This window comes from Urocitellus parryii, chromosome 9, assembly GCF_045843805.1.
Source record: "Urocitellus parryii isolate mUroPar1 chromosome 9, mUroPar1.hap1, whole genome shotgun sequence".
Classification (NCBI taxonomy): domain Eukaryota; kingdom Metazoa; phylum Chordata; class Mammalia; order Rodentia; family Sciuridae; genus Urocitellus; species Urocitellus parryii.
The window spans coordinates 107,389,282-108,409,921 of NC_135539.1; the positions used below are offsets into that span (position 1 = coordinate 107,389,282).

General features: G+C 40.3%; 5 protein-coding genes, 1 non-coding gene and 1 pseudogene across 17 annotated transcripts; 3 read left to right on the plus strand and 4 right to left on the minus strand.

Annotated features, from left to right (window-relative positions):
- Positions 1 to 458: 458 nt before the first annotated feature.
- Traf5 (TNF receptor associated factor 5) lies at positions 459 to 43,591 on the minus strand. 2 transcript variants are annotated; one of them, XM_026387536.2, is made up of 11 exons: positions 43,451 to 43,591; positions 18,967 to 19,185; positions 17,577 to 17,634; positions 14,878 to 14,979; positions 11,658 to 11,822; positions 10,986 to 11,063; positions 10,625 to 10,699; positions 7,814 to 7,906; positions 5,299 to 5,439; positions 3,740 to 3,908; positions 459 to 2,823 (listed from the first exon to the last, which is right to left on the minus strand). In XM_026387536.2, exons 2-11 carry the CDS (start codon positions 19,182 to 19,184, stop codon positions 2,246 to 2,248), a joined length of 1,677 nt encoding a protein of 558 aa, XP_026243321.2. In that variant the 5' UTR covers position 19,185; positions 43,451 to 43,591; the 3' UTR covers positions 459 to 2,245. The 2 variants fall into 2 exon arrangements, with proteins under 2 accessions (XP_026243321.2, XP_026243322.2); XM_026387537.2 differs by lacking the exons at positions 17,577 to 17,634; positions 18,967 to 19,185; positions 43,451 to 43,591 and adding an exon at positions 15,117 to 15,172.
- A 10,611-nt stretch (positions 43,592 to 54,202) lies between these two features.
- Positions 54,203 to 99,345, minus strand: Rcor3 (REST corepressor 3). Of its 8 annotated transcripts, none has more exons than XM_026387362.2 (12): positions 98,933 to 99,345; positions 98,477 to 98,533; positions 91,759 to 91,836; positions 89,136 to 89,188; positions 87,643 to 87,804; positions 86,001 to 86,125; positions 85,111 to 85,189; positions 76,459 to 76,677; positions 71,608 to 71,685; positions 65,208 to 65,265; positions 57,608 to 57,849; positions 54,203 to 57,134 (listed from the first exon to the last, which is right to left on the minus strand). In XM_026387362.2, exons 1-12 carry the CDS (start codon positions 99,093 to 99,095, stop codon positions 56,790 to 56,792), a joined length of 1,659 nt encoding a protein of 552 aa, XP_026243147.1. In that variant the 5' UTR covers positions 99,096 to 99,345; the 3' UTR covers positions 54,203 to 56,789. The 8 variants fall into 8 exon arrangements, with proteins under 8 accessions (XP_026243147.1, XP_026243146.1, XP_026243148.1 ...); XM_026387361.2 differs by having other exon boundaries at positions 98,930 to 99,345; XM_026387363.1 differs by lacking the exon at positions 87,643 to 87,804 and having other exon boundaries at positions 98,930 to 99,345.
- A 92,637-nt stretch (positions 99,346 to 191,982) lies between these two features.
- On the plus strand, positions 191,983 to 549,384 carry Kcnh1 (potassium voltage-gated channel subfamily H member 1). 2 transcript variants are annotated; one of them, XM_026387530.2, is made up of 11 exons: positions 191,983 to 192,241; positions 214,514 to 214,637; positions 217,467 to 217,573; positions 228,844 to 228,972; positions 236,669 to 236,787; positions 265,102 to 265,575; positions 338,940 to 339,369; positions 439,049 to 439,248; positions 444,328 to 444,580; positions 464,302 to 464,498; positions 545,234 to 549,384. In XM_026387530.2, exons 1-11 carry the CDS (start codon positions 192,163 to 192,165, stop codon positions 546,089 to 546,091), a joined length of 2,970 nt encoding a protein of 989 aa, XP_026243315.1. In that variant the 5' UTR covers positions 191,983 to 192,162; the 3' UTR covers positions 546,092 to 549,384. The 2 variants fall into 2 exon arrangements, with proteins under 2 accessions (XP_026243315.1, XP_026243316.1); XM_026387531.2 differs by having other exon boundaries at positions 265,102 to 265,494.
- A 5,420-nt stretch (positions 549,385 to 554,804) lies between these two features.
- On the minus strand, positions 554,805 to 852,323 carry Hhat (hedgehog acyltransferase). Of its 3 annotated transcripts, XM_077802803.1 has the most exons (11): positions 852,233 to 852,323; positions 836,603 to 836,670; positions 816,270 to 816,383; positions 802,794 to 802,988; positions 798,694 to 798,909; positions 790,320 to 790,491; positions 742,282 to 742,432; positions 698,528 to 698,563; positions 625,114 to 625,315; positions 594,670 to 594,814; positions 554,805 to 554,896 (listed from the first exon to the last, which is right to left on the minus strand). In XM_077802803.1, the coding sequence occupies exons 1-11, from the start codon at positions 852,321 to 852,323 to the stop codon at positions 554,805 to 554,807; spliced, it is 1,482 nt and encodes a 493-aa protein (XP_077658929.1). The 3 variants fall into 3 exon arrangements, with proteins under 3 accessions (XP_077658929.1, XP_077658930.1, XP_077658931.1); XM_077802804.1 differs by lacking the exon at positions 802,794 to 802,988; XM_077802805.1 differs by lacking the exons at positions 798,694 to 798,909; positions 802,794 to 802,988.
- Positions 827,412 to 827,527, plus strand: LOC113181859 (U5 spliceosomal RNA). The gene has a single exon (XR_003300640.1). It is a non-coding gene; the product is annotated as a U5 spliceosomal RNA (small nuclear RNA).
- An 84,845-nt stretch (positions 852,324 to 937,168) lies between the features above and the next one.
- LOC113181759 (glyceraldehyde-3-phosphate dehydrogenase pseudogene) lies at positions 937,169 to 937,988 on the plus strand (annotated as a pseudogene).
- Positions 937,989 to 947,755: 9,767 nt separating this feature from the next.
- On the minus strand, positions 947,756 to 958,931 carry Sertad4 (SERTA domain containing 4). The gene is made up of 4 exons (XM_026387487.2): positions 958,858 to 958,931; positions 953,776 to 953,967; positions 952,502 to 952,617; positions 947,756 to 950,144 (listed from the first exon to the last, which is right to left on the minus strand). The coding sequence occupies exons 2-4, from the start codon at positions 953,948 to 953,950 to the stop codon at positions 949,401 to 949,403; spliced, it is 1,035 nt and encodes a 344-aa protein (XP_026243272.1). The 5' UTR covers positions 953,951 to 953,967; positions 958,858 to 958,931; the 3' UTR covers positions 947,756 to 949,400.
- Positions 958,932 to 1,020,640: the final 61,709 nt, after the last annotated feature.

The following is a 1,020,640-nucleotide window of genomic DNA, read 5'->3' on the forward strand; positions in this document are numbered from 1 at the left end:
AGGGGAAAGGGAAAAATAACACAAGGGGGAGAAATGAATTACAGTAGGGGGGTAGAGAGAGAAGAGGGGAGTGGAGGGGAGGGGGGATAGTAGAGGATAGGAAAGGCAGCAGAATACAACAGACACTAGTATGGCAATGTGTAAATCAATGGAAGTGTAACTGATGTGATTCTGCAATTTGTATAAGGGGTAAAAATGGGAGTTCATAACCCACTTGAATCAAAGTGTGAAATATGATATATCAAGAACTATGTAATGTTTTGAACAACCAACAATAAAAAATAAAATAAAATAAATAAAATAAAACTAGTTGCCAATATACTTTAAAAATGTATTAATATGTTCCCCCATCTCCCATCCTACTGTGATCCTTATAAACCTTTTTCAAGGATGTTAACTCCAGTATTATGTCTAGAATATTGTTTTTTTCTTCATCAAAAACTGACAGTAGACAAAAATGAAAATAAAAATTTAAGTCTTGTTTATACAGAATAAAAACAGTTCAGACCATAAGAGAGGAAAATTAGATTACAAGAATTCACCTTTTAAAAAATCACAGCTCTTCTGCAAAAGGTGTACTTTTTATTCCTTAATCTATGATCACTTAATCACTATTTCAGTGATTAAGGGACTCTGAACTGCTAAGCAAACCATGACATATTTTGTATGCATAGAAGACATTTTATGTGCATAAGATAGGTAATACTTTGACAAATTCACTTTTAAATGTTTTCGACATCAGCTGCTTAAAACTAATTACAACAAAATGACCTCTTACTCAACGGAGACACAGAGAGTGACCTTGGACATGATTAAACACAGAAAAAACATGCAGAAACCTCTGGGTCTGGCATTGTGGGCTACAGAATGCATCCTGAGTTTGTCTGAGGTGATGTGTAGACCTTTAACTATATTAGAGTTCATTCACTACAGTTCTTTCCATTGTGCACTTTTTTCATTGAATTTAATCCTTTGGAGTGATTCCTGCAATAGGAGTCTTTAGTATATTGGAAGTACCATAGAAGAGAGTAAGATTCCCGTAATTCCCATAAGCCTAATCATGTTTCTTCTTTAGAAAGTGTAAGATGCATGGCCATCACCCAAGTGAGCTGCTCTTCAGTGACCACTGGGTCATGTAACTTGTCCTTACATGCTCAGGAGAGCCAGCCCACATATGAGCAATGGTAATGGTGTAATAATTTATTTCTAATCAGGAAAACAGTATTTCAGTTTTTGACTCATCTTGATTTATATATACACCCTTAGGTCTATACAGATAAAAGTATAAGAATATGATCATTTCTGTTCTTTGCAAAGTACTCAGGACTCTAAAAGAAACTTCACAAGCTGACTAAATACCCATTTTCATACCAATTTATAAATTCAAAAGGTCTCCAAAAAGAAAAAGGAGATACTATTTTCAGCAATCAGTTTTGGATTGGGAGCACTTCTGCCACTCGAAATTTTAATGGTTTTCTCCTTAGGTTTTAAATTCCTTTTACACATTTGTGACATTAGAGACCCTAATAAAATCTTCACTTTAGCTGGCTAGCTCTCTATACATTCATGTGCGTGTGCACATACACATACACACACAATATGTAATGCTTTCTGGTTTACTTCAAGAAGAAGAATGAAAATGTTTATGCCATTTACCAGTTCTTATGCAGACTGGTATAAGACTTTTGGTGAATTTCATGAAAACATTTAAGAGTGCAGTAATTTCCCAAAATTTAGTATTTAAATGAAAAATCGGGTCCAAACTGGGCCTATTATATTGACTTCTAATTATGTCATGCACTACTTAACTGGAACAGCCTACCTTTGAAAAGAGGGCTTTTCCAGTCTTAAGGTCAGAGATAGAGTCAACATTCCAAACAATAAATACAAAAATATTTTTCAGTTGGGAATTCTAATACTTCTGTGTCCTCAACAACATTGAATACTGTAGAGTGTCTGATACACCTCACTAAGCACCAACAAAAGAGATAAGCCCCAAACCTGGTTTTCAAGAAACTTACCATCTTTTGTGAGATAAAAATATAAATAGGACATTCTAGGATTTTTAAATTACAAACTTTACCAGAGTAGAATGTAAAAAGACAGCAGTTAGACGTTTTCAACTGACTTTAAACATTAAAGGCAAAAAGCCAAATACATTGAGTGAAGTCCAGCTCAATATGATAATCAAGTGAACCATGCTTTAGAACCCAAGAAGTTTTCCTATCACCCCAGGAACAGTGAACTAGAGATCCTCCAGATCAGTTAAATCCACAGCCACTTTCAAGAACAGGGTGTCATCTTTAATGTAGGTGTTCTTCGCATTCTCCAAAGTGGAATGAGCCACAAAGCGGGGACAGCCAGATGCAATGTTCATCTCCCCATCAGGTCTTTTAAAGCTGCTGCTATTGGGGTCAGCTTTGAAGGTCTCCATTATGTGGTTCTTTTTGCCACTTTGGTCCAGAAGCATCAGAGTTACCCTCTGCTTAAATGGCCACTGCAAGAGTGAGTCAAACTCTCCTCGCATCACCACAAAGTACAGGGACAGGTGGGTTCCCTTGCCAGACCCATCCCCATTCAGGTATGCTCTGGCACAGAGCCTATAGCCACAGCGGCTGGTGTAGAAGGGTTGACTGAAGATGGACACTATGTGCCCGTCCACTGCCTCCTTCTTCTTCATCTTGTAGTCTGTCACCTTCCAAATGAGCTTTCCATTATAGCAGGCACCCTCCAGCAGTTTAAATCGCTCTTCATTTTTATTCAACTGTGCTTTATGAATATTAATGTGTGCATCATGTTTGTTAGTCTCCCCTTCTAAAACAACTGCAAAGGAAACAAACAAAAGGTTTCATCGCCTAAGAAGTTTCTTTAAAATTTGCCCAAAGTGGAATTTTATTACCTGAAGAGAAACAATAAAATTCTGACTCCTAACGATGGACTGAATTCAATGCCCATAAATGAACCACTTATATTAATAATATTAACTCAGTGAACAGTAAGTCTTTGCAAACAAAACAAAACAAAACACACATACACAAAGAAATGTGTGTGTGTGTGTGTGTGTGTGTGTGTGTGTGTTTTTAATCTGGGGACTGAGCCCATGAGTGCTTGGCTTAATCACTGAGCCATATCCAGTTCTTTTTAATTTTTTTTTTTTTTATTTTAAGACAGTGTTTTGCAAAGTTGCTTAGGGCCTGGCTAAGGGCCTGCTTAGGACCTTTTGCTGAGGTTGGCTTTGAACTCATGATCCTCCTGCTTCATCCTTCCTGAGTCACTGAGATTTCAGGCATGAACGCCTTGCTAAGAATGTGTACTCTTAAAAGGCTTGCCAAAGTGTAGATCAAACACTGCATTTGCATAGCATGAATTGACATGGTGAGTCCCATACTCTTCTAATCAGAACTCTTTTAAATAGCCAAACTCTTCTGGTTTTTTGACATCTAAAAATCATCTTATCACATTCTCCCTTAACTTTCTCATTTTCCACTTTCCTTAAAAATCACCACTCCCTGTTCTTGGAATTTCCTGGCCCATTTCTACCCCTTGCTGTTTCCCTCCCCATTCAAGCCTCCCTCATTTTTGCCTGAGCAGCCAGAATCTCACACTCCTTTTTTACAAATAATAAATTCAGCCATTATTTATCCTGGAGAGATGTGATTATTCTACAAGATGTTTGCTTGTGTCATGCATACATGCCGATAAATGAATCACCAAAAGAGAAGTAAAATATTAGACATACCTAATCTTTGATCATTGGTTTCTAATAGGGTAATTTTCTGTTTCATCGTATCAATCGCTTCCATCAAAGGCCTTAGGTCAAATTTATTTTGTTGCTGGTTAACCATTTGTAATAACTGACGCACTTGAGCTTCTAGCCAAGCAGACTTGTCCATGTGACTGGCAAGAACCTTTCAGCAGAAAATGGATCATAACGTTAAAATAACTTTTAAGTCAATATTTTAGTGATGTGTTGAGATTAAAATCTTTCAACTCAAAACATTTGTTACTTAATCAATTAATGAAATGAAAAATACACAATTCAGAAAAATCAATGAGGACTTCAGAGAGACAAGCTCCTAATTACCTTCCTCCTCCTCTCTTATCCCAACTACTGTTCCAAATCTTTGAACCTTTCTTCTTAATTTTTACTCCTCCTCCAGTTTTTCTGTGCTTGTTTCTCTAACCCATATTTATATGTCTTTCTCTGGTTGTCTCTCCTCTTGCCTTATCACTTCCTTCTCTTAGATGCTGCTTTCTAGATTCACTCCTGCTCTGCTAGAAGGCAGAGGGTCCTGCAAACAGACCCACCTATTCCAGCCTGAGCACTGCAAGTGGAACTGAAGGCCTGAAGAGACCTAAATGTTTAATTGTTCTCTTGGGTGAAAGAGATGAAATAAAACTACCTTGTCCTAAGTGCCTTCATTCTAACTGGTTGGTCTTTGTATTAAACCAATACCAGAATTGAGAAAGTAACATATAATGTATTACTTTTTTCCTGGACACAAATATTTATACACACATAAACATGCAAATATATGTATATGTAAATATACACACATATTATACACACACAAATTAAATATGCTGACTAAGTATGAAAATTATATGGCCTAGATTTCTAGGTTTTCTGGGATAAACTAGATTTCAAATATACTAATCATTCTATATGTCTTGAAATCTTTCACTCTGAATTTTTAATCATGTTGAAGACATTATTCATTAGGAATCCATGTGTGATTATTTAACATTCATGATTTACAAAGTAATTTTGTTCTATATTTTAATGATGCTTAAAGCATTTTCTCTCCAAGGGAATAGTTTCACTTTGTTCCCTACAAAATGCAGAACTACAGATGCTCTCAAAGAATTTGAAATAAAATAATACTCACCCAACATTAATTAAAACCCTAATTCCCTAAGTTATATGAAAGTATTATATAAATATTAAATTTATTGACATTTCTACATGTGGTGGGCTTATGAAAAAGATGATCTTTATTAGGAAATAAATACTGAAGCACGAAGAGGTAAAAGTTTGTAATATTTGTAGTGCATTCCCAATGGTTCAGAAAGAAAAAACTCACACACGTGTGTGCACACACACACACTTGCTGGAGGGGGAAAGGTGCAAATGAAGCAAATGGGACAAAACATTGACAATGGATGAATCTGGGCAGAGGATATGTTATTTGCACCATCTTATTCTTATTGTATATCTATATATTTAAAATTATTTCCACTTTAAAAGCTCAAAGAAAAAGCCAGATATTTGCATTGAGTAAAAAGGCCATTTCTCACCTGGATATTTGAGAGAAAGCTTCCATTTTTGCCAAATAACTGTGAAAACTGCTTGAATTCCTTTTCAAATGTCTTTACAGTTTCTGCTAGCTTCTGGATTTTACTTTCTTTTTGTTCTAGGCTCTTATATAAGTCAGAAATCTAGTAACAGGGATGTGAATGAGAAAAAATGAGGTCATTAAAATGTATATATTCCGGCTAAAACAGTCCTTGCAGTTAGGAATGTGTTTCTAGGAAAAATATACATAAATTCTAGGAAAACATTTGCAGGTGGTTTCTAAAAATCGGACCCACAGAATTTCTCATCAGCTTGTTCTATACTTAACCTATTATGATGGTTCATCTAATAAAATGACATCACTTAGCTGAATTTACTGAACTTGTTCACTTCACCCATTCAAGTACACACTTACTAAACAACCAGAGTACTGATCACCATACCACATTATATATTATGTATATAATATATAATGTATATGTAATAATAACATATGTAATATAAATAACATATATGTATATAAATAAGTTATATATTATATACATAATATTTAACGTATATGTAATTTACATTATATATTATATGTACATGATTTTAAAGTATTTTTTTCCTATATTTTAGTAATGTTTAAAGCATTTTCTTCCCAATTTCTATCATACCCTTATATTTATTAGCTCTTTTAATCTTCAAAGAACCCTATAAGTTAAGGTGCAAATATTTGTTCCACTTTTTTTTAAGAAGATAAAACAGAAGAGGGTTTAAGTAACCCTCCCAGCATATGAACTAGGAAGTAGTAGGCAAAACAAACGAGTAGTCCGTTTACTTAGAATTTGTAATCTATTTGAGGGAAACAACCAGAAACTTAAAAGCAATCCTAGACAACCCTTCTCTTATCCTCACATCCATTCAATCTGGAATGTTTGCCAACTTTTAACTCCTAAAACACAAGACTACAAACAAAAAAGTTCTTAAAACCATTTCTCACTTCCTCTCATTTCAACCTTCATTATTTCTCACCTGAGCTGTGACAAACAGCTTCCTAACTGGGCCTACATTACACCTTCTACCCTGACATATACCAGGAAGTTCTGTGGGAACTGGATTGATGAAGATTTCACAGTCCACTGTAACTCCAGCGACTGAATGGGTATAGGTGCTTGGTAAATATTTGTTTAATAAATGAGTGCATGAATGCTCTCCTTGTCTTTAGTCAATTCATGCTCCATACTGTGACCAGAATATTAAGAGATAAATCTGATCTCATGCCTTCCCCACTTAAAATGTGTGTTCTTCTTTTACAGGTTACACTGGGCCCCCTACTTGATCTGCCCCTGGCTATGCTTTTGGGCTCATGCCCATCAGAACCTAAGTTCAACCTGGCCATCAAGATTACACAACTCCTAGTTCCCATCAGTCCCTGCTCACTCAAACACTTCCATCTTCATCTAAAACTTTTTAAGTTGGCAGCTTTTTAAGCTGCCATTCAAGGGTACATCTTCTCAGAAATATTTCCTGACCAATACTATCTACTCAGATTACCCTATCTACATAATACTCTATCTACATTCCTATGTATAACTTATCCTTACCACTCTTACAATTTGCTTTTGTTGTTGTTTTGTTCCTTTTACTCCACTAAACTGTTTCTTGAGGCTATATCTCATTCATTTATCACCAGGGCCTAGCACAGTCCTGGCACACAGAAGGTACTGCATGTGTGCCTAATGAATGCATGCTTAAACTATCATAACAAGCTCTTGACCTTGGGCCTCAGAATCTTCTTTGTAGACCACTGGGGCAGATTTCTACTTAGAACCAAAGCAAAGTCAGCATCCCTTCTCCCTGCCATCACTTCTAACCTTATCCTGTCCTTGTGGAGTCCATCTCATTAATGATTATTAATAATAATTCCTATGTTCCCCACCTTCCAAGCTTACAGCAATCCCTTTCAACCTCAGAATGTCTCTCCATGCTCCCTCGTCATCCCATTCACATGAGCCTTCACCACCACCACCTCTAGCATCTTGCCTCCACTTAATGCTTATTATGTACCAGGCACTGTACTCAGAGCTTAAATAGAGTATGTCAAAGTATGTCAAAGAGAGAAGGAAGGAAAAAAAACCATTAAACACCTACTGCATGCCAGGTAAGAACTGAAAAGTGTGTGGACAGGCTATGGTGAGGCTGTAAAGTACACCATGAAGCACACTGGATTTAAAGTCAGAAGAGATGGACTTGAGATTGAATTCTACTACCTATCAGTTACAAACACATCAACATTTCTTTGAGCTTGGTTACATCATCTCTTGAATAAGGAGGTTGTACCTTAAGATCTCAAAATTACCTTCCAGTCCTAAGGTTCTATAATCCTATGAGCCTGTCTGGCCACTGGTAGAAAAACATCTATCTCCAAACAACTTATACTGAACAGAGAAGAATGTAAAAGTAGCAAAATAAAACAGGCAAACCCCAGCAATTCCATGGCCTCCCTTTATCTGTGAATTCGTGAAGACTTACCTGTTCTTCTAATTGAAAGTTCTTTTCTAAAACCAGAAGCATGTGTTCCCGCAAGGCTGAATGTTCATGCTCCTGCAGGTTCCCCCGCTTATCCTTCAAGATTAAGAGAAAAAGAAGTCCAGTGACTGAGAGGCTCCAAAAATAAGAAAAGCAGTGGAATATTTTGCTAATGCAGAAGCTTAGCAACTTTGCTTGCTATAAGAGTTGAAATATGCAACCCTCTCTAGGTGGGTTGCTGGAAAACTGACTCCACCAAGTCTCTTTTCCAGCTTTGGGGTTCTATAGTACCCATGAGGCAATCTTAAACTTACTTACACAGAGAATCTTTACCCTATATATAACATAAATGAGATGCTATTTCTTTTTTTTCTATTTATCTCATTCTGCTTATGAGATGCATAATATTCTAAAATATGAATATATAATTATATAGTTGGTCCTCTATTGATAAACTCAAAGGTTGTTGTGTTGGGGAGTTTGCTATACAAACAATGCTACAATATGCACTGTTGTGTGTGTGTGTTTGTATATGTGTGTGATCACTGTACACTTAAGAAAAGATTTCTGTAATAAATTCTTAGTAGAAGAATTGCAGGGTTAATATATGGGTTCTTTGTGTGTGTTGTATGTGTGTGTGTGTGTGTATGTGTGTGATGCTTGGGATTGAACCCAGGGCCATGTGCATGTCAGGCAAGCACTCTACCAATTGAACTATATGCTCAGCCTTGGGTTAATTTCTAATTTTCATAGATATAATAAAACTACCCTTGAAAACAACTACATACTATAATTTTTTTAGTCTTTGTCAATTTTTTTTTTGAGAAAGTGAGAGAGGGGAGAGAAGAGAGAGAGAGAGAGAATTTTTAATATTTATTTTTTAGTTCTCGGCAGACACAACATCTTTGTTGGTATGTGGTGCTGAGGATCGAACCCGGGTCGCACGCATGCCAGGCGAGCGCGCTACCGCTTGAGCCACATCCCCAGCCCTAGTCTTTGTCAATTTGATGGTGAAATTATATTTCCTGTTATATTTATGTAAGAGTGAAATTGAGCACCTCTTCTTACATCTATAAGTCAACTGGATTTTTTTTCTGAAATTGCTCATTTTTTCCTTTGCCTACTTTCCTATTAAGTTGAATAACTTATTCATATGTAATAATTATTTGTATAATAAAGAAAACAACTCCCATTTTTTTTGGTCTAGTCATGTTGGAGATTCTCCCGCCTCTCCAAATTTGTGGTTTGCCATTTGACGTTATTATTTATGGTATTTTAGAAATCCAACACACTCAGAAGTTTTAAATATTTGTGATTAAATTTAAAAAATGACGACTTCTGGGCCATGGGTGGTGGTACACACCTGTAATCCCAGGAGGCTGAGGCAGGAGGATCTTGAGTTCAAAGCCAGCCTCAGCAATTTAGCAAGATGCTAATCAACTATATGAGACCCTGTATCTAAATAAATATGAAAAAGGACTGAGGATGTGGCTCAGTGGTTAAGTGATCCCACCCCCCAAAAAAGATGATTTCTGATGTTATACTTAGTCATCTAAGAAAGGGCTTCTTTATTTTAGGGAATGAAAAAATTCAGCCTGGTGTAAAGGCACACACCTGTAATCCCAGTCTCAGCCACTTAGTGAGTCTCTGTCTCAAAATAAAAAGTAAAAAGTGCTTGAGATATAGCTCAGATGTAGAACACGCCTGGGTTCAATCCCCAGTACCTCCCCCTCCAAAAAAAAAGAAGAAAAAAATCCACTCATCTTTTTTCTAGTATTTTTAGAATTTTTAAAATAAACTTTATTTTGGATTTAGATTTTCAGAAAACCTGGAATGATAATACAAAGCAAGATATATTTAAATGTCTACAACTTTGATCCATTTGAAATCTGTTTAAAGAACTGAAGTAGAGATCAGACTCCATTTTCTTTTATTTTTAATTTGATACATAATTTATTGAAGAATTGTTTTGAAGGCATTTAAAAAGTAACAAAAGTAAAAATAAATTTTCAAAGCAATAAAAAAATCTATAAAATAAATTTTAAACATGATTTTAAGTCACTTTTCTTCAAAATGATTGGTGATATATAGAAGTACCATAAAACCAAGATTTGTAATGATGGGATGCTGGAAGGTTCCAAAAGGTGATGAAGAAAGTAGAGCCAGAATTAGAAATTATTACTATGATGGTTAATATTATGTGTCAACCTGACTGAGCTATGGTGCCTAATTGTTTGGTCAAAACTCATCTAGGCGTTGCTGTGAAGGTATTTTTGTAGTTGTGATTAACACAATTGGTAGACCTTAAGTGAATATTACCCATGTGCAATGTGGATGGGTCCCATCCAATCAGTTGAAGGCCTTACCAGCAAAGAATTAAGATTCCTGAAGAAGCGCTGCTTCTAAAGACTACAACACAGAAATTCCAGTGCAAGTTTCCAGATCACTGGCCTGCCTAACCCCCACAACTGCAGGAGCCAATTCCTTAAAAGAAATTCTACCCCATGTGTGTGTGTTTATATATTAAGTTCTGCTTCTCTGGAGAAACCTAATCTCAAAGTTCTCAAAATTCTATGTCCTTATACATCCTAAATGAAATCAATGAGTATAATGGACTCACCAAGTGAGTTTCAGAATAGAATGCAAGGAAGAAAAAGACATCTCCTAGGGCTGGGGTTGCAGCTCAGTAGTGGTACAGTGCTTGCCTCACATGTGTAGGCGCTGGGTTCGATTCTCAGAACCACATATAAGGAAATTAAATAAGGGTCCATCAACAGCTAAAAAATATTAAAAAAAAAAAAAGACATCCCATACCTTTACAGTACAGCCATAGTGCTTAAAAGGACAGTCTTGTTCGGCTTCAGGACACACAGCCAGATGTTCATTCACCTGCAAAATAGACAACCTTCAGCTACAGAGACTCGCCTCCGATTATTCAACTGTCTGGTATAACTGCAGGGAGTCAGGGGTGGCTTGGGAGGAATGGAGGAACCGGGGAAAGGAGAGAAGCTGGTAAAAGCTGGGATGAAATCTAAGAGTTCTTAGAGCAAAGAAAAGGGAAGATAGACACACATTTACCATGGGCCTTTGCCTATGGAATTTTGTCAAACACCACAATGATTGATTGCTTAAAACTTATCTTACATAGAATCTACAGAGAGGACTATTTAATCACCTTAGTTCTTGGAATAATCTGCAAACACTTGTTGGGACAAGATACCGGGTACTCAGGACACAAGTTTTCTTCATGATTCTGAAAGAGAGAAAGTGATGAAAAACAGAGAAAGTCTCTTTTGTGGCCTCACAGTGATTGAAGGCTTGTCTCTTTGGGGATATATTTCATGTGTCTTGCTCTCCACAGGAAGTTATGGCTTAGTTCCAAAAAAGTTTGCTTTCTGAGTGAAAATGAATTCAATTTAAAATTTAAATTTGTTGATTATTCCAAAAGAAGGTCAGAGGGCATGGGGTTCAAAGAAGGCAGCCTGGGGAATTACCAGTGTAGCTGCTCTGGCACATGTGAAAGGTACCCGTGGTCTCTTTTGCCTGCCTACATCCAGCCTCTACAGCTAGATCACACAATCTGGAGTGTAGCCATCCGAGTCACTTCCCTGTGATCCAGGCTTCACGCCACTCCATCCACACTCACACACGGCAGGTGTTCAAGTGCTATTTTTGCCAGTGATCAGTGAACAGAGTCCTGCCAGCAAGAGCCTTTCGAACTCAGATAATCTCACTCTATAGACCTGATTCTGTACATAAATAAATGCAGAAATGTGCTTCTGGTATCCCACCTGCCTCACTGCAACCACTCGGAACACAGCCCCACAGAGACGACTGTGCTTCTTACCTGTAGGTTGATCACTACCACATCCTTTTTGCAATAAAGGCATTTTTCCTCTCGAAACTGACAGTATGCGCTCAAATGCTCCTTCAGGTCTTTCCGGAGGACTGCTTCCCGACAGTTCTTGTTAGAACACTGCACAGCTTGAAGCAAGCACTGCTGAAGGTGGTCCTGTGAGGGGTAACAACAGGCTGCAGAACAGGGTGGTGGGAAGGACCAGCTGGAGGTCCAGTGAGGGCAAGAGAAGAGGGGCGCAGCTGGGCAGGAAGACTGGCACAGGGGAGGAGGGGGCAACGTTTCCCCGGCTGTCCCTGAGGCCACCCACTGCATCTGCTAAGGACAGGACATGGAGAGGGCTGCTGGGACCTGAGCTCTGAAAGCTAGCCTTGTCTAGTGGGAATCAGGAGAAGAGAAGGGAAATTCATATCCCATTTGTTTTAGGTGATCTAGGAATCTGCTCATTTTCTCAGGTCAGTCCTGGGATATTTTCCTTAGGTTTGCCAATTAACTTGCCAGTTCTTTGAGGACATTTTTTGTTTCTTTTGTTTCGCCATCCCCAGCACCTCATGCTGGTTTGTGCATAGCAAATGGTAAAAGACAGAAGCAAAAGAAGGAAGGAGAAAGGGGCATCTCCTAACTCAATGAAGGAAAGTAAAGAACTAAGAAGAAGGAAAGGAAGGTGTTCTAGAAGTGGTTAAAAGAGAGAGAGAGAAGAAAACATGAGTTCATGGGCCAAAGGTAACAGGAATGGTCAGACTTATAAAATCAGGAAATATTCTTGCTGGGCACGGTGGTGCACACCTGTCCCAGTGGTTCAGGAGGCTGAGGCAGGAGGATCGTCAGTTCAAAGCCAGCCTCAGCAAAAGCAAGGTGCTAAGCAACTCAGTGAGACCCTGTCTCTAAATAAAATACAAAATAGAGCTGGGGATGGGGCTCAGTGGTCAAGTGCCCCTGAGTTCAATCCCTGGCACCTTCCCCCACCAAAAAAAAAAAAAAAAATCAGGAAATATTCTTAACTAGAACCTTAGAGATTAAGGACATGATAGTGTTCATTTTACGGTTCTTCATGTTCCAGATTTTTAAAAGCAGGCATATCTCAATAAAAACCATTAGATCATTGCAAATTCTTGTGATGCTGACAAGGTACCAAAACCTTAGTGAGCTTGTCTCCCTGTAAATCTGCTTCAGAGTTGGCAAGCTAAGGCCAACTGGCTGCATCTGGCCTGGCTACATGTCTTTGTAAATAAAGTTTTATTGAATGCCTGTTCATTCACATACTGTCTACAGCTGCTTGCTTCTAAAGTGGGAAGGCTGAGTAATTGAATAGAGACCACCTAGCCTGAAGAGCCCAAAATATTTACTGTCTATCTCTTAGCAGAAGCAGTGTGCTAACCCTTCTCTGAAGGAAAAGAGCAGCTTTTTTCAACAGCAGGATAAAGATGATAGCTATTTTTCTTTGCTTCTGATAATAAGAAACAAATGGTTCTTATTAATCAACATTGAGGGGCTGGGGATGTGGCTCAAGCGGCAGCGCGCTCGCCTTGCATGCGTGCGACCCGGGTTCGATCCTCAGCACCACATACCAACAAAGATGTTGTGTCCGCCGAGAACTAAAAAATAAATGTTAAAAATTCTCTCTCTCTCTCTCTCTCTCTCTCTCTCTCTCTCTCTCTCTCTCCTCTCTCCTCTCTCTTTAAAATAAATAAATAAATAAATAAAAAATAAAAAAAATCAACATTGAAATTTCCAAATTTCATTGAGACAACACACCCAGTCAATAGTCATCAAAATTCTGCTACCTGTAAGATCCTATACCTTGCCACACAAGGGGGAAGCAGACAAGAAATAAAAGGAAATTGGGTGGAAAGGAAAAAGTAATCTGATAGGGGAGGGACATTTCCAGATGGAGGTAGTTAGGGGTGACCTCTCTCATTTGCTTGCTCGCTCTCTCTCTCTCTCTCTCTCTCTCTCTCTCTCTCTCTTTTTTGGTTGGTACCAGGGACTGAACCCAGGGGCACTTAACCACTGAGACACATCCCCAGCCCTTTTTTATATTTTATTTAGAGACAGGGTCTTGCTGAGTTGTTTAGTGCCTCACTAAGCTGAGGGTGGCTTCAAACTTGTGATCCTTCTGTCTTAGCCTCTTGAGTCACTGGAATTACAGGTGTGCGCCGCCATCACGCCTAGCAGGAAATTAAAAACAAAACGAAACAAACAAACAGGTTGAAAGAAACTAGCCCCTGTTCTCTAGTAGCCTGTGGTCTGGTCACTATGGCTGTCTGATGGCACATTTGAGCCTAATTTTCTATACGGGCTTAGTGACAAGAAAGTTGGATCTGAGGCCTCCTTCTAGGCCCCACCATTTATAGCAAGTAGCCAAGAACCGTCACAGGAAAGCAAAAATATTCTGTGAGCCTCCAAAGCACTCCCTGGGTTAAGAAGGAAATCATTTACACATTTATTACCTCAGTGCCTGGGGGATTTGGAGGCTTGATAAAGAAAAGGCTGAATCATCTGAAATACTTGTTCCAAACTGTGTGGGTGTAAGGGGAAAATTTCAGCAGCCTCCAGGCAATTCCCTGGAAGCTGGTGATGCCTGAGTCTTCCCTCATTCAGTGTGATCAAACCTGATATGGGCCTGGCAGGGCCACTTTTCCAGCTTCCCATTAATAGCCTTCTCCCACAGAATGAAAGAAATTCGAATCTTTTCACCTACACTTCCCCTATATGCCAGGGGAAGTTGTTGGCATCTCATATCAATAGCTCACCTTTAAACCACATACTACTTCTTTCTGGTCTGTGTGATCTGCCTTGGGTCATAACTCTGCAGATCAGAGCCCACCCTCCACAACAACACACAGCAGATGCTTTCAGGGAGGGACCCTCACCATCATGCCTGGCTCTGACCTCAAGGACTCCAACTCCTTCAGTTACCCCCAAATGACACAGTCTTGTTTGTGCATTCGTTTTGCCTGGCATGTCCAACACCCTCTGTTTTGGCTCAGTGATCCCTACCAAGTAAAGCATGTACCCCCTGTGTCCTTCCTACACCTTGGTCCTTGGCAGCTATAGCACTGCCACTCACTGTATGACTCACTGGGAATCCTATGGGGCTAAGCCAGTGAATTCCTCTCTCATGCTGACCCAGGCACTGTGGCATCAACAGGTTTAACAAATGTTACTTAAAAGAAGGCAAAGGCAAACATTGGTCCTAAGTAATACCAACCTGGTATCGTCCCAGAATAACCTTGGCATTACATCCAGGAGCATTTTTGCAATATACGTATAAATTGAGAACTTCTCTTTTGCAGCAATTGTCTTTAAACACCTAAAAGATAAAGATGATAGGTCTTATTCCGATGCTGAACAGCAATGCAAATGAAGCTACTGTAAGTTTGATCTTCAAGTATATCTCTGAAGTCAGGTGGAAACTTCTAGTAGTTGGAATGGAAATATCACACTCACCACCACACTAAAAGAAAAGGCCATCTCAGATACATACATCCCACAAGGGAGGTAACTCAAGACTCAGTGCAAGAGGCTGCTACTGCTGGGAGAATCGCATAGTGAATCTGACCCCACACAGTAAAGGTTAGGAGGTGGAGCTGTGGCCAAGGGTGATGCTTTCAGCTTCCTGTCCCAGGGTAAATCAGAGAATGTCCCTGAAGCTGTGCTGACTTGCTATTCAGCACTAACCAGGAGTTGGCAAACTTTCTCTGTCAGACAGCAAATATTTTAAGCTTTGTAAGCCACATAACAACCATCTCTATTGCCTTATTTCAACTTTCGCACGCAATACTTACAGGAACAGACATGACTGTGTTTCAATAAAACATTTACAGACACTGAAATTTGAATTTCATATACTTTTCATGTGTCACAAAAATTACTCATTTTCTGATTTTTAAAGTAAATTTTTATTTTGAAATTCAACCCCTTTTTTAAAAAAACATAAAACCAAAAACCATTTTCCTAGCTAACAGATCATATGAAAACAGGTGGTGGGCTAAGTTTGCTCCAAGGTGTAGTATGCCAACCCCCCCACCCCCGCCCTAATCTTGTGGGTCAGACAGACATTAGGTATAGCACAGTCCTCTGAGAAGCATTTGCAAAACCCATCATAAAGAGTTTAGAGAAGAAGCAAGGACATCAGACCAGGTGCTTGGGAAGGCCCCAGAGAAAGTAAAGCTTGGACATCCTGCAACACAATATTAGAGGAAGAAAACTGAATCTAATTAAGGGAAAGCTTAAGAGAGAAGAGCTTCATGATCATAAATTATACAAGAGTTTCTTAGATACAACACCAAAAGAACAAGCAACCAAAGAAATTGGACTTAAAATCAAAATGATTAATTTTTGTGCTTCAAAGTACACCATCAAGAAAATGAAAACAACCTACAGAATGAGAGAAAAATATTTGCAAATCATATATCTGATAAGAAATTTGTATCCAGAATATACAAAGAACTTTTATAACTCAACAATTACAAATCACCCAATTAAAAAGGAGGCAAAGGAGAAACTGGGGATATAGCTCAGTTGGTAGAGTGCTTGCTTTGCATGCACAGGGCCCTGGGTTCAATCCTCAGCACTTAAAAAAAAAGAGAGAGAGAGAGAGAGAGAGGCAAAGGAATTGAATAGTCATTTTTGCCAATAAGCATATGAAAAGATACTATTAGCCAAGGGGGAAAAGCAATTAAAACCACAAATGAATTCACTTCACATACAAGGTAAGGCTATACTCAAAAAAGACAGAATAGCAAATTTTTATGAGGTCTGGAGAAATTAAAAAAACTAGATACAAGAGCCTATATATATACACATATATATCTATCACACACTACACACATATATAATATATATTCCATGTTTTATAATTATATCAAAATGAATTCTACTGTAATATATAACTTAAAAGAACCAATAAAGAAAAGGAAAAAGAGTGAATCAAAAAAAGAAAGAAAGAAAGAAATGGTTCAGTTGCTTTGGAAAAACACTCTGGCAGTTTTCATAATGTTAAACATAGAGTATGACCCAGTAATTCCATTCTTAGATAATTAAGAGAAATATATAGGAATACATAAACACTTGTATATGAATGTTTATAGCAGTATTACTCATTATAGTTCAAAAGGGAAACAACCCAAGTGTCCATTAGCTAATGAATGGACAAACAAAAGTGGTATATCTATACAAAGAAATGATATTCAGCAATAAAAATGAATTTGGTACTGATATGTTCTACAACATGGATGAACCTTGAAAACATTATGCTGTAAAATAACCCAGATACAAGAAGTCACATATTATGTGATTCTACTTATATAAAAATATCCAGAATAGAAAATCCATAGAAGCAGAAACTAGATTAGTAGTTTACAAGGGCTGGGGATGAGGGAGGGTGGGGAGTAACTACAGCACTGGACATGGGGTTGCTTCTTGGGGTAATGACAATATTCTAGAATTAGATACTATGGTAGCTTAATAACCTGTAAACACACTATAAACTACTGAACTCTACACTTTAATAGGTAAATTTCATGGTATGTGAATTATATCTCAATAAAGCTGTTAACAAACATATAATAAAAGGAAGTTTTAGGGATCAACCAGATGAAAAGGTGAAATCTAGGCAGGATGCTCTACTTCTCCCAGCAGCTTGGGGTGGCTAAAGCTAGTGTAGGAAGTGGGTGAGGAAGAAGCAGGAGAGGAGACCTGGGGGGGAGGTGTGGTCAGCAAAGACCCAGGCAAGCTTCTCTCAAATAGGGGTAGGAGGGTCTGACTTGACCCGAAAACAGAGAAATAGAGGCTCCAAGGAAGGTCCCCCTTGACCACTCTCCTTAAGGTCCAATTCCAACCCAGGACGCCAGCTTCTTCTTCACTATCACCCAGACAGATGCTAAGGCAAAGCAGTGATTTTCTTACCTCCTGAGATTTGATAACCTCCTTATCTACAGGGCAGATTGGCACTGCATTTAATTCTCTGGAGAGAAAAATAAAAATAGAGCCAGAATTAGACATTTAACCTCAATTGCTTTTTTAAGAGCAGTCTAGTACTCTAGCTACACTCCATCCCTGGGTGGCTGGACCTTGACTTTGCACATGCTATTCTCTACCCAGAAGGCACCCCTGGGCCCCTCCTTCTTTCAGTCTACCTGAAAAACTCCCATTCATCCTTCAGTATATAGTCAAAAATGGAGTCCCCCAGACAGTGTTAAATGCCCCTGTCCTTTGCCATAATCTGTCTCCTTCACTTGGCTGAGACATTCTAGAAGACATATGTCAGGTCCTTTTCCACACTATACTCTAGCTGTTCACCTCCCTACACTAGAGCTTAGGAGAGCAAGTGCTGAATGTATGAACATGTGAGTAAATAAGAATGTGCTTGATAACCCTTTTCAAAGTCAGCAGGATAAAACAACTGCCTTGATGACCCTATAGAAGCCCCCTTAGAATGCTTCTTCACCTCTCCTGATCTTCAAAATGGCATGACCCAGGCTGCTACAGTTGGGATGTTGAATGTCCCCAAAGGCCCATGTGTTAAAGGATTGGTCCCCAGGCTGGTTCTATTGGGAGATGGTAGAACCTTTGGGAGCTGGGGCCTAGTGGTAGGTCCTTAGGTCATTGGGGGCATGCCCTTGGAGTGGGATAGTGAGACCCAAGCCCCTTTCTCTCCTTTTCCTTTGTTTCCTGTCTGATAAGGTAAGTGTTTTTTCTCCACCACATGCCCTTGCCTCGATGTGCTACCTTGCCACAGGCCCATAATATCAGGGCCAATTGATCATTTGGGACTGGAATCGCCAAAAATGAGAGCTAAAATAAGCCTTTTCTCATAAATTAATTATCTCAGGTGTTTTGTTATAGTGATGGAAATCTGACTAACACAGGGTTTATAGCTGCCCTGGAGTGGGCAGCAGCCATGGCAACAAGTCCTTTATGGATGTGACAGCATCTTTACCTCAAGGAAAGAACAGTCAGGGAAGTTACAACACAGATGCTGTAAGATACAATCCATTCTTGATAGGCAACTCATGACAGACTGTGCAACTGGGTCTATTCTGCCATGCAAAATGGGCAGAGTCTGGGTTTTGAGAAAAGGTATATATCATAAGTGGCAAAAAGTGAAGGTTACTCTTTAGGCCCTCACAGAGGACCCCTGAGAAAGCTCCTCCTATCTATTGTGGTTCTGTGGCCAGCGACAGGAATTCCCAAAACCATGATTACAGTTGAGTGGCACAGCTGACTCTTAGATGCCGGGAACACGCCGCCTGGGTCTGGCCTGCTGTGGCTGGAGCTGCAGGCCCTGCCCACTCACCTCAGGGACAGGATGCAGTGCTGGCAGAAGCGGTGCCCACAACCCGTCTGGTGGGGGTTGTGAAGTACCGAGTGGCAGAAGGCACACTTGTAGCGCTCTTCCAACTGCTCCACAAACTGGTATTCTGTGTGGGGCTCAAAGTCCAAGGAGATGGAGTTGCTGGAATTCTGGCGGATGAAACCACAGGGGGCTCCTCCATGTTCTTCTGAAAAAGCCATTCTGGGGAGTCGGGGAAGAGAAGGAAAATTAAGTGTGAAAACACCCAAACGATACAGCCACCAAGTGCTCAATTACGTGTTTCAAAATTAGTGAACATCACCCGCACGCTCATTCTGTTATGATCCGTTGACAACAATAATAACTTCCTGCTAATGGGGAGGCTCCTGCAAAGGTGAGATGACCTTGGGGTACCGGGCCAGGAAGCTGGTCCAGATGACCTCTAGCAAGATTCTCTGAGACTTTAGCTCTTTGTTCATTAACCTTTTATAGGATGCTACATTGTCATGTCAGTTTGGCCACATGTTTGGATAAAATATTACCAGGGGTTAAGTACATTATAAGCAAACTATTTTGGGTTTTTCTTCCAAAATTGAGAGAATTGAAACAGATGTTTTGTTAAAAAAAAATTCCAGAAGCAAATGTCTTATACACAAATACATTTCTTACCATCAATCTTGATCTCCCCTCGCTCCCTCACACGCACTTTCTTCCCACTCCTCTATCTTAACAGACTGAATTTTTGTCTCTCCCTGGCCCCCAAAATTCATGTTGAAATCCTTACCCATGAGGTGATGCAATTAGAAAGTGTAGGCTGAGGAAGGTAATTAGGTCAAGAGGGTAGAGCACGCATAGTGACCTTATAAAAGAGGCCAGACAAATGAATTAAACAGACACTTTTCAAAAGAAGAAATACAAATGGCCAACAATAACAATAACAACAACAACAACAACAAAATGTTCAACATCTTTAGCAATTAGGCAAATGTAAATCAAAACTAAACTGAGATTTCATCTCACACTAGTCAGAATGGCAGTCATCAAGAAGACAAATAATAATAAATGCTGGAGAGGGTGTAGAGAAAAAAGAAATTTTTATACTGTTGGGATTATAAATTAGTACAAACACTATGGAAATCAGTATGGAGGATCCACGAAAGACAAGGGATGGAGCCAACATATGACCCACTGTATCATTCCTCAGTATTTATCCTAAAGAATTAAAGTCTTCATACTACAGTGATACATGCATACCCACGTTTGCAGCAGCACAATTCACCATGACCTAACCATGGAACCAGTCTAGTTATCCATCAAATGAAGCAAATGTGGTATATATACACAATGGAGTTTTATTTAGCCATAAAGAAAAATGAAATTATGTCATTTGCAAGAAAATGCATGGAACTAGAGAATGTCATGTTAAGTCAAATAAGTCCAACTCAGAAGGTCAAGGGTTGTGTTTTCTCTCATATACGGAAGCTAGAGAGGAAAAGGAAAAGAAAGATGGGGTGGATCAAAGGGAGATCAATAGAAGAAAGGGACCAAAGGGTGTGAGACAGGCAGGGAGGAGGGAAGTTACATTGTGTGCAAGTATGAGTATCTAACGACAAATCCCATCATTATGTGCAACTCTAACACATCAGTAAATATGTGGAAAAATAAATAAATGAAAAGCTCCTTCACCCTCTTGCTGCAAACAATAAATCTGCAAACTGCAAGAGAGGGTCCTCATCAGAACCCAACCATACTGGTACCTTCATCTCAGACTTAGAATACCCAGAACCATGAGAGTGAAATTTCTGTTGTTGATAAGCTCCCCAGTCTATGGTACCTTGTCAGAGATAGCAACCCAACCAAGACCAGTGCCAAGTTGCATCATTTCTCACCTGAATGAAAAAGGAAACCATTAACTGCTTCCTCCTCCAATTCATTTTCCATGCTACCTAGCCAGAGTAATTATTTTCAAAATTCAAGTATGATTTAAAGTTATGGCCCTTCGTCTCTCAGGGGCTTCCCCAATCTCTGAGGGAAAGTCTACAGTGCTGAACAGGCTACAAGGCTGTATCCTTCCCACCTAGTGGCATCCTGATCTCTCTCGTCCTTGCTTTCAGCACTCCTGCCATGTATGCATTCTTTTGGTTCTTTTAATACACTTCACAGGGCCTTTGCAAGACTGTTGCCTGTGTCTGGAACATCTTTGTCTCTTTCCAGTCTTCTTCACTTGATGAACTTATACTCCAGGTGTGACTTTCAAGAGTCATATATTCAGGTTAAGCTTTCTCTTCTCCTCCTGGTCTATGACCAGTTTGTAAAACATGTATGTGGACTTCAGAGGGGGTTGGGAATATGAATAGATGAGGAACAAGATTTTTTACTACATCATGAAAATCACTACATTCATTTAAAAATGAATGCATTATCAATTAAAAAATAAATAATTATAGAAAACAAAAGCTAAACATCCACTAAATCACATCACTTATAGAACCAGGTTCGGCTCCTCCAGTGCAACACTTGGTTTGACATTGGACAGCATTGGTGCAATTTTTTGATTTATGTTTGTGTCGCTCAGTGACACACAGTTTACATCTGGTCTTGCTCCTCATTGTATTCCCATATCTAGCATTATGCCTGGCGTGGAGAACAAGTCAGCTATTCACTGAAATAATATTTTTAATTCTATAAAACATTGAAAAACCCTCAATAGTGCAGCCTCATTAGTGCTGGTCTCTAATGTAGCCATTTTTAACATTTTGTGTGTGTGTGTGTGTGCAAGATGCCCCCCTCTTTGAAAATGTCATGTAAACTTTAGATCTTCCCTCTGCAAAATAACACACACACACACATACACACACACACACACACACACACACACACACACACCAGCAGATTTCTGAACATTTTAGGACCTTGGGAACATACTAGTTGTTCCCAATTGAGAATATTCTAGCCTTGCCAGCAGACGTTACTTTGGGGCACCGTGTAGAAATGTGCTTTCAGAATCTGGCTAAAGGTTAAAAGATGGGAGGCCTTTTGGAGTGGTTACTGGAGATACTACCCCTCCACATGGCCAGGGTCGGGAAGGCCTGACCTTCAGACTTGCTTGGTTTGGCTGCTCTGGAGATCCTTATGACTCTGCTGGGCCTGGGAGCAGCTGCAAGCTCCAACAAGCCAGGGGAGAGACACACAGCCCCGTTTGCCACCCAGCTCTGCTTGGGTCATCTGCTTGCCTTTCTTTCCTATGTAACCTGTCTGGCTTCTCTTCCTGCCAGAGTGGTGGAAATCTGGAGTGTGGCTGGGGAGAAAGGAGCAGAGTAAACAACTGGCCTCTTTAGGCAAATAAGCTTTGTCCTTGGAGGATTCTGGCAGACCAGGGGACTTTTTTTTTAATCCTGAGGTTTGAGACCAGAACCTACCCCACCTCTTCCCTTTAGCATGTGTTTCCTGTAAATCTTGACAGGTGAGAGGTGAGTGTTATTATTCCCCTTTTAACGTGGTTTGTTCTTGGTACTTAACAAAGTTTTAATTCTGAAGGTGAAGAGGTATGCCTCTTTGCATGATTTTCATGCACAACCCTAATAACCAAAAAGCCACCTTTCTCTCAGAAAACTGCAAGAACCAATCTCCCACTGCCTTAACCTGCCCTGTGGTCTCTAGTCTCAAGGAAGGATGACATTTCACATCCTACACCCTTAGATCATGTTCTATGACCCTCTGGGATTCTCTTCTAAGACAAAGATCATGCCTGTGTCACACAGCATCTAAATATGGAATCTTGGAGATGCACCGTAAAGTTAACAGACTCATTCAGTCTCTAGAACAAGCAGGGAGATGTACAAAACTCAGTTCAGTTTTCCTCCACTACATTCTGTCTTCTTTCCCAGCACAAGAATCTGTTGCACTCATCTATATGTCCATCTTTCTCTACAACAGCAGTCCTCAAACTTTGTGGTCTCAGGACTCCTCCCCTTTCACATTTAGTATGGTTTGACTATAAATGTGCCCCCCAAATTCCTGTGTTGGAACTTAAGATCCAATGTGATAATACTAAGAGGTGGGGTTTTTAGGAAGTGATTACATCATGAGGGTAGCACCCTCATGAATGGGATTAGCAACCTTATAAAGGGGCTGGAAGGAATTAGCAAGACATTTTGTCCTTCTATTCTCCTGTCATGTGAGGACACAGCAAAAATGTGCCACCTTAGTAACAGAATAGCCCTCACCAAACACTGAACCTGCCAGCGCCTTGAACTTCCCAGCCTCCAGAACTGTGAGATAAATTGCTGCTCTTTAGTAACCCGTAAATTTTATTCTAACAATACAAACAAACTAGATGATACCCTTAAAAATTCAGGACACAAAGACCCAGGATAGCCAACAAAATATTGAAGGAGAAGAACAACGTTGGAGGACTGACACCACTCAACTTCAACACTTACTACAGTAATCAACAACAGTGTTAGTGTGACCTGTGGAAGGACAGAGAGCCCAGAAATAGGCCCACATCAATACAGCTAACTGACCTTTGACAAGGTAGTACTGTTCAATGGTGCAAAGCCAAATGGTGCCGGAACAATGGGACATCACATTTAAAAAAAAAAAAAATGAGCCTAGACACAGATCTTACACACATCCCAAAATTTAAATTATAATGGATCACAGATACAAATATAAAATGAAAAACTATAAAATTCCTAGAAGACAGTGTGGGAGAAAAAAAATCTAGTTCTTGGGTTTGGCAATGACTTTTTGATATAACACCAAAGGCACAATCCAGGAAAGAAAAAAATCGATATGCTAAACTTCCTCTCAGTTTTGCTGTGAAGCGAACGTTGCTCTAAAATAAATCTATTTGTTAAAATGAGGACTCCTAAGGTATTTTGTTCATGTGAATTTTATCTATCAATATTTACTGTATTTGAGATTAAAAGTGATAAACTTAACACTATTTCTTTATTGATTCACTTTAACATAATAAGCCAATCATATGTTTAATATAAATAATATCTTTGAGAAAAAAAAACATTTTCACACACACACACACACACAAAATCAGTAAAAAGAGTGGCACTGTTTTTGCACATCTCTTTACTATCTGGCTTACAAGAAGACAGCTGAATTCTGGCATCTGCTCCTACATTTGATCTGCAGCATCATGTGTCACAGCGTCTGGAAAGCAACTCTGAGCATTTGGGAAAGAAGAGCGAAAGTGGTGAAGGATGTTTTAGTATTATGAAAATAGTTCTGACAATACAGACCCTCTGAACGGGTGTCAGGCAATCCAATCAGGGATGTGCTTGTAAATGTTTAACAATATGCTCTCCTGGAGGAAAAGCTCCAGCCTGTAGCATTTGCCAACTTCTGTGGCTATAAATACTCCCTCCATGGCTGGTTTCAAGCCACCAATGCAGGAGATCCATGGGCACCAGATGGAAAGAGGTGCACACAACTGTTTTTTTCCTGAACTTGCCCGAGGTTAGCAAGATCTTGTGCCTGCTTTTCTCGTGGGAGCTGCTCTGGCACTTTAGGGACCCTGAAGCACACTTTGGGACCCACTGCTCTAGTAGGCTACTGAGTAGGTTCTTATCTTGCCACTTTCACAATTGCTGGTCCAGCCCTAGCTGACCCTCACAGACAGTCTCCTTGGTGCTGCTCAACAGCCGGTAGAGGCCCGAGGACTAATGCCTGGCCCTTCTTCTCCCCACCCATACGTACATTTCCCAGACCTATTCAGCAAGCCCAAGCCATCCACTGACCTTGTTCACTGCCCTTATCTGTCTTGTTCAATATCTGTTTATATGAAATTGAGTTTTTATCTCATTACACACATTAAAAAACCCAACGCTTACATTTAACTGTAAGGTAGGGACTTCTGATGTTGTTGCATGGCAAAGGGAGCTGTGGTATCTCGCAGGGTGGGGTCCTGCTCCTTCCTCTGAAGTTTCCTCGGGTCTCCACCCATATGAGAGCCTAACAACAGAACTAAAAAGGCTGCTCTTTGCCTAACATATATGGTTCTCTAGTTAATGAGGCACTCCAGCTGGTCCTCTGTTATTCCCAGGCAGCTGTTTCGTAGGAATGAGTCAGCACCCTGCTTTATTAAAGCCTTTCCCCTCTGTGTATAATAGCTTATGTAACAGGAACAGCAAAAAAGCTCAGTTCTTACAAAAAAGGAAGAAATCATCAAAGCCACTAATAATAGAACTTCTGTAGTCAACAGTACCTGATTCCTGTGGGTGACGGAGGGTACAGTGTGCTCCTCCTGCTGAGGAGTTATTAGCTCAGGTCAAGAAAGACAAGAGAAAAATCTCACCTCTCTGCTCCCTAAGAACCCACAGAGTTTCTTTTAAATACCATTTCTGTGGTTGTTTTTGATTTTTAACAAATGGATGCATCTTTTCCAGGAGAATATTTTTTTTTTTTGAGAATTCCAAGAACAGATGTGCATGTCGCAATTTAAATTCTTTACTAATACATTCCTTCTGATTTATTTGTTTCTGAGGAACATATAATAAGTAGTTTTACATACAGAAGCAGCATGCATTGAGCCTTTAGCTACAACAAAAAGGCCACATGTTAATTTAGTCTCGAGGTTTAATGAAGAAAGGTCGGTCCTTGTCTGTCTGTCCACACCACCTGTAGAGATCCCTGACACCCTCTTTGGATTCATGGAGGTCTGGAAATTTTTACACACTACATTACAGTTCCTAGGATATAAGCCCAGGAATTGTGTCTCCAGGGTTTTAAAGTGCTGATTCTTGGGTAGTTCTGATTACAACAAAGCATAACCCAGAGTAAAAAGGACACATGACCAAGTCTCCTGGGTAAGAGATTGTGGACAGACAGTCCCACCACATGCTCAGCCACTCACCAGCTGTGGAATCTTGGGCAAGAACCCTCCACAGCCTGCTGGTCCGTATGTTCCTGGCACCGATGCAGCTGTACTGACTGCATCCTGCACTAGATCTTAAGAATGCAGAAGCCTGTGACATTGTGACCACACCTGCGGCCCTCCAAGGGCAGAAGAAATCAGACATAGAAATGATAAATTGTAATATTCTGGTGGCAAGTGCCACCAAGAGATTTAGACAAAGAACTGTGGAAGCCCAGATGAGGGGTAGCTAACATTTTCTGAGGTATCCATCCTGATTTCACTGAGAAGAAAGCATTTCAGCTGGTCCCCAAAAAGGAGGCGTTTTCTAGATGAAAGTCATAAAAGAATTTCCCAGAGGGTATCATAAAAGCTCTTAGAATGGTTAGTAATTAACTGTCACTGTAGTGGAAGTAAAGGAACACTGTGGTCACTTGCTGGCTTGCTTACTCACTACTTTTGTTCTGCAAGGGTCTGCACCATGAGGTGGGGTGAGGCTTACCCCCACAAACTCTGCTTTCTGGGCTCCCTGGCTTCTGGCTGGTTTCAGTCAATGAAAGGCAGTGGCAGGAGATGGAGGTGGGAAGAGAGGAGAAGCCAGAGGATTTCTTCCCAGTCTCCCAGTGCTGGGCAGCATCTCAACATGACTGGGTCTCTTCCATGGCTCTAAGACCCCACTGCCCAAAGACCCCTCTTTATGGACTAATTCCCACCAGGCTCACCCAGCATGATCCCCAGCTCCTGGGTCCCCTCCCTAGTGCCTTCAGCCCTGGAGGAGTATGAATGCCTCCCTCCAAATCTCATTTTTGGCTTCCCAGCTTTTCCAGGGCCTATGCCTGACTCCTGTACAACTTAACTAGCTTTTAGAAATACCTAGAAAGATCTGGGAGACATTAGTTGGGAGAGGTGGGAGGAGCACATGGTGAAGATCCCCGAATGAATACCATAGCCTGTAACTGCACACATCACCCCATGATTTTGATCTTTTTAGGGATTATAAGTGTGGAAGACAGCCCAGCTGGGAATTTATGGAAAGAGACTACAAGGGAGCAAAGGAAGGTGAGGACGGCCGGACCCAAAGCAATGACCCATGTCTGTGGAGCACTTTGTGAGGTCACATACTTAGGTGTAGAAGTGAGTTGGCTAAGAGGGCTGAGGGAAAGGAGACTGGAGATGAGACTGAGACTCCAGGGAAGGACTGGCACCAGGAAGAGAGGATGGAGAGGGAAGGCGAGGGTGTGGGTGGAGGCTTTGTAAGGTCAGGATGCCTTTGGGACAGTCTTGGGAGAGTGGGGTTAGTGAGACCTGCTGACCTCTCACATCTCTTCTATTGGAATAAATTATATGATTAGTCAAAATCATATGATTTATCATATTATATAAACTATCATTTATTTTCATTATTCCTAGGAATGGCCATGTTTTCTTTGTGATACAAGTAATTTAAAACTCACCCAAGGGTCATATAATATTGTGAATATACTGCATACCACTGAATTATATGCTTATAAATGGCTACTTTTATGTTGTGTGGGTTTTACCTCAATTTGAAAAAAAAAAAAACAGTGTGTTAGATCTAAGAATACCAGGAATTCTCATTAAAGATGCAGAATTTGTCAACTTAAAAAAATTTTAAAAATGTGTCTGGGGAATTAAAATTTTTTTCACTTTACAAATACTTTTCTTATTTAGTGGGGATGTTTGATGTAATAGGTTTAGTCTATGCCAGGAAGATATGGAAAGATAAGCCAAGAGAACACACTGGAAAACTCTTTGAAGTGAGTATAAAAGCCTTAACCCTCTTGTGCACACACATTGCTGGGGCACAGCCTCTGTGTCACACCCCATGTATGATTTAATTGGTGCTGCTTTCCCCAAGGAATATCCCCTTTAGCCTTCTGTGACTCTTTTGTGACTTGTTTCCAGGCCCAAGATTCAAGCGATTAGTGACTAGATTAGACAAGAACACACAAGGTCAAGGGCTGCTGTTAAGTACTGTGGTGGTTCCTGGGAGGATCTTGAGGATATAGGAGAAGCCCCTGGCCCTTCTCCAAGGCTCCTCTGCAAGGGAGGCTAATAAGCTGAAGAGCCAAGAGACATCACTTTCTTTGGGAGGTGAAAGCTGTAGAACTGGGTGATGAGGTGGGAATACAAAGGCTGGCCCAGTGCTCCAGGATAGACTTCAAGCCATGGACAGACAGTTGGGAAGCAACACCACACTGACCAGTGAAAGCTGCCCAGTCATGGATGGGCTGCTCAACTGCAAATTGTCCATTTCTCAGTTCTTCTCAGGCCTTGCCAGGAGTATTTGCAGCCAACTTCCTAATACTCACATTCAGCAGTATGAGGGGGATGCAAATATGTTATTCTCCAAACCTTCCTAAGGCCCATTGAAGGACCCTGGGCTCAAAGGAGGAGAAACTGTGACTAGTAATTAGGAAAAGTTAAAATTTCCAGATGCAGTAACCCAAGGAGGCTCTGGAAGCTGTGCCCTGGGTATTCTAGAAGACAGTAGCCCTGGCTTTGATGCCAGAAGCTCACCAGCTAGGAGGCCAGCAACTCCCTGTTCAAGATTGCACCTGGCCTTGAATTCAGTGATCTGCTTTCTCAAGAAGATGATTTCCTTCCATGAATGTTAAAAAAAAGGGGGGGGGGTGAAGAAAAGCTCTTTTTCTCTATGTTATTTCCATGGCACAAGAGAGAACTGAAACAATCTGTCTGTGACAGCCCAGCCCGGCAATCTAAGACTGTGAAGAAACAGCCGCGCCAAAGAACTGCCAGGGCTCTCCTCCAACCCTAACCTTAAAAACAACCCAAAAACCCCTCTATGTGACCTATGGGAGAAACTGGTTTTATTGATATCTAACCAGACAGGTTAGACAAAGAGGAAGGGCCTTGGTGAAAGGCAGAAGCAATGAAGCCCTCTTCCATGGGGCCTATCAAGGGAGGGCGACCAAGGCCAGACCAGGTAACACCATAGTAGCCAGAAGAGATATGATGATAGGCCACCAACCAGGATGAAGAGTGATGTAGTTCTGACCGTAATTCCTTGGAAGAGAAGTGTGATTCTGTCCAAGTTGTCAGGAAATCTCTGCTTCCTCATTTTCCTGGCAGCACGACATATAATATTGGTGAACAGAAAAGTGTGCAATGGCTAAAAGGCATCTCTGCTGCTGCTGACACACCCACACATATCCTGAGGATGCCTTAGGTCAGTCTCACCAAAGGGAAGCCACTCAGAACCATCCAGAGTCTATCTGAGCTACTTTTAGGGAATTAGGAGAACTTTCAAATTTGCTCCATTTAAACCAAGAGAAAAAAAAAGGGAGCAAGCATCACACTTTGTGTGATTTGGTCATACAAAGCTTCCCCCCAGGAAGGCTTGTTTGACTCTAGTACTACTTTAGGACCCTTCCTCATTTCTGATTCTGTGAATCTCCAATGACCTGCTGTTATCCAGCAACCCCTCAGGAGGCTGCCCGAGGGGATGGCCATCCCCATTAATCTCCTGACCCTCAGACCTACCATGCCTGGCCAAGCACTCAAGCGCTTGATCAATAAGGAAGCTGGGGCTAATGGACAAGGCCACGGTGCAGGAGGGTTGCTGTATGCAGGGCCATGAAGAGAATCCAGGACTGTTCTGGTTGAGGAGAGGACAAGGGGATGATATGGAAAGATGTATATGGAACCCAAGACTAGAATCAATCCTGGGTTAGGATTATCCTTACTAGAGCTGTGTCCAGGCATGGAGCCAGCTAATTTACCTGTTTAAACCATTTTAACCCTGACAACACTATGACACACATATTAGTATCATTTCCTAATTACTGAATGAGAATAATGAACACTGGAGAGTTCTTCCTACCAGGAAGCAGTGAGGCCCTTGGGATAAGCAGGAGCTGGGGTTGCTCCCTTTTTCTCCAGGGCCCACTGAGAGGCAGCATCTGGTAGGTACCACCAGGGGCTCTGAAGTGCAGTAATGTGGGTCCAAACTCTGGTTTCACCTCTCTTGCTTGAGGTCAAGTTATTTAGTGTCTAAGACTCTTGGTTTCTTCATCTGAAAATGGTGGTAGTGATAATAGTAGTTACCTCATAGAACTTTTGAAGATTAACTAAGTTAATACTATGCATCAGGGGATGGCTGGTCTGATACTTTTTTTTTTTTTTTGATACCAGTGATTGAACCCAGGGGTGCTTAGCCACAAAGCTTCATGCCCAGCCCTTTTTAATTTTTTTTTTTTTTATTTTGAGACAGGATCTTGCTAAGTTGCTTAGGACCTCACTAATTTGGTGAGGTTGGCTTTGGACTTGGGATCCTCCTGCCTCACCCTACCAAGTTGCTGAGATTGCAGGTGTGCTCAGTGAGGCTGCTACTTGCTTTTGTAAACTAAGTTTCATTGGCACACAGGCACATTCATTTGTTCTATTGCCTACGGTTGTCTGTGCACTACCACAGCAGTGCTAAGTAGTTGCATCACAGACCATATAGCCTACAAAGCCTAAAATAGTCATAATCTGGTTCCTTACAGAAAAAGTTTGTAGACCCCCATGGGCATTAAGTGCTTGTAATGGTGCTGCACAAAACGCTATTATAATTATTAAGCATTTCCTCTAAGCCTCCATCATCATCATACACTCTGAGGATAACCGGCTGCCTGACATGTCAGGGCTCAGGGCCAAGGGTGGATAAGAAAGATGGTCCATGGCATTTACAATCTAATGGAAGTGACAAAGGGAAAACAAACAAAGTTGGCAATCACAGGATATGATAAGGTCTTTGAAAAAAAAATAAACAAGATGTTGAGCTAGAAGCATCCACTTTAGACTGAAAACCTCATGGAGGAGGTGATACCTGAGCAGCAGGTGTGAGGAATGGAGGGAGGGCCAGTGAGGGCAAAGGTCAGTGCTGGCAAGGACTGGCCACGTCAGAGAAACAGAAAGGAAGCAGTGCTGCCTAAGTGTCCTGGAGGAGAAGCATAGTAGGAGCAAGCAGGAGCCAGCACCCACAGGGACAGGGGGACCAGGGAAGGAGTTGGGGCTTATCCTAAGAACAGAGCAACAGGAAGCCACACGAGCACCTTAGGCAGCCACTGGCAGTACTTGTTCTGGAATTTGAAGACCATTCCAAATGCTAAATGGAGAATGGAGGATCAGGGACAGCAAGGGAAGTTAAGAAACTGAACACCATCCAGGGGAAGGAGATGGTGTGGGTCCAAGAAGGGTCGGGAGAGGGAGAGATTCGGGATGTTTTCACAGGAGATTGAAAGTGACGCTGGAAAGCCCAGAAGGAACCAAGACTAACATTCAAGATTTGGGACTTCAAACCTGGACCTGGGTGCTGCTGTCCAGTGAGATAGGAAAGGTGAGGACCCCCGGGAGAAAGCCCAATCCCTCTTCCTGAAGACCTGTTTGAGTAAGAAGTCCTGCCTAAGCCTAGCAAGCCCACTGCCTTCCCGTGTTCTTTTTATGCTTGTCTCTCCACCCATCAGTTTGCTGGGAATGGACACTGCTTTTTCTGCATCCCTATCCCCTTGTCTGGGCCCAGAAGGAAATGTGATGGGTCAACGTGATCTGACCACAGTGAAGTCCTTTCAGGCCACTCCCTACTCCCTCTCTTTGTCTCCCCACTCCCAGTCAGTAGTACATCTATTAAGGCTCAAGGTCATAATTGCAACCTTTTGGCTGCTTAGCACGGCACACTGCTGGCTGACATTCATATTTACTCACCAAACTGTACCTATTTCCATGTTTTTTCCCCACATCATGAGCTTTTTCATTAGTAACTACTGCTGACCCCAAACATACAACAGGGCTGCTCCCTCTCCTCTGTCACTCTTAACTAAGCTGACTGCTTTCTTTCTACCTAGAACTGTCTTCTGTTGTCATTTTTCTCATTTCTCTATTTTATCCTCCATTTTTTCTGATCACTTTTCACCCAACGCAGTATTTTGAATTCATGGTTACATTCGTTCATTTAGCCAACCACTTTGTGCAAATAGTTCCTTTTCTGAGTCCCTACCACCTGCAGAGGCAGGGGAGGAAACAGAAATGCAGTTTGATGGGCTCAGATTTCTCATTCTCTGGAGCCCAGTTCACTCACCATCTCAAGCCCAGTCATAGCTCCAGCCAAACACCTTCCCACTCCCGGCGGCTCCAGGGTGGTACCTGATCCAGATAGTGGCCAAAGACTCTTGTCCCTCATTAGACCTCACCAGCACTTTCCTGTGGTGTTCCCTGCCCTCCTGAGTTCATCTGTACCCTTGAATAGGCTGAGGGGGCCCAAATCATGAGGGTGAGGGGTATACGTAACGGTCCTAGTAGGGAAAAACACATTATGCTAATTTGATGATCTAAACTATAATCACATAATTGGATTTGCCAAACAGTCTCTTCTAAATCACTGTCCTCCTGCCCTTTATGTGGCATTTGGCACTTCCTTCTTGAAACCCCCTGATCTGTTGGCCCTGGGGACACTGTGACTTTTGGTTCTCTTCCCAGCCTGGACCACACCACTAGGAGGCTCTTTGTCAGCACCCTACCCTTTGTGGGGCTCCCCAGGCTGGGTTAGCCCTCTGACCTTGGTTCTTGCCACAGATTCCACTTCTTATTAAAAAGGATCCCTCCTCCCCAGCTGGACTGCATTTCTGAATGTAGGCAAATCCTCACTTGGAGGAGTTATGGGACTACCATCTCGGGCCCAATTTTTTCTTCCATTCTCCCTTCCTAATTACCTACTTGCTCACATAGGCACACAGAGCACACACTAGGAAACTGAATGGGATTCCAATGGTCCTGTGGACATGGGAGCTTGGATACATAGCCAAATAAACAACACTTTAGATTTAGGGTGAATTCAGAAGTATTTTGAAGTAAGGACTGGGTATAACTCCACCCTCCATGGCCTAAGAAAGGTGCTCTGAAGGAAGGCAAAGGACCTGAGACCACTCTACACAGGCTCCAGAACCGATATGCTAATGAGTACAGTAGCTCCCCCCATCCTCAGTTTTGCTCTCTTGGTTTCAGCTACCTGGGATGAACCAAGGTCTGAAATATTCTAATAAAAATTCCAGAAAGAAACTAATAGTAGAATTGCACACCATTTTGAATAGTCTGATGCAATATCATACTATCACGCTCCATGCTGAGATATGAACCATCTCTTTGTCCAGCATCCCCACTTGGTAGCCATCCTGGCTATCAACCCACTGTTCCAGTTTATAGTGTTGTGTTCAAGTAAACATTATTTTATTTAATACTGGCCCCAAGGCACAAGAAGAGTTATGCTGGCAATTTTATTGTAGCATATTGTTTTAATTATTCTATTTTTATTAGTTACTGTTACTAATCTCTTACTAATCTCTAACTAATCTCTTTAATTAGTTATTGTTACTAATTTGTAAATTAAACCCTGCTGTAGGTATGTATGTAGAAATAGGGTATGGTATCATCTGAGGTTTCAGGCATTCATCACGGGGGTCTTGGAACATATCTCCTGTGGATAAGGAGTGGTTTGATCACTTGGTGATGCTTAGCCACCAAAGGTCAACATCATTCTAGCTGTGACCCACCTTCCTATAAATGCTCACCTATAGCTGCCTTTGTCAGCTGTGGAGATACATATCTCTAAATCTGGTCACAGACATGTGACATACTGACAACATTCTACTGCCAGAGCTGGAAGTTTGTGGCTAGAGCATGAGGTGATGTTGTGTGGGAGGTAGGACAACCCCCTCCTGACTGGTAGTGAGGCCAGCTCTGGCCCAGGATCACGGAAGAAGCAGATAGGACCAGGGGGGTCCCTCTCAATCCAGCCTCAGGGGAAGAGTCTTCCTGAGGTCCACTCTCAGGCATACCCCAGATGTCCCCCACACAGCCAGTCATTGTAAGGTCTGACTCTAAGAACTCAGTCCCTTGGGACAACACTTGACATTGGCCTTTGAGACTCATGGCTTGATAACACAGAAGAGGGAGAATCCAGAAAGGAGACCCAAGAGAAACAGGCAGAATTTGGGGAGGGGCTCTTTCTTTCCCCAATTTAGCCACATAGCTCTGGAAGGACTTAAGTTAGTCAAGTACTTCACATTTAAAAAATCAAGCAAACAAACACAGCAAAACTCATCAAACCAAATATCATGCAGAAATACCAACACATAAAAATGTACCAAAGAACTATTCTGGTTTGCTATCTGGAAGCTCTTTTAGGTAATCGCAGGGGATCCACAGATTTTTGTTGTGGTGGTCATTTATTTGTTTGTTTTATTTTTATTTTTTTAGTTGTCAATGGACATTTATTTATTTATATGTGGTGCCGAGAATCAAACCTAGTGCCTCACAAATGCTGGGCAAACAAATGTCCTACAACTGAGCTCTAACCCCAGCCCCCACAGTTCAGTTTTTTTGTTTGTTTGTTTGTTTTTGTTGATAGATTTCTATGTATATGAACCCCTCCTCTGAACCCCAGACTCATTCCAACTGCCTAGTTCATCCCCCCCCCATTTAGTTAGGCATCACAAACTTAACAAATCCAATCCCCTCCCAACCTGCTCCCCTTATAGTTTTAGTCTATCTCAGTGAAATGGTACCACCAATCACCCTGTTGCTTTTGCCTAAATCTTGGAGTCATCCTTGGTTCCTTTCTCCACTTCACAAGGCCAAATCCAACAAACTCTTCTATCCCAATATATTTATTTATTTATATGTGGTGCTGAGAATCGAACCCAGTGCTTCACACATGCCAGGCAAGTATGCTACCGCTGAGCCCCAGCCCCAGCCCCAGCCCCGCAATAGTTCATTTTTAAGGGGTGGTGGTGGTGATGGTGGTGATGATGATGATGATGATGCTTTGCACCTACTACCAGTTGCCAGCTTACTTTACATATAATATCACACCCAGGCCTCCACTAATCCTGTGACAATATATTCACTGTCCCATTTCCAATCTAGTATCTAGGCCCCAAGTTGTTAAGCAGTTTACCTCCAATCATACAGCTAAGTGGTGGAGCAGGAATTTAAAATATAGGCTTAGTATTCCTTATCCAATATTCTCAGAATCAGAAGAGTTTTGTATTCTGAATTTTTTTTAACATTTGCACATACCTAACAAGATACCTTGGGGATAGGACCCAAGTCTAAACACAAATTTCATTTTTATTTCTTATACATCTCATACACGCAGCCTGGGAGTAATTAGTGGAATGTTTCTAATATTTCTGTGCATGAAACAGAGTTTCATGGTGTGCAAGTGTCCACTGGTGGCATCATGTTGACAATAGAAAAGTTTCAGATTTGGGGGCATTTTGAATTTTTGAATTAGGGATGCTCAACCTGTATAAACTTTCTGACTCCAAATCCAGTGCTCTTAACTCTGTGTCATAGCTGGGAGATGTTCCACCATCCCAACCAACACCAAGTGGTCTTGAAAGATGGTACAGCCTACTGGCTAGAGACCAGCTTTGGAGCCAGACTGTTGGGATTTCTGCCCTCCTCTGACCTGTGGCACCTTGTCCTCACATAGAAAATATGACAAAAAACCATACTTGCCTCAAAGGCTTATAGCTAAAATTAAATATGCTCATGCACATAAATTAGTAGCACATAGTGTCTGGCACATAAATCAGCACTTAATAACCGTGTAATATCAACCTTTCCATTCCAGCCAGATTTACTCAGTGCCTATTGCATGCAGATAGGTCTATGCCTTATTCTATCATGGGTGGAGCTGGAGTGGGTTGCTGGACAGCTCTCATTCCCAAGGGGTGTTCAGTATAGGTGGGGATCGCATCTATGCAGCAGTTCTCAGAGTGGTCAGGTCCCAGCATGTGCTGCCTAAAAATCTGTCCCCAAGCATGATAAAATTGCTGGCTTGGATTCTTTATTCCAAAGGACAAGACCTCTACTTTGAGGAGGTCTATTTGTTATAGTAATTTAGCCTACCCTAATTAATATACTTCAGCATCAGGATTTCTTAGCAGCAATGAGAAGAGTGATATTTTAGCAAATTCCCAGGCTAGACTCTATGGGTGCAACAGTGCAAGAACACCAACTAGATTACTGTAGCAGTCTTAGGCCCCTTCTTGGGGAGCTCCAAGTAGGTTCTGCACTTCCTCTTGTTTTCTAATTACACTCATTCTCTTGCCAAGTCCATCCCAGCTTACATACCATCAATAGCATACAATGCCCCAATTTCTATGTATATAAACCCCTCTGCTGAACCTCAGATCATTCCAACTGCCTCGTCCATTCCCCCACATTTAGAAGGCATCACAAACTTAACACATTCAATCCCCCCCGACCTGCTCCCCTTATAGCTTTGGTCCATCTCAGGGAAATGGTACCACCAATCACCCTGTTGCTTGGGCCTAAATCTTGGGAGTCATCCTTGGTTCCTTTCTCCATTTCACAAGGCCAGATCCTACTAGCTCTTCCATCCCAACATATTCCCAATCTAAATGATTCTCACTGATTTCAGAATAACCACCCTGGTCTAAGTGGTGCTACCATCTCTCCACTAATTATAGCGTTCATCTTTTTAGCTGTTCTCTTGTTCTACCTTGCTCCTTTATAGCCCATTCACATCTGAGCAGTCAGAGTGGCTCTTTAAAAAATAGAAGTCATCTCTGTCACTTCTTTTCTGAAAGGGTACCATCACACTTAGGAGTCAGGGTCCTCAGATGGCAGAGCCCACTGTGATGTGGCCTTCCGTTCGCTCCATCTTCATTTCTTAATTGCTTCCCCCATCTCCCCCCCCCCCCGCATTAACTCCAGTCACACTGACCTTGCTTTTTCTTAATGGCACAATTGCCTTCTGCTTGCTAATCCTACAATATTCTTCATCCTGATGCCCAAAGGACTTGTTCTTTTGCTTCAGGCATCTGCTCAAATGCTGCCTCATTAGTGAGGCCTTTGCCAACCAACCTATATGGAAACCCAATGTCCCTGGCACTCCCAACCCCTGTTGTATTTTTTTTTTCTGAAGCCCTTATTACCTTTTGATATTCTATGTTTACCTCTTTACTCTCTGATTTCCCCTAGCAGAATAAAAGCTCCAAGAGGGCAGGGGTTGTTTCTTTTGCTTTCGGAGGTTCCAACCCTTACAGTGGTGCACATGACAGATGCTCAATAAATACTGACCTGAAGACTGAGAGCCTTAGTGGTATTCCACAGAAAGCAGACAGCCTCTCTGCCATGGAACATGCCTCCTGTTTGTAAGTCCTCAAATTCTACCAGTTTCAGCTAGAGAGGGCAAGGTTGACTACTGATGGCTGACTTGGGGTGGGGTAGAAGGGTAAGGAGAAGGAGGGTCTACATGGTCGAGAGTGAAGCTAGAGCAGTGCTCCTCACTCACTTAGGAGCCACAGTGGAGAGCTCTGGCCTAAGGGCACCAGTTACCTGGAAAGAAGGGGAGAAATGCTGAGAAGGATGTCTGTAGGTGGATAGGCTGTTCAGTTCAACAGACATTTATAGTGTCCTCACTGAGGTGCCAGGCACTGCACAGGGGCTAGATCTAAAATGCCATTTGCCAGAATCCTTTTTGGGATCATGTCGAGAGGTGCAAGGCTAGTTTTTTATTTGAGCTCATTTGTGTTTTCACTGTTTATTTCAAAGTTTTCTCTCTTCTCCACAAACCTTGACCACTCCCCCCAGTCTCACCAGGAAACTTAATTTCCTACAACACACACCAAAAAAACTAGAAGTCATCAGACCAGAACGACCTCCACTTCCTGCCACCAGATCTGCATATCTCCCTATATGGGGGCCTTGCTCTGCTCTCTCCCTCCCAGGGTGTTTGCAGAGGTGACTTCTGAGTTAGGCCAATCTCGCCAGATGGTCTGCACCTGCCCTGGACTCCTGTCTTCCTCCCTTCCCAGGGATCCTTTGATGTAGATTCTCATCCACCTCCACCTCCTTTACCACCCACCTCTCCTTCCTTTCAGCATCAAACAGTCACAGTCTCCCAAGATTCAAGAAAAACAAAGCATTCCCTCTCTCAGATTTCCCTAAAACTTGTGCTCGCTCCCATCTCACAGCTAAATTTCTGGACTCATCCTCATACCCCATGCGAGTGGGCCTCTCTTCCACCCAATCAACAGCCACTTCAGCCTGCTCACATCCTCACCAATCTCCAAAACTGCTCTCGCCACATCCCCCAGTGACTATGGGTCTTTAACATTAATGGTCAATCTTCAGTTTTCCCCTTGTCTGACCTCTAGGCAACATGTGACATGGTTAACTCCAACTCTCCACATCCAACTCTCACACTTGAAAATACTTTCCCTCTAGCTTCACTGAAACCAAACTGAGCTGGCCTCTATAACCATGTCTGAACAAACAACTCCCAATTGTCTCTTCCTCCATCCCAGACAGCCCCTCTGCCTATAGACTGTCCGTGTTCCTGCCAACCCCATCTGTCCTTGTGAATGCCTTGCAGACACTCCAAAGCCAGCACATCCAAAAGTGAGCCAGTTTCCACATTCCCTGGCTGCTCTCTCTCCAGAGCTCCCTTTTGGTGAACACTCACTGTCTGCCTTGCTGCAGTCACCAGAATACCGGAATCATTCCTGGCGATGCCTTTTTTCCTCCCCGCATCCAGTTGGTAGCTGAGGCCTCCTGAATGGACCTTGTGGACATATTCTGTCTACTGTTCTCCAACCCCACAATCAACCTCACCCAATTTTTAGATAACTTCTTTCACTAGATTAGTGAAAGATAACTTCTTTCATTAGATTAGCATCTAATCCTTTGCTTTATGTTAAACTGGGAGGCAGGGTAAGTTTCCCTAGGTTGAATCACATGCCCAACCTCTCTCTCAGAGTCCTAACAGCATCAGGAGGGACCTTCCTGATTTTGGCTTAGCTTAACCCCACCCACCAGCCTCCATCCTCCAGGATCAAGGGCCTCACTATTGGAAGACTCAGAACTCAGCCTAGCTGTTCTAAGTCATCTGCCTTAGTAAGAGAGAACTGAGGGGTTGGGGTTGTATCTCAGTGATAGAGCACTTGCCTAGAATGTGTAAGGCACTGGGTTCGATTTGCAGCACCACATATAAGTAAATGAAAAATGAAGTTCTATCATCAACTAAATAAATATATGTTGAGAGAGAGAGAGAGAGAGAGAGAGAAGAGAGAACAGAAAGGCCTCTGGCTAATGGGTTTGCAACAAATCCAGCTCATCCTGTTCTCACTTCACAGAAGAATATCACTGAAGTAACTGCTCTGATCATGGTGATTAAGCCAGAGCCTCCATTTTGCTTCCCAAATCAGTTTTATTTGCTTTCCTGGCGTTTGTTCCTTGCCAAGTATTATTCTTCCTCAAAGCTGCAGCTTGCTCTGCCAGATTCCGAAGACCACACTATTTCCACTCTGCTATTACTGAAAGCAGTAAGTGTTGACTAGGTGATGTATTAAGAAGACCCTCTGCAACAGTGTGGAAAAGAGAATATGGATGGCCTGGGGCAGGAAAGGAGAGAATGGATAATTCAGAGATCCAGGAAAAAGGCTGGAGAGCCTTGATCTGGGAATAGACTAGATGGGGACTGACTGGGAAAGAGAGGACTTCTGCAACAGTTGTGGAGGGTGCAGAGGAAGAAGTGGCATAGGACAAGTATCTAAGGGGCTACTGAAATATCACAAATCAAAGTGGCCAAGAATAGAGCTGGGTGAAAAATAATCTTTCCTTAAAAGGGTGGGGTTAAGCCTTCAGAGTGACAAAGTGCTCTAGAAGAGGGGCCTGGGGAATAGAAATCCACCTTTGGATGCAATCTGGGACCCACACTGACATTTTCAGGGAGGGAGGGAGAACTAGAAGTTCGAGGTCAAGCTGGGAAACACCAGTGGAGATGGAGTAGCGGCCTGGTGACAGCTGCAGCAGAGGCTGGCAACAGAAGATTACCAGGTCTTGGAAGTCTTCACAAGGCAATCTGAGCAGCAGGGCAGGTGCTGGGTGCTGAGTGAGGGAGAGGGAGCAAGTGCTGGCTACTGTTTTCAGAAACTAATTGGTGAAGGAGAGAGAAGAAGGGCTGGAAAACACAGGGCCTTCCTGTTTAATAGTAAAGGCAGACAGCAGAAGGCAGTCTGTGGAGAGGGGAGGGAATAATGCAGGGAACCTGACTCTGAGGGAGGAGTGACTCAGGAGTGTAGGTGGAGAAGGTGCTCTTGGTTTGATTGGGAAGAGAGCACCTTTGTGGTGAAGAAAGAAAAGGCTGTGGGGGGGAGGAATTCCAGGGGTTTTGTGAATTGGTGAGGAGTGAAAATGACAGAGCTCATGTTGTCAGGAAATGAGGCACAGGGATCTGCTGAAAGTGAGTAGCACCCCCGCCACACATGCACATACCCCTCAGAATACCCCAGGAGGGATGCTCACTGGGCTAAGCCATTTAACGCGGTGTCCACAGGAACTGCATGTCTGATGTACATTGCACATGTTTAAGCCATGGGGGTGCATACTGCTTCTGCTACAGCACCACCACCTGCCTGCCAACATCAATATGCAAAATGTGCTTGTCGTTGTTTGCAAAATGTGCCTCTCTCCGGACCAATGAGTATTTTCACTTTTGTCTCCTGGTCCTCCACTCTACTTCCTCACGAGACATGACTTGCCAGAGGCCATATGGGTCCCTCCAATAAAGCTTTTCTTTTAGCAAAGCAACAAATTCATGTTGGTCCAAGCCTGGCAGCAGTAGCAGCAGGTGCCCCCAGTCCTAGAGATCATTTCTGTCCTAGTGTGTCCTCCCCCCCACCTCTAACACACATGCACACCGGTACTCCTCTGCTGGAGCTCTGCTGAGACAAGAGCTTCTGCTCAGAGACACACTGGGAAAGCCACAACCTGGGCAGAGAAAATTCTTCAGAGATTGAATCTGCCACTACCCCCTTCCCTCTGGTCTATGAACTCTTAAAGACCCCCACCAGTGACAAAGGTACCTGGCAATTTTTGATGAATGCCTTGCTGGTTCTGTCACCTCCTTCCTGCCCAGAATCTTGGATTCCTTTAGTCAAAGTACCATGGGAAGAGCACAGGAATTTCATTCAGAAGACTTGGGTTCTGCTCATACCCGAGATCTTTCACATGACTTCTAAGCCCCAGCTTGCAACTAGGTACAGTGGAAGGAATAGCACCTGCCTCTCCCTTCCCTCAGGGAAGTAACTAGGAGCTAATCTAATGATATGGGCTATTTGTAAACTGCACAGTGTTACACTGATTCCTGGGATCTAAGCAAGTCTTACTAGCAGTTCAAGATCTTTCTCCCAAGCCCTACCCATGTTCTCACATGTTCTCAGCTTGCAGCCCAAGGGAGACACATCCTAAATGAATTCAGTGCAATTCAGCAAACTCTATGCCAGATTCCAGGACACACACAAAAACAGATACAGGTCTTGCCCCGAGTTCACCTGGCTGGCAGAACTGACTATGAAGTATCTATTCGGGTAATGACTCTGGAAGTCTCCAACAAAATCTACTTCATGTTGCTGGGAACAGACCATCCAGGATTCTGGGTCCCCTGCTGACCCCTCAGATGAAGAGGAGATGGGCAGATGTGAGGCTTTGTGAGAAACCAGGGTGAGGGTCCTGGAGCAGTAGAACCAGACCTTAGAGCCCCCAGCCTAATCCAGCAGAAGCACTTGTGTGTTATTTATACTCGGTGCTTCTGCCTCACCATCTGGGAGGTGTGGAGAATAATCCTGCTCTGGCCTGACTCATGAGGGTGTCATGCAGGACAAAATAAGAACAAAGTGACAAGAGTAATGAAAAAATGCTTTGGAAAGGAATGCGTTTTACAACAAGAAATTATTATTATTATTTCTTCATGGTCCTCTCTAGTAAAGCAGAGATAATCACAGAAGGTTTATTTGTTCAAGTGCTGAGGCACCTTTCCCATTGCTAGCCTAACGGGAATGACTCAGAGGCATCTAGCTCCCCCACTCTGCAAATATTTCCCCTGAAACACCCAAGTCACGACAATATTTCCCATGGCTGGGCCCCCACTTCTTTTCCATATTCATTCCACTGTCCTACTACCCACATCCAATAGTTCTCAGGTGATGCTTGCTGCCTGCTATTCTTTCCCCCTCCTACCACATACCCCAGGCCAGTCATCTTCCCCATTCATTTCTCCTCTCCGGAGGCTGGCTCTGACAGGAGGCTTTTTCCTGCCTTTTACCTAATGAGAGATAAATGGAGATCTAAGAGCTGACCCATTCCTAGAGTTACAAGAACAAAAACCCTCTATAAAGGCCAGGCATTTCCCACTTCCATCTCACATTCATCTCTCCTGCAGCAATTTCTGTCTCTCTTCTTCAGATGGGAGTTGGAGGTGGGAGTGTTCAGACAGCAGATATTCATCCAAACCAGCAATTATGTTAAGGCTCCTGACTTGGGTTTTGTGTATGTGTAAAGCAGAGCAGGCAGTCATGCTGGGCCCTGAGAGGTCTTAACCCTTTAGCCCAGCCTTTTGGTATCTAAAATTATCTCTCTCACACACACCCAGACCTATTTTATTCCCAGAAGTATTTCAGCCAATCTCTTTGCATTTCATGTCTTCTAAAACCCTTTTAAAATGCATGTACCTCTGGAGAAAGGAAACATATCCATTGGCCCTAGTCCAGTTCTCACACAGCACCTGTGCCCAATAAAGATTTAGTGCCTTAAACTGGTTTACTAGATTCCATTCTCCCAGAACGTGGGTCATAGCTCAGAGCTGTGGAGGGTGGGGCTGCAGGGGGCAGCCAGGGGAGGGAGCCTCGCCTCATTTCACTAACCTCAACTTGCCTCCGGCAGTCCTGCCTGTCAACTGCGAGATAACCGAGTTCTCACGAAAGTAAATCTGAAATAGCCAAATATGGAAACCACTGGAGGGAGCAGAACAGCCGAGAAAGAAAGAAAGAAAGTAGACCTGAGCGGCCCTGCGTGACCAGCAGCAAGAGCGTGGCCCGATCTTCACCGAGAGTTCTCACAACTGCCAAAACCCTGCAGAGCCATAATGGCGGGCAGGGATGGGGTGCGGAGGGAGGACACGTCCTGGTAATTCCACGATTTGTCTGGGTGCCCCTGAACAACTCATTTCACCGCCGGGACCCTTGGTTTTTTGCTTCAAGACCGCTTAGAACTCACCTTCTGGGGAGGGGGGGTGCTGTGCAATGGCACTGGTGGAGGTTTCCATTCATGGCAATACTAACGGTTCCCTCTGGAGGGGAACTCGGCTCGGAAAGTCTTGCAGAAGTGGAGGGATGGCTAAGGGAGTGGAGGGGCTGGGGTGTGCCTGCAAGTCCCACCCTGCCAGAGCACCCCCACCTGAACCTGGCTTCTCCAGCCCTCAGCCACTCTGGAACAGCTCCCCAGCTCGGGAACCCCCAGTCTCTGTCCTTGCCACACCCCCCTGCTAAGAAAACTCGCTCCACACCGCACCCACTCGGCCACTTGCCCCGCCGGCCTCCCGCGCCTAGGACCCGGATCCCACCGCCTCTGTCCCAGCCCGGCCCGGCCCGGCCCGGCCCGACACCAGCCCGGAGGGCGGCCAGGCCAGCGGCCGCCGCGGCCCCGCACCGAGCTGAAGCCGCAGCGACGTTTTCGGTTTCAAAGTAACTGGGGCGAGCCGAAAGGCGCTCCCGGTGTCCTCACCCAGGCTTCAGCCGAGAGGCTGACAGGCGGCCACCTGCTGGGACTCTCGTGTGGCTCGGCGCGCGGGGCTCGGTCGACGCCAGTCTACAGGAGCAGGGCTGCTCCGAGATGCCCGGCTCTCGGCCCTGGGCGGGGGCCCCAGAGCAGAGACCGCGGGGAAGGAGGGGCGGCTCGGGGCTGGGGCGGGGCCGGGGGCGGGCCGGGGAGGGGCCGGGGAGAGGTCGCGGCCGGCTGGGCTCGGGCCTGCCCAGGGCAGGGCGGAGGTGCTGGAAGGTGTTGGGCAGGAGGGTGAGACCTTCGCCCAGGACGTTAAGAAAATTAGTGCCTACAAAAGTGTCATCTCTGAATTTCCTCCGCGTGCATTCGAATTGTGAACGGTTTGCTCGTCCACCTGGGACCACCAAGTCCTTTCACGTGTTGATCCATTAGCTCAAGGTCTGAGGTCTGGCTCCAATTTCTTTTCCCCCTACCTTCCTTTAGAGTAGCTGCTATTTGCCAACCTTACCATCTTGCTGTTGGCCAACATTAGCAGTCTCTTCAGAGTTGTAGAACTTTCAAGGGCTTTCCAAACGGTTCATGTTGTCCTTGGAGCAATCTAGTAAAGTAGGCCTGGTCATTCTACAGATGAGCTCTCTGAGGTCCTGAGAAGTGACACGAGGTGGCATGCTCAAGGTCCGACATTTGGCAAGTACAGTAACTTGAATCCATGTCTCTCTTGGCTCCTAAATTCAGAGAGGGTTTTTTTTCTTACAAAGTGTTCTCTCCAAGAGTGTGTGTTCTGAATAATATTTATATTCAATAAAAGGAAATGGATCAACATTCCAATTCTAGCCCCTCTATTTTCAAACAAACTTGAGAAAGGTGCTGAGCCACCTGTTTCAATTATTAATTAATTGATAGGGATAATTATATCTGCTTTGGGATTTGACATGCAGTTGTGCATAGGAGTTGGGTAGGAAACTCAAAGGAGGGAGGTAAAGATTGTGTCATGGGAAGGGATGAGGGACATGGGTGCACTGAAGTGCAGATGTGGGGTCTAGTGGAGCCGCCTCTGCTTACTGTCAGCCTGTTTTTTCCTGATCTATTATTTTTCAACAAGAACTAAAATCTGGATTCAAACCTTTGGTTAGTGAGCAGATCAACCACTCTGTAGGGAAAGTGGTGCCTGTAGGACATTTCTTTGGAATTCTAGATCCAGCTCATGGTCTTCTTGTGATAATTAGATGAGACAGCTTTCTTATATGTCTCACACAAGGTAAGTGCTTAATAACCCAGCCTTTTCTCCCTACTCCTCCATATAATATGCCTTCACTTTTGGTTACCTGCTTCTTCTTCTTTTTTTTTTTCATTATCCCCACAGCATAATACAAATCTCTATAGTGTTTAGAAGTTATATGTCCTTTCCCTGGTTGGGCACATCAGTGGGTAGTATGCATACATGCAGGTGTGCTTGGTGTCCCTGATACTGTTGTTGACTATGATTCACTTGTCTCTGCTCACCCTTCTCCCCACCAATATGATGAAATCACATGCTGATATAGAGACTGATCAAGGTAGAGAGTTGAGCAGGACAGAAGGTCATACTTTCCATCATTGTGAGATCAGACAAAAAGTGGGAAGTGGGATCTGTCTGAATCCTGGGCTAGGAGCCCAAGTGAAGAATTAGAGGAACTTTAGGCAGGCATTAGAAGTCAAGGACATATTTTCAGTTTCCTGTGTGAACCCTAGACTCCTAGACAGGATGTCTGGGAGAATAGAGAAGACAGACCCTGAGAGCTACCTGGTCTGATATGTTCCCTTTCCTCAAGAATCTTGAAGGTGGATGAGAAGGACAGGACATAAATGTACATGTAAGAGAAATATTAAATACTTGCAAATAATAACATTTGTTAAGTCTTATGTACCAGGTACTGTGTTCAGTATTTTATCCTGTTAACCCTTTAATCATCACCCCTCTTCTATAGATCAGTTCTATTTTTTTTAAATGGAAAAACTCATCTATTGAGTAATTTGCCCCAAATCACAGAACTTTTAGTTTTGAAGAGGTCAATTTTAAACTTGGGAAGTCTGGTTCCGAGTGCTCTTAGCCCCTCAAAGAAATATTGAGTGTAAATTTAACAAATAAAACCTTAAGAAGACAAATTTTAGCAGTTTTGAAAATTTTTGACATTAAGTTCAACATTATTGCATCTAACATTAAGCAAAGTGCAGTCTTCAAACTAAACTCATTTATAAAGTAAGAGTAGGGTTGGACTATCAATATTTTACACAAGAAGAGAAGGGCTAACTATCTTATCTGTTTCTTCTAGATACTGTAAGATTGTCTAAAACATTAAAAAAAATGGATTTCAGCTGTTTACTGGATAATTTGGTAGGGCTAGCAATTGTAGCCCCGCCTGTCAATGTAAAGATGGTGCTAATGAAGTGGTGAGGATGCCACCTTCTGGAACAGTAGATGGATGCATTGTCTTCCTCAGGCGGCTTCTCTGCAACATTGATAAACGTGGTTAGCTGAGCAGGAGAAAAGGTCATACTTTCCATTACCTAGAGATGGGTAAGATCAGACAAGGAAGAAAAATCCTCTTCTTGGAACTTGGGTTGCACCTCTGACTTTCTTTACAAGTTATAATGGAAAGTCTTTGTTTGTAATAGAACACATGGAAGTTGTGATAGAGCAGCAAACGGTGCTCAGGCAAAAAGCCAACCCCAGGGCCCTGCTAACTTTGAATGCTCATTTGCTCACCAAATAGGTGTTGCACTGAGGCAGTAAATGAATGAACGTTTGTGGGTTGTCTGTGTTTCATGTTATGACGCAGTGATATGTGTTCCTTTTGCTTCCATCAGATAACTTTTACCTCAGTTCTGCCACTTAGTGTGTTTGACCACAACGAGAGGCAGGGAATGCTGAGGGAGGCAGGGGAATTTCTCTTAAAACTGATGTAAATTAAAAAAAAAAAAAGATCCATATTCCCAGAAAGCCTATCTTATGTGTATCCTGCAGCTGAAATAAGAAACACTTTATTTTCACTTTGAACCTTAAGAAACAATCACTTTTTATTGTTATGTATTGTAAATTTAGCACTTTTTTTTTTTTTTTTTTTTTTTTTTTTTTTTTTTTTGGTACCGGGGATTAAACTCAGGGGCACTCCACCAATGAGCCAAATCCTCAGCCCTATTTTTTATTTTATTTAGAAACAGGGTCTCTCTGAGTTGCTTAGCATCTTGCTTTTTTGCTTAGGCTGGATTTGAACTTTCAATCCTCCTGCCTCAGCCTCCAGAGTCACTGGGATTATAGGCATGGGCTACCATGCCCAGCTCAACACCATTTTTTAAAATTATTTTTTCATTTGTTCTAATTAGTTATACATGATAGTAGAATAACTTTCGACACATCATAAATGGAGTATAACTCCTTATTCTTCTGGTTATACATGATGTAGAGTTACTTAGGTCAGGTAATCAGGAAACAATGATTTAGTAGACCAGTGGAGGTCAGAGGTAGGGAATTAGCATGGTTGACTACCGTCCAGAGTCTATGTTCTATGTAATTGTCAGCACCAATTTTTAAGAAGCAGACACATATTATACCCATGGGCATATTTTCTGTATTTGTTCCAGTGGGACACTTTTAATCCATACATTTTCCTCCTTCCCATCTCTTTTCACAATTCACTTGTCTAATAGTCTACTTTTTAGTTTATTGTTTTAAACGTAGGCCTGGATTCTAGTCATTTTGACAGTTCATTTATTAACATTCATACAATGTAATTCCTACCACTGTTGGAAAAAACATTGGAACATATTAATTCTATGTACTCACTATAAAGCATTAAAATACAGAGTTTAAACTTATTTAGCCTTAGGAACCATAAAGTAGGATCATAGATTGATTGGTACAATTTTATTGTGTCAGATTTGGGAATAGGTGAATAATCAGGAAAACTATTTCGTATTTTGAGAATGACACTTATTCTCTATGAAGAGATTTCAAGAAATAATTTTGTAACTTCTTTAGTCACATCTTCCATTTCACAGAAAACAAGTCAGAAGCATTATGAAGGAAAGGCATAAACTCAGGAAGGGCCTATCCTGGGAAACATTGATAATTAAAATTCAGTATTTTGGACCCCAACATACCTCAGTATTCCATGACCTTGAGATCATCCTGGGAATTCCATGCTACCTCAGTTGGCACCATGAGGGTCTCTTATTGTGGCATGCCATCTGGGGCTGCTGTGTCCTTTGTACAGCTCTTCTGGGTCCATATTTTTTCTTTCTTATTCTTTAAAACTTTAATAGTTTTAATACCATTAAATTTACCTCATCAATGAGTTTTTAGTAAATGTGCACAGTTGTGCAATCATAGCCACAATAAAATTTTAGACCAAATCCATCACCCTCTGTGTCTGTTTGAGGTCAACCCCTACTCTCAGCCTGGCCTAAGGTAGGAGAAGATCTGCTTTCTCTTTCTAGAGCTTTGCATTTTTGGAAAAAAAGTCATGTAAATGTGCAGTATTTTGTGTCAGAATATTTTTGAGGGTTTATCTATGATATTGCATATATCAGCAGTTTTTCCTTGTTATTGCTGAGTACTGTCCCATTATATGAATGTATGACATTTTTATTTATCCATTCATCAGCTGATGGACATTTGGATTATTTCTAGGACTTGACTCTAATGAATAATGCTTCTGTGAAAACAACTTTTTGTAATCATATATATTTTAATTTCTCTTTAAATAGGTAAGTAGGAGTAAAAGTACATTTAATTTTTTAGAAATCTCCAAATGGTTTTCCAAAGTGTCTGTATCATATTACATTTCTGCCAGCCATGTGAAAGTATTCCAGTTTCTCCACATCCCTGACAATTCTTGCTATTGTCAGTCTTTTTTATATTAACCATTCTTGTAGGTGTTCCTGCATCTGTGGCTTTGCTTTGCATTTCCTTTATGAATAATGATGAGAGCATCTTTTCATGTGCTTCCATTTGCATATCTTCTTTGGCAAGTATTTGTTGGAATCTTTCACTCCCTTTAACTTTTCTTCCCCTTTTATTATATAAGCTGTAAGAGTTTTTAAAAATGCATTCTGGATGCAAATCTCTTTTCAGATATATATTTTGCAAATATTTTCTCCTGGTCAGCAGTTTGCCCCTTCATTTTTGTAACTGTGTTCCTTGGAAAGCAACACTTTTGAAGTTTGATAAAACAGTTTATCATTTTTTTCTATTATGAATCATGCTTTTGGTGACTTGTTTTCTTCTATAAGTGTATAGTTTTTGTTCTTACATTTAAGCCTATGATCCATCTCAAGTTGATTTTTGTGCATGTTGTAGGGTAAGGATCAAGGTTAGGTTTTGTTTTTTTGTTTTTGCATACAAGTGTTCTAACCTTTCTATCAATGAATTATCTCAGTACATTCACTGAAAATTAATTGAGCATGTATGTGTGAGTTTATTTCTGGAGTCTTTCTTCTCCATTGGACTATACCTATCTTTTCACCAATATCATACTGCTTTGATTATTGTAGCTAAAAACAAGTGTGGAAATCAGAGTAACTCACCCAATATTATTCTTTTTCAAAATATTTTTTGCTAATCTAAGTTAGGGTTGATGTCTTTGTAAATTTTATTGACACAGAGCTATGCCATTCATGTATGTTTTCTTTTTTTTTTCCTTTTTTTTTTTGTATTGGTCGTTCATAACATTACATAGTTCTTAATACATCATATTACACGGTTTGATTCAAGTGGATTATGAACTCCCGCCATGTATGTTTTCTAACGGTTGTTTTGTACTACAATAGTAAAGTATCTGTGACAGATTATGGACTGCAAGACCTAAAATATTTACTCTCTGGCCATTTATAGAAAAAGTCTTGCCGAACCCTGGTCCAAGTCATTTATATTACCAAAAATTTTTGAAATTAGCTTACCATTTTGTATAAAATAAGCCTTTTAGAATTTTCCAGGAATTAGGTTGAATCCATAAATCAATTTGAGAATGCTATTGTAACAAATACAAGTCTTCCAATCCATGAACATAGTACTACCCTTCATTTATGTAGATCTTTAAATTTATTTCCCTCATCAATATTTTATAGTTTTCAGTGGACAGATCTTACACATTTTTATTAAATTTCTTGCAAATAATTTTTTAACTTCTCAGATCATTCATTCATAATATATGAAAATGAAGCTTATTTTATATTCATCTTGTATCCTTTGTTAAACTTCTTAATCATCTAGTAGGTTTTTGGTGTTTTCTTAGAAATTTTTACATAAAAGATTTTGTCATCTGTAAAGAGGACAATTTATTTTAGTTCTTCCTTTCCAATTTGTATGCCTTTGTTTTTCTTGCCTTATTGCACTGGCTCATACATCCAGTAAAATGATAAAATGGTGAGAGCAGACATCCTTGCTTTGGTCTTGATCCTAGGGAAAAGCATTTGATTAAATGTGTTGTTACTATAGTTTTTTTGTAGATACCCTTATCAGGTTGAAGGAGTTCTGGTATAGTCCTAGTTTTCTGAAAGTTTTAAAAAGTCATGAATAGGTTTTGGATTTTGTTAAATGCCCTTTTCTATGTCTATTAATATATTCCTGTCTTTTGTTCCTCATTTTATTAGTATGGGATATTGCAGTGATTCTCAATTGCAGGTGATTTTGCTCTCTAGGGAATATTTGACAATGTCTGGAGAAAATTTTGATTGTTAAACTAGCAGGGAGGTTGGATCTGGTGGGTAGAGGCTAAACATCCTACAGTGCATAATAAAGAATTACCTAGCTTAAAATGTCAATAGTGCTGATTTTGAGAAGCCCTGGTGTATAAACTCCATGTGATAATGTATAGTTCTTTTTGAATGTTGCTGGATTTGACTTGCTAATATTTTGTTAAAGATCCTTGAATCTTTGCTCATGAGAGATATTAATTTTAAGTTTTATTTTTCTTGTAATGTCTTCATCTGGCTTTGAATCAGACCACTAATGTTCTCATCGAATGAGTAGGATTTTTTTTTTCAATACATGTATATTCTAAGATTTTGGATAGGCTTGGTATTGTTTCCTAAGGGCTTGTAGAATTTACCAGTAAATTTACTGGGTCAGGACATTCCTGTGTAAATATTTTGTTATAAATTTATTTTTACTTGATTCAGGTTTTCTATTGCTTTATGAGACAGTTTTGGTAAGATTGTCCATTTTGTTAAACACTTTCAAATGTCTTGGTATATTCATAATATTTTTTTATAATTCTATTTTCTGTTGATTGGTAGTGATGATCTCTCTTCTTTCAGTTTAGATATTCATCATTCGTGTGTGTGTGTGTTTTGGTACTGGGTCTTTTTCTTGGTCATTCTTTCTAACCATAATCATTTTGTTGGATTTTTCAAGAAGCAACTATTGGTTTCAGTGATTTTATTTCTTTTTACCTATTTCATTAGACAGTAATCTTTATTTCCTGTCTTTTGCTAGGTTTTATTGGGTTTGCTGCTGTCTTGCTAGCTTTTCAAGAACAAGTTTAGATGATTGGAGATCTTTCTTATGCATTTAAAGCTATCAATTTCTGTCTAAGTATGGCATTGTTGCATATGCATTATTTATTTTGATATATTGTTTACACTAACATTTATTTCCTAATTTCTTTTATACTTTCTTTTCTGAAATATAGGTTATTTTTAAGTATGAGATTTAATTTTCAAATATTTGGGGGATATTCCAGATTTCTTTCTGCTGTTTCTATTTTTTGGTACTGATGATTGAAGCCATGGGCACTTAACTATTGAGCTGTATCCCCAGTCCTTTATATTTTTGATTTTGAGACAGGGTCTCGATAAGTCATTTAGGGCCTAACTTGCTAAGGTTAACTTTGAACTTGCAATCCTCCTGTGTCTCTGGGATTGCACACGTGTCACAACACCCAGCTTGTTGTCGATTTCTAATTCCATTATGCTCAGGGAACATACTTTGGATGATCTGAACCCTTTTTCCACTTACTAAAACTTGTTTGTGGCATAGAATATGATCCATCTTGGAAATATTTCTTGTACACATGAAAAGAATATTCTGTAATTGTTGGGTAGAACTATCTAGTTTCAATTAGGTAAAGGTGACTGGTACGTGTTTTCAAGTAATATTCTGACTTTTTTGGTTTTACACTATCAATTTTCAAGAGATGGATTTTGAAACACTGACTATAGTGGTAGACTTGCCTATTTCTTCTTGCAGTTTTAACAGAGATCCTCTTGATGAACAACTTTATCATTATTAAATAACTATCTTTATCCCAGATAATATTCTTTGCTTTGAAATCTTTGCCTGACGTTAATAACTTCAACTTCCTTTTGATGAGTGTTAACATGGTATATACTTATTTACTGTATTATTTTTAATTGCTACAAAGCAAATTACCCCCAAATTTAGCAGCTCAAAACAGTACACTCTAATTGGGAGTTTCTGTGAGTAAAGCTCTGACACAGCTTGGCCAAGTTCTCTACTTCATGGTTTCTCACAGGCTATAATTAAGTTGTTGGCTGGGCTCCTGTCATCTTAAGGCCCAACTGAGGAAAGATCAATTGCCAAGTGCACAACATAGTTGTTGGTAGGATTCAATTCCTAGCAGGTTGTTGAACTGAGAGCCCGAGTTCTTTGCTGGTTTGGCAGAAGGCTCTCCTTAGCTCCTTGCTACAAGGGCCTCCCCATTATGTCAGCTTGCTTCATCAAAATGTGCAAACAGAAAAGGCAAGCGTCTGCTATCAAGATAGGGAATCCTAATATAACCTAATCATGTAAGTAACATCCATCACCATTTCTCGATTCTGTTGGCTAGAAGTCAAGTCACTAGGTCTATCCCTATAAAGGCATGAAAAACAAAGGGGCAGGAATCACTGGGAGCTGCTCCACATCTTTGAGGTTATTTGGGGATACTTTAAAAAAAGTGTGACTGTTTTCCCATGCTATTGTTTACCTTTATGGAATTGGGACATTCTCTAATTCCGAAGGATTTTGTTATAAATTTGTCCCCTACTTGCTAGTAGGGGATCTCCTCTGGATATCCAGCACTGTTAAGGATTGGATTATTTCAGTTTTTGTGTTTATTTCAGTGAGACTTTGGGAGAAAAGAAAATAAGTATGTTTAACCCATCAACCTCACCTAGAATTCACTTAATTCTTTGCACTGAAAAAAATATATCAATGTCAAAATATACATTTTCCTTATTAAGAAGGCAGTAAGACACGTATAGTTTTCTAAGTATACTGGGCAATTATAGTGTCTCTCAATTTACAAATGAAGAAACTGAGGCTCAGAAAGGTTATTTAACTTTGTTCAGGGTGAAACTGGAAAAGAGACATCCTGTAAGAGGTAGAGGGGCAACCATGCAGTATATGCAAACCAAATGGTGTGAACAGCCAGCACGTGAAAAAAAATTAGTTTGGGTGGGCCTAATTTTTTTTAAAAAAATATACTGGTTGTCGAAGGACGTTTATTTATATGTGGCACTGAGAATCAAACCCAGTGCCTCACACATGCTAGGTAAGCACTCTACCACTGAGCCACAACCCCAGCCCTCAAGCCTAATCTTTGTCAAATAAGAAAGCTGTTAGGAGCAGTAAGCTAGGAAGCACTCTAAAAAGAGACATTTTATATTGTTGTATTATTCAGGATCTTATTAATTATTGGTAATCGTACCTTATACATATAAATAAAATTAAATCGTGCAGAACAAAAATCCAACCTTTCTTAAAATAATCTAAAGGAAAAAGACATTTTATAAAAAGCATTCTGGAACATTAACTTATATGTTGTTTACATTGTAAAGACTGCCCTTCAATTTTGCCACTTCACCACTTCAATCTTGCTACTTTTTTCCTTAGATCCTGCTCATCCAAATTCCTCCTTTAGGATTCTAAAGTTTAAGAAGTTACCACAGTTGAAATACTCATTCCTTTATCAGTAGTTTAACAGCAAGTGGCAAATATCTCAGTCCAACAATAATTTCTAGTCTTATTCCCCTAAGCATATAGGGCTCAGAAAGCAGAAAAAAGGTAGATAAGTCCACATGACCTTTCAGACATAATTTCACTTTGCATTCCTTTTAACTTCCAAACACCATTGTTTTGCTGCAATAACATTCCTTCACAAAAAAGTTATGATAGGGATGAAAACTGGGGTGAGTTCTATGTGACCTATTTTTCCTAAAAGAAAACTGTTTATATACTCCCATACATCAGCTGTCATAAAAATGAGCTAGTTTCTTTTCGATATTTTCTAATACAGTCAAGTTTCTCAAACTTGATACTTGGACTCTGTATTCATTTAGTCTATTATGTTCTTCTAAGTGATAAAATCTATAATCTCTAAGTTAAAAAAAATCAAAACAATTTGGTTTCTTTTCCTTATGTTTCCTGTAATAATAATGTATTTATAATTTATCTTTGGGAATTATTCAGAGAAAAGCAAATTCTGCTTTGAGTTGTAAGATTATTTTCTTTTTAGGGAATCCTGATAGACCTGTGTTAACTAGTTACCAGTTTTTAATATTTGTGGGTAATGTTCTTTTGATAACAAGGAACATTAAATTAATATAACATTTAATAACTAAACTTGGTACTTTTAACCAAACAAAAGTCCTGATTTTTATAAAATAATGACTATCACATTCTTGGTTTGCTCTCTACATATATTCCTAAAAAGAATATAGGCCCATATTAAGACAGAAAATGATTCTTTCATCTTTATTTTATATTCTCATTTACTCACTTATTTGTAAGTTCACTGATGAAGAACATATTTTGATTATAACTTACCTTTACCTCCATCCATATTACAATGGAATTAAATCATTTAGAGAAAATATTTTTTCATTAATTTTACCAGATGCATCAATATTGTGATTTATTTTTAGTTATGTAATAAAACACTTTGGTGTAGATTTTTCAAAAATGATAACCTCAGAATTAATGAAAATGGTCATTAAAAGATTTCTAGATTTTGCTTTTTTATAAAAATCAATATTTAGAATTTCACAGTGAAGAGGTCCTAATCCTCATACAACATGAAATTATATAAAAATAGAAGACATAGACATCTTTAAATCTTTAATCCTTTGATTAAGCAGCAAGCATATCACTCTTCCAGGCCAAACACTGCTTAAACAAAAAAGGAAAATAATGACGTGCAAAATATTTACAAAATATGCAAAGCACATAATAAAGACATCTCACTATATACATGTGTCATATTACTAATGAAGCTAAGATTTTCTACTGTGCGCTCTAATGTATGTAAATAAAATTACAGCACATCCCTCAGATACAGCACCTTGGCCCATGTTTGGGATAGAACAGATTTTAAATGAATCACAATATACCGAACAGCTGGACAGATGCTGGTGCTGACCAACTTGACTGACATAGCCCACATACTGTGTACTGAAGGTCTACTGACAAGAGACAAGACAATAAAAGCTGTCAAGGTATAGTATGCACATATGCAAGACAATCTAAGTGCTTTTTAAAAATGCTCTAGATATTTTAAGATATATAACTGTCCCCCATGGCTTTTAAAGTAAAAATAAGTATAAATTCTATACTATTAAGAATTTTAAGTCAGTTAAATTTCATCTGGTTATTATCCAGGCCTCAACAATGATCCAATGAGAAAGAAAGACTTATCCTGCAAAATGTTTTGGTTATTCCAGAACACAGGGTGCTTAAGAAGAAACTGGTCTGAATGTGAAAAGAAAAAGGAACCGATGAAATTAAATCTATAGCTCTTTTAAGGCTGTAGAGCCAATGGAAGGGACCATTTTTCCAATATTTTGGGAATACATGACCTCTCAAAATATAAATTAGTACTTTTGAAGTTGACTATTTGGTGAAGTAGTTCTAAATGTGATGAGAATGTGAATGTGCAAACATTTAGTCTTATGTTCCACTAGTATAGCAAATCTGTCCCTTTGCACAAGTCATGATTCCAATATGAAATCATTATATAAAAAATATTAGTAACACATTGTTGAAATACTATCACTTGTAAAATATTTTTTGTGGGTGCTTAATGATTATGTATTGAATTAAGATGACCTGAAGTCTTTTTCTTTATAAAAAGGGGTCTCTGTATTTAGTTAACAGCACAATTGTGACTATATACTAATACATCTTTAGATAATGCAGAACAAATTCTAAAAATTCATTTTATGAAATGTTGATGATTTAACCCTAAACCAAACCCATGAGTAGGTTAGCTGCAAGGAATAAACAATTGTATCCAAATAGTACAATAGAGATTTATCAAGAAAACACCCTTCATATTAAATGCAAACTCTACTAATAAATATGAGGGTAATAACCTAAACACAAAAAGGGTAGTGGAAATAAATGCTTCCAAAACCATTGTCTCTACATAACTGACAAAATATAATTCTCTTCTAAAGACCTCAATTGTAGGCAACAACTAGTTAAAAGCAAATGGCATTTAGAAATATGAATTCTTTTCAAAATGAACATTTTCAAGGAACTTAAAGACACTATATTCCAATAAATTAAGTCCTCATTTGTATGTAAAATTATTATTCCAATTTACTTATTACTACTGATAGATGATGGGGGTCAATGACCTTTAAATAAGGACTTTGCACTAGGACCCTAAACTGTATGTTAAAGGGTTAGTAGATTCAGTACATTCTTTGTGATTTCATATAATTGCTTTGCAATTGATTAAATTGCTTTCTTTTAAAGGAATTAGAATTCCTTTAGAAAAAAAAGCAACACATTTTGAAAAAAGGGACATGCAGCTATAATTTCTTAAATATGAATTAAATGAACATATATCAAAATCTGAAATGCAGGCTATTTATTCTTGCACTCCTAACATAGGAAAATGTTTTTAAAAAATTAAATAAAAGAAAAAAAAGCCAAACGTCCTTAACTTAAGAAACTTAAGGAGTTTTCACAATTACTAAGTCAACATTCTTATACTAAGAGCCTTGACTATGAAGAGGCAGGAATATAAAGAATCTCAATAAAATAAATACAGTAAAAACAAAACAAAAAGACCCTTGGTATATAGAATACTTAAATCCTTTTTTTCTTTTCCTTTTATGAGATCACATTGGTGAACACATATTCTAGAAAGGAGGCTATCTGGAGGCTTTTTGTTTTATAACATATTATTGAACCGAAAAATTTCTTAGACATCCACTTATGCCAGCCCACTGCCTCAGAACTAGTTCGCAGCCTCAGCATCTAGGAAGGATTATTCTTTCCTCTTTTGCATCAGTCAGATGAGCACTGGTATAATGATGGGGTGAAAAGTTACTGTAGCACTGTCCAATTTAATTTTTAGTGCAGTGAGGACTGTGAATCTGTCTGAATTCCAATAAGTGATGGTGGCTGTTGACCACCAACTGTGGACAACACTGGTCTTGGGTTTAGACGGGGTGGCATAGAATTAGCAGGGCGAATGAGAGGTGGTGGAGGCTGATTTAGAGTTGGCCGGGGCTGGATGAACCGAGCCTGCTGCTGGAGTGGAGGAGGCTGCCGATGAAGAGCAGGGGCAGCAGGCAGTGTTGGACGAAGAAGTGGTGGAGGCTGGTTCAGAGTGGCAATGGGGGCTGTTGGTGTTGGAGTGGATGATGGGGCAGGAGGTGATGGACCCAGAGTCCGAGGAGCCTGTGGGGTCTGTGCCTAGAGGTGAGGAAACAAAAATACATGTATGAGATGTAAGTCCTAATGAACTTAATACAATATAGATTGGGCTGTCACAGGAAAAACAAAACAAATCAAAACAAAACAAAAACATAACACCAGTGTTTATTGGAAGCACAAGCTTCTTTTATTTTAAACAAAACAAAAAACAAAATAAAAAACAACAAAAAAAAAGCAACGAGGCTACCAAACAGGCATCTTTATTAGTAAACAGCTTAACACTGGAAATAAAAATAAGACTATGGAAGAACAATACACTCTCCATTCTGCTAGGATCAGAAATTAGCATGTCATTATGACTTAAGAGTCACGAGAGATGCACCACTGAGTAAGTGTATTGTCAACCTTTCATGCTCATTTAGCTAATCCTCTGACAAATTAACCTTACAGAACACCACACAAAATGGTGACTCCTCAACTCATATTAGCTCAAATTCCAGACACAAACACACCTCCTCTTCTTCATCAGTGCTCTTCCCTGATGGCACATTAGAAGCACTTTTTGTCTCCTCCCCTAAAGTAGAAGCATCACCATTAGAAGCCTGGGTTCCTTGTTCTGCTTCCCACTCCTGCAATACCTCCTCTAAGTTAAACCGACGCCTGTAGTTTACAAAGAAGTTCTTCACTTGGCCAACAGTCTTGTTGCCAATTACATCTGCAATAGCTTGAAAATCTTTACCATATTTGCGGACACCTGGAAGGCAAAGTAAATAATACACCTGTGAAGGATCAGTAAGGAGAGCTGTGTGTACTATAAATCATGCACACACCAAAGATACCAGCAATGAAATCCTATCTGATAAACTCTGCTCATTTTTCAATTCTGAGACAGAGGCTAAGATATCAGGGTCACAGATGAAAACTATCAATTAGGTCATTTCATTGAGCCAGCCACTTGCCTTCAACTGAACAATCAGAAACTTACCATTTTTTTACATACTCAGTTATTTTCTCCAATCCTCTCTTGAACTCTCAAATACAGTCCATTTATTGTAAAGCATTGAATTCTTTGTTCCATCCTCAATTCCACATTCATTTATTTCCCTAGTAGCCAGTCACCTAAATTTGAGCAACACCGTTTGTAAACAAAACTGGATGGGAATGAGCCATCTCTTTTATCCCCTCAATGGACTGAGTGAGTAGCCTTAGGGTTCCCCCACTATAATTTTGGTCTTAATTACTAACCCACCAGGATACCAACAAAAAGAAATAAGAATTAAAATATAAAAGTAGAATTATCACAATCTGATGGATTAAAAAAAGGGAAGGTATTTTTGAGAATCAGTTGGATGTTAACTCATCTATAAGTTCTAAAGACTGCGTGAGGAGGATTCCTAACTATGCTTTATAGCTTAAATAAGGTTAGAGTAGTGCTCTTAGAAGCAATGTGTGTACTCTGCTATTTGAGAACTTTTCATTAAGAAAATTTCATTATAATGAAGGATAGTAATTGATTTATGAAGCTCAGATTATGCTATAGAATTTAAAATAGATACTAATTTGCTCTTAAAGGAATTCTAAAAGAAGTTTATGGACCCATTTCTAGAAACAGATGCACTTAGCTCAAAATATAAAATATCCCAGCAGAAAGGCTAGTTATATTCTTATTGATATCAATTAATATGAAATCCCCAATTACCCGAAAGCACCCATAATGTGACCTAATTCTGTTTTTAAATTCTGCTCCTGAGGAACAAGCATCTCTGGCTATATTCAACTAGCCGAACTTGATCCACAGGGAGTTCTTTTCTTTACCTTAGAGAATTTGGAGGGAAGTCTGCCATCATTTACCTATAATTATATCCTATTTTAAATGCAGAGCTTTGGGTTTGTAAGCTAGGCTCCTTTGCTTTGTTCTCAAATTATAACAAAAAGTAATAATGACAGACATTGTTTTCAATATTTTATCAACACAAATGAATTTATTTCCCTTTAAATCTAAAGGTTGATCTCCAATTTGAACTTCACATATAAGAGGAATTCTAACAGTGACTAGGTTTACACTGAGGGCTTATTGGACAATAGATTCCAGATTACTTCACAGTAATAGTTACTATTAAGATATTCAAGTACTTCTCCACTACTTATACTTTAGAGAATAGTAGCTTGTAAAAGACCAAGTTTCTGTGCTATTTCTAATTTATAAATTTGAGAGCTGTGCTGAAGAATATTTATTGATCAGAAATCAGATACTGTGCTCCATCAATGTTCTAATTTTTATAAACAATACTTAATTTATATTCTAGAAATGGCCAAACCTGAATATGGGAGATTACAAATAAAAACTTTAAATAAGAAAAGGTTTAGACCTTAAGAATAACTCTTACTCTAAGTCTGCAGATATAATACTTATCTGGTTTACAAAATATATTCCAAATATTGCAAAATAAATTCCAAAGTTGTCTTCTTCTGACTATCTTCCTTTTGCTCTTTTACTTCTTAATTTTCCTTGCTCAATGGACCTTACCGTGTCACCAATATTGTCATATTTACTTTTCATAAGAGCTTTAGTTTTTTCTGGAGACCTGGATGTGAAGGACTTCTTCCAAGCCACCCAGGTGTGTTATTATTAACTCCTGTATATCTATCTAAAACCTAAGGGCTCAGATCATACGCAGACCTCTGATTTGGCTGGATCCCAATCAGTGTCCTGAGAACAAGCATGCACAAAAAATAATCCCTTTCACTTGCAGGATGACTGGCTAGGGGCTGTAATAGCCAGAGCTCCTAGGCAGTCTTCTCAGAACTGGAGAAGCCTCATCTATTTATCTGTGTTCTGACACATTTTATAATTTTCATCTATGTACATGATGTGAAAAAGGTTGAAAGTACTGACCTATGGGATGCAAATCAGCACAAGCATTACTGCAATGCTAAGTCTGCAAAAAGTGTTCAGGAAATATGTTTTTTTTTAAAAAATTAGGCTTTATTTTATATTTTTGCCCCTTAAACCACAAGAGACATACATGATAATCTTCTTTATCACATTCATACTCCTGATGACACTGTTCAACAATATGTTTTTGCTAGAAAATGGATGTAATTCTTAAAGCTCTTTACTGTGGTCGGTCCACAACTAGGCAAAGTCTAGTGAAATGCCAACTAACTTGCTGGAACTGCTTTTTGAGAAGAAATCCCCAATTAAGCTTGTAGAGGACACCTATCAGGGGTAGTGATGAGGAACAAATGACTTAACAACTACAGCATCACAGCTATCTGAGTTCCGATCTGTACCTAGGGACAAGTGGCCCATTCTTTTTTTCATAGTTTTTAATCAAAAAGCAATCTGATTGCTTTCTCAACAAGGGAGTTAAAGATGATGATTAAGTCAATATCTTCCTAAAGATATAAAAGGTCCGTACATGTGAACCATAATTGCTAATTAAAATTTTCAAGAGTCAGTGGAATATACATTTGGAGAAACATAAATTTCCTATGAAGAAAAAAAAAAAGATATTTAATCAAGTTTCTAAACATCACTTCAAAGTTAAAACAACCTGACTTCCTATGCTGGCAGATGATATTCTATACTATTTAATATATATTTTTTGAGTTTTGGGAATTAACATAAAAATATTGTCGTTAAGATATTTTGTTATTTTATGAAAGCTCCAACCAGTATTCTACATTACCCAACATAAAACATACATAATTCTTTTCACACTTGTTGTTTATACTTTTAGTTTGCCAAAGAAGATATTGTTATTAATAGTGAAGACTTTACCATAGCCATTGTCTACATTATCTCAAATTTTAAATTAGTGGAGTTTGTCCATTCATGTTTTGAGCTTTGGCTAACAAGATGGTACCTTCAGGAACCATTTATATGCTGTTTCCCAATACTGGACATGGAATCTGAATTTGTCTTTTTATTTGGAAGTGACAGTATGGACAGCTGCTTTTGTATGTTTAAAAAGCTAAATTTGGACTTAAAAAAACACTCCACACAAAAAATCAAAGCATTAACTGTTGCAAGCTACTTCTAGGTATTAAAATTTCAGGGAATTTTTTTTTCTTCCTATGCCAAAATTTCTTAAATGAGCAAGTACTTAATATAGTTGGGAATTATAAATAATCCATAATTATCAATAATCCAATTTTGAAACAACAGTAATAGAGTGACATCTAGAAAGTAGGATTGTGGTTCTTTTCAATCTCTAAGACATAAATTTTAATCACTTGGGAACATGAGTTTCTTTGAACCGCCTGTAAATCTCTTCATATACACAATGTTAAAGAAGGTAGAAAATATCAATAGCAGTAGAACAATGAATCCTGTATATAATTGAGAGTTGAAAGTCAAAATCATGTATTTTCTTTTCAATATCTATCTTTTCTCTTCTAGATCTCTTCTATATATGTATTCTCACCTTCCCTTGTTATAAGTTAAATTTCATTGCAAAAATGCTGGAAATTTTGAATTGTTGATTGTTTGAAGTAAGTGCATCAGAGGGTTTACAGTTCTATTCTTTAACCTTCATTCTTGGGGGATTTGTTATAACAGAATTATCTAAAGCACAAGTGTGCCTTTCAAATGCAAAGGTATGAATCTCCTATTTCCACCTCCTTTTGATCATTCATGTTTACTATCCTTACATTATTATCAAATGTCAAACGAAAGAAGCAATTTCTAGATCTGCAACTTTATTTCCTCTTTAAAATGATCTAATGTATAAACTATAGAAAGAGAAGGAAAATTTTACTGCAAACACACCACTTGAACATAGTTCTGTCACTTTTTGTTTTAAAAGAACTAAAAATTAAAATTGGGATCTTGATAAAATTAGAGCATAAAAATTTTAACAGGGGAGTGTGTATGTGTATACACACACATATGTGCATATCTATATATGTATATTTTTATTAGCACTAATAACCAGGAAATGAATACATTTAAGAGGTGGCCTAAAATAAAAAAAGGCAAATATTGTTTAGCATGCTTGCTACCCCCTTATAAACTTTAAAAGAGTTTTTGTACTATAATTTAAGATATTTATATATAAACATTAATATATAAGACACATATTTATATATATGATACAAACAGGGATAATAGTTTACCATTAACAAAAATATGGGAAGATCATGATTGGTCTTGCTCTTATTAATTTGTTATAATGTAAAATTTAGATAGCTAAGACTAGAACAGATGACAGAAATTGTATAACTATTCTTGATAGATACTTTAAATGAACTAAATTAGCAGCATTAATGATAACCCACTTGGGGATCTTTGAACAATGTTACTAAAATTATAGGTAGAACTAAAAAGAACATAATAAATCAATAGATTACAGAAGTATAAGCAGACATTACTATTCAATCTAAGCTTGATTCCTCATTCCCCTTTCAATTAAGAAAAAAAGAAGGAGAAGCTTACTTAAATGGTTATCATATACTTAACAAAAAATCTAAGTAGATAGGTTAGGAAAGTAAAGTGACAAAGATATATTTAAACCCTAGGAAAAAAAAATGATCTTAATGTGTTTGGTTTTAAAAAGTTACAACAAGAGAGTTTATGTAACAGTTATAATTATTAATAGTAGCACTAGAGTCATTATTTCTTTCTCCAGGTCACTGTAAATAGACTACTATGAGCAAGAAAATAAAGCATTTTACAAATGAGTGTCAAGTCAGAATACTTGTATAAAATGTCTTAAATATAAAATGCTCTACAAATTAAAATGTGTTAATATCAAAACAATTTATTATTGCGTTGCAAAAATAAAAAGTCATTAGTGCAAAACTACATAAAAATTTCTCATAAATAAAGATTAAAGAAAAATAATAAAAAAGAAAATACTGCCTGATAAATAGCTTCTTAATAGCAAACTACACATTAAGCTAGACACTGCAATTATATAACCACCAAGACTCAGGTACAATCGATATTACCATATGAATTATACTACTTATGAGACATAATTCTGGGCATTATGTGGGAATATAAGACAAAATGGAACTTTTTAATTCACTCTAAACAACTATTTTGGACACAGATAGCTTCATATTGTTGTTTTTTAATATTTATTTTTTAGTTTTAGGTGGACACAATATCTTTATTTTATTTTATTTTTTTGTGGTGCTGAGGATCGAACCCAGTGCCCCACGCATACCAGGCGAGTGCACTATCACTTGAGCCACATCCCCAGCCCAGCTTCATGTAATAACAATAATAAAAACAAAATGCCCAAAATGAAGCAAAAATTCCAGAGTCAAAATAAATAAAATGAGACATTAACACATTATTAAAAAAAGAGTCTTTGAAATCCTAAGATCAAGTATACTTCTATACAAATGGCTGCATTAGAATAATTTATTTAAAGGGTTACTTTTAAAATAAGCATTAATAATAGTGAATATGCCTCAATACAGAGGAAATGTTTGATTAAATGTGTTAATACTCTGTTCTTCCATCTTAATAAGCTATGTCCACATATATACACAAATCTTACCACTGCCCTTTCCTTGAATGAAGCTTTTCTTAATATCCAACCCAGCATTAAGATTCAATGGACTCTACCACTTAAAGTAGTACTATACAACAGTATCAAATCCTGAGTGCTGAACAGAGAAATATTAGCCCAGGTTTTCCTAGAAAATCCTATTCAGAAATTGCTTTTCACCGGGATAATTTCTTATATTACAGTACAGAATTAAGATGGAGGGAAACAGGGTTTACTTGAATAAAAGGAATGTCTATTCAAAATAACTATGCTAGAGCTGTCAGTCATAGTTATAAAGGAATATGAAGCAGCCATTGAAAATGCTCACTAATGTTTTAAACAAAATTTAAATTATCAGAGTCTAATTTTAAAGCAGCTATTGTTGAACATTATAAAGTAATTAAACCTTGTTCTGACTCATTCAGAAACTTGGTTCTATGGATGTGCTTGATGCTCACGCACAGCTACCTGCTTTCAGAGCATCAAGTACTTCTCTTTATGAAATATGTCATGCTGGATGCCAAAGGGAAGGCTGACTTTATCCTATGACATTTTAAAATCATGCTAGTGGGCTAATTTTCACGTTCTCTATTCCAAACTGTGGAGTCATCTATTAGTCAATCTTTAATTACATTACTTTCATATCTGAATGATGCTTGCATGGCATTTCTACAAATATATTCTGCCATGAACATTTGGAAATATTTTAAAAAGTGTACTTGAATATTCGTTTCACTGGGACCCTTATAATAGTTAATCTAGGTAAAAATGCTATAGATACTCAACACAAAAAGGTTCAGCACCACCAACACCCAAATAACCCCAAAATGGGTAGACCATACATACTTAAAATGACTCAATCAGAGTCTGCAGATAGTTCATCTTAAAGAGGAAAAACAACAAAACACCCCACAATACTGAATAAAAATATACAATTTACTCTTAGGTAATTCAAACATAAGAAAATCCAAGTTTAGAGTATTTTAAATTTGCCCATGGGCATTCAGAACACAAAAGGTCTTTTGTCATATAACTCAAAAAAGTTATACATAGTACATTAACATGCTATATGTATAATTTATACCTCTTCAGTCTCTTTTTAAAAATACAAATACTTAAAGCCAGGGTTCTAAGAATTCAGTGGTACATCTCTTAAGTAAGGTATGATAAACTGAAAGTTAAACATACAGTACCTGACACTTATAAAATAGAGACTACTACACAGAGTGATTAGAAAAACCAAAACCATTATAATTTATGCTTTTAATTATGAATCATCAATGAGTGATACAGGAAAAATGAGTCTAATTGCAAGAATAGTGAAGCAGACACCGAGCCCACATGACTTGGTCTTGCTTGTCACCAACATCAATTATTCAGTGCTGAGAATGCATTATGTGCTGTTCTGGACCCAAAATGCACATAGACTCAGTTTGTCACATCCACAAATACAACACACAATTCCTGGTCACCAAAACTTTGTGATTAATACAAAATCCATTTTCTTTCTTGATCCACTTCTAAAGGAAGGGAAGAACTATGATAGTCACCTTTCATGACAAGTTAAATAATTATTAACAACAGTAACTGCTTATCTTTAATATACCTTGCACTGCTAGAAGCTGCTCCTCTGTGGTCCAACGGGCATTAATTTTCTGATTTGACTACAAAATTAAAGAGAATTTCCTAATGAGGATATGAAGACAGACATTTTTTCAAAGTGCTTATTTTTTTTAACTTTTCACCAAATCACAGACATGAGAGTACTAAAACTGATTTATGAAGACTCCATTTTTAGAAGGATTAAAATTTATATTGAGTTACTTTTTACCCACACAGAAAGGTAATGAAAGGGAAATGTACCAATCTGAGAGAATGTACAGCATTAACATTTATGCTCTATATCAAAGATATTGAAGCCTGAGAAAACCTATTAGTTGTCCATTTTCCAACTACAATGTTCCTATCATTCATTACAAATGTTAATTTTAACCTTGTTTTTAACATTTAAGAGATTTTATTTTCTTTAGAAAAGATCTGACTCAAATTTAAATTTTTCCCTTCAAATTTATATTAAATCTAGCCTTTCTCACCCTAAAACAGTGTTACAAATCAGCACAGAATGTAGAATAGGCCTAAGTCCTAAAATATTTTTTTTTAATTTCTAAAGTAAGTGACAGGCTGAGAAGAATGGATCTTTTTCTCCCCAAATCTTCCAATGTTCCTCCCCAATTTTTTGTTTAAAAAATTCTAGAATTTTAATATTGTAATATCAATCAGATTTCACTAGTATATATCCACTGACCGTATATCAAGGACCTTTGGTGGTAGATAAAGGAACTTTTTGCAAAGATAAAGTGACTCTATGTAACACCTTGACATGAACAAGAAAAAGGGAAACTGGAAGGATTAGAAATTGAGATGGATTTTAGGAAAGAAGTTTCTGAAAGGAAAACAGAAGGTATTCCATGTATAGGGAACAATAGAATCTATCAGGAAAAAGTGACAAATAAGCCCAGAAAGTTGGTAGTATTTTACTAAACTAAAATGTATTAAGGGTCACTAATCATAGAAAAAATGGCAAAAAAACAAGGGTGATAAGCTTGCACTAAATTTAATAAACAATGGTTGTGTTTTTGATGGTAAGAGTATATGTGAGAAGAGTATGATTTTATCCATAATAAGACTTTAACCCTGGAAAGCTGGAAGAAGAGCTATGCTGTTAAGAATCTAGAAGTCAAGAAATGCAGACTTGAGAGATGTAGAAAGGTAAAGCAAGTATACATTTAATTTGGGATATGCTGAAAATGAGATACTAGGATAGGACACTCAGGGAGAGCTCAGGTGCCCACTTGAGGGTAAAATAAGTTTATTCCAATACATTTTTGAAGGGTCTGGAAAATTTTCATAGGGAAAACAATGGAGTTATACCTTATTCAGGACTTACTTATTGGGCTTCTTTTTAAAAACTGTGGCATCCCCATTGCCAAATTACTCTTGAAATGTGCTTATTAGTGTAGCCACTGATAGGCACATGATCTCTCAATAGATCCATACAATCAGGTACTTCTCTCCAGCACTGAAATGCACCACTAGTTTTTCAGCTGAACCCCAAATACAACTGTCAATCCGTATAATTATATGTATGTATGTGTATATTTTATATATATTTAAATACTAGAATCTCTCTCAGTTCAAAGAGTCATGTAGAAGCTAAAACAGATTTAAGGAGCTGGATTCATAATTCTCAATTCATGAATGTTCACTCTGGGGCAGATACTCAATAAATGGGAATCAGACAGAATTGCAGCAATACTGTACTTGCTATGGCTAAACATTCTCTGTTTCTCTCTTAAATGGCTGAATGTCTATCCAGTTGAATTTGAATCATTTAAATGCACATAGGATGCAATTTTAACATAGTAAAGTGGTGAGATTCTATATTTAAGGGAGGAGAAAAAAAGGAATTTTGAGGAGAAACCCTGGACAATGCCTACATTTATGTAGAGAAGGGAACATAGTAGCTATAAAAGAGAACATAATCTCTCAAAAAATTAAGGGAAGACAGGTCCAGTGGCACATGCCTATAATCCCAGTGACTAGGGAGGCTGAGGTAGGAAGATCACAAGTTCTAGGCTAGTCTTAGCAACTTAGTGAGACCCCATTTCAAAATGAAAAATAAAAAGGACTGGGGATGTACCTCAATGATTAAAAAATGCCCCTGGTTCAAAAAACAAAAAGAAAAAAAAAAAAAACTGGAGGGTAAAAAAAGAAAAAAAGTTACAGGAACATAGAGAAAGATGGGTAGTCACCTAAAACAAGAGCTCAGGAAAAGGTAAGAAGAATAAAAAGTTTTGTCTTCAGTGACAATGTCAACCTTTAAGAAGCAGTTTTGTTGGAAAAATTTAGGAAGAAAGAGCTGAAACCAGATGGGATTAAATAGTTACTATATGACAAAATGGAAGCAGTAAAAAGAGAAGGAGAAATAGGGTCAAAAATTTTAAATAGACAGGATTCTTGTTAAGTTATTCATTTTTATAGTCTATTTTAAAGCCATTTACACTTCAGTAAAGATTTAATTTAGAAAAAGGACAATTAGAACATAACTAGGAATCTAAAACTGTGTTGATATCAAAATTGGCTGGGTGGTACCACAGACTATATCCTTCTACAACAAACCCTGATCTGAAATGTTGTTATTTAAAAAATAATAATATACAACAATACAATCTAATAATTGTATGAAGGATACTTCTAGAACAAACAATTCATGGCTTCCTTAGTGAATTCAGCATTCTTACTGCATCCTTTCCCCAATACATCAATTTGCCTTCAGGTATTTCTCACTTTTGTCAGCAGTATTATATGTATGTATGTGTATATTTTATATATATAAAGTCTGAAGAGTTGGAAATGATTACCAAGTTAAACCTTCTACTCAATGCTAAAAATTCTATCCAACATCCATAATAAAAGGGTTACCCACCTTTGCAAGAAAACATTCATGGATGGGAAATTTATAGCTTCATAAAGCACTCATTTTTCCAGTTATATTATTCTTCCCTCTTGGATTAGTCTCCTTGTCTCCTTCTACCTACCTCCATCCAAAACAAATCAAAGCATAACAAAAACTGCTACCTCTACCCCTAATATGCTCATGAACTTGAGGAGATATAAATTTATTTCCTACTTTGCAGTGTTATCATTTGCTTCCATTCCTATAACTAATACCCAACTCTATTCCAACCCTTTTACCATTTATCACTCATATACTTAGTATTTTAGCAGCTATCAAATATCTCCTGCATAAAACTGCATAACATAATATTTGAGGATAATTTTCACACAATTAAAAAAATAAATACATCCTCCTATACTGAAGAAACAACAGGGTTTTTTTCATTTGACTTAATTTGCTTCTTTTTTGCAAGGACTTCTGCACTTTGCCTCTTGCCCACTGATCTCTATCACAAAGAAGTCCCCACTCAACCTCGTTAATATCTCACTCATATGGTTTTCATTATTCCTCCACATCCAAGTTTGCCTTCCTAAGTAGACAATACGATTCATGAGAGAAGATTGTTTTATACTTCTGCTGAATTCCATACAGCAATTAGCCCAATAATGAGTTCATAGTAACTTAATACTATATGGAAATATTTGAAATACCTGTTGATTGGTTTGTAAGAGTGCTTTTTATTTCCACACTGTATATATATTTTGAATGTATTATTCAACACTTCATCATTATTCCTCTCATTCTCTCTGCCTGAAATGTCCTCTTCTCCATTTTATGTGAGAGTAAAACCTCCACTTATCTTTCAAGCCTAAGATGAAACATTCCTCCTTAAGGAAATCTTTCCTGATTATCCTAGCCAGAATGAATAATGAATAATGCTGCTCTTTTCCTGCAGCACTTTGTTTATAAACCTACCATATAACTTTTATCAGTTTGTCTTACAACATCTATACCGTAAGTCCTTTTTTAAAAAAAGGTGAAAAAAAATCACCTCATTTTGTCCTTTTTCCTACCCTCCCCCACCATACTTCTCAGAGTACTTCACACCATTGTGCCTTACATCAGATTATCAATAAACACTTGTGAAAGCAAATGGATTTTCTTTCCCTAAGTGAAAATATCAAATAAAGCCAAATTAACAAGTAAAGCTCCTTAGTAATTATGAGATAATTCTTTTAATGACCTATTATAATTATTCTGAAGGTTATTAGCATTCTCTGATTATGTAAAATCTAACCTAAAGGTAACAGGATGGATGAGAGGATTTTAAAGGTCTTTACTGTGATTATGAATCTAATATTCTGAAAAATATCCATTCAAGTTGCCCTCCTCCTGAAAGGAACAGGAAAATATGATAAATATAAATATACCCTGGGGACTTTCAATATAACAAAACATAATATTATATATACTATTAAATCATATAAGTTCAATAGTTCACCCCAAATACTTAAATTTCAGTGTATTCATGATTGAGTGATTTTATCGTGATCATTATTTTTATAACAAGATTTTAGAAAATGCTTGATAAAGTTTAACTCAATTATTAAACTGTGAGAATCGAATAAGCAATTTTGCTCTTCTATGAAAGTGACAGCATAATATATGCTAATCAAGAACGAAGCAGGACTTTAAAAAATCTAAAATACAGCCAAGCATTCCATTGATTTACTACTTGTGTGACCTTGAGTAAGTCAGTTAAACTTTCTGAGTCCAGTTTCCTCATGTAAAAATAATAATACCTGCTTTGCCTACTTGTATGAATTTCTGTAAAATCAAAGAGGTAGCAGGCAGGCAGGATAAAATACTACTGTACTTGCAAATCTTACTTTATATAATGTTAATAACTGAGAAGGTCCTATAATTTTATGATATTTTGGAATTAAGACTAACTTTTCATTAAAAATAGGTAGACTTTTTCTGTAATGTTACTACGCATGGTATATCCTTATGAGAAAAATATTAATTATTCTATTATTTTATTTAATGACTATAAGTTATTTGGGTTTTTCTTTCTTTTTCAGGCAATTTTGGTAAGATATTTTCCAACAAAGTTCTATGTTTTAATTTTTCAAACTTATTGGCACAAAGTTCTTCCTGGTATTCCCATAATGTTTTTAGTGTCTGTTATATTTTAATTTTATTTTGAAATTATGGGAACTTTACTCTTTTCACTTTTATGAATTTAAACTCATGCTTAAACAAAATACTAAACATTTCAATACAAAATTTAAAATAACTTTTACTGTCATGATATAGCAAAATAAAGCACTATTTTTTTTTTTAATATTATACTGGCCTTACATAAATAAATGCTACTAGAATGTTTGTCAGTTTACTCTGGGTTTAAAACATGCTTTTCATAACCTAACCTTGAAAGAGATTATTAAAAACAACATTTTTTTTTGTAATAAGTCTTCCTTTCTGGAAGAATAATTCTAATGACTAAGATGCCACACATACATTATTTCTGAAGCACTACTGTTTTTAAAAAAAAAAAAAATTTTTTTTTTTTAGTTGTAGTTGGACACAATACATTTATTTTATTTATTTACTTTTATGTGGTGCTGAGGATCGAACCCAGGACCTCACATGTACTAGGCGAGAGTTCTACCGCTGAGCCACAACCCCAGCCCCTGAAGCACTACTCTTTTGTCTTCCCACAGCCCCTCACACATATTTCATCTGTAGATAGTTCGGTCAGCCTGTGATTTGGAAGGGGGGAAAAGAGTCCCATTATTAGGACCAAATAGGATTATTTGATTATCACATACACAGGAAGGCAAATCCAGGATATGAAGCATAACATAAAGAGTGTTAAAAAAGAAAAAATATCTTATATAAGTAGAAACTTCTATAAAAAGACTTGACTAGTTCTTACAGGGCATTTAAGCAGTCCTATAAATACCACAAATACCAAAAAACATTTAGGTTTCAATTAAAATACAAGGCACAAAAATAATGGTTGATCTATATCTTTTTAGATATTTTTATTTTCAGGGACATAAGTACAAGAATTTAAATCCACATAGGAAAATCCTTATCTGAACTGAAAGACAAATGTCTGAAAATAAAAATCTGTTGAAATGAACTCCTTTTCTTATGATTTATTCTTGCTGTGTTACCAATTCAAATAGGCAGTAAAGGGCTTTGAGAAAACACTGCCATAGTCCCAGAAATATATCAGCTTGTTTACAGATGACCTTCTAGTTTCACATACACTGTGCTTGCTCCTATAGCTATTTTCCCTAAGTATTTTCTCTATATGGATCGCTAAGGGCAGTAAAAATTTAAATAAAAAAGCATTAGCCAAACCTCAAAATATCAACTACCTAAATGAAAAAAAAAATATGACAAATTATCCATATTAGGAAACCTTCAGAGTAGTTACCAACACAAGTCACCAAAACAGTACTTAAACAATGACTGGATAACTGAAAGAATAAGCTTCACTATGTTTAATCACATGTATTTTTCAATATCATACCTCAGGAGGTTTGAATTCTTCAATTCCACCTTCCATTTTCTGTTTAAGTGCACTGTTTACTTGCTTAGCATTCTGAACCTTCAACAAATAACCCAAAATGTAAATCAGATCATGTACTTAGGTAAATTTTTGAGTACTCAAACAAATGACAAGGATATATATCAAAACTCTCTGAAATTTTATTTCAGGAGAATAAATATACTTATCACACTTAGGCTACTTATACTGCTCATTTAACTAATTAATACACACATCAACTAATATACACATTTAATAGATTTGAAACTAGATTTAAATATTTTTAAATATCATAAATCATAGTCTCTGAACACCTTTTTAACAATGTTTCTTATAACCAAAGGCAACCAATGCACATAGGGATTCATTTCCATCAACAGTTCTCATTACCACAGTGTTCTGACCAAATAATGATTACTCCAGTAAGAATAATGATGGTGACTAATATTAGATATTTATGTATAAAAATCACTCTCAGTACTCTGGACAAAAAATCATTTAATTTTTCACAACCTCCCTGTGAGAGAGGCACTATCTGCTATAACTCAACATATGCAATAAAAAATCACAGGTCTTATGGGGAAAAACAGGTGGGGATACAGCACTCAAAAACTTCAGTAATGACAAACAGGAAAAGAAAAAATACTAACAAAAATGAGAGCACAGTTATATTCATTCTAAATTATTAAGAAATTCATAAGTATGAGGCCAAGGAATTAGTTGTAGAACATTTGCGTAGCATGGTTAAGGTCCTGGGTTTGATCCCTAGCACTTGCTACCGCTGTCCCCAGCTTGTAAGTTACTATGAAGCAGAAGAAAGGCTATTTGAAATCAGATCAAAGTTTTAACACTAGATGTATATGGTTCATAACACACAGTGAATTGAAATAGCTGGTACATGTCTGAGATATGTGTTTTTTCAGGTCAGCTGGGTGCACTTTTTGCTGACAAAATCATACTTAAGCGAACACAATTCATGTTATGCTTAAATTGTTCCCCAGTATATCAAGTGCAATGGAACAAATGAAAGCTTTCAAAACAAGAGTTAGTGTAGAACTGATTCTATTTCTATTACAACCATTTGGAGATGAAGAATAAAGGGCACAGAGAGGTTAAGAAACTCCTAACACCATAAATGTAGGAGGTAAAATCTGAATTTAAACCATGCCAAGTTTTAAATTACTATTCTACTGGCAATACTGTTATTTGCCATTTAGAACATTAAGGGTCAGGACTGGTTACTTTAATCCTTTTTTTTTTTTTTTTTAATTTCCTCAGTGTGGACAACCAAATGATTTATAAAAGAATTTGTGAATTTTTTTTTCACTAGAGATCTTAAATACAGCTAAAATATAAATATCTATGATGGTTCAAGGACAATTAATTGGCTACGTTAGACAGACATATAGATGTAAAATGTAAAGTGTCCCTGTTCTCAAGGATTTCATAGACTTGTGGGAAGATAAATAAATATAAAAATGTGATAAATGCTAAAACGCCTAACGTAAACTTGGAGAGAAAAAACAGAGAAGAAAGAAGTAGATGTGCATGTTTGTGTTGCTGGATGGAGGGTGGTAGGGAAGATCAGGGAAAATGTTCAAGAGAACCTGACACCTAAAGGAGTTTTAAAGGATTAGCAAGAATTAAGAAGGCAGACAAGATTGGGGGATGGAATGCATTCAAGGCAGAAAAGCATTTAGGAAGACAAAAAGCCCAAGGGCTTGGGTAATAAATAAAGCTGAGGCCAGATTATAGAATTTGAATTTTGCCTAAAGAATGAAGGAAAACCATAGGATTTTTAAGTAAGGGAACAACATGACCACATTTGCCTCTTAGAAAGACAATTCTGGTAATAATATGGAGAAGTGAATGTGGTAAAGAGGATGGATTAATTTAACAATCTAAGTGAGAAATATTAATTAAGAAAGCTTTCATTAAAACAGAAGGTAGGTATGAAGGAATGATCATGGCAGTACACAAGGTCGGATAAAGAAATAACCCAGAAACAATTAAGATCACCTTTGTAAACACTTGATTGTGGAGAATTAGGGGGAATCAAGGACAACTAGTTAGCTGAGTGAGTGTATATGGCACTCACCACTCACTGACACAGGGAATACAAAAAAAAAAAAAAAGAGAGAGAGGGAGCACAGATAACTAGGTTAGGTGTGGAAATCAGTCTGGGCAATGTAAAAGTAGTAATAACTTATGAAATTATTAATGTAAACTTTTACTATGTCACACATTAAATGAATAACCAAGGAAGCTTAAAAGCTGAAACTAAAGTACCTTTATTAAAAAAACAAAAACAACAACAACAACAAAAAAAACCCTGTAAGAGGATGGGTAGCTCAGTTGGGAAAATGGTTGCCTAGCATGCATAAGGCCCTGGGTTCAATCCTCAGCAACACACACACACACACACACACAAATAATCCATATGTATAGCAATAGTCCTGAGGATGAAATATAAGCACAGGTACCAGTATATTTTATTCCTCCGTTTTCTTGAGAACTTTGAAAATATTACAGGTAAAGTGTTTTCAGAGTTTTCTAAAAAGGAGAACTGTGATTTGGAGGATGAGGAATCCTGCAAAGATGCATGGTTTGACTAAAGACTAAGCACTCCTCAAAGACATATTCAAGAAACTCAAGAGAGACCAGTGTCATAAGTCAAGGGAAAGAAATTCCAAGAAGAAAGGAGTGGTTGATAATGTCAAACATTACTGAGTAGTCAAGGGAGATAAGAACCAATAAGGAAGCATTTGATCTGATAATTCTTTCATAAATGATCTTAAGATAGTCTTCAGTGGCACAACTACAATGGGATATGAGACAAAAACTAAATTGGAAAGGGTCAGAAAATAACTGGTGGTAAGAAAACTGAAGTAATGTATATATTCATTCAGGAAGTTTGCTAAGGAAAGAGAAACAGGATAACTAGGGTCAAGGGATAAAGAAGTCTGAAAATGTTGGAGAATCTTAGTCCTACACTAAACAGTTAAAAAGTTCTTATATTAAGTGTGAAGAGTTATATTAATTTCTATTTTATCAGTGATATTATACATTTACTTCAGAATTTCAATGTTTTTAAACTACTAATAAATTTCTTAATAATGTATAATATGAAAAGATAATACATCAATTTTTCTAAAGATCAAGAGTATGCTAAATTCACACTGATAACATAGGGATGCATCTTGTAATTCCTAGAAAGAAAGAAAGAGGGGGGGAGGAGAGAGGGGGAGGGAGGGAGGGAGGGGGAGGGGGAGAGCACACACAGGCAGAGCGAGCTGAAAAATGTAAATATGACATGACCATGGTACACCTCTTCTTAAAGTCAATCAGTTGTTTCCTAACTCAGGATGAATTTCAAATTTCTTAATATTGCCTTTTGATAAATCGGTGTCTACTATTACCTGCAAAAGACAAGTAGAAATTAATGATAAGCTTTGTAACTGACAAATGTGTGTGTTGCATGGAGTTAAAAATCAGACAGAAAGAATAAACAAGAGAGAAGTTGTCAGACATAAGGTGATAAGGTCAAACAAGGTATAGTATAAATGAGAGCACTGACTGAAAAGAAATTTCAAAGATAAAACTCATAGCTGTGTTACCCCTTGGGATTATGTGTTGGGGGAGAGATAATGACAGAAAATGAGGCAAAGAAGTTCTGATGAGGTAGGCATGTGGCACATATGCCTTAATGTAATCCCCTCCTGTGACTCTGAGACAGGAGGATCAAGTTTAAGCAAGACCCTTAGCAACTTAATAAGACCCTGTCATGAATTGGGGGTATGTAAACTCAGTGGTAAAGTGCCCCAGTACTCCCCCACCCACCTAAAAAAGATGATTCTGGTATTTCAACAGAGAGGGAAGAGGAAAAAAAAATCTTTAGGTGGAAGATCTGGCAGGCAGCTGTGCTACAGCTATTGAGCTTAGGAGAAAAGTCACAGCTTGAAAAATAGATTCAGAAGTCACTGGCATGTAGGGTACAGAGCTGGATGATATGAAGTAAGAAATGACAGATTTATAAGTACATTTAGATTTAAGGGATAAAGAAAAATAACAATGAAAACCAAAAAACAAAAGAAGTCGGAGAAAGGCCAGAAATAGTAACAACTATTCAATGAGGACTTATTATGTTAGGTATTGCTTTTAAGCACTTATCATAATCTTTAAATAATCTTGTTTAATTCCTTCCAACCAGAATATTTTAATTCTCATTTTCAGATGAGAGAAATGAAGCTGAGAGAAATTAAACAGCTCCCCTAAGGTTATACATGTAGGAAATGGTGTAGCCTAGATTTGGAACTTATAGGTTCCCTGATTCTAGGTCCTGCCTCTTAATCACCTGATTATGATGATATTTTTATTATAAGGCTACTGATGATGATGAAAATGGCAGTCATTACTGAATATTCAAAATGTGCCAAACACTGCTGAACAATATATATTACAAACAATTCTCAACAAACTCCAAGAGAATTTTGATTATCTTCAATTTCATACACAGAAAATTAAAGCTTAACAAGGTAATACAGTCTGCCCAAGATCACAGAGCTAACAAGTAATAATGCTGGGATTCAAATCCAGAAATGGAAGACTTATCTTCCACAAATTTTAAAGAATGAAATTGGGTTGGAGTATAGCTCAGTGGAAGAATGCTTGCCTAGCATGCTGGAAGACATGGGTTTGATGTCCAGAACCCAAAACGAAGAAACTTATATAAATGGGTGCTAAGAAAATCTGCAAGAGTATAGTACAACCTAGGTAAAAAGTAGATAAGCAAAATGGACAGAATCATTAAATATACTATTTTTATAAAACTACCTGACGTTTCAGAGAGATCAACTCCATGTCCAGTTGCCTCAGAATGGTGTTGGCTGCATTGGGACTACAAGAAACAGCTACCACATCTTCCTGGGTTAAATACATGCCCTTAGGTGGACGGCACTTAGAGCGCTGAGAATGATGGCGATGTTGTAAACTCTGATATTCTCTCCTTCCAAGTCCAATCTTGCTAGTTTGGACAGGTTGTTCAGTGTTTCCCTAAGAGAATAAAGATAACAGTAATAGGTCATTTGGTTTTTACAAATATATGAGCTGAAAACAGTTTCCAGTAGAAGTATTTGCTTCACTAAGTATACTTGAAAAATACTTCTAAATATATTATTATGTATAAGTTCAAACCTATACACAGTACTCATCAACTGGAGGATAAGGGAAAGACTATGACACAATGCATCCTTGATTATTTCACTCAATCAAATGCTTAGTTTCTACGCCTAGAAGACTACAAAAAAATTAAAAAATAAGTTTAACTCTAAACTATTCCTATTTGCTTCAAGATTGGATATATTTTCCCTAAGTAACAGAGGAGGAAAAATAAAAACAAAACCAAAATCAAACTATAGTTTACTAAATACAAACTTTTCAAAAAGTATAAATAAGAAAAAAAAAGAGGTAACTTAGGATTCTGACATCCAGATTAGGCAGCTGGAAAAGATGTAACATTTCATCTTCACTTTAAAGTTGTTGAGCTGAGCATGGTGGCACATGCCAATAATCCCAGCCAGAGACTCCAGAGGCTTAGGCAGGAGAATTGCAAGTTTGAGGCCAGCCTCAGCAACTCGGTGAGGCCCTAAGTAACTTAGTGAGAACTTATCTCAAGATAAATCATAAAAAAAGGGCTGGGGATATGGCTCAGTGGTAGAGCTACCCTGGGTTCAATCAAATTGATTGGTAATCAATCAATCAATCAATCAAAAGAGAAGTATACCTCCTAAAGGTTAAAATTATCTTAACCTTAACAATAATTCTTAAGTTTCAAATCTGTGAATAAAATATCAGTTTATACCTCAGAAAGGAAGAATTAAACTCAGTTCAGGAAAGCTATTCTAATAATGATGACCATGTTGTCTTAAGCAGTATTTCACTATTACCTGCAAAATTCTTAAAGTGTGATAGAAAAATACAATGGTATTCTGTGCTTCTGGGAGGGGAATCCATTTTTTTTAATGTGTCTATTACATGGAATTTTATTTTACTGACTAGATTGAATAATCCAGTTCTTTAGGTATTAAGTAAAATTCATAAAACCATTGTATAATGAAACATAGTTTTGCTTTATTTCTTAAAACGCAAAGTAATACGTGACAGATTTGATATTCAGAAAATTCTTTCCAATATAACACCCCTAAAACTGCAGGGTCAAGTATTTTTTAAAAATCCTTTAAAATTCGTCTCTGAGCTGGTAGGGAGGTGAGGAAATTCCTTAGCGGCCAGAAATGATGAGAAAGCAAGAATCCAGAGAGATAAGCAAATATGCAGGAACTGGCATTTGCCTAAAGCCCAGGCTTCAAAGAACAACCAGTGCAGGGCATGAGAGACAAAGCCAGAACACTGAAAGGGGAATATCATCATTGTGTAAAGTAGAAAAAATACCCCTGCTCTGCAGAAGGAGAGGAGATTAAAGGCAGTCATGCCTATCTCGCCCTTGGCTGAGTAAAAAAGAAAGCAATATTAAAAAGTCTCCCCTGAGAATCCCTAACTACAGGCCTCCCTTCAGGCAGATTTGGGAACTAAATTTATATGATCTTCTATCCTGAAAAGTCTCAAATCAAAAATTTAAAGTGTTTCAGGTTGGTAATGCTTATAGACACTAAGCAGAAACAACCACAGGCCTGCCTTCAGGCAGGTTTGGGGTCTAAGTTTATAAAATCTTCTAGCCTGAAAAGCCCCAAATCAAACATAGTTTAAAGTACCTCAGATTGGTAGTGCCTATAGAAACTTAGCAGAAACAAATGCAAATCCTCTCTATAAGAATACATTTTAAATTCAAGTCTCAGACATGTGTTTACAACCCAGAAATCCTCACTAAATATTAAACTCTAAAGGAAGGATGTATTTCAGGAAAAAAGGGAAACTATCTTAAAAGAAAGGACTAAGATTCAAGAAAGAATGATAAGCAAATAAAACTTAACACATAGGTAAATCTAAATAGTGGCTATATGTTTAATTTGAGGCATTTAAAAACTAAGATGTGACTAATATGATGGATATAAATCAGGAGGCTTGTGGTTAAGTATTAATCAAAAATCTATTAACAACATACTAATATTAGATTTTAAGTTAAACATGCAGGATAAAGTCTCTAAGAGTAAATAGCAAGAATAAAATTTAGAAACACCCAAACTAGTAGAAAGTAGAATAGAATAAAAAACTAGTAGAATACCAACAACAACAACAAAAAACTAGTAGAATAGGATAAAAGAAACAAATTCTTGATCCCGAAAAATAGACCATGAAGCACAACCAGAAAACTAGAAAAAGTCAGAATGTAAAAATAAGAAAAAACAAAAACATATAAACATTAATGATCGTGATCAATGTAAAATATAAGTAGGCTTACACTCTTCAGGTAAAATATAAAATTCTAGCTATATATTCCTTATAAGACACATACTTAAATATGAGGACACAAACACTGAAAGTAAAAAATTAGTATAAGAATATAATAAACATTTAACACTTAACAAAAGAAAGATGATGGAGCTAAATCATATCAGACAAAATAATCTTTAAGGCAAGATTTAAAACAAGAAATGAAAGATACTATATATTGATAAAAGGCTCAATTTAGCATCAAGTACATAAACTGTAGATTCGGATACACCTAATAACAACAGCTTCAAAATATAGAAGGGTATTTTCAATAATTGATTGAACAAATAACAGATTAGAAGAATAGACAAAAATAGCCAAACTAGCAAGACAGGCAAGCAATAAGAATACAGAGTTCAACCACAAAATGGACAAGCTTAACTTAATACATACATGTAACTAATACCAATGGAGTATAGAATATTCTTAAGAACACATGGAAAAATATTTTTGAAAATTGCATATTCTCAGCTTGGTTTAAAACATGTGAGCAAACTCTTCAACATTCCTGCCACTGAGAAGCAGGGATTTATGACCCCTCCCTCGAATCTGGGAAAACTCTGATTCATCTATAGGCAACAGAATGCAGTAGAGGTGACACCGAGTAATTTCCAAGGCTGGGCATGCTGGGTAGCCACACAGTGCTTTAGGGATTAATTGCCACCATTCCGTTAGGAAGCCAAACAGACACTCAAAGACGACCAGTTTACAGAGTCCACATGAATTGTTCCAACCAATAGCTACCATCAACTATTAGCAATGGGAATGAGCCAAAACAACCTACTTGATGTAGAAATATAAAAATCATTCTTTCTAAAATCAAGACTAAAAACAAATAACATCTACTCAGTATTACACTGGTGATTTTAACCAGTAAAAGAAATAAGGATAATGACTGAAAAGAAAAAAAAAATTGCTATTATTTTCAAGTAACAAAAATCTCTACATAGGGAATCTAAAATAATCCATAAGTATATTATAAAAGGTTTCATTTCTCCTATTTCTATACATAGTCAATGCAACATCTAGTAAGGCTGTCCTAGGGATGTGACAAACTTGAAGCACAAGGGCCCCAAAATAGCTAAGGAACTTATTACTTAAAAAAGAAAAACCAGGCTGGGGCTGTAGCTCAGCGGCAGAGTGCTCACCTAGCATGTGCGAGGCCCTGGGTTCAATCCTCAGCACCACATAAATTAATAAAGATATTGTGTACAAGCACAACTAAAAAATAAATGTTTTTTTTTTCTTTAAAAAAGAAAAACCAAGTAGTGGAACTTTCTGATAGCTATCAAGATTCAAAAAAGTGGGCTGGAGATGTGGCTCAAGCGGTAACACGCTCGCCTGGCATGCACGGGGCGCTGGGTTCGATCCTCAGCACCACATAAAAATAAAATAAAGATGTTGTGTCCACCGAAAACTGAAAAAAAAAAAAAATTAAAACTCTCTCTCTCCTAAAAAAAAGATTCAAAAAAGTCAATTATATTGAGTGGGACAATGTAGACTTGACAAGGGATATTTAACTGACAAGAGGAGTACAACACAGAGTCATGCATATATAGAAGCCTCATATATGACATATATGATAAAGCTTGTACTGCAGACTAGCTGAAAAAGATAGAATCACTTCCATATTAAAAATAATAATAATGAATCTCTACCTTACATAATTTACTATTAGCTCAAGAACTTAAATCCAACAAGGAAAACTTTCAAAACAATACAAAACAATATAGAAATTTGAAACTTGACATGCTTTTGATAAAACAGTTGTTTATCTAAGCCTGTAGAGAATAAAAAGATCAAACACAAACTGCTAAATGATCTTTGCATTACATTAACTAAAAGGACTGATATCCACAATGTGCAAGAATTCATATTTTCTGTCTTTAAGACAAAAAAGAAAACCGTCCAACATAGTAGTAAAAATACAAAAAGTACTTAAAAATACATAATAGCCAATAAACAAATGGAAAAATTTTCAGCCTCATTAATTATCTGATAAATGAGAGTCCAATGAGATAAATCTCTTATTGCCAGATTTGTAACATTTAAATTTGATCAAATCAAGTATGGGCAAGGAAGCAAACAATGAGTGCTCCACAGTTCAATGAAGTATTATCAAATATGGAAAATATTTTGTCATTATCTAGGAAAACCAGATATGGCTATGCCCTAAAAGAGAGTAATTCCACTTCTAACAATCCTGGGGCACTTTAGGACAGCTGTTATCCCTTACTCTTGCCCACTCCGTGACAATGGTGCCCTATGATCACTATGAGAACAAAACATACCTCCATAATTTCTAAATGCTTCTAATGGGGGCAATGCTAAACCCTGATGAAAATTACTATCCCAAAGGATCCCTTATACATGTGCATTCAGGACTTTTTTCTTTTTGTAGTAGTGAGGATTGAACTCAGAGACCTTTTACTACTTAGCTACATACCCAGCCCTTTCTTTGTTTTATTTTGAGACAGAGTCTCACTAAGTTGCCCAGGCTGGAAACTTGTGATCCTTTTGTCTCAGCCTTCTTAGTTGCTAGGATTACATATGTGTACCACCACGCCTGGCCAAGGACATATTCCTATTAGCATTACTCATACTACCAACTGGAAATGATGGCCATCATTTCCTAAAATAGAGTAATAGATAGGCTGTAGAATATGTATACAATGGAACACTATAATATAGCAATGAAAATTAATTGCCAAAATAACAAAAAGTAAGTCTTAAAACATTTCATATGATTCCAATTAAATAAAGTTTGAAATGGACAAAACCAAATGATAATTAATCACAGATACATATATACATGATATAATGGAGTGAATAATTTAAAAATTTCTGGATGGAGACTCCCCCTGGAGAGAAGGGAATGGGTATGCAGTTGAGGAAATATTCACAAAAGACTTCTGTTTCTTAAGATCAGGGATGGATAGACTGGTGTTTACTATTTTTTAAACTGTATATATACTATCATACATATAGTTCACAATTTTTAAAAGTCTAAAAACCTTCTATGTAGTATGTTAACAACAGGCAGTAGCAAGAACAAAGATTTATGTTAAAAGCCATAATGTAGTACTTCCCTGCCTAGTATTCCTATCATTTTTATTTAAAGTTGCTTAGGGCCTCACTAAGTTGCTAAGGCTGGCTTTGAAATTGTGATCTTCCTGCCTCAGCCTCCCAAACTGCTGGGATTACAGGCATGTACTCTATAATTTTTGAAAGAGCAATGAAGCTCCTGACATATAGTGCTAGATCTGGAATGCAGCCCTAACATATCTTTTTTAATGCATTTAAGCTCACATTCATCTCATACTGTTTGCTAAAAGGATGAGAACACAGGCAAAAACAAAACAAAAACAATCCCCTCAAACAACAACAACAAAAACAAATGAGTATACATCATCTTGCATAGTTGGGCAAAACAGTATATATGTATAGTAATTGTATTTATAAAATGTATTCTCATTCCTTATAATAATTTCACCAAATGCTTACTATCTGACAGGCTCTGGGAGTAAAAAGAGAAAACAAAGTTCTTAGAACTTACTAACCAGAGATAGGCAGGTGGGGATGGAATAGGGGGATTAAGAATAAACCTATTCTGATCAGAGCAATCAGCACTGCAACAGATTTAAGAAAAATAAGGAGGTTGTCAGTTCAAGATAAGGCACAAGAAGATTTCATTAAAAAGCTACATCTTGTAGAGTTGTAAGAAATTTCATGGGAAGATTTGGGTAGAAAAGAAATTCCAGAAAAAAGGGACCAACATAACAACAGGACAAAAGCAAGGAAATTAAGACACTGTCAATTTGAAATATATAGGGTAGGTCAAGTATGCCTAACTGGAGAGTTTGTTTGATCCTATAGATAAATCCATGGAAAGGTTGCAAGGAGCAGATTCAGTTTTAAAAAAACTGCTTTGACAACAAGGTAAACAATGGACTGCATAGGACAAAAAATAGTTGTGATAATTCAGAGAAGAGATGGACAAAATTCATAATTATTTGAGAAAGACAGTGACAAAATGAATACAGTAAATAAGAAAGCAGGAAGAATGTCAGAAAAACTAAGACACATGGTTAACAAGAGAAACAGAAATTAGAGGAAGATGTTACAAAAGTAAAAGAGTTTTCAAGAAGAGAAGGGTCAAAAACATGAAATCTAATAAAAAGCACAAGAATACAATGAGTAATCAATCATTGGATGTGGCAGTTAGAGGTCTTTGGTTACCTGTGCTGGCAGTTTCATTGAAGTGGTGGGACAGAAGTATAGTTCTTCCTAGACTGGTTGAAAGATGGTTATACTTTTAAATGGAAGACTTAAACATCTGGGCTGTAGTGGAAATATGGTTAAGAGAAGGGATAACTGATGAAGAAAGTCTGATGAACAAAGTCTGGAATAGATAAGAAGGGATGGAGAGGATCAAACAAGCAGTGAAACTATATAGAACAAGAGTAGAAAACTTTGATAGTGTGAGAGAGAGGCATTCAGGCATAAGACTGTTCATTCAACAAACATTTATTGACTATCTGCTATCAGATACTACACGAAGCGCTGGGGGCTATAAGATGAATAACTTATGAATAACTGAGTTCCTGTGAGTTCAAAGAGCACATATTTTAGTGGACAAAATAAACTAAATGTAATATGATGTTTTACACACAAACACACTTAAGATGAAATGGGCAGAATTTAGGGGAACAGCTCTAATGCAAGGCAGCATCTGCATGTTATTTTCTCCATGAAATAATCTGCCAAGTATTCTAGGGGGACAGGGCTTTCAGGCAAGGTGAAGAAAGGGATAATTGTTCAAAAGAGTTGTCTGGATAATAAAACAATAGCCACTGGTATTCAAGATCCACTGTCCCTGTATTCTTCAGAACAATCCTATTCTTTTCATTTTACCAAAGAAAAAACTGAGAAGTTAAAATTTGAGAGGCATTAAATATTTCCCTGATATTGGAAGCTGTTTTTGGTAGTAACAAAAATCTGCATAATGTTGTCATTTTTCTCCTGCAATGCCTCTCAAGAATGCAACTGATTCAGCATATTGGATTTACATGCCTATGGGATGTGTATGGGAAGAGGAAATGGGAAGTTGAAGAAATGGGGAAGAAAGCAATTTGAGAAATTATTCACTGAATCTATGGCTTGAAGAAATAAAGGCAAGGCAGATTTGGAGGAAAATGAAGGAATCAAGGAACTTTGAGAATATTTAGCAGTAGAAAGAATAGTAAAACATCAAGCTGAAGTAGAGTAAGATTTTAAAAATTTTATTAATGAAAGAGTTAGTGCTGACAAGAACCAGAATGGGCCATGAAACTGAGTTCAAGGGAGTGGCAATCATTCAATTAGATGAGGTCACACATTTAGCATATGATAAGATTGAACAAACTCTACTGTCTCCAATTTCAAAGTTATTTTTACTACTTCAAAGCTGCCTATATCTCATAATCCTTTAACCATCAACATTAAACTATTTTCACAACCATAAAATTTCTTGCCTTATTCAATGGAACATGTATACCAATTTAGCCTTTTCTTAATGTTATTTTAAGTTATCATTATCATCATCATATTGAGGTATATGAGTATTTTTTTAGTTGGGTATTTTTCCACCTCTTCTTTGAGACAGCTTTCAATTTCCCCTGTTGTCAGTATACCTGCTACTACTTTCTAATTTGCTATAACATAAAAGAAGCAAAACGTTTCCAAGGAAAACCGGGTAACAAAACCAGAAAGTTTAATTTTACATATATCAACTAAGTGTAGTTTTATTTCTTTTCTATGTATTAAAGGCTGGGGATTTTGGCAGTGGGTTTATATCTCTGACTAAAGGAGATGTCCCCAATTATTTAAAACATTGGTTAACTGAGGTTTTTGATATTACTGTATTTCCAAAACCCTCTAATTGGCATTGATATTTACTATCCCCTAAATCATTATATAAAAATTTTTTTCTTAATATGAAGTACTACTCATTCTTTTATAGATTTGTAGAGAAATTATAAGAACTTCTAATGATCATACCTCTTTTTTGGCTTCTTTTTTAGGATCGTAATCACTATCATTCCCATCCATTGGGTGTGTTTCTTCCACATCATCATCACTGAAATAAACAAAGATTAGGACATTTAATTCTTTTTTTTCCCTTTTATTCCAGTGCTCTTATCAAGCTGCAATCTATCACTTAATAATTTTACTAAATATTCTTCAATAGAATGAGACTTCTTGTTGGGAAGATGAGTTCATACTTTAATTCCTTCAGTTTTTAGAAACATTAATCCTTTGAAGCTTACAGAATAATTTTAGCAACATTTATAGTTAAAAAACCAAAGGTTCAATAGGAAAGAAAATACATATAGTTTGATACAATACTTACAATTTCAGCTGGCTAGAGAGTAAAAACAGACAAAAACCAGGAAACAAAATGATTTTATACTACCACTAAGTTACAGTCATAATAATGAAGTCTTCAGTTACTCAAGTAATTGTTAAAAGGACATCATCCTCAAAATATATTCTTAATATATGTATTGAGTATATCAATACCGAAAGGGAGTTTAGCGTGGTTCCACATGCCTGTAATTTCTGCGACTTGGGGAGGTTAAGGCAGGAGGATCACAAGTTTGAGGCCAGTCTCAGCAATTTAGTGGGTCCCTAAAGCAACTTAGTGAAACCCTCAAAATAAAAAGTTAAAAAAAAAAAAAAATGGATAAGAATGTACCCAGTATCAAAACCAAAAACTAAAAGGAAACATTGGTAATTATACTTAAAAGAGTTCAACGGAGTTCTTACTATTAAGACTCCTGACCACTTGGCTTTTCCTATCAGAGCAGAAACATGAATGTAAGGATAGGAGACACTTAAAATCTGTTGTGCTAATTTTTTGCCTTAAAAACAGAGAGCATTAAACCTACCTGTCACCCTGATTATGTCTATTGGCTAGTTTACGAGCCTGACGATCCATCAAACTTGTCCTAGAACGGGTTTTTTTCCAAGAATAGTAATATTTTACGAGGCTTGCAATTGTCTTATCTGGAAGCTTAAAGAAAACAAAACAAAGAATGTTGATATTGCAAGTTTAATCCACGAAATTTGATTAACAAGATGAGTATCACTGATATTGTTCTTTGATAATAAATTCACAAATGAAAAATACTTCATAGGTATCTTTATAAATTATAAGAGTTAAAAAGTATTGTTCAAATCATGGTACCGTACCACACTAATGTCACTGACATTTCTGAATATTAAAGTTTGTTCTGGGTTGGGGGAGGTGGATGGAAGAATGTCACAAATTAACTTAGAATGTCCCCAGAAGTTGCAGCATAGCCATATTAGTATTCAGTATTAACTTTAAACATATAATAGTATATCATCTAAGACCCACTCAATTCTTTATCATTTCTATAAATTGAAATTTTAATATAATTAAAGTAACATAAAAGTCAAAAATAAGTGAATAGCTCAGTGGTTTTTAGTATATTCACTAAGTTGTACTTTACCGCTATCTAATTCCATAACATTTTCTAACCTCAAAAAGAAATCCTATACCCATTAGGAGCCATTCCTTATTCTTTCCTCCCTGGTAACCACGAGTCTACTTCCTGTCTCTATGGATTTGCCTATTCTAAACATTTTCATATAAAGGGACTCATACAGCATATGGTCTTTTGAGTCTGGCTTCCTTTCATTTAGCAAAATGTTTTTAAGAGCTAGCTCCAGCCAGCCATGGTGGTGCATGTCTGGAATCCCAGCAGATTGGGAAGCTGAAGCAGGAGGATTTCAAGTTCAAAGCCACCCTCAGCAAAAGTGAGGGACTAAGCAACTCAGTGAGACCCTGTCTCTAAATAAAAAAATACAAATAGGGCTGGGATGTGGCTTTAGTACCCTGAGTTCAGTTCCCGTTACTAAATAAATAAATAAATAAAATAAAGAAATAAGAAGAGCTAGTTCAGTTCTTAATACTGAACTTTTTGAATCACTTGGTTTTAAATCCAGGTCTTAAGATGGTAAATAATGCAGACTTTAGTCATGGAATAAAGTCTCTGAGTATCAAAGTTAAATATCATACACTCAAATGTTATACTGGCAAGCAAGGATCACTCAAACTTCCCAACAAAAATGTTCTCTTCAGTTATGGAAGATGTCTAGAAATATTTACAAATATCATCTAATTTTTATTCACTTTGGCTAAATTAGTTTAATCAGTAACTTCTCAGACATTGATACATTAAAAATTTAAGAACTAATTCTAATGTCATAAAATGAACATTTAAAAATAAAGTTGAAATTATGATTTTTTCCTGAGAACAAACATACTTCTATCACCACATAAAATTTAAGTCAAAACAAAAACTAATTTACTAAATAGAAACAGCACACAACTGTCAAGCATGAATGGTTTAGAAAATAGTACGATATGGAAATATACCTATTTTTAAATAATTTAAAATTAAAAGTTGGAAATTTTTTTTATATTCACTAATTAGGAAGTATTCAATAGTAGCATAAGATGTCATTCAGGTATGAATTGCAGAAAGACCAAAATCACCATACCATTTGCTGAATCCTGTGAAAGCTCTTCCCATGAAAACTAAAGGCTTGTTCAAATAGGACTTTATCTTCAACTGTCCACTCATCCGGAAAGGGAGTGAAATTAGGGAGATCAGCAAGGGACTTCTCAATGTTATGTTTATGCCAAAACAACATGCCAAGTGCCTTTGAAGAGAAATCATTCCTCTTTGGTTTTAATGGACTTATGTTCTATCACATTTAAAAAAGTTAAACACAAATTAGATAAAAATATTAAGCCTATGACTTCAACTGAAGATATAGTCATAGTTTAGGGCTTTTAATCAGAGGTACCCAGGTAGCATACCTTGTTTTGTTTATTTCTTGTAAATCAGAGCCCCAGAACAGCAAATGTTCATACATCCCATATTTGCTGCATCATCTAAAAAATTATTTTCTTTTAAATCAGTGTGTCAGAACAATGAATATTCATACATACCATATTTGCTGCACAATCTAAGAAAAAGAGTGAGCTGAGGATAACTTTAATTTCTAAAGCAGATTTATAGGCTTATACCATGGTTTTTACACCACCACACTTATTAATTTGTCAATGTGTAGAAAAAAAATATACTAAAAGGAAAATATCAAGTATATCAATACTTGAATGAAACTATTGATTTTAACACAAAATCAGAAATGTTCAGTTGGGATTTAGTAGAGAAATACTTAGAAGTATAGACAGGCTAAATACTTCCAAGAATTGAACTTCCCCTGCAATTTTCACAAATATTTTATTACATATTTTTTAAAGTTATATTATTATCATAATATATACATATAGAATTATTAGAAGGCATATAAGTAACTTCAATTCTTAGTCACTAAGTCATAAGCCTGAAATGGCCAATTTCTAAAATTTCTATAACTTTCCACTCTATTGTTAAGTAGTAGGCCAACTCTTTTAGGGGATAAATCTTTGAAGACTTTAAAAAGAGATACAGCATAAAAAAGTTAAATAAGGGGCTGGTAAAATAGCTTAGTTGGTAGAGTGCTTGCCTTGCATGCATAAGGCCCTGGGTTCAATCCCCAGCACCACAAAAAAAAAAAAAAAAAAAAAAAAAAAAGTTAAATAAGAAGCTTAGATATACAGATAAACACCTCAATAAAATAATATTAATTTACCATGCCAGACTATAGTTAGTCCTCGATAACCCAGGTTATAAATGCTTTACCTTTCTCACTTCTCTAAAAACAAATCTACCCAAATTTTCTCTAAAACAAATCTACCTAATATTTTCTCTAAAACAAAATTTTACTGTTGATTCTGATAAAAGATGAAATGCTACTTAGTTGAAATGAGATTTAAGAATCTATTTCCAAGCAGAGTACAACGGTGCATGCCTATAGTCCCAGTTACTAAGGAGGCCAAGGAAGGAAGACTGCTTGAGCTGAGGAGTTTTAGACCAGCCTGGTCAACATAATAAGAACCTACATCTTAAAAAAAATAAAAATAAAAATAAAAAAATTCTCTATACCTGTTCGACATTGTAGCCATGTTTTTCCTTTGCAATTGCAATATATTCATCCACTGTAATGAAACAATGTTAGATAATTATTTTCATTTACTTAATATGCCCAGGTATATTATTTTTTTTAAACATGACAAAATACTTTATTTCTTCTGGGGCAAAAAGTAGCCAAATCCATCTTCCACAAAATGTTACAAAAATAGACTTATATAAACAGGATCAGAGGTTTGCCTGGTTTAAAATTTTATTTAGTATGCCATCTCTTTGACCATATATCATATACTTATTAAATTTAACGGAATCAGTACAATTATTTTTATATGCAGAAAAATACCAATCTGTGAGTAGACAACAGAATCTAATTACAATGTAAAATGCTAAGACAAATTCTGGATTTTCTATTACTCTTCATTTGAGAAACTTAGCTATTTAAAACCCTTTCTCATGTTTTAGAGTTGGCTCAAAGCCATTACTATTCCATTTCTGATTGTTGTATAAAGGATGATTTACCTATGATTTTGCCAGTTCTATAGAATAATAACAAATTTAAGTATGCTTCAGTATTTCTGAAATTTTCTTCAGTTTTCCCTGCTTGTTATATAAAGAGAATCTGAATATTTCATTTTCATTCATCCTTCATATGTAATTAAGTTAACAAATTCTTCACTTAAGCAGTTTTAATGATGATACTGGCTATTTCAAGGCCTCACTGCTAAGAAATATACCAAATTCAGGACTTGGTTTTATGTGAAGTCCAAACCATCACTTCTTCTTGACCCTTTATACTTCCTTAAACATACTTCTCAGAAGCAGTGGTTAAGAATTTCGGGCCTGAAATAACTAGTCTACCTAGGCTTGATTTTCTGATTACTGAGTTTTCTGACTTGGTCAAATAACTTGACCTTGTTTACCTCAAGTCCCCACCCCCCCAAACTGGTGACAAAAATAGTGCCTTCCTCTTACAATTAAATGAGTTAATATATGGGAAGTGCTTAGAGCAGCATTTGGTACATCATTTTAAGTATTTAAGAATCTGCTACTAATATTGGTCAGTACAGTTTAATATTGTGCTATATAACAATATGCCGTTATAACAGTAACTATTTTTTATGGATGCTATTATTAGCTCCCCCAGTATAAATTTTTGGTGCAAAAAAAATCCAAATATTACATTTTGCTTAGAATCCACAGCATTTAAATACATTACATCTAAATATATGCTGATTAAATTTAATTAAAGTATTTTATAGTCCTATAGATAGAAAACTAACCAATACCAACCAACCAGTGGTTCTCAACCCTGGCTATGTATTAGAATCAGTGTGGAAGCTTTTAAAAAGTAAGATGCCCAGGCTTCACCTGTGAATATTTAGATTTAATTGGTTTAAGAGGAATGCTAGACATCAGTACTCTTAAAAGAAAGTTTCCGAAATAATTCCAATGTACATCCAGGATTTAAGATCACTGCCCTAGACCTTTACTGGATATTCTAAATGGACACCACACTACTAAGGTCATGCTAGCTTTCTGGATTTTGTTTTCCACTTTTCTAAGAAGTACACCACTGTATAAAACAAGGATAAAACAGCAAAATGCAATGACACCCTGATGTTTTTTGTGAATGAAAACCTTTGCCTTTAATGAGAATTAAACCTAGGAAACCCAATCTTTCAAATTCTGAGTACACAACTCCAGACCAAATGAACAATTTCATGTTTTCAATTAAGAATGCCACAAAAGAACATATTCCTAGATTACCAGCTAGACCTTTAGCTGGTATTCTAGAGTTCTTAAATAGGAAGAATTATCAGGTATGCAAAAGTACACTCAGTTTTCAATTTTTATTTTTCTTATTGCATCAATAAGCATGATTAGACTTACTATGCACATGATACATAGGACATCATTAATTTTCTTGAGACTAAAAGCATGATACATCTTTATGATGTTAGTAAATATTTTAAAAAGACAAGCTATTTTATAACTTCTAGAATGTCTGTTCAGTGTTGCTGTTGCTGTTGTTATTTAATAAGTTCAATGATAACTGAATGGAGGGACGGGATCTTAGTGTTGTTACCTGCACGTTTCCTATATCTGATGTGCCGCAAAGGATCAGGTCCGCTACATCACATTGAAGTCTAAAGCCACACCATGATTCAAGAAGTGCATGGTCAATGATCCAGAAGGTCTCCGTCCAGAAATGGAGAGCACAAAGATGACCTGATGGCTGCTGAAGTCAGTTCTTTCCCCTTTCCTCTTTAAAATGGTAATGATAGTGGGCTCTTTGAAGTTTGAAGGCATTTCTTTACAGCTCCATATACTGAGGAAAAGCCTGTGCAGAGGTCTATATAGTAACTCCCTCCCCTGCTTGAGGATTTAAGCAGCAATGCCATCAGATCCTAGGTTTTTCATTCTTCATGGGCCTGACACAACTTGAAATGATCAACCCACTATCTTTCAAAAGGAAAAACATTCTAATATAACAACCTCCATTAAAAAAAAAAAAAAAAACAAACAACAAAATTGTTTTCTTATAAGAATCTAAAAGACTCAAAAACAAACATAAGTTGCATTTTGAACTGGCTGATAGATCCCTGTTAACCTTAATGTTCAATCTCAGAAAACTTACATTTGGCATCTGGGATACTGTGATATGGAGACCATACAAGCATCCCTCCATTGTCTTTATCTGTGTACTTTGTAGCACCTGGGGAAAAAATTAATTACTTTGAATATTATGCAATTTATTTACATTGAAAGTAAGTGTAACATTACCTGCAAAGGTGGACAAAGAAAGTATAGGAAAACAAAGAGAAGAAAAATACATTTAAAGACAGTAATATCCATTTATGATAACATAGGAAATTTTGCAAATTCTGTTGCTTAGCCAACTTAAATTAAAAAGACTTTCTGAAGTAGATTACATATTCCTATTTCCTAACAGAATCTGATTCAACCTTCTACATATTACTACATATATTAGGAATCATCACTAAGAATTCTGAATTTTTAAAGTAGAGAGAATACCTCAAGTATTGTTTTGCCCCACTCTAAATCAACCAAGATTGCTGTAATTTTTTAAATAGTAGTGTCTGCTTTTGTCAGACTCTCATGTAAAAATATAAATGCAAGCTGGGCATGGTGGCACACACCAGTAATCCCAGTGGCTCAAGAACTGAGTCAGGAGGATCATGAGTTCAAAGCCAACCTCAGCAAAAGTAAGGCCCTAAGAATAAGAAACTCAATGAGACCCTGTCTCTAAATTAAATACAAAAGAGGACTGGGGAGGAGGCTCAGTGTTCAAGTGCCCCTGAGTTCAATCCCTGGTACCAATAAATAAATAAATATACCTACATATACAAATGCAAAATATTCAACCCATTCAATGGAAATAAAACAGAAATTCTATCTATGTTGGTCAGAAGCCTTGACTTAATAAAATCTAATCCAGCGATGTCCTAAACTTGAATCCTTTAACATGGAACTGATTCTTTTTGCATAATGTATTTTAACAATAACATCAGTTAAATCATATATAATAGAAAATGAAATACATTGTCTCAAGTCTTAATAGCATATCATGCTTAACAATTAAATACATTTCTTGCAACTCACTCTTACATAAAGTGTAAATTATATCTCATTAAACAAAAGTTGAACTTTTAAAGAAAAAATTTCCCATGAACAATATCAATCATGTTTTCCCCCAAATTCCTAGTATTGTAATGAAGGGCTTGACCTGATAGAAACTGGCATCTAAACTGTGGGGACTAATAGTTCTTTTGACACAGGGGTTAAAAGGGGTACGAGTAGAGGGCAATTCTGTCTGATAGCAGAAAATGCCTAATCAGGCATTTTAGAATGTTTCCCTGACCCTGGACTCTAACATTTTCAATTGTATGTGGGTCAACTAGGTCCAAGAGAGAACTGATGTTTACACAAGTGGATCAGAGTCAGACTCCCAGCATTTGAATCCTAGCTCTGACACTTGGTAGTTGTGTCTCCTTGGGTACATCCACATAATCAGTCTGAGCCTCAGTTTTCCTCATCTCTAAAAATAGCAATGTTGAGTACTTACCTACTTCATAGAGTTGTTCAAAAACTGAATTAATGTAAGTGCTAGACACATGATAAGCATTATAGAAGACTTAATATTACTGGCATGTTTACTTAAGATAGTTTTTACTTAACTTCCCTTCTTTAACCTGGAAAGGCTTCTTCTCATCAACCATTACCTAAAATAAATAAGTAAAACCTCATGGGGACATAACTCAAATGGCCCATCCTTTGAAAATAAGACTGATAACTGAAATGACCTTTTTTGTTTTTCTAACATCTCATCTTATTCTTCCTACTATAAAAGATAGAGTAACTTGTCCTATTAAAATAATTATGTTTTAGAAAACTTTGCATCCAATAAAGCTTTACCCATTCTAGTATAAAAACTACACTAAACAAATATTTAAAGGATATAAATAAGCTTAATGCTTAATTTAACTGTAAAAATATTTAAAAGCATACCCAAATACTATCTTCCCATTCAGAAATAGTGAGAATCAAACCTGATTCACCAACAACGTAATCAAGCCTTAGAAGTATATTATCTTCTGAATATATTAAAAGCAAACCAAAACCTATATTGAAAGCTACCATAATTTTAAGACTATGTAGTGCCATGTCAGTTCTGAAAATAGACTGTTAAAGCAGTATTTAAATAAAACATTTAAAAGCTTAATTTTTTGAAGTCACTTGGATCTCTTTTAAACACAGTTGGTAATTTATGAGGCTACTGGGAACAATCAACTAAGAAACTATAATACAATTTGACAGGCTAAGACTTCTTATCAACAGCAAATTTCAAAATATGTAAAAAAAATCTAAGTTTTTAGATTTCCTTTAAGGCATTAAAATTAAGGACTGTGATGGAAATCATGGAACAGACACACTAAATAATCAACTTAAAAAATGAAGAGTGAGATAGTCTGAATATTTTAAAAATTCTACTATTTATATATAGTAGGCTTTAAATAATACACTTGATATACCAACTTTAAATTGGGGTCAGCAAAGACTCCCAGGGATACATAAGAATAAATAAATTTTAAGGGAATTAATTTTCAGACTTTGAACTTTGTTTTCTTTCCCAAGACAATCTGCCTGACAACTCATCTGTCAATTATGTTACATAACGTAGTCCCCCCTTATCTGAGGTTTCACTTCCCATGGTAACTGTGATCCAAAAATACTAAGAAAATTTTCAGAAATACACAATTCATAAGTTTTAAACTGCACACCAACCTGGGCAGCATCATGAAATCTCACCCAGTCCCACTCAGTCCTCCCTGGGATGTAATCACTCCACTTTGTCCCACATATCTATGCTGTACGTACTACCACTTGGCAGCTGTCCTGGTTATCGGATTAACTGTAGTAGTACTGCAGTCCTTGTATTCAAGTAACTCTTATTTTACTTAACAATGTCCCCAAAGTGCAAGAATAGCAATAGTGACAATTCAAATATGCCAAAGGAAAGTCACAAAATACTTTAAGTGAAAGTTGGAAGTTCTTGACTTAATAAGAAAAAAAAAACAAAAACAAACATTTGTTGAGTTTGCTAAGGCCTACCTTAAGTTATTGCATATCCCTGCAGATATTGGGGAATTACTATGTGCTACTTCTAGTTCTGTCATCCCTCTTTAAAAAATGCCCTTCTCTTAAACAAAACAACAACAAAAAATGTCTTCTCCATTCCAAATATTACAAGAACACAACGACCAGAATTTTAAAACTTAAAGGGTTCCAGACAAGGTGTCAACAAAACCCTCCTTTGAGATATAACTACTACAATTTTAATCAGTGATGCAATACTTCAAGTCAGAAGAGCTACTCACGTAGCATCTTATGTTCACAAGAATATATATTATGAAAAAAAGTTGGACATATTGTGAAGTAGAGAAGTTGGGCAGGTGATCAATAAAATACTTCCAAGCATACAAATATATTATGGAAGATAAAATTATGTGGGGAAAATGCATGGAAATGATTTCAAAGACAAAACTTTCAGACTTTAAGGAATCTACCAATATATTTTACAAAAGAGATAAGAAAGATCATATCAATAAAGTGTATTTAATGAATGCATTTAATATACCAATGATTACATTCTTCAATTACTTAAACTCAGTTACAAGTAAGAGATGTCAACTTTAAAATATATGAATCTGTTGCTCCAAAATATGTTTATGGGTATGTAAGCAAAATATTTTGAAAACTCCTATTGTGTATACATTGATTTTCACTTAATCTTGTGATACACTTAACACCTCCCTTTTATGAATAAGAAATTTAAAGCCTAGAAAAGTTAGATAGTTCACCTAAGATCACCATCCTTACTAATGGCATATGATCAGAGCTAAGATTCACTACGGAAAACCAAGATGTCAGTGACCACTAAATAAAAAGAAGAACTAGTAAATGATTGAAAAATAATCAGAAATCTAGTTTGTAAATTTTAAAGACATTATTAGCAATGATCCCTTAAGAAAGAGAAAGTGTCCTTGATCTCCTAACTTTAGTTTTCCAACATAAATCTACATATCAGTTTATCAGTAATTTATCAGTAACTATTTTTTATCATTGATAAATTCAGTGTGGGCTCAATTTCTATCACAACCATCATATCTTTCAATAAAAATACCCTTCACAAATAATCTTCTTATTTTTTCTACATTTTATCTTAATAATTTCAGTACCTAAATAATTTTCTCTGTCAGATGACTTATTAGGGTTATGGGTGAATAATCTTCACAAAGGTGAGCTGAGTGGTTTATGAGATACTCAGAATGGAATGGTAGGAGAAAAGGATAGCGTAGCTACTTCTCAATTTCTGTCATAAGTTAATAAGTATCTCTTCCATTATTATCTTTTCAAAATGCAAATTCTCATCTAATTATTTTGAATTAATATAAAATGAAAACTCTGAAGTATAGTTCCACACTTAGAATAAAACAGAGCAGCAAAAAGTATATTTCCTTACTAAAACAATGTCTGGGCTGGGGTTGTGGCTCAGTGGTGGAGCCTAGCATGTGTGAGGCCCTGGGTTCAATTCTCAGCACCACATATAAATAAAAGTCTGTGGACAACTAAAAAAAAATGTATATATAATACACACACACACTCACATATTAATGTTTAAAAAATGTCTACAAATTGATAATATACAATTAGTTGGCAGAACTGACCTACGGTCAGAACAGAAAAGCCTATCTAAGGCTAAATGGTAATTGTTTTTAATTACATGCTTGGACTGGAGATTATTCTACTTATGTTCAAAATAAGCAAAGTATATTCAATTAAGTTGGTTAGTCCAAATAGTCATCATGTCAAACCACCTAAACAATATTTTGTTTTAATGAATTATTCTTTAAATTTTGAAATTCATTCCATGGTTTATTATTTTTAAAAAACGCTTTACAGTATAAGTTCACTTCAGTATGATGTCTGGTTCTTAAACACAAAACCCCTAATTAACCTGTACAGGAAACAAATGTTTACTCACATTGACCTAATGGGACAAAAAGATATGCTTATTAACTTATGAAATAATTCTGGCTGCTAAGTTCTAATTTGGAAATAACTTTATCATATCAAGAGAAGCACAGTGTACTAATGAAAGTTCCAAGTAAAAAGGTGTAAATATACTGAGAATAGTTTCTCATAATTATGAAATTTAATCTACTGAATAAGAAGAGCCATATGCCCCATCATTTAATCCTGGCAAGAATACCATAAAATAGTTTGGCAAACAGATTCAGGAAGGCCAATGACTTGCTCAGAGCTCAAAAACAAGAGTAGGTAAATTATCCTAAAGCCAAGGTATGCTTTTTCTAAATGTCAAGCTAAACCCTGAGGTACACGGTGATGTTCAAGTGCCATTCACCTACTAGTTACACGAATAGGAAAATTAGTTTCACAAAAATGTTTAAGAATACTTGAAACCCACCAGTACACATACTGATAGCCTTTGCATAAAATAAACTAACAGTCATGTCATTTCGACCCGGATCTTGTGAGCACTCTTCTAACATTGTTTTCACCTACTGGAAAAGAGACTGTCTGGACAATCTTTTAACACTGATTATTTTATTTTATCCTCTTCCCATGGGAGAAAAGCTGCTACCTAAACTGTTCAAATGGTTGGTAAATATAATTTTGCACTGTTCTAACAGGGAGGAAGAAAACGAACACATCCATCCCCCTCTAATAATTAAATAAACATGCTGTACCCTCTAAAAAATTCAAGTAAGCACTATTAACATCTAACATAATTCAAGAGTCAGACACGACGTTGATATGAATGGGCACTGGGCAAAAAATGAACAACTAAGAAAAAAGGGGAGTGGGTTTTTCTAAGCCTGTCTAAAGCCTGAACTGAAGAGAGTCTGGGCGGGGTAGGGAGGAGAAAACGCGCTCCACTCCTGAGAGGCTCCAGCAAGGGCGCCTCCATATGCGGAACTCTCGCCCAATCCCCGAGCAGCCTGAAATCCCGTGACCACGAGGGAGCCTGTTTGGAGAAAAGTAGACTGGGAGCCCGCAAGCTGGGTTGGCAGAGGACGCTGGAACCTGGCTGCTCGGGGAGAAAATGTCTCCTTGGCAGCTGCAGCCACTGTCCTGTGGTCTGACTTCCTAGGGCTGGCTGGAGAGCGAGGTGTGCCGCTGGCGTCTCCCCACTCCCTTCCCCCACCCCTTTTCCTCCGCGGCTTCAACACTCCGCAGAGATGCAGCGGCCAAAGCCACACCACCTAGCCAAAAAGAAAGAAAAGAGACAATCCCGGCTGCAAGGGGGCCGGCAGGGCTTGCCCTTGGCTTGGGCGGGTGACAGGCGCCCAGGCCTTCACAGCCTGTCCTTGCAGAGCTCGGCCAGGGGTTCCCGGGGGCCGGTTAGGTGGCAACTGACATTTGCAGGCTCGTCTACACGTAGCCCGTACGCCCTCTCTCCTCCAGCCCCCGGCTCCGCAGTCCCTGCTTCCCCGGCCTCGGACTCCTCCGACTCCACTCACCCCGAACCCAGCTTCGTGCTGCGGGGGCAGAAAGGCGATGCCATCAGCGGGCAAGTGGTCTCCAAAGGAAACCATGTTAACCTTGCAATGCACACATCTGCCCACACGCCCTGTGTCACTGCCCGGCCAAGCCTGTCAGCCTCTCCGCCAGAGATGCCTTGCCTTGCCCTGCCCAGCCCAACCCAGCCCCACAACCCTCCCAAGCCCCACACCCGGACCCCTACCCCGGCCCCCCAAACCAAGCCCAGAAAAGGGGAGACGAGATTTTCCTTAAGCAAATATATCTACCTGGATCAAATTCAGGGATCCGAGCTTGGTATTCAGCTCCGACTCTCATCCCAACATCTGCAAAGCAATGCCAAAAAATAAAAAAATAAAAAATAAAATAAAAATGAAAAAAGAAGAAAAAAATAAAAATTAAGAGACACTTAATAAAAAAATAAAAATTGCTGGAGGAAGGACAGAAGCGGCGGTGGATGGGAAGATATTAACTCGGGGCAGTCCGGGAGATGGCAGCGGATGGGGGGCGGGGAGCTGGGGGGGGGCGAGGGCGGAGGATTGGTCGAGGGCGGAGGGACGGGGGTCGCGGGGTGCTGCTGCACTGCACCGGGAGTTCGAGGCTACCGCAGCGCCCGGGCTCCGAGGGGAGGGAGGGCGGGAGCGCGGCGAGGGGAGGGGGCTGGGGGAGGGGAGGAGGGAGGAGGGGGGCAGGCGGGCTGGCGGGGAGGAGTTCGAGGCTACCACCGTGCTCGTCGTCGCTGCTGCAGCCGCTCTCGGGCTCCGAGTAGTGCAGCCCGCCGTTGGTGGAGGAGGCGCCGCTGCCGCCGCCCGCCGGGCTTTTGGCGCTGCCGTTGGCCGATCGGTTCTTCCCCAGTAACTCGGGCCCTTTCTCCATCATGCCGGGCATGGTAGAAGAGGGGAGGGGGAAAGGTGTGGGGAAGAGGTAGGCGTCAGGGTGAAGGGGGAGATGGCTTACGAGCGCGGGCGGAGGGGGAGGAGGAGGAGGAGGAGGAGACGGCGGCGGCGGAGGAGGAGGGTGTTAATATGGAGCCGCCATAACCGCCCCGGTCCGGCAGTAGCGCAGTCGCCTCACAACAACCCGCCCCGGCCCCGCCTCTCTCCCCTCCTCCCTCCGCCGCCGCCGCCCGCCCCGCGCAGTCCCGGGCGCCCCTCACGGCCGCGCCGCGCTCTACGCCGCCGCCGGTATCACTCCGCCCCGCAGGGAGGTTCCGGCCGCCAGAGGGGGAGGGGAGCAGAGTGAAGGGGGAGGGGCGGGGAAGCCCCGCTCGCCGCCCGGGCCGGGCCCGGCCACCCCCATCGTGCGCTCGGAAGACCGCCGTAGAGACGCAGCCGCCACTCGGCGTCCTTCCTAGGGGGCGCTCGGGAGCGCGGGCGAGAGGTGCTCGCAAGGGAGCGGGACTCTTTGCCCTCTCAGGGCGGAAGGAACGCGGTCAGCCTGAGAAAGTCCGGCTAGACCCGACCGCCCTAGTCGGGGGGGAGCGGCCTCCGGTCTGGTGTGCAGCCGCAGGTCAGGCGATCCGCCAGACCCCGGCGGGAGCGCGGTACTCCCAAGGTACTGCCGCTGCCGGCTGCTCGGCTCCCGCGGTCCTCCGGCAGCGACAAGCTGGCGGCGCGCGCCTGCCCGTCATGCAGTCGCGAGGTCTAGTGTGGCGGCCTTGAGTCCGCCATGGCCCAGCCAGCAAGTAGTTTCGGCCATAGCGACCTGGAGCTACATATTTTTTTCCCCCTGGATCTCTGAACTGGGGCCCAATACCCGAGGGAGACTGAGGGTGGCAAGATGAGTTTCTCGAGGCTGAGAATGCAGCTGTGTTTTGCTAAAACCCTCCCGCATGGGGAGAGGGGACACGTTCACTCTATCTTCCGCTACCCATCACTCTGTTCTATTTAATCTCTCTTTAGTAGTTGAGGGATAAACGCCGAGAGTCGGAAAATAAAATTTAGACGAAGTCCTTTCCCAGTTGGCCCTTTCTCTGTCCGCCCTGTCCTATGGTGGTAGCTTGGAGCAGATCCGTGGGCAGGCAGAGTCCTCAAGTAGAGGTGAGGCAAGAGCTGCATTCTGGCAGAGTTTCCAGCCTGGAAGGAGAGGTGCTTTGTAATGCTTTTCTCAGCTGCATTTATTCCTTCACCAGAGTTGAGAGTGTCTGCTGTTTGCCAGGCTGTGTGGCATCAGGGGCTATTCATGATAGTCTCTCTTTTGAGTACAAGTGAGGACTTACTGTGTGTAATATGCAGATGTATGCCGAGCAATATTTAGGAGTACCAGTGAAATAGTTTACAAACACTTGAAAATAAAGATTGTCTGGATGAAACCAGAAATGAGTTTCTGGTCAGAACAAGCTTTTACTGACATAACATATCTAATCAGGAATTGAGCCAAGAAAACCCTGGGAAGCAAATATCTGATGGACCCTGTCTAAAGGACAATGCATCCTACCCAGTATAGAACCTCTGGTTCTGATAGTGAAGATAGTCTCCTCTCTATCCAAGTTGATAGGATTACATCAAACATTTGAATCATACAACTAAACCATTAATTCTGTTTCTTTTCTCAACAAATACAGTTCTGAATAATATTTTAAGTGCCAATACGGTTTTCTACAAGGAGAGAATGTCCTGGTCAGATGAAGTGAATAGCCATTTCCTTTGATGGTTATGTTTTTCATTGTAAATTAATATATTGGTATTTGAGTTTTTATAGAAGAGCTTCTAATCAACATGACTCAGCTCCTTTGGTCCTCACAAAGCTAGATCCTGAACTTAGGAAGTTCACCAAGATAAATGCCCCTGAGTCCTCTAAGCAGCCAGCTTTCTTAACACTCCAACTCTGCACTTTTCTACAAAAAAGGAATCTACATGTAGTTCAGGAACCAAAACACGAAGATTTGGGATCTTTGTGACTTGATTTCATGTTTATTAGTAAAACCTTTGAAGTGAAAAGATTCTACCGGAGTACAGCAAATAGGGCAGAGCAGAGAAGACTACATTCCTCTGGGGGGGGGGGGGGGACCTGAGAAAGGAATGTTTTGCTCCTGAAGAAAAGGAAAGTACCTGAACTTGGCCTGAGTTTGAAGAATTAACAATGGGCCTTAAAATGATTTCTGGAGAGTTGACAAGGACAGGGAAAAAAGTTCTAGAGAGAAAGTCTTGGGAATGCCAATTTTGAGAAGGGTTAGAAGAAGAAAAGCAGCTGAGCAAGGAAGAAAGAAGTTTTGAGAATTGGGTTAATAAGCAATGTCCAGTGATACAAGGTCAGAAGAAAGGTTTAGGAAAAGTTCTTTGGGTTTGTTAAGTAGAAGATTGTTGTTTATTTTTGACTAGTTTGTTTTCTGGGATACATATGTGTGTGTCTGTGTTTAATTTTTCACAATTTCTTATTTTAAATTTGGAACAGCTATTACTATCTCTTAGTTCTAGAATCAAAAGTGTATCATTATTGTACTGAACATCCCAGCAGTTGCAAAAAATAAAAATAAAAAGGCAAGTAAAAATTGAAAAGATTTACGTCTTTTTTTTTTTTATTTTGGAGAAAACATGATAGTCTATCATTTTCACACATAATCTACAAACTGTTAGTAGTAAGTGAATTTAATAAGTTGCTGGATACAGTAACAAAAATATGTAGCACTAAACAATTAGAAAATGATTTTTTTAAAAAAAGTGATACTGCATGCAAGTACAATAAAAATATCAAATGTCTACTCTATTCATTTCCTGCTGTAACAAATTACCCTAAACTTGGTAATTTAAAGCAGACTTATCCTCTCCCAGTGCCAGAGCCCCCAAGTCTGTATTCAAAGGGCTGTTATCCCTCCAGAGGCTCTAGGGGTGAAGCTACTCCTTGCCTTTTCTAGTTTCTGGTGTCTCCTGGCTTATCTTGGCTTGAAGTCACATCATTCCAACTCTGTTTTGATCTTTACATTGTCATTGTTATATGTGCGTCTCAAAATTGACCCTACTTCTCACATAAAGGACAATATAATGTTTTTTAGGGACCACCTGGATAATCTAGAGTCATTTCCTCATGTCAGTTTCCTTAATCACATCTACAAAGACCCTTTTTCCAAATAAGGTAACATTTAGTGGTTCCAGGATTTAAGACCTGATACCTTTGGGGCTATGATTCAGTCTACAACACTTAGGAATAAATCTTATGAAGCATACAGTAAGAAAATATATACTGAAAGTGATACTATTGAGAAAATTTAGAGAAAACCCAAATGAATGAATGAATGAATATGCTATGCTCATATAGGAAGACTCAGTATTGTAAAGATGTCAATTCTGTTAGTCTATCCCTAGTTGTATAATCCCAGCAGGGTGTGTGTTTGTATAAATTGACCAGCTGATTATAAACTTAAACAGATACTGAAAAGTTAAAAACTTCCAAGACAATCTGGAAGGACAAATTTGGAGGATTTGTCCTACTATATTAATACTTAAAAAAAAAAAAAGCTACAAAAAATAATTCATTATAGTACTGGCAAAAGGATAGAAAGAAAACCAATGGAACTGAATAGAGTTCCCAAACATGTTGATTTGAATATTTGTTTCTACAAAGGTGATACTATAGTATTGTGGAAAAAAAATGGACACTTCAGGGCTGGGGTTTTGACTCAGTGGTAGGGTACTTGCCTAGCATGTGTGAGGCACTGGGTTTGATTCTCAGCACCACATGTAAATAAATGAATAAAACAAAGGTTCATCAACATCTAAAAAAATGGACATTTCAATAAATGCTACTGGGGAAATGAAATATTCATGTGGAACAAAAAGAAATCTAATGCCTACTCATTCAAAAAAAATTCTATATTTATTGTGGGCCTAAATGTAAAAGATAAAACAGTGACTTTGTAATTTTGGATACTTAAACATTTCTTAAATAAAATATAAAAGCACTATTTGTAAAAGATAATGTTGAACATTCCAGGTACAGAAAATAGTCTGGGAAAGGCAAAAAGTCTTTAATTAAAATGTTACAACAGAGAACTAAAAATAGTTGTATATTCCTAGAGCGGGAAGTAAACACAGAGGTAGAAGTTCTGAAACACATGATTCCTTTTATGATATTCAAACAATAAAGCAAATTACTTTTATAGACATGAAAAAAGAGATCTAATCACAGGAGACACTGGGTCTAATTTATGTTTTAGTTTTTTGCTACTGAGGATTAAACCAGGGTGCTTAACCACTGAGCTACATCCCCAGCCCTTTTTTTGTTTGTTTGTTTTTGAGACACAAGCTTGCTAAATTGCTAAGGCCTAGAACTTGTAAACATTCTGCCTCAGACTCCAGAATCCAATTTGCATTTTATTTTATTTATTTTGGTACTAGGGATTAAACTCAGGGGCACTCTACCCCCAAGGTACTTCCCCAGGTCTTTTTATTGTTTGTTTGTTTGTTTTGAGACAGGGCCTCCTAATTTTACTTAGGGCCTCACTAAATTTGCTGAGACTGGCTTTTGAATTTGCCATCCTCTCACTTTAGCTTCCCAAATTGCTGGAATTATAAGCATGTGCCACTGGGCCCAGCCTAATTTGTATGTTAGATGGAAACAAAATTTGGCAAAAAAATCAGGCTATTGAAGAAGTGATGAGGTTAAAATTACAACAGTAATAGCAAGACTAGAGGCAAGGACAGACAAACATTTAGTAAGTAAAATTAGAAAAATTGGGGGATGGATTAAGTATATGAAATGGAAGGGGAGAATCTTAAGCAGATGTCAGGATCTGGGTTTGGATATCTGGGTGGGCAATGTGTTAACAACTGAATACTGAAGACTTATCAATTTGAGGCACAAGGATGAATTCATTTGAGGACATGAAACCATTGTGCCCAACGTGGGGCGCCAAATCTACCACTCGGCCTGCGCAGTGGTTTCATTAATGAGGTTCTAGGCATAAAGTTAGTTAGAAGAGATCGAAATAAAACACAAGACTCAGTTACCTTATTTCTATTGCTAGGTCCGAGATGGCTCACCTCTCTGGTTCCCTCGCCCAGCAGGGCAGCAAGGATTACTCAGGGCTAGCAGGAGAGAGAGAGTGAGCACGCCGGGGACCAGCCTTTTATTGGGGAACAAGAGATTCAGGGGAGAATTCCATCCAATGAAGGTTGAGGGGGGCTGCACTCCAAGGTCAGAGTCAGTGATTGGGTCCCCGGGGTCAGTGGTCAGGCATACCCCCACACGGATGGGCTCTCTCATCAGGAAAGGGTCGGGAAAAACTTTGACTTTGCCAAAGTGCCTCAGGCCCTTAACGGGAGTTGCCCAATCACGTGTTAGAATGGCTTCCCACATTTGACTATATCCATTGTCACTTTGAAACTTACATGTTTTTTTCTTTTTTCCAAACTACTTCTCCCTGATTTTTCTCCTCCCTGATTTTCTTTTCCTTAAACTTCTCCCAATCTTCGCCTCTCTGTAAGGTCAGGTGCCAGTGATCAAAATGAGGCAGATTATAAGCAGCTGAACAAGGCCTTATTGAGATTTGCTTTTGGATGAGACCCTCCAGTTCAAAAGAGCAGGTCCCTGGGATCACGCCCAGGCTCAGCTGGATTGGAATTTTATTGGATTTAGGGCAGGAAGGGAGGGCTTGGAACAGGAAAGGGAAGTTTTTAGAATCTCTTGTCCTCCTGGGTTTGGTTGGGGGAACTTGCTGAGATCCATGCCTTCCAGGATTGGTCAGGAGACCCTGCTGATTGACAGGTGGTCATGAGGCTTATCACTGCTTGTCTGCCAGCACCTGTTTTGTTGTTCTTTTGCATGCATGGGTTGCCTGGTGCTTTGTTCCCTTAGCCACCTCAAACCAACCTAACACTCTCTTTTCTTCTTTTTCCTTGATCTTCTCCTTTCTAGTCTTCTTTTCTTGATCTTCTTCTTCCTGATCTTCTTTTCGTTGCTCTTCTCTGTCCTGATCTCTCCTCCCTAATCTCATTTTCTCTGAATCCCTCCTACCCCACCCCCGCATCCGTTCCTGATGATAGGCAGAATCGCAGCCTTTGGGACAGGAGTACCCTGTGTTTCTCCTTTGCTAGCAAAGCAATAAACCATCTTTTTCCATTTTCTCAAAACCGTGTCCTCATTGTTGGATTGGCATCAGGGACAAGGACTGAGCTTTCAGTGACAGATTGAGCTGTCAAGAAGTAAGGAAATAGGAACAAATAAAATGAGCCTACTCTAGAGAAGAACTCACATGGATAAAACAAATTGAAAACCACTTAGTGTCTTAAGCAACATAATTGTAGAGTTAGAAACAATATGTACATATGTAATATTTTAAAAGTTGGAGTGCCAAATGCTGCTATTTCTTGCTCTCTGTCCCTATTATTAGATATTAAGCATAAGCTGTGGCCTTATGCTAAAGAAGAGAAAATAAAGGTAGGTTCATGCACATAGTACATGCTTACTAAATGTTTGCTGAACTGAAAAAAAAATTGAGTTCTAAATTAAGCTTTTAAGAATTTTGTCTGTAATAAAATATTTTTACTAGTATTTTTTGTTAATGCAGTGGTTGATTTTTAGTCAATAAAATTACACACATATGTATAATGGAATATACACGAACTTTTCAGCTTATACCTATACTTATACCTATACAGAACAATCTTGAAGACATTTCAAATGAAAAATTCAATGTGCAAATAGTAATAAGCATTCACATATGCATTTGTATATTTGTGTGTATGTATATATATATATATATATATATATATATCTTTTTATCATATAGTTAAGGATATACAGATAGCTGTCTATATATGCTTAGAATATTTCTGCCAGACGACATAAAAACTGGTTGCCTTTGGGGAGAAGGTGTAGAAATCTGGGATGGAAGGGGGATTTTATCTTCTTTTGTATTTCTTTGCACAGTGTGCTGCTCCTAACGTGTATAGATTATTGCTTTGAGGAAATAAATGTTTAAAGAACCAACTGATAGATAAAACACAGCTAATTCTAATTTAACAAAATAATATTAAAATGATATAAAGTAGAGTTACAGCTAAAAAAAAATTGGAAAGTAGAAAGGAAAAGAGCAGATGGAAAAAGGGAAAGGCCATCAGTATCCTCATGTTTAACAAGGCTATAATTCTAACTAAACCTTGATTTACCAACTGTTCTAGGCACACAAGAAGGGCCTCAACAGAAGTTCTATTATTTTATCAATTTATCCAGGCTCATAATGATTATAACACCAGTTTACAAGAGTTTATCAATTCACTGTTTGGTTCTTCATTATTATTTCAGTATTTCTGGTCTTAAAATAACTTAAACTCCAAAAGGTAATCTTGTGATGCTGTAAAGCAAGGTTAGTAGACTGCTCATGTTGGGCCCAATGTGCTAATGACATCCCAAACATATTTATAAAAGGGGGAAAGAGCTATTTACAAAAAATTAAGAGTCACTGATCTACAAGGTGGAGGAAATCATATAATCTTAAGAGCTATAACTTTTTCTTTATGGTACTAGGAATTAAACCCAGGGGTGCTTTACCACTAAGCTATACCCCAGACTTTTTTATTTTTTATTTTGAGATAGGGTTTCCCTAAGCAACACTGGGCTTGAACTTGCCATCCTCCTATCTCAGCCTCCTGAGTTGCTGGGATTATAGGCATGTACCACTGCACCTGACTTGAAAGAAACTTAAAGAGGTCTGGTAACCACTTTTTTCATCATACCCTGGAATATTCACCATTTCTGAAGCCAGTCTCACAATCTCCATTTAAACAGACACAGAATAGATAACTATCATTGTGGATCATTTAAAAAGTATGTCTTAAGTTTTAGGAAAATCTCTCTCATATTCAAAGTTCAGCTACATGCAAGGGAAACTCCAAAAAGCTGTGTCTTAAAAAGGAACATTTTTTTTTTCTTTTTATATAGAAGATATCCAGAAGTAGGTAGTATCCAGCTGAGATGATAACTGCCCTGAAAGTTTCAGGGATCCAGGATCTTTCTACTTACCCTGACACAGTTCCTGGGGTGTAAATTCTGTGTTTGGGATCCAGGATGGCTGCTGGAGTTCCAGTCACCCATGCTCCATTGTAGCAGGACTGAAGAAGAAAGGTAAAAGGGTACACCCACTCTTTAAGGAGATTTTTCTGGACGTACTATATACCATTTATATTACTATACCCATGTCCTGAATTTGGTCCACTGAATCTCACAGGAGGCTGGGAAATGTCAAAATTCCCACTAAAAATTAGAGTTCTTGGGCTGGGGATGTGGCTCAGGCGGTAATGTGCTCACCTGGCATGTGCGGGGTGCTGGGTTCGATCCTCAGCACCACATAAAAATAAAATAAAGATGTTGTGTCCACCAAAAACCGAAAAATAAATATTAAAAAATTCTCTCTCTTAAAAAAAAATGGAGTTCTTAGTTCCACTAAGGACAAAGGAGGAAATGAGTATTGAAGACAGCTATCGAACTCTGTCACAAAACTCTAAATATTTGAAAATAGCAATCATCTCCCACTTAAGCTTCTTTTAGAGATGAAACATTATTATTCCCTTTGAAAAATCTTTATTGATATTATTTCTGATCCTTTGCCTTTCCTATTGTCCTATGAATGTGCTCTAATTTGTATTTCAAGTAAGCCATCTCCTAACTCTCTGAGATCTGAGTGTTGTAAAATCAATTGAAAAATATGTTGGCCCCCTTTTTTGCATATTTTTATTAATCCATCCTAAAATGAGAGTGCTTAGCAACCATTGCACATGGTTATTAAACTTGGTGTCATTTGCATCCTCTGGGTCTTTTTTGTATCTGGTGGTGTTTAACCTGGTCTTTCTGTACTTTCACTCCAGCAGATTTGTTGCTTTCCTCCCTTCTGAATGGGTAGAAATATACTGCTATGTAATTTCACCTGGTTTGTTTTGAACCTTGTGAAGACTCTTGAAGTTGTGAACTTTTGGAAACATTTTAAATTCTAACTTTATTACCCAACATATTATGTCTCACCCCTAGGCATCTCTACTTATAATAAGCTGAATTTCTATTTAAGGGTGGGGACTGTATTAGCCAGGGTTCTCTAGAGGAATAGAATCAATAGGAAGTATGATTATAAAAGGGGATTTATTAGATTGGCTTACATGACCAGAACCTGGATAGTCCACAATGGCTGTCTGAAGGCTAAAGAGCTGGAGGAACAAGGAGCTGCACAGTCCAAGAGACTGAAGCCTCAGAACAAGGGGAATTAATGGTGCTATCCTAGTCCAAGACCAAAGGCTTCTGGAAAACTCCCTGGATAATCACTGACAGAGTCCACTCTGAAAGAGTGAAGAAGTGAGAGTCAAATATCCTCAGGCAATCACAGCAATAATCAAAAACCCTTTCAAGAAGAATCAGTTTGCAGCTGTTGCTTCCTTGTTTTTCCAAATTTTATTCCATCCAAGCCACCATCCTCTTGGATGGTGCTGCCCAGGCTTAGGGAGGGTCTCTGCTTCAGTTTGCTATCCCCTATGCCAGTCATTCCTAGACACACCTCATTGACACACCCAGAAGCCTCTTAATCTTTGGCATCTCTTAATCCAATCAAGTCGATGATTCAGAGTTTTGACTTACATCCTCAGCATCAGGCACAATGTCTGACACATTGTAGGTTCCCAGTGTTTGTTTAGTGAATGAATATTGCAGTTAGAAATAACATTTTTTCAGAAGATTTTTTTAAATTCAGAATTATTTATGACAGGACATTATTAAATTTCCCTATAATTTTCAAATAAGGTACTTTTATCTGTCTGGGAGAATCATATTTGAACATATGCACAGTCTTCTAAACAGGCCATTTAACAATTTTACTAAATTTCTTCCTATTATATGATGTTATAATGATTCATTTTGCTAAATATGAAGAAAAGTTAGATTATGAAACGATTTCACATCTTAATTCTGTCCCTGATACACTGTTCCAGTACTTATTCTCTTCTTTCCCCTCATTTTTCCAAGTTATAAAATAGAATTGTCTTTTTTTCCTGTTTAAAAAGACTTTTAAATATAGTATATTCCCTAAAAATAAATCTTTAAGGAATGCTGGGATCTAAATTATGAAGTAATCTGTGGATTTGTGAAAAAGATTAGATGTGTCAACCACTAAAATGGTAACAAAGTATAACATTAAAGCAATTTGTGTAAATAATCCTAGAAAATAACTCTAAATTGTTTTGGAAATTTGCTGCTCATGAGATTAGGGGGCTCCTAAAAAACTTTCTTGTAGATTGAAGATAGTAATCTAAATATATTGTGTAGAATAGTACAATTTGGCTCTTAGATGTTAATCACAAAAATGCAGCTGCTGGCTGTAGTATTCAGATGTTAATTACTATTATTAAATGTAGAGATTAGAAATTAAATCAGAGCTTCTCTAGAGGTCACCAAGGAGATGACACCCTGGTGGTCTCCTTAGATGAAAATATTCCCAGAGACAACAATACAGAGAAACAGGCTCTGAAGAATCTCATTTAAATATAAGAAGGACTTTTTTTAAATGAACTGTTCCCCAGCGCTGCAAAAACAAACAAAAACTTGCCCATTGGCTGCCTTTGGCACACATACCCATATACCACTGCCACCTGCATACAGGGCTCTCTCAGCTACTTCTGGATCTTATTCCATTACTTTTGGTTATCAAAACAATGTCATTCTATTTAGCAAAGGTCTAACTTGTGGCTCTTGGGAATCAGAATGCATGCCACGCCCTTGCCTCCTCTTCTGTCAGCCCTTACAACTCTGATGTCAGCGAGGAGAGGAAGAAGGGACATTATCTTCTTACTCCACTATTCATAACACGCAGCATACAGTCTTCATTCTGTTGGTTGCTACTGCTTCTCTGTTTAGCACTCACCGGGTACAGCAGACCCAAAGGCATGGGATGTTTTAGTTGGCTGTGCAGAAGGTCCTACTGGATTCTCCACTTGTACTCTTGTGCAGCCTCTCCCTCTTCCACTGTGCCTTAGCCCTTCTGTGGGTGAGTTTACTGTGATTTCTCACCCAATGGGTAGTCCTCTTGGATGGAATACCAAAAACATAGGAAGTATAAAGTTAATGAATAAGAATTATTGATGTATTTATTAGAAAGCCATGAATTGTATTTTGAAAATTAAGTTTTTTAATGGTAGGATATTTGAAACCTCTGTGAAGCAGCCAACATTTCAAGGTTGATGTGTAATAGCAATAGTGGGGTAGGAAAGTATTAGGTTGAATTAAGTTGTGGGAGAAAATTCTTGCTCTAATTTTCAGTATTTAACTTTATATGCTCTTCAGGTAGGCATACTGCAAGGAGGTGGATTATAAATAGAATTAATATATGCCAGTGTGAAAATCAGGACTTAATACTATTTACAAATACAATGCTATTAATTAAGAAGTTTCCACTTATGTTGCAAGTAAACAGAAACCTTTCTTGAAATAGCTTGAGGAAAGCAGAGGATTTGTTGGAAGACACTGATAGTTCAGGGAATCAAAGAAAAGGCTGCAGTATACAGTTTCAGGAAGCTCAGAATCTAAAATAGGTGTTCATTGCCAATAAATCCAACCCTGTTTTTCTCTCTGTCTCTACACACACACACACACACACACACACACACACACACACACACTCCCTTCTCTTCATCTCACAGCTCTATCATCTTTCTGTGTACCTGCGTTCTTTACAAACAGCCACTCTTGGAGAGGATCTTCTGTTAAGCCTTATTAAACAACAAGAGGTGAAGGAGAAACATGGACTTTTCTAGACCAGTGGCTTTCAAATCTTTTGTAACTCACTGCAATACACATTATGTTGTCAATTCACTACAAACATGTATAAATAAATATTTATCAGTCAGCTATTTCTACATAAAAAAACAATTAGAACATCTCATGAACATTCCAGAATAAGCATTTATTTTCTTTCATTCATTGTTGTGGGTTAGTTAGGGCCAGCTGATCTATGCTGGACTCAGCTGGGTAGCATGCTGATCTTGGCAGAACTTGGTTTATTTTCCTGTGGGTGGTTGGTGGTTGGCTGACATAGGCTTAGCATGGCTGGGTGATTTAGCCTGGGTGGCTTTGCCCCGAGTATCTCTCATCTTATTATTGCTCTCTGCAGACTAGCCTGAGCATATTTTTCTCCTGGAAATGGAAGAAGTGCAAAAGAGTAAGTCCAGTTGCATAAATATTCATCAAACCTTTGATCCTGTTACATCTGCTAACATTCCATTGGTTAAAGCAAGTCATAAGGCAAGCCCAAGGTCAAGGGAAGAAAAGTATACTCTACCCTTAGAGGTTAGGAGAATGAATCTTCTGAACAATAATTTAATCTCTCAAAGATTATATATAAACATAGCTAAATCAGAAGTTTCACAAAATAATTCTTACCAAGAAATTTGTGATGCCTGTTAGTATTTTCCACTTCAATTCCTTGAATTTAGCTGGTAAGGCCACTACACTGATTTCACAAGACGTTTTTAGTTCAATTTGGAAAACAGTGTACTAGTTAGAAATTAATTCAAGCACATGTGATGCTGAACACCAAGCAGAGAAAATTATGACAGTTCTCTCTTCAGCTTTACTTAAGTGGGTAGGCTGTTGGTGTGGAGAGAGATAGTTACATTAGGATTACTCCAGTGTTACTCAATGTGTAGTCCACAAATGAGTTGGTTCACAGACTGGTTGCAGTCCACAAACATTCATTGCTAGGACATAGTGAGATAAGAGGCCTGGGCCAGAATGTAAATCAACACACTACCTTCATTGGTAATATCTTGCGAGAGAGAGAGAGAGAGAGAGAGAGAGAGAGAGAGAGAGAGAGAGAGAGAGAGAGAAATGAAGCTGCTGCATACATACTGACATAGTTACTTTACATTCTGATGAAAGCTCCTCATCAGAATCTCTGACCAGTAACACATAGTTCATAGTCTAGCACTTTGAGTAGCCATTGTCCAAGGAATACCCAGAATCCTCTAGATAGGAATCTCCACAAAATAGTTACCTTGTGTATCTGAGACAAAAGTAGAATGTTTTAGAGACATAAGTTCTTAAACATTTCAGAAATATCGTGGTGGGGGGCTGTAATGAGAAAGGGGGCCCCAAAAATAAGGAGCATCAAGTGACCAACTGATAGAAAAAGATTTTGGAGATTGCAGGAGGGATAAGGGACAATGTGATTGGTCTTGAACAGGAGGCCATATACCTCACCCTTTGAGACTGGAAAAAATAAAAAAGGAGGTACTCACAAATAAATTTCCAGGTAAAGGTGGTGAACAGTAGGGTGTTTTATGCCTGATGGTATCACTCTTGGCAGTGAAGTAGAGAGGAAGGCCATTTGCTCGGGAGTGAGTGGGGGTCGTGGTATTAAAAAGAGTAGTAAATTATTTTAAAAAATACCCTACTTTATGATGCTCTCTATTCTATTAATGTCATTTTAAAATTGGGAGGATTCGAATTAAACTAAATTTATTTAAAATCAGTGTTTTAGCTTCCCATTTTCTGTTGACAAAATACCTGAGATAATCAACTTTTAAAAAGGAAAGATTTATTTTAGTGCATGGTTTCTGAGGTTTCTGTTCCTGGTTGGTTGGCCTGCTTCTTTGGGGCTAATGTCAAGGCAGAAGACTATGGTGGAAGTGTGTGGGAGAAGAAGCTGCTCACTTCATGATGTTCCAGAAGCTAAAGAGAGGGAGAGGAAAGGCCTGGGGTCCCAATATCCTCTTCCAGAGCACATCCCAGTGTCCTGATTTCCTCCCACTAGATGCCATCTCCTAAAGGTTCCACCACCTCCATCACAAGTCACAACCAAGCCTTGAACACACAGGCCTTTTGGGAACATTCCAGATCTAACCTATAGCACCTAGCAAGATTTTACTACTTTATTCAATTAATTTTATAAACATTTTCTTATTTAGTATAAAGATTTTTTTTCCCCTCACAACTTATGCATTTAAAGCAATTTCTTTTTCCAAATTGTCTTTTTTTGTCGGGGTGGGGGTACCAGGGATTGAACTCAGGGGCACTCAACCACAGAGCTCCATTCCCAGCCCTATTTGTATTTTATTTGGAGGCAGAGTCTCACTGAGTTGCTTAGCACCTTACTTTTGCTGAGGCTAGCTTTGAACTCGAAATCCTCCTGCCTCAACCTCCAGAGTTGCTGGGATTATAGGCATGTGCCACCGTGCCTGGCATTTCCAATTTTTTTTTTTAAATGAAAATTATCAAAGAAAAGTGGTGATGACTTATACAGGGAGAATTAAGTTACCCACTGCTTGGATTCCACAATTCAGTTATACTTTATGATAATTTCAATTTGAAGGGCTGGAGATATGGCTCAAGCCATAGCGCACTCGCCTGGCATGCGTGTGGCCCGGGTTCGATCCTCAGTACCACATACCAACAAAGATGTTGTGTCCACCGAAAACTAAAAATAAATAAATAAATATTAAAAATTCTCTCTCTCTCTCTCTCTCTCTCTCTCTCTCTCTCTCTCTCCCCTCTCTCTTAAAAAATTTTAATTTGAAGCCTAATTAGGAAGTGGATTATTATAATTTTGTTTACCAAAATCAGCATATACTTGTGAAGGATTGGAAAGGGAGTCATTTCTAATTCCACAGGTCAAGCATGAATGTTCTGGGTCTCTTTGTTAGTATTCTCCAGAGTGGCAAACCAACAGAGTATGTATATTATAAGGAATTGGCTCCCTTTGGAGACTGACAAATTCTGAGATCTGCAGGATGAATCAGCAGTCTGCTGATTCAGGAGAACTGATGGCATACATTCCAGTCTGAATCTAAAGGCCTGAGAACCAAGCAAGCTAATAGACTGGTGCCTCTCAGAAGGCTACATGCTTGAGACCCAGAAAGAGTCAATGTCCTAGCTCAAAGACAAGCTGTCAGGTGGAAGGAATTCTTTCTTATTTGAGGAAGGACACAGCCTTTTTGTTCTGTTGAGGCCTTCAGCTTATTGGATGAGGCCCACTCACATTATGGAGGGCAATCTGCTTCACTCAATCTACTGATTTAAATGTTAATCACATCCAGAAACATCCTCACAGAAATACCCAGAGTAAAGCTTGACCAAATATCTGGGCCACCTGTGCCTAATGAAGTTGACACATAAAAATCAATCATCATAGTCTTTTTATGCTATGCTTTCTTCAGAGAACAATAGTCATTATCCATCTACCTCTCAGACTGCTCCTTCCTCACTCTCCCACATGAAAATCATGAAAATCCCACATTTCTTGAAGATGTGCCATTTTTATTTTGTAGCCTTATGAATCCCCAGCTCACCACTAAATATCCTCAGTCGTTTAATACCTCTCTGTAAATAATACTGTTTTAAATGAGCTTTATGTAATTTTATTTTTTGTATATAAATGCATAAACAATTTCAAATCCTCATGGAATATAAATATACATGCAATTGTTTTTATCAACCAAATGTTCAGAAAGTTAAACTATTTTTCTTATAAAATGAAAGACTGAATTTTAAGGTGTTAAGTTGTTGGGATTTCAGGCTAACTCATTCTTAATATTTCTCTCCCTATTTGTTAATAAAACAGAAAAGGCTTTCCTAGTTATTCAACTTTTCCCCTGCCTGTTCATTATTTCCTAGTTTGAAGGAGGTAATAAGCCCAAACCAAGTTCAATAAACTTAGAGATTATAAAATTCACTGCGTCATTTATCTCACAAATATTTGCATGTCATAAATTTGGGATATTTGGGGACACAAAAATGAATAAAGTATAGTTTATGGCTTTCAGGGATTTGTCATCTTGCAAAAGAAAGGGTCTTGCCAAAAACAATCCTGCAATGCCAGATTATAAATTCTGTCTAATCATACATCCCTCTTCATTTCCCTTTTACAGGTAGAGATGTAAGCACAAAAAAAGTCTATAACAAGATGGGCAGATTATAACGAGTGGGGCAACCAGTAGAAAAGACTCCATCAAGGTAATCTGCTTTTAGGAATCTTCACCTGGATCTAAGCACAGCTCAAGAGAATCATACTGCTGGACAAACTTCTCTGCAAGTGACTGACTGGCACCGACTTCATTGAGATCTTCCATGCCTCCCAACAATTGTACTGTGTTTTAAAGTCAGCCTATTTTCACGTACATTTCCTCAAGGACTATTTCAGAGTTTCTCCATTTTTCTCATTTCTCTAACTTCACTACTCATTTCTCATTAATCTTTAGAAATAACCTTTGTTCTTACTTCAACCTCTTCCCCCCCCCCCCCCCCCCCCCCCCCCCCCCCCGCTCGAAAGTACAAGCCATCAAACCATTCCTCCACTGAATTATAACTCAAGCCCTTGGGGAAGTTGAAATCATCTCATGTAGGGATGGTGTGGAAGTTCGGGTCTTATACCTGCCTTAAGCTGCCCACCCAGGACCTCTTTGAGATACCTATACTTATCCCTAGTTCAGCTGTGTGTCTTCGCCATCTGTACTGGCAGACTCTGGACTTGGTGCCCTTCAGAAAGACATGGGGCTGGGGAAGAAGTCTCTTCAGTTTATCCAGGACCACAAGTTAGAATGCAGATAAGTATGAATCTCTTTATTGATGGGTTGGCCCAATTTTGGCAGTGGAATTACAGTGTGAAGGACAAACTAAAACTCTGCCCTGAATTGGCTTCAAAGCCCTTGGCTTTCCTCTTAACCGGAGGTTTCCTTCTATTCTTGGGAGCTTACTCTGCCTCAGTCAGGGGCAGAGCGGAAGTGGGGTATGGGTCAACCCCCAGACAGACAATCTTCAATCACAGGGGATGTCGTAGGTAGGTACATACCCAGCTTCCTCCTCTTGAAGGACAATTCTCAGGTGTGCTCTACATGATGGCTCAGAAGATTTTCAGCAGGATTTACCTAGATACTCACAGCAGAGACCTACTCATGAATGGGCCACTCAGTAAAACACAGTTATTGTCCTTTCTCCCTTCTCTTTCTTACTTTCTCCATTTCCTCATCTGTTCTTAGGATCACTTCACAAGTAAACTTTCTACGCTCAAGTCCTTGCCACGGGGTCTCTCCTCCTCTTCCTCCTCCTTCTCCTCCTCCTTCTTCTCCTCCTCTTCCTCCTTCTCCTCCTTCTCCTCCTCCCCCTCCTCCTCTCCTCCTCCTCCTTTTTCTTCTACTAGAAACCCAAACTAAGACAACACAAAACAGATTAGGCGATTAGGTTCACAAGAAAGAGTATAGTGTAACTGGCTCACCAAAGTCCCTAGGCCAGGTCCTCTGCTTTCAGTTTTGTTCTTCTATGGGATACTCTCATGAACCACTTCAGAGCATCTTGGCCTCACTATCTGGGATCCAACTGTTGCTGTGGTGACCAGTTCCCTGCATGTTCCTTCAGTTTCCTGTAAGTACTATCTGACCACACCTACTTCCTACCTGCAGGGCTCACTGCTCAATCACTACCTGGGGTTGATCTGCTCTGCTTCCATCCAGCTATTGTAGAACTAGGAGCTTTTTTAGCAGTTGGAAATTTCACACAAAAATAAGTTCACTATCTAATAATGACTAATGGATATTCTTAAAGACCATAATATTTCATTTTTGATTTTCCATAACTAATTATGTTTATTTTATATAGTGTTTCAGCTTAGCTTGTTTTGTGATACATTATTCCTCTTATCTGCCAATAACATATTTAGACTGATGATTTATATTTAATATTTAAGCTTTCATAATTTTTTATTTTATGTAATGTTTAATTTTTTAAACATTAATTTTTTCAAGAAAATGTATTGAATACTTATTCTTACATTTTATTTTATGAGCTAAAAAGCTTTAAAAAGGAAAATACTTGTATTTCAGCTATTAAGTGAATTAAATACTTCAATTCTTGTATTATCTATATGATCTAGTATTACAGTCATTTTTTTAAGAAACAGCTTTACTGAAATGTAATACAGCTATCATACAATTCACAAATTTTAAATATATAATTCTGTGGTTCTTAGTATATTCACAGAGTTGTACAAACATCATCACAATCAATTTTAGAACATTTTCAACACATAAGTTCCATAAATATTATTACTTATTACTCACTTCTGCCTCCTCCCTTCACCTCAGCTATATTGATTTTTTTAAAAAAAGATACTGTGGCTTTCTGTTGCTGTGACAAAATAACTAAGAAAAAGAAACTTATATGGAGGAAATATTTATTTTGACTCACGGTTTGCCCTGTTGCTTTTGTGGCAAGAAGTATGTCATGGTATAAGGGCCTGGTAGAGGAAACCAGTCCACCTCATGGCAAAAGGAAAGTGAAAGAGAGAGAAAGGAAGGGGCCAAGGTCTTAATATCCCCTTCAAGAGCTCTCCTCCAATGACCTAACTGCTTTCTATTAGGCCCTAACTCTTCAACGTTCTACAGCCTTCCAGTGGCTCTACAGGCTGGTGACGAAGCCTTTTACACATGTGCCTTTGGGGACCAATCCAGATCCAAATCATAATAAATGCAATTCTTTCATAGAATAATCTCTGGGTTTATGCCAAGGAAATTGTGCATTCAGTCCCCTTGATAGATTGTACAGATCCTATGATAATAACCATAGCATATCATTGACATTAGGCTCAATTATGCTACCATATCATTGAGATTATGTATTTATCTACCTATATTGGATCACAAACTTCTTTAATATGCAGGAAACAGGAAGTAATTCTACAAATGACAGCCTTGTTGTATGTTTGATCAGTAGGAGGAAGGACCTGGACACTGGACCAACTCTGGATAAGTGACAAAATTGATTTGTGAACTTTCTCAGGGATACAGACTGCAGTTTACGGAGGCACAACCAGTCAGCTCTGTCTTCCTTTAACTTCAACCATGTCTAAAACTGAGCACCATTTATGTATGTAATAAAAAGTTATAGTCTTTGTATCATAGTAATAAAGTATCTGAAACTTAAAGTATCTGAAGTCTATACTAATACAAATTATTAAACAAAAAAGTATTGAAATCTCATTTAAAGTTGAAAAACTCATTTTTATTTTCTTGTTATATAAAGTGGTGAACAGCTTAGTCATGATCAAAATGAGGTCATATGTATGTGGAAGCAATATGTAACTTTTAAAATGGGATACAAATTAATCTTCTAAACAATTAACATCTATTAACTTTTCTTACAGGTTTTCATTTTCAACCACAAAAATTGACAGTGGTTTTTGAAAATCCATTAGAATGTAGGCAGATATGTAGCCTCATAATTTCTTGTTAGATCTGACAGATCATTTCCTCAGGCCAGGACGGATTTCTTGAGCCAGCTTCAGGTTGCCTTAGGCCTGACTTAGATTTACAGTTTTGAGACCTATGGGGTAGCATATAGTCTATGGCCACTGCAGTTAATAGTCATTTGGTTTTGATCTGCTCATCTCACTGCACCCTCATTGAGAGTAAGAAGAATTTTATGAATAATGAACAATTGGATAAGGAATATTTATTATGTACTGTAGTGCTGGAGATCAAACTCAGGGCCTTAATATGCTAGGCAAAGGTCAACTCTACCATTGAACTTCACCCCCTTTCCTGAATAAAGCACATTTAAAGAAAAATTCTAATCTTTGCATTATACTAAATATTGGGGAAGGAGTTTAATCTGATCATCTTAGCCTTTACACAAAAATTTAATAATTAAATAATGTGGGATTTATTTAATAAATAAATAAATAAATCACATGTTTAAAATTCTCCCATAATAACTATAGATTGTATTATTATTTTAATGTTTTTTAATTAATTTTTTATTTATATATGACAGCGAAATGCATTCTATTTCTTATTACACATACAGAGCACAATTTTTCATATCTCTGTTTGTATACAAAGTATATTCATGTGAACCAATTCGTGTCTTCATACATGTACTTTGGATAATGATGTCCATCAGATTCCACCATCATTTCTAACCCCATGCCCTCTTCCTTCCCCTCCCATCCCTCTGCCCTAACTAGAGTTTGTCTATTCCTCCCATGCTCCCTCTCCCTACCTCCTATGAATCAGCCTCCTTAATTCAGAGAAAACATTTGGCATTTGTTTTTTTGCAATTGGCTAACTTCACTTAGCATTATCTTCTCTAACTCCAACTATTTACCTGCAAATACCATGATTTTATTCTCTTTTACTGCTGAGTAATATTCCATTGTGTATATATGCCACATTTTTTATCTATTCATCTATTGAAGGGCATCTAGGTTGGTTCCACAGTTTAGCTATTGTGAATTGTGCTGTTATAAACATTGATGTGGCTGTGTCCCTGTAGTATGTTGTTTTAAAGTTCCATTCCAATTTTCCATGAAATCTCCATACTGCTTTCCATACTGACTGCATCAATTTGCAGTCCCACCAGCAGTGTATGAGTGTACCTTTTTCCCCCAACACTTATTGTTGTTTGTATTCATAATAGTGCCATTCTGACTGGAGTGAGATGAAATCTTAGTTTTCTCTAATTGCTAGCGATGATGAACATTTTTTTTATATATTTGTTGATTGATTGTATATCATCTTCTGAGAAGTGTCTGTTCAGGTCCTTGGCCCGTTTATTGATTAGGTTATTATTATTTTTTTGGTGTTTAGCTTTTTGAATTCTTTATATATCCTAAAGAGTATAGAGGTATATCTGATGTGTGAGGAGTAAAGATTTGCTCCCAATTAGTAGGCTCTCGATTCACCTTACAGATTGTTTCTTTTTCTGAGAAGAAACTTTTTACTTTGGGTCCATTCCACTTATTGGTTCTTGATTTTAATTCTTATGCCAAAGGAGTCTTATTAAGGAAGTTGGTGCTTAATCCCCCTTGATGGAAATTAGGGCTTACTTTTTCTTCTATTAGACTCAGGGTCTCTGGTGATATTCCAAAGTCCTTGATCCATTTTGAGTTGAATTTTGTGCATGGTGAGAGACAAGGGTTTAATTTCATTTTGTTTCCAGTTTTCCCAACACCATTTGTTGAAGAGGCTATCTTTTCTCCAATGCATATTTTTGGCACCTTTGTCTAATATCAGGTAATTGTAATTTTGTGGATTAGTCTCTGTGTCCTCTATTCTGTAGCACTGGTCTACCAGTCTGTTTTGGTGCCAATACCATCCTGTTTTTGCTAACTATTGTTCTGTAGTATAGTTTAAGGTCTGGTATAGCAATGCCACCTTCTTTACTCTTCCTGCTAAGGATTGCTTTAGCTATTCTGAGTCTTTTATTTTTTCAATGAATTTCATGACTGCTTTTTCTATTTCTGTGTGGAATGGCTTTGGGGTTTTGATCAGAATTGCATTAAATATGTATAGCACTTTTAGAAGTATGGTCATTTTGATGATATTAATTCTGCCTATCCAAGAACAAGGTAGATCTTTCCATCTTCTAAGGTCTTCTTTGACTTCTTTCTTTAGGGTTCTGTAATTTTCATTATATAGCTCTTTCACCTCTTTTGTTAAGTTGATTCCCAAGTAATTTTTTTGAGGCTATTGAGAATGGGGTAGTTTTCCTTGTTTCCCTTTCTGAGGATTTGTCACTGATATACAGAAATGCCTTTGATTTATGGGTGTTGATTTCATATCCTGCTACTTTGCTGAATTCATTTACTAGTTCTAGAAGTTTTCTGGTGGAACTTTTAGAATGTTCTAGGTAGAGAATCATATCAGCAAATAGGGCCAATTCGAGTTCTTCTTTTCCTATGTGTATCTCTTTAATTTCTTTCATCTAATTGCTCTGGCCAGTGTTTCAAGAATTATGTTAAATAGAAGTGGTGAAAGAGGGCATCCCTGTCTTCCAATTTTTAGAGGGGATGCCTTCAATTTTTCTCCATTTAGAATGATGTTCGCCTGGGGCTGAGCACAGATAGCCTTTATGATGTTGAGATACGTTCCTGTTATTCCTAATTTTTCTAGTGTGTTGAACATAAAGCAGTGCTGTGTTTTGTCAAATGCTTTTTCTGGTCTATTGAAATGATCATATGATTTTTATCTTTAAGTCTATTGATGCGATGAATTACATTTATTGATTTCTGTATGTTGAACCAACTTTGCATCCCTGAGATGAATCCTACTTGTTCGTGGTGCACAATATTTTTGATATGTTTTAGTATTCGATTTTTCAGAATTTTATTGAGAAATTTTGCATCTATGTTCATTAGAGATATTGGTCTGAAGTTTTCTTTTTTTGATGAGTCTTTGCCTGGTTTTGGAATCAGAGTGATATTGGCCTCATAGAATGAGTTTGGAAGCGCTGCCTCTTTTTCTATTTCCTGAAATAAATTGGAGGGTATGTGTATTAGTTCTTCTTTAAAGGTCTTGCAGAACTCTGCTGTGTATCCATCCAGTCCTAGGCTTTTCTTGGTTGGAAGACTTTTGATGGCATCTTCTATTTTGTCACTTGAAATTGATCTGTTTAAATTGTGTTTATCATCCTGATTCAATTTGGGCAAATTATATGACTCTAGAAATTTGTTGAGGCCCTCGATATTTTTTATTTTATTGGAGTACACGTTTTCATTCTGTAGTGTCTATTGTGATATTTCCTTTTTCATTATGTATGTTAATAATTTGAGTTTTCTCTCTCCTTCTTTTTGTTAGCATAGCTAATGGTCTGTCAATTTTATTTATTTTTTCAAAGAACCAACTTTTTGTTCTGTCAATTTTTTCAATTGTGTCTTTTGTTTTAATTTCATTGATTTCAGCTCTCATTTTAATTATTTTCTGTCTTCTACTGCTTTTGGTGTTGATTTGTTCTTCTTTTTTCTAGGGTTTGGAGACGTAATGCTAAGTCATTTATTTGTTGACTTTTTCTTCTTTTAAGGAATGAACTTCATGCAATGAACTTTTCTCTTAGAACTGCTTTCATAGTGTCCCAGAGATTTCGATATGTTTTCTCTCTGTTCTCATTCACCTCTAATTTTTTTAAATCTCCTCCTTGATGTCTTCTGCAATCTATTGTTCATTCAGTATCATATTATTTAGTCTCCAGGCATTGGAGTGGCTTTTATTTCTTATTTTATCATTTATTTCTAATTTCATTCCTTTATGATCTGATAGAATGCAGGGTAGTATCTCTACTTTTTTATATTTGCTAAGAGTTGCTTTGTAGCATAGCATATGGTCTATTTTAGAGAAGAATCCATATGCTGCTGAGAAGAAAGTGTATTCACTCATTGAAGGATGAAATATTCTATATATGTTAGTAAGCCAAAGTTATTGATTGCATTATTGAATTCTATAGTTTCTTTGTTCAGGTTTTGTTTGGAAGATCTATCTAGTGATTAAAGAGGTGTGTTAAAGTGACCCAAGATTACTGTGTTGTGGTCTATTTGATTCTTGAACTTGAGAAGAGTTTGTTTGATGAACATAGATGCTCCACTGTTTGGGGCATATATATTTATAATTGTCAAGTCTTGTTAGTGTATGGCTCCCTTGAGCAGTATGTAGTGTCCTTCTTTATCCTTTTTGATTGACTTTAACTTGAAGTCTACTTTATTTCATATGAGGATGGAAACCCCTGCTTGCTTCTGCAGTCCATGTGAGTGGTACGATTTTTCCTAACCCTTCACCTTCAGTCTGTGGATGTCTTTTTCTATGAGATAAGTCTCTTGGAGACAGCATATTGTTGGGTCTTTTTTTTATCCAATATGCTAGTCTATATCTTTTGATTGGTGAGTTTAGGCCATTAACATTCAGGGTTATTATTGAGACATGATTTGTATTCCCCAGCCACTTTTGTTTATTTTTGGTATTTAATGTGACTTGGTTTCTCCTCTGATTAGATTTTCCTTTAGTGTACTACCTCCTTCAGCTGATTTTCATCATTGTTTTTTATTTCCTCTTCATGGAATATTTTACTGAGGATGTTTTATAGTGCAGGCTTTCTAGTTGTAAATTCTTTTAACTTTTGTTTATCATAGAAGGTTTTTATTTCAACATCAAATCTAAAGCTTAGTTTTACTGGATATAAGATTCTTGGTTGGCATCCATTTTCTTTGAGAGCTTGGTATATGTTGTTCCACAATCTCCTGGCTTTGAGGGTCTGGGTTGAAAAATCTGCTGGGATACGAATTGATCTCCCCCTCTATGTAATCTGATTCCTCTCTCTTGTGGCTTTTAAGATTCTATCTTTATTCTGTATACTAGGCATTTTTATTATAATGTGCCATGGTGTAGATCTGTTGTAATTTTGTACATTTCATGTCCTAAAAGCCTCTTATATTTGGTTTTCCTATTCATTCTTCATGCTTGGGAAACTTTCTGATATTATCTCATTAAATAGAGTGTACATTCCTTTGGTTTGAAACTCTGTGCCTTTCCTCTATCCCAATAACTCTTAGATTTGGTCTTTTGATGCTGTCCCATAATTCTTGAATGTTCTGATTACAATCTTCACTGTGTGATCAACTTTATTTTCCAGTTTGTATACTTTGTCTTCATTATCTGATATTCTTTCTTCCAGTTGATCTAGTCTGTTGGTTATGCTTTCTATTGAGTTTTTAAATTTGGTTTATTGTATCCTTTATTTCAATAATTTCTGACTTGCTTTTTTTTCAGAGTCTCTATGTCTCTCTTGAAGTAATCTTTGCTACCTGTATTTGCTCTCTTATCTCCTTGTTGGAGAGATCAATTTTTTTAAGAGAGAGAGAGAGAGAGACAGAGAGAGAGAGAGAGAGAGAGAGAGAGAGAGAGAATTTTTTAATATTTATTTTTTAGTTTTCTGTGGACACAACATCTTTTATTTTTTATGTGGTGCTGAGGATCGAACCCAGCGCCCCGCACATGCCAGGTGAGTGCGCTATTGCTTGAGCCACATCCCCAGCCCCTCAACTTTTGCCTGTATTTGCTTATTTATATCATTCTTTAATTCACAGATCATTTTAATTATGAATCTTCTGAACACCTTCTCTGACATTTCATCAACTTTGCTGTCCATGGGTTCTTATTATTGCTTATTTAATAGCAAATATTATCAATTGCTTTCTATGTGCCTAGTACTATTCTTAAAAATATCTCTGTTTTTGTGGAGGTTATATCTTAGAAGTAGTGGACAATGAATAATAAAATATAAATACTGCATGATCTCACTTATAGGTGAAATCTAAAAAACATGAACTTGTAGAAGTAGAAGGGGTTACCAAGGGCTTTGGGTGAGGTGTGGAAGTTGGGGAAATGTTGGTCATAGGATTCTATTACTGTAGTGAAACACCTGAGACTGGGTAACTTTCTAAAGAAATGAGTTTTATTTACCTTACAGTCCTGGAGGTTCAAGGGCCCACATCTGGTAATGGCCTTCCAGACTTCATGCTGGGAGAAACATGGCAAAAGTCAAGGAACGCTCTGTGTGTGTGTGTGTGTGTGTGTGTGTGTGTGTGTGTGTATACATCCTCTGGTCTCTCTTTCTCTCTTCTTCCATAGCCACTTGTATTCAGTTACGGGGCTCTACCTGATGAACTTATATATCTTATTCACCTCCCAAAGGCCTTTCTCTAAACACACAAACACATGTACACACGTATACACACACTTTGAAACAACATGTGTATATGATAAATACATACAATTTTTATTCAATTAAAAATGAATTTCAATTATTAAAACATAGGATTATATTACATTATATTAGAAGGTGGTATGTTCTATAGAAAGAAATTAAAGGTAAGGCATGAAAGAAATTAAGAAATTAAAGGTACTGAGAGTGCTGGGGGGTGGATGGGTTCAAATACTAGATATGGTGTTCAAAGACTTTTAGCCATAATACATTTTAACCTATTTTTATAAGAAACTAGGCAAAACTAGTGAGGAAGTGTTATATAACAAAATTACAGACACTGAAAACAATTTGTTTATACAATATGGCAACAAAAACATTGGGTCTAATTTCATAGTTGTATAAACTCCTCTGAAGCATGTCAATCACATTCCTATAAACCCTGTTACATGAGTAATTCTATTTGAAAAATTTGGTAGATTTTAAGCATATAAAACAATACCTCATTAAATGAGGTCAGAAGAGGATTTTCTAAAGTTTTCTTCAAAAATTTTGAAGAATAATTTTCTTGTTCAAGGGCAAGTATTTATGAGGCCTTGATAATGCAATATAGAATCCTTGAAAAGGGAAATTCTTTTAAAATACCAATTATTCCCCTTTTCTAGGTTTTCTACACCATATTATCTTTGGTACTCTGGTAAGACTGATGTGGAAGGACTTTGAAACAAGAAGAAAATCTTCCCAATCTTGAACTTGAGGTGCTTCTTAAGTATCAAATCTGCAGGGGATTGTTCAAGAACACAAAAGCTACCTCATTTGCCTGTTCTTATGCATTTTAATATATTGTATTCTAAGATTAAAGAAGAAAATTTTAAAAGCTTTTGACTTATGATTAAACTGTTTTGGTGGTGTTTTCCCATAAACATTTTATAACCCAGAGAGTTATGTAAGGATGTTGCTATTAGAAAAGTGTGTCAAGCTTCGGAAAGCATTCTTCCAAAATCTTAAAGCTTAACTGGATGCTTCCAGGTTTTAATATATTTCTGTGGTTAATTGGACACCACAGTAGGGGGCATCAAAGATATGGCAAGTTTGTACCTAGAAAAATAATTATATTTTTGTAATGAATAATAAATTTTACAAAGAGAATAAATTTACACTTTGAATAGCAAAAGCAAAACACTCTGCAAAGAACTTTTACCACTTCCAGACTCAAGTTGTGTTTTTTTTTGCAAACATCTTCATGACTCCTTTGCCTATTATTCTGGATCTTCAGAAGTTTCTTCATTGAATGGGTACTTTAAGCACCATAAGGCATGCATTAACTTTAGAGATTAGCAGTCAAGAATCTTAGAACTACAGGTTGTGTTTCTAAGATACCTCTTTCTGAAGAGGAGAGATTGTGGTCATTGTGATGAAAAACACAGAAAACAGAGAAACACAAGAATGAAAGAATCCAACCAAATTTATGAATGAAGTGATGATCTGGCTCCTGCCTGCCTATTCAACCTCATACTGTATCATATACAATCTGTATTAGGAGTAAGTTGTGTCAGAAGTATTTTTATTGATCCTGAAAAGGAGAATGCCTGAATTCTCTTTTGGCCCACCCCAGAATCTGCAGTCTTGATAAATTTATCCACTTAATGGACCTTAATTTTATTTTCTATAATCATAGATCTATAGAAAACATTATGTTTGGACCTTATGCGTAAATCATTCTTCATAAGTAGAATCTTTTTTTTTAAGAGAGAGAGAGAGAGAGAGAGAGAGAGAGAGAGAGAGAGAGAGAGAGAGAGAATTTTAATATTTATTTTTTGGTTTTTGGCGGACACATCTTTGTTTTTGTATGTGGTGCTGAGGAACAAACCTGGGCCGCATGCATGCCAGGCGAGCGCGCTACCGCTTGAGCCACATCCCCGGCCCCATAAGTAGAACCTTATTTACTTACAAAAATAAAAGAAAAAAACCCCAGCATTTATAACTTATCCAATTTACAAAGATAACATTTATGCAAGAGTAGAAAATACTAAAATACTAAAATGCATTAATTGTGAATTATCCTATTCCCATTTTCATGTTGGCTTTCTCTTTCTCTTTTGATATTTAAAATTTTTATTAGAGCCTTATATAGAGTAGTAGTTGGGTTCATCTAGACAAATTCATACATGATGGAATCAGATCTCCATTTTTGTTCCCCCTCTTTAAGCTTTGTGCTCATGATGACTGCAGTGCTAACTATAGTGATCTGAAATTTCAGTGTAGCTTTAATTTACATTTTCCTAATTGCTAATGATGTTTAACATATTTTCATATATTTGTTGGCTATTTGTATTCTTTTGAGAAGTGCATTTAATTATTTGGTTTACTTGCCTATTTATTAATTGGGTTATTTGTTGTCATTTTGTTAATTTTTTTTATTTCTTTATATATTCTGAATATTAATCCTCTGTTAGAAGAATAGTTAGCAAAGATTTTTTTCACATTTTGTAGGTTCTCTCTTCAGATTCTTAATTGTTTCTTTAATTGTGCAGAAACTTTTTGATGCCATTTCATTTATTAACTCTTGGCGTTATTTCATGAGCTTTTGGGGTCCTATTAAGAAAGTCATTGCCTGTGCCTATATGTTGTAGTGTTGACTCTATATTTTCTTCTAGGAGTTTCATAGTTTCTGGTCTAATTCCTAGGTATTATTCCATTTTGAGTTAACTTTTGTTCAGGGTGAGAGATAAAGATCTAGGAAAAGCAATTTACCAAGCACAATATATGTGCTTCAATATATGTTTTGGTAACTTTGTCAAGGATCAGGTAACTGTAAATGTGTGGGTTTGTCTTTGTGTCTTCTATTCTGTACCATTGTTCTATGTGCCTGTTTTTATACCAGTACCATGCAGTTTTTTTGTTTTGTTTTTGTTTTTGTTCATACCGGGGATTGAACTCAGGGGCACTTGACCACTGAGCCACATCCCCAGCCCTATTTTGTATTTTATTTAGAGACAGGGTCTCACTGAATTTCTTAGCATCTTGCTTTTGCTGAAGCTGGCTTTGAACTTGTCATCCTCCTGCCTTAGTCTATCAAGCCACTGGGATTACAGGCATGAGCTACCACACCCAATGTCAGTACCATGTAGTTTTAAATACCATAGCTCTGTAATATAATTTAAAATAAGGTGTTGAGAATGTTAGGTATTGTCCAGCATTGCCTTTAAAATAATAATAATTTATTTATTTTAATTTGGTATATATGATAGCAGAATGCATTTTGATTCATTGTACACAATTGCAGCACAACTTTTCATTTCTCTGGTTGTACATGATGTAGCATCACTCCATATGCGCAGTCATATGTGTACCTGGGGTAATGATGTCCATCTCATTCCACCATCTTTCCTGCCCCTTTCCCCCCTCCTCATCACTCCCTCCCATTTCCTCCATTTTTCCCATGCTCCCCTGTTATGGATTGGCATCCACTTATCAGAGAGAACATTCAGTCTTTGGTTTTTTGGGATTGGCTTACTTTGCTTAGCATGATATTCTCCAACTCCATTTATTTATCTGCAAATGTCATAATTTTATTCTCTTTTAATTCTGAGTAATATTCCATTGTGTATATATCCCACAGTTTCTTTATCCATTCATCTATTGAAGAGTAGGTTGCTTCCACAGTTTAACTATTGTGAATTGAGCTACTATAAACATTGATGTGGTTGCATTACTATAGTATGCTGATTTTAAGTCCTTTGGGTATAGACCAAGAATTATTTTGACTAGAATTATTTTCACTATTCTAGGTCTTCTATTCCTCCAAATGAGTTTTAGGACTGTTCGTTTTCTAGTTCTGTGAAGAATGTCATTGGTATATTGATGGGCATTCCACTGAATCTGGGTAGTATGGGCATTTTAACAATATTAATTCTGTCTATCCATGAACATGGGAGGTCTGTTGATCTTCTTCAGTTTTTTTTTCAATGCTCTGTAGTTTTCATGTAGAGATCTTTCACCCCTTTGGTCAGACTTATTCCAGGTATTTAATTTTTTGAGACTTTTGTGAATGGAATTGTTTACCTGATTTCTTTCTCAGCAGATACATTGTTCATGTATAGAAAAGCTATTAATTTTTGTATGTTGATTTTGTAACCTGCTACTTTTCTGAGTTTATTAGCTCTAGCTAATAAACTTCTAGTGGAGCTTTTTGAATTTTATAATATAGGATCTCTGCAAACAGAGGTAATTTCACTTCTTTATTTCCCTTTTAAATCTCTTTTGTTTCCTTGACTAATTCCTCTGATTGGAATTTCTGGTACTATGTTGAGTAGGAGTGCTGAGAGTGGATATCCTTGTTGTGTTTTAGATTTTAAAAGATGATTTCCATGAAGTTAGCTTTAGATTTGTCAGAGCTTTATGATGAAAAGGTAAGTATCTTCTGTCCATAATTTCTTCAATGTTTTTTTTTTTTTAATCATGAATGGATGGTGAACTGTCAATGACCTTCTCTGCACCTACTGAGAGGATTATGTGAATTTTTTCCCTAATTTGATTTATATGGTGAATTACACTTGATGATTTTACATTTAATAATTTGCATATGTTAAATCATCCTCACAGCCCTGGCGTAAAACCAACTTGATCATAATATACAATCTTCTTAATATGTCATTGAATATGATTTGCTAATATTTTATTAAAGATGTTTGCATCTAAGTTTATCAGGTATGTTGGTCTGTAGTTTTCTTTCCTTGACTTGTCCTTATTTGGTTTTGGTGTGAGAGTGATACTGGCTTCATTGAATGAATTTGGAGGTGTTCCACCCATTTTCATTTCATGGAATAAATTATGGAGCATTGGCATTAGTTCTTCTTTAAAGGTCTGGTAGAATTCAGCTAGGAATTCCTCTGACCCAGGGCTTTTCTTTATTGAAAGGCTTTTTATTACTACCTCAATTTCATTGCTGTTTATTGGTATGTTTAGGTTTTCTATGTCCTCCTTATTCAAATTTGGCAGGTCATGTGTGTTCAGAAATCTATCCATTTCTTTTAGATTTTCCAATTTATTGGAGAATAAGTTTTCAAAATAGTACCTGATGATTCCCTGGTTTTCTTTAATGTTTTCTTCTAATTTTAATAATTTTGGGGTCTTCTCTCTTTTTCTTTTGGTTAGTTTGACTAAGGACTTATACATCTTGTTTATTTTTTCAAAGAACTAACTCTTTGTTTCATTCTTACTTTGTTTTATATTTTTTATTCATAATTTTAGTAATTTTTACCCTGACATTAATTATTTCCTTCATCCTATTGGTTTTAGAATTGGTTTGTTCTTTTTTCAAAGGTCTTGAGATGTGTCATTAAGTTGTTTATTTGGGATCTTTCTGATTTTATTATGTAGGCACTCACAGCCATAAACTTCTTACAATCACCTTCATAGTGTTCAGAGGTTCTGATATGTTATATCACAATCTCATTTGATTCTAAGTGTTTTAAAATTTCTCTCCTGATTTCTTCTATCACCAATTCATCATTCAAAAGTGTATTGTTCAGTCTCCATTTGTTTATATAATTTATATAGTGATTTTGGTGTTGCTTTCTAATTTTATTCTATTGTGATCACATCAGATGCAAAGCTTTATATCAATTTTTTGGTGCTTGCTAAGAGTTCTTTTGTGGCCAAAAATATGGTCCATTTTGGAGAAGGTTCCATGAGCTACTGAGAAAAAAGTATATTTGATGTTGTTGTATAGTCTATAGATATCTGTTAAGGGCATTTGATTTATAAAATTTTTCAAATCCAAAGAGCCTATACTGAGTTTATGTATGGATGACCTATATATTGGTAAGAGAGGTGTGTTATAATCACCTACTATTATTGTATTGGGATCTGAGTCTTTTTTAAAATTTTTATTTATTTTTTTATTTTTTTAGGTCTTTGTTTTTTTCTTTAATTCAAGTCATATCTCTTTTATGTAATTAGGTGTGGCCACATATGGTGCATAAATATTTACTATCATCTTATCTTTTTGTTGGATTGCTTCTATTACCAGTGTTAAGTGAACTTCTTTGCTTCTTCTGATTGAAGTCTGATTTGTCAGATATGCAAGTAGCTGCTTCTGCTTGCTTTCTGGCTCCATGTGCAAGCTATATCATTTTCTATTCTTTAACTTTTAGCCTGTGGTATCTTTGCTTGTAATATGAGCCTCTTGCAAAAATATAGGTGGGTCTTGTTTTTTAATCCATTTTACCAGCTTATGTCATTAATTGGAGAGTTGAGACCACTTTCATTCAATGTGATTTTAGAGAGATGTTTATGAATTCCTGCTATTTTGACTAATTAAAAATGTTTAATTTGGTCCTGTCCCTCATTTGCTTAGCTACTCTTCAAATGAGATTTGTTCATTTTTGAGCTTTGGGTTTAGTTTTTTATTTCTTTGATGTGAAGTTTTATTTCAAGTATTTCTCTCTAGTGCTGGCTTCATAGTGAGGAATTCCTTTAGTTTCTGCTTATCTTAGAAGGTTTTGTTTCTTCTTTCATTCTGAAAAAATAGGTTTTCTGGATATAGAAATCTTGGTTGACAGTTATTTTCTTTCAGGACTTAGAACACATCATTCCAAGATGTCATGGCTTTTAGAGTTTGTGCTTAGAAGTCAGAAGTTATTTTATTGTCTTGCCTCTAAATGTGGCCTGATATTTTTCTCTTGAGGTTTAAAAAATTCTATCCTGTTCTCTACATTAAGGATTTTAAGTATAATGTGTTGCAAAGAGGTTCTTTTTTGATCTTGTCCCTGGGGGTTCTGAATACCTCCTGTATCTGGATGTACATCTCATCCTCAATCTTTGAAAAATTCTTCCTTATTATTTTCCTGAAGAGATTATTCATTCCATTAGCCTGCCTCTCTCTTTTATTTTCTTTAACATTTTCTTTTCTTTAATACTGTCTGAATGTTCAAGGCTGGCCACTGTGTCTTTCAGTTCTGAGATTATGTCTTCAGCATGGTCTACTCTAGTAGAAAGACTTTCAACAGTACACTTTCATTTCTAAGATTTCTGTTAAATTCCTTTTCAATATCTCTATGTCCTTATTGAATTTCTTCTTCATATCCTGTACTGACTTCATTAATTAATTCAGTTGTTTTTCTCTATTCTCTTAACATTCATTGATCATTTTTATTATCTTTATTTCAAATTCTTTAACTGATATTTTATCTATTTCAATATCTTTTGGGTCAGTTGCTTGTGAATTATGAACTTTAGGAGATGCTGTGTAACCTTGTTTTTCCATATTTCTTGAATTCCCATGTTGGGTTTTATGCATCTGTTGGGATGAATTTCTCTTCCACTCTATGCATGGATCATTTTAGGCATGGTCTTCTCTTGCCAATATATCATAGAGTGACATATATTGAGTCCTCTCACAGTTGTGGTATCTACAGTCTTTGTGCTAATTAATTAATTAATTATTTCTCTCTTCCTCTCTCTTTGTCTCTGTAGGAATGGGTGTCTGTGAGTGGGACCTGAGAACCCACTCTAGTCAGGAACTTATGGCTGGCCATTATTTGGGAGAGTTTTGTTTCTTCTATTCCTGTATTAAAATATCACTGAAGTTTTCGTGTGTTTAGTTTGTCTATGAAGCAAGACGTGTCTCTTGGCTCAGTTTAGTTCAGCAGCAGAGTCTCTACCCCGTGATCTTGTAGTGCCCCTTTCCACAATCTCATAGAAAATGGTTAAATAAACAATAATAACTAAAGCAATCAATATACAATATTAAAATAAAAACCAGATACCTACTATGACATCTATAACCATAAGTACCACACAAAGAGGAATGCTGGGGTCATCAATTGCCAATAGAAAAAAAAATTGAGCTAAGTTGGGCAGTAAAGTAAATCACAGGTGTCATCTATGCCATCCATAGTACAATAATTGCAACTAAATGAATGGTGGGGCAGGAGTTATATAAACCAAACAGTTCTTAAAGATGGTAAAAAAAATAAGGGAAAATAAATTATGATAGGAAGGCAAAAAAAAGTTTAGAATGTTCAAAATACAAATAGAATGCAGAGAGAGAGAGATATTAAATGATAGCTGGGAGGACAGAGGAGGAAAAAGAAAAAAGTAAAGTGAGAATGAGATAAGAAAATTTGGCTACTAGTGAGTGGAAGAACAAAAGAGAAAAATAAAGATAATAGAAACAAAACCAAAAGAAACAAGCCCAAAACTCTAGCCCTTAAAAGACCAGGAAAAATAATTATTATAAGAATGAGAAAAAACTCAAGCATGTGTATGCACATACATTCACAAACGAGTCAGCACAGCAAGAACACACATATGCACACAAAAAAAAAGAAAAGAAAAAAAAGAAAGAAAGGAAGAAAGAAAAGAAAAAGAAGAAAAAAGATTCTTATTGAAAAAAATGAAAGAATTGTCTCCACTGAGATGCTCTAAACTGTTGATGAGGATGGATGGATGGTCACTGCCTATGCCTGACCATCCTTCATTCTATTTCTTCTTGGGGCTATTTATGAGAAAGAGAGAGAGAGAAAGGGAGGGAGGGATGCTAACCTCTTCCTCTTTGGGGTGCCAGGATGCCAGTTGGAGGGTCCTAAGTCTGAAGCTGATTGAAATAGTTGTCAGCTTCCCTTCTCACCAGTATAAGGTAGAATGGAATAGAAAGTATTATCAATTGCAATTTCATCTGCACACACCAGATCCATGCATTCCCAGGCTGGGACTATTGCAGAGTTCTGTGAGAGAAGTTCTGGTCTCTAGGATTTAGGTCTAATCAGGCCATAAGGATTTTTTTGGGGAGGGTAGTATCTGCTCTGAAGAGATTATATCAACACATCCCTAGGGGCAGGAAGATGCTGACCTCTTTTGGAAGTCTGGATCTCATTGGATAGGGAAGTCAACCTTCCACAGGTCTCATACAATCTGCTGCCCACGAGTAGTCTTTGAAGGCTTAGTCCCTGAATATATTTGCACTTATCCATTCAGTTTCCTGACCCTCTTCAGCTGGTCACATGAGCTGCTAGACTCAAAGGGAAAGTGAGTTGCATGCCCCTCTGTATTTCTGACTTGAATTCACATGGATACAATCTGCTCTGTGGCTGTTTTATTCATATTCTGCTAGGCACACCCTAGGCCACATGGTAGGCACTTGCCAAGACACTATGGCTATGCTTTCTATGATTTCCTGGACTCCTACAGCAGGAAGCTGCAGCTTGACCTCCTTGCAATGGCTCCTGCTTCAGCTCTCTGCTTACCAGTTGACAAATATGGAGCACTTTTCAGGCATCAGTTCATTATGCAGCCTTGAGATTAGCTAAATTCAGGCTGCTTTTCTGATCTGCAAGTTTTTCTGTGCCAAATTTGTTCTTTTTGTTTTTCTCTCTGTTTGTCTTATTCCCACTTCTCTGCTGAGAACCAGTGTCACTGCTGTTGTTGTAACTGGCTTGGCTACAATGTACTCTTCCTTGTTTTGTGTTTAATGTGCCCACATTTTTGAGTCTCTGAAATCTCTGAAGAGATTCTGATTGCATGATATTGAATTTTGGTGAATTCCCTCTTTCACCAAACTTCACTGAGAAGCATTTCTTCTGGTGCTTGGATTCTGAGTCATACAGCAATTATCATGCAGCCTTATTCTAATGTGCCATCTTGAATCTTTGCAAAGTTTCTGTTTTTTAAAACTTCTCTAGTTAACAATTGTGCTAATCAGCTTTGTGTTTTTATAACAAGTACCTGACATAATCAACCAATCAAAAGGTTTATTTTTGCTCAAAATTTTAGAAGTTTCAGTACATGATTTGTTGGTCCTAAAATTTTTTAAAGATTTAAAATTTTTTAAAACCTTTTTGTTTTCCCTCTAAGATGGGGTCTTGCTATATTGAAGTGGCACCCTGTTTCTCCACAGAAAAGTTTTAACTGGGCTTCTCCAGAAATCTTCACCATGGTTGATTTTGGGACTGTCAGCAAAAGAGTCTCTGCAAAAGAGTTCAATGTAGATAAACTTTCTATTTTTGTGTCACCCTGTTTTATTTGGCCACTGGCTGGGAAGATACCAGCTCTCCAGGTACCTTACTAGTTTTTCACAAATGTATCCAGTATAGTAGTTTGTAGAAATGTGCAAACAAGGCCTCTGGCCTTGAGCTGGGCTTCATAGAGATGTCTACATTTTTAAAATAAGTTACCAATTGGGCTCCATGGTAACAGCTGGCAGGGGGAGGAAAGAAGGGGGATAAGAAGCTCTCTCCTTCTCAGGTATTGTCCTTGAAGGTTTAACCTGCCCAAAACAGTGAAGAAAAAGCTGCTTTTATGTGAACTTCTGTAGACTGTGAACTTCTGAGCCCCTTCCCTTAGATGCTGGGTATAAAACTCTGAAACTACCTGAACTCAGGGTTCAGAGGATTAATTGATTACAGCAAAAGCTGTGCCCTCTGAACCTGGCTGCAGCCAAATAAAACTATTTTCTGCTATCTTAGGTGCCTTGCCTCGTTTTTCCCTACAACAATAGAGCCCAGGCCGTCTTCAAACTTGGAATCCTCCTGCCTTTACCTCCCAAGTATCTAAGGTTAATTACAGCTGTGTGCCATCTCACTTTGGTGTCCTATTGCTCTGGGGATGTGGTGAGGTAGCATAGCACAGCAGGGATGTGAAGAGGAACACAATTGCTCACTTCATGACTGAGAAATAAAAGAGGGCAAGAGAAGAGACTGGGTTCTCACACCCCCTTCAAAAGCACATCGTCAATGACCCAAAGACTTCCCACTAGGCCTTGCCTCTGAAATGAGCTACCACCTGCCAACTGCACTACTTTGGGGAATGAGCCTTTAATATATGGGCCTTTGGGGGAAATTAAGATCTACACTATAGGAGTGATTTATTATTGTTGTTCATCTCTCCCTTCTTTCCTTTTTCCCTCCCTCTCTTTCTCCCTTTTTACCTTCATTTTCTTTCTTTTCTTGCCTATTTCTTCCCTCCCTTTCTCTTTCCTTACCTTCTGATTTCCCCTTTTCCCTTCCTTCCTTCATAGCAGTTCTTTCTTGTTTAGAGCCATAAAAACATTTACCAATCTTATGCGTTTCTATCACTTCTTTCTGGGCTCATTTTCATTTTACTAAAGAACATCTGCTAGTTGTTTTTTTTTTTTTTTTCACCAAGAACTTATTTGTACTGAACTTTTGTAGTTTTATTTTTTTTAATAACTGAAAATGCTTTTATTTTACAGTTATTCTGGAAAAATGATACATTAAAGTCTTTTTCTTCTTGTACCTATTTTTGTCATCAGTGTCACATATCTTAATTCTACTTAGGTTGAACCCATATTTTAGCTTCTGTAAGATATTATCATTGTTTGATAGTCAGTATTCCTTTAGTTTAATTATATATCTGATTCTTTTATTCATTTTTTTTAGTGGAAGAAAAGTTTATTTTGGGGCTCATGTTTCAGAAGTCTCAATTCATAGATGGTTGACTCCATTGCTCTGGGCCCAAAGCAAGGCCCAGACCATCATGATAGAAGATTGTGGTGGAAGAAAGCAACTGGAAACATGGCATCGGGAAGGGGAGAGAGAGAGAGAGAGAGAGAGAGAGAGAGAGAGAGAGAGAGAGAGAGAGAGAGAGAGAGCACTTCTCATACCACAGACAAAATGTAAACCCCAAAGGCACATCCCCAGTGACCCAACTCCTCCAACTACATCCTAACTGCTACAGTTACCACTAAGTTAATCCCTATCAGGGGATTAATGCATTGATTAGGTCAAACCTCTTATAACCAAATCATTCACCTCTAAACTTTCTTACATTGTCTCACACATGAGCTTCTTGGGAACACTTCATATCTAAATCATCACATTCTATCCTTGGCCTCCAAAATCTCATGCTCCTCTCATAATGCAAAATGCGTTTAGCCTATTTCCAAAAGTTTCCATAGTCTTAACATTTCCAGGGTTTCCCAAAAGTCCAATGTTGAACCATGACGCAAGAAAAGACCACTGACTCCAATTTTAAATAAAATTAAAGCAGGCTTGTGTTGTGTACACAAAAGCTGCCAGTGACCATCTAACCCAAAACCCAGGCCAGAGAACAGCCCCCCAGCTCTCTAGGGAAAAAGGTTTTATAGCACAAAAAGTTGCAAAGGGGGCTGTCTTGAGAACTTACAGCTAACAGGATTTTGACAAGCATAGTACAAAGGCAGAGAGCAGATTAATGATCTACATGGCATGATGTTTTAAGGTAGGGAGTAAATTCAGATCCGAACATCAGAGTCTATGAGGCACTGCCCAGGTTTCAGAGAGGGTTGTTGTCTGGTCAGGGGAGCCAGGATTTATGAGGTGCCCCTAAGGTTTTAGAGAGGGTTGTTATCTGGTCAAGGAAACCCAGGCATGGGTGAGTTCAGAGCATGGGGCAGGAATACCAAACAAGTTTAGAAATCTCAGCAATTTATAGTAAAACAGAAATTAACTTTTCATGACTTTGTGAGGAGATGGCTCCCAATCTTAAGAGGAAATTAGGATGGGTTCATCATCCAAGCCCAAAGTCTCCTCTGAGACTGAAGGCAAAAGCTCAGCATGAGCCCCTGTGAAAATCAATACCAACATACATACATTCAATATATAAATGCACAGAGTAAACATTTCCATTCCAAATTGGAGAAATGGGGGCATGCAAAGAAGAGATGGGACCAAAGCAAGACTGAAATCCATCTGGGAAAACAAGTTCTGTAGATCCATGACCAGCATCTGGGGCATGTGGCACCCTAATGTTCTCTCTAAGGGCTTGTATAGCTCTGTCCCCATGACTTTGCTGGTTGTAGCTCAAATGGCTTGTCTTTGCTCAAGTCCTGGAGCTTTCCTCAGCATATCTCCTATGGTACTGCCATTTTTTTAATCTTGGAGGTCTCCACTGCACTTTCAGCTTCTTTCTCACATTTCCATGTATCACCCTCTTGGGTGGCTGTAGGAACTCTGACTCTGTTGCATTCTACCTGGCCTTCTAGGCCTTCCTTTGAAATCTAGGTGGAAGCCTTCATGACCCTAGAACTCCAGTATCATGCAATCCTACAAAACCAGCACCACATAGTTGCTGCCAAGGTCTGCTGCCATTTGGAGCAGTAGCCAATCCTCCAGGAACCATGGCTTGCATCAGATTCTGAGTGCCTGGCCATCTGAGCAGGGTGAAACAACTTCCTAGTCTGCTCTGTACAAGTAGGTTGACCCACTGGTCTCTGATCAAAGGAATTTTTACTTTTAAATTCTTCAGCCTGAGATGGATATAGTCTTGCCAATTCCTGAGATGCCCTTAAGCCATCTCTTTCATTGTCTCTGTGCAAGGTCCTTAAGATTTCTTTAATGGTTGCATTGTCTTTAACAACAAGGTCTTCCTTAGTCCCAGTTTTACACAGAGTTTTCTGGGAAAACTACAAGTTTCTCAAATCTTTCTGCTCCTAATTATCACAATAAACTTGGCTAAAGACTGCCAGCAATATCCATGCCACTGCTTGAATGCTATGCTGCCTAGAAATTTCTTCCACCAGATTAAGGAGTTTATCGCCTTTAAATTCAGCCTCACAGAATGTATCAGGACATAGACAAAGTGCAGACAACTTCTTAGCCTGACTTAACGTGAATGGCCTCTAATCTAATCCTTAATAGAGTCTTCTTTTTCTTCTGAAACCTTATGATCCCTGTCTTTACTGTCTACAGTCCTATCAGCATTCTGGTCTTCTGAACTCCCATCAGAATTACCCATTAATGTCCAATTACAACATTCTAAATCTTTTGCAGTTTTCATCACTAAATGTTCCAAAAATCCTCCCACAAATTTCCAAAGTTCCAAAGCTTCTAAAACAGGTGGTCAGGTTAATCACAGCAACAACCCCATTTCTCAGTACCTTTTTTTGTTATAGTTAGCTGTTTTACTGCCGTGACTAAAAGACCAGAGAAAAACAATTAGAGGAAGAAAAGTTTATTTTGGAACTCATGATTTCAGAGGTCTCAGCCCATGGATGGCTGACTCCATTACCCTGGGTCCAATGCAAGGCAGAACATCATGGTGGAAGAGCATGGTGGAGGAAAGCAGCTGGGAATATGGCATCAGAAGAGAGAGAGAGAGAGAGAGAGAGAGAGAGAGAGAGAGAGAGAGAGAGAGAGAGAGAGAGAGAGAGAACTAGCCATTTCTTAATCCTTTTTTTAAAATATATCTTTATTTTATTTTTATGTGGTGCTGAGGATTAAACCCAGTGCCTCCCTCATGCTAGGCAAGCACTCTACCACTTGAGCCACATCCCCAGCCCCATTTCTTAATTCTTTATACCTTGAGTTACTGAGCTTAATTAGGGAATATTTTTCTTTTTTTCTGGTGTATTTGGTGGCTATAGATCTGCTGGCATTAGCTTTCCCACAGATTTTTTTTATGTGTATGCAAATGTCTTTCTTTCACCTTTTACCTTCGAAGTGTGTTTTAACTAAGTAGGTTGACTGTTATTCTCTTTCAGAACTTTAAAAATTTTATTCCATTGTTTCTGGCTTCCATATTTTTTGTTGAAGACTCACCTATCAGTTTCAGTGTTACTTTTTAAAACATGCAACTTTCCCTCTTTTCAAATGATTTTAAGATCTTTTCTTTCACTTTAATTTTTAATATTTTTACTATGATGTATTTAGATACAATTTTCTTTGTTTTTATTCTACTTGGGGTTATTAAAGCTTGTTGAATCTGTGACTTATTGTCTTTCAACAATTTTGGAAAATTCTCAGTACTATCTCTTCAAATATTACGTTGCCTATTTTTTTTTTTTTTTCCTTCCTGCCGCAGTCTGGCTGGGCACAAATCACAAGCCACTCAAACAGGAACAAACTTTATTTCCAAACTCCCCCGAAACGCTACCCACACGGCCTTCCCAGCACACACCACACCACCCGGAACTCCCTCCACCAGAACTTCACCAACCAACTGGAACTCCCCCAGGAATTCCTGAGAGAACTCCAAAGTAGTGGGCACCCGAGTGGGACAGTAAAGGTCTAATATACAATTGAATACACAGCCTGTTTCAATCCAGCATCATCCAGTCACAGCAATTTTAGACAGCTTAACTTAATATCATCATCTTAATGGCTCACCTCTCAACCATTACTTCTGGCAAAATGCCAGGGGCCATTCCGACTGGCTGTGGCTCTCAGCACCTTCCCCTCTAGGACATCACCTATCATTTACAAATAAGTAAATATTTTGACTTAAAAAAAACTGTATCTTATAAATCCATCCTACAAATTTCTTTTTTTTTATCTTTGTGTTTCAGTCTTCTGACATATTATTCACTTCACTAATCATCTCTTCTGCTGTTTATAATTTTTTTGTTAATCCTACATATTACTGACATTTTATTTTTAATTTTAGGATTTATAATATATATATATATATATATATATATATATATATATATATATATCCCAATCATCTAGAGCAATTCTTTGTTTTTAACTATTTTTTTACCTTGATTTGGGAATGCTATCAATCAAATTATTTTAAATTATTTACATGATAACTTCAAAATTTGAGTTGTGCGAGAATCACTTTCTACTTTTCTACTGCTTTTTTAAATTTTGCTTCTCCATTATTTAGTTTAGTGCAGTTTTCATTGAATGCTGAGCATTGTATATGGAACTATTTCAAAATACTGGATACTACCCTTCCTCCAAAGGGGATTACATTTTCTGCTTGTCATCATTTAACTGGGGACAGATAACGTTGGTTCCTATCAACCTTTGTGAGGGATGGTATAATAATTTTATGTTCTTTAACCTATATTCACTTATAGATTTCTACTTACAACTTGGAATATTGTCCAATATTCCAACTCTGTTTCAAGTTCTGAACTCCAATTTTTGCCAATTGAGCTCCATGAGATTTCCCAAATCTCTCTTTATCTTTTAAACATCTTAACAATTGTGGGTTTTTGCTTGTTTGTTTTTACTGTTACTATTCCATCTGCTTCTTTTATTCTCTAGATACTTTGGATTCCTGGAGGTAAAGTTTTTGCAAAATGTCATAGTCATTTCTCTGTGAGCTTTTTCCCCTTCAGGATCTTGGCTGCTCTATTTGTCTTGAACCCCAATTTTTCTCTCCTCATCACCATGAGGTTATTTAAAGCTCTTGAGGAGTGCTTTCTGTTGTGCCTCTACCTCCCATTAGGAAATGGAAAACATCCTGATAGGAGAAATTTGTGGGGAATGTCTGGTATATTCCAATATGTTTCCCTGTCTTTGGGGTCCTTGGCTTCCCTGTCTGGCCACTTGGTTATTTTTTAAAATATCTTCAAATAACCATCTTTTTAAAAATCTTATCTAACTTTATAGTTGCTCTTGATAAAAGTACTAGATTGATAAGAGCTTCTTTTTTTTAAAAAAAACTTTTAAGTGAAGAAGTCTAAAGATTAGTGTATTATTTTTTCATTACTATAATAAGATACTGACACAGGCTATCTTTATAGGGAAAGAGGTTTATTTAGCCCACAGTTTTGTGGTTTCAAGAATATGATGTTTGCATTGGCTTGATTCTGGTGATGACCCCTTGGTGAGTGATGGAGAATGATGAATGGCAATGGTGGGGGAATATGTTAGAAGTGGTCACATATCCATCCAGGAAGAGGAAAGAGGATGTGAGTGGTCAGGCTTGCTTCTTTTGTAACAATCATGAGAATTGAAGGGATTGAAGGAGAACTCCCCAAAAATCACACATGAACTACTTCATGCCCCCAATGACCTAAGAGAACACCTCCTAAGAGTTCCACTACCCCCCTAGAGACTAAGACTTTAATCACAGTGGACCCTTGAGGGACACTCAAACCATACTCAAAACACAATAATTATATAGCCTTTTGATGTTAAAAGAACTATGCCATTTCCAGTTGCTATTTATTAGACATCCTTAGCATCTTCTAGTGATACCAAATAGTAGATGAGTTTCAAAATTGTTCTTAAAGCATCTCTTTTGCCCTCTCCACTTGTGGGATAATCTCATAACTGCTCATTATGTATCTATCTTTTTCAATGCACCAGTCCCAACAGAAGAATTTTGATTAGTCATAAAATAAGAAGGCCCAAATAGATAACTAATCTATATATAGAAATATAAAATCTAAATACAGCTCCTCCTTAAGTAAATAATGTTGAACCATATGCTCACCTTGTACCTACTGAAAATTAGGGCAGTAGACTGCTTTGGTGCATTTTTGTTCTTAAGTAACTCTGGACCTACCTTCTATAGCATAGTCTTCAGTGCTTATTATAACAATGACTTTTCAAAATGTAATTGATAAATCTCTGCATTTCCACTAGAATATATTGATCACAATTTTAAATACTTTTTGTGATTTGGCATCAATGTGGTTATCCATGATTCACTGTTTGTCCGTCTGGTTCCAGACATCAGGCATGTGGTGATAAACAGCAGACACATGGTTGTTCTAGTTTGTTTTAAAAATGACATTTCCCAAAGAGATGAGGCAAGGTAGAGCTCAACCCCTGAATACTTCCAGGCTGCTGTGCTATCTTAATTGACAGTTGTGCTATGTTTTCCCTCACCAATGCTTCTGAAATTGTATGGTTTGTAGGGTCAAGTACTTCCACATTTCATACTGCTATTCTGTTTTTGATGGGGATAATGTCTTCTTTCTTATTGGCACCTCTCTTCTCCATGGTAACTTCTTGAAACAGCCAGAATGTGGTAACATTTTTTTTTTCTTTTCCTCTCTGTTCAGCCACTCCTGCCTGGTTGCTAAGGGAAACCAGATAAGTAAGTATTAAGTGTAATATTAATTCAAATATACTGTGTATAGATAAAGTGCATGACTTTTATGACATCTATTTTGAACTAGCTTCAGGCTCTTTTTGCAATTACTGTTGGATTTTTATCAAGGTAACCGATGCTCCAGAGTTGAGGTTTCTAGAATGGAACATCAGAAGAAGGAGTCCAGACAAGGTTGTTGGAGAAACTGGGGGCAGGGTAAAGCATCATGGAATATTTAAAATTGTCCTGATTTTTTAACTATAACATGAACAAGTAAGCACAGACCTAAAGGCATATTTCACTCACTGTTAGAATCTTCTTCTGTGAATTCCCACATTGTCAAAAGTTAGAGGTAAAGAAAGCCATTCATTGAATACAGTACCATTACTTTGTCCTGCCTATCCTTCCACTTAAAGGAGCTCATCCATGTATTCCTGGCTTCTCAACTTCCCACTGTCTTTACTTCTGTGATTTTGATTTGCTTTTTCACATTTTGTTAGCTAATTTCTTTTTTAGTGCCAACATTCTATTTTTTCTATTTTCTGCTCTGTGTTGCTGGACTCCACAAGCCACTTTCTTTATTTTCCTGCCGGCTGCTTCCTTTTAGGTTGGCAATATGGCTGTCAGAAGAATATAAGAAGGCTGGAGGAAAAAGGACTTGCTCCTTCCTCTTTATTGTCATCAAGGCAAATGGTTCTTCAACTTGACAGTGAAAATTGGTTGCTGTAGCACCAATGTTGCTGTTTGCTGTTTTCCCTTATTACCTTACTGTGCCAACTCAGAGATACTGATGCCAGCTGACCAGTATCCTTCTTGGAAGGACTGTTCCTCTCCATAAGGTTCCCATTTCAAGCCTCAACATTTTATAGTTATCAATATCTCCCTATTGCTCCCCTGGCCCTCAGATTACTACTTGCTTCTGACTGTGACAATCTTTGTGAAAATGTTGTAAGGACAAACGAGGCAAGGCACCGAAGATAGCAGGAAACAGTTTTATTTGGCTACAGCCAGGTCCAGAGGGTACAGCTTTTGCTGTAATCAATCCCCTGAACCCCGAGTTCAGGGAGTTTCAGAGTTTTATACCCAGCATGTAAGGGGAGGGGCTCAGAAGTTCACAGTCTGCAGAAGTTCACACAAAAGCAGCTTTTTCTTTCACTGTTCTGGGCAAGTTAACTCTTCAAGGACAACACCTGAGAAGGGGAGAGCTTCATCTCCCCTTTCTTTCCTCCCCCTGCCAGCTGTTACCATGGGCCCATCTGTAACTTATCTTAAAAATGTAGACATCTCTGTGAAGCCCAGCTCAAGGCCAAAGGCCTTGTTTGCACAGTTCTAACAAAGTACTATACTGGATACGTTTGTGAAAAACTAGTAAGGGGGTGTCCAGCACCTGGAGTGCAGGTATCTTCTTGGCCAGTGGCCAAGTAAGCAGGGCGACATGAAAATAGGAAGTTTATCTACAATGGACTCTTTTGCAGAGACTCTTTTGCTGACAGTCTTAAATCAGCCATGGTGAAGAGGGCTTTTCTGTGGAGAAAGGGGGTGCCACTTCAATACCTTAGCTTCCGTGCTTGCATTTTTTTTTAATATTTATTTATTTATTTGTTATTGGCGGACACAACATCTTTGTTTGTATGTGGTGCTGGAGGATCGAACCCGGGCCACACGCATGCCAGGCGAGCGCGTTACCGCTTGAGCCACATCCCCAGCCCCCGTGCTTGCATTTTTAGTTCTCAATCCTTTCACAATCCTTTATGTGAAATTCTATCTGAAATAATTTTGGTAGTTCCTCTTTTAACTGGATCTGGACTGATGCACGTGTGCCACCTTATCGTTTCTGAAAGAGGTACCTAGGTATACTAAAAGTACATGCAAGATGGCCAATATCTGTCTACTATATCACCTAATATTGGAAGTGTATGTCCTATTTGTTTTGCTGTATTCTATTAATTAGAAGCAAGTCACTAGGTTTAAATCACGTTCACAGAGAGAGGATTGTACAAGGATATGAGCCAAAGTGTGGTCACTGTCAAGAACTGCCTACGCAGCTTGACTGGGATATATCTAGACATGGCTTTCTGTTATTTTTCCTTATTGAGTTTTCTTGAATCTGTTAATATATGTCTTTCACCATACTTGGAAAGTTTTGTTGCCATAAATTTCTTACACACTTTATTCTACCACATTCACTCTTTTTTTTCCTTCTGGGATTCCCATTGCCTGTGTGTCAACCCTGTTGATATTATCCCTCAGGTTCCTAAAAAATCTGTTAATTTATAATTTCTCCCTTCTGTTTTCAGATAGGATAATTTCCATTGATCTAATTTGAAATTAACTAATTCTTTCCTGTCTTATCTTTGTGCTGTAAAGTCTACCCAGTGATTTTTAAAAAATTTTAGATATTCATTTTAGTTCTAAAATTTCCACTTAAAGCATACAACAATGTTGTAAATGTTTTTATGGCTTATTTCTCGAAATTTTTAAGTATAGCAGTATCCTCTAAAAATAGAAGTGGTTGGACCTCATACAACCTCTGCAAAGACTACTACTTAGAAGGTATCCAACCAATGTTGTTGATTTGAATGAAATTATAATGTAAGGGACCGGCAAACGATGGAGGAAGAGACCACCAAGAGACCATCTCATGCAACAGCAAAAGGGGTTTATTGAAGATCCAGCACGCTGGGGCTCTGTGCTCACTCAAGGAGGGAAAGCAGCCCAGAGCTCCGAGAACAACTTGAGCAGGGTTTATATACATTTGTTTAGAAAGGGCAGGGACTTTACATACATCATAGTCCCCTTTAACAAATCACCATGTACCTCAGGAAAATCAAACAACAACTCTCAAATATGATTAGTACATTCATTGGCGGGAACAGGTCGGGCGGGGGTGATAGGTCAGTCCTAAAGCAGGGTATACATTCAAACTGATTGGTTTAGGCCCTGGGGTGCATACGTGCTGAGCTGCATGGGTCCGGGTTGTTAAGCAACTAAGTGGTCAGGGTTAAGCAGCTAAGTGGTCAGGGGGGATTTCGATACACATCTAATGGGCAGTTCTGGGAATTGTCTTAACAGCTACAGGAATTTCAGGCTTTTAGTGTAGCTTAGAAACTTAACAATACCTGGTCCTTTACATTTTAACTTCAGTTTCTTTTACTCTTTCAATAACAAAGGAAGCAAAATCAACTTCAAGACATAGGAAGCCCAAGGTAGGGAGAAAGAAACACTAGTCATCTGGTGGCTTATTTTCAGAAGTCAGACACGTTGATAAAATTGATCAGTGGAATACCAAGAAAAGGTGTGCATCCTAATTCATAGATGAGGAAGGTTTTACCTGTGTGGCAGAGAGACTGTAATGTGGCTTCCATGATCTTCTACCTTTAATGACTATGTGTAGTTCCTTCTCTTGAATGTGGATGGAATTTGTGACTTGCCTTTAGCCAATGGAATAAGACAAAGGTGATGGGATGTCACTCCTGTGTTTATATTATATTATATTAAAGACCGACTTGCCAATAGACTCACTTTACAGGTTCTCCTTTTGGGCTTGGTGAAGTAAATGATAATATTGGGGACACCTGCATGGCAAAGAAACAGAGGTTAACTCTAGCCTCTAGTTAGCAAAAAGTTGTGGCCCTTACTCTTATGGGCACAAGTAAATGAATGCTGCCAATCATCTGAATAAGCTAGAAAGCAAGTTTTTCCTCAGTTGAGCCTTTCAATGAAAACACAGCCCACATAACACCTTGATTGTAGCCTCTTAAAGAATCTAGCTAAGCCATTCCCCTAGACTCCTGACCCACAGAAACTGTGGGTTTCAACATGTGTTTGTTTACAGCCACTAAATTTGTGTATTTTTTAAAGCAGCAATAGAAAACCAGCATAATCTGCACAGTTACAAAATTTTGCTACCTTTTATTTTGTTGAGAATGATTTTTCTGAGCTAATTTATGAATTTGGGGGGGGCATAGTTCATCCCATAATAATAATTTTATGGTGCAGCTTAAAGATTACTTCCCTGGGGAAGGAAGTCTTTTATGACCCTGAGAAATATTTGCATCCTTCTATCATATGCATGTGTATCAGCCTGCACTTCTCCTTTATGTTTATTTGCAATATTATCCCATTTTTGTAAAAACAAACCATGACAACTCTCTTTTACATATATATTTTGCAGGTTTATGTGTAGTTATATGGTATTATGGTTTGGATATGAGATATCCTCCCAAAGCTGATGTGTGACACAATGCAGGAATGTTCACAGGTGAAATGATTAGATTGTGAGAGCTATGAACTAATCATTGGATCAATCCATTTGATGGATTAATAATTTGAAAGGGCAACTATACTGAGTGGTAACTGTGGGCAGGTAGGGTGTGGCTCGAGGAAATAAGCCTCTGGGTGTGTGCCTTTGAGATCTATATTTTGTCTCTGGTGCCTCAATCACCGTCTCTGCTTCCTGGCTGACCCAACTGAGTAGCTTTGCTCTGCTGTATCCTCATGCTATGATGTTCTGCTTCACCTCACACCCAGAGCAAAGGGATCAGCTGATCGTGGACCGAACCTTTGAAATCCTGAGCCCCAGATGATTTTTTCCTCCTTAAAATTGTTCTTGTCAGATATTTCGGTCACAGTGACTTAAAGTTAACTAACACATATGGATATGGAGAAAATTAAAGAAAGATAAAACCTACATTCGCAACATCAGTTACATGGGCATTGGAGGGGAGGATATGGCAAGGAGAGTAGGAAAGATGTAGCAAGCAAACAAAATTCAACAATAAAGAACTTGCAAGCACAAGGTGTTCATGCAACACAATATTTATATGTGGAGAATATAATGCAATGTATTATTTTAAAGCTGTTTTCATTGCCTAGCTATTGTGTAACAAAGGCTTACAAACTCTCAGTTCCATAGAACAATAAGCATTTATTTAGCTTCCACATCTGTGGGTTGACTGGGCTGGCATGGAAGGCTTTGCTCCACATGGCTCTCATCCTGGAATCGGCAGGCTGTCTCACAGGCTCTTCCATGGAATGGCAGAAACTTAAGAGGTCAAATGGAAACCTGAGTGACAGCTCAAAACCTAGGTTTGAAACTGGCATGTTATGTCCAGTGATTGCTACAAATCACTATCACCAAGAAACAGTTTCCAGGCTCTGCATGTTATGTGATTGTGTGGCCTTAGCAGCTAAATGAATAAGCGAGAAAGCTTGTTAGCATTTAGCAGCCATACAAAATGCAGATCTATCCTAAAGGCAAACCAGCTATGTACTTTTTGAGGAGACTGATTTTATTTGTAAGTGAAATTTCATATTTGGTAAAATTTTTGTCTAGGCTTCCCTTCATGAAGAATTTTTTTTTTCTGATAGCCTTCAAAAACCTCTATGTAACATGAAGCCAACTTTCCTAAACTAAAAATGCAAGCTTTCCTTCTGACACCCAGGTATTGGCTCCATGAACCTGGAGGCACATGCCCTAGATACAGATATGGAATAATTTGCTGGCTTTGCGTTTTTAAGAATTATTTGATTCTTTTTACACTTGCTACTTAATGGCTAAGGTTTGAGCTTGTTTTTCCTCCAGTTAAGAACAGGGTCATGGGCTGGGGATGTGGCTCAAGCGGTGGTGTGCTCGCCTGGCATGCGTGTGGCCCGGGTTCTATCCTCAGCACCACATACCAACAAAGATGTTGTGTCTGCCGAGAACTAAAAAATGAATATTAAAAAAAATTCTCTCTTTCTCTCTCTCTCTTAAAAAAAAAAAAGAAACAGGGTCATGCTGTTTGGAACAGAGGAGGAGACAAGCCTGTTCTTCACAGTCTGGCTAAGGAAATGGAGAAAATGTTGTTCAGAATTTGGGGGTCTTGAGGAAATGGAAAAGACCTACAATACTTGGATAAACAGGAAGGGAAATTTGTAGAAAGAAAGTGGAAGCAAGCCAAGGAGGCTACAGGCCCTCTGACAAGTATGTCAGGTTTATCTCAACGTGGAGAAAAAAATTAAGACACTTAACAATCTGGACCGTGTTCAAAATTTCTCTTAATTACAGCCAAAGAAGTTTGGAATTTACAGAGATCCAAGGTAAAGTAATTTCCCCCTCCTATTTCTTAGGGGCGAAATGTGCTGGGAAAAATTAGTCAAAGTAAATTAAAAGTAGAAGAATACATATTGCTTATCCTCTTGCCCATTTCAAGGACTGGAAAATTCCATCTCTACCCACTGCATCTTAAATATCTCTTTCTCATACCCTGGCTGTAAAAGATAAACATAAAGTCCTGTCAGGTACAAGGAATCGCACAAATTTGACCAAGTTGTTCCTTGTGTCAATAATTAGAAGCGCCAAGAAGAAAATGCAGAGCAAATAAAAATGTGATTAGAATTACAAATGAAAACAATTACCAAACACTGACCAGAGTTTGGTTCTGTTGAAACGTGCTGACTCTGGCCTGGGGGAATGCCACCATGTTGTGGCTAGCCCCAGAGAGTTCCAACGTGGCCCTCCTTCTCCTTCTCTTGATTTCTCTACCTCTTATTCTTTCCTCCCAGCATGCTATTCATCATTATACTAAAGTGGTGATTTCTTTAACAAACAACAACAAAACGTCCAGACTTCCCACAATATGCCATATAAAACCCAAGGTAACAACACCGCCTTCACTTCTTGAGGAACAGACATTCAATCACATAAAATCTTATTTCTCTTTAGATAGTTTTGGAGAATATTTTCATGTCCAAATTTACTCAGCAGTTTTTCAAAATCAGCTACACATTCAATTGCAGTTTGAACTGGTAAAGTGCTTTTAAAATGCTTTAAATTTATTTGACACTAAAATGTAATACCCATGTTCAATAAATGGGTGTAATTTGTGTTCAGATTTGGATTATTTCAATTTTGTTTCAGTGTCGTCCTATTTAATTGAAATAATTCTTAAACCACTTGTGGAAAATAAAAGAATGAGTCCAGTCACATAAATTAATTTTTTCTAACATACTAGCATTCTGTCCTTGCTGAGAAAAGAGTTGTCTTTTTGTCCAAAAGAAAAGAAGATCTGAATGGTTCAATGGTTCAATGGTTCTTATGTGCTAAAAAGATATGAACACATGAAAATGACTGTATTATATTGTTATATTGTGTACATATATGAATATGTAACAATGAATCCCACTACTATGTATAATTATAATACACCAATAAAATATTTAAAAGAACACTAATATAGCCTATCACACAAGGGATTAAAAAGGAAGCAGAATGTTGTGAGAAATTTTCCTTCCCCTTTCATGATAATTTTAACAATATATTAAATTGCATTTTTACTCCAGTCCCCAAGACAATGACAGAGGGAGAGATGACAGAAGGAAAGAAAAGGTTCAGGTCAGAGAACCATTCTGGAACGGTTTGACAACTGTTTAAAAGTATTTAGTGAGGTGACGTCATTATTTCTATCATTCTTCTTAAGTTCAAGTCCTTGAATACTTCTTGTTTCTCAAACAACCAAAGTTTGTTTTAACTTCAGAGAAGTTCAGGGAGTTTTTTTTAATGTTAAAAATCTTAATCAAAACTCTTTTATAAGTTACAGAATAATTCAGATTGTTCTCATTTGCTTTAAGAGGGCCAATAATCATGTAATAAACTGAATGTATCCCCACCCCTTAAATTTGTATATTGCAGCTCTAACTCTGAATATGATGGAGATGGGACCTCTGTGAAGTGTCAGGACCTTAACTGAATTATGGGTCTTGAACTGTCCTGTGACAGAGGCTTCTCTTGGGAATCTCGATATGAAGGCCTGGATTTGGGACTGCCCAGTGATGATGGACCTTGATTTCAGACTGCCCAGTGATGGTGCTGCCCTGTTCAATAGGAGGTTCTGTGTTAGCCATGGAGCTATTCAATTCTTGAGGTTCAGAGGGCCAGCTGCTCTGGGGTAGGAAGTTATGGATGCAAGCTGTAAACATAATCATAATTGGACTGCTCATACTCATGACCTTGATTCTGCTTACCTTGGAGAAACTTTCTCATAATAAATCCTTTTGATGTTTACACCTATATAATAAACAAGCTGGGCTTATTATGTGTCACTGCCTCCCTACCAGAGTTGTTAGTGAACCACCAGGACCTAGCTTTTTCTCATTTGTGTGTCTGTCTGTCTTTTCTCCATCCCCTCACCACCGGGTCCAGGAACCTGAATTAACGGCCATGCAGCAGTGAAGTAATTAGTTTTAGATTAGGTCATGAGGGTGGTGCCTTCCTAATGGGATTCCTATCCTTATAATAAGAGGAAGAGAGAGAACAGAGCTCTTTCTTTCTCCATCATGTAAGGACAGGCGCTGCAAGTCTGGAAGAAGGTCCCTAGAGAAAGTGAATCTTATAGCACTTGGTCTTAGACTTCCTAACCTCCAGAATATATATATATATATATATATATATATATATATATATATATATATATATCTTATATCTGTTGTTTAAGACACCTAGTCTATGTAATTTTGTTGTGGTAACTGGTACTGATTAATACAAATAGGTTAAAAGGAATAGAAGTCATGGGATGTACAGAGCAACACTAAAAGCCAGTGGTGAGGCACATAGAGTTGAATTCCCTTATTTTTTCTTGTGCTATCTCAAAGTTACTATTGAGTCCATTAGTGAACTATCATCCTACTTTTCTCTCTAGAATTTATATATTTTTTTCTTTTTAAAAAATGTTTTCCATTTGCCTGTTGAGATTCTCTACCTGCTCATATTTTGAGAAAGATTTTCCTTTAATTCTTTGAATGTGTTTTTTAAAAATTAATTCTTCATAATAACTACTTTGATATCTTTGATTTCCATGTACAACATCTAGGACCACTTGGAGCCACTGCCTATTTACCTTTTTTGTTCCCAAGTCTGAGTCATGTTTTCCTGTTTCTTTGAATAGTTAGTAATTTGGGGTTGAAAACTGAATGCTATAGGTAATACTTTATAGCAACACTGACTACTCTTATGCTCTTTTGATGATTGCTGGCTTTTTTATTTTAATAGTTAAAGTGCTTGGATTAAAACAGGAATTGTCGCATCAGTACCTCCCATGAATTCAAAATTTACTGGTTGTCCAGGAATATGGGAAGATTTATGCTTAGGTTTTGATATCTGTACTTCTAGGGTTATGCTATTAAACTCTATCAGGGAACTCTCTCCTGTTTCATATGGAGGAGGTACAGTCTCAATTTTCTACTTCTAGATATATGGAGTATAGGGAATATTTAAGGCCAAACCACCAAAAAATTTTCAATTCTTACTCATTTCTAGACTTTCAAATGTAAACTTGCCTCTCATTTCCACCTCCTTCTGGTCCCATTTGAATACCTGTAAGTAGTTGATTAAAAAAAATATTTCATCCAGATTCCATAATTGCTATCTGTGGAAGGAGTTGCTTGAACACTTTACCTTATAAATATGAGTAACCAGACTTTCAATACTATTTTTTTTTAAAAAATTGTAGTTGTAGATGGACAGCATGCCTTTATTTTATTTGTGTGTGTGTGTGTGTGTTTTAATGTGGTGCTGGGGATTGTACCAGTGCCTCCCATGTGCAAGGCGAGTGCTCTGCCACTGAGCTACAGCCAGTAGGGAAGAAAGAAAGAAGTGAAGGACACATGGGACGAGGACTTATTTTAAGGCACCAGAAGTTTGAGTTCATCAATTCAGGGGCTGTGTTCTCCCTTCTTTCATACTCAGCATTTACTGTGGATTGATTTTATATTGGGCATTTTTTAATGAAATTTTTTTTAGTTGCCAATGGACGTTTATTTTATTTATTGATATGTGGTGCTGAGGATCGAATCTGGTGCCTCACATATGTTAGGCAAGTGCTCTGCCACTGAGCCACCACCCCAGCCCTATATTGGGCATTTTGCAAGACATCACAGCTATTGACACTGACCTCTACCCTTGGGGCAGTCTGGAAGTCATAGGGATAATGTAGGTATGTACAAAGTTTTCCTATTTCTGGGTATATAGACAATTTTCTGTCTCACTATGTTTGTTCCCATTTAGATCCAATTACTCTTCCCTTTTATCCCTATCTGTTTCAATCTCTCATCAATAAAAATTTGTCTTTTATTTCCATAGCACTTAACCCAGTGTAAGCAGCATAGCAGTCCTGTCCTTAAATCTCAGCAAAGGGTCCCCCTGCTTGGGCCTGTGGCTCAGAGGGCTCTGTTTATCACAAACACAAAAATACAAATTTATTGAGGAACTGATGGTCAGGGTGTCACTCATGAGATGGTCTCAGCCATGGAGCAGCATGACCTATGATTCTAAACCTTTTCAGACTAACAGCATTCATCTCCTCATTCCTGCCCTAAGTCCTCAAAATAAAAGGTGACCATGTCTGAGTGCTGTGAAGGTTGTAGACTGTACAGCTGCCAACATCAGAAGCAAACATTATTTATGAGAGAAGGATTTGAATAGTAGAAATACTTAGGTAAGAGAATAATAAAATTAATTTGCCAATTGTTTCCTCTCAGATACTATGAATATATTTTGCATAATAAATGATCAAATACCAATGCTGTCTTGCCAGTGTCCATTTTCCTGCAGGCTCTCAATAGTTGAACATATCATTTGGGAAATATTTTGCAATAGTGAATGTGTCACAATGTTCCTATATTTATCTTTATGCAGGTCTTTATGTAACATGTATAAAGTGTGATACCGATTCTGTACATAAAATCTTGGATATAGATATTGATTTAAACTATGAAAATTATTATATGATAATGATTTATATGATGAATTTTGAATATTCTGTAATACTTTTATAATTATAATAATCTATCATATGATATATTAAAATGTTCAAACATGACTGTTATGGTTTAGATATGAGGTGTCCCCCCAAAAGTTTATGAGTGAGACAATACAAGAAAGTTTAGAGATAAAATGATTGGGTTATGAGAGGCTTAACTCCATCAATAGATTAATCCTTGATATGGGTTACAGTGGCAGGCAGGGCTTGGCTGGAGAAGGTAGGTCACTGGGGGCATGACTTTGGGGTCATGTTCCTGGCAAGCAGAGTTCATTCTATTTCCTTGTTGCCATGTCCTGAGCTGCTTTCCTCTGTCACGGTCCCTTGCCATGATGTTCTGCCTCACCTCAGGCCCAGAGCAATGGAGTCGGGAGTCATCTAGGACACAGACCTCTGAAATTGTGAGCCCTATATAAACTTTTCCTTCTCTAAAATTGTTCTTGTTGGGTCTTTTAGTCACAGCAATGAAAAAGCTGACAAAAGCAATGACACATAAAATTCAGTTAGTTTCTGAATAGTTTATTGTTTAGGGATTTTTATCTTAGTTTCTGTTGTCTCACTAAAATTTCAATTTACTAATTGAAATTGATAAAAACCAATTTTCAGAAAAAAACTTGTATAGGGACTTCTGTGGGCCAAGAAAGGTTATTTAGTTTGGAATTACTTGTAGTAGAAGTAAATATGTGAAAAATCTTGATTACAACCATGCAATTAGTGATTTTGCTAAAATGAAAGCTAGAGAAGTAAAATTTACAGAATAAATGTAATTAATGAATTATCTCTGCTTTTGTCTGGTGACTCATCTAGTTAACACTGGCTCATCAGCAGAACACTGAGACAAAAATAATTATAATTAAATTTAATTATCTTTGGTATTTAACTGACTTATGATTATAAAAAATAGTTTTATACATTTTATACTCCTCTAGACAGAGTAGGCACAGTATCAGTAAGCGGGGAACTGATTTCAAACAGAGGGATTGATCAAAAAGTAAAGATATCAAAACAAGAGGGAGTTAAGACTTTTATTGTCTACTAGGGAGACCACTGGAATGAACCAATTCTCAGACTGGACTTGGTTGTATTTATGTGCATTCATGGATTTCAGTAAGTATGACAAATCATATCTGTGTGTGTGTAAGACAACCTTGTAGTAGAAACTCCCACTATTAGCAATGAGCACACATTTCAGTCAGGTTTTGAAATGTCATTTTCTAATAAAAACAATTAGGGATTTCTGAAACTATGATTATTCCAGGGCTGGGACAAAACTTTTGGAATATCTTGTTGAACAGAAAGCAGAATAGTTCTCTATGATGATCAGACCATGTCAAAAGGACAGAGAAGCCAACTTGAAGGAGTTCCCATTGGTCCTAGTGAGCATTGGATAAGTAATGGCACTGAACATTTAAGGGATTGTAACCCACTGAATGTAATAGGAAGTCATGAGTCCTCGTTAATATGAATTAATAAGTGGAATGTCTGATAAGAATGGTTATTTCCATTGTTTCAAAAATGACTCCATATAAAATAATAATTAATTACAAAGAGAAGAGTACATTTGTCGTGGAGAAATCTGCCAGATACATCAAATTATTAGAGCTGATTTTATTAGTAATGGAACAAATTTAAATGTACCATCTGATAGAATGCAATGAGAACACACAATTATTTTTGCTAAGGATGTGCAACCTGAATTTAATTATGAGAAAACATCATACAACTCCAAATTGAAAGACATTAAAAAAATAACTGGTCTGTAATCTCCAACACTGTGAAGGCCATGAAAATTAAGAAAAGACTGAAGAATTGATCCTGGCTAAAGGAGACCAGAGACAGAACAACTAAATGCAATATATGCTTCTAAATTGTATCCTTAAAGGATTTAATGGGACCATTGAGATCTAAGAATTAAATTGTAGTGTAGTGAAAGTGTTCACTTTCTGATTTTTATGATTGTATTATAAGTCTACAGAAGAATGTTCTTGTTTATAGGAAACACAATAAAGTATTTGGGGAGTAATGGAATATCAAGTTGACCAACCGTCTCAGATGGTTCAGGAAGAAAAGTTCTCTGACTTCTGTTTGAAGATTTTTGGTAAATTTGAGATTGTTCCAAAATAAAAAGTTATAAATGTAAAATATCAAAAATAATCCTTTAAATTGGATAATTATAATTATGAAAATGAATAGAAAAATAACAAATTGGTTTGGGCCAACTAACCTAAATATACTTCCAAGAGTGTAACTTACATAGGAAAACCCAGTTGTTCTAATGTAATAGCAGAAATCTAAAAGGTACCAAGTTTCAGATGGTCAGGAGACATAGGTTCTAGAGATCTAAATTTAATTTATTTTTTCTTTGTGCATCATAATTATATATAAAAGTGGGATTCATTATGTCATATAGGTAACAAACAACTAATTTCATCAGTTTCATTCCCTAGTACCTTCCCTTTCCCTTCCCACCTCCATCCCTCCTTCATTCACTTGCTCTACTCTATTATCTCCCTTCTATTGTTATTATTATTTTAATTAGCTTAATTTAATATGCTTAAATTAATAATGCTTAATTTAATAAGCATGCTTCCTTAGCTATAAGGTTAATAGAATTGTGACTTTTCTTCTTCTTCTTTTTTCTTTAGGGATAGCAGGAGGGTAAGCTGAACAGGAAAGGGAAGTTCAATATAATAATATGATTCATTGTGTTATATCCATACATTGACATAACATAGTTTGGTACATTTCATTCCCCAGTATGTTTTCTCTTGATCTTCTTCCTTTACTGGTTTCTGGAGATCTATTAACAGCATGGTGACTATGGTTTATAATAATATACCATATATTTAAGAGCTGCTGAGTGTAGATTTTAAATAGCTCATCCTCAAAATAAGCATGTGATATGATAGATATGTTGATCAGTTTGAATTTATCTATGTCTATATAGCTCTATATTAAAACATCATGTTGGACCCCATCAGTACATATAATAATAAAGAAACAGTGGGTGAAATACAAGAAATCATGTGCTTCATAAGTAATAAATAAGCACCAAGTACCAAAAGTAAGGAGAAGCCTATAGACTATGTAAATACTGAGGAGGACTCAGTACAAAGGTTTGAAGTAAACTGCTGAGGAAAGTATATTTCTACTCAAGAGCAAGTGGCTACATTTTTAATTGATTGATTCATGTTGGCTCTGTCATTTTTAAAAAATATATATTTTCTTTGTCGTAGGTAGACACAATATCTTTATTTTAATTATTTATTTTTACGTGGTGCTAAATGCTTCACATGTGCTAGGCAAGCGCTCTACTGCTGAGCCACATCTAAGACTCTTAGAACACAGCCTGGGGCAGAAAAAGTGCTACATGTGTGTCAGTTATGGTTGTTGTTGTTGTTATTTATTATTATTATTATTATTTGTTCAAAACATTACAAAGCTCTTGACATATCATATTTCATACATTTGATTCAAGTGGATTATGAACTCCCATTTTTACCCCGTGTACAAATTGCAGAATCACATGACTCATCAACAGTACAGTTAGCATTTTCAGATATTATAATGTAAATGTGGTGGTTGGTTTCTGTACCAAGAGTCGGGAGAAACTTTTCCTGCTATGCAAATTGCCTGCATTACTTTCCAGTGTGTGTTCTTTAAGATCTTCAATGGCAGAGTCAAGACTCACTAGGCCTCACTCCAGTTTTTCATCCTGACCCTAGAATCCCACTTTCAGAGCTGGAAACCCTTGGCCGGTATACTTTGAATGTATCTTCTATTTTCTGGCAAGGGCTTCATTGTTTTCTTTCACTTGACTCTGTCATTAGGATATTTACCCCTTCTCTACTTCCTTTTAAAATGAATCAAACTGTTTGGGACTATTGATTCACTCTGCCTCTCTCTGTATCCCAAAGAGTCTATTTATCTTGTTTCATTTTGAAGTCAATAAAGTATCTTCAATGCCTCTGGAATAGATATAATTTTGCATTTTATTTGATGTTTTGTGTTTTCAATAACTTCTCAATTTTCAGTCCCCTAAAACCTATGATTATAGAGCACATTGCCTAGTGACCCCAGAAGGCTTATGTGATTTTCTTAGGATCATGAGGAAAATTCTAAGCTTTCCTTTGTGCTATCAATCAATACTTAGACTTCAGATCTTGTTTGTTTGCATCTGTTTATAGGACTCTTTGGGGAAACTCTTTTATGATCTGTGACTCATTTATTTATGCATTTTATTGCCATGTCACTGTGAAGAGCAGATGGCAATAAATACATTTTGACTTGATTTAAGGACTTGAATTTCCCTTGTGTTTATAGATTGTCATTTTTAATGCTGTTGTCTCATCTTAAGTTGCTCACTTGTGAACTTCTGAGAATATATAATACAAGTCTGTGTTTTTTTAAAACTAATCTAACACTTATGCCTAAATGGATATGCCAGTAGATAAAATGTAAACTTCAGAGTTAGCTACAACTAGGCTTAACAGGTGGCTCTTCAAGAAGTAGTTCATAGTAGTTGTATGAGTTTGGGCAAATTTTGGCATCTGAAAAATATGGACTGTTGTCTCTCCAAAAAAAAGCATGAGCAAAAAGATAAAATAAATCACTGGCAAACAAATCTAAGCATATTAGACTTACCGTAATAAATGTAAACATAACCTTGACAGAGATTTAGTAATATCTCAGAAGGGGTTAGGCAGAGGAGAATATATAAAGGGTTTGGGGCTAGGGCTGAGTAAATTTAAAGTGAAGGATTTGTTGGGATTAGGCAGAAATTATGACATAATAGCCGTGGAGAGCAGGCTGAATTATTTCATACCACATAGAACATCAGCTTTCATCTTTGTCTCGTCCTGAGTTACTCCATTTTATAAAGCAGTGGTTTTCCTTTAGCTACACTCTTTTGAGTACAAATGCTAAGCAGAACGACTTGGTAACTTTTCTGGGCAAATAGATAATCACCAGATGTTGGACATATAGAAGTCATTGAAAAGAAAAACCCATATGTGCACAGCACAAACACAAGGCATAAACTGATAAATAAATGAATCTTTTGAATTAAAAAACAGACACATGGGATGCATGGATTTATCAAACCTATATTAGAAAAACCAGGCCTATGAGCTTATCAAAAACATCAGAACCCAAATGCGACCCCCTGATCTCAAACACAAAAAGGAAGGGCATCTAACATGGTGGCATGACATGGTGGCATGACATGGTGGCACACTGTGATTGGTCATCTTGTCAGAACCCCTGGTGAACTCTTCAAGAGGTCCACAGAACTCCCAACTTGGTTTCTAGGGCTTTGGCTCAGCTCCATCTCCTTGCTTGACTTGGCCCACTCTGAGATTGCCTGCTGTTTGGGCTTTCACCTTGAACAAGTTCTGAGCCTTGAACAGTTCCACATCTTGAATAGCTCTGCTCCTTGAACAAACTTCACTCCTCCAACATGTTCTTTGGCTGCTTCTACCTCAACTGACCATCTGCAGTGACTCTTTTGCATCTCTACCAGCTCTTTGCCTTTTTTTTTTAGTTGTGACTCTAAACCCTGTGGCTGTTAACCCCGAGCCATTCTGTAACTTATATATCATGGTGTAAAAATGTAATGTATGATACGAATGTTATAGATATTAATAATTAAGATTGCAATAAAATAAAAGAAATTGAGATTGCCCAAGTCATGGCACCAAGTGAACCATGAATATTTGTGAATTAATATCGATGAAATTGATGTAGTTTGTGAATGTATTTTTATTCACTAAATTCTGACACAAATGTGTCCAGTCTGTGTTCATGGCATAGTTTGCTAATAACAGTGGGCTCAAGTGAGGCCAGCATGTACTTAATCTTGGAATTAAACTATTTTATTTGGCTCATGTTCTCATATTGCAGGATCAAGTAGCTAGGTTATTTTTGCTTGTTGTCAGTATTAGTTAATACACAGGTATGTCCAGTCCAAGACTGTTTAACACAGCCATAGGAATTTTATTAATTTCAGTCCTCAGTGACTGTATTTGGTTGTGGGATTATTGTAGGAAGAAATAGAATACTATGTAAAAATGAGAAATGCAGTGAGTAAGTGCTCATTTAAAAAAATTTCTTTGCAGTTGTAGATGGACAGCATATCTTTACTTTATTTGTTTATTCTTATGTGGTGCTGAGGATGGAACCCAGTGCGGACACATGCTAGACAAGTGCTCTGCCACTGAGCTAAAACCCCAGTGCTCATTAAAATGTTAGTTTCTCTTCTCTCCTAGCCTAGCTGCTCCTCAACCCTTATTTAATGTGGGGATCTCATCTTCATATTAATAACATCTATGCAGTGGCAGTGCTTGCACTGGTGAAATGAGTTAATGGAAATCAAAAGGTAAAATTTAAAAAATCAGAACCAAAATACTTTGTAATGTTTTAATATCAGTCTATGCCCACGAAATTGATTTCTTCTAAACACAACTAATGAACTTATTGTTTTACTAAATGTGAACTTTCCCAGTAACTACTACTAGAAGAAGTAAGCAACAGGTAAGTTCTGGGAACTTGAATAACTAAGGGGAAGTACTTAGATTTTCACCCCAAATATTTAGGTAAAATATTCAACTTTGTTAACTCTTGTGAGGGAAAAAAAGTTACCCAAATTAATTAAGGGACATTATTTAAAGACAATAAGGTATTCTAAACATGCCACAAAGTTAGAATAAAGTGGAAGGCATGAAGATGAGGTTTCTTTAGGGATTTTTCTCGTATTGGAACTTTTATCTTGCTTCTGTTAGAAAACCATTTCAGAAACTGCTCTGAAAGTAGCCAAATATAATCAGCCAATTGTCTACTTTTATTGATAAAATGGTTCAATAAAAGCTAAAATAATGTTCTATCCCCACTACCCTCTCCACACATACACTCTTCAGTATCTCTACAAGCTCTTTGCCTTTGTTTTTAGTTCTGACCCTAAACTAAGCCCTGTGGTCTTAAGGACATTCCCAACCCAGAATTCCTGTAATTTCAGAGGAGCTTTCAGTCCTCTGAGAGCCATTCATAAACATCAGGTCCAATCGTTTGGATGTTTTTCTTTTCTGCTACCCATTCCAGTGTCAGTGAATCCAAGCAGGTCCCATCTGGTTGAAAGCATGCTTCGTTAGCTGCAAGGTTAATAGAATTGTGACTTTTCTTCTTCTTTTTTTCTTTAGGGATAGCAGGAGGGTAAGATGAACAGGAAAGGGAAGTTCAATACAATAAAATTCTATTCATATTTTAGAAACTAGAACTTCCTTTATTCATTCATATGCACCCAGTGTAAGGATTGAGGTCTCAGCTGACAACTGATTATAAAAACCTTACTGAGAAATGTCTGAGTTTCTATAGAATTTAAAGATTCAGACTGATCTATTTTAGCTTATAGGCAGGAGCTAATTCTTATGGCTAATTCTTAGGCCTTTCTTACTCTTTCATGTGCATTGGCCTGATATAGCTGCCATTTATTGGCAGCTGCTATGTGCTGAGAAGAAATTCACCACTTTCTGTACTCTCATTTAATTCTCATTACAATATGGAGACCTGTGATCTTCATATCACAGAAGAAGGAACTGAGGCTTGGAGAGATGAAATAAACTCACCAACATTTAGACACCAAGTAAATTGCAGAGGCAGCCCAGGGATTCAGGCTTGTTAACTCTAAAACATGCCCCCTGGAGGCAAAACAGAAGAGTGATCAAGCCTGTGGACTTTGAGCCCTGCTGCCTGACTTCAACCCCAGCTGTGTAACCTTGGGCAAGTTGTGGAACTTCTCTTTGTCTCAGTTACTTCATCCAAATGATGAGGCTGTTAATGCAATTAAAAATGGGCAAAAGATCTGAACAGATGCCATATAAGCATCTTAAAAGACACTAGTGGCCATTAGGGAGTTCCAAACTAAAACAACACTTCTATTAGACTAGTGAAAATCCAAAACATTGACAATACCGAATACTGGTGAGGATGTAGAACATCAGGACCACTAATTCATTGCTGGTGGGACTGCAAAGCTGTACAGCCATTTTGGAAGTTTAGCAGTTTCTTATTAAGCTGAACATATTTTTACCATATGATCTAGCAATCATGCTCTTTGGTAGGTACCCAAATGAGTTAAAAACTTATGTTTACCCAAAAACTTGCCCAGAATGTTCACATTAGCTTTATTCATAATTGCCAAAACCTAGAAGAAACCAGTATGTCCTTCAATAAGTGAGTAGATAAAGAAACATGTATATCCAGACAATAGAATATTATTCATGAAAAGACATAAAGCAACATTAATTTAAATTGTTAACCCCATTTTGTAGAGCAGGAAAGGAGGGTACAGAGAGTTCCTTTTATTTGTCCAAAGTCACACATCATTTCCAACCCAAAGTTCAGTCTTCCCTGTGCAAAATAGGGCAAATGTCTGGATCAACTACAGAGAAGAAATAGAGATGAAGAAGATGAAGATGAGTAGGAGGAAGAGAAGGAGTAGGAGGACAATGACCATGATAATTACTGTCCAGTAATTGATAGTTTTAATGCATTTAATTTAAAGCAGACTTAATGCATTTCACTTAATAAAATGTCTTTAAGAAAGAAGGCATTATGAAAAGGATACACATTGAAGGATTTCAACCACATGACATTCTATAAAATACAAATTATTAATAATGTAAAAACATCAGTGGTTGCAAACACAAACTATTAAGAAAGTAAAACCATCAAGATTTAAATGTGTGAGGGAGAGGGAGTAAGTGGAGTAGGTGGAGCATGAGGGATTTTGGGGACAGTGAAACTATTTTGTATGATACCATGATGATGGATACATGTCACCATGTATTTGTCAAAACTCAAAGAACTGTACAGCACAGTGCAACTCTAATGTAGACTATTGACTTTGGTTAATAATAATGTGTCAATATTGGTTCATCAATTATAATTAAAGTACAACACTAACGCAAGATGTTCATAATAGGAGAAATTGTAGATGTAGTAAGGTTGGGGATAGGAAAAGGAAGGTGTGTGGGAACTGTCGTACTTTCCACAAAATTTTTCTGTAAACCTAAAACGTGTTTAAAAATAAAGTCTACTAAAGGTGATCAAGACATTTGCCCTATTTTGCACAGGGCAGCCTGAACTTTTGGTTGAAAATGATGTATGACTTTGGACAAATAAAAGGAACTCTCTGTACCCTCATTTCCTTCTCTACAAAATGGGATTAACAATTGCAACTCTTAGATTTTTGTGCAGATTTAATGAGCTAATCTATATGAAGCATTCAGTTCAGTGCCTGGCATGCAAATGTACACTAAATATTAGTTACTTTAACCAAGAGCTTGTTTCTATATTCTCTCAGCCCTTTGCACCACACAGGGCCCTGCCCAAGTACACCATCTATTTTTTTGTAAATTTTTCCTTTCCTTGTTTTCATTTTATTTGAGTCTTTGAGCATCTTTTAGCTTTACATCTCTGGCCTTTGTATGGCCACAGCACTTGAATATCTGCAAACAAATAGATTAATAGAGTTGTAGAACTGAGCCCTGGACATGCTTCTCCAGCAAGGAGATGTTTAGCATTTAGTGTTGTGAAAGTGTTTAAGTTATAGGTCTTACATGCAATATAAATGGTAAGCAGTAAACTTACTTTCCTGAGGGTCCTCCTCCCTTTCAATCAAATATGTCTGGGGCTTTGTTTTGTTTTGGCTTCTTGGGTTTTTCTAACAGTTGAGCACTTTTCCTATACAACTCACTCACCACTTCTCCCCAGCTTTACTATGTGTACTACATACTACTTTGTACGTCAGCCATTGATCATCCCAGTGGTCTCGCCTCATACCTCCATGGTTGACTTTGAATTTGAAAAGTATCCTTTCTGCTAAGCTCCCTTTATTAAAACATGTTTGTCTATAGTTTAATTTCACAGTCTGATATGAATTCTAAATTTCAAATAACCTCAAATCTTTTAGAGAACAGAATTATAAGTATTACAGTCAAGTTTTTTTTCTAGGATGATCTATTATCTATCTAAATACCTATAAAAATATGTATTGTTTTGAGTGTTCTTATGAATTCTACAGATATGAAATTAAATATAAAAATCAAATATTCTCAAAACAAGCAGTCACTTTTTTATGAGTGCATAAAGTTCGAAGTATTCAGGTATAGCTCTTCTAAGAATCAATAAAAACAGTTTAAACAATAACAGAAAAAAATCTATTGCCTTGCATTTTTGTACCAGATAATTATGACTAATGTTACTGTATGAAAATTGGGCTCAAGTTATTCTGAACTGAAATATATGTTTATTTTGTGCATATATACATAAAAGATATGGTATTATGATTAGTTATTATTCTTAGGTTGAAAAAATGTATGTCTTATCACAAATAAATTAAATCATAGATACTTATTGGTCCTCTTTATTTAGGAATCTTTAAAAGTTCTCAAATAAGAATCTTAATCTTTTAAGGTAGCCTGGAGGATCTTACAGTTTATCAATATTGATGGTGGAAAAAATCCTCAAAGGAGAGACCACTCCCTCTGTGTAGTTGATCAATTAGTCTGAAAATGGTCAACCCTGTTATTGAGTCAATAGACTATTGATTGACTATCTCAGCTTCTATTCTATTGGAAACCAATATAGTTTTTTTAAAAAAAAATTTTAGTTGTAGATGGACACAATACTATTATTATTATTATTATTATTTTATATGGTACTGGGGACTGAACCCAGTGCTTCACATATGCTAGGCAAGTGTTCTACCACTGAGCCACAATCCCAGGCCCACCAATAGGGTTTTTAAACAATGCTATAATTTTTTTTTCTGTGAAAGGAGGCACTTTTTTTCTTTTGCAGGGTTAGGGATTGAACCTAGGGCCTTGTGCATGCTAGGCAAGAATTCTACCACTGAACTACATTCCCAGCAAAGAAAGGCACTTCTGAGAATGGAAGGGGTATATGTTTAGTAATTTAAATTTCTTCAAAACATTAGAAGTTTACTCTACCCATGGTGTCTTGCACACAATAGTTTCTGTATACTTATGACAGGGGAGAGGGGAACACTGCAGGGCCAGGAATGATGGCAATATTGAAGATGAAAAGATTAAGACCCTAAACATTCAAATCACTTATACTTTTGGAGCTGGGGATTGAACCATAAGCCTTGTGCATGCTAAGCACATATTCTGCTGAATTATACCCTCAGTCCTCAAATGATTTTTCTGTAGCTTATGTGAACCATGTCTGTCTGTCTGATTTGCCTACTCTTACTGCACCTCCTGCAAAGATGTAAATATCCCCTAACTTCCCTGAATTTTCAACCATTAGGTTACTGCCAATTGGTCCTACCATCTCTAGGCTTGGCTCATTCCAATATATTTTTTATTTCGCAGCTGAAATGATCATTTCAAAATGCAGATTTAATTCTATGACTTTTTTCCTTAAAATTCTTTGTGATTGCCAAGGACGGTGGCTTATGCTTGTGATCCCAGTGGCTCAGGAAGCTGAGGCAGGAGGATTGCAAATTTGAGAACAGCCTCAGCAACTTAGTGAGGCCCTAAGCAACATAGTGAGACCCTGTCTCGAAATAAAAAATAAAAAGATCTGGGGATGTAGCTCAGTAGTAAAGTGCCCCTGGTTCAATCTCTGGTACAAAAAAAAAAAAAAAATTCTCTGTGGTCTTCTGTTCTCTTGGATAGGGTAAAAATTTAAACATGATAATAAGGTTGAACACGATCCCTCTTTTAACATCCACAAATATATCTCTACCCATGCCTCTTATACTCTTAGACTAAGCTATACCACATCTTTTTCCTCCAGTAGTAGGGATGAATATAGGGTCTCGCAATGCTCCGCAAGTGCTCTACCATTGACCTACACCCCCAGCCCACTATATCACATTTTGACCTTCTTTTTCCTCAACCTGTGATGTACCCTTCCCAACAACTGACGCTTAGAATTAGCAATTTATTTGGGTCTGAATTAAGTTCTCATTTCTACCCCATGAAACCCTACATTTCTGTTCTTGTTTTTCTTACCCATTTTCCCAATTTTGCATCATAGATCTAGAATCTGTGATGGCAAAGCCAGACACTATGTGATCTTTCTGGGGGTGCTGGGAAGTGGACAGTCAGAAAGCACACAGAAGGAACAATCCTGCATTAATAACTTTTGTCACCAGCACATATGTGACAGGGATCCCTATTCTAGCTAAAACCAAACCTGTTTGTCTTTCTTAAGACCTTGTATAGCCTCATGGTTCCTACAATGGATAAGAAGCTGTATTACATGGCATGCCAGATTCTCTGGTCTAAGAATCTAGACTTTATTCCTGGGTATCCCATCTTTTTCTTCCTAGGCTTACTATCATGTTTCTCTTGTGTTTCAAATTGTCTGATCTCAGGTAGCTGTAAGACTTGATGGAAAATATCAGTTGGAGAGGCAGCTGAATTCCTGTCAATTTGTCATTTCTGAAGTACGACCATCAGAGGTGTGCTGGTAAATGTGTAACAATCAGCCTTCTGGGGAGGAGGGAAAAGTCCTTATTTGCAATGTTTATTTGTTTCTGTGGTGTAAATACTTTTGCTACAGCTGATCTCAAACTACCAACTTGTGGTAGCCCACTAATACACAGCATTTCCATTGGAAGATGTCTTGGTCCAATTTCTGTTACTATAACAAAATGCCTGAGACCAGGGAACTTCTAGCTTCTGATATTCTATTTGTCTTATGGTTCCACAGAACAGGAAGTCCAAAAGTTTGGTACTACCATCTGCTTGACATTTGATGAAAGCCTTCTTTGTTTCATCATTATGCAGAATCACCAGAGTAGACAGAATAGGTATGCTAACTTGGTTCTCTCCTCCTTTTCTTATAAAGCCATTGATACCATCATAACTTATTTAATCTTAATTACATCTCAAAAGCCTCACCTTCAACTATTAGATTATGAATTTTGGAATTAAGTTTGCAACATGTGAACTCCTGAAAACCACATTCAAACCAAAGCATCAGCTAAAATAGATGCTAATAATCCCAAGAAGTTACCTAATAGTAAAGTAGTAAAAAAAAAGTTATGTCTAGCAAAAATAGTAAAGTTGTAAAATAATTGGGAAGTGGTGAGTTTGTGTAGTTATCTTTATTTTAAATATAATTTAGTTATAATTTAATTTAATTTTGAATAATGACTGGATTTAACAACTGGCTCACAAAATTTCTGAAAATTTAACAATGAACTCTCATAAGTTAGTATGAATGAGCTCCAATATATCACTAAACACAATTTTCTCCCTTGTGAATAAATGTTATATTCACATTGATATTTGGCAAATACAAAATTCACCCTCCTGAATGTGTCTCTAGGAAATTAACTTGTGTGTAAAGGTAGAGTTATCAGATACTGAAACTATTGGATAAAAATAAAAAAGCTTAAGAGATATTACACTGATCCTTACTTGTTGTCAGGCTATTTCTTGTTTCTTCCAGTACAACTTTTCTCATGAAAGGAACACATGCCAAGTTAATAATGTATGGGGACATGTACCCATGGGTTTATAGCGTTATTCAAATACAGTCTGCTGACCTACAGCTTTTCATCAACTGGGATGTTGCTAGAAATGAAGAAGCTCAAGTACCGAGCAGAATCCTGAACCAGAATCTATATTGCAACAAGATCCCCAGATGATCCAAAGGCACAATACATTTTGAGATGCATTGACAGACTGAATGAAGGCTTGAGGCCAGTTGAGTCCAAGTCTAGAACAACACTTCAGCATAGCACTCTTTGCAATGCTAGAAATGTTCCAATATCTGTGCTGCTCCAAACATTGGCCAGTAATTACATATGGTAATTGAGATCATGAAATATGGCCAGTGCCTGAGAAAAGTATTAAGATTTAAGCATTAAGAAGAGTGTTTATTAATGGGTGTGTTTGAAGAAATTATCTAGACTTGATAAAGAACCATCCAAGAAGTTAAAAAGAATAGTGCCCAGTACCAGCACAGTCCAAGAATAGTACCTCGTCCTATAATTCAGTCTGGAAAATCTCATAATTCATGGAGCATTTGGTAAAATACTTGGACTGGTTTTGCCTTACTAGTGGGAAATAGTTAAGTCTGATTAAGTGCTGGTCTCACCTAAAAAATCTTGAAAGCAAGACCCAATAAGACTAAACTAAACCCAATAAGATGTCTGCATCCTAGAAAAAGTTCAAGAATGCTTATAGGAATAAAAGAATACACAATACCCATCACGTCTGGTACCCAAAGATTTCTTGCAAAGAAGCAAGAAAGTCAATCCTCCTTCAAAAAATCAGTCAGGCATAGTTAGCCAGATGTTAGACACAAAATGACATAGATTTTAGAATTAGCAGTCAAGGATATTAAAAGTCCTTGTAAATATTCTCTGTACATTCGAAAAGTTAGATGTGGATAAGAAGACATATTAAAAATTTCCAAGCCAAACTTCTAGAAATGAAAACTACAATGTCTGAGAAGAAAGGTACCATGAATAATATTAACAGTAGGTTATAAATACATAAGAAAAAATGAACCTGAACACTTACCAATAGTAATTGTTCAAAATAGCACCTATAATCACAGCTACTTGGAAAGTTGAAGCAGGAGGATCACTCAAATCCAGAAGTTTTATCCAGCCTGGGCAACATAGCAAAACTCTGTCTCAAAAATGAACAAACAAACAAAAAAGGAAACTTTTAAAAATAAACAAAAAGTGAATTTTTTAAAATTAAAAGAACAGTGAGTTGTGGAACAATTTCAGGCACAATTATATGTTTAGTTGAATTCCATGGAGTAGGGTGAAAAACAGAAAAAAATTGAATAAAATAATGGCCAAATATTTTCTAAATGTGATGATAACCATGAATCTACAGGTCTAAGTTGCTCAAGGAATCCCAAGTTCAAGAAACATAAAGAAAGATACATTAATTCACATCATAATCAAATCTCTAAAAATGATAGAAAATCTTCCAAGTATCCAGACACAAAAGACACATGAACAGAAAAACAATGATATAGACAGTCCCAGATTTATCATCAGAAACAATTGAAATAAGAAGAGTATGCAGTAATCTTTAAAACACAAAAAACAAACAAAACTTGTCACCTGGGGTTTTATACCTAGCAAAATTACCTTTCAAAAATGAAGGCAAAATGAAGACCTTCTCAGATATTTAAAAACTTAAAGAATTAATTATCAGAAGACCCTCACTACAAGAAAGGTTAAAGAACATCTTTTTTGTAGAAGGTAAATGTTACCAGGTAGAAAAGCAAAGTAGACAAATAAATTCAAACACTGTTATGGTTTTAAATAGTGTTTAAATCTACTTAAAAGATATCTTACACTTTAACAAACAAACTCCCAGTGTATGGTGGAGTTTATAACATACATATGAGATAGTTATCTCTTAATATCTTTGTGGATACCACAATTTGTGGGTGCTTAAGCCCTTTGTATAAAATGATGTAGAGTTTGCATAAAACCTATGCACACCCTCCTATTTACTTTAAATCATCTCTAGATTACTTTGAATCTATAATAGAATGTATATGTAAATAGTTGTCATACTCTGTTGTTTAGGGAATAATGACAAGTAAAAATTCAGTACAGATGCAATTAAAAATATTCTTGACTTGAAGTGGATTGAACCTATGCATGCAGAAATCACAGGTGTGGAGGGCTGACTCTGTATCATAATAGGAAGAAATCATATCAATTCTATGAAAACTCTTCCAGAAAGTTGCTGAGGATGGATTATTTCTCAATCATTTTAGGAGGCCAGCATTACTCTAATTCAAAAATCAGACAAAGACATTAAAAGAAAAGAAAACTGACAGGTTGTTATCCCTATGTATAGACAAGCAAAATTTCTAAAATCTCTCTTTTTTAAAAATTTTTATTGTTGGTTGTTCAAAACATTACATAGTTCTTGATATATCATATTTCACACTTTGATTCAAGTGGGTTATGAACTCCCACTTTTACCCCGTATACAGATTGCAGAATCACATCGGTTACACATCCATTGATTTACGTATTGCCATACTAGTGTCTGTTGTATTCTGCTGCCTTTCCTATCCTCTACTATCCCCCCTCCCCTCCCCTCCCCACTTCTCTCTCTACCCCCTCTACTGTAATTCATTTCTCCCCCTTGTATTTTTTTCCCTTTCCCCTCACTTCCTCTTGTATGTAATTTTGTATACCCCTGAGGGTTTCCTTCCATTTCCATGCAATTTCCCTTCTCTCTCCCTTTCCCTCCCACCTCTCATCCCTGTTTAATGTCAATCTTCTTCTCATGCTCTTCGTCCCTACTCTGTTCTTAGTTACTCTCCTTATATCAAAGAAGACATTTGGCATTTGTTTTTTAGGGATTGGCTAGCTTCACTTAGCATAATCTGCTCTAATGCCATCCATTTCCCTGCAAATTCTATGATTTTGTCATTGTTTTAATGCAGAGTAATACTCCATTGTGTATAAATGCCACATTTTTTTTTTTTTTATCCATTCGTCTATTGAAGGGCATCTAGGTTGGTTCCACAGTCTTGCTATTGTGAATTGTGCTGCTATGAACATCGATGTAGCAGTGTCCCTGTAGCATGCTCTTTTTAGGTCTGCCCCTACTCCAATTGGGGTGACGTGACTACCACGCCGGCGGGTCGCTGGGACTGTTCCGGGTCTCTAAAATCTCTTAAAAATATTCTTTATATTACCTTATCTTTAGCTTACCTTATCTCTGCCAATATTAATTAATTCCTAGCTGGTTTCTCTGCCTCCCTTTTGTTACTCCTATTCCTTTTATATACCCTTGCCAAGTCAATGTTTCTTAAACATGCTTTAATCATGCCATTGTGCTATAGAAAAAATTTCTGATACCTTAATGCAGACTAAATAGATAAAAAGTGGTAGAATTACTGCAGAAAAAAATTTGAAAATCTCCATTCTATCAGGCCAGTAGGTAGTGTCCAAGGGTGATAGACGTAGAAAAGGTCATGAGATGATCTCTGGCTCTTCTTTCTAACATTTGGTCTTTTACAAGAAACTTACCTGTAAGACTCTTAGTTTACATTTAGTGATAATGTACTATGTAAGTGCTTTGCATATATTATCTCATCTGTAAGATGAGGATTATAATAGTATCTGCCTCACAAGAGTTTTTATCTTTTTTATTTGTATATGACAGCAGAATGCATTACAATAAGTATTGTAATATCGAGCACAATTTTTCATATCTCTGGTTGTATACAAAGTATATTCACACCAATTCGTGTCTTCATACATGTACTTTGGATAATAATGTCCATTACATTCCACCATCATTTCTAACCCCATGCCCCCTCCATTCCCCTACTACCCCTCTGCCCTATCTAGAGTTCGTCTATTCCTCCCATGCTCCCTTCCCTACCCCACTATGAATCAGCCTCCTTATATCAAAGAAAACATTCAGCATTTGTTTTTTTGGGATTGGCTAACTTCACTTAGCATTATCTTCTATAACTCCATCCATTTACCTGAAAACACCATGATTTCTAACAAGAGTTTTATGGAGATTAAAAGGTACATATAAAGTGCTTTACATAGTGTGGCAGATATTAAATGTAATAAGGTGGGGCTGGGGATGTGGCTCAAGCGGTAGCGCGCTTGCCTGGCATGCGTGCGGCCCAGGTTCGATCCTCAGCACCACATACAAAGATGTTGTGTCCGCCGAGAACTAAAAAATAAACGTTAATGAATTCTCAAAAAAAAAATGTAATAAGGTATTATTGTTTTTAAGTGCTTAAACATTCTTGTTGTTTAATTCTTACTATTCTTTTAATAAAGTTATTGTTATTAACTCTCACAGATTAAAAAAAAAGAGTCATGGAGAGGTTAAATAACTTGCCCAGGATCATACAATCAGTAAGGCATAGAGCATGGTCTAAACTGGATTCTTTTTAAACTCAAAACTCACGTTCTCAACTTCAGTGTTACACTGAATCCAAAAGGAGATTGGATTTTCTTTTTTGCTCTTTAATACAAGTCACCTGGATCTATCAGTGTCTCAGTGCAAGTCCATCCTCAAAAAGTGTTTGTGGATGATAAGAAAGATGGCTCTTCCCTGAACCATTTCTGAGAAAATGTCAATGTTCTCTAAAAAGGTGTTCACACATCATTTCCCATTTGCCATGTGTTAATGTTAATAAGATTTCTTCAATGCTCTCAATATTTGAGAAGCTAATTTTAGGCTTTCCCTCTGCTAGAAATTTTTTTTTTATTGGTCATTCATAACATTACATAGTTCTTAATACATCATATTACATGGTTTGATTCAAGTGGATTATGAACTCCCGCTTTTACCCCGTATACAAATTGCTGTATCACATCAGTTACCCTTCCATTGATTGACATATTGCCTTTCTAGTGTCTGATGTATTCTGCTGTCTGTCCTATTGTCTACTATCCCCCCTCCCCTCCCCTCCCCTCCCCTCCCCTTTTCTCTCTCTACCCCTTCTACTGTAAATCATGTCTTCCATTTGTATTCTCTTGACTTACCCCTCCTTACCTCTTATATGACATTTTGTATAACCCTGAGGATCGCCTTCCATTTCCATGCAATTTCCCTTCTCACTCCCTTTCCCTCCCACCTCTCATCCCTGTTTACTGTAAATATTCTTCTCAAGCTCTTCGTCCCTACCCTGTCCTTGTTTACACCCCTTATATCAAAGGAGTCATTTGGTATTTGTTTTTTAAAGATTGACTATCTGCTAGAAATTTGAAGTATGAAACAATGAATCAGTAATCCAAACCATTATTTGGTCTCTTGTCACTCTGTCAGTCACAGCATTGTATTCTGTGCTGGATGAGTTTATTTTTAATGTCCCATGTATTATAATTTTTCCCATTTATAATTTGCAACACTCTTCCATTGCTCTCCCAACCCTGAATCAGTGTTTAGTTATCATTCTTTTCATGAATCTCTGAGCATGTCTATCTTGGCACACAAGTTACCTCTGTGGCTCTCTATCACTTCCAAGACAAAAATTGAAATTCTTCATGGTTGGTTTATGTAACCCATTTGTAAGCTGTAGAGCTGCCCACTGGGAGCTAAATAAGGTCACCTCAAACCCTAGGAAACTTGAGTTCCTCTCTAAGATTTCTGTGTCTCTGTGGGGAGCATGTTTTGCATCACACCCTTCTTTTGGGCTCAGGTTTTCGTGGGTAGTGCGTTTGTAGCAACTCATGCTAAATTCTGTTCCTTTTTAAATCTCCAAATACTTATGGAATCTCCTAGAATTTGCCCATAAAATTAACTGACACAAAACTAATTTTGGAAGCGTTTACATTGCACCAATGCAAATGACTTCAAATTGAGCATTAGGCATCTTTTTTTTTTTGAAATGCTTTTTAACTGCTCTAATTCTGAAATTTCTTACTAGCTCGTTACTTTACATGGTCTTCAACTGCACATTATATTCCTGATTTTCCTTTTCCTTCCCTCTTCAGGAATTAAGACTTTTTTTTTTCTTTTAGGAAGATCATTTTAGCCATTTCCTAAAATTTTTATTTTAGTCCCTGATGAAATTCATGTCTTGTCACCAACAGCAAAGAGCATTCAAAGTATTGCCTCAAAAAAATATAGTAACCTCCCTAAGAGACACTCTGATACCAGCTGTTAAAATAATTCATATTTTGCTTCCATTACATCACACTGCCATTTTGATCTAACTTTTCCTTAAAATTCTAGCCTTACTTCCTGCAATACTTTGACTCTTAATGTCCTTTGAAGACCCCTGTGTTGAAGATTTGGCCCTCTGTTGGTGGCACCATTGGGAGGTGATAGAATCTTTAGGAGATAGGGCCTGGTGGAAGGAAGTTAGGAGTATGTTCTTTTTTTAAAATTAATTTTTCTTTTACTTATATATGACAGCAGAATGCAATACAATTCTTATTACATGTATCGAGCACAATTTTTCATATCTGTGGTTGTATACAAAGTATATTCACACCAATTCGTGTCTTCATACATGTACTTTGGATAATAATGTCCATCACATTCAACCATCATTTCTGACCCCATGCCCCTTTCCTTCCCCTCCCACCCCTCTGTCCTATTTAGAGTTCATCTATTCCTCCCATGCTCCCGCTTCCTATCTTACTATGAATCAGCCTCCTTATATCAGAGAAAACATTTGGCATTTGGTTATTTGGGATTGACTAACTTCACTTAACTTTATCTTCTGTAACTCCATCCATTTACCTGCAAGTGCCATGATTTTATTCTCTTTTATTGCTGAGTAATATTCTATTGTGTATATATGCCACATTTTTTAAATCCATTAATCTATTGAAGGGCATCTAGGTTGGTTCCACAGTTTAGCTATTGTGAATTGTGCTGCTATAAACATTGATGTGGCTGTGTTCCTGTAGTATGCTGTTTTTAAGTCCTTTGGGAATAGACCAAAGAGAGGGATTGCTGGGTCAAATGGTGGTTCCATTCCCAATTTTCCAAGGAATCTCCATACTGCTTTCCTAATCGGCTGCACCAATTTGCAGTCCCACCAGCAATGTATGAGTGTACCTTTTCCCCCAAATCCTTGCCAATACTTACTGTTGTTTGTCTTCATAGTAGCTGTCATTCTGACTGGAGTGATATGAAATCTTAGAGTGGTTTTAATTTGCATTTTTCTAATTGCTAGCAATGATGAACATTTTTTTTTGGTATATTTGTTGATTGATTGTATATCATCTTCTGAGAAGTGTCTGTTCAGGTCCTTGGCCCAATTATTGATTGAGTTATTTTTTTTTTTTGGTGTTTGATCTTTGAGTTCTTTATATATCCTAGAGATTAGTGCTCTATCTGATGTGTTAGGGGTAAAGATTTGCTCCCAAGATATAGGCTCTCTATTCACCTCACAGATTATTTCGTTTGCTGAAAAGAAACTTTTTAGTTTGAGTCCATCCCATTTATTGATTCTTGATTTTAATTCTTGTGCCAAAGGGGTCTTATTAAGGAAGTTGGGGCCTAATTCCACATGATGGAAATTAGGGCCTACTTTTTCTTTTACTAGATGCAGGGTCTCTGGTTTTATTCCAAAGTCCTTGATACATTTTGAGTTGAGTTTTGTGCATGGTGAGAGACAGGGGTTTAATTTCATTTTGTTGCATATGGATTTCCAGTTTTCCCAGCACCATTTGTTGAAGAGGCTATCTTTTTTCCAATGCATGTTTTTTTGGCACCTTTGTCTAATATAAGATAATTGTAATTTTGTGGGTTAGTCTGTGACCTCTATTCTGTACTATTTGTCTACCAGTCTGTTTTGGTGCCAATACCATGCTGTTTTTGTTACTATTGCTCTGTAGTATAGTTTGGGTGTGATATATTGATGCCACATGCTTCACTTTTACTGCTAAGGATTGCTTTAGCTATTCTGGGTCTCTTATTTTTCCAATGAATTTTATAACTGCTTTTTCTATTTCTATGAGGAATGTTATTAGGATTTTGATTGAAATTGCTTTAAATCTGTATAGCGCTTGTGGAAGTATGGTCATTTTGATAATATTAATTCTGCCTATCCAAGAGCAAGTTAGATCTTTCCATCTTCTAAGGTCTTCTTTGATTTCTTTCTTTAGAGTCCTATAGTTTTCATGGTACAGATCTTTCACCTCTTTTGTTAAGTTGATTTCCAAGTATTTTTTTTTGGGGGGGGCTATTGTAAATGGCATAGTTTTCCTCATTTCCCTTTCTGAAGATTTGTCACTGATATACTGAAATGCCTTTGAAGTATAGGTGTTGATTTTATATCCTGCAGGAGTATGTTCTTGATGGGGATATTGGGACCCCAGTATCTTCTTGTTCTCCTCTTTCTCTGCCTCTTAGCTGCTATAAGGTGAGCAGTTTCCTCAGTCACATGCTCCCATTATCATGTGCTCTCTTGTCAAAGGCCTGAAAGCAATGAAACCAACAGAGCATGGATTGAAACCTCTGAAATTATGACTGAAAACACACCTTTCCTCTTCTTAAGTTGTTTATCTTAGCTATTTTGTTATAGTGACAGAAAGCTAATGCCTTCCCACTACTTCTGTACCTCTTCTGTTGCCAACACACCATGTTCTTTCCAATGACTATATTTTCAATAATTCCTTCCACCCATTTCCCATAAAAGGACACATTAAAAAAACTCATGCATCTTGTACAAATGTAGAATAAACACAGGTCAAAGATTATATTTAATTTATTAATTAATGAGTTAACAAGTAAAATGCTATGAAAAAAAAAGTTCAAAGGAGAAACCAAAAGCAGCACATGCAGAGGCTACATAGGCCATCAGGGATACTTACATAAATAATCTCCTCAAAAATGCAAAACTGATGACTTCAACATTAGGAAAAGGAAATCAACTGAATCATCATCAGAAAAAAAATCCATTAGTATGTCCATTAATATGCTGGAAAAGAATAGTTTGTATTGTTACTGGTTGTCTACAACTTACGGAGTTTGAAAGGCAAACTATAGAATCAGATGCCTTGGAAGTTATGTGCTAGACACTGACTAATTAATTAATTAATTAATTGGTACTGGGGATTGAACTCAGGGGCACTCAATCATTGAGCCACATCCTCAGGTCTATTTTGTATTTTATTTATAGACAGGGGCTCAGTTGCTTAGTGCCTCACTGGTGCTGAGTCTGGCTTTGAATTCATGATCCTCCTGTCTCAGCCTCCTGAGCTGCTGGGATTACAGGCATGTGTCACCATGCCCAGCTCACAATTTTTTTTATACTCTCTCTTCTACCATCACCTGCTCTTCTTTTTCTGCTTAATTTCTTCATTCTGCTTCCCAGAGCTTAACTCTTTTCTTTGTACGTCTGTTTAATAAACTATGAGCAATTTGTACAGGCAGCATCAATCTACACTGTGAGTTTCAAAATTTCAAGAGAAAATGTCAAAATTTCTTACTCTTTTTGAATAAAATAGGGAAAAAATTTTCTTATATTCAGGCTTCTAGGACTTCTAACTTTTTTTTTTTAAATATTTTTTAGTTGCTGATGGACCTTTATTTTATTTATTTGTATGTGGTGCTTAGACTCGAACCCAGTGCCTCATGCATGCTAGGCAAGCATGCTACCACTGAGCCACAACCCCAGCTCAAGACTTCTAACTTTTTATTCAGCAGGGCTTGGAAACGAACTTCAGCTATACAATTTCTAAATATGTTTTTCCATATTTAATAGCTCTTCTAATAATCATTTCTTTACATAGGCCAATTGAATAATTCATTCTATGTAATTCTTACTAAAAGAGAACTTATAAGTGACATGCTAGGTAGCAATTGTTAAGGTTTAAATATGATATTTCTCCCCAAAGCTCATGTGTAAGACAATGCAAGAAAGTTTAGAACAAAATGATTAGGTTATGATATCTTTAACCTAATCATTGCTTTAATCCCCCCATATGGATTAACTGGGCTATAACTGTATGCAGGTCAGGTGTGGTTGGAAGAGCTAGGTCATTGGGGTCATGACTTTGGAGGTTTATATTTTGTCCCTGGTGAGCAGAGCTAACTCTGCTTCCTGATTGTCATATCCTGAGTTGCTTTCCTTCTCCACACCCCTCTACCACGATGTTCTGTCTCCTTGGGCCCAAAGGTCTCTATGAATGGAGACCTCTGAAAAGTAAGCCAAATAAACTTCCTAAATAAAATTCCTCCTCTGACTTTCTTGTCAGGTCTTTTTGTCACAGCAGCAAAAATTCTGAGTAAAACAGCAACATAAGGGCCTGTTAATGCAGGGACATTATTTTTAGGAAAGATTGCCTTAGCAAATAGACAAAGTGGTGTTTGATGAGCAGAGGCAAGCAGATCAAGAATGGTGGAGAGAGAAATCTTGTGATAATAAGAACATGTGTAGGGTTACCAAATCAAAGCCATCCAAACACTTTTATAGTCATTCCCCAGTGATTTAAAAGCACAAGGAGGAATTAGTATTGATTTCCAGATCTTTCCCAATATTAGGTACAGAGAGGGAGGTCCTCTGGTGCACTTCTCTTGGATTTTCTGTTTGCAATTGGACAAACATTTGTGTAGTTCAGGTTATACAAACTGCTTCTCACAAGGCCATGGAGGATTCAGAATCCTTGGCATGGGGAGGAGGAGGAGGACACTGCCTGGGGTAGGCACTATAGTAGGCACAGAGCCAAACTGGGTGGGTAGGTCTGTCCTTAGGTTTGTCTTGCAGTAGACAACCTCAAGGCCTCTGCCTCCTCTTCTCTTATAAGACCTCTGCTACAACTTCCTGGGAGACTAAAGGGAGAGGAAAAGACTTTAGATAAACTCCTAGAATTCTTGGTTTTTCTAGATTCTTTTCTCACAGTGCCCCTTCCCTCCAAAGTCCCCGAATTTCAGGCAGTTTAGTTGTATGTACTTTTTACTTTCAGAAAAGAAAAGGGAAATAGTATGGCATAAAGTGTGTGATTGAAACTAAATAAAAAAATAAAGTAACAATAACGTGCCAGACATTCCTCTTAATGCTTTACATTTATTAATTTATTTAATCACTCTTTATTACAACCAAGTGAGGAGATAATAAATCATCTCCATTTTATAGATGTGTTGATTATATAAAATTATACATGCTATCGCCTGTTATTCAGTTATTTAGCCCCGTAAAGCTGTAATCCATTAAAAATGAAGAAACAAATAACCCAATCAATAAATGGGCTAAGGAACTGAACAGATACTTCACAGAAGAAGAAATACAATCGATCAACAAATACATGAAAAAATGTTCAACATCTCTAGCAATTAGAGAAAAGCAAATCAAAACTACACTGATATTTCATCTCACTCCAGTCAGAATATAAGCAACAATAAACGTTGGTGAGGCTGTGGGGGAAAAGATACACCGATACATTGCTTGTGGGAATGTAAATTGGTGCAACTACTCAGAAAACTTGGAATGGATCCACCATTTCACTTAGCTATCCCACTCCTTTGTTTATACTCAAAGGACTTAAAACCAGTATACTACAGTGATTCAGCCACGAAAATATTTATAGCAGATGAATTTACTACAGCTAAAATATGGAACCAACCTACATGCCCTTCAACAGATGAATGGATAAAGAAAATGTGGTAAGCATACACAATGGACTGTTACTCAGCCATAAAAAGAATGAATTTATAGCATTTGCTGGTAAATGGATGGAACTGGAAAATATCATGCTAAGTGAGATAAGCCAATCCCCCTAAACCAATGGCTGAATGTTTTCTCTGATATGCAAATGCTAACTTCACAATGGAAGGAGGCAGGGTTAGGGAAGAATAGAAGTACATTGGATTAGAAAAAGGGAAATGAAGGGAAGGGAGGGGGGAATGGAAATAAGAAAGATAGTAGGCTGAATCAGACATTACTATCCTATGTGCATATATGATTATACAACCAATGTAATTCTACACCAGAAGAATGAGAAGTTATACTACATATATGTATAATATGTCAAAATACATTGTATTATCATGTATAACTAACTAGAACAAATTAAAAAAATGAATACTCAATACAAATTATAGTCATAGCTAATTCTAAACCTTAGCCGTAGAGAAGAGGTGCCCCTGTTTCTGGTTAAGTGAGTCAACTCTTGCCTCAAACCCAAAGCATCCCATTCATTCCCCCAATCTTCTTTCAATTCCTGAGGGAATAAATTTCACCTTTGAAGGTTGACCATGTTGTCCTATAGCTAACCACACCCTGAAATGTGGATTTAACATTTGACTATTCAAATCACAGTGAATCTTATAACTCCCTAGAGATCCTGTTAAACCTATTCATCTATTTCCTTATTTGTTGACCTAGTAGTCATGATCTTCTCTGGCATAAAGCCATAGTAACAGGTCCTTAAATGACTCTGTGTGCCTCACATTTGATGAGGACCTTTGGCTGATATAGGAAATGTTAATTAGCTTCCTGTCACTATAACAGATACCTGAGATCATTCACAAAAAAAGAAAAGGTTAATTTTGGCTCACTGTTTTGGAAGTTCTATCTCAAGATCAGGTAGATACATTGCTCTGGGTCCCTGGATGATGCACCACATGGCAATTTGGGGAACATATGATGGAATAAACTGTTTATCTCTTGGCCGGGAAGCAAGAGAGAGGTGGGGGAAAGTGCTTGGGTCCCACAATCCCTTTCAAGGACACAGTTCTGATGGTTCCACCACCTTCCAATAGTCCTACCCTGGTGACAAAGATTTTAACACATGGACCTTTAAGGGACAATAAAGACCTAACCTATACCTTAAGGGGATAAGGGAACTCTAAAATATATTGGGGAGTTATTTGAAGCTGTATACAATAAAATAATGAGCCCCAAGTCTGGTTTTTGTGATTACTGAAGATATTTCTTGCTTCCCCCCCAAAAATATTAGAACTATCATTCTTCCTTAAGGATAATAACAGCTAGCACTATATTGGGCTTGAGTGGTGGCAAACAATATTCTAATTACTTTTAATATAACCAAATTTGAGAGAAGGGAAATTGTATGGAAATGGAAGCAGACCCTCAATGTTACACAAAATTACATATAAGAGGTTGTGAGGGGAAAGGGAGGGGGAACAACAAGGGAGAGAATTGAACAACAGCAGATGAGGTAGAGAGGGAAGATGGGAGGGGAGGGGAGGGGAGGGGGGATAGTAGGGGATAGGAAAGGTAGCAGAATACAACAGTCACTAATATGGCATAATGTAAAAATGTGAATGTGTAACCGATGTGATCCTGCAATTTGTATTTGGGGTAAAAATGAGAGTTCATAACCCACTTGAATCAAATGTATGAAAGATGATATGTCATGAGCTTTGTAATGTTTTGAACAACCAATAAAAAAAGAATATAACCAAATTTAACTCTTACTATAACCTATGTAAGGAAATGGGTTTGACTTGTTTCCTTTTCATGTCTAGTTGAGTCTCACGTGTGTGTAGCTGAGTAGTGGGACCTAAGTACTCACACTCAGTGGTGAGTGTAGGCAATGGAGGCCCGGTTTTTTTTTGTCATGGGGCATGGGACTCATACTGAAAGAAATGAGCACAACGCAGAAATGCATTTAAAAGATGCTGAGAAACTATAAATATGAATCATAACACTACAGAGATTGTTCTAGTTAGCTTTTGTGTTTCTGTGACCAAAATACCTGACAGCAACTTAGAGGAGGAAAAGTTTATTTGAGCATCACGTTTCTGAGGTCTCATTCCACAGATGGTTGACTTTATTGCTCTGAGCCCAAGGTGAGGCAGCACACTGTGGGAGAAGGGCCCAGTGGAGGAAAGCTGCTAAGTTAGTGGTAGGTCCAGGAAGGAAAGAGAGGGAGAGAGAGAGAGAGCAGCAAGGGAGAGATGTGTGTGTGTGTGTGTGTGTGTGTGTGTGTGTGTGTGCACGCAGGAAGGGACCACAGGGAAGAAAGGGACCACAGGGAAGATGCACCATTCCAGAGCATGCTTCCAGCGACCTACCTCTCTAGCTATGTCCTACCTACCTATAGTTACCATCCATTCTGTCCATTCAAATAAGGATGGACTGATCATGTTACAGTTCTTAAAATCTAACCATTTTACCTCTGGACCTTCCTGCATTACCACAGGAACTTTGGGAGGATACCTCACATCCAAGCCATAACGGGGACACTGCAGATAAGTAAGAATGTGGGATCCAAGAGTATATTTTAAATGCGGCCAAGATGTCCAGTAATATAAGGACTGAAAAATATTCATTGATTTCAGGACTATGGAGATTCTTGGTGTCAAGCATTTCAGTGGAGTAATGGAAGGAGAAACAGACTGAAGAAACGAAAGGATATGAGTAAATATAAATAGTGAGCTCAAGCAGTAATTTAAACATTATCAGTGAGGAAGAGGAGAAATGTAGGATAGCAACTGGTAGTTAGAGAGATAGGAAGAAGTTTTAAAATATAACATGAAAGGTTCAGTACAGAAGAAATGTTGAAGATGCAGGCTGAAGAAGGCATAGTGTTCCTTTCCAGGAAGATATGGGATTCAGAGAGCACTACTCTTTCAAAAGATGGAAAACATGAGAGTCTCATAGCAATTGTGTTTGTTGGTAGATGGAATTCCCATCATTGTCTTTTGTTTCTTGGAAAGTGGGGCACAAAATTAAAGTTGGGAAAGTGAAAATTAAGGGAGAAGGTTTCAAATGATGAAGAGTGAAAAATCAAGCTGACCGAGCATCGAGACTCTGTGGGGTAGGAAATCCTAAGGCACAACAATGCCAATCTGGCTCATTTTACCATTTCCTCTAGTGTGGTGTAGCTGCCTGGATGCAGGCACAGAGAGATAGTGTGTTCAGGGTTGTGAAAAGATGGAGAAGCAAGAGAGTTTAAGATACTGATTAGAAAGTTCCTAAAATGTCAAACTGTCATCTAAGATAGATAACTTGGAGAATGAAGGTGACCTAATCTCAGAAGTAAAGAATGAAGGTCAAAGTGTGAAGGATTAGATGAATTCAGGGGCCTGAATACCCTAATGGTACAGAAAAATATTTGTGGTAGACAATGGTTGAATAATTGTATTAGAAAGATTGACATTTAAGGTCAAAAGTAGATATGGTAAGCTTCTGCAATGATCCTTGCCTCCTGACATTCATGTTCTTACATAATCCCTTCCTTCTGAGTATGGACTTGATTTTTATCTCTATTTTTTTTCATTTTTTTTATTGGTGCATTGTAACTAAACATAATGGTCGGGTTCATTGTTACATATTCATACTTACACAGGATTTAACAATATAAGTTGTCAATGTATATAGCAATAAAGTATCATTTCCCAGTATTTCCCCTTTCCCTCCCCTCCTCCTTCCCCATGGTAGACTTGATTTTTTTTTAAAAAAATTTTGTTTTAGTTGTAGATGGACACAATACCTTTATTTTTATTTATTTATTTTTATGTGGTGCTGTGGATCGAACCCAGTGCCTCACATGTGCTAGGCAAACTCTCTACCACTGATCTACAACCCCAACCCCTGGTCTTGATTTTTAATTAACAGAATATAGCACAAATAATGGGGATGAGATTTCACTTCTGAGATTAGGTCACAGAAAGACTGTGGCTCCCATCTTGGGCACACTCTTGAGATCTCATGCACTCTATAGGGTTCCAGCAGCCATATTGGTAATAACCAGCATGGTAAGAAGTGGGAGGAGGTTTCAGCCTAGTGGCCTATGAGGATTTAAATCTTGCCAAAAGCAATCTGGAGGAGTTTAGACTCACTTTCTCTGCCAGTGGAGCCTACAGCATCAGTCAACAGCTTGATTGCAATCTCAGAAACATCTGTACCAAAGCACCCAGGGCTAATTGCTTATGAATTCTTGACTCAAGTAAACAGCAAGTTACTAAATACTGGTTTGTTTTAAAGCTGCTAAATTGTGTGGTAATTTGTTGTGCTGCAACTAATAGGATTTTTCAAAGAATTAATTAGATACTTCAATATTTTGTTAAAAGACAAAAGGTCTTTCAAACAAAAATCACTTTAGATTGAAAAAGAGTAACATTTCATAGGTTCCAGTTCTATAAGTGATCTGAGGAAGTCCACTAGAAAAGACAATGTCAGAGGACCTTTCAGGAGGGCTGAAAAGCAACAGAGATAGCCCCATAATAAAATAGCACCCCTCCCAAGATTCCATACTATAAAGTAATGTTGGTTGCTCATATTTCCTGTAATGGTTATACCTGCTCTAAGTCATTCTCCTTTAGTTCCATAATGAAATGATTAAAGGTGAGTGAAAAATATCTATGTTGTAACATAAGCATTATCTGTCTGTTAATCTATCTAGGGGTAGTGAGGATAGCTACATCCCCAGCCATTTTTATTTTTCTTTTGAGATTGGGTCTTGCTAAGTTGCTCAGGCTGGTCTTGAAGTTGAAATCCTCATACCTCAGTCTTCCCAGTTGTTGGGATTACAGGTGTATGCCACCATACCCCACGTATTTATTATTATTTTTGTTAGTCTCACCCAACCAGGGTTTAGCTCCTTAAAGGCAGAGACATTTTATTATTGTATTTAGCCTCTTGAAATGGTCCTTTGACATTTTCTTTGCTCCTCTCTAAAGGAATGTCTGCCTATCTGTCCAGGCAGAATACTGGCTATCATTTTGACTTTTGATCTGAGATTCTTGTATCCAGCCGACGTGGCTTAGCCACCAAGCTGTGTAGCCAGGCCACTGGTCTCTGTTGAGAAGCTGCCTCAGAGCGGTGGAGCACAGAGTGTCGACCCAGGTGAGCTGGAGGGTAAGTTGCAAGCACAGGGCTGCGGCCTTGTGGAGCCCACCATGCTGGAGCCCACCATGCTGGAGCACCCCCAAGGTGCACCAACCTGTTATTCCAGCACATTGCACACAGCTGCTCCAAGCAGCACTACAGCTCTAGACACCCCCTCCCCCACCAAGCATGTACAATTCACTGACCTCGACCCTGGGGCTTCCAGAAGAAGGGAGAAAATGGACGTAAGATAAACCTGAATGGAATTCAGAGTTAACCAATAGAGTTCATTCTTTTCTAAACCCCAATTAGCATAATTTTGGACCAACAGCATTGGTACTTTTATCAAACCCTGATTAGCATAAGTTTGGACCAACAGAGTTGACCCAGGTACTGTATAAACCCCCAGACTAGCATAGCCAGATGGCAACCCTTCTTGGGTCCCCTCTTCCCTCAAATGGGAGTTCTGTTCCTGTTTCTATAATAAATCCTACTCTCACACTCACTCATCACAGTCTGTGAATTTCGTTCTTTGAATTCATAATTTAGAGTAAAGGATAAGAAATGGATGGTGAGCTACTGGGTTCTGCTACAGTGCTGGAGGCACGGCTCACCAAGATAATAAATACTAACAGCTGCAATCCTTTTTGGCTGCAGAGGCCTGTGGCTTGTGCAGACTCTACCTTCCAGCAGAAGGAAAGAACGAAGTTTCATCACAGTTTCACAGGAATGCATGCACCAAATTCTGCTGATTCCATTTCAGTTATGACTCTTACATTCATTCAATTCCTTTTTATTTTCCCTACTATTGTCTCAGCATCGGCTTTGCCTTCCTTATTCAGCTTCCTTGGTTAATCTTCCCATATGCCCAGGGACCCCAGGGCCATCAGAGATATTTTTATAAAATACAAACCATGTCATGCACTTTTAAAAGCTTTACTGACACCAGATAATTCACAGAATACACCCTAAAATCATCATGACAACATGACTCTCCTTGACTTGGTCTTGATTGGTTTTCTATCTTCTCTTCCTCACCTTACATGGGCAGACAGTGTCAGATCACACTGGTCATGTCATTGGTTTTTCAGTGCTGCCTCACTTTTGGTCTTTGAGGATTCCCCTTCATTTTACTTGAACTCAGCTATTCATTTAAATGTCTCTCTGTATGTATATGTATCACCATCCTTTTATCCAAGTAGGAGGGTTTTTATTTGATTTGAAATAGTCCCTGAATTCAAAATTCTTTTATATATTTTTCCACTTTTATTTTAAAAATTTATGTCATCGTGTTCCAAATGAGATTCTTTTAAACTCCCGAAGATGGATTTTTTAAAATCTAATTAATAATTTAAGCAAATTTAATCCATTTACATTTATCATGATCATTGATATATTTGTGTTTATTTCTGTCACTTTAAATGTATTTTCTAGCTACCACATTTATTCTTTATTAAATCTGCTTTTCTCTTTTCATGGCTTATTTTGGCTTAATTGTGTTTTCTTTATCTCCCTCCGTCCATCTCATTTAGAAGTTATAAACTTTTCTAACAAGGCTTAAAATTTATTAGTGTTGTTATTTTAAGACAAGGACTATAGAATTCTTCTATATCCATCATTCATTTTACTATTGTCTAGCAGTTTAATATTACCATATTTTTTCCAACATTCCTCTGATAACATCTCTTATTGTCCTCATTATTCCTGAGTAAATATTTATTGAAATTCACTGATAGGTTTTTATCAGTTTCTCTGTTCATCATTGTGTTATGTACTCCATTTCTCTATTGTAGGTTCATTTATTTTTTTTCTATTAAGGCATATTGTTAAATAGTTCTTTTAGCAAATGTCCACATCTGAAAATGCCTTTGTTTCATGTTTCTTTTTGACAGTTTAGATGAATAGGGAGAAAAATTCAAAAATTTGAAAGAATTGTGCAGTGAACACATGCCAACTATTTAGATACAGTAATTGTTAACATTGGGCTGCTTTCGTTTTATCACACATTTGTCTACTGTACTTAAAAAGGTTTTTTTGCAAAATAAGTTGTCGACCTCCATATACTTCACCTCTGAACATTTGACTTGTACACTACAGAGTTCTGTAAGTATTTAGAAACTTATAGAATAAAATAAAATATACATAATATATACAAAATAATATACACAAAACTTAAATGTATCATTTTATGAGTTTTGACAAGTACATACACTTTTATAACCCATACTCTTATGAAGACAGAGAATTACTTTTCTCCAAAAAGTTCCATGAAGCCTCTTCACAGGCAATCCCTGGTATCCTCTCTGAGAGTCTAACATGGCTTCAATTTCTTTTTCACTATAACTGTATCTAATTGTTCTATAATTTAGTATGAGCAGAATTAAACACCAAGTTCTTTTTTGTTTAATGATTTTTCACTCAGTATAATTGTCTTTTAGATTCATCTATGATGATTGCATTTATCCATAGTTTGTTCCACTTTGTTATCGCATAGTATTCTAGTGAAAGATTGTGCTGTAGTCCATGTATTAATTCTATGGAAATGGACACATGCTATTTTCAATTTTTAACTATTCTGAATGAAGACAAAAAGAACATTCTTAAACAAGTCTTTTTGTGAATGTATGTGGAATTTGTGGTTTGTAATGTGGGCGAATGTTAGCTTTTGTAAGAAACTGCCATGCTATTTTCCAAAGTGATTTTTTAAAAATATTTTTTAGTTATAGTGAACACAATGTCTTTATTTTACTTTACGTGGTGCTGAGGATCAAACCCAGTGCCTCATGCATGCTAGGTGAGCACTCTACCTCTGAGCCACAACCCCAGCCCCCAAAGTGGTTTTTAATCATTTTACAACAATATAGGAGGGTTCTGAGGGCTCCACATCCTGGTCAACATTTTGTGTTGTTAATTGTACTAACTTTAGTCATTCTATTGTGTATATATGGGAGCTTGTTGTGTATTCCAGTGTTTTCTGACTCTCTTGTTCATGTTGAGATGTCTAGTGTCAGTATAATTTTCACTTATTTGTAGATAATCTGTTTTTTTCCAATGATAGCTTTTAAGATTTTCTCCTTTCCTTTCATAAGTTTTAGGTCTTTCTTTGTTAGTTTTTAATCCTCCCTATCAATTTGAGAATTAATTAATTATTGAAAATTCTGTCACATCATCCCTTCAAATATCATTTCTTCCCAATTCCATAGTTTTTATTTTTAGAGAATTCTTTTTAGACACATACGGAGCTTCTTGTTTTACTGGCTGTGTTATCATTTACATTTCTTTTTTATTTCTCTGGAATATGCTGTGTATAATTTCCTCTCCAATTAATTAGATCTGATTTACTATTTAATATACATGGACAGTTTTTTGTTTCTATAAACATTTTTTAAATTCTTTGATTTTTTTCCAGAATGTTCTTTTTTTAATCATGGTTTCACCTTAAGAGTACTATTTCTTTCTTATTCTCTGAATATTTAATAATATTCTCTTTGAGCAATCTCTTTGCAATTGCTCCAGCATACATTATTCCTCAGTTGTCCTTTAATTCTAATTTGTTAGGAAGTTTCATTGATGGTGTTGGTTTTTTTTTTTTTTTTTTTTTTGTATAACTTGTAATTCTGTCTGTATGCTCAGTATCGGGAGGAATTTTCTGTCAGGGTCTTCAGGTGTACTGGTTGGCATAAGGTTCCCCTAAGGGACAGTTCCTTATTATTTCTGAAAGGGTGATATGAAGCTTCTGTATTAATATCTCGGCACAGTGTTCCCAGAAAATGAAGGTAGTTGGAAAAAGTCTATCCCATATTTGTGGAATGCTTAGTCTAGAGTTGCTTATTTTGAAGGTTAACTCTCTCTGCTCATATTCTGGGCAGGCTAAGGGCTCTACTGGTAGATCCTATTTTTCCAGGCTCTTGGCTCCCTCAGGGATCTGGTTCTAGGCTCTCTTCCATGCTTGAGGCCTGTATCCTCAGCACACATCATCACACAGACTCTAAACCCTCAGCCCCTAAAAGCAATTCCTATTTGAAATATTCTCTTCCCCCCAACCAACACCACTGACTGGCCCTAACTGCTGTGGACTTCTTATTTATTTATTTTGACATCTGAAATTTCCCTGTTTGCTTTTGAGCTTGGAAATACATTTAAAACATTTTAAAATAATTTATCTGGCATTTCTATGCTTGGGGTAAAAGACAATACTTAATTGCACCTTAGGTCAGTCTATCATTTTATTTGACTGTTTCTATTTAAGCTTTAAATCCATTGTATTTTGGTTTCCTGCCCCATTTCATTGAAAACGTTTCTGCTATGATCTCAACTCGCCAAGTAGTCATGAAAGCCAATGAGCCTTTTCCAGTGTTTATCTTTATAGTGTCCAACATATGATACTGCTCTTCACTTCTCCCCCTCTAAGCTTCTACAGAAACACTTCTCCCAGGTCTTCCACTTCAGAACTTTTTCTCGGTCTCCTTTGAAAATGACAAAGTGATCATTTCTAATCTCTGGCTCCATACAGAAGTTTCTTTTGGGGGCTAGACATGTCTGTCCAACTGCCTACTTAATATTTCTCTGCAACCTCCTTCAGATACAAGACAGAATACAATTTCCCCCAAATCTGTGGTAAGAATTGAAGAATAGAGTGACATCATTATTGATCATGAACTTCTAAGTCCAGAGAAATTCTACACAAATAGAGAATAGTGGTTTGGATATGGCAATGAGGACCCAAGTGTATTCTCATCTCATCTTCTGACTTCTATGTGCATGGACCATGGCAGAATAAATATCTTCCAAAGAATCGGGATCCCCAAGACCCCAAGACCTTAGGGAAGAACCAAGTCTCAGTTAAGAGGAGACTGGAAAGTCTTCAGTGAAGAGGTCAAATTTAATTACAGTTTATTTACATAAAAAACAAGATTAGGCAGCACAATGGAGAGATGAATGCAGTCAAAAGGAAAGAAATCACAAAGAAAATAATTATCCACAAAGTATTTTGTTCAGTTTCTTGAGAGCAGGTGCCAATCACAACCCATTTTTTTCTTCCTTAGAACTTATCAAGCATGCTAGAGCATGCTTGACTGTGCATTTTCTAATCATAAAATGAAGCTTTATAAATGACTTTTAATTATTTTACACTAGGGGGAGGAGTATGGTAAATAATCCTTTTCTCTTTTGATAACAGGAAGTGAGAAAGGACGATAATTGCTTTGGGCACTTAGGAAGGAAATAATCAGATTCTACAAACACTTAAAGATGTCTATTGGGTTAGCCACACTGGCTGGAAAACTCACATGGTGCATCCTTTCCCCTGTCATCAAATTTGTGGGCTAGAATTCCCACGGAGGAGATTCATTCCCTTTCCCCAGCATTTGTGAGCATTATCTGTAATGCAGAACAGGGTTTTCCAACGGATATAGTTTGCCTGACACACTTCTTATAAGCCTATTAGAAGTTAATAAAAAACTACATGTAATAAACAATAAATCAGTGAAAGGGTTGTAGAAACAGAAATTTCCCATGCTGTGAATTTCTCCACTTTTCGATATGTCACTCCTGGTGGTTGAGTATTGAAATCACCGCTTTGTCCAGTTTCTCTTCCTCTTATGTGGTTAAGGAGGAAAAGCCCTGTCCTGCCCCTTCTGGTTCCCTGGTCTTTTAGGACTCACTAGCAACTCTCCTATATGTCTTAGGGGTTCTTGGTTTTCTAAAATCTCTCACCCACACCTCGTGGTCTTCATGACAGAAAAAATGCAGTTTCTGTTGTATGATACCACTTGCCCCTTCTGGTGTGTGGCATTGTCATCATCTTCTTGCGATAAGATTTTCTTTTTGCTGAGTAGATTTTTTATGTCTTCTCTTGGACTCTTTTCCCAGCTGATCTACAGACATCCATCTCTGTCTTTTCTCTGCATCTGCATTCTGCATCCATCGTTATCTACACCTTTTGTGAACTCACTCGTTGTAGCACAGTTTCATTACATTCATGAGAACAAAGATGGTTCAAGTTTGTCTTTACTTCAAGAAGCCCACAATCTATTGTACGACACAGTCATAAATGGGTGTAGTGCTGAGGGAAACGAGAAGAGGAGAAAGGGAAGCCCAGAAAATTTCTGCAGCTTTTCTTTCAGACTCTGCATCTTTCTAGGTGGAAGCTCTAGGCACTTACAGAAGTCCAACTGCAACTCTGGTGAATTATTTATAGCCATCCCTTTGACGAAAATGACTGTCATACGAAAGTACAGGACCTCTCAGCAGGCTTACCAAAGTACACTCTATATTGTGAATCCTTCACAAATGTGTTACCAAATTTTGACAAATTTGTAAGATGAAAATGTTCTCTCAGTGTCTTAAGTTACAGGGATAGATCCCAGACAGAAGTTCAAGTTCAGGAAGCGCTGAGATTGAATGTAGAGGAGGGAACAGAAGGTGGAAAGTAAGAGATGAGAAGCACAGCATCCTGCAAAACCAGCACCTGGAATGATGGAGTGTTCACTGGAATGTGTGCAAGCTGTTCCTGTAAATCTCCATGAGAACAGGGATGGAGAAGAATGTGATTCTATTCATAAGGTGAGATACATTGAGGTGAGCTCAGGGAATGGGGGAATGGCTGGAGGTTACACAGAGTTCAGGTTGAGAACCACAGTACTACTACATTTGAAAAGGAAGGCATCTCCTTGACCCTTTTGCTTATCCAGTTCTACGAAGGGGTAAAGTATCCAACATATGATGAGCCATAGTATGTAGGAACTCATTAAAATCTAAGTTTTATTAACTCTTTATGACAACTACCCAATTGCCATTCTTTATCTTCCTTTCATAAACAGGATTATGAAGTTGCTGATAAGTTTTTAATATCATCCTGAAAAATATCCCCTCGGGCATAGATAACACAACCTTAAGAGCCTTATTCAAGTCAACCTAAACAAATAAAGCGGATAGACACCAAATCAGCTGAACTCCGCACCAAATAATTTCAGAGTCAAATTCTATTCAACCACCCAGTTATCTTGCTTGTAATAGAACAAAGGACCACTAGACGGAGCTAGGGTTTAAGAAATCACAGCTCTAAACTGGGTATGATGGGTAGAATGTTATCCTAGGGAAGAAGAGTAGCATCACTTTCATTTCAAAGTCCTATACCAGCTGTACCTAACTGCTATCAGCAGTCATCTGCTTACAAGTAGATGGCCCAATTTATTTGGTCACTCCAGTGATGATGTCCGACCTTGGTATAGCACTTTAAAACTTAAGAGTGCTGTTCCCTATGCAATCTCCTTTGTTCTTCACAGCATCTCTGAGAGATGGCTGGGAAGGAATTCTTGAGGATTTTTGAGATTGGCAAACTGAGGCAGAATGTCTTTGCAGTACATTGGGATACATCAGGATGGAAAACCCAGACAACTGAGCTTACAGGGTCAGTTTTGCCCTTTTTACATTTTCCTGTGGACTATTGACACAGTCTAGAAGTAACTAGTAAACTATCAACTCATCACTCATGCGGAGCATACGTTTAGTCTCCTGTCACACCCACTCATACAGTAAAAAGGCAGGCTATGTGCAAGTAGAAATCCCCCCAAATAAATGAACAAAGGATGATTGTCTTGGCTCCTGTCCAGAAACTTCAGGCACATGTGAAGGGGGTAGGTGTGAAGACCAGCACCTGCCTTGTTCTGTGCACGGTGAACTGCCCTTCAAGCGAAGGCTATGCTTGATGAATGGATGCCGAACAGAGTTTGTGAAGCTGCCCTCAAGCATCTACCCTCCCAGACAAATCCATTGCTTTGATGTTTGTCAGGCAGTTCGTTTCTGTTTCCTACTGACTGTAAGAAGTTGTGTTTTAACTAAATATGTTACGTAATGCTCATATACTTTCTTGGTCTTTTGGTAAATTATTTGCTGGATAAGAATGGGGCCAAGATCCGTCAGTCAGGAAACTTATTGTCAGGATGCGGCTTGTGTACAGATAGTAAAGACAGCTCAAGACACCTGTGCTGAAGCTGTCAGTCACTTTGCAAGTCTGCCCTCTTCCAATATGATTTCTTTGAATACGGGCAAAACACTGGCTTGAGAATCAATGTGGAGGAAACTCACAAATCCAAATCAGGCTAACAAACCCTGTGGGAGGGCAGGAAGGTGTTCCAAGAGCCTCGGAGGTTCCAAGCCTCCTGTCCGAAACAGCAAAGAAAGTTATATCATGGTGTTCCCCTAGACTCTTAGGGACTTTTTTTGGAGTGAATTTATCCAGAAAGCTGCTCACGACGTCCTCCTCTCCACCTAGGGTCTTGGACATATTTCCCAACTGTGCCCAGAGGGTGCCGCTGCCGTCCCAGCCTTAATCCACTACTGCGGGTCGCTGCTCGGCCTCGGAGGGAGCCCACTTCGGTCTCCCGCAGGCCGTTGGGCGAACGCGCGCCCGGTAGGGGGCGCCGCCGGCCCAGGCGCCGCGGCTCCCTCCGCCCACCCGAAGGCGGTTGCAGGGAGCCGAGCCCCGCGCGAGTGCACTGCCAGGCGGGCCGCAGGGAGGGAGGTACCGAGAGGGCGCGAGGGTGGCAGCCGGAGCGAGCCGCCGCCCCTGCCCGCCCCGGGCCCCGTGGGGCGCATGGGGTGCTTCGAGTCCGGATCGCGTGCGGGTCTCGCGCCCTGCTGCCTGCTGCGGTGAGAAGCCGCGTCGGGACGCCCCCAGACCCCGAGCTGCCGGGAGGATGACCATGGCCGGGGGCAGGAGGGGACTGGTGGCCCCGCAAAACACGTTTCTGGAGAATATTGTCCGGCGGTCCAATGGTAAGAGGTGCATTCAGATTTCGGTTTCCCAGATTTTTTGTTTTTTTTTTTTGGTTTTAATCGATGCCTTTATCACCGACGCCTCCCGCTGCACCGTGCCAGCAGACGCAGCAGAACCCCGGAGCTCTGCACCGCCACAGCGCGGGCGCCCGGGGCTGCCACCCGGAGGCAGGGGAAGGTGGGCAGGGCGGGGCGGTGTCCGATGCGCCCCCATCCCAAGGGCAGAGAATCTAGGGGACACCTTTTGGGCCTTTCTAGTTTCCTCTCTGTCTTCATCGCCAAAAAAGCGTGACAGTTGATAAGCAAAGTACTGGGAAAAGTGACTGGAAGCTGGACGCAGCAGGAGCGGCAGCGCATCAGTACTGCCTACCACTCCGCGAAGGCTCTATCTGCTATCCGAGGTGCCTCCTTTCTCCCCTGGAGAGCCAGCAGTAAAGACGGGCAACTCTGGGTTCTGGCCCCCTCCGGATGGGAGGATGCAGCTGTCTCCACCTTCCATCCCTGCAGTTGAAAAGTCTGAGGTGTAGGGATGTGGGGAGTTGGGACGTGCTATCAGGGTTGCCTGATTCTGTCCTTTTGCCCACGCACCCTTTTCGAGGTGAAAGAGCATGACGGTTCAATGGTTTTGCTGGATTGAGGTGGGAAGTGGAGGGCACAGGAATAAAGCGGGCTAAGTGGCCACACAGGTACAAATCTCACATTTATTCTCTTCTAAACCCACAACAGTGTTTCATGCTCACCTGTCAATCCCCAAATTCACCAAGCCTATCTTTGGATCCATTACCCAATAAACCTGTACTGGGCACTCGTCTGTTTCCCTATGGTTAAGATGGACAGTGGCTTGAAGCTCCGGGAGGTGAGATTCCTAGGAACAGGGATGGAAAGGGAACGGATTTCATATGCCTTTTGGACACGCAGCTGAGTGACCTGGGCTCAAGCACTTGCGGAGTCTTGGCTTTTGGAAGGTGCCGCATACACCTGTTCATCAAACAGCTACAACGAGAGGAGAGGCAGCCAAGCCCCAGATGCTCTTTGCAGACGCTTGGACCCCTCTCCTTCCAGAGACAGATGCTATTCTACTAAGTCTGAGGAACTAACTCAGGAAATGGGTTTTAATAAAGTGCAAGTATCACAGTTTCTGAGCCTTAGGAACTTGTATTTAAAACTATGTGTTTCCATTTGGATTTAGTTAGGGATTCATTCAGAGGAAGAGCATGAAAAGTGAACTTCTGCTACTAATAAATATTCTTTTATTAAAAAGTGATTTAAGTTCATCTTACAAGAAAAAAGTATGAACTGGGATAGCAGGCATCATACATTACTTAAGTGTTTTTTTTTTTTTTTGGAAACAATCATTCCTTTATTGTGTGCCTCTTAGGAGTAAGAATATTAAAGAGTGTTTCAGATATCCCCCTTCCCTTCAAGATCTTCTCCAGTCAAACAGACTCAGAGGCTTTTTGAGCAAGGTCACAATCATTACCTGGGGATGTAATTACTGTATGAACAGTCACAATGAACTGTTCTGACATAAAGCTGGAAGTGTACATGGATTTTTAAATAAAATCATCATTTAAGAGTTACTGTTATTGCCACTGTTAGGGAGTATGGAGACAATTTGCAGGTGGGAGATTCCATTGTCAGTGATATCAACTTACATTTAAATATCAATGACAATTCCACCTTTTGGTGGAGAGGTAGTATCCTGTAAGTTGGAAAGCTCAGTATCTAATGTATATTATCTAGGTTGTGAATAGGAGGAAGAGAATCCTACATGCAAGTCTCAGGGATCCTTGGGTTTGTAGGAGGACCTTGAGAAACCTGAGCTAAGCAGGCAGAATAGCTTCTAGTTTGCTGGCTCTAGAGCCCCTTCTGGGTAAGCATGTCAATAGAGGCAGCCGCTGGGGAATATTTTTAGCGCTGGCATTTTCATCTCAGCACCAGCTCCAACAGCTTGATTTCAATTAACCAACCAGACCAACAACATCAACAACAAAAACAAATCATCTTGGACCAGTTGGTTGAACTTTTAAAATGCTCTATTATTTCAGAAGAAGAAATGCTGATCTTGAAAAGTGGGATTTATATTTTTAGTGATCCGTTTCATAATATTCCCTGAACCCAAATGGACAAAAATGTGAACTCTCAGAAATATCACAATATCTGCATGCATTACATTATTTTACTGTGATGGCAAAGGTCTATTTAAAAAATATTGATTGTCTCTTCCTAAAATCCACCTGCTTATTTTTGGACACGACAGCATTTAAATAGCATTTTATCTTTAAATAGCAATACCTCATAATCGTTCTGTTAGGTATTCGTCCCAGTGGTCCTGTATTATATTATTGTTCCTCTTTTACAGATCAGAAAACTGAGCCCTAGACATATTAAGTGACTTATTCAAAGTGGCAGGGCAGATAGTTCCTGAAGCTGGTGTCCTTTAGAGAATATCATTCATACATCTTGTAGCAACATTATTACCTAGCCCTTAGGCCTTGGTCCATGGAACTATTTTTATCATCCTTAAAATATCTACTCATATTATATACTAATGGATAATAGAACTGGCCTTGTTTGGGGATGATTTTAATATCTAGTGTCTGAATATCATTGAACTATGAGATGGACCTTAGATACTATCTAGTATTTTCTTTCTTTTATATTCCTGTATCCATAAAGAAATTGCTGCAAGCAACTTTCCTAAAATATTTAATGGCAGAACTGGTCAGGCCCAGTCTCCTCCACTGCAGTGTCACATTCTCTCTAGTATGCCACACATCAGCATTCCTTGTCTTACCATTATTTCCCTCAAGAAACATCATTCCCCAGTGGAGATTAAATAAAATGTTATAACAATAGGAACAAGATCCATTTTGGCTAACAGCCACACTACCCAATCAGACTAATAGAGCAAAGGAGAGGCCAATTATATTTCAAGGAATTGCAGTCTCCCCACCTTCCTCAGTGGCTTAGCAGAAGGCATGGGTGGGAGGAGCCATACTCCACACCTGTGTGCTCCTTCATGGAGTCCCAACTCACTTTTTTTTTTTGTAGTTGTTGATAGACCTTTATTATTTATTTACTTATATGTTGTTGAGAATCAAACCCAGTTCCTCACACATGCCAGGCAAGTGTACTACCGCTGAGCCACAGCCTCAGCCCCCAACTCAACTTTTCATAGGCTGTCACCTTTGATCCTCATTAATCAGCAGAGGAGGAGCAGTGTCTCCAGGTTAGAGCTTATCGAGCTAGAATCTTCAGATTAAGTGATTCATTAAGAGGTAGTTAGAAAAAGATTTACAGGCAGATCAGGACTAGCCAGCATTTGTTATGGGCTTACCATTCAACAAAGATTTATTGAGCATATTTTATTGAACTCTGGAGATATAGTAAAAAACAAGAAACCCACCTTACTATGAGTAAGTCACATCCTAGTGAATCTTGGTCCAAGGTCCTTCCTCATATTCCACAGTGTTGAATGGCTGTGGCTCTTATTTAGGCCTATCATTGTACATTTTTAAGATGCTTACTGGTCTTACAGGCACTAAACCTAGTTTAGCTTTCTTTGGTACATTTTGAGTATGATTCAAAGAAAAGATTTGATCGTTATGTGTTTTTTTTTGGATTGTCATAAGTAGTCAGCAGGAATAATCAATACCCTATATTCTATCTGATTTTGCTTATGATCATATCATTGATCATTTCAAATCCTATTTGCCTTGTTGCCACATAGGCAAAACCAGTCTGCTTTGCTTGATCTTCATGGTTGGAAAGTGTTGTTCCGAAATGTTTTTTGATGATTGCTTAAATCTGCAGGCACTCGTCACAATGCTTGTTGAAGTAAATAGGAGATATGTCTTAGAAAGGCTAGCAGACCTTGGTGCCAGGAAACTGCAAAAATATTACTCTAAATGGTCTAATTCTAGGCAGAACATATGTTTTAGTGTTCAGGAACCTATATCAAACAATCGTAGGTGCCAGTAAGAATCCATGAACATTAACAGAAGTGAAATGCAGTACATTTTGGTACAGATTTATGTACATGTATAATATACAGATTGCTAAGTCAGCTGTGTTTTTGTATAGTGTTAAGTTGGTTCAGGTTGTTGATATAATTAGTTAGCAAACAGGATGAGAACCGTGGGTAATGTTGTGTCTCCTCAGAGATGTGTTGAGCCATGGTAATATTTATAAAACAGAAAACTGGTTAAATACATGGGCTCTGAAAGGGGAATGGATGATAATCTGGGTTATTAACAGCTCAACAGTGCTTGCTTTTTCTTGCAATTGTTCTTAGGGTAACCTTCAGCTACCTTTCTTTGAAAGTGTCAAAAAGTTGAATCTAATGATCAATATTAGCAGAAAGATAGAGAAGATGAAGCCTTGTGATTTAACATAAGGCAATAAAGCTTTTGAACTTCATGACTTTTTTAAAATCAAATCCATCTATTTAAATCATCTATTTCTAAAGAATACATGTGTTTGAGAGATATTGAGGATAAATGGAATCCTTCATTTTTTTTTTTGATACCAGATCTTCATTTATGGCTGGACTTTCTATTTGGCTCTTGTCCCTTGAGCATGACCTTGAAGTTCCTCCGTTCTTTCCTTCTCTTTTATTTTTGGTTGATGATGGCTTGAAAATAAACATTTAAAATCTACTTCAGTTATTTATTTCAAGGAACTCTATTTATAAGGTGAGTATTTTCTTTATACATTTAGGATGTTGGGACCATTTTTTGTTTTGTGTTTGTTTCTTTAAGTGGCCACAGCTATTACTGGTGAGGATGAGAAATAGAACCACAGAATCTTAGGGCTGAAGAGACATTCTGTACAACTCCTCTTTGAATCTTCTCTGGAACATCCCTCTCAGTGGTTATCCAGCCCATGCTGGATTAGCTTCAGGGAATGGGCTCTCATTTCTTAAAAAGGAATATTCTGATTTTTAGCAACTATATAGTTTATTTTGTTTTCTTTCTTTCTACTCCACTTTTGTTGCTTTTGCTTGATCTCTTGAAAATCTGCACTCTAACAGCAACCACTCACTCAAGATTTATGCTTTAGAATAAATCTAGCTAGAACTTTGTTTTTCATTTTTTTAAATTTCTAAATTTGTTTTAATTAGTTATACATGACAGTAGAATGGATTTAGCACTTTGATATATCATACATAGATTGAATAAAATTTCTCACTTTTCTGAGTGTACATGTTGCAGAATCATATTGGTCATGTAGTCACATATATACATAGAGTAATAATATCTGTTTCATTCTACTATCTTTCCTATCCCCACAACCCCTCCTCTTCTCTCCCATCACTTCCCTCTCCCTAATCTAAGGTAATGCTATTCTTCGATTGTGCCCCCCCCTTATTGTGAATTAGCATCCACATATTAAACATTTACTGGCAAATGCCAAAATTTTACTTTTCTTTAAAGCGGAGTTATATTCCATTGAGTATATATATACCACATTTTCTTTATCCATTCATCTATTGAAGGACACCTAGGTTGGTTCCATCGTCTAGCTATTGTGAATTGAGCTGCTATAAACATTTATGTGGCTGGGTCACTATAGTATGCTGATTTTTAAGTCCTTTGGGTATAAACCAAGAAGGGGGATAGCTTTTTTGGTAATTCTATAGTTAGCAAAAGCTAACTTATAAAAGGTTCAGTCTTATAAGCATGGTGGACCTTCTATAAGCCCCGTTCTGTGCTTGGGAATATCAAGATGATTGAGACTTTGTGACCTTGGGCCTCTCTGGGAAATCCATGGTGAAGAGCAAATCACACTGTAAATCTCTCCAAAGATTTAAGAGATGCTATACTGACTCAATCCTTACTGCATAGTTTTCTCTTATAAACATCTCACCCAAAATTATTCTTTGATTTTATATCTGTGTCTTTTTTTTGTATGAAGTTGGTTAGGAGATGACAAAATCCCAGAAGTTATTTAAAAAAAGATTGAAGAAGATTTGAAGCTTGGTTTTGATGTGCTTGAAGTGTCCTTTTGAAACCTCATTCTTTGGGGTATCCCACTACTCTGTCTTTTGGCATACTGTGGCTCACCCATCACTGTGGAGTTTTAGTGTATCTTAGAGGTTGGAATTTGTCTGATACTCTACTTGTTCTCTATGCAAGTGCAGTCTTGCCGAGTAGATATCAGTCTGGCCAACTTAAGCATCTTTCTTGGTTCTTATGGTCTCTGCTCCAACAATCAAGCACTCCTATTAATGAAAAAAAAACTACTTAAGATTCTTCTGATTAGATATTACAGAGTTATGCCAATAGTCAGTTTGCTTACTCATACAATGATTATTCATTATGTAAATTAAAATGACAACTCTTTGATTAGTCCTATGTTGCTTAAAACTGATGTTCTGAAATTAATTGTGTCAATCCTATCATTATTAATGTAATTATTAAGTGTGAGTACCTCAAAACCATCATTTCTCATAGTCCTTTAAAGGCTCTGCAGTGATATCTGGTGCTTCTGTAAAGAACAGCAATGGCCTCTCCTTTCCTCCTTCTTTCCTTAAAGCAGTGCTATGTGCATCCTCCACTGGCATTCTCAGTGTGTTGGAGTCAGCACTGGAAAGAGGGTACCATATCAGCCAACTGACTGATATTTATTGCCTGCTTAACTTCAGCTTTTATTGTGAGTGGATTTGGAAAATGTATCTTAGACCAGAATTTAACAACTATAGTAAAAAAAAATGAAGTTAATTTGAGTGATAAGACTTCTCATTTCAATTAAATGAATTTTTTAAGTTTTTATTTTACTTTGGTTGCCTTCTACAATCATTGGGACTGAATTGATGAGCATTGTGTGCTGCTCTCATCAGTGTTCTGTTTTGAGCCAGTGTTCTGTATACCTTCTGTTCGAAGCGTTAGGACCGATCTCTTTTCTTTTCCACCCTGCTTTGTGTCCTGGGAAGCTACTCTGTAGACATTAGATCACTAGGCACCACAGCTTCATGGGCTGGCTTCATTTAATCGGGGTACGGCATGAGATGGGAGGGAAGATCCCTCCCTGTGTGGTCCCTGGAGCCTGGTTGTTTTCCCTTGATTACAGTTTGTATATTCAGCTCACTTTTTTTGGATTTGGATAGGATTGGCAGGCTTCAAGCTTCCTGCTGTTACTAGCTCCGGGGTCCTGTACTATACCTTCAGGTTTTCCAGAAGTGGTGTGCCTCTTGAGAAGGACCAAGGCTTCAAAGAGACTCCACCTTGGTAGCCTGAAATTGGACATGGTGGGAATATTTACACATTAGAAATTAGCAAATGCTGCACATCCGATCTGTTTCCTCCGGAGAGTGAGTTTACTAACATACTACTACCCATGCCTTACTCATGCCTTTGTAAATAGTTCTTTTATTCAATACTTTTCAAATCACCCGTGTGTCTTATTTTCCTGCCTCAACTGTCAGTTACTTGTACTCTGGATTAAAATAGTTTCTCAGTCGTTTGTCTACACCAGTGTCAATCAAGAGGGTGGAATTGGTGAGGGATGTGCATTCAGGTTCTCCTTTCAACACAAAAAAAAACACCTGTCTTCTGCCTGACAGAGGCAGTGCACGTTACCGTGGCCTCATTACAAGCTGAGTGATGTGCTTTCATGTTCCTTTTTCATCTTTTATTAGTTTCATAATATCAGAAGTCGTGAAATCCCATAATGAAATAGAGAGTTTGTCAACGACATTGGAAGTCCACTAATACTAGTTATAACCACCAATTATCATTATTAGTTCTAATCAGGATCTTGGATAAATTAAATAGATTTTTCTCACCTGTGTACCAGGCAGTGTGCCAAAAGTTTTATGTATGTCTTCTCCTCTAATTTTCCCTATAATTCTCTTTTGTGGGTACTCTTATTATTCCCATTTTATAAGGGCAGAAACTGGATTTGAAGAGATTAAATAAATTGTCCTTAGGTCAATTTCTAGTAGTAGAATTTCTAGAAACTTTACGGTAGAAATATAAATTCTCAGGCCTTACTTCATATCTAGTGAATCAGAAACTCCGGGGATAGGCCCAATTTTCTATGTTTTAGTGAGTTGCCCAGGCCGTTCTGATGGACATTACTGTTGGAGATCATGGGTGGACGGAGGAGTGGGTGTGTGTAGGAGTGTGAGTGAACTTTTTCTCTTCTATTGAATTTCATTTGTTTCCCAGTTTTGGTCAATATCCCATTTCTGCCTCAGGTAGTACCTAGCACTGCCATGTCTCAAGTTTTCTGGAACTTGCTAGGCTAATTAATTATTCTCTGCTTTGGCCTAAAATCATGCATGGTGTCCTCTGCCACACATTATCCCCCATCTACCTTTCATTTTTCGGAAACCAATTGAGCTTCTGTCTGCTGGTAGCTTCCTTCTCTTTGTTTCGGTGGGTCTGTTCCTTTTAACTTTTTAGCTGTCATTTGAGAATGGAGAATGAATATGTATGTTTCATCTCCTATTTTGAAATGATAACTGATAATTTTTGAAGGAAGGGGAGGTCCTACATTTCAGTCATTTTCCTTCTGTCACCTGACTAGAACAACCCGAGTTATGTTCCATTTGACCCAATGTCTTTGAGGGTGTATGTGAGTTTGTTCCTTTCCTAATTTAAAACACCTCATCTCATCAACTTTTGAACCCCTGCTTCTCACTTGTCCTAGTGATGCCTGCTCTTTGGATTTTCTTGTTTCTTCTTCTTTCTCCTTATCTTCCTGTAGAGGTAGGAAAGACGGTGATTGCTTTCCTGTCTATCATAAAGTATCATCACCAACACTCCTATAAAAAAAGAAAAGGTTAACAAGAGAAAATCTGAATAAATTCATTAATGTGCATGTGTGCATGGGAGCCATAAAAAACAAAAAAGTCAAAGAAAGGGCCAGATGGTTGAAGCTTAAATACTCTTTTCACAGGGAGCGGGGATGTGAGAGTGAGGGCTGTAGACAATTTTAGAAGGGTAAGAATAAATGATTTTTAGAGAAAATAAAAAGTCCAGGGAATACACAGTGGTCTGAGACAAAGTTTCTATGGGCTATAGATACGCTGTTTGATTTTATAGTCTTTTTCCCTGAGATATGAGTTTAATCTTCCTTGGTTAATGACATTTCAGTAAGAAGATTTAAAGGTAACTGTGTTCCTCTTTGGCAGATCCAGTCTTTAGGTAAATAAGAGAATTTCAGAGAAAGTTTCTTCCTGCACTTTGCCTAAAAAGAGGATCATAAAGGGTTGAGAGACTGGGGGTGGAGGGCTGGACATGGTGGTGGGGGCAAAGTCAGAGAGACATTGGTTCTGAGACTGTTCCTCTAGCTCCACGTGGCAGATCACTCCAGTCCAAGGTGCTGTTTTCTGAGTCCCAATATGGTTCTGGCTTGTGGTCTCTCTCTCCCCTCAGTCTCTGATGGACCCTCCCTGGTGGTCTCACACTCTTGCTGGATCTTGCTCTTGGTTTCTTGTTCTTGAGAGCCTATTCTTTAGTTCTGGGTCAAGCTTTTGCCTGCTCTGTTGGACTCTCCCCTCTTCCCATGCCTATGTGCCTCCACTCTCTCACTCTTTCCTTCCTTCTCTCCATCTGTCTCTGCCTGTCGCTGCCTGGGTTGCTCTCTGCCTTTTGTCTTTGTTGCTCTTTGCCACTGTCAGCCATCTATCTTCATCACTCTCAGTCTGTGGATGCTGATTGCCTCTGTCACTGTCCATCTGTCCCTATTCACTATCTGTCCCTGCATCTATATATTTCTGCCTCAGCTTTCTGTCCAGTTCTCCCTTCACCTGTCCTCCATGGTTGCTCCTCTGTGTATCTGTCTGAGCTCCCCATATCCTTCTCAAGACCACCTTTCTGTTTGTTCCCCAGCAAACAGAGTGATGAGTGATGTCTGCTCCACTCTACAGACCTCTCAGACTTATTTTTTGCTCTGGAGAGAGAATCTACTCGGACAAGCATGATGATGTTGTTTGACCAATAGTCCACTCCTGGTTTTCTGTGGCAGGGCCTGGGTGAAGAGGGAGAAGAGGGATAAAGAGCTATATTATATGTAGAGTGGGGCGGATAAAGCTAGACAGGCATTTGGGCATTGCTTTCCAATGGACTGGTGTGTCTCCTGCATTCCTTCCAGGTCTAGGACAAAGTAGATACTCAAATATTTGTTGTATTAAACTGAGCTACTCAGAGATTCCTTCCATCCATGCTAATGGGATATTCTGTGTTACCAAGAATTTTTTTTAACTAACACACAGAAGCAAATGTAAAGCTATATGCAGAAAAAAACTTTTTTAGTATTAGCTAATATTTTTATAATGCCTATCTTGAATCACTTTCTTTTTTCACTTCTGGAAATGAATTATTTATGTTATTCAATGATGATCTAAGACTTTTTGGTCAATGTGTCTATAATATCTATAGATGTGTGTTAAGAAATTATTATGACTGTGAAATTGATAATAGAACACCTGATGGGTGAAACTATTGAACTACTTTTTAACCATCACATATACCACATATACCGATGATTCTTGGCAGTAATTCAATATATCACTGACTTCTTATTTTTTAAGTGAAATATCATTCAGTAATAAAACAGTTTATGTATTTCTAACACATTTTCATTCTTTTCCATACTGCTTGCAAAACCAATTCATCTATTTTACTGTTTTTAAATTTTTTATTTGATGCTGAATGAAGATGAACTCATGCTTTTGAAACCATGTACTTAGGGGTAACCACCCAGGAAATGAAGTATTTGAGTTTGCTTTTGAAATTGAAATCTCTCTCCCTATTGTAATTTACTAACTTAATAAAAATGTATTTCTGTAGGATATTAAAATCACAGACAAAGCAAATAACTATTGAAATCTCTTGGGAGTTCAGTTTGTTTTGTGCAAAGATTGGGCCCTTGACAATTTAGAAAAGTCATTTTCATGGAATTTTATTGTCCAAAAACACAAGAGAGCCACAAAATGACTTTGGTTGATATTAAGATTTTAGACCTTTTATTTAGGTGTAGCATACTGATTTAGCTTCTTTGTTTCTCATTCTGTCCTCTCCATTCTTCTAAATATTACCAATCTGATCTGCCTTTTTAAATGTAATTTCTGGCATGGATTTTATTTAGGTTTAGGTAAATCAAAATATTGTTTCCTGGTTTTTGTTTAGTGCTTATATCTGTAATTCTTGTTCTCATTTATCTGACTCGTTATCTTTCTAATGTTCCATTGCTCTGTGAGAAAAGGAAACTGTATTTTTATTCAAACTTGCTTTTTGTAAGAGCACTGATAGCTTTTGAAATCTATAACATTATGAAACATCAAGAAGATGTGCTGTCCTCTAGGTAAAATATCTCAAGTTATTACAAGTGTATTGTGAAATATTTACTGCAGCCCTCTAAATAAGTGTTGCCAGGGAATAATACATTTGTGTGAACGGCTTGCTGAATGTTGCTTTATCTGTGTAATTGCCCAAACTGAGTCACTTCCCTAAGTCATTGCTTTAGTTAGTTTCTCCTTTGTTATTTGTGGTAATTATGATGAAAAGTAATTTTCTAATAATTTCTTTTTAGAATATCTCTGTATTACACTTTATGGGCAAATGGTAGGTTTGGGATGATTTTATCATGCATGAATACTGTGGTGGAGTTTGGTTCATGTCCCATCAGCCGAAGAAAACTTTTCATGAGAGGGGAAGGGGACTCTTTTAAATTTTTAAAGAATGTTTGTTTTATTCTGTGAACTAGAGGAAAACTGTGTGGGCTGGGGAAAGTTGAATTTAGGAAATCTTACATGTAATTGCATGCACTCTTGCTGCTCTGGACCCTTGGGGAGTAAAAAGGCATCAGAAGGAGGCAGGGGAATTGGCTCATTTTCATCAAAGACCTAGAGACCCTGGGAATTTTCAGATGAGAGCCAATGAATAAATGATGGCAAGGGCATTGGGGTTGAGTCTGCACATTTTTAACTGAACAATGTACTAGAAACTTGGTCAGTTTGTAAAATATAAATCTGGAGGCAGGTTTGGTGCTTCAGAATGGCCTATTGGCTGAATGGAAGTTACACTTTCTGCTTGCAAAAGACACAGTCTCCAGACCCATGGGTTCAGATACAGTGTAACAACTATTTTCCTAGTGTTTACATTGTATTAGTCATAAGTAATCTAGAGATGATTGAAGCATATGGGAGGATGAGTGCAGGTTATATGCAAATACAACACCAGTTTAAGGGATCTGAACATCTGTGGGGTTAATGGAATCAATCCTTTGTGGGCACGAAGGTAATACTGTGCATATATTAAGAGAAGATTTATTGGCAGGGTTGTGGTAGCACATGTCAGTAATCATAGTGACTCGTAGTGACTCTTAGTTATTCAGGGGGCTAAGGCAGGAGGATTGCAAGTTCAAGGCAAGTCTTGGCAACCTACTGAGTCCTGAAGCAAATTTGTGAGATCCTATCTCAAAACAAAAAATAAAAAGGGCTGGGGATGTAGCTCAGTGGTAAAATGCCCCTGGGTTCAATCCCCAGTACAAAAAAAATAAATAAATAAAAGCAGATTTCTTGGATGGACTTAACTGTTTCTAAAGACACATTTAGGTGTTTTCAGTGTCTATGAATAGACCAATATGTGATTGATTTCTACTGAAGAATCATTTGATGATGTTGTACATTTTTATGTTAATATTGCATATCACATCATGCTCCAAGTCCAAACAAGTCCACCGAACAGAAGCCTGATACAACATGGTTTGCTTGAAATGTGAATATTGTTTTTAAAAGGTCTTTCTGCTATTTTTGAACTGACTCTAGCATTTACAGAAGTGGTATTTCAGGGTAATGTTTGGTTGATGACTCCATATGGGCCTGCAGGTAGCAGAAGCATCATCTGATTCGATCTTTGTCATGAGCCCAGATATTTAGAGAGTCAGATTTATTGCTTCCAAAAGTATAGAGATCTACTTTAGCATCCTTCCCCACCACCCTAGACCGACAGAGCCAAAGTGACTTACCCACACAGCTTAGAGACAGCACTCTAGCTGTCAACTCCGTTGTCCAATTTGTCAACTCCATTGTTCTTTCAAATGATGCTCTGGGAACCCTAGAGGTTGCTGGAAAAGGGAAGGGTGGATTATGGTGTTTGTTAACTATCATTCTTCTATTTCTTCCATTGTGGACTAGATTCCTTGATTCTCCATGTAATCTCATGACCTCTTTTTTACTAGGTGACCTCTGCTTACAGAGTCTCCACATGGCCTCATCAGTAGCATAGCTGGACTTGTCACATGACAGCTCAGGGCTCCCAAGAATGCAAAAGCAGAAGCCACTGGACATTGAGGCTTAGACCTGGGATTGGCACAGCATCAATTCTACAGTGGAAACAAATCGCAGACGCATCCAAATCCAAGGGGGAAAGCTCTTCTCAAGAGCATAAATGTGAGGAGGCAGGTTTCCGGGGGGCTACCAATGTTAATTTCAACTGTTTATAGTGATGCTTCGATTATACCAGTTATCATAGAATAAGGACCTGAGACATGTAAGGAGATGCTCTCTTCTAAAAAATATGTTTTAAAAAAGGAGAAATAAAGTGAAAAATGCTTGAACCACACTAGCAGAGCCTGGAAAGGATGGTATTGCCTCTTCCTCTGGAGATATTCATGAAGAGTCTCACCAGTGTGACTTGGCAGTGCCAGGAGTCAGGAAACTGGGTGACCCCTTAATACCTTCAGGGTCTTGGAGCTCTGATCCTTGTTAATGTGTTGGAGACCATTTTTATCTCATTCCTATTTACTAGGCTAAACGAGTCAAATGGGGGTGAAAAGTACAATATTATCTTTATTACTGGTTAGAGATAAACTGTCTTAGAGAACAGGGCAGGGTCCAGAGCCTAGACTTGCTTCTAGACTAGCTTCTAGACTAACAGTTACTGACCTAATTCTAGACCAAGAAGCCAGAGCTGGCAGAGGTCTGGCAGGCCTGTTGTAAGTAGGTTCTGAGTACCACAAGGAGACAGGTAGCTCACATGCTCTTTTTCTCTCCACCCTGAGGCACAGGCAAGTCCAAGAGATCAAGACACACACAGTGGATTCTTAGTGCTATTGAGTAACTACTGACAGCTCCATCAATGTGATTATGAAGGTAGACATGAGGGGGATAAAGAGAGGGATCAAAAGCATCTGTGCCAGGGGCTGGGATTGTGGCTCAGTGGTAGAGCGTTTGCGTAGCATGTGTAAGGCACTGGGTTCGATCCTTAGCACCACATAAAAATAGGTGAATAAATAAAAGTATTGTGTCCATCTACCAAAAAAAAGCATCTAGGCCAACAACTTCATCTTTCCTGGTGTGGGTGGACACCCCTTCTTCTCAGTGGAAACTCTAGATGTTGAAAGATGGGCATTGGCCTTGTAAACATCAAAATAGAGCTCTACAGCAGAACTCTATTCTGATAAACCTAGAGTACCACCAGGGAGTTTGAGATAGTTGCAAAATTTATAAGTTGTGGTCCTGCTGGTTCCATGAAAGGTTACTACAGAAGTTACACTTAAGAGAATTGGCACTTTTTTTTTTTCATTAAAAAAAAAAAAACTTTTGTGATGCTGGGGATTGAACCCAGGACTTAGTTAATTTTATGTGTCAACTTGACTGGGTCATAGGTTGCCCAGGTAATGGGTGTTTCTATGAGGGTGTTTTAAGATAACATTTTTAATTCCCTTATGCATTTTAGGATTGTTTTTTTTTATTTTTGTAAAAAAATGCTGTTGGGATTTATATAGGGATTGCATTCAATCTGTAGATTACTTTGGGTAGTATAGACATTTTAACAATGTTAATTCTTCCAGTCCATGGGCACTGTTCATCTTTCCATTTATCTGTGTGGGAAATTATGGTTTTTGATGTTTTGTTCAAGCAGTGGGTTGCTTTCCTAATTAAGTTTTGCTTGGCTTCAAATTAAGTTTCCATTTACTGAGTGTGGGAAATAGTAAATAATCCCAGAGTCATTTATGTTTGGATGTGGAGTGCATGTCTGCATTTGGCTAGAAACTGTCACTTCACCAGAGCTCTCGTGTTTGGCAATCTCAACCACTGGGAATATGGCCAGCCACCTGGAGGAATGGAGAAGCCTTGGCTAAGCACCGTGGCTTGCATGGGGTCCTTGCACAGAACCTATACACTTTTTTCAGGAGATTCCCACTTTCTGGGTCTGTCTATTCTTACAGCAGGCAGGTTTCTAGACTCATTTGGGTTTACTTTTTAATTTTATTTATTTAATCTTAATTCTGCTCCTGCCACACTAATCAACAGGGGGAAGCTGATTAAGGAGGACTTCCCATTTGGTGGTTTCTCAAGCTCTTGCAGTTGAAATTATTTTAGGGGTAACTTGGTTCCTTATGGTTTAGATTTCAGTTCTACTCATGGCATTGCTTCTCCCCAGGTTGACGTGTGTGGTCGAAGCAAGTTATACTTGTATGGACTCTGGAGCCTCAGATCTGAGTATCTGGAAATTGTCCCTATTCTGCTGGCCACTGGGGCCCAAGTTTATCATGGTGAACCTACCTTCTCTTCTCTTGAACAGATCGTGGTATCTGACCCACTCCCACCTGCTGCTGGTTCTGTACCTAGGCTCCCACTGGCCCTAAGGCTCATCTCTATCATTTGCCTTTCCCCTTTCCCCTGGTTGATCCTAGGCTTTGGCAGTTTGACTGCAGCCCTTAGCTGTAGGGTCAGCTTCATGGGTGGTAATAACCATCTGTTGATGCAACCTCAACAACCGTAGGGAAAGTGGGAACTTCTGTGTCATGTCCAGACCTCAAGGGAATGGAAAATGAAACCAGTCTCAGGAGTGCTCAGGTGGTCAGTTTGCTGTGCAGTAGCTTTAGGTCACCCAATATGATGTTCTGTCCCACCCGGAGTTTCAGAGAGGGAGCCAGGCACAAATTCTCCCCTCTTCTCTTTCCCTCTTTCCTTCTACTTGTGTGGAAGGAGGAAGGATCTAGAAATAGGTCAGTACATTTCATTTAGAAAGTAAAAGGGGATAGTTTTCAAGTGAAGGAGGACACCAAACATTGAGAAGACAGGGAAACCCAAGGAGGAACAATTGCTTGTACCCACATCTATATTTACTGAAGGCATCGATGTATATCACATGGTAGAATTATAATATATGAGAACAATAATGGGACTGCTGGCTCATTGATTAAAGGTCTTATTATATACTTTGTCCTAAGGCAGATAAATCACAGAAATGATCTGATTTTAGCACTTAATGGAAGAAGAAGGAGATCCTGTGATATAAAGATTAAAATCATAAATTTTGAAGTCAAATGGACCCAGGTTCAAGCTTCAACTCTATCCTGATATAACTGCCTATTCTGCATCCTTAGAGACTCAGTTTCCCCTTAAGTAAAATGATGAAATCTCTGCTATTTTGATCACCAAAGTAATACCATCTCATAAAAATTGTTGTAAAGGGGCTGGGGATGTGGCTCAAGTGGTAGCGCGCTCGCCTGGCGTTCGTGCGGCCCGGGTTCGATCCTCAGCACCACATACCAACAAAGATGTTGTGTCCACCGAGAACTAAAAAAATAAATATTAAAAATTCTCTCTCTCTCTCTCTCTCTTTCTCTCCTCTCTCACTCTCTCTTTAAAAAAAATTGTTGTAAAGGTTAAAAAAATCTAAATATATGAATTAATATATTAGTACAGTACTAAATACAGAGTAAATATCAATAAATGGTACCTGTTCTCAGGAATGCCTGAAAGATTACCTGGATTAAATACTTCAGTTCTTACTTCACCAAAAGCCACATATTCTCAAGTTATCTCTTCTTATAATCTCGGCCATATCTCTAAAGAACACGAATTTCTGCTATTTCTCTATTTTGTCATTTTAGATATCACCTGTGGACTTCTGTTAGTTTAATTGAGGCTTTAGCTTACTTAATCTTACTCCCTTTCCTCTCCTGATAATAGAATTATATTACTCTCTTATTATCTCTGCAGCTTTAGTAAAATATTTATATCTTTCTTTTTATCTTAAAAAATATCTAGGCACCATCTCACGATTGTTCTCTTTTCTTTCTTTAAACTTTTATCATCTGTATTTTTACCATGTTAGGCTGATGAGGTTATGTTCATTACTTATGATAATTCAATGACCTATACTATGACTATGTGTTGGTTTTAAAAAATTCCAACAATGATGTGACAGTGTGACTTGGTTTCTCTTCTTGTATGCTTTTTGTTTTCCTTAATGTTTTATATTGTTTTATATTTCTTTTCCTGTCATTGGGAACCCCCACCCCACTGTCCACCCCAAATGCACACCATTATTGCCTTTTTACATTGTTCCAAATCATCAGGAGCATCATCATATACTAGCCTACTTTAAGCCTTGATAACTCTCTTTTGAAGCTTCTCTTCTCTGAACTACGTATATTTAATACTTTCTATTATCTTCCTTCTCTACTTTGACATTTGAAGCCACTTTTTTCCTAGTTCCCTTGTGTCTTATTTCTTGGAAAAAACAAAAAACAAATACAAAACCAAACAAAACACTTTCTCATTTTGCTGGTATACATCCTCAAGTAACTTTCTAAGAAAGAATGTGTGGAAAATAAATTCTCCAAATATTTGCATATCTGAAAATATCTTTATTCTACCTTTATATTTGGTTGTTTTAATTTATTTAAAAGAATATTTCCTGAATTTTTTCCCTCTCTTTCTCTCTCTCTTTTTTTGCTGTTCATGTTAGGGTTCCTCTTGCTTATCATATTGAATAAATTTTTAGGTCTTATTTTTTCCCTATATGTCTTGTCTCTTTCTCTTTCTGACCTACTTTTGGCTAGACTTTAGGTTTTAACATTTATGTTGAATTTTAAATTTCTACTTATTTTTAATTTATGAGAGCCCTTTATTCTGTAAGGGCTCTTTCCCTCCTATTGTATTTTTTTTTTTTTTTTTGTGGATGTCATACTGCTGGAATCTCTCAAGGAGACCAATTAGGGATGTTGGTCTTTAAAGTTCTTTTTCCTCTGTTACTCCTGCTTTTTTCACAGTGATTTATGTTGGCTCATATTTTATCATATTCTCATTTTTATGTTTTTTTTTTAAGATCTTTGTAATCCGTTTACTTTTATTTTACTGGGGTCTACGATAGAAAGACAATAAACACATCTAGAAATAGGTCAGTACACAACATTTTAGGAAGTCAAAGGTGAATAGTTTTCAAGTGAAGGAAAAGACAAAGCATGGAGAAGATAGTCAGGAAAACCCAGAGAACAATTGCTTCTACCCATATCTATATTTCCTGAGGGAACGTCTGTATTTCCTGTGATCAAACAGTTACTTGTAACTGGCTGTTTTTCCCTCTTACACATAGATAATATCAGTGGAGAATTAGCCATGAAAAAGTTCGCTCAGTTTCCCCTCCTATGTGTAGGTGTTATGAGAGAATTTAATCACTATATTAGGAGTCAACAACAAAAAAAAGATGGTTAAACTGACTAGAATTCATTTGCACTCAGGGATCATTTGGTGAATTTTGTATTTCTTTTTAAGGTTTGGTTGTTCATTTCAGGAAACGTGAGTTACTCGGGGAGAGAATACCAACATAAAGATTCTTCTGCCTCCATCATAAACTGGAAGCTTTGATGTTCCAGACTCTTCCCAGCCTGGAGAAGCTCACCTCCCACCATCTTCCTACCTGTGCTCTCATCTGAAATGTTTGAATGAATCTTACTGTCCTCGTAGGCTAGAGCAAGTTCAAATGTTGTCTGCTCTTATAAAAAGTCCTTTGCCTCCCTCAGAGTTAGTCGTTTTCTGACCCGTTTCTTTAGTTAGATGTGCACATGTCTTTTTGTCCCTTGACATTCCTGGAATGCAGAGATCATGTCTTATCATTCTGTATAAACCCAGGGTCTTGCATTATACTGGGTTTCTAGTGGGTACTCCAGAAATATTTATGTATATGTGGATCAGATAGTGGAAAGGGCTGGTTATAAATTTCTATTAAAGTTGTATTATAAAAATAGTAGGTTTACAGGTTCACTCCTTGAGGTTGTATTTTATGTTCCTTTTAAATAGATCAAGAATGGACTACTCTCAAGAATGTACCATTTAGTTTAGTATTTAGTTTCTCCTCCTCCCTGACCCTTCTCTGCAAGGTCCTGGCTCATATGACCTTTTGGCCCCTCTCCTTGTCTTCTTCACTAGTAGGTAAAAAAGTCTTCTGTCTCCTGTGCTGATTGTGTGAAGGGTAATAATTTTTCAAAACCTGATTAATCAATAAATAAATTCATCTATGAAGGGTGGAGAAGCCTGTTTGACCCAGACATAGTCACCTCCCGAGATAGACAGGGATGGTTACCCATATTGTGAATAAATTATAAATGCTGTCCTTGAACAAAATTAGACACTCCATCACAATACCAGACCCTAAATTATGCTACAGAGCTATAGTAACAAAATGGCTCAGTATTGGCACCAAAATAGGCATGAAGACCAATGGTACAGATAGAAGACACAGAGACAAATCCGCATAAATAGAGTTACCTCATACTAAACAAAGGCACCAAAAACATACATTGGAGAAAAGACAGCCTCTTCAACAAGTGGTGCTGGGAGAACTGGAAATCCATATATAGCAAAATAAAATTAACCTCCCATCTATCACCCTGCATAAAAGTCAACTCAAAGTAGATCAAGGATGTGGGCATTAGATGAGAAACACTGCACCTACTAGAAGAAAAAGTAGACTCAACTATCTGTTATGTCTGCTTTGGAACCTAAAGCACAAGAAGTGAAATCAAGCTGGGTGGGGTGGTACACACCTATAATCCCAGTGACTCAGGAGGCTGAGGCAGGAGGATCACAAGTTCAAAGCCAGCCTCAGCAAAAATTGAGGCACTTAGCAACTCAGTGAGACCCTGTCTTTAAGTAAAATACAAAATAGGGCTGGGGATGTGGCTCAGTAGTCAAGTGCTCCAGAGTTCAATCACTGGTGCTCCCCACCCCCACAAAAGAAAAGAAGTAAAATCAAGAATCAATAAATGGGATGGTATCAAACTAAAACACTTCTTCACAGCAAAGAAAACAATCAAGAATGTGAAGAGAGAGCCTACAGAATTGGAGAAAATCTGTACCACCTGCACCTCAGATAGAGAACAAATCTCCAGAATATATAAAGAACCCAAAAAATTTAACACCCAAAACTACAAGTAACCCTATCAATAAATGGGCTAAGGAACTGAAACAGATATTTCACATAAGAATAAATATGATCGGTTAACAAATATATGAAAAAATGTTTAACATGTCTAGGAATTAGAGAAATGCAAATCAAAACTACACTGAGATTTCATTTCACTCCCATCAGAATGGAAATTATCAAGAATACAAGTAACAATAAATGTTAGCGAGGATGTGGGGAAAAATGTACACTCATACATTGCTGGTAGGACTGCAAACTGGTGCAACCACTATGGAAAGCAGAATGGAGATTCCTCAGAAAACGCGGGATGGAACCACCATTTGACCCAGCTCTTCCACTCCTTGGTTTATACCCAAAGGATTTAAAATCAGCATACTACAGTGAATCAGCCTCAGCAATGTTTATAGCAGCTTACTTCACAATAGCTAAGCTATTGAACCAACCAAGGTGCCCTTCAACAGATGAATGGATAAAGAAAATGTGACATATATACACAATGGAATATTACTTATCCATAAAAAGAATGGAATTATGACATTTGCCAGTAAATGGATAGAACTGCAGACTATTAGGCTAAGTGAAATAAGCCAACCCCCCAAAACCAAATGCTGAAAGTTCTCTCTGATATGTAGATGCTAACACACAATAAGATGGGGGATGGAAAAATAGAAATTCATTGGATTAGATAAAGGTGAATGAAGGGAAGGGAAGGGGAATGGGAATAGGAAAGACAGAATGAATCAGATATAACTTTCCTATGTTCAAATATGAACACATGACCACTGTAACTTCACATCATGTACAACCACAAGAATGGGAAGTTATATATACTCCATATATGTATAATATGTCAAAATACATTCTACTGTCATGCATATCAAAAAAGAACAAATATAAAAATTGGCCTCTCCATTGGATAAGGGACTATTATTTCACTCTACATAGTGAACACACACCACACACACCACACACACACACACACACCCCAATATGTACACTCTCCAATTATAACAAAAAAGAGTATGTATTATTTCTTTTTGGGAGGTGAAGGTGGGTGGTATTCTGTGGAGAGGAGGGAGCCAAGCTAAAACAGTGATTGCAAGTAAGTTTCAGGTGTTATTTGCTTAAGTTAAATTCTTGAAAAGGATGGTTGATTTTCTGAGCATAAAAAAAAAAATTGAATACTTTTGGTCTTCAAAAATGTCAGAAGTCATGAGAACACACAAAGCCTGCCAGCTAGGTCTGTCCTACTTAATTGTCCCATCACCCACACCATGTGGAACATCCATGAAAACTTAAATTGAGCAACAAATATGACATTATGGTAACTTTGAAATAATTATGATGTTTGCAGAATTGAAAACTTGGTACTTACCATCCTAAGTGAGTGGCAGGCTGGTGCTCTGTGAAAAAAGCACCAATGTCCAGCTTAATGACCACAAAATTTCAAAATCAGTGAGAAGGAATTATGGTTTGAGCATCTTGATCTCCCTCTACAAAGTGGTCACATGAGGGAGGTCTGAACACACTTCCCCACACGGGGGAGGTTCCTTTACAGTGTGTGTGTGTGTGTGTTCCCAGAGATAGTGCTCAGTATCCTTCCTCTGCCTCCTGAGAAGGTCCTCTCAGAATGGGGAAATGCTTGTCATGGTCAATACAGCCAATTTGTACCTTTTGGCCAAGAGACTGACAGGGCTAAGATGCTGGACAGAGTCCAGAAGAAATTACTTTTGGGTTTTCCTCTGCTCTATATTATTGGTATGCTTTCACTTGGATGAAAAATTAGGACTTGAGTACGTATCATAGGAATCCGCTGGATTTCTGCAGGGCTCATTGGTCGGTTGGTTAAGTATGCTTCCTTTACTAAGCTGTTCCTGGAGTACAGTAATCTTAGTTAGCATTTGCATCCAAAGAATCAGTTCTAAAGCATTGTTCATTCATATCATAAGGCCATATTACTGTTCAAGAGACTATTTTTTTTAAGGGAAGTAGAAATACCGGGATTGGTTGACATTATTTACATTCCTTACTGAATCTCAGCTAATATCTTGCCTCACATGCCCTTTTCCTTTTTTCTTTCCTTTTATTTTAACAGATACTAATTTTGTGTTGGGGAATGCCCAGATAGTGGACTGGCCTATCGTGTACAGCAATGATGGATTTTGCAAGCTGTCTGGTTACCACAGGGCAGAAGTGATGCAAAAAAGCAGTACCTGCAGGTATTTATGTTTGGGCTTTGTTTTGATGGATGATCTATCATGGTGTCTTTTGGAAAGATAAAATGGCTTTCTCAGTTTTGGAATTACCTTAACCTCATTTAGTTGTTTTTTTTTTTTTAAATTTTTTAGTTGTAGATGTATACATCTACAACTAAAATAAATAAAACACTTTTATTTTATTTATTTTTATGTGACACTGAGGATCAAACCCAGTGCCTCACACTTGCTAAGCAAGCACTCTACCACTGAGCCACAACCCCAGCAGCCCTCATTCCATTTTTATTGAGGAATTTTTATTGCAGCATGTTCTCTCATTCATGAATGTGCTAGGAAAATCAAAGAATATGTTCAACATGGTCCCTACAACTGACAAATTTGCCATCACTCAGTAAGATAGGGAGAAACTTAGAAAAGCTCAGAAAAGCCATTTTATCTATTAAAAATGTGAACTCAAAAGCTTATGAAGTTTCATATTGAATAAATGTGAAAGTTAGACTATCAAATAAAATTAAATGAAAATGAAAAGAAAATTTAGATGATTGAATTAATGTTTAAAAATTTATGAACATTTTAGAGAAGAGTAATTTATAATGTTGGAGACAAAAGCCTTTTTAATATAGTTTTTTTTTCTCAGCTTAAATTCTTTGTTTCAGAAAAAGAGAAGAGAACCAATATTTTGTGCCTTTGTAATTTGTACTGTTAGATCGCTCTTAGCAAATTGTGCTAACAGCAAATCTTGTGTATTTGAGCACTACCTTTGGGCCTGGGCATTGAGAAAGCTTTTTCAAAGCATTTTCAAGGTGTTGAGCTGGGCATGGAGCCTGGATCTTGCCAGACATTCCTCTGCTGAGCCCTGGCAAGGTCTTGCTTGGTACAGCATGGCCTCTGGCTCCGCTTTCTTCTCCTTCTTCAGCCTTTTCTCATCAGTGGTGTTTGCATGATGTGGAATCATTTTTCCAAACCTGCCAAATTAAGAAATAAACTCATCTATGGAGGGTGGTAAAGCCTGCCTGGTCAGACATACTTGTCTGTTCTCAGAGGTTACATTTTCATGTATTAAATCAGACAAATAACAAGTTTGGTGAAAACATTAAATGTTTGGAAACATTTTAATTTTCTTAAATTTTATACTGTGATGACTGAGCAATGGAAAATTTAAGATTTTTTCCCCTACTGCTCAGAGGTTTAGAAATTATGACTCTAACTGCAATAGAATGCTGTTATATTCTTTCTGTGATGGTTTCCTCTTAAGTACCTATATATCTGTGTATCTTCATCTTCATTGCATCTGTACTTCATGTATATAATCAATAAATTGAGAAGATTACCTTCAATTTTTTTTGGTGTAACTTGAACAGTTTTTCCTTGCCTTTCTTTCTTCTTATTGGGTATAAACACTTTCAAAAAATCAAATAAACTATCTTGCTAATTTAGCAAACTTTTATGCATAATTCAAAACAACTTATTTAATTACCTGGATGGTCCTTTCTATAGGAATAAATAAACCTCTGTGCTAGTTATATTCCTAATAGCTCAGGAACCTCTTTGGCTTATTTCCTATATTGTAGATATTTGCAATCTAATGTTCAGGTAAGGGAAACTTACATCCACCCTGCTTGAAAGAGTACCTAAGACTAGTAAAAATTGGGTGTAATTACAGCACTTCATCTATATGAAGACTCAATTTTGCAGTGATTTATGTTACTTTGGGAAGGAAATTGCTAGCATATATACTATCATTTCACTTAAATGATGGTCATATATCTAGAAAATTAACTCAGAAAGAGAAAAAAGAGAAAATCTCTTGTTCTCAGGTAGGGCTAATGTAGTATTGATCTATTCTTCTTTTAGAAGATAGTTTAACAAAGTCAGTATTCATGTAGGAAAAGAGAACAACTTAAAAACAGAGACTTATATATGCAACAAAATGAAATTAAACCCCTATCTCTCATCATGCACAAAACTCACCTCAAAATGGATCAAGGACCTAGGAATAAAACCAGAGACCCTGTGTCTAATAGAAAAAAAAAAGTAGGCCCTAATTTCCATCATGTGGGATTAGGCCCCAACTTCCTTAATAAGACTCCTATAGTGCAAGAATTAAAATTAAGAATCAATAAATGGGGGATGGATTCAAACTAAAACGTTTATTCTCATCAGAAGAAACAATCTGTAAGGTGAATAGAGAGCCTACATCTTGGGAGCAAATTTTACCGCTCACACATTAGATAGAGCACTAATCTCTAGGGTATATAAATAACTCTAAAAGCTAAGCACCAAAAAAAAAAAAAAAACCAAAAACCCAAAAAACAAAAAACAAAAAGCAAATATCCCAATCAATAAATGGGCCAAGGACCTGAAAAGACACTTCTCAGAAGATGATATACAACAAATATCAACAAATATATGAAAAAATGTTCATCATTGCTAGCAATTAGAGAAATGCAAATCAAAATCACTCTAAGATTTCATCTCACTCCAGTCAGACTGGCAGCTATGATGAAGACAAACAACAATAAGTGTTGGTGAGGATGTGGGGGAAAAGGCACACTCATACATTGCTGGTGGGACTGCAAATTGGTGCAGCCAATATGGAAAGCAGTATGGAGATTTCTTGGAAAATTGGGAATGGAACCACCATTTGACCCAGCTATCCCTTTCCTTGGTCTAAATCACTAAGCCTTTTTGATCCAACAAATGTTTTTGCATACATGTGCACATCACAGTGCCTAGCACAGAGCTGGGGTACAGAACAGATATTTAACATGTGCTCATAGAATAATAAATACCTGTTGATTTGCTAACTGGAGTTCTTTGGTTGATTTGCAGTTTTATGTATGGGGAGCTGACTGATAAAGACACAATTGAAAAGGTGCGGCAAACTTTTGAGAACTATGAGATGAATTCCTTTGAAATTCTGATGTACAAGAAGAACAGTGAGTATTCAAACCATTCTCAATCATACCTTTATGTGCTTGAAATAGCAGAATCTCTCCTTCTCCTCTATTGCTGTCTTGGTTTTTCTTCTTTCCCATCAAGTGAATGCAATTACTTGAAATCATTGTATATATTGGGATAAATATATGATTGATCAGTTATACTTCTCACAGGAACATTTGATGAAGTTCTTGTCATTAACCTGTTAAGACTTCTTCATCTATTTTGCTGACAAGAGTTAGTGTTCTCCGTATGAGTTCCCTTATGGTGAGATGCTGGCTTAAGGCTCTTGTCGACTAAGCTTAAAGTGGGAGGGACATGGTAGGACAGAAACTGTTCAATTTATCTTTGTTTCTATCTTCCACAGTGCCTGTAGAGCAGTAATGACTTCACTAGATGCCCAGTCAAGTTTCTGAATAAAATTTTGTTCTTCTCATGGCCTTAGAAGATAGGAATTAATAATAATCCATTGTTTATTTGTGTTTGTTTTGGTTACTATTGTTTCCATCAAGTGTGTTAATGAGATTTCTAGGTCAATAGCCTAGAAACTTGCTTTTCTCTTAAGAAATTTCTTGTCAAGAGAGATTAGCTATGTTAATTTGCATGGAAAGTGAACACATGGTCCTAGCAGGCCTTCAGAGATGTTGAATGGTGCTTTGTTTCTGTTTTAAAACACTGTTTTGTTTGTAAAGAGTCTTGTTTTTATATATAGGGTTGACTGGTAGGTTTTTGATTCAGTAGAACATTCCAGAATGGCCCAGATGGGCACAAGGATAAGTGTTTATTTGGTGGTATATTCAGGTCTCAGTGATTCTTCGCTCTGGAAAGCAAAGGGCACATGTTGCTTTTATCTGGAAGGAGCTGGGACTCTTTTGTCCTGTCTGGACTGTTGGAGCAACGGAGAGGACTGTTTGCTTGGTGGCCTGTGCAGATATTGATCTGAAAAATGAACCATGGCCTTCAGTAGATTCAAGGGGGCTGTTCCCACAGCTTTCATTCTGCTCTAGCTTTTTCCCCCAGCCAGTAGATCTTGTTTCTATCCCACTTTTAGCTATAACAGGAAAGAGGGGAAAGATGGGGAGGAGCTCCATACCAGTCTTTCCCCTTGGGTGAGCACAGCTCAAGCAGCAGCTCTCACCAGGAGCATCTGGCAGCAACCTTCTCATGGGCAGATGTGGTCTGCACGTGTGTCCTGAGCTGAATAAGCTGGTGGTTTTCTACACTGCAGCTCCATGTACTGCACAGTAGGACTTTCCCCACGACACAGAACACTGATTGGATAGGTGTATCCCATAAAGAATACCTTGCATGTACATTTTACTTGAGAGTTCTCAAGCTTTATTAGACTATGCATTCTAACTATAACTCGCCCAGATTCTGACTATATGTATTTGGCACAAAAAGAGAGAGGGAAACATAGTTTAAATTGCATTAGTGGGCTGGGGTTGTGGCTCAGTGGTAGAGTGCTTGCCTAGCACACGTGAGGCCCTAGCTCCGATCCTTAGCACCATGTAAAAATGAAGTAAAGATATTGTGTTCACCTACAATTAAAAAATAAATAAATATTTAAAAAAATAAATTGCATTAGTGATTTTACTTGCCATTTCTTGTGGTGAGTATGAGTAAGAGATGGGAAAAGGGAACCTTCCATACTCCATCTGTCCTTGGAGCTGAAGGACCTGTATGATGAGTGTCTTACTGTACTGAAAATGAGTGTGAAATTGAAAGTTCTGTATTTCATATAGACATGAACTATCTATGTAAGCCAGCTAGTTCATGAACTATCCACATAAGCCAATCAGTTCAACTTATGGGTTACTGAAGAGTCGACATCTCTCCTCTCCCTGGAGGTTGTGGTAGGTTTATTGAGTGGTAAGTGACTACCTCCAAAGTGGCACATTGACCTGGGCACAGGACTCTATGGATATTAAGATGTTTTAAGAGTAATTATGGTTATACCCATTTTTAAAATATAGCCTTTAATTTTAGAAATTAAACTTTATGTAAGGTATGACTTGACCCTATTTTAACATTATTGATTCTCTAAGCCCTGTGAAGTAGGTATGGTGAAAGTTAAATTTTTCGTCTGAGGTCATATAGTGCTGGGGCCTGACGTTCAGTGTTCACTCCGTGCCCTTTCTTCCCAGTCTAATTGTGGGACAAGGCAGGCCACCACATATAGTTATAAAGGCTACCCCCTGCCTAGGGGCCAACAAGAAATCAGCTTGTCATTTGCTTGCTGAGTCTTCTACATGCCCTGGTCTGAAATTGCATCTATGGTAGGAAGGAGTTTCTCTGTGATTTACACAGAGACATCTACTGGGCCAGCAGAGGTTCCATACAAGCTTAACCCTGTACATAACGCCTTGGGCAAGAAATTGAGGATATGAGACATGAAAATAAGGAAATGATTTCTTTCTAGGAGCATGATCACTGTCCCCCAACCCTCTCCAAGTCCCACCCTCTCCTGAGGAATTTAGAAACTTTACATTATTTGTTAAGCCTGGGAGTTATACAGTTGCACTGGACTCTTGTTTCTTTCAACAGCTTTTTATTGACCAGCTACATCAGATACTGGCCTTGCTGCTAGGGATAGAGGTATGAAAAGAGATGCAATGTCTGCTCTTGCAGCATTTGTAGGGGTGGTGGCAGTCTCCACAACACAGAGCCATCAATATTTTGATGGAGACACTACGTAGGTGGGTCCCTTAACCCTAACTTAGGAGGTCAGGGAAGGAAGTCTTCTTAGAAGACATGAAATCATTGCAGAAATTGAAGGAAAGATGGGAGTTGGGCAAAGAACAGGGCAAGGAATATCCCTGGCTAGTTAAATGCATATGTAGAGGGCAGCAAGGGAGAGAAGGAGAGTGAGGGCTCCAGAGTTGCAGAACAATGCTTCTCAGACTTGACCTACACAGGGACTCACCTGTGAATAGAAATGCAAATGTCTATGCAGCGAGTCTGAAGAAGGGTGTGAGGTTCTGCTCCCAGGCGATGCCGATGCTACTAGTCTATGGTCACACTCTTGAGGAGCCAGGACAGAGAGCAACTCCAGTGAAGACTGACTTCCTTGACTGCTTGATGTGTACCTTTCGTGACTCTCTCTCTTGTATCTGGTGCGGTGCCTGACACTTAGAAAGTGCTCCATCAAAATTCATGGAGTAAATAAATACATACATAAGTGAGGGGAAACTAGTGATATCCAAGGAGTTAGGAAGGGTCAAGTTACTGATTTTAGAATCTGTATCAAGAGCAGTAGTGATGGGCAAGATGGTAGGGGTGCCAGGTTTCGAGGGGTCATGAGATTTTATTTTAGAAAGATGGCGCCAGTTAGATGGTAGGATTAGACTGGAGCTAGAGGAGTCATCAGGAGTTGCCTGGTGACAAGATGACTGTGGCCAAGTCAGTGGATGAGACATGAAGCGGAGAGCTGTCCCAGGGGGACAATGAGAAGAGAAGGGGAGTAGGGACTTTTTGGTGGTTCCCAGGGACTGGCTCTTCCCTCATTGCTGAGCCCCAGGCAGATGCCAGGAAGCGGGAACCCAGGACTTCCAATTAGGAAACCATCTTCTGGCCGGAGGCAGATCATGCTGCTATCTAGTGACCAGCTTGAAGGCAACTGTGAATGTTGAGTGAGTTTGAAAGGAACCCAAGAGTTACCAAGAATCAGATGAATGGGAAAAAAAATTACATGATTTAAAGTGAGGGCACTGAGCCAAGGCCTGAGCAGAGGGTGGGCCTTCTCTGCCCAACACCACCACCAGAGGAGGAGCGAAGGGGAGTAGGAATGGGTCCTCAGAGGGGAGGAGGGCCTCGTGTTTCCCTTCACCTCTGTGGAGGAGAGTTTGCTTCTGCTTTCAAACTTCTAGTTTCAATAGAGTGAAACTTTCAGCCCTTTAAAGCAGCGTCGATTCCCATGAGGGAAAAGTCTATATTGTTGAAACTTTAAGAAGTAAAATGTTTCCATCTAAAATCGTGTTTATTTTGCTCTCTTTTTAAATTAATGCATTTTAATCATGGAGAACACCCCAAAGAAAAGAACCCAAACGACTCAGAGAAATACTATTATAATATGAATTTCTTGACGTGTTTCCTGTTAGTTTTTGGCTGAGATTTGGACATGTATACACAATTAAAAATCATAGATTGATTTATCTTTTGTGGCAAAATATTTCCATTAAATTTCTTATAAAATAATTTAGAAAGAATTTTCTTACAGCTTCCTCTATTGCTGGACACTTATGAGGCTTTAAGTTTTCATTATTAAAAACAATGCTAGCCAGGTGTGGTGGGTCACAACTATAATCCCAGGAACTCAGAAGGCTGAGGCAGGAGGATCATGAGTCCAAAGCCAGCCTCCAGCAATTTAGTGAGGTCCTAAGCCACTCAGAGAGAACTTGTCTCAAAGTAGAAAATAAAAAGGGCTGGGGATGTGACTCAGTGGTTAAGTACCCCTGGGTTCAGTCCCTGGTACCAAAAAACAAAAACAAAACAAAAAACAATGCTTAAGTAAATGTCAAAGGTATTTCATTGACATTGTGAAATAATTCCTAGAGATTGAGAATTGCTGCATCAAAGCACAGGTTCCTGAGACATTTTATCAAGCAGCTGTCCATTTCCAAGTTCACAGGCAGAATGGGTCTGGCTCACTGCACCTCACTGGTTTGAATAGTATAATTTTTAAATTATCAAATTGCCCACAATTTTTTTGTTCAATAAGTTTTTAATGCTAATGAGATTGGAATATTTTTTCTTCTTTCCAATCCATTTAAGATTACTTTTTAAAATGTTAATTGTTTAGATTCTTTGTCATATGTTCTGTTTTAATACAAGTGATTTTCTTATGGTTTTTTTTATAAGCTCTTAATAATTTGTTTTTATTCCCCTCCCCATTTTCATTCTTTAGTATTTTCAAGGACATTCTTTAGTATTTACAAAGGTCTTTTATTGATAAACATTGATGTTTGTCCAACATTTTGGGTGAGTTGGGAGTAGTAGCAAATGGTTTCATGATGTGGTGTGGAATGAGTATGTGGGAAAGTACTATGTATCTTGAAAGATGGATTATTTGATAGGTTCCTATCTATTGGTCAGTTGAAAACCCGTCATTTCGGTAAGTTACTTACCTCATATTCAGTAGGCTATATGACTTTCTTACACTGCTGCCAGACATCATTAATGAACTAATTCAGTGAATATTTATGGGATCACTCTTGTACCTGATAATTAGTTTTCTATTTTCTTTATTTTTTTTTAGTTGTAAATGGACACAGTATTTTTATTTATTTATTTTTACTTGGTGCTGAGGATCAAACCCAGTGCCTCACACATGTGAGGTAAGCACTCTGCCACTGAGCTACAGCCCTAGCTCAGGTATTCCATTTTCCAACAAGAAAATCAAGAAGTATCTGGCCTGATAAAAGCAGCATACCCTCTGGACAATACTCTCTGCATTCTATTCGCATGGCTGGAGGCCTGGCATTTGGGAGCTCCGGTCAGCTTCCCAGTAAGAGAAGCCCAGGGAAAGGCAGCTCACAGCAGTTCTGCTGAGCCAGTACCTACTGGAGAATCTTTTGGCCACCTGCTTATTGATCACCTTGACACTGGGTTAGACCCTCTGGGCTTCAGAGATACAGACATGAGCAACTGCCTCTACCTTTGAGGAGATTGCAGACTAACTGTGGGGACAAATCTAATAGGTATAGCAACCATATTTGCCTATTTTCCTAGTGGCTTGTCTTTTATCTATTCTGTAGGACTCGTTTGCATAAAATGGATATTGGTCCAAAATCACACACATATTGAAAAATATTTTCCCCATTAACATTTTTTTCTTTTAACATTTTTTTTAAAACAGAAGCTTTTTAATCACATAGAAGGTCAAAACTCTAATGGCAGTATTTTCCTTTATGGTTCTGAGTTTTATATAATACTTAGGAAGCTCTTCTCCTTATGTAAGCAATAAAAATGCTCTTCCTTTTTTTCCTTCTATACCACAATAGCTGTGTTAAAATGTTTAGGGCTAATGCCATTTGAAATTTGTTTTCATATATGTGAATTTTGCATTCTGACTTAATTTATTTTCCACATTGTTTAGTCAGTTGTCCTGATACTCTTTACTAAATAACACAGTCCTTCCTTTCTTATTTGAAGTGGCCTCTTTTTTATATGCAAATTCCCATCTAAACATTGGTTTATTTCCATCCCCTCATTTTCCAGGAATTTTTTTGTAGTTTATTATCTATTTGAATTTGGTTCAGAGACTTGTCCACTTGGGTTCTCTGTATTCATAACGGGGATGATATTGTAGTAGCTATTCCACCTTAGAAGAGTTGTGAGAAGTAAGACAGGATGTGTAAATCTTTAATAAATATTATTTTTGTTGTTGTTGTTTGTTTTGGGAACAGTTCCAGTAACTCTGAAATGCTGTAATAGTCCCTGTCATTATTTTTTTTTCTAAAAATTTCAAAGATTTCTTGGCCATGCTCACACCTTAATTTTTCTATTTACGTTGAATTTCAATTCATCAAACTCTGAGAAAAACATGAAAGCCCAATAAAGATTTCAAATGATAGTGCATTAGATTTATATATTAAATGGGGGAAGTTTGACATCTTAGAAAATTGAATCTTTTCATCTACAATGTAACATTTATTTAGGTTTTGTTTTATGCTCTTTAATTACATTGAGGCCGAAGAATTGATTTTCCCAGCTTTCCCCTTGCTATCCTTGGCACTGGCTCTCCTCCCTCAGAACAGGCAGAGGCAGCTTCAGAATTTCATTAACACTTTGAGATATTGTTTCTTTTTAAGTCATTCAAACAGCCTTGTGAGGGGAGATGGGGCATTTTGATCTCATAGATGGGGATTGTAAAAGGAAGGAACAAAGGAAAGTAATAGTTTCAAACACCTATGTATCAAATGTTTATATTTTTAATTAATCTTAGGCAGGTCTACTATCCCTATTTTTCATACAAGGAAACTGACGTTGAGAGAAGTGAAATCAGTGTGGCCACAGCACACAATTAATGAAGGGAAAGAGCTCAAACCCTGGAATTGGGACCTCCTGATCAGATGTTCTAAAAGACAGTGGCCACTACTCCCCTGATTGTGCTGTCTCGTCCTCTGCATTTGTCATTTATCTAAATAAAGTTGATTCCAGACAAATTGGTCTGGTTTTGGGGGCAAGCTGCCCTTCCCAAGTTTAGTTTTTGAACCTATCAGAATGGCAGTGCTTCCCAGGAGTCCACTAAGAGTGCTTGTCTTTCTGTTTCATTGAACATAGTCTGGGTGCCCAGAGGCCTAGTTGTGGACAGTACCTAGCAGGAACCCTGGGTAGAAGGAAAATTGACAAAGGTCCCCAATTTTCTCATACTCTTGAGTCTTTCTGTTATTATTATTATTATTATTATTATTATTATTTTGGTACCAGGGATTGAACCCAGGAGCCACATCCCCAGCCCTTTTTAAACATATTTTACTTAGAGACAGGGTCTCACTGAGTTGTTTAGAGCCTTGCTAAGCCACTGAGGCTGGCTTTGAACTTGCAATCCTCCTGCCTCAACTTCTGGTGCCTCTGGGATTGCATGTGTCACGGCACCCGGTGGGAACTTCCATTATTAATAAGGGATGAGAATGAGAGTGACTAGGAACAGGTGTTTGATCTGGACTTTCCTTCCCACTAGGCATCCTCAGCCAGGAAAGAGCCTTTCTCCTAGCACAGCTGCCCTGGCCGTCAGCAGGGGTGTCTGATGCCCTATTGTTCCTGAGTATGTACACTACAAGGGTCCATCACTTGCCCTTTTGTCATTTTTGCAGAAACAAAGTATCAAATGCTCGTCTTTCTGTTTTTCACAGTGGACACTTGAGTGAGGAGGCAGAATTTTAAGCTCCTCCCCGATTCTTCTTATGTATGTATGTGAATGCACATTTATTGCCTCTCTAATATTTCAATGGAATGGCTCCTGCTGCAGGATCCTGGCTCTGAGAAGGACCCCAGGAGGCCACCTGTCCCAGTGTCTGCTGGCTTCAGTTTCACTTGAAGAAACTGTTTCATATATTGAGACTTTGAGTAATATTTCATTAGACAAAAATACTTTTTTAAGAGGGAAGGAATTCCAGAGGTGCACATATATGCATTCTGCTTACTTTCCTAGATTGTTTGGATGGTGATAATTTGGGGTGAAGGCAGATCTGAATGACTGTGAGGACACTGGAAATAGGATTTATGTCTTGGAAACTCAGCAAGTATTTCTAGAGCACCCATCCTGCCAAGGATGTCGCACAGCTCCATAATGGCACTCCCTGGAGTTGAACAATGCAATGACCTCACGTGACCCTGTGTATAACTAACTATATTAGATGCCCTTTGATAGGGGTACAAGGTGGTAAGAGAGAAAATAGTTCAGGACTCTGCTCTTGGAGTGGATTATGACATATTTAAAGAAACAGTCCCTAGTTGTTAAGTTTTTTTTTTTTTGGAGGGGGGAGGGTGGTCAATACATAGCAGCACCCTGCACATGTCAGAACCCATCAAGATATAAGAATCAGGCAAATAGAGGTTGAAATATCACTTTTGTGACAAATAAAGCTGATCCTGGAGAGCACAGTTTATATCTATGAGCAAGAGAGTTTCTAAAAGTGAACCCTTCAATCTTAATTACCCACCTGTCTCAGGTAGCACTGGAGAACTGCAGGCTTCTCCTCCCACTAGCTATCACCGCTGCCCCTTGCTTTTCCTCCTAACATGTATAGCATGGGGGAGCATGCTGTTCTGAGTTACATGTCCAGTTCTTTCCAAGTCCACGGGAAAAGACTTGACTGTTACATTCAAAGATGTCCCCCGCCCACCACAGGGAAATACCCTATCAAAGAAAAGGAAATTCCTACCCTCAACAAGCCCCCTTGATGAACTCAAATTGAACTCTATGGTAATACATACCAATTGTATGAATTTTGGGTACTAGATATATTTTTAGATATGGAAGTGGAATGATCAGAGTAGTACATGTTTAATCAGGGAACATTCCTGGAAAAGGCAATGGGCACACTTTCATGGAGAGAGGCATACAATATGAACAGATTGACCTGTTGAACTGGGTAGAGTTCATGATGAACTTGAACTGTGGAAAAATGAAAAAGGCCTGCTAAAATGGCTAATATGGTGGCGTTCAAGATCTCAGAGATGTGGGTTAGCATCATCGACTGCAATAGCTGAAATATGAAGATTAGATGGAATAGTTCCAAATGAACAAGTTCCTGGGCATCTGGCCCAGATGGTGTGGTGTCATGCAGTAGATGGGCCATCTGACTTCATCTGAGAAGGGGATGGTACTGGGGACTTTAGCAAGATGACGCTCTTGGTAATAGACATGATGAGTGGTGCTCCTCTCATTGGATTTGTTACTAGTTTGATAAATTAGAAATGTTTTCATCTGAAAAATAACTACCTAAAAATTTTTGAAACAAAAAGAAAATGGTTTTCTGGTTTGTTTCCTTTTTGTTTTACCAGCTAGGATACAACTGAAAGCTGTGAGTGTGTGGGCTCAATTGCCGTGATGCTTTCTTTTGGGCTTTCTGTTGCTTTTTTTGAAAATGGTTTTAAATCCCACAGATTCTGAGGAGGGGATTGGGAGAAATAATAACAGACCTTCCAAGAACAGTAAATAATTCAAAGGTCATATGTTTTGTTTTTGATCTTGAAATGCCATGTGTAATTTTTATATGGTAGATTTTTTCTTTCAAAACATGTTTTTCTTACAATGACATTACAGTCTGTTGGTTGTCACAGAACACCTAGTAACTGACAGCTAAAATTACGCAAAGAAAAATGAAAGAAGATTTAAGGCAACCATGAATGAATACACACACACACACACACACACACACACATACACACACACAATCAAGATTTAAGAGAATACATTTCCATTGGATCTATTTTCTGCCTCTTTATACATTTTAGGGTTATTCATACTTCCTTATGAATAAATGGTATATCCAAATCTGTAAGCTAGTTATAGTCAGAGAAGTTCAGGAAACCTTCAGGGTGTCTATTTTCATCTCCAAGATTCAATGAGTTGTCTGTTCTGTATCTCATACTATGAAATAATCTATGGGAAATGTTAGCACAATGCCTGGAACACAGGAAACTCTCTAACACTTAACATCATGGGGAAATATTACTAGGCTTTAATTTGAAAATTGAAATAAATAGTATGTCAGATATTATCTCTTGTATACAAATTCAACAAATAGTTACTAATTTCATCTTATATGCCAGATGCTATTTTGGGAACTTGGATGCAGGAACTAGATAGGGAGGAACATACCACGGCTCTGTGTCTTATTTAATTGAGTATCACAGAATATATTGGTGCTTCTTGCTGTGTTGTCCTCTATGGACAGAAAGGGTTTATTTTTCCTATTTTTTTTTTTTTGAAGGAAGAGAAGCACTATGAAGATACTTGGTCATAGCTACCTGACACAGTGCCTAAGAAGTCAGTGAAATGAACTCTGCCCATCTCCTTCTATGGCTATGGACATAAAGAAGAAGAGCTTGTTTATCCCCACATTAGCTCAGGAACAAGGATTGAATTTTAAACATTCACTAAGGCACTAATATGATCATAGTCCAACTTGTAATGTTTCCTTTCTGGGAGGCTTTGCTAGGGAAATCATCATAGTCTTCCTTTCCTTCTTCAATTTCTTGTCACTTGCCATCATAGTGAACCTTTGGGATTTTTATTTTAGGGAGAAGAACTTAGAAATATAGTTTCTAACCCGTGATTGAATAATGTGAGCAAAGTTGATGGATTTGCAAACTGGACTTTGACCCTGGGGCCCCTTAGCAATGGACAGAGTTTGAAATTCAAGTTCGTAGGGTCTGCAGGCCATGGTTGGCAGTACCCTTCTTGGCCTGCACTTTTTAATGTCTCCTATGTGGTCTAAGGTAAGTAGTTAGGTCTCCTTACTAAGTTTCTTCTCTATGATCAGATGAGGTTTTCAACCTATTTCCTGTTTTACAAGGGTTAAGAGATTTGTACTTACAAAGTTATTTGACCAGAAGAAAATCCCCACTGTGTTGTCACTAAGAAAGATTTTATTCCAGCAAGGAAAGAATTAATGGTGTAATACATCAGTACCTGAAGGAATGAGACCATTTAAAAAAATGAATTAATATTTGTACCTATTCATTCCTAAGTCTTTGCTTCCATAGTCCCTCAAATGAGAATGCAAATTACTGACCAACCTTTTAATATTCCTTTCAGGGACACCTGTGTGGTTCTTTGTGAAAATTGCTCCAATTCGAAACGAACAGGATAAAGTGGTTTTATTTCTTTGCACTTTCAGTGACATAACTGCTTTCAAACAGCCGATTGAGGATGATTCATGTAAAGGTTTGTAATTCTGATTTGTACAAATACATTTATACCTTTTTTTATTTTCTCGCCTTGAGTGTAACTTTTGCTACAGAGAATTTGAGGTTGTCAAGGCAATCTCTGCACAAAGATCAAGATTTAAACTTTAATTTGTGTCTAGTAAGGTACTGTGCCATTCTACAATGTATTGGGGAAAGAAAGAGAGAGGAAAAATTGTTTCAAGTGAAGTATTTGATCAATTTCATACCTTCTAGAATGAACTCTTTCCGATTATGATTAGACAGAAGAAAGCAATTGACAAACCCAGTATCATCAGAATCTTTTTAGGTTTTAACATGACAAATGTCAGTCAATCAAATGGGACAGTCCAAGCCTATATTCTTCTGATTTATATACAGATTTCCTTAGATTTGACTGAATGCTAGCACTTTAGGATTGTTGCACCTGATGTTAGCACATCTTTACTTCTGTGATCAATTGAATTAAGTCTGTGGCCAGTTAATTCATTTTAGAACATGGCATTATGAGGTCAGGGTGTTGAGGAACGTTTTCAAAGGGGTCATTAAATCAGCTCGAGACCACAGATTTTGTTTATATTGTATGCATGGGTTGTTTGAATTACGTTGGAGGCCTAGAAAAGGAGATGGCCGATTTTTTGAAACCATCATATCCCTGAAGAGGTCCAGCTCATGGGATCAACAAAAGATATCATGCTGTTCCCAGAGGTTTGGGATCAGGGAGTGCTATAGCACCTCCCTCCTCCACAGCTCACACTCGAGGTAACCAACAGACTGGAAGCTATTTCATGTGACGGGACTACCTGACTCTATGGTTGATTTTCCAGCTCTACCTGAAAACTCTGCTCCTGTGGTCTCCTGAGCTGAGCAGAGGGATGAGAGTCAAGCATCAAACTGGGGCATATTATTCTGGATATGGCAGTAGTCTCATTGTTAAGTGGGCATTACAGGAGGAAATAAAAAAAACATTATGTGGATATTCTTTCAGGGCCCGAGAGCATTTAAAATTCTGGCACATTTAGACACTCACATTTGTGGAGTTGGGAGCATAATACTGTGTATACCAATGTATCCTTAAAAAAAAAAAAAACAAACAAACCTGTCAGCTCAATGAATCAATTTCTACTTGCCTCTTGTTTTTAGGACTCTAGCAAATGCAAAATCTCTCAACCAGTGTCTCCATCTCCATTTTCCTGTAGGTTTGTGGTTGCCCAATTTCTAGTTTCTGATTTGAATATTCCTCAGTACATTAAGTACTAAGTGGTCATAGACTCACTTGTTGTTATCATGTCGCCAAATAGAAAGACTGTTTGCTTTTTTAACCTAATAAGCTCATAAATAATTGTTTAAAGGCAATCTGATATTTTGACATTTAACTTTGCAAGTTTTCTCTTAAAAATTTAAAATATGTGATTTGGCCAAGTCAAAGTGCTTTCTTTTCATCCCTGCTGGAACATTTTTAAGTGATGTGTAAGTATTATTTAATAGAAAAGGCATATCTTATGGAGAATACTACTTACCTTCCATGTGAGTGTCTACATTTGATTCTCATAAAACCTGAAAGAAGTGATAAATCAGAGTGATACAGTGAGACTCACTTAGGTTTATTTTCCAGGAATCATATACTCTACTTCATTTAACCTGCCTCAGTGATGCATTTTGTTGATTTTAAGAATCTTGATACACTCATTCAAGCATATGCACATACACATGCATTTATTCTACTCCCTATGAGCCAAGGTATTTTTTTATTTTTTTGGTTAGCTATTCTTTCTGCAATGAGCTAACATGAGTAACATGATTTCATTTGTAAATATGTTAGAATACACACACACACACACACACACACACACCTTGCTAGTGGATCATGCTTAGTGACTCCTCAAAGCCATGACTTTATAAGACTGTCCATATGGAAGGCCATGGCAGATGTGTCCAGACCCTCCCACTTGTCATGTCACTGTGCCCCTGGCCAACACTGATTTGTTGGTTTGTTTAGGACAAACCCAAATTTTATATTAGCCTGTTTATGATGGAAGAGCATGATAATTTACCAGGCCTTCTTAGTTGTAAGTCCATAAAATTTTGTTCTGGCTGCAAGAATCAACTCTAGATGGAAAATATGCTGCCATGTGGCAGGACTGTGATTGTTCTGGCTTGACATTTCTTCTTGGATGTGCTCTTCGTGGTTCATTTCCAGCTGACCCAGCTGGGTTTTCAGCACACCACCTCAGTCAGCATTAAGAGACTTAAGAGTCTTGCTGACCCATGCTTATTTAAAATTCACTTTAGGATGGACGGGAAGGGTGGATAATCTAAAACCACAGAGAATTACCAAATAATTGCTCTTTGGCATAGATGCAAGAGGTGGTTTTCTACCATCAGGTTGGTCCTTTAAGTCAATTGGGCTCATATTATCTTGAAAATGCCTTTGTTTTCTCTGATTATATAGTGCCTAACTTTGGGGGTGGGGGAGGGTGAGTGCATCCTGATAGTGTTGTAAGAAACCAGTTTGTGCCTAACATTTTCCCATAAACAACCCACAAAGGGGTAAAATATGTGATATTGAGAGTAAGATATTTTAGCATCTGATGCAAAGTCATTCCCCTTCTATCCAGAGCCTCGGTTGCTGGTAGTGGGCCTTGGGAATGCTTTCTGAGCCCTCTCTTTGTTGATGATTGTATCAGTTCTCAGAATGCTTTTTGTGAGCTACCCAGGTCCCTGAATTCTTCATCCTTCCTTTGCTGCCCACCTTTTGACTAATTCCCTTACTCTCTTAACAGTGCCCATGGATGGTGTGGAACAGGAAATGAAAGTCAAGCTAGGGTTGCTGTTTGGTAACAGGTGGGAATTCCTGGCCAAAATGAGAATCTGTGATGCTCTGGGGGTTTCATTGTTCCCTACTTTCTGCTTTTTCTTTGTTGGGGACAATGGGGAGTGAGCTGCAAGATGGTGTTCTCTGTCCCACTCTCCCTTCTGAACCAAAGGCCTGACAATTGAATAGAAGAGAATCAGAGCTTTCCCCCTGTTGCTCACCAAAGGAGGTCTTCCTTCTTGTTTTCTCTCTTAATCCACCAAATAATTTCAGAGTTAAGCTATGTTTACTTTTACATTCAGAGTTAAACTTGATGCAAACACGGACAACAAATGGAGTGTAAAACTCCAGAGGAGATTTTTTAAGGGCTGAAGATTTAGAATATGTGAGGATGTGGGTTCTGGCAGCTGCTGGGGCTATCAGCCCTTCTCCCTGTGTCTTCAAGTGGGATATTTATGAGACACTCTTGGGAAAGACACAGAGTAATTGTTAAAAGTTATAGCCTCTCCGCCTTCAGTACTAACATTTTATCTGTCTGCCTTTAGGGTGGTGGAAAAGTGATGAATTAGTGGCGGCTACTTGAAGAAGCCTTCCTAGGTTTTGGCATATTTGCACATTGACAGGGAAAAGACCATGAGAGACTTAAGGACATTAGTCTGAGGTCCACACTGGTTTTATATCTGGTCTAGTGTCTACTGCTTTCTGCTGGATGTTGGATTATGACTTCAGTTTCTCTAAGATAATCTGCAACTCTAAATCTCAGGACAAACCTGGCTTCCATCTTTTCTGGGATCCCCAGACTTGCTCTCTTAGGAGCTAGAACTCTAACTTATCCCAGACCTTCCTCTTCTGGCCTAGAGAGTATATAGGGTTTATGGGATAAAGTAACCTAGTAGGTAGCTCACCCAAGTTGAAATGCAATAGCATTTCAAGGGGTCAAGGGGTCAAGGCAAAGGGAACAGTCCTGCTTCCTGAGGATGGGAGACAGGACCCAGGAAATACCTTAGCTAGATTGCACACCGTGTTCCCCTCCTCCTGTCCTTCTTCTTCTTTCATTCTTCCTCTTCCCTTCATGCCCACCCCGTCTCATCTTTCCTGATCATGCAATGCTTTCAGTCTTCCCATAGCACCCACAGCCTTGCCCATGCCTAACTCTCTCATGACATTTGACAGAGTTGCAAGAACCCTGGGCCAGGAGTTTCTTCATTTGAGCTTGATTGAGTGTTGAATTCCCAAAGGGGATGCTCTAGGAGGAGTGGGTGCAGAAATGCCCGAGAAAGAGGGAGGCACAGAAATACTTCTTAAAACTTTAATAGAGTTTTTGAAACAGGCTGGTATCCTTTGGAATTCATATCTGTTGGAAGCCCAGACAGAAGTAGGGCAATGAGAAAAAAACTTGTTCCCCATCTACATTTATTCAGCACACACATTTCTGAGTGTCACTTGGGCATCTATCCTTGTGCTTGGTGCTGGATATAAGGAAGTGTCTCAGGTAGAGTCCCTATTCATTTGGAGACCTCTTGGAGGATGGACAGCCAGGTTAGCAAATAAGGATGATGAATGATAATCAATGGTCTAATAGAAGTCTGTCTAAGGCAAGTTGGGGGGTACAACAGAGGGAGTGGACAGCTGTGCTGGGGGAGGCCAGTGTCTCGGAAAGACTTTTTTAGGGGGAGAGTACATCTGCTGCCTTATTTTCCTTCTGGAATATGATCATCTGCCTTGCTGCAAGTGTGGTCATCTGAGCAGGGTTCCCATTGGATTATCCCTTCCCAACTGGCTCTTTGGACCATAGGAGGTTCCTTTTCTCTAGGGATGATTCCTCTGATGGCTCTGTTTCAAAGGCATCTTGGTCTAACTTGTATATATTATCTTTCACCAAACCTGTTTGCTTCTCCTCCTGTGTTTTTAATGTCATCTAATGGCTGTTACCCCAATCACCCCAACCAGAAATTGAGGGATCACCTCATCTCTCACTCTCCAAACATTGTCTACAAATGTTGTTCACCAAAGTTGTATTAATTGCGCCTCTGTCACTGCTCTCGTATCTCTCCTTGTCCCCCAGCTCAGACAACAGCATTGGCCCAGCCCTGTATGACCTCTGACCTGGAGTCCTGCCTGTCTTCTGTTAACCTTTTTTAAAAAGTCCAGTGTCCACTCTGCAGTTCTGTCCTTTTAGAATGCACGCCTCTCCCCCTCGTATTTAAACTCCTTCAGTGGTCCCCCTTGGATTTCAGAACATAGTTCAGTTTTATACTTATCTTCCAGGTTCTTAACTGCCTGTGTTCTTCCTGACCTGGCCCCTGAAAACCTCTTTAGCATCACTTGAGACCCCTCTCTCAACCTCCCATGCCCTACAAGCTGTGTCCTTTTACCCAGTCATGTAGAATGTCTTACTCTTCACTAGCATCTTGCTCAATTTTATGATTTCTTGTTTTTGTAGGTGTTGTTCTTTTGTGTGGAAATTCCTTTCATAGTGGAGTCCACCTAGCTCCTGCTGGTCTTCCAAAGCTTTCCTCTAGTGTTATCTCACCCCAGAAGCCTTCCTCTACTCTCCAGCCTGGATTAGATATGCCTTCCCTGGACAATCCTGGCCATGCTGTCTCTGCTATTGAACTTTGTTGTCAGTCTTTCCTACTAAAGTACATGGTGCCTGAGGCCTGAATCTATCTTATTCGTCTTATTATCTCCAGTTACCTAGCATTGTGCTTGATACATAATAATTATGTTTATAGAATCAGTTCATGAATGAATGAATCTGTTCTTCCACCTGGTTAGGCATGATGGCTCACCATAGTCCAAAGCTGGGTGCAGGCTCCACACCTGTAAACCCAGTGCCTTGGGAGGCTGAGGCAGGAGAATTGCAAGGTTGAGGCTTGCCTCAGCAACTTAGAGAGCTCCAGTGTCAAAATAAAATAAAAAAGGGCTAGGGATGTAGCTCAGTAGTAGAGTGCTTGCATAACATGCATGAGGCCTTGGGTTCAATCCCTAGTACTACAAGAAAAAGGAAGGAAGGAACAAATGAATGAATGAACGAATGAATGAACTATAGTCCAGAAAGAAAAACATGGGTTGAGAACTTGGGAGAGAACTTCTTTTTTTCTTTGTTATCCTGCTTGTCCTGGGTATTTCACACTGCCCATCCATTTCCCATCCAGCCCACACTCACTTTCCCATGCACTCCACTCAGCCAGCTAAGAGCCAGCTCCTTAAAGCACCATGTTCTTGGAAAGAGAATAAGGCTGTGCCAAAGAGAATGGGCTAGGTTGAGTCCAGGAAAATGCCCAGAGGTACAGGAATCTTTTTTTCCATACCTTTGTGGTAGTTCAACTGATAGTCCAGGGCCCTGAGTTCCCTGCCAGGAGAGATCATCATTATTCCCACAGCGTGGGTTGCTGTGGTGGTGATCATGGTGTTAGAGTAGGTACAGAGCCCAGGCAAATGTTTTCATGAGTAATTGTTTCTACCTGATTAAAAAATATGCTTTCTTCTCTTCCTGAAAAGCTTTGAAGAACTCAGTTCCAACTTCATTTTGAGCTTGACTCTGAAAGAGATTTTTTGAAAATTCCTAGTCCATGCTTCCCACAAGCACAGTTCCAGGAGAGCATTAATAAATGGCACATTTGGGAGAGATGTCATAGACCCCTGCAGAGTCATGGCTGTCCTCTCCTGTTAGCATTAATGAGATCCCCACAGCCCAACTGCTATGCACCTCTTTTCAAAGTGACACTAGGAGTCCTCCATTTCTGCTTCACGGCATCAGAGTAGATGAAAGCTTTTATTAAAACCCAGTACTTCTGGAACGAGATTTAAAAAAAAAAAAACAGTTGATTTAGTTATCTTGCTACACATTGGCAAATATTTACCCGGATCATGATTCTTAAAAACCATTCTTCTCCTTAATTCCATTGTCATCTGGATTCTGTCTTGGAAAGGCACTCCAGGGTAAAATTTGGAAGGTGAGATTTCTGCTGGAAGGTGCTGAATGTTTCTAAACTCTTAAAAAAAATGCCTAGTTCTGCTTTTAGCTGTCTTGCAAAAATAGTTGCATGCTCTGTTTACTTGCTGTACATTACACATCTGGGTTTTTGGAGCTCCTGAAACTCAGGCTTGGTCTTGAGATCTCTGACAGGTTTTCAGAGGTCTCACAGGACAACTGCTATGGTTATAACCTTAATACGGATGGATTGTTGGGTCTTAGAATGAATGGTTATCTCTGGGGGCCTCTGACAGCAGTGATCATTGACAGATTTTCAGAAGAGACCTGTCATTGATCATCCTTCCTTCTTCCCCAAGCTGACTAAAACTGGTCAGAGTTTTTTCCCCACCTACTCAGGAGTTGAATTCGTTTTTTATTCCCCTGGTCTTGGAGAAGACCATGGAATGACTTATGATTGACTTGTTCATGTAAAACCCCAAATCAGCTCCGTTTTTTTTTTTTCAAAATTAGACAGTATGGAGATTGGTACAGGCTGAGCCAATCTGCCAAGTCAGAGTAACTTCTGGAAGGCCTGATGTGAGCTGGTGGAAAAGCCTTAGGCCAGAGTGGAGAGATCTGAATTCTACACTTTCTCATTGTCTGGGTGCCCTGTGTCATTTTTTTTTCCCCATTTGAGAAAGGTACTAAGACCTACCTTAGCAACTTCTCAAACTTGTGATTAGGATAAGGTGAAAATTCATGGTAAAAGTAAATTGCTACACAAATCTGAGACTGTCAAGGTGCTTTTACGAGCAGCCAGTCTTGCTTGCAGGGATGAAGAGTGACTCATGGGAATTCAGAGGACATTGTGGGTGTGTTTCTGACAGTGTCACTGGTGATGTGAATGTCTGTGCTCCTTCAGGACATGGTTGAGCCTGTCTTTTTGCTCTTTCACATGTTCAGGCTGGGGGAAGTTTGCTCGGCTGACCAGAGCACTGACAAGCAGCAGGGGTGTCCTGCAGCAGCTGGCTCCCAGTGTGCAAAAGGGTGAGAACGTCCACAAGCACTCCCGCCTGGCAGAGGTAAGGGCAGTGGGAACTCTTCTCTAGTCACACTTCTTAGGGGCGTCTGGGCTAAGGAAATAGCACAAAGCTAGTGTGCTGGCTTGGAGGGGGACCTTTGGAACTCCCAGAATTTTATTGTGGCTGGGCTTCACAATGTATGACTTTGGGTAAGTGACCTAACTTGTTTGAGCTTCCTACTTTCTCATATGTAAAACCAGGCCAGAGATGGCTGTATGCCAACTCACATGAGATGATAGTTGTCAATTTTTTTTATAAGTGTCAAACATTTTTGAAGGCAGAAAAAAGGAGGCAGAAGTATTTCCATATTCATGAAAGAGTTTTAACTCATAAACCACATGATGTTATTATTATAGTTGTTATTGGAGCAATACTTATGCTATTATAGGAAAAGAAGATATAATAATCAAAAAAGAAGAAAATAAAAGCCACCTGTAACCTCACTGACCTCATAGCATTTTACATTTGTGTGTGTGTGTGTGTGTGTGTGCATTTATCTCTTTCCTTTGAGTATATTCTATTTCCTAAGCACAAAGAAATTAGTTTTTTCACATGTTAATGCTTACGGTGTTGAGATGCATCTGAAAATCAATGTGCACATTGAATGAGGTCATGGTATCTTTTCTTCACTTTATATAATCAATAACCTCTTTCCAGGTTACTAAATATACTTAAAATCATTGCTTTTAATTTTTTTGTAGTTGTAGATGAACAGCATGCCTTTATTTTATTTGTTCATTTTTTTTGTGGTGCTAAGGATCAAACCCAATGCCTTTCATGTGCTAGGCAAGCACTCTGTAACTAGGCTACAGCCCCAGCCCCTAAAATGGTTGTTTTGATAACATTTGGAGAAAGGAAACTTTGTGTTGGTGTTATTTTCCTTGTTTGCTGGGACCAGTGAGAGTCTGGGAAGCCTGGAGAAGGTGTTTGATGAGGCTTAATGCAGCCATCACTATAATTTGCCATTGGTGGTGCCTGGTCTTCATTTTTCAAATGAGACCTGGGTGGAACCACTTAGGGGTTTTAAATCCTTCACACAGAGAACCTTCATCTTACCCTTATGTAATAACATCATCTGTCCTTCTGTCTGGGGATTTCTAGTCGGCCCTTGATGCATGGTTGGGTGGTGCAGCCTTTTCTGACCTGACTTCTGGCCCCCAGATTGTTCAGAGAAGAACTCCTGACATGACATGGCCACACAGCAGGTGCTTTTTTGTGGAGTGAATGGCAGCGAGTGAACTACGTTAGACCTCCTTGCAGCAGCCAGGAACTTTGGTCAACAGTAGGATGAGCATTAATTTATATCATGTTAAGAGAGAAGTACATTAGAATGATGGCAGTATGATTTTTTTTGGTCACGATGTGGGCCCAGTTTATAATAGATGCTGAAAGAGGCCTTTCAACTCACAGTCTGTACTTTCCCTGCTTCTTATTGTGGTTAATAATTGACCTTCTCTCTGGATTCTTTCCCCTTGCTTACTCTCATCCTGCCACACTGGCCTTCTTGCTATTCTTTTGTCTACACATTGGCCTTACTCCTCCCACAGATATCTGCATGACTTCTCCTTTATTGCAAGCCTTTGCCAAAATATTGTTTCCTCTATGTAGTCACTTGTACTAGTCAGGGTTCTATCAGAGAAGCAGCAGGTGGAATATTTATAGGTGAATGCCTTCTTCCTCCGGAAAACCCAGTTCTGCTTCTTTAGGCCTTTCAAATAATTGGATGAGACCTACTCAGATGGCAGATGATATTCTTTCTCCCCTGAAAGTCAAGTGATGATAGATGTTAATCACATCTATGAAATAACTTCACAGGAACATGTAGGTTAGTGTTTGCTTGACAATTGCTTATCATGACCTGGCCAAGTTGACATATGAAACATTAAATTTTACCCTTTGTCAACTTCCTACCCTTACATATTTCCTGAAGCCATATAATATAGTCAGTCTCAAGGTCATGCTTCTGCCTTGCATGATATGGTTATCCTACATACAAAGGAAAACATGCCAACCCATTCACAGAAAAGGAGGCAAAGTCCTTGGTGATCGCTCTTTTCCTTCATATATTTAAGTTTCCTTCAGAACTTAAATACTGTGATATAAAGTTAAGTATTATCAATACATCTTTTATCATATAATAAAGGGATATGAAAGAAGATAATATTACCACAAAATAAGAAACACACCTCCTAATCTTCTTCTTAGCCTGTTGAGTTTTTTCTCCACTCCAGACTTTCTAATATGCTGTACATTTATTTTATTTATTGTGTTTGTTGTTTACAGGCAAACCCTAGGCACTTAGAACCATGAATGGCCAATAGTATAGTTGCTTGGTTTATTTTATTTTTTAATTGATCAAATTCATGAAAGAAAGGAAATGATGTTAGTGTTTTTGCCTACTTGTCTGGCATAAGTAATTGTTCATTGATTCGAATATGAGGCAAAAATCTAGGTCTCATCCCAGGCGTAAGCTTTAGTTAACCTGGGTAAGGCTTATGGATTTTATTGATCTTTTCAGAGAACAAAATTTTATTTATGTTGATTTTCTCTATTGATTTCCTATTTTCAATTTCATTGCTTTCTGCTCCAATTTTTGTTACTTAATTGTAGTCTGCTTACTTTGGATTTACTTTGATTTTCTCTTTTTAGTTTCTTAAAGTAGAAGCTTAGATTATTGATTTTTAAATTTTTCTTCTCTTCTCATACATACATTCAATACTAGATATTTACCTTCTCACACTGTTTTCACTGAATACCACAAATTTTGATAAGTTGTATCTTTCTTTTCATTTAGTTAAAATATTTTTTAGTTTCTCTTGAGATTTCTTCTTCAACCCAGGCATTATTTAGAAGTGTGTTGTTTAATTGCCGAGTCTTTCTGAATTCTCTGTTTTCTCTGATTTTTAGCTGAATCCCATCATGGTCTGACAGCAGTGTTACAATTTTTATTCTTTTCTTAAGGTGTGTTTTATGGCCCAGAATGTGCTGTATCTTGGAGAGTAATCTATGTGAGCTCAAGAGAATGTGTATTCTCTGTCCCTGTAACAAAGTATCTGAGACAATTAACTAATAAAGAGAAAAGGTTTATTTTGGAGTCATGGTTCTAGAGCTCCCAGTCCATGAAGGGACAGATCCACTGGTTCTAGGCCTCTGGTGGAGGTGCTGGATGGCAATGTTGGGGATCACAGGCTGAGAAAATGGCTTACCTCATAGCCAGGAAGCAAAAGAGAATGAGAGAGGGTCTGGAGTCCCCTTCAAAGGCACACCCGCAATGACTGGAAGATCTCCCACTAGCCTTACCTCCTAAAGATTCCACTGATTTACAGTAGCACCAAGATGTTGACACATGAACCTTCAAGATCCAAGCTATTTGAGCTCTTGTGGTATGAACTTGACTGTATGTGTTTATATGTCCAGTTGCTTGATGGTGTTATTGGGTTCAACAATGTCCTTACTTATTTTCTACCTTCTGGATCAGTCCATTTCTGATAGAGGGATGTTGAAGTCTCCAACTGTAATAATGAAGTCATCTATTTCTCCTTGCAGTTTTGCCTCCCATGTTTTGATGATCTGTTGTTAGGTGCCTACGCATTAAGTATTCTTTAGGGCTTCATGGAGACTTGTCTCCTTATTATTATAAGGCCCCTCTTTCTCCTTGATAAGTGTACTTGCTCTAAGTCTGGTCTGCTGGACATTAACAGACATACTTTTGCTTTCTTTTGATTAGTATTAGCATGTTTCTTTCTCTATTTCTTTACTTTTAATCTCTATGTGTCTTCATATTGAAGTGGACATCTGTTGACAACATATGGTTAGATCTTATTTTTTTCACACACTCTGAAAAAAGTATCTTTTTTAAAAATTGGTTATTTAGGCCATTGAAGTTTAAAGTGACTGTTGATATGTATTATGTTAATATTTATGATATTTGTTACTGTTTTCTATTAATTGCCATTGATCTTTGTTCCTGTTTTATTGTCCACTATTTTTTTTTTAATAAAGCATAGCCAAAGCAATCCTTAGCAATCCCCCCTTTTTTGGGGGGGGTGGGGTGGGTGGGGGGGTACCAGAGGTTGAACTCAGGAGCACTCAACCACTGAGCCACATCCCCAGCCCTATTTTGTATTTTATTTAGAGACAGGATTTCACTGAATTACTTAGCACCTCACTTTTGCTGAGGCTAGCTTTGAACTCACATTTCTCCTGTCTCAGCTTCCAGAGCTGCTGGGACTACATGTGTACACCACCATGCCTGGCCCTGCTTTGGTTTTAATTGAGCATTTTTTATTTTATTTTTGCCCTTAAGCTATGCTTTACTTCCTCCTCATTATCCTTTTTTTTTTTTTTTTTTGGTGGTTCCCCCTGAGTTTGCAACATTCATTTTCACCTAGTCCATATCCACATTCAAATAACTGTGTCATGGGCAGTGAAAACACCTTATAAAAAATATCCCTCCATCCTGCTGCTTCTATCATTCTTTCATTCATTCCACTTACACATGCATTTATGCACACAATCAAACACGTTGTTGCTACTATTATTTTGATCAAATTAATCGATTAGATCCATTAAGAATTAGAAAAATTAAAATGATTATTTTACCTTCCCTTATTCCTTCTCTAATGGTCTTCCTATCTTTATATACATCTGTGCCTGATCTGTATCATTTCCTTTTTTCTGAAGAACTTCTTTTGCTATTCCTTCCAAGCAGTTCTGCTGGCCACAATTCTCTCTCAATTTTGTTTCAATTTTTGTCTCAATATTTGTTGGAAAGTCTTTAATTTTCTTTCACTTTTAGGAGGATTAATTTCACAGGGTGCAGAATCTCTAGGCTGTTTTCTTTTTCTGTTTGAACACTTTAAATATTTCAGTTCATTGTCATCTTCTTGGTTTCTGAGGAGGCATCAGGTATACTCCTTACTGTTTCTTTTCTGTAGATTAGGTGATATTTCCTCCTCTGATTTCTTTCAGTATGTTTTATTATGCCGGGTTTCTGTTCTCGTGACTAAAAGGCTCAGGGGTCACTCCAGTTGAACTGGGATGACTGGACTCAGCAAAATAACCACACAAGAGACACAAATACTTTTTTCTTTGGGGTTGCTGTGACGGCTCCTCTGACCTTAAGGGTCCACAGGAAGAGAGAGAAAGAGAGCGCACGCGCTGACCCCTTTTATTGAGGAGAAGCTATTCAAATGAGGCAAAGGGTCAGGTTTCATGGGTTTGTGTCTATCTTCATGATGTCCACTGTCAGCAGGTTGACTGACATCTGGGTAGGCCACACCCAAGGGCACAGTAAGAGAAGGGGACACACACAAGGCACTTCCATGGAAGATTCTACCCTAAATAGGGCAAGGGGTTATATTACAAAGGGACAGGTGAGCACAGCTTCACCCATGGGGCTGTAGCCAGACACACCCATGCACGAGACACCAACTCTCAACTCAAGAAGGGTGGGGAAAGCTCTGCCACATTTCTTCGACTGAGTGCCTTAGCACCTAGCTGGGGAGTGTGACTCAGTCACGTGTAAGATTGGTCTCCCACATTATTAGCTTTGATTTTTCTGCAGTTTTAATATTATATGCCCAGGTTTGTTTTGCTTTGTTTTTATGGCATTCATCCTGGTTGGTATTCTTTCTGCTTTTGGGATCTGAGGTTTGGTGGCTGACATTGATGTGGATTAATTCTCAGTGATTTAGCTTTGAGTACTTCTTCTGTTTCTTTATTCTCCTCCTGGTAGTCCCATTATATATATATTTACACCTTGCACATTTGTCCCACCAGTTTTGGATATTCCATTCTTGTTCTTTTTCAGTTTTTCCCCCTCTTTGCTTTTCAGTTTTGGAGAGTTGAATCTTCATATCCTGAAGCTTGGAGCTTCTTCCTTTGCCAAGTCCCATCTACTAAAAAGTCCATCAAAGACATTCTTCATTTCTGTTACAGTATTCTTAAGGTTTAGCATTTCCTTTTGGTTCTTATAATTTCCATCTCTGTTTACGTTACCCATCTGTCCTCACCTGCTGCCTGCTTTATCCATTAGAACCCTTAGCATATTAATCATAGTTGTTTTAAATTCCCAGTCTGATAACTCAGGCCTCCTCTCCATGTCTGGGTCTCTTTCTGGTGCTCATTCTCCTCCTTTGGGTGATGCCTTTTGCCTTTCAATGTGCCTTGTGGGTTTTGGTTGAAAGCAGTACATGATGTATTAGGAAATTGGAACTCAGGCAAATAGGCCTTTAGTAATGTGGTGATCAGATGGGGGCATGGGAAATGTTCTGTAGCCTTGTCAGCAAGTCTCAGTCCTTATGAGCCTGTGCTCTGGGCTGTGACTGTCAAATGCACATTCCTCAGTCTGCATTTCTGTCTCTCCCTAACCCCTTAGGAGGGACAGGATGACTAGAGGTGCTAGAGTTGGTTATTTTCCTTACGTAAGGTCAGTTGAGCTCTGATAAAACATCAGCAGGTTTAGGCCCTGAGAAGAGTTTTCCTGAGGTCTGCCTTTTTAAGAAGAAAATGCTGGCATATTTCAAAATTGCTTCTTTTCCTTACCTGTGCCAGAAGCACAAGGGAGTTTTTCTCAGCTCTTCACTGTGAGAGCCTGGTAGAGCCCCTGGAGGTAAAAGTCACAGAAGCACAGGGGCCTGCCTGACTGGTCCCCTGGAGTTTTAAACTCTGGGACCTGTCCACACAGCCTACAGCAATTCTCCTGTTACAATTGTATTTACCTTATTCCCTCCTGTGAAGGTTTCTTCTCTGAAAAATTATGTATTCACCTGTCTGCGTTTTCAATGGAAAAGTCATCAGTTTGCTCTGTAACCTCATTTTCCTGGTGGATTTAAGAAAACCTGTTGATTTTTCAGATTGTTCAGCTTTTCGCTGTGTTGTAGTTCAGAGGATGACTTCCAAGCTCCTTCAGTGGAAGTGGGCTAGGAAATTTTAAACAGAAAAAGCCGTTTTTCATCCATAACTTTACAGTCAGTACTCTGCTTATTTTTTTTCTCATTGGCAAGTGCCATTGGTTGGGGTAATAAGAATGGAAATGAAGATTGGGTAAGAGAATGGAAGGGTCTGTGAACCTCTCACCTCTGGGTGAAAGAAGGTTGATACAAAGCACAAGTGTGCTGAAAATAGCAGTTTTGCATTTAAAAGTATGGCATGTGTATTTTTAAGGCAAATTTATTTCTTGATGAACTGTTCCTCTCTTCTGAGCTTGGGCAATAGGGCTTTGGACCTCACTATAGTCTTCATATCTCCCTCCTGGATGATTCTAGAAAAGAAGGAAACACTAACTGTGTGCCTAATCTCTTGCTTCTCATCTTCTCTAATCCTCTAAATAACTTGTAGTGGTTTTACAGAGAGGGAAATGGAGTCATAGGAAAGCTCGCTGGCTTGAGGTCACCTGGCAGTAAGTGGTTGACGGTAGATTAAGAACCAGGTTTATCTGACTTTAAACCTGATTCCTCTTGGGGTGATTCCTTCTGGCCAGTGTCCCTTCTCACCAGCTGTCTTCTATGGCTTATACCAGGGTGACTGGGTTTTCTGGTTTTAGATCTGTAAGAGCCTGTGATCACCCTCATTTTGGGATAAGAAACCAAATTTACTTTCTGGTCTTAAAAATAACTTAAGTCAGCACCTAAGTCAGGCTGGAGGCCCCTTGTCATGAGTTGAGTTTCCGGGGAAGCAGACACTGAGTAACATTGGGAAGGAAGCAGCACTGGGCAGGGGGAGCTTAGAGCACTATGCAGATCCCAGAGAGGCTCTGCCATTGGACAGGACAGAGAACTCTGGAGCAAGGACTGCCAGCCAGATGGGTCCACGAAGGGCAGAAATAGCTCTTAAACACCTTCCTGCTCAGTCGCTGGCCAGTGCTCACTGGAAGCCTGGCTTTCCATCTCTTGGGCATTAACAGCTGGAGGCTGTCAGCTAGCCGCATTCCCTGAAGTTGGGCAGAGAATCTTTCTTGAAGGGGGATCTGAAGGGCACAGCCCTGAGTTCACTGTAATCTGCTGCTGTAGCCTATTTCTTCCTTTTCAAAGAAAGCTGCAGTCTGAAGCAGAGAGCTGCAGCCCTGTTTGGCAGGAGTCACTGTGGCCTCCATGCAGGAGTTATCTAGGGTTTGGTCTGCCTGGGCCCACTCTGTGCTGCTAGCCTCTTTCTCCAGTGACCTCCATGGGGAAGATGTGGAAGGGAACCCATCTTTTCCCATCACATGGTTTCTGACGTCTTCCCTGTGAGGAAGCTGTTAAGATGTAATCTGAGATAAGTAATTTTGATAGCTGAAGTACACATACATCCATTTAGGGGTGTGTGTGTGTGTGTGTGTGTGTTAGGGAGGGTGAGTGGTACCTAGATTATGACTCATGAATGAGAAAACTTATCTGGCCAATACTGTATATGTTGCCATTTTCACATAGGTGACAGGAGTAGTGGGGCTGAAATAGCATTAAAGGTGACAAGCTATTTGGCAACTTGGCTGTGTGATTTAAGGCAAGTCAGTTTACCTCTAAGAGCTTCTCTTGTTTCCTCTTGCTTCTCTTCAAGCAGAAAGTTCATATGAAAATAATAATATGTACTCATAGATTTATGACAAGTGAAGGAGATTCTGAATTTGCACACTGGTGGCTTATAGTAAATGCTCCACAAATATTAGATGTTGACTTTTGGCTTTTTATATCCCTTCTTGGAAAAATTCTCAATTTCGGAAAGAAATCCATTTCTTTGTCGGACTTTGAAGCTTCAAGGTATATAAATAAATGTTGAAATGCCCATTGTTTCTTGGAAGTAACTATTTTTAAACAGTGTATACATTTTATTACAAGTGTTTGTACTTTTTCACATTGTTACTTATATATTAATTCAGAAAATAAAATTTTATATTGTTTAATACAAATAAAAATATGTTTATTGTATACAACATGTTTCAAAAATGTATATATATAGTAGATTGGTTAAATCAAGTGAACTAAAATGATAGTTACTACTCTCATTGTTTTGTGGTGAGAATACTTAAAATCTATTTCCCAAGGACCTCCCCTCCAATAAATCTGCCCTCCTAGCAATTTTTGAGAACATAGTACATTGTTACTAATTATAAGTTACCATGTTGTAAGATAGATGCCTCCAATTTATTCCTCCTGTCTAACAGAAATTTTGTATCCTCTGACCAATAACTCCCAATTTCTCCACTTTATAGCCCTTCTCTACTTCAATGAATCTGATTATTTTTTGATTCTACAAGATCATGCAGTATTTTTATTTCTATGCTTGGTTTATTTCACTAAATATATTTTTCTAGGTTCATCCATTTTGTTGCATATGACAGAATTTCTGTCTTTTAAAAGGATATTTCATTAAATAGTATTTCAGTGTATATGTGTGTTTGTATCCATACCCCACATTTTCATAATTCATACATCCATTATAGGACATTTAGGTTAATTCCATATCTTATTGTGAATAATACTGCAATTAACACAGGAAGGCATATCTCTTTGACATATTGATTTCATTTCCTTTGGATGTATATACAGGGGTGCAATTGCTGAATCATATGGTAATTCTGTTTTTAATTTTTTGAGAAAACTCCATATTGTTTTTGGTAATGGGTATAATAAGCGCATTCCCACCAGCAAAGTGCAGGATTCTCTTTTCTTTACATCCTCTTCAACACTTGTTGCCTTTCATCTTTTTTATTACAATCATTCTAATATACTTGAGGCACTATCATTGCGATTTTAATTTGCATTTCTCTATGAATTAGTGATTTTGAGCTTTTTTTTTCAAATATTTGTTGGTCATTTTTGTATCTTCTTTTGAGAAATGTCTTTTCAGGTCATTTCTTCATCTTTAAGTGGGTTGTATTTTTACTATTGAGTTGTATGAGTTCCTTAGATATTTTGGATATTAGCTCCTTATCAGATGTATTCTTTGCATATATGTTCCAAACCATAGAAGTCTTCATTTCATTGATTGTTTTATTGACTGTGCAGAATACAACACAGCATTTTGCATTGTATTTTTTTGCATGACTATATCCAAACCTACTTTGCTATGCCTCAATAATGGACATCTAAATGGTTACCAATCTTTGGTTATTATAATAATACTTGAGTAAACTTCTTGGTTGGTCTGTTCTTGGTTTTAATATAGAAACTATTCAAATGTTTAGAGTGGTAGAGAGCACTGTAACATACATCTATTTTTAAAATCCTTTATAGAAATTGTAAATGTTTGACACTTTCTCACTATGAATTTTTTTTCTTTAAATTAAAAAATTATGGGTAAAGATGAAGTGCTCTTAGAACTTCTTCCCAGAAGCAAACACTACTCTGAAGTTGTGTGTCACCTTTATTATGATATTTTTATGCTTATTTATTTACAAAATATATTAATATAATTGATATGTGATTTTCTTATATATTTGAACAAATGATGTTGACAATGATATATTTTACACTCAATATTGATTTAAAAAAAAACTTTTAACATTTTGAGTACTATATACTCAGAGGTAGTTGCAAAACTAGTAGAATGTACTGTACCCTTTACCCAGTTTGTTTCAATAGTAACATCTTATGTTACTAGATGTAGTACAATATCACAACCAGGAAATTGACAAGTATGGAATATTTTTAATTAAACTAAAAACATATTCAGATTTAATTAGTTTATGCATGCACCCATTTGTGTGTGGGAGTGTAGTCCTATGTACTTTTCTTTCTTCCTTTGTTTGCTTTTCTTTTTGGTGCTGGGTATTGAACACAGGTCCTCCCACATGCTAAGTATGCCCTCTACCATTGAGCTATACCTCCAGCTCTGCAATTTCATTTCCTGTGTAGGTTTGTGTAAACATCACCACAATCAAGATACATATTTGAGCTGGGCATGGTGATGCACACCTGCAATCTCAGCGATTTGGGAGGCTGAGGTAGGAGGCTCAAAAGTTTGAGGCCAGCCTGGGCAACTGAGAGAGAATCTTTCTCAAAATTAAAAAAAAAAAAGTTAAAAAGGGGTGGGGATGTGGCTCAGAGATAGAGCACTTGCCAACATGCATCAAATACTGTGTTCAATCTCTAGTACCTCAGAAACAAAACTAAACAAAATGAGATGTGTTTCATTACTAACATGGAATTCCCTTATTCAATCCATTTGTAGTCATGCCTGCATCCCTATCCATGGTTCTAGAAAGCATTAATTTATTGTATAATTCTGTCAATTTGAGAATGTTATATAAGTGGGATTGTATGAAATGAACCCTTCAAAATTGCCTTTTCAGTATGCTCTTAATCTAGATAGATGCTCTTAACATCTATCCAGGTTGTTCCTACAATGATGGCTCATTCTTTTTTTCTATTAGATGGTTAGATCAATTTATTTAACCATCTACCCTTAAATGGACTATATGAGTTGTTTCCAACTTTTGACTATACAAATAAAGCTACTGTGAACATACAGATTCTTGTGTGAACATATGTTTTCATTTTTCTGGGATAAATGCCCATGAGTGTGATAGCTGAATTTTGTGTGTGTATGCATACATGTAAATGTATATTTAGTTTTATAAGAAAACTGCCAAACTTATTTTCAGTTGTAGTTGGCCATATCATTTATTTACATTTCCACCAGTAATGTATGTGGGATCTAGTTTCTTCATAACCTTGCTAGCATTTGGCATTCCACTCTAATACGTACGTAGAGATATATCTTCATGGTCTTAATTTACATTTAAGTAATGGATAAAAAAGTTGAACATCTTTACATGATCTTATTTTCAAACCATATTTCCTCTTTGGTGAAATTCCAGTTCATATAAAAAATATATTGTTAACACTCTTATCAGCAGTGTATAAGAAGACTATCCATCTTCTATTATCACTTGGTAGTATTAGAATTCTAAAGTTTTCCCAATCTTGTGAATGATAGAGAGCTAGAGTTCATATCATTTATCTGGTTGGAAACCCCAAGGCCAAAACCTTTACAGAAAAGTGAGACTTTATGGTATGCAGCATTGATAAACTCAACCACTACCTTCAGATGCTTGATCACCTGAACCCAGTGGTCTTGCATCAAAAACCATAATTGTGGATAAGCCCATCCTGGCAACTAAACACTGAGAGGCATTGAAAGTCTGCCTAAATTTCTAGAGAGAAAAAAAAAAAGACAAGGTGTTAATGGATATAAACAAGGCATTATTTTTGAAGAACAGGAAGACTTACAAGAGAACTAAATAAATTTTCCAGAAATGAAAATTACAGACATTTAAAACAAACAACAACAAATAACAAAGTAAAAATAATCATGAACAGATTAAACAAAAGAAATTACTGTCAACCTAAAATTAAATACTCAACTAAGCTATAATTTCAGAGAGAAAGAAGAACAAAGACATATTTAGACATGTAAACTAAAGGAATTTATTATCTTCAGGTTCTTTTAAGGAAAGATATACTTACGAGAGATATATACTCATGGATATATAAATGAAATTATCTATTAAATATAAAAGAGAAAAATAATAATGGCCAGTGGGATAGTTAAAAATAAGGAAAAGCTAAAATGCCAAATAGAAGTGCTTAAGAATTAAAGTATTCCAAGGTCCTTTTTTAAAAAAAATATTTTTTAGTCATAGATGGACACAATACCTTTATTTATTTATTTATTTATTTATTTATTTTGTGGTGCTGAGGATTGAACCCAGTGCCTCAAATGTGCTAGGCAAGTGCTTTACCACTGAGCTACAGCCCCAGCCCCAGCCCCAAGATCTTTGTTTTATTCTGGGGGCAGTTAAAGTGATTACCTTTAAGACAGGTATACATGTTAAAAATATACAAATGTGAATCAATAAGAGAATGAAAATCAAATGCATGTCTTTCCAACCAATAGAGAGAAATGGAATTGTGTAGAAATCAAGGAAGAAAAGGAGGGAAGGAAGAAGGGAGTTGTAAACAGAAAAAAAAAACCCATATTAGACACCAGAAAGAAGTTTAAACATATCAGAAATGACAGTAAATATAAGCAAACTAAACTCTTTTGCTAAAGGTAGATAATCTCACCCAGTAGCTCATTTTACCTGTCATGGTGAGTCTTTGAACACATGACTGTCTGGACATGGACAGCAAGGCAGTGGCCATAGGTCCTACGATTGCAGTTAATGGTGGTGTTTTGGACGACCACCTCAAGGTATGTTGAAAGTGAGCTTGAAAAGTGTTTGGAGATGGCCTTCCTGTTGCCTTCTAGCCCTGAAGACTGCTCATGACTGGTCACTGTATATGCACATAGGGGTCATGCAGTTCCATCAGGTCATTCCTCTCTTGTCTGAGGGATGGGATTTTGTGTGTGTCTGGGAAGGGGAGTTGTTTTCTACTTTTTTTCCCTAGGAGGTTTGTTTTGTGTACATGCTTATTATATTTTAGTTAATTTCACTGACTTAAATTAGAAAGGAGGGAACTCAAATGTTCAGTGGATGCTGGGAGTGAACTCCACATTTGATTTTGGTGAAAAAGTCATAAAGTCAGTTGATTTAAGGATTTTCTACAGCCTGCCCTCCTTCCCTCCCTTCCTTCCTTCTTTTCTATTTTCTTTTCTTTTTTTCTCCCCCTTAGAGACAGGATGATGTAGTGGAAAGAGAAAGAGATTTGGAGTCAGATTGACCCAAATCCTCCTCCAAAACTCCCCAACATTCCAGCTGTGTGACTATAAAAGTTACTTAGCCTGCCTAATCTTTCCTTATCTTCATGAAATAAGGATATTACCTACCCTAAAAGACTCTTGTAAGGATTCGTGGTTCTTTAAATGACAAGTCTGATCTAATTACTCCCTGCTTCAGAATCTCTTAATGTCTTCTTGTTGTCGTTGGAGAAATTTAAATTTTACGTGTTGATACAAGACTGAACCCACCTCTCCGGCTCATCCCAGCTTCTCTGGCAGCCCTGTCCTCTGCCCCAGAGCCAGCCAGGCAGTGCTCACACTTGTCAAACTCTCACTTGCCTTTGGCCCTTGGAACATGCCCTTTCTTGGCCTGGTAGTTCTTGCTTGATCTCTTGGCTGGGGTACTTCCTGCTCATTCTTCAAGTCTTGACACAGATCTCACACTTATTTTCAAGGCCTTTGCAGCTGTCCATGTCTATCGCAGGCCAGTGAGGTGTCCCTCTCAGAAGCTCTTTTTTTCCAAGTGTGGTTTCCTCTTTGAGTGCTTCTGACACCAGGAATGCTTTGTTTTATCTCTGCCTTCTCTAGGGGATGAAAATTCCATGCAGGTGGGCTGGTGTCTCTCTTGCTTACTCTTCTCTTTGCATGGAACACCATGCTAACATGGGGTAAGTGCTTGGCAAATGTTCATTAAGTGAAAGGAAAAATATGAAGCTAGCACTTAGTTCATAGCCTGAGGCTAGGTCCTTAGTAAATTTTGTTTTTTTCCTTTCACATTAACCCCTTCTTCCCCTTCTGTCAGTTGCCTGTCATGATCATGGATAATGGAAAACCCATTTGTGACTGACTTGATAATGATGGTAACATTTCTAGGACTCAGCTGCACCTCTAATTCTTAATAGTCCTAAATTTTAAAAATGTAGTAATGGAAGATGTCAAAACAAGAAGTTAAAAGGATAATACAGCTGAAATACTTCTTAGCCAAATTGGAACAAACTAAGATTGTTGCCCAATTATATTTCAAGAAGAGATTTTTATTTGTGAAGGTATCATGTGAGTTCGTGCTCAACTATAGCAAAGTATATGGCTTAATACTTTTAATTGCTTCCCCCTGTCTTTATTTTTTTCCATTAAAGAACAAGTGCATCATGGAAAAAGTCCTAAAAATAGTACCTGCCCGGTTTTTATGGAGAATGGTGTTTATGACAGAAATTAAGCAGTTGTTTAGCTTGGGATGTCTGAAGCCCCAAATCAGGCTTTGTTTTGTGGCTAGAGCTCCACCCATCTGGTAACATCAAGATCTTTCTTTCCCTTTGAATACGAGGACAGAATTTGTCCTCATTTTGTAGTCACAAAAACCCAAGTCAATTTTAACCCAGCGAGTTTGTGAAAGTTGTACTGACGAATGGAAAGAAATGAATATATTCAGGTGCCAAGGTGGGTATGGTTGGAGCAAAGGATTTAGAGAATCAAGGTTTCTCTTCACCCACTGAGGGAGGGTGTGTGAAGCTATTGTAGGTAATGGTGACTAGGGTGTTTTTGGAGAGTGTTTCTTCTGTGCCTTTAAATGACCAAGGTAGCCAATTTGGTAGGTGGATTGGTTAGTGTGTGTTTTGTGTGTGTGTGTGTTGGGGGGTACTCTTAAAGAGGAAGTTTTCTGAGTTTGACTCCTGCTTTCTTCTGCTGCTGGTACCCAAGGTGGTACTCCCTAGAGATGATGATCTTGATGCTGCTGACTCCTCCCATTCTTGTTAGGGCCCATTCTGGCCATAGTGGCTTGGGTAGGTCTTTAAGCTTCCAGGAAGACTTCTGAGTTTGCTCACAGTATTGTCCAGTGCTATCGCCCAGTTCAAGCCTGCATCTTCTCCTTCCTGGAATCCTGCAGTAGTCTCCTGTCAGACCTCCCTGTCTCCAGACTTACCTCTTCCCATCCTTCCTCCACATTGCTGCCTGGTTGGCTTCACCAAGAGATCTTCAAACTATGGACCTCCTTTATCTAAAATTCTTATCTGTCCACCAAGGGTATTTATATCATTTCATTTCACTTCATTTCCCAATATTATATTTTCTAGTCCACCCCTACACAACAATACCTCACCCCCCATCCCTGCCCCTATGCTTCTGCCACACTTGAACATCTGTTTGCCAAAAATGTCCTGTGTGGAACTTGTGGGTCTTGAGGCTTTTCCTTCAAGGGGAAGCTTGACAATAGCCTAAGTCCTAAGTCTATTTGGACCACCTAAGGCAATTCATTTTCTCTTATCCTCTGCTGTCAAAGTGCTTTTGTATACGCATTTCTTCCCATTTTTTGCTTTATATGTTAGTGATTTGTTTATACATCTCTCTCCTGTTCTAAACTATGGGTTCCTTGTGGTCAACTTTTAGTGTCCAACAAACATTTAATCGATGGCTGTTTTTATTAGAATAAGAGCCCTTAAAATCTGTGGGGTACAAATAAATGCATGTAAACGGTCCCCATTTCTTTTTAGGTCACTTTAGTTTTGCTGTTCTTGACCCCTGATCCTTGGGGAAAGCCAAGGACTTCCCATATCACCCAGTGTGACTGAAAGAATGGATTCCTGGAGGACTCCAGGCTCCATGGACTGATAGCCAGAACCTTTCTGATTCTCATCTGGAATTTCCTGAATTCTGCCTCAGCATTTACCAGAATATGAATATGCACTCATATCTATATTCTGAATTGGTCTTCATTGTATCTCTCTGATGTTGGTGGTATTGCCTTCATTTTTCAGGTGGAGAAGTTGAGGCATATAGAGACCTAACAATGAAACCAAAGTTAAGGGTCTGCCAGATTGAGCCTGTGGAACCTGTATCTTGATCAACTCGGTGTTTGCAGCCGTCTCCAATGATTTCCCCAGACAGCCCTCATTTTCTGCCAGCCTCCCACCTTCTGTCTCTCACACATTTACATGACACATATGCCCATAGTCACATTTTTTAATCCACTTTTTATTGTCTTGTGTATACATTGTTTACTACACGCTTACTTTTGTGTTGAAATGTGTTTGTTTACTACACACTTACCTACCTGTGTTGAAATGAGCTTAGGATGTTCTTGTGGTGCAGAATAACTTTCACAATTTAGACCTGTCCTCTCCAGTATGCTAATTACTAGCCCAGTGCCACTATTGAGCAACTGAGATGTGGCTTGTCTGAATTGAGAGGTTTTAAATACACATCGAGTTTACAACTTCCTATGAAATAAAGAAGGTAAAAAGCATCTTTATGTGTTAAAATCATATTTTGGATATATTGGGTTAAATAATTGGGTTAAATATTATTATAATTAATTTTACCTGTTTCCTCTTCTTATGTGGTTACTAGAAAATTTGTGTGGCTCACATCATATTTCCATTGGATAGTGCTGGTTTAGAGTGTAGGCTTTTGAATTAGACTTGGATTTGAATTTTAACTTCACCATATAATTAGATTTGTGGTTTTTGGGCAACTTACCCCCTCTGGAATAATTTTTCTTTTTCTATAAAATGAAGACCACTATCTACCTCACATTATTGTGTTAGGACTAAACTGTATTTTATATGTAAAGTACCAAGGCCAGAGTCTGGCATGGGAGCATAAGGGTTAGAAGTAGGGCCTGCAGTTAAACTTGTCAAGGGTTTTAATACTGGATGCACCACTTAAAAACCTTTGTCCTTCTAAGTCTTAGAAAGGTAAGGTTTACAGCAAGGGAGAAACGGCAGGCATAAGTCAAAGTATACAAAGCTTCAAAGTCTTCAAAGGTTAAAGTCTTACCTTTCTAAGACTTAGTTGCTTATTATAAAATGGGAATGATAATAGTAGTATCACATGGAATCATGAGTTAAGTGAACTAAGGTGTATAAAGGGCTTATTAATTCAGAATGGGACATACAGTAAGCACCCTATAAATGATAACCAATAACATTGTACCCCATTCCTAAGACATAGCATCTGTTAGAAACTTTCCTGATGTTAAGTGGTCTATGTGGACTCTGTTTTTTTATTTTTACTTCTTCATGGAAGTAAATATAATTCTAATATGGCCCTAACACATAACATATCCTCCCTTGTCCATATCATGCTTATTATGGTGTGCTAAGAACATTCCTGATATTACAAATTTGTTACACATTATACTAATGGATTAAAATCAGGGTCTTAAAAAGATATCTACATGTCCATGTTCTTTACAGCACTGTCTACAATAGCCAAGACATGAAAGCAACCTAACTATCCACTGATGGCCAAACTGATAAAGAAAATTATATAGACATACATTCAGTAGAATAATATTAAAATAGAGTCAAATTCTTCTATTTGCAATACCACAGATGAACCTGAAAGGATATTATGCTAAGTGAAATAAACCAGACAGAGAAGGACTAAATTACATGATAGCACTTACATGAAGAATATAAAATGGTCAGATTCATAGAAGCAGACAGTAGAGAGGTGGCTGCTCGGGGCTATAGCAAGGGAGAAATGGCAGGCATAAGTCAAAGTTATAAAGTTACAAAGCTTCAGTTATAACAAGAAAAAGTCCTAGAGATATAGTATACAACACAGTGTCTATGATTCTCAACCCTATATTGATACTTAAAAGTGTAGGAGAGGATGGTGCGTAAGATAGAGTCATAAAAATGAGCTGCAGAATAGTGAATGGAGCCTGAGTTATGTTTACTTGGTGACAGAGAGTACAGAATTCCCTCATGAAATCGTTCTGGAGGTTTTCTTAAAGAGAGATCTGAGCTTCACATTTAGTGGCACCAGAACTGGAGTGGCATTAAAAAAGCCAAGCAAAGAGAGTGTTTTAAGAAAGAAAAAGTACTAAAATATATAAAATGTATGGAATAGTCCAATGGATTTAATAACATTGAGATCATTGGTAACCTGGACAAGAGCTATTTTATTAGGGGGTGGGAGTGGCTCATTCAGGAGGCAGTAGCCAGGTTGAGGTGTGAGGGAGGTCATTTGAGGGGGAAAAAGTGGAGATATTGTGTTTCAGCTTCTCTTTCAAAAGTCTTAAAGGGAAATAGCAAAAGAAGCTGTAGCAAGAAAGGGAAGTTGATTTATCTCTAAAGATGCCGATGGGATGATGCCTGGTCCAACGAGAGGTTGAAGGGAAGAGAAGAGGGAGTCATAGATAAGGATTGGGTGTAAAGTACTCCAGGGGGTGGAAGAAGGATGAGAGGAACTGGCCTTGGATGGAAGAGGACACTTCCTCTATTGAAACAGGATGAGGTAGGTGGGTGAGGATGGAGGCCAATTTGTAGATACATGACCATTGGAAGATGCAGGAGTATTGCTGTGGTTCTATCTTTTCGGTGATTCATAAGGCAGAAACATGAACTAAAAGTGAGGTGTAGTAGAAAATATTTAAGAACTTAAAGTTAAGACTATGGTCTCTCATCTACCTTAGCAAAAATCACTTTGCATGGTGACAGCCACTTGATTCATAAGTGTTTCTGGGTAAGCATAGTTTGATCTTACCTCTTTTATAACCTTACTAGGTATGGTTTTGGGACTGGGATTGGTACTCTTAAAGGTGACAGGCCCTGGCCAATGTGGCTCATTCAGGACTTTGAGAAATCCTGAAGAAGGTCCACAGTGCAAGATGGTGCCTTCAACTAGTTCATAAGATGACAGGATGGCATGTTGTCATCGTTCATGGGTTTTATAGATAAGAAACAGTTTATTAAGAATTAGTATACAATAGAAGAAAAGCATTGAATCATAAAACTGCATTTGGACTTAAGGTCCTGTTTGTCATCTTGGATTTGGCTGTAAGCAAATCATTTACATTCTGGGTCTATTTTCCCAATCTGCAATATAAGCAAAATGCCAACCTTTTCAGCTCACGAGATGTGCTGATGTGTGTCAGGTAGCCCGCACAGATGGATTAGTGGTGAGACTTGGAGTCTTGGAGCTGGCAGCCCGCCTTCCACTCCAAGATTCTCTGCTTACTCACCCCTTGCATGACTCAGGGTGAGTCACTTCACCTCCATTATTCTGAGCCTCCCTTTTCCCATCTGTAGATAGATCTCCCTCACAGGGTGATCATAAGGATTCAAAAATGCAATAGAGGATTTTGGAAATAAAAATACCAGAGAAATGTGATTGACTAGTCGGTCTGATTTTCCCTGTTCTTCCTCAAGGGAAAAATCCTAACCCTATTTTCTTTCCAGAAGCAGTGTTCAAAATGAGCATTCAATAAAGGCCTATAATGAGCACTTCCTGTGGGCAGATCCTGGCATGGGGTGTTGCATGGGGAGACAAGGGAGAGAGTGATATCATGCTAGGAGGAGTAGCATCTGCCTTTAGGGGGACTCCCAATCTGGCTGGGGAAGAGGACAGATAGGAGCCCTCTCTTAGGAAGTGCATCCCAAAGGGCTACTAGCTTTCTACTTCTGCAAGCTTCTGTTGTACAAGACTGACCAAAGGAAGAGACTAGAAGTATACATGATCATACTGATAATGGCAGAAAAGAGGTGGGAAAGAATACTCTGCTGTGGTTACCAGGACCACCCGACCAGCCTATTTTCCATGAGCACCCACTCGCCACCCTGGGTGAAGCCCAGTTTCACTGCAAGCTTTTGAGGCATCACCCTACAGCTAACCCAGGGCACAGCTAATATGGCTGGATGAGGTCTGTACCCTCTGTTTTGACTCTGTACCCTGATATTCCCTCCTTTTGGAGGAAACTAATCAGTTTCCGGATAAGAATATACTGAAGAACCCTGAGAATGTTTTTGCTCCTGAAGGTGGCAGTCATAGAGCTCATCAAAGGGATCCTGGTACCTGACTTACTAGTCTGATTCCATTCCCATACTCACTTCTGAGAAGGATGGGGGGTCAGTCTCATGGGAATCTTTCTGATCAATAAGTATAATTTGTCATTTATCACTGCACTACAAAAAGGCTATCACTGCCAGATAGTTAACTGGATGTAAAATACTCTTTGGGTCAGGGAATTTTTCTTAAGGATATTGATTTTCTGTAACAAAGTACTCACTGTGCAGAATTTCCATCTGGTTTCTGTTTTCCATAGTGTCATGATAACTACTAAGAGTTCATATCAGAGTGATGTATACATATATAAGGTCTTAAATCAGACTCTAAAATCTTGATTTTATGGGAATCATTCATAGACTTTTACATAAAGACTTGGAAAGAGAATGTCTCTTTTACTGATCAAATGTCCTGGTATCAATCTACTTCTGTAAAGTTGATGCCCTGTGTTTTAAACTTAAGATGCTGCAACCCAGAGATAGGAAAAGAGAAAATGAATACACATTCCCATCAATCTCCCCTTTTTTTAGGTTAGCACCTTGGTTAATTTCTCTTTGAGTACATGTTGTAGAAATAGCAGCTGGAAGTCAACATGGCATTTTTGAGAGATAGGAAGAAATCTATTGACTCAGGCCTTCACTCAGGCAGGGCCTAATAGTGTCCTAGAAAAAATCAGAATGGGAAATCCATTTAGAAATAGTTATGGATTACATCAGATTGTCACAGTTACAACCATTTTTCTCTGAAAGGGCATTTCCTCCTCAGGGTTTGTTAGCAAGAACTATGGATCCCTAGGCAGCTTTGGTTCATAATCAGCAGGTGGTTTCTTACTGGTATATTCTTTGGAGTTCTTGCTGAATAGTCTTATAGATTCTTTAGAGATTTTGCTGAATAGTCTTATCACCCAGGCTGGATTTTGCAAACATATAATAAATTCCTAAAAAAATACTCACCTCTCTTTTTCAGGTGCCTTTCTTTTGAATGCTCAGAACTCCTTCATCAAAATATTTGGAATTCATCTATATTTGGTTTATTTTTATTATTTTAAAATTATTTTTAAATGAAAAACAGGAAGGATAAAATTCAGAGATAATGAGTGTATTATCTTTGGGGGTCTTTTTCAAATTTTTTCTCTTTCCATGTTTTTTGATGAGAGCTGATAGCTTGCCTTGCCTCTCATCTTCTTGAGGAACGTACTCAGCATTATAGTTGTGCATAATGATGGGATTTGTTGTTACATATTAATACATGCATGTAATATACCAATATAATTTGACCAATATCACTCCCCAGCACTCTCTTGTTCCCTCTCCACTTCCCAACCCCTGGTCCCTTTCCTCTGTTGATCTCCCTTCAATTCTCATGAGATCCCCACTCTCTACTTTTCTTTTTTCCTCTCTAGCGTCCACATATGTGAGAAAACATATGACCCTTGACATTCTGAATTTGGCTTATTTCACTTGACCTAATGGTCTCTAGTTCCATCCATGTTTCTGCAAATGACATAATTTTATTTATTTTTTATGGTTGAATAAAATTAAGTATGTGACTTGGGTTGGTGGTTGGATTTTTTCAGTCTCTGGAGATCCCACCAGGTGATTGCCTGTATCAATAGTTTATATCTTTTTATTTCTGAACAGTGTTCTTTGGTATACATGTATCACAGTTTGTTTAACTATTCATCTACTGAGGGTGTTTGAGTTGTTTCCAGTTTTTTGTCTATTATGAATAAAGCTTCTATAAATATGCAATACAGTTTTTATGTGATTGTAGGTTTTCATTTTTTTCTGAATAAGTGCCTAGGAGTAAAATTGCTGGGTCATATGGTAATTGCATATTTAGTGTAATAAACTGCCAAACTCTTTCACAGTAGTTGTGCCATTTTACATTCCTAGGGATCTAGTTTATCAGCATTTGGTATTGTCAATACTATTTTTATATTTTAGCCATTCCAATAGGTCTATAGTAATATCTCAGTTTTAATTTGTTTCCCTAATGGCTAATGATGTTTAACATTTTTTAGGTGCTTATTTGCCATTCATGTATTTTTTTGAGTGGAATGTTTTGTTCATGCCTTTTACTCATTTTCTAATTGAATTTTTCTTCTTTATTGCTGAGTTCTGTGATTATATTTTGTAGAGTATGTGTTCTAAATACTGTTTGTTGGTTTGCAGATATGTCTGTTCTAGTCAGCATTTTTGTTGCTGTGGCTAAAAGATGCAATCAGAACAATTGTAGAGGAGGAATAGTTTATTTGTGGGCTCATGGGTTCAGAGGTCTTAATCTATAGAAGGCTGGTTCCATTCCTTGGGGTTCAAGGTGAGGCAGAACATCATGGCAGAAGAGTGTGGTGGAGGAAAGTGGCTCTCACGATGATCAGGAAGCTGAGAGAAACTCCACTCACCAGTTACAAAATATATACCCCAAAGGCATGCCCCAATGACCCACCTCCTGCCACACCATACCCACCATACCCACCATCAGTTTCCACTCAATTAATCCCCATCAGGGGATTGATTCACTAATTGAATTAAGGCTCTCATAATTCTATCATTTCTCCTCTAAACCTTGCATTGTTTCACACATGAGCTTTTTGAGGGAAACCCCAAATCTAAACCATAACAATTTCTTTCCAATCATAGCTTGTCTTTTGCAGAGTAAAAGTTTTACATTTTAATGGAGTCAAATTTGTCAGTTTTTCCTTATATGGATTGAGTTTGGGGCATCAAATCTAAAAACACTTTCCACAGACCTAGATCCTGAAGATTTTCTCCTACATTATTTTTTCTAAAGTCTTATGCTTTGCCTTTAAATCCACAGTCCATTTTTGAGTTAATTTTTACATAAGGTGTTAGACTTAGAGGTTTGTATTTGGCTTAAGGATTTGCATTTGCTCTAGCACCATGTGTTAAATCAGTTATCTTTCCTCCTCAAATAACTTTTGCACTTTTGTCAAAAATCAGGGCACATTGGTATGAGTCTATTTCCAGAGTCTCTGTTCCTTTCCATTGATCTGTGTCTACTCTTCTGCCAATACCACAGTCTTAATTACCATGACTATATATTATCTTGAAATCGACTACACTGATTCCTCCCACTTTCTTCTTTATTTTTAAACAGCGTTAGTGAGGCATAATCATTACACACACATGCACACAAAAAAACAAAACAAAAGCAAACCCAAAACAAAAATCTCGCACATGAATTAATGTATATAACTTGATGATTTTGAATCACTTAATATTTTTTATTCAAAATTGTTTTCACAGTTCTTGTTCCTTTGCCTTTCCATATGCATTTTAGAATAATCTTGTGCATATTCCAAAAACAATTGCTAGAATTTTGATAGGAATTAAGCTAAAATTGTATACTCATTTGGAAAAAATGGATCTTAGGTGTGTTGAGTCTTCCAGGCTATAAGATAGTGTTTCCATTTCTTTATCTTTTTTTATCAACATTTTATTATTTTCTTAATTCACTGTCCATGTTCTATGTATTTATTATACCTAAAATTTTTTAAATGGTTATCAATATATAATTTTTATGTGAATTTCTATTATATATAAATATGATGATTTTCATGTTTATCTTGCACTCCATGACCTTGCTGAACTCACCTACTTTTAGGAGGGTTTTTTTTATTTTTTATTTATTTATTTTTTAAAAAATATTTTATTTTATTTATTTTAGTTATAGTTGTACATAATGCCTGTATTTCACTTATTTATTTTTATGTGTTGCTGAGGATCGAACCCAGGGTCTCGTGTGTGCGAGGCAAGTGCTCTACTGCTGAGCCACAACCCTAGCCTGTTTTAGGAGTTTCTATGTAGATTCTTAGGGATGTTCTATGTAAACCATTATGTGGTTTGCAAATAGGGAGAGTTTAATTTCTTAATTTCTGATCTGGATGCCTTTTATTTCCTTCCTGGTTTATTGCAATGGCAGCCCAGTGTTGAATAAGAGTGATGAGAGCTGGTAGCTTGCCTTGCCCCTCATCTTTGTGAGGAACGTACTCAGTCTTCACCATGAAGTATAATGTTAGCTACAGGGTTTTTCTGTAGATACTCTCTGACAAGCTTAGGAAATTTGCCTCTGTTCCTCTACATTCCCCTTTCTCTGCTGCTTTAGCTGTATCATACACATTTTGATATGTGGAATTTTCATTTTCTTGAATTCAATCTATTTTAGAATTTCTCTTGACACTTTCCCTTTGGCCTAGGGGTTATTAAGAATTCCCCTGGTTTTCAAGCGTTTGGATATTTTCCTGTTATCTTTCTTTGATTGATTTCCAGTTTGATTCCATTGTAGTTGAAGAACACAGTCTGTATGATGTTCATTCTGTTAAATTTGTTGAGGTTTGTTTTATGGGTCAGCATATGGTCTGTCCTAAGTGATGTTCCATGTGCCCTTGAGAAGAATGTGTATTCTGTTCCTGTTGGGGAGAACATTCTAGAAATGTCAATTAAGTCCTCTCTGGTTGAATTCAGACCCTTGCTGATCTTCTATCTAGTTGTTCCATCAGTTGTTGAGAGAGGTGTATTGTGTATCTGTTTCTCCTTTCAGTTCAATCAGTTTTTGCTTCACATATTTTGTAATTCCTTTGTTTGTACAGACACATTAGGATTCCTGCTTCTTTTTAGTGGGTGGATCCTTTTATCACTATGAGTTGTACCTTCTTGTCTCTGTTGTACAGATAATTTCAATTACAGAACAACAATTGCAGAACAATTTCAATGGTTTTATCTTTGAGTTCACTGGTTCTTTCCTTTATCCCCTCTATTTTGCTATTGAGCTTACCCATTAGATTTTTTTTTCTATTGGTTCTAAAACTTCCATTTGGTTCTTCTTTTTATCTTCTCTCTCTCTTTTTTTTTGCTGAAGTTGTTTTTCTTCATTTTTTTTTAATGCTGTCCACAGTTGCTTGTTACAGCATTTTTATGATGGCTGTTTAAAAGTCTGTGATTGGATATTTCTGATATCTCTATCATGTTAGTATTGGCATCTATTTATTATCTATGCTTTATTCAGTTTGATATTTCCTTGTTTTTTTCTGCATCATGATCATTTTTAAATTGAAATCTGGGCATTTTAAGCATCATGTTTTGAAACTCTGGATCTTACTTGGAGTTTTCATTGTAGTTGACTTTCTTTAACACTTATACGTCAGGGGCCACCTAGATTTCTGCCAGGTTGGGGTAAAAGAACAGATTTTCCTCTCAGCCTCTTGGGACACCTGAGAGGGTGCTCCTTCTTGTGCTAGGTGGGAGTGGGAGCTCCAGCTCCCCGCTAAGCTCACACTGATCCTCCCTGGGTTGTAGGGGACTAGGGGTGGTCTCATTACTGCTAGGTCCTAGTGGAAGTCCAGGCTCCTGGCTGGTCCTTCTCTGGGGCTTCATTGTAGCCTTGAGAAAGAGGAAGTCAGGTTTTCTAGACAGAGAACTTAGTGGGAGTGGGCCCACAACTTTTTCCTGTAGTGGATAGCTTTAATAGAGTGATTATTATCTAAAAGCTTTCTGTCTGGAGGCCATCACTTTCCTAGACTTTTGACTGGGGAGAATTTTTTTTTTAACCTTGTACTGGGGATTGAACCCAGACCTCTCACTTCCCACATGCTAGGCAAGCACTCTACCACTGAGCGATATCTCCAGCCCTTTTTACTGCAAGACAGGGTCTTCCTAAGTTGCTGAGTTGCTCAGACTGGCCTCCAGTTTCAGTTCTGATCTTCCTGCCTCAGCCTCTCGGGTAGGAGAAGGGACTTTTTGGTGGACCTCTTTATCTCTACACATCCGTATCTTCATGGTCCTTGATTCTTTACCACCAAGTCTGGGAATGTATGAACCAAAGAGGAATCCTAGGGAACTCACTGCTGTGCTGTACCTAGCGGGTTTGCTTTCTTTTCTCCAGTTTTCTGAGTCTTTTACATTTGTTTGATAGGCAATGTCCAGGGCTCCTCCTTGTACTTGACTACTCCATCTTTTCAGAAGCAGATGTCCTACTTGGTTGTTATTCTTTGCTTTATTTTTAGAGGCCAATCTTCTTTCCTGCCTGAGGTCTTGGGGCCTGGCCTTCCTTGATCACACTTGTGTAAGTTCCTTTTCATGGGGAAAGGAAATTAAAACCCCCAGGCCTAGAAAAGCTGTGTGTGTTCATGGAAGAGGTAGAAAGAGAACCCCTACCTTAAGATGCACATGGATACTCTGCATTTTTAGCTTTCCTTTGTCTCTTTTAAGGGCTGGGGTCAACCATAGGGAAAAGAGGGATGTTTATGTTTACTTAATGGCCTTCAACTTCTAGAGGTAAAAGGAAGTGGCTATGATGACATAAGATGGGGTCTCACCCTGAGATTCACAGGAATCTGTAAGTGGCACAGAGGAGCGGCTAAGGACTCTTTTCTAGCTTGGCCTGTTCTCAGAAGGCGCTGCTTTTTGCCTTTGACTAGTTGATGGGAAAGGCCATCCATGAGCTTGTTGTAGAGCCAAACTTTTCCTTGCACAGTCTGCTGTCTTATAAGCCTGGGTTACTCAGAGAAACCTAATGAACCTTGATGTGGAATATAGCGTGAGTTTTGAAGCTAGATGGAGTTTGGGCTCGTGACTCCATCATTTGCTAGCTCTGGGTCTTTAGAGTTCATTCATTTACCTAAAAACAACCCAGGGTACCTCCTCTGGGCTGGCCACTATTGCTGAGCTTGTGGCATATGGTGGTGGATTCGCTTCATTGTTCCTTTCTTCTCTTTCTAGCGACGAGGGGATCCAGCTGACTTCACTTCAAAAATATTTCCAAAATTTTTTTATTACTCCATCTTTCCCTCAGTTTATTATAGGTACCCGGATTCTCTTCCCTTATCTAGGGTAACTTTTTAAAAAATACACTGGATTATTATCCCCTTGCATAAGACGCTCAATTTACATCCAGCTGATCTGAGAATAAAATCCAGTCCCTCCCCATGGCCAACCAGGGTCTGCATGATTTGGGTTGTACTTTCCTCGCTGGGCAACTCTAGCATCTCCAGTTTCCCCCAGCTTCCTCAGTGCCCTTCATCCACATGGGCTTTCTCTCTCTTCTTTTTAATTTTTATTGGTATATTATAATTATACATAAGAGTGGGATTCATTATGCTATATTCACACACATACATACATAATTTGATCCACCTTATTCCCCGGTGCTTTCCCTTTCCCTCCCTTTCTCTCTCCCCACACTAGCCTTCTTTCTTTTCCTGAAAACATCAAGCTTGCTCCATTCTGAGTCATTACACCCTGGATGCTGTCTGCCTGGGATAATTTTTCCATACAAGTTTGAATGGCTGGGTCTTTATGAGCAGTCGGGTTTCTCCCAGCCCTCCTCCTCAGCCACATTTGATCAATTTTCTGGTTTTCCCCCTCCCTCGCCTCTTATTTAGCTCAGAGCACAATATGAAACAACCTTTGATTTGTTTACTAGACTGAGCAGGGATTGGGTTGTTGTCTTCATTGCCATATGTCCAGGGCCTAGACCAGTTCTTGGCACAGAGCAATAAATATCTGATGAATCGAGTTGCTTGATTCTCTAGAGCCTCAGTTGCTCACCTGTCACACAGAGCAATGAACTAAAACAAGCTTGTATTTTTGTATCTTGGATTGATGAGATAATAAATCCACATGAAATATTTGGTATGCTTCTCAGTTCACGATAAGCCAAGTAATAGTTTCTCATTGTTTCGATATGATCATTTCTGTTATCATGTTCACGTACATTCTCCCATCCTCCTCTAGCAACTGTTATTGTAGCTAATGATCCATACAGAGTATTCTGTGCATTTTTCAGTGACATATGCTGACTGGTTAGATGCTTGCAATTAAATTCTAACTTAGTACTCTCTTGGTCCTATTTCTCATACAGGTCCTGCAGCTGGGCTCAGATATCCTTCCCCAATACAAGCAAGAGGCACCAAAGACTCCCCCTCACATCATCTTACACTATTGTGTTTTTAAAACCACGTGGGATTGGATCATCTTGATCTTGACCTTCTACACAGCCATCTTGGTCCCTTACAACGTCTCCTTTAAAACCAGGCAGAACAATGTGGCCTGGCTGGTTGTGGACAGCATCGTGGATGTCATTTTTTTGGTGGACATTGTGCTGAATTTTCATACCACCTTTGTTGGACCAGCGGGGGAGGTGATTTCTGACCCCAAACTTATCCGAATGAACTACCTGAAGACATGGTTTGTGATTGACCTTCTGTCCTGTTTGCCATATGACGTCATCAACGCTTTTGAGAACGTGGATGAGGTTAGTGCCTTTATGGGTGATCCAGGGAAGATTGGTTTTGCTGATCAGATTCCACCACCACTGGAGGGGAGAGAGAGTCAGGTACATCCCTCAAATCTCAGACCTTGTTGTCATGTCTTTAAAGCTGAATTAAATGTGGGTGGTCAACAAAAGAGTAATGAAATGGGTGGGAACTAGCATGACTGATGTCCACACCGGAGGGAGCATGCTGGGTAGCTATCCTTGCCTGCTGTTCCTATCCTTTGGAAGCTTGGAGGCCCTGCATGTCAGCGAATGGGTGTGGACGAGACCAAAGGCTTACTCTTTCTCCACGAGGAGTCAAGGCCACTGGCTCGGGAAGGTGAGGCTGCAGAAGCAGTCATGCATGACCACTGCACTGGTGAATCTTCCTCTTGGTTTTGAATGTGGAATGTCTACCTATTGATCACTCGGATTATGGGAACTTTTTCTTTCATTTGCTTCTGACCTTTGGCTATTTCACAGACAATTAACTTGTGGTAACAGATATTGTTGTCACTCAATTTTTTTTTGTTTGTTTGTTGTTTTTGTTTTTCTCTGTCTCTCTCTTTGGTACATGTTGGAATGATTTCTTTTTCCCTAAAATGAGTTTTGGAGGTGACCATTTGCTGGGGTAGTCAGGTTAAGAGTAAGTGGTTAAGAGTAGTGTTTTGAGATGGTTAATTTTGCAGGCAATGGAAGGACTCTAAAGAAAATAAAGACCTTATAAATGTGTCAGAATTAGGATGTGACTGAACAGTCATTGTCTGAATGAATGGGTGCCTGGGACAGTTTCAGCAAAAAGCAACTAACTGCTAGGATGGTTAGGAATGACTGTCTCCTTTGAAAAAGCAAAGGATGAAAAAGCAAAGGATGTCAAGTTATTGCAAAGAAAAACGCCATATTCTTATCTAGTTGGTGCTTTGTGGGAATTACTCCTGTTCTTATACCTCGTTGACACTCCAGATGGATTAAGATAAGGCAGTTCATTTGATTAACCTTCAGCCTTGTGCAGCTACTCAAGGCTCTTGTTGTATCAGATACAGAAGTTCCCAAGGATTAACTGGGTAATGCAGGCCCACTCTTAGGGTCAACAGACTTGTGTTGCAGTCTTGGAACAGTTTAAAGGAACAGATTGCTCCCTGCTGGGATATGAAGACCTAGCAAGTAAATCTGTATCATACTGGTAGCATAGTGATGCCCCTCTGCCTTCAGATGAGTACTAATGGTTGCTGAGGATACCAGCCCCTTCCTCTGGAAGAACTTACCAACTGACCACTTCTCTTTGCAGGGAAGAGTAGCTCTTCTTGCAAAATGATGCCAAGTATGATCTGGGAAGATAAGAACTTGGATGCTCAGATGCTCTAGATTCAGAACAATCCCTGTGCCTGTCTGTGTGCTGTGTCTTAATATACTTTAAAATCCCTAGGACTAATTCTCTGGGTGGATTTTGCAAGGGATTAAATGAGTCAAGACTGATCGTTTACAACAGCAGAATCATCTGTAAAGTGAATGTTGGGATTCTTAAATGTGAATTTTAGTAGATGTTTGGAATGTTTTTCTCTGAAATCACTTTAGGAAATTTTATGTTAGTGAGGAAAATATGATCATTTTGGCTTAGGTAATTCACAAGAATTCTCTTAATCTGAAAGAGCTTCTCATACACATATGAGAAATAAAATTTAACTTTAAAAAAAGTACTTGAGTTTGTGAAATAAATCATTTGTAGCAACGACACTGAAAATTTGTAGATAAATAGAACAGTTCTTTAGCTTGCATGGATTCTCATTAAGAATTGGCAGAATTATAAACACATATGTAAATGTGCTAGATAACTTGATAGGTTGGTAGAGCAGAGAGCTTGTCTTAAGGGACAGTGAATGTTGGGGGAGAACTCCTTGAGTTGTGAGTACCCTTGATGGTGATTTCTGAATTCTAGACTCATGAAATAGACTAGTAATAGGGAAAAAAGCTCCATTTTCTATGTCTTTTTTATTGGTAAAAGGTTTAGCATCCAAGCTCCTGATATTACTTCTTGACCAAAAATAAAAAATATTAATTTAAAGGGTTACAGTTCTGATTGATTTTATATCTGGTGATATCTTTTAAAGCTTTGACTGACACCTATAATAATGCCCTTTCATAACAATCATGGTGATGTGTAAAGAAACTGAAAATGTGCTTTCTTATCTTCTTGGCATTATCACCTATTAGGACTCTGGGGCCCTGGTGCGTGTTATTGAGCTTCTCTGGATCACAGTTTTCCTGTTTAGATCTTGGGGATGATCTTCAGGAGCTGCCTGAAAGGTGTAGTGTTTGGGCAGTAGATTAGTTGAGCTCCCTGTCAGCTCTAAAGGCTCAAGTCTGGTGTGTTCCAAGTCTCACCTGCATTAGTCCCACCTCCAGAAACTGAGTGTAAAAACAAGAGACTTTGCCCCTGACCTTCCTAGTGGGAGGAAGATGAGGGTGGCAAGGCTCTTAGCAGGTGGCGAATAGACCCGAGGGAGCTCAGAGCCTGATGGAGGTCTTCTAGTTCAACCTTCTCAGCTCACAAGTAAGAAAACAGACTGAGAGGGGACTTGACTCACTCAAGGTTTCATAATAAATCATATAATCACAGTAATAATGAGTCCCCTTCTGATTCTTCTCTATTCTAAATAATGACAGATTTGGTAAAATTGGAGCAAAACACTTATGAAGTGAGTCAAAAGTGACCAGGAAGCTTCCGATGTGTGTGCGACTCACCCTTTGGCATGGCGGCATGTGGTGGGAAAGTGGGGCACTGGGTATGGTGGTGGAGAGGAGGCAGCTGCATTTTCCCCAAGGCAGCTGTGTGGGGTGAGATGGCAGTTTCAGATGCTTGAGGAGGGTCAGAGCTGCTGGTTTTCAGGTGCAGTCCTTTTATGAAAAGGCATCATTAAATTAGTGGGGATAAAGGGCTAGTGGGGGTTATAGGAGTTTGGGGAGGACATGAAGAGCACCCCACCTCTTGAACCTGAATGGAACTTGGAAAAAGCCTAGAGAAGTCCACTTAATAGGAGGATCAATGGCTTAGTGGTTCATATTCATCTCCTGCTCTTTGACTCTTACCCACAGTCAAAGTTGTGGAGTTGCATATCTAAGATGGTAGCTGCTTCTGCTCTAGATTCTTTCTCTGGGAGAGTGTGGGGAGAAATAAGAAATTGTTGACTCATTTCTCAAAAAAATGCACAGAGCTTACTTGTCCCTGGTGTCCTCCCAATTATACCAAAGGGCTGCATGCCCACGGAGACCACCAAAGAAGACAGGAAAGAGCAGCGGTGACTTTGCCATCTGTGCGTGTGTAGAGTGGGGGTGGGCACTCTTGAAGAAAAAAGATTGGATCCACCTTGGACCTGGGTCAAGAAAGAACAAGGATAAATTGCTGACACCTGCCATCATGAACTCAGCCCAGTGGCTATCACCCAGCACCATGATTTAAGCCACACAACATTCCCTGTGGCTCAACTTGTTTCACTTATGTAGATGGTCTCCATTTGCGTCATTCTCCAGTCTGTTGGTAATAATCTGTTTTGGAGGCTGTTTGGGAATATGTTTGCACATTAGTTGAACTGGTTAGAGGACAAAAAGGTCTGGAAACTGAGTGAACCAAAGCTTGGGATGGGAATGTTGAAGCAAAAGCTAAATTAGTTTCTTTCCAGTGTTTAGGGGATTATTGGCCTAAGATGCTTCATGGATTAAAGATAGAATTATTAGGAAGCCTTGTTGCTTATTGCTATTGGAGTGTGGAAGTGCAAAGGGGAGAATAGGGACAGTCATGCTATCTGCTGGGTCACAATTCTAGTTCCTTAGAGCCTGGTCACAATTCTAGTTCCTTAGCTAAGAAACTTTTCTGCGCCTGGCTCTGTGACATCAGACAGCAGCACAGACTGTCAGTGCTGGTCCTCCCCGAGACCTCTCTGTCACAGGAGATGCTCACCTTAGAGCTGGAGATGGGCAAGGCATGCGAGTAACTAGGAATACCTCTGACAGCAGCAAGTGACTGCCATACTGTTAGCTTCCCCACCTCTACTCTGCATGGCCGTAAAGAAATTGTAGGGAAACAGGAGGAAGATGATGTGTCATCCAGTTCCACCTTGTGCAAGTCACTCCACCTTGCTGGATTTGGTTTGCCTCACCTGTATGGTGAGTGCATCTCACCTCCTGTGGCTCTAGGACAGGCATTGCCATGTTCTGCCAGTGAGAGGAAAGGAACAGGTTGTCATTTTGCCTGGTGGCAGCTGTTCTGAGGTGGTGAAACTGGCCTGGGGGTCTCCTGGTTCCCTCTCTTTTTTGGAGGGGCAGTGTTGCTGGGATTGAACCCAGGGCCTCTCACTTGCTAGGCAAGTGCTCTACCCACCTACAGCCTATGATCTCCTGACTCCCAAGCCTGTGCTTTTTCCTGTAGATTCTGCTGCTTTTCCAGAGAACCTGAGGGCTGAGGAAACCAAACTCTGCATTCCAGTCACTGGGCCCCTTGTCAGTTCCTCCAATCACTGCTTTCTGGAAGCTACATAGGACCAATTTCCTACTGTCAAAAATGATCTCCCCCTTGCACTCAGGCCTGACGCAGTGGTGCATGTCAGTAATCCCAGCAACTCAGGAGCCTGAGGCAGGAGGATTGCAACTTTGAGACTAGCTTCAACAGTTGAGCTAGAACCTATCTCAAAATTTAAAAAAATTTTAGAAAGGTTGGGGATGTAGTTCAGTGGTGAAGCACCTTTGGGCTCAATCCCCTGGTCACTTCCCTGCTTCTGTGCACACACATGGCCAAGTCTGATCTTGACTCAGGTGTCTGGGCAGAGCACAGCACTTCCGGTCTTCCATCTGAGCCTCTGCTTGAAGGAGAGATGCATCATCTCCACAGTCCTTTACACCATGAGCCCAAGTCAGGAAGAAGAAGAATAATCAATCAGTCAATCAAAGGAAAAGTTCCAGGAGGCATTCCCAGCAGCGGCATTGCTAACATCTCTGAAACCAGACTTTAGCCACTGGCCATTGCCAGCAAGTCACAATCATCAAGAGAGAAGCATGCCCATCAGCATTTCCTGCCACTAACGAGACCTGAGGATGAAAACTACAGTGTGTCTGTTTTTACCAAATTAATTGGGTGGCAGAAATACTCAGTACACACAAGATAAAGGGGAAAAAATATGAGACTGCAAGATAAAGAGGAAAAAATATGAGACTACAAGATTAGGATTCAGTTTTGCTGTCCACAGAACCTCCAGACATAGCAACTTGTGTGAAAAGTCGTTGGTTTTTATCCAGGAATTATGATTCTGGGGTATATATCCAGGTCTCCCCTCTCCTCCACTGTTGATGTCCAAGGGACTCATAGGAGAAGAAAAAATTCAGGATAAGGCCTGCACTGATCAGGACTGAAAAAAACAGTGCTACTGAATAATGATTTCTTTTCTTTTATCTTTTTTTATTTAATTTTTTTAATTTTTTTTTTTTGTGTGTGTGTGTAGAGATTGAACCCAGGCTGCTCAATATCCCAGCCCTTTTGATTTTTTTACTTTTGAGACAAAGTCTTGCCAGGTCGTTGAACTTTAGCTAACAATAATGTATCCATACTGGCTCATCAATTATATATAACAAATGTCCACACTAATATAACACATTAATGATAGGTGTGTTTGGGGACTGTCTCTGTAGGTCCTATTCCTTTTTTTTTCTATAAAGTAAAATTGCCCTAAAAGGAGTCTATTTATTAACAAAACCCCAATTGCTATATGAGACCCGAGGATTGCCTGTGTTGTTGGAACTCTGAGAAAGAAAAGCCCGGATCACCTCATGACTTTCAGCTGGACAACAGAGAAGTCACCTGTGTGAAACTTGAAACAGCCATCTACCTAAAAGAAATCACAGGTGAAGGCAGGCAACCCTAAGTTAACAGAACGAGCAGTGCTGCACGTGGGCCCAGTTTGCATTGAGCACTGGTGATAAGAAAGCCCCAAAGAGCAGGGGATTGGGAACTCAGAAGAGCCTCAAGCTGAGACCGCTTGCAAGGGAGAGACGAGCAAGCTGGGTAACTGGACTCTGGAGTCCCTGTTGACCTCCACCCTCATCAGCCAGCCCTGTACACATGCACCAGTGACCTCGGTGAGTCACTCAGGCTGCCCACCCAAACCACTCACCCCTTGGGTTTGAGGGAGGCCCGCCAATGCAGGGGGGGTGAAGGGGCCGTGCCAGAGATGTGGTCAATGGTGCTGCTGCCCCTCTGCTGGTACAGCTGACTGGAACTTTCATTTATCAGTCTCCTTCCTGACCTGTGCTCACCGTGTGAGGGATGGGGCAGGGATGCACCTCTCCTTCAAGCAGAGGTTCGGATGAAAGACCTGGGCTTAGGTATCCTGTGCCTGCACAGGTGCCAAGTCATGATTTGGGATGTGTATCTAAGGGAGCAGGAGAAGGGCCAGGGTGAGCATTTTTATAAGTAAGAAATTGACTCTGTGAGAGTTCCAGAAAGCAATGATTTACTATGAAACTGTGGTTCCAGAGTTAAGGAAAATCGTAAAACATGATGCTTGGAGGTTATGCAAGGGTTCTACCCTTCAGAACAAAAGATTCAGCTGCTGTGCCAGTTCCCCTGTGCCATCACACCTCCCTTCTTTCCCAGACGCCTTTCTGGACAACCCAAGTTCTACATCTCTCTCAATTCTCCACCAGCGTTTCTTGGTATCTCTCCTGTGTTGGTCCTTCTTTAAAGACAAAACAAAACAAAACAAAACAAAACAAACCAACAAAAAATATCATTGATTTAGATGAGGGGGAGGGGATACCACTTCCCAAGGAGCTTCAGTGTGGGCCACTAATCATAGGCCCTGGCAGAGAACATGAAGGATGCATTCCAGGGACCAGCTGAGGTTGTTGAGGCATTCAACAGGGAGAACTGAGACTAGTAGGAGCATCCAGGGAGGCTGTCTGGAGGAGATGGCTGGAGTCAGTCTGGTGATGAGAAGGGAGGAAAGAACGAGGGGAAGGGCCCTGCTCTTAGGAACCACAAGGGATTCATTGTGCCCAAAGCAGAGTGTTGGGAAGGGGCAGGAAGCAGGATTCACTGATTAAAAAATCCCAACATCTTACCAAGGCGTTTATATTTTATTATGTGGGCAGAAAGAAACTGTCAAGGGCTTTCATTCAGGGCATGACATCTGATTTGGGGTTTTGAGAATGTACCCAGGCAGCAGTGATGAGAAGGAGCTTAGAAAATGACACTCGTCCCCACTTTATCTTTCTTCCTGCTGACATCTACTAGCACCCGAATGCCTCTCCCTAACTCCGGCTCCTCGGCCCCTCAGCCTTAATGCCTGGCCAACACCCCCTCTCCAATTGGACCCCATTCTCTACCTCCCCTGGGCTGCACCAAGTGCCTGAAAGTGCCCGGAGAGCTGCAGCACCATGCACACCCTGCCCCCTTCGTCTTCTGAGGCCTCTCTGCATTTTCCCCGGCTCACGGGCAGGGCAAGCCTTCAGACCCTTTCCTAGTTCCTCAAACTGACCACACCTGGCCACAGCCGCCCCCCTCCCTTTTCTTCTCCTTTACCAACAAAAGAGGAAGGATATAAAGAGCTTCCACATACTCCTACCACCAAGTCCACTCTCTGCCCTGAGTGGACCCCACACACTCTAATCCCCTCCCTGTTAGGGGGTCAGCTTCAGTGCCCAGGCCACGTCGTCTCACCCACTCAAGGACTGTGCCCGTGTTTCCCTTCTCTGCACCATCAAGGAATATACCCAACCTTTATAAAACCCTCTCGACTTGATCCAGCTCGGGCCTCCTTTTCCTGCTTCTCTTTGCTAAAATAGACCCAGGGAGAGTTTTCTCCATCTATTTACTTTCTTGAACCTACTTTTAAGTTTCATTCTTGTCATTCTATTGAAACTAACTGCTCCAATCAAGGGTACCTGGGACGTGCCCATTGCCAAATCCAATGGTTAAATCTCAGTTCTCATCTGACTATACCCATCAGCAGGGTATAGACCCGGGAGCCTGTCATCTCAAATACAGAAAAATCCACAATTATGGCCCAGGGGATTCTCGGTAGTCCATCCCTTGGCCACCTTGTCTGGAGCATGTTGGCCTCAGGTCACTTGCTGTTCATTCTTCTTAAAATATTCTTCCCCTATAAGTCCACCTGTCTTTCTTCTTGTTTCATGAAGTGTCTGTTCAATGGCCCCAGACAGGAGTGACTTTCCCAGACCAACCTACCTAAAATCTCATTATTTAAAAAAAATTTTTTATAGCTCTCCTCATGTCTGATATTGTTAATCTCTCCATTATAATTTTGAAACTTAAAAAAATCAAGTATTAAATATGTATAATTAAGTGCAATAAAATGCATTAATCTTGGGTACATAGCTTAATTTTTATAGATGAGTATTTACACGTAATCGCTTCGTGAAACAAATGTTGCTGTGTTTATTAAGGTAGTATATTATATCAGCTATCTAATGCTGTGTAACAAACCACCCCAAAACAGTGATTGAATACAATAATCATTTTGTTGCTCTTTTGTTGAAATTTGGGTGTGGTTCATCTGAGAAGCTCTTCTGTTGACTGTTGGGTTTCTTGTAATTGGAATAAGATAGTATGTCTTTTGGTGACTGACTTAACGTGTTCAAGGTTCACCTGTGTTATAATGTGTCAGAATTTCCTTTCTAAAGAATATTCCATTGTGTGTATGTGTGTATGTGTACAAATGTTATTCTGCCATCAGAGATGAAAACTTAGGTTACTTTTACCTTTTGGCTCTTGTGAATGATGATGCTATGGACATTGGTGAACAAATATCTATTTATGATATCTATTTAAGATATTAACCCTACAGAGATTCCAGTTTCTCCACATTGTTCCCAACACTTGTTCTTTTCTTTATATGGCCATCCTAACACATCCATAAAGTCATCATAATTAATATGATGTGGTATTTTATTTCCTTAGAAAAACATTCCCAGAGTTTTAAGACCATTTTCTTTCCTAGTCTTTCTTCTTTCTCATCCATCATCTAGATAGCGGCAGAACCATACACTCCGAGGTAGGAAAATGAGGCACTGGAAATTATAGAAGCCTGTGGAAGAGAAAGTTGCAACAAAGGAAATGATTGCTGAGGGGTCCTATAGGACTTACACATACTGGGGAAACTTCTGAGTGCTTCTGGTCCTGGGGGATTGTGGGAGGCTTCCCTGAAGCAAAGCTTGTTTAGGAAGCTATGGAGAGAGGGGCGAGACTTTGAGGGGTGGGAAGGACTTCATGAGAGCAGGAAAGGTGAGGCACAAACGGGCATTTTCTTGGGTTTGTCCTTGGAAAGAAGACCAGTGTTAGTGAAGAATATCTGGACCTGTTGGTTAATGCATCTTGACTCCTGTAAAACTTGAGAGAAGGGGATAGGAGCTCATCACTTGCTCCAAACGAAGGGCGCACTGATGGGGAGTCTGTGTCGGAGATCTTGTAATTTCTTCCTGTATTGTGTTATGTTTAACTGGATCTGTACATGTTAACTTAGTATTTCAGACTATGGGAGGAATATTCTGCTCCAATGACATGCTTCCAAGTATAGGCAGAACTGGCAAATATAAGAGCCTTTGGATAATATTTAAAAAAAAATGTTTTGACCTCATTTTTTTTTAAAGATTTTCATGTTATCTGTAAGATATTTTAAGAAAATATAGATGCAGAAATAGACACAGTGCTTATGATTTTTATCTTTGCTGGCATTTTGGCCTATGTCATCCCAGTTCTTCCCGCCACCCCGGGCCTTGGAACATGTGCATATATATCTTACATATTTTAATGAGATTATGCTGTATATAGCGAGTTGTAGCCCATTATATCTAAACAATAGGTTTGAAGTTTTATAAGAATTTAAATGATTACATAATAGTCCATTATGAGGATATCATAATTTAGTGTTTGACATTTAGTTTTCTATAATATTATAATAAATGATGGCACAGAATATCTTTGTAAATCTGTGTCACATTCCTGATTATTTCTTTCCCTTTTTCTTCTGCAGTATAACACATGGGAAAATACTCGAATGTGCTGCTCAGTGAATTCTTAAAAAGCAAGTGTTGTCTATGTGGCCATCATGCAGATCAGGGAATAGAACATAACCGCTCCTCTTACATCCCTCATCTCTCTTAATCCCCCTTTCTCTACCCCAAAGTAGCCATTATTCTAACTCTAGTTTTCTCTTGCCTACTTCTGAATTTTATGGAAGTGAAATAAGACAAGGTAATCCTTTTATATTGTGTGCAGTGCTACTTGAGAGAGAAAGACATGCTTTTCAGTAAGTATGTTAGATGTCAGTTCATTGTTGTATAATCTCTTGTATGAACAAACTTTAATTCAATCTGCTGTTGATATTCACTTAGGTTACATTTTCTGTTACTTATTCTCTGAAAACCCTCATTTTTATTGGAAAGAGTGGACTTGCTGGCCATAGGTATTATGTGCGTTATTTGGTAAACACTGGCAGGCCGGTGTTTACAATGGTTGTGCTGAGTAGTTGCACGAAGTGGTCACAGTATGCTTTACTTCCTCCACAACATTGATGTGTTCAGTTTGTTTTGTTCCACCTAATAAAACAAATTTGTAGAGGTTTCTTTTTGTAATTTATGTTTCCCTGATGCCTAAAAAGAAGATCAAGCATCTTTTCGTAGATTTTTGTTGGGGGCAGTCATTTTTGGTTATTGTCTTTATTGAAGTGCCTGTAAGGTTCTGCTTTTCTCTACAATAGCTATTCTTTTAAAAATTGATTTTTAGAAGTCTTCTGTATTGTCTGGAAATGAGCCCTTTGGGTGTTATATGCTGTAAATACCCTTTTTTCCTTGCTGTGTCTTTCTCCTTTTCTCCTAAGAGTGCCTTTTTGATGTACCCTTTTGATTTTATTAGAGCAGCTTAAACTTTTCACTTAAATGCCTCTGTGTCTTGTTTAAATTTCATACTCAAAGTTTAAGATATTTTCCTGTATTGTCTTCCCAAAGTTCGACTGTTTTCTAGTCACAGATCTGAAATCCACTTGGAACCAATTATCATTTATAGTGTAGGGTAGAGATCAAATTTCATTTTTTTTTTTACCTGCATGAATAGGGATATCAGGTTGACCTAGAGCCTTTATTAGAAAACACCATTCGTTCTTGTCTGTAGTCCAACATTTTGCACATTAAGTGTCTTGATAGACATGGAACTTTATCTGGACTTGGTTTGTGTTTTTGTTTCTGCCTGAATATCACATTGTCTGAATTAATGCGGTTTTGTAATAAGTTTTAACACTGGTTTTAATTTTTAAATATTTGATAGAATTTACCAGTAAGGCAATTTGGGCTTGGAAATTTCTATTTCGAGGAGACTTTAAATTATGGATTTAATTCATTTAATAATCAAAGATTCATGAACATTTTCTGTTTCCGGAGTCAATTTTAGTGAGCTGTATTTTTCTAGTAATTTTTCTATTGCATTTAAATTTTTATTATTGGTGTCGGTTGTTTGTAAATTATATTATCATTAATCATATTCTTTTATCATTAATATCTATGGCATATGAAGTAGTACTTGACATTTTTAATTTCTGATATTGGTCAATTCTTTTGTCTTCTTATTCTTTATTCCTCTTTCCCTAATTAATATCCCCAGGATATTTTATTATTAAATGCTTTAAAGAAATGACTTTTGGAATCTTGGAATTTTCATAATTTCATAGTGATTTATTCCCCCCCATAATCACTTTCTGGTGATTTGGATCTTTTTTTTTTTTTTTAAACCCAGGGGCACTTAACTACTGAGCCACATTGCCAGCCCTTTTAAAAAATATTTAGAGACAAGGTCTTGATGAATTGCGGCATTGCTGAGGCCAGCTTTGAACTTGTGATCCTCCTGCCTTAGCATCCCAAGACACTAGAATCATTTGAATCTTAATGTTATAAAATGTGTTTAGTAAAAGTTTTCATTTAAAGCTACATTAACTTTTTAAATGTTCCCTTGGTACATTTTTTTCCATTCATACTATATTATTATGTTTTGAAAATTTCTCAGCAGCCTATTTTTAATTTCATCTGATATATTTGCCTTTAATTGGAGGGATATAATTCATCGCCTTTAGTACATATAATGTGATCTTTTGGCTTGTATCTTCTACCTTGCTATTTACTCTTATTTGTTTCACTTATCTTTTTGGTACTTTTGTCTTTGGGGATTATTTTGTATTATTCCACCTCTTATTAACTTTTTGCTTTCTTACTCTTGTTTAGTGGACACTCTGTGCACATACTTTTCAACTCCTAATGTATATTAGTGCTGGTGCCTCTTCCCAGATTTTAGAACATTAAAATTTCTTCTTACCTGCCTTTTTAATGTTATTGGTGTCAAGTATATGTGTGTGTCTGAATGACACATTCATTATTTTTTTCAGCCAATACTCATTTATGTCTATTAACCTGGGCATTGTTCCTCTTCCCGTCTTTCTTGAAACTTCCATCTGGTAAGCTTTTCTTTCTGCCTGGAGAGCACTCTTTAGTATTCAGTCTGCTGGTGATGAATTCTCTTATGTTGTTTGTCTGAAAGTATCTTTATTTCATTTTAATTCTTGAAAAATGTTTGCATTGGTTATTGCATTCTAGATTGGCAATGATTTTGTTTCAGTTATTTGATATATTTTTTTTCCCAAATCATCTGGCTTCTATTTCTTTTGAGAATTCAGCTCTTGGTTTCATTGTTCTGTTGTATGAATTCAATCTTTTTTTCCTGTGGGGTTTCTGTTTTTTTTTTTTTTTGACAAATACCAAATTCAGTCTTTATTTAAAACTTAGAATGTACATGGCTTCTCAGATTTTTTTACAATGACTTGTGTTGACCCATTTGGTGGAGAGCCACTGTCCTCATCCATCTCTCATTTTGAATAAAGAAACCAACCAATGAAGTAACTTCCCCTAGGTCACTCCATAGTGGAAGACCTGTTCGTCCTTCAGTATTAGATATTTACATTTCAGCTAATTCTTATTTGAGCATATTTTGTGTCAGGCACTGGGGCACTGAGCTAAATGCTAGGAGTAATGAAACATAGCCCAGCAGAAACTAGAAGGGCATAGGGAAACAAAAGGGTTTCTAATTTATACTGACCATAATTTTAAGTAGAGCCCATTCCTTATTACCAAGCTGCATTAGTCAGCTTTCTCTCATTATAACAAATCAACTCAGAAGAAGAAGAGTTTAATGGCACTCTTAAGATTCTGTTCTTCTGCTCATTCTTCTAACATTTCATGATAATACACTTGGGTATGGCCACCATCTGTCGGGGACCTTGTGGGTAAGAGATACTTTAAAAAGAGATGGTTGATTAGGTGTGAAGGGACTTTACTGCCCCGCACATGAAGGGCTGGCTAGAGGGCTATCACTTAAAACTGAAGCAGAGGCAGTGTGAAGAAAGCGACTGAGAAGGAACTGTCATCTATGGTTAAAGGATACAGGCTGACGATGGTGACCTGTGGGAGGCAGCTGAGGAAATAAATACCCTGATCTTTTTTTCTTCTCCCTCTTCTTGGCTTTTCTTGGAAACCTGGGATGCTGAGCACTAAGGGCTGCCTACTAGGCTCCACCTCCTAAAATTTCTCCCAGTTCCCAATGGTGCTACCTTGGGAGGGGTGGGGGGGCAAGCATTTAACACAGGGCTTTAGGGAATACTCCCCCTGTAAAAGCTCTTGTATTTTTTAAAGTTAGAATTGTCATTTTGTTTATTTTACTCTTGATCAAGAATTTAAGGAAAGGACCTTTTATCTTGTCACTTGTTATTAAAGATAACTCCATAATCTGGAGTCTCTGATCTCATCCTATTGTATTTTTCCCATTTCTATTAGGTTTCTTACAGATTGCCTGATCTCTTCATGTGCTGATTGTTTTTGATTGTGTACTAGAAAATCTGTGAAATTATAGAAATATTTTGGGGGTAAAGGCATTATTTTTCAGAAAACATTTAAATTTTGATGGGTAGTTGAGAACACTAGCAACCATACCCACCTGAATACATCTTCATGCTTGAGGTGATTTGAAGCTGTATTTCAAAAAAAAATTTTTTTTTCTGGTTCACTTTGCTCTAAAAATGGTCATGGTGGTCTAACTAAGAGCAAGATTACGAGGATGATTTTCTTTGATAGCCTCCAGACTTTTACCAGTGTTCCCCTAAACTTTTTCAGAAGCAATGGTCAGATCATTATTAGCCTTTTAGCTGCCTGTGTGAAATTGTTAAATACTCCATGGGAAAAACTGCTCCAAAGCTGGACTCACTCTGGGTTTCCATCATCGCCTGGATTTTTGGCTCCATAATTCTTTGCCTTGCTACCTCCCTGATGCATTCAAGCTGATTTTAAAAAAAATCTGCCTAGAATTTGTAGACCCTCTCAATGGAAGAGTTCATCCAAATTTATTAGTCCACTATTATCAGAAGACTAATTATTTTGTCGGGAAAAATCATTAGAAGTAGAATTAATGAGACAGTGGAAACGCACGTTATAAAGGATTTGATCCATACCATTTGTTTATCAGTAAGATTGTAAAAGTTTGCTAAGGTTTATGCAAACTTATACCTCACCAATATTAGATATTAATTGTCAAAATTGCTAATTTAATAGGTAAAAATTAGAATCTCATTGGATTTTCTTTCAACTATCATTTAGATTGAGTTTGAGTTCTCCATAACCATACTTAATGACCTTAAGCAATTAAATTTAACTTCTCTGTGCTCAGTTACTCATCTGGATTATTGGGATATGATTATATCCACCTCATGGGATTGAGATAAAAATGAAATGCATAAATCCTGATGAAGTGAGCAGAGAAGTAACTGATACATCAAAATCTCTCAGTAAATGTTAGCTTTATTTTCATTAATATTTATCTGTTTTCCACTAATGATCAATGGTATTAAGGTCTTTACTCATGCAATTCTTAATTAACAGATCTGTTTCTCAAAATCTTAATCATCCTTTATGGATTAGTTCAGATGTTCCTTCCCTTGTGATACCTTTATTTTTTTTTAATTTCTCTGAACCATGTGTAATGTATTTTCCTATTCAAACTTCCAAAGACTATTATTTACCCTTGGATTCTAGACTCATTCTATCTTGTACTACAGATAGGCAGTCTATTATTTACAACTCCAAAATCAAAATACTGAGGAATGAGTTTTTATAACCCATTTGAGCAAAATTTCCATTGACCTGAATGTCCTTAGAGAAACCCTACCTGACCTAATGTATACTTCTTAGTGTCTTCATGTATGTCACTTATTTGAATATTTGTACACTTATACGCAAAGAATATTAATGTTCTTGGGGATAAGGTGCTGTCCAACCCTTCTTAGGGGTATTTGGTCATATGATTTATGGACCTTATTACCTGTCCGAACTATGAAACTTATGGGCCTGAAGGGCTTTGGGTAAGGTGTATTGGGCCAGTTTAGATAGTTGTGTATACTATAAATGCAGAAAATATGCCTTCATCCTCATCTAACTTGTCCAGTTTTGTTCTTATAAGGTAAGGGTGTGTGTGTGTGTGTGTGTGTGTGTGTGTTAATGGAATAAACTTGGGAGAGGAGGAATAATATTTATTACTTAGGTATTTAATTTGATGAACAGTAATTAATCAAGAAAACTTGAGAGCACTGGCCTGGAAATAGGGGGAATGTTTTGTACACTGTTAGAAATATTTTGGTAGGTATTTGCTAATATTGACTCAGTGGCATACGATTATCTGAACTGAGATTTCTGTGATTCTTTTTTTTCCCCCCATGTGGTCACAAGATGGCTGTTCCATTTTTAGCCATCAAGTTCATGTTCAAAATAGAAAAGGGAAAATGGCAAGAGGCAAAATAAGGCGTGGTTCCTGAACTTGTTCCCTTAAGGATTTTTCTGAAGCCTGTGCGATGGCTTGTGCACATATCTGATGGGTCAGAATTGTGTCATGTTGTCACCCCTCTCTGTAAGAGAATGAAGGAAATGCAATTTTTAGATTTTTTCATTAGGGCACAATATATCAGAGTCCCTAGTAAGAAAGAAGGGAAAAGTGGATATTGGGTAGACAACTAGCACTCTTGGCTAATATTTTTGAGAATTTAAGGTATATAAAATGCTTATCACTTATTACATACTAATATCTTGAGATCCCCATAAGAATCTTATGGATTTGGCAGTTTGTCATCCTATTTCATATAAGGAAAGTGAGGGTCAGAGAGGTTGACCATTTGTCCCAGGTTACACTAATGGTTTTAGAGTAGGATCTGCATACAGTCTGTTTTTGGTTCTAGATTACATTTTTCAACCAGTGTGCTACGCATCTAATGGAGTATGACATTGAACAATTAGGTAGAAGCCAGACTGGGAAGGGCTTTAACTATAAGAAATAAGAGTAGATTAAACCCTGACCCACATCATTATCTTCTAAGTGATTTCCGTTATGTGTCTGTGGTAACCAGGCCCACTGATTCATGCTATGAAACTTTTCTCTCATTTGTTGAACTCGGTGCTTTTCCTAGAAAGAACTTGGAAAGGGTCTGCAGGGATGGTGCCTTGTCCTTGAAGCCTCTCAGCCCAACAGGGACACTTTTCTGCATTTCTGTGCTCTTCTGTGCACACAAAACCAACATATCTTTATAGTGGTATAATCTCCTTATATGGTTAATTATGGCCAAACCAAATTTGGAGAGAAGGGATTGTATCTTATTGCTTTGTGATTGGTGGTACTTGGCACAACTTCTGCATAGCAAGGCACTCAAGTATGGATAGAATGAGGAAAATGATGAATAGGAGAATCAATATCACACAATTCAGGATGGTAAGGAAAAAAACAAGTAGTCATAAAGTATGTTTTTGTTTCAATTAAAATGCTAGACAATTGGTGGTATCATTTGAGTATGATTAATACCAGCTGTTCATAAATGGTGGCTTGGTATGTTTGTAGAGACTATCAGTGATTCTGTTTTGAGTTAATACTATGCTTTTATTTTATTGCCTTTTAGAGTTTAGAAAAGACTTTCTTCTCTAATATTAAGATAGTTAATGTTGTACAGTGCTATTTACTGTTTTTATATATCTTCTTTATGAACCTCACAAAATCCCTATAAATACAGGTTTGTATGTAACGCCTCCTGACTCTTGATGGAGTCTGAGAAGAGAAGATGTTGGTGACTGAAGGACAGACACATCTTGCCCTTTTTTCTCCCTAGAGGTTCCAGTAGTGTAACCAGGGGGAAATTGGCATCAAGGGTGGTACATCTACACACAAGTCAAACCTGTTGATAAGACATAAGGTTTGAGGATTAGCTCATGTTTTAGTATCTTGGTTAGGAGAGGAGAGCTCTGAACATTTATGTCAGGCTTTTGTAAGAACTAAATAATTTAAGCCTTCCTTATAAAGGAGTATTTTTGCTGTGTGTGCTGATACTTTCTTAATATATTGATTTTTTTTTTGTACTAAGCATGGAATCCAGGGGTGCTTTACCACTGAGCTACATCCCCAGACATTTTTATGTTTTATTTCACAGAGTTGCTTAGGGCCTCACTAAGTTGCTGAGATTGGCTTTGAACTTGGAATCCTCCTGCCCCTGTCTCCTGAGTCACTGGGATTACACACATGAGCCACTACACCAGATTTTTTATTTTTAAATTTGAGATAAAAGGGTCTTGCCAAGTTGCTGAGGCTGGCTTTGAACTTGCAGTCCTCCTGCCTCAGTCTCCTGAGTCACTGGGATTATAAATGTGCACCCTTATTCCTAGCAATACATTGATAAAATGTTGAAGACAAAGTGGTACTTGCTTATTAACTGACAGCACAAATGTCATTGTAAACACACTAGGAAATAGAATGTAGGGAGGATTTTCTTTCAGGATGAATGAGAAACTCCAATGATTTCAGGTAGTCAAGAAAGGTTCTTTAGAATTCTCTCCCACTTAAAATTCCATGACTACTTTTCCTCCTTGTCGCTATCCTTTTATATATTAATCAGAATAACACACCAAAATAGTGCATGCATTTATAATTTTGAAATTACGTGAATGTATTGGGGGACAGATGCAAGCAGAAAGGGCTGAGCAACTTTCAGTGAGCTGGAGAAATGTGTTGACTTCACAATTAGACCTTGGCCATGTGGGGGAACCTAGTGGGGACCTGAAGGCAGGACTGGCTGGCTGCAGAGACATGGATGGAGGTGCTGAAGATGAGCTTGTCCCTTCCTGGTGGTCCAAGGATATATGCATGAAAGTATTGAAAATAGTGTGTATTTAGATGTGTTGTAAGCAAATGGCAGATTCATTTGGGGCTAATGCAAATCTGCATTAAGAGGAAGCATAAAGAAACAAATAGAAGATAGAGTTCCAAGCAAGGAGACTTCTCTAAGTTTATAAAGAAATCTGTTTCTATTTTAAAAAAAACAGATGTATAAAAGTGAAAAGATTCTATTTAAATAGAAAAGGCAATAAAACAGCATGGTAACACTTAGAGGAAAGAATGGAACTTTGTAAATAACTTCAATTTATGTGTTTTATAGACCCTCTTAGTTGTGTCTCAATCCAATAGAAGTGTTAAAAGGAAAACCAATAACTAGATTGGAGGAGATAGTAAATGTGGATATGTTTCGTGTCTCTGGAAAAAGTATGGCGGAAGTATATTACCTCACCCCTGTGTTTTTTCAGTGGCTACTCATTGAACAACACCAGAAATGGAGCTCTGTATACGGTGTCCTGGGAATTCTAGAGAAAATAGTTTCTTCAGATTGAGGATTTTGAACCAGGTCCGGAAGGTCTAGTCAGAAATCAGCAGGTGGGATCATTGCCAGGTAGAATTGTCATGTGGTCAAATAACAGCACCTTTATACTTTGACCAGTGGACTCCCTTGGCACTCTCCCTCACAGTCAGACCTTCTCTGAGTTCTTAGAGCCTATACCATTCTCCCAAATCTGAATCTACATTTACTGAGCTCCAGAGAGGTGAGGTGTAAAACTAGAAGAATAAACTTGACTCCTAGCTCTTTGTGCATTGTTCTGTTGCCTGTCTTTATGCTGTAGTGGGGGATAACAATTATGTGATTAAAAAAATAGGTACCATTTATTGGGCATTTACCCTGTGCCAGGCAGATACTGGGCTTAGTGCTTTAATGCTTATCTAATTCTTTTCTTCACAACTCGATGAAGACAATTTAGGCCATTTTATAGAGGAGGTGATTTCCTGCTAGGATGTAAAGCTGATATTTTCATGGTTGGACTTCAAAGCCCTGCTCTTGGGGTTGGAAGTATAGCTCAAAGGTAGAGTGCTCTCCTAGTATGCCCAAGGTCCTGCGTTCGATCCTCAGTACCACTACTAGTAATGTGTGCAAACACATGCACACACATGTGCACACACACACAACATGTTGATCCTGGCTTTGTAGATTCTGTGGTTGGTATTTATTTTCTCTGTTGATAGGCCAAGCAGAACATGGAAACTTTAGGCCGTGGAGAAGCTCTTATATGTCCTATATTGTACCCTAAATGTTGATGAAATGAATGAATGAGTGCAAGTGCTTGCAAAGTACTCCGAGAACAAAGAGAAAGGAGTTATTAAATCTGAGTATGAGCACCATGGGAGATTCCATGGTGGAAGTGGCAGATGGGCTGTGCCCTGAGGGAGAAGATGTGTTTTAACAGATGATACCACATCAAGCAGATTTTCTCCACTGCTCTGATTAGGATGATTCTCAATTAAAATACCAATGATCCATTGAAAACTTTAATGTCAACATTTCTGGTGACTTGGGTGGTTCTTAGACTCTGAAATCTGATGACTTAGTTCATTTGAATGCTAGACTTCCTTGAACCAGGGTTTGAGGAGTTTAAAATGTGGAAGATGCTTACAGATGTTAAGATTTTTAAGCTTTTCGGAGGAAATGGGTGACTGTATAAAAGATGCACTTGCACTCATTCATTCATTTCATCAACATTTAGGGTACAATGTAGGACATGTAAGAGGTTCTCCAGGGCCTAAAGTTTCCATGTTCTGCTTGACCTATCAACAGAGAAGATAAATACCAACCACAGAATCTACAAAGCCACGATCAACATGTTGTGTGTGTGCATGCGTTTGCACACATTACTCTAAAAGACTGCTCATGTTTGAGAATCAGCTGAAGACCTGTATGTTGAGGCTGGTCCCTCTGAGAAGAGTCAGAAATTCCAAAAGATAAGAAGTAAGTATCATGAGGTAGCAGTGAGGAATGACCTTCGAAGTTGAGCAAATAGTATAGCCAAGATCTGGATGTGTGAGCATGCGCTGTGGAGTTCAGAGCGTGGTGTGCCCTGTGTGGCTGGAGTGGGATTGAAGAAGGAAGTGGGAGGTGAGGCCTGAATGTGTGATGGGAAGACGGTGGAGGGCTCTGAGTTCAGTCTTGATGTTGGTATGGGTGATATTCATTTTGACTCCTGTAACCAAGAGTGAGTATCTAGCCCAGGGTCTCACATAGGATTGATTTTTATCATATTCAGTAGAGACCAAAATAGGGAGTCCCTCTCTTGCCTATTTTCCCATAGTTCTTGCTGGTATGGCAGAAACAGATTATTCAGACTAGGTGGAGTTCTGAGTAAACTCCATTTTATAATGGTTTAGCATTTAATCTTTTATTATATCCCATTTCCATATGAAATTTAATTTTTGATTCTCATAGTCAAAATGAGTATAATACCAGTTGGAACCAGTATGCTATCACTGAGTTTCTAATATGTGCTAGGTGCTTAGCCAATGTTTTATAAACATCACATTGAATCCTCACAACTGTGCAAAGCGGTTGTCATGATTTGTTTTGCTGATGAGGAAACCCAAGCTTAGAAAGGTTAAGTAATCTACGCTCAACTTCCAGGGCCCTTTAGGGGTAGAGCTGGGTTTAGAAACGAGCTCTGCTGCTTTCCCATCTTATTGATGGGAACCTGAGATCAAGAGTGAGTACTTAGTCTAGGGTCACACTGGGAATGATGAAGCAGTAGCTTGTTCAGGTGGTTCTAAATCTTCACTTGACCTGTGGACATGAGGCTGAAGTCACCCTAGCATAATACTTGTTTTATAGCATAAATAAGCCCATCTGAAATGTTGCAATAATCATTCTTCTTCATTTGCTCCAAAGATACATGGTCCTCTGTCCCTCAGTAGTTGGGACTTATAGCCCCCAGCATTGGCAGCTTAGTCATTCTATCGTCTTCTCGTATTTATAACTGAATTCTCCCATCCTCGCTGTATAAATCTGTAGAGACAGGCTGTTTATAAAGGGCACTTTGACAAGTCTGTAACTCCAGCCTGATTTGAGATGCTGCTATAATTAGTTATAGGTTGGCATTAGCTAAATTGAATATAATCCATCATGCTTATTAGATGTGGTGGGGAGATATACACCCTGAAGGATCAGCAGCAGGAAAGCCATATTAAATATAGATGAGCTGAGTGTTTGCCTAGGCAATACATGTGCAAGGCAGGACAGTGTGTTCATCACACAATAGCTCCTCTGCTGTGGCACAGAAGAAACAGTAGAAGAGAAGGCACTTAGAATCTTTAAAAATAAAATTGAGCTAGTTACAAAGTGTCCCTTCTAAAAACCAAATAATAGTAAAGCATGAGAGTGGAAACGGAATAAGTGGCTCATTAACTAATTACTAAAGGTTTTTTTTTTCTCCTTAAGGTTGTTAGAACATTCTCCAGGCACAGGTACCTTGATAACTGTAGACTAATTCTTGTAGGCCCAAGTGGTTTTTACTGTATTTGGGAACTTTGTTTTCAAACTCTTATTAAAGTACTATGCATGAGATACTCTAGATCATAATTTCATGACATCGTTCATTTAAAAAATTGTTTTTTATTTTTTGATGAACCTTTTTTTTAACTTACATGTGTTACTGAGAATCGAACCCAGTGCCTCACACATGCTAGGCAAGTGCTCTACCACTGAGCCACAACCCCAGCCCAGCATCATTCACTTTTATTTCACAGCATGAAAACAAACTTTCATTAAGAACCTGATTTTAATAGGCACCAGGATACTTGGGATGTGGTTGCTCTTTCGACTCTGTATTTTGCAGGTTAGACCCTTGAAGACAGCACTAATGTGGCTGGCTCGAAACATGTCAGAATCAACTGTGTACTGGCTATAACAAGAAAATTCAGACTAGGTTTGAGTATTTCTATCCACAAAATTAGTATTTGGTGTTTTATTTTTGTTTCGTAAAACATTGGAAGTTTATTTTAAAAATTCTTTCATCAGCACAAGTTAATGTATCTAAGAGTCCTGAGACTGGAAGTGAATAATCCTTTGGGGGAGAAGATGCATTGAAAAATCTCAAGTCTTGGCCCATTATGCTTTCTTTTGTTATTGTGGGGCCAGCCCATAGACACAGAAATACTTAGAGAATGTAAAAATGTCACTGTTTGGCCAAACTCATTCCTGTAAAAGCAACCTAAATTGTATGAGAAGAGCATCAAAAATGGAAAAAGAACAACAGAGCTTAATTTACTGTTGGACATTGTGCCACCTTGATTTTTATTCTCCATCTCGCCTTGTGGCTGAAAGCTAAGAAGAGATACATTGACCTTCTCTTGTTTTCATTTAACCATAAGCAGGTCAGTTTTCAAGCCAAGATGGAGACAGAACTCGTTGTCCAGCGCCACCCCTGCACTGAATGAAATATATTTGCTTTATTGAATGTTGATTCTAATCTCAGGCAGCACCAAGTAAGAAACAGTTTCCATCTAATTCTTCCATTTTTATTCTTCTAGATAGAATTGAATTCTAGAAATGATTCTATTTTCTTTTTCCTGCACTATATTAGACATGGGTTCTGCTTTCCTCCTGGGTCTCATATATTAAATAGAAAAATATTTGTGTAGAGGACTTATTGCTTTTCTGTTCTCACAGAATCCAATTCCAATTCTGGTTCCCCAAATTAATCATTATGATCATTTATTATGTCTTGAGGAAACACTTTTGGATATGTTACTTCTAAATATTTAGCCCATCATTAGGAGATGGATTTCCTAGGTTCATTGAAATAAGCCATCACCTATCTTATGTTACTGTGGTTAGCTTATTTTAGATTCATCTGAATTTTAAAATAGTTCCGGCATGGCTGACAATAATAAAACATTAATTTTCATGCCCTTTTATTAGCTGTTATTTAATTTTGTTCTCAACATCCCTTTTTGGATGTTGAAAAAGAAGAGGATTAGGAGTGATTGACTTACTCAAAGTCTCATAGCTAGTAGGACTCAAGATCAGATTTCTTGACCCTAGACAAAAGTTTTTAATTCTTTCCCGATTTCTTGAGCCCCCCCTTTTTTTGGAGTTGATGAATTTTGCTTTTGGCACCCACCGTCAAACCATACCTCCTGCCCCCACTATCTATATTACCAGTCTTGTGCACACTTGTGCCCACATTAATGTGTTTACTCATATGCATTCCTCTGGCCCTCTCTCACCTCCATGAGACTTTGAAAGTTTTGGTTCTTTACTGTCTCTAAACATCTCCACATCTCCACTTCTAGAATGAATGCAGTTTGAATAAAGGAAATGATAAGGAAAAAAATCTTAATTTTCTGCAAAGTTCTGCCCAAGTCATCGGAATGCTGGCTCCATTTCTGCTTCGTTTCAACAGTACAGATGGACTTTGGGCAATTTGAGCATAATTATAGAGGAAAGCCTGGTGTCACATTATGTAATTCTTAATTCAGATGGTATTGAGAACTAACCAACCAAAAGATTCATATATTGAAAAAGTTTCCCCTGTATTAATGACCTGATTCACTGGGGACAGACAGTCACTCCTACTCAATCATTAAGAAAGCCAAACACTGATGAGTTATTTTTTCATGCTGGTGATTTTCTTCATGTAGCCATAGTTGTGATAAGAGATGATTCATTTTTTTTTGTTTGTTGTATGACTCATTCATGGACTGAGAAGCCCCTTAGATTTGATGTAGTTCTCAAAGCAATTTTCTCTCTCATGCTTGTTTCCTTTGACTGACAGGCAGTTCCCTGGCAGTTGAGTCCAAGATGGTGAATGTCTAGATAAGACACTGTTTAGACTCCCTATATGTTTCTGGGTGGCCTGAATATGCTGTAAGCACTGTCTGTGGGGGCCAGGCTAGATCCTTACTGGCTTTATTTTGGTGACTTTGGCCTGTTACACCCATTCATGGAATGGAATTATTCCAGAGAGCCAAAGAATTAGAAGAGTCCCCATTCTGGAATATTCATAAAACCTCCCCACTCTCAAGATTTGGGGCATTTTTGGCATTGACATTGTGGGACGTGCATAGGACCAGGCTCTGGAGCTAGAGGACTGAGGCACTCTCTGTGACTAAGCAGTATCTTGAACTTGTTGTAGATGCACACATAAATATACATCTAAACACACACATTGCCTAATACGTTGTGACATCTCTTCTCCTGGCTGCTTCTGTTGCTTCTCAGTATGTACCAGGTATCTTCCTGGCTGGAGAGCCTAGGAGTAGTGATGGAGAGACTATCTCCCTGCTACTGTTCATATCATATTCATAATTCAGGTCTGGCAAGCAATCTTTTCGGCCTTAGATTGTATCATAAAGTGATGCAAATTTATCAACTTTCACCGACATATTTTGTTACCATCGCAGCTTCTTATTTTACAAAACTTTCACCCAATCATCTCCTATACTATTTGCTTTCTGGTAGTGCTTTGGAGGGTAAGGACACCAGGCTCTCAATGTACTGCCTGTAAATCTCATGTTGGTGTTAGTTCTGGGAAGATGTCATAAGGCGGCAAGTCCTCTCATCAATGTGTTCATTCCTGTGAACACCCATTATTGAAGGTGGTCTTTTCTGACTGTGGGCTCTTACCTGGTCTGTGTGATGGCTATCTCGACATGTCTTGACTTGCATCTGGGGATCAGGTTTATGTTGGAGTTCATATACCTTGTCTAGCTTCCAAGTTCATGAAGTACTCATTTAGCAATTGTTTCAAACAATGCCTGTGCTAAATCTTTCCAACCACAAAGGAGGCCATTTCAAGGGTAAATGACCTGGGCGTAGTGGCACATATCTAAAAACCCAGAGACTTGGGAGGTGGAGGCAGGAGGATCACAGATTCAGTCAGGACCAGCCTTGGCAATTTAGACCCTAAGTTCACAGACCAAACACAACAAACCCTGGAAAAAAAAAAAAGGAAAAACCCCAAACAAAAATGGAGTAAATGATGTGGGAGAAATATATTCCAAAAATAGACTAAATATGCTCCTTCCTTCAGAGCATATTTAGTCTACATTTTTGAATTTTTTTATATGTTCATAATATCAAATGAAAGAATGATAAATTTAAAATATGAGCTGTCTCAGTAAGGAGGTTGATAAAACATCAACTCTTAACCTGGACAAATTGACAAAAATAACAATTTCAGTGCTCTAGAAATTACCCAGAGTTGTACAGCAATCTGGGGAGCCTTTATACTTAAAGAGCTTCAGAACTTGCAGTAAGAATAGTACTAGTCTCTGAAGTGCTTTCTGGGACTTCTCTCACATCCCTTCCCTAGAAGCTGAGTTGGCATGGAGGTGCTGGCTGGGCAAAGCAGGCTGTGAAGACCGGCACCTGTGCTGCTGATCTGACTTAATTTGATGTGTGTGATGCCCACACTCAACAGTATTCTGGGTGGAAGTGATGATCTCAATAGTAGGGTGCATGGGGAAGGCCACCACCTCCACCATCCTGAGGTTGCCAGGGTGATTAAGGGAAGCACATCCTGAGTGATGCTAACAAACACTGGGAGGGGGGTTCAAGCTGGTTATACCTTCCTGGTCAATGTTGAGGCTATTTGCATATGCAGAGGGGATACTAAAGGACATGATAGAGGGTGCAGGCAGGCCTCCAAAAGCTCCAACTTTGAACACTTTCCACCCACATAGATTCATTGGCCAAGGGTGAACATCTTATGGGCTTGAAGTGTTTGATTATATCATCTATCAATGACTAATTGCTATCCTTTGTAGACTTCAGAATCCAGCCTTGAAAATAGAAGAATAGTTAAAAAAAACATCAGCAGAGATACAATAGTTACACATATCTGGAGACAGATTTCATGGATTTAGCTGAGGCAAGTTGTTAAAGAGCAACTGTAACCTTCGAAGGGAAAAATCATATCCAGAGTCACTACAGTATGCTATCGATAATGTCTAGGCATACAATGGAATGAAGTGCGACCCCTATTTGGGAAATAAGGGTCATCAATACAAACTGTTTCTCAGTGCCCTTAAGACAGTGGGTTTGATAGACAAAGGCTTCAAGGAAGTTACTATAAATATATTCAAAGAGCTACATGCGTCTATGTTTGAAGAACTGAAGGGGAGTATAACAATGACTCAACTTGGAACTAAAAATTATAAAACAGAAGCAAATAAAAATTCTAGAGTTAAAGGATAACTGAAGTGAAAATTTCACTATAGGGACTAAATCATAGATGAAAGATGGCAGAAGAATTGAATTTGAAGGCAGATTAATATAAATTATATAACCTGAAGAACGGAGAAAACAAATATTGAAGAAAAAGAGCAAAAGACAAATTATGAAAAGCTGCAAGAGAAAATGACTAACAGGCTTAATTGGAGGCAGACTTTTCAATTGAAATAATGGAGGCCAGAAAACAATAGAATGGCCTATTGAAAGTGCTGAAATTAAAAACAAACTGTTCAACCAAGAATTGACTATCAAAGCTTTCCTTCATAAATGAAAGTAAGATGAAGACATTCCATATAAACAAGACCAGGAGAATTGGTTGCTGGTAGACATGCCTTATAAGGTCTATGAAATCTTTTGAGAATGAAAGGGATTTGGGTTTAATCTAGGAAGAAATGAAGTCCCTTCATTCATTCATAAATGGTAAAAATAGGGCTAAGAAAAAAGATGCTTAAGTATATCATTTTGTTATTTATTTTAATGTCTTTAAAAGACATTGTATAAAGCATTTATAATACATTGATTGATAATGTAGATGGAACACAGATGACAATATAAGAGCACATAATCTTTTTAAAACAGGAAAACCTAAAACCTGTGGAACTAGTATTACTGATATCTTTGTTTTTATACAATAACTAATATCCCTTAAGGATAAAGACCAAAAACACAACAAAATATTAGCAAACCAAACATGGTAATATGTAAAAAGAATTATTCACCAAGACCAAAAAAGGATTTATCCCAGGAATGCATGGTTGATTTGATATCCCCAAATTAATATGCTATATTAACAGAATAAAGGACAAAATCCACATGATCATCTCAATGCAGAAAAGACCTTTAATAAAACGCAATGCTTTATTCATGAAAAAAAAAAAACTGCCAACACACTAGAAACAGTAATGGAACCTCCTTCTCAACCTGCTAAAGATCATTACAAATCACCTACAGCTACGTTATGATGGTGAAAGATGGAATAGAATGCTTAATTCTAGGATTGTAGAACTGTAGGCTTGCACAAAAATGGTATTCATTTCTGGGGAGGTTGTAATAAAACTGATACACTTAGAAAACTTAACAACCTTTGTAAAAATGATAAATGTTAAGATAAACATTGATTAATGCAAACTTTTTTCTTTTTTAAAATATTTATTTGGAAATAATTGAAGGAAAATAATCTTAATGCATGGCATGCTCCTTTCAGTATTAGCTTTAATTTTCTAAATTGACAGAATTGTATGTATTATGTAACACATGTTTTGAATTATGTAAACAATATGGAATGAGTAAATTTAGCTAATTAATACATATATCACCTGTCATCATTTTGGATATTCTGAGTTGAAGGACTGATGTGACTTCGAGGTTGAGATAGCCAAAGATCAGAATGAAATTAATATTAATATATAGAAGTTCAGAGAGAAGTTGGGCTGAAAGGGTAGATATGGGAATCATATATATATATATATATATATATGTGTGTGTGTGTGTGTGTGTGTGTGTGTGTGTGTGTGGGTGCTAGAGAATGAGGAGGAGTTGACTGGGGGAGTTGTGCATTTGAGGAGAGCAGATGAAGTGGAATGATGGATGTTTTAAGGTCAAAGTGTAGAGGAGAAGTAGATGGGAGTGGGCAGTCAGTCTGTCTTACTGTTCTTTCGAGGCGTTTGACAGTAAACGAAGATGAGACAACACTCAATTTAGTATTTACTCAAGCAAGACAGTGGGGAAGATTTGTTAGAGATTTTTCTTAAGACTTTGGGCTGAAACTCTCCTGTTGCTTAGAGGGCCGCCTAGACTCACCACTGCTGTGAATGCATTCCAACCCCCTCTGACTTGAACACACACTTGCCTGGCAGATATAGACCTCTTCCAATGAAGCACACATGATTCCATTGTGTTCTGGGACTGAAATGATTGTCTCCCTCATGATAATTTTCTACTGCAGTGAGAAATGAATTTTAAAAATCAGTCTCTCATTTTTTGGCTTCTTGCAATGATTGTCTTCATCAGAAAACAAACTGGATTGACAATTTTGATAGCTTCTTTAAGAGCAGGGTTTTCTTGTTTTTTTTTTTTCTTTCTTTTAATCAGTGTTTAAATAAGACTTTTAAAAGGTAACTTTAGGGTAACTGAAATCATTAAAGAGGTGGTGAGGTTTACAGATGAGGACCACTGATCAAAGGATTAAAACTCCTTATTCTGGTGTTGTGAAGGGGAAACATGACAGAATGAAAGTTTAAATTGACAAAAGCTCAGAGAAAATGTAATCGGATCCATAATTCTCAGGTGGGAGAATGAGGCAGCCTTTTATAGGATAGTGGCTGCCTCCTAGGGTCTTTGTAAGGATTTAGAGATACTGTATATAAACATGCTTTGTAATCCATAAAGCACTATTCAAATGATATGATTGGAACTTGGTGATGTTTGGGGTAAAAAATGACAAACATGAAAGAAACTGCTTTAAAGTTGGATAGGAAGCCAACAAAGCAAAATAAAAGCTTTATCTGCTTACAGCACGTCACAGGTGTTGACTCCTGAGTAGAGTTCCAAGGACTGCTGTGTCATTTTGTATCTTTTGGCCTCTGAAGGTAATCTACCCACATGTTCCTCATAACCTCTTTTTGTTAGAAGACACAATGACAGATACTAAATCCACCAATTCTGTCACAATATTTTAAAATTCTTTTTAGATATACCTGACAATAGAATGTATTTTTGACATCATACATACATGGAGTATAAGTTATTCTAATTTAGGATCCCATTCTTGTGGTTGAACATGGAATTACAATGGCTGTGTATTCCTATATGAACATAGGAAAGTTATGTCCAATTCATTATCTTTCCTATTCCCTTCCTAGTCCCTTCCATTTCACGTATAGCATTTTAAAAGCTCCTTTAAATAACAATACATTACTAGAAAACGCATTCAGGTAATATAACATGTGTAAAAAAGTTCTAATTTGTAGAATTTGCCAGTTTCCATAGTATACATGCTTTGTCCATAGCTGACTTCAGTCTACCAGCATGACTGCGTGGACTATCAGAAAGAGATGCACAGTGGCATAGTAATATATACTGTTGTCACCATCCAGATGATAGAAATTACCGGAGAACATGGATAATTGTAAAGGGAGTAAAACAAAGTAATGTGTTTTGAGTATTTATCTTTGAAGAGAAGAAAAAAACCCTGAATTGTTCAAAAGCCATTACTAATTACAGGAGTAGTTAACAAACTTTTCACAAAGAAAATATAAAGGGCTGTGGTCATAACTTCAGTTGTAGAGCTCTTGACTAGCATACCCAAGGCCCTAGGTTCAATTCCTTGTATGGAGTGGGGATGGGGGGAAAATACATGAGTACCAGGTGATTTTATAAATGATATCAAACCTTCTAGAGCCTTAAGAGTATTTTTCTATTCTCTAAAAGTCTTTAATTCATTCTGTAAGACCAGCTAAATCCCAATATCAAAACACATAAGGATTGTATACAAAAATAAAATGAAAAAAACTCATGACCAAATAAGAATACATGAGTGCTTCCGTGTTGTACAGAAAAGGGAGTCTGTCATAACTAGGTTTATTCTAAGCAGGCATAGGTAGCTTACTATTAGAAAACTTAAATCTACTTTATTATATTAGATGAAAGGAGATAATCCATAAGATTATCTTTAAAATGCAAAAAAGACTTTTTATTAAAAGCCAGCCCTTTTCCCAATTAAAAAAAAAAAACTACTATTAGCAAATTGGAAACAGAAGCAGATGTTCTTAATTTGATAAGTAATATCTACTGAAAACCTCTGCAAATATTATTCTCATCATGAATGTTTTAGAAACTTAAAAAAAAATGGAAACGAGCTGGGTACAGTGGCACATACCTGCAACCCTGTTGACACTGGGGGCGGGGGGGGGCAAGGCAGGAAGATTGAAAATTTTGAGGCCAACCTGGGCAACTTAGTGGGGCCCTGTTTCAAAATATAAAGAGCTGGGGAATGTAACTCAGTAGTGGAACACCCTAATGTTTAATCTCCCATACCACAAAAAATAAAACAAAATAAATGAGACAGTGAGGTTGATTGTCACAGCTTCAAATCAACATTTTCCTAGAAGTTTTTTTAACCACTACAGTAAGAGTAAAAGAAATATATACAGTATAACAGTTGGGAAGGGCGAGATGAAATAAGAGAAATTAGAATATTCTCTAACAGATTGAAGCTAGTCATAGCAGCACAATTCTTGGAACTATGTTGTGTTGACGCAGGATAGAGGGATTGAGTGATAGAACGGAACAGACTCGGCCCCACAGGAGGAAATCTGATAAAGAACAAAGGTGGCTTCACAGGTCATTGGGGAAAGGGAGGACTACTTAGTAAGTGGTTCTGGGACACTCATGATTTGTATGGATATAAACAATTCTTATGCTGCACATAAAAATAAAAACTCCAGGCAAATGAAAATGTAAAAACTTTTACAAGAAGATGGAGGAAAATCTGCTATAGTTAGTTTTTTTTAGTAATCACAAAAGGACATAAGAGATTGCTGTATTTGACCAAATTAAAACTACAAATGAAGTTTGTATTCAGCCAGGCAGAAAGGATCAGCCCCTCTGAGTGAGAATATGAAACTAGGAGTACTGATGGGCTAAAGTGGAGCAGCAAGAGATGAGACCTGCAAAGTGTCCCCTTGCACCTTCAGCTGGGGACCAATCAGTGCAAATAAGTGAGGATGCTACTGTTGTGGGGAAAGAACCACCCAAGAGGAGTAGAGGAAGCAATACTCAGAACTCACATAGGGCTAGAAATGTTCCCACCAGCACATGTGGAAAAACTTCATAATTTGGTAGAGTACTCAGAAGGATTCTGCCTAGCACTGGGGCAAAATTATCCCTCTGCTAAAATTACTGTGATTCTGCCTAGCAACTCTTAAAAGCAATACCAGAAGGGATAAAGTATGTCTAGCAAAATTAGCAATATCCCAGAATGAAGTTCAACAATTAGAGAAATTCCAAAGTATTCAGCACTTAATAAAGCAAATTTATAGTTGTCTGGCATCACATAAAAAATTGTCCTACAAAGAAGTAGGAAAATATGATGTAAAATGAGGGAGGAAAAATCCAATCTGGCAAATCTAACCCAGAAGTGATAACAGAAGATAAAATAAGGAGACAAGACATTCAAACAATTATAACTGTAGTATTCCATATGTTCAAGAAATAAAAGACTGAGCAATGTTAAGAGGAGTCACGAAAGATAAAAAACTGCATCTAACTTCTTGGGATGAAAATTGTTATAAAGTAGAAAAACATGCTGGGTGGATTTAAAAGTAGATTTGTGTTTTTAGAAGAAAGATTAGTAATCTTAGCTGGGTGTAGGGGACACGCCTGTAATTTCAGCTACTCCAGAAGCTGGGGGCAAGGGGATCACAAATGAAAGGAAAACAAAAAACTGGCGAAATGTCACTTGGTGGTAGAGTTCCCCTGGGTTCAATCCCTAGTAGTGAAAAAACCAATCGTGGACATTTCAACAAACTGTCCATAATGAAACTCAGGGTGGGGGAATACTTAGAACAAGAAAATTCTGCTTTTTGGAAGGTACTGTTAAAAGATAAGCATTCTACTAGAGAGAAAGTATTTGAAAATCACATATTTAATAAGTGTTTTTAACCAAAATCTACAAAGAACTCTTCACACCCAATAAGAAAATATCCAATCAGAAAGAAAAGAGATTTTAACAGACACCTCATTGAAGCAGATATAAAGGGGCCAAATAGGCACATGAAAAGGTATTCGATGTCATTGGTTAAGAAATGACATCCACCAGGTGTGGTGGTGCATGTCTGTAATCCTAATGGCCCAGGGGGCTGAGGAACGAAGACTGCAAGTTTGAGACCAGTCTCAGCAATTTAACTAGGCCCTAAGTAACTCAGATTGTCTTAAAACAATACAGGGCTGGGATTATGGCTCAGCGGTTAAGCATTTGTGTTAAATGCCAGTACTAAAATAAAAACAAAGGACTGGGTATAACTCGGGGCTAAAGCTTCCATGGGTTCAATCCCCAATACTGCCCCCTGCAAAAAAGATTGGCAATGAAGCTCAGTAGTAAAGTAGCAAAATTCCCCTGGGTTCTCAGTACCACAAAAACAAAACACATGAAAATAAAAAATAGGTCTGGGGGTATAGCTCAGTGGAGAGTGCCCTTGGATGAAATGTCACTCTCTTGGATGTGGTGATGGTTTAATGCATATGCAAAAGTTATTCTGCCTCAGTAAAATTTTAAGTAAAGCAGCAAAAAAAAAAAAAAATTAAGGCAAAAGAGTTAGAAATGCATAATTTATGATAGTAGTTACTTTGGAGGAGGCTTGGAAGGAGCACAGAGGTGATGGTGCTAGGATTGGTAATAGCCTACTTCTTAGGGGAGGGGGGGTTCATCACTTTTATGTGACACGTAAAAAAAATTTTGTTTTATGTACATGAATATTAAGTGTTGCTGGCAATAAAAAGAAATTCCTGGCATCTTCTGCTGAGTTAGAGTCAGGAAAGTATGGCCTATGAGGAAGACTACAGGCAGTTCAACATATGCAGAGCTGAGAGTGCAAGAGGTTGGCAGCAAAATGGAAGATATAAGGGGCCCGCAGGTGCTAGGGAGGACAGGTCTCTGTGTGCCGCACCAAGAGGCTTGAACTTCACTTGTGGACACTGAGAAGCCTCTGGAGGGTTTCATGCAGAGAGGACACAAGATTGGACTAGAATTTTAGAATTCTAAGTTTCTCTTTATGAAGGGACTGACACTTGATCCAGAAGACAATTAAAATGCAGTTGGAGTAATCCGCACATGAGAAGGTGAGGGCTGTGGAACAGAAAGGGGCAGACTCGAGAAAGTGCCAGAAAAAGTAGGACCAAAAAAAAAAAGTAGAACAGAAACCAAAAAAGCATTGTCATAGAAGTCAGGAGAGGGGAGTATTGGAAAAAGACATAATTGTCAACAGTTGTACATTTTTGCAGAAAAGGCAAATACAACTGGGTGCAGTGGCACACACCTGTAATCTCAGCAACTTGGGAGGCTGAGGCGGGAGGATTACAAGTTCAAGGACAGCTTCAACAATTTAGGCCCTTGGCAACTTAGACCCTTTCTCAAAATACTGGGGATGTGGCTTAGTGGTAAAACACACAGGGTTTAATCTCCAGTCACACCTACCCCGTTCCTCCAAAACAAAAATACAGGCACTAAGAGGTCACATCAGAAGACCTAATAAACTTGTTGAGAACATCCCTGGTGGGGTACTGAAGGTAGTTGCTGGCAGCCCTGGGTTCAACCTACGGTGAAGAAATGGAGGTGCCTGGCAAGATTTTTTTCCAGAAACTAGTCTGTGACTGGGGGAGAGGAAGAGACTTATTTATACATAGAGGAAAGGAGAAGAAGTTGAAGACCCTACAGATGGAGGGACAGCGAGTTCCCCAAGTTGGGGAAGGCAGAGCAGAGCCAGAGGGCTCAGACTTGATATGAAGGCAGCTTACCTCCTCTTCGTTCTAGAAGAATCTGAGAATGAGCAGGTATAGATGTGATGACTGGGATAGAGGAAACTGGGAAGTGTTCAATAGCTTTAATTGTTTGGGTGAAAAGAGAGTTGTGCTGACTTTTGAAATAGGGTATAGAAATTTGAAACAACTAATGTTTTGAACAACCAATAAAAAAAAATCAAATATCCACTAAAAAAAAAAGAAATTTGAAACAGCTAAAACCATATATTAAAGAAGAAGTTAACCAAAAAAACCAAGCAAGCAAATAAAAGCCCCTGAAAAATGTTGCTATGGTTAGGGCCACTGTGTTGTCCAGTTTATGTCATGCATAGGAGTAGAGACAAATATCCTCATTATAGTCCACATGAATCATGCCCTAGAGGGTTGTGAAGTGGGCAACCTAAGAAGTCTCAGCTATAGGTTAGGCTGAGATTAGAAACCATAAATTTCCAGTAAGAACAATTGGCTGTTTGATTTTCTTCTCTAAGACTTTTGGGAGCATAGACTGTAAAGACAAATGTACTGAATGTTGAAGATGGTGGTTAGAGGGCGATGGAAATGATGAAATTTCAGCTCAGATCTCTGTGTGCTCCCCTCCCCTCTTTGGTTGTCTCTTCCAAAAAGCTGTAAGTAAGCTCCACAATGATGTGACTAGTGCTCATGTCCACTCTATTCCCATGCATGGGTAAGTGCGTGTATTAAGCAGTGCATCCACGTCTGTTGGCTGCTGCTTGTAAGATAAGGTTTTATGGGGAGTGGAGTTACATCACCAACAGTCATAAGCCAGGCTAGATGTTTAAGACTTTGCCAGCATATGATGAAGTAGTAAAATGAGCACATTTTGTAAGAGGGTTATAAGCCAGTAGAAAACAAAAGATATGCTTGTGTATTTTGGAGTTTCAAGGATTGATGAAGTTGGAATAAAGTCATAAGGGAGTAGGGAGGGGCTTGTAACTGGATGAGGACATCTGTGTTTGAGATTTTTAGAAATAGTACAAGCCTATGAAGTGAAAAGTCCTAGACATTTCTGGGGCAGTGGGTGCTGCGGTGGAAGAGGATGTGTTTAGGGACTGAGAGGCAGAACTGAAGAAAATTACACAGGAAGTTGCTCTAAACTGATGACTGGAGCTGAACCCAAAGCAAGTGTCCTCATCGTGGCCGAAGATAGAGAGGGCTAGAGGGATCCAAAACAGGTGACTTAAACCTCAAAGAAGAGAGGGCTTTTGCAAGAGGGAAGAAAAATAGTGTTCTAGAAAAGGCAGCAGTATGTGGCATATAGATAGCTGTTTGCATTTAACAGGGTGCGGGGGAGATGGCTTGAGTTCAGCAGGGTTATTCTGTTTGTAATGAGGTGGATTTTTGGCTCTAATCCTTGTCCTGAACCTCATATCTCTCTTTATATATGATGCACGGTCAATAGCTATAATGTGGATCTGACATTTTAATAAAATTAAAATCACACTGTTACAGGAAAAGCATCTACTGGATTTTATCCTGTTACCAATACATTTTCCCATGCCTGAAAATAGCTTATCCTATCAACCCCTAGAATCATGACCAGAAGGGTACCTAGAAAGAAACGCTTCTGCTGGGAAGCTTCGTAAACTCGGCTCAACAAGTAACTGGCAGATGGATAGCTTCCATTAGGTCAACTCCAGAGAAGCACCTTCTCGGCAGCTCTGCCCTGTTTTATAAATTACATATGCTGCAGGTTCAAAGGCTCTGAGCCTCAGCAGCATGCTCTTTGGCAGGTTAGCATAAGTGTCTCCATTTTATTCTTGCCTCTGGATCCCATGCTGTACAAACCCTATTGCATTTTGTTTTTCTGGCTGCACTGAGGCTTTCATTCCCATGCCCCACCCCCCTTTATATCATGCACCTGTATAAAGGATGTCAATATCAGTGGAGTCCTGTCAGTCCTGGACAACAGGGTATGTCCAGCCTGGCTCCTGGACCCCCTTCTGTGCTATTTGAGTCTGCAGAGAGTCTTACTGCACCTTTAGGATGAGACTTTCTAGGAAAACTTTCCTTCCTTCCCTTGTCATTAAGAATAACTCTTTATTGGCCTAATCTTTTTATGTCACTTACAGCACTTTACACATTCATGTATTATTATCTTGCTAAACCTTTTCACTTTAAGGTTTTTTTTCTTCATCTTCTAGAAGGTGAGTTTCATAAAGGAGGAGATCATTTGATTTGCTTAACATTGAATCTCCAGGTCCTAGCACAAGACCTGGCACATGAGGCCACTCAATAAGCAGTTGTCTCAAGTCAGTGGTTGTTAGCCTTTCCTACATCTTTATCAAAAGGAGGATAACAGTACCAACTCCATAGAGTTATTGTGACAATAGGTTGGGATGATTCACGCAGAGCCCTTAGCACAGTATCTGCCACAGGAATTATTAGTCCCAATAAATGGCAGGTGGTGATTGGACACATTCTGGGGCCCTTGTTCAGGGTTGTCTTGGAGATATTTGAACTCTTGAGAAATGAGCAGCCACTTCCAGCTTCCCACTTGCCCTCCCCTTTCCTGAGCAGTAGGTGGCACTCTGGAGGATGAGCACAAGGGCTCTGTTAGCTGGCACTAAGGGAACAGGCACATGGGGAAGACGCTGACCTCCTGTTTATACATCTGTTTTTGTTCTCCTTGTGTCTGTGCGGCTTGGCAAGAATTTCCTCATTGGATGCATTTGATTAAAGCAGGTTTCACATTGTTAGTTTGCCTTTCTTCCATTCTTCCTTTTAAAAAATCCTCCTTATACCCAGCCCATTGAGTCACAGTGTCTTTGTATAATGTTATCTCATAATGTTGCAAAGGCCTGTAATTGGGGTGAGTGGCTGTGTGCACAGAATATAATTGCTTTTGCAGCAGCTTGAAATGTGCCAAAATAATGACCAGATGAACCATTATAATGGGCAATATAGCTAATTGTGGCAGATCTTCAGAGAGCACTATCATAGCATCACTAAAACGAACACAGAAGCTTGGACTATTTGCTAATGTACCCCTTCAGTACCTGAGTTGACTTATTTACTCCACTAGCATTTCTGAGGTGCTGTGTCATACCCAGGCTGCACGGAGGTGCTATGGGAGGCAGATAAATAGCAGAAGGCACAAGTACTGCCTTTGATCCTGCCATCTTTGAGGGAGAGAGAAGGTACCCTGGGATGGAAGTGGGGGTGTTGGGTTTAAAGTTGTTTTACCAAGCAAAAGGGTGACCTGTATGGAATGTGGTTGGTTGGAGAATACTGCTTAGAAGAGGTAAGCTTAGGGTCTGGTCTTGAGGAAAGTGGGAATATAAGAGTTGAGAGCTAAGGCATTAGAAAGGAATCTAACGTGACAAAGTTAAAGAACAAGTATGCCAAGTGGTAGAGTCTCCAAGGAAACAAGGAGCCTAGAGATTTCAGGAGCTGTGACGGCTGTTACGTGGAGTTTGCAGAAAACATGAGAGCCAGAAGAGTCGTTTATGAAACTGAACTTAGTTTTGAATGGTTGTAGCATACTCCAGGGAATTCCTGGCATTCCCCTTTCTCCCTTTTTATGTAAAAATAATATAATAGTATAAAGATCTAGACATGGTGGCACATGCCTATAATCCCAGCAACTCGGGAAGCTGAGACAGGATTGCAAGTTTGAGGCCTGCCTCAGCAATTTAGTGAGATCCTGTCTTAAAATTTAAACATAAATAAATAAAAAGGACTGGAGATGTAGCTCAGAGGGAAAGCACCTCTGGGTTCAATCCCTAGTACACAAAATCATAGTATTAGAGGATTATAATAAAAGAGAATTGTTCATTGCACATCACTGTAACCCAGGGGTCAGACAACTATGGCCTGCCTAGAGGCTGAATCTGGCCTAACATTTGTTTTTGTACAGACCATTAACTAAGAACTAAGAACACTTTTTTTTCTTTTACATTTTAAAATAGTTGAAGAAAATCAAGAGTATTATTTTGTGACACATGAAAGTGATATCAAATTCAAATTTTAGTGTCCATAAATGAAGTTTTATTTAGAACACAGGCATTTCCATCATTTATATCTTGTCTAGGGCCACTTTGGGCCACAGTGGCAGAGCTGAATCACTGTGCAAGAGACTGTACAGCCACCAAAGCCTAAAATATTTAATGTCTGACTCTATACAGAAAATACTTGCTGACCCTTGCCCTAGTCCAATCATTTTTCATTTCTTCCTGTTTTCTTCCAGTCCTTACCTAGAATGTACACATAATTTATGTAGCTAGGCACACTTTTGTGTACCATTTTTTTTTCATTGAGTCATAAACCTTTTCCTATTAGTAATCAAAATTATAATTTTAATGAGCTTGTATTTGTATAGTGCTTTGAATGTAAAAGCTTCTTTATATCCATTGTCTTGGATGGCTATCACCACAACCCCCTGAGGTAAGACAAGGTCCAGCTTGATGGGATTTTCACAGTGACTAAGATCAGAGTGAGCAAGTCAAGTCCGGGTTTCTTCAAGACCCTTTTGCATTTTACTTTACTGATAGTTTAGGTTGACTTGGGGAAAGATGATACAGTTATTTTTAATTATTATGGGATATATAGCCTGTTTTCTATCAGTTCATCCTTTTACTAGTTGTGTCTCAGTGAACTGTGTGCATTTGACCAATTTACATTTTACTTAAAGGGAGAAATTTAGACTGAACATTTACTTTTCACACAGAACCATTGGTATGAATGGGGAAGGTTGAGCTATAAATGGGGGAGGAGGAATAACTCTAGGGCACGAGGTCTTGCCCTTGTTCAGAAGCTGCCTCCTTAGAGGGCAATCTAATTGCCAACATCATTTAGCAATTATTTGTGAGGTGCCTGTTCAAGCTAGGCATATGGGGATAAGTAACTTCTGGGGTCTTAGTATTGAAACAGAGTCCCTGCCCTGAAAAAGCTAATAGTTGCTGATGTAAAATAATGACCCTGCCTTAAAGGAAATAATAGTTTATTCTGAACCAAATATGAATGACCATAACCTGGATACCTGGCTTTAACTTACGCTGAATGACAAATTGAGCCATGGAAGAGGTTACATGAATTTTCTTAGTCACAGAACAAAAAGTCACAAATCACCAGTCACATTGGTGATAACATCAGAACATCAGGCAGGTGGGCTATAGCAAGTCATAGTGATCTCTTGTATAGCTTTCAGATGTCATAGCATCTTAACTTTAGTGTTGGTAGAGGCTAGAGGTCTTCTAGCTAAGCTTTACACACTGAGAAGCTTATCTATTAGTTAGAAGAATGTTAGTTCAAACACAAAATTAAGCTAAATGGTTATTAAAGGGCCAAAGATGGCCCAAGATCATTTTGGCTCTGGACTTTGAAATTTCATCTCTCCACAATTACAGTATTCTAGTCAGCCAGGGTTAAATGCTGTACAGGATCTTCAGTATAGTTGAGGTTTCTGCAGAGAACTTCACAGTTCCCCCATTGACTGAGCACCACACTGTATACATGTGGAGGACAAAAGTTGCTTTATGTCCCATCAGGCTCCGAAGTTTCATGGATAGGACCTGATAAAGATGCGGCCAAGTAGGCAGGAAAATGGTCTTCAGAAGAGGAAGGGAGATAGTTGTTAAAGCCATATTTGGGTATTGGCAAGATTCTTGTCAGGAGGTACAATCACATTACAGAATTTAGACACTCAATATCTTCTTGAATATTTTTTTTGCAACAAAATCATTTCTTCCTCATGTACCAAATATTGCTCATAATTGGGATAGAAACAAAAGGCTAGACTTACAAGAATTTGCGATTCCACAGGTTTTATAATCCTGGAAACTTGGATGCTGAGGTAGGAGGATGGCAATTTCAAGGCTAACCTCAGCCACACTATTTGCCCAGGTTGGCCTTGAACTTATGATCCTTCTGCCTCAGCCCCCAGATTCACTGGGATTAGGCAAGCAGGACTACACCCAGCTCATAATTTTAGGAGTTTCCCATCATTTTATTTCCTTGTGAAATAATGTCCCCTTGTTTGTTTTTCCCCCCAAAATTAATTCTTTTTAAGGAATATCTTCATTTACAGCATGTAAAACTTGTCCTAAAATTTTGAGTCTCCAAAATTCCTAGTCTAAACCTCCAGTGAGGTCTCTTGGTTCTAATATTTAACCAATTTTGGTAAACTTGCCATGAATGTTGTTGCCATGGAGACTATATAATAGGGCCCTGCCTGTCTAAAACCTAGAATTTTTCTTATCTAAAATGTACCATATAATGAGAGAATTATTTTCTGAGGGTTGCATAGAATTTGAAGCTTTCCAAGTGTAAAGACTTGGTTTAAATCAGGCGATTTGGGTAAGCAGTCATACAAAAGCATGCTTAATAGAAAAACATAATATCATCAGCATTTGTAGTTTCACTAAAGTCATTAAGTTTAGCACTATTCTCATCATTTAAGGAAATGTACCAAAGCAAATTTCATATTTCAGACAATATACAAAGGTATTCAGGACTATAAGAAATGTTTGTTTGAGGGGTTTGGGGGCTCATTTACTTGGGGTTCCTGATTGTTGACATAGTTAAAGATGAGTATCACTCAGTTTTTCAGAACTCCAAGTAATTGGTGTCCTCATATCTGAATTTGGACACGTTTGAAGTAAAAAACGTGAACCCAAGAGTTTATCTCCTGAAATTTTGTGGAACAAGATGCTAACTTTTACTTGACAAGGAGAATCCTATAAAAAAATTTTTTGTGGTTTCTCTTCCAAGAGGTGAAATAATCTAATTTTTGGTCTATTGTATTAGTTTTTCATCTCTGACAAAATGTCTGAGAAAATTCAACTTAGAAGAAGAAAGCTTTATTTTGGCTCATGGTTTTAGAGGTTTGGGTTAATGGTCAGCTGATGAGGTAACACTTCTTGGCAGAAGGCTGTAGCAGAGCAAAGCTGCTAACCTCATGGCTGCCAGGAAACAGGATGGGGCCTGAGACAAGAATAGGTCCCAAGGGCATACCCCTAGGAACATACTCCCTTGAACTAATTGCCACCCCCTGCAATTTCTACCAACTCCCAATGGTCTATTCACTACAAATCCATCAATGGATTAATCCACTGAGGCAGAGTCCTCATGATCCAACTGCTTCTTTGAACATTGCTGCATCCAAGGAGTCATGATCAAAATCATGACTCATATTTATTCAATCCTTTGATTCTTGGGTGATCTCTGTGGAAAAAATCTGGAGTTCCTTGTTGAGATCAACCTTGTGTGTTCCACAAGCAATGGGTATTATCTCAGAGCATTCAGCCAGCCTTCTTATTAGAAATTATACTTCTATACAATTTTGATGGTTATCTGGTACAAAGTTTTTTAAAAAGAATAAAAACTAATAAGGGCAAAACAAGACCTGATTTGTATAATTTTGAACCCCAAAACATATTTTTCTTATAAGAATATAATTTTTTTTTTTACCAAAGATAATCAAAGAAAAACTCATTTGTAAGGTGAGTTTAGTTTTTTTCAGAAAACTAAGAAAAACTGGATGGCAAAAGACTTAGAATGGCTACGATTAATGACTATTTATTATTGGCAGCAAAATGTGGTTATTGTGTAGCACATAATAATTTGACATTAGGATTCTGACTGACATCAGGGACATATCTAGGCATGTCATATGACTTTGGAATATATATTAATAGTGTATTTATATAAACATAGGTCTAATGTGTCTTTTGGACTTCCAAGGGGCCTCTGGAAATACCAATGTCAGTTCTAGACAAAAAAGACTTAATTTCAGAATTTGTCAAATGTATAAAAATTTTAAAGCATTTTGTTAAATAAGTCATTGTGAAATAAAGTGAAACAAACTTTAAGGATAGGAGCATGAGAAATAATAGACTGTTCTAGATAAATTTCCTAATAAAATAAAGAAAATCTTCTCACAATTTCCTATTAAAGAGCAGATCACTACTCTAGGAAAACTCCTTGTCATTTAAACACAGATGACCAAACTTTTAGTTTTGTGTCAGTGTACCTTTGGTAACTCTTCAGCCTCTGAAAAATGTATCGGCAACTTTCATCAACTTGATCACATGTAAAATCTTCCACAAGTTACTTTTCTTTTTTTAAAAATATTCCTTTACCAGATGTTTTGACAACTTTCTAAATCTTTCGCAACTGGTGTGAACCCTTAGTTTTTACTAAACTTTGCTATTTTGGAGCCATAGTTATCTTTAGGGCCCCTCCCCACCAAATCTTTTTCCTTCAGCACATTCTCATAATCTATAACTTTTTTAAAAATATTTCCTTTTCCTCAGAGTTGTTGTTTTTCCCTTTCTATTTTTAGTTTTGGTTGTCAATCTTTAGCAATTAGGTAGACTAATGATTTTTTAAAAGTATATACCTTCAGCAGGGCGCAGGTGCTTGCCTGTAATCTCAGCAGCTTGGGAGGCTGAGACAAGAGGATCTCAAGTTCAAAGCCAGTCTAACTCTCACTGCCAATCAATCAGTGAGACCCTGTCTCTAAATAAAATACAAAAAGGTTGAGGATGTGGCTCAGTGGTCAACTGCCCCTGAGTTCAACCCCTGGTATCAAACAAAGTATGTGCTTTCTCACAATCGAGTTTTAAGGTGTGGAAATGGATCCAAATACATTTAATGTAGTTAATAAGCTAAATAAATGCTGCTTGTTCTGTGATACTGAGGGTTTGCAAGACTTTGTTACATAATAGCTAGACAATGAGAAAGACTTTAAAAATACTAAATTGAATTACATGATCCAGATATACATGGTTATTTCATGAACACCATGTGTTTGCAAGGTTTTTGTTGATTTGTTTACTACATCTTTCCTAATCTACTTACCATTCCCTTCCATCCAATCCCCATGTAGTCAATGTTCCCAATCTATTTACCTTACTCCATTTCCATGTGTGTTAGCTTTTCATTGTTGTGATCAAAATGGCTGACAAGAACAACTTAGAGGAGGAAATGTTTATTTGGGGCTCATGGTTTCAGAGATTCAGTCCATAGTCACCCAGCTTCATTGCTCTGGGCCTGAGTAGGCAGAACATCATGGTGGAAGGGTATAGTGGAGGAAGGCTGCTCAGCTCATGGCAAGCTGGAATGAGAGGGAAAGGGGTGGAGGGAGAGAAAAGGCAGGGATGAATATAATCCCTACAGTTCCCTACCAGTAATCCATTCAAATTATGAATCCACTAAGTGGATTAATCCACTGATTAGATTGCAGCTCTCATAATTTAATCATTTAATCTCTGAATATTGCTGCATTGTTTATCATATGAGTTTATTGGAGCACACCTCAATCCAAGCAAACCATTACATAATAAAGGCAAAATGTCAACGTTTATAGACCTTAAACCTGTTTAATAACTGATGTTTTAACATTTTAGTTTAACCAAGACATCTAATGACTATTACAGAATTTAGTGAAACATAACCTTAAGATTTTAGGTTATTGAAGATTTTTGAAGCTCTGAGGAATTCATTTATAAATGTTTATCCCATTTACATTTACCTAGTCTCAACCATTGAGTAGCTCATGGAAATTTTTATTTATTATAAATAGTCATACATGACAGTAGAATGCATTTTTGATACATCATACATAACTGGAGTATAAATTCTCATTCTTCTGATTGTACATGATATAGAATCACACCAGTCGTGTAATCATATATGCACACAGGGTCATAGTCTGATTCATTCTACTATCCCTCCTACCCCCATACCCTCTTCTCTCCCTTCACTCCCCTCTGTCTAATCCCAAGTACCTCTATCCTTCCCTAGCCCCCCACTACTGTGATTTAGCATCTGCATATCAGAGAAAACATTCAGCCTTAGTTCATGGAAATTTTGAGACATAATAAAAAAGCTAGTTAGTTTCCATATAACCTTTTCTTTTTCTTAACAGCATATTGATGTTAGGCAGTCTTTACCTAGAAAGAGTTCTATAATGTTAAATGGGTATTTTATTGGTTGAAAGACAGCTGCCCTTCCTTCCTTCCTTCCTTCCCTCCTCCCTGCCTCTCTTCTTTTCTTTTTCTTTCTCAAACCCAGGGGCACCCTAACACTGAGCTACATCCCAGCCCATTATTTTTAGATAAGGTCTAAGTTGCCCAGGCTGGCCTCCAAATTTTGATCCTCCTGTCTCAGCTTCCCGAGTAGCTGCAATTGCAGGTATGTGCCATTGTGCCAGGCTCACAGCTGCTATTCATTAAACCAATATTAAATAGGTTTTAAGACTTTGTCAAGTCACATAAACCTTGATAAGCATTTAAGGTCATTTTTTAAAAAAATTGTGAGTGCTAATTTATTTCTAGGTCAATTTGTTACCAATTAAATATGAAAACATGAGCACATGTGTAAATGTAGCACACAACACATACATATAAAAACACATACATAAAAATAGAAAACAAAGATTTTTTATAGTTCTCATTTAGATTCATTATTTGACAGCTTTCAAAGTTTTGGGGATTTATGATTTTTAAAAAAAAATTCTGGATCTGCTCACCTTCTCCATATCCCTAAGCAATCCTTAACCCTAAATTTGTACTTCCAAAGGTATGACTTGGTTGAAAGGAGGCAGAAAATTTACATCTTGAAGACCTGGACAGAATCTGAACACCATTTGAGGAAGGCTAAATAAAAACTTCAGTTAACTCATGTGATAAACAATGCAGCAATATTCAGAGATAAAATGATGAGATCACAGCTCTATAATCACTGGATTAATCCATTTGAGGGATTTATAATTTGAATGGATTGCTGGGTGCAAATGGTAGGGATTATATTTTGTTCCTGCCTTAGGACCAAAAGGGCCCTAAGATGTTATCATAAACTAAATCAGAGTACAGGAAATATACCACATTTTCTCTATTTATCAATTGATGGGCATCTAGATTGGTTTCATAATTTGGCTATTGTGGATTGTGCTGCTATAAATATTGGTATGTATCACTATAATATGCTGATTTGAGATTTTTTGGATAAATACCAAGGAGTGGGATAGGTAGGTCATATGATGGTTCTATTCCTCGTCTTTTGAGGAACCTTCATACTGCTTTCCAAAGTGGTTGTACTAATTTGTAGTCCCGCCAACAGTGTATAAGTGTACTTTTCTTCCCACATCCTCATCAGCAATTATGGTTATTTGTATTCTTGATTGTTGTCATTCTGACTGGGGTGAAATGAAATCTCAGTGTAGTTTTGATTTGCATCTCCCTGATTGCTAAGAATGTTGAACATTTTTTCCCACATATTTGTTAGCCATTTGTATTTTTCTTTTGAAAAATGTCTCTTTAGATATTTCACTCTATTTAGCCATTAAAAAGAATGAAATTATGTTATTTGTTGGTAAATGGATGGAACTGGAGAATGTCAGGCTAAGTGAAATAAGCTAGACTCAAAAAGTCAAAGGTTGAATGTTTTCTCTCATGTGGAAGCTAGCGAGAAAATAAGAATTAAAAAAAAATGTCGGGAAAGTAGAAGGGAGAATAGTAGAACAGAAGAAGGGCACCAAGGGGCGAGGTAGGTGAGGAGACAAAGGGGAAGAACTGGGGAATAAAGTTGAACAAATTATGCTATGTGCATATATGAATATATCAATGCATTCCCATTTTATATATACTGTACCAATTACAACCAAGTAAATGGAAGGGAGACCAGTAGAGGAAGGAGTAATGGGGAGGAAAGAGAAGAGAGAAGGGAATTGAAATGGAGAAAAACATGTTACATGCATTTATGACTATGTCAAAATGAACTCCACTCTTATTATATAACTATAGCGCACTTAAAAATTAAAAACAATTAAAGCATTGAATTATTGAACTAAATAGTACAAGAGAAATTCCTGGCAAGCAAGAGTGGAGTGGCTGGGGAACTCCCACCATCTATTCCTAGTAATTCCAGGAGCAGTTTACCCCGATGGGCTTGAATTAAAATCTGTGAATATTGTCTTTAGGACCATTTTCAGGCCATTTATCTCCTGATCCCAAAGAATATTGGTGCCAAGTATTACAAAAGAATGTTTTTTCTTTTCATTGATTCATTGTTGAAAGTTGCCCCAATTTTAGAGAATGTAACCCAGAAAACATGGGGACCAAATTAACATTTCTCATTGCATCGACATTTAGACATGACTGATCCAAAGTGTGTGTGTGTGTGTGTGTGTGTGTGTGTGTGTGTGTGTGTGTGTGTAAGTAATTACTTTTTGTTGTTTCAATGCCCAAGGCCCCTAGTTCATGCAAGAAGGCCAAATTAGGAACAGTAAATGTTCCTCATTGAAGGAAACATAAAGCCAAGTCATCCTTAAATTTTCCAGTTTTTTTCTAAGTACTTATAAGTTGCAGCTTCATAATCATTAAACATAAAGCCAACTTGTACCAAATGACCATTTTTCTCCAAATATTTCCTCCTATAATGGAGGAGTGGCAAGATGAAGACTAAATATCTCAAGCAATCGTTCTGAGAAAGGTTCTGCAACAGCAAAGGATATCCAAATTTATCAGTTCAGAATGTACCAAAGATCAACCAAATAGAGGAGTTGATCTAGATTGTAGACACAAAGTACCCATTTTGTGCCTGGCACCAATCTGGGCAACTCCTTTGGTGCAAATGGATCATCCCTGGAGTCCCAGGTTGAGCATGAAAATTGATTATGTAAAATAACTCTGCTTTAAAGGAAATAAGAAAATAGTTGGTTCTGAGTTAAATGAGTGACCCTGGTCCAGGTACTTGGATTCAAGTTACACTGAATGACAAGTTACACCATGGAAGAGGTTACATGAATTTTTAAAGTCACAGAACAAAAGAAAGTCATAAATCAATACATCTGTCAATCACATTGGTGGGAACATTGGATAGGTGTGCTACAGTAAAGCTAGGTGATCAATTCTGTAGTTTTCAGATGTCTTAGCTTTAAGATTGGAGGCTAGAGAGAATTCTAAGCTTAACTATACGTTCTGAAAAGCTTATTAGTTATAAGAATGTTATGTCAGATACAAAAATTAGGCTAAAAAGTTATTGAAGGGCCAGAAATAGTCCAAGATCAATTTAGCTCTATACTTCTCCATAATCATGAAGTCCTAGTCAGTCTGCAGAATTTTTAGTATAGATGCATCATTTGCAGAGAATTGCAGTTCACATTGCTATGTATGGGGTGGTGAGGGATAAAAAGTCAGGCTATGGCATGGCGGTGACTTCACAGCATAGGTTTGGGCTGGTATCTGGGCATTGGGGCTACTCTAGCAGAGAGGTCAAGGAAGAATTTTGAAATGAAGGATAAGTGGGGAGTTGGCCAGGTGAAAAGTGGGAGGAGATTGAGAAGAGACATTTCAGTCAAGGGGACCAGCCTACATGAAGGAAGTGGTAAGACAGACCAGGACACATTTGAGAATTCAAGTCACCAAGTGAGCAGGTCTGACAGAAGAAAGGAAGAAGGTAAGGGCCCATCCTAAAGGTGGGGAGGTGGGTGAGAATAGCACAGGTAGAGCATAGAGCATAAATTTGCTCCTTTGTTTATTCTGTCTCTTGTTCTGTCACTGAAGCCCCAGACAGTATATCTGCATCTGAGGTTGGATGAGTAATACAGGAGTTTCCAAAACCAGACCTGTCTCAGTGACTCTCTGCCTCCCAAACAGTGCCCTGGTTTTTGTAACAGTGAAGCAAATGGAAAAGGATTTCTTATTCTGAAACATGATTTCTGCCTCTGGACTTTCGATAGGGAGGGGCTGGGCATCTTGCCTCCTGAGGCCAGCCAGCATGCCTCTAGGCTGCCAAGACAACAGCTGTCCCCCAAATTCCCCAGAAAGTACAAATCATGCCTCTGGCCACAAGAACATGCTTGGACCTACAGAGGTATAAAGTCTGGCTTTCAGGGTGCTATTTCTAAGATGTTTGCAAAATTATTTTAAGAAGGCAGAGTAGGGTACTCTTGATGAAAGAGCTCCATGAACTGTTAAGCCGCAGGTAGATGCTGTGTATTCATGAAAGTCTGTGGCACTGCAGCATTCTGGGTGCTGAGGACAGGGCTATGCCCAGCAGGACAGTGTTTATATTCTAGTGTGCCCAAGGTCATCACATAAAACCTCTAGTGTGTTAATGGGCCAGATGCTTGGTTAAAAAAAAAAATAAACCAGAGAAAGGGGAAAAGGTCTGTTGGGTTGAGGGTTGTAATTGAAGTGGAATGTCAGGAAAGGCATCTTTGGAGAAGGTGACATTCGAGAAACAACCCAAAGTGAGTGAATGAGGGATATTGGAAGATCCTACTGGAAGGATTTTGGCCTTCATCCCTAGAGGACGCCCTTGGAAGGGCCTTTGTTAGGACTTTTTCTCTTGCACTGCTGTGGCCTGCTAGCCATTCGGAGCCAGGCAGCTTGAGTTTGAACCTGGCTTTACCATGTACTCATTTTGTCATCTTGTATGTGTTACTTAGCCTTTCTGTGCCAGTTTCCTTTGTAAAATGGAGGCAATAGTAGTTCCTACCTTTCAGGAGATGATTTAAATGAGGTCATGCTTACAACATATGCTTTCAATGTGTTTGGCACATGGAAAACACTGAGTAACAGTTTATTTAAAAAAATTTTTTTAAGTACTATGGCCTAGGGACCTAAACAGGTATTTGTGGACCAATGGTTGTAGCAGTATTATTTACAGTGGTCAAAAGGTAGGAACAACTCAAGGGTCCATGGAAAGATGAATGAGTAAGAAGTGTGGAATATATACACAATGAAAAATACTCATTCACAAAGAGAATAAAATTTAGACACATGTGATAGCACATTTTCAGGGTTCATCTGTTATGTAGAATAACCAGATAGAAAAAGACATACTATAATCCATTTTCATAAGATACCTAGAATAGACCAATTCATAGAGACAAAGTAGATTCAAGGGTACCAGGGGTGAGGGAGGAGAGAATGGAGAGTTATCATTTCACAGATACCGAGTTTCAGTTTGGGAAGATGAGAATGTTCTGGAGGTGGTGATGGTTGTACTTTAGCATGAGAGTTGGGCTGGGGACTGTAGCTATGTGGTAGTGAAGTGGCACCCCCTTTCTCCACAGAAAAGACTTAACTTCTCCAGAAGTCTTCACCCAGACTGATTTTAGGACTGTCAACAAAAGAGTCTCTGCAAAAGATTTCAATGTAGATAGACTGCCTATTTTCGTGTTGCCCTGTTTTACTTGGCCACTGGCCAAGAAGATACCAGCCCACTCCGGGTGCTGGACACTCCTGAACTAGGTTTTCACAAACATATCCAGTATAGTACGTTGAAGAAAATGTGCAAATAAGGCCTCTGGCCTTGAACTGGGCTTCACAGAGATGTGTACATTTTTTAAAAAGTTACCAACTGGACTCCAGGGTAACAAGTGGCAGGGGGAGGAAAGAAAGTGGAGAAGCTCTCCCCTTCTCAGGTGTTGTCCTTGAAGGGTTAACTTGCCCAAAAAAGTGAAAGAAAAAGCTGTTTTTATGTGAACTTCTGCAGACCGCACTTCTGAGCCCCTCCCCTAACTTGCTGGGTATAAAACTCAAACTCCCCGAACTCGGTTCAGAGGATTAAATGATTACAGCAAAAGCTGTGCCCTCTGAACCTGGCTGCAGCCAAATAAAACTGTTTCCTGCTATCTTCAGTGCCTTGCCTCGTTTGTCCCTACAACAATAGAGCACTTGCCTAGCATGCATGAGGCCCTGAGTAACACACAAATACAATGTGAATGTACTTAATGCCACTGAAATATATGCTTAAAATAGTCATTCTTTGTGTATTTTAATGCAATAAGACATAGTGCAGCATGGTTATCTAGATTTGGCATATGGAATGAGGTGCAGTCTGGGAACCAAGGCTTTTGTCTCAGTGTGTCATTTGCTGCTGTGTCTGAAATGAGTCACCTCTGTCCTTATCTGTAAGATGGAGTTTATGGGCTAGGTGATCTCTGGGGTCCCCTCCTGATCCCAAGTTGTGTGATCCCAGAACTTCTGAACCAAAGTTTATGTCCTCAACCCTCCACTTAGATCTGGGCTATTTAGCTGTCCCACCCGTTGGCAGCTTTCTTTGGCCATCTGCTTTCTGGCCTGGGGAACTGCCGCTGTTTGCTTGCCTTGAGGGCCTTTGCAGCTGATGATTCTGTTCTGTACAAACATGGGATCATATTTTAGTGTCACCAGGAAGGGATTTAAATTGCTATCCATAAATGCATCGTGACTTTAAAAAAACATTTTTTAAAAACATCACTATTACCACCAGCACTCATTTGTAGAACTTTTAGTTTTAAACTTTCCAAACACTGTCTTTATGAATTATTTTGCTAGAGCCTCATCACTGTTCTGGGAGTGAGGTGAGAATTGGGGGACATGAGTGGCCTTAACAAGTCCTCTGACTTGCAGGTCAGTCTCCTTCCCTCTCTGGGCATCAGTGGCCTTGTCTGAGGTTGGGCTGAGAGTCCTGGGAGTCTCCTAGTGCCTACTTACCTTCAGACGTGAAGTGATTTGGATAATAAACAGCACTGAAAGCTGAGGCAAGCTTCTTGGGCTTGGTATGTGGGGGTAAACCCACATCCACTGAGTCCTCCAAAATGAACATAAGGTACTGCCCTAGCTAGTCCAAGGAGGCCACTTTGCCTGTCTGCAGGTCACCTTTAAAGAGCTCAGAGTTCTCAGTATGCACAAAAACAGCAGGGATGAAAGCTAAGCTTTTTTTTTTTTTTTTTTTTTTTTTTGCACATTTGTCTTTGGAAATGGATGGAGGTATATCTTTATTCTACCACAGTTTTAAAATTGTTTTCAATTCTGCTACCTGCTATATACACATAGCCTGCTCACTGCTTAGAAAGACAGACTTATCAGTTCTCTTTTACTATAGTCAGGTTGACTTCAGGAGAGTATTTCCTGAATGATTGGGAGAGCAGGAGGCTGGTTTGGCTTATATCTTGGGAACAGCCTTGGAGAGTTTGATTTCATTGCTCACTTTTAAAAGTCTGATTGTAATCATCACACAATTCATTTCCTGTGGCTGCTTCTTTAATGGTTAGTTCATTAAAAATCCATATTTGTATAAAATGTAGAGAACTGTGATATTTATCCTATAGAGAGTTGTGAGAATTAAGTGCATACATGTAAGACTAATAGGACAGGTTGGCATATTGCAAGCGCTGCATAAATTCTTGTTGTGATTGTTGTTAACTTAGCAGGATTCGGTTGACAGGTCAAGGTCTATTTTACAACTTTTCCATTAAAAATAACAAGTGTTGGTGAGGATGTGGGGGAAAAAGGCATACTCATACGTGGCTGGTGGGACTGCAAATTGGTGCAATTTGGTGCAACCAATCTGGAAAGCAGTATGGAGATTGCTTGGAAAACTGAGAATGGAACCACCATTTGACCCAGCTATCCCACTGCTCAGTTTATACCCAAAGAAATTAAAAACAGCATACTACAGTGACACAGCCACATCAGTGTTTGTAGCAGCACAATTCACAACAGCTAAATTGTGGAACCAACCTAGGTGCCCTTCAATAGATGAATGGATAAAGAAATTGTGGTGTATATACACAATGGAATATTACTCAGCATTAAAAGAGAATAAAATCATGGCATTTGCATGGATGGAGTTGGAGAATATCATGCTAAGTGAAGTTAGCCAATACCCCAAAACCAAAGGCCAAATGTTTTCTCTGATATGTGGATGCTGACCCATAATGGGGGTGGCGGGGGAACATGGGAGGAATGGAGAAACTTTAGATAGGGAAAAGGGGAGGGAAGGGAATGGAGGGGGCACACAGGGGCTGGGAAAAATGGTGGAATGAGATGGACATCATTACCCTAAGTACAGGTATGAAGACACAAATGATGTGACTCTACTTTGTGTACAATCAGAGAAATGAAAAATTGTGCTCTATACGTGTATTATGAATTGAAATTCGTTCTGCTGTCATTTATAACAAATCAGAATAAGTAAATTTTTTAAAACTTTCAAGTGATGTTATTTTAATAATTTCTAATCATTATGGTCGATGATCTTTTAAGGCAAATTTAGAAATGCAAAAACTTTGGGATAAATTGTATTGTTGATTTCCCTTTCAGACATTCTGGGTTTCTTGATACCCTTATCAAAATCAGATTAAGCTATTCCTTCCCTGCAGGGCTGTGTGTGTCCAGAAGCACAAGTCCAGGATTTCTGTCCACTTTCCTGAAGCTTACACAGCTGCTTTAGTTGAATTTGCTTCATTGATCGTTGCTTGGTTTGCAACTTTTCATAAGGGGGGCATTATATTCCCTCTTGATTAATCCTTATCTAGAGATGCCTACTTTCTGATAATTCAGCTCTTTTCACTGAGAAAGTAGGGAAGTAGTTTCTACTTTTGTGACTCCTCTTTTTTAGCTTATTTTTTTAGCAGAAAGAGAATAAGGTAGCCAACACACTTGGGTACCAACAGTTAAGTAAGTGTTAAACTTATATACAGGCATTTCCCCAAGGTGAAGAAATGAATCTCAAGGGCTGGGAATTCTACTGGTCACAGAGCTAACGAAAGTACATCAGATGGGACCTGGCCCTAAGCCTGTGGATTGAATCCTACATAAGACTCCTCACGTTGGCCTTGTTTTTCTAACCAGAATATAATTTCTTCATATCAAATTCCCCAAAGTTGTAGCTATTGATTATTTTCCTCCACACAGAATGGTGACTCTCTTGACTTCTATTTCCAGAAACTTTAGAACTGTGTATTTACTGGAAGCCTCTTAAAGGTGCCATAATTTCTCTTCAGGACATTTACAGAGACATCCTCAGAAGGCCAGATGGCAGGACAGTGGAACTCTGTCCATGCCAGTTGCTCCAGGGAATGGAAGAGTCTGGAGTGATTGGTAGGCTCATCACCATTCACTGCCAAGGGAGGAGGAACGGCCCTCAAGAGCTTTAAATCTGCTTGTGAAGATTGGATAGTTAAAACTGAACAGCATGAAAGACAAAACACTGGCCCTTTTCCTAGTGCTAGGACCATGCTGAAAGTCTTTTTTTCCCCAATCCCTTTCTCAATTATGCCAGGAACTGTCGTTGTGTACACATGGCATCCTCCATCAGAGCCTGCTTTGGTTTCCCTGTGGTCCCTGAGAGGTGTGCCCAGTGGTTTGACGAGTTCCTTTCCCCAGGGTGCCCTGCCACCCAGGGCTTTGGTTTTTTCCCCCTACAGGTGAGCTAGTCCCTGGGCATTAGGAACAGATAGCACTCTGCCCATAAAACCCAGGGGTTTGAGCTATTGACCGTGTCTGGTTCCTCAAATTCCAGGGGATCTTTTCCACGTCTAAATTGGCTGCTTGAACCTTCCCTCTTCATCTTCCAGCTCCCCTTTGGAGGCCTGTACAACAAATTCCTGGTGCTTGTTAGAAGCCTACACATTTAAGGGCTTCTAAAAAGCTTCGTCTTGGGTAAGGATGAGACTGGTGGATTATGTTTGAGAGAGAACACGAGTTTTAAAGCCACGTCAGACAGCACAGAAATTTGTGCATATCTTCTGTTTTAAATAGAGTGTTAGCTTGGTATGGAGGCAAAAGCCTGTAATCCCAGCAATTCAGGAGGCTGAGGCATGAAGATTGCAAGTTTGAGGCCAGACTAGACAACTAAATGAGATCCTGCCTCAAATAAAAAGGGCAGGGGTTGAGCTTAGTGGTAGAGTACCCCTGGGTTCAATCCCCAGTACCTAAATAAATAGTGTTATTGCTGTGACCAGGAGATATTAACTCCTCCCTTGCTTATTTAAATTTTACTAATCAAAGTAATGCTTTCCTAATGTCCATGTGGTTTTGTAGCAAGAGCTTAAGCCAGGGGAGTGATAAGTGGACCAATATTGTACTTTGGTTCCAATGCCAAAAAACACCTACAGACCTGACCCTCATGAAAGTTATTGGGATTTTAACCTATGCTAGACCTTGACCTGCTGTCTTCTCTGAGAACTTTAATCAAATTAGCCTAAAGTAGATTAAGGGCACAGCTAACCCTGCTTCAATGTCACAGCTGTAGATACAATGTGATTTGACTGCCTCCTTCAGTATGAGAAAAAATGCATTCAAAACTACTTCGATTCATTTTACTTTTTTGGAAAAAGAAAACCCTGAGATTAGTATTCTGAGATGATGGAGTTTGATAAAACCTGATTCTTTATTCCTTATCCTTGGGAATGCTTTTGGCCACTATAAAGATTTTAATTTTCAGAAAAGCCTGATAGTTACATCATCACTGAATGCACAGTTTACTTTGTCATTTGAATTGTAAACAAAAAGAATGTAGATGATTTTTAAGCAATTAATTTGAACCTTCCCTCAATGATTGTTTTCTATGGATACTGCAGATGTGCCTGTGGATAACATCATTGGCTTAAACAAATGGAAGGTTGAGATTCCATTTTTTTTTATGTAAAGCTCCCCTTACATGCAGTAACCCAACCTTTGTGGTCAACTAGACTTATTAAATGAGAAGAAAACTCGCTTTTTATATAGCCACAGGATTTGCACGCATTCAATTCTACAGTCATAGCTAGCTTAGGTTTGATGCTGGGTTGTGGTTCATGGACTGTTGCTCTCTGGTCTGATTGTAGGCAAGGTGAGGGCAGGGGGGTGAGAGTTCCTTGCTTTGCCATCACTGGTAGCTCTTGGCTCTTTCTGTCCTAGGTTTTCAGGAAGTGATTGCTGAATTGAATTAAACAAGCCTAAAGTAAAATGTTGAAACAATGAAAGGGAAGCAAATTATATTTACGCTTCAGTGAGTGACTTCCAATAAAATCTGGTAAGCCCATTGACTCCATTATGCAGTTGAAATGGCCCTGCAGTTCTCAGAGTGGTGGGATCTTCATGGAACATTGGTCCTTGAAGCCATCTCTGTTTTAAAGATAACAAACAAGTCAGTTTCTATTAATAAAGTAGTAAATCCTGGATCAGTGGTCTTCGGAGAAAACGGAACCAACAGAATATAGATTGATATCACAGAATCTATTAGATTGGCCCACAGGATCTCAAAGACTAAAAAAAAAATTCCATGATGGCTGTCTGCAAGCTAGAGGGTCAGGGAAGCTAGTAGCATGGCTCCATCCAAGAAATGGGAAGCCTCAGAATGAGACTGATGATGGGGCCCCATCTGAGGCTGAAGACCTGAGAGGTGCCCCACCTAAGTCCTCTGGCACAACTCCATGTCCTAAGGTCAGAGAACCTGAGTTTGATGCCCAAAGGGCAGAAGCAGAAAGTCCACCTGCTAGGTAAAGAAGAGCGAGAAAGAAAAAAGAGGCAAGATTCCCAGCTCTGCTTCATTCCCTTTGAGCCCCCCACTCATTGGCTGGTGCTGTCCACATTCAGGATGGGTCTTTTCCACTCAGTTCGCTGATCCACATGCCACTTCTCTCTGGAAACAACCTCACAGACGTACCCAGAATTATGCTCTACCAGTTTTCTGGTCATCCCTCCAGCTAATCAAGTTGACACCCCAAATTAACCATCACAATCCTAATAACAAGATCACTGGACTTACTACCATCACAGCTTCTCGTCAGTTACCATTCAACAAACACTTAAGGAGCATATGCAAGGAGCTAAAAACATCAAAGACTAGAGGTGGAGTCTTCAGAATGAAGGGCCAAATACATAAGCTTGGAAGTCAGTAGATCTGGGTTCAAATTCCAGTTCTGCCATTTTCACCTGTGCAATTCTGGACAAATGATACAGGGAATTGGTTTCTTCATCTGTAAATTGGGTATATGATACAACCTCAAAAGGTTATAATGATTGAGAGAGAAGGCACATAGTCCTTATGGTGCCTGGTGTTTAGGAAGTACTTACTCCATGTTAATTATTCTCATTGAAGATGCTTCCTGACCTCAAGGGCCTTCAGTCTAACCTAAAGACAATGCTGTTTCTGCCTCAGATGTTTTGAACTTGTGGATCCTTTTGTCGGGAACACACTTCCCTTAGATGTTCTCACAGCCCTCATTCTCCTCTCCACTGGGCCTTGGCTTAAATGCTAATATCTCTGTCAATCTCTATTGGCTAACTCCAGCTTCCTGGCATTCTTTATTTTCTGGCCCAAATTTTCATCTTATAACATGGTATTTATGTTACTTATTATAATTACATTTATTGTCTATCTCCCTCAACTGAATGAAATTTCTAGAAGGATGAGAATTTTGGTCATGTTTCTCATTGGTATATTATCAGTGCTTAAAACTGTGTGTGTCTCTTATTGGGTATTATTAGCTCACTGAGTATTTATTGAAAGAATAAAGATCCATAGGAGCTGAGAGGAAGGGACACTAAGCTCTACCTGTGTGTGTCAGGGGAGGCTTCACAGTGAGGTGACTGTTTTGACTTTTGGACTAGTAGTTCTCAACATTTCTTCACATGCAGGATTGTGTTCCTGGATGTGTGACCAATGCATCACAGTTTCTAAGATGCTGCCATATGTGTGCTCCTTTCACTATAGGCCCCCAAAGCAAATTAAAGTGGAAGAATGATACTACTACTTGGATGAGGTTGAATCCACTCTAACATTTTAAAAGATAAACTGATTACATACTTTATGCAGGGATAGTTTTAGTGATAAGTACCTTGTAACTCATATGACCATCGAGGCCCTAAGTGCCACAGTCTGGCTGGGCACAATTCAGGAGCCACTTGTCAAAAGAAACTAACTTTACTTTTAGAACTACAAACACTAAGCAAAACAGCTCCTCAGGAAAAGAAACCCTCAGAGCCCAACTGCCACCACCGGCTTCCACAAGCCTCTCCCCCACACAAACCTCACCACCTCCCACAATCCTCCTGCTCTTGAGGCCGATTGGCTGGGTTGCGTGGGCGGAGCCAAAGAAGTCCCCCAATGAGCAGCTCCGTGGTCTGAATGGGCAGGGAAACAGCCCAATGAGCAGCTCCGTAGAGGAGCCAATCAGCTAGATGTTGCTGGGGCTGCTGTGAGCCAGCTGTGAGCCAATCATCAGCTGGCAGTCTGAAGGGCAGGGAAACAGCCCAATGAACATCACCGCAGAAGAGCCAATCAGCTAGATGTTGCTGGGGCCACTGTGAGCCAATCATCAGCCGGCAGCTGGAAGTTTGCTGGGGCCCCTTTGGCTGTGGCTCTCAACATCTCCCCCTCTCTGTTTAAACAACAAGCATGTGGCTTAGGGACTGTGCCTGCCTTAGGTTGTCCAATACTACATATGGTCCTTACCCGTCTTCGGATGAGCTGACCTCAGGGCGTCAGCCTCCTGTCTTAGGTTGGTACCATTGTAATTGGATCTTACCCGTCATTGACTACCGGTCCAGTATACAGCCACACCTGTGGAGAGGTACCAGCGGGGGGGGGGGGTGAGGTTCTTTGCCTCACCTCTGTTGGCCCCCAAATTTTAGCTGAACAATCATGACAAGCAGAAGGGAGGAAGATATACCAAGCCAATTGACGGCTCCTTTTGGGAAAATTGTACCACCGATGACATCATCAGCAAAAATATCCCAACACTACCACAAGTCGCTGCACCAACAGATAGTTCGCAATGTATACAAGTGAGTTCACAATGCATACAAGTGACACATAGTTTAGGCAAGTTCTGTAAGTGGTTCAGTGATGGCTATTGCAGAAACTGTAGATTAGTTTTATCTTTGTCTTCACCGGCACAGGGATGAAGATAGGAATTCTGGCAATAATGGCTAAAGAAAAAAATTATGTAACATTCCAGAAGGTACTAAAGGAAAACAATTTTCTTAACGATTTACATTGTCTTCACTGGCACTGGGATGAAGATAGGAATTCTGGCAATAATGGTTAATATTAATAATTGTGTAACATTCCAGAAGGCACTAAAAGAAAACAATTTTCTTAACAATTTACATTATCTTGAAGAGAATTATTAAACATAATGAAAAGGATAGGTGAAAGTAAACAAACAGATCTGTTAACCTCCTTTTTTGTTTACATATTAAAACAATTCTTAACCGTTATTTACCCAATTTAAATTAAACCATTTAAATCACGTGAATAAAAAAAAATATTTGGATCCATTTTTTCATGAGCGCTCATCATATATGATATATGGACATACGTACATTCAAACATATAACACAAAACACAAGTGTGCACACAATATAATACATACAACACATAACATAATAGTAAAGGCCTTATAACTTTTTACAGGTGAAATCTCCATTGCAATGTTTAAAAATTCTATAGTCAAAAAAAAAAATAGAACTGATCAGCAAAACATTAACCTAGGTCTGTATGAGCTCAAAAAACAAAATAGAACTTCATGATATGGGAAAGGGCAATAATAAAACAGATATTGAAAAAAGCATCCTGGTTCTGTCACAGATGTAAGGATAGCCAAATTGGAGTTTTGGATATCAGCTGTTATTGATTTGAGCCAAATCGTCATCTTTTTGGTCTGTAGAATTCGCTTTAGTTAATCTCTCCGGAATCCAAATCGGCTGCTGTTCTTCCTGTGGAAACATACAAACAGGCCCCCGACTCCAGACAATCACTGGGTCAGGACCTTGGTTAATCTCTCTGGAATCCAAATCGGCTGCTGTTCTTCCTTTGGAAACACACAAACAGACCCCCGACTCCAGATAATTACTGGGTCAGGACCTTTCCATTGTCCTGTTAGAATATCTTTCCAAAGTACCTTGGGCTTATGTACATTTTTTGGACACATATGCCTTTCTGCAGCACTAAGTCCTGATGAATCCAAATTTAAAAAGTTTAGAGTAAAAAGGGTTATTTTAAGTTTATCTTTGGGGAATATATACCCCTTCCCAATTCCGTCTTTTTGCTTTAATAAGTACATTTTAATAGTTTGATGAGCTCTTTCAACTATGCCTTGTCCCTGTGGATTGTATGGGATTCCTGTTATATGAGTAATGCCAAATGATGAGCAAAATTGTTTAAAAGAAGTAGACGTATAACCAGGGGCATTATCTGTTTTTAACTGTTTTGGAATGCCCACAGTGGCAAAATTTTGTAAGCAATGAGCTATAACATCTTTAGTTTTTTCTCCGGCATGAAGGGAGCCCATCAAAAATCCAGAAGAAGTATCAACTGTAACATGCAAATATTTTAATTTTCCAAATTCTGGCAAGTGTGTGACGTCCATCTGCCAAATATGGTTAGGTATCAGTCCTCTAGGATTGACTCCAAGATTAACTTGTGGTAAAAAGGTCACACAATTTTGACATTCTTTTATTATTTGTCTAGCTTGTTCCTTAGTTATTTTAAAAAGCTTTTGTAAAGTATTAGCATTGACATGGAACCTTTTATGAAAATTTATAGCTTCTTCTAGTATAGAGAAAATATGTATGTCATGTGTAGTTTTATCTGCTAAATCATTGCCCAAACTAAGGGCTCCAGGCAATCCTGTATGTGCCCTGATATGTCCTATAAAGAATGGAACTTTTCTGTCCCAGATTAAACTTTGTATAGTGGAAAACAAAGAGAAAATAGTAGAAGAAGGGGAAATCCTACCAGCATCTTCAAGGGATACTATAGCATTAACTATATACTGACTATCAGAAAATAAATTAAATACAGAATCTTTAAACATCACAAAAATTTGTAATACTGCATTAAGCTCTACCTTTTGAGCTGATTGTTTGGGTACTAAAAATGTAAAAGTTCGATCAGGTGTAACTATTGCTGCTGTACCATTATTTGACCCATCAGTGAATATATGTGGAGCATTCATGATAGGTGTTTTTCTTGTCATTTTTGGAAAAATTACAGGATGCAATGACCAAAAAGAAAATAAAGGATTAGATGGTAAGTGGTTATCAAATGAAACATTAGATTTGCACATGATTATTGCCCGAGTATTTAACTCATTAGCTAATTCATCAATTTGATTCATAGTATATGGAGTAATAATTTTACTAGGAGAAATTCCAAACACTGCCTTTGCTGTTTTTATTCCTTTGAGTATTAATTGTCCTACAGCCTCAGGATACCTAGTAAGAATAGTGTTAGGAGAATAACATAAATGTATCCATAATAATGGACCTTCTTGCCAAAATACTCCTGTAGGAATATTTTTTGTTGGTAGTACAATAAATAATAAAGGCAAACTTATATCAATTCTATCCAAATGCATATTTTCCATATATGTTTCAATGATTTTTAATGCCTTTCTTGCTTCAGGCGTTAACATTCGGGGTGAATTTGGATCTGATGGACCTTTTAGGATATCAAATAAAGGTCCCATTTCTCCTGTTGGAATACCTAGATAAGGCCTTATCCAATTTATGTCTCCTAATAACTTTTGAAAGTCGTTAAGTGATTTGAGTTGATCTACTCATATTTGAATTTTTGGTGGATGGACCATGGTTGAGGATAATAGAACTCCCAAATAATGAATTGGAAAATTTAATTGTACTTTATCTATTGCTATCTCTATATTATAATTTTTTAATAAGTTTGTAAGTGTGGCATAACATTCTAGCAATGTGTTTTTAGCTTTGTGTGCTAATAATATATCATCCATATAGTGAAATATTTGTAGCTCAGGATTTTGATTTCTAAGTGGCTGGATTACTTTGTTAACATAAATTTGACACATAGTTGGGCTGTTAGCCATCCCTTGAGGGAGTACTTTCCATTCATATCTATGATCAGGACCTTCGTGATTTAGTGCAGGGATAGTAAATGCAAAACGTGGACTATCCTCAGGATGAATTGGAATTGAAAAAAAAACAATCTTTAATATCTATAACTAAAACATACCAAGTTTTTGGCAAAGCAGACAATTGAGGAATCCCCGATTGAGCAGGTCCCATAATGACCATTTCATTATTAATGGCTCTTAAATCTTGCAATAATCTCCATTTACCAGATTTCTTTTTGATGACAAAAATGGGAGTATTATGGGGAGATACAGAAGGTTGTATATGTCCTTCCGCTAATTGTTGTTTGACCAGATCATGGGCTACTTGTATCTTTTCTTTAGTCAAGGGCCACTGAGGAACCCATACTGGTCTTTCTGATTTCCATGTAATTTTTATTGTCTCAGTGGCCCTTTGTGAAAATCCAACCCATGTCTGTCTGTTCCTTGATTTATTTGTATTGGTGCTGCTATACCTTGTTCTTGTTTTTCTAATCTTTTTCCTTTCCTAAAACCTTGTCTAGCCATAATAGTGGGTGCATTTTGATTGATATTATTTGTTAATGTCAAACCTAATTGATCTAAGACATCTCGTCCCCATAAATTTACAGGAAGATGATCCAATACATATGGCCGTATAGTTCCTTCACATCCTTCAGGATCCTTCCAATCTAATACCATTGCACTTTTATCGGGATTAGTCGCCACTCCTAGGCCTCGAAGAGTTTGAGTGGCTTGTTGTAATGGCCAATGTTTTGGCCATTCTTGATGAGAGATGATGCTAAGGTCTGCACCTGTATCCAGTAGCCCATTAAATTCATGTCCTTAAATATTTAGTTTTAGCATGGGGCGAGAATCTAAATTTAAAGAAAGCATAGCCCAATCTGCACCTGTGGAGCCTAATCCCTTGGAACCTCTTTATACAGCATGACTGGAAAATTTATCATGTAGGCTTGGTATTATTAGTAACTGTGCTATTCTATCTCCTGGTGAAATTACTGATATACCCTTTGGAGAACTGGCTATAATTTTTATTTCACCTTCATAATCGGGATCAATTACCCCAGGACTTATCAAAAGTCCTTTTAGAGTAGAAGAGCTGCGTCCCAATAATAAGCCTACTGTTCCTTTGGGAAGAGGTCCTTTCACCCCTGTGGGAATGATTTGAACTCCCATCTCTGGAGTTAGTACTGATCTGGCGGAGGCGCAGATGTCCAACCCTGCGCTCCCTCTGGTTTGTCTGATGAGGGATCTGATGTCCTGGGCACTACCCTGATGGGGTTGCTGGGGTTGCTGGTTTCCTCCAGTGCTCCGTATATTTGTGGTTTGGGGCCCCAATGCTCCGGGGCATTGGAGCATTGGGGCCCCCTGTCCATTTTTTGGCAACGGAGCCCAATGCCTTTGTCCACGATATTGTGGATAAACACCTTGTCCTTGTTCGTTTTTTGATAATGGAGTACCCTCTATGGTGGTTTGAGAACGGCATTCATTAGCCCAATGTCTCCCTCTACGGCATCGTGGGCAAATACCCGGTATTCTACTCCTTTGGTACCTAGTTTTGTTAAACCCTCCTCCTATGGGGCAATTCCTTTTAAAATGTCCTGTTTGTTCACAATTGTAGCATGTTCTTGGCCTGGAATCTAAAGCCTGTTTTACTACAGCTGCCACAATTTGCCCTTGTTCATTAATGTCTCTGTCATCTAAAGCCTGTTTTACTGCAGCTGCCACAATTTGCCCTTGTTCATTAATGTCTCTGGCATCTAAAGCCTGTTTTACTGCAGCTTCCATGACTTGCTCTTGTTCATTAATGTCTCTACATAATTTAATATATGTATTTAAATCTTCCTATTTCCATGGTCTAATGATATCTCTGCACCAATGATTTGCTTGGTCATAAGCCAGTTGTTTTATTAATGGTATTGCTTGTTCTGTATTCCCAAAAACTCTAGTAGCTGTTTGAATAAGCCTATCTACAAATTCAGCATAAGGTTCATTAGCTCCTTGTATTATCTTAGATAATTGACCTTGTAAACCTCCATGTCCTTGTAAAGTCTTCCATGCCTTAACTGCATCTACAGCAATTTGTAAATATACACCAGGATCATATGCAAGTTGTTGCTGCCGATCCTCATAAGGTCCCTTTCCTAACAACATATCTAGATTTCTCTGAGGATAACCAGCTGCTGCATTTCGCCTAGCCGTCTCCTTGCAAAATTCCTCATTGGCAACCTTCCATAACAGGTATTGTCCTCCAGTAAACACAGCTTTACAAATATTAGCCCAATCTGCTGGTGTCATGTTTAAGTTGGTAATGGATTCGACCAAGCTTACAGTGAAGGGTGCTTGAGGACCATAGGTTGTTACAGCCTCTTTTAGCTCCTTCACTGATTTGAAATTTAAACCCTGGTAAATTCGCTGCCCTCCTACCTCAAATACAGGGCATACTTGAGATCCTGTCTCAGGATCCCAACTATCAACTGCGGGGGTTGGGAGTCTCCTAGCATATGGAGGTGGTGCTGTTGATTGGACACTTATGCCCTCTGGTGATAGAATGCTGTTAGTAGCAGTCTCCTGTAGAGGTGGTGCTGTTGGTTGGAGACTTTCGCTCTCTGATAGAAAGGTGTTATTAGCAGTTTCCTGTTGTAACTTTTCCCCTGATGGCTTTTTCTGCTCTAAACTTCCTTCCTCTGTCTCACTAGCTCAAAAAACCTTCTCTTGTACTTGAATCTTTTCCTCTTTCTGACTAACTTGAGAGACCTTCTCTTTTACTTGAATCAATATATCTTCTCCTTCCACTACCTTTGTCTGAACTGAAGGCTTTGGACTAAGCAAACCAGATACCTTCTCCCACAATGTCAATGTGCCAACTGGCAGAGTCCCTGGGTGGTTCTTTTCTATTCTTTTTAAATCTTCACCATGATGGTTCCATTGTGATATATCTAACAACTCCTCCTTAAAAAGCCATGGGCTATATTTTTGTATTGTATCAACGTATGCCCTGACTATTCTTGATTTTACTGAGATGCCTCCTTCGTCTAACAATTTACTTAACACTCTTTCGGTTTGTTTTTTACTAATTGCTGATCCTGTATTTCTACTATAATACAACCCAGCAAGATAACACCAAACCAAACCGAGACAGAATGCAATAAAAATGGAACAACAAAAATTCATTATAGCCTTTCTATCCTCCTGACATGTGCATCCGTCCTTTCTCCCTGTCTATTCCTCAGACACAAATAGTTTTTCCTCAGATGTGAGCGGTTTTTCTTCCCTCTCACTCATCTCCAGGGACAGGCAAGTTAAAACAAAAATGAAGCAAAACAAAAGAGTAAACTTAGAATGGCTACCCATCCTCTCGCCCTGCCCTCAGGGGCGAGCAGTTTACTTACCCTCAGTCGCTCCCCGTGCGAGCCACCAAATGCCGCAGTCTGGCTGGGCACAATTCAGGAGCCACTTGTCAAAAGAAACTAACTTTACTTTTAGAACTACAAACACTAAGCAAAACAGCTCCTCAGGAAAAGAAACCCTCAGAGCCCAACTGCCACCACCGGCTTCCACAAGCCTCTCCCCCACACAAACCTCACCACCTCCCACAATCCTCCTGCTCTTGAGGCCGATTGGCTGGGTTGCGTGGGCGGAGCCAAAGAAGTCCCCCAATGAGCAGCTCCGTGGTCTGAATGGGCAGGGAAACAGCCCAATGAGCAGCTCTGTAGAGGAGCCAATCAGCTAGATGTTGCTGGGGCTGCTGTGAGCCAATCATCAGTTGGCAGTCTGAAGGGCAGGGAAACAGCCCAATGAACATCACCGCAGAGGAGCCAATCAGCTAGATGTTGCTGGGGCCACTGTGAGCCAATCATCAGCCGGCAGCTGAAAGTTTGCTGGCAGCTGGAAGTTTGCTGGGGCCCCTTTGGCTGTGGCTCTCAACACCTAAGGAATGTTTTGTGGATGGAAGGGAGTTTTCCAGGCAGATTTCTAGAAGGATTGTTTTTGAGATAAAGGAAATGGCATGAGTGAAGATGAGAGGGCACAGCATGACCATGGGAATCTCAAGGAAGTTGGTTTGTCTACAACAGAGGATGCCTGGGAGGGGAGCAGGAAACATGAAGCTTTGGAGGGACCAAATTACAAAGGACCTTGTTTGCTAATCTAATTGAATTTTATCCAGAAGGCTAATGGATGATGTGTCCTAGTGGTTCAGAAATGGTGCAAGACATGGAAACTTTGACCTGGTGACAGTAGGAACAAAATCAGGCGAGTGAAAGTCTTGCCTGCATGTTCACTAGGCTGAGGTTTAGGAATGATAATAAGCTTTAGGTATACTTCAAAGTTGGGTTTTATCTTTTCCTATGAGGGCACTTTAACTCCAAAGAAGACATGGTCAGCCAATAATTAATTTTTCATAGCTCTGTCTCACCCTTTACAAACATCTCTGCCTTGACATAAGGAGGAGCTGCTGGAGCTGTTGAGACAATACACAGGTGGGAAGTGAACGAGAGCACAAATCCTGGCAAGAGACAATTTGCCATTTTGATGGCTCCTCAATAGTTTTTACCCTCTATGTTGTTTGTCCTGGGAGAGTCATGGCAGGAGCATCCTGGCTTGCGATGCATCTGGTCTCTGAAGCTGATATGTTGGTTGAGCAGAATGGATGAGGCACGACCAAGCTTTGAATACCTAACAAGCTGAGTTAGGTGGGAGATTAGAGGCAAAGGAAAACAACAAAACATCATATACTGTATCTTTTAATGGCTGTCAGGCCACGAGTAAAGGCGTACTGTCCCTGTGGTAGTCCCTGATGAGTAGGGATCTGTTGTATTTTTAAGTTTTTATTTAACTATAACTTATTTTTTAAGATTAAAGAAGCAATAAATTCACGTGGCATTATGTTCAAAACAGCAAAAATTTCCCTTCCAGGGGCTAATCGATATCTCTGATATTTTATATGTATTTCTAGAGATAGACAAGAACATGTTTATTCCCTGTTTGTATCCAAATGGCAGCAAAATCAACCATTAATATACTTATATACCCTGATATCACCCTTCTTAAGAGACCATTCAGCTGAGAAATGCTTGCATAACCAACTAGAATGATGACACCTTTTTTTTTTTTTAATTTCACTTGAGACCCAGAGAGCCTTCACTGAGTGAGGGAATAGGAGATGGACTGAGGGTTAAAAGTGCCAGGCCCATGGGCATACCAGTGACATGCCTTAGAGGACTTAGGGTAAGAGGAAGGTCTAGTTGGAAAGATTTATAGGTCATTAATGAATAAATGGTGGTTAAGATCACCTTAATGGATGCAGCTACCCAGGGAAATGAGAAAAGTTGAAAAGAGAAGGCTAGAACCAAAGCCTTAGGGAATAATTAGATGCAATAAAAGTTGCTCAGAGGGTCAAGAGAGAAATCTCCATTCCACTTTGTTTTGGTAGTCAGTGCTCAATTCTGGCCAATAGGAGGGAAAAGAATGTTTTCAAAACGATGTTAGGTACTTACAGAACTTTTGGAAAGACCAGGAAAACTTTTAGAGGCTATGTGGCCAAGAACAATGTCCAAACTCTTATTGCAGAACTAATCTCATGAATATTTCCATTGATCATACCACTGGACATGGGTCAAGATCCCACCATCAGTGGATACTGGGTACTACTTGCGTGGCTGCCACCGGCTGCCTCTGGGAACCGGTGATGCTGCTATGCTTTAGCAGAAAGAATGTTTGTTTGTTTTTGCCAACATTTATTATTATTTGTATTCTTCCATTTTTTACTGTTACTGAATGTGATATGGGTGTCTCAATGGGTCAGATGCTTATACTATTAGCAGCATGGGTGGCTAGAGAAGTAAGTATTCTGGCATACCTGACTTCTGTGGTTGGAGATTGGAAAGGCACGTAGACACTGTGACCACACAGATTGTCCAAAGTACATTAATAGGTGTCAAATGCTAAAGGTACAACAATTAGAAGGTCATTGGTAACCTTAGGAAGAGTAGATTTGGGGGAATGGTGGAAGTGGACATCTGATTGCAGTAGATTGAGGAATGAGTGGGAGATGAGCAAACTGAGCTTCATGTTGATTCTGGTTTCAGTTTGTGATTAATAGGAAATCGGATGGGACAAATGTGGCAGGTGGGCAGGTAGTAAGGTTGTTGGGCTATTGGGGGGAGAGTACCTGAAGTGCTGGACTAACACAGGATCTACTGTGATGGGAAAGGAAGTGGAGTCTGGAGAGTGTTGATGGTGGAAAAGAAGAGATGAGGAACAGGAATACCAAAGGAAGGCCAAAGAATAGCCAGTAGGGGATGGTGGGAGAGAATGGGAGGAACGGGAAGTTGTGATCATAGTGTAGAATCTGGTGTGTCAGAATTAAGAGGTAGAGTGTTTTCTAGTCTAGGTATGATGTGGAGTAATTGTGGAAGATCATGGCCATGAGGTCAAAGAGCAGAGAGTTGAATAATGTTTTCCCCACTGACTTTGCAGTTATCCAAGCTGATGATTGGAGACCCAGGCACAATGATCCAAGAAATGAAAGACAGGAGCCAAGGAGTCGATGAACAAGAAAACTAATGAAAATGTTAAGACCAAATTCTGACATAGTTCCAAGCATTTAATAGGTATTACATATCAATCAGATTGCAATAATGAGTTGGTGGTATTGCTGGATAGCACAAATCTTGAAAGGGGAGACTTTTTCATTTGAAATAAGCTTACTAATATTTTTCTTAGTTATACCTAACATTATGATTCATTTTGACATAAGTATAAAAGCATGGAATATAATTTGCTCTAATTCAGTCCCCAGTATTTCCTCTTTCTCTCTCCTCTTCCTCATATTCTCTTCCCTCTATTCAACTGATCTTTCTGCTATTATAGTTGTTGTTTTTAAGTTAGTGTCTTGTGGATATATATATAATGGTGAGATTCACTGTGGTATATTCATATGTAGATAGGAAAGTTAGGTCAGGTTCATTCCATTCTTCTTCCCTTATCCCTTCCCTCCGCTCTTCCCCTTCATCTAGTCCAATGATCTTCTCTTTTGATGGAATTCGTACCCCTCTTTTCCTTTCTTTTTTCTCTCCCTTTCTCTTTTTCTCCCTTATTTTGGATTAACTTCTGCATATCAGAAAATATTTGACCTTTGATCTCTTGGGTCTGGCTTACTTAGTATAATAGTCTCCAGTTTCATCCATTTACCAGCAAATGCCATAGTTGCGTTCTTCTTTAGGCTGGGTAATACTCCATTGAGTATATTTACCACATTTTCTTTATCCATTCCTCTGATGAAGGTGCCTAGGTTCATTTCATAGCTTGGCTATTGTGAATTGTGCTGCCATAACATTGATGTGGCTGTATCCCTATCGTATGCTGATTTTAGATCTTTTGGATATATACTGAGGAGTCTGATAGCTGGGCCATATGGTGGTTCCATTCTTCCAACAGTTGCAGAGTTTCTGCTCTAATTCCTAGGTGTTTGAACCACTTTTGAGTTTACCGTAGTGCAGGGTGAGAGATTAGGGGTCAAGTTTCATTCTTATGAATTTCCAGTTTTTCCACCACCATTTGTTAAACAGGTTATCTTTTTCTCTATGTATGTATTTTTTTTTTCTTTTTTGGCATGTTTGTTTAGTATCAGATAACTATTCATGTTATCTCTGTGTCTTCTATTCCATTGGTCTTCATGTCTGTTTTGGTGACAGTCCCATCCTGTTTTTGTTGCTTTAGCTCTGTAGGATTATTTGAGATCGGGTATTGTGATGCCTGCAGCATCACTTTTTGCTCAGGATTACTTTGGCTATTCTGAGTCTTATTTTTCCAAATGAATCTTAGAACTAGTAAAAGCACAGAATTTAAAAATTTCTGTGAAGAATGCCATTGGTGTTTTGATAGGGATTGCATAGAATCTGTATAATGCTTCTTGGTAGTATGGCCATTTTAATGACATTGGTTCTGCCTATCCAAGAGCATGGGGAGTCTTTTCCATCTTCTAAGCAGGTGAGATATTTTTGTGAATACCAAATAGCATATGTTTGGAAGATACAAGTGTGAAACTACTCTTAACCCTGGAGAATAAGACAGAGAAATGGAGAAAGTAGGATGCTAGGAAAAATCCAGATTTCAACTAAAGTAGAAGATGGAGGGGAACAACCCACAGAGATGGAGATGCAGAGGCTTAGAATTTTCCTCCATGTAAAGATGGATTCTAAAGGACCTCAGGGGAAAGAATGAAAAGGAGACTTTTGGTTGAAGAAGGATACAGAAAAAATGGTCATAAATAAAGTGGGCTTGAAAACAAGTTTTTTTTTTTTTAATCTTTAAAAGGCTACCTGCAGAATTTACTAGGCAAGCCATTGTATCCTGATATACACCTGGAAACCTGGTGGAACTATGTAAGAACCTGAAAGTTCTTTTCAATTACACATTGTCATCCGTCTCTGACTTTTATGTCCATATGTATGGCAGAAGGGAAAAAAGAAGAGCAGAGAATCAATGAATCTGATTAGATGAGAAGGCAAGGTAAAGTCAAATTTAAGTGATTTGTTTAGGCTGAACAATTAGGTGAAACTCTAGTAGTTTGCACACGAATAATCCTGATGACTGCTAAGTGTCCATTTGATTTGAATTGCATCAGTATTATTAGAAGCAAAAGCTTTCCCTCCAGCTATAGTTGTTGGCTTTCAGGGATGAAGCTCAGCAGTATAGAGTCTCACTGTCCCTTCATCCATGTCCACCTGACTGGAAATTCTTGGTTCTTCATAATTCAAAGTTGTGATATCTGGAACTATTTGAAATGTGAGATGAGTTTTCTGATGCAAGAAATCTCTGGGGAAATGTAATTTTTTTTTTACTACCATATGGTGCTGTCGTGTTTTCAGTGTACCAACAACAACAAAAAAGTTTGGAGTATTTTATTTATTGCATCTGCTTAACTTCAGGAAAGTAATGGGAAAACCCCAAAATTAATAGCTTGAAATGCTTTTAAAGAACTAGAATTCCAGCTGTTAATAAAAGAGAACTTATGCAATCACTGTGTAATAGTTATCAGGGTAGACAGACACCACAGTGAAAAAGTTCTTGTTTTATATTGTTCCAGAACCTCCTTAAAATGAGAAAGAATTCTCTAATAACTCTTTATTTCAGTTTAGAAAATGTTCAAGATTTTTTTTGGAAAGACACTGTGCTCTAGACCTTGTGTGGGTATCTTAATTTTTTTGGGGGGGCTTCCAAATCAAATGACCACAAACCAGGTTTTCATGCAATAGAGTCTGTCCCCTCACCATTCTGGAGGCTGCAACTCTGAAATGAAGGTACCAGCAGACTGGGGGAGAATACGTTGCACACCTTTCTTTTTTCTCTTTCAACTATTTCTTTTTGTGGTTCTGGGGATTGACCCCAAGGATGCTCTATCCTCAGCCCTTTTTATTTTTTGAGATGGGACTTCACTAAGTTGCCCAGGCTGGCCTTGAACTTGTGATCCTCCTGCCTCAGTGTTCCATGTGTGCCACCATGCCCAGTAACTACATGCATTTTTCTTCTGATGATGCCAGCAATCCTTGGCATTCCTAGCCTTGAAAACACATCACCCCAACTCTGTACCTGCATCTGTAACATGCTCTTCTCCTTCTGTGTCCATCTCATCTCTTATAAAGACACCAGTCATGCTGAATTGATGGTTCACTCAACTCCAGTATGACCTTAAATAACCATACTCACAATGACCCCATTTCCAAATGAAATCACATTTTGAGATTCTGGGAAGGACATAGTTCAGTTCAATACAGTGGGCTTCTAAAATTAATAGCAAGTGACTTCTGCCTTTAGGAAGATGTGGTTCCTGAATGTAGTTGGGGAAATGGGTACAGGAAACCATCATGAAAAGCAGTGTGTTCAAGTGGTTATGGGTACAGAACAGTAGACACAGGGAGTCAGTAAGAGATTGTGACTACACAGTAGTCACTGAAGGCTTCAGGGTGCAGTTGGTGACAAGCCTGTAGGATGACTTGTATTAGCTGGCAGTAACAGGACAGCAAAGCATTCTGGGATAAGGGGTTAGTCTGAGCCGGTGCAGTGATGCCTTAGTGTACCCACAATGTAGAATACTCTGTGTGTCTGGAGGGTGTGGCTAGAGGACAGCATGACCTCTGAGTAGTGGGTTTGGGTACCAAGGTGGTCACTGGGAAGGGATAGAGAAGGGACGAGGGATGAATTTAGGAGGAGGTGAGGTAAAGTGATGGGAGCCTCTTCATTTATTTCCATGAAGGACCATCACAGAATGGGATCTCTGAGAGGCTGTGGGAGTGGCCAAGGGGAAAGGTCAAGGAGAGAGAGGATGATCATTCCTTCAGGGATTCTGGAAGTCAGAAATGTCACTGAGTTGAATAGGGGTGAAGAAAAATGACAAGGCAGTTTTTGCTCTTGTGCCAAGTTCTGTTTCGGAGCTGAACTGCTTTGAAAGATGACTTCAGGGACCGCCTTAGGAGGAGGTGGAGGGTAGGTGGCTGCTTACATGACGTTTGATTTCTGAGTCATCAAAAAGGCTCAGTTGCCTCCCAAAATATCTCCTTCATCTAGACAGTGGGTACTTGTAATTCTACTACTGGAAGTTGGTTTCCTAAGGTTTTCCCCTCTGTTGCAATGCAAATGCCCTCTGGAGAGGAATACCCATTCACCTTCATCTGTCTGAAGGGATTTTCTCAGCCTTTCTCTTTTTAAAAAAAAAAATAATTTTTAATTGTCAATGGACCTTTATTTGTATGCAGTGCTGAGAAACAAACCCAGTGCACATGGTAGGCAGGCGCTCTCCCACTGAGCCACCACTTCAGCCCCTCTCAGCCTTTCTGTATGGTAGAAATTTGAGAAAAGCACATGGAGGGAAAAGGAAAGGAGACCATGGAAAGGAGAGTGGACACACTGGTGGTAAACTTAGCCAAGGTAGCTGACCCTAAGGACGTACTCCCTTGGTCAAGAAAAATCCATTATGATTCTTACATCCAGCTCTTTCTTGCTCTGTGTTGGATAAGAAATGATTAGTTTTAAGTTTTATGGCAACAACACTGTGTATTTGTTTTTGTTTTTTAAAGGGCAATAAATCCCACCTCTCCCACCCTCACCTCAACAAAATCACTTTTTGCGGCAACCTGATTTCTGGTCTGTATCGGCAAGGCTATGCTACGTGAGATTGTGTTCATATGACAAAAGGGCTCTGTGCTTGTTGGAGAACGCTAATACTGTTTCAGAGGCTTATTTAGAGGTTTCCTTCTGGTTCACCACATTATAATCCAAGTGGATTGGGGGAAGGGGCCTTCCACATAGTCCTTCTGGATCTAGGTTCCTTGCAGGCTGTAATTTCCACCATCTTCAATAGGTAGCTTCAAGGTCATAATGAGCCTTACCTCTAAGGCATGGTGGGGGAAAGAGAAAGCATGCCTTTGCCTGCAAGTGACACATAAGTCATCTCACTTTTCATTGGTAGGAACTTGTCCCATGGTCATCCAGATGGAAGGTGACTGGGAAATGTCATTTCACTATGTGCCCAGAGAGAGGAAATGGCCTTGGAGAGTAAGAATACACAGATGCATCAGAAAGCATTTATCTGTTTTCCTTCTGACTGTGATGTAACTTGACCTTCGTGGGGGACAGGTTGTCATTAAAGGACAGTGAATGAGAGAATAGCAGTGACCTAGAAACTGTCTGGTGTTTAGGATGGTAGAAAGTCATTCAATCCTCTTGGTGAAGGACATCATCCTTCCTTGGATTTTTGCCACTTAAAGGAGGACAAAGTCTTAAAGAAAAGTCTGTTTTCTTATTTTTTTTCAGTGGAACTTTAAAAAAGTTGAACTTTCCCCTGTATACATCTTGGATTTGCCTTAGAATAGGAGTTTTGGGGTTTTGAGTAGGTGTGGCTTCTGTAATATGTTTCATTTCCCTTTAGAGATGAGAGGATGTTAGTGTTTGGAGAAAAGAAGAAACCTTGTAGTATATTCCCTTCACTGTCCAGACAAGGGAACCGAGAGGTAATGGAAGGGTCTACATTTACAAGTATATATGGTCTCAAACGCCGTTTTCCAGATTTTTGCTCTGATGGCGTTTTTCACCACCACCATACTCTCATAGAAGGCTGTTGAACAGACCTGGCCTGGTGCGATCCAGGAGTCTCCCTGTAGCACTGTTTCCTCAGTTGATAATGTTTTAGTAGATGGTGTTTGATTATACAACCCCTAACCTGAAAGAAATGACAGTCTTTCAAGAATTTATAACTTTTCTCAGAAAACAATCTTAGTCATTCTCTGCTATTTAATTTATTTTAAATTTCCATGGTTTTTAAATACCTTTTTACTCATTATGAAAGTCATGATATAGAAAATAAGTGTATAAAAGTCTAACAAATATATACCAATATGTTTAAAAAATTACCTGTAATTTCATAACCTGACAATACAGCAATAACGACTGTTAAATTTTTTTGTTTCCTGACCATTTTGTAACCCATATTTATATGCCTGTGCACAATGGAATGTGAAATACAAATGTGGTGCAACCCTTAAAAATTGTTTAAAAATAAGTAATGATATAAAGATACTCCCTTATATTTGTATACTTTGGCACAACATCATTCCTATTAATTTGCTTTTTTAATTTGCTTTTTAAAGAAAGAAGGAAAAAGTTAAGAGAAATCTCCATACCATACTCTTGGGAATAAAATTATGATTTTAATTTTTAAGGGTTGCATAATATTGTATCTCATGAAAATACACTATGCTTAAAATAATGGCCCAAGTTGGGAGGAGGAGAGGGGTCGTATCTTCCATCCTGACTCTGTGTTCCTCTTCTCACAGGGCATCAGCAGCCTCTTCAGCTCTCTGAAAGTTGTTCGGCTGCTACGTCTAGGGCGGGTAGCCCGTAAGTTGGACCACTACATTGAATATGGAGCTGCCGTGCTGGTCCTGCTGGTGTGTGTGTTTGGGCTGGCTGCACACTGGATGGCCTGCATTTGGTACAGCATTGGGGACTATGAGATCTTTGACGAGGACACCAAGACGATCCGCAACAACAGCTGGCTCTACCAATTGGCAATGGACATTGGCACTCCTTACCAGTTTAATGGGTCTGGCTCAGGGAAGTGGGAAGGTGGTCCCAGCAAGAACTCTGTCTACATCTCCTCGTTGTATTTCACCATGACCAGCCTCACTAGCGTGGGCTTTGGAAATATTGCCCCATCCACAGACATTGAGAAGATCTTTGCAGTGGCTATCATGATGATTGGATGTAAGTATGGCAGTGCTGGGTTGGCGGGGTGGGACGTAACTTTGGGCCATCCCTTCTGTTAGCTGGAAATAGGGCAGTGGCTCTTGTGCCAGCAGAATGGAGAGAGTTAAAATAAGGGACAGAGTTTTGTTGTTGTTGTTATTGGTGGTGGTGTTTTTAAAGACTAGCTTTATAGTTTTCATGATAATTAAACATGCTCACTGAAAAAAGTTTAGAAAATATGAGTATGAAGTAGAATGTGAGGACTATCCATAATTCTAGCTCTCAGATAAAGATAACTGTAACTTTTTGATGCCTTTCCTTAGACTACTTTCTATATAAATCTGAACACATAGATACCAATTTTTATAAAGTTAAAATGAGATCGTGTTACTTGAATACTTTAAATTTTCCTGTAACGGTGAATTGTAGAAATCTGCCCAAGACATTTTTCTTAATAAGAGGTATATAACATGTTTTGCCATATACAGTGAACCATAGTGAAGCAAATTAACATATTCATCTTCTTGCTTAGTTACTTGCCTTTTTTATTCAGTGAGAGTTCTTGAAATCTACTCTTAACCAGTTGTAACATTCAATATGGAATTAATTATTCTTATGTTGTACATGTCAATTTGAACATAGCTCTAGTTCTACACCGCCCAATAGAATGAGGAGAAGAATGTGAAAAAAGAATATAAAATGTCTCATTAATTCTTTGATGTTTATATGTTTAATGAATAATACTTTTGATATATTAGGTTAAATGAAATATTCTATAATAATCTTTTTATCCTTTTAAGTGTGGCTCCTGGGAAAATTTTTAAATCTTACTCCTTTTGGACAATGCTAGTCTAGACCAACATTTTGGATATCTGCTAATGGTTGATAAATTTTCCAACTCAAAACAACAAAACAAAAATAAAACCACACAAGTAAAAGAAAGGGGTGGGGGAAGTCCTTGTTTAATTGAGAAGGGAGAGATTAATGGAGTGACATGCCTGAGCTGAAAAATAATCCTAGTTCTTGTGGCAGGTATTTAAATCTGAGTAACTAGCCCACTGACCATTGTGTAGCTATTCCTATTGTGGAGTATGAAAGTCACCTTGGGCTGCAAATAGCAATGAAGTCTTAGGTAGGACTTAGGTAGGACGGCCCCAAGTGGGCTAGAAACAGCAAACTTGAGCAGATTGGACTCGCTCTGAAACCACCAGGCACACCCTGCCAATGCTTCAGTGACAGATTGGGTCATGGGAGAGGACAGCCCCAGTGAAGCATCAGTTTGGACAGTGTTCTGGTTACACTGAAGGACTTGGGGGCTCTGGTTCTGCTTTTGCTTGCTGTGCTCTGTTATGGTGGAGTTGACGAATTAACTGTTAAACCAACCAGAAGAAAATCTGAGGCTTCAGTTTATCCAGCTGACCGGAGATGGAGCATCCACTCTGGGAGTGGATTTTGTTACCCAGATTGTCGCATTTGCTGCTTGTCACCTCCTTTCTGGCAACTGCCTCATCAAGTCTAAGGGAGTCCTTTCATCAAAGCCCTCTGTGCAGGCAGAGTTTGCCTGAGCATATTTACAGAATGTGTCTAAAGGGGTAATGGATTGTGGGAAGCAGGAAGTGTCTGCCAGTGGAGCTTTGGGTTTGCTCCTTACTTTAAAAGGGGTTTTAATAGAGATGATTGCCTGGCCATGGGAAGCAGTGTTAAGGATCTGTGGGTGGCTAATTGCTTTGTTTAATTAGAACTTGAGGTACTTTCTCATGTTGTAGGAAAGAATTAAAGACCTTTACTCTTCTAAAAGGGTTTCAGCCTTAAAAGCTGTGAGCCCTGGCTAAGAAACAGGTGCAGTCTTGGGGTGTGTGTGTGTGTGTCTCTCTCCATTAGTGCTGGGATCCAGCTTAAGGCCTTGTGCGTGCTAAGCATGGGCTCTACCACTGAGCAACACCCCTCACCTGCTGGTGGCATTCTTATGAGCCTTGGAGTATCCAGTAATCAACAAGATGCAGTATGCTTGGGAAACGATTTCCTTCTCTTAGTGGGGAGATGAAACACTTTGTCAACTTGCACAGCTCATTATATCTGTTACAGAGAATTTGCCTAAAGTGTTCAGTTAGAAAATAGGCCCTGTTTCACGGCTCCCCCAAAGGCTTTCAAATACCAATCTCTCTGCAACTTCTTACCTAGAAGAAAGCAGCTCTGGTGGCATATAATCAGAATAAGCAATTTATTTTTCTTCCCAAAACCAATCTTCTATGAAGAGCATAATTTCTTGGGTATCCAGGGAGAACCTCAATTATTACCACTTCTTGTCTTTTCTCACCTTCTCAGAGTCAGGTGACATTTGCATTTCTTAATGTTTTTAAAAAGTGTAATACACAGGTAGTCGCCTCTGCATTATGCAGCCACGCGTGACATTTAGTTAAGCATGGGCTATTTAACACTGTTTCCTGCTATTTGTCAGGCACTATGCTAAGGGCACTCCGTGGTTTCTATTGCTTATGACAACTGTGTACATTAGAGATTATTATCTTTGTTTTATACGGAAATGGACACTCAGAGAAATTGACACAATTTCCCAAGGATGTGGGGCTGTGGTCAAGAGCGAGGATTCAGGTCCAGACCCCTCTTGTGAAGGTGATGGGGTAACAGTGCAGATGTTGTGATGTGATGGAGTAGTTTAATAAGGCAGGTTCTGACTACCTCTCCATGTTTACTCCCTGACATATTGAAAATTCTCTCTGTAAACTTTAGCAAGCCAGCAGCTTCTGCAGTGGAAAGTTTTTCTATGCTTGTTTGTAGTTGTTGTCGTTTTAATTTAAGAACAAGATTATGTTACAGTCTCAGGGGACCAGGTGCTTAGGAAACCAGCCATTTTTCAGCAACCTGTCACTTACGGTTACAGCTGTTCCACTTCTCGTGTGACACACGTCTGACAAATTCTTGTGCTAACAAGAAAGTTATTGCACTCTGTGTAATGAGTGGTAATTATCCTTGTAAACTCACATTCTCAACAGCCTTTGTTCAGGACAACTGCTGATGTCTTGTTGGGTTTACGGGCTTCTTCTATCTTGCTTTGCCTGTGTGTACACATGTGAACACTTACCTGCTTCCTCATGGCACTGAACTGTACCAGAATGGGGATCTCTAGCCATGGGGAATATTGGCTGCAGCCTGCATTTACCCTGAGCTCTGTGCTGCCTCCATCCAAGGTCACCCCAGCAGCCTTTACAAAGTGGAAAAAAGACAAAAACCAGTGGACTTCTAAAATAGTGGTTACATTGTGATTTTTTTTTCCTTCTGTGCTTTGAATTTTACATGCCCTGATAATAGTATGTCTTGCCTATTTGGTTATAGTGTGTTAGCCATAATATAGATTATCCAAGCTTTCCTTTGCTTCTCTTCACTGCAGTCAACATCTCATTACAACTGGGTTCATTCTCCAGAGGATGCCAGGAACTAAAAAAAAAAAAAACCAAAAAACAAAAAAAACTAAATATTTGCAAGCTAGTCCACCTTGCTCAATTCTAATTTTTTAAAAAAAATTGCATTAGGAAGAGGTGAAAACTATTGGCTAAAATAATTTTTTTGCAGTTAGCCATGGGGGTAGGTGTTCTGTGGTGTTTCCAACTGTCTGGTTTTATTTCTTAGTCCCAGTATTAGGTCTTGGCCTTAACCAGGGGCAAGATAGCCCTTGCTCTGGCCTTCCTGCCCTCCCATCCTAGGTCTGTGATGGTCTACAGTGGTCACCCTGGGATGTGGTGGATGGACTTACATTTTTTTCCACATAAATCTCTCCTGCGTGTTATACCCTGAGACACATCTGACAGAGACTGTCCCCCATTCAACAGGCACATGCTGATTGCCTCACAATTATTGCTCTGAGTCTTCAGGTTGGTAGTGGATGTGGGTGGGAGGAACAAAGACAGGCCCTTATGGTCCACCAGTCAGTGATAAAGGTCTGGAAGTAGAATCTTCATCCAATGTGGCTGAGCCTTGCCCCACCTTTGAAGGATCCCCCAAAGGACGAAGAATGGTCGGAGGAAGAGCCTCTTTATCTGGAGGTCTCAGTCTGGGTAGAGACCTGGTGCTGCCTTGGGCAGCTCCCCAGGAGAACTGGATGGTGAAGAGACAGTTGCCATTTTCTAAATATGCACTTGCACTTTTCTGCTTCTCTTCTCATAATGTCATTGCTGTCATCCTGTCATTTCAAGTAAGCTGCATTCATTCCTCTCCCTCTGATAACGGCAGGTGGTCTAGACACTGCATTCCCACTCCACACACTCCCCACCCTCAGGCCTCACGGGTGGCCTCCTGCCTCAGCCCTACACAATATCTGTCCCTTGGAATCCACATCTTTCTTCCCACTCTGCCTCCACCTTGGCTCCTTAAAATCCTGGCTCAGTGCCAGTGCTAAGGGACTCTGATGAACATCTGCTCGGTCCTGCAGAGCTCCTCCTTCTCTTCCACCTGCTGAGCCAGATCCTATCCTGATGAATGTTTCTGTCGCCCTACCCCCAAGCCTGGGAGCACCCAGACAGCAAAAGGGCCCACCCTTAATGGCTTCCTTTTATCACCTTCTCTTCTTGGGGAAGGGACATTAGTAACCTACACCTCTGGATGTTTGACCCCACTACTTCACCCATTTATAACCTAACAGAGTGCTTTATGAAGCTTTTCATCTTGGATTGTCACTTGCATTCAAATACAGGGCTTCCCCCACCACTAAATGACCTTACTTAAACATCTCTTATTTCTTTCCATCTCACCTTTGCTGAATATCCCTTCTTGCATTAGGTACTAGTTTTTCTAAAATGACATGGGTCACAACTCCCAGGAAAGAGGAAATGTAAGAATGCTCTTAGAAGACTTCAAACACTTTATGGACTCTTAGTTAAATATTAATTGGCTTATTGATTCTGAATAATTGAGAAGGCCCTGGAATTTTGGAAGGGGGTCTTCAGGGCTATCGAGAGAGCTTTATTAGGGGAGATTGGTTTTTGCCTCTAAACAGACCCAAAATGTTTCCTAAAAGTTTAAGCTTCATCTGGATTCCTTACAGTCTTCAGAATCCCTGCCTTCTCTGCTGTATTCACACATGAATTCCATATTGGGATCCCATATGGCTGTTCCAGCTTCAGCCATATGTTCTTTTTTTCCCCTTCTTTTCCAGAAAGTAGAAGGGGAAAGGGAAGCCTGGCCACATGCCTTCTCTTGAAGAACAAGACTAGGAAGTTGGTTGTTAGTTTTGTTCACATCTTATAGGCTGGAACAGGGTCACCTGGCCACATCTCATTGCAAAGCAGGCTGGGAAATGGGGGCTTTATTTTGGGTGGTCCTGTGCCCAGGTAGAAGTACAGTAATTTAGAAAGGAGAACAGATGCTGGCAGGAGGCCAGCAGTGTCTGCCTCAGCGCTCCTCCTCCTCATCTGTCCTCAGTTGATACCAGCCATACAGGAAGCCCCCCACCAGGCACACTGGTTTGGAGTTAGTGGAGAGACTTTGACCCAAGTTCTAGATCTACTCCACCCTTTAGTGTTGGTGGACTGAAGGCAAGAGGCTATCCTGACAATCTTACTGGGTGGGAAGTAAAAATGAAATAATGGCGTATGACAGCTGTTTGAAAAGATGATAATTTTACGTTGAGAGTTGAAAAGGTCATGATTTTTTAGTGTCTTTAATGACAATAATTGCTCTTCCCAGTTAATTTTTTTCTTTCCTTAGGAAAAAAAGAAAATAATAATTGCAGCTCTCTTCTCAGGAGCAGGGGAATGCTATTTGATTTCATTTTTGGTTTGTTTATTTTGGGAAATGGGGCAGTGTTCAGAATTCTGAGAGAAATTAGCACTCATTTCTCATTTATTCTTAGAGTTCTTTTCTAGCCAGCAAATCAGCTTGTTTTTCCTCTAGAACCATTTTTTTTTCTTTTTAAAAAAGTTTTGCCTGCCGTGGTGCATTTCAGTTGATGTCCCCATCTTTGGCACAAACTTGGACTACCTTCTGTCTTCCACATCCCTTCTTCCTCTCCTCCAGAAAACTAATCCTGGATACTCCCACCATGTCCCTTGGTTTTATTAAGCTTTTATTGTGTTGACGGGCCCTGTGTTACTTCTTTATGAACATTCTCATGATATCATAGTTACTTTTCTCACCTGATTTATATTTCATCCAGCTCCAGTGAGACTTTCTAGACCCCCAGATCTTCCTCTTCTTTTTTGTGCCTAGGCACATTCTGAAAGATTGTGGGAATGAGGATGGCTTTGTTACCCATCAGTTCTTGTTGCCTTGTATATCTCTACCCCTGATTAGTGCTTTGACCTTTGGTAGCTTCCCCAACTGAATATGGAGGTACCATTTGGGGATGGAAAATAGGATGACATAAAGCACCCAACAGTGATTTCAAGCAATAGCAGTGCTGTCCCTGCTCTATTTCCTCTCTTGAGCACATTTATAAGGCTCCACAGTGATGTTTCTTAACCATTTTAGTCCTGTAGGTACAATCTAAGAGAACTTGAACTTGCATGAAATATATATGTGTTTTAGTATTTAATGTGCAGGTCATTAAATATAGCTGGACTTGATGTTCCATAGATATGAAGCATTAAAAAAATGGCTGGGCTTGGTGGCACACACCTGCAATCATGTGATTTGGGAGGCTGAGGCAGGAGGATTACAAGTTGGAGGCCAGCCTGAGCTACTTGGCGAGACTCTCAGCAATGTAGGGAGATTGGGGATGTAGCTCAGTGGTAAAGTGTTCCTGGGTTCACTCCCTAGTACCAAAACAATAAATAAATACTTTGAAAACAGTATGAGAGCAGAGCAGGATAGGAGAAGTTCTTAAGTGAGAAGTTGTGTCATGTGGCTGAGGAGGCACCCCAGGTGTCGCTGTCCAGGCCTGACTCCCAGGATTTTCACTGGGCAGGACAGGATACTGAGAGTGACAGGAGAGCTCCCCCTAAAGAGGAGAGAAGGGACTAGAAACAGTCCTGAACTAGCACCTACCTGCAGATAGGTTTTCTTATCCCTGTTTTACAGGTGAGAAAACTGAGTTCAGAGACACAAAAGGACTTTTCCCAGATTGCAGTTTAAGAGGGGCACGAACTGGGTTTTCACCCCAGTTTCATCTGTCTTCATGCTGTCGCTTCCCTTACTGATTATTTCGGGATGTGGCAGTTGGGAAAAAATGTTCTTTGTGATGTGCATGTTGGGTGCAGGAGGGGTGGAGAAGCTGGGAGTGAAGGGAGAGGGCTGTGGAGAGACAGCAGGGAGGGATTGCTTTTCCTGGGAGATAGTTCTATTATTTTGGATTACAATTATGGTGAAAAAAATCTGATTGCAAGAGCTCTAGGAAGACATCACCCTTGTTTGTAGCGGGATTTCTGCACTGGGTGAAGGAATTTACAAGCTTTGGATGTTAGGAAGCTCTGATGGTGGCATACAAGTGATGAGGTGTATTGTCTCTGACATCACAGGTACCCGTGTTATTTGCAAAATCCCTTTCCTTTTTAAATTTCCATTACATTAAAATGTGTAAACAGATGTTACAATCCAGTTGTTTCTATTTCTATATTACCTCCTTTAAAATGCATAGCACTCTTTGGGCAGGGGATATTCCCCCATTTTACTGACTGGTGTGAAATGACAAAGGCCACACAGCTAGGAAGAAGTGGATCTGGGCTCATCTTTCCCAGCTGAGAGCTCTTGTTCTTAGAGGTCACTGTGGTGGCAATTGGTGTGGGTAGCCAGAGACCACAGGCTCTGCCACTGGATCTTAGGAGCTGCTGCCTTCTTGGGATGCCCTTAAACTCTGATGGGAAGGGGTGAAAATGTGGGCCAAGAGTGGCTAAAGTCTCCATCCCTACTTTCATCAATGGAACTTGATTAATCACAGTTCACAGCTCTTCAGCTGCTTTTTGGCAAGCATTTATTGTGGTTCTCAACTGACAGTCACAAAAGCAGACAGCTAAAGAGAAGTCAGACAGGAGAGAAACTTTCCCGTCTTCAAAATTGGAGGAAAAAGGAAACCTTATCGGGGACATCGTTTCTTTCTTTTTTTTTTTTTTTCTTTTTCCATACTGGGGACTGGGCTCAGAGAACTCTACCATTCAGCTATGTCCCCCGCCCTTGTTCATATTGAGACAGGGCCTTGGTAAATTGCAGAGGCTGGACTCAAACTTGTGGTCCTCTTGCCTCAACCTCCCAAGTCACAGGAATTACAAGTGTATGCCTCTGTGCCTGCTTAGGGACATAGTTTCTAAAAGCACATGAACCAGTCTGGTCCCTGAGAAAACAACTGTTGAATTTACCTGCAGTTCTCCAGAATCTCAATCAACAGTTTACCTGAGTTATCTGAGTGCCGCCCACGTACCAGGCATGAGTGAGCACTGAGGATGGAACAGTGAGTGGGTTAATAGGTGAGATGTGTCTCCATGAAGGAGAGGATGGTTGTTACGGGGACATGTGCAGGAGACCCCTCCCCCAGGCAGAGGACGAAGGAAGAGGTCGGGGAGTACATACTCCAACTATTAGAAAAGAGCCTGGGCTGGGCATAGAGAGCCTCCCTGACATGTTCCCCCGAGCTGGACTCCATGGGGCCACGTGAACCAGTGCTGTACATGGTCCACCGTGAGCTCAATAAATAGTAAAGGCATGGAGGAAGGGAGGAAAAACAAGATATAATCCCTTTCTCTTTTTGCTTACAATCTGGTTTGGGAAATGCAGATGCAAACAGGAAAAAAACACGTGAAGCTGGAGACCACTAAATGTTTGTGGAATAAGCTTTCAGACTTCCAGGAAGACAGTGATCCTTTCTGTAATGTGAAGGGGAAGGCGTCACGAAAGATTTTATTTGTCTAGTGAATAATGTATAGGATTCGCATCACTTGCACAGATGAGTAGGTAGGAATAGCATTACGGCTGATGGAGGGTGGAACCTACAGAGTGTGCAGAACACATTCTCATTCAACTCTAACACCCCTGTGTTGGAGGTGTTATCCCAGTTTTATAGGTGAGGACCTGAAGAGCAGAGAGGTGAATTATTTTTCCCCGAGTCAATGTTCCTGTGAATGATGGGGCCAGAGTGCAAGCCTAGATTTCTGACCCCTGAGCTCATCAACTTTCTACCAGTCTGTGCTGCATCCCCAGTTATCAGCAGGAGTGAGGATGTCTCTGGGCCCAAGGACAGCAGAGAAAACCATCCCCACTTCCTTTCTGCCAAGTAGTTAGGAGAAAGTAAGATGTGCTGATCAAACCGCCGAGCACCTGCTTTGAGCTTCCTGGCTTATCAGTCCCATAGACTTCTTCCTACTGTGAGCTACTGCTTGGTGACCAACTGTGGACCCTCTATCATATGACAAGGGACAAGTGCCACAGTAAAAATTTGCTATTTTTTTTTCTTCTTTTGGAAGACCCAGATCTCAATCTTACAGTCTTTCATTTAGAAGAGTCACTGGGAAGCAGATTTTACTTTTCATCTTCAAGATTTGGGGATTTTATCACTCAGTTTAATAGGACCAACAGAGCCACAATTTATAATATTGGTTGGCTTGTTTTCATCAAAGATTGACCCCTCTCCTGGCCAGTCCCCCCTTTCAGTTGATGCTTCCCAGGAGGAAACTGACCAGATGAGGAAGAGGATTTATGGAAGCCATCTCTACTGCCAACAAAACCAGTCAAACTGCATAGACGGCTGAGGTGAGGTCAGAAGTAAGATTTCCATTTCTGAAATCACAGACCATGGAAAGTCCATGGGAGCAAAGCAGAGAAGCACGGGTGTGAATTGTGCTCTGTGACTCAACAGTCAGGTGAACAAACTGCTCAGTCCTGGAGCCTGTTTCTATATCTGATAATGGGAAAGACATGCTTCCAGGGGCACCTCTGAAGGTAAAGGCTGTTCCTTCTCAGAACATTTGTTACTGCCAGGCATCCTGGCCAGAGCCACAGATGGCCTGCTACTTGACATTGATGCCCTGTTTTTTTTTTCATCACCTTTTATTTGTGGTGTTTGCTCATTAATTTGATTGAATCCTTTAACAGTTCCCCCAAGGACTTTGGGAGGTGTTGGGTGAGGGTTTGAAGGTAAAGAGTTGTCATGTGCAAAGATAGTAACAAGGCTTAGGGACAGCACAGAGCTTTGTATAACACAAGCTTCGTTGTGTGTGGAGTAAGCATCAAGAAGACAGTCTTGTGGCAAGGACGCTGCAAAATGAAGCACTCATGGGGCCAACTCCATAAATCCTCACCTGACAGTGACTGTGCAGACTCACAAAATGTTTCCATTTTCACGTTTCCCCATTGTGGTCCTCTGTGCATGCGTGAGAGAATAATTTTAGCTCTCATCAGCTAGAGGTCTGGCTCTGAATCATAGCTATGTGGTGATAAAAAACCCACCGTTGCCTCAAGAAAGCTTGGCAGGGAGAGAGGTCTTGGTAGGAAGAGCAAAAATGAAAGAGGAGGAGGCTTTGAAAGAAAATCAAATATTTGAAAAATCACCAGTGAGCTCTGCAGAGCTACAGGTACACCTGCTTGCAGGCTAACCTTGGTCAGATGGTCACAAGGACGGCCCTTTGTTTCCCTTTAGGGGAAAGGCTGAGACAAGGGGCTGGGCTAGAGTGGGGGTGGCAGAGCCAGAGATGGTATTCCTTCTTGATCGTGACTGCATCACTGAAGGCCGGGACCCCTGCTTAGAGGTCTCCAGGTTTGACATGAGGGCAGCAGAGGGCACCATTGAAGAAATTACAGTGAACTCTAAGGGATCCTTACAAAGCCAGGTCCAAATGGGCAAATTATTATTATTATTTTATGCATGTTAGGCAAGCGCTTACCGCTGAGCTCCATCCCAGTTCCCAAGTGTGCAAATTAGCAGAGGACAGCAGCCTGACCACAGTCCTGCAGAGAACACAGTGACGGGGGCTGTTGGACCATGGAGCTGCCCACAGGGCCAAGCCCTGCAAGCAGGAAGGAAGAGAACACACAGAAGCCACAGGTTCTCCCCTGGCTGCCTTTTTGATTCTGTCCCTCCTGGGAAGCTCAGGTGTTTAATTACTCTGAGCTGTGATCACATGCAGGTGCAGGAGGCCTTGGCTAGAATCCAGCTGCTTAACAAGTGAAAGGGAGGCAGGGTTTCAGAGCAGAGGCCTTTCGGATCACAGAATGTGTGGTTTAAAGCCTTTTGTCTCCACTTCCCTCTCTTCCTTCCGCAAATACTGATCAAACTTGCTAGGTGCCAACCACTTAGCAATGGTGTGTGGACAGATGAGTAATCAGACATTCTTTTTCTGAGATAATTAACCAGATCTCCAGTAGTCTGATGGGCACTCGCAAAGCTTTGGGATTGAGAACCTCAAAATCATTTTATGGGTTGTCCTGTGAATCATTTTCCTAGTGTTCTCTGCTTCTGCAGTTGGCTTTTTTGCACCCAACTACATGACCTGACATTTATCCAAACGTGTCTCCTATTTTCCTTCACTTCACCGATCTGGGAACACAGACATGGAATGGAGACATAGTAGCAGGAACAAAACGGCAAGATCATTACAACCCCACTCATGGTTTAAGAAGTTATCATTGGTCTTAGGTTGACTTGATGGTGATCAGAGCTGCCTGTTCTTCCACGGGGTAGCATCTGGTCTCCATTCTTGGCCATTCCTAACACATACCATGTGGCTCCTCAGTTGCACTATGATCCTATTCTACTGGGAGGGATCATTCTCTCCTTCAAAATGCCAACGTTACTCCTTTCATGTGACTCACAGTGACGTGCAGAATCTCTGTACTTTGCCCAATGTGTGGTTAAATGTCTTCTTCCACCTGTGCTGAGCTCTGGCCCTGGAGCAGACAGCATCCCATCATGCTACTGGTGATAGAACACATCTTTCGTTTGCTTTGATTCCTTATTTGTGGTCCTTTTTCATAGTCCCTGACTTGAGTTTGGGCCCAATAGATGCCGTTTTCAATGCTATACTCACTCTTCGTTCCCTGAGCCTCTCACAGAATCTCAGCCAGTGACAAAGTTCCTAGCAAAGGAACAAGTATCTATGCAAGGGAAAACCACATTTCTACCATCCTCTGCTTTGGCAATTGGCTTTGTGGGCTCAACTCCATGGTTCCCTGTAGAGTGGGCTCTTCCCCACTGGGTGCAACTTCTTGGCACTTACGCAGGGCTTTTGTTCCCTAACCACATGAAGGTATAATCCTGTGAAGTGGCCATTAATTCCCACAAACCACTCTTATCTGAGTGGTTCCTGGGGCCTCTCATTAAATAAATTTTAGCCTTTTTTGCTTCTCTGTGCTTGCATATAGCATCAACCAAGTCATAGTTTTAACTTTATTTTTATGATAATTTGATTGTCAGGTATATGATTTGCAAGCATTTTCTTCCATTCTGTGGGTGGATTGCCTTTGCACTTTCTTAATGGTGTCTTCTGAGGCACAGACGTTTGAAATTTTGAAGAAGTTCAGTTTCTTTTGTTGCTTGTGCTTTTAGTGTCATTACTTAAGGATTTAGATCTTTGATCTACCTTCTTGGTTATGACCTCCCCAACCTCGAGTCACCCATGACTTTGAGGGGAGCATGGCACTGTTTTGAAGTGTTCTGGCCCAATTTCATTGGCCCAAATTCACATCATATCATATAAAAGCAGTGCCTGCTCTAGACCCACCCTTCCTCTCCACTCACTTCAGAAATTTGGAGGGTGGGACTTGCTGAATGTATCAGAGAATTGGAGTGAACATGAGATAAAGCACTGAATTATTAGATGTATAATTCATAAATCCTCGACTTTCTTATGGATGCAAAACTTTGACATTTAAAAAAAAATTTACCCATCAAGTATCTCATTTCCAAGTTGTAAAGAAGACATAAGAAATGGTTATGAATATCTCTTAATTTTTCTGATATATTCCTGAAAGCTAGAGCTAAGACTATTGTGTGGAATGCCAATAAGTACCACTCCCCAATGGGTGCTCCTAAGAATCAAAGGTGTGGGCAGAGTCTGGGAGAAGCCATGCTGTGTTGAACAGTGATCTCTGACCCCACGGCCTCCTGCCAGCTCCTCTGGCTTTCCATCTGTCATGATGCCCTGACAGTCGGGCATGGCTGTTGCTTGTCCCATATGGAGTCACAAACCTGCTTTTCCTTTAGGCCCCAGAAACCTGGTGGTTTCTTATCTCCATACTTAGAAACTGAACATGAGGTTTGGGGCAGGGAGAAGACTCGAGTAAAGTCTCATAATGACCTTTCCCTCCTAGCTGGCTGAAAATGGAATGATGAATTCTGGGCATTCAGGCCTGACTTCATTTGTCACCTCTTTGCCCCTTCAACCAGCCTCTCCCCAGAGACCCTGAAACCAACTAGTGAAAGAAGTAGAGCAGCAGTCTGCCTGTGAGGTCTGATGTGAGAGAAGCAAGGCCTTCCGCTGGGATGAGTGGGTTGGATTTAGGAAGCATGTAAAACCTGATACACTGCTTTGAGCAAGCAGTTTTTCATCCACTCTCTGCCCCTCAATTTTCATAGTAACACAGCTGAAGTGAGGCTCAGCGGTTGACTGACTTTCCTGACATGACAGGACTACTAAGTAGAAGAACTAGAACTCACACCCGAGTCCTCAGAAGTGTTCCCTTGGCAGCCCACTGCTGCCCCTTGGGGAACCCCACTGGGAACAAGGCCTGTTCCTCCCCATTCTTTCCTCACTGTGATGAGAGACGCAACACTGGCACAGAACTCTTCTGCTCTAAACTGTCCATGTGAACAGTTCATCGTGGGCGGTTGTCTCCATCCCCTGGAGTCCATCCCCTGTGTGTCAAGAATCAAGTTCAAACAACTTCCCATATGGAACTAACGCGCGGCTCCGGAGGTGTTTACAAGAGAGACATTCCAATCCTGATCAGACTCGGGGAGAATTAGCTTCTGTCTGTATCGAAGCTCAGCAGTGCCCAGATGTCATGCTTTTGTATTAGGATTAGTAATGATGGCATTAATGATATTAGGATGTGTTGTACATTCACTAAGGCCACATACTCTTAACTTGTATGTAAGAGTAACTCATACTATTATCACCCCTATTTTACAGTAAGAAAACTGAGCATAGATGATTGGAGGCCAGAATCTAATTATCTAGGAAGAGAAGGAGCTGCAATACATAGATCCCAGCTCTGTGCTGCAGGCCTCCCTGTGTCCTAACCCCTGCAATTCAGAGGTGGCTCATGCTCCCACCTCTGGTATAGGGAATTGTGACAGAGTCAGGTGGGTAGACCCTCTGATGAAAACAGGCAGTAGAGATAATCTCCGTTCTCTCTGTGTTCCCTTTACTTCTTATTATCTGTGTAACTCTGGAAAATTCCCAAAGCCAGGTGCTACCTTCTGAGCTCCAGCTTCCCCATCTGTAAGATGGAGATGATGATATCTGCCTGGCAGGGTGGCTGCAAAGCTCTTTCCTGATGTCTGTGAAACCCCTGGCAGGCGCCTGACACATAATATGTGCTGAATAAATAACTGTTATCACTCCACTTCCTCTTTCTTTCTGTCCCCCAACCCAGACGGAGATGCAGGTGTTGTGTGGTGAGCACTGTCTAGAAGTTGTATGACCCCAGTCCTTCTTTCAAAATTGGTGTGGAGCCCATGAAGTACAAGAAGGTGGCCATCCCCCATGAAGCCTGGGCCCCAGCACCACCTCCTTTTGTCATGAAATGCAGGCATCCTTTACCTCAAAGAGAATTTCTCCACATCCTCCACTGATTGTATTCACTCTCCTCACCACATTCTAACCCTCTGGAGGTGGAGGTTCTGCTGCAGGGATTGGGGGGGGGCTGCTGGGGTGCAAGCTTATGGCCTCCGAAGGGTCAGAAGTCCAAAAAGGATACTCTGCTTTTCTGTTGTGATAGAGGCTTCTGATGAGCTGGTCTCCTTGTGGGGCTCTTTCTGCTGCTGCTTTCTCCTTGAATCCACTTCTTGCAAAGTATTTACATTGTTATTTATTCTCCAGTTGAATGTGCTCACAATTATAACTTAATGACCTTAATTATGCATATTAGTGAGACAAGTACCTGTGTTGCATTGCGCTGTCTGCTAGGAGGCCACAGGTTGGACTTATCAGTACACACTTCCTTGTCAGGGACTTAAAGAAATCATACAACAGGAGAATGACTAAGGTACAATGTATTGCCCTTTACATGCCTCTGCAGCACACTGTCCTCGGAGGTCATTGTGCTTGGTGTGGCTGTGCTCTCTCGGGGTGGGGATAGGAAGGAGACAGCAAGCATTTGGAGAGGGGTGAGTTCTTTTTTTAAAATTAGTTACACATGACAGTAGAATGCATTTTTGACATATTGTACACAAATGGAGCACAACTTCTTCCTCTGGATATACGTGGTGCAGAGTCACACTGTAGTATAGTCATACGTGTATATAGGGTAATAATGTCTGTCTCATTCTACCATCCCCCCACACCTCTGCCAAATCCAAAGTCCCTCCATTCTTCCCTATCCCCTCATCCTCCATTATGGATCAGCATCCACTTATCAGAGAAAACATTTGGCCTTTGCTTTTTTGGCTTATTTCACTTGGCATGAGAGTCTCCAGTTCTATCCATTTACCTGCAAATGCCATAATTTTATTCTTCTTTAAGGCTCAGTAATATTCAATTGTGTATATATACCACGTTTTCTTCATCCATTCAACTGTTGAAGGGCATCTAGGTTGGTTCCATAGTCTAGCTATTGTGAATTGAGCTCCTATAAACATTGATGTGGCTAAGTCACTGAGGTATGCTGATTTTAAGTCCTTTGGGTATAGACCGAGGAGTGGGATAGCTGGGTCAAATGGTGGTTCTGTTCCAAATTTTCTGAGGAATCTCCATATGGCTTTCCAGAGTGGTTGCACCAATTTGCAGTCCCACCAGCAATGAATGAGTGTGCCTTTCTCACCACATTCTTGCCAACACTTATTGCTTGTATTCTTGATAATTATCATTCTGACTAAAGTGAGATGAAATCTCAGTTTTGATTTGCATTTCTCAAATTGCTAGAGATGTTGAACTTTTTTTCATATATTTATTGAACAATTATATTATGTGAAGTGTCTGTTCAGTTCCTTAGCCCATTTATTGTTTGGGTTATTTATTTATTTATTTATTTATTTATTTATTTATTTATTATGTTCTGTGTCTGCCCACAAGGAGCAGTTTTGCTTTTTCTGTGACTCTGTGTTTCACCACCCAGAAATGAGAAAAATCAATTTCACTTCTGTCTTCCTGGGATACAGACAGATGGGGATAGTTTTGAGATCTGCTCTATAACTTTTGGCCAGGACTTTCTTGGAAGGACTTCAGTGGGGAAAGCCATGGGAGTTGACTTGAGGTGTTATTCCTATGGGAAGGTGAGCGGGTGTTTATTTCTTGGTTATGGTATTCCTTGTTTTCTAAATGTTTATTGAATGCCGACAGTGTGCAAAGCACATTGTAGCAAATAAGTCATTTTTACTCCACGTCTGCATATCTGCAAAAAGTTTTTGCTATTTGTTGATGTAATGAAATACTATATCCACCCTCCATGCTTAGCATAGATGGTAGAGATATTGCTGAATTATTAAAGACAAATCTTCTTCCTAACAGTGCATCTATAGGAAAGCAGGGGACTGTCATCACATGCGGACATAATCCTGTGGTGCCATCAGTCCTTCCCAAATCCTCCCAGAGAGGTTATCAATTTTCTCCCTGTGGTTGCTGAATATATTTTATTCATTCATTTAACAAAAGATTGAGCTGCTAAATGCTGAGAATAAATGAAATGAAAAACTTGCCAAGAGGCAGCAGTCTAGAAAGGGAGAGTACACGATTTTCATACAGTGTGGGAAGACATAAGGCTACAGTCAAATATGGTTTTCTAAGGGAAGAATGGGAAAAGTTGCCCAAACCAGTCCTAGGGGGACCAAGGAATAATGGATGATTATTGTGACCTGGAGGCAAAATAGAAGTTAACCAGATGGAAGGAGGAGGGGAGGTGATGGAGGCAGAGCAAAGATGGGGTGCATTAGAAGAGCATGAGAGGAGATCACAGAGCTGAAATGGGGGATGAGAGCAACTAGCAAGAATCAAGGCTCAAGCAGGAAGTAGTGGTGACTTTTGAAGGGACACGTGTGCTCAAGAGCTTGCACTTTCTCCTGGGAGCAGGAGGAGGTATCTAAAGATTTTTAAGCAGGGAATATGAATAGTAGAAATTGGAGGAAAGTGAAATGGGGGTGGGTAGAAACAGCAGGGAGTTCTGGTATATTTTAGTGGAAAAAGTATACTGTGAGCTAAAGCAGTGGTATCAAGGACAGAAAGAACTGGAGGAATTCCAGAAATATTTAAAAAGTAGATGGACAGCTTTTGGCAACATCCTGCCTGGGGTTGGGGACATAATGTGTCACTGCACCATGGAGAGCCCACTTCACTGTGGGCTTCCTTCCCAGCTGGGCAGGTAGATGCAGCATTCTTAACAATGCCTGAAAGCACCACTCTCTGCCATATGGTGGGTCTGTGGGCGGCTGGGCAGCCACCGTGGGGAACAGACGGGCAGGCCAGCCGTGATGGTGAATGAGCACATCTCCTGAAGCCAAGTCTTCCCCTTCAGACCTCAAACAGAGCCACTTCTCTCCCACCACCACTGTGAGCACAGAGGTGCAAGGGCCAGGGGGTCACCTGATGGTATTTTTGGCCACGTTTACTCATGCAGAGAAATATCACGGTCAACGGCAGAGCACCAGCTTTATCTTCTTTTTCATGCAGTGCCCTTTGCTTGAGCTCCTCAGGGGGCAATCGGAAGAAACACTCTGTCCTGATGGAATTATTTGACTAGAGGAACAATTGGTCAGATCCCAATAATTTCCCTCCAGCCATCACCACAGTTATATTTTGCCTGCTCTGCAGAGCTGGGGACCACCTGCTGCTGGTGAGGGTGTGTGTGGGGGGTGCTTTTTCCCCTCCTACCCTCCATCTGTTGCTTTGTCTATGGTGATGTTTCCTCAGGGTTGATCCATGGTGGCCTCCCCTGCATTCACCCTACCCTTGGGACCACCTTGGAAAGGGTACAGCTCAGGGTCTGAACCAGGGACACAATAAAGTCAGCCTTCAGTGCTGTGGAGTGCGGGGTTTGGACCTTCCCTTTGTTCTCTGAAGGCTGGAGATTTGGAGGTCCAAGTGCTCAGATAAGCAGTAATTTCAGAAGAATGATTATTTTTATTTGGGGCTCTGAGGGCTTTGCTGCAGGCTGGGCTCACCTTTGTATTCCTTACCCACCTTGCCCCCATCCTCCTCTTCCTCCACACGAGAGCCTCCCTTCTTCCTCCCCATGGGAACAACCACACCAAACCTGCCTGTTATAGTTTGGATCTTAAATGTTGCCCAAAGTTCTTGTGTGAAAGGTGTGGTCCCCTATTGGGAGGCCATAGAACCCTTATGAGATGGCGCCTAGGGGAAGGAAGTGAGGTCACTAGGGCCGTGATATTGGGACTTGAAGGGGATATTGGGACTCCTACACCTTCCTGTTTGTGTCTCTTTTCTTCTTTGTTTATAAACTTCCTGGCTGCCTCATAGTGAATAAGCCTCCTCTGCCATGTGCTCTCACCATGATGCGCTGCACTGCCACAGCCCCAAAGCAGCAGGGCTGAGTCGCCCTGGACTGAAACCTTTGAAACAGCCCAGGTAAACCCTTCCTCCTTTTGAGTTGATTGACGGTTATTTTGTCACTGGGATGGAAAGCAGCCTCGCACACTTCCTGATCTCCAAGCATGGCCCTCCCTTCTGCTGGCTTTTCACCTTCCTTTCCCCACTTTCTCCGGGACAGTCTCTCACTCTCCTTTTCCTGAATTGCCCAGGGTCTCCATTCTGAGCTGCAGAATTATTGCCCCGCGGTTTCACGGGGTTCTGCAGGCACCACCATCCTCCCTCTCCTCTCAGCCAGGTTTTGGCCCCTGCTGCTTTGGTCTCAGTCTCTCCCCTGAGGATGGAGACGGTGTTCAGTTCTGTGGCTCTGAATCAGTCTGTCATGGAGCCTCTTGCCCCTGTTACTTGTGGAGGAAACTGCTCCAGGAGAAAGAGGCTCCTCCCTTCTTGATCTTCTGTATGACTCAGGGGCTGCTGTTGGTGGAGCTAAAAGTACCAGTGGGTGCAATTTGTTTTGAAAAACTCTTGGTCCGATTCGTCCCCACCCGCTCCTACCCACAGCCCCAGTGCCCAAACTTGGAGCTTCCTTAAAGTCACTAGAAATAGAAATGGTTATGTCTACTTTAGAATTCTCTTGGAGCTTAGGGCGAAGGGTAGGTGGGGTAGGGTGAAAGGGGTTGTGCATCTGCCTGCCCCTGTTAAACAGCCTTGCTGAAATGCCCTTCCAGCTTTTCCAGACTGGGGAGCCCACAAAAAGATCTGATCAGAATGCTTGGTTCTGGCTTTAGCCCTCCCCCCATCCTGTGGGCTGCTGAGACCTTTTTGTGAGCCAGAGAGGAGCAGAAGTGTCCGTCTTGAGAACCTAACAGATGGTGGACAGGACATGTCTTGAAGGCCTGGTTTGGGACCCTGATTCCTTCAGTCGCAAACATTCTGCTCTCTCCCTTCTTCTTTGATTACTTTTTTTTGGGTGTTCGTCCGAGAGATGGTTTCACTCTAATATACGGGAAGTCAAATTAGGGGTCCCTGTCTCCATAGATCAGAAGTTGGGGTAGAGGACCCTGGCCTTTGGAGGGCTTTGCAAGAGTCCTCTGTAGAACCACCCAGACTGGGGGGCATTGGCAGAGGGAGACCCAGGACCCTCTCTCTGAGGTGCATGCCTCTTGACCATTTTTATTTGTTTTATAGTATTATTTTGTCTTTATCTGGCAACATTCCTTCCAAGCCTCTAAGCATCACTGAGGTTTTAAAATGCATAAAGCTGTGTTTGTGGACTGTGCTTTTTCATACATTCATTAATCATATATGAATGGAGTCCTGTTCCCAGAGTTGGGCCAGGCTGTGGGGGACCCAGAGATGAATCATTCTGAGAGCCTGTCCTTAAAGAGTTTATAATCTAATGGTCTAGTAAATGACTCTAAAGCAAAATTGGCATGATGAATGCTGCAGAAAGTCTCTGGATAAAGAGCCACAGGAGTTTAGAGAATGAAAAGGGACTTTCAAGAAGAAATATCTCCTACAATTTTATGAGCAGACTTCTGAAAATATCATGTTGATGGTAGCCTGCTCCTCCAACGTTTATTACTGCCATTACTGGTAAAGAAGGGATTAATTCATAGTCTCTGTGTTATTTGTGGTACATCTGAAGGCTCAGGGTAATTTTGAATATGAGGGATGAGCACTGATCTGTCCATCTGGCCAATGGATATATACCATGTACCTTAAGCAGTCAGAAGAGGAGTTAGTGGTCCTATCTGTTTGGAATTGGCTCATTTTGTGGGCTTAGGATGCATTTAAGCAAAGTAACTCACAAACATGGATGGAATGCCAGTAAGTAGGACAAGTGGGTCCAGGACAGCTGAGCTGGACTGGTACAATGAATGAAGCTGTGCACAAGAGGCATAGAAAGGTATTTTGAAAGTGAGGCATGACTTTCAAACGCCAAGGATCCCAAGCCACAGGAGATGCAATCCCAGCCCCAAGTAGCTCAGCATCCAAGTAACTATCAGATCCCCTCATGTAAAACATAACGGGTATAAGGCACAGTGTGAGGCTCCTCTATCACAGGATCAAGAAGTTGACATGAACCCCCAAAGTAGCTCATTCTCTTGACTTCCTTAACCTTCTCAGTAGCACCATCATATGCTCAGCTACTAAGCCCCAACATCAGCCCTTGGGACTCTTTATCCTTTTTGTACCATCTCTTCCCTGGAGAGCTTATCTTCATGAGATCTCTGGTGTCTCACACTCTTTAGGCCCCTGTTAACATGTCCTTGTTCCTGGTTCACAACACACTCTTGGGAGTTCTGCAAGAGCCTCCTAATTTGGATTCCCCATGCCTTGTTTTTCTCTCTTCCCACCATCCCAAAAATCTCTCTCTGAAATGACCATTTGCTGCCCTGTGGAGAATAACTTGGAGGCGGAGAGTTGTGTGAAGAGGATGTGGTTGCCCAGGTTAGAGCTGAGGGGAGGTCTGACAATAGTGGTGGTAATGGGCATGGAGAGAGGTGGGAAGATCCAGGATGGACTTTGGAGGCAGACTCAATAGGACAAGGTAACAGGTTGGCTGTGGAAGGGTTAGTGAGAAAGGGCTTGTGATACTAGTGCCTTCCATGGAGCTGGGTAAATGGAAGTGAGCCAGGTGCGGAAATGGGGCAAGCGTACCAACATGAACTCAGGTTCAGATATGTTGAGTTTGAGCTATCCAAGAGATGTAAGTGTGAATTGGTTTATTGGACTAGGGCTAAGGGAGACATTTGGCTCAGAGACATATCTAGATATATCTAGAGGTCAGTGACATGTGACATCTCAGATCAAAATGTTAAGTGTGTACGGTTATCAGAGGTCTTGGATGGGTATGTGTGTGTTTTATTCTGCTAGATAGTATGAGCTATGCATTGGCTATAACAGAATACTAGAGCAGGGGCCCCTTTCTATCTGAATAGGTTGAGGAGGAGGAAGAGAATAGTGGAGAACAAGGCACCATGTGGGTTAAAATGAAAAAGACCTTCAGGAATGGGGACTCAGTTCTCTACCATAATCTACAAAAATGACCGTGACCCTTTCATTGGTCCAATAGAAGGACAGTTCTGTGAGCCAATCACATATAATCTTAGCTCCATTGAGACCTTGGCCTAGTGTTTGCATACTAGAATTTGTAATGTGGCTAATGACACGGATCCTCCATCAGCACTACCCACTGCCCTAGTTATTATTCCTGCCTCTGACCAGAGTCCTGTTCAGAAAGTCTCTGAATAAACCCAAGTGCTTCACACCTCCCACAGCTGCCCCTGGCCCACCAGGCCTCACAAATCATATTTGCCCTTTCAAAGTGAAACCGTAATCTTGGCTTACCAAGATTCAGTAGTCCAAAGATGTCTATAGCTGGAAAAAAAGAAACAAAAGAACTTCTAAGTGCCCTCCTGCCCAGACAATTTTGAGAACAGCTTCAGCTCAAGTCCTGATTGGAGCAGCAGGGATGATTGGTGCCAGGTGCTCTGTTGCCTTCCAAGCTTCTTGGGACATGACTAGGGACCGTTCTGAGCAAGCCCCATTTCATCCATATCCTGCTGTATTTTTGAGCTGCTTTATGTTTGTGTAATTATTTGTTATAAGTGTGTCTCTGCTGTCCTACTCTCCCCCTCTGTGTTAAAGGGAAGGAACTCGGTCTCCCTTGGTTACTACTGCATTCTTGGGGCATGGTATCCTGCCTCGCAGGCATTTAACATTAAAAAATAATGCTCATTTACTACCTGTGTCTCAAAGTTTCTTCCTTTATAGTGAGTCTTCTCTACTTATGAGAGGTGTGTGTGTGTGTGTGTGTGTGTGTGTTAAATCTGGCTTTAACACATAGCTTTGTGGTGTTGGCTTTGTGAGGACAAGGCAGTGGTATAAACAGCATTAGAGATACAGACTTGAGTTCTGTTCTGCTCACATAATAGCTTTGTGACCTTGGGCAAGCTGCTTAACCTCTGAGTCCCATTTGTCTAATCTGCAAAATGGAGACAAGAAGATGAAGTCACAATATAAATTCCCTAGTACAGTGTCTGGACTACCAATTATTGGGAAACATAAACACATTTTAAGAGTTCCTTTCTCATTGTTCTTGTAGATTGGCAGTTCTCAAATTTTTTATTAAGACTCCTTTATAACCTTTTAAACATTATCAAAACTCCCAAAGAACTTCAGTTTGTACGAACTTTTGTTTGTATGCATATATATCAAAAAGACAGAATTTTTTTAAAAATATATATTTTGTTTATTTGTAGTTGGACACAATACCTTTATTTTATTTGTTTATTTTTATGTGGTGCTGAGGATCGAACCCAGTGCCTCATACTTGCGAGGCAAGGGCCCTACCACTGAGCTACATTCCCAGCCCCAAAAGGCAGAAATTTCAAAAGTAGCTGTTAATCACTCTAATGAACTCACTGCATGTTGGCTTTAACCATATTTTCAAAAATAATTCATGTCAAGACATTTTGTAAACCTCTCCAATGCTACCTTATAGATGATGTGACAGCTGGAATCTTGTGTCTATCTTTTGTCACTGTGATATCACACACCATGTGGCCACCAGAAGCTCTACTCACTGTGCACTTTTGAAAATGAGCGAGAAAGAAGAATGTCTTAGTTCAAAATTATTTTTGTAATTATACTAAGGATCCACCTGAAGGGATCTCGGGGACTCCCTATGTTCCCTGGTCACATGTTGAAATCTGCTATTCTAGTACAGGGTTCCACAGATAAGAGTCATGTTTGTATATGTGGGACTCATCTGAGCAAGGCAATCAGTAAGACTGACAGCCTTCATGAGTCGAGCCCTGGAAGGCACCGTCAGAATCTCAGAGCCCAGGAATCTTCAGTTCATTTGTCCTTCCCCAACATTTAGGTAGCAGCTGGCTCTGTGAGGTGGTGTCTTTTTACCTTCATCCTCTCCATTATCTCCACCTGAGTCTAGGTGCTCATTACTCCACCTGAATGTCGACCCCAGGATTTTGCTCTTTGGTGTGACAATGTGACATAGGAGAAAGCATTCTGGAGTCATCCAGGCTGATTCATTTATGGTGAGGGTCCCTGGTAAAAGGTGATTGACAAGACCCCCTCTCTTGGGGGGGTTTGTAGTTCTAAATGAGAGAATGATGCTACATACCTGGGTGTAGCAGCCACCAGCTCGCAGTGGGTCTTGAGTAGATAGTTATTTCCTATGCTATGCAGGTAAAATTGCCAGTTGACCCTGTGGCCACCACTGAACACTCTCTTCTAAACCCTCATGGTGACAAAAACGAATACCACATGCATTTACCACTCACTTGTAGGTTGCATTGTTTCTCTTCTCCTGTGTCTTGTTTCTGAAGACTGTAAGCTACTCGAGGCCAAAACCACACCTCTGAATATTTCTGTACCTTCCGTGGACCGAATACTATAAATATTTCTTGTGCTGTCTAAAAGAATTAGAGGATGCATATTCTGCCCTTGCCAGATGAATAGCTTAAATGGGATGACATATTTGTCAGGGAAATAGTCATTCTTACAAAGTGATATTATAAACAAGTAACAATCGTCAGGCGGATCATTCCATTGACAACAGACACCTGCCACAAACACATCTGTTTAACAAAGGAGATTTCTAAGTCGTTGCTAATGGCAAGCATATTTTGAACATTTTTCAATATAATGCAACTCAGAGGAAAAAAATGAACATAGTGCCTTAGAGGTGTTTAGACAGGCATCAGACTAAGCCAGCTGTTATTGGGAAAGGCAGCTGAAAGGTGGTCCTGGCCAGCCACAGCATAATCACACTCCTACTCTTTCACGGGCCTGGCCATCTCTTAGAGAAGACCATTTTTCTTACTGCACACTGTGCCCCTTTCTGGTCTTGGAGCATAGGATCACCCTCTCCCTGCATTGGCATCTCCACTTTCTCTGTAACATAAGCCCCTTTAAACTGTTCAGAATGGCATGAAACAAAGGTTCAGGAAAAGAAGTTGTTGTAGTTGGGTTTTGCTCTTCTGAGTACCATTGCCCCTCCCCCACATACTCCCAAAGGCAAGTGAGTAAGCAAGGCTGGTGCCTACTTTGAGCAGGGAAGGGAAAGCCTTAGTAGCAGTAATACAAATCCTAATTCAAATTAGGATCCTAGTTACTTATCTTACAGCATATGAAAACCACTATCGGGCTCTTGTCTAATTCATATTCCACAGGAGCCTGTAGGAGCTGCTGGGATATAGGGCTGGTATGTCATTGTCACATGTCCAGGATACACAGTTGATTTTCTTACCTACTCCGGCAAGGCATTGAAGAGTGTTTGAGACAAAGGCAGACTCTAAAGTGGATCCCATCAGTGTTAGTCTATTTTCTATTATAACAAAATACCTGAGGATCAACACTTAATAAAGAAAAGAGGTTTATTTGGCTTACAGTTCTGAAGACTTGAGAGCTTGATGCTAGCATCTCAACTCTGGTGAAGACTTTGTGGTGAGTGGCATCAGAGTGGTGGGAGTAGATGCAGAAGAGAACCCATGACAAGAAGGGAAGCATGAGAATAGGGAGGAGCCAGGCTTGTTTTTATAACAACTGATAATCTGGGGGAACTACTCTCCTAGCAGACCTGACCCATTCTACAAGTCCAGTATTAATCCCTTTTGAGGACAGTCATGACCCAGTCACCTCCCACTAGGCCCCACTTCTTAAAGATTTCACTATCTCAACACTTCCACCCAGGGAACCAGGCCTCCAGCACATGAACATTCAGGGGACACACCCAGACACCATCCAAACCCCTCAGTGCCATCCAACCTTCTGATGAGTTTATAACCAACCAGTCGGCATGGGTAACCACTTATCTTGATTTTAAAGACTTTTGAGCTAAATGCTCTACCATCGCCCACACCTACCTAGTTTGTCTTCAATCCATTCAGATTCATCTCCTGCTCCTAGAAAGAGGATCTCTCCACTATTTTTTTGCTGAAGGAAGGTCAGACTGGCAGACTCCTTCTCTTAGTGGTTCTTCACTGACTTGAAGACCAACCCCTTACCATCCTCCAGTTCTGATCTCTGTGGTCGGGTGTCTTTCAAGACACCCAGGGGATAGTTCACCTAGTGCTGGCTCGGTGGAAGTGTTTCCGATTCCGTGGTGAGGAGGATGCCATTTAAAGATGTGGAGCTTAGTCACAGGCAAGAGTTTGTTTGCCAAGTGCAAATAAACTTGTTTAGAAATGCTGCAGGGACATCCTCTGAGGGGCACCTTATTCTACTGCTGTTTGCTGGAAGAAGCCAGAAAAAGATGGCATTTTGTTATATACAGATACTCACCACCCCCTCCGTGAGGCAATAGCAAGGAAAGGTTACCGTTCTCCTTTTCCTTTCTTTGTCTCTTTTATTCCTTGTTCTTTCCTCCTCACTCCCTCATTTCCTCTTTGTTTCTTAACTTCTCTGTTTCAGGTTAGTGTGAATTCTATAGAAGGCTGAACTTTCCCCTGGGATGCTGGACTCCAGAAACCCAGAATGTCCCCATATCAGGTTGTTAGAGATTCCATCTAACCTTTTGGAAAAGGCCACCATTTTTATCCTGATATCCTTGGTTCATATATTACAAAAAATAGAAAAATAATAAATAAATTCAATTACTCAGATTTAGTCCAGGAAATTCATCTTACTCTCTGGAAGGTTCTGCTCCTCAGTCTATAGTAGAAACCAGAAAAACAAAGGGTGAGAACCCTCCAGTCTCCTTGTCTTTGATGAAGGAGGGATCCCAGACTGAGGTGACGCCAACTTTATCAGTTACCTGTGGTTTGGGGTCTTTCAGATGAGGGTGTTAAAAAATTAAGAACTAGGAAAATTAGTTCTGGATTTGTCATTGAATTGTTTTGAATTTTAGTTCCCTTGTGTAAAATGGGAGAGCAAGTTCCTATCTCAATATCTAGGAGTAGGGAGGCTTCCTTGGTAGCAAAGCTCCTTCATATTGGAGGTTCTTCTCATATACCTACTCAGATAAACAATGGCCATGACCATCTTTGACATCCTAAATTATCTAGAATCTCTGGTGATGGTCTGAAGTGTGGCTGCAGGATTGCTTGTCTGGTGATCTTCATGTAAATCTCAGCCACATAGTGTGGTTAGGATGTGTGCATGTACCTTCATGGGATGTGATTCTGATGGAAGAGTGAAGGCAGAGATAAATGGTCCTGCTAATTTAGAAACTGTGAGAACCAAGGAGGAATGAAAATCTGGGAGACAAGGAGCCCCTGCCCTTGGTTTTTAATAGTCCCCTCTTTGGTTTAGGGCATCTCTCTTTTCTGCTCTTCAACTTTTGTCCCTTTCCTATATTTGGCAGTCCTAGTGTCTTTGTCTCCAGACTCCTTTTGGTAATTTCTCTGTGTGGGGAGATAATTATGGGCCAGAGGAGCCTTCTATTGCAAAGTGTTCTATATACAGATGAGACATGGTGTCTCATCTCTTGTCTTCCTTCTCCACTTAGATACCAGGAGAGCTGCTTCTGCCTAGGTAGGGATGCATTAGAGCACTTCATACTTCATAAAGAGATAAGCCAGGCGTAGGTGGTCCCTTACAGTCCTGAGGTGCTATAAATAAGCAGTTTTTCCCTCTTGCCACCCTCATTGTGATCTAGGTAATAGAAAATTGAAGCATAGAGCTGTGATCCTGAATTAACCTTTGTTATGGTTTAGATATTAGGTGTCCCCAAAAACCTCATGTGTGGACAATGCAAGGAAGTTTAGAGATGAAAAGATTGGATTATAAGAGGTGTAGCCTAATCGGGGCATTAATCCCCTGGTGGGGATTAATTTGGTGGTAGCTATAGACAGGTAGGGAGTGGCTGAAGGAGGTGTCACTGGGGTGGGGAGCATAGGGGTTTATATTTTGTTCTGGTGAGGAGAGTTCTCTCTTTCTGATTGTCATGTCCTGAACTGATTTCCTCTAACACATGCTTCCTCTATGATCTGCTTCACCTTGAGTGAGACCTCTGAGAAGTTAAGCCCCAAGACATTTCCCTCCTCTAAAATTGTTCTTGTCTAGTCTTTTACTCACAGCAGTGAAAAAGATGATTTAAAAAACCACTTTCAATTATCATGTGTTTACATCGTATGCTAAGCACATGTGAGGATATAATAAAACATGAACTCTATCTTTAAAGGAGTTCAGAGTCCAGTAGAAAGATAGACATATAACCAAGTATTAAAATGCAGTGTTATTAATCCCACCAAGATTAAGAGAGACTAAATTTACCTTCTTGCACAAATTGAAACAAAAAACAGATAAGATATATGAAACAATGTTTTCAAGACGTTGATCATCAGGCTATAAAGGATAGTGATTCCTGAAGCACAAAGAGTAAATGAAGATAGCTCTGTGGCTGCCCCAGTTTACTGCCTTAGGATATTTTCCAGGATGTGAGGGAGGGTTAAACCAGGCAGAGGCCTAGGAGATGGAAGTGAGAGTGTGGGGTAGATAGAAGCAGCTAGATTTCATAGAATAGATTGTCAAACAAGTGGGGGCTATGTAGAGAGAGAACAATATAGATATGCAGAGGATCTCCTACAAGTTTTAATAGACTACTAATCATATGTGAATGAAGAAAATACTCAAGGCTAGGGAGGGGAAACACTGAAAAGTTTTAGAGAAAACGATGCTTGCTTGTCACAAAGGGCTAATGAGAGTTCTAGCTCCCACAAGGTAGACTGGATTCATGGAGCACATGAGTTCTCAGATGAGTCTTTTCCTTGGAAGTGGCGAATTAGCCCTAAACCAAATGTTGCTCTTATCTGACTTATAAAAACTTTTTAGCTTTGAGTATTTTTTTAGGAATAAAAAAATGCAGTATCCCAAAATAAAAATTCACAGTGTTAGACATGAAATTAAAAAAAATCATCAGTTGTGAAAAGAGGGAGGAAAATACCAGGCATGACAAGGAGAAAAATCAGTCAATCAAAATGGGCTCAGAACTGACACTGATGTTAGAATTAGCAAAGCCTTGTAGTTAGATATTATAACTATATTCCATGCGTTCTGATAGTGAAGATATGAGAAGTTTTTGCTTTTTTAAAAAAAATCCAAATCAAACTTAGAGATGAAAAGAACAATGTCCAAGATAAAAACTGCACTGGATAGGATTAATGGCAGCACTAGATCTTGCAAGAGAAAAGATGAATGAACTTTAAGACATAGCAATAGAAACTATCAAATGAAACAGAAAAGAATTTTAAAAATAAACAGAGCATCAGTGAGCCATGACACAGCTTGAGGGCATTATTATACATGTAATTGGACTCCCTGAAGGATACGAGAATGGTAGGGAGCAAACATAATGTTTGAAGAAAAAACAGCAGCAAAGTTTCCAAACTCAATGAAAATTCTCAATTTGCAGATGGAAGAGCTCCACAAATTCCAAGCATAAGAAACATAAAAGGAAATCAAATTGCTCAAAACCAGTGATAAAAAGTAAATAGTGATGCTATAAGTAAGTAACTCTTGTGCTCAGGCCACCCTGCCCCACCTCCAACCCTGATGAGATGTGTGATGCTCAAGACTCTACCTCTGTCCCTGTGGTTAACACCCAGGTAAAGCTGGGGCCTGCTTCCATTCCCAACAGCACCAGGCCTTCCTCAGCTCCAATTTTTCCTTAACTTACTCAAATTCCAGGCATTCCTTTCTAAAGACTCTTGCTTCCAGAGTTCAGATTTCAGATAAATATCTCCTGGCCCTGGTGCTTGTCTACTTCTGGCATGTCCACCTGTATTTCAGCAAGTATGGTGATAGGGGACAGACAGATGGGAGTGATGAGAACACAGATCGAAGGAATAATTCTATAACATGCACCCACTGTGCTGACCTCTACATGCTTTCTTTTCCAAGAAGCAATGTACCTGCAGCCCTGCCTGGATTTAAGTAAACAGAATATGTCACATTCTTCAGCAAGCTACCTGTTATCTTCAGGAGAAATGTAGGCCCCAAATAATCTTGACAAGAGGAACCCAAGTTACCCTGAAGGGGGAGACTTTGGTGTGTCTTTTCAAAGACCAGATCTTGAAACTCAGGGAGATGAGAATAATTTTTCTTAACCATAAAATCTAAGAATTTGTGATTAAGAATCCAATTAGAACCAGTCAGCACGGGCCAATGTGACCTAGAGTTGCCATGCAGAGGGGATTTGAAAGTCTGATGTCATCCTGCTTTATGCCAAGAGGTAGACCTGGACAGGACTCTGAAGAAACTTCTCTGGGATCCCCAGTAAAACTGGAATGCTAAAGAGGCATTATGTCCCTCTTTTTCTGAGAGGACCTACTCTCTCCCTTGAAGCTGTCCCCTCTCCCTTTTCTTATCTCTTCAATAAACTTGTTGCATGTTACTCTGAGCAACATGTCTGAAATACTTCTACCTTGATCACAAGAATCAAGGTTTTAAAGGGTGAGGGGCAGAAGGCAGGTCTTCGCACTGTCTCCATTTCCCAGAAGACCCCCAGCCCTGTAATAATAAGGGGTGGGGGAAGGGGGGGAAACTTCAAAACTTCAAAAGCTACCATAGAATTAAATATGTCACATACCAAGACATGAAGATATTATATTTCTTATTTGAAACAATGGAAGTAGATGACAATGGAACACCTTTTTTAAAGTAGTGAAAATATTGGGTTTTTTTTTGGGGGGGGGGGTTCCTATCAACCAGAGTTCTATACCTGTCAAACATCTTTCAAAAACAAAGGTGAAATAAAGACATTTCAGTCAAACAAAAACTGAAAACAAAAAAGTATCACAAACATATCAGCACTATTTTTTTAAAAAAAGTGTAAATAGTCCCTCCAACAAAGAGAAAATGGGAGTGGGTGAAAATACAGATCTCTGGTAAAGGACTGTAGAGCACCAGAAGTGGCTGCCCCTCTGCCTGAACTTTCTACTTTGTGGCTGAGTCCTTCCTCGGTCACCTCAGAGGACTACTACTTTCCCCCAACCCCTGATTGAAATCCACCTGCCTCCCAAAGCACCTTGATGACTTGACATTGAATTCGCCATACTGACATGGTTGTCTGCTCATTTATATGACGCCTCTAGGAACTTGAGTCTCCTGAGAGCAGAGAACTTGGAAGGACTACACAGATAATTGGCAGTGATCAGCAAATGTTTATTGGGTAGTTCAATATTCTGAATCAAGGCATAGCAGTGGTGATAATTGCATTTGCCTCAGTTTTTTGTCTTAAGACTCATGATAAGGCGATCAAGGGGCAGTAGAATTCACTTCGTTGTGGTGCAGACTTTAGCCAATCTGTTTCCTTTTGCCCTAAGTTCAACTGTATTGTGATTTACTTCATATTACTGTTTAAACTGAGTCACACATTTTTACATAAATATATTTTAAAAAACACAGCAGGACTAGTGCTATGATGGAGGCATAAGTGGGGAACTGTTGGTGGAGGTGATGACTGCCCCTGAGGGACAGGAAGGCTTTGCTACTGTTTGCATGAATAAGTGACAGGAAGAAGGAATATGATGTCCTTCAAGTAGCTCTGAGGCATTTTCTCAGGCAGAGAAATGGGGAAGGCTCTGTCTCTAGAGGGTATTGCACATGCCAAAGCAATAAAGCTTGTTTGCAAATGAGTTTCAGGCTTTGAGGGTAGAGTAAGTGTGACTGTGGGCAGGATGTAAGGAGTGTACCATCAAAAGACACTCTTGGTGACAGTACTGATCTATCAGTAGATCTATCAGATATGTAGTGCCTCTGGAAACCAAATGGGAAAAGTGTAGCTTCAGATATTAAATTGAGAACCTGACTCTCAGAGGCTGAGTAACTGCCTAAGCCAAGTAATTGAACTTTGGCTCCCAGCTGGGCCTGGGACTGTAAATTTCATTCACAGTAGGCCAGTGACTGTCCTCTTTCCCTCTGCCCAGTGTCTCCTCCAGAAGGGGTCGAAGACATGTATCCAAATATGCCATGAAGACTCAGGCCAGGAACTGTGGTACAAACTGGCACGAATGCTTGGCAGAGAGCAAGGAAATTTGACAAGAAGCCTCCAACAAATCTTCCCAGCAGTTTGGTAGGGGAGAAACTACTTCCCTGAAGCAAATATGGCACCAGGCCAGGCCTGGGAATTAAGGGCATGTTGTGTGCAGATAGATTACCTGGTTGCTGCTCCTCTTCTCCCTCCAAAGTCTGTGGAGTGATCCTAAAGGTGAGGAAAGATCATTCCAGGATCTGAAGCCAGGTTTGGTTTTTGAGCTCTATGGCTTTACATGTTGTGTGTCCTTGGATTCTTCAACTATAAAACAGAACTGGAAAGAACAGCTCTGCCTGCCTCATGGGATTCATGCTGGCTTCAGGTCATAGGTGTGGTCATGCTTTGCAAACCCTCAGGCACACCACAGGTGCAAGAATGACGAGAAGAGGGTGGGGGTCCTCTGAGGGAACAAAGTTCTTTTTAGAAAAAAACCGTCTTTGCTGTAGATGGCACATTTTGGGACTTTATGTTGATGGAGGAAAAGATGGCTGAGATGGGGCCTGGTCCTCACCTGCTTTTTGAGTGAGGTTTGTAAGGGTCCTGTCTCTTCCAAAGGCTAATGGCCCTGCCTCTGTGTATGCCTGGGGGTACAATAGTTTCTGTGCTCTCTGCTGATCCCCAGATCTTTTTCTGTTTCTACCTCTCCCTAAATCTGCCATAGGTACCGAAGGGCACAGCTTCAAGCTTAGTGGCCTGGAAAAGGTTGAAGAGGTGCCTAGAGTATTGGCTTGGAAGGAGGTTAAATGAGGCCCTGGTTTAATCATCTATGTTTAATTCTTTGTTGAACCTTGTTTAGTCATTCATCAGAGCAACACATTTATTTCCACTGAATACCTTGCATTTCAAACTGTGCAGTATATTCTCTTTTTTTCTGGATGGTCCAACCTCCACCAACCTCACTTGGCATTGATGAAACTGGCTTCTCAAAACAGGACATCATAATCCTATGAATTTGTATAGCTCTTTCTTTATATGTTACAAAACCTTTCACAATGCCCTCTTTAATCCTTTCAACAATGTGAAGTCTGTAATTTATGTGCACTTCAAATCAGGTTGGCTGGGGTGGTACAAAGAGATTAAGCAATTTGTTCAAGGTTGCACAGATAGTCTGGATTCAAACCTAGTTTCTGAATCTAGACTCCCAGTGCTATCCCATAATAGAACATAAAGCACATTATGCCTTGTCCATGAAGACTGCCAATAGTTTGGGGGACATGTGCTTTGTGATGGTTGTCTGGGGCCAAGAACATTTTCATAGAGACATTTTCCCTGCCCAGATCTGGCCAGCAAGGACCAACATAGTGAGGCAGACAGACTAGGTCAGCCTTGAGCAGGTTGCCCAGTAGAGAAGAGCTCTTCTTTGTGGGAAGCACATCCCTGAGAGCATCCTTTGTCTCCATTAGCATGCATCCACAGCTCTGAGACGCTGAGCTTACCACCTATGACTAAATTCATTTACATTCATTCCTCTGAAATGCCTGGACCACCCATTGGAAGCTTTTCTAAATGCTTTCTTCCCCCAACATCATATGGAGCACTTGTTTCTGGTCTATTGACTTTGTAATTTATGAAGAGAATGAGGTGACTTCATTTTTAGGGCAAGACTTATTCATCATATCCCCACCACGGCTACAGGAGCTTATCACTCATTCTTCTGTAATGCATTTCTCCTAGACACTAGTGGTAGCATGCTTCACAGTCTCTTTCACAGTTTCTGTGTTTTCCTGGGTATTAATGACTCCATTTTGCAGAGTGATAATGTGGTGATGCTTTTTCTTTTCAGGGCTGAAAAGGTTTAGAGATTTAGCCTGATGTGACTTCTAATTAGGACATAGTTTAGATGCAGGCATCGATTGCCTCTTTCCAAACAAAGAGAAACACCTCAGTCGTCTTCTAGCAAGCGCACACAGTCTGAAAAGGGAATGATTTTCCCCTCCTACTCCTCATCCTCCTCATGTTTGTGTTTTCCTCCCCCTCTGGGCTGCTCACGATTATACCAAAAGCTTCTCTGACTCAGAGCAAAGCAGCCAGAAAATTCCTTGTCTAGTCCTGAAAGTTCTGTACTTGGAGGTAAGGAAGGTGGGGGGGAGTGGGTTTGTCTTCTGAGCCCTGCCAAAATCTGCAAGCCTCTCTGAGCTCCAGACTCCCGAGGGCTGTTTTCAATCCTGCAATCTGGGGAATGAGGTTAGATGTTGTCCAGGGTGAGATGATTCCTTCCAGAGTGAACTTTTTCTGAAGCTATCCTGTGATTCTGTCTTCCCTCAGTAAGATTTTTGATTTCTTTTTGTGATACACAGATGAGGATGAGCTTTTCCAAGGCACCATTTTGTAAGTATTGATTACCTGCCTGTTCTGTGTACCCATGATGGCATATGCCAATGAAAACCATCTCCTTTGTCATCTCTTTATAAAATTTTCAACAAAACATCTTCATAGCACTTGTTTTCCAAGTGATTTTGAGGTTAACAACAAAATCAAGTGTAAGCTACAGAGGTTTCCATGTGTCTCCTACTTCACACGTACATGGCCTCCCTCACTCCCAACATCCCACCAGAAGGCAAAGTTGTTAGTAGACATTTTTATGTCTCTATAGTTTAGCCTTTTGCAGAATGTCATATGGTTAGAATCATATAGTAAGTAGCATTTATATTTTGACTTCATTCACATAATGTATATCTAATTTTGACTATGAACTTTTATGGCTTGATAGCTCACTTATTTTTAGCACTCTACAATGTCCTATTATCCAAATATATCACAGTTGTCCATTCACCTATTGAAGGACACCTTATTTGTTCTTCAAAGTCTTGGCAATTACAAATAAAGCTATTATAAACATCTATGTGCAAGTTTTTATGTGAGCATAAGTTTTCAATTCATGGGTATTTAATACCAAGAAACATGATTGCTGGGTTATATGGTAAGAATATGTTCAGCATTTTGAAAAACCATCAAATTGTCTTTAAAACTGGATATTCCATTTTGCATTCCCACCGAGGATGTTCCACATCCTTATCAGCATTTGTTGTGGTCAGTTCTAGATTTTGACCAAACAGATATATAGTGGTGGTATCTCATGCTTGTTTTAATTAACATACCCTAATGATAATGAGGTGGAATATTTTTCATATGCTTATTTTCCATCTGTTTATACCTTTCTCTAAGGTGGCCATTATACTCTTAGGCTATTTTTGTTGTTGTTGTTATCATGGATTGAACACTTGGGGGCACTGAACCACTGAGCCACATCCCCAGCCCTTTTTATATTTCACTAAGTTGCTTAGGACCTCATTAATTGCTGAGGCTGGCTTTGAATTTGATATCCTCCTGCCTCAGCCTCCTGAGCCGCTGTGATTCCAGGCACAATTTTAAAATTGGGTTATTTGTGTTCTTGTTGTTCAATGCTAGGGGTTCTCATATATTTCTCATATCTTTTGTCTGCTATGTCTTTTGAAAATATTCTCTCCCAATCTGTGGCTTGTTGTTTTAATTAACTTTTTTGCCACTGTGACTAAAGACCCGACCAATTGTACGAAGAAATTTTATTTGGGGTCTCACAGTTTCAGAGGTCTCAATCCATAGACATCAGGCTCCATTTCTTGGGGCTCAAGGGGAGGCTAAATCATGGCAGAAGAGTGTGGCCCAGGGAAGTGGCTCACATGATGATCTCAGTATTAAGCATAATGTTAGCAATAGGTTTTTTATGTAGGTATTTTGTTATGATGATCAGAAAGCAGAGAGAGTGTTCTCCACTTGCTAGATACAAATATATACCCCACAGCCATACCCACAATGCCCCTCTTCCTCCAGCCACACGCACCTGCCTTCAATTGCCATTCAATCCCATCAGGTGATCAATTCACCAATTAAGGCTTGTTAACCCAATCATTTATCCTCCAAATCATCTTGCATTATCTCACATGTGAGCTTTGGATACCTCACATTCAAACCACAACCCTTGTGTTCTCACATTTTTTTTCACAGTATCTTTTGAAGAGCAGAATATTTTACTGAAATTCAGCTTATCAATTATTTCTTTTATGAATGTAGTTTCAGTGTTGCAACTACATCAAGATCATCTAGGTTCGTCTCCTATATTCTGGGAATTGGATAGTTTTTTCTTACATTTCAGTTGGGAATACATTGAGTTAATTTTTTGAAGAGTGCAAGGTCTGACTCAATCCATTTTTTCTATGTCGCTATCCACTTGGTCCAGTACTATTTGTTGAAAAGATTGTTTTTCCATGGTATTGCCTTTGCTTTTTTTTTCAAAGATCAGTTAAATATATTCATGTTGGTCTATTTCTGGGTTCTCTATTCTGTTGCAATGATCTATTTGTATATTCTTTTGCCAATAGTGACTACTATAGCTTTATACTGAGTTTTAAAGTTGTGTAATGTTAATCCTCTAATTATTATTCTCCTGTAATACTGTGTTGGCCATTGTGGATCTTTTACCTGTCTATTTAAACTTTAGAATCAATTGGTCGATATCCACAAAATAACTGGAAAAAATTATAGAATTTTGATTGAAATTGCATTGAATCTATAGACTGACATCTTGACAATATAGATGCTCCTTAACTTATGATGAGGTTACATCTTGATAAACCCATCCTATGTTGAAAGCATCATAAGTGAAAATGCATTTAATACACCTAATCTACCAAGCATCAAGCTTAGTCTAGTCTACCTTAAACACTCAGAACACTTAATTGACTATAGTTGATTAAAATCATCTGACACAAAGCCTTTTTTAATTGTAAAGTGTTTAATATATCATGTAATTTAATGAATTCTGAGAAAAAACAATGTTGTATGAGTATGCTTTGTGTCATAATAAAGTAAAAAAAAATCACAAATTGAAACATTATAAATTAGGCACTATTTGTATTGTATTCCCATCCATGAATATGAACATCTCTCCATTCTTTAGCTCTTATTTTAGAGTTTTGTAGTAGTCTTGTACACATTTTGTTATTTATGCCTAAGTATTTCATTTTGGAGGACTAACATAAAATATATTGTTTTTAATTCCAAATTATGCTTTTTCATTTCTGACACAAATAGGGAAGCAATTAATTTTTTGTATATTAACCTTGTATTCTGTGGTCCTACTATAATTACCTATTATTTCCAGAAAGCTTTTTTTGTTGTTGTCGTTGATTCCTACAGATTTTCTACATAAACAATCGTGACATCTACAAAAAAGACAGTTTGATTTCTTATTTCCCAATTTTTTTTTTCAGAACCTGTGGGGGCTTAACCACTGAGCCATATCCCCAACCCTTTTTATATTTTATGTAGAGACAGGGTCTCACTGATTTGCTAAGTGCCTTGATAATCTGCTGAGGCTGGCTTTGAACTTGCAGTCCTCCTGCCTCAGCCTCCAGAGTTGCTGGGATTAAAAGCGTGGGCCACCAAGCCCAGCTCTTCCTACTCAATCTTTAAACTTCCTTTTCTTACAAATTATCTAGGACTTCTGATATGATGTTGCAAAGTGGTGGTGAGAAGGGACATTCTTGCCTTGCTCTTGATCTTGGTGAGAAAGTTTTGTTCTCATCATTAAGTATAATGTTAGCTATAGGTTTTTTATGTAGGTATTTTATTTTCAAGTTGTGGAAATTCTTCTCTATTCCTAGTTTTCTGGAAGTTTTTATCATGAAGTGGGGTATCATGTGCTTTTCCTACATCTATTGAAATAAGCATGTGGTCTGTTGATTTGATGGATTAGAATTATTTGGGTTTTAGATGTTGAACCAAACTTGCATACCTGGAATGAATCTCTTGGTTTATAATTCTTTTTGTATATTGTTAAATTCAATTTGCTAGATTGTTAGGAAATTTGCATATATATTACTGAGAAATATTGGTGTGCAGTTTTCTCTAATGTTTTTGTCTGGTTTAGGTATAAGCATAATGCTGGCCTTGTAGAATGAGTTCAGAAATATTCCTTCTATCTTCTGAAAGATTTTGTAGAGAACTGATATTTCTTTTTTTTTTTTTGAATGATTCGTTTTTTATCTCTCATGGGGTAATATTAAAAATGTGCATAACACAGTATATCTAACTCTTTCATTCCTTTTTTTTTTGTATTTTCAGTCTACTTGAGAACTGATATAACTTTTTAAACATTTGGTGGAATTCACCAGTGATTACATATGGGCCTGGTGCTTTCTATTTCAGATTATTTATTGTTTCTCCAGTTTTTTAACATTTGTCCAGTTTCTTAAAAGGATATGATTCATTTCTTTTTTTCTGTACCCAGGGTCACTCTACCACTGCACTACCTCCCCACTCTTATTTATTGTTTCTTACTTTGAGACAGGGTCTTGCTAAGTTGCCCAGGCTAGTGTTGTACTTGTGGTCCTCCTGCCTCAGCTTCCCAACCAAATAGTTCTTATGTGAGTTTTGGCATATTGTCTTTCAAGGAATTGGTCCATTTATCTAGATGCCCAGAGTATTCCTTTATTATCCTTTAAATAAAATCTGAAGTGATGCATTCTCTTTCATTTTTGATATTAATTTGTGTCCTTTGTCTTTTTGTCTGAGTGTGATAGGAGGTTTATCAATTTTACTATTGTGTTCAAACAACCAGCTTCTGGTCTTGTGAATTTCTCTATTGATTTTTAATTGTTATCTGCTCTAAGTTTTAAAATATTTTTTAAATTTTACATGTTTATGGGGGTATAGGGTGATTTGATACATGTATACAATGTGAAATGATCAAATCATTGTATTCAGCATGTTCATCTACTTGGACTATTTATTATTTCTCTGGAAAGCTCTGAACTCATTTCTTCTAGTTCTTCATACTATTTGTAATAAATTGTTGCAAATGATAGTAACTGTACTGTGCTATCAAACAGTAGAACTTATTCCTCCTATGTAACCTATCATCCAACATCTTTCTATTTTTTCTCTCCCCAACCCATGCAAGCCTCTGGTGACCACTATTATACTTTCTTCTATGAAATCAATTTTTTAAGCCTCCACATGAATGAGATCAGGCAGTATTCATCTTTCTGTGTCTGGTTTATTTCACTTAACATAATATTCTCCAGTGTCATCCATGCTGCTACAAGTGACAGGATTTCATTTTTTTTTTATGGCTAATATTCCTGTGTGTGGCCTACCCTTTCCTCCTCTCTCCTTCCCCTCCAATTCTAGGAATGGAACTCAGGGCCTTGTACGTGGTGGGCAAAAGCTCTACCCCTGAGTTATATGCCCAGCCCTTCCTATTTTTTGATTTGACACAGGGTCTTGATAAGTTTCCCAGGCTGGTCTCAAATTGATGATCCTCTTCCCTCAACCTCCTGAGTAGTTGAAATGACAGATAAGTGCCATCATACCCATTATTTGTATGCTTTAAAGTTTCTCCTTCAGCATTATTTTTATTGCATTCCATCAATTTTGAAAAATTTTGTTTTCATTTTCATTTAGTTCAAAGTATCTTAAAATTTCTCTGGGGACTTCTTGTTTTATGTAGAATTGTATTGTTTAATCGCCAAGCATTTTGAAATTTTCTAGCTATATTTTTTATGATTTCTATTTCAATTCCCTTTTTTTCTGAGCGCAGACACTGTATGATTTCTATTCTTTTAAATTTTTTTTGCATTTTTTTTATTATTGGTCGTTCAAAACATTACATAGTTCTTAATACATCATATTACACGGTTTGATTCAAGTGGGTTATGAACTCCCACTTTCACCCTGTATACAGATTGCTGTATCACATCAGTTACCCTTCCATTGATTGACATATTGCCTTTCTATTCTTTTAAATTTGTTCAGGTGTTTTGTTTTGTTTTTTTTTTTTGTGGTCTTGACTGTGATCTGTTTTAGTGAATGTTCCATGCGAGTCTGAGAAGAATTTGTATTCTGCTGGTGTAGGGCGAAGTAGTCTATACATGTCCATTACATTCAGGTGATTAATGGTGTTATTGAGTTCAACTGTGTCCTTACTGATTTTTTTGACCTCCTGGATCTTTCCACTTTTAACAGAGGGGTGTTAAAGTCTCCAGCTATAATAATGGATTGATTCATCTATTTCTCCTTTCAGTTCTATCAGTTTTTTTTCCTCACGTACTTTAACACTCTATGATTAGGTGCATACATACTGTTATGTCTTCTTGGAGAACTGACCCACTTGTAATTGTGTCATTTGAAACCTCTGTTTAGCACACTATCTAAAGGACTTCCTCCAGCTGTAAACTTAGTAAAGTCCAAAGATGGCCAACAAATAGAAATAGATGAGGAAAATATTGAATTCATACTGAGTTATAATTCAGGAAGAGAACTAAGTGCCTTCATTATTTATGAATTTAATTAGTTTCTTGTATTTGTATGTTTGGCTTATCTTGGTAATGACAGGAGGAAAGAGATCATCCATTATTACTTATGTGGCAGGCCTTTTACTGGAAATACAATAATAATGAGCAAGAAAGGCATGATTCCTGCCATCTAGAGTAAATGGTCTGGTGGAGAAAACAGAAAATTAAATAAATAATCATTCCCAGTGGTAAGAGATCTTTGAGCATGAGATGTAGACATCTTTTATATCTTTTTTCAGAGGGTATACAGTAATATAAACGTAGTGGTTTCATTGTACAATAAATATATTGAATAAATTGTGCAAGATAATTTGATAAAATAGGAGCAGATATGGGGAGGAAGTTTTGGATGGTGATAGGTTCCTTCATTGTCAGTGTTGTTGATGCAGAAGCCTACAGGCTCTGATGTAGGTGTGGAAAATGGTACATCCTGTGACTTCAAGTTGAAGGAAATGCATCCTGAGCCCTGCCATCTAAAGGCTTCAAGAACCTTCCAGATTCCTGAGGTCACAGCTTCATCCATCTTTCTCCATGGGAGCTGGGACTTGGAGAAGCCTGAGTGGTTTGCACACCTGAGATAGTCCTGTGAGATTGCACTCAGTGTCCTGATTAAAACTTCTGCCACCAGATCTTCCACCCTCCCTGCCCGTTTCTTTTTCTGCATATAAATACCACATAATTACAGGTCTAATTAGGCATAACATAGCTAAATTTCTAGAAAGTTTTCTGCCTCTAAAGTATATAGCACTTCTAACAAACAAGTCACTTATCCTGATGGGTGAACTGCAGAAATAAAGCTTTGTATCTCTTTCTCTCTCTCCCCGCTCTTTGTCACTTTATTTTTTTTTTCAATTCTGGGGAGAAGCTGCATTCTAAATTGGCCTGGATCTCTCTCAAAAAAGGGAGTCATTATGAACTCATCTCTAAGGCTGAGAGCTAGGGTTAAATGCTGGGGAAGTCATGGTGGAGTTAGTGAGCTGACATGCTTAATCCATTTTGAGTTGGTTTTTACTGTGACCCACTATAAATTACGCTGCATTTGGCTGTGCATTTAGAGGGGCATGATGGCACTGACACTAAGGATACTGAGTGATTCCACATGAGAGGACCATATGTCCTTCATTGAACATAAAGCTGGGCACTTTATGTTCCTCATTGCTTTAGTGTACCTTCAAAGAATCGGGAAGGCCCTGGTTTCCTTCTTCAGGAAGGTCCTTAATGTTGACATTAAGGATCACCCCTTTTTGTGCCTTTCAAGAGAAGGAATAAAAATCAAAGAGACAAAAGAGCCTTAGGGGACCTCAGTAGTTTTGAGGAGAAAAAGAAAAGATTTCAGTTTTCCCAATAGACCAAGTTATCCCTGGTCATTCCAGTAAAACTTCAAGGAACATGTCAAAACCCGTCCTCATTACAGCAGAGAAAGGAATTGAATCCTAAGAAGATGGATATTTCTTGTTATTTTATTTATTTTGGTACCAGGATTGAACTCAAGGTCACTGAACCACTAAGCCATATCCCTATCCCTATTTTGAATTTTATTTAGAGACAGGGTCTTAGTGAGTTGCTTAGTTTCTCACCATTGCTGAGACTGGCTTTGAACTCAAGATCCTCCTGCCTCAGCCTCCTGAGTCACTGGGATTATAGGCATGTGCCAGTGGATATTTCTTATTTTAAACAATTACATTCCAACAGTGTCTGTCAACTGAAATGAGGAAGATAGAAGAATAGCTTTAGAAGAATAGCTTTATTTAGTGATTCATGAGGGGATCAGGTTTAGATCTGTTAAGTTTGTATACCAAAGGTGTAATCTGATATACCAATCTGTTTTGTACTACTACAGCCATACCTAATATTTTAATTAACATAGATTTTAATTTATTTTAATTAGCAGGTCAGTTATTTTTTAAACTTTGTCTTAATTATTCATATAATATTATCTATGTATTTGATTTTAAAATTAGGTTAAGTGCCCTAGAAACTCATGGGAGTTTTCTTGGAATCAGTTTTAATACATACAGCAATTTAAGAAGAATAGAGATTTTAATAATATTGTTAATAATAACTATTTCTCCATTTACTCAAGAATTTAAAAAGACTTTCTAAGGCCAAGGTTTGATAATTTTTTCCATACATATTCTTCACATTTTCAGTCAGTTGAAATATTTTCAAATTAAAAAAATAAAACTTAAAATATAACATTGTGTATATTTATCATGTATAATGTTTTGAGGTAGATAAATACTGTGAAATGGTTAACTGTTGCTAATTGACAAATGCATTACCTCACACAGTTGTCCTTTTCATGGTGATATCATCCACTTTGTATTTTTTTAAGAATGCAATGTATCATTGTTAACTATAGTTACCCTGTTCAACCACAGATCTCTTGAATTGATTCTTCCTTCCTGTCCCATCCTCTACCCTATCAATTCCAGGCTCTGGTAACCACTATTTTACTCTCTACTTTCATGAGTTTAACTTTTTTAGATTTCATGTATGAGGGAAATCATGCACTATTTGTCTGTTTCTGGCTTATTTCATTTACAGCCTCCAAATTTCATCCATGTTGTCACAAATGACAAAATTTCCTTCATTTTAAACACCAAATACTATTGTACTCCATTGTGTATAAATAGTACATTTTCTGTATCTGTTCATTTATTGATGGAAATTTAGGTTGATTGCATATTACATCTACAACTTACATCTACAATTGAGTACCATATGTAGGAAAAATGCAGACAAAGAATGACTACGTAATGTAAGTTGGATATTCCTTGAGGCCAGATAAGACTTGTAGAAGTTTGAGTTCTGGCCAGAGTGGAGGATCCTTATTGAGGGCATTTGAACCAATTCCACTACAGCTACAGCTTATTAAGAGGACTAAATAATCCCTAACATCTACTTACTAAAATTTTCAGAAAGCTTTAAAAGGATCAAGCTTATATGCAAGTAAATTGATACTCATCAGAGGACAACAAAATCCAACATTGAACAACAGAAGCTTAATGTTCAGTATTCGGCCCCAAATTACTAGGCATTCATAAAAGCAGAAGAATGTGATCCATAACTAGGAGAAAAGTTAGTAGTTTTTAGAAACAAACCCAAAACGACAGAAAACAGGATTAACAGATAAGGTCCTTAAAAAAAACAGCTATTATAAAAATGCATGTAATTAGAGTTGCAGGAGTAGGGCATAGGAAAAAGCTAAAAGCTTTCCAAACTTTGTGAAAATTATAAACTGACAGACCCAAGCATCTCAACAGTCCCTAGAAGAAAAAACACACAAACACAAATCATACCAATGTGTTCAAACTCAAATTATTGAAAACAATTGATAGAGACATATTTGAGGACAAGAAAAATATTGTTCACAGATAGGGACATATTTGTTACAGAGGAACAGATGATAATTCTCACACATTAGAAATTTTGTAAGTCACAAGAAAATGACATCTTTAAAATGCTGAAACTAAAATGATAAACTATCAATCTGAAACTCTACACCCACTGAAGTCATTCAAAAACCTGATTTTTTAAAAATTTTTTTCAGATAAACAAAAGCTGACCAAATACTATTTTAATTTAAACTAACTTCAACTGATACCTAAAAATCAAAAATTATGTATATTAATGGGATAGCATGTAATACTTCAACATATGTATACACTGTGTTATGTTTGAGTCAGGTTATACATATCTACTCAAAAGGAGATATTTCAAAATGATTTCTCCTGATTTTTTTAAAACATATAGTTCATTATTATCATTGTTATCACCTTCTTGCTTCTACCTAAGTTGGTACCCACGGATCAACCTCTCCTCATCTTTTTCCCTCTTCCTTCTCTGGCCTCTGGTAATTATCATTCTACTCTTAACTTCTATGTGATCAACATGTTTCAGATTCCACATGAGGACTGACAGAATTCTTTGCTAGCAGACTTGAAATGCAAGTTACTCAGATGCAAGGAAAATAATCACTTAGATCTACACAAATGAAGGAAAGTATCACCGGGGGAGCCAATATGACAGATTTTGCATTTTATGATTCCATTCATGAAACAGTCTCGAAACAACAATTATTGAAATAGAGACCACTTGATGTTGCCAGGAGTCGAGGAGAGGAGGGAGGGAAATCAGTGACTACTAAGGGGACGTTTGAAGGATCCTCAAAATTTTGACCAAATTCTATTTAATTTAAATTAATTTCAACTGCTTTGAAGGGGAAATTTGAGGGAGCCAAGAGGGCATTTCAGGGGGGAAACAGTCTTCAAATGATGTTACAAAACCCCATATTCGTATTCAAAATTGGAATCCTAATGCTTGCTTCACACTGACAAAAAATAACCTTGAGGTAAGCAGCATGCTGAAAGATTGGAATTAAAAGTATAAAACTTCATAGGAAATCTGAGGATAGGCAAAAATGTCTTAAGACACAAAACATTTGAAACAAAAGAAAATATTGATATACTTGGCTTCATTAAAGACACTATTAAGAAAAACAATGAGATTTTGAGCTATATATTAGGATAAAATAGCTAATAAAGTATTTGAATCTAGAATATACTTAAAAACTCATGTAACTCAACAATGGAAAATTAACTTTCAAAATACATAAGAGATTTGGACAGACACTTTACAGAGGATGTATAAATAGCCAAAGGCACATGAAAAGATAATTAGTTATCAAGGAAATGCAGTTTAGAACTATAATGAGATCCCCACTATAATGGTTAAAGTTAAAACAAACCTTCATATATTACTGGTGGGTTTGTTAAATGGTATTGACATTTAGAATTCAGTTTGACAGTTTTTTTATAGTCAAGAATATACTTATCATAAGAGCCAGTGTTTCCACTTCTATTTGCCAAACAGCAATGAAAACCTGATTTCAGAGAAAATTTGTAGATTATTGCATTATTGTTCACAATATCTCGATTCGAGAAAAACCCCAAATGTCCATAAGCAGATGCCTAGATAAACAAATTTTAATACATTTGTACAATGGAATACTATCAGCAATAAAAATCAGTGAATCAGAAATATGCATAATGGCTTGGTTGAATATCAAATATATTATGCTGACTTTTTTAAGAAAGAAAGCCAGACCCAAAACAATATTCACGGTATGATTTTATTTATATGAAATCAGAGGGAAGGCAAAACTAGTAAGTATATAAAGGCAGATCAATGGTTGCTTAGGGATGGGCATTGAGGGACTGACAAGACACAAGGGAACTTTTTGGGATAGTAAAACGTTGTATTTCTTGGTTGTGTTGGTGATTATATCTGTCAAAACTGATCAAACTATAAATTTCAGATGGGAAGTGTGATGGGTATGGGGACCAGCAGGGCAGCCCACACATATCCCTCCCCTCTCATCTGGAAATAGTGTTTACTAAAGTCTTTGGTATATGAAATGCATTTATTAGCCAGAGAAACAACATTTATGAGTTATGAGGCTTAGGTGAATGTTGTACGTATGCTGTCAACATTTAGGCATCGAAGGAACAATTTCTAATCAAAGGCTGACTTTTCATTTTTTTAAATCTTGTTTCCACTGCCTTTAAAACCCAAGACCATTTGATTTGCAGACTATGAACTTTCACATCTGAGTAATTCAGTAACAGAGTTAGATCTGGATTTCATACCACTGTGATTAACAAGTATGTGACTTTGGGTAAGTTATCCTAAATATTTTGAGCTTGGTTTCAGATACAAAATGGGATAATGAAAAATTGTCTTGCATCATTGTGGTATGAAATAAATGAATGAGCTATTAGGTGAAAATATTTGTTGCAGACCCTACACTTAACAGCTCTGCATTGGAAGACCATAAGTGCATTTACTTAGCTGTTGACAAATGGAGAATAGTGTATATTTCAAAGATGACTTTGGTACCATCTCCCATTCAACATGCCCTTTGTTAATGTGCCTTTGACATCCATTCCCTGCCCTTGAATCAATCACTACGGTGAAAATGACATTATGATATATGAGGCAAAGTCAAAGAAGATTATATAGCTTCCACCTGAATTGTCTAGGACAATTAGAACTGCTGTTAGAACCTGGCTACCATGCACTGAAGATACCCTGTAGGTGCTCCAGCTGACAGCATGGGGAGTCCTGCCTTCAGAGACTTACCCACCAGGAATCTGCATTTTCACACAATCCAGCATGAGAGGCATTGGTGTCAAAGTCAGCCCAGACAAAATGCCTCCCAGAGTGCTCTCCCTCCCCACCTGAAATCCTACCAATGAGAAATCCATTGCAGTTAATCAGCCTTTGAAAAGGGAGCACCTGTGGGTGGTTTAATGACCCAGCCCCAAGGAGAATGTACTCAAGGAGATTGCCTTCTTCCCTAGCCACCTGTCATTGGAGTGAGCACACCCATGAAGGAGTCCAATCAAGTCACCCCAGTCTTTGAGTCTTTTCAGCTGAGGCTCCAGATACCAAGAAGCAGGGACAAGCTGTATCTTTTTCAAATTGCCTGTGAACATAATAAAACGGTGGTGGCTTTATGCTGTTCAGGTTGAGGGGATTTGTTCTACAGCAATCCCAATTAGAAATCCCTATGCCCCCTTTGACTATGATTGTCCAAGTGTCCTACTTTGTCCACAGGGTCCAGGAAGAGGATGTGGGTACCAAAGCCCAAACCACTAAGTTACCATCTGCTGAGGGTGACTGTGTCCTAGCAGCTGCCACGTGCTTTGCATGCAGTTAGTGCTCACAACTGCACAGGAAGCTGTCTTTCTCCCTCTTTCTTTCATTTTCCCTTTTCCATTTCTATTGTACTGAGTCAAAAGTGGTAACTGGGTGAAAATCTCTTACCACTAACAGTTCTCATGACGGACCTTACCCTGTGACCCCTTGAGCTCTTCACTCCTATGCTGTGCCTGGTCCCCTGTGTGCCCACCACCCTGGTTCTGCCACCATCCTGAGGGGGCAGAGATGCCACTTTAGGGTCACTGCTGACTTGGTTCAGCAATTGAGGCAGCTCCTGTGCTGTGAGGCCTGCCTGGCACCACCCTCCCTGTGCTGTAGGCATGTGAGAGCAGGGCTGAGTGGGCATCAGAGGGGAGTTGCAGCTAAATGCTGTGTCTCTCATAAGTTAGCTCTGCTTCCTATCAGTGGACTTTTTTTCTTTTTAATTTTTAAATTCTTTTTAGATGTACATGACAATAGAGTATATTTTTTAAAAGAAATATTTTATTAGTTGTTGGTGGACATTTATTTCTATGTGGTGCCGAGAATTGAACCCAGTGCCTCACACGTGCTAGGCAAGCACTCTACCACTGAGCCACAACCCCAGCCCAGTAGAGTATATTTTGACATATTATACATACATGGAGTATAACTTCCCATTTTTGTGGTTGAACGTGATGTGGATTTCGCTGGTTATGTATTCATATATGGATGTAGGAGAGTTATGTCTGATTTATTCTACTGTCTTTTTTATTCCCTTCCCTTCCTTCCCCTGTTTAATCCAATGAATTCCTATTCTTCCCTCTCCCCACTTACTGTGTGCTAACATCTGCATATCAGAACATTCAGCCCTTTGGTTTTTTGGGGGATTGGCTTATTTCACTTAGCACAATAGTCTCCAGTTCCATCCATTTACTGGCAAATGCCATAATTTCATTTTTTATGGTTGAGTAATATTCCATGGCATATATGTACCACATTTTCTTTATCAATTAATCTGCTGAGGGAACATAGACCATAGCTTAGCTGTTGTGAATTGAGCTGCTATAAACATTGATGTGGCTGTTTCACAATAGTATGCTGGTTTTAAGTCCTTTGGGAATATGCCAAGGAGTGGGATAACTGGATCAAATGTTGGTTCCATTCCAAGTTTTCTGAGGAATCTCTATACAGTTTTCCAGAGTGGTTGCACCAATTTGCAGTCTCACCAGCAATGCATAAATGTACCTTTTCCCCCACATCCTCACCAACATTTACTTGTAGGGGTTCTGTGTTTGGGATTGGGGTCTCTAATAAACTTCATGATTGTGGCATGCTTGGTGGCTAGGAAGTTTCTGTACAAAGATGCAGAATGCCTGGCTGCTGGGAAAGTTCTGTGTAAAGACACAGAATGCCTGGCTGCTATAGCGATGTCCTTCATGAGGAAGCTCTGTGTTAGTCTTATCGGCTTCAAGTTTCATCTCAGGCACACAGCTCCTGGGAATATAGGGACACTCTTGTTAGAAAGTCACAATGTTTCATGGAACCTAAATCTGTCCATGTAACAGTAACTTTATTTTTTTCCTTTCTTTTTTTTATTGATTTTTTTAAAAAAATGACAGCAGAATGCATTACAATTCTTATTACACATATATACCACAATTTTTCATATCTGTTTGTATATAGTAACTTTATACAATGGACTTTCTTGAGAGCAACATAAAGCTCCTAACACTGCATACTGCAACTTAGTATGTAACTGAGGAATAAGCTACACAATGCTGCTAAGTCTGTAACTTGACTAGTAATACATTGAATAATATATACTAATGATGCCAGGGGCCTGTTGATATAAATAAAGCTCGGCAGCTTGACCTCTCTGCCATTCTGCCATCTTTCTTTCCTCTGCATCTTGTCTGTGTGTCTCCCTTATTATTTTTCCTTACATTTACTCTTACTTGTATTCTTGATAACTACCATTCTATCTGGAGTGAGATAGAATCTCAGTATAGTTTTAATTTGTATTTTTCTAATTGCTAGTGATATTGAAGATGTTTTCAGATACTGTTGAAAGTACCTGCTCAGTTTCTTAGCCCATTTATTGATTGGATTTTTTGTGGGGTTTTTGTTTGTTGTTGTTGTTGTGTGTGTGTGTGTGTGCGTGCACGCGTGTACGCGTGTGTGTGCGTGCACATGCACATGCACAGTTTTGAGTTCTTTATATATCCTGGAGTTTAATGCTCTGAGTTCAGGTGGCAAAGATTTTCTCCCATTCTGTAGGCTGTCTCTTCAGATTCTTCATTGTTTACTTTGCCATGAAGAAGCCTTTTAGTTTGATACCATCCCATGTATTGATTCTCCTATCAATGGACTTCTGAGGCTCTCTGGAATGGGCTGTTTTCTTCTGTACTATTCTGGTCAGGGTGCCTGCCCTTGGGCTTCTGGTAAGATGGTTCTATAATTGCCCATTTCTGAAGAAAGTGCCTGTGTTTGTTCTTATCCATAGCTTTAAGGACCTACCATTTATGGTCCTTTGACATAGCAAGAGAGAGGCCAGGTAATTGCAGAGTTCGAGAGCACTTCAAGGGAACAGCTTGTGTTGTGGGACAGAGGGTTTGCATGGTTAGCATAGAGACCCACACTGGAAAAGGGAGACCTAGGTCTCCTGGCTGTAACCCTTCCTGTGGGAACATTGATGAGGTTCAGCTCCTGAAGGTTCAGCATCTGATTTTCCCTGATTATCCAATGAGAGCAGAGAAGGCTTGAGAAACAAAAATAATTCCAGTGGTGGGGATCCCATTCAGATCTGTCACACAAACATGAAAACATTCCTTAAAATCTGTCATCTGAAACAAAGCTAGAGATATTTACAGGTAAGCTCTTCCCGAGGTCAATAAAGGAAAGAGGTCTAGAGGTGCAGAGGGGGGTGGTGGTGAGCAGCAGAAATCTTACCCAATTGCCCAAATAATGAAGAGCAGCAGATATTCAGCCTCTTTTCAGGGGGTGTTTGTGGCTCTCCAGTGGTAACGGAAGCAGGGATTACTCTAGGCAGGCTCTGGTTTGTGAGCACTACATGAAACATCCCTCACAGTATGTCTTTCTAAAAGGTGGCTGGTACTCATGCTAAGAATGAGTTCAGTGAAAAATCTGAACTATAGCTCTCTATGGAAAATGGGGCTTTTAGATGGAAGGATGCACAAAGCATTGAGGACTCTTGTTCTGTCACAAAATCTGTTAAGATCTCAAGATTCAGTAGTCGGGGGATGTTTGAAAGGGACTTGGAGATGGAATGGCATATAAAGCAAGAGGCAGAAATGACTTCAGATTATCAGCATCGTTGCCTTGGGCATGAGCTCACTTGTCAACAAGGTGGAAGATTGGATTAAGAATGAACTAATTGCTTCTGAAATTATTCTTTGAAAATAAATGAGCTATCAACTATAGTTGAAGTACTTGCAGGTAGAATGAATCACTGCAGGAAGAAAATACAAAGGGGGAAAGTAGATTATAGTGCCCAGCCCCCTAGACAATGTATGAAAGCTTCTCCATGGGGCTTCACTGTGAAAGGACAGAGGTGAGTGGGGAAGGCAGGAGACTCTGATAACCCACGAGGCCCCTGAGACAGGGCTTCGCTCTCCATGGTACTGACAGCTATGAACTCTCAGGCTAAACAATTTTCTTGATACCCTTACCTGCTCTGTTTTATGTTTAATTCTCAGCCTAAAGAAGAACATGGTCAAGGCCACATCCTTACAAATAAACAGATGTATAGAGGCTGGGCTTCCCTCTTCTTCCTAGGTGTTCCCTATAGTGATGGCTATGATACTTACATTTTTACTGATGCCACTGGTCACGAGAGGAGGAGTACTGTTAGGGGAGAAAATCAACTTTGCTTAGGATCATATAGTACATAATTTGGGTTTTGAGAGAGATGGGTTCATGTCTCTTTTAAAAATTTAGTTGAAAAAATTGTGGGAGAGGGCTGGGGTTGTGGCTCAGTGATAAAGCACTTGTCTTACTTGAGGCACTGGGTTTGATCCTCAGCACCACATAAATAAAATAAAGGTATTGTGCCCATACAAAAAAAAACAACTGTGGGAGAGTCAAAGTATTGGTCACCCTCCTGCAATTTCCACCGTCTCTGGCTGTCGGTGGCTACTTTCTACCATGGCTAGTAATGTCTCTGTCCTGGGCTATGGACTGGTTTGGGAGGAGAATCTCCTGGGAGGAGATTCCTGGGGGGGGGGACTTCCAGAACTTTCCCACACTGGTACCTTTAAATTCTTTGTCACTTACCATTTGTGTCCAGGTGACATAAATGAGGGAAAGAAATTGAAAAGGATGGGTTGAGAAGGGAACCCAGGTATTTTTAGCTAAAAAATCTATTGTCAGATTTATCTGTCATGACACAATGCAAGGGTTAAGGACAGTTGCCCAATTCCCAATACTTGTATGGGTATAGGTCAGATACCAGGTGCAACTTTCACCTTGGGCTGGCCCCAGGCATATGACGTACTCAGTTGTCCCTGGTTGTGCCTGGTGAACAGGTACTGCTGAGGGCCATTGCCAAGTAGGAATGACGCATCGAAATTTCCTTGCCAGCGTACCCAATGTTAAATGGAAATTTGCTGTGACTTTGCATGTGTCTTTGAGAAAGGTGACCCTGCTCAAGGACCAGGGTGGATCCAGGATTAGGGTGTATCCTGCAGGTTTTAGGAAGTATCCTGGTTTAGGATAATTTGGGTTTAAGGCGTTCCTGGTTTAAGACAATCTGGGTTTAGAGGGCGGTTCCAGGTTGAAGGTTATTCCTGCTGGGAATAGGGCGTTCCTGCTGCCTGAGTTCCCGTTGAGTTCTCATGGAATTCAGAAAGTATTTGGGACGTGAATTGTGCAGGCAGATTTTAGATTTCCCCTGAACGTGTGTAGAGGCCAGTGTGAGTTCGGGAATAAAGAATTGCTGTTTGAATCTACAAAGCTGTGAGTGGCTCGTGATTCTGTGCCCAGCCAAGACATTGGCAAGGTACCACTTCCCAGCCTAGTCTTCATGTCTCCCAGACATAAGTTCTGCCATATTCCCTCATATTCTGCTTTAGGAGATGTTCACAGGTGCATGGGAAAAACCAGTTCTGGAGACCCAGGTCTAGGGAGTCTGGGTCTTCAGTGGTAGATTATCCAGATCCCTTTCTTTCCATTTTCTTCTTTCTGATCATATTGGAATCAGGCATTCATCAATCATCCTTCTGCTTGGACTAGCCAAACTATCTGAGTCAATCCATTCTGAGACTATTTCCACATTTGTAAATAGAGGGGATACCCTTCTATTTTTATTATTCTGTGAAATGAGGTATAAACTTTCTCATTACAACCCAATAACAAATTAAGACTGGATGAAGGAACCCATTATCAAATAAAATAAGGCTGTGGTTTTAAAGCTAATGAACAGATTACAAATAGAAAGCCTTCTTATTGCTAATAACGAGTCATTTGCTGAATTCTCCTACCAAACCTAAGATCATAGATAAAAGGGGCAACATGTTTCTAGAATAACATGACTTTGACCTTGGTTATTTCACCCACGTGATGAAACTCATCAAGATGATCAAATCCACTGTTCTAAGCAGGTAAAACTTCCATCTCCTTTGTTCCCCCTAAGTAAGTCCTTTTACTGCTAGGAATATTAAAATGTCACCTGATTCATACTCATCAGACTCCCAGAAGAATTGAAATGTTCACCAAAGAATTTACAAGAGGCAGAAGAGAATTGGGCTGGCTTTAATCAGGGTGGGTTGGGTCTGCAGGCAGCATTTAGTGTTCTAAATGTGTTCATTAATCAGAAAGGAAGGACTAGAAGGAAAGGTAGAAGCCAGGATCGTGGTGAGACCTGAGAACTTGCCCAAAGATTGGGTTGCTCCAAGACAGGGATCTTTAAGATCTTAAAGGTAAATTCTTTAGTTAGTTTCTCCCAGGAAGACTGTGTGGTGGGGCTCTCTGGAGTGCCCTGGTCCCAGGGAAAGAGTGACAGTGCCTTAGTCCCTCCTGGAGACAGAGTCCCTGGAAGGAGCAGGGTCTCGTGTAGGTTTCTGACTTTGGCAAGTGGATTTGGCCTTCTGTGACAAACTCTCCATCTCTCTGTTCCACATCTGTCTCCGTGGCCAAGCCATTGGAGAACAGTCCTGGCAGCAAGAACTTGGCTACATTCCAAACGTGGACCATCTTTAAACCTGCCCTGTTGTTACTTTGGGCCTATTAGGGTCCATACACAGGGCTAGGGGCTTAGATGTGATCTTTCTTAAGCCACACAGGTCCTGCCCTGGAGGTATCTTTGTTTAACAGGAAGGAAACTGACTCAAAAAGGAATAAAAGTTCACATGGTCAGGAAGTGTCAGAGCTGGAGTTGAATCCAGCTCTGTCTCACTGCAAATCCCTTACTTGTTCTATCCCAGCTGGCAGACATTGCCTTGTAAAAATGAATGTTTCAATAGTTTTCAATCTTTTTTCTTTTTTTGCTTTAATTCATGCTTAATTTCCAGTGGAAAAGCTACCCTATGATAGAAATGTTGGAATGAAGGAAACAAAGGTCCCAAAAGAGGACATGTCACTAAGCTATGGTTCTAAAATGGAATTCTTTTGAGCATAAATAAATGGCATAATTATACAGTTTCTAAATTCCATTGAGCTGTATGAATTTTTTTTTAATTTTTGTTAACTGGGTATTAAACCCAGGACTTTGCACATGTCAGGCAAGCACTCTACCACTGAACCACATTCCCAGCCACCCCCCCCCTTTATTTTTTTTTAATTTTGAGATAGGATCTCTGTACGTTACTCAGGCTGGCCTCACACTTCCAATCCTCCTACCTCAGCTTCCTAAGTAGCTGGGATTACCGATGTGCACCACCATACCCAGTGTATATATGAATCTTTTTGATATGATACATAAGAAATTCTAATACCTTTCCTGATGAGATAGGCTAATGTCTGTTCATGGAGGAAAGGGAACCATGAAATAATTTTAATTTGCAACCTGCAGAGTGTTCCTAGTTATAAGTGCACCTGTTTCTTCTCTTAGACCAAACATGCTTGCTTAAACACCATTTAAGTGGGGTACCCTTGTCTTTGGTGTGTGGGGAAGTGGTGGGCTCCAAGAGAGAAATCCCCCTTCCTCGGATACTATGTATCTTATGGTTCATAAGAACAAAGGGCTCTTTAAGAATTTTTCCTTGGCAATTTGTGGATGAGAATCATTAAATTTGAAAAGTTTATAGAGATCACTTGGATTACAAATTAAAATTTATCAGCCCCCCCCCAAAAAATCCTTCCATGTAGCCTTTATTACTTGAGAGGCTACCATTGGCAAATAGAGTGCTGGGGATTGGTGGGAGTTGCCTCGCTTGACCAGCCATCTCTCCAGCTTCCTCCCTACCCTTTCTGACTGCTCCCAACACCTGAGCTTCTCTCAGTTGTTGAACAGGCCAGCCCTACCTTTCCCCTGGGCCTTTGCTGATGATGTCCCTATGGCCTGAAATCTCTGCGGTTTTCTTAGCCAGCTTTTCCTCTTTGCACAACACACACCTTCTCTTGGAGATGCTTCTTCTTCCCCTAGTTGAAAGAAACCAAGAAACCCCCTAGCCCCACACCCATCTTGCTTCCTTTCTAAGCGCGTGTGCGCGTGTAATATATATATATATATATATATATATATATAATATAATTTACCCTTAAAACACTTCTACTTTGTAATTATACATTTCTCTGTTTAAGGATTAACTGTCCTTTCTTCCCTGCTAGTATTTAAGCTGTGTGAGGGCAAAAGCTGGGTCAGATTGGTTCATAGACTAGCATGATTCCTAGCACAGAATAGGCAGGTACTCGATAAGTTTTGATTTTTTTGAATGGGTATTATTATCCCCAGCTGATGAACCTGAAGGTCAGAGAGATCCTGTGGCTTCTGAAAGTCCCCACCTTGTAAATAGTAGAGCTAGGACTCTATTTTAGTTCCTGGCTCTTGAGTCCAGCGCTTACTTTTCTTTACAGTGCTGGGTGACTTTTTATTATTTTGAGAATGTGGCTTTCTTGCCACATAGTTGGGCTGGTAGGGAGCAGATTCTTTTGTCTGCTGTGGTTATATCTAGTTCAACATTAGAGAAAATCCAAGAGTGAGGTCCTTAGGCACATCAGGTGGAGGACACCAAGGGAGTAGATGGCATGTCCTGGGTCAATGGGGAGGCCTTGCTGGGCTGAGGACTCACAGCCCTCCAAAGGCTGGCAGTGCTGTAACCAGAGAGTGTGCTGGGTCGACTCTTATGTGTCCCAGAGCACATGGTACTGGCTTTATCTTCTGGAGACACATGGGCCAGGAATACTGATTGTTGAACAGCCCCATAGGGGAGAAAGGTGGATTTGAGAGGTGTTAAGAGACGGCTTTCTTACTGGGCCTGAAATGGTCTTTTTGTGCATGAAACAGAGCTATGAGCATGGCTGCTGGGGGCCAATGGGCTCTTAAAGAGATGACAGAGCCATCTGAAACAAGCTCTAGAAAGCGGGCTTTTTATCTCCCCCAGAATGACAAGCAAAGACCATTTCCCTGTCTTCTAACAAGAGGTATTGTGATTTCCAGCTCATTATAAATCATGCTAGAGTGTTCTGCCTCTTGGCTTGCTATCAGGGCTGCTGCTACAGGCCTGAGCTGGTGCCCTGAAATCCCTCAGGAAGCTCTGCTTTGTCATGGCCTCTGTTTTGCCAAGGCCTAGCAAGCAGAACTGTGGGAGGAGTGCGATGCCTGCCCATCTTTGGAGCTCCATTTGGATTTATCCATCAGTTGCTGGGTTCTGCATTTAACATGGATCCAAATGCTCTTAGAGAAAACCATTTCTTTTGTTTTTTCTACCACTTTCCACTGACCAGTATATTTACCAACTCATGGCTCCTTTGTTCCTTCTATGAAGTCTTCCTGGCTTTTCTTCCTTTTCTGAAAGACTTCCTTGCTGGTACAGACACTTCAACAGATGCTTGGCTTCCCTTCTTCTCACATATGTTTGGCTTCCTTCTCCACCTCCAGGGAGTGCTCCCCAGGGAAAACTCCAAGTCTCCTGCACCAAGCTGTTCCTTCCAGGCCACCCAGTGCTGCAGTCTGCCAGGTGCTCCATAGAGACTCAGACTGAGTCAAAGACTGGCAGCAGGAAGGGACTGGGGATCATCTTGCCATCTGGTTTTCACTGTGGTTCTGGGAATTTGAGGGGAAGGGGCAGGGAAGATGGAGCTTCCTTCCTCTCCTACCTAAGCTGCCGTTCTTTGTTTTACATATTGAACTTCTATTTTTTTAATTGATTTTATTTTTTTAAATACACGACAGCGGAATGCATTACAATTCTTATTACACATATAGAGCACAATTTTTCATATCTTTGTATATAAAGTATGTTCATGCCAATTCATGTCTTTAGACATGTACATTTTTTGCATTACAATTCTTTTTACACATATATCACAATTTTTCATCTCTGTATATAAAGTATGTTGACACCCAATTCATGTCTTCATAATATACTATAGATAATAATGTCCATCACATTCCACTGACCTTGCTAATCCCCTGCCGCTCCCTTTCCCTCCCACCCCTCTTCCCTATCTAGAATTTATCTATTCCTCCCATGCTCCCCCTCTACCACACTATGAGTCAGCCTCCTTAGATCAGAGAAAACATTTGGCATTTGTTTTTTGGAGATTGGCTAACTTCACTTAGCATTATCTTCCCAAAGCCATCCATTTACCTGTAAATGCCATGATTTTATTCTCTTTTATTGCTGAGTAAAATTTCATTGTGTATATATGCCACATTTTTTATTTTTATTCATCCACTTAAGGGCATCTAGGTTGGCTCCACAGTTTAGCTGTTGTGAATTGTGCTGTTATAAACACTGATGTGGCTGTGTCACTGTAGTATGCTGTTTTTAAGTCCTTTGGGTATAGTCTGAGGAGAGGGATAGCTGGGTCAAATTGTGGTTTCATTCCCAGATTTCCAAGGAATCTCCATATTGCTTTCCATATTGGCTGAACCAATTTGCAGTCCCTCCAGCAGTGCATGAGTGTGCCTTTTTCCCCACATCTTTGCCAACACTTGTTGTTTGTCTTCATAATAGCTGCCATTCTGACTGGAGTGAGATGATATCTTAGAGTAGTTTTGATTTGCATTTTTCTGATTGCTAGAGATGATGAGCATTGTTTCATATATTTGTTGATTGATTGTATATACTCTTCTGAGAAGTGTCTGTTCAGGTCCTTGGCCCATCTGTTGATTGGGTTATTTGTTTTTTTTTTTTTTTTTTTGGTGCTTAGCTTTTTGAGTTCTTTATATACCCTAGAGAGTAGTGCTCTATCTGATGTGTGAGGGGTAAAAATTTGTTCCCAGGATGTAGGCTCTCTGTTCACCTCAGATTGTTTCTTTGGCTGAGAAGAAACTTTTTACTTTGAATTCATCCCATTTATTGATTCTTGGTTTTAATTCTTGCACTATAGGAGTCTTATTAAGAAAGTTGGGGCCTAATCTCACATGAAGGTTAGGGGCTACTTTTTCTTCTGTTAGTCTCTGGTTTAACTCCTAGGTCCTCGATCCATTTTGAGTTAAGTTTTGAGCATGGTGAGAGATAGGAGTTTAATTTCATCTTGTTGCATCTGGATTTCCAGTTTTCCCAGCACCATTTGTTGAAGATGCTATCTTTTCTCCAGTGCATTTTTTGGCACTTTTGTCTAATATAAGATAATTTAAGATGTTGCTTCATCAAAATGCTCATGGCTTGACAAACACTAACCTTGTTCAAATCCTCCAGGAAGACAAAAGTGACCCCAATGAATGTTTATTACAATTCTTCTTCTAAATGGAGATGTTGAGCTTTTAGTTATCAGTCTATTGTTTTTAATCATATCAAGACACTAGAATATTTTTAGGACTCTGTACAAGTAGATATGTATTTTATTATATGCACATAATACATACAAACACATTCATATAAAGCCAGGTTCCAATGCCCACATCTTTAAAGAAAATGTTGGTATCCTTCCACCTGGAAGTAACCCTGCATGGCTCTGTAGCATGCCACTTTAACTTACTTTTTCTCTTACAGTAATTTTACTCTGCCTTGAATTATAATTAGTTATGTGCATTTCTCTCCCTGTCATACTGTAGGTTTCTTTTAAAGAATTTTCTATTTTATTTAAATATTTTATTAGTTGTTTATGGACCTTTATTTATATATATATATATATGTGGTGCTGAGAATCAAACCCAGTGCCTCACACATGCGAGGCAAGTGCTCTACCACTGAGCCACAACCCCAGCCCCACGCTAAATTCTTTAGGGTCACAGACACTTAGGTCTTTATTTTTATTCACCTAGCAACATGCTTTGCTCGTGCAATTGAGGCATTATTTTATCTGAGAAGAATTATAAAGTAGAAAAAATATTGACTAGGGAGTCCATTTAGTAAAAATATAGAGGATTATTATAAAGCCAAAATTTCAGGCTTGGGCCTCATAAGGACCTAGTTAACTTTTCACACAGGAAAAAAAAAAATTCTAGTTGACCAAAGAGGAGAGCATACGGATGTATAATGTTATTCACAATGTGGGACAGACAAAGTTGGTACCGCTGGCTCGGTGCAAATTAATTTCCATCCTGGCAAAACAACTATAGCTACAGGGATTATTATAGAAGGCCAGGAATCAGTGTTATAAGAAACTCCTGTTGAGTGGAGGGTTCTGGGAGATCACATTTGTGCTAATGATATTGATGTGTGTGGTTAATGTGGACTATTGAGTCTTGATGGAACTCAACTTGTTGTAGGGACAAACAAGGCAAGGCACCAAAGATAAAAGGAAATGGTTTTATTTGGCTGCAGCCAGGTTCAGAGGGCACAGCTTTTGCTGTAATCAATTAATCCCCCGAACTCAGAATTCAGGTAGGTTCAGAGTTTTATACCCAGCATCTAAGGGGAGGGACTCAGAAGTTCACAGTCTGCAGAAGTTCACATAAAAGCAACTTTTTCTTTTACTGTTTTGGGCAAGTTAACCCTTCAAGGACCCCACCTGAGAAGGGGAGAGCTTCTCCCCTTTCCTTCCTTCCCCTGCTAGTTGTTACCATGGAGCCCAGTTGGTAACTTATTTTAAAAATGTAGATATCTCTGTGAAGCCCCAGCTCAAGGCCAGAGGCCTTGTTTTCACATTTCTACAAACTACTATACTGGATATGTTTGTTAAAAAAGAAAAAAAAAACTAGTAAGGGGTTGTCCAGCACCTGGAGTGCTGATATCTTCTCAGCCAATGGCCAAGTAAAACAGGGCGACACAAAAAATAGGAAGCTTATCTACATTGAACTCTTTTGCAGAGACTCTTTTGTTGGCAGTCCTAAAATCAGTCATGGTAAAGATTTCTGGAGAATCCCAGTTAAGACTTTTCTGTGGAGAAAGGGGGTGCCACTTCAAACTCAAATGTATATTAAATTGAACTGACTAAGGCAAGGGTCAAGAAAACAGTGAGAATGACCCACCAGCCAAGTAGAGGAACATGAGTATTGGAAAATTAGTATGGTCCATTCCCCAGATTCTCTATGTCAAATCACTTTCTAATTTATGCAGTGTTAGAAATGATGTAAAATGTAATCTAACAACCATTTGTTAAAGGTCCATTATCTATAAAGCACCTTGATAAGCTTGAGTAGAAGGTATTAAGCTAGATAGTATTATAGATTCTTGGGAGAACCTATAATTCTTTTCGACAATTGTGCTTCACAAATTCTTCACCACCTATGTGGACATTATCAGCTTTGAATACTCAAGGTTGAGATTACCCAGCAATTATTACTGAGGTTCATCTTAAAGGACAGTGGTCTTTAAGAATCCAATCTGGCCCAGCCTGTCTTTCCGTCTTCTACTCTTCATCCCTAGACTGTACCCTGACAGCTTGAGGAATAGTTACTTTCTATCTAGTTTTGCCCATGGTAATTTTGGTCCTTAGGAAAACATTGAAACATGTCTAGAAAAAGAGGTAAGAACTCCACATGGGATAAAACTATTGCTGGGAAACTTGACTTAATTTAGATCCCTCTGTTACCAAAGTCCCAGGTTAGAGGACTTACTTTGGGAGTCCCAAAGAACCAGGTTTGGCTACTTGCCCTGGGATGGGGGGGAAGGAAAAAGAAATAGTGAAAAGCAGAAAAGGAACTTTAATCAAAATGGTCACATTGGGAAGGTGAGATCAAGCATCTCAGCCCTGTCTTTGAGGCACTGATATGATCTTTAGGTTTAAATGGACTGACTGTAGTCCGGTTTATCATTACCTCAGTTGTGGTTCTAAGAGGTGGCTCTATAGAAACACTTATCACTTCAGGAGGCAATTTGGTTCCCATGAGATGATTGCTCCTACTTAGGAGGGTAGCCCTACTTCTTGCCATGGGGTAATTGTTTCCATTTAGAGGAGTGATTTTTTATCATGGGGTGATCTGTCAGTCTCTGCTGTTCCTGGTATTCAGGGTGCCCATGGGGATAGGGCAATGTCTAGAGACATCTAGGCACTCATCCAGTGGGTCTGGAATAGGAAGTTGTAAGAGCTAGCTGTTGAACATTCCTGAAAATCTTAAATACTTTAGTTACTCTTATCTTGGTGTCTTCAGCTTTGAAGAGGGTATGTTACTTGCTTTGGGTGAACACCCCTTTAATGGTTGACGTGCATATGTGCAGAGTTGATCCGGAATCAGACCCAAAGTTTAAAGCAAAGAGAACAGATATGAAATGAGGGCAGAGATGCTTTTATCCTGCTTTTAGTTACCCATCAGGCATCTGCAGGTCTAAGTGCAGAGTCAGTGCTTTTAGTAGAAGTAGCCTCTAATTCCCTGTTACACTTACAGGAAGTATTAGAAGATGAAATTTAAATATAAATGTATTATGATTTCCTAATAGATAATGTTTTAATTTAATCTGTTGTTGTTTTTGGTGGTTTTTTTTCTGCTATTACTAAAAGACCTGACAAGAACAATTTTAGAGGGAAAAAAAAAAGCTTATTTGGGACTCACAATTTCAGAGGTCTCAGTCTTTGGAGGCCTGAGGTGAGGCAGAACATCATGGCGGAAGTGTGTGTGGAGGAAAGAAGCTGGGAGCATGACACCAGGAAGTAGAGACTTTTCCTCTCACCAAAGACAAAATATGTTCTCCAAGGCCATACCCCAAGACCCACCTCCTCCAACCACACCCTACCTGCCTAGAGTTACCACGCAGTTATTCCCTGTCAGGGGATTAATCCGCTGATTGGTTAAGAGTTTTAACCTAATCATTTCACCTCTAAACTTTATTGCATTGTCTCACCCATGAGCTTCTGGGGCACACTTCATGTCTAAACTATACCATTCCACCTCTGGCCCCCAAAGCTCATGCCCATTTCACAATGTAAAATACATTTAGTCCGTTTCCAAGAGTCACCATAGTCTTAAAAGTTCCATCACTGGACTGGGGATGTGGCTCAAGCGGTAGCGCGCTCGCCTGGCATGCGTGCGACCCGGGTTCGATCCTCAGCACCACATACCAACAAAGATGTTGTGTCCACCGAGAACTAAAAAATAAATATTAAAAATTCTCTCTCTCTCTCTCTCTCTCTCTCTCTCTCTCTCTCTCTCTCTCTCACTCTCACTCTCTCTCCTCTCTCACTCTTTTTTTTTTAAGAAAGTTTCATCACTGCCAAAGGTCCAAGTCTTCTGAGACTCAAGACAAACTCTCAGCATCAACTGTTTAAAAAAAATTTTTTTTTTAAGTCAAGGCATGTTACATAAATTCCAATATATAAAAGCACACAGTAAACATTTCCACAAGGGAGAAACAGAGACATAGAAATACCTTATATACAAACAGAGATATGAAAAATTATGGGGTATATGTGTATTAAGAATTGTAATGCAAAAAATACATGTATAAGGTCAAAAAATAAGAAAATATATATATACTTTGCCTGGCCTCCCAGGCCTTCTGTTGAAATCTTGGTGGAAGCCATAATGAAACTTCTAACCAGTGATGATGATCTCTGGTGGAAGCAACATGACCCTAATTAATGGAGGCATCCATTGTGCTTCTTTGCCATTGTCTTCATTTGCTCTTCAGACATGACATGAATGACAGGCCACTTTAGCTTTTGCATTGGATATTCTGGTGCATGCAAATGAAATTTTGTCACTTTGCCCTTAATACTTCATGTGAGGATTTTGAGGGGCAGGGATATCTTTTGACTTTCCCATAAATAATGTATGAAGAACTTGCCTTTCTTGTTGCCATTGCTTTTCCCCTCCTTCAACAATTAAAAAGGGTATAATTTTTAGATTTGTGGGAAAATTGGACATTTGTTGGTTAATTGGCAAGATCTGCATACCACAATTAGTCTCATTATGTTTTGATGACATTAATTAAACTCTTCTCCTGGCAAGTAGGCATTCCACTCATTTTTCTTCCTTGCCTCCCTCCAAATGTGCATCTGGAAGCTGCTTCCCTGTGGTTTTGTGAGCATATGGGGAAGGGTCCCCATGCATTTTTGTCCTCATATTACCAGCACAGTTAAGTACTAACAAATGTTTGCTCAGTTGAATCAAACAGGTAGGGGCATCGACTGGAAAACCCATGATGGTAACCCAGTGACTTCTACACTTGTTCTCCAAAGTACAGCAAATGCTTATACTTGCTGGCCCACACAAATGCTTTCAAGTCTCCCCATTCCCATCCATTTTACTGCATTAATAAAATAAATCAATCAACCATCTGTGTGTAAGGTGAGAGATGAAAAAAATGAGTGAACCTACTCAAAAGCCAGTTTTAAGCCAAGCACAGTGTTAGGAATTTTCATACACATTATATTATCATGAAGGTGTGTTTCCTTGTCTCAGTAGGTTGTTTTTATTAAAAAGTCAGCTACAACCAAAGGAAGTTTTAACTCGGCTTGGTGTAAATCCCTTAGAGTACCAGATGTTGCTCAAAGGGGTTGACGTAGACATGAGCCATCGCAGAAGTCCTTCTTTATGGACTATCACAAAATCAGCATTTGTTGGGGGAAAAATTTCTAGTTGATAATGATGGTAAACCATGCTGACTACAAAATGCTTATTGTTTCTTATTCAGGACTCAATTGCTATTCACTTGGCCAAGGCAACTGTTGGTGAAGCAGGGCTGATGTAAAGTAAAAGTGAGAAGCAAGTTGCCTCTTTAGTGTGTGTTTCAAAAGCTAACGAACTAGGTGACACAGTGGTCTATGTGCTCCTCAAACAAAACAGAATCAAAGATAAGTAATTGCTTTTAACCTGTGACTTTGAATGTGAATATTAATGTTATACACAAACAAGCATCCAATGAACTTGATCCTGTGACTTTCTGATAAGCACTGCTGTTTTTCATCAGTCTTGGCCTCCTCGGGCTTCCCTTAATGTCCACTTAATATCAGGTGTTGGGAGATTTGATTTCAAAGAGAAGAATTCCAACAAAAAAAACTTACTGATAACTGATATCAGAATGGAGGTACAGAACAGAAAGATCAGCATTCGGCAATAACAGATTACTTGGCATTTCCACCTTCTAATGAGGTAAGCATATTAGTGGTTAGTTTCTTAATAAATTATACAAGGGCTGCGCCAGGGGTCTATTTCCTAAAGGTGATTGCTCAGCATCTGGAGTGCCAAGCACAGTTAGCACCATTAATGGTCTCGAGAATGTCCCAGTGGTCTAGGAAGGCCACTCCCATATTTCTTGGAAGCACATTAACTCCGCCTAAGAAGCAGAGATAGGCACTGACAGTTGATCCACTATAGTGTCATCCCTGATCCTTGCTGCTTCTCAGAGAATCATCCCTATCTTCTGTGGTCTGGTGATGGGTTCATATTAGATGACTTTGAATGCTTTGAAGGCACATTTCTTATCTGTTTCACTTAGGGCATTTGGGAAGAAGAACTGCTTTCTCCTTAACTTTGGCTTTTTGATTTGTCAATACATGTGATGAATAAAGTAATATGGGTGGTGGGACACCCATCCCCAGCTGGGAGGTGATGGCCCTTTAGCATTCTTGCAGTCCACCAAGGTTGTCAACCTCATCATTGAGAAGGCTTTCAGCCTAGTGTCCTCAAACCTCCTTTTTAGTCACCTGAAATCTGAAAATGGAGACACCGCATGGAGTGATGTGATAAATGCCATACCATGATTAACAGATCTAGTCCCGTGCCTGAGGCCTTAGCAGACATTCAATAAATGTGACTTGAATTTGAATTCCCCAACATCCCTGGCTGATCACCTCATTAAGTTACTGAACCTTTGGCTAGCATGTAATGGGTATTTTTCATCGGGTCCATTTGTTAGCTCAGTCCCTTGCCATCTATGTCCCCTGCCTAACTGCCAACTTAAAAACAATCCTCATGTCTATGAATGAAGAGTTTGACTTTTTTATTTTAGGCTTCATTATGGTAGAGTGCTATAGAGTATAACTGTTTTTACGGAATTATTTAGTGTGGTTTATGAGTGAGCTTCCACAGTCTCAGTAGGGGGAAGAAAGCAACATGCTCTTGTGTCGGGTGTTATCTTTGGCTAACAGAGAAAATGAGAAATTCAGAACTGGTGGGGACAAAGCCAAATTTGTGAGTATGCTAGATTTTCTCTGTCCATTCCAGTAATTGGAATTGGAGCACTTGATGGGTATTCCTTTGGTAAAAAAGTTGGTTAAGAAAGGAACTCAGATTAAGTCCTATGTAAAACCTACGTGTCGGAAGTTTTCAGGATTTTTCTCATTTCTTCAACATATTTCTTAATCCCCTTCAGAAGGTGTGGGGGAGGGTTTGAAGACAATACCAAGAACCAGTTCCTACGCCCTACCACATCTCCAAGGTGCCTGCATTTCAGTAGTATTTGTAACCTACTAGGGATACTTAAACTTGAAGGTTCAGTGGTCTTTGGGGTGCAGAGAAGACCAATCCTTGGTATAAATATATATTACATATATAATATATATATAACATTACATAACACACATCATACATAATATACAACATATATGACACACATATGCAATATGTGACATATGATATATGACAAATATTATATAATATATGGTGTGATATTATGTATTAAATGTTATATATTATATAGTGTGCATGTTGCATATAGCATGTATTGTGTTATATGTAATACGTTACATGTTTTATAACATGCAAATATTACATATACTATGTTATGTATTATACACAATATATTATGTTTTTGATATATTGTATGTGACATGTATCATATGTGTGACATGTATCATATGTGTGACATATATCATATATATCCACAGGTTTTACCCTATCAGTGGACATTTTTCTTCATATCTAAACCAGAGATTGCTACAATCTTGAGATATGATATGTTAGCAGCTATTATTCCAACATAGATTCAAGATTCTGGATCCTCATGGCCCTATTACCTTTTTTATGTCCTCACTCTTATAGAGTTATCATAGTGAGAAAAAGATGAAAATTTCTTTTGTAATCTCAAGAATATCTACATTTAATCTAGCAATATTAGCTAGGAATAAAATGTAAACATCTCAGTTTTTATTTTCCCCTGCCTGACCTAATATTCTAAAATTCATCCTTTACTGTGAAGAGAGTAGCAAAAAAGTCCCATTCCCTGATGGTTCTCTTGATAGTGCAGAGAATCCTAAAAGCTGAGAGCTCTTGGTCCCCAGGATTTTACAGAGGCCCTTGAAGGCTCGTCTCATAGTATTAATATGATATTGAGCCATTGTGGCTCTTTTAGAAGAGGACAGGTGTAAATGACAAAGCATGTAGCTGAAGTTGAAGGATCTATTTTGAAAGAGGATGAAGCACAAGGCAATGATTCTCTTAAACCCTTAATTGCTACTTAACGGGAAACAGCCCAATATGTTATCCATTAACTGATGACTGTTTTCGAGACCCAAGTTTTGAGTTGTTTTTTAAGTAGCAGGGACAGACTTTTGCAGAGGCTAAAGCTCTGCTTTGCCTGATCTTTCTGTCTAAAGGCCCACATTCGTGAGACAGCTGACCTGATGTCCCTGTGTAGAGAGAAAGACAACAGGCCTGCATAGAGTGCAAATCCACCACTTGGACCTGTTTAGAAGTATGCTTCCCAGGGTTTTTATATATATATTCATTCATACATATGGATTATTTTTCCTGATATCTTTGAGCCTGCAACTTGAATTGCGTTATTTTAATAGTAGTGGGGAAGTAATAGTAACTTGAGAGCTTTTGAATCTGAAATGATACCTCCACAGAAAACAGAAAGCTACTGATACAGGCCATCCCCTTGCCTTTCCACCATCCTTTGAAAATACATTTAACTTGCCCTCAACACTGCTTCAGAAAGCTCAAATTTGCTTTTGCAATCCTGCTTTGCAAAATTCGAGAAAACAAGTTCTTCCAAATAACTCATCCCTGGCCCACCTGAGCATGACGCAATCATTTCCATGTTGACTTTTCCCAATAGGCTGCAGAGCAGAGTCTCCACACTTCACAGGCTGTCCCTTCACACCCAAACTCCCCCTTCTGCCTTGCCCCAGGCATGTGTGCAAATTACTGTGAAGCGGCCCTTTCAGTTTTACCTTCAAAATTTTTTTTCTTTTCCCTTGTGATGATCTTCTCAAAGACTGGGAACATGCAAAGGTTTTTTTTTTTTTTTCTTCCCTCCTCACAGATCTAGGATGACTTTTTAAACAAAAAACAGAGCTCCAGAGTCATTATCTGAAGTTGTATGTTGCAGTTACTGAAAGAAAAATACCCCATTGCAGTCAATTCTATGGCTAAGCCACATTGACTCTTTGATCATGTTGTCATAATAAACTGAATATGGGATCAGTTATTTCCTGGAGAAACCTTTCAGAGAGCATCAAGACACACACCCATATCCACATTCCTCACTCTCCCAGCCCAGGTGAGCTGGGGCCATTCTCTTATTTTTAAGACCAGCAGTCATGTATTTCTGCATTTCTTCCAGGGAAGGTAGAATCCAGCCTAAGAATACTAAAGTGATTCCTTCCACCATGAATACACATTTTGTTTTTCATTAACAGTATATCTTCTAAGTTTAAAAAACATATAGAATATTTCTAAAGAAAACAGAGTAGAGTATCATGTTAAAACTGGAGTTAAATTTGATGTAAATTATTTTGTCCTAAAGCCCTCTGGGGACTTTGCTTACTATTAGATTGAAAAGGCTATTTTATTTTTTAAGAAAAACACATTTGTATGGCAATTTGCAAAGCATTTGCCCAAAGCCATATCAACAGTAGCAATTGATTGTAATCTGGCATTTATTGACTGCTGCAAATGTAGACACTTTTCTAAATGCTTTCTGGGCACTAGCTTGTTTAATCCTCTCAATCATTCCATCTTATACATACTATTATTATCTCCACTACACATTTGGAAACTGAGGCATCAGGGTGTTGAGAGACTTTCCCCCAACCATACAGCCAGCAGATGCTGAGGCAAAGGGTTAAACTCTAGGTGTAGCTGATTCCAAGATTCTTCTACCTTCTACTCCTCGTGTGACCTCTTCATCAACATTGTCAAATGAGAATCCTGAGTTTTGAACAATTAAGTGATTTGATTCTGGTTCTCTAGGGAGAAGTGATAGAATAAAATTTAAGACTTTTTCCTTTATGTTTATTGATATTTTCCCCCTCCTCCTTGGTCATACTACAGCAATATTCTACTGGATCCAAGAACTCATCGAGTTGCTATTATATGTAAAGTACTGCACTAACTTTTGGTGATACAAAATTAATGAAACTTCCTGACCTTAAGAAAATCACAGTTTTGGGAGTTATGTACATAAAAATACCATGACAGATGTAAGCAAGGTGATAAATAATAGAACTAAGCACAGGGAGCTTTGGCAACATGAGACAGGTGGCCCACTCAGCTTAGGAATTGGCCAAACTTCTTAGTAGAGCTCGGACTTCAAGAATGAATGGGAGTTAACCAGATGGAAATTAGGAAGTTGTTTTGAACAGAAGAATCATCTTGTGCAAAGGACCAGACGTACTTGAGAGCAGGAGCCTTTGGGAACCTCCAAGAACTTCATTGTGAACTAAAGTTTAGAAGAAAGGAAGTCAAAGAGAGGAGCAGTATTGAGATCACGAAGAACATTGTGAGCCATGCTAACCAGTGCTACAGTTGGCTGAAAGCCATTGAAAGATTTTAAGCAGGAGTTGTAGGAAATGGGCTAGAATAGATAACGTGTGCTTGGAGGCAGGGAGACCCACTTAAAGTCAATTAGAATTGTCTAGATAAGAAAGGATGAGGGTCCCCACCTAAAGCAGAGACAGTGAGCTAAGCTTTTCCTGCTTCCTCAGGATGCACTTAATGGATTTGTTGCATTAGGCTTGCCACCCTGCTACCACTGAACATTCAGTCCCTTGTCTTCATAGAATTTTATAGTATATAGTCTTCCTGGACGATTCATGTCCCTCTCCAATTGTCATGAGTTCTAGACCACAGGTCTGACTCTGGGTGTGCCCCCAAATTAGGTCTGACCGTTCACCCCCAAATAAAAATGGTAATGGTAAAAAGCAGGAAAGGAATTTTAGTCAATATGGCCACATTGGGAAGGCCAGGGGAGATGAGTGTCTTTGGAATCCTGGCATGAGCTTTGGTTTAAATAGAGGAAGAATTGGGGCAGAGGGTGAAAGGTGTTCATAATTAAGAAATCTTGGTCAAACTGTGATCTGGTTGATCATTATCCTAGTTCTGTTTCTGTGAGCTGACTTCAGAGAAGGTCTTGTCTCTTGAAGGTGCCATGTCCATTTCTTGCTCAGAAGGTTTATCAGACCTGTGATCTTGGAAGGGGGCATCTAGGTTCCCATGAGTGATTGCTGCTGCTGTCTCATCATGGGGTGATCTTTCTGCAGGGCTCTGCTATTCCTGGAAGGTATGAAGCAATGGCTGGGGACTTGCAGGAACCATGCCAGGGATCTAGAACAGGATGTTGTGAAAATGGCAGGAAAATGTTCCTGCAAATCTTGAAAACACCTTTGGTATTCTTATCTTGATGCCCTCAATCTTGAAGGGGGGCAGAATAGGTCAGGTAATTTTAAGACTAATAAATATTGTATTACTCGTTTTTTGATCGACGTTCCCTAAGAGATGAACATGCCTACATGCAGAACTGAGCAGGAAGATGGGTACAAATAAAGGCAGAGATGACTAGCTTCATCCTGCTTTTATTTGCCCACGGGGCATCTGCAGGCCCAAAAGAAGAGGCAGTGCTTTTAACAAAAGGAGCTTCTAATTTTCTGCTGTACAGTAAGGCCCCAGCTCTTACAGGGCAGCTACTTAATCTTTATCCATGTATTTGCTGAAGAAGTACTATGACTGGTCCCTGTGTTTCCAGCTCCTAGTAGGGATAGTATTCGTTGAACATGGCTGTAGGTAGCATTCTTCTTTGGTCAGTGCTTGGAAGAAGTCATTGGAAAGGAAAGATTAGGAAGGAGAATTATTTTGCTCTTCAATAAATTGAGAGGTGTCAACAGATGAGAATTTTATTAGGCTCCACTTGGACTCTGCCAATGTGTATTACCATACTTCTGAGACTTAAGGTAACTTCCCTACAGGCTAATTGTTTGCTTTCGGTAATGTGATACAACTTCTGGGCCATCTCTTAAAACTAAATTAGATTTCAGAGCAAATAATTAGAGGTAGGAATAGCACTTGCTGGTTCTATTACTTATATTTCCAAGTACAAACCTATCCTCTTCACTGTAATGAAACATGCTCTCTTCCCTAGAAATTTTATGGAGGACAGTCATTTAGCACAGTGACTTTGAAAATTTCTTTATCTTATTAAATGAAAGCTCAATATAGAAATCAAATTTGTCCACGGAGCTGATTTTTTTCCTTAAAACTGGAATCCAGATGAGGGGACCTGAAGCCCTGTACCATTGTCATTTTCTTCTTTGCAGCCCTACCTCTGTCCAAAGGGACTGTGAAAACCACTAATTAAAAGCAGCTGCAATTTTTGCCCAATTATTCACTTTCACCCAACTTCTCTTGTTTGACTGTTACGCATAATTTTTCACAATCACTTGGTGGTTTTGTTTTTATCATCTAAATTGTTTTACCACTCTCTGGATCCTAGTATCTTCCAAAAAAATTGGGGGGAGTCTGACATCCCTCTTCTGCCTGCCTGCCTCCCTCTCAGGTTTTTGTACAGGATTCTCCAGGATTGTCTGCAAGACATTTGTGCACCTAGCAATAGATGCCTGCAAAGAGACCCTAAGTCAGAAATGATCATCCCTTAAATAAAAGATTTTCTTGAAAGAATAAGCATTAAAAAGCATTAAAAATTCTCTTGAATTTATGCAGTTTAGTGTTCTGGTTAACATTTAATTATGCCTCATGGAGTTCTGGAACATGTGGATGGATTTAATGGCCTTTGTGCTTTTATCGAATGTGTTAAAATTAATACTTGGTCTTACAGAATAAGAGGCTGAACTCTGTGCCTAAAGATTTTTTCAAGGTAACTAAAAGGTTTTGAGATATCAGGGAGACCTCGGCTTGTTTGTGCCTACACGTGAATATGTATGCATTTATTTTTATTCAATACACACAAAAAGGATCTGCATGCATAATTTTGGTAAAGGATTACTCATTAGAATACACAATAGGCATTCTGTGGCTATGAGTTTTTAAGTTCTATTTTGAAGATGAGAAGCCTGATTCTCCCCTTTTATCTTCAGAAAGTTTTGAAACTCACGGGTAGAGGTTCACCAAAGTGGGATCTGTAAATGTTCTCTCTGTTGGCCATAGAAGATGGATGTCTAATTAGTCAGTTGGGCTGTTCTAATTAAATACCATGAACTGGATAACTTTTAAATAATAGAAATGTATTATTTCCAACATCAAGGTGGCAGCAGATTCATTGCCTGGTGAGGGCCCATTTCCTGGTTCACAGACAGCCAGGTTTTCTCCATGCCCTACATGGCCTGAGGACATGGAAACACTCAGGGTCTCTCTTTTTTTTATTATTGGTTGTTCAAAACATTAAAAAGCTCTTGACATATCATATTTCATACATTTGATTCAAGTGGGTTATGAACTCCCATTTTTACCCCGTATACAGATTGCAGAATCACATCGGTTACACATTCACATTTTTACATAATGCCCTATTAGTAACTGTTGTATTTTGCTACCTTTCCTATCCTTTACTATCCCCCCTCCCCTCCCCTCCCATCTTCTCTCTCTACCCCATCTACTGTAATTCCTTTCTCTCCCTTGTTTTTTTTCCCTTTCCTCTCACATCCTCTTATATGTAATTTTGTATAACAATGAGGGTCTCCTTCCATTTCCATGCAATTTCCCTTCTCTCTCCCTTTCCCTCCCCCTCTCGACCCTGTTTAATGTTAATCTTTTTTTTCATGCTCTTCCTCCCTGCTCTGTTATTAGTTGTTCTCCTTATATCAAAGAAGACATTTGGCATTTGTTTTTTAGGGATTGTCTAGCTTCACTTAGTATAGTCTGCTCTAATGCCATCCATTTCCCTGAAAATGCCATGATTTTGTCATTTTTTAGTACTGAGTAATACTTTATTGTGTATAAATGCCACATTTTTTTATCCATTCATCTATTGAAGGGCATCTAGGTTGGTTCCACAGTCTATTGTGAATTGTGCTGCTATGAACATCGATGTGGCAGGATCCCTATAGTACGCTCTTTTAAGGTCTTCAGGGAATAGTCTGAGAAGGGCAAAAGCTGGGTCAAATGGTGGTTCCATTCCCAGCTTTCCCAGGAATCTCCATACTGCTTTCCAAATTGGCCCCACCAATTTGCAGTCCTCTTTTTTAAGGGCATGAAATCCCATTCATGAGGGTCTTGCCCTCATGGCCTAATTTCCTACCAAACCCCACCTTCTAATACCATCACATTGGGGATTAGGATTTCAATACTATATGAATTTTGGAGGGGCATACAATTTAGTCTGTAGCATTAACTTGGGAATGTGCAATGAACTCTTTTTATCCAGTAGAATCATTTTCATGTTGTACTCTACTTTGAGAAAACTGATTTATAAGCATAACATGTTCAATAATTCTCAGATCTATTAGTGTGATTATTCACCTTGAAAATAAGTATATTTATCAAAATTCCTTAAAATAGTCCTCTCTTAGTACCTCTCGGGGACTGATTACATATCATTAACAATCTAGAATTGGAAGATAAAGCTAAGATGTTTAGAAACCTTATGGCTTTCTGAAGAACAACAGTAAGCAATGGTGATAAACTAGTATCTGTGACATTTAACTTCAAGTTCAACATATTCATACTATTGTTTTTTTGTACCAATGATTAAATTTGAGGCACTCAACCATTGAGCCACATCCCAGGCCCTATTTGGTATTTTATTTAGAGACAGGGTCTTACTGAGTTGCTTAGAGCCTCACTTTTGCTGAAGCTGGCTCTGAACTTCTGATTCTCCTGCCTCAGCCTCCCAAGCCTCTAGGATTTCAGTCATGCGCCACCATGCCTGGCTCATACTGCTTTTTGAGAAAACCAACACTAATTTAATAAGCTTCCTTATTGAATAAGCAACACTGTAATTTGCTAATATTTGATTAATGTTTAATCTATAAGACATTCAGCACATAGAATATCTGTATCACCCTTCTGAGGTAGAGTTCCTGTCATCCACAGAGAATTTAACTTTCTTTGACCTTGATTAATGTCACTTGTGACATCTAAAAGGAATTGTTTACCTAGAGGTTTTATTCTCCTGCAGAAAGTATTTTATTTTGATATTACTTTTTGTTATCTACTCCTAGAGGCAGACCAAATGATCCTGATTATTCTTAAAATATATATTTAATGTGTTTTTATACAACTTTAACATGAGACTATCTGATATTCTTGAGAGGCACAAACCCTCAAAGTTAACAAAATATAAAGACAAAAGAAAAAGGAAATGTATAAATTCTGAGAAGACTGTGGAGAACTGGGAAAATGGGCTCATCAAATTACGCCAAGATATCTGGCATATTCATTTAAACTTCAGATATTTCTTGAGTGCTTAGTATTCCAAACTCTTCCTGATTGGGTCCAAACAGAGGGTTATCAAACACTTGAGCCTGCTTAGGTCAGAGGTCATCATCTTAGGGTAGACTTCAATTAGGAGTTCTGGGGGGTTTTGTCCTCGGTGCTAGGGATTGAACAAAGGGTTTCTTCTATGCTAAACGTGTGCTCAAAGTTCTCTGTTCTAATACTTTGTCAGAATTTGGCAGATTGGAACACATAAATAGATGACTCACAGGCTAGAGAAGATTTTAGAAGTCGTTTTTTAAGAAATAAGTCCTGTTTACCTGGAAAAAGGGAAGATTTGGGGGAGCAAAGAGGTCATGAGAAATGTCTATAAATCTGAACTGTTCAATAAGCCATCTACCATATGTGGCTATTATCATTTAAATTAATTAAAATTAAATGCAAAATTTAAAGATTATTTTCTCAGTTGCACCAGTATATTTCAAGAGCTGTATGGCCTCATGTGGCTACCAGTAGCTCTGTTAGTGCACAGGTATAGTACATTTCCATCATCACAGAATGTTCTTTTAGACAGCGCTGCTCTAAATATTTCAAGAATTTTGAATAAGAAAAAAAGATTCATCCAGAAGGTTCATAATGCCCAATGGAAAAGGGCTAGAGCGGAAATTTTTCCAACACTTGAGCTGCTCAGTAACAGAGCAACAGGGTAGGAAGGTTTCTAAGTAGGGGAATATCCTTGGTGGGCCCCATCAAGGATGTTGGAAAAGAAAGCATGAGCAGAGGACATCTGGAGCTGTCAGTCTTTGACTGATCCATGCCAAGTGCTGTACCACCACCCAGCGAGCCCACACAGGCACCTGTTCCTGATGCTCGGCAACTTCCTCCATTATTCAGTAGGAAGTCCCTGGTGGCATGGCAGACCTGAATCTCAACTCCCCCTCTGTCTGACTTAATCTGATTCAAGCCCTTCCTTGGAAGGATGGCCATTTACAAAGCTCACTAAAAACTTTCGATGAAATTATGGGTAGAAATTATTTCAGGAAATCCAAAACTGAGGATACATTTTCTGGACACTAACTCGGATGAATGAGGATAATTAAGAGACCTCATTCTCTAACCCCTACCTAGGCTTGAGTCATCCAAGTTTCTGTATATTCAAACACTCAAACTGAAGCAGAATAAATCATCAATTAAAAGTTAAGAGTATTTTCCTTGGATAAGTCACCAAGTATTTGGCCTGTGTGTTTGTAAGGTATATCTCTTTATGGCAACGTCCCACTTTCTCAAATGCTTTGTCAGATATAGAGAATTGAGGGAGTATCATTGCTAGGTATTTCCAAAGCTTTTTAACCTGAGAACTCAAAGAATTATCTCTGGCCATCTACAACCAGAACTGGTTACATGAGCACACTCTTTAGCTGACACTTTGATGGCATTGCCCTGAGTAAGAACCTCAAGTCTGGTCAAGCTTGGGCAGCTTTATTGGTCTTTTAGAGTTCTAAAATGACACTTTCAAGCCACCTGAGAGTACCAGAGGAGGGAAACAATGTGAATTAAATACATTAGGATTGTCTCTCCATGAAGCAAAAAGAAAGAATTATAGTTCTACAGAGTCACTGGAGACAGCTTGTGGTCTGAACTCCTCAGTCATCATCTTGGACTGACCTTGTCATTGTCTACTCCCCCCCCCCCCCGCCTTTGCTGTTTATTTTTAAACAACTTTTAATTTTATTTCTTTAGATGGTGCAGCTGATCTCTCCTTTTTTCTCTCCTCTGCCTTCTCCTGTTCAACAGAGTCTGATAACTACCAACGGGTAGATGGGGCACATTTTGTGTGGGGAAATGTTTTGTTCTTGTGCATTCCAACTCAACCTGCCCTGGTGGGTCAGGTGTCAGCTCTGTCCTCTGGAGGAAGTGTCTCCTTTGAGGCAAACACAGACACATTTATTTGCCAGAGCTGAGTGCCCTCAGGAAAGCATCTTTGATTTGATCCAGCCTCACTGACAAAGGACCTCTTGACTATGCCTGCTCACAGTCAAAGCAAAGTTGTCTTGGGAGGTGATGCTGGAATGAAGTTGAAGAAGGAGTAGGAGTTTGTGGGGGAGATGACCAGGGAGAGGGAGTGGCCAGTGCACAAAGGAACAGACACCAGACCTTGGGACACTTGAGGGAAACTGAAGGCTGTTCCATGAAAAGAACTAGCAGGGTATCATTCATCGATCAACAATTAGGTACTGAGTATCCTGATGTGTGAAGTCTAGGTACCAGAGGTGCATTACTGAGTAACAAAGGTACCACCCTCTGGAACTGATGTTTTGGTGGTAGAGGGAGGAGTCAGAAAATAATACACATAATACAAATATAAAATTAGCTCTTTCTAAAGAGATGAGAATAATCCTTTGCCCATTCTAAGGGTTATGTGTTTGATTCATAAATGGGAGATTTTGGTGTGTTTTTTGAGGTGGAAAGTGTTGGGCAGGGATATTAGAGTTCTGTAAAGGAAATTGCAAGTACCAGAGGTGGGTGTTGGGAGTAGGATGTGAGGTTACAATCTCTTTGGGAACCAAGACTTAGAAGGGGTGTGGCTAGTGATGTGGATATTTGAGGGAGGAGTCGTCCTGTGAAGGTGACAGCCAGACACCCAGGAGAGTGTCTTGGAGGATGCCAGGTGGAAAGATGAGGTTGGAGGATTAGAAAGGCAGAAGGGCCAGGTCAGAGGGACTTCCAGGTCACCGTCAGGCTGGGCTTTCCTTCTGAGTGAAATGTGGAGTACTGGTAATGTGACTAGAGGGACCACTCTGGTTTCTGGTTTCTCTGAGAATTGCTCTAGGAGGGCCACTTCAATGGCCCCATAGAGAGGTAACCAACCCGGCAGCTCTGCAGGGCACCAGTCTGTAAAGGGCCCTGAAATTACACTGGGAAATGAAAGACATTGTTCCTGCAGGAGCTCACCTTAGGGAAAGCACCCAGGGTTGTGTTTAACTGGGTAACAAATACATCTATTATACCTTCTAGGGGAGGATGGGCTGGTTAACTGCAGGCCATTTGTTTTGCTGACTGGAAACTGACATTCACCCCTTAAATTAGGGTTCTGACTGATTCCGTCCCCAGTGAGTCTTGTGTGTCAGTTCCAAAGCCCGAAGGAGACATGCAGGGGCCAGATCCTAAATGACCTTGAATATCCTCTGCAACCTGCTTAGTGTCATAAGCCATGATGGCCTTCCTTTCCCACCTCCAGAACCACATGAGGGGTAATGTTCTAATCCATCCCAGAAGTGTTTCATTGAACTCTTTAGGAATAATGAGATTCCTCTTCATTCTTATTCAGAAAGTCGGTCCTGAAAGGGCCTGCTTGTGGACACTGGGATTTAGCTGAGGATGGCTTAGAGAATTAGCTACTGTGGGGCTAACAGATGTGGATCTCACCTGGGAGTGGAGTCCTAGGGATCTTTGACAGGGACGAGCAGCCCCCTAAGCCATGTTGAAGGAAGGACAGTCTGGTCATCGAGAATACACCTTACTAAAGCGCCCTTTTAGTCTGTCCAGGCTGCCATAACAGAATACATGGACTAGGTAATTTATAAATCATAGAAATTTATTTGTCACAGTTCCAGGGACTGGGAAGTTCAAAATCAAGGTGCCAAAAGATTTAGTATATGGTGAAAATTTGCTCTCTGCTCTGAGGGTGGTGCTTATTGCTGTGTCCTCACTTGATGGCAAAAGGGAGAGATGAACTTCCTGTAGCTGATTACAAGGCACTAACCCAACAGTCCCAATTCTTAATACTGTGTGTGACACTAGACATTCAAGCCATAGAAGTATGTTTTTGTCTAGTGCTTGCTGCACAGCACAGGTCGCAAGGGAGAGAATCATGGCTTTATGTCCTCACTCATTCTCTGGCTGATGATGGGTCAGTGCTTGTACCATAAGGGTTTAGCAAAAGAGTTGATCTTACTTGGAGCTCATAATTTTCTTGGGGGAGGAAGAGCAATCGGGGAACATCCTGACAATGAATGGATCTCTGGAAAGTGCTCTAAGACCTAGATGTTACTGTGGGAGCAACAGCAAGGAGGCAGTTGTCATCAAAGCCCAGTTAGATGCTTTTTTATGTTATTATGTTATATCCTTTGCCTAGTTACTTTTGTATCACATTGTGAGTTCCTGAATCTACATTGTTTTCCACATACTGCAGGGTATGTAAGTAGGAGCTTAAATAAAGGAATTTTGAAATAGTGATAGCTACTAATAATTAAGTTCCTCTCATCTTCATAATTAATCCTCCCATAGCCTAGTGAGGCAGGTGTCATTTATCTCCATTTAATAGAAAAGAAAACTGAGGCACAAAACCTAGATCCATCTGATTAAAGTGAGGCTCCTCACCACCATTGTGTTCTGGATGTGCCCTCTTGTGGTGTGAATATAAGGAGGTTCTTTAATTCCTCCTGGTCTCCAGTTTCTCTTTGAGAAAATGGGAATAGTCCTTCCCTGTTTCATTGGAATGAGGGCAGTAGCGATGCTCAAATGTGAACTGTAATGTACAAATATAAGGAATTAAAATAATCACCTCCTCATTATATAGTAAAAGCTCCTAGCACAGAAATCATCTTATTTATCTTTGATCTAACCAATTCTCAGCCACATTCTTGCAAAGTAGCAGTACTTGTTTTTCACTTGATAAATGGGAGCTAAGGGGAGAATACAGAGTCCTAAAGAGTTTTGCAGCTGAACAAAAATAAAATTAATTATTTTTAAATGTTGGAAGTGTGGTAATAAAACTGTAAAATGTAAATTTATATTCAGTCTAGACTTAAGGAACTTAAGAGTTCCTTAAGAGTCTGCCTATGTTTCCCACCAGCCTCCAAGTGTCCCTGTGCCAACTCTGCAGGTGCCAAGCAGACCTGATGCAGTGCTGCTGTGTTCTGCCGCACAGCCTGGTCAGGAGGGAGAGGTGATTTCTCGCTGGGCTCTGCACACAAAGGCACATTTACAAAGCTGTTTTCCGCATGTTGTCAGTTGGAAATGTAACTTTCAGAGTAGAAGTCATTTTAGTTTTTGTGTATTCAGGGTGACTGCAGAATTGCTTTAGCAGGTGATTTCATGGTGAAAAGAAGAAATACTTCTAAGATATTCTCAACTGAAATTCTGGAAGCTGAGGTGGGTTTTCAGCTCTCTTCTTCTTGATGTCTGTGCTCTTTTGAAAAGAAGGAAAAGAAACAATTCCCTTTGAGCTCTCCTTCACTTAAGGGGTAAGATGTCATGCCCCCTGCATCAGTTGACCTTTTCGATGGGCTTTCTATATAGCTGGCTTCATCATCTAATAGGCACTACACTGACATGGGGTTCCATTTCTACTCTTTTCACTTTATTCTTTGTGGGTGGCATTACTAACCCTGCAGGGAGTCATCTTGTGTAACGTCAAGGGTGCAGGGAAAGGAGAGGAGAATGGGTATAGATGGATCCCCACAAACCCACTGTTGCAAGGAGAAAGCAGCTCTGAGCCCACCTGCTGCGGATGGGTCTGGGAGTCATCCACAAATAAAAAAGTGACATTAGTAGTTTATGGCTCCTTCCTAGTCCTCTAGTTCAGTGCTGATCAAATGAGCTGTGGTGAAGAACTGGTTTTTGACCTTTTAAAAAATCTTCAATCCATTTTGGACAAATACTTTTGTCAAAATATAAGTGAACGTTAGAAAACCTTAAAAAAGATGAATAAAATAAGAACTCCATTTTTTATTAGACTCAACAGACATAAATTTATATTGAAGTAAACACATTCAGTAAAGAATATGAACCCTGCACTTTCTTTTTATTGAAGGGGACACTTGAGTGATTAATAGAATTCCTTTCACACTTGTACTTTTGTCTTCCCTGATCATAATTAAGCAGTTACAAATGAAATCACAATTGCTCATATTAAGCAACTCTATGTACACTCTGCATGAACATCATGTATACATGAGCTTGCTTCTTGTTTGCTAATTTATCTAATCAAGGTTGGAATTGACGAAAAATACTATTCTCAGGGCACAGACCACAGAGCCTGGCTGATTGCACCAGGGACACAAAGCCATGGTGCTTGCCTGTGGGGACCTGCTGTGACAATGTGATCTGTGAATGTAAGCTGGTAACTTAGCTGGAACATGACCCAGGGACCCAGGTTTCTTGCCATGTAGACCTCTTCATGGGCTGCCTGGACTTGTCGACTGTATGAGGGCTGGGTTCAAAGTGTGAGTGTCTCAAGAGATCAAGGAAGAAATGCATGGCTCTTTAGGAACCTATTCTCAGAAGTCACACATCTTTTTTAATCATAGCCTATTGGTTGATAAAGTCTCAAAGACCTACCAGATTAAAGGGGAGGGGAGTACAGGCTTCTTGAAGGAGAAGTGATTAGATTGTGGAAGAATGTGTGTGTTGGGGACATAGGACTGTGATCTCATTTAGAAAGTGCAGACTTCTATATTAGCTGTTCATCCAACCAATAGTTATCAAGTGCTTACCTTGGGTCTGGCACTGTTAAAGTCTGGGGACTCACAAATAAAATAGGACATGGTTTCTGCCCTAAATGAACTGCTAGTTGTTGGAGAAAGGATGCTGTAATGATCTATAATCAAAGGGAAAAGTTTGCACAGGATGCAGTGGCAGCACAGAAGAGGAAGCAGTAAACATCCTCAGGGAAGTGACGTTTGTTTGGCTCTAAAAATGTGTGTGGTGGGGTTGGGGGCTAGTTCTCAAAGATTTGCAGATCCATGGGGTCTCTGGGACCTTTACAGGGAGACCATGAAGTCGAGCCTCTTTTCATAATAATACTAAGGTATTACTTGCCTGTTACACTGTGTTGATGTTTGCACAAAATTGATGGTGTAAAATGATTGATGGCACAAATCAGGTAGCTCTGAATGGTACTAGTGTCACTATTCCTCTCTACCAAAAAAAAACCAAAACCAGATCACTTAAATTATTAATTTCAACCCTTGAGTTGAAATTAATAATTTATTAATAAAAATATATTAATATTTAGTGTGACAAAAATGAGAAAGATACATCAAGCACTTTTGTTCACTGAAAAACTATAGTTGTTTAAAGGAAAAGCCTTTGTGCAATTGAATTCCAAGATGAATTCATGTTATTTTCCTGGACACTGTTTTTACCTGAAAGATTGACAGATGAGCTACTGTAATCCAGACTCCAGTATTTGGTAGAACATTTTCTTGAAAATAAAGCCCATCACTTCAAGGAAAATGACTGACATTATTTGTTACTAATGATAAAATTAAGGCTTTTAAGCAAAATGCCTTATGGAAAACAGGTCTTTACTACTGTGGTGTTGGCAGTTTCCAAGGCTATAGACTGTTTTCATGAGCTTGATGGTGATAAGTGAATGTGATTTTTAAAATATATATGGTTTAATGAAATGTATGGACATTTGGGAGATCTGTAAGAGCCAATAAATCTGTGTTTTCCTAAGGATTAATGCTTGTTATAAAATCATGCTGAGTTCAAGAGCCACTCAGTGTGAGACCGACGAATGAATTAGTTTCAGATTCTACCCTGGAAACTAAGCCATAAGAGACAATCTCTCATACTCTCTTGTTAAATTTAAGATAATATCAAAGAAGATTGTTCTCAATTACCTGAAAAAGCTATTAAAATACTCCTCCTCTTCCCAAATCACATGTCTCTATAAAGCAGGATTTCCTTCTTCAGCGCAAATGACATATCAGATTAAGCACAGAAGCAGGTGTAAGAATGAAGTTGCCATCCATTAAGTTAGACATTAAAATGATTTGGCCAGATATACAGCAATAATATTCTCCTTACTAATTGGTTTCCCTTTGGGATGATGCTCTTGATTTCAAAAATATCTACATTAATATGCAAGAAGTACATTTTTATTTTTATATGAACAAAAAAATATCTTAAAAGTTTCCCAGGTTTAATTTCTAGTATCGTAAGTATCAATAGCTATAATCCACACAAACAACAGCTCTTTGTGGTTCTCAGTCTTTTAAAAGTGGAAACAAGTCCTGAGACCTATTTAAGACTCCGATTTAAGGGGGTCACATTCACTAGGATACTGGCTGTGCTGAGATCAAGGTTAAGAAACCTGAATGAGAGAACTGGGCCCACTGGAGCACTGTGCACAGATCATCAGGACTTCAGTGAGGACAGGAGATGGGACAGGAGTGAAAGATGAGGCTGGTGCCTGGCATAGACAAGGACCAGCACCATGATAAAGCATTTGGGACTTAGACTGCCAAAGTTCAAATCTTGGCTCTACCACTTTGTTGCAGTGTGATTTGGGGCAAGTTACTGAACCTCTCTGTATCTTAGTTTGTAAATATTTAAAATAGGCATGATAATACCATATATGAGAACTGAAATAATCTGTCAATTTTTTGGCATGATATTTGGCACAAAGCATTCCATAAATGTTTGCTTTTTATTATTATTAAAGGCCTTTGGACCCTGTTCTCTAGTAAGAGTTTGGAAGGCTCTAAGCAAGAAAGGGGTCCAAATAGGTGGAGGTATGCCATAAGATAAATGCAAGAAATGTGGTTGGGACTTCTTATGCAGCATGGGCTCCGAGGGAAAGTAACCACAGCTGAGTTCTACTGGCTACTCAGGAAGGCTGTTGGGCCTCTCAGTGTGCCACTTACTTGATCAAGGAGTAATTTTATACACAATTCAGAATCAGCTCTCCTTTGTGGAAAATTTCACTGACCTATTGACTTTCAAATTTGGGGTGATTTTTTTCCCCCTTGTCATCCTGGCAGCTCTTCATGTGCATTACCACTTACAAAATACTGCACTCTCTTCAAGTAACTGCTGCCTAGTTCCCATTTTTTACTTTACCATGTTTTCTGAGGTCGCCAGAAGTGACCACAGGCACAGGCAGCAGTCCTGGAGCTGTGCCAGGAGCAGCTCATGTAGAGAAAATAGTTTTGACTTCATGAACACCCTGTAGAGGTCTCAGAGACCCCATGGAGGTCAAGAGATCACTGGGTTGTACAGGGAGTGGAATTCAGGCCATCAGTAAATGTCTTGAGAGTTTACTGTGTGCCAGGCATGGAGGAGCAACAGAGGTGAGAGGTACCTCCCATTCCCATCCTAGGGAAGCCTGCTTTCCCTTCTGGAAGGGGGATCTAGGCACGCTTGCACATAACAGTTCAAGTATCATGTGACAAACATTAAAACAGAAGTAAAATCAAAGCTCTTTGGGAGCCTGGAGGAGAACTTGTGTTGGGTACGTGGAGACAGGCAAAGACTCAATGGCATTTGAGCTCAGTCTTGAGGGAGGGAGGGATGAAGTTTCAGCAGGTAAGAATGGACAGATGAAGGTTTTGATGTGGAAAGGACATGAATAAAGACAGTGTGCAAAGCAGGCAGAATCAACCACATCCCTTGTAAGAACCAGTGCATGTGGGAGAGTGGGTAGTTGAAGGCTACTGTCCAAAGATAGGTTGGCGCCATACGTTTGGGTGCCATGGCTAGGAGAACAGTTCTTTGGGGGAACTTCTGAAGTTTGAAACGGGAAAGGATATGACTATAAGTGTTTGGGATGATGGCTACCATAGTGTAGAGGCAGGATTGGGAGGGTTGGGGAGGTTCTGAAGGAGGGCAAGAGCCTGGGAAGCTATGTGGACCTTTGAGAGGGAGTGACTTTCAAGTCTAGAGGGAGCAGCAGGGGTGGAATGGGAAGAATGGAGCTCAGGGGCATAGGAAAAACAGAGTTTGCAGGTAACTGAATTGAGAAGGGGGAGGAAAGGGACATGAGGAAAAGATAGAAAGATGTCCCACTGGGGAATAGCGCACAGTGTGGATCACTTCTCTCAAGGCTCTTTCTATAAGCTTGAGTCACTTGGAGTTCCCACTTTCCTCCTTCTAGCCCAGGAATCAGGGTTGCATGTGGACAGCTCTGTCCTAGTCACCTACCTGGGACAGTCCTGGCTCTTCTAGGACTCTCTGCATCCTTCAGATTCAGGGAGGGAGGCATCCAGAGGGCCTATGGACTTAGAGGATCCTCTTTGAGTAGAGCTGAAAGTTTTAGAAGCGAGGTAAAAGGACTCTCATTTCTCTGCAGAAATAATGCTGCCTGCTCCTGCATGTATGGCTGAGAAGAGAAATTTATGAGGGAGGAATGAGGCTGTATTTCTGGTCTGTCATCACTTGGATGACTTGTACATGTCACTGGGTGAAAACATCTTTCCCAAACTTCTCCCCTTGTGCCATATTAAGCTGGAAAAACATTTCAACAGCTACAGGAGCTATGCCAATTTGAAAGTTGTTACTAGCCAACATTTTGTATCAGAATTAACAAACCATAAATTAATTCTGTAATATACGTGGACCCTCTGCCTTGGCAAACCAAATCAGCAAGTATAATGGCACAGTAGGTCACTCATAAATGAACAGATGGTGGGTCCTGTTGGCCTTAGTTTGGCCATTAGAGTGAGCATCCAGTAAGTGGCCTGCTCAGATCCTTCCCCTGGAGGCCAGGAGCAGAGGAGCATCTGCATCCTGGGATACTGGGTCAGAGGTCATTGAGTCTGTACAGAGACCAAGGGTAGAGATACCAGAAACAATAGGAGCCTGCAATTTAAAACCCAAATGACACCCGTCATCATTGAGTTCTCTCTTGGGATCATACCACCACCACCACCCTTGAGTTCTAGGCACCAGCCATGCTGAGAGACTTGGATATCTTCAAACAAACTTTAGTTTTTCAACCTTCCCTCTTGGCCATGGTGTTTCTTTGGTGTGGAATTTTTCATTTTCTCTCCATACCCTCATTTACCAGCATAATGCAAGACTGAGTTGCAGCTTCTTATCTGGAAGGCCTTTCTTTGCTTAGTCCCTCAAACAGAAGCAGTTAGATGTTGCTTCCTTATTTAATTACCACACTACTCCTCTTGATCCAAGTATTTATTGTAAGTCATCTGCTTCCTTTTTTTCTGCCACAAGATTATATGCTCCTACAGGTCAGTGAACCATATCATATTAATCTCATGCCTAGCTGACTGCTCACATGGAGATAGTAGGCAAGTGTGTTCTAGCTAGAAGCTTCCCGAGATACCTCCGTGGGGCAGCCTACTCAGCCTGGCCCTCTGTAGAGCAGGAAGTTTCTCTGGGCCCCTTCTGTAGGAAGGAGATGGAGGAGGTCTACCCTCAGTTCCATTTGGATGACTGGATCGGGCCTCTGTTCTTTTCAGGTGTCTGTTTTAGGGGGTGCACCCTCATCTCTGTCCTGTCCTTTACATAGGGAATTCTTTGCATCTAATTCTGTATCTGATGTTCTGACCCTCTATTCTAAACTTAGCTCTGAAATAGGTCTCAAATGGTGGCCTTTTTCTGAGTGTGTCCATGTGTACCAGGGACACCTTGCAGACTCACTCCTTCCCCCTCCCCACACCTTGCCAGACTCGCTCTTCTGGGCTCTCCTGCATGGTCACTGAGGATTCACACACTAAAGATGTTGCTGTGTGGCTCACCAACATGACTGTGGTCCGTCCACCTTCTGTGTGCATGTGAAACAGAGTGAGGCCCAGAATATTCTAGTGAGTCACCTTAAATTTCAACCACTTCCAGGTCCCCCACCTCATTGCTTATGAATATGTAATCATTCTCATTTGAAAAATTTAGGATGATTTCATCTTATGTATGTAGGCTCTGTTTCTCAATTAGTTTCTCATTGCTGCTGTAACAAAATTAACATGAACTTAGTAGCTTAGATCACACAAGTTATTCCCTTATACTTTTGGAGGTCAAAAGACTGTTTCAAATGTTCCTACTAGAAGTTTCAGGGGAGGAAGTTAATTATTCTGTGGCCTCTCTCAGCACTTAGGGGTCTGACATCCCTTGGCTCTTGGCACCTTCTTTGCATCACTCCAATGTTTTGCTTCAGTCATTATATCTTTTACTTCTGCCTTTAAGTTTCTTGCCTCTCGCTTATAAAGACCTTTATGAAGACCCCCTTAGTGAAACAAATTTCAGAAGGCATGACCAGGACTGGAGGATCCACTACATAGGTGTCTCCTGCACATGATAGGTGACTCCTGCACATAATAGGTGTCTCCTTGTGGTTGCTGTGTCTTTATGACATTGCTGCTGACTTTCCATAGAGCAAGCAATCTAGAAGGACAACACAGAAACTGAATGATATTTTTTAAGACCTTTCCTGTGCTATTTTTTCCTACGTTCTCACTCTTCTATCGTCCTTGGTAGTTACCACTGAGTAAACTGCTCTGTGGTGATGCTGTGGTAAAACTGAATGAAAAACCTGGAGGAATTGACCATTCAGGCCTTCTTTCTTTTTCTTTTTTTTTTTTTTGTACTGGGAGTTGAATCCAGTGGGCACTCAACCACTGAGTTGAATCCAGTGGGCACTCAATCTCAGTGGGCACTCAACCACTAAGCCACATCCCCAGCCCCCCCCTTTTTTTTTTGGTCTGTGTGTGTGTGTTTTATTTAGAGACAGGGTCTCACTAAGTTGCTGAGGCTGGCTTTGACCTCTCAATCCTCCTACCTCAGCCTCCTGAGTTGCTGGGATTACAAGCAGGTACCATCCACTGATTTCTGATTGATATTTTTTGACATGTATCATGGTGTGTAAATACCTTATCTAGCAGCTAAATACAAGTTAGACTCTGGTTTTTCTCCCCCACCCCCCAGTTACTGCCTAGCTTTTCATTTTTCTCTCTGCTCCCAGGATAACCTTGATTGCTTTGCATTCCCAGTGATTCAGGGCAGGAAACCTCTCCAGGGTGTCATGGCAGACACTTCCTGCCTGTTCAGACCCTGTGAGGGCCCCTTCCTTCCTCCCTCCTGACTCTCAGCCAGCTCTCCCTAGCCATCTCTCTTCCTTGGAAAATAATGACCTTTCTATCTTGAAGGCCTAAAATTACCCTTTTCTCTACACATTGTTCTTTAATCTTTTTCTCTTTCAAGGAAGAAAAAGAGAAAAACTAAAGATCATGATCTTTTCCTAGTCTCTGTAAAATCAGAATCTAGTCTATGATTATTTCCTCTCAACGAGAAAAAAATTCCTCCATAACTTAGATGCTAATTTCCTCAATCAATTATTTTTTCTCTTATATAATTTTTTTTTTCAATCATCACTACCCAATTAGCATTGAGCACTCCTGTGGCTAAGTCTGGAATCTGTTTCATAGAACATCACATGTGACACCTTACACATTTTAAAACAATTGAAAATAGCCAGAGTTATTCAAAATCAGGTACTCAGTGGATTATTCGAAGACCAAATGTGAGGCTGACAGGTGGGGAAGAGGTTATGATGCCTGTGAGAATCCTGGGGAATTTGAAGAAAATCTTCTTGCTCATCCTCTTCCCACCCTAAAAATGTAATTTTAAAAAGTGCCTTCCCAGTGATTCTATATGTCACTGGCTGATCATCATGGCCATGGTTGTCCTAGGTACCAGGTAGGGTCCCATTTGGTATCCTTGTTCATCACATAGGAGCCACCCGGGGGGAACACAGTACAGATGTGAGGTGGGATGGTCTGGGAAACTTCAGGAAGAATTATGTTTTGAGATGGATCAGGAATGATAACAGCAAGAAACTGACATGTGTTGAGCATATACTACTGAAATAATTAGATATCTATCTCGTCACATTTATTATATATATATATATAATCACATTTAATCCTTACTAAAATCCTGTGAGGCAGATGGTATTACCCCATGCTTACAATTGAGAAAGAAAAGTTGAGGGAGGCTGAATACTTTGCCCAAAGTTACACAGCAGGTAGGTATCGGAGCTGGAGTAATAAGCGGGTTTACATGATGTGCTGGATTTGGTGGACAGGAAGTGGCAGAGACTTATGCTGTGGGTAATGGTGAGAGAATTATTTCCCACCTGATCAAATCTTTGTGACATACAGGTAAGTGTGCTTATGAGAAGTTCTCAATGTTAGTAATGGGCTTCACCATTAGATTAGAAATTTTCTCCAGGAAGATGAAAAAGTTCAGGTTTTTATCATAATGAATAGACCTGGTCTAATATCATATCTATAAAATTTTCTTTCTCATTCAATAAGCAGATCACAGTCATATTGGAGCTCAAAAGAACTTTAGATCCCAAGGAATTGTACTTTTTGTCCAACTTCCACATTGGACAGGTTTGAGGAAAACGAGCAGTGCATAGAGCCATGTTCTCAACTGGGAGCTGATTTGCCTTTTATAGGATATATGGTAACATCTGGAGACTTTTCATCTCTCAGCTGGGATGTGCTACTGGCATGTAGTGGAGAAGGCCAGGGAGCTGTTAAACATTTTGTAATGTGCAGTAAAGTACCCCACAACAGAGTTACCTGACTCCAAATGTCTATGGTGCCAAGGCTGAGAAACCACTGTGGAAAGGCAGAGGGCATGGACGTCATATCTGGACTTCCTGAGTTTATATCCAGCTCTAGGCTATCTAGCTATGTGACCTTGGCCAAGCTACTTCTCTTGTGTCCCATCTCCAGATGAGGCTAGTGACAGTCCCTACCTCTTAAGGTGGCTAGGAGATTTACACCATTTGGTGTATATGAAGCACTAGAATAGTATCTGGAACATAGTTGGCATGTGTGTTTAGAGTTTCAAGAGGTGTTTGGTGCAGTGGTTGAGTAGTTTCCAAGCCAACTTGCCTGAGTGTGAAAGTTTCATCTGTTTCTCACTAACTGTGTGACTTTGAGGAAGTGACTTAAACATTCATGAGTCAGAATACAGTAAAATGGAGATAGAGTAACTACCATTGATATACATCGTGTATGCAAAGTGGTCACAACAATGACTCTTGCATAAGAGTTACGTAAACATTAGTTGTTAATGTTGTCATGATTCATTCATTCATTGTACAAATATTTGAACTTCTTATAGGCCAAAGGGTGCAGTCACTTGCCTAGAGCTACTCAGCAGCAGAACTCTGATTAGGACCACTGATTCATGCAGGAAGAGCTTTGTCAGGTGCAAAGGATTGACAGACCTCTACTTCTTGGCATCTTATGTGATAGAAAGTTTAGGGAATCTATCTTTCTGGGTAATGATTATTTTGGAGGCAACAAGGAGAGAGGCATTTGGACCTACAGTGTCACTTAGCAACTAAATGGCCCCAATTCTGCCTTTGAAAAATGAAGAGGCTGATTTATTCACTGAGGAAAATCAACAAAGGCTAGAGGGACTGAGATTAGAGTTGTGAATTGGCAAAGTGATTTTAATTTCTTCCCATTATCATTGGAAGAGGCATTTCTTTAAAAGCTATTCTCTGCCCAATCATCTTGATGTTCCAGTTTAGTCGGTCTTGATGATAGTGGCTTATCAAAAGTTTCCCATTTATATTTTGAGATGTAGAAGGAAAAGTTCGAGTTTTGTGAGAGCTTAGAACTTAGACATAACTAATGATTGGAAAATGAGCCGAGTTGAGGTTATCATGCTTGTTCCAATGGCTTTAAAAATTGTTATTTTAAACGGCTTTGTTAATTTGATTCTCTTTGACTCTTGTTGGTGAAATATAAACTTCGGGTTCTCATCAAGAAGTGAAGCAGACCCTGGGTTTGTGCACCTGCAAGCCAATCTATCTATCTTTTGTCACTTGCGCTGCAGGTCGCCTTGTTGCAGTTAAGAACTCTCGGCAAACTCAAAATAAGCAAAAGTAACAAATTATCTGAAGACCTTTGCAACCTGTGTCTGACCTTTTTGATTCATTTGCAGAAGTAATTGCCTCTGGAAATGGCTGTGCTTTTTATCTGTGGTGCTATTAAAATGCTGGCTGAAATGAGGTGGTGCAGACTGCATTGTTAATGGGTTACGGTGAAGTGGGAGCTGTTGTTTTATTCGTTAGATGAGAAGTAGCTGAAAATAACCTTATATCTCCCCTGTAAGAATTGTGCTTGTTAAGTGACATTCCCCAACACGACTGAGTTTGAATGTCGTATAGGAATTTGTGCTATTCTTAGCAGGATATTAAATGAAAAGTTTTCAGGCTTGTCATAAAATAGGGGAAAGTAGATGCATTTTATATTCTCCATTTGGGGAGGCTACTTTCTGTGCCCAAGGCAGTGACTGATCAGGACAAGGAGAAATGGGGGGATAGAGCTAGCTGGCATTTGAAAACTGAGAATAGTCATCTCCATCTCGGAGTCCCATGCATGGAGGTGTTGCTAACCTGTGGCATGGCCTTCTCCCCCCACCATGTTCATTGCCTTTGTTCCCTCCAATGGAGTAAAGGTTAGTCACTTCAGAGCCTCGTTCTGCATCCTCAGTATGACCCAGTATCTTTCTCCTCTCTGACCATCCTCCCAGTCTGGAATGGAAGGAACATCATACTTAAATTCATTAGGGAAACATTGAGGATCAATGTGACATAAAATGGTGCTTCTCAAAGTCACCTGAAGTATATAAAAAACACACAAATTCCTGAGCCTCCTCTCAGAGATTCTGATCTGGGAGGTCTGGGGTAGGGATGGAAATTTGCATTTCTACCAAAGGCCTAGATGATGTAATGCTGCTGGTCTAAGACCGTACTTTAAGAAGCCCCTGTCTAACTGAACGTAAGCAGACTCACCTCTCTGAGATAATCCCTTTAATAATCTGTCAACATCATTTATTGTGTGCCTCCTGAATGCAGCGGAAGATGCCCCTGAAATGATTCCACAGTTTCTGCACCCCAGAAAGCCTCCTATTTAAGGAAAAGCACAGGCCAGCATAGACCACTCGGGTGTACCAGTCCCCAACAGGGGAGATAAGGGGACCTGAGTCCTTGTGTGGTTGGTGGACAGAAATGAACACTGGATGGTTCAGAAGTGAAAACCAAGATTCACTGTGGATCTGCCTCATGCCACCATCATGTTTGTACTTGTCACAATAATGCATCAAATCTTCCCATTACTCTGAGAGGTGAGGATTATCCTTCCCCTCTCATGGATGAGGGAACTGAGGCACTTACAAGAATATTTTCTCAATACCATATTGCTTCCTAGCATAGCACATGACATACCTGGATATTCAATAAATGTTTGATGAATTAAAACAGCTATCCGAGTAAGTCAGCAAGGTAATGTTTCCAGGAAATAACTAGAGGCATTTGTGTCTCTAGACTGTAACCATCCTTTTAACTATTGTTATTTACTGAGCATTTTTTATTATATAATGATAAATTATTATATAATTTATCATTATATAATAATTATATAATTTATCATTATATAATAATATAATATTATTATATTAATATATTTATATATATATTATTCCACTTATTTAAAATAAAACCGCAAAGTAATTATAAACCCCATTATTTGTGAAGAAGTTTAGAGAAGGTAAATTATCCTGAGATCAGGAGTGGAACCAGAAATATCTCCAGAACACACACTCTGCCTTCTCCTGGGCACCACCCTCCTCTATGGATTGATCTGCTAGCATGACAGCAAGTGGGTATTTAATTTTCTTCCCATTTCACTACCCATTTTTGCCCAGTGGATATTATAAAGTCATAGAAAGTAAGAATTTCCAAGTTAGTTGTCGGTTACCATGCCAATATAAACAGGATTCTCACACCCACTCCATCATTATCACGTTAGAATAAGCAACAACAGCAAAGTCCAAAAATACTGCATTAACAAAATTAGATGTGTTGCTCTCAACTGGACCGAAAGGAATGGAATAGAGGACTAAGTCTGGTTCCCAGGCCTTATTCCCTCACGTTCCTCTCCCCGGGGTTTATACTTGCTCTTTAGCCTTTCTTCATCAGTGAAGAGTTTTATCAAAATCACTGATCAGTATTTTAGCTGAAGTGTAAAAAAATCTTAACATCTACGGATTTCAGAGATGTATTGGAAGGTCTCCATATTTGATGAGCTTGGCTTAAATATTTCTCTTCAGGACCCAAATGGGTAAATTGGGGGGTCTATATTTGCAACTAAAAGCAATATTGTGTTACAGGTTACTGTCTTAATGAAATGCTGTCTGGCATGTGTCAACTGCCTTGATATTTGACTCCAGGCCTGTTAACTCAAAGATAAAATAACATTAAGGTTCTGTATGGAAAGTACCCAGAATATTAAGTTGGTCATAGAGACCTTCATTTTTCCATCACTATCATGAAATCTCTGCCACAGGGTACTTATGAAGAAAAGAGATGTATTTACCTCACAGTTTTGGAGATTCAAAGGCACAGCACCCTCACTGGCTTGTTCTGTTGAGGGCCTCATGGTGGATGGCAGATGGCAGTGATGAGAACATGTATCTGGACATGTAGTCACATCTTGAACCAGGAAGCAGAGAGGCCAGAGCCAGGCCTGCTCCTTTAATAACAACCATCTCTTAAGAACTACCTAAGGGCAGCTGGATGTCACTCAGTGGGAGAGTGCTTGCCTGGCATGTACAGGGCCTGGGTGTGATCCAGCACCACAGGAACTACTAATGGGTCCCATGAAAAATACCTTCATCTGTTCTGATGTCACACCCCCCGATGACCCAACTCTATCTCACTAGGTCCTACCTCTTAAAGTTTCTACCAGACTTTTAACCTCTGGGCCCTAGGAGGACAGCCAAATCATGGCAGAGCAGATCTCATTTAATTCTGCCACCAATTCGGGGAAGTGAGCAGGTATTTTTCTCTTTGCCAGACTGAGAGGGAAAAAGAATATGCCTGTGGCCACATAGTCCTGGGCTGTTGAGCTGAAATTTAAATCCAAGAGGGTATAATGCTAAAAATCCCTTCTTTATGCTCTTAACAAGAGATAATATTGTGTATAGACATCGCTGAGTTCACCTGTAGAGATCTGTAGGCTGCCCTTAACGTAGCAGAAAATTCAACTTCTAAACTCCTGCTCTGCCTTTTTGGACCCTCTTTTTGTACCTCATTAATGACTTAGAAGTGATAGCATCTCTGGACTGCCTCTGAGCTCCCAGTGCCAATGTTGTGTGTGTTATTAAGCCCCTCTCCACGGACACAGCGACTAGTGCAGCTACAGTTTAATGAGCAGTTCATGCTAATCACGTGACTGGCGAATAGGAAGTTGAGGACTGTAAAACTGAAGATTTTATTTTAAGGGAAATTCATACAACAAAATCCTTTATGGGTAGCCAAAGGTAGGAGTAGAGTTGAAAGAGGGGGAGAGAAGGCATGTTGCTGTCCATTTTTAGAAAATGGTCTTCTAATACATAAATAGCTATCTCCCCACACCAGCTGGGGAGTCAGCCCCTAAAGCACATCCCCATCTCCCTACCCCTTTTTGTTGCTCCCACTTCTTTTCTTTTTTTTTTAATTAGAGCTTTATGGTTCTGCATAGTAGTTGGGTTCATCCCAACAGTCTCATTTATTTTGAGACAGGGTTTTGCTAAGGTGCTCACTCATCTTGAACTTGTGATCTTCCTACCTCAGCCTCCTGAGTTGCTGGAATTACAGGTGTGCACTACCAGGCCCAGCTAAGTGGCTCTTTTCTTTTTCAATATCTGTCCTTACTCCAGAAGAAGTAATCTATAAAAAACCAAACAGCCTGGGCCATGAAAATCAACATTTGTATCCAGTTTCATGACATTCTGAAATTAAACAAGGATTGGCAATAGAAGATAGTCCTACTTCAGGTTGGGCCATCCCCTAATCCCAACTGGACCACACACCATTAAATTTCAAAATGATACAAAACCTGGAATCTTTTGAGCATCCTTGAGGTCATGTGTGCAAAATTCTACACCATGAAACCTTGAGACATAATTTTATTCAATATTTTTAATAATTTTATCTCCAGCTATGTATATATGAAACATAAATGAATTTTGGGCTTTGACTTGGGTTCCATCCCCCAAAATATCTCCATATATGTATGCAAATATTCTAAAATCCAAAAGATTCCAAAATCTGAAACACTTCTGGTCCCAAGCATTTGACATAAAGGATACTCTACCTGTGCCATGTTTCTTTAAGTTCCTAACAGTAACCGCATCACTTGAGAATTTGTTAGAAATGTAAATTGTCTAGGGCCCACCCATGACCTCCTCAATCATATACCCTGGAGGTAAGGCCCAAACACTGTTTTGAAAAGGTGATTGTGGCCCACACTGAAGTTTGAGGAGGGAAGAGTTAGTGGATACAATGTGGCGCTAAGCAGATCCTGGGTTCTCAGTATGTACTGTTCCTTTGATCTTGGACTTTAGTTTCTTTATTGGCTAGATAGTGATAGCAACCATACCTCAAGGCAGGTATTATTTATTATTATAGTATTGCCTTGAGCTCTTGACTTTGAAGATTTTGAAACTATTTCTTTCATATGGGCCACCTTTGGTCAAAGCAGAAATTCTAAAAGCCTTTGCAAACTGTTCACTGTTGTTAGGCATGACTGACTGGACCACACACCATTACATCTGGCCACCCCTGAAACTCCACTAATGCCACAGCAAGGGAAGGTTTTCTCAGAGTACAAATCCACAAAGAGAATGAGAGGGGAGACAGCAGAAGGGACAAAATATGAAAACTGAAAATCAATGATCAGCTTGGTAGACTCAATAAAGCTGAACCCTAAGGTGACACAGGGGAAATAAATAATTTGATTTGTTCCAAGACCTTTAAAGAACTCAAACACTAGTGTCAATAAATGCCTCCAGAAGGGAGAGTGAAGGCAGTTCTGAGAAAATGAGGGCTGGATGAAAACTTAAGAGGCACTTAGACCCCCAAATCTCTTTCTTGATCTACGCAGCTGCCCCTCCTCCAAAAATCAAAAACCCTAGTTTGTTTTGGGGGTCTCTGGATGGGAGATAGCAGACACTGTGGAAGCAGAGGTACTATAAGAAAACAGGGATTAAGAAAAAGTTCATTCACTGAATGTGGAGACCTCTAGATGCCTTCTCCTCCCATGGTCACTGAGCACTGTCAGCATTTTCCAGACAGGCGATCAAGTCTTCCCTGGGGACTCAGCAGTCCAAAAAGGACAATAGCAAAGTCAATTGCATTATTGTAGAGTAACCTCCAGCCACAATTGGTAACTCTCAATCACACAAAACTCTTAAATCAGTTTTCTAGAGCCCCATTCTTAAATCCAAGTGGGCATCTAAGTATTTTCATTTCTAATGTGAAAGGCAGACAAATATGATTATAAATAAGTGAGGAAACAGAAGCCAAGCAGGGAGAGGAAAACTTAAAAATACATCTATCATTTTTATCCTCTAAGAAAGTAAGAAAAGAGATACCTATGAAACAGAATGGCATGCTATTCAGAACAAAATGGTCATGGAAATTAAGGCATGAGAACAAATTAAAACTCGGTTAAAAAGAATAGAAGACAACAGTTAAAGAAAGCTCTCACAAAATATAGAAAATAAGAGAGAAACTGAAGAAAATTAGATGATTCCAGGAGCTCAACACCTGAAAATTGGAGGCCTAGAGGGGAAGAAATCATAAAAGAAACAATCCAAGAAAAATTGCTTGAAATGTAGGACATACATTTTTCACATTGAAAGGGTTTGTTGAAAGATTAGCACAATGCTATGCAAATATGCAACACAGAGCCCCACTTATGTATGTAAATTATGTTTAATTATAATGCACCAATAAAAATATGAAAAGAAAGCTTAGCACAAAAGAGGAAAATGTAACCACTGCAAAATGTATATCATTATATAATTGTTAGAACATTGTAGAAAGTTTTTGAGAGAAAAAAAAATGTTTTATATGGTTTTCACTTCTCAAGAGTCGAGAAATATTTCCAAAATCTGAGAAGAATTATTTCCAGACTAGAATTCTATACCTAGCCAAACTATTCATAAACTATAATAGCATACATATTTCATCTCAAAAGCTCCGATCCTATTTCCTTTCTCAGTAACCTACTAGGAGAAGAAAGGGGTGGGGCATGGGATGCAGGAATGAGGGAGTCTGTCCTGAGTAAGGTTACTAATGAACAGAGTCACACAACTGGCAGTGGAACAGATTCAGAAGGCTCCAGGAAAGACTGCTTTATGAAAATGAAATTGATAGTCAATGTGCTCTAATACATTAAGAGATTTATCTGTGGGAAATTTTGGAATCAAATGAAATGATAAGAAAACTAAGCAAATGAAAAGACAGACCGTTAAGAGCTACAGGTAAGAGAGAACACTGCAGAGAAGCAAGTGCTGTTACGTACATGGTTCAGATGTGGGTAGCAGTCATCTGGACACTGGAACATAAACACAGATGTGGGATCTAACCCAAATCATCAGCTCTACCAGGAGAGTGGAGTAATGAGAAAAGGTGTGTGAAATGAGTGGGATGATGGAGGGAAAGTGCTAAATTCTCAGCAGGCAAGGATAACGCCTCCAATAGAATATCAGGACATAGCAATTTGAGCCTGATATTCAAACAGGGAGATAAATACCAAAACAATTAGCTAAACAATTGCAAGTTGCATGAAAAGGAAAGGTCAAAGGACCGTTGTTTTTTTTTTTTTAATGTCTTGACCTCTTAACTCTTTGAACTATGATTATTTATATTTTAGACCAAAAAAAAAATTAGGCTTAAAAATTTAAAACTTAAAAATTTAGACCTGGTGGGGGGGAACTTATGCTGCCCTTCTCAAGTTCCGTACAGTCATTTCTAGTTAAGGACTAGAGAACACAATCTTATTTTTCCTTGGATGGGACCCAGAGCTCTTGCTATGATACAATATAAAACTTTAAACCACATGGATAAAAAAAAAAATTTTTTTTCCTCCAAATCAGCATTTTGCCTTGTAGTTGGGAGAAGTCTCTTTCCTTTCCCCAAATGGAAGGACTGAACGAATCCATGTTTAGAGGGTTCCAAGACACCCTTTGCATGGCCAGATTCAGTCTGGCTTTCCACCCCCCTCCCCCCAAACTCATGACAGTGACATTACACACCCCTCCCTTTCTCCCCATATCACACTCATATATCCATTTGGGTGTAACCTGAATTAACATGTCTTCTCTCCTAGTTAGGTATTAAGAATTGCAGGTACAGAGCTTGATACAGATATTGAGATATTAACAAATTAAATGTCATATGCATGAGAAATATGTATCCAACCTGAATTTAGAGTAAAATTATATACTTTTAATATAAAATTACATCATCGTCATCATCATTCTAGAATTTGGCCCTCCTGCAGACCTTTAACCTCAGAATGCCACAGGAGCAGTCTGAACCATGGAACATTCCATGATAACACTGCTTTTGACTGACCAGCATGTTGGTGTCTAGGACCTGCTACTTGGCCCTCGATCATGGTCAACAGAGCTATTTTTAATATATTACTGATTTGGTGTAACTACTTTTTAAAGCTCAGGGTTAGATTAGTTTTCTAGCAAGCATTCCATAAAGAGACCCCTCTACTCTTTGCCCATGAGCCCTGGTTCATTGTAGATAAGAAAACAGCCGAGGCAAGTCTGCCTTCCAAGGTTTGTTGAGTTAGGATCAGGCTCTCTGGGAACAAGGCAACCAGCCTGGTCTAGTCCCTGGGAGGAGGATACTGAGCATACTCAGTGACATTACTGGCATGGGGAGAGCTGGTGCTTTGCCTCTCCTTTGTTTATGAAGTCATTCTGAGCTTAGAATAACTGGTATCTACGTTATTCAGGCTTTGCACTATTTCTGCTTTCTGTCTGGCTTCTCCTCTTTATACTGACAGTACTCCCTGGTGTCTTTCCAGAGCTTGGTAGTGCTCTTTCCTTCCTCATTTATAATTCTCTTCAGGTGTGTTTAGTTCTTCCCTTGCCTCTAGATCCATGCACTTCTCTCTTTCCCTTCCATAGGCAGCTAAATCTGAATAAGATCATTTGAAAGAAATGACAGTGGTGCATCCATACAGCAGGATAGCCATCATCAATTAAAAGCAAAGGGATTACATTTTCCAGTAAATGCATGGAGTTGGAGGATATTTGGCTAAATGAAATAATCCCCCCAAACCAAAGGCTGAATATTTTCTCTAATATGTGGATGCTAATTCACAATGGGGAGAGGGCACTAGAGAAGAGTAGTGTTGCCTTAAGTAACACTAAGAATTGCAGGTACAGGGATAGTGTTACCTTAGTGTAACACTATTCTTCAGTATAGGGATTCTTAGGTATAAGGTATTCTTAGGTAGAGGGAAGTGAAGGGGGAGGGGAAGTGGGAGTATGGGATAGGAAGGAGAGTAGAAAGAAAGACGTAAATTAATAATATATACACTCTGCATGACCAACATGATTCTACAACAGGTATTCTCAAAAAAATGAGAAATTATATCCCATCTATGTATGATATATCAAAAGTGCAAACATGCATTCTATTGTTATATATAAATAATTTTATATATAACAAAAAAATTAAACAAATAAAAAAAATTAAAAATTACAACCTGGATGGACCTTAAGTTTACTGAGTGGAAACAACCAATCTCAAAAGGTTACATACTGTATGATCTATTTTATATTCTTAAAATGGCATAATAGAGGGGGAAAGACTTGTGGTTGCCAGGGGGAAGTGTGACTATAAAGGGACAGCCCGAGGGAGGTCTCTGGTGGTAGAATACTTCTCTCTAGTGCTAGTTACATAAATCTACACATGTAATAAAATGACACAGAACTATACATATACTTCATAGCAATGCCAGTCTTCTGATTTTGACATTGTACTCTTGTTATATGAAATGTAATGGGGAAACTCGGAGAAAGGTAACTGGAATTTCTCTGTTTGAATCTTCCCGTGAATATCTAATTATTTCCAAATATTTGCATTTAAAAAAAATGAACTACTGACACCCTAACAGAGAAGAAAAAATAATCATGCTTAAAGAAGCCAGTCAAAAACGAATACCAAAGAAAAAGTAGATAAATTGAACTACATCAAAACCAAAAGCTTTTGTGCTACAAATGATACGTTAGAGGAAGTGAAGACCACCCTTGTATGTGAGGAAGTATTTGCAAGTCATATATCTGATAAGGAATCTATATCAAAATATATGAAGGACTCTTGAAACTCAAAAGGACAGTCAACCCAGTTGAAAAACTTGAATGGCCAATTCTCCCAAGTAGATATACAACTGGCCACTGAGCACAGGGAAAGAGGTTCAACACTGTTATCGATTATGGAAGTGCAAATCAATGAGACACTTCACAATGGACAGTTCACACTCACTAGGATGCCAATCAAAAAGATAGGTGATAACAAGTGTGAATAAGGATGCAGAGATTCTGGGACACTCATACACTGCTGGTAGGAATGTCAAAAGGTGGAGCTACTTTGGAAAATAGTTCGGCAGTTTCTCAACATTTTAAATGTAGTTAAACGTGAACGTTTATAATGGTAGTATTCATAATAGCCAAAAAGGGAAAAAAATCTAATATCTAATAACCAATGAGTGAATAAATGTAGGCAATCCATTACAATGGAATATGATTCAACAATACAAATGAAGTATTGATACATGGTACAACGTGAAAGAAGTTAGTTACAGGCAGCCACATATTGTATAATTTTAATTTATATAAGATGTCCAGAATAGCAGTCTATAGAGACAGAAAGTAGTTTATGGATAGGGGGCTGGGGGGAAATAAGAACAGCTGATAATGGGTATGGAATTTCTTTGGGGGGAGAGAATGAAAATATTTTAAACTTAGATTTAAAGTTTAAATTAAAGTCTGTAGATAAATTAAAAACCATTGAATTTTGCACTTTAAATGTATACATTTCATGTTGTATGGATTATATCAATGATATTAAAAAGGAGAATATGCTATATGATTCCATGTACATAAAACTATTTAAAAAATGCAGGCTGATGTGTGGTGTTAAAAAAGAGCTCAGAGGTTGCTTGGGGATGGGAGGGTGAAGAGCAGGTGTGGGCAGGAGGGAAGGATTTCCAAGGGAAATGACAAAACTTTTTGGAGTGATGGATATATTCACCATCTTATTTGCAGTAATGGTTTTATGTCAACGTTGATTAAATTACACATTTTAATCCTATCTGGCTTATCAATTATTTTTAAAAAGCATGTGTAAACTCAGTAGAGGAATAGTATTTAGAGTCTAGGGGTACAATGGCAAGGAAAAGAGGCCTTCAAGCAGCAACTCGTACTCTGTCAGGCAACAGGCCAGGAAAGAAGCATATATAGATTGCACAATAGAATAATATGAGCTCTGTAGAAATATGCCTAGTAAGTTACGGCCACCTTCCTGGTGACAGATGGAGGGGAGAGGGGATTGGGGAAGTCTTCCTGGAAGTGATGGATCTGTGATGATGTAACAGTCCTCCTTGGTGATGCTAACGTAAGGGGAGCAGTAGTGACACATACTACATAGTTGTTACATCTCAGAGGGCACCTGATTTTATTTGCACTGTATCAAAACCATGCTTTTCCCTCCAATGAGCCTTGTCAGCGAAGCAGATTGTTAAGTGCAAAACAAGGATTTAACAATAAGTGGAAAACAAGGATAAAACGCTTTCCGTTGCCCTCTGAAGACTGTTAAATAAGTTCTGATTACATATTCAGAGTCTGTCCTTCCTGCTGTGTTCTTTGAGGGCCAAAACTGAATGTCTTATTCACCATCCTGTCCCCTGTAGGTAGCATAGGGCTTGGCACACAGCAGAGCTTGATGAAGATTGTTGGCTCATAGGTTTGGATTTGGACTGCAGCAAATGGGCAGACATTTGACTGGTGTCTCAGACATGTGTCAAAGTTTTGTGAAAAGAGGTACTAGGTGAAGCAGTACAACTGCCTTCCCCAATTCATGGCTGCTGCTTGTGTCTGAGTTCTGGCCCTCGCTCCCAACCAGTCTGGCCCTGTCTCCCCATGTTTTTTTCCTAGTGGACTGACATCAGAAAACTCTTGCTTTGAGTCCACCTCCCCAAAGGTTCCAGGCATGAAGTTTTCCTGAGAAGGACCTTGGCCATCTGTTCTAGGGAGAGGCAGCTGGCCTGGCCTGCTCTGAACACATTGGGCATTCTGGGACCTGACTCAAGGACCACTCTTGTATTATTTCTTTTCCTTTTCTCCTCCTTGCTTCTAGCACTTCTCTATGCCACCATCTTCGGGAATGTGACGACAATTTTCCAACAGATGTATGCCAATACCAACAGGTACCACGAGATGCTCAACAGTGTTCGGGACTTCCTGAAACTCTACCAGGTGCCCAAAGGACTGAGTGAGCGAGTCATGGACTATATTGTGTCTACCTGGTCCATGTCTAGAGGCATCGACACAGAGAAGGTAAGGAGTGCCAGGAAATCACTTGTCTGTTGGCTTTCTCAAGGTGGGCTGAGACCCTCAAACCTAGCTGAGTTCAGACTTCATCTGGGTGATCCTAGATTCTCAGATCCCTTCTCCCAAGGTTTGGTTGCTTCCACATCAGCCTTCCCCAAAAAAACAGCAATTAAGAGTCATTATTTAAGAAACTGGAAAAGCGAGGTGTGCCTCCTGGAAAAGAGAAAAACTGGAAGTCTAACTATCCAGAACAGAATTTCCCAGATTTGGACAATGATGAGAATCAGGTCATGATAAGAGGAGGTTGTTAGTACTACTGATTTTTCCTTTTGTTTCACATTCTAAGGTAGCACATCACTGTTACTAATCTAGTCTTTATTCCAACTTTTGATTTTTGTTCAACGGGAATTTACTTGCATGAACATTGACTTTTTTTTTTAATCGCATTAAAATTAGCTATTTCCTGTTAAATGAGGTTTATTGCCTTCCCCTTAAATCATGTGCTCTAGGATATTGCCCCACTCATCTTCCCTCCTGTCAATCTAGATAAAAATTCTATTATTCATTTATGAATCGTCTCCTTTGTACATTTTCTAAAAGCAAAGATTCCATCCTGGCTCAATTTTTCTCTGCTTAGTCTTTTCTACCACACTTCCTCCCTTTATTGCCAATCTGTACACACTTGGGGAAATACCGATTCCTTTTCTCTGTTAGAATTAGGAAAACAAAAACACTATTGCAAAAATACCTATTGACATATTCAAGTCCGAATTCAACTAGCCTTTGGGATCAGCTGTCCATGTTCCTATCTTCCTTCATTGGAATAGTTGGTTGAGAAGTGACAGTGTAAAAGGAAAAATGAACTAAAATCAGCCCTCAACTTTAAAAGAAATGTCACTTTGGATCTGTTGACTGTGCCATGAGACCTACAGCAGCACCGCCACAGCATTGGCTATCATGTCTTGACCGTGCATTGACAATAAATGTATTTTTTTGTTTCTCCTGCCTGTCTGCCCCTGCAACAGAGCCTTATTTGGCCTTCAGTGGCCATGGGAGGGAGTTGCTGCGATCTCTGTCGACAGGATGAGGACAAGAAGCCCAAATCCTTTTACTAATTGCCCCTGGTCATGGAGCAAAGAACAGCAAAACTAGGATTTGAACCCAGTTTCCCTTTGACTCCAAAGTTTTTTCCTTCGATTCCCTCCCCCACCCTTTAAAAATTTAAAACATGTACTGGAGGGAAGAAGCAGGAGTCTTGATGATGAGGTTCTGATTTCCCAGATGGGCAGGTTGGGAGTTGGAGCCGCACTGAGTCCCCAGCTTTGCCAACCCCCTGCCCCAGTTGTCCCTATTTTTTCTGTGCCTTTCTCTCAACAATGCCTGTAGGCTCTGTGGGTTCCTGACCGCTGATGGAGCAGAAAGGAACTTTGATCTCTCTGCCCTGGAGCTCCTTTTCCCAGGCCCCAGAATGCCTTTGTAAATCTGGTTGTCTGGAAAGAAGCCCTTCCCCACCACCCTCCCTGCAGGGCTAGGCTGGGCCTTTGCCTGTGAGAGATGACACAGTCAGCATTTACCTTCCCTCTCCCTCCCTGCTGTGGAGGGCTTTGGGATTTGTCCCATTTCCTGGCCCAGATGGGAGAGGAAATAGCCATGAACTTCACTATGGTTACTTACTACAGAGCCCAGAGTGGCCTGAATGGCTATTCCCCTTGGCAGGGGCTTACGACGGGCAACTGCTAGGGAAGAGAACCTACCAGGGTAGTTCTGGAACACTCTGGATTTAGTGGTAAGTAGCTGGTGACTTTGAGCACATGCTTGTCTCTCTGAACCTCAGTTTTCTTATCTATAATACCTGGAAACTAGATGTCCTCTAAGGTCCTTTAGCTACGAACTTCTGAACTACAAAGACTCCCTCTGATGACATGATGTTGCTGCTACAATAACATAAAAAATGACAACTCGGGCACTGAATATTTGCTTATTCTCGGACCTTCCATACAACAGCTCGTGGAATCCTTGCAAAATTCTCACGCATGATGGAGTCAGGTGCAGGATGCACTCCTGTAACCCCAGCTACTTGGGAGGATCACAGTTTCAAGGCTAGCCTGGGAAACTTGGACCTTGTCTTGAATTTAAGGAAAGCAAAAATTTCTGGGGATATAGCTCAGTGGCAAAGCATCCCTGGCTTCAGTCTCTAGTACTGGGGGGGGAGGGGAAATCCACACACAAATTCAAAAATGAAAACTCAGTAAGCTAAGTATTGCTTCCAGCAAATGCTGAGGCTGTGACTGGATCCAGATCTGCCTGAATCTAAATCTTCTCTCTCAACCTTGACCCAGTCCTGCCCAGCTGGGGGAGGCTATGAGCCTTCAGTGACATATCCCTGTGGCCTTTGAGGCTCTTGAGGAAGAGGAGGGTATCTCCTCCTATAAGCAGTAGGGAGGGGATTGCCAGTGGGGTTGAGGACCATCCACCCCTCTGTGGAGCTAGTAGATGAGAAGATGGAAATGCCCAAAGGCTACAGCAGTCTGCAGTTCCTCCACTCCAGATTCTCTCACCTCCTCATATTGTGGGCTCTGGGATCAGAGCCCATGAATAAAACATTGCCTCCATGCCTTGCCTTGTTTGCTAGCAGTCTCTGCCAGCAAAGCCCAAGTCAGAGGAAACCAAATATTTAAAGGTGAACTCACCTGCAGAATAAATCTTGGTTCCAAACTACCGAGCACCATTTTGACATGACATGCACCTGCTCCCTGCCCTCTGGTGATCTGCTTGGAAAGAAGAAACCCAAATTAAATCTTTACTTCTGCAGGAGCCTTGTTTTTCATAAGCCTTACGGAGCGAGGCACTTAGCAAGCACTCTGCCAAAGGTTTGGCAGCCTGAGCTCTGTGTGCCTCTGTGAGTCCTCCATCCCCACTCCCAGAAAGCGGGTACCCAGAAGGAGGGGATGTTCATTAAGTCACCTGCTGGGGCTACGCTGCCCTGAGCTGTGTACTGGTAGATGTGATTTTATTTAACCTTTGCAAGTCAATGTTACCAGTCTGTGTTTTACAAGAAAACAGAGGTACAGAGCTGTTAAGTCACTTGATGGGGAAGGAGTCGGGATTTTGACTCTGACCTTTTCTCACTGCTGAGCTTCCACGCAGAGACCCGGTGGGTGGGTGGATAGGAAATAAAGTTGTCAAGAGCAAGGTGCTATTTGAGCTCAGCAAATGGCCTGTACTAAGGCAGAGAAGCAAGGGCAGAAAAGTTCCCAGCACTGCAAGGAAAAGTTTTCACTGAATGTTTGATTGTAGGTCCCATGCTGTGTTCACAGACGAGGGTGGGAGCAATTATTTCAGAACCACTCCTGAATTCACTGGAAAAGTCCACTTGAAGGTGTTCTATTGTGTTACTGAATGCTTGCTATGTAAGAGGCCATGAAGAGGTTTCATAACAAAAATTCAGTTCAGGGAAATATTTCTCCTTCTAGAAAAAGCTGAAAATGTTTTCATTGTTTGAGAAGATGAGACCTATATGTCCCCTTACAGTTCCCATTTTTCTTTGAAAATGCTGCAAGTAAAATTACAAGCCCAGCTGTTTTGTGTAGCTGCCTAGTATAAGAGTTTGTTAAGATGTGACCAGCAGGTTTGAGATCCCTCCTATCCTATTTCCTGCTTGTTCAACTCTGGGCAAGTTATGTCGTTTCCCTGAGCAACAGTTTCTTCATCTGAAAAACTGACACAATAACATTATATCATGGGGTTTATATGAAGACCACATTAGCTATTGCACACAACACTTTTAAAGTGTAAATTTGGGTCCCTCATCTGCTTTCCCTTTCCTTCTTTGTTATTCTCTTTGGCACTCACCACTAGATATTATTTGTCTGTCTGTTTGCTCCTACTAGATGGTAAATTGCAAAAGGGTTAGGATTTTTGTCTTTTTCACTGCCTCATCCTCAGAACTAAAAATGATGCCTGTTATACCATAAGGTACTCAATAAATAGGTATTAAGTGAATAATTTTAAAGTATTTAACAATGCCTGGTACACAGTAAGTATTCAATAAATGTTATTTTATGCATCTCTTTCAATAATACCCCATATTTAGTCCATCAGCAGATCATGTCAGTTCTACATTCATAATATATTCTTTAGTCTATAATCAACCCACTGGGCTATGGAATAGTAGAAGTTATTCCTTCTATCCAACTGTAATTTTGTACCTGCTAACAACAAATTTACCATATATTTCAAAAGAACTAAGTGTATTTTGAATGTTCTCAACACAAAGAAATGGTAAATACTGCAGTATGTTGATTGCCCTGATTTGATCAAGACTCATTGTATACATGTATCAAAGTACCATGCTGTACCCCATAAGTGTGTGCGTTTTGTTACATGTCAATTTAATTTTTTTTTTTTTTTGTAACCTGAATTTGGCTCCACTGACAAAGTTCCACAGGTCCCTAGCCTCATACTGGGATGTTTATAGGAGTGACCTAAACAAATTCCTTGATTCCACTGTCTCTACCCTACAATCAGGGCTCTCTAAACCCACTCTGTGGCTGCAGTATTCCTCTTAAAATATGTCAGCTCATCCCACCCCTGCTAAAATGTTTTCCAGTGCTCCTCCCATCAAAGCCAGAATGAAACCAAAGGCTAATCCTGACCTAGAGTCCCTGGAGCTTGTTGTTCTCTCTGCACCTCTTCTCCTTACCCTTCCCTCCCTCCATGATGGCTACTGCTCAGGCCCCCTCAGAACCATTCTGTTTGCCATCCTGCTGGAATGTTCTTCTTCCACGTGGCTCACTCTCATCTGCAAGTGTTGGCTTCAATGTCACCTTAGAGAAGACTTCCCGAATGGAGTCCCACACACTCCCAGTCCCAACCCTCAGACCTGTGTCCTGAGCAATCAGCATAGATTATTTTAGACTCTTGCTTGTCTTTCCCACAGAATGAGAGCACCGCCAGGGCAGGATTTGGCTAGAAGAGTAAAGTCGGGCTTTGTGGGGTGTTGCTGCTGCCCCAGGGGGTGCTGAAGGAAGTGAACTGGAGGTTGCAGTGGGGATCCTCACACTGTTTCTTTCTGTGCCCATCCAGGTCCTGCAGATCTGCCCCAAGGACATGAGGGCTGACATCTGCGTGCATCTGAACCGTAAGGTGTTCAAGGAGCACCCAGCCTTCCGACTGGCCAGCGATGGCTGCCTGCGGGCACTGGCCATGGAGTTCCAGACAGTGCACTGTGCCCCAGGGGACCTCATCTACCATGCTGGAGAGAGTGTCGATAGCCTCTGCTTTGTGGTCTCTGGCTCTCTGGAGGTGATTCAAGATGATGAGGTGGTGGCTATCCTAGGTAGGCATTTCCCTTGCTGAATGGACAGGTCCTAGTACCCAAGATTGGCTTAGCTGCTGGACAGTTCAGTGTCATCGTCACCTTCAACCAGAGGTTGCTCCACAGAGCAGGGCCAATTGGTGCAGACTCCAACAAATATTTAAGTGCCTGTTTTGTGCCAGTGCTGTCTGAGGCACTTGGGGTATTCAATGACAAGAATGGTTTTGTCCTTGGGGCTCCCAGTCTAGGAGAAAAATGAACAAACAGATATTTGCAATCCATTGAAAGGGGTATCCAATCCAGTATCCAAGAGGGAAGAAAGGACACCTAAGTTAAAACCGAAAAATTGAGAACTAGTTAGCATAGAGAATAAAAGGAATGAAGGAATAGTCTAAGAGGAGGGGATAACAGAGACATCTATTAGAGACAGAGACAGATTCATTATGGGAACTGCTAGTTACTCAGTGTTTCCAAAATGAGAGAGGCTCTGACAAGATATGAAACTGGAGAGAGCGGAGCACTGGCAGATCACATCCAGCTCTGGAAGCCACATAAAGGGCCTTGGATGTGACGTGGGGAAGCCAATGAGGATAGGGAAGATGAAAGGCATGGTCAGATTTAGTCTTTAGAAAGATGACAGAAGTTGCAGCTTGGAGATTGGATTGAAGGAGGGAGGCTGGGACATGGAGACCAGGTTGTGTAGGCATGTTATCTAGGGACAAGTTGATGGTGGCCTGAACTAGGATGGTAACAGGCAGATGGAGAGAAGCAGATGGAATTGGGATATTTAACAAGTAGAACCAATAGAGCCTGGAGATGGATTCATTGTTGGGGGAGACAGAGCAGTCGAGAGGACTGTAGGATTTCTCACTTGGAGAACAGGGAAGCTGGAACACCATACACAGTGATGGGGAACATGAAAGAAAGAGCAGGGACACGGGGGTCATGTTGATATTTGGAACACTGAACATCGGTGGCTTTCGAGGAACTCATCAGGAACTCACGTTTTTCTTGGGGTTCTGTCCCTCTGAGGGAAACAAGCCATCACCATCATCATAGCAGCCATCATTTGTGGGCATCTACTCTGTGCCAAACAGCTTACATACAGATTCTCATTTAATCCTCACGGTAACCCTATAAAATGGCTTTATTATCCTCATTTTGTAGATGAGACATTAAAGTTCAGAGAGGTTAAGAGAATCTCCTCATGGCTGATGGGGCCCATGGAGTCCTCAGACTCGGCCATCACCTTATCCCTATATAACATACCTCTGCTCTTACCCATTTTGTGCCATAATCCTAATGATAATTAACAGCCCTTGATGTTACCAGGCAATGCTAGATATTATAAGCACGTGTTTTATCTTTGATATATGATCTCTCTGGAAACTAAGGCAGGGAGAGATTGAGTTACACTGAAGTCCCAAGCTATTTGCTCCCTAGAAACTTAGAGTTTTATTGAGATACAAACTACATAGAGATAGATTGTATCTCAATAAAACTCTAAATAATTCTGATAGAATTATTTGCTTAAAAGGTCCAAACTAAAGCTGGACATGGTGGCACATGCCTAGAATCCTAGAAACTAGAGAGCCTGAGACAGAAGGATCATAAGTTCAAGTCAAGCTTCAGCAACTTAGTGAGGCCCTAAGCAATTTAGTGAGACACATCTCTAAAAAGGACTGGGGACACAGCTCAGTGGTTAAGCACTGTTGGATTCAATCCCTAGTGCGAAAAAAAAAAAAAAATTCCCAAACTTTGTTTCTGCTTGGAGCTGGAGTATACAATCTGCAGCCTCTTTCTCTCTCCCTGGGCCCCAAGCCAACTTGCCCTCTTGATTCCATTTGATTCAGGGTAAACCCAGGATGATTTATATTCCTTCAGCATATGCTGGCAGATGGTCAGAGGGAGAGTGGAGTAGCTTCTGGGAGGGGCCTGGAGACTGAGCCTGTTTGCTAAGTGTTCTGGGATCTGTGATATCCATTGACCTGCGGACCAGATACTCTGCTCCTTGCCTTGTCACAGAAAAGTGAGGTTTGATAGAGCATGAGGAACAGGACTCGGGAAGGTTAAAGACTTTGCTTTGGTATATCTGAAGGGAAAGGGCTTTTATCTCCACCTTTAATACCCATCCATACCCTTGATAGAACTTTTTTAATTTTTGTATTAGTAATAGCTGTCAGGATGTTTACCTGGCTGAGAAAGACTAGTGACTAGGAGCAATCCTTTGAATTTGAATTTGGGTTAACGCTTGGTGCAGGGTATCTTTCATTTCTCCACTGATAACTCACCATGTGCCTTTCCAAGGAATCCAGCCTGAGACCAGCACCATCTACCTAATACACTCATACTCTGGCCATCCTTAACAACCCATCCTAACCTGCTCTGTTAGAAATTGGTTTGGACACCTAGACTCTGGCATGGAAGATGGAACTGAGCAGAGGTGAGGAAGCAAATGGCACTTCCTACCCCTCCTTGCTTCCCTTCAGTCTGGCTGACCTGGTCCATTGACTGCTTCTCCAAATCCAGACCCTCCTGGGCATCTGCCTGCTTGAGGTGGCAATGTGGTTGGGAACTCGAATAGCTCTTCGGCTTTGGATTCACAGTGTTTGCTGCCCTCAAGCTGTCCAGACTAGAAAAGGCACCTCCTATGTTCCCTGGCAGCCAGGTTTGGGGTCCTAAAATTAGGTCCAAGACTTTATATCCTGAATAATCTGTTAAGAGGTCCTTATTCTGTAAAAGGACATGACAAGTCCTTGAATTAGCCTTTCCTCGGAGTCAAGAGGCATAAGAGAGCCCAAGCTATTTGTTCCCTAGAAACTTAGAGTTTTCATATTGTTTTGCTCTCAGTGGAACTTTTTTCTATATTGGGGATTGAACCCAGGAGTGCTTTTACCACTGAGCCACATCCACAGCCCTTTTTATTTTTTGAGACTGGGTCTCGCTGAGTTGATTAGGGCTTCTCTTAAGTTGCTGAGGCTGGCTTTGAACTTGCAATCTTCCTGCCTCAGCCTTCTGAGCCACTGGGATTACAGGTGTGTGCCTACCACACCCAACAGAATAACTTTTGCTCAATGAGCCAAAATCAGTTTGTTCTTGCAAAGGGGTTCAAACATCAAATGGGTGTTGGAACTAGATATTTATGGTCCTTTGATGCCCTTCAGTTCAATCTAACAAAACCTAATTGAACACCTGCTTTACATCAGGTACTTTCATGTGGGGGTAAGGGTGACAGCAGTGGCCCAAATATTGCCCCATCCTTCTAAAAACTGCTGTAATGGAGGGGACAGACATTTAAAGGACAGCAATCACTCTGTGACAAGTATTACCACAGAGAAAATGCAAGTGCTTCTAGGGGCTCATTGAACAAACGCTCATTGAGCAGCTGCGATATACCCAGTGCTCCAGTGAGGAAGGATAATATCCAGGGAATCTTTATCACAAGCCAGAGACTTTAGAAAAATATCCAGAGCTCATATGTCTCATTCTTTTGCTCTCTGGTCTCTTGTTATCAGTTGACTCATTTACATTCTGCTAATTTGCTTCTTCTTTCCAGTTCCAATATTCCACCCCCATTCTCTGATTAATTTTAGCACCGACTCCAAGAATGAAGAAAAGGTCAGTACTCATAACTGAGTGTATTTAGTATGTGTTAAAAATAGAACCTTTGCTAATGAAAGTCTTCTAGACTTTTCATGATTGCACCTCACCACATGAAATGTGCATGATGTTGCAAACTAATACATGTATACATACAGTGCTACATAAAATTTAGTATTTCTTTCACTGTATGAAATGCAACATGATGTTTTTTATTAGCTGCTATTCTTTTTTAAATTTTATTTTATTTATTTATTTTTGGTACTGGGTATTGAACCCAGGGGCATTAAACCACTAAGCCACACAGGAAGCCCTTTATTTTTTGAGACAGGCTGTCAAATAAGTTGCTTAGGACCTCATTAAGTTGTTGAGGCTGGCCTCGAACTGGAAATCCTCCTTCCTCATCCTTCCAAGCCACTGGTATTACAGGCATATGCCACTTCACCCAGCTGTTATTTTTTTTAAATGAACATCATAACCTACTAAATTGCTTTCTTGACATGATCAAAATCCACAATTTAAAAACATAGTTCCACAAACCTAGACAACATCCTTTTTGTATTGAAAGCCATGCTGCCCTCTGACAACAGAAGGTTCTAGAAATCTCTTTCCCTCTGTTCTTCTCTGTGCCTTATATTTGATATGACACCCTCCCCCAATCTCCTTTTGGAATTTTCTTAGAAATTACTTAGCAGTTTCTCAAACTTAGTTTCTTGACTCCTTGAAATAAATTCACACTTTAATATGCCCATTCTATTTATTAGATTCTTGAGAGGTAGATTTCTTCTGAATCTTTAAAGATGTTAGAATAAAAAGACATAAGTATCATTTTGTCCCTACCCAAAAGTGCTGTTGGCTTCTACATGTAGATTCTTGTCTTGGTCTTCAGTTCCTTGACCAGCATAGATGAGTCGGAGATCAGCCTCAGGGTGGTGCTTATCTCACTGTGTTTCCATCCTATAAGTGCCATATTTATAAAATCTCACTTCATTGTAACTAATGGGTTTTGCATTTTAGTACTTAATTTGCATTTTGTTCATGGGTCATCTTGTGTCTTGTTTTTTCATTTTTCTTTCATTCTGTTGGAACGTCGGAAGTCTTTTGGCCAGGCTGCATCAAGTAGTAGAAAGAGGCCTTGATCTAGACTTGAGATTTAGTCATAGCCTTGAAAAAGTGAACCACTAGTTTGGTTAAGAGTCTCAAGTCCTCCTGTGTTTCTACTGAGCCCATCATACTGCATCTATTTGCATTATTCATATCTCTGTTCTGTGAGTCCAGGTCCCTTTGATTTCATATCTCTGGCATTTATCACAGGGACCATCACATAGAAGGTACCAGGGACTATTTGCTGAATGAAGTGGAATTGAGAGACACAGGCTGGACTGTGATTGGCTCCATGGGTCAAAGTAAGAGTCTTGTGTTAGGTATTTTGTCACAGCAATAGAAAGCTGAGCAAAACAACTTAAAGGAGGAAAGATTTATTTTGGCTCATGGGTTCGGGTTTTAGTCAATGGTTGATTGGTCCCATGCCTGTGAGCTTATGGTGAGGTAGAACATCATGTTGGGATATGCATGGAGGAGCAAAACTGCTTACCTCATGATAGCTAGGAAACAGATTAGGGACCAGGGGAAAAATACACCCTTCAAATTTGCACCTCAGTGACCTCCTCCTTCCAACTAGACCCCTATATCTAAAGGTGGCACCACCTCCTAATAGTGCCACAGGCTAGTAACTAAGCCTTTAGCACATAACCATAACAAGTTTGAACTTGACCTTGTGAGGATGAGGGACCCAGAGAGAACGTTAAGCAGGTGAGTAGCATGAGGATTTGGGTTCCACAAATGCAGAGGCATGGAGAAGAGCTGGAAGGCTCAGAAGAAAGGGTGAGGCCCAGAGTGGGCGGTAGAAGGGAGACGAGTAGGAGAGTCAGAGTCCAGAGGTATTGGGAGAAGGAGAACCTGCAAGATTTAGAAGGGGATTGGAGAGTCAAAAGGGGAGGAGGAGGAGGGATGGGGTGGAAGGGGAGGGAAGGAGGAATTTGCAGTGTCTTTTTGAAACAGATCCAGGTATAACTGTCACCTAGAGACAGGTCAATTTCTAGATGAGCCAAAGCCTAATCAAAGGGTTGGGGTGGGGCAGGAATGGCCATGGGGGGAAGGTTAATGGGCAAGACTGACTTATGTGACACAAGTCCTATCTGCAGTCCTATCATGGTTAGAATTTACAAGTACATCCTTCCTAAACATACAGGAGTATGTCCTTCTCACAGTTACTACATTGGAGGGCACTCATCTTTGCTTGACAGTTAGCTTCTTTGGGCTGTTGACTTTGTTTGGATATTAATGCAGCATCCATTTATCTGGAAATTAGGAAGTTTTAACATATGAAATTAACATAACATAGTGTTAGTTTCATTGGGAATACAGAAAGACATCTTAGTCTTGGGGGAATGTTCTGTCAAATTGAGTGAGACCAATGCATGGTTAGTGACCATAAGCAGCACAGTACCTCTATCTGTATACTTCCTGGTGATCAGGGAAATGTTTGTGGAGGAGGTAGAAGTTGAGCAGGGTGTGGGTTGCCCATGAGGAGTTTGATGGGCTGAGTCTTGATGTGGTCAGAGCAGCAAAGCCTCGAGAGGCATCAGGATGGGAATGTGCAGGACATGATCAGGGACCAGTGTTGGCCGACTAGACTGAGCCACTTTTCAATGGATCCAGGGATTCTCAGCTTCATTGAGTACAGGACTCATCTGGGAAGCATGTTCACAATACTGAGTCCCAGCTGTTCCCTGAGATTCTCATTTTGTAGGGCTATAGCCTCAGAGACTACAATGCCAAGAAGCCCTAAATGTGATTCCACACCTGTGGCTTGAGGACCACACTTTGAGAAGCATTGCTTTAGGCAGTCAGTACTTGATGTTTGTTGTGGGACGGAGTGGGATGATGAATGGGGAAGGCAAGACGCTCCAGGCAGGGGACCTTTTATTACTTTAGCTTAAACAGCATGAAGCTGCCAATTTTCAACTTTCCTAGACCTATCAAATGGTAGGATAAACTTCCTCATGATCTATATACCAGGTGATGAGGGTATTCTAAATGGCAAGGAGGGTACATAACAGATCAGGGGAAGGAAAATGTGGCGTGGGTTACCTAATCACAAGATCAGCACTTGAGCTGGAGCCAAGGATCATGCAGGGAAGCAGTAAATTATGGGAACAGCAGGCATGTCAGGGCTCATCTGTGGATGGCTCTGAATGTCAGCATGAGGAGCAGGCCGTGGAGACCACCAAAGGTAGTGAGAGAGGTATGCCACAGTTAGCACTATGATTTGTAAAGAGAGAGGGAGATGGGAGGGAGGCATCTGGTGCCCTTGGCTTATGATAGGAACAAAGCACGTATGTAGACAAGGAAAGTGGGGTTTGGAGGGGCTCCCAAGTTAAGTGCAGAATGGCCAGGGGAATTTGAATTCATATAAATGGGAAGTCCTTATTAGCATAAGTTTTTCCCAAACACAAACAAGATATGTTTTTTGAGGGAAATTATTCACTCACTGAAATTCAATTTTAACTGGACATCCTATTTTTGCTAAATCTGCTAATATTTGTTGGGAGGGACAGATGGATAAAAATAAATCATCAGGGAGAAGTCTTTAGGGTTTTAAATACTAGGATGTAGGGAGCAAGTGGAGGAGAGGCGATTCTGATGTCTGGGTAAGTGTTTACTGGAGGAAAGGGAGGTATTGGCATAGAAGGTGAAGTCGGCAGGAAGAGGCTGTGTGAGAGTCAATGATAAGATTGTTTGGCTTGTTGCATCTAAAGGCCAGTAGGACATCCAAGTGGAGGGTCCAGCATCACTCAGAAAGATGGCTCTGAACCAGGAAAAGAAGTCAGAGCTCATGACAGATTGAGAAATCCATGGAAGGAATAGGAAATAGAAATGGGGGGGGGAGCAGGGACTAAAGATGGACATATAATTTTTTTTTCCTAAATGATCAGTTTTTTTACCAGAGGATTTTTAATGGGCATGCAGCCAATCAAATGCTCACAAGGAATTTTATGCAGTAATTAGAAATTCTTCTGATCAATGAAGTAAGTAAAACACAATTTTAAAATGCAATATGGTCTCACTGATGATGGGGGGAAAACTTTCGTGGATGAAAGCCCATCAACATCTTTACCACCGTGTTATACTGGATATCTTCTTTGTGAGGCTGTAGGAAATTTTAATTTTCTTTTTTTAAATATTTTTCTGTTTTTCAAGTCTATTTAAAAGAGCATATGCTAGTTTCAAAATGAGAAAATTTAACTTTTCAAATAGACTTTAAGAAAGTCAGCATTATTTCAAGTTTCTAAGATGCTTTTGGTTAAAAGACATAATGTAAAAGAATGATATTTAGGGTTGGGGTGTAGCATAGTGATAGAGCACTTGCCTACCACGTGCAAGGCCCTGGATTCAATCCCCAGTACTATAAAAAGAATAGTATTTCATTTTTTGAATAGATGTCTTTTGTTATTTACTTATCTAGACAGAAAATAAACGGCATTAATTTTCCATGCACGATCTAACCCCTCCCTTCAGTGTTCTTGGAAAGGAGGATGGCCAGACCGTGAAGATAGAATGCTTAACTAACAAATATTTTAAACAACCACAACAGCTTTGTGTAAACCCTCATGACTTTAGAGATAGGGAAGCTAAATCCTTCCTGGAGATGCTTCCCAAGATTCTTGTGAGTTGGGGTAAGGGAGAAGAGGGATCCCCACTGCCTACCCTCCCTGCGCTCCCTTGCTCTACATTCCACCCAGAACCTGATGAAGTTTCTGGATGGATGTTACTGCCACTCAGCACATGAGCTTGCACTTGGCACAGGGAGAGAAGGCTACGCTGGCGTGTCTCTCTGCACACTCCAACCAAGCATTAATATTCATAAATCTGTTCCATCAACCAAAGCAATTACATTAAATCTACGCTCCTAGCGAGGAGTGATAGCATGAAAAATCTAGAACTTCAAAAACACAAAAATACTTCTCTTAGGTAATGCACACATTATCTGATTAAGAGTGGGGCGGAGACCAGGTTCTCTTTCTTAATTCTGCTTTTGCTTGAGCAATTTAAAAAATTGGTGTACAGTCCCTGAAAGCACTGGAAGTTATATCTGTCATTCCTTTCTAAAGGAAATTCTTAAACATTTAGTGTCCAGACAGAGAAATTGGTGGAATAATAAATTATAAGGCATTTATTATAATGATAGGAAGTTTTATTGACATGAAAAATGTTTCAAATATAATCTTAAATGGGGAAAAGTCAGAATATATGACTATATAATAACCTCAACTACATAAAAATGCATATATGCTTGGAAGAAAAGATTTATCAAAATATTAACACTTTATGAATGGTAGACTCAATAATTTTTATTTTTTAATATATCTCAATTATTTTCTGCAATGCATGTCATATTCTTTTATAAATAACCAGAAGGGGGAAGATAAAGACAATTTTCAGCTCTCATCTGCAGGGATCTTAGAAAACTTTCACCTGCTTCCAGTGGAAAATTTATAATCTGCTTGGTGGAGAGACGTTGGGCTAATTTAATTCTATCTAATTGCAGTCTTGAAGAATATAAGGAGAACTGTCATGCTTTTTCCAAATCACTGTTTTAGCTTCACCATTTAGCTGTGAGCCCCCATTAAGCTAGAGATGCCAGCCTTTGGCTCATGCTCAGTAAGGTCCCCACAAGGAAGGCTGGTGACCCATTTTTAGATGAAGTCTTAACACTTTAGAAGAGCAATTATTATCATAGGCTAATTTCTAACATGCATTTTATTTATTTGTTCTTAAATTTACCTGTAAACCACATCTTGGCATTAAAGCAAATTACAGTGAATTAAGGGAGCATTCCTGAGCAAGTCAGCAAATTCTTTTCTTTTGGGTCAGGCTGACTATGTAGGTACCTGAGGTTACCTGGGTTCTTACACTTAGATTGGGGACCAGTCTTCCCCTCAAAGTCATGCAGCTTCATGCATTCTGGGTCTTTTGTATCCTAGCCCTCCTTACTTGGTGTCACTTGGTCCTATCTGTTCGCTGATAGCTCCATAATCGTGCCAGGTGTGGTGTTCAGGAGTTGGGGATACAAGAGTGAACTACACAGACCCATCTCTCATGGAGTGAACCTTCTTATCAAAGAAATGAATGTGCATTTTATGGTTCCAAGGGGTTATAATAGGAGTGGGAGTAGGGTGCTATTGGGATTTATAGTCGGGCCTCTTCTCTGGCCCAGCCATGGGAAGACAGGAGATGTCTGAGTTGAGTTCCCCCAGGTGCAGCAGGGACTATAGGGGGTTGGGAGAGGAGATTACAGAATGAGTGCTCCAGGGAGAGGGGACAGCATCTGCAAAGGTTTAGGAGACACTTCTGGGAATGAAAAGTAGTCAATATACTCGAGGCCCAGCATTCTGAAGCGGGTGGACAAGGCCTTGAACTTTGTTCAGGATTTGGATGGATGGCAGCGGAGAGCCAGTGAAAATTTCAAAGGAGAAAAAGACGGAATTGCATTTGTGTTTAGAAAAATCATCCTGGTAGTTTGGAAAATGGGTCAGAGCCAAGATGAGAGGCAGGGAGACCAGCAAGGAGGATGCTGAGAGATGAGAGTGGTCTGACCTGACTTTATAACAGAGGAAAATTGGACAGACTCGAGAGATGTTTCTTAGGTCAAATAACTGAACTTAGTCACATATTGTCTTTGGAGAAGGGCAAGATGGAGCTTGGGATGACTCAGAGAATTCACTGGGGTAGGCAGCTCTGGAGGACAGGCAGGATTTCCCAGAAAGAGACCAATTCCAGCATCAGATCTGGGGGTTTTCACTGTGGGAAAATTCTGGACTTAGAAGAGAGATCAAGGCTTGAAGTATAAATGTCCAGTTTGCAATTGGAAACAGAGGAGAGGATGGAAACGCCCAAGGACAGAGGGGAGGGTAAGAAGGAATAAGGTCCAGAGCAGAGCCCAAGGAATACCAGTTGGAGCCTGAGAGGGACTGACTGAAGAGGGGCAGAGAACAGGAAAGCAGGAGCCAAGAAGGAAAGCAAAGCAGCCAAGGTGTGCTGGGGGGAGGCTGTGGGCATTTGCAAATGTCACAGAATTACATTTAATGAAATAGAAGGTATCACGGATTGCAAGACACAGCTATATTTTATGGTCTCCCAAGACATTCGATTCAAAGTTTTACAAATTGCTAAATCACATACATACATACTAGAACCACAGCTCTTCACTACATTGAGGACTAAAAATTGCCTTTTAGGGTGATCAGAGGACTTACATAGACCATGGGGAGAGCAGTGTTAGCAGACTATGAAAGTCAGGAGAAAGAGTGGGGTGCCTGGAGAAATGAAGATGGCAGGTTCTAGCCTTAGGTATGCTTAGTAACTCGTATCCATCTCCCCAGAGTTCTGAACCAAGATGGGAACAATAAGTTACACAGGTAGGGGCCCAAACATCCTCCATCCAGATCTAATATTAGAGATGATGCTTTCTGTCTACATCTAAGAAGGATGCCCAGTAGCGAGGCCCACCTCGTGGTGCTCACTTACCCTGAAGCGGGTCTTTCCCATAAATATTAGGTATTGGAGGCACAGAGAGCATGCTTCCTGCAGGCAGTGGGTCCCTGAGGGGAGAACAAGGGCCTGACCCACACACAGGAGAATATTTTCCTTCCAAGCGAATCAATCAGATGAATGGAAGAGGACAGTTAAGGGCACCATGCAGCTAGAGCTGCCCTCCCATGGGAGGAAATAGTGGGAGTGGGGACAATAATTCAAATCAACCATTGGCAACAGTAAGAGTACGCAATCAGTGTAAATAAGACTACACAGGAGTCAAGCTGATAAAGGAACGTGAACATAGCAGAAGCCGGCTCTTAGTTCCCAACTATTCAGTTTTTTTCCCCGCTGTTTGGAAAATATCATCTGCAACTTTCATGTTTATCTAAATCCTCTTGCCTTACCTTGTAAGGTCAGATGTCTCCTCATCTTCTCTGAGAAATTTCCATAGTTCTGCCTAGCCCAACCTCCCCCACATCTGAGTATTACATTATTTTACTGTTTTATTTTATCTTTAGTGTTACACATATATATGAGTTTGGTCTTCTTACATTATAAGCCTCTTGAATATAGACAACCTCATATGTTCCATTTCTGTCCTCCTGGATTTCTGGGGCACTGCCTGGTCCATAGTAGGCATGGCCAAGTGGTTGAGCTGCATTGGAGTGTGTGCAAAGACATGGTGAGACACAACCCACCTGTGGGAACTTGAGTCTGATAGCTGCCTGGGAAAGACAAAGTCAGAAGCAGTTCCCTTAAGACCCAGCCTAGGACTTCAAGGTTCTCATGATAGTGTCACTGACCAGATAAACATGTGACACATTCCAGAGTCCCAACTCTGGTATGGAGGTGGTTTGAAGACAGGCATAACTATTGCTTTTTTCTGTACTAACCGCAAAAGAGAAAAAAATGTTTTTAACATCTCTGAGCTCTCCTACATAAACCTAAAATGAAAATCAACTTTTCTAGAAATAGATAAACCCTCTGAGAAGTAGGAAGAAATGCAGGCCTGTCCCTGGAGCCAAGGCCACCTCTGCATTTCCAGTCCTTGCTTTCTTCATTGGCCTAAGAAATCCAATAAAACATGTGGGCTAAGCACACAATGCCCCAACACAATCAGATAAGCCCCGGAGCTTATAGCTGAAGCTTTATCCCTATTAGCGTGTTTTCACAACTCAGACAGGAAGGCGAGTTGACAAGACTTCCACTGTGTCTGTCTGTCTTTGATGTGTGTTCTCACATCTGTAAACGGTAGCAGATGAAACAGAGGTCAGAGACTGCCAACAGCATTTGGTTTTTGCATTGAGGATAAGAAAAGGGCTTTGTAGTTTGACTGCAGATAAGAGAAAGCAACATTTACAAGATGTCAGAACTTTGCTTACCTACCAGTTGGGGAAATAGCCCCAAATATGCATGGGAGAGTTATTAAGTGTTCCTCAAAAAACTTGAAAGGCTGGACTTCAATACCTTTGGGTGAGGCAGACTGGGTGCTTGGAGCCTGGCACAGTGAATCCTCAGCAATCCAGGCTTTCTGGTCGGTCAGGGTTGGGCAGAGAAGCGGGTGGATCTGCCAAGGCACCCAGGTGAAGTCATTATAGCTCTTGCTTTGAATGTTCCACCTGGTCCCCCAGACATCTGGAAGCCCACAACTTCTCACCTTATGCAAGCACCTTGCCGTGGAGCCCAACATATTATTCTGCCCTGCCAGACCACAGACTCTCACATCAGCTAGGACCTGGGTTCAGCTGCTCTAACTAAAGCCCCAAATGATAGATGCTGACACACGACTGAAGTTTATTCTTCCATGTAGCAGTCCAGGTATAAGGGAGTGGGCATGGCAACTTCCTGTGTCAGGCACCCAGGCTCCTCCCAGTATTGCTTCACTTTCCATAGATCATTGCCCTGGGCCTTCTGGTCCAGAATAACTCACATCCTTCTTCCTGTCAGCAGGAAAGTGGGAAGCAAAAGAGCAGTTCGTGATCCTCCCCCTGTAAGTGTATTTTCATGAATCACACACATCCCTTCTCCTCCCTTAACCAGAACCTGGACAAAGGGCCACACCTAACTGGGATGTAGTCTGCATTCTTTTCTGGCTCTATTACCATAAGAGGAGAGGGCTCATTTGGAGGAACAACTGAAATCCTAGCCCATAGTTCTTGAGGGTCAAAGCTCTCCTGCTCCTTTATTCTTCTATCACCTCGTGTGCTGCCTGTCAGTGCTGCCTGTCCAAGGCCGGTTTCACAGACGACTGATTCAGTGGGGAGGGCCGCATGAGGAAGGGATGCAGGGGGCAGCCCACTGGGAGCACTGTGTAGCCTCTCCTGGTATGGAGGCCACATCACAGTCTGGGGAAAGCTGATGGGTCACAGGCAGTCACTGAACCCCTCTGGAACTCACTTTCCTCCCTTTAAAATGGGACTGGTAATCCTCTGGGATGTGAAGAGGATGGTTCTTTTGTGGCGGCTGCTGTTTTTGAGGCACCCACTGTGTTCCAAGAACAGTACTAAGTGCTTTACCTTTTTTCACGTAAACCTTACAAGAGCTCTAAAGTAGGCATTTTTACCCCTGTTTTATAGCTGAGCGATTCAAGGCTGGGAGAGGTTTCGTAAGTCGCCCATTGTTTCTGGACTCCCCAACCACTGAGTGGCTGCTATGTGCCAGAGACAGAGCTGGGACGCACATTTACAGGTATCATAGATGTTTCCAAAGGGAAACCGTGAAAAGGGCCCACATGGTGGGAAGCGTCTCCAGCCAAGGGATCAGGGAGGAAATTTGGATGTAGTCAAAGAATGAGCAGGAGTTATCCAGGCCGAGGAGCAGGATGGGGTTTGGAGGGTATGCTGGGAAGGCCCTGAGGAAAGAGGAAAGCCAGCCTTGGTGGGACCCTAAGAGCCCTAGTGTGACTGGAGGGTGGAGAGGGGCCAGCAAAAGCCCCCAGCAAGGTAGAGCTGGGCTCGCAGCCAGCCTGTCTGCCGGGAAAACTCATGTGGAGAGAATGGTTGGTCAAGTTCTTGGAAAACCTAATAGATCAGTTCCAGGAAAGAGGAGATTTGGGAACATTCTCTTTGTGTCTTAGTTAAATTTGGGTCCTATCTTCATGTCTATCTAGCATGTATGGTGAATGGAGGTGACATCCTAGTCACTGTCTTCCTGAACTATCTGGTCCAGTGCATGTGCACATTCTGCCAAGACCGATCTGCCAAGATCAATCCAGTCCCCTTTCTATGTCTCACCAGCAGAGTGCTTCCTAGGGCCAGGAGACAGATTGCCTCTTCCTCAGAGCCTCCCTTTACTTTGCCAGGATTTCTGCAGTTGCACTTTGCCATCCTGGGAAAGTGAACGGAAGGCCTCTCTTGTCTTGAAATGACTTGAGGGCAAAGGACTTCCTGATGTCCTGGGGACAAGGTATAAAAGGGATGGGGTAGGCAGAGAAGGGCAGCCCTCAGTGCACCCTGTGTTCTCGGCAACTCTCTCAGTACCTCCCTAGAAGCCACCCCACCCCCAGCAGAATCAGAGCCAGAGCTTTAGACAGCGACACAAGAATTCAGTGTTGGCCACTCTCAGTGTAGAGAGGATGGAAGGTACTTAGGTGAGCTTGCCTGCCACATGAGGGGACCAGGATCTTCCCTCAAAGGATTACAAAATATACGGGTAACACTCATTGCTAAAGGTGAGCAAGGGAGAAAATAATCCAAAATACGAGTAATCCAGAGGCTTCTGAATGGTTTTCACTTCCACGGGAGCCAGATTGTTGTGCCTCAGGACATTTGCAGAGCTCTGCTGGCTAATTTGAACTATCCTTCAATTCTCAGGTGTCACCTCTTTGAAGACTCCCTTACCCTTGAGCCTGAGTTGGATGCCCCCTCCCACGATTTCCTATCTCATAGTCCCCAACAGGCTCTAGTACCCTGAGTCTCCAGCCCTCTCTGTAGCTGTTGTTCCACTGTGACACTTCAGCTCCCAGAATAGTGCCTAACAATTGTTGCAGGAATGACTGAGGTTTTTCTAATTGTTTTGAGCCTAGAAATGGTTAGTGATCAGAGTAGCAGAGAGTGATTTTTACTTTGGAGTTTTGTTTAGTTCAAGATTTCACCATAAGCACTTCTTTAAGGAGCACATAATAGGGAACAGTAAAGAGAAAAGGTCAGAAACATCACTTTTGCTTTGATCCCCCTGGCCTGTCAAGCTCACCGAGTCTATCTTTGAATAAACAGGGCCTTCTCTAGAGAGCTCCAAACTCTGATGTAAAGTTTAGATCAGAATTTCTTCCCTGCAACTCCTGAACATGCTGGAAGGCTGTTGGAGGCTTTCAGTGACCTGTTCAGAACCTCTTAAATGTGCCCTGGGAACGCCCTCCAAACCCACGCCCTCCCTACCCACGCCCTCCCTTTGCCTTTCCCTAAACCAAATTGCCAGTCTGGGTTTGCTGGTCTCCTGCACTGTGCCCCTGCAGAGATCACCCCTGCCTGTCCTGTGCACCTCTGCTCTTGTCCTGCCTCCCACCTGTGCTTTGTGACTGTTCTTCATTCCCCGTTGGTGCTCCACAGGGCTGCTTGGGTCCGCTGCAGGAGTCCAGGTTGAGCAGAGGCAGCTGTGTCTAACTGGGGGCAGGGGAGGAAGAATGATTGATGATTATAGGGATGTTTGCCTGGAGTTTTAATTAGACTGCCTTTTCTTGCTCCCCACCCCACCCTCCTTTCATCCCCAGCTCAGAACATCCACTTAGATAGAACATTAGTGTTTTAGAGACTTGGAACATTAGGTTTTACATTCTGCACCCACCGTCTCTATGCAATAAATAAATCAATAAGCTGATTGGTCTGAGTCGTTTGATTGCCCGGTGCATTGGGGGTACTTTTATTGTTCTTGAGTGAGGGATCATTTCTCACTAGCAAATGAGAGGAAAATGTGGGTGTAGGGTTTGTCTTGGCTTCTGATTTGCAATTCTGACCTGGGCGGGTGGTCATTCTTCCCAGCAACGTGTGTAACTTGCGAGAGGCCTGCCAGATGCCCTGCAGCCTGCCTTTTGACAGTTTTCCTAACTCGTGCATGTCATAAAAACATTTCTCATTTGCCAGAATAGTCCTGGGTTTGTTTTTGAATCTGACAGGTCCTCTGATACCACATTCTTAAGTCTCACTAAAAGACAATTTAAACCCCAGATGCTGCCTTGACAGGAAGGAAGATTATATGATTTTCAATTTGGGTTGAAAATCAAATCCAACATATGACAACACTGAGACTCCAGGACCCTACAGATTAATTGTGATTATCTTACCGTGAAATGCTTTTTGTGGTAGAAAATGCCCTCCATTGATTGTTTCTGTCAAAAATCTTTGATTGGAAAACTTTTTATAATAAGAACACTGCCATTTCTAAAACACTTATTTATGTCTTGGGTTTTCTTTTGTTTTATGCAGTGGGTATGCCCCTGAAGAATTATTTATAAACTGAACTTCTACAGCAAAATTCATACATTAAATGCATTTGAGGAATTATTATTTTACTTGAAGGATGTTCCTATAATTAGAAAAATGACTTCCAAATTCACTTAAGAAGAGTAATGCTTATAAATTGGGTCTTGTTTAAATGAGATAATAAGAATCAGACAGTCACCAGTAGGCTTCTTCTAGATCTCAATTGTTCTGACTTAATTACACTGCATTTCAACCCAGTAGAGTGCAGGTTTTGTAAATTATACATTTCTCACTGATCTTCAAAATTTGTATGCCCAGGAAAATCTTCTCCTGTCAAAACTACTCCTTGTTTTTTCTTGTCTCATTTCTTTAGTGAAGGATGTGGCTCAGAGCTTAGAGCTTGGAAGCTTTGGAATGTTCTGCTAAATAGTAGGGAATGTATTAGTTTCCTGAGCTACCCTATTAGGGTCTCATAAGCTTCTCGCCCTATACTTTTATGCTTCTGTATATTCTCCATTATCTGTTGCTGATTATCCATAAATGTGATTTTTGTCTTGCCATTCCGTGCTGGGGCTGCAGTCATCTGAAGGCTTGCCTGGGCAGGGTCAGCAAGATGGCTGATGGACATGATAGGCAGTTGAGGCTGAGTGTCAGCTGAGTGCTCAGCTGGGCTAAGGACCACAGCACTCATATGTGACCCCTTTTTTAGCTTCTGTTTCCCACATAGTAATTGGATTCTAAGAGGGACAGTCCCAAAAGAGTAAGTATTGCAAGAGGCAGAAGCCACAAGGCTCCTTATGATCTTGCCTCAAAATCCCAGAACTTCATGTCTGCCAGATTTTATTCATCCAGTGACTAAGGCCAACCCTGATTTAAGGGGAGGAGAATTAAGTTCCTCCTCTTGGTATGAGTTGCAGCATGTGACGACAGAGAAGGGAATGGTTGGAGTCCTTTTTAAAACTATCTACCTTCCTGTTTCAGAGGAAGGGCATTCTCTAGAGGAGCAGGACTGTGTGACTATACAGGGAACATAGGTTATTGTGGACAGTGTAGAAGTGTTACAGCATGTTTAATATGTACAAATGAGTTGGGCAGCACTGATGGTTAGAACTCGTGCTGGAGAGTTCTATTTGGACCCATTTCCACAACAGCCAGTAGCATACCACAGAAAAAAATGCTCCCAACCATTAATGCCAGCATAACTTATCCCACCTATATTAAAGATATTTGAAAAAATAACTTGCTAAGGGACTGTAAATAGCACAGTTTCAAAGATATGTTTACCTAGAAGCTACGCCAAGCTTGTATCCAACTTACATTGAGCCAGTCAAACCATATTCATATTGGAACCATAGACACATAGGGAGATGACGTAACACATCTGGTCCGTTTGGTTTTTGCTTGCATTTGGGAGGTACTTAGACAAGGCTGTGTCCATGGAGTATCTTATATTCTTGGAATGGACACTTTTTGGTGTTTGATTAAAAAAAGTCAACTCTGTCCATGAGCTTGAAAGTATAATTGCCTCCTAAACTTTAATTGACAGCTGTCCTGTTAATCACATGAGCCATAGGTTCCTGGATTCCGGAGCTTGGCTGATTTGGATGTGAAGGCTGACAGCTCCCTTGAATATATTATTTTTCACCATTTGTAACATTTTTCCTATCCCTTGAATATTTCTCTCTGGGGATTTAAATTTGTGTTGTGTCTGTGCTGACCATTTAGAAACAAGATAAACATTTTAATGTATTTATAGCCGGAGACTCTGCCAGAATTAATTAGGCTTAGCATTGGACGTACATTGAAGTATTAGTCTTTAGGAAAGGTCAGAAGAATATCTCTAGGTGGGAAAAGCAGATGTTTAGAGGAGATTGATAGCCATATTCTGAGTCAAACTTCTACGTGGGATTAGTACTTGTCTTAGTTTGGGCTGCTATAGTAAATACCGTAGACTGGACTGGCATATAAACAACAGAAAATTCTCACAGTTCTGGAGGCTAGAAGTTCAAGGTCAGGGTGCCAGCATAGTCGGGTTCTGATGAGAGCCCTTTTCCACATTGCAGACTGCCTGCTTCCTAGTATAGCCTCACATGACAGAAAGAGCGCCGGAGAATTCTTTGGGATCCCTTTTATAAAGACAGTAATCCCATTCATGCGCGAATTCATGGGATCCCTCATGACTTAACCAATTCCCAAAGGCTTCAGCTCATGATATTATTACATTAGGGGTTGGGATTTCAACATAGGAATTTGGGGGGAACATTAGCATTTAGTTTGTAACATTGCTCTTGATTTATTAAATGTACTGGTGGAGCTCTGGAGGTAGTTCCTGGAGATGACAATTGTATTAGGCTTGCATTTTTATGCTACTATGAAGGCATTTGGAAAGGGTAAGGAACATTCTTTGGAAGAGGGTATGGGAGAGAAAAAGGAAGCATCACATAAATATAAACCTTAGGATAGTGGACAGTGGCGGGGGGGGGGGTGCTGAAATCCACACTTGCCTGACCTGAAATCCACACTTGCCTGACCTTTTCTATGTAGATCATTTCACATAGAGACCTGTCCTGTTCTTTGCTCCCTGATAGAGCCCACCCCTCCCCACCAGCAGTCTAACCCTTCACCTTTCAGTCACACTGATGTAGACACACAGTCTACTTTCTTCCCTCATTTCTCTTCTGCCCACGAATATTAATTGAACTCCTACTATGTGACAGGCACTATTACACGGAGGAATGTCACATGAACTCTCAAATTGGGAGACCCACAGTAAACCAGCAAACAAATAATAAAATTACAGATTGATTGGTGCTATGGGATAAATGGAATTAGGATGAAGGATAATAGGAAGGGGATTCCTTTCAGTAGGGTGATAGGGATAACCCTTCAAGGAGGTGACATTGCGAATTCTAACCCCACTGGCTAAACATGAAAATTTTAGTATGTGATGTTTTCAAGTTTCTTAAATCACATGTTAATATGAAAATTAAAATCCTTTTTGCCTTTCCTGAGCCCAAACTGTAGAACGTCAAATAGACATCAGTTCTGGGGAGTGGAGGGAAGCCAGCTGCATGGCCAGGTCCCCTCCTGACTGACTTTCTGCTCATGACCACTTTTTCTCCTTAGGGAAAGGAGACGTGTTTGGAGATGTGTTCTGGAAGGAAGCCACACTTGCCCAGTCCTGTGCTAACGTGAGGGCCTTGACCTACTGTGACCTGCATGTGATCAAGCGGGACGCCCTACAGAAAGTGCTGGAGTTCTACACAGCCTTCTCCCACTCCTTCTCCCGGAACCTGATCCTCACCTACAACTTGAGGAAGAGGGTGAGCTGACAGTTTTAGTTCTTTTCTATACTTTGCCATGTTCACTTTGGAAGCCAGGAGAGTCCTTGTGCTATTTATTTTCAGTGGAGTAATGGATGCTAACAAGGTTCTGCATGTTTCTTGCTCTGCAAAATTTTTGTTGTCCAATGGAGGAGAGAGGGAATGTTGCTTGATTAGAAGATGGATGGATTTGGTGCAAAAGGCATTTGATAATGCACGGTAGAGGCTTTTTCTTCCTACCAATATCTAGACCTTCTAGCATTGGGAAAAGATGAGTAAAACATGAGGTTGCTCACCAATAAAATGGCAGCATGGAGCTGTTTAATTAACGTAAACTGAGTTCTCCCCAGTACTGGAACCCACTGAGTAGTGTGGTGCAACCAATTGGCAATGATACTTTCTACAAAGATATAAAGATACTTTAATTGGGCCCAGGAAATGGAAAAAGATCTGGAATTTGGTTGTCTAGAGAACAGTTTGTAAACGGCTAACAAAGAATTGATCAGTAGTTTAAGAATCTGGAAGATGTCTCCTCTGAAATTATTTTTTTCATGCTTAAATCATCAAAATTTCTCCATGTGTTTTATAAGGATTAAAATATTTGTCCTCTTTAGGTTTTCATGATTGATTTTCTTGTACTTCAATGATCTCTTTTGGTCAAATCAGTAATGCAGTAGTTCTGGACCTAAAAGAACCATCTGGAAAGACTCATAAAAACCTTCCCCCAAATGACCTCTAGTCTTTCCTCTACCCTGTTTCTTGTCATGTGGTCTCTGTTTCTGTTTACATTGTCTGATTTGTCCTGGACTTCCAAGTGAGAAATCCTAGTATCAATGTTGCTCCTCTCTCTCCCCCATGCCTTGGGTTCTCATTAGATCCTACTGGCTCCACCTAAGCTCTCAAATCAGAAATCATACTTTGCTTTCTTCCTAAGAACACAAAGCCCCTTTCTTATAGCCCAGACCCAGTAGGATCATGCAGTGGGTTCCACACTTACCAACTCACCTTCCTGCCTCGTGTCCATCCCCTGTTCAGTGCTTTCCTCTCATGCTCACTCAAACAATCTGATCCTGTACAGGATCATGTCAGTACACTTCAGCATGGCTTATGTGTGCTGTCCACATGTGATCCAAACTTAACTCCTGATCCCTGTCCTCAGCCACTCCTGGCCATACCTGGCACCCTGAATGGCCAAATGAATTAGATCATGCCCAGTGTGCCAAGTAGTCTATAAAAAAAATGAAACCAAATGGTATTCAGTTCTCTATCTCCAAGGATCTAAAGCCTAATGGATCCAACATGGAAAGGTAACTTTCAGTTCGCAATGCTAATACAATGATTGTGATTCACCCAGGGCATCATGGGACAATACAGGGGTAGGGCAGCTAAATGGGGAGTCAGGGAGAATGTGTGGAGACGATGAGCTGAGTCCAAAGCATGCGTTTCCCAAACAGAAGGGCAGGCGTTCTACTTGGAGCAACAATTTGAACAAGGTCTAGAGAAAGGAAACAAGTTTTTGTTCTCTAAGTTCTTTGTATAAGGCTTGAATTACCTGTCCTTGGATTACCCAACCACTGTGTTTCCTCCTCTTTCAAACCCCTTGCATTTCATTGCTTTGAAAATTCCTACTCGGAGACCTGAAAGTTCTTATCTCAGAGTGCTTAATTGAGTACCAAGCATTTGAGGGTGGAAAAGGAGAAAGAAATGAGCTCTCTAAGCCTCGGTTTCCTCCTCATAAGATGTAAGGTTGTGGTTAGATGATTTTTAGGGATCTGTGATTTGAAACCTGTTGTCTGAGAACATGGAATGCTAGCTGGTGATACTTTTAGCCAAATGGATTTTCTTAAAATTTATTTTTTGATTTATTCCTTTTTTCTATGAAAGCAAGTTGATTATAATCAGCTTTCAGTGTTGCTGATAATATAAGTTGAAAAAATATGCAGTTCAGTTTATTTAGAGATGTAATCATCTTGGAATAACTGTCTTTAAGAAGACAACAAAAAGAATAAACCCTTGGGGGTCAGCTCATTTTTATAAGTACAGAATGATTGACAACTTGGAACAAGAGAAGACTGGAAACCACAGCTTTGAAGGACTGAGTCTATAGAGCCACAATTGCAGAGGAAGAAGCAAAACTATGGACAGACAGCTTTGGCACAGTATAAGAATATTCTTTGAAAGAGCAGCACTCCCCCAAAGCATTCAACGGGCTTCCTTGAGTGGTCTCAGGTTTGTTGACCTGAGGGTATCCATTATTTGTGCTCAGGAACATTGTGGAAGGAATTTAGGCCTCCATTGGAGAGCCAAATTTTCTTCCCATCTCAAGTGCCTATAAGTCTGGTCCTAATCCAAAGGAATTTTAGTGAGAGCCTTGATATAAAGAGGTAGCCGTTCTTTTCTTAGAAAAAGGAGACTTGTCATTTTGGTATTGCCATTTTTGTCTCCAATTGTGTCCTTCTGAGAAACAATTTCTAGTTGCATGGGGCATGGGTGATGAGAACATTATACACATGAATTATTCTTGTAGCTTTTTTTTTTTTCGGTCTGGCAAAATGAAGTATATTCTTAGGGATGTTTCTATCTTGGCAAAATCAAGCAAGCTATTTGCTAAGATTTCTGAGAACACAGTCCCTTAGACATCTGTTTGGGGAATTGTTTGATCCTGTAGACCTCATCCTGTACATAGCAAAAACTCTGAACTGGAAAGTGCCTCAGTAGCCAACCAGTCTGTCTCCCATGTCCCTACCACTTGCCTGTCAAAAATGTGATATTTTATAGGAAGGTTACATAGCTGGGCTGGTAATTAAAGAATTGGAGTCAGAAATCACTTCTGGACCAGGAAACTTCCTGCTTCTTACCATCTCTTGGTCCCTTCAGAAGTCTGTGTTCTAGGCCTCATTTCTCTATCCCTGAATTCAAGTATATAAGCAACACCCAGCTGTCAATACTGCTCTTGGGATTCAACTCAGGAAGAGACCTTTCACTCCTTCCATTTCCACTGAAGTCATACGACGAGGATCTGGGCAAAAATGAGAAAGGAGATGCCTGGAAGCCAATTTGGCATTCAGACCTTTAGTTTTTCTTGGCTGAGCCAGATAAGACTTTGACCTAGGTCCTGTCTCTGATGCTTAGTGCTACTGCAATTCTGGACAAGTTATGAAACCTTTGTCATCTTTAAAATGATGAAAATTTTACCGTGTAGGACCATGGATTAAATAAGATAGTACTCAATAAAGTTATTACAGAGCCTAGAACATAGTAAGGGCTAGTTAAGCTGTGGGTGATTGTTATTTTGTCTGGTCTGCTTGAGTGCTATCCTAGTCTTCTTCATCTTGTATTTTTTTGAAAAACAAACAGAAGGCAGATCCCCTGCCTTTGCTCAGAGTTCCTGCTCTGCAGGATGTTCTGTGGTGTATGTATTGTTCCAGGGTTCTCTGCGCTTTTTGCAACAGAGGAACAACTGGCCACTCTGGAAAATGGAACCCAGCATGGGCCTTGCTGACCCTTCAGCTCCTGCCAGTGGAGAGGCCAGTATTTGCCCATCGTTTTGATCAGTTCCATTCTTGGAGGGAAAAATCAGATTATCTTGAGACCTTGAAGCAATCACCAGGGAGCCAAGAGGAACACTATGTGGAAAGCTCAGCATCCTTATTTCTTAAAGGAGGTAGCTACAGTTAATAGTGAAAAGAAGAGGAAGGTATAAACTTGTACAACTCAAACTCTTGCCTATCTAGGGTACCAGGCTCTAAAAATATTTTCCTGTAGGCCACAAGTCTTCCTCTGTCATCATACTTGCTCACTATCAATAGTAAAATTATTTCCAAGTCTAGACAATGCAAGCTACAGCAGGGCCTCACTGAGTTGCTTGGGGCCTTCCTAAGTTGCTGAGGCTGACTTTGAACTTGAACTCCTCCTGCTTCAGCCTCCCAAGCCACTGGGATTACAGGTGTGAGCCATTTCGCCTGGCTTGGTGTGTGCTTTATGTCAGCTTACCAAACCTTCAGAGCAGCTTCATGACACTAATGTTCCCATTTTTTGTGGGAATAAACTAGGGTCCTGTGCAGAAGAGAATCCCTTTCACCCAGCTACTAAATTGGCAGACTCCAACGCTGTTCCTCCTGCTAAAAAGCATCACATCCTGTAACTAGCCTTTGGGAGTGTGACTGTCAGCTCTTCCCATGGTAGTTTTCTTTGATTTCTTCCAGTGTGTTGACTTTTTCCGGATGGCACAGTTGTCTCCTGTGTATCTACAATGGCTTTTGTCACATCAGTGTTACACTCAGAAACTTGCCTAAAACCATAGCCATACTCAAGATTTGGAGACATAAGAAGTGTACCCTTAGTAGTGACAGGCACTTAGTAATAACAGCTTGGTTGGACAGCAGACAAACCAGGCCATGAGAATAGCTTTCTAGAAAGAGCAGTCTTAGGTCTAAGAACCTATTTGAATGCTGGTTTGGCGACTGACTAGCTGTGAACTCACAGGCAAGTTGCTGAACTGTTAAGGAGGATCTAATATGAGTCCTTCCTAATTAGAATTATTGAGAATCTCATATACAATAAAACAGAAATAAAGGTGATCTAGTGCTTGTAAGAATCATTCAGTTGGTATTTACCCCTTTCTTTTCCCCACTACCCGTTCCTTACCTCCACCTCCAATCTAAAAGATTCTGAATTCTTGTTTTTTTCCCCCCTTGATGTATAAGCAGATCCATTTCTTCAGTCCACATCCCTCTGGGCTCTACTTTTCTTTCAACCTGAGATGAGGTTTCACTTCCTGGGTGCCAGGGAATTGGGTCTTCCTACAGATCATTAGGACAGTAAGGAAGAGTACCACAATGAAATGATGTACTACAGACAAGCAATTAGGTAATTAACAGCAGTGAGTGCACAGGATAATTGACATGTAGGTAATTGGTAGGGTGGTTCTCATTCTCCGTGTAGGGTTTTATTTTTAAAGCCAATATTGTTGTGTATTTGAGAGTGTTTTGCAGTGTTTGCTTTTATTAATTTGTTCCAAGATGGATTTTTTAAAATCCTGATTAAGGTTCCAACCTAGTGAGTTGGGGAGATAGCTGGAACTGCAGTGACTGGGGCTTTTAAAGCCAGTTTTCTAAAACTGAGGTTGCCATAGTGAACTGTCTTGGACACCATATGTACATTTCTAGACCATTTTAACCAAAGGGCTTTTTTTTTTTTTCTTGAGAAGAGGAAAGCATGGGAGGGTGGGAAAGTGCTTGGCTCATAAGTGGCATTGGGAAGCCTTTCAATTTTCTCCAAATTCTTGTGGAAGGTTTATCAGAAAAGACCATAAAGCTGGGTGTTTAGAAATGTCACCCATTTTCCCATTGAAACATCATAGCCTGAGTTCTTAAAATGATCTCTGCATAGCCCATATTTTCCTTGTCATCCCTCCATCGTGAAGCTTCTGTGAAATTAAAATTACCTGTTAGACTGTCAAGCCGAAGAGATAATAAAATCAGGGTTGAGATTAGGGGTGGTAGAAAGGGGACGATGATGTGAGTGACATGTCCATAATTTTTTCAGAACAACAAAATAAAAATCAGTTTCCTTTTTCCTCAAAAGGATCAAGAAGTGATGGTAGGGACCTAGCAGTCTCCCATGGGCCCCAGATACTCTTCCCCAGCAATCCCCCCACCCAAAAAAAGAAAACACCTCACAGAGCCCCCACCTTGGGAGTCTGGGGGGAAGGTAGAGAATGAAATGCTCCATGGTTCATTGTCTACATAGGTTAAGCTGCAATTGGTCACGGGCTGTGTCTGGCCATTTCTGAGGAAGCAGCAAAGTTCTGGAATGAACCTGGGCTCCACAGGGAGAACCTCCCATCTAGGCTGTGGCCAGGGTGAGAGCGAGTATTGAACAAGTGGATCGGTTCCTTTTCTGTGGATTCATGCTGCCTACCCAATGGGCAGCCCCATTGCTTCCAGGCCTCGGGTGTATAGTCCTGTTATTTCCCTTCCATTATCTGTAGGAATGGGGCAGCAGAGCAAAGGAGACTTGGTCATAATAGTTGGGTCATTGAATAATAAATTGGAGGCGGTAGATATTGGTGGTTAAAAATACGAACTCTAGTGAGAGGCTCGAGTTCAAGTCCCAACTTTACTCAATAACCTCGGGCCAGTTACCTAAATTCTCTGGTGCCCAATTTGCTCATTTATAAAATACTGGTAATAAGAGCACCTTAGAAAGAGGCTCTGACATAGCAATTCTCGGTGTATGTGTTGCTGTCTTTATTGGTGATAAAGATGATGATGGTGATAGGAGGATAGTCATCAAATGTGTCATTTAACTTCAGAGATTCTCAGGGAGCCCATCAAATACTTCAAAAAAAATTTTTAAGGGAAGTAAGGAATTTTATTTATTTTTTTGTTTTACACACACACACACACACACACACACACACACACACACGAACCAGGGATGCTTAACTACTTAGCCACATCCCCAGCCCTTTATTTTTTATTTTGAGACAGTGTCTCTCTAAATTGTTTTGGGCCTGGCTAGGTTGCTGAAGCTGACTTTGAACTTGAGATCCTCCTGCCTCTGCCTCCGAGCCGCTGGATTTACAGGTGTGTGTCACCGCACACAGCAGAGACTGAATTTTAACACCTATAAATCTCCTGGGCTATTCTAAACTCTATGTTTGGGTCCCTTAAGTAGCAACAGAGAACCAGGTTATTCATCAGCGAGGTGGGGTAAGGCATGGTGCTGCTGAACTCACTGTGGATTCGATCCTCTGGCAATGAATGGCTGGAAGAAGGGCTACAGTAAGGCAGTGATAATTTATCTTAACCGTATTAAGTTACTTTCTGTACTGTGATGTATTGTGTTTACCACAAAGTGGAAAAGATCTGGTCTAGTTTAGAGAAGCTTGAGGCCATTGGCGTCCTTTGGAGAGCAGCCTACCTTAATCGTATTTTCCTAGGTGTGTGTGAATAGGGTTGTGCTAACAAGTCCTGGTTCATGGGACCTAAGTGAGTGAGTGGACTTGATGTCAGTAACCCAACATTTCTCATTTATTGGGCTCCTGAACTTTTTAAAGTTAGTGTTTTCCTGTATGTATTATTTTCTACAAATTATCCACATCTGTCAGAGCTTGTGTTTTACAGTTTATTTTTAGTAAACAGGGAGGAGACGCTCTTTAATGTCTCTTCCAGCTCAAATCGTCACTGACCTGTAGAATGGACAAGTCTTGCCTGCAAAACCTCAAGAAGCAATTTAATAGCAAGACTGGGGGGTGGTATCACTTGGCAGATCCTCAACAGAGATGATGGGCAGGGCTCTCTGCTTTCTGAACTTCCTCCTGAACTCAAGTCCCTCTTCTCAAAGTGCCCAGTAACCCATTCATTTTTGATTGCCACCAGCCTTATGTTTTCAAAGAGCATTTTGTCCTCTGTCGGTCTGCACGTGTGCTAACACTAGAAGCTGATGAAGGATATTCTAACTGGTTTCAAAGTCAGGTTACTTTCTCATTCTTCTTTTGGCCTAAATTTTATGTTTCTAACTCATCTGCCATATGTTGGACTTCCTTATATATTCCATACCATCCCTTTCCCCTTGTTCCTCTTTAAGTGTTCCTTCTGCTCTTAAAAATTTGCTCTATGGTGTTGAAAAATGTTCTTCCAGTCGGGGAAGTTGTTGTTCTAGCCCCTGCTCTCAGAAAGCGGAAATCTGACTCCAGTCTAGGTTACATCTTTGTTCTCATAACATCCACTTTCTATGAGGTCAGAAGTAATAGACGTAAATGTTAATTTATCCCCTCCAAGGGGACTTTGAATGCCTGCATTAAGAACCCACATACAAACTCTATTCAGACCAGATATCAGGCAGACCCTATCTGGTGTAATGTGCCCGTCCTATTTGGGGACTTTGCCCTGCAAACTTTGTTGGCTGCAGTTTACTTCTTACTAATGTCATTTAATGGTCTTGCCCTGCCTGTTCTTAACTTGGACTTCTGCAGTGAAATTTGGAATCTTTAATGGGCCCCTCACTCCACATATCTTCTCTTTAATCTCTCTAGTTTAGGTGAAGTCTCTGGTCTTTTAATCTAAGAAGCACCTGTCATTTCTTCGGAGCTCTCATTTTACTTCATTTTCACTGTTTGCTGTACATCTCTCCTGCTGTCTACAAGTTCACAAGCTTGGACCATGTCTGTGTGGTTCACTTCTCTGTCCTGATCTGCTCTTTTAGAGGTTGGTACAAAGTAAACATTCTGCGATAGAATGAACAGGTGAAATGAAGGAACCAACCAACAAATATCAAATATACAAAAAACAAATTCAAAAAACAAATATACAAATCCAGAAACCAATTTGGGGCATGTGCCTCCCTCTATTGTTATTGCTATAGGTTTGTAAAGCCTTAGTTGCAAGATGGTATCTGCAGAGAAACCCTTCCTCCTTTCTCCCTCTGAAGCTTTGCTTACATATTCCATAGCATCTTTTCCCCCTTTTTTCTCCCTCAGATATAGATCCCGAGGTCTCTCAGTCTCCACAGGTACACTGATGCCAGGAACCAATAATAATCACCTTCATTTAGTGGATGTCGTCTTTCCCATGATATGCTAAAGTCTTTCTAGGTGTTATTATCTCATTTAGGTACTAAGGAAACTGGACACCAAAGAGTTTGAATAATTTTCATCCAATAAACTAATTAAAGCTAGAATATAAGCAAAAGTCTGGAAATGAGCAAGACCATACTCCTACTTTTGTGTTGTACCCCTTCCGTGTGGTGACCCCATGTGTCTGATCTCTGAGCGCAGCCCTGGGTGATGCACCATCAGTACCACCAGAGGAGATGGCTACCAACCCAAGGATGCCTGAAGGCTGCAGCATGCTCTGCCCATCTCCTATGTAATTTCATGGCAGCAGCAGGTCCTTGGCCACAGCCTAAATGCATCTGGGCCTCATAGAGACACCCGGGGGCTTGATGGGTGAAGGCATTTGAAAGTTTGTTCTTTGTTCAGAGATGGAGGAAGGAGATGAAGGTGAGGATGAGTTCACATTATCCAACAATGGGACAAAATGAGGCCAAGTGATCTTCCTGACAGGTTTCTGTTTGGCTTGTGGCTCAGCTCTGCTATCACAGAGGCAGCACGAAAGCCTCATGATGATCCTGTGATGGTCCATTGGCAGGAATATCAGGGCTGCAGTTTGCTTCTGTTCATTTTGAGAGGCCAGAGAATGACCTTTAGCTGATAGTTTGTGGCTAGGATGACTGGAGGTTTGCAGCTGAGCAGGTCCCAGAAGACACAGGTGAAGCCTAGAATCTGGCTAAGGTTGGGAAGAAGCCTTCAAGTGAGAGTGGGAATATGATAATTGAGTCTAAGGTCCAAGGAGTAAGTTAGGAAAAGCTTTAAGGAAGTAAATGTTGAATTGGGTCTTGATGGAAACATAGGAATTGACCAGCCTTAGAATCTCAGACCCTTCTGAGTATCTCAAGAAGGGTACCTCATGAGGGACAGACAGTCAGAGATTGTCAATTTAATTGACAATCCAGGAAAGAAGGGGTCTTTCCTGGATTGGCTTATATGAGAACAGTGGATTTGAATTGCAAATCAATAAGCACCTTTGAAAAGAGCCTGCTAAAGGAAATCTCTGGCCAGTTTCCCCATCCCCAAATGTGTTATCTCCTTCTCCATCCAAGAGGGGGGTGCAGGGGAATGCCTAGAGACTCCAGAGGAAATTCTCTCAGACATTCAGGGTAGGGCAGCCTTCAGGATGAGTCATTTCTGGAGTTGACTACAGCCCCTAAAAACAAGTAGATCAGCATGAACTGGGAAGTGATGTTCCCAAGAGGCCAGGGTGAGCCCAGTTCTTCTGGTACATGGCAATGCAATAGGGACCCAGCAGCTCTCCAACCCTTTTACTTCACGGGATTTTACATCCACCTGACTGTCTCTGAGCTGCAGCCTATTTTTCATGACAGATTTAATTTTTAAAAAGCCCCCTGCTGCAGGCAGCATGCTGATGATTGTGTTGCACCCCTTAGAGATCTATTTGCTGACAACTTCTGTGTTCTGGTGTATTTTCCAGCATACTTTTTGCAAATGCTTAAACTAGACATAAGAATAGCTTCTGGTTCACAGAGTATGAATTCTTAAAAGGGGAAACTTCATGTGATGGCATCTAAAACCTGCCACCCTCAGGCTGGAGCAGTCTTACATTTGACACCTTCTAGTGGTGATGTGTGATATTGCATCCTAACTCTATTAGACCTCTGTTAGCATTTGGATGAGTCAGATGTGAAAACTGGGTTTCCATCATTGTAAGCCAGGAGAGGGCTTCTTCAGGAACAGAATACATCATATGGCAGATGGCAGGGGTAAAAAGATGTATGTGGAGAGAAGAGAACATCTTCAGAATTAGGAAACAGAGTATTGAAAATCCCTCAAACAGTATGCTTGCTTTGTGGTTAGCCATATACCATGCAGCTCACACCTGCAGCCATTCCTTTCCCAAAGTGTATAACTTAAGCAGTTGGAGAAATTCTTCAATAAGAATTTTTGATTGAACTCTATTTCATAAGAAGTTATAAAATTGTTACGTAAAGCTTCAGGAAGTATTCAGTGCTGCTTTTGATATCTTCTTCATTTGGTTTTCACTTGGCAGTGGGGAGGCTTCAGAAAACTTTGTGAGTGGAAGCCATTTTCTTCTGCCCTGGGAAGGTGAGGATCTGGGGAAAGGATTGGGCTAAAGGAAAGTAAGGCCACTGAGGAGAAAAAAAGGCGAAGATACCGGTAATTGTAGAGTCTCAGGAGAAAGAGTAGATTTTGCCAGAATTAAAGAGAGGAACCTGGTACTTGCTCTCTCTGCACAGTCAAACTTCTTGCCTAGGGACGCAGATGTCTTTTCAAACCCCAAACTGTGAGCTGAGCTAGAAGTAAAACCCAGAGAAAAGAATGCATGCCAAATCCAATTTTCCCACTCCTTTCACCTCATGGCCAGATGAATCCAGCAGCAGAGTGGCTTTGTTCAGCTATTACGCTGTATGTTGAGGCAGCTGGGGAGCTGCCAGGATTTTCATCCTGGGCTTTATGTTTAAGCACTTCCTAATTCCTCTCTGACATTTCTTTCAGGTTAGAACCTGAACTGGAATGCTTTCAGCTCTAAGCTTGTTGACTAGTGCTGGAGGCACCTTCTAATTATTCGTGGTCATGAACAACAAAACTCCTTGGAATCCATAAGCAATGGTTTCAAGCAGCACCTCCATTTCCACCAGCCTCAACTAACCTGTTAGCAGAGCTACTTTCCTTGCCTGTGAGCAGGGGCAGAACCCTGCACTCTGCTTTCTTCCTCCTTCTGCCAGTGCTAGTGGCTGCTATGGGTGCACAGAGGTCACAGGGGATTAGGGCATAAGCACAAGCTTTGGCTGCTACTGCCTCCTGCAGAGCAAGACGCCATCTGCACATGTGTGTACCTGTTCCTCCCACACCTGACTGGAAGTTTGCTTGCTACTCCAATGTACTGGTCTTTCTGCTAGCATTATTCCCACTTGTATGTGTGATTGTGTGTGGGGGGGGGTGGAGGGGGTGTGTGTGGGTGGGGGGTGTGGGGTGGGTGGGTGTGTTTCTTCCTATCAGTGACTAGTCCTTAAAGAGGCAGCCATTCCTTGGATCCAGTTATCCCAAGTGTCCTGTTCTTTTGCTCAGAAAGCATGAGGCCCTGGGTTTGATCCCCCATACTGAAAAAAATAAATGGGGAGTGGCACACCCCCAATATGCACTCAGCAGGGGATTCCCAAGGGTATCAGTTTTCTTGTGACTTCTACAACAGATTGCTACAAACTTGATGGCTTAAAACAAATAGAAAATTGAAATATTTTCCTCCTACCTCTGTAGACTGAGGTCAGAAATCTAAGTGCTGGTCTCTGAAGTCTCTAGGGCAGAATCCTTCCTTTCTTCTGGTGTTTCTTGGCAATCCTTGGCTTGTGGAAGCATAACTCTAGTCTCTCCCTCTGTGGATAGATGACCTTCACCTTTGTGGCTCTGTGTGTCAAATCTCTTCTCCTTTCTCTTATTAGGACATCAGTCATGGGACTTGGGGCCCACCCTAATTCCAGAATGAGTTCATTTTTAAGATCCTTAAGTTAATTGTATCTGCAGAGGCCTTATTTCTAAACATCACATTCACTTGTGCCAGGATTTAGGACTTGGACATTATCTTTTGGGGGAAACACAATTAAACCCACCAGAGCACCCCTTTGGAGGAAAGGGGTTTTTTTGTTGTTGTTTCTTTCTTCTTTTCCTGTTCCTTTCTGTTTCTCTTCCTTCTCTTTCCCCTCTTCTTCTGATCCCTTTCTCTCCATTGTTCTTAACTCCTGCGATGGGCTTGAAGACTTTTCTTTCTTTCTTTTCTTTTTTTTTTGGCAAAGACTATTCTTCTGTAAGGTGTGTTTATTTTTTTCAGTGGATCTTGGAATGTTCAAGTGTTTGGTTCATTGCTAGCTCCTTGGACTTCAGCAAAATATCATTTTCTTTTTCCTTATGAGCAAAGTCTACCTAAAACCCAAAGGACTTCAGGAAAAGAGACTTGAATTAGGCAGTAGCAAGAGCTTCCTTCCAGTAGGACTGTGAGATGGCGGTAGGAACAAACCAAGGAGTCACATAATTGCTTTAATTTCAGATGATTAAAAACAATATTTTGTTGGATGCATGGCTCTGTCATTTTCTTGTTCTAAATCTTCTGAGGATGAATGACAGCCTCAGAAAATAAGGTCCAGACCCAGGGATCTGGCAAACACTTGTACTTCTAATCGCAGTTCAGATTGCATCTCCACACAATTGCCTGACAGCTCAGCCCCACTGGGCAGTGACAGTTTCAGAACATGCTGTGTCCTTACATCTGTCTGTCTTCTCTCTTGGGATATCTTCACCCTGCTTATCTCCTCTCATCCAGTGTTCAGGCCCCAGTTCCACTCTCCTTCCTGCCTACAGCTTCCCCTATCCATCCAGGTGGAACTTCTCTCCTGTCTCGTTTGTTTCCATGGCATTTTAAAAAAATTTTTATTAGTTATTGATGGTCCTTTATTTATGGGGTCAGACAGCACAACTAGAAAGGAGGGGCAGGTGGCCACAAAGCCAAGCCCACGCCTCTGGTAGGAAAATCGCATTAGAAGAGATGCCTGCCTGGGGTGGGCTAGGAGGGTCTCCGGTGCAATGGGCAGGGTCTATTTTGGGAAGGCCTGTGCCTGTTCTTGGCCACATTAAGAGCAGCAGGTTTGGGTAGAGGAGTTATTACAATTATATAATTTATACAATACCATAACATTTTGTCGTCTTATTACCATCCTCTGATAAGGTTTCTCCCTAATGTATAGCCCTGTGTTCAATGCTGTGTTGTTTCTAAAATAAATCTAAAGATTTTGAGGGAAGGAGTTATGGTTTGGGAACACTATACACAATAGTGGTTCAGTAAATGCTCCATTAATCAAGGGTTTCTTTCTCTTCTTTTAAAAGTATCTGGCTGTGAGGCCAGTTGAGTGTGGGGTGTGCATTTTGGTTTTGATGGCTAAAGCTGGGAATGAAGTTGTGTTCATGGGATAAGAAAGCTCAGAATCCACCCTTCCAATCCCACCCCATCCCCACACAGGGGGCTGTAAGCCACCTGGATGTGGGAGCATGTGGCATGCTGGTTCCTGTGGGCCTTCTAGATCTCACACAATGTGCTCAGCCTGAGACCTGGCTTCAAAGTCTTGTAGCTGTGCTCCTTGATGGAGTCAAACCAGAGCCCTGCTCAGAGCCGAGCCAAGGCATGGTGCCAGTGAGGCCCTTACACCCAGACACAGGTACACACTCTGGCAGGTGCACACACTCAGGCACTTCCGAAGCTGCTCTACTCTCTTGTCCCCTGTTAAAGGATCTCATCTCAGGAGTTAAAATATATATATATATATGTACTAGGGGTTGAACTTGGGGACACTTGACCACTGAGCCACATCCCCAGCCCTATTTTGTATTTTATTTAGAAAGAGAGTCTCACTGAGTTGCTTAGTGCTTCACTTTTGCTGAGGCTGGCTTTGAACTTGTGTTCCTCCTGTCTCAGCCTCCCAAGCCACTGGGATTACAGGCATGCGCCGCTTCACCCAGCTCTAGGAGATAAATTATATAGAAGTGGTTTTCTTGGGATAATTCCATGGTACAATTGGGGTGACTATACTTTTTTATGATGATAAATAGGCCCGATTTCACAAATATGAACCAGTTGGTGGAACAGTCAAGTTGGATTAGTGAAATCCTGAACTACAGAATAGTATTAAAGAGCCAGATAGAGTACTGTGCACTCAAGCATGCTTAGTAATAAATTAAGGACAACAAATGTTCCCTTTTAGGAGGGCCAACTTTAACCAAAAGGTGAAACAGTTTGCTATTTAGTAGAGCAATTATTTTCATGTAAAACACAGGGATAAACTAGGCATTTCTTTATGCTCTTAACTTCTTCCCAAGTCTTTGCTGTCTGTTAATCTGCTCATTAAATCTCCCGTGCATCCAATGGCATCAGCTGTCCCTTCCAACCTCAACGCTAACTCATGGGGTCTGAGTTGGAAAATATTCTGTTAAGCGTTCTTTTCTTGCCTTCCTCATTCTGCGCTCAGAAACAGTGGTATGAGATGAAAGCTCCCAGAAGGGCCCTGAAATATGTACCCCTCTCCAAGTCCCCACCTCGTCAGACCTTGAATCCACAGAACAGGTGGAAGTGACCCAGGCCAGTATTAGTCACTCCTCTCGGTAGCTCTCCAAGACCATTCTAACCTTCGTCATGTTAGGGGAGGCAGGCACATAGAATTCAGACAATTATATAGTAGAGACCCATTTTAAAAATTATTTTGGGAATTCCTCCTGACTTAATTCATTTTTTTTTCTTCTTAAAACTCATCCCCTACAAACCCCCTGGTCCCCAAGTTGCGATCTCCCACAGTGAAGTTGTCTTATGTGTTTCTTGAGTTTCTCTAATGTAGTTTGTCTGCATTACTGGGCCAAGAGACTCCACAAACTGGAGGGCTGTGCTGGCTGGGGTCAACACTCCCCATCTTCCTCTGTGAAATTCTTCAGAAAACCCTGGCATGCCTTTTCCCCAGGGCCTGAAAAATTGCATGACATCATAGTCTGCATATTGTAGCCCTCTGCCATCCTGGGGGTCCAATGAAGGACAGGGGTATGGGCAGTGGCATAGGCGCTTCAAGAAGCACAGGGGTGGGTTCGAAGGAGGACTGAACTTCAAGCCAAGGTTCATGTCCTCATGCTACTGCTTAGCAATTGTATGACCTTGAGCAAATCTTTTAACCTCCAGAGCCTCCCTGTCCTCATCTGTGAAATGAGAGGGGCTGTATCTCTGCCTTTATTAATTGATCTGAGGTTTATATGAGAGCGTGAAAGGTAGTTTTCACATTGTAAAAACCTGAGTGTAAAGTACATCCTAGGTCTTGCTTCAGAGCAGGGCAGGCTGTGTGTGCATAGGCACAGCAGGTGCCATTCACACAGTGTCATGGGATGGAGAAAGGGGCTCCTAGAGCTGAGTGACAGCCCTAAATTTCAACCTCTTTGGAGAGTTTCTGGACCAAGTTCAGTGATAGCACCTACTAGATCCCAGGATGTTGACCTGAGGGGAATTGACGCACCCCAGCTTCTCCCTGTGTGGCTGCTTCAGCTGTCTATGAACGGACCTCTTCTGCCTTGCCCCTAAGTTGTTGGGGTGCACAGCTCTCTGTATAGAAGCACCACCCTAGTCCAAGGCCTGAGATTATCACCTATACCTTTCGCTGCCAGGTCTGCTCCCCCAAAATCCACATGGCTACCATGGGGCCCTCCTAAATCCTACCTCTTTCCCCATGCCCTGCCCTGAAAATCCTTCTAGAACTGACAGTGGGAAAAGAGAAAGCATCTGGGCACTGAGGCTGGGCCTTCCCAGGGGTGCTTGGGGGAAGGTAGGTACAGGTAGGAGCAGGTTTACCTGACTAACTTTGGGGCAGTGGGGAAAATGTCAATGGGTTTGAAGCATTTGCACCCGCCATACTTTCCAGACAGCCGGGGTCTCCTAGCATCTCCGTCCTATCCCAAAATCCCCGCTTTACATCTCATTATAGATCAGATAAATGGTTTGTTAAGTCTGGTAACCACAGTTTCTTAATTGGCATACATGGTCAAAGGTCTTTTCAGCTTCTTTCAGAAGCAAGCAGCCATTTGAACACATGGTTTGTGATGCTAAAATACCAGAATTTCTAGGCTAAAATATGCAGCAAACCATTTGAATCCTGGCTACCCTAGAAAAAAAAAAATTGAAGGGCTGGACTATACCCCTAAAACCATTCTCTCAGAGATCTCCCTGCCCTCATGCTCCCAATCCAAGTTAAGTCCCTCAGATTTTATTCATTACACCCTTTTTTTTCATAGCACTTAAACAATTTATAATTTTACATATAAAATCTTAATTTTTTTTCAAAGTGGTTTTGTCCCTTACTGTGTCCCAGTAATTAGTGGGGCTTGTGTCTTGTAGGGTAGGTCCAATCTTTGTGTCTCAGTCACAAGGAATAGTTCTCAATATGTGACTCCAGTTAAAAAGGCAAGTCTTGGCTCTACCCGAGGCCTATTGAATTAGAATCCTGGGGTCAGGCAAGGCCCAGGAATCTGTTTTATTAGGTCATGCGGGTGATTCTGGTTCACCCTAACCTGAATCACTGCCTTAGGGGTTTGGAACAAATTTTATAATGCCACACAGGTTACAAAGTAGCTATACCTAAGCCGAAGGTCAATAAGGAGAGAGGCATCCTCAGCCTCACAGAGGTGCTGGGATCCCGGCATATTCTGGTGCATTCCAGTGATGGGATTTCCTTCCCCTGCCCATCCTCCTCTTACAGGACAAGTGAGAGAACAAGCTGGTATTGAAGGGACTTAGAAGGGCACAGGCAGAGTAGGATGGATCTGGAATGCTGATTGTTGATAGGAGGATCTGGGTAAGTCAACTGCCAGGCAACCAAAAAGCTCTAGACCCCATGAGAGGCTATAGACTACCCACAAATATTGGAGAGTGGAAGCCCGCGGATCCTGCAGTTTAAATGCAGTCCTTCACACAAGAGGAAGGGGAAGTTCCCAGTCCCAGTCAGCTGAGTGTCTGGACAATATAGAGTGACCTTCAGGATCAGGATATTTCTGCTGACGGTTCCATACAGAGGAGGCCCTTGATTTTTGAGACGTGAATGAGTGACTTTACTTCCAACTCCAAGTCTAGTTCTGCTTTTTCAGATTGTGTTTGTCACCAATAGACTTGAGAGTGTTCAAATAATAAACAGTAAATGTGTTTGTTAGTCAACTTTCAGATACTGTGACAAGATACTTGAGGTAAGTCAGCTTGTAAGGATAAAAGTTTTAATATGGCTCACAGTCTGAGGCTTTGGTTCATAGGTGTTTGGTCCCATTGCTCTGGGCCTATGGTGAGGCAGAACTTTGCAGCAGGGAGCTTGTGGTATAGCAAGGCTTCTCACCCCGTGGTGGCCAGGAAGCAGAGAGATAAAGGGACTAGGGTCTCTACATTCCCTTCTAAGGCAGCCCCCTCTACTAGGCAAATCTCCTGAAGGTTCCACTACCACATAACAGCCCCATCAGCTGGAGAACAGACCTTCAACACATGAGCCTTTGGGGGGACATTCAAGATCCAAACCATACAGTAAAGACCTCCCTTGACTGGCAGGCCAGAGGCTGCATTAGCCCCAGGCCTGTTCCCTCACCTAGACACGGGGGCTCGAATGCTGGACCTTCAGATTCCTCAGTCCCATGTTGTCACAATCAACTGAGCTTCCTGGGAGGGTCTGAGTTTCCTCTGCTCCACTGTGTTGGGTATAACCAGCTCCCCCAGGTGACCAGGCCGACTCAGGCCAGTGGAGAGTGACAGTCTCTCTGGCCAACCAGGTCGAGGCGATGACTGGGAGTATGTTTTCTACCTGATCCCAAAGGCTTTCTGAGAGGCCACCTGGCCTCTGGGGAAGGCTGCTCTGGCCTTGATCCCAGTGTCTACTCTAGATCCTCTCCAAGGGTACTCTGATTGATTTTTGACTGTTTATCTACAAGTCTGAACAACTGGAGAGAGACCAAGCACACCGACCTCCCTGACAGCTCCAGGTTCTCACCTCTTTCTGCCTTCCTCTTCTCCCTGGGCTCTTTGCTTTGACCAGAAGGTCACTTTTCTCCCCATCTTTTGTGAAGTCGACTCTATTTAATTGATCTCATGAAACATTTACAAAGGGCCTCTTTTCTTGACTTGTAATTTCTTCTCGTTGCTTTAATCTTCCTTCTTTTTTTTTCTCTTCCTGCTGGGAAACATTTCTGGGCCTATAAATAATGTGCCTGAATGCTTTGATGCTTTTTTGTAGTATCTACCATACCTGACCCACCACAAACACACACACATACACACACACACACACACACACACACACACAATGTGATCTAAGCTTTCCCAATCTGTTTTCAAAACTTGCATCTTTGCCTCTCTCAGGTTCATTCTTCTTCCTCTTTCTATGTTTTTGGATTCCAGAAGCCCATCCCACCAGCTCCCAGGTACGATGACCTTTCAAACAGCCTTTCCTTGAGCAGAGCTGAGAGGTGGGAGGATAGGGCATGCGGGACATAATCAGGGCATTTTTAGTTTATACCGATTTACTAGGGAAGTGCCTAGGGTGGTAGGCTCAAACCCAGATCATATGCTGTCACTCAAAGCCCCATCCAACCACCCCCCCATCATGCCCCCACCCCCTACCAGAGATACCATGGTCTCTGTGCTGCCTCCTGGAGCCCAGAAGAAACTGTGGACTATGAACTATCAAAACAGGAATCTTCTTTCCCATCAGATATGCCCCAGCATGGTTCCACTAGGGACACAGAGATAAAGCCCCAGGGGCCAGTGTTATCAGGGTGAAGGAAGGAAACCCTTTGAGGAAAAATCACTCTCTCTGGCTGAAGTTCACCCTGAATGAAAGGTTCCCTTTTGCTGAGATTTGGCCCAGCCCAATTCCCAGAAATAACATGAAATTTATTCCAGCCAGATTCTCAGAAATGATTCTTTCAGAGTTCATGGTGACTAGATATGATCCTTTGTCCTTTTCTTCCTTGTTTTTATTTTCTGAGCCCTTCTGAGAAGGCCTTCAGTTATGCATGGCCCATCCCTTCTGCCCTCTGCTCTAACAGGTGACTTCCTGACTCAGCCCTGGCAGCTCACACAGTTGTCTTCCTTCCAGGAGTTCTGAGAGCACTGTGTCTAATCAATTGACTTCAGGAAAATTAAGCAATATTTAGCTTGCCAGGAATCCCATCCACTCTCTTCAATCTAGCTGCTCCCTTCTGCCCACACCCCAACGCAGTTCCTTTAAGTACTTCTTTTGACTCTCTCCACACTGATGTCAAGTTAAGCAATGAAGATCAGCATTGCAGTGACCCTCACTGTGCCCTGGGCACCTGTCGGATGGCTACCTGTTGACTGTTACCATTTGGTAGCTAAGGCAGGGCTCATCCCCAGGGCACAGAACACTGGCTGTCCTTGTAATTGGCAGCAGGGTTTTCTGTGAGGGCCTCCCATTCACCACCTGTGTCTCCATCCTCGTCATGTGTGCTGCCTTGCAGAGTGGGTTGGGTAGAACAGTTGCTCCTGTGCAGCTTGGTGTCAAGATCTCCAGGAAGGCCAGGTGCCATAGCACATGCCTATAGTCCCAACAACTCAGGGGGCTGAGGTAGGAGGATGGCTTGGGGTACAGAAGTTCAAGATCAACCTGGGCATCATAGAGCCTAAGGGAAAAATATATATGTATGGTCAGAGTATAACTTCAGGTTTCACCTCTGCCTGACTCCATCTTTCATAACTCTTGCTTTTCCCAATCTTCATTCCTTCTTCCAGTTGCCTCATCCACCTGTACAGGCAGAAGGACTGAGGAAAGAGTCTGCTGAAGAGGAGCTGGCTTGGCCCGGATCTCCCTGCATTCTTCTTGCCTTGGGGGATTTTTTTTTGTACCATTTATATGAAGTATATTTAACAGCTTGTTTCCAGTTTAGTAAAATGAATTCATTTATCCCATTGTTGGTAAACTCTGTTTACACAAGCCAAAATGAAAAGGAAGTTTGCAATATTTCATTATTTTTTTATGTCTTTATTGTCATGAATCCCATGGTAACGTGATTCAGAAAGCCCTTCTGCTCATAGTCAACAACACACACCCCAGCCATTTGTTACCATTTTACCACAGCCTGCAATGCACCAATTTAAATTAGGCTGTGTCTCTGTAGGTAGAAGTTATCTAGTCCTTATAGAGACTTGGTATTATATGAGAGTAAAGCAGGCACCTTGATCACTCTGATTAGAAATGATGAAAGCGATTGGTTTCAATTTTGGCTTCCAAACTGCTTATTCTGCCTGTTTTAGCCTCTGAAACTGGCTTTGCTATAAGAGCCTTGATTCTCATCCCTCTTGTTTCAATTGCTGCAGAAATGCTCTCTGTCCTTCCCACCCCTTCCTCTTTACTCTTGTCATTATAATGTAAAAGAGACATGGTGAGTGCCTTTCAGCTCTGGAGATCATGAATTTCCTTCCACTGAAGGCTCTTTGAATAAAGGAAAAATATTTTTTTAATCACAAACCTTAATCAGAGACTTTTTTTTCTCAGAGCAGGGAGAAAAGGAAAGCAAAGGCAGCTAACCCGAGGAAATTATGATGATTCCAAATCCACTGAATTAAGTCCCAACAGATAAGTAACAAAGGGTGAGGGGGAAAGATAGTGGCAACCTATAAGTAAAATTCTAAAAGCTTTCCAGAAGAGACCAGCTTCTGGCAGAGCATAGGACTGAAGATCTTGGCATAAAAGAAGGAAAAGTAAACCCAGAAACAATAGAATTAGGTAATCGGGGGAGACAGAAACAGAACTGAATACAGACACCTCATATCCTGGTTACTATTTCTTTGATTCTAAATATAGTCACAATTGTTAGAAGGTAAAAGTCTGTTTATTTCAAAAGAAGAAGAAAGATAGGAAGGCATGAAAGGAGCTTTATCACAGCGTTGATTTTATGACTATATGTGAAGAAAACTGGGGTGGGGCATTCTTTTTCAGAGATGGTATTTCCTGAAGTGGTTAGGATTACTTCGAGTGTATCAACGGAAATGTGTGTAGGTCTGGATTGTTGTCTTGATCTTTGCCTGTCTGTGCCCTCCTGCCTCCTGTAACCTTCCATCTGGGATATCAAACTCCTTCCTTTAAATTCCTGGGTAGGTCTCACTTTTTCCAGGAAGCTCTCTTTATGTAGTTCTCATTCCTCCAGCAGCACCACATTTAATTCTATGGAGTTCCTGCACATTAAGCTTTTGTTCATGGTTCATATTCATTTTACCCCCAGTATCCAGGGTTAACCATTAGGACTGAGACCAAGGTGGAACAACTGGGCTTCTCCACCTGCAGAGAATAGGACTTGGTCTCCTGGAGCTGGTTCCTCTGGGTCTGGGAGACCTATCCTTCTTTAGCTTATGGAGGACACTGTCCAGGGTGCTGATTTTCTGTTTGTACTGAGTTGAGGTGACTTCTAAACTTGCCTTAGCCTGAAAATTAATCTTAGCTAAAGCCCTATGGCTGGTTTCCAAATAAAACTACAAGTATTTTTTAGAGTTGAGAAAGGCTGTTGTTGGTGGGAATTCATGCCAGACTGCATGAATATGAGAGTTATCACTTTTTCCCTGATTGTTGCTTGGCTCCATTCGGTAACAATAAGCATGGTGATGTCATTGAAATAATACAGGACCAGTCCAATGGAGAACATTCATGGTGGGGTTGGGTCCTGCCAGGTTAGAATCATCTCTGAGAACTTTCCGTGGCCAGATGTGGCCTCTCAAAGGCAAGCAAGCAAACTGTGCAGACTAGTGGAGCCCTCTAGCTGTTGCTTGAGGATGTGCCTCATTACAGAAGAACCGACATGCAATGTATGGACTTTGGCTCTTACTCTGAGATGTAACACTTTTGTAGGGTTTTGAGCAAGGCAATGATGTGTTATATCTTGAGTTTTGAAAAGATTCATCTGGAAGCTTTGTTGAGAACAGAGTGGGAGAAAGGCAAAATCAGGAAGGTCAGTTAGGTGAATACCATAATAATCCAGATAACAAACAATGGTGACTTAGTCCAGGTGGGTAGCAGAGGCTGGGTGGGGAGAAGTGGCCAGGTGCTGCAGTGGGATTTTCTGTGTGTCTCCCAGAGTGAATAAATACAGGACCTTGAGCCTGACTCACTGCAATGATGGAGGTAACACTGGGTTAACAAAGACCTAGAGGATCAAAGTTTTTTTTCTTTCATGTTTTGCAGGGCAGGGGGTGTTGACGGGGAGAAGAGGTGAGAATAAAGAGTTCAGATTCAGACATAGGAGGGGCATTCCAGCCTAAGCATGTTTATCCAGGAACTGTCAGCATATTGATGGTATTTAAAGTCATAAGATTGGGTTAAATGATCTGAGGAGTATATACATACAAAGAAAGGAAGAGATGAGAATCTGAATCTCAAGTGCAGAGTATAAAAGCTCACCAATTCAATATTAATTGAATGAAGGAAAATAGTTCTAAATGTAGCTCCATAGTTCTAAATGCCAAAATGTAAGGCAGTGAACAAGCATACAGTATTTTGCTCCAAAACAAGAAGGGTAAAGATATACATCCAGACTACAAAAACCCACTTTTCATTAGCACCAGATGACTTCCTTTTTCTCCTCACTGTATTCCCTTTGGGTATCCTTCCTCCTAGTTGCTCTCTGTTAGTGAACTAGGACCACTTCCCACTAATATCTGGAGAACAAGTGCTTATTACTGTGTCCTATGGCTACCCAGTGACCACCCTTCCTCCCTCCTTATTTCCTGTTGGAAATACTCCAGTGGAAATTCAGGTTTTAGGGCATGATGAGGCTGAAAATGAAAGACCTGATCCCTGCCTGGCTTTGTCCACTCCTGGAGTGCCTTTCCTTCTTTGCTTTGGTATTTTACCAGAAAGCAACTACAAACTCCTTTCAGAAGAACTGACTCAGGTAATTCAGTATAAATGGTGATGTTGCCTGGGAGGAGGGTGTGGGAGGGTAACCAATGCTCTTGGAGAGGTGAGCAGCCCCGTACCAGCCTGAGTAACATGCCTTGTGGTTGTCCATGCTGTGCAAAGAACCCAGAAGTCCAAGTACTGCGAGGACTAGAACCTGATGATGGCTTCAGCACTCCACCCCTGGCTCCCCACAGCTACTCTGACCTGCTTCACTCATCTTCCTGGAACCTGGATCCTGAGATGCTCGAGGTTATTTAGAACAAATTTACATCAAAAGTTTCTTTTTTCCCTTGGACCTTCCTCATCCCTACCATGAATCGGGGGGTTCCCAAGGGCAAGGATTACATGGAGCCCCTGGGTCCCAGTTATGAGTAATCTTTAGAGCCACTCATCCTTTACTCAGGAACAACCCATTTTTTAAAATTTAAGGGTTCTTAAAGGACATAATACAGAAGAACAACAAGCTAAAAGGCATCCTGTAGGAAGAAAAATGGATGATGAAAATGACTTTAATGTACAAATATAAAGTCTCAGACAAAACACCCACATAGGAGCAAAGAAGCAGGGTTAGTAAAACTGAAGGGGCAGGAAATAGCTAAAGGACTGAGTGTGAGAGAGTGTGTGTGGGGAGTGGGGAGACAGGCACCCTGGACCTATGCACTCAAGTGAGGAGAGAAGATGATGTAGATTGATTCAGAAGCAAATAAAACCCTGTAACCATTTTTGGTCAGTGTACAGAAACCTTTTAGGGAGCCTTTTGGTCTGGTAGCACTTTTGGAGGTAGAATTCCTGTCCTCTGGTGCATGATAATCCATTTTTACAGGTTCCATCTCCTATAGCACCCATCACTACCTCCTCAGCATTACACACGCACGTGCACACATTCATCAAATGTTCGTTGGCTGTCCTGTATGTGTGGACAATACCTTAAACGATGAAGTTCCATTCCCAAGGAGCTGGACATCTGAAGGGTGGTATGAGGCAAACAAATAATAGATTCTTTGGGATTTTAATAGACATAAGATCATCATGTCAGGTTATTAGAATACACACACACTGTAAAGCAAATGTGGTCCTAATTCCACTGGATTTGTCCTGACGAGGCCACTCAGGGAACCTGGAGTCACTTGGAGAATCACGTGATAAACTAAAATTCCTCCTAAGAAAGTGATCAGGGTGACTTAGGTTGGAAACCATTGGGAAAAGATTAAAAGAAACTAAAGGTAAACTAAATTAAAGAAACTTCGGTAACATCCCCAATTTTTTAAAAACAAAAACCCTTTTTTGTTGCTGTTATTGTTGTATGTGGGTGGGGATGGCGTGGCTCCTCTAAGAATATATATTATTACAAATATTTAATGGAGTTTGGATAGGAAGGGGTTTACAGAATTCAACTGAATCGAACAACTTCTTTAAACATTAAAAAATAATAATAGCTGTAGAGCAGAAATGGTACTGCCTGAGGTGCCCCTCGCTTGGGTCTGTGGAAATGGGGGTGGAGAAATGCTGAGAAGTCTTCATAGGAAAGGAGTTGCCTCCTCTTGGTCTCCTCAAGTGAGGGGTTCACTGGTGGAATGGAAGGCTGTGGAGGGGGCATTCCAGGTGGAGCGTGGAAAGTGAGGGGAACTCTAAATGGTTCCAGACTCGACAGTGGGGTCTGAGGCAGGGGTGACTGGGAAGATAAGCGGAAAATGAAGACAGAAAGTCAGGCAGTGGCCAGTGGTGGAGACCCTGTAGCCTTAAAGAGCCACAAAAAGACCTTCCATGGGAGAAAGAGATTCGATTTTTTTTTTCTTTCATGTTTTGTTTTCCTAAGATGGGGTCTCACTGGGCTGCCCAGGCTGACCTTGAACTCATGGGCTCAAGCAGTCGTCCTGCTTCAGCCTCCCAAATAGGTGGAATGACGTATGTCAATCACTATGCCTGGCAAAAAGTTACTGTTTTTTAAACTAGATAGAAGGGAAAGAAATATTAACATCTACCATTTCTTAAGTACCTAACTGTAAGCATTTCATATTGATGATTTCCTTTAATCCTTCAACTTTGTGGTAGGTGTTATTAGGGCTTCCTGCTCAAGGGGGGTACCTTCTTCAGGTCCCAGGAAGCCCCATGAGCAGAAGGCCGTCATCACAGAGCCAGAAGCCTGCAGCCTGCAGCAAGTACATCTGATCTCTGCCCCTCACCCCAACCCATGCCTCAGAGGAGCAGAAGAGAAGGCTAAGCTACTGCTGCTTTGGGGCTGGGCCTCTGATCTCAAAATGCTGCCTTTTGGAGCATCCACTTTACCCAGACATTTTGGGGAAGAATTATATTAGGATAAAAATAGATGCTTTATGAAGTAGAATGCAAAGTTCACCTAATTCTAAAATAAAATATAGGGCTTGAAGAAAGAAATGCTGTGTTTTCAACGGGGGCCCTGAGTTGAGCCTCTTTCCCTCTGAAACATTTTGGAGAGAAGGCTTAAGAAATGCAGCAAACCAGTGTTGCAACCCTCAAAGAAGAGACAGCTGCTGGTGAGGCCCCAGCAGGTGGGTGCTGTCTGGGCGCAGTTGGGACTGGTGGAGGGAGGGGGCTCAATCCTATTTAAGGGGACTCAGCAGGAAATCCTTTCATGTAATCATTTCCCACCACTCCCCCAATTCATCTGCTTTATGAGTTAATCAGCTTTAATCCTTTCGAATCCGGTGCAGTGTAAATAATGATAGACATGTAAATTTGGCTTTGATGTCTATAATTCCCTGTGGGAAGATTTCATAACCTCGCCTGCTAGAACCATGGACAGAGCCTTGGGAATCTACTCCAGGGACGCTGAATAAGACTTCTGAAATTTGAGAGAGAAATTATTTGAAGATGCTTCAGGCATTAACTTGTTAGAGACTACAGGTGAAGCAAACTTGTGACGAGATCCTGCAAAGGGAAGAGGAAGGGCATAGCTAAGACTTGTCTTCTACCCATAGCATTTCTCTTTATCTTGTGCACTCTGGATGAATTTGAATCCTCCACTCCAGCCTCCCTATGTGGTTAGCTGTCCTCTGAAGCATCTGTTCTCCTTTCCCTACCAAAGTTGGCCTCCCTGAGTGTCGTTCATCTGAAGTCTTCCTGCCACCTAATCCAAAAAGTACTGGGGGTCTTGCTGTGGTCTGGTATTTGGAGTTCCCTCAAATGTATATGTTGAAACCTAATCACTAAGGCGATGGTATCAGAAGGTGGGTCCTTCAACAGATAATTATGTCATAAGGCCTCTGTCCTTGTAGATGGGATGAGTGCCATTATAAAAGAGGCCTCAGAGAGTTGATTTTACTCTCCCACCAAGGTGCGATCTCAGCAAGATGGTCCTGTTTATGAAACAGAGACCTCCCCAGACAAGAGATCTGCTGGCACTTTGACCTGGGACTTCTCAGTCTCCAGAAGTATGAACAATAATTTCCTGTTTATAAATTACCAAGTCTCAAGTATTTTGTTATAGCTGTCCTAACAGACCCGGACAACTCCTCTGTGTTGAACACTTGATAAGATTCTGTCCAAGATTGCAGAGAGAAAGCAGAGCCTCTGCCCTTGAGCCATGATGAGATGTAGATGAGATGGCTGATTTGTGATAGGGCGCCAAGCAAGGATGTATGCTGCAGGAACTCGGAAAGCACAAAGTCAGTGCAGACTCTGGTACTTGGGAAGAACCCTGAATCCTGTATATCAATTGTGCCCCTTGTCTAAGCCACTGTGGCTCAGTTACCTCTCCCAGACTATTGTTCATGGTATCACACTAGGCCACCTAGATTCTGAGCAGGAGGTTATTGAGAGCCAATGGTGCCTCCCTGGGCTACTAGGTTTTGCTAGTGGGGGTGCAACTCGGGAGGCAGTTATCGTCAACATAGTCTGAGCTGTGGCTTGATGTTAGCAGCCATTATTTTGCATGTTCTTAGGGCCACAGCTGGCCTGGACCCCTCTGCTCTGATGATGAGCTTCTAAATGCTTTTTTGAGTTGCTCGGGGGCCTGCATGCCACCATGCCACACCAGCCTTAGGCCATAAGAAAGCACTTATTTGCTTCATTTGTTCCAACCTGACACAAGTGAGCTTTGCACAGAAAATGAAAAGTGGCCGAGGTAAAAGGCATGATCTCTCCTCCTCAGCTTGGATGGTGGGGCACCCTGCCGAGCCTGGAGGAGGACTTCAGGCAGGGCGGACTTGTCACATATTGATTTTCTCCCTTGCTTAGTGCTTGCTCAGATAATGATTAGTGGGCTTACTAAATCAACCTAGAGCTTTGTTGCTTTGCCTGAAAACTCTGAGCCTCCCTAAGACGGTTGTTTATTGAAAAGCTACATATGGGTTTTTAAAGAGGTAATTTGATCTAGATTTATACCATTTGTTGTTTTTCAAAGGTTGGTGGCATTTCTGATAATCCACCTCTTTTATTATTTTTCTCCCACTAACTAGAAATAAGCCCTTGAGTTCATCTCCTTCTTGGCTTCTGTAACACATCCGCTTTTACTTACTTAAACTCACTTAAGCCTCTGTAAATATATATATATTAATGGAGACAGAGATGCTGTTAAAGAGCACAGTGAGCCACCCTTTTGAGGGACAGGACAGTGTGGATGAAGATGCAGGTTCTGTAGCTGCACAACCTGGGGGAAGACCTCAGCTCTGCCATATCCTATCCAGTCCTGTGGGCAGATTTCTTAACTGCTCTGTGGGAAGTGACAGACTCAGGATTTTTTACTCCAAGTATAATGGCATTTATAAGACATACGTACACATTATTACTATAACATCAAATAATATAGGAAGTCAGAGAAGATGGAGGGAGGGTTGGGAATATTTCAGCATCATTTCTATTCTTACAAAGCTTGTACTTAACTGGAGATGAGAAAGCAGGCGGGAGACAATATTCCCACCTTTGCTCTTGGGTCAGGTGAGCACTTCCATATTGCATATAGATTCAGCTCTTTTTCAAACAACAGACTCCTCATCTTGAATAAGGAAGAGAGGAGTTTGTCAGAGAGAACAAGTAAGGTAAATGGCCAGGTGCCTGCTTGGATGGTGTTTGGAGGAAAGGATTAAAACAGCCATTGAGTCTTTCAGAGCCCTGTTGAAAGTAGAAGGGTGGTGGTTACTTTGGGGCACAAGTAAGCAACATGGTGTTCCAAATTGTCTTAAGTATCATTTGGAAGGGAAAAAGCTAAAACTTGGGGTGTTGATGGGCTCCAGCCCAATGAAGAGCCTTCCTGCAGGACCAGGCAGCCCTTGAGGTCAGGTCTGGAATCCAGACCTTAGCTTTTGATGCCACATCTGGCCTCCTGCCATCTCAAAGTCATCCTGCCCCACTTACCCCTGATTTTCTCTCAAAACATTATGACACCAGAAGGGTTGCCCTGGGAAAAGTTAGAAAAGCAAGGGGGAAATGGCAAGTTTTTTCATTGATCACTAAAATTTTTTTGGTGGTACTGGTGATTAAACCCGGAGGTGCTCTACTGATGAGTTATGTCCCCAACCCTTTTTATTTTCTGAGACATCGTTTTGCTTAGTTGCCCAGGTTGGCCTCAAACTTACAATCCTCCTGCCTTGGTCCCCCAAATCACTGGGATTATAGGTGTGTTCCACCATGCCTGGGGCCATATTTAAAATTTTAGAGGGTCAGGGGTAGAGAGTGAGACTGGTTTATCCAGCTGATTCTTAGCTTGAAGCCAATTTGCTACCTTAAAACAACAACTTTTGAAAAAACCACTGTGCTACTGAGATTACCTGGCAAATAATTTGAGCTATTTCACGCCCCCATGCCAAGAGTTCTTTCTGACATAGATAAGTGTGTTTTCACACCCAGGGACTTAGCCCTAAATGTGATCCTTTGGAAATAGGTAGCATCTGCCTTTTAGAAAGAAGGGCATTTGGACATTCAGTCTCATTTTCCTGCCTCACCTAAGGCAATGATAGTTCTTCTCTGTGGCTTTAAACTGCCATCATCATAATGGTAAATATTGAAATAGCATTTATTGTGGATAAGGCCCTGTCCTTACACTTTCCAGATGTATCTATTTTAATCTTATCCATGTGCCAAAGAGAAAATGAGACCACTGACAATTGTTTTAGAGTAAAACTTTCAGCTTCATTGAGAGCAGGCTGCAGGAAAGAAGGGGTGGAAGGGGAGGACCTAATCTGAAGCTGGGGAACTCTAAATTCCATCCCTTAACTGACCTACCCAGGCTTGGGTGGTTTATACTCACAAAAGAGGATGGGTGTACAAACAACACAGTGGATGTCCTTTAGATACAGTAGGTCCCAAAGCTCCCTGAGTGGCAAAGCAGTAGCATTACACAGCTCTGGTGTTGGCCTAAACCCTGCACTTCCAGATTCTGAGAGGTCTTTGTAGAGAATTGGTCATAAGTTTTCGAGAGGGGTCATCATCTTCATTGAGGAGGAAGGGTCTTATTAATTTCCTATGATTTTTTTCCCTCTGGTAGCCAGAGGAATAAGTACTCTGTTATCAAGTTAGCTAGACTGATGGATTTTTCATGAAAAGTTATGAGGCCTTTTGTGAATAGATTACTAATAACAGTCAACTACAAATGCTTTCACATGATTTGCTCTAAAAATTATATTGCCTTCAAGGTTAGACCTATAATCCATTCTCATCCACTTGTGTTTCAGTGTGCTTTACTGAGTGAAGTGTACTGTGGTAAATCCCAAGCTGGAGGATTCCTGAGTGTGTTTGAACACTCTCTGCCATGTGTCAGGATGGACGTGATTGCTCTAAGTACTTATTGCTAGATGTTTCTACCAGAAACTTCCCTTTGACCTCAAAGCATGGGGAAAAGACAACTGAATTTTTTCCTTGATAGTCTCTTAACCAAAGTTCAGGGCAGCAGCAGGAGCAGTAAGAAAATACTACTACTACTACTACTAATACTAATAATAATAATAATAATACTTTTTTAAAAGAATAATTTAAAAAATGATTGATTTGGTCTCTCGATTCATAAATGTCTTCTGTACCCTAAATTCCTTGCCTTCTGCACTTGCATGCTGTGGGGCTTAAAAATTCAGAATGGCTTAAGGGAGATCATTCCTTCCCTAACCCCTTTCTGCCCACATGGAAGCCTAGCTTCATGTTCTCATTTATAATTCAACTCCAGCCACCAGACAGTCTACCCTGAGCTTTCTTTTTCCTTTGGTTCTTAACCTGACAGTATTGGCTTTGGCTTATAAGTCTTCAGGTGGTAGAACGTCATATGAATTGTAGTGCATTGAACAAGAAAGTGCCTAATGAAGGCCCTTTGGCAAATTGGGATGCAGATGAAGGATCAGAGAAGAGTGGCATGCACAGCCCAGCTGGTTTCCAGCAAGACATTTGCTGGCTCTATCTGTGCACCCCAGGTAAAGTGTCAAAGCCATCAAAATGTAAAGCTACACTTTATTCTTAAGGGGCTGGCTATGTGAAGTTGTTTTTCTTTTGTAAATATGTTTAGAGATGGTTCCTCCTGCAGAACTGTTAAATATTGAGTGGGGCAGTTGGGCCTCTAGGTGTCTCTCTGTGCGTGCATGCATGCATGCGTGTGTGTGTTTGCCTGTGTGTACATGCATGTATCTGCATACATACTTGAAATTGAGGGTCCCCACTGTCTTTCCTATTTGAAGTACATTATGTAGAATTGCCAGACAGAAATTTATTTATGATTTCCATTACAGCAAGGCAGAAAACTAATTCGAAGTTTATGTTTTAGCAATTGCCATATTGGAATCTATTATTTTTCCATTAGCCTCTGTTCATTATTTCATCTATACAATCATCTGTCCTTTGTGACCTTTCCTTATTCACTCATCCTACCACTCACTTATCCAGCATTCATAAGGAATTCTTTCTGTGTAGGCTGGTCCCAGATTGTGAGGTTATCATAAAGAGGCTATCAAGACAGTCTGGAGATTCAGAACACATCAGAATCGGCAGAGGGACCAAGAATCTTCAGACTCCTGAGAGGCTCATATGGTTTAGAGTAGTTGTCTGCCAATTTTCCTTCCTGAAGAACTTATTTTAAAATGTAGGTTCTGGTGCCAACGCCAGGGATTAAAGTTCAGTAGATGCTTGGTGTTCTCCGGGAGTCTGCATTTTAACAAGTACCAGGTGATGCTGACGCAGATTGTCTGCTGACCACAAAGAAGCCAGAGTTACAACCCCCGAGTCCCACTTGTCCTTACTTACTGGTTTATCCACAGTTGCTTCACTTTGCTCTCAAATTCAGATTCATCTCTTGTGTTTGGAAGATCATTGAAATCCCTGTGGGATTATAGTATAAGCCCCACTGAGACAGGAGACGTGCTTCGGCGGGGGGGTTATTTCTGTAGATTTTGCTGCTGCTTCCTATTTCACAACAGTACTTTTTTTTTAATATCAGAGGGAGGATAATAATGCACTTGGTTCTTGAACCTTAGCTGACTCTCAACTCCAGAGATAGCTTGACAAGTCATTTCCAGAGGATGATACTCCTTCATGCCTTGATTGAAAGGATCTTGTTTGGCTTGAAATCAGGACAATTTGTTGAATGTCTGATGGCAGAACACCTAGATGCATTCTTTGATATTATCAATATCTCATTGTGTTGCTGTGGCCATAAAAGTTGTACACAGTTCTCTACCATTTTGTCCTGCACTATGAAAAGTTAGCCAAAGGCCTTTCTCCTTAGGCTCCTTGAATGAGGTGAACCTCCATGCACACATTGGAACTGTCAAATACAATATGGAGGAGACCCAGTGGGAATACACAGTAGACTTGCTGATATATAAAAATAGGGCTTCAGTACTGAAGTAAATGCTTTTCTTTTCCCCTTTGAAATACTTCTCTCTCTCCCCCCCCCCACCCTCACCATGTTCAAAATAATGTCTTCTATGATATGAAGAACTTGTGATAGGGCAAGAAGACCTTTGTGCCCTTCTTAATACCACTTAGCATCAAGACATAAATAATAATTTATCACTCATTTATAGATGTTGACCTTGTAACACACAAGTAGTGGCTGGGGTTGACAGTGTGGTGGCAAAGGCATGGCCTTACCCTCCATGAATTCACTCTGGTTTCTCTCAGTATTGGTGGTGAAAGAGTCGGGGAAGGTTTCCATACCCACGCCTCCCTAGTGAGGCTTCTGCACTACACTTTTGAATAAATGGAGAAAAGTAGCCTGACCCATTGCCCATCCCTTGGGCACTGTCTGTGGTCCTCAAATAATAAGTATATTTTTCACTTTGCTCACTCTCTTTGGGGGTTCATTGCAGTACATGAACAGAAAAATATTTTTGTCAAATCCATCTACTTTATATCTCATCCTGTATCTGAGGATTCTGTCATTAAAATAAATTTGGGAAAGCCTGGCTTTGGTAAGGGAGTTCAGGCTCTGGCCACTGGGAGAGTATGCCTTGTGTTATGAACTGGCCAAAGGACTTGAGCCTGACCTTGATCCCCCAGCATCAGGTCTGAAGAGTTGATCTGGCCTGCCTGCAATGATTCACCCCATTCCTGCCTCAGCTCCCTGACACTTCAGCATCCAGATGCCAACCTGGCAGGATTCCCTCTGTCCTCTGCATGAATTATTGCAGGCATCTGAGAGAGGCCTTTCTTGAACTGTTAGTTGTAATTGGATTCATGAATAATCAGTTTGCTCCCAAGTCTCCCCGTTTGTTTCTACTTGCTTAAGCTATAATTGAGCATAGGCAAATCACCAAAAGGCCGCCTTTGCAGAAGTCAGGCAAGTGCAACTGACTGGCTTGTCAGGAACTGGGACCAAGCTCCTCCTCTTTGTTACCCTATTTGTAGCCTGTGATGAGGATACTCTGCCTTCTACTTTGGAACAGATGAAAATAATTCTGGTGAATATTTGATGTGTTGCTTTGTTCTCTCATCCCTTTTTGAAAAAAAAAGGCATACAATACATCTCCTATCTGCCAAACTTAGGGAAAGTGAGAATAATTAAGAGATAGTCATGTCCTCGAGAAACAGATAAATATTACATAATATCACAAATACTGCGATTGCCCAGAGGTAGGGAAGTCTTCAAAGAGACAGTGACATTTGTACTAGACCTTGAAGGATGAGTAAGAACTCAACAGACAGGAAATGGATACGTTGGGCTTCCTAACAAAGAACACAACCCCAGAAAGATGAAAAGATACAGATGTGCAAGGCCTGATCAGGGAACTGAGTGTTGTTGTAGAGGTTGGTACAGGGGACTGGGAAACAGAAGGGGCCAGAAAGCCAATTGTGAAGCACTTTGAGAGTCATTTGAAACTCAAATTAGGCAAGTAAATTCCTGGCTGTCCTGCAGAAGTGAGCCTATGGTTGGTCATTACATTCCCGTTCATCCTTGATAGCTCTGTGTAGATTTCCTCCACTCAGATTTCCTTACGCCCAGGGGGCTTGCCTTCATCATCCTTCTGTTTTCTCCTAGACTGGATTTAGTAATCCTTGGGTAGATCCATCATTTAGCCAAAGCATTAGGTTCTAATTACCTTCCATGTCTCTAACTTCCATGTCAGACTGGACACTTCCTTAGGTCTGAGGATTGGGCTTTAGTTGTTCTTTGTTTTTGTTTTTGTCCAGTATCTAGGTAGCATAGAAAGGGTGCTGGATAATGTATCTTGGATGAATTTATAAAAAACTGAATTAATGCTCTAAATATCACTGAAAGATGGAGCTCAATATTGTTATAACTAAAAGTTCAGAGATAATCCAGAGTTAAAAAAAAAAAACAAAAAACTAGTGTATCGTGTAGCTGTAGGCAGCAGGAAACCATTTCAGAACAGAATTTCCATGAGATGGATTATAAGCCAGGGGGACCTTAAAGCATTTAGAAGCTATAATCTAGGCTGCAGGAAAGAGTTCATTAGATGACAGTTATGGCTGGCAGTTCTGAGTAGTCAAGCTTTTATGTCTCAACCAAGTTGTCTCAGCTAAAATGGCTGTGGTAAGCTCCATCCCCAGGAAAGCAGGCATTTAAATAGGGAAAATGGTTTTCCATCATTTCCTCATGACAGGAAAAGTCAGGGAGATGGAATGTTCTGTACCATATTCAGCTGGAGGAAGATGTTTCAATTCTGATGATTTTTGCCCTAGAAAATGAGAACTAGAACTGAAGCATTCATTGGAATTGGCAGCAGGGTCGGTCTGTCTGAACAGATAAGGTATGCGAGGGTGCTGTTGGCCTCGGATGCCCTATTGAATGGGTACTCTCTCTGGGGGCCTCCCAAGGTAGTATGAGATGCTGAAGTCAAACTCCAGTTAAACACTCTAGCACATAGCTAGAAATTTATGGCAGAATAAATATCGGAGATTCTATTCACAAAGTTCATGAACACAACTGTTTGTGAACCACCCCCCAAACACACACTTTTTTATGCTTTTATGGGTGTGTTACAGTTGAACATAATAGTTGCATTCATTTTGACATAATCATATACGTATGGAATTTAATTTACTTCATTTTAGTTCCCAGTGTCTCCCCCTTCCCTCCAAACTCCTATTTACCTTTCTCTACCGATCTACCTTGTACTCACTTATAAATTTTTAATTGGTGCTTTATGTATATTTGAAATCTACTATGCTGAATACATACACATACCCTAATTTTGTCAAATGCATTCTGCATTGGCTTCCCTTTCCTGTCCCTCCTCCCTCCCCATCTTTCTCCTCCTACTCTGCTGATCTTCTCTCTCTTTATGATACTTGCCACCCTGCCTCCCCATCCCCCTTATTTTGCACTACCCTCTGTATATAAGACAGAACGTTTGACACTTGATTTTCTGAATCTGGCTTATTTTACTTAGAATGATGTTCTCCAAATCCAACCATTTACCAGCAAATGTCATAATTTCGTTTTTTCTTTATGGCTGAGTAAAACTCCATTGTGTATACAGACTCCATGTTTTCTTAATCCATTCATGTATTGACAGATACCTGGGCTGGTTTCAGAGGCTGGCCATTGTGAATTGGGCTGCTATAAACACTGATGTGGCTCTTAACCCTCAGCCTGTTTCTTATCCTATTTATAAGGAAAGTAAACATGATACCAAGGTGATTTTGTTCTTCTGAATCCGAAGTCTCTCACTTCTGGTAGGAAAGCTATTTGATAAATATTTCCTTAAATCTCTGGAATATTCCCTCATGATCAATGTCACAGAGAAAAAATGAGGGAGGGACCCAGTCTCAGATCCTAACTCTTCCCTTGACTGGATCAATGTTCTTCAACTATAGCTGCATGTTAGAATCATTTGGGAGCTCTAAAAAATACTCCACCCCCAGAGGTTCTGATCTAAGTTCAGCCTGGGCCCTGTGATTTGAGGTTCTAAAGTACATCTAAGGTTAAGAACTACTGTGCTAAGAAAATCACCTTAGAAAAGTTACCCAACCTCTCTGAGTCATCTTTCTTGCTTGCAGATTTGAAATTATATGAACCTTACAGGCTTGTGAGAATGAAATCAGATAATATCTGTTCCGTGAGTGATGACTACTGCTATCATGTTTCTAAAGATGGGATGACAGATGACCCACGTAAGCCAGTTACTTTGAGTCTCCCATGTGAATGACACAGGCCACACTTTTTTTTCCAGTGATGGCAGAGAACGTGAGAGGTTGTAGATGCATCAGATATTGGCTTCACTAAGCCATGATAAAGAGTCCTCATCTCACTCCAAGGTCAGATCACAGGCCTTCTGTCCCTGGTCCATGGACCACAGGTGTACTGTCTGTGTTAGCCAACACAGCGTCAGTGCTACCCAAGATACATCAGCTTACATGTGTCCCTTTGTTAACCTTTCAAATGATGTATTCTTTTATGCCCATGGCTAATTCGTTTGTCTTCTTTGTTGGAGAATTATTATTGTCATTTTATTTTATCATCCTTGAAGCTTAAAGAAACAGATCCTAAAGCCAGAGGAACTAAGGGAATGAAAAACTGATTTTATTTTACATTTTGCTTTAGCACACTGACTGAGGGTCCCCAGACTCGGTCATCAGAAGGCCTTTCTTTGTTTTGATGAGGTCATCAGGTTTCCAATTAACTTTATTTTAAAGGGAAGGAGTTTTTTCTCAGTTGATCTCTGGAGAGGGCTTTCTGGGGGCCAGGATGGACCTTCCCTGCTCCTTTGCCTTCTGAAGCTCTGAGGAGTGGCTGGTTTCCCTGTGGTTGTCTCTCCTAAGGCAGAGCTTATTCACATGGACCACATCATGAATATCACCACCCATCCAACAAAAGGACATTTTTCTGATGGCTAAAGGATAACAGAGGCACAATTTTATGCTATATAACATGGTTTTTTAATCTTAAATTTTAAAAACTTTTTTTTTAAAGGAAATGATCTAAGAGGGTACCCGGTATGGATAATGCCAGGCAGTTTTTCTGTCCAGTCTTCCCTGCTTATTTAAGTGCTTTGATCAAACATCTTTAGTGATTTTCCCCTTACAGTTGTGTGCCCTTCAGAAGTCTATTTACATTTCCATAAACTGGGTGTTGATTTTATCAGGTTACGTTGTCTCCTCTGTGGCCTGTCAGGAAAAGGAAGCACATTAACCCCAGCAAGACAAGTGTGGAACTTTTCCAAAACGTCTCAGTTCTGCTACACAAATGGGGTTACAGCAAACAGTGAACTGCCGGCAGGGGGGTTGGGAGGAGTCCTCTGCCATTATGTAAATGAGTTTCTCTCTTTGCTCCCTGATGGCTATCCTGGACCCAGTTCTAAGACATATTTTAAAAACTTGGAGAGGGACAACAATCCGTTGCTACCTCTTTTACTGAGTCCCTTACACTGTGCAAAGCAGGGCTTAGAAGTGGAACCAGACCCCAGGGAGCCCAGGTGGTTACGAGAGGAAAGAGACACATCCACTATCTATCACAGTCCCAGGGAGAAGGGTGACAGAGGAGGAGTGCACAGAGGCACGAGTGGTGGAGAGTGCCATTCCTCTGTGCCCTCACAGCACCAGACCCTCCTCAATATCTGGCCCCCTTCTCTAGGAACTCTGGTGGCCTTCACTGCCTGGCTTTTTCAACAGGTTCCTGCTCTGTGCCTGTGTAGCTAACAGGACAGCTGCAATCTCCTTAATGGGCAAAGTAATTATTGATGGGGGCGGGGGACACATCTGAAAAATTAGCGAGTAATATATGAATATATGTGACTGTATGTAACTGCACATAACAACAAAAACTAAAGCCAGAGCAGCTCTTGAGCCCCAGAAGAATTTTTGGGAAAGAATCAAAAGTCCCTTCTCTGTTTTTTTTCTTTTCTTTTTTTTTTTTGTTGTTTTTTTTGTTTTTTAAGCACCTTCCCCTCCTTACCTTTTGAGCTCCACTCCACCCCCTGAAGCAACTTGGCAGAGATCCTTATCCCGATCCACAGAGGACAGGGAGGGACTTGCTTGCTTTGGGGAAGTAAAATGTTTTGACTTTGGGCGGATTTTTTCTTTATGTCTTTGTGAAGTTGCTCGTAGACCCTCATGAGGATCTGGCCCAGCGCCTTGGCCTCCTTACAAAGCTCAGGTTGAAACCCATCAGGAAATTTGCTCAGTGATGAATTGATTGACAGTGGAGGGAAGTGGCTGGGTATGTGTGGAGAGGGCCATCTACAGCAGATCCTGGGGGGGTTAGAAACAGAAGGACGAAAAGCTGGGCCCCTCTGTGGCCTCTTCCTGGAGTTGTAGGAGAGACAGCTTAGACCTAACCACAGCTTCTCCTCACAGCTGCTGACATCTCTCAAAAAAAGCATGAGGGGTGAGACCGAGTTTACTCTGTGCCTTGTGTCTGGGAGTAATGATGTCCCTCCATTGAGAGAGAGTCTAAATTTTATTCTGGTCATCTATTACTTCTAGGCAGACTCTTGTTAAATCTTGGAGTATATCTGGAATCTCATTATTCTAAAAAAACAACACAAGAATATCCCCAAGAGGAAGTGATTTTTATAAGATCTAAAAAATTTTATTAACCCAAACCACCAAGTGTTTATATAGCTGGCGGCAGCCTTTGTGAGCCAGAGCTCTTTCATTCAAGAATTTTCTATAAAGTTAAAAAAGAACCACTGGTTATTAAGCTAGCTCATGGAGGGTGGCTAGGAACCCAGGCAGTAGGGCCTGGGTGAAGCGGGTTAAATTTAGGAGCTTTTAGTCAATAAGGATATGAAGCACCCATTGTGAGTGCAAACCCGGTACCAGATAGAGGAGCCCCAAGGCATAGTGGGAAGAGTCCTGCATTGAAGCAGGAGGCCTGGTCTGGTGTTCTGGCCTTGGTTCCCATGTGCGAAGGGCTCTAATGCACAGCACTTCCCTGAACTCTGAGTCACTGAATCCTAGCTGTAAAATGAGAGCCTAGCACAATGGTGCACATCTGTAATCCCAGCGGCTTGGGAGGCAGAGGCAGGATGATTACAAGTTGAAAGCCAGCCCCAGCAACTTAGTGAGACCCTATCTCAAAATAAAAAGGGTTGGGGATGTTGCTCAGTGGCTAAGTACCCCAACCCCCAAAGAAAAATGGAGTATGCATCTTAGGGTCCTCCTAACTCCAAAGCTCCAGAGGAAGTTGTACGGATTGCTAAAGCTTTAAAGGAAGAGGATGTAGAAGGCAGGGACGATATTAATGTCACAGCAGCTCTCTCATCAGGACATGTATAGTTTTTGTTGACTGATCTATTCCATTACCCTGTGAAGAAGCCTTATTTTCCTGGACAACAGCAAGGAGAAGGGTGAACAACCTAAGCTATTATACTTGTTCCTCGTGCCAGCCGAGAGAAATCTGCTACCTCTTCCCAGGCTAGGGTCTCTTAGGCAGGGATTCCAGTAAGAAAAACAGTGGAGATGGCACTTCATATTGTTTGGTTAGAATTATTAGAGAAAACAATACATCTAGCTTATTTCCAGTTCTTTTGAGCAAGCAAGCTCAAGTCCACCAATTTAGATATAATTTAAATTCTATTCCTTATGATTTTACCCTCTGTGTTCTGCACAGCTCCACTCCATGTTCTTTCCGACTCTGTTCCCAAGCTAACCTGACATTGAGGGACTCCACTTTATTTACTGTTTTATTTAATTGAAGGTGGTTATTCTTAATTTGATACCATTGCCATAAGATGAGCATTTGGGGCTGGGGATGAAACTCAGTGGTAGAGTGCTTGCCTAGTGTATGTGAGGCCCTGGTTTAGATGCTTAGCATGGGGTGCCAAGGAGTGAAAATGAGGATATGTTGATAAGCATGTGCAATGTCAGCCTTCACTGAAATTTTATCAGTTATACTCTCTTCCCCTTTCGATTCTCTGTCATTAGAAAATTGCAAAAAAACCCTCAGTTCCCAACCCTCTACTTCCCACTCACCTTTGTTCTTTTTTTTCCCTCTTTCTAAGTTCTGGAGACCAAACTTAGAAATATTTCCTAAAAATGTTGATGTTCTTTCTACCTTGTAGAAAGTTGTTCTCTCCGGCAGTTCTGCCCACTGCTTTCTCACAAGTTCTGTCTGGCCAGAGCACATCCCATCTGTGGAAGTGTTTACAATACAGTGCTGGAATGGGGACCTTGGTTTCAAGGAGACAAAGGTCTGTCTGCTTCTCCATTTAGGAAGAATGGAGGAAAGAGAGCAAGGACACAGACATGGGCACATAGCCCAAGAAGAGAGGGGAAGCCACCCTAATGGGCCAGGCCTGGGGTCAGATGTTGACCACTGTGACTCACTTGATCCTCATCACCACCTTAGAAGTTGATTCAGGTGGTTTTCCAGATTTATAAATGAAGCAGTGTACTTCAAGAGTTAAAAGAAATATCTATTTTAAAGAAAGTCTGCATCTCATTCCATATATTCAGTTATACGAGGAAGATTATTTTTCTATAATTCAATTTAGGTTTCATTATATTATTTGGGTCCACTCCTCACATTTCTCAGGGGTTGATCTAAGTTCTAACTAGTGCTGTCCAGCAGAACTTTCTGTGATGATGGAAATATATTTGACTTGTTCTATAAAGCAATCGCTAGTCATGTGGCTAATGAGCACTTAGAAGGTGACTATTAAAACTAAGCTAATGACTTTTTATTTTTACTTAAATTAATTGCTAAATTAATTTAAGTCAGTGTGGCTAAATGGTTACCATGTTGGAATGAAGTTGTGGGAAATCTTACTTGATACAAAGACATTTGGTGGGTCTTTGGAGTTTATCTTGGGAGTTGTCACCTATCACTTTAGGAAACTTAAAAACGATTTTGTTCGCATCAACATGTCCAAGTGGTTGATTCTCACAGGCTCTGGCTTTTGAAAAGATGGCTTTAGCCATCTCTTTGCACTTCACTGGCTCAGGGGCTACGTATGCTAACATGGTTACTGCCGGACTCATGTGCCTATTGAACTTGAAACGTAGCTAGTTAGAACTTAGCTGTTCTATAAACATGAAATATGCAAAGGATTTTGAAGATTCCGTGTAAGTACACGTATGAAGACACAAATGGTGTGACTCTACTTTGTGTACAACCAGAGACATGAAAAATTCTGCTTCTATATATGTACTGTGAATTGAAATGCATTCTATTGTCATAGATAACAAATTAGAATAAATAAATAACAAGATACATTATATTCCTTTTTTCCTTTTATTAGTTTTAATGTTGACTACCTATTAAAATATGTCTTGAACATATTGGGTTAAATATTAAAATTTGACCTATTAAATTTTTTAATGGCAATATTAGAAAATCCATGTACAGAGGCTCACATTTGTGCTTTCATCGATATCCTCAAGCAGCTCTGTATAAGGGACTCATTCTGCTGATCCTGAGCTCCTCTAGGGAGATGTAAATCCACTGTCTGGGAGTGTGGCCTGCGAGAAGAACAAGTGTCCTGGGGTAACAGCAAATACCAGAGGGAGTATTTTAAAATGTTACTTCACCACCCCAGCAACTGAGTTCTCTGATGAATAATGTAAGAAGAGCGTTCTCAGCCCTTTGGATCTATGATGCAGGGTTTGAGGATACTTACAGGCTGACACTGTTCCCAGGAGGAAGGTGAGGCCCAAGGAGGAAGGGAGGAAGAGACGAGTCAACCTTAGAGCAGGATCAGTGGTTCAAAGCTGAGTCCCTGAGGGTCTGAGAGCAGCAGAAGTCATGCTCAGCAGCAGTCTGGGGACTCAAGTGTGTCCATTTCCTAAGACATCAGGATGTACATCTAAGGATGTAGCTGATGGCTCCCCTCACAGCCCCCAGTGTTGCAGCACGGTCGTAAATGACAGCTGATGTATTCAGTCCCCCAGCCAGAAATTGGATCATTTGTCTAATGTCTGAGACTCTTAACTCTTCCAAATTATTAGGGAAAGGGCAAGTTAGACGAGTGACGGCAGCTTTTTCTTCCTGTACTATCTCACCTAATTCCAGAGGCTCCCTGGGAAGCAGAGATGGGCCACTTGAGGAGCAAAATGGTTTTTAAAATTAATCAGCATGTAGTCAAATAGAAGACCCAACTCAAACAGAAAATATGAACTCCCTTTTATTCCCCTGAGATCGTTAATCAACTATAACCCCAGCACTTACTCTTTGGATAGCCCTAGTAGTTTCTATAGCTGGGGGTGGGGGAGGGGAAAGCAGGACTCCTCAGGGAGCTGGTTGGAGAGGCAGGATGTGCCACCAGAGACAACTCCGTCACCATGCCCAGTGACACATACAAACTCTGAAGATTAGCACAGGAGGCTCAATGAATGTTGTAGACCAGCTTGGGGGGAAGGTGAAGTTTCACACAATGGCTCAAATGCCATTTTGAATGTTCAAAGGGAGGCACCACTATTTGGAGAACTCTGCAGTAAGTCATTCTGTTATGTAAACACTTTAATAATAGCATGCAGTTGTTGGAGGTGTTTCTGAAAATTATGTATTATGGAATAATGTGCTTTTTAAAAAGCAATACACACACCTGAGTGTTGCATATCTGAACAGGGATGGGGGGTACTCAGAAGATGGGGTGCCAGGGAATGTGGCATATGAACGGGCAGGTTACTCTCTCAAGTGGCTGTTCTCATTGTCCCAGGATCTGCTTCCTTTGGGAGCCCTAAAGCTAAGGCAGAGGGCCCCTAGAGCTTCCTCTGAAGTCTCTGTTCTTCCATCTGAGACCTGCCTTGCCAACACCCCAATCCAAAGCTATCCTAGCACCCCCAACCAAAGGCTGTGTTTGTTCCATCACTACCTCAGGGAATCTTTCATCTTTCTTCTGCAGGTCCCACAGAGGGTCACCTGTCTTGTTTTTGTTGTTGCTAACATTAAACTAGAGTCTATATTTCTACTTTCTCAATGCTAAAAATCATAGGAACTCAAGAGTGTCTCGATAGAAAACAATATGCCCTAGTGGTGGGAGTACTAATCTATTTTATGAAATAGATTAGTAATGCAAAGTCGAACGAAGACAAACCCAGTTATATCATGTGTTGTTTAAATCTGACCTTGGAGAACTGAGGCTCAAGACAAAAGAGAACTTCATCCTCCTCCGGGAAGTGGCAGGAGACTCACTTAGTGTCTGGGAGTGCGGGCAGCACATTGGTTCTCCCAGAAATGGCCATGCAGCCAAAGTGGGTGGAAATCTGTCCTTGACCCTACGGGGGAAAGATGTAAAGGTTTCTATCCCCAGAACTGTGACTGAACCATCACAGGTCTTTTCTGCTGTCAGTTCCTCCCCTATCTGTGCCACGGAGGCAGATCCTTCCTGTGACCTGAACTGAGGTTTTCTCTGCAGGTCTCACTGCTTATACCTTCCCCAGGACCAATGCAGGCCTCTGATGAGGTCTGGGCTGATCAGACATCTCCATGGTTTGGACCCTTTGGAAACAGGCCTCTGCTTGAGGAGATAGTACACACCCCAATTCATGCTAGAACACCATGAGACAATAGCCAGGGGCCAGGGGGGAGCTGCAGCATCAGCCTCACAGAGGCCCTGTGTGAATCCAGTGACTGAGTCACGTTTCTTACTTTCTTGGTCATGTCCTCCAGAGCTGACTCCCTGAAAGACCAAGTGCATACAGCGGAGTGTGGAATACACAAAGATCAAAACAATAGGCAAGTGTGGGGGAGGTCAGGGTCCTCTGTGTCTCTAGCACTGTGCACAGTGGCTGGCATACATGACACAGCTACCTATTTGATTGAATGGATGAGTGAATGGATGAATTAAGACCTAATTTATGAGTATGCTGCATGTGTCCAGTCCGTCCCCTTGTGTGGCTATAACAGGTTCATCGTGTGCCTCCTTTTGATTCTCAACAGTCCATTCACTGATGGGGACACTGAGTTTGGGGTTGGGCAACTTGCCTTAAGTCACATGATTAAGACTCACAACCCCAGGTAAAGGCATAACCAACAACAACCAACAACCTAGGAAGTTCTATGTAACATGCATCTATCCTGAGCCAGATTTTATTACAAACCTTGGAACATGGATGTTTCATAAAATTCTAGGAGCTGGACTTTACTCTCCTTGTTGAAACTGAGCTTAAGTGATAGACCCTATGTGCACCCAGCCATCCACCATTAAACAAAGAAGCTGAATTAATAGTCCACGTGCAATTCTACAGCCCAGAACTCTTTGTGGTCCCCACTGCCCTCCTCGACACATTCTAGATAAAAGGACACCTCTTCTCCACATGCTGCTTTCTGTAAGAGCAACACAGGCAGCGTCTGCAGGCTTGTGGCTGTGAATATTCACACCGTTTTGTTTAGGGAAATCACAAGAAGTCACCTACCTGAGTGGCAGAAGAATGTGTGAACTCCTCAAGGTGCTCAGGATATGGGTCTGATTGTGCTTGCTCCACTCAGAGGTGCCTGGATCCTGAATGACACGAGGATCTTGTATTTGACCTCTGCCTTTCCCACTCCATGGAAATAGATGATCAAATAACACAAGCAGACACATATTAATGGCTTATGTGCCTGGCCTGAGGCTGTGCCCTGACTAGAGGGAAAGGTAAAAGTTGATGACAGAAGAAAGAATAAGTGCCAAGTAGAGTCACTTGTCATGTGCTCTACAGGGTTAATTAATTGGGCATGAAAATATGAGAAGTCTTCCTCGAGGAGGTGGCATTTAGGTTGGAAGGGCAACCACGTCTGTGGGCAGAGAAGGAAGGGCTGAACATTGCAGGCTGAGGAAAGAGGAAATCAAAGGAAGATGAGCTGTTTTTTTTTCCCCACAACCTCTTTCCTAATCCACACACCCCTGGACAAAAACTCGCTCCCCAAAGCCAAGCACAATCAGGAAGGCAAATCTATTTCCTATGGAACACAGAAGGAGGGATCCCATCTTGATACATATTTTACCCCTGTCCATGGAAGGGTAGAACTGGCCAGAAAGACTGGCCCAGAAAAAAGTTGCTGGCAATTAGAAGATGCTCATTCATAGACCATATTCCCCAAAGCCAGAACACAGCTGCCTCTTCAGTACCCAAGGGTGATCTGGTCCCTTGAAATCTTAGAAATGAAGGGCTTGGTACTCTTAATTTTTGTCTTCTCATATTACCAGGTTAGGCACATCTGTCAGAATCTTATGCTTGGCATTTGGCTATATCTCATTTCCCACTTTTCTTTTCTTTTTTTTTTTTTTTTTTAGAGAGATAATTTTTTAATATTTATTTTTTAGTTTTCGGTGGATACAACATCTTTATTTTTATGTGGTGCTGAGGATCGAACCCAGCGCCCTGCGCATGCCAGGCTAGCGCACTACCGCTTGAGCCACATCCCCAGCCCCCGACTTTTATTTTCTTTCAGTTTTCATTTTATTATGTTATATCTTATTGCATTTTATGCATCTAAGCCAAAACCTTCCAACCTGTTATTTTTTAGAATTTCAGTAAGAAGAAGAAAAAATCCTTTGAATAAAGTAAGTTGGTAAACCCCAATTAAAAGCATAGTGCCTACAGGATAGTATCTCTCATGAAGCAGAAGATTGAGAGGGATACACAGGAGTCACCTGCATGAGTGTCAGGGAGCCGGGCAGAAGGGAAGGCAGGCAGCCTGGGCCTTGGAATGGGTGTGGGGCAGACAGGCAGAAATTTAAAAACATACAGGTGGGCACAGACTCCTGTTATTGAGGATGTGTAGTTCTCAGACCCCTTCAAATGAATTGAAATGGGAAACCAAGGCAATAGGGGTGCTTCAGGTGAGAAAGATGAGTCTCCTGAATGGATTGTAGTGGGTGAATGTATTCCTGAATGTGACAGCAGCAATCTGTTCTGCTGTTACCTCCTTCCCCTGGCATTGCTTTTAGAGGAATGGACAGTCATGCTGGCCAAAGGGAAAAAAAATAAACTCTAGCATCAAAAAGTGCTACTCTCCTTGCTGGAAAGAATAAACTCTGAGCCAGATGGACTTGGAAACATCCCTCTCCCCTCCTCCTTCCTGGGCTGTGAGGTTCCAGGTAGTGTCCTGGGTTTTCTCTTCCCACTCTCTCTCCCTGCTCACTCTTCCAGCCCAAAGCCAGTAAGCCAGGCAGGATTTTGATTTGCATGTATGGAACTGTCAGAAAGATTCCCCTAAGGACGTGTTGGTTCAATCTGCAACCTTCCTTTCACATTGTTTTGTTTCCTTTTTAGCTCATAGAAGTACTGTTGTCATTTGTGAGTTGTTTTGAGAGGAAAGGTCAATATTGGTCATTGTGGGACAGGTGAGAGAAGAACCAGATGCCATGGGCCCTGGACTGAAGTTTAACACATCCCTGACAGGCCAAAGCCTGGGGATGGGAGTACCACTTAGGGAGATGAAGGGGAACCAGGCCTGGGTCCCTGAACAGGGTATCAGAATCCTGAGTTTTTAAGATTCAGGCACATAATAGTAGAGGCTTATGTTGTGATCGCCAGTGTGATGGCAGGAGGCAAGATTTGTGATACATGGGGTATGATGGCACCTACATTAGGGAGAGTATGTGGCCTCCTCTCCCCCTGTCCATGGAAGGGCTAGAACAGGCCAGAAAGACTGGCTTGATTAAAAGTGGCCAGGATGCATTCCATGGGCCAGGAACAGAAGCAAAAACAAAAGATTCCAAAGCCAAGGAGGCAGACTGAGCCAGAACTTGTGTGGGAGGGCAGAATCCATGCCAGGACAGGTGGGAGCATAAGCCTGGCCCTGAGAGCCAGAATTTCAAAGGAATTAAGGTAGAATCACAGAGCAGAGGGCAGAGGCTTTGAGATGACCTTTGATGGTACTCTGGTCACTATAGAGGTATAGTGGACAGGGCTACGATGAGAGGGGGCAAAGGTGAAATCCATCACCTTCAGAGTCTGAATCTCTGAGTCAGGATTCTTTAACTCACTGATTTGAGCATGGAGTCCATGAGAGCAGGGTTTGTATAGTTCAGCAGATGTAACAAAAGGAGCCCATGTTTGGGAACAAGCAGATGCTAGTGTGACCCCCAGGTCTGCCACTCACTAACCACATGGCCTTAAAGCTCAAAGAAATTAATTATTTGCTTATCTTCCTAATATGTAAAATGGAGAGAAGAATATCTATATCACAGGATGCTCATGAGGACTGATTAGCATAGTGATTTGGAGTGTGTCTCCCATGATCTCCTTATGGGATGTTTTTCCCAAAACTCTCAATAATGGCCAGCAGTCTCTCCCTAGCACCATCTGGGAGGTTTCCTGGGATGGGGAGGAGCCAGGTACCGTGCCTGTACAGTAGTGAGAGATGTCATTTCTTTGTCCATTTATGAATGCACCAGATACCTATCCATTTCTATTTCCCTACATGTATGTTAATGTTTTAAAATGAATAGGAGTATGGGTCTGACCCATACTCCTTAGTTTTGATGTCATAACCAATACAAATGATCTATCTTAAATCTGTATTGCTTTGCGAGGACTGCTATAACACAATACCACAAAAGGAACATCTTGGGTAACAAAAAATTTATTGTCACATAGTTCTGGAGGTTTGAAGTCCGAGACCAAGATATATGCATGGCTGGTTCCCTCTGAAGGCTGAGGAAGAAGCTACTCATGCACTTCCTTGGCTTCTGGTGGTTTTCCTGCCATCTTTGTCAAGCATAGGATTGTCCTCTTCTGCATCACCCTCATCTCTAACTTTACCATGACATGGTGTTCTCCCTGTGCAACTATGTCTCTCTATCCAGATTTCCCCTTTGTGATAAGAACACCTGCGTATTATTCATCTCATTCAAGTATGGTCTCATTCTTAATGGAACACATATGCAACTACCCTATTTTCAGAAAAGGCCACATTCTGAGATACTGGGGGTTGGGACTTCAACATGTGAAGTTTTGAGGAGTACAATTCAACTCATAATGGTTTTTCATTCTCTTAGAGATCTTGTGTACTTTCAAGGTGCCTGTATAAGGTCCTAGTCCTAGTGCCTGTGAAGCACCTATTGTCCTAACAGAACAAGGTGGAGTTTGTAGATTCAAGTCAAATGAACACCTAAAACTTCAATTTACCCTCGACTATCTAGGACTTTAAAAAGTCCTTATCATTTAGAGTTATTTGTGCCTCTCTTCTCCCATGTACAAGAGAAAACAAGGTGATAGGCTATCCTCAGTCCACATATACCTCCCAGAATCATCCTAGCCCCTAGTCTTGGCCTCAAGTACAAATACCTCCCTGCCCTGTTCCCCTTCTAGGGGAATGAGAATCATGCTGGCAAGAGGATGTTAAATAGTGGGGGGCTATTAAAGTAACCCAACAGAGATTTTCCTTTTGGAATTGGAAATCTGAATGTTGCAATAAAACCAAATGAAGCACCTATTGTCCTAAAAAGAACTCTTCCCAGAAAGGAGTCCAGTCTAGTTGAGATGATTCCTTATTTCAGCCTGCACCCGTGCTTGTGCCTGTGCCTGTGCCTGTGCCTGCAGTGGCTGAGTGGATGAAAGAATGAGTAAGGTAATCTTCAACCTGGAGGTCTAGCCAGTAGCCCAACAAAAGGAAAAGAACAGAATATAACCCAAGAGTGACCTGCAAGTTAAAAAGATCAGTTTATAGGAATTGTATATAGGAAAGCTGCTTATGACTGCTACTATGTAAATATAAGATTGAATGGTGTTTACTGTTTCATTAAACATCCAGGCACAGAAGGGAAATGGTCTCTTTTAGAGGTTCATAATTCCTAAGCAGCCACAGTTTCCATGAGCTGAGAGTCACTCAGGTCCTCGCATGCTACCTGGGCTCTGTAGGGCCACCAGAAACCTCAGCTACCCTGCAATCAGGTTCTGTCTGGGATGAGTGCTGTCTTAGTGTCAGACTTGGGAGAACAGAGGAGGCCAAACATTTCAGGAAGGTCCCTGCAGGGAGGCCTTTCTCACAGCCCCCACCCTCTCCCGAGAGGCCTGGATTTACCCCCACAGGGCTACAGTGAACACCCAATTTTTTCATGGAGCAGGTGCCTGCCTTTCTCAAATCTTGAGAAAGGAGCATCTACCCGACTGTCAGGCCATAAACTTTCTTTTTGCTAATACTACTCCCGTCTCTCCTTGCACAAATTTGATATGAAATTTAACGGTTCAGTACAAAATCAAAAGGCCATCCATCAGAAGTGTGTACAAAAAGGAGTGAAGCAAATGAGGGGGATCAGAAAATCTTTCCGTTTCTCTTATGTGCACTTGACTCATGTCCATGTAAGAAGGTCATGTTCATCATTCAACAGACTGAGCTTCTACTGGGTGCCAAGACTGTGCTCAGCCCTGAGAGCATGCCAAAATGACACAAATTCTGCTCAGCAGAGTTGACAAGTTGGTTTTATGTATGGGGGTGGGTGTCGGTGTCTCAAATATTTATATCAAAGACTAATTCAAGGCAGAAGGCTGTGGTTAGAGATCATGCTATGTTCAGAAGAGGGTTGTGCACCTCTGGCTTGGAGGATGGAGGAAGACTCGGGGAAGAAGTGGTTCTCCTCAATCCTTTGCAGAAGAGGGAGGTTTTTAACCAATAGAAATGGAGGTGGGGAAAAGGAAGAGCAGCCCATGCAAAAGGCCACATAAATAGGCTCCAGATGGGGTGAATGGTGGGCATGATGTATATGGAGGGGTGAAAGGTGGGCATGATGCATATGGAGGGGTGAACGGTGGGCATGATGCATGTGAAATCCTCTGCGTGGAAGATAAGGTTGTAAAGGGCTATTTCAAGCATGTGAGGGTCCATGTTTCTCTATTGTGTGACATGCTATTGTCCATGTTTGCATTATTGAGTCCACTCTCACCAAGAACCTGATGAGCATATTTGGTAGGTGGGGGCAAAAAAGAAAGCTGTGTTTGCAAATCTGTGAAAACTGCGTTGGCCTGAGTAGATTCATCTGACATTTGGAGGAAGGGAAGAGAAGACTCCTTTTATTCTGTCCCCAGGACAAGACACACTGATGGCCCTTTTATAGGCTCCTAAGGTGAAGGAATGGCCTGGCTGTAAGACTTTCATCTTTGTTAGTGGTGAGTGACGTTTTAGAAAACTTTCTGCAGACAGGTCACATCTGGAATCCAAAGCCTGCCCGTGCCGGGGCATAGAACAGCAATACAATGACAGTGTACCCTTCTCACCATGCTGCAGGTGGGCTTCCCTAACCTCTACTTGCCAAGAGCACAAATCAGGCAGCTGCTTCATTGACCATATAAAGAACAGTGTGCTGGGAGTGAGCAGAGCCTGGCTTGGGTTTTTACTGCCAGTAATTGCTTGTGCTGTCCCCGTCCTTGAACAGTTCTTGATGTAAATAGCTCTCTCTTGGAGGAGACTCTGGGTCAAGCGAGGGTAAATGCCCACCTGCCTTATTATAGGCAGATTTTGTGTGTGCCTGGTAGTGGCAACGCCTTAGTGTCTCTCATTGCTGTGGGGCCTGGACAGAGACCTTCTGCAGAACCGCAGAGTATTTCCAGGGTGGGTGGCCCTGCCCATCAACCTACTATATGGTTTTTCTTCCTACTCAGCCAGAATTCAATTGCCCATACCTACCAGACTCCTCTCAGATAATGGTTAAGCAGCAAGGGAAAATTGACCTCAGTACCTTTTAAAACCAGTCCCTGCAAGCGTGTGCAGGTACACACCCCACTGCAGAGTGGGGAATATGATTTATCCTTTGCATCCGACCTTATCTGTGGTATGACATAACTTGGATTTACTGTGAGATCATGGAGAAAAGCAGAATTCAGTCAGGAACCTTCCCCAGCACGGGGGTTCTTCCAGTTACTTGCTGGCATATCATGAAGCCTCAGTTTTCTCATCTGTAAGATGAAAATAACAGCATCTTCTTGGTGTGGTGCGATGTGAGAACTAGACACTGTGCTTGACAAAAATAGCTAGTAAGTGCTAGTCTTCCACCTACTACACCTTTAGAGGCCTGGCCTAAGACTAAGAACTGGCTCCCAGGTCAGATTGCCATTTCCTGACTCTGAGGACTGGAGGATGTCTTTATCCTCTCCTGGGCCTCACTTTCCTCGATTGTTACTCAGAGAAGCTAAAGTAATGCAGTCTTTTCCAGTCACATAGGTTTGTGTTTCAATTAAATCATTAGGAAGCCGTCAAACAGATTCTGAGTCACCAGCAAGGGCTCAAAAAAATCCCAAATAGTGGCTAAAAGCAAAGGTCAGCTTTATTTGACTTTCAGATGCTTTGCTTATTTTGTTAGATTTTACCTTCCCTGCTGAGTTTGCTCCTGCAAATATTAAAGATTGTTTGCCATCCCTGAGCATCAGTGGCTGGAGGGCAAGGAAAGGAATGTATATTAAATCTAAGGAACACTCCCCAGCCACAGGCAGAATCTGCAGGCAAAGTACTGGTGTCTGAATTCTGTGATGCTGATGGTAGTAAGGGCTGAGTAAGTCTGAAGGGACACTTCCTCTCCTCCTGTTTGTCACAGAAGGCTTTGTGGAGGAGCTGAGATTTCAGGATGAATATCACTAGTGACAAGGAGGAACACTGACTGGAAAAAGCCAGGAGTTGGAACCCAATTCTGGGTTTGACTCTCTGTACTTCCACTTAACCATTTGTCCAAGTCTCAATTTCTTCATCTATAAAATGGGACCAATGATAGTACCTCTTTTTGGATTATTGTAAGAATTAAATATAATGCAATATGCAAAGATTGTGGCTTATCACCAGCCTCTTGGCAGTCAGTGCTTTTGCAGCTGATGGTGATTATGGTTGGAGGAACACTGTTTAGGGATGGCATGCTGTGAGAGCAGAATGGAATTGGGATTGGGATGCCCAGATATTGGGGAGACACACAGTATAACCTAGGAGCCAGAGAGCAAGGAAGGAGGGAGATTGATACGAGAAGGACCTTGACTTTGAACCTCAGAGCAAGGGGGAAATGCTGATCTCCCAGGGGGGAGGGAAGACAAAGGAGATTGTGAAGCCTCAGAGCTGAGAGCCCTGCCATCTGTCCACTGAACCCTTTCCTTCTATTGAATCTTCAGAATAATCGTGCCATGGATAAAGGTGGTTTCAGTCATCATCATTCCTTTTTGGCTATGGCAGCCAAATGGGAATCTACCTCTGGGTCATGGTTAACCCTTTGGCTTTTCTGGACTAGAACTCGGCTCCTGGGCTTCCAACAGCCACCCAGAAGACTATCATTGTCACTCTGATGGAGGCTTCTTGGTTATCCAAAAATTGCGCATCTCTGGAAACTGGTTTTCTCTCTCTGGCCACAGATTTCCATGTGTTATTGTAGGAAAGATGTAGCCCCCAGTAAGAGAGACTTAGAGGTCTGTACCTCTTCTCCGCCACTTTGTCAGCTCCTCACATGCTCCAGCAAGTGGACTAAGAGTCTGCAAGCTATTGAATAGTTCAGGCTCGAAGGCTTAGAAGAAGGGTTTTCTGACCAGATGGGGCTAAGGGTTCCTTTCTCAGGGACAGGCAGGTCTTGCCTAGCCCAAGTACTTCTCAGCAGGTGCCCCTCTGCTTTTCCCTCCACCCTCAGCCTGGCAGGGATTGGTGGAGGGGAGGAACAAGAAGTCAGTCCTCCTTCAAAGTTCTCAATGCCAGTGAGATAAATTCCCACCTGAGCTCCCCACCTCCCCCTCCCTGTAAGCCTGACTTAGAAAACTCAGACCAAAGCTGCTTCCCCACCTTACCCTGGAACCCCAACTAACTAGGGAGGAAAGGAAGGCTGGGGCTTGCAGACTGGCACAGAGAAGGCTCCCAGATGAATCATTTTCTGTCCTTAGAAATGTACATAGGAAGAGAGGGCCCTAATCAGCTTTCTCCCTGTGAAGAAGTGAGCGAATGGAATTGGATTTAAACAAAAGCAGACAAAATTGTATATTAAAAATTGACCATTAGATAATTAACTACAGGAATGGATTCTGAGGGTATATTATGGACTTTTACTCTACAGATCTTCAAGAAAGAGAATAGCCTTTAGGGTCTGAAGAGCCGGGGAGCTTGCCTCACTCTGTCTCCTCACTTAGATAAGAACACTTGCCCCATCTGCACAGTCTCAAATGAGACAACGTGTGGGTGCCAGCCTTTTGTCCCCTGTAAAGTGGCAACCAATGCACTTGTCAGATTGTTAATAGTGGCAGGAGTATTGACCATCTGCACAGAGTGGGTTAGAAAGTCTCCTAGCCTGAAAACTGAGGAAGGAGACAGGCAACCCTTTGAGGTCCCTTTTGGTTCCTTCGTCATCCTCAGGCTCCTCTTTGTGATCAGAGGAAACAAAGGAAGAGAAGTGGAAGTGAGTTGGTGGAAAGACAGTGTCAGGCCGAGGTCTCTAATCTTCCAGGCTAGAGATTGTTATTAGAAATGAATGTGATAACCTAAACATTGAAATGGTCAGGAAGTCAAGACGGTTCTCCTATTGAGACACTGGGGCATTGTGCTACTCCTCTGTCCCCTCCCTTCCTTTAGACTTCCCAGCAGGAGGCAGGAAGGGTCCCTGCCATTGAGACATGTTTTCAGGTGGCACCAGAAGCTTCCCCACCTTTGACCCAGGGAGATTGCATTATGGTATCTACCATGGCCCAGGGCACCCTCTCCCTGCCTGGGTGTTGCTTCCTTAAATGAATATCTGGGTATTGTGACAGTCCCAGAGGGATGTGCCTCATCTCTTTTGTGGCTGTCAGCTGACTGGGGTACACCCTCCACTTCATCTCGGAGTACTATCACTTAATTCTGACCTCCCTCTGCCTGGCCCCTGGATTTTAGTTGTTCATTTTAGCTGCTGACCTATATCTGCCCTTCTGCTTTGGGGGTTGGGCCACTTCACAGCATAATTAGAAACTAAGAGCACAAGCCCAAAATGACAAGTATAGCCTAAAAATGGACTATTTTACTTGAAAATCAAGTGCTCAATGAGCACAAGGCTGTGTTCCTTACACTGTGCTGGGCCTGGAGAGGGACAAAGACATGTAAGACATAGTCTCTGTCCCCAGAGGTCTCACTGGAGAATTTGGAAGGGAGCATTTAAACTTGTGTTTTATAGCAGCATCAGTGAAGAAAACATAATGGCATATATGTTAATGTATTAATAGGTAGCAGTGGTAAAACTGGGGGCATGTGTTAGGCACTTTACACATGATATTTATTTCTTTTCCTTAGAGTTATTTCTATTCCTTGCAATCCTATAAAGTAGGCAGGCACTATTGCTAGCACTGTTTTACAGATGAGGAAACTGATATTCAAAGAGGTAATTTGTCAGTGATGTGTGAGAACACAAGTTACCCCACACCCTTTTCAACAAAGTGGGCATTATGGTGTCTATCCTGGCCTAGGTTTCTGGGATTCTAGCAATCTCATCACTTAAAAAAAAAAAAGAGAGACCCTATAACAGTTTTATTTGTAGTTCTCTTAATCATGAGTGAGGTTCAGCAAGTTTTTTCCTAAACATTTAGCAGTCATTTAGATATCCATTTCTGTGACCTCTTCATCTCTGGGTCCATTTTAAAAACTGGAATATTGGGGATTTTTTTTCTTGTCAATTTCTAGGAGTTATTTTGTCATAAGTTACAAATATTTTCCTATTTTGTCATTTTCCATTAACTCAACATAAAATATGTTCACTTTCTGGTTTCTGGATTCTAAGTCAGAAAGGGTTTACAGTATATCATTTAAATTTTTAAAAAGTAAAATCATGTTAAACCTGGGGAATTGGACACAATGTCTATTTTTCTGTTTTCCTGAAATTCTATGCAATGATGCTAAATGAATTTTTAAAAAAAGAAAAAAAAAGAAACCTATAAGGATACAAAAACTGGGAGAGAGTAGGTAAGTGATTTCTGTACATTTTTGGAAGATAACTGATAAAGTGCAGGAATCTGTAGCTCAGAGACAGAAGGGGCTAAAGATATAAAAGGGAGCCATGATGTTTCTCCTGCAAAACTCAATAAAATCTCTGGTCTTGGAGACACAAATCACCATGGTGTGGAGGGAAGGTAAATTAACTCTACATCGCTACCTCCTCCACCCTAGTGACTGTAGAGAGAATGCAGACATCAAAAGAAAAATGCTTAAAACAAGAACATTAACATATGTGTTCATGAAACAAAACAGGTTGTGATAAAAAGAAATCATCCATAAATAGTCAAGATCTTGGAGCTTAAAAAAAATAGGGTAACTGAAAGTTTAAAACACAGTAAAAAGTCTAGAAGATAAAGTCAGAGAAAATCTTTCAGAAGGTAATAAAATAATAAAAAAGAGGTGATGTGAATGTAATGAAATACCAATGCCACTCTTCAAATCACAGAAGTTCAAAGGAAGCCAGATAGAGTGGTGCATGCTTGTAATCCCAGCAGTGGGGAAGCTGAGGCAGGAGGATGGCCAGGTCAAAGCCAGCCTCAACAATATAGTGAAGCCCTAAGCAACTTAACTAGACACTGTCTCAAAATAAAAATAAAATTTTTAAAAAAGAGGGGTTAGGGGATGTGGCTCAGTAGATACCCCTGGGTTCAGTCTTGGTACCCACCCCGTCACACACACACAAAGGCTTAAAGGAAAAATAAGAAAATAAGACTTTTCATTATTAAAGAACAGGAATCCTTCAATTAGGATGCTATTCAATCCACATCCAAGTATAGCACTGTGGGATTCTTCATCTACAGTAGGGTAAAAAAGATCCTAAAAAACTTCCAAAAGAGAGACAAGAAGATAAACTCAAAGGATTAGTAATAGGAGTGGATATCACTGATATATGTAAGTTAGTGAACCGATACTTCCATAATTCTGATGGAAAAATTAGTTACAACCCAGAATTCTGTAGCCTATGAGTCAACGATGAAAATGAAAACATTTTTAAAATTGTATGGATTCCAATGACTTTCATGACATTCTTTCTTGGGGATCCACTAGAGGATGTGTTACTGCAAAACAAGGCAAAAAAAAAAATTACAGTGATGTAGGACAGACGAGACTGGGCACCCAAGGAATTAGCAGGAAGCAGGTTTATTGGCTGTAGCCCATCCAGAGTGGCTCATGCCTTTCCTCCTCTGGACAATGAGTGTACAAATACCTAGTTGGAGGGGGTGGGGGTTGGAGATTTACATTTTCGCAGGAGTATATATAAAGGTATTTTTTTTTTGAGTTCTCAAGAGTGTTTTTTCTTTTTTTTTCTTTCTTTTTTTTTTTTTTTTTTTTTAGAAGAGCCAGAGGTTTTACAACAAAAGCAGGAATAATATCAGCAAGTTCATGGTTAAACTTACCTCTTGCAAGACAGCATCAGGAAATAGGAAGTTCTAACCACACTGAGCTCTTTTGCAGAAATCTTTGCTGATATTCTGTTAATAAAAATAGTTAATGGTGGGGGTCTCTGACGTGCTTGAACAGGACCATAGGACAGTAATGGGGGTGGGGGAGATGTAGGCCTGGAAAACAGCCAGACCAGATTAGAATAAAGAGACAGAGGACTTACAAAATGATGTCTCTGGGGCGGGGGACACTAATGTATTTAGATACATAGAAAGTATTATTGATGGGCATGTAACAGAGATTTAGGACTTGTGAAATAAATTAGTGATGGGTTAGTGGACAACCATGCATAAGAAAGAAAGAAGAAAGCAAAAAGCTGAACTCTCAGGAAAAGAAAGACTTGGTATTTTTTTTTTAAATAAGTTAGATCTTGCCCAAGTGTAGCTAAGTGACAGTCAAAATTCAAAGCCAAGGCTATGTGTTCCCACAATTGGTCCCCTTGTAAACCACTCTCCCTCTCTGGGATGCAATGTCCTCTTCTATAGAGTATGTGGGCTATACAAAAAGCACAAACCAAGGTAAAAAGATAATTCTGATTATATCAAACTGAAAAACCTTAGTACAAGAGACCACAGAAAATAATGATTGAGACACAAATTATGGACTAAGTCTACAGTTAGCAATCTATGGCCTCAGCCAAGTCTGGCCCACCACCTGCTTTTATAAATAAAGTTTTATTGGAACACATCAGTGCCCATTTGCTTACATATTGTCTGGCTATTTTTGTGCTACAGTCACAGAGTTAAGTAGTTGCAAGAGTATGGGCCTACAAAGCTAAAGATATTTGTCCTTCAGCTGTTTAGAGAAAGGCTCTACCAAGTGTTGGACTAGGAGACTTTTTGAACATAAGTGAGCAGCAACAAATTGAAGCAAAAAATATATAAAGAAGGATAACAAATCAATAAGAAAAATCAAAGAACTAGAATTCAGGGTTGGAGTGGGAAGAAAGGCATCAGATTGTGGACCTGGAAACTCTGGCAGGAAGCAGGTTTGTTGGCTGCAGCCCAATGAAGGAGAGGAAGAGTTTCTAGACAGGTGTTCTCCTCCTGAGTCCTGGACCAACGGGCCCAGGTGAGAGGGTGAGGCTGCCTCTGAACATCCCATACCTGATGTGGGGAATGTAGGAGGAGATTGTGAGTCTTGCCATTGGGCAGTAAAGTGTCTGCTACCCACGCCAAGGAAAGCAGTGTGCCGTCCCCTGCTCAGTGCCTGTGTAAGCTGTTAGTGTGGTTTAGTTCCTAATAGCCTTGGGGGGCAGTCTAATTGTTGCAACTACTGCATATAAAAAGATGTGTCTCATGAGCAGTACCTTCGGTGGCTCATCACTTTGTGACATGCTTTAATTGGCTCCCTTGTTGGCTGGCTGGTTTTCAAGGGGTAGCAGCAGCAGGCTGACTCTTTCTGAGACAGGAGGGGGACCAGCTGCTCTTGCTATCCCAGTCAGTTTAATTCTTGGCCTCATCAGTGAACCGTGATTGAGTTTAGAAACTGGGTAGGAAGAAACCAAATTAAGCCTGGGTTTGTAAATTCATATCTGATTTCAAATTCTGGCCAGTTCTTCCACTTATTACCCATAAACCTCTTTGAGCCTTACTGTTTACATTCATAGAATAATTGTTATATCCCAGTTTCCAGCTATACTCATCTTAGGTTTTTTTTTTTTTTTGGTACTGGGATTGAACCCAGGGGCACTTGACCACTGAGCTATATCCCTACTCCTTTTTATTTTGAGTCAGGTCTCACTAAGTTGCCGAGACTTCTCAAACTCACAATTCTCCTGCCTTAGGTTCCCAAGTTGCTGGGATTACAGGTGTGCACCACTTCACCTGGTTTGGTGAAATGTTTTTGAAATAACACCGAAAACTGGGGACATCAGGAAGTGGAGCAGGGGAAGGCATACAGGAACTTGCAGGTGAAGCTCTTCTCCATCCCCTCCTGATTCCCAGCATTCTCCTGTGATAATCTGTCACCTCTTTGGTACTACCACCCAAGGCTGAAGGTTCTGCTCCTGCACCAAAGATGGTTCTATGAAGCTCCTCCTCCACAGTCTAGGGCTCTCTCTTGGCCATTCTTGTGCTCACTTTATGAAAGTATCCCTCTTCTGTCTTGGTGTGAACAGGTCACGACATACACACAGGCCTAAGTTTAAATGGACACAGCTCCTTTGACAAAGTGGCAGGACTGTCCCTCCCACTGAATTAGTGATGTACAAGGGCTATGTTCTCTGAAAAGGCAAAACCTTAAATCCAGAGTGGAACACAGCAGACACTATTTCTGCATTGGGGGAGGGGTGCCACGTGCTTTATGTACATTGACCTCATTTAATCCAAATGCCCAACCTGGGAACACGTTGTTCTCTTTTTTTGGTGGGGATTGGGGGGGGATATCAGGGATTGAACTAAGAGGCACTCAACCACTGACCCATATCCTTGCCCTATTTTATATTTTGTTTAGAGACAGGGCCTCACTAAGTTGCTTAGTGCCTTGCTTTTGCTGAGGCTGGATTTGAATTCACAAACCTTCTGCCTTAGCCTCCCAAGCCACTGGGATTATAGGCATGCACCACCACGCTAGTTTGCAGGGTATTCTTCCTCCGTCTCCTCTTCCACATTGTTCTCTTCCAGCGGGTACAAAGATGGCACAAAAGAGACGCACTTTGGAGAGAGATATTCCAAAATACAGAATATGGGTGGAAACCCGGCTAAAGAATTCAACTTGGCCTACAGGTATCTGTTACACAGTAGGCTGGGGGTGAGAGCGGCCCAAAGGAAAGCACGTCCATTTACAACCAAAGGTTGAGAGCACTGTTTGCTACTCCCAGTGAGAACCAAGGAGGAAGCAGCAGGTGCCCCCTGGCCTCCACAGGAGGATGTAGCCTGGTAGCAGGCAGGTGCTGCAGCTCATAGGCTTGGGATTCATGTAAGTGGGGCTCAGCCTTGCTCACTATTGTAGCCTCTTGTTTCCATCAACTGGAGTACAGAACCCAGAACCCAGAGGCCACCATCATCATCAGATAATTCTGGGCCCCCTCTGTGGTGCAGCCCTTCTCCCCTCTGATTTGGGGTCACAAGGGCTCATTTCTCTGCCATTATGATGTCTCTGTGGGCTTCTCTGCCCATTCTCTAGCAATGTTTTATTTCATTTCACCTTCATGTGAGGTCCTCCTGCAAGGGATTCTTCTCTTTGCTGTCTATCTTCTCTCCATCTCATTAAATCTTGTCCTAATTATCTTTCTCTTAGGGTCTTGTCCCTCTTAGATGCCCTGTTCCACTGGAGCTGGAACTCCCTTCTCCCACTTCCTGCAGACCCCTAGCTTACTGGGGATTTCACATGGGGTAAGCTGTGGGAGGCCCCAGTCCTCTGTGGGAATGATACATCCTGGTGGGGCTGGTTTGCAGGGTATTCTTCCTCCGTCTCCTCTTCCACAAGAAAACCAAATATATGGTAGGCATATCTGCTTCCACTTTGTGGACTGAATAGCCTATCGTGTGGGACAGGAAAGCTAAGTTTTCCAGCGCCTTAACTGATGTCAACTCTGGGTCAACTCAAATGCCAAAGGTTACTCCTAGAATGAATACCCCAGCTTTCATATTCTGTATTGGATTCAGGTCTAACTTCTGCCATTTGGGTATATCAGAGAAGGAAAGAAATGCAATCCCTAGACGGTATCCATGTACCTTGTGTCTACAATGGTATCACATGGGGAAAAAAAAAGAGTAAGGAGATGGAAGTGATGTAAACCCTTGATGTGCACCCTTTGTCCCCTAATTTTGTAACAGTTGCTTTGTGAAGTTACAATGCCATTTCCAGAGATGTGCTGATGTGGATTATTTTATTGGCTTGCCTGGTATGTGACTGATGGGGACAGAAGTAGGTTTTTGGAAAGACTGCCATTAGAAGGCTGCATGGCCAGACAAGTTTGAAAAGGGGCTGGTCCCTGAGCCCTTATCATGGGCTAGAAAGAGGGCACACTCCTGCACCGAAGCATAGTATGCAGACCTCAGTCAGCCTGCAGAGCTACCGAATATGTCATCTGGGGGTGAAATTAGCATATCCCCTGTCTTATGAGGCCAGAAATCCTTATAAGCCTGGAAGAGAGGCGGCTGAAGACTCTGAGGGCAGAGTTGAATTCTCAGCCCCCAGACTTGGAGCCAGTCCCCATGTGGAAGGCAGCACTGGGTCTGGGTCATCAGTGTTGGTCACACTTGATCAACTCACAAATCCTCAAGGGAGTGCAGTGCATATCCCAGCACAAGCTCAAAGCCTGGCCTAAGCATGTGTCCTGACCATATTTCTTGTGTTCATTCCATCAGGAAAGTCCTCTTTAGGCATCTGGTGTTCTGCTTGTACCAGGGCCCTGGTGTCGTCCTCGGGTACAGAAAAACAAACCCTTCTCTTCCCCTTCACAGTAAAATCTACAGGATGCTGGGTCTGGAGATTGGATCTGTTACCTTGGTCTCTGGTTACAGCTCTGTCCATTCATTGACTGAACAAACCATCAGCAATGGACTTAACCTCTCTGAACCTGAGATTCCTCACCTTTGAAAGAAGAGAAATAATACTTTCTATTACATAGGTTTATGGTTGAGGGTTAATAAGGTAAAACAGGCAAAATGCTCGGTAAACAGCTACACATTACAGGATTTCACCCAAACCACAGTTAGGCAGCAGATGAGTCATCAAAAGACAGGTATCTAAGACCAGGGTGAAAATCTGGCACCTTCTGCATAGGCCTCTGAATGAGGAGACCAGGCAGAGGAATTGAAGGAAGGGGACCTGCCAGTCCTTGTAACCAAGAGAATAGAATAGACATTCAAGACCTTGACTAGTGACAGCATCAGGAGTGACTTTAGCCAGTACCACCAATAAAACAAGGACTGTAGGGCACCAGGTGGGAGTTCAAGTGCCTTTTCTTCTGGTGCTATTGGCTGCTTTAGGAGAAAAAAGGTAAATATTGGCTCCTCATGGGTTTCAGTGGGAGCATCCCCTTCCTCCTGCTGTGCCCGAACTTGAACCCCTTCCCCACCCAACTAGTTAAGAAAACAGAAACAGAAACTACATTGTTTTCTAAGAGGTTTTAAATCAAGAGTTGGTGCTAGAAGGCTAAAAGAGTGTAAAGGAGATGCCAAGGACACACGGAGGTTAATGAATTGAAAGCAGCAGCTTCCTGTCCAGGGCTGGGTGCACAAAAGGGCAGTGTTACCAACCTCAGAGGTTAGGGGAGGGGCCTGGGTCTTTGGAGGATATGCTCTATGCCCTCTGGGGAGGACCGCTATCCATCTGATGCTAGGACCTCTGAGAAGCAGGTGCTCAGATATCTGGAAGGGGGCTTAGGGTGCTCCAAGAAGGAGGCAGCAGATGAGTTGTGCTCTGATCACCAAGGCACACAGCTGAATCCTGCAAAGCTTGTGCTGAAAGATCCCAAAGTAGCTGCTGGAGGATGAGGCTGAAGCTGATCAATTGTCCTGGAGCCACGGCAACAGGAGCCCAAAGTAGGCTCCTTTCATCCTCCACTTTTCAGTCTCTTCCAGGGCTGTCATTGGCAAATCCTAACCAAAAGCTCCCCTGGCAAAGAAGTCTGGGAAACTGATTGGCCAACTCACAGCATCAGGGTCTCCTAGAAGAGTCTGGAGGGTAGATGTGGTGCTGATTGATAATGTGGGGGGGGGGGGAGATGCACTTCTGAGGGCAAGACTCCTTTTGCATTCTTTCAACGTGGCTCTACCATCTCATACTCCCTCTGTATTCAGTAGGCACTGCATAAAGATTTTTTGAATGGTTGGTCAGAGCTACTTCCTTGTGCAGTAATAGGTTTAGCAGAGTGTGTCATCTCTCCATGAGAAATGAGCTGAGGCTTGAAACTCCAGTGAGGAAGTTAGCTTAGGTCAAAAACGGGAGCACAGAGCTGTGAAGTCTGTCATGGCACCAAGGCCTCTTGAAGGGGCTTAGGCCAGGGGATGATTCACAAGGCCCTTTGCCACCAGAGGGTAGACTATATGTCCCCAGCCTCTTTCCATCCCTAGAATGCCAGGAAGGCTTCCACTGCAGACCCCAGGCTAAGAGCTCCTCCCCACCAGGGGGACAGGATGTGGCTCTGTTCCCCAGTGCTCACATGCTGCAGGCATAGGGCTCAGGCCAGTGGAGATAAAAATAACCTGAGGCCCTAGCAGAGCTATTTTTGTCTTCAGATCCAGTGCCTCAGGCCTCTACTGAGGACAGGAGTAGTGACTGGGGAGACAGGCTAGGGATACGTGGTGGCCTGGAGGAGCAGAGAAAAAGAGAAGGCTGAGGATAGTTAGGTAGGGGGCCCTGTGTGCGCTGCTTGTATTCTGGCATTGAGAAACGGCAACATAGCACGCGTGCACATCTGCCCATGTGTACCCTCTAAACAGTGTGAAACATGACCTGTGTGGCAATGTGGCCCTATTTCCCAGTATAAGTCTTAACTGGCACAATCTCTACTTCTAGACTAGGAGGCTGGTTCTCGAAGTAGAGGTGGATTGGTGTGTATTTAGAAAAAGTTCCCTGAATGATTCGCCAGCCTCCCAGTTTACAGCTGCTGCTGGGAGAGGGGAAGATAGCGACTGTAGTCTTTCTATAATGCACTGCTGCAGAGGAACCCAGTCAGAGCAAAAGTTTCTGGGAGCTTTTGATGGAAGCAGGAAGAGGTGAAAAGCTCTCCAAATTGTAAGATGCACCACTTAAGACTATTCATCTTCTCTAATAAAGTGGGATCCCTGGGAAGTGGAAGCCTAGACAGGCAGAATGCAAAATCTGCCTCTGGAAGGGTTAAGGGAAGCTGCAGGGTTTGCACGCAGTTCCATCTGGGTCCTAGGGTGGGAGACAACATGGACACTAAGTCCATGTTTCCTGAGGTGCTTGCTCTGCTGCAAATGCTCCTTAGGAATCTGGCACAGGTGAAGTTGCAGGCTGAGGTTCACAGTTTACATTCTCATAGTATCATAAACTGGCAGTATGCCTAAAAGTGAGTCAGGGAGGGCTTCATCTGTCTGCTCCTCTGCTTCCCTGGGCCGCCACCTCCATATTTGTCCCTAAAGTCACAGCAGTCTACCTGGCCTTTCTCCTACCCACCCACTCAAGTCAGGAGTCCTCATGGCCTGATTGGTGATTTGCTTCCCACTGAGGGGTCTAGGAGACACTGAGGTCTCATGCTGAGTGCTGGAATGTTTACATTTAGAACCAGAACCACCAAGAAAAGCAGCATTGGTTTGTAAATGTGAAAGCAGAGAGGGTTGTTGCAAAAAGATGGCCTTGACAATTCCACAACGAAGCTTTTTTTTTTTTTTTAAAAAAACATATACACATTAATGGGGTTGAATATAATATTTCCATAAATGCATACAGTATGTGCTGATAAATCCATCTTCTTTTTCCACCCCTCCCCAATCTACAGCAATCACATCTACTTTCAGGTCAATGTGATCTGTGTCTGGCTTATTTCACATAAAAAGTCCTTCAGTTCCATCCATTATATAGTGTGTGTGTGTGTGTGTGTATATAATATAAAATATACCACATTTTCTTTATCAATCTATTGATGGGCACCTAGGTTAATGACATATACCCCAAAGTGGGATAGCTAGGTCATATGGCAGATCTATTTGCAATTTTTTTGAGGATCTGTTTTCCATAATGACTATAGTAATTTACATTTCTACCAACAGTATATAAGATTTCCTTTTTCTCCGCTTCCTCAACAACTTCATTTTTTGATAACGGCCATTCTAGCTGGGTTTAGATAGTATGACATTGTAGGTTTTATTAGCATTTCCCTTTTTTTTCATATATTTGTTGATAATTTGCCCCACTTTTAAATTGAATTTCTTATATTGTATTTTGAGTTATATTTTGGTTAATACCCTCTGTCAGATAACCTGCAGGAAATATTTGCCAGCTATTTATCTCTTCATTTTGTTGAGTATGCCATGCAGAATACTTTAATTGATATAATTCCATTTCTCAATTTTTGCTTTTGTTCCCTATACCTCTGGAGATCTATACAGAAAATCCTTGCCTGTATTGATGTATTAGGTGTTTCATATGTTTTCTTCTAGTATTTTTGGTTCTACTTGTTTTTTTGTACAGGATGAGAGGGGTCAAGGTTGAGTCTTCTACATGCCGATATCCAGTTTTCTGTTTTATTGAAGGGTCTGTATTTGTCAAGAATCAATTGCTATAGAAATGTGAGTCTATTTCTGAGATCTCTATTCTATTCCATTCTCTATGTATGTTTTAACTGCATTTCTACACTGTGTTGGTTCTGGAGTATGTTTTGAAATAAGGTATTGTGATATCTCCAACTGTGTGCCTTTTCCTCAAGATTACTTTGGCTATTCAGTGTCTTGTGCTGCCATGTGAAATTTGGGAGTGTATTTTCTATATCACTTGGGTAGCATGGGCAATTTAGCAATTCCTCCAGTCCATCAACAAAAGTGTTTCTTTTTTGTGTCGTCTTTAGTTCTTTCATAAGCATGTTGTAATTTGCATTGTAGATTTTTCACTTCCTTGGTTAAGCTTATTCCTAGGTATTTTTGGTAGCTATTATGAATGGGAGTGCTTTCACAATGTCTTTTTCAGCAAATTCATTATTAGCATATAGAAAAGCTACTGATTTTTGTATGTTGATTTATCAATTCTAAGTCTTTTGGTGGAGTCTTGATTTTTTTGTGTGTGTATAGAATGATATCAGCACCCATGGATAATTTTACTTCTTCCCTTCTTATTTGTATGCTGTTTCTTTATCTTCCCTAATTGCTTTGGCTAAAACTTGTAATTCTAAATGTTTTCTTGTTCAATAAATGTTATCTATGGGTTTGCCATAAATAGTCTTTATTGTGTTACTGTAAAATTCTTCTATACCTAATTAGAATGTTCAGGGCTTTCTATCATGAAGCAATGCTGAATTTTATCAAATGCTTTTTCTGCATCTATTGAGATGATCATATGATGTATCACATCCACAGTGAAAATATATCAATTCACAGATGTTGAAATATCCTTGCAGCCCTGGGATAAAACCAAGTTGATTGTTATGAATGGTCTTTTAGATGTGCTGTTGAATTTAATTTGCATTTATATTCACTAGGAATACTGGTCCATTGTTATACCCTTGTCTAGTTTTGGTAATAGTGTAAGGCTAGCCTCATAGAACAAATTTGAAATAGCTTTCTTGGTTAGGCATTTTTTTCCCCCAAAAAACCAATTCATTGATAATTTATATCATTTTTATTCCTGTTTCTTTTCTTTAAAGATCTGCTGATTTATTATTTCTTTCTACTACTTTCGGGTTTGTTTTTAACTTAGGCACTCAGTCCTACCTTTGAAAGTTGTTTCCATTCTCATTTGAGAAATTTCAATTTCTTTGACCTACTGTTTGTTTAACCTATGTAGTTGTGTTCCCGTGGGGATCAGAAAAGACGGGGTATGATTTCAACTTTTCAACTTGTTTTGTGGCCTAATATATTCTTTGTATATTATATAAATTTTTAAATAATTTAACAAAGGAGTGAAATCTGATTTGAAAAACTATGTAGTTAAATGAAACATTTGTGTATTTTAAAGTTTACATATATACACAAAAACATTCATATACTTTTAAAAACTAAGCCACCATTCAGAAATACAACTGTTTATGTTAGGATTTCAGGAAATGTAGAAACATAATATTCCTTTGACCTAATTTATAATTTTAACAATTTTTATTTAAATACAGGACAGAGGAATGCATCACAATTCTTATTTCACATAGAACACAATTTTTCATCTCTGTATATAAAGTATGTTCACATCAATTCATGTCTTCATACATGTACTTTTGGATAATGATGTCCATCATTGCTAACCCCCGGCCCCCTCCTCCCACTATGAGACAGTCAGAGAAAATATTCATTTTTTATGGGATTGGCTAACTTCACTTAACATTATCTTATCCAATTGCATCCATTTACCTGCAAATGCCATGATTTTATTGCTGAGTAAGATTCCATTGTATATATAGGCCACATTTTTTTAATCCATCCATCTACTGAAGGGCATTTAGGTTGGTTCCAGTTTAGCTATTGTGAATTATGCTGTTATAAACATTGATGTGGCTGTGTTCCTGTAGTATGCTGTTTTTAAGTCCTTTGGGTATAGACCAAGCAGTGGGATTGCTGGGTCAAATGGTGGGTCCAAGGATCTCTATACTGCTTTCCAAATTGGCTGCACCAACTTGCAGTCCCACCAGCAATGTATGACTGTGCCTTTTTCCCCCACATCCTCACCAACACTTATTGTTGTATGTCTTCATAATAGCTGCCATGCTGACTGGAGTGAGATGGTATCTTAGAGTAGTTTTGATTTGCATTTCTCTAATTGGTAGAAATGAACATTTTTAATATTTGTTGATTGACTGAATAGCCTCTTCTGAGAAGTCTGTTCATGTCCTTGTCCCATTTATTGATTGGGTTATTTTTTTTTTTTTTTAGTTCTTTACACTCCCTAGAGATTAATGCTCTGATGTGTGAGGAGTAAAGATTTGCTCCCAAGATGTATGTTCTCTATTCACCTCACACATTGTTTCTTTTGCTGAGAAGAAACTTTTTAGTTCGAGTCTATTTCATTTATTGATTCTTGGTTTTAATTCTTGTACTATAGGAGTCTTATTAAGGAAGTTGGGGTCTAATCCCACATGATTGGTGCCTACTTTTTCTTCTGTCTCTCTAATGCAAGTTTTTGGTAACTTTCTCATAAGAATTATAATTTTGGGGGTTAGTCTCTGTGTCCTCTATTCTGTACCATTGTTTTACCAGTCTGTTTTGGTTCCAATACCATGCTGTTTTTGTTGCTGTGTAGTTTAAGTTCTGGTAGAGTGATGCCCCCTGCTTCACTCTTACTGCTAAGGATTGTTTTAGCTAATCTGGGTCACTTATTTTTCCAGATGAATTTTATGACTGCTTTTTCTATGAGGAATGCCATTGGGATTTTGATCAGAATTGCATTAAATCTGTATAGTATGGTTTTGGTAGTAAGGCAGAATTAATATTATCAAAATGACCAATCTAAGAACAAGGTAGATCTTCCAAGGTCTTTGATTTCTTTCTTTAGGGTTCTATGGTTTTCATTGTATAGATCTTTCATTAAGCTGATTCCCAAGTATTTTGTTACACTATTGTAAATGGAATTGTTTTCCCTCTCAGGATTTGTCACTGAAATGCCTTTGATTTATGGGTATTGATTTTATAACCTGCTACTTCGCTGGATTCATTTATCAGTTCTAGAAGTTTTCTGGTGGGTCTTCTAGGTATAGAATCATATCATTAATAATTCTAATTTAAGTTCTTTTCCTGTATATATCCCTTTAATTTCTTTTGTCTAATTGCTCTGCCCAGTGTTTCAAGGATTATGTTAAATAGAAGTTTTCTTTCTTTGGTGAAAGAAGGCATCCCGTGTCTTGTTCCAGTTTTTAGAGGGAATGCCTTCAACTTTTCTCCATTTAGAACAATGTGGGCCGGGGCTTAATGTAGATAGCCTTTATGATATTGAGATGTTCATATTATCCCTAGTTTTTCTAGTGTTTTGAACATGAAGGGGGTGCACCATGTTTTTGTATTCAATTTGCCAGAATGTCATTGAGAATTTTTGCATCTATTAGAGATATTAGTCTAAAGTTTTCTTTTTTTTGATGCGTCTTTACCCAATTTTGGAATCAGGGTGATATTGGCCTCATAGAATGAGTTTGGAAATACTGCCTCTTTTTCTATTTCCTGAAATAAATTTAAGAGTATTTATATTAGTTCTTTAAAGGTCTTGTAGAACTCGGCTGTGTAACCGTCGCAGTCCATGTGAGTGGTATGATTTTTCAGTGTATTTATGTTTTTACCTATCAGATGAGGGAGCATGTTGTTGGGCCTCTTTTAAAAATCCTGTATGCTAGCCTATGTCTTTTGGTTATTAATGGATTAAACTCACCATTCAGGGTTACTATTGAGACATGGTTTGTATTCCAAGCTGTATTTGTTATTTAACTTGACTTCTTTGATTAGTTTTTCCTTTAGTATGCTCCCTTCTCCTGATTTTCGGTGTTTATTATGGAAGGTTTTTATTTTATCTTCAAATCTAAAGCTTAATTTTATGGATATGAGATTCTTGGTTGACACCCATTGTCTTTCAGAGTTTGATACATGTTGTTTCAGGGTCTGTTAAAATCTACCATTATACTAATTGGTTTTCCCTTGTATGTAATCTGATTCCTTTCTCTTGTGGCATTTAAAATTCTCTCCTTATTCTGTATGTTGGGCATTATCATTATAATGTGCCTTGGTGTGGATCTGTTGTGATTTTGTACATTCAGCATCCTGTAGGCTTCTTGAATTGAATTTCCAATTCATTCTTCATGTTTGGAAAATTTTCTGATATTATTTCATTGAACAGATTGTTCATTCTCCTTTGGCCCTCTAACTCTTAAATTTGGTCTTTTTATGCTCTCCCATATTTCTTGAATGTTCTGCTCATGGTTTCTTAACCATTATTACTGTGTGGTGTATATTCTTTTCAAGATAAAATATATAATCTTCATTGTCTGTCCTATCTTCCAAGTGGGCTACTCTGTTGGTGACACTTTTAATTTGGTTTACCATTTCAAGGATTTCTGTTTGTTTTAGCACCTCTATCTCGATGTTGAGGTGATCTTTCACTTCTTGTATTTGCTCTCTTATATCTTCCTTGAGCTCACAGAACATTTAAACACTCTAAACTCCTTCTGCTGTGGGGCACTTTCTTCCCTCGTCTTTTCATGGTTTCTGGTGTGTGTCTAGATTGTTTTTACCTTGTAGGGTTCCAAGACCTCTCCTGTGTGGGGAAGGACAATGTTAATAGGTGGTATAGTGTTGATATTGGGATTTATGAACAACGTGTTGTTGTTAAGACATTTACAGTTTCTACAGTGGACAATAAACTGGGAGTGGGGCTTAGGACTATATGCTGAGGAGGTAGGACAGAGTTACTGTATCTTAGGAACTACGGAGAACTCTAATGAAGAGGGTTAGTAGCAAGAGAATAGACAGGGTAGGCAAGTACATGGGATGACAGTAGAATACATAAAACAAACACCTATGTTAAAACAGTAAAATTTGGAGGGGGAAAGAAATGAAAGGGCATATACAACTTCTTACATTATTCAGATGACTCAGTCCTCAAAGTTTTTGGTTTCACATATGTTGGGGATGTGAGGGCCAGCGAATGGAGGAATAGATGAGAAAACACCTACCAACACACAAACTCGAAGGAAGAAGCCAGGGTTGTAGCTAGGTTCAGAGATCCGTATCTTTCCTGCTTCTCTTCTTATTCAGTAGGTGGCGTCGTCTGTTGTAAGCTGGTAACAGGGTGGAAGACTGGTCCTGGCGTCCGCCAGTTCCTGCAGAAAGACTGCACACCTCACTGGTCTCTTTTTGGGACTGGTACTATCTCCCTCTGCCCTGGCAGCACCGGGGTGTTGGGTGGCAATTGCATTGTGCCATGGGGAGGTAGCAGCTGAGTGACTTGTGTGGGAGTTAAGTCTTGGTGATCAGTCTTGTGTGGGCTAGAACTTCTGGGCTTTGGGTCCTACTCGAATGCTCAGCCCCACGTGGGGTCACAGTGCTGGTAATTTCTGCGGAGAGCAGCTGGATGGGGATCCTCTAACACACAGAGATGGTGAGATCTTCGGGCACAGAGCACTTCCTTCCTGCCGCCATGTTTTTTCCTTGTGGCCTAACTATTGTAAAGAAAATTCCATGCATTAAAAATAATTTGGATGTTGTACCTGTTAGATGGAATTCTCTGTAAATATCAAATCCTATTTGACCTGTAGTATAATTATGTTGATTTCTTATCTGGATGATCTATCCATTACTGAAAGTGGTATGTTGGGTGTCCCCCACGTTTATTGTAGTGAACCTCTCTTCCTTGTTTTATAATCACTGTTATCTTGCCTGCCAGATATGAGCTCCTCCTGCACACTTTGGCTTCCATGTTATTGCAATGTTTTTTTCCTTTCTGTGTCTTTATTGATGAAATGAGTTTCTTGGATGACCAAGCAAGACCCAGCAATTTTTTAATTAAATTTAGTCAATTTACATTCAAGGTAATTATTGACAATTAAGGATTTTTCTTTTGTGTGATTTATGTTTCTTCTAGATGTAAGAATCCTTAAGCATACTTTTTAAGGCTGGTTTGGTAGTCATGAATTTCCTTAATATTTTCTGGATGAGATTCTTGGTTGGCAGATTTTATGAACTTTCTTAAGACAGTTGGATTAGAAATATGCCATCGTGAAGATCTTTTCTGGTCATGTCTATGGGGGGGTTCTAGGTTCTAAAAGCCTCCTGTACTTGGATGTCCATATTTTCTACGCCGTTACTGTTTCTCTTGAGCTTTTTGTGTGTGTGGAATTTCTTACTCTTATCCTTTTCTTCCACACTGTATTTTGAGGGGCCGGTTGCTAATGTATTCGTGTAGAGCCATTTTACTTGTGCTCCTACATTGAGATTTATGCATCTGATAGATATCACTACCACTTTACAGGGCAGTTGTCTTCGTGTTATGTCCAGTTGGGCACCATAGCAGTCTCCTGATGGCTTCTTGGATTGTGATTAATGACTTGAGACACAGTGTGCACTATGGCAGAGTAAGAGACCTACTGTCTTTGGGGGCCACTAGCAGTCCGGGTGGCTGCTCCGATGAAGTAAGGGACAGATTTGGGCCCTGCTGTTGGTAATAGCAGTGGTGAGGGCCTCAAGTCCTTGTAAGTGGTTTGGACCCAGATGGTGCCTGGGAAGAGGCAGGAATACCTTTTGTGGAACTTACCCACCAGCTTGGATAAGGTTTGGGGGCAGTGCTGGGAACCACATAGGTGGTGGCACAGGAACTGTGGTGCTCCTCTGCTTCTTCAGTGGTACTTCCTACATGGAAGTGGGGCTGGAGCCAGGCAGCATTGTACTTGACCTCTCCTAGTTGTGCACCTGAGGGCAGGGAAACAGCATTCCCTTCATTTATGGGAAGTATGGCTGGCCACATCTTTTGTCATAGAGGCAAGCTTTTTTACCTCCTGCTTCTCAAGGTCAGCACACTCTGGGGTTCCTTCTAAGCTGCAACATCCATTTCCTAAAGTGTAGGGCACCCAGGGGACTGAGGTCACTTTTTGCTGGGCCAAGGTTTGTGAGGCAGCTACCCTTTAAGCTAGTCCAGTGGAAATGTCTAGAGTCCCAGAGATGGGAATATGCAGGGGTTTCTGACCCCTGGAGCAATCCAAACGCAGCTCAAGAGGGGGTCCTAGCTACAGCACCTGTGGGGGTTTACTGACATGATTTGACATCCTTTACCAGAGCACTGTGCACATTTTATAACTCTCAGGTAAGTTACCTGAAATGTTCCAGTGAGTTTGCTGGGAGCCTTTCACCTTTACTCATGCAGAAAGGAGAGTCCCTCTTCCCAGGCTATGGAGTTGGGCTGTCAGTTACAAGAGTGTTTTGTTTCCAAGAGCTGGGACAACAGCATAGGTGTTTCCAGTCTCTCACCCACAGATACTCTCCCAGTGCTGAAACCCACAGACATTCCCTTCTAAAAGCAGCTAAATACTTTTTACTTGTGGACAATCAGGTTAGGTGCTAGATGCCTCCATCTTGGATCCTCTTCCATGCAAAGCTTTAAGTAGATATTTTGTACAAACAACAACTAAGGTTTAAAAAGGGCAAGTGAATTCCTCAGGGTGGGCACCTATACCTAGCTCTTGCCACTGACTCTTAGGGTAAATACTAATGTGGAAGAACCCAGGAAAACAGCCAACAGGGTTACACAGGTAATGGAAAGAGGACGTGGTAAAGTAAACCCTGTATTCTAAACATGGAGATTCAAAATGACAAATTCTCTCTCAGGGATGGAAGCCAAAAATCAGAAACTAGCATTGGTTCATCCTAGAGGTTCTGAGGAAGGATCCATGCCTCCCTCTTAAATTCTGGTTGTCCTTGTAGTAACCTGTGGCTTATAGTTATGTAACTCCTTCCTGGGGACTGAACCCAAGGATACATAACCTTCTTCCCCAGCCCTTTATTAAGTTGCTGAGGGTGGCCTTGAGATCCTCCTGAGTCCCTGGAATTACAGGCCTTGTAAGGACATCAATCGTTGAATGAGAGCCATTTCAATGTAGGATAATATTTCAAAATCCTTACATCTGCAAAGACTCCAACATTCCGAGGTTTTAGATGAACATGTCTTGGGTGGGGGTATACTTTAATCTACTACACGAAGAGCACAAAGCAAGGAGAAGGTAAAAAATATGGCCCCTACCAAAATATCCAACTCTTGCACAGTAGTGTCCTCTCTTCCCTGAGCAGTGCTGATAAGAATTCTATGTTCCCTGGGTCCAAGCCCAAGAAAGATGAGACGCCTTAAGTATCCCATGTTCCTAAAAAAACAGGAACTGATGAATCTATGGAAGAAATTCAGGCCCCTAGGGTCGTCTGTCAAAAGAATGACCGTGCTGGTTTACCTATTTGCAGTACCTACTGATCTATGGGGATCCTTGCACCAGTGAATGAGATGTCAGTCTGCATTGTAGTGGGAGCCAATGGACCAGGTCTCCTGAGAGGACGACATCTCTGGCCTCTAGATTTTTCCTGTACCAAGTCCACTGGGGCCTCTATCCATTCTACTTCTCCTATTCAGTGCTGTGCCCCAAGGTTACCAGCATCCTTCAGGGAGGCAGTATTTTCCAATAACCAAAACACTCAAGTTACCTGACCCGTCAAAATCTGCATTTTGCCCTAAGTCACTCCATCCTGATGAATTCAAGGGCTACTCGGTCTAACACAACTAGAATCATGTCCTCTTCAAACATTGACTTAGTAGATGCTGATGATTTCTATCCTGCCCTACCACTAGGTTCCTTAAGAGAAATTCTCCACAGCAGAGTGGCTAACAACAGCGGTCTGGAAGGGACCTAGCCCGTCTGGGTTCGGGCTGTAGCTTTAAAATGTACCTATTGTCGAGGATTGCTGTAAGGAATGGCCTATGGTGGCACCTGTCCAATATTTAATATTGTGCTTGGAACTGCAGCTCTCCGATGTTTTTCTGATAGCAGTCACGAACATTCTAAACATGCTCTTCTGAACACCTTCACCCAAATCATTCACCTTTTATACCTAAGTCCAGTTCATCCTTCTACAATTTTACACAGCAACAGTTAAATGAAGCACTCATTTTTGGGGATCTTAAATGGCCTATGAGGCAGTTGTATTTTGTTGATAGATGAGGAAATCAAGACTTGGTAGCAGGGGGTGCACTGTGAGTTTATGTGACTGGCATCCCCTGCACAGCAGCGCTATGTTTATTCTCCTGCCTCAATCCTTAGCATCACAGAGTTTTAGTTCATTGACAATTACTGACCCTCTCCTCCTCACATTCACAATGAAGATGAAGGAAAAACATTAGATTCCATAATAATCAAAGTGGTCAGTTTGTTTTTACATGTTTTATGTTCTGCATTAAAACTAGGCAGGGTTGGTGGGAGGTGAGGCGGGCTCCAGCAGGAACCGAGGCCACCCTATGTGTGCAGTATATGGTTGCGTATATATTTGCTTGGCTTTATGTCCTCTACTCAAGTTAATTTGTCAAGTCTATGGGAAGAAGAACCAAAAAATGATTGAATCTGCCAACACCCCTGCCTGCTCAGTCATCTTCCAGATGCCAACAGACTCACTGGGGACAACAGAGCTAGAAGTGTGGACAGAGGAGCTATGGGGCCACACATAATGGCAGTGACCTCAAGCTCTTGGATACTGGTCAGGCTTACCTGCATCAGAATCACCTGAGCGCTTATTAGAAATGCCAGTTTCTAACCTTGCCATAGGAAATTCTCACTTAGTAGATAATACTCTCTCCAGGTGGTTCTGAAGCACAGCCAGATATGAGAACCGTTGATTTGGTCCAATTGTAGAAAGACATGACTTCCCCAAGGTCACCCAGCCAACTGCAGTGGTCAAATTTGAAACCACTCCAAGGCTGTGTTCTTTCTGTCTATGGCTCTCTGGTGAAGGAGGTGGTCTGCATTCAATATACATGGTTTTCTATGACTCATACCTCAGTCCCTGCTCAGTTATGCAAACCACTGAGAAATGACATATTTTTATTCCACAGTCTGAGCTCTTTTAAATAACTGTTCCTGCTCGAGTCTCCTCCCTTTCTTCCACTCATACTGTTGGCCAAGGGGAGCAGCAGTCCCCTGGAGCAAGAGTGTGCCAAGTCTAGCTAGTGCCAGAGCGGGGAGAAGAATTTAGACTTAAGAGAGGCAGGGTCTTCTTTCATGGCAATCTGGAACAGGTGGTCAATTGTCCTAACATACCTCAGATCCCAGGATTGTTGTTTTTAAATTTAAAAATAGTTGCTCACAAAACCCTGTAGCTTAAGGATCTGGCAATTCAGTTCAGCTCAACAACCATTTATAAGATGCTCCTCCCTCATCTGGGACCATTAGTTAGTGCAGTCTCAGAAGGATGGCAAGCTGTATGAGCAAGATACAATGGCCATACTTACCTTGGAGGCATCCTCTGGCTTCCCCCACCCCAGTGTTGCAAAAACTTAAGAGCTGCTCAACCTTCCGCATGAACTTTCCATGCCCAATAAATTAAGAAAATGCATTACCCTGTGGACTGGCAGGATTGTGACTTTACTCATGATGCTCTATCGTCAGGACTGGGCCTTTCCAGAGGGAACAACCTCTCCATGACAGGAAGGAAAGAACACTGACCCCCAAACCTCAAGTACTGCTTCAAATTAACTGTGATGAAGACCACTGCACAGGAAACATGGGTTGAATGAGATAATGCTCCAGAATATAAGGAATAAACCACAGTTTTGTATTTTTATAGTGTCTTATATTAAAACCTTTCCCTGAAATGAAATTGTACAAGAAAATCTGCAGACAAACCCAAATACAGTCATCTAATCCTAAACAAATATTGGGAAAAATAATGAAACTAGTCCATTCTCTCTTACTCTGTGCAAAAATCAACTCAAAATGGATGAAAGACCTCAGATTTAGAGGAAAACATAGGCTAAAACCCCAGCTTTTAGGCAACCACTTTTTCTATAGGACCCCTAACACTTAGGAAATAATGCCAAGAGCTACTGGGACAGCATCAGATTGCACAGCAAAGGAAACAATCAGGAGAATGGGTGAAAATCTTTGCTAACTATTCTTCTGATACCAAAGATCAAATAACCCATCTCAAAAAAGAAACACATGAAAAATATTCATTAGCAATTAGAGAACTGCTAATCAAAACTACACCAAGATTTCATCTCACACCAGTCAGACTGGCAGTCATCAAGAAGACAAATAATAAATTCTGGAGAGGATGTGGAGAAAAAGAACACTTTTACACCATTGCTGGGACTGTAAAGTAGTACAACCACTATGGAAATCAATATGGAGGATCCTCAAAAGACTAGATATTATTCAGAAGAATAATATCTTACTATAGTGAAACATGCATGCCCATGCTTATAGCAGCAAATTCACAATAGCCACATCAACACATAAATCAATAGAGTTTAACTCAAAGAAAAATGAACTTATGGCATCTGCAGGAAAATGGATGGAATTAGAGACCATGTTAAGTGAAATAAGGATGAGTTTCCTCTCATGGAAGTTAAAAAAAGGAAAAGGTGGGGGTGGATCTCATGCAAATCAAAGGGGGATCAAGGGGTGAAAGGGAGGAAGGGGAGAAGTGCTAGACAGTGAGATTGGCCAAATTATATTTTTATACTGTGCACCTGTATATGCCATCATTATGGACGATTATAAAGCACCAATTTAAAAAAATGGGGGTGGGGTGGGGAGAACTATCCCTGCACTGACCAGGTGGTAGCAGAGCTAAAACGGGCACTATACATACCCACTGTCCTTCCCTTGGAAGATATCAGTTTATGCAGAAGAAAAATTCAGGAGCAGTTGTCCTCATTGCAAAAAAAAAAAAAAAAATTAGCTCTTTGAGCTTATGTAAGATTTTTTAAAAATTAGATGATGAAATCAGTATGAGGTCAGTCTGAAATGAGTAACAGTGGAAATCTTTTTGAATTTTATTTACACACTACCCTTCAGCACCTTTTGTGGTGTACATGGAATAAATCTACCTGCAATCTCCTCTCCCCATTAAATCACAAACATCGGAAGCAGCCTTTGGGGCAGGGTCTGTCACTTATTTTGCCCTGGCATAGGCTTCATAAATGAGAATGGCCCTAATTCAACAACACATGATCATTGATTGAGCCCTTTATAGGCTAGGCATGATGTTGAACATGAAAAATGTAATAGCACCTGCCTTCGGGGAGCTACAGGAAAGGACACACCAAAAGCGGCTTCTCAAGATAGATAGCTGTCCCCTGTTTGGCACCACCAGGAAGGGTGTTCATCCTTGTAATGGTCGGGGAGCTTGTTGATAAAGGTGGCATCTAAGCTGAATCCCAAAGGTAACCCAGGACCTGAAATTGTTCAGCATCATTGGAAAATATAGGACGCAGAGATGACCAGGGATAATACACATCTGAAATTTCAGGGTCTCAAAGAGCCTGGAACAGGACACAATATACCAATGACACCCAAGCTGTACATATTGACATAATTTGGGAGTTTGTTAGAGGGAATTCTGGGTGGAATACAGTCCAAAATATCATCTGCATTCTTTTCCTCAGACGCACATTAGCATTTTAAGGCTGCATTTAACAATGTAAATATAGCTCAAATTTATTTTACCTTGAAACTCTTCCTCCTCTTGTAGCATCCATTAAAGCCTCATGGAACACTTTGGAAAAGCTGGATAGCCTGATGTGCACAGAAGGCGTCTTGGGGTTGTGCCCACCATCCCTAAGGCACACTCCTGTTCTAGGGAACTGTAAGCATCTCCAAGTAGACAGAGGGCTAGTGGCATAGACCTCATTGTTGCGAGTCACGCAGCCACCCCTGCCCACTCGGATCTAAAATACTTGTCAAAATGCATGGTCATAGCTGCCTCTGAGGCAGACTATGATTAACTTCTCCAAAAAAGCAACTGAAATAAGCCCTCAATCCCAGATCAGCAGAGCCGTTAGGCCACATGAGCTCTGTAAGAACCCCTGGGGGTTGTTGGTCTTACTGATTCTCAAGAGGGAGTACTGACATCGCTGCAGGGTATGAAGCTTTGGTTCACTTGCCCACTGGTTGAGACAGGGCCATTCAGATGGGTTGCCTCAGGCACGAAAGATAATAACACTTTGGAAGCCAAGAGGATTCAGATGAGTCTATGTAGACCCATGTCCCCTCCCAAGGTACATGTGACATCTGAATATGCTGTCTGGGTCAGTCCATGATTCTGATCCATGGGCCACCCAACTAAAGAGCCAGTACAGGGTAGCCACACATCCCCCCACCAGGAACATCCACCTCAAATTTATATCAAACCTTCGTAAACCTACCTTAATACTCCTGCTGAACAGCTTCTCGGGATAAGTTTTGTGTTGTAGCCTCTAGTCATAGCACATCTCTTCTCAAGGGCTGCCCCTGATGTTGGGTATAAGGAGTGTTAATAAAGGACCAAGGGTGTTCTGAGCAAACTCTTATAATGTGGACTATGATGCCTGTGAGTTCATCTTTCCAGGCCAAAAACATCCTCCTACTGACAGTATTTACCTGTTACTCACTTATTCCACAAAGAGTTTTTTTTTCCCAAATCTAACAGTTATATTTGTTCATTAAAAACTACAATCTGAAATTTGTAATACTGACAAAACACTTGATAAACCTGTAAAATGAAAACTACAAATAACTGGGAAGAAATACCTTGTTTATAGGTCAAAAGAGTCAAGATGTCAGCTCACATCAGAACAGATCTGAGGACCCAGAAATACACCTGCTCATACATAATTTTTAAAAAAAAATGCAAAGGTAATAGAGCAGAGAAAGAATAGCCTTTTCAACAAATGGCAATGTTACAATTGGATCTCTATGCCCAGGGGAGAAAAACAAAAGTGAACTTGGTAGGATAAATCAAAATTGATTATAGACTTAAGTGTAAAACTGAAAAACTCTTGGAAAAAAAGGAAATAAATCATGACCTTAAATGGGAAAGAGTTCATAGACATAATACAGATTAGATTTCACCAAAATTAAAAAAGGTCTGCTCTTGCCGTGTGCTCACTTGTAACAACCACTCAGGAGGATGTGGCTCGGTGCCTGACTGGATTGCACAAGGCCTTAGATTCAATCCTGAGCACTAGGGGGGTGGGGGAGAACAGAATGAGCACCCTCTTATTTCATATGACAAGAACAGCGACACCAAATTTGTGTCTGACCATTCAGTGTTCCACCCTAACCACAAATAGTTATTGAGGCTGCCCTAGACACCAGACACTCTGAAGAGCTGGGAATCATGAACATAAGAGATAATCCTTCTTCTCTTAAAGCAGATAATAAGCAGCTTCTAAGTGTGAAAAAGTTCTGTTCTAAACCCTATGAGCTTTCAGAGGGGGGTGAGAGATGGATTAAACAACTGGTATCTTGTTCAGGAACTGTTGCTTATAAGGAATAAAACCTGATTAAAGTAGCTCAAGTTAAAAAGGGAGGAGAGAGTTCTGACAGAAATAAGGAGCACAAACCAAAGTAATTATCTCCAAAAGTTCTCTCTCCTCTTGGAGACATTCATATTCAAATCCTCTTTCCTTACCTCCATCCTCCCTTACTCGCTGTTCCCCTCCTGCCCTAAAAAGGGATGTGAGTAGGAAGGAAATTAATGCATCTCTACCACAAATGGTTACAAGATGGAGTAAGAAGGACAGGAGGGTACAAGCAGAGAGTGCTGTTCAGGTTGGGAGGCAGAAAGATAACTTAAAGCTCAGGGAAGGCTTTCTGGAGGAGAAGGTGCTATTTGAGCTGGGCCCTGGTGTGGGGAGAATTTGACATCCCTGGAGAACAGAGATTACATATGCAGAAGAATGGGTGGAAGGGGCAAGTGTCTGTACTTGCCACCGCCCCTTTGTCATTACCTGGGTCTCTTTGGAGCAGACAGGATTCTCTGGAGTTCTAGGATTTTGATCTATAGCCTAGATAATAGGGGAACAAGTGTAGAGCAAGCAGAAAGGGGTTGACTGGTAAGGCAAGAAATGCTGCCCCTCAGAGGTTAGAGCCATATACAGGGTGGGACTCAGGTAAGTAGCTTGAAGATTTAACCAGGTGGCAAGAGGTAATACCTTAATACCCACCTCCGACTTCAGTGTAAAGTCATCCAGTGTCGGACGCTTAAACCAAGTAGTCAGACTACAGGCACAAGACTTCAGTCTGTCAATGATTTATGATTTGCCAACTGATCCATTGCAGTAAGCAATGAATGTTTATTGGGCTCCTCTGTGCTGGGCACTATAAAATGATCATCTTTTGGTCATACCTGAAAACCTATGGAGCAGTACCATCAGGTGTCAGAAAACTCAGGGAAATGGCGAGTCTCATACTGTCTGCATCTAGGGACCTTAACAGGGTGGGAAAAGATTCATGTGGGCATCTGCAGTGGGTCAGGGCTTTTACCTTGGTCACCTCATGTCCCCTTCATACCCAAGTCTAAAAAGTACAGATTTTCATGTTTTCTAGGGAGGAAGCCAAGATACCTATCTGAGGTTACAGGACTAGGTGTTAGACCTGGGACTTAAACCAAAGTTTATGTCCCCGGCACACCAGGGTCATAGGGCAAGTCCTCAAGGCAGACTGGGTTGGTCCAGGGCTGTGTACAGGCATAAGGTGTTCCAGATTGGGATGATGGAAAAGCTGGTCCTCTCCCATATATGGGGCCTTGTTGCTACTTTTCCATCTGCAATCCCTCTGGTCCTAAAATGAGCAATTCACATTAAAATAAACACAACCTATGGGGCTGGGGTTGTGGCTCGGTGGCAGAGCACTTGCCTGCCGTGTGTGAGGCACTGGGTTTAACTCTCAGCACCATGTATCAATATATAAAATAAAGGTTCACTGACAACTAAAAAAATATTAAAAAGACAACCTATTGCTTCCCTCACCTCCGGATATGGCATGGGTCATATATTGGAGTCTAAATGCCACGTGCAATGAAAGTTAGAAATTATAGGCCTTCCCAATAACCAGATGATGGCCAAGGAAAACCCTGTAATTTTCAGCTTATACATACTCAGAGCCAGAATCTCACATCTACTGTCTATTCTCTTCATGCAGTATGGATCTATGGTTTCTTACAGGCAATTTACCTGATATGTGACGTTTTCCAATTTCAGAGGGTAATAATAGCGTATGTCTCAATAATCTTACAGGAGTGAAGTAGCATTGAACTTCCCTTATGCACTGCACACAATGCCCAAGTATTGGGTACTATCGTTAGATCAAGTGTATATTCAAGGATCTTTGTTCTACTGTAAACTCCCCAAGAAAAGGAGGGCTTCTGGAGGAGATGAACTTTTACTTGTCACAAACAAGCATGGGTAGGATTCAGATCTACAGTTGTCAGTGGCAGCCCTAGCTGCAGTCATACCTAGAGACTCACTTGAACTTTCTGGCTCTAGAGTGTGGTTTAGATCAGCAATGCTCCAATTTTTGTGTATCAGAATCTCTAGGGAACTGCTGCTTTTAGATTCAAGAGCTTCCCCTATTGAAGATTCTAATGGAGGTCACAAGAGAAAAGTGATTTTTTTAAACGCTTACCAGCTAATTCTGAATTGCAGGTAAAAACATGCTAAATGCGGACCAAGGGCAAAAGCTAGGACAATCTGCTGGGAGGATACTATTTGGGGTCTCCAGATTCCCAGAAAATGGGGGGAAATCAAGGATGGAATTTCTTCCTCCTGAAGATGTCAGTGGGTGCCAACTCCCTGATCTAGAGAAAAGGAAAGTGATATCAGCTAGGAGAACAGTCCCAGAGGCCTGTGAGATGGACAGAGTCGTGACAGACAGAATGGCCAACCTGGGCTGCTGGAGCCTGTTAACACAGCATGTCATTCTGTCTCTTTCCAGATCGTGTTCCGGAAGATTAGTGACGTGAAACGGGAAGAGGAGGAGCGCATGAAACGGAAGAACGAAGCCCCCCTCATCCTGCCCCCTGACCATCCTGTCCGGCGACTCTTCCAGAGGTTCCGACAGCAGAAAGAGGCCAGGCTGGCGGCGGAGAGAGGGGGCCGCGACCTGGATGACCTGGACGTGGAGAAGGGCAACACCCTCACGGAGCATGGCTCAGCCAACCACTGCCTGGTGAAGGCCAGCGTGGTCACGGTCCGAGAGAGCCCTGCCACACCCGTGTCCTTCCAGGCGGCCTCCACCTCTGTGGTGTCAGACCACGCCAAGCTGCATGCCCCGGGGTCCGAGTGCCTGGGCCCCAAGGGAGGTGGCGGGGACTGTGCCAAGCGCAAAGGCTGGGCCCGCTTCAAAGATGCTTGTGGGAAGGGCGAGGACTGGAACAAGGTATCCAAGGCCGAGTCGATGGAGACGCTCCCCGAGAGGTCAAAGGCCTCAGGCGAGGCCACCCTGAAGAAGACAGACTCGTGTGACAGCGGCATCACCAAGAGCGACTTGCGCCTGGACAACGCGGGCGAGGCCAGGAGTCCCCAGGACCGGAGCCCCATCCTGGCAGAGGTCAAGCACTCTTTCTACCCCATCCCCGAGCAGACGCTGCAGGCCACAGTTCTGGAGGTGAAGCACGAGCTCAAGGAGGACATCAAGGCCTTGAATGCCAAAATGACCAATATCGAGAAACAGCTCTCGGAGATACTCAGGATATTAACTTCCAGAAGATCCTCTCAGTCGCCTCAGGAGCTGTTTGAAATATCGAGGCCTCAGTCCCCAGATTCAGAGAGAGACATTTTTGGGGCCAGCTGAGAGGTTTGTTTAAAAAGGTCAAAAAGAAAAAAAAAATCTGCACCCCTGCCCTAGACAACACCCCACCACACCTGACCAACAATTTTCAAAGTGGGACCAGTGGCTCAGGTGGGGTCATGCTCTTTTCAGAAAAAAAGGAAGCATCTCGTGCCCCACCCTGCAAGATGGCAGCCACATCTGAACAGTCTTTGCACAATTCTGGAAGCAGGGTGTGCCGTCTAAAGGGTATTTAAATTTTTTTACTACCGTGATATTTATAAAAGGTTACAATTACCAGAAAAGAAGAACCAGCCATTTAGGGATTGACGGGAGAGTACAGAGAACCCCTCATGTATATACCATGCAGAGCTCCTTCACTGACACCCCCAAAGACCAAGGTATGGGCAGGGACTTCCCAGCGTTCCCCAACCTTGTACAGCCTGTCTTACGTCACCATCTATTTTCCTGTTATCATTTGGGACAAGGGGAGCTGGGAGTACAGAGCCTTTCACACATCTCTGCTGAAGGCTGAACAGTAGGTACAGGTAGGGCCCTGTGGCCTCCAAGGACTCTATTGCCCGAGTCATAGCTTGCTCCCATGGGACCGTTGACAGGGAGGCTGTGGGTGGCCCTCTGGCCCTGCTCCATGCCGCAGGCCTCACTGCACAGACTACTCTCCTTCCCGACCTCTTCCCGAGTGTTCCCATGGCATTCCTCAGGGTATGGAGCATCGGCAGGATGGGGCGTGAGCCCAGAGTTGCTTTACTCACAGATACACATATGACCTCAGTAAAATGATTGTAGCAAGTGATATGTTTATATTTTGATTCTCATGGGGATTGTCCTTCAGAAGTTTGTATTTTGTACACTGCATGGGGTCATTAAAGGACACTTGGGAGCCATGCTTGGCCTTATTTGAAAGCAACCTCTTTCCTACTAAATGAAGACAGGACCATGATAAACAAGAACACAACAGCAGAGTTTTGAGTTTTTTCAGTAACCGGTCCATGGGGGAATATCTGATCAGAGAACTGTCTGTGGGCTGCCCCAGTCCCATGATGCTCAGGGACACTTGCTGCTTCATTAGCTAGGATCAGGTTACTCAAGGTTCAGGAAAAGAAAGAACTGCACACCCTCAAGTGAGGTGTTGGGACACTAACCCTCTAAACAAGCAAGGCAGAAGCGCAGCCCTGAAGTCGGACCACAGCTAGCCCTTATCCAGGCTGTTGACCTTTGCCACACTGTCCTGACCCTGTCCCTGGTTTTGCTTTGCTGTCAAGATTCTGAATTCCAGTGCCCCTAGGGAACCTGATAGGTGGAGACCTGCCCTACCAAAGATAGTCAGCATTTCCAAAATGAGCCTGCCCGTCCACACAGCATTTCCCAGGACCTGGATCTCACCTGTCTGTGCAGAGCTTCCAGAGATGGCCCTGAGAGGTCAAAGGCATGTCCACAAGTAGCTTTTGGCCTCAAATGGCCTCCAGGAAAGTGTCATTTCCCAAGGCCAAGTCACACCTGGTTGTGACCAGCTAAAGCTGGGTGAGCATTAGACTTTAACTTGAGCAGCTGCTAATGAATCCTTGGGGCATAGGCTATAAAATATCTGGAATAATCCTATCTGCCCCCTAAATGTTCCACTTCGCTATTCCTTCAACATGCTCACGGACCTGCTTCTAAAGCTTAGGACCTGCTACTTTAGGGCAGAACCCCTAATCACCCCAGCTTTAGAAACACCTGTCTAGGTTTTTCCTTTGCTTCTCTGGTGACTTGATGACAGGCCTCTATCAGCACCTCACAGCCAGTGGGGAGAGGCTCTACCCATTAAGAAATATCTACCCCTGCTACACCACCTGCCCGAGAGCAAAGATGCTAATGAGGCTCTGAAGTCCAGACCTGCTTTGGGGAAAGAGCTTCAGAAATACATTCTAGTATCAAAGTGAGATAGTGACGGGAAGCCCAGACCCCTCAGGGGGACTCTGCTCATCTCTGGACTACAGAGCCCACAATATAAGTTCCTGGAGGGGACAGAACACCGGGAGTATGGCTGCATCTGCATTTATTGTCCATTTAAGGATCTTAGTTTTTTTTTTCCATTGAAAAAACAGTTCTCAATGAGCCACTCCTTTTACGTGTATTTGGCCACAGGCTGCTTTGTGCTACCTACCTAACTCTTGCCAGGATACAACTCCGCATTCCCAAGCAAGGACCACAAATCTCAGATACCACTGACCTACACCTTCCAGCAGAAACCATCTGGTGGCTGAAAAGAATTAAGGAAACCAAAGGTTGCTAGGGATTAGACCCAACATTTAGACTTCAGGAAAATTAGAGATATTTTTACAACATTATTTTTCATTTTGGAGGGGACAGGCATCCAATATGTTGCACCGTTGTCCAGTAAGTGCTGGTTACCTGATCTCTGCATATTTTGAATGTCATTCATTGGGGAGGTCCTGCCCCTGTCACTTAGGGCTGCCTGTTGAACATACTCTTCTTCCCTGCTGATGGGGGTGTGGGGTATAGATTAAGTCTGAGAAACAAGATGATGTGTTGGTTCTTGGTAGAAAGTGCCAATTCCAGCAACATGTGCTGCCATCCCACAGCCCACAAAGAGTTCTTCTGCTGGATAGAGGCAGCCATTTGGTTGAAAAGCTCTAGTCTAGTGCACAATTAATGCAAATACTTGATTGCATTAATGCAGTGCTACATCTGCTAAAAAGGCTACAACATGTCCCGAGTGTTTTAAAACTGTGCTCATTGTTTTGGAAATACATTTAGTGCTTTTGATCTCTTGGGCCCAATTCCTGAGCCCTGTTTTACACTTGACCTCCTGGATCTTCTGTGTTGTTAATAATACATCAGCTCCTTTCCTAGAATCTTCAAAAGTGGAAATAGCTGGGCAAGGGGCAAAAATACACTTCACCATCTTACCCCATGTGTCAAGCTTTATCTTCCAAATCTTAGGTGTAAAGTGAAAGTATTAAGCCAAGTTGGTGTGAGGATGCTGTCAGAACTCTTTAGGAATACTAATTGGAGAATATTCTTATTTCCACTTGCTGCACCAACCACATCTCACACATACACTCTAGGACATTTTAGGAGCCCTGGTGGTGATAGAAGTTGCTGATATGCATTTGATTAACAGAATGTACTATGTTTTGCAATAAAGATGTTTAGCCTTAAGACCTTTGAATGAAACTCCAGTTGTGATGGAGCTGCCAATGCCCCTTCCTCTCCTCTTTCTTACTGTTGCTTAAAGAGGAAGTCCATTGAGGGTACACTCTAACCCCTGGATACCCTCTCCTATAAGTCATTGTTACTGCCTTCTCACTTGCTTCAATAAGAATTACCTTCACCAGGTCCTCCTCAACCCTGCACCAGGAGGAGAATTCACTCTCCGTTTAGAACCAACTGCAGCCATCAGAGAAAGCTTCGTTTTCTCACCAAAGGTGGTGAAAAGTTTTGATGTCTACCCCTGCCCCCACACTTCAAGATAATCAATGTGAATTTACCTGAAGCTTAAATGAGTTTCAAATGAAACTTCATTCTCATACAAGCATATCAGACTTATTCTGGAACCTCTAAAACTGTACTTGTATACCCTGGAGGTGCCCCCTCTGCTTGCCATTCAACTTTTCTTAGACTCATTGTCTCTTTGTTGGTGATTTCTGAGTCATCCAGTGCATCCATTAGTTATTCAAAGACAAGTTCACAGATCTTGTATCAGGAGATGAACTCCTCGTATGTTAAGGATGCAACCCCTTACCCGAATGAATGTATTCTCTTAGTATTCAGACACTGTATTTATGCATCAGTTGGAGACTGTCCACACTTCATTGCAAGGACATTTCTACTCATGAGCAGTTCATCATCCTGGGGCTTCTCCTTATATTAATGATCTTTCCATTGAGTCCTGCCAAATCCTTTTTTGGTATTTTTTTTCCTTTGCATCTGTCACTTTGTCCAAATGAACATGAATAAGCAAGTGCAAATAAGCTGATACTATTTTTGTGGTCAGCTGAGGATGCTGCCAGGAACTCCACTGTATATCTGCAGCTTGGGAATGTTAAGAGGAACACACGGGCCCCTCCCTTGATGATATTCCCTTCAACATTTTTAAACAAGCACAAATAATATTTGTAAAAAAAAAAAGTTTAATTTTATTTATTATGGTAATAAACTATTTTATACATGATGCTTGCTTTTGCCTTTCCTTATATAATAATAAATCATTGAGTTGGGTGTTCTGACCTAAGATGATAGAGCAAGGATGGCATTTTCTATTCCAAGACTTGGGAAGCTCTAACTTGAATGACACCTATAATTGTGGTTTTTTGAGAACTTAAAATTCTAGAGACACCAAGGTTGTGTCAAAGTGCTGCTTCGCCATATTGTCTTGAGGTAGAGCTGCATTTGCTTTATAAGTGTATAGAGATCACCTTTACAATATGTGTCTTAACAACTTCTGTTGCTATAAAAAGAACTTATAATGAAATTTATAAAGATAAGAAATTAAGGCTCACAGTTCTGGAGGATGGAAGGTTCTGGAAGTCCATAACAAGGTGGTCACATCTGGTGAGGGCCTCATACTGCTTTATAACATGCTGGAAATTGGAAGGGCAAGTTGGTATGGGCCACCAAGACAAGATGAGGCAGGCTTGCTTTATGACAAAAACTAACCCAGTTCCACAATAAAGGTATTAATCTCTCTTAACAATCTAATCGCCTCTTGAAGGTTCTGCCTCCTAACTATGCCACAGTGGTGTCAAATTTTAAGCCACAGCAATTTGGAACCACTGAAATTTGCGTGACATGTTAATTTAACACACTGAAAGTTGAACTCCCACTGAGAAGTTACCTTCCAAAATGGATGAAGGGTTTATAACTCAATCTTTCTAAATGACTCAGTATCAATAATACAAGTTCTGGACCTTGCTCTACTTCATTGAGAGCTTTTGAAGCTATTAAGACGAAGACTTCTTACTCTAAATTGGCCTACACACCAATACGATTTCAGTTCTGCTATAATTTTAATAGGTATCGTTTCTTGCTCATGGCAAGACTCCACAATATTGCCAATCTGAATTCTTATTTAATACCCAATGGACTACATCTCAAAAATGGCACTTCTGTTTTAACAGACAATATAACTAAATTCAGAGATGAGGCATCTATGACATACAAGCTAAACTCAGGTCTCTGCTTCATCTCCTAATGCCATAATATGACTATAGTACTTTTAATGTTTTTCCCCAGTCTCTATTAAATTACCCTGCAGAATATCATAATGAAAATAATTCAAGGGTGATATTAAAATTGGAAATGATTGACATTAATCTCAAAAATGTCAACTAATAGATGCACTGAACATCACAATTTTTTAGTTGTTCTTAATGGTGACAAAATACTACCTTTGTGAATGACTTTTGTAATTAGTCAAAAGGACTAGTAATATAGATCACAGATATTACATTTTGGGTGACAAATGGGATTGAACTATTTTTAAATGAAGACTTTTTTGTTTCCAGATAAAACATTTCTCTGAAGAAAGGCCTCAGAGAGGCCCGTGCTGAGAGTACTACACGGTGAAGCCCTGCACTGTTGATAATCTGGCTTCTCATGTTGGCCACACTGCAGCAAACCCTACAGTATGGATCTCTACTGGTGTATCTGTTTTAGTCAGCTTTTTCACTGCTGTGACTAAAGAACCTGACAAAAACAATTAGAGAAGGAAAAGTTGATCTGGGGCTCATAGTTTCAGAGGTCCCAATCCACAACTGGCTACATTCCTTGGGGCTCAAGGCGAGACAGAACATCATGGCAGAAGAGTGTGGCAGAAGAAAGCAGCTAAACTCAGCTCACAAAATACAAACTCCAAAGGCAAACTCCCAGGGACCTACTTCCTCCAGCCACACCCTACCTGCTTCCAATTACCACCCAGTTAACCCCTATGAGGAGATTAATACACTGATTGGGTTAATACTCTCAAAACCCAATCATTTCACTTCTAAACCTTCTTACATTGTCTTACACATGAGCTTTTGGGGGGACACCTAATATCTAAACCATAAGAGTCAGCTAAATGCAAAAGCATTATATTAGAGTTTACTTCTGATATTTAGTCAAGTAAGCAGTCTCAAATTCTCTAAGAGGATCTCCCATTTCCACACTCACACCTAAATTGCTATTCTCCTAGTACGTAGATCTTCATATGTCTGATACATTTCTCTCTCTAGGCCTGTGGTCTTTAACAGAACAAAACATTCTGTGCAGTCACTTCCAACAAATTAATCTGAAAACAACAAATTAATCCATGAAAAAAGAAGTATTGTCATTTCCACATTACAGTTGGGGATCAGGAAAAGGTTAAAGAAAACAGTAGTACTACGTAACACATACCCCGTTTAACCAGGCTTCAAATAGAGTTAAACACAGTAATCTTACTAATTACCAAGAACCATTCTGAATCACAGCATAAATACTTTTCTCTTTTGTGGTTCCAGGAATTAATCAGAGTGATAGAGGTTTCACTGACCTTCAGGTGTCTTACTTCTCTCCTTGGGTGTCATCTTGGCAGTAAAGTACAGAGCCAGGTCTTGCCCACAGAGCCAGGTTGAGGTCAGAAGATCCTGGGGCTGGAAGTGACCCTGGGACCTTGTCCATTCTCTTCCCCACACCCTGTCTGAAGTTGCCCAGGGCTAGTAACACATCTGATGCTCCTCAGCTGAACAGCTCTGCATGCCCAGCCACCTCAAGGGTCTTTTGTTTAAAGCAACTCCAGGATTTTAATTCATATCCATAAAAAAAGAAGTATTGTCATTTCCGCATTACAGTTGGGGATCAGGAAAAGGTTAAAGAAAACAGTAGTACTACATAACACATACACTGGTTAACCAGGCTTCAAATAGAGTTAAACACAATAAGCTTACTAAATACCGAGAACCATTCTGAATCACAGCATAAAAGTAATTCAGGATTATTACTTTCAAACACATCTACTGCCTTGTCCAGGACAGTTTAGTGATTGACTAAATGTATTTTTATATAAATGGTTTTTGAAAAACCTCAAATCTTGTGTTTTACATACCTACGTATATTAGACACTTCCCAACAATCATTTTTGTACTTTTTCTTAGCAAGCCCTTTCCTTCCAAGTAAACTTCGCCACACCCCTTCCAGGTGAACCACAAATCCTGATTCAGTGTTCCTCCAAGTTCTACTGCATTCCCTCAAGCTCATTCCGTCATTATAACTTCTCAGCACCTCGGAATCTCCTGCCGTGTCTCTTCTCCTTTATCCAGCCAGCTGTGGAGTCTACTGCTGCCAGGTCTGCCAGCTGCTCTGTTCTGTCCTGTTTCAACTAACACATTGTGCCCATGCCAGCTCATCAATGTCTGGTTCCCTCCCATCTCTCTTCCAATCAGAGCAGCTAGGAAGAAAGGGAGTCAACAAGATGATTGGTCCTGCACCTAGGAGTTTAAGTCTCATCAAGTTGATAACCACAGCCAAGACCCAAGGCAATACCATATAACAAATGAGAGACAGTAGCTAGGTTCAAGTGAACCTTCACCTGTCACTCAACGACAATTCGTGTACTAGGGATGTTACTAATTCTCCCAAAATTAGATACACTATGGATTCAAATTGTAAACATTCAATGTCTGTTCCACAAATAAATCCAAAAAAAAAAAAAAATCAAACAAATTTCCTAAGCTATCTACCACTTGGATATTGGTAGCCTGTCCAGCATTTTTTCTGGAGTTATATAACTGCTGAGATTTTAAACATTTTCCTTAAGAATACTCTAATTCTAGAAAAATCTGAATTTTCTCTGTAACACAAAGACTCCATTTTATTTGAATCAAAATGGGGCAACATACACCAGCGAACATGAACTACTGAGTAGGATGGTGACTGGGGACCTGAGTGGAGATGGAGACCACAGGATGCCATCCTCACCTTTTGTGACTTGCCCAGTGGCACCCGGCTGTGGACACACCGATTCCCTGGTTTTCATATTTCTGTTTCTTTATTGGAAAACGTCAGAGGAATTACCATGTTTATATATCCCTGCAAACCTCAGGAATGAATAGGCAAAGGTAGATTACCCTAATGGAATTCAAGTCATGAGGCTCCTTGGGTATAGACTCCCTAGAATGCCACAAGACTGCCTTCATCTTTGCATAGGTCATCAGAACCAGCTGTGTCTTTGTCACCTCCTTGCTGAGGAGCTGATGTGTGGAAGTCCAACTCTGCTTCTGGTTCTAGAGCCCACAATGTAGATCATAGGAAAGAAGTCACCAAAATGGAGGTAAAATGTTTCAGAAATACTACGCAGGGGAGGACAGGCCTATCACTAGTCAGGATTTCTGTGCTCCATCAAGAAATATCCATTCCAGGTAATTCTTGGTAAAGGAGAAAGAACTCAAAGGGTCAATGGGGCTGGGTTCTAGACCAAATTGTTGCCCTGTATAGCTAGGCAAGTTGATCTGCTGCCCTGCACTTCAGCTTACCCAACAGGAAACTGACAGTATTTGGGTAGAAAATCTCTTAAGACCCAGAAGTCAGAAGATAGTCTGGTTGTAAAATTTCTATGAGAGCTTAAGCTGCCAGTCTTGAAGTGAGGTATCTTCAACAGAAGATGAGCAGGAGATAATCCCTTGGAGATTATCTTGGAGTAGGAGGTCACGGTGAAGTACCATTTGCTTTGGATGTTGGCCTGGGCCTGGTGGCACTAGTCCATGATATATGTCTGTTCCCAGGCAATGCCCACATGGGAATAGCAATACAGGAATCCCAGGACAGAGAGGGTCACCCACGGCCAGCCTGTAAGGGGAGAACAGAGATGGAAGAATGGTCAGAAGTTTGGGGGCAAACTTTCCCACATGGGCAAACTGTCCCCTGGGGAGAAGGCAACATGAGAAACAGCACAGGCATTGTTGTACACCAGCTCTTTAGCTCCTGAAAGTGCTCTTGTTGAAACCCCAGTAAGCAGAGTCCCACAGTCCAACGGGCTCAGTATAAAAAGACAGGTGTCCTGTGACAAATGCAAACACTTAGAATAGGGCAGGGTTTTAAAGAATATGTACTTAGAGGACTAAAGCTTTAGATAATCAACCCCCCCAAAAAAAAATTTTCACGAGGCCCACAGTAAATCTCAAAATATAGACTGACCATTATATTGAAATGAGTGACATTTGTATGTACACAGAAATCGAAACTCCAGATTTAACATTTGATTTCAAAACTCGAAGCTTTTAGTGATTCCTTCTACAAATATTTGTCTTAGAATATATTTTCTTCATCTTTTAAAATTAATATGTTTCTGCTGAGCATTTGTTTTTAATGATCTTCATGTCTTCTACATGTTTCACTTATTCTAACTGTGGTTGGGGATTTTGGAGAACATGAGGGACCAAAATCAAAAGACTCCGTATTGTGTTAAAGGCACTCTCATTCCATCTTGGGAAAGGCAAACACACACAGTAGGATTTATGATTCAGTTTCCAGAGCACATTTAAACTGAGTCAGTTGGGATGAACAATTTTTTCTGGGGTGGAAAGGGACAAGGACAAACTACCAGAGAAACCACCCAAAATGTGACCATCAGGCCATCCTAGGAAAGGGCAGGTAGACAGGCAGGGCTAGAAATATGAGAGAAAATGTAGTACATACACACAATGGAATATTACTCAGCCTTAAAGAAGAATGAAATTATAGCATTTGCTAGGAAATAGATGGAACTGGAGACTATTATCCTAAGTGAAATAAGCCAATCCCAAAGAACCAAAGGCCGCATGTTCTCCGATATGTAGATGCTAACATGCAATATGGGGAGTGGGGAGGCAACACTAGAAGTTCACTGAATTAGACAAAGGGGGAATGAAGGAAATGAAGGGATGGGAATAGAAAGAATGAACCGGATATACATTTCCTATGTTTATGTATGAATCCATGAGCAGGGTAACTCCACATGGTGTACAACCACAAGAATGGGAAGTTATACTCCATGTATGTATAATATGTCATAATATATTCTACTGTCATGTAAAACTACAAGGAACATATAAAAAAATTTAGAAAGAGGGACCCATTCTGCCTGGGGGTCCTTAGATGTCTCCGTGGCTCAGACACAGAAATCAGGGGACTTGTCGGCAGGAGCTCCTCAGTGGGCTCTAGGTGCTGGATGAGGGGAGAGGGCTTTGGACACAGGAAGCACTCCTGGACTCAGCTGTGTTTGGCGTGAGACATCAATGGGTATTTGGTAAACAGAGGGCCCAGAGGCCAGCTCAGAGGTGGGCAAACAGGGGCGTTTCCTGCACAAAGCTGGGCCTAGGGCATTGCCCAGCTGTGCTTGACCACTGTGCTTATCAGGAGATGACCCTACACGTAGGACTAGGAGGAGGAACAGCCCCAATGCCAACCAGAGGTGAGGTGCCATCACATTTAGTGTGTGCCATATGTAGGCCCTGAAAGATCTCCCTACTCTTACTGTATGTATATGCCATCCAGTTAAAAGACTCAAAACCCTACTGTACTATGCAACCCCAGTCGATACCAGCTTTTCCAGGAATAAGAAAATTGATAAAAAAAAAAAAGTTCTCTAGTCACTTTTCCACACCAACCAACCAACACTTCATGTCTGGCCCTGTCCTAGACCCTAACATCACTCTCTTTTGGGTTGCCTATAGGCACAAGGTTTGACTGAGGTAGCTGCTACCCAAGTACTCATGTGACCCAGGCAGGTGGAAGTGGCCTTTGGGCAGACCCTCCTCCCTCTGGGCTCAGATGAGGACAGAATACCAAAACTGAACAGCAAATGGGATGGGCCGTTGTTCTGGCAACTTTCCCAGAGCCTCTATGATGAGCAGTCACACAGCCTTGTCAGTCATCACAAAATGATGGTGTCAAAAAGGGTTCTGTTGTGACCAAGGAACACTGACCTCTCCCCGGCCTTCCTTGCTCAGACTTCCATGATCTCGCTCTTCACCCAGCTTCCCACTTTCCAACCCTCACTCCCCCCACTGAGCAGCCCCTCAACACACCCCAAGCACATGTGCATGCTCTCCCCCCACCACCACCACTAAGATGACTCATGCAGCCTGATGAACAGTACAGCACTGGTCAAAGGAAAAGAGCCTTCTTAAAAGGGTGCTTTAGAACTGAGACCCTCTACATTCTCTGCACATTCAAGGTCGAGTCCCTAGAATCAATGATACGTTTAACTTCCTACTGGGTTTTTGATACCTGGACAAAACAAGATCTAAGTGAGGGATGAGTTTTAACAGATCATACCTCAGCAGCATTGAAGGTATTATGAACAGGTTGCTAGTAAGTCAGACCATAGTTGCAAAAGATTGGGTAACATAGTTAAAGTGGATTACTTAACAAACATAGCTAAACACATATAAGTATGATGTATGGCACAACAGTCTCTCTCATAAAGGCTAATGTAGGTGGAAAGAGTTAATAGGATATAGATAGTTGTATAATGATACAGGTAATAGGATAACAAGGAAGTTTTCCAATAACTACAGCTAATGAGCACCAGGTAGGACACAGAGGGAAGTAACTAGAGCTAAGAGAAATTAAGCAGTATCATTTTACTTGAAGTTATCATGACTGAGCAAATTTTCTGAGCAATTAAATCCGTCTGAAAGACCTGGAAAGGCAGAAACTCAGATACTGAAGAAAAAGATCATCATCACACAGGAGTACAACAAGTCCAAGGGTGTGTCTTCTGGTAAAGTGAGGAAATAATCAGAACAAGAAGTCTGATGAGCCAGGCACAGTGGTGAATGCCTGTAATCCTAGAGGCTAAGACAGGAGGATCAAAAGATCAAAGCCAGCCTCAGCAATGGCAAGGTGCTAAGCAGCTCAGTGAAACCCTGTCTCTAAATAAAATGTAAAATGGGGCTGGAGATGTGGCTCAGTGGCTGCGTGCCCCTTAGTTCAATTCCCAGTATCCTCCCCGACAAAAAAAAAAAAAAAGAAAGCTGATGAAAAACTTTGTTTAAAACACAATGTTGTCAATGACACCCATCATTCTGTATAATTATTATGGACCAATAAAATGTTTTGAAAAACTTACAAAAACAAAACATACCAAAGGCAATGTTGTAAGATGGTGCAGCCACATTATGGATATTCCTTTAAAAAATTCAACATAGAATTACGAAACACACACCCCAAAGCATTGGCAGAGGAACTGGGAAAGACAGTCATACACCAATGCTCACAGCACAATTATTCAAAATTTCCAAAAGGTAGAAGCAACCTAAGTGTCTATCAATAGATGAGAGGATACACAGATTGTGGTATATATGTACAATGAGATATTTTCAGCCTTTAAAAAAGGAAGTAAATGCTGACCCAGGTTACAACATGAGCGAACCTCAAAGATATCACAGTAAATCAGACCCAAAAGAAAGAAGTCCATAATTCCACTTGCGTGACCTTCCTAAAGTAGTCAAATTCACAAGGAATTTCCAGCCACGATCTAGAAGGTAGAGAGGAATGGGAAGCTAGTGTTTAAAGGTTACAAAGGTTTAGTTTTGGAAAGTGAGAAAAGTTCCAGGTATGGTAGATGGTGATGGCTGAAAAACAGTGAGAATATACTTCAGGCCCCTGAATGGTACCTAAAATTGGTTAAAATCCTATTTTTTATGTTGTGTACAATACACAACAAAAATTATGCGAAAAGAAGCCCTTAACAAAATAATCCATTTACATAAAATGCAAACTCATTTATAACCACACACACACAGAAAAACATCAAAGGTTATGCAGAGCTGGGTCAGAGGGAGAGGGACTGCAAAGGGACACTAGGAACCTTCTGTGATGAGAAATATTTTGTATCTTGATTGCAGGAATGGTATTTACAAGTGGCAAATTCATTCTGTTGCATGCCTCAAATGGATGCCTCTTACTGTGCGTTATTTAATTTTTCATAAAGCTGACATTAACAAAAGGTGGCACTGGGACCATGTTAGCTTGTGCCATTGCAACAAATACCTGAGAAAAACTTGCAGGAGTAAAGATTTATCTTGGCTCCCATTTTCAGAGGTTTCAGTTCAATGTCAGCTGACTTCATTGATTTCAGGCTTCTCTGCAGTGAGGCAGAAACATGGCAAAGGGCATAGCAGAGAAAAGCTGTTCACCTCATGGCAGCCAGGAGGCAGAGACACACACCAGGGGCGAAAAATATCCTTGCAGGGCATGCCCCCAGTGACCTACTTCCTCCAACTAGGTCCCACCTCCCCCAGAGCCTATTCACCTATCAATGGATTAATCCACTAATGAGATCAGAACCCTCATGATGCAACCATTTCCCCAAAGTCCCTCCTCTGAACACCGCCGCACTGGGGACCAAGCCCTCAACACATGAGCCTTTGACTGATATTCCAGATCTAAACCATAAGAGGAACGTTAGCAAATCACAGACTTGCAGCACTGGGGTACAATGTCCTGGGCTGTGTATATCCCCAAAACATTCAAACAGAAGTTATAAGGGAACACAGTTTTTTAAGTGATAATGTGTTTTCACTCCAACTCCCTCCAGGCAGGGGGACTGAGTTATAGGACCAAATATTGGGCTCCTCTAATCGTGCCTTCTTCCACTGGGGCCTTGAAAGAGGATTAGGAGAACCAAAGGACTCTTTCTTTTTTTAAATGTTTATTTTTTTTAGTTGTAGTTGGACACAATACCTCTGTTTTATATATTCATTTTTATGTAGTGCTGAGGATTGAATCCAGGGCCTTGCACAGGTTAGGTGAGCGCTCTACCACTGAGCCACACCCCAGCCCTGAGGACTCTTTCTTCACTATGCAAATCAGTTCAGGAGGAGGAAAGCTATGACCGCTGAATCAGCCCAAACTCCTATCCCATGAAGAAATCAATCCCTCCTAATGGGAGAGGAGTTAACAGAGTTGCTGAATTGTGTAGGAGCCATCAATTACCCCATCAAAGGTTCACTCAGCTGTCATGTTGGGCAACACTCCTGAGGCCCTGACTGCCATCTTGGCTCCCGCAGGGCTTTTTCAAAGGCCATATCCTACTGTCAACCATTTCTACAAGAAAATGGCTTATAATCGGCTTATGAACAGGCTTTGCAGGGACGCCTGCTTCCTGCCTAGCTTCTCAGCCATCTAGCACCAGAGTCTCTGTCCTCATGAAAAAAGTTTACAAAGACTAAGCAATGTACTGTAGAGTTTACAAGGGTTATGCAATCTTCGTTACTTTTCACAACCTCTGAGGTAGAAATTACTGTTCTCATTTTAAGAGGGAAAAGTAGAGGCTCATGAATGTAAATAACTTATCACGGACCACACAGCTAGCAGATTCCAGAACTGGTTTAAACCCAATGCTGACATGCTTGCTCACAGTCACACTGCCTGAAAAGGACCAAATATTGGGTGCAATATTTGCATATCCCAAGTCTAGGGCATCAGGTTTAATCCTATTTGGAGAATATTCTAAAGAATGTCACTATTTTTTTTTAAAATCTACCATCAACTCTGCCTTAGCTTCATCTTCCATCCTCCAAGCATGTTTTCCAGCCAGAGGCTCCAATGCCCTGCTGCCCACTGTACCTCTAGCTCACTAACTGCTCAGTCATCACCAGATGGTTTATAGCTCTTCTTGAGGATTGAAGAAAAAGGTAATGCCCCTCCCTCATCTTGGCTCTTGGGTATCCACAGCTGGACTGATAGACCAGTTTCTGGTCCCATGGAATAACATCACCCATTCTAAGGAAGGAAAAGAGGAGCTTCTCATGACTCAACACACAGGACAAGACACAGGTCTACCAGCTAACTGATGCAGCCATCAGGATGCAAAGGAAACAAGGCTCAAACTCTCCTTGGTTGAAGAGTAAGTTTGCAAATGTGAAGGACATACACTATGATTATGAAATGCCACCAACCTATCCATTCATGTCCTTGGGAATACATGGGCTATGTTACAAAGTCCACATTGCCGTTCTGTTAAGATCAAAGTGAGGCTGATGAATTGTGACCTCCAGAGAGCCTTTGTGAATATACTATCTCAGCAACATCTGTCTTGTAGGGAAATAGAATGGAGATGCCGCAGAAGAGGGAATCATGGAACGTGGTGACTGACAGACTTGGAAGCCAAAGAATAAATTCCCTCTAACTGACCTTGAGCACAGCCTCGGATGATTGGTACCCTCATGGTTGACTATCCTGCCATGCTGCCTAAAGACTAATGAAAGCCTCAGTCCAAGCCTCTCCCTTATGATTGCTCTTGATATGAGAAAAGGGATGATGTCTGAGGTCTCATGTACCTGCTCCTGTATCAGACCCCAGCTCCTGGCATGTTAGCTCAGGTCTTGGAGACATCCCCACTATTGCCCTGACATTCTGCACCATCCCGCCAAGTTCACTACCATCATCCATTAATTATTCAGATAACTTTAGGCTTTATTAAAAATCTGCCTTTATTAAAATCGCTGGCTCCTGACAGCACTTTACGTTTAACAATGTTCAGATATGGAGAGGGGAATTGATAAGGTGCTTTATTTAAATCATATTTACTCCAGTAGCTGTAGCCAGGAGATATTCTGGAGCCATGCATCAAATAGTCCTAAGCCTAAAGTCCTTCTACCAGGGCTAATTGAGAGCTTTAATTTTAATAAAGCAATAGGGCAGGAACCTTTTCCCGTCAGAGGGCTGGCTCCCTTATTGAAGGATGGACACGGGGGAGAATACAGCTGCCCAGATTTCTAAGCCTATAAATTGGTAGGTCTATTTCTAAACAGATGGGGATATGGACAGATATTGAGGAATGGGCTCATGATACTTTAGGATTCTACTGAAAGTTTCTGACCTTTATGTAAGTTACAAACCTGGGACTCAAACCCAGGCTTCTAGGCCTGAGTTTTCAAAAACTCTGCTCGTTTATATCTTGAGAGAGGAGAACTAGATGGTTCTTGTGTGTTTAGAACTGAAGCAAGGAACCGTAAAATACTCTGCACCTGCATCACTGGGAAGGCATGCTAATCCCAGATTACAGGGCCCTACCCCAGAGTTTCTGATGCAGCAGGTCTGGGCAGTCCTGAGAATGTGCATTTCTAACAAGTTCCCTGGTGATGTGAACGTTGATAATCCAGGGGTCACACTTTGGAAACCACTATTCTAAGGGGAACCTGAAGAAAGCCAAGGGAAGGGCTTTCGAATGACAGAGCTTGTTAATAGATTGCACTCTCATGACCAGAGGAGATTAGTGAGCATTATTTGTTGCCAAGTACTCTGCTTGGCTCATTTCAGTCCTACAACCTCCTTCTCAGGCAAGTATTGTTAGCTCCATTTCTCAGTTCTCACAAATATGGAAATTAAGGCTCAAAGGAGTGAAGTCACTTTCCCAGGGTCTAACAGCTAATTGTCATCAAGCTACATTTGAGCTTGAGGCTGTGTAACTCCTTTGGTCACCAAAGCTCAGGAAATAGTCGTTTTGGGTCACCTGATGGAAAGACTCAAACCAGGCTCCTCTGCCTTCTAACAGGTCTCACTTCCTTTAAATCCTCAGCCTGTAAATCTCCTGCCATTCCCCTACTCCTGGTGATCATCTCATAATAGGCAGAAGCAAAATGTTTGTTTCTCAGACCTCAGCCATCACTAATTCACTTGGGTCAGCCCACCTCCTGGGGCCTCTATTTCTCTACATAAGGGGACAGAAGCAGCATGGGTGGGCATGCTTACATTCTTTGTCTTGGTTACTGCTTAATTTAGACCAGGGGCATTGCAGAGCATGTTCCCAGTACCTGAATGACCCTTTATTAAAATTGACAAAGCACCATTATTTGCTCCCTGATATTGGCTGATACTCCAAAGGGGATTCAGCAGGGAGATGAAGGAAGCGGGTAGCTGCGGTCACCCTCAGGGAGCTTGCTCCGTTCTGCACAAGAGTCCCTTGCTAGGTGCCATGTGCACATTGTAACCAGCACCAACAGTGGTCTTTAATAAATCACATTGTTCACAGTCAATTTCACATCCTGATGAAGCCAACCTCCGCCACATTTTTCATCCTTCCCCAGCTCTCCCTACAAGCCCTGCAGGCAGACACTTGGCGAAGCACTCATTGCCATCAAGTAAAATCATTTCACATGAAATTGAGGAAGCGGGAAGAATAAGCCAGAGCCACTTTTCTTATTCTGACAGCACAAGCAGAAGGTGGTACTGGAAAATGCACATTTTTTCCTGACTCTCTAGGATCAATGGGGACCTATTTCCCACAAAATTGTCCTCTGCAGTTGATGCCACAGCCCAACTTCAGCCACTGGGGCCAGGGGCTGCACAGTAGGAACATTTTTTTCCACAGATGTTTCTCTTCTCTAACTTGGGTTTCTAATACAGCCTAATTAGGACTATGGTTCATTGGTAATTCATGACATGCCATATAACACAGCAGATGCTGCATAGCAAAAGAGCTAAGAAAGCCACTTTCCTCAAACAAAGGGGCAGTGCGCTGTGAGTCAGGCTCCTTACCCTGACAACCACTCACCCACACCTGTATAGCCGTCCTCCCTTATCTGCAGGGAGTACATTCTAAGACCCACAAGGGATGCCTGAACTGTGGATAGTACTCAATCCTACATATGCTATTTCTTATACATAATACAATATTTAAAAATTAGGTGCCGTAAGAGATTTACAATAAAGACAATTATAAATGTACTGTAATAAGAGTTATGTGAATGTGGCATCTCTCTCTGTTCATACTTTATTGTCCTGTATTCCTGCTTCTTGCGACATGAGATGATATAATGCCTACCTGACAAGATGAAGTGAGATAAGTGACATAGATATTGTGATATGGTGTTGGGATACTATAGGTCTTTTGATGATCCATCACATGGAGGATCGTCTGCTTTGGATAATCATGGAGTCATGAGGATGTTGGGTAGGAAGCATGTACAGTGTGAATATAGTGAACAAAGGAGTAACTCACGTCCCAGGTACAAAGCAAGCTGGCACATGATTTAAACCTAGTGAATTGTTTATTTCTGTAATTTTCCATTAAGATGTTTGGGCTGAAATTGACCACAGTTTACTACAATCTCAGAAAAAATACATCCAAGATGGGTCTACTGTAATTATGAAGCACCTACTGCGAGCTTAGCATTTAGATAGGCAGCCTCGATTCTTGTTACAGGCATAGTCTGCACCTTCATTTGAGGCCTTATCAGAATGCCACTGAAGCCCAAGGGCAGACCAGGAACACCAAGCATTTCACCCATAGAGTAAGTTCACTTCCACTACTGCTCTGTGATCCAGACATGGAGATGATAAAAGGCATGGAGGAAACAGGATGGAGACAGGATTCTCAAAGTCTGAGTAGGCTGGGATGATAGGCTGACACTAATATTTAAGATAAAATTGAACAAGATCAAAAACAGTTGAACTTATTAGCACTTTTTGTTTCCAAATTCACCATACAAAGGTGGAATTGGGAAAGGTCTGGAACCATGTTACAGGAAGAGTGGCTGATAGATCTAGTGACATTTGCCTGGAAACCCAAAGACTATGGAGAAGAGAAAATGGCTGACCCCCAAACATAAACATCTACCCCTGGAAGAGCCAAGAAAACACCTGAGCAAGTAGAGGACAGGGCTAGGAGGAAGGAATGGGGGCAAAGGGACACTTTGCCAGCTGAAGCACTCTGGCACTGAAGCCAACCCAAAAGAAAGAGTTTCCTGTTCCTGGGGGAATAGGGACAGGGACAGGATGGCCAGTGAGCCAGAACACAATGACAGAGATTCTTCCTTTGGACCAGAAGTAGAACTGGATCTAAGTGCCTAAGAATCTGCTGCCTTCTTCCCAGGTGACTGGGACCAGGACATGCCTGGTAAATTGGTCAATGAAGAAACATATGCATTGTTAATTCAGAGTACTCATTTATAAGACTGCCAAGGCTTACTTCAGATAACTGAAAATCATGATTGTGGCAAAGACCATGTACAAGAAACCATACCCCATATGTCCATTTGGCCTCCATTTTCCCAGCCTGCAGGACACTCGGTCAACTGGCAGAAGCGCCCTCAGTCTAAGCATCATCAACTCCTGTGGATGTGTCTTGGAGGAAGAGGCATCTGGCATTTACTGACCATGATCACCTGGACTTACCAAGAGACAGCAGTGCAGAAACACATCCACTCACCCAATTCCTACCACCCCCAAACCAATCTGCCAGGAGTGGAAAAGGGGTGAGGGGGCAAAGAGAAAGAATAATGTCTGAACTTTTTGTATATCTGAAAAGATGACATCAGCAAGTGCATCTGACATGTCCCTCTTCTAAAGCTGTTGTGAAACAATTCCAAATTACTAAACTTGAATTTTGAAGCAAAGAACAGAACGCTAAGACCAAACTCCCAGCAGCAGCAGCTGGATGCTACCAGAGCTCTCAGAAGCCACTGTGGGTTATGAATGCCAGACACCACTGGGACGAGGAAGGGAATGTTCCTGCCTGCTGTCAAAGATGGCTTTGTTCTTACCTTGCTGCACCCACTAGCTGTGTCTGCAAAAATCTAATTTGCTCATCAACATCCTGAGAAGCATGATCAGTTTGAAAGCTGGAGGTATCAGGGAACAAGACTTAAATATGTAACTATCTTCCAGTGCTTGCTGCCAGGTAGTCAGGCCCACTCCAGGCTCCCCCTGCTCCTACGGGCTAGTCACAGGCAGGCTGGCTGTGTCTGGGATTCAGCTGGTGGCCAGGGTTTCTTTGGAGAATATCGAGTCCATTGTCTCTTTGGTGTTGATTAACTACGTGAGCCTCCCCTTGCCTTCCTCCAAAGGAACTTGACAGAAGCACAGAACAGTTTTGAGATGAGTTCAGAAAAATATAGTTTGAACTTTACAAATGCTATTTGGAAAAGGCAGCTCATCTCCTAGGTCCTGGAATAAGAAGGGTGTGGGAGATGGATGAGAAGAGTGTCCTAGCTCAGGGGATGCTATGATGGTGGCACTGTCCATAAATGCCCCTCCAGCCTCTAACTCACAGGCAGCAGGGTGCTTATCCCTCAGGAGCAAAGACCACTCAGGCAGTCCTGGGCATCAGGAGGTGGCAGCACAGGGACAGGTCAAATGAATGTCAAGATATCTCTGCTAAAGAGGCATCAGAATTGCCCAGGGATGAAGGATGGGCTCTTATGTCATTGTCCAGGGGAGGGAGATGACCCCATAGGGCCCTCCATCAAAGTCACCCACTCCAGAGACCAAGGGCTTTGCTTAGAGTCAGAGTTGCTGACACCATAGCTGCTCTTCCCCAGATTAACCCACAGCAGGAGCATAGGTTATGAAGCCATGTGGGAGCATGGCTGCCTGGCCCTGGACAGTAGCCACGGTCACTGCTGTTGTCATCTCAGGCCACATGGGAATCAGGGGACTAGTGGGGGAACATAGCTTAGCTCAGCCTGAGAGTAAGTAAAAGCTCATGCACACGACTGTAGACTCAAACAAGGCTGACCAATTCCAAGCGCCACGCCTAACCAGCAGCTCTATCACACACAAGCCACTTCCAGGAGGTCTAGAAAGGGTCCGCTATTTGGGCATACAGATAAACCAACATTCAGCCTGGAAGGCGGCCACAAAGTCACATAGAGAGGGAATTACACTTATGCCACATCACTCCAGATGACAAAATGAGACTGGCAGGTAAAAGTTTTGAGAGGCAGATTTTCAAGAGGTTACTACAAAAGACAATCTATAGTGGTTAGAGCCTAGAGATGAGTGGGCACCCGAGTTCCCAGCACTCGGCTTTGAGGAACTTTGAGCAACTCTTCAGTAGGAAGGACTTCCAGAAAATTGTCTGCCTCTGATGGGAGGCTCCTTCTTAGGCCCTTCTGATTCTAAGAGATTATAGTCCTAAAATATTCACATCCCCTAGTCATCTTTCCTTCCCCAGGGAAGTGCATAATAAGACAAGCTCACATCCTGAGGGACCACTTGGTCAGGAGGGGGTGGGGGTGTCCCATCCTGGAACAGAAGGCAGTGTTCCAGCACACTGCAGCAACGTCAGAAGAACACGGCACAGTTTTAGTGACGTGCTTATGAGGCTATCTACCTGACGTATACAATGACTCACATACTTTTTTCAACTAAGGTGACAAAGACATTTTTGTGCCTAAAAGATTTCACTCTGAAGGAACACTGTGTTCCCCTTTGGCTCTTTGTTCTGGATGATGGCCCCAAGGGTGGGTCTGCTGGGGACAGCAGGCAAGTATTGCCAGATACACCACACCACACCACACGAGCTTGGGGGGGTGCCCCCTCATTCCTTTGAGGCCCCCCTACCTCCTTGGGCAGCCTGGATTTCCTAATCCTCTAGGAGACCTGGCAGGAGCAAATACGGGGCAATCTGAGACACACTCATGGGGAAGTTTTTTTTTTTTTTTCCACCTATGACTCTGCTTGGAATCCAACACCTGGAGCCAGTTGATCACTGGGGGCAGGGAAGACAATACAGAGGGTGGAGGAGAAGTGAATCCCAAGCATCTGGGCAGAGCTATTTTATGTTCCTAGAGTATGTTGGCACCACTTGCCTCCTTGTACTGCCTGTTCAGAGAGCAGAGGGACAGGAAGGCTGAAATTCTTCGGAATTTTTTTTCCCAGTTGTTTATTCTCTTCTGGTAGCATCTACATGGGGTTAATTATTGGCCTCCAGGGAAGGGGTCTCAGCTGCTGCAGCAGCATCTGGTGGATGTTTGTGACCTCAGAGCACAATATTTATATGATGGACTCCTTGTAGGGTTTCCAGATACTCCCTCAGTTGTGGGTCAATTCAGGGCGTGGAACCAGCCTTCCCTCTGCTCTCTGATTGTGCTCAAGTGACAGGCAATGTCCGCAAGGGTCAGCTATGTGGCCTGGATCTATCCAGTTTTTCCTAATGATGTCTCAGCACCTGCAGCTTGAGGTCATGGCTCCAGAAGAACCTGTGACAGTCCCCCTCTGCATGTTCCTAGTCCACTTCTGACAATACACATAGGTCAAATGCTAATTTAGGCTTGGAGAAGCTTTGCATTCAGAGCCTGCCACCGCCCTTCCTAGAGGCTGCCTGATATCCACAGGGAAAATGTGGCTCTGTTCTTGCCATTTGGCTGGGAAGGATCTGAGATTAATCATTGTTGTGATTCTTATCATTGAACATTTACTGAGCTCTTTCTATATTAGGGGCACTGGGTTACATTCAGGGGATATCAGAGAGAGTAAAAGGCTGACTTACACTGAGACAAGAATTAGATATGAAAAGACAAATCATGACCCCAGGGTGTTCCCAATGTGAAAGAATGAAAAGTTGCTGTACCATTTCTTAGCTTTCCCCGTGTGCTGAGTGCTATGCCAAGGGTTGGGGGTCTGGAAAGAGAAGAGCTGGCTTCTGAGAGGAGGGGGCTGCAAGCACACAGGGCATAGCCATTTGTGGTGCAGGCTCCAGAGAACTGAGAGCCTGGCTGGTGGGAGAACAGTGCTAAGGAAACATGGAGATGAATGCTCTGATGCTAGAGCAGGGAGATTCCACTTTCTAGTAGTTTCATCTACCCTTCCCTCCACAGGACACAGCCTGCCTTCAAAGCTCCTGTCCTCTTCAGGTCTCCTCCAGCAAGACTTAGAAAGGACCAACAACTACCGCCCCCATTTCATCTACTATTTTTTTGGGGGGGTGGTGTGGACAGGTAAGGCATAACATAAATTCCAAAAGTTAGGGAAAAGAAATGTCCTCCCACTCCCACACATCCAAGCCCTCAATTCCTCTCTCCCTAGAGGTTCCTTTCCAGCTCCTCATTTGTCCTCCTAGATATTCCATGCACAAAACTATAAAATATAACCTTTCATTCTTAAATACATATTGTACTTGAATGCAAATGCCACAGATACTATTGGCTGTGAAAAATTCTGCTGAACGCGCCATCATACATTTACTCAGTGGCTTGATACACCTGTGTCTATTCCAATCTCTTGCTCTTATGTACAAGAGTATTCAATGCTGCGTTACTCATCTCATTTCATACATGTGAAATTATACGTGAATGGTAAAATCCTAGGAGTGAAATTGCCAGATCACTTTTCATAGGTATTGCAAACCATTCTCAAGAAGAGTCGCCACTTTATATTTCTGCCTGAATGTAGGAAGGGAAACTGCTAGATCTATGCCACCCTGGGGCAGCACATTGTCACACTCTGAATTTGCATTTTTCTCATTCAGGGGGAGGCTGAGGTGCTGGGTGCAGTTCAGTGGTAGAGCATGTGCTTAACATGTATGTAAGCCTGGGTTCTATTTCCAGCACCAAGGGTGAGAAAAAGAAAACAGTTGAACATCTTTCCACTTGTTTCAGTATTTCTTTTTCCCAGGAAATATTTGTTTACATCTTTTCCCCATTTTTTCTACCAGTTTGGGGCTGTTTTCTTAGTTTGATAGGAGGGAGGCCATTATTATAGTGTTCAGCATGGAGGATGTTCTGCAATAGTCTACAGGATAGTGAGGAAAAGGGCACTAACTCAGAGGGGAGTTGACACAGAAGGGACATGCCTAGCACAGTCTGTTTAGCCAGGAGCTGGCTGCGATGGCCAGGCAGCACGAGTGCTGTTGGTGTGCACAGCAGGAATTTATGCAAAGAAAATGACAGGCACCTGCTTCTGTCCTCCAGAGCAGCTCTAGTTTTTCACCATTTCTGAAACCTCATTAACTAAGGAAATAAAAATGAATTTATGGCATCACGATCTCTATAAGGGGTTCACAGTGAGCCAGGCAGGACTTCCTCTGCTTTTACTCTATAGGACCCTTCAGCTGGAGAGCCAGGGACAAATGTCTTTAACCGCCTTCCTTTCCTTCCTTCTCGTATCTATCCATCCCATCAACCCACCAATTTAATACGGACTGGTAGGGCAGGCAAGGCCTTTCTCCCTAAACCTTTTATGGAAGTCCCAAGATTGAGCCAGTGAGGTAAACCCAGCATGTCTTCCAATTATTTCCCCTAGCTCTTCACAGTTGGGTCTTCCTTCAAGTTTAAAGCAAACAATGACAGACCACAACAGGGATTATACTAATTAGCCTCAGTCGCCCCATCTAGGGGCCTCACATTCAGTGTTGCTCTGGGACTCACATCCATGAGCCCCTTTTCTGGGTTTCCCTTTTTTTTTTTCCCCAACCAAGTCCTTGAGGCCTCCAGGGGGAAGTCCAGGTGCCTATTTTATTTACTTTAAGGCCCAGGTTTCCCATGCTCATCTGTAGATGGTCTTGGATCTACCACTAAGATATTTAGGTCCTCGATTCTGAACAATTTCTACTGGAATAAAGGAGGTGGGAAGAGTGGACTCCCTGCTGCCAGGTCTTATCAGTGTTCCTCCAGTGCTGGAGGCAGCAGTACCCCCAGGTTCCAGCTTCCACTGATGCTCTCAACCTCAGCAGGAGTCACCTCCTTGGGGTCTGAGAACCAGCCATACAGCACTCCTTGGTCCAAGGTTCCAGCACAAGACAAAGCACCCCCTCAGAAATCTGAGTGCCACTGCCTAGGGTCCTCTTCTCCAAACTTCTAGATTCTAGGAATCACATCTCTGTCTCCCCCCAAATCTTAGGGAATGTCACTATTTTCTACTATTATTAATACCTGGATTGTGTCAATGTGTATTTTTGTTCCTTCCTAATACTAATATTTCCCCTGTATTAGATGCCTTTTGTTTGAAATAGCTAGCATAATCTTTGTTTTCCAAGCAAGACCTCAACAGATATATTGTCTTAACTTCCAATTATAGACCGGAGGCTCAGTATTCTTGTGATAACAGGAGGACCCAGGGAAGTAGCAGCAATAATTATGCTGAATCTGGAGAGATGAGTACTTGCCATTTACAGAGGAAAGTATCTGTCCCCCAGAGCAGCTCTGAGTTGTATCTGAATCCTCTTAAATGTGTTTAAATTAGTTGTCTAAATTCCAAAGCTACCAATTAAAGGACCTTGTATTATACTTACCCTTATAAATGAAATGAAAAAATAATCAGAGTATGTTCCCTTCTGTTAGACCCAAAGAATGCACTAATAGTTCAAGCTGATAGAACCTTTAAAATAAATTTTTGAAAATTCCTTCTATTTCAGCATAGTACCTATGACAATGAACCACAAAGAAGAATAGAATAATATTTCATATTTCCATACATGGGGCCAGTTTCAGATCACAGAACTTGCAGCCCCACACAACAAAAATAATGCCAAGCTCCACTACTTGTTAGCTCTACACACCAACTTCTGAGTCTTGACTTTAAAATGAGGATTATTAATTCCTAATCTCAAAACCATGAAAATTAGAGCCATTTGATTTTCTATTATCTTAACAGGGTGCCCAAGTGAAAACGAGTAAGGAGCCTAAATCCCAAGTGACAAATTTGAGCTGCATCAGAAAGTTCCAGAATTTAATTTTCTAGTCCTCAACATCATACACAGTAAAAACAATTTCATTCCCCTTTCTACTAGGGAGGTCGGGGCAAAACTCTAGCAAGAATGTCCTTTAACATTTCACAATTTTAAGTCTAAAAAGATTTTCTTAAAGCCTAATTCTTGCCACTGAACAAGTCCATCTGTTAAACCCAATGATATGAGTGGCTTACACAGTTATGGAGAAATAAGCCCTGAATATACTCTTCCTGCATGAACGTCTTGCCATTTTGTTTTCTCTAACCCCCAAACTAACTTCAAGTTGATTGTACCACATAAGACAGGCCAAGGTCATTCTTATCTCTGATCCCCAGATAGCTCCTGCAGGGATGACATGTCTGCAGGCAGACATCTCTCATACACAGCCTGAACCATGTGATGATGGTTCCAAGCAGCCCATCTTCACAAAAATCCTGCATGACTACATCCACTATCTCAAGGTCCTATTTGTGCACAAAGTTCTACCTCAACCATTGGCATGATTAATCATTGCTGCATTCAGAGTGACTAACAGCACTGTGCTAGGACTACCTTGGTCTAACCCACACAAGCCTATAGAGCTTATCTCTTTAGAATCTGACATGCAACCATGGCTTACTTTGTGATTCCCTTTGCAATGATGTTATATGCTTAGACTCCTGAAAAATCAGTCTATATTCCCGAGTCAAAATTCTTAGACATGGGGAGGAAAAGGGTCTTTATTAGGGAGCTAGAATGCGATTCCAAACACTACCTGAAGACAGCCATGCTCATCTGAGGATAAGCCCCATGTATGGACATATACCTAGAGGTATGCTATATTACCCTTCTTCCATCCTCAAGTATTTGCTGAGGCCAAGATTATACAGTTGGGCCGATTCCAAGGGTTTAAATTATAGGAAGCTGTTTTCATATACACCAATTGGGTTATTTAACACAGAATTCAACAGTGCTGGATGTCTGAGGCTGAATAAATTATAGAATCATTATGCTGAGAATGGTCTGTTTTTAAAAGGCTCAATCCTGGTGTTGTCACTTGAACTGAACCACAAATTCCCTGAACATTTCTGCATGCCGGCATGTTAACTCAAACGTTCATAATACAAGCTATTTTTGCATAATGCACACTCAGACCTCCATGTACTTTTCAAATTAATCCTGCATTATACATTAACACACGCACAATACACACAGCCACTAATTTCTCTACAGAACAAATAAATCCTCACCTAGAAGGGAAAAAAATAAGTGCCAGAGAATGCATTTGGTGCCCAACATAATCAATCAGCTTTCACATTAAGTGTATATGGATATAGGGTCTTGGGATAACACCCAAATAGCATTGAGCAAGCAGACTGGATTTCAAGGGCAAGATTTAAGATCTTTACCAATGAGTGATGAGCCCAGAGCAGGGCAATAGCAAAACCTTCTCCCCACTATCAGCTCCACCAAGTACACTGCTGGGGAGGAAGGGCCTGAATACTAAATGCATGGCTTCAAGTCTCCTCTAGCCAAATATATGGTGACTACATGCTCATACTAGTCCTCTGAAGATAACAAAGCAGCACTCAACTGACTTGAATGTTTTTATCTGTGGTTGCAAAAGTAGTACAGATGTGGAGAGAGATGATGTCACATATGCGCCAAAGGGCTGAAAAAGTTATCCCTCACCTAATGAGGCTTTCTGGAGAGAGCAAGAGTAGACACTAAGCCATTCAAAACAGTTTAAGCAAAGGGAGTAGGGAGGTAGCTTTGGTTTATACTGTAGTTGGGACAAGGCCACAGTGAGCAACAGCTGGGTGTGCATGGTTTGAACTTCTGCTTACACCAGGGAAGGATCAAGTCCATTTTCTTATTGACTTGCCTGAGGTAGGACCCAAGAGGAAGAGGGGGTGAGGCTTAAAAGCCCGTCAGCTGTCAAAGGTCAAAAACAGACTCATTATTTCAATTTCTATACTTTCAATTGCCATTGGAGGTGTAAAGCCTAGTCTGAGATTTACCTACTGTGTGACTCAACCTACCTCAAAAGGAATCCTCATCAGGAAAAGCTATATAATGCTTTAAATAAATGTTGTTGTATTTAGAGGAAACTGGCTTAATGCCTGTACATAACAGATGTTCAATGACTGTTTCTGAATCAAAATCTGGAAATTTAAGAAGAAAAATATTTCTTCTCCCAAATTCTCCATTTACCCTCAGATTTTTGTTCTTGTGAACACCAGAGATCTCCTCAATTCTAGTAAGCTTCTAACTCTAATTTACCAGAGATCCAGGGACAGGGAGTGGGGAAGAAAGGGGAGTGGAAGGAGTTATAAGGCTGGTAGAGGTGGGAAGCAGGGAAGGTGGTGACCAGGGCATTGCATCAAGAGACACCCCCAGGATGTGCCACACATTTCAGTCTGAGTCCTCTCTGCTGGTCACAGTGATTAGGTAGGTGTCCTGGTTAGAGAAAAATGTTCCCAGTGGAATGGGGTAAAGGACGGGAAATGGCAGGTACTGTGGGTTTAATTATGTCTCCCATATGTAAAAGATGAAGTCATAAGCCTTAGTACCTCAGGATGTAAACTTTATTTGGAAATAGGATCTCTACAAATAGAGATAATCAAGTTAAGATGGGGGTCATGCTCAATTACGATAGGCCCCAAATCTCGTGTCCTTTGTAAGAAGGGAAAACAGACAGGGAGAAGGCCATGTGACGGGGCAGACTGGAGTGACCCAACTTCAAGTCAAGGAATAGAAAGGACTGACAGCTGGCAACATTGCAGGAAGAGAGAAAAAGGATTCCACCCAGAGTCTCAAAGACAGCCAGCCCTGCTGACGGGTGCTCTGCCTATTCAACTTCCAGCCTCCAGAACCACCTAAGCCACCTGTGGGTGGTTCTTTGTTACGGCAGCTCTAGGAAGCTAACATAGTAGGGAAGAAATCATCCATGATTTTCATTTCTTTTTCTTTTCGGGGAAGATTTTGGGTGTAATTTTACTCAAAATTGGAATAAGTGGGATGTTACAGTGTTTTGTTTTAGAATAATGAACTGCACATCTGTATATATTGAATTAAATCTGTTACTAAATTCTTCAAAATTATTTTAAAGGTGTGTGTTTTATATGTATAAAGTATCTGGAGTTGATGCTCAATCCTTTTTTCTATTCCAGGGCTAATCTTATGGCAAATTTGCCAACAAAAGCTAAAGATGCATTTCTCCAAGCTGTGCAAGCAAAGAGAAAATGTCAAACGATCATCTATGGATTATGAGATTATAGTTCATTTTCATTGTCGTTTTTTTACTTTCAAATCCTCCACATTATAAGAAATATTGTCAAGAGGAACACATTTTTACTTTCCAAGAAATATTATTTTCATAAAAGCAATGAAGAGGATTTAATGCTTTCTAGCGTAGGAGTTTGTGTCTTAACTTTTGATCCTGGGTCTCAAGGATATATTCATAGACTTGTGATCAGACCTAAAATGATTAGGATAGAACACAAAGTGGCAAGAACATGTATTTGATCCTTTAGAGACTGGGAAAAAGCGAACTTACCCTGCCAGTACAAGAGGCTCAAGCCAAGGAGCTTGTGAATAATTTTTTTTTTCCCTGATTTAGTTGACTAATATAGTAAGTTCTTATTTTCAGGAGTATTTACAAACAGGCCTTAAAGTCCAGCTGTTTCATCTATTAGTTGTCTTATAATAAAAGTTAAGTACATTTAAAAGTAAATGGAGTGTTCTGGTCCCTCTATGGAGGCACATATCCATCACAACCCCCATCTATTGCTACTTACAACCAGACAAAAAATACATATCAATTACTGAGCTCTCAAAAAAAGCAAACAAAACTAGGATATTTTGGAGCAATCAAAATTTGGAGATTTTCCTAGTGATTTTCCCACCATCTCTTCTCTTTTTTTCTCCAGGCTATATCCAAACAGCAGGCAGCAATTGTGGAAAAGCAGGGTGAAGCAACAAGACAGGGACTAAAACTCAAACAGGAATCTTGTCTTTCTGGCCAGAGAAATCTGTAAAAAGAGGTCCCTATGAACTGGAGAGAACCAGGGGAACCCTGGTTCTCTCACTCCAGAGGGGAGTGAGTTGGCAAAGGAATTCTTGATGTGTGAACCCCACAAGTTTAAGGCTCATGTGTGACCTGCACAGGAGGGACACAAACCGTCATTAGGAAGGCGGGGGCAACTGATCAACCTTTCAGTCATGGCCAAGTCCCTGACTAAACCCTGATTTGTACAAAGCAGACCCAACACACCATAGCAAGACTGAACTGAGAATAAAAGCACAGAACTTGCAGTTAGAGCATTTCATCTGGTTTAGGTTCAATCTACTGATGGCGGCAGTAACTACACAATGCGTACACTTGACCAAATTCATCACATAGTATACAGTACTTCATGACATTTTATTGTATGTAAATTCTACCTAAATAAAGTTGATTTATAAAAAAACAGTGACACATGGTAGCATCTCCACAATAGTAAAGGTAAATCTGGGAAAGACAGCCAGGTATGATGAAATCATATCCTCTCTGCTAAGTTGAATGGCTTTGAACAAATTCTTGAACTTCTTGGAAATTTTTTACTTTCATCTATGAAATAGAAATTATAATAACTACCCTTCTAAAGAAGTTTTTGAGGACTAAATGGACTAATATAAGCAAAAGCTCAGGCAAGTGCAATTAATAAATGTTAGAGGATCCTTGCATCCAAATGACCACTTGAGGATGTGGCCTACAGTTAAAAAGAAAGCCTTTATCCCAGGCAAAGTCTGTTAGGCAGATCCACATTACCTACCTCGGGTTTCTTTAAGAGAGCCCCATGCCTTAAACTGTCATTTTAAGCAGAAACTGTTCCATGGTTAAGTGTTTAGGCTACACTAGATTAAAGTTAAACAGATATTTTGTGATACAGTAAAAATGCTAATGTATATCATACATTTCCAAAAGAGGACATGCTATGCACAAGTTCCTAAACTTTGCCAAAGATTCCTTTTTAAATGGAGTATTTCATTCCCCCAATACTATTATTTCATGGATTATACCTTGAGACTACTTTGGGAAGTGCTGATGTCTTGAAATAAGCGCTGCAGTAAGAGTCAGGAGACCTGGCCTCTAGTACTGGTTAGGTCCTAATAACTTTACCTCTCTGAGACTCAGTGTTCCATTCTACAAAACTGGAGGGTCAGGTCAGAATCTCTCTTCCAAGATCTTTTTGAAATTAATGGTCCATAATTCTACAACTTCTTTCTGCAAAGTACACCTGAAACCTGTCCTGCATTGGGAGTCAGATGGACCAGAAGACTAAAAATGTTCAAGGAATTCTGCAAAGATGTCAACTTCTGGCCCTTCATCTCAAGAAAATAAATTCTGTATGGCATTTCCAGAAGCATCATATCTCAATTCTTACCATATGAATACATCATTTTCCACAAGTTCTGAGCACCACTGGCTCATTTATGTAATTTTTCCAGATGCTTCTACAATTAGCTCTGTTGTACCTAAATTCTGTCCATTAAATTGAATGAGATGTTCCCTCTTCCAACAAAGCTGTCTGATGGAAAAAAATAATGGAGCTAATAAGGGACGACATGAAAGCCACTCTTTGCAGATAGGTGGTTGACACAAACCCCACAATGGATTCATTTTCCAGTAGTAAATTGTATTCCCCTTCAACTTCTGCATCTCCAACTTTAACTGGCATTGTTATAATGGTGCCTTACAAATGATGGAGTGACTCACCCTGCATCCGAGTGGTACATTCCAGAACATCTTGGAATATATTGTCTGTATCACCATTTGTATAAATATGATTTCATTTTAATTGATCTAAGATACTATGAGTTTTATATTTCTTTGTTTTCTAAATAAGTCAAGGGATATACTTATATTGTAGAGTTGTTAGTTCTCACACTTGTATACATATTTTATGTGATTTCAATCTAAAGACAACCAAGTTATGATTTTTTTTGTAGAAATTTGCAAAATGTTTCCAACGTCAAAGGTCTATGAGTAACCAAGACAATCTTGAAGAATTACATTAGCAGGTAACAAGAATTAAAATTTTACTTAGTATTAATGCTGAAAGAGACAAATAGGTCATGAATATTTGATTTATGATAAAGACTGAACAGTGCAACTGTGCAAAAATGATCATCTTTTCCATGGATGCTGCTGGATCAACTTGATATCCAAATAAATCCTCCAAAATCTTGATCCCTATTGCACCTCATACACAAAATTAATTCCAAGATCTAAATAGGAAAAAAAGGTAAGGAAAGACATTTTCCAGCAGAAAATGTGAGATCTTCATGAATTCAGGTAAAAATTTCTTAACTGAGGTAGAGAAAGTAGTAATGATGAAGGAAATAATGGATAAACAATTGGACAGACTCTTGTTCATCAGTAAACATCATTAAAAGAGTAAAAAAAAAAATGGAAGCCTCAGTAGGAGAATGTATTTACTATAAGGCTCTTATACAGAATATGTAAAGAATGCCTATAGATCAAGACGACAAAGGCAATGACTCAACTTCTTTAAATGGCTAAAGAAAGTTTTAAAGAAATCTTACAAAAGAGCGTGCACATGTCCAGTAAGCACATGGAAAGATTCTGAAAGTTTTATTATTGAGGAAATGCAAATTAAACTTACATTGAGATGCCACACACATATACTAGAAGAGTTAAAATTAAGAGGAAAAATGGAAAAATAATGCCTTTTTGCAAAGCTGACTGGGTTTTTTTCAGTCAAGTGATGAGATTTCTCTACCCCCTTAAAAGAACTCTCCAGCTCCTTCCCAGAACCCCTCATACACTCATGACTGATGCTCATGTCACAAACAATACAGCTTTTTAAAAGCAGTGCTTAGTAGATCATTCATACCTGAAGAACAGCAAAGTGGAACTCTGTACATTATCAAACCCCAGCATTTTCTTAGCAGTGTGGATGTGGTGAAAATGACACTGAAGAAACTAGATGACAGGTTCCAATTTCAGCTCTGCCACTTACTACATAGAGTTGGCAGGTCATTGAATTCTAGGTCAATCTACAACACAGGGCCACAATGCAAATGCAACTACTTTATAAATTGTAAAAAGAGATGTACATTTGTAAGATGCTACTGCAGTATTTACTCACATTCAACTAAAACTTAGTTTAGGCCTCCTATTCCCCTGAGTGAGCATATACAGGATGTTTTGGACATCAAGATCCTAAATAAGAAGGATGGCTGGCATTAGCCAAGTTTTTTTTTTTAACTGGAACATTGATGTTATAGTGTGATATTCTGATAAATGTATATGAGGTGCAATGATCAAATCAGGGTAATTAGTATATCACCTTGAAAAATCAAGAGGCTGGGAAGCACAGGGGAGGGAAGAGTTGGTCAACAGGTACTGATAGGAGAAATCAGTTTCAGTGTTTTATACCACAGTAGGTAACAGTAACTTATTGTATATTTCAAAATAACTAGAAGAGAATAAGTATACTTAAGTTTTAAAAATATAATCCCTTGTGTAATTGGGGCTTCTGCAAGGGCTTTTTGATGGTGAGGAATTGGTGCCCTGGTATTCACATCTCCATCAGGAAAAGAGGAATCTACATACAGCATCTTGAGGTCTATGCAGATCCAGAGACATTTATTTATTTTTCCCAGGGGCATTTTAAAGTGATCTGGTGACCTTATTAGAGCAAGAATTTGGTTATCTACTTGCAAGGGAAGTTTTCATTGTAGCTAACAGCCTCCCCAGCCCACCTGGGCAATTCTCTCCCTGAGACCCCTCTCTATCGTCTCCAGGAGCAAAAATCTGATATTTATCATATGTTTCTAAACCCAGAGGCCAGTTGTTTGGATAAATTAGTCAGGATTATCTACACCATTGAATATACAAAAGTTTCTCAGATGGGTTCTTGTCTTCTCCAAGAATCTTTAAGCACATTGTAGCTCATACTCATTAAACTCCAGGGGTGAGAGGAGGTTCCCATAGAATGATGCTTGTCCTTCTTAGCCATACATCATCCTTCCCAGGCTCAAAGAAATGGTCACTGATAGGTAAATTGGAGTTTTCCATATTGCCAACGAATGCTGGCATTAGCAGACCAATTATGGTAGAGTATCTCAGGGTGATACAAGGAGCATTGTAATCAGTCACTAGGGGTAACTCTTTAAAATACAGACTTTGGGGTGCTAGCCTAGACCCACTGAATCAAACTCAGTGTATGGGCTCAAGAGTCTGCATTTTAAAAGTAAGGTTTCCAGGTGATTTTGATGGATTACAAAGTTAGGAAACAACTGTACTGGAGACTGGGCAAGAAAACGGCTGACATCATACTGATTAATGAATGGCAGAAAGGGGAGCAATCTCATTAAAGAAGCTGTTGTAGACCAGGTCAACCTTGAAATCACTCAACACTGTGTAAATAATGAGGAGCGCAGCTACCAGGCATCAAACCTGCACTGAGCCACAGACAGAAGGCAGGAGCAAGTGTCATACATATTTAACATTGAGCTGTCACAGTCAATAAACAAAACCAGAAAATTTCCTACACATCATTCTGAGCACTCAGAGGTAAGATGTGACCCAGGTGTTCTTACCATTTCAGCAAGCCCCTGGCTATGGATCAAACTCCAAACAGCCCCCACTTCTAAGCATCCATGTGTTTCTGGATGGATGGATTAAAAAAAAATGTCTTTCCTCTGAAGAGCCTGGAAAAGCCACCTTATGATAAGTCACAAAGCATAAGATGACCAAAAATACCAAACTAGAATGATAAAAAGCAAGAGTAGCATGACTCCCAGTCTTTATTAGACAAGTACTGAATGGTTTTGCGGGGAGTGGGGTGGGTAGTGGACAGTGAGAAAGGGAGGAGAAAATAGAATGGCATCTGATAGGAAAGTAGAGGAAAGGATATATGGATAAATGAATTGATTTATGGGAAATTGATGGACAGGTGGAAAGATGGATGATGGAAGAACAGAGACATCAGTTCAGACCAATTATTATATAGCCCTAAACTATTTTTAACAGCTTACTGAGATATAATTCACATGCCACATAATTCATCTATTTAAAATATACAACTTAATGGCTTTTAGTATATTTGCAGAGTTGTACAACCATCACCACAATCAATTTTAGAATGTTTTATCATCCTCAAAAAAGAAACTGATGCCCATTAGCCATCACTCTACAAACCCATATCCCTCTAAGTTCTAGGCAACTACTATTCTACTGTGTTCATAGATTTCTCTATTCTGGACACTTATATAAATAGAATCACTCAATACATGGTTATTTTTGACTGGTTTCTTTCACTTACATGTTACAACATGGATGAACCTTGAAAACATGCTATCAGTGATTCATTTTTAAAATAATATTTCATTGCAAGAATATTTCATATGCCCTACATTTTGACTATTATGCCTTACATTACTATGAGCATCCAGGTATAATTTTTTTGTGTGTGAATTTATGTCATCATCTGTCTCAGTATGTAACTAAGAGTGGAACTGCTAGGTCATGTGCTTAACTTTTTAAGGACATGCCAGATTATATTCCAAAGTATCTTTTCCCATTTCACATCCCTATCAGCAGTATATAATGTTTTCAATTTCCCTATATGCTCACCAAAACTTATTTTCTATTTTTGTTTTTTTCTACTATAGCCATCCTAGTGGTTGTGAAACGGCATCTCATTGAGGTTTTGATTTGCATTTTCCCAATAGCTAATGATATGGGAAATCTCTTCATGTGCTTATTGGTCATTTGTACATCTTCTTGAAGTAGTATGTATTCAGAGCCTTTAGCCATTTTTAATTGTGTTTTTTTAAAAATATTTTTTAGTTGTAGTTGGACACGATATCTTTTTACCATTTTATTTATTTATTGTTATGTGGTGCTGAGGATCCAACCCAGGGCCTCGCAGGTGCTAGGGAGTGTTCTAATGCTGAGCCACAACCCCAGCCCTATTTGTCTTTTTTTTTTATTATGGAGTTACATATTCTAGATACAAGTTCCTTATCAGTTATATGATTTGCAAAACCTTTCTCACAGTCTGGTTGTATTTTCAAAATCTTTGTCTTTTAAGATACAAAAGTTCTAATTTTTGGTGATATCCAATTGATATGCCTTTTCATTGGTTACTTCTCTCTTCCATGTCATATTAAAAATTGTCGTAAGATTTAACCATTGATTCAAGGTCAGGATAATCTATGTTCATGTTTTCTAAGAGTTTTATATAGCTTTAGCTCTTACAGTTTTTCAACATACTTTCACCTTTTGTATATGGTATGAGATAGGAGTCTGTGTTAGTCAGCTTTGTGTTGCGGTAACCAAAATACCCAACAAGAACAACTTAGTGGAGGAAAATGTCATTTTGACTTATGGTTTCAGAGGCTCAGTCTATGTCAGCCAGCTCCATTACTCTGGGCCTGAGGTGAGACAGAACATCCTAACCGAAGGGGTGTGATGGAGGAAAGTTGCTCAGCTCTCACCAGGTGATCATGTAGCAGTTGGGAAATAGGGAGAGAGAAAGAGGCACCTGGAGCAAGGTATAATCCCTAATGGCATCCACTGACCTATCTCCTTCAGCCATGCTCCACCTACCCACAGTTACCACCCAAATTATTAATCCATCAAATGGATCAATCCACTGACTAGATTACAGCTCTTGGAATTTAGTCATTTCACTGCTGAACTTTCCTGCATTGACACAGGAGCTTTGGGGGGACACCTCACAGCCAAACCATAACAGGGTCCAATTTCATTCCTTTGCATGTAGAGTCCCACCCAAGTTATTTTTAATAGAAGAAAAAAGAGCCTTGTGGAAGAATAATGTTAATATAACAAACTATAATTAGTAAGGACATAGCACATACCAGGGACTGTTCAAGATTACATTCATTACATTAATCCCCACAACCACAGCAGGTAGGTATTTTTCTCAAGTTACAGGTGATAATGTGAGCATTAGAGTTGGATATCTTGCCCAAAGGTCCCATGCTAGAAATGACTCAACTTCATGACTCGAAAGCCCCTTACCACCTTCTTCCTACACTGTCAATGCCACACAGCTGTCAGCAATTTGGGGCTGCGTTAAACACTCCTAACCTCTCGGTTTACTATCTCTACAAAGGAACCCTCTTTGCTTTGGCATTTTCCTTGGCACTTGGACACCCCCTCAAATTCCTGGGCAAAGAACAAACAAATCCATAGTGGCCTTCTTTTTCCAAAATTCAGAAATTAATCTATGACAACCTGGGGAAATCGAAGAGCAAGCAAGCAAACAAACCTGAAGAACTTTTCCAGTTTCAGGAACCAAAAGCATTACATTGCACAAATAATGAAGACATAGCCGATTCCCTAAAAATCCTCCCCGGGAGAATTCTGAAGATTTCTTCTGTTCCCTCTCCTTTGCCTCCTGGCACCCTTAACCTAGGCTCTTATCCCTCCTCACACAGCCTCCAAACAGTCTCCCAGTACTACTCCCCTCCAAATAGGCCTTCATGTTTCTTTCACAGAGATGATTTTTCAAAGCTGAGAATCTTGTCACTCTGCAAAATGCCTTTGACCCATCCCCTCCTCCCATGTACTAAGGATGAAGTCCACAGCCCTTGGCATGGCATGTATGACCTTCATAATCTGGTCTTTAAGTTAGCTTTTTTAGAGTCTTTGGTTCATCCAGCTTATTCCCCAATATCACACCTTGCATCCTCACCTGCTAAGACCCTAAGAAACTTGAATTTCCTGAATGTGCTGTTATGCTTCTATGACATGTGCCTGCTGTGCCCATCCTCCAAGTCTGGTCCTTACTCATCCTTCAATCCCATATCTGATGTCATCTACTCTATGATGACTTTCTCATGCAGATGATAAAATTAAGAAGACAAATATTAAGGAAAGTGTTGGCTGGAAGTTTAGCTTGTAGGTGTCTCTCTGAACCATTCACTTTTGTGTCCCTACCGCACTTATCGAAGTCCTATGCCCCAGAGACCTGCAGAGTATTTTGCCTGGTCTGAATACTACATCTCAGTATCATGTGTCCTCCACACAGGGCAGGGACCAGCAGGAGTTCAGGGAGGCTCTTCTAGCAATTTTTCTCCATAAAAAGATCTTAGCCTTATACCTAGACTCATTTGACCACTCCCTCTCCTTCCTGGCTCTGATAAGCTGAGATGCTTCCCACATTTCTTATTTCTTATTTCTTTTAGTAAAACCCTCATTGATGATAGCAATTTTGTACAGCAATGTAAAATTTATGACCCGACCCTCCAGCAATCTTATTGGGGCAGCCAGGAGATGAGAAAAGTAATCAAGACACTAGCTTCAAATATGAGAAAACAAAGTTATAGGTAACTGTGAACACAAATGGAATTTTAAAACAGGAACAATTTTGTTAAGTTAAAAGTTATCTGGTTTCTTTGAGCTTAGTGGCGGCGGGGGGGGGACTTTTTGAGGAAAAAAAGCTCATCTCTAAATGGGTTTGGGTAACAAGATGTTCTAGTATGGTTTGGCTATAATGCCCATTAATATTGCCTGACATCTTTTGGATTTTCAGTGATGGACAATACTCAGAAAGCAAATGGTTGCTTCCTATGTGTGACTCACAAATGGAGGACCGAGGAGTATCAACTCAAAATCTAGACAAACAGGAGGGTGCCATCCACCCAACACATAAAGAAACAACGGGGACAAGAGAAATCAGGTTTATCAAGGAAAAATCCACATTCCTGAAACTGGATGGTGCAGCCTCCCCCAAGCAGGCCAGAGACATCTTCCTAATGCTTTCTGGTAGAATGTTCTATTCACTGGCTTAGCCCTCAATTGTCTGCTTCCTTCTGTCCCGAAAAGCCACAGGTTAGAGGTAATTCTCTTAGGTGCCTGCCTCTGGTCCCTGGGAGATTTCTCACAGCTAAGAAGCACAATTACTTTGTAAAACACAGTATTACATTTCCCATTTTATTTTACTGATAGCAGATGATCTTTCTACTTTGCTCCACCATATACACACACACACCCGCAAGGTCACAAGAGAATACAACCAGAAAAAAAAAAAGCCCTGAGTCATGCTGCCTGGAGACCTAAATAAGGCTAAAATTAGCAGCTGCCTCCATCTCTGGGCCATGTGGGCAGCAGCTGGAGCATTACAGTGGCCAGAGGAGGACAGACAGGAGCAGAAAGGCATTGCAGGTCACTGTTCAGGCTGGCACCCAGGGAGCAAAGGCTTTGGGCCTCCGGATAGCCTCGGGATAGCTGGAAGCAGGGCAGCTCCCCAGGGGAGCAGCAGCTCCACTTGTCTTCCCAGAAAGTCTCTACCTGACAGCCCGACAGTGCAACACACACTTCCAGGCCAGTTCGTTCTTTCTGCTGCTTCCTGTGTAATTGATGTCTTGGGATAGAGAATAATGCACAGGACAGTAACAGACATGAGGGCATGGCGGGGTAGAAGTTTAGCTTTTGTGTGTGTGTGTGCATGCAAGTGTGTGTGTGTGCACACACATGTGTGCTAGGGTTTGACGCCAGGACCTTGCATTTGCTAACAATGCACCTTATCCTTGAGCAACACTCCCAGCCCTTGATCGGAAAGTCAGTTTGCAGGTGCTCATGTGAACAGTCACTGAGAGTTTGGGTTTCTGCAGGCTCACCTTCCCCTATCACATCAATTCTCTTCAAACTGACTCAGATCATCCATGACAGACAAGAGGCTCCCCAGAAACTAAGCCAACTTTCCTTGTTTCTCATTTTCCCAGGGCCCTCACTACTGTGCTTTTAGCCCAGGAAGTCTTGCTTTGGATTGCCATATGACATTGTTGTGACTGGGCATACATCTATTGTCACTCTGTTGGAACATCTGTCCAGAAGCCCCTGTCCATCCTACCTACAGTGGGAACTGAAACACTTGAAGTGGGTGCATAGGAACGGCCAGTCCTGGACTCATGCCCCAAACTGTTTCTAGAGTAGGGAAGGAGTCACTGCCAGCCCATCCCAGTACCTTGTCCCACCTCTCCCCACTTCCCATACCACACACTATGGAGCCACCCCTAAGGCTGCTAGAACCAAGTACCTCAAACCGAATGGCTCACATCAATAGAAATGCATCATCTCATAGTTCTGAGTCTAGAAGTGTGCAACCTGGTATTGGCAGGACCACATTCCCTCAAACTTCTACATGAGGCTCCTTCTTTACTTCTTCTAGCTTCTGGTGGTCCTGGGCATTCCTGAACTGTGGCAGCATCGATCTGATCTGCCTTCACCCTCACTTGGTCACTTTCTCCCCGTGGTTTCCTATCATCTTTCAGAGCACCCAAATCTCCCTTTGTTATAAGGACACCCATCATACTGGATTAGGGCCCACCCTAATGACCTCATTGTAATTTCAGACCTCTGTAAAGTCCCTATTTCCAGATGAGGTTATGTTTAGAGGTTCTGGAGATAAGGACTTCAACATACCTGTTTGGGGGACACAATTCAACCCAGAACAGCTTCCTTGCTAAGCTTTACCCTCTTGGTAGGTCCCTTTGCAAAGAATCCTCTGCAGTAGCAGGTGATGGGAGCAGGGCAGCAACTGAGAGGCTGCAGGAAGCTGAAGTCAGTGAAGGAAACAATGATCCAGATGAGGCTCCAACACTTGGGAAAAAGAGCTCTGACGCCTTGAACTGGCACTAAACAGGTGCTGACAACACAGGACTTTCCCCCCGCCCCCATCTTTATTTCAAGACAATGAAAAGCTTTTGATAAGGGTTTCACTCTGACAGAATATTTGCTGAAATACCTGAGTGCCTTAATGACACTCAAGAAATGTGATCACGGTGCCAGGCAGAATTCTTAAGGCAAAGAAAATGTCCCCTGAATTTCACTCTTTGATCTTTACAACAAAAACAACAACAAAAACCAAACCACAGCCAGCCCACAATGCTGCTCATAATACATCATAATCACAGGCCTTCAGCTCTAGTGACAGCCACCTGAGATCATTGTTTCTCTGGTCATTTGGGTAGCATGCCAAGACAAAATGACTGTCTCCTTGCATTGCTTTGTGTTCTAGATAAGGGAGATTATTTTTAAAAACGAACTTATGAGCAACCTGGCAATGTCCGAGAAAGACTGCAAGAAGCATTCAGCAACACCCTGAATGCCGACTATCCTGTGACCAAGAGTCCTTCACCAACTAGCAGGCTTACATAAAAATAGTTGTAGTTACACAGACCTGTAAGTGGCTAATGTACCTCGAAGGCTGAGGCCCATTGGCCACAGAAAACTGGAAGTTCTGAGGCTCATCTTCCTCCCAACACTCCAAATGACAAGTACTAAGCATCAGAACAGCAAAGCCTAGACTGCTTCTGACAGTAGCATCCAGGAATAATCTGCAATGGAATCATTGTTTGCCAGTAATGATTTAAGCTTCCTAAAGGAGGAGGAGGGGTAAGATGCAAAGAACATGGGATTTTGGAGTCAAAGGGCTTGCAATATTATCTGGTTCGCTGCTTATGAGCTATACAATTCTGAGCAAGTTTTCCAACCTCTGAGTCACAGGGGTATTAGTAATGCCACAAAGTTGTCTGCCTGAACTCTCTCACAGGCCTGTGGAGAAGATCAACTCAATTGTAAAAGGGAAATTACTTCAAAAACAACAAAGAGTTCAAACACTGGGAGTTGATGCTACTTAGAACAATTAAATATTCTATTTAGTTGGAAGACTCACGAAAATTTAAACATCGGGTATCCAAGACATTTATGCAAAGTAAAGGAATACTTGATTACTAGCTGGGTCTGTAGCCCCACACGCTGCACACAATTTCACCTGTACCGTGGGAAAACTCCTTTGAGCTAGGTCAGCCTGAATGCCCTAGATCTTAACAGTATGAACAACTCTTTCTCCCCCTCCCCCGCTCCCTGCCAAGTGCATTTGTGATTATTTCATTGCTACATGCAGAAATGGTGCAAGACTTGGCCCCTAACCATCTCCTGGCCTTCATCAGCCAAAACAACACAAAGGTCCCCTTCATCACATGGGAGGCAAAGAAAGCCTCTATAGGGAGGAGGAGGAGAGATGGCCACAAGAAAAGGATTCAGAGAGGTGGCAGAATGGGACCAGTGAGACTTACTACTTCTATAGCCTTATACGATCATATACCCAGGGCCACACTCCTGTGCCAGCTCTTCTCACAGTATGATTTTGCAGCTCCTCTCTTCTGGGGATGGAGGCTATTTTCCTTCTCCTTGAATTGGGGTTTAAAAGTTTATGACATGCTTGGGCCAAAAGAATGCAGAAGTGATCATGTAAACCAGAGAGGGCCTTATGTACTCTCTGCTTTTTAAATTTTTTTTTAACTTCTATATATTTTTTATTGATCCAGTGACTGTCATGTAAACCAGCTTGGGCAAGTCAACTGAAGGATAAGAAACAAATCTGATCTCTTATCAGAAGCAGAAAGGAGTCAGCCAATTCATCCCAGCTAAGGCCCTCACAAGCACCTAGCTAAGATCAATAAATCCAACCCATGGCTAACCTATAGATGAGGCTGTCCCAGATAAGCTAGCCTTCAGTTGGTACAGAGAGTATTGGACTAAATAAATTATTGTATTCAGCCATTAAGTCTTAAGGTGGTTTGTTATACAGCAGTAACTAACTAATAAATGCTAACCTCACCAACTATCCAAGTCTAGACCAATAATTATTTTCCTTTGAGCTATGGTAAAGATAAGAAAATGGGACCCAAAGAAAATGTGGCCTTTTCCCCCTTACAGAGCAGTAGTCTTCAAACTGTCATGCATACCGCAGGAGACAAACAGGACGTCCCAAAGTGTAAACCACATGTTTAACTTTAGAATAACTGATTTCAAGATTCTTAACTTCTATATGTATTTACTCTTCCCTAAAAACTAATCTGTCTATTACTAAGATTCTCCTTTCCCCTTCTATTTTAGAAGAGCTTTTATTCCATATTACAAGGAAAAACAAGCCTCTCACCCATCCTTATCCTATCCCAGCATATTAGTTCAGGACATAAAACCCTCAAGGGAATGGGTACTACATCATGAAAACCAGAATCACTCTGCATGTGTATGATTGGGGGCAGGAAGACTAGAGGGCCAGAGAGAGGTCAGTGGTAAGAGAAATCAAATAATTCCAAATATTATATGCTCATATATCAGTAAAAATACAAAATTACTTCATTTGCATTTGGTTGTGGTCTAAACTACATCAGCTTTTCTAAATAAAGATATTTTAAAACCACCCCATCTTCTATGAAACTCTTCAACATGAATTCAGGCAAACCCCTAACTAGCAGGAAAAAATTCACAGAAAACAACATTTGATGCATTCTGGTTGAAAGTCTGTAATTTCTAATATTTTAGATATCCTTTCAGCTTTAACCCCCACCCAAGGACTCCTGTGCCTGGCGACTTAGCCTAAAATCCTTCTAGGACACCTGGTGCCCAAGACATCTGGGTGACAACATGGCACAGAATAAAAATGCCAAGGCTTCTGAGAGTCTTAAATTCAGATTCCAAGTATGGCCACAAAAGGAGCAGTGTATGATCATAGATAGAAGTCAGTCAAGCAATTCGTGCATTTAAGTGTCAGTTTTACCATTAGTACCATGGACAAACCCTCCTGCTCCTCAAACTTTTTTTTTTTTTTAAATTGGTACCAGGATTGAACCCAGTTGTGCTTACTCACTGAGTCATATCCCTAGCCCTTTTTTGTATCTCATTTAGAGACAGGGCCTTGCCAAGTTGCTGAGGCTGGCTTTGACATTACAATTCTCCTGTCTCAGGCTCCAGAGCTTCTGGGATTACAGGCATGCACCACTGCACCCAGCTCCTCAAATTCTACAACTTTCAGAGGACCCCATGAGGCAGAAGTAGAATCCATGAAAGCCATGGAAACTCCATTGAAAGGAGTTTTATTAAGGGCTCATACAGATGGCAAAGTGAAGGACATTGATATTAAAGCATAAGTGAATTCCTTCAGTAAACAGTTGAATATAGCTCTGTAATTCAAAGATAGCAACAAGCTTTAGCTCTACGTTGGCAAGGCCAGTCCCCACAAACCACCTGTGGCCCAAGCATGCTTGCAGTGCACTCTCCATAGTAAGGATTTGTGCAGATGGCAAAATGAAGTAATCACAGAGGAAGGCCTCTGAGACATTGACATCTGCCCTCTGTCTTCTCTCATCAGCAATGATATTTTACTCCCAAGAAGATGCAAAGGGAATGAGTTTCTACTTAACTACAACCATCTAGAATTTCCAGTGCAATATTCCAGCTCAGCTTTAAATAAAAAGCCTGTCCACAACCATTTGAGTCAAGAGACAAATAAACTGTCTGGACAAGCTGGTAATCAGGGAGAAAAGATATTTTCTTCTCGCTCAGCTAGAAATAGAAGCAAATATGAGGAGGGTTAAGGTTCTGACCTGCATAAAAAATGACTAGCTCCTCTCTCATTGCAATCTGGAGGAAAAAAAAAAACACAAATACTCCTTGCCTTGGCAAGGGGCCGCTGTGGAAGATAAGTGTAGAGATGGGTTTGTCAAACTAGAACAGGTAATGAGAGAAAACCAGCATGTGTGTGAACATGTACAGGTATACATGCGTGCACAAGGAGGAGTTGATCAGAATGTTTGGTGGATGCTGTGTGTCTACTAAGTTCCTACCAATGTAAAATCTTAGATGCAGGAGCTGAGGCCCCAACTCTTATGAGACATTTTAGGTCCTTTGCTACAAAGTCAATGCCTTTCCTAGACCAAAGCAGACAGTTTTCAGAAGGAACACCATCCTGCACCCAAACACAGAGCCCTTATCCCTCTCAAAGACAGATACAGTTCCAATAATATAACCACCCCCCTTGAATCTCTTTCCTCCCCACCGCTCTAGGTCTCTAGAGAGCACCATAAGGATAGCTGGGGCCACAGGTGGATTGTAGGGACTAGCCCTTGTCAATCTAGGGGTTACAACTTATGGTTCCCTTTGAATTACAGAGCTGTATTCAACTGCTTGTTGAAAAAATTAACTTAGACTTCATTGTCAAGGTGTAAGGTAGTCAGAAGAAAGATTTTCCCATCTTTTTAAAGACAAAGCATTATGTAAGTAACACCTTGCACTTGTCTGCAAAGCATGACAGCAGTTTCCTAGAGTGAGCAGGTGAACCAATCCCCAGCTACATCCTTCTCAGATCCATGAAAATTTCTCAAGCAGCTAGAAGCATATTTTAACAGTAAAAAATTGGAGATTTTTCAAAAGCAAAAATACTGACTCCTTATATTCTGCTGAATTAACTGAACATCACTTCTCCAACTTCAGAAGTTATGCTTATTGATAAAGTGCTATGTGTGTTACTACAGGGACACAGCCACATCAGTGTTTATAGCAGCACAATTCACAATTGCTAAACTGTGGAACCAACCTAGATGCCCTTCAATAGATGAATGAATTAAAAAAAATGGGACATATATATACAATGGAATATTACTCACCAATAAAAGAGAATAAAATCATGGCATTTGCAGGTAAGTGGATAGAGTTATAGAAGATAATGCTAAGTGAAGTTAGCCAATCCCAAATAACCAAATGCCAAATGTTTTCTGATATAAGAAGGCTGATTCATAGTGGGATACGGAGAGGGAGCATGGGAGGACTAGATGAACTCTAGATAGGGCAGAAGGGTTGGAGGGTAAGGGAGGGGTCATGGGGTTATTAATGATGGTGGAATGTGATGATCATTATTATCCAAAGTACATGTATGAAGACATGAATTGGTGTGAATATACTATGTATACAACCAGAGATATGAAAAATTGTGCTCTATATATAAGAATTGTAATGCATTCTGCTGTCATATAAATTTAATTTTTTTAAAAAATACTATATGTATAACACATACTAGAACCCAAGATTTACAGCTCAGAATTGCTGCCTTCTACTCTTGGGGAGAGCAGTGCAGGTACATAGTAGAAAGGAAAGGGTCTGGTTTAGAAGTCTTCTATCCACCATCCATGTCACCCACAGAGATAAAGATTTTTATGAAGGCACTCTAGTAAACTTTGTATATTATATAATATAGTATATAATATTATAAACTTTAAAGCCTAAAGCAAGTAAATCTATGGCCAAATTCAGTGAACTGGAGACCAAGACAACTCCCTCAGCAAACCATGATACATCTTCTAGGAACATCCATAAAGCGGGGAAATGACTTCCTGGGAATTAGTGAGCATCTCTATGTGGAGCCCTGTACCATCAACTAGGAGACATTTGCAAATCTCCTCAATAATCCCCATTGCCCAGACACCAGCCTGTCTCTTCCCGGCTCTGCCCAGACTCCATAGGTGAGATCTAAAAAAGGGGTGCAGCACTAATAGCTCCTCGTCACTGTAGCAGGTTCCAGTCCCGAAGGCACAGAGAGAAGGGCCTGCTTTTATTAAACCTTGAAAATTATATACTGAGCTTATATGCTCTCCCTTCACTACAGACCGGTTTACTCACTCACTGTGTGTGTAGAGAGATGGGTCTTGGAGCAATGGGAACTGATCATGTACCCAAAGGGAGAGGCCAGAGGCTACCAGGCTATCAAGGTCCTAGCTCGTTCATTAGAGGCTACCTACATAGGTAAACAATCCCTCATCTGAAACCTTATGGTCAGAAGAATGTCAGAATTCAGATTTTGTGTTTAATTTTTAGAAAGCCAATATAGTAACATTCCCAGCAGGGCCTGGGGAAGCATCCTATAGACTCATTTTTTTTTTGTACCAATCTTCAATTGGGTCAATAAAATTAAATATAAGATAAAATCTGAAGTTTTCAAGGATGGGAAATTTGGCACCATCTGATTCACTTTCCTCCAAAAGACATCTAAACCCAGCCATTCAGAGGCAAGAATCCTCAGCAGGAAATAAACAATGCAACTGCCAAAACCCAGCCAACATTCCCCAACTCGGGGGGCCCATGGGACAGACCAGCTGAAATCCAAACAGGTTCATTTGGAGAATTCCTGACACAGTAAATGCTTCTAAGCTGAGCTTCCCTAGCCACAGAACCTGGAAAGAAAATGATTCCACAACATTCTCCATAATGGGAGAATCAGAGTTTCCAAGACCCCAAGACTTTTCCGAGGTGGAGGCAAATAGTATATCCTATCAGACCACAGAGGGACCAGACCACAGTAGCAGATCCTATATTTCAGAGCCTTGATAACCTGTGACTCATAACTCTACAGGGTGCCAAGCAAATCATGCTGTGATCTTTCCACCATTGAGAAGCAGAAAGAACACCTCCTAGCTATCATCTCTCTCTGTCTACTTAAACACCAACATGCCTGAAGCTTTGCCTCCTACCCTGTTGTCTTCTCACTCTATGATGTTCCCTGGATCACTGATCCTACAAGCTTTATGCCCTTGATGCTCACATCGCAATCATTAGTTTTCTCTGTTACCCATCACGAACTTTTTTTTTTTTTTTAAGGTACTAGAGATCAAACCCAATGGTGCTATACCACTAAGATACATCTCCAATCCCTTTTTTAAAAAATTTTTAGATTTGAGAACGGTCTTTTTCTTAATTTTTAAAATTTATTTTAGTTATAGTTGACGGTAGAACACATTTATGCTCTGATATATCATACATAGATGGGATATAATTTCTCATTTTCAGAGTGTACATGTTGCATACTCAGAATCATATTGGTCATGCAGTCACATAGTAGAAAGAAACAGACATTATTTATCTAACTTTCCTATTCCCACATCTCCTCCCCTCCCCTCCCCTCCCATTACTTCCCTTCATACATTTGTCACAACAAAACCCAGAATCAACTATCACATTTTGATTTGCATGTGTGGCCCAACATGTGTGCACCTCTTTTTGTCTCCCTGTACTCTCAGTGCTTTGCAAATAACCAACACCTAATGTGTCTGATGCACTGAAGGAAAAATCAGAGCCTTTTCACTAGGTGACAAGAAAACTCCAAGTCAGGGTTTCCCTCTGCACCACAGTGTTCTCAGCATTGTGCAAGGTTCTGCAATTGGGGATGGCAAGAAAAGTAAAAGATACTCTCCCTCTCCTTTATTGCTTTTATCTTTAGATCCTCTGCACCTTATTATCTCCCATCCTTATGAAAGGACAGCTCCTAGTCAAAAAGCATATGGTCTTTTCAGGAACTATCAGATAAAACATCTCAGATCAAAGAGGAGATTTTTAGTGTGAGATTATAGCAGCATTCTTTCCTGGCCCCTCTGAGCCTGCTCCCCAGTTACGATTCATGACCTGGCATCCTGGAATCATGCAGCTGTGTATGGGCTATTTTTGATGTGCAAGAGTCCACCGAAAACTAAAAACTATTTAAAAATTCAAAAAAGGAAAAAAAAAAGAAAAAGAGTTACATCTAAAGCATCACTGGCTCCTCAAGAACCCAGATATAGAGATGACAAGCCATCCTGTAAAATCACATCACCAGAATTTGACAAAGCTTCCCCAAACCTCCCAACACAACACCATGCTACTGGTCAGAGAAAAAGAACAGGGAATCTTTTCTTTTAAACCATCATGAATTTGGTTATAGTAAATTTTACTGAGAATACTTCAATTCTCTTAAGGACATTGTGTATCTCTCTTAGTTCCAGGCCAAAGGAAATGGTGACCATAAATAAATAATGGTAAGTTATGACTGTAGTCTTTTGACAACTCCCACATACTAGCAATTGACCTATTGCTATGGATAATGAGACAATCCACAGAATGCACATGAAACGTAAGCTTGGCCACTAGTGTTCAGACAAAAGCATCTACAAGTTAGAGATATACAAACACAAGGACCATACTCACAGCTTCAGGAGAGCAGAGTGAGACTTCTAGGACATGTTTCTCTAGGACATTAAGAGCAGTAAGTGAAGCAAGGTTAGATTTTACTGTATACTGAGACTTAGATTTAGTAGGAAAGAAAAAAAATTAATTGAAAAAGTTGGGGCAGTACAGTTTGATGTCAATTATCACATGTGGTAGATATGAAGTATATCAAAAATAGAAAACACTTAGTCATATCTAAACATGGGAAATTATTCCTGATACTTTTCATATACCATGAATGTAACGACAAATAACTCCCAAATCCTATTCATGCTATCAACTGCATACACAGAAAACAAGAAATTGGCTGAACACAGCACTCACTCTCTGGCAACTTACCTTGTATGAAGATCCTATCCCAGTAGGTTTTCCCAACTTGATTGCCCCCAAGAAACACCAGGTTGAACAGGATCAGCATTGAGGTGGCACAAGACGCAAGGGCAGCATGCAGTCGACGGCGAGCTTGTGGGGAGAGGTGTCGAGCCTACGAGGACAACGACAAGAAGGCACCTCATCATAAGGGTGCAAGAAATATGGCTAAGACACCACCCTCTTAACACCATCCCAGGATGCCAGGTTGTTATTGATACGGATATTAAAACTTCTATCCTTGCAATATTCTGGTCTTACGAAAGAAGGTGATGTATCATTAATGTTCCTTTGTCCTCCCATAATGGACTTCTTCTGACCCATATAATACATGTGTGGAATCTAGTTGTGTTAGTTTTCATCACTGTGACCAAATACATGACAAAAACAATTTAGGGGAACAAGTATTTATTTTAGCTCATGGTTTCAGAGGATTAAGGCTATGGTTGGCTGGATCCAAGGCATAAACATCGCGGTGGAGGAAAGTTGCTTAGCTCAAGGCATATGTGAAATCGGAGGGGTGTTCAGGGACAGATACAGTCCCCAGGGTCATGCCCCCAGTGACTGATTTGCTCCAGTCATGCTCTACCTGCCTACAGTTTTTACCACTTCTTAGTTCATTCATTATTGCTTCATCATCAAATGGATTAATCCACTGATGAGGTCAAGTCCTCAAAATTCAATCACTTTACCTCTGGATGTTACTGTATTGCTTAATACACAACTTTGGAGGCATTCCAAATTCAAACCATAGCTCTAGTTAAGACTCAGTAGCACCTCCTCCAGTCATTGAAACATCTTCATGTCTTCTGCATATAAACCTGTAGGTGCTCTCCACAAAAACCAATATAAATAGGTTCATGTCAAGATCAGTGTGATCAGAACTCAAGGTCAGAGTGATCTCGACTTTGGGAAGCCAGCCACCCACCCTGTAAACCTGATATATTATTAGGAGGAATCCCAAAACAAAGGTGCAGGAGAATCGATATGAAACAACTCTCCTGCTGAAATCAAGCACAGGACACATGTTCCACTGAGAGCACACAACACCATCTAACATGGTGGCTGATCACAGTGCCTGAAGTATTCAAGGCTTGGGGAATGCTTTCCAGCAATCATGATAAAGAATTCCCCACATCCTTCCCAGCTCTTCATTGTACTCCCTCTGCTATTCATCTTTCCTCAGAGATTTCATAAAGCAAACAAAGACTTTATTCCTTATCACTGACTATTCCGGTGGCCTCTCCAGCGTGAGGTCACTGTGCTGTGTGGAGCACGCGAGTCCCATCAGCACAACTGTGCATCTGTATTTTCAGAATGAAAATCAGATATAGCACCACAGCCGTGTACACAGGGCCCCAGAGTTTCTAACAAATACCTTAGCTTAACACAACACAGAAAAGAGAACCAAATGTCACAAGGTATTTCCTGAATATCCTCCAGAAACCTCTACATGCATCTTAACCTCAACTATGCTATAATTACAAACAGAATTCTGGCCAACACAATGGCAGCAGTGTATGCAATATATGACAGCAAAAAGGACTCCCCTAGAAGGTGAGTCTCCAGCAGGAAGTTCACGAATCTCAGGCAACACCACCACAGGTCACCTGTATCCATTCTGTACTTTGGTCAGAGTCCTCTCAATCTAGAGAAACAAATTCCTGACCCTTCCTTTTTCTCTCCTGTGGACCCCAGGGTTGACTGTGTATGCTCAGATCTAGCTGTCACCATGTATGTCCCCGCAGGGTTTTCTCTTCCAAAACCACTTTAGAGCACACTTATGGGCACAACATATGTTTTCTTTTCATGAAAAAAAAAATGTGCAGCAGACTTAGCTGTCTGCCTGGACATGATGTACAAAGCTCTCCGGTGCAGTGGCCATATCTTGCTTGGAGACTCCAGACCAGCCGATCCCTATTCATTCTCTCTGCTCTAAGAGGCCATGAATGTGGACCAGAGATTAGATAAGAGATAAGTACATGATGTACAAATTTGAAATGAGTGAAGGGGAAAGTTACCAGCTTACTATCAGTGATCTACACCTCTCAGAATAAAGAGACATTAATCTACCAGTTTGTGTATTTTAAAACAGGAGGATATTTTGAGGATTACTGAATCAATTAGCAGCAATGAGAAGGTGAGAAGTAGTCAAGGAAAAAAGAAACCAAAATAATAAATCAAGAAAGCATGACTATCTTAATTGGCATAGTATATCCAAATAATTCCCTCCAGGTACAGGGGCCAAAGATAACACATTTTATTTCTCAGGGACCCAGTGAATCAAAAGTGACCCTCTGTTTTAACCCAATCCTCCAAACCTGTTGCCCTTGAAGGAGAATTCAAGGGCCCTGCATTATCTTTCCTTTATTAATGTCAACTTCATAGAGTGGTCGTAGTGTGGTTAATCTCAAAGTGGTTCTCCTTTTATACAGAAGAATAATTATTGAAAAAAGAATCAACAGGTACTAAGAGAGGGGGACTGTCTTCCAAGGGGTTGCTAAGCAAGACTATGTGCTGAGGGGCCTGTCCTTCCAGCATCGACTGTGGGCAGCTTGAGGACATGGAGAAACCCCTCCAAAGACAGTTTCAGAGAATAGTGTCTGCTTTATTGTGTAGTGAAAATGGCTTTTATGGTGGGTATGGGCCAATTTACACTTAACAGTCATGATTGGCCAGAGGTGATATACAACACATCATCCTACGGAAGTCCAGACATCAAGAGTTCAGAAACTGCCACATAGGCTGACCTTGCACCAACAGAGGAATAACTTCTTGTCAAAGGAGCAAAGAAATTGCGCTTGCCAGCGTTATGACAGCACTCTGTCCCCAAAACATTAGGACTTCCCTGGTGCACAATAAGCAAAATAAGCATGAGGGTCCAAGGTTAGGCTCTATAACAACTGTGGTGTTGTTACCTGGTACAGGGAAAGAACCCACGCTGAGGGGTGGGGCAAGGGAGAATGAGCAGGCTCACCTGAAGCCCACAGTTTTACAGATCTTCCCTGGATTCTGTGATTACCCCAGTCTCTCACCTACATGATTCAATGCATTTCTGGTTTGGCTTAGGAAATAAAAAGTCAAAATAATAGCAACTGTGAAGGAGCCTCTCTGATCTCAGTAACAAGGTGGAGTGGCTCTAAACTCTGAAATGACTAACAATTCAATTTTTATTTTTTTTTCCAGAAGGCCAGCATATTTATTATTTTAATCAATATCATCAAATTGCCTTTTAAAGTGTAGTGCCAGATGTCACATTAATTCTATGTTTTGAGAAACTCCAGAACTTTGCAGTTAGTAGTCTTACAAATAGTTGGCAATATTCTCTCATAGATGATAGTATAATGGCATGATAGAAGGGTACATTCTCTTTTTAAAAAATTCCTCCTTGTGGATTCCACTTTAGGAATTCATTCAATTTTTAGACCCGGCTTTTTCTTTTTGTTGTTTCAGTGAGCCGCATTATTAAAGGCATGGGCTGTTAGAATCAGTAAACTGCAAGTATGCAAAAGAGAAGACACAATGCTTATAGGCAATTCTTGATTATCCCCCAGGGAGAGTGGGTGGGAGACAAAATAGACAATGATCAAGAAAAATCCCCAAACCTAATTTTAACTAATAGCAGCAGCTCTGAGAAAACTAGCTATGCCAATCAGCAGCAAAATCCAAAGAGCATTGCCTCTTCTCATTGTGAATCAGTGGAAGAAAGTCATGACAGGCTATGAAGGAAAAAGAGGCTTTATCTGGAAATCCACAGAAGAGTAATACAGCAGTGTCCCCTTCTCCACAGGGATGTGTGTTCCGAGAGGTACTATGAATGCCTACAATTATGAATAGTACCAAACCCCATATATACTAGTTTTTTTTTTCTTTCTGTGCCTATGTCCTATGAGAGTTGAACTTATGAAGCAGGCATAGTTAGAGATTAATGACAATAGAGCAATTAATACACTGTAATGAAAGTCATGTGAATGTGGTCTGTCATCAAAATACCTTAATGTACTATATTCACTCTTTTGATGATGAGGCGGCGAGATCCTCATATTTCTGAGAGGAAGTGAGGTAAAGGATGTCGGCACCATGACATAGCATTAGCTTACTACAAAAGGGTTTCTTGAACACAAACTCCAGCAGTCTGGTACCTAGAGGGCTACCAGTGACCACCTGGTGGGTAGCTACATGCTCAACAAAGGGATGATTCATGTTCCAGGTGGGAGAGGATGGCTCGAGAGTTTATCAAACCACTCAGAACTGTGAGAAATCTGCAACTTTGAATTGTTCATTTCTGGAATTTTCAGATTGCAGTTGGCTACAGGTAACAAACTGGAAAGGTGAACTGTAGATGAGAGGGAACAATTGTGATAACAGTAAAGGGACGTAAGTCTCAGCTGCTAATGTCTCTCCTCTTTGGATTCCCCAACCGCACTATGGAAAGTGACACTTTTGACATTAGGGATCTCTCTACCTTGGAGCCAAGGTCTTAGCCATTGACTTATAGGAACTCTGTAGGAAGTATCATACTGAGGTGTTCCAAGAAGAAAAATGCCATATGAGCAAGGCCAGAGGGTATACTCCCCTGAACCAGCCAACTCCAACAATAAATATGACTTTCTAAATTCCCCACTTGAAACACTTTGTTTCTTTTGAACCTGCTCCTCTGAAGTCCTATAGCAATTACTCCCGTGTCCCTTCACATCTAGGATGCAGGCTGCTATGAGTGGGAGCCATGCCTCATAGGTCAGCCATCCATTTTCCTGGCTCAGATGCTTGAAAATGCCCTTGAGAAGAGGATTCATGTGGAGGAAATGTAAAGTAAATAGGAAATACCGCAGTACAATGAAGAGCCATGAGGTATGAAAATGAGAATTGCCAACATGATCAGATAAGGCCATGCCTGACAAACAGAACTTGAATCTTATTAATGAATTTATCAGGATAAAAAAAAAGAGCTCTGGTCTGGTTATGATCTTTACCCTGAGAATACTTGAGTCTGTGGCAATCCAATATTTTAGAAGCAGAAAAAAAAAACTGGAAGTGGCATTCTCCCATGGGGAATGTTTGTAAAGTTGCTGGGCAGTTTTCATTTGTCTCAATGAATAAGAGGCAATTGTGGATTTGGGTGGGTAGTGACCTGGAACAATAAACACAGTGCAACAAGAATACAAAGTGGAGTGTCTTGATTTAACATTTGAGCAGCCATCTTAAATGTTAACCACCATCTTTTAAGTTTTGCTTTTCTGTACTTCCTCTTACCTGAACTCCTCCCATCCCCATCAGTGACCTACCCCATGGCACCAGAACCCTAAGCCAATCCCGGAAGGACATGACCCCTTTGCTCTGGAAAGCCCCATGGTGCCATCGACCTAAGCCAATCCCATGCTATTCCCCACCTGCCTAGCTCTGATGTAGCACCAGCAGCCTATCCCATAGTGCCACAGCCACAACTTCTAACCCCCACCCCACAAAAGCTGGACACCCAAACATCTCGGGGCCTCTCTCCACTCTACAGAGCTCTGACAAACTCTCGAGTGTATCTCTGCCTGGTCTACGTCTTTCATTTCTCAATTACCTGCTTATCCATCTCTTGTTCCTTGCTTTCCCTTCACCAAGTCCTGCCCAAAATATTTATAGACGAATTCTGTTCTTCCATATTCCTCACAGAACAGAGTTCCTGCTCAGCCTATGGGGGCATTAAGAGCAATTCCCAAAACATGTCCCCTTTCCCCTGCGACCCAGAGAAATGCAACCTGGGGCAAGGAAGTGTTCTGGCACCCAATGCTAGGACCCTCCCACCCATACCACAAGAGCATCAATTGGAGGAGCTTCCTGTGCCTCTAGCTACTGATAGACAAGGTGTTGCCACCAGATCCAAGTGCCCTCATCCCAATACCCCTCAAACTCAGAAGATGGGGGAAGAATGGGAGGTGGGGCAAGTTAGAAAGAATCACTGCCCCATGCCCGTGTGATCAGTTCTCTCTCGAGTCTCTAACTTATGGCAGAGAGGTGGAGTGGGGCAGTTTTTCCCCTGTGAATGTCAATATAGTCCATTCTTCAGGTTCAAGTACAGGTAACTAGCTAGAGAGAGCCTCTCTGAACACCAGGAAACCCAGGTCTGGGATAGACTTTCAATTCCTCTGCCCAAGTGCACCGTCTCTGACCAGAGGAACAGATGGGATGCAGAAATGTAATAACAGCTTAGCAGTGTCTTTACTAATACACTGACTTCCAAAGGTGAGGACTGTGACCCAAACCCACTAAACCTTAGGGCTGAACTGAACTTCGTCAAACGAGTTTGTATTTCCTCCTATGACGTGTCCATGTTCCATTTGTTTATTCACCTCTCCATGGCAGCTCCATCTTTTTGAAGTCAACATCCTGTCCTTGGAAATCCCAGGATTTCCTGGGGTCAACAAGCCCCAATCTGGAGGTAGAGGCTGTGAAATCTGAGGACGTACGAGGTGTGAGAGGCAGATAGCACTTTGGTGCTGGAGGCTGCCAAGCCTGGTAGGTCCCTCACTTATCCACAGAGGGGCTGCTTGTGGGACCAAGCCGGGAGGAGGGGACAGACCGAGCATCTGGGGAAGCAGATGGCTGAAGGCATGGCTGCTGGAGACTGTGACAAAGGCTTGGCATGAGGGACCTGATGCTGTTTATTTTTCAGTGGGGGGAAAACTAAAAAAAGAAACTGGGTGGGTTTGAGCAGCTGGACACAGTTCTTCCATATAATCACTGACGTTCTTCATTTTCTAATGAAATCCTAACCAGAGAGTAGGAGAGATGAATAAGGCAATGGCAAGGGAGGAGGCTGGTAGAGACCAAGGAGAGTAAAATGAGGCATGGACACCTACGAGTTAAGATGAGACCTGAGAATGGCCAGAGTGAAACACTCAAGGTCAGGAGGACTCAGGTTACAAAGACATTTCAGGGCCTCCTGTTCCATCTCTGTATCAATCTGAAGGATACTGCACTTGCTCCTTTCCTCAAAACATTTCCATTACTTTCAGTTAGAAATCTGTGTTCTACTCATCTCCCCTCCCCCTCACCCTCCTACTAACAAGTTCCTGAAGAATGGTACAAGACCAAATCTTCATTATTTGTCCCCCAAACTAATGCATACTCTGCAGGTAGCCAATAATTATCTAACACCTATCCCTCTCTGCTGTACATCAGTCACAGAATCTCCTGAGCCCTTAGCATCTCTCCCATCCCAAGTCTAAGTTAAATGAATACATGAAGATATCAAGAAAGTAATATTTCCTCCTTTTAAGTGTACAGAAGTTAAAAAAAAATAGCATCACTGAAGTTACATTTTTTCCATCAGTGTGGTACTGAGCTCTAAATAATGCATGGCCATAGGAGAGAATTCAATATCTGCAGTGATAAAGTCAAAAGCAGTCTTGCTTAACCTGCACAGGTAACTTGGAACATGTAATTCCACTGCCCAGAACATGCTCAGGCTCTTCTACTCAGTTCACAATTGGAAATAGATAAACATAAGTTGTCCTAATCTTGGCAGAGTCAATCATCTATTTGCATGTGCTGGTATAAACCATGGGACAGATCACATCAACCTGTATGTTTTAGATAACTTCAGTTTGTAGTACAAAAAGTTCACTGTTCTGAGGAGCTTTATTTATATTTTGAGTAGTTTAAAACCATTCATACTTTACCAGTGAAGAATAAGAAGAATGGAGAGATTCAGTCCTGACCCTCAGCTACATATTGACAAGTACAGTTAAGAGATTTGCCCACATTTCACTAACTCACATCTGTGTAACAGGATGTACTCTCATTTCTAACCTAGAACCATCATGATCTTTGATTCTTCCATGCCAGCTACAAAATTTTGCAGGAAATGTTAATGTTTGTTCAAAAAATACATCATGCATGCATTTTTCTAGCAAGAGTTGAGTAGATACCAAGTGTCGATTTCAGAAGAACATATGGTTTACAGTGTCACTGTAATTGGAATTCACAGTTACAGTAAGGTTTAGCATATTCTCCAGAAAGTGTCAGACCAAAAGAAAACATAATATCTTAAAAAATAGTAAAAGTTAATAGACCCTAGTGGCTTGGGGTCATGTTGGCCAAAGGATACAAAATTTCAGTTAAATTTAAAAAAAAAAAAAAAACAACTATTGAACAATACGGTGGTATGGTAAATAACAATATATTGTATTTGTAAATCTACTTTTTAAAGTAATTTTCAAGTGTTCTCACTACAAAATAATAAATGAGAGGCAAGGCTTGCATTAATTAGGTCAATTTAACGATTTGACAATATATACATATTTTCATATATCATTTTTACATGATGAATATATAAATAATTTTCATCTGTGCAATTTAAATTTTTAAAAAATGTTTAGTACCTAAACTGTAAAGAAAGTAGTACATTTATTTATTCAGATTACATGAAAACGTAGCTTTGTAAAAAGCCTAAATATTCTACAAAAACGAGCAATAAAACTGCATTAAAGCTAATGAAAGAACTCAGCAAAATTTCAGGATACAAAAATCAATATGCAACAATCAGTTGTGTTATATATACAGTTGACAATCTAAGAAAGAAAAATTCTACTTATAGTAGTATTAAAAAATATTTAGATGTAAACTAAGGAGGCAAAATATTTGTATACTGGAACTATAAAACAGAAAAACATCCCATATTCATGAATTGGAAGATTCAATGCTATGAAAACTTATCTACAGATTCAATGTAATCGCTACCAAAATGCCAATTATTTTTTTTTCTTGCAAAAATAGGAAAACTCATCCTGTAATTGATATGGAATCTCAGGGGACCTGAATGGCCAAAATGATCTTGAAAATGAACAATGCTGAAGGAACTCTAATTTTCTGATTTCATAACTTGCTACAAAGCTACAATAATCAAAACAATACTGGCAAAAGACAGGCATATAAAAAATTTGAATATAAAACCCAGAAATAAACCTTCAAACATGGCTTAAAAATGTTCAACAAAGCTGAATGATTTTCAACAAGAGCACTAAGAATGCTTAATTTAAAAAAGGACATTTTTTTCCAACTATGGTTCTGGGAAAAGTGGATATTCATATGAATGAAGTTTGATACTGTATTACACTATATATGTATGTGCACATATATATACTTAACTCAAAATGGATCAAAGATATAAACATAAGAAAATTATACAACTCTTAACATAAAACATATAGTAAAATCTTCATTGAATTGAATTTGACAATGATTTCTTGGATATGACTCTGAAAAAATCATTAAAAATAGATAAAATCCAATTTATCAAAATGCACAACCTTTGTACAACACAGTACACTGTCAACAGAATGAAAAGGCAACCCAGGAATAGCATAAAATATTTGCAATCACGTATCACTAAGAGAGTAAGATCAAGAATATACAAAGAACCCATGCAATTCAACAAAATATGTACTTGAAAAATGGGCGAAGAACTTGAATAGATTTTTATCTAAAGAAGTTATACAAATGCCCAATGAGCACAGAAAGACATTCAACATCAGTAATAATAAAGGAAATTCAAATTAAAACAGAAGATATTATCCACATCTTTGAAGATGGCTATAATTTAAACAAAAATATGTTAAATGGGGGTAAGGATGTGGAGAAATTGGAATCCTTACAATTTTCTTGGATTTGCAAATATTTATTAAAGAATTTGAATTGATAATTGCTGACCTCCAAAAAAATGAAGCATCATATACACATGATTTCCTTGGTAAACCCTACCAAACATGTAAGGAAGAAATTATACCAATTCACTGTAATCAGTAGAAGAGGAAACACTTCCTAACTCATTCTATGTGGTCAACACTACCTTAACATCAATGTCATATAAAGAAAAAAATCAAGGCGGAAAATTGAAGACCATACTTTTTTATGAACATAGATAAAAAAAACTTCCTCAACTTGATCTACTAAAAAATTCCTATAGCTAAAATTAAGAACAAGGCAAGAATGTTCCTTCTTAGTTTTCCTTGGACTTCCATCATAGTGGAAGTGCAAGCCATTGTAAGAAGTCAAGAAGGGGAAATAAAAGCCACACATATGGGTAAGGAAGAAATAAAGCTATGTTAGCTTCCAGTTGAGATGATCGTCTATGTATATAATCCCAGAAGGTTCAACAACAACAAAAATTCTGGAAATAACAAGCGAGGATACCAAGGACACAAAGGAGTCCTCACATTTTATGGAAAAAGTATCTCCATTTCAAAAAATAAAAAATAAAATTCTATATTAGCAAGAAAGTCCACTTCTACATATATAACCTAAAGAAATGATAGCAAGTATACTACCATGTTCTCAGCAATATTATTCACAGTAAGCAAAAGATAGAAGCAATCCAAGTATATATCAGTGAATTAATACAGAAACAAAATATGGCATATAAAGGATTATTATTCAACCTTAAAAAGGAAGGAAATTCTGACACCTACTACAATATGGATGAAATTTAAAGACATTATGCTAAGTGAAATAAGCCATAAAATAAAAGATACACTGTATGATTTTACTGATGTAACTAGAAATGTCAAATTCAGAGAGACAAAATAGGATAGTGGTTTCAGGAACTGGGAGGAGGGATAGGGAGTTATTTCAAAGATACAGAATTTTAGTTTGATGCCGAGATAAACTAGGGATGAAAGGAACAGACCTCAGCAACATAAAAACTATTTATGACAAATCCAAAGCCTGCATCATATTGAGTAAAGAAAAATTAAAAATATTTTTTTCTAAAATCAGAAACAAGTCTGTCCATTCTCTTCATCCTTTTCAATATGGTTCTCTAAACACCTGCCAGAGCAATCAGGCAAGAAAAGTTAAAGAGATATAAATAGAAAAAGAAGTGAAACAATCTATTCATGGATGACAGGATCTTATATCTAGAAGACCAAAAAAAAAAAAAAATCTCTACCAGAAGACTTCTAAAGCTTGTAAATGAGTTCAGCCAAGTAGTAGGATACAAGATTAACATCCGTAAATCAGTAGCTTTCCTATTCTCCAACAGTAATTCAGCCAAGGAAGAAATCAAGAAAACCATCCCATTCATGATAACCTGATAAAAACCGGGAATTAATAACCAAGCAGGTAAAAGAGAACAGTGAAAAAAAATTGAAAAAGACTTTAGAAGATGGAAAGATCTCCCATATTCTTGGATAGGCAGAATTAATATTGTCAGAATGGCCTTAATGTGACTACCTATTCCACTCCTTGGTACTTTAAAAAAAATTACAGATTTAATATACACATATAATGCAATATAAAGCAATATACGTATTTAATGTAATTCCTATGAAAACACCAATGACATTCTTCACAAAATTTAAAAAATCCTTACACTCATTTGGAAGAATAAGAGATCCAGAATAGCCAAAGTACTGACCAAGAAAAGCAATGCAGAAAGCATCACAATATTGGATCCGAAATTATACCACAGAGCTATAGTAACAAAGACAGCATGGTATTGGCATCAAAATAGACAAGACCTGCAAATGTCATGAAATTATGACATTTGCAGGTAAATGAATGGAACTGGAGAACATCATGCTAAGCAAAATAAGTCAATCCCCCCAAACCAAAGGCTCAATTTGTTTTTTCTGATAAGCAAATGTGAATCCATAATGAAGGGTTGGTGGGTAGGGGAAAATGAAGGAAACTTGGATTGTGCAGAGGGGAGGGGAGGGGGATTGTGCAGAGGGGATGGGATGGTGGAATTAGACATTATTACCCTATATACATGTATGATTACACTACTGGTGTGACTCTACACACTGATCTGTCAGAGGAAGGAGAAGTTGTGCTCCATTTGTGTACAATGTGTCAAAATGCATTCTACTGTCATGTATAGCTAATTAAATTTAAAAAAAAAATAGAAAATACCACCAACGGAACAGAATAAAAGACAAACCTACATACTTACAGTTACCTGATATTTGACAAAGTTGCTAAAAATATTTTTGAGGAAAAGACAGACTCTTTACTGGTGCTGGGAAAGCTGGATAGTCATATGTAAAAAAGTAAAATTAGATCCATATCTTTCACCATACACAAAAGTCAAATCTAAGTAGATCAACAAGTAAGTAGATCAGGAACATTACAACTGATAGAAGAAAACACGGGGTCAATACTCCCATTATCCTGGTACTGACACTAACTTATTAACAAGACCCTGAAAGTGCAAGAAATAAAATCAAGACTAAATAAATGGGATACCATCAAGTTAAAAAACTTCTGTGCAGCAAATGATTAAGAATATGAAGCGCGCCTACAGAATAGGAGAAAATCTTTGCCAGCTGCTCTTTTGACAAGGGATTAAAATACAGAATATAAAAAGAATTCAAAAAACTTAACACTGAATAAACAAATAACCCATCAATAAATGAACGAAAGAACTGACTTCTCAGAAGAAGAAATACTAATGGCCAACAAATATATGAAAAAATGTTCAACATCTCTAGCAATCAGGGAAATGCAAACCAAACTAAGATTTTGTTCAACTCCAATTAGAATGGCAATTATCAAGAATATAAACAATAGCCAGGTGTGGTGGTGTATGCCTATAATTCCAAAGCTTGGGAGGCTGAGGCAGGAAGATCGAAAGTTCAGATCCAGCCTCAGCAACTTAGCAAAGCCCTAAACAACTCTGAGAGACCCTATGTCTAAAAGGGGCTGAAAATGTGACTCAGTGGTCAAGAACCACTGGGTTCAATCCCATTACTAAAATAAACAAAAAAAAGGTACAAACAATAATAAATGCTAGCAAGGATGTTGAGAAAAAAAGGTACACTGTGCATTGTTGGTGGGATTACAGACTAACCACTCTGGAAAGCAATATGGAGATTCCTCAAAAATCTAGGAATGGAACCATAATATGACTACCTATTCTACTCCTTGGTACATTCCAAAAAAAGACAAAAAAAAAAATCAACCTACTACAGTGATATAGCCACCTCAATATTTAGAGAAGCACAATTTACTATAGCTAAGTGATAGAATCAACCCAGATGCCAATCAGTAGATGAATAGATTAAGTAACTGTGGTACATAAAACTCAGTGGAGTTTTACTCAGTCATAAGAATGAAGTTATGGCATTTTCTGGCCAATGGAAAATGGGAATGGAGAACATCATTAAGTGAAATAAGCCAGACTCAAAAACTGAAAGGTCAAATGTTTTCTGTTATATGAAAGTTCGTATAAAATAAAGGAAAGAGGGAAAGATAAAAAGGGAAGATCAGTAACATAGGAGGAGGAGATCAAGAGGCAGAGTGGAGGGGTTGGAAAAACAACGTAGAATGAATTCATCATGTTATGTACATACATAAATATACCACAGGAAATTTCACCTTTATATATAAAAAGAACCAATCAAAAATAGATGAGCAAAAACAAGTCTAGTTGAATTGAGGAAGGAGAATGGCAGATAAAGGAGGATGGGAGGGAAAAGGTGGGGGTTGTGAAACTGAATTCCATGCATGCAGGACTTTGTTAGGAGGAGCCCAAATACTATGCATAAACGAATGCTCTAATTTTTTAAAAAATCAGTTTGAGATGATGAAATAGTTCTGGAGATTGACATGATAGCTGTACAACAATGTGAATATACCTAATGCTACTGAATTTTACACCTAACAGTGATTTAAATAGTAAATTGTATGTTTTATCACAATGAAAAAATTAATTGGCCTTGTCTAATATCTATACAGAAATGAATGCATGCAATCTTCAAACACATCTGGACCATAATCAAACTGAGTATGTACTAAGCCAGGAAGGAATCACTGCATTCTGAAACGTTACAAAGGCTATGATCACTAATAGTTTAATCCAGCAAGAAATGAGTAAAAGTTACCTAAAATGAACATACCATTAAATTTCTTAAATGTGTTCCCATTCAAAGCAAAAGTTTTTATTTAAGAAGTAGGTAAACTTAGTTATGACCAATTAAGAAAAAATAAAACAAAAATCAATATATAGATTTTAAAATTTGAGATTATATAGAAGGATGTTTGGAAATATAGCTGAAAAAGAATATCTTGAAAATATAAGACTTAAATTTCAAATTAAAAAAAGTAGAGACACTTTAAAGGCATAACTATAGAAGAATTGAAGCAGTGGTAAAAGCTCCATACTCCAAGAAAATTTACTTAGATGATTTTAATGGGCACATTTTCTCCTTTGTTATCCAAAACCAATTAAAGACCTAGTTATTACAGTAAGACAAATAAATGTAGTAAGAATTATAACCATTAGTAAGAACAAAAATGTGGCTTTGTGAGTGATGTGACTAGAAAATTTGAAAGAAACAACTGACAAGAGCTAAAAAAAATTCATATAAGATAGAGGCAAACAAAAAAGCAATGACAAATTATACTACAAATTATACTACAGAGCTATAGTAACAAAAACTGCATGGTACTGGCATAAAAATAGACCAATGCTACAGAATAGAAGCACAGAGGCAAATCCACACATCTATATGATCCTTGAAAAAGGGGCCAAATAATATGTTGGAGAAAAGACAACCTTTTTAAAGCAAGTGGTGCTGGGAAAACTGGTTATTTATGTGTGAGAAAAAATGAAACTAGATCCTCTCTCTCTCACCCTGAACAAAAACCAACTCAAAATGGAGCAAAGGTCTAGGAATAAGACTAGAAACTATGCAACTCTTACAGGGAAACAAAAGGTCAACATTTCAATATACAGGTACAAGCAATAACTTTGTCAGTTGGACCTCAAAAGCTCAGAAAATAATGCCAAGAGTTAATAAATGGGATGGCATCAAAATGAAAAAGTTCTGCACTAAATAGGAAACAATTAGAAATGTGAAGAGAGCCTACAAAGTGGGAGATAATTTTTACAAGCTACTCCTCTGACAAAGGATTACTATCTACAATATGTAATTTAAAAAATTTACACCAAAAATATCAAATAACCCAATGAATAAATATGCAAACAAATTAAACACTTCCATAAAGATACAAATGGTCAACAAATATATGAAAAAAATTCATCACCATTAGCAATTAGGAAGTGCATATCAAAAAGTACAAGGAGATTCACCTTACTCCAACCAAAATGACAAACATCAAGAACACAAGTAACAATAAATGTTAGCAAGGACATGGGTAAAGAGTACACTCAAACATTGTAGGTGGGACTGCAAATTAGTGCAACTACTCTGAAAAGCAGTGTGGCGAGTCCCCAAAAAACTAGGAATGGAACCATTTGACCCAGTATATATGCAAAAGAGTTCAAAAATTCAGCATACTACAATGATGCAGCCACATCAATGTTTGTATCAGCACAATTCACAATAGCTAAGCTATGGAACCCAGCATAGGTGTCCTTCAACAGATGAATGGATAAAGAAATTGTGGTGTGTATATAACACAATGGAATATTCACTCAGCTATAAAGAAAAATGACTGACATTCATCGGTAAATGAATGGATGGATCTGGAGACTATCATGCTAAGTCAAATATGCCAATAACCTCAAAAAACAAATGTCAAATGTTTACTTTGAATGGGCATGTTAACCCACAATGGGCAGGGGGACAAGAACAGAAGTTCAGTGGATAATACAAAGGGGAATGAAGAGAAAGGAAGAAGGACAGGAATATGAAAGACAATGGAATTGACCTGACATAACTTTCCTGTGCTCATATATGAATACACCACAGTGACTCTTACCATCATGCACATCCATGAGACTGGGATCCTAATTAGAAGATATATTCCATGCTTGTATAAAGATTTAAAAATATATCCTATTGTCACACATATCTGAACTAAGCTGCAATCTATCTTCAAAATATTTGTGGCTAATTGATTAAATGAATATAATCTGGAAAAAGTCTACACTGAGATTTCATCTCACACCATTCTGATTGGCAGTCATCAAGAATTCAAATAATAATAAATGCTAGAAAGGATGTGGAGAAAAAGGAACACATGTACAATGTTGGTGGGACTGTAAATTAGCATAATCACTATGGAAATCAGCATGAAGGGTCCTCAAAAGACTAGGCATGGAACCACCATATAACCCAGTTCTACCACTCCTCACTATTTATTCTAAATAATTAAAAGTCATCTTATTACAATGATACATGCATACTCATGTGTATAGCAGCAGGATTCACAATTGCCAAACTGTGGAACCAGCCTAGGTGTCCATCAGTAGGTGAAAAGATAAAGAAAATGTATATATACACAATGGAGTTCCATTCAACCATAAAAATAAGTAAAATTATGTCATTTTCAGGAAAATGGGAGAACTTCCTACCATTATATTAAGCAAAATAAGCCAAACTCAGAAGGTCAGGGGTCATATGTTTTGTCTCATATGCAGAAGATAAAAAGGGAAAGTAAGGTTGGGTGGGGTGGGCATCTCAAAAATCAAAAGATATCCATAGAGGAAAGGTACCAAGGGGGCAGGAGTCAGGAAGTGTTGGGGAGTGATATTTGACAAATTATATTGGTCTACTGTGGGCATGTACACATATGTAACAAGAAATGCTATCATTATGTGCAAGTATAATGCAGCAATAAAAATTATAAATAGAAAAAAGAGGCAAAACAATTAACCCAAGACAAAAATCAGTACCTTTTCTAGATACATGCTTTCCACCCACATGCTTTACAATGATGCAACAACCTGAAAAGTATGCAAGACTACCAAGAAGAAATGATAAAACCTGACTTAACATAAAGACTTGAATAAAAATATTTGCTATGGTTTGAATGATAGTGTTCCCTCCAAAATTCAAACTTCATTCCCATTGTGGAGGTATCAGGAGGTAAAGTCTTTTGAGAAGTGATTAAGTCACTCGCTCTTCTCCCTTCTGCACAAAAGGACATAGTGTTCATGCCCCATGAAAGATGTAACAAGCCACCATTTTTTTAAAAATAATTTTTTTAGTTTTAGATAAATATTTATTGTAATGCTGAGGATCGAACCCAGTACCTCATGCATGCTAGGCAATAGCTCTACCACTGAGCCACAATCCCAGTCCCAACAAGGCACCATCTTGAAAGCAAAGAACAGACCCTCACTAGACAATGAACCCCAAAGTTCTTGATATTGGGCTTCCAGTCTCCAAGAATGTGAGAAATCAATTTCTGTTCTTTACAAATTTCTTAATCTCAAGTATTTTGTAACAAAAGCACAAACTAAAGTAATATTAACTACCAAAATTAAGTTATGATTCAATGCAGATCTAATAAGTGCCAAAAAAATGCAAAGGGAGTTTTGGAGAACTTCACCTATTCTAAGATTCATATGAAAAAGTCAGCATGCAAAAATAGGCAATGTAATTCTGAAAAGGAACCAAAAGGGACCAGAGCTCCTACCAGGAATCAAGATATATTATAAAACGCCAATCTTTAAAATAGGGATAATACAAATAATATATTGATGGAACAGAATAGAGATACCAGAAATGAATCCACTTATATTTGGATGTTTCTATTATAGGTGGTCTTTCAAATCAGTGGAGAAAGGATGAGGTTTTTGCTAAAAACAATTTTTAAATGTAAAAATCATTCTTAGTTGCAGGCTATACAAAAATAGACAGTGGGCCAGATTTGGCCATGAGACATAGTTTGCCAATTCTCACCCTATTCCATTCTTGGTATCTGCCCTAAAGAAACACTTGCACATATGTACAAGGAAGCTTGAATTAGAAACTTCAAGGCTGCATTTGCAAAAGGACAAAATTAGAAGCAACCTAAATTTTCAATACAAGAATGGCCAAATTGTGATATATCCCAACCAGGCCTGATTATGCATATGTACACATTTACAGAACCTTCTTCATAATTTTATCTTCGATGATGAAAATAAGTTTTAGAATACTTATTTCTCAAACCACATATAGCATGCATGCACAGCAGCAAAGGTCTGGAAGGCTGTAACAACTCACAACCATGGTTATTTGTAGGGGGAGGAAAGTGAGTGGGGTATGTTTATTGGGAGATGAATATTTAAGAGGATTGAAGGTTTTTCTTTACATTTTTAAAGAGCTCGGTTACGAATAACTAAAAAAGAAGAAAAAGGAAATCTAGAAATCTTTCCACTAAATGACCTTAGACCCTGGCCACCTCCCCTGAGCATAGTTCAGGCATGTGGGTGGGAAATTGAAAGACTGATGACCAATCTCACCCAAGTCATGGCTGCTCATGGCCCCGAGGGCCTTCCTCTTCAGGCAACATTGAGGTCATTTGGGATTACTATACATGCCAAGGATATGGCAATAATGGCCTCAGCTATATCCTGTTCAACCAAAAACAAAAAACACAACACAATAACAACAAAACAGCTTAAGAGAAGGCCTACCTTTTAAACAACCTGGAAATTTAACACATTTAGACTGAGAAACAGGTAAAACACTCTAAAATTATTCACCAAGTCATAACAGAATTCTGGGGATATCTAGTTAAACATAGAAGATTCAGCATCTTGTTCCTTTCACAAACCCTGTTAAAATCAGAGTAAACACTTGAAAGAGGTATATAACCCCAAATAAGAAATGGAAGAAAAAAGCAGGTTAGCCAAGTCAACCTATTTTTATAAGCTAGAGAAGATGGAGGAATTAGCAGATCTGATATAACTGAACACTAGATGCCAAAGACAAGACATTCACACACCAGAATACCATAAAACCCAAACAAAAAGGCAGGATGTGCCACAGAAGGCGAGAGTAATCCCTGCAAGAAAATAGGTAAAAGCTTAAGTCATGAGCACGTAGACCTCCAGGTTTCCCTCCTCCTCCTCCACAACCATTGCGACAAGTATTTTCCCTGGATAAATTGCATCAGAAGGACTCTAAGAACAACAGGCACAGTGTAATTTCAGAATGCCACAGATATTTGCATTCAAGATTCTAGTATGAAAAAGAAATTGCACACAAAGAAACAAGAAACAAAATGGCATTTTTAAGAGTCAAGTCCAAAGCTGACGACAGTATCTTCACAGTTTTCAAGATAAATAGCTCTTCAATCAGAAATCCAATGCCCAATCAATTAAGTGTGAGGGCAAAATAAGACAAACTTGGAAATGAAAGTTCTCAAAACATTTATCTCCTAAAGATCCTTTTCTAAGAAAAGCTACAAAAGGATGTGCTCCATCAAATCAAGGGTTAGGGAGTCAAGATGACACAGGACACAAATGGATTTAGTATAGGAGAAAGGGAAATTCAGGAAAATATCAGAAGAGCAAGTCTAAAGTGAAATGATCCAGGTGGCAAAGGAGGAGGGGAGAGTTTCTAGAGATTTTTCTAGGAAACGAAGATTGCCAAATACATCTGACCAGGTAGAAATTATTATGTGAGGGATTTTTTGCTTCTATCAGTCTGTAAAGAAGTGGGAACAGTCAATAAATCTAACAAAAAATGTAAAGCATTCTTAAGTGGGAGAAAGGATTGTACAAGAAAGGCAAATACCTGTATTAAATGGTTTGGCACTGAACCACACTTATTATGGCAATGACATAAACACTTGGAGCTGAATTAACCAAAATGAGTTACAGTAGAAGAAATAGGGAGATAAGATGCTAAAAGCTTGTGTAGAAGGCTTCGTATTTGTAAATCATAAATGAGGAGATAATGGAAGAAGTGTTGACTTTCAAAAGATAGAAGTCAATACCAGAAACAACCAAGAATTAAACATTTCCATTGCTGGGAAAAGGACACAGGAATGATAGGAACACAATAAAGGCTTGTGTAATTTGGGCGTAACAGCTTGCTCAAGGGTGAACCAAGGATACAATGGTGGCCTTGTAAGATTCTATCACGCAGTGCCATTGTGGCCGCCTTAGTTTGTGTGAGCACATGTATGAAGTTCCAACAACTACAGAATCACCTGATAAATTTCTCTGACTGTATCACAACTCTACTTTTGTAACACTTAAACCTTCTGAGTTTCAGTTCATATGGTAAAGTAGGAATAATGGTAACACTGTTGTACCTAGAGGACTTTCATCAAAAAGTCACATGAAATAACATGACCAAATTGTCTTTGTGAATGATCCCACATACTTGGGCCAATTTCTCAAATTGGTCATTCCACAAGCAGGTTGCGTGGAACCACAATTAAATCCCATGTTATCTGAAACTGAAAAGCAGGAATGCAGTTAGTCCTAAGATGCCTAAGCAACCAAGACTTACAAAACAAGCAGGTGCTCTAAGTGGGAGGGTTTATCAAGGGAGGCTCCAGCTCTTTGAACTCCAGGAAGCTCAGAAATTACTTACTTCCCCAGTCTCTAGCTTCCTTATCTGTAAAATTGGGAATAGTCACACCTACCCTGAAGGGTCACTGGAATGTTTGAGTAAAATAATGTGAAAGATCTGTCTTTCTGACAGTATCTGGTCTAGTCTCTGGCCAATGATAGCAACTACAACAGCCCTATGTTAGCTTGCTCCTGAGAATGACAGCTCTACCCTTCAACTTCTAATATAAATCAAGATTTAAGGGTTAATCAGTCAAATCCTTCAAAGATGAGTCCACCCGGCTTGGCTCTCAGTAACCTTTGATTAGACACAATATGGTGAAAAATATAAACACACACACACACACACACACACACACTGTAAATAGTCCCACCAGTAAGAGTTAAGCACCATTAAATTTTCAGTGCCTAACTTTCATGCACTTGTCGCATTTGTGTTTTTATTTATTTATTTTTTTATTGGTCGTTCATAACATTACATAGTTCTTAATACATCATATTACACGGTTTGATTCACGTGGATTATGAACTCCCCCTTTTACCCCGTATACAAATTGCTGTATCACATCAGTTTCCCTTCCATTGATTGACATATTGCCTTTCTAGTGTCTGATGTATTCTGATGTCTGTCCTATTCTCTACTATCCCCCCTCCCCTCCCCTCCCCTCCCCTTTTCTCTCTCTACCCCTTCTACTGTAAATCATTTCTTCCATTTGTATTATCTTGTCTTACCCCTCCTTTCCTCTTGTATGACATTTTGTATATCCCTGAGGATCGCCTTCCATTTCCATGCAATTTCCCTTCTCACTCCCTTTCCCTCCCACCTCTCATCCCTGTTTAATGTAAATCTTCTTCTCAAGCTCTTCGTCCCTACCCTGTCCTTGTTTACTCCCCTTATATCAAAGGAGTCATTTGGTATTTGTTTTTTAAAGATTGACTAGCTTCACTTAGCATAATCTGCTCTAATGCCATCCATTTCCCTCCAAATTCTATGATTTTGTCATTTTTTAATGCAGAATAATACTCCATAGTATATAAATGCCACATTTTTTTTATCCATTCATCTATTGAAGGGCATCTAGGCTGGTTCCACAGTCTTGCTATCGTGAATTGAGCTGCTATGAACATCGATGTAGCAGTGTCCCTGTAGCATGCTCTTGTTAGGGCTTTAGGGAATAGACCGAGAAGGGGAATAGCTGGGTCGAATGGTGGTTCCATTCCCAGCTTTCCGAGAAATCTCCATACTGCTTTCCAAATTGGCTGCACCAATTTGCAGTCCCACCAGCAATGAACAAGAGTGCCCTTTTCCCCGCATCCTCTCCAGCACTTATTGTTGTTTGACTTCCTAATGGCTGCCAGTCTTACTGGAGTGAGATGGTATCTTAGGGTAGTTTTGATTTGCATTTCTCTGACTGCTAGCGATGGTGAGCATTTTTTCATGTACGTGTTGATTGATTGTATGTCCTCCTCTGAGAAGTGTCTGTTCAGGTCCTTGGCCCATTTATTGATTGGGTTATTTGTTATCTTATTGTCTAATTTTTTGAGTTCTTTGTATATTCTGGTTATTAGGGCTCTATCTGAAGTGTGTGGAGTAAAGATTTGTTCCCAGGATGTAGGCTCCCTGTTTATCTCTCTTATTGTTTCTTTTGCTGAGAAAAAACTTTTTAGTTTGAGTAAGTCCCATTTGTTGATTCTAGTTGTTAACTCTAGCGCTATGGGTGTCCTATTGAGGAATTTGGAGCCCGATCCCACAGCGTGTAGATCATAACCAACTTTTTCTTCTATCAGATGCCATGTCTCTGATTTAATATCAAGCTCCTTGATGCATTTTGAGTTAACTTTTGTGCACGGCGAGAGATAGGGATTCAGATTCATTTGTGTTTTTAAATAAGTTTTTACTTGGTTTTATACTTCATTTTCACTTAATATGTCAAGAACATGCGTCTTCACAATAACATTTCTCCAGCACTCTTTTTTTTAATCTGTTCAAGACTTTATTATCCAATATTCTAATCAAAACTATAAAGAGAATTAGAAGGATTAATAGTGAGTAGTAACTCTTGCACTTAAAACCTTGATTGTACTACAGACAAGAGAGGACAGCATCACTTTCAATAATTGCATAGTCAGCTTGATAAAGGACCTGCACTTTTTATTCTGTATTCTTTCCTATCACCCTCAGGGGACAATCAGTGGTTATTCCAGCTTTTATACCAACCTGCTGGGTGAACTACAGGGTCAACACCAGAGAAAGAGTGAGCTCCAACTTAAATTGCTTTTCAATACATGTTGGTAGTCACAAGCACATTGATACCAACCAGCTGATCTCGAACAAGGCCAGCAGCTGCTGGATATGCTTTTTTAAGCAGTTTATTTCTAGGTCTTGGGAGGAACGTGAGACACTTTGAAAGAATTATTTTAGGAGTCCTGCACATCTCTGCCTTTTTAGAGCTTTAAAAAACTAACACACACACACATGCTGTATACACATATACTCTCAGCATATATATATATATATATATATATATATATATATATATATGCACATATATAAATACATGTTGTAAAAATATATTGCACCAAGTATGTGCATATTATTTTGGGAAGCAGCAAAGGGCTGTTTTCCACCTTCTCTCAACAACAAGAACACTGGCAACTCAAGCTCAGTAACATCTAGTGGGTAATTTGGATTTTCCTGGGAAGAAAAAGACCACATTTGGAAACATACATCCAACCCTTCAACATGTATACCAAAATAATTTTTTCTTTTTCTTAAGTTCATTTGTGGAAAGCTGTACCAACTGGTTAGAGTAACCATCATTCATCTGCTGTAGAAGAAACCAGGGATTCTTAGATCAAGAATCTAACTCCAGAAGCCACCTTTATCATTCAAGCCATAGATCTCACCTTTGGCTTGATAATCTTTTCTGAGATTACAATTTCCAAGGTGAGTGTGTGTGCTATGCCTTTAGCAGTGGGGGGAAGGGACAACAGTGCCATCAGAGTGGCAAATTACCAGAGCAGGACCCCTGCCCTACTGTAGCCTGAATTCAGCAGGGTGGGAAAGGCAGCAGAGGCCCAAGAGCTGGTGCACACCAGTCTGGGAATAACTGAAAATGAACTCTATTCCAAAAGCTTCTGTCAGATAGCAGACTCAGTAATGCAAAGTTAAAAAGAACCTCTGAAATGCTTCACCTATTTTAACTGAAAGGTGCAATTATTTCCAGAATTCTACCTCTTAGACCAGAGAGGTTAATACTTGAACTTCAGATTCCCACAGTGAAGAAAATATATACCCAGTGAATTGCACAGTGTGTTTCCAGCATCATTAATGATCCTTGGGAGTGGGAGACAATAAAGGGGGGTGCCAACTAGTCGTAATCCATCAAGGAACACACTGTTCACAACCATGTGCATTGCTTTCTCCAGACCCACAGGTTGGAGGTTCGGGTGAGCGCTAACAAGCTGGTACAACAGGCTAATTTGATGTGTGGGATTAATGTGTTAATTTAATGCTCTTCTGTTTGGTTAAGTCATTTGCATTTCTAAATTTCTAAGCATATCATTCAAAGTCCTTTTAATATGGGGGACCATTCAGCCTAATTCCCTTTCTCCCACTTGTCCTGTCAGCCTTCAGCCCCAAACACAGCAAGCTCATTCCCAACTTTGGGCTGTGTGTGCCATTTCCCTGGCCCGGAATGTTAGTCTTCTGCCTCCTCCCTACCCACATAGCCAAATCCTCCTCTAAATGTGTCAGGGTCTTACTCATATCCCAGCTCTTTAATAAACCATTACCAGAAGCCAAGTTCACACTCACCACCACTCTCACACGTGAGCTGCCTCCACGCCTCATTCTGGTTACTCTGCATGTAACACCTTCCATTGGTCCTCAACTGGTTTTCACACATCTTGCTCCCCCTTCCCCCCAACTACACCATTAACTCCTGGAGAATAGAGATGATGACTCACTGTTCTCTCATTGCCAGTCCTCTCACAAGGAGACATAACTATTCTTTAGCCTCACTTACTTGACCTCTGAATAGGATCACCACCATTGACTTTTCCCCCTCCATGGAATTTTTTCTTGGGTCCAGGGAGATCCCCTCTACTTCTTTGTTCCTCCTCCTCCATCCAGATTCAGTCCTGGCAGGTGCCTCTTTCTCTCAAATTTCTCAAATATTACGATGGCTCCAAAATAACATCAGATGCTCCTAAATTTCTATTTTTAGCCTGAACTTTTCTTCTGAGCTATGCCTGGGAAGGCAAGTCAATCCGTTTTTTATGAAAATAACTCCATTTTCCACACAGATCAGTTAGCTCTCCATAGAGAGAAGCTCTCATTCTATGGTAATATTGTCTCTTTAATCCAAAGCATCTACCACAAAAACAATCATCTTCATGGTCCAAATTAATATAGGCTCTATAGTTGCACAATGATAAACTAATACATATCTGCATCTAAGTAGCGAAGGAGGGTGCAAAAAAGGGGGTGGGGCATTAGGAGGTAGGGATGATGGTACATTTGGTTTAGAGTCCTCCAGTGCTCAATGAACTTTCTCCCATATAGCACATGGTCTCTCACACACACACACACACACACACAATGAACAAATTAAGACATGAAGGACCAGGCTGACTAAGCTTAAGTGGGCTCGGTCTAGGAAAGGTTCTGCTCTGGAGTGGCTTATGTCCAATAAGCACATCATCTCTATTTGCAGAAATGAATCCAAGCGGTGGAGAAATGTCAAATACATGGAAGATGGCCACATGTCAAGCAGCACAACTCTGAGAAGTTTGCTGTTTCCTCAGTGAGTGAGTTGGGGCCACGACCTCTGACCCCCAATGAAAAGGTTTTCTAATCAGGCCAAAAGACACATACTCCTTGCCAATTGTTGAGTTAATATTCCAGAGAGCTAACGTACCATAATTTGGATCATGTTGATTATTTTATAGTCAACTCTCTCTCAAACTCATTGGATTTCTCTACCTGTATCTTCAAAATCAAACAGATTAGTAGAGCCAATAAACTGAATGGATACCACCATAAAGAACCTGGTCTTTGGGTTCTTCCTGACAATCAGAATATCAAATCCTTTCTAGGACCATCACGCTGACCCTTGAGGGTATCCACTGGAGGTGTGTTTCCTAAAGTAAGTATAAATAGAAACTTCTTCAGAAAGGCTCTGTCGGCTCAGTAGGACACTCCTAGGGAGAAAAAGAGGGGATAAGGGCTGGGAGAGGAAGACATAATTATAAAATGAAATGGGAACCAGGGGTGGGGTGGATAAACTGTTTGACATATGGATCCTCCTTTTTGCAGGAATAACCCCCAATCAGCCTGAAGGCGACTTCTTCCAAGGGAGAGATCAAATCAGCAATTGGCAAGAAGCAGTGCTACTCTACTGATGCTTCAAATTGTTTCCACTTACTAAAGATTTCAATGCCGAACACAAATTCCAGCTCCCTGGAGAGTACTTGTGTGGAGAAAAAAAAATCATGTCACTGCAGGAGTAACTCCTCTACAGCCACCCAGATGGGGTGCTTTGAGAAAAAGCTTTTTGTCAGCTTCCCACAGCTCTGTGCCTCAGTGAGTCACAACCAATAATGCCCTCCCCCAATAAAGCAGCAGGGTACCAAGAAGGCCAATTCTTCCCTACTCCTTTTTTTCCTATATATATTTTTGTGCACTGATCAGTAAACTACCATTTTTCCATCACTAGACCTATTAGTATCTACATAGCTATAAAATAGTGTTCCAGCATAGGCCTTAGTAGGTTCTTCCAGGATTCAACCTGTACTGCCTTGCTGCCTGCCTAAGCCGGTTCTCTCTTCTACTTCCCCTCAGTGAAGTCAGAAAACAGCATTCATTCTTTCATTGTCCCAAGTATTGTGGAAAGCATCAAGGATATAGTGTATTTGACCTTAGGAGAGTACAGCTCAGTGAGGAAGATAGGGATTAAACAAGTTATCCCCATTGTAATGAAATATTTAATATGATAAGTATGACAGAACATGAGATGTCCAAAAGAAACTGTCCAATGGGACCTGACTGAGTGTGAGCAAAACTTTCACAAGGGGCTGGGGATGTGGCTGAAGCGGTAGCGCGCTCGCCTGGCATGCGTGCAGCCGGAGTTCGATCCTCAGCACCACATACAAAGATGTTGTGTCCGCCGAAAACTAAAAAATAAAAAAAATTCTCTTTAAAAAAAAAAAAAACAACTTTCACAAGCAAGGCACCATTCAAGCTGAAATCCGAAGGATGAGCAGCAGAGGCGGCGAAGGAGAGAGAGCACCCAAGGAGGTGGAGGAGCCTATGTGGGAATGCTGAAAGCAGGAGGGACCCAGGTTCCTAAACCAATAGAAGGAAGAACAGAGAATCAGGGGACAGGGGCAGTGGGAGGTCTCAAGATGACCATGAGGCAGGGCTTCATCTTAAATATGACATCTTCAACACTGAGGACAGTTCTAAGACAATAGGAAGCCAGTAAATGTGATTCTGAAGAGCAATATACTCAGGGTTTCGTTGTTGTTATTTGAGAAACATCACTCAGCACTAAGGGAAAATCTAGTTCCTCAAGGCACAAGTCATCAAATAACCCTGTACCTCTCCCCTGCTTGGTCTCACCTGTACATATTGTACATTCCATTTTCTAAGTAGATCTTGACTTTCAGTTGTTTGCATTACCACTAAAATCATCCTAATCCAAGCTGGTCAATAAACCAACACCAAGAATTTCTATATTCTGAGCCCCGATAAGGCCTTGAAGTTGAGGTTGAAGATGATATGAAAAAAGAAGGAATAATAATCTTTGTTGTTCAGATATCCATCAATCTAAATGAAACAGATGAAGGATACATGCCATGGATAAAGAGTACAATGGTTTATTTTATTTGTCACTTGGTTAAGCCACAAGGTGCCCACGTACTTGGTTAAACATTTTTTAAGGGGTGTGGTACGAAAGTATTTCTGGATGGTAGTAACACTTGAATCAGAAGACAGAATAAAGCAGATTTCTCTCCCCAATATCAGTGGGCCTCACCCAATGCTTTCAAGGCCTAAATAGAATAAATAAAAGGTCAACAAAATATTTTTTTTGAGAGAGAGAGAGAGAGAGAGAGAGAGAATTTCTTAGTATTTATTTTTTAGTTTTTCGGCGGACACAACATCTTTGTTTGTATGTGGTGCTAAGGATCCAACCCGGGTGGCACGCATGCCAGGCGAGCACGCTACCACGTGAGCCACATCTCCAGCCAGAGAAAAATATTCTTTCCTCGGTGTGGCTGGGACACAGACCTTCTCTAGAAGACAAACTTCAGACAGACTGAAACTTACACCATGTCAGCTCTCCTGAGTCTCAGCTTCCATAATCATGAATTAATTCTGTAAACTAAATTTTGTCTTGCACATATGTGCATACACTCCTTATTGGTTCTGTGTCTTGGGAGAATCCTGAATAATTCTGAGGATGTGGGGGACACATCCTTGCTTGCGAAACTTTTACTCATCTTCTTCATTCAGTTCGCAATGAATTCACAATGTGATTACACTATCAAATGAGCTGGGGAGACTCAAGTCAGATCTAATTAGGTACCAAGAGGGCATTAAATCTTTATTTGGATTTTGGCAGAAGTAAGGGAAACAGAAGCTTAAAAAAAAAATCAAGAAGTTGTGTGCGTTTAGAAGGCCAGTTTGTTTTTTGGCAAAGGAAAACAGATTTTCTCCTGAACTATTCAAGGAGGAGGGTAGTAGAGGAAGATTCTGAACAGTGAAAGAAGACCTGAAAAAACAAACAAAAAACCAAAAAAAACTCCAACTTGGGAGCAATTAATTGTACAGTGATATATTGAGAGTAACTCAGATAAACAATGTGCATAAAAAACAGGATCCTGATCCTGTAACTCAAGGAGGACACCATCTAAAAAGCTATCAATTCCCAGACTCCTAAGAGAAAAGATAGGTGAAAAAATTTCTATAAAATAGGTTCTAAATAAATTTGTAAACTGAACACAACATTTGCAGCAAGTAAGGCAAATATCTCACTAAACATGCATATAAAAATTTCTCTGTACCTCCTCAACACCTGAACCATGGACAGAAGTTTAAATAAGGAATATACATGCGAGTCCTGGGGTACACTCTCAATGCTTCATCCAGTGAAGCATACTACAGTTTGGTTATTGCTTCAATGTTTTAGGTTTTTAAAAAATGCAGTAATAGCATAAACTATGACTCAAAGGCCACAGAACCCCGCTTAACATTACATTCAAGGTGAAAGTTGGACCATTGATTAAACACAGAAACATGGCTTCAGACAGGACTGAAAAGATTTAAATATGCTCATGCATATTTAAATTCCTTCAAATGTGTTTTCAGTAGGTACTTTGGATCAGTCTTCATTGAAATAACTGTCTATTTGTACTCTAACTATATAGATACATACTCAAGCGTACTCTGTTTTAGAGAGAGAGAGAGAGAGAAAGTGTGTGTGTGTGTGTGTGTGTGTGTGTGTGTGTGTGTGTGCGTGCGCGCGCATGCGTGTATGCGTGTGCGTTTTAATCTACTGCTGTAGTTGTATGTACTGGGGGGAATTTACCTATGTGAATCATTTTTCCCCATAAATGTCTTCTGTTTTATAATCTGTCACAAAGATTGATACTAGCTTATTTCTTTTTAGCTACTTTTCTTCATGGCTAGTAGAATATTGCTGCATATTTAGAAGGAGTGATTTCCTATAAGATTCTAATACATCCTGTACCACACTTACAAGATAAAGTGTGTGCTCATTTTTTAAAAAAATCACTTAAAATATATGTGTGAAGTTCTTAATTTTCCCACAGAATTGGAGTGTATATTAAAACTTTAGCTTTCTTTTTTTTTAAAAAAAAAGAGGGGTGGAGGGTGGCACTTCTATCTACAGTACCTATTAGTTTAAAAATAATCATACCACTTAGTATTGGCAAGGGTTTCCCACACAGTGTTTAGAGGATATTAAATTGATATATTTTGTCTATAGTGTGGATACTAGTTGATATGCAGGATGCAAAACCTAAAAGATGAGAAGACTTTACCCAGGCAATTTTACCTATGATAATTTACCTTGGTTATGATATTCACATCAATTAAATTGACAGTTGAAAAAAATGTAAATATATGATTAATAAGAGAAAAATTAAGTTAATATGGATATGCCATAATTTAAACTCTTATAGCCATTAAAAGGGATTGTTAGAAATACATTCAGCAATTTGGAAAAGTGGTCCCAATACAACAATCTCTCTGGATTGTTTTCTTTAAATGTTACCTGTGCATACACAGAAAAAAGTGAGTGTTAACATAATGATTATTCAAGAGATATTTTTCTCTTTTCTTGTCTGAATTTTATAATTTTTATAAAACAAAACACGTATGGCTAAAATTAGCATATTACAGTGATACAGCCACATCAATGTTTATAGTAGCTCAATTCACAATAGCTAGACTATGGAACCAACCTAGGTGTCCTTCAACAGATAAATGAATTTTAAAAATGTGGTAAATACACAATAGAGTATTACTGTACCTTAAAGAAGAATGAAATTTGCAGTAAACAGATATAGCTGGAGAACATTATGCTAAGTGAAATAAGCCAATCCTAAAAAAACAACAGCGGAATGTTTTCTCTGATATGTAGAAGCTAATTCACAATGGGGGGCAGATAGGGAATAATAGAGTTACTTCAGATTAGGTAGAGGGGAGTGAATGGAGGGGAAGGAGATATGGGGGTAGAATAGTAGAATGAATCATACATTATTATCCTATGTACACATATGACTATATGACCTGTGTGATTCTACTTCATGTACAACCAGAAAAATGAGAAATCATACTCCATTATATATGATGTATCAAAGTGCATTCTACTGTCATTTATAACTAATTAAAACAACAATTTAAAAATAATCATGTATGGCTTTAATAGTTACAATTGTCATCCATTGTATTCATTTGTTCACTTAAATAATGGCTATAGAAGCTTCTCTTCTAGTTGTGGTGCCTCTAGACAAGGGGACTTTGAACCAATCTGGTAGGTTCAGCACATGCTGGGGCAAACCTGATGACCACTGTCCCTCCTAAACCTCTTCTTCTAACTCAGCTGTCCCCAACAACCAAGGACCCTGCTCACCAAACTGTCCCGGATGCAGGGCTTCTCCACCAGCCTCCGGACTCCATTCTCCACGGTGATTCCCAGCCAGTTGAGTGCTGCCCAGCACCAGAGGTAGTCATAACCACCATGCCAGAAGCTCACAAATGCAAACGTGATTGCAGTGGAAAAGAGCATCCACAACAGGCCATGCTGGGACCCACCCAGTGGAATGTACACATACCTGGAGAAAGAAAATGCGGTGAGAAGCCATGACAGGGGACATACCTGCAACATTTCCTGCTCCTGGGCTTACCTCTCCCTGGCCACTCACCGAACCCAGACCCTTTGCTACTTCCCAAAGGCCACAGACCACTCCAAATTCTCTGTCACGCAAGGAATTGGCCAAAAACCCAAATCTGTAGGGCTTTAGGTTAAATGAACACAGAGGCTCAAGAGCTCTCATTACCAGAGCAATGTAGCACTTACAAGAGGTAGGGAGAGAAGTATTGAGTTCACTTCTGAAAGGGATGCACCCAACCCTGGAAACCCAATCTCAGAATGGCAATTAAGCTGCTGGTTACATGGGGGCACCAACCTTCAAAGCAGGAAAGTACTCTGTAGCCCAAAATATTTAAGTTCAATTGCTAAAACCAGGCCCCTAAATGATAGGACCTGGGTGAAGAAGAGGGGTGCAAAGGCTGGTTTCCTTAGTTTTCCAGGAAAGCTGCCCAGACGCCAGAGTGAATTTGCTAATAGAAAGAAAAGCTCTGTGCTTACAAGGCAGCCAAATCACCACCCAAACACAGAACCATCCTCCAGTTATGGTCTCCACTGCTAAAGCTGCAGGGAGAGGGGCAGAACTACATTCTTTCATCAGGACCTTGCTGCCTGGGAGGGACAAAGCTCACACCTTGGGTTTTAGAACCAAGGGGAGCTAGGAGCATGCCCTAGCACGCAGCAGCCTTTTAAAGAACCCATAGGCCTTTATTGATTTATGGTTAGTGCTTCTTTATCACACCTTCCTCCAGGAAGGAAAAAGAAGCGCCATTCTCATTCTACACAGTGTATTCCAAGAACTAGACACTTCATGTACACTTTTTGATTCTTCAAAGCACCATATGGTTTACACTACTGTCCTAGCATCTTGAAGAGGTCAGCATTTGTCCTCTTTATATGTTACTGTATTTTTTGGAACAAACCTTAGTTTGAAAATCATTTTTAATAGAATCATTTACAGACAGGCAAGTCAAAAAATAAATGAAAACAAATTAGCTCATAAATAAATATGCCAAAAATTACATGATTATAATTTTTTTTTACTTAAGACAAAAAATGTACATATTAATAGGGTACTGTGTTTTTAATATGTTATACTAGCTATTCAAACTTTTGTCATTTATGATGAAAACTTTCAAACTCTTATTCTAACTTTTTTTAAAAAATGCATGCACATTACTAAGTATTGCTGCCTACTGTACAATAGCACCAGAATGTCTTGCTCCTATCTGTGATTATAATTATTCATAAATATCCTCCTTCACAAAGACTATCTCCTTGGCTAAACTTCAGTGAAGCTCTGATAAACCCTCCAGACCTTGACCATAGTGTCATATTTTGGGGGCATCATCCAGTTGCAGCAAGAATCCTGCTCAGTCTAGAGAAGACCCCTGACCTTTGATGATATCTGGTCACCCTCACCTGCTTTCAGCAAGATTTTTTTTAACCCAGGATGCTTAATCACTGAGCCACATCCTCAGCCATTTTTTATATTTTATTTAGAGACAGGGTCTTGATAAGATGCTGAGGCTAGCTTTGAACATCACAATCCTACGGCTTTAGCTTTTTGAGTCACTGGGATTAGAGGTGTGTGCCACTGTGTCCGGCTCAGCAAGAATCTTGTTACGTCTGTTTAACCAGAATCCCCCTCTAATCCAACATCTCCTCTTAGTATTCTTTCATCCGAAGGCCCCCACTCTGCTTGTTGGCTATATCTCATTTGTGCAAGTTATATTCAGAATTGAATATAACACTGAAGTCTTTTTGCCCTGATTTAATAGTTCTTCATAAAATTTGTTTTTATAGAGGCCAAGCATGGTGACACATGCCTATAATCCCAGTGAGTCAGGACGCTGAGGAAGATCACAAGTCTGAGGCCACACTGACCAATTTAGGGAATTAAGAAAAAATAAAAGGCTTTCTATGTGGCTGAGTAGTAAAGCACCCCTGGGTTGAATTCCTTGTATGGGGGACAGGAGGAGAGAAAGGGAAAGTGCGTTGAAGGAAACAGTCATTATGGATAGGTATGGTGATACACACCTGTAAGTCCCAGCCACTTGAGAGGCTGAGGTAGGAGGATCCCCAAGTTCAAACTCAGCCTTAACAAACTTGGGAGACCCTGTTTCAAAGTTTACAAAAATCAAAAGGGATAAAAGATACAGCTCAGTGGTAGAGCACCCCTGGGCTCACTCTTCAGTAATCCTACCCCCCAAATTTTTGTTTTTACCACTTTAAAGCACCGTCTAGGTCTGGTTTTCCCTTAAATGCCCTTTAGTCTCAAACATACTGTAATTTAGAGAATAATCATATGCTCACCTTAGAAAATCCCATTTTATAAATAAGAAAACTGAGGTTGTGAGTTAATTTGTCCATGATACACAGCTGGGAAGGGGAAGAACCAAAATATAAATCTGCATCTATGGCACCAAAGTTAATGCTTTCTGTCATACTTAAAGGTTAACTCTCAAAGCCCTCTTTCATACTAGTTGGAAATGATTAAGCCCAAAGGAGAAAGTACTCATTTCTAAAATAAGCAGAGAAAATACTTCCTCTCATACAAAACCAAGACCATCTTCATGGCCAACTCAGCAAACACACACCCAGGACTCCTTATATTAAGGGATCATACTTCTGCAGTACTGTAGCTATTTAGGCCTTCCGGGCAATTTTGGCTTTAGGACAAACAGACAAGATGTTGCTCCTGCCATGAGTACAGGTACACCTGGCTATGGTTTAAGACTATGGAAGAGAAGGGGACAGAATGGCCAAGTCACCACTTAACTCAGGCTTAGAGGACGAGATTCTTTCTCTAGGCAAAGGAGAAAAGGGGATGTTGCACCAAGGACACACAAGAGTCGTGGGGGGCATTTGCACAAAAAGCCCAGGAAAGCTGGGGGCACAGGTCTTAGTTGGTGTTCTGCTGCCCCCTAGAGGCTGAGTGGTTATTGGTGTGAACACTCAGCAATGGCAAAACATGGGCTACAAATCCCAGGCTGCCTCCTACCTGCACCAAGGTAAGTGCTGCCCTTCACTTCCCACAGTGTTGGTAACAGCCGGTACACATTTAGTAATTATGACTAAGTGACCACCTTCAAAAGTATGAGGAATGACTGTAGTTTATGGAAATTTCGCAAGTACTGATTTACAAAACAATTTATCTAATACTCCCCTCCCCCAACACACCTGTTTTCACATAGAGATTTTTATAGTGTGCAAAAGTGAGCTGTACTGTGTATGTCCAAAACTCCTGGAAAGAATCAGTCCCTCTTTTGTTCCATACGGATAGCACTCAACAGCTGATTCAACTCCAAAAGGGACATGTTTTTCCAGCTTGTGATGAGGATGCATCTAACCCCATGATCACATGCACAACTATTTTAGGCGTCTCCTGGAACCATAGCTCTGTTACTTTGCCTTCAAAATGACAGCTGACAAAAATCTCTGAGAATGCTTTATTCCAGAAATTCATATATGGCAGATCTCCAAGGACATGAGGCTGCTTGTTCCAAACCGTAAGAGGGTATCCTTTCCAGACTGGAAGATAAAATCTCCTCTTCCCTCTTATTTTCTAGAGGGCAGTGCACCAGTTTGGTAAGGGGGCAGTGAACGGGTGAGTTTTACAAATTCTATCGCTCTTGTGTCTGTTCTGTGATTAATAAAATCAGAAACATGTCTCTGTTTTTGAAAAGCAATCATGAGACCCCACTTACTGAGATGTGCTGCATGGTGAAATTGATTTCCCACTGGAAGAAGGCAATCAGAACCACTCTCTCAGCAACAGCAAAAATAAAAGATTTTTTTCTTGCCAGGGATTATGCGAGTCAGTCTGTCCAAGGCCTCTCCCTGCCTGGCCAATTTCATATGGTCACTAATGCAGAGAATGTCGCTTGAGGAGGTGAGCATCCATCTACAACCACCTTAATCAAAAACCATCTCATGAAATCAATGCTACATAGCAAACCCCCAACCGAGGAGACTGAATTGATATAAAATATGAATGGTACGGATAATACCCACCTTTCACTGAGTGCCCATGATCTGGGTTCTTTATATATTCTGTTTCAAATCATTAATACAACCTGCAAGGAAATAATAACTTTTTTTTTTAAACACACAGGAGATATAGAATCTGAACCTAGAATGTTCTACTGCGCTATTTATCACAAAGGGAGCATTTCTTTGGATAAAATAAAAGGAACATTTATCCCTATCTTCAAATCAGTTTCCTCAGAAATATTTACTAGTCTTGACTGAAAAAAAAAAAAGTCCTTTCTAGGGAAGAAGACTTGCTCAGAAAAATAAAGCTTGTTATTTATTAAAGGAATTGGACCAGTGACCTGTTAGCTACTATTCAGTGCCAGAAGGTCAGAAGTAAAACTTCCATTGCTGAACCGACTTAATAGTTGTCTTGATCCCACGGAGATGACACCTGCTATCATGGCATCTTGCAAACATCTGTGTCAGAAGTGGGAGGTAAGAAGTTGGTTGGGGGGAGCTGCTGAGTGAATATACATGAAAACAATCTCCACCTCCCTCACATCCACAATGAAAAACAAATCAAGAACATGCCCTGAGCATGGGAGATGGGCAGTGGGAATCCACATGGTAAAATCCTTTGCCTACAAAATAGTTCCATGTCTTTCCACATTATCTCTGAACCCATTTCTCCATACTAACCCCAAGGCTCCATCAAGGTAAGAAGATGAAGCACCCAAGATACTCATGAACTTGGCTTTCACTGTCCCATGGACTAAGCCCAGGTGAGCTTGCAGGTCTCCAGTGTCCCATCTCCAAGGACTTATTGTTTGGCCAAGTTGGGCAGGTAGCTGCTGCCATCCTACTCAAGCTCTGCCTTATCTTTCCATCTGTATTTCCTTTATTCTCAATTTAGCTCTCTCAGCAAATCCTAAATCCTCAACAGAGGGAACTTTCTCATTCCCATGCTTTTAGTCATTCCATTTTTACATTTAGAATTCATTCCTCTGCCCCGATTTCTCACTTATACTTAGTCTATAAAATCCAGTCGACTGTCCACCTTCTCCAGGAAGCATATTTTGAATTTTCCAACTTATTGTTCACCAAAAGACATCTTTTCTACTATGGCTGTAGATTTAAAGTATAAGATTTATGTGATGTGATGTGCCTGTATTATCCAGCTGCTTATCAACAGCATACCTAACAACATAATTGCCACATATTGTTCAGAGTTTTTATTCATTTTTAAACTTGCGATTGTCACTATTGTCACAGGCCCATTATGAGCAATTAGAAACTAAGAGATGAAGACAACGTCCTGCACTAGTTACTGGAAGAGACTCTGGAAGACACCTATTTCCACAGTGTACAGACATTTGAAGTACCCTGAGGTCTTTCCATACCCTGAAATCCTGCTTCTGCTACTAAAGTCAAAAGCATGTATTTCCAAACCTCTAGAACTAATCCAACCCCAAGAAATATATTACTAAGAATGAAAGTACTAGCTCTTTCATAATCAGAGTCTTTGGTAGCCAGGAAGGACAAGACTAGTGGCTGTGTTACACTGGTGGCAAGGTGACCTGCCTGTGGCCACCCGTGGACTGGAAGGAGCTCCTGTTTAGATCCCTTAAGAGTTGGCTGTGTTCTCCTAAACCCATTTCTCATAGGTAGTGGTTCCTTGACCCAATCCTGGCTCTGGATTTTGGCCTCAGCCCAAATTTTAGTGTTCATTAGCCAATGATGGCCCAGTCACTTCTCCATCCTACAGGTAATGGATAAAGTGTTGGTTTATTCCTCACAAAGAAGCTAAAGATCTACTTGTAAGAAGTTTTCTAAGAAGATGCACTCAGAAAATATAATTTACTTTTAATATCTTTCTGTCCGGTACGGATCATAATGGGATTTTAATAAGTAAAAAAGCAGCAGTTGGTTAATGGGTAACCATAGACTATTCTCTCCAGAAGGCTACAAGGGGTCTACTTTCAAGGCAGAGGGAATATTTTGAGCTGGGCTAATTCTCAATTCATTTACTGAGAGATGTTAGATGTAAGTTTCATACTTAAGTCTAAAAAGTTAACTATTAAGAATTCTATGTCCTATTTGGAGACAGAACATTGGGGAATTTGTGTAATTTATGTTAAACTCCAGCTATATTTAGTCTACACTTCAACATCTACATTTCATGTGCATTTAAAAATTTGAATATTTATCTTTAAAAAGTAATCCTCCTCAATCTCCACAGCTCAGCGGGTTGAAGTACCATACTGATGAGCCCAGGTCTGCAGCATACATTCTAGAGAAAGACTCAACCCCACTTTCATAGTCCAAAGCCTAGCTCCCCAAAGCTCTTTCTCACTGCAGGAGGCTGAAAGAATATGAATGGCTCTGCCCAGTCATGCTCGCCTCCAGAAACCAGGCCAGTGTTAGGCTCAGGTCTGCCCACAAGCTATAAAGCACAGGCCAAGGAGGGTGATGCTTGGATACTAGAAGATGCAGACTTGGCCCTGCTCTGCCAATTACCAATTTCTGTAATGCTGAGCATGTCAATTGAGCCTGCTCTGCTTCAAGGCACACACCGAGTATGAACTGGGAGTACTCACACCTTCTCCGAGTATGAATTGCTGGGAAGACCAGACAAGACAGTATATGTATGAGGACTCTGATTTTGTTTTCTTTTTTAATTGAGGCAAGAATACTTAGCATGAGATCCAACTACTAAACAAACTTTAAAGTGCACAAAGTAGTCACAATGATATAGAGCAGATCTCTAGAATTTCATCTTGCATCAATGAAATTTTGTACCTGTTAATTAGAAACATTCCCTTTCCCTCACCCCACAACCCCCGGCAACCACCATTCTCTTCTTTCCTTCTGTGAATTAGACTATTTTCGATTGCTCATATAAATGGAATCATGCAGTATTTGTCCCTCTGTGGCTGGCTTATTTCACTTAGCATAATGTTCTCCAAGTTGTTGCAATGGCAGGATTTCCTGCATACCAATGAAAGCCTACACACTTACTCATCAGGGACTAGCAGCAACATACATGCACTCAAGAAAAATCTCACTGAAAGTTCTTATCATGAGGTTAGGCTCAGATCCGCCCCAACAACCAGCAAACCCACTCTGGAGCCCAGGGCCCTGCACAGATCTGCCCCTGCCACCCATGCAGGAACTCAGGCCCAGGTTAGGCTCAGGTCTGCCCCTCCTATCTGCAGACCCACACTAGAGCTCAGGCACTGGCCCAGGACTACCCCGGCTGACCTGCCGACCTATACCAGATTCAGGCCCAGGCCTAGAACTGCCTACACTGACCTGCGTGGGAGCCCAGACCCAGGTTAGGTCTACCCCACTAACCGGCAGACCCATGCTGGAGCCCAGGCCCAGGGTAGGCCCAGGTCCGCCCCCTTTTCCTAACCACTTTTGAGCCCAGGCCTAACCAACCCCCATCTTGGGATACTGCAGCCATCACCATAGCCTTCCCCACACAGTAGCTTCCATCTTGTGACAACGGACAGGGCCTAAAAGCAGCTACGTCTCCAAACAGGCATCCCAAAGCCAGTGTAAGGCCCACCCTTTCAACCCCATCTAGATAGATGGGATCTATCTTGGGATACCCCCACTGCTTATCTCTTGCCGCCAGCACCTTTAGTTGCAGTCTCATCCATTGTGGAACACAGGCAGGGTCCAAAACTAAAGTAAGGTACAGATAATCTGCACGGTTACTACAAGATTATAGGGTAGAAACTATAATACCTCAGATCCACACTGCAAGAAAGGAAGACACATAGCAACATGAAAAAACAAGGGCAGAACGTTCCCCAACCAAACCAGGACACTACAATAACAGAACCCATGAACAGTGCAGTTGATGAAATATCAAGAGGAATTCAGAATATGCATAATTAAAATGATCTGTGAATCAAAGTATGACCTAAATGAGCAAATACAGACAAAAATTGATCACTCCAACAAAGAGATAAGATAGCAAACACAGGCAACCATTGATCACACCAACAAAAAGATAAGGGAGCAAATACAGGTAGCAAAAGATTACTTCAATCAAGAGATATTCTAAAAAACAAAAACAATCAGAAATCCTTGACATAGAGGAAACAATAAACTAAATAAAAAAAACTCAATAGAGAACATCACCAACAGACTAGATCACTTGGAAGACAGAACGTAAGATAATGAAAACAAAGTATAAAATCTGGAAAATAAAGTTAACCACACAGTGAGGATGGTAAGAAACATGAATGGAACATCCAAGAATTTTGGGACAGCATCAAAAGACCAAATCTAAGAGTTACTGGGGGAAGGCACAGATTTTCAAACTAACGGAATGCACAATCTCTTCAATGAGATAATATCAGAAAATTTCCCAAAGAATGAATTGGAAAATCAAATACAAGAGGCTTACAGGACACCAAATGTACAAAATTCCAACAGATCTACACCAAGGCACATTATAATGAGCATGCCTAGCATACAGAATAAGGATAGAATCTTAAAGGCTGCAAGAGAGGGATCAGATCACAATATAGGGGGAGACCAATTCGTATCTCGGTATATTTTCCAACCCAGACACTCCAAGCCAGGAGATCCTGGAACAACATATACCAAGCTCTGAAAGAAAATGGATGCCAACCAAGAATCTCATATCCAGCAAAGCTAATCTTTAGATTTAATGACAAAATTAAAACCTTTTGTGATAAACAAAAGTTAAAAGAATTTACAGTGAGAAAGCCCACACAACATAGTATCCTCAGCAAAATATTCCAGGAGAAGGAAATGAAAATTAGCAAAGGGAGAAACTACACTAAAAGGAAAAGCCAATCAAAGGAGAAACCAAGTCAAGCTAAAAATAAAAAATAAACTCAAATGTCTGGGAATATAAAACATATTTCAATAATAACCCTGAAGGTGAATGACCTAAACTCAATTAAAGACATATGGACAGATTGGATTTAAAAAAAAAAAAAAAAGACCCAACAATAGGTTGCCTTCAAGAGACTCATCTCACAGGAGAAGACACCCACAGACTGAAGGTGAAAGGATAGGAAAAAAATGTACCATTCACATGGACCACATAAACAAGCAGGGGTTTCTATCCTCATATCAGATAAAGTGTACCAAAGCTAGTGAAAAGGGATAAAGAAGGACATTTTATACTGCTTAAAGGATTCATACATCAACAAGACATCATAAATATCTATGCCCCAAATAATGGGGCAATCTATGTCAAGCAAAGCCTTCTCAAGTACAAAACCAAACAGACCACAACACAATTATGCTGGGTAACTAACACACCTTTCTCATCACTGAATAGACCTTCCAACAAAAACTAAACAATGAAACTACAGAACTCAATAATATAATCAGTAATTTGGACTTAACAGTCATAAATATTCAATCCATCAATAAGAGAATACACTTTTTTCCCCAGCAGCACTTGCATCTCTCTCCAAGACAGACAACTTGTCACAAAGCAAGTCTTAGCAAATACAAAACAATAGATCAGATGACGATGTAGGGGGAGACCAATTCGTATCTCAACATATTTTTCAACCCAGACACTCCAAGACAGGAGATCCTGGAACAACATATAGCAAGCTCTGAAAGAAAATGGATGCCAACCAAGAATCTCATATCCAAAGAATGATATGAGATACTAGCCTGCATTCTATCTGACCATAATGGAATGGAATTAGAAATCAATGATATAATTAAAAAGAGGAGCTACTCCCACACCTGGAGACGCTATCGAATGAAACATAGATAACAGAAGACATAAGGGAGGAGATTAAAAAATATCCTTAGAGGTGAATGAGAACTCTGATACAACTTATCAAAACCTCTGGGACACTATGAAGGCAGTGCTAGGAGGAAAGTTCATTGCATGGAGTTCATTCATTAAAAGAAGAAAAAGTCAACAAATGAACAACCTGAAATTGCATCTCAAAGCCCTAGAAAAACAAGAACAAACACCAAAAGTAGTAGAAAACAGGAAATAATTAAAATCAGGGTGGAAATCAATGAAATTAAAACTAAAGAAATTCAAAAAAGTAATAAAAAGCTGGTTCTTTGAAAAAATAAAATTGACAAACCCTTAGCCACCCTAAAGGAGAGAGTAAACTCAAATTACTAAAATTTGTGATGAAAAAAGGAAATATCACACGACAGACTATTTAAATACAGAATAATTAAACTATTTTGAAAACTTATACTCCAGTAATAGAAAACCACAAAGACAAATTTCTAGAGGCATATGATCAAATCATTCTGAGTCAAGAGGACATACACAATGTAAACACATCGATTTTAAGGAAATTGAAGACACCATCAAAAGCCCACCAACCGAGAAAAGGCTGGGACCAGAAAGATTCATTGCTGAGTCCTACAACACCTGCAAAGAAGAACTAAGACCAATACTCCTCAAAATATTCCATGAAATACAAAAGAAGGAACCCTTCCAAACTCATTCTACAAAGCTAGTATCATCCCGATTCCAAAACCAGGCAGAGACACATTTAAGGAAAGAAAATTTCAGAACAATATCCCTGATGAACATAGATGTAAAAATTCTCAAAAAAATTCTGGCAAATCACATTCAAAACCATTTTTAAAAATAGTGCACCATGATCAAGTGGGGTTCATTCCAGGTATGCAAGTTTGGTTCAATAAATATAATTCATCACACCAGTAGACTTAAAGATCAGAATGACATAATTATATCAATTGATGCAGAGAAAGCATTTGACAAAATACAGCATGCTTTCAAGTTCAAAACACTAGAAAAACTAGGAATAGTAGCTATCTATGTAATAGTAGCTATCTATGCTAAACCCAAGGCCAACATCATTCTAAATGGAGAAAAATTGGAAGTATTCTCTAAAAATTGGAATACAGGGATATACCTCTTTTATTCAACATAGCCCTTAAAACTCCAGAGAAAGTAAATGAAAGAAATTAGAGGGATACAAATATGAAGAACTAAAATTATTATTTGCTGATGACATGAGAATCCAAAATCCCCACAAGAAAACTTCTAGAATTAATGAATTCAGCAAAATAGCAGGATATAAAATAAATACCCATAAGTCAAATACATTTCTAGTGATGAATCCTCTGAAAGAGAAATTAGGAAAACTACCCTACTCACAACAGCCTCAAAAAAAATAAACTTGGGAATCAAAGAGGTAAAAGACATCTATAGTGAAAACTACAGAACACTAAAGAAAGAAATTGAAGAATACCTTAGAAGATGGAAAGATCTCCCATGCTCTTGGATAGGCAAAATTAATATTGTCAAAATAGCCATACTACCCAAAGTGCTATACCAATTCAATGTGATTCCAATTAAAATCCCATTGTAATTCCTTATAGAAATAGAAAAAAAACAATCATGAAATTCATTTGGAAAAATAAGAGACCCAGAATAGCCTAAGCAATCCTTAGCAAGAAGAGTGAAGCAGGAGGCATCACAATACCAGATCTTAAACTATACTATAAAGCCATAGTAACAAAATCAGCATGGTATTGGCACAAAAATAGACTTGTAGACCAATGGAACAGAATAGAAGACACAGAGACAAACCCATAAATACAGTTCTCATACTAGACAAAGACATCAAAAACATACAGAGGAGAAAATATAGCCTATTCAACAAATGGTGCTGGGAGAACTGGAAATCCATACACAGAAAAATGAAATTAAACCCCTCTTACCATGAAAAAAACTCAGTAGATCAAGGACCTAGGAATTATTTCAAAGACCATGCACCTAATAGGGGAAAAAGTATGCCCAAATCTCATGTCAGATTAGGCCCCGACTTCCTTAACAAGACTCCTAAAGCGCAAGAAATAAAATCAAGAATTAATAAATGGGATGGACTCAAACTAAAATGCTTCTCAGCAAAAGAAACAATCAGTGAGGTGAAGAGAGTCTACAGCTTGGGAGCAAATTTTTTGCCACATGCACAGATAGAGCACTAATCTTTAGGATAAGAACTCAAAAAAACTAAACACCAAAAAAACAAACAACCCAATCAATAAATGGGCTAAGGAGCTGAACAGACACTTCTCAGAAGATATACATTCAATCAAGAAATATATGAAAAAATGTTCAACATCTCTAGCAATTAGAGAAATGCAAATCAAAACTAAGATTCCATCTCACACTAGTCAGAATGGCAGTTATCAAGAATACAAAATAACAAGTGTTGGTGAGGATGTGGGGCGGGGGAAGGAACTCATATTGCTGGTGGGACTACAAACTGGTGCAACCAATCTGGAAAGCAATATGGAGATTCCTTAGAAAACTTGGAATGGAACCACCATTTGACCCAGCTATCCCACTCTTCAGTCTATAACCAAAAGATTTAAAATCAGCATACTATAGTATCGCAGCCACATCAATGTTCATAGCAGCTCAATTCACAATTGCTAAACTGTGGAACCAACCTAGATGCCCTTCAATAGATGAATGGATAAAAGAGAATAAATCTACGGCATTTGCAGGTAAATGTATGGAGTTGAAGAATATCATAATAAGCAAAGTAAGCTAATTCAAAAAAATCCCAAAGGCCTGTTATGGGCCAGGCTATATGGGCAATGACCAAATAGACTCCATATCATGTAAGAAATGCTTTTCCCATGGGAAACCCCCATATTTGTACCCATTAATAGTTACCTAGCATACTTGGCATCACAAAATAGCAATTCTTATACAATGTAATATTGTTCTCTTTGCTTTCCATTTTTCTTGGGCAATGTACCTTGTCAGAAATTGATTGTCTAGACTTAGTAACCATTCTCTAACTTGTACTCAACTAGGGTCATTTTGACCCACTTCCCTTCTGCTTGCTTGCTGCTACACCAACCTGGAAATTCCTGTGGGAAATACCCATTGCATTGCCTTGCTAACTGCCCAATCCAGCTTCTGTACCAGTTTGCTTACAGCTACATCAACCCAGATGTAGTTTTTGCCTTTAAATATCCTAAAATGCTCAGGCTTGGGGCTGTTCCTTGCAGAGACAGTTATGGGTCCTGCAGGGAGCAGTCGCCGGCTGGCTGGCTAAATAAAGACTTCAATTTGGACAAAACTGGGACTTGGTGTATTTTCTGAGTGACCTGCCCCACAACAGGCTGAATATTCTCTCTGATAAGTGGATGCCTATTCATAACAAGGCAGGAGGAGGTAGAATGGAAAAGTGGAAGAAATTTGGGCAAAGGAGAGGGAGGAGTGGGGAGGGTTCGTGGGGGCAGGAAAGATGGTGGAATGAGATGGACACCATTATCCTAGGTACATGTATGACTGTACATGTGGTGTGATGCTACATCGTGTACAACCAGAAAAATGAAAATGGAATTGTGCTCCAATTGTGTACCATGAAGCAAAATGCATTCTGCAGTCATATATTCCTAATTAACATAAAATTTTTTAAAAAGTTCTATCACAAAAACAAAAGGAATGTAAGGAAACTTTTGGAAGTGACAGATGTACTTATTACTTTGATCATGGTGATAGTTTCATGAGTGTAAATACATCAAAAGTCAACTTAGTCACAATACGTGCAGTTTTAAAATATCAAATACACCTCATAAGGGTGCTTTAATGCCATTATGATGATTCGCATCCTTCTATCTTTCACAAGCCTTTGAACAATTCTGGCCTGCTTGGCAGTTGCTTTTTTCTGAACACCATTAAGAAAAAGCCAGGTCACTGGTGTTACGTGGTCAAAGCTATGGATTCAACATCCACATAGACCTGTTAATGATTTGTAACACAGATGACAGCAAACATCTGGAATTAAGCATACATCTGGAATTCAGGATATATGGATCAGGGAAAGGCAGCCTCTACCACACCCTCGCCCACCTGCAACACTGACATCTAATCACTGCCATCCTTCCAACTAGGTTCCCCTTACCTATCAAGTAAAAACAGCACCTGACTGCTGTGTGAGCAGGGTTTGAAGCATGTTCTTATACAGATTTCCTCATTCTGCAGCCACCCAATCACGCTCTGGAAAGTCACTGACTTGGCGATACACGATTCTTTATGTTATTATAATCTTCACACATTCAGACTCCAGAACACAACACAACACACAACACTCTAAAGATGTTATCTTCAAAACTAGCTCCCAGTCACAAATAGGGGCACAGGAAGGCCCTGGGGAGGATGAACACCAAAAAGGCGGCCACACTATTTCCCTCCATGGGGTTTTTAACCCTCTCCTTCTGCTCGAGAGCACACTGAAGCTTCAGCCACCCCCAGGGCTCCCAGGCCCACATCTATTTGGGGCTATAAATAAACACCATATAAAACAAATCCTTTGGAGGCTTGAGCAAAGGAGACAGAGAGGGCGTTTATACTCTTTAGTGTTGTGGAGCTGGGTCTAATCACTAATAAAAAGGTCCTTGAAGACTCAGTTTAATAACCACCAAGATTTCCTGGCTGCCTGCCTGTCTTCCCACCTTCCTCCCAAGAGGATGCTAAAAGCACTTCTAAGCTTTCCTAGGCCAGATGAAAGGGGGCAGTGTATGGAAAGGCAGAGGGGCAATTCCGGATGTGTATGATAAAGGGCTGTGCGACTTCCCCTACAGTGAAAAGCAGGAAGGTGGAGGCAAAGACCCCATCCTTCCCACCCCTCACACATTCCCCAACCTTGGTTCCATCAGCAGATCCCAAAGTTGGGGATTAACATTACAACCAGTGGGCACATAGCTCCCCGTGGGCAACTGTACTGTTTGTTTCTCCCAGATGTTCCCCTTCTATCTCTGCCTGACACCCCATCCTACCTGGTGCCAACCCTGCTGGACCTAATCTTCAAACTCATCCATCATAGCTGTTAGGAAAATATTCACTATAAAAGGAACTCATACAACTTGAGGGTTACTTTGCTGGAACAATGCCTTGGGGTCTCCAGAAGAAAGTATTCTGAAGACAAGTGATAAAGAAATGACTGACTCCTGAAGCATTTGATTCTCCATCTGGGTGTATGGTACAATGACTCACAGCCATGCAGGATTGGGGTCTCACAGAGGCAGTACCCACAGCCTTGGTAAGTGTAGACTATGTTCCCATGGCAACACACATACAAAGTTCAGACAGTCAGGAAAAAAAATAGCAATTAACAGTTGAGGTATACAACTGGGAGGAAAAGAGGCAAATACATTTAAAAACAAAAAAAGTTCTTTATCCTCAGGAAGGATCTACTCTGATAATGGTAGCCTAGTCTTTACCTGCAAAGGTGTCTTACTTACAATGGGGCTTCCTACTGCATATGCCCTAATTGTGTTAGTCAGCTTTCCATCATTGTGATCAAAATACCTGATGGGCTCAAGGTTTCAGAGGTCCAATCCATGGTTAGCCAGCTCCATTGCTCTGAGTCTGAGGTAAGGCATGGTGGAAGGGAAGCAAAGAGAGTGCATGAGGCCCCAGAGACACACCCGTGGTGAGCTACTTTCTGTAGCCATCCCCCACCTGCTATAGTTACCACTCAGTACATTCAAATGATTAATCCATCTAATGGATTAAACCACTGATTAGGTTACAAGTCTCAATCTATTCATTTTACTTTTTGCATTAACACAGGAGCTTTTGGGGGGATGCCTCGTGTGCAAACCATAACATAAAACCCATCTACAAGGCTTTCTCAAAAGTCATTATCCAGCCGACTCCCCCTATACCACCAACTCCATTTTATATGCTCAAATCTAGTCACATAGCTTTACTGCTGAACAAATCTGGGCCTTGTGACCAGGCTCCCTACCCACCTTCAACCACAGAAGGCCCCTGCCATCTTTTTCACTATTTCATCTTTCTAAAGAAGTTCAAGATTCACTTCAAGAAAATTTCACCAGCCAATGTTGCCCTTTGGTTCTCCATCTCTTTAGGATTTGTGTATTTCAGCCTAAATTATTTCTTTGGACTTTATGTGCCATGCTTTTAGTGCTTCTAAGGTGCCACATCAGGTCTCAGAACAAGAAGTAGTCCTCATATTACATCAAAATACAGAACAGAAAACTTTCTCTTTGCATTTCCCTCAGAGTCAAAGTTACACTCTGACTCCAGGGGTGCTCAGTAAATCCTGACCACCTTGGTCGTCGTCCTATTTTCCTCGTCATTCCCCAGATTCATTTTCCTTTTCTTTCTTCTTTTGACTACCACTCTCTGCAAGCTAAAGATGACTCTCCAACTACAAACTGTGACCTTGTAAGTAAACATTGTTGTTTACGTCTACTGATGCCAAGTTCTCCTTGAAAGTGCAGTGGAGTTTGGAGGTAATATTCAGAAAATCGGAACTAAATCTCAGACACCAACAGGAGGTGCCCTGAGCAAAGGGGACAGCTGGTATAGACTGACAGGTGGGATGCCTGCCAACGCCTACACCCCCATGGAAGCCACCAGAATTCCCAAAAGAAAAGATATTTTCTTTTGTAAGGTTAAGTATTTTTTAAATTATTCAAGTGAGGATACTTAAGTTTTATGAACTGGACTTTAAAAGCCCCCAATTAAACCATCAGCATTAGATATGTGAGGCAGATTGCTCACGAGGCCAAGGGTATGGTTTGACCCATTGCTGAATTACTTGGGTTAACTTTCCTGGCAGACACCTTTTGCCATGCACATCACACCCAACCCCAGTGTACTCATTGGTCACAAGAGTAGTACAGGGTCATATCATTGCTGGAAACAGAGACAACAAAAAAGTGCCTTAGAGCATGGAGTAATGATGAAAGCGAGGATGCCAAAGTTAGGGTCACAGATTTCAGAGACACTCACTTGCTGGAGCTTCGATTTACAACTGTAAAGAATCAAAGGCTGGGAGAGAACTGAGAAACGAGGTCTCTATGAAGGTTTTAAAGGGTCTTGGAATATTTGTGACTTTAGCATAGGTGCTCTTGAAGAACTAAATAAGTGTGCTGTTTTGCTATTTCTTTATTAGAGAGGATCTGTCTTCCCTAATTGGTTTTGAGGACACAGAGCTCCTGAAACATTAACTTTTGCTCCAGGGTTCCCCATTTTCCCCACCCATCAGCTGTCATAAAGTTAACTCTGGTCTTTTTAAACATACTAAAAATGCTCCGAGAAGTGTGAAATCATGGGGAAGGGGGGATTTGAAGGAAACCCCCAGTGACTCATCACTCAAGGTGACAAATCCTCTACTAGCTAACATCCGTTCTGTAATAATGTGCTTCATCAGTTCAGACATTTGTATTCTGGACTTTGTTAAAGGGCACACTGATAATGAAAATGCTCATCTGTGGTGGCCACAGATGAGGTTCAATGCCCAGAAAGGGAGGAAAGTCAGAGAATATGCCAGCAGATGTCATACAGGCACCAATCTGAAAACACTGCCAATCATGAATGTTTTCAGGAGAAAAGTAAGGAAAGATCTCAGGAGTTGAGGCTATTTTCAAAAAATAAAATAATACAAGTAAAATAGCTGCTGGTGGTAATAATGAGGCCATTCCCTTCCTGGATTGAAATCAGCACTCTGATGAATCAGCTTTGACAGATCTGTTTCAACTCCCTCTCATTTATCATGATTATGATTCACACTCCCTATCAGGAACAATGCTTTTTTAAAAAAGCTGGGCAGTGGAAGAGAAAACTGATAATGCTTGAGGTTAGGCATGAATGACAATAAATCTGCAGTAGTACGACACACGTGTCAGTGTAACATTTACGGAAATAAAGCAAGAATATCTTCCCACACTTGGGAAACAATGGCCCTGTAAGCATTTTTCCCTGAATGCAATGAGTGCTGCCCGGATGATGCTGCTTATTAAAAAAAAAAAAATCCCATGGTAATTAAATAAACTCTTGAGTGCACATTAGAGATTAATATTTTAAGAGCCAGCATTTTAGACAGACAATCTAAGGATGACATTATTTGTGTCACACAAGGCAGAGTCTTCTATAGATTAAAATGCCACCATTCATGCAATAAAATCATCAGTGATAGAACTCGATATTAACATGGTAATTCCTTCTGGGAAACAGCCACCACCCAAGGGCTGGGGGAAGAAGTGACCATACTATTGGCATTTCACTCTCAAGGATCCCTCTCAAGATGGGTCAAGAAGAGAAAAGTTTTATGGGTGCAAAGTACTAAGCTTGACTTTTACCTTATCCCTAAAAAGGCAGGCAGAGGAATTGAGAGGTAATCCATCACTCTCCCCAGCTTCAGTGGCTAATGTGGCTACAGAGAAGAAGCCAGGTCTTGAATTTGCAGAAGCAGCAGGGTCCCCATGACAGAAGTGCTGTTCCCAGTTCTTCCCTCCCACATTATGGTCCTGCCTTCTAAACACCTCTCAAAAGTAAAGCCATTTCTTGGAGGTCAAAAAGCTAATATATTCCCTCCAAGCTCCTGCATGCCTATGGAGTCGTTTACCCAGACTACATCCACCAACATGAACATGGGGGCCAGTAACCAACTGAGCAGGCTGGCCCTCCAACACCACTGGCTTTCCTGAGAAGAAAGGGCGGGCCTGGAGGAGACGCAGTGTACCTGGTTTACATCCAAAGGCAAGGTGAGAGGACAGGAAATAGCTAAAAGAGTTCACCCTTTGCCTTAGGTGGCTCAGATCAGGTTGCTTATTTTGAGAGCTCAACAAGCAGAACTTTTGATTTCATGGCCAAGGCTAGAAGATAGGTAGCCTCCTTCAAGAGCTCACCTAAAATGAGAGGCCTATGAGAGAAGGGTGGCTTTCCAGCAAAGAGTGGGGGTGCAGAGATGTAGACAGGTGCTTTAAACATCTATTCATCCTACAGCAGCGGGAGAACCATGCACAGGGATGCTAGAAGGGACCAGACTGAGGGAAGCAAGCCACCTACTCTGAAGAGTTCAGCTGTGGGACCAACATTCCCAGGACATCTGGTCAGCATGATGTTGGCAACTATTTCCTGCTGCATCACGATCACACCAAGACCCCAAAGCCTAGGTCTGGGCTAGAGAGCACTGCTCAGGGAGCCTCTCCTACAGGCTGGTGACTCCAGTCCACAGCTTCCTACCTCCTCAGCAAGGAATCTGCTGAGAGAAGGAAATCTCTATGCTATAGTGAATGTCAAGGGTGACTCCCAACTCACACAGGTGAGCAGGTAACTTAGTTGATGCCCTTTCTGCTGCTCCTGCTATACACCACCAGGTGGTGGATCTGTGGCTTGTCTTCTCCCTCGGTGTGACCACCCCTGGGCTGTGGCTGCCTCTGGCACAATTTCAGAGAGCTCAGTGTTCTCTCCAGCATGTCCTGCTCTCTCCAGCACACTGCCACATCCGTCACCACCCTTGAAAAAGACTCACATCAAGTCTCTATGGAGCCCAACAGGGCTGCACAGTTCCTGGGAGGACCCTAGTCTAAAATCATGGAAGAGAGACACCTCACCAGACCAGTCTGAGCAGGGCAGGGCTTGGCAAAAGACCAGGCCTCTCCATGGCTCTGGATGAACTCAGATACTCCTGCAGATGGACTCCCAGAGGGGAATGCAGGCTAGAGGTCATTCTCCCTTTTGACAATACTCAAGGTAAAATGCCTCTCTTCAGTGCACAGGTTCCTAGGAACAAAAATGTGTAAAACTCAAATGGTGGCTCTGAATTTTACCTGTGTATCCTATAGAACATCAATTGTACAGCAACTTGCCACTAGAATCAGGTCAAGTGACTCCCTGCTCCCAAATCATATGTGCATTTGTGTTTGTAAAAAGAATGTGCTTTGCAAAAAAAAATATGCTGAGTACCAGCTTGGCTAGCTACTGTGATTGACACAAGAATAATAAGATGAATAGAAACATCCTGCGCTTGCCTACAGCAGATAGTCTTATGATAAGTTAAACATCTAAAGATACCATTTTAAAAAGGAGTCAAAGCAGAATGAAATAAATGCAGCTAGGAAATATAGACCATGTGCACATGCAGGGGTGTGCAGAGAATGAAGGGGTTGATTCTGATGAGGTGGGAGTCACAGAAAAGACTACAACTAAAACAGAAGAACGTGCAGAGAGAAGGGCCTTGTTTTAGCCTCACTGACTACTTGATATCATATCCTAATGCAAACCTAGTAACAAACTCTTACAAAGCCAATGGCAGAGAAAAAAAGATTACCATCACCCCACCTCAGTCTTTCAAGGAAAAAAGTAGACAAATATTTTTAAAATGCAATTGGACATTTCACTTTGGAAAAATCTAAGTAGTAGTTTACCAACAGATAATCGAGCACATGATACTAAAATGAAAGGAAGCTTTCTTAATGAGTTATCTAAGAACTAAGGGATATGACATCTGGATATTATAGCTGCCCCAGGAATGAGCTTGGCTTGGCAGGCATGTCCCTGGGCACAAGCCAGGCTGTCTCCACCTACACAACCCTGGATGGCTTCGTCTCTTTCAAGTGTTTATCATCTGTGTCTGGCTCACCTTATACAATCTCATCGGATTGCATGTGATGATCAAAGAGGGTCAAAGTTATGGAAAGGAACTGAAACACAATGCAAAACAAGTGATTATCATGCTAACAATATTTGCATCATAGTATATTAGTAACTAGGAAAGGAAACTCCATTAAATATTTTGCTTACTAAAGAAGAGAAAATATCAACTGCTTACTGTGAGCCAGGCACTGTGCTAAACATTTTACTGGTGTTATCGAATTTGCAAAACTACTCTGGGAATTTTCCCCCAGTTTGCAGATAAGGAAAATAAAGCTCAGACAAGTTATTTATTTCCCTAATTGAAGAGCTGGCAGACTTGTTCCATGTTCCATCAGACAGCAGAACTTGGATCAATGGGTAAAAATGAGTGAAGTATGTTCTCTTCAATTTCAAATGTCTCACAAGAGAAAAGCCTACAGGACTAATGGAAAGAAAACAGATGCAGGTTTGTTGGTTTCAAAACAAAAGCTTTGCCCATCTTTTTCTATGATAACTATGAATAACAGCTACAGAAAACCTATACACCTACCACTAAAATGTCAGCTAATATTTAATCTGTTAGTTTTTTAAAGATTAATTAAGCTGTTAGTCAATGATAATCACCATGTTTGTGGATTTGTATGGTTTTTCATTTGATTTAGATGGTTCTTTAGCATCTCTTGGTACCTCTGAGTCATGTTTAGGAACCTATGTTATTGTGGCAGCCAAGCATGAAACTTCTAGATAAAGTTGCAAACTCATTAGATGACAAAAAATGCAATGCATTTCTACTCAAATGAAACTAGTAGACATTTAACACCACAAAGTTGAGAAGCCAAGAATGATCCCCCACTATGGGCACAGAAAATATCAGAAATGGATCCATAAGCCCATTTAAATACATAGACCCCTGTACTATATCCACACTCGGAGTTATCCAATCTCTGCCCTCAAGACACTTGGTGAATGAGAAATCTCATCTTCTGAAAGTCTTTTTTCTACTTTTCGACAACTCGTAAAAAGTTGATACTCCTCTTCATAGCAATATGAAGCAAGTTCTAGGTCACCAGCTGACAGCCATCAAGTATCTGATGAAGGTTCTCATCTCTCAAGACCCACTTTGGAGCAAGGCATGGTATATATCTCCAATTTCTTTGTTCATTATTTTATGCATAATGCTAAATCCCTTCACTATCATAGTTTTTCTCTAGATATTTCATAGGTCATCTGATTATAGTGCCCAATGTCAACTGAACATTTCTGGAACATAAATAATGACTAGGAGTGCCATATTCTTTTTCCAATCATATTCTTATCAAATATTTTCTAAGCATCTGCTTTGTACCAAAGAAGCAACTTTCACCACGTAAACATCTACTTTGTACCAGGTCCTATGCTAAGCACTGGGGACAAATGTGAATGTAACAGATAAGGTTGTTTTCAGAGCTTACACCCTTAATATTGATGAAGCCTCTGGCGACATTTGTTTCTGGCTGACTTATTCCAAAGCTTGCACCTACTATTTTTCTGAGAAAGTTAAACCATCACCCAAGAGTGGTCTCTTCTTTTTCCCTAATCATGTACATCCTTATCTTCATTCACACCTATGCACCCATTCATCCCTTCTTCCACAAAAGATATGTCCTTTCTATGACTAAGCTTGATTCTTCTCTTTAGTCCTATCCCTTCTTCCTCCGAGGGACCATGTTTTGTTTCTCACTGCCTCTAGCTTCAGTCCTTTCTCCATTGATAAGTATTTCAAGAGTCTTGACAGAAGACCCTTGATTCTTCCCCTCCGATTCACTCTTTTTTTTTTAAAGAGAGAGTAAGAGAGTGAGAGAGTGAGAGAGGAGAGAGAGAGAGAGAATTTTTAATATTTATTTTTTAGTTCTTGGCGGACACAACATCTTTGTTGGTATGTGGTGCTGAGGATCGAACCCGGGCCGCACGCATGCCAGACGAGCGCGCTACCGCTTGAGCCACATCCCCAGCCCTCCGATTCACTCTTTAACCTGTTTCAATCTGACTTCTGCTCCTCGCCATTCTAACAATTTCATCAATGTTATCCATGAGCACCCTATTGCCAGAGCTGATGGGTACATCTGTGTCCTTTTGTCATCTATTACCCTCTGCATGGACTGTGCCTTGCATTTTCTTCTTCTGATAATCACTGCTTTATGCCCTACCACTACAGTACTATCTGGTACTCGGAAGAATGAGAGGTTATACTCCATTTATGTATGACATGTCAAAAAATGCCTTCTATTGTCATGTATAACTATTTAGAATTTTTTAAGTAAATTATTTTTAAAACTTACAGAAATTATTACCTGATTATATATGCCCTAACATTGCTCCATAAATTCATGGTCACATACTTCTTATAAGAACAGTATCACACCGTACCATTTTAGGAATTTTCCTGTTCCCCTCATTCATCTTGAGCATACTGCCACATCTCCACCTTCCTTATTCATGTTCTAGTCTTCCTTGGCTCCTGGGGATTCACTCTGTTTTCCTTTTACTTTTAAGCCATTGCTCTCATTCTCAACTACAGTCTTCTCATTCTCTCTGAGCTCTAAAATTGTCAGCAACCACCTAGGGCTCTGCTCCTTGACTTCCAGGTTCCCACACTGGGAGACAACATCAGCACATTAACACTAACACTATAGCACAGACACATTCATTATATTAGCCAGGGTGTTGCACCGCGTGTACAGCAGGTAAACATCGGTACCAATATTCCGGAGATGTTCAAGGAATGGTTGCCAAATTAACTAGGAGGCCAGAGAACAGGAGCTAGAGGGAGGGAGAGGTACTACTGGACAGGCCACCCCAAAGGACTCAGCTCAGGCAAAGATCCACATGGGATCACAGCAAAGAAGAAAGAAGAGCTGAGGAAAAAATATCTAAGAAAGCTTAAAACCAAACTCTCTCCTTCATACCTTTGCTGAGGGTTGGATCTACCATGCAGTTACTGAAAACACCACTGAATGAGCAAGAAGTCGCTTCCGGTGGCCCCTGAAAATCAGACTCATCATTGTAAGAATGTCATTGCAAGGGGACACTGTACGGGACTTCATTGTTGAAGAATAAACCTACCATGCTTCTATCCATAAACTGCCTTCCACCCTACTCCCCCCACTTCACCTTTGGGCTCCTTCTGAAAACCTTCCCAGATTACCACCATTCCACCAAACCCTAACTATCATTCCTGCCCTCTAACAAACTCTTCTACTGTGCCCAAGTTTGTTTTTACAGTTTCTATACCTAAGACTTGCTCAGTTGCTTCATTGTCTTGGCTATACTGGAACCCCAGAGGGCTGAGACTTTGTCAGCTACATAATCCATAGCCCCAATCCCAGCGCCCTGCTGCATTACCCTCTGGGTACTTGCCACAGGCATGGTTGCTCCACCAGAAGCATTAAAATAAGGAGCAACCTCAAAGTGTAATGGTGGGGCTGGAGTTGTGTCCAACTACAACTAAAATAAAATATTAGAAAAAAAAAGCATAATGTTGAGGGCACAGATTCTCCCGACTCCTAATAATGGGTTAGAAAGATTTGCTAAATATATTCTTCATGGCCCTCACTTTCCTTAATAAATTGTATAAGTGGGAACACCCAATGTCAACAATTCAGATTAGAAAAAAAAAAGCCACATTATTCCAAAGTACCTTCTCTCATTAGTGTTTGTATGATTTGTACTCATGATATTTTCCAAAGGGTGCTCTAGAAACAGCAGTAAACTCTCCAGCTCCCGAGAGCTCTACAGCTCCCTAAAAGTGAGCTGGCTTATTGAATGAAATTTTTGAGTTATAATCCTGTAATTAAGGCTTCACCAGTGCCTACACCACCAGTGCTCTGCAGCAGTTGATACAGCATAATGAAAGTTTACATTATATTGTGAGTTTGTCGTATTCATTCGTTAATTAATTCAACATCTACTGTGAGCACCCACGATGCACCTTCATTAAGGACTCATTAAGTGGCTCTTAGGTGTCAGGCAGAGTGCCAGGAAGAATGAGGAATAGAAAGATGCTACAATCCTCACCTTCAGGGAATCTATCATCTGGTTGACAAACCTTGAAAATAACAGCAAAAAGTAGGTTTTAAATATTCTCACAAGAAAGTGAGAAATATGTGAGGTTATGGTCATTAGTTTGATTAATCATTCTACCATGAATACATATCTCAGAATACTGCCTGGTACCCCATAAATATATGCACACATTGTTAATTAAAAATAAAATGCAAAAAAAAAGAATGAAATTGACATCAGATTAAGCAACAGGATTAGCAGGAAAACAAAAATATTTACCAAGTACCCAAGTACCTTCTAGGCACCAAGCAGTTGGCTGGGCACTCACTATATTTCAATCTCTGCCAAAAGTTACAAAACTATCATTGCCCAGATGAAGAAACAGACTTGGACTCAGATCTGTCTCAAAAATAGAACAAGTTTTAAAAACTGACATCCTGTCGCCACACCATGCTAAATATTAGTTTGACCCCTTTGGACATATTTATACATTTAGATTTATTTAAACATTTACACTTATTTATGCAAAGTTTATGTAATAACAAGGCACAGAATGGTTAAATACCTTGTCTACATCTTTAAAACGTGGATGGGTTTATTTGAGAGGGTTTTTTTTTTTAAGAGAGAATGAGAGAATTTTTTTAATATTTAATTTTTTTTTAGTTTTCGGTGGACACAACATCTTTATTTTTTATGTGGTGCTGAGGATCGAACCCAGTACCCCACGCATGCCATAGGCGAGCACGCTACTTCTTGAGCCACATCCCCAGCCCTATTTGAGAGTTTTTAGTCCTATCAACTATTCATGAGGAAAGTAAAGGGTCTTTTATCAGCCCAGCATCATCTGAAGGACATGCCAAGATCAAGGGCACAACAGGCCAGGGAGAAAACTGAGTAGTCCCCTGAAGCTCACCCTAAATCTCAGCCCAAGACTGGAATAAAGCAGTGAATCATTCCTAACCCAGGAAAAGTGGCAATTATTACATCTTTCCCTTCTCTCTTTGAGAAAAGGTATATGAAAGAACTTGGTGGTTCTTCCTGGCCCTCAGTAATCATGAGCTTTCTTCTGTATCTATTATCATCAGTACAGCCCAAGGGTCAAGTTTTTCTTCATCTGAAAGACCTTTGAAGTCAGAAAGGGGAAAATACGGATCCTTCACACCTCTGCTCATCTTAAATAAGAATGTTACTTTTGTCCTCTTTCCATTGGTTCTTTCTAACCTGTAGCTACATGCTCTTTACAGGGCTACCTTCAAAGAAACCAGAGGTATCCTCCAGAGAATAACTTCCCAGCACAAACATGCCTAAGACCAATTGGATTTGGGGAAACCAACAAAGCATGAGATAGGCAATATATGTACATGCCTGTTTTTTTGCCTTAAGTTAGCAGAAACATTTTTGACTCTAAGAAAGTCAGATATACCCTCACCCTGTTCTTTCTTTCTTTTTCACAGTTCTAATGGGGAATAACAAGCAAAGAAATACAGGACCATCTTAATACCATTTGAGAAGGGAGGATTAGTTCCTAGAGAGATGCAAAAGAGAAATGAGAGGACTGAGCACCCAGCACCAAGGGTTTTCACATGATCCTAAGAGCTTGCAGGAAAGAAAAGCACAGGAAAGATGGGCAGAGTGGCAGAGTTACGAGGTACCCAATCCAAGAGAAATGAACCCAGGATTCTAGGTATAAGTTCAGAGTGGACTGAAGGCTCCACTCACCAATGCAACACCAGAAAAGGTCACTTTGAAATGATCTCAGATTAATCAGGCACTTTGCCTCATTAGAAATGGTTCTGGGAAGGAAATGTTATAATTTCTCAGATAACAAGTATGGGCTCTTATAATGCTTTCATTGTTTCACTAAATGTCATAAAAAATACCTCTACTTTCCTGGGTGGCATCAATAACTATGGCTGAAAAAAAAAAAAGGAATCACATCTACAGAAGTCACCTTGCAAGCAGGGATTCACAACCAAATTAAACCACAGGCCAACCATACACAGACCAGATTTGATTCTCTATCCCTGACTGGTGGTCCCCAGCCCATGTGGTGGGAAGACCTGCCCAGTTTTACAGATGGCAGCATTGTGCAATAGAAAGAGGTAGGGTTAAGAGCCAAACAGGCCCAGGTCCAAATCCTAGCCCCACCACTGAATTCAGCAGTGTGACTCTGCATAGAGAGCTAGATCTATAATATAATGGCTAACAAATAATATATAATGCATGGAACTAAAAACTAGACCTATTATTAAATCTTGATTCATAGCAACCTTTCCTGACAAACCTCTTCTCGAGCACTAAAAATCCACTCCATTTATTCAGCAGATATTTACTGAGAACCAAGCAGAGGAAGATTAAATTGTTTATTTTTCAATTGTGAACAGACAAGGTCCCTGCTCTCATCAAGTATTCTAGTGGGAGAGATTTAAGTTAAAAAAAATAGATGATGTGCTTTTAGTCTATATAAAAATAAGTCAATATAATTATTTATAGTATAAAAAATAAAATCAATACAAGCAGTTAAATCCTGAGCACATATTTCTGGGTCTCACCACGAATGACACTGCTATGCGGTACTTCCTTCTGCATGCTCACCTATGTCCTGAACCAGACTGAGAACTTCTTGGGCAAAGAGATCATGCTTTATGAATCTTTATTCCCTATGAAATCTGTTAGAGTGCCAAGTACATGAAAGCATTCTACAGACTCCGGTCAATTAAGAGTATATTAATTACAGAGGATTCCACCACTTTAGACACTATCTAACCCCATCAGGTGCTAGTTGACATCCTTATAAAATACCTAGGAGACTGTGCTTCTGAAACTGCTATTTCCAGACTGGATCCTTGTCTTTGGGACATAGGTTGACCTCAATGCAGCACTGCCCCTTCTATTTCAACTTCTCTGAGCACCTTTCCCATACCTATTGTTTTTCAGGTATGGAGAAAAGGACAGATTGTTTACCCATTTGGAAATTAATTTTTTTTTCATTTTGCCAAAACCTGTAAGCCCTTTCCACCAGGAGCCCCCCAAAACTTACCAGAATGCAGCAAGAAAAAAAGTCACCAAATCCATTTCCTTACACTGGAAAATATACTTTTTCCTTCTCTTTCCCCTCCTCCTAGGGTTCCCACTAGAATCACTGAGGCTACAAATTCAAGCCAACAAAAATAGATAAGACCCAGAGGCAAGTCCTGGCAGATGGCCAGCTTCTGATCTTTGGGACCTCTGCATCCTTTGTTTCCAAATAAAATAACAAGAAAAATCAGCACAGGTAGGAGTCAGGCAGGTGGGAGAGTTCTGTGCCAAAATCCTCTGTAAAACAAAGTCACCAGCCTTTGGGGTAAAGCTCCCATAACCCGATTCCTTCTGAAACTATTGGGGGACACTGAAAACACCCTGCTTTGTGAAGCACATTTTATATTCATTTCAGATTTTTCCATCCAAATTTTGCTGGATACCTTCGAGCAGAAAGCTCTGTGCGAGATGCTCTGGAAAATTCAAACCTAGGTGAGAAGAAAAATCTCTCTAAGTGACTCACAATAGATTACCCTCAAAATAAGGTGATCAACTCTCCTCACCACTGAAGCTGAAGAAAAGATCCCTAGGGATCCAAGTGTAAAATTCAACCACTTTCCTAGGACACAAAGATCCAGCAGGAAAGCTACTCTTCCAAGCCTCTAGCAAAAGTGTCTAAGTACCCACGTGAACAGTGTCACCTGGGCTGCCCCAGTCACATGTACATAGTCATTCAGAAAATCAGCCTGGTGGCTTGTCCACTTCTTCCCCACAGAGTAGCCAAAAAACAGCCAGCCCCAAACCTTACCCAGGAGGAGAAATTCAAGCAAAAATATGGCTTGGGTTATGATCTCCAAGCCATGGAAGATGCCAACCTTTCAACTCGTTGGGCTAGGGGGTTTTGGGAGTTGAAGAGGGGAAGGAGGAATGTCTGGCTTATCTTGGATTCATCTGTCACCCAAGGAGACTGATATTGTGGATGCATTTATTATAATGAACTAGTCCTTGAATCATAACATCTTTCTGTGCCACTGATTCAACAGTTTATCCAGTGTCAGTTAATACAATGCATTTTAATCCTTATACTATTATTGAAGCTGGTCCCAGTAACATTCAGCCTCCCTTCTGAGATCTTTTTCTCACCTCCTGTACCTTCTCCATACTCCTTCTGATCTTTTGAGGGTTAGGTCTAAACTAGAGCCCCACAATCCACACAGCTTGTAGAAAGCTTTATCTGTACGCACCTGGGTCCACGTCCCCACTTCTACAGCCAGGATGCTACAGTTTGCTTCATATAAAAAGATGAAGCACCTGCCTGGCCTTTAGGAAGCTAGTCTTAAAGCTCTTTGCCAGTGGTGTTGAATTATGCTGAATGTTATCTTTTGTTTCCCAGAACAAATCACACCTATTTGTGATCGGCTGGCTAGGTTAGAGGTAAAATCTGTGATCCATGAATTCTTGGACAAATTATAGGAAGTGAAACCCCACGATCAGTACCAATCTCCAACTCCAGGAGCTCATCAACATCATCTGTCGAACTGCAATCAACAAGGCAAGAGAAAGTGATAGAGTGCCAGGGATCCCAGCAGCCTGCAGCAGGGCCCGGAGAGCCAGGCCAACTGATTCGCGTGGCCTGCCCTGCGGCTACAGAAGGCGTGGCGCCCCAGTGAAGCCATTAATTGGCAAGCAGGGAGGTTAGGGAAGGCCATTAGGTGGAATCCCACCAGCCAAGCCCACACGGACCCTCGGGCCGAGCACGGGTTCTCAGAAGGGGAAGGAAGCGGTACAGTCCCATCCCCCACAGCGGACACTCCGCCGAGCCAGTCAGCGGCCACCATCCGGGAAAGCTGAAGGATACACCGCCACTCTCCTTCAGAGTGCGAAATCAAAACAGGTCGGTGTCATTCAGCTCACCCCCCAGACAGCGGGAATTCGCATAAAATCTCTCCTAGGCTTGCCGGGAGAGGGAGTATCAAGCTGAGCCTCCATACAGGCTAGGGGGAAACCAGAGACACCTGACCTCCAACCCCTCCTCCCAGTAGCAGCCAAAAGGAAACCTGGCTAGCCAGCGCTGGGGGAGGGGCAAGCAGAAAGAATCAAAGTGATAGAGTGCCAGGGATCCCAGCAGCCTGCAACAGGGCCCGGAGAGCCAGGCCAACTGATTCGCGTGGCCTGCCCTGCGGCTACAGAAGGCGTGGCGCCTCAGTGAAGCCATTAATTGGCAAGCAGGGAGGTTAGGGAAGGCCATTAGGTGGAATCCCACCAGCCAAGCCCACACGGACCCTCGGGCCGAGCACGGGTTCTCAGAAGGGGAAGGAAGCGGTACAGTCCCATCCCCCACAGCGGACACTCCGCCGAGCCAGTCAGCGGCCACCATCCGGGAAAGCTGAAGGATACACCGCCACTCTCCTTCAGAGTGCGAAATCAAAACAGGTCGGTGTCATTCAGCTCACCCCCCAGACAGCGGGAATTCGCATAAAATCTCTCCTAGGCTTGCCGGGAGAGGGAGTATCAAGCTGAGCCTCCATACAGGCTAGGGGGAAACCAGAGACACCTGACCTCCAACCCCTCCTCCCAGTAGCAGCCAAAAGGAAACCTGGCTAGCCAGCGCTGGGGGAGGGGCAAGCAGAAAGAATCAAAGTGATAGAGTGCCAGGGATCCCAGCAGCCTGCAACAGGGCCCGGAGAGCCAGGCCAACTGATTCGCGTGGCCTGCCCTGCGGCTACAGAAGGCGTGGCGCCTCAGTGAAGCCATTAATTGGCAAGCAGGGAGGTTAGGGAAGGCCATTAGGTGGAATCCCACCAGCCAAGCCCACCGCCCACGCCCGGAAGAGGCCCAGCGATCTGCCAGCATTGTAGTCACGACACCCCAATTGGAATAGGGACAGAGCAGAGCCGCCTTCCACTCCCGGAACAGGCCCAGAGAGCCGCCAGCGTGATAGACACGTCACCCCAATTGGAGTAGGGGCACAGCCGCCGCCCGCACCTGCAAGGGAGACTTTTCAAGTATACAAGAGCAACATAAATAAATAGGGGGTAAATTTCAAAACACAACAGTTGCACCAAGCAGAAAGAAACGCGGGCAGTATGAAAAGACAAGGAAAGAAAGGACCACAAGCAATGCAGGTCAACTCAACTTTAGAAGAGGTAATAGCTGCAACAGATGGAATATCAGATAAAGAGTTCAGGATATATATGCTTCAGATGATCTGGAGTCTCAAGGAAGACATGAGACAGCAAAATCAGACAATGAAAGATCACATTGACAAACAAATCCAGGAAGTCAAAGATCAATTTCACAGGGAGATAGAGGTAATAAAAAACAAACAAATTGAAATTCTAGAAATGCAGGAAACAATAAACCAACTTAAAAACTCAATTGAGAATACTACCAGCAGAGTAGATCACTTAGAAGAGAGAACATCAGACAATGAAGACAAAGTATTTCAACTGGAAAAGAACATAGACAGCTCAGCAAGTCTGCTAAGAAACCATGAGCAGAACATCCAAGAATTATGGGACAATATCAAAAGACCAAATTTAAGAGTCATTGGGATACAGGAAGGCACAGAGCTCCATTCCAAAGGAATAAACAGTCTATTCAGTGAAATAATACGAGAAAACTTCCCAGAATTGAAGATTGAGACAGAATCCCAAATCCTAGAAGCCTACAGGACGCCGAATGTGCAAAATCATAAGAGATCCACACCTAGACACATTATAATGAAGATGTCCAACATACAGAATAAGGAGAGAATTTTAAAAGCTGCAAGAGAAAGAAAGCAGATTACATTTAGGGGTAAACCAATCAGGATAACAGCTGATCTCTCAACACAGACTCTGAAAGCTAGAAGATCCTGGAATAACATATTTCAAACACTGAAAGACAATGGGCTCCAACCAAGAATCGTGTATCCGGCGAAATTAAGCTTCAGGTTAGAAGATGAAATTAAAACCTTCCACAATAAACAAAAGTTAAAAGAATTCGCAGCTAGAAAACCATCTCTTCAAAAAATCCTTGGCAAAACATTACAGGAAGAGGAAATGGAAAACAACATTGAAAACCAACAATGGGAGGTAGGACAGTAAAGGGGGGAAAGTAGTCATAGAGGATAACAAATCAGGTTTAGTAACATCAATAAACAAATATGGATAGAAGAACAAACCATATCTCAATAATAACCCTAAATGTTAATGGCTTAAACTCACCAATTAAGAGACACAGGCTAGTAGAATGGATCAAAAAACAAGACCCAACAATATGCTGTCTACAGGAGACGCATTTGATAGGAAAAGATATACATAGACTGAAGGTGAAAGGTTGGGAAAAATCATATCACTCATATGGACCGCGGAAACAAGCAGGAGTGTCCATACTCATATCTAATAAAATAGATTTCAAGCCAAAGCTAATCAAAAGGGATATAGAAGGACACTTCATACTGCTCAAGGGAACCATACACCAACAAGACATAACAATCATAAATATATATGCCCCAAATAATGGTGCAGCTGTATTCATCAAGCAAACTCTTCTCAAGTTCAAGAGTCTAATAGACCAACATACAATAATCATGGGAGACTTCAACACACCTCTCTCACCACTGGACAGATCTTCCAAACAAAAGTTAAATAAGGAAACTATAGAACTCAATAACACAATTAACAACCTAGACTTAATTGACATATATAGACTATACCACCCAACATCAAGTAGCTACACTTTTTTCTCAGCAGCACATGGAACCTTCTCAAAAATAGACCATATACTATGTCACAGGGCAACTCTTAGACAATACAAAGGGGTAGAGATAATACCATGCATCTTATCTGATCATAATGGAATGAAACTGAAAATCAATGATAAAAGAAGAAAGGAAAAAGCAAGCATCACCTGGAGAATGAACAATAGGTTGCTGAGTGATCAATGGGTTTTAGAAGACATCAAGGAGGAAATTAAAAAATTCCTAGAGTTAAATGAAAACACAGACACAACATATCGGAATCTATGGGACACATTGAAAGCAGTTCTAAGAGGAAAATTCATTGCTTGGAGTTCATTCCTCAAAAAAAGAAAAAACCAACAAATAAATGATCTCATACTTCATCTCAAAATCCTAGAAAAAGAAGAGCAAAACAACAGCAAAAGAAGTAGAAGGCAAGAAATAATTAAAATCAGAGCTGAAATTAATGAAATTGAAACAAAAGAAACAATTGAAAAAATTGACAAAACTAAAAGCTGGTTCTTTGAAAAAATAAATAAAATTGACAGACCCTTAGCCATGCTAACGAAGAGAAGAAGAGAGAGAACCCAAATTACTAGCATACGGGATGAAAAAGGCAATATCACAACAGACACTTCAGAAATACAGAAGATAATCAGAAATTACTTTGAATCCTTATACTCCAATAAAATAGAAGATAGTGAAGGCATAGATAAATTCCTTGAGTCCTATGATCTGCCCAGATTGAGCCAGGAGGATATAGACAACCTAAACAGACCAATAACAATAGAGGAAATAGAAGAAACCATCAAAAGACTACCAACTAAGAAAAGCCCAGGACCGGATGGGTATACAGCAGAGTTTTACAAAACCTTTAAAGAGGAACTAACACCAATACTTTTCAAGCTATTTCAGGAAATAGAAAAAGAGGGAGAACTTCCAAATTCATTCTACGACGCCAACATCACCCTGATTCCGAAACCAGACAAAGACACATCAAAGAAGGAAAACTACAGACCAATATCTCTAATGAACCTTGACGCAAAAATCCTCAATAAAATTCTGGCGAATCGGATTCAAATACATATCAAAAAAATTATACATCATGATCAAGTAGGATTCATCCCTGGGATGCAAGGCTGGTTTAATATACGGAAATCAATAAATGTTATTCACCACATCAATAGACTTAAAAATAAGAACCATATGATCATCTCAATAGATGCAGAAAAAGCATTCGACAAAGTACAGCATCCCTTTATGTTCAAAACGCTAGAAAAATTAGGGATAACAGGATCATACCTCAACATTGTAAAAGCAATCTATGATAAGCCACAGGCCAGCATCATTCTGAATGGAGAAAAATTGAAGGCATTCCCTCTAAGATCTGGTACAAGACAGGGATGCCCTCTCTCACCACTTCTGTTCAACATAGTCCTCGAAACACTGGCCAGAGCAATTAGACAGTCAAAAGAAATTAAAGGCATAAAAATAGGAAAAGAAGAACTTAAATTATCACTATTTGCAGATGATATGATTCTATACCTAGCAGACCCAAAAGGGTCTACAAAGAAGCTATTAGAGCTAATAAATGAATTCAGCAAAGTGGCAGGATATAAGATCAACACGCATAAATCAAAGGCGTTCCTGTATATGAGCGACAAATCCTCTGCAACGGAAATGAGGACAACTACTCCATTCACAATATCCCCCCAAAAAATAAAATACTTGGGAATCAACCTAACAAAAGAGGTGAAAGATTTATACAATGAAAATTACAGAACCCTAAAGAAAGACATAGAAGAAGACCTTAGAAGATGGAAAAACATACCCTGCTCATGGATAGGCAGAACTAACATCATCAAAATGGCGATATTACAAAAAGTTCTCTATAAGTTCAATGCAATGCCAATCAAAATCCCAACAGCATATCTTGTAGAAATAGATAAAAGAATCATGAAATTCATATGGAATAATAAAAGACCCAGAATAGCAAAAACAATACTAAGCACGAAGTGTGAATCAGGCGGTATAGCGATACCAGACTTCAAGCTATACTACAGAGCAATAGTAACAAAAACAGCATGGTACTGGTACCAAAACAGGCGGGTGGACCAATGGTACAGAATAGAGGACACAGTAACTAATCCACAAAACTACAACTATCTTATTTTTGATAAAGGGGCTAAAAGCATGCAATGGAGGAAGGATAGCATCTTCAACAAATGGTGCTGGGAAAACTGGAAATCCATTTGCACCAAAATGAATCTGAATCCCTATCTCTCGCCGTGCACAAAAGTTAACTCAAAATGGATCAAGGAGCTTGATATTAAATCAGAGACACGGCATCTGATAGAAGAAAAAGTTGGTTATGATCTACACGCTGTGGGATCGGGCTCCAAATTCCTCAATAGGACACCCATAGCGCTAGAGTTAACAAATAGAATCAACAAATGGGACTTACTCAAACTAAAAAGTTTTTTCTCAGCAAAAGAAACAATAAGAGAGATAAATAGGGAGCCTACATCCTGGGAACAAATCTTTACTCCACACACTTCAGATAGAGCCCTAATAACCAGAATATACAAAGAACTCAAAAAATTAGACAATAAGATAACAAATAACCCAATCAATAAATGGGCCAAGGACCTGAACAGACACTTCTCAGAGGAGGACATACAATCAATCAACAAGTACATGAAAAAATGCTCACCATCGCTAGCAGTCAGAGAAATGCAAATCAAAACTACCCTAAGATACCATCTCACTCCAGTAAGACTGGCAGCCATTAGGAAGTCAAACAACAATAAGTGCTGGAGAGGATGCGGGGAAAAGGGCACTCTTGTTCATTGCTGGTGGGACTGCAAATTGGTGCAGCCAATTTGGAAAGCAGTATGGAGATTTCTTGGAAAGCTGGGAATGGAACCACCATTTGACCCAGCTATTCCCCTTCTCGGTCTATTCCCTAAAGCCCTAACAAGACCATGCTACAGGGACACTGCTACATCGATGTTCATAGCAGCTCAATTCACGATAGCAAGACTGTGGAACCAGCCTAGATGCCCTTCAATAGATGAATGGATAAAAAAAATGTGGCATTTATACACTATGGAGTATTACTCTGCATTAAAAAATGACAAAATTATAGAATTTGGAGGGAAATGGATGGCATTAGAGCAGATTATGCTAAGTGAAGCTAGTCAATCTTTAAAAAACAAATACCAAATGACTCCTTTGATATAAGGGGTGTAAACAAGGACAGGGTAGGGACGAAGAGCTTGAGAAGAATATTTACAGTAAACAGGGATGAGAGGTGGGAGGGAAAGGGAGTGAGAAGGGAAATTGCATGGAAATGGAAGGCGATCCTCAGGGTTATACAAAATGTCATATAAGAGGTAAGGAGGGGTAAGTCAAGAGAATACAAATGGAAGACATGATTTACAGTAGAAGGGGTAGAGAGAGAAAAGGGGAGGGGAGGGGGGATAGTAGACAATAGGACAGACAGCAGAATACATCAGACACTAGAAAGGCAATATGTCAATCAATGGAAGGGTAACTGATGTGATACAGCAATTTGTATACGGGGTAAAAGCGGGAGTTCATAATCCACTTGAATCAAACCGTGTAATATGATGTATTAAGAACTATGTAATGTTATGAACGACCAATAAAAAAAAAAAAAAAAAAAAAAAAAAAAAAAAAAAACAAGGCAAGAGAGCAGAGCTGTGTGGTCAGGCCTTCCTCCTGGAGGGCTTGGGATGCTGTGGGTCTGAGGGCATCACTGGAAGGAAAGGATGTTCAGGATGGAAGGTGCAGAGAGGAAAAGCAGCACTGCATGTGGGCAGGACACAGGGTGCAGTGGGAAGCACTGTAGACATGAGTGCATGTACGTGTCACCTACCTGACACACATCTGGGGCTGACCAGAGCCAGACAAACACGAGAGACCAAGCCATTGCTTCAAAAGAACTGACATTTTCAAAAGAATGGATCTAGATTTTTAAAGATTTTTACTTCTCTCTTTTGTGAAAACCAGGTAAAAGATCACTGAAGAAGTTCTCCCCCAAGGCCAGGCAACATGAGACAACAATGGCAGTGGCTAGTGGCATGGTGACTTGAATGCCTCTTCCTGCCCCCTGCCCACCCCAGTGCTGGGCACTAGATGAGAAGAGGGTGGAGGGGGTGTCAGGGCAGAAGGAGGGGGAAGGGGGAAGAGGGAAGAACAAACCCTCTGCAGACCTCAGCTCCACTCCTTCATAAAACACATTTTCAAATGTAAATTGTCATTTCAAAAGTAAAAGGGCTGGGGTTGTGGCTCAGAGAAAAAGTGCTTGCCTAGCATGCATGAGGCACTGGGTTCAGCCTCAGCACCACCTAAACATAAAGGTATTGTGTCCACTTATACCTAAAAATTAAATGTTTAAAAAAGAAGTAAAAAGGAAAAAAAAATCAAGGTGAAGGAGAAGTGAAAGTTGAAAGAACAAGGATGTCTGCCGTTAGGAAAACAAGGACTTCAAACACCGACATTAATGAGCAAATTTATTGGTAGGAAGAAATTCTAATCAATACTAATCAGACTCCGCAGGCCGCTTTGCCTGGCAGGGTTTAACAACACTTCCCAGCCCTGTTTGACAGGAGTCCACGCACACGCATACTAATGAGGCTGCGGGCACAGAATCTACCTTCAGGCTTCCCAGAGGGCCTAATGGGCACAAGCTCTGTCCCCAAGTACCTGTCAACCAACACATGAGGCTTCAGCCATTAGTTCAACTGGTCTGCTGGTTATTCCCGAAAGGTTGAAACCCACATGTGTCGCGACCCATGGCTAGATCCCCATCTGACCTTACCAGGGTCAGCACAGGATAAACCAGCTGGTTTGAAACACCACAGACTCCCCTCTGAGAATCCCTGCTCCCCACAATGACTTATGATAACTTCTCCTCACAGTTCCTTAACTGCCCTGGCAGTGTTATCTCCTTTTCCCAGGGCCTCCCATGGAGGGGCAGGACTCCCTCCACAGGACCAGGGCCCAGCACCCAGACTTCTCATAACTCCAGTCTCATTTGTTCCCAAATTCGAACTCTTTCCTTCCTTCCTCCCCCCAGCACTGGTGGAATCTGCTGTTATGTTCTAGACTCTTGGGGAGGATGGGGTACAAATCCTCTAGGCATGTTTCCCCTTTCTGCTGATCTGGGGTTCATTCTGGGGTCAAGGAGAGAACACATTAAGCCAGTGAAAGGGTTCTCAAGTGCTTACGGCAAGGAGCTAGTGTTCTGTGGATTGGGATAAATGTTTCCAAATGCAAGTGTTTTGTGGGAAGCTTTTATTGTTTCCTTAGAGGGACGCTCTCCCACCTTGGGTAGGAGATAGCCATTTCAAGTTCACCATATTCCTCCTCTCCTCTGGCATCTGTTATTAGAGAGGGAAGAAGACACAGTCTTTTGCCCTGGGACACCCTTATCTGGTGGGCACCCTTCTTGGCAGGTAGGAGAGATGAGCCAAAGAGAAGACACCAATGAGACAGCTCAAGCCCAGCCACCCTCCATGGGCCCCACTCAATAGACACGCCCCTTGTGTATTCTAGCAATGCTGCCTCATGGCCTGGGAAGAGACTGCTCCATCACACCCCTCAGTCAAATCCTCCTCTCTCCCCAACCTTGTCACCCAACCACAGCAGTGTCAGATATTTTGTAAACCTGGTAGTTCAAAAGCTTTTCGAGGGGGAAAAAAATCATGACTCTTGATTTGATTGAAGGGGAAGAGTTTAGGCATTCCCTAAACTCTGAGTTATTGTCAGGTACCCCCATCTCAGCTCCAGAGGAAGGTGCTCGTTCCTCTTCCCCAGGGGGTGCAGAATAGAGGAAATGAGCCACTTCTATTTATAACCACTTCTATTCCTCTAAACTCTTCCTTTCTATAGTCTCAATATTGACGGGTAGCGGGTTGAGGCCGATTCCGATTCAGGACACACCTAGAATGTAGGACCAATTGCTGCTGTCCTGGCTTTGGGTCTTCACTGGCTTTCCAGAATAAAAAGAAAAATCTCTCTTGACCTAATGGTTCAATCTTCACCTTTAGGTCAGATCTCCAAAGTTCACATGGGGTCACTTAAGGAAGATGGATGGTTCCACACAAATTCATCCCTAGAGAGGGTAAGTTAAGGAAAACCCATTCTCATGGGTTAGAGATGACATCTCCTCATTGCTTAGCATTTCCACGGTCTTAAATAGAAACCTCCCTGCTTCTGCCCACACATCTGCCCTCACACACCCCCATGGACTATCACACACATTCCCACAGCACTCTACAGACTCCATGTGTCACCCACAGCCTCAGACACACACCCATGACTCACACGCAGGGAGGGTAGACTGGTCTCAATCCCCAAGGCACTAAGCCTACACTGAACTCTGACCAATGCTTCAGGAGATAGTAAAACTCAGTCTTCAGAGTTGTAATTTCAAAGTTCAATACCAAAGTTCATCCTCAAAAGTAAAGGCAAAATGGCAAACTGAGGCTCTGAGACTAGATTAGAAGAGAATGTTTTCCTGAAAACAATTAATTCAATGAATAATTTTGAACTCCTACATATAACACTACAGAGGGCACTACAGATACAGAGAATGAAGTTCTAATTATATAAGATGAGAACCCTCATCCTAAAAGCTATCAACCTGGCTGGTTTATCATCATCAGTATTTTTACCACCTCTTTCTGAAAATGCCTGTTGGAAAGGTCAATGGCACCCACTGGCCTCCTCCCTGGCCCTGCAGAGAGTCAGTGTTTATGAACCCTTTGGCCCTCGGTTTCACCCATTTACTGCAAGCGTTTCATTTCTATGATACATGACAACATAAACAGAGCCTACTCCACTTGAAATTTTCAATAAAAATAGAGATCTAAGTGATGCATATTTTATCCAGAAAACAGAACAATCTCAGGGCCATTTTTAATAACATGTCAGTCCCAGATGGGAATAAGAGGGAGCTTGAGCATAATGAGGTGAATAGCCTGGTGAAGAGCCAGGCCAGGGTTCAGCCAACTGGGAGTGGGGGAGATAGGAGTGGGAGCCAGCCTGGTCTGAACTGAACCATCCTGTGAGGGTAATAAAGCCAAGAATCTAAGTGCATTCCTAATATTAGGGGATGAAGCCAAAGTCCACAGGGAAGTGATCTGAGAAGTTCACAGTGCAGAGGATGAAGCCAGACCTGAACACCCAGATGTTCTGCACCAGCCTCAGGGAGGAGTGCCATAGCATGCTCCGTGAGCACACAGCAGGATAAGGACGGAATTTGAAAGATTCTAGAAGCCCCACAGCCGAGTAGACCAGGATTCCCACACACAGAGGAGCAGGTTGGGGTGTTACTGCCTGCACTAAACTCATGCTTCTGAAGTCTCTCTTCTGCCTTCATGTCTCCCTAGAAACCTAAAAGCACCTCCACACAAGAAATAATGTCCTCTTTTCCATGTGGAAGGTTCTTGAAGTTAAGGAAGCTGAGTAACCTCTCTTGCCCCAAACCTTTCAGAATCTCTAATGGCAGAGTTTGAAGAGGGAGACCAAGCTGACAGCTCAAGAAGAGCAAGTGACAGACCGTCATACTCTGAAAATTCACCCTGGGTCTTGAAAAATCACAACTTGACCTTTTTTGCTGTGGGACCAATAAACCAGGTTCAGCCTCCTCTTTCTGGGAAGAAATAGGAGCCCCTGGAGACAAAAAGTATCCATATCTTCCACCTGTCATTTTCCTCTCCTCTCCCCAATCCCTGGGTCAGAAGTCAGAGCAGAGGCAGTGAGACAAGGAAAGATGGTGAGGAGCCACTCAAATAAGGGAAGAACTACATTGAACCCTTCATGCAGCCCTCCCTCAAAAGATATCCCAGGACAACTACAAAGGGCATTCCAACTCCAGAGCACAATGGAGCCCACTAAGTAAAGCTTTTGCTGCAACTGAACAGCAGTTCAAAAGTTCCCCTTTGTTTAATCCTGCTTTCCTCACTCCCTCAAAAGATATCCCATGAGCAGTAAACCAGCTGCACACAAATCTCTCTCTCAGAATCCATTTCCCAGATAAGCCACTCTCTTAGCCAGGCACAGCATCCAGGCAGCATCTCAGAAGGGGACAAATAAGATACAAAAGTTACTTATATATTTTAAGCAAGCAAAGCACTGGATCACCTGTCAAAGATGCAAAAGTTCTGAGGAATCTATGGAACATTCCAATGCTCAGAGGAGCTTACTTAAAACTTTAAGCCTGCCACCTGCTTCCCCAGCATCATCTTCATTCTTTATAAGTCTGTTTATCCATAAAAACAAAACGTTAGAGCTGTGATCAGGAATACGAATGAGGAGAAAGCCACCCTCAGGACAATCAATAATGCTGAGGGAACAGCATGGTTAGAGTTTTTTAAAACTGTTAGTGGTGAATGATGAAACAGAAAGAATGGAAACTCGACTTAGCATAGTAGTTGACAGCACATACAGCTCATTTTCTATCAGATCCTATTTTAGCCACTTTGTGGAAAATCATGGTGAGATACAGCCGAGATGGCCTTGAGGGTAAAGAAAAGTACAAGGTTATTCTTCCAAAACTTTCCCATTGCTGAAGTTTTCATGAGCTTCTCCTTTCTTGAAGGCTTTGTGTCTGTTAACAAAGGCAAAAAGGCTTCTCCAAAGTACCTTGGTTGCTGAAGCAGGCCTGGAGCCTCTAAACCAATTTGTTTTCCCCTCAATAAATCATTCATTAATGTTGCTATGACATTTAAAGTTTAAAATGGTTTTATGACTTGAGATTAAAAAAGAATCATTCCAATAAATTTCTTATAACCGAGAGGATTCCTGGCATTTTGATTAAGTAGTTCCTAGTGATGATAAAGTTTTTATCTTGAATAATGAAGGGGGAAAGCATTAATCACTTTAAAGTCACCACTGGCTGGTCTCTGGAGCCAGCAGCCCAGCTGCCTCTCCTAGGGGATTACTTAGTTTCAAAAACAAAAACGACAACAAAAACCTCACCAATCTTATAACGGAGTTAAGAGTTTCGAATTATTATTCAACGTGAGCCATGTCGAAACAGGTACAGGTGGCCTGTGGTACAAATGATTTTCGTGGTTTTATACCCCTTTAGACATGAGTTCCCATCTCCCAGCAGAAAATGGGTTGCAGCAGAACATGAAGGAATCTGGCTCTTTGACTAATGCTGGTACTTCCCCTGGGTTTTATTGCAGGATAGCACTAAGAAAGTCTACAGGCACTCAAATTTGCTGATGAAATACACAGCTCCTCCTCCAAGGGACCTAGGACTCAGAGGAGCCAAGTCATTATTAGTGAAATTCAAACTCCAGCTCACATCAGGATTCTTTCAGAACCCATGCCCATCAGCTCTGCATCCATCTTTAAAAATTCTCATCCCAGCTTGAGAAGTGGTCACTTCTGACGATTAGACATACCAGTGATAATTCAATGTTGGGTTTTGGTGGTGTTACAGGTATCTTTCCCAGCCCTCCCCTATTCCAAGTCTTACTCCTGCAGAAGGGAGTAATAAACCATATTTATTGAATGTTTACTATATGTTTGTAGCTTTTTATTATTTAAACTGCATAATCCTGAAATAGGTTTTAATGTCACTATTTTACAACAAAGGAAGTTGAGGTTCAGAGAGTTCAACTAATCTACCCAAAGACACAGACTAAAAAGCAGAGATCAGATTCCCATCTCAAGCTCCAAAAATTCTTTTTCTGCTGTATAGACAGTATTCTTTTCTCTCCTGCACTTTCGAATATACCTATGTTAACTGTTAGCTTTTCATTGCTATGACCAAATACCTGACAAAAACAACTTAGAGGAGAAAAGACTTATTTTGGCTCACAATTTCAGAGGTTCCCTCTATTATTGGTTGGCTTCAAGGCAAAAACATCATGGTGGAAGTGTGTGGCAGAGAAAAGCTACTCAGTTCATTGCAGACAGGAAGGGCAGGGAAATGGAAGGGGGGCGAGCAGGGAGAAAGCCAGAGACAAGATATAGTTCCTAAGGGCATGCCCCCAGTTACCTACTTCCTCTAACCATACCCAACCTGCCTACAGTTATCACCCAGTAGTCAAATCAAAATATTTATCCACTGATAAAGTTATAGCCCTATGATCCAGTCATTGTCTAAAAGCCAAACCTCTGAAACTCATTGCATTGGGGACTATGCTTTCAAGATGTGAACTTTGGAGGGGGGCATTCCAGATCCAAACTGTAATATTAACCAACTATACTTCTTATATTCAAGTTGTTTATAATGTATTTAGAAACTCAAGCCAACTGAAGACATGCAGTTTGGAATCAGCATGATACAGGGAAAGGTAGGGCCAGGGGAAGACAAGAAACATCTTTTTCTCTGGTCCAATGAGCCTTTGTTATGCGATTCATAGGATAAAGTGACAACTCAAGTTTTTTCAAGGACAATGAAAGTCATGTGATCTGATTCAACAGGAACAATTTATACTTAAGGATTTCTTAATCTTTGCAGATTATTTCCTTCTTACTTTTATAATAATGCCAGGAGGTAAACGGGGTATAAATTGTTCTGCTCACTTTACAGACAGGAGAAATGAGACCTAACTTGCCCATAACACTCGTAAGTAGTGAGCTTCAAACTAGGGGCTCTGTCAAACCTTTAGGGTGATGGATAGCTTCTCATATGCTCACCTCTCCATGCACACTTCTTCATACAACTTCAGGAGTGCAGTGAATCCTGCCAGTTTAGCTTCGACTGCCTAGAGTACTGTGTACTCAGAACGTACACATTTTAAATGCCCCATGCAAGTCCACGCTCAGCCAGAAAATCTTCCATATGTAGTTGACAAAGTTCATATTCCCTTTCAGGAAATTATTCAATATAGGCCCTTCATTCTAGGAACCTAAGTGTTATGGTTTGGATATGAGGTGTCCCTCAAAGCTCCTCTGTTTCTGCAGGAATATTCAGAGGTGAAACGATTGGATTGTAAGAGCTGTAATCTCAGTCCATCCTAATTTGACTATAGGATGGTGGTAACTGTAAGAAGGTAGGGCATGGCTGGAGGAGGTGGGTCACTGGGAGTCCACGATGCCCTACAAGAGTGCAGGGTCAGTGTAGGTCAGTGTGGCCCCTGACCCCCTCACTCTCTGCTTCCCAAGCACCACAGAATGAGTTGCCTTCCTCCTCTATATTCTTTGGCCATGATTTGCCTCACCTTGGGCCCAAGAGCAATGGACTCAGCCATCTCTGGACTAAGACCTCCGAAACCATGAGTTCCAAATAAACTTTCCCTTCCCTAACTTGTTCTTGTCAAGTATTTTGGTCACAATGACCCAAAGCTAACACACCAAGACTATGTTAAAAATAGAAAGGGACAAGGTCTGATCATTCTTCCCTCCTACTTCCAATAGTGTAACAGTGATCCAAAAATAACCAAAATGACAGTACCTACCTTAGTGCTTTACATGTGTTCTATCATTGCTCCTCGCAGTACTATGAATAGGTATTATTTTAATCCCTAATTTAGAGAGATGCAATGAGGCATAAAGGCATCAGGTGACCTGGTCAAGGCAGTAATAAATGACAGAGCCAAGACTGAAACCTGAGAGACTCCAGAGACCAGGTTCTTGACCACTATGCCACACTGCCATCTAGCACTGAACCAAAGACAGCCTGGCAGTAAGTTCAAAATACCTTCCCGCTAGTCTGCTCCTGGCCTGTTGCCTGATCCCCAGTGCACCAAGGAGAATCAGAGCCCTGGAAATGGATGAGCAGCAAGCTATAGCTGGATACCTGTCTCCCATCTTCTGTATTTACCTGCCTCACTAGTTCTACCAAGTTCCTTGGATCCTCCTTTAGATTCTGATTCACGGTTCAACCGTGATTAATGATTATTCTTCATTAATCCATTCAGAAAACTTCCAGTTTATTATCAAACACCTGCTATTATCAAGGCCCTGTTCTAGGCTCTGGGTGGATAACCTTTAAAGAAGGCTGCAATTTTGTTAACCTTTATATCAACTCCACCAGCCTCCCTGGAAGCACCGTGTCTCCTCCTGCCTCTGCACCAACACAGGCAAGATCAGACTGGCATTTAAAGCTGCTTGGTCTTTTGGCAACTAGGCCTGATCCCTTTCTTAGGTGTTCTTGGGAGCTTTCTCATTTAATCCGATTCCTCCCAGCTCCTAGCTCGACATTATATACACAATGGGTGCCTAGTAAGTTTTAAGGAATAGTAACAATTTTTGTAGTATTGCCAGAGATCCACTGTGACCTTCCTCAATGAACAGATAAGTGCAACGTGCCCTTTTTACTAGTATGAATGCTGTTTAGGGGCCAGGGACCCATCTCTTAATGGGATTACACATGCCCCTGAAATTCTCTGGTAACACTTTTTAAAAGTCTGGTAATTTCCTTTTTCATACAGAACCAATTCAAATTTCTGTTCAGACTGTCTTCAACTTATGCATCAGAAGATTTTTATAATCCACAAAATTTCATCCTCTGTTATAGTTCAACCCCTACTGCTGACTCCTGACCACTAAAGCCACCTGAGGCCACGTAAATAGGTCCAGAGAAGTCTTTGTGCTGTCTCAGTTCAAAGCAGCACTTTCTGTCACTTCACAAAGCCACTTAAAAAGCCCAGCCATCAGGCCCACTCTCCCTTCATTCTTACCCACCAGGGATTCACTGTCAAGTTCCGTCACCTCAACTTCCATGATGTCTCTCAAATCATTCCATCCTCCCTTCCATGGGAAGAGTCAGGCCCTTCTGGTTCATTACCTAACAGGTGTACTACAACCACCACCTTATGCTTCTCTGCCTCACCACCCACCAGCTGCCACACCAATACTGGATTACCATTTTAGTGACAAAGTCGATCCTGTTAAGCCTGTGCTTAAAGCCAGGCAGAGGCTCCTCGATGCCTCAGTGGGATCAAACCTCAGCTCCCTGGCCAGTCCCTCAGGGCTTGCCAGTCCCTCAGGGCTTTCCACACCCTGGCCTCCCCTCTGTTCACATGGGTCACACCTCTGCCCAGCCACACTGGGCCTCATTCTTTCCAAACACACATCCCCCTCCCCACCTCTAAGCCCCACTGCTTCCTCACCCATGATGCCCTCTTCCCCATCTGCCAGACCTGGCAGCATCTCAGGCGAGTGCTCAAGTCCAGCCCCCGTGTCACATTCCCTGAAGGCTTCAGAGGGCAAGTTGAGGCTCCTTCTGTATTTTCTGTCACGATTTTCATGTCCCAGGAAAGCTCTTGACCATATCACACCCTGATAAGCTGTGATCCCTGACAGAGTGGCCCAGAGCTTATCTATTCTTATGTCTTCAAGGCCTAGTGAGCTGCCTGCTACAGAGCAGACAGAGAATGTCAGCTAGACTGGCTGAATTAGACTAATTTAGGCTGGTGAGAATGAGGATAATATAACCTAAGAAAATGTATCTAAGACTGATGCTTGAGGAGGAGGAAAAGAGCTTTTGTGAGACAATACCATGAACTAAACGTGTGGCAAAATACCCTTCTTCATGCCCTTCAACAAGCATTTAAGGAAACCTATTAGTGTGAGGTATTATGCTAAGTGTTGGTGACATGGTAATGAGCAAAAGCAGACCTCGTCCATGTCTTAATGGTGCTTACAATCCAATAAGGAATCATATCATAAATAAATGCAAAGCTATAATGAGGACCCAAAGTGGTAGAATATATTGTTTGGAAATTAATAACCAGAGAATTTGACTTAGAGATCAGAAGAGGCTCTCCAGAAGAAGCAATTCCTCAGCAGAGTTCTGAGGGAAAGTCTATTAAGTGAGTAGGGGGAAGGAAAGTATTTGAAGAAGATGGAACAGCATGTGGGAATTCCCTGTGTCAGGAAGAGACAAGGTGCATTCCAGAAATCAAAAGAAAACTCCTAAGGCTGCACTATAGAGGGAATGCATAGTGCATGATAAGGTAGGAGAGAGAAAATAGCTGAGACCAAAGCAGAGAGTCTTACAGATCTTGTAGATCAGTTCAAGAATTTTGCCTTCATCCTAGAAGGAATGGAAACCACTGGAGTGTTTTAAGCAAAGGATGCCATGTTCAGAAGTGTGTGTTGTGTTTTAAAACCATTCTCCCTGCAATACGGAAAATGGAGTGAGGGTAGGGTGGGGACAATAAATAGGGATTGACCGGGTGGAAAACTATTTCAATTGTCCATACAAGAGATGAGAGCAGCAATGGATATGTAGAAACAATAGAAAATTTGGGGAAATGCTAGGTACATAGCAACCAGAAGATTCGGTAATTCAGAGGTGAGAATGCAGGCGATATCAGAAATGACTTCTGGAATCTGGTCCATGCAACACAAAAGGTAATGGTACCACTTACTGAGATAACTTTGGAAGAGATCAAAAACTGGGAAAAGAACAATAATTATAGCTAACAAATTAACTGGGGAAGGGACACGCCTATGTGAGATCAAATGCCAGGTAAGAGCAACATTAGGAATAGTCTTTGAGAAATACCCTAAAGAAAGCTTTAGGCTGGGGGGCAGCAGGGCAGTGACTGGCTCCGAATCATGTGATGGTGCTTTCTCTTAAGAAAAAAAAATCTTCAAGTACATAAAGAAACTTGCTGAATCCTCCCAAACATCTACTCATCTTTGTGGAGATTAATTTCAGTGCTGTAGCACAATCTTGCCAGATCCTATCTCAATCCCTGGATTGAGATATCTATCATGGTCACTTGACAGAAATCTATACCGGTATAGGTCACTAAAACTGTATGCATCAATAGCTGCATCCATCCCAGTGGAGATGTCTAGAGCTTCAGAGGACCCTACCCCACACCCAGTGGTGGCAGAACAGAGGGCCTGGGCAGTGCAGACCACATCCTCCTGGCCATGGAAAGAAGAGGCTTTTTCTCAGGGTCTGCTGTTTGAGAGGGCCAAGGACCACAGAACAAATCTTAGATACTGTGGTTTGTGAGCCACCTACAACCCCAGGGCACAGAAGGGAGAAAAGTCAGTGATGTAATTTGGGACTCACAACCATTCCAGTGGCCTAGGTGAAGTAGAAGGACAGAGAAGTCAAGTGTAGAAAGACAGGACTGGGAGGGGAGCAGAGCAGACACTGGGATGTCTTCAAACCTCACCTGTGGGCAGAGAGGAAGGATCAAGGTTTCTGAGGAGGTCAGCAGACTCAGGTCAACGTTTCAAGAAGGAAATGAGACTGGAAAGAAAGAACTGAAAGGGCAAAGGGACACAGGCAATAACACAGAAAATAGTGAGAGGGTTGCAGAAGGGTCCTACAAAAACATGAGAGTCTTGTAATGAATTTAAAGAAAAGTAGTATCATAAAATTCACATGAAGTGTGAATTTTTAAAAAGATTACTTGAGCAATCTTTAATATTTAGATAAAGCACAGAATCACTTCATTCGTATTATCAAGTCCTAGCCCCCATTACCTACATTCATGAAATGTGCCATTTTTTTCTTCAGGTTTTTTTTTTCTTCCTTTTTTAAAACCTACACTGTCAGCTCCTGATCATATAGGTTCCCTAAATGTGCTTTCCTTTTCTCATAAGAACCGAGGTTCTATAGAGACTTTAGAGCAAGAAAGCCAAAACCTTTGGTTAAGTCTGGTCATTACAATGAAGTAAGCACAATTTTCCCCATGATGCTTGCCTATGAGTGACAGAACGTTTCACCCCACCTCTGCTGGCAACCAGCCCTGAGAATAACCCTCACACATTTTTGCAAATGAAAAACAAAATAAGCAACCAGAAGATAGATACACACACAGAGAGATACATAAATATGTACACATGTACAAAAGATTAAAACATATTTAGTATTTAGGACAATTTTGGCTTTTAAAAATGAAACATTGAAGCAGAAAATAACTTTCAAAATGTTATTTCTTAATAAAAAAAACTTCCTAATATTGAAATGTCAGAAACAGAAAAAAGCACTAATGCATTTGCCACATGTTTTCAAACACACTGCTATCAGAGCCCTAGTAAGCCAGCGATGATGGTTTAAGTGACAGAAGTCTGGGCAATTAGCAGCCAACTCACACTTTATTTGCTTATTCTCTGTCCAGAGGTAGGAGCGGCAGGCAGGTGAAAAAAATAATCAAGATTATAGGGACTCAAAAGCATCATTTCTGTCTACAGTGACAACTTCCTCTCTTTCCCATCTTGAGACGATGAATTTCACCTTCCTTTGTCATGAAAAAAGAAAAAAAAAAAACACTGGAGGCAGAGAAAAATGACAAATTTTTTAGCAGTAGGAACAAAAGAGGAAAGAGAAACTCTCAACTGCTCAATGTCCCCTGTTCAGACACTTGCACTAGGATCCTCCATTGGAATGTACTGCTAAGGACTCCTCTGGCCAGCCCAGAGGACATTCTCCAAGGGAGGGCCACATCTGCATGCCTGGCCAGGTGCATCCAGCAGACCGAGAATCTATATATTATAGCTATAGATTAGTAAAAAACAAAATTTTCATGAACATGCAAAATCCAAGTGAAAATGTTTCCAAATGTGTATTTTCAAATCACTGTCCAATCCATGTTGGATGTGTATAATGTGTATAATCATTACTCTTTCTGAACTTGAGCCACATGCTTTATGATTTGGTTCGACTCTTCCTCATGACTTTGCCCACTGGTTTTGCATTCCTATCTTAAATTGCTGCTAAAAAAAACAACAACAACCCATTTCCCCTTGCCTTGCTTACTTAAATGAACCCAAGAGTGGCCCAAGCCCCTAGTTCCACAAAGAAACTAAAGCTTTAGGCTGGGGGTGGGGGGGGGGGAGTGACAGCAGGGCAGTGACTGGCTCCAAATCGTGTGATGGTGTTTTCTCTAAAAAGAAAAAGAAAAATCTTCAAGTACATAAAGGAACTTGCTGAATTCTCCCAAACATCTACTCATCTTTGTGGAGATTAATTTCAGTGCTGTGACACAATCTTGCCAGATCCTATCTCAATCCCTGGCTTATTCAGAAGAGGCAGTGAAGTGGGGCAGAGAAAGAATTCTTTAGAGTGAATTGAACCTGAATTTAAATTTCCAGACATGCCACTTACTGCCTGTGAGGCCTTGTCAAGTCTTGAAACTCAAAAAGCATGTGTTCCCTCATTTAGGAAAAAATGGCAAAAATCCATGTTCCCCTTATTGGATTCGTAGGAAGCATTGGGGGAGATGACTCCTATAAAAAGCCTAAGCATAGTACCCAGTACCCTTTGGTAGGATCTTAGCAAGTCACGACTATGGCATTAGTTTTAAAATGTTGTTCAAGCACTGATTAAGACAATAACAGAAGATGATCAGTTGAGTAGAGTTGAATGGATCTGGGGAAAGAGGAGAGGGAGGGAAATGGAAGGCACCAAGAAATGAGATTGACCAAATTATATGATGTATATGTATGAATATGGCATAATGAACCTATTATCTATAATTAGAATGCACCAATCAAAAAAGTGGAAAAAATGTTGCTCAGTGTCACTCATTTTTTTAATGTAAAAAAAAATCTCTTCATTTGAAGTGCAATGCTCATTGATGCAAACATACACAGAGAATATATACACAGTACACATTTTGTGTACCAGTATGTGAATGTGTGTAAAGAAAAAAAAAATCACCTGTTCCTGCTACTAACAAAGGAAACCATGTTACTATTTTTCCCTTCCTCAGTTCTCTCCTTTGGCTACATTGTATGAAGGCTCACAGTTTGCTACATTATTGTGGTTACACTAAATTGTAATTATAATTCTGATGATAAATGTTACCTAGGAGAAAGGCTGTTCCGGAACATCTTTTATGATTACAGGATTATTGCCTAAATTAGGAATAATGGTCCCTAACAATGTTCTTTACTTTTAAACTGTCTCTAGATGCCACTGTGGGGGTGGGAGTGGTAAAAACCAAGTCCTCTGCCATCTTCTATGCCATCAGGATGCCAAAGTCATCAGCGTGATTCCTAGGTGACCCGTCTTCTCAGGACTTTAGTGATAAATGAGGTATTAAATGTGATGATAATCCTACAGGATAATCCAATGCTTTCATATTTCATCATTTGGTTTATAATTCTTTTTCTTCAAGCAACTTTTTCATTTAAAGGTCACAGTGGCCTACTTCATAAGCCCTTGATGATCTGAGAAGTCTTTGCACAAAGAACCTTCCTTGACTAGAAGAAACAGATACATCCTCATGTCCATGAGGATTTACTATAAGGACACAGGACAAAATTCTAAGGCAAAAAGGTCTTTGTGGAAACAAGAACTGAGACAGCTACTCTGTGTCCATTCATGGCTCTCTCAGAACCTATTTTCATTTTCAAGATATGCTGTAGTAGCAAGTTACAGTATACAGTAAATCCATTTTTATAAATCTATATAGAGAAAGCATTAATACACAAAATGCATACAATTGTTCAAAGGAAAAATGCTATGTAATACAAAGATACTCTAAGAATTTCTAATTTTAAAGAAAAATCACCAAAAAAGTTCTCTATTCAACTACCAAAAAACAAAACAAAACCCAGAATCACAGAACAAGTCTCTATAACACAACTCCTATAGTTAATGAAGAGAGGCTTCGAATGACTATTTTCTCAAAATTGTTCTTGCAATTGAAAAATGTGAAGGGAATAGTTTATTGCCTATAACTTTGTTCTTTGTCTTAAGCAATAATCAAATCTCTTAGGCAACACTACAAAACAAAATCATAAGCCAGAGCCCAGTCCAATTTCAAGTTTCCAACAGGTATTCTCTGACATGAGTTCTTATTCCTTCAAGGGACATCTTCCACCCCATTCCTTGCTTGCCTGAACCATTATCCAACCCGATATATTAAAATGCCAATTGGCGGTAGGGTGGCAGGGCCCTTCCAGTCTCCACTCTTCACCTACAGCAGCTGACTGTGGAAAATAGATCACAGAAATGCAATCCCATGGTCTCCATTTCCTTTCTACTTTTGTTATTACTGGAGTATCCACACTGGTACAGAAAGAGGGGTGCCTATGAAGTGAGGAAGGATACAATTGCATTGAGACAAATTACAACCAATACAATAACTATATAAAAGGAAAGGGAAGCTCACTTTTCTAGTTGGAACAGACAATTTCTGAACTAGTGAAACAGGCAGACAACAAGACAGGGTGAATGGGCCTCACAGTACAACATGCATTAGCTACCAACTGCAATTTTTAGAGTTGTTAGCCCTAGGTGCCATATTAAGGGAAATTTCTCATTCTATTCCCATTGATTCTGACAAAACAGGATAATGTGAAGTCCTAGTTTTCCATTTGTTTTGTTCATCTTTTTCAGTGTTCTCTAGACACAATGGGCAGTTGGGTGAGGCCATATCAGAAGCCATAGACAGATATCATTTTAAACCTGAAGCCCTGAGTCACTTTTTTTCACATCTTCCTTTTATATACAGCTCAAAACCTGACCAAGTATTTGTTTTATAGCAGTGGTTCTCAACCAAGCACAATTATCCCCACCCCTCACCTTCCAGGAGCAATTGGCACTCGCTAGAGACATGTCTGGTTGTCAAAACTAGAGGCGCAGCTGGCATTTAGCAGTTATAGCCCAGAGATGCCACTGATCATCATAGGTGCACAGGAGAGGTTCCCGCACCAAATAATTACCCCATCTAAAATGCCAACGGTGCTGAAGTTGATGAATTTTGCTTTATGGCGAAGGTGTGAAACAGAACCCCTGGGGGAATAATTTGACAGGCATCTTCACTGTTCTCCTGATCACCTATATTAGCATACCATGCTTTATCTAAATGCACAATTACATTAACTTGTTAAGATACATAAATCCTTCTCCAACTCTAGTGAGTATAGAAAGACAGTGTTTCTCCCCTCTTGGTCTTCGATGACATAGTAGAGGAAAGATAATCATTAACAAGGAGATACTGAAAAGCCCCCAGCCCATCCGCCCACAGTCATGTAGTGCTGAACTCAGCACGCCTGGGTTGCCTACATATGACAACAGCAAGTGGTTGAGTTCCCCAGTGAGATACTGGAGAGAATTGGCCACTTTCTATTTGATCAAATGAATGGTGTTGAAAGAATACTGAAAAAATTAAAAAACAAACTCTAATCTGATCTTCTAAATATCCACACTAACTATGAGCCACCAAAAAACAACAGCATCAGTCTGGGTTGGGTGGGGGATGGTGAGGGTATGCATGCTAGATGCATACAAACTTCCCAGAAAATTCTTAGATTGTTTTTATTAAATTTTATAGTTATGGCTTCAGTGATAAGCTGTACATCTCAAAGTATTTTTACCAAAAATAAAACAATTTTTTAAGTAATTTTTTCAATTTAAGACAGCTGAGCTAAAGTAATTTTGTCAATTTAAGATAGCACTCTGATGTCCAACAACAGCTAGTGACCAGACGGGACAGCCACATGCCCCTGTTCCCCTTAAAGTAGTTCTGAGAGTTGGGAAGCTGGAAGCCAACTGAGTAATTGCTGGAATTACTTTCATGCACCCCCAAGATGTTCTTCAGGCTCTGTAATTTAGAGCCCAGGGTTTTGGCTGTTAGTTATCACCCATTTGGCATATTTGAATGGTTTCTGTTGTCATTTGGCATGTTGTTAGTGTGTTTGGTGCTATCTACTCCCAAGCAATCTCTTGCTTCCCCAAATTTTCAACTGAAACCTTTCCTATATTTCCCATATAGGTACAAAATAAAGAGGGAGGGAGAGGAGCAAGACAGACATACAGACACACACGCACACCAGAAAGAATGTCCTTCACAGCAGTTTTAACTGTGGGCCAGCCCACATTTGCTGTGTGGACAGAGCTGACTGGCCGTTCCTCTCCCACTGTTCTTCCTCCTCCCTCAGCCACAGAGATTCCAGCCAATATCCTGAGAACCATCAACTACACAAGACAGATGTTTTATATATCCTTATGGTTCTCTCACATCCTTAAAAACAGGGAAAGGTTTTTTTTTTTTTTCAACTTTAGAAAACATCAAGGAGGGTGTTTTACTGCCCTGCCCCCCCCCACAGTATCAGCACAAAAGCTTCACAGACAAGGTGCTAGCACCTGAGGCCATGCCCTACAACCCAGAGCTCCATGAACAGCTACAGCCCTCCTCCAGGGCTGTCCCCCAAAGAGGTGTCTGTGCTCCTCCCTGCTACCCCAAAACAGCTGAACAGTTCTTTAAAAAAAATTGTTTTTAAACTATGAGATTGGTCAGGAAGACTAAGAAGTGTGGATGCTAGGCCAACTCTCCAGTCACTTCCAGCAGCACATTGTACTTGTAGTACACACACGGAATGCAAAAAAAATGAATAAAAATTAACCTAATGCAGAGAGTCCTTGTGGATGACCAAAAAATTACAGGAGTCAATTCTGTTGCTACCTTGGCAACGATGCAATAGGCAAAACTCCACAAGACTCCAGGTTTTCTCTGGGCAGTCCATTACTCCTTATATATACAGGGAACATATAGGGTAGGAGTTTCATTAAAAACAAAATTCTATGGAAAAAATGCATAATCTTCTGTTCCACGTGACGTGATCATCTCCCCCATATCCTCTGGCAGCCACAATCATCTCCCCTATGCCCTCCTGTAGCCAAGATCATCATCTCCATGTCCTCTGGTAGCCACAGTTAAACCTAACAGGAATGTAGGAAACTACCAGAGCACCAGAGATGGGACACAGTGGGAAATCTGGAAGGAAAGATCATTGAGCTCCACATGAGCCATCTGAATCAGGAAGGAGTAGGATGATATGCAAAGCCCACAGGTGCCTGCCTAGCAGCACCTAGCAGAAATGCCCAGAAGAGCATATAGCAAATAAAAAATATAACTAGTCCAATGCTGGGCAGCCAGCAGGTGAAGATATTCTTCCTCTTCATATGGCAGCCACTACGCTCAATTCTCCCACCAGCTTCCCATTCTCTTCATCTCCTGCCTCTTCCCCAATCCCATCTCCCACAGTAACATTGGGACCAGTGGAATATTCTGCATGGAGACGCCATGCCAATCTGCCACACGCCAACACACTTAAACTAGATCTTCTTTGCTCTTGGAGTCAAAGTTGATTTCTCAGAAATTTTAACCAGGTTTCATGAAACCAAATTGCCAAATTCTTGATTTCCTTACTAGAGAAAGCCAGAGTTATCAAAATCATAGAAAATCCCTAGTCACTTCACTGACAAAACCACAGAACCCCTTTAATGATTGCCAATTTAAGTAGTGATGACAAGCTGGATTTATTTTTATTTTCACCCTTGAAAAATATACGCCTGAGTAACCATACACAAATGATGAGAAAGCTGACCTCAACTACCTGCCCCATGATATCGAACCCAGAATAGGACGAAGAAGCTCTTACATGTATAAAGATGTAGGCCATATGTCAGTTACAAATTTATGTAAACCATGGAAAGACTAGCTCTAGACATGAGCCAGAGAACAACTGCTGGGGATGCTGTCTTTCCAGGTACATCCAGTTCCTTTGGAGTTGATAATCCCCAAAGGTAATACCTTCTGAAGCAGCTGGCAGCATCTGCATTGCTCCAAAAGCAAAGCTATGAACAAAAGCCAGGGTTCTCTATCTCTCATCTCCATTTCATCCAACCCCTGCTCCTGGTTCTGATTAAATTCATGTGCCAGTGAGCAATGGTAGGGTCAAAAGGTGAGGATCAGGGTATTCCATCATTTAAGACATTTACAGTGAATAAACTGCTGTCCTAGATATCATGGGGTTTTCAAACACAAAGAAGAGAGACCTTCAAGGTGCTCCCAAAACCTAGAAAGGAACAATGACCCTACCAACCACTTAAAATTAGAAAACTGATAGAAAGAAAATGAATAGTCCACATTTGGCTTAGCTAATGCATGCTGGGCAAGTGTTCTACCATTGAGCTTCGTGCTGTAGTATTTCTAACTGGCTTGATCTTTCTGCTTATGCCATAAATATTTGCCTTTTCTGTCCTTACCACACACAAAAAAAATTCAGGCAGTTGCTTACTGTCCTGTCCCATAATGACATTGGTAATATTCTGTACATAGCTGGAACTCTGGATATGGTGCTCAGGAAACTCTGGTTTGGGGCTTGGAGAAGACCATGGTTCTTGAATTGCTCAAGTCCTAGCACAATTTTGTCCACTTTAGCCACAGAATCCTATGATTATGTAATTTCGGTGCTAGAAGAAACCTTTTAAATCATAAAACTTTTTACAAATGAGTGTTGCCTAGAAACAAGAAGTGATTTGCCCAAGATCAAGAAACAAATGGAAAAGCCAGGACCAGAATCTTGGGCCTCTGAAGCAGTAGACGAAAGTGAAAAATGTCTGAGAACCTAGACACGATCCCCCATAGAGCAAAGGGAGACTATATATTTGCAGATTGTTCCAACTCAATCATTTGCCTGTGTAATCAGATGTACTTCCTCAGCTAAATGCTTTCCAGCTCATTATTTTGCTTAAAAAATGATTAAAAGATTCAGCAATAATTATTTATTTTAATTTCTAAAGTAGATTTCTCTGCAATAGACTCAGTATATTAATAAACACATACAAATGTAACTATTAGAAACACTGTCTGCAAGTAACCTTTCAATTAGAAATAGACATTGTGGGCTTTCAGATTCTAAAGTGTTTTTATTTTAAATGTCCTGCTCTGCTCACAACTGAAACCAGCCCGGGGGCTAATTGCTCTTTCTTTCTATCCTGGATGCTTTTGAAGGTCTGACCTTCCCTTGGGATCCTATGTTGCTCCCGAGGACACCAGAATCACCGCCGGATGTACAGAATGTGCTGCTAGATCTGTCCTCTCAATCGGGATCCTGCCATCCTTGCAACTCAGTTTCCACACTGACTTACTGAGGATTGCAGCCCATGCCGACATTTCTCATTAGATTCAAATTGAACAAATGTGGACCGTGTCCTATTCATTGTCAGACCCTGTGAAAGCCACTTGCATGTGGTTATTCTCTCCTCATCCTGAATGAGAGTGAAACCATCTCTTGTCCAAGTATTTTATGTGAATCACCCAAATAAAAATCATTTCCATTTTTAAATTTATAAAACCAAGTAATATGTAAGTGACAAAAAGATTCAAACTCAGGAGCCCGACTTCACAGCCTATACTTCTGCCACTAAGCTATTTCACTCTGTGGCCCATATGGGGCGGGGAGAGCATCCACGCCTCTTAACCAACACTGAGGACGGACCATCCCAATCTAGTGGTCTCTTTATTTCCATGCCAGGAATCCTCCACCTTTTTGCTTTACCACTCTTCCCAGTAGACTGCTGCACTGTAACACTCCCTCTTCAGTTACCACAGGTGGTGTGGAATTAGTAAACAGGAGAACACAAGTTGTCAGTTTATATACTTTTTTCCCCTAGTATATTAATGCTCTGCTCCAGGTAGATGAATCTGAAGCCAGATTTCACTAGCAGAGCCAGCTAGATGACTGAAGTGACCATGCATCTGGCCAGTTTACCCATGGGCTTAGTTCAGGCATGAAGAGCACAGCTCTCCCAGACCCCACAACACAAAGCCAGGATCCAGAGCCACTCCCCACAAGTCTCGCTCAAACTCAGGCAATGTCTGTAAGTGCTCCACCGTATCTCCCCTGTCCTTGCCTCTGGAAGTCAGACGTTTGCCCTCGTCTCCCACCAGAGAGCTCCCTTTCGTCAAGTAACCTGGCACTCAGTGAAATATTTACTAGGCGTTCCACATAGCTTTTCAATTGTGCTAATATTCTTACTAGGATTGGTATTGGTTTTCTTGGTGCTCTGAACAAAGTTGCATAGGTTTTCAGTGATCTCCCCACCTCTGTTCTCCCTATAAGTCCTGTTATTCTTTGTGTACAATTTTACATAGGTTTACTGAGTCTGTATATCCTGCAGTATAGCAGAAACACCCAAGTTAACTGCAACACACGAAAGGATTAAACTTTCTCCAGCTACCTCAAGATTCACAAGGTCCTTCAACATCAAAAGCTTTGTAATGTTTTGAACAACTAAAAAAATTAAAAATAAATTGATAACAAAGCAAATTACTGCCTCGTCTATGCTAAATACATATTCCGATATACAATTAAGAGTTTTTAGTTGTAAACAACAGAATCAGAATTCAAGCAAATAAAGAATTTATGAAACGACATTAGCTCATAGAATCTCTGCATAAGCCAACAAGTCAGGCTGGGAGATAATTATTCTGCCAGATGGTTCTAGCAGACTGCTCTGGATGTCACTTTTCAGAGGATTTTGACTTGAATTGCAAAGCCACTGCCCTTGCTGTATCAAAAATAATACATCTCTCCATCACCTTTTTGACAAACACTTATGTTGGACACCCTCTTTGTTCTCATGATGCTTTTCTGAATTAAAGTCACCCTTTGATACACCTGAGTGTAGGGACTTGGGATACATTCTAGTACCAGCTTCAAGAGAGACCCAGAGTGTTCAAGAGCTACTGAATAACCAGAGTATTCGGTAAATGTCCACTACACCAAGGGAGCAAATTTTACATAAGTATCAGAGAAGATGGACATCTTGGTCACTAGCTTATCGAGTGTCTCCTCCATAGAGAGTGGAGCTCATTCCTCAATCTGCTTAATTCAATGTTTTGTCTGCTGTACATCAGCTTAACAATATGTATCTTCACTGCAAATAAATTTGATCTTATATGTTGGCAACGTGTGGCACAATCCTCACACATTGCCCTTATCAACGAGTGATGCTCCAGAAATAACATTCCCATGAGCACATGGGTAGTTGGACAGTCCTCCAAAACAGACTCAGAACATCACACCTATTAGCAGGTATATCAGCAACTTCTTATTCCTACAGACTGTAGGCTCAATTTCTAGCTCACTGATCATTCTGTCATACATTTTTTTTCATTCAGGAAAGGTCATCTGAATTCAAATGAATCTGCTCTAATTAATACAAAAATGTACATGATGGCAAACATTGGTGTTATTAATGTTAACAGAGCAGTGATAATATTTCTTACAACAGATCCTTCGTCTCTAGCATGTTAATAGCCTATACATTTCCTGTTGAATGTTCCTTCATTTCAATGTTAATTTCATCATCTAAGAGAGTACTCTAGACATCCTAGGATACAGATACATATAATTTTTTTATTTAGTATTTTCAAAGTATTTTCTTTAGTAAATAGTAGTACATATGAAAATAGGGTAAATAAGGGTAAGAGAAAAATCACAGTAACTGACTCAAGCAAATATATTTGAGCAATTATACCAAGTTAAAATTAAATAATTTGCTTTTAAGGAATGTCTCTAAACTCACAAGGATACTTCTAATTCATAAGAAAACAAGCAATCAGTTGATACTTCTCTTGTTTATTCTAGTTAGTTATACATGACAGTAGAATACATTTGACACATTATACATAAATGGAGTATAACTTCTCGTTCTTCTGGTTGTACCTCATGCGGAGGTATACCAGTAATGTAATAATATAAGCATGTAGAATGAATCAAACATTATTACCCATCATTCCTACTCCCTCCCCGCCCCATCCTCTAACACAAAGTACCTCTGTTCTTCCCTAACCCCACCTCCTGTTGTAAATCAGCATCTACATATCAGAGAAAACATTTAGCCTTTGGTTCTTTGGGATCAGTTTATTTCACTTATGATAGTCTCAAATTACATCCATTTACCAGGAAATGCCATAATTTTGTTCTTCCTTAAGGCTGAGTAATATTCTATTGTGTGTGTGTGTGTGTGTGTGTGTGTGTGTGTGTGTGTATATATATATATATATATATATATATATATATATAATCACAATTTCTTTTTCCATTTATTAGTTGAAGGGCATCTAGGTTGGTCCCACAGTTTAGCAATTGTGAGTTGAGCTGCTATAAACATTGACGTGGCTGCATCACTGTAGTATATTGATTTTAAGTCCTTTGGGTATAAATTGGGGAGTGGGATAGCTGGGTCAAATGGTGGTTCCAGTCCAAGTTTTCTGAGGAATCCCCATACTGCTTTCCATAATGGCTGCACCAGTTTGCAGTCCTACCAGCAAACATGTGTACATATATTTTAACTGCAGTTGCACACCTGCCCAGGAAACCCCTTAATCACCAATATCCAAGTGACTGCTTAGAATATAAGCCTGATTCCAATCTTTGAAATGGCATTCCAGGACAACCCCAGCCTTACTGTGCCCCTTACTCTTGGTGCTTCAACTAGAAAGACTGGTTTTCTCTTCTTCCTCCAACATGCACCCTGTTCCTCCCTCCATAGGGCTTTCAGAATGATTTACCCTCCACCTTTCATCCCAATCATAACATCCTAATGGAACCTTCCCTATAGCTAGTTCCTGTCTCACTCCTGAACCCATTTTGTAATTCTTTGCTTAACTCAGTTACAAAGCATCTGAATTTTTTCCTGAAGGTGACAATGTTCCCTGTTTTGCAGACCGAGAAACTGAGGCAGTTTATTACATAACTTGGTAGTAAAATCACATGTCTAGTAAGGGTCAGAGTTGGGTTTGGGCTACAGCCAATTCCATCCACTTGTGCCATCCTGTGGGCACACCAAACTCTGCCAGATGCTCAAAGTAAGTGCAGAAGCCAGTCAGTCATAGTTCTAGCCCTTGGCAGAAACTTACATATGAATCACCAAACCTTAGTGCAAAGAATCCTGCATTTCATGTATCTGCCAACATCCCAGAGAATGGCTAGATAGCAAGGGAAAGTATAAGGATGACAATGACAATCACAAAATATTGCTAGTGTTTATGAATACTATTTAAAACACTTTGTTAGTTTATTATGTTATTTACAAAATTATATATATTTTCTTTTTTTTAAATATTTATTTTTTAGTTCTCGGCGGACACAACATCTTTGTTGTATGTGGTGCTGAGGATTGAACCCGGGCCGCACGCATGCCAGGCGAGCGCGCTACCGCTTGAGCCACATCCCCAGCCCAAAATCATATATTTTCTACCATTGAAACCACTAAAGAGCAGCAGTCATGGTTTGGAATTACCCCAAGGTCATAGGTCTTAGCAAGGGCCACAAGGTGATTATATTAGACAAAGGTGCCAAAAACAGGCACTGGAGAAAAGATAGCCTCTTCAACAAATGGTGCTGGGAAAACTGGAAATCCATCTGCAACAAAATGAAATTAAACCATGTGCAAAACTCAACTCAAAGTGGATCAAGGACTTAGGAATTAAATCAGTGACCCTGCCTCTAATAGAAGAAAAAGTAGGCACTAATCTCCATCATATCAGATTAAGCCCCTACTTCCTTAACAAGACTACTATAATGCAAGAGTTAAAAATCAAGAATAAATGGGATGAATTCAAACTAAAACTTCTCAGCAAAAGAAATAATCAGTGAGGTAAAGAGAGAGCCTATAGCTTGGGAGCAAATTTTTATCACTTGCACATCAGAGCACTAAAGAACTCAAAAGGCTACACACACACACACACCAAAAAAAAAAAAAAGTTCAGTCAATAAATGGTCCAAGGAACTGAACAGACACTTCTCAGAAGGTGATATACAATCAATTAACAAATATGTGAAAAAAAATGTTCATCATCACTACCAATTGGAGAAATGCAAATCAAAACTACTCTAAGATTTCATCTCACTCCAGTCAGAATGGCAGCTATTATGAAGACAAACAACAATAAATGTTGGTGAGGATGTGGGAAAAGACACACTCTTAAATTGCTGGTGGGACTGCAACATGGTGCAGTCAGTATGGAAAGCAGATTCCTTGGAAAACTGGGAATGGAACCACCATTTGACCTAGCTATCCCACTCCTTGGTGTATACCTAAAGGACTTAAAAACATAACATTACAGGGACAGAGCCACATCAATGTTTATTGCAGCACAATTCACAATAGCTAAACTGTGGGTCCAACCTAGATACCCTTCTATAGATGAATGGATAAAGAAACTTTGGTATACATACACAGCATTAAAATATTACTCAGCATTAAAAGAGAATAAAATCATGGCATTTGCAGGTAAATGGATGGAGTTGGAGAACATAACGTTAAGTGAAGTTGCCAATCTAAAAAAACCAAATGCCGAATGTTTTCTCGGATTTAAGAAGGATGATTCATAGTGGGGTTGGGAGGGGGAGCAAGGGAGGATTAGATGAATTCTAGATAGGGTAAAGGGGTAGAAGAGGAAGGGAGGGGACATTGGAGTAGGAAAGACAGCATAATGATGTCCATCTCATTCCACTAAGTACATGTATGAAGACACAAATAGTGTGAATATACTTTGCATATACAACCAGATATAAAAATTTGTGCTCTATATGTGTAATATGAACTGTAATATATTCTGCTGTCATGTATAATAAGAATAAAAAAATTTTAAAAAGAATGAGCAAGCTGAGGTACAGCTGCCCTCACGCATGCCTCACCAAGCTTACCAAGGAATTTGAGAAGTGTGTGAGCACAATGGGCTCAGTAAGGAGCTGCTGGAGCTCTCCAAGAACAAATGAGTGTCAAGTCCATGATGTGTAGGCGGGGTGCAGGGAGGACATGGATTCAGACCAAGAGGAAGTGAGAGGGGCTGAACATTATCCTGGCTGCCCTGAGGAAAGCAGTTCCCAAGGAGAACAGAGTCTCTTCTGCTCCGTGAAAAATCAAATCTTTATGTAGGAAAGAAAAAAGTGGAATAGGTACTGTTAATGCCAATTTTGCAGGTGAGGAAAGTGAAGCCCAGAACTGCTAGGCAGGTTAGTGGAGAGCAACGGGACCAGCACACACACCCAGACAACCCAACACCAGAGCCTGAGCTGCAAACATGGGCCATGCTTTGGAAGAGGCAGCACAGCAGCTTGGAAGCACAGACTCCTTGAGGGGAGGTGGCAGAGGCTAAACAGCAGAGGTGACCTCCCACCTGGGTGCTGAGGAGCCTGTGCGGGAAGACAGACTGAAGCATGCACAAAATGCAAGAAGGAAACAGATGAGAGTGACTTATTCAGTGAATAGAAAAAAATGTGACAAGACGGGGGAAGAGCTGTGAGTTTACATCCACAAGCTGAGTATATGACGGCGAAGGCAGGAGACTCGCCAATTAAAACTGCATTTTGTTTGCTTTTAAACTGCATTTTGCTTAGTACCCTTACGCATAGAGTGAAGGGACACACTGGAATGAAAAAAAATCCAGGTAGATTCACAGAAGCCAAATGAAAGATGAAAGACTTCTCAGTTGTAGTGAATATAATAGGAATGAGGAAAACAGAGCCTGTTCAATCAATATTTAATTGGGGGAACTGACAGAATTAGAGACAAATAGGTATAGAGGTTGAAGAAGGAAATTTCTAGAATACCAAAGTTTCTGCCTTGGTGGGAGAGTGTGGGGTACCAGTCCCTGGGAGGAGTAAGGTTAAGGCATGAGGGAAAACAGGAGAGGTGGCGAGTTATATATTGGGTATGATGATGATTCAGAAAGTCAGCTTGACATAGAACAGAACCTCAGCATCTCCCCCAAAGGAGGTACAAGATGACACTATCAGACCAAATCCCACATTATCCCAGGGGATTCTCTGCACTGATATAAAATTTGGCCAGCTGTTACGCTTGACCACTAAGCACTTAAAGGTGGCTACTGCAACAGGGGAATTGATTGTGTAATTACCAAGTTAGGGGAAAAAACAAGGTGTTTTCCCTTCTTTTACATTCAATACAGAACACTTTTGTGACCAGATGTGTGGGGGTTCCTGCCCACACACTCAGCAGTCAATACTCCAGCAGACATTAGTTCTGCCAATGCTGTTCAATTCTGACACTGTCTACCTAAGGAAAGATCCTACAGGCTAAGGGCTCAGTCCCAGGAGACCAGCACCCACTTCAGACATCAGTGGAGAGTCCCAGGTTGTTTTATTCATGCTTTTGACTAGCTGCCTATAAATTGGGGTTCCCAGGACCTCCTTCTCAGGCTTAATTTGCTTATTATAAAGAATTTTATTTAAATGTCTATTATAAAGAATTTTTAATGCAGATTAAAGCTAGATAGAAGGGACACATAGGGTAAGTTATAGGAGAGGGGACATAGCACTTCCATGCCTCCTCTGGGTTCTCCACCCTCCAGGTACCTTCATGTGTTCTTCAACCTGGAAACTCCTCCATCTTTGTTTGGGGGGTTTTCTTGGAGGCTTCACTACATAACCATGAATAACGAACTCATTGGCAATTAAAACCTTTATCCCTGCTCCTCCACCCAGAGGTAGGGGTGACAGGTAAGGTACCACTGAAAGTCCTAACCCTCTAATCACATGGTTGTTTCCCCTGGCAACCATTCCCCATCCTGACGCTGCCCAGGAGTTCACCAAGAGTTGCCTCATTAGAAGGAAAGATGTGTGTATCATCCAAGAAATCCCAAAGGAATTTGGAGCTGTGTCAGATGCTCCTATCACTCAGAGAATTACAAAGGTCTGAGGAGCTGTGTGTGAGGAACTGGGGGATCAAAGACCAAATATCAGAAGATTCTCCCAGTGTCCCTATCTACAAGGTTTTTAGAAGCTTTGTACTAGAAACCAGGGCAGGGGGGCAGAAACCTAATATCTATTTCATATTCTATCACAATATCATGGTAATTTTACTGAATTTTAATTAACCTAAATTTAAACAGCCACGCGCTGTTAATAACCAGTGTATTGGCTAGCACAGATCTAGACAACAGAAGCTGCTATCTAATATTAGATACACCAAGGCTGCTGAGATTGGAAAGAATTGTAGAGTTTATCTGGTATAATTCTCTCATTTCAAAAACAAAAAAAAACTAAGGTCCAAGCAGGACAAGTGACATACGAAATCAGTGAAGCAAAGAAAGAAGGAAAGCAGACTAAAGCCCTGGTCTTCTGCATCTGATCCAATGCCCTTTCCATTTCATGGGATGCTTCTAATAACGATATAAAAATAGCTGCTATTTTGTCTAATTCTGGGGTGTGGAATCAATGCAGCTCACGGGCAAAGCCAACTAAAGATCATGCACTCCCCCTGCTGAACTAGGCATCTTCTAGTGTTCACTGAATAAATAAATGCGTTAGATTTTCCTAGTTGCAGATAAGAATGCACTCTAGTTAGTAAATTCCTGTTGAGGTTAAATTAAGCAAGTTCTGGCACCATGCATGACCTCCTGGAGCACCCCAAATGGCCAAAGTTCAAAAATCCCAACTTCACTAACTGCTGGTGAAATTAGTCAAACTGACTTTCAAGGCTTGGAGGTGAAGCAATCAGAAACTATCAAGAAATTATACCACTAACTGCTCCAGTGGGGCCCCTTCCATGCCTACACTGTGATCTGATGAAGTGGCTCTCTCAGTGTTGGGCACGGGGCTCCACCCTAGGACCACTGCCTCTCAAAGCAGGGCATCACTGCCACCACACTCACCAGAACACATCCCACGTCTCACCTCTAACCACACATCGTTCTTTTCAGAATCTAAATTTCAGACACTGGGGAGTCCAAGATCCTTGCCATACAAAAAGGTATTTCTGGCTTCTACCCTGTGCCATGTCCCATAAAACATAAAGAGCCCCAAGCATTAGAAATGAAATTCAGAAGGTGGCAAGGATAACATTTACCAAATGACCTATTAAATAACCCACTGGCACTGGTTAGGGGCCATGGATCCTAAAGCCCGGCTTGCTTCGGAGCATCCCCGACTCAGAGCTTTTTACATTGAAAACTGTCTCTACATTTCAAATGTCTCAATCAAGTCACCAGGGGCTCTTTTTAATTTTATTAAAAGATACATTTATTCACAGGAACATCTGTATGGGTAAAAGCTATGTATGGCAGGAAATGAATTATGCATTTCAACTCTGACTATGGAGGATTTCTTTTGTTTTTTTTTTAACCTGGATTTTCTAATTAACAAACCCAAATATAGCTCAGCTACAAAGAAGAATAATTCTAACAAGCGTTTACCTCAAAAATGGTAGCAGAATTGGAGGGAGGAATCAGAAAAAAAAAGTCAAGGAACTGAAAATTGGTGAAAGGTGTTGAGGTCTGAGGGACAAAGAATGTTGTCATGAGCATTGGTAGTGATCTATGGGAAGCTACGAAAGGTGTTCTGTTTCTACACTACATTTAATATAGAAGACTTCCAGATGGAACTCTGCTCCGGGCTGTGGATTGTGGAAGCTTCTTAGCCCTAGAGTAGCTGATGCACAAAGAGAAGGACACCAAGACAGGAGTGCGAAAGCCTAAGAACTGAACCCTCGAGAGCCCCCTAACAGAGAGGGTAAAGAACAAGGGGAGGATCGGAAGCCCAGTCTTGCTGACAGGTCTGAAGACAAGGTAGTTATTCCTCACCCCATGAAAGCTGGAAACCTCCCTTCTAAATGGGGGCCCTTCCAAGCCTACATTGTGAAGGGAGGAAATGGCTTTTCCCAGCTGTAACAGACTCTCCCCCAGCTGACCACACTCCTCACAGTGCCAACTGCCATAATGCACCATCAGGTAGCTGCCTCCAAGTTGGTGTTGACACATAATTACATCTCTTATACACCAAGAAGAAATTAAAGGATAGTTCAGGGCTATTGTGTTGGTTGTCAGAGGAATTTTCCTGGGGAGGAAGCACAGGCCTGGGCCACAGATCTCCAGCTTAAAATGGAAGAACATGGTAATGGCCAAAGTTCAAAAATCCCAACTTCAGTAACTGCTGGTGAAATTAGTCAAACTGACTTTCAACTAGATCACATCTTCCCCACCTCCTTAAAACTTTTGGCTCCTCTTGCATTTAAAATGGTACCCAGTTCTCATCAATCTGACCCTTCCCTCTTCCTCCAGCCTCACCTTGGGACTCCTAGCTCTTCTACCCTCCCGCCCTGGAATCCCTTCTGTTCCCCACATATACTCTTCTCTATTTGGGGATCTGAGGCTTGCCCTTCCCTCTTCCTAGAATAGTTTAGCCCAGATCATCCCCTGGCTGCCATATTCTCTTCACTCATCTCTCAGCCCAAATTACCTACTCTTAGAGATTCTTCCTACCCATTTTATCAAAGCGTACCTGCACCTGTGCCCTCCATAACATCACAGGGGAGAAAGAAGTACTGTAATTCCTATTAAAAATGGCTCGCAATAACTAGCCTTTATCAAGTCCCCACTGTTCCCAGGCAGAGATCTGACTGAGTGGACACAGCCATCCCTTTGTATCTTCAGAGCACTGGTTCCAGGAGACCCTCCCCCCATAGTCCACTTTCAAAATACCAAGATCTGCAGATGCTCAAGTCCCTTATATAGAAGGGCGTAGTGTTCACATATAACCTACACACATCCTTCCATACACTTTCAGTTATCTCTAATCTCCGTGTAGTCTCTAATACAATGTCAATGTTATGTCAAGAATTGGTGTACTGTGTGGCTTAGGGAATAAGGGGGGAGTCTGGACATGACCAGTACAGATTTAATTTTTTTTAATGTTTTTAATCTGCAGTTGGTTTAATCCTTAGATGAAGAACCTGCAGATACAGAAGACCAAATATATATATTAAACCTCAACTAGGACTGGGTGAGTTTTTAAAAAAAAAGACAAAGGTGGATATTTTTTTCCCCACCAGAAAGAGAAAGTAAGGGGTAAATACAAGATGCAAAGGTCAAGGTGCCTACAGGATTTGGAAACTGGGCACAGGGAAAGACAGAGCAGGGACCCAGCCACAGGGAAGCATTAGCTTGTCTTTAACACCTGCCTTCGTTTCTACTATCTGCCTCTGTTGGGTCCTGGTCTGGGATCTGGCTTTCTTCACTCTCAAGTTCTCCACTTTTATTTAAAGCACCCTCTTATAAGAGCACCACACAGCTCACTAGATTCTGGTTTTCACAGGCCTTGGGTGGTAATGAAGGAAGAAAACTGATACCACAGCCACTTCAAAGAATATGAGTTTGCAGGAGGGAGGAATAAAAGAGACCTAGGGCTCCTTCAGGTACCACTTTTCCCCTCTGGTTGCCACTAAGAGATGATCAGTAGTGTCTAATCAGGACTGTAAAAACCCAGACCCTAGGCCGAGCTTAGGTTGGAGCAGGACTTTGTAATATCATTCAACTTTATACACCTCTATTGAAAATTATTTACTCAAACAGAAGTGGGCTTCTGTATTCTTTTTGCAAAACTAACAAATCAAAATCCTTTGTATCAAAGCCTTTGAGTTATCACCTCTTAGTTAAATATGTACACATTGCCTTTCTCTCTTGGTGGATCCAGAAGACATGTGTGCTTTAGCTGTTCTTAGGCTGCTAGACTGAATACCAACGCTAACAATATGCCCATTATCCAGATCATATTTGCAGGACAAATGCCTTAACTTCTGTTTCCAGAACAGCTCAGAGCACTAACAGGTCTCAATGATCCTAAGAGAACAAAAGGAAGATAACTGTTCATTATACCTGTTATGGTTTGGATCTGAGGTGTCCCCCAAAAGATAATGTGTAAAATATAAAAATTTAGAGGTGAAATGACTGGGTTGTAAGAGCCTTAACCTATTCTATGATTCCACTGATAAGAATTAACTGGGCAGTTAACTCTAGACAGGTAGCATGTAGCTGAAAGAAGTAGGTCACTGGGGATATATATGCCTTTGGGGGTTATATTTTGGCCTTGGTGAACAGTTTTCTCTGCTTCTTCACTGCCGTGTCCTGAAATGCTTTCTTCCTCCATACTCCTTCACCATGATCTTCATGATTTTCTGCCTCATCTTGGGTCTAGAACAATGGAGTCAACCATCTCAGGACCTAGACTTCTGAAACTCTGGGTGCCAAATAAACTTTTCCTCCTCTAAAATGGTTCTTATTAGGTCTTTGGGTCACAACAGGAAAAAAAAAAGCTAAAACACTGCCTCTTTTCCTCTCAAAAGTCCTTTAGTCTAAATGAATCTTTCATTTGACTGTTTGGCTTATTAAAGACATCAGGAAAACTCTTTTGGATATCTCAGACATCACACAACCTAAGATATTCTTCCAATGATGGTGAACAGATATCTCCACCAACACTGAATATTACAATTAACTACAACAATTGTTTACAGCAGTCAGTTTGGTAGTACAGGATAAAATGAAAAACTACACTGTGATCCATAAAGCTCAGAACCCCGATTTATTTTTTACCCCCAAACGACTCTTCAATTCTTCTGTAGAACTAGATTTATTAATAGGTCAGACAGAGTGTCAACAAGGAAAAGCCAAAGGCAACAATGTCAGTTTTGCTCATTTCAGCACTCCGTGAACCATCCATTCACACTTTAATGACATTTCCTTCCCTTCTGACAATTCAAAGATACTCCAGAGCCTGGTAAAAGGCCAGCCTGGACCAAACTCCAGAAGAGGAAGTAAGGACAGCACAGGAAGTGAACAGCCACCCTCCCAACCTGGCTACCTTCTCTCTTCTTCAGAATCAATCATGCTTCAGAAGGGCATGTGCTGTTTCACATAAATGCTAGCACTTGTATAGGAGTCAATCTGCACTATACCGAATGCCACTCCATATGTAGAATCTGTTTACTTATCAAAAGAAAATTATCTTCCAAGAACCATATTAACTCCAGAAATCTTCTTAAATAACTTCAGGGCCATGCAAGAGACCCATGGCCTTTTTCTATTTGCTTAAGAAGTATCAAAGGAAGGATTCTTACACTCTGCATTTCTGCTAACAGGATAAAGACATCCTCCCGACTACAGAAGGAGCAGCTCTCATGGACACACACATCTTTGGAATAAATACAGAAAGAATAAAGAAAATTTTGTGAGGGGGGATAAAGCTTGATCCTTATTTGAAATTATATATAGAAAAGAGATTTAAATGCAAACAATATATATATGAATACTTTTCTGATTTTTAAATATGTAAACATAAAAGCAATGAAAAATTAGAAAAAGGAAACTTGAAAAATTGAATGTTTTAGATAAACCAGGAGAAAGGTTGCTCTAGGTCCTCTCGTAGCAACCTGTATCCCTTAAACTCATTCTCTCATCTTAGGCAGGAGGATTGTTTTGAGCTCAGGAGTTCAAGGCCAGCCTAGGCGACATAGCAAAATCCCATTTCTTAAAGGGAGGGAGTGGTGGTAAGGCCAGGGTACAATGTAAGAATCAAAAAACCCCACGAATCCTTTTTTAATTCTTTGTCTAAGCTACGATAGATTTAAACAAGCTGCTATATTATCTATAATAAACAGCTGTTTTATTCTAGAATCTCTTTCCAAGTTGGTCATTTCCTTGCTCTCTTTTGTAGTGACATATGAAGAATTCCAGCCAACAGTCTTCTCAGGTTATTCTCAGGTGACTTGTGATCCCGGCTTTCTCAAAGTCTTTCCTTTGATTGCCATAAGATGTGGAAGGCTTGAGCCGAGTTTTCCCACAGTCGCCATTAAGCACCTATACCCAAAACGCTCACATTTCATTCAAGGTGACAGCTCCTTCCTGCCCCAGAGCTCAGAGCAGCACTCCAACAACTCACAAGGAAGCCTGTTGCTTTGTGCAGTTGCCCAGGCCGAGATCACAGATAGGGCTCTGGGGAAATTTACATCACTCCAGAGAAGCCAATGTGACTTGCATCAACGTAAAAGATGCAACTGATTAATTTTAGGCATGTTGCAGTTTCTTTTATGCAAACACTAGGCATTCAATATAGTCTGTCAAATCGGGGAATGCTTTAAGAGCTCGTTGGAGCCAATATATGTACTTAATCTAGAAACAAAAGCAAAAAAATGATGCCAATTCTTCCCACATTTCTTGTGCAAAGGGAAATATGTTTTCCTCCCTTAGATTTATCAGGTGCCATCCCCTTGACTCTTACAACCCCTAAGGTTTCCTCTAGGAGTAGCTTTGCAGAAAAATGCCATTGCTCTCCAGAATAACCATGGGACCAGGGACTGCCCCCTGGCAATCAGACCCTGTGCCTCTCTACCCAACTGAAACCGCTTTCTCTGCACCTAAAGGGCACTGAAGAAGTTCTGGTAACTAAACAGAGTTTCTCCCATTTAAAAAAAAAAAAACAGTCCATTCAACCCACCTTCTCCATCAGCTGTCCTCATTTTCCTTTCACCACCTCATAGTTCAACTCCTTAAAAATAGTCATTTCCTTTCCCTTACCTCCCACTCGACTGGACCTCACCCTCTTCAAACTACTCCAGGGTCATAATTCCAGTGAAACAGTTCTCAGTAATGGATTCAGTCCTAAATTGTGTTCAGTGCCCAGACTTTACCTTCCAATTCTGAAGAACAAAGAGCTCATTTTCTTTTTCTTTTTGGGGGGTTGTGAGGTAACCAGGTATTGAACCTGGGGCTGCTTAACCACTGAGGTACATCCCCAGTTCTTTTTACACTTTGAGACAGGGTCTAATTTAGAATTATGTATATTTGAAATATATATTTATTTGAAATTATATATATGAAATGAGATTTAAATACAAACAATATAGAAAACAATATATATATATGAATACTTTTTCTGATTTTTAAATCTTTAAACATAAAATCAATGAAAAATTTAAAAAGAACTTGAAAAACTGAATGTTTTAGAGAAACCAGGAGAAAGGTTGCTCCAGGTCCTCTCATAGCATCCTGAAGTAAAAGGGAAGCAGGACCCCAGAGTCAGACCACCTTTTGCTCAGACCACAATCTTAGCAAGCAATAAACTCAGGAAAGTCTTTTAATCAGACATCTATTTTTGCAAATGACAGTTATCTCAGACATATCCAAGGTTGATCTCCAATTTGTGATCCTCCTCCCTCAACCTCATATGAGTTGCTGGGATTGCAGGCATGCACAACCACACCCAGCAAGGTGCAAATAAAGCCAGCTATCCAGAGAACTGACTCTGTTCCCAGAAACCACCTCTATCTACCCATCTCTTCACTCCCTCCTGCTGCTCCCAAGGTGGGAGGAGGAAAGAAAAAGGGAATCCTTTTGAGTCTACGTTGTTGGCCTGGGGACATGGGGATGGCTGCAAGAAGGAGAAACTGACCTCTCATTCCCCGATTAGGAAAGTAATGCATGTGTTGATTTGCTCTGCCCCTCCCAGAGTAAGGGCAAGAAAAACTCTAGGGAGATTGCAGGGCAGAGAGAAACCCGACTCCCCAGTTCTCCTTGCTTCACAGATCACTGAAGAAAGTGACTAGCTAGAGCATCTTCCAGTATCTGATCCCACAAGGCCAGGACATGGTGATCCCAGCACCAGCTACATTACAGGCACTTCACTACTCTTCCCTTTTCACAGATCCAACATAGGAGAAATGATGGGAATCCAGACGAAAGGGAAACAGGACCCCAGAGGCAGACCACCTCTTGCTCAGACCACAAGCTTAGCAAACAATAAACTCAGGAAAGCCTTTTAATCAGACATCTATTTTTGCAAATGACAGTATCCCAGACATATCCAAGTATGTGGTGCATGCTAGAATTGTGAACTATGTGCTGCATAAGTCATGGGACAACTTCAATTCAACTTACCCTCTGTCTCATTTCATTCACTCCTACCACAAATGTTGAAGGTTAATTCTATACAAGACTCTGAATTTAACCATTAATAGGTACTTAACCATGACCCTCTGCCCTCAAGTTAGAGAAATTAAGTACAAATTTGCACTCATCAAAAGGCATTAGGTGAGCAGTTTCAAGAGTTTTCCAAAGCATCAAAGCCACCAAGTCAAAAATCCTAACCATTCCATGAAATATATACAGACACTTTTTGGTCAGTTGAGATAAAGATTTCTCCTGCCTACTTTTTCATGACTGCTGGTAACTATCTCTGCTACTAAAATTAATTCACCCTTGGTGTATCAAGAAAAGATTCTTTTTTGTGATTGAACTCCTGGAAGAAAACAGCACAATCCATATTCCCACAGTCTGGGGTAAGCAAAGGAGACTTTCAAAATGTGCATCCTTGGAGTGAGGCTTGAAAAAGAAGACAAGGTGCCCGTGACCTCTCTTGGACACTGCCATATGCAATCCAGTAGAGAGGGTAAATAAAGGTGATATGAATTCTGGACATTTCCCCTCAGAGAACATCTTGCTAATAGATGGTCATGCATTATGGGAAAATGAACCACCATAACATCTATACAAAAATTGCAACCGACCTATAGAGCTTAGCAGGCTATCTGAATGAAATAGCATTTAAAAATCACATGTGCAGATCACTATACATAATCACGTACAGTTTCCCTATAATCTTTACAGTGGTTCACTTCAACAACCATTATTGCTTCCTTTATTTTTTAATAAGCATTTTAACTATTTTTTACCATTTTTAGAGTAATACATGCACAACATGAAAAATTTAGGAAATTCGGCAAGTTGATGGGTTGGTTTTTTTTTTTTGGTTTGTTTGTTTTATTGTGTGTGTGTGTGTGTGTGTGCGCGCGGTACTGGGGATTGAACCCAGGGCCTTGTGCATGTGAGGCAAGCACTCTCCCAACTGAGCTACATCCCCAGGCCAAGTTGATGTTTTTTTAAAATCACATAAATTCTTACAAGTACTGTTACAATTTGGTACATTACCATTTAATCTTTCTAATAGCTACTTGAAATGAATATGCCCATAAGCCAACTCTGGTAAAAATCACCAATAAGCTAGGGTATAAATGGCCATCTGTAATCTTTCAATTATGAACAAGATATTTAACAGTTTTGAATATACTAAGCATTAAATTCAGCTTGAAAAGATTAAATTCAATGGAGAAACATTAAATGGTCTGTTTAATGTCTGAATAAGCTGACACTGCTTCCTTTTCTATTTGTCTTTCCAAAAGCCTAGTAGTTAGAATCAAGATCTTGGTTAACTATTAGTTCAGATACAAATCTCTTTAAACATAGATTTCCTTGATTACTTAATCATGTGTGATTGTGGTAAACAAAAAAAATAGTTTTAGCAGTTTTTCTTTTTTACAAGTGTATAATTACCATTATTTTATCAAGATATTTAATGAGGATTTATTTTCTATTACAATTTTCCATAATAGAAATGCTATTCAATGGTATTAAAAATAAAAAATACTGACTTACCTGATTAAGAAATTATGTAGTCCAACATCAAAATGCCTGTTCAGAGAAGGAAAAAGACAAGCATATCAACAAAACAGGTTTACAGAATAGTAAACTTGACAAAAAATACGTATGTATATATGTATGTATATATATACATGTATATATACACACACACACAAAAATATATATATATATATATGCACACATTCAAATCATGATGAAGAAATGAATTACTCCATGGCAGTGATTCTCAAAGTGTGACTCCTTAAGTAGCAGCAGCATTATTGTTGGAAACGAAAGTGTCCAGATATAATGATTCCAAATTTCTAGGGATGGGGCCCAGAAATTTATCAAGCCCTCCTCGTGATTCTAATGTCAAGCCATGGCTCTCTGAGAGCAAGGTATCTCAGCAAGTCTAAGCTCTCTAAAAATCAAGGTCATGCAGGTGGATTTCAAGGTACCTTCCACTCTGTTTTCCAATAGAGGAGACCTGTTATAATGACAATTTCCTCAGATACTCATTTCCTCAAAAATAAATGAGACATGTTTAGAAAGCACATAATACTAGCCAACAGCAAAGTGACCCTTGTGAGGTTTCGCCCTGGTCTTCAGAGCTTCCCCCAGGTGAAGTCCCTGCAGCTTTCCACCTGGAAAGACCCCAGTTTCATAGGTGGGTCTGTGTTGAGCAGGAAGGCGAAAGAGCAGCTCCACCCACCAGAGCCTTTAGTAAGACCTGCGCAATGGTGGACCATTCACATCACAACCCTCCTACTTCACCCAACTGACTTAGTGCATACAAATGGCATTGCCCTGGTTTGTTCAATTAGCTTGCTCCTCCTGAACCAATTGCCTTCTCTCCCTTTGAGTGCGACGTTGAGTGAATTATGATGCTCCTGTCCATAAGGCACAGTTCATGCTCATAATGCCTAGAAGATGGTTATCATGCCCCATCCACAGACTCACTTTCTAGGTTGGCAATCGGCCTGAGGAATACTGAGTTAATTCTGTCCCTTTGGGCAATGGACACAGGAATTCACTCAGAGTGGGGTTCGACTTTCCAGGCCCTGACTGTCCCTGGCCTTTCGCTCTATCCCTGGAGCAACCCAGCAGGTTTGGCACTTCACCCACTTGACAAACACCCAGTGATTACGCACATTACAATAGGATTTCTTGTGGGATACCTTTAAATGACAAGGTTCTTTTATGCATATAGATAACCTCAAAACCTCAAAGCCAAATTAGAAGGTACATCATTCACTACATACCTTACCTGAAAAAATTTAGAAATTCAGGAGAGATGGGATTTAAGATACACAGATTCCACTTATTCTAAGTCGTCTGCCCAAGCCATTCTCAAAAGGGAGATATACCTATACTAGGAGTGGACTGACTTGTTACATTAGATTTTACATTGGCCTGAATGAGATGCCAAGTTCTTGCGCAATAATATTTAATAAAATTTTCTTAATAAAAAAAAACGATCCCTCCTCTTAAAAACCAAGGGTACTTAGCATAGCCACAAAAGTAAATATCTGCACTTCAGGTAGCAAGAGTAACTTTGCCAGATCTGCAATATGGAAGGAAGAAACATGTGCAGCTTTAGACAAAGATTTCCGTTTCCTTCGCTCATCCAAAGTTTATTCAGCTCTTTCAATTACATCAGCTACAGACGCAATAGACTTATTTCAGGACCACAGAACAAAACAGACACGGAAAGAATCACTACATACTCAGTATAATATTGGAGTAGGAGGGAGAATAATGAAAAACCGAAAGAATAATGAAAAACCATTACAAGTTACTACTTATTGTTTGGAATGTGGCAAGCACTATGTTCAGTACTCACATATGCATATAATTACTGCTGCAACAGGTAGTGGTACCCAATTCACTAGTGCAGGAACTAAGGTTCAGAGAGGCTAAGTAACTTGCAGAGCGCATAGTCGGTAGAAGACAAAGCTAGGAGTTAAATTTAAGTTCTAAAAGACAGGAGTTATTTATTCTTCCCAAGTACCCTTCTAAAAGCACAGGCTCTCACTACTTCTCAGTACTGCTAGATGAAAATGGTAGTCATTTTATACACAGATCCCTTCTCACCTACATGATTCTGCTTCCCCCTACATGGCTACCCTGCTCCAGGTAAGCCCACCTTCTTCTGCTCCCTTATGCTCATGTGCTCTGCAGGATCTTGGTATCAGTCAGGCTCTGGAAATTTGATTCACTTCTCTGGGCTTCAGCTTCCTCATTGGGGAAATGGAGAGAACTTATTCACAGGCAACTTAAGTGATATATGTAAACATGGATTAGCAGAGTACTTGGTACACAGGAAGTACTCGATAAATGTTCATCTCCTTCCTTATTTTTAATGGAGCTCCCTTCCCAATAACTCATTGAGAGAAACTAACTGTATAAGAGGGACATAAGATGACTTACACTGTGGCCCAGAAAGGGAAAATACTCTTCCAGGACCCACCAAGGGCAGATAGAAAGCTGAAGGCTTGGGAGGGGCAGGGCCTCCAAGTGACCAGCACAGAATTCAGGAAATGGCAGGACAGTAGGATCAGGCAGATCTTGAAAGCAAGCATGAGTACAAAGGGATGACCTCATCCTGTCTGCCCCAGACATATGCCAGTGCACACACCACTGTATGCTTAGGGTCTATCTGCACAGAAGTGAGGGACTGACACATGCTGCATCAAACTCTCATGCATGTGTGATTGATTACAGAGGGAACTAGAGACTGGAGCAAAGGAGGGATGTGTGCTTATGATGGGAAAGCATAAAAAGAATAAAGAGTTGGCAATCCCTTGAAAACTGAAGTGAAACGGAGAAGATAGAGGGTGGAATTAGCATCAGAAAATGCAACAGGAAAACAGTAAAAGGAGGAAATCAAAGCTTCCTCAACGGCATAAGCTAGTCTTACATCTTTATGCATCTATGTTGACACTCTCATTCAATAAATACTTTGTGTCTTCTACGTCAGGTGGGTACAGAGGTGAGCATTGTATCAAGGCCCCCAGCTCTCATGGGGCTCACATTCTGGAAGAGGGAAACAAAGCAGTGCATAAATAAATTGTATCTGATAGCAACAAATGCCAGTGAGGCAAAAGGATAGCGTGACCAGCCCCCACAAAGGATCAGTAAGACCTCCTTGAGGGGGGTATATTTTTTTCTGTACAGTTCAAGGACAGCTGTACAGAAACCAGAGGAAGAATATTCTAGAAAGAAAGACATCTAGGGTATGGAACCAAGTGGGAAAGTGGGACCCAAACTGAGAAGGAATGAAGCAGGCTAGAGCTGCCAAAAGCAGGACAACATAACCAGAGCACAGTGTACAAGAGAATGGGGACAGGCTGGGTTTGGAGAACTGAGCAGGCACCTGATCTTACAGCCTTGTGCATAAGAAGTTTTAGTTTTAGTTTTACCTGAACATTGATAGGGTAACATAACAGCAGAGCAAGTTTTTAAATTTGTTTTAATTTCATTCTTCAGAGGAGATGGAGGTGGGGGGTGGGGCGTAGCATACTTTTGATGTAGGACAGAGGAGCCTGGACACCCGAGGAATTAGTAGGAAGCAGGTTTGCTGGCTGCAGCTGGTTCAGAGTATGGCTTGTGCTCGAAAATTTTTTCTTCTGAACAATGAGTCTAGAAATTCTTTGAACTTTATACCTAGTGGGAAGAGGGACTTGGAGGTTTACATTTTACATAAAATTATTTAGTCTACAAAAAAGTATTTCTTTTTCTTTGAGTTCACAGAGTACTTTTTGTCTCATTTTTTAAGATTAGTCAGAGGATTTACCCATTTTTCCACAAAATCAGAAGTAACATGAAATCCAGGGACAAACAGCTTTTGCAAGACAGCAACAGAAAATAGGAAGTCTAACCACATTTAAGCTCTTTTGCAGAAATCTTTGCTGATATTCTGTTGAAAAGAACAATTATGGTGAGGGTCTCTGGAGAAGCTTAATTAGGATTGTTTGATTTATGGTTCTAGAATGTCACATTGGATATCTCACAGACAGTGAATGGTAAGAGGAATTGGGGCAGGGAGACAATAGAAGATCGCTGCAGTACATCGAGAAATAACCGAGCATGGCAGGGGTGGATCCAGATATGATTCTGTGGTACAGTCAAAAAGATTTATTAATAAATCCACACAGGTGTGTGCGGGTATAATAGAGCACCTCTAAAATTAAAAGCCCCTATCTTCCCAATTTCCAGATAACCAGTATTCCTCCATCCCAGCTTCCTCATACTGAGGATGGAACTGAAAAGATGTCCCTTTGGCCCATTGGTGGGCATCATTGGAACTGAAATTATGAAAAGTATCTGGCTAGCACAGCCTGATTAAGTCTACACAACTACATTTCTTTCCCCCCACACTATATATTTTAACCACTTCCGCAGGGTGGAATGAGGTAGATTAGCTACCTTCCCAATTTGAGGGAGACTGAATTCCCTTTTCCTTTTTATAATTTTTCTCTTGTTTCTGATGTTGGGCAGAAGCACAACCAAATCATCTCTCAGAACCCTAGCAGGACCTCTGTCTTAGAGTGCTGGTTACGGAGAGAGCTGGGAAAATAAGGAAAAGAGAATGACCTTCAAAACAGCTGTAAGTGCCTCCTATTGCTCAATTTCAAATCAGGAAACCTAAATGAGAACTTAACCAGATCTTTGACTTCCTACAGAACCTCCAGAGTAATACCTAAGGACCCACGCTCAGGCCAAGGGAATGAAATGGTCCTCGGACTAGCTTAATTTGGAAATGGTTTGCCTGCTGGGAGGGCTATAAATCACAGCTACATTTTTTCTTTTTATAATTCACTTCCAGTGGTAATACACACAAAATAAAATTTACACAAAATTTTAAGCATTTGTAAGAGTACATGTCAATGGCATTGAGTACATTCGTATTGTGTTAGAGATGTACCTTAGTGGTACATTGCATGCTTAGCATGCACAAGACCATGTGTTCAATCCTTGGCACCAAAAAAAAAAAAAGTAGGGGAAAGCATATTCACATTACTGTGCTACCATCACTGTCCTTCATCTTCAGAACTTTTCCATCTTCCCATACTGAAACTATGCCCATTAAATAATAAGTCATCTTTGCTGCTGCCTCAGGCCCTAGCAACCACCATTCTTTGTTTCTATAAGTTTAACAATTGTCTGTACCTCATCTAAGTGGGATCATATGATGTTTTCCCTTTCGTATCTGAATGGACACAGGATTTTAAAAACAGGTTTCACCTAACTCATACCAACATCATCATTCTCTTAAGATCCAAAGCCTCCAGAATGATGTGGTCAGAACTTCGTCTCCTTCCATTTCCTGTTGCCCTGTAGCATGAAGGGAGTAGCTAACCAACAAGAGTCTTCCTCCTTCTCTACCTATAACATGTGGTCTGGCTACTGGACACTAAGCTTTATCACCCCATCCATCCAGTATTTAAAAACTAAACATTCAAAATTGCATTCACGTGGTAGAATCTAACAATCTCTGAAAAGCAAAATTTTTCTTCCTTATGTGACTAATGGCCAGGAAATTATCCATTCTTATAATACACATGAGAGATTTCCACTGGAAAGCACATTTTAGACTCTGAGCTACGTCTCAGTGATAATTGTTTTATAACCAACTGATGCATGAAGGTTTCAACCCAAAGTGTCAGTCTCACTAAGAACTAATATTCTAACTCCAGACACAGGTCAAAGAATAGACTTCTCATAACCATCTCTAAATGTAAGCGCCTTCATGGAGACTACATAATATGGTAGAATTCAAGAAAGTTTTAATTTAATACTGCCTCCCATCTTCTTTGGATCATGTGGAAAAGAAAGGCAACGCTTTCTAAGAGTAAAGGGTTAGAGTTTCTCACTGTGAGGGCAGGCACAGCATACAGTGGAGGGGCGAATGTTAGTAATCTTGGTCCACACACACGCAGTTCTCAATACGTGCCAGCCACTCTGGAGCTATACACATATACACAGCAAGTCTTTGCAACAATGCTACAATGTGAGTGCTATTATTATCCCCAATTTTCAGAGGAATAAATAGGCATAGATAAATGACTGTCCAATGGTCATAGTTAGAGGTAAAGCCAGCATCTGAACTCAAGCACATTCCATCAGTCTAGAGTTCCCCGAGGAAAGAGGTCCCCTTTACTCACTGTGGCAACTCAGGCAGATACAACAGCAATATAGACCAGATGCCTAGCATATGTGAGGCCCTGGGTTCAATCCCCAACACTAAAAAATTAAATTAAAGCACCTCAAAAAAAACACAATTTGCAAGGAGGAATCATTGTACATGGAAAACAACTAGGTATATTCCTGACTTTTATTGAGAATGATCAAGTATTGAGAGATCAGGCTGCTCACCAGACTTTTCTAAATATATCAGGAAAAAAAAATTTAAGAAGTTATTCCCAGGAGTGTAAGAGTGATTTGATATTAGAAAATCTAATAATTTATCATAAAACTATTGAGAGAAATCATTTTATCATTAATTCAGAAAAAGCATTTAATGAGACCCAATATCCATTCATGTTAAAATGGCATTTAAAATTTTAGTTGTTGGCATAAAAATATATGTATGTACTTCAGACCCAAAAATAGCAAATTACTTCAAGGGACAATATTAGACACTTTTCTACCAATGTCAGGAGTAAGACAAAGAGGCCCGCTGCATCCACTATACTGGAATTCTCTGTTAGAGATGCAGCTAAAAAAGCGCTCAAGTCAGAAGAGGCAAAGGAATGAAAGAGGAAAAAGTAGAATTCCCCTATGTGCATATGATGTGATCATGCACATGAAAACCCAAAGGAATTACAGAAAACAAAGAAATTTTAATAGGTTAAATATAAACATGCAAATAGCATTGATATTCAACTTAAAACTAGTAGGAAGAGAAAACCCTATTAGGATAGAAAAATACTGAAATACTTAGGTATGGATACCTTTCAGGTTTGTATCTATGATAAAATTATAAAAACCTACCAAAAAGATACAAAACTAGGCTCAAACTAATGGAAAGGCATAAAATATTTTTTGGATAGTCATAGAAATGTCATTTTCCTCAAATTAATTTATAAATTTGATCCCAATAAAAATACCATCAGGATCTGTGTGGACACCTCTGCAAATTTATTATAACATTCATTTGGCAGAATAGTCAGGGAGACTCTGGATACAAACAGCAAAAAAGGAAAATTAAGCCCATTCGTCATTGGAACATAGTACTGAGGGTTTCTCATTAAAGCAGTGCCGTGCTGGTACATGAGCAGGCAGAACAAGTAAAACAGAATGGGATAATCCACGAATAGACCCAATGAGAACCAAAAATTTTAGTACTAAGGCAGCATCTCAAATCAGTGGGTCTGGCCAGCCACACATGCAAATGTCACACTGGATCCAATTCTCATACCCCATAGTGGGAAATAATTTTAAGTGGATCAGACATTTAAATGTAAAATATTAATTTATTCAAGTACTGGAAATATTTTTTGAAGGGGAGGTGAACTTTACCACCTGGAAGTAGATAAAATTTACTCAAAACTCAGCCATCAAAAAGAAGTAGTAAAATTTTCAACATCAAAATTTAAGAAAGAATCTATCTCCTATATGACCAAAAATCATTAAGAAAAAGAAACAGACAACACTACTTAGGAGTTCTAAAACTAAAGAACAGGCTAAGAAAAAACAACCTACAAAATGAGACAAAAAAAAGACATGCAAATGGACCTTTAACACATGAAAAAATAATCTTGTTCATACTAAATGTGCAAATAAAACAATACCAACTCTATCGTATTTTGTTTTTTTGAGATGACACAGAATCACTATGTTGTCCAGCCTGGCCTCAAATTCCTCAGCTCCAGTTATCTGGCCTCCGAAATAGCTTTGACTACGGGTATGTGCCACCACACCCAGCTATCATTTGTATCTTGCCCATCTCCTAAAGGTCTATGTAATGAAGGCATGGTATCCTAGCTCTTAGTGCCATTGGAAGGTGGTGACACTTTAGGACTCGAGTCCTAGTAAAAGGAACCTTGGGTCACTGAGAATATATCTTTGAAGGGGATAGTCGAACCTAGGTCCCTTCTCTTTGCTTCCTGTATGCCATGAAGGGAACAGACCTCTTCTACCACACACTCCAGCCATGATACACTATACCACCACAGGCCCAAAGCAACGGGGTCATGCAACCACAGAGTGAAACCTATGATACCATGAACCAAAATAAATCTTTTCTCTTTTTAAGTTGATCATCTCAGGTATTTTGAAAGTTACAGGGATGAAAAACTGATTAACTCAACTGTATTTCTCACCTAAACTGTCAACATTCTAAATTTGGCAACATCCTGTGTTAGAGAGGCTGTGGGAAAATAGGTAGTCTCTTACTTTGCTGGAATGTAGAATAGTGTCATCTCTGAGGAAACGCCAAATGGTGTCATCGCTAGGACAGAAAAGTTGGCAGTAAGTCAATTACATATACATTCACCCTGCAATGATGCAATCTCCTTTGTAGGAAACTATACCAAAGAAACACTATCACTCATGATACAGAAAGTTGGGAACGTTGGCTCTGTCATCTTAATGTAAAAAAAAAAAAATACAATTATTAGAGAGATGAGGTTGCATGGTGATCGAGCAGCCTATGGGCGAGGAAAGCAGGCTCTTCCCAGGAGACATGGAACCCTGTGGCAGGGCATGAAAGTGACACCAGGTACCACACAGGCAAGTAAGAATTCAGCAAAACATTCAACAAATGGTTAAAACCCAAATGTGTTCTAGCATGAAAGTCTAAAGCCCCAGACAGAGGAGTGCTCATATCTGTTCACACACTTTTCTCCCTGGGCCTTCATCCAGCACTTATGAGAAAGACTAGGGGTAAAGACTAGACTTGACGGCAGTTTTTGTTTGGTTTTTTGGCAACAGTAAAGGACTGGAAACTATAACTTGAATCTGGAATGTTCCCCCAGGGGCTCATGCATAAAATGTTTGTCTCCTGCATGGCACTTTTGGAAGGTGGTGGAAACTTGAAGAGGTGGAGCCTAGTGGCAAGGACCCTTTTTCCTCTAGCCTTGTTTTTACTTTATAGCCAGGAGATGAGCAGACTGCCCTGCCGTGATGTGCTTGCTGTCTTACAACAGGCCTGAAAACCATCATGAACTGGAACCTCCAAAGCCACGCATCTTGTATGATATTATTAGACATCCAGCTTTTTAGCATGGTAAAAATATATATATTAAAATGTAAAGTCAAAGCAGGTAAGAAAAAACTTGCTAATCCTATATTTGGGTTGGAAATAAGAATAAATTCAGAATTGTTTTTCTTAAAACAACTGCCCTCCCCAATGTGTCCACTGAAAATGTGTAGAGGGGAAATAACCAACCTAGTAGTAACGAGTCTCCTTAATCTTGGATTATGGTTTCTAAAACCCACCCAACAAACTCCTTCCAGAAATGGAAGATTCCAGTGTTGGACAGCAAATGTACAAGAACAGATCTCTGGAATTGACTTGGGTTCCTTCTAAAGAACTCAGAAGTGGGGCTGTGATTTCAGAACACAAGCAAACCAGTGAACTCCAGAAATATCTTCTGATTTAATTTTCTTATATACATGCAAAAGGTCCCTCAGGAACTAAAATTGGAAGAAAATGAGTAATTTTCTTTTTAGCACTCTATGCCAAGCACTGTACTAGGCCCTCTATATTATCTCTTAATTCTCTTAAGAGCCCTAAAAAATAGATTCCTATTTTAAGAAGCCTCATGTCCTTATTCCTAGTCACATAACCAATAAACTGCTGGTTCAGGATCTAGTAAGGCATATCAAATGCCAATGTTGGTACTCTTTCCCTTCCTATATTCAGTCACTCATTATTTACCACAAGCTTAATATATGCCAAATTCTGGGGATTCAGAACCGCATAGCATACAACCTCTGCTCCAAGGAGTAGAAAGTCCAGTAAAGAGATGGCAAAAATCAACAAGAATTTCAATATGGTATAATATCCTTTCCCTTGATGGACTATAAATTCCAAGAGTGCAAGAACCAAAGCCCAGAACCTACACCAGATCCTCAATAAATATCTATTGCATAAGCCAATACTGGGCCAATGTAATGGGTGAACGATACACTGTAATAAGACCCCAATGCCTCTGTATGCTCTGGCAATTACAACGGTACCCTGCAGATGGAAGATGCTCAAAAGTGGTTATTTAATACATCAATAATTATATATAAAAGCATAAAATAAACAAGAATGTGTTTATTCCTCTGCAGTAAGAAAGTTACTAAACTCAAGCACAATTTTTCTTGTCACCTAGTAAGAAAATAATCTTTCATGGCCACTCACACACAGAAAGCCAGGATTTCCTTATGGGGAGATATAAGGAACATCAATCCTATGCAAATTCTTCTTGGTTCCTCCCAGAAATAAAAGTTAGAAATCCTGTGTGCATATCTGTGAGATATTCAAGATTCTGTTGCCTGAACATCAACCGACAGCAGCAATGGGAAGGTAGATTTCAGTTTGATATAAACTGCAGTATCCACAGGAGACTGTAAACTTCCTATTACTAGATGAGTATGAGCTCAGGTAGCACAGGGTGTTGAGAGGAAACTTGGAAAACTGAAAGGGGTCACCTTTAAGATTGTTTCTAGCCTCAGGCTTCTGAGATCAAGTTCCAGGGACATTTAAAAAAAAAAAAAAAAAAAAAAAAAAAAAACATCTCCAAGTACCAATGCTCACTCCCAGAACCTCGGCTCTCGTCTGATGACTATATCAGTGGATTAGTAGAGTGTGCCTGGGCTCATGCACCTGCTGTGCCCCTGATGGTTTATTTATAACAATTATGACTGCCATACTCATTAGAGCCTCACAGTGCACAATAATGAGGCTTGTGAAGCCTTGTGGTGCTGCCCACACTCACAGAGCATGTGGATTTATGTGCCATTCCATTTAGAGGCGACTGTGACAAAGGAACCTTTACACTTCACAGTGCATGTCCATGATAGAACATGGGCCAGAACCCGTGGTTGGTTCCAGGATTTGTTCTGGACTACCATGCTGCCTGCCCACCAAGTCCTAGTCCTTCCTCCCAGGCCGAGTTTGGCTGTTTGAGAGCTAGACATTAAAAACAGCAATGAATTGTGGCCAAAAGCTGCAAATGCCAAACAGCTAGTGAGGACAGTTTTGGAAGTCCTTGTTATGGCCACTTAGCATGACACATGAAGGGTGATATTTATACAAAGTACCACATTCAGATCATAATCCTTGCCTTTGTCTCTTCAATTTACAATTATCATAGTCTTTCAGCTGCACGGTCATTTATCCCATCGGTAGGCTGCCTGCCGGAGTTTGGCTTTCACATTCCTGCCTGGAAACCGACTTAGAGAATGAGGGGTAAAAACTAAACCAAATCACTAAGAAAGTTTACCCCTAGACTCAAGAGGCCCCGATTAAGCCAGATAGTCCAGGCTAATTTCAGAAAGCAGAAAAGGCCTTAGAGCTGAGCTAATCTAACCCTTCCCTTGATTGATGAGAAAGCAGGAGGAGGAGGAAGATGAAAGCATTTGAAACCCATCTAGTGGTACTGTATACTCAGAGTCTAGTGGCAGAGCTGAGCTAGTCTGTTACACTCCAGTTGCTTGTTCGAGAGGGTGCCACAATGCTACCCTGTCTTGGCCTCAATCAACATCTATTTTCTCAGAATGGCTGAGGCAGTGATTGGGATAAGTTTCCCCATGATATCCTATGCTAACTGGCATTATCAACCATGTCCAGTTCAACCTGAAAATGCTTGTGTTTTTTTGTTTGGGGGGGAGGGTTTAGGTTACCTGGTAGACATTTGTTTTTCAGTTTGAGAAGAGAAATGACTTGCTTTGGAACTCAGATCTCACCCACTGTGTCCAGTTCTAGTAAAACAATCAATTCTCATCCCTACCTTCAGTAAGAACATGAGCAAGGCATGCAGGCTAAGCCAATCACTGAGGTTGATCTACCTCAGGCATTACAACTTGGCATGACCATGATACCACTGCTATTTAAAAAAAAAAAATTAGGGACTGGGGCTATGGCTCAGTGGTAGAGCACTTGCCTACCATGTGTGAGGCACTGGGTACACAGTACCACAAATAAAATGACTTAATTTTTGAAACGCATTCCTCATTTATGTCTATAATTTCTAGACTAAAACAGATTTCTTTTTATTCCAAAGAAGATCTCATGGGAACATAAAATGCAGCTATAAAGAGAATCTTAATTGTTGGCTTAGGGCTATGGATAAGGATTCCTTTATATTGATGAAATTAAAGCACCTATTATTGGGGTGGGAAAAAAATCTTGCACTTTAAAAATATGTGGTATCCAGCAGCTTGGGGAGAAGGTCTCATGTTAGGGTCTGTAAACAAGTCAGGATGGGGCCTGGCATTTTGCCAGAGGGAGTGGTTTGTGAAGTAACGCCAGCAAGCCATTAAGTGTGGAGATTCCTTATTGGTTGACTGCTGTATCTAGTTTATGTTAATTAAGAGAAGCTGTGTGGAATGTATATATACCCCTCCTGCCCTACAATAAACGGCTCCCACTCCTGCTGTATCAATCTACACAAGTTGCTCGTCACCCCCCCCCACCCCCGGGTTATTTTGCAGCAGTCTCAGATCCAGGATCCAGCAAGACAGAACACTGGATATGCCATTTTTTTAAACTCTTCTATTCTTCTAAGAACTAACTAGCCTGTAGCTCAAGGGTGAAAGTCTATGAAATTACACTTCCCAGATTCTCTTTCAGCTGATTTCTTATTAAGTTTTGCCAGAGTTGGGAATATTCAGAGATGGCAGACACAGATTTTTCTAGCCACTTCTACACTGGAGGCCTCCTGAGACCCTACTTGGGCACTACAGGCAGCTGAGCTCAAGTTGCAGCAACTTCCCATAGCCTTCCCAGCCTTCACCCGCCCCATACCCCCCAATGATGATGAGCATGTGCTTCTGGTTCCCTATACTGAATCCTTACCACTCAAAATACCTAGAGTGGTTTTTCTTCCTAGCCAAACACCAAAGAAATAGATGGATAAAAGATGGCAAAGGTGCTGGAGCGAAAGGGAGAGGGGAGGTGACAAGGATAGAAACATGTGTGCCTGGCAATTTGAAGCACCTGAAAAGGGCAGAAGCTAGGGAGAATAAGTCTATGGGCCACAGTCAGAAGAGAGGAGGAATTCATTTATTTAATATGTAAGGTGGCCTACTATAAACCAAACATACTAGATGCTGGGGAAATAAAATTGAATATCAAGAGCACAGTGTTCCCCCAAGGATCCAGTCTAGTGGAGGAAATGTAAGAATTACCAACCAAGGTAGAAAATACAAAATAGGAACCGAGCATGGGATGTGTGGAGCTCATGCAAGGGTATTCCTATTACACCAACATAAGGTATGGCAGAGTAAGGACGCAGGAAGGGCTTCCCAGAGGAGGTGACACTCTCACTGGGTTTTGAAGGATGCATAGTAATTAGATAGCCTGGTGGGAGGTATTTCCCAAGCAACATGTCCATTCCAAGTACTTAGATTCCTGAAACTGAAAGCCAACTGGCAATGTCCCCCATAGAGCACCTAATGTTACTGATATGAAGGGGAGGTGGCTCCAAGGCCAGAGGAGATGGCAATAGATGATCTCATCTTTCTCCCAAGCAACACCTGCAGCAATGAAGTCCACAGGACCAGAAGCAGCAAGATAAAGGGAAGAGAAATTCATATCCCCAAGGCAACTATAGATAGTGCCCTGCTGATCTTTTGGCTCAGGCTGCCTGTAACAGAATATTGAGCATTTCCAAAGAAAGAACAAGGATATATGACTTTTGCACTTCCCCCACTCAGGAAAAAATTGAATGCAGATATGGAACCTTAAATCTGTTAGTAAAATAAACTGGGCTCCAAATACCCCATGGTTCTGGACCTTAAAAAAAAAAAAAAAAAAAAAATCAGGCCAGGCCTTAAAATGGTTGGGTTCTAAAAGCTGGGCAATTAGATAATATTGTTAAAAATGTCACCAGGTCACAAAAAATTAACACAAAGCAAATGTTAAAACTATTAACACACTGGATGCTGTGGCACATGCCTGTAATCCCAGCAGCTCAAGAGGCTGAGGCAGGAGAATCATGAGTTCAAAGCAGCCTCAACAGAAGCGAAGTGCTAAGCAACTCAGCGAGATGGTAATGTGGTTCAATGGTCAAGTGCCCTAGTTCAATTCCCAGTAAACAACAACAACAACAGTATACAATCCTAAAAGTTGGACATCTTCTCAGCACAAACATATTTACAATCGGTTATCTTATTAAAAACCCACTCTACCCCATGGCATTTCACTGTGAATACAACATTACAATGCATGGTTATCTGCGATAGGTATTTGATGAATCCCTTCAGTATGGTTTGAAAACTTGCCATTGTATGATCACCTCAGCAATCTGGTTTCATCTGTCAGAACAGGTGAACATTTAGCTCTGCCACTGTTAGAAACCCAAGGCCAACAGGTCTGAAAAGAAAGACTCAAGTGTATTTAACTGGGTAAGTACACAGGTTTTTCTCTCCTTTATAATGAAAAAAAAAGGTTCTTATAACCAAAATTATTTTTTAAATGCCACTGTGTCTAACAATGATGCATAATAGATTTTTAAATCAGTTCAATGTGTCATGCTCACTAATTTATAACCTCTCCCATCTCAGTTTTATTTTCATACTAATTAATTAAATATAGGCACCTTAAAAAGAATGCCCATTTGATATTTATTCCCTACTTCAATGCCCAAGATTCCATAAATCCATTCCAGAGAATAAAACAAGGGTTTTAAAACAAGGTCACCAGGTCTTTGCAGCATCTCTTATGCTAATTACTAGCAAAATTTCCTTGTATCTCTTTCACTCCAATGGCCGAATCAATCTAAGTTAATATGACTTTTCCCATCTATAGCATTCTATAAAAATTTTTTTAAATCCAGAAGAAAATAAAAGAGTAACCATTTATCAGTGGAGTATTAACCCACATGACAATCCAGCACATGCAGAGGTGAGATGGGGAGCAGAGATGAATGGGACATGGATAGACTGGAGTCCTCTGGGCTGGGTTATGGTGCAAGGCTTGTGGCTGTGACAGATGCTCTCACCAAGACTAGACAGGGCATGTACAGAAGACTGATCAGTGCAAAAGAGGCAGCAAGCAGGGGAAAGTAAAGAAAATCACAGCAGGCTACAAAGGCAGACAGCTAAACAAAAAGTTCCTGGCTTTTCATAAATCATCATGCCAACACTGCTTTTGTTTTTCATAATCACAGTACCAAAGCCAAAGTCGGTGAGCCAGGTCTCTAGCAACTGCATTAGCAGCCAGCCTGATGCTCAGCAGCCTCTATACAAAAAGGAAGCCACTTTAGACGGCTGACTGATAATGCTGCTTGGCCTTCAGGAATGTTTACAGCTTTAGACATAAAGGGACCCTCGAAGTTCTCCAATCCAGTAGATCAACTTGCTCAACTTGTCAGTGGTCCACATCTGAGTTATAGAAATTAAATCTCCCTTACATTGAATTTTACCAGAAATAATTATAGGATTCAAAAGGAGGGGGAAGGGGAGATCTTACTTCAAGAAATAGTAATTATAGGTATCTATAATTACTAATAGTAATTAGTATCCCTCATCTAAAAATCCAAAATCTGAAACTCTTCTATTCCCAAATATTCCAGTTGAAGACATTCATCTTATATATTGTAAATAGCCTCCAAATTTTTCAATTTCACACATTTCAAGGACAATTAAGTTTTAGTACATTTAGTTGAAACACTGAGAAAACAACATATACATTATAACACACAAACCCTACTCTTCTGGACATAAATTCATTCCAGAGAATAAAGAATTATTCTTTTTCTCTTCAAAAAATATTGAACCTCCAGTAGATGCCAGGTGCTGGAACAAATAGTCCCTGCTCACAGGAGTTGGCAGCTTAAGGAGGCAACTGATGCATAAATTAAAAAGAAATTTCAGCAAGCCCAGCCTTCTGGGAAAACATCTTTAAGAAGAAAAGTGACTATGCATGGTCCTAGGAGCCTGCTGAGAGTAACAGGTCCCTCATTTCTTCACTGTGCCTGGAAGATGGAGAAACATTGGCTTCCTTCCAAGACCTTAATAAGCTAGAAAAGACCTGTGGCTGCAGGGCTGACTTGCAGTATGAACAGCAAGTGCCAAACAGGAGGCATTCTTGTAAAACAGTTCCTTTCCAACTAATTTGTAGCACTTGCTTGATGACAAGTTTTGAAACTCCCACGGTTTTTAAGTTAAAAACCAGTGGCCATATGTCTTTCCTGCGTTGTGCTTTCTATTGCTCTTTTAACAGTATAACCTGAGACTTTTAGTCTGCTTAGGCTCTATTAGCACTTCAAAGATAATCTGGTTCTTTTCTCAGTCACTTATACTAGGAAAAACAAAAATTAGCAGCTAGGAGAACTAAGACATTTGTTTTTTCACAGCAGGGTATATCAAATTATACTGAAAATCATGTCTGTAATTATTCTACAAGATATCTTAAAGTAGAGTAAACCTTTATGGATATAATAGTCTATTCACAAAATAGTCTATTCACAAAATAGAAGAGTTTAATTATACCCCATTTATCTGCAGGTAGAATTTCCCACAAGCTCATTACCCAGACCACACTCACAAGCCAGTATCAGGCAGAAAAAGGGAGAAAGTATTACTGCTACCACCAGCCTATGTATTGAATTCTCCAAAACACTTGAATCAAGCCACACACCTGGAGAGAGAACCCATCAATGGTAGTTGTACTTTGCAGATCATACAAAAAAATGCAGAACTACGGAAGTCAGACAGGAGGATTATGAACATGCTGGATTTATTTAAAGACAAACAGTCCCACATGGTCCATAAAAATTCAATCATATCATGTCATTGTAAAAATCACTATAGTGCATGTCCATGATCTTAGAGTCACTGGTAATTCACCAAGGGTGTAAAGAACATCAAGCATTGAGCTTAAATGTACATCTAAAATGCACCTCTAATGGTAAGACATTGTAGAGGGGTGTTTCATTAATACATTCACATGATTCATGTTTTCAAAATCTATTTTCTATCTTAACCCAGTATTCACAAATATATAGAAGTTGTGGTAGCCAGTCTCCAAAACAACAATGATTCCCACATTCCTGGTGTTTACACCCTTATAGAGTCCCCTCTCACATTGTACCAGGAGCTGTGTGACTAATGAGAATCACAGCAAAAGGCATCACATTTCACTTGAGATTAGGTTATAAAAGATACTGTCACTCAAGTCACTTTATTGTTCTTTCTTGGATCATGTGTCTGATGGAAGCAGTGATGGTAAGATAAATAGTGCTAAGGAAAGGTCCAGATGGTGAGAGGCCAAACAAGGCCCCCTGGCAACACCCACAAGGCTAAGCCTGGAGGTGAAGGGTAAGCTGCCAACATACCTTATATACAAACAGAGAGATGAAAAATTGTGGTGTGTGTGTATTAAGGATTGTAATGCAAAAGTAGTACATATATAATGGCATAAGTTGGCATGAAAATACTTCATATACAGAGGTACGAAAAATTGTGCTCCATGTGTAATAAGGATTGTAATGAATTCACTGTTATGTATTTAAAAAAAAAAAGAAAAAGAAAAGAAATGGGTCCTCTAACTCACTCAGAACTTCAGATACCTTCCATTCCTGCCTGATGGATTGCTTTCAACCCAAGTCAAACCAACTAAGCAGCTCACAGATCCTTTACCACAACTGCCCACCCCCGCAAACTTACCATTTCAAACTTCTAAATTTGAGAGTAATTCTTTCACTAGTTAATACATATATACACGTATATATGTATACACATATATGTGTGTGTATATCCATTAACTAATACAAGTATTCAACTGAAAGGGAAAAATTAAGAACCGTATCTTTACTCTGAGCAGTATTACTGGTACTTTCTATTCTACCCCACTTGTCAAATGGCTATGTAAAAACCACTAAAATGATTATGGCCTACAATAGGTGATAATTTTAGTAACTTATTAGATACTAATAATATAACAAATATATGGAATCACATTCATACAGAAAGAGACACTCATGTTAAGCCATATTCAGAGCTATTATTTCAATTGATTCTTACAATAACAGGAAAGCAAGGATTACAATCTCCACACTCCAGATAAGTTTAAAATGGTGCTAGAAAACAAAGCTATTTAATGTGCCTATAGTCAAAGAACAAAGAGCAGCAGAACTGAGATCAATCACTGGGGCCTTCTGATCCCTAAAGCCCTTTTCACTAGGCCACGTTTGCTGTATTTCCTCAGATATAATCCATCACAGAAATCTTGTAACCCAGTATGTGTTTTATTATACAGTAATAACTAGCTCATATAGATACCCAACAAAAAATTTCAAGAAGTTTTACTTACCTTTACTCTAAATTAGGTTATAATATATATAGATATATATATATCTTTATATATGAGTATTCCCCAGTGAATCTCACCATCATGTATATCCATAAAACATTAACAAAAAATAATCCTCATCTAAAAATTAATAGGAGAAGAGGGAAGGGAACAGGACAAGGGAGGAAAGGGGGAAATACTAAACTTGAGCAAATTATTCCATGCTTTAGTTACATCAAAATGAATCCTGATGTTATCTACAATTAAAATAAAAATATACTATATATTTATAAAAAAATTCTACATCACACATTGATGTAAAGTCTGATTTATTGCACAAACACCCAGGAAGGACACTCAGAACTCTCCGGGTTCCCTCCTACTCTCTGGCAGGTGCCCCTGGCATCTTTGCCAATTCCTATCTCTGGCTGCTTGAGATGTGATTTTAATGTGATTATAACCAGTTCTTCACTTCTTGGTCCTTTTCTCTACATATTCCAACATTTGATAGTCTCACCATCCAGCCTCAGGTCTCGAAGCCTCTCCAAATAAAAAAGGCTCCCATGTTGGATTTCAATTCAGACCTCTTTCTTATACTCCAGTCATGTATCTCCCCATTTTCACATCTCGACCTGGATTATCTATAAGCAGTTTTACATTTAACACATCCAAAACTAAACTCCTAATTTTCCCTTGCATCTGCTTCTATGGTGGCCTTCCCCATCTCCATTGATGGCAGCTACTTTCTTCCAGCTCTTTGAACCCAAAACCCCATTATCATCCTTGACTCTCTAACCCCCACATCCAATTAACCTGTTATCTCTACTGAAAAGTACACCATCTGATGACTTCTCACCACTTCTACTTCAAATGCTCTTCTTGCTCTCCAAAAGGCCATTCTTGATAGAACCTCAGGAGGAGCCTTTAAAATCCCGGGGTCCATCATTCCTTATTAAACCCTGCCATGGCTCCCCATTTCACTTGGAGAAACAGCCAGTCTTTGCTATGGACTGCAGAGCACAGCATGTGCAGGATCAGGGCAAGGCAGGGCAGCAGAAGCAGGTTCAGATCTGAGGGCTTCAGCCAAGAATGCATGCCACCAACTAACAGGTGCCTCCCTCCCACCAGAGAATTCTGACATTTGTTAACTTTAAGAGAACAAAAGAAATGGGCATGACCTGTGCTCACTAGATCATACCTGGAGAGTCACTGTCAATTTCAAGTACGTACTTCAAAGAGATCAACGAAGAGGAACATACTCAGAAAGTACCAGCCAGGAAGAAGGGATTTGAAAGTAAGCCATCTGAAGGTGTAACACAAGGAATCACCAAATTTAAACAGACGAGTAACACATCAGAAAACATCCTCAGGTAGATTTTAATGTGATTATAACCAATGGACTGCCTTAGGAAGATTCCTAACACTAGATCAAATTCCCTTGTTAAGCTCAGCAAAGTCCGGTCTCAAGGTTGTAAATGCATTCTAGATGCTAAAGACACCCAGATATCTATTTCTAGCTTTGATCTCTTGCCCATGTTCCAAACCTGGTATAATTAATTCTGTCTTAACTTGGCTATGCTATGGTCCCAGTTATTTGTTTGAACACCGGTCCAGATGTTGTGAACATGTTTTTAAAATGTGATCAACACTTCAGACTTTGGGTTACCCTCCATTATGTCGTGGGCCTTATCCAATTGGCTGAAGGCCCTAAAAACAAAGATGGAGGACCTCCAAGAAGGAAGTATTCTTTCTGCAAACTGCATTCCGACTCAAAACTATAGTATTAACTCTTCCCTGGGTCTCCGGCATGTCCTGCAGATTTCAGGCTTGCCAAATCCTTAAAATCAATTTAGATATGCATGTGGGTAGACTGTGGTCCCACATGACTTATGACACATAAATAAATCATGCCCCCCTTCCCACTTCTTCCCATATTCAATCAAGGGAAATATAAATATATAAAATACATATATACATGCATAGGAAGTCATACAGGCAGATAAACACACACATATACACACGTATGTGTGTATATATAAAAAACCATACAAAAACCATTATCTTCTGGCAGGTTATGAGATGGCTGCATAATGAAGATGTTTACACATACTAGCTGCTTCAATTTTTTTCTCTAAGGAACTTTTTTCCTATACTCCTTACCTTATGTTACTTTTAGTCTTTTGGTATGAAAGAAGTATTTTTGTAGTTTCATTATTTTAAGCATTTTCTAAGTTGAAAGTAGAAATCTCCACCTTGGAATGTTCTCTTAGTATCTCCACAGCCTTTTCCTATTATCAAATTTGCACTTGACAAAAATTAAGACATGACACCAAGGTTAAATGCCACCAACTTTAATTTAAAGTTCTGGTACAATGCCATCAGCAGGTCAGTGAGTTCCCATTTCATTCCTGTTGTGAGAACATTAGTTTTGACTAATAGTCTCATTAAGGGGTTTTGCCTAAGGACACGTAAGGATTCTAAGGAGTTTGATTCAGACAGAATAGCATTTCTTGGACGAACTTGAAAATTCCTTGGTTTGGTTTTTGAACTTCAGCTTTTCTGTCTGCCTGGGCTCTCTCTAGAGGGTTTTCCTGGGAGCCAAGTGTAAGCAAGGGCATTTCACCTCCAAATGGAGCTGTCCAAGGAAATTAGCAGAGATGTATTTCCACTCATAAATTTGTACTCATGTCTAGTAGATGATTTGCTGGTGGCTGAAATTTTCTGAGATGCTCAGAGATCTCTTTTCTTTATAAGGTGTTAAAGGCCAGAGTTCTTCCCTGGTTTTGCAAGTCTCCTTCATTCCATTCCCTCTTCTAGACCATTACTGGGACCCCACTCCATTCAGGCTTAGTGTAACTTGGAGACTCCGACGGCTCCAAGCCAGGAGTTCAGACCGCCCCCGTCAGCCAGCAAGAACAAAGCTCAGATAGCAAACATGGGCTGACATTGAGGCCACAGAACTGGTGACTGGATCTCACAATGGTGTCTTTCAGATAACTCAGACTTTTTAGATCGATTTTCTTACTAAAATGAGCCCTTGATAAGCTTTGCTTCCTTCTGGATTTCAGCAGTTAGTAAGGTGTGGATCATGTGTAAGGACCATGCACACAGGCAAACTCACTCAGCTAGTTTGAAGTGATCAGGAATGGCATAATCGGGCTTTCACAAAAGACTGGCTCTATACGCTAGCACACTGGGGACGGGTACCTGGGATGAGCGTTCAGATTCTCCCCATTCCCCACTTTAACAATTCAGAGATGTATGCTCTGGATAATAAGGTCCTGGGCAGTTTTCCTGGATTCACACATCAGTGTGTAGGAGATTCACCTACTACCTCAGCTCCACCAGCTCACAGTAAGGGATGCAGAGGCAGGAGTTGACAGTTACCAGGACAACGCTGAATACCAGTCACTACAAAGTAGGAAAAGGACATTAAACAAAACCCTGGGGCTAAAGGTATAGCTCTGTCGTGGGACAACTGTGAGTCCCTGGGTTGGAGATCCAGAACAGAATAAATAGATCGAGGGGAGGTAACAAGTTGGAGAGGCTTAAAACAAAATAACATGAGAACAACTATAAACACAGGTCAAGGAGCACAAAACAAGACCCTAAAATTAGATCAGCTTCTCTCTCCTGAGGGCTTCTTTCAGTATTTACTCAATGTGTATGTATTTAATTATGTGGGTAATCATGTCATTCAACTGACAGGAACTCAGAATGACTTTTCCCTCATTCCTCCTAAGGAAACCCAATCCACTCACCCCCCACCAACCTCTGGGTGACCTACTTCTCTTCAACCCCACCATCCCCCATGCTTAGTCCTTCAGGGCCAGCAGGAAACAGTCTCACAAAAGTTTGCGTTGGTGATCTTTTCTTTCCCCCCAAATAAATAACTTACTCTACTTTTAAGTGAAATGGCACCAGAAGTGAATAGTAACAAAAATGATACCCAAAAGACTGAATCTTCCACGAACAAGCACAGGTGTAAAACCTGCTACCTAGGCTTTTTCGGTCAACTGAAATTGTTGTAAACCCATTCAGCAAAACCTTGCTTCAGTCGTAGCTATGGAGATACCCTTTTTCTCTTAAGCCAAATTCGAGAATGAGATTCCTCTGGCTCCCATTTTGTCTTCTTGGCTACATCTGAATGGTTCACCTCTTATTTCATTCATTAATTCACTTATGAATAACCATCAAACACCTCCTAGATGCCAGGCCTGGTTTGGGCTCTGGGCACATATCAGTGGTCAAAACAGACCAACACCCCTACTCTCTTGGGGCTTCTGTCCCAACTACAAGAGGCAGACATTGAAAAGCACATGTAACAAGAAGAAAGCATGTCATGTTGGGGTGGCAAGTGCTACAGTCAAAAGAAAAAGCAGCATAAGAGGGGAGAGAGGGCTGGGTTGCAATTTTAGACAGATGGTCAGGTGGTCCTCATGTTCACAGTGACATTCGAATCAAGACCTGAAGGAGATGAGCCAATCTGTGATATAAATGCATAGAGGGAAGAGACATCAGGCAAAAGGAGGGTCTCTAATTATTAATAATGTGAATAGTGCTTTCAGGAGCTACAGAAGTATCCCTTCTGCATCATGAACCCCTGGGCTGATCTGTCAAGTCTTCCAGTTTGTAAAGAAGGAAAAATGGCTTCCCTCCAGTTCTCTGGTTCTTTGGTTGGTCTACAGATTAAACTGGCATAAAACAGATGAAGAGAAGAAAAAAAGTTTTAATTATACACATATGCCCAGGAATTTTATGAAATTTGAGACTCAATGAGGCACTCAGATGACCAAGACTTATACATCATCTTGAGCTGGAGAAAGGAATTAAAGTTTTCCAGGCTTCAGGGAGTGGAGGAGGCAAGAGAAGAGAAGGAAACACATGGTGAATAAAGGAGCCGTGGCATGCAGATGGCCCCTCTCAGGTGATGTATGTGGCGTCCCAGCAACTCTCTTCCTGGTACAGATGCCTTTACTAACGGAAATTGCCTTCACAAGAGGGAAGACTTACATTTTATTTTAGGCAGTTGAGGAGGAGACAGAAAGCTTTTTCTGTGTTGGCTGGTTCTCAATTTCTTTTTAGTTCCAACTCATCAATCTGCCAAAGTAACATATTTTGGTGTGTCATGTTCTGAACCCCTTCCCCAGCACCTCCACGTCACTTTCCAAACACATGCTTCCTGGCTATAAAAACAAACACAGACGAGGACAGCACCCTGGCCACCACTGTCTATCTCCCTTCAGGACACTTTCAGCCCGTGTCCTTAAATGGACATCCCTAAAGAACATTCTTCTCAAAATCCAGGAAGGAATTCAAATGGGTGTTTTGTGGTTTAGTGGGAGACCATGTTAAGAAAGCCCTCTTGGTTCTTGTTGCTTTTCTAGGTCCATGGATTCTGGGTGTGGTCTCCCAAGCCACACTCTCCTCACTATGGAACCCTGTTGGTCTCCCTCCTGGTCCAGTTGCTTTGCCATCTGAACTGGTCCTCAGCCTCTGTACACTGCCACACACATGCATGGCTTTCCCACCAGTCTCCCTTCCCCAGTCCTCTGCACCAAAAACTGGACTTCTTAGGAGTGAAACCTGCGGGGGGAGCATTTCCCAGGTGTGAAGAGTAGCCAATGAAAACAACTTAAAATAATTACATAGATCTAAGTTGAGAGGGACTGGGGACTTCATTATCCTCTCCTTTTTTCTCCTCATTCTTTAGAGGCAAACTGTTTCCTCCTTGTTCAAGGAAGCAGAAACAGCTTTCAAAACCACAGAATTAACAATTCAAGCTCTCCTTAGGCTACCAGCCTGTGCAGTGTTTAAAAACATGGGGGAGGGGACACTTGCCTGCCTGATGTCCACACCAACAAGACAATCAGGAGGCTTGATCATATATGATAGATATGCCTGGGATGAATGCTTTTGACTCTGGAGTATTCAGAAGTCCCCAACTTCCCAAGTGTACGAACTCCAGAAAAGGCACTATTTTGGCATAAATTTTAAATACTGGAGAACCAGCTCAGAAGTTGGCCTGATGCACAGGAAACACTGAAGGTCAGTGTGTGGACTCTGTCAGTCCATCTGAGTGGACACGGAGCTTGGCCAGTCCTGCCACTGTCTGGCAAATAAAGATACAGAACTTCAGACAGAGTACTTGAGAAGAGCATCCCATCTCTTGATAATAGCTCTAATTATTAATAATGTGAATAGCGCTTTCAGGAGCTTCAGTACAATCCTTTTAAATGAGTGAAGGAGAAATGAGAAGCTGATTAGAGTGTTCTTCATTATGGATGAGCATTAACTTAATGTAGTCTTAGGAGGAATTCAAAAATATGCCATTTAACAGCCTGTTACAGAAATTCCTTTCCCTTACTGTAAGAATAATTTTTGTCTTCATGTCACTACAATATAGTCAGAAAATGTATTAATTAAAATCCTGATTATACTTCTATCATTAGGAACAATTTAAGGGAGTTAATTAGTAAAGAAGAAACCCCATGAAAAGAGCCTATTTTCCTTGATACAAGGACAGAAAATTTAGGATTGATGGCTGTGGACAAATCCATGAGGATACCATCTCAAGCACATAAAATTCATACCTTAATGTGTTTTAGCATAAAAGGAAATTGAGGCTCAGTACAATAGCTTATCACAGACCCTCTAGAAACAAGACCACACAGAGCATGCAGTCTGAGACCCTAAGGTCCAAGTGGCCCTGGAGTCTGAAAAGAGGCCAGTGGAAAAGGGCTGTGTGTCAGCTGTGCCAGAGCAGCTCAGACACGGGCTCTGTTCCTAAGCAACAGTGAAGGACAGGTCACAGCTCTGACAAAGGGAAGATGGTGAACAAGTCCATGAAGCCTGATCCCAAGCCCTCAGAGGATTCACTTCAAAGTGGCCAGATTGGGGGACTGCCCACTGCATATCCCAGAGGGAGGGGTTCCCATGTTAAAAAAAAATCAGGTAGATAGGCCTGGTCTGTATTCTCATTCCAATCTTGGCCTTGGGCCCACTCCTGAATGGGATGAGGTCTGGCCTCTTCATCCTTTCTCCTTTTTCATTCATATCCTTATGGAATCTTCTTGCTCTTGTTCTTCCAGTAACCACTCAAGCTGAGCTAGGATACCGAGGTTCAAGTTTGGACTCCATGAAGAGCAAAGAGACTCCATGAGCTTTCCAGCCCATACCTCATTTTACTGGTACTCTGCATCAAGCCAGCCAGGACCCTGAATTTATTTAGATACTTCAGGGACCACAGAGGAAAAGAAGGGTGATTGGTAGAGAAAGATTTGTAAACATCAGGCATCCTTGATCGTAGGGTGAACATGTCCAAGGATACAGAAGCCAGGTTGATGGGGCACCCTGGTGAAGAGGGGACAATCGGAGCGCCACAAAGTTGAGCACAGTAAGAATTATGAACTATGAAAAACAAAGTTGAGGCATCCACACAGATGACAAGTGGGGCAGTGGGAAGCTCTCGTTTTTAACAGAATGCCAAGCACCAAATGCTAAACGCCAAAGTTGGAAAATCATTTTGCAACCATCAGAATAAAGACCGACTTAGACAAGAATCAGTCATAATGACAAACGTAGGAGGGAAAATTTTGGCAAAGACCAGGATACTTGCATGGTCTGCAAGTGTCTCCTGTAGATTGCTCATTAGCTGTAAGGCAAAAAAGAAAAACAGCTATACAGTGGGTAAATCCGACAACAGCCTTCCAGGATGATGAAAACTATCACCAAGAAGAAATAAAAAATTAAAGAAAAAAAAAACTAACCACCAGTGAGAACAGTTGAATTGGCGTGCCTCCTGTGTGATGCTAGAAAGAGGATATAACATTTCTTATTCAGTATTCCTGCCCAGAATGTATAATTTAAATCTTACATCAAAATGGCAAATGTTCTATTAAGTAAGGGAGAGCTATGCCCTTTCATGTCATAAGAGACAAAGAAAGGCCATGAGAACTTTCCAGATTAAAGGAAACCCTGGAACTCCAATTCTGTGTTAGTCTAGCACTTTCCCACTTACCCGCCTGGAAGGAATCAGGCCTGGGGTTATTAAGGAGTGGTAAACCCTCTTATGTGAATAGCGTACAGACAAAATCAGAAGTTCTTTAAAATTCAAAGACCTCTTACATAACCTAGCACACCGAGTCTTGTAAAAATAAATAAAACCAGTCCTCTTCTCTAGGATGAGACTGCCAATCAGCCACAATCCCACTTTGCCTCTGGGCTTTGCTTCTTAAGCATTTTCCCCCCTCTGAATCTTGAATCACAGCATTCGGAACACAGCTTTTGCTTTGTGACAAAAATGAACTTATCCTTACAGAAAGTGTTACATTATTCTGATTTAGTTTCTGGATTCTAATCCTCTTTCCAACTGAAGTTTCAAAAACAACACAATAATAGATGTCCATTATATAATAAAAATAATTTCCTTTATCAAGCTGCCAATAGTCGTCTTTAACCTGAGGCCCTGGTTCATTTAAATATTGAAACTACAGATGATATCTTCTACTTCATACTATTGACCTAGATCAGTTATTAAACATAACTGGAATTTAGTCTATTTTGCATATTTCACTGTGCATGTACACACTCGCACACGCATGCATGCATGCATGCACACACACACACACGCATACACACACTAAAAGCTTGAAGGAAATTGTGGACATGGAGTAGACCTCCCTGCTGCCTTTAATGAGCCCCCACTTTGTAAATGAAGCAATCATGGCCCAGGCAATGACAGAAATGGGGTTAGGATGCTCCAGTGGCTCAGAGAAGTGTTCCCTCCACATTTCTAAACAAATGCAAAACATCACTAAGTTACTGCATTGTAAGGTCTATCTCTGCAGCTCATCTTGCAAACCGCTAATATGGTTTGATTCATTACACTTAATTTTCCGTTATTTGAATAGCCCCAGTCCAGTCCTCCTCATGGCAAAAGTAAAGGTTTATGGAAAGATTCATAGTGACAAAAGGCCACTGGAACAAAAGGCAGTTCTATTATTATGCATGTGCTATGTCTTCTGATGTTAAATCTACTAGAGATGCATTCATGGCAGATAACAGATAACACAACCCTTCTCCTGGCCCCAACATCCCAAAGCACAAAAGAGGCCAAGTTGATAGAGCACAGTATCTTCGGAAAATAACCTCTGGCTTTGAATTCAAGACGGAAGCTGAGATCTGCTTGAGCGCATGAGGAAATGAGAAGAGAGTGATGAAAAGCTACTGTCGTGAACATATTACACCTTTTAAGCAGTGAGAAATTCATTTAATAAATCGATTGAAGCCTGAAATCTAATTAAATCTAAAAGAGGTATCAACCTGAAATGCTAATAAGTTCACGCTTCAAATTGTGCACACAGAAGCCCTGCCACGCATGCCTTTAATAATGCAATACCTAAAGCATTTTCTGTATTCATTAAAGCAGTGTGGCAACGTGACATGAATCATTTCTATACTCTACTTCGGATGCAGATATCTTCACACAGACGATCATTTCACCACATTCCCCTTCCCAGCCCAGGTGAGGGACAGGTAGTCCTCAAGGACTGGGCTTATGGTTGCAAAAAGGAAAGCTGAAACTTAACCAGGAATCATGTGGACCTCTTATTCAGAAGAGCAAAGGAGTATTCTTCTAGTTACTGCCACCCTATATTTGAAATAATTTGAATGTGCAAGACTACAAATGCAAATGCCAAATGGCTTTATGGAAACTAATGCTTCCATTAGTTCAACTTAAGCTAAAGCACATCTTCAGATAGGCACCACCAGCACCGGCTACTGCAATTTGAGAGTTCAGTTCTCTTCCTAACCCTCCAAAAAGAGCACCAGGTTCCAGAAGCTGTGTTCCATTGTGCAGGAGCAATTTAGGAACAGGGAGGTGCAGGTAAGTTCTTTGAAGTAGTGGGCTCATAAACACATTAGGGCCTGGCTCTGGGTTACCTGCAACATCCTCCAACCGGTTTACTGCTTCTGCCTGAACATGGTACAGAGTTGCTTCTAGGCTCAACTCTCTTCTACATCTTCCCACTACCTCACACTTAAAAAAAAAAAAAAAAAAAGATGCTGGATGCCATCTCTCATGGGTCATTTCCTACTTCAATACAATCACACTGAGCTCCTAGCTATTCCTTCAGCATTTTAGGTATGCTTCTAGCCCAGGGCCTTTGCACCAACTATACCCTCTTCAGGCACCAACTCTGCAGACACCCACATGATTCACATGCCTTCTTCCCAGCCTTCATCAGGCCTCACATTCTCAGGGAAGCCTACCTGATCACCCACTGGCAGCCCACCCTCGTTATTCACAGTTCCAGTATTTGTGAATTCACCTGCTCACTAAAATCTATTCATGATCCCACATTCAATACTTAGAACACCTTTTCAAACATTCACAGAAGAGCTCAGTGGCCAAATATTTGAATTAACTCATGTTCGACTGAACAGGGCGCACTCTGACTTCAGGCTTCAGCTCTCCTACTATATCAGTATCCCTTCTTCCAGATCTGAAGTGCCACATTTGCCACATTTTGTGTTTTAGGTGATTTCACCATTTAAAAGGGTCTCCAAGCACAGTGCTACGTGCTGTGTAGTGCTTGTAAGTGCAAGAAGTACCTTGTGGAGAAAGCCTAAGTGTTAGATGAGCTTCATTCAGGCATGAGTTATAGCACTGTTGACCCTGTATTCAGTGTTAATGAACCAATATAAATAAGGAGTCTTTAAACAGAAACATAAAACAAAGCTACACACAGGCGAACATCCCTAAGTGGAAAATCCCAAACCTGAAGTACTCCAAGATCCAAAACTTTGAGCATTTGACCAACATTATTTGGAGCATTTCAGATTCCACATTTTTCAACTAGGGTTGCTCAACTGGTAATATCTTTGCAAACAATCCAAAACATCTTGACAAGGGATAATCAACCTGCATTAATGAGTAAATGGTTGTGACCAGAGGCCGGCAGGAATCTGACCCAGTATTTCCCATAGGAGCAAGGCTCATTACCCATTAACTCAATGTTTACAGAAACACTATCAATTGCATATGGCAACCTTCCTATGTGTCTTACCAATCCGCCTTAACTACTTTTTTCCAAAACATTATTTGCACACCACATACTTATTACGTTTATTGGTTACTATCTGTTGCACCAGCTTGAGAGTAAATTCAGAGATCAAGCACATGTGCTAGTTTTGCTCAATACCACATCCTAAGCACCAAGAACAGTTGCTGGCACACAGTAGGTCGTCAGCCAATATTCTTCTCAGTTAATAAATGATCAGATGATTGACAGCCAGAACTGCTTCTGAAGCAGCAGTCTGGACAGGTGTGTTCCTGAAGGTTAAGTCAGCCATGGGTGCACCCAGAAAAAGCAAGTGAATTCTAGCCTAGAGAGGAGATATCAAAATGAGGCCAGAGAAAGAAGGTCAGAGCCAGCTAAGGCCAAAGAAAGACGGAAGCTGGTTAGAGCAAAGAATTTGCCTAGAGGCTCTGAAGCTGATCCCAGGAGACAGTCACTAAGTTTCTAGAGACAGACTATACACTTGGGGTGCAGGCCACCACAGGACATGGGATGCAATGGACTCCAGAGAGAAGTGGGGGTACCAAGAGCCATCATGTTTCCTGATGAACACAATCTCTAATACTATGCACCTTGGAATAAGCTCTATAGAGTGGGCCACGTAAGTAGCACCTTTAGCACAAATCAGTAACTGCAGGTCAGGGTCTACCCTGGAAACTTCAGAATGGAGACTCAGATTCCTCAGCTTGTGTTCTGTCCAGAATCTATAATACCCAGGCCAGGTCTCTCCCAATCAGCATTCACTTCAGCTGTGTCGTGGGCCCTAATATCAGGACCCTCAACAAAGTTACTATACATCATTAAATCCTAAATATCAACTACAGAGCCTATCAGAAGTTTAAGTCCGCTCACCCCAACACACACACACACCACCTACAAGATTCAGTAAGAAGAAAAACAAGTCTTATGTCATGCATACAAAATGATTAAATTTTCATCTCCTTCCAAGCAAGTAGGCATCATTGGCCTATTAGTAGGCAGAGAAACTAAGGTTTAGAGAAGTTAGGGCACATAACCAAGGTCACCAAACTAGTCAGGAGACAATGTGGCCCTAGTCCCATGGGAGTATAAGCTTACACTCTTCTCTACCTTGTAAATTCTAACAACTCCCTGAAATGCTTAGTACATTGATATAAAATACTGCTCTGCCTTTTCAACAACTTTACATCAGCAGTGGTAGACCATTACAACAACAAACCAACTTATTTCACATATCTTTAAGGAACTACTATATTTTTCATGGTGACCACATTCTACAACATTTGCTTTTATTTGTGCATTTGCTTTGTATATTTAGTTTTTTTAATTAGAGCTTTATGTTTATACCTAATAGTGTAGATAGAACATTTGCATAAAGACAGTTTAAAATTAAATGTTAAAGAAGTTAATATTAAAATAAGGGCATGTTACTGAAAGATGACATGGTGTTTACCCCATGTGTCACATTTCCTTGGCACATTTAATGTTAAAGTCATGTAATTTCTCTGCGTTTTTCTCATCAATAAAATGGGGAGAACTTCTTTGACTGCTGCATAGAAACAACAAATGAGACCACAAAAGTGATTTTTTTTTAATTGCTCAAGCACTATACAGACCCAGCAGTGGTGATGCCCATTTTGTGACCTGTTACTTCTTAGTATTAGTTTCTGGAGAGCAGAGATTTCCCTGTTCAGCTCTACATCCATAGGTCAGTGGTTGGACTATAATAGGTGTTAGAGAAATATGCCTTGAACAAAGAATTTGGATTTTAGATGAAATCCACTCAGTGTTTACAATGTGTCTTAACAGTCTAAGGAAATCACTAATGAAAATTATCCAAATCATCTGAGAATCAAACATGAAACCACAGACTAGTTTGGGAAAGTCACTCTGCTTTTTGAGATGATGATTAAACTTGCTTTGGAAATGCTGAATGTTTTGCTTCCCATCTGTAGGACATTTCTACCAACTGCTTCATCGTTGGAGCACAGAACTGACAGGGCTTGAGTTTAACCCCTGCAATGGCCAGTTGGCCTGGCAGAGGGTTCCCCTAGCAGATAACCTTCTTTCATTGTGGAGGAAAAAAGGCTCCAACAACCATCCCCAGTACCAAGAACACATCCCAAGGCATGTTCCCTGCAATTCTGAAATTTTCATCTATGTTTGAGGTTCATATATGGAACCCACAAACTCATGCAACAACCACCACCTCGTGGATTTTTGTTGTTGTTGTTGTTTGTTTGGAGGGGAGATAACAAGTCCTATACCTACCCATCAGAAGAAAAAGTCCTTCCTACCTTCATTGTGCTGAAACAGTGCCTTGTGGTCAGGGCTCCATTATTGAGTCCTTTACAGAGCAGGAGAGAACCTCACTCCACCTCACATTCTCCCCGCTCCTGTGATCCACAGCTGGGATGCTAGAACCATCACAATAGGAAGGATTTTTCCCAATTCAGAAAGGCAGCCCCCAACCTTCATCTTTTACCATTATTAGAGACAAAGATCTCAGCCAAACCCCCACAGGTAACTCAATTTGAGGTCTCCACCTAAACCTACAAAAGGGCCAATTTCTTGGTCCTACTGATAAACTTTGTGACCTACAACCCTGAGGAAGAGAAGCACTGTGATGGCATTTTTGTTACTGAAGACCAAGTCAAAGGCAAAACACTGTTAGTCATTTTGTTAGTTATTTGGGAGAAATTAAGTCTGCTATTGTGATGGAAATTAAACAGAACACATAAAACCAGGTCCCTTGGATTTCTCTAGAATTAATCTCACTGGAGTGAGTCACCACCCAACTACTAGAAGGAAAGATGCCGTCAGTCTCACGTGTACCACCTCTCATCCTGCTGTAGAAACTCGGTTGAGAAGTCCTGCAGAGCCTAATATTTTAGGCTCAGCTGTCACAGGAAAACCACAGATTACAAGAACTGCAATAAGACCCTAAGTGATCTGGAAAATATTTCTAGGGTAATTAACTGCCACCAATTAAGTCAGTTGCCAACGAGACAATACTATACCACAGGTTTACATTATGACAGCATGTCACCCCTACCCACTCCAAGTTCCCTTGATGTCAACCCTGCTCCCTGCCCCCAGCTGGAGAACCTCAGTTATAATAAGCAACCTCACCCAACGCTGTCTCTCACTGATCACAGCCCAGGGGGCACCTATAGGATATTCATAATGTGTATTTTAATTAACTTCTTAGAAAATCCTCTACACTCTGAAGCTAGCAATGTTACGTAGAAATGGTACATCTACGTGGACCTGTCACCTGTATTTTAACAGTAAGCAGCATCCCTAGTGCTGGTTTCCAGTTGTGTGATGGGTCAGCTCTTCTATGTAAACAGTCTCACAGGGAACGATATCCCTCCCTGTAGTGGGGAGCAGGAAGGCAACCCTCCTAAGTCTATAGAGGGTTGTCTGCAAGACTCTGCCACCCACCAGGAGCGGCTCGGGCATTCCTTCCTACGTGGTAGAGCCCCTCACCTGTCAGCTTCTTACATGTGAGGAACAAGTCTAGGGGAACAACAGAGGAAAGAAGGCAGAGAAGTCGCATGTAGGAAAAGAAGTTGGAGGACAAACACGTCATATGGACAACTCAATTTTCCTCAGTTTTGTGGTTATGTGTCAGTGGTTTCCATCCAGTCTGAGCACCTCAAAGCCTGGCTCCCCCAACTCCTTGTCTTCTCCAAAAGAGCTACCTTCCAGTGCCGTCCCTGCCTTGGAACTAGCCCACCTTTTCGGTCCTATTATGGACCTATACCTTCGGAAAGTCAGCCAAAGTCCCCATTCAGGCTCTAGTCCCTGGCATCTATGTGTCTTAAGATGTTGAATATTCATATGTATTTGTACCACTTAAAGCCACCATCCTGAGCTATGGCAGATCAAGGAGGAGAGGCTCTAAGGTGATCTTGTCAAAAACCTGATTCAGTAGGTCTGGGGTGGGGCCCAAAGTCCTGGGTTTCTAAGGAGCACCCAGGAGAGGCTGTTCCCAAGACTGTTTTTTGGAATTGCAAAGATCTAATGCAAGGCACTTGCTAATGCACACCCAATGACTATGTTAACACAAAATGTCAAATACAATTCCTGGCCTCCAAAAGTTCAGAGATGTTTTGCCTGATAGAAGGTTCTATAAAGAGCCCCCCACAGTACCAGAAGGCCTACAGCAAAGTCGTGGAGATGTACAAAGAATTGCATGGGCAGGACTGAGGAATGCAGACCTGTTCTCTACTACCCTTATGTGAGGTGAGTGGGAAGAACTTGGAATGGCCCATCATAGCCAGGTTTATGTATAATGTCAAGTAAGTAAATAAATAGATTGGTTGTCATGCTTGGAAATACCCGACAATTACTCTAAACTTTTACCCTGCAGGTTAACCACAGTTTACAGTTCTTAGAGGACAAAGTATTAATCTTGCTCATTAGGAAGCAGTTGGACAGAGAAGCAGTATCAGAGAATTTTGCTATTGTACAAATATATACTATTGCCACTTAGAGCCTCTTTATTCCCATCTACCTGCCTAAGTGGCAGGTCACTCTGCAGTAGCAACACAAAGCAAACATGGCTGAAGCTAAATGGGCCACATTCTCAGGACTTACAAAGGAGACGACACCAAAAACTTGTGCCTCTCTTCTTGGCTTAACAGGAAGATGAGAACTACTCCCCCACGGTGCTACTGAATATTTGAAGTTTCATGTACTATTTATGAGCAAATGCATCTATGCATCAAAACCTTTCTAAGAAGATTAGTACTTGAGTGCAGCTAGTACTCAAGTATAGCTCAGTCACTAGTGATGTGACCTAGAATGTCTTACTTAGTGTCTCTGGTTTCTATTAATAACGACATCTAAATCTTCACTTAATACCATTACACAAGAATAAATAACAGGGAATTTTAAATTAAAACAATGTTCTGTTCTCAACAATCCCTAGTTCTTGGTGGTTGTCTGGTTGCTCCCATACCCAGAATCAAATCAGTCAACTCTCAAAGTAATTTTCTCCACATTACAAAATGAAGGTCCCATTCTCACCAAGAAAGCTGGGCCACAAGGCTTCTTCTCATAGGAAATAATGTCATAAGAGAATATTGGAAGAGGAAAAAGAAAACCTGCCCCTGTGACATAGAGGAGAGTGGGAAGATATTGAAAGAGATGGAAGAGACACATAGTCTAACTTCCCCTCCCCTCAACTAAACCCATGACGTCCTAAAAGAGAAGTCTATTGTATAAGTGGAAGTAAGAACTCAAGCAGGGAGCACCTTGTAGAACACTCTACAACAGCACAAGGTGCTACTGTGGCTTGAATGTGTCCCTCAAAGTTTCATGTGCTGAAAGCCTGGTAATGCTGAGAAGTGGTGGAACCTTTTAAAGGTGGGGCCCAGTCGGAGGTGGCTAGGTTATTAGCGGTACTGACCTTGGAAGATGTCATTCTGACGGAACCCTGATTAGTTCCTGCATGAGTGGGTTCTTTGACTTCCTGTCTTGCCATATGATCTTGTCTACAAATCTCCTGTCACCATTATGGCCATGTTATCATATGGCCCTCACCAGAGTCCAAATCAATAGCCATGTCCAACCTTGGACTTTCAGGCTCCAAAAATGAGCTAAACAAACCCTTTTTCTTTATAAAGTACCCAGACACCAATTTTTTATCGTAGTACCAGAAAACAGACTGCCACATCATAATAAATAACTATCACACAAAGTAAAATATGAAGCCTCACTGGCATTGCTGAGTCTCCCTCAGCAATCCTGGGACCAGAAAGAGCCTGAGGATTTCCTGCATGAAAGGTAGCGAGATGAGGCCCAGAAAACCATGACACCATGACAAATGGCAAGGTGAACACACAAGTGGCAAGGTGAGCAGCACATGGATAGTCACCCAGGGCCTGGCTAAGATTCAAAAGGGTCTGCACAGTGGGTAATAACTTGAGGGAGGCCAATGTAGAGAGAAAGTGCGGGCCCAAACCAAGCCACATTCTCCACTATCTCTCAGACCCACTTTCTTCCACTAGACTCAATTAAAAAACCACAAATCCGGGGCTGGAGATGTAGCTCAGTGGTAGAGTGCTTGCCTAACATGCATGATGCCCCGGGTTCAGTGGCCTCCACCCAGTCTGAACACCTCAAAGCCTGGCTCCTGGTAGTATAGCCAAAAAAAAAAAAAAAAAAAAAAAACTCCACACCAACAACCACCCTTCTTGGATTCCAATGCTGATGAGTCTTTCAATGCATAAAAAAAGGGAACAATTCACATTTTGAAGGACAAACCAAGAATACATTCTTTCAGGGGATGGACCCAGGAAGTCCTAAATCAACATTGGAAATAGATGATGTGACAACAGATGGCATTTTATACTAAATGCAGTTAGGATGGCAAGGCAACCCCTGGAAATAAGTCATTAGACCCATATTTCATACCTAAACCAGATTTTTATCTCTTCAAGAGACTGTGCATAGTAGGAAATCATCTGTTCCTTCATTTAGGAACTATCTGTTGAGTGCCTACTGGGTGTCAGGCCCCATGCTAGGTAGTAGGGATCCTATGATGAGAAGTCTAACAATCTAAAACACAAAACACAACGAAAACTTTTTCAGTAGCTTATGGATCCCCAAATTGTGAATTATAGCCATACACACACACACACACACACACACACACACACCCCAAAAATATGCTTCAGATGGAATGTAGAAGCACTTTCTCAACTTATCAAAGAAATTATTCAGGAAAAGACATGACTGCAACCAAGAAGTCCATTTGATTGGTATATCAAAATATTCTTAATTTCTCAGAAATTAAGGTGAGGCAAAGAGCAATACTACTCAAAGGAGGGTCAGAACTAGAAGTAGGATGGTGCTAGGGTGGGAGTGTTGGGAAGGACAGGGAGAAGCCTGAAGATTAGCACACACAGGGCAATTCTCCTCCCTCATTGGCAAAGAGGACCTGACCCAGCCTGAAGTGAGATGAAGGAAGAGAGCAGCACAAGGATAGTCAGGTGGCAGTGGGTAAGGGGGATGGCAGAGGAGATGCAGAAAGGAGCAATCTAGTCCAATAAATGTCAAAGTCCCCTCCTCCCACCTCCACCAGGTTGACTGGATTGTCATTTGTAATGTAAGGGGGTCATGTAAGAGCAGAAGACATAGCTGACCCCACACCACTCACCCCGTGTCTCAGGTTAAAATGGATACTCCCAGTAGAGCATTAATCTCCAGGATATACAAAGAACTCAAAGACTGTAACACCAAAAAAAATAAATAACCCAGTCAGCAAATGAGCAAAGGAACTGAACAGGCACTTCACAGAATAGAATGGTCAACACATATGAAAAAATATTCAAAATCTCTAGCAATTAGAGAAATTCAAATTACAACTACACTGAGATTCTATCTCACTCCAATCAGAACAGCAATTATCAAGAATACATTAACAATACTGGCAAGATGTAAGGGGAAAGGTACACTCATATTGCTGGTAGGACTGCAAATTAGTGTACCCACCTGAAATATTCCTCATAAATATTGGAATGGAAACACCATTTGACCCAGTTATCATCCCACTCTTGGTATATACCCAAAGGACTTAAAAATCAGCATACTATAGTGAGGTGGCCACATCAATGTTTATAGCAGCTGAATTCTCAATCGATAAGGAATGGAACCCACCTAGGTGCCTTTCAACAGATGAATGGATAAGAAGATGTGGCATATATACACAATTGAATATTAGCCATAAAGAACATTTGCTAATAAATGAGTGAAACTGAAGACTAGCACACTAAGTGAAATAAGCCAATCCCAAAAAACCTAAGGCCAAATGTTCTCCGATATGTGGAAGCTAACACACTCTAAGGGAGGTGGGGGAGAATAGAAGTTCACTGGATTAGACAAAGGGGAATAAAGGGAAAGGGGATGGAAATAGGAAAGACCAGAATGAACAGGACACAACATTCCTAAATTCATACATTAATCCATGACCAGTGTACTCTACATCATGTATAACCACAAAAATGGGACCCTAATTAGAATAAATGATATTCCATGTATGTATAATGTCAAAATATACTGTCATATATATCTAAAAAGAATTAAAAATATAGAAATAAAATGAATACTCCCTTTCTCCTAGGTCCATTGGTGAATACAGACCAACTCACTGCCCACCACATCCTTCTTCTATCACTCTGACGTATAATTTTTAGGTATTAGTACCTAAGCTTACATCACTCCCAGGTCCCCCGAGTTCTAGATCCTATCATACAAGCCTCACATTCCAGATAGGGAGGACTGTGCTTCAGTCCACTAGAAAGACACTAAAAGGGAGCGACTAAGAGCCTAGACTCTGGAGTCATGCTTGAATTCAAAGCCCAGATCTGCTACTTACTCGATATGTGACTTAAGGATACCCTCTGACCCAGTTTCACCATTTGTAAGGTGGAAACAATAACAGCACCTACTTCACAGGAGTGTTGTGAGGATTAAATGCTTTGAATACAAAAAAAACCTTAGAATTGACCTGCAGAACATCTGCATGGTGTTTACTGCTGCTGTAATTATTATCATTATTGTTTATTATTAAAGTTTGGGCTGTTCTGAGAGTGTGTTTCACTCCCAGCCTCTTATTTAACCTTCTCATCTTCATCTAAAATAAGGCATTTCCTTTCAGTACTTCCCTCAGAAAAATCCCATCCCCAAAGACAAACAGCTGTCAGACTCCTCTCTCCTATCCAAGTCTGAACTGAATTTCTTTTCTTCCAGTGTTCAACCTCCTTGCTCATCTGATATCTAGGACAGAGCACAATGCCTGATCAAATAATGACAGTCATTAAGTAGGAAAGGTGTACACTCCTCACTCTAGATTCCTTACACGGAAAATTCATTCACGAAAATTGCAGGTAGACATAATATTTTGGCATACCTTGTCCCAATATTTAATGAGAAAATTAAGAGATGAAGTATCACCAGTGATCATGGCATGGTACACCTACAGTCTTTTGTCAACACGTGCTGCAGAGAGAAATCACTCAGCTACTAGATCAGATTTGAAAAGTTTACTCTTAAGACCCAGTGATCAAAATTTCAGAGGAGTGACCATCCATCCATTCGGCACAGATTTCTTGAGTGTCACAAAATGCAGGGTAATTAGGAAGAATAACAGTGCTAATCCAGGAGGAGACATGATGGCTGCCTTCCAAAAGTTTATGATCTGGTGGGATGTGGGTAAGTGAAATGTGACTATTGCGCTGTCGAGCAATGTGTGAGCACCATATGTGTTGGTTCTATGGGGTAGGCAGTACAATATCCCTATCTTAAAAGAGAAGGAGACCAAGGATGGAGAGAAGATACTAGCTAATAAGTAGTGGAAGCAAGATCCAAGCCCAGGCCATCTGACTCCACATCTATGCAAACACCACGCTCTGGTGACTGACACCTTCTAAATGAAGGTATCCTGCTGTTCCTTATGTCAGACTCTTCTTCCTCTAGAAGCTTTCAGTCTAAGAGCTTATCAGCAGTAAAGGGAGCTAGAAAAAAAAATTAAAAAATCTTCCAGAGAAAATGAAGAGGACAGACTATCTTTGAAGCAAAAATAAATTCCAGGAAGCAAAACATAATCATGGTTCATAAAATATGCCTCAACTTGGTATTTCCTTCCTACTTTGATCTATGAAGTCTGCGCTTGGAGAAAAAGGAAAGGGGTGTTAAAACATAAATGTTAGAAGGAGGAAAATGTTTTCTGAGTCTGTTGACATGGAATCATGAGAAAGCATTGACTAAGATGTAAAAAGAGGTCATATAAATGTCCAGTAGCTGGAAACCACTTGCAAAGTCATTTTAAGAGTTCTGCTTAGGGTAAAGGAGGTGATACAAGGAACCCCATTCTTCCATTTTGAAACCCACATCTTTCACATACTACCTATCACCCATCACTACCACCTTTTCTCCCCACTTCAACCACCCTACCAGGCTTTTCTGAGAAATTAAATAAACTATGGAAAATTTTCTTAACTGTAATGACAATTATTAGTGAATATTTTGGCTTTGATGATATGCTTGCCCAGGATTTAGCACTTTAGTGTATGATCTTTCTTAATACTACAACCCAGTGAAGCAATACTATGTGTAGCCCCATCTTAGCATCTTGGAAAACTGAGGCATGAGGAGGTTAACAACCTGCCCATGATGTGGGTACTGGGAGTGGAGGCACCTGTGCCTTGTGGCAGGTGCCACAGCAAGACGGTCGGGAGCATAGGCACCATCTAGTGCTAGGATTTTGCTCATAGTCTCATTCAACAGATGAGGAAAATGAGACAAAAATGACTTGACCCTGGGTCCTCTTTTGAGGGCAGAACCCATGAATTTATCACCGTAGTCTATGAATCATCACATCTCTAGCTCCAAGCTGGATGGAGCTTTCCCTCACCCATCCCATTAACTCACCACTTCTCCAACCTGACCCATCAGCAGACTGGCCTCTCAGTCACCTCTGGTTTTGTTAGGTTTTCAACTCTCCCCCATCAAAAAAAAAAATTGAGAAGCTGCCACTACCTGAGGATGTACTTCATGTCAGGCTCAATTAATGCTCCTATCATACCTCTGGGACAAATAGTATTATCCTCTTTTTTACAAATGGAAGGATTGGCCTAGAACTTAAACGAGTTGCCCAAGTAGTTAGCAGCAAGTTCTTAGTCACTAGACTGTCTCACCAAAGGAAAAAAAAAAAAAAAGGAACAATACCCATTTCACCTTTCTTCTGGGTTTATCCTAACTCTGCTGTGCATCTAACAGTGCTTTTATCATCTACCACATGCCTGAACCAACCTAGGAAACTAAATTCTTCTATTGAACTACCAGCCCATGCAATTGGAGCCTGAACAGAAGAGGGGGTTCAGACTCCTCCTCCTTCCAGGCTAAAGATATCCCCCATATATTAAGGTCTTGCAGCCACCAAACAGCACCTAGATCCTTCTGTGATAAGCAGTGATGCATGAGTTTGCGTGTGAAGACCTGAGAGCATCGCAAGTCAAAAAATGCAGAGGGCAAGATTCCTGGATAATTGAAATTGACCCATAACTCACCAGCCACCATGGGAAGTTCTGTCACTTTGCAAGTTTTGCTTCCATAACTAGAAAGCAAATCAGAGGGGCATGATCAGATTTCTAATTTGAAACCTCAGACATGCAATGTCATATTTAATGACCCTGGGAAAAAGATACTCATTATAGATCTCAACCCATCTAAATTAAAACATGAAAATTAAAGCAGAAAATTCTCAATTTCTCTGGTCTGTGTGACCCCCGGGGGGGGGGGGAAATCAAGCAAGTGGGAATACGCATACTCTTGAGGGCTTTGCTGTGCCTGCAACTATTTCAACAGTAATTCTATGAAAGAGAGCCAGGAGCGGGGCAAAAAAAAAAAAAAAAAGATTCATCAGGTCCTAACTTTAAGGTTTGGCCATCTGGGTGAATGGCAATTTCTCATGGCCAATTTGAACTATCGTGTCAGGGAAGATTATCTCTCTGCTGATGGCCAATTTCATCTGTTCTATGATGTAGAGCTCAGATTCCTATCAAAGGGGCAAACTGCTAGCTTCAAGTCTTCTCTCAATGCTAAGTGGACTGAAAGATGGTGCAATCGATCAGCACTGTGTCCAGAGGCATAAAAGGTGCCTCTGACATGGTGGGCTAAAAATTCATCTCTCCTCATAAGTTCTAAACTCCATTCAGTATAGATTTCCTACAAGTTCAGATAATCATAAAGTAATCTCCAGAGACTGTTTTAAATCTCTTGCTTCCACTTCCCACCCACCCTGTCCTTCGTGCTACTGTATAAAGACTTCTATGGCCTAGTGGAATAATCTGGATCACCAGCTTTCCCATCTGCTCATGATTAAATTCTTTCTGGACCTAAATCCAGGAAGAGGGAGCCACTTCCTGTCTGTGGCAACACCTCAATAGTCCAGAAATATTAGCATGAATTTAGCTGTTAATAGACATACCAATTCAAAACTTGTTTTCCCTAAATATGCATTGCTAAAGAGAAAAGTTGAAAACTGGGGACCAGGGTCAAGGTTATGCTAGCAAATACTGAACATGAAACATGATAAACATCTTCCTAAGGATGAAGGAACATTTGCAAACAGCACAAAAGCTTAAATAATTTTTTTTAATTCAACTATTTTGGAGCCTTCCATTATTCCCTATAGCTCAGGGACAGTTAACCTTCATTCCTAAATTCAACCATTTAATATAAAATGGTTGTTGTGTACAATAATCTAAGTGTTTGTAAGTATAATTGGCAAACTAGAAAATTCTTCAAGAAACTTAAAACCACACAAGGTTAAATCTACATCCTTGTAGAATAAAGAAACTAGGACAGGAGTCCAGGTAGCTCCCAGAAACACCCTTTGGTCATTTTATCACCTGCCCTTGTAAATATCTTTCGGAACGAGTTCACTCCAAAGGGTCAACTTAGAGCTTCCTCCCTGATGTAACTTCATTATTATTCTCTTCCCCATCTTTGTCTTAAAATTTTAATTGGGATGAAGGAGAGAATGGTTCAATAGCCTGTAGTCTAAACTATTTGAATCCTTTCTAATCAAGACAATTAAAAAAAAAAACTCTTGGTAGACACGACCCCCTCCCCCATGCTTCATGTGGAACTAGGGGCCTTTCTGGGACAGAAAGAATTAACAAAGGACAAGACAAGCAGCCCGAGTATAAAAAACGTAGTCAATTGTCTAAACTGCCTCTGTGACAATCAATGGGTTGGTATTTCTGGATCAGGAGCCTGGAGGCAGGCCTGCTACAAGAGTCACGGTTTTATGGTACGAGTGGACACTGAAAAGTCCCCAAGGAGAATGTGCTTTCCAAGAATGCATCAGCGCAGGCATGCACACCGCAGAGGCACAGAAGCTGTGCTAGGCTCACAAAATTTAAGTCATGTCCCCAAATCATGGTGGGTCCCAACCCATTGATTCAGGAAATTACATTTATGGGTAGGTTGAAAGTTAATGGAGCTTCCAATCAGGTCCACTTTTTAAACAAAAAGCTATTCCATGGCCTTCTTGTTAGGGAGAGCCTTCTCTAATCTTGCCATGAAAACAGGGCAACCTGGTATTCAATGAAGTAATTAAGGACCAATCAAAGCAATTACTTAACATTCCCTGCAATCGCCGTATGAAATTTCTAACCCTCTCCCCAAATCAAACTAGATTTTGCACTGAAAGAGACAGATAATTTCAGCATCTATAATAAGTTATTATGGTAAACCAGCTTGTAGAGTGCAGCCCACCTCCTTTTGAAGAGCAACATTAGGTAGGACAATGTTCACTGAGCTCTTCCCTGATAGAAAATTTGAGACTTGAACAGGTCATAGGAATGAAAATTCTGACCAGGACCAGAGGAATCCGATGAAGTATTCAGAGGACAAATTTTAAGGAGGCACTGACTAAGGTTGAGCCAGTGCCAACCCCGAGCTTTATCCACTAGGTGTGCAATTGCAAAAGCATTCCTGTCACTTGTTCTACACTGAAAGTATAAGAGAAACAGCCACAAGCAAGTCCATCTGTAAAACATCCATCAAACAATGGGGGTGTGGGGCTGAGGGATCTCCTGGAACAAACAACAACATCCAGGCCAACCCTACTTTATGGGATAAAAATCAAGAATAGTAAAAGAACTCAAAAAACACCTCTCTATCCATCTGCTCTGAGCATTGGAAACATATAAAGCTAAAAGCTAATGTGTAAATATCTGCTATGTGCCAGCTGTTCTAAATGCATCAGCTTATATAATCTTCAAAACAACTCCCGTGGATAGGTGTTATCTTTATCATTGTTGAAGAGATAGAAAACTAAAACAAAGATTTAGTCAAGTCACCCAGATCTAGCAAATAGCCACCCTGACTATTCTATCATCTTGAGACACTGTATTTTAGATCAACTACAGATATCATTTTCAAAATAATATATAGTAGCCCACCCCTAGTAAGAAATCACTTCAAACATAACCTTTTGTGCGCTGGCGGACAGACTTGGTGAGAAACTCGTCTTCATGAGCTTAATGATGATTTTGAGAGGCACAGAAAGCCTGGATCATCGCTCTAGTAGTGGGACAAAGAAACTGAAGTGCCAAATGGGGCTTGAGTAAGGGGAAGAGCAAACAGTACTCAAACTCTTTGAAGCCAAATAAGCTGTGGTTCCTCCCACCAGACACCCCCTGAAGGACTTTGGAAACCATGCGACTGACCTCCACATCCCGGTGAAGCTGAACATGGTGCTCACGCAGCGGGGGAGGGGCGGTGGGTTGAGTCCATCCAGGCGCATGAGCAGAGCCGGGACACCAAAGAGCACCAAGTACTTCACATAGAAGAAGAGCACTTGGGCCAACGCCAGTCCTCCTGAAAGGCAAAGGGGCTCATTTTTAGAAACACCAGCCACAAGGGAGGCAGTCTCCTGGGACAGAAGAAGACAGACACCCGAGGAGCACATCACCTGCCCCACTTCTCCACCAACTCTTTCTCCCGCACATCTCACCCATTTTAAACAGTATCTCATCATGGGTTTTATTCAATAAAAATCTTGAACAAATAATGACATCTCCTTTATTATTCTGACAGGCAACAGGACCTTATAGCAATCTTTTGTTGTTGTTGTTTCTTTCAAACACATGATAGGCAAGGGAGTACCAAAAATAAAATTTAAAAAATGTTGTAGTTAAAAGCTATTAGAAAGGGAAAACTCTTCCCATTCCTTTCAAAAATCTATCAGTTCATACCCACTAGGATGGCTAGAGTCAAAAGTCAGACCAACAAGTATTGGTAAAGATGTGGGGAAACAGAACCATCATACAGATGTGTAAAACAGTATAGCTGCTTTGGAAGATAGTCCAGTGGTTCCTCCAACAATGCCACAGTTACCATCTGACCCAGAAAACCAGCCGTTGGTGTGAACCCAACAGAAACACAAGCAGATCCACACAGAAATGTATACCAATATAAAGAACTCAGAAAGCTAAATACCAAAAACACAAATAACCCAATCAATAAATGGGCCAAGGACCTGAACAGACATTTCTCAGAAGATGTACAATCAATCAACAAATACATGAAAAAATGTTCAATACTAGCAATTATAGAAATGCAAATCAAAACCACTCCAAGATTTCATCTCCAGTCATAATGGCAGCTATTATGAAGACAAACAACAATGTATTGGCAAGGATGTGGGGGAAACTCATACACTGCTGGTGGGAATGAAAATTGGTGTAGCCAGCCAATATGGAAAGCAGTATAGAGATTTCTTGGAAAATTGGGAATGGAACCACCATTTGACCCAGCTATCCCTCTCCTTGGTCTATACCCAAAGGACGTAAAAACAGCATACTACAGGGACACAGCCACATCAATGTTTATAGAAGCACAATTCACAATAGCTAAACTGTGGAACCAACCTAGGTGCCCTTCAATAGGTGAACAGATAAAAAAAAATATGGCACATACACACAATGGAATATTACTCAGCAACAAAATATAACAAAATCATGGCATTTGCAGGTAAATGGATGGAGTTACAGAAGATAATGCTAAGTGAAGTTAGCCAATCCCAAAAAACCAAATGCCAAATGTTTTCTTTGATATGAGGAGGCCAATTCATAGTAGGATAGGGAGCGGGAGCAGGGAGAAATAGATGAACTCTAGATAGGGCAGAGGAGTTGGAGGGGAAGGGAGGGGGCATGCGGTTATTAATGATGGTGGAATGTGATGATCATTATTATCCAAAGTACATGTATGAAGATATGAATTGGTGTGAATATACTATGTATACAACCAGAGATGTGAAAATTGTGCTCTAGATGTATAATTTCAATAAGAATTATAATGCATTCTGCTGTCATATATAAATAAAATTTTTTAAAAATGTATACCCAGATATCCTTAGCAATATTATTCATAATAGCCAAAGGTTGGGAAGAATCTAAATTTCCATAAGTGAATAAACTAACCATGGTATATCCATACCAAGGAATATTATTCCATCCTAAGAAGGAATTAAGTACTGACACAACATGGATGAGCCTTGAAAGCATTATGCAAAGGAAAGAAGCCAGTCACAAAAGATCACATACTTCACGATTCATTCATATGAAAGTCCAGAACGGGGAAACTTAGAGAAAGCAGGATAGTGATTTTTGCATGCTTGGGGAAGGAACAGGCAGGAGGATATGGGGCAAGAAGAAGGGCAGCTAAAGGTAGAATTTGTTTTTGAGGTGGAAAAAAATTATATAACTAGCAAGCAATGATGGTTGTATGTATCTGTAATTATACTAAAAGCCATTGAACTGTGCACTTTGAGTCGGTGAACTGTACATCATGTAAACTGTAACCTGTTAACAATTGTTAGGAATAAAATGAACAAAAAACTCTACAGTAGGCCCTGTGCTGGCCTCTTGGCCAGCAGGGTGTGGGCACTGGGTATGATGTGAAGCTGATGAGGCAGCTCTGGTTCCCCAGTGGGAACACCCTGCAGCACCAGCTGGGACTTGGGGTGCTCTATGATTCCCAGCCTCCCCAGGTGTCCTGGATGACCACTTCAACCTCTTCACCCAGGAGGTAGGTAAAGGGCCTGGGCACCATGCTGACTGGATATCATTCCTGCTGGCCTTGGCAGTGTGATGGAGGCAGTGAGGCAGGTCTCCAGAGCAGTGTTGGCAAGGATATGGCAGAACATATTCCCAGGCAAAGCATGGCAGGCAGCCGCAGAGAAGATGACCAGGGGCCACGTGCTGTCCAACCTCAAGGCCACCTTCCCCAGTGTGCAGAGAAATACTGTAGGACATGTTGGTGTAGCTGACCAGGTAATTTTCTGGAACATTCTAAAGAAAATATCTAAGCCTCAAAAAGGTGCCAACAGAAAATATTACCATCTGGCCTTCCTAATGCCACAGGAGGATCTTTGAAGAATGTCCCTACTGTGGAGTGTGTGGCTGTAAATGGTAGCTCTGTGCCAAATGAAACAAGATAATTGGGGTGAAGGCAGATGGTGGTTCAAATGTGGAAACTGTAGGTTTACCTCATTGTAGGATGTACAATTAGAAGACCTCAGGAATCACTGTCTTGTTCCCTTTCAGAAGTGATGAAACAGATTCTTTAGATGTTTGGAAATATGCTGGAAAGCCTGGGTACAGACTCTCATTCTTGAACATTGTGCGATAGAAGTACAAAGCTACAAAGCTAACTGGTGTGTGAAAACGTGTATATACACATTGATCAAGAAGAGATATCTGTGCTAACAATACATCTTAAAAGCACTCAGGGTGCAGGGAGACATATGGCCACTCTGAGATCAGAAACATTCCAGGGCCAGAGATTGCCAGTGAAGGCTGATGAAGGCTGACTCGAGCTCTTACATATAGTAGCAGCTGTGCTTAACAGCTTTGCCCTGTTAACAGGATGTCAGCTCAGGAAGAGTAAGTTGCTTTGTGCCTCAAGTACTGCCCTTAGGGCTGTGTGTACAGCTCAGTGGTACAGTGTTGCCTAGCATCCCAGGGTCCTGGGTTCAATCCCCAGCATCACCAAAATATTTTTTAAAATTTTAAAAAGCACAAATATGAGAACTGCCATGATTTTTGTATAACTGTCATATATAAGGCATATATGTTAAACCAATAGCTGAGTCTATATATATAACCATTTGTACAAAACCCTTACCATTTGTTAGTATCTTCATATAAAATGAAGCCAAAGAAAGGAAGTGTTCAATGTAACTCTATAGCTAAATCTGAGGGTTTTTTAAATCCCAATATGGATAAAAACTACAAGAGCCACACATTTATTAATATGCAGCAAATACCATATTCTGTTATTGAATATTTCTATGGATTAAGACTCTAAAGGTTTAAATAGCTGCTTTTTTTAACTTTTAATAAATGGTTAACAAAATTTTAAGGAAAGGATGCATAATGATATTCCTAGATTATCATTGTACAATATCTGTTAATTTTTTTTTAATTGTGTTTCACCTGTGGGGTTAACTATTCTGTCTTGCTATTGATTTTCATTATCCCTATGAAAGATGCATGGCTTGTTCTTTTCCCTTGACCTAAAAATTAGTCTTGCCCTTGTAAGATTTAGTTTAAGTTTTTGGAATTGACCCTAAGGATTTTGCTACATTCTCTCAGGCACATAAGTGGCAAGAAAACAACATAAGAATATAAATTACTCTACCCTGACAAAGTTATTTGACATATATAAATGGAGTAACCCTTGTTAAGTTCAAAAGATACAAAGTGTGACTGTATTTCAATTCCTAAAAACTGCTGGGTATTTCAAATATTCTTTCAACTCCTCAGTTATAATTGAATTTATCTATCTTTACCCCACCAAAAATCCATGGATAAGTTTATGTGTTACATTCTCCCTTGACATTCATTCAAGAAACATTTACTGAGCACATGACCACTGGAATCCATTAAGGACTATAGGAAACCGACTACAGGTCAAATTAGGTAGGAGTCAGCTTCTGTGGGCTCATGGTCCATTTTATTCACCTTTACCCTTCCCTTTTTGCTATTTTCTTTTGCCTTTATTCCCTCCACCTCCCTTCCTTAGCAAAAATCCTATCTATCATTGAGATCCCAACTCAAACACAGTCCTATCTCCCTCATTTAACATTGTCATTGAGCACCGAGGGCTTGGTAGGCACTGAGCAATGTAATAGTGAATACAGAGGAAAGACACCTGCCCTTACGGAGCATTAGGGTCTGTAAGAGGAGGAGGAGACTGTAAATCAGGAGTGCAATTACACTCACACCACTGGGATAGGAAACAATCTGTACACAGTGGCTCAGACACCATTTGTTAAATATTTAATAAGTACTCATTCTGTGTTTGTGTGCCAAGCACGATTCTAAGTGTTTAATGTACATCAAAAGACATTGTCAAGAATCAACCAAGAAAATAAACAAATTGAATTCTAGATTAATAAGCTAGGAAGAATGGCAGAACATATTCCCAGAAATGGCTACAACTATGTCCTCCATCCCACATGCTCTCCTGCAAGGTGACCTTCCCTTTCCCACCATTGAAAGTAAGACTGGAATTTCTTCTGTGTCTACAGAAGAAATAATGCTATTTGTTATTTTGAATAAATGTCCCACAAAGGCTCATGTGTTAAAGTCTTGTTCACCAGTCTATAGCACTATTTGTAGATAGTGACACCTTTAAGAGATGGGAGAAAGTTAGATCACAGGAGGCATGGCCTTGAAGGGGATATTGGGACACTGGTCCTTTCTTCCCTCCCCACCTTCTCTCCCTCCATCTCCAGCCACTATGATGTGCTGCCTCATCAACCATGGACTGAATCTCCAAAATGGAGCAAAAATAAACCGTTCTTTTAAGTTTATTATCTCAGGTGTTTCTTTACAATAACAGAAGACTAACACAATTTCAGTTTCAAGTATAGCCTAACATTGGCCTGGCACCTTCCGTTTCCTGCCCTTTAGAATGCTTCCCCTGCCCCCACTAGGGATTGAACCCAGAGATTCTTCACCACAGAGCCACATCCCCAGCCCATTTTGTTTTTTATTTTAAAACAGGGTCTCACTAAGTTGCTTAGGACCTCATTAAGTTGCTGAGGCCGACTTTGAATCTATGATCCTCCTGCCTCAGCCTCCTGAGCCCCTATGATTGTAAGCTGGAATGCTTACCCTTAAGATACATCCTTAAGTACATACCCCATAGATCACATGAAGAAGTTCTGGTGGACAGCATCAGCTGAGCTTCTAGCTGACGGCCAGCCTCAACTGCCAACCAAGTGAAAAGCCATCTTGGAAGTCCTGCCCAATCTAGCCTGCAGAAGGCTGCAGCACCAGCTGATGTCTGATTGAACCCTAGGAGAGACCCCAGGCAAGAAATACCCATTCAAGACCAGTCAACCAACAGATCAGTGAGAGAGGAAGCCATTATTGTAAGCTAGTAAATTTTCCGATGATTATTCAGTAACAGCCAACCGAGAGGATAAGAAATTTAATGGAAAAAGCCAAACTGAAGAAGCTCATAAAATACTGAGACAGTAGATGCTGCTGTTTTGAAGTTGAAAGTCAGAGTGATCTTCATTGAAATAAGCATATTTCAGCAAAAGTCTGAATGGGGTGAGAGGTCAGCTATGCAGCCACCTTAGACTAAATATCATACTTATACAATTGTCACATCAGATCATGCACAGTTATCCTGCTTGTTCACAAGCTCAAGATTAAAACTGGTGTCTTGCACTTTTGTATTCCCAGCACCTGATATCTGGTAAATAGTTGATATTTGACAATTCAGTTATTTCTCAATGACGCATTTAATGACTCACTTAAAGCATGAAGACTACCCACATCATGACTTTTCTGCAAACAGTACTGATGGTCTATCATCAGCTTGGAGGATTGTTGAGTTGCTACTGAGGCTCAGACCTGCCAAACAAGAGTCTTCTGTGGGTTTGGGACCTTGCCTCCAAGTATCAAGAACACGAGTGAGGACAGGAAGTCCTAGAATTGTTTGCTACTGTGTGGAAGATACTAGAGGAGTGTTAGTTCTGCCTACCAGTGGGCCACCTCCAATTGCAAGTGTGTCAAATGCACCTCCTCCAAAACAATTTAGTTCTCTCCCTCAAAACTAGAAACAGCACATTTTCAAGACAGAAGATGAATGCCAAGTGCTATAGAGTCCCAGGAGGAGGAGGACTAAGGAACAAAAGCCACCTCAACTCCTGGAGCTCGTCCTTCCCAGATTGACGTACCCACGTACTCGGCTCTCTCCCCTATTACCCCACCACAATTTTAACTGACAGCAATTGGCTTCTACCTAGCTTATTACCACCCTCTCACCTCTAGTTCTCAAATGAGCTGCTGAAGATCTCACCCCGAGGGGAGTAGGGAGTAGGAAGGAGGAGGCAAGACCTATCCCAGTTCTCCTGCCCTGACTTTCCCGCCCTTGCTGGACTTCCCTCATTTTACCCACTTACTCCTTCACTTTCTTCTTGCTCACATTCATTCTTCTGCCAACACATTCATATCCTCCATTTTTTTCCTATCAATATCCTACCTTTCTTCAAGGTGCCACCTAAATATCATTTCATAGTTTTTCCTCAATGCCACAGCCACAAGAGTCACATGCTATCCCGCAACAACATAACAGTATTTCACAGAAAGCTCTACCATGTTATCTATTAGCTCTGTGGGGCAGAGACCATGGCTGGCTTCTTCTCAACCTTCTGGGTGCCAAGCAGTGCCAGACACATAGTGATAAGAAGCAACATTTGCTCAATGAATGAAAAAGCTGAGAGAATGAGTGCATTTGCACACACGATATCCCACTCTTAATTTTTGCCCAACCTTGTGCCATATTTATTATTGGTTCTACGTATCATATTAAGAAAGATTAATAAGAATTAAATGACCTTTTAAAGTCTCAGAGTTAATAACATGTGGGACTTGAACCCAGTTCTCTTGGCTCCAAAATCAGTTGATTATTTCCAACAAAATGTGATGCTTCTAAAATGTATACATTCTGTAACATTCACATATCTAGAAATATGTGTTTTTTCTTTATGCAAAAACATTATGTTATAAAATATGAAAATATTAAATCTATATAATTTCAATTCTAATATCAACTGTATGATTGCGGATTAGACATGCGGTGTCCCCCAAAGGCTAATGTGTGAGACAAAGTTCAGAGGTGAATTGATTAGGTAAGGCTGTCATAACCCAATCAACACATTAATCCACTCATAGGGATTAACTGGGCAGTAACTATAGGTAGGGTGTGGCTAAAAGAAGTAGGCCCCTGGGGATATGCCTTTGGGGGCTATATTTTGGCCCGGTAAGCACAGTTCTGCTTCCTGATACCATACCCTGACCCGATTTCCTCCTCCACACTTTCCCCCCATGATGTTTTGCCTCACCTTAGGCCCAGAGCTTTGGAGTCGGCATCTACAGACTGAGACCTCTGACACCATAAACCAAAATTAATTTTCCCTCCTCCCATTATTCTTGTCAGGTCTTTTAGTCACAGCAATGAGAAAAGCCAACCAAAACATCATGCACGAGAAAGTGACATTAACATCTCTATTACGCATTACCTCATAGTTATTTTTGTACTTGCTTGTATTGTCTACCAGATTATAGGATGCTCCAAGCCTATCCCCAGATGGTTGAATATGAGGCCTCCAAGTAGCAGGTGCTCATTTGAGAGTCGCTTGTCCAGTAAATGTTGCCAAGATAAGATTTTCTTCAGGGGGAACACAAGGGTTGAGTTGTATTAAATACCCTTTTGAATTCTTAGCTTCCCCCACAGAATTGGGGAACAGTTCAGTAACTGCGTCATGAAAACCCTTTACAAACCACATTATGTCAGGGTTTGTCCAAGATGGGAGATAGATGCCCTCCAGCTCTGTCAGACAGCTGCTGAGCAGCCATCTTTGCATTGGAGCCCTGCCGTTGCAATTCTCACAGTGAGCATAACAGACCAGTTCCAGCTTCACTTGACATCAAGGAGCATGTTGTCTCTGCTTCTAGAAGCTTGTGCCACCCTGACCCACCCCGACACACCCTCATCTCCAGCTGGTCCTGGGCTCCACCTCAATTCACAGCCTGACCTCTGATCTGGACCTTTTCTGCTCAACAATAAATGATTCCAATCATTCACATATACTCAAAACCTTGTTTAACTACTTTACGATTAAGTCCTTTCATATTCAGAAAGCTTACTTTTTTTTAAACCAAGCTGCTTCTCACATGAAGTTTCCTGTAAGAACCTTTCTTTCACCTGTGACATCTGGCATCAGTATTACAAATATAAAGATTAACCAAGAAGAAAACAAACCAGGAACCACAGGATGAAGTAGAAGTGCCATGATAGAGACAGAGATTTTTCCCTTCCAGCTTAGGCATAAAGAAGACAAGGTAATGTCCCGCAAAAGTCAACGTGAGTGGCCAGTCACTGTGATTTACCGATTTCTGCAAAAATGTTAAACAAAAGATAGCTATTGCCTTACAGTAGTTGCATGAGGTTCCTTGTCAGAAAAAAAAAAAATATCAGTGCCATGAAAAACAAGAGTCACTAAGTGTGATTGATGGGGAAGAGTGAGGCGATAAGCAGCACTGAGGAATAGGCCACCAAGAACTCCACAAGAGCTAGAATCAAAAAGAGCATGCTGATGAGACATGCCTCTCCTAAGTCGAGGAGGGAACAGGAATTCAGTTATTTCTAGTCTGAATCTTACAAATGACGACAGCAAAACCCATCCATCTAGAAGTTACTGTCCCTACCTGCTGGGCTCGACAGGACAACTGGCCTGTTTCAAGCGGGTACTGGTTGGAACCCAGGAGTACGGATTCATCCACTGCAAGATTCTAAGCTGAATCTCTAAGGTGAGCATCAGGAATTTATCTACCTGTACAGTTTGTATCATAAAATTCCCTACTGTAGGACATCTAGACAAAAAAAAAAAAAAATCAACAAAGAAACTGAAATTAAATTGCACCCTATACCAAATGGACTTAACAACCAGCTATGGAACATGCCATCCAACGGCTGCAGAATACACTTTATTCTAATCAGCAAGTTGAACATGCTTCAGGATAGATTACATAATAGGCCACAAGGAGCACACTGCCTGCAAAGGTATCTGAGAAACAACTGAGGTTGCCCAGAGTTGCTCACCATGATTCTCTGCAAACAAATTTGCTGTGAGTTGGTTCAAGCAAATACTAAGTCCAAGAAGTGGAAGTCCAAGAAGAGAGGCCACCATCCAGACAGGACAGGCAATGTGAAAGATGGGACAGGCAGGCAAGCACTTAGGCTCCTATCTTGCTGGTCTTCAACACACCATCAGTTACTCCCAGAGGGTGATACGTCAAGAGAGAAGTCTTGGCTTGAAGAAGCCCAGAAAGGAGCTTCACCTCTGACCTGCTATCTGGCCTCTATCATTCTCCCTTGCCCTGTCTCCAAGTGACCTGAGCCAGTGGTCAGTGAAAAGCACTCTTCGCCAGACAACCACAAACTAAACTACGTCTTTTTCCATATTACCTCTAACCTTAGATTGAGTCAGTGTAAGAAAAGAGTGGTTATTAACTCAGAAACCCAAAGGGGAGTTCGTGTTTCGAGGTACTTAATCTTTGGACATATTAGACATGGGAAAATCCAGTTTTAAGTGTTTTCTTCTTATAGTCGTTAAAACACTAAAGTTTCTCTCTCCCAAGAAAAGGCATGTTGCTGGGAGAAAAGTTTTACCTAGGTATGAAGTTCTGGGGGTTGCTTTGTGGTGCTGGGAGCTCAGGGCCTCATGCTTGCCGGACACACATTCAACCACTGAGCCACATCCCCAGAACCCCAAGGTAGAATGTTAGATCCTATTTGCCCATCCTCTTTGTCTATTAATGTCTTGGAGAAAATGGTTGTAAGTCAAGATATATCACACTCACCAAAACTATAATTATCCAATAAAAACATGGAATACTTCACAAAACGTATCTTAAATCAAGGTGTTCTAGAAGTATTTCTATATGGTAAAATGAAAATTTTTTTCACTGACTATAGTAGTAAAACAGAACAGAGTTTAGCTTCACATAGGCCCTTCCGCATCTTCTTCATGACATGCCTAGTGCCGTCAGTCTGTACTTGATCCAAGAAACATCAGGGGAAAAGACCTCACCCAGCAGAGGCAAAGTAACAGCATGCACACTCAGCTATGCAAGACTCAAGCCATGTGGAGAAAGGAGAGAATTCATACAGGGCCAAGTAGTCTGAAAATTCTGAAAAGCAAATTTTCAAGTAGGGACTCTCACTTGCTTTGCTGAAGATAAATGCTCTAAAAACCCTGTGCAAAAAGAATTGGAAATTACCAATTAAAGGATTCTACTTGAAACCCTTCAAGGAAGCAAATAATACCTTTAGGAAGCAAATAATTGCCTCCCTAAGGTGTCTAACATATTTAGGTTTCCATAATGTTATCTTGGCTTAAACAAAAAAGATACTTACTTTATGTATCTAAGAAGTTATCTGTATGCCAACTTACTTGGGCACAATAATGGTTTAAGTAGAGCTCAGTAAGGATCCATATTCTTCAATTCTGCTATTGGGGCAAGAGGAATGGTAGCAGGGTATAGTTGAAGTTTTATTAAAGGACTGTCTTGAGACCTGATACCCTTTAGACTGCCACATCAAGCAGACATCTCTTCCATTCTGCAAGCATGCACCATGAAATTATCCTCACACCACATGGAACATCTGTAATTGAACAGTTGAGTTCCACAGTAGTAAATCCCAGAGTAGCTTTGGATTCACACTGCATTAATTTTAAATAACCTCTGGATTCTAATCCAAGACGAGAATTTATAAAACTTAATTTTTTCCACTGTATCTTAACAAGGCTTAGAATGTCTAATGTCTCAAAAGGGTGGAAAAAAGTAAAAAATTGTATGCTACCTGACATATGTTCATGTCCCCAGTTTTCACAACAAATATTAGGTGCCAAATGTCTTACCCCTTTCTTTTTGGGATTTTGTAGAATAAGCAAATAAATGACTTGGTTAGCATTTCATTACCATTTAGATAGGCACACAGCCATTATTTCAACAAGTCACCAGCTGGTGCTTAAGCACTGAGCTTAAAAACCCCTCTGTCTCTTGTCACTTAGGAGATAGGTTTTTTGAACTTCAGCCCATGCATAGTTAAACCTTCCATAATGGACTCTCAAGTATGTTCTGTAATCTTGGAACAACTAAGTTATTATTTTCACTTACTCATCTTTTCTCACTCAACTCCAAGACTCCCTGACAATCTCCCCCCGCCCCCATAATTTCATATACCTGAATTTACCATGGAAAAAACACCATTCAATGACGAATTCAAGAAAGGTGATCTTTCTGAGCTTTTGAAAAAGAACCACAGCCTCCTTTGCTCCGCTTAATCCTAGACTCTGTCAAATTGGAGTATGGTTCCACTGTGCCATATTTGGTCTTCTTAAAATATTCTCAAGTTCAAAAGTAGGAGTTCTTATCTTTTAGAGATACTAATATTGATGAATAATAAGATATATGGGATTTTCTTCAAAACAATATGAGAGTACAGATGAAAGAAAATTGGCCAAGAGTTGGTCACTGATGTACCTAGAGGATGAAGACTTGGAGGTAAATTCTAAATCTATATGGTTTTATTCTTTTTTGTCGGGGTGAGTACCAGAGATTGAGCCCAAAGGTGCTTAACCACTGAGCCATATCCTGCATCCCCAGCCCTTTTTAATATTTTGAGTCAGGGTCTCACTAAGTTCCTTAAAGCCTTTCCAAGTTGCTGAGGTTGGCTTTGAACTTGAGATCCTCCTGCCTCAGCCTCCTGAGCCACCGGGACTACAGGCATACACCATCACACCAGGCTAAGTCTAAAAGTATTGTGTGAAGGATGAGTTAGCTACATAAAAGAAACCTCAAGCAAAATCATGTACAAAGCCTGAAGACATGAGGCAGCCCAAACAGCCAAAGTGGTGTGGGGAAGCATATGCAGGAATGGGGACCTCCGTAACAAAGAAGACGATTGGTCATGGTAAGATATTAGTGAAAGACCTGTGAAATTTTGCAAATAATATTTGTTGTTTTAGAAATATCAGTCTGTAAGAAAATGGGGGTGGATTTTATTAAAAAGGGCAGAAGTAGGAGGTGGACAAAGTCCAGGAGTAGGGACAGGTGAGACCCAATTCCCAGTTTTAAGCTATTTGTGCAGTTGCTGCCAAACCTTTATCAAAATCCTCTAATATACACAAACGCCTTATCTGAGCATACTTTTGTTTGGGGCCTATGGTTATTATACATGGCACGTGTGTACAAATTGAGAAAAATAGACAAACAGTACATGGTAATCAGGGAGATGTACATTGAGGCCAGCAAGATGATCCCTAAGCAAAGTTCCACAAAGGCATAAGACCAGGGACAGATGCAACTACGAACTAGACATCTCAGCACAGCACTGGGCTCTTCTGAGGCCAAGGAATAGAGTCAAGCCCATCTGGTCTAGAAATTAAGGGGCTGGAGACCCTCACTGCTGATACCCAATGACAATCTCATCTATGGCCTATATATAAAAATATGTTCTTCATAGAATATAAAAACAAGAGGAAAATTGGGGAAATTTGACATTTCACAGAATTCCAAAAAAAGTTTAAAGTGATAACAAGGATATCATGAAAGCTGGGATGAGTATGGCTATTCTGGTAGATCACCTCTCTCATATTCAAGAGGCACTACCAGCTCCTCATGTCAATACCCTGTCAATTGTCCAGGAGAGGCTGAATATTAGACTAACGGAATTTTGTCTGATTACAATTGCTCAAATCACTAGCTAGGTTTTACTGCCCCCTCCTGGCCCTTTCCAGTATATCTACCCCAAACGACTAATACTGATAACACTCAAATCATTGTATTTGGGAATATACAACCAAGTAAAGCATCAAACCATGACTCCTTCACAAATAAAAAGCTAACCTACTTGAGTGGGAAACCCCAATCAAGGCAAGTGGCCACCCAGAAATATTCCTTTAAGGCATCCCAGCTAGGTCCCCAATTTTTCAGGTCAGGATCCATCAGCAGCCTGAAGGCAGATGCGTGTTAGCCTACATGCATGGAAACAGATCTAGAATACTGAAATGTCAGTTTGTCAATTTAGGATGAGAATTATTACCTCCAAGGTAACAGGCCTCCCCTCTTCCTGTGAGGGTCTGTTTTCTAATTGGGCCATATAGGAAATCAAATCATGTATTCAGTTGCTTTGTGAAGAGATAGATGCCAGAGAACTGGCCAGAAAACATTAATCTGTAATGCCATCAAGCTCTGGATGATATGTTCAGGGGCCTTGTCTTATGCCCTGACCTAACAAGTAAATTATTAGATGAGAATATCCTTCCCCAGCCAGCTTGAGTGGGCATTGTCAGAACTTGCCTTTGGGATGTTTCCTTGTCTAGTTTCAACCAACCAACCCCCTTCCTGGTTGGCAAAATCTTTCCATGGGTATGATAAAGACTCAAAAATGAAGCTATAATCAGTCAAGTGCTGACCAACATGGACTATGCATTGACATAGAGCCTGCTCTTTGTATGGGCTATATTTCCAGTATTTCCTTGGAAATACTTTGGAGGTACCTTCATCATAGTCTGATATACTCCCAATAAATGAATTAGACATCTAAGCAGAGCACTGCATAGATGTCTAGTTTATTGGGAGTGACAATTTCCATTTGTTTAATGATGACAAATTTACAAAGAGTTTCCACATCCATTATCACAGCTACTCCTCCCAACCACTGAATGGGGTTCTTTGGATAAGTACTGACATTGCTATTTTACAGATAAGACAGATTCCGATAGGATAAATGATGTTTCCAAGGTCACAGAGTTAGCAAATGTAGAGTTAAGACTAAAACTCACGTATTCAGATCTTAAATGATTCTGTTGAAAACATCTGCTCTTAAGAGCAAACAGGAGCTTTGCCTGACCAATTGCACTATTCCTATATTCAGCAGGTATGTATGGAGTGTCAATACTAGCTACCACTGTTGTAGGCACTCGGGACGCCACCATGAAAGAGTTCAGTAAGGTTCCTACTTCCATGGAATATACATTCAAAAAATGGAAGGCAGAGAAAAGAGGACAATTTCAGATGGTGATGAGTCCTATTTTTGAGACCAAAACAGGGGAAAGCAAAACACTACTTGGCTATTCTGTTTGGATCACCAGAGAAAGCTTCTTTTAGGAAGTGACATTTAAGCCGAGATGGAGATGACAAGAGGGCGTAAATGATGAAGGGAAAGTGCATTCTAAAGAGTGTAAAAACACTGTAGGATGGGATCATGCCCACTATGTCTGAAGATGAGAAAGAAGCCCAGTGTGCTAGAACAGAGAGGGAAAGGAGTGTGCAGAGGGTGGGCAGGAGCCAAACCACATGGTGTTTTGTTAAGGAGGTGCAGTCTGGCTTTACTCTAAACACAATGGAAAGCCATTCCAACAGTACAGATGTATGCTGCTCTTTAATGAGGTCACACTACTCTAGAACAGGTTTTACACTCCAGGATTCAAACTTCCCATCATCTTACTCTTCCTAGAACACATTTCAAGTCTTTATTCATATAGTGTTCCATAAAATGGGAAATATTTGAAAGACTTCAAACATAATCTATCCTGCAAGAAGGAAAGGGGGTTGTTCCATCTAAACACCCATATTTATAAGTGGTAGGTCCATAACTTCTGCATTCAGGGAAATTGGGTCCCAGGAAGCCCTGCAAGGCTCCCTGAGGAACCAGTTGTCTTTTAGAAGGACTCGGTTAAGTGAGGCTAGGCAGACAGAGCTCCAGGCCTCATTTGTCAGGGGCAGCTCCCTGAGGCTATGGCCCATCAAGCCCTTTCAAAGTCTTTGGCTTAGATTGAAGCCTTACTACCACTTTTTCCAGACTCACAGATCAAATATATAACTGATCTACAACAAAAGGAAGTTCAAAACTCGGAGAGTGGGCACAGGGAAAGAATCAGAAAAGGGTAATATGGGATGGTGTGGTGGTTAACCTGACTGGATTAAGAGATGCCCAAGATTAAGAGGCTTTTGGGTTTGTCAGTAAGGCCAGTTTCTAGGAACAATTGGCATGTGGGACAGCAAACTAAGGGGGAGACCCACTCTAAATGCGGGCAGCACGGCCCAACAGGTTCGGGACCTGGATGAAGAAAGGAACTAAAAGGAACCCTAAATAGCACAAAGATAGAAATGAAACCTAAAGAACAAAACAAGTTACAAGTTCAATCCAGGCTCCATGGCCAAGGGACAATCCCATACTGTGGAGAAAAGGTAAGCAAGAAAGTGCCAGTATCCGCAATCATAGAAGCAGACCTGTAGTCTTAATGGCATGAATTCTAAAGTTCTCGTGAGCTTTGAATTCAATCTGAAGAGCTGGCTGGCTGGTCTGACTGCTGTACTCCAAAAGAGGAGATTAGGTTTGCTCTATCCCTTAATCCAAACTGCTACAACAGCCACTGGAGGCTACCTGGCCTAAGAAACCAGAAGCCAATGTTGAGGCCACAAGAAGTGTTGGACCTATGCACACCTGGAAGGGCAGAAGACAGCCCCCTCAGCATCCTGCCACTTCAGAACCAACAGCTTTCACAATCATGTGAACAAATCCCCTCTGGGCTCTCCCTTTGACAATTAGGGAAGGTCTCCTCCCCAGCACATAGCTTTTGGAGAATATTGGCTATCACTGCCTCAAATCTGGCACCACCTGTATTCATCCTGTAGAACCAATGGAGAGCATTTCTACTCAGTCATGGCCTCCTTTGAACTACAGCTGCTGGTACAAAAAGTCCAGCACCACTCAACCTTGTCTCTTGGGACCAGAGGAAGGTTCCACCTATGTCCTACAACTCCAGGACCATAGCTACTAATGTCATAAGCCTCAGGCCCACCATTCTTTCCCTTTGTGACCTAAGGCTACTCCCATCCATATCCTGCAGCTAGATGACCACAGTTATCAAAGTCATGGACCCTAATGCCACCATGCTCAATTTGCAGGGCCTAGGGAAGGTCTTCTCCACATACTACTTCTCCAGGAGCACAGATACCAGTGCCATAAGCTAAAATGTTATATGCACACTGGGGGACCCAGAGGAGTCTCCTCTATAGCTGATGATGCTGAAAGCCATGGCTTTACTCGATTTTATCCCTTGGAACATAGAAAAGATATCACTTAGGTCCTACAGCCTCAGTACCAACCACAATCACCCCCATAGAACCTAGGGAAGGTCCCCATCACAATCCATGATCTGAAGTAAGTAGTTACCAGTGCTACAGACCCAAGAATCACCTATGCTCATCCTGTAGGACCTTGGGAAAGTTTCATCCCATCTTTTGGCTCCAGAACTATGGGTGCTATTGTCATAGGCCCAGGCATCCCCTGCATTCATCTTGCAAAACTTGGGGAAGATTTCTTTCACATTCTGTGGCTCAGAAATTATGGCAGCTGTTGCCATAATACTTGTGCTTGCCCCAAAGGATCTCGTGATGGTACAGAATGTGAAAAGTACTACCAAGATTATGACAGCTATTTCCACAAGCCCCAGCACCACTAGTGCTCAACTCTGTGGCACCTGAGGACACACACCTTTGGAAATCTGTCTTCTGCAAAGTGTTACAACTTACTCCATGAACCACTACAGTCTAGACTATTGAGGCACTCAGACCTCACTGACATCAGTCAAAGCTGAGGAAATCACACAAAGACTACATGTTTGAGCTCCCCTATAACCAAACCAAAGCACCTACCCAATTAATGCTCTATATCATATCTAAGTGAGAAAACCTGTCCTATAAAGGTTACTCCATAAAATTGGAAAAGGCCGCTGTTGCACCAGATGTGCAGATATAAACGTAGTATCACAAAAAAAGAAAACAAGACACCTTCAATGAAAAATAATTCTCCAGAAACATACCAATTTGGAAAATACATGAATTTCCTGAAAAATAATTCAGATTAATACTAAGAAAACTCAGATACAAAAGAACACAAATAGACAATAAGAAGTACATTAGAAAAGTAATTGAGGATATTAATAAGAAATTTGCCAAATATAAAAATCCTAAAAAAGAACCTATCAGAAATCTTAGAGCTAAAACAATGGGGAGCTTTTACAACCTAAAGGATACCATTAAGTAAACAAATACTAGGAATTCGAAAGCACCAAATACCCATTTTGTGAATAGACAAAAACTTCCCAAATCTTCAAAGCAGTATAGCATCCAGATATAAAAAGTGCAAAATTCCCCCAATTAGATTCAATCAAAAAAAGACTTTCATCAATATATACTTTTATCACTTTGAGTATAAGAAAGAATTCTAATAACAGCAAGAGGAAAGCATCAAGTTAAATATAAAGGAATGTCCCTTATATTTAACATTTCTAAACAGAAACTTTATAAACCAGAGGAAAATGGGATTCAAAGTCCTGAAAAAAAAAATAAAAATGTTCCAACGAAGATTATACTCACAAAAGCTCTCTTTCAAAAAAAAAAAAAGAAAGAAAGAAAGAAAAAGTCTTTTTCAGATAAGCAGAAAGTGAGGGAATTCATCACAACCAGACCAGCCCCAAGGGGACACTCGAGAGACATCTACACTACAAAGAATAACCACCATCAGGAAAACATGAATATATAAAATTCACTAGAGGAAATACATGGAAGAAAGAAGGCAATCAAATCTTAGCATGATAAAACTACCAAATCATAAAAATAGTAGGATAGGTAAAAGGGGGGAAAGTATTTAAAAAATAAAAATTTAAAAAAATCAGCAAAAACGAGCAGTGAAGGGGCAGGAAAAAAATTCATAACCTATCAATAATAACCTTGAATGAAAATGGGTTAAATTCACCAGTTAAAATATACAGTGAGCCAGGTGTGATGGCACATGCCTGTAATCCCAGCTACTTGGGAGGCTGAGGCAAGGGGATTTAAAATTCATAGGCAGACTGGGTAACAATGTGTCTTAATATGTTTAAGAAAGGTTGGGGATGTGGCTCAAACCCCACTACAGACAGAGACAGACAGACAGACAGACACACACACACACACACACACACACACACACACCCCTACCTAGATGAATGTATTTGAAAAACAGGACCCAACTATACACTGCCCACAAGAAATTCACTTGGCTGGTATCTATAAAGACAGACTGAAAGTAAGGGATTGAAAAAAGATGCATCATGCAAATGGGAACCAAAAGCAAGCAGGAGTAGCTGTAGTAATCAAATCAGATTTTTAAAAATCTTAAGTTTTTAAAAAATGTGAAGTGAAACAATGAAGGTGATTATATATTGATTAAAGGATCAATTCAGCAAGATGATACAATAATTAAATCTACATTCCCCAAAACAGGATCACCCCAATATATCAAGTAAATATTGCTACATCTAACAGACTGATACAATAACTGGGACTTCAACACCCCATTTACCTCAAAAAACAGATTCAGATATTAAGAAGAAAGCAACAAAACACACATTCTTATCAACATATGAAAAACTCCAGGATGGAGCATAAATCAAGTTCAAATCAATTCTTAAAAACTGAAATCATGCCTTTGAAGTCAAGGACTTAGAAACCCAATAACAAAGTAACCCAAAATTAGTACACGGAAATAATAATCTGAGCAGAAATAAAATCGAAACTAAAAATACAAAATATCAATGACACAGTTGATTTTTTAAAGAAAATTGACACACTTAGCTAGACTAACCAAGAAGACTGAAATAAAATCAAATGAAAAAGTTACAACTGATTCCATAGAAATAAGAAACTATTATAAATAATTACATACTAAAAACTAAAATCTAGAAGAATTTCTGAATACATACAAGCTACCAAAATTGAAAAGTATAAAATATGAACAGATCAATTAGTAATGAGTTGAAGAGTAAAGTCTCTCCATATTAAGTTATAGAACCTGATATCTTCACTGCTGAATTCTACAAAATGTCTAAAGAACTAATACCAATTCTGTTAAATTTTTCCAGAAAAATGAAAACATCTTCCAACTCTTTATGAAACCAGCACAACCCCAGCACAAAACCAAAGATACAACAAAAAACAATAGACCCATATCTCTGATGAACATAGATACAAAAACCTCAATAAAATACAAACTGAATAAGAAATAAAGACAAACTGAAATCAATAGCACATCAAAAAGATCATATACCATGATCAAGTGGGACTAATCCCAAGGATGCAAGGATGATTCAACATATATAAATCAATGAACATGATACAACATGTTAACAATTAAAGAGAAGATATATGATCATCTCAATAGATACAGAAAGAGCATCTGGTAAGATTCAACATGCCTTCAAGATTAAAATTCTCTAGAAAATCAGATATAGGTGGCTGGGGTTGTAGTACAGTGGTAGAGCAACTTGCCTAGCATGCATGAGGCCCTGGGTTCGATCCTCAGCACCCCATAAAAATAAGTAAATAAAATGAAGGTATTGTGTCCATTTACAACTACCAAAAAATATTAAAAAAAAAAATATGGGGGCTGGGGTTGTGGCTAAGTGGTAGAGTGCTCGCCTAGCATGCACGAGGCACTGGGTTCAATCCTCAGCACCACAAATGTAAAATAAAGATATTGTGCCCACCTAAAACTAAAGAATAAATATTTTTTAAAAATTAAATTTGAAAAAAACATACCTCAAAACACTAAGGACTATATATGAAAAAAAATACAACAGCATATCACATGGGGAAAAGCTAAAAGCATTTCCTGTAAGATCACGATGTTTCAACACTTATTTAATACAGTACCAAAAGTCTTAGCAAGAGCAATTAGACAAAAGAAAGGGCATCCAAAACAATAGAGTTAAATTACCCATGTTTGCAGATGACATGATTTTATTCCGAGAAAGACCAAATACTCCATCAAAAAGCTATCAGAACTGAAATGAACTCAGTAAAATTTTCAGGTACAAAAGTCAATATACAAAAAGCAGCATTTTAAATGACAAAAATGAACTGAGTGAAAGAAGTTAAAGCAATCCCATCCATAACAGCTATAAAAAATGTTTAGAAATAAAAATCAATCAAGGAAGTGAAAGATCTCTACAATGAAAATTATTATAAAATACTGATGAAATAAATTATAGAGGGGACACTCCAAAATATGGAGAGAGAGGTCAATGTTCATGAATCAAAAGAATATTACAATGACCATACTATCTAAAGATCCACGGTAGTCCCTATCAAAAACCAATGACTTTCTTCTCAGAAAACAAGATCTCTCCTTTCTAGGGAAGGACAATGTTAACAGATCCCAATATCAACAATATACCACCTATGAACAATTTGTTTTTATTAAGACATTTATAGTTTAGTCTCAATGTACAGAAATGTTGGGTTCAATTATTATCTAAAATGTAATCAGTAGTTTTGTAAAAGTTTCTGGCGGTGGATAATGAATGGGGGTGGGGTATAGAATGATATGCTGAGAAGGATGGATGTGACGATATACAGTTAATATCTTAGGAAGTGTGAAAGAATTCTAATGAAGAGGGTTAATAGCAAGAGAATAGACAGGAAGTAATTTAGGGTAGACAAGTACATGGGAAGACACTAGAATACATAAAACAAAAACACGTATTTAGAAAAAAATATAGGATGTTAAATAAAATCTGGAAGGAGAAAGAAAAATTAAAGAAAAAAAAACGGGCATATACAACACCTCTATATTATATTATTCAGATGACAACCTCCAGAATGAGGAAAAAATATTTGCAAACTATTCATCTGACAAGGTATTGATATCCAACATATATGAAGAACTAAGAAAGCTGAGCACTGAAAAGAAATAATCCAACTAATAATGGGCTAAAGATCTAAATAGATTCTTTCAAAATGATTACATACAAATAGCCCACAGGGCGACTGGGGTTATGGCTCAATGGTAGAGCACTCGCCTAGCATGTGGGAGGCCCTGCGTTCGATCCTCAGCACCACATAAAAACAAACCAAATAAAAAATATTTTTTAAAAAATAAATAGTAAACAGGTGTAGAAAACCACGCTCAATACTACTAATGGGAAAATGAAAATCACAACATCAATGAAACCTCACCCAATTAGAATGGCTATTATAAAAAAAAAAATACTGATGTGGAGAAAAGGGAATTTTATTTCTTTTTAGATATGTGGTTCTTCCATTCCTACTTTTTTGAGCAGTCTCCATACCGCTTTCCATAGTGGTTGCACCGATTTGCAGTCCCACCAGCAATGTATGTGTGTACCTTTTTCCCCTATATCCTAGATATCATTTGTTACTTATATTCTTGAGGTTCAGAATACAGTTGCCCATTTTGATTGGCGTGATATACAGAAATGCAGATTAAAACAGATTCCAATTGCTAGAGATGTTGAACTTTTTTCATATTTGTTGACCATTTATATTTCTTCTGATAAGCCTGTTCATTCCTTTGCCTATTTGTGGGGTTTTTGCTTTTGGTTTTAAGGTTTGAGTTCTTTATATATCCTGGAGATTAATGTTCTAAGGTTCAGGTGGTAAAGATTTTCTCTCATTCTATAGGCTCCTTTTAACATTCTTCTTTCAAAAGGGAACTCATACACTTTTGGGAATGTAAATTAGCTTTGTCATTATGGAAAAAAGTGTTGCACTGAGCATGAGAATGGTGATAGCTCTTAAACATGATTTCAAGTCCTATAGATAATCCCGCAATCTCATTGGGTATATGAGTGGTTGTTCTGTTTCATTAGAGTTTTAATAGTTTGTTGTTAGTTCACTGTAATAGCTCAGATCCATTTAACACCCACCCTGGAAAAAAGTAGCATGAAAATTCTTCAAAAAATTAAAAATAATTTCAAGCTATTTCAATACTGTATATTTTTATATATACATTATATATATATATACATATATATATACGTATATATTGCCAAAAAAAGAAAAATCATTATACCAAAAAGATACGATCCCATGTTAATTGCAGTACCATTCATAATAACTAAAATATGGAATCTACATAGATGCCTATCAGTGAATATAATGAATAAAGAAATGTGGTATATACACAAATTATTAAGTCTTTTAAAAAGATGAAATCCTGTCATTTGCAGCAACATGGATAGAACTGGAGGTCATCATGTTAATCAAAATAAGCCTACACAAAAACAAATACCACATGTTCTCACTCATCTGTGGGAACTCAACAGTCATAGAAGGGAATGTAATAGTGGTCACTAGAGTCTAGGAAGGGCAGACAACAGGGGAGATGGAAAGAAGTTAAACAAGGGGCACCAAAACGGGAGAAATTAGTTCCAGTTTTTCTATAGCACAGTAGAGGAACTATTGGTTAAAACTATCTGTGCTGGGGATATAATTGAGCTGGTAGATAGCTCAGTTGGCAGAGCACTTGACTAGCATGTGTGAAGCCTTGGATTCAAACCCCAGTTTGCTCTCCCCCTCCCCCCAAAAAAACTATGGTCTATTTCAAAATGACCACGCAAGTACAAATATTTCCAACATATAAAAATAATTCATGTTTAAGGGGATGAAAATATTTATTACCCTTATTATACATTGTGTATATATGTATGATGTATGTATATATCATATAACCATAAAGTACCCAATAAAGATGTATAATATTTTGTCTTAGAAAAATTAAAAAATCAGTCTACAACAATCGCTCAACCACCACTGACCCTGGGAAAGAAAAACAGTACTCTCTTTCTAAAGACTAGTTTGGCAGTGAATAGCAAAAACCTTTGACCCAGGAAATCATCCCAGATGAGTTCAAGAAGGCTTATGTAAATATGTAAATTCTCAGAATTGGTTAACTAAATTACAAATAAAGTCATAAAAAGCACCATAAAACTCCTTTAAAAAATCATACTTTAAAAGAACAGAATCTAAGAGTATTTTATCACATGAAGAAAAGATCATATTTTAAGTTTAAAAGTAGGTTATAAGGAATGAAGGACAACAACCAAGTCTTTGTAGCTATCTACACAAATGCAGAAAGCAAATGGGTACAGCAGAAGGGAATAGGGAAAGCAACTTTCACGATTATATTTTGCATTCTCTACACTGTTAGTTTGCTCACTAGTGTGAGCATGACCATTGTTAATAACACATTTGTATGAGATAAACTGATGCACATGCAGAAACATGTATTTACTATATTTGTATTCCATGTTGGAATGTTCAGTGAATTTTTATGCTCTCAATTATAAATTGGGGAACACATTATAAATAATGAACAAATACTTTTGTTCTAGTTAATGATCATTTACAGTTTCATACCCATGCATAACTATAATGTATACTGTTAAAAAGAACAATGTGAATAGACAAATGGTGAGTCTTGGGACAACCATAAGCCAAAATATCAATAATCTTCAATTTTGAAACCTTCAAACAGCTGTCAAGGTTCAGAATAAATTGCCCAGAACATGGTACCTTGGCACACTGAGTATTTAAGATGAAGAAAGTTGAAGAAACTACAGAAGCAAGATCACCCTCTGAACTTCTCTTCTTTCTCCCAGGGTCATAAAAATAACCCTTCTTCCCTGAACACCCTCAGATGACCAATGGCCTGCCTTACACTTGCAGGAAAGAAGTGAAAACAGACATGGAAAATAATCTGAACTAACATGCCTTACCAAGTGTCCCTGAGCTTATTACCATTAGCTCATGCCTTCTGGTCCAACCATCTTTCTAAATGATTGTCCATTCTGCAAACATTAGCATTAAAATGTTCCGTGTCTTTGGGTCTTCATTTCTGAAGACTCCTGAATCACATAAAACTTTGGTTAAATCAATTTGTTATGCATTTCTCGTTAGTTTATCTTTCATTATAGGGGTTTCAGCCATGAACCTAGCAATGGGTATGGAAAAGATTCCTTTCTCTCCCTACAAACCCCACGTTGGTTCCGAATGGCAAGAGTCACTGTAATATTACCATGTACCTGGATGATGTACCAAACAAAAGGAAGCCAAGGCAGAGGAACAAGGCCTAGAAGCTGACAAACCTGGCTCTCAATGACCTGACCATGAACCACCTATGACCCTAAAAGGTCACTAAGCCTTCTCTGAGCCTCTGTTTTCCAGTCTGTAACTTGAGGATATTAGACGATCTATAATTAATTCATATTCAAATTATGGTTTTTTAAATCTCCCAAATGTCTCACTACTAAATAAATATTTTGCCCTGGAGAGATAATAGTTCCATCTATGAGAGATCCACAGGAGAGTATCTGACACTATTTCTACTTTATAGCAACGCTTTCTGTACAAATCTGGACCCGGTGAGAAACAATGAGGTGCCTCTGTTATGCCCCTCCTGGAAAAGCCATCCTGTGTAACATCTATCCTAAACATTTCATTCATAATGCAGAAGTACCACTTACATTCACTCTGTTCTCAATTCTGACTTCTCAAAGGGCCATTCATCTCAATTTGTTAAGACTGGGAAGTTGAGCAGGAATAGGTTTTCAGTGCTAAATCCAGGACAGTCCTACTGCTGCTCAAATCAATATCGGCTGTAGATCATTCACAATGAATTCCTTGGGTTGTCCTCAGGTAAAAGTATCTGCATTTGCCACTTTCTATTAGGAGGGTGGTTGTTATGGTTTGGATGTGAGGTGTCCCCCAAAAGCTCATGTATGAGACAATGCAAGACGGTTTGGAAAATTGATTGGGCTATAGCATCAACCTAATCAGTGAATTAATCCCTGATGGGATTGAGTGGTGACAAAAGGCAGGTAGGGTATGGCAGGAGGAAGTGCTTCACTGGGGGCATGGCTATGGGGTATATATTTTTCATCTGGAGAGTAGAGATCTCTCTGGTTCCTGATCATCATGTGAGCTACTTCCCCCTGCCACACTTGGAGCCTGCTGTCTGTGGATGGAGAACACTGAAACCATGAGCCCCCAAATAAACTTTTCCTCCCCTAAAATTGTTCTGGTCAAAGGAACTGAACAGACACTCTCAGAATAAGATATACAATCAATCAACAAATATATGAAAAAATGTTCAACATCTCTAGCAATTAGAGAAATGCAAATCAAAACTAAGATTTCACCTCACTCCAGACAGAATGGCAGCTATTAAGAATACAAACAATAAGTGTCCTCGAGGATGTGGGGAAAAGGGCATACTCTTACATTGCTGGTGGGACTGCAACATGGTGCAGCCAATATGGAAAGCAGTATGGAGATTCTTTGGAAAACTGGGAATGGAACCACCATTTGACCCAGCTATCCCACTCCTCAGTGTATACCCAAAGGACTTAAAAAACAGCACATTACAGGGACACAGCCACATCAATGTTTACTGTAGCACAATTCACAATAGTTAAACTGTGAATCCAACCTAGGTACCCTTCAGTAGATGAATAGACAAAGAAAGTGTGGTATATATTTGTAATGGAATATTATTCAGCATTGAAATAATAAAATCATAGCATTATATTCTCCAATTCCATCCATCTCCCTGCAAATGCTAAGTGAAGCTAGCCAATCCCAAAAAAACAAATGCCACACCTCTCTTATATAAGGATGCTGATTCATAGTGGGGATGGAGGGGAGCATGGGAGGAATAGACAATCTTTAGATAGGGCAAAGGGGAAGAGGGAAAGAGATGGAGGTAGGAAAGATGGTATGAAAACACAAATGGTGCGACTCTACTTTGTGTTCAACCAGAAACATTAAAAACTGCTCTATTTGTATAATAGGAATTGAATTGCATTCTGCTGTCATATATAACTAATTAGAATAAATAAATTTTTTTTAAAAAAATGATTTTAATCACAGCAGTGAGAAATCTGACTATAACAGTGCTCTTAAAAATCGCATGATTTTGTACTCAAAAATTCCTTTATATTTCTCTTGAGTATTCAACCTAAAAAAAAAAGAAAAAATCTTTTATTTTAGCATTGAATCATCACTGTACATTATTTTGATGCGACCAAATACATGACCAACAACAGAAGAGTGAATAAAAGATTGTAGTCACTTGTTGATTCTCCTCACGAATATGCTCAGAGCACTTCCTCTGTGCCAAGAAAACAATGATGAGAGAAAGACACCGTGACATGGAAATTACAATCTCAAAGTTTGGATATTAATCAGAGCACTTAACAAATCCATTTCCCAAATTGGCTCCAGTCTGATTACATGTAATCAAAGTTAAAACATTAATTATTTCACCCTTAATATCTTAGAGACCTAGGAATATCCACAGAATGAGTGTTCTTTTCTTTAACCCTTCAGAGCACCTCACCACTTTTGTGAAATTGTACTGAAAATATCAAAAATGGTCGGACTAAAGCAAGAAGATAAAGAAAATTGTTCTAAGCAAGAAGACAGTGAGGCAAGTGTTCTGTGGCTTTAGTTCATCTGCCATACCAAGACACTCTTCAAAATCAGGGTGCCAGAATTCAGAAGCACTTGGAGTGGCTAAAAGCTCACATGCCTTTTCCACTAAAAAAATCTTAAACAGGGAACAAAACAGAGTGCTAGACTTTCAGAAGTTCTCCACATACTCAGAGAAAGAGGGGAAGACAGACAAGAGCTCATTTCAGGCTTATATGATCAGAAACGAGCACATACATTCATGTAGGCAACACACGGGAAGTCACCGATGGTTGCTTTCCATCACAGCTGGTCACTGGAATGGTGGAAAGACATCTCCTAGTACAAACGTGGAGAGAGAGCCTTGAAGGGTGTGGCTTAGTAGGCTGATGGTACCTCACCCACTGGCTGCCTCAGGCAGAAGCCCAGCCACCATCCCCAGGTCTACCTGCTCCCCCCCCAACCTCCACAGTCAGCCAGTTAGAAATGCCCAGTCAAGTCCACTTCATGGATGCCTTAGCTATGGGTCTGGGTCTGTTAGCATAGACTTCAATACGCTGTGCTGGTTCAGGCCATCACTCATCTGCCCATTTGCTTCAATTTTGTTTTGTAACACAACACACATGCGCGCGCGCACACACACACACACACACACACACACACACAATTTTAACCATGCTGAACTTTTCAGTTCCCCCAAGTATGCCTCGTTTCATCTTTAGGTTTTTCAATACCAGTCCCTCTTCCAATAGCACCTCTCCCCCAGTCTTCAGTCTCTCATCTCCCTATCACTTATTCCATTTCTCATTACCTCTTAGACATCAATTCCTCCTAGATGTCTTTTCAGATCCCCCTGGACTGATTCAGGTACTTTTCCTCTGCATTTCTACACTACCCTGGACTCCTGTTACCAAGGGATTTACATTACAACTGCCTGTCTAAACCACAATTTAGACCATGCTCAGAGGCCACACTTGACTTCTTCATCTTTACTACCTTCTCATCTCAACCAAAGGATCTTCCTGCCTTAGCCTCCCAAACTGCCGAGATTACAGGCATGCACCACCAACTAATCAGTTCATTAGAATGAGTAGTGCCCAGTTCCTCAACTGTGTCCATGAGCTTCACTTTGCCACTGGGCTCCAAATCTGAGCAGACTCTGACCCAGCCTAGACCATCACCTGCTTTCCATCTGTCTCCTAGGCCAGACTTATCCAGACCAATGCACTAATAGGTATGGCCCTCAGAGGAAGCAGGATACAAATGAGCCAAAGACTGTCAATTTATATTGGCCTCTACCTTATTTCTCCACAGTAGACCAAGACTCAAATATATAACAGTCTACATCAGCGGGTTTGGGGCCATTTAGAGCCTGCCTGCTTTGCACTCCTTGAAACTATATCCTATACCTACAACCCATAGATAAGAGAAACCTCAGAAGATAGAGGCCGAGGTACTGCTGCCCTTCTGAACTCTGGTCCAGCCTCCCTGCTTTGCTGGTGAGTGACAATACTGAGCTACATCATCTCCCTTAGGGGTTTTCTTGCCTGCCTCTCCTACAGAGAGATGCTCCCATGCCATAACATCTGGAGGGGCTCATGTTTCATAGAACTTCCCTAAACGCCACCCCATCAAAGCATAACCCAAATAAAGCTTTGAGTACTGCCACCATTTGGACCTGGGTCTTTGCTTCTTGATTACCCCTTAAATTCCTTGAACACCCCCCACCCAGAGGCAGAAACCTGGGAATTTATAATCTATGTAGTACCAGTTGTTTGGGGGGAATTTTTAATTGTTTTTTGTTGTTTTGTTCTTGTACTGGGAATCGAACTCAGGGGCACTTGACCACTGAGCCACATCCCCAGCCCCATTTTGTATTTTATGTCAATTCAGGGTCTCACCAAGTTGCATAGCACCTCACTTTTGCTGAGGCTGGCTTTGAACTGCGATCCTCCTGCTTCAGCCTCCCAAACTGCTGAGATTACAGGCATGCACCATCTTATCAGGCCACTTGGTAATTTTTAATCTGTTTTGTGCCCCTAACTTTGAATTTATTATCATTGGGTTTAATTGGTATTACTTTTACAACCCGATCTTTGCCTGTAGAGTTCCACTCCAACAATTCAGGATGGCCTCCCGTCTCTCCTGACCCTATCTCAAATCTTACTGGGCTGTACACCTTAGATGTTGAATGTTTCCCCCAAAGGACTGTGTGTTAAAGGCTTGATCCCCACCAGGAAGTGGTGGAATTTCTAGGAGGCGAGGGATAGTAGAAGGTCTTTAGGTCAGTGGGTGTGTGTCCTTGAAGAGATTGTGGAACCTCATCTCTTCCTTGTTCTCCTCTGGCTTCCTGGCCATGTCTGTCTTCTGTCACTAGCCTCTAGCTATGGTCATCAGTGCACTCCACAATGTACTCCCCACTGTTGCCATCTGGCAGATCTAGAGGCCCAAAGGAATGGGTATGCCAAAATAAACCTTTTCTCTTTATAATTATCTCAGGCATTTTATTACAGCAATAGAAATCTAACAAACTTTCTAGCTCTGATCCTTATTTTCCTGTCACGGAAGACAATTTGGGGTGCTATCGGTCCTATACTATCTTTGTAGACCACAATCATGGCAGACAACCCTGGGGATTTCACTTTAGTCACAAATAGTATTAGAAAAGGGTCTCTAAAATAGATTCCCTAGAAATACCTGGTTTCCATTCCTAAGAGTTTATAGCCCAAATATTTACAACAGAAAGGACACTAACATGGCTGGAGACAGAATTGGGGACAATGAGCATAAGAGCACATGGCATTTATGGTCAGGCTTATAGCTCAGTAGAAAAGGAAAGTGATCTGTTAGCAACTTAAAAAAAAAAAAAGATGATGACGACACAGGATCCTATTATGCAATGACACTAAGTAAACCTGAGATCCTACTAAAAAATACTGAAAGGAAGTAGTTTATACTGATGGCCTAATACATTTTCACACAATCAACTTCAATTGTATGATGTGAGACTTATTTTTGGATAGTCATAATGGTAGTAAGAAATGTCAACATACCTAAGTAATAACTTTTCCTTTGTTGATATTAGCCCAAGTTTAAGCTTTGGTCACATACAGTTCATGGAAGAATGACATTAACTGAAGAAAATCAATTATAAGTGCAAAGGACAGAAATCCCAGTTACCTCAAATGAATATTGTAGGGATCTGTTGAATTGGTGTCTATCTACTTGTTCCCCAGTCTGCATAACTTTCTGAAGAACAAGGTACTATAATGTTAGCACCAGTCTTTAGCTTTAGAGGCATCCGAATATGACAAATATATGCCACAGGATGTTTGCTGCTGGGGGTTCTTACCCTAGGAAAAAGGCCCATAGCCATCACTTGACAATCAACACCTGGCCTCCAGTTTTTAGTAGGTACTTACTTCCTTTTCAAATGTCAGACCTGAAAGTGCAACCCAGGACAAAGGGGACGCCACAAAGAAATAGTCTCCAAAAATTAGGGGAACTTTTCCTAACACTGCAACCTCACTATCATCTCTCTTCCTTCCCCAACAGAAAGCCTCGAGTTGGCTTCCAGATTCCACAGCAACACAACTGGAATTGAGAAGGTGTTTTCAGTTCCTCATGGGTCTGCTCACAATAGAGAGCCTAGGACAGATATGAGATATTCAAACAGATCATATATGCATGTTTGTGTATAAACACAAATATATACACACACAAATACCACATACACAGGGATATACAAATTTACCTTATAAGAAAGCAGTGAACATGGATTAGGTAGGTCTGCAGTAGAGGACAGACAAGGAAACATACCAGGGAATAAGGATTTGGGAAATAGAGCAAGAAGGGGACATAAACCAGACTTCCAGTTCAGAAAAAGTCTGTAATTCTGGGACAGAGCTGCCTATCTAGCCAGCAATGCCAGATTACTAGACTAAGGGTAAATTACTTCTGATCTAAAGGAAAAGTTGGTCTTTTATTTTTCTTCCTCTATGGCATTTTCTAAGAAACTAATTTATATTCATAGTTGCAAAAACAAAAATTTCGATTTCTCAGTGGTGTCTCACAGTTAAAAGACATTTGAAAATAGACACGTTAACAGATGGGTATCCATGCTCTGTAAATTTGTCTCATTCTTCATTTATCCATTCAACATACATTTGTGTGTCAGATGCTAAGTTTGGTGAAGCTAACACTTCCATTTTTGACTATCCAACATCCACTTGCCCTTTCTATCAGAATCCCAATTTTGCTCAAGGAGCAGTGTACCCTCTGTAAAAATACCTCCCAGGATGCTTTGCACCTGGGAGTGGCCATGACCCAGATTGAGCTAGTAATTATCTCCATAGGACTGCCAGGGAAATTGTTTTCCAAAAAAAAAAAAAAGGAAAACAGATTTGAAGCTCATTTCTTGTCATCCTAGTCTCCCTTCCTAGAATATATCATGATGCCCACAGGTGAAGAAGCCACCTTGAAACCACAGGCTGCAAACGGGGAAGCACAAAGCTGGAAGGAGCCCAGGTAGTAGCTGCTCTAGGAATACTGACCTGCTCACATCATATTGTGAGAAAAATCAACACTTTTGGGTGGTGGTTCTTACTGTAGTCAGCTTTCTGAAATATGTAGCCTGCCTGGGGTTACCACAGGCAGCAAACAAACTCTGCTCCTAATTTTAAGAGCCTCACTCTCACAAACTAAGGACTAAAGCCCAGTCACTGATGAACTTCAAAGACAGAAAAAAAGCAAACAAAGGAGAAAACAGGAGCCTGTAGAAAGGAACTACACAAAGAAAAGAAAGTCTGTCAAATGATCAGAAGATACTGTGACCCTGACAACAGGATGCTATCAGAGAACTAGAGAACTCTTAAAAATTAAAAGCAAGAAAGCTAAAAACAAAATTAATAGGTTGAAAGAGTTTAAAATATAGCCTATAAAACAGGAAAGAAAAAACTTTAGGAAATTAGAGGACTCATCATGTAGTTCCAAAACTGAATGAAAGAATGAAAGAAAACTCAAAGGGGAAAAAAAATGAAAGAACCATGGGCAAGGTAATTCAAGAATAGCATCCAGAATTTAAAATTAGTTTGTTTGGAACAACCTCTGAGCATCTAGTACAATAGATGAAAGTAGTCCCAAACCTTTTCCAGGATATGTCATTATGAAATTTTAAAACATTCTAGCCAAAGAGAAGACTTTAAAGGCTCTCAAAGGAGGATCAAAAGTCAAGTTTCATACGTATGTGTGCATATATATGTATGTGTGTGTGTGTGTGTGTGTGTGTGTGTGTGTGTGTGTACACACACACACGGAAATGGAATGGCCTCAGAATCAACTGCAACGATCCAAGCTAGAAGGTAAGAAAGCAACATTCTCAAATCCTAGATGATTTCCGACTCAGAATTCTACACCTAGCCACACTGTGGAGCGACATAAAGGATTAAAAAGCATTGTCAGGGGCTGGGGATATGGCTCAAGTGGTGGCATGCATGCCTGGCATGCGCGAGGCGCTGGGTTCGATCCTCAACACCATATAAAAATAAAGATATTGTGTCCACCTAAAACTAAAAAATATTTTTAAAAAAGCATTGTCAGTAACAAAATTTAACCTCCCAACCATCCTTTCTCAGGAAGCAACTGAAGGAGGAGCTTTGCCAAAATGGGAGAGCAAATTTTAAAAAATACATCAACTCCAATAAGTAAAATTTCAACCCAAGAAAGAGGCAAAAGGAATATCCAGGATAATAAAGTTTCCCTGAACAACCGTAAGTAACAGGCCTGGGGATCAATAATCTAGATGGAGACAGAAATTTCCAGAAAAGACTAGAAGATAAAATTGATAGAGTACTTAATCTCTGAACACACTCAAAGGAGATGTGCTTACCTGGGAGAAAAAAGTGGAGATAAGTTAATGGACACACAGAAAACTAAAATGAGAAAAACTATTAACTTTGAAGAAACGAAAACACTGCAGAAAAGGAAAATCATGAAAAATACATTAGCAGACCATCTTATTATAAGCATTACATATTGATCTAACAAAAATGGAAAAAAAAAACTATTGGAAAGGTGGATGTATAGGAAGCACGGATCTGTGAAAAAAAGAATTTAGAGTGAAAGCAGGAGCAATTGTTGTGTTAAAGGAAAAGGAGATAACCTGGTGATTGATTTTTTTAAAAAAATAGTGAACATTTGTTATTGCTTTTTGATTCCCAGCATTGATTCTCCCATTTTTGGGGAATTCCTCATCTTATGAGTCTTGTTAGTATAACCTCTCTCCTGCTATTGGGGTGGGAAAAAGACTCTTGCTTACCCAGGTTCTCATAATTTACCTAGGCTCTGCCAATTAGCTGGGGACACTCTGGTGGCAGTACACAGTAGCCAGTGCTGGTGGTATTAATGATGTAAGACAGACTAGTGCCCAGTACTATCTGGGGCGGGGCAGTAACATCCTGACACAATGAAGTCTGTGTCACCAGTAGGAGTTTGATTCCTGGGTGCATAGCCCCAAATCCCATTCTCTTTGTTCAGATCCCTGTGATTGTATTAAGCTACGCTTTTTCCCTTTTGAAAAATCTGGTTTTCTGCATAAATCATCCAGTTGGTTTCTGCTCTTTCCAAAGAGGAAGCTGGTCCAGAAACTGATACCAGCATAGCTGTCAGCATTATGGAAACAAAAATTTAGAGAATCTACATTTGTTCGCTCTGGATTCTTTGGAGCTTAAAGGTAGTGAAAAATCCAGATGCTAATAAACAGACTCTGGAAGTTGCAGCACGCAGCTGAACTATTCATAAGATGTTTGATTACCCAGAAAGAAGCCTCGGTAAGACTCCAAGTAACCAAGTGAGCAAGTCCACAGAACATTTCTGTGGTGAACACTGACACTACCCAGTTCTCCCATCATCATGGCACCCCAGCTGGTGGGAGCATGACCAGCAGAAACCCAGACAGTTAACCTTTACTGGAGATCGCCTCTGTTCCAAGGAAGCTGCCTCACCCAAGTTCAACACCTTTCTAGGGCAGCCCACACCTGATCACCAATTGACATGGAAGGATAGAGGCCTCCCCACTCCCACTCCAACTGGGACAACTCAACTCCCTATAGGATCTAGTGAAGAAGCTTCCATCAAGACTATACCACATGCGCTTTTCCCTCTTCCCAATCCTGCTTCCTGTCCTTCCACTGCTGCTGACCTCCAGAGAATTCCCCAACACATACCTGCTTGCTAGTCTACCTGGAGAACCCAAGTTACAACATTAAGGACACGGTGTCTTTAATTCTAAGAAGAGTGGGAGAGGCTGGTTGCTTTCAATTTCCATGAAATGTTTAAAGAATTATAAGGAGAATGATAGGATCAAATCCCTGAATTTGGGATGGGTGTAGTGACCTGTAAGCCCAGCAGCTCAGGAAGTGGAACCAGAAGGGTTGCAGAAGCAGAAGGGTTACAAATTCAAAGCCAGCCTCAGCAATAAGCAACTCAGTGAGACCCTGCATCTAAATAAAATACAAAATAGGGCTGAGGATGTGGATCAGTGATCAAGTGTCCCCAAGTTCAATCCCCAGTACCCCCACAAAAAAAATAATCCCTGAATTCATGGCTTAGGACATGGCCTGGACACCAGAACCTTCTATGACTCTGCTATAAACAATCTTATAGGCATAGGGCTAAGAAAGCAAAAATAAAATGTTTGATCACTACTTTATTAAGCTCCAATGCCAGCTGAATTCCTACCTTTATAAGGTATCCATAGATTAGGATCCCAATCTAGAAGTCTTAAAAAAATAAAGTAGGGATGTGTGATACTTGAGACCCTGCCTACCTAATCCTTAATCAGCATTCCTTGACAGCAGTAGCAACCCCTCTTTCCCTAATAAGGCCTATCTGGCCTTGCCAGGGGACACTTTTTAATGAAATCACTTGAGGAATTACTGTGCAAGAAAAGCATATTTCCCTTATCCCTCTTGCTCAGCACTCCTCACTGTCTAGAAATGGACCCCAGCATCCCCTAAGGGGCTTATTATAAGGCTTTCATTCCCAAAGCACAGTAATATTTTTGCTACTGTACATGGACAAAAATATGGATGGGAATTGATTCTGAGGATTCTAGTTGGACAAAATAACAAATGTTAGATTGGATGGAGTTATTGACATGGACACATTTATAAGAAATCCAAGATTGCTTATGGCAGCTAGAAGTGGTACCAACTGAGCACACTTGGTAATCCAAACTCCACGGCTGCCTCTATGTGGCAGAGATGTCAGAAATGGAGAAATCATCAAGGAAGTAATAGAATGATTTCAGGCAATAAGAATGTCAGAGTGGATTTATCACTTGTGACCTGCTAACTATGCCCTAAGAGAGCCCAGATACACACCATTCACCAAGACTGAGAAATATTTCAGTGCAAGCAGTCCAGGCATCTCAAATGTGCCAACCAGGCTATTCTCTAGGCTAGAGATGCTGCTGTGGGACATTGAGGGTCTTCATTTCAATAGGAAGACCAGACTGCTTAAGTGATAAAAACACATAGTGGCACTTAACCCCAAGGTAGTGTGGGCATGACTAGTCCTCTAGGCCACACAGCCAGCCTGGTGGTCAGAATGCTGTGAGCCATGGGGAATTTTTGGTGAAGCATTATCATAAGGCCCCTCGACTTTGAATAGATGAGGGCCGAAGTCACTTACCTTAGAAAAGTTACTGAACCTCTCCATTGCCTTGCCCCATACCTGTAAATACCGTTTGGTCTTATAAGGATAAGACTATTACCTACTCATAGGGTTGTGAGAATTTCATGATTGATATCAGTTCTTAAAGCCACATGTGTAAAGTACTCAGTAAAGGTTAGATATTATTACCATTACAATGACAATCACAACAGTTATAGTAAGTACAATCAGAAAATAGCTAGTCTGGATGAACAAAGCTCAGCCAAAGCTTTGCTCACAACCATGATTATTACAACCCTGTACCCAATTCCAAGACCGGAGTCAATTCACAGATCTAAAGCCCCTTGAAGGAACGGGAAGCCAAATACCCATAAGCAAAATCATTAATAGCATCATGAAGATAGAAAATAAAAATCTACTAGTGTGAAGCACACCAGATAACCTTAACAAGGTACTAACATACAAAGAAAATTTTATTTAAGTATTTAAAGGTTTAATCACCACTGAAGTTTCTAGGGGCTTAAGATCCAAGAAAAGGACAAATTGGTCAACGTGTGTCACTTATTCCTCAGAAGCACAACTATTGGTAAGCCTTTGGAATTTGGTAGTAATATACATACACACAGGCATGTCACTCAAGCTCATTTACCAGGTGAGTTTTACCTGACCACAGAACACTAGGAGGCCATGCTACCTGAGTCATCCATGATCAATTGGGAGTTACCTGTTCTACCTATCCACAAAGTCAGGCATGCTGCACAGCCCTCCATCAAAGAATACTTGAACACATACATTGAGAGGAGCCTGAATTCATAAATAAGTTGAAGAAAAAGGGAACTTGCCCTCCCAGGCTGCCGACTCCTGCTATACTGCTAACCTCCTCTCAAGCCCCACCTGAGGCCCCAAAGGATTTGATGGATGGGGGCGGGTGGGGGCCAGCAGTGGGGGTGGGGATAGAAATGAGCCATTTATTCATGCTACTCTGCAATCTCCCAGAAATGGACAGCTGCCACCTTACACGAGGCGGTCCCAGAAGCAACAACAAAAAAAAAAAAAAAAAGAAAGAAAAACCTCATATTGAGTAGACTACTAAGTGGTATATTCCATAAACCATTTTTTTTCTGGAAGGAAAGTATTTAAAACTGATTCATGAGAGTATTCAGTAGTTCCCAGGATAGTCAGGAGCATGAAAGAAATTAACTGGATGAATGTTGATAGGGATGTTGGGGGAAGATGTTTGTAAAGGAACACCTCAGAATGAGCCCAGCAAGAATATTAGTTATTTATGTAAATAACAGAAGGACCTGTTGATCTCAACAAGGCCCGGTGTCCACCCACCAGCCTCTTCCCACAGTCATTCAAATGCTTTTTCAAGGCATTCATCACCAGAGTGGCCATAGTGGCAGCAACCAGGGTTTTGGGGTGGGTCAACAAATGTGGATTAACCCTCACAGAACTGACCTGACTCCCAGAAAAGCTGGGAGTCTAACTTTCCAGTCTCTGACCTCCCACATTTAGATGCCAAGTTCATTACATTGGACCATTTTTGAGATGCCAGAGAGTTATTGTGAACATATAGGCTTTCCAACTCCACATGCTTCTTCTAGCATCAGTGCCACCATCCACAGGCTCACTGTCCTGTTATCAAGTGTAATATCACTTCTAGGGACCTTACTTGGTAACAGTAAGACCTGGGTACTGTTCATGGGGTTCACTGGTCCTACAAATCATCCAGAAGTAGCTGGCTTTACAAAATAGTCTGTTGAAGCACATTAGGAGGTTGGGATGCTGTCCCATGGGAAATAAAATGTGCTCTGAACCAGCAGACTACATATTATGCCCTTATCCACAGCTTAAATATGTAAGGTGTCCACATGGTAAAAGTGGCATCTCTCATGAGTACCCCCTTAATCCACTCCTAAAATACCTTCTGTTCTACAACTCTCATGTGCCATTGAGAAGTCTTACCACCCAGGAAAGAAACAATGATTCCACCAAATCAAGGGTTTATCACCCAGTCCCTTGGGGCTCCTCAGGGAGCTATGTGAACAAGTAAAGGAGATTTGTATGAGCTTGGAAGATTAGTCTTTACCGTAAGGGCAAACAGTTACTCCTACCTAATGGAGGCAGGGAGGAGAACCCGAGAGCTCCTGCCTTCCACTAACTGTGGATCCGACTCTAGCAACCAAACACACATGGGACTAGCAATGCTTTGGACCAACCTCACAGGAACGGAGGTTTTGGATTTAACCACTGGGTTAAGAACCCCAAATGGCAAAGGTACTGACAAAGAAGACACAGAATGATGACACAAAAGGGAAAAGTCAGACCATCCCATCAGTCACAGACGTTAGCTCTGAAGCATGCATTCCAAGTTATTTTCTGTGTAATGTATTTTAACTTTAACTTCCATTCTTTCCCTTTTAATCTAAAACATGTTAGCGGGGGTCACCTCTACAACCAAGCCCACAACTACAGCCAATTAACATAATGGTAGAACTCAAGAAGACATGGACACCCCCAGAACTGTATACAATTACATACTCATGAATTATTTCTCATTGGGGAAGAGGCATGCACATTTTCGGTGACATGAGCTATAGGTGTGTATTTTTCTGAAGATATCCAGCCTGCAGCACACCCCCTGCAACTATATCTAATAAGACCTCCTTAAATCTTTCTCAGCAGACCTTGGGAGGAGCTGTTCAGTACCCCTCTTCCCAAATGTCCCTGCACAGTAACAGCACTCAGCTTCCCATCGGCCTTCAGGAAGCTACAATTACTACCACTTTCCCCACTGATTGCTTTTAAGTAGCTGAAAGCAGATGTTGTTAAAGTTACCTGTAAACTACCTTCATTCTCTCACTTCCAATTATTCTTTGACCAAGATTTACACTCCCCCAAAATGAACACTGCCAACCATGACCAAAGTCAGTCGGGACTTCCCATTTGCCAAAATGAAAGAGACCCTCCTCTGTCTCTTCTCTTTTGGCCTCTTGAAACTCTGACAAACAGAACACTTCCTTCTTCTTGAGTGGGTCACAAGACCATGTTTCCTCCTGTGTCAAACATTCCTGCCCACTCACTTTGGGCTCCTCCTCTTCCATCTGCCTCTTAAATGAGAATATTCACCTGGGTCTGGTCCTTGGGAAGATATGTTTGATGCAAGTGCTGAAATAGTCCCAAAGGGGTCTGAGGTAACCTGCCTAGAGCCCAACGTGGGCAACATCCACGACTCCCAGTGCCCTGTCCATGCTGCCCTTGTGGAGCAGATCTTCCCAGATCAGACTCCACCAAGGCTTAGAGCAACTCTAAGCGTCTCTGGAATTTTTTTTTAAAACCTTCAAACAGTAATAACATCACCCTAAAAATACACAGGGAGAAAAATTTTATTTTGACGTCTCCAGGAGAATATTAAAGGGAATGAAAGAGGAAAAAAAAAAATCCAGTGTCCCTGGTTACCATGGAGCTCCTAATGTCCTCTCAATTATAGTAAGTAGTACTTGAGCTCTGATAGACACCCAACCACACGGCTCCTCCCTCTGCGCCAGGAGAGGATTCAACACCTCCCACAGAGTTCATGGATGTCCTCTTCCTTTGATTAACCACAAATGCACCCCACGATAACCCTGACCAACGCAGCAATTCCTGTTCGTTTTGTAGGGATCGCTTTCTGGAACAACATAAAGATGCATAGCTTCTCTTTGCTGCCTTATGCAAGATCTTGGATCACTAACTAGGTTATCTGGCCACTCCTGAGAACACCAATCTAATGTCATCCACAAGGCATTGTTCTTATGGAATTTTTCTTTAAAGCAGCTACAGGAGTGTTCGTTAAGCATTTCCACAGTGAGCACGGAGGGAGACAGACACCAAAGGCTGAAGCGGTGTTGTTTCTCTAAAACAGTTCTCTGCTTGGGGTTGGTCAGAAGGGTCATTTCTGGGCAGGGTAAAACATCACTCAGTTCTAAGATCCTTGGAGAAAACCCAGTTGTACATTTTCTTGCCCAAGAGACATCCTTTATTCTGCCTGTGCTGTCTCACATTTGATTGCAATTTTAGGATGGGGAGGAAGGCTATTACAGAAGAGAGCATCTTCTGTGAACAAGAGAGTAAAAGGGATGAAATAAAATGACATCTTCATAATTTCAAAAAGAAATTAGAGCCCGTGTGGTGGGGCTCACCTATAATCCCAGCAACTCTGGAGGCCGAGGCAAGAGGACTCCAAGTTCAAAGCCAACCTCAGCAACTTATGAAGACCCTGTCTCAAAAAAATAATAATTTGGTGATCTGGCTCAGTGGTGAAACACCCCTTAGTTCAATCCTCTGTACAAAAAAAAAAAAAAAAAAAAAAAAAAAAACCACTAGTCAGGGTCCAGGACCTGCATGGCCTTTGCAAGCTCCTAACCTCCTCGTGCTTTATTCTCTCGCCTTCTCTGAACATCCCAAGAGTGATCAGCCACCAAACCCTAAAGCTGGGGGAAAAGCCTATGCGTAGTAAAGAAAGGGGTTTCTTGTCACAATGTGCCCTAATGCCACATGCCTGGAGAGGAAAGCCCCAGGGAGTGGCACAGAGATGGCAGGTCCACCACAAGGATAAATGAAGCCATCAGGACCCACTGGACACACCAGTCAGTGACACTGCATCAGCTGCTGCTTCTGTTTTCTAATCTTTGACTTATCCCAAATTTTTCACCCCCAAAATGAACAACAAAGTCAGCCATGACTTCCTGTTTGCTGCAGTGAAAGACTTCATTCTCCTGCTCAGCCTCTCGTCAGCACTTCTTTCCTCATGAAACCATTTGCTTCCTCCTTCATTCATTCATAGCCAGCCCTTTCTACCATCCTCTTACACGTTAGCATTCCTTAAGGTTCCATACTTGGCTCTCCTTCCTTCTCCTTTGACATTTTTCTAGGAAATTCTTCACTCCCATAGCCTCAGTGTTCACATATATAAGCAATGGCACCAAAATGTCCATCTCTATCACCTAGTTTCAGACTCACTCCAATTCATCTTCCTCACTGCAATCAGATTGACATTTCTAAACCCCCAATTTAATCCTATTCCTCACCATTTAAATACTGCCATGAAAATCTTCTTTAGCATGATCCAGAAACTCTCCATAATAAAACCCTTTGCTACCTTCCCAGAAACATACCCCATTCTATCTCAACTCTGCATCCAGTTCAACTTAGAACTCATCCTTCCCTGAATGCCTCAGAGTAACCCACCCAACCAAGGACCTTTGTTCATGTCACAGCCCCAACTCCTTCACCGGCCCATCCACCTGATTCCTTAGAACCAACAGATGCATCAGTTTACCCTATGATGATTTTATGACCTGTTCTTTCCCATGTCAAGAGGCAGATAATCCCCTCTTCTTTGTATGCCCTCTGACCACTGAGTCTTTGCAGACATCTATCTCAGTCCTATAAAACTATATATAAAATGAAGAAAGTCTATTTTCTTCATATGACCTCTCTAGAATGAGTCATAAGAACAAGGACGACATCCCATTCATCTTCATACCCCCAGTGCCAAGTGCAAAACCTGGCACCCAATAAATGCTTACTGAGTAGAGAAATGAATATGACAGCTCTCAGCTCATATGCTAAATACTCAAGTGCAAAGGGAATTCAGAGTAAAAATGTTTTCAAGTTTGGAAAGGGTTAATACAAAAGGCTTACTATCTGGAGTCAGGATTTGATTAAGAATGCAGTACTGGGCAGCTGTGGTTGTGGCTCAGTGGTAGAGCACTTGACTAGCCTGCATGAGGCGCTGGGTTCAACCTAGTACCACATAAAAATTAAAAAAATAATAAAGGCATTGTGTCCATCTACAATTTTTAAAATATTTTAAAAAGAATACAGTACAGGTTGGCAAAGAGAAAATTATTAAGACGGTGACCGTTTTACTCAAATCAGGACACTTTTGGGGGAAAAAGCAAATAGATATTATGCCAAGTCGATAGATCTAAAACAGATCTTTAAAATGGAATGTAGTCACCTTACAAATTACGATCCCAAAATTGTTTTAAGAATGACATGAAACAGAAGTTTTTCCTGGGTGCCCCTCATGTTAATTTTTTAAATTTCCAAAACACCGTACTGCTATTTTGCATTCAGAAATGGATGAACATTACCGGTTGCCCAAACAACTCCCTTCTCCAGTCCTCAATGTTGAGGGTGCAAGTTCGTTCATTTGTCTGACCTCTTCCCCACGTGACCTAGAAGAAATTCCTGGTTCTCGGCTAATCACAGGCACCCGTTCCCTTTGTGGGAACCCAACTACAACATGGGTGGGGGTATGACCCAGTTTGTGCCATGAGCCACCAAGAAGGCTGCTGGGGGACCTCTTGGGTGATTTGCCTTCTTCTTACAAAGAGGCACAGGGGACTTGCATTTATGGCCAGATAGCAGATTACCCATCCAGATAACCATCCCTGAGAACATTTAAATGTTGGATAAAATATTTAAAAGCATACTTTTAAATATATAACCAGCTATTTGGAAAATGAATAAAGTCCTTGGAGGGCAGAAACATAAAAACAACCCAAGCAGAAAGATGGGTGAGCAGAGCTGCTCGTCTTTGCCATGGTTGCATCTGTCAGACCCTGAGGCCCTTGACTTTACATCAGCCACATGTGAGGATTGGCAGCAACACTTGGAGCCCACATTACAGAGGAGCTTAGGATGAGATTCCACAAAAATCTAGATTTCCAAAGGCCAAAATTCCCATGACCCACATAGCCCCAAAAACCCAAGCCAGAACTTTAAAGTAGCACCAAGGTGCTAACACCTCCAGGGACCTGGCAGAAATAAACCTCCTCTGGATGCACATATTCCAAATCCAGATGCTAAAGCATTCCAAAAACAAAAATGGCAAAGAACATGAATTCACAATCAGAACCCCTAGAACATGGGTGAAAATTGATAGTGAGATGGAGAGTGAGACTAAGATATTTTAAATCATCTATAGCTCTAGAACACAAAATGCTTAACATGTTTGAAAACACAGCTCTCCTTATCTGAGTTTCACATTCATGTTTTTGATCAACCATAAATCAAATATTCAAAAAAATTGTTTCTGTACTAAACATGAACAGATTTTTTGTCATTATTTCCTAGATAATACAATATAAATGCTATGTATATAGTTTTGGGAATTATAAGTAATCTAGACACGAGTTAAAGGACACATGAGGACATGTGTTGGCTATGTGCCATTTTATAGAAGGAACCCAAGTATCTGCAGATTTTGAACTTCAAGGGGGAGTCCTGGAGCCAACCCCTCCATGGATACCAAGGACTGTTAATGCATACACATATCAATATGTATGTATACACACAGGAAACTGAAAAAGACCTTGCAAATATGAAGTACCAAAGTACCAAAGAAAATTCAAATAATTGATAATTAAACACAAAGATAAATCCAAAATTCAAAAATTTATCTCAAATATCAAAGCAGTAATGATCACAAATTTTGAACACTACTTCAAATAGTTTGAATGCAGTATATACTCAGTATACATTATAACAGCAAAAAGAACTGAAATTATAAAATGCTACTCAGTGGTTATATTTTGAGTCATAATGCTAAGTGTAATTGTGAGACTATTTTATGTATAGCATGAGTAGAACAAATAAGTCAACAGTTATGTAATTAGGAACAGAAATTCTCATTGATTTAAAGTAAAAAGGCACAAACAAAAATCTAAGGTGCTAAGAAACAGTAAGTAAACTTGAATTTAAAATATCAATACAAACTCGTGGGAGTATATTTTATGGAGAATATTTCTAAGTCTGTGCACTGAAAAGGCTCCAAGCAATCACACCCCTATAGCAATGAAAACTCAGCTCTCAGCTCCTAAGTACAGTCTCCCAACTAAAAAGAACCAAAGTTTCTCTGGAGATCTGGCAGATTCCAATACTGGACCCAGGAAAATCCAAGGTGAGCACTGGGACATTTATCATTCCAGAAAGCAAGGAAATACTCAGAAGCAAATAGAGGTACAAAGAGAACACAGAGATGCCAGCTTGACCACCTTTGGAACCATTTAAGCATCAAAAATCAAAATGATTTTGTTTTAGACGTAGTTATTTTGATTTTTGATGCTTAAAACAAAATCATTTGAAAATTACCACTGGATGGGAGCATTTCACTAACTTCTTACTTTGAAAAAAAATATTTAACCTGACATTACCACACATTTGCCCAGTCTTAATGAGAAACTATTCAAATCCAATTTATAAGGGAAAGTTCTTTACAGAACACCAAAACTGTAATGATTTAGACGATCAGCATTTCCAACTCCAGTGGGGGAAAAAACTGATGCAGACATGGTTCATTAAAGGATGCAAAACCTATTCAATAACATTATTCTAGGCTATTGAGGAACAGGGTATCACGGTGCACTAAATTAACATCATGTGATAAGTGCCAATGGCAAGGGGATTAAATGTATCTTTACAAGGTGGAGACCTGCAGGTGATGTAGCTCAACATGCAGGTGATGTAGCTCAGCAATGCAAACAGCAGAGACGACCTGACAATGTATGCTTCTCAAAAATAAATGAGGCAAATAGCATCTCATATGAAGCAATTTTTCAAAAAATAATTAAGTTTTCATACAGCAAATCTCTAAAGAATATAGACCCAACTTTCAGTTTACAGAAAACAGACATAATATAAAAACAAATTTGAGAATAATGAAACAAAAAAATATCCTATATATAGGATATTCTGTAAGATCACAGGTATGGATTTTTCAAAAAGAATTATTTTAAAAAGTGGTTGAACTATTAAACCTTGAGGTAAACAAAAAAAAATCAAATCAAATGATGCATTTGGATAGAGTCTAGGTTGAGAAAAATAGCTAAAAACATTTGAGATAGAAAAATATAAAGAGACTTGATATTAGTTATGATACATGTGATACATAATTGAGATTAGAAAGGAGAACATAGGAAAAATGTTAATCTATCTGATGGTTACATCATGTTTATTATGTAGTTCCTGAAAACTTTCTAGTGTTTAGTTAAAACTTTTAATAAAAATTAGGGAAGAGCTCAAGTATACACTATCACCTCTGAGGTAGCTAAAAATAATTAGTTTAAAAATCTATTAAGCATTTTGATATAACTTTCAGTTTATAAGAAATATAGGTCAAGGGAGACTAAGCTAAATGGCCTCATTAGGAGGCATAAGGTAGAACATCCTGAAAGAAATGGCCTGGTCCAAGTTGATGACATAGAAAGGGATGGTGCTACATTAAGACAGTCTAAGGACAGAACTAGTAGATACAACAGGTGGTACTACTTACCAAATAGAATATGAAGGATGTTTGGGGTTAACTGGTAAAAAAAAAAAAAAAAAATCTAGATTGTCTGGACATCAGTTAAAAATTTAATGTGTAAAGGTAGAGATCATTTGAATCTAAAGTTACAAAAATATATATTTATATACACACATACACATCACACACATACACAGAACATAAGCTTATTTGGGAACACTGTATATGAGGTATTAAAAAATGAAGAAGGATAAGATTTTATCAGATGTGATCTTAGATACAATGCTCTCTGGATAGATACAATGCTTTCATTTTTAAATTATGGATGATCCATATTTTTTATTATCTACAATGAAAATGTACATAACAAAAGCTTTATTTTTAAAAGATTTAGAAGAGAATGTCTTTCCTACCAAGGTCACAAAGACTTATTTTAAAAGACCCACCTCCCCCGCCAAAAAAGGGCATGAAGTATGGAGGAAATTTTACCAATACTATTGCATTAAAATAAGAACTATTTATCAAAAGAAAACAGTAAAAAAGTCAAACCACAAACCAGAAGGATATTAATATTTGCTGTACACAAACTTTAAAAAGATGGTAACAGAATAAATAACTCCTGTGGCTCCATTAAAAAAATCTCAGAAAAATGAGCAAAAGTTATTAACAGTCACACCACTGAAGACGATTAATCCGAGTCCTATAGACCTATGAAAAGATGCACGTGCTCATTAGTAATTAACGAAATGCAAATTAAAACAGATCTGATTCACACCCACATTTTTTTGAAATTAAAAGCCAATATCAAGTGCCAAGGAGAATTTCAAGGGGCAAAACTCTCGACACTGCCAAGAGGAGCATTAATTCTTTTAACCAGCTTAAAAAGTAACTTGGTATTACCTTGTAAATCTTAACATGCATACTGCATACAACCCAATTCCATTTTTAGGTGTGTTTATTACACTTGCACGAACCCTTGACAGCAACTCGTCCAGTCAAGTGGGGATTTTTTCAGTTTTGTTTTGTGGTACTAAAGATTGAATCCAGGTGCATCCTGCCACTGAGCTAAATCCCCAGCTGTTTTTTGAGACAGGATCTCACTATGTTGCCGAGGTTGGCCTTGAACCCAAGATCCTATTGCTTCATCCTCTTGAGTAGTAGCTGGGTTACAGGTATGAGCCACCACATCCATTTCAGTTGAAGTTTCTAAGCAGCATTTTTTCATAAATTAGTAAGTCAGCACTTTGCTGGTGCATTAAAGTATTGCTTTGTGATAGTTTACATACATACATACACAAACACACACATACACCCCACACACAAAGTGCATTTCTTACTATTGGCCATGTACCAAAGAGTTTGCTACACGGGGGAATTCTTGCATGTAAGCCCCAAGAAACTCTCAAATGCAGAACACGAAATGGCAAACTCAAATGTTTCCAACACATATAACAGATGACTTGTAGTACACAAATGCACAGGGGTGCTCCACAACAGTGATATTGAGCACTCTGTGGCTACATGTATCAACATGGGGTAAAAAAAAATTTTAAAAATCAAAGAACACAAGGCTGGAGATGTTACTCAGCCGTAGAGCACTTGGCTTAGCCTGCGCACAAGATCCTGGGTTCAATCCCCTCTATGGCAAAAAAAAAAAAAAAAGAAAAAAAAAAAAGAAATGTGGATCTAATGTATATGAAGAGGTCTTAAGATATGTAATCTTAGGGATTTGACTGTGGTCAAAGTACAATGAAAGGAAAGGGAATGATAAACAAAACCAGAAGTGGAGCCAGGAGATTGACAGGATGGGATGATACAACGGGCCTCTAGGATTCTGGTTAAAGGGAATGGTAAAAAGTAATCATTGGTAGCATCTGCGTTACCAAATTTACCATGCCTAGTGCTGATCTTAGGTGTAACTGTTATATGTAGCAACTTTTCCTTACTATTTAAAGCCCCAAGTTATATTTTCCATTACTCAGTTTAAAAAAAAAAAAAAGACTCCAACAGAAATTCCTTTAATTTGGATGCTCTACAACTGATTTAGTCTAGGCTATTTAACCCTATTTCATTTGTCTCATCATTAAAACCTGACAGTATCAGCCCCACCTACAAAAGATCTAGAAGGAACTCAAATGCTCCAAAGAAATGATAGCGAAATGCTAATCACTCCAATTTGATCAGTATGCCTTCAATATATGTACTGACATCACATCATGTCCCATAAATCTGTAGTTATTACACACTAAAAAAAAATTAAATGAACCTTCTGTCAAAGAATGCTGTAAGAAGCTGCACAAAGCTAGTTTAAAAAAAAAATCTACTGGGAAAGAAGAGACTCATTTAAACTGTTTGACATTTTTCAATCCTAAAAGGTTTTCTCCTTAAAACATTCTGATTAAGCATGTGCGAAACCCAGGACAATCAAGATTTATAAATCTATAAGTCACCGAACAGATGAAACAGGCTTCTACTCTTGCCCTTGGCAGGGAGCAGCTTAATCTGCCTGGAAGATCACACACCCCCAGCTGTCATTAAAAACTAGAGGTCAGACCACAGGTAGAACTCGGCCACCGCTGGAGTTCTCCAAAGGAGCAGAACGAGGAGGAGAGGTAGTTCTGAACAGGGCAACACACTGTTGTTTTGGCCAGAGGAATAAAGGACAGGTTTCTTTACAAATTCTATACCGGAGGCTATGTCCTGCTGAGGAAATAAGACTTTCGCCCCACCTTGCGGGCAGATGGAGAGAAGAGGGGTAGAGAAGAAAGAGGCCAAGGGAACACAAGTGCACAAACACACCCCTCACTTACCCTGTGCACCAGACACTATGAATACACCTTTAAAGCGCATTATTTTATGTAATCCTCAAAACTCTGCAAAGACAAGTCTCACTTCAGACACGCGGATGCTAACACTCAATAAAACACCAAAGCCCATGATTGGCTGGTAGACTGGGGTTCAAACCTATGTCTGTCTGATGTTAAAGCTCACACTCCTTCTTTCGTATCTCACTCAAAAAGAAAAACGATAACTGTAGAATCACACAGTCTTGGAGTGCTTTCTCTTAGAATGGACTCCAAGGCTGCCCCCAGCAACTCCTGCTCTCTAATGCCAAATGCAATGCAGCCACATATCAAGATGTACACCCTGCTAAGCTGGGTAGCATTCTGCGACAAGGAGGGGGTCACTACATTCTTCACTCCCAGGCCACACCTCCAGACACAAACTTCTCACATGTATAATTTTAGCCACAAGAGGGAAAGGTTTAAAATAAAAGGTTTGTGCAAAGCCACAGCACCCTGAACCTCTCCCACCCTGAACCCACTTAATTCTGAGGCCGACCTCTGGTGCTTGTCCTAGCAACAGTGGTTTCCACCATTACCTAAGGTCCAAGAAGAGACAGTCTCCAGAAGGGGGATGCTGCTGTAGATGGCATGCATGTACATGAGGCGAGCCATCAGCTCAGCCAGCCCCCACCAGCAGAGAAGGCGGCCCAGGCCCCGGACAAGGACATAGAGGCTGTCCCTCAGGGAGGGGAGTTCTTGCTGCTGCATCTAAAATGGAAACAAAGGAGAAGGTGGTATTAAATGGTGCCTTGATTTCCAAAACCTTCAGATAGTCCATTCAGTGATGTTTTTAATAAACTGCTCAAAAACTATTGCCATTTCTGCTAACAGAAGGTGGGATTGGGTTGCCTTGGAAACCTTTTTCTTGGGTGAAAATGTCATATCTGAGCTGGAAGACTGTCCCAGAAAAGGAATAGGGTGGGACCAACCAACAAGCTACATGGCTGGGAGGCAGCGCTTAGTGTATTTTGCCCCTGAACCCCCACCCCGGGGACCTTGGCATCTGTGGAATCTAGGTGTCAACCTATCTGTCTTCTTCCTACATTCACTCATGTCTGTAGAGTCAGGCTAAGTCAGGAAGAGGCACCAGCTGACAAGAGAAAGAGTGGGAGCCAGCCTGAGAGAGAAAGATTAAGTATAAAGATATTAAGTGTGTGTTATTTTACCCAAAGTTGTTTTTGAAATAAAGTCAACAGTGATATGTGTCCTGCTCAGCAGCAATATATTAGTTAAGAACACAAGACTTTAGAGTCTAAGTCAAGGTCCAATTGTAGCACAAACCATAGAACTGTGTGATCCTGAGCAACCAGTCTTGGTTTCCTCATATGGAAAGAAAAAAAAAGTTGTCATGAAAAAGCACGTAAGTACTAAGTACAGCACTTAGCATATTGAAAGCACCAGGTAACTGATAGCCTTCATGTACCTTCTTCATGTTCTCCCCTCTGGAGTCCTAGAACACCAGCTTCAGGGCAGCATGAAGAGAAAGAAAGTTCATGGCCAAACATCAAAGGTGAGAGAGAGGTGTTCATGTTGTTCAGAGAGGAATTACAATCCCACTAGCCCTTATCTGAAATGCCTGGGACCAAGAGTATTTCAATTTTTCAGATTTTAGACTATCTACACAGACTCTACTAGTTGAGTGCCCAGTCTGAAAATCTGCCCCAAAACTTTCAGATTTTGAAGCATTTCAAATTTGAGATGCTCAGGCTGTGCTGAGATTATCCTCAACATATGGGGACAATACGGGGGGGAGGGGGACCCACAACACTGCATCACAGTTCTACCAAAGCAGCCTAGTTGTGAAGTCTCATCTACTGCACAAGCAATATACAATAATCTAAACCGATTCTAGAATTCATAAACTTGCTATCCAATTTGACGTGAATTCAATGTCATCCTTATACCACCATATAAACACACACACACACACACACACACACACACACACACACACACACACAGATAAACCAGAGAGCAGGTAAGTAGTTTTCTGGATCTTACGAGATCTCGGGTCTACTGGGCTGGAGGCTGCCTTGAGATTCCGAGGTGAGGCCATGCCAAACAAAAAGCTGAACCTGCAAACAGGCTGAAAGAGGAAGTAGACTTGGCTTCACTTCTGACATGTGGGGCTCAAGACACAAGTAAACCAGAAAGGCCAACCTAGCTGAGGACCCCAAGATGCCACCTCAGCTTCTCTCTCCCCTCTAACCACCAAGGTGCAGCAGCTGGCAAAGGGAGAGCTCTAGGCCAGGAAACTTATTAACATACAGTCTACCACTTTCTCAAACTCTGCTACACCAAGAAACCATGCTAAGAAATCCTGGCTGGCTCAGTAGCATTACAGTCAGTAGCAGAAAGGACTTTTTCCATTTGCCATCTGTTTGGCTACGCCCTGGAGAGCTCATTGGTTTATATCTTGTTCATGTAAACTCACAAAACAGGAATTTCTTTGTTTCCCTCAGTTCACCTCAGGAAGACATTCCGTCCAGCCAAACCAGACTGAATTGTTAGGAAACAAATGGCATCTGCTATTAAAGGATTCACCTGGCAGGCTTTGACCTGAACAGCTCTATTTGGAAAGGGGTCTCCAAGGAGGAGGATTACCCTGGTACTTGTAGTGGTCAGAGGTAGCTGCAATGACAGCTGTACAACAATGACCCAGGGCAGACCCCCTTTCTGGGCATAAACCAAGAACAGTTTCACGTCAAAATTCACCTCCAGCACACATGCTCTGAGAGGCCCTACAAAGTCCACAGCAACGGACCTACAAGACAGTCGATCAGTACATCCTCAATGCTGTAACAACTATCTGCCAGCTCATTAATACCTGCTATTTGAGAACAAAAAAAAAATATCCTACAGTAGAGGATTGATCCAATATGACTGTCCTTTGGTATTATAGAGCCATGAAAATAATTTTTGTTCACTGTATATAACATGAAAGACTGATAAAATAAACACCCAAATCACAACGATAATCTTTGTATAGTGAGATTTCAGTTATTGTTAACAATTAAAAATCAATTCTTTCTGTAATTTGGGCAAAGTAATGTAATTTTACAGTACTGTGAAAACTTTGAACCTCTGCTGGTGAGGAAAACACTCAAAGTCCTTGGATTTCTGCATCCTGCTTCTAAAAACGATGCCTAGCGCCAGGACTTTCCCAGGAAGCCTATCTCACAAAGGCCAACATCTTCTATGATCATGTCTTCTTTTATGCTAGAGTCATCTTTATGTCTCCTTACCTTCCCACCTCCTCCTTTCAACTTCTTAGCCACGTACGGAGTTTCTTTGTTCACTTTCTTTTTCCCAACTCACTGAAGCAGATCTATTGTCTTAATGACCACCAGCGGCTCAGAAAACCCCAATACACAAACAGTGCTATAGCTTCAATGTCCCTCTGAAGTTCACAGGTAGAAATCCTAGCTCTTCCGTCATGGTATTAGGAAGTAGGATCTTGGACGTTATGAGGTCACCAGCACAAAGCCCTCATAACTGGGATGAGCACCCTTAGAAAAGGGACCCCAAAGACCTATCCCTTACACCATGTGGTGATACAATGAGAAGAGGGTCTTCTGTAAACCAGGAAGTAGATCCTCACCAGACCCAAGATGACTGGTGCCTCAATCCTAGACTTCCTAGCCTCCAGGATTTGAGGGCAGGGGGAATCGACTTTCATTAGAGCAGCTTGGATGGCTAAAATGCATGGAATCCATTCATTTGTGTAGGCTGAGAGTTCACACCAAGGCCACGAACAAGGACAAGATATTGAGAGGCACCAAAAATCATTCTAGAGCAACAGACACGTCTTTCTCAGTGCCTACGGTCTTGGACAGAAGCAAGTCATCTGGCTGAATGTGATAATGGCCCCAAAAGCAATGTTGGCAGGAGACAATCTTCACACAACAGAATGTTTCTGGTTTCTAAATGAGTAGCTCTGCACACAGGCTGAAGGCCTCTGAGCAAACACCTACCCTAAACTCAGGTCCCCTGCAGACGAGACCTGCACCTGAGGCCACAGGGCACCATCAATGTGTAGCCCCATCCCTGGGATTAGAGACAGCAGCTGGAGTGGAGGTGGCCCTGCAGAAAGCCAGGGCATCTCTGCCAGGCTATCCAGAAAACACACCTTCCCAGTCACCTCTGGGCTCCAGGCAATCACACTTCAATGTCAGTTCAAGGTAAGGCCTCCTTATCCTCCCCAAACCATGTGCAACCTAAAAATGACAAATATCTGTAATTATCAAGAACCATGAGGCGCCGTTTGTGGCTGACTGCCTCCTAATAATAACTTACCTACTTTCCTCAGGCCAAAACTTCCCTACCAGGTTTGATAAAGCATAATTATGTGTCACAACAGGACCAAAAAGGCTGGACCTCTCTACAATGCTCCCTTTTAGATGAGGGCCTCATTCAAAGCAAAGGAAACATTCCTTAACTGTACAAATGCATACAGGAAGAGGGGGACAACCCAACTTTTTCATTCTATTTGCTTTTACCTAAAAAAAGGTCATTTTTGTCTGTCCGTAGGGTTGTGCCGTTATTATAATCCACTTGTACCTTGAGTCTAATGGACTCTTCTTTAAAGCACCAAGCAGTGGGAAGAGCAGACACTCGACACACAGCTCAGCTAATGAGCAAGGCTGCACTCTCGTCTGCATGTAAAGCATTTCATTTGAGAGATTTCCAACCTAGGGGATTGTCAACCTGCAGACCATCGGAAAGTGCCATCAAGGGAATTTTAAGTTCAGGCTCCATTTAAGAAAAAAAGAAAAAACACATTAACTCATCTGCAAAGTGCATTTTAAAACGCATTATACTTTAAAACCTCATTTCATGCAAATTGCATGAAAGGGAATATCGAAGCCTTTCTCCTTTCAAAGATATTCTGATTAAAGATGACAGTCCTCAAAGATGAAAAGGTTCTTTTCCTTCACACACTAGTAACACGTATGTTTGAGGGCAGCAAACAAAGGCCTTACCCAGAGCCAATTATTCCACCCTGCCACCAACCACCAACTTCTGTCTGCTTGGATCTAGGGATCTGCTGGCAGAAGCCTTATTCCTTCAGGGTGGGTGGGTAGCTGCTTTGCATTTGGTGGTCACAGACCAAACCCTAATCCCACACCAAAAAACTAAAAATCACTCCCTAATCAGAATCTCACTGGCCCCAGCCCAGCCTCCCATGCCAAGGCCAGAGATGCACACTGGTCTCCCCCAGACTGCTCATGGGCCTGCAGCTGGTGCTATTCCAGAGTGGTCCTGGTCTGGCCAACTGGAGCCTCCAGACATGCAGGTAAGTCCACCAGACCACACTCCATCCCCCTCAAACTCTTGTCACAGCAAGTCAGAGGCACAAGGCTCATGTCTATTTCTTCCACTCAATCTACATTCCATTAGCCTCCCTTTGCCTCTAGCTCATCTATAAAGTGGTAACAGAAGACTGTCACAGGGTTGACTGAGGACTGAAGGAGCTAGAATATGGAAAGCCCAGTTTAGAGTAAGTTCTCACTATTATCACAGATAATGTTATTCCTGATACTCTCCAGACTCCTATACACTGGGTGCCTGCCCAGCCCTTGATAGCCACTCAGGCCGAAACCACCCCATACCTGCAGCAGCTGCTCTCATCTCTCTACAAAAAGATGGACTGGCTCTTTGGAGGTCAAGATGGTTGCTCCCAGAATCCCCCATTGCCATGCCTGCCCACTAGGTTAGACACCCAGGGTCCCAGTTCTGGCCTAACCTTACCCAGGAATTGCCAAATGCTTCTGTTTAACAGTAATAGTAGTTAACACTTTATACTATTTGTGTCAAGCTATGTTACTCACACAAAACCATTTAATCCTCTCAATCCTGTGATGGAAGTACTACTAGTCCTCACATTCAAAGGAAACTGAGGCACATATCAGGTAACTTAAAAAACCCACTCAAGCCTGAGACCAGGAGCTGAGCTGCAGAGCCTTTGTTCTCAACCTCGGTGCAAGTTTCCCATTTGGGCACTGGCTCTCTGCCCAGGGCAGGAGCACGGCTCTCCACAAGGAGGATCCCTTGGCCCAACTTCCTCCCAACCCAGCCCATACACAGCACAGTCCACCTGTTCAAAGATGCAGGGGCCTCAGGCTCCCAGCTAAGTAAACTACTCTACTTTTCCCTAGACCCTCCTGGATCCCCCAATTTTACAGAAGCATAACAGAAAAATAGCTGAAGATTGTGTTCCTGAAACTCTAAATGCCATCAGAAGTGGACTTCAAGTTGAGCACTGAGACTCTGCAACAGGTACAAGTTTTAGCTATTCATCACTGCTAAGTGCAAACTTCACACATGCTTCGACTTAAAAAAAAGTCACCTCTTCTATACTTCATCTTGTGTATGTCAACATGTTAAAAGTTTGGGTGACACAGGCATTTACTAGGGCTGTGCCTCATCTCATTTTGTCTCATTTTTGTCTCATTTTAAGTTTGTGGCGTCCCTAACTGCTTCTCAGGCCTGGGTAGGTTTTCACTGTAGGGCTCTGCTGCCCCCTGCTGGTGAAGCCTTACTCTTCTACCTGACCTTGTCTAAGAATTGACCTGACCATTTAAGAAATAACCATTGATTTCCTTATGACCAGTCCTTACTTCTGAAAGTGTTTCATACATTCATTTATTCAAGCACTCATTCAGAGAAAACTCTGCTTAAGAGTTCTTCAAATTAACATTCTCCACGCCTTCCCAGGCTTTTCCGTGGAGGCCTCCCTGAAGGAGCCCATTCACCACCAGATTTGCTTCTCATTCAACCCTCCCCTCTTCACAGGTAAGCAACCCCATAGGCTTCTTCAGCCAACTATATAGAAACCCCCTGGATTTTTTAATTTGCCTTGTACCTTAATGAACATTTTTCCATTTTCTAGACCTATTCCCAGGCCACAGTGAAAGGCTTTAATTTGCCTTTCCAAATACCCTGCTCTCAGCAATTGCTACCATTTGGGAATGGGAACAAGACAGGGGATAAGATATAAATGGAACTCAGAATCCCTAATCTGACCCCTATAAAAAGCCACCCACTTCTCTTTCCCAGTCTGAGATGGACAAGAATGGGGCTCTTGGCTAAGGTTTAGGGGAGCAATAATCTCAAAGCTGGCCTCTATGGAGCAGATACAGGATGCTATGATAGGCCTCTAATACTCCTGCTGGACCCTTAAGGGCAAATTTTGAAAAGAGACATGAAATTTTTATAATGATGTTTTTTGCCTCATAACAAAAGCACAGATTTTGCCACCCAGCAAAGCTCTTTATGGTTAAGAGGCAGGAAAATAATCTGTTTCCTCCCAATAGATTTAGTCTGTTTCTCAGACAATTACTATTCATCTTTGGGGGAGGAAATGGGTAGATGTTTAGTCCAAAAGTTACTGACTGGAAAATTGGGAAGAAATAAAAATCCACAGTGTCCCTTTTTATACGACAAAATATATAAAAAAAAAAAAACTGTGGAGGATCTGAACCTTCCCTATACTATGCCTGCTCTTCTTGGGGGAGGATTTGGAATAGTGGCCCTCAGACTTTAGCATACAGGAGAATCACAATCACCTGGGGGGGCCTGTTAAACTATCCAGATAGGACCACCCCCAGAGGTTCTAAGCATTGGCATTTTAACTAGTCCCTGGAGGTGCTGATCCTGCTGGCTCTGGGACCTCACTGAGAGCAGCTGAGTTAGAAGATCAGCTGCCATCACTTAGCCACCTCTATCCTTTACCAACTGAAACAGTTTCAGATATGAAATTACCTCACAGTCAAAGAATAATCCCACGTCACCCAAACTGAAGTATGAGAAACCCTATACTAAACCTCCATTTGCCCTGTATATCAATTTCACATAAAAGAATTCTGGAGAGTAAGAAGTTGCATCTGTCACTGGCAATTTGAGAACATGATGTTATCATAATGCAAAAAAAAAAAAAAAGATAACCTTAAATGCAATGCAGAACTTGAGAATCACCAATTTTGTCTTAATTCCACTAAGAATCCCACTTTCTCCCGGGGCAGGGGGGTACATCTTTCAAGTCGTCCCTCAGTAAAGGATAACACTGCTGCTGGCCCTATACTTTGAACTATGCTTCCGGGCACATGCATCTGTGTGTATTGTACAGGTGTATGCACTTGTTGTATAAATCTGCACGTATTATTCTCTCCCCCACCAAAATTGTTTTGGTGGTGGAGGGCAGAAGTACCCCTTAGTAATAATATTGAGAACTGTTCCTTAACACTTGAAGATAATTAACTTAAATATGCCCCGTGAACCTAGCTGTGGGTTGAGGAAGAAAGGGAGGTTTGAGTAGAGGGAAAGTGCTGGATAAGGGCACAGCAGCTTAGCACAGTATCTCCCATAAGGATGCCCTCCAGAGAAGGCAGACAGGCTCTGGGACCTCAGAATCCACGACTGCCTTCAAATGTTCTCCAACTCTGCTTTTGCATCTAGGTTGCCTGAACCATTCCTAAGCTATAGTGGAACAATTTCATGAGCAGTTTGTGAATGTGAAAGGAACCACACTATTTGCCAAGCAACAACAAACAGCATAGACATTTTCTCTTCCTACTCTTTCAAGGAATAGCATCATAACCAAACTTTTTCTTTCCCCGGACTTTTACTGTAGTGGACATCAACTCCCAGACTTATCCGAGGTGTTTGGAACCCTGGCAGCCAAGGGTGGGGCCCCTGGAGCTAAAACACAAGAGACGGGTCAACATTTATTGTGAAGGCTTATTATTGCCCAATACATTTCACCTACCTGCAAAAACTCCAGACAACTAATGGTGTTGTTAATTCTGTGGGTGCACCTGAGTGGAAGGACTCAGTCACACAGACCACACAGCAACACAAACAAAGGTTTAATCTATGGAATCCTATCCAACCCCCAAAGTGGGCTCTAACCTGTTTGACGAAGTCCGGGAAGGTGAGGATGGGCCCGTTGTGGAAGACCGGATAGTAAAAGACATAGGCCAGCACCCAGGGGAAGGAGTAGGAGGCCCGGGCTGCAGGCAGCTGCTGCCAGCAGAACTCGAGGCTGAAGCTGGTGTAGCACAGGCAGCGAACCGTCAGCGTGAAGTGCAGCAAGTCGTACTCATTATCTGTCTTGTACCACCTTCTCTGCAAAACCAAAAGGAGAAAGCAACCATTGACTGGCAAGGAGAGGCAGCATGGATCCAATACAGGAGCTGCCCAGCAGGATCACCATTTCCTGAGAAGCGCAAAAGGAGACCTCTTCCTTGGCTAGGACAGCTGCTTATAAAGGGAGTCAAAAGCCAATGAAAATCAATTAACTCATTGGAGCCAGGTGTGGTGCGCAGACCTGTAATCCCAGCTACTTGAAAGGCTGAGGCAGGAGGATCACGAGTTTAAGGCCAGGCTTGGCAATCAAAGCAAGCAGTTAGAGCTAGGGGTGGGAGTGGGGTGGGGTTGTAGTTAAATGGTAGAGCAGGAGCCTAGCATGCATAAAGCCCTGGGTTAATCCCCAGTGTGCGCACGCGCACGTGCACACACACACACACACACACAATCAAGCAGCCAATAAACAGGAAATGAACAAAGAAATGTCTCTTACATCCACCTTCAAATTAGCATGAGGGTTGATGCACATAATGAAGTTTTTTGTGGATATGCAACTATGAGAAACATCCATTGGATAACAAGGAGGTACGTTACATTCAGCGGATACTTTGACAGTTCCTTCTGTAATTCTTATGACAAAAAGGGACTTGTAAATGTCACTTGGGGTTTCTGTCTTAAACACTTTTTCTCCTTGCTCTTCAGTTATAAATTTGGCTCCACTTTAGCTGAATACTATGTTAAATCAAACTTCGCAGACTAAGAGGTCTCTAAAATAAAGGATTTACTGAGTTATTACAGAGACTAAGTAGACAAAAATAAAAGAAATGGTCTTGGGACAGGTTTCCTAAGCCACCAGCAGCACAGCCTGATAGCAGTTGGGAAAATGTCCATGGGGACCTAGAGAACAAGGATGTTTTATAATGAAAATTTTGTGGAAGAAAATAAATCATTTATATTGAACCTATAGAGAGATGGAGAAGGAGAACGCTACTCAGGTAGAGGCCTGGGATAGAGGACATCCATACAGCATGAAACAAATCACATGCACACATAAAAAATGTGCATGGAACAAGAAAAGGAAGAGTGAGTGGGGAAGGCTTAGCAACATTGGCAAGAGTAAAATCATGAGCATTTCATCATTTTTTATTATCTATATTTTCCATGATAAACATACACATTTGTTTTTGTTTTTGTTTTGTCCATGTAGTACTGGAAATTTAACCCAGGGGAGCTCGCCACCGAACCACATCCCAGTTTGGTCTATGAGGGTCTTCTAAGGCTGTACCCAGAAAAACTTGCCACAAAACACTTTCTGCTCCATGTCTAGGACTTCAGCAGCCACCTTATTTCCTTTAGGTCCAAATTCTTACATATTGTGTTTAATATAACCAGCCCCAGTTCATTGGTGAGAGGACAGAAAAATTAAGATCTCCTAACAGCAAAAATTTCCTAAACTTTCCAAATACTAGAAGTGTTAACAACATTGCTTAAGGCAGATTATTTTGTTCAACCTTCGGAACAATCTCAGGAGGGAGGTGAAGTGAACATACTTTATATACAACCAGAGATATGAAAAATTCTGCTGTATATGTATAATAAGAATGCATTCCGCTGTCATTTATTTTTTTTAAAAAATCAATAAAAAGAAGTTAATTAAAAAAAAAAAAGAAAGTAACTAGAACAGATCCGAAACTAGGTTGTCTTCTCATCTTTCCCACCAATGTTGATTCAAGATACACCACTTCTAAATGCAGTCACCTGGAATGAACAAGTGAACAAAAATAAAGACATCATAAGGAGTTCCAAGACCACAGTGATGGAGGAAAGAATATCAAAACTTCCCAAGATTTTCTGTGCAAGGAATGTTAATGGGGTGAAGGCAAGAAATAAGAAGGCCACAGGAAAACAGATCCATTAAACATCATAAACCATTTAGAGCTGCTGGCGTCACGTGGAGCTTTGCGGGGTACTGCACACACACCTGTTAAGAGGAAAATCCTTCGACCAATTAAATTTAGTAACATTCACTTGAGCAAAGAAGAATAAAACAAATCAAAACACGATTCACCAGTCAGCAGATTCCAGATCAGACCAGGTTCTGAGAACTCCAGCCAACAATGTGATCAGATAGAAAACAACTTAATTAGCTACAGCCTAGTCAATCAAGCCATCAATTGGTTACAGCTTAAGTAATTAATTATTTACAGCTTAATTAGTTAATTGGCTACAGGGCCTTCTGCAATCAACCAAAGCTCAGTTACTGTGATTAAACTCTACATTGGTGTGGCCTGTTGGGCCCAGTGCAGATGCCCAGTCTGAACCCCTGACCTCTTACAAATTTTGTTTAACACACTTATCCCTTCCTCTAACCCCATATCATCTCCACACACTCATTCACTTTGTGAGCAGGCATCTTCAGAGAACTGGCCTGGATGGAGCCCTGTACTTGGGTGCCTGGGAACAGGGCCCTTCCTCTCAGAGAGTTCATATTCTAGTCTGCAAGACCAGGTATAGGAACTACTTCATCATACCAAGCAGTGAATAGTCATTGTCACATCCTCTAAAGTGAACATGAAAAATCTTCAGCTAACGGCAGGCCCAACACCAACGAAGCAGTCAAGTACTGACAGATTTCATCTGAGAAACCAACCAGACAGGAGAGGGCTTTCTGTAGAGGCCGGAGTAGCACATTGGGCTGTGCTTCAGAGGAAACAACAGAATCAGAGGAACAAGGATGAGGGAAGAGGCTAGGTCCGAGAGACAGGACATAAATGTCTAAAGGCGAAAGGGAAGCAGAGTCACTGGACTCCATCAGCACCTGCATCTCCACACAGGAAGTGTCTGGGAACCAGCTTTGACATGGGAAGATGGACAACGATGGTACCCCTGCCCTAGGCACATGATGGCCCTGAGTTTTCAGAGTTGGGAGTTTCTCCGGCTGTTTGGTGTCAAAGTCGACTGAGCCTGAAGTTCAAGGGCTTCAGACATGCTGCCCCTGGTGTTTGGAATTTTTTCTTCTTACCATGCATTTCTTCCCTAAGGAGAGTTCCCACTTCTGATTGGCTGAGACCTCCATACCAATTGCACACCTGGTGGCCTCCTTGGCTGTGGTCTTAAACGACAAGCCTGATTCTCAACAAGGGGATGAGATAGGGAAGCTATGCAAACTGCCCAAGGTGTCCCGTTCCGGCCCCATTTTGCACAAGTAGAAAGTCTTTCAAGTTACGAATGACAGAAGAGACCACTGAGAGGTGTCCAGAGGATGCTGCACACCTGCCAGGACATGGTCTGGGACTGTTCAACAGGAACCAGAAAACAGTGCAGGAAGAGGGGTGCAATCAGCTCAGCTACACACTCCAGGGCCAACCCCTGGGCCTGGACTGTGCATTTTCCAGCAAAACACATTTTTCTCATTTTCTAACCATAAAGAGCCTCCGTTATCTACATGAGGAGATAATCAATAGGTATGTTCATCAATTAAGAAGAAAACCACTCGTCTTACCTGTCTCAGAGCCATGGTGGGCACTGGAAGTGATAAGGCTTGTGAGCAAGAACATTCCCTAAAAATTGTAGGCCACTGAACAGATCATTTTAATCAAATGCCTAGGGGACTCTTCATTTATTTTACCTCTGATCCTGTGACATCTGGCACCCTCCCTGCCTTTCCAAATAGGGGGGAAAGGTACAGAGCTAGACCTGGGCAACCTCACAGGGCAGAGACAGAACTAACAACTAAGATTGCAGAATTTAAGTAGGGCTCACCTGTATCAACCCTGTGTGGCCACAAGGGGGAGCTCCGCCGAGGAGCCACAATCTTTTTTTGTGTTTGAAAAAAAAAAAAAAAAAAGTTAACCTGCTGGGACCAGGAAAGGCCAGGGGGACTTCACCTTCTCCGCCTAAAGACACAATAGGAAGACACTTACCTTAACTTCCTCTACACCTTGCAGCCTCAGTGTGGAGAGCAGCAGGAGAGAACAGAGCCATGACAGGAGCAGCGACCGGAACTGGGCCACACAGAAGGCGATGACGGTGTGCAGGAACACCATGGCCACACCAGGGACCCCCAGCACACTCCAGCAGGCCCACATCCCATAGACCATGAGAATCCAGGGTCTGTGCTACAGACAGGGAGGGTCCCAGGGAGAGGGAGAGGGGGAGGGGGGCAGAGGGAGGAAAAGAGAAAGAGGTGACTTCACGGGCTGTTACACCTCAGAGGACAATGTTCGGCGACCCAGTGACCCATAACCGACCTCTCTTCTCACTGCCCTGAAGTTCAGATGAACTTAGCTTCACTCCCACATTTCCAGAATTCCATCAGATCCACCCCAGAGCAGGTGGCCACCTCTCTGCCGTCAGCTAGGATCCCAGACTACCAGATCCCACCCCAATAAGACCTTGCTCTAGCTGACTTCTCAACAGACACTAGGAAGACAGAAGGCAGGTGCAAAACGTGCCACCCCAGAAGCCACACCCGGCAGGTACCACCCTTCCAAGGTGAAGGGGAGAGGGAGTCTCTGAGCATTCCTAGGGAGCCTCATGAGAAAACTGTGCTGTCCACACCACAAAAGGCTTCCTGACATCTAAGCCAGAGAGTTAAATATCTAATTACATTTTTAGTATATTGTTGACAGTAAAATTTATGTCATGGAAATAAAATCATATCTTACCAGCTTTACAAGATGGTGAGACCTTTATGTAGTCATCAAACTGACAACACGTATTCCCATTTTAAGAGAATCAGAATATTTTTCTATTTAATTACCATGTAATTTACAGTTATTATATTGAATAACTAAGCAGATAAATCAACATGTCCTTGCTATTATGATATACTCTTAGTCATATCTGGCTGGAAAATTTTTTAAATTTTTCATTTGTTCTTTTTAGATATACGTGACAGTAGAGTGTATTCTAACATTATACATACATGAAGTATAACTCCCCATTCTGTGGTTGTACAAAATGTGGAGTTACACTGGTCATGTATTCATATATGGAAACAGGAAAGTTATGTCCAATTCATTCTACTGTCTTTCCTATTCCCATCCCCACTCCCTTCCCTTCTTTCCCCTTTGTCTAATCCAATGAACTTCTATTCTTCCCTCTCCCCCTCCCCCTTATTATGTGTTAGCATCCACAAATCAGAGAGAATATTCGGCCTTTGGTTTGGGAGGGGATTGGCTTATTTCACTTAGCATGACAGTTTCCAATTCCATTCATTTACCAGCAAATGCCATAATTTTATTTTTCTTTAAGGATGAGTAATAGTCCATCATGTATATATACCACATTTTCTTTATCCGTTCATCTGTTGAAGAGCACTTAGGCTGGTTCCATAGTTTAGCTATTGTGAATTGAGCTATAATAAACTGTAATGTGGCTACGTCACTATAGTATGGTGATTTCTAAGTCCCTTGGGTATATAACAAGGAGTGAGATAACTGGGTCAAACAGTGGTTCCATTCCAAGATTTTTGAGGTATCTCCATACTGCTTTCCAGAGTGGTTGCACCAATTTGCAGTCTGTGGTTGGTAAATTCATGTTTAAAATCCATAATAATGCTTTAACATTGAGAAGTAATATCATTATGGTTTAATGACTCAATCTTTGAAGTCCATTTGCCTAAATGCAAATGCTGGTGTTCCCATCAACTAGCTGTTGTGACTCTAGGCAAGTTACTTGAGCTCTCTGTACTTCTGTTTCTTCATATATATAATCGGGGTAATGACAATATCAACTTCACGAGGTTGTTGCATAGATTAAATAAGTTAAACCTATAAAATACTTAGTACAGTATCAACACACAGTAAGAAATGCTCAAATACTAGCTGTTATTCCTAAGGAAATATGATGTCTCATGTCTCATGGGTGTGCCTTTGTGTGTGTGTGTGTGTGTGTGTGTGTGTGTGTGTGTGTGTGTGTTTTGCTGGGAACTGAACCCAGGGTCTTGCATTTCCTAGGTAAGCACTCTACTATTAAGCTACATCCCCCAGCCTGGGTGTGCATTTTAAAATGTGGTTTCCATAAACACACAGAGCTTAAAAAAAAAAAAAAAAGTAGCAACTGACTGAATTTAGATCTTCTCATGAAAACAAAAAGACTTTTTGCAGGGAAAGACAGATGTGAAATGTAAATTGTAAGTTCCATGCTTAGATGTTAATTCTTCCAGAATATCACTTGAGTTACTACTATTCTTTCCCAAACCTATACCCGAGTCTAGGAGAATATTTTAAATGTGAGACTAGGTCAGGCACTTTTAAGTTCCAAGAAAACCAGAGAAATCTGAAACCCAATTTTACTTTTTTTCCATCCTACTACCCGCAGAACACAGGCTCATAAATTTGCTTCAGACTTTTCCCCACTCGCTCACCTCTGGGCACAGTCCAATTTTAAGGAACAAGGTTGCCAAGGACTATTTTAAGACATAGTTTTAACAAATGAAAGAAAGACAGTTCCTTTTCAGCCTGACCTAAAGCAGTTACTGGCAGGATTCTTCTCCATGCATGCGTGGCTGCGTCCACAGACGCACACCCAGTTCCACTTTTATTAAGTGCTACTTGATCCGTTTGGAAAAAGCCTGTTTGCTGGGATTCATCTGGAACTTACCGCAGACTGAAGCTGCTTCAACTTGGAAAAAGCTGAAGGAACCTTCAGGAAATACCTGGTAGTGCTGTGTCAACCCCATCTACTTGAGAGATTCTATGATGAATTTAACAGTGGTCTCAAAAGCCACCTTGGGGGCAGACAAATGTGTCCCATATTCTGCCTCACTGCCCCACTGTCTGCCTCCTGCCAAACAGTACAGACAGATGACCCTGAATACAGTCCTAAGACACCCAGGGAATGCTCTCGAGTTTGCTTCATGTTCTGAACTAACCTTGCTTGCCCCCACCTCCCCCAGTCCATGTGACTCTGCAATTCGTTCGTGGTGAACAGGAAATGAAATGATTTGAATCATGCAACGAGAATCACCTATACAAAACGGCTCTGTGAATCAGAACCCCACTGCAATATTGATTTTCATATCTCATCTATAAAAACACTATTGAATCCCATCCCCAAAATACCATTAAAATTTTGACATTGCATGATCGGTCCCACCCCATTCTCCAACTGCATCATAGAGGGCAGTCCCCCCTGTGGACGCAGCTCCTACCCACCCACCCCATCCACTATCCCTCCACCAGCAGGCCTAGAACCAGAAGCAGCAGTACTCAGAGGGGTCATGGAACCGCAGAGTGGCATTGCCTTTGCTGCTCATGGCCACCAGGTCATCATGGATGGTCATCTTCTTTGGGTGGCAAGGGAGATTTTTCCAAGTATTTCAAAGATCAATATCATGTACAAAAGCCTAAATTCAGGCCTGCCCATCTATCTCTACTCCAAATGTATTACACGTTTATCAAACTCTTACCTATCTGTTAAGTGAAAATGTTAAGCCTCTGACCCAAAACAGGCCAGAACTTTTTTAACTTTTCAAAAATAAAATGTGTTATGTTTCATTGCAAAACAGTACTTGTGATTCATCACTAGAAGCACCTTAAGTTTTTTTTCCGAGGTTTAGCAGATATACAGGGTCTGGATCACACACATACTCTATGTCAAGTTCAGATCTTTAAAACCCACATAGAAATCAAATCAGGCCAATTCATTTAAATTATTATGTTCAAGAGATAACTAGAATTGGTAACTGCTGATCACTAGAATAGAAAGCACAGAGAATCACATCGATCAAGTAGATGAAGAAAACATGAACTTAATTGAATGCTTGGCTATGATGTCTCTCACTTAGAAAATTTCACTTTTCATTACGTACAACTTTTACACAAGGCTTTTTCCAGTTGATATTTTTATTGAGATGATTATAGATTTACATGCAACTGTAGGAAATAATACAGATAAATCCCTTACCTAGTTTTCCTCAGTGGTAACATTTTGCAAAACCCTAGTATGATATCACAATCAAAATATTAACATGACTAGACTTATTCAAATTTCCCCAGTTAACTTTTACTCGTGTGTGTGTGTGTGTGTGTGTGTGTGTGTGTGTATTGAGTTCTGTACAATTTCATCTCGAGTGTTGGTTTGGTTTCTACCACAGTAGAGACCCAGAACAATCATCTCCCCCCAAGGATCCCCATGCTGCCCTTTCACACCACGTGCACCTTCTTCTCATCTGCTCTCCCCTCCCCACCATAACTCTCGGCCACCACTAATCTCCATTTCTGAAATTCTGTCACTTCAAACTCACACAGTAGGTCACCTGTAGGATGTGCTCTTTTCACTCAGCGTAATTCCCTGGAGAGTCATCCAAGTTGCTGTGGTCACTGAGGGTTTTGAATTTTTATTGCTGCATTTTCCATGGTATGAATGGACCACTGTTTATATAATCATGTGCCAGTTGAAGGACACTTAGGCTCTCTCCAGTTTGGGGAGATTACAAATAAACTGTTACAAACATATGTGTACAGTTTTTTGTGTACAAATAAGCTTTCATTTCTCCCCAAAAGAGCACTTGCTGGGTGGCATGGCAATTGCATGTTTAGTGCCGCAGTTTTCCGGTGTGACTTTGACATTGTACATCCCACCAGCAATGTACAAATGATCCAATGTATCTGCATCCTTGCCAGTAATACCACCCATTTGGTGGGGTTACCGCATTTAATCTCAGCCCATCTGGTAGGTGTGTAGTGATATCCTGCTGTGGCTCTAGTCTGAATTTATGATGCTCTTATGATGGGTATAAAAATGTGAGCAACCTGGAACCTGAGATCAAGATGACCTAAAAGGACTTGACTGGAGCACAGGATGACCCCCACTTGATTCTACCCCAGGCTCTTCTGCTTTTAGTAAAAGATGAAAAAATAAATAAATAAAAAGTAAAAAGTTGCTTCTCTCTGCCACACTCTTCCTCCATGTTCAGCCTCGAGAAATGGAGCTGGCCTTCTATGAACTTAGACCTTTGAAACCATGAGCCCTCAAAGAAACTCTTCCTCCTCTGTAATTGTGCTGGTCAGGCCCTCTAATCTCAGCAGCAAGAAAGCTGACTAAAACACCCACTGTGTTGACACTGAACCGCTTCTCAAAATGGATGGTGACGAATGCCATTTGATAGACCCTCTTAGCAGGCACACCTTCTCTTACTCATATCACAGTAATGTAAGCCCAGAATCTAGCATGGTGCCTAGCATATATCAATTTCATAAAGTGGATGAATGAATGGTTGGGAGGAAGAGAGTGAAAGGCAAATGGATGGGTGAGTGGATGGGGAGATGGATGGAGAAGGGAGAATAGATGAAGTTGTGTGGGTAGATGGACGGATGGAGGTGAGGTAGGCAGGTGAAGGGAGATGGGTGGATAGAAAAATGGACGGGGGTAGAGGTGGGTAGATGGGTGGTTGGGTAGGTGAAAGGAGCTGGATGCATAGGGTGGGGAGGTAGATAGGTCAACATTCCCAAGACTTGGGATTTAACCTGGTAGTTATGACTAAGATGAAGAAATTAGCATCAAATTTTTAGATATTTTTTAGCCAGCTAATGTGAAAACATACAATATTCCAAATCTCTACTTGTTCCATCTTCTTCCTTATAAACCAAACAGATAAAATAGATGGGTGTCATTTCACATCTTTCTATCCAATACTGTTTTCCACTCACAGGGGTCTCTTACAATTCAACTTGTGTTGTTAACAGCAGATGAGGCATGGACTCCAACCCATGAAGGTGCACGCCTGCTGTCCTTCACCCCATGCCGTCTCCTGGGATGCTAATTAGTTGAGCTGGCCTATTTCTAAGGCTAGCTCAATGCCCCTGAGAAAAGACTTTGGACTTTTCCCTTCTCCTCTGAAAACTATACTCTTCAAACCAAAGGGAAAACTAGCTGACAGTGCCCCTTCCCACAACCTCTCTATTTCAGCTCATTCTGTGCTCTGGGCACCAAGTGATAATAGGATGTGCCTGAGTGGTTTCCCTCCTCACCTTCCCTCTGCAGGGAGAGGCAGAAGTGCAAAGCTTTGGTCAGGACTCCTATGGGCAACGGTATCAGACTGCTGCACCTTAATTCTTTTTGCACATCTACCAAGAAACCACTTAGTGGAAACATCCTTTGAGAAATAGGAGTCAATCAATATTCTTATGCATGGCATAATTTATTACATACTACATAATCAATATGTGCAACTGCTGAAATGCACATATTATATATAAGAAAAATATACACACAGATTAAATCTCCCCAAGAAAACAGGAAAAAAAACAAAAACACCTCATCCCAGAGTGCCAACAACTACCTCTGGGCCAGCTTTCCCCAGGAGCAAAGTCTATGGGGCCCATACTAAGGGAATTTCACCCCTCCGTAGATGGTACTAATGAAGGTAGAAGAATTCAAGGAAAACCATTAGTGCATGAGATGCCTATTAGGTATATAGATTTGACAATCTTCTAGAAGGGAACTCCTGTACACCTTGGCCTCCCAGAGCCAAGGCCACAAGACTGACCTTCTGCATATCCTTGGTGAGGAGCTCGGCCATCAGGACCAATGCTAACGATGTAGGTCCTCCCCGTTGGGGGCACAGTGGAAACTGCTGGGTAATCAGCAGCACCACACACCTCTGCCCCCCACACTAAGCTGGCCTTCTCAAAGTTCACCCAGGGGTATTTTTAGTTTTGAGGGCAGAGAACACAGTGTCTCAGCTGGTGGTGAGGCCACAGTGGTATTCTAGAAAGGAGGCCACTGTCTGACCCGCCCAACATGCAATCCAACCATAACAAACCCAGAGCCAGAGCTCAGAGCCATTACTCAGCCTCTGCTCCCAGGGCACCGGCCCTTACACAGTCTCGCCAAAACCCAAAGAGAAAGTCCTACCCAGAGAAAAGGCATTTCACCTCTGCCAAGGAGCTCAGTGGAAAGTTTTACTACTTACCATGACCCAAAATTTTAAAAAGAAAAGAAATAATACTATGCTTTTGAAAGTGACCTGGCTCTCGGTGCGAGGAGGTGGGGCAAGCAAGAAAGAGCTGAGGTTAGATCTTAGATGGAGATGGGAAGCATCCTTTGGGGCTTCTGGTTTTAACCAAGAATCACTAACGCCTGACCCTCCACAGCACTGCCGTGGTTTATGATGCCTCAGAGGATGGGAAAATAAAAGCCAACTACAGCCCAAATCTTCCACCCTGAATAAGTACCAAAAACAACGACCCAAATTAAGGCCATCTGGAATACTTAATCCAGGTGGTGAAAGCCTGGAGCTAATGAAGCCAAAGTTGTGGTTCATACTTACACAAGGGCCAAGCAGACTCAGACAAAGCAAGCACTGTGCCCCAGCCACAAGCAGATCCCTGCCCACCAGCTGTCTCACAAATCAAACCTGTGGTCACACAGGAGATGAGAGAGACACACACAGGGAGATGACGCAGTGCTCACTCTGCTTCATTCCAAGAAAAATGCAAAGAACACCTCCTACTGACATTGGATCACACAAGCTCTGCAGAGAAGATGTCTACCTGTCCACCCATGCCTGAGAATGATGCAAGAAGCCCAACTAGGTGAACTCCCATTTACTTCAAAGTCAAATCTCCAAAGCTGCCTCCTCGGAGTCCATCCCTGATACCAGAAAGGCCACAGTGGCCCACTCATGGTACCAGGCACCCACTGCAGTTGGCACAGCCCAGGACCACAGCAGGTATAGCATAGTGATCAGTATTTGATTTCCTCTCTAACTAACTTCTCACTCAACCATGACTCCCAAAGAAAGGGACTGTATCTCCCAATCCTTTCCCCAAGACAAGCTTAAAATAGGTTCAGAAGAAGCTGTTCATGGGAGGACCCAGTGGTGTGGATGAGCAAACACAGCCGCTGCCCTTGAGGATTTTGGACTCTCAAGACAGTCACCCTTTATACACCATAGAGGGAACGGCTCCCAGGAGCAAGTGCCAGCAGAGAAAAGCAACAGCCACCAGGCCCTTGGCTCTCATCACTGGCAAGGATAACCTTGAAAAGCATCGCTCATCAGCCTCTCTCCACAACCAAGAAGCCAGCAGCACCACCTCTACTGAACAACTGAGGAGTCATCCTCAAAGGCATTAAGTAACTTGCTTGAGTTGACAGACCTTGAAAGTGACAACGCTACGATTTACCAAGTGCTCTTCCAAGTACAGTCAACCCTCCATGTCTGAAGGTTCCACATCCGAGGATTCAATCTCAAATGTAAAATCTTTAGGGGAAAAAAAAATTGCACCTACACGGAACACATGCATTTTTTACCTAATTTCCTGAATAATAGCATTATATTGTTTAGTCTCTATATTGTATTAGTTATTATAAGTATTCTAGGGACGACTAAAAATGCACAGGAGGATGTGTGTAGATTACATGTAAATATGTGTCATTTTATATAAGAGACTCAAGCATTTATGGACATTGGTATCTTGAGGAGAGGGGGTTCTGGAAGAAATCCCCCGATACATACTGAGGAGACTGCCTGCTAAGCAAAGGAGCCTGAACTTAAAGTTATAAGTAAATTAAGTGGAAAGACATTGCTGCACTCAGTAGCAAGCTTCCAACACATGAAACCTTTGGGGACAACACACTCAGGCCATATCCAAACCATAACAAGTACCTAATTTTATGTGGTAGTTTTGCACTTATGAATGTACTATTTGGTTTGCACACTTTTGAGCTTTCTAAACAGGAATCATATCTAATCTATTTCTCTGCAACTTGTTTTATTAGCTCAAGGTCATGGTTCAGAAATTCATCCATATTGACAAACTTATGACTATAATTAATTCTATTTCATGAAATGATTCACTACAATTCATCTATTTCCCCAAAATGTACATTTGGATCGACTACTTCCAGTTCTTCTTATTGCAAACACCACAGCAAGGAACACCAGGGCTCATGGGCCCTGGTAGGATGAGGAGGTTCTCTAGAGTGTGTATCAGTGGATGAGTTCAGGAGGCCAATATCTGATATCTTCAGGGGATTTAGGTTTTGTTTTTGCCAAACTGGAAAGTATGAAATGATATCTTATGGTAGTTTTAAGATATATTTGCTTGATCATTAATGAAGTTGAATATCAAGCTTATTGGTTATTTCTGTTTCCTCGTCTATGAATTCCTTTTCAAATACTGTCATTTTTCTATTGAGTAATTTATCTATTATTATTATTATTAGCAGTACTGGGAATGGAACCCAGGGCTCTTCAGACGCAAGGTAAGCACTCTACTACTGGCTACATCCCAGCCCCCAAAATCTCTTCATATGTTCTATATACTAATTATTTGTCACTTTGCAAATCATTTTAATTAATTAACTTGCCTTTTCACTTCCTGTATTGTGTTTGAATGAATAATCTTTTCCACCAGATCTGAAATGTTTGCTCTGTCATAAATCAAATTTCCATATATATGTAGTTATTTTCTAGATTCTATTCTGGTCTATTCATCTATTTGTCTGTCCTGGTGCCAATATAACCATGTCTTAATTATTATGTCTTTATATATCTGGTAGGTCATAACTTCCAATTTTGGTTATCAAATTTTTGCTAGCTTCATAAGTATGAATTAGAAAATATCCTGGGAAATAATGAAATTATTTGTGCCTTTGATGTTTGACAGAATTAATTTGTTAGATTATTGGTTTGGGTTTTTTTGTTTGTTTTTTAACAAATATATATATATATATATATATATATATATATATACACACACACACATATACATATATACACAAGGGTGGAGGGTTCCAGAGATTGAGCTCAGGGGCACTCCACCACTGAGCCCCATCCCCAGCCCTATTTCTTATTTTATTTAAAGACAGGGTCTCACTGAGTTGCTTAGCTCCTCACTTTTGCTGAGGCTGTCTTTGAACTTGTTATCCTCCTGCCTCAGCCTCCCGAGCCTCTGGGATTATAGCGTGCACCACGGTGCCCAACACTACTGATTTATTTTAACAGTTGTAATGGTATTAGCCTTTCTATTTCTTCATGAGTCAATTTTGTCATATATTTAGAAATTTGTCTGTTTTGCCCACATTTTCAAAATTATGACCATAAAGGTATGTAAAACATACTCTTACTATGATTTTCATCTCTGTAATATCTATGGTAATCTGCTTTTCCATTCCTAATATTGTTTATTTGTACAGTCTCTTTTTTCTTGATCAATCTTTTTTTTATTGATTGTTCAAAACATTACAGAGCTCATGATATATCATCTTTCATACATTTGACTCAATTGGGTTTTAAACTCCCTTTTTTACCCCAAATACAGATTGCAGAATCACATCTGTTACATACTCACATTTTTACATGATGGCATATTAGTGACTGTTGTATTCTGCTACCTTTCCTATCCCCTTCTTGATCAATCTTGTCATTGATTATTTCATTCATTTCTGCTCTTTTGTTTTCCTTCCTTCTTTCTTTGCTGTTTCTACTCCTGCTCTATTTTTTCAGTTTATGTTGTACACTTAGCACATTAATTTCAGTCTTTCCACTTTAATATGAATATGTAGGATTATGTTTAATTCAGTACCACTCTTGCTGCATTTTACAAGTGTTGATATCTAATTTTTTTCTATTTATCTACAAATACATTTAATTTCTAATAAGTTTTCTTCTTTGATGCACGAATTATTTAAAAGTATGTTTTTTTTAACTTTCTAGATAAACTAAGAGTTTTTAGGTCATTTTGTAACTACCTTCCAACTTAATTGCACTAGACTTAGAGGACATGATCTATATAAAACACATCCTTTGAAATGTGTTGGCCCAATATGTAGTCATTTTGAACATTTTGTGTGTTCTTAAAAAGAATGTGAATTCTATGGGCTGGGGTTGGCTCAAATGGTAGAATGCTCACCTAGCACATGGGAGGCACTGGGTTCGATCCTCAGCACCACATAAAAATAAAATGAAGATATTGTATCCTCCTAAAACTAAAATATATGTATATATTGTTTTAAAAGAAGGTGGATTCTCCAGTGTTGAATGCAAAAACTTTTATATATGTATAGATTCTTTGTTTTATATATATATAGTATATATACACACACATACACACACACACACACACAAACACACCACACACCTATATATGTGTGTATGTATATATAAACACACACATGTATATACACATTTATATATATATATATATATATGTATTTTGTGCATACATTGATTTATATGTGTATTTTTTTCTTTATATAAAGCTTATTAGTTGTATTGTTCTTCAGTGGGTTTTTTTTACTCCACAGAATATCGATTATTGAAGGAGTTATATTAAAACCTCTCCCTATAATCACTGACTTACTTATTTTTATTATGGTTCTGATTTTTCTTTATATATTTTAAAGTAAACAAATTTACACTTGTGATATATTCCCAAACTCTCTATTATTAAACAATGAACCTCTTTGTCACTAGTAATGCCATTTGCCAGCTACGAAGAAAACTGTGCCAGTATTTTGTTAGGGGATATAGGAGTTTGTATTTGCCTAAAATATCTTTTCCCACCTTTTACTTTCAAACTTTGTTTCCTTCTGTTTTAAACATATCTAGTTAAGAAGCACATCTCTGGATTTTGTTGTTTTTTTGCTTTCCTTTATTTCTGAGTGTTTTTTTAAATCTAGTCTGACAATCTTCATCTTTTTAAAGAATCCATTTATTCTGATGGCAATTACTAACATTTTTATCTATTTCTTCCATCTCTTTTGCGTTTTCATCTCATTTTTTCCCACATTTTATCTTTACCTTTAGTGACGAAATTTCTAACAAATGAAGCTCATCTTATTTTAATGAAGGGAAGGAATTATAATTTCTTACCAACCCTATTTTGCAGAGAATGATAAATTAAGATTCAATGGGAAACACTTTCCTAATGTTAGAAAGCTGATAATGACAAAGCCAAGGGCCAAACATGAGTAACACAGCATCTGGTACTCTCCCACTACTTCACTGGTCCTTAACCAGGACTACAGTAGAAAGATTTGACATCTTACTACAGACTGTCTGCAAAGCACTTCAAAGTAAGGTGAAAGACAAGTGCTAAGCTACTCATTTGCACAAGGGAAATCTAAGACTTAAAGACATTTATAGTATCTATGAGCAGAGAAACTCTGTATTATAAATAAAAGCCTTAAATTTCTAGAAATTCTGAAGTTCTGGGGAAAAAAAGAAACTAAACAGATGTTTATAAGGGAAAAATATGAAAAAACAATATAATAATAAATACACTATTTATTATTAGTTTTGCTCAGAAAGTTGCATGAAATTTAAATATATTCAGATCTGACAGCATTTTATATTTTAGTTTTTGCCACTTTAGAAGATGGAAACAAACACTTGAGTACAAAAAAGTAATTGATATTATATTTAACTTTAAGAAAATTGGCATGCTGTTGGGATTTCTGATTTTCCAGAATGAGAAGCCAGCCTAGAAAGTAACAATTTTCAAGAAAGAGCTGAAAAAAAGTCCAGGGCACATCTGTAATCACATGGCACCTGTTCCTCAGTCTCCCTTTCTGGTCTCCCTCCCAGAAGCTGCTTCTGATCCTCGGTTTCATCACCTTCATGAACCTCTGAGAATCAAACATGCTTCCTGAGTTGAATTTTAAGTCAGTTTGCTTGTGTTTTGTTTTCACCTTACAGATTTTGAAGCACAGCCTCATTTTTATTTTTACATTAAAAATTGAGATTAGGTAAGAAGCAAGTCTCAGAGGATCCTGGGCAAAAGTCAGACTCCTGGTATGATAGAGCAATCTTCTGGTACCTCAGGACTAAGAAAAGGGTCACAATTCTGCCTCCTGTGAAAGCACTTCATTATTATTAACACATATTATTTGTACACATTTATGGGCTTTACTGTGACATTTCTATATGGTGCCTTGACCATGACCATCCTCCTTCCCTCCACCCTTTCTTGCCCTATTCCCCCTTCCCTAATAGTCTCTGTTATGCTTACGTAGTACTTCTCAAATACCGATTTTAAAGAATCCCTTTTTCTGTAATTCAGGCCAAGGTGAGAACAAAATGCTACTGGAATTCTGATCTAAAACATCCACAATAGCACACCTTACTTGACACTAAAATTATGCTCACATCTTAATGAAATCATTCACTTGCTTTTAAACTTGTAAGTGAAACCATGTAGAGTCTCCCCATCAGGTGGCTCTTTACAAGATCATTTGATCAGCAATGATCTTAGAGAACACTACCTGAAGTTAGTTTCACCCTCTTGTTCAATGCCTTAAAAAAAATAACTTGGAGGAAATACATTCAGGATGAGAATATAAGACACCTTTATCTTAAAGGTCAATACCTGTGTCTCTTGATTCTGAGCTCAGAACTCCACAAAAAGCTAAGCAGAAAGAGGCTTAAAAGGAAATGACGCACATACCTTCCTTACAAGCAGTGTGGCCATTTGAGACACTACCATATGGCCAAGGAAGAGCCACACCAGTCTCTGCTTCGCCCATTCCATCCAGAAGCTCCACTCAAAATCGGTTGGGTCCTAAACAGGTTGAAAGAGGAGTTGATACTATCAGAGAGATTTTAGCACATGTCTGAGTCAGAACGTAAGTTTCAGTGAATAACACAACTTCAAAGAAGATCAATTTGAGCCTAAATCTGTAAAATAGTATTTATCTACTTTTAACCATTCCCCACGCAATGACCCTCCACCCATCCTAAACTATTCCCTCCAGACTGGCTGGTCTTGGGGCCAATCTCCAAATAAACCTTACATTTTCTGTATAATTCAGTATCTTTTGCTAAAGTTGGCCCCTTGGGATTCTCTATGGGATAGAAGCTATAACCATCCCCAGTTTGTAAAAGATGAAACAGGCTTAAGGACATCAATTCATTTACTGAAGGTCACAAAGATAGTACAAGTAATGAATTGAGGCTGTCTCTGTTTAGACACCAAGACGCCTCCTTTAACAACAGAATGTAAATTGGACACTAATAAAAGCACTTACGGTCTGTCATGTTAAATCTTGCTGTCATTTAGAGGCAGCAGGGTAACTGAATAGAGAAATTAGCCAATTTTAAATAAACTGAAAGAAAGAATGAGAGATCCACTTCCCTTCCCCTGGAGAAGTTCTGCATCAATGGAGGGCTCTGTGTCTGCATCTGTACCAGGTCCCATATCTCTATGATGCACCCTGGCAGGGGCAGATGGAAACTTCCGACAGCAACAGACACGAGGACGCCTGGGAGCCAGCATCTAAAAGCCATAGCCCTCAGGAGCCCCAGGGGAAATCATGGTGGCCAAGTTGAGCATGGAGAAAACAAACACAGCTATCGGCCACCCTCTAAGGGCAGGGCAGGCTTGGCCACCGAGCAGCACCATCATGATGGAGTCAGAATCTTCTAGCCAAATTGTTTGGGTGGGGAAGGAATGTTCCAATGACTACTGATATTAAACGCTTTTTTTATGGATCTCTGTAAATGGATCTTGGAGCGCCACTTAATTGGATTTAGCAGTGAAAACTATTTTTGCACCTGAAAATAAAGAAGTAATTGTATACCAGTTATATATGTTATAAAAGTTCTATTTTCTAGAAAAAACCTATCTTGATTCATATCAGATATGAATGCTAAGGGAACAAACCTCAAAGACTTAGCCTAGGACCCCAAATCTACCCTCACATTTGTTGTGATGACCTTGAGACATAACCTTTCAGTTCTGTTTCTTCACATGACAATAGCATTTATTGGTATTTATGAGATTTAAATAAGAACATATTCAAAAAGAAATGTTACCTGCTATTCCCTTATAGTCCCATGAGTGCCCCATCCAGATTTTTTAATTTTTTTCATTGTTGATAGATTTCTTTTTTTATTTGTTTATATGTAGTGCTGAGGATCGAACCCAGTGCCTCACACGTGCCAGGTAAGTGCACTACCACTGAGCCACAGCCACAGCCCCCGCCCCATCCATTTTAACCACCAGCCAAGACTATACCATATTTACTTTTTGCCTCTTGTTTTAAAAAAATAGTTTTTTTCCTATTTTTCCAAATAAAGAAATATGATTCTGTGTGTTCTCTAATAATGCATGCTCCCCACACCCCCAAGGTGCTAATACACACACAACCTCCTCGGAGAATCCTTGTCCCCTGCTGAAAATCATGGAGCTAGTAGAATTCCTTCTATTTAGAGACAGCACCACATAGCCAGGCAGCAGAGCAGAAAACTCAAACCATTAACCTGGCTCTCCATTCCTGATCCAGAACTACTGCCCCATCTCTAAATTTCCAAATTAGCTAAAGGTAAGCAAATTTAAAGTTCATGTGATAAGGCCATGCTGGTAAATACCACTCTCGTAACAGGGATAAAGGCCAAAAGACACCAAAAACCAAAATTGAGTGTTTTTATTATACCATTCAAAAAAGACTCTGACATTTTAGCTTTATAAGTGGCACACATTCTCCCAGCTGCTCGGGAGAATGAGGCAGGACAATTGCAAGTTCAAAACCAGCCTCAACAATAGTGAGACACTAAATAACTCAGTAAGACCCTGTCTCTAAATAAAATACAAAATAAGACTGGGGATGTGGCTCAGTGGTTAACTGTGCCCCTCAGTTCAATCCCCAGTACCAAAAAATAGAAATAACTTTATATGTATATATGTGTATATATAGATATATACATACACACACACACATATAATGTTTTTGAACACTAAGAAATTTCATTTAGTATTCATGACCCCAGTCTTAACTATACTTCAAAACTTTTCCAAGTTTAAGTTTTTAGGAGGTGAAATGATATAAGCAACAACAACCAAAAAAAAAAAAAAAAAACTTTGTTCCATTAGAAAGCCAGAACTACTGAAAATTCTGTGCTAATAAAAATCCCATCAACAAAAATTATATAGTCTTTCCCTAATTCTTTCAGAAAATATTCATTTAAAAGAAAAATGACTTTCCTGGCATCCCCAATAAATATTTTTGAGAACCCCCCAAAAGAGAAAAACATATATGTGTGTGTGTGTGTATATATATATATATATTGGTATGACCAAAGATCTACCACCCAGAGGGTGCCTCATTAACACCCCCTAAACCCAAAGCCAGCCCAGCAACCTATACAAAAAAGTACTCAATAAACAGTACAATTCAATACTTAAATCTACATCACAGATGCCCGACATTCAGTAGGCCTTTAAAGTGGTCAGGGGTGTGGAAGGAGCAGAGAAGTCAGGCAGCCCAAGACCTCCTCGTATTTCTGCCCTTGTTTGAACATGAACAAGCCACCTACTACGTGGGCCTGAGTCTCCTTGTTGGTACCATAAAGAGCTGAACTAACACAGTGTCTAAGATTCCTCTCGGAGGGTGGAAGAAACAGTTACTTTCTAGGACAGAAGCCCTGGAGAGCACTGGTCACCCACCCTCCCATGGGCTGATCTGGCTGAGAAGGGATGATCTCCCATCTCCCATCCCACATGACCAGGGAAAAAGGTTAAAAGAAAACGTTCTTGGCCAATGAGGACTTAGACTATCAACTCACTGCTGATAAAAATCCTTCCACTTTCCTGCATGAATTTTCATTACCCTTAAACCTGGCCAGATCCTAACGCCAGCATCCTGGTCTCTTGGTGGGGTATACACTGTCATCACGGGGAGGGGTGGGGGGGCGTGTTGGACCTGATTTCTGTGCTTTGTCTTGCATTCCCCCATACAATCCTGAAGCAAGCCACAGGCCTGAAGTCTATCTTCTGGCTGCAGACGACAAATGTGGCTAAAAAGTCCAGGTCAATAGACTAAAATATTGTTAAATTGCCAAGCGCCAAGCACAATCTCAAAGCACGGAGCAAGATGTCACAAAAAAAGAAGAGAAATTCGCCCTCAGCCATATCATTCACACCAAATTGTCACTCAGTCCATGAATTATCTCCCATTTGCCAGTGAGTATGGTCAGGAGCATTCTTTTACTACACGTATGGATGGCATAACTTCCCATTGGCTCAGATGTCCACAGCTACAAAGGAGGCAGCTTCCAGAGAAGCCATGGAAGAGTCTCAGCAACAGCACATCAATTAGTCATTGTTATCCAGGAAAAACTGGGAGTCACTGTGAATCTCATTCCTGCCTTTGCTCTGTGCAGGACCTACTGTAGTCCTGGGATCTGTTCTCTACCAGTTCAGGTTTATTCCGTGCATTCTGTACCCTCTGCATAACACCACAATAATAAGTTGAAGACCCTACCTCATCTTGTCACTCCTACCACCAGATATTCTTCAGGCTTCTCCTAAGCATTCCAGAGAAGCCTTTTCAATGAGACTCCTGGCAGTTCTTCGTAACCTAGACCATCTACCCCACTACCATCCTACCTGTCCTGTCCCCCTCATCTCACATTACAACATACTAACCGTTACCCAAAAGTGCCATGTCCATATGGTTGGGCCTTCTTCCTCTGTTTGGGGAAATTATCACCCAAACATCCTGTTAATGACAGCCTACCATACAGGTCTTAGCTTAGGCAGAAGCCTTCTCCTAAGCCACCTGTTCCCACTCTGGATTCAGTGTCCCTCACCAGGACCTTCATCCAGACAGTCTCCCACATTGCACTGTGGTTGTAGGCCACTAGACTACAAGCTTCTCTTTTGACACTTAGCATTGTCTGCCCCAGTAAATAAACAAACTAGACACTTGAGGAAAGTGTGTTGAAAAGATTAACTGACTACACACTATTATACATGGTTCAAATCATTGTTAAGAACCTGGCATAAGCACTGACTATTGAGAAAGGGGAAGAAGAGTTACAAAAGGTAGAGAATCTGGTACCTGCCCTTGAATGCCATTATAAACACAGGCAGCAAGCATAAGAAACTCACAGAATATTTGTGGTAGATGATCTGTTCTGCCTATTACCTGCACGAATCAAGGCCTACTTTCTAATACATCACTCACTCATTTTAGAGACAAGGAAAAAAAAAAAGTACTATTACAATAGATGATCCATCATGGTTCAATTATAAGAATTAAATAAATTAAATATAGAAAACACTTGGAATAATGTCTGGCATTTATTAAATACTATAGACATGTTCATTAAGTAAATATGTAAACAAAGAAACTCTATTTTACTTTGATAGCCCCAGAAACAATAAATCCAACAGTTTCCAAGACGCACATACTCAAACCCATGGAGACACCTATGGGTGAAATATAAGAGAGTAGAGCTGTTCAAGCTCCCAACTCCAACCAAAAGAAAGGGCAGAATCCATATTCAGAGAAGCTGTGACTTCCAAAATGCCATGGGAAAGCAACCATGTTAATCTTTTCCTCAAAAGAAGATTCCTGTTCTCTATGGCAGACGCTGCTGTTGGACTCAATCATCATAGCTCCTCTAGCATGACTTCCTACACAATAGAGGTGAGGTTCAGAACTACATATCCCAGAATTCCTTGTGGCTGGCATGTCTGCAAATGGCCTAGCTTCAGAGGAAACAATTCACTGTGACTTTGAAGGTAAAAAGAATATAACATAACATATAGGCTGTGAGATACATCTGGAAGAATGGTGGCAGAGACCCTTTGATTGTTCTTCAGCAGCCATGCTAGAGACACCAGGGTCTGATCAATCCAGGGGTGCTGGGGCTTCCTGGGGTGACGCTTTTGCTAGTGCACCCACAGCACAGGTTCTCAAACCAGCAGCTGAACAGCAGCAGCAGTTTTGTAGAGTGGCTCTGGAAACTCACTTATTGTTGCTCCTGCAGCCCTTTTAATTATTGTGAAATACCCTCAAATCCTTGCAATAATTGTTCTTCTTTTTTAAATGTCTGGATTGGATTCTGTTGTCTGCAATAAACCTCAATTAACATACTATGAAGGAATAAATGCTTCTTCTGATTGGTATCCAGCTCTAGATTTATAAAATGAGCATTATGAACATAATGTCCTTAAAAGAACATTATTCTGAAATAAATCTATTCAATGGAAGAAAATACCAGTTAGGTCAATCCGTTAAGTGTTCAAGAACTGAGCTGGGTCCAATGGTACACACCTGTAATCACAGCTACTCAGGCAACAGGAGAAATCCACGTTTTCCAGCCTGAGCAACTTAGCAAGACACTAATGGTGAAGGGAAGGTATGTAGTTCAGTGATAGAGGACCCCCAGGTTCAATCTGCAGCACTGCCCCCCCAAAAAAAACAGATACAAAGGCAATAAACGCTTGTCACAGCAGATTCACCAATGCACCTATTTATGTATTCCAAAACAAACCAAAAAACGACCTGCCTTCCTCACCAATTTGTATTTTTCCCCTCACACAGTGAAAATGGTATCTCTTTTCCCCTCACACAGTGAAAATGGTAGAGAGCTAAACATAAATATAATTACTTCTTTCCTTACCCTCAGATCCAACATGTTGCAAAAACAAAACACAAGAGAAACACTAGGCATTTTTGTGTATCTAAGTCCCAACAACATTATTTGCTTATTACTGGCTTTGAGATTATGCCTAATTACACTGAGTAAAACTTTCCCTGTGATCAGAGAAAACCTTTAAAAGGTTCTCAAAATCACAAATGTTTCCTTGCACGTTCAAAGGCTGCAAACCCACCTTAATGGTCTATAAATCTCCAGACAAGAAACACAAAAGGAGACTAATTTTGTAGAAATTCTACAAAGAAGAAGCACTGCTCTCTGGATGAACTCAGGCTAATGATTCACCGAGCAATTATTGGAAGAGTTTTCTTTTTCTTTCAACAGCTGCTTTGCTATTTCTAAAATCATTTGAACTAAATCATTTTACTGCTCACCATTTCCAGAGACAATACCCTCTCCCAACTAAAACTCCTTAAAGGTAAAATGCTTTCACTAATAAAACTTTTTTCCTGCAAAGAGCAGAGTCTGTGCTGAAACATCTTTTCCATCCTGTACAAATGCAGATATTTACAAGGGTGGAAATGGTACCAAGAAGAGAGGTACAAACAGCACCAATCTGTGTGCCACGCCCAATCTCTTCAATGCCCTCACCACCTAAGACAGGTAAACTGATCCAGGGTATGATGGCAGAGGAAAAGAGGTTCATGAAAGAAGAAAAGAGAAGCCCTCTTAAGAGGACTTGATTGAATTATGATGACCTAATCAATGCGGGTAAATTCTTTGAATATTTTCACCCCAACTGCCAACCTGAACTCCATAACAGCTTCTGGTCACAACAACTCTTGACTCACCTAATTCTTAGAAGTTACCCTGGATTATGAAAGACTAACATATCCTTGATTTAAAATGGATAGATTTGTTTCCCTGATTTATCTGTTTTATGTTCCTCCCTTTCTTCCTGAAGCTAACAAAGAATAAATCTGTATTGGTCCATTTTCTTCTCTATTTGTTGTAACATATTTGCACATGCATACAATATAACAACATCAGCCCATTTTCTGTTACTACAACAAAATAACTGAAGCTGGGTGCTTTATAAAGAAAAAAGGTTTATTAGCTAACAGTTTTGGAGGTTTGAGGGCTTAGAACCAGATCTTGGAAGGACTTCATGGTGGATGGCACCGTGGCAGGAATGCATGTGAGAAGAAGATATCACATGGCAATTTAGAAAGCTGGAGAGAAGCTGGTATTTTGTGAAAAGTAAGTAAATTCCGTATGAGAACATGCCTTGAGTGGCCAAATGTCCTCCTACTAGGCCTTCTTCTTAAAGGTCCCATCACCTTTTAACATCACCATACTGGAGACCAGGCTTCCTACATAGCAACCACTGGGGACACACTCGAGCCATATCCAAACTATAGCACAAGGTTTGAAAAGAAGCATTAAATTCCAGGATGAAGTCAAAGGCATGAAAACTACATTATTTCCCCCACCCTTTTCCAAACCGGAAAAACACTGTGTTTTCTATAAGGTATATGGGGGAAGAAAGAACTGTAAACAATGAGCAGGACTGAGAAATAAGTCAGGGGTCACGAAAAATGTAAGAGCTTGGAATGACTAGAAATCAAACTGCACAAACTCACAAGACTCCCCAGGGACACACTCTGCTAACAAATCATACCGCTGATTCAAGTCACTTCTCCAGAACACCAAAGAAACAAGGTGTGTCCCAATAACAAAGAAAATGAAGAACTCTATCCACCCCCACCACCCCCCCCCCAGGGACCAGAGCCTCCGACAAGCTCTCAGAGACTATGGTTTCTGCCCAGGAAATCATTGCCCATTCAAGCAAGCTGGTTTGCACACAAGATCTCCAAGTGGCCGGATGTGGTGCACACCTATAATCCCAGCAGCTCAGGAGGCTGAGGCAGGAGGATCATGAGTTCAAAGCCAGCCTCAGCAATTTCGTGAGACACTGTAGCAATTCAATGAGACCCTGTCTCTAAATAAAATATTTTTTAAAAGGTTGAAGATGTGGTTCAGTGGTTAACTCAGTGCCTCTGAGTTCAATCCCCAGTACCAAATAAAAGAAAAGGAAAAAAAAACTCTGAGTGGATGCACACTGGCCAACTAGAGCTCCAGATGGAATTTTAAAATTTCAGAGGTTGCCAGTGCAGAAGGCCAGTGAAGAAGTCCCCCTGATCAAACAGAAATGAAGGAAAACTCAGCCTCTTGGCCATCCATCTGGGGGAAGAGAGGAGAATTCTTCATCATCCCAGATACCCACTGTTTTAGTCAGCCTTTTTTTTCACTGCTGTGACCAAAAGACCTAACTAGAACAATTTTAAGAGGAAAAACTTATGTGGGTCTCATGGTTCCAGAGGTCTCAGTTCCTAAATAGCCTATTTCATTCCTCAGGACTCAGAGTGAGGCAGAACATCACGGCAGAAGGGTACGGTGGAGAGAAGTGGGTCACATGATAATTAGAAAGCAGAGAGAGAGAGAGAGAGAGAGAGAAAGAGAGAGAGAGAAAGACTCCACTTGCCAGATGCAAAGTATACACCCACAGGCATGCCCCCAACACCCACCTCCTCCAGTCATACCATACCTGCCTTCAGTTACAACTCAACTGATTCCCATCAGGGGATGAATTCGTTGATTGGGTTCACTCTCTCATAACCCAATCACTTCACCTGTGAATGTTCTTGCATTGTCTCACCCATGAGGTTTTCGGGGACACCTCACATCCAAACCATAGCACCACCTTGCTCCAATGTATAAAAGACCAGAAATGTAGTAGGCAACTGAGGTTAGATGAAGAGACTCTCCCACACACCTCCATCTGCCCATTTTGCCCTTTAGTTGCTCAAGTTATCCAAGAGCATCTCTGAGCAGGGTCAGTGCTATGGTTAATATGGAGGTTGAGGGTGTCCCCCAAAGGTTCATGTGCCAACAGCTTGGTCTTTGGTGTGGTACTGTTGAGAGATAGTGGGACCTTTAATGTGAGGCCAAGTGGAAGGTAATTAGGTCACTCAGGATATCACCCTCTGAAGACATTAGTATCGTTCTCACAGGGCCCTGATTCGTTCTCTAGAGAGCAGACTATTATAAAATAAGGCCTCCCTCACGGTTTAGCTTCTGTATCCATCTGATTTCCATTCTATATCTCCATCATGTTGTAACCCAGCCAAGTGGGCCCTCACCAGAGAACAAACCGATGGAGCCACCTGCCCTTGGACTTTCAGCCTCTAAACCTGTGAGCTGAAAAAGAAAAGAAAAACCTCTTTTCTTTCTAAGTACTCAGCTTCATGTATTTTACTATAGCAACAAAAAAATGTACTAATGCATTTTCTGGGAGAGTACCTGAGAGAGTGGGAACAAAGACAAACAAGACCAAGGACTCATCACATCTTCAGGGCACACAGCCTTCATCATCTCTCTTCAGAAAATTATTGTGTGCTAATAAAATGGTTTATGTTTGATATCATGACTAAAATCTACTTTAAACATTTTGGCATGCGTACTTTGAATTCCAGGCAAGATACAATAGCTACATTTTCCCCTCTCCCACCAAGAACAACACAGTATCTAGAAAATAATCATCAGAAGACTGAGAGGTGGAGGGCAGGTTAGCCAGGGACATCAGGACTTGAGAAATGACAACAAACAAAATTAAGTTAACTAAATAAAATAACTCACTGAAAGGACTTACTAGTAGAAGACGATGATATAAGAATCATTGAACCTAAGGATGGTTCAGTAGAAATTATGCTATCTGAATAACAGAGAGAAAATAGACAAAAATTTAACAAAGCTTCAGAGAACCATGGTATAATAGCCAAAGATCTAACATGGGTGTTATTAAATTTTCCAGAAAGAAAAGAGAAAAAAAAAATGGTACTGAAAAAATATTCAAAATAATAATGGCCAAGAAAATCCCAAATTTGGTAGAAGACATAAACCTACAGATTCTAGAAGGTGAATGAACCCCAACCAAATTAAATACACTAATTAAAAAACAGACATTGGCAGAATGAACAGTTTAAAAATGACCCAATTCTATGCTGTCTATAAGAAATTCACTTCAGGGGATGAGGATGGAGCTCTGTGGAAGAGCTCATGCTTAGCATGTGCAAGGCCCTAGGGGAAAAACTAGAAGAAAACCAAACTAGAAGAAAACCAAAGAGTGAAAGAAACAAATAAAACAATATGGGTAAGCTGAAAATTAAGAATGGAAAATGAAAAGGATAATGCCATACAACATTAATCAAAAGAAAAGGGACTGGCCATAATAATACCGGGTATAGGAGACCAGAGAAAGAACATCACCAAGGTCAAAAACAGTCACTACGGAATGAGAAAAGGGCCAATCCTCTCACCAGGGTCTTACAATCTTCAAGCTGTGTGTTGTCGGAATCATGTGCCTGCTCCATCCTATCACTGTGGCTTTGAGGTTAGGGATGAGGAGGGCAGAGCAGGTGTGACTCTAAAGTGTCAGCACTGTCGTTTGTTGAGGTTCTGTACCTTTGCTGTGTTGTGGTAACATGAATCCACACACGTAACAAAATGGCAGGCAGTTTTACACACATTCACAAATGAGGGCCTGTGATACCAGTGAAATCCAAAAAAAGGGCCGGGGGTCATACCAATGCCAACTTCCTGGACTTCACAGTTCACTAGAGTTAAGTTAGATTCCCCTTTAGGGAAGCCAGGCAGAAATACCCAGGACTTCTCGGTACCACTGTTCCACTTCCTGTGAGCACACAATTGTTTCAAAATTAAAAGCCTTCAAGCAAAATGGAAAATGAAAGAAACAAATGTACTCAAAGTCCCAATATAAAAAAAAAAGGAACAAAACCAGAGTTTCTTTGGTTTAACCAAGATAAGGATTAGAACCCAGCCACTCAACCTTTGCTTCGCCCCCTAATGGTGGTTCAGGAAACTGGTGAGTACTAAGGTATAAGTTGATGACTCACCTTCTCATTTGCATACCCATAGTACCCTGCACAATCCTTTCAACTTTAAAATATACATATACATATTTTTTTCAGCTCAACATTTCTAACTGTGAAAATTTTAATTACTGAATTCCTATACCATCAACTTTAGGCAGTAAATAGCCATGAGGGGGTTGGTCTTACAGCCACCATCATTGAACTAGGACTTGCAGTTACTGGCAGAGAGCAGGAACAAAGACAGAAACATACTCTGGTTTCTCTTCAGATCGTATAAATCTTTCGCCTTTTACTAAAGATTTCCGTGGAGAGGAACAATTCTGAGTTTTAAACCAATTTTTTGAGGCCTTGCTTAGGCAAGGCTAATAATGGTGTCATAAAGTAAGACCTTAAGTTTTAGAGATGCTGTACTTATGGACCGATGTTATACTAGTTTTGTATATATCTGGTTCTCAGGTATAGCCATATCTTCTTACCTGATGATTCAGGACTTCTATGTAGAAGGGACCCTTCATAAAAGGTATAATAGATTCCTACAGTTTGCCTAATAAATATTTAACATCTACAGGTATGATAAAATTCAGTCTGGGATTTTGAATTCATAAAACCTGGTGGCAAAATTGTAATGGAATAACCTTCATCCACCTCAAACTTTTCAGCAGCTACTGTCATCCCTGAAAGTGGCTTCAGTCAGTTCTCCACTCAGGCAACACCCAGCACATCTCCCTCATGCCCCATGATCTTGCACTTACCTTGCTGCTGCTTCTAATTTCTTTTTAACAGAGAATTATCAACTGTCATGTCATGATTTTAAGAGGTAATAACCTTTTTAACAATGCTGACAGGCACCATTTTTAGGGAAAGTACTGAGAAAAGAAAATGTTTCCCCTCCTCCCTGTTTTCCCATACCACCCCCCAAATTTCAGCTCTGTGTCTCTAAATGCAGCCTGCTTGGAATGATCCCTGTTCCCCCCCCCAATCCTATCTGTTAGAGTACTTATAGAACATATGTGTGTGTGAATTAACTTTAATCCACCTCCTAAAGACAGTTTTTAACACTGAAAGTGTCCACCTGAGGAATCCACACTCCAAAAGGTGTGAGTTAGTCGTTGAAAGATCCCAATCAGAAATCCACATCCCAGACATGGCTGCTATTCAAATAATTCCAATAACAGAAATCCACATTTTACTAATGAAAAGAGTGGTATTCAGCATGTGGTGGGTTAAAATGTTTTCTCAGGCTCCAATATGCTTATAAGAATAAACTGTAGGAATCGAATTCAAGTCAGTGCTTAAGCTTTAAGGAGACTGGCCCTAGGTTCAATTCTCAGTATCAAAAAAAAAAAGAAGAAGAAGAAGAAGGGTTGTTTCTTCAGAGGGCAGCATGGCATTTCTGTAATGCTTGTTAAAAGACCCAGAGACAGGGGGAGGTTCATAAGCTTCAGACCCAGGTTTGAGGATGGGTTTAGTAACTTCTTACTGATAAATGTTTTTACACGTAGCAGGATTCAGATCCAGACTCTAACACACCAGTAGGTAGCAAGGTTGTGGGAAAGAACACATGTAACTTCTATTCACCTCCCACTGCCAGAAGTTGCCCAGAGTAAAACCAAAAAATTGATTTTTCAATAACAATCACCTCACAAGAGCTAAATGCCACCTGTCATTCTCAAATGGAGTCTCAATTTTCTTTTTTTAAAAAAAATATTTTTTAGTTTTTGATGGAGCTTTATTTTATTTTTTATTTTTATATGCAGTGCTGAGAATCGAACTCAGTGTCTCACACACAATAGGCAAGTGCTTTACCACTGAGCCACAACCCCCCGCTGGAGTCTAAACTTCTGGAGGAGAGAAACCATGCCTCTGACTTCCCTCATCCCACAGCACTTGTCACCATCGGGACCGTAAGGCTGGAAATACGCACATAATTACTGATGAACTGACTGGAGCGTGGCTGAGAAATGTCTCGCCCTTCCTGAGGGACGATCGTCTTTCATCTCTGCATCCAGCTCCCTGACACACAGCAGGCCTTCAGTGGTGTTTCCTGGGTTGAGGCAGACGTGTGAGTGTGGTCGGGGGCTTCTTGTGAGGGGACATTCTGGCACTGTCTGCTTTGCTTCATGTGTCCGAACTCTGAGCTGACAGGGGGTAGGCCTTCACTCATTTTCATGAAGCTGCAAGCTCTCAAAAATGATTCCAGTGTTTCTCTCATGCCTCTGCCTCCCCCCATGGGAGGACAGCAGATTAATATGCACACTGGCTGTGTGTGAGTTTCAGCCTGTCCTTGCAGAAAACTGGATTTTTTACAGCTTTGCCCCTTTGCAGAGTGGTATATTCTTGTGTCCTGTGCCAACCCCAGTGGGCACAGAGAATGTGGGCGGAAGAGTCTCTAAACAGTAGGGGCAAAAAAAATCCAAGGGTTAGTGATGGAAGGAAGGCTCACAAGCACATGTGGGAAAATTCCTGCTCTGTATCATCAGTCCCCCGCCTCCCGTCTAGACTCAGCCCTGATGGATTTCCATCCTGATATGTGGAAGATTTTCAGGCATGTGGGGAGAAAGGGGGGGTGGTGGAGATTTTTTGGTAGTACAAAGTGTATATTGCAATTCTTATGTTGAAAAAAAAAAGAATATACAGTGCAAATGCTAAACTTTGCTTATTAACTCTTGGCCACCAAGTACCCAGCTCTGCTCTCCTCTTGCTGATCTATCTACTACTTCATGTAAAAGAGTATTTGTTTCATTGAAAAGGTACTTGAAGAAGCAAGGAGAAAACAAGATGAAGTTAGAACCCAGGGTTTAGCTCTGCAAAACCGAAAGATCAAGTTGGAGGTGACAGGAACAGCAAGATGGGGAGACAGTCAAAGGGCTCTCCAAAGAGCCCACAGAAGAAATGACACCTGAAACCCTCCCATGACTGTCCATTGCCCCCTTGATAAAGTCCAGACTCCACCTATGGCACCTAATGGCCCTTATGACATGGCCCTATCCTTTCTTGGGCCTTCCCCTCCTCACATGCAACCCTCCAGTCAAGCTGAATTGCTCTGGCTCACACCAGGCAGGTTCCCAGGCAGGTCCTCAGGCAGGTCCCCAGGCATGCTGCTCTCACCACTCACCTTCCTCTGCCCCCCAGCCCACACCTCAGCCTCTGTCCTAGTGAGCCAGGTACAAACCTCCTCTGTTCCACAGGCCCCTGTGGCCAGTTGAGTTGCTTATCTCACCATCTCATTATCACCCTCTCCCAATATCCCAAGGTCAGAGGCTGAGCCTGGAACGTCCCAGCATCCCCAGCACATGGCCTGGGAGCCTGTTCCTGAGTAGGTGCCCAGTGCGTCTTTGTCAAAGGGATCAAGACAGCATTGTTGATTTTTCAAAGAATGGAGACAAAGAGGCATTTATAAATAAACTGCATCTTACCATCTTTATGGCCAAATCCTGAGTAGCTAAAAACCGTGTCTTAGGAAAGTACCTCTTTTCAGTCTATATTCCAAGACATAACCCATCAAGGGTCCCTTTCTGCCCCTTATGGTTTCTTCCTAGTCCTTCCCACAGACTCTTAAAGTAAAATCCTCTCTGATTTTACTTCTGAAACAATGTCTTATTCACAGGCACACCCCAATTTCAGCAACCTGCCACAGGAAAAACCTCTTCTCAGGAAAGAAAGGAAGAACTGACGACCTGTACATTTGGGACAGATGCATTTCACTTCAAAGCAACCACTCTTTCCTGCAGATAACTTCGTAATGCAAAGGAGCATAACGCTCCTTCCGTGGCATCTCCTTCTGCACTTCAATGCTTCTCTGTAGAGCATGACCTCCTTGCCAGAGAGCGGGAGTCGGTGGCTCTTAACGCTCAATCAAGGAAGTAATCACCCACTGAAGGAAACAGTGGCCATCTACTCTGTACCAAGCACGTGCATGCTGGGGTGATTTATATCCATCATCTCTTTCCCCATAACCCCCCACACCCACATTCCAGATAACAAAACTGAGACTCAGAGGAGGGAAATATTTTCCCAGATGCAGCAAAGTCAGATTTGAACTCAAGTCTACCCAACCCCAAACCTGAGCTTTTTTCATTTGGCTTCCAAGTACCTTGACTGAGAAATAAAAACAGAAGAAAAAAAATTGATAACAATGCAACCCAAAGATGAGAGCTGCAATAGTACCAGTTTGACACAGACCCTGCCGCCTACAAGCACATTCAGAGCATCAGGTAAGGCACAGGACACTGAGCCTCTGCAGCTCCTTGCCACCACTAGAGAGAAGACTGTCAAGAAAAAAGAGGAAGGAGGCTGCCGCACACCATGACAGATAATGCCCAAGAGGCAAGGCCCAGGCCACATGCAGTACCCCAGCACACAACCACTGCAGGAGGCCACTGGAGTCTGTGGGGTCCTGAGGCATGCCCTCTTAGGGCCTGGGAGAGCAGACGAGATGATCAGACCTCAAGATCATAGAGTCAGAGAAGCCCGACAGCCGTAACTACACAAGGTCTCTGGAAGGCATCCTGATTTGGACTGTGATCTTCCAAATCCTACCATCACTGACACGTGGAGGACTGTGGTCGGGCCCAGCCCCCTTTCCCTGTCCTAAATGCAGCTGCACCTGGCACCTGCATATCTCCAACGTGCCCTTCCCTTTTCCAATCATGGTGACCTACCCCACCCACAACCCCAAATTAGTATCTCCTCTACTGAGGAGATCTGGCCAAATCCTACACATGAGCTGGACAGCAGGTCTACCTCCTCCTCCCAGCAGCAGGAGGTGCTCACATGGTCTCTCCTGCTGTGATATGAACACTGTCCACCTAGCATTTACCTACGTGTCTGTCGGTCTGTCTGCCCGCATTTGGGACTGATGCATTTCACTTCAAAGCATTCACTCTTTCCTGCAGATAGCTTCATTAAAATACTCATCTACTCTGTCCCAGGCATAGAAGGTACAGAAATTATTAAATTCCAGCCCCGCCTGGGAGACTGACAGTCTAGTGGGAATGGCTAATACAAAATGAAACTTTACCAGCCACCTTATAATAATAGGGCATGCGACCTGATCCAAAGCATCATTATCACAACAGCCTGTTTATTTCCTTCAGCTATGATTTGGATCTAGATGAGTATGTCCCCCAAAGCTTCAAGTGTTGAAATTTAATTCCCACCATGAGGTATAAAGAGGGTGGAAGCTTAATCCAACTCTGGTGTTTAGAGGGGACCTTAGGAAAAAGGTCATTAGGTCATTCTATAAGAAGAGAGACCACACAGACACATGAGCTCTCACTGTCCCTTGCTGTGTGATGCCCTGTGCCACCTTGGGACTCACTCTGACAGCAAGAAGGTTGCTCCAGTGGGCACCCAGAAGGTGTTGTCCCAGGTGTTGAGATTCAGGCCTCTCAACCTTGCACCTAAAGAACTGTGAGCCAAAATAAGCCTCTTTTCTTTATAAAATAGCCTACCTCAGGTATTTTGCTATAGTAATGTAAATGGATTAGAATACCTTTGTACCATTTAGCTCAATCTGTGGCTGTTACATTTGCACATTTTTTTAAAAATGGTACTGGAAATTGAACCCAGGGGCACTTTACCACTGACCTGCATTCCCATCCCTGGTTGTTTTGTTTGTTTGTTTGTTTGCTTGTTTGTGGAGGCTCTTTTTTTTGGGGGGGGTGTTTCTAATTTTGAGATAGGGTCTTAGACTGGCCTCAAATTTGAGATCTTCCTGCCTCAGTCTCCTGAGTTGCTGGGATTACAGGCAAGCACCACCTTGCCCAGCCTACATTTGTCCATTTATCTGTTGTTGTTCTGTCCCCACTAGGAGACACTAGCATGGAACCTTGTCTCTCTGATTCACTGCTGTTCCCAACATGAACTTAGACACAGAAACACCTTCATTAAAAGCTGTGGAAGGAAGTGTAGAGAGAGGTAGGGAAGGGTTGGGGGCTAAGCACACCTTTGAGGTTCAGGCAACACACCCATGATGGGCAAACCCAGGTGAGATCTGAAGTGTAAGGGCCAGAAAGGGAAGAGGGGAGACACCTCCAGATGAGGAAACAGGATGGGCAGAGGTGAGAATGTCAAGTCAACATGACCAAGGGACCGGGGCAAAGCCCTTCACTACTGGATAGAACAGCTGTTCTGGGAAGTGGGTGATCCGGCCCCCTGGGAGGCTTTGGCAGCACCTGGTGACATTCTTAACGGTCAAGACAGGGGAAATACAATCTGATTGGCATTTACTAAGAGAGTCCAGGGATGTCATGCATCCTACAAGGTACAGAGCAACTCCCCAAACGAAGAATCTTCTGGTCCCAAATGTCCATGGCGCTGAGGTTCAGCCAGCCATAGACTCATGGGCAAGGAACCGGCTGGCTGGAGAACACGAGCTTTCTTATTAAGGTCACGATTCCTCTTCTGTCCACACTTAACATTTTCCTTTGATTAGAATTCAGACTAAAGGAGCATTTGCTTGCCACCTGTTAAAGCCTCCAAAATGGGAAATATTCAGTGAGGAGCGTCTAGAACCTCAGGGCGTGGTATCAATTTCCTTCATTTGTTGGATATCCACCAAGACCCGTCATTTTCTCTCTAAACTCTAGGACTCCAAACCACCCACCCACGTGCAAGGTAATGAAATGTAAACCGATGAGAAAACAGGTGCTCAGTAGCCCCGGGCCGAGGGATAAATTGTCACATGGATGGAGGGAAAGAGAAAGATGTGTTGGGATGGCAAAGGACGTAGTCCTTAGGGCTCCCACGCACATGTATCTGTGCCTTGTGTGTGTGTGTGTGTGTGTTTTTTCACGAAGGCAGGATGGGCCTGACTGTCAACACCCCTGGCCTCTTATGAGGGCCACCAAAGAGAATGGCTGGGGAGAGATCAACTCCCCAGAACTCTAGTGCCTTAGTGAGAGTCAGGCAGCTGGACTAATGGAATTTGGTGGGAGGCAGGAAGTCAGTGAACACAAAGCCCCTTTGTCTAGAAATAGCAGCACACCCTGGGCTGAGCCTGCCCTTGACAATGAAATCCTCCGGCCACAGCTCAAAAACTTGTCAGAGCCTGACCCTGTGTTCATGTTCTCATACTACCTCACAATAGCATCTCTTCAGCTAAAAGTTTCTTGTTCTAAAATCAGTTTGCTTATTTTGGCCCCTGGCAAAAAAAAAAAAAAAAAACTATGTTATTCAGTATTATCTGAAACGCCAGAATTGTGACTACACAGGGAAAAAAAAAATCACTGTGTTTTGTTGTTGTTATCATCAGAGATTCAATAGTGTTTTATCTCTAAAGAGATTCATGAGGGTCATTTCCTGTTACATCCCAAATTCCTCCCTGACAGAAACTTCCCAAGTTTCCTCATCTCTGAAATGGGCACAAACCTACCAACCTCCCCTTCTTACTATGAGAGGGCTATGTGAACAAGAAACATCTACAAAAGGATGCCATGATTGCAAATGCAATTTACATCCAATTTTTCATGGAAATAGTCCAGGGATAGAGCAATAAAAGCCAGGAAGAGCACCCCATGCAATACAGGGCTCTCCTCCTAGTACCAGACAAACATGGGCCTTACGTCAAACATACTGCCTCTGTATAGAGCCAGAGCTGGATGAGGAACTGACCACCCCAGCAAACCAAAATGGAAATTGAAGTAAACTTGTAACAACTCAGCAAGATTGGCAACTGTCAAGGGAGAAAAACAGCAGGACAGGCAGTGCCCAACTCTGAGATGAATTGTCCTCCAAAAGTTCATTGGTAAGTAGGATGCTCAGAACTGGACGCATTATTTTATGTCTCAAGCCAGCCCACAAAAGATGATTGAAACGATATCTGGTATGCCGGGGGCCATCCGTGAACCGTGCATGGACTAAAGCGATGTTGGAGCCGTTTAGGCAGGAAAGCCTGGTATTAGGAACTCCCTGTAGGAATCCACTGGTTTGAGAATGCCTGGTTCACGTGGGGTCCTACCTAGCTCACCGCTCAAGTTCTAGCAGAGCTACAGAGGTGGGAGTGACTAGGTGGAGCCATACAGCTTCCCAGAGATGGGTGCGGCTTGCCCAAATGCCCATCAGCCTATTTACTGCAAGACCCCTGCCACACTGCAAAGCAAGCTCCAAACCAAGACTCCTGCTGAAACCTTGTCCCTGCCTTTGATGGACTCCCCCTTAAATACAGAATAGGAGCCTTTTTTTTTAGTTGTTCAGTTCCAGCTCCTACCTGGACTGGAAGACCCATCAGCTGCTCCTCTTTCTCTTTTTAATTTCTAGCTTGGTCTTTATTTCTTACTAATTATTTCAGACTTTTTAATTTTCCTAGGCAGCTCACACCTCCTGAGCAGGAATCTACTCTGTGAGGTTGCAGGCCACCCCATTATACCATATACTTAGAGTAGAAGTGGTAAAAAGCAGTGCTTTGATATCATTTTTAAAACATTTTGAAGCTGGGTATAGTGGCACACATCTGGAACCCTAGCAGCTCGGGAGGCTGAGACAAGAGGATCACAAGTTCAAAGCTAGCCTCAGTAACTTAGCAAGGCCCTAAGAAATTCACAGAGACTCTCTCTATATATAAAACACACATAAAAAGGTCTGGGGATGTGGCTCAGTGGCTAAGTGCACCACCTGGGTTTAATCCCCAATACCAAAAAAAAAAAAAAAAACAAGAACATTGAAACAGAAAACAACTACCTAGCTCATAACTGGATTTGACCTTTGACCTGAACCTCAAACCAAGAGCTGGGCTGTGGACCTCTTGATATCCAAGTCCGTATTAAAACAGGTTCCTGGGAAACTTACAAGGGAAGAATGAGAAGAATTTCAGGGAAAAAAGGTGCTGATAGGAAGACTGAGGGGTCTACTTAGGGGAGGTTCTGGTGCCCACCCACGACATTCTCCAGCACGGAAGTGCTACCTGTCGTATCAAAAGGGTACAAGGTCTGACGGAACAGTGGCCATCCTGCCTGCTACAAAATAAACTGCAGCAAAAGACAAAGGAGCCATTCCTCCACCAGGGCAGAGGAGGAAGAAAGGGGTGGTCATTCCCCGCATGCTCCACCACAGCGGGCACAGCAGGGCCCTGAGGGGCTGAAGGAGGACATGCTCACAGTTGCCAAGGGCAGGCACAGGGAGTGCCCAGGGCCATGGTTGATTCTAACAGATACAGCTAGATCAAGACGGGACTTCCTGAGCCGGACCCAAGTGAAAATTGTACTAACCAATAAGGTTACATAACCAGATTTCTGGTGCCTTAAGAAGAGGCTGAGAACAAGAAAATAACCACGGAGAATGCCTGATCCAGCCCGACACTCTCATATTTCTACTCTAGGAAGGCGCTTTATTCCCGGTTATTGCTGAATACCATACTGTACCTGGCAAACTCCAAATATATAAGTGATACAAAACACTAGATTTGAAAGTTGAGAAAATTCACCCTTGGTCCACTTTGTACCTTCTTTAGTCCTCCAAAGAAAGCGTCAGCCTCCAACTCAAATTCCTGGTCCAGTTCCTCTTCATGCTCTGACAAGAAAAACAGTCTCCATTAGTCACAAGTCTAAACAAACGGGTTGGCTACAGAGCAAAGGCACTAAAAGAAATTGGAGAATGTCCTGCAAAAGCAGACGGGGTGGGGCACAAGCCCATCACACTCCTTGACCTCCTTTCTGGTTTTCTGGGACCTAAGTTCTTGGAAATACAGGATGGGGCTGGTGGAAACGGCCCTTTCAACTTGTAATAAGGGTCACAAAAGGAGAGGGGATCAGAGGAGAAAAGTGTCCAACACAGGGAAACTGGGGGAGGCTGGTGCAAATTCCCCAGTTGGACAGGTAATTAAATTTGTTTCTATATGGACTGGTACCACCAAATGATAGTGATAATGACGATTCTAGGACAAAATGCTCACAAGATAGAATAAAATGGAATCAAATCAGGGTCAAAATGTGTTCCTAAGTTAATGACATGATGGCTTATCCGTTTTTTTTAAACAACAAAATCTTTGATTCTTCTTAAGGGTGTGCAATAACCAGACCTCATGTGAGATACTAGGAATGAAAAAATGAAAAAGAATCTGACTGGCAAAGCTCTCAGTCTCTGGGTGCGTCTTGTTCACTGGGGAAGAGACACAAACAGAAAATATGAAACTGCCTTGGGCTGAGTAGTGCCTTGATAGTGGACATGAGGGCTAACCTTGAGGCCTGTGTGATGTCCAGGAGACAGAGGAGTGGGTGGGGGTGGAGCTCAAAGAATGTCCTAAGGGAGAGATAAAGGCATAGGGGTCCTCAGTACAACGGTAGTGACAAAGCCATCAGAATGGCTGTGATTCATTAAAGAGGGACAAGGAATACGTAGACAAGGAAAGGAAGAAAACTCTATGCCTATCAGAATTAAAAATAATAATATTTTTTAAAAAACTCCAAAAATTGAGAAGGAACTACCCAGAAGCAAAAACCAAAAGAGGGTGGGGTCACTAAGCATGATCATGAAATGCTGCTGCTTTTTCAGAGTAGGATCGAGGGGCAGACTCACATGCACTAGATGGACGCAGTAGCCCCAGGCCCACACCCCAGGCAACACTGCTCCAAAGAACAAGAGGAAAGGACAGGGTATTGCACCCTGGCCCAGGGAACCACATCACAGCTCCAGGAACCCATTGATGTGTATCCCACATGCATGGAGTGTCACACAGGGGCGTGATGACAGCTGGAGTGCAATTGTAGTGGGGCACTGGTCTTTTCTGTTACAGCTACACACAAGGACACATTGTGTGTTTTTGCATTGTGCCTGGGCTCCAGTCCAAGGAAATAGTCCATGGGCAACAGACAAGTGATTGCAATCCCACAAAGAAGTAACAGAAAGCTCAGAATTCATTCTGGAGAGAGTGGGAAACCTCTCTGCCTATTCCCTCTTTTATTTCAGCCTCACGCTTACACAAAATGCAAACTCCAGAAACACTGAAATTATGCACACATGAAACAAAGCAAAAACTTGAGCTAGTCTCTTCTTTTTAAAAAAGGATATTCATAAATAGCAGTTGACATGCTAATCCCAGACTTCCTGAAATTGTAATATATCTCCCTCTAGTGGGAAAAATTTGCTTGCCACCTCCTACAGGCTCCAAGAAAGGAAATATCCAGCCAGAAGTATTCAGAATTTAAGAACAGAGTATTCCTTTCCTTCATCTAGTGGGAAAAAGTCTCCTATGTAAACAGGAAAATCAGGATAAAACCTGCTCAGCAGGGTCCAACAGAAATTCAATATGAACCACTAAAGTTTCTTATAGCAACAAAGAAAGAAAAAAAAGGTGAAATTAATTTTATTATATTCTTTTTAAACAAAATAACCAAAACATTATTTCAATATACAATCACCATTAAACAATTATTAATACATTGTTTTACATTCCTTTTGTAATCTTAAATACACACTGTCCTTATAGCACATTTTTTTTTTTTTAAAGAGGAGAGAGAGGGTTGGGGGGGAAAGAGAGAGAGAGAGAGAGAGAGAGAGAGAGAATTTTTAATATTTATTTTTTAGTTCTCGGCGGACACAACATCTTTGTTGGTATGTGGTGCTGAGGATCGAACCCTGGCCTCACGCATGCCAGGCGAGCGCGCTACCGCTTGAGCCACATCCCCAGCCCCCTTATAGCACATTTAATTCAGAAGAACCACATGTTAAGTGCTTACTACGCCTAGGTAGCTAGGGATTACCAGATTGGACAACATAATTCCAGGCCAAAAATTCTCCCCCAGTTTTGTAGAATTTCTACAAATCACCCTTGTCTGATTTCTTGATGCAAACAAATGCTGTATATATGATATTAATGTTAAATTCCAACTCAAATCTATCCATGACCCCTTTAGAAATCATTATCTTTAGACTGTCTGAGCTGAAAATTCACAGCTGCAGAATGCATTTGATTGAGCAGAAGCTGAGAACCTGCAGCCACGGATCTTTCTTTGAAGAACGATAGCCCCCTCAGACCCTCAGGGACAATTCCTTCCCAGGTTGGGGGCCCACGCCCTCACTCCCATGGGCAGGACTGGAGTTTTCCTCCTGACTCAAATGCAGACAAGCAGGAGGCTGCTGCCAATGGGTGGAAGCCTTCTATCCCTGGGAAAACTCTCCAGACCACACAGGACAGATTGGCAGCAGAGCCAGTCCCTTCCTCTAGTGTCCTGGTACCATTTCCCAAAATTCAGCACTCCACAGAGCTGCCCGAGAGCCTAGGAATGCAGCAATTCCCACGGATGAGCCTTGTGCCACTGTGTCTGTTGTGGATTCCACCCCCCACCCCCTCACCCGCCCCCAACAAAAGAATACTTCATATCCCCATCCTACCCACTGAGCCAGAGGATTTGCATTTTAATCTCTGTTTATGAGCGGTGGTCGTAAACCACTTACTTAAAACCTCTAACTAACCTACCACTTTCACCCTCAAGATTTTGATGGGAAATTAGTTCTGGGGAGGGGGTAATTAGTGGGCAATACTCAGGGAGAAGGGAAAATTCATTCATTCTCTCTCTCTCTCTCTCTCTCTCTCTCTCTCTCTCTCTCTCTCTCTCTCATCTGATACAAGCCCCTGCACTGTCATAGAGGGGCACACCCACTCATAGTGTTTGTGTCCTGCTGTTTCTATGCGTTTGAAAAATTCCAATCAGCTTCTGCTGATTCTTTATTTCCCTAGGAAGCCAGTGGATACAGCCAACTAGGGCAATAAATGAAAAAGGGGAAGGGGAGCAGAAAAGATGGGCCCCTAATGATAAGAAAATGTAATGGGAAACAACTTTCAAATATCCATAGGTAAATTATCATATAGAAGACTGGTGATAAAGGGCTGGTTTTTCCACACCATTTGAAGCTTGGGTTTCCCTTTCCTCTATCCCAATCCTCACTTAAGGAATAAAAATGTTATTTAGAAATAGCCTAAGCAAAAGCAAATCAGACATGTAAATAGGATGCAAACCTATACACTTCATAAATGGCTTGCAAACCTCCCCCAAAAGAGCTGCTCACATAAGAAATTCTGAGATCTCTTAGGGCTGACCACCAAGAATGCAATTTCTATGGGAATCCTTACCATTCCAAATGACATTGCAACTGAAAATGGAAACTCTCAAGCTAAGAGAGAACTATGAGGTGTGCTGTTGCATGTGTCGGGTGCAACATGGATCACTGGTGGGCAGCAGGTGGAGAAAGCAGAGGAGGAGTGGGGAGATCCAACACTACGGGTTGCCTTCAAGGGCCCTCAGACCTAGGCCATGTTCCAAGGCACTTATTAAAGAATTTATTTAAAGTATCAGTGAGGCCTGGGGGCACAGTGGCACAAGGCTATAATCCCAGCAGCTTGGGAGGCTGTGGCAGGAGGATCACAAGTTCCAAGCCAGCCCCAGCAAGAGAGGCACTGAGCAACTCAATGAGACCCTGTCTCTAAATCAAATAAAAAATAGAGATGGGGATGTGGCTCAGTGGTTGAGTGCCCCTGAGTTCAATCCCTGGTACCAAAAAAAAAAAAAAAAAAAAGTATCAGTGATAGGGGACAGACAGACATTGAGTGGTAGGAATGTGAGCTTAAGGGACTAATTCTGTGAATGGGTCCATGTGTTGACTCCCACAACTTTCTCTTTTAAAAAAGCAATTTACCTGCAGCCCTGCCTGGCTTAAGTCCACAGGATATGCTACATTCCTCCAGAAACTACCTGTTATCTGCAGGAGAAACGCAGGCCTGAAATGCTGATAAGAAGAACACAAGTTACCCTGAAGCAGATCAGATCCCAGAACTTGGGGAGATAAGGATAATTGCCCCTAACCATAAAAGCTGTAAGACTAGGTCAACATGGGCCAAAGCGACCTAGAGTTGTCATGGCAGTGGGGACTTGAAAGCCTGATGTCATGCTGCTAACAATCAAAAATCCTGGACCAGGTGGACCTGGTCGAGACTCTCTGGAAACTTCCCTGGGACCTCCTATAAAACCGGAGGACAGGACGTACATGCCATCCCTCTTCTCTCTGAGAGAGACCTTCTGAGAGGGTCCCCTTTCCCCTTTACTCTCCCCTGTAATGAACTCATTCCTGTAACTCTGAGCAACACAATCTGAAGTCTTTCTGGCCTGATCCCAAGAATTGGGACTTGGAGGGGACTTGGCACTGCCTCAGTTTCACAGAAGGCCCTAGCCCCATAACATCAGGAGGCAGCATCTCTGGAACCCCACACACCCCTACATAACATAGGGGAGGACAAACATCTCGTCTTTACCTTTTCTTAGACTTGTGGCTAAAGCCCCTATAATAAAAGACTAACAAAGACAAAAGCATATGAATTTATTTCATGTAAGTTTTTACATGTGATAAAAGAATTTCTGAGATGTCCTTAATCTAAGGGGACAGAGAAGAACAATGGGAAGAAGTTAATCAATAACAAGCTACAAGCCAAAAATAATGAAAGCTACTCTTCAATGAGTGCTGGAATCTTAAATCCCATCACAGAGGATCAGCAGGGCTGTTTACATATAAACGTTCCCAATTGTTAACTGGACAAATGCAGAAGCAAAAGTCACTTCCTATGGATCACCCTTCTGACCCCTCACTCTGCTTTGCATAATTCCACCCTTGTCACCCATGACCAATATGAGTTTGGTGTAAACATCTGTGCTTTCCTTCTCCAAAGGAATAAAAATTCTCTTAGTTCTAGGTCCTGCAGACATTTTTCCAACCCCTTCCCGGTTCTGCTACCAGAAATTACAGGAACTTGTCCCAGGATCTGGTCTCTTTCCTGAAACAGCTCAATAAACCCTTGTGTTTCAGAGATTCCCTCAAAGTTTTGGTTTAACACATGACACAGGAGCTTTCATAAGGAAATGAAAACCCAAAGCAATGGTTATACGCTTGCTTGCTGCGATTCCGGGTTTCAGGAAAAGTGGGCGATTGTGGGGAAATATACAGGCAACCAGTAGGATCTTGTGATAAGAAACTGGGGGAGGGGCTGGGGCTCAGCAGTAGAACACTCGCCTAGCATGTAGGAGGTGGCTGGGTTTGATCCTCAGCACTACATAAAAATAAGTAAAATAAAGGTATTATGTCCAATTACAATTAAAAAAAAAAAAAGAAAGACAAAAACTTAGCCAGGCCTGATCTTTTTTAGGTTCTCCTGTATCCCTGTATCTTCAGAGAACAGGATCTTTCTTTCCTCCAGGTAGATAAAGGGCAACTCCCTATTAGAGGTCTCATTACCAATCTCAGGGGAGGGTCAGAAAATCCTTCCTAGGTTTTATGACATGTCTCAAGGAAAAAGGGTAGACAGCAGGTGAGACTGACCTCCTGCTACTTGGCATTTCTCAAATGCCAGGGTGCCAGACTTGGGGTATTGTTCCTGAACCCCATCACCTACTTTAAGGACCAGTATCAACAAAGGGGAAAACACCAGAAAAGGAAGACAGTGACTCACTAGTTTCCCAAGGCCCTAGCCACAGGTAACAGGGCAGACAATGGTCAGGTACAAAGTGAAGTGTCACCAAACGGGATGCTTGGAACCTTGGCTGCCGTGTCACTCCACATATCCCACTGCAATAGGCTGTCCAGTCCTTGCTCCTGTGGGACCGTGGACTTCCACAAAGCCTTGTAACTGAGGGGTCCCTGGTGGTCCCTCCCTTGGTGAGCCAGCTCCCCTGGTTCCCAAGGCAAGGCCACCTGTTGAAGGACAGGACCTATTGGCTTGGTTTCCCCACCCTGTTCTCAGGTTTCCAGAATGACCAACTATCTTGCAACCAAACTTCACTAATCACAAGAGGAAGTGGGAAAATTTTTCTCCCAACAAAGCCCACACCCTTCAAGAGGTTCCTATTGAACAAACTGTGTGAAAGAAAGAACTAATCCATAAATGAGCTGCTCTGCCCTTTTCTCATAAACTGAGATGAGGAACAGTGAATCCCACCCGTGGGTACAGGAAAAAAGAAAAGGCAGAAAGTAAAAGTGTTCAATTATCGTTACATCCCACTTGGAGATGCCTGCTATATGAAAACAAAGAAACTGGGGGTTGCAAGTCAAATAAATACTTTACACCATAAAAATCAGACTCTTTAACCGGCAGGGCTCCCTGCATTTGAGAGTTTATTTAAAGAAACATTAACTTCATATCACTGAAGATTAAAGAAATGATAATAAAGCTCCTATGAAGTGAGAACACAAATCGATGGAAAGCACAGTTCCATTTATAAAAATATGGTTAGTCTAACTTTCCAGGAAGGTAGACACTGCAGAGAAGAAGGTGTGCTTGGGCTCTGTGAAGTCAGAAGGACCTAGGGTGGCTGTTATTCATTCAAAAATAATCTTTAGAAACAGAACACAGAAAAAAATGGTAGAATTTACAAATAAATCCAAGAACTTGTTCTTTGAGAAAGAAAGTAAACCTACTAGATAAATCTTAAAACAGGTGAAATGAAACACATACATTATCCAAAAACATTATGAGAACCACCATTTGACCCAGCTATCTCACTCCTCCATCTATACCCCAAGGATTTAAAATCAGGATACAACAGTGACATAGCTGCTCAATGTTTATAGCAGCTCAATTCAAAATAGCTAAACTACAGGACCAACCTAGATGCCCTTCTATAGATGAATGGATAAAGAAACTGTGGTATATACATGCAATGGAATATTCTCGGCCTTAAAGAGAAATGAAATTATAGCATTTGCAGGTAAATGGAGGGAGTTGGAAAATATCGTGCTAATCAAAGTAAACCAATCCCAAAAAAACAAAGTTTGAATGTTTTGTATGATAAGTGGATGGTGATCCATAATGTGTGTAGGGGAGGCAAGGGAAGAATGCAAGAACTTTGGATTGGGCAGAGGACAGCAAGAGGAGAGGAGGGGCTGTGGGGTTGGAAAGATGGTGGAATGAAACAGACATTATTACCCTATGTGTGTGTGTGATTGCATGAATGGTGTGACTCTGCATTGTGTACAACCAGAGAAATGAAAAGTTGTGCTCCATGTGTGTAAGAATGAAATAAATTAATTAAAATTAAATTAAAAAAAAAACATCATGAGAACATGATACAACTGTGTGTTAGTACATTTGAAAATCTCTGTGATATGGAAAAATACAAATTGCTCCAACTGACTTAAGAAGAAGAGAATTCTAAATATACCAATAACCCTGAAAGATATGGGAAAGTTTTCAATGGCTCGACTGCCAAACAGACTTCATGCCTTGACAAACTTACAAGTGAATGATCCGAAGCTTTGAGGACACAGACATATCATACATTATTATTTTTTAAACTTTAAAAAGTAATCTTCCCCATGTGTTTTATAAAGCTAGCAGAGTGCCAAGATTGAAATCTGAGGATAAAATTATAGGCCAATCAATCTCACTTAGAAATTAGTATTAAAAAAAAAAAAAAACTTGGGGAAAGCAGTGAATTTTAAAATCCCATGGTCATGGCCACTTTGTTGTAGGAGTCTCTGGAGTTTGCGACTGAAAAGCTGATTACTCTTAAATGTCATACTGATGGAACAAAGGAGGGGAAACCAGGGACTCTTCTGAATGGGGGCTTTCAAGATTGAAAAAAATTACCAATTTTAAAAGGAAGTCAGAAGGAATCCTTAACATGGTTTTTTAAAGATAAATAAGTAAAACTTGCACAATCTCTCACTAATGGTGAAAGCAATATGAGGATTTCCATTTAGGTTAGAATTAAAGCAGAAAAACCACCAACTATTATATGGTCCTAGAAGGCCTAGCAAAGTAAAAACAGATGAAGCAAAGTCATTATCTGTGGATGGTGTTATCTAAACAGAAAAAAAAAAAACCACAAAAACAAGTGATAAGTAATGGAAATATAAAAGAAATACATAAATACCTTTACCATAGACCAGAAATAATCAGATGGAAAATATTCCAATCCTAAGAGGAGAAAACAGACTCATAAATAATCTTAAAAATTTTAGGGCTGGGGATGTGGCTCAAGCGGTACCGCGCTCACCTGGCATGCGTGCGGCCCGGGTTCAATCCTCAGCACCACATACCAACAAAGATGTTGTGTCCGCCGAAAACTAAAAATAAATATTAAAATTCTCTCTCTCTCTCTCTCTCTCTCTCTCTCTCTCTCTCTCTCCTTAAAAAAAAAAAAAAATTTAGCAGGATCTATTATGAAGAAGACCATGAACCTTCATTAAGGGAAATAACAAGATTTTAAAGAAAAGAAAGGGGATACAATATTGTATTCCTGGAAGGAAAGATACAGTGTTGTAAAAATATAAACAATTTACAAATTACTTTCTAGTTTATTGTGATTCCTATGAAAACCCTACTGAGATTTTTTTTTTTTTTTGGAACTTGGCAATTTCAAAGATATGTCTAGGAAAAATAAACCAGTAAGAATAGCTAAGAAACATTTAAATATTTGACAAAGCAAAAAATATTAAAATAGCACAGTACTAATATATGAATTGATTTCTCAATCAATGAAACTGAGGAGACAGGCCCCAGACAGTCTGGGATTTAAAAATTTAAGACATGATCAAGATTGTACCATAAGCCAACGGAGAAAGGGACTTCATAAATAATGTGTAGTTAACTATTTGTGGAAAAAAACAATCTGACTTTTTATCTCACATTACATGCCAAGTGCATTTGCGATGGATTAAAACATAAAGGCTCCAGTGTTCAGACATCACCTGAGAGTAGGCGGGGTCTAGGAAGAACCTGGAAGGTGTTTGTGCAGTTTCACTCCATACAACCTGAAAAACCTCTGAGAACAGCAATCAGAGACAACAGAAATACAAATCCCTTCCTTACAAATTAAAGGAACTAAGCATCCAACTCGTGAAGTTGGAATAAAAAGGAGGAGAGCCAACCCAGAGAAACAAAAAGGGAGGAAATAATAAGGGCAGAAAATCAATCAATTGGAGAAAAAGAAACAACGGTGAAATCTAATAGTCAAAAGCTGAAAAGATGAATGCAATTTCTGGCACAGTGGATCAAAGAAAGAAAAATATATAAGGGAAGAAGGAGAAAGAACAAAAGAGGGAGTAAGGGAGAAAGAAAAAAAAAATTTTAAAATACAATATGGCAGGGGATGGGGAGTGGGGAGCCCAGCTCCAGGGGGAACAGAGTAATGAAAGTAAAATTAAACACACACACACACACACACACACACACACACACACACACACACACACTAAAAAAGAAAGGACAATTAAAGAAACCATCAAAAAAAACGCTTTTAATATTATGAACTATATACTAATCAAATTTAAAAGCTGCATAAAACAGACTCCTAGAAAGCTACAAACTGTCAACGTGGGAACAAGAAGAAATAAAATATTTAAGTAGGAACCAACAGGTAGTAAAATGAACAGGTCATTAAAGGATTCCCTCTCTCCCTCTCTCGTGTTTTAACAGGTAACCTCCTATCATCCATTGTTTTCACTAGTAGGAATTCAGTTAGTTGCACTTGCAGTTTTTCATTAAGCTGATAGGGTCACAAAAATAGATGGTCCTCTTTTAGGCACAGGCATTCATCCTTTCAAGGCTTATTATGCAAGCCTTTAAGGCTTGGCAGGATACATTATAAGTTGCGTGGTACATTGCAACTTTCCCCATGTTCAAGGTAAGCAGAGAGAAAAGTGTTTCCACCTCTCCTAAAACATAAGCACAAATTTAATCCAGTAGCTATTGAATTTAATTATTTAAATTTAATCCAATAGCACCAGGGGCGAGCCACCCGGCACAGCAGATCACCATCACCTTCCCCAAGAAGTTCTTTATGACTTAGAGATATTCTAGATTTGGTAGAATTAGGGAGAATAGGGGGATTCTGTTCAATCCCTACTATAAATTTGTCAAGAGATTCCATTTGACTGAGACTGTTAAAATCAGTCTGCTGTCCCTCATGGCCTGCCAGTTCTGCAACTATTGAGGCCTCCGTGGACAAGATGCCTGCCCCAAGCCCAGAAAAAAAGCAGCCCTGCAGATGTCCACCACAGGCATTTCACTTCACAAGCACATTATGAGCCTCTAGTTTATTCTAGACACTGTGTTTGCACCAGATAGAAGGACTCCAGAAAAGTTCACCAAGGAGAAAATTTTCCCAGTGTCCTACCTCTAAAATGTAGGTTAGTGGCACTTTTTCTTGGGCTAGTAAGTGAAATGAGGAATCAAGAAGGCTTGGCATCACACCAATAAAGCACACTTCATCAAGGCAGGGAGATCCAGCTTCCGTGAACTGAACTGGCCAAAGGATTAGAGGAAGATAGTTTCTGACAATGTTCTGAGAAACATTTTGGCACCGACAATCAGAGGGATAAAAGCAGCTTTGGGCTGCAAAGTGTTCAGTAATATGCCAAGGAGCATTCAGCTTCTGAGCCATCTGAGGCACAGAAGGTTTTATACCCCAAAACAGAGGAAGCCCCACCCCCAACCTGGAAGCTACCACTTGTGTAAGAAGGAATAAAATAATTTGCTCCACTGAAATAAAAATTTTCAGCTTAAAGTTTAATAGTAGAACAGATAAAAAAAAGAATCTCCCCTTTAAAACAAGCTGACTTAGGAAACATCATTTAAGATGAGTGGTAGAATAGAAAAAGGATTAGGTCTAGATGAAAAGACCTGGGTTTCCACCTCCGGTCCATTAAGGTATAGGTATAGCAAGGTTGCAGAATATAAGGTTAATATACAAAAGTCAACTGCTTTCCTATATGCTAGCAATAAATAAATGGAACTTGAAATTTTAAAACAGTACAATTTACATTATCTCTCCAAAAAATAAAATATGTAGGTATACATCTAACCAAATATGTACACGATCTACATGATGAAAAATACAGAACTCTCATAAAAAAATCAAAGAACTAAACAAATGGAGAGACAGTCCATGCTTCCACTAGACACTCAATATTGAAGAAGTTCTCCAATTTTAATCTACAGATTCAATGTAATCCAAATCAAAATCCCATTGCATTATTTCGTGGATATTGACAAAGTGACTGTCAAGTTTATAGAGAGAGGCAAAGATTCTCGAATAGCCAACATGATATTGAAGAAAGTCAGAAAACCCGTCACTGCCTGTCTTCAAGATTTTAATGACAAAGGTACAGTAATAAAGAGAGTGTGGTATTGGTCAAAGAACAAATAAGTCACTGGAGCAGAATAGAGAGCCCAGAAATAGACCCACATAAACACGATCAACAGATTCAGAGAAAGAACAAAGGCAATACAATAGAATAAAGACAGTCTTTTTGACAAATGGTGCTGGAACAACTAGACATCCATGTGCAAAAAAAAAAAAATCTTTCACAAAAATTAATCAAAATGGAACATAAATCTAAAAGTAAAATGTAAAACTTCCGGAAGATAACATAGGAGAAAACCTAGATGATAATGACTTTTTTGGCATGATCTCTGAAAGAAAGAATTGATAAGCCAGACTTCATTTAAATTAAAAAGTGCTTGAAAAGAATACTGTCAGGAAAATGAAAAGACAAGCCACGGAATAGGAAAAAAAAATATTTGCAAAAGGTGTATCTGATACATTTTGGAAGTATTACCCAAAATACACAAAGATTTTATATACTCAACTTTTTTATGAATCTTTAAGCTCAACATTATCAAAATGAACCATCCAATTTAAAAATGGGCCAAAGACCCAAACAGCTGGGCTGGGGATGTGGCTCAAGCGGTAGCGCGCTCGCCTGGCATGTGTGCGGCCCGGGTTCGATCCTCAGCACCACATACCAACAAAGATGTTGTGTCCGCCAATAACTTAAAAATAAATAAATAAATATTTTTTAAAAAAGACCCAAACAGCTAGTCAAAGAAGATATACAAATAAGCATATGAAAAGATGTTCCATGTCCTATGTCATCAAATGTAACAACAGGACACCACTACACACCTATGAGGACAGCCAAGAACCACAGCTCTGACAATAGCAATTGCTGACAAGGATGTGGAGTAACAAGGATTGCTACTCATTGCTGGTGGGCACACAAAATGGTACAGCCACCTTGTTCGACAGTTTGGCAGTTTCTTACAAAAATAAACATACTCTTAATCGTATGATCAAGTAATTGTATTTCTTGTCATTTACCCATATGAGTCAGAAACTTAGTCCACACAAAAACCCACACAAAGGGGCTGGGGATATGGCTCAAGCGGTAGCGTGCTAGCCTGGCATGCATGCGGCCCAGGTTCGATCCTCAGCACCACATACAAACAAAGATGTTGTGTCTGCCGAAAACTAAAAAAATAAATATTAAAAATTCTCTCTCTTTCTCTCTCTCTCTCTCTCTCTCTCTCTCTCTCTCTCTCTCAAAAAAAAAAAAAAAAAAAAAAGTAAAACTTTTCAGGGCACAGGGGCACACGCCTCTAATCCCAGCAACACCTGAGGCTGAAGCAGAAGGATCACAAGTTCGAGGCCAGCTTCAGCAACTCAGAAAGACCCTCAGCTACTTAGTAAGCCCCTGTCTCAAAATAAAAAATAAAAAGAGCTGGGGTGGCTCCGTGGTTATATACCCCTGGGTTCAATCCCTGATATGTATATGGATGCATATATGTAAAGCCTATTTTCCAGAAGGGGAAAATTCTCCCAGAACAGTGAGAAATAATAGATAGCAGGTATTATTTTAAATCACAAGATTTTAGGATAATTCATTGTGCAGCAATCGATAACTAAGACACCCATCTATGGAGGAGACTGATTAATTGCTAATATCCATTCTTGCTTTCTCCCTCTATCATAAAACCATTGAGTTTACACTGGAAAAATGACCTCCCAGTGGAAGATTATGCTTCCTAGCTTCTTTCTCAACTAATGTGGCCACAGGACTAGGTTCCAGTAAATGGGACACAACTGAATATATATGACATAAGCAACTTTCAGGTCACTTTCTTAAAAGGAAATGACTCTCCTCCCCTTCCATCCTTTGACTCCTGGAGCAGCCCCAGTGCATGAGATGGAGCTCTGTGCTAAGGACCTCAGAGGGACACGGGAGAAGGAACCAGGATATCTAATGCCACCTAGACACCATAGCCACTGTGGACCACAGTTATCTGGGATGTCATTTCTGTTGCCAAACCTGTCTTCTAAGTCATGTACCATCTCATCTTTGGCTGTGCCAAAGATTCAATGAGATGAGAAACACAAAGTAGCCAACATGGTGTGTGACACAGCAGGTTCGTTTCCTCTACATGGGCTGAGAGACCAGAGCTTCAGCAGGAAACACAACCGCGTGGCCAGCTCTGATCAAAACCAACCCCCCTCTACTTTAGTCAGTCCCTGCCATCAAGCCCATGGCTTTTTTTTTTTAAAGAGAGAGTGAGAGAGGAGAGAGAGAGAGAGAGAGAGAGAGAGAGAGAGAGAGAGAGAATTTTTAATATTTATTTTTTAGTTTTCGGCGGACACAACATCTTTGTTGGTATGTGGTGCTGAGGATCGAACCCGGGCCGCAGGCACGCCAGGCGAGCACGCTACCGCTTGAGCCACATCCCCAGCCCTGCATGGCTTTAATTGGGATGTGAGGAAAATGGAGAGAAAAGTCAATACTGGTGATCTGTATCCAAACCAATCCTGGTGATCCATAGGGTAGTCTGCACACAACAGGCAAGAGACACTCTGTGGTGCTTCCCCAAACCTAACATTGCCATTTTATTTTATGGTAGTTCTGGGGATCAAACCCAGGGCCTTGCACATACTGAGGATGTACTCTACTTGGAGCTATACCCCTGGCTTCTACTTTTTCCATTTGAAGTGACCTCACCTACTTTTAAAACATTCTTCCGCCTTTAAAATGAAATCCAAATCCCTCAGTGGAATATACAATGTCTTTCACAATCCATAGCTTTTTGATCTGAGTTCAAGTCTTTCCACCCCCTCATCATATCCCACATTCCAGACATACAAGACATCCCATGAGTGGTTTACAGTTCCTAGATCATATTACACTTTCTCATGTCCCAATGGTATTACACTAGCTTGTCCACTCGCCAGCAAAGCCATCTCTAGCCACAGCTCCTCAACTCTCCTCTCTACTTGACTAGCTCCTGCCCTTCTTTAGGTCAACCTCCACAATCTCCATTATATCTAAGAAATTGTCCCTAACTATGGCAGAGACTACCCCTGGTCCCTCCAAAATTCTTTTAGATTTTAGGTAGCACATGGCCACTAAGCTAAGGACTACACTTCCCAGTCTCCCAGCTGTGGCCATGTGGCTCAGTGCTGACCAACTGGACCAACTGAGCAGGAGTGAAAGGTACTCTTGTCAAACTGCTGTCAAAAGAAAAGTGGGTCCCTGTTCCCCTTACTATGGGCTAGAATATGAGTTGGGGATAATTCACCTCCAACACACAGACAACAGCAACGCATTAAATATCGCAGAACGAGAAGATAAAAGGAAGCAGGGTGTGGTGGTAGGTTCTTACAGTACCAGCCACTTGGGAGGCTGAGATGGAGGACTGATTAAGTCCAGAGGCTCGAGGCCAGTCTGGGGAACACAGCAAGTCTCTGACTAATGAAAAAATAAAGAAGATAAAAAGAGTCTGAATCACTAACACCTTCAAACTGTCTCCATATGTCTGAGATATGCCTGAAAAGAATGTTGGTGAAAGAGAAATTTAAAAGTTATACTTCAAATTCCTGAGGCAAGTTCCCTCCAGAGCCTTCAACAGCTGTTGAATCAAATCCTCCGATTACAGGAGAGGCTAGGGCTGTAGCTCAGGGAAGAGCATATGATCAGCATGCACCAGGCTCTGGGTTCTGTCCCCAACACCTGCATATACATACACATACACACACACACACACACACACACACACACACACACACACACAAGTAGCAGCAGCTATTACAGGAGATGAGTCACAAAATCACCTAAAAGACCACAGCACTGAGATAAAGCATGTCATGAACTCTGGTCATTAATTCAAACTATGAGCAAAAGAAAAACAGGATCCAAGTCATCCTATTCCTATGGAACCATCTTCCTGAATCTTATACCTGTGGGCATTCCCTCCTCACTTTTTTTTTTTTTGTGTGTGTGTGTGTGTGTGATAGGAGATCAGAAAAGCTTGGATCCTTACCTCTGGAGACTTTGTAAACTTCATAGAAAGAATAGAAGTGGAAGCCTAGTGAAGCCAGCAGGTAAAGAGACAGTTCCCATCGGGACAGCATTGTTCCTTCTCAGGATGGTTCTCAATGTCCACAATGAGAGGTTCTAGGAAGAGAAAATGATAAAACATGAGACCATGGACTTGACCCTAGATAATAGCCATATATATATATATATATATATTTTAGTTGTAGATGGACACCAAACCTTTAATTTATTTATTTTTATGTGCTGCTGAGGATCAAACCCAGTGCCTCCCATGTGCTAGGCAAGCGCTCTACCACTGAAACACAACCCCAGCCCAGATAATATACCCTCTTAACATCACTGCAGTTTGTTCACACTCCCAGGGACCCTTCACTATTCAAGGTGAGCGAACTTAACCCGGATCAAACCTCCTCCTTCCGAGGACCTCACCCCATCCTGCATCCAACACACACACAAATACTCATTCCTGCTAAAGGTGGTTAGGTCTTCCCCCAGCACTGCCCAGGGCCTTCTATCACAGTACGTAGCAGAGAATTCTCTCCTTTTGTGTGATATCCATCTCCCCTGTAAAGTAGACCTTTGGAGAGTGGGAATCATGATTTCTGACTCCCCAGCACCTACAAATGTGCCTGGAATGTGGCAAGAAGGAATAACCAAGAACTCCATGAATAATAAATGGCTTCAAAAGATTGAATAAAAGAAAAGCACAAATAAAATCTCCAAGCCTCTTCTAAGCCAACAGCCTCAAACTCCCCATTCTTCTCTTTAAATGTCATCCCATAGTTGTGGATGGGGATGGTCTAATAAAAACTACCTTCCACATATCTGTGAACTCCTTAAATGGAGATTACTGACATGACCCTGGACACCTGTGGCAGACACTGCCCACCCATCCCCAATGATACTCAGTCTCCCTGCTTTAGTAATTGAATTTCTATCTGGACACATGGAACTGAGCTCAAAAGTACTCCCTAGCCAAGTGGACACTTGAATAGTTCTGCCCACAGGGATGTGCATACAGAGATGTGAGGCTGTGGTCATTGTCTTCTTTTCATCCCTTTCCGAATGATCAGAGTTGGGACAGCCACTTCGGGCCAAGAGATAAAAGCCACATGAAAAAGAAGATAGACACACCTCCGGGGGCTGGGGTAGTGGCTCAGTGGTAGAGCATTCGCCTAGCACGTTTGAGGCCCTGGGTTGGATCCTAGCACCACATAAAACAAAAAATAAACAAAATAAACTTGTATCTAACTATAAGTAAAAATTTTTTTAAAAAAAGAAAGAGACACCTCCGTCCTTGGCTCCATGTACCACCCTACCCCTAAAACTGTCCTGGACCATTTCTACCTGGACTATTACATGAAAGAGAAATGTACTTGTAGGTTGTTTAAGCCTCTACTAGTCCAAATAGATGGCATTACTATTTTCTAAGTAATGAAAGAGATAAAGGAAACTTAGGTCTAAAAATTCTGCAAATTCAATGATCCCAAATATTCCCAAGTAACAAAGAATTAACTAAATTTAAACTCTTTTATAAATCTCATTGCTTTACTCAACATGAAATACATGTCATTGTGGGTGCCAGATTTAAATAAGAGCAAATTTTTGAGCCCCAAGCAAGCAGTTCTTAATATGTGATGGTAATGTTAAGACTCAGAATTCTCACAATGCTAGAACTGTTAAGACTAAGATTTCACTGTGCTTCACAATAGCTCTGTAGAGCAGGTAGAGAAAGGAGGTAGGCATTTTACAGATGACGAATGCAATGAGGTCACACATCCAGAAATAACTGACCCAGGACGGAAAGACAAATACTCCACCATCTCATTTACATGTAGAATCTAAAAAGGTCATACTCACAGAAGCAAAGAATAGAACAATAGCTGCCAGGAAGCAGGGGTGAGGGAAGTTAAAAGGTACAAAGTTTCAGTAGAACACAACAAATAAGTTGTGGAAATCTCTTGTACAGCATGGTGACCATAGTTAATAACAACACAGTGTACTTGAAAATTGCCGAGAGTAGATCATAAGCATTCTCACCACTTGGGAAGCTGAGACAGGAGGATTGAGAGATCAAAGCAGCCTCAGAACTTGGTGAGAACCTGTCTCAAAATAAAAAAATTAAAAGGACTAGAGATGTGGCTCAGTGGTTAGGCACCCCTGGGTTCAATCCCAAGTACAAAATAAATAAAAATAAATATGTTAAGGCGAGGGACATGTGAATTACCTTGATTTAGTCATTTCACAATGCACACTTTTATCAAAACACCGCATCATACACTAGGAACATGTACAATTTTTGTCTAAATTAATGTTATGGTTTAGATATGCGATATCCCCCAAAAGTTCACTTGTGATAATGCAAGAATTTTCAGAGGTGATATGATTATTAGATGTGTAACCTAATCAATAGACTAATCCACTGATATGGATTAACTGGGCAATAACTATAGGCAGGTAGGGTATGATTGGAGGAAGTATGTCACTGGGGTGTACCTTTGAGGTCTATATTTTTGTCCCTGGTGAACACAGCTAGCGCACATCCTCATTCTCTCATTCTCTCATTCTTTCCTCTCATTCTCTCATTCTTTCTCTCATTCTCTCATTCTTTCTCTCATTCTCCCTCTCCCTCTCTCTCTCTCTCTCTCTCTCTCTCTCTCTCTCTCTCCTCTCTCCTCTCTCCTCTCTCCTCTCTCCTCTCTCCTCTCTCCTCTCTCTCTACTCCCTGGTGATCATATTCTGAGCAGCTTGCCTCCACCATGCCCTTCTTCCATAATGTTCTGCCTGCCTGACCTCAGGTCCAGAGTTATGGAGTCAGCCAACCATGGTCTGAACCTCTGAAACTGTGAGCCACAATAAACTTCTCCTCCTCTAAATCATCTTGTCAGGTCTTTTGGTCACAGAGGAAAAAGCTGACAGAAACAAATTGGTACCCAGATATGGTCATTGCTGTGACTAACCTCACTATGCTGTTCAGCATTGGGAACTGGAATTGGCAACAGGAATTCTGAAAAGTTTGGCGATACAGGCTGGAAAAGTTTCAGAATGCTGTAAGCAGAACTTAATGAGCAATTCTGATGGGAGTTCAGAGACTAGAATGTCAACAGGACTGTGGACAGTAAAGGCTGGTCTCATGAGATTTCAGAGTAGAAGGAGGATTCTGTTGAATATTGGAGGAGAGGCCATTCATGTTGTATTCTAACAAAGAAATTGCTTATATTTTGCTCATATCCTGAGACTTTCTGGGAGGCTGAATTCAAAGGGGGTAGACTAATTAATCAGGCAGAGGAAATTTCAAGGCAGCATAGCATTCAGACAGTGACATGGATACTCCTGGTAATTTTTAGCCAACCTTATCGTGATAATCAGGAGCAGAAAGCAGAGCATAAAGATTTGCAGTTTGGCCAGAAAAGTGTAAGTAAAACTGGGGCTAAGGAAAGTGTGGCTGTCAAAGAGATTACAGTACAGATTACAAAGAGATTACAGTCGCTAAAGAAACAATAGGAAAGATGGCTTAAGGGCATCTCAGGCATTGGCAAGACTACACCAGCTCAGGCTCAAAGGTATAAAAGTAAAAATTCCTTTGAGAAGAGACCACGGGGCACCCTGGTTGCACAGGGGGCCTAACATGTGTTCAGTGACCCAGGTACTCAGAGGCTTCTGTAGCATGGTTCCAGGAGGCTTGGCTACTTGCCCAAGATGGCAGCAGACCTCACTATCCACCATGTGGTGCTGGTTCTGCAGGACTGCAGGATGCTGGAGTCAGGAGATCATAGAAGCTCCCACCAAGATTTCAAAGGAAGGCTTGGGAGGCTGGCCAAGTGTGGTAGAGTCAGAGTCCCTAAGGGCTGCCTCTGAGAGGGTGATGCATGATGATTCAAGAAGGAAGCTGCAGCTGTAGTGGAGACCCCTGAGATTAAGAGACGCCAGTATTGGGAAATGTCTGCCAAGAACAGCTGTGAGAATCAAACAGGTACAAGGTAAGAGAGAGGCATGTGGACAGCAAGCTTACAGAAGCAGACCTTTTAAGAGAACATCTTGATGCCATGTGCCCCAGATGCTGGATGTGCATCTACAGAATTTGTTTGCTCAGCTTAGATTTTGGTCTTGCTTTGGTTCTATCCCTTCTTCCAATGTCTCTTATTTCTCCCTTTTGGAATGGAAATGTTTACTCTGTGCCATTATATATTGGATATGTATAATTTGTTTTTGATCTTTACAGGGGCTGACACTAAGAGTTTCCCTTGAGTCAGAAGAGACTTTGGACTTGACCTTGTGGGCAATGCTAGAACTGTTAAGACTATGGGGAATCTTTGAAATGGACTAAATGTATTTTGCATTGTGAGATGCGTAGGAGCTTTGGGGGGCCAATGGCAGAATGTTATGGTTTAAGTATGTTGTATCCCCCAAAAGTGCATGTGTGAGACAATGGAGGATTTCAAGGTGAAATGATTAGATTATAAGAAAGTATAACCAGATCTGTGGATTAATTCACTGATATGGATTAACTGGAGCTGTAGACAGGTAGGGTGTGGCTGGAAGAAGTAGGTCACTGGTGATATACTTTGAGGGCATATATTTTGGTTCCTGGTGAACAGAACTCTCTTTGCCTCCTACTGGCCATGTGCTGAACTGCTTTTTCTGTCATGTTTTCCACCATGATGTTCTGTCTCCCCTTGAACCCATGGAATTGACTGACCATGTACTGAACCCCTGAAGCTGTGAGCCAAAATAAAATTCCCCCCTCTAAGTCGTTCTTATCAAGTCTTTTGCTCACAGTGATGAAAAAGCTGACTAAAACAATGAATAAATAAATAACTGTGCCTGGGCTCGAATCCAGAGCTTCCTGGCTCTGCCTCTCCCCTCAAAGCCAGGCTCAGAATCTGCCACAGAATCTTTTCTTCAGGCTGCCAGAAGACATGCAGGAAGGGAAAGAAATTTCAGTCTTCATAAACTATAAAATCAGAAATCAATGGTCCTTCACCCAAAGTACCCCATGGTCATGACCTAAAAAATTGCCCACGAAGTTTGGTATGGCTGCTCCTACAAACAGTCATGATTTAAGCACAAGACTCTCAAAATCCTACTACTTCAATAATGCTTTCTTGGATTCCCTACTCTTTTTTTTTTTTTACTTTTTTTTTTATTTTTCAGTTTTCGGTGGACACAACATCTTTATTTTATTTGTATGTGGTGCTGAGGATCGAACCCAGCGCCCCGTGCATGCCAGGCGAGCGAGCTACCACTTGAGCCATATCCCCAGCCCCTCCCTACTCTTTTTCAAAACCACTCTACTTCATACATTTCCATTCATACTTTGTTTTTAAATACCTGGCATCTCCTAGACTCACTTGATTCCTTTCCAGAACTTTGTAGGACTAGCACAGCCATCCCCTGAGCTTGGTTTCATAGTGCCTCTTGGGTCAAAGGATGCTAAGATTACTTTAGATGACCTCCTCAACTCAGTTGAGAGTCTGAAGAGTAAAGAATAGAATTCCTTAAAAATCTACTAAAATTTGAATGTAAATAATCTTGAAGATTAAAGTTCTAGAAGCCCTACTGTTTAGAGGCTTTTTGGAGACATTATATATGGAATGATGCCTTATATATGCAATGATGTATTAAGAAAGAGCACAAAATTCACTTTTATAACATTTCCCCCTTTTGGGATGCTCTGAGCTATATTGTATATGGTTTGGGAGGACGTACACAAATATACGTAGTAGTTAGCTGCAAAACAGCAGGACTATCTCCTCCCTCACTTCAAAAATTGGGGGATTGAACCAGTTTCCACCTAACAACATGGTAGTATATTCTGGCACCAAACTCAGCTTAGGCGAATCATCCAATCTTTGCCATGTGCTGGTTGAGAAACCTGGGTAGGCCGGAAGCTCCCAGATATGGTTTCTCTTGGCGTTGTGGAGTTGATGAAATATAATTACTTAGCCCAGGGCCTGGCACTACATATGCACTCAATAAACATGAATTCGATACACCATTTTCCTTCCTTGCCATGGCCCTGGTTGACTTCCTGAATGGAAGAAATCTAACTGACCTTACATGGGGCACGACCATCCCGACAGCCTCCGTACCTCTCTCAACAGATTGGCAGCTCCGGAGTTCTCTTTAACACCTCGCTCTTCCTCTTCACCCACTCAGCCCAAGGCCACCCTGGACATCACACAAACTGTCCTTGGGACCAGCTGGGAGCTCTGTGCCCAGTAACTCTTCCTCACCCCCCTCTGTTCTTATCCCCAAAGGAATTATACATAGTGTTCACACACAAGTGGATTAATGTCCACTCAAAACAACAGTGACATCAACACTGAATAGATCTTCCCTCCTCATACCTCACTTTCTAACTCTTGCCCACGTATCTCAGGAAAAATCACTCCCCTTGCCATTCTGTTTTTTTTTTCTCTATTCATTTTATCTGTGCATTCAGAAAGCAAATCAGAGTAGATATGAACATAACCAAAACCTTTTTTTTTTAATGTCCAAGACTTTAAATGTTTCCAAATACTTTCTCAACAAATCCCCCATGTTTCTATTTCTCAATGCTCTTCTTTAAGAAGACACTATCATGATAACGTCAGAGAGGCTCTTACTCCAATATATATGGGATGCTTCTTGTTTTCATGTACAGAGGCAGTCTTGCAGCAACATGAAAGTGGGTAGCCGTGAGACAGCCTAGAAACTAATTGCCATTCATAACATCATTTCCAAGGACACAGGCCATCTATCTGATCAATCTAGAGGAATTAGGTTGTACCATGGATACGTGAGCACTAAGAAGGGCTGTGGATGTCTGACATGAAGAGATGTGCCTGAGAGCACTTCCACCAGGGCAGGGGTGCTGGTCAAAACTGAAGATAAGGGAAAATGTAGATGGTTAGGTGAAAGGGGACTAGGAGCCAAGTAGCAGATGGTCTTGAACATGAGATTTCAGAATTGGGTTGGATTTCCTGAAGAAACCTCAGGCTGGTGAGCCAGGAAAGTAGTCCCCTCCTATTCTAGGGGGGGATGTGTTCCAAGACCCCAGTGAATGTCTGAAACTTAGCACCAACTCTTGTACATACAGACACTGCTTGATCTACAGTGGCCTTATATCCTGATAAGCCCATTGAAAGTTGAAAATATAAGTTAAATACTAGGGAATGATATTGGCCAAATTATATTATTGTGTAGGGTGCTTGTACGAATATGTAACAATAAATTCCATCATCATGTATAATTGTAATGTACCAATACAAATTTGGAAAAGTATAAGTTCAAATGCACCTAAAACCCCTGTAAGCCCTCTGCAAAGTAAAAAAATAGAATAAAATAAAATAAATCCTAAGTCAAAATTATTTTAAGTTGGGGACCATCTGCACTGCTGTTTTCTCCACACAAACAAAATTAATGCCTTTCCATATTAATTAAGCACTTACCACGCACCGTGGCTATGACTTTTGCAGTTTGAGATATAGCGAAAATAGCATGAATTTCTTTTTCCTTCTTCACAATTTCATGAATAAGAAGATTTGTTCTTGCCCAAGATCTTAGCAACCTCAGCATGATTCATTGTCTTATTAAGTCAAGAACTTTCACTTCTTCATTTAAAGGAAGCATTTTGTGGTTTCCTATGGGCATATCTGAATTGCGAACATCACTATTCTGGCACTTTGGCACCATTATTAAGTAAAATAAGGGTCATTTAACATAAGCTGTGATACTGTGCCGGTCAATCTAATGACTGAGACAGACGCTAAATGACTAACTGGCAGGTAGTGCATAAAATGAGGACACACTGGACAAAGGATTGATTCATGTCCCAGGCAAAACAGAGCTTTCATCATGCTAACGAAATGGGGCCTGTTTTAAACGTATGAATTGTTTATTCCTAGAATTCTCCACTTAATATTTTCAGATCACCATTGAGCACAGGTGAATCAAATCATGGAGAGAAAAAAAAAAACTTCAGATAAAAGGGAAATGCTGGACAGTTAATGATTTGAAGGAAGCTTCAGAAAGAAGCCCCTTGACTCTGTGGTAGAGTCTACAAGCAAGGAGGTCGGCCACTTGGGCCTTCAGTAGGAGGTGGAGAGAAAGTGCTAGAATCAAGCCACACAGCTGAGAGGAAATTAAATTGTACCTGGCATCAAACTAGTCCAGGATTCAGTAGGGGAGAAAGAAAGAGGAAAATAAAGAACACAGAACTGCAGCTCCAAAGCTGTTAAGACTACAGGATCTTAAAGCTAAATGTTATAGATGAGAAGGAGAAATTCAAGACAAAGGGATAGGAAATGCATTTAATAGTAGGTGTTGGAAGGAAATCATTGCAGTGGTTTCCCTGGAACCAGAGGGAGGGAAGTCAGACGGCCATTCTAAGAAGCTTTCTCAACCAGGTTGTGTGTAAGAGCCCAGAGGTTGTACATTCAAAAAATTTATCTGGGAATCATAAAAATCAAGAGGCTCACAGAATGAAGTGAGAGCCACAAAAAGGCAAGAACTCAGCTGACAGCTTTTTTTGTAGAGTGACTTCTAATCGCATTTGCTTTGTAATTGAACACTCTACCTGCTTTCAAAGATGCCATCTCTCAGAATCTGCTGAGGAAAAAGGAGGGATCTACCCAAGGATATAGAACAGCCTGCACTGGACCAAAAATTAGAACCAAAGTTGCCAGCTTCCACTCTCTCACAGGCAGAAATTCTGTTCCTTACTTTGAGGGGAAGAGTACACAGCTCACTGTGCCAAAGCCCGAAATGTGCATCGATGTAACTGCCAGAAGTGCTTTTTCCCCAGCAATTTCCAACATCATTTCAAAATTACTTTATTTCTGATGCAGACAACAAATGGATTCTAACACTTGCACTTTAAAGTGTTTCTGCTCCTAAATCTTGACGCAAGTACTAAATGGGCTATCACCAAATACTCACATGCACCAGAGGACTTTTTTAAAAATCAGATTCTCAGCTTTAAGCTAGCAATCATCAGCATAGCATCCCCAAGAGCACTTCCACCAAATGCTTGAGGTCTTAAACTAAGATTTTCCTCCACAAAGTTTTCTTACACTTTAGCAATAGCCACACCATAATTAAGTACATACAACCTGAGTTGAAAAAAGTACCTTATGAGTATGATCTTTTTAATCATCATATTCTTTTGAGGGTATCTTCATTTACCACAAGAGGAAATCAAGGTCCAGAAAGGTTAAGACACCTGCCCAAAGTCACCCAGCTGGCAAGCTGCAGAGGTCAGACTTCCCCCACCAGGTCTAACTCCAAATTCTTTCCTCTATCACCTCACTATTCTTAAAAGAACACTGGATTCATTGTTTTTCAAAATCTGTAATGAAACCAACCTATCAGAATGCAAAACAATCATATAAGTTATCTAAAAGAATTCAAAGTTATGTATACTTTCAGATGTTCCTGAAGAAAATTGGAAAAGCCAATGTAATCAGAATGCACACAAAACATCTAACTTATGCATATTCCTCAAAAGATGTAATGAAGAGGGCAAACCAAACCAACTTACCTTGTATAGCAAAGGGGAAGTTGGCAGTTATATAGAGACAAGGGCTGAGTGAAACAGAAATAGCTCTAAATTTAGGAGCAAATGAGCACTATGGAAACCACAAAGTAGTAAAAACGAAAGGAGCATATGCCCATCAAAATGACAACAGCTTTTAAAAAGATGGAACAGTGGAGCAAGAGTCTAGCATATTCAGGAAAAAAAAAAGTGGTATGGGACTTCTGCTTTTTTCCAGGGTTCAATTTGATGGGAAAGAAGCCTATTTTGCAGAATATAAATTATGTGATTTTCCCAGGAAAACCAAGTCCAGACTCATGGTGTCCTCAGATATCACCGTTCTCTCCAAACCTCACTTCAGAGTCTGATTCACCCACAGCATCCGAAGGGGAGACACTTCTCCAAACCCACAGCAGCTTCACCACAGAATGATGTGACTGGCCAGAGGAGGTCCACAGACTGGGCAAAAAGTCCAGCCACAGAATATTTTAAAATATATGCTCACTACTTCCAATTCTGCACAAAAATACCATATCCTCTCTTTTTTGTGTGAGTGTGTGGGGGGTGGAGAAGGGTTTACCGGGGAATTAACTCAGGGGCACTCAACCACTGAGCCACATCCCCAGCCCTATTTTGTATTTTATTTAGAGACAGGGTCTCATTGAATTGCTTAGCACCTCACTGTTGCTGAGGCTTTGAATTCATAATCCTCCTGCCTCAGTCTCCTCCTGAGCCACTGGGATTCCAGGTGTGCACCACCGCATCCGACTAAAAAATACCATATATCTCTTCTGTAGCCCTGCTTAACAAACTGTTCTGACATGTAGTGCCTTCAAACAACAAAAACTTATTCTTTCTCAGGATTCTATGTGAACACAATCTGGGTGGTTCTTATGCTGATGTCACTCCTGGGGTCATTCATGTGAGTACAAACACCACACAGCTCAACAGCAGTCAATGTGCCTGTCTGATATTTGGGGCAAGCAGATGCCAAGTGCCTCGATCCCCTCACCATGTGGGCGCTCACCCTCCAGCAGGACAACCTGAGCTTTTTCACAGCACAGGGGCGGCAGGATTCCAAAGTGAAAAGGTGCAAAGTCACTTAAGATGACGTCTTTGAATGTCTTGAGACTTTTTAATGGCCAAAGCAAGTCAAAGATTGGCCTAGATCCAAAGAAAAGGGAAAAATAATCAATTCCCTGTTTTTATGGGAGGAATTACATCTTTTTTTTTTTTAAGAGAGAGAGAGAAAGGATTTTTTTAATATTTTTTTTTTAGTTTTCGGTGGACACAACATCTTTATTTTATTTTTATATGGTGCTGAGGGTCGAACCCAGTGCCCCGCACATGCCAGATGAGTGCACTACCGCTTGAGCCACATCCCCAGCCTGGGAGGAACGACATCTTGAAAGGGGAAGACAGGGACATAATCTGCCACATCAAGAGTATCCAAAAGAGTCACTAAAATCTATAAAAATAGTTGAAAAACATTTCACAATAGAACTTTTATTCTTTTCCAGTGCTAGGAAAGGCCCAGGGCCTCATGCATTCTAAGCACATGCTCTACCACTGAGCTACACCTGCAGCTCCATGATGGGTCTTTAGTACATAAAATGTTGCAAAGAGTTATTCATTCTCTCTCCCTCCCTCCATCCGTGTCTCTCTCTCTCTCTCTCTCTCTCTCTCTCTCTCTCTCTCCTCTCTCTCTCTCTCACACAGTCTTATACTGTGTAACAACATTCTGATCTGTGACTGACCACGTATACAACAGTAGTCACATAAGATTAGATCACCTAGTGACATTGTAGCCATCTTATTTTTGTATAAGTTCACTCTATAACATTTACATAATGAGAAAAATTGCTAAGCAATACATTTCCCAGATTTATATCCCCATCTCTAAACAACATGTCACTGTATACATATTAATTTATATATAATTACAAAGGAAACTGTTTCAAAATCAGCAGGGATCTTATTGCCAGCTTGGGAATTCCTTTTATAATAAACTATTTGGCCCTTTCCAATAACATTAAAAGGCAGAGAAACTCTTTCCTAAACAGTTTTGATTATCATCATGTTTTTTTCTTTAACAGAGTCCAAATCCAATTTCTCCAATTCTAAAAAAAGAAAAATCTGCTACCAGTCTTCTGCTACCTTTTGAAAGACAAGACATGGAGGTAGGATATAATGTAAGTTACAGGATGGCTCTTGTGTTAGTTAGCTTTCCAGTGCTAGGACAAAATACCTGTGATAAACAACTTAGAAGGAGAAAAGGTTTATTTGGGCTTGTGGTCTCAAAGGTTTCAGTCCATGGTCACCTGGTCTTATTTCTTTGGGGTCTGGGGCAAGGCAGAACATGATGACAGAAGCACATTGTGGAGGACACTGTTCACCTCATAATATCCAGGAAACAATAAGAAAGGAAGGGCTTGGGTTCCATTATCCCCCAATAGACCTAACTTCCTTCCAGTATGTCACACTTCCTAAAGGTTCCATCGCCACCCAAGAGTGCCACAAGCTGGCAACCAAACCATTAGCATATATATTCCTTTGGGAGACATTTAAGATCCAAATCATAATAGCTCTGAAGACAGAATGCCGAAGTTTGCTTCCCGGTTTTGCCACTTTCTACTCTGTGGGCCTAGGACAGATTGCGTAACTTTTCCATGCCTCAACTTCTTTATCTGCAAAGTAGGGATAAGAGCAACCTGCAGACAGTTTCTGTAGGAATTAATTTTAAAAGTGAAAGAACAGTGCCTTGGGCATAATAGACTCTGAAATGTTTATTCTTTTGTTTTTAACATTATTTTTGTTATTAAGTATACAAATAAGGCTTTATTATTCTTCCAATAATCCTTCAAATGTTTAAAGATAGAGGATGCCATCCTCTTCCAGAACCAACATCCATGACTCCTTCTAACCATTTCCTGAGTGGCTTGGTTGATGGACCTTTTACTGTCTGTCTCAGTTGTCTCTTTACAATATAGGTACTATGTGTTTTTTATCTCTTTACATCGTAGGTACCTATAACTGAACCCAAAACTCCAGATGAGAACCAGAAACTGTGCCATTATTGGAGACAAAATATAAAGATCCCCTCGTGGGATTCCACACACAGGACACCCCTAGATTTCTAATCCCGCCACTTTGTCACCTTATATTGCAAAAGGAACTTTGCAGATGTGCTTAAGGATCTTTCCATGGGGAAATTATCCTGGATTACCCAGGTGGGTCCAATGTAATCACTAGGACCCTTACAAGAGGGAAGCAGGGAGGGGGCTCTCAGAGGAGACAAGAGATGCACTTTGAAGATGAAGGAAGGAATCACAAAAAAGGAATATAAGATGCATCTAGAATTTGGAAGAGGCAACAACTAAAATATTCTTGTCCATGGGGACTGAAATGGGACAAATTATCATCCATGCATATACGTTTATGTCCAAATGAACCAATGCACTAATAAAAACATTTTAAAAAATTATGCCCTACATTCTCCAGAAGGAGGACTTCTGACCTTTAGAATCACAAGATAATAAATGCAGTGGTTCCTCAGAATCCATACGGGATTAGTTCCAGGACTCCCGAGAACACCAAAATCTGCAAACTCTCACATGCTTTATACACAATGGTATAGTATTTACCTATAATCCATACACATCCTCCTGCATACTCTAAACCATCTCTGGATTACTTACAATATCTAATACAATGTTAATGCTATGTAAATAATTGTTATACTGAATTGTTCAGAAAATAACAAGAACAAAGTCTATAAATATGCTATTTTTTTCAAATATTTGCAATGCACAGTTGGTTGAATGCAGGGCTATGGAACCCAAAGACATGGACGGTCAACTGAGTGTCCTTTTAAGCTGCTAACTTATGTAGCAATTTGTTAGAGGCAATAGGAAACTAATATGTCATCCCTGCATTCAGTTAGTTCATGGTCTCATGGGAAAAGAGTATCTATCTAAAGGTTTTGTTTAAAACAGATGGGTTTTTAAATCCAATGGTTATAAACTTTAAAAAATTAAATTTAAGAAAATGAAATCTGAAAACAAAAGTTTGTCTTCAGTCCTCCCCTTAGCAATTCTTGGCTTCCATAATACTCCAATATCAATCTTATAATCAAACATAACTCTAAGTCTTTTTATATGAACTGTTAAAGACCAGCAAAAAGGAGTTAATTTGATAAGTCCTTCATTCAACAAAACTACTGATCAGATATTGTATTTTCCCTCTGAAAATTCTCAACCTATTTTAAACTTTTTAAATCACCAAGAATCATATCCACCACAGTTTATAAACTCCAGATTAGGGGCATCTGAATGAATATAAGCTTTTTTCACAATATAATATTTTGAGTAAATTTTTTGTTAAAATATACGGGGGGGGGGGAGGCTTTTAAGCAGTAGACTCACCCTAGTTATTACCACTGAGATTGAAAACCTGAATGCCTTAGAAGCCCCTTCTGTGCTTTCCCACTCACCAACTCCATCAAAAGGGACCACAAGAGGCAGGATAGCAAGTTCAAGGTGAACCCCCACAACTTTGGGAGACCCTGTCTCAAAATAAAAAAGGACTGGAGGTGAATGGAGCTCAGTGGTAAAGTGCCCCTAGTTTCAATCCCTAATTCAGGGGAAAAAAAAAAAGAAGGAGGTAAGAAGGAAGGACCACTAGCCTGAGTTCGGCCACCATAGTTTGTTTTGCTTGCTTTTGAACTTCCTATGAATGAAATCACATAGCACTTATCCTGGTGTATATTCTTTCTACCCACCTTCTGTTCTGAGACTCTTCCAAATTGTTGTATGAGGCAATAATTTGTCTACCCTCATTACTGTAGAGTATTCCATTGTATAAACAATGTCTTTTATGCATTTATCCATTCTACTATTGAAGAACATGTGAGTTTTTTCCAGTTGGGGCCTACTGTGATAACATTGCTCAAGTTATTCTTTTACCTGTCTTTTGGTTTACATATGTATACCTTATTTTTGAGTGTCTAATAATGGAACAGCTGGATCATAGGAGATGTACATATCCCACTTCAGTAAATGATACTGCAAAACAAATTTCCAAGCCCTTATGCTACCTTTCATACCCATGAATTAGAATTCCAGTTTCTCCACATTCTAATCAGTGCTTAGCATTGACAGTCTTTAATTTTAGCCATTCTGGTGAACATATAATGGGATCCCATTGTAGTTTTAATTTGCATTTCCCTAATTCCTAGTGAAACTTGTTCATCTTTTCATTTTTATTAGAAATTTGGAGATCCTCTTTTATGGGGTGACATTTGCCCATTTTTCTACAGAACTATCCATTTTTTTCTCCTTTATTTATAAATCTTTCCACAATCTAGCTATGAGTTCTTGATTTTGAAATATGTATTACAAATACCTTTACCCATTCTGTAGCTTGTCTTCTCTTTATGGAGTTGTTAGATGAATGGAAGTTCTTACTAATATTTTCCTTTAACTATTTGTATTTTGTGTGTCCTAGGACATAAGGATATTTTACTTAGCTTTCTTCCAGAAACCTATTGTTTTAGCTTTCACATTTCAGTGCATGATGGCTCTTGACTGATTTTTGTATATGAGATAAGGAAGATGATCAAGAATAATATTATCCATATGAATTTCCACTTGACTCAGCATCATTTACTGAAAAGGCCATTTTCTCTCCACTACAGGGTCATCTCTGTCATGAATCAAAAAATCACATATATGTAAACCTATTTGTGGATTCTCTATTCAGTCCCTATGGCCTGTCTGGCCTTGTACCAACACACATTGAAATAACTACATATTGATCTTGCAGCTTAAGTTCTCTAATTTTGCTCTTCTTAGATTGTGTACAATTTCCAAATAAATTTGAGAATCAGTTTATCAACTTTTTTGAAAAATATTAATCTCTTGGGATTTTGATTGGCATTGCACAGAATCTCTAGATTTGTTTATTGAGTGATGACACACTCTCCATTATTTTCAGTCTTCTTTAATTTTCCTCAGTGTTTTAGCTCGCAAAGAATTTTTTTTAATCATGAATGGGTATTGTTTTTTATCAAACTTTTTCCTCCTTTATTCTGTGTATGGAGCTAATCACATTTATTGGTTTTCAAATGTTAGACAGTCTACATTTCTGGAATAAATCCAAGTTGTTCATGATTTATTGTTCTTTTTATAGGTTGCTAGATTTGATTTACCAATACATTGTTTTAAGGCTTCTGCATCCTTTTTTATGAGCACTTGGCCTATAATTTTCTTGTAACTTCCTTATCAAGCCTTAGTCACAAGCTTATGCTGGCCTCATAAAAGCAACCAGGGAGCGGTTCCTCTTTTATTATTTTAAATGTTTGAAGAATTTCATGAGTGAAGCCATCTGGATTTGGAAATTTTGCTATGGAAGGTTTTTATCTACGATCAATTTCTTTAATAGATATAGGCCTATTCAAATTTTCTAGTTCTCATATCTTTTTATTTGAAAAACTTGTCCATTTCATCTGAATTTTAAAATGTTTTAGCATAAAATGTTCATAGTAACATCTTCAGATCTTTTTATGTGTGGAATATATAATGATTAATTCCTTCTTTCATGACCCTAGTAATACCATATACCACTAAAGATCATTTACACACACAAAAGGAGGAGGGGGGCTGGTATATGTCGCATATCTACTATTCTCAGGTATATTACCCAAGAAGCCATGAGCTCATACTTTTTTTTCTCACACATCTTTGTTTTCATAAATCTCTAATTTAAAGTCACTATTTCATTGGATTATAAGTGTGGACAACAAATCACAATAAGAGAAGTTCTAGTGATTGAGTCATCAATAAAAAATCATAGATATGTTCATACTACAGTCCAACTGTTGCAAACACTGCAAAATATCATTGACATGAACATCACCAGTTTGAAAGTATGAGACTCCATTGCTTCAGCACTGAATTTTGTTACATAATGCATTAATGAAGATGCACATAAATTTGATGAGGTTTAATACTATTTTGATAATTTTGTTTGAGTATCATTTATAATCCTATGACTTTTCTATAAGTTTTTTGCAGTAGCAGAAATTGAACCTAGGGCTTCACACTCTGAACTATATTTCCAGAACTTTTTATTTTGAGACAGAGTCTCCCCAAGTTACCCAGGCTGGCCTTGAACTTGCAATCCTCCTACCTCAGCCTCCAGGTATGCACTACCATGCCCAGCTACCGAATGTATTTTTTTTTTCATGCCTTTTAAAACACTGACTTCCCAGACTCCAAAGAAGTCCATGGTCAAAAGGAAAAAAAAAAAAAAGAAAGAAAGAAAGAAATTTAAGAACTACCTACAAGGAACCCAGGAAGTTCAAAGCAACATTTAAGGAGTCCTTCCCCTTGGGCCAAGCCCACACTAACCAGTTCCTTATGTTACCTACAGAGTTCCCCACCAACATCTGGACACCCACAAAAATGACTGCTTCATTCAGGTTCTTGGCTGTCATCTATCCAAACTTCTCAAGAAGGGAGCAAATAGTAGATAAAGCACAGGCTTTGATCCAACGGAGGAGCCCCAAACCCAGTCTAAAACATACTACTCTGTGGTGTTCACATTCCCTCCAAGCCCTGTGAAAAGGATAAGCTACCCATCTTTCCCAGTTACCATAAGATTTAGACATAATTATCTAAAGCACATGCCAAGCACCATCCCCCTTAATTTGACATTAATTGCATCTCTCAGGGCAGAACTGTCCTTATGCAACACTTAATCACATTAGGGACTGCCAGTGAGAAAGAAGGAAGAAAAATCACGGGGAAGGTGGAACATAGAGAATGTGGGGGTCATTCTTTAAAATCCAGTATAAAAATCACCACCTCACTGAAGCCCTCCTTCTCCTGTTGGGTGTTCCTATGACATTTAATCACACTCTGGTGAGTGCTTAGCTACAAGAAAGGAAGGATAAGAAATACAAAACAGAAAGGTGCAGAAACAATGACTCTCCCCTCACATAAGGCAAACCACTGAACATGCCAACCCCCAGCCAGGCAGCACTGATCCAAGTGCAAGGAACACGGAAAGCATCAATTGTTCTTAACACCAATGCCACTCCTACCTAGTACCTTGGGTAACAAGAGCATGTGGGGAACTTTCTTATAAAGACTGGTGCCACCTGAATGCTAGACTCAGAACAGAAGAGAGAAACTGAGTCCAAAGATCAGAAAGCAAAAGACATTCCTAACGTTGGGGTTCCTAGATTTGCAGCAGGCAGGCGCACCCCTAATACTGCCAAGAGAACCAGGGTTCTGCAATTTCACGCAACAGTGCCTGAAATCGCGGAGAGAGGACGCGGGCAGGGGTGTGCACAGACTTAGTACGCAAGCCAGGTTCCAGGCTCCCGGATCCCGCCTTTGCCAGGCGCGCAGTCCCCGCCGCCTTTGTCTCCTCCGCGGCACCGGGAACTTCCTCTGTCCCGCCCTCCGGCGCGCACACGGGAACCGGGTTAGGATAAGAAAAGCGTCTTGTTCGTTTCGTTTTTTCAACAGAGCAAACCAAAGCAAAAAAAAGTCAGCACCCTAACCTCCCCAGGACTCCCTACGGTCACCAGCTACCAACCTCCGGGGCTGTCCCGGGCGGCGGCGACCGCGACGTTCACGCGCGCCACGAGTTCCCAACACCCCTCTCTCGGCACTTCCGAGTGCCTGCACCAGCCAGCTTCCCCGAACACCGCCCTCTTTCCCAGGGAGCGTCTTTCCCGGCGCGCGTCCTCGGAGCACGCCCCCGCCGCGGTGCCCGCGCGCCCTCCGCTCCAAGCGGCGGCTCACGGGAATCCGGGCGCTCCAGGGGCGATGGCTAGGAGGCCGCGCTGCTGGAAGGGGACCCGCAAGAGGGCGGCCTGCCTCTCCGTAGCAGATCGGGCCAGCTCTGTCTTGCCAAGGCCCGGGTTCCTGCGCTGAGCAGAGCACCCAGATCTCTCCCCCTCACGCGTGTTCTTTGCAGGTCTGGGGCTAGCTTCGGGTCAATTGCAGGGCGGAAGTCACCTGAAACCCGAAGTGGACAGTAAATCCAACACCAGTGGTCCCCATGTACGTTTCGTAGGCGAAAGGAGGTAGCTTGGTGGGGTGGTGGAAAGAGGGAGGGCTCTGCAGCCCTGGCAGCTTCACAAGCTTTGCCCTGTGAACTTAGCCCCTGTGAGCCTCTCTGTCATTTGTTTAAAAAAAAAAAAAATTAAGAGTGAAGATCAAATGGGAACAACTTTATGAATTGTAAAGCAACTTGCAGAGAGCACTACTGCAAACAGATTTTGAATGAACTGTGAAGAGTGGACGATCTGAAGATGGCTCAAAGGATGTAATTAGGACGGTGACTACGTTGAGTGTTGATGCTCAGAGGCCTCCAGTGCAGATCTGAGGAACAAAACTGCCTGACTTCTGCAGATTTATAGGAGCAGAATCACCTGGGCTCTCATTAAGACCTGTTTCTGGTTTCTCCCAATAAGGAATCAGAGTTCCCAGGTGTTTTTCTATGGTGAGATAGGAATGGATAACTCTGCCTGGGGCAACAGGAAAACAAAGGTTGTGTTGTAAGAAGCTTAAACTATCAGTCATTATGAAGGTCCAGGGATTGTTTTTCTGATTGCAGAATTCTCCTGAAATCCAGAATTTTAAGTCAGAATTGGAACTATCTTGTATGTCACCCTCCTGGGCCCCCAACGCCCAGTTCAAAGGACAATGTTCATCTGACAGGTGCTAGTAAACGAGCCCCAGTGAGAGACAGGTGTAACCAATAAAGAGACAGGCTACCCAGCTGAAACTGAATTTCAGATATACAACGAATAAATTTTACTATCAGTATGGACCATGCAATATTTGTGACATATGCTTGTGCTAAAAAAAGGAAATCTTCTGTCTTTTATCTTAAGTTAAAATTTAACGGGCATCCTGCTATCTGGAAATCAAATTCAACTGTTTTTTTTTTCTTTATTTACATTTTTTGTTCTAATTAGTTATACATGACAGAACGCATTTTTGACACAATCATCCATAAATGGAATATAACTTCTCATTCTTCTGGTTGTACATGATGTAGAATCACACTGGTCGAGTAATTATATATGTACTTAGTTCACTGGGTTCTTATCTGTCAACTCTAGATCCCAGGATTTAGCAGGGGCGTGGCAAGGTACGAGCTCAGGGCGTGGCCAACTCAGGGAGAGAGATAACAGCTCCTGTTAATTCTAAGTGATGCTATTGGATATTAATGTTGGTTTGTCTTCATTTATTTCTTTTTTATTGTCATTATATATTCTAATTTGTTATACACGATGGGAGAATGCAATTCACTTCATATTGCTTATGTAGAGCACAGTTTTTCAAGTCACTGATTGTACATAAAGTATTTTCACACCATTCGTGTCTTCATACATATACTTAGGGTAACATATTCCCTCCATTCATTCCACCGTCAATCCTACACGCTTGCCCCCTCCCTTCCCCTTCCTCCCCTAGGCCCTATCTAAATTTCCGTTGTCATTTACTTCTAATGACAGAATGGGGAAAGCATTTGCACTAAAAAAGGAGGGAAGGAAAATTAGGAAACAAATATTTCGCAAAACCCTTGAAGAAATGCATAGTAAAATATGAACACTGTTTTTCATATATAAAGTTGACCAAAAAAAATAAATGAGGGGAGTGGGTTGTAGCTCAGTGGTAGCACACTTGCCTAGCATATGTGAGGCACTGAGTTCTATTCTCAGCACCATATACAAATAAATTAAATAAAGGCCCATCAACAACTAAAAAAAAAATTAAAAGTAATAAATAAATGAGGGCTGGGGTTGTGATTCCAAGGTAGAGCGCTCTCCTGGCATGCGTGAGGCACTGGGTTCGGTTCTCAGCACCACATGAAAGTAAAATAAAGATATTGTATCCACCTATAACTAAAATAAATATTTTAAAAATGACATTAAAGTTTAGTAAGGGTGATTATGGTAGCAGTCACCACACAACTCTTAGGTACACAAGCAATTTGACACTATCAAAACACTTAAAATATATGAAAATCCTCAAAAACATTCAAACCTTTTTGACTATTAATTTTATTTATGAGAATAAGTCCAAAGGAAATAATCCATAATGTAGAAAATATTTTTTTCAGTTTAATTGAAGTCTAATTGACAAGTGCATATATTCAAGGTATACAACTGGATATTTTGGTATATGCATACCTTGTTAAATGATGAAAATAATCAACCTAATTAGCCTCCATCACCTTGTTTAATTAACTCTGTATGTGCGTGTGTGTGTGTGTGTGTGTGTGTGTGTGTGTGTGTGTAGAATATCTGATGTTGAGAGTCACAGTTTAGTCGTCTGGCATTTTTGCCAGAGGGAATGGTTGAAAGGTGACCCTGCTCCTGGATTAGGGTGGATCCTGCTGCCTCTGCCCCCCCTCCCCCACTTTGGAGTTCCCGTTGAGTTCTCGAAGGGTTCTGAGAGAATTGGCCTTCGGAGCCCGGTGGAGGCAGTGTGTTTCCAGGAAGTGTGTGTAAAGTGCCAGTGAGAGTTCGGGAATAAAGGTTGCTGTTTGAACCTACAAGGCTGTGTGGTGGCTTGGTTATTTTGTGCCCAGCCAGACTTCGGCAACCTGAGACCTGTTCTCAGTAAATTTCAAGTTTACCATATATTATCAAGTATAGTCACTATGATGGGCAGAACTTATTTATCTTATAAATACAAGTTTGTACCCTTATGGCCAATGGCCAATATGTTCCCATTTCCCCCACCCCCTCACCCTGGTAACCACTGTTTTATTCTCTTTCTGTGAATTCAACTTTATCAGATTACACATTTAAATGAGATCATGCAGTATTTGTGTTTGACTTATTTCACTTAGCATAATGTACTCCAGGTTTGTCCATGTTGTCACAAAATGGTAGGATATTCTTTTTAAGGCTGAGTAATATTCCATTGTATTTATATATCACAGTTTCTTTATCCACTTTTCTGTTGTTAGATACTTGCATTGCTTCCATATTATTGTGAATAAAGCTAGAAAATTATCTTTATCAGCAAGTATTCTAAATTTCATGAACATATTCAACTACGACTTGTCAATCAAAAGAACAATTACAAAATTATATAACTATGGTACTGGGAATTGAATCCAGGGCACTTTACTCCTGAGCTACACCCCCAGCCCATTTTTATTTGGGGACAGGACCTCACCAAGGTGCTGAGACTGGCACCTTGCAGTCCTCCTACCTCAGGCTCCTGAATCACTGGGATAACAGACATGTCTTATCACACCTGGCTAAGAAAAAAAAAATTTACTCTTAATTCATTTCATTTTAATTTATACCATAGTAGGGAAAATGCACAGTATATGCCAAAATTCACCATGGGGGCCAGGGGCATTTTGGAAACTCCATAATATTATAAAAATAAAGAAGTAGAAATTTAATCAAAATTATATACTCTTCTCTGTGATGTATTACACATGCAACCTTTGAAATAACAGTTACTATTCATATGTAATATGATCATAGCTATGTATGTTTTAAACCTGTGCATGGAAAAATGACTGGATATGACTGGAGAGGAAATAAAGTCGTTTAGATGAGGGTGCTTGCTTTATTCTTAATTTTTGAAAATTTTCATTGAGATAAGTTAGTTTATAATGGAACAAATTTGAATCCAAACAAAATAATTTTATGATCACTGTGTTAGCTTTCTAGAACTGTGACCAAATACCTGTTATATTTCAGATGTGAGGTGTCCCCCAAAAGCTCACATGTGAGACAATGTAAGATGGTAGAGGAGAAATGTTTGAGTTATTAGAGCCTTAACCCAATCGGTGAATTAATCCCTTGGTGGGATTCACTGAGTGGTAACTGAAAGCAGATAGGGCATGGCTGGAGGAGGTGTGGCTTTGAGGTATATAATTTGCATCTGGTGAGTGGAGTCTCTCTCTGCTTCCTGCTCATAAAGCGAACCTCTTCCCTCCGCCACCCACTTCCACCATGATGTTCTGGAGCCCCGAGGAATGGAGCTAGCTATTGACTGAGACCTCTGAAACTGTGAGCCCCCAAGTAAACTTCTCCTCCTCTACAATTGTTCTGGTCAGGTCTTTTAGTCACAGCAAAAAAAAAAAAAAAAAAAAAAAAAAAAATGCTAATTAAAACAATACCTGAGATGATCAACTTATAAAGAAGAAAGTTTTCTTTGGCTCATGACTTTAGAGGTCTCAGTCTATGGAGGATGGTTGGCCCCGTTGCTTTTGGGTCTGTAGTAAGACGGCACATGATGGTGGAGAGCACCTGGAGGAGCAAAGCTGTTCATCTCATGGTTGCCAGGAAACAGAAACAGGAAGTGGCCAGTCCCCAATATCCCCTTCAAGGACATGCCCTTCGTGGCCTCATTCCCTCCACTAGACCCCCTTTCCTAAATGTCCCACCACCTCACAATAGCTCCATGGGCTGGAAACCAAGCCTTCAATACATGGGCCTTTGAGGGACGTTCAAGAGCCAAACTATAACAGCCATAAAAGTGAGCGCTTTTATTTTTAATATTTCTTTAGATGTTGATGGACCTTTATTTTATTCATTTATTTATATGCAGTGCTGAGAATCGAACCCAGTGCCTCACACATGCTAGGCAAGCGCTCTACTGCTGAGCCAGAATCCCAGCCCTATGAAGGTGTTTTTATGAACTATAGATCCCAGCTTACATGGTCTTTATTAAATACTAAGCCTATCTAAATATTAAAACTCCTTAAAACATTTCCCCTAAATATAAACACTGTTCCAAACTCCACATGTTATCTGTTAACTTAGACACTATCCTTAGCAAATTCTTAGTTCTACACTGAATTTATCAAGCTAGTCATTCATGTAACTACATGCTAATAAAAGTGCCTTAAGTGTTTTATTAAGTTCAGCAAGTCACATGAAGTCTCACTCCTTCCTTTGGATTAAACTCTAAAATGCACAAGCTGAGACGGTGTTTTTTGTCATTTGTAGTAAAATATACATAGCATAAAGTTTGCCATCTTAACCATTTTTAATTGTACAGTTCCAGGTGTTAAGTACATTCAGATAGTTGTGCACCTCCAGGCTCCTTGTCTTGCAAATATAAAACCCTAGACTCAGTAGACAACTCCTCATTCCCTTCCTCCCTCTATTTATTCTACTTTCTGTCTCTGAGACTTTTAGACTACCCTGAGTCCAACAGATAGAGGGGAGCCATTCTACAGCATTTATACATTGGTGACAGGATTTATCCATTTTGTAACATGCATCAGAGCTTTCTTCCTTTTAAACGCAGATAATATCCCATTGTATGTACATATTATATTTTTATCCATTAATCCATTGATGAACACTAGGTTTCTTCCACCTTCTGACTCTGGTGAATACTGATGCTATATGAATGTGGATATAAAAATATGTCTTTGAGACTGCTTTCAATTATTTTGGGTATATACCAGTGTGATTGCTGGATTAGATAGTAATTCTGTTGTTAATTTTTTGAGGAATTGCCCTATTTTTTATAGAGAGTTTTTACCATTTCACCTTCCCATCAGTAGGGCAAGAAGATTCTTTTTTTATATTTAGTTAGTTAGTTAGTTAGTTAGTTTTAGGTGGACACAATATCTGTATTTTAGTTTTATATGGTGTCGAGGATCGAACCCAGCGCCCCGCACACGCCAGGTGAGTGCACTACCGCTTGAGTCACAACCCCAGCCCAGGGCAAGAAGATTCTAACTCCTCCATGTACTCAACAACACTGATTGGTTCATTGATTTTTATTATAGTCATCCTAGGTGGATGTGAGGTGGTACTCATTGTGGTTTTGATTTGTATTTCCTAAATGATTAGTGATGTTTACCATCTTTTCATGTGCTTATTGATCATTTACCTATCTTCTTTGAAGAAATGTCTTATCAAATCCTTTGTCCATTTTTAAATTGTGGTGGTGTTTTGTTGTTGGAGTTCTTTATATATTCTGAATATTATGCCTTTATTATACATAGGATTTGCAAATATTTTCTCACTTTCCATGACCACTATGGTTTTTTTTTTAAAGAGAGAGTGAGAGAGGAGAGAGAGAGAGAGAGAGAGAGAGAATTTTTTTTAATATTTATTTTTTAGTTCTTGGCAGACACAACATCTTTGTTGGTATGTGGTGCTGAGGATCGAACCCGGGCCGCACGCATGCCAGGCGAGCGCGCTACCGCTAGAGCCACATCCCCAGCCCACCACTATGTTAATTGTGCTATTTGGAGAACAGAAATTTTAATTTTGATGAAGTCCAACTTATCTATTTTTTCTTTTGTGGCTGGTGCTTTTGATGTCATATCTAAGAAATCATTACCAAATCCCAAACCTAATGTTGTAAAATTTCTCCACTACATTTTTCTTTTAAAAGCTTTGCAGATTTAGTTCTTAGGTGTCTTATCCATGTCAAGTTACTTTTCTTACATGGTATAAGGTAAGGGTCCAACTTCACTCTTTGCCTGTGGATATCCAGTTTTCCCAGTACCATTTGTTAAAAAGCATAGACATATTTTAGGTGTCCGGATTTGGAGTTGAAGGAATGGATGGTCAGAAACTAAATTCTTCTTGGAGTGAGAGAAAAGAGAAAAGGAATAAACCAATTTCAAAGTATAAACACCTAGAATAGTTGGGTTTTGATTGGGAAGGGTAAGCGGAAGGGAGGAAAAAGAAGAGAAGATTTTCCTCCATATCTTTATTGCTTCACACACAGGCAGAAACCAGTGTTGGAGCAGTCAGGCACTGGGGCTCCCGGACTTGAAACCACAGCAGCCAACTTGGGGCCAGACATGAACAGAGCTGCCTTGGCTTGAAAGACTACTGTCCTGACCATATATGCAAAACCAGGGACACTCCTCCCTGGCGGTGAGAAGCAAATCAGGAATAGAATAAATTAAGCAAAACCCATAAGTGAGGTTTAAAAGAGAAAATCAAATTTTACCTTGGTATTGTGCTTGTTTAAAAGCAAAAATATCAAAATGAGCATGTAAATGTGAGCAATTGATGGCCACTGATTCTGTGGGCCATTATTTTAATTCTAAGGCATTCATCAAGTGCCTGTTGTGAGTGTGTTTTCTCCCTGTCCCTCTCAGTTATGGGGTCTGAGCCTCCTAGTGGAGCCACCCCATCAGACAGGCAGACCTGAGCACCTGGTAACAATGCTCCAGACAGTAGAACTGGAGCTTGGGAGGGATTATCCAACCAACTCTCTTAAACTCAACCAGGACTTCGTCATAGAAATTATCTTCATTCAACAGAGACACAATGATTGATGAGACACGAAGCCATTCAAACAAAGGAGTAAATATCTAATTATGAAATTTTACACCCAGAAATATTCTGAAGGATGCAAAGGTCCTCCCACCACCTACCACAGGCTCTGCTCTACCTATCAGGATGTTGGCCTCGTATCGTATCGTTCTCCACTACATTTCAAAGGTCAGTGTTCGACCAGTACTTGTCCAGCAGCTGCTTTACATATAGCACAAGACTGCATGCTGGAGGAGTTGTTTTGTTGTCGTTGTTGTTTGTTTGTTTTGCTTTTTTTTTTTAATGAAAGACGATTTGCCCAGTCTACCTGCAGACTCACCAAATATACACTAGACAACCAGCAACATATGTAAAATTGCATTAATATACTTCAAATTGGACTTATGGTCCTGAAGAAAGGACTCACATCTGTAGCCTAAACTATGCAGAGCACAATTCAATGTCACCTCCTCCATGAAACAGTCCCTGACCACCCTGGCAAAATTAACCCTTGCCCAAGCACTCTCTACTCTACCATTGATATATCCTGTTATTTTCCTATGTACTTCTATAGCACCACCATCTGGACTTCTCTTGTCTGTTTATATATGCATTATTAATGTCAGCATTATTCAAACTACTTTCAAGATGACACATAAGTAGATTATAAAATAATGCTAATTGGTCACAACTAAATTTTTTAACAAAATGGAAGAGAACATATCACTGGACTTTTCTTAAGGATTATGAACATTGTTGGAAATGTTGCATTCAGTGGCAATGAGCAGGATTAAAAGAGATAATGAAGGAAAAATGAGTATCAGTTGGGTAGTACAAGTCACTCTATCTTTTAAAAGCAAAAAGCTCATTTGATTTTCTAGTATATGATGCAAATATGGCCATCACCATTATAAGACCATTAACAGTCTATGTTTTTTATTAAAATTATTCAGAGTTCATAGAAAGCATTTTTCTTTTCTTTTTTTTTTTAAGAGAGAGAGAGAATTTTTTAAAAATATTTATTTCTTAGTTTTTCGGTGGACACAACATCTTTATTTTATTTTTATGTGGTGCTGAGGATCGAATCCAGCACTCTGGGGATGCAAGGCGAGCACGTTACTGCTTAAGCCACATCCCCAGCCCTTAACTGCACCTTTTTTTTTTTTAAGAGAGAGAGAGAGAGAGAGAGAGAATTTTTTTAATATTTATTTTTTAGTTTTTGGCGGACACAACATCTTTATTTGTATGTGGTGCTAAGGATCGAAACCGGGCCGCACGCATGCCAGGCGAGCACGCTACCGCTTGAGCCACATCCCCAGCCCAGTAAAGTATTTTTTATGAAAGGACATTATCAAATGAAATATTTCAAGTTTGCATCAAATGCACGTTTTATTAAGTTAGCATGAATTTCCCTTTAACAGGATTTCTCATTATTATTTGACAAAAAAAAAAATAATGATGAAATAAGAATTAAAACAACAGCCAAGTTCAACCACCAAATATCTAGAACTGTAAATGGTGACAAAATTGAGACAATCCTTGATTCTAATTAGTAAGCTTCAACTTCATTTAAGGAGGATTTTTAAAATTAAAAGAAAATGCAAGACTTTTTAAGGCAGATTTTTAAAATATTTTTCTCAGTGCATAAAATCAAACAAAGTGACAAACCCCAATATAGTATTTGTGATGATATCTTCAAAACGAGCAGAATACTTGGAAAGATAGCATGATAGACTTATTGGCACTGGTGATTGAACCCAAGAGTTCTCTACCACTAAGCTACATCCCCAGTGCTAAATTGCTAAGACTGGTCTAGAATTCACAATCCTGCCTCCGCCTCCTGAGTAGCTGAGATTAGGCATGTGCCACTGTGCCTGGCCCTTCAAATATTTTTAAAAATTGTTGGCACAATTCATTCATTGTTCCACAGAGTATTAAAGAGTTTTATTTGCATATGGTTCTGCAAAAGAAAAGATGGCTTGCACAGTTATTGAAAAATGAACTCTTTTAACATGAATAGAAATGGTACATATGGCTGGGTGCAGGAGCACATGCCTGAAATCTCAGCTGCTTGGGAGGTAGAGACAGGAGGATCACAAGTTCAAGGCCAGTCTGGGTAACTTAAGGAGCACTTGTCTCAAAAAAAAAATAATTTTAAAAAAGGGCTGGTGATGTAGCTCAGTGGCAAAGTGTCACTGGGTTCAATCCCCAGTATTGAAAAAAAAAAGGCATATGTAATTTTTTTTATATTTATCTTTTTAGTTTTAGGTGGACACAATATCTTTATTTTATTTTTATGTGGTGTTGAGGATCGAACTCAGTGTCCCCGCATGCCAGGCGAGTGCGCTACCACTTGAGCCACATTCCCAGCCCCAACATGTGTAATTTTTAATGCTGACTCAACTGATAAGTTAAAATGTATAATTCTTCATGATAATGCTATTCTTAATCTGCATTGCTACAGAACCTTCTGGAGTCATGCTTTTCATGTGATTGAAATCCAGTATAGAGCTTAAGACTATCCCCCAAACAGCATAGATACTACAATTGTTTATCTCCCCTACTGTAGGCAAAATGGCAAGATGCGTATGTGTGTGTATGGTGGTGCTAAAATTTAACTTGATGTGCAGTGGATTCAATCTAGTTATTAAACTGGAAAGAGTTTTATTAGTCAATATCTAATAAAATGTAAAAAATAATAGTGGAATTATGAATGATAGGGCCAGCAGATAAAAGAAAAACATAACAAAACTATTAAAATGTCATTAAGGGTCAGTAACCCAGTGTTAATTCTGTGTGCCACCTCTATAAATAACTCCACTATATCTCATGGAAGTGTTTATGGGGAAGATTGTTAAATTTATTAAAGAGAACACATTAAATACCCAAAACAGGGGCTGAGCAAAACCAAGGTTAGCATCAGTACGCACGCAGCAACACAACAAAAATATCACGCAGAGCAATAGAACTTGATCAGGTGCTCAGTCTCTATCATAAAATGAAAGTAGAGCCAAAATAAACCTCTTTAGATTCAGTAGGTAAAGACTATGGTATGATTGAGGAAATAGCCATGAGCTCTTCTTTCACACACTGGGCATCTTTATCATGAAAGTTTACTTGGAAGAGGTAGAGTCACATGCTGTATCCAAAGAGACTCTCCTGCCCTCAAAGATCCAGCAAGCAAGCTGAAGTGTTGTTTTCATTTCGTGACTTTAAGAGCAGAGTGAACCTTGTTCTTGTGACAAATGTGTTCCTTGTGTCATACAAACTCAGGATTTTTAGGTATGAAATAATGAGCTTGCTATTTAAAGAAAACATGAAACAGAACTGAATGTGTGGCTCAGTGACAAAGTGGCCCTAGGTTCTATCCCCAGCGCTGCAAAAAAAGGAAAGAAAAGAAAGGAATTATTTTTTGAATGAAACTATTTTTTAAAACCCTAACACACACACACACACACACACACACACACACACACACAAGGACTGAAGAGGAATGCTTTCCTAGTTGGGGTTCAATTCTCAGCACCACAATAAATAAATACTGAAAATCTGGACATGTTTTGTTCAAGTCAGAGCTAACCATACCCTCATGTTGAAACATACTGATATTCATTGTTTGTACTGAGGGAACATAATGAAAAGTATTAAGCAGAGTGAATAAACTCAGAAATGACAGCCACATTTTTCTCTTTGAAAAGCAATCTCATCTAGCAAGCAATCTCATTTTCAAATATGATATTTGGGATTTAAAGTTACTATATTTAATGGAGGTTATTGATATGTTTAATGAACTTAAATGTACATTTTTTTTCCTCAGGGAGAATAAAAACACAATATAATTCAGCAAGCCAAACATATCCAGGACTTCAAGACTTTTTGTTATAGAAAGTGAGACCGAAAAGCAGTCACCAAGCCCACCTGTTTGTTCATGGTATTGTTTCAACATATTGAAGGAGACATTATTGGTCTCCTTTATTAGTCTCCTTCAGTGTGACTGAAATAAAATTAGGGATATTGTTACATTATTTTCCAGAAGAGAAATGATAAATATCAGAGACATTTTTTTAAATCAAATAATGGTGTTCTTTTTGAAACCCTGACTCAATAACTGACCTCAATTTCATGCTCAAAAGAGGTGAATGAATTATTACAGCTTAGTCCTTAATCCATACTAAGGATCACAAGAAAATAAATTTTATCATTTTAGAGTAAGATTAAGAAAAATTTTCCATTGTTTCACAAAAAGAATGCATTATTATTATTAGTCAACTTTCTGTTACTGTGACAAAATACCTGTAATAAATAATTTAAAAGAGGAAAGGTTAATCTTGGAAGGAGAAAAGGTTAATTTTGGTTCATGGGTTTAGAAATTTTTGTCCCTGTTTCTTTGAGCCCATGACAAGATAGCACATCGTGACCAGGAGCATATTACAGAGCAAAACTGCTCATCTTATGAAAGCTGGGAAGCAAAAAGAGAGAGAGAGAGAAAGTGGCAAGGGTCCCAATACCTCCTTCAAGAGTAATGTCCACAATAACATTTCTTCTTTCAAGAGGCCCCACCTCCTAAAAGTTCCACCATCTTCCAGTAGTGTCACCAGTAGCCAGTCAAGCCTTTAACACACAGCCTTTGGCAGACATTTAAGGTCCAAACCATGATACATACTATTACTGTTCACAATTACCTTTTTGTGTTGGTAAGCATTTTTCAACCATTAAAACTGAATAAAGCAAAGGAAAGAAGGAGGCAGGCCCATGAACGCATGCACATAGTAATATTGTCCTCGTATGTTTTTCTGGACTGCAGTAAACTTAAAAGCAGAGAAGCATCCCTATGCATCTGGATGCATAGGGATCTTGCCTGATTCCTTTTTTTTTTTTTTTTGGTATTGCTCATTTGGAGAACTTTCTTCTAGGCTGCATTGAAGTCTTAGTAAAGTAATATTAGCCTTTTGTTTTCAGTTCTTTATATGTAATAAGAGCAAATTTTGTCCTACAAAACTTTTTATTCTGTTGTGTAGTGGGAGGAGGAATATAACATATTGCTATGTAAAAGGTACTTTTTTATTAGGAGGTCTGATTTTTTTAGTAAGTTCAAAAGTATCATTTAGTGCCTTCCCTCCTCCCACATCAGCCCCTATAAAAAGCAACTCCAGATGGGCAAGGATTTGATCTATCTTATTCATCACCAGATCTCTAGTAGCACCAAAAAAAATGCCAAATAAATATAACTATTTTTTCAGCAAATAGATATTTGATGAATAAATGAAGGAACTAACCAAATTGAAAGGGAAAATTCAATGGTACCTAATTACCTCTTGTCCACGTTATCAAGGCATCTTTCTATCTATTCCTTTTGGGGCCATTGCCAAGGTCATTTTCCATAAGGGCCTATGAGTTGCTAAGAACTTGGAAAGACTCCGGATTCCATCTGGTTGGGAGTGGCCTGTGTATGACCTTGAGTTCTAGGTCAATGCAGCCCTGGTTGGGAGTGACTGAGGGCAGCAGGAGGAATGTAAGCGGGACCAACTGCAGGAGTGTGCAATGAAACAGTCACTTTTCACACTTAGTAGAGATCAGTTGTGCCCTTGAAAGCCTGCTCAGTTCTTTCCGTGCTGTAAGAGAGAGAGCCTGGTCCCCATTCCTCATTTTATGAAGGTCAGATAAGATCAAAGGAAGGAACAGACATGAGAAATGGTTTCCAGGAGGGAGCAAAGTGAGGTCAACCCTAGTTTCTTCTTTATCAAATTTGGATAGTATTCATAACATCATAGGGATGTTTTAAAGATTGACTGAAATAATAAATGTGAAATGTGCCTGGCCCATAATATGCACTCACTCATAACTAAGAGTTGTTACTATTACCAGCAGAATGTGTAACGTTAGGAAACATTAACTGAAGATTTATTTCTTTGTGTGTCTTTAAACCCATTACTCTTTATCATTCTATCTTATTCCATACACATTGTTCTCAGACAGAGTAGATAAGGCTGACGATAAAAAAAAATCTGTTGAATGTCTGAATGGATTTATTTTAAACCCATAGTAGAGACAACAGCTTGAAAGGCAAGACTTTCTTTTATTCACAAAGCTGTGCGTTTTGAAAAAGAACAAAACAAGTGTGTAGCGGTTTCCTCATTTTTTTTGGTATGGAGCCCAGCACCCCCATCCTGAACCAAGTACACCCACTATTAAGGCAATGTTTTTCAAACCGTGGGTTGAGAGCTACTCTTGGATCATAAAATTGATTTGTTGGGATAAAACCACATTAAAAGAAACAAGACATAACAGAACAGAAAATATCCGAGTACAGTGGCATGAGCCTGTAGTCTTAGCTACTTGGGAAGCTGAGTTAGGAGGATCACCTGAGTCCAGAAGTTCAAGTCCAGCTTGGGCAACATAGCAAGACCCTGCCTTAAAAAAGAAAAATTTAAAACATCCGAGTATATTACAAGGTATTGGTAAATACTGTTTCATAAAGCTGTTGTTTTATTTGTGCTACATGCCCATACTCAGCCATGACTTAAAATGTGTTTTCTAGCCAGGCACAGTGGCACAGGCCTGTAATCCCAGCGCCTGGGGAGGCTGAGACAAGAGGATTGAACATTCAAATCCAGTGAAGCACTAAACAATTCAGTGAGACCCTGTTTCTAAAAAAAAAAAAAAAAAAAAAAAAATAGGGTTGGGAATGTGGCTCAGTGGTCGAGTACCCTTGAGTTCAGTCCCTGATACACCCCCCACCCTTGCAAAAAAAAAAAATGTTTTCTATCATAGTCACAGGTTTGTTTATCACCAGGGACTCTATAGCAGAGGACACACATGTTTGTCCTCTAGGAATGTACCAGGAAGAACCAAAGGTCCTGAGGGAACTTCTGTATCAAAGGTAATAAAAGAACAGAGAAGCCAAGGCCTGTAAGTTGGCCATACCCAGCCCCAAGAGCCTTCGTGAGGTCAAAGAAAGATCTGAAAAGTTTCTGTGGCTAGCAGAAAGAATACAGAAGAGGTCCCAAACAAGCCAAAAGACCTAAAGGAGTTGGAGTCTGGATAATAAGAATGTGTGAAGAGAAGATAATGGTGGAAACTTGGACATCAAGAACAGAAGATGGCAATTGACCAAGTGAGAAGACCCACCCATTGTGGAAGCTGGTGTGGAGGGAACGCCATGATGGATTGGCCACTGCTTTCCTCCCCTAATCAGCCTGGTATACAAGTTCTGCACCACAACGCCTGTTCCTGGAAGCTACAGAGACTCAGAGACTACAGGGAAGAAGAAGGAAGGAACTCTCGATCAGCTGCCCATGAAAAAGAGCATGTTTTAAAGCAGAATTGGCAGAATTCATCTTAAACTAGGAAGATCACAATTTCTGAAGCCATGGCAGACGTTGGAAATTGTGTTAATGATCTGAGGTCAGGTCTAAAAAAGTAAAGTTACATCCTTGAACTTCAGGGCTGGGTCTGCATAAAACATCAACCCTGACATATTATTAATGAGGCCTTTGAATTTGGTGCTTTAAACGTCTTGAGCACTCTCCAAAAGGGTAGTTTCCGAAGAAGGGTTAGTACACAAGCCAGATGGGAATGGGGTCAGGACAGAGTGGTCAGAATAAACTGCTCACTGGAGACACTGGCAAGGAGAGTGGGAATGGAAGAATATGGACAGCAGGCTTGAGGGAAAGTTCTGTTTATTTTAAATGGAAAAACACAAGAATTTATAGGAAAAAAAAATTGTAGGCAGATGAAGAGGACTTACACAGAGCTATCCTTGGGTAAAAGCAGGAGCCAGTGTACATCAGATATGTTTTTAAAGTGAAAACTGATCCGAATTAGTGAAGCCAGATTTAAAGATAGGTAGTTAGTGTAGTTAGGTAAATCAGGTCTAATATCCAGTAATGGCCATTGTTGAGAATGGAGTCCTGGAAACCAGAGTAGCACTTGGGGAAATTGAAATGTTAATGTTCCCAAGGTCTGGAGCCCATCCTAAGGAAATGTTAGTGAAGTAGCTTCCAGCAAACAGGGAAAGGCTGATCAAAGCTGCCCCAGACCCTTCCTGCCCAGATTACTCCTATCCCCCACCTTTTGGACCTTCCCACCTGCATTCTATCACTGCAAGATAACAGGAAACAAAGGACAGGAGTGTGGGAAAGCTGAAAGAAGACCTTAGCTATAAAAATGGGAAGACCTCCCCCTTCCACCTTTTGGGTCCCCTTCTTCCTCCGGGAGAAGTCTTTTCTGCTGTCCTTTAATAAAGCTTCTACTTTCCACTCTAAACTTGCCTCGGCGTGCTTCTCTGGTGTTATTGTTCAGCATTCAGGGAAGCGAGGTAAACAGGTAAACAGCGGTGACATTAGCAAAGGGAGGGTGGTGTCACTCATTGGTCCTGGGAAGCCTGCAGAAAGGAATATGGAATGGGAAGGAAGATATTTCTAAAGGTGTGAGTCTGAGCAGTGTTTCTCCTTGACTTCTGACCCTCAGCACTACTCCTTCTTGGAGACCAACACCTGAGTACCTGGGAAGGATGGAAGGGTTTCAGAATCCCCCCTCCTAGGAGCCTCGTTCAGTGTTATGGCTCAAATTCCTCTTCATTTGAACCAGTGGTGCTGACTTTTCCCTGGGCCCGTGTGTTCTGATCACTGTTCTCTTTGCTGACATATTTTTTTTTTTTTTTTGTGTGTGTGTGTGTGTGTGTGTGTTCTCCACAATCATTTCTTGGTCCCAAGGAGCAGTTCTACACAAGAACTCAAATGGAGAGTTCAAATTTGAGGCAAAGGAACTTTGCTAAATGATTCTCTCAAAACCTAACTTTCCTCAGGAAACAAGGGCTGTCTGTCTCATCCTGGCACTACTCATTCCTGCTCTCCCTCTCCCTCCCGCTGTATCAAAGGCATTTCTAAGAAGGAGCCATGACATCACATCCTTTGGGGTGGGTGGTTCTGGGTCAGCCAGTCTCACACCCAGAGGCCTTGGGCTGCTGACCCAGGAGGAAGTGGGCAGCGGCCAGAACTGGACACACCCTGAGCTCCCCGGCCTTTCCCAACTGGCCCATCTTCCAGGGCCGCTGTCAGAGGCCTCCAGGAAGTGGGCCATGTCAAGGGTGTCTCTGTGCCTGCAGGTCCCTCAGAGGTCCTTTAAAAACTACCAGACGTTGCAGGGATAAAGTGTCACCACTAGGTGGTGCCTGAGACCTTGTTTGTTTCTGTAGGTGCTAAACTGGTGGCAAAGACCAGACCCTCTACAGGGGTGTGTGTGTGTGTGTGTGTGTGTGTGTGTGTGTGTGTGTGTGAGAAAGAGAGACAGAGAGAGAGAGAGAGAGAGAGAGAGGAGGGTACCTAGGGAGGCAAAGGCAGAAGTTTAAGAAAAACCAATGCTAAATAACCTAAGTTTACAAAAACTGTTCCGTTAAAGGTGATTCTTTTTCTTGATGCCTAAAATGGAAGAAGCACAAAGCTAATAAGGAGCAGAATTCCCTTAATTCCTTTAGTTATTTTTAGCTCATCAGTTAGTTATTTGGCAAAGAAACTGAAGTGTCCGCCTGCTAATGTTTCTGGCTACAAAGAATGAATCAGAAATCAGGATGTGTCAAGAGATTTGAACTCCTCTAAGAAGCTGATTCATACTCATTTTCATTCATAATCATAATTTAATGTGCCACACCCTAGGCAAGGTGCTAGAGAGACAACTGTGAACAACACTGACATGGCCCCTGTACTCTCACAGAACACTTGAGAAAAATGCATAGACATAGAAAAAGTGCATACAATTTCTCCATTATGTACAACTCTGTATTTCCATGATGATACTCTTCCTTTGTCCAGCTCTCACATATAGAGGTATGGAATAACAAGATTCAACTAATCCACCAAAATTAGATGTCACAAAGATTTCCTGGAGGAGGGTTGCAGAATAATTTCTAGTATATGACCAGGAGTTCCATGAAGAAATAATGCCATTAGATTTCCAACCTTCCCCATCTCATTCTTCTTTGGTCATCAGAAGACCAGGACATACACCACAGTTGGGGGCTTCTCCTGGGGCAGAAATCTCTGTTAACACACTGAGGTCCAGAGACTGAAGTACGTAATTGGAAAATGAAAAGTTCCAAAATTCAGGATTCCAAGAAGATTGTCGGGGCGAAAAACTCAGAATATAAAGGTGTGGCATTTCTCCGAACTGCCAACTCTATTTCTCTAGCCAAGTCAAACATGACACAATGGTTTCCAAAAGTCCCATAGGAGGAAGTCTATACTCCAGACTTAGTGTGGAAATCACGGTTGGAACTGGGAGATGTCTGACTTGAAGGGCAGGAGTTATGGGGAACACTGTACCTGTGTGCAGGCCCATGAGCACATGTGAGAACTAGTTAGGAAAAGGCTGTTCATGTGGATTCAAGGAACACCAGAAATGGAATTCTGGAATTACCTCTGCAGAAATTTAATCCTCTTCCCAATTAACAGTTGCGGAAATCAGGCTTACAAAAAAAGTCTCTTCTTCCTTGAGATCCTAGAGTCACTGCAGATAAAACTAAGACTACCACCCAATATTTTAACTCTCAGTTCACAATTCCAGTCTTTTATCTGCTTTTAAAGAGTTATAGAGAAAGTCACTGCCTTTCTTATTTGGATTTACTAGATTTTCCCTTATATGTTATGGTGGTTGCATGATACTAAGTGGTGCCCTGCCCCCCCCCAAAAAAAAAGATATGGAAGTAATGACTGTGAGCTTATTTGGGAAAAGGGTCTTTTCAGGTGTACTTAAGTTAAAGGTCTTTAGATTATCCTTGATGAAGGTGGACCCCAAGTTCAATGTAGAGAAGGGAAATGGAGAAGGCAATGTGGAGACAAAAACTGGGATGTTGCATGTATTGGCCAGGGAACACCGAGGATTGCCAGCAGCTACCAGAATGTAGGAGACAGGCATGAAATGAATCCCTCCTCAGTGTCTCCAGAAGGAACTAACCCTAATAGTACCTTGACTTTGGACTTCTAGTCTCCCGAACTAAAGGGAATAGATTTCTGTTGTTTTAAACCATGAAATTAGTAATATTTTATTATAGCAGCTATAAGAAACTCATACATGTGTATTTCTCAGCCCTTTTCACTGTCTTCATTCCATCCCTTCCTCACCTTGGAATGAGAAATACATTCTTTTATCACAGAAACACATCACAGTTATGTGAGGGCATCACTATCAGAAGGAGAAAGTTTGCTCACGGATGGTCCTCTTGGAAAATTGAAAATGTTGGACTCAGCCACTAACTGGAACCAGTCTCAAGAAGTCCTCTGGAAAGGGCTTTTAGATGCCCTAAATCTATCTTTAGTATGACCTCAAAGAAGAATCAATGGGAAAAGAAAACAACAGATTTCCGTCCCACACCAGAGTATGGTCACAACTGGCTTTTATCAGAATTGTGTTTTCTCTGGTAATAAGAGATGCTGTATCAGTGTGATCACTGCTGTATCAACCAGGTCTTTCAATGACTTTGAATGGTGCAGGGGATGTAAGTCACACCTCAAAGTGAATTTAAAATAGAAATGGAATTTTAAGTAATATTATAAGGAAAGTCTATTGCGTAATGCAATGACTTTAAGAATATTTTTCCTTTTTTATGTGGTTGTTGGCAAATATCTGGAATGGGAAACAGGACCGTCCTTTTGGGAGGCTTTCTCTTTGTGTTTCTCAACACCAAAGAAATAAACATACAACTTTAATTCGTTCCCCCAAAGGAAGGAATAAAGCAAACCCACTCAAGACTAGTCAGAGTTGCTGGAAGATCCAGGAAAGAGTTTTTGTGGTTGGTTTGTTTGTGTGTTTGTTGTTCTTCGCAGTTTTCCAAGAAATCTAGTCGAGACAGTAGCTGCCTTTTGGGTAAAACATTCATCTCAAGGACCAAAGAAATTGATACATTTACTGAAACTGTCTCCTGTCCTGAGTACATCTCACTGTCTGAGCTCATAGCACCCTAAGGGCTGGGCTCCAAACCCAGCCCTTACTTAAAGAAGTTGATGATGTTGTTCAGAGGAAAAGCAAAACAGCTGATAGCAAATGTGGTTAGAATGTCATCTGGTAAATTCCAATTTAAATTCCAACTGAGATTTAAACATGTCAGATAATAAACCTAAAGTGCCAGGTATACAAGAAGAGGCAATTTTCAGATTTATTGAACGGGCTAAAGTAGAAGAGAGGAGGTTTGGTGGCTGTTTTGTAGAAGGTAAAAATGAGACGCCATCATGGGATTTGTTCCATACCTGATACCATGGCTTAGTGTCTTGAGTCTTGTAGAAAAGGGGCAGTGAGCAAAAACTATAGGATTGGTCTCTATGAAGGACTCTGTAAGGCCCAAGGCAAAAAAAAAAAAAAAATGTCCATGAGAAATTAATATGATGCAGATTGCTGGATAGATGGGCCAAAACATAGCACTTCTCTGCCCATGATGGATTGGAGGATTTGGCCTCTAGATTTAGTTGGCTTGGATATTGGAATTCTGATCACAGCAGCTAGAAAGAGGGACAATGGAGTCACCCTCTAGAGTCTTTGTTGTCAGAAGACATTGGAATAGAAATCAGGCCACGAAAAAGGAGGAATGACCCTAGGGGAATCTGAATGTTGACTCTAATAACGTGGTCACCATTCATAAGGACAAGTGAGACATACTCTGGGTGGGACATGGTTTTTTTGGGGGGGAGGGAGGTACCAGGGAATGAACTAAGGGTCACTCGGCTACTGAGCCACATCCCCAGCCTCATTTTGTGTTTTATTTAGAGACAGGGCCTCACTGAGTTGCTTAGTCCCTCACTGTTGCTGAGGCTGGCTACAAACGCACCATCCTCCTGTCTCAGCCTCTCAAACGGCTGGGATTACAGGCATGTGCCACCACATCTGTTCTGAGTGGGGCATTATTGAAATAAGTAGAAAACCCTAGTTGAACATGTGGCAAAAAGAGTCAAAACTTGTATTACTCAGACTAAGGTGATCCCCTTCCTGCCTCTGCCATACCTAAGAAACAGTAAGATTGAAATTGTACCTCATCTGTCAGGCTGTGGTTTTCCAAACGTGCTCCATAATAGTCTAAGTGTTCTGAAGAGACCCCAGGAATACAGTGAGATTGCTGGAGTATCTGATAGCAGGTTCTGGGCCTTTCACCACCAACTCAACCGCCACAGTCAGTATTTCATCTATTTTTCTTTTGGTAAGAGAGGTTTCATAATGAACAAAAAGACCTTCATAGTTTCATAAAAAGCTCTCAAACACCCCTGTTTTAGAGCTCCCTTGACTAAGCCCAGAGACTCATATATAGATTTTCAATGAATTACGTATGTATTTGTATACACAATCGAGGCAAAAGAGGATTTGAAGCTACGATAACTTTTTATTAATGGATGAAACCAGAGAAAGTGATTTATTTCTCAAATTGGTTGAAAACAACAAAGCAATTAAAATAGTAAAGTGTTGAGAAGGCTGTTTTATTTCTTTTGCAAACACCAGAAATGAACAAACACAAATCTTAATGTGGGACATTTATATTGATTCTATCTATTGGAAACCAGCAAAATAGTGAAAGATCGTGAATACGTTTGCTATTATCTATATTTCAAAGTTATTGCTGGTTGTGTGGGTCTGTTTAACAGTTGTTGACTAATTTTCCATAGCAAGAAAAAATAATGGCCAATTCATAAATTGTATTTCTGTATGAATTTTGATCAGAAGATTATTGTTGCTTTCAAAAAGGATTTGAAAAGATTAAAGTTTAATAGTAAATAAAAACTATGTGAATGTTAACAGTTTTGAATGTCCTAGCCTAACACTTCATAATACACCTATCAACAAGTATTTTCCTCCAGGCAGAAGGTCTCAATGAAAATAGCTTTGAAAGTAGAAGTACACCCCCAGGCATAACTAAAGACTTGGCTAATTGTTTTTCTCTATGGTAAGTTGATGGACCATTTGCAAAAACCTATCCATTTGTGTAACTATGTCTGACCAGATGGGCTTGCTCCAGGGCAGAGCATTCTTTTGAGGGCCAGTCAAAGCTAGCCAAACCAACATTTTTGAAAAAGGCCTTGTCATAAATCTATCAAATCTCCCTTGACTTGAGCTAGGCTATTAAGAAAAAAAAAAAAATTCTAGAATGTTCTTGGGAACTTTTCTTTGAAGACTTTGAAAGGTAGATAAAATAACTCTGAAAGCCTTCCCACTTGATAAGCTTTCTTTATTTTTGTTTAGCACAGGTCATAGCCATAAGGAACTACTCCAAAAGGGGGTTAGCATTACGGAAAATTCCAGATTACAGCCAATTGCACTAGCAACCCAGAGAAAGGAGATATCATGAATCAGAGCATATGGACCAGATGCAGCCCTTCCCTGTGCAGCCACAGTCAAGACCGAGGGACGTGGCACAACCACCGTCTGTTTCCAAGCAGGCAAAGTGATCCAGGAGGGTCTGATCAGAAGAGGCCAAATGGGAATCCAGTTTCATGAGTTCTTGGCAGCAGCAGCGCTCGCTGTTAGGGGTAGACTGAAATGCTAACAGGAACCAGCCAGCTCCTTGTGAGGCGTGAGACTGGGATTGGGCCCAAGTCCTGGGAAACTGAACTGGCAGCAACCCTCTAGTCGGCTGGAACACAGACGAGGCCTACTCCATGCCAAGGATGAGGACAGAAGGGACCAAGCAGACAACCTGGCCACTCATGTGCCTGGCAGTCAGATTCAAGGCTGTGTTCACCACGATCCAGCCGCAGGCTAGAGGCAACAGCAAAGGTCTTCACAGGCTGGTCTTGATGAGAGAGGGATGCAGCCTCCAGGCCAGGCTTCCATGGCCCATTCTGGGCTGCAGCAGGAGGGCAAAATAGAACAGGACCAGGGATGATTAAATGGCCATAGGTGATGATGGGCCTAGAAAATCCTGATTTTTAGCATGGCCACCTGAAGCAGGGCAATTCACAGATAGGTGTACTTCTTGGAAGACCCCCACCAAAGTCCCCCATTCCACATGTGTACCTTGAAAATGTGCTTTCACTGAGAAACTAAGATTGACTTCTCTGGTTGAATGGGTGCAAGTTAACTCTGTATTTGGCAAAGCTAAACAACTAATCCCCCAAAGAATGTCTGAATCCTGTGGAAAAGCTTAAGGAGGTATTGTTAGCTTCCCATCTTCCCATATTCCTCCACCAGTGGACCACATCTTTGCTTTTGTACATTTTCCACAGAGACTGGGAACCAGGCCCAACAAATGTTGAAAAAAAAGAAGTTTTTTTTTTTTTTTTAATGTTTTTTGGTTTTTTAATAGGAAACAAATTCAGGTTCACATTCAGACAATGCTACACGTAAATGCGCAAACTCTACACTATCTGGCTCTCCATTTCTGTCAGTGCAAAAAAGCAAGTATCCAGAAGTTGCTTCAAGCTCTGACGCTCAAAGCAAGTACCTTTTGCTGTCTGGAACCAGTTTCCAGCAACGCCACATAACCCCCTGGAAGATTAGCAAAAATTGCTTTCAACTTACTACTTGCAGCTGTTTGGAATTCCACATTGCTGCTCTGCTGAGTAGCAGAGCCGAACTGGGCGAGCTGTACAGTAAACACATGAATCTCTGCCAGCGCTGGCATCTAGCAGCACCATGATTTGCAAACATGTTGAATTGCTATTTTATTCAATAAACGGAACTTACAATAGAAAATAGATTTGGAAGTTACATCAAAAGTGTTTATCCTGTTACAGTGGGCTGGTAAAGCTATTGTGCTTTGGTTATGGAGGAATCCCCTATTGAGAAGGAAGAGTTTCTGCCATCCTTTCTGGCCTACTAGGAAGCACGCCGTATATACCCAGGCTGCACTGACTCAGTTTACTTGGACCTGGACAACGATTCTCTCTAAACCTCTTTTCCTAACACTAACTCCATAAAGTTTTGAATAAAAATAGTCAGTGGTTAGCAATCAGAAGTGATGGACCCCATCTGAGGTCTTGTTCAAATGCAAAGCCCACACCAGGAAGCTAACCTTTAGATCTAAACAGCAAGGCCTATTTCAAATGTAAAAGGCCGTGAGGCTCACCTGTAGAACGACTCCTTTGTCCCAGAGGCAAGGAGGATTAAAGCCTTGGTGCTGTTTTCAGTGCCTGTTTAACATAGATTTTGCTCCATGCCCTATCCAGTCATGCTCTATCCTCCTAAACTAGCACACCAAAGGAGAAATTTCTGCTATCAGGCCCCCTCCTGCATGGAAGGAGTCCTCTCTTCTCGCTTAAATAAATCCTGCTCTGTTTACTATTCTCCTCCATTGTTGCCCAAGGATTTTATTCTTTATATTTTGTGAGACAAGAATGCAGAAGGAAATTGGCAGGGCAGGGGATCCAGTCTCATCTCAAAACTCAGTTTCAGTTGGACTCAACTAATAGTAACTATGTCCTTGTGTCCTATCTCAGTGTTATTTATCAAAAACCATTTCCCCATATGTTGTAGGTGAAATACATGTATACATTGTAAAATATAATATGTGGTAAAAATACATATATTCCTATAAATATGTGTGTACATGTACGTACGTGTGTGTATGTATATGTTTTCGTCACCTCAGGGTTGTGCCTTCTCCATCCCCTGGGAACACTCTAGAACAGCTGTCTGGGTCTCCTCCCTCAGTCTCAGAGGTTCCTGGGATGATTCTCTGCCTCCCGCTCTCCTAGGACTGGGAACTCCCCTGACCCCTGTGGGAGAGGTGTCAAGCGGGGGTGGGGGTGGCAGTAACTTTTCCAGCTGATAGAACCATAAGAGGGTACTAAGGTACACGGAGCAACACAGGAGATGGAAGAAAATTCTCAAAGATCTGCCCACATAATAGCTGCACTTAACTTTGCCAGTTTTTTTCCATCTGAGCGAATGGGTGTGGTCATTATAAGGTGACTATTCCCCTCCAGTAAATAGGGTATGCTATTTGGTGGAAAGGGAAATTGTAAGAGAAAGTGTCTCATTTCTGCAGTTTGAAAGCAGGTAATCTCTGTAGTCTGGGTGTCTATTTACACTGCTTTTCAGCAATAAAGGGTAACATTACCTTAATAACCTGCTCATCGGAGGCTGGGAGGATACTTAAGGCATCAGAGAAAAAAGGCATTTACTCTGATGAGCCACTTTCCCCCAAACAGCGCCAGATCGACACCATTCACCCAGGAGATTTTTTTTTTTTTTCATTTCTAAAAATACTTCCTGGTTCTGACATGTGATCTAATGCACAGACACCCCTGCCTCACTCTTCCTTGGCACCTCAATCCCCCACCCCCACCCCTGTCAGAGAGTGGAGAGAGGAAAAGTAAATGAGCACTAGACTTTGAAAGAAGCAAGTTCTACAAGTTAAAAACCCAACTAAGTAATTGTGAGGCAGAAAATGGCTTAGTAATTTGATCTCCGTGCTTCCAGAAACACCTCTGGGAGAGAGCACTCTGTCAATGGGAGAGCAGCAGCTCTGCTTCCCAGACCCTGCTCAGAGCAGAAAAGTGGGTTTTCTCGCCTTTTTTGTCTTTTCAAAGGGACCAACCTCTGGACATTTCTGACCTACTCACTGCTCTCTTTTAGGCAACAGGAACATTTATTTCGAAATGGCCTTTTTTTGACACCTGTTCAAAAGCTGCGGGATGACAAGCCGCACCCACTCCCACACCCTCAGCCATGGGGCATTGTTCTTGGTTCCAGCCAGCTTGAAAACCTCTCGTCTCAACTTGCATTTTGAAAGGATCTGAGGACGGGCTTTGAGAAGATTTTTTTTTTTCATAAATATAGCCTAAGGCATACAATGTGTGGGTTTTTTTTTTTTTTGTCATAAACCACTAGTACTTACAATACAGGCAGATGCATTTTCTTTGACTAGAAAAGCTTAACTGGGCAATAAGGGGACTGGGATTCTGTACATAACAGAAAACTCAGTGATTCAAGCTCAGCCAAATCAAAATTTGATCATGTTAACCTTAGAAGAAAGGGTCAAGGTTTTTTTTTTTTTTTTGGCGTATTTTTTAAAAGGTGAATTGAAAGGATAGGCAAGAACTGAGAAGGCACCTTCAATCACTTACCATGCTTCTAAATTCAGTAGGATATTGCTAGCATGAAAATGGATGCCGCTCGGTGCTCAGTCTAAAACAGTCTGATCTGTTCATGAACATGCCTTCACAGAACCATAAAACTGACTCTGAGAACCCCTATGAACAGTTAATTCAGATGTGGTCAGGAGAACTGGGGATGTAGCTCAGCAATACAGAGTGCTGACCTGGCATGTGTAAGGACCGGGGTTCAATCCCCAGCACCACAGACTCACGTGAGAAAATGTGATCATAAAACTAAAAATACTCGAAATGAACTCAACGCTCTTTAAAATGATCTTGTAATAGAAGTTGCAATGAGATGGGAAAGTTGAGGTTGTGACTTCAGGTTACTTCTGTGCTAATATGTGACAAGATGTCCAAGGTAATAATTTCAAAAGGATGAAAGGTTTATTGTGCCTCATGGTTTCAGAGATTTTAACCCATGGTTTATTGGCCCTGTTGCTTCAGACCTGTGGCAACACAGTACATCATGGCTGGAGCACATGGGGGACGAGGTTACTCATGTCTTGATAGCTGGAAAGCAAACAGTGAGAGAGGGTCCCAATATCCCTTTCAAGGACATGCCCCCAATGACCTAACTTCCTTCCACTAGGCTCCACCTCCTAAAGGTACGACCACCTCCACAATGGGGTAGCAGCAACTCTGCTCCTGTTGGCTGGCAACCAAGCCTTTGACATATGACCTTGGGAGGGTGGGGCACTTACAAGAACCATAGCATCCTGGGTTCAAATTCTGGCTTGCTTATTCACTAAAAAACACTAGATAAATAGATTTACCTGCCAGAGCCTGAGATTCCTCATTCTAAGTTTCCTCATTCCAAAGAATTCATTGAATATGGTTTTTCAAAGTAGTTGGTAAACTATGAAGTATTATACAAATGCACTTTTGTGTAACTTTGTTATTAGATTACATGAACCTTGAATGTAAATGTCCTCAAAAAGAACCCAGGAATCTGAATTTGTAAGCAGGATTTTTCAAGTGCTATGTCATTAGGCTAGAGAACCACCTCTGTGTGGTCCCTGGACCAGGAACACCTGAACCACCTGGGAACTTATTGGAAATGCAAATTCTCAGATTCCTGAGTTAGAAATTCTGGGGCAGGGTCCTGCACTCAGAGTTTTAACAAGAGCTGCAGTTAACTCTAAGCCAAGCAAAAGATTGAGAACTGGTCTGGGACATGACTTCTCACTCTGCAGCATTCATACAAGTCATCTGAAAGTCTTGTTAAAATGCCTAGGATGTCTGGTAGGGAAGGATCAGGAGATTCTGTAGTTTTTAAGGAGCTCCCAAACAATGCTAAAGTTGGCAACCACATTTTAAATAGCAAGGACCTGAAAGACTCCAGCATCCTTCAGCAAAAAGGGTTCTGATTCTTCAGGACAACCTCAGGCCAGCACCCAATATTGCTTCTATGCACGTTCCCTTAAAGAAGGAGTAGTGTGGGAATGTATGCGGTAGGGGGTGGGGAGGAAATGTTCCATCTAAGTTGCCCCAAAGCCACTGTGCTAGGTAGAAAGTAAGGAGGTATGGATTGAGAGAACCATGGGGGTACTGTGGCCGAGTCTGGACTGCCCCTTTATGTGTTTGAAAAGAAGCAATGACAGCTCTTGAACCCTATCCATACCCTCTTATCCCAGAGATGGCTTTGTGGGTGTCACCTGAGTCCTGTCAGAAACTGACCCTGTGTCTTCTCTGGAATCTTTTAACAGAATAAGTTTTTGGTAAGGTGCAAAAGAGAGAGTAGCTGGTCCAGAATTCCTCCACCATCTTTTGTTTTTAACCCCACCATTTAGCATTCCTTCTCATTGACCTTCTTTCCCCAGGGAACCTGCCTCTTGGGAAAATGTGGCCAAAAAGAACTTTGGTTTCAGACACAAGAGGTATTCCCAGAAGCAGAAAACATAGATACGGTATTCGAACATGGTAAAGCAGCTGGCAGGCCCCTGCCCCACACATCCCTGGTTCCCAGGACCCTGATGCCCATCTCCCTGGCGTCACCCTCATCAGAGAAGAGGATATTTAAAGGAGGTTCTTCTTGAAGGGAGAACATCTTCCTGGGTTTTAATGAGATCATTTATTGTCTCTTTGCTCTGACGAAAATGGTAAATGTGACGGGTGAAATATAAAGAATAATTAATCCCAGAGGTGGATCCATCCCCTGCAATGTGTCTTTTATTTTTTTTCCCCCTCAGCCTGTTGAAAAGTTTACTGCTTCCAGATGCGTCTGGTTTCGACAGTAAAGAGGAGCTGGTTCCTTTTGAGCTGCAAACTTGTCAGGGAAAAGCTGGTTTCTGAGAAAAAGCTTAGGCAGGAGAGAGGATTCCTGAAGAAAGAGCCAAGTGAGAAAGAGGGCTATGGTAAAGCCTCCCGGGCCTCCCCAGGGGCCTGGACCCCAGGAGGAGGTAGAGGAAGGTCTAGGTCAGCCCCCACCACAGTAGCGGCTTCTCACTAATTAGCTGTTAAAGAATCTGGCAGCCTCTGAAGGAGACATTTGTGAGGAATGCTTTCCTCAGATCCTGCCAGTGCTCTGGCAAAGCCTGCAAGCCCCAGCCCAGCCGGGGACTTCCTGCTTCCCCAGAGCTCGGGACAGGCCTCAGCCACCGTCTGGAGAGGCCTCTGGAGCCCACACATCAGTCTTTGATAAACACCAGCCACTCCCACTTCAGAAACATAAGCGCTTTAGTCCCTGCCTGTTGCCTGGTAGCTTGGAGAGAATCCTAAGAGCGGGGAGCCCCCAGGGACGACGGGATCCAGCCTGGTGACTTCAGAAGGCAAGAAAGCTAATATCATGCCAGAGGACGACTTTTTTCTCTTGTGTCCACTTGGTTCCTGAGGCTCTCTGAAGCCAAAGGGTACCTGAGGGACACTTGCTCTGAGGAGGGAAGTGAGCAGGAAGGCCTGGCCAGATCTCCAGATGTGGGCCTCTGGAGACTCAGAGGAGAGTGAGGGATTAGATGAGGAGTGCCAGGGCCTGAGTCTCTCCTGCAAGGAGCAGGACAGATGTCTGTCTGTGAAGAGGGACTGAGGACAGAGGTCTATAAGGAAAGGTGGGCCTCACTCTACTTGCCTGGTCATGAGCAGAGGAAGGGAAGATGAAGGACAGTGGTGCAGAGAGCATACTGATGTAGAGGAAGCATGGCCCTGACAGAGAAAGCTAGAACCGCAGTCCCATGGAGTGGAGAAAAGATGGTGGGGGCCGGGTACAGGGGGTAAGGTGTAAGACTGGGTTTGTGAAAGCTATTACTCTCCTGCTTCCCACACCCTCACTCATTTATACTCCCAATAGCCTCTTGCTGGGGTTCCTAATGCAGCCTATGTCTTGGTTTGGAACATCCTAGACCCTGAGCTAGGATATAAGTAAGGGTAACTTACCCACAACACTTTTGGGGGCCCAAGAAAATGTTTCAATTTTTTTTTTAGAAACAGAAGAAAAATGAAATTTTAAATAAAAAATATTTTAATACATAAACTAGTACATTTATTTTTATACCAATAGTCATAAAATATATTTTGCTGGTTTTTGATGAAGATACCCACAACCACAAAGGCCAAAGTGCTTAGGACCTACAAAAGTCACAATGAGACCCTGGGTATGAGAACTGTGCTAAGAACCTTATATATAGGAGTCTTCATAATAGTCCTTTTGTTATCCCCATGTAACAGGTAAAGAAACTGAGACTCAAAGAGGTTAAATCACTTGCTCAAGACCCCGGCTCATAAGCTGTAGAGCTAGCATCCCTGCTATTTCTGTCTGACTCCCCAGCTCTTGCTTTTCCCCATCATCTGCAGAAAAGTGAAGGACTGGGGGTGAGTGTCAGGGAGGAAATTTCCGTGGGGGAATGTGTCTTCTCTCTTGGCTGCTCTCATCTCTCCAAAGCAGGCCCAGGGAGGGCACCAGAGCCCCTGTAAGTTTAACATCTGCAAACAGCCGTGAGGGTGCATCTCTGCAGATTCTTGGAGCTGCTCGGTCTGCTTCGGCCAGATGCATATTTGTGGCTTTCCTCCTTGGCTCCTTTCCCCGAGTTTTCATTCCTTTTATTCTGAGATGGAGCTGAAATTTTTCCAACAGGGCCCATTGTGGACACCCAGAAGTCAGTAGGGACTCCAAAAGGAAGTTAAGGCTGGGGAAGGAGGCCAACCTAAAGTACACAACACTCAATCCTTTATTACTCACATGTGGCCTGACCGCTGGTGGACCAGCTCCAGGAAAATCTGAACCCCGGCTCAGCCTCCCTGCGGCTGTCCAGGCCAGACCTGGATACCCCCACCCCAGCCAAGCTTATTGTTTTCCTATTATAGCCCCAAAAGCACTGAGCTGAGGCTCAATAGACATGGCCCTTCTAGTCTCAGCTGCACAGTTGAACTTGAGCCCAGTGACCTTGATCAAAACGCAAAACCTTTCTGCTTTTCAATTCCCTCATCTGGAAAAGGAGGCTGTGGGAGGTGATGGTCTTTCAGGGTCTAATAATGAAATAAACAGAAAGCCTGTATTTCTACCAAGATAGGGCTATTGATTGAAAAGGGAGTCTCCAAATCCCAAAGACCACCAAGGCCCCTTTTGGCAAGTGTTCTCACTGAAGGCACTCTGGGCCCTAACCCCCTGCAGGCCAGATCACTGAGGACCGCCCATTTTAGTGGACAGTCCATCCACATAGAACATCTCCGACCCAGGCAATGATATCTGGGCAGAGGCAGGGCCATTTCTGGGAGTCGTGGCGAAGGTGCAGGCTGCCTTGGCGCCAGGATCAGGGCGCCCCCTCCTCGGACACTAAGCCTGACCCAGTCCTGGGGCCAACCCCGGGCAGACACAGGCGGACGCCAGAGCCTCTGGGCGTCCCCTCCTGCCCAGGCCAGGCTGGCGGTTCCCCCAGCCGCGGAAGTCGCGTGTTCTTTCTTTCTTTTCCTGTGCTTAGCGGAGCTGAAATCTGATCGTGGAAAGTCTGGGGCGGGTCTCAGACCCGCGCGGCTCTGGCTCCCAGTGCCTGGGGCGATTCCTGCCGGAGGACCCCTGCTGGGCCCTCGGAGGGGGCGGGAGGTCGGACACCTCGGGAACAGGGCTCTTTGTCTATGAGGGTGAGGGGCTGGCAAAGGAGAAGGAATTAATTGCAGGGGCGGGGAGGAGGAGGGGGCCGGGTAAGCCGAATGACACCTGACAGCTCCGAGAGAGCCCCCCACCCGCCACCGCTGGGGGGGTGGTCCTGCTAATCCCTTCGCGAGAGGAAGCTAATTACTGCAGCCAGAGAAGGCAGGATAAAAGCGAGCGGGGGACCCACACCCACTAGGCCTAGAGTCATGCTATTTGCTGCTAAATTAATATAATTATATTACCTAATACAGAAACCACGTTAAGAACTCCGGCTCTCTATTCCAACTAGGAGCTTCTGATGAGTTAAAGGCAACATCTTGGTTTAATTCCTTCTTTTTTCCCATCGTACCCCCCCCCAACACACACACACACACACACACACACACACACACACTCTACAAATGTCAGAAATAAATTATCGAAACCAGATGTAAGGTTTGGGGTGCACATTTTCAGGCAGTTCTGTGCTAACAGATGCCTTGTATTAATAATGTACAGTTGTGACAGGAAATATGGTTTAGAGTCCTGGAAAAACATGAAAGCTAATTCCATTACCCCTTTTCATGGTACCTACTTCTCAAATGCTCAACTGGTTTGGATTACAGTGAAACTCTAGAGGAAAAACGATTTGGTCTGCAATGGTAACTTAGCTCTGCATCCAGCCTCTCCCCTGGAGAAGCACCCACCTTCCCAGGCACCTGCAGACCTACATTCTCTGTGCAAATAACCAGAGATGAGAACATCTGGACCAGGTCATTCCTCAGGGGAAGGTGCCTCCAAATGTTCTCTCCTTTCCTGTTCGTGGTAGACAGTAAAACCCAACTGATGATCCTCGTTTTGCACTCTTGCCTGGGACAGACAGTCCCTTTAAACCTGGCCTACCCCCTCACACTTCACTTGGAGCAAAAGTAAAAACAATAAAACACTTTTATGCTCCAGGAACCAGATAAATCCTGGTAATTGATCTCGGGAGAGGGATTATTAAGGGGCTAAGTGCAATGCTTTCCAGAACTGGGGGTGTAATAAGCATGAAGCCAAACAAATGCACAATTTGTTATCTGTATTTCATCACTTGATGCATTGCAAGCAACTGGCTTGAATATGGCTTTTCTCCAGGAGGGGAGAAGGCACTAAAATAGCTGTAACACATCCATTGACAGTTATGCTCTGCTGCTGAAAAAAATGTCTGCACTCTCCCTGTCTCACACAGGCAAGCACACTCAGTTCCTACTCTGCTCTTTTTAGGGACAGATTCCTCTCCACTTTATGCCAATATCCAATACAAAAAGAAAAAACTCTTTCAAGGTGTTCCCCACTCTTACTCTACATCTATGAAGAAACAAGTGGGTAGCCAGCAAGGACATCTAACAGACCTAGACCTAGATGAGAAAGGCTTTCCAAACAACAATGAGGAAGGAGAGATATATGTATCAGATTAGTTGAGTTGGACCAAAGAATCACAGCCACTAAAACAATACCTGGTGTTTATTGCCAGGCACGGTGGCACACTCCTGTAATCCCAGCGGCTTGGGAGGTTGAGGGAGGTAGATTGTGAGTTGAAAGCCAGCCTCAGCAATGGTGAGGCACTAAGCAACTCAGTGAGACTCTGTCTCAAAATAAAATACAAACTAGGGCTGGGATGTGGCTCAGTAGTCAAGTACCCCTGAGTTTAATCTCCAGTACCAAGTAATAATAATAATAATATCTGACATTGATTGTGAGTTCACTCCTTTCCAGGTACACTCCTATTTGCTCTTATGCATATGTTATATAATCCTAACAATACCTGATAAGGTAGGTACAATAAAACTGTATCCCTAGTTTATAAATGGAGCTGGGTTTTAAAGATGCTGAGTAATCTGCCTATGGTCACAGTCAGTGGCAGAGCCAACACTCAAAATTAAGTCTGTCTGAATTTTGGGCAAGTCCAAATTGTGTCGTTCTTATACCAAAACATTTTTTTAAAGCAGATTGTATAGTTAATGCCTACAATATATTAACAAAACTTTCCCTTGTAGACATTTTTGTTAATGATAGTGATTAACCTAGGAGTGGAAGAAAGTTCTGGGGATTAAGAATCAAAAATTTTAGTCTTTCTGGGCTGGGAATATAGTTCAGTGGTAGAGTGCTTGCCTCGCTTGCTAAAAGTCCTGGGTTCGATTCCCAGTACTGCAAAAAGCCCTGGCTTTCAGCTCTACCTTTAGCCCTTCTTACCCATAAAATCAGGAAATTAGTCTTTGTAGCTTCAGTTTCTCCACCTTAAAGGTTGACTTGATGATTATTGCCCCGCTAATGAAGATCATTAGAATAATGGCTATTCACATTTTTATAAAGCACTAGGAAAATAATTGTGTACATTCCTTTACCTTCTGATCTTTATTTATCCTAAGTATAAAACTGAGATTGACAGTATGTAGGTTCCTCAAAAGACTAGAAATGGAACCACTGTATGACCCAGCTATACCACTCCTCAGTATTTATCCTGAAGAAGTAAAATCATCTTATTGTAGTAACACATGCATACCCATGTTTATAGCAGCACAATTCACAACAGCCAAACTGTAGAGCAGGCGTAGGTGTCCATCCATGGATGAGTGTATAAAAAATGTGGTTCATATACACAATGGAATTTTATTCAGTCATAAAGAAAAATGAAATTATGGTATTTGCAGGAAAATGGGTGGAACTAGAGACCATTATGTTAAGCAAAATAAGTCAAATTCAGAAGGTCAAGGGTCATATGTTTCCTGTTATATGTGGAAGCTAGAGAGTAAAAAGGAAAAGAAAGATGAGTGTGGATTTCTTAAAAATCACAGGGAGATCAGGAGGGAATGGGACCGAAGGATGGGAGTGAGGAGGGAGAGGGGTATGCTGGGGAATGATATTGGCCAAATTATATTGTCATATTATGTGCGTGTATGAATGTGTAACAACAAATCCTGTCAGTATGTGCAACTATAGTGCACCAATAAAAAATGTGGGGAAAAAAAAGAATATCAACCCCTCCACACACAAAAAAACCTATGAGATTGAGTTAAAGAACATTCTGCTCCACCTCCTGCTCTGAAGTGGTACATTTCAAGGATGGTTGTTATGGTATGGTTCAAAGGAGCAAAAGCCAGGAAGCAGAGAATACTTTCTAAGAGGAAATAACTGGATCTGTTGCTACACACCCACACAATGGAATAGTACACACTAATGAACATGAAAAATCAGAGCTATACCAGATAGCTTGGTGGAATTTCCATGAGGTGCTAAGCAAGAAAAGTAAGATGTGAGGAAAGGTGTATAAATGTTCCCACCACTGTAAAAAAAAAAATGAGCAGCACTTCCCCACCCCAGAATGTGCATAAGTATATATTCTATACAGAATTATAAGAGCAAAAAGAAAATTATGGAGAATATACTCTATATTAATGGTATTAAGGTGGGTAGAAAATGGAGCCAGGGCTAATCATACAACCGAAATAGGGCAGGGGGAAGACCACGCTTGAAAATAACAAAAGGCATGAATTGGCTCAACACATGCAATTGGGAAAAGATTGTCATGTGTAGCTATATGATTTTTTAAAAATATGACTCATTCATAAGTTATTTACAATAAATAGCATTTTTTATTTAGAGATTCCTTGCACACATCGGTATACATCTATTGGTACTCTCATCACGAGATGACTGGATGTCAATGGAACGTTCCCTAAGGTAGAAAGTTCCCTAACGCAGTTGGATTACTACCCCTGTTCTTTAATCATGTTTATGCTATATATTTGCATATGCAACATTTTTCTCATATAAAGAAAACTTTTCCAGCACCTACCCAAACACTTCATTTATATTCAACAAGTACCTCTTGAGGGTCTATTTGTAGGCGCTGGTCTAGAAGTAACAGTGAGCAGAACAAAGCCCCCACCCTGATGAAGATTACCCTCTAGTGGGGGAGAGAGATAACAAAGATGAGAAGCCAGGTGATCTCAGGAGTAGGCCTGTGGTCTCAGCCACTCAGGAGGCTGACTGAGGCCAGCCTGGGCAACATAGCTCACAAAACAAAACAAAAAATAGTAAATAAAACATAAGAACAGTAAGCGATACCGGCTGTGAATAAAAATAAAGCAAGAGGGGAGAAGTAGCTTTGTGGTAGAGCCCTTGTCTTGCATGCACAATACACATACATTAATATAATATTATGATAAAGTAAGGAGGAGGAAGTGGGAGAGAAGGGGGTACGGGGAACCACGCAAAAAAGAGTGTTCAAGGAGGACCTTTGCAATGACATTCAGGCTGAGACCTGCATGGAGTGAGACAGGGTGACGTGCCTTGTATCTGAGCGGGAGACAAGATCCAATCTGTCTTCCTTGGCCTTTCACCTCGTTTCTTACCAGCCCTATAGCTCAGGCCTGTCTCCCAATTTCTGTTTCTTGCTTTCTATGGCCGATTTTCCATACAGGCAGCCTTAGTGATCGTTTTCAAATGTAAATGAGATCATGTTAGAACACTACAAAAGCCTCCAGGAACTTGCCATCACTGACAACAACATCCAAGGTCTTTCCCTTGCCTGGCCAAAGCCCTCAGGCCTCTGCCAGCCACCTCTCTGACCTCAGTCCCGCCTTTGCTTTCTCACCAGCCGCCCCCCCTGGCTTTTCCTGGAACAGGCCAAGCACACACCTGCCTGGGCTGCTCTCTGGGCGGTCCCTAGACCTGTAGCTCCCATAAGTGGACCGTGATTCACCCAATTGGTCTGGTCATAGATTTTAGGAGTGGCTCTTGACTCCTTTTCTTTCGTGCCACAGCCAATCCATTGGCAAGTCCTGACAGGTGTCCACTTCAAGGGAATCCAAGTCAGAACATTTCTTCTACTAGTACACATGATCCTAATCCAAGCCACTGCCCTATCTCAGTTGGATGACTACACCGACCTTGTTTGACATCCTGCACCTATTACCCACCCTTCACTTAGTAGCCAGAAAGACCCTTTTCAAAAATGTATTCCACATTCAAAATATACGTATTGAGTCCAGCTATGTGAGAGGGCCTGATATCATTGCTGGAGGTTCATCAGTGAGCAAAATACAGAAGGTGCCAGTCCTGAGGGAAACAAAAGTTTGGAGAAGAAATTGAAGACAAGTTCTGCTTTGTGCATGTTGAAATAAGCAGTTGATTTAATTGGTCAATATTATAAAACATGTTTGTATGTATATACAGCCATAGCCACTGGCACTTTATTGTTATTTCTTTAATGGTTTAAATTTACAAATTCAGTACTCAGGATGCTCTATTTTTTCCCGCAATTGAAATGTTCTGTGTTGTGCTGGTGGTAGATGCCTTGATATCACATCACAAACTACAGTGTGTGTATTATACCTAAGGTCTAGTTGGGAATAACATTTCCAGACATTTTAGAAATAAAAAATATAATTATTTCCTAATTATATTTGTATATGAATACAAACAATCTATTCAGATAAGATGTTCCTGAAGCAAGCTTTCAATAAGACATATACAGGCAAGGATCTCTATCTACTGACTCCCATCAGTTCCAAAAAGGCTTTGATGGGGAAAAACTGTACAGAAATGGGTAATTTTAACTGTCACCAATCACAATTTAATCTTAAGTTGGTCCTATTCCCAAACTTTGATTAAAATGCTTCTTCCAAGCTACCTTTAATTTTACTTTGGCTGTTTGCCCCAGCACCTGGAGAGCAAGAATTACAGTTTATTCTCCATTTGACCCCAGTCCTGGTATACAGTCACTGACACAAAATACAGGTTTGTTGAATAAATGAATGACATTTTTAGGGCAAGCCTTAATTCTAAGTCTTGTGACTAACTGAAACAAACGTTGGCATTAGAAGTATCTTCCTATCTTTTCAGGGGCATTTCAGCAAGAACAGTATTAGGACTGTCTCTTTCCACAGTCAAATTCTAGAATTTTCTCCATGGCTCTCAGCAATTTTTTTTTTTTTTCTTTCAAAGGTCCCTGATTCAGAAGAGTTTGGTTTCAGGATACAGAAACCATTATACTCATTTTAAACAGAAAAATTATTTAATATCAGGAATTAGGTGCCTGCAAAATTGTTGGCAGGTCTGAAGCAGCAGATCTAGCCCAGGCATACTGGAATGACTCCCAAAACAACAGCCCAGAGCTGGCTGGGTAGGGGTACTGCTGCCCATGACGGTGAGTCTGAAGATGACGAATTAAAGCATCCACATGGCCAGGGCCACCACTCACTTCAGGGATCAAGAATCTGTCACCACCATCATCAGACCCACAACCTTTTGTTACCTTTAAGGCTGTGACAGGGCAGGAAGGCCGCTATAGAGTATACCATGTCTGCCCAGACACACCTGCTGCAGGAACCAGGATGACTCTGGACAAGACTGAGGAAAGATAAGCCAAGATAAGCCCGGGCTGCTCAATTCTCCTGCGGACACTCAAGGGCCAAAGCTGCAGGAAGAGGACCTTTGTCTCGCTTGTACCAGTGCATTGAACAGGCAGAACATACATTCTCATCGAGAATTCTAGCTACAAGGAAGTCTGAAAAACAGAATTTACTTTACAGATTCAGGGTAAATCATATAGGATATCATACCTGGGAAGGTAGAAGAGATGCTGAGTGCCCATTGGCCATAATTACTGTGAACCTATCATGCATTTGGCAAAAATAACAATTGTGTCGATACAGCGAACACAGAGCCCTGGCCAGATGCTGGTTTTTAGAAGGAAGAACTACCCCTGGCATCCCTAGCATAGGAGCATCAAACTCCCTCATGAACAAATAACCACCCACTTGAACAGGAGGAGGACTTACACCTCCATTAACATGAATACACACCACCCTTGCTGAAGCTGGGGGAAGGAAGGAGGAAACAGAGCCATTTTAGGTGGAAAATGGAAGAATGAAAAAAGGTATATTTTCCATTTAAAATAGGCATCTTTTCCTTCCATTTGACTTCTTTTGTGGTCTGACTGAATGTCCTTCAGCGGGTCAGTGTGCGGCGTGGGAGAAGAGTGACACAGCTGTCCCCAGGCTGAGAGGAAAGACCCAGTTCCTCCTCCCAGGGCTCTCTAGGGGTCTGACTTGGCGAGCTGCTCTCCGCTGTAATGTGGTTCTAATTAAACACAAAGCTTGACAAAGAAAAAAATTAGATAAAAATGAAAAGGGCCTGAGGGTAGGAATTGGAAGATTCCAAAGGGGCCTCTAGGGAGGACGCCATTTAAACAACCATGGAATTGCATGTGTTTGGGGAGCAAAAGGGAGAGGGGTGCACAGGGAAAGGGCATTCGTGACAAAAGAAGTGCATGGCAGTGAGACAGCTTCTTGAGAGACAGACCCATGGGAGGGGGGCCCTCAAAGCTACTGGTCTTGTCTCCACCTCTCAGTTAGGGTCCCACCCAGAGCTATGTCTGGCAGCAGAACCCAATGGGCTTAGATTGCCCATCCTGGGTTAGCGGGATCAATAAGCGGGTTGCCTTGCTGAGGTAGGACACAGTCAAGGACATCGGCCAAAGATTGAAGGTGCCTGGAGAATAGACTGTGGTTTGGTCAGTGACCAAATGAGATCTCGCCAGAAGAAGCTGCAGAGATGAGGATAGGAGAGACGGGGGTACTAAATGGAATTACAGGAAAGTCTGTCTGGGGAATCCCTTCATCTTGTCCTATAAAGCTCAACAGCCTGGAAGGACAAGAAGCGCCGCCCCCACGGGGCTCTCTCTGCTCCCTCACCATCTGCTGCTTTCCTGGAGTGACTTGGGCAAGATGAGGCTGCCAACTTTGGGTGGGTTTCTGGGGCCACCAAGGAAGAGCCAGCAATTGCCCCTGGTCATAGATAACCAAGCCATCATACTCTTCTGTGTCCTCAATGATTTCTCTGTCTCTTGGAGATTTTTATGTCAGGATCTATGTCAGAACGAGGGGGCAGAGCATCCCCTGGTCTATCTGTGCCTAAGATTCCTCGTCTCCAACAGGGAGGAAATACAGCTCCTTATTTCAAAGGGTTAATGAAGGGTTCAAGTGAGATGTAACTAGGTTAGACACGTTATTAATATGAAATTAGAGCAGAAACATATTATTAGAGCAATGATATATGCTCAATAAACATGGTCAACTTCTTTTTGTTTTATTTCGATGGATTCTCTCCCCATGTGGGAGATCACAGATTGTGGAGATTCAGGCCATGGTGGAGAACTGAAAGTCAGAGGGGGAGGGGAAACTGGATGAAGAAATGATACAAACTGCTGTGAAGGTGAGTGACTGAGAAGCTTTGGCAATGGATTATAACAGTGAGTGTCAGAGGTTGACCAGCCAAGTGAAATGGATCCTCAAAGAGGGTACGAGTCATGAGGAGCAGGAAGAAATGTGAAAAACATGGGTTAGAATACCGATTTAGCTACTCTACTAAAAGTTAGAATAATGGTACGTTTAATAAAGAATATTTCTCTTACATAAAAATCGGGGTAGATGGGTCAGGGTTGGTATGGTGATTCCACGGGATTGGAGATCCGTGTTTCTTACACATTGTAGGACCGCCAGGTTCCTTCTGCCTTGTGGGTCTGCCATTCTCAATATGTGGTTCCATCTCTTAGTCTGAGATGGCTGCTGCAGCTCCTGCCATAACATCTGGCCTCTAGCCAGTGGGAAAAAGAGAAAAGTGATAGTGATTGTATCCTTTTCCCAAAGAATAACCTAGAAGACGTACACCACTTCTGCTTATATTTCATTGGCCAAGACTTAGTCACATGATCAAAGAGCTGCAAAGAAGGCTGGGAATACAGTCTAGCTGTGTAGTCACTTACTCAGCTAAATCATGGTGATAAAAAAGGAGAAATGGACATTGTGTCTGCTCTAGAACTAATGGACATTGGGATCCTAATGGGAATTTTTATTTCAATGATTTTCGAAACACATGGCAATGCCATATCATTTTTGACCATCATTCAAAAGGCCAAACCGTAGAAAGAGTTGGAATTTGCAAGCTTCCCACAATGACCCCACTGCTACCTAAGTACCAAAGCCTTATCGATGTTCATGGGAACATGCCTTGAATTGTCCAAGTTCTCTCCAGGAAAATATTTTGAAGGTTAATTAAGTCAAAGAACTACTGAATAAACTTTCTTCCTCTGGATTGATTCCATCCATTACCAATGAGATTTATTAAGTAGATTACCTTTTCTGAGAAGGGATTATTAAAGGGCAGAATACATCAGGCTTTTTAAGTTTGACAAAAATACTCACTAAAATTATTATTAGATTCTGAGATACATTTTGAAGGTGATGAAGGAAGTTTTGGGACTAGAGCCAAATGCTAATGCTGATTTCAACAGCAAAGCAAGATCTAAGCAAGCACTCCAGAATCACGCCCTGCTCCCAGTCACACTCCCAGTCACGCTGTTTAACCCGTAACCCCTAGGTTGGCATGTGTTGAAATGTTGCTGTTTGCCCCAAGCTCTTTCTGGAAGGAACTAAGCAACACATATACTGCAGGGTGGACTCCTCCCTGGAAAGTGGAGTGAAGTGTCTCCTTTGTCCCTGTCTTCTCTTGTTAAGGGTGTGTGTGTGTGTGTGTGTGTGTGTGTGTGTGTATTTTTTCTTTTTTTTAATAAACATGGAAATTATGTTATGAAAACTGAAAAAGGAGACAGAAAAGAGGAAAGTAAGGAGAAACAGGGTGGGGAGGGAGACTGTGCTCTTATCCTTTTGACCTTCTTTTTTTTGGTGTCAGAGGCCACTTTGACAGCCTAATGAAAACTATGGCCCCTTCTCTGAAGAGTGTTTTAAAATACATAAAATAAATAGGATTGCTTAGGAAAACAATTACACTGAGGTAGAGCTCTACTGATTGATTCCTTAATGTTGATGGGCCCACAAAGAAAAACACTTTCTTGCCTCCCTTGCATAGATTATCAACTTCCTTAAAATCAAGCCTAAGGGGCTGGGGTTGTGGCTCAGTGGTAAAGCGCTTGCCTCGAATGTGTGAGGCACTGGGTTCGATTCTCAGCACCATATATAAATAAAAAAATCAAGGTCCATCAATAACTAAAATGAATAAATAAATAAAATTTTTTAAAAAATCAAGCCTAAGTCCCAGATGCTTAGGCCGCCTCAGCTGATAGTTTGACAAATGTGGTCCCTTACGTGAAACTGCTGTGATGCATACTCTTTCTTTTTAAGGCATAGTCCCAGCCTCTGAGGGCTATTGATATGAAAGTCAAGTGCACAGGCCTCCCTACTCCATCTCAAGCCAGCACCACAGGGACAGATCTATATGGGCTCTGCCTGGATGCCACTTGCTTTCCTTCAGCCCTGCCCAGAGATACTGGGATTGATCCATCTCCCAAGGTAATAACCTCATATAAGTCTATGAGTTGCTCTCTTAACAAAATACCTGTAAGAGGAGAGTACTTTTAAAGTAGGAGAAGCTCCGGTTCTTTGGAAGAGGTCTTTGATAAAGAGGGACAAAGGATCAAGATCATTGTTCTGTCATGTGTAACTAATTAAAACATATTAAAAAATCTTTTTTTTAAAAAAAAAAATATTTATTTGGTTTTAGATGAACACACAGTATTTGTTTTTATTTGTTTTTTATGTGGTGCTGAGGATTGAACCCAGGGCCTCATACATGCGAGGCAAGCACTTTACCACTGAGCTACAGCCTCAGCCCATAAAAAATCTTAAAAAAAAAAAAAAGAGGGACAAAGGAGAGGCAGGTTGAAGGCGAAAGAGGGAGAGGGAGACACCATCCATGCCTTAGTTAGTTTTGCCTCATCAGTGAATCTGGACTGAGGGAGATACAAGGCCAAATACCATCTCAGCTTTAGTTCTTGGGCACTTCTCCAAATACACAAGTTTAGAACAAGAACAATGATATCAGGCTGGGACCCAAGAGTCGGTCATTCCAGTATCTCACCAAGCCTTATGAATCTTCAGGAATCCCCAGGCAGATAATGACCCTTCTCCAATAAGTCAGTTTTCTGATACTATGACAAGATGCTTGAGAAAATCAACTTAAAAGGGCAAAAGTTTATTTAAGCTTAAGGTTTCAGAGGTTTCAGTCCATGGATGGCTTAGTTACTTTGGGGTCTGTGGTGAAACAGTACCTCATGATGGCAGAAAAAACATGGCAAAGAAGTCTACCCACCTCATAGCAGCCAAAAAGCAAAGACAGGAAAGAACCTGGGTTCCAGTGTCTCCTTCAAGGGCATGCCCCCAATTACCTCACATCTTTCTACTAACCCCCATCTCCTAAAGATTCTACCACTTGCCAATAGCATCATCAGCTGGGGACCTAGTCTTCAACACACCAACCTCTGTGGGACATTTAAGCTTCATAACATACAGGTTGCCTTCACTGAGACTCCATATCTGAGGGGAGCCATTTTGCTAGTTCAAAAATAGGCTCAGGGGCTGGGGCTGCAGCTCAGTGGCAGAGCATTTGCCTTGCATGTGGGAGGCACTGGGTCCTATCCTCAGCATCATATAGGAATGAACAAATAAAGACATTCTGTCCATCTACAACTACAAAAAAAAATTTTTTTTTAAATAGGGTTAATCAAAGTCCTAAGAATCCAGGCCCTTCCCTACCCATCATGATAGACTCTGATGAAGCTAGAGCCACCTAGAAATTCCAATGAGACACCCAAGACCCCCTCTGAACTCCAGTCACAATGGAGCTACTTCCATTGTAGCTGGAGCCAAAATAATTCATTTATTTAAATCCCGTGTCAGGCTCCAACCCTGGACTGCACTTAGCCTGTTTGGTCACTACCTCCAAAGTGCTGGGGACCCCTCCCTTAGGAAGATGCTGTTAGCCTCCCTACCTCTCTAGGAACAACCCAGCCTGCGAAGAGAGTCAAGAGTGCTCCTTCCAGCAATGCAGTGCTTTCTGAACTTCCCTCATTATGATTCCCATACACTTAGAGGGCTATACCCTAAAAATTCAATTTTATTCTGTGTACCTTTAATAATATTGTTTTTTGTCATTAGAAATTATTACAGGGCTGGGGTTGTAGCTCAGTGGTGGAGCACTTGCCTGGCATGTGTGAGGCACTGGGTTCAATTCTCAGCACCACATACAAATAAATTAAATAAAGGTCCATTGGCAACCATATATATGTGTATATATATATATATATATATATATATATAGAGAGAGAGAGAGAGAGAGAGAGAGAGAGAGAGGTTTTAGAGGTTTTGACAATGATATATATATAGAGAGAGATAGAGAGAAAGGTTTCAGAGGTTTTGACAATTTTATATATATATAAAAGAGAGAGGTTTATATATATATATATATATACATATATATACACACACATATATATAGTTGTCGATGGAACTTTATATGGATATATATATCCACATGGATATATATATATATATATATATACACACATATATGGATATATATTTATATGGATATATATCCATTTATATATATATATCCATATGGATATATATATAAATTATTATAAAACAAAATTAGAGCAAAGTGTTAATAGTGATTTGTTCCTGAGTAGTATGACCAATGGTGACTTTTAGTTTCTTCTTTAGGCTTATGAATGTTTTCAAACATGACTAATAAACTAGCATTGCTATTACAATTAGAAAAAAGAAAGAGAATGAGAAAGAAGCTGGGCATAGTGGCCCATGCCTGTAATCTCAGGAGGCTGAGGCAGAAGAATTATAAATTAAAAGCCAGCCTCAGCAACTTGAGAGGTCCTAAGCAACTTAGCAAGACCTTGTCTCAAAAAATAAAAAGGGCTGGGGATGTGGCTCAATGGTTAAGTATCATTGGGTTCAATCCCTGGTACCAAAGAGAGGGTGGGGGGGGGGCACAGAAAACATATCTGGTAAGCAATTACTCTGCATTGAAACCAGGGGCAATTAGTAAATCTTGTCCAATCGATGACAAGAAGAAGGAAAGAAGTTTGTGTTTGTCAAATAAGGGGACTGCAATAATTCATGTGAAATGCACAAAATTCCTTGAAAAACACAAATTATAAAAATGGGGCTGGGGGTATAGCTTATAGTACAGCATGTGCTAAGTCAGTATAAGGCCCTGGGTTTTGTCCCCAATACAATACATACATGCATATATACTTACATACATATACGAGGGAATAGAAAAATCTCAGTACTGTAATCTATTGAAGAATTCAAATTTATGATTTAAAACCTTCCCAAAATGAAAACTTCAGGCCCAAATAGCTTCCCTAGTAAATAGTATAAAACCCTTAAGAAAGAAATAATGTTAGTCTTGCAAAAACACTTTTAAAAAATAGAAGAAAATATTTTCCAACTCATACTATAAGGTCCCTATAAACCTAATGCCAAAATTGGAAAAAGATGGGTAATTACAAGGAAAGAAAACTATAGACCAATAGCCTTTATATATATTGATGTGAAAGTACTTAATACAATACTGTATTAGCAAGTAGAATTCAGCAATGTGTTAAAAAAAAAAAGAAAGAGTTCTTTTCTTTTCAAGATTATTTTAATTACTGTGGTCCTTGGAATTTTCATATAAATTTTAGAATCAGTGTATCTAGTCTACCAAAAGAAACTTGTTAGTCAAAGATGTTAGGAAAAGACTGGGGCAAAAATTAAAATCAAGAATTAATAAATGGGGTGGATTCAAACTAAAAAGCTTCTTCTCAGCAAAAGAAACAATCTGTGAGGTGAATAGAGAGTCTACAGCTTGGGAGCAAATTTTTACCACTTGCACATCAGATAGAGCATTATAGAGTATATAAAGAACTCAAAAAGCTAAACACCAAATAAACAAATAACCCAATCAATAAATGGACCAAGGAACTGAACAGACACTTCTCAGAAGGTGATACACAATCAATCAACAAATATATGAAAAAATGTTCAATATCTCTAGCAATTAGAGAAATGGAAATCAAAACTAAGATTTCATCTCACTCCAGTCAGAATGGCAGCTATTAAGAATACAAACAGGGCTGGGGATGTGGCTCAAGCAGTAGCGCGCTCTCCTGGCATGCGTGCGGCCTGGGTTCAATCCTCAGCACCACATACCAACAAAGATGTTGTGTCCGCCGAAAACTAAAAAATAAATATTAAAACTCTCTCTCTCTCTCTCTCTCTCTCTCTCTCTCTCTCTCTCTCTCTCTAAAAACAAAAAAGTTAAAAAAAAAAAAGAATACAAACAACAATAAGTATTGGTGAGGATGTGGGGAAAAGGGCACACTCAAACATTGCTAGTGGGACTGTAAAATGGTGCAGCCAATATGAAAAGCAGTATGGAAATTCATTGGAAAACTGGGAATGGAACCACCATTTGACGCAGCTATTCCTCTCCTTGGTCTATACCCAAAGGACTTAAAAACAGCATCCTTCAGAGACACAGCCTCATCAATGTTTATAGCAGCACAATTCCCAATAGCTAAACTGTGGAACCAACCTAGATGCCCTTCAGTAGATGAATGGATAAAGAAAATGTGATATATATATATATATATATATATACATACATACATACAATAGACTATAGACTATTACTCAGCAATAAAAGAGAATAAAATCATGGCATTTGCAGGTAAATGGATGGAGTTGGAGAATATAATGCTAAGTGAAGTGAGCCAATCCCCCCTAAAACAAAAGCTGAATGTTTTCTCTGAGGAGGCCGATTCATAGTGGGGTTGAGAGGGGGAGAATGGGAGGATTCCGTGAACTCTAGATAGGGCAAAGGGGAGGAAGAGGAAGGGAAGGGGCAAGGGGGTAAAAAAGATGGTGGAATGAGATGGATATCATTACCCTAAGTAAATGTATGAAGACACAAATGGTGTGAATATACTTTGTATACAACCAAGATATGAAAAATTTTGCTATATATGTATAATATGAATTGTAATGCATTCTGCTGTCATATATAACAAATTAGAATAAAAAATTTTAAAAAAGAAGGGGTGGGGGTTGTGGCTCAGTGGTAGAGTACTTGCCTAGCACATGTGAGGCACTGGGTTCAATTCTCAGCACCACATATAAATAAATAAATAAAATAAAGATCCATCAACATCTAAAAATATATTTTTAAAAAAGGATGTTAAGAAAATGAATAGGCAAGATATGGGTTGGGAGAGAGATTTGAGATAAACACACATACACGCACCTGCATGCATCTGAGGCATGGTAAACTGAATAAAGGTTTGCCCAAAGATTTTCACAACTTAATCTTTAGAACGCTCATCATTTTACATGGAAAAGGGGATTTTGAAAGTGTCAGATAAATTAAGGATCTCGAGATGGGGAGATGATCTTGGATAGTTCAGCTGGTCCCAATGTAATCGTATCAGTCCTTATTAGGAAGTCAAAGTCAGAAAGAGGAGATGGAAAGGATGGAGGAATGAGTTTTGAACACAGAGGAGCTATCCATGCAAGTGACCTTGAGAAGATGGAAAAGACAAGGGAATAGACTCTCCCCAGATCCTCTAGAGGGAGGATGGCCCTGACAATACAGTGAAACCCATTTTCTATTTTTGACTTTCAGTGCAATAAATGTTGTTGTAAGCTCTTAGGTTTGTGGTAATTTTGTTACAGCAGCAATAGGGAACTAATACAGACATGCACATGTAGACCAATATTCCTGATTCAACAAAGAATTACAATTTTAACAGTTTTTATTAAACAGCTTTATATAATAGTTTTATTCAAATATAATTCACATACAATTAATCAAAATATGTTCAATGGTCATTTGTATATTCATAGATACGTGTAATCATTACCACAGTCAGCTTTTGAAACATTTCATTGCCTCCAAAAGACATCCAAACCCTTTAGATATTGCCTCCTATCCACCAAAACTTCCAGTCCTAAGCAATAACTATTCTATTTTGGATTTCCCTAGTCTGGATACTTTATATGGATGAAATTATACAGCACATGATTTTTCGGTGCCAGGATTCTTTCATTTAGTCCCTTTCATGCTGTGGTACTTGATTCCTTTAAATGTTGCCTCATTTATATTCCTTTCTGCAGTATATGAGAGTCCCAATATCTCCACATCTTTACCAATACTTTTTGTTATCTAATTTTTTGATCTTGCCACCTTACCAGGTGTGAAGTACTAACTCATTGTGATGGGATTGCATTTAATTGATGACTAAGATGTTGAGAAACTTTCCATGTGTTTGTAGGTCATTTGTTTATCTTCCTTAGAGAAGTATCTATTCAGACCCTTTGCTTTTTTTGAATGGAGTTGTTGTGTTATTGAATTAATTTGTTATATATTTTAGATACAGGTGTCATTTTAGAATATTATTTGCAAATATTTTCTCTCACTCTTTGGAGTGTCTTTTCTATTTATCTGTAGTGTCATTTAAAGATAATAAGTTTTTAATTTTGATGTAGTTAAGATTATCTTTTTCTTTTTTCTTTTCTTTTTTTGCTGGAATTTTTAGAATCCAATCTATTTTGTCAAAATCCTAGGTCACAAAGATTTATCCCTAATTTTTTTTCAAAGATTTTTAGAGTTTGAGGTCTTATGTGTAGGTTTTTTTTTTTAATTTTTTTTTTAGTTCTAGACACAATACTTTTATTTTTTAATGTGGTGCTGAAGATCAAACCCAGTGCCTCCCACGTAGGAGGCCAGCACATTGCCACTGAGCTACAGCCCCAGCCCCTGCATTTTTCTTTTTTTTAATATTTAAAAAAAATTTTAGATGGACACAATACGTTTATTTTATTTATTTATGTGGTGCTGAGGATCAAACCCAGTGTCCCATGCATGGGAGGCAAGCACTTTACCACTGAGCCACAACTCCAGCCCTTATGTATAGGTTTTTATTCATTTTGTGTTAATTTTTATATATATTGTGAGGTAAAGTCCCTCAGTTTTTGTACATGGCCATTGAGTTATCCCAGCACCACTCACTGAAAAGACAACTCCTTTCCTATTTTATAAATGGTACCCTTGTAAAAATTTCAGTTGATCATAGGACAGATAGTTTTACTTCTGGATTCTCAATTATATTCCATTGACTAAATGTCTATACGTCTATCCTGGACCAGTATCACAATGTTTGTTTTTTGTTGCTTTGTAGTAAGTTTTTCAGTTGGGAAGTGTGAAGCAAACTTTGTTTTTCTTTTGCAAGATTGTCACTATTCTGGGTCCTTTGCAAATCCATATGAATTTTAGAATTAGCTTGTCAATTTCTACAAAGGAGCAGTAGCTCAAATATGGCAGATTATAATTTTTCTTACCAGGTGTTTATAGATTTTTTCACTAGATATAAATTCATTTACTGCTTTCCCTTAGACCCATTTCCTGAGTCTTTAAATGCTTAGGGTTTCTAAAAAATGATTTTCATCAGTTTCACTGAGAAATAGTCCTTGGGGAGCTCCTGACTCTGTCATACTGGAAGTGTATCTCTTCAATGAAGGACTGCATGAAAAACTCCTATAACTCACTAACAAAGAGGCAAACAACCCAATGTTGATTAGGATATGGAACAATCACACCTCTCATCCTTTACTGATGGAACTGTACTGTTAGAGAAATACTCTGGAACAGTCTGGTAGTTTCATAAAACTAAAAGTTCCAATTTCCCTATTACCCAATACATACGCTCTCATATGTATTTAGCCAGGAGAAATTAAAGTTTATGTCCACAAGACTCACAAGAATACTTACAATGGCTTTATTCTTAATAGTCTGAAAACAACAGAAATGTCTGTTGATGAAAAAAAAATGTGTAAGAAAATAGTGAGATATTGATTATACCACAATAAAAAGTAATGAGCTACTGACACATACAGCATCATGAGCTTTGGAATAAGGCATTAAATTACTGTATGACTTTGGGTAGATTACTTGGCCTCTCAGAGTCTCTGTTATCTTTCCTATAAATGGGACTATTGTGGGTTGACTTATAAGCTTCCAGAAATTCATGTGTTACAGTCCTGATCCCCAATATCTCAGAATATCTATTTGGAGACAGGGTCTTCAAAGAGGTAATGAAGTCAAAATGAGGTCACCAGCCACAATGCCTGGAAATAGTGAATATCTAATAAATAGCAGTATGATGCTGGGCACAGTGGTGCACACCTGTAATCCCAGAGGCTTGGGAGGCTGAGGCAGGAGGATTATGAGTTCAAAGCCAGCCTCAGCAACTTAGTGAAGCCCTAAGCAGCTCAGTGGGACCCTGTCTCTAATAAAATACCAAAAGGGGCTGGAGATGTGGCTCAGTAGTTGAGTGCCCCTGTGTTCAATTCCTGGTACCCAAAAATAAAAATAAAAAATAAATGACAGTTTGAAGCAAATCCCCCTGGAGATGTGAAGTACTCATCAATGTGTAAAAGAAACCTTTAGTTTACAAATAGACATAAGCCTGGGAAGGTGTGTGTGTGTGTGTGTGTGTGTGTGTGTGTGTGTGTGTGTGTGTAGTTTCCATGCATATATGTGTTTTGTATGTTAAATGATTGTGCCAGTCACATCCACACACCTCAGCTTTCTGAGGCAAGACTCTGGCCTAGGTAATCAAATATCTATAAAGCAAATTGATCTATTTGGTTAATGAAGTTTCACTGAAGTTCAGTCATGCTAGCCTTAGCTCACAGATGATCTCTGGCAGCTTTCATGCTACAAAGGTGAGCTGAGTAGTTGTGATTGACATTGTACGAATCAAAAAGCCTAAAATATTTAGTAGCTCTTTAAAAAAAAGTTTGCAGAACCTGTTATAAGGTCAATGTAGTTGGGGCTCATAAAAATCTCTTTTCTCCTTTTTTTCCTCCTTCTTGTTATAAGTAGAGACCAATAAAAAGACCAAAGGTACTGTAGGTACATTTTACGGTTATGAGGAAACCATACTCCAAAATGGGAAGTGTCAATGTCCTCATCTATAAAACAGGTATTTGGAGGGTGAATGTGCTGATACGTGTTCAGCGATTAGAACAGTACCTGGCACACTCTTTTGCTAGCACCAGTTGAATTCTTCCTAATCTGAAAATCCAAAATGCACCCAAACCTGAAACTTTCTGATACCGCAAGTGAAAAATTCCACACCTGACTCCACGTAACTAGTTGCAGTCAAAACATAGGGGCAGGGCTGGGGAATGTGGCTCAAGCGGTAGCGCGCTCGCCTGGCATGCGTGCGGCCCGGGTTCGATCCTCAGCACCACATACCAACAAAGATGTTGTGTCCGCCGAGAACTAAAAAAAATAAATATTAAAAAAAAAAAAAAACATAGGGGCAAAAAATACTGTATCAAGTTACCTGCAGGCTCCATGCCGAAGGTGTACATGAAACATAAATGAATTTCGTTCTCCACTTAGGTCCCATCCCCAAGATATCTCATTATGTATGGGAAAATAATCCCCAATCCAAAATATTCTGAAATCCTAGTATTTTTTGGATAAGAGATACTCAGCCTGGATATCATTAAGCTCTTATTGTTAACTTCTGTTCCCTAAGAAGTTCATTTGAAAAATTTATAACTTTTTCATTTATATATATATAAATAATCCACACCCTTCTCTGCAGAGAACATGAGAGATGAGGGAGTTGGAGCCGAAAAGTTAAAAAACAGGCAACCAAAGGCGCCCTGTGAGCCCTGCCACCCCTGTCCCTACCCCCACACTAATAGAATTCAGAAGGTAACATAATCCCGAAGCTCTGAATTCTGGAGGATCCTGGCCAGGGGCTACCAGGAGCTGGCAGGAGGCCGGAGGTGGAGAAGGCTCTGATAAAGATCAAGTGCCCACAGCCCTCCCATCCCACCCCAGAGGCCTCCTGAAACCCGGCCTCAGAACAGCGTTTGTAGATTTCCTCCAGTTGGCTGTCTGGCTTCCTGGGGAGAGATTGTTCAAGTCCAGGGAGCCTCAGGAATGGAGTCTAATCAGACCCATGTGTGGAGAAAACCACTGTCCTTGCCTCTTGTTCTTGCTGCCTCCGTCCCTACCAGGAGGACACAGGAGTCGCCCCAAAGGGGGAGGACTTTCCTATGGGGTTAGGGACCTGGTGAGCAGGGTCTCCCCCAGGGCTCGTGCTTAGAGACCTCCTCTCTCTCACCCTGAGGGGGAATCTGTATCTAGACAAGGTTTCATGTGGCTGTTTTCTTTCCCCAGGATCAAAGTGGAGGCAACCCCTGAAATACAAGATAGTTAGGACAGGGAGGAATGCAGGAGGAAACATATGGAGACAGCAAGACATGCCCCCCCCATTTGCACCCCTAGGCTGTGGGAAGATGCAGCCCCTGTCTAGAGCTCCCTGTCCCAGGGCAGAAACATCATAGGAAACAAGAGGAATAAGACAGAAACTTATCAACAAGAACACAAATAGTAGCAGACGGAGTGCTCCAAGGGGTAGTTATAAACCATTGTCTTACTGCTATCTCTGACAGGAGAAGAAGTGAGGGATGTGTGAAAGTAGCCTTTTGAGTCTTTGAGGACCCAGATTCCTGGCACAGCACGAGTAACTGTGGCAATGGAGGAGCTGAGGGCTTCCAGCCTCCTTACTGAGATTAGAAGTCAGCATTTCCGGAATCCTTCACCCTGACACGTACCCTGCATAGGAGCCTCTGTTTATGGTAGTTACACTCTGTCACCGCAAACCCTGAATTAGCGAACACTGAAACTTGGCTCTTTGCAGAAATACAGGGTTAGGTCACTGTGAGCCTCAGGCCCCAACATTTTTTTTCAGCTGAACAATATATAAGTTTCTTGGATGTGTTCTTCCGGTTCAGTCAATATTAATAATATACATGTAAATAATGAGTAGTACATATTCATTAACATTGAACTCCCAGCCATCAGAACGATAACTCACACCTGAACAAAGCTTATCCCGTGTGCTCAATTCCTCTGAAAGGCTCACCATGATTTTCCTGTGCCGAGGAAGATGCAGACTTCCACATTATGCTTGGGGACCAAAAGCACAAAAGTGTCCCCAAACAAGGTGCTGTGAGAAGGATACTTATTCACAAGAACTGAGGTAAGAAGCCAGAGAGCGCCTGTTTGACCTCAGCTGGGAGTACGTGTGTTGGGTGAGTCCCATTTCTACTCCTCTGTATATGTCCACAAATGACTCCAAAAGCATGGCAAATAATGATTTGGGGGTTACCAATAAATTTTAGTGAGTAAGCAAATTCACAAATACAGAATTCACCAATATTAAGGTTTCACTGTACATTATTCCATTTACTTCTCCTAACAATTCCATGTGGTAGGTATTAATATAATTCCCATTTTAAAGACTAGAAAACTTGGGCCCAGTTGGTTATAGGATATGCACAAGCCAAAAATGATGCTTGGTATTTCTCCCTTATCCATTTAAAGACATTTCACTTGGAAGAAACACTATCAGCGAGGACCATCCTGCTTTGGTCTTTGTTTTGTTTCAATACACATATTTAAATGAGCTTGTTCAGTCATGGGTTGGTGTGTTCTGCCTAACTTATTTGGAAATGCTTCTGGGGACAGGGGATTTCCATAATGAACCCTAAATTTATTGTGTACAGAGAGGGCCTCTTTTGCCATTTATTCTCCAGAAGCTCTGCAAGCGATTCTTGAAAAATCAGCCCACAACCCCATCTTTGTCTACTGCTAACAGCTCACATGACGTGTAGTCTAGGACAACTGTGGGAAGCCATAGGGAGGCTTTGCATTTATTTATCCACTAGATGCAACAAATATTGGGTCCCTGCTGTTTACTTAGTTCAATGTTGAGCTCAGGTCAGGGTCACTATGGACATAGAAAACATGTTAACCCTGGTCCTCTTTCAAGGAAGTGACCTGTGCTATGGGGAGACTGTTAGACACAAAGATCTTAGGCCATTCAGAAAAGCACATGGTGCACAGCCAAGTTTGGGGTGGCCTTTATTGGGTCAGGGGATCTGTGAGGGCTTGAGTGGGTACTTCCTCATGGAGGAAATCTTCAGTGGGAATAGTTGGAAAGAAAGATTGGAATCCAGGCATCAAGAAGGTGGAAACAGACTACAGTGACACAGCCACATCAATGTTTATAGAAGCTCAACTCACAATAGTTAAGCTATGGAACCAACCAAGGTGCCCTTCAATAGATGAATAGATAAAGAAAATGTGGTACATACACATAATAGAATATTACTCAGCCATAAAATGTGACTTTTGGTGGTAAATGGATGGATGTAGAGATGGATGTTAAGTGAAATAAGCCAATCTCAAAAAACCAAAGGTCAAATGTTCTCTCTGACCTGTGGATGCTAACACACAAGGGGTTGTAGGGGTGGAGAATAGAAGTTCAATTGATTAGACAGAGGGGAATGAAGGGAAGGGAGGGGAAATGAGAGTAGGAAAAATAGTGGAATGAATTGAACATAATTTTCCTATGTTCATATATGAATAAATCATAATGAATTTCCACATCAAGTACAACCATAAGAATGAGATCCTAATTAGAATAAGTTACACTCCATGTATGTATGTCAAAATACACTCTACTGTCATGGATATCTAAAAAGAACAAATTAAAAAATGAGTGGAATATAAAAGAAGGTAGGAATAGGCATAGCCCATGAGGAGATCCATGTGGCAGAAGCTGTGTTGCATGCTCAGGGTAGGATCAGGCAGGAACCAAAAATCTACCCAAGGAAGAATCTGTGAGGGTCAAGGAGACAAGAGAGCTGTTGCCAAGCTGTGGAGGTGGAGAGGCACAAGGCCGCATGTTCTCAGTTCCCTCCCAAACAACAGAGGGGAGCCCAGGATCAATCCACCTGGGCTCCTTGGCAGTTACGTTGCGTCTTCAGCCGGTGCCACTTACAAGTCCCCGGGCATGAGGAGCCACTGCAGACAGCCAGCTGATAACGGGGTAGGTTATAGAGAAGACAAAATGTCCTGCCAGGGGTTCTCTCTTTATCCTCATAATCAGAGCTGCCTTCACCTTCCCAATCCATCTCCAATTCATTCCTCAACCCAGCCCAGTCTGAATTTCACCCTATTTCTAAACAAAGTAAAGACTTTTTCATGAGGGACACTAGTGACTTTCTTGTCGCTACATCCGAAGCACATTCTTTCAGTCCTCAACTAACTGGGTACTTAGAATAGAATGAAATTATCATGAGGTCAGAAAAATCTTTCATTCACTACTACTTTCCCAGAATCTAGAACAGACTGGGATAATAGGTGCTTAGTAAACAAAGAATGAGCCAGGTACAGTGAGGCATGACTATAATCCCAGTGACTCAGGAGACTGAGGCAGGAGGATTGCAAGTTGGAGGCTAGTCTCAGCAACTTAGCAAGACCCTCTCCAAATTAAAAAAAAAAAAAAAAAATTAAAGGTTGAATGTAGCTCAGTATTAAAGCAACCCTGGGTTCAATACCCAGTATAAAGGAAGGAAGGAAGGAAAGGGGGAGGGAAAAAGAACTTTCTTCCATTGATTTCTGTGACATGGTCGTCTCCAGTTTTCTCCTATTCCTTGTGTTCTCCTTTCTTGTCCCCTCTGTAGACTCTTCTTCTTCATCCTGCCATGGAGGACACTCGAAGCCTCCATCCTGGGCAATTTTCTCTTCTCATCTATTTGGATGCTTCCCTACTTATGATGGGGTTACATCCTGATAATTCCATCATCAGCCAAAAATACCCTAAGTCAGGGCTGAGGTTGGGGCTCAGTGGTAGAGCACTTGCCTAGCACATGTGAGGCACTGGGATCAATCCTCAGCACCACATAAAAATAGATAAATAAAATAAAGACATTGTGTCCATCTACAACTAAAAAAAAAATTTTTAAATATCCAAAGTCGGGGCTGGGGTTGTGGCTCAGCCGTAAAGCACTCGTCTTGCACATGCGAGACCCTGGGTTCGATCCTCAGCACCACATAAAAATATATGAATAAAATAATGGTATTATGTCCAACTACAACTAAAAAATAAATATTTGAAATATATATATACATATATATTTATTTGAAATGTATATATATTTGAAATGTATATATATTTGAAATGTATATATATTTGAAATGTATATATATTTGAAATGTATATATATATATATATATATATATATATATATATATTTGAAATATATATCCCAAGTCAAAAGTGTGTTTAATGTATCTAACCTATGGAACATCAGATCTTAGCCTAGCCTAAAAGTGCTCAGAACATTTACATTAGCCTATAGTTGGGCAAAAATCATCTAACACAAAGCCTATTTTATAGTCAAGTATTGACTCATGTAATTTTTGAAGGTACTGTAGGTGAAAAAGAGAACAGCAGTTTGGGTGTGCTTTTAGCACCACTATAAAGTCACAAAGTTGAATTGTTTTTAAGTCTGCATTCTCTTTCCCTGGGAGATTTCACTCATTACCTTTAATTAGCATCTGTGGCAGTTTGTATTGTCTGAGGATGGCCACAACGATCTGTTTATCCCATTTCACATACTCTTCTTACAATACAACTGATACTTTTCCACTAAGAAATGGAGTCTAAGTCCCCTCCTCTTGCATATGGGTTTCAGATTATGAGTTCCTGAGTCAAGGAAGTATGGTAGAAGGGATACTCTATGGCTTCCAAGGTTAGGTCTTATCTATAAAGGATAGTTTCCACTTGGCTCTCTCTCTCTTGGGATTCTCCCTCAGAACCAAGCTGTCGTCTGGTGAGGAAACCCAGGCCACATGGAGAAGCCACATGTGGGTGTTGTAGCCAGCAACTCCAGTTATGGTCTTAGTCGACAACCAATATCAACATCAGATAGCCCCAGCTCTCAGCTACTGAGGCTCCCAGCTGAGACCTCTGACATTATAGACCAGAGTTAAGCCATCCCCTCTGTACCCTATCCAAAGTCCCAACACACCCAAACCACAAGAGATAATACATGTTGTTTAAAGTCATTAAACATTGAGGTCCTTTGTTACTCAGCAATAGATAACCACTGTATACTGATATCTCCTAAATTCATCTTTCCAACTAAGGCTTCTCATTTGGTCTCTAAATCCATACATCGAATTGTGTATTCATCATTTGCACTTGGATAGCTCAACTGTCAGCTCAGCACATCCAAAACTCTTTCCAGGTAGGATCTTTTCCCAGTGTGTTATTTCTTGGTAAATGCTTCCACTTTCCAGCCATGTTCTCAGTCTAGAAATTTAGGAATCATCCCTTAATCCTTCCTGTTCCTCCTCAATCCACAATAAATCCATCAACAAATTAGGTCAATTTATCCCTAACTGTCCCTCAAATCTCACCACCTCTCATGATTCTTACCATCATCCTGGTCCAACCTGCCATCATCCCTCACCAATGTCTTTGCCTGTAGTAGTTTCCTGTCTCTCTAAGTGTAACTTGATCCTTTCTGATTTGGTCTTTACACTGCATCCAAAGTGATCCTTTATTAGGTCACTTAAATGGCTTTCCCTTGCTTTTAAGGCCAAGACCAACATCATTAACATGAGCTACAAGACCCTATGAGATTTAGCCCTTGCCTAAACCCCCCCAAATCCTAACCCTTCTTCCTAGGATCTCTGCTATGCACTGCACTGCCCTGTGCCAATTCTGGGACATTTCAACAGGGGATGCACACATGTTGTCAATTTCCAGGGAAATGTCTTTGTCCCCAGTCTTTTGCCTATTTTTTATTCATTCTCCTGTTCTTAGCTCAACCAAAGAATCCTCTCTTGACTTTGTCCCACCCCTATGTGGGGGCTCCTGTTAGATGCTCTCATAACTCCATAGGCCTTTTATTCATAGAATGTCTGCCTAATTGCACATGATCTGTGGGATAATTTTATGTCTCCTTCATAAGACTGAAAGGTCCAGGTTGGTAGGATCCAAGTCTATTATGCCCCTAGCACCAAGAAAAGGCTTCTGCAAATTCCTACTGTTTACTGAAGAAGTAGATCCAAAGTGGATACCCAAGAAGCAAGCTCTAACCTGGAGGGTCAGCAATACATTTCTCAGTTCCATGAGCACAGTGTCCAGGTGAGATTCTGTTGGAAACTATACAGCATCCTTTCCCACTGCAGAAGGCTTTTTTTTTTTTTTTTCCTAACAGGGTTCAGGTTTCCTACCCCAGCATTGATGTGGGGATGTTTGGTGAAGGATCTGGATTAAATTTTCTTGGGATAGATTAAGGAATAGGCATGGGACACAAGGAAATTTTATGTGCAATTGTGATACTTGGGGTGTCTTGTGGCTCAGAAGAAATAAATGTCCCATAAATGGCAGAGGCAAAGCCTACTGATGCAGGGAACCCAGTTCCTCATTAAGGAAATAAAATAACCTGTGGGCCTGAAACTGCTTGTTATATGGGACAATAAATTGTTCCTTCTCAACATTGCTGCCATTTGGGGCCACATAGGACATTGAGCAATGTACCAGTAATATCCCTCATCAAGTTATGACAACCAAAGTTGTCTCCATACCCTATCAGATGTCCCCTGGCAAAATGGCCTCCCTTGAGAACTACTGGTGTAGCCAATTGATCTACATTTTCTATTGGTTGTAGCCAAAATCATCTTAATTGATATAACACCGTCCTGCTGATTTACCCATAGCAGACTAATCTCTTTTTACCTATGTACCCCACACCTGCCTCCAGCTCCAGACCCGCTCACAGACACTCACACAAAAAATACCTGCCTACCAGCTCCATTCAATACCAGTCTTCCCATCTCTGCTTTATACTGTCTCATATCATCTCTGCCTTTAGCATCTCCTGCCACTTGCTGTGGAAGCTGGTGACAAGGGGCTCAGTTACTTACTCCTGCCCTGTTAGTCAGTTTTCTGTTCCTATAACAATATAGCTGAGATAATCAACTTATAAAGAAGAAATGTTTATTTTAACTTGCAGTTCCAGAGGGTTTGTGGTAAGTTAGCCCCCTTGCTTTTGCATCTGTAGCAAGGCAGCCTATCAAAACAGGAAGTACATGATGGAACAGAGCCATATACCTGCTGGCCTGTCCAGAACTAAAAGAAAGAAAGAGGACAGGGTGAGGATCCCAATATCCACTTTGAGAGCATGCCCTCCATTGTCTGGAGGACCTCCTATCACCTCTTTAGAATTCCACCACCGCCCAACAGTGCCAATCTAAGTACCAAGCCTTAAAAAGCCACATGGGCCTTAGGGAAAATTCCAAACAATAGCACTGACACAGTTCTTTGTTCTCCCCACTCATCAGGACAGAAAGTTTCCTTCAAAATTCCCTTACCACGGTTCTTTGCCCATTCCTGTACTCCTGCCTCACTAGTTTCATCTATCCATCTATCCATCCCTCCATCCCTCCATCCATCCCTCCATTTCTCCATCCATCCATTCCTCCCTCCCTTCATCCATCCATTCATCTCCTGTTCAACACATATTTTGCACACTTACTCTGCACTAGAAGCTATAATAGGCATTGGAGGACAAGGGTCCCTAAAGAGTGTACAATCTGGCCAGGAAGACAGTTTGCAAGCCAGTGAGAAGTACTACAAGTGTTGAAGAAATCCTTTTAAAAAAGCATTTCCACACCCTGCCTAACCCTCCCATTCATTAGGTCTTCAAGATGGTGGCAATAACTGACCTTCATCTATATCCATGCAGCAGGTCTGGCAGGACAGTATCTGCCTATGGGATCACATCCCTTTCCAGTAACTGAATACACTTGGGAGAAATAAGAAAGCCTAAGTTTAACTGTGTTAAGACAGACTTTTCTTCCCCTCTGGACTTTTCTTCAACTGTTCTGAATTAGTGAGGTCTGTTTCTATTTAAAGAAAAAGGCAACAAAATCTTGTGGGTGTGCCTCTGAATATCTTGCCAAAAGACACACACACACACACACACACAGGCACACACACACACACACACCCACACACCCACCACCACCAATACCAACACCACCCCACCACCACCTCCACCATCCACACTCTGCTCTTGAAATACAGACACACAGTGACATACAGTGTCCGGCAGTTCAGGAAAAAAAACAGAAAATGGGCATCCTTTCAAACAGCCTGACGATATGGAGATGGAAGGGCAGCAGGGGGGGGGGCCAGGGCAGGGTAGGAGGGGTTTTGGTGAAGAAACTGCTCCAAGCACAACAGCAAAGGTCTCGCCTGAAGATTCTGGATTTCCTCTTTAGTTCTTTCAAAGAATGAGTCTCTGGTTCTATTTGGCGGAGGGACCAGCACTTGTGGGGTGTGGCCTTGGGCTCCCTCTTCCCTTACACAGTAACTCTATTGTTCAGAAACTGCGGCCAATTTATGGAAAGAGGTGGAATGTTTATGTAACTGACTCTGCTTTAGACAAGACGTTTGAAAGCAGAAAAAAAAAATGACGGGTGGAAGGAGGCCAGTCCAAACAGGGTTTTTCTTCCTTTCTGGACACAGATGTTGGAAAAAGGAGGAGAAGGAAGGAGGGAGGGAGAGAAGAAAGTCAAAGGACAGAGAAGGAATGCCAAAGTCCAAGCTGGCCAGAGACAGCCAGAGTCTGTCTTTGTGGCCAGGGCCAGGGCCTTGGAGCAGAACCTCCATTTTTGGAAGCTGCTGTTTTAATTAAATAGGTCAACCCCATCAGGGCGGCTCTGGTGTGGGGTCTGGAACTCATTAGACTAACATGGGTGGGGTGAGGCTGGCCGTGGGGGCTGCCATCCCCTGGTGAGTATGCAGGGGGTGGGGGTCTGGGACGAGGGAACTTCTTTACTGCTCTCCCCACAGCCAGGCCCCAGGCAGCTGGAGCTGCCAGGAGGGCCAGACCACAGATGGAGAATGCGCTTCGTTAAGCACAAGTCCGCTCTGCAGCCTGGAGGCCCAGGCAGCCTGGAAAAATCAGAACTGCTTCCAGGGGAAGTAGCAGGGACAAATCTCACCCATCCACCCAGCTCGACTGGGGGCTAATTAGGAGAACAAGCCTCATACCTATACTTTCCCTTGACCTTGAGAGCGGATGTTGGGCGCTGAGGGAAAAGGCTGGAGCAATTGACAGATGGAATCTTTGTCTGGCAGATGACAGGATTCCTGTCCTGGGGAGCCTCATTGAATAGGGAAAGCAGTCTTTTGCCCTCAGGGACAATCCTGCATTTAGGGATTCCTCCTGACCCTGGGATCCCTGGTGTGTTGGGAGAGCAGGATTGTAGTACACCAAGCAGTCATCAAACTCATCTAAAACTGGCATGAAAACAGGCTCCATTGGATTTCAGGCCAGATGAAGGATTTACATGCACAGTGCATTGGAGTTAGGGCTGGTTCCCAAGAGCAGCAAGATGGCCATGGCTTGGTTAGGACAACAGCCTGTTAGTTCTTAGCAGGCAGAATTTAGGCACCCACGTCCCCAGAGCTCTCAGTTCCACTGGTTGGGAGTGGTGAAGCAGGGTCTGAGCGCCAGATCTTTCACAGTAGGAGAACAAAGACAAATCACCTGACTGCCTAGTTTTCCCTGAAGGTTCTTGCCCAGCCGCAGGGATTGCTGGGTCAGGCTGTAATGACATCTTTGTCAGCCCGTCCTAGAGGCTAGGGACTGTCAGGTGTCCCCCAAGAATAAGATGACCACATGATTTATCATCTGAACTGGGACACTTTGGAGAAGGAAAGAGGTCTTATTAATCATTCTGCTGGGCCACAGGCATATGCCAGCCCTGCTTCATGTAAACCAGGACATTTAGCACCCCCTCCCTTCCTGAACTCTTGAAGGCCTGTGTGTGTGCAGCTGGGGAGGTTGCAGAGAAGCCAAAGGATTAGCTTCAAATATCCTTCAATGCCTCAATTCTACATGAAGACTTTCATATTTTCAATTTATCTGGAACAGGCCTGGTTTAGGTCTGTGGATCCAACATAAGGAAGACTTTATTATGTTAAATAAGATGTATGTGTTAAATATGTTGTATATGTGTACTTGTAAGAAGTATATATGTGTATACATATAGAAATACATAGTTGGGTCTAGATAGGTAGGGATAAATACTAATAAAATACAGAGGTTACATGTATTTATTTTTTAATTATTCAAATGAAAATGAGAGGCATCAAAAAACAGGAAGCCTCTTAGGACTATATCCTCAGCATCCCAAGGAGCAAATGTCACAAATAGATGTCATTTGTGGTTGCCCACATATTTGCAACACCCTCTTGGTATTTTGATAGTTCCTGAGAATACACATCCCACTTTCCTAAAGAAAAGTAAAACAAACTGCGTCCATCTTCCATTTTCTGTTGCTGCTGGAACAGGTAAGTGATTCCAACCCCACCAATCCAACTCAATCTTTGACTCAGAAAAGAGTTACCTGGGGATAGGTACATGGCAGGACCGGGTCATCCCTTTTTGCTGGCACAGGTCACAGTAGGCACAGTGTGGGTAGGGATTGGCAGCTTTTCTGTTCCTGACCAGGGTAAGAGCTCTGCTGGCAGCCACACCTGTGCTGTGGTTCTGGGAGTCATCCTAGAAACTCCACCTGAAGTCATTTCTTCAGTTCTCCCAATACCCTTACTAAATCCCATCATGTTTAAACCAGGGAGCAGGATTCCAGCTCTTTATGTTTGCATTGTTTTCAAAGAAGAGCCCTGACCAATTCTTATGCTTCAGGGGCAAATTTTCAGTAGACTTTTGTCACATGCATATAGTATGAAGGATGGGGGAAATTCAGCCCCAGAGAATGAAATGAGAGCATAAAATAAAGCCATTCTATTTCCCCCAGTGTCCAGCCCCAGCCTCCGTCTACCTGTTTCTACTTATTGGCTCCCACCTGTCCGTCCCTCCTCCTGCCCTCTCCTGCCCTAGCTCTTCATATTTCCTCTCCCTGCATCGTCACACTATTCCTCAGAAGTGGGGAACTCAGGAGAAGATAGTTGTCTCTGTCTTTCAGGAAGGTACAATGATGTCCAGTGAAGGCAGCATCTTGACTGAGCAGCTACGGGTGGAGAGGCAGTGACAGACACATCAGTCTATCTCTTTCTGTTCAAGGGCTTGGTGCTTCCCAAACCAGGGCTCCCTGGAGCTATGAGTAGCTCAGACATCTGCAGACCTCATTAGATTGGTGTCTAGTGAAAAGGGCAGACCCATTCAGATTTCCAGTCCCCATCTCTGCTCTGAGGCTAATGTAATCCTGGGCAAACCACTGACTGTGGGGACTTCAGTTTCCTCATCTGCCAAAGGAAGGATCACTAATTCTTAGCCATTAAAAATATGATCCTCTTTCCTCCTGTCTCCAACTCTCACACAACCCCCACTCCTGCAAAAATAAAGGCGGGGGGACAGGGAGGAGTGGTGGTGGTAATACATGATATTTTCTGTAAGATTTCAAGAAGTACTTTGTTAAGTCCCATCCCCTCCCTCCCTCCCTTCCTTCCTTCCTTTTCTTTGATTCTGGGGATTGAACCCAGGGCCTCATGTGTGCTAGACAAGCACTATACCACTGAGTACATCCCCAGCCCTTTTGGTTTTTAATTTTGAAACCAGCTGATCTGGAACTTGCCATCCTCCCTAAGTTACCCAGACTGACCTCAAACTTGTGATCCTCCTACTTCAGCCTTCCAAGTAGCTGGGATTCTAGTTATATGCCATAGTGCCTGGTTTCAAGTTCACTTACTCATCAAGAAGATTCAAAGTTGTTTTACCATCAGAGTCCCAAAGGGATCTCATGATCTCCAAATTATAACATCCCTGCTTTAAAGTCACCTGGGGGCAATGATTCTGGAAAACTCTACTGGAAAAATCTGCCAGCTCAATTTGGTTCTGCCCCTAGAAAAAGAGTCTATTTCTTTCTTGAGCCTGTTTTCTCACCTGTATTAAAAGGCTAATAAAAGCCACACTGCCAATCCTATAGCACTGTTAGAATCATACCATAGTAGAGGTGAACTTTTTTTTTTTTTTTTTTTTTTGTAAATGTAAGGAATAACTTAGGCAATTGCCTTTTATAAAGCCTAGGGGATGGTGGTGACATCAGGCCAGAGTTGTCAGAATCCCTGGTACCACTCTAGGGCCTGAGAACTAGAACCCAGTGATGTCACCCCTTAGAAATGAATGGCTTTCCCCACTCGGGGGCCTCTTTGAAGCTTCTTCATGTTCTGAATTTCAGACCCATGAACATCACTTCCTCCAGAGCTGTCTGCTTCCTGCAGCACCCTCTATTTAACCCACTGACCATGGCTGCATGACACATGCTCCCTGCCTGTGACAGTCCTATGCTCATTCATCCACTGCTATTCCCTGGGAGCAGTCAGGGAAGGACAGGCATAGTGAGACAGTGACATCCCTAGGACAGTCCTATTTTTCAAACCATATATCTAAATTTGGGGTTCAGAATATATGAACCCAGGATTAGTATCCTCCTTGGGATGCTCTCAGCTGTGAAGCATGTAGAAAGAACCATCTGCAACCTGATTAGAGGCCACAGACATCCACATCCAGTCACAACCACCTGGGAAGTGCTGTGTCTGTCCCAGACTTGGCCTGGCCTGCATGGATGGCATCAGGGCGCTACATCAAAGGAGAAGAGTGGTAGAGCCGGCGATTATTCAGGCATGTGGCTCACCTTTCTGCCAGTATTCTCCCTGACAAGACTTTACTTGCCACCCACATTGGTAACAGAGGATTAAAGGATCCTGGCTCTCCTCCTAACAAAAGCTCTCACCACCCTGGGAACAATGCTGTTATGCAGTCCTCCACCCCTGTCTGCCTTTCATGGCTCTACTGGCTCTAGGATGGCCCCACACAACCTCCAGCTCAGGCCAGGGTGGATGAGGCAGGAGAACGTGGACCACAGTGTGTCCACCCCAGGATGTTGACCCTCTGGTCCCTGGGAGTTTCCACTGGGCAGTTGCTGTGAGTGATAGCAGATTCTAATGTCTTTCAGTGTTCTCCGTGCTTTGAACTAGAGGACTGGGCTGAGGAGCCCCTAAGAAACAAGAATATGGTACCCAGAGGGCAGGGAGAGCAGAGAAAGTGATTATGATCAAGACAGGAGTTGCATGACTCCCTGTACAAGGGACTATGGGGAAATAGACTGACTTTATCCAAAATGGTAGCCATTAGCCACATGTGGCTCCTGAGCACTTGAAATGTGTCTCATCCCCATTGATATGTGTTGTAAATATAAAACACACACCAGGTTTCAGACATTGCAACACTGAAAAGAATATAAAATATCTTGTTCAGAATTTTATATGATTCCATGTTACAGTGACAATATTTTGCATATATTACATTAAATAAAATACATTATTAAAATTAATGTCACCTTCTTTTTTGAACTTCTTTTTTTTTTAATGAGGTTACTGGAAATTTTAAAATCATATCCATGGTTCAAATTTTATTTCTGTGGAACAGTGCTGGTCTGGCCTAGCCAAAGCAGAGGGCCCACCCAGGGGATCAGCTCTGGAGTGAGGAGGGCCTTCTATGCCCACCTCACAGAATGGGGCTGGAAACAGAAGCCTCTGAATAGTTTACCTGGGAAGAAGACAGACCTGGAGCTGGAACCAGAGTCCCTGACCCCATTCTAATATTCTGTTCCCTTAAGACACAAGCCCTTCCCCTCCCCAGGATGGGTTGATAAACTGGTGACTCATGATGGATGGATGGGAGAAGGTGCCCCCAGGACTCTAGGCCACCTACCTAAGGGTCCTACCTACTGCAGGACCCACAGAAGTTCCAGGGACCAGGGTGGTGGTGGTCTGAGTTTCCTCCTGCCAGGAGGGCTTGTCACAGCCTGCAAGCTTAGAGAAGAGAGATACCCTTTCCAATGCAGGGCATGTTCTATTATTTATTAACCCCGAGGAGGCCTGCCCACGCTGGCCTTCCAGCTGGTTAATTGGATTTCATGACAACTTTTTTAAAAGAAATGTTCTGAGGAGCAGCGCTGTGTCCTGCCCCAGGGGTCCTGTGCGGTTTCTTCGTCTCCTTGAAAATGCAGCCACTGCCATATAACGTGGGGCTTTAATCATACATGTCAGGGTAGCTCCAGCCCCAGCGGAAGCTGTGTTGGGGCTGACATAACTGCGGATGCTCAGGGTTGGGAAACAAGTCCCTTTCTTGGCTGCAATGGAGAAAATAACCACTGTGCTTGGTATGTGGGACACTGCTGGTTAATTTGTACAGTGCGACTGCTTCCATTACAGCCCTGGTAGGTGAAAGCATGCTGCTTATTAGAATCCAAATGTCATAGGTTTGCATTTCCTTCTGATGAGGAGATCCTACTAAGCATAAGGTCTGGTGATAATAGCTATTATCAAGGTAGAGACCTCTACTTAAACAATTACTTTGAGAATAGGCAGCTAAACACTAGTACATGTATTGTGGAACTGCTCATTGTCCCTCCTCCGTTGTCACTTTTGCCATGGTTAAGATTTCATCCAAAGCATGCTAGTTTGGGGGCGGGGGCAGGACAGGAGCCCCTGCTGACTCATAGCCACTCATTGTCCTGTGGTCTAAGCAACATATAAAGAGAGGCACAAGACCTGCCTTGCAGAATCGATGTAAGTATGCATCAACTTGCATCTTCAAGGACAGGCACGGATTCTTGGATTATGGTAGGATTTGCTGGAGAACTCTATTAAATTGTGGAATTCTGCCATAGGAAGGAGGTCTACCACCTGGGAAGTGCTGTGTCTATCCCAGGCCTGACCTGGCCTGCATGGATGGCCTCAGGGCACTACATCAAAGGAGAAGAGTGGTAGAGCCAGCGATGGAGGTTGGAGAACGAAGACAAGGAACTGACCCCCATTCCGTGTCTTCCTTGTGTGGAGTTCTGATTATAGTATATGCTTAAATATTACTAGCATGTGAACTCCAGAGAAGAAGCCCATCCTAGGGATTTGCAAAGGACCCTGGTGAGAAGGGATAGCAAGCAGGCCCTGAGACATTAGCACCTCTAGGGATAAGGCGGGGCAGGAGTTCAGATAACCAGGATATCCCTCTAAGTGGGGGACTCTCTAGGACAATGATCACAGAGCTATTAGTATTATGTGCCTGGCATTGCGTAAGGTGACTTATGAGTGATTTGTGCTCATTATTTATCCATAAATCTCAATAACTTAGTTATGTAGGTAACATTATTAGCCTCATTTTACTAGTGAGAAAATCAGAGCTTACAGAAATCAAGGGATTTGCTTGAAGTCACAAAGTTATGCGAAGCCAGGATTGTAACAAAGGTCTGTGATTCCAAAACCAACTGAATTTCTACTTTATAATGTCTTTCTTAAGAGACAGCCCCCTATCACCCATCAAAAAACTATGATTCTCGTATTATATCATGCAACAGGCCCTATGACAGCTCCAATGGAGCATGAACCTTGAATGGGCCTCGAGAGGAAGTGACTGCAGATGTGGGGGCAAGAGGAGCTTATCCTAGGTTAAGTGCAGGGTTGAATGCTGGTGGTGTGATGGTGGGGTGTGTGTAGGCCAGCAGGAGAGGACATGAAGAGGACAGACAAGATGAATCAGAAGGTTCCTCCCCAGACAGCAGAAGGTAGGGTTTGACATGTGGCCTGGGCTGAAGTCTGGAGGGCAGTGAAAGTGCTGGGAGGTTAAATGCTCACTTGAGGCTGGTGATTAAGGACAATCAGTCACATAATAGCTGGGGAGGGAATGCCACCGGGAATCGTGGAAGCTATGCCTCTAGGCAGGAATGAAGCTTGGCAGGTTAAAGCTGCCAGGGGTGGCTCTCTGCATTTCAGGGAGTACCAGTCATGTCCCTGAGGCAGGATAGTTAAAGTCAGAGTTACCAAATTTGCCTCATATTGGGCACCTGGTCATCAGGACTGCTCTCAAGTCTGGCAAAATTAAGGGCCACGACTTGATCCTTACTGTCTGTCTCCAAGCCTGCGCTATGAACTGTGAACAAAGGGACCATTTGTGTTTCATTTGAATTGAAAACCAATTGTCTATGTGCTTGTTTTTATGTGCTAAGACACCCTGACCCGGACATCACGCTTTGGTTGAACACGCAGGCCCAGTGCAGGTTGAGAACAGAAGTGTGCACATAGGCCTGCAGAGCTGTTGCCAGCAGCAGGAGATATTGTCACTAGCAGTCATGCCTTCAGTGACCTCAACTATATGATTCTCATGTTCTAGTTTGATTCCACTCATGGCAAGTTCAATGGCACAAAGCTAAGAATGGGAAACTTGTCATTAATGGAAAGCCGGTTTCCATCTTCCAGCAGTGAGATCTTGCCTACGTCAAATGGGGTGTTGCTGGTACTGAGTATGTTGTGAAATCCACTGGTGTCTTCACTATCATGGAGAAGGCCTGAGCTCATTTGAAGGATGAAGCCAAAAGGGTCATCATCTCTGAGGCTTCAGCTGTTACCCCCATGTTTGTAACAGGTACGAAACATAACAACTCCTTTAGTGTCACCAGAAATTCCTCCTGTATCACCAATTGCTTAGCACCCCTGGCCAAGATCATCCATGACAAGTTGATGTGCGTGATGGGACTCAGGACCACAGTTCCTGTCATCACTGTCACCCAGAAGTCTTTGCTGTCCTCTCTGAGAAACTTTGGCATGATGTCACGCGTCTACCCAGAACATCATCCCTGTGTCCACAAGCACTGCAAAGTCAGCAGGCGAGAGCATTCCTGAACTGAACGGGAAGATTGCTAGCATGACTTTTTGTGTGCTTACCCCAATGTGTCAGTCATGGATCTGATCTGCCACCTGGAGAAATCCACCAAGTATGATGACATTAAGAAGGTGGTAAGCAGGCATCGAACAACACCCTGAAGGACATCCAGGGCTACAGTGAGGATTAGGTTGTCTCCTGTGACTTTAACAGCAACATGCACAAGTCCACCTTTGATGCTGGGGCTGGCATTGCCCCAAGGACTATACACAGAGAATCTCCCTCCTCCCAGTTCCCATCTGGGACCCCCTGAAGAAGGGGAGAGGCTTAGAGAGCCCTACTGTCATATACCCTTAATAAAAACTCTACTGTACCACCCTGAAAAAAGGTGCCAGGTGCAATGGTAACAGAACAACAGTAGTGCCTTCTTTTATTTAATATGTAAAAATTAGAGGGCAAGAACTGACAAACCAGGAGCAGAGGGAGGAAAAGGAAGAATAGTCCAAGTGACTCTGAGGCCCCAGTTGGAGGATGTGCACACAGGTTCCTCCTTGCACCTGGTCCCCAGCACAGTCTGAAGCTACATCCAAGTCAGGGGTCTCCAGCCTACCCACTGAACACTCCTACCCCACAGGCCAGATTTGGGATTAGGGTCTTTTCCGAGCTCTTCCCTGCCCCCTCTGCATTAAAACCAAGACATCCCCCATTTCTCCAGCCTCTTGTTTCTCTAATTTTATGATTGTATGAAAATAAGGTTCCCAAATTGCCTTTAATTAGCTTTAATAAGACAGCCTTTTTGCTAATTAAAACGATTATTAAGAAACCATTTATTGAGAGTGAACACAGTTGTTAGAACCTGGGAGAATTCTGAACTCTTAATAACAAAAACAGCCACCAGCAGCCCCATCCCTAGGCCACCCATTCACCTGCTGGTCTCCTTAACTGGGATGGGTGATGTTGAGGCTGGGGATCAAGGGTCCCAACCCTCCCTCTCTTTCCCGGGCACCTCAGGGGCCAGATGCTGCCCACGTTCCTAAGGCTGTACTTTCCTCAGCCCTTGGGTTCAACGTGTTAAGTAAGCATCTGGTGCTCCGGAGCAAGGCTGGGGCAAGGCAGTCAGAAGGCTTTTAAACCTCCAAAGTCACTTCACCAACGTGGGCTTGTATCTCTAGGTCTGTAAAAAATGGGCGATGAGCCTGGGTGGCCTTAGAAGCCCAGTCTCTCTGGAACTTGATCATGCTGAGGCTCCCCATAGCGCTTACACTATCGAAAACAGTTCTCTGAGTAATGGGGCAGCTTGGGGCTGGCAGAGCGCGGCAGCTCATCTATTTCTCTCCTCCCTCTCCGCAGGGCTGCTCAGCCTGAGGAACTGACACACATCGCGAAGGGGGTCAGAGGCTCTGAGAGGCACGGTTCAGGTAACTGGCAATGAGGCAGGCCCAGAAGCCAGGCCCGAGCCGCGGAGGGGCAGTGCCCGGTTCCCCAGGTACTGGGTCCCCTGCTGGGGCGCTCCTCCCACCTCCTCCTTATCCCGCCCGGGGCAGCATAGCTGCAGACAGCTCCCTGAGGACCCTGAATCCCTGGTGCTGTCATCTTTTCTTTGCGTACAGAGTGGGCTGGGAGCTGGAGTCTGCAGAGGCTGGGCGGGGACCTTTGTGTGACATCTGTGGCCAGGGAGGGGGAGACTCAGGTCGAAGGTGGCTGGAGATGTCCTGGGCTTCTTCTAGGGACGTTGTCTGGGTCATGTCCGCTTTCTCGGGTCATGGTGTCTGGGGCAGCCTGACCCTCACTTCCCCGCAGGCATCCCAGGGTCCTTTTGGGGACTTGGCCAACTCAAGGTCTGGCATCAATCTAAAAGCTGTGTTTGGGGGTTCATTTTATCTTATTTTATTTTTTTATTTTAAAATATTACAACAAGAAGAAGGTGGCCTCTGGAGTTCCACAGCCCTGGGTTCCAGTTTTGTGGGGGAGAAATACCAGCTTTGTGACCTTTTGTAACACAACTGAGCCTTCGTTTCCTGAGCCAGCTTTCTTCCCACGGTACTGCTGGAAGGTTTACATGTAGTAATGAAATTGCGCAGCCAAAGAAGGTGCACTTGACCTCGGCCAGTGAGGGCAAAGGACAAACTTCAAGGCCTTACATCCAAGGCTCAGCTGGCCCTTCCCTGCTCCGCACTCGCTCTAGGCCAAGGTCAGCGCCTGGCTCCGCAGTTCCCAGCCCAGCAGTGGCTCGGAATCACCGCCCACGTTGGGGGGGGGGTCTCAGTGGAGGCTAATTAGTCCTGATTCTCCAGGGCAAAGCCTGGGCCTAGGGGTTTTGTAAAGGCTCCCCGGGGGTTTCCGAGGTACAGCCAGGATTAAGAACTGGCGAGGTAAGTAAAACGAGCGCTCTTTCCGAAAGGAATAAACAAAGAGGCCTTCCAGGGCGGGAGGGAAGGGAGTTGCTGGGTCCCTTGCCGTCTGCAGGTGAGCCTTTCCCACCTGCACTCACACGTAGGAACACACGCGTGCTCAGACGCATATTGATAGGGATTGACACTCATCCACATCCACACACACACATACACACTTTGGCGCTGCACGGACGCTCACACCCACACGCACTGTCTTCTCCTGGCATGTCCAGCCGCCCAGACCCAGGCAGTGTGCGCCAGCGGTGGGCAAAGAAGGTCTCCTGCCCCACGGCCAGGGACGCACTGCTGCTGGTGACAGCGCGGCTCCTCGGAGCCCCGGGTGCTTTGCAGAGCCCCCGCAGGGCCGCGCCGCGCTCGCTTCGGCTCTTTGTTATGCTAATTCCCCTTCCCAGCTGGTGCCAGCTGCCTGCACAATGAGCGCCCGGAGCCCTCGCCAGCCTTCGCCAGCCAGAGAGCGGGGGTGGAGAGGGACGCGGGGGTGGGGTGGGGTGGGGGGCGCGGGGGTGGGGTGGGGGAGGACACTACGCCCTGCGCCGGCGATTTCAGCCTGGCCCTGCGTGGCGCAGAGGTGAGCTGCCCAATAAGCAGCCTTCCCACATCCTTCCCTCCCCCATGCTTGCAAGGCCGCGCCCCTTGGGGCCTTCAGGGCATCCACTGATTCATTCCAGTCGCCTGGGCTGCCCGCCCTCCAGGTGCCAGGGCTTGATGAAAAGTAAAAGGCTCCTTGGCGGCTCGAGAGCCGTGTGGATGAAAGAGGGGAAGCCGCCTCCCAGACCACACAGCTAATCCTCCCATAAACCTCGAGCAAATAAGGGGAGAGGAAGAACAGGCCGGCTACAGATGTGGAGTGCAGCCTCCGGGGATCCCCAAATTAAAACTCGTGCAGGGGAAGCACTTGGACCACCACCAAATGACACTAATTGGGTTATGGGACCATAATCTTGGCTGGTATGGAAAAAAAAAAACAGTTATAGTCACAGCTGCAAGGACTGTCTTCATAAAACCGAGGAAAGTCGGCTATTTTATTACGCATAAACATGAGAGAGAAGAGGGTTCACGGATCCCCTGCCTGCCCCACACTAGCTTGAAGGCGAGGACAATCTTATGCCAAGAGGAGCAGCGTTGTGCCTGGCTGGCTCCGGGTGTCTGCAGCTAATGGGCTGGGGGCGGGGAACGGGGGGGGGGGGAAGCACTCCAGGGGGAGGGGTAGAGTATTGAGGATGGGGAGCGTGGACTATCTGGAGGAATGTAATGCAGACAATAGGTTGGCAGCCAAATGCAGAAAGCAATGATTCTGAACAGAAAAATCTCATATTTAGTCTCTAAAGATCATTCAGAGGGCTGGGATGTGGCTCGGTGGTAGAAGCTTACCTAGCATGCACCAGGGCCCTGGGTTCAATGCCCAGCACCATAATAAAATAAAATAAAATTTTAAAACACCCAGAAGCAGTTTCTCCAAGGGGGTAGAACCTGGGGAAACAAAGGAAAGAAAAATGTTGTAGAAAATTCAAATGCAAATCTTCAGAAAGATCCCAGGTTGTTGGAGTCACAGATGTTAGACTCAGGAGAGAACAATCTTAGAGTCCCTTTAGGTCCAGCCTCTTCACTTGACACCCAGACTCTGTTCATGGTAGGACAGCTAGCAGGTACCAGAGATGGACAAGAATCTGTCTTCTAACTCCTAACCTAATGCCCTTATCACTGCTTTAGCTATAATTTTGTGATTAAGAAACAGCAGTTATTTGACCAGAAATGAGTAGTAGACCCTAAGAAAATAGCTAAAAATGAGAAAAAGTTAACAATGAATGATTAAGTTAAATCTTATCTGAGCTATAATTAGAGTTGGAAATTAATTTTTACAAAATCCATCCCAAGATTCTTCCAGTACATATGTATCTATTCACCCATTAAAACATCCAGATGGACAGATGATCCTAAGGTTTATTTAAGGTTCTTTCTGTTTGGGTACCAACAATGTTTCCCAGGGAGCATTGTCATGTTGGCTAAAACCAGCTAGGTCAAGGCTGGACTGGTTGAAAAATCGAATTGATCATCCTTACTGTTTGGAATCATCTTCTGGGTTTCCAAACAGAGAGGACAGGGGTTTGGAGATGCACAGCTGGAATATCCTTGAGCATGTTCAGGTGTCCTGGCCTTTCCTTTCCTTTTGTCAATCAACCGAAATGGCAACTACAGATACCAATCATGCCATTCCAGAGCCTGGGGGGCGTAGGAGGAGACCCTGTTGCTGAGAAGTCCTGGAACCATCATGACCCAAACTACATTGATTTCATTACATTCTGGTGCCCATTTCTCATTCTCAAATCACATGGTTCAGAAACTCATTTCAGGTCCTATCAGTCAGCAAGTATCACTACAGGTGCATCTCATCTTGTGGAAAAATATATACTCTTGAAAAGTGGTCAGAGAGGGAAATGCAACTTTGTAAATGAAAATCTTTTTTGAAATCATCAGTTGGGCTGCATTGAGAGGTAGCATTAAAAAGGGATGATAGTTTGAAGTAGGGATAATCACCCCATAGTTAAGAGTTGTGGTTAACCCTTAACTACAACTCTGGTAGTTCTGCTTTTTAAATTTAGATTTTATGAGTGGAAACTGTATCTTAGTTTTGTTTGTTTTTTGTGGTGCTGAGGATTGAACTCAGGACCTAATGCATGCTAGACATGTGTTCTACCACTGACCCACACTTCCAGCTCTCTGTCGTAGTTATTTTATGATTATCTAGAAAATTCTGCTTTGGCTTTTGTTGCCAGGGAATAGTATTGAGTTTAAATAATAATAATAATTATATATATATATATATATATATATATATATATATATATATTTAAACTTAGCACCATTTTTTTCTCAGAGACCCATTTAATATGCTAATAGAATCAACTGGAACTTGGGCAAATGCTGGGGGTGAGTCAGAGGTTAGTGGTTTTTAATCTTTTCCCTTGTAAGGGGCACTTCTTAGTCCCTCAACACAGACAATGTTTTAAAATATACTATCTTCAAAACAAATTGCACTTATTAAGAATCATGCCTTGATTTCCTCAGTCAGTTTCTTCTCAGTCTGTGATAAATGGGTCAACCTAGAGCTGATTTAATTCCAACAAAGGTAAAAAGAAATCTGACATGGGTTTGCCAACGCAACTGCTTTCAGGAAATTTTATGAGTTTCAATATGCTTTTGGAAGCACTGAATGTATCTCAGGGACACCAATATCCTGAGACTACTTTTATAATTGTCTAAAAGTCCTGGGACCCCAAGTTTGACAACATCCCCCTGTTCAATTTCAAGCTCACTGTACAAAACTGCAGAGGCTGAACATTCTCCATCAAAAAGAGAATCTAGTATTGTTAGGACCCTGTCACAGGGCATCCAGGGACAGTAGTGGAAAAGTCACAGAGGCTTGCTCTTATGGTACACCCATAATGCATACCTGCCCCAGGTTCAGTCACTTCCTCAATATTGAAGATTTTAATCCTGACAACCTTATGATGTGGATACCATGTGCCGCCCCATTTTACAGTCAAGAGAACAAAGGCACTAGGAGGTATGTGGCTCGTTGGCCAGGACTGCACAGCTACAATGGCGGAGTTGGGATTTACATCCAGAAAATTCCACTCCAAACCCCACACTCCTAACCCTCTGCTACGTCCCAATCTCATTAGACACCCACAACTTCTATGCCTGAACTGAACAGGAGACAGGTGCTAATGCCTATACCTACTCACAAAGACAGTTGGGCAGTATCTATAGACCTGGAGAACAAGAAACTCCTCTGGCTCCTGAAAGGGCAGACAAGTCATTTCCCTCTTCCTGCAAAAACATAAAGGAAATTCTTTCATCCCTGAGATGTTTTTTCTTGTCTTCATAAAGAGCTTTGACAGAGGGGGAAAAATTGTCTTCCTTCCTTTTCAGTCTTTAGACTTTAAACTGATCATTCTGTAACGCATGTGGAGCACCAGACTTCCTCCACTCTACTGGATCAGAGATCAACTCCCTAACTTTCTGCCAAAATCCCCTGCATAGCCTCTCGTCCTGTCTTTTCCTTATCAGCACAGGGGAGTGTTGTGAGTTTTGAAGATGGTGTAGCTGTCGGACTGCTGTGCCAGGCAAACTTTAGAGCGACACATTCACCTCTCAATTGCAAGAATGCAAGGATCATGCCATATCTGAGCTTAGTTCATTACAGCAACCTCAAGAGGCAGCTGCAGACATGTCAGAAGCCTCAGAGCTGGTTTGTGTGAGTTGACTGATCACATCACATGCCAGGATTCAGTAGCTCTCATGGAATGACCTGGATGGAAACAGTATCTACTAAAGGCCCAGCTGGTTTGGGCAGCACAAGCCAAAGTGTAGATTGGATCCCTTTCCCACAAAGTTCTGATATTTGTTCATTGTCTTGAGGATCTCTGTGGGAATATCACAACTTATATCTCTGTAAATTCTTTTCTATGTGGGTTCTGTCCCCAAGATAAGGCATTTTATAAGATGGGATCACTTTATTTTTATTAGTTTTTTTTTTTTTTGCAGTGTTGAGGGCTGAACCAGTGGTGTTCTACCACCAACCCCCATCCTCAGACCTTTTAATTTATTTCTCTTTTTTGTTTGGAGACTGGGTCTTGCTAGGTTCTAGGCTAGCCCTGAACCTTCAGCCTCAGCCTCCTGAGTTGCTAGGATTAGAAGCATGAGCTTAGAAGTGATAAAGTTACTGTGCTAACTTTATCACTTTAAATCAAAGAAATACTTATAAAATGGGAATATGGGAAATTTCATGAGAAATGATTAATACATGACTATACTTTCTATTAGCTTCATTGTGGTCAAAAGCAGGTGTTTTCAGGCTATGAATAAGTAGTTTGCATTTTCGAAGTTAACTGGATCAACACCAAGGGGAAAAAAAAACAATCAGACAGCCCACCAGAGAACTGTTTACCAAAGAAGCAGCTCATGGCAATGGTTTGCAAACACCACCAGACTAACTTGTATAAATTCCATTCGTTTAGTCATCGTTCTTCAGCCTGTCACAGATAGTGAAGGGAAAGGCAGAAACAGGAAATTACAGACTATTTTAAACAGCATGTTTTATTAAATTCACTTGCTGATGCACTTTATGGCAGGATGCGAGATTCAAGTGTTCATAACTTACATCTTTGCAAGTGCTTTTTCTGAGTGAGTTCTCCTAGCCAAAATCTAGCATGTACCCAGGACTGGAAACATCTCTTAAAAAGTAACTGTTTCACCCTAGGTCATGCAGCTATATCACATAAAGTGGAGAAGTTTTAGCCATGTGAGGAGAATATACCTTGCGGATGTACCATAACCCTAGGAAAGCAACAGAGGCATCTTGTAGGTAACTTAGGTCCTTACTGCCTTCATTTTAAACTGAAGAATCAAAACACAGCAATCTTAAAATGAGTAACTAGAAACCATACATTGTTTCTTCTTTTTTACTTAAATGCTGATTTCATGCTTTTCTTCATAGGGTAGTTGTGCAGCTAGTTTCAGCCATCATTGGTAAGGCTGAATCCTTGTCTTCGAAAAGGCCTAATAAAATTGGCAGGGATGTGATAACCTTAACTACAAATGAAATGACTTCAAATTTAAGGGGCTGTCATAAGCATGGTTTCGAATGACTAATAATGTCTAAAAACATCTCCTGCTCCCAATTTGTTTGAAGGATAGAAGACTGGCTGCATCACCTAAGAATCCTTATGTTATTAGCTGATATTTCCTGGGAAGTTGGAGTCCCAGTGGAATGCTCATGTCTTCTGTAAGTTTTCTATTGCCCTTCTGATACACAGAAAGGAGGTAATCAAGGGGAACTCTAATAAAAAGTTCATGATTGGAAGGGTGGTAGTCATGCTTTGATGGATTTAAGGATGAGTTCTAAAAATAAAAATACTTTCATTCACTTGCTTCAGCATATAAAATGTTCTAAATTTCTGTTACCTTACAAGATCATGCTAAAGATGCTTTTCTCTAATTCTTGATTAATTGTCAAACTGTGACTTCTCTTGACTGAGTTTTTCTATTTTCCTCCCACATCCCATCCTGTCCTAGCCTTAAGACTCTTTTCAAGAATAGGATTTTAGGGCTGGGGATGTGGCTCAAGCGGTAGCGCGCTCGCCTGGCATGCATGCGGCCTAGGTTCGATCCTCAGCACCACATACCAACAAAGATGTTGTGTCTGCCGAGAACTAAAATAAATAAATAAATAAATATTTAAAAAAAAAAAAAGAATAGGATTTTAAGAATGGAAGTGTATAAAATCTTTACCCTTTTAAATTGCCTTTGCTGAGCCACTTTCTACAATGACCCACTTTGGAAAGGAAGGTCCAGTGATAAAGTCTAATGATTGGCTCAAGACATGTCCTGAGACGCCAGGGAGAAGCAATGGAAGGCACTCTTGAGAAGCAGGGCCACTTTTTAAAGAATTCCCTTGTCTTTCAAAAGTCTGGATTCAGCTCTATTGGGTTACACTTGAGGTAGAGCACAGCAATGAGAGAAGGTGCTACTTCCAAGCAGGCAGATGGCAGATTGGGTGGAAAGTGTCAACTTTTCCAATTCTCCCATAATGGATGTAACTTACCATGAAGGAGTGCCTTGGCCACTTTGGGAAAAATCTTAGTATCTTGTAAACAGAAGTGACAACGCTGGGCATGAAGGGCCCACACAGGAGGCACTCAGGCTCTCATGCTAATGACACGGAAAATTTCTGTAATTTGGATGGGTGTTTAGGGATTATATTTGGTGAATAAAAAGAATCTCTATACGTATTCTGGAAATGTCCTAGGATCAAAAAAAAACCTGATGACTAACAATTACAGATTTTTATGCTGCTGGATTCAAAGGTACCACCCACCCTGCAAAGAAGTAATTCCAGTTGGTTCTACTGAGCAAATGGGAAAATCACCAACTCCTTCATTTGATAGTTTGGGCCACCAAGAACACATTATATGGCAGTGTTGGGGGCTTTTAAAACAGCAAAAAGATAAGCCCTTTCTTTCATATTTAAATCTCCATGGTATTATAATAAGAATGCTACTTTTGACAAATTAATTAGCTTTCAACTAGCTTTCCCCTTTATCAAATAAAATATTGGCTTTTAAGAATAACATTAATACAGAATTGAATGGAATACTACTTGCAATAATCTGTAGCTGTTAACACCATTTATATATGGGTCATCTTAATAATTTGACATTTCATAAAGAAATCACCCAGGGTTCAGTATTTAATGGATTCGTGTTACACAAGTTTTTTCAGAAATTTTCCCAAAACAAAACTTTTTACATTTTTTAAGATATAACTTTAATCAATCACATCATTTATCAACACTGCGCTTCTTTAACCTACGAACTAGGACCAGTCTAAAATATTGGCCTTTTAAAGTACTCTTTCAATTTGAAAATTCCTGTGTGGTCACTGTCCACTACAGTTTCTAAGTGTTTTGAGTTTTTTCATGGAGAGAGAATAATGGCAAAGAGAACCATAGCCAATAGTCATTAAGATAAAATAAAAAAGCTTGATGAATTTTGATCATTTTAATAAATATATATCAAGAAAACCTCACTTTATTACAACACATTCATATACAAGCATCTATCATCTAAATTTTCAACATCAAATGTTTATCAAATATTGAAAATAAAGGACAAAACATTGCTAGACTATTTAGCTATAACACAAGAACATTTGTTTTAAAAATTGGTCCTTGTGGACAATTGTCCAAATGATCCTACTCATACACTGTATGAATGAGACCTATATTTAATATTAATAGCAATAATAATAATTAAAAAAAAGCTTTATCTTGGAGAAACTGGGAGGACTTACTTATTTCCTCTGTTTGGCATTTGGTTCCTGTAAAGTAATATTTCAAGAGGCCCAAGTCACTTGGTAACCCTGGCAATAGGATCGCAGAAGGAGTTGGCTGGAGTGGAAGGAAAGATGGTCAGAGGGTCACCTGAACACTCTTGCAAGTATCCAAATTCAAGACTTTACTGAGAAGACTGTTGGCCAAATACACAGTAATGATTACAGACCAAGTCCCATTTCTCCAAAATAACTTTCCAAAAACTAAAATCTTTACATTCTTTAAGATAAATCTTATTGATCACACATCATTTATTAACATTGTGCTTCTTAATCAACAGCAAAAGTCATATATAAAAAACCACATGCTTTTATAATCTAAACGAGTGAAATGATGCAAAACAGATTAAAGTATAATGCATGCCACGGGCTCATGAACTTCATTGGACAAGAAAACAAAACAAAACAAAACAACCCAAAACCCAGAAAACCCAGACCCCAGCAACACACCGTTGCCATAGAAAAGCTCAAGCAGTTAGTGCTGGTTGCTAACAGCTCTCTCTATTGTGTCCTCCATCCCTATCCAAAAATGCCAAACCCAAAGCAACTGGGCATCAAAAATAAAGGAAGAATAGAGGTGTCGAATCAAAAGCTGAACGCAATAGTTCAAAGTTAACAGTTTCCAAACCATATGTATCCACCCTGTTTTTTTTTTTTTATTCCTGTTTGTCAAATCCCTGCTGTAACTCTGATTTATCCTTAATTTTCACATTGGCAAAAATTAAGATAAAGTAAGGCACCAAAAATCGCCCTGTATACCACCTCCTTAAAAGCCTCTTCCCCCATCACAGGCAAGCCGGGAACTTGCAGGGAATACCCTCTCCAAAGAGTGTCAATTGCTGCCCCTAGACAGGTGTTTCATTCGGTTCCATCCTATTTTTACCTGTCACACAGAGACTGTTAAATACAAATACTTAACAGCACTATGAAGCCATTTATCTAGCTCCCTGTCTTCAGTCTTTTATTCAGAAAAAAAAATACTGTATCATATGGAAGAAGCAGACATCTTTTGCTGGTTATATTGATTTGCTTACCAAATAACTACCTAATGAATTGGCAAACGAGTTGAACTTTCTTAGCTAGTAGTGACAGGCTTCTTGGGGGGGCCATGAAACTATCACAAGGGCAGGTTGTCCCCCAATTTAACCTACTGATCTTTTTCTGTAAGAAAACTAAGATGAACTTTTAAGCATGAAGTCGACTGTTTCCTTGGTAGAATCACCGCATTTATAAGTAGTTTGCTGATGCCTACTATACAGATGTTTTATGCAATCTGCTCTCCAGGCATTAAAACGACACGGTATGTTCATGGCATAATTTTATCAGTTGTACAAAACTATAAAATCCATTCAAAATAAAATTTATGAGAGCTAACTGATCATGCTGCGCATGCTTCCAAGTTTCAGTGAAAAGATGGTTCATATTTTACTTCCTTTGCTGCAGCACAGTTTGTTGCTTGGTGAAGGCTCCTTTTTCCTTAAAGACTTTTTCCAGGACTCACTTACATTGTTTTTGTCATTATATCCAGTCTCGAAATAATCATAAAATTGGCCTTTGCCCTCAAGATCGAGGTCATTGCCCACAGGTTCTTGGCTGAGGGGGTCACCTTCTCTGTTGGTGTCGTTCGCTTTCTCCTCACTTAACCTGGCCTTTTCCTGAACGCCAAGTGACCTGACATTAGTGACAAAGATTTCATTGGCAGGTATCTGGCCATCACTCTTGTAAATGGGTGCCCCGCCTACATCAAAATCCACCTGATGGGAACAACTGGGCAAAGGCAGAGGGGGAGAGGAAGAGGAAGAAGAGGAGGAGGAGGCACTTCCCACATTCGAATTGACAGAGAGGGGTAAATTCAGGTAGTGACCACCGCACTCTTGGTAAAAGCAGCAGGCATGAAACTTTTCACACTCCTCTTTGGCCATCCGTGGTCGTTTTCGGTAAGGACAGTCTTGAGCCATAAACCACTCCTGGGCAGAGGCGCCACTGAAGGAGCAGGCGGGAAAGCACCAGTTATTCTGCATGATGATTTCTCCATGAATCCTTTTCATCAAGTTGTTTATAAGGACAGATCTTCGGAGGTACACTTCAGGATCATCGATAAACTTCAGCTTTTCTAAGGACATGTAAAGGATGTGGGCTCGTTCCTCAAAAATTGAGATGGTCTAAAAATTTTAAAAAAAGAAGAAAGCTTAGAAAATGGACTGTACAAAAATATCATGCCTGCATATTTCTTTCTTGGCAGGATCTGGTCTGGCAATGTTGTGTTCTTGCTTCCCCTGGGGTCCACTTAGAAAGGCTGACCCCAATGCTACAGATGCCCCCCATCCTTACCTGCAAAGCTCCACCCACTTCTTTTTTTTTTTATTTTCAGAAACCAATCACAATCTTATTACAGGGACAACAAACTAGGATGTAAAATAACCAACTAAATCTATAAGTTTTTTTTTTTTGAAGGTTATTTTCCTGGGGCATGAAAACCATTTATAAAGTTTTCAAAGTTTTTAAGGACCCCTTTGGAATTACACTTCTAACTGCCTATATATGTAACAATTTGGTTAACACTTTGGAAAACTCCCAAGTTTTCACAATATCCCCAAACCAACATTGATACTCTTATGAGTATTTTGGTTTGACACTTTTTTTGTTGTTGTTCTGTTTAGTTATACAGGACAGTAGAGTATATTTTGACATATTATAATACATGAAGTATAACTTCCCATTCTTGTGGTTGTACATGATGTGGAGTTACACTGTTCATGTATTCATATATGAACACAGGAAAGTGATGTCTGACTCATTCTACTGTCTTCCCACCCACTGGTATGGTCACACCAGAGAATCCAGCCCAGTGCAGATCTCAGCAGGGGCAGCCTGGTTGTTCAATCTTTTATGGCTCAGTGAGGAAGATGATGAAACACACAACTAATCTAAGCTGTTAGAAGTTAGAAGAGCAGTAACCTTGGGTGGAGCAAAGGGGTAGTGACTAGAAGTGGGTTCAATGAAGCATTCTGATAGCTGGTTACATTTTGGTTCTTGACCTGGATATTAATGATGTGGGTATGTTCATGGGTGAAAATCATCAAGCTGTACTTCACTTGCACTTTTTTTTAATGTGTGTATATACAAATACATATGCACACATAGGCACACACATGTACTGCATATCAATAAATGATTTTAAAAAGATGTCAAGGCACAGATCATAATGGGTATGCTTTGAAGTATACCCAGAGTCTGATCTAGCCGTCAGGGAGCATGAGATTTGGCTTTTGGTGCTGTCCTTCTTTTAATCCTCTGGGTGTCATATCTGTAATGACCCTTGCTTGATAAGAGAATGACAATAATTAATGAGGCTCAGACATGGACAGTATCTTTCAGTTGAAGGACCAAAGTAAGCTTTCTTTTAGGGTCTGGCAGGAGAAGGCAACTGCAGAGAGGAAATGAGGGGACTCACTCTTGAGCTGTGAGATACCATCCCTGTGTGATGGTTGGTGCAAATCCAGTAGGAACTGGAAAACTGCTACAACCACAACTTCAAAATTGAAAAGAAAATAAACTGCCAGTGTCCTGGGGGCCAGCTCTCCCAGATCATTAAAAAAAAAAAAAAGGCAAACTGGTAGCATGACCCAAAGAGCTGTGAATTAAATCAGGGAAGACTGACCAGAGGCCGAGACAAGGACAACGCACACAGGGAAAGGAACATCTGCCAACACATGCTGGTGTCTTTCTATGGGCAAAGCAAAAGCAACATCTAAAGCATGTGGTACAGGTGCAAGAGGAGACAGAAGGGAAGCTGAACTCAAAACCCCTCTGCATTTCAGATAACAATGGTCTGGGGCTATATCCTCTTTCCGTCTTTCATTAAATCACCAGATCATTTGTGAAGGAAGATTATTATAAGGAAAAAAGAATTGATATTTCAAAAGTTCCATAATCCTATGCTCTTTCCCCATCTTAATAATCTCTTAGAATATGTGCAAGAAAGTAAGGTTTGTTCTTCTCTTAGGAATGGATTCTATATTTCAACAAACTTAACATGAATGAATGTGACCTCCCTCAGCCATGAATGAAAGTAAGAGGAAGCGCATGTCTGTATTGCATGCACATACTGAGAAGGCAGGGAAAGCCCTGAGGAGCCACCCCCATGTGGGTACACAGAAGTAACATGGGCCACCAGAGGCAGAGCTCAGGCTGGGGAGAGCATGTCAGGACAGAACAAGTGCATTTCCTGGCACATGAAAGTGTAGAACAACCATAACCCTTCAAGCAACTTGAGAAATATTAAATCTTAAGTAAAAAAGATGTTTGTTGCATTGTATGATTTTGTTATTTCTGCATAGAAGATCTCTTTCTGGCTCTCTCTTCAAGTACTTGTGAAAAATAACACAGGACCCAAAAAAGTGACAACACTTAATGTGGCCCTCCAAAGAAGTGGCTCATTTTAATTTCTGGAAATGGATCAAGCAAGTAAGTATCTTAAACTCTTAATAAAAATAATGACTATTAAAAAAAAACATACTTTATGGCTACAGCTGCTGAGTGGTGGGTGAAAATCCTCTTCTTCCACATACTTCCTCTTAAAGTATGTGATCTTGGATGTTGTTATAGGATTTGAAATTCCCCTGTAATGTGATCCTGTGGTAATAAATCAGATATGACAAATAACATGCGGTTTGCCAGAGGTTCTCCAAACAAAATACTTTCATTTCCTTTTCTTCCAGAGGATAGCTTGGCTACATCTTTGTCTGTACATGTGGTGATTAAAAATAAACATTTGTCTTAATAGTTGCTATCACACAGAATCCTGTGACCCAAGCTGGGCGACGGCTTCCAGGCAATTTTAGAGGAAAATGATAACTTTCAGCACCTACTAAACACTCAGATTCTTAACTCAATGCATAGACAAACAGTGAAATTTGTAAAGGGGAGGAGTACGGCAACTCCGAAATAATATTAATATTTATTCCAACTGTTTCATTAAATCCAGACAACATAACATCACTATTCAGAAGTATACATCTTTAATGGGAACCACTGGTAACCAGACTTCTTTTAAATATTTTTGGTTCTAGGTAGTAAACACATGGGGACACACTGGTGTTATAACAGTTCTTTTAAAATGCAAAACTTAGATATTAAAACTCAGATTTTGGGTAATTAAAATCATTTTCACTCTTAAAAATGTAGCACATCATTCATAATAAAGTAGGCTTTATTATTAATAAACAGACTTCCTTCAAGTCTTATTTTATATTTTAGTTTTTTTTTCTTTAAATAGCCAGTGCTACCAAAAAATCCCCAAAGGAACTTAAACCTCAAGGATAAAGAATCAGGAAGAATAAACTTCTATTTTGTTGGCTTATAATAGTTTTCCTCCAATACCAAAGCCGGTCATATGTTCCATAAAGAGAAAAGGTACACAGCTGCTCATCCAAAGTGCAGATTCTTTTATGTCTCAAGGGGGTAAAGATTTCACTGTCAAGCCCACCAGAGTTTGTGCCACTCTGAGAGAACTATACAGTTGTATGAGATTGGAAAATAAACTCAGAGTTTCAAAAATTTGGTTTGGTTCTCCTAAAAATACAGGCCCATGACTAGTATGCAAGGAGCAGCAGAGGTACAGGCACATTTGAATGCAATTTAAATACCACCACTGTCCTCTCCAGGAGCCCTGGGTTTGCTTATGAAAGGCACACTGGCAGCCCTGGAGCATCAGCTCTCAGCTCAGAAGGACGTCCCATCTGTCTACCAGTCTGGCTGTGGAGGGCAGAAGGGGAAGGTCAAGGGCAATACCTGCCAGTGGGGGACCGGCTCCCCGGTCTCCCTGCAAAGGAGCCTGTGCTGGCCCCGGGGGGCTTGGGCCTCTGTAGCTGTCAGCCTCCCATAATGTTTGGTACCCAGCAATTTCAGCAGCTCCTTCCGAGACAATGGGCTCGCAGAATCTATTCATGGACAGAACCAGAGTCATCTCTGACAGCCTCAGATCTGGAAAAAGAAAAAGAGAAAACAGCCCTAATCAAGACCAAGCTAAGGGACAGCCTTGGCATCTTCATGCCTTTGCTTTGGGAAACTTTTACTTCCCAGTCCTCCCCTTCACCCTGAACCATTTGATTATTTTCCCAAGAAAACCTCAGCAAACTCCTGCTATTAGCTCAGCCTCTGTGTTCAGCAATCTGCATCTCAGGGGCGGATCTTTAAAAGCCCATTTCTTATTGTTCTCAGATTCCCTTCAGCCCTCTTCCAGACAGCTGCTTTGCCTCCTAAACACATTTTCCTCCTGACCTTCCCTCAGAAAATGTTCCACTAAGAGGCAGGGCCAAAACCCTTGCGCTTCCTTTCTATTAATAAGGCAAAATCAATTTTCTAGTCAATCCCCCGGGAGTCTCCTTTGATGAAACCCGCTAATCAATCAAAAGGAAAGGGCGGGGGAGGCAGAAATCTCCACCATAATCCCAATTGATACTCTGAGGTTCAGTCTGTTCCGCGGCCCCCTGTCCCCTCCTCCTCTCGCTTCCACAGGCCAGTTCCTCTACAACATTCTGGGGGCTCCCTCCACTTTCTCCTTCCAAAGCGAAGCAGACAGAGAGACACTTGGTAGTTGTTTCCACCAGCCCTGATCCGCCTGAACTGGATCTGCCTCCAGTCAAAACACTGTGAGATGAAGACAGAAAATTGGCTCCAGTTTCCAGCCGTGAGTTGCAGTCCCACAGGAGCCAAGCACAACATCAACGGAGCAGGCAGAATATTAAACAGCAGCCAGGGCTCAGGGGCCAGAGGCAGCCAGCAACTCCTTACACAGCAAAGCCCAGACACAAGGCAGGAACTTTCCAAGAGGCAACACATCACTGCTCTCCTCTCCAGGTCACGCCCTTCCCTGGAGACTGCAGGAAGATGGGAATATCTTTGATGGTGATGTTCCCTGGGCTCCTCCATAATTCATGCATGGGGCCACTTCCATGGGGACTCCATGTTTTCACTTGATCCAAAGAAGGGTTCAAGGTAGGGTCAAGGATAAGTTGAAACAAGAACGAGAAGAGAGTCTGATATTAAAACAGAAAGATCTTGGGGCCTTAGACCAGTGGTGACAGCCCCGAAGCCTCGATGCCTTGTTAACTGCCAATTCCTTTAGGAGACCCAAACCTCCACTCTCTCATTCTGCGGTTTAAAGAACTGTCACAAAAGTGATGTCAGGCTTGCTTTCTGAAGATTGATTGTCTTTCAAATATACACTAAGGGTCTCGTTCTTTCTTTCTTTTCCAAATTATACAGCTTGTAATGTTTGGAGGTGGGTGTGAATCTGTCATTGTCTCGAGGGAGACCATTACTCCCTCATGCTATAACGAAGGTCCACTTCCAGGTAAAAGAATGAAAAGCTTCAGGGTAAGGGGAAATAGCTTCATTAAAGTGACAAAGTCCTCTGGCTAACAGAGCAGCTCTTGGCAGCAGTGCCTGTCTTTCATCAGGCTTCTCTCTCAGTTCTCAGTCAGTCCCAAACCCACTGAAGACAGAGAAGGTGTCCAGGTCATTGGGCGGAATTAGTACTCAGCTGATTTAGGCTGCTAAACCTGACCTCCCCTTTCTTTCAAGATGCCCTCCAGAGAGACATCCACAAGGACTTATAAGAGAACTTTGTTACAAGAGGGGGAGAGAAAAGAGGTTTGAACAATTATGAAGAAATAATGGATATGCCATTTATTTTTTTTTTCTGTTTGAATCATCAACCAAGAAATTTAGCCTCTGTTGATTTAACAAACTAAGCCACTCTGTCCATCACTTCTCAAACTCCACAAGCAGGCAAGGTATCAAACCTCAGGATACTTTATGCCCTGGAAAACTCTCATGAAATGATCCAATTTCTTAAACTATTCTAAGAGACGATCATATCAGGAAATGCTATTGCTAGAAGCACACAAATCATAGCTTTTTATCAGAATCAGCAGGCTTCTCTTTATTGACAAGAATGATATTTTCCAGCTTGAATTTTACACTCACTTTTGTGCTGGATTCTGGGGAAAACATCCAAGCCTTTCGCCTGGCAGAACTTTTATTACAAATAAACAAAAGCAGGTTGACAAACTCAACCCGCTTAAGAAAGAAAAGCATTTGCAGGCCCCCAGTAGCAATTACCTTTGTTTAATAGGATGTTCCTGGGCCCTGTGCTGTTTTATGTTAGTCAGAGTTTGTTTGTATTATAATGGTGAGTAGCTTTTTTGGTTGTTAAGAATTTCAGTGTTTCTATTTGTTAGCATTGTTTCCAGCATATGAAATTTCATCATTTTGCATTTGAACTTGAAATGTGGCATAATAGTTTTTATTTTGGTTGTTTCTTTTGTTTACAACATCTAATTTCAGTTAAGTTTTTCCTTTTTGAATTGGAAACTGTTGCACACAAAATTCTAAATGAAAGAGGCTGGGTTCTGCAAGTGATTTATGTAAATCTGAATAAAACATGAATGAGTTGGGATTATTTGGGAGCAGGGAGGAGATTTTGCAATTGCATCTTCCTAGCCTACTTAGAACTTACACTGGGAAATTAACAAATTAAGAAGGAAAGTTTTAATGTTCATGAAACACTGGACTGTATAGCATCAACATCAACGTTTAACATGCATCTTTATTTGTAGTATGTGTAGACAGCCAAGCTCATTATTCTCAGAATGATGAGATTTACATTACAATTCTGCTACAGAATTCAGAAGTTCAAGTCCACAAATTCATGTGCTGTTAATATTCAATATAGCCACAAAGATGTACACTATGGCAAATTTTTTAACATCAAAAGTGAACAGATTCAAAAGGAGGGTGTTAAAGTGTGTTTTATCTGTGCATGCATTTAAAAAATTAAAAAAGCCCTAACCCTTTATCCTCAGGCTACTGTGTGTCTGTTTTGTTACCCAAGGGGATGTAGTGGAATGACCCCCTCAAGCATACTCAGAAGGCTGAGGGTTAAAATGTCAAGCCGTCCTAGCAAATGTTCATAGTAAAGTTACCAGGCATTTCAATACAATTTGGCGTTTCCAGATGAGCAGTGCTTGCTCCTTCCTTCATTATAATGCTAATAGGAGTGGCTGGCACACAGAACAGGAGGGTAGCTATGATTCAGTGGCACCTTGAATCTAACAGAGGGCTCCTGGTCATGTTTTGCCCATCCCTCCTCCCATCTGTCATTAGAAATCAGAAAACATTTTATTGAGAGCATTGTAGCAGTGACAGGACTGATTCCAATGCTGGAAGCCGGGAGGTAAAGGGCAGGTATTTCCAACTCACTCTTGACACTGCCAGTCTTAAATATTCTGCCCAGGTGGAATCAAGCCCCTGACCTGGACATTGTCCCTAACAAGCTCTCAACACCTTGGCTGGCTCATGGTGGTGGTTGTGGAAGAGGCTGAATAGGCAGAACAAAATCTTCCAACCTTTCTAAACAGACAGCTGTCTCTTTTCTGCTGGTCCCTGCAGTACACCTGTCTTCCCCGGGAAGTCCATTTCTCAGCTGTTATCCTGCGAGGCCAACAGCTTAAGTTGGGTCTTGGGGCTGGGAATGCGGGCGCTGCTCCTAAGGAGGTTGAGGGGTCCCCTGGGTGATAGCCCAAAGAGGGGGGTCTGGGGTTTGGCGGGCCAATCCCCTACCAGCGGGTGGCAGCCACCACTCCTGGTTTCCGCACAACCACACCCCCCCGGGATTGGCGCCCAGGCCCCTAAATCTCTCTCCTGGGTAGCGATCAGAGCCCGGCCAGTTGCTGACCGCAGGAGAAAGTAAACACCCCAAGTGTCTGGGAACAAAGGCAAGTTGTCTTTCCACGGTGCAGGAGCTCAGTGCCTCTTCTGAAGAATAAGAGCTATTATTATTCATTCTTTCTTTCAAAACCAAGTTTCCTTCTAAGGGAAATAAACACCGAAGGTAGGATTCCAAGGAAATGACTCACGGCGGCTGGCAGGGCTCTGGCTAGGCTGGCCCGAGCCCCGCGCTCCTGCCCGCAGCAGATGCCTGCGGGGCCCTCCCGCCCTCACGGCCCATGCCCGCTCAGAGCAGGCGACTGCGGGAGCGCCCGGCGCGCTGGTGGGACCCGCCGGCGAGCACCGGGCCTGAGCCTCCTTGGACCTGGGGTCCGCCTCTCCCCCCAACATCTGTGGCCGCAGCCGGGCACTTGGGAAAGTTGCTAAGGCCGAGGAGGCGGGAGGAGAGAAAGCGAGGAGAGAGGCGGAGGCGTGGACCCGGCGGGCAGCAGCCTCAGCCCGCTGGGGAGGTGAGCTGAGGACAGAGGAGCCGCCGCCGCCCGCAGCGCGGCTCGGCTGCTGGGGAGGAGGGTGCGGGGGCGGAGGTGGCGGGGGACAGAAGGTGTCAGCTCCCGCAGCTATTCCTTTTTCTTGCAAACGCGCGCTCCTGACATCCATAACCCCTCCCTCCCCACCTGCCAAGCACCGCGGCGTCCAGCTCTGGGAACATCCTTCCTGCTGACCCTAGAATGAGGGGCTAAGCGGCCACCCAGGACCCTGAGGTCTCACCCAGAGCTGCTGTCCCTACCAGCCTCTGGAGTCAGCTCCTGCGCGCGGGCGACAGTCGGAGCAGCCCTAGTGGAGGCGGCGGTTCCCGCCCTGGTAAAGGGCCCCGCGGCGCATGCTAGCCCCGGGAAAAGCCCGCGCCGCCTCCGCGCCCAGCTCTGCCCCGGCCACCTCGCCGCTCTGGCCGCCTCGCCGCTCCGACCCCGCAGCAGCCGCCCCGAGTCCACTAGGTGACCCGGGCGCTGCCCTGGAGCCGGGGGGCGCGCCGGAGGCCGCGTGGGTGCGGGTTTGCGCCGGCTGGAGCCCAGAACCTGGCCCTCGCCCTCCGCCCGCCCCGGCCTCCACCCCCGCCACCCGCGCCCAGCCGGGTCTTACCGCGGGGTCAGCGGGGAGGCGGCGGCGGCCGCAGCGCTTGGGCTGCCGCTGGTCCGCTCTAGGCTCGGCGCCAGCCGGACCACCGGTGCACACTCGCGCCGGTCCCGGCCGAGCGGCCCGGTCGGCGGTGGCCGCTGGTGCGCGGCAGGCGAGGGTCCCGGCAGGTCCCGCCGCCGCGACTGGGGTGCTGAGCCGCCGTCGCTGCAGACGGTTATGGTAATGAGCGGCTCTGTCTAGCGAGGAGCGTGTGAAACCCGTCAATCCTGTTTGCCATTTCCCCGTGGATTTCCGAGGAGAGGTTCTGCAGGATGCCCCCAGGGTGAGAGAGGGAACATGACAAGCGCGCCCGCTCTCCCTCCCTCTCTCTGCTCCCGTCGCCGCCGCCACCGCTCCTCAGGCAGCACACGGGGCGCCTTCCCCTCACCCCCACCCCAGCCCGCCCCCTGCCTCCTTCCCTCCTTCCCGCCCTCCCTCCTCCCTCTCCTCCCCTCCCCTCCCGGTGCCCGGGGACACGCGGGCCCAGCTCCAGCCCGCAACCCAGACCCCACGCGCACTCGGCTCCCGCCCTAACCCTGGGGGCTCGGCTCCAACCGAATAATGTATTCACTCTGCAACCTTCTGAGATGTCTTGTCTTTTTTTATTTGGTTTAGTTTTGTTGTGTGTGTGTGTGATTAAAAAAAAAAAAACTGTGCCTTTCCCACCCTTTGCAAAAGACTTTCTTCTCCTTTGCCACAGCAAACGGAGATGAGAAACAGATGTCTGTGCAGGACCAAGCAGTTATTCTCCTCTCGCCGCCCGCCCCCGCCCGTTCCCCTCCTGAGCTGCATATGTATAAAAAAGCAACCTAGGTCCTGCTGCAACTTGAATTGGCAACTCTTTCTGGGTGGGGATTCTCTGGTGAAAACCTCCAGGGGAAAAAAAAGTAATAAAGGAAGCTATCCTTGGTCAAAAGAATGTAATTTAAGCTCCAGAATCACACTATTTTGCAAATAGTGGTTTCCCCTATATTGGACTCAATTGGAGTTTGTATTTTTGAAACATTAATTCATAACTTGTGTCTAGGGACCCCTCCATAGTTAAGATGGGTCATTTCAGGTGTAATGAACGCAGGGGCTTGGAATGCATACACCTAATAAAATCGGGGGTGGAGGAGGCACCTGCACAAAAGTGTTACAAGGACTATCGTGTTTGTTTACTGCTACTATGCCAGATGTGCTAAATATAACACTTCTTTAAAACAGTGATCCTCCAACTGTGAAAAGCCAGACCTCTGGCTGCCTGACTCCCTAGGAATCAGGGAGATGCACAGACTGAAAATCGGGAAGGAAAGGAACAAGATCAAGGATGAGGATTAGCATCTGCAAATTGAACTCTATCTAATTTGCATGTTTATTTCTTAGAATTGTAATTAAATTTGTGTAATAAATGTTTTCCATTTCATTTGTATACTTAAAATTTGGGTGACTGACATGCAGTTAAGTGAATTTCCTTTTTCCTTTTTAAAGAAAATGTGGTTTATTCAATAAAGCAGCAAACAAATATTAAGCATAATTAGAACTAATCTGTTTTGAAGGTGTTTTTGTTGAACTTTGTACATTAAAGACACTCAGAGGTTTCAGGGGTATTAGGAAGCTTGGAGGAGGCAATTATGCTGAAAACAGACTAACCCAACAGACTATCAGGAGCATTATTTCATTTTTTCCACAAGACATTCCAGGGTTGGATGCCTAGAATTGGGAACCGGCACCCGTCTTGGCTTTATTTGAAAACTATATCAAATTGCATTGGCTGGTGCATGATGCAGGTCATTACAATGATGATTTTAGAATTGTAAAGATGCCATTTATTTATTTATTTATTTGCAATCAATGAGAGTTGTAGTCCAGGTTAAAGGTAGAATATAATTTCCATTTGGGTCAGGGAGCAGGGCAAGGAAAGGCACAAGGGCATCCAAAGCAGTGTAAGTACTTGAGAATTCTAAATCCGTATGTAAAACTGGTTATCGTCTAACTCCAATGAACTAAATGTGAGGGCTTGGAGGCATGGCTTATTATTGTTTTTATCTCTCTGTATTAAAGTTTTATAGCATTTAAAGGACTATAGGGAAATCCACACACACACTTGGCTGTGTCAAAATACATAAAACCAAAAGGAGCAAATTAAGCATAAAATTGAGAAATAACATGAGACTAAGAATCAGCATGGGTTGCATTGGCATCTTTGGAGCTTTGCTTTGTCTCTGAGAAATGAGCCTTCTGGGAAATTGGCATTGCCCTTGGGTGAAGAGGACTCTTGGCTTTTAATGGTACAACCAAATGGCATCACAACACAAGAATCAAATCATTATGCTTCCCAGTACCCTTGCGGCTCTGGGTGTGAACCTGACCCTGTTTCCTTCAGATATGTCAGGCTAGCATGTCCTACTGCCGGCTTTCCTTGCCTACTTTTAATCTCAAGTTTATTGTTTTCTGAGATTCAGTGCCCAACTGTTGACAATGTGAACCTGTGTCTACAAGTAGAAAAGGCAGCCATATGTCTACGGAATGAGAAACATCATTTAAAAATTTAAGGTAAGTGGCAGCTATGGCTCGAGTAAAGAACTAACTGCCATTCAACAATGAAATATTTGGAATGAGTGAATGCTATTTATGAGGGACACTATTCGACTGAGAACTATGACATCATCATTTTGGGATATATGTGGATATGTGTGTGAGTTTCCAAGATAGACGGTTGATTATAAAACTTAAAATACTTGGAGCTGCAAATTCACTGAAGGCAGTGATTGTTTTTGTACAGTTAACAAACAGAGTGCCAGACTTAAAACTGCTGAAACCCATTTCACAAAATCTTCTACTCATTTGAAAGGGAGATTTTTGCAAGTAAAATCTGACTTATTCAGATTTCTGTGGACACAAACCCTGTTTGGATTAATAAAGCCTGAATTACTGGCTTTAAAAAAAAAATGCAACTCTTTTTAGAGCAAAAAGAAGCACTGAATTGAATTCCTCTTCTCCCTTCTTCGGACTTTCTCTAATTAGACTTTCTTATCCAATCATTTCATTGAACCTATTCTTGTCATTGTCACCTATCTCTTCCATGTTGCTAAATCCAAAGGTCTTTTCTTGTTTCTGCTCTTTCTTAACCTGTTATTAGTGTTTGAATCAGTTGTTCAATTCTTCCTTCTTCAAATACCTTTTAAAATGGCTTTCAGGATAACACACTTTTCCTGACTTGACTCTTACTTTACTGGGTGGTCCCTTCCAAGTCTCCTTTGATGATTCTTCCTGGGATCTCAAAATGTCAGTCTCCCTCAAGCTCAGCCCTTGAACTTCATCTCTGCTCTATAGCTCCTCCCTTGTCAATCTGATCCTGTCTCTTGGCTTCAAATATTGTCCAAATCTGATGACTCCTAAATTTATATCTCCAGCCCAGATTCTCTCCTGACCTCCAACTCCATTTAGATGTCTAGTAGGTATCACAAGCTTTGCAGATCTAAAACTCAATCCCTGATTGTCTCTGCCCCCACCAACGTGTGCTATCATTGACATTCTCTATTTGTTAACCATATTGTCATTGTTTTTCCAGTTGGTCAGGCAAAAAGTTTAAACCCATCCTTGACTCTTTTCTCCCTCACACCCTACATCTGACACATCAGAAATTCCTCAAGGAATTTCTTTTAAAGTTTTCTAGACACTGATCATTTCTCAGTATTGCTACTACCATCACCTGTCTAAGCCATCAGCACTGCCTCATGCTTGGGATATTGCAATAGCCTCCTAACTGGTCTTCCTGCTTCAATCTTTGACCCTCTCTACAGTTTAGTCTTGGCTCAAAATTGATGTCACTGATGTTATTTTTTGCTAAGACTCTTCCTAAGGTTCCCTATTTTACTCAAAAGCCAGAACTTTGCAATGGGCTGCAGAGGCTGACATTTCCCTGAATTTCCTTGACCTCACTCTGAGCTGCAGTCACTCCAGTCATTCTGCCTTCTTTCTGTTCCTCCAACATGCCAGGTCTTGCTAGCCTCAGGATGTTTGCACAGGCAGTTTCCTGTGTGGAATGCACTTTCCCAGATAACTGTGTAGTCCAATGCTCACCTCTTCCACATCCTGCTCAAATATCACTTTCTTAACAAGTCCTGACCACACTGCTTAAAATGTGAACACTTCAACTCTATATCCTGCTTTATTTTTATCCAGAAGATTGATTAATAAGCTCTGTTTTATGTATATAGTCTATTTACCACTTCTCTCTTTCTGCTAGGAAGTGAGATCCATATGGCAGATATTTTAATGTTGTTTTTTTTTAATTTACCCCTGTCTAAATCTTCATTGCCTAGTACACCAAAGACAATAAATACGTGTGTTGATTGATTGAGGATTTGACTGAAGGTTGTTTCACATATGTACAGAAACCCAACAAGGCTAAAATAGAGCTATTCTAGTGCATGTAGAATGGTGAAGCAGACAGTTTATTTTGTTACCAACTCATTTGCCTCTTGTAGAATTCTTTGCTTCCGTGTTCTCATCCATCTGCAGCATTTCAAGACCTGAGGATACTACCAGCGTCCTTAGCACCCAATGGTCTCATGCTGCCCTGCCTGCCGGAGAGTCTCCAATACAATGTCATCAAGTGGGTGCTGGTGCTCTGGACCAGCCCTCCTTTCTCCCAACTCAGATTTCCATCATCACCCAGATGCTTCTCCTAAGCTACAATCTTAGACAAAATTACAAAGTATGTGAAGTTGCTCTCCAGGACCCTATAGTGTTACTTCTTGGCAAAGCCACCTTTGCAGAAGCCCAGAACTCCTCCACTTTCTCACCTTCCTTCAAAACTCACTCAGAAATGCTTCAATAATTACATGCCTCATATATGCAAGAATTGAGCTAGGCAAGACGGGTAAAGTAGAAATGAGTAAGGCACTGTTCCTAGACTTATGGGGTTGTCCATATGGTGAGCTACAAAGACAAGCATAGAATTAGTGGTACTATTTAGTAACTCAGGGCATAGTAGGAACCATGGGATACCAGTGATGGACAATCACATTCTCAGTGGGATGATCCAGAAAGACTTAGATCTAAGAAAGTAAAATCTAAGAAGTTGACCTTGAAGATAGGTAGCTCTCAATATGTAGAAATGGGCAATGAGTGAAAAGTATTCCAAGCAGAAGAAACAACTGGAGGAAAGATATGTAAGTTGGAAAGCAAAAGGTACTTTTAGAGAAGAGTGAGTGATCCGGTTTTACTAGAGGGCATGGGAAAGTAGAAGGTAGATGAAGCTGTATCATAATAGACACTGAAAAACAAAATGAGCTTGATTTTTATTCAATAAGCAATGAGTTCATTAAAGATCCTTGAACTAGGGGATGACATAGTCAAAGCCAAGTTTAAGGATGAGTGAGGTCCAATGGAAAATGGTATTGGGAATAACAATCAGAAAGCTCTTTTGGCCGCCAAGAGAGGAAAAATGTGGTTCTGCATTAGAGTGCAGGTCTCTGAGTGAGAAGAAGACAGCTGAGATGCCACAGGTGTGAGACTCTTGGACATGTGGGAGATGGAATGTTTGGGCTATACTTAACTGTGGGAAAGAGGAGTAGAAAGTGACTCTGAGGTTGCTGGTTGAGTTACTGTGTGGTCAAGAAACAGGTTTGAAGGGAATAGGATGTGCTGGTTCTGGGTATGTTGAATGTGAGGTGTTTATGGAACAGACAGATGGAGCATCCAATAGACATCTGAATGTCCTGGTCTAGCTGAGGCAGAATAAGAGAGCAAATTATAGAACCGTATCATTATTTTAATATATATTGAAGCTGAAGCCTTAGAACTTGGTGCAGTGGTTGAAGACATTGTCAAGACCCCAAGAGTGAAAGAGTTACATCACTACTTTAAACAATCTATTAAATGCATTTATTTAGAGGTGAAAACAACATTTGTGGGCTAGATATATGAGTTATTTCAGTATTATCTGTAGTTAATAGTGTACATCCTTTGGCTTAAATTTAAAGGAAGAAATTAGGGATTTTAGTACCAGTTTTAGTACCAGGAGTCTCTCCAAACTGCCTTGAAAGCATAACACAGAGGTAATTTTATGACATGTTTCTGCATGTGGCTGAATTTACTTATGTGCCATCATAGGTGGAAAGTGATTTGTTTCATCAGATAATTCTGAAATAATCCCTGAAAAGATGTTCATTATTGATCATGAGCTCCGAGTGTTATCTCTCTTAGGGATATTTGCATTTTAATAGGAGTATCATAACTTTAATCAAAGCAATTAATAATTAATGACATGATTTCAGATGTAATACAAGTCAGTAAGTATTATTTCTTAATGGAAATTCCATAACACATATCATCCTTGCTCAGGGTACTATTTGGGGGGACCTACACTGGTGAATAGCTAGGAATGATTTACAGTAAGCTTACCAATTATGTGTAGAGAGATGTTCTTCTAACATTCTTGGTAATTTTTTAATTAAAAAATTTCCATTGAAATTCCCTTAATATTATTAATACTATATTAGCTAAAAAAGCATGGTAACTAGGTGTCCAATGACACCAACATTCATCTCAAGACGTCAAGGAGAAAATGGGTCCTAAGTCATGTATGAATTTGGGTTGGACCTGGATAACCAGAGAAGAGGAAGACCCTCTGTGTGACCCACATGTGACCATGAGCACTGAGTACTCCAGAAATGAGGGCACTGGATGAATCAAAGCCAACTCGATGCTTCAAAAAAATCTTCCTGTTTGGGAATATGGCCGAGCTGTTGTCAGGAGCACAGAGGGAGGAGGGAAGAGTTGTTTGAGCAAAAGGTAGTGAAAGAGTGTGTGTGTGTGTGTGTGTGTGTGTGTGTGTGTACACATGTGTGTGTGCACGTGCGCGTGCTTTGGAAGTGGACTGGGTTTAAACTTTTTACGTAATAAACTTGGATAATAAGTTAATGAGAAAATGGTGACATGAATATTTGCCAGAAATATCAATTTTTTTTAGTTGTTGTTATTTCTCTTTTCCTCTTCCAGAGATTTTCTTCCCTGTATCCTTTTCCTTTTTTTTTTTTTAAAGAGCATATGTAGTTTTTTTTTCTTCACCAAAAACCCAACACACAAGATCGACACTTTCTAGAACACTTAATTTTGAAATCTGAATTACTGAATACAGAGGTGCCATGTTTCATCTGAAATCTAAATGCAGATTTTGGTGAGGCCAGGGAGAGGCTGTGCAGGGTGGTGGTGGTGGTGTGGGATGTCCAGAGCTGGACAGCGACACACAAGGCTGTTTAAGCCTAAATATTATTCTCATTGTACAACAACAAAAGCCTCCTGAAACCCTCGTTTTATCATCCCAATAGAAAGAAGATATAAGCCAAGGGGCATAAGATCCAAAAAGGGGGCATATATGGAGAAACTACAGCCACTCATAATTTGATGCAAACTCCCTTTCCTTCTCTTAACATGCCTCATCTGTACATTGTTATAAAACAGGCAGGCTAAACATTTTATGCACAGATTAGATAGTCAGTGATACTGTGTCATCACAATCAAGCTGCATTGGCACATAGAGAATTAGCCCAACATAGTTCTTTCAGGAGCTGTGGTATCTGTAGACATTGGCAGTATTTTTTTTGAGCTCAAATTTCACCTACAAGTCTTTACACATTAATGTACACCTAGTCTATTTCTGCTTTTTATATAAGATTCAAGCCTCAAAGAAAAGTTTTGGTAACTGACAAGAATACATTCCAATTAAGTAATAATTTGAGCTATTTTTAAAAAGTATAGAGCTGGGCGCAGTGGTCCACTCTTGTAATCAATCCCAGCAGCTCAGGAGGCTGAGACAGGAGGATCATGAGTTCAAAGCCAGTCTCAGCACAAAGCAAGGCACTAAGCAATTCAGTGAGACTCTGTCTCTAAATAAAATACAAAAAATAGGGCTGGGGAATGTGGCTCAGTGGTAGAGTGCTCCTGAGTTCAGTCCCTAGTACCGCCCCCCCCCCAAAAAAAATAAAAACCAAAACAAATAAAGTGCATCTTTATTCTGTTTTTGAGAAAGGATAGAGATTTAAGTGCCATTATAATTCTATTTATTAAATTTAAGTAGTATACTCTTTCACTACTAAAATGATTGACACAAAGTTTAAGTGAAATGTGTCCACTTTCACAAGAATGTTTTTCATAGATCAAATATGTTCCAGTAGAGATCTAGGATAGCTATAAAGGCATAAAGCCCTATTTCTGATAAAAATATAAGGGAGACATAGCATTTGCTAATCATTTTTCTCCCCTGTAGGTAATGGCCTTGGCTTAAAGCTCTTGATTGAATGACCATGTATACAACACAGAGAGAGTGAACTATGTCAATAACTGGTGCAGGAAAGGGGAACTGGGGGGGGGGTATACCAGGAGAAAAATTCATCTTTAAGCATTTCTTTGTATTCCTACTTTATGAGTAGTAAAAAGCATGCAGGCCTATCAAATTTCACAACAAAACCTGCTTATGCCATCGGAAAGGTATATTTATTTTCCACAATCTAAAGGGAAAGTCATACAATTGGTGCGGGAAAAAAAAATGGAGAGAGAGGCAGAAGGAGGCGGTGGGGGAGAGAGAAAGGGCGAGAGAAAGAAAGAAAAGAAACAACCTGCAGCAGACATCACCTGAGCAGGAAATTACACATCCTGCACACACAGGCAGGCTCTGCACACACATGCACAGAATTCATCTCTGACAATTTAATTGTTTAATGGTAGGACTAACAAGGAATCCTTTCTAAAGTAATGGCATATAAAGGCTTCCTAGTGAAGTTAATATTCCTGCTGCATTTGATGGGTGTTTCCCATTTGTGCAGTTCTGCCCTAACAGACTCCTGGTGTTTGATGGGGGGGGAAGCAGGAGGGGTAATGGGTCTGTATTCAATAGCAGGATCTGGAGAATGCCTTAGCCTGTGACCTTAGCCATTAAAACAATAAATCTAAGGCCATGATTGGCACCAGAGCAATTGCTTACGTGGGTTGTAATGTCTTGGCTTGCAGTCCTAAAGGTCTGGTCTTCGTGGACCACAGGCTGGGTGTTTCAGGCACAAAGTTCTGCATGCAGAGTTGTCTGTTTTTGCTCAGTTCACTAGAACCAGGGTTTGGCAGCCGTTTCTGCTGAGGTTGCAGGACTTCAGTGTGACCAGTCTTCTAGATAATGACATGCGTGATGCCTCAGCTGCTCTGGTTTGAATTCTCATCCTGAGTCACAGACTCTTCTCATATTTCCTTAGGTTTCAACCTTGCTCCTAGGCTTTCATTTGATCCCCGGATGGCCTGCCTGTTACAGCAGTGTACATAACCATGAACCCTCCTTGGAAGAAGGACCATCTCGAGAAGCAGGAAGTTTTCAAAGCAGACCCTGACATGTTCTCATTTGGTAGTTTCCATTCTTAATACATTTTACGTTGTTTTGCTCTGAGTGACTTGGCTTTGGATGGAAAACAAAGTTTCATTGCCTGCATCAGAGGAACTCAGTGGAGGTGGTCTGAACACCATGGAGAAGTTGCTTTGCTCTGCAGCACGTTTCCCTGTGGTTGTGAGCGACCAGCATGCTGTGCCGGCTCCTCTCACTGAAGCACTGTGTCTCTCAGTCAAGGAAAAGGCTTAGTAGGCAGAGTTGGAAATGACAGACTATTTTTAACACGAGCTTTCTATCCCACAGCTCTGGTTCCTACTTCTATTATCATTACTTATTCATAGACTTTTATTCCCAAATATCATTACCCTTTACCGTAATAGGATCAGCAAAGCAACCACTTAAAACAAAACAAACAGATGCAGGAATCCAAGTCCAGGAGTGGTCCTGTTTTCTCCACTGTGCCTGCTCCCTGCCTCTCCCTGACTACCTAGAGGAGAAGTTGATTTTATCAGTCGCTAAGCAGCTTGGCTGCTTCAGAAATGCCAGAGTAACAAAGGGACTTGGCACCAGAAAAGGTGTGAAGGCACCAGCAGTCTAGGAAAACAGGAGGGAGGTAACAAAATGTAAGAAAAAAAAAAAAAAACAAGGGAGGAAGAAGGAAGAGGAGAAAGGTGGGAAGTGTCAAGAAAACTAAAAAGAATACGCAGTGTGCATTCCTTAAGCTTAGAGTCTGCGGAGGAAGACCCTTCTAAAGCAGACCCCATTTAATTTACAGTGAATCTTAAGTGGGATCCTGGGGTTATTCCCTGCCTTCTAAAGATAGCTACAACTTACTGAGGACCTGCTATGTGCTTTCTATATGTTATATGATTTGCACGTCTTTTAATAGTGGGTATCATTTTTTTCCTCCTTTCACATTCACGAAGACTAAGGTTGAGAAAGCCTGAGTGGCTTATCTAAAGTTGTATTTCTTAACTTAGTGGAACTGGAATGTAAACTTAGATTTCATGAATCAAAAAAAAAATGTGCCCATAACCATTACAATTTTTTCATATTGACACCCACAGAGATACATGGCCTTGCATTTTAATCAGTCATTTGTCTCTCCACTCATGCATTTATTCACTATATACCACCTTGTTCCAGAAGTGATTTAAGGTAGTGGAAATGACTTGGAGTTATACATATCTAAGCAGCTAGCACACAGTACACTACAAGTATGTGTTGATCAACAGAGTGGTAGAACCTTGATTTGTTAAAAGTTCAGGATTCTTTCACCTTTGCTTTTTTTTTTTTAATCCAGAAACTCATCTGTGGTTTGGATATGGAGACAAGAGACTGGATAAATCCATCTCCCCAAATCTCTTATAGACCTAGGCTTCTATACAGGACTAGCTTATCATGTGGAATGAAAATTATTTTCTCTTTCATCATTAATTACAGAAGGGTAAGAAGTAAATTGTCAGGAGGAAAAAAGAATAACTTTATCATAACCCAACAAACACTATATCAACCAGGTGATCAAGGTCAATGTTAACAAATGCTAACTCAAGTTGATAGTATGTATGCTCGGTGTGATGTATTGAAGTGGCACTTTACCTCTGTGGTCTTCCTCCTCAAATGCCATTACTTCAACCTAACCATGAAAAACACCAGGCAAATCCCAACTGAGAGGCATTGTATAAAATACTTGACTGGTACTCCTCAAAACTGTCAAGATCATCAAAAACAAAGAAAGACTTAGAAACTGTTGTAGTCCAGAGGAGTCCACCAAGACAGGATGACTACATATAATATGGTGTCCACAGAACACCATATTATCGGTGAAAACTAAGGAAATCTGAGGAAGTATGGATTTTAATTATAATGTATCATCATTGTTCATTAATTTAAAAAAAACACCCATACCATAAGTTGTTAATAAGAGCAAAAATAGTTGTACTGGGCATATGGAATTTTGTTGTTTTCTGTAAATCTAAAACCTTTGTACACAATTAAGCCTATGAAAATATGTTTATACACACACACACACAGTGAATAATCCAAGAATATGGAGAGAACCTGTAACATGACTAGATGGAGAATATTTGCCCCTATCTTGAAAGCCAATCCAATCAAGATGAATAGCTTTTTCTTAAATTAGTGCAATTTAGTTTCCTGTTGATTTTGGAGTTTTATGACTGGCTTTTGAATATTTAAAGATAGGGCCAAGTTGCAAAGGAATGATTCAGTTTATTCCTATGTTCCCAGTAGATATTCTTCTGGAATAACTGAATTCCATTGCAACATATGCTTGCAGAGCTTCCCTGGCTGGCACTGAAGACCTTCTTCCCACCACCCACAGTCCAATGTCAAGCTACTCCAAGGTGTTAATTTCTCTCTCTTTAGAACTTAACAAGGGTTCCTGAATCAATCCAGAAACTGGTCAAATAATTATCTCAATTCAAAACACAAATGCCACATCCTGTATATACTAATTGTTAACTCCTAAAGTCTTAGATGTAGCAATAACAGCAACTTTGTCATCAATAGAAATCTTAGATATGTTGGGGGCTGGGGTTGTGGCTCAGCACATGTGAGGCCCTGGGTTCGATTCTCAGCACCACATAAAAATAAATAAAATAAAGATATTGTGCCCAATTACAATAAAAAAAGAAAAGAAATCATAGATGGGCACCCAGCACATTACAGTTATTATAGATAACTTTAAATATTGTTTACACTATCACTGCTTTGTAATTATAGTTATTAGTATTTGCTAGTTATTAGATTTGCTACTGTATCTTGATATTTAATATATCAATTATGCACGTGGATTACTGTATTACAAATTTTAAAGTATTTTGATAATTGTATTTTACTATAATTGGTTTCTTTTGTGATTCTATGGTATTTAAAAATATATATATATGTGTGTATATATATATATATATTTTTAAATTTATTTTATTTTATTTTTTTTTGTGTGTGTGTTTTGATTGATTTTTTTGGTGCTGGAGATTGAACCCAGGGCCTTGTGCATGCAAGGCAAGCACTCTACCAAATGAGCTATATCCCCAGCCCCCTAAAAAATATATTTCAAAACATTTTTCTGAGAAGGAGTTCAAAGGCTTCTCCAGATTGTTAAGAAAGCTCACAGAACAAAAAAGTTGAAGAACCTCTGAAGTAGTGGAAGAAACTTGAATTGAGTCATAAATTGTGTACTCTCCATCAAATTCACCCCTAGGATACTCATTTTTCTCAGCAGTGCCAACTCTATAAGGAATCACTATTATTATTTGTTATCCTTGGCCATTAGCTAAAAATGACTTTTTACCAAGGTTTTAAATGCAGTTCATTGCAAAGAATATTTTTCACCCAATGATTTAGACCATGCTTACATGAGCAAAATGAAATGGAAAATTGAGTCAATTCTCTAGATAATAATTCACGCTAATAGGTTCCTACATTTGCCTGCAATATCCAGATAATCAAAGAAAAAGTGTTTTTAACTTGAATTAGCAGCATAGCAATATCACAATTCTCAATTGCACTTCGAATACATAGATTCAAGTGCCAGAATTGACGTTCTTAAGAATATGAAGAGGAATGTGACTCTTTCTGGAGATACTCCAAATACACACACTGAGATAACTCATATATTCCGGAGATGTTTGTGGTTGACTGTGCATCAAGATACATACTCACGATTGATTAGAAATGAGTTCTGTGTTAGATAAACCTTTTCATTCCATCTGGATGCACAGATCTCTAAACCAATTAGACTTCTGTGTAATACTTCTGTCTTAGGACAGTACTGTCTAGTTCAGACCTTCTGGTCATTTGTATGAATGTAGTGAATGTTTTAAATGGAAACACAGGCTTACTCTTGAGTTGAAGTGTATAGATCCTAAGCAATCTACATACAATAGTGTACATTCAATGATCTTTTTTAAAAAATATATTTTAGTTGTAGATGGAAACATATATTTATTTATTTTTATGTGGTGCTGAGGATTGAAGCCAGTGCCTCACATGTGCAAGGCAAAGGCTCTACCACTGAGCTACAGCCCCAGCCCCATACAGTGATCTTTTAAGAAAGCTTAAAAATTTCTGTGATTTGGATATAGTTTGTCTCACAAGGTTCATGTGCTGGAGGCTTGGTCCCTAGGTGGTGCTCCTAGAACCTAGCTGGAGCCTAGTGGAAACAACTTAGGCTATGAGAATTACCCTTAGAAGGGATTGATAAAAAGATCTGTTGCCTGGGGAGGGTGGGGCATGCATGCCTGTAATCCTAGCAGCTTGGGAGGCTGAGGCAGGAGGATCATGAGTTCAAAGCCAGCCTCAGCAACTGAGTTAGGCTCTAAGCAGCTCGGCAAGATCTTATCTCTAAGTCAAATATAACAAAGGGCTGGGAATGTGTGTGGTTAAGCATCCCTGGGTTGGATCCTAGGTAACAACAACAACAACAAAAAGTCTATTGACTCCTTAAATGTTTGATGTCTTGTCTCACCATACACTCTCTCCGCATAGGCATTTGCTCCTCCTAATATCCCATTCACCATGCTGTGATGTAGCCAGAAGGCCCTCACCAGAGCCTAAGAAGATGCAGGTGTCTTACTCTCAGATCTCCAGAACTTCGAGATCACTTTTCTTTATAAGTTACCCAGGCTGGCTATGGTGGTGCACATCTGTAATCTCAGAATTTTGGGAGGCTGAGACAGAAGGATTGTGAGTTCAAAGCCAGGCTCTGCAATTCAGCAAAGCCCTAAGCAATTCGGTGAGACCCTGTCTCTAAATAAAACATACAAAAGGGCTGGGGATACAGCTCAGTGGTTAAATACCCCCTGGATGCAATCCCTGGTACTGACAAAACAAACAAAAAACCCAGTTACCCAGTCTTAGTTATTTTGTTATGGCAACAGAACATGGACTAAGACATAAACCAAATGTACACTGAAAAGACTTGAATTAGTTAGAAAATCAAATAAAGAACTGGAAAGTCTTTGTGAGTCTGATCTTTTCCATCCCATGATAGAATTCATTCAGTCTAAAGAATGTATTATATTTTCTGTCTCAGCTATCCCCTCTCATAACTCTACCCCTGAAGCTCTAAAGAAGAATTTAATTCAGTTGACCATAATTATGTTGAGAAGATAAACTATAGCCATATTGACTCTGGGTAATTTTTGCAACAAAAAGAAAGTTATCTGGCCAGTAGACTATCACTTCAAACATATATTTCACATGGTATTAGTTTTCTGGTGGTTTGTTGGCAATCTTTGGTATTCCTGGTCTTATAGGAGCATCACCCCAATCCCTGCCTTCATTTTCTCATGGTGATTTTTCTGTGGATGTATCTCTGCGTTCACAATTCCCCCTTTCTATAGGGACACCGATCTTATTGATGCCCTTAATGACCTCATCTTAATAATCATATCAGCCATGGCCATACTTCTAAAAAAAGTCACATTCTGAGTGATGAGGGTTTGGACTTCAGCATATGAATGGGGTGGGGGGTGTCACAATTTAAGCCATAACATACACATTAAGTATTCAATATATATTTTTTTAATATTTATTTTTTAGTTTTCGGCGGATACAACATCTTTGTTTGTATGTGGTGCTGAGGATCGAACCCGGGCCGCACACATGCCAGGCAAGCATGCTACCACTTGAGCCACATTCCCAGCCCTCAATATATACTTGAAATATTGAATTGAAAGGTAATATGCCTATGAAAAGCTAGAGGGCCTTGAACTTCTTGAGAGGAAATGACAGTACTCAGAAAGCTCTGATGTCAGTGTAACCATCAACTTAGCAGTGAAATTAATTCCAATTTCTCTCTGTCTTTAAGGTAATTACTAGCAGAAGTTTTTAATAGTGAGAAGAATGAGCATGTATATTGAGGCTTCAACTAAACCGGTGTTTTAATGCTTCACTGTTCCCTATAACATGGGCATGTTTTCTAACACAGAAAGGATCCTTATGCTAGTAACCCTTGGGTAAAGTTGAGTCCCTAATCTAAAGATGGATCAAGCTTACACTATAGTTCCTCATTCCTTCCAGAATACTGTAGGTCTGCTTAATCATGCAATTTGAGTAGGGTGTCTTTACTGCCCAAGAATTTGTATCTCTGAGAATACACCCAAAGAAGGGAGATATTCCATAGGATCAATCTTTCATTGAAAGAAAGTGAAGAGATGTGGAGAGCAATGATCTAAATCCTGGTGTCTGACTCTTGTGGGCACATTGGCACTGGGAACTGCCTGTACAAAGGTTCAGGCCCAGATTCTCCAGTTGCTATGGTGACACTGGCCTGAGAAGGCTCCATGCCGAAGTGCAGAGCTGTTACCAGTTGAGGCCTTGAGTTCAGCACCTTCTCCCATGGATAGTAAATTCTGAGCAAAACAAAATAACCCTAATGTCTCACCAGTCCTGCGTCCTTCAGATTACTTGCTTTGCTGAAACGTTCCTACAATTAACCTTTTGATGATAAAACCTATATAATAAACTTGCTGAGCTCACTCTGAGTAGGTCAAGCTTCACCAGGGCTTGGCTACCCACCTGGCCCCAGCTTTTTTCCCTATGTGTGTCTGTTTGTCTTTTCTTTATCCCTCATTGCCTCTGCACATCAGGTATCTCATTAATTAATGGCCACAGCCAGGAGAGATAAAAAGGTCACGGCAATGATATGGTTTAACTTAGGCCTAAGTTCCAATTCAAAATTAAGAAAGAACTTGCCCTTTATTACATATCTTCCCCAATTTTAATTTAAGATATCCATATGCACAATTTAAAATGTTAAAGTTCTATAAATTTTATAACTAAAACCAACAATTTCCATCTTACTTTCCTCATCCACAATTAATGCTAGCCAGAAACAACCGCTTACACACATTCAGGTCTTTCTTGTGGTATTTACCTTGATATTTCTAGATGACATTTCTAGAAGGCTACCACCTTCTATTTTTTAATTTTGGTTATCATCTATCATTGACTTCCCACTATGTAAGATAATATTCTCTTACACCCCCCAGATTCTTCCAATTCTCACCCCATCTTCTTAACATAGTTTGTGCTCGTCATTTCTGTCATTATAAGAAAATACCTGAGATAATTAAATTATAATGATAAAAGGTTTATTTTGGGCTCCCAGTTTTAGAGATTCTGATAGAGGATTGGATAGACCTATGCTTTTAAGGCTGTGGTGAGGCAGCACTTCATGGTGGCAGTGCATGGTGGAGCAAACCCTCTCACCTTATGCCAAGAAGCAAAAGAGAGTGAGCATGGGGTCAGGATACCACAATCCACTTCAAGATCACACTCCTAAAGAACTAAGGCACTATCGCTTAAAGTTTTCACCAGCTCCTAATAGTACCTCCCTGGGACCAAGATTTCTAACACATGGGCTTTGGGGGGACATTTAAGATCCAAACTTATATAATATTCTATTTCCTTCCCTTTTCCTCTTTCTCCGTCTTCCTGTCCCTCACTTGTGCACACACACACATGCACACGCACACTTTCTCTTTTGAGGCATCCTTTCTGGAGTCCTTCATCTCTCTGTTCTAATCAAAGATGCTGGTTGCTCCCCAGTCCTGCTGCATCCAGCTGTCATCCAGGAACTTCCTCTGTCATCATTCTGGGATTCGCTTCATCTCATTCCTATACTCTGTCTCCTATCTCTTGTTTCTTGGATCTCAAACGTTCTTCTTTTCTTAATATACTTTCCTTTTGATGGACCACAAGTTTCAGCCGCTTTCCTAAGAAAAGGTACGTAGGAAGTGTATTTTCTGAGGCTTCGTGCGCCTGTGATCAATTTGTTACCTCTTAACTCTATTATTTTTCTTTCTGATACTGGAGCTGGACCCTGTCCACATTTCTTTTGCCAGTTGGAATAATGCTAGGCTTTGTCAGTTGCAGGCTCTGGAAAGATTCTGTAAGTCACTGCAGAGAAAAAGTCTTCTTGATTTCCTCACGCAGCTGCCAACAGGTGGACAGGGGACTCGGTGGCACTTACCCTCCAGCAAGCCTCTCTACTCTGTCTCCAGTCAGCTCCTTCAATTCTCCAGCAGTCAGCTCCAGTTCTCTCCAGGGGGTGACCTCCTGCCTACTGGGTCCAGCTTCTTGTGGATCTGTTTTGGCTTCCGGTATCCCTAAGGAACTTCTCTGCCATTCTGCAGGCTTCAAACACACCCTCTATGATGAGATCTGAATTTCATCCTTTCAAGGAGGAAACCTTTCCAGTTGATTCCTTCCTCGGTTATGGATATTTTATCTCAGCCCTAGAGGAAGCAGAGGCTCCCTACACTTAGTATTCTCCTATTCTTTAGGGTCCTCTTTTACCCCCCTCTTAGTAGTTAATCATCTTTTACTAATTATGAATTCTTTGTATTCAGTTGTCTCTGCATCAGTCAGAATTCTAACTTAATTTTGTCTGATAATTTGCACATCTGAAAATGCCTTTATTCTATCATTTCATTTGATTGAATACTTGGCTAGTAGACAATTCTGGGTTGAGAATATTTCCTTCAGAATTTTGAATCCCCTTACATCTTTTTCTAGTTTCCATTGTCATTGCTAAGAAATTTGATGCCAGTTTGATTTCTGATTCACTGAACAATATTTTTTAAAAAAATCTCTGGAAGCTTTTAGGGTCTCCTCTTTATTATAGGGTCCTGGTATTTCATGATGAGTCTTGGTATGACTTTCATAGGTGTCTTGGTATTGCGTTGGACATCATCTGGAAACTGATGCCACTGAGTGTGAGACATTGTCTTCAATTATTTCTTTAATAACGTCCTCCACTTCGTTTTCTCTACTCATTCTTTCTGGAATTTCTATTATATGGATATTGTACTGTGCACACAGGTCCTCTAAATTTCTAAATTTCCTCTCCCATTCCCACCTCTGTCTTTTGTTTTTCTCTTAGCAGATTAACTTAACTCTTTGCACAATCTTTCTCTGCTACTGTGTGAGTTCATCGAAGAGCGAGGCATCGGGAAACTGGATGGGGCTTTGGTGTGAGTGGTGGTCTTCATCCCAGGGTGGCTGGACTGGACAGTGATAGGGCCCTCCATAATATCTGTGAGCCTTTCCTCTTGAGTGGGTCTATTTGCCCAGAGAGGGATATTCCAGTCTTCTTGGGGGTGTCAGTCTGGATGCCATTGGCTTTGGGAGCTAAACGAAAGAAGGTTGATAAGATTCTTACCTTTCTTACATAGACTTTGATTTTCAGGATAGTATTGCTGTTTCTGGCTTCCTGATCTCCTATGACCCAAGCTACTACAGTGCAGCCTCTTCAGAGAGAAAATCAATTTTCTATTGGGGTTTGGGTTGTTGTTATTTGGGGTACAGAGGAGCTCTGAGGGGTTCTAACTATATCCTATACAGACTTGCCCACCCTTCCATTTTTAGCACCTGTAATTTCTGAGTTTTTCTGGGGTTCTGTGGAGTTAATTATCTTGCTTCTGGGCTATCCCCCGTTTCCTCACCTCTGGTTTGCTTCACCTTTCTTTTATTTAGTGAATAACATACCACTCATGTATCTGCCTTCCACTCTCTGATATGTTATACTGTCATCTCCCTCTTTCTTTTGCATCGCTCTTAAAGGTGTATGTCTTTTAGGCCATCTCTTTTGTGGTAGTAAGGTTTGGGAAGGAAGTGGAGGCAAACTCATGTATTTAATCTGGTGTATCTGAACAAAAGTCTCTTTTGCTTCTTAAAGTTTCATTCTATGGGGCATAAGATAAGAAAAAGTGAAATTTCTCCCACTAGGCCTGTGGGGTAAATCTGGATAGAAATGCTACTTAAAAAAAAAAAACATTTTTAGCTGTAAACGAACGTAATACCTTTATTTTATTTATTTGTTTATTGTTATGTGGTGTGCTGAGAATCAAACCCAGTGCCTCACACATGCTAGGCAAGTGCTTTACTGAGCCACAACCCCAGGCCCAGAAATGCTACTTTTTCTATATGCAAAGCTTACTCTTGGAAAAATACAAAATTTGAATCAAGATATCCTCTATGAACATAAACCTTTAAGACCTTAAGCATCAACACTTCAGTAAGTTAGAAATCCACTGAATTAACAGGTAAAAAGATACAATAAAGACTGCCAACCTTAAAAGGAACCTGTGTATTTCATAATAACATGTGGATTGATATGGATGGAGTAAACTATCCCGAAAGATAATAGTTTGAAAAAGAAAGTATGTCCTTGATGTATTTCAATTAGCTTATTAGGTAAATTATTTATAGAAGAGAAAATAACTTCTTTCCAGGCTTGGAGAGTTCCTATCTATGGACATTTCTGTTAATTTGGGGGGAAGGTAAGAAAGGGGTTAGGTAGACGTGAACAGAGGTACAAGCTGAAACAGAACTCTGCTTGGACCTTATGCGGGCTCATTCAGTAAGTCTAGGTAGCCACCTGTAATGAGTGAGCTTCTCACTCTCACCAATAGTCAAAAAATAGTTTGAAATTTCTTGATTTTTTTAATTTAAAATGACTTTTTTTCTCATACATTTATAACAGATATAATAATTTTGAAAATTTTAAACCAATGTAGTTTAAAATTTCTCTTATAGTGCGATGCCCTGATTTTTCTCCTCACCGAATTAATATTTCACTGTCAGAGAAATGGCAGGTGTCTGCTGGAACAACGAATTTATTGTTCAGTTTGGTCCAACTTTCTTTCATTTTTCCATCTTTGATAATAGTCTTGAAAGTCAGGCTTTGTTGGGAGAAAAAAAAAATGTCAGACTTCACTTACCAAAACCGAAGTTTAGTGACCTGCACATAAAACTCCACCCAGAAGAGCTTAGAATATGAGCTAGAGCCATGCCCCCTAGCCCAGAGAAACTCCAGATGGGTTCAAGGAGATTCTGTTGACATCCAGGCCTGCACTTTGGGTTATAAAGGATAAAAATCTACCTAATCTTCCCAGTTGAGAGTAAATAAGGAATGCCACCTGCAAATTAGTGGCACCTTAGAGTTTTGTCTTCTATTCAAAAACTGTTATTTTAAATAACAATAGGTTATTTAAAAAACTCTTTTCATGGTTCTGGCATTATGCTAAGTATTTTACATGGATTATCGTGTGTGTGTGTGTGTGTGTGTGTGTGTGTGTGTGTGTGTGTTTTACAATAGTGTTATAGAGACATTCTTCCTTTTTTAAATATTTTTTAGTTGTCGATGAACCTTTTTTTTTATTTATTTGTATGTGGTGCTAAGAATCGAACCCAGTGCCTCACACATCCTAGGCAAGCGCTCTACCACTGAGCCACAACCCCAATCCCCAAGAGACACACTCTTTCAAGAAGGGTAATGAAGATTAAAGGAAGAGAAATATCTTGTTCATAATGTCCTGCTAGGAAGTATGAGAAGCCAAGCTCTGGCTAAGTTCCTAATACCTCTGCAAAGCTTTCTCCCCTGAACTTCTGTTTCTTTTCTGAACTCTAATCCTTAATGCTATGCTTATCTTTCCCCCAAGCAAGAGATAAGTTTGCAACTATTTACACCTAGTTCAGAGACAAGATTTGCAGTGTACTTGAAACTGATTCACACTAAACTGTTACCTCAGCCAGCCACCCACATTTAAAAAACTTTATTGAGGTATAAATTTACATAAAATTCACTCACCCTAAGTGTACAATGCAATGACTTTTATTAGGTTCACTGAGCTATGCAACCTGCCCTGAAGAATTCATTTTTAGGATATTTTTATCATCCAAACAAATTCCTTCATGCTCAGTTACAGTATATTCACATTTCCACCCTCAGGCACGGATACCACTTTCCTTTCTGTCTCTATAGATTTGCCTTTTTAAAGATCCTGGAGAAAAAAGAAATTGGACAGTAAAGGGTATTTTGTGTTTGACTTCTCTTCCTTAGCATAATCTTTATGAGACTTTGAAGTGTGTTTTAGTTCCTCTTTTAAATTGCTGAATACTATTCCTTCGGGTTGATATGCCTTATTTTGTTTATCCATTCAGTGGTAGATTGACATTTGGATTGTTCCTGTTTTTCGGCTGTTGTAAATAAAGCTGCTATGAACATTTACGTACTAGTCTTTGTGTGGACTCATATCTTCATTTTTCTTGAACAGATATCCAGGAGTGAAATTGCTGGATCATATGATCAGTCATCTTTGAATACGAATTCAGAGATTTTCCCTTAACTAAAGGAATTTCAACCATTAATAAGCAATGGAGAGACTTATAAAGCTGGAGGGACAGCAGGCTCTCACTGAAAGGAAATCTAGTTTTATTCTTTAAGAGTGACTTGTAGAGTGCTTCTGGTCCTCACAGAAGATAGACTATGTACTCTCTAGATGAGGGTAGGTTTTTGTTTTGGGAAAATTGGCAAAATACTGCTGAGATCAATCTCAGTTTGCAGGGTTGAAGAACACTTTTCTGCAAAGGCTAGTGTTATGAGGTCTTTCAAGAAATCTCCCTCTAAACAAACTGGCCATCTACTAAATGAATTCAGCCTGCAGTTATGTATTGTTGGCCTACACAACAAAGTTTGTATTTAAAAAAGATTAGATTTGATTGTTTATAAGTTGGTCATGCATTCTCCATTTTCCCCACATTTCCCACTACTCCCGACTGACCAACATAAGAACAAAGTTAGAGAACTCACATTATCTGATCTCCAGGCTCACTATCAAGTTACAGTAATCAAAACATTGTGGTGTTTGGTGGACTTGGAGATCAATGAAGAAAAATAGAACACAGGAATCAGCCCACTCTGATGTGGTCCTTTGATTTTTTTTTAAATAAAGGTGCAAAGTTGATTTAATGGAAAAGATAATCTTTTCAAGAAATGGTGTTAGAACTATTGGACACTTGTATATAAAATCCTCACAAAAACAAAACGCAAGCTAAAAAAACCACTGCTCTTCAAAAATAGAGCTGAAAAAATAAAAAGAAAGCCACAGACTGGAAGAAAATATTTGCAAACCACATTATCTCCCATAGGACTGGGAACCACAGTTTATCTATAAAGAACCCTTTTAAAATAGCTTCATAATAAAGAAACAAGTAAACCAATAAGAAATTGGGCAAGAGATTTGAACATACACTATACCAAACATACAGATGGCAAATCAGGCACATTAAAAGATACTCAACATTTTTAGTCATTAGAGAAAAGTAAATTAAAATCATAATATGTTACTGATACATCTATTAGAATGGCTAACCTTTAAAAAGTAAAGCAAAAATGACTTTCAATACTCAATTCTGGCAAGGATGCAAAGCAGCATTCATACAGTTTGTTTCAATGCAAAATTTTACAGCTCCTTTGGAAAATAGTTTAGCATTTTTTTAAATAAAGTTAAACATACACTTACCACATCATCCAGAAATCCCACTCCTAGCATTTTTCTAGGAGAAATGAAAACTTACATTCACAAAAAATTATACGTGAATGTTATAGCTATTTTATTTGTAATCACCCCAAACTGGAAACAAAACAAATGTGTTTCGCCTGGTGAGTAGTTATACACACTGGTACGTCCATAACAAGGAATACCACTCAGCAATAAAAAGGAACAGAGGGCTGATACAAAAATGTGGATGAACTCAGATGCACTCTGCTAAGAAAATGAAGTCAGACCCAAGAGGTCTTATGTTGTTTGATTCTATGTATACAATGTTCTTAAAAAGGTAAAGCAGAAAAAAAAGATGGGTGGTTACTGGAGTTTAAAAGTGGGGAAAAGATTGTAAACAAAGAAGCAAAAGAGACTAGGGAAGAAAGGCAGCTATCCGACATTTGATTGCAGGGGTGATTGTAACTGGGGTTTGTCCAAACACATAGGACTGTACAGTCTGCACTAAAAATGAAGAATTCTACTGTAGGTAATATAAGGCTGCTTTATAGTGCTATTTGTCATTTACAAGATAGTAACCTAATGTTCCAAGTAACTTTGAAATATGGAGAAAGTATCTCTCTTTGACTAATTATTAAGACTTCAATATGAGAAAAGTCAGCTTTCCAAATTTAGCTTGTATAGAAGACACAATGGTGGAGTCTTCCAGCACAAATCTAAATAAAGCTTTTCTGGTCATCTGTCTAGGCATGCTCACGTGTTTTCCTCTCTAATATAGCTATTAAGCCTATGAAATCTTTTCAGTTTCTACTTCATCTATGAGCACTTCTCATTTAAGTTTTCTGGTGTGCACGCAGAGTGATTCTGCTGCCTCGCTTTACATCTTCTGTTGCCTCTGACAGCAGTGATTGCCAATCATGTTTAATTTTGTTTGCCCAGAATAACAATGAAATGCTAAAAATATATATATATATTCTATTCACACTTCTTTTTACTCTTATAGTAACAGAAGAGCCTTAATGTCCTCTGAGGAAGCTTCTGGTAAAACAGAAGAAACACTATGAATAATTAAAAAATATGATATTTACTCCAGGAGAAAGATAAATCTTTGAAAAATCTCTGCTGGCAGAAAGCTTCACAATCAGGTATCATATCCTTACAAATAAATTGCTAGTCTTTTCTGGTGTCAAGGGATTTTCATAGTCAGATATTAATGAGATAAAGATGCTCAACCTGATCATTAAGGGTGGGAAGAAAGAGGATTGAGCTACTTCTTGTTAATTCTTATCATTCTTCATTGTGAACTAACAAGTGAGTACCAGATGCTTAGCATTGTGCAAAAACTATAGCTATAAAAGGAGAAGCAGATCCTAGACTAGAGAGGTTTTTTTCTTTTTGAGAGATTTGACTTCAAAATATTCAGACTTAGGAAATTATTTGCTTTTTCATCGGACAGACAAAACTTAATGGGATTGGCCATTTGACCTATTGTTGTTTTACTACATATGAATACAGGAAAAAAATTTCCTATTTCCTGAGTGAGGAATTAAGGTCAGTTGAAGAAAGAAGTGCTCAGTCAGTCAATCTTGACAAGCAATTTATATAGTAACTGGCTGGGCTTCAGTAGACTTGGCTCCAGTTCCACTGTGACTTTAGTTGTTGACTCTGGGCAAGTCATATTGGGGGGCCTTAGTTTTCTTATATGTATAAAGATAGGGTTCAATCTGATAATCCCTAAAATTAACTACAGCTCTAAAAACCACTTCTGATTCTGCATGCAACACCACTTTTCAAATTATTTGAATACACTGTATAAACTTATATTAAATATAATTAAATTCTTGATAATTCAGAATGCATTTCAAAATGCTGCTTAGAGGCATTACTATGAACAGCCTAGCAAAGTTTGGTTAAAGAGAAGTTTCAGATAATGGAATCCTCATTAGATTAGCTTTTACAAGTGTTTTACACAAATATAAAATTCTAATGGCAATGAAAAATTTACCCTCATGTTAATAAAACAAACCCTAATTCTTTAATTAACCAGGAAAAGAAAGAGATGTAACTCTCTTGTTCAGGGCTGATGCGTTCATATATAACATTTGGATAGTTGTCAATCAATTCTTACTCCTTCATTAATTGGGAAATACAGATTATCAGATGAAATTTATGAAAATATTTGGACAAGCAAGACTATTCTGATGGGCCCTAGGTAGGCTCTGCAATGCAATTTCCTCTGTATTTTTAATATAGACAATGAATTTAGAAACTAACAAATTAATAACCAATTATAATTACAGTTAACCTCCACTGATGGGTTAAGGCTAATTGACATCTGTGATATTTGGATATGAAATGCACATTTCCTTCCTTCATTCCATCTTTTCTTCACCAAGCATTTATTGCATGGTTACTATACCAGACTCTGTAATTGCCAGATATAAAAACATAGATCAGGGCTGGGGCTGAGGCTCAGCAGTTGCGCACTTGCCTGGCACGGGTGAGGCACTGGGTTCAATTCTCAGCACCACAATAAATAAAGGTCTATAAACAACTAAAAAAATTTAAAAAAAAAACATATATCAATCCCCGAGGGTCAGAATCTATCAGGCAAAACATGATTTGATCATTATAATGATGAGACAATTTATTGATAGAGATATATGAAGGCTAAAAGGGGAGAATTTACTAAAATTGAAGTTTTCTGTCTCTATCTCCATCTATGTCTCTCTCATACATACACAAATTTGCTTGAAATGACCACTCCATATCAAATTTCAAAGAAAAACTTTGACTCATTAAGTTTTTTGAAGCACTCATTTGCACATCACTAACGTATTTTTCATTCACTTTTGAAAGCAGATGTGAGAACTTATGTTTAGAAAAATTCCTATAATTTTGTAGTTGCCATGAGTAGAGAAATTAAAAGTAACTTTAAAAAAAGCACTTTAAAAAATCGTTTTAGAAGGAATGGTTATCTAGCTTTAATGAAAATGAAGAAAGAAGGCACTTTTGATACATTCTGAATAGGAATAATAGTATGACCTTTCTGGAGGGAAATATGGCAGGATTTGCCAGAAGGTTTACAAATGAATGTACTTGGATGCAACAAATTAATCTTAAGAAAGTAACTGAGAATGAAAGCAAAGATTCAGCTATTAGCATACACACATTTAGGATTGCTATATCTTTTTGGTGAATATACCCTTGTATCATTATGTAATGTCCTGCTTTATTCCCAAACCCCAAAAGTGGAGTAACATTTTGTCAGTTAGTTAATGTAGGGATACAAATATATGCAACACCTTTTATAAGCAGTGGCAATCTGAAAAAATCGAGTATTTCACTCACAATTGAAAACAGTTGCTTAGATTCTGCTCGAGGCTGAGCAGGTACATGTTAGTGATAACATGCATTTGTAGAAATAACTTTCTATTATTAATAGTCTGAGATGCATGACTTCTAATTAGGCCTGAAACAAATAACAGTAAACCTTACGCATTATTCATGATCGTACCAGGGTTTACTGCCAGATAAATTGTTTTTGTAAAATCCATATGATTTGTTATATGATCCCATTGGATAAATTTTATAGCTTTCCTATGGTTTTGTGCTTTGTCTTAATATTATTTTGAGCACCCCTTTGAGTTTATATTACAGCATTTAAAAACCATCAGTATTTTATAAGTAGGTAGAATGTCTCACACGAAATAGAACAAAGCTACATTGCTGTCTTTAGACCAAGTCTTCCTCACTCAATTATCTGGATAGTGGGCTGAGAGTTAAGTGAGCTCAAGGTTGTGCTGACACCTTGTGTCTAAATGTACTTGTGAGAAATTTTACGAAGATGAAAAATTAAAATAGGAACCCTAATGTATAGGAGTGATGTCTATTGCACCACTCCTCTGGTTTGAATATTTTTCTGGATTATACTTGATTTTCCCCTTTCACTGTTCATTGGCTCCCACACTACGTGCTATTGTTTGGTGCGGCCATTTGGAAAAATGCTCATGTCTAAGTAATGTGGTTATGTTACAGTGTAGAGCTCTTTAAAACAGAAGGTGTTATACATACTCTTCACTTTTTCTGTCTCTCTTTAATTCATTATTTAGGAAATAACCATTTTAAATTGTTTCTCTGCAGGTTAGAAGCTAAGAATAGGAACCACACCTTTTACTATAATTCTGTACAAAATTTAGCAAAGTTTCATATATATATATATATAGTTACCTTCAAAAAAAAAAAAAGGATTCAGAGAGGCTGGGGTTTGTGTCCAACTACAACTAAAAAAATAAATATTTTAAAAAATAAAAGGATTTAGAGAACTACATTTACACAACACTTAACATATGCTGGGCCCTGTTCAATGTATGTTATAAACTTTATCATTTAATAAATAAGATTCATAACATATAGAATCATGATTTGTAGGTCCTATCCATCAATCTTCCACTGGACCAGAACCTGTGTTTTTGAGCTAGCCTGGAAACAACAAATAGTCTTGACCAATCTCTGAATTCCTTGACACTACTACATCTTTGATGAGTCTTTCTGTGTTAATCTATTTCTTTTTTAAAAAATTTTTAGTTGTTGGGGGCTGGGGATGTGGCTCAAGCGGTAACACGCTTGCCTGGCATGCGCGGGGCGCTGGGTTCAATCCTCAGCACCACATAAAAATAAAATAAAGATGTTGTGTCCACCGAAAACTGAATAATAAATATTAGAAAATTCTCTCTCTCTCTCTCTCTCTCTCTCTCTCTCTCTCTTAAAAATTTTTTTAGTTATATATGGATATAATATCTTTAATTAATTTTTCTTTTTAAAATTTTAATTTGTTGTATGTGACAGCAGAATGCATGACAATTCATATTACACACATAGAGCACAATTTTTATATCTCTGGTTGTACATAGAGTCACATCATTTGTGTCTTCATACATGTACTTAGGATAATGATGCCCATCTCATTCCTCCATCTTCCCTATCCCCATGCCCCCTCACTTCTCCTCCTTCCCCTTTCCCCCTCTCCCCTATCTAGAGTTCATCTAATCCTCTCATGCCCCTCCTCCACCATATTATGAATCAGCAGCCTTAAATCAGAGAAAACGTTCGGCATTTGGTCTTTTGGGATTGGCTGACTTCACTTAGCATTATAGTCTCCAACTCCATTCATTTACCTGCAAATGCCATGACTTTTTTTTTTTTTTTTGAGAGAGAGAGAGAGAGAGAGAGAGAATCTTTTTTGTAGATGGACAGATGGACACAACACAGTGCCTTTATTTTTTTTATGTGGTGCTGAGAATCGAACCTGGGTCCCACCCGTGCTAGTTGAGCACTCTACCGCTGAGCCACAATCCCAACCCCAAAAATGCCATGATTTTTATTCTCTTTTAATACTGAATGATATTCCATTGTGTATATATACCACATTTTCTTTATCCATTCATCTACTGAAAGGGATCTAGGTTGGTTCCACAGTTGAGCTATTGTGAATTGTGCTGCTATAAACATTGATGTGGCTGTGTCCCTGTAGTATGCTGTTTTTAAGTCCTTTGGGTATAGACCAAGGAGTGGGATAACTGGGTCAAATGGTGGTTCTATTCCCAGTTTTCCAATGAATCTCCATACTCTTTTCCATATTGGCTGCACCAATTTGCCAGCAATGTATGAGTGTGCCTTTTTCCGCACATCCTCAGCAACACTTATTGTTGTTTGTATTCTTAATAGATGTCATTCTGACTGGAGTGAGATGAAATCTTAGAGTAGCTTTGATTTGCATTTCTCCAGTTGCTAGAGTTGTTGAACATTTTTTCATATATTTGTTGATTGATTATACATCTTCTTCTGAGAAGTATTGTTCAGCTCCTTGGCCCATTTATTGATTGGGTTATTTGTTTTTTTGGTGTTAAGATTTTTGAGTTCTTTATATATCCTAGAGATTAGTGCTCTATCTGATGTGTGTGTGGTAAAAATTTATTTCCAATTTGTAGGCTCTCTGTTCATCTCACTGATTGTTTCTTTTGCTGAGAAGAATCTTTTTAGTTTGAGTCCATCCCATTTATTGATTCTTTTTTTTTAATTTTTAAGTTGTAGATGGATACAATCTTTATTTATTTATTTTTATGTGGTGCTGAGAATCGAACCCAATGCCTCATGTGTGTGAGGCAGGCATTCTACCACTGAGCCACAACCCCAGCCCTTGATTCTTGATAATAATTCTTGCACTATAGGAGTCTTATTAAGGAAGTTGGGGTCTAGTCCGACATGATGGAGATTTGGGCCTACTTTATCGTCTAATAGATGCAGTGTCTCTGGTTTAATTCCGAGGTCCTTGATCCACTTTGAGTTGAGTTTTGTGCATGTTTTGAAAGATAGAGGTTTAATTTCAATTTGTTGCATATGGATTTCCAGTTTTCCCAGCACCATTTGTTGAAGAGGCTATCTTTTCTCCAATGTATCTTTTTGGCACTTTTGTCTAATATAAGATAACTGTAATTATGTAGGTTAGTCTCTGTGTCCTCTATTCTGTACCACTGGTCTCAAATCTATTTTGGTGACAATACCATGCTGGTTTTTTTTGGTTGTTGTTGTTTTGTTTTTTAACTGTTGCTCTGTAGTATAGTTTAAGGTCTGGTATAGTGATACCACCTGTTTCACTCTTCTTGCTAAGGATTGCTTTAGGTATTCTGGGTCTCTTATTTTTCCAGATGAATTTCATAACTGCTTTTTCTATTTTTATGAGGAATGTCATTGGGACTTTGATTGGAATTGTATTAAATCTGTATAGTGCTTTTGGTAGTATGGTCGTTTTGACAATACCAATTCTGCCTAAGAACAAGGTAGATCTTTCCATTTTCTAAATTCTTCTTTAATTTCTTTCTTTAGTGCCCTGTAGTTTTTGTTATAGAGGTCTTTCGCTTCTTTTCTTAGGTCGATTCCCAAGTATTTTATTTTTTTCAGGCTATTGTAAATGGGGTAGTTTTCCTCATATCCCTTTCAGAGTATTTGTCACTGATATACAGAAATGCCTTTGATTTATGGGTGTTGATTTTATAACCTACTACTTTGCTGAATTCATTTACTAGTTCTAGAAGTTTTCTGGTGGAATTTTTTGGGTCTTCTAGGTATAGAATCATATCGTTAGCAAATAGTGCTAATTTGAGTTCTTATTTTCCTATCTGTATTCCTTTAATTTCTTTTGTCTGTGTAATTGCTCTGGCCAGTGTTTATTTTGCTGAGGATCAAACTCAGTGTCTCACACAAGCTAGGCGAGAGCTACAACCCCAGCCTCTAATCTGTTTCTTTTTACTATAATGAAACACCCAGGTCAGGCTTCTTTATAAAGAAAAGAGATTAATTTAGCTCACAGCTCAAGGTTCAAGGACATAGGCATCAGCTTAATCTGGTAAAGACCTTAAGGTGGTTGGTGTCACAATGGAGGGAACACATATGAGAGGAAGAGAATACATTGCCAGTTAGGAAGCCACAGAGATCCCAGAGAGCAGAAGTCCCAGAGATCTCTTCCAAGGGCATGTTCTCAGTTGACCTAAGGACCTTCAACCAGGCCCCACCCCTTTTAAGGGTGGACTTTTAGTCCCACCAGCCCTTAACGTTGCCTCATTGAGGCCAAGCCTCCAACCCATGAACCTTTGGGGAAAACACTCAAGTCATATGTAAAACACAGCTGTTTTACTTGCTAAATATTCCTGAAAAGCCTTAAGAGTGATCATATCCATGTATCTGCAAGTTAGTCTTGGGTTTCACTTTATCCTGGTATAGAGGAAGAATGTCTTTCAGTGTCTTTCTGGAAGCTCAACTTTACATCTATGAACCTCTTGATGCCCTCTTCCAGAATCCAGTGGGTATGATCACTCTTAAGGCTTTTCAAGAATATTTAGCAGCGAAACTGCTCTGTTTTACATATGACCCGAGTGCGTCATATATAAAACTTGAGTGTATCATAGATGAAAAAGATGTTTTGCTGTTGGCAAAATTCATAGAGCCCTGTCAGTGTCTTGTGTCACTGAATCCATTGGTTTCGTTATAGGTTGGCTTCAAGTAGGCTGGGCATCAGCAACCATGAGACGAACAATAAATGCTCTGCTTTGTTATACTAACCCAGCTTTCTGTAACAAAGTGGCTTGTACCCTGAAGGATATGTCTTTAATGGCACAGCTCTTGCTATTCTTACATGCACAGACACATTTTCCCCAATTTCCCCAAGATGGGGTCAAGTTCCTAGAATTACTGAATTGGGATGAACTCTGTATTAGCTGTAGGAATCAACAGCTCTCCCATTTAGCTCTCAGCACAGAGCATGGCTTGTAGGTTCAAAGGGCATTAGTTAAGAAGGAGGACAGAACCCACTCTCTCTCTCTCTCTTTTTTTTTTAGTTGTCGTTGGACACAATACCTTTATTTCACTTGTTTATTTATTTTTTAAATGTGGTGCTGAGGATTGAACCCAGGGTCTTGCACGTGCGAGGTGAGTGCTCTACCACTGAGCCACATCCCCAGCCCTAGAACCCACTCTTGCTTATAGAACACTTGAAAGAACTGAAGAAAGAAACTCTTTGCAGAACTTCAGAAATGACTCTCAAACCCACCACAAAGCTGGCTGCTGGTAGACCCCCAGACTGTACCATGATCAAGAAGTTGTAGGACCAGGAGTCTTCTGTGCTACATCTTTTAGGTCTAGAATCACTCTGCCTTGTGACAATTGAGAAGATACCTGCCAAATCATAATGTTGCTTGTGTTAGTTTTCCATTGCTATATTTTATGATCTTGAATACCCCCCCACTTATACATTTAAATCTAATCCTCAATGTAATAGTGTAAGAAGGCATTTGGAAGGTGATTAGAAAGAGCACTCATGAAGGGGATTAGAGCCAGGGAGCTCACTGGCCCTTTCTCCCAGGTGAGCATGCAGGAGGAAGGTACTGTTAGGAGTTCAGGGACACCAAGATGGCAGAGACAGGGTACTAAAAAGGAGCCACTGGAAGACAAGACAAGGAGGCAAGTCCTGTCCCTGTTTACAATAAATTCCATTGCCATGACAACTCCTACCACTTATCACCATGACAACTCCTGCCACAAGTTCAAATTTAAAATGACCAGTGGAAGTAAAGTGGGCAGTATTCTAATTAGGTTTTCTAAAGTAACTAATGGGGGAGAAAACTGGAAAATAGTCTAATCAGGTAGTATAAGGTAACTAATGGAGAAAATGGGGTAAAGTCTTCAATCAGGTCTGTATAGGGAAGAACATGCCCCACAGTTCAGGATATAAGACCCTAATTTCCAGACATTGGGGCCTTAAGCCTCTCTCTCTCCATTAGGTAAAATGTTCTACCTAATCGAGTGCTGTCTTCACCTTCAATAAATCTGGACTCTGTTACTTTTGTATGTCTCCCTCAATTCTTTGTCCGTGACACCAAGGACCTGAACTTTGACTGAACACTGCAACCATAAGAATGCCACCTTTTGAGGAAGTTGGCTCTCATCAGACAACTCTGGTGCCTATATAAAAAATAATTTCTGTGGTTTGTAAGTTAGCTGGTATAAAGCATTTTGTTACAGCAATCCTAACAGACTATGACATTATGTAACCAAGTGCTACAATCTTAGTGGCTTAAAACAATATCCACTTATTTTCTACAGTTCTGTGAATCAGAAGTCAGGGCAGAGCTCAACTGGGCTCTCTGCTTAGGATCTCACCAAGCTGAAATCAAGGTATCAGCTGGGGTAATGATCTCACCTGAGGCTTAGAGTCTACTTCTAAGTTCATTGTGGTTGGCAGAATTCAGCTCCTTGGGGTTGTAAGACCACTCTCTTGCCAGCCCCCAGTCTGGGAAGTTCTCAGCTGTAGAAGCTACCTGTTGTTCCTTACCTTGAGGAGACTATTTATGAAACCTATTCAGGCCTAAGGAAGCCATTCGTAAGGCCTTGGTGGATGGTGAGCAAAATGTCATGAGATGCTGGAGGATAGAATGTGTAATAAATATATGTCCTCACAGAGTAACTAGGCAAACTGTTACCTGGGGTTATGTAAAAAAGAAAGATTTTGAGGCTGTGGTTAAATAGATTTCCAGGCAGAATGCAGAAAATACTACTTGGCCTTTTCTATTTACCTACTTTAAAATATGAGAAGTGAGGCTGAATGTTCTGATATGTGGATGCTAACACAATAAGAGGTGGGAGGAGGAATAGAAGTTCATTGGATTAGACAAAGAGGAATGAGGGGAAGGGAGGGGGAGATGCGAACAGGAAAGACCATAGAATAAAACGGACATTACTTTCTTATATTCATACATGAATACACAACCAGTGTAACTCCACATCATGTATAACCACAGGAACGGGAAGTTATACTTCATGCATGTATAATATGTCAAAGTACATTCTACTGTCATGTATATCTAAACAGAATTTTAAAATTTATAGAAGTATGAGAAGCGAAGACAAAAAATGAACATGGAACTGTTCAACTTTTGAAAACTTAGAGGACATATTAAGGAGTTAGAGCATGTTTGGTTAAAAAATAAAACTGTTTCTAATACCTAGTCTCTTTCAACAAGAACCTCAAATTAAGAAATGGTTTTAGAGCAAAGGGACTGCTGATAGAGGTCTGACGGGTTTTGTAAGTATTGTGGACCCATGGCTAGAATGAGCCTTTGGTTTTCCCCTTCCCTTTTTGGAATGGTAGTGTGATTGCAGTCCTCATCCCTGTGTCACCGTTGGATATGGGGATGTGGGGGAGACAGATAACGTCATCTTCATTGCACAATCTTCAGATCAAGAGACTGTCCTCAAGGAACTGCATCAAAGGGACTTATCTACATGATGAAAACCTAGACTTCAGGCCAGTGCTGAAATAGGCTGAGAGATTTGGAAGACTCGGGAGCAGTTAAATGTGTTTTGCAAGTGGGGTAAATGTAAATGATTTTTAGGCAAAAAAAAAAACAAACTGGAAAATGACTGCAAATTCTTTGTTATTTTCCCATTGATAGGTGGAATCTGATTCCCTTCTTGAATCTGAGAGGATCTAACTTCCTTGACTAGTTGAATGTGGCAGAAGTGATGTTCTGGAACATCTGAGGCTAGGTCATAAAAAGATTTTTACCTTCTGCTCAGATCTTATAAGAGACTTCCTCTTGGAGCCCTATCTGCTGCATAAGATGTTGGACAACGGTGAGTCTTATCCCAGAGGATGCTAAGCTACCCATGAAGACAGGCTGTATGCTAAGACAGGGGTAGGGTAACTAAAAAGCCTCAGGGAGTTATAGCCTCAGAGCTTTGGGATCACTCTGAGACCCCAGACATCACGGAGGATAGATGAGCCATTCCTTTTTCACCCACTCCCAATTCCTGACTCATAGACTCATAATAAATACATTTTTTAAGGTCACTAAGTTTGGGGGTTATTATTTGTTTTCGTCAGTTTTTTTGCTGATCTGACCAGTACAACTTAGAGGAAGAAAAGTTTATTTGAGGGCTGGCGGTCTCAGAGGTCTTAGTTCATAGAAGGCTGGCTCCATTCCTCTGGGCTCAAGGTGAGACTGAACATCACGGTGGGAGAGAGAGGCAGAGGGAAGCAGCTCACATCATGGTGATCAGGAGGCAGAGAAAGAAACTCCACTTTCCAGATACAAATATGTACACCAAAGCCACGTTCCAGTACCTACCTCCTCCAGCCATATCCTAGCACTTCAGTTACCACTCAGTTAATTCCTATCAGGGGATTAAATCACGGATTGGGTTAAGACTCTTAAAACCCAATCATTTTTCTTATGAACCTTCTTGCATTGTCTCACAGGTGAGCTTTTGGGTGACATCTCACATCTAAACCATGACATTATTTATCAAAAGATAATTACAATATCCCTCTTTCTTCTTAGAGGTCCCAGTACCATTTTCTGGGATCAAGATTTGGTTTGATTTTATCCCAGTTCATCAGAAATGATATTTCATTCTTAAACCTCCCTGGATGGTAGAGTTATAGCCTTACTCCTTTCCCCATTAAGGAGGGCTCCTCATTTCCTTTATAACTCTGCATCTGCAAAGCAATACAATGGATATCGCTCTGTCTGAGTCCATAATTTGAACCTCTGAACTTCGATTCAGCTCAAAGAAGATTTTAGCCGTGACAGAATAAAGAGAACTTCCTGCCAAATGAAATGTCCTGCAATAAATAAATATGCTCAGTGAACATATAAATTACTTTCATAATTTTCAAATAATATTCGATGTACAATAAATATATTTAAAATCTGCAATAATCATTAAAGTCAGGAAATAGTTTTTAGACCTCTAGAGATCATACATTCAAAGCCTGAAGATGCTTGAGAGTAAATTGTGTACTGTAAGTTTCCAGGCAACATCAGTATTCAGTCCTAGGTTTGGGCTACTTTAGAAAAAAAAAAAGGATTCACAGCATTTTCAGAGGAAGGGACCAGCAAGCGGGTGCATTAGTCATATTTTCATTACTGTGACAAAATGACTGAGAGAATCAATTATAAGGAGTAAGGATTTATTTTGGCTGATGGTTTCAGTGCCTGGTCACCTTTGGGCTTGTGGTGAGGCAGAATATCATGGTGGGAGAATGTAGTGGAGCAAAACTACTCACCTAATGTCAGCTGGGAAGAGAGAGGAAGAGGCTGGGAGTCCCAACATCCCCTAGAAGACCTAACTTTCTTCCACTAGGCTCCAACCTTTAAAGGTTCCATCACCTCCCAACAGCACCACAGGCTGGGAACGAAGCCTCCAGCTTCTGGACCTTTGGGAGACATTTAGGATCCAAATCCTAATAAGGAAATTCTTCAAAGTTGAGAAGAACTGATCCAGTAAAGAGATACTCTCCGTTGATCATAGAAGTAAATGGAATGTAATCTTTGGAATATCTTGGGAAGTACCTTCGAGGCTGAGGTCTGAACAATCTGTTCTTTTTTTAAAAAATTATTATTTTTGAAGTGACTTGTTTTGAGAGAAAACATTTTAAGACAACCTCATACGCAAATTGTACGTGGCCCATACATCCATACTCAGCTTGGAATGGGACCTATTTCTTTCCTCCACTGTACATTCTAGCTGCTCTGGGTGCAGAAAAATATGTGTTTTTAATATGACTCCCTCCCCAGGTGGTTTGTAAGCACATGCAAGTTTGAGAATCACTGACAGGAGAACTAATGAGTGTTCTCCTTACCTCCTCTATACCTAACATCCCAAATGACCTTTAACGCATTTCACTCTGTTGCTGCCAATAACAAAATCAAAATAAAAAAGAAAATTAGAAATACCTTATTGGGAACAGTGTGTGTGTATAAAGTGAATGAGAAGGCAATGCAACTATCCACTAGTGGGTTTTGAGAAATAAAGACTAAAAACCACTGGATAATGCCTCCAGATCTAGGCACATCTCTATAATTCTGAGTACCCTTGGCATTTTTAAAGTTAGTGTTTTATTTTCATGAACCCCATTTAACATCTTGAAATACAATCCATAAGTCATAGATTAGTTTACCCAAAGGTTTTTATGGAATACATACCCTTCACTTAATGTTAATACTGCTGCATTCAGAGCGCCAATCAACCCCATCTGGCAGGAATTTTATTTCAAAACTATCATATGAAGCAATTTCCCCTTCAAGACATTTCACCCTGTTGCTGTCAGAGATCCATTTAGAACAAAGTCAAAATCAAGAGAGAATCAGAAGTAACTTTATTGGGAAAAAAGTGATTGTGTTTGTAGTGAGAATGAGAAGACATTGACCACCATCCACTCATGGATTCAAGAAATAAAAACTAAAACACTTTGAATAATGTAAACAACCAAATCCAGTTTTTACCTTTTATGATTTCCTGTACCCTGGTGATATATATATTCATAAAGAATGATTCTTATCTAGGAATGTTATGTAGATAACATTATTATCTAAAAGTTCTCAATAACAAAATAGAGCCAACCAAAGATCAACCAAAGGAGATCATATAACTTTGAAAAACAAGCTGATGCTTGAAGCTAGGAGAGAAGGCTGGGTAGCTGCTATAACTGCCTTCCTAGGGCAACTCACACAGTGGAAATGGGAAGAACATCTGTTCATTCTTCTCCAAAATCATACTTAACACTGTTTTTCAAAAAATATTATCCATGAACCTTCCTATGAATACTGCAAATCTGATACTCAAAAGGTTTTGCTTCCCTCCTTCTGCACTTAGGATAGAGCTGCACTAAATGGTAATGAGCCCTTGGTAATGGCCACATGGTCCCAGCTGAGAACTGTTTCTATGGTTTAGATCTGAGGTGTCCCTGGAAAACTCATGTGTAAGACAATACAAGAATTTTCAGAGGTGAAATGAATGATTAGATTATGAAGGATGTAAACTAATCATGGATTAATCCATTGATATGGATTAACTGGATGGTAACTATAGGCAGGTAGGGCGTGGCTAGTGGAAGTAGGTTACTAAGGATGTGCCTTGGGGGTTTATATTTTGTCCTTGGTGAGTGGAGCTGAGTGGAGCTTTCTTCTTGGTTGCCATTCCTGAGATGTTTTCCTCCGCCATGCCCTTCTTCCATGATGCTCTGCCACACCTTGGGCCCAGGGCTATGGAGTCCACTGGCCACGGACACAACCTCTGAAACAAAACAAACTTTTCCTCCTCCAAAACATTTTTTTTTCCTTTTTGGTGCTGGGGATTGAACCCAGGGCTTTGTGCATGCACAAAGGCAAGCACTCTGCCAACTGAGCTATATCCCCAGCCCTATTAACTTATTCTTGTTAGGTCTTTTGGTCACAGTGATGCAAAGGTGACCAAAATAGCTATCATTCTTATACTCTTATTTGTCCTGTAATTATGCACATTTTTCTTTTAATATCTGTTTTAAAAGTTAAATAGTAATTGTTACTGTTATGACTTAAAACATTATACATACATACTATGTAAAACATGCTAGTAAAGCCTGTTCTTTCTTTAATAAAGAACCAAATTTAAATCAAATTTAAGCAGCTTTTTGGTAACTATTCCACATCTCTTACTTTGAAGGTAAACGCCCTATTCAGGGTGAATACAAAGCTCCAGAATTGTGCACCCAAATACTTCCCTGTGCTCTTGTGGCTTTCACTATCTTTTAGCACTTAAGATTATTCTTTTCTGACTCAACCAGCCAACAAGATTAAGTGATTCTGATTGACATTTTCATATATCCTCTTTTTCTTGTCTTTCCTCCTGTAAGGGGACATAGGAAAGTGACAAGAATATATGCAATTAATGGTTTCTTTACAGTTAGAAGGTTTCAAGAAAAGCAGCATTGTCTCTATGCCTGGAGAACATTCTCAATTCAGTTGGGCATCTCAAATATAGAAGAAAGAATTATATATTAACTACTTCCCAGATGTTTTCTTAAAAGTCTTTATGCTTTGAAGAGAGTTTAGCAAAAGAGATCCTCAGGACCAATTTTTAATAGCCTAGTTCTTAGTGGAATTATGCATACAATTAGATTATTACATATTCTGGTTAATTCATGAAAAGTATATTGGAGTTGATTTTCCTCATAGGAATGTGCTAGTGGGAGAGATCAAGCATGCTAATAATTAACAATACCAAGGTCTCAAAATATTTTCATGAAATTGTTGGCAGGTGTTGGAGAGCTGGAGAAATTAGTCTATCCCTTGCCAGCAAAATTTAATTCTCTCTCTGATAGTGATAATCTAACCATTGCAATTAACAGTCAAAGTAGACAATGCATTCAATTAAACATATAAATAATCTATTTAAAGGGATGGTAATTAGAATTATATGTAATGTAAGTTCAAACACTATTTTAAAAGATTATGGCTTTGTTCAAAAATATTGTTAACAATTCTTTAGGAATTTGAAAGTCTCTACTTCATTCTTCTTAAGACCTTAAACACAGCTCCTCCAGAATGGGTTTAATCACAAGCAATACAAAAATATTAATCAGAATCTAGACTTGTAAATAACATATACACTAAAACTATAGGTTAAACTGAGTAGTATTCCTCAATAGGAATGTGACAGATAACATTTCCCAGAGGAAGTCAACCTCCTTTTATCACATCTCCTACTTTCCCTCTACTTGTACCTGGGCAAACCTTGGTGACTCTGTCAACAAATAGTGGGAGTAGTAACACTTTGTGACATACAAGCCTCTTTTATACAAATACCACATGCTTCGGCCTTGTTTTCCTAGGTTACTTGCTTTTGGAACCAGGCACTATACTGAAAGGACACTAACCAGGAGAGGTCATGCAGAGGTGTCCTGTAGACCACCAGTCAGGTGATTGAGCCTTCCAGTGATTTCAATTTCAACTAATGGAGTCACTCCCAGTTGGTAAGTTATTCCAGGTAATGCTGCAAAGACCAGAGATGAGGTGTCTCTACCAAGTTTGGCCCAACGACAGATTCTTGAGTAAAACAAATGATTGTTGGTCTTTTAAGCCACCACCTGTGGGGTGATTTGTTACTCAGCCATACAGAACTAGAACAGTATTGTACTGCTGACCAAAAACTTAAAACATGTGGCACTGGTTTTAGGACTAGGTATGGGAGGAGCTGGAAGGGCCTTCAGGAGACACTGTATTATCAGGGGTCTAAAGGACCTTTTGGTGGCTGTCAGCAAGGGCTGAAAAGAAATCGAGGAAAATGTTATTAGAAACAGAGGGAAAAGAGCTTTGCTTTATAATGGTAAAGAGTTGTCCCTAAGTCAAATGCAATACTACTGAAAATAGGAAATGCACCCAATTCAATCAATAATCTAGTTAAGGAGATTTACAGACCTTGCATTGAAAATTCCACCTGACTCCTGACAGGCTATGCATTAGAAGAGAGATAAGAGAAAGAACAATATATAAGGAGCTAGGACTTAATGGGTACAAAAATTAAACTTTTTCTCATCCTCAGCCTTTCCAAATGATAAATAATATTTGAATTAAGAAATAGTTTCTGGGTAAATCAATGATGCTGCAGAAAAATGTGATCTACATATGAAGCCAGAAGGCTGGAAATTTCTTTAAGACCTCAGAAACTCTTAAGGTAGTGTTTTAGATACTTTTTCAAATAAACATAGCTCCTTCTAACAATCTGAAGGAAACTTCCCTGTTAAACAATAGGCCATCTAACATCTGAGCCCCAGATTCCCAGGAAAAGAAGGCTTATCTTGAAGTGATTTGTGAATTCGGTTTTTGTTTCATATACTGAATTGGAAATCAATACACAAAAATTCCATCAGATTTGTAAAAATTATATTGGTTGGACTGAAAGGAACGAAGAAAATACAATATGAAAAGAGACCACGGGACCCCCAAACTTCTAAAGCAGAAAGTAATCTGTTCAGTTGCAAAGATGGACCGCATTTTACTGGAAGGAAGGAATCTCAGAGGCAGAAGTCTTTCTTGAACAGTAAGGTCAGTGGTTATCCTCTGCCTGTTCCATTGCTGTGTGCTGTGTGCTATATGCTCTACGTAGGTCAATAATACATAACGTGTTTCTCTAGATCACAGTTCTTCACAATGCTACTCAGTTCGACAAATCCACACTTATATCTAACTGATCTGATGACTTTTTTTTTTTTTTTTTTTTTACAGTGCTGGTAATCAAGCCCAGAGTCTCATGCATGCTAGGTGAATGTGCTACCACTGGGCTACATTCCCAGTTTGGTGATGAAATCTTTTATTTTAATTTTTTTTGGGGGGGTGGGTACTGGGATTGAACTTAGGAGCGCTCAACCACTGAGCCACATCCCCAGCCCTATTTTGTATTTTATTTAGAGACAGGGTCTCACTGAGTTGCTTAGTGCCTCACTTTTGCTAAGGCTGGCTTTGAATGTGCAATCCTCCAGTCTCAGCCTCCTGAACCACTGGGATTACAGGCGTGCACCACCATGCCTGGCCCATGATGAAATCTCCGACTTTATGTTAATATCATAATGGCCAAAGATGTAGGGCTTTTGGAGGAGGGATTTGGATGCATTTTGTATGTAGAGAAATATAAACTCTAGAAGCCAGAAGGGAGCAAGTGGCAGATAGCCGCAAAGATGGCCACAGTTAACATATTCTATCCCTCATTTTCTTATAGTGTGACACTGACACTCCTCTCATTGAGTTGTTGAGTCTCTGCTCAACTCCTCTGAGACTGGATAGAACTTTGTGCCTATATTGGCCAATGGAGTTCAAAGAAAGTGCACCTTTGTGATGTCTGAGGACCTCATAAAAATAGCATACCCTACCTTGTTCTCTTGGGATGCTTATTCTTGGACCTCAGTTCCCACAGACTTCGAGGAAGGTAAGCAGCCATGTGTAGAGGCTCCAGATAAAGTGCCAGCTGATAGCCAGTATCAACCACAAGATATGTGACTTGATTCCAGTCTCTGGCCAGAACAGAGAGAAACTATCCCTGCCACTCCATGCACAAAATACAGATGAGAGAAATAAAGTTGTATGTTTTCTAAAATCACTTAGTTTGGGGTGGTTTGTTATACAATAATAAATTAGGAAAAGAGAATGGAAAGCAAATTGTGGTATAATATATGCAGTGGGATATTATTCAGCCATCAAAGGGAATGAACCAATAAATGTGACAAATGAGATAAATCTTCAAGATCTTATGCTTAGTCAAAGAAGCTGGAAACAGAATATATTCTGTACATTTCCATTTATTCCAAATTCTGGAACAAGCAAAATTAATTTAAGATGAATACATTGAATAGTGGTTGCCTTTGGGTGCAGCCTACTAAGAAAGGTCATGAACATACATCTTGGTGGATGAAGATGGCCTGTCATGATAGTGTAGCAGCAAAGGCACATCTGTTTGCTAACATCATTCATTTCAGTAGTATTTATGCATTTGAATTTAGATACATTTTACTTCAAAAGCTTAAAAATAGGGCAGGGGATGCAGCTCAGTGATAGAGAAATTACCTAGTATGTGCAAGGTACAGTCAGATAAACACGCAAACTTAAAAATATTAAAGATTAAGACAGACTGTTGGTTAACTACTAAAGTTGGGTGAGTAGTTCATGAACATTTTTTATTTGAACCCATTTACTTTATTGGTGTTTTCAATTTAATAAAACATTTTTAAAAAGAAAAAAAATGCTGATTTTGTTTGTCATAACTGAGTTGACTATAAAACAATGAGATATTTTTCTTACATGGCTGCTAGGCAGCTTCTGAAAATAATATCAAAATGGTATGTTTCCGGAATGTTCGAATAAGGCAGCATTTTTAAAATAGATAAATAGCATACCATGTGACAGGACTACCAAAGTATAATGCTCATTGCAATATGAAAATGTTTTAAAATCAGTTTTATTATTTTATGTGTTTCAACCTCTTACTTGAAACAGCTCATTAATTTCTCATTATTTGTCTAGCAGTTACTGTCCATCCATCCAACATTTGTGGAACATTAAGTAGTATAAACCAGTTCTAAAAATAAAAACACAAAATCGAACAAATGAAGACCAAAAACTGTTCTTATTTTATTATTTTTTTGCAGTGCTGAGGATTAAACTCGGGGCCTTGGGCATGCTAGGCAAATGCTTTACCATTGAGCTACATCTTTAGCTCCCTAAACTAATTCTTAACGATGATCTAATATACAGAGGGATAAATGCCAACTTAAGTGTAGCAATAATGGTGGCACTTTACATTCTAGAGACAGTTTTAGATGCCAATTTATCTGAAATGTTCTCATTATTATTTTTATTTGGGTGATGGGGATCCAGCCCATGGCTTCACACATGCTAGGCAAGTATTCTACCATGAAGCTAGACCTCCAATCCCTAATTATTTTATATTTAATAAGTGGCAGAAGTGTTGACTATCCACAATGCCATCTTCCTATTGAGTTTAGTATTCCCCAAATGATTTTTATTTTTATTTATTTATTTAGGTGCTGGGGAGCAAACACAGGGATTTATTATTTTATTTTTTAAAAATAGTTTTTAGTTGTAGCTGGACATTTTTATTTTATTTATTTTTATGTGGTGCTAAGGATCAAACCAGCTGCCTTACACATGCTAGGTAAGTACTCTACCACTGAGCCACAACCCCAGCCCCCAAATGTTTTAAAAATGTTCACCAGTAATATATGCTGGTTGAACTATATATTGTGGGAAAATACAAATTCTGCTTATTCACACTTCAATTAATTTTAAATTTGATGAAACAGATTTATATCATTGGCTCAGAATTTTCTTCAGAGCTCTGAGTCTGAATATGCAATAACCTATTGGAAACCTTCTTTGGGATACCCACAGGTACCCAAGGTGGCTGATGCAGGACCTTTTCCTTGAGAAAGGCTCACTGTCTCTTAGACAGTAGCATCCTTCCTATATCCAATTGCCTACGCTGGTAACTGAGTATCTTCCCAGGCTTTTTCCTCTACCTAATCCCTCCTACTTTAGCCAGTCACCAAGCCCTGTTCCATCTCTGCATTTCTTCTTTCTCTTTTCCCACATTCTCTCTGCAACTGCCTTCGTTCCTCAATACTCCTCACCTCCTTTATTGTGACAACTTATTTATGGAGGTCCTACTTTCAGTGTTTCCTTTTGCTCCAACTCATCCTCCAAATTGCTGCAAGAATGAAAATCTTAATAAAATGAAAATCTCATAATGTTACTGTCCAGTTTAAACGTCTGGAGGAATTTTCCATTGTCTACTGATAATGTTAGCAAGGCAAATAAAAGTTATGCTTGAGAGTTTGCTTATAATTAAAACTGAGTCCTCATGGTTATTTTGTGATTTAAAAACATAGAGGATAAAGGTTATAATTTCACAGATTAAAGATGTTAAGGTAGTTCAAAGGCTCTCTAGGATGGAAAACTGGGAAAATAGGATTCATCCAAGGTAACAGTATTATATAGAGTAACGATGGCTAATTTAATAATGTCCCTTAAGTATATGAAGTAACGAAAAAATGGGAATAAAACTATTTTAACTTTTACTAAGTAAGTGTGAGATAATTTGCCCTCGCCCCAGTCAAGCCACTTTATAAGTCATAATTCTGTGCTAAGTAAATTGTATTTCTAGGTCAGAAAATAGGCTTAGGCTCAGACAGTTAAAACCTTCCCAAGAACTTCTGGCTTTAGCTTCAACATGTTAAGAGTTTGGATATTATCACTTGCATCCCTTAAATAAATAAATAGATAGATAAATAAATAAATAAATTTAAAAAGAAAAGCAAGTCAAAGAAAATAAATAATAATTAAAGCTGGAGCAGCCTGCAGCAGGGCCCGGAGAGCCAGGCCAACTGATTCGCGTGGCCTGCCCTGCGGCTACAGAAGGCGTGGCGCCTCAGTGAAGCCATTAATTGGCAAGCAGGGAGGTTAGGGAAGGCCATTAGGTGGAATCCCACCAGCCAAGCCCACACGGACCCTTGGGCCGAGCACGGGTTCTCAGAAGGGGAAGGAAGCGGTACAGTCCCATCCCCCACAGCGGACACTCCGCCGAGCCAGTCAGCGGCCACCATCCGGGAAAGCTGAAGGATACACCGCCACTCTCCTTCAGAGTGCGACATCAAAACAGGTCGGTGTCATTCAGCTCACCCCCCAGACAGCGGGAATTCGCATAAAATCTCTCCTAGGCTTGCCGGGAGAGGGAGTATCAAGCTGAGCCTCCATACAGGCTAGGGGGAAACCAGAGACACCTGACCTCCAACCCCTCCTCCCAGTAGCAGCCAAAAGGAAACCTGGCTAGCCAGCGCTGGGGGAGGGGCAAGCAGAAAGAATCAAAGTGATAGAGTGCCAGGGATCCCAGCAGCCTGCAGCAGGGCCCGGAGAGCCAGGCCAACTGATTCGCGTGGCCTGCCCTGCGGCTACAGAAGGCGTGGCGCCCCAGTGAAGCCATTAATTGGCAAGCAGGGAGGTTAGGGAAGGCCATTAGGTGGAATCCCACCAGCCAAGCCCACACGGACCCTTGGGCTGAGCACGGGTTCTCAGAAGGGGAAGGAAGCGGTACAGTCCCATCCCCCACAGCGGACACTCCGCCGAGCCAGTCAGCGGCCACCATCCGGGAAAGCTGAAGGATACACCGCCACTCCCCTTCAGAGTGCAACATCAAAACAGGTCGGTGTCATTCAGCTCACCCCCCAGACAGCGGGAATTCGCATAAAATCTCTCCTAGGCTTGCCGGGAGAGGGAGTATCAAGCTGAGCCTCCATACAGGCTAGGGGGAAACCAGAGACACCTGACCTCCAACCCCTCCTCCCAGTAGCAGCCAAAAGGAAACCTGGCTAGCCAGCGCTGGGGGAGGGGCAAGCAGAAAAAATCAAAGTGATAGAGTGCCAGGGATCCCAGCAGCCTGCAGCAGGGCCCGGAGAGCCAGGCCAACTGATTCGTGTGGCCTGCCCTGCGGCTACAGAAGGCGTGGCGCCTCAGTGAAGCCATTAATTGGCAAGCAGGGAGGTTAGGGAAGGCCATTAGGTGGAATCCCACCAGCCAAGCCCACACGGACCCTTGGGCCGAGCACGGGTTCTCAGAAGGGGAAGGAAGCGGTACAGTCCCATCCCCCACAGCGGACACTCCGCCGAGCCAGTCAGCGGCCACCATCCGGGAAAGCTGAAGGATACACCGCCACTCCCCTTCAGAGTGCAACATCAAAACAGGTCGGTGTCATTCAGCTCACCCCCCAGACAGCGGGAATTCGCATAAAATCTCTCCTAGGCTTGCCGGGAGAGGGAGTATCAAGCTGAGCCTCCATACAGGCTAGGGGGAAACCAGAGACACCTGACCTCCAACCCCTCCTCCCAGTAGCAGCCAAAAGGAAACCTGGCTAGCCAGCGCTGGGGGAGGGGCAAGCAGAAAAAATCAAAGTGATAGAGTGCCAGGGATCCCAGCAGCCTGCAGCAGGGCCCGGAGAGCCAGGCCAACTGATTCGCGTGGCCTGCCCTGCGGCTACAGAAGGCGTGGCGCCTCAGTGAAGCCATTAATTGGCAAGCAGGGAGGTTAGGGAAGGCCATTAGGTGGAATCCCACCAGCCAAGCCCACACGGACCCTTGGGCCGAGCACGGGTTCTCAGAAGGGGAAGGAAGCGGTACAGTCCCATCCCCCACAGCGGACACTCCGCCGAGCCAGTCAGCGGCCACCATCCGGGAAAGCTGAAGGATACACCGCCACTCTCCTTCAGAGTGCGACATCAAAACAGGTCGGTGTCATTCAGCTCACCCCCCAGACAGCGGGAATTCGCATAAAATCTCTCCTAGGCTTGCCGGGAGAGGGAGTATCAAGCTGAGCCTCCATACAGGCTAGGGGGAAACCAGAGACACCTGACCTCCAACCCCTCCTCCCAGTAGCAGCCAAAAGGAAACCTGGCTAGCCAGCGCTGGGGGAGGGGCAAGCAGAAAAAATCAAAGTGATAGAGTGCCAGGGATCCCAGCAGCCTGCAGCAGGGCCCGGAGAGCCAGGCCAACTGATTCGCGTGGCCTGCCCTGCGGCTACAGAAGGCGTGGCGCCTCAGTGAAGCCATTAATTGGCAAGCAGGGAGGTTAGGGAAGGCCATTAGGTGGAATCCCACCAGCCAAGCCCACACGGACCCTTGGGCCGAGCACGGGTTCTCAGAAGGGGAAGGAAGCGGTACAGTCCCATCCCCCACAGCGGACACTCCGCCGAGCCAGTCAGCGGCCACCATCCGGGAAAGCTGAAGGATACACCGCCACTCTCCTTCAGAGTGCGACATCAAAACAGGTCGGTGTCATTCAGCTCACCCCCCAGACAGCGGGAATTCGCATAAAATCTCTCCTAGGCTTGCCGGGAGAGGGAGTATCAAGCTGAGCCTCCATACAGGCTAGGGGGAAACCAGAGACACCTGACCTCCAACCCCTCCTCCCAGTAGCAGCCAAAAGGAAACCTGGCTAGCCAGCGCTGGGGGAGGGGCAAGCAGAAAGAATCAAAGTGATAGAGTGCCAGGGATCCCAGCAGCCTGCAGCAGGGCCCGGAGAGCCAGGCCAACTGATTCTTTGGCCTGCCCTGCGGCTACAGAAGGCGTGGCGCCTCAGTGAAGCCATTAATTGGCAAGCAGGGAGGTTAGGGAAGGCCATTAGGTGGAATCCCACCAGCCAAGCCCACACGGACCCTTGGGCCGAGCACGGGTTCTCAGAAGGGGAAGGAAGCGGTACAGTCCCATCCCCCACAGCGGACACTCCGCCGAGCCAGTCAGCGGCCACCATCCGGGAAAGCTGAAGGATACACCGCCACTCTCCTTCAGAGTGCAACATCAAAACAGCGGACACTCCATCCAGGCAGTCAGTGGCCACCATCCGGGAAAGCTGAAGAATACACCACCACTCTCCAACAGCTTGTAACATCAAAACAGCCAGCAGCAGGACCCCGGAGATCCAGGCCAACTGATTCGCGCGGCCTGCTCCGCAGCTACAGAAGGCGTGGCGCCTCAGAGAAGCCATTAATTAGCAAGCAGGGAGGTTAGGGACTGCCATTAGGTGGAATCCCACCAGCCAAGCCCACCGCCCACGCCCGGAAGAGGCCCAGCGATCTGCCAGCATTGTAGTCACGACACCCCAATTGTAATAGGGACAGAGCAGAGCCGCCTTCCACTCCCGGAACAGGCCCAGAGAGCCGCCAGCGTGATAGACACGTCACCCCAATTGGAGTAGGGGCACAGCCGCCGCCCGCACCTGCAAGGGAGACTTTTCAAGTATACAAGAGCAACATAAATAAATAGGGGGTAAATTTCAAAACACAACAGTTGCACCAAGCAGAAAGAAACGCGGGCAGTATGAAAAGACAAGGAAAGAAAGGACCACAAGCAATGCAGGTCAACTCAACTTTAGAAGAGGTAATAGCTGCAACAGATGGAATATCAGATAAAGAGTTCAGGATATATATGCTTCAGATGATCTGGAGTCTCAAGGAAGACATGAGACAGCAAAATCAGACAATGAAAGATCACATTGACAAACAAATCCAGGAAGTCAAAGATCAATTTCACAGGGAGATAGAGGTAATAAAAAACAAACAAATTGAAATTCTAGAAATGCAGGAAACAATAAACCAACTTAAAAACTCAATTGAGAATACTACCAGCAGAGTAGATCACTTAGAAGAGAGAACATCAGACAATGAAGACAAAGTATTTCAACTGGAAAAGAACATAGACAGCTCAGCAAGTCTGCTAAGAAACCATGAGCAGAACATCCAAGAATTATGGGACAATATCAAAAGACCAAATTTAAGAGTCATTGGGATACAGGAAGGCACAGAGCTCCATTCCAAAGGAATAAACAGTCTATTCAGTGAAATAATACGAGAAAACTTCCCAGAATTGAAGATTGAGACAGAATCCCAAATCCTAGAAGCCTACAGGACGCCGAATGTGCAAAATCATAAGAGATCCACACCTAGACACATTATAATGAAGATGTCCAACATACAGAATAAGGAGAGAATTTTAAAAGCTGCAAGAGAAAGAAAGCAGATTACATTTAGGGGTAAACCAATCAGGATAACAGCTGATCTCTCAACACAGACTCTGAAAGCTAGAAGATCCCGGAATAACATATTTCAAACACTGAAAGACAATGGGCTCCAACCAAGAATCGTGTATCCGGCGAAATTAAGCTTCAGGTTAGAAGATGAAATTAAAACCTTCCACAATAAACAAAAGTTAAAAGAATTCGCAGCTAGAAAACCATCTCTTCAAAAAATCCTTGGCAAAACATTACAGGAAGAGGAAATGGAAAACAACATTGAAAACCAACAATGGGAGGTAGGACAGTAAAGGGGGGAAAGTAGTCATAGAGGATAACAAATCAGGTTTAGTAACATCAATAAACAAATATGGATAGAAGAACAAACCATATCTCAATAATAACCCTAAATGTTAATGGCTTAAACTCACCAATTAAGAGACACAGGCTAGTAGAATGGATCAAAAAACAAGACCCAACAATATGCTGTCTACAGGAGACGCATTTGATAGGAAAAGATATACATAGACTGAAGGTGAAAGGTTGGGAAAAATCATATCACTCATATGGACCGCGGAAACAAGCAGGAGTGTCCATACTCATATCTAATAAAATAGATTTCAAGCCAAAGCTAATCAAAAGGGATATAGAAGGACACTTCATACTGCTCAAGGGAACCATACACCAACAAGACATAACAATCATAAATATATATGCCCCAAATAATGGTGCAGCTGTATTCATCAAGCAAACTCTTCTCAAGTTCAAGAGTCTAATAGACCAACATACAATAATCATGGGAGACTTCAACACACCTCTCTCACCACTGGACAGATCTTCCAAACAAAAGTTAAATAAGGAAACTATAGAACTCAATAACACAATTAACAACCTAGACTTAATTGACATATATAGACTATACCACCCAACATCAAGTAGCTACACTTTTTTCTCAGCAGCACATGGAACCTTCTCAAAAATAGACCATATACTATGTCACAGGGCAACTCTTAGACAATACAAAGGGGTAGAGATAATACCATGCATCTTATCTGATCATAATGGAATGAAACTGAAAATCAATGATAAAAGAAGAAAGGAAAAAGCAAGCATCACCTGGAGAATGAACAATAGGTTGCTGAGTGATCAATGGGTTTTAGAAGACATCAAGGAGGAAATTAAAAAATTCCTAGAGTTAAATGAAAACACAGACACAACATATCGGAATCTATGGGACACATTGAAAGCAGTTCTAAGAGGAAAATTCATTGCTTGGAGTTCATTCCTCAAAAAAAGAAAAAACCAACAAATAAATGATCTCATACTTCATCTCAAAATCCTAGAAAAAGAAGAGCAAAACAACAGCAAAAGAAGTAGAAGGCAAGAAATAATTAAAATCAGAGCTGAAATTAATGAAATTGAAACAAAAGAAACAATTGAAAAAATTGACAAAACTAAAAGCTGGTTCTTTGAAAAAATAAATAAAATTGACAGACCCTTAGCCATGCTAACGAAGAGAAGAAGAGAGAGAACCCAAATTACTAGCATACGGGATGAAAAAGGCAATATCACAACAGACACTTCAGAAATACAGAAGATAATCAGAAATTACTTTGAATCCTTATACTCCAATAAAATAGAAGATAGTGAAGGCATAGATAAATTCCTTGAGTCCTATGATCTGCCCAGATTGAGCCAGGAGGATATAGACAACCTAAACAGACCAATAACAATAGAGGAAATAGAAGAAACCATCAAAAGACTACCAACTAAGAAAAGCCCAGGACCGGATGGGTATACAGCAGAGTTTTACAAAACCTTTAAAGAGGAACTAACACCAATACTTTTCAAGCTATTTCAGGAAATAGAAAAAGAGGGAGAACTTCCAAATTCATTCTACGACGCCAACATCACCCTGATTCCGAAACCAGACAAAGACACATCAAAGAAGGAAAACTACAGACCAATATCTCTAATGAACCTTGACGCAAAAATCCTCAATAAAATTCTGGCGAATCGGATTCAAATACATATCAAAAAAATTATACATCATGATCAAGTAGGATTCATCCCTGGGATGCAAGGCTGGTTTAATATACGGAAATCAATAAATGTTATTCACCACATCAATAGACTTAAAAATAAGAACCATATGATCATCTCAATAGATGCAGAAAAAGCATTCGACAAAGTACAGCATCCCTTTATGTTCAAAACGCTAGAAAAATTAGGGATAACAGGATCATACCTCAACATTGTAAAAGCAATCTATGATAAGCCACAGGCCAGCATCATTCTGAATGGAGAAAAATTGAAGGCATTCCCTCTAAGATCTGGTACAAGACAGGGATGCCCTCTCTCACCACTTCTGTTCAACATAGTCCTCGAAACACTGGCCAGAGCAATTAGACAGTCAAAAGAAATTAAAGGCATAAAAATAGGAAAAGAAGAACTTAAATTATCACTATTTGCAGATGATATGATTCTATACCTAGCAGACCCAAAAGGGTCTACAAAGAAGCTATTAGAGCTAATAAATGAATTCAGCAAAGTGGCAGGATATAAGATCAACACGCATAAATCAAAGGCGTTCCTGTATATGAGCGACAAATCCTCTGAAACGGAAATGAGGACAACTACTCCATTCACAATATCCCCCCAAAAAATAAAATACTTGGGAATCAACCTAACAAAAGAGGTGAAAGATTTATACAATGAAAATTACAGAACCCTAAAGAAAGACATAGAAGAAGACCTTAGAAGATGGAAAAACATACCCTGCTCATGGATAGGCAGAACTAACATCATCAAAATGGCGATATTACCAAAAGTTCTCTATAAGTTCAATGCAATGCCAATCAAAATCCCAACAGCATATCTTGTAGAAATAGATAAAAGAATCATGAAATTCATATGGAATAATAAAAGACCCAGAATAGCAAAAACAATACTAAGCAGGAAGTGTGAATCAGGCGGTATAGCGATACCAGACTTCAAGCTATACTACAGAGCAATAGTAACAAAAACAGCATGGTACTGGTACCAAAACAGGCGGGTGGACCAATGGTACAGAATAGAGGACACAGTAACTAATCCACAAAACTACAACTATCTTATTTTTGATAAAGGGGCTAAAAGCATGCAATGGAGGAAGGATAGCATCTTCAACAAATGGTGCTGGGAAAACTGGAAATCCATTTGCACCAAAATGAATCTGAATCCCTATCTCTCCCCATGCACAAAAGTTAACTCAAAATGGATCAAGGAGCTTGATATTAAATCAGAGACACGGCATCTGATAGAAGAAAAAGTTGGTTATGATCTACACGCTGTGGGATCGGGCTCCAAATTCCTCAATAGGACACCCATAGCGCTAGAGTTAACAAATAGAATCAACAAATGGGACTTACTCAAACTAAAAAGTTTTTTCTCAGCAAAAGAAACAATAAGAGAGATAAATAGGGAGCCTACATCCTGGGAACAAATCTTTACTCCACACACTTCAGATAGAGCCCTAATAACCAGAATATACAAAGAACTCAAAAAATTAGATAATAAGATAACAAATAACCCAATCAATAAATGGGCCAAGGACCTGAACAGACACTTCTCAGAGGAGGACATACAATCAATCAATAAGTACATGAAAAAATGCTCACCATCGCTAGCAGTCAGAGAAATGCAAATCAAAACTACCCTAAGATACCATCTCACTCCAGTAAGACTGGCAGCCATTAGGAAGTCAAACAACAATAAGTGCTGGAGAGGATGCGGGGAAAAGGGCACTCTTGTTCATTGCTGGTGGGACTGCAAATTGGTGCAGCCAATTTGGAAAGCAGTATGGAGATTTCTTGGAAAGCTGGGAATGGAACCACCATTTGACCCAGCTATTCCCCTTCTCGGTCTATTCCCTAAAGCCCTAACAAGAGCATGCTACAGGGACACTGCTACATCGATGTTCATAGCAGCTCAATTCACGATAGCAAGACTGTGGAACCAGCCTAGATGCCCTTCAATAGATGAATGGATAAAAAAAATGTGGCATTTATACACTATGGAGTATTACTCTGCATTAAAAAATGACAAAATTATAGAATTTGGAGGGAAATGGATGGCATTAGAGCAGATTATGCTAAGTGAAGCTAGTCAATCTTTAAAAAACAAATACCAAATGACTCCTTTGATATAAGGGGTGTAAACAAGGACAGGGTAGGGACGAAGAGCTTGAGAAGAATATTTACAGTAAATAGGGATGAGAGGTGGGAGGGAAAGGGAGTGAGAAGGGAAATTGCATGGAAATGGAAGGCGATCCTCAGGGTTATACAAAATGTCATATAAGAGGTAAGGAGGGGTAAGTCAAGAGAATACAAATGGAAGACATGATTTACAGTAGAAGGGGTAGAGAGAGAAAAGGGGAGGGGAGGGGAGGGGAGGGGAGGGGGGATAGTAGACAATAGGACAGACAGCAGAATACATCAGACACTAGAAAGGCAATATGTCAATCAATGGAAGGGTAACTGATGTGATACAGCAATTTGTATACGGGGTAAAAGCGGGAGTTCATAATCCACTTGAATCAAACCGTGTAATATGATGTATTAAGAACTATGTAATGTTATGAACGACCAATAAAAAAAAAAAAAAAAAATAATTAAAGCTGAAATCAATAAAACTAGAAACAAGAAATTGCTAGATAAAATCAACAAAACCAAACATTGTTCTCTGAAAATATCAATAAAATTGACAAACTCCTAGCTAGGCTGAGGAAAAGATACAAATTAACAATATCAGAAATGAAAGAAGGCCATCACTATGATGCAATAAACATTAAAAGAATGACAATGGAATAGTATTAGCAGCTCCTCATCCACAAGTTTGATACCTTCAATGAAACAGAAACTGACCCAAAAGTGACACAAAATAAGTGAATAATACAAATAGGCTGGTAGTTGTTAAAAACTGAATAATTAATAACTTTAAAAAAAGAAAGAAAAGAAAGCACCATGCCCAGATAGTTTCACAAATGAATTTTATCAAACATTTAAAAAAAAAAATGTTACCAATTCTCCACAAAAAACAGAAGTAGATGGAACACTCTTTTTTGGGGGGGAGATTTAAATTTTTAAAAATTTGTTTTAATTAGTTATTCATGACAGTAGAATGCATTTATGCACTTTGATATACATAGATGGGATATAATGTCTCATTTTTCTGAGTGTACATGATGCAGAATCATATTGGTCATGCAGTCACATATATACATACAGTAATAATGTCTGTTTCATTCTATTATCTTTCCTATCCCCACATCCCTTTCCCTCCCCTCCCATCACTTCCCTCTACCTAATCTAAGGTAAGGCTATTCTTCCCTAGTGTCTCCCACCTTATTGTGAATTAGCATCTGCAGGTTAGAGAAAACATTTGGCCTTTGGTTTTGTGGCATTGGCTTATTTCACTTGGCACGATATTCTCCAACTCCAACCATTTACTGGCAAATGCCATAATTTCACTCTTCTTGAAAGCTGAGGACTTTAAAGCTGAGTAATATTCTCTTGAGTCTATATACCACATTTTCTTTATCCATTCATCTATTGAGGGACACCTAGAATTTGTTCTAGGAGGCCCAGTACTAAAATGTGAAGACAAAGGAGGAACTAAAGATTTGACAGTCTTCAACAAAATATGAGCAAATGAAATCTGACAATGTATGTAACAAGAATTGTCACTGTTTACCATCCTCACATTAGACTTATTCTAGGTATGCAGGGTTAGATCAATGTTAAGAAACTTATCAGTGTAAACCACCACTTTAACAGGAGAAAAAGGGAATGAGGAGAAAACCCCCATGTGATCATTATCCATTGATACAGAAAGGCATTTGACAAAATTCAATAGCCATCCATTATGAAAACTCTTAGAAAACCTATATATGGAAGACTATAAAAGTAATAATGAAAGAAAGCATGTAATGATTTAAATAAAAAGATATTTTGTGCTCTTGGAGTACAAAACTCAATATTAAAATGTCAATTCTCACATAGATCTTTAAGTTCAACACAATTCCAATAAAAAATGCAAGAAGATGTTTTGTAGATACCAATAAATTGGTTCTAAAGTTTATGCAGAAAAGATAAAATGCCTAGAACATTTAAGACAATACTGAAGAAAAGAGTTCTCACAGTACCTAACATTAAGATTTAACTGTGAGACTATGGTAGCAAAGACCACATCCTTATTGGTGAAAGAATAGGTACACAGATCACTGAAAAATAAAGAGAATTAAAATAAGAAGTTATTCTCATTCAGAAGTTAGAATAAGATATATTCCATGCTTACATAATTATATCAAAGTGTATTCTACTGTAATGTATAACTAAAACAAATTTTAAAAAAGAAAAAAAAACCCAGACCCATACAAATATAGTCAACTCATCTTGACAAAGGAGCAGAGGGCACTTCAAAAAATAGTGCGGAAACAATTATATCTCCATCCATGAAAAGTAAGCAAATACAGATACAGACATTTTACCTTTTAAAAGTTTTTACTCAAAATAGTTGATAGACATAAATGAAAAATGCAAAAACAGAAAATTTAGGGGGAAAAAACAGGAGAAAATCTAGGCAACTATGGGTTTGATTATGAGCTTTTATATAAACATCGAAAGTACAACCCATGAAAGAAAAAAATTGATAAGTTGAACTTCGTTATGATGAACACTTCTGCTCTGTGAAAGACATTGTTAAGGGAATGCAAAGACATTACACTGGCTAGAAGAAAATACTTGTGAAGCATTGCATTTGATACAGATACAACATACAAAGAACTCTTAAAAACTCAAGGTTAGGGAAATAAATCAGTTTTAAAAAATGGGAAAAGATCTGAACAGACACCTCACCAACAAAAGTATACAGACTTAGAAACTATCTCATCTGTAGGGAACTACAAATTAAAACAATGAGATACTACTATAAATCTACTAGAATATTAAAATCTAAGAAACCGACAAGTCCAATTGCTGGCAGTGATGGGCGCAACAAAAACTTCCATTTATTGCTGGTGGTACTGCAAAATGCTACAGACACTTTGGAAGTCTGGCAGTTTTTTCACACAATGATGAGACCAAGTTAAACGTTTCTCAGACATATCCCCTTCATTAAGCAATGCATGGCTGTAATTTGTCTCTATTCGGTATTTAATTACTTAGAAGCATTTAGTGTATATTATACTTTTATAATTCATTATGAAGTACTAACCAAACAAAATATCCCACATATTTTACTGAGACCTTTTGTTTTTAAATTGGGAATGACTTTATTTTCAAATGGGAAACATTATGGAATATTTTGATAATCTATGGAAAGAAAAAGTTTACTTAAATGTTATTTTGCATACGGGAGGTCAAAAAGAGTTACAAGCAATTTGCAATTAAAACATAATCCTAAGTATAATAACATGTTATGAAGATTAACCACCTAAAACCCTCTGTGACAACAGAAAATACCAACTTTTGTGACAATTTTCTGCTGGAATTTCACTTTATATAAATTATAATTCTCTGAAAGACAATAAACCATGACCCAGATGCAAATTACTCTTTTTTAAAGTGCTAAATAACTAATAAATCATGCCCAGTTGAGAAGCTGTTTACAATTCAGAAAACATTTTTTCTTATGAACACTCAAGAAGTCTGTTGTTTTTGCTTCTTGAAACTTAAAATGTCTTAACATGGAAGCCCAAAATGTTTGAAAAAGGGGAAGAATTAACAAAGTACTAGGAAGAGATAAAAATTACTTAAACTTTAGATTGAAATTACATTATGAATCCATTTATTTTGAGCAGAAGTGTTTCATGTTTTTACTGTTTTAATAGAGACATCTCTATAAAAAGGAAAAAAGGTAAAGCAGACCAACTGGTCCCTGGCATTCCACTTTTGAAAAGCTCAGGTGATTTATGGAACCAAGGATTCAAAGACAGTCAAATACTAGACTTAGGAAACTAAAGATTCAAAGACAATCAAAGATTAGATGATTCAGCAACTTTAATTTCTGGCAATTTTAGAGCACCAAATGTTTAAATTCTCTTTCATATGCAAAATAGTACTTGTTGAATGTGTTGTTATAAATCTTTGTTTCTGGAAATAAAAGGACAAGGTAATGAAAGATGAAAAGAACCTCACTTCAAGGTCTTTGGGAAATAATAGAACTACCTAATAAGAAAAAATTTTAAAAAAATCATCATACTACTGCTGCCAAGTAGAAAAAGATATTGTTAAATGAAAGAACAATATCACCATGAATCATGAGAAAGTCACATTAAATGGAAGTGGAAGGCGGAAAGCTGGACCCATGTGTATATTCTAGCTAGGAACATTGAGGCCATCGTAAAGCTACTTGGTTTTATTCTTCATTTGTATGAACTTTAAAGGAATTATTTTAAAATGTTTATGTCTGGAGTCTATTTTCATTTTGGGGGAGTGGGGATGGGTACAAGGGATTGAACCCAGGGGCACTTAACCACTGAGCCACATCCCCAGCCCTTTTTTCTTTTTTAAAATTTTGAGACAGAGTCTCAAAGTTGCTTAGGTCCTTACTAAATTGTTGAGGTTGGCTTTGAATCAGTGATCCTCCTGCCTCAGTCTCTGGAGGGAATGGGATTACAGGCATGTGTCACTGTGCCTGGCTGGAGTCTATTTTCTTTGAAGGCCAGATCTGACTTACAATTAAATGTCCCAAACATTCTGAGAGAAACATTTTATAGAATATTTAAATGAGATTCTTTTTCAAACCTAAGATCCTAATAACATTTATATATGTCCATGTGAAATTTGCTAATGTAATTGACATTCGTTTATCTTGTGTAATAGTCATATTAACACTTACTTGCCAGTGATGAAAGAGGGATGATTCTGATCTATCACCATCAGGGAAATCAGACGTTGACCCATTTGATGTGAGTACCGAACAACTTTTTTACATAAAAGTGAAGAAAAATAACTTTTAACCCACACAAAAAATTTATTCTCTGGAAAATTAAACTGCCATTAAAATCTCCTTGGAATAGTAATTTCAACATTTTTTTTACATTGTTTATGCAGAGGTCAGCGGTTTCTTTATGTAATACAATTATACAAAAGGACAAAGGCACCGAGACAATCGGTGTATACAGTAGAAAAGTAGATGTGAGAATACAATGCAACATGTAGCACACATTTTCAATTATTGAAAATGAGTAGATATATAAGCCCATTCTAGAAAACAGATTGCTTCACACACTTATCCGTTTATAGTTTTGACAAAAATGCAAATTAATGTGACAATAATACAACACTGTTGATAACCATACAGACCCTTGTTGGTAAGGTCCATCAATGGGTTAGAGTTACTCACAAATATATTAGAGACAGTTTAAGACCAAAGGAAATGTTAATCAGCAGTGTATTTCTTCAGGTTGTTTAACAGAATTTTGCTCATAGAGCATTTAAACTTCATTTCACTGTAATATCCATTATTAGAAAAATAAGTAAGAAAGCTCTGTAGAAACTATACTATTAAGGAAACTTCTTGCCTCTAAAGAAAAAAAGAAAAGAAAGAGGAAGGAAGGAAGGTTGGTAGGTTGGTTAAGGAATATAAATAAAAGATTCCATTAATTGAGTTTTTCCATAAAAATTACATTATTTTGAGAAAAAAGCACAATGCAAGAGTATTGAGTTCTAAAACCCAAGAGTTTTAGAAAAAGAATAGATCCCAACATTTATTAAGACTCTTAAAATTCATATAACTATTCTTCCTCAAGACTAAAGTAACTGAAAAGTAATATTTATTTTCTTTCTTATTTCAAAATTCTAGGAAAAGTCTAGCCAAAGTTTGGCTATCTCCTCTATATCAGCTTAAAAGATTCCTCAAAATTGTTGCCACAATATTATTTTCACCACAAAACAAAGCACATTTTAATACAATTATGCAGAATCATGATAAATTACTTTGATAATGCAAGATACTACTGAACTTTTCTGTTGGTAAACTTAAAGTAACACTTATAATATCAAAATGCTTTTGGAAGTACCACCACTAATTTCTAGGTGTGCTTCAAATAATTGTTCAAATACACTAACATACTTAGATGAGAGTCAACTTATGTACCAAAGTTATCCTGGTGTCCCCTCATACAACACAGGTGACGTAATTACAGAATACTGTAAATATTCCCAATATTTATCAAAACAAAAACAAGCAACTCTCCCCCCCAATTTTTTTTCTATAATTTTAAGTATTTATTTCAGTTTTCAATTTTTTGAAATTTCCTGGTTAAAGCAACATGTGAAATTAAAAAAAAAAAGCTGTCTGACAAAACTTAAAATAAAGACAATGTGCAAGCTAGACAGGGCAGGGAGAAGATCAAAAAGGGGAGAATATGACATAAGGACCTAAAATTCCCCATTTCCAAAAAGTTGGCTTCTATTCCATTCTCACGGAAATTATATTTAGGTATTGAAAGTGTCATCCTGTTAGGGTTGTGAGATACCAATGCTTTATACCTCAGGGTTCTTTTCTCCCACGGTGCTTATGTATCACTGTCAGCAACATTAATGGGGGTTCTGAACAGGAGTGACTGTGAAGACCTACTCCTAAGAGTATGAATGGTTTGGTCATTATTAAAAACTACATCAGCTGGAAGAGGAGAGCATGCTTGGAAACTCACAAAGACTTCTTATGAGGCTCACAGTTCAACTAGATGTGAACAGCAAAGAGAAACAATAAATCTTAGAGGTATGAGAAAATTTATATTTTCTCAATGAATAAAATAGATGTATTTAATAATAATTGCTTAGACTTATGAAAATAAACACATTGGCAATATCTAAATACACAAATACATAAAATTTCCAATTTATAAATTATAATTTTGAAATATTTTTTCAGTGTATAATGGGCTGTTATATGTCATCTAGTGCATATTCATTTTAAAACACATTGGCAGGTGAAAGATCACATGCTAAAGGAATAAACAGAAAGCTGTTATGGTTTTTTTTTTTAAAGTAGTCTTGAATATTTAAAGGACAAACTAAAAAAACCAGATAGTACAAATTAGGTTTACTAATAACCAGAATAATAAGGAAGAGCATGAGAAGGGCCCTAAAATAGTAAAATAATTTAAGATATAGACTATCAAGCTGACAATGAATTAATGTCAAACATCTTGCATAAATATTCCCCAGCAGTGACTTTCTTCTCATAATTATAAAATTTTATGTAATGAGAGGCTGAAATTCTGTAATAAAATTATGCCAAAATTTTGCTAGATTAATAGTTTCCTTCTCTGCTCCCAGCTCCTACAACATGGTTTCAGGGTATATCATACTATTCAAGGTAAGTGTATGAGGATGATGACAACAACTATCACAGTAGCAGCAGCCAGCCTGTTATGATGGAGAGGGTATTATGCTTTGTTCTTCCCACAGTCTTTGAGAAAGCCTGTCTGGTCCTCTCTACTGTCTAGTCCACGAGGTCAAATGAAAAAAGTCAAGGCATCCCTTTTCAACAGGTACTATTCAGCTCTGACTAACTTTGGTACTTAGTACGAATGTATAGAAATGAGAGGTGTGTGGCAGGGAAGGCAGGGAGGGAGAAAGAGGAAACATTTAAGGAAACTGCATACTAGTATAAAGAGGGAAGAGAAAAAATAAGATTTTAAATCCAGTTTTGATAATTAACTAATAATTCCAGTATATCAAACTTTACCACCTTAACATTATATTAAGCTTGAACTATGACCAGATTCAACACAGTGATATGTCAGCAGTCACAAAGCAGTCCAATTCTATAACAATATTATTTCAAATATTCAAGTAACTTCATTTTTTGGTGGGCTTATCACAGATCTTTGTGGGAGGAAAGAAAACTTTCAAAATGTAAAATATATTCATGCAAAATATTACAAGAGAAGGCAGTGTGGTTACCTTTGAAATGAGGGAAAACAGAAACTCAGATGTACCTTATCCATAGCATTTACTTTTAGGGGAAGCAGAAGTCCTAAGGTTTGCTGTGTTAACTTGCTATTTGAAATCAAGGACCCTAAGGAAGAACAAAGCAATCAAGGAAATAAAGATCAGATCATAAGTAGTAGAAACACTGCTGTTCCTAGTGAAGAATCTAGGACTGAGGTTCATCTGAAGGTGTGGTGACAATGAAGCCATTAAAGAGAAAGTAAGAGAAAGTAGAAAGCTTACTATAACAAGAAAAAAAAATTGCCACTATCTACCACTGTTCCTATATGATTTCTTACAGGTCAACCTTGTTCAGAATACTGACAGAGAATGAAGTCTAGATAAAAACCTCCTAAGATTCTTTGCCCTATATCTAATTATTGCAAAGACAGTTTAGAGGTAAATATTTTAACAATAAATAAATTTCTAGGAATCACAAAATAAACATCATAGAATTTATGAATTATAGCAAGGAAGACTTTGAAAAAATCATGTTGAATGTGAATGGACTAGATATCATAATTATTACTTTTCATTTTCTTCGTTAAATATTTCTTTTTAAGGATGTACAAGTAACATTAACCTTAGACTTTTTAAATATATATATTTTTTAGTTGTAGATAGACACAGTATCTTTATTTTATTTATTTTTATGTGGTGCTGAGAATTGAACCCAGTGCCTCACACATGCTAGGCAAGCCCTCTACACTAAGCTACAACTCCAGTCCTAACCTTAAGTCTTAATCAGTAACATTAATCTTAGTCTTAATCACTCTTATTTATCACTATTACACACAAAGATTTAGTCTACAGGCACTGAAATATTACTACCAATAATTCTATGTAATAAGTTCAATATTCTATACCAATATATTTGACAAGATTTCTTGGGGAGCATAATAACATCTAGATTCTTAGGCTTCCCTCTAGACCAAGTGAAACAGAATCTCTAGAGGTGGAGTTTGGGAATACAAGTTAAGCTCTAAAGATAACTCTTAAACACACTACATCTTGGAAACTACCATTTTGTAATATTCCTTAGAGTTTGATGGGAATCTAACCCATATTCATTAAGTCCCAACTTAGGTATTATCTTCTCCAGGAAGATTTTTTTGAATTCCACATTATATTCCTCTACCAAATACCACAATGCTATCTTGACATCTCATCAGATTAGAGTGAAATTACACTATTCTGTGCTCATATTCCTACCTTAGAATTTAAGCCCCCTGAGGGCAATCACTTTGTCTATCCAATTTACTACCTCTGCATCTGTAGTTCTTAGAACAACTCATGCACATAATTGGTATTCTTATAAATATATATTAAATGAAGGAAAAATAAATCCACGCATAACACAAGATTTGTGCAAAATGAGACTTACATATTAGTATTATTGATTTCTTCCATAGAGAACTTAGTTCAATTCAGTATTTATTGTGTATCTACTATGAGCAAAGGCACATATAAAGATAATAAGACAATGCATTTACTACCACTTGGGGAAAAGAGAGACATGGAATAAAACTAACTATAATTCTTATCAAACCTTAATAAAACAATACAAGAAACACAAACTGCAATGAGCTTTCTCCTTAACACTGATGAGTAAGATGTGGGCTATCAGACACAGCTACTCACTTCACAGGTT

Bases quoted from the DNA above. Each gene is read 5' to 3' on its own strand.
- Rcor3 (XM_026387361.2), bottom strand. From the start codon at position 99,095: ATGCCCGGCATGATGGAGAAAGGGCCCGAGTTACTGGGGAAGAACCGA. The intron at 89,189-91,758 runs GTAAGTTTTCTG...GTTTCATTACAG, and splicing joins CAGTATCCCAGATGCCAAAT to TGGATGAATATATTGCAATT. The intron at 76,678-85,110 runs GTATGATCATTA...TTATTCTCTTAG, and splicing joins AAAAAGAAGCCAAAAAAGAG to GGAAACACTGAACAACCTGT.
- Traf5 (XM_026387536.2), bottom strand. From the start codon at position 19,184: ATGGCTTTTTCAGAAGAACATGGAGGAGCCCCCTGTGGTTTCATCCGC. The intron at 7,907-10,624 runs GTATGGGATGTC...TTAATCTTGAAG, and splicing joins ACTATGGCTGTACTGTAAAG to GATAAGCGGGGGAACCTGCA. The intron at 2,824-3,739 runs GTATGTCTAATA...TTTCCTTTGCAG, and splicing joins AACCAATGATCAAAGATTAG to TTGTTTTAGAAGGGGAGACT.
- Sertad4 (XM_026387487.2), bottom strand. From the start codon at position 953,950: ATGACTCTGGTTCTGTCCATGAATAGATTCTGCGAGCCCATTGTCTCG. The intron at 952,618-953,775 runs GTATTGCCCTTG...TTATTACCACAG, and splicing joins AGCCGGTCCCCCACTGGCAG to GATCACATTACAGGGGAATT. The intron at 950,145-952,501 runs GTATGTTTTTTT...TAAAATTTTTAG, and splicing joins TCAGCAGCTGTAGCCATAAA to ACCATCTCAATTTTTGAGGA.
- Kcnh1 (XM_026387530.2), top strand. From the start codon at position 192,163: ATGACCATGGCCGGGGGCAGGAGGGGACTGGTGGCCCCGCAAAACACG. The intron at 236,788-265,101 runs GTAAGGGCAGTG...TTTCTCATACAG, and splicing joins AGCACTCCCGCCTGGCAGAG to GTCCTGCAGCTGGGCTCAGA. The intron at 265,576-338,939 runs GTACATCCCTCA...CTCTTCTCACAG, and splicing joins TGGAGGGGAGAGAGAGTCAG to GGCATCAGCAGCCTCTTCAG.
- Hhat (XM_077802803.1), bottom strand. From the start codon at position 852,323: ATGCTGTCCCGATGGGAACTGTCTCTTTACCTGCTGGCTTCACTAGGC. The intron at 790,492-798,693 runs GTTAGAGCCCAC...TTTCCATTTTAG, and splicing joins TCCCGGACTTCGTCAAACAG to ATGCAGCAGCAAGAACTCCC. The intron at 554,897-594,669 runs GTAAGTTGCCAG...CTCCCCTTACAG, and splicing joins GGATAGGATCTTCATACAAG to GCTGGCCGTGGGTGACCCTC.